This window comes from Tympanuchus pallidicinctus, unplaced genomic scaffold (assembly GCF_026119805.1).
Source record: "Tympanuchus pallidicinctus isolate F22 unplaced genomic scaffold, pur_lepc_1.0 scaffold11, whole genome shotgun sequence".
Classification (NCBI taxonomy): domain Eukaryota; kingdom Metazoa; phylum Chordata; class Aves; order Galliformes; family Phasianidae; genus Tympanuchus; species Tympanuchus pallidicinctus.
This window is the reverse complement of record NW_026294627.1, coordinates 16,469,899-17,330,042: the sequence shown is the minus strand read 5'-3', so window position 1 is coordinate 17,330,042 and position 860,144 is coordinate 16,469,899. Positions and strand designations below refer to the sequence as shown.

The 860,144-nt window shown below is 41.4% G+C and overlaps 10 protein-coding genes and 1 non-coding gene across 31 annotated transcripts; 8 read left to right on the top strand and 3 right to left on the bottom strand.

Annotated features, from left to right (window-relative positions):
• The first annotated feature begins 5,017 nt into the window (after positions 1 to 5,017).
• Positions 5,018 to 14,258, top strand: RNF6 (ring finger protein 6). 6 transcript variants are annotated; one of them, XM_052671110.1, is made up of 4 exons: positions 5,018 to 5,036; positions 8,260 to 8,461; positions 10,498 to 10,605; positions 11,405 to 14,258. In XM_052671110.1, exons 2-4 carry the CDS (start codon positions 8,269 to 8,271, stop codon positions 13,141 to 13,143), a joined length of 2,040 nt encoding a protein of 679 aa, XP_052527070.1. In that variant the 5' UTR covers positions 5,018 to 5,036; positions 8,260 to 8,268; the 3' UTR covers positions 13,144 to 14,258. The 6 variants fall into 6 exon arrangements, with proteins under 6 accessions (XP_052527070.1, XP_052527068.1, XP_052527065.1 ...); XM_052671108.1 differs by lacking the exon at positions 5,018 to 5,036 and adding an exon at positions 5,207 to 5,288; XM_052671105.1 differs by lacking the exon at positions 5,018 to 5,036 and adding an exon at positions 5,557 to 7,159.
• An 11,712-nt stretch (positions 14,259 to 25,970) lies between these two features.
• Positions 25,971 to 340,831, top strand: ATP8A2 (ATPase phospholipid transporting 8A2). 5 transcript variants are annotated; one of them, XM_052671191.1, is made up of 38 exons: positions 44,040 to 44,135; positions 49,623 to 49,776; positions 60,195 to 60,339; positions 73,235 to 73,334; positions 73,923 to 74,021; positions 74,865 to 74,910; positions 76,924 to 76,964; positions 78,682 to 78,755; positions 81,300 to 81,369; positions 83,553 to 83,680; positions 84,642 to 84,753; positions 85,385 to 85,550; positions 87,893 to 88,020; positions 88,723 to 88,800; positions 90,488 to 90,576; positions 91,354 to 91,398; positions 92,627 to 92,702; positions 100,930 to 101,035; positions 102,023 to 102,105; positions 103,247 to 103,296; positions 105,271 to 105,340; positions 107,035 to 107,119; positions 107,870 to 108,009; positions 110,687 to 110,825; positions 115,699 to 115,763; positions 146,658 to 146,830; positions 198,015 to 198,198; positions 202,111 to 202,221; positions 235,700 to 235,774; positions 238,867 to 238,989; positions 240,064 to 240,142; positions 243,397 to 243,458; positions 243,788 to 243,844; positions 248,130 to 248,237; positions 310,354 to 310,442; positions 316,240 to 316,344; positions 332,186 to 332,277; positions 339,234 to 340,831. In XM_052671191.1, exons 2-38 carry the CDS (start codon positions 49,707 to 49,709, stop codon positions 339,329 to 339,331), a joined length of 3,561 nt encoding a protein of 1,186 aa, XP_052527151.1. In that variant the 5' UTR covers positions 44,040 to 44,135; positions 49,623 to 49,706; the 3' UTR covers positions 339,332 to 340,831. The 5 variants fall into 5 exon arrangements, with proteins under 5 accessions (XP_052527150.1, XP_052527151.1, XP_052527149.1 ...); XM_052671189.1 differs by having other exon boundaries at positions 44,048 to 44,135; positions 49,713 to 49,776; XM_052671190.1 differs by lacking the exons at positions 44,040 to 44,135; positions 49,623 to 49,776 and adding an exon at positions 25,971 to 26,080.
• A 5,792-nt stretch (positions 340,832 to 346,623) lies between these two features.
• On the bottom strand, positions 346,624 to 847,725 carry TNFRSF19 (TNF receptor superfamily member 19). Of its 5 annotated transcripts, none has more exons than XM_052671203.1 (10): positions 847,168 to 847,725; positions 835,443 to 835,523; positions 834,624 to 834,734; positions 824,228 to 824,406; positions 822,214 to 822,299; positions 800,059 to 800,223; positions 799,023 to 799,148; positions 798,149 to 798,251; positions 795,914 to 796,317; positions 346,624 to 346,633 (listed from the first exon to the last, which is right to left on the bottom strand). In XM_052671203.1, the coding sequence occupies exons 2-9, from the start codon at positions 835,506 to 835,508 to the stop codon at positions 795,921 to 795,923; spliced, it is 1,233 nt and encodes a 410-aa protein (XP_052527163.1). In that variant the 5' UTR covers positions 835,509 to 835,523; positions 847,168 to 847,725; the 3' UTR covers positions 346,624 to 346,633; positions 795,914 to 795,920. The 5 variants fall into 5 exon arrangements, with proteins under 5 accessions (XP_052527163.1, XP_052527167.1, XP_052527164.1 ...); XM_052671204.1 differs by lacking the exon at positions 346,624 to 346,633 and having other exon boundaries at positions 794,684 to 796,317; positions 847,168 to 847,255; positions 847,403 to 847,725; XM_052671205.1 differs by lacking the exons at positions 346,624 to 346,633; positions 847,168 to 847,725 and adding an exon at positions 842,621 to 842,741 and having other exon boundaries at positions 794,684 to 796,317.
• On the bottom strand, positions 350,718 to 354,253 carry SHISA2 (shisa family member 2). Its single transcript, XM_052671209.1, has 2 exons — positions 353,896 to 354,253; positions 350,718 to 352,902 (listed from the first exon to the last, which is right to left on the bottom strand). The coding sequence occupies exons 1-2, from the start codon at positions 354,194 to 354,196 to the stop codon at positions 352,349 to 352,351; spliced, it is 855 nt and encodes a 284-aa protein (XP_052527169.1). The 5' UTR covers positions 354,197 to 354,253; the 3' UTR covers positions 350,718 to 352,348.
• Positions 359,834 to 396,604, bottom strand: NUP58 (nucleoporin 58). 4 transcript variants are annotated; one of them, XM_052671198.1, is made up of 16 exons: positions 396,273 to 396,604; positions 392,684 to 392,823; positions 391,420 to 391,458; positions 390,015 to 390,167; positions 388,168 to 388,302; positions 387,364 to 387,474; positions 384,731 to 384,755; positions 384,213 to 384,278; positions 383,319 to 383,493; positions 381,947 to 382,026; positions 381,503 to 381,621; positions 379,402 to 379,484; positions 376,474 to 376,675; positions 370,493 to 370,591; positions 367,615 to 367,710; positions 359,834 to 361,836 (listed from the first exon to the last, which is right to left on the bottom strand). In XM_052671198.1, exons 1-16 carry the CDS (start codon positions 396,386 to 396,388, stop codon positions 361,667 to 361,669), a joined length of 1,809 nt encoding a protein of 602 aa, XP_052527158.1. In that variant the 5' UTR covers positions 396,389 to 396,604; the 3' UTR covers positions 359,834 to 361,666. The 4 variants fall into 4 exon arrangements, with proteins under 4 accessions (XP_052527158.1, XP_052527159.1, XP_052527160.1 ...); XM_052671199.1 differs by having other exon boundaries at positions 391,420 to 391,455; XM_052671200.1 differs by lacking the exon at positions 370,493 to 370,591.
• MTMR6 (myotubularin related protein 6) lies at positions 397,575 to 421,396 on the top strand. The gene is made up of 14 exons (XM_052671197.1): positions 397,575 to 397,696; positions 400,986 to 401,102; positions 403,227 to 403,389; positions 404,544 to 404,701; positions 405,503 to 405,631; positions 406,668 to 406,802; positions 407,814 to 407,946; positions 413,227 to 413,336; positions 413,844 to 413,969; positions 415,253 to 415,302; positions 415,834 to 416,034; positions 416,702 to 416,836; positions 416,915 to 417,041; positions 419,039 to 421,396. The coding sequence occupies exons 1-14, from the start codon at positions 397,673 to 397,675 to the stop codon at positions 419,297 to 419,299; spliced, it is 1,869 nt and encodes a 622-aa protein (XP_052527157.1). The 5' UTR covers positions 397,575 to 397,672; the 3' UTR covers positions 419,300 to 421,396.
• On the top strand, positions 450,646 to 460,545 carry AMER2 (APC membrane recruitment protein 2). The gene is made up of 2 exons (XM_052671196.1): positions 450,646 to 451,500; positions 451,675 to 460,545. The coding sequence occupies exons 1-2, from the start codon at positions 450,675 to 450,677 to the stop codon at positions 452,553 to 452,555; spliced, it is 1,707 nt and encodes a 568-aa protein (XP_052527156.1). The 5' UTR covers positions 450,646 to 450,674; the 3' UTR covers positions 452,556 to 460,545.
• Positions 640,385 to 698,498, top strand: SPATA13 (spermatogenesis associated 13). Of its 5 annotated transcripts, none has more exons than XM_052671184.1 (13): positions 640,385 to 640,567; positions 655,141 to 656,934; positions 668,874 to 669,236; positions 672,383 to 672,527; positions 682,548 to 682,684; positions 683,103 to 683,282; positions 684,334 to 684,519; positions 686,799 to 686,978; positions 687,622 to 687,854; positions 690,492 to 690,621; positions 691,182 to 691,554; positions 693,347 to 693,421; positions 694,632 to 698,498. In XM_052671184.1, the coding sequence occupies exons 2-13, from the start codon at positions 655,300 to 655,302 to the stop codon at positions 694,811 to 694,813; spliced, it is 3,819 nt and encodes a 1,272-aa protein (XP_052527144.1). In that variant the 5' UTR covers positions 640,385 to 640,567; positions 655,141 to 655,299; the 3' UTR covers positions 694,814 to 698,498. The 5 variants fall into 5 exon arrangements, with proteins under 5 accessions (XP_052527144.1, XP_052527145.1, XP_052527146.1 ...); XM_052671185.1 differs by lacking the exon at positions 640,385 to 640,567 and adding an exon at positions 653,639 to 653,723; XM_052671186.1 differs by lacking the exons at positions 640,385 to 640,567; positions 655,141 to 656,934 and adding an exon at positions 666,804 to 666,996.
• On the top strand, positions 698,676 to 709,341 carry LOC128074894 (complement C1q and tumor necrosis factor-related protein 9A-like). The gene is made up of 4 exons (XM_052671208.1): positions 698,676 to 701,460; positions 703,799 to 703,990; positions 705,895 to 705,957; positions 708,141 to 709,341. Exons 2-4 carry the CDS (start codon positions 703,825 to 703,827, stop codon positions 708,932 to 708,934), a joined length of 1,023 nt encoding a protein of 340 aa, XP_052527168.1. The 5' UTR covers positions 698,676 to 701,460; positions 703,799 to 703,824; the 3' UTR covers positions 708,935 to 709,341.
• On the top strand, positions 709,637 to 777,072 carry MIPEP (mitochondrial intermediate peptidase). Its single transcript, XM_052671195.1, has 19 exons — positions 709,637 to 709,816; positions 712,836 to 713,009; positions 714,282 to 714,370; positions 715,567 to 715,653; positions 716,719 to 716,782; positions 717,196 to 717,378; positions 720,181 to 720,337; positions 720,825 to 720,873; positions 721,506 to 721,566; positions 722,026 to 722,078; positions 736,719 to 736,872; positions 737,792 to 737,869; positions 738,320 to 738,524; positions 741,337 to 741,446; positions 748,256 to 748,330; positions 752,866 to 752,985; positions 768,882 to 769,003; positions 769,811 to 769,884; positions 776,829 to 777,072. Exons 1-19 carry the CDS (start codon positions 709,652 to 709,654, stop codon positions 776,921 to 776,923), a joined length of 2,115 nt encoding a protein of 704 aa, XP_052527155.1. The 5' UTR covers positions 709,637 to 709,651; the 3' UTR covers positions 776,924 to 777,072.
• On the top strand, positions 786,524 to 786,625 carry LOC128075028 (U6 spliceosomal RNA). The gene has a single exon (XR_008203572.1). It is a non-coding gene; the product is annotated as a U6 spliceosomal RNA (small nuclear RNA).
• Positions 847,726 to 860,144: the final 12,419 nt, after the last annotated feature.

The following is an 860,144-nucleotide window of genomic DNA, read 5'->3' as shown; positions in this document are numbered from 1 at the left end:
GATAGATCTGCAGTCTCCTCCTCGCAGCTGCTGTTACCGGGAGGCAGTAATGGGTGAGGTTAGGCTGTCCCAGCTGCGGCACCGTGGGGTGTGGAGGAACAATGAGTGCCTGAATAAACACAAGGATGCGGCAGCCAGAAGGCCTTCTGAAGACTCGTGCTCTTTGTCTCCTTTGCATAAACCATATGGAAAGAATTCCTTGCTTTGACCTCACAAGTCAAAACCACAACAGAAAAAAACTTTTTCCTCTCTTATAGGACTTTTTTCCTTTTCTAGGAATGTTCAGAAGTCTGTCTTTCTGCAGATCTTTCTTCCTTTAGCTTTTCCCACCACTGGGATTGCGCACTATCCAGAATTGGTGGATTTTTTCTCTGCTTCTTCACTCTGTTTGCACTTCCAGCACTTCAATTGTTGGCAGCACTGAATTTTATGGATTCAGATGGGTGGTTCTGAAGTCATAAGAAATTTCAAACGAAGCGCAAGTTGAACTTCTTAATGACAAGAAACCAACATGGACATTTCAAGACCAACTTTTAATTCTGCTTCATGAAAAAATGTGTGATTTATTTAAAAAATCTGTCAAAATATGACATAATTTTAAGAAAAGGTTAGTTTAGGAATCTGTTCTTAAAAAGAAAGAGATGGCCAGGCCACGATCTGCTCTTCCTGAAGTACCACAGTGGCTCTTTAAATTGATAACATTTCTTATTTCTTATTCTTTTGCCTTCTTTCCTTTCATGCTGTCTCAGAAGTCAATTTTAAAATATATTCTTAACAACTCTTAACATCTACTTTATTCTATTTTTTTTTTCCTAGCATTTCTGGCTTGTGTTACAATATCCTGTCCCAAGCTTGTGTTGTTTCTAATGTTTCCAGCACACACATAGTTTAGACATTTTTTTCTTTACAACCACACCTTTAAAGAAAATCAGAGATCTCCACAGAAAAGCAACCACTGCCATGTTAGCACTGATCACGTGCAGAGGGTTGGAGATAGTTACCGACACATCCCCATGTCACCATAATATCCACTTGCTCCATTTACCAATTTGCCAAATTTGAACAAATTTTGGCTATTTGGAGACTTTTTCATTTCAGAATAGCCACTCTGAAATGGCTAATTTTTTTCTTTATTTCCCCAGAGTGATATTCTGTAGCTTAGATGTTCCCAGGTTGGTACTGAGTGAAAAAGAGCCAATCCTGCTAAACCCTCTACATCTTCTGCTTAGAGCAGTGAAAGCTGAATGCAAATTAATGATGTGGTGTTTGTGGTCTTTTCTTTTAACTTTCCTGTGTGTAAAGAAAAGCCATTATACTTGCATAGTGTGAGCATTTCCTAGGAACCTTGCAGTTGATAACATGCAGCTATGTTAGCTGAATACTGACAGCATTTAAGAAGCTGAAGTGCTACTCCCACAAATTGATATATAAAGTTAAGTACTCTTTATTGTGTGCTCAGCTGCCCTTTGCTATAAAGTTGATCAGACCAGTGATGCGCTTAACAAGGTGTCTTAGATTCTGGCATGAGTGCAAGTCATCAACAAACATACACTCGTAGTTTGGATCCAGATCCGGAGTGCTGTGTTAGCAGAACATCTGTTTGCCAGACACATGACCATCATCACTATCTGTCTGATTGTTTTATGCCCCTGAAGAAGCCAGAGTGTTGGTCCTCAAGAGTATTGACTTCAAAATTCTGCCTAGGAACAAACATCTGTCTACTTTTTTAGAGCCCTTCCATAGGGAAATAAACTCTAATACTGATAACTATGTTAGAGATATATGTTATTTCAACAGCAAGAATCATAGCAAGAAACCTTAAGAGGTTTGTTAGTTTAATATCCTGCTTAAAGCAGGATTGCTATTAAATTCAGGCTGCTTGAGAAAAAAACTCTGAGGAGGGAGATTCCACAGCCTCTTGACTGTCCTCAGGATAAAAACACTTGTCCTTATTTTGATGCCGAACGCCTATCAAATTCATGGCTACCGTCTGCCCTCCCACCGTGCACTTGGCTAAAAAGTCTGGCTCTGTCTTCTCAGCAACTTCCTTGCGAGTGCTGGCAGGCTGCCCCTTATCCCAGCTGAACAAGCCCAGGTGCCTACAGCCTCACATAGAAGCATGCAGCCCGTGCATCTTGGTGCTCTCTGCTGAATTCCTTCCAGTTTGTCAATAATTTTCTGTATGAATATTGTTCTGCTGAAGACCCCCCAGACATAGCATGGTAGCATGCTATTCCACGTGACGGCAATCAAGCACCAAGTATGAGGAAACCACTTCCCAACAACATATGTATGTCATTAGCTTTCCTTGCTGCAGGAGTGCACTCCTGACCGTATATAAAACATGATTATATATTAAAAAAACCCGACACATAATAGCATAAAGTTACTTTCTAAAGAAATTAAATGACTGAACAATTGAATGAAACCAGGTTTATAGAGCTTACTTTAAGAAACTTAAAACCAGTTTCCTGAGGTTTGCTGCCCTCTACAGGCTACTTCTATTATCGTCCTAAAAGAGGTATTTTATGTGTGGGGAAGTTGCTGCTGCAACAATAATAGTGTTAGAGGAAAGATTTATTATTGTTATTTCGGTATTAACAACACAAATAAGAGCATAAAATAAACATAAGAAGCATAAAATAATCAAATACTTACACTGCAGTTCTGTGAAATATAAATATGAATAGGAAATGAACAGAGAATTGTGCACCGTAGAAAAAGGACTGTTTCAGTCCATGGAATTATTTATCTATCTTCCCAAAACATAGCATAACCTTATTCTGGATGAGCAGCTCATGTGTGCCTTGATACCAGAGAAGATGCTGAGTTTGACTGTGATTACTAGACATCAGAGTGTGAGAGAAAAGGACTGCCAGAAGAGGACAACAGGAAACCATGAAGAAATTGTCAAGGGAGCAGGGCATTACTTTGTATGCAAGGCAGATACTCAGACTCCTATTACAAGAGTGAAATCTGTCTTCAGGAAACACATATTTTAGTTATATCAGGCAAAGGAAGCCAAAGCACACTTCAGCAATCACTAACTTTCATGGTGTGATGAGAAACATGAATAACAAGGGTTGAACCCTTGAATAAACCTAGTAGAAAAGAGTAGCCTTGAGAATCAGAATAGCCTCGGTGCTAAAAACGTCCTTCCTGTTGCATCCCTACATAGATAGCATGAACTGGCAAAAACAAACAAACAAACAAACAAACAAAAAACACAAAACAAACAAACAAACAAAAAACAGTATAAACTGGTAAGAAACCTAAATGTAACTCTTCCTTACACTTCTTTCTCAAAAAGTATACACAAATTGTGCAGTTTGTAAAGAAGGGAATAGAAGTGTCTTCCTGGACACTGCCCTCAGCCCTTCCTATCACCTCCCTTATTCATGAGGACTTGTTTTTGCATCAAGACCAACTGCAGAATATCCATATTTTATTTCTCTGAGGAAATTTGAGCAAAAGCATCAGCAATTTGGATATCCTAGGAACGAGGTGATTTTACTGAGGTCTCCTGTTCTGCTGATTCAAATAGTTTATACAAGGTGTGGAATGCTCCATCTGTCACAGCCCATCAGCTTCTGCCCTGTGTAGAATCACAGAATTGTTTGAGTTGAAAGGAGCCCTTAAAAGCCATCTAGTCCAACTGTCCTGCAGTGAGCAGGGTTACCTACAGATCCATTGGGTTGCTCAGACACCCATCCACTGTGATCCTGCACAGTGATGGGGCACCTACCCCCTCTTTGGGCAACCTGGGCCAGCGCATCATGCTTACTGTAAAAAAACCTCTTCCTTACATCCAGTCTAAATCTCTTGTAGTTTGGAACTGTTTCCCCTTGTCCTATCGCAACACACCCTGCTAGAGATTCTGACCTCTTCTTTCTTACAGTCCCCCTTCACACACTGAAAGGCCACTCTCAGGTCTCCCCATAGCCTCCTCTTCTCCAGGCTGAACAGCCCCAGTTCTCAGCCTGTCCTCTAGGGAGGTGTTCCATCCCTTGGATTAGCGTAGAAGCTACCAATGGAAGCAACACAGGAAAGAAAGCCTGTGCACGTTGTTAGCTTAGCAGCAGTGTGCACGTCAACTTTGTAATAGCATTTGGAGCTTGTGTGCAAAGTTCTATGCTACAGAGTGACTGAAGTCACAGCTTCTGCAACGGCACTGAGCTCTCGGAGGCTCTCTTCGGAAAATGGAAAAGGTGAAGGGAGACAATGGCAGAAAAGTGAAGGAAATAGAAAGGCAGAAAGGAAAGGCACAGAGTCACATGGAAAATACAATCATCCTATCCAAAAAAGCAAACCTGGGAAGGGAAGAGCAGGGAAAAAGCCAGCTCTTGTAAAGAATAAAATATGGAGCACCAGAAGCAGCTGAAGCTGCAGTCCTACGCTGGTTTGCCAACGTGCAGCAGTGATCACCGGAACGGAGAGGATATTCCGGTGCCGAGAAGGGATGCATGGCGAAATCCTGCCTGTGAAAGTCTATCCGCCCTCAGTCAGGGCTCACACCCGCCTGGAGACAGCGATGCGAGTTGTGACCCACAGCGGTCTGGCTAACGAAACGCCAACACCCGAGCAGACTTCCTTCTGCGTTTAACGGGAGAGATCGTGTCGAGGACGGCAGTTAGGAGCGAGGAGATCAGCGTTAGCGCGGACGCGTACAGAGAGGCGGCGCGGGGCCGTGCAGGGAGCTCACGGGCTGCCCGCGGACAGCCGGGCGAACGCGAGGCGTTTTTTCCCCGAGCTCCTGGCCCCCGATCGGCCGCGGCCGCCCCGCAGACCGGTAACGGCTCCGAGCCGACAATGGCCGCGCGCCGCCGCACTCCTCGGCGCGCTGCCGCCGCCAGGCGCGCGCCCCGGCCGTCGGCCTTTGTCCGGCGCGCGACCCAAAGGTCGCTAGCGCCGCGGCTGCGCATGTGCGGGAGGGGGCGGTGCTCGGCGGAGGGCCGCGCTCGGAACTCGCGCTCGCGGCTCCCGGCGGCCGCCCGGACCGCAATCGGGGCCGGGACGCCCGCTCGCACGGCTCAGGGGTCGGTGTCTTTCCGCTCCCGCCGCCGGGAGGGAAGGGGAGAGCGGAGCGGGGCCGGGAGCCGGGCCGTCCCGCGGGCGGCAGGCGGGGCCGGGCTCCCGGGTCTTCCTGGCCCCTCTCCGGGCGGCCCGCACCGCGGCGGTCGGCGGCACGGACGCCTCCCCGGCTCCGCGCCGCGGGTGATGCCGCTCCCCGGCGGGCGGGGCGGCCGGGGGCGCGGGCGGCGCTGGAGGCGGCGATCCGGCCGGTGGCGGTTAGTGCGGGGCCCGGCCGGGGAGCGTGAGGAGAGCCGGGGGGGGGGAAGGGGCGCGAACGCGGCCTACCTCGCCGCGTCGCGGTCGGCCGGCGGCCGGGCGGGCGGTTGGCCGGGAGAGTTGTCGATCGCTGCCCCCGGCCTGCCCCGGCCCGGCGGCGGGCTGCGGAACGGGGCCGGCCGGCCGGCCGAGGGGTGCGCGGCTGCGTGCCTCCCGCAGCGCCCGGGCCTCAGAGAGCGGCGCGGGGCCGCGCTGCCGTGGGAGCGGGGGAGGCCGCGGGGCTCTCGTCGCTATGCCGGGCTTCCTTTGTCTGCCTCTGCTTCCCCCTCCCTTCCTCACGCAGAGTCTGGTGGTTTCTCTCCCTCTTTTTTTTTTTTTTCTTTCAAGTTCGGTGAGATCATCTCGCCCGGAGGCTGAGATGTGACGGAAATCCTAAGTGGTCTCGTTGTCCGCGAGGTTTCCTCATCTAAACTCAGTTGTCGTCTTGCAGTCAGGTGGTAGGCGATCGGAAAACGCATACCTCGTGGCCTGCGGGGCAGGGAGGCGTGCAGAGGGGCCAGAGCTTAAAAGCGCACGATATGTGCAGCTTAGGTAGAAACGATCGTAAATATTAGAGAAAGGGCCAGAATAGGTGTGAACTAAGAAGGAAAGGAGTTTGTCTTGGGCTAGAAAATGTGGACAAGCTGCTGGCTTGTGGCTCTTGTTTCTTTGCAACGGAAATGTAACCCGGAGCTGTAAATGGATTTTACGTTTTTGTTTCTTAGTAGTTAAAATCCTGCAGCTTTCAACGCCTTGAAATATTTTAAGGGCCAAAGTATTTCATTTTGGTGGTGTTTGATAACAAATATGGCTAGTAGCTGTCATCCTTGCAGTTGTGTTAAACAGATGGGACAGCCAAAGGTTTCTCACTTCTTATGGTTTCTAAGTGAGTCACTTAAGGAGGGTGAGTAATTGCCCTAGCGTCCCATTGTCAACAAAGCAGTATTTCTGTGTGTGGTAGAATTCCAGATTTTGCACGAATGCAGAAGGAAAAGCAAAGAATCCTTCTTTCACACAACAGTTTAAATTTAGGTTGAAGGAGACTACATGCAATGGGCTTCTCATCTCAAGAATCTATGTGTGAGTTTCTCTGCAGCTGTATGGTGATATAGCCAGGAAATCAGTTAACGTAGCATAGTTATAGGGCGGGCACTAACATTTACTGTTAGGTTTTCATCTCAACAGCAGCCTTACGTGAAACTAAATAAACTATCTGTTGTCTTCTGTGTGCTGCTTACCTCAAGTATTAAGTCAGCTGGGGGCGGAGGCATTTTCTTTAGTACTTACTGCAGCATGGATTAAGCATTTTCATGACAGCAGTCAAATGGTGCTGCTGTGAGGGTAGTGATAGTGCTATGACCGTGTGTTGAGTGGAGGGGGGGCAGTTGCATTTGTTTGGAAGAAGGCAGGGCAGTGATATGAAGAGCTGGCTGAGAAATTTGTGTTTAGAAATGTGTTAAGAGAAGTGACCTGATTTGGGCGTAGCCACTGTGGTAAACAAAAGTCAGTACTTAACTGCAGATTGTGAGGCTGAGCACAGAAGGTGACAGTAAATTAACAGACTCTGCAAACATTATGGGAACAGAAAATGGCTTGTGAGGGAGGTACTCAGATTTCATATAGTTTAAGTTCAACGAGTTAAACATCTATAAGAGAAGTATTACATACATCCAAATGCAGCATTGGATGCAGGAGGCAGATGAATGACAAGATTGATTGGCATGTTTGGAAGCGCAGTCACCTATGGTGAAGGGGGAAAAGTAGCAGATGGGGTGGAAAATGAGGAGACCGAGGATGCATCAGAATGGATCCCACAGAGAACATAAGCAAGGTATATTAAATGTATGCCAGCGTCTGCTGTTGGCAAATACATTTCCTGACTCTTCATGTCTGTTGGCAGCAGTGATTAAGATCTACTCTTTATTGAATGTATGTTGATTTGGTCTGCTTGTCAGCTTGTGAGCTTTTCTGTGAAGACTAATTACCGAGTGGGAGAGTGCTGAGAATGCTGTTCTGTGTTTCCCCATTTAACACTTGAAGACATTGACATGTTGGTGAATTGACCCCTCAAAAAGAAGTATTTGTCCAATAACTTCTTCTCCACAATTAAACAGAGTAGTGCTGCATGGTGATTCCTGGTAATCTCATTAGAGAAGTGATCTGTCAGTTGTCTACCACAGCAAGTATTACAGATGGCTTTTGTTAAATGTGAAGCCCTACTGAAAGGATGACACCCTGCTTTCTCTTCTTTAAAACTGAGTATTGAAAAACAGGTATGGCCAAGAAAAGGGAGATTCATTCTTTTGTTAGCTTGGACTAGAGAGTGCAAGAAAAATGTAAAACTGGTGTCAGAATGTCAAAAGGATAACTTTCACCAAAAATGTGTCTGTAGGCTTCGTAGTGTGGGAGTGGTGGTATGGACTGAGATAATGCTGTAATGTGCCTATCAGTAAACATTTCAAGAGTTCTCCAAAGCAGTCACTGTTTTTTTGGAAGTCTACGCTGGGTAATTACAGAACAATGTTTTCAGTGATACTTAGCTTCTGAAGTACTACATGCTGCTGTTTTATTTCACTGGGGGAAGGTCATTCGTGTTATTCCTTTAATTTTCAATGCTGTCCTTACACAGCAAAAAATAAACCTGTTATTGCTATTGTATTTTAAAGTTGGTGTATCAACTGCAACGTCTTTTCCAAGAGGAAAAAGGGACTGAGAGCTATTTTTGTACAAGTTAGAAGCAAAACACTTGTACGATGAACAATACTGGTGAACTGACTTGGCAAATAACATAGTTTGGTTCATCTTAATCACCTTTAGCTATTTATTAATAAACTAATTTAAATGAAAATGATGGGAACTTCTTACCATAAACTAGGTAAAATCTTACCATAATTATTGTACAGTCTAACCTTCCAATTTTGCATAAGGCAGCCTGGCATCATGGATCGCTCTCGGCACCGTGCAGGGAATGGCAATGAACAGGCATCTTCGCGAGAGCATGGTCACGGTGAAGATGAGAGACAGCGACAGCTGGAGCGCCTCAGCAGGGAGGAAGCCTATTACCAGTTCATCAATGAACTCAATGAAGACGACTACAGGTTGATGAGAGACCACAACCTGCTTGGCACTCCTGGTAAGATGTGGGTACCTTCAGCAGGAAAGTTGTACTGTGAGGTAACGCTGCTGTTGTCAGGCTCCACATTTAGTAGAAATGTGGATTTCTATTTAAAATTAATGATAGTCAATAAAAGTTAACTTAAATAGATGCTGAAGCTTGAAAAAAAAATATAAGTTATCTGAATACTGGTAATATTCAAACCCAGATAATTAATGCTAAAGTATATCTGGCAACTGATGTCACCTACCTGGACTTCTGCAAGGTCTTTGATATGATCCTCCACCACATCCTTATCTCTAAATTGAATTTGAAGGGTGGACTGTTTAGTGAATAAGGAATTGCTTGGATGGCTATAGCCAGACAGTTGTGGTCAGTGGTTCTATGTCCAGGTGGAGGATGGTAATGAGGGGTGTCGCCCAGGCATCTGTCTTGGGACCGGTTTTCTTTAACATCTTTATCAGTGACATAGGTGATGGACTGAGAAGAAGAGGAATGGCAGGGGGAGGTGATTGTTCCCCTCTGTTTGGCTCTTGTGAGTTCCCATCTGTAGTATTGTGTCCAGGGCCTCCAACATAGGAAGGATGTGGAGCTTTTTGGAGAGGATCCAGATGAGGGCCATGAAGGTGATCAGAGGGCTGGAGCATCTGTCCTGTTGAGACAGGTGAAGGAGCTGGGCTTGTTCAACCTGGAAAAGAGAAGGCTGTGGAGAGACCTCATTGCGGCCTTGCAGTATTTAAAAGGAGTTTATAAACATGAGGGAAGTCAACTTATTACACAGGTAGATAGTGATAGGATAAGAGAGAATGGTTTTAAAGTAAAGGCGGGGAGATCTAGATTGGATATCAGGGACGTTTTTCTCTGAGAGGGCGGTGAGGTGCTGGAATGGATGTGGAAGTTATGGATGCCCCATCCCTGGAGGTGTTTAAGGCCAGGTTGGGTGGGCCCTGGGCAACCTGCAGGGGTTGGAACTTGATCCTTGGAGTCTGTCTCAATATAATTATTGGTGGAGATGGTTTGACATATATATACCCAGAGAAAGATTAAGGCAACAAATAAGGCCAAATGTTGTCCAGTGATTTATTGCAAATTCTGTGCTACAAGGAATGCAGATGAGATGGGGAAGTTAGCAGTAGTAAAGAGAGAAATCCTAGCAAATGGTTAACAAAGCAGGAACAGTCACCACCAGGGATCCAGTGGTGTCTTGTTGGCCCATAGGGAAGCTGCAAGTCAGTCAGCGACGTCTGGGTGAGCTGCAGCGCTGCAGTTCTGCCAAGGTGGTACCCGTTCTTCCTTGGAACTCTTTTGGTTTTTATCTTCTGTGTAGTGTCCTTTTGGTTGCCAGGGGCAGCAGCTGATTGTCAAGAGCACTTCTGTTTGGTTCGCTGGGGCAACGGCAGTTGCCATGGGTGCTTCTGTTTTGATAGTGCGGGGAGACAGTAGTTGAAACAGCACGTCCACTGTACATGCCCTTCCTGTTGGGTAGTGGGCAGTAGATCACGCGATTGTCTCACAGTGAGCTGCTAGGTATGCACACTGACTGCATGGTGGTCCTCTCCTCTGAGACGATCCCCACAGGTCAGCTTGAATGCCCAAAAGAAGCAACAGCTGAAAAGGTTTCTCCTGGTTGCATATGTTTCTCTTGCTGCTGTGCTTATGGTAACCATTAATGCCAAAAGCTTGTCCAGCAGATTATGCCCTGGATGTGTGCCGCTGAACAAGCTTTGAGCCAGAAATTGTTCCAGCTTCTTACAGGGTCCCTTCCAACTCAAGCCAATCTATGATTCTATGGTTATCTATCTGTGGCACTACTTTGGGCTTCTGGTTGCTTGTTTAAAGTAAGCATGCGCTTGATGCTCATTCAGTATCCACCCCTCTCTAGTAACTACTTCTTGTTATCTGCTTACTTGTCTTCCAATTTCATCCTAATGCTCCTTGCTTTTAAATTTAAATTTACCTCCTTTCTTAAGATTTTTTCTTCAAAATGGAAAATATTATTTCTGCGTGGCTGTGTTGAGCTGATAACAGCATGATCAATATGTAAACTATTCCAGGGGAAATAACAGCAGAAGAGTTGCAGCAACGTTTGGAAGGGGCTAAGGAGCGTCTGGCATCACAGTCTGATCTGGAAAACAGAGAAGGTGAAGGTAGAACTGCTGGAGGTAAATATTCTTTCTTCATATGCATGTATAGTACATACAGATATTTAAGAGAAATGCTGATCAAAAGTCATTTTTTCACTCTGCCTCTGAAATGTTCTCAAGTAAGATTAACTTTAAATTCTTATGAAAGATTTTAGTGGGAGACACTAATTAGTTTCTTCTCTTCTTCTGATTTCCTTTTGTTAATGAGTCTAGGAGCGCAAAAAAAAAAAATTATTTTAATTCTTAAGCAGTTTTAGTATACATTAGAGAAGCTAGAGAAGAAAAGAAGACAACTGGTAAACAGTTAACCTTTCTTCTGTTTTGTTTTTGTTATCTTATTTCTGTTTGTTGTAACAGTGAGGTTGATACTATTTATGCTCATCACTTCCTCACCAGTACTGGCTCATTTGGCCAGTTCCTTTTCTAAAAGGATAACATCTGTCTTAGCTTTTCTCACTTTATCAAAATTAGTTGACAAAGTTACTCTGAAATCAGTAGCTTAAGTGAGAAACGGATATTGGACAAATTGAACTACTTTTGGGCTGTCTCTGAGCGCTTTCTCAGAAGAGGCTGTGTAGATATAGTAATTTATTTGTACCTGCTGGTAAGATCAAAATTCCAGCTTAAGCTTAACAATTTTGTTGATGTTTCTACATACAATATATTTTCAGCAAAATTATGTTATCAGGGAGAGGTAGCTGTCCTGCTACCTTAACTCTTAGGAAGTCAGAGCTAAGCAAGCATAGAGGATTTGGAACGCATCATAGTGTGCTAAGAATGCAATTGTATGGATGCTTGCAATTTTTATTTCTCTCAGATTCTGATGTTCTTGCAGAAAACTCAAATGGTGATTCTTTGCTTGAATGGCTGAACACGTTTCGTCGCACAGGAAATGCCACTCGCAGTGGACAGAGTGGGAACCAAACCTGGAGAGCTGTGAGTCGGACAAATCCAAACAGTGGGGAATTTCGATTTAGTCTTGAAATCAACATAAATCACGAGCATAACAATTTTGAAACCACTGGTGAAGAATATGTGGGTATAGATCGTAGCAGAATGTATTTAGAAAGAAGACATCAAAGAGCTGTCAGTCCAGTAACCACACGAACAAGAAGCAGGACGACAAGAGAAGTGAACAGCCAGGCTGCAAGCACTGCAAGAACCAGGTCTTTAAGAAGCTCTGTAGTGCAAAGCTCTGAAGCAGCCTCTCTTCCAATCTCAGGGAGGCTCAGGAGTAGAACGAGGGAATTGACTGGCCTTCACCAAACAAATACTACACGTCATAGTTCTACAACTGCTGGTGAACAAAGAGAAATGCCAGAAAGAGGTACTTCTACAAGAGTCACAAGACGTAGTAGATCTAGAGCTAACGTTCGGGTGAATACAAACCAAAGACTGGAAATTCTGCGGTTGAGGTCTACTTTGAGTAGTCGAAGCCGCTCTCCACTGCAGAGGCAAGGTGACACTGCTTATTCTGAGGAACTTGGGCAGAGGCAGAATAGAAGTACACAGCAAGCTAGTAGAGGTAGAAGACAAACAGCACAACATCCTCAGCAGCCTGCTGAAGAACAAGCAAGAAATAACACTCAAACGCCTCAGCCTTCCTCTGCAGCCCCATCCATGGGATTAACTTCAGAAGAGGAGGAATCTAGTAGGCCAGTAGCCACTGTTAGAAGGCATCCAACAATTACTCTAGATCTTCAAGTGAGAAGAATTCGTCCTGGAGAAAACAGAGATCGGGACAGTATTGCTAGCAGAACTCGTTCTAGAGTAGGAATGGCAGAAAACACAGTTACTTTTGAAAGTGACACTGGAGGATTTCGGAGGACGATATCGCGATCAGAACGTGCGGGTATTCGAACCTACGTTAGCACCATACGGATCCCTCTGCGTCGGATTTCAGAAACTGGGCTTGGCGAGCCTTCATCAGTGGCTCTTCGGTCAATCCTTAGACAAATTATGACAGGTTTTGGAGAACTGAGTTCCTTAATGGAAACTGAATCTAACTCAGAAATGCAAAGAGGTGCTCATCACTTACCAGATGTACAGGCAGAGCAGAATAACTCAAGCTCAGTAAACAATAGCAGTGATCCAAGTGAGGTTTCTCCTCGGAATGGGCACGCAGTAGAAGACGACAGTGAAAGAAACAGACGCAGTGATGATACACGACACTATGGTCGCAGTAATGAGAACCAGGATAACAGACAGTCTCAAGACGCTAACAGCCTGGTGGAAAATGGAACTCTGCCCATCCTTCGGCTTGCTCACTTCTTCCTGCTGAACGAAGACGATGAAGACGAGCGTTTAAGAGGTTTAACCAAAGAGCAGATTGACAATCTTTCTACTCGGAATTATGGGGATATCCACGCTGAGGAGGAAATAAGTAAAACATGCAGTGTTTGCATTAACGAATATGTAACGGGAAATAAGCTAAGGCAGTTACCTTGTATGCATGAGTTTCATATTCATTGTATAGATCGCTGGCTTTCTGAAAATTCCACTTGCCCAATTTGTCGGCAGCCCGTACTGGGGTCCGATGCCACAGACAACGGCTAAAATCATTTGTACTACTCAATATTTAAAGATCTACTTCTGCTCTGTTTATGATGAGCCAGAGCAAATGAAATGACTTGCATAGGGGTCCATTTGTGTGGGGAATTTTGTTAGGTTTCTTTAAAAATAATAGGAAACTTGTCTAAATCTAGCAATGTAAATAACTATTTTTCTCCAAGTGCAGATCTAGGAGTACACATAGAACCAAATGATATCGGTAAAGTTTATATTTTTTTAGGTAATTTTGTTATGCTAAGCACTTTTGTAAATAGAGAAATGCAATAGTTAATCGGTCCTGCTTCTCCTATGTTTTTTTTTAACAGCGTAATGGACTCACTTTATTTAGATTACAAATTGTTTCACACAGACCTACCACTGTGTTGAAAAATTAGTGTCTAAATAGCCATTCATTAGCTTTTTGTTCTAAGAACAATTTCTTTTACAGAGTCTCTTGCTGGATATGTTTGCTAAAAGTATTTAAGTTACTTGAAGTGCTCATTTTAATATACAATATATTTTTTTTAACATTCAGATATCCTTTCCAAAAACTTGCCAATTTGGTTCTATTTAAAATTCTTATGGCAATTTTTGCATGTGGTTTTACACAATGCTTAATGCTGACAAGTTCATGTTCAAAAGGATGGATTAGTGATAAAAATGTGCATAATTAAAAGCTGTCTCTGACAATCGCTGTCTCTTCAGTACAGACAGCCGTCACGTTGGTGACAATTCCAAGAGTGTGTCTTAATGAACATGTTTGCTCAAGGAGTAAATGAGCATTGAGAAAGCCTTTTTACTTTCCCAAATTACTCAATATTCACGTTTGGTTTTTTTAACTGCCTTAGTTTAAAGAGGGAAATAATTCCTTAATCGTTATATTGTCTACAATATGCATGTTTTGTGCATCCTACTCAGAAAAACAAAGGCTTGAAGTGTTTTTGTACAGAATTTTAAGGTACATATGTTACTAGTCCTCTTGAAACATATCTGAGGAGCAAATGGCAAAAGACACTAAAAAGGACAAGTAAGCTTCCTTTGAAGTCCCCAAATTATTGTACTATTAGATATTAAACTTTATACCAGTAACTTATAAAGAAATAAAGTTGCAAAACAAATAACTGAGGCCTTGTGTGGGTTGCTTTTGAATTGTATCTGTACATCGGTAAGAAGACTTACTGTTGATTCTCAGGTTTTTTTCCCTCTCATTTCCCCCAGATGTGTACTTGTGTTTCCACAGTATGTGTTAGCTGCCGTGTAGGTTAAAAGAAAAATCGAGACAAAGCACTCTTAAGGCTTTTGGAAGTGTGCTGAATGTTAGAAAAGCTCATCTTCCTCTGAGGAATGTACATCTCCATCTGCAGAGAAAGGCAGAGTCATGAAACACGTATGTGGTATGTTGAGTAGTTGGGAGAATACTTAGTGAATAAAGTTGCACTTTTTCTGATTATGGACTGCCTTGACAGGATGTGTTTCAATTAAAACACTTGGTTAGGCAAACCTGGAAGGGAAATGATACAATCCTCTGTTAGGCTGTTGGGTATCTTTTTTTCAGGTTTGCTCATGAAAACCTTGTGTCAAAAGTTCCATACATTTGGGATGCTTCTTTTTTATTCCTAAGAGTAATTGTAAGAATTTTTTGAAGAGGTTTAAATGAGTTTCAGGATATGGTGATGATCTCTTCTGATGTCATTTGGACAATTATTATGAACATTGTTAACATCTCTCTGGTAGCTCCTTAGCAATATTAAAAAGTTAGATTTAAACATTGTTACCAGAAATTTTTTTTTAAAGTTTTTCTGTTATTCTTGTTAGCTCCTGATATGGACAGTAAATATGTGGGTGCCTTCTGCTACTTCCTTGTCTCCTGTGGTTTTCCTTTGTGTTTGAATGCTGCCTCACTCAAGTGCTATGGCTGTAGACACCTGCCTTTGCCTCACTGTTGCTTTGCTGATTGTTTTTTTTTTTCAAAGTCAATTTCTGCTTAAATCTTTACTGGATCGCACGTTTATGTGTTTCATAGAGTGTTTATCAAGTTGGAATCCTGCTCACTAATGCACTAAAGGTAAAGGGAGATTCCTTGTGCTTTCTTTGATTAGATTGGGGTTTTGTTGTGTAATGGCAAGAGCAAAATTTCTGATACAGTTCAAGACTGAGCTGCAGTTACTGAGCTGGGGAATTCCAAACATACAGTTAGAGCTTTGCACAGAAATCATGGGCTGCTGGATAGGAAAGATGAAATCTCCCATGTTATATTCCTGTCCTGTTGCACATGAGTTGTCTTGTTTGACCTAATTGGAAGGGCATGTCATTTGTTTCTCAGTTTTCCTGGCAAATTGTATTGGTGGGACCAATTAAAGGCTCAGTTATTCAGTTAGGAATTGGCTTCTATTGCTGAGATATTCCTTCAGTTCTCCACATCTACCTTCAGGTACCTTGTTGTACCTTGTCCATGGTTTGGGAGTTTCTTGATCCAAGTCGTCTGTGTGTTTAAGAGCTTGGTTAATTTATTCCCCATGCATTTCCTAGTGGCTTTCAAACTCATCTGTGTTCTTGATCTCCACAGAGATTTGCTTAGAGGTAAAAAGTTTCTTTTGTTGTTTTATACTCAATTTTTTACTGTTTAGGATCTGTAGATTTTGTACTGTAAAACGCCACATCACCAAAATAACACTTCCCCATTCATTTTGCTAATTCTGCCACTTCTTATTTTTAACACAACAGTCTTAACAAATCACTTTCTACCTGGAAACTGTTCTTTATTTGTAATTATCCTTGTTGCTCTTTTTTAATGGGAGGACAGGTACTCATGTAATATTTAAGATGTGCATGCAGTAGGCATTATGAGGAGATAGAACAATAAATCATTTTGTACCCTCTGTGATCTGAATAATTCCTGATATTCCCATTTTGGTTTTGATTGCTGCTGAACACTGAGCTGATATCTTAAGGAAGTATGCAAGAAGACTTCAAGTTTCTTTCCTGAGTGCTGAATAGTAACTGTAGAGCTGACTACTGCTGTGAGTTTTATTTAGTCCTTTCCCCCAAATGGGAATATGAAAGCTGAATGTTCAAATTTTGTAATGCCACAGATTTTTATTCTCTTTTTCCTGTAAGTTGTCACAGTCTTCCATCCCACTAAGATGCGAATTGTTCAGTGATCCACAACTTTCTTTCCTTCTCTTAGAATTCAGCATATTTGACCGTTTCCCGTTGATGTTTTCATTTAATTTACTTGATTTCCACTTCCCAGTTAAGAGAATTATCCAGTGCAATTCTCAGATTCTTGTAGCAGCATTCATTAGGCATATTTTTCTCCCTTTTCAAAGGGAGAAAACCTGGCCTTGAGCTTCTCTGGGCCGTCTGTGCCAGTGCCGCACTGAGTGAAAAGTTTCCTCCTAACATGTAATCTAAATCTCTTTTAGTTTAAAGCCATTCCCACTTCACCTGTTTCTGTCTGTGTAAAAGGTCAGTCTCTGCTGTTTATAACAAGCACTGGAAGTCCGCACTGAGGTCTCCCTGGAGCTTCTCTCCTCCGGACTGAAGAACCCCAGTTCCCTCAACTTTTCTTAGCAGGAGAAGTGCTCTAGCCCTAAGATCATCTTTGTGGCATTCCTCTGGACTCAGTCCAACAGCTCTAGAATCTTGTTGTATTTTGGGCCCCAGGCCTGGGTGCACTTCTCCAGATGGGGCCTCACAAGGGCAGAGCAGAGGGGAACAATCCCCTCCCTCTCCCTGCTGGCCACCCCTCTTTTGATGTGGCCCAGGATACAGTTAGCCTTCTGGGCCTTAAGTGCACTCTGATGGCTCATGTAAAGCTTTTTGTCCACCAGAACCCCCAAGTCCTTTCCCATTGGGCTGAGGTATGCCAGGTGGCCTGGCCTTCACCCTGTTCATGCAGGGGTGATGGTAGAGCTAAAAGACTTCCCTGAGGAGCAGTGTCCTCTGTGGCATTTTTGGGCATTAGTTTCTGTGCATCTGTTACAGCACCAGATGCAAGGCCACCTGAATCCTGTGGAATGGCATTGTTGGGTGGGACTCAAGGTGCCTTAATGTTGGAAGTTACAAGTATCCCCTTTTTAAATGTCCTGAGAGCATTAGTTTATCAGGTTGTACTCTAACAACACAGCAAGCCTGTACAATTTGTGTCTGTTGTAGCAATTAGGGGGAGGTTGTGTCCAATTGTATGAAATGAGTGGCTGGACATTTTCGCATCCTGCTGAGACATCTTACTGCAAAGGTTAGCATGCAGGGAAGATCTGATATAAGGCTGCATAAGATGAGCAGTGACTTGACATTTACAGGATATAAAAGACTCAAAGCCTCATAGTTAACTACAGTCAAGGGAACAGGGTGCTCAAATGCAACTACAGTTGGAAGTTAAGTAGAAGCAAGCTAGGAAACAAGAGGAGGAATGTTGTCTATGCCAAGGTGGTGTGGCTTTCTAGTGCCTCCCATGCTGATGTTATTGCTGTACAAATGGGGCCTCTCTCAGAGCACTGACTGGGTCAAGTTCACTTGTGGAGCTCCTGTCAAATCTTTCCTTACATTTTGCCAAAGAGCTATAAGTCTTTTTTACTGCATGCATTTCAATTCCTATCTTTAAGAGAAGAATTTAATTCTTTGTGAGTTAATTCATGATTCTTATTGCTCATGATGTTTCTTCAGTATGTTTGTGAGAGAAGGATATGCTTTGTACTTAGAAATTTTTCTTCTCATCTACCTTAGATGATTTTCATCTTTCTTATCTTTTTTTTTTTTCTTTTTTTTTTTTTTTTTTTTTTTTTTTTTTTAATGAGCATTAATTCAGCAGCCAACTGTCTTCTATTCAGATATTTAATAAGATCTGGCTTACATAAATATGATTTTATGGCACAAAAAAAGCTAAAAATAAAGAAACGTTAAAAATGAATGGCTTTTTATTTGGATGCTATAGGAAATGTCTTCTAAGCCATCTTTGGATTATATCTAACAGACATTTCTTATTGGAAATCTGCTTCATGTACACAGCTATTGGCACTGGGCTAGCTTTACCTCTGGAAGGAGTAAGAAGTTAAGCAGCTTTTATTGGTGACATTAAGAAAACTAATTTTATTTATATGGAAATAAGTTGGAAAACATGGGCAGAAGTTCTAATAACAAAAAAATATTCAATTGAAATATTAAATTGATGTCAAGTGGCAGTGCTAATCTAGAACATGTCTCGAGAGTCTTCATGCTGAAAATGACCAGAGAACTGGATTGGACCCTGAAAAAGGTATAGAGAACTCCAAGGCTAAATTAAAATTTTTTTCTTTTCATTTCTTACACGTATGGTGTTATCAGTGACTTCCTAGCTGCTGTTATGGCCACGTAGGCCTCTGTAATAGTTTCTCCTTTAATAATATATAAACTAGAAATGGATTCCTGTGTTGCAAAATAACTGCAAGCTATGCAGAAGTGTTGTCGTTTCTTCCTGTTCCTCAGACTCTTTCCATCTTTTTTAATTCTGTCATCTTAGAAGCAGACTGCTTCTGCAAAGTAGCATCCAGGATATTTCTAGATTATCATTCCACAACAGATAAAGAGTATTCTTGCCAGTTTCTTCAGTATCCTGGCACATCTCAGCAAAATGTAAGGATTATTTCTTTCAATACAGATCACTAAGAGAAGACACTGACGTTGATTGAATCTGTAGGATTTACCCATTCCTAAAGAGGCTTTCAGACCTGACTCTCCTGATCATACACCACTGCAGCCTGGGTTTTGGGACTGGAAGCCAAATACAGGATATGAAGGGAGAAAGGGAGCAAATGGCAGGAAGCTCTGTGTTATGTTGTACAGTCACATAATGTGGTTATAGCTATGCAGCTGTGCATATGTAGCTTTGGTAAGAACAGCATACACAACAAAAGAAACGAGCACTTTAACAGTGCAGCACTCAAATATATGTCTTTAAAATGAAATGTGTCCTTTGCTCTCCTTGGATGGTGTGCAGCTAATCTGGCTTTGGCCTGGTGTGCAGGAACCACTAAAGATGAGTAGTACAGACGTCCTGGAGATTTCCATTGGCTGCTCCAGTGTGCAGTGGGAATGAGTTGAGCCCATTATTTGGGGGCACACACTGCCTCAAAGCAAAATTTCTCCCATTTTCTTCCTTCTGCTGGGCTTCCACTGAAATTTGACCAGTTAAAATAAGACCCAGCACAGGTTCACCAACACACGGCTCAGTGCAAGCTGCCGATTCGCATTCACGCTTATTGCAGCAGGTGTTTGTACCACCACTTAATTTATCTTCTGTGTAATATAAATTGCCTGAGGTGCAAAACAAACATACACCTAACAAAGCAATACAAACACAGCTTTGAGTTTCTTCTGTGGGTTGAACAGCAAAATTATGGGATCATTTATTATTTTAAGCAGTCTTTTAAAAAAAACCTGACTTCAGGCATTCGTAATACACAGTTGGGATTTTCATCCTGAGATAAGTGAGTCGGGTATATCACTTAGTCTTATTTCTAAGAAAAGCTCTTGTAGATTATGCTGGACCTTTCTGTCTCATCTTTAGTATTAAGTCTTCATCTAGGACAGTTCTATTAAAATGTATTTCCTTATGTAGCATTAGTTTTAATGTGCTGAACATTTGCACAAACTTTACACAGCCTGCAAGCTATTTTCATAGTTCTCATAGCTTTGAGCTTATTTGAGCTCAACATTTTGCATGCAGTTTATTCCATTTGTTGTGTTAAAAGTGTACATATAAAGAAGTTATTCCTCTTCTGAAAGAACAGAAAAGCCAGTATATGTATGAACAGAGCATATCATTAATGTTCTTATATGTAGCAGTTAACTTTGTATGCATATGATAAGAATAAAGAAGCACACTACAACTTGCCTAATACTGTAGGATTTTCCTGTCTGTATATATATATATATACACAAACGTGTATGTGTGCCCATATATGCACAACATTGGAGGTGTTCAAGGCTCAGTTGCTTGGGGCTTTGGCCATCCTGATCTCATGGGAGGTGTCACTGCACATGGCAGAAGGATTGGAATTGAAGGGGCTTCAAGTTCTCTTCCAACCCATTCTGTGTTCCTATGATATACGTGCATTAATTGAATTCTGCAGGAAAAACACCTGTAAGCATAAGGAAAAAAAATATATAAACATAGCAACGTAACAATAAAACTAGAATTACTGAATATCTGGATTCGGGTCCTTCCAGTGCTCTTCTTCACTGTACAGACACTATAGTAGGGCACTGTCCCCACGATCGTAACAGCTGAGACCTCTGCTTTTTAGACTACTTAAATTCCATTTGCTTAGTTTGTTTTTCTTAAAAGTTTATGTTCAGTACAAGATAGAAGTAATAAGTTTAGGGTTATTTCAGCAAGAGTTTTCTAAAATGTAGTCCCTATTTCTCTCGTCTGCTCTCTTTTCCTCTCCTCTCCACCTTAGACAATGTTTCTGGCCTCCCATCAGTTCCCGGTCACTTGGTTCACAACATTCCCTTATGTCCATACTTTGTTCTGACCTTTAACATTAAGTTATGGTTCCTTTCCTGCCTCTGTGTATGGAAGTCACGAGATTTACATCCTTGAGACTAGTGCAATTAGAGAGACATAAAAGGCCAGCAAATACACTGACTGAAGCATGCTAAGTAAAAACCTGGCTGCAGAATCTCTCTGCGCATCTGAGGCCGTGCCGTCCAGCAGAAGAGGGCGCCCGACAATAAACGTTGTTTTCCGGAGGGGAGGAAGAAAAGCAGAGGGCAGGGACCAAAACCTTTCTCTCTTGCACTGGCCCAGACCGCGAGCTGGGAGCGGACCGTGCTGCTGGAGCTGTCCATGGTGCTGGAGCTCTCCACGGTGCTGAAGCTGTCCATTATGTTGGAGCTGTCCGTGGTGCTGGAGAGCAGCGCCCAGCACAGGGAGCCATGGGAGAACTCAGTGTCCCTGCTTTAAATCACGTTTCCAAAGTTTTAAAACTACTTTTTACTCAATACATGTAGTAAATCACTTTTTTCCCCCTTGAATGCAAATATTTACATAAATCATACAGATATACTCTATGCCAAACTATTTCCTATCAAATGATTGCTCTGTCTACAATAGCTAGTTCAAAAGGTATTTTCGAATATTTGCACATTTGCTGCAGCATGCGTCTTCATCTTAACAAGTGTGTCGTTTCTCATACATGTTTTGGTCATTCTGATCACGTCTGATCAAGGCCAACTTTTGCTTCTCCGCATTTTTTTTTTACCATACTACAAAGTGGCTGCCACCAAATCAGTATGGCACTCTTACCTGCAGGTCTTGGGTTCTCCTGGCACCAGTCTCATTGATCACATTTCAGGAAAATGTTGAATTCAAGTTATATTTCAACCTAGCTGTGGAACAAAGAGGAGAATAAACATAATAAAAATACATCTACTATCCACATTCTGAAATTTATCTTAAACTTGCATTCCTTGAGCCTTTCATTTCTCCAGTGTTATTCTTTGCTTAACATAGCTGTCTTTTTATTTTATTATATTATATATATATAACATACATATAAGTATATAAATGTTATTTATTTTATTATTTTATATTTTTATTTATTATTTTATTATGTAACCCAGCACAAAGATTTGGTTTCAGATCAAGGCAGTATGTTTTTATTTTTAAATCCAGAAGAATTAAACAGGCAGAATTTTTGTGAAATTACTCTAGTTCTGTAACTGAACAATACTATCACTGGTAAAAACCACAAACTGTGTACTGAGCTTGTAAGGCCTCATAGGAGGCATAGGACCCCCCCCCCCCCCCAAAAAAAAAAAAAAAAAAGGGGGGGGGGAGGGAGGAGGGGGTTAGAACATTGGCAATGCAGAACTGAAGTCTATGAACAGCTCTTCAGAAATCAGTTAGCAAAGTGCAAACTTGGGACCTGGGTAAAACTGGGTTTAAGGATAACAAAAAGAAGAAAGAACAAGTACATAACATGCATAAATAGCATTGCATATAAGAAAATAGGATGTAATGCAGAACTGTAGACAAATGAAGAAAGAACAAGATGTAGAAGTCTGTTAGAAAACATAAAAATAGCTGCAGGGTCAGCCTCAACCAAAACAGAAGGAAGAAAAGGAGCAAGAAGAAACTTCACCACATCACACTTTTCTCAACAAAGCACTTGTTGAGAAGACACCAATGACATCTGCTGTTCTAGGGAGATTAACACTGTCAGCCTCAGATCTCAGAGGGATGGCTGACGGGTGAGCACAACACCAAGAGAGGAACAGATAGGAAGAGTGTGTCTACATAAAAAATGAACTGTTACATTTTTTGTAATAGCATTCTCTTCTTTCTTTTTTTCTTTATTTTCTATACTGAACTTTCACCTAACAATTTCTTGATGAGACAGTTAAGTTTTCTGTTACATACTAAGAAATTCCATGTGAGGCATGTTCCCGTTTTTTTTCTTCTTTTTTTTTTTTCTTTTTTTCTTTTTTTTCTTAACAAAACTCTGTAGTTTGTTTCTCTGTTAGTAATTGGAGCAAAGGATACATGTTTTGGAAACTTGGGCTTAGCAGTCTCTCCAAGGTCCCAGACAGTATCTGGCACTGTTAGAAATAGAATCAAGATATCCTGTCTTCCAGTCTGGCACATTAACCACAGAACCATTCTTCCTGCCTTTGCTTTATTTATTACATTGAAATAATTATGCAAACTGAGATCTTTGAAAGTACATTGCTATAAATACTAGAAGAGTAAGCACACTGTAATTTGAAGATCATCAGCTCCTTTCTCGTTTTCATCACATCATTCAAACCGTGGAGCCATTATGACAGACCTCAGGGAATCACACTGTCGTGACTCATGGTCCCACAATATACAATCTAGTGTGCATCAGTGGCATGGCAAAGCCAGGCATTGCAGAACAAAAGGACAACAGTGAGGTCTGTACAGAACGTATGTCTTTTCTCACAACTCAGGGCTAACCTGGTACTTGCTACTAATGGTTATGAGCTTGTGGAAGCAAAACCACCTCAAGTTCACCTCAGGACTGCAAATTACCATTCCTGCAGGCCCTACCCCTTGGCCCTCTAAAGAGGACTCAGTTTCAGTCTCAGTTACCAAGAGAATCTGGCACACCTTGCTTTCTCCCAAGACACCTGCACAGTATACTTTCTCCCTTTTACTCCCCAGTGACCGCAATGCATGGTTACACCAAGCAGCTGTAGAGAGAGATGCTGTAGACAGATCCTCCAATACTCACAGGCAATGCAGAGACAAATATTTTTTCCTTCTGTGCCATTCAATTCCTGGTACCTAATGCTTAGGGATCTGCCTTCCACAGGGATACAACTCAGGCTTGTTGAAATAAGTGTGGGATGAGATATTAAAGCTCTTTGAGGAAGGAATACGAGGAGTCAATTTTGCATGTTAGCTGGGGCAGTGAGAACACTGAAAAGGACACGGGTGAAAGCAAGCACTGCGCATGAAAAGGAAGAATGCACCTTAGCTGCTACTTAGCTATCAGACAATACCTCGCAGTGCTGATAGCTTACAGTTGCAGTATTTTTAGTGTACTGCAAACGTACCTTACCTGACAGTTAATTTCTGAAGAAAAAGTAAACACAAAACCAGGAGCTGCCATTCTTTGTTGGTCATTTTTTTTCGCACTCTCTTTGACTTTAACCCAACAGCTCGAACCCAAAGTGACCTTCACTTTTGTCTGTTAGCTAACACCATCTGGTTAGGCAACAGACAATTCCTCCTGGTGCAGAAACACCGACCATAACAAAAAATAACCTGTGGGAAGTCAATAGTGTAAGATATTGAGCTAAGAGAAAGCCATATTCTTGAATGAAACCTCCATGCCACATAGTGAAGTGCCACAGAAAGTGGCACAGTCATGCATGAAAGCCAGCATTCAGCATTGCTTCTACCATATGATTTCATTCTCAAAAGCTGTCTGTCCCCAGAGCAATAAAATTCACGAGAGCAAAAGGTTTTCTCTGGGCAGAAGTTCTACAACAGCCTTAGCTCAAAGCAAGCATCTCCAGAGGAGTCCATCCAGTGCAGTTACCATAAAGCACTGCAATTCCATGCTTCTCTGCAGCTATGAAGTCCAACATCATTTGTAAACTACATTTATATTTGCAGCTCCCTGTGAAGTCCTAGCTGGAAACTATTTCTATTGTTATATGTGAGGATGCTGAAGCACAGTGAGGTTTGGAAGCTTGGCTTTATTTATGATCTTTGAAACAGTACCAAAATTTCCCATCTTGTACTCATGCCATCTCCATACGGTACAAGGCCTTTTTTTTTCACAGACTTTCACAGTACTGGACATTGTTTCTTATGCAGCTGATCTTTCCAAAACCTCGTCTCCTCAACTCTGATGAGCTTCTGCCTCTCTTAAAACAGCTTACCAGAAGCTACTCGTAGGGAAGGCAACCCCAGCAGAGAAGGCAATCCTTTCAGGTGTGGCAACCATTGCTGGCTGTGCTTGATTGAGATCAGTATCTATAAAAATTGAGATACACTTTTTAGTAGATAGAGTTTATTAGTGTTAGGGTGGGGAGGAATGGCTTTAAAGTGAAAGAGGGGAAAGTCATGTTAGACATTAGGAGGAAATTCTTCACTCAGGGCACTGGCACAGGCTGCCCGAAGATGTTGATGCCCCATCCCTAGAGGTACTGGATGAATGCTGGGCAGCTTGGTCTGGTAAGTGGTGCCTCTGTCCATGGCAGGGGGCTGGAACTTGGTGATCTTTAAGGTCCCTTCCAGCCTGAGCCATTCTATGGTTCTGTCATTCTATTTTTGTTTTATAATTTCTTTGCCTTTGTTTGACCTCGGGCAAACTCTTTATTGCAAATGCTGCACAGAAAGAAAAGAGTGATGCACTGATAAAGTTAAGTGGTATATTGATTAATCTTTCATTTATTTCTTTTTTTACCTTTCATTTACCAGATGTTTTAAGTTGAAAAGGAATGTCATGTCTCGTGAAGAGGCTGCCAGTGATGAAGGATGTCCTTGTAACTGCAACAAAGGAGTTTGCTCGGGGATTTAGATCCAAGCTGGGCCTTGTTAGGATGCAACAATGCGATGTCACGCAATCACAGAATGGCAGGGGTTGCAAGGGACCTCTGCAAATTGAGTTCGACCCCCTGCTGACGCAGGTTCCCTACAGCATGTTGCACAGGAAAGTGTCTAGAGAGGTCTTGAGTATCTACAGAGAAGCAGACTCCACATCCAGCCTGTTCCAGAGCTGTCATACTCGTTTCAGATAGACAACTTTAGGAAAACAACAGGCCTACTCGCTCATTCTGGGTGAGTCCGGCTGCGAGGCGCTGAGTGCCGGAGGAGTAGCACTCCGCCCGCAGGCAGATGGCTGGCTGCGATGTAAGGCAGTAGGGAACGGGGCTGCCTCCCGCTGCCTCCTCACGACCTACAAAGCGGGCACGGCCGCACAGCCCCGCACATCCCCGCGCCAGGGGAGCGCCGTTATTTCCGTAGGCAGCGCCGAGGAGGCGGTCGGACCCGCGGCCGCAGGCGGAGGAGCCCGGTAGGCGCCCGGGGCTGCGGGGCCCACGCTGCCCGCCGAGGAGGGCCGGGGCCTCCTCCGCCGCCCGGGGTCGGGCGGGAAGGGGCGGGCACCCCGCTCGCGGAGCGCTCTCCTCCGGCCCCGGCCCCGAGGCAAGGAGGCGGCGGGCCGCCCGCGCTGCCCCCCGGCGGGAGCCGCGCCCGGCAGGGCTTAGCGCCTCGCCCGCCCCCGCAGCGGGCCGCGGCGGTGCCGGCGCCGCGCGGCGTCTGCGCGAGGGGTGGCCCATGCCCGCCCGCCGCCGCCGCCGCCGCCGCCGCCGCAGCCCCGAGCCGGCCGCCCCGGCCCCAGCATGCCGACCAGGGCCGGCCTCGACGCGGCGCTGAGGATGTCGCTGCGGCGGAAATCCTCCAAGATCCACTCCTCGGCCGGTGAGGAGAGGGCGAGGCGAGGCGAGCGGGCGGCGGGGCGGGCGGGCGCGGCGAGGGCGGAGGCGGCGCGGCTGAGGAAGGAGCGCGAGCGGCCGGGAGAACGCAGCTCCGCGGCCGCGCTGCCCGGCGCTGCCCCTCCGGGCCCGCTCCCGCCTGCCCCCGCCTCGGCGGCGCCCGCCGGTTCTGCCCGAGAGGCGCGGAGCCTCCCCACAGTGCCCCCGCCGCCCTCGGGGCCCCGCCGCCCGTCCCGGAGCGTCGGGCCGGGCGAACGGTAGCGTCGGTGACGTTACCCGTGCCCTGGAGGCGGGTCTCGTGAAGGCCGAGTTCCTGCGCCCGGAGCAAGGTCTGCGGGGAGCTGGGGTGCAGCACGATGCGCCTTCTGCGCTGTTTATTGAATGAGGAACGTGCTTTTGAGGAACGTTTCCCCATCAGCTCTGTTGTGCAGAGAGCACCTTGGAGAGCATGTATGGTGTTGTTTTGGGGTGATGCTGAGCTGGAAGAAGTCCTCCAGCACGGCGTAGTTGTTAGCCCGCAGAACCAGACTAGAGATGATGTGAAGGAGAAGCTGCTCTGCTCTGCACAGCCTGGTCACTGTGCTCACGTCCTCCTGCTCGGCCTCACTGCTTGCTAATAAGGACAGAACCCCCGGGAGCTCTGCAGAGCTGCTGAAGTAAGCAGGATGCTGAGCAGCGAGCCATGCAGTGCTGTCTCATGGGGAATGGGAAGGTTTCAGCCTAGGGTTTAGCATGTTACCAGGCTGTCCTCAGTGTAAGCCATGCAGATGAAACAGCCCCACTTAAGCAGATTGCTCTGTCTGGTGGCTGGGGTCGTGTCTGCCTGACTGCAGTCAGTGTCAGGGAGCTGTTGTTCAGAAGTGCTATTTGTAACATTTCATTCAGAGTCTAAATTAGTGTGCTTAGCCAAAACCAGCCCTTCAGAAGGTATCCAAGTGCAGAATATTGGCACTTGGAGAGTGTTTGGCCGGAGCACGGCATATGCATTGAGTTTAAGCTTCAGCTTCTGTACATCTTACTCATGGATCTGGGTGGCTGTGTTGCATGTCAGTCATTCTGGGGCACCTGAGTTATACAGGGGCTTCTAGCTGTGATTTGTCTGTACCTAGATTTGGACTTTCTCATGTACCCTGCCTTTCACATAACAGAAATCCAAGTTAGGTAAGTATTTGAAGGATAGGAGTTGCTGGGTAACACTGCTACCACTGCTTCTCAGCTGTTGGCAGTGTATTTCGTATTTAGAATATTTTTCTGGAGGATAACAGAACCATATCACATTATATCTATACAAATTTACATAGTACAGGTTTGTCTAATTTAAAACGTACACTTGTTAATAAGGATGACTGTGGTTGACACAGATCAGGACCTATGGGCTGCCAGAAAGAAGCTCCTGCCTTCATCTTTGTGGAAAAACACGCACTTGGGAGCTGACCAACCACACAGCTGAAAATGAGGTCAGGTATGGAAGTGTGATGGCAGTGCAAGACCTGAAGGCCTTTCCTGAGCAGAGTGGAGGGAAGGAGGATCAGTCACCCTTTCATCACCCTTAGTAAGGGTCATGAAACCTCTTTAACCTCTGTGACTCCCTTCATGCAATATTTGAGAGTATTCTGCCTGCTTTCTTTTTCTAAAAAGATGCTTCCTGCTTTAAATACTTGCAGTGTATTTGCTAGTCCTGTTTACTTTTGAGGGAGCTTTAATCTTAAAGTATTAGCCTTAAAACTGAACCACGGAGATTTCTTTTCATGCTGTGTGAAGGATTTCAGCAGCTTATGGATGTACTTGTTTACAAAACAACACTCTTTGACAATCTGATGATCTTTTCACGTCAGATCCAGTTGTGATTTCTACCTTTGCATTTTGTAGCATCACTTCTGCATTTACTGATACAGGATAAAATTCAGTAGTTTATTTAGTAGAACTTTAAACCTGCGCAGCGCTGGTGCAAAGGACCACAGAGAAGCAGATGAGGTGAAAAGGAGAAATTAGAGATGGCGAGTCACCTCCTGCCACTCAAAGGATCAGTCCTTTTCTACTCTGTGCATTTTCTCATTAATCGATTTCTTTTTTTGCTTCGTACAATGAAATCTTTTTATTGCTGTAGTGTTGTACCAGCTGGGCTAAATTGATTAGATTAAAATTATTCTCAAAGAAGTCTCCAGTTCTTTGCTGTTGGAACCGCAGACATCAAAAGCCAACCTGTACCTCTCCTTCCTGTCTCCTTAAGCTACTGAAAATAAGCAACTGTCAATAGCATATTGGATGATTACACAACAGCATTTTTATTTTTAGGGCAAAAAATGTTGAATTCCTACTTTAGATTGGATTAAAGGTACAAATGATCGTGATATCATTTACTGAGGTCTTCTTCAGCCACTCAGTGGTGTGCATCAGCAAGAAGAGATCATTTTAGCATAGAGTTTGTCACTGAGTGTTCTCCCTGGGCATGAGGAACTGAAATATAAACATCATTTTGCGGTACAAAACCACACTCCTTGTATGTCTTTTCCATCTACATTTATGCTTAAGTATTTGCTGACATTCTTTGCTGTGCCTTTAGTCTTAAGACCAGTGACTGACTCCCAGAGTCTTACTCCCTTCTGATTGTGAAGGGTCTTCACAGTCTTCGGACCCACTTCAGTCAGAAAAATGCTTCAGAGGAGGTGTCTGCTGATGCTGCAGAGGACAGGTTCAGGCAGTTCGGAAAGTGCAGTGAAGACTGAAGCTTTCACTGTGCAGCTCACTGAAGTCACCTGCTTTGGGCTGTCCACATCATTCTTTGGAGGCAGATAAGGAATCATCCTGAAGGCATTTTTAACCAAATAAACCCTAGGAAAGAGGTCAGCCTAGTGCTGAACTTACAAGAGTCCTCAGATGCTAACATTTAAATGTTTAAGAGCAAAATCCCTGCTCTGCTGTGAGAAAGACACTTGGCAGTCACAGAGACATCGGGCACTGAGCTGAGATACATCCTCAGCAGATGCTGCTGCAGCCACAGTGTTGTCAGACATGAATTTTAGCCTATGATGAGATGATTTCCAGGTGAAGACTAAAGCATGTGTGTGCTTATGCAAATGGTGTGGTAATTACTTGGGTTACTGAGTTCTTGTTTCTTCTCTTTGATGTATAACTTAGGTAATGTGCAGCTTTTTCAACCACTTCAAACACCCAATCCTATTCTCACAAACATCAGCAACAATTACGTCTTTTGAGCAAGATCTCATCACAATGCTGTATTTTATGTTACTGTGTTTTTATACTTGCATGGAGTGGAATCATGTCAAGCAGAGTGAGCTCTTTTTGAGGTGTAAACTGGCAGTATGACAATGATGCCTAAATAAATGCCAACCCAAACTACCTTTTGTCTTGGGTAACTCACTCAGAGCTTGTCTGGCTATGAAAGTTAGTTTAGAGTAAAATAGGAGGGAATTCAAAATGTATCTGCTTATGACACTGAATCAGAAAAAGATGTTTTATGCACAGTTCCTGTGAAACAACTTCATGTATAAAGCCTTAAATATTGTTCCAGTAGAAGCACTTTGCCTTATTAGAAAGAGAAAGGTGAAATGATGAAGAAATACATTAAAGATCAAGCCCCTCAGATGATAAAAGACATGGTTATTCTGAATTTATAGCCAATACTTTCATTCTGTTACCTATGTTATCTTTTATTTGAATACGTGCAACTCCATTGAAAATGGACAAGTGTTCTGTCTACTTTAGGAACTACTTTTTCCTTCTCTGCTTCACTCTCTCCTTGGGAAGAGAGAGGTCTGTTCCCTTGCAGTGTCTGCTTTCACTATACTTCCCTATGCTACTGTGCGTTAGCAGTGATGCTGTTGTAACTCCATACAGGATTAGAATGCTGATCAGAACATAACATGATTGCAAAGAAACCTGTCTGCCTGTTCAGGTTCCTAGAACATAGAATCATAGAGTATTCCAAGCTAGAAAGTTCCCACAGGAGTTGACTCCTGGCTCCACGAAGAACTGTTCAAAATCCTAAATGCATTGAAACTGCATTTACTGAAAGTAAAAAGAAGTTGTTCAGCAATGCATTACCTTTGCCTCAAGGATGTCTTGATCTCTTACTATTCTGTAGGAGTTTGTGTATGGAAACTTACGGCTTCAGAAATGGTGCTGTTTTAAAGCATTCCCTTTTTCTGAATAGTTGTAGCTGATCACAAAATCTTTCTTGTATATACAGGTAGTGGAACAGAGCAATATGTTATACATTGGAAAGGCAGCTGAATATCTCTGCAGCTACAATTTTCTGCTCCTGGGAAGACATTAATTAAGTTTGGCTTGGCCTTTTTGTCAACATAAATGTTATCCTTTCAGTATTTTCTAGCTGAGCTTTTTGGAGCAATTGCAGATGTACTAGATGTGAGATCTGAAAGCTTTAGATAACTCATTCTTTGCTGGTACACTAAAGGGACTCCGACTCACTTTCTGTGCTGAATAGAAGCAGGGCTCAGGTTTGATTTGTTGCTACTTGAGTGCTGCTCTGCCCCTTCACCTGAAGCACCATGGAGGGAGGGAATTGAGCATCCTGTGCTGTGAGATCTTGGAGCATTCAGCCCAGTGCTTATGAAAAGGATGTGTGAATCACATAGCTCAGGCTTTTGTGGGCCTGAGAGTACTTTAAGCAAATGTCACCTTATGATATGATAGGTTATTTCTAAACAGTTTATTTCTAAGCAAGAGACAAATGATGTGAAAGAATATATACAAAGCAGCCATCATGACTCTGAAGTGGGTATGGTCTATGTCTCTGTCTTACTAGTTATGTGAATGGAAATCAAGACTTGAGCTAGAAGCCTTAAACTGAAAGCCTGTTATCATTTACCTACATTTCTGCACCATGGGGGAGGCTTAGCATAATTCCTGTTCAGTGATTTTGAATATTCAGTAGTCCAGTTGCTGGATATGGAACTAAATGTGTTAACCTCAGTTCTGGCACCTTCTTTTGATGAGAGACAGAAAGACAGAGGAATGAAAAGTGTGCAGTTGGATGTTGTCTAAACCAAGACTGAGGTGAGGTCCTATTTTGATCAACTGATGAAGAGTCAAATCTTTTCCCCAGAGGTTTGCTAACACAAACCTCTGCTTGGAAGCCATCCTTGTGCCATTTGTCTGCCTGGTAGTAGGGGGGAAAAAGAGCTCATGTAAGAGCTTAGCTGACAGACAGAAAGAGAGAGTGCTTTTCTTCTCTCTCCTTGCTTCCAGTCAAACTTGTCCTAATCCATTTCTACCTGAAGAGAATTGTTGATTCACTATGCACTCCATCCCTAAAATCCTGACTCTTGCTAAAGTTATTTTCCACAATCTTCAGTAAGTGAGAAAGTTCTTACCCTCTGATTTTGATGGAAGTCTTTTTGTTTACAAGTATGACATTTGCTTATGCATTCTTTCAAAAGGCTTTAGACCGTAGGAATCTTCAATAAGAGAGCAAATGGGAGTGATCTGTCTTCAGAAAGAGAAAGTTGTAAGAAGATCTGAAGGAGATGAATGAGTTGATTGCATCAAGAAAAAGCAAAGGTTTGGGAATTGGGGTCCAAATTAACACAGTTCAGAAAAGTATGATTATTGGTGAATTTATCAAAATGCAGATCTGCACGTTAACTCAGTGGAATTATTTTAGATTTGTTTCAATTTGAGAAATTAGAGTTGGACACTATGTCAGGTCTTTACATATAGCGTTTAGCCTTAGCTCTAGGAAGTATTAAAACTACACTCTCTAAAGTGAGTAAGGACAGTTTTCTTCTAAAACACTGCAGAAACTCATGCTAACGTGAATGTGCCACTGGAGTTGCTGTTTTGGTTATGGCAAAGCTTCTCAGGGCAGAATATACACAATCTGCACAAGAACAAGCTTTCATAGATGTCAAGTCTGAGAATACGTAGTAAGCATATTCAGAGTATCAGGCAAATGTTTGGAATTGCTTTCCAGTAGGAGTGTTAGGAAGGAAACTTTGTTTGATTTCACAGGTAGATTTGATTGATGTATGTACAGGTCTACGAAGCAATCATTTGGAGTGGGAGGAGCTGAACTTTTAAACAGGCTTTTGCTTCTAGGTCTGTGCTTTTAAACACCTGGTAAAGCCAGGAACTTCAAGGGCAGAAAATAAACGCTATACATTGATCTTTCTAGGAGAAGATTGTAAAATAGCACCTGCATTTAATATCTGACTTCCACTGAATACTAACAACCATAAAACTTCATTTTTTCTATGCTAGGATTGAGATGATCTGTGACATCTGCTGTTGCTTGAGTTTCAGATTAAATTCTTGCTCAAAAATGACCAGTAGTTGTTTGGAAAATAGCAAAAAGTGCACAAAAGCAATACCATGAGAAATGTAAAATAGAGGAAGAGCATGGTAGCAGAGGGGAAGGAGGAAGTTGGTAACCCTAAGTGTCCTGGTAATCAACAGGAACAAAAGAAATCAGATTACCTGGAAGAGCAAGTCTAAAGAGGGCAACATGAGGTCGCAACAAGCAGCATGGCCATGGTTGTCCACAGGAGGTCTGAACTGTTGATGAAAAATGTGTATGTTCCTATAAACTGTACTAATCTTATGTTGGAGAAAATGGAGAGATCCTGTTCCTTTCCATTTTTTTAGTGTGACTGTGCAGGAGGAGGAAGCTGATTGTTCCTGCTGCCAGGGTTCTATTTTGTCACAAGGTGAGCTGCAGTCAGTGTATTTTTTTTTCAATCCCTGTAGTATGAACACGGTTTGGATGCAGTTGATAATCAAAGCACAGGGAGGTCTTTATTTTGCTTTCCCAAGAGGCATTTTCCTAGTGATGTGTTTGATGTCCCATCCCTGGAGACTTTCAAGGTGAGGCTGGATAAGGCCCTGGGAAACCTGATCTAGCTGTGGTGTCCCTGTTCACTGGAGGAGAGCTGGACTAGACGGCCTTCAGAGATCCCTTCCAACTCTAAGGATTCTGTGATTCCCCAAGCCTTCCTAATGTTGGTTTATCCAGAACTTCCTCCTGCAAGATGCAGTGTCTGGTGCCAACCAAAAATTCTCTGTAGGAAGCAGCACACAGGATTTAGAGGAGCAGGTAGAAGGACTCCCACTGCATTGCTGGAAGACTGCGCATCCCCACAGAGTCTGTTGACTACTCCCATTTGCCCATTTGATGGTTGAGCACTAGGTTTGGCACCACGTACTCATAAAAATCTGATGTGTGAGCACTACCATCTCTCTTTGCAGGCCTCTAAAGATAGAATCATAGAGTCACAAAATGGCCTGGTTTGAAAAGGACCTCGAAGATCATCTAGTTTCAACCCCTCTGCTATGTGCAGAGTCGCCAACCACCAGACCAGGCTGCCCAGAGCCACATCCAGCCTGGCCTTGAATGCCTCCAGGGAAAGTCTGATATTGAGTTTCCTAACAAGAAACTGTTATTATTACTTTTTTGAAGTTCCTTGCCAGGCAGCAGGCATGTTGCACGTAACCATCCTGCTGAACCTCTGTCTTCTTCAGTTACAAATCAAACCAGTTATGCCCTCTGAAAAGATGATGGAGTTTATGTCTCTGTTGCCCTGCTCAGACAGGGTAGATAGTACACATAGAGCATATGCTGACATTAATTAGGGAGTAGACAACTGTAAACAACCCAGTCAAAGTCAGTACATGAATTAGCATTCAGTAATGAAATGTCAGTGCTTTAAAGAGAAGGCACAACATTTACTAATTGGAGAAGGGCAACAATGTGGTGGCTTTGGTCTTCACAGGGTTCTAAAGCTACTTCCCTTCAGTTCCAAGTGTTCTGTCATTTGTGTCCACGGAGCAAGGGAATAATTTTACCTGCTTCATAGAGTCATTATAAGCACAGCATTTGTGTGGTGCTAGGGGAGTAGAAAATGGTGTAAGAGAAAGTTTCTTTAGACAGATCTGGCTCTGGTGATTCAGACCTTATGAAACCATATCCATGTGACTGTCCTGGAGAAGAAAAACAGATTGTGACTTTTCAGTATAAAGGTTCATTTATATATTTATTTTACACCTTTTAAATATGTTGATGTAGTTATTATATAAAACAAGGGTGTTTTGTAAATGTGTATCTGTAGGTAATTTCTGCTCAATTTCTTACTACTAAAATCACAGAGTAACAACAATTCTGTAAGAAAGTTGCTACGTCAGTTCCTATAGACTAGTATTTGAGAGGAGCGAGTAACAACTGAAAGAAGGGGGAAGGGAAGTCCTGCATTAAGAAGATTGGCAGTGCTTCAGCTACAGGGATATGCTGTGACTGAGGCTAGAGCCAGAAATAGAATTGGATTAACGAAAGAAAAGCAAGTAGCTGAATCTAAGGTCAAAGCCAAAAAATACAGAAACGCTTTAAAATGATCTCATACACCAAAGTTAGGAAGAGATATTTAAGGAGCTTTCCTATCGTGTACACCTGTGAAAAGGAAAATCAGTTCATACTATAAGAATAGTGAAAGAAGACTTAATAGAAAGCCAATTAAGAGATCAAGGCTTAAGCTTTAAAATATGAGAGAAAATGACAATAACCTTTCCTGGCTGCATGTGCAGGTGTTAATCCATGTGTTATGACAAGTAAGCTAAAAAATAGGGAAGGCATACCAAAAATAATGCCAGCACTACAAAATTAAAGGAACAGTAAAAGCAAGTTACGTGAAGATTCTCATTCAGACGGGACAACACAGTAACCTATAAAACTGAACAGGTTCTTCATGAATGCCTGAGCAAAAAGTAGGCTTAACCTGATAACCCGATCCTAATTATTACAGCTCTGTTTATACTGATGAGCCCAAACATCCTAATTTGTAGTTTGTGAGAAGCATGCAGATTAAGAGTCTTCAGAAGAGGAAAAATGAAGTAGGAATGAAGTAGTAGAGGTTTTGGGAGGATAGGCTGGAGCATTTAGGAGCTTTGTTCTTTTTCAGATTTAGCTTTTAGTCAGCTGAGTTCTTTTTAAAATTAGGAAGGAGACTGGAGTTGAAATTATTAGATACATATATATATTCAGTTATGTTCATAGCTTTTGTCTTTAGTTAGAGTAGATATTGACTGTCTTTATTTCTTCTTTCTTTTTCTAGGTAGATAAGATGAATTTTTTTCCCAAGCAGGAAGGTGGCAGGACCTAAAATCATAGGAAAGGTCTGGAAGTAGGGAAAACAAGGGCAACATCTGCATTGTGGTATAAGAACTGCATTCTTTGTCTGCAGTGGGATACTGATCAGCAAAAGTATAGCTGAAATTTAAATCTGGAAAGTAACCAAAGATGTTTTTATATTAAAACAACTCTTTCTTGTGGTTGATTTGGTATTTTTATTGCTATTGTCATACACGCATAAACTGTGACACAAGTGCTGCAGCAGGGCTTCTCAGCAGATGTGCAGTAGGAGACATTTTAAAGATTAAAATACATGCTCAGTGTGAGAGACCCCTTCCTCCTTGTCAGGGTGTAGGGCTGCTCAGTGGTAAGAAATCAGTATTTTAACAGTGAGCTCAATATAAAGATAATAGCTGAATGGAAGGTATTGCTCCCTGATGAGCAGCTGTGCTCTTGGCCCTAATAGTTATTCAACAGAACTACTCACTTATTTTATCTTTCAATCTTAAAAAAAATATATATATATATCAAAAAAAAGGGTAACTAATTGACTTTCAACGGGTGTCTTTTCCTTCATGAGAGATGGAGAAACTTCAGAAACCTGTATGTAATCCAAGTATGGATGCAGCTCAGCACTGACTGAAGGCTGCTTGAAGTTCTGTCTGAAGCAGTTTAGGACCACTTTTGGATTCTGTCTTGAACCCACGTACTGTATTTTAGGAAAGTTCTTGTCAGTCAGATCTGTCTTAAGAGCAATGCTGCAGTGCTCTCTGCACCTTAATGAATATGTTGCCAGTGAAAATGGAGTCACATAGGTGGTGATGCACAGTGTCAGGCGGGGGTTTGTTTGTCTGAGCTGTTTTCCCTTTCCTCCCTAGGGCTACTTTGCCATGAAAAGCTCCTCCAGTACTAGCATATGAGTCATAAGCATAATTTCCTCTAAATCCACAGTAGGCTGTGCAATACTAGATAATTAAATATTGAGAAGGTCTGTGATTGTTGTCTGCTCACTCTGGTAGCAGTTCCAATAAACCAGTGTGTGCCTCTTGCAGGCAGGTACCGCAGTGTCTCAAAGCTGTTGTGTGGATGCCTTACAAGTGTGCTTAATTCTCAGCAGGGATGGGATTGCTTGGGCTGAAGCCTGATAGAAAACAAACAACTGTTTGGGAGGATACGCTGTGTATTCTAGCAGATCTGTGTGGTCACAGCCCCAGCTGGTCCAGTCAGCAAAACTTTACTGAAATCGCATTCACCTGCTCCAGTCTGCAGTAGGTCAGCCTGGGTCTGGTCTACATGCTTCCTATTAAAATGTGTAGGAGCACCATAAAGTATTATTTAGAGATCAAGCCACTGAAGCTGTTCAGAATCACAGAATCACATAAACATAGGGTTTGGAAGGGACTTCTGAAGATCTTCTAGTCCAACCTCCTGCTAAAGCAGACTCCCTAAAGTAGGTTGCACAGGAAAGCATCTGGGTGGGTTTTGAACATCTTCAGAGAAGCAGACTCCACAATCACTCTGGACTGCTCATTTCAGTGGTCTGTAACTCTCAGAATAAAGAACTTTTTCCTCATGTTCATATAGGACATCCTATGTTCCAGTTTGCTCCCATTGTCCTTTATTCTACCACTAGGCACTGTTGTCTTGATTTAGGAGAAGAAGAAAAAATGCTAGGGGAAAACAAAGAAATAATACTTCTAAAATTCATCCAGTACAGATACTGCAGGCAAGACAGCTGTTCCAGGAAGTAAAAGTAGAGTAAGAAAACTTGCTAGGCTGGGCTTTTTGTAATAACAGTGCTTTTTTGGGGAAGACTTTTCCAGCTATATTTAAATACAGGAGTTCAGCATAATGGTAGCATGTGGATGGTGTCACTTTAATACTGCAGTACTAAAGTAACTGATGTCTATATTTTTCACATAACTTGCATCAAAGGAAAGAATCCATATGAGTACCTAGCTTAATAAGCTTGCTTTCATCCCTGATCTGATCTTCCGGCTGGGGCTGTAGAACAGAGATGAAACTGGCTGATATCTGTAAGCCTCTCTTACCTGACAGGAGGGCCCTTTCCTGTAGAGGGCAGGCAAAGGCATAAGATGGCAGCTTTTCTCCTGTCATTATTTAATAACACTGCTAAATTTTTTGTTCTGGATGAGTGTCTTATACATGCATTAAGCTTAAAAATAAACTTGCCCTACTGAAGGGTTTTGTTAAGATAATGTTCACAAGTCTCTCCTGAGCTTTGCACAGTTCTCTTTCTTAAACTATCTTTAACATCATTACTGTGTTCTGTTTTTGTTAGCCCTAAATGTTGCAAGTCTGCTGTGAGCAACAAAAAGATGTTCTGTACAGGATCTTTCATCTGGTGCTTAAGACTGAGAGCATTCTTCTAAGTCCCCAGAGCCCTGCACCCCAGCTGTAGCATTTCTCTTAGCATGGAGCTGGTTTTCCTCCAGCGTCCAAGTCTTTTGGAAGCTGCTAAGCTGGTGAAGTGGGCTCTAAGTTCTCATATTAGCATAGACACTCCTATTTCAAGGTGCCTCAAAAAGAGAAAGATGTGTGTTAGTGCTTGAAAAGGAATCTCAGAAATGTGCTACCTCTCTGCATGCCCCATCCATATTGTGATGGTGATATAGGACAGCAGTCACTTGGAAATGTTCATTGCTACTTGTAGAGCTCTGAAACAGCCTGAAGTTTCTTTCTGCTTCTTCCTGTTCAGATTCATGTCCATATAGTCCACTCCTCACTGAGGATAGAATTTCTGTTTCTCTTGCTGTATTAGAGTGGTGGGTTACATGGATTATGCTCATAGCTCTGAGGTTCAGTGCAGAGCTCCACAGACATCAAACAATTCATCCACTGAGCAGTCCTTGGTCTGAAGTTGAATGGCTAAAATACTATCTAATTAACAGGACAGTATTAAACCTATTCCTGCATCACACCAGACTTCACAACTGGTAGGTATTGCGTTAGAAAAATGTGTGTATTTGTTAGGTATTTAGAGAACACAATAGCCTAATTTTATTAGCACTACATTGGACAATTGCAAATACACTCTTCTCTGCAAGGCATTTGACTTCTGCATGAGGTAGCTGAGTGCAGACTGCAATTAGTGACAATGAATTAGTTTCCAATTTGCTCTCCTTAATGTTTCCATTAGCAGTCCCACTAACAGTTGTAGTGAACCTTTAATGAATACAGTAAGCCACATAACCCACACAGGCCTCCATGGCTGCATACATGGTGTATTCTGTAATGGCACTGTACAGTCAGGTTTTCCATATGATTTACTAAGTATTTTATCAAGAACTTTTTATGCTCGTTCTTCTAAAAGTATTCCCTCAGTCAGGGGAACGGAGTGTTTCATTGTTGCCCCTTTTTTATATTGACACTTTGTTCTGTGTTAAGCATGCTTGAAGAAAGGCATAAGTAGCAGATGAGTAAGGGTGTAGTGGATTAATAAGGTGTTGTTAAACTAAGAACAATATACTTATTAATCCTTAGGATGCAGCACAATGCTGGGATACCCTCTTAGGCAACATCAGTCTTACAAAGGCATTTTGGTGGCTTTTGCAAGCAGTGAAACACCTCAGCATTGCAGACAGGATCTGCTCTGTGCCCATCCAAAGGCGTAGAAAAGCATCTAAGATGATTACTCAGCTGCATAAGGCTATGCTGGATGGCAGGTCCTTCATCTAACAGAGGCAGGATCAGGTAAAATTACATCTCATTTCTGCAATAGCTGAGCCAAAATTAACTTAAAAGGGCCCCTTCCCAAAGGAAGGGAGGCTAGCCAAGGGGACCTGGAAAGGTTTGAAGTCTGCTCATGTGAAACTAATGAAGTTCAACAAGGTCAAGTAAAAGATGTTACATTTGGGTAGGGGCAGTCCCAGATATATGTACAGTCTGGGAGAACTGACTGAGAGCAGCCCTGCTCAGAAGGACTTGAGGGTCCTGGTGGATGAAAAGCTGGACATGAGCCAGCAGTGTGCGCTCACAGTCCAGAAGGTGAACTGTATCCTGGGCTGCATCAAAAGAGGGATGGCCAGCAGGGAGAGAGAGGGCATCGTCCCCCTCTGCTCTGCCCTTGTGAGGCCCCATCTGGAGAACTGCACCCAGGCCCCAGCACAGGAAGGATGCAGAACTGTTGGAGCAGATCAGAGAAGAGCCACTAAAATGGTCACAGGTCTGGAGCAGCTCTCCAATGGGATAAAATTGAGGGAATCAGGGTTCTTCAACCTGGAGAAAAGAGGTGTTGCGGTCCTGTCACTGACTGTCTGACAGCGACCAACAAGGGGAATTGCTTTACAGTAAAAGAGGAGACATTTGGATTAAGTGTTATTAGTAATTTTTTTCACTTGAAAGGTGGTGCACAGACTGATCAGAGAGCTTGTGGATGCTTTATCCCTGGAGGGATTTAAGGCCCAGTTGGATGGGGTCCTCTCTGGCCTCCTGGACTGGTGGTTGACAGCCCTGCCCATGGAAGGGAGCTGAAACTGGATGGGCTTTAAGATTCCTTCCAACCCAAGCCATTCTATGATTCTGTGATTGCACATGGTAAAGCTGCTGGGCAGAGGCTGCCTGAGGTTGTGCTGGGAGGGAGGGTTGTGGCTTCATCAGAGCCTGTCAGTCAGTCTTGGCTGACAGAAGTTTTTCCTAATTGCTTCTTGCTGGTCTTTCTTCCTTCTCCTTCCAGCAGAAGGGATATATGAGTTTGAAACACCGAAGTTCAGTGGAGGTTGTTTCAAACATTGGTTCCCTACTTCATAGTCAAATGTCCCTTTCAGAAGGCAGTCTCAGCTGCATCATGTGCATGTTGGCACGCTTAGGGTTGTGCTATTTAAATATCTTTTCCTCAACATCTGGTGTTCTGCTAATGTTCCTGCATAGACTATTGGGGTCTAGAATGTCACTTACTCCTGTGTTTGTCACCTGGCATTTCTTAGTGTTGATCTGCCTGTGAAGTGCATACACCTATAGCATTAGACAGCTGCAAAGCCCATAAGGAGATATGGAGGAGTTTGTGTGAATCTTAGATGTGCCTGTGTTCCAAAACAAGTCCTTTGGATCCAAGAGGACAGGAGCAAGCAGTATAGCCTGGTGAGTGTCGACGTAGCTCCAGAGTTTCTTATCAAAGCTGTTTCCGCTCTATGCAGGGCCATCCACTTGCCCTGGCTTAGTGCAGGTCAGTATTGAAGGTGTAGTTCTGCTGCTGTTGGGTGCAGCCTTGAGGAAGTGATGCATCTTCAGGGGCGCATGGCTGTCTGGTAGCTGGGATCTTGTCAGTGACTGCATTTGGCAGCAGTGAGATGGGTGGTGTTGGGTTTGTAGCCCTTACAGAGATCAACTGTGAAATGTGGAGGATCCTGCCCATACTTGGTTTGGTTTGCATTAGGGCCACATTCTTCTGTACTTAAGTGTTAAAATTCACCCCTAAAAGGTTATTACCCATGTCTGATCAGGGCAGCTGTGCACCTTTCCATACAGCAGGTCGTATTTTGGAAGATAGGTGTTTTTCTAATGTGTTGTCATTCTGCTGAGCCTAGAACCTGCAGTGTACACGTGTGTGCTGTCTCGCATCTCCCCCTCCACTCTTCCTGCTCGCACCCCCTCCAAGCAGGTCGTGGTGTCCCAGCAGTGCACTGCCCTGCCAAGGGAAGGGTGCATGGAGCAGATTCTCTTTTGGCCTGGTGGAAGGCTCTGAGGCAGTGGTCTTGGGTGTAGACCGAATGCTGCTGCCACAAGGGGGTGAGGAATGCATTTCTTTCTTTTAGCTGGTTGACTTTCAAGCTTTCCCCTTGTATGACAATCTAGAATTCTTGCCTTAAATATAGAAAGTGAAAATCAATCAATCCAATCAAGTAAATCAACTACACTGCTGGGTTAATATGATATGTGAATAAATGCAAGGAGCTGTAATAGCTTCAGGCTGCTTAAAACAGGCAAACTAAAAATGTTTTAACATAGTAACACATTTCATTAGTGTTTACTCAGTAGGTTATTAAGAACAAAGGGATAGAATAAAAATGTGTTCATTTTGTTTGATAGTGTTTCACTGTTTGCAGGTACTTCATCTTCTTCATCTACATCAATGTTTTAGCTTTCTGAAGTGGAAAGCCTATTTAGTATGGAAGTAATGCTTTTGAGAAAAAAGCACTGACAGCTGAATTGCAAGGAATAGGTATTGAATCATACTCCTTTAGCTTATATCTTGGTTGGCTCCCCAGTTAGCAGCAGAGCACAAGCTGGATGTCAGGATGATAGTTCACTGTAATTGTTCACTGATGGCTTTAAATAATAGATGTACCAAGACCTTACACCTGTTTACTTAAAAGCTTAGTTTCTGTGATAGGTTTTTTTGTTTAAGTAGGTGTGGAGGAGCAGTTGCTGTACCTGGAGGGCAGTTCCAGTTGGTGAGAGGGAGTCAAGAGTTGGTTGGCTAATGACATCTCAGAGCTAATTTGTTCACGTTGCAAGCTTTTTTTTTTTTTTTCTTGGAGTGATTATAAATCAGTACTTGAACTCCGATAGTCCTGGGCTATCTTGATGGAAGTAGATTACTAGCACAGTCCTATCATGTAACAAGCAGTATCACTAGAGGGAGCGGGCTCAACTTGCAGTAGGGGAGGTTCAGCTTGGATAACAGGAAAAATTTCTTCTCTGAAAGACAGGTCATGTAGGTTTGTACGCTAACTTTACTGTTGCTTGAGGAACTGTTTTTTATGGAATTGGTGTTCAAGTCTCCTGTGCTTGAGGTGCTTTGGGAAAGCTCAGGCACTGGCCTTCATCAAGTCCCAATGCATTCCCACTTTTTGTTGACATGGGGCTGTTACTGACATGGGAAAGGTGGGTTTTTGAAGTCTTTTTGCGCAGTTCTTCTCCATTACCATGGTGGTGATTAATCTTTGCAGAAGGCACGTGGGCTTTTTGACTTTTTTAATGAACAAGACTTAGAACAGCATCAGGCTTCTGATCCTGGGCTGTGCATGCATGTGCCTGAGTGGATGAACTGAGCAGTGGTCTGGGGAACATGAGGAGATTAAAGAAGACAGTTTGCCCTGAAGTCACAGCTACTAAATAAAACTGTGAAAATCATCTTACCTTTAGCACATCTATGGCTTCTGGTTATCACATTTGACAGCTTTGTTCAGAGAGCAAAGAGCCTGGGATAGCAGCCAGAGGGAGGAGTTCATGCAGAAGGAAGTGGAAGTGAAATGAGGAAAGACAATGAAAGCATGAAGTGTGAGAAATACAGCAATTCTGATCTGTTTTCAGCTGAATCTTGGTGGTTTTGTGTACAGTCAGAATCATTTGCACTGGGACAAGGGGGGATGTAAAAATAGGGCAGTGTAAAAACAAGCAGGTTTAAATGTGACTGAAAGTATTGCTGGTTTTGCCCAGTAAAGCAAGGCTTGTAACAAAAGAACAGGTTTCCATTGTGCTTATTTTTCTGAAAATCTATTCTCAGAAGTTGTGGTACAATGTTTTATGACAGTGTAAAATACAAGATCCATTTGTAAGCATCTTTCTCCTGTCAAATACAGCTGAAACAGCTACAGAGGAACAGAAAAGCTGAGCAGAGGCCAGGTTTGCTGTAAGGCTGATTTGCAAAACATGGTGAGCAGGTGGGAACAGGTGCCTTAGTCACAGGTAGGTGGAGTGCTCATGAAACCAGGGGTAGTTCAACCTGGCTGTTTTTTAAAGCTTCCATTTTGCACTGGGAAACGACCAGCCATTGGTCTTCCTCGCTTCACACTTTCTGAAAAGAGAGCAGTATTTCAAATAACTTTTACAGATCAAGGGTTTTATGGACAAGAGGAATATAAGCCCATCATTTATAGATTTTATTTACATATTTTTTATTGTATAGTAATCTGAGTCCTCTGTAGATGATATGGCAATATGGGCTTTGGTGCATGGTTTCGAAATTAAAATCAAGTGTGTGTATCCCTTCAATTTACAAAAAATTTATCCGTAGACAGATGAATTGCCTGATGAATCACCAGAGACATTAATCTTACTCAAACATTAGAAAACAGAACAAGAGACTGGAAATTGTTGAGTTTTAATTTTTTCATGTTTATACTACATGTATTTGCGTGCATGTTTCTTGACCCAAGATGCTATCACTAACTTGGAAATTGATTAACAGTGAATTGGAATGAAAATTCTCTTATTGTCTCGATGTTACACCACGATCTTCCTGGCTGCTGAGCTGCTCTGAGAATTAATTCCCTTTCCAGGATATGATACAGAATTTGAATCTTTGCTCAAGCTAGGGAAGTATGTTTAAGAGAGAACCAACATGTATTGCTTTATTATTAATAAGTCTTGTCTTCCTGGCAGTTCTGTGTGCATTTGTCAGTGTTCAGCATGATAATATAAAACCAGTGCCAGGTGCAAGTGTTATGTTGTGACTCTTCTGAAAAGGTACTTGACAGAAATCTTGAAGGGATGGATACTGGAGGAGGACAAACAAGAGTAGGTTTCTGAACTTGAACAACACCCAGCTAGGAGCAAATGAGCAGAAGTTGGTTGTACCTGAACTTCTGGCATAAGTTTAGGATCTTGAATGCTAGTGGCTGAAACAGTTACTGCACTGCTGTCCTGGTTTTGGCTGGGATAGAGTTATTTTTCTTCCTAGCAGCTGGGATGGATCTGTGATTCAAGGTGAGAACAGTGTTGATAACACACTGATGTGGTGGTTGCTGTAGATCAGTGCTTACACTAATCCAAGGACGTTTCAGCTCCTCATGCTTCCTGAGCAGTGAGGAGCTGGGAACGCACAGGGAGCTGGGAGGGGACAGAACCAGGACAGCTGACCCCAACTGGCCAAAGAGATGTCCCAGACCATGTGGTGTCATACTGGGCAATGGCACTGGGGGAGTTGGCTGGGGGGATGCTGTTGCTCAAGGATGGAGTGGGTGTTGGTCAGCCAGTGGTGAGCAAATGTGCATCTCTTTTTGTATTCTTTTACATCTTTCTTTATCAAAATATTCTTATCTCAATCCTCAATCTCTTGTACTTTTACCTTTTTGATTCTTTGCTCCATCCCACAGAGGGTGAGAGAGAGCAAAAGGCTGTAAGGTGCTGAGCTCCTGGCTGGGTTAAATTGTAGCACCTGTTCATTTGGGAGGCTGGTAGAATGACTGGGAATGCCCAACTTGATCTCAGCAGTTTTAATCCACCAGCAAACTGTTCTTAAATCTCTTTAATATATGGTGTGACAAACACCGTCTGTACAAGAGCTGGATTTGAAATGTTCAAAGTGTTTTGTTCAGCTTGGAGGAGAGAAGACTCCAAGAGGATCTCACTGCTGTCTTTCACTATTTAGAGGGAACTTATGAAAAAGATGAAAAGTGATGTTTTACATGGTCTGATAGTGATAGGACAAAAGGGAATGGCTTTAAACTAGGAGATTTAGGTGTTAGGAGGAAGTTGTTCACTCAGAGGGTGGTGAGGCATTGCCACAGACTGTCCGGAGAAGCTATGGACTATCCCTGAAGGTGCTCAAGGCCAGGTTGGATGGGACCCTGGGCAGCCTGATGTGTTGGCTTGCAGCCCTGCCCACGGCAGGGGGTTGGGGCTGGATGGACTTCAAGGTCCATTCCAACCCTTATGGTTTTATGGTAATTCTGTCATTCACAGCCTCTAGGAAAAAAGATTAAATATCTTAATTGGGTGCTACCCTCACCTATTCAGTCTGTTTTGAGACAGCACACTAGATCTTAATAACCAACTTGAATGAAGTATCTGATAAGCTAATACTGACTGGGGCTGCAGCATGTTACCTGTGGAGGATTGCTCTATTCATCCCTGCAAAACTCCTGTGGGTTTCAGTGACACTGAGGCTGTCCTGGCAGTAGTTAAAAACAGGTTCTCTAATAGTGATTAAACAAAATGCCATTTATATTTCTGTTGTAAGAGAATCCGAACTGTTACATAACAAACACAGTTTGTCTAAATATAACTGTAAAGAATAACATGCATGACTTAAATCTTGTAGCAGATGAAGATTTTTACCACAGTTGCTAATTGGAATGGTTTGTGGCCAGCAGTCATGAAGTCACCAGAGCAGGAATAAATGCACCTAAGCCATTTGTGGCATTTTGTTTCTGTCTTGTCTTCCTTCTCATTGCTAGAAGCTTGGTTTGTGTGTTTACTCCTTTTCCCCAGTGTGGTACGAGAGGTGGAGGGCATTTCCTTCATTCCTCAGTGTTCCTTTGGTGGGAGCAGCTGCAGGCCCTCTGTGGTTTCCTTGTGCTGCACTGTGCTTCTCTCTGCTGGTTCAGCTGATGGGGCACAGAGTATGCACAGCTCATCTGCAACTTGTGGGATGCATTTATGTCATCTCTCTGTGTGGAATGAAGGAGCTGAGGCTCAGCAGGTGTTTGAGGTGTAGGCACTGGAGTAGTTTGATCTGAATTTGAATAGAGTTAAGCAGTTGAAGTCCTGTAAAGTCCTTGCCCTTGAGGAGCACAAATATTTTAGTTCCTGTAGGAAGAAAAGCTATTATTAGGACACCCAGTGTGGTGTGGAACTGTTATAACAATATACTCCTGGCTTCCAGAAGTAATTGCCTTTTACAAATTCAGGAACAAAGGTGCAGAAGAACACCTTGTTGCTTAAAAAACTCTAAAAGTAAGAGAGCAGTTGACATACTGATGAACATTAGCTTGTTCATCCGGTAATTAACTTGAAATTGTTTTAAATAAGGACAGCAGTGAAGCTTTGAAGATCACTCCTTGTTCTACATTTGGGAAGACTGATCAGTGGCAGTTCGTCAGCTCTGAGCAGTAGGAGGCTATGCTGAAAATATTTGAACTGTGCAGAGAAACTGGAGGATGGAAACTGCCTGTTCTGTCCCACAGCTTGTTGGAGACTCAGCAGCCGGGAGAGGTGGATGAGTGCTACAGTGCCCCTGCCATTTTGCTGTTTAGGAGACAGTGGCAGCAGCCACTGCAGACACTGGGTGCAGCCATGTGTGCTCCAGCACAGCTGTCCCACAAGAGAAGGTTGTAGGGTTGTTCTGGGTTGTTCAGGGTTCCTTAGTGAATAATACACGGGAAATGGTGAATGGGAGTAGAAGAGGTTCTGCCTGTGTAAGGACCACCTTTTAAAAGCTTGTGTGTTCTGATTCCTAAAGGGATGTTAAATGATAGAAAGATGTGTACCAAAATAGAAAAGTCTCTGTCCTGCAGCTGTATTTCAATAAGGACCCAGTAAACTCTCACAGATATCAATGGCATGCCTGTGTTTTACTGCAGCCTCCCACATAAAATGAACCAGCTGATATCTGCTGGCCTCCTAAGAGCCCTTGGCCTGAAGCAGGGGGGGATTAAACAAACGAGCTGTTACAACAGAGAACCCTGAAAATACACCTCCTTTAATATAAAGTGCCAGGGGTGAGAAGATAGGTAATGTATTTTTTTTTCTTTTTAAAGAACCAGTGAGCAAACCTCCAAACCTCAAAATCCAAGACTCAAAATGTAATTATGTTTTTAAAGCAAAACTTTGCAAAATCTTCTTTTTTTCTGACTCAGTTTTTCCATTTCTGGAACTGATGGTACTGAGTTGCTGATACTCAGCATTATGCATGGAAGGATTTCCAGTAATAAAGCAATATTGATACTAGACAGTGCATGTTGTTGAGTATACTGTGCAAATGGCTAATTTGTCTTCTCCTTGGCCTGAGAAATGCGAAGGGAGACGTGCACAAGCCATCAAAGGATAGGGACAGATGGGTTCAGAGAGAATTGGAGCTGGACCATTTTGCTTAAGGAGAAATACTGTGCAGTTTGGCTGGGGGAATGTGGTTTTTATGGTACTTCTAAAATGATTTGGAGCAGTCACAAGAATCCTGGAAGCTAAAGTCATGTATGTGTTGAGGCAGCCTTGTTTTACTGATTTTTCAAAATAAATTCCATAGTTTTTGAAATGATGTAATATTCAAACCTAACAGTATAGAAAATGCCATAATGTCATGGTGAAGTCAATCTCCCTGCAGCAGCCAGCACATACACTTGTCGTACCTACCGCATCTGTCAAGGACAAGTCTTGCAAAACTTCTGGTTACAGTACAAGAGTTTAGATAAGGCTTTTTGCCTCTGAAAAGAAATGATGTGGCAAAGTTAAGCAGTCTGATTATATTTTCATATAATCCTTTATTATCTTCTGTCCAAAAAACGTAGCTCGGGCATACAAATCCAAAGATGGACTTCATGTGTTGTGCATCAGCAGCCAAGTTCAAAAAGATCTGATGGCCTTTTTTAGAGAGCATGAGGTACAATTTTTGTACCTGGGGAAATGTAGTTCTTCTCTGTTGGATGAACATTCGGCAGAAGTCATACCCCCCAGTGCATAACATGATGTTATGGTGTGGAATACTGATGACCAAAAATCATAAAACCATGACAGCCACTTTCCATTTTAAAAAATAAAATACTGTAACTTGCACTGTAACTTCATCCAGAACAGTTTCAGGCAGGTGTTACCATCATAATGCATTTCAGCTGCAGTTGAGCCTTTGAAATAAGATGCTGGAATTGGGAATGGCCATGGTAGCTCTGAGGTTGCATAGAGCAAACGGAACTCAGGGCAAACAGCAGCCAGCATCCTGCTGGGACCCTTCTGGGCTGGGCAGTCCAGTGCTTTGAGCTTTCCTACCTGTGGGTATGCTAACACAGCAGTCTGTTTTCCCATCTTGCCGGCCTGGATCGGGTTTGGGTAGGGATAAGTCAGTTGTGTGCTCTATAGTAGGGCACCAAGAATGCAGGCTGCCCTAGTCAGCTGGCAAGCTCTTAGCATTTTTAGTAGAAAAAACTGGCTACAGCAAAGTACTCAGCAAAGTACAAACAGATACAATATGTTTTGCTCACAGATTCATCTGTGTAGGGAGCAGATAATGTTCTCAAACGTTGTTCTCAGATGTTTTCCTCATGTATTATGCAACACTTCCCTAATGAAAGCTAGATAAGAGCAAATAAAATTGTGAGTGTCTTCCTCTCCTGAGGAAAAAACACTTATTGTAGCTAGCAGTGTCCTCTGTGATTTCCTGTCATTGTCTTGCTCATGAATATTTGACGCCCTCTACTTGATGATCCCTTACCAGCCATAGCTGTGCTCTTTGCCAGGTGATGTTCTGGCTTTCTGCTCCACCAGCCTGCAGCCCAACAGACCCCTCGTGTCTGAATCTGGTTTTGCATTGGTGTAAACAAAACTCTGCTCTGCAATGGGTAGTGTTATGTTGGTGTACTGGAGAGACAAAACTAACAGAGCAATGAACTGCTGGAGTGGCCCCTGAGCAGAGCCCAACAGTGCCCTGTGGCATACCAGAGCCAGCTTCAGCTGCCCCAAAAGGGACCTGCTGCTGGGCGGAGCTGAGGCGTGAGCTATTCTGGTTGTACCTGTGGGAGAGCAGATTGAAGAGAGGGAAAAACTGCACAACAGCAGCTGGGAGACGGGATGAGAAATAGGAGAGAAGCAGCCCAGCAGCCCCAAAGGTCAGTGCAGAAGGAGGATGAGAGGTGCTCCAGGTGCAGAGCAGCAGATCCCTGCAGTCCAGGAGAGGCCCACCGTGGGTCAGGTTGTCCCCCTGCAGCCCCCGGGCACCACGTTGAGCAGATCTCCACGTGCATCAGCATGAGGTGCTCCACAGAGAAATGTCCTGGAAGGCATATGCAGTATTGGAAAGGTAGCTTAAGACATGATGTAATAAGCCAAATCCTAGCCGTCTCACAGGGCTGCCCTGTGAAGCTTTAAGTATGATGCTGATGCTTTGTTTTCTTGTCCCCATCCAAAATGCAAGTGAATGGTCTGGAGGGGGGCAGGGAAAGACCCTGGAAAGCTGCTATAGGGACCACAGAAGTATATGTGACTCAAAAGAAAGGCATGGACTTATGGGGTATTATGGGTGAAAGAAAGGAAAACTACTTTCCTTCTTTAAAGGCAAGGGACTTTTATTACCTGAAGTAGTAGCTGAATGGATTTTTATTAACCTTTTCATTTGAGATCCAGAAAACACTGGCATCCTGTTCAGAGGCAACGAAAAGTAAGTTTAACAAAAACTAATTCCTTTTTTGTAACTGCAAAGATGAATCAATCTCATAACCTCTAACACTGCAGATAGCAGCTCCAAAGGGAACACAAGTTGAGTTCTATTGTGTCTTTTTACTAGCATTTCACTTGAAAAAATCCGTGCTTTGAAACCTGGTATGGAAGGGTCAGAGCCCAGTAGCAGGTGGATGGTTATTTCGAGTGCAGGAATTAGGGCAATGTCAAATTCCCCTTTTTGCTGAAACATATTAGAATGTTCCAGGGAAAGCCACAGTAGTCTTCTTGTGTGGGTATACGCAGACACAGACTGCACACTCTCCTCCTGAGAATCCATTGCAGAGCAATTTGAAAGTGCAAAACATGTATTTCACAGATTACCAAGAGGATCGCTTTAATCAGCTTTGAGACCTGCTAATGCTGTAGAGATCTTTGAAGGACTACTGCTGTTTTTGTCTTCATGCAGCTGATGCAAGACAGAATGAACATCATGCCCTTGTGTCATCGCTGGAGGAGATGCATCTCCATAGGTAACTGTACAATGGGCAGCTGCTTTTGTGCATTATATGGAACTGTGGGGGGACAGAATGAACAACAGCAGCTTTGGGAATGCTTTAGAGCTAAAGGTCAGTATGTATTCAGTAAATCTTTCTAATCTTTCATTGGCTGGAAGCCAACGTCACAGGCCTTGCAGCTTCTAGCAGAAGCATCAGAATACAGATAGCTTTAAATCAGCAGTGCATAAAGGGGAAAATATTTCTGTCTTCTTTAAATTGTTCTCTTAGAAATCAAGATCAGCTGTGCTTGCAGCTGATATGCTTAAAGCCGTTAGTAAATTGTTTTAGGAACAGATGAATAACAAAAAGAAGAAAAGCACTTGTGTGCTAGAATACTAATAGAGTTACAATGTGCCAAAGGTATTTTTAGCTTCAACCAATATCAATACAGAGAAAAATGCCTCAAAGGTGGGAGGAGGAGAGACTGCAACTGTTCTCTTGTAAGATTAGTTGTGACTGCCAGTTGTGCTAAGAAGATTTCTGCGTCCATTTCTGTGGTATTTTTGTAATCACTTAATAGATGCTCTGCATTGGTAGTGTGGCCCACAAATAGGATTAGTGGTTATGGCAATCTAACATGGCATTGTAGCACTTTTGTTGGGTATAGAATCTTCCTTGGTTTGTGAGATTATTCAGAGGAGAGATGCTTATTCTTTTTCGATCTCTCAGAATCCATTTTTGATTTAACTTCTGCTACCTCATGTTCACTCTTTAGTTTGCTTTAGCAATCAAATTTCTGAAAAAAAATAACCACTCCAGGGTCTGCAAAGGATGGCACTGAAAGAAAGTTGTAGAATTATTTCTGAGCATTTTAAAGTGCAGTGGATTCGGTGTTATGACATTGGATAGTAAGATTTTGAACTGAAATTTCAAAAGAAACTTGGTAAGGTTCATCTAAGAGGCTGAAAGTCCACGCAGAATGGATTCAGGACGTGTTTTCATGTGTATGCACAGTGGAATCTGCATTTTGATTGGTACCTTGCATGTAAAATGCTTCCAAGTTTTGTTAAAGGAGCTTTAAATCCAGTGTTCTCCTAACTGTCTCAAATGCAGGCAGTTTGCATTCAGTGTATTCTAATGTTTACAAATGACTTTTGAGCTTGACTGACAGCAGGCCATGCCAATTCAGAGGTATTTTAAAGAAGAAAAAGAATGAGCTGAGCAGTATTGGATGAGCAGAAACAGAGTTCCCCAAAGCCTCAAAATTCTGTAACCGCCAAACAAGAAGCATCAGTGTTTGGTATTTCAGCTTCTGACAGACTCTTGGGTAAGTTGGAAAAAGGAAATAACATAAAAAATGTTTCTTTGTTACTATTAGGATACATAGACTTTATAACCAATTCTCCTTCAAAGCCACCTTTTTGGTGCTTTTTATGGGGTTTGTTTAAGTTGTCATCAAGTTCTTCAAACTATCAGCACAAACTTCTTGTAGAATCTTTAACTCAATCTTAGTGCCTTTCCATTACTTACTAAGTTGTTGGAAACCCAGAGCGTACGGGTCTTGGATTCAACTCTTCAGATTACCTACAGGTTTGAGAGAAGCCAATTTTTAGAACCAGCTCTTAGAAGACCAATTGCACTTGAAGACGTTTTGGGCTTGGGACTGAGGAGTTTCAGCACCAGCTTGAGAGATTCCTCTGTCTTACTGGAGTTGCAGAGCTTATTATGTATTTAAATTTCTGGTGATGAAGGGTATTTGCTGATGCAAGTATTCGCTCTTTGTCATGGTATTAAATCTCACTTATCTGTTGCAAGAGACCCATAGACCATTAACAGGCACAGTATTGTCTACTAGAAAAAAATATTGAAGCTCAGGTTATGATGACAAGCTGCTAGCAACTACGTGAGTGAGCTTGGAAAACAACTGAAGGATGAGTGGAATAGAGCCAGGGTCTAGAAAAGCCGTTGTTGTCCAGTGCAGTACAGGATCTTAAACAACACTGGTATCAATTATTAGTGCTCCACTGATCTGCTCCTGGACTGTGTTTATTCTGAAATTGTGGTCATAACAATAAGTGACTGCACAGAGTTAAGTTTTTTCCACTGAAAGATGTGAGCTTATGTGATGTCTGTAGTTTGTTTTTCTTCTAACTTTTCTTAACTTATCGGTGATACAGGTGCAGCTATGGAATTTAGCTGACAGCTGTGGCTGTGAAGCAAGAGGCAGAATAAGAATAGATTGCATTCGTCCCTTCTGCAGCTTTATTAGCTCAGCGTTATCAGCAGGAGCTGCCTGGTTTTGACATTAAGTGAGCAGGTACAAAATGACTTGGGAGATGGAGAACAGCTATTTTAGGCAAAGTGTTATTCCTCTTGTGGCCCTCATCAAGGTTGCATACAAAGATTGTTGCAGGGAACAAACATCAGGCCTTTATTTTGCCATCCAAAGCAGCTAAAGAAAAAGAGGCCTTACCTCAGACTACAGGCAATCTTTTCCTTTCCCTTGCCTAATTATTCTACCTTTTTGTTTTTTCTTCTTCTTTTGATTAATGTCTTATTCACATAGAAGAATTTTATTGGGTGGACTTTCTTCTTATCCTTTTCCTCAGTAAGAGCTCTGTCTGTTGACATATCTGTTACCTGTACGTGATCATGCATCTGAGTTTTCTCCATATAGTTGTTGCTAAGCTGTATTGCTGCAGTAGTTTGATTCTAGTTGCTGCTGCTTAATTCTGAATTCTAGTTTTCTGCTAGGAATTTGTTCTGTCATTAGTGACAACACTTGGCTTCATCATTCAACAGGATTTGGTCACATGCATCAAAATCCAGGCTCCAGCTGTCTCTGCTTGCAGCATGTAATTCCATTCACTATTTGACTGAGCCTGCTGTTCAAGACAAGCTATGTTTCTTGCCTCTAACTCTTCAGGAGTTAAGAACTAGCAAATTTGTCATACTTGGATTGACTGGTATGTGCAAGCTCTTCTTTCAGCTTCACTGAGCTCTGTTTATAGCAGGAATCTTTGCACTGTTTCCTGAATGGCAGTGTTAAGCATTCGTACTGTATTATTTATGTTCTTGACTGGATTAATGTCTGTTTAAGACTGACACGTGCTGTCAGCTTCACGTAGCTCTCTAGTTTCAGTGTAAGCAAGCCCAAACTACTGACCACTCACCTGACTTCTGGCTTTGAGTGATTACATGAAATTGTTCAAGAAATTGGTCTCACAGAAGAAGGTTGACAGGTGACTTCTTTCCAGCATGACAACTTCTCTTGCAGAGCAGTACACTGTCCACTGTTTTAGACAGCCCTTTGGTTTTAAGTAACTTCTGAAATACTGAACATTGTCAAATTGGTTAACTTCCCTGCCCAACAGTGCCCTTCTTTGTCTTTGTTAATTTTGTTAGTCTACCTGCATTGTATAGCTATGCAGAGAACAGAGATGTTACAGAGCTGCTGGCTATTTAATTTCCTTTGCAATGCCTGGGTCAACTTGATTGATGACAACTCTTTGCCTGCATCTTGGATTTCAGAAAATAAGCTTCCTTTGCTCAATCATGTTCTGTCATGTCTCTAAAGCTTTATTTACTCTTAATATCCTTCTGGGGACCCTGTGTTCATCTGATTCTCAATTTCGTTGTTGGTCTGCATCTAGCACTGAAGAAAATTCCTGTCTTAAAATCTGATTTTTCTGCTGTGCATAAAATATTTTTCATCCTTTCTGTGCATCTTTAAAAAATCTTCAAAGGTATAGATGTGGTTTTGTCTTCTGACTTGAACAGATAGGTTGTCTGAAATGTTTAAACCCCAGCATTCCAAGTTTAGCTTGTAATAGAACCATTCCATAGCAGTCACAGCTTTTTTGACTCTAATGCAGAATTTTAAACACTATAACTCTTGCTGTTGACAAATAGGAATTTGGATTAATTAAAGAATAAATGTCTAATCTGATGTTTTGCTCAATTCAGCATGCTCAATGAGAATCTGCTGGAACAAGCAAGTATTGAAAAAAAAACAGCTTAAGAGAAATGTAGAGAATATACCTACCAGTTTTAGTGTCAGAACTGAGTTCACTTCCAACTTGTCTATTTCATACAGTCACCAGACAGGAAAAATAAATACCTTCCCCAGAACTGTTTAACTGTATGTAATGCTGCTTCTGTTTTACTGCATGAACTGCTAATCTGAGTGGGAGTAATCACCCAATTTCTGCGATGTAATGCAGACAATACAAATAGACCATTTTGTTAGAGTTGCATGATGGGAGCCTCTTATCCTATTAGTGTAACAGTTGTGTGGTTTCTAATGCTTGGAATGATGGAGATGAAGGGAAAACTTTCTGTTCCCTTAAATGCTTAAACAAGCATTTCCTGATTATACTCTGAAGCTTGCGTACTTATGTTCCCTCATTTACTGAACATGTTGTAGCTAGCACACAGCAGTTTGCAGAACTTGTCACAGCCTTCTTGTTGCTCTAGGCTGAAGTGCTGAATGTTAGGCCTCCAGTCTAAAAGACTTTAACTGCTTCTGCATAGCCCTTACGTTGGCAGGACTGATGCCGTTGCCTCTTTAGATGACCCTTTAGCCTGATCAGACAGTACTGGAGCAGAAGTGTAGTGTTAGTGAAGTTCTAAGCTAAAATACTCAAGGATTTTCTGCTTTTTGCTACTCACCATTTGTATTCTTGCAGGAATTTTGTTATATTACGTATAAAGGATTGCTTTTTACTAAATGGCCTCAACAAAAGTTGTGTAGGACCCCAAGGCAACACCCCTGGGAGAACTGTGGAAATGTATCCTATGCTTCTCTGATTTATATCTGCCTATTAAAACTTAGGCAAGTCCAAGTCATTGTGTCTACAGTAACTTCAGGTAGAGCAACTCTTGCATAATTCCTGGGAGAAGTGAGTGGTGATTTGCAATTATATTAACTTCAAGGCTGTTTTTATGAACCCTGGTACTTGTCTGCAAATGTCTAACCACACCTTATTTTACAGAACACTTCTCTAATAACAAAGAAGGGAAGCATGTTTAAAATGACTTCTGATGAGGTGAGAACTAGGAAGGAAAGGGCTCCACTGTAAGTTACTCAGAACTTTCTTTATCAGACTCTTCTATATAGTATTACATTACTGAATGCTGTAGTAGCTTTCTCATTTTCAGAAAATAAGGCCTTAATGCTTATCATCAAGTTGTCACATGAACTGGTTATAAGTCATGGTCAAAAGATCACAATCCTGGTAGGAATCGAGCTTTCATGGAAGACTAGGCAGCTGAAGTGCCCTACAACTCCTCCTAGGGTGTGCTGTGCTCAGGCTGTTTGAACTCTTACCTTTAAGCATTTTTAGATTCCCTGTTAAGTGCATTGCGGTGGAACAGTGAATGGAGTTTATGAAGCAGTGCAAGAAAGGAGTGTGTTTTGGATAAAAGCAACTTGCTTCAGCAAGGAGTCTGAAGCTTGGCTATGTAAGAGGTTGTGGACAATTGTCAGCTACAGAACTTCTCATTTGGTGTCATCTTTAGCACTCAGTGAATAGTTTGTGAAACTAACCGTGCAAAAGAGAAGTGCATCAAGAAAGTGATGGTAACTCAGAGCCTGGAATGGCTTGTGAAGAACCAATTTCATTTCACTGCAAGCAAAATCCCAACCTATCTGACACCTCTTGAAATATGTCTTACAGATTCAGATATTCAATTTGCATCTCCTTTCTCTGAGGCTTAGCCTGTAACAGTACCACTTCATATTCTGTTGGAGGCTCTTGGTAAGATTGTTTCCTTTTATTTATTTTATTTATTTTTCTTGGAGAAAAAGTGTGTTTCAGCTGTCTCTAAATTGAAAACCACTACGTAATACATTTGAGGTGACACAAGCAGCTGCGTCTGGTTGTTTGATGTTGGGCCTGTGACTGCCAAAGCAAAGAATCATGGAGCAACAAAGGCTAGATAGGACCTCTGGAGCCTGTAGTCCAACTCTGCTCAAGCAGGATCAGTTTCTTTAGTTCAGTGTTTTCATTTACTAGATCCTAGTCCTGCAGTGTGTGCGAAAGCCGTAAGATTATTCTTAGCTGTCACACTTAGGTTTGGAACTTAAGTAATGCTGACTCAGTGAAGACTTTCTGGTAAATGCCATTGCAAACCTGCTGTTCCTCATAGTTTGTGATTCTGTTACAAGCACTCGATGGAGTGCTCCATTACTCTGTTAACACGTTTTCTTAAAAATGGAACGTATTAGTAAAGCAATCAGGCACCTCTCCAAGATGGAAGACACAGGTAGTAACAATGATCTACTTCAAGGGAAAGCAAGTGCGTTGTAGTGAGTTCTCTTGTGACCTGTGATGGTTGGCAAGCTTCATAAGTGACTTATCTATGTATTAAAAAAAATAATAATAAATCAAAGAAACAAACTGCCAAATTCAGAACACTTTATTTACTCAGAGAAGTTGCAATTAATAATGAGCAGACATTAAGGAGATAGATATGTGTGGAAAAGACCACATTTGCAGGTCCAGTGAAGCAAGATTATTACGTTTTACTGAACTGTTTTTCAAATGATAACAACTGCTGTGTGAAGTTGTCTGGATAAATCAGGCATGATGTCCTAATGATGAGAGAAAACTATAAAATAAGGTTTTTTTGGTATTTTGTCAGTCTTTAGCCCTTATTTTTTTTAGAAAATTTATTACATAGTGTGAAATAAGAGCTTTAAAAACCATGCTTTACGAAAGGGTGTTTAAAACTCTTCTCTTCCTTGTGGAACTCTGAAAGCACAGTGGGAAATAATATTAGACTTCTGCTTTAGGTGCCTTAGGTCTCAATATTGAGGCCAGATGTATTAGGCACTGTTCAAATTCCACTGAGATCTCAGTTCTGTTAACAGTGACAAATAATGAGTGTTTTCCTGGATAATCATGGTGCTTTAGTAGCTCTTTGGTACCTTCACATGTACCTGTGGGGAGTCTGGCTCACTAGTATCTCATAATGTTTTTTTTGTTTGGTTGATTCTTTAATTTACCTTTTGTGATTTCTGCTTTACATAAATAGATCAAGACTCCATCAAGGTTTATTTCCTGAATAGAAGTGGGAATAATCACTTAATGGCATATTTTGATTTTGGTCAATGACAACTTTTGGCCAAGTACTAAAATTCTTCTTTCTCTTTTCCATGAATTGCACACTTACAGGCTGAGAGCAATGTGGTGACACTGGGAATGGATTTCCATGATTTCTGGATGGGGAAGAACTGGCAGGATGACTGGGAGGACTGACAGAGGAACTCAAGAGTAACTAGTTGAGCTGAAGTGCTCAAGCAGTGAAAAGAGTAGCAGTGTTTAAATGCTGAAGTAATACTGGATTATTCTTGCAGAATCTGCTTCTTTCTATCAAGTTGACTTGACAGATTACACACAGACAGATGTAAACTGTTTTGTATTCAGGATGCAAATGCAAAATGATATGAACGTTTAGGATCAATGTAATGAGAATATCCAAAACCTTCTGTAGTTAACCATACCAACTAAACAGGCTGTGATGGTCAATGTTCTACCATTAATGTGTTCTGCTCTAGTTTTTCCCCCATATAAATTGGGTTGCAGTGCTGCAAGATCATGAAGAAATAAAAGAAAATGTAGATCCCACGGGACAAAAATCTTCCCTGAGTGCTAAGTTGGTCAGCCCTGAAGCAAAATTAATGAACTTGATGACTTTGGATACAAAGAAGTAAACATTGCTGAAAAAGAGCTGCACCCCTGTAGAAGCTGATCAAACCTGCATGGTCTGTATCCACACCTTTTCTCAACCAGTGAACAGAAGTGAACTTGTTTTCACCTTTTTGAAGCGAGTCTGTGCATGGTCTGGTTCCCTTGAGGAAGATGCCCTCTGAAGGTGGTGTTGCTTCTGGCACTGCTGTTCACCAGGAACCCTTCAGAAGCTTAGGGCTCCTTAATCTTTCTGAATGTGAGGAATGAAAGCTTGTACAGCCAGTACATAGGTCACTATCTGCAGGCTTCTGGCCATGATCTGCTTAGAAACAGGGGAGGGAGGTGGAAGGCATTCACGCTGGGCAGGATTAGTGGGTAATCTTCCAAAATGAGGCTTATTCCACTAAGAATTGAAGCAGCTGATTTGAACCACTTTCAAAAATGCAAACCCTCTTAGCACAGCTGCTTATACAAGCTCACAAGCTGGCTTTGAAGTCTTCTGCTATACCGAAAGAATGAGGTTTATGAATTTGTCTTTGGAGCATCTCTCTGGCAGTAGAATGGTCAGGAAAACAGTATGTGAAGTAAACCTAAGTGCCTTTGAATTTGATCATCTGTCAGTTATTCCTAAAAGTTACAGCACAGCTTTGTGATAGTTGATAGTGAAGAAAACTGGTGAACAGGAAGATTTCAAGAGTCAGGGGGAGTGAGATGGAAAAAAAACTTGTTTGTAACAAGTAATGTCATCAGGGGGAGGGAAAATGTTTTTAATTGTATGCTTGCACAATTATAGTTTTGCTTCTGTTCAGGAGCTTGACAAGGAAAACAGATGAAAGCTGCTTCCTTGCACTTAATGCTCTTAAGGGTACTGCCCTTTGATCTCCACTCAGTTACACAACACAGAATCAATGGGAAAGAACAGCAAGTCTCCAGTACTGCTCTTAGCTCTGTTTTTCTGCAGAGTAAAATGTTCAGGAAGATTGAGTAATCCTTTGTGTTGTGGCAAGTTTCTTCAGACTGAGTAACCTGATGCAGTATTATAATGGCATTATCTTGCATGATACACAGTCTTACATATTTTATTTCAGGTATTTGTTCATGAAGTACGCACATACAGCTTATTTTTGCTGTCTGAGTTAGTGTCAGATGTAAGTAAAGGCAATCAATTCATTAGGCCTCACAAGGTTCAGTTTAATGTATCCAAAATATGAATTTACAACGTGCAACACTTGTGTTGGGCAAGAGATGGTATTGTTGAAAGCATATTAATTTAATTACACAGTGGCTTCATTGGCCAGGTATGAGAACTGTGAATTTTTTTTTGGTACTGGCATGTTGTAAAAACAAGGGGTAATGTTGCCCTCTAGTGCTTAAAGTTTAGAGGTTGTAGAGCCAGTTTGCCGTGACAATAAAATTATCAATAGTTTGGAAAGGCTGGGGTGGAGGAATGGAATATCAGCCTAGACTGGTTTAGTTCTTACATACACACACACAAAGACAAGGCATATACCAGTAGTATGTGGGAACTTAAGGGCTGTAGTAGGGCTGCTGTTTTTCCCTCAAGCTGTAGTTAAGAAGGACACAATTAAATTTCAGGGGCACTCTCTGTACTGAGTTCTTTTTAGGCACTGTTGGATCCAATCAGTTTGTTGCAGCTGATACTAGCATAAATCAGAAATAGCTGCTGGATTTGGCTTTAACACTGATTAATACTGAGAAATAAGTATTGTATCTTAGAAAAATTATAAAAAAAACAACAACAAAAACATTTTTAGAGGATTATTGTGATCTTATTCTTGTGCATAGAGCCACCTTTGCTAGATTGTAAATCTGTGGCTTGTTATGCTGCTTATGCAGTGTTTGCAGCTCAAGTAACACAGCATCTCCATGGCTCAGAATGGAAGGGGAAAGCTGAAATACATCCCTGCCTCAGTAATATGTTGAGGCTTGGCAGAGAAATAGCTAGTTATTTTCCCTGTACCTGTGTTGGCTTTCTCTTAGTGCAAAGTGAAATGGCACTTCGCGTAAGCAAGTTGGAGTTAAATTATTTTCAAGTCTAAGAACTCATCTTTGAAACCGTGAGCGTAAAGCTTTGGGTCTCTTCAGTCCAAGTCGAGGTGTGGTGCTGGGGAAGGAGCCCTCTGGCCAGTGGTCTGTCTGTGGTGTCACTTGGGGGAAGAAGCTGTGGGTGAACTTCTCCCACCTCCGTGGGCCTCAGCGAGGTCCGTGTGCGTGGTTCTTTGCCTTGGGCTACGCCGGGCAGGGGCAGATGGGCAGATGCTGCAGATGGGCAGCACCGAGGCCCGGAGCGGTGGTGTGCCCGTGCCTCCCGCCCGTGGGTTGGCCCCGCGCCGGTGCCTGGCGGTCTCCAGCAGCCGCGGGGTTGCGGGGCCGGATCCCGGGGCGAAGAGCGGCCGCGGGGCGGGGCCCCTCCCGCTGTTCGAGGCTGGCGGGCCGCACCGCTGCCAGCTGGCTGCTGCGGGCCCGTGCCCCCTCCCCGGCCCTGCATTATTTATCAGCCGCCGCCGTGGTAACCGGCGGGGAGGTGCTCCCGCGGGCGAAGCCGCGGCTCGGCCCGGCCTTTCTCCTCCCTCAGGCGCGGCCCCGGCGGGAGCTGCCGGCCCGGGGTACCGAGGCTGCGGTGGGTGCGGCGGAGCGGGCGGGCAGGCGGGCGGGATGGATGGATGGATGGATGGATGGATGGATGGATGGACGGACGGACGGTGGCCCCGCGCTGACCGCCCCGCTCTCCCGCAGGACCGGTGTGTTCCCCCACGGGATACAAGAAGGCGGATGATGAGATGTCCGGAGCCACGTCTTCGGCGGATCTGGACGAGGCGCCAGCCCGCACCATTTACGTGAACCAGCCCCAGCAGAGCAAGTTCCGCGACAACTGGGTCAGGTACGGAGCTCCCCGCTTCTTCCTGCGCGGGCGGCTGCCGTGGGCACGGAAGGATCCGCCGCCCCTCCCTGCCAGCGCCGCGCGGTCCGGCGGGGCGCAGCTCTGCGCGTGCGATCAGAGCGCTGAGCCCGCGGAGCTGCTCGGGTGGGTTTTGGAATGGCAGGATCTGGTTCTTAGGTACGGCAAGTGACCTGTAGAAATGTAGCGTGAGGTTTGGGTGAAGCTGGCTGTACAAACTCCATGCAGTGTACTCTTCAAAATGAGTGATGCTCAGACTCAAGGATAACTTAGACTAAGTGTAACAAATTGGAAGGAAGGCAAAAGCAAGTCTTAACGGGGCAGGAATAGCTGAAAAGTTTACAAATCCCATTTCTGTGCATTTGAGGCTGTGGTCCAGTTGTGTTTGTAACAAAGACCAGTGGGAATTGTCATTGGCAGTCGGAGCCCTTCCAGTGTAAGTGTGTTTAAGTGTCGGTGTGATGAACGCCGTGCTGTTGTGGGTTAGAATGGTGAGAAACAACCACTGCCACAGGGGTGTGAGGATGTGCAAGGTGCACAAAAACAGTGCTGTTTGGTTAGCGAGGTGAGCAGATGGCTGCTGTCATGAGCAAGGAGTGTTATTTAGCAGGCGTCCGTTGGTGCAGATGTTTGGGTCATTGTTCAGGGAATGGTTTATACAATGAGTGCCTTTGTGAAAATACAAAAGAATTTTATATCCTGTTGAAATGATGGTTTTTACTGGCTGTTTTATTGCATGTATATGATCAAAGGCAATTTGAAGAATATTATCTCAAAGATTGCTGGTCTGTGTAGTGCAGTGACTTGCACATGATTTTCTAAACAACTTTTACTTATAATATGCTAGCCTACAAAAGCCTATGGCTTAGGAGGAGTTACAGTTATAGATTTTCATTGTGTCTTGTTTTTTGTACGTGGACAACACCATCAAATGTTTTTTCACTTTTTTCTTTCTTAAATATTGTATGAGTTTGATGCCTTTTAGGGGTAGAGTATTTGTATTTTTCCTACTTCACAGTAAAAAATGAGGGGATGAAGATTGGCTTAATGGCTGTTTATGAGGGTGGGTAGTGATAGGACAAGGGGGAATGGTCTTAAATTGAGACAGGGGAGGTTTGGGTTAGGTATCAAGAGGAATTTTTTCACACAGAGGGTGGTGATGCACTGGAACAGGTTACCCAAGGAGGTTGTGGATGCCCCAGCCCTGGAGGTATTCAAGGCCAGGCTGGATGTGGCTCTGGGCAGCCTGGTCTGGTGGTTGTGACCCTGCACATAGCAGGGGGTTGGAACTAGATGATTATTGTGGTACTTTTCAACCCAGGTCATTCTATGATTCTATGGTTAACACGTAGTTCAGGTTTTTCTGAAGGTATTCAGTTTTGATCTGGTTGAACTATGGAAATATAGGGTGTAACTATGTTACTAAGAATTACTTCTTGCTGGCCTTGATGCCAATGCTTGAGCAAGCTGTGTCCAGTTTGCAGTCCAGATGCCATCCTCTGGCACCTAAGGGGCATTTCAATAGCTGTTGGAACTGACTTCACACTGGTTGGCCTCCAAACTTGGGCGGCTTGATCCAGGAGGAGTACTGGTGTAAGTAAGGGTAGGACAATAAGAGGTAGCATGATGGGGAAAGCAGAGATGTTTGCGTTGCCTAATTAGCAATATTAGCTCCTCTGCTTCACTTAGGAACAGATTCCACTTTGTAATTGCTTGCTGGTTACGAAGGAAGCTTTGACCTCTTCCCAGCAATTTTTTAAAGGATGACAGCCTTTCACTGTGGAGTTAGATTTCTCCCCTCAGCTCAGTGGAAACAAAGGAAAGGTGATGTATCCTTGTACCTCTTGTGGTTCAAAGGGTGTCTTTTGTGCAGTGTGAGTGGTTACTTGCTCGTGTATATTGCTTCTTCTCTTCAGTACAAGTCCTGTATTTATTGCCTGTGGACTCTTGCTTACTGTGTCCAGCTTCTGGATTTCTCAGTGCCACTGGAATTGAGGATGTGTATGAAATGTCAGTGTGCCACAGTGTGGAGTGCTGTGTAAGCAGATAAACATCTGTATATGAGGGCTTACAGAATTAAACCCAAGGAGATGGGGAAGCTTTCTTTTAGCATTGTGTGACTTCTGACTGTCAGTTTTTGGTAGTTGTCAAGCATTCACAGTGTGAACTTGTGAATGCTCATAGGAAGCTTTCCAAACCTTGAGGCATTATATGGAATAGTTTGCTCAAAGCTGAGCAAAACAGAGCAGGAAACAGAGCTGGATTTTCTTCGAGTTGAAAGTGTTCTAATTCATCACAAATATGCTTTTTTTCTTGCTCTCTCTTCCAGGAGAGAGGCAGTGTTAAAAGTGAACTCCTATGGTTTTTTTTTTTTTTTTTTTTTTTTTTTGCTTGTTTACTTGTTTTGTGGGAGAAAAAGGAAAGTGATGTATATATCTGTGTGTCTATGTCTATCCCTATTTCTGATTTTGGGCAAGTTATGCAAAACAGGAAATTCCTGAGTACAGCTTAGAAATTCTATGCAGTACTAATGCAGAGATAAAGCGGATGGCAAAGCAGGAGGACACTGTAATGTATTAAAGTGTGAGGATGCAGAAGGAGGAATTTTTTTCAATCCTTTCTTTCTCTCCCTCAACTTAATGGTGTGAGTAAGTGAGGTTGTGAAAATTTGAGGAGTGATGGTTGGATATTTCATTGCACATTTCAGACTTTATCAGAAGGTATTTTAAAACTCAGTGGCACAACTTTTTATATGTTGTGTGCCTGACTTAGTTTGGTTCCTTACATGTATCACCATTTTACTTTGCACTGTAGCAGCAGTAACTCCTTCTGTAGAAACACCCTCTGTGTTTTCCCTGTTAACTGTGTTCCATTTGAAAATCTGTGCCCATGTGTAACTTTGTTAACCTTCTAATAAAAGGTAAATAGCGTTCCATTTTTCAACAGAAAGATTTTAGAAGCTCTGAAGTATGCAGAAGGGGAACAAAAGTAATTACTGTCCAACATACCCTTAGCTCCAGTGTTGCATTCTTGCACTTATGAAAGCTAGTTAGTAGCTGTTTGGACTTGTTCAATATACACAACTTAGGTATGTGTCTGTTTATTTAATATGGCTATTTCTGTGTATAAATTTTAAGTTTAATATGAAGTGAAACAAGTCCACATTCTGAAAACCTGCAGCCTTTCTGTATGGAGCTCTATGCTCCTAAAGGCAGTGGTTGTAATCTGTAATCTCAGGCACTGAGCACTGATGGATGAAAGTCTACCAGCAGCTGTCACAAGCCTAAAACATCGTTGGCTGCAGAAGTCTGGTCACCTATCTCACACTGTCTGCAGAGACACCAGCATGCTTTTTTTCCTCCATTCTTCTCAACAGGCTATGGGAAAAGGCTTTCTTTCTTTGTACTTATTTAACATACTTTCTCTTCTCTGTAATCCAGGTGTGAAGAACAGAATAATATGAATCATTATTTCCAACCTGTACCTGGAGTGACTGAGCAGTGACTGATTAGGCTGGTTTCTACCCAATTACAGCAGATCATTGTGGTGTGAAAAGAGCTATAGCAAGAGTGGCAGCTGGGCTGGCAGTTCTGACTTGAAACATTTTTTGCTGAGTTTGATGGTCTGCCTGTTTCAATGACAGTACCTTATTTTTGGTTTATAATGTGATTGATTTTCTTAACAGTGAGGGAGATGACTCAGAAGTCTTTATTTCACAGTTTGAAAGCAAACTTGAGTAGTGCCTTGTAAAAACAGAGGGTGAAGATGGGGCGTGATGATAGCAGCTGAATTGTGTCAATATTTCTGAGATGTATGAGGTAATGGCATAAATATCTACTTAACATATCCTCACTGGTGTGCAGGAGACTGGTTTATTTTGCTTAACAAAGTGAGAATGTTCTTCAGGACCACTTTTCGCTGAAGTAGAATTCCTTGGTATTCCTTACTAATATGGGAATTGGCTCTGAGTTCATTAGCTTATACTGAGTACTGTACTGAAACATTCTTCCAATGCATGTGGTAAGTACCACCAGTGGAGTGGTCTAAGTCACTCATTTGTTGCAAATATCTTGATGTTGGCATTAAAAACAGCTATTTTTTATTTTTTATAAACAGAATTTCTCCTGCCTTCTTTATCCAAGAAACAAAGCAGCACTGAAATTAATTCAAAGTCACTTAAAACTCTAAATTTAAAAAAAGAAATCCCAAACACCTGAACGTTACAAGTGTTTTGATAACTGCTTTCTGCAGTGTTCCTGTATTTCACTCTCAGTAGTGCCTTTTGGTGCAATTCTGAGCACATCTGAGGCAGGACTCGAGGTTCAGCCTTGGTGTGTGACTTGTAGGAGAGCAGGCACAGACACCACTAAGAGCAAAATTCTATTCCACGCATTTAGTGGATCGAGAAGTCTTGTTGGAAAACTTTTCATCAGAAGAGGATTAGATGGCTTAATCTATTAAGAAGACCCCTCAAAATGCACCAATATCCACAAAATCCATTGTTTGGAGAGCTGTGCTACCACAGCTTGAATCTTGCTAGAAAAGTGAGCGAGAGGTAATTGGTTTCCACTTCTGAGCTGTGCAACATCTTAAAACTTGAGCAAATCTTTGAGAAGGAATTTCTTAATTCCTAAGGCAGAGGTATTGCTGCACAGAACTTAGTGCTGAAAGCTGCAACAAGGCTGCTAGTCATAACACAGCAAGACTAGTGTTTAACAGGCCACTTAGCTGGAGTCCCAGGCTGTTCCATTAGTTTACTTACAAGGTGCTTGCTGTGACAAAGTTGTGACCACAGTCTTTGTTCCTTTTTAATTTCAGTTGTATGGAACCAAGCATTAGGTTATATGCAGGCACTATAGAAGCCACTTGCATTACTGATAAAGAGCAGTTTGTGCTATTTTGGAATGTGTGGGAAGATTTCCACTGGTGCTACTGAAATACAAGTTGCTGGTAGCAGAAGCCAATTAGTATTGACCAACTAATGCAGATAACCCAGTTAGTGTTATTTATCTGCACTTAGGCTCTAAATTGGCTTTCCTTTTTCTCTAAAAAGTGCTTTATGTAAGTGCTTTCTGCATGAAACTACCTGTATTTAGCTTATAAGTTTCAGACAAAATAACCATTTGTAGTGGTATTTGTATTACATTTGGAAATCTTTTCTGTTGTTGTATGAGTAGATTGTTTAGTGGTAAAGCATCTTGGAGTCCTTCGAAGAATGAATATATTGTCAAATTCCAAATGATGCAAATGGTAAAATGCTATTGTTAGTTTAACTAATTCTCTTCTAGCTTTTTTAGTTCTAGGTAGATATTGTGTTCAACTGGTAAGAAATGCTGATTTATGATAAAATATAACAAACAATTAATTCTTCTGCAGTGCAGCAGTAGCGGATACTGAAATCTATCACAGTGCAGAAAGATTTGGATACCATTATGGAAGGAGTGCTTTAGCCATTGGAATGCTCTCCATACTTGCCTGGTGTTGGTGATGTGTTGCTAATTTGTGCCAATGTATTTGAAATGTCAGCATCTTCAATCTTAGTGGGGTGCTCCTCCCCAGGTCCCTGGGACAGTTAAATTGGTGAATGTAGCCTGGACACGATGTCCAGATGGGAAGAACAGCTGTGAGATAGCTGTGATGCCCCTTCACCTGCTGCATGCTCAGCTCTTTGGCATCCTGAAGGAAGGAGTTTTTTTTGTTTGTTTGTTTTCTCCCAGCATCGTGGTGAATTTCATGTATCAGCAGTAGCAACACAGCATGGGAATGAAACTGGATCTCTTTCTCCCTTTGCATAAATTCGCAATTTAAGCAACTTCCATACACCAGACCTTAAAGTTAAAAAGCAGACCGACTTGATGCAAACAAATCTGCTTTCCCACATTTGTTGAATAAATATTGGCCCGTCTTCAGCAAGATGTATTCACTTTTGACTCTGCTTTTCTACTTTTTCTACTTTTTTTTTCCTACTTTTTTCTTCCACTGCTTTTCTTTGCTCTTTCCAGGGAAACGTGAACAAGAAGTGAAGTTTTTTTTGTGGTTATTCTTTATGGAGTTTGAGTGAGAATGGAGTTGATTCAGATGCACTTTTGAAGGAACAGATAGTATTTACTTCTACTACCTCCCCTACTTGTCAATGAAGAAGTAACAATTCTGATAGTTTCAATGGCACTTAGAAATAATGGCTTTAGAACTGAGGATAGCACTGTGAATTTCACATCGCCATCACTTGTAGCAGGTGGCTTGTGTCTTGATTTCAGTTTTCTTCATATCAGTGCAGTGTGTTTAGTGAAATCTGTTCTGGGTTTGCACAGTAACTGGATATGTTGTTAAACTCCCTTTATTGGACAGTAGTATTTCCAGGTTAATTGTTTGTCAGCTCAATTTTATTGAGCTGTACTTGCCAGCAGGGCTGCATATTTCTTTAGTGACGACCTGACATTGTTGGAGCTTGCTAAAACAATGTGGTGCCTACAGAGCTTTTAGAGCTGTTTTCTAAACATGCTTTGTTCAATGCATTTGTTACTGACAAATAGCCGGGAGTCTTTTCTCTTCTCTATAGGGATTGCATGAATAGAGAACAAATGGAAAGGCCTTGTCTATTTGTGTGCTTTAGGAGAATCCTCCAGCGTCCAGGATTTGGAAGTAAAAATGCTACTACTTCCATTAAATGTGACCACAGGGCTTGGGTTTTTCAGTTAAACTGAGCATAAGCAGTCATGCTAGTGCCTGCAGTGTATGAAGTCTGCCATGAGCGTTGCTGTAGGAGACCTTTCTACTGGAAAAATGCTAATTTTGGCAATGTTAATTAGCTTTTGCAGTTCCCCACTTTCTACATGTGGCAGAAGTCCTGCCACAAGGAACTGCAGGTTATGGAAAGCTGCCAGACTGTTACCTGGTTGTCAATTGTTCTTACTGAGCTAGAGGGGAGCAGGATTGTCAGGCTCCACTGGACAGCAGTTCACAATGCATGTTCCAGCACTTCTAGTTTAACACTGCTCTGTACAAGGTTAACTACCTGTGATACAGGTGATACCTGTGAACTACAAGTGACTGAGGATAAGCTTGTTGCTGATGCAGCTTTTGAGGATGTGCAGATAGCTCAGCCAAGCAGGGCTTGTAAAACTCAACATCAGTCCTGAGATGTCACTTATGCACTAGGATAAGTAGGACTGTTGGCCAGAAGTAACAAAGATAATCAATTAGTAGTGTTAATATCCATCTAAATAGTTGCTCACAAATGTACGTACTGGCAGAAAGCAATGCTATGAACAAGGCATGACTGTGAAGCGAGTGGGTGTTTTTCTCTGGTAAGAGAGGGCTTTTCTAAGTATGGTAAAGAGGCGTGATTGGATTTTTGGATATCACAGTTGTAGAACAATTTGCCATTGCTTTGGTCAGTGCTGCTCTGTGCCTTCCCCGTGCCCTGCTTGCAGCCCAGGCAGTGGTGGTGAAAGTTGGCTGGCAGAGGAGATTGTGGGCTGATGTGATACCCTGAGACATTTAAACTCGTATGAAATGGCCTTTTTCTCCACATTATATGATATGAGAAGACCTGTGCACACTTAAGATGTGATCACTTCTTTCTTCTACAAAGGCAGAACAGATTTCTAGAAGACACAGTGATGCCTTTTGTTACTTCTGGTGGGAGCCCACTCTGTAAACAAAGGAATCTTTGCTCTAAGGGAGATCTGAGCAGGCGATGAGGTCCATGGGATAAGAACTGTCCCTTTGGTTGAAAGTTTTTTCAAGTTACTATACACTGCAGTTTGAAACTGCAAGAAATCTTTTTTTGTGTACTTCCAAAGTTCAAATGCTTTAATTTTAAGATATGTGAATATTCCTAATCATTTCTCATAATATATGGGTAATTCAAGACAGCAGATTCATTCCTCTTAAATGGCCTTGCAGTGGTTCTGTTGGAAGATGTTTGATGTTTAGATTGCTGGATAAAACAGTGCTATAACAAATTTGTTACCCTTTTTATTTTGGGGCAGTATATAATATAAGCTGCTTTTGTGCAAGATGTCAGATGGGCAGTGATGTCTCCACATCTGAGTGATGGATGTGGTAGCTTTTGGTTCTTTGCCTTGCTCTGGTCAGGCAACTCAGCCTGGAGCAATCACAGCCTTTAGGATCCAAGCCTTGCACTTCAGGGCTGCTATTATTTTCCCTCTTTTGTTCCTGAGCCTGTCTCAGACTTCCTTGACTTCCTTCAGAGACTGTCTCAAACTGTCTCAAGTACTGAAGCACAGCATGCCCTTTCCTCAGCTGATGGAAGTATACAGGATTACTGATGGAAGTTCTATTCTCAAGGATTCACTTGACAGAGTGAAGGGAGCTCCATGAGACTGGAGGCTTCATTTGTTCAAACTGAAACTGCTGTCTGCCAAAACAAGCCAGCATGGCTTGCTGAGGACCTCATTTCCTTTTCAGCAATAATCACTGCAGAGACTTGTAGGTAATTGCTCTTTATAAATCTTTCATCTCCCTTTTCGGGAATTTGTAAACATCTGACTTTTGAATCTCCTGTGTCAGTTTCATCATTAAAATAACCTTCCACACGCACAAGGAACCAACCTCGCTAATAGTCTTCATGGCAGCACTGTTTGTTGGTGGGGTTCTGTGTAAATGAGCTTTCTCTGCACCTGCTGTAATAACTGTGTGTTGTTCATCTAGTTAAATGTCATCTGAATTACATAGTGCTTGCTGCTGTGCTTCCTGCAGCAATAACAGCTCTGGAGTTAGCTTGTTTTAGTGCTGCTTCTGTACTTAAGAGCTGATGCAGAACTTTTGTAGCCAACATCAATCTTGCTGTTAAGAGATGTCATGTGCCTCCAGGACCTTAACATGCACATGCAGTTCCACTGAAGGCAGTGTCTGAACCCTTAATTCAAGTAGATCTTCTTGATTGATTTTTCCTTCCGCTGTTCCAGAGAACCTGACCTTTTGAACGTGCTAGTGGAAACCAAACCTGCTCGGTGAGAGGAGTTCAAGTCCTTAACGCTCAATTACCCAGCCCCCCCGTGGTTCAGATGTTTGTGACTGGCTCTCTTTCTGCTTGCTCTTGCAGACTTACAAAAGCACTGACATGAAGCAGTGCTCGTGCTTCAGCTCTCGCATGCGAGAATATTTCAAGGCTTTTGTTTTTAAACTGTGGAAGGGACAGTTGTAGGTGAGTGCTGGTGAGGAAAGTACTGTTACCTTGTCACTCTGGAAACAGGACCACCTGTGCCTCAAAGAGATCTTGTTCTCTATGACATGAGGAGTTGCAAGGTGAAGTTAATATCTGTGCTGTTAACAAAGAAAACAAAGCCCCACCTCAGTAAAGGACTAGAAATGGATGATTGAGAAATGGTAAAGCTGTACTCAAATGCCTCTTTGCCAGTATGCACTTGCTTCTAACGTTTTTGCCTTTATTACTGGTAGTCTTTGTATCTTCAAGAGTGATTCGTAGAAAAAACATGGGAAAACATGGCTTTATGAAATGTATTGGGGATGGATATAGGGATAATGGTAGCTTATGGTGTTGTTACAGAAAAATTACCCATTAATAAGTGAAGTAAATATATCAGAACACAGTTAATGAGTTTCTCAGCTTGCTGCTTGCTACTTTTTGCGTAGATGTTATAAGAAAAAACTCATCTCTGGTATTTTTTTAGTAGCATAAGAATGAGCTAAAGTATGTGAGGGACATACATTTTTCCAAATTATACAATGGTTGCCTTTCAAAGAAATCTCTGTGTTTCTGCCAGGGAGCAGGGCTGGACTTTGAGCTCTACTGACGTGAGTCTAAACTCTTTCAACAGTGTCAGTCCCACTTTGCTTTGCAGTGTAACTTGAAACGTAACTTACATGAATTAAGTTGCAGATATCGAGACAAATCTGTTGTAATGTTTGTACACCTGTTTAAGCATGAAACCCCATAGGTGGGCAAGGTGTGCGTAGTACACAGCTGTTGCTTTAGGAAATGCCATTTGTTATTTAGTTTTCTGCATATGCTCCACTCCTCTCCCTGAGCTGCAGACCTGTAGTGCCTGGCACCCAGCTCCCAGAGCTGCAGTGTTGGGGCTGGTCAAAGGGCTAACCTCTGTATACTTGTCCTTAGTGACCAAAAATGTGCTCCAAATGAGCTGGTAACAGCTGAATGTGTACCTCTAATTAGTCATACCTATTTTATTCTAAGCATCTGCCATGTTAATTAAGTAACAAAGTCCATGGATATAAGGATTTAACGCATATCAAATTCACTCAAAAATGACTCGTTGTGTTGATGTTAGCATAATCATTAGAATAAGAGCATGGTTTGGAGCAGTCAGCTGCAGAAGTTGATAAATGGTAGAATGTTATAAATGTTTTGATATGATTACAATTGCACGAGTTCTGGCTCTTATCAATCATAAATCCTATGAGCATACAATCTCGAAATAAAAATGTGTTACAGCATTACATTATTCTGTTCCACTAGCTTGGTGGCCTGTAGAGCATTATATGTAGTTGTAATGTATCTTTAAAATCTGCAAACTCTTATTATTGTTATTTTTTACTTTAGTCCTGCTTGGGGGATTCACTTCTGGGATAGATCTGAACTATTCACTTGATTAAAAAATGTGTTAAAGATGCAAGGCACTGCTGAAATTTGTTTGATTATGTTCTGTATCATAGGAAAGATATTACACTTGAGATTATGTGCATGTAACTTCAAATGAAGGAAAAAACAACTTGGAAGTAATAAATAGCATTCAAGGAAATAAATTCTCTTCATTTATACAACAAATGTTCTACTTAATCTTTTAAATGCAGATGTGTATTTTTATTCAGTTGGTTTTGTTGGTGTAAGCTGTGTGGAAGCCTGATCCCCTGATATTTCTGTAAAATATCACTTTGGGTATTGAGTATTGAGTAGTAGCAAAAGGAGTCTATACCCTGTAGTTTTAGAAATGTTCTTATAGTCTTTTTTTTTTCTTCTTCCCCATTTCTTTTTAGAGATCCAGTTCAAGTAATAACTGCTTTGCATCAGACCTAGCAGGCATCTCTAATTGCTTAAGGGACTGTATGAAATGGAAATGCATCTCCCGCAGTCAAATAAGATGTAACCTTGATTGGTTGTATTTCATCACACCTGCACTAATTCTACTCTGGTTTCCAAAATGGAGCTTCATGTAACAAACTGTGCTATCTTATCTCTTATAACTGCTTTGTTCCGGAAGGTGCAACAGTCATTATATGGCTTAGAAGTGCAGACGAGGAAAGACAAGAGGGAGAAGAAAATGATTAAAGCATGGAGAGTGCAGTTATCTAACTTTATATGTATGAAGATAACTAAGACAACCCTACTAAATTGTCTGGTCGAAGTTGTAGTAAGAGTTTTGTTCATAGCAATCAGTTGTGAAAGACAGAACAGGTAGGCAGTGCATTTCATTTTATTATTTCATGATTTGTGATACATAGTGTTGTGGCTTGCAATTAGTCTGAAAGGTTTAAAGGTGGAAGATAACTGGAAAAACATTTCTCAGAGAGGAGCGGGCTTAATAGACTTGGGAGACTTCAATAATCATAGAGTCACTGAGGTTGGAAAATACCTCTAAGTTATCCAGTCCAACCATCCACCTGTCACCAATGTTTCCCACTAAGCCATCTCCCTCATTGCAACATCTAAACATTTCTTGAATACCTCCAGGGATAGTGACTCCACCACTTCCCTAGGCAGCCCATTCCAGCAGGTAAACAAGTTTCCTTTCTTTGAAAGGAGGAGCACTGATGAGCTGTCTATTCTCTGGGAACATAAGCTGCCTTTGTTAAACTAATAAAATAAAAACCCAAAGAACATTTAGTACAGTTTGTCTGATTCTTGCAGGGCTTACGGTCAATGTCTTGGTGGAAGACAGCTGTACCATGGCTGCAAGCACTTGGTTCTTAAGGTTCCGGCTCATTTTAATGCCCAGCACATAAATGAGGGAAGTAATACAGTACAAAATAAATCAGAGCTGCTTTTTTAACTGTAAAAATTATTCTTTTCTTATAAGGGAATGTTGTGTGCTACTTGGATAAACTGTGCCTCTCATACTGCTCAGATAGTGCGAGAGAACTCGTGCATCTGAACCTATATCAAGAAAGCACATAGATCCCCAATGTCAATATTATGTTCAGAGTGTAGGTTTGCATGTAGTAGTCTTACTCTCTTGAGCTGGTTTTGGTTACTTGACAACTTGGAGGTGGCTTATACAACTCATTGACAGTTGTGTGACTGAATCTTCTTGTTAGCTTGGACACCTTTCCTGAAAATGCATTCACATTTTTCATAGTAGCCATTGCTGGATTTGATGTGAAAACAAGAAATTATGTATCTTAGAGAATGGTTAGTGTTTGTAGAAAATAGAAAGTATTATTGTGAAACTGTGGATGGTTATTATGGAAAATTGTTCATAACTGAACTTGGGTTCTGAGCTAGGAGAGGAGGCAGCTCAAAAATGTCACTGTACCATTTCTGATTCTAACTGTGTTTAACTCAGCCTACCCCAGTATTTAAGATTCATGCTCTGTGAATCTTAAATACTATGTGTTTACCCCATGAGGGGTAAACACTTACATGCTTTAACCTGAGCTCATGGTGCTGCTGCTCATGGTACTGGGGTTTGAACACACATTAAGTTATAGGGTGGTTCTCCTAGTCATTGAGGTTGTAGTGATGTATTGCTGTCTGCCTTCTGGATCTGTGTTACCTCTTGTTCTGTACGGCTCTTCATTGTAATACAGATAGCTGAATTCCTTCATATTGTACATGTCTTTACTGTATGATCTTCAAATCATTTTCTAACAGTGGCTTTAGAAGCCTTAATGTTCAGATGAAGGATTAAAATAAAAATCTTCTAACCTACAGCACAGCCAAGTACAGTGTGGTGACTTTTCTACCTCGATTCCTGTATGAGCAGATAAGAAAAGCTGCAAATGCATTCTTCCTCTTCATTGCCTTACTGCAGGTATAGTTTCATTGTTTTACTTTCATTTATTAAATAACTGAATGCAGCTACAGTTATTTGAATGTTCGTGGTCGACTGCAAAGAAGTTCTCGAATGTACATTAAGTACTAACATTGATGAGATATGTACTTAACAATTGACATTAGAGGGTATTTGAGCTGTTTTTTTGCAACACAATTCCTAAAATCAAGCTAGTTATATTATTAATACAGTAGTATCACAAGATATGGAACTACTGACCATATTGGGAAAAACATGCATAGATTCTTGTGAATGTGCCGATATTGTAAATAGTACAGATATTCACCCTGAATCAGTGGCATTCATCAGCTGAATGCTTTTCTTATTAAGAAGAAGTAAAAGAAAAGGCCTGTACAGCAGCATAATCATATACATTCTTAGCAGTAGCTTCTTCAAGTTGGTTGGGAGCTTAGGCTGGTGTGTCTGCTGAACTTAAATGGCAGTCATGTACAAATCAGAATTTAAGCTCTACCTCTTTTTCTGCTGGTAACTTTGCATAAAATGCTAAATTTGCTAGAAACTTATTTTAAAAATAATATGAGCATCTCTTTTCCTTTCTGTTTACAGCAAATTCCAGATGTCTCTCCAACAGGAAGATATACCACCTTGGTGCCATTGCTATTTATTTTGACAGTTGCTGGCATCAAAGAAATCATAGAAGACTATGTGAGTATGGATTATTATGTGGGAACTCTACACTAAAAGCATATGGTGCTTCAAAAAGCCATGAGATGCCATAAAGCTTTGCATCTCTGAAGTCTATTTAGCCATTACTGAGCAGTGGCTAAATACTTTCAAAGATGCTGACTCTACAGGAATTTCTGTAGCACACAGAGATAAGCAAATAATTTTCTGGTGCAGCTTAAATGGTGAACAAAGAAGTTGTATGGAAACAAGTTGGTGTAAAACAGAACACTTATTTATACTTATTCAAATTTATCTACTGGTGCTTTCATTAGGAAAGTCTGGCTAGAACAGGAACTGTAGAGTCCTGACAGATAACGTAGCCTCTTTAGTAGGTCTAGGGGATCAAAATCATTAAAAGTGCAAAATTATCTTCAGCACAGACCAAAAGAAAATCTGGATACTGATTATAATGACAAAGTATTTATACTTTGCAAGGTTCTGATTAATAATTTAACTTAGAAAACATTTTAAACACACAGTACGTATAACATGTATACTCCAACTGTCATCTAAATATACTTTGCTTTCTGTTCCCTTTGCTTTCTGTTCCCTTTGTTTTCGTTTCAAAAAACAATTTGGGATACTTGAGTTTTCTGCTGTTCATCCATGTTTGTGTCTGATTGCCAGCATGGAGAGTGGTGCTTTAAAGTTGTATTATTTTGTTTGTAAACCATTTAGATTTAGGTGATCAGTGTGGCTTTTTTCAAAACATACAGGCAAGAAAGACCCAGTGTATCTTCTTGTGGCATGTCATGTTTCTAGCTTTAATGTGTTTGGAATCCTCCATGAAATGAGCTGTAATGAAAAATATTTTTCTTGCAGAAAAGACATAAGGCAGACAGTGCAGTGAACAAAAAGAAAGCAGTAGGTAAGAATAAAGAATCTTAAATATTTGAAGTGCAAATAGTGAATACAAGAGTACTTTTTTTTTATTATATAGACTTGTGTTACTGAAACTGTCATTATGGTGGCAAGTACATGTCTTTTTGGAGTCAGAAGTTACTGGTGTGTCAGGACTGCACCTTACAAAATGTTTGATGCTGATTGTGTGATGCCTGGGGTGAGAGGTTAGGGGTAAGCTTTTAGAATTTAAAAGCTGATTTAATTTCAGAGTTGTTTGAAGTCACGCAGATCTCAGCTCCTCCATAAAAACAGAGCAGTTTTCTCCTCCTCCAGAATACTTCCTTGACTGTTCAAAATCCACCAAGGCTATAAAACTTGTATCAAAGGATATATATACATATATATGTATGTATGTATGTGTATGCTGCCCTTAAAATATAGGAAGAACTCTGGGTATTCTGTGGATGTGCTTTCTTTGAGGTGTCAGCAAAAGAAAAGAATAACAGACTTCCCATAAATGCCTATGTTTTCCCCTAACGTATTGAAACTGCTTGACACTGATTACCTCAAGACATCATTTTGATTTTCTTTTCCCTTGACTGAAAAGTTGTGCAGAAAATAGTAAGGATTTATTGATTGCTACCCCACAGCCACTCACCAGTCACTGGATCTTGGTGTTCTCAGACATTCCACGGTGGAGCTCTATAGGTGAAACCGAAAACGAAGCAACTTGACTTTCAGTAGAGCATCTTTCTTCCAAAGTGTCTGGACTTGGTGATCTTAAGAAGCTTTTCCAGCATAAATGATTCTGTTGCTATGATTCTGTATGTAGTTTAAGTGTCAAAAAGCTAAAGAAACACTTAGTGGAACATGAGGATCAAAACAACATGCTAGATCCATGCTTCAGTTAACAGGCAAAATATATGCAGGAGTATTTTCGGTGTGTTTTTCCTTAGTGCTTGAGCAGTTATATTGGTCATTGAGGTTGTATATTAATGAACATGAAAGAAAGCTTTGCTTTATCAGTTCTTTAAGGTATTTTTTCCTGCAAGTTTGAGAAGATGTTGCAGGTGCAATTATTAATCCTGAGAAACCTGCAGTTGTCTAGCTGTAGTACAACAGAACTTTCTATAGATAACATTAGAGACTGCTCTTTCCAAGGTCATGTAGGCAGTTCAGTCTCATCCATTTATGGATAGAGAACATGCACTAACAAACACTTAAGAGGAAGCTTATCATAGTAATTGTGGAGAGATAGCCTAAAGAACACAAGATACTCTTATGGATCTAACTGGAACGTAGCAATTGAAAAGCAATTGTTTTGGTGTAGTTCAACTTGTATTTTTTGCTTTTGTATTCTAAATACAGTTTTCAGAATATACTGCCTGAAACTGTCATCATTGTTTTTAAGAGAAAGGTTAGAAAGGCACATTTATGAGAGTGTCATAAGAGTGAAAAAATGCATTACAAGTATGAAAAGCTTATTTATGTTCAGAGTGGAATTAAGGCATTTTAAACTTAGGTTCTGTATGTGCTTTTAGATACCTAGACTCCTCACTCCTCATACAGCTGAGTGAGGTCTAGGCCAGGTCATCAGAATAGAGAGCAGTTGTGCTTACGCTCAAGCAGACATCCACTGTCTGCTTAACTATGTTCTGAATTCCACCTGTAGTGACCAGATGCTTGTTTCATTAACATACATATAGACTTTGTATTTATCTCTGTTTAGCTTTTGATCTTTATTGTGTGGCTTCAAAACATGTTTCCTGTTTTCAGTTTCCCATAGAGTATGTTAACTTGGTTTACAGAGTGAGTTTGATATATATGAATTAAATTGCCTTTGGAAGAAACCCAACTGAAAGTTGTTCAAGTGAGCATGTGCAACTACGCTAGGAGCTGAAGTGTGTTAGGCTTGGAGCCAGTGTGTGGAGATTACATTCGATGTAGGGAACAGACCATGTTCTGTGCTGATAATTGTTTCAAAATTTGTCTGGTTCTTGCGTATTTATTCTGATCTAAGTTTACATTTTCTTTTCAGTTCTAAGAAATGGGATGTGGCAGGACATTGTGTGGAAAGAGGTAAATATAATTAGGGATGGGTTAGAGAGTGGAGAAATTGTTCAAGAGTTTTTCTTGCTTGAACAAAGAGGGAGGCCTAGAGTTAATATGTCCTATGGGTGCCCTGTGACTTAAGGTGGGAGGGGTCCTTTCTGCTGTAACGGTGAAAATTGCCCTGAGCAAAACCTCTAGATGCTGATCTTTATTTCTTAGTACTATGTTTCAACCAAATGTTGCAAAACTGTTGTATTCTTGCTTGACAGTTAATATGTTGTGGTGTATAAATAGTATTTTCTTTTCAGTCCATGTCTAGAAAAGTAACTTTCACTGCAACACTCTACTTCTCTTACGTATTTTTGTCCCTGTGCTAAAAAGTTCTCATGTTTTGAGGCTAATTTTTTATTTAAGTAAGGAACACAAGACCTGCTGCCACCTTCAGCACACTTGAACGCAGGTTGTATTGAAACTTACTTCTGCGACAAGCTGAGATTTATTTATAGAACTTTTAAAGTCCCTCAGCATGCAGTGATGTAATTTTGGCTGTTAACTCCTCTTAAAGACAAAATGAGTTCTGTTAACTAATAGATGAAGGTGAACTACAGTCTTCTGTAAACTCAGAGAAATGAGACTTACCTCAGGAGACCTGAATGCAATCCTGCTGAAGTGTTAGATTACAGCAGAAACTAAAGATCTCTGGGGGTTCTGAGGCCTCTTGGTTATGGTTATTTATGCTGTTCCACGTCCTGTTTGAAGTGAAGACAATGAACTCAAATATAAGATTTGAAGCTGAGCCTGGAATGTATTTTTTTTCTTATAGCCGTTGTCTTCTCAAATATTTCTTCAATTGGTCTGTGTCTTGCATTTGCGTATTGTCTATTGCATATGTTGTTAGGGAATAACAGTTCTGTCAATGTATTTACTTTAAGACAGATTTCTGATACTTGAGCTTACAAAGCAAGGGAATTTGTTTTCAATGGGATCCAAATAAGGCTAATGAATCTGCCTGTTCAATCATGCCATCTGTTTCATTTGTAATAAATCTGTATGTTCAGTTATTTGAAGCACATTTTGGGCTGTAAGCAGTACATGGGATGCTCAAAACTGATATACGTTAGGCAGTTCTGGCTCACTGTCTTGAGAGAGTTGCATGGAGTTTTGTAGAAGGACAGAGTATATGCAATTCCTGTAACAGCTGCTGGAAACTCTTGGGTCTTCAGTACTCCAGAAGTTATGACTTTGCGAATCTCAAGTTACTGTAGGTCAGAAAAGAACTGGTTGATTGCTGTCTATCTGTAGAGACAAACCTTATTGTTAGTGACTGTTAGAAGCAGTGCATCTTCCAAGGAAGATCTTTCTGTAGGTTAAATTAGACTGTACTTAAATAAAAAAAAAAAAATTCAGATACGGGTAACAGCTGAATTATAGAAGAAAATCACTTCTACTAAAAATTGCTGCACAATTTCATACTTTCCTATTATGTATTCTGTACAGACAAATATATATGTATGCATGTGTGTATATATATAGCTTATTTTGCCTTCAAGAAGCAGGAAGCTTTGATACTAGATCTATAATCTTGCAGTGAAAAGTACTCTGACTTTCAGTAGCACTGTCTGTAGTTGTTTTGTGCATGATTATGTTCTGTTGGGTGAAGGACAATAACAAACTAACATTGCAGACAAGCAAACTGTTTGTTTTTCTCTTCCATGCTACTGCACCCCTGCCCCTGATTCAACAGGTAGCAGTAGGCGATATTGTGAAGGTCACCAATGGGCAACATCTTCCAGCAGACATGATCATTATATCTTCCAGGTATCCTGTTTGGGTGTGGAAGTATCTGATGAACTGAGGTGCAGAGGACTCTAAACTCTGTATTTACTATTAATAAAAACAGACATCAGATGACACTACATTTTCTCCACATCTTAAAATAAGATTTCAGCAATGTTAAAGCTTGCTTTACCATAGCATTGCTGATAGTTCATAAGAAAGAAGGCTTCTTTAAGACTGTAGTAGTATTGTGTGTTTGTAGTATACAAAGTTTGTCACTGGGTTTTGAAGATGGAAGATGTGTTGCACAAGCTTGATGCAGCCATTTGTTTCTTGGCTTTTTGTGGACCCCCTTCATTTAATCAAGGAAGCTTAAGTTTTCTTCCATATAATTCCGCTGAACTTCCTGCATATTTTCCTGCCAGTCAAAGATTTCTTCTAAAGCTTTTCAAACAGTAATTTCAGAAGGCAAGCCCAAATGGCTTTTAAGTTGCTAGCCTGCAGCATAGGTTTCGGACTTTGTTCGTGTGCTTGTTGCCTTTAGGTTATTGAACACAAACCTATGTTGAATTATCTCTAGTACGGCAGCAGCAGTAAACTGAACACCATTCCTTTTCCCTTGTGGGAGACAGCACAACTTTTATGATACAGTGGAAAATGAAGGCTGGAAGTTCATAGAAGTATTTCACTGGTACTCAGAAATGGGAAGCTCAATCTCTTCAAACTATGTTATGTGATCAAGGATAGAGGCACCTTCATTCCATGGTTTACAATGTATTTTTGAAACAACACTATTTTTTACAATAAACAGTTTTCAACCTTCATATGCAGTTAGTTAGGCTACTCTCAGTAACTTTCTGTTTTGGTGTTGAGAAGTACTTGTTCTGCTGGAACTTCTTATCATACTATACTAAAAAACAACCAAAAATCTTTCTGATTTATGCCTTAACTTGCATGGGTCAGCTTTTTGATCTATTATTCTACTAACCTGCTGTCACTGCTAATCATGTAACTGAAGAATTAGAGCCAAAGTATTTGAATTTTAGGAGAAACTTTGCTTGAAATAAGTAGCAGAACTGCCATAGTGAATGCTGTACAATTGGTATTATTTTCATAATTTTCTGAATGACAATGCTAAGTGTCCTCAGTTCACCAGAAGGCTTTGCATGCTATGAATGAGTGAGATTTTTTGCTTTGTGTTAATGTGTTAATATTTTTGTCTGAACTGATTGTCAGAGTTGAAATAAGCAATTGTTTATCTCCTTCTTGCTTTGCCTCATAGGAGAAAGGTGACATAAAATGAAGTTTGCATACAGAATAAGTTTTCATGGAGGAAAAATGAAAAGTAATTTGAATCCAAACACAGCTTTGTATGGAAACATTTTTACATTGCTGTGAAAATGTACATTTACAAGGAACTGCATTTTAAGAGTTTTAAGAGTTCTCCCTGAGTGAACAACCTCAGCTGTAGTGGGCAAAGTATTTCTAACAAGTAAAATTGGAGTTGGATTGAAAATACACTGTGACTTTATTGAGTTTGGACTCAGTTTGCCCACATAGGAGGAGAGAAAGAACAAATGCTGCACCTTTCTTCTTGAAGAAATAATTAATGGAGAGAAATATCTTCTTACTGTTATATACGTGCCTGTTTTGTAACAAAGCTTTTCCTAAACAGCATTTGTTACTGACTCCTGCTGATTAAGTACTTTTACAGTTTAAGTAATTGTTTATTTTGGAAAGCAAATAGCAACATCTCAAGAGTAAGAAAAGTGATAGACTGGAGACATATGTGATTTAGGTCCAGAGGGGAAACTGATGTTCCCTAACAACCTGAGAAGCCAGTGATGAAAACAGTTTTGTTGGTGCCATATAGAGCTTTTAAATCTTAAGCAGCATGTCAGGAAGTAATCTCTGATAGAACTATGTTTCCTTATTGCAGGTGCTTATGCACACTGTTCCATTTAGATATAGGAAAGGCCATCACTAATTGAAAATGCTTGCATCTACAAGGAAGAATTTTTGCCCTTTTAGGTAAAGGCAAAAGCAACTCTAGAAGATGCAAATCACAGCCCTCAATTTCAGTCTCGTCAAACCCTGATTCCTTACAAAGTGGGGAGCACTTTGTGTTTAGCAGTGTTTTCAGATTCAGTTGAATAACTTCTGGGCATACAAATTGGTCCCGTGGATCACAACATTAATATGCATGGTTCACAAAGTCAGTAGCAGAGAGCAATGCTCTCTTCTTCTAAGTGCATCCTCTTACACTGTTTGCTACTTCATCTATGCACAGCTCTTGCAACCTCAGGTGATTTTTGTGGACTGCAATGTAAAATATCAAATTCAGGAATCTAAATTAATTATATTAAATACTTATTAAACCTGACTTAGTCCTGTCTTTTTGGATAGTTTTGCATAAGAGCATTCAGGGATATGTACTTTCAACTGATTCTTTCGTTGTTGTGGACCATCTATGTGATTTTTCTCTTCAGTTTATTGAAGACATGTATTGTGGACAACTTAACGCAAATGTAGTGCATAAAAAGAAACTTGTTTTCAGTATCTAAAATCTTGTCATATTCCTTACAGTGAACCTCAAGCCATGTGCTATATTGAAACAGCTAATCTTGATGGGGAGACAAATCTTAAAATACGACAGGTAAAACAAACTGAATTTTGCCATATTTTTCCTCTACATGTGTAGTGCTATCTACTAAGCAGACTGTGGGCTGTATGACAGCAGTACTTGTGCTGTTTAAAAACAAGACAAATAAACAAAATATGCATCTCTTTCCAGGTTATAGTAAGCCTTTTTATTCAGCAGATAGGAACCCAAGCAATGGTTCGTGTACAAGTCTAAGGAGCTAATCTGAAGGAAACAGGGAGGTTATAAGTTTGCAAAGGTAAATCCAGCAGACCTTGATAGTATTTTGCTTGAGGTCCAGGGAGTGCTTCGACCAATTTTCCTGCCAGTTATGATAGCATTAACTTTAACCTGACTTGTGTGAAACACTTGAAATAGGTTTTGACTCTGCCTCGCTGAATTGAGCGTAGCACTAATATTGAGAAGGTGTTGAGGTGTCACTCTTAAATGTATATGACATTGTGGTTGGGACAAGTCTGGCATGGTTTTTCTGGCATATGGTTTGTATTGAGAAATAATTGTAGGTCTTCCATTTATATTTGGAAGAACAGGACTATAATTAAAAACTAAAAAATGATAAGTGGGATCTGTTCGGATAGCTTTTGGAATAATAGACTTTCCAGCAGCAGTGAATTTTCATCTATTTTCATCTTTTTCATCTATTTGTGCCTCTTGTTTTCCCTAAACGATGATAAATTTTTGCCTAAAGGTGGAGTTTTTCTGTAAAAGCACTTCTTGAAAACAACAACTTTTTTTTTGAGTGAAATTTTTTTCTTTTAACTTTTCTTTGTTTTGGGGGAGGTGTCTAAAATCCTCTGTACTAAAAGTGAAGTAACATCACTAGTCCTCAAACTGTGGAGGTGAAAATCTAAGCAACTTGTGCCCATTGATGGATGAATTTTTATCAAACAACTTTTTGCTAATACTGGGAAACCCAAACATTTCTTAGTATTTTAGTAAAAAGAACTTTATCAAGAAGCTGTGTTGGTACACCGTGCTTCCAAAGAATAAGCAGGATTCAAGTACTCAAGTGCTGGTTTTATTATTAAAAACATGAAAAATGCCTGTGCTTGTGGTCACAGCTACAGTCTCTGCTGTCACATACACCACTCTGTTACTTCTCCCTCTGGAGTGCTCAAAGGAGCTTTTCATTATGCTTCAGTTAATTTGTTCCCTGTTTGTGGTATGTAATGGAGTTTGGTCAGATATTTCTAGTTTTGCTGGCAAAATCCTATTCATCATGGTGCTTAGAAACAGTTGAGAATCCTTGCCTTCTTTCCGAGAGAGTTACAAAAAATGAGTTTGATTACATCAGTATTTCAAAATCATGTGTACATGTATAAAATATTTAAAAATATATATATGTGCTATTTAAATATATATATATCTATATGCATTTTAAAAGCTATATACTTGTGAAAGTATGGCTTCCTGTTCTGAGAGTCCAGTAGATCAGATCACACTTTCCTGTCGGATTTTATTTGCTTCTGGACACATGCTTAAAAGGCAGTATTAAAAACAAAAACCAACTGATCGTGGGGAACTTCTCTTAAAGATTTGTTCTGGCTTGCAGTACTGTGGTCAATCTGGCAAAAGAAAGAAACTAAAATGGGATCACTCTTAACCAAGTGGAGGCATTCAGAGTTTTGAAAAGCAATGGAATATCATGTGTGCAATCCTTGAGATGGAGTGGCAATATGTTAGATTACAGCTTCATATTGGATTGAAAATTAACCTTGAGTTCAGTCAGAGCATAATGCATGTACTGACCTGTAAGAGTCTACACTTAAGGGTGACTACATTTAACAGCAGCAATACATCAGCAGAGCTGTACTTGGAGAGAAAAGCCAGGCCTCTTTAGGCTCTTTGTTTCCTACTTCATCCTGCACATGTGCAACTTAATGGTTTATGGATATGAATTTTATTGTGATTCTCTTGGTCAGAGAGATTGTTTAGGCTTTCTGTGTAGGAGGGATGTAAGGCAATCTCCGTAAGCAGCCTCACATGTTCCTGTAATAATTAAATATTGCAGGAGAGTTAGGGAATACTCATCTGAAAATAAAAACACAAAATGAGGAAGAACAACAAAACATTCAAGCAAATTTTTAATTATAAAATATTAGAAGAAAGTAACTTTTCCTATCTTCTTGCCTTCTAACAGTTTTTGACAAGAATCTCCTTTGGTTTGGTCTCTGCAGGGGTTGTCTCAAACTGCTAGTCTCCAGTCAAAAGAAGAATTGATGAAAGTATCTGGAAGGATAGAATGTGAAGGACCAAACCGTCATCTCTATGACTTCACTGGAACCTTACGCTTAGATGGTCAAAGGTATCAGCTTGATAACAGTCGTAGACTCCTTTGGTTATGACAAATGCTTTCTGCAGGCTTTTCTTCTGCAACACTGGTCGTATATCTGTTTTTAGATGGAGTAGGTTTGCCTTTCTGTGGAGTCTTCTGTTTGCTAGGGGAGACATGGCTTCTTTGAAATCATAGCTGTTCTTTACCTAAAGTGACACTTCGGGAGGAGCAAAGGAAATGGTTTTATTTTTAGGATTGTCTTGCAACAGGAGATGTGCAGAGGATACTGGAAAACTTTATCTTCTGACAGGAGCTAAAGCTGAAGCAAGCTCAGTTCCATATTGAAAATGATTCCAGAATCTGGAGTTTCTGTCAGTATGACTTGGATCTGTTGCAACTCTTGAAAGGAAAGAAATTCTGAGAAAATAGATTTTAGGACTATAAATAATAGAACCTGAAGCGTCAGCAGGAGTGTACAGGTTTCATCTTACTGTACGGGTTTCCTTGCACCAAAACTGTACTACTTGAGTGACTAAGCAGAATAGTGACAGATGCGAGAAGAGTAAAAGATCACTTGTATATTACTTGAAAAATCACATGGGTAATGCATCTCTTCCAAAATGCTTCTTTAATGACGTGTATACAGTTATAGCATGCTTTGAGTGGACGGTCTGTTTGCAAGTGTGATGCTTCCTTGTCTTGGATATGAAAGAGAAAGAGAGCTGCCACAGGTTCTCAAGTGCTGGGAAACTAGAGGAGCTCCCTAGAATCAACTTCTTCCTGCTCTGCTTAGCATAGATTAGGCTTTCAACAGAGGAGTGAAACCTGTATATTGTATGTATAATTATATGATGGTGGACAATATAAGTTGATAAGGGAAAATGCTTCCCCTTCTTTCTTGAGCTGGGAGGAAGCTAAAGCTGAAAGGAAAACTATTTTCCTAAATTGTTATTGAGAATTGAGAGATGCTTGCTTGCTTCTTGCTTTGCAGCCCAGTTCCAGTTGGTCCAGACCAGATCTTGCTAAGAGGTGCACAACTGAGAAACACTCAATGGGTGTTGGGTATTGTTGTGTATACAGGATTTGATACGAAACTCATGCAAGTAAGTTTTTAAAGATTTGGAGTGTGTTCTTTTTCTACATTCTACTTGTCTTTCATATTGGAGTTCATGAAATGGTTTGATTCATTATAGCTGTTTAAATAGAAGCATGAGGAGTACAAGGATACTACTGTACTTAAAATTGTATATGTACAAAAACTGATGGAGGTGTATATCTAAAATACTTGATATGCAACCAAAATTAATTATATTCTATTTTTTAGATTGTCTATTGGCTCATTTGAGCTTTAGCAGCTGAAGAAATGATAATAGCTGCCTACTGTTTTAACACTTGAAGATAGACAGGTTAAGACTAAGTTTTTTCTTTGTCTTAGTGGCAGGGAGCTTGGAGTGCTTTTTCTGCTCACCTTTGCTGATGGCCATTGGGAGCAATGGGCAGCTGGGAGAATCTATGAGATCTTTAGTACTGCATGTTTCTCTTCCTCCAATATTTTGACAGTTTAGCTGTTGTATAGCCCTGGCTACTATTCTGACCTTTCTGGTCTTTGTATACAAAACTGATCTACATAGAGCTGAAGTATTAAGTTCTATAACTGACTTAAAAATAAAGAATGAATTTGCTTCTGCAACTATTGGTTTAAGCCATTATCTGATTGCTTCTGTTGCTGTTCAGAATTCAACCAAAGCACCTCTGAAGAGATCAAATGTGGAGAAAGTAACCAACATGCAGATCCTGGTTTTGTTTTGTATTCTCCTGGTGATGGCCCTTGTGAGTTCTGTAGGTGCCTTATTATGGAACAGAACACATGGCGAAGTCGTGTGGTACCTTGGCTCTAACAGTGAGTATACTGGCTGTGTGTTGGGATGTGTCAGACTGTATGGACATCCATGGTCTTAACTCTACTGAATGAATTGACAAAGTAAGAAATGGATGAAGAAAGAAACATAAGAAACAATGCTTGCTACTAACTTTTGATTCTTTTGTTTTGTTTTTGGGTTGGTTTTTTTTTTTTTTTTTTTTTTTTGCATATAGGCTGGCTTAAGTTAATTGGCCAGTGAGGCTGCTGTTAATAAAATGTTTTAAAGGTTAGGTAAATATCACTGGGCTTCCACTTAGGGAGCAGGAAACAAACAGAAAAGAGGCAAGAGCGGTGTTTGTTGCTCACACTTGGTGTTCACCTCTGTGGAGATTGTATGCATCTGGATTTCCACAGAATTTTTTTTGGAGTAGAACATGTATTGTTGCCATATGTATCACAAATTGATTGTACGTGACTATAAGATAGCAGGTATCTGGCTTGATGGGACTGACTTCAGCTTTTTGCTTCTATTTGGAAGAAAATTATTTGTCTTGATGCATTTTTTCCCCTGTTTTTCTACATGCTGATCTTTTGCGGAGAACTGGAGTGCATGCTAACTCTTGTGATTTTGGTGCTTGTGATTTTGGTGACGTTTGAGTTGCTTTGGCTTCTGATGTCTGTCATTTGTAATGAGAAAACTGATTGGTTAATATGCTTAAAGGGGTTTTTTGATTTCATCTGTACTCTTTGAATTTATTAGTTCAGATATAAAAAATGAATCTCATGCAAACGCTTAGGAATGAAGTGCATCGCTGCTCATTAGACTTCTGTTTTGGGAGTTATGTTGTCTGATTATTAAGTGTATTGTTGAAAAGATTTTGAGATGCAGATCTGAAAATGATTGTCACTGCAAATTGTGCTCGTGATGATACAAACAGATGGCAAAAGGTATCTTCAGCCCTTCTACAACAAAGCACAATTATGATCAAAAAAAAAAAGGGAAAAAAGCTTTTGTAGGAAGAGCAGGAAGTGCCTCAGGCTTGACTTCAATTTGTGGTAGTTGCAGTGTCTTCTAGTAGCAATACTGGCATTTCTCAAATTATATTTTGTACCCTCAACCTTGCTTTTTAATGAGGAAGTTTAAATTCATGCCTTCAGATGGCAGGAAGGAAAGATGAGTGAAACAAACTCGTGAGCTTGAACTAACATGGAACAGGTGCAACCTGTAATAAACAAGGATGAGAAAGTAGTTTCTGTAGGTGCTTTCCAGGAAATGAACACACAATTTCCATCACCTCTGCAATTATTATACATGGGAAATACTTTTGTCAGGCTTGATCTGGAATTTTCATTATATGTCTAATTTCTGTAAAGGTTGTATTAGAAAAAGCTTTTTTTCCAGTAAAGTGTGCTTTCATTCTTCATGTTTACTGATAAGGGGTATGAAACTCACATGTTCACACTTGGAAGTGACTGAGTCCAAACGGCAGCTTTTTGGCTTCTGTCTCCTCATAGTTTGCTGCTCTGCTTTCATCTCAGGTTAATTAAGTTATGGGCTGTGACCCCATTGTACTGGGCTCTGCTGTTCAAAATGCCTCCTAAAATTCAATAACAGTGCAAAATGCAAACATGGAGACTGTGTCTACTGTAGAGAGGTTGTGGTCAGCGCCGTGGAGAAGAGCTGTTATCCTATGTCTTTCCTGAACCATTTCTTTTCTGTCTGCTGTTCATAAATGCTTTCCCTTCCCTTTAAGAGCAGTTGTGCTGTTTGGGCGACTTGCCCAACATTGGCTCTGTTACTAACAGCACTTCTGCCTAAGCAGGATTCAATTAGTTTGTTCTCCGGATGTCTGTGTCATCTTGCTTGCTCATATTTCTTTAGAATGAAGGACTTCTCAAGTCTGCCAATGCTGGCAGCTTTTAGAACAAAATTTGTTCTTTGTTTTTAATTCCACTGAGACATACAGGATAATTTCTGAAGGGTAAAGCTATGTTATGAGTGATATTGGTGGCTCTTAATTGGAGTATTTGACACATTGGATAAATGTCTAATTTTGGGTTACAGTGTGGAACATCACACATCTCGCCATCTGTTCAGCAAAATATTCTCAGAAAGTGTTCTTATCTCTAATACACAGCCTCAACGATTTTATGCTTCACCTGGCATAGTGTGCTCTATCTTCAGGCATGTGTTCTGTGGTTGTTTTTATATATGTAATATTCAAATCAATATTAAAAAGACCCTTATACTAAGCTAACACACTATTTATTTTAGTGCTACTAAAGATGATCAGGTCAACTACAGAAAGATGGCTGTCCCTATTCTGTGCCACTCAGATTTCTGTCTTCTGTATGATTGTCTTGTGTTTTTCCGTCCACAGAAATGCTATCTGTCAACTTCGGGTACAATCTGCTGACATTTATTATCTTGTACAACAACCTTATTCCAATCAGTCTTTTGGTGACGTTAGAAGTTGTCAAATTCACCCAAGCTCTCTTTATAAATTGGGTAAGTAGCAGCAGTTGATGTATTGCAATCACTTTTGCAAGATGATGTAAAAAACCTGATATCTTTACCAGGATTTCTGGTTTTGAGAGCAGGACAAAATTCAGAGGATTTATTTTGTGTTAATGCTGTGTTCCACAAAAAAAATGAAAAGATTTTGTTGTAGGATCTCTTCTGTATAAATAATTGCTTTCATGTATTTTAGGTTTTGAGGATGAGGGAAGTCTTTAAGCTGAATTACTCATGATAACCTATAGCTTCTCTCAGCCACAGCAGACAGAAAGACTAGACTTGTTTGGGTGAGGTGTTAAGTTTTTTTTGGGAGGGGTTGTTTTTTGGTTGTTTTTTTGGTGTCTTTTTCTTTTAAGTCTTGAGGTTGGCATTCGGATCCACTTTGGTATGAGTCATGATATTTATGATATTTCTCTAAAGGCATGAGTTGGTGGTGCCTTATGCTACAAAATGGTTATACTTTTATTCAGGCAAGTTTTGACTTCAAACTGTGTATTTCTTCAGTTATGTACTGGAAAAATTCACACCTCTTGAGCTGAACATCAGCAAGTAGAAGAGATAAATTCCTTATCTTAGTATGCATTAACCCTTGAACTTCCAGTAAAGATAGAGCAATTCTTATAAGATACAAAAAGATCGGAGACTTTAGTGTTCAGCTTGCCTAGTATACATCTAATTTTGCTCTCATTTCAGGACATGGATATGTATTATCCTGAAACTGACACACCTGCAATGGCCAGAACCTCAAATCTTAATGAGGAACTTGGGCAGGTAAGCAAAAATTTTCTGAAGTGTAATGTTTGTTGTGTAGTCTGGGGAGATGGAAACTGTGAAAGAATGCTGTACAAATGAGCTTTATTCTTTTGCATTGTGGCTTGCTTAATGCGACTTCTTCGCTTTCATTAGTCCAAGTCTTGCCAGTATGAGGCATGATAGGATCAGATTTAAGGTCATACAAGCAGTTTTAAGCCTGAGAATAGAGTCTGCATTTCCTACCTTCTCTTGGAACTGACTTTGTCCTTGAGGTATCTGTGCTTGTGATTGTCTGTACCAGAGCAGGATAATACAGCACTTAGCTTGGCTAAGGAGCAGCCCCAAACAGCCTTGGCCTTCCTTTGTCATTCGTGTTTCTGGCTGCCACACAAAAAATGGAGTAAAAAAAATGCAGTGTTGTTCCTAGCTTAGATTGTGTTCCTTGACATGCTTTTCCATTTTCCTTTAATAATAATTGTATATTAACTTGTGGTTATAAGATATTTGTTACAAACACCATGCAGTTCTGGAAGTGAGAAGGGAATAGAATGGAAGGGCTTCCCACAACAAAGCTACTGGAGATCACAGCTTTGCCACTGAAATTGTGCAGTACCACTGAGAAATCCTACTTTTTGTCCTTGGCCAGTAAAATCATAAGCATGTAAATAAACTACATGAACTTCATAGTGTAGTTAATCTTGGAGATGATGTGTGTCTATGTAAAATACATAATTACATTTACATTACAAATACATTGTGTGCTGCTCAGCAGAATGACTGTCAATATCTTTTGAGCTTTTCCCTGGAACTGCTAAAATATAATTTGTATTTGTGTGACTTTGAGAAGTTACTACAATAATCTGACTTCCTACAAATGTTATGTAGCATAATGTATCTTGTTGGCCCTTATGATGCTTTTCTAAAAGTAGCTTAGTATTGCTTCCATGCAACTAGGCTGAATTTTTATATTTTTCAGTGGAATTACTTGATCACAGGTGTTTTTAGCTTTGTTGTAGGTCAGAATTATTAGTAACTTGAAGTTTCTCAGATTTTTAGGTATGTACTTTGACTTCTGACTTGCTCAGGCTCCACTTCCAATGCTGTATTTGGAGATTATTTAATGCATTGCTAAAATGAACTGAATTGAGTTGCAGATCTTGATGAAAAACTTTCTGCAAATCTAGAAAAATTCTGGTCTTTAAATGGACAGATTCCTGTGGTAGTACCATCCCTTCTGAATGGTTGCTGGTTTATAATCTTATCAGATTCAGAGATGAGACACCATGGAATTTAGCTCTCATCTATTTTTTTTTATCTGTTGTGGCTTAAGAAAGGTAGGAACCTTGATTCTTTTTATGCTTCTGATTTTTCAGGAACCTTTACTTTAGTTTCCTGTCTTGCTATATGATGTTAATACAACTGAAAGATTCAGTGAACGTTGAACACTGAACTTGCACAAGCCAGTGTAACTGGAGCTGTGGCAATTAATACCTACTACTTGATCCTTGCTGCATTTACAGATAGATAAGAGATAATACCACTAAAGAGCTTTCCTGATTCTTTTCCTTTAGCTTTGATATGACAAACCTGCATTGTGACATTTCTGGGTCTTAGATCTGTTCTTGAATTTTCCTTAAGCTTAACTGCTTTCCATTTATTTCAGTCTTGTTACTTTGCAAGTTAAAATTAAACTTCTTTCTTCCAGGTAAAATACCTGTTTTCAGATAAAACAGGTACTCTAACATGTAATATCATGAACTTCAAGAAATGTAGTATTGCTGGAGTGACATATGGGTAGGTATGGCTTTTTAGAAACTGTAGGTAAACGTGTGCATGATCATATAGATACTTTTAGATCAGAATATCATCAGAACGTGTTGTTCAGTGTATATTGTAATGTATTTTATGACCACAGTTATTAGCTTTCATTTTCGTGTCCTGTGACACAAAGTATGAAACACAAACCTGGAGAACACTTTACATGAAAAGAGAAATAATCTTATTGCTTCCTAACTGTCTGCTTGTGACTTAAATTAAAACAGAAGAGCTAAATACCCTCTGGCCCCTTTGCAGAGGGAAGATTACGTGGCTTAAAGGCAGAAGTCTATTTTGTTTCCATGACTCCCTCTAATAGTGAGAATTTCACTACTGTCAGATAGTTGTAATTGTTGTCAGAAGACAAGAGTTAAATTTTGCTTGTACAGGAGAGATGCCCACTTAACTAATTTTGTTCTGTTTTTATCAAAAGGATCTCTTGGGATCATTCTAGTATTTCATAGCACCTGGCTTTTTGACTCTCAGATGCTGTATCTTTGGTCTTTGCTAATTTTTTATGACTACTCTTAAGGTCACCATGCAAAATAGCCTTTGAGTTTCATGGTAGCTAATTTAGATACTTCAAAAGACAGAGAATATTATTCAAACCTTAGAAAAGCTGAATCCGTGATTCCATTGTGTGCTTGTATGTGTGATGGCGCATTGATCTCTGCCTTCTGCCTATTTTCTAGTTTGCAAAGTGGAATAAATGCTTCATGGGGGTTTGTTATTTTTCTTCCCCATCTTTTCCCTTAGTCATTTTCCGGAGTTGGAAAGAGAACGTTCATCAGAGGACTTCAGGTAAATACATTCCAACGTGTTTGTATTCTGTGTAGCAGAGTGGGAACAAACTGTATAAACAGACTGCTTTCAAATTTGAAACTGAAAAAAGCCCAATGAAACAATGTGTTTGAATGTAGGCTCCTGTTCGAAAAGCATCTAGGGCTGGTGGGTAGTGCTGCAGCTTTTTTCACGGGGGGAAGATGATAGAGACAGGAGGGTGAAGTGGCAATGGCTGCCCTGGCATGGATGCCTGCTAATGCTGTGCTGGTTTATAACTGCCAACAACAAAGTAACAACCTAAGAGTGACTCTTATTTCAGTCTCCTGTGATAAATGTACTTCTTTTCCTCCACTTCACTAAGCTCAAAGTTGACAAGAAGCAAAGGAATTTCTTAACTGAAATGTGATGTTTTACTTGGTAAGCTGGGAAAGTGCTAGATGTGTTAGTGTCATAGAGGGAGTGAAAGCCTCGAAGGAAGTCATTCACAGAAGGTGTCAATGTAGCACATTCAGTTTAACAGGAAGTGGGAAAGAGCCAGAGAGTGCTGATGTGGCTTTGAATGTCTGATATGGGTAAGAGGTGAGTACCCCTGAAGAAACAGGTAAACACTGAGTGCTATTAGGAAACTACTTCCTTAGGAGCTAAGTTAAGCTTTTCTAGTGCTTCTGATTTTTGTGATTACTTCCAGGAAGAAGTTAATATGAGAGGCTGCTCCATCTGCTGAGATGGAATTTCTGTAGATGCTTCTCTCCTTTCGTGTTGTTGCTTCCTTCATTAATTTTTTTTTTTTTTTTTTTTTTGTCCTCATATGCTTCCATTAATCAGCTCTGTAAAAGAATTTCTAGATTTTCTTCCAGATACTAATTTGGATTATAGGCTCAGAGTCCTTCAGGAGTCAACTTAGAGCAGAATTCACTGACTTAAGAGATGAAACTTGGAATCAATGTATTTTAAGAACACTTAAAAGGTGTTTCTGCTACGCCTGTCCCAGGAGGTGTACTGACACTTGAATGTTGAAATACACTTCCAGGCATACCTCTTAAGGCTTCTTACTGCTGTGGTGAAGAGAGTGTCAATTATTTTCAGCATTTTGTGTATGAGTCATATGATCTTTTCACAATACTTGCTAGGGCAGTAGGATTTTATTTTAGTTCTTTCTCTCCAACAAAGTGGATGAATAGAAAGAGATGAACTGATAAGAAAGGCAATATCCTTACTGTTATATTTGTCTTGTCTTGCTCTGCAGCCAGCTACCTCCTCCTACCAGTGAATCGTGTGAATTTGATGACCCAAGACTGCTACAAAACATTGAAAATGACCATGTAAGTCTACTTCGTGAATGTCATGTCTCTTAAATGCCCTATTTTCTAGACCAGTCTGAAACTGAATGCTAAACAAATCTGCTTCAAGTTTGCTCTACAGGTTTGTCATAAAACAGATGAAAGCACAGAGAGATATAGGAAACAAATTGGCTTCTTCCTACCTCTTCCTGTTAAAATACCTTTAATTTTTTTTTTATTTTTAGCAATAATTCAGGGCATTGCAAGGTGATTGTATTGAGACCTGCTTAAAATGCTGCAACTGATGGAGATTCTGTAAAGAACATAGCAGATTAGGATTTAATTGCAAGCCTAATCTTACAGTGACTGAGACCTAAAGCAATGGATAGTTTTTGTGTCATTAGTTATATCCCAAGGGGACGTACTTCTTAGGACTGTCAGTTCTCTTCTTATTTAGACATTTTGTAGCTATAAAAAGAAGAAGAAATCACTTGCAAAATGTAGAGAGAAAATTAAAAAGCATGACCCTTCTGTTCTGCAGAAGCTGTGCCACAGTATGGGATGTGGATATTGGCAAGCAAAAACTGAAAAAACAAACTTGGTTAGCAGACTGTTCTTCTTACTGTATAATTTCTGTAACTTGGCAGGCTAAGTTTAATATGAACATCTAAAATAAACTTACAACATGCTGTTTTTCTGCTGCAAAGCTTTGCTTTCTGCTTTGCTTTACAGCATTAACAACTTGAAATGCATCATAGTGCAAATATCTGAAGGATTATTTTATTACCGTGCATTGCATTAAATTCCTCAAGGTGAAGGAGCCTGAAGACAGCTCCTGTTATCCCTCTCTGGATAATGCACTGGCTTCTTGTGTGGCTTTGGCACTCAACTGTACTAGAAAGACCTACATCCAGGATGAGGATTACCTCCTGTTCCTGTGTTCTGTTTATCACAGAATCATAAAATCATAGAATGGTTTATGTTGGAAGGGACCTTAAACATCATCTAGCTCCCTCCCCAGCTTTCCTGTAGGCTCCCTTCAAGTACTGGAAGACTGCTGTAAGGTCCCCTTGGAGCCTTCTCTTCTCCAGTCTGAAGAGCCCCAGCTCTCTCAGTCTGTCCCCATACAAGAGGTGCTCCACCGTTCTGATTAGTGTCCCTCCTATGGACCCGCTCCACCAGCTCCATGTCCTTCTTGTGTCTGGGGACCCAGAACTGGACACAGTACTCCGGACAGGGTCTCATGAGAGCAGAGTAGAGGGACAGAATCAGCTCCCATGACCTGCTGGTCATGCTTCTCTTGATGCAACCCAGGATACAGTTGGCCTTCTGGTCTGTGAACACACATTGCCAGCTCATGTTCAGTCTTTCATTGACACCCCCAAATCCTTCTCCTCAGCGCTGCTCTCAAGCCATTTTCCACTCAACCTGTATCTGTGCTTGGAATTGCCCTGACCCAGAAGCAGGACCTTGCACTTGGCCCTGTTGAACTTCATAAGGTTGGAATCAGCCCACCTCTCAAGCCTGTCCAACTCCCTTTGGATGGCATCCCATATTATTAATGTGCAGTTACAGTTGTGGTTTATGGTAGTGGCTCCAAAGTGGTAGTTGCTGCACTAAAGGCTTAGGTGCAGACTATAGGTAATATGTGCTTGGGCTCTTACTCACTGTCTGTTACTCTTAGGGGTCTGTAGATGTGATTTTATGTTTCAGTATGCTAAGCAGAAGAGACATACATTAGATGGATTGAGAGTTTCTCATCTACCCTTGAGGTGGCTCCTTAACCTTCGGATATCTCTTTTTTTTTTTAATCTCCTCAGGGTAGAGCTGCTTCTTTGTGGGATAGATGGAAAATTCACTGCTGACAAATAGGTTTAGGTAGTATCCGTAGGTGTCACTGTAAAGACAGCTGAGAGAGAGAGCTTTGTTCATCACGTTCAGCTCTTATGTATCCAGGCTGCCTTTTAGCTGGCAACTTGAGTGCAGGTAAGTTATTGCACTGTTAGAGCGAACTCGCTGAGTTAAATCAGCTATCAGGCAAGCAGTGGGGAAATTTCTGCCTTATGTTACTTCAGATGGGCCTCTTGTAGCCCACAGATGCCTTTTGAAGCCTGACTGTACTGCAGGAACAGATGCTACACGTGGGGAAGTGATGATTTAGCGTAAGACTTAAAGAATGGGTGCAACAGTTTGCCTGCGTTCTTTTAAAATATAGGTCTCTCTCTCAAACTGCATCTATGAGATGAGGACTGGATTACAGCATGGAGAGTAAAAAGTTACCTGTTTTTAGCCCTTAGCTTCAAGCCTGTTCAGGTGTATAAATTGTCTGTGTTTATGTGGATCACTTCAATTTTCATAGCTTGTTGATGCATGCAGATGTTGTTCATGTATGTATGACAGTTTCTACTCATTTAGAGAACTGAGATGGTGAAATGGGACTTACAGCACTAGCAGCACTGTGGGGTCAGAAGCTGCTGTACTCAGCAAGGCAGTGAATTCCTTTTAAACATTTGCCTTTTTGCAGCTGGAGCTATCAGTGTGTTATCTTCTACCAACACTCATTAAACAGCACACTGCTTTGGTTGTGAAGATTGCATTGCTTTTTTTTTCTTTTCAATCCACTCACGTACATTACTTTTAGAGCTGTCTCAACACCAAGTAATTTTCTTTCCAATATGAAAATTTAAAAAAATATAATATGCAGGTGGCTCCAAAAGTAATGCCTCCTGTTTATTTCCATGGAAATTAAATAGGTAGAGCACAGTTACACTATTTGACAGAACAAATTCTCAGCTACAAAGCACTGTTTTTCGACATAATCACACTATTAGCCAATTTGTGCAGATCATCTGATTATTAAGACACTTAATTTTCTGATGTGACAGCTGTGCATGGCTTGACTGGAACATGGCTTGTCTTTTAGGTTGCTGTCACCACTGCTGAAATGCACCACCCACTGCCTCACTGTGCTCAGACACACAGTTTGGTCTCCATATGTGTTCAGCAAGCATCAATGAATGTCAATGAGTGCAACTTTTTCCACATGGAGAAATTCATTGTTTCATATGCACTTCCATGTCACAATTAGTCAGTTGACAAGAAATACTTGTTACTCTTTTGCTTTTTTGCATGCTGCATATGGGACTTGGACATTTTTCTTTTATTGAAGTACACTCATTCAATCATTGGTTATTTTTCAGTGGTTTTGACAAGAAAAACTTGTATTTAATTCACTTGGAATTCCAGTGCCCCTTAATGTGTTTCTGAGTGAGTTCCTGAAACACCCACTCCAACCTTACCAGCTTCCCTGTTCTAGAGGTGACCAGCATGACTGGATCCTCAGCTATTCTCCACATAGTTTAATGAGCAAAACAGTAGGAATTCTTATATCTTTTTGAGATAGTGAGTTATAGTTCTCTCTGGTAATGAAATGAGTAAGTATTTTACTGGCTATCATTGGCAGGATGGGCAGCATTTATTCAAAGCAATAAGGTCAAGTTCTTAAATCTGATACTGCTGGAAGTGAATAAAGAAATTACATTTAACTTTATATGTAATCTCTTTGTAACTTCAGACTATGAGTATCTAGCTAAAATAATGCAGTTTCTTCAGAGTGGCTGACCTGCACGTGTGCCATGCAGATATGTAGTTTGTTCCAAAAGACCAAGTTTCAGCACAGTGTTTATTCCCCCTGAGTAACGGAGAACATGTATGCAAAGGGATGAAAAGTTCTAATAATGGTTTTCTGACCACTGCTCTGTGTTCTGCTTGATAGTGGTTAGTGTTGTGCCTTCTAGACAAGGCAAAAAAAGGCGTATCTATATTTATTGCAGATAACGCTTTGTAGATAACAATTCAGAGACTGCTTCCAGAAATGAGACTGTCTCCACATGTCCGTAGCTCTTACTTTAGAGACACAGTGTGAATTAAGTTCAGCCAGTGAGATATATTGCTCAAGGAGTGGTTACAGATCCGGTATTCCACACTGACCTTATTGTGAGAGTTAAATTGTGTTTTTGCAGTAGAAACTTCCAGTGCCAAGGTGTAGACCCTTACTGAACTTATAACTAACTTCTTACAAAACGGCTGCTGCAAGAAAGATGCTGGGCAACAGAATAGAGCAGAAGCTAGGACACCCTGACCAGGGTAAAAAATTAGTCGAGAGGGTTTGAGCAACACCCACCGGGATCAAGCATGAACAATGAGAGCTTTTGCAAAGGAATACGCAAGGGAAAGGCTGCTAAATACATGTAAATATAGAACTGAATTTATGCTTGCTAGCACAACATAATAGGTGCCATAAATCAGGAATTGGGGCTTAGTAACCTTTAGATATTTTCTGATATGGGTTTGTTCTTAAATATGGCTTTCATAAGTAGTAAGGGAAGGAAAAATACAGAGCAGGGTAAGGAATGCCTGGCACAGGATGAAACAGCTATAACAGCTTCAAGAAATATTGCCCTTCTGTATCCATAGAAATATACAAAATGATCCTAAAAACAATAGGTTGATGTTAGACCTCATATGGAAAAATGGATTAACAAATGTGTTGCATAGATTGTAAGCCTGGAGTAACTAGTAAATAGGAAACAGGCAAGGAAAAGCCTGTGACAGGAGAAAAAGGTATAATGAGAAGTGTTTCACTGATCAAGAGTGTGATTTCTCCCTTGCCATAAAGGGGTGTGCACCCTCCATTGCAATAACCAATAAAAACTTTGCTGTTTCACTGAGATCTTTTGCCTGATTGGAAATCATTGAAGCTGGGCATTTCTCCTATTATTCAGAGAGATGCAATAGCTTTGACCCAGAGCTGTTGGCACCCAGAGAGAGGAGTGGGGAAGAAGAAACCTGGAATGAGAGCTTTGTTCCTGCTGCAGATTTAGGAGGAAGGAAGAAATGGAATTGGGAGAAAATAGATCTGAGTGTAAAATAAAACTTATGAGGAATGCCTGATAGAGACCATCAGTAAGAATCTGTGAGATTTGCTTTAAATAGAGGAAAACAAGTAATTAAGCAGGATCATTTAACCTGTGGTACTTCCTTATGCTGGGATTAAATGTGTGATGCAGAGGATAAATTACTGCAAAAGCCGTTAGTGAGACTGAGCTGTTCACAGCTCTGAAGTTGACATTCAAACATTCTGTCCTGATTCATGCCAGTGCAATAAATATTATATCATTGTTGGAACAATATAGAAAGGAAACGAATGACAATTGTGTGGAAGAGCTGACCTGATAAACTAAGCTTCTGTCTGGTGATCAGCTGCTGTAGGTTTGGAAAATTGCCAGGGAGTCCATTGTGAGATGTGAAAATACCAAGGCAGCAGCAAATTACCCTGCTGGATTGTAAGCAGAAATATATATGTAGGAATGATTAAAATCAGTGATGTTACCCGAGACAGGTTTTTTCTAGCTGATAGAACAGGTAATATTGAAGCATGCAAAGAGGCTAGGTGATACAGTTGTGAGAAGGACATTGAAGGTCTGCAGCAGCGGGTGCTGAAGTGGGAGTCTGGCAGGCTGTGCATTTTTGAGAGGTAGAGGTATCTTTCATGGCTTTCACTGGAAATAATGGAGCAGCAGTAACCTCTTAAACAGTGCTTTCCTGTGAACTTATCATTTCTCACACTACTCTTTGGTTATGTGTAATCTGTTCATTTTCTTGAACCGCGGCCTCTGTTCTTTGCATGTTGAATGTGACAGTGGTTATTTTAGTGGCATGTGACCATGCAGCTCAGAAATCTCTATGCAAAGATAAAGGCCTGTGTGAGACAGTGATGTAGCATGTGGTATATGGAGAAGTATGAAAATGTCTGAGAGCTAGCTGTGAATGCTGCTGCTCTAACTAAGGGAAGGTGCATTTTAAATTTCCCTTTCTGATGTAGGCGTCTTTAATGTCTCTGATTAGTGGTTAATGAGTGTGGTGTATTTCACATTTTAGTACTACATTTCTGAGAAAAATACATAGAATACAAGTTTCACACATCAGAGAATATTTGGTGGCATGTAGCTTTCACTTGAAAAGTGTTCATTTGAACATAGCCTTTGAGTTCTGTTGTGAAATGTTCTACTATATGCTGGGAAAATAGCCAGTGTAGAAGCATCTTCTAATCGTTTAAAAAAAACATTTGGATCCTGTTTTACTGGATGATTTTATAAGATTTCAGTAGATAAAAACCAGGCTTTGTTTTATAAGGTTGGTGTTTGTCTCCTTCTGATTTTCCTTGTAATATTACAGTACTATTTCTTTTGACCTGATGTGCTGATAGCTCATGTAATACTTTTGGTTTCATAGTTGCTCTGATAGAAAGTATAAAATAAGCTATCCTAATGAGAATTTTGGAAACAAGATGTCTTTTTCCATATTCCAAAGCTCATGAAAGTTTGCAAGCTGAACCACAAAGAATGACTTCAGTGATTTTCTGCTAAAATGACTCTGTCACTGTACAAATGGCTGTTGTGATGTAAGGTTTCAACGCAACAACTGTGAGCAGTATGGTCAAAGCATGATGAACTGAGATGATTTCAGCCAAGTGTCCTAGTAAAGGTGTGAACTGCATATGATGTTAATATGCCTGGTTTTGATCTGGGCAGTTGAGTACTATTTCTGACTGCTATGAGACTGAAAATATGGGGCAAGAGGAGAGGGGAAAAAAGGAGGTAAGAACAGCATAGAGGGCTCTGCTTCCAATCACTATAGCCATAATTGCCAGAATTTGCTGATGAGCGGTGTGTGTTGTGACATCTTCAGTGTCGTGGATGTATCTGGTGACTAGGCAGTCTGAATGATGTTGTGTCATGATGCTGAAGTTGTAGAAACTGTTGGTGAAATTTCTGCTTGGCTGGATGAGTGTTCCCATGTGACAGAACATGATGGCTACTTTTGCTTGTTAATCAGCAGCTATCCACTCTGTATGTTCTTCACTCAGAGTACAGTTGCAATGAGTTGAATTTTGGTGTGGTTACTTTCAATTTATTGAAAGTTCTCATGGAAGCTATCAAAGCAGTAGATCTTGTTTCTTAATAATCAGTATATAGTTAAAATCTTTGGCCTGTGTGAAGCTTGGGGTGCTACATATCGTATCATAGAATGACATCGGTTGAAAAGGACCACAATGATCATCGAGTTTCAACCTCCTGCCACAGGCAGGGTCACCAACCACCAGAGCAGGCTGTGCAGAGCCAAATCCAGCCTGATCTTGAATGCCTCCAGGGATGGGGCATCCACAACCTCCTTGGGCAAACCTCTGTGTGAAAAACTTCCTTCTAATATCTAACCTAAACCTCCCCTATCTTAGTTTAAAACCATTCCCCCTTAACCTATACTGTCTACCCTCAAAACCAGTTGTATCTCCTCCTGTTTATAAGCTCCCTTCAAGTCCTGGAAGGCCACAATGAGGTCTCCCCGGAGCCTTCTCTTCTCCAAGCTAAACAAGCCCAGCAGTTCCTCATAGGAGAGGTGCTCCAGCCCTCTGATCATCTCAGTGCCCTCCTCTGGACCTGCTCCAAGAGCTCCACGTCCTTCCTGCACTGGAGGCTCCAGGCCTGGACGCAGTGCTGCAGATGGGGCTTCACAAGAGCTGAGTAGAGGGGGACAATCACCTCCCTCTCCCTGCTGGCCACCCTTTTTTAGTGCAGCCCAGAACACAGTTGGCCTTCTGGGCTGCAGCAAACACTGCTGGCTCTCGTCCAGCTTCTTGTCCACCAGGATCTTCAAGTACCTTTTCTGCAGGGCTGCTCTCAAGGAGTTCTTCCCCAGCCTTTATCAGTACCTGGGATTGCCCCAACCCAAATGCAGCACCCTGCACTTGGCCTTGTTGAACCTCATTAGGTTCTCATGGGCCCACTTCTCCAGCCTGTCCAGGTCCCTCTGGATGGCTTCCTTTCCCTCCAATGTATCGACTACACTGCTCAGCCTGGTGTCGTCTGCAAGCTTGCTGAAGGCAAATTAGTTTTTAATTACAGAATTAGTGCTTCTGTATTAGGGTGTTTGGAGGGCTTTCCAACTCTATGTAACTTAAGTGAAACACTTCTCTTTAACGATATAGTTGATTAATGCTAGCTTTTGACTCTGTTGTATTGATGTTCTGGAGCCAAGTAAGACAACTACTGCAATCAGGGAATTTATTTTATTTTATTTTATTTTATTTTATTTTATTTTTCAAGTTTTTTTTTTTTTTGTCTGTGATCTAAGAGGTCATTCTCTCAAGTTGGGGGACAGCTGCCTCTGTGTGTAATACTAAAATTGCCTCTCCTGGTTTTCTGTCTAGCCTACAGCTGTACACATACAGGAGTTCCTCACTCTGCTGGCCGTGTGTCACACTGTAGTTCCTGAGAGACAAGGAAATAAAATTATCTACCAGGCCTCCTCTCCAGGTTGGATGCTGCTTTCTTTTTTTTTGGGGGGGAGGGAGGGGGAGAAGAGATGGGATGTAAGGAGTGGATGTACGGGGATGAAAGGAAGGTCCAGAAACTTCTGAAAAGATCACTAATTTTAAAAGCAAGATGGTCCTCCTATGTGATACTAGCAGTAGATCTGACATCCTCTGTCATTAGTGCACGCTGCTTTTAATGCCTTCTATAAAACTGCTGTTAAGTCCCATTATGTTTTTGACAGGCTGAGCTTATCCCTTCTGCTCTTAAGAGGCCTCTCATTCTTGTCTCTTTGAGGGTTGAAAAGCAAAGCTAAAATTTCCAGTGATTTCACTGTGTAGAGGGAAGTGGAAGTACTGATTTGTTTCTGCACGTAAAGTTATTTGGTGTATTTGGCACAAGTGCAGTTTATTTTTCCTTATTTAGTAGATGCTGAAACAGGACCCAGTGTGATACAGAGTGGAGTCTTGGCCATATTTGGATATGATCTTCACCCATTTTGTCCTTTCAGGAAGTGCAGTAGTACTAAAAGAACTACATAGGGCCAGTATTCAGAATAGCAGGACCCTGTTCCCCATCACAGAATTGCAGAGTGGCTTGAATTAGGAGGAACTTTAAAGCCCATCCAGTTCAAACCCCTTAGATGAACATTGTAAGAATGTAGGGTAACTCAGCTTTGATCTTGCTTTTTGAACAGGTATTTCCCCCTTTTCATGTAGAAGGAAACTATGACTCCTCCACAGCAGCGGGGCTTAATGCTTCAGTAATTGCAGAGTGTTTTATACAGATGGAGTATGAAGTTTGTCTAGCTGATCTCACATGGCATTTCAAGGAGTAAAATGTGCTACTCTAGCAGTTGTACAGACACAGCAGCTTGAATAAATAGGAAGGGTGGCTTCTGTTTTGGCACCACATCTTGCTTGGATGTGAGCTTTGTACTTTCCTTTCTCTGCATATCACATCAAATTTAATCTTTTATTTTATTGGCAGATGAAGGGGCTTTAGTGAAAGGAGCAAAAAAACTTGGTTATGTCTTCACAGGAAGGACTCCACATTCAGTTATCATTGATGCGGTAGGTAGACTGTGTGCCAAGCTCATGAGCTCATGTAGAAAATATATGTTTACTGTTTAGTTCTTCTTACTTTTAAGGCCTTTACTAAGGTAGGTACAAAAGGCTTTTGTTGGTTGTGAAGAGTTGTTTTAGTCTATTTTATATGCAGAGTCCTCTGTTCTTCTCTGTGGAATGGGCAGTAGGGAGTTGGAAGCTCATGTGAAATTATGGCAGTTGCGTCTGAAGAACATTTCACTTAAACTGGGAAGCTCAAAGTAGCACACATCCATAAGGAAGTCATAGAGTCAAGGCTGAGAAAGACCACTAAAATCACCACCATGCCCACTAAACCATGTCCCTCACTGCTACATCTCCTCTTTTCTTGAAAGGCTTGTCTGGCACATTTCGTTCTGTTGTATTTGGTAGTTACTGTATTTCTAAATGTTGAATTGCTTGTATTAAAACATTTCTTTTTCTTCCAAGTTAGATAATCTTCTGAAGAAATTTTATGTACCTTGCAATCTCTGCATGTATGGTGGGGTGTGTAACTAGCAGATAACATTTGACATGGCAGTCTCAAACTCATGAAGCCACATTCTGACTCTAAGTTGCAGTTTGTGCTGAAGTGGCTCCAGACATGTACAGGTGCAGCTGAGATAAGAACTTTCTGTGGAATACCTAGTAGGTGCTTACTGAAAATAATGGATATACTTTTTTCTTCTCTGTGGATTCACTTTCAAATTTTTGGTACAACTCCAAGCCAGGCACTTGAAACATCTGACAGTCTGGAACTTGTTTCAAACCTTTTATTTTGCAGGAAACTAATGCTTAGATTAAGGAGAAGAGCTTAGGATAAGGCATGTATTCTAGAGCTATCTATGCTCTGATCCTCTCTGCAGAAAGCAGAGGATGCTTATATCTCTAACAGTAAGATAATTTTATTTTTTTTTTGAAGTTGTATAAAAATAGTAAATGGAAGTGCCGTGTCAAATGATCTTCGTTAAACAAGGCTCTGTGTCACTTATACCAGGAGAGGGAGCTATTATCTCAGCTTATTTACACCAGGATGTATAAGCAAAAGTGTTTCAACTAACTTGTATGTTAACGCATAGGAATATCACGTGATTTGCACTTAAAATAGTAAATATCTTTGTTTTTGTAGCTGGGAAAAGAAAAAACCTTTGAAATTCTTAATGTTCTGGAATTTTCCAGGTAAGTTTTCTATAATATATTTTACTCAGGGTAGTGAAAAACATTTTAAATAAGTATGTATCTTTGATAGGTAGATATATAGCTAATGCAGTAAAAAAAACCCTGAACCTCCTTAGTTTTTTTTCTCCTGCTCCTCCATCCCCATTTTCCAATCATGATCTAAAAGAGTTACTTAAAAAATGGTGTCTGGTGGCAGCTGTTAGAATGTGAGGTTGGAGGTTTCTCTGCTACCCAAGCTCTCTTTTTACCTTGAAGTTGCTGCTGTGAGAGTGTTGCTCCATGCCTCACTTGTATCTTGATGTATCCTTTGTCTACTTCAAGAACATGATTTCAGATTGAGTGTTTACAGAAGTTGTGCAAATCACTTGTGTTTTACTTTCATAGGTAAAATTGCCTACTGAAGGACTTTTTGGTGCTCATTGTAAGAAACATCTCAGCTGTGAACAACTAGCCATGATTGCTTTTGATTTCTTTTCACCTTTTCCCATTCTGAATGCAGCTACTTAGGCTACATATGAAAATATCTAAAAGGTGCTAGAAGAGTCCTTCAGGGTTTCAGACAAGTTGACTGCTCTCCACAGACAGGAGTATCTGTAGCCCTCATGCAGTGCTTTTAGAAAGCGCTGTCCTAGCCCTTCCCTGTGTGTATCAACTTTCCCACTTGACCAAGTGAGGGAATCCCTATAATTACATTTCAAAAGCACATGGAAGTTCCCCAAGGCCATTAGTTTGCAGCATAAATTCTTAGGATAGTTAACTTGCTTCCAGACTTGTTTTGGAAAGCACAAAAAGATGGTTTTGTCTGATGAGACATAGTAAGAGCTTGCTATTGTGTAAATGTTTCCCAAGCTCACAAAAAGAGGTTAGATCTGCCAGAGTAACTTTTAAAGAGGAGGATTTGAGACTTCACATTCTTCTCTGTTTCTACATACTTGTAAGGAAGGAAGGAGGACACCTCTGCTCCTTGTTTCCATCTGCTTCTGTTGGCTAAGGACAAGAATTACAAGAAGTCACAATCAGCTTTAGGTTTGAAAGACCATTAAAGATCACCTATTCCACGCTCCCTGCCAAGGGGAGAAACATCTTTAACTAGGTCAGGTTGCTTAAAGATCCACCCAACCTGGCTTCCAATGATGCATCCAAGTATGCTTACAGATAACTTTTGAATACGAAACTACAGTTTCTTCGGAGTTCTCTTGAGAGGAGTTTATTTGTTTGCCTCTCACCCTTATAAACTGCATTTTTATTTCCAGTGTATATTAGAAAAGAGAGGTGGATAACTGAAATGTCAAAATGTATATATTTAAAATAATTAAGTTTAAAAAAATCCCTTACCTTAACTCTTAAACCTTAGATTCTTACACTGTTTACTTTAAAAATACACATATACAAGACTTGGTTTTGATGTGCAGCTCTCAGAGAGTAAGGAGGCTAAGACCTGATCTGGAGTATGACTACTTTCTGTGATATTTTTGCATGTTCTTCATTCTTTTGAGTTAAAAATTTAAATAAAGGCCCCTATGTCAGTAGGTATTTGTTTCAGTATGTTAGGAGTAATACACTTTCAGCCTTAATATTTCCATTTCTAGCCAGAATCCCCAAAACATTAATATAGATATAATAGATATAATTATATTCATACAAGATATAATAAAAAAGATGAGAGTAAATGACTCCTCTTTGTTCAAGATAATTGTTATGCCATCTTGCTTTTTTCCAAGTTCTTGCTCACATTTGGCTGCCAGTACAGGTGTTTTGATCAAGTGCTTGCCCATGGGAACCATGGGGCTGAAGCTGGAAATGTGCAACTTAGTATTTCTTCTTGCTTTCTAGGACTGTGTGAGGTCTTAAATTGCTACTCTTCCACCTCGCACAATCCTTGATGCACTAAGCACAACTGAGTATTCACTGGCTAGAACAGGGCTTCTGCTTCATCAATATAAGTAATGAAAACAAATGTTTTTCTTTCAATAGTAACAGGAAGAGAATGTCTGTGATTGTTCGAACTCCAGCAGGACAACTACGTCTGTACTGCAAAGGAGCTGTGAGTAATTATACCACTTCAGTGGAGAGCTAATATTACTAGTTATTGTTTCAACAGCTGTGACTGATGCTGTCACTTCATGTCTCATACATAATACCAGTTGGCATTTTGTTTAGGACCAAGTGATTTAGGAGGTCTGTAATTCCTTCTTTGACTTCTTTTGCAGGCAAGTTGTTAGGCTATTTACTGTCCAAGTGAAATCCTGAAACTTATAGGAACAGTACTCTCAGCTTAAGCAAAGGCTGGATTTCATCCAGCCATACAACAGGAATTCAGGAGCTAGACAAAATGCTGCTGTCTAAAGCTGTAATACTAACTTTTGCTTTCAAGTGGTTGGCTCTTGATCTGGCTCTCTCACATCTCTACACCTGCTGTTTTTTGTCATCATGACTTGCACCAAGTTATGTTTCTGTCTTCACTGATGGGCAATAACTTAACAAAATACAAAGGCTGTAAAAGCAGCATTGTCTGCAGCCATAGTGTTCCAATTTCAATGGAAAATCATGGAGGTGACTTTTTGCAACAGAGAAAACTATTTCTAATTTCCGGTAAGGATCTGGTTTACTTGACATACAGGCTTGGGTGCACAGCTCTGCTTCAGTTTAACTCCTGTGATACGGTAAAGATGATGCTAGCTTCAAGCTGAAGTGGTGGGAATGAAGTAAGCCTGCTTTTGCTACGCGATACTTTAAAGTTGTGTGCATAGTAACTCCTCACTGATTTGCACCTGTTTGTGTTCAATCACTGCTATTACTGTGCCTCTGTTAACAGTTTCTTGTAGATTGGCAGTGAAAAGGATGAAAAACGGGAGTAAGAAACTTCTTGCTGTCTTTGATTTGAGCAGGATCAGATGTCCGATGTGCTGATTACTACAACCCTTTTGCTCCAATATGGTTTTTCATTTTGTTTGTTCTGCTGCATCTACTGCTCATCTACTGTTTCTGTTCTGCACAAAACGTGCCAGGTTCTGATGGAAACATCCTATCCTAATGCTTAGATCATAAATTTCCTGTTTTATATGACTGTTCCATGATGGATGTAGGCCTATGCGCTTAGTTTGCTTTAGAGTATGTATTTAAGGACATTTAGGGTTTGCATATTTTACTTAGCATAGCAACTCAATCTGGTAATCACATGATAAAACAGAGACAAGAAAGATGATGATGCTGCATTTTGATTACTTCTGTTATTCATGTACATAAGTATTTCTATTGCCATTTGATTTAGTGTTAAAGAAGGAGCAGTGGGAGGAAGGTTTTTCAACCTTCTGTTTTTAAACATCAATGGAAATCTTTTCTAGAAAGGCAGGAAGACTACAATGAGTACTAAATAAGACAACATACTTACATACTCTGAAAACTAGTACATTTGCTTAATTCAGACAGGAGTGTTCTACAATGGTTGAGAGGGGATTACATGATGGAAAAGTCCCTATTATTTAAGTGGGTAGAGACAGTGTGTACTTCTGTGCCTGTTACGTGTAGTTGCTGCACTGTGATCTCTGCTACTGGGCACAGCTCAGATGATTATTCAAAGCAGTGTCTCTGAAACTTGAATGCATTAAATTAAATTTATTAGTCTTCGGTTCTGATGTAAGCAAGTCCAGTCAGGTAATTTTCACTAGATCTGGTACATACACACATTGAAACTTCGTATATAGACTTACTCCATTGTAATGAATTTGCTTTTAACAGGACAATGTAATTTTTGAGAGGCTTTCGAAAGATTCCCAGTATATGGAGCAAACACTGTGCCATCTTGAATACTTTGCCACAGAAGGTAAGAGAAGCAGCATGTAAAAGTAATTCAGTTTATTAGTTTATTTCTTGCACTACCTGAGCTTTCTTGTGCCAAATAAGGTGGCTGTATATTCAAAATTGGTATGTAGCAGCAGATTAGCAACTTGTAAGATAACTATACCTAAGGAAATTTGTGCCCTACTTCTGCTTCTGTGCAATTCCAGTACAAAAATGGAATGTGTAAGGAGTTGGAACTCTGTATTTGTGATTAAATGAAGGGACACTAATTATATTTTTCAATTTAATTGGAGAAACTGGTATTTTACACTGTAAAAAGTCGGATGACAAAGTCTCTGGCTTTATGAAGCAAACTTAATAACATGAATATACTGAGATGCCTGGAGGACACAAGATGATCTGAGATGGTCTCAAGACCTTTGACTGATGTAACACCTCTGTTCACAGGGAAGTGCTTGGCTTTGTTCCCTTTTCTGCAGTAGGATAAAATATTGGCATTAACTCTAGATTACAGTACTGAAAATTAGAGAGAAGCTTGTACCCATTAGGCCCTCTTGATTTGCACCAGCAGTAGTAACCTGTATGAGCCAGACACTCATTTAGTATTTGTGGAAACAAATGCATTAAAAAAATGTACAGGAAACCAGAGTTCACCAATTTGCAGAGAGAACTGTTGACTCCAGTGAGAGGGTTAGAATTTAGAGTTCATTAGACCATTTTGCAGGTACTCAGTCACTGCACACCTAAAATTGTGCTGTATTCTGTTTTGTAGGTCTGAGGACTTTGTGCATCGCTTATGCCGATCTGTCAGAAAACTCTTACAGAGAGTGGCTGAATGTCTATAATGAAGCCAGTATACTTCTGAAAGACAGAACTCAGAAGTTGGAAGAATGCTATGAGATCATTGAGAAGGTAAGAATTTTTTTGAGGGTCGAATGCAGATTGCTTTTGGATGCAGTTTGGGCTTTATACAGTGTAACAAATAGTTCTTTTCAGTTTCAGAAGAATGGAATTGTATTCTTAATTGAAAACCTTAATTGAAAGTTAATCTAACTTGATAGCAGAACTGATATAGTCAGCATGTTGCATCAAGTTCCCACTTGCTAATGTGTGAAGAGAAGCTGCTTTTTTTTTGTAATGCAGTCAGAGCTGCAGTTTTCTGAAGGATGTTTCAGACACTGCAGGCATTACCATGTGCTCAGTGTGGCCTGTAGCTCAAAAACTGCTCCTTTCACGTGAATTGTTGAACTAATAATTCTGAAAGTTTAAAGCAAGTATGAGAGAAAGTTTTACCTGATGGCACGTCTTGCTGAAATGTTAAGATGTCAACACTAGGGGCCAGTGTTTGATATTTGCTGGTCTTTTACTGCTTTCTGAAATGCAGATGGTCGGTTCACCTAAACTCATTCATATTCTTTCCCTCTTGTTCTGAGTCTTTTACTGATTTTTGTTTAGTGGTTTATTTTGAAGACTTGTTATTAGCTTTATTAATATTGCTATATTAACAGTTCAATTCAAATTCCAGAGGCCTCTTCATTGGTTATTCAAGTTATTTGGGCAGAATAGGGGAGAAGGCTGAGACTAGGATGGGAGCCAGCTTTAATGGAGTAAGAGAAATGCTCCAGCAACTCATGAGGTGGTAGCTGAAGATTAGATCTTACTTTTCAAAATGTCTAATGGTCATTTTCTGTTGGCTGATCAGTAACAGTGTTGTTATCTAAGCACTGATTTTGAAGGTTTATGTAGCTTTTTGCCTTCCTGCACTTTGCTTTCATATTTTACTGATTTCACAAATGAAAAATTGTTGTGGGTGATCAACCCATTAACATGGGGCTGATTCTTTAACTTGAGGATGTTTTCTCAAATCCTTCAAACATTTTTTGCCGTCTACCTTCTGCCTCCTTTCATAATTTAACATCTTGAAAAATGGGCAGCCAAGAGTAGGTTTTTGATTTGGAGTTTTGAACTTTGTGGTGCCATGTTGGAAGGAAAACACTGACTTTCATGTTAATTTACTTTCTGGTCAGGGTGTGAGCAAGGAATTGTACTGGAAACTTAGATTTTTCTCAGAGTTTGTGTTTCCCTGATTAATTCTCTAGTATAAGGATTTTTTTTTTTTTTTTCCTAGATAATAAGCTGAGATTTAGTATCAAATAACTGTTTTAACATGCTAACTTTGCATTTAAAGACTTTAAGTAAGAGTGGTATTTTAAGTCTGACTGAGGTCACTGAATTGTGGTAAGGTGTGTGTGTGTGGGGACAAACTTCAGCTGTCTTTTTGGATACCTATAAATTGGCTGAGAGGGTTTCAACAGATGCAGTGAATAGTAACTCCTTGCTCCTGGCTTCGGCCATTCCCAGCACTGTGCTTTAATGTGTAATCAATCATTTAACAGGTAAATTTGGGAACATAAGACAAGTTGCACTTACGTACTTGCTCTGTGTTTGTTATGTTCAAATGCAACCTTGTATTCATTGGAGGAATGTTTTACCAAAACTCAAAGGGATTTCAAAGAAAATGGCTTGTGGGAGTTCATACTACTGCCTTTACCTACTGAACATCTTAAAGAAACTTGTTTGTTGTCAAGGCTTACATTAATTAATGTCTGGTTACATGCCTGTATGGACAGCAGCTTCCCCTTCAGTTATTTATACATGCATAGATAAATACAAGCAAGAACTGCTGTAATGTTCTCTTCATCTATTTTTGCTAATTAAAAAGAAGTAGTGCTTGCAAACATGAGAAGTTGTTATGCTCTCTGCTCAGTTCCTGAAATGGGGCATATAACTAAGCTCAATTTATATCCATTTCTTTTAAATTGAACATTTTTGCATGTCTAAGCAATCATTAAAAATACTTCTAATGTTCAAACTGGGTAACTGGATTATGCCTTTTGACAAGGTGTATTTCTTTGGTATTTCGGTCAGCCTGACTTTTTTTTCCTGTAATGTTGCCAAATCTCTTCAAGCAATCGCTCTGCAATTGCATATGAATATGGTTTATTCTGTAATATTAAGTGGTTGTGTGAGACATTCTTTTCTGGCACACATCTGTATTAGACTACAGATACTTGGACTGATTAATGTCCATACCACTTCTATTACATCGATGTAGTGATTATATCCATAAATAGTTGGAATAATTTTTGCTTGGATTGTATCCATTCTGTGTGCACGTTCTACAGGAGGGAAGTTAGTTTCAATGATGTGATGGCAGGTGACTTTTGTTTTGTGAGCTTAAGAAACATAATCTGTGGCCACTCATCATGTTGCTGCAGTGATTACTGAGTATTCTAGTGTACATGTTCATCCACAGGATAGCTTTGGAGCTGTTTAACTTCAATTAACTGCTCTTGAAACTCTGCCAACTTTCTGATCGTAAATGCTGGGTTCCATTCTGTACATCCTGAAATGTGATTTGTGTGCTGGGGAACTGGAAGAGGCACACCAAAAACCTCCTGGAGTGTGTACTGCTTGTCAAAAAGCTGTATTAGCAATGAGGCACAACATGTTTTTAATTCCCTGTTTTTAGAGTATTCCAAACAGAGATTCATCCTAAGAAACCAATCCTTCAAATTCTTTCTTTCAGGATTTACTGCTTCTTGGAGCCACAGCCATTGAAGACCGCCTGCAAGCAGGTGTTCCTGAAACGATAGCCACACTAATGAAGGCAGAAATTAAGATATGGATTCTGACAGGGGACAAGCAGGAAACAGCTCTCAACATAGGTATTCTTTTTGGTTACGTAACGTTTGTCTGAGGTGTAGCAGGTTAGACAGTAGATGTGATGTGTGGGTTTTTAAAACAAAAACAGGCCTGATTTGTACTCATAGACTGGCTCCTTGGTAGCTGATAGGCTTGTGGAAGCCTTTCATTTGGAGAATTTGGAATTCTGGAATGAAAGTTTTGCACTGAATGTCAGGCTATGTGTAGCTGCTGGAGAGGGTTCAGAGGAGAGCCACAAAAATGATCAGAGGACTGGAGCACTTCCCCTGTGAAGACAGGCTGAGGAAGCTGGACTTGTTCAGCCTGGAGAAGAGAAGGCTGTGAAAAGACCTCTTTGCAGCTTTCCAGTATTTAAAAGGGGATTATAAAGAGGAGGGGAATCAACTTTCTACTCGGGTAGATAGTGATAGGACAAGAAGGAATGGTTTTAAGCACAAGGGGGGAGGGAGATTGCATGTCAAGGGAAGCTGTTTACAGAGAGAGTGATGAGGTGCTGGAACAGGCTACCCAGAGAAGTTGTAGATGCTCTGTCCCTGGAAGTGTTCAAAACCAGGTTGGATGGGGCCCTGGACAACCTGGTCTAGTACCAGATCTGGAGGTTGGTGGCTTTGCCTGCGACAGGGGGTTCGGAACTTGATAATCCTTGGGATCCCTTCCAGCCCAAGGCATGCTATGATATGCAGCTTCTTTTAATGCACAAAAGATTTAGCTTTTGGCTAACTGCATTTTTTGTGAGAAGAAGATATTTCTTTTTACTGAAAGTAGAGGGCTCAGTCAGTCTATAATGTTTTAGTATTACTGTGCATTATATCTCAATTTATTTCACAGTTAGTCATTCTTATGGACTACCTTCACTTGATATCAGTACAGTTAGGGATATGATGGGAGAAAAATGGGTATAACTTACAACTTATAGCAAGATTTGATGGTGAAAGTAGGTGGATACTTGAATAACTACTCATGCTGTCACTTTGGTGCATCTTCTAGTCAAGTATATCATAATTGTACTCTTGATAGAATACTGTTGCTATTGAATATATGGATAGTTTAATATGGATTGTTTGTCAAGGCACAAGATGGGTATTCTTATGTCTCAAACTTACTAATGTGTTCCAACTTTGCTGATTCTATGATCTTAGCTTACAGAATGCTGTTTGTAATTTAAGATCCAATCCACATGTACAGTTACATTTCAGGTATTGTATGCAATCTTGGGAGTAGAACTGTTTTCAGTTCCTCATGGTGCGTGGCAATGATGCTTACAGTCTCTTGCTTATGCTATGGGTATGCTTATGTACTTAGGTCATCTTCAACTCTTGGCAGCCACCCTAAGGAGATGAAATACTTTGTTTCAGTTTGCTCTTGATTCTTTGGTCCTGTGTTTGCTTGTTTGACTGTTGTCTTTTAATTGTATTATTGACTTTTTTATTAGAGTAATGCTTCACCTTGCTGTGGAGTGGTTGCATGCCTTCCACTCAGCTGTGTGCCAGTTTTGCAGAATGAGTGTGTTTATGTTGGGTTTCGATACTGATCAGACATTACAACTTAGTATAGGAAATAGGAGTTCTGGTTTCAGAAGTGTCTTCAAGCATGACATACAGTCTGCTTTCTGTTTTTAGCTGCTGAAGCTGTCATTAGCCAGTCTCTGCAAAGAGCTGTAGAAAGCTTGGCAGTGTTCTTCTGGCAACGTAATTCTCTTAAAACAATCTGCAGAATCTGAATTTCCTTTGCCTTTCAGTAACTGTTACTCTGAAATCTGTGACAGACTTGTGCTTAGCACCATCCTGGTAGGCTCCCAGGAAATCTGAACTGATGCATTCTAGCCAATAACTTGTGCTAAACTAGTTGCACATATGAAAGGCCCTAAAATCTTTTTAGTAGCCATAAGGTGGGAGTCACCCACAATGCCTCTGCATGCCTTCATTTCATTTACCTTGACTCTGTATCTTCACATCATAGTGAGCGTGCAACCTGAAAGTCATGAAGCCACATCTATGTGTGCAGCTGCTTTCTGTTTTCCTTACTTTCCTCAGGCCTCTCCTGGAATACTTCTGTCATTTTTTCAGTTGGAGAAATTGAAGCAATGCCAGTGAGCTTGTCTGTGTCCCACAGCGAAGCTGGAGCAGGGCATACGTGCCCTCTGTAAACACGGAAGATAAGTGTTCTTGCCTCAGATGTATTCTGTATGCCTGCAGTGTGAGTGTGCCTGTGGGCTATGATCTTGAACTCTAGTTCAAGCAGTCTTTCTCCCAGGATACTTGAAGGGAAACGAGTCCCAGAAGCACTTGATTCATCTGCTCCATGGGCTTTTAGTTAGACTTTCAAGTTTAAGACCCAGACAGCAATTCACAAGTGTCGATTGACATTTTATATCTGGCTTTGAGCCAGCAGTTGATCAAGTCAAAAGCATTGACAAAAATATGCCCTGATCTCAGAGAGCCTGTTTTTGTTTGTCTTGTTATTTCTGCCAGAAATAACTATTATGAAACTTCCTATATAAAATAGAACTACAAAATTCCCATGTAACTTTATGATTTCCAGATTTTGGTTTATATTAATGCTAGACTTTAACATCTTCATAGTCCTAAACTTGTGCATTATGCATAGATCTCCTGTAAAACATTAGGCATAACTTACACCCTCCTATTCTAAGCTTGATCTCACTCCTGTTTAATGTGATGACAATGCACAAAACGGTCTTTTCTGACTCTGTGACTTCCAAGTCAGACCAAGTTAGCATTTTCCAGAGTTTTTTCTCTAGCTCCAGTTGTCAAATGGCATCTTGCTAGATTTGAAAAACTTAAAATGAAGCAATGAGCAGCAGTTTAGAAACTGCAGCTTGCTGTTGCAGCTGCTATTCCAATCAAATGCTCCTAGAAAATGCATTTGAATTAGTTATACTGAATTTGTAACAGCCTGCTGCGTGAGGTTATTGCTGTTCTCTGGGGAAAGAATAACCCTGGCATGGAGGGAAATGATTAAGTTTGTAATATCCTCTTTTTCTCCCCAGTAAAAATAAGGAAGTAGTTCTTCAGCCTGGGACTAACTCTCAAAAATGGCAAACTCTGAACTGACTTCTCACATCAGTGTTTTGTCTGTACCTGTTGTGGCTTTCTTTCTCAATTCTGTGCTACTCCCTAGAAGACAATTTCACCGCCGTAGGCTGTCTGCAAAGCTTTCGTGTTGCAGGTTGCATCTCACTGGCATATATTTCACCTCCTTCCCAACGGTTTCCATGCCGTTCTCTATCTTTCTGTAAAGCAAAAAGTAAACCTTAATACAGTTAAGATGATAACATTTCTGTAAGACTGCATCTGATACTCATATTCTACACAGCTGTGAAAATGGAATAGAAACAGAACTTCTGCAGGTAATCATATGTAGTGTCTGAAGGTGACCGTATGATGCAATTATGCCTTTTACAAAGAAAGATGAGGGATTTTCTTGACAGAAGTCATTGATGCAGACATGTCAGCCCTGGATTATACCTAGAAAACTAACCCAGTTACAAAAAATACTGTAGCCTGAAGAAATGATTTGCATTGCAGTTCACGAGTCTGTATGGCCTTCCATTCGAACCAAAAATCTCGTAGAAAACAAATCCATGCCTCAATTTTCTCTTGCTAATGGGAGATACAAAGAGAGTCTTAATCTTTTTATACTGACGGTGGTTCTACTTGCAGTGGTTCCCCTTAGAAACATTACTCTTATGTTGTAGTAGTATACTCCTTCATATAAGAAATGTAAATGGACAAGAAAAAAAATCCCACAACCCTTTTGTAGGCCTCATTTCACAACCATTATTTCTTGAACTTTCTGTGATTCGTTTTGTTGGAAAAGTATGGTAGAACTGCAAAACAGTTTGATTATATTTTCTTTTCTTGCGTGACTTAGCTCAGCAATGAGGCATATGGTTAATGTTTCAATAGATAAATAGACCTGTGCTTTATGAAGCCACATGACAGTGCCATTTGGAAGAGAACACTCATGTGCTTTGAGAATGCAGTAGGATCAGTCTGCAACTTTTGATTTGCTTCTTCTCATTAACAGTGATGGAATTACACTGTTTATTCTGTTAGTTCCATGTATGTACATCCTGGATGGCTCATCATCTCAGTGACAGTCACATGATGGAAGAACTACTGGTCAGTGTTATTAAGCAGTGCTGCAATCTTTAGCTCTTACAAAAATAAGGGTTTTTTCTACTTTCAGTATTTATTTTTTTTTTAATTTGAATCATGGTGTCCTGCTGAATGTGTTAAACTGCATTCTGAGCACTGCTCTGCACTGTGATGATGTGCTGTTTGTTGGCTTCCCAGTCCCACGTGAAGAACAGCCTAGTACAATTTCTTGATGCCTACAGGAGCTGGTGGGGCTCACCCCTGAACACCTGAACTGTGTTTTTTGGTGAAACTCAGGACCACCTTCCACACTAAAACCCCACAGACGTGCTGAGGCTAAGTGGAATGTGATGCAGTGATGTGTGCTGATGTGTGTGCTTCCAGCTGTACGATGTAGCAGCAGCTGACTTCAGATCCATTCCTGTAATGTGCTGAAGGTCATTCAGTTTTCATAAGGATAAATGAAGTTTATGTATAGGAATGATTATTTTTACTGTAGAGATATAGCATATCTCTAATGAATATTGTATTTTCTTTGGTTAAGTGGTGTATTTGGAATTGCAGATAAAATGGAGTCTCCATTGCCAATAAACTTGTCAAGTTGGAGTGTGGCCTTAACCTTCCAGTAGCCCTGCCTGATGGGAGTTGCTGCTCAGATGTAAATCCCAATCTGACACATAGAACTTCCTTTTAAGATTGAGCTCAACTGTAATACTTCTCTAAAAATCTAATTCTTGTTTCATTCCTCTTGCAGGGTACTCTTGCAGACTCATTTCACAGAGCATGTCTCTCATCCTGGTCAATGAAGATTCCCTGGATGTAAGTAACTAAGTAAATTCCAGTGTAACTCTTGACCAAATGAAGTATTACTCAGAAAACGGAAAGTTGATGGGCTTTCTTATTTTGATTCCTTTCACTTGGCTTTAGGGGTAGCAAGATTTAACAACTAATTTAGGAGACCACTAATGATCACGTATCAAGCATGCTAAAAAGGATATGTTGTACAAAATGAGCTTCTGTAGTCTCTGATCACAAGCTGTACAAATCAAACTAAAGTCTCAGAACAAGGAACTGATTAAATCCATGGGTTTGATTTTACTGTAAACTGGTGAAACCTGCAGTATGACTTCAGGAATGTGGTAAGGCTCTGCTGCGCGTATAGGAGTAAGGTGTTTGAAGAAGGGGAAAACGTTTTGAAATAAAACCAAAGCAATTTCAGTGCAAGAAGCTATCTTCAGTATTGCTTGTAATGGCTGCAACCAAACCTATGTCTTTGTAAACTATCTTGTGAGCTCACCTGAGTGTAGCTTCTGAGACCTGAAAATTAGATTAACAAGTGATAGCCGTGTTCCTCAGGTATGTTTCATAAACAAATAAATAGAGTTCAGATAGTTAAAATAATACACTTTATCTTCTGGAGCAGATTGTTTCAGTGTCGTTGTCAGCACTTGATATCACTTGAATATCAGATTGCTACTAAAGGTATTTGTAGGACATGACAAAAGATCTATGTTAAACAAAATCTGATACTTGCGTTTAGCATTTATAGTTCATCCTGCCTGACACAGTGAGTGATGCAGAGCTTGTATCTCCACATACCAAAGGAGTTAACGGATATCTGGAACTCTGGTGGCAGAAAAAAACAGCTGAGAAGCAGCGTTTTCCTAGCTGCATCTACTTGATTTAGTTAACAGAGCCTTGATAGTGCTTTCAGCTCAGACTCAAGTTTTCTGAATGCGTTTGTGGCCTCTTATGCTGTAGTGTTTTAACTCACCAGATCTCAAGAGTTGAAGGAGTTGTCCAAGGGGAGAAAGACTGCCTCCAGGGGAAGAAAGGCTGCAATACTAGTTTCCATGCAGCATAATGCATCCTGGTGGAAGACGTCTCTTGCTGAGTTTGAGCAATGTAGACTGTTACTTCTGCAGCAGAAATTAACTGTCTTCTGTGTTTCTGCATAGTTAAAGTTGTTTAAATAATTCTACTTGGATGAGGAAACTGCTTTTCTTTTCTAAATTATTATTACATTAGATGTGCCTAGATGGGAGTTATGTACATTTGGTTTCAATCAAATATCTTGCTGAAGACTCCCATCTGCTCAGACAAACATCCCACTTTTCCACTTCTGTATGGCCCCTCTTTAAGGGAACTGTTCCTTTCCTGTGGGATCAAAATACTCTGCTTCTGATGAGCATTCTGGACCTTTTAACCCAAAGAATGATGCAGAACCTCAATAGAAAATGAACATCTGGTGGTATTTTTTTTCATTAGACAGCCAGATTAGTGGGCTACGATCATAAGAAGAAGAAAACTTGGATTCTTTATTCTAAATGTACTGGGAACTCACCACCAGAAGAAGGAAAATGATTGTGCTTGGTTTTTGAGTTTCTTATACTTTCTAAAACAGAGTTAAAACATGGTTTAAGTTTTTTGACCCTTGAAGTAAGACCTGTATTTCAATCTAAGTTTAAACTAGTTCCTTGAAAATTTCCAAAAGGAATCAGTGTGACTCCTGTGGTGCCTATTTAGAAATCATCAGAGTTGCATAAAGATTTGTGATTCCTAAAGAAAGGCGTGCAGTATGAAGACAGAGGTTCTTACTGGGTAAGAGAAGAAAAATGGAGCAATGTTGCTTAGTATTTAGAAATATCTAGAAGTTGGACAAGATGGCCGTCAAGCCACGTTAACTTTTTTTACTTCTTATTTTGTATACAGTGATAGAATTGCAGACAGATTTCTGTTTGTGAATATATTGCAGAAGGTGCTGAGTAGTATCTAATAGCTTTGGCACTTGCTTCTAAGTGCTGACTTCAGGTAAACTGGCTAAAGGGACCATGAGAGCACAGTCTGAATAACGAAAGTGGCTTATTGTGTATGCTACAATGGAGAAGGCTTCCATCCTGGGAGGTTCCTTTAAACTGTAGTTCAGGTAAATGGATGCAAGGGCGTTCAACATCGGCAAAAGTGAATTTGTATTTTTCAAGAGGACAGCCTGGAATTGGGCAGTGAGAAACAAGAAATCCATGCTTCAGTCTCCTTTTTTTTCCAATCTTTCCCATCTGTAACATCAGGGGCAGCTTGGCCCTGACCTATGTGGAACAAGCTCTGGTTAATTGGGGTAACTGCACTCATCTTGTTCACAACAGAGGTTGTAGACTCGTTGTGCAAATCATGTAGCTGTATGAATGAATACACTGACAAATATTTTTATACAATTATTTTAGACTCCAAAAAGTCTTCTATGTATTATTTCTAAAATTTGGTATGTTTTCTGTGGCTTTAAGAAAGTAGGAGTTATAGCTAATTTTATCTATGCCCTTGACGTCCTATTAGATCTTTCTGCTGTTTAGGCAAGCCTTTCATTCTTGTCTACAAGCATGAGAAATCGGAGGCCTGTAGCAGCTGTTTGATTCAGTAGATGCAGCGATGTGTTCAGAGTGCTGCTTTAGTGAGAGCTCGTTGTGTGACCATAGCTCTTGACTGTAGTCTGCTCACCCATGGGTTGGATACGTGGTGTAGGGACAAAGCATGCTGACAGTGTCCATGCTCTCCTTTTGAGTCTCCTCCAGATGATCAGCTGCCTGCCTGACAGCTTTAGTTGATAATCTCCTCCTCAATACATTCACTAAATGCCAAACTACTTGTAACAAGGAATCTGTCTTTACTGTTCCTTTCTTAGCAATGACCTGCAAAAGCAGACCTGGCTACTAGAAAGGAAAGCAAACTGGAAAAAGAAGCAAGAGCTACAGAATGCAGCAGTTCCTTTCATAAACATTGAACTTTCTTATTAATAAATGTAGCAGCCCTGTTTTGGGAAATTCTGGTAACTTCTTGAGAATTGGGAATGCAAAAGACTGGATAACTGAATAAAGAACTGCATACTTTTTGTAGTGATACAGAAAAAGTTAGTATGTAGGTTTTAATACTGCTCTAATTTTAAGAGGAAGCAGCTTCCTACAGTTGTAGTACAAAAGAGGAAAGAGGTACAGTTTTAGGGGAAAAAAATAGACGTAGGGTAATAAACTGAGAAGCTTAAAGAGTTGAACAGTCTGGGAAGTTTTGAGGTCAAATTAGGCTCTGTGATGAGGATTAGGTGAATGAGGAAGTATTTTAAAAAACTGTTAATTTTCAGTGATAATCTGTCCTCTTATTGAAGTTGTTACAAATGCCTGTGTTGAAGTGTTGGCAGATGCCTCATGACTCAGATATGAATCCACAGAAAGCAAAGTTATATTGACAGACAGAGTCCAGAATTGTAGGGCAGTTCTTGGTCACGTGAAAAATGTATGTCACATGTATGAAAATATTATTGAGGTTTCCTACTCTCTCAATATAGGAAAGCACGTTGTATAGGAGGAGATGTGCAGCCTATGTAAAGACTTCTGAAAGCTCCACTTTTGTATTCAGGTGTGCTGGGATGGCACTGTATGGAATACTGGCTGTTAAGACTAAGTAGCTCCTCAAATAAATGTTATGAACTGTTTGCTTACTCAAAGTGTGGGAGGTCAAAGATGACAGCGTCAGTAATATGGGCCCCTTTGTATGCATCTTACCAGCTGGCTCACCCTAAGGATGTGCTAGAGTGAGAAGCCCTAATCAAGGATGGATTGGGACAAAATGAAAACCCTCCTTCCTTCCTTTTTGCTTGGCCTCTGCCAACACAGAAAAAAAGTATAATCAGCTGACATGCTTTAAAATACCCAAGTAAAACAGGAAAACCACTCTGATCCTCTTTTCCCACCTGCCACCTCCAATTGTGAGAACCTCTCTAAATGAGGAGTTCTCTGGATTACCAGAGCACAGCAGTGGCTCCTGCTTTTTTTTAAGTTGGAATTGCAGTATTGCTGATGGCTCCTGTTGAACTGAGTGCCTTATACTCTGATTTTGGCCTCTGGTATTGCTGCACACTTAAAGGTTCTCATTTGCAGTGCACTGAAGATACTTTGCAGAAATGAGTGCTAAAAGCTTGGCAAACTAATGTGGTGGGGCCTCTCATGCACATCATGTGGTGGTAGGAGAATGGGAAGAAACAATAGAAGGGTTCCATCTGTGCATAGCACACTGCTTTTCACAACTTTTAATCTTAGTTGGTATCTTCTGGCTTCCCCCTGCATGAGCCAAAAAAGAAATCTAAAACTTAGAACAGTTCTAAAAAGAAAAGCTGGGTATCTTTTTTTTTTCTTTTTTTTTTTTTCTTTTTTTTTTTTTGTAATTATTTTCATTTGTGTTGTCATACTACTTTGTAGTCATCACCTCAAGTTTGTGATTATAAAAATGAAAATCTCTCTTCTGGTCCTGTAACTTTAGATAAGTTGGAACTGGAGATGACAAACTTAATCTCAGCTGAGCATGTTGTTGGCAGAGGTTCTAAGGAAGGGGTCATGACTGCTCTTTGAGTGATTTGAGGTTGGAAAGTGATAGCTGTTAAACAGCATCTCTTGTGCAAAGTTGAATTTACTTCAGATGTACCATGCATCAGTATTCTTGGACCATGTCAGCATTAAGTACAGATTTTATACTTGAAATAGCCTGTAAAAAAGAACCACAGTTGATACATTGGTGAATAATGCAGAATAGGATTCTGCCACTAGTAAGTGGACAGGTTTGAGCAAAAGCAGCAGGTAGAATGTTATCTACTGTTACTTTATTCAAGTTCTTGCTAGACACATTAAAAATTGGTTGTGGAAAATGAGCATTGCTTGTTCTGTCTTCTCTTGGCCTCTCATCTGATACATACTTACATTTAAGACAACAGTATTAGAAATTTTTCAGTAAACACCAAAACTAATGGAAGTTACTTTATCAGAACTAATGGAATTTTTTATGCTCAGAGCATAAAAGAAAAATGAGAAACAGAAATACATGATGTGTCAGATGAGCAAAAAGTTCATGATAGATATCTGCTGTTCTTTTAAGTGAAGAAAATTGGTGATTACACAGTGTATCATGAGCACATATCTAATATTGAAGGCACTTCAGCTAAGATAACTTTCTTCTTTCTGAAACAGGAGTACAAACTTGTGAAGTTCTGAATTGGTGCTTCCAAAATGCTTTCTGTGGCATCAGCCTTAAATTTAAACCAGAGTGGCTCTGTATTTCTCTCATGATCAAGCACTTTTATAGCTATTTTTAATGTAGAACTAAACTTTGCGAAAGCAAGCCATATGTAAAACCCTTATGTGCTTTGTTAATAACTATCACTAGTTCTTTTAATTCTACAGTATTTTTATTCAGTTCATTACTGCTTATTTTTCAAGGTTGGATCTCTGCAGTTAATAATGGCATATTGCACCTGTAGCAAATTATTACTACTATTCAACTTAGCCTAAAATGTATCAACAGAAGTTTCTCACACTGAAATCCTACAGCATTATATTTAATATATTCTGCCTCTGAAATCCATTAAGGCTAAAAATGAATTTTTACAGGATCCAAGTTGAGCTTAGAGCCTTTAAATATTGATGCCCTTTCCCCTTGTGTGACTTCAGCCCCTTCCTTCTGCTCCTTGGCATGCAGCAGCAGGTGAGATCTGATCGAACAACTGTCTTGGGTTGTTTTTGAGAGCTAAAATTTTTTCTAAATCTTGCAGTTGAGGGAAAAATCAATCATTTCTGTTCTCTTTAGAGAACCACTGGGAATAGAAAAGACTAATCCCTAGCTTGATTCAACTGAATTCGAGAAACTTAGCATAATGATCTGCAAATGTTTATCCCTTGTAGACCTAACTACATGCATACATATGTGCACTTGATTTTTCTTTCCCTTTCATAATAAAGCTTCTTCAAGTGAAAATATTTTGAGCACTGGGTTTAAGTTGAGTGTGATTCTTGGATTCAGTTTCTGCTTAATTAAATTGGAAATGCCATTAAGTAATCTTTTGAACTCTTAACCTGGACAGAAGTTTTTTGTTGGCATGTCACTGATGTTGAATTGTGAGAGCTGTGGGAGGGAAAGCCAAGAAAGGGAAATCAGATGACCTAGCAGGCCCTGGAAAGATTGGGATTGAATCCTGGATATTACAGATGGTAAATTGTGGTGGTGGTGTTTTTCTTTCAATGCAATAGAAAAAAAGAGCTGCAAACTATCTCACTGAGTTGTATATAATAGTAGTGGAAGGACAAAACTAGAAGGAATGATTCTGAACCTATGCGTAGTATTTTGCTGTACAGTAATTCTGTTAATAGAAATGGAGCTGCGTGGCAGCATTTGTCCTGCAGAATTTGTGTGCCTTGTCTCAGAATTAATGGCAGTTACTGTATAGATGTGTAATGTGTTGTGATGTAACCACAAACTGATGCTTCTGTGCACGAAGGTACTCCGTGCTAGTGTCTGTGATAGTAATCTGCCTGAAGGAGGAATAAGAACAGAAACAGATGCTGGCCTCCTTCGTTCTGTGCTTGCTCAGCTGAATCTTTTGCATACTTCATCATTAGGATGAGCTATTAAACAAGAACAGAAAAAATTCTGTTCCCGCTACCATGGTATTTTATACATATATAAATATATATATATAGTTTAAAACTACGCCACAAAAAAACAAAACAAAAAAAAAAACCAAACCCAAAACCAATAACAAAAACAATACACAACCGAGTACCTTCACAGTGTTATTTGGTGTTCCCTGTTAGTGTAGATATGATGAGGATTACCTTTTGTGCTAGAGAGGAAATCAAGATACTTTTTTTCCATCTTCGGCCATCATCTGCCTAAATGCTTTCAGATTAAGTCAGCATTCCAGAAAACTGATCAATGTCAGCAAGATTGTTTTTAGCCAACCATCAGCTCTCCTTCAAGTAGACACTTGGGGTGCCCCTGTGCAGTCTTTAAGCTCTCCAGTTACCAGTCAGCTTGGAACTGTAATCAACCATACAGCATAATGCTGGGAATTTGCAAAGGAGTCTAGTTAGGAAAGAATTAATTTCTCAGTTGTACCAAGTTATTTTTTATAGCTCATTTCTTGTACAAGCTAGAGCTCATGCTAGTAAGTAGTTATGCAAGTGCCCAGTAATCAGATAAATTTCCAGAAGTACTGAATAAAAAAGGTTGTTTTCCTGGTTTGCTTTTGCAAAATAAATAGAATTTTTCACTGTGCCAAAAGTGGATATGGAAAATATATAGCTTCTCATTTAAAAACCTGCTTTAATTTGAATTTACTGTGTAGAACTACAAATTATGGCATACAAATGTCACTTGGACTTGTAGGTCTATGTACACACAGAGCTGTGTAACCTCAGTGCTAGATTACTATTTTCTCAGGAAATAATACTAATAAGCTTGAGCTGTGAGTGCTGAATGAGTTGGGCTGTTATTTTTATTTTATCATGCTTTCTTGTTTTAGCATTCATTAATGACTGTTTTCCCTTATCAGTAGTGGTGTTTTTTTTTTTGTTGTTGTTGTTTTGTCTTCCTGTTAGTATTTTCTTGCACTGTAATAGTTTGTTTGCATGCAATGGGGGTGCTTGTATCATAAAGATTGCAAGTACGTACCTTTAGGAATCCAGAATCCAGGCTTCTAAATAACTGTTCCACAGCTGAAATTTTGGGGGGATGAGGAGGGGGTAGTGTCTCTGATATTGTCTATCGTTTTTTCTCTCTCTTACTGTCTTTGAAAAAAGCTTTTCTAAATTACTTTTCCCTTCTTGTCTTCGTCTCCAGCAGTGATGATCATATTTGACAAGACCCAGAAAAGACCTTCCGGCTTTAGCTTTAGGCTGCAGGTATTTTAGCAGCTGGGGATTCGTCTATGTAATGTCTTGTCCGTGCTGTAGGACACAGTAGCTCATATTACAGAGAAGCAGAAAGGAAAAGTGTTGACGGAATTCCATTTAAAATATGATGTCTCTTTTGTAAGATTTCTCATAAGTTTGAGGAAAATGACTTAGAATGCTTTTCCCCTTAAAACTATTGATGATGTTCACATGTGTGAAGGGTTATCTCTCAATCCTTGAGTGTTACCCATATCTGTTCTCAGTTGTGTAACAAATACAATAATGGCTTCAGTTGGACAGTGAAGCAAGTATCCATTGGCTTGAAAGATAGGATTTTCTGCACCATACTAACATCTTCCTAACAAATACAGAGAAATAATGGGAACTTAAGAATGCATAATGAGGTGAACACAGGGTTTTGTTAAATGAGAAACTACCCATGAAATGCTTTTCCTGCTTACAATAAAGCCTGATGATGGTTTTAGGTGAACAAGGCGAAGTGAATGCCTGATTTGTAGGTAAATGAGTTATGAATAGTGATCCTCTTGATTGACATGGTTAATATTACACATCTGTATAAACAATTCAGGTTGGACTTTTGTATTGAAGGGTAAGAACTAAATAGCCCTTTCTTTTCTCAGGATACTTATTTTCATATCTGATCTTTTGCTTTCATTGAACAGGAGAGAGGCCTTATTTATGTAAATTTATGGTCTGTGGTGTTTTGTGGAGGCTGGAATCTTTTTTTTCTTTTTTTTCCTTTTTTTTCTTCTATTTTTTACATAAGCAGTTTTCTCTTTTGGGGCTAGTTTAAAGCAATGAGACTGATTCACCTGCACTGTTAATTTAATGAGGGTAGCAGACAACTTGCTTTGGGATAAGAATTAGGGTATGACTAGATTGCATTTTCAGGAAGCAAATTTAGTTATATAGGCATCTGTGGTTTTATTTTTATGGCTCACGTAATACTGATTTACTACTTTGTTAAACCGTTTCCCGAAGATTAGTTTCACTTTTTAAAGAATTAGAGCATCATTCTTGTAGCTGAGACTTGATTACTTCTTATGGCTTGTTCATCCATCATAGGAAGGAATAAATTTTCCTCACATGATAATTAAGGAAAGATTTTTAACATTTGGGTCATACCAGAGAAATGGCTCACTGAATTTTGCTAGCTTATTGGTCTGTATCAGAACTAGAGTTAAAGAATTCTCCATCTGTGTGAAGTTAATAGTTGTGTGCCTTCTGCCTTTTAAACTTACACACTCAGTAGAACTGATGAGAAAAATCTGTTTGAAGTGTGTAGATTTTTCACCTGCTTTTGCCATGAGGAAGTACAGTTGATGCTTATCTGAAGCAGAGATGTATAGAGTCATTTTCCCTCCGCTTTATATTTAGAAAGCAATTTGTTAGAGAAGCTAATTGGTTAGAAGTTAGGTGGTAAAATAGTTTTGAGACAAAACTGGATTTGGATATTTTGCATCTGTTTTTCTTGAGTAGTTTTATGTTTTCATTCTATGTCACTTGAGTCATGTTCATTATTTATCTAAACATAATACAGTGCTGTCATAGCAGGTTATCTGGAAATCACTAGCTTTTCTACCCTATCTGAAACCTCCACTTCACTGTTAGCAGTATTACACTGCTCTATGAGACAATGTTTTGTAAGGAGAATGCCTCAGTCAGTCCTGATGGAATAGCTGCCACTGACTTGAAGTGCTTCAGCAGTTACATTATCCAGTGGCAGGTGATTTTACAAATAATGCCGGAAATGACAGAGTGCCAGATTTTACAGGTTCTTGCCAAATCTTATAATTAGTCAGTCTCCTAAGCAGGCCTAAAATTTCCATTCTGAAATGGCAGAATTTAATGCTGGGAAATTTTTGTTGTTTTTGTTGTTGCCTATTTTAGAAAGTTCTGGGACCAGGAGTGTTGTTCAAAGCTGGGTGATTCAGATGTCCTCTGAAGCTTCCATTGTGCTGGGTTGCAGCAGTGTGCATGCCTGTCGCATGCTCTGGTCCTTCGTGCTAGCAGGACAAGGACACAAGAGAATGGGTACAGAGTAAGGGCTGAGAAAGTTTACTTCACAAGCTTGGAGTTGCTCTTACTTCTTTCATCCTTGCAAATTTGGGTTTTCTGCTCCCGTTGGGTAGTCCTTAGTCCTTTTCTCTTCCACTTTGAAATAGACTAATTTAGGCAGAGGATCAGATTTCATGAAAAGCATCTACTCAATTCTACCATGCTTTCCCTTCTACCATGCCATGATAAAAGCAGATGGTGAATTTCTAAATTTAGTGATGGTGTTGTATTCTACTTGTTGGTCGAGTGGCTGTATTTCATGCCAGGCCTCACCTGAGTAAAACATAGGGTTGTAAAATAATTTCTTCTGCTTCGTCATTTAAGTTCCCTTCTCAAGCTCCACAAAGCCTCCTCCTCAGCATCAGTGAGATGCACTTATCCCATGAATACTTTTTTCCTTCATTTCCCCCCCCCCCCCCCAATTGTTTCCCTCTTCTACATCGTGAACTTCTCACTAATGTTTTCCTTCATGTAGCATTTCAGACATCTTGTGACAGATTATTTGTGGGGCAAAACTAGCTGTTAAGAACATGATTTCTGTATCAGTAGTTTTTCAACCTTTTAACTTTTCTCACTCTTCCATAAATCTCAAATTTGTGCATATACATGAACTGTCATAAAGTTTAAACTTTGCAGTTTACTTTTGATTTGGTTGACTGAACAATATGGTCTTGAAAAAGCAGAGTGTTTCCGTATGTCAAGACAGTTCTCCTCCATCCTTGCTATTAGCTCAGATAAACAATGTAAGATACTCTGTGTAACTGACCCAGTTAGCCTTATGCAGTTAGATAATAGGGAACAGGGTTTAACCTTAGAGCTTTCACATCAGTTGGTAATGTTCAGGAAAAGAAAAAGGAAAAAAAAAGTATAGTGTGTTGTGATTGTCTTTTTATGGAAAAACAGATTGCCTGCATGTTCTCTGTCGAGGAATGTAGTACTAGTCTGCCATGAACATACTGTCTAACTGGGAGAAATCTATTTTTAATTTTGAGTAAACTCTCCTGAAAGAATACAAAGCATTCCTCCAATTTATTTATTTATAAATATGACATATTGCAGAGGTTTTCTTTTATAATTATCAGCAGACAAGAAAAAGTCAACAGCTTGCAGATTTGCTCCAAGAGAATTCTGTGAATGTATAATAGGGTCCATAAACTAGATGACAAATGAGCTTTTGGCAAGTAGGACTGCTGTAAGCTGTGTCTGCACTTAGGAATGGTTGGGTGCATGCTGTGATGTTGAGCCACTGGGAATTCTGAAGAAATATGTGGAGTTTAATGATAAGCCTGTTGTCTTCCAGCATTACATGCCGAAGTTGTGATGACTCACAAGAAACTTGTTTGGTGGTGAGTTTGGTCGGTCTGTTACTGCCTCCCCATTTAGAACAAAATTGCCTGTTTTAAGCTCAATTCTCACACTGATAGTCATGGACAGCAACTCTCTGCATTACAGCCTGTACTTCTCTTACTGCCTTTACTCTGGGATAGTGCTGTTGATGGGGGAATTCTTCAGAAAGCCTGGAATTATTTGGAACAAATAAAACAGTCCTTTGCTCAAAGGATTTCTTGAGACAGTACTACTACTAAATACTTGTGCAGCTTTTGTGAAAGTGCTAAAATGTGTGCTACAAGCATAGGACAACCTCTGACGCTCTTTTTGATCACTGCAAATGTTGATCATTGATGGTTTCTGTTAGCTGAGATGGAGAAGATAGGATGCTTCCAGTGTGTGCAGTTATTTAACCCTTTACATTGAAGCTTCATGTAATGCAGCTCTCTTACCATTCTGAAGCTGGTTTTGGAAAGCAACTTTGTGAAATGCCTGTGAAGCTTTTAGTTTTGCCTGCCTTATAAACCTGATTTATTCTTTTTCTGATCTCCTGGTTATGTTCCCAATTTATAGTGATGCCCCAGATCCAAACGCTGTTTTTCAAATGAGATTTTGCAAATGGAATGAGCTGAGTAGTTTTGAGTCTCACTGTGTACACTCATGGGTTGAGTTTTATGTTAAAGAGACAGTGTGAAAACTGAAAGAGGATGAATGCATACGTGCTTCAGAATATTCACCTGAGTGCCTGCCTGGCTGTACCCAGAGGTTCTGAAATAACTAATCTGAATTCCTTACTGGGTGCTGCAGACTTCATGTCTTTATCAAGAAGACTGCCTGTCTGGTGATGCATTGCTTTTTAATAAGCACTCTTGCTGTTTTTTCTTACCTTGAGTTTTGCAACCTGTAGCTTTCATATAATTAATGATAACTTAATAGTGATATTCTTGATGTTCTCTGATACAGGGAAGTAGTTAGTGTTATGGTGTGAACTGACATTCTGATGAAAGGCTCTATGGGAAATACTTCGGGTGATACAACATAGCACTGAATGTAACAAACTTCTGAAAAATCTCAGGTGGAAGCCTGGCTGTGTTGTCCATCCAATCTGCACGTTTGTGCAGTGCATGTGCCTTTGGATCCTTTACAGTCGTGTTAAGAGAACTGCTCAGTACAGAGTTGCTTTACCTTTTGTTTCAGTTAACAGTAAAGACATTAGCAACTCCAACTTAGGAAGCAACCTGGATATTAGCTCAGTTTACTTTCATATTCCTCTCATTTAAGTAAAGCCACATAGCACTGAAAGACCTCAACTAAGACTCCTTCCCTAAGGATTCATCTCTGAGGGAAGAATTGGAGCATTCCTCTGTGTGGCAGGCTCAGGTAACAGAGGTGTTAGCTAGGAAGTTCATGCTTGTGTAGGTCTACATCCAAGCACTTGCATGCTTATTAGAATAATATGTGTATCTTGTATGCAGTATTCAACCGTGATCTGTTCTGATACTCCAGAAAAGAGAAGGTAACCCCTAGGACAGCTAGCTCTTGAAATGCTATTTACTAAAGGATCAAAGCAGTAGTTGAATTGCATTATTATCAGATATCTTAATTAGACCAAAAGACTGAAAAATGATGGCGAGCATTTAGTAGAAAGCTGGTCTTAAAATCTTTGTCTATTTTCTGAATCAAGGAAAGCTCATCACTAGGAAGTTTTCTTTCAAAAGATGGAGGGATTTGGTGCCTGTTGTTAATTCCAGCTATTGTAGTTAAAGTATAGAATTCACTGAAATAACAAGATATGGCCATTTGTAGAAAGACAAGGTATCAAATTCTGCAGTAAAACTGGGGACCATTTATGCAGCTAATTGTGACCAAAGATGTCTGGCTTGAAGAATTCTGTGCTCTCAGTGGGGGAAAAAAGGGTCAGCAGAGCACGTCCTTTCTGATGTGAAATTTAGTAATCTGTAGAAGTCTGGGAAAATGTGGATGAATAAAACCAATTAATAGTTTAAGAGATTTGTAAGATCTCGTTTGGTAATGTCTACGATGCTGTAGCAGTAATGTATCCCAACTTATCTATAAATAATGTAAGAAAGGAGGGACAAGTTCAAAAATTAAGAACAATAACTGCTAGTTAAATTTTTGAACTTACACTTTATTTTCAAGTTATTAAAACTTAATTGCTATGTCTCTATTAGGTTTAATATTACTGAGTACCAAGGGATTTATACTTCTGTCCGGAGCTTGACAGACAAACTCTACAGTTCAGTAGACAGAGTTAATAGGTTTAGTAAATATTAGTAAAATAAATCTATTGTACAATATATCTTTAGGGAAATTACTCTTGTGGTTTAATTTTAAAAAGGAACACGATCTTGATGTTTTTATGGAGTTTTCTTATTAAAATTATTTTTAGTAATTGAAGAGAGTATCATGTTTATTAGATAAACTTTAATAAGACGTACGATCCGTACGTGGGGTAAACTGATAGGGAACTAAATGGTGTGTTTTTAAAACTAGGGGAGAAAAAAAGCTTTCTGAAAGTTAGTGATCACCTCAGGGATTGGTATTTATTTGACTAGAAAAAAGAAGTTTGCCTGGGGCTTTTTTAAAAGTACCTTTATATACTTGGCTAGAAAATAAAAAACGCAGGAAACCATCAGCATGAAAGCAATTGGGTGTTGTGTCCGGCTTCACTTGAGTCTCTGCTGGTCAACAGTTAGACAAAGTTCACTTTTATTTACAGTTGTTTCTACTGGCTGTTTCTTCGGCTGGACCGAAGCAGCCAGGTGATGAGCGTGCAGTATCCCAGAGCGGCAGCAGAGTTAGAGATCTGCTTCCTGAGCTGCCTGTGTGTGCCAGGTAAGTGGCATTTTACACTTGCTGTTTGTGAAGCCAGAGCAGGTGTTTGTGGTAAAACCAGCAACATTCCAACTTCACAAGTTTTGGAAGCAATGATGCTTCCAAGCCTGTCTGAAATGCCAGCGTAAAGCAGTAGTTTGTAATCGATTGGAAAGTGGTTGAATAATACCAAAAGCCTACCTTATAGGCTGCCCTGAGACTCCCATATTCATTCCGCATTGTAGTCACAGAGACAGTTGCCAACAAATATGTTATTTTTCATGGGTTTTTGTGCTTTTGGAACCATAAGGAATGGATAAATGAGTCTGCAACAGAGGAAGGTGTTAGAATGAGTTTTTTGTGAGAGTCTGATGGGGCCGAGAGTCTCTGGAAGATGCTCCTTCCTGTGTGATTCAGTACCTGCCACCGGCATATAACATTTTCCTAAGACATGTACTGTTGGCCACCAGAATATTCTGGGGAAGCCAGCTTAGGGTGGTGGAGAAATCACTGTGGTGGTTTTGGACAGAGAAAAGTCTTTGGGTGGTGGTGGTAGTGGTTTTTTTTCCCTTTTTTTTGGGAGGGGGTGGAAGTATGTGAAGGCAAGAAATTGAAGCAGTTTAGCTGCTTGAGGTTGAAAGCAAAGAAACCCCTGTGAGAGATTATTTGGCAAGTGGTTTGTCCAGTGTTTAGGAGTCATGTGAGCCTTCAATAAAGAAATCTGCAAATCAGAGAGATTATTCTGGCAACAGAGTTGGGAAGTATCTTTGCCAAGAATGAGTCATTCCTATTTGTCAATATTGTCAGAGAGTGCTGTATTCAATGAAATAAAAAGTTATTGCGACAACCATTGTACAGAAGTGTAGTAGAGTTACCTGTTATTAGTCTCCCAAGAGCAATATAGATCTTCAGTATAACTTTTTGTGGTAGTCATTTACAGAAAATGCTTAAACTAAATATTACTCAAAATGCACCTTAATAGTAAAGAGTCATATAGGACGAAGCATGCTTCTATCACGTTTCATACCCTTATATGAGAGCTGAATCACTTGTACTGATGCTGCCTTAACTTCTGCACTGGGAACTTAAACCACTGGACAGACAAGGTAACTGATGTTTATTGGGTAGGCTGTTGAACGAGTCTTAGAGTGCCTCAACATCAGTCAGTGCAGCATCTGTTACAATATGGCTGGGTTTCTTACTAGCTATTTGGGTTTTTGGCTATTAGTATCTATACAGTCTAATCATTATTGCTCTCACTGCTATTCTAGTATTTTTTAAAATCAGAGAGAAGCTTGTTACATATGTGTGCTTAACAGATGCCTGGTGTTAATGGGAGCTAAAATAGACTGAATATTTCAAAGACTAAATATCACAGACTAAAATAGGAAAAAAATAAATCGTCTTTTATATCCCAATAAGACATTGAATTGAAATACGTTCTGCTACAAAAATTGGCAGTGTGTTGTTTAAGACCATGTCTGCTGCCTTATAATGCAGTTTCAATAATCCTCAGCTTAGGTTCAGATGTACAAAGGACTGGCTACAAAATCCTTTCCCATTAAGCATTTCAGGAACACATGATGCTTTATGAGCAAAGGTTAACTAGGGCCTGAAGGAAGCTCAGAGCAGGAAAGAACAGATGAATTTGTAGCAGTGAAGACCACTAGCCAAGCCAAGTGTTACTACTGCTGTGTTATTATTTAAAGGTAGAATCTGTTGCTCAGATCTGCCAGTGTCTTATGAAAGATGGTGTTCTGCCCTAACTCATTTCAATGTCTAATGATGACTAAATTCCAAATTCCCACATGATTTCAGTTCATGTAGTCAGATTGGTTGTCTGTGTGATTTAAGGATGACTATTTGCCACTTGAAACTACAAATATTACCTTGACTGTATGTGACTTTACACTCTAAGTAGAGCACTGAAAGTCTTCATGGTGCTACCTACTGAAGTAAAGCATTCCTACTGAATTGTTTTTAGCTGCTGAACATATCTTGTGAGAATAGTGGAAAAAGTTGCAAGAAGAATATGCAATACCCGGAACCTTGTAGGACTGGGAAAAATGAGGTCTCATCATCCGTGTGAGTTTCAGGAGTATTGTGTACAGTCACAAAAATTGCATGATAAACTTGTGGATTTTGGGCCCTTCTGATTCTTCCAGAGACTCGTTTCTGCAGGTAAAGCATTTATTGACTTCAGCTGGGAGAAAGCATTTTGTGGATTTTGTTCTATATTAAAAATAGCACATTGCTGAATTTTGGTTGATACTTGTGACATCTCGTAGAATTAAATTGGACTGTGCTTAGCAAAGGTCATTTTTCTATTGTTGTGTAGCCTGCAGGTGCTTGGAATGGAGAACACTTCACAGTTTACTTTTTGTCCCTCCAAAGGATTCTAGTTAGCAAACTAACCAGCAATATTGTCCAGGGAGCAGCTGTGTGAAGGGCCCTCAGCATTTCATTTTCAAGGAAGCCAGTGGCCAAGCAGCACTCATTCCTGCTTGCATTCTTGTTCATGGCTGAAAAAGAATGAGGAAGTTGCAAGGCCTGACCATCCTCAGGCAGTGCCTCTGAAGCTGCTGGCAGGAGGACGATGAGTGCGCAGCGCATCAGCCTTCCCCAGCCATGCAGCCTGTGCCTGTGAGGGAACGCTGTTGGAGGGAGTCAATAAAATCTCAAGCTACTGACTGATTCTGGAAAAATTTTAGTCTTGTCACTGTCTTTTATATCTGTTAATGCAATTTTTTTTTTTTATTTTTCTTGTTTTAAATCTCTCTAATCAAGGCTTCAGGCTGTTGAGGAGCCTCCAGCGGATCAATTCCATAACTAAGTCTAGCCTCCTCTGAGCAGTTAAGGCTGCACTGTAGTTGCAGCATATACTGAAGCATATAGGTTTGGTTTTTTGTTTCTGTTTTAGTTTTTTTTTTTTTTTTTCTTTAACACACACAGAAAAGAATTGTGTTTGACTTAAAACTGAAGAAACAGTCAGCAAAAATGATGGCCTCTCTGTAGTGCTCCATAGAGCCAAGTCCTGCTTCTCCTGAGATGGCAGCCTTTAGCAAGGGGCAGTGGCTGCGGCCCACTCTGTGCCATGCAGCCATGGATAGGCTGGATGCCTCATCTCCAGTCTCAGCAGTGTGAATCTGGGAGCAGAACCCGTGCTGCATCATGCTTACATGCACACATGTGCTGTCAGCTGAAATGAAATCAACTGGTCCAAATAAAACTTAATTGTACGTGTTTTTTCTGCTCTCTACTTATGTTCCCTCTTTGCTCATTCACTTGCTGTTCTTGAATTGCAAGACAAAAGATTTGCAATTTTTTGGTTTTATGAATGATAGTGGTGATCATGAATTGATCTCTGGATAGTGGCATCTTCACATGCCACTGATGATCACTTCATTGAGCAAAATGGGTAATTAAGTTCATCAGGCTGGATTGCATGAAACCAGCTAGATAATTTTGCTGTGCTTTTTTCATTGTATGATGTAATGCTATAAAGGTTGTTCAGCTAGTTGATGGGATCCCCAGCTCAAGTAGTACATAGTTATATGGGTTTTGGAATATTTAAATGAGCATAAAACTAATTTTCTCAGGTGTTGCAGTTTTTACATTCTCTACAAATGTTAGTGTGCTAGGTAGCTTTGCTGACAAATTTCTAAAATTGGATGAGTTATTTTATCCTATAGATCTAGCAAATATTGTTTTTTAGTCCTGATATTGTCATTGTTTTCAGTGCTGAGCTACAGAGCTTGTAATTCTAGCTTTGGGACACAGGGAAAAATCCAGCTTCACACGTCTTTGTTCCAGCCTTCCCATCTTCACATCATCTTCGGCCATGGTTTAGTCTCAGGAGTGTCCAGATACAAAGTATGGCTTGAAGAACAAGTATTTTCTTTGCTCAGGATGCTCTTCAGCCTCCACCCACCCTCTTGGCAGCATTTGTTTTAAAGAACTTGAGCATTGTTCTGACTCAAACACAAGGCATACCACTTATGTCATTTTCCAATTTGCTTGGCCAAGGCTTAGGCAGGGGAGTGCTGCCTTGTGGGCTGTCTGTGCTCAGTATTATTACAAGTCATGAAGGGCACAGGTGGGACTGAGGCCAGGTATGAAGAGGCCCGTCTGTTGCATCCTGCATATTCCCTTCGGTAACGACTGAAGGGCAGAGGATGCCTGAATTAATTCATTAATGAGTCAGTGATCTTCAGGGACTTTAAAAGAGTTTAGGAACCCTTACAGAAGTCCCAGTCGGGTGGGAACAGTTAGTAAATGTGCGTGTTCCTTCTTTCCAAAAGACAAGGTCTTGGAAATACAGCTTGTATCAAATCCTTCTGAAAACACCTCTGTGTTGTTGTTTTATTGCCTAGTCAGCCATGGGTAAAAAGAAAAAAATGCATAGTCCAAGGAGCACAAGTAACCTCTGATGTTTATCATGCTTTAAAGGTAGAAGTGAAATCTCTAAGGATATTTCAAGAACTGTAATTTCTCTCATATTTCTCTTCAATACCTGTATTGTGTCTAAATCAAAACCAGGGCTTTAAGAAAACAAGCTGTGTTAAAAGCAATCTGCTGCTTGAAAGCCAGTTTTATTACAGAGCTCGCCTGTGCTGATCGGCTGCTCTGGAACTTTCTCTGCTCCACTTGGAGAAACAGATTCTATAGTATGTGAGCACTTGAAAGGAAGACTAATACGACAGGCTGGCCTGTTGCATGCATGAGACTGTCTTGAGTAGCTTTGAGTTTATAGTTTGCTGTTTGGCTTAATACTCCAAGTAGTTTCCTTTTACTTAAGCACTAGAATAACTTTGGCTATGAACTCTGACAGTGGTATGGCCTCTGTTACTTAACACTAGCATGCAACTGAGCCATTAACTGCACAGATGCTAATGGTTGCTTTTTTAAGGGAGATTCTGGAGAGAGAAGTGGGAATGAAAGGCTAAAAATTATTGAAACAGGCTTTTCCCTAGTCCTTTTTATTAGTATGTAGAGAGGAAAATTCTGTCTTACCAACCTTGTTTTCATGTCTTACAGATTGACTTTACCATATACGAAAAGGTACAAACAGTTTTTCTTTTAAACACAAGAGATGTAATATAACTTGGAAATAGTAATTTTTGGAATTGCTTGTACTGTTCTGAGTATAAGGAAATTAGGTTGAGGCAGTCTGGTCGTGTACAAGCCAATGGACTCTATACCCTTTCCTACATATGGCGCTCTTTTGGAGAAAAGATGGGTTCTTTAGTATATATTTCATAATGTTTGTTTTTTATGTGTTAATAAGCATGGATTTTGTACTTGTTAGCATTAATAAAATTCCTTCAGTGTACTCTTAGCTACATTATTGGATGCTATTGGTCTCCCTTTCAGAGAAGTTCCCCTTTTGACACTGATTCAGAGTGATAATGTTTTATATCAGCTGGGGTCTTGTAATGGGGATACTACACCAATGCAATATTTTATGTATAATTTTATACACACGCATATAGAGATTAACATTACTCTTTTTTTCATGGTAGTAAATTATAGGGTAAATTGGATGTCCTCACTCCAGTGCCACTTCTTTGCTGATTTCTCCCCAGCATTTTGTGGGCATCTGAATGTACTAACCTTATTTACAGAAGCATGAGGTTAAGACACTGGAGGGCAGAATCCCACATCTTCAAGATCTAAGGCAGAAGGTTGTAGTATCTTCTTATTCTGAAGATAACTTGTGAGCAGAAAACTCAGCTGTTCTTTGGGAAATGGTTTAGCAGAAGCATAATTTTCTTGAAGAGCTTTTCCTTCTGTGATAAAGCTGGACTAGTCTTCTGAAAAAGAAAAGCAGTTGAGACTTGTTTGTCTCAAAAAGTAGAAGGAATTGAAAGAGCTTATTCTGTTGAATGCATTTAACAAAGCTAAAAAACTAAAACGCAAAGACACCAAGGCATTCTAGCTTGTTAGCAAAACTAAGAGGCTGCTTCCTCTTGGCAGATTACAGTTGCTTTTAATAATTACACAGATGTGTTATTGTGCAGAACAAGCATTTCTTTCTTGTGCTTCATGTCGTACAAGTCATAAACTATCTTGTAATATAAATTGTTCTCTGTGGTCAAATGACTAATATGTACTGAAAGCAATGGATAGTCCCATGTAGAGCATTTCTGGAGTAAATGAAAATTGTATAATCATCTTAATCTTGTTCTTGGTTTAAGGAGAACAAGATTTTAGTACAGTCTTTGCAATCCCCAGTCTTTCTGAGATGCACATGTGTTTCTTACACAACTGTCAAAGGCACCGTTCTGAAAGCCAGGAGCCTTTTGCAACTCTTCTCTGCCACTACACTGCCAGGACACTTCATCTGTGAGACAGCGAGATAGCTGGTTGGTGAAATGGTAAATTGTTCTATTCTGCATGAAGAGGTGAAAGCTTCTTATCCTTCCTACTTCTCCCCTGCTCTGAGCATTCAGCTCATGGACTAGGGAGATTTCATGTAAGTTCCTTAAAGACACCACATGGCTGCATGCTAAGCTTAATGCTCTGAGTGAAGCTATCTGGCATTCTGCATCAGATTGGACTTCAGCACTTAACCATGCAAGTCTCAAGTGTTGAGCTGTTTGGTGCTTACAGCCACCTTGAAATACCTGACCTTAAGTTGTCTGACAATGGGATTTGTGTTTGAAATGGTGTACCCAGCTGGCATATTTGGAAATGATTTTCCTGTCATCAAACACAACTTGTAAAATACTGCTTTCATTTTTCTTTTTAAACCACATGCTGCATGTTTGGAGATGAATGCATTACTGACAGGACAGAGGTGCCTTCAGGGTCTGTCTTCTTCCTTATTTACAGAGTTCCTTGGCTCCTGCATAATCAGTTTGTTACAGAACTGAAAACATCCTTGAATAATTATCTGCACCTCTTGATGGTCCAGTTCATCTGGACTTTCAGCTGCCACTGGAGACGTCAGAGTACTGATACGATCTGTTTATCTAATTTTTAAAAGCAAAATTTGGTCTGTATGTGATAACCTGAGACTTGCTATGAAGATTAAGGACCCTATATAGGCGTTTTAGATTACTTGGCTTACTGTGAAGGAATTCCAGGTTGAAGTTGAATTAAAAGCTACGAAAATAATCTCAGTGCAACCATCTAATATCTCCGGGTCCTTCATATGGATGTTTTTCTTGGCATGGAAGGAGATCGTATTCATCAAGCAGAATCACAGTGCAATTAAATAGGCAAGTAGAGGCAGTGATGTAATTTGATGTGCTTGAAGAATCGGTTCTTGTTGCTTTGCCTCACATTCTTAGTGACATTTGCAAGTTGCTGTATAAATGTGTAGTATTTTTATGCTGCAGTTCTTGAAGTAGGATATGCTGAGATTTCTCTCAAATGGATTTGTATAAACAGATCCCAGTATTGCTGGGATTGCATATATAATATTGTGCTATTTGAGCTTATCAAATGTATGCATTAAATATATATGGTGGTGAACTGTCTGTACGACAGTGCTCAAAGGATCACAGTGAACGGGGTTACATCTGGCTGACATCTGGTCACCAGCAGTGTTCCCCAGGCTCCATTCCAGGGCCAGTACTGTTCAATGTCTTTGCCAGTGGTCTGGATGCAGGAATGGGAAGCATCCTTAGCAAGTTCACTATGATACTGAACTGTGAGGTGCTGATGACTCTGGAAGAATGAGAGGCCTTGCAGAGGGATCTGGATACACTGGAGCATTGAATAGTCATAAACAGCATGATCAACACTGGAGCCGAGAGCAGCTCAGCCTAAGAGACCTGTGGGTGCTGTGACAGCAGCTCAGCATGAGCCAGCAGTGTACCCTGGCAGCCAAGGGGCAAATCACAGTTTGGAGAGTGTTAAGCACAGCCAGCTGGTCGGAGATGATTCTCCTCCTATGTACAGTGCTGGTACATCCTCACATTGAGTATTGTGTGTGGTTCTGGGCTTCACAACAGAAAAAGGATGTTAAGGTTGAATGCATCCAGAGGAGGGATTGGTCAACATCTATAGACTTCTGTGGAAAGGCAGGTACTCATCATAAATAATCTTTCCAAAAGATACTGCTACTTATGCTCCTGAATTAAGTGGAAGCTTCTTTGGACTTGGTGGAAAATGTTGCTGAGACTAATTCTGAAGGAGCAGTTCTTTTATGTCGTACTTGAAGAAATGGTTTAGGAAACAGTACTACCCAACCATTATACACTGCTACTCCTGTTCTTACTGGGATCAGAGAATGTTAAATTTTGGCACTGCTGTCAGAGGAACCTGGGATCAAATGTCTTAAAATGTTCAGGCAGAAATTCACTCAAATTATGCTGGTTTTGTACTAGAGAAGGAATATTGGACAACTGTATATTTCAGACTTTTCTTTTGTTCATTTTAATTTTTTTAGAATTCTTTCAAAGGGTCAAAGTCAAACAATATTGGAACTTGTAAGATCAAGTTGATGTTTAACAGTGTGAAGTGTTACTGGAGTGCTCATCCAGATGAATTTGCATATGCTACCATGCTGCGAGGCTACTTGTCTGTTGGGATTTTAAAATTTGTTTGATTTCTTCAGTGAGTGACAAAAAGTTCCAGTAAAGGTGAGACTTGAGATCCTGTTGTTGGGCAGGAGCGCTCAGTTGCATGAATACAAAACAGGAGCAGAACAGGAGTCAGTAGCTTAGAAGTGCATGCAAGTGAAGTGTTACGCTGTGATGAAAAAGCCAGAAGGCCAGCTGGAAATACAGCACAGGAGCATAGCCTACTCTCTTCAACACAATCTCTGCCTCATCTATGGTACTGTTTAGCCAGGCAGTCAAAGCCTATTGTCCATATTAATGTGAAGTTTGTATTTTTGAGTTTGTGACTTGCAGAAGGCCAAACTAGTTTTGTGGATGCTTTTAGAAACATCATCGTCTTTGAGAAAGTATGAAAATGCTTGTCTGAATGTTGGTGAGTAGAACGTGGAAGCTTATGTTGTTGTAGAGTAGATTTTATTAGGACATATTCTCATATTAGTTACCACATAATTCCCATTCTGCTCTTCTTTTGAGTTTCCATTTAGATAGCCATAAAACACAGCATTTGGATCAGCTTTTATCTAAGCTTTTATCTAAGCAGGTGACACTGCATCTGGCAAACACTGCTGTATTTGAATTTTTTTACCCCTGCAATTTAACTCTAAAATAAAAGCATTTACAAGTATGTAACAGAACACAGAATCAGCTGTACAGAGGAAGATCTCTTGTAGGAACTTGCAAAGAAGGGGAAGCAGAGGAACTTGGCCAACAAATCCTGCAAGTGGGTACTTCTACTCAAGAAATCTTCTTTCCTAGGCTTTCCAGCAATGTACTTTGCTCTCCCATTTATAGCTAAGTCTTTGTATGTTGCCTGTTGGCTTTTAGAGACTTGTTTGCTCACCTGTTGGAGTTCAGTGTAAAACTTGGAAAGCTGGCAAAGTATGTGTTTTAGAACTGAAGTAGTATTTCTTCCTCGGTTTGAGGCAACCTTTCAAGGTTAGCACTTGCACATGTGCTATTTATTGTGCAAAGTACTTCCAGAGACTCCTCTGCCCAACAGGTGTTGCTCTAAATACTTGCATCACGTTTCACCAACTTTGATTTAGACATTAGTTTGTCTTGCCTTTACGATCGTTATCCCAATTCTCCTGTAAACTTGCGTCTGCCAGATGTCCATACAGATCCCTCAGGCATGGCAAAGAGTTTGAAGTGAAAGACTCCTCACCACTCAAATATTTAGTGAAGCATCTAAGTTGCAATTAGGATACAGTGGACAGCTTCACATGAATTTGAGCTGGCAAGTGTTACCATGAGTGGAATTACATGGCGAAGTCAGCCATGGAAAACTTCTCATTTAAAACTGGGGCGGTGGACATAGCAGGCATTTCCACTTAAAATATTCTTTTCAGTACAGCAAAAGAATTGTTACATGTGATTATTCACAGCGTCTACTCATAGGAAGGAAGTGGAAGTCACAAAAAATGAAATTCTGGTACAAGAAGTTGATCTTGCACTTCAGTGTTTTCCGGAGAAAGGAATGGGTTGGCAGGATGGTGGAAGAAGACAGAAATACTTAAATGGCATAGGTAGCAATGCTTTCTAGATTTCTGATAAATATAACATGTAAACTAGTAGTTGGCTGTTAGCCTAACTCAGCGGTTAGCTTAACATCTTAGCGTGGCAACTTGTTCTGTGAGGATCATCTGAATTCCTTTGAGATGGAGGAGGAAATTCAGAAAGTGTATGTAAATTGTAGAGACCAGAGAAGGCCAGAATGTACAGCTGATTTAGCGGATATCTGACTCACCATGGTCTCAGATCTAGGAGATCTAGGATCCTCTGCTTCAGATGAACAGGGTTTCTCATCTGTCTAAATCATGCTACTTGCTATTTAGTTTTCTTTTCGGGTCCACGCACCATTCTGTGCTTAGAATGAATTACAGACATAGACAGTTCCAGACTGTCATTTCAGTGACACTGTGACCCTTTCCAGAGAAGAGTCAGGAAGTAAGGAAGAAGGGATTTGCAGCTCATCTTGCAGCAATTTTCCTTTTTCTCTCTGGATATCACTTGTTTTGTAAGATAAATTTAGGAAAGAGATGTTATACCACAAGATTATTTTGCTGGTCTTACTGCTTTTTTTTTCTTGGCAAATATTTGATGCTGTTTTTTGCATTGGATAACAAACTGCTAACCACTAACATGTCTTGCTGTAGCATGTAAGCTTCCCAAGTTCCACAGGGAGCACATGGACTGTATAGAGTGCTGCTGTTAAACAAAACAAAAACCTTGAAATGAAAATATAGCCTGTGCAGTTCTTTTAAGGACCCGTTGTTTTCTGTCTTGTTTTCAGTGATGTCAGCTGAGCTTCATTAAATTAACTCAATTTTCATTGGCTCACAAGTTCACTCTGATTTAAAATCCTTAGTATTTGTTACATGAAATTAAAAATAATAGTATGGGAAAGCATAGGATTTGGTTGTGTCACTTTAGTTTCTTAAATACAAAGCTTGGCCTACCAGATGTTTTTTTCTGAGGCCTTAGAAAGTGATAATATACAAACATGCCATTAAAATGTTAGTTACAGATCCTGAGAGCGCAGTCTAGAGAAAAGACCACACAAACTCTCATTCAGGATGTTTTCATTTTCTGCCTGTCAACAAATTACACTCTGCTGTGGAGATTTATAGTAGTGTGCTAATCATGTTACTCTGTCTTCTGGATTGAAGCCACGCACACGCAAAACAATAAAATCTGAAAGTTTGTTTTTAAGGCAGTAATGCAAGTAAATGGTCTACTCAAGGATGTGGTTGTGGTTGTGACTTGTTAAAATGGAAATGGGAAAATAAACAGGAAAAGCATATGGAGTAGGTTTGTTATGGAATATACCACCATGTCTTGAATTTGACTCAAGCATGAAGACTACAGTATTAACCCTTAGACACACTTCTGTGAGTCAGAATTCTTGACACATTATTAATCAAAATCCCCACTATCCATCCCCCTGGTAGTAAGTGCTCAAAAAGAGAGGAAAAATAAGAGACCCTGATTTCTTTTGCTTGCTCAGGTTGCAATCTTCATTTAATGTACTACAAAGCTCTCGTTTACTTGGTAATTATGTATGAATGGATTCTTAAGGCCTTGTGAAGCTGTAAGACTGATAATGTTGCCCTGGTTAAGCAATACTTAGGTATGTGCTCATGTCCTCTGTTGGCTAATGAAATATTTGTATTTGAATAGCTCACTGAATCAAGGCTACTAAACAGGTGGTTGTTCTGACTTCTATTGCCTTCTATAGACCCTTAAGTCAAATGGTATCTGTATTTTTAATTTTGGGGAGAAAAATCCATCTGCCAGTGTAGTAAAGTCTGGTGGGCAGGCAACTCTCCAGGGTTCTCCAGAGCAGCTGCATGCTGTGTGCAGAAAGAAAGTCTTGAGGGAAGAAAAAAAGAAGTTTATTGTGGATATGTGAAGTGCTTTGTAATATTCTGGGTTTTGTTCGTTGTTGTTGTGTTGTTTTGTTTTTCCAGAACTCCTGATAAACTTTCCATTTAGTTTTGATGGGTACTTACCAGAAATGGTAGTGATACTCCACTGGTCTGAGTTTATTCAGACTCATTAGGACAAGTATTGATTTCTTCTCCATCATGCTTCTTCCAGTAAAGGATTGATTTATTCTTGCCTGATGTGACTCAAAGAACAAACTTTATCCCTTGATATCAAACAAGAGTAAAAGCTAGCTATCAAAGTGGAGATTTCTGATTTAGTTATCAGTAATGAGTTGCCCATGGAGGGATATTGTTTCCATTGGTTTCCAAATGTTTGTTATCTGCTTAGTGAGGAAGTCTTTGTTATATACCCAGTGAGATCTCAGGTGGGTCTCTTTTGCTTAATTGTTCTGGTCTACAGGAGCAATGAAATAGGCTCAGTTGTTGTGTTTGTTTGCTTTAAAACAAAACAAAACAAAAAAACCCACAACATTTTAAGTAGTTGGAAGAAGCAAATGTAGGAATTAGTACTTGACTGTATAAGCTATTAGGTTGTAAGTTAGGAGGAGTATATTGAGAGCTTTACAAAATGCATTTTAAATGGGATTCCTGACATGTAATTGTTAGTTTGTAAATTACTGTGGTATGTTAAATGTACTACTAATTCTGCAACACCTTGTATATAAGTTCAGTGACCAGAGCATGAATTAGAGAAGGCATGTGTGTAGTCACAGCAATAAGCTATTGTCTTCTCACCTGATGAGAAACATTACCTTAGGAAGTCTTTTTTTTGCTGTGTGGCTTTATTTTGGTTCCTGCTTTTTCTGGACAACAGATGCTGGATGTTGAACATTCCTGCTCTCTTGCCCTCAGATTCTTCTCCAGTCTGTGGTAGGGGGTGGTTGGGCTGTGGCCCTTCACTGCCCTTCCCCAAGATACAGCCTTGTTTTGTTTTCTGGACCAATTTCTTGTGGTTTCAGCTGACATTTGCTTTGTGTTTAGTTTTCAAGGAAGTGTATATAAAGCACACCAAGAAGTCATAAATCTAATTCCTCACAGTTTAATGAGGCAGAAGGGAGTGATACATTCATTATTGTAATGAAGAAGGTGCAAAATGTAATCTGTCTGAAATAGCTGCTGTGTGCTGACAGTGCCCCGTGCAGGCTGTTGTCATACTAGTTAACTTAATCTATAAACTTGTCTCTTTCAGGGACTAGTTTCTTAGTTTGGTCAGAGTTTGTTTGAACCACCATCTAGAGAAAATAAATAAAGCAGTTTCTGCTCCCTTTTTCTTCCTTTCTTGTATGAAAGTGGCCCAGTTCTCTTCCCACTTAGGCTTACTCTGAAGAGTTCAGTCATATAGTGGTCACTTTATCTGACAGCTCCTTCCCTCTCTTTCTCTTTTTTCTCGATTCAGAAATACTGCTTTGACTGCTGTTATATTCAAAACTTTTTCACCACTCAAAGTTCATTTCATCTCCAGTATTTGTTTTTTCCCTTGGCTACATTTTGCTTTACATCCTACTTACTCTTGAGCTGAGATGGCCTCTGTTCCCTTGCTTTTTTTTTTTTTTTTTTAAACTTCCCAATGGTTCTGAATGGTAATTCAGGATTAAGGATTGCTTTGGAACAGGCATTGCTTGTGGCTCAGGAGATGCCTGAGCTGCCAGCTGCTGGGGACCAGGAGGCTGTTTTGGAGAGTGCTGGGATTTGCTTTCCGTACTTTTGGGTTTTTTTTCCACTTTGGCCACTGACATGATGTTGAGCCTCTGGTTTGATTGACTGTAGCTATTTTTGTTCGTATTGTTTCACTGTCTTTATTTGTTTGAAACTGAGGTAGACAAACTAGCTTTATATGACACTTGAATTTGACATTGGCTTGAAAGTACAAAATTGTCATCCAGTTTGTAATGTAGCTCAGACTTTTTCTTTATATATTTACATAGTTTTTCATGGAAAGGATTATTCAAGACAAGTAAAAAAATAAGTAGCCTCTAAGCTCTACAGTGCGCTCAGTCATTCTGCTCAGTGCACTGCAGCAGTTGTGCCTTGGAAGAAGTCAGACCAAGTTCACTCAGTGTTATGCATGAAAAACACTTCTAAAATTAAGTGATTAAATAGTTTCACTTGGAAATTTCTCTGGTGTATTTTCCTGTCTGAAAGAAAGCCATTCTTATTTGAGCTGGGAGTAGAAAGACAAAGGAAAAAATTCCTTTACCATGACCTTATAAATACAGACACTTCAAGATCATTGGCATAATCCTGTAGCATAAATCCTTTTAAAATACTATAGTCAACAGAATGGGGACACTTTTATTGCTGATTATTTCTGAAAAACATTAGTGGGGGTGATTAGAGCCCCAGGTAGCTTGGGCTGATCCTGCTGTTAGTGTGGTAAAGCTGCAGTTGGAAAGCTTATGGTCACTGACGTCTGCAGTTACAGAACTCCTAGATAGCATGAATATTGCTATTAGAACCCTGTAAAACTGTATCACCAAAATGGGAGCCGGAGGAAGTGAGAAGAAACCAAAACAATGAGGCCTGCTCAGGTAACTCTAGCTGCTGAAAGGCCTGGAAGCACCAATATGCTGTATGACATCTGAGCAGCCGTAATTTTATTGGCACTTGGCCTCTAGCAAACATGAGAAAGTTTGGGTTCATCAGGTCTGGTCTGCTGGCTTTTGGGGGTAAGTGGCAAGGGGTTGGGTGGCCTCTGTGGGGAGGGAGTAGGGGCTGTGCTGTGCTGGGCACAGCTGCTTCTAGCCCACTCCATAACAGCAACCACAGGACACAGCTGGGCTCAGCAGTGAGATGCTGGCACCTTGGGGAAAACATATTTAGGGGGATACAGAGCTCTGCACAACAGTGTGAGGAGTAAGGTAAGATGTGGGAAACAGCCCTGTAACATTTGCTTAGTGGGTTCTCTTGAAAAACATTTACCCCTTCCTAAAATATCAGATCTGAGTGTTAGTAGATGATTTTGTGTGAGCTTAAAACACTGTGGCTATTTCAATTAGTCAAATATGCAGCTTTTCTCAGTACTTCAGTATTCGAGTTGGAAAACGTTGCTGTGCTATACACTATGCATGGAATAGTACTTCTCAGTTGGAAGATGAACACCAAGTAGGAAGTGTTTCTGTGAGATGTTTTGGAAAACTCAAGATATGTACCTGTTAGTTGTCTTTTTTGGCTAGGGACTCTAGAATTTGCAGATCCTACAGAAAATCTTGGTAGAAGCCAGACATGCATCTGCTATGTTGACATTCTTATATTTAGCACCACTCATATAAAATAGCCATCTAGCTTTCTACAGGGGAGGAACAGGGTGATCCATGTAGTTTCCTATCGCTACATTCACAGAAACTGAATGATGTCTCAGTGATGTAGTGCTCAGACACAGCACACGCAGGCTTAAATCAAGAAATAAGAACTTACAGTGCTGGGAAGATTTTCTTTTTGCGCTGTTTATTCCCCACTGTTCCCTTCATGTGCAGATACTGAAGAAATCACTGAGTGCAGGCCTTAGTTGAGGTGATTGGTGCTCCTCAGGACCAGCAGATGTATAATCCAGAGGAACTAGTTTAGATACATTAGGGTGTTTTTGTTTTTGTTTTTTTATATCTGTCTATTAAACAGGTGTTACAACACTTGGCAACTATTTGTGGCTTCACCATTCTTGCAGAAATCTGGATTTATAAAATGGCGAGTGGATTGCAATTATCCAAAAATACTTTATTTTCATTTCTGACAGTCATAACTCTATTCTAGTGGCTTTTCTTCTTATGTAAAGAAAAACAAAAGGTACTGCCTGTAGGCTAACACTGAAAGACCACAAATAGGGTACTTTTGAATATCAGTAAGCAAAGAATGTGTAAAACTTGGTTTAGCACAGTCATTCAAAGCTGCATGATTTTAAGATGAGCAGGAGTGCATTTTTTTTCTGGTTGGTTTGAGTGGAGAAAGCATAAGAAATGAAGTGAGGACTTGTTAAAACAAAGCTATTATTTTTGCATATACTAATGATGATTATTATTTTTCTTTTTTTCCAACAAGAGGAAAAACTGAAAAATTATAGTCCAGCAGTTAGCGATCATTTATCATCTAGAAAGTAGTGTTGGATTTGCTGGCTATTCAAGCCTTTGCTTTTCATTTTCTGCTATCCCATGTGCCATGAGTCAGGGCCTTCTCTTTCAAAAAGTGTACGCATACTTCAGATGATGAGAAACTTCTTGAACCACTTGGCAGTAGTTGTTAACTCTGCTAGACCAGATAGTTAAGCTAACCTGCATAGTAAGAGAACTGACTGCTTTCAGCATGAATTTCATTGCAGTGGGACTGGCTGAAGTATTTGAGGTGATTGTGAACACGTGATTTTTCTCAGCAGTAGCTGTTTGGGGTAGAGAAGAGTGAACAAGTATTAATACTTGGGATGGTGTTGAAAGACATGAGAGGCATTGGGTTTTAGCTGCCCTGAAGTTTAAGAGGATGTACCACAACTGCTGTGGGCTCCTACGTCACTCAGGCATGTGTAATGAAGGTGTCAGTCTGCACATTTCAGTATAGGGGCATATTTTCAGTATAGAGGCATGTATTCCTCATCAGCCTGACTGTTGTGTGACTCAACCTAATGTCTCTACGTGAGGTCCTGTTAAAATGCTGTTCTCTTCAGTGCTACTGCCCACTATTGCATAGTACAGAGATGCCTTGTTACAGTTTGGATGCATTTGCATATAAACATGAAACATTTACTTCTGTTTTATACTTCAGGCAACAAGAGCTTCTTTGACTCACCATTGTAACAGTCTGGGGGACTCCTTGGGCAAGGAAAACGATATTGCCCTGATTATTGATGGCCATACACTGAAGTATGCCCTTTCATTTGAAGTCAGGCAGAGCTTTCTGGACTTGGCACTCTCCTGTAAAGCAGTCATTTGTTGCAGGTAAGAAATTCGGGAATTTATTTTAACGGTAACAGAATGGGCATGAAGCTTTATGAAATTTCCTTGTATGTTAGCTTTCATTTCATACTTAGAGTATACTATTCGAGAAGTAAGCTGCAGTCATGAGCCACTCGATAAAGTAATTGATTTCTCTGCTGTGGAACTGTTGAGAAGCTGGGGCCGTGCTGGGAGAAGCAAAGGAGAGCTATGGAGAAGTATTACTCGTATATTGCAGCCAGCTCTGTGAAAGCATTCATAAGACTGACCAACAGGCCAATGGAGTTGAAGATTTCAATTCTACAGGATCCTCTTTGATGCAGCAGCCTTGTACACCTTCGTGATGAGAATTCAATCAGCTGCACCACTTATTCCAATAGATCACAAAAATTTGACTGTTTGTAGTTGAAGCCATACATCTTTTATATGAGGAGAGGTTGTGAGGACTGGAACTGTTCAGGACAGAGGCAAGAAGTCTTAGGGGGTATCTTGTTGATTGGTATAAGCACCTAATGGGAGGGAATGAAGATGAGGGGGACAGGCTCTTCTGTAACAGTGCCTAGTGACAAGACAAGAGGCAAGAAAAAAGGTATGACATCTGAAATTTTAGCTGAATACAGGAATACAGTATTTTACTGTACGAGTGTCAAACAAAGGAATGAGTTTCCTGGAGAGGTTATGGAGTCTCTGATGTTAGACATGGAAAACGCACCAAGATACATTCCTGAACAACATGTTATACCAGATCGTGCTTAAGAAGGGCAATTGAACAAGGTGATTCCAAGCTATGCTTATTCTATGATTCTGTGACTGCATGAAAGTGTTGTTGTATGGGATCTTTTTTGTTTTCTCCAGTCAATGTTCTTAGCCCTTCTCCAAAGCTCTCTTCTGAATGGTTGCCAACTACAATGACTTTTAATTCCAGCTCAGTCCCTTATAACAGTTTTTTAGCTGTTGCTGTTTGATTATTTTTCCAAGGGAGCGTGGCATGAGGTATTTATGAGTTTCATTTTTGCAGCTGTTTCATAGGACGGAATAAATGTGTGTTTTACAAGGTGGAGCTAATATAATTGCAGTAATTGTCTCTTGAATACAACAGGTCCAGTTCTTTTTGGAATCCAAGATAACAGTGGAATTATTGAATCCACCATACACTTCTTATGCCTCTCTTACTCACCATGGAAGTGTGTGCTTGTACATAGAGCTAGTCTGTGTCGGTCTGTTACTACCTTTGTGCTCAGTTACCTTGGGCTTACAAAGCATCGACTGCTCAGGAAGTAAATGGATGCCATGCTGTCCACTAATGCTGTAATCTAGGGAAGGAAGTTGACAACCAAAGTTGTTATTTTCATCATCTATCTGTACTCTTTGGTACAGATCATTCTGAAGCAGATTGTTAGTTTATTCCTCAGAGATTTGGTGAGCTCTGTTAAGGACCTGTGCAGTTGAAGAAAACAATAGGCTGCAATTTTACTGCAATTTTTAAAATTTGTAGTTCATTTTATGTGTATATATATATGCCTGTTTCCAGATATTCCAGATGCCTGTTTCACAAACAGAAATGTAATGTTAGGCGTAACATTTTTTTTTCTTTTACTTTTTCATAACCAAGCTAACAGGAGTTTTAATTATTAATGAATTAGAAAATTGAGGAACAATGCAGGAAAACCATACTGTAAAGTATAAATCAAAGGGAAAAGATGATGTAATTTCTTAGGCTTAAAAAGAGGAATAAAAATAACAGGGTTTTGAATCCCCGGGGAGAAAGAGGAATGCCTTTAATAGCCTTTAAGTCTTTACAGGAAACTTTTTCATTTACTTGCCAGGTGCTTGATACTGAAAGAGGAAAACATTTTTTCTACTCTGGGCTGCTTTAATGGTACTTTGTGTGTAAAACAAGACAGTGCACTTAAACTTCAACAGGAAAAAGTTTTAAAATGTAATTGGCACAGCAAGAGGAAATTTCAAATTAAACGGAGTTAGTCTTCAAACAAAAATGTTAATTGAGAGGGGGATCTGGGTCTTTAAACTTGGTGGTATGATGTTTTGGGCACTTTAGGAGGAGTGGTGTTGCTATTCTCAACATAGCATAAATTTGTGGGACTTAATATTTCATAAATTTACTATAAGATTTTTCATTCCCTCTGGGTGTTTCAGCTGCATTTGCCATTCAAGGATTTTTTTATTTTTTTATTTTTTAATATACTTAATATATACTGTATGTTCATTTGCTGGGCTTTAGGCATAAACTGTAGTTGAACTTGATTCTCAGGAGTAATCTCTGAAAATGAAACTGTAGTAAGCCTGGCCCCGTTTTGCATTTAGAGGGAGAGATGGTATCTTCTGCTGGGGTTAAGTCTTCCAGTGTTGCATAGTCTCTTAACAGGCCACTGGCACAGGAGGAAAATACACCCCTTGGGAGAGTGGTGAAGCCTGAAAAATCAAACCAAACAGTTCTTTAAGAAAAAGCCTTGTTTGTTGAAAGTTTTTTCAGAGACTGACAGATCTTATCTTCCTTTATACTGACTGGGATATTGGTATGCAACTGGTCCAAAGCGAGCAAAAGTTACTGTTCAGCAAAAAGAAATGTTGCTTGGAAAGCAGTTCAGTTCCATACTTCATTTGCAAGACCTGGGCTGTTGCTCATTGGAGTTTTCATGTTCCTAAAAAATGTTTTCAATTTTTTTATGCGAGTAGCAAAATGTGTTAAATGGTTAAATGAGGGTGTTTCTTTTTGGTAACAAAAGGATATTTTATCATTTACCTGTGTTTGTGCCTCTTAGAGAAGGTTAGTTTGTACAGCAGATCACTCTTTGCGTTTGAATATGAACGCAAAGAAAGATGCATCTTTCATGTGACTACAGCATAATTAACTCCTTACTGAAGAGCCTGCCCTGATTTAAAATCATCCATGCTTCTTGAATGAAACAAAGATCTCTAGAAAGATGGGTGGCACGAGACTAGGACAACATCTCTCATTGATTCCCTTAGGGTGTTTCTTGTGTTGATTGTATTGCTGGCCACCGCTGAATACATCTTGAAGTAGTGGCACTGGGCTGCTGTTTAAGCAGTGTATTAATTTTATCGTAGAATCATTTGAATTGAAAGGGACCTTTAAAGGTCATCTGTTCCAACTCCTCTGCACTGAACAGGGACATCTACAGCTCCATCAGGTGCTCAGAGCTCTGTCCAGCCTGACCTTGAGTGCCTCCAGGGAAGGGGCATCCATCATCTCTCTGGGCAGCCTGTGCCAGTGCTTTTCAACATCTATCTCTACAGACCAAGAATGTTGAACTGAGCTTTTGTACCTAGACCCTGCAGCCTTTTTCAACAGTAAACAATGGCCTGATGTGAAGAGGGCTTGGGTAGGTGTGGCAAAAGAAACCAAAAACTCCACCTCATGTCTGACTTAAAATCTACTGTTCTGAACTTCTTTATTGACAAATGAGGAACATCAGCTGGCATGCTGTGCAATTGTAGGGATTGTAATCACTCACCTCACAAATCTGTTCCAAATGAAACAACAGCAGAAGCCAGTCAAAAATTTATTGTTTCATTGCTGTTTCATTGAAGGTTTTGAGAACTTGGGACAATTCTGTTGTGTCTCATACCTCTTCACTGAGATATAGTGAAGTATTTTCTTCTTAAAGACAGTAAAGTTAGTTTGACCACCCTTTCCTTTTCCTGCATTTGTTTCATAAGAGCCATTTGTACTATAAGGCCACCAACCCTTACAACCAGTATTTTTGCTTTTCTTGTTGGGCTGATGGAAATTAGTGTAGCTGTGAGGAATTGTGAAGCGATCGTGACTTCATTACACTGATATATATAAGTCCCAGTATCTCATTTTTGGGTTTTGGCTCTTGACTAATAGTTAACCTCAAGAGGAACAGAAATAAATGTTTCAGTAGCTGTATAATCTGTCAACTCTTCTGCCCTGCAATTAATTGATGCCCTGTTCTGCAGAGACCCATGAAATGGCATTACAGTATAAAGAGAAATTGAGGAAATAGAGCAACAGTGATTTCTGTGCATTATCTGCTGTTTCCACAGTGCCATTTGCCCTTTTGTAGTTACCACACCACTATTTTGCTGGCTTTTAGCTTTGATAGTTGTTGGTCAGTATCTGAGTGTTAACTGCAGAACGCTCGCCTAGCCTCACCAACCAACCTTGTCAGGATATGTGGCATAAACTCTTGTTTTCTGTACCTTGAGAAATAGTGAAGCTGTAGTGATGGTAATTAAAAGCCAAGGGAAAAAGTAAACAAAGTGAGAAAATGCATGTTCTTTAAAGAAAATAACCCTCTCTAATAACAAGAAGAAAACCTGATTGTTTTCCCTTTCTTTGCTGTTTCAAGCAGAAGTGCGCACATGGGTATTTGGGGTGGGGAGAAGACATGAGCCCAGTAACACCACTCTGAGAAAAGATGGTAAATATTCCAAAATGAGCATGCCCCTTGGTTAAAGCATGTCTATTAGAGTGCTGAAAGGGAGGAGGTTTTAATGAACAGAAAGCAGATGACAGGGGAAGAAAAAAAGCAGACTGTGAAGAGTACCTGTTGCTAATTGTTAGTGTCACATTGTCAGCTAGGTAATGAGAAGACAGATGAGGAGACAAGAGAAGTTGTCTCAGCATGTGAGTTGTAAGGCCAGAGGTTGCATGCTTCTAGTCTTCCATCCTCATTCTGAGGAGACATCAATAATATAGCTCACAAAATGAACATCTGGAATACCTCTTAAATATTTATGCCCATAAGTCTCATTGTTGCTGGGGTTAGTACCTGACAAAGTGATTATTCTGTGCTGTAATTCAGAATGTATGTATTTATTAAATCAAAAAACTGTCTTGTTGACTTGCTTTAGAAGAGCCCTATTCTTGTGACAGAAAATTATAACACAGTTCTGATTAGAAATATGCAAACTGTTTCTAACATTAATTGGTCCCAAAGAAAATTATGGATGTATTGCATTTTCCTGTATATACATCTGATGTTTTCCCTCATCTCTCACCTACTGAATTATCAATGCTTGTTCTCTTGTTCTATTTCTGACAACTCATGACAGCATGGCATTCACCTCATAGCTTTGAAAACCATGAGGGAAAAACCATTCTGGCAGCTTTAATTTTTACAGGTAATGGAAGTGGAAAGAAGGCTTGAGGTTGCACCATGATGTTGTGCTCTCTGCACTCTAGAATAAACACCCCTCACAGATAATTAGAAATGATTGCCTAAAATGTCCAGTATAGATCTAGGCACATGTAAAGAAATCTCAGGACTTAATTATTACTTTACTTAAAAACTTACTGGCTGCTTTGCAAGAACATTGTAAACTTGCAAAATGGCACCATATCTGTGTTGGAAAGTCAGTATGGCCAAGCTTCAGGAGGAGGCTGGTCTTGTTCATGAGTTTGGGGAATTATCTTGCCCTCTGAGAGAAACAGTGAGCTTCTGCTGAATGTTTTGGCTTCTGTTTGTTCTTGTTCATCAAATTCCTGAGCTGTGACAGTTCCAGAGTCTCCATCTCGTAGCTTAGTTCATTCAAATACATACCTAGAGTTTAAAGGAGGAAAAAAATTACTTTTAACTCCAGTCATCTCTGTAGTCAACCAAGAACACAGAGTAAAGACTCGAATCCTGAGTGCATTCATGTTGCTCCAAAATCAATATTTTGTATATATTTTTGAATGCATGTTTCAGCTGTTGTAACTGCTGCAGGCTCATCCCTATGCTAGATGATTCTCTGTCAAGGAAACATATACTTACCAAGTCAGAAGTATCTTTGAATCCTATTCACTTTCTTAAGATTTGTTTTTGTTTACACTGAAAACACGATAGTGCTGTCCCAGTCTGTATTGTTTGGTTTTTAAATCACAGAATCACAGAAACACCAAGGCTGGAAAAGACCTACAAGATCACCCAGTCCAACCATCCACCAGTCACCAATTGTTCTCACTACACCATGTCCCTCAACACAATGTGCAAACGTTCCTTGAACACCTCCAGTGTCGGTGACTCCACCACCTCCCTGCGCAGCCCATTCCAGTGCCTGAATGCTCTTTCAGAAAAGTAGTAATGTCCAGCCTAAATCTCTCCTGTGGAGCTTGAAGCCATTCCCTCTAGTCCTAGCCTAGACTCAGGCGAATGACTCAGATGAAGCAGGTTTTGCTCTTTCCTTGCATAGCTATTCAATTGCCTGATGGCTTGAACTTAAGTGGTTCCTGCTATGTGGCCAAGCATTTCCTTTGCTTAATTCCATCTCATTGTTACAACCATGGCTATGTTATGAATACTTTCCCTCTTCTTATTTTTGGTGTTTGAGATGAGGAATTAATTCAGACGAAGTTGAAAATCTGTCAGTTGAGCTGCTCTTTATTTTCCAGCAGTAGTCACAATTTGGGAAAATGCTTGCCTTTTTGTGTTATTCATGAAAAATAGTGATAGAGTATATTTGCATTGGTTTTGGAACTTCTGTGTTTTGATTCATATAGAGTACTTGATTAAGAGTTTGATTTATTTTCGTACAGGATGACCGGTTGAATAATTTCTCTGGTCATAACTACACTTCTGAATGAATTGTTTGCTCCTGAAACACTCTACTACATTCACCCAAACTTTCTCTGCCCGTAACCGGTCCTTGATAGTGGGTTCACTACCAGCATGATTTTGAAAAAGTTGGAGGAAAGGCATGAATACAGCTAAAAGCCACTGACTTTCTTGTTTGGAAACAGGTGGTTTTTTTGTTTGTTTGTTTGTTTTTTTCAGGAAGAAGGTGTGCCTTGATAAAAACTAACATGAAAAACTAACATTTCCTTTTAACATAAGGAGAATATGTCCTACGAATAGAGACTGAAGGAGCTGGGGCTGTTTAGTCTGGGGAAAAGGAGGCTGAAGGGAGACCTTATTGCTCTCTTCCAATATCTGAAAGGTGCTTACGGTGAGAGCGGGTTGGTCTCTTCTCACTGGTGACAGGTGGCAGGACGAGGGGAAATGGCCTCAAGTTGTGCCAGGGTAAGTTTAGGTTGGATATCAGGAAACACTTCTTTACAGAAAGGGTTGTGAAGCACTGGCATAGGCTGCCCAGGGAGGTGGTTGAGTCAACATCCCTGGATGTGTTTAAAAACTGTTTGGATGTGGTGCTCAGGGACATGATTTAGCAGAGGGTTGTTAGTTAGGGTAGGATGGTTAGGTTGTGGTTGGACTTGATGATCTTTAAGGTCATTTCCAACCTGAGCGATTCTATAATTCTACTCTATGATTCTATGTTTTTTTTCCTCTGAGTGCTGTTTATTTTAGCTATTTTCTTTAAAGTTAATTCGTTGTCTTTTTACATTGTGAGTCTGGTATGTAGGCGAACAAAGCCTTAATATTTTACTTGGTGTATTTCATAAAATGCAAGTGAAATGTCTGTCTTGACCTATGCTTTGATAACTCTCACAAACAAATCCAAATGGTATCAGTTTCCTCACGCTAAGGTACTGTGACCAAATTTCTACTGGTCTTGTCACGTTCTGAGTAGGAGAAACTACCAATGCTCTGTTTAATGCTACATTTCCCAAACTGAAAAATAAACATTCCTTAGATACTGCAGATGAGAAAACACTGTGCTGCTGGAACGTATGCTATTTTAGAGGAAAGATAAATCTGTGGTTTGGAACACCTTCTGTTTTATGAGAAGTTCACAGCACTGGTGTATTTTTGTTTCCACAAGTGTTACTGTATTAACCCCTATATTCTGGCTGAATTCCAACTTGAACAATACTTTCTTCTTAGTGAGTTTCCTACTGTCGAATGTGATATTCTTCTTTGCTTCCTATTCAGAACTGTTTTAAGGTTGCCAGTGTGGATGCTAAAGATTGCTAAAGATGTGTTATTTTTTTTTTACAGTTGCAAGATTGAGAGATGGTTCATAGCAACCCTGGTTTACCCAAGTCCTTCTACCTTGCCAGTGCAGTTGTAGATTAACTTTGATGTTAACTTCCATTAGCAAAATATCCAACTTCTTTCAAGATGGCTTATATGGCATATATAATATATGTTCTCTGACTGGATGTACAGAAACAGTCTTTGGTGCATATATTTTCTGTACCTACTAAGAGCAGTTTATTAATTAGATGATGTAGTTTAATAGCAGCTGGTTGTCCTGTCTTAACTGAAGTTTTACTCCAAACCTAAGTTTCCATCAGACACTGCTTTATTAGACAATAGTAAAGCAGAAATTTTCTTGTTCTCTCATTCTGGTATCATTAGACTTTTTACATAGTCTTTTTTCTGCCCTCCTTCTTGCTTGTTGCACGGAATACCCCATCTTCAAGTTCCTGGAACAGTAACATCCTGCCAGGAAGTGACTGAATGTTTCCTCTTATGGAGTTCCATGCTGGTCCAGCAGGCTGGAAGGAGGCCAAGGTGCTGGTGGCCTTCTGCAACCTCACAACTGTGTTGTAAAGGCATCTGGCCTTTTCAACTGCATGTAGATAAAAGAACACAGAAAGTGTTCTATCTAATGCTTGGAGAACCTCATGAGGCAATAGGTAACTCTTCCCATCCTAATCACTGCTTACCTTTCTGAATTTTCTTGTCTGAATACTGAGTCATTATACAAGCTGTCAAAACTTACACTTGGAGACAATATAAAGATACTCACTGCTTTTATTTAAATAATTTTTTTATTTTCCAATTTAATATTTGATTTTTACTAATACCCAGGTACATGAACATGCAGAAGACATGACTCTCTAAAGAACTGGTGGTGCTGCAATGCATTAAAAATCAAGACACTGAAAACAAATGATATCACTCCTGTCATAGGATCCAGTGAAGTGCCCTGTCCTTTAGGACCAGTTTAAATATTCTGTTTTTCCATATTTAAAAGTACCAGATACAAAACTGCAGTGAGAGGACAAGCAGTCTTTTTTACAAGTTTCTTAGTAGTGCAGGCAATTAACTTGATGAGAACTCTGTTTTTTAGTGCACTACAGTAATGTGGAACAATGGACTGGAGAAAGGGACTCCAGTTAAAGTTTCTGAAATATTTGGAGTTGGTGAGAGTTGAATATTCATAAGGAGCATAGCTGAATCCATCCTAGATAACTTGGAAAAGTCTGACCTTGAACTTGGCAGAATAGGCAGGCTTAAGCTTGTTTCCTTGCTCTTCATATCTTTGAAGTCACGGTAATAAGAACAAAAGAGTATTTGAGGCAAATGTACAAAATCTGATTGGATTCAATGGACTAGAACAGAAAATAGACTCTTTGGATTTGCACATGTGAGCAGGAAGGTGGAGAAGTGCTGGCCACAGTGGATTATGATGCTTTTGGCAGGCTTGTTATGTGCCTGAGATGTAGTAAGATCGGAAGACTTAGCTTTTCTTTAGCTGTGTGAGTAAATCCCACCATTCTGACAGGCAGAAGAGGCTGCCCAGATGGTTATCTTGCTAAATCTCTACCACCCCTAGCTGATGGTGTGATAGCTTTTTGGGGATTTAGGCAGCTTCCTTTGCACGGTTGCCCAAAGACAGTAGAAATAATCCTTTGCTGGCAAGAGTTTTCTTTGTATTGTCTGATAACTTCTAACAGCCCTCTGGAAGTGATGTTCTGCTGCTCATGCACAGCAAAACTCAAGTCATCCTTCCACAAGGAAAAGATCTTTTTTCTTGTCAGTAATTCTCTAGAGTACTTCCAAGAAAAGAGAAGCTAAAAAATGTGAGAAGGACTTTGAAAGATACACTGCAAAATTTAAGAAGTACTTTTCTGCTATACTGAAGCTACCATGCAGTTTAAGAAAAGTCATTCTCTGAGCAACACCACCAGCATTAAACTGTTAGAAATCTGGTGGTGGTCTGTTGGAGTCTGTGTTCACCTGCAGCTGTTCCTTGTGCTTTCATCAAAAGCTCTGGTTTAGCCAGCTCCATTCGATTCTCAAGAGGCTGCTTCTATTTCTGCTGATGTCTGTGCTATTAGTTTTCTTCTGCTCTTCTAAATGTCTGCCATAATGTCTACCATGGATGATAGTGTTAGGCACTGGAAATGGTTGTATTATTTCATCTTCCTCTTTCATATCTCCCTTCTCTTTAAATTGCTCCCTCTTGCAGGTCTTCTGTGAAGTGTGTCTCTTAACAGAATAAGCTCTGTTTGTGCATTTCTATTGTAGTTTTCTTTATGTTCTGCATATATCTTCATGCATACAGTGCACAGGATCTCAAGTTCCTACTGGTGGATCTTTCATCAGAGCTTCTAACAGTCTATGGGGTGACAGTTCTGGTTATTTGCCTGCCTGCGGTCCTAGAGAAGCTGTTCCTTGTGGCTCTAGTAAGGAGGAATGAAAAAGCATTAAACAAAAAAAAGCTCTGTGATAAGCAAGTGTTTTGTCTTCATTTTGAGACCCTAATACTGGATGCAGCTGGGATGAAGGCAACTGTTTGAAAACTCAAATGCCTATCATTGTGCTGAAGAGCATCTTGTTCTTGAAGAAGCATGTACTGAGCATTTGGGGTCCAAATAGCTGGCCATCCTGAGGGTGTAAGGATAAAAGACCTTATCTGCAGTTGAGGGTAAGATTGCTGTAGTTTACTTCTTCCCTGTAGTTTTCCACTTAGCTTTGGCCTCTTAATGAGTGAAATGTCAAGCTCCAACTGGCTGTACTGGAAGGTGGAGGCTCATTTTTGCATGCAGTGTGCTTGTTGTCAGAGTCATTGCCGAGTTTCTCCAAAACTTCCTACTGCAACACATCTCATCTTGCAAGTAAGGTACTTGTATGAGTCTTGGTGCTTGGTTATATGAATGGATCAAGCAAATCTGGTGGAGTTGTGTGATAGGTCTTACAGAGTCATTTATTTCATTCAGGAGATGGAATGACTGCCTAAATGATATGAAGGTGTCCAAGGTGTGTGTTCGCATTGAGATCACTGCCCATCAGATGAGTGCATGTCTTGGGCTGAGGAATATTTGTAGTGCTTTTGTGCATTGTCCTCTTCCCTGCCAACCCTCAACCAGTATTCTAAATAATGACAAAAGTACTGACTTGTGCTGGTCAGTTCATGAAATCATTAAAGTGTGACTAATTTAAACTGATGAGAATAGAGAAAACCTCCATGGCAAAAAGCAAGTGTGCTTCTCCTTCTGCCTGATTATTATTATTTTTAATTCTCTTCAAGGTGTTCTGTTTGTCTGTAGTTGCATTTACAGTTGGTTAAGAACTTATGTCTGGGAGGGCAAAAGATCAGGCAATGCTTGTAAGCAGGTTCCATGCAAGCTATCCACTCCACTGCTGTTAACCCTGGTGATTGTGCTCATGGATGGATGCTGGGTGGCTAATTTTGCTTTGTTTTATAAGTACAGCTGGTTTTAGAAGTCTAAGGAAGAAATGCACGCAGGCTCTCTCCCTCTGTTTCTCATGTTCCTGTTTCTTTTGATAACCAACATGTGTGGGCTGGAAATATAATCTGTTCAGGGATATTTTTGTTAGGGTAGTCTTTTAGAGGCAAAATAGAGCTGAGTTTTATTCTGCCCAAGTGTAAGAACCTAATGAATGTTTTTAATTTCTGTGCTGAGGAGTTCATGGCACATTCATGAAATCTGTTGGTTCTGCCTGGGTAGTTGAATGGGTGAAGGAAATAGCAATTTGAGAAGAAAAAGTGGCTCTGTGGCCTACATCTTGTGTGTTTGCAACTGCTGTTCTTGGAGACTGCCATCTTGTCCTCCATTGGTTGTTATTCCATTCAACTGTGTCTGCTTCTAAAGGCAGACTTGGAGAGCTACCTGGTTACCTGCTGTCCTCTGTCTCCTACTAAAGGTTCTTTTGCATTGTGGTAGGTCAAAAGCATGGTACTGAACTACTGAGCAGCTGTTCTGAAAACCCTTGGCTGTTTTTGTGAAAAGCTCGGTTTGTCACTTTAAGGCAGTTCTCAGAAACTTGGAATTTTTCTTCTTCCTTTAAAAGGTTGACATATTTTGAACTTAGTTGTAGCTTGAAAATCTCAAGTACCTTCACATTTAGAGAGGAAATACTGCATGGCTATTTTTGAAGCAGCTGACTATATGTGATTATCTGGTTTATATGAATGTGACAGATATATATATATATATATGTGCAAGGTGTGGTTGAGAAGCTACAGCTCTGTTTTTCTCCTTGCGTCTACTTCATTTAATTACTTTTTTTTTTAAATGCTGTGATTAATGTGTAGATCAGCAAGACATGGGGAGGTCCTGTTTGGGCTGGGACACTGGAACCAAGACATATCCCAATGGTCCTGTGGATCCAGAAGCTGCTGCTGAGCATCCTGGGCTTGCTGGGGGGCACCTCTATGGAGGCAAGCTCCATGCATTGAAAAGCTGAATAATTTCTCTGCTTTGTTCTGCACAGTTGCTAATATTAAACCAGTTGTTGCTTCTGAATCTTTGGTGTTGTGGATTCTCTTAGCTGCTCCACAGACTGCTCAGTTCCTTTCTCATGCAGGGGGCAAACTGGCCTTTGCCATGTATGCAGTGGCACTGGGCAGCCTTTGGTGGCGGTCACCCCATCCCTGGAAACATTCGAGGTTATGTTGGATCAGGCTCTGAGCACCTGATGGAGCTGTAGGTGTCCCTGTTCAGTGCAGGGAGTTGGACAAGATAACCTTTAAATTTCCAACTCCAATGATTCTGCGATTCTGTGCTCTGCAGGCCTCAGTGCCTGTTGTCACTTACCAGGTATTTCCCTGGACTTTTAAAAGACTGACTTAGCATGACTTCCTAAATGGACTGGGGAGTGTGAAGTACTCATGTCAGAGACTAAGTGTAACTGAAGTGGAGGGCGAGGGTGGATGGTATTCTGTAAACAAGTCAATGGGTGGGAGGCCCTTAAGCATAACGCAGTAGTTGTAGCCTCTTCAAAGCACAGCACAGCACCTCTTTTCAATTTAAAATAGAAAAGGAGAGCAGCTTAAACAATGGCTTATTTTTTAATAAATACAATATGCATTATTAGTATTTTATGTATATTAGTATTTTTCATTTATTCTGCTCAATCAAAAGACAAATCTTTTAGATGATGTAGACAGAATGTGTTTGGTACACTGATCCATGGTGTGGTTGCTGGGCTCTCTGCCCACCTCACATCAACTGAAAAACTGAGGAGCAATGCAGACAGAAAGTAAGCACTCTACCATTCGTTTATCTCCCTCAACGCCATCTCCGCATCTTCAGTTTAAAACAGATATATGATGATGTATGCTTCAAATTACAAGTGACAAACAAATGCACGTGCTGTTATGAAGTAACCTTGTATAAAATAGAGGTAGTCTGACTTGATAGAAGTAAAAAGATTCGAGGTGAAGTTAAAACTGTGCCCACGGTGTAACGTCTTACTGTACCATGTGCTGCAAAGAGGGTTATGGAGGATTGGGATCATACAGAAATGTCAGAGTCCAGAAAACAGATGGCAACAGCCTTTTTTTTTTTAAAAAAAAAAAAAAAAAAAAAGCTTTTGTGGTTTATTTTATGAGTAAGCATTTAGAGAACTTTTGAAAACATGTACCTTGGACCCAATACCATATTCTTTGTCCTGAGAGCTCATTATTATTGTTTTGATACAGTTGGGATCTATTACAGAATATAAAATGCTCTGCTGACTTGGAGTTCTGTTTTAGCGTCTGTTTGCACACTAACTGATGCATGTTCTCAAAAACTGGCTCCTGATACATGACTTCTGAATGTGCAGGAAGGAGAAGCAGTGTTCCAGGAGCTCTGGCTCAACAAGGCATCTCTTGGGGTGAAGCCAGTGCTTTGTCTTCGTGTGACACATCCATTAAAGAGAGCTGTAAGGAGTCTCAAATACTACAAGGAATGGGACTTGTTGCTCTTTGAGTGCTTATACCCTTTGAACTATGCCTCCTCCAAGGTGCCAACACACAGCAGCAAGTGAAGCTGGTGTGTGAAGATGTGGCATTGTTTCAACATGGAGGCAAATCTGTCACTTCAGTGTGTGCTACAGAGCTGTACATGGGCTTGCTTAATGTAGATGGAGTTTCGGAGAGCCTGGAGAGCTTTGCTGAAAAGTATAATTTATTCTCGAGTCACAGCAGGGAGCTTTGAGAGTAGAGAATCCATGGAGGAAAAGGATATTCCTCCAGTCTGGTTGGTTTATTTGTTTTGCTAAGTTTTTATACCATTTCAAATTGATTAGGTTAATGTACGACACCATTCCTTTCCTCATCAAGCTTTATGTGTGGTTTTGAATTTAAGGGACAAGAACACTTTTGTGGTGGGGTGGGATGCATCATATAGCCTTGTGCCTGGTGCTTATACTGTGCAGCCTCTTTATACAAACATTTGACTACTTTCTCATCTCATTTGTGGCTGATTATGCATTGCCTCATATGTATTTGTAACTATTAAACTATTTCAGTGCACACTCCAAAATTTGTCTGGGCAGGTAAGTGTAATGGCATCATGCAGACCATTGCTGGCTATTCTGTAGAAATGCTGCTATGGAATATAGCTCTCTTTCTCAAGTGAGACAGAGGAGGTTTAAAATGGACATGAGGAAGAATTTCTTCATGAAGAGTGTGGTGAAGATTTGGAATGGGCTGCCCAGGGCAGTGGAGGAGTCCTCATCCATGGAGTATTAAGAAGTGTTTGGATGTTGTGCTGAATGTCACATGATTACACTGAGTAGGTCACATTAGGTGTTGGAACTTGGTGTTGAAAGTCTCTTCCAACTTAGATGATTCTCTTTTACAATTTTAAAGAGAATTTTAAAGGCATAAGAAACGGCATCTTTCACAGTCATTGCCTTATCTTGTCTGACTCCTGTGACACACCACAGTTTATATTCCCTTCTTCTTCAGACACACTCCCTCCTTATTCACTTTGTCTCTTTTTCCGTTTTTTGGATGCTGGTTGTGCAAACCAGGCTTACGGGTTTATCTCTTACATTGTTGCCAATCTGCCCTGTCTAAGGGAAAATAGATTATTTTTTTCCTTTCCAACTATGTACTGCAGAAATCAATATTTTATGAGATGGTAGACAGCAGGAGCAGTGGCAGCAGCAGCCAACAAGACCAGTGTACGTGCTCAGTATTTAACCTGAGTCCAGAATGGGAGAACTGGAAAGAATTTTGTTTTTGGCTTGAGAACAAGAAAAGGATTAAAATACCAGTAAACTTGCTTTAAGTTTTCTTTCAGAGAGAAAGGAGGAACTGAGTGCAGAAAGCTGTACAGTATTGTGTTTTATGTAGTGATGACTGAAGATCATAAAAAGACTTTTTTCTATTGTCAGTTCTAATTGGCTGCTGGCACTGATTAGCAAGAGGAAGAAATTGAGGGAAAAAAAAGAAAGACAAATGGGGAATTTTATTGAATGGAAAGCTGCTGAACAAAAGAGGACTTCTGTTCCTGCACATTTTAGTGGTTTTAGAGAAATAAGCCTTCTGACCTTCAATCTCTTTGAATTATAGCTTGGATAGCATCATATAGGGATCAATTTCTTAGCTGTGTTTAACTTGTTCAGTTAAGCTCTTACATGCCTTGATCCATTTTGATTCCCAAGTGTGAATTGGGGTTTTGCCTACAAACTGTTTATAATTCTTTGTCTCCTCTGTTTAAAAGAGAAGGGGGACAGTGGGAAAGATATGACGGCAAGTAGTTCTTGGAAATATGGTGTGCCATATGGTTTGCTAGGAGTTCCTATGCTGTGAGCTTTTTTCTTTTTAACCACCCATGCAGTAGTGCCAGTGACGTGCATAAAATATGTGTGGCAAACTCTAGTAGTGAAATCAGAAATCTCAGTCCATATCTGCTGGTGCTTATAAGGTCATGTGGGATTGAAGGTGAAGTACTTGCAGCACGGAGGCTCTATTTCTCTAAGTGTAGCACCTTATGTAGGCCTCTGAACCATGTGTGTTTGGCTCTTAGGCAATGCAAGTTGACACATACCTTGGAAGGTATTTCTAACATGAATTGATAAATGTGGAGTTTGTCCATGGCTTAGAGTCACTTCCACTGTAAGAGAAAAAATAGCGTCTCAAGTATGATGTGAAAGTAAAATTGCAGTGCTGAAGTTGGGGGTCTGATGTAGGAGCACTAAGAGGCATAAGTGCCTTATCTAGAAGGAAGCTGCCCATGAATTTTTCATGTTCTTGCCTTGCACATTCACAAGACTTTTCATGGAACAGTCCAAATAATTAAATAGCTTTGCATCTGTCACGCTTGTTTTGGAAGCCAGAGTACCTGACGTGTGCTCCCAATTTACTGTCGAGTTTTGGTTTTCCAACCTTTCTGTAGTTCACTTCTGTCTGTGAAATCAGGATAATATGTGATAATGGCAGTTCCTGCCAGCTTTGCACCATGAGAGGCCCTATAAACATCTTGTTTGTTCCAAGATGACTTCAAACAATGGAGTGGTTCTGCAAGTGTGGGTAGGAATCCAATGTTTTACTGAAAAGAAAGTAAGAGCAGAGTAGTTTTATTTTTAAACATAGATGGATTAGCTATTGAAATTGCAAAATCAACAAGTGAATTTTGCAAGGCTGGTGATAATAACAGATAGGAAAGAGAAATGGCTCAAAAAAACAAGAACAAACTGCTGTTTGGCTGTGGACTTAGTTAAATACCTGACTAGTTTATGTGCTGAAAGTAAGTTAGCTGCAACAGCCATCTTCTCTTCAACAGGATAAACTGTATAGTGTGAAGCCTGACTACAGAAGCCCAGACTGCTTGTATCTGCTTGCCAGAGAATCTGCTGTGAGAAAACTGACTCTGCAATGTGTATTAACAATAAGAGTTCTTTATGTTAACTCCACATTCATTCAATATATAAAATCTTGCTGCTGAAACTGGAAAGTATCTCTCTAATAACCTTGAAGACAATAGAGCTGTGACCGATACATTGCTTGTATGTGTAAATCAAAATGCACATTCTTCTCTTTTAAAATTAAGTTATAGTATTTTGGACACGGAGCAATACTGTGTGCAGTGAGTACTTCAGCAAGCCATTTGGAAGAACTGCCACATAAAACTTGGAAAAAATCTTTTTTGGCTTAAATATTGCATGGACTGGAAACTTGCTGAAGGACCTAAGCGAAAATAGTAGATGTGGCAGTAATATGAGCTGCAAGGCAGGAACAGTGCTTTCAGGATAAGTATCAGACAAGGGTTTATTAATGATTTAGTGAAGGAGGCTAAACAACTCATCAGTTAAATTTACAATTTAATACCAAGTAGGGAATTTTTGCAAGCTTGGAAAGAAAACATATACAAAGCATAGAGTGGTTGGATCTTAGGAGACAGTAAGAAAACAAAATGAAAAGATGTATGTTTTAGCAGAGAGAAAGAGAACTGGCATATTTCTTACATGCGGGAAGTTTGTTCAGCATGTTTTACCTGGCTGTGTGTGTGCTTCTGCTGTGCTAGTTCAGGGACGTGCTTTGGCAACTGTAATTAGTGTTGAATTCTTATTCATGTCGAAGGCTGTGCATGAGAATTAAAATTAGGTCATAAATACTATAGAAAATCAGAGGCTATTGTTTGTAAGACCATACTTCTCTAAAAAGCAGACTGATTCTGCAGAGATGCTGAGGGTCTGTATCTCTGAGGACTCATAAGAAATGAGAGCATTTAAAACTTCGGGGATCAAACGCTATTAAAAGGTTTTCCAACAAAGAGCTAGTTTATGCCCTGAGCTAAGCTGCAATTCAGACTATTGTTACTTGGTGTTTATGTAAACTGTTCTCTTTCAAAATATGTAATAGTGGCTCAATAAAACAACTTTTCTCCTATTCTATCTGTAGGGCACTCACTGGAGGATGGAGGGGGGGTTCAATTGTGTTTTCCAGCAGCCAGTGTAGTGGGTGTCTATGTGTAGTGCCTGTGGGGCTTCCAGAGAAGCATGTGAGCAATCAATCTCTGGTGTCTTTTTATCTTCCAGCCCACTTAGCCGTGTAGGCAGGAAGCACATAACATTCTGCTCTGTGCTGTGTAGAGACGCAAGCACTGATCCCCTTCCAATAGATATACTGTGCAGAACTTCATTAGCTCACAGGGGGCAGAGCAGTTCTGTCTCTAATAGTGCTATACTTGTCTGTCTTGCCAAAAACATTTTACTAGATGCTGTTGTACCTGATGCTTGATATTATTGAAGCTTGGGGAACGTGTATGGTTGGACTTGATGATCCCAGCGGTCTTTTCCAACCTTAATGATTCTATGATTCTATGTTGTTTTATAAATGACATTGGATTTCCTCAGCATTACATGTATTATTAATGTTAGCAATTTTTAAATTGGTCATGTTCATTATAAGGAAAAGTTTAAGCTCCCTAATGTAAAGCACAGAACAGTTTTCTCCAGATATTCCACCACTGTATTTTGCTTGATTTCATGTTGATAACCAAGGCAGACAAACGTGAAACAAAAGTCCTAACATGCCAGTCTTTTTTTTTTTTTTTTTTTTTTTCTGAAAAATTTCACTACAGATGTTTTTTTCAAAGTTTTCCACTCTTTAATATCAAATAATTCAAGTATGCTGAGGACTTTTTCCTGTTAAACCTTTCAAATTCATTGGTTAAGCCCTAATATAATTAGTTTGCCTTGCTATTGAACCTCCAAAGTATTTATTCATATCACCTTTGAAAAACTGGAGTGAACTGCAGCAGGAAACTTAGAATCCTAAAATCTTTCCTTAGTTTTAGTTTAGCTTAGTTTTCAGGCCTGATAGTGTGGCTCCTACCTGCCAAACAGAGCTGACATCATGCTACTCTTAAAAAACTGCTCCGTGATGCACAGACAAACATTTTCTGAATAACCTTACATAATTCTGTACATAGCTTGCAGTGTGAGGGTTTTAAGCAAACAGTGAGAGAAACTCATTCAGGGGTGTGGAAGGTATAAGGCCTGCAGAGGTGGTGCAGTTTGTGCAGACAGGGGCATGGGGTAGAGTTGGCCATCAATCACAGGAAGCAACAGGGGCAGCATGGAAGTGTCAGTTGTATGGTAGATCTATGTATTTTTTTCTGACAGCATGTATGGGGAAGAGAAAAATACAACTGTATTGATTCATACAATGAGGTTTTTTGCCCTGTGGAAGCATTCATAGTAGTTTAGAAGAAAAAATTTGGGGTGGGGTGGTGGTTAACTGTGATTTATAGCCAAATGTTGTCTGTTGTTGCATAAAGAGATTGGTCAAATGAGTACAGAATCAGGTCTGTACTTGTAACTGATTTGAAAAACCTCTTAAAGAAAATTTAGTTTGATTTAAAATAAATAGTTCTGGATTCTTTTCTGTTTTAAGGTTGTCGTAGAATCATAGAATAGAAGGATGGCCTGGGTTGAAAAAGACCATAAAGATCAAAAAATTTCAACCCCCTGCTATGTGCAGGGTCACCAACCAGCAGACCAGGCTGCCCAGAGCCACATCCAGCCTGGCCTTGAATGCCTGCAGGGATGGGGCATCCACAGCCTCCTTGGGCAACCTGTTCCAGTGCGTCACCACCCTCTGTGTGGAAAAATAGACCCCCTTCTAGTAGGTTATGTTCATTGGTCCTGGAAAGAAGAAATCTTACCTAGTTTTACCAGTTAGCCAGTGTCTCTGCTGTAACCTCTGTCTGCCTGACTAGGCTTTAAAAAAAAAAAGGAGGGGAGAGAAGGGGAGGGGAAACAAAGGCAGGGGGGAGGCAGTCATTGAGTAGTAACAAAAATGTGTCCTGTGTTATAGAGACTAATTGAATGAACCTTGATGGATGTAAATGACTGAGCTCTCCTCCACTTTGATTTCTGCATTTTCTCCTATATTATTGATTACTCCTTGTAGCTCAGCAGTATGTCTTTGGAAACCTTGATGGTGAATAAATGCTTCGTCCCCAGTAAACAGATTATCAGTTCTGCACTTACTTTCATGTCTGTTCGCTGGGTTTCATGGGCTGGTGTGTCACCAGTTTTAAGTCGGGGTCTGATTTTGTTTTGGTAGTGACTGGGTTTTGATATGTTAGGTGACTATGAACATCAGGGTTTTCAAGACTTACCACAACAGTGCGAAAACCACTGATTTATATTAACCTTTCTTTTGGACTTGCAGTCTCAACAAAGTTTCAAAATTGTTTGACCCAGGACTATCTTCAGCTTCTGATGGACGTTTGGCAGCAATCCAGTAGTTAGATGTCACTTTTTTTTGCCTGATCTCACTAATCATTTCTCTACAAATCTTTCAGATTCCAAAATTTCTACTTCTGAACCACCAGATCTACTGCTATGTGTATGAACGCATCTTTTTTTTTTTTCTTTTTTTTCTTGCAATCAATTTATTTAAGGGTTTTCCTTTACTTCCACGTTAATTTTCACCAACTTCCATGCTACCAGAGTGGCAATAACAGAACTTTTAAATCAAGTTTGTGGTGTCTGGTTTTCTTCCCTTACACCAGCGGGAACATGGAAGCCGTACATAGTCTGTGCACTGAAATAGAAAAGCTGTTAAAAGTTGATTTAAAACAAATAATCCAGAACCCTGCTAATAGTGTTTGTACTTCTGTGGAGTGTCCAGCATGGAAAATAAACTAATGACTTGTGCGATGGTGAATGCAGGAATTGGGCATGAAGTTGACTGCTGCTAAAAGATTAGGACTGTTCACAGCTGGTATCACAGTGCATTTGGGGTAAAGAGTTCTGTTTTGCAGATGAAGCCTAGAGAGCTGGTCCAGAACCGTGACAAGACAGGAAGGATGAGCAGAACAGTCTGATTTTTTGTGTCCTAGGTAGTAGTTAAACTCTAATAAAATAAAATTTTGCTACTGCTATTTGTGGTTGAAAGAGAAATAATTCTTAAGTATCCCTGAAAAAATTAGAAAGTTCCCATTTCTTCTTCCTGATGTTGTTGCTTGTAGTTTCACACAATGTTATCGGACAAAATGCTAAAGAAACGTGCTGGAGAACTTAGTTCTATAAGCAGTGTGACTGGGAGGATTGAGTTCTTGCAAATCTGGTTCTGGTCTAGTGTTTAAAAACAATTACGATTAAGGAAGATAGCACAGAAAGCAGTTTAAGGCATCCTAATATTTGTTTTCTTAGCCAGTTCTTGAGGGATGGTGCAGAGTCCAGTGGGAGGCCTGTATTTAGTGGTGTTTTTCAGGGGTCAGTGGTGGGTCCCATCTTGTTCAACATCTTCATCAATGATCTTGATGAGGGGATAGTGCAAGTATATAGATGATACAAAGCTGGGAGAAATGGCTGACACACCAGAAGGCTGTGCTGCCATTCAGCGAGACCTGGACAGGATGGAGAGTTGGGCAGAGAGGAACAAGATGAGGTTTAACAAGGGAAAGTGTGCAATCTTGCACCTAGAGAGGAGTAACGGCATGCATCAGTACAGGTTGGGGAATGACCTGCTGGAGAGGAGCTCTGCGGAGAGGCACCTGGGGGTCCTGGTGGACAACAGATTGGCCATGAATCAGCAGTGTGCTCCTGTGTGCAAGAAGGCTATTGGGATCCTGGGTGCATTAAAAGGAGTGTGGCCAAGAGAGGCGATCCTCCCCCTCTACTCTGCACTGGTGCGGTCTCACCTGGAGTATTGTGTCCAGTTCTGGGCTCCCTAGTGCAAAAAAGGCAGGATCTCCTGGAAAGAGTCCAGCAGAAGGCCACAAAGATGATAAAGGGCCTGGAGCACCTCTCAAACAAGAAAAGGCTGAGTGACCTCGGTCTGTTCAGCCTTGAGAAAGGGAGACTGAGAAGAGGTCTGATCAGTGTCTATAAATATCAAATGTGCAGGAGGCAAAGGCATGAGGCCAGACTCTTTTTAGTGGTGCGTAGCAATAGGACAAGGGGAAATGGCCATAATCTGAAGCATAGGAAGTTCTGCACAAATGTGCATAAAAACTTCTTCAAGGTAAGAGTGACAGAGCATTGGAACAGACTGCCCAGAGAAGTTGTGGAGTCTCCTTCTATGGAGACATTAAGACTGGCCTGGATGCCAACCTGTGTGACCTGGTCTAGGGAGCCTGTTTTGGGGGTGGTTGTACTACAGATGATCTCTAGAGGTCCCTTCCAGCCCCTACAGTTCTGTGATTCTGTGTGAATTAGTTTTTGCATGGAGCTCTGGTCATAAAGCATCTCTTTGGAAGCCAGCTGCAGTAGCTCTCTGATCCCCTGAGGATGGCAGCCTCAGCATGTACACTGAATTGCTACACATAGCACTCATCTAAGCGGTTCTACAGGTGAGAATTGATCCTTTTCCCACCCGCTGGCCTTGTGCTGGCATTTGTTTCTTTACTTTGTGAGGATCTCTGAGCTAACCAGTCAGATTTTTTCCAAATACTGTCTTTCAGAACATTTATGTACAAAATATTTTGGTTTGGGGAGAAAGAGATCTGTCAATCACTTTAAACACCGAATTGCTCATCTGTATTCTTCTTGCCTAAACCTGACAATCTGAGTCTTCCAACATAATTGAGAGACAGTGCTCTTCTTCACTTCTTGTAGTTTCATGAGGCCATTCAACAAGAGGCTTGATATGATACTTACGCAAGTCATTTGAAAGGCTAGCAAAACTTATTGCCTCATTAAAGTGTCTTTGTCATGAGTAGCTTTAAAATACCAGGGAAACAGGGCAGTTTTTCCATAAATTCAAGAGGACTAAGCTGTGCTTCAGTGTCAATGCAGCTATCGTTGCACAATCTCAGACACAGCTCTGTAGAAGCCACCTGCAGCACAGCTGCCAGGCTTCACCTTGAGCTCAGTGGTTCCCTGAAGGTAACTGGTACACATGTGGATGAGAGAAACAGGTAAGCAACTGCTTTCTGCTTTGTTTCTCTGGTGCTTCAAGTAGAAATGGCTGCATGGGCAAGGGTGCCTGTGTCCTATTTGTTTCAAATTTCCGTGATCTTTGGAACATAATGAAGGTGTTAGAAACATCTGAGGCTCTGCCCCTCACTTGCTTTCATCCAGTGACTTGGGGGTAGCACTGAGTGATAATGGATTGGGGAAAAGGCTCTTTGAGTTGTGTCCTTGCAAGAGACCTGGGCTACTACAGAGCAGTTTAGCACTTTCCTACTATAATGCAGGCCAACAAAACAGGGAAGGAATAAGTAGAAATGGTTTGGTGGCTATGTGTGGCGCTTCTGCCTTCCTTAGTTTTCCACAGTAATTTTGAGTATTTTCCACTTCATTCCCCCTTCTCTACCTGGTGCCAAATTGACTTCCGGAGTATAAATTTGGCCAGTGATGGGGGGTAAACACTAATAAAATCCTCCTTACAGCCTGGTTCTGTGAGGTGCTAAATACCTCCTATTAGTGCTTGACACACTGTGGGATTAGGATTTTAAATCAAGTTTATGTAGTGATGGCCCTGTGTTGCTGTTGTTAATAACAAATCATGGTCGAAAACTCTGTAAACTGTTTTAAATGATTAAAAGGAAAACAGAAATACTTAAAGAACAGAGTACTAAAATCTGTGAGTCATTTCAAGGGAGTTTACAGATGTGGAAATGAGATTTGACGCTGATTTCAAATCTATGAAGATCACGTAAAAGGTTACTCATCTAGAGCAGTGTTTGGTTTAAAAACATGAAAATCAGAACAAGGCTAAGTATTAAACTGCCAAAGCGATTCTTGTAAATCCTCATACTGGTTTGGTTTGGTTGTAGTTGTTCTTTTGTTTCTTTGTTTTTGGAATCTATCAAACTCTATGATCAGCATTTGTTGTAATTCTCACTAAACTCAGAAGGATGTGCAGTGGAGAGCTTGGTGCAGGTTTTGTGATGACTGGCACACGTGTTGTGTGCTGAAGTTTATGATAATGAGACTTCGTTAGCTTGAAGTACCACAGCAGTGAAATAATGGATCTCTTGATCACTGTTTAAGAGCAATCGAAATGGAAGAATATTTCAGACATTAGTTTAAAAATAGGCATACAAAGCAGGAATTCTTTCAGATGATGATAGAACTTGGAGGTCTAATTCAGCATTGTACTGTCTTCAGGATTAACCCAAAACCACTGAGTAAAACCACTAGAAGCAAGAGAACTGATTTTGGGATGCTTGTAATTTGCAGGCTTGAAGCAATTTCTTAGTTAGAGATTGAGCATAACGCAGTATTTGTGATGGGCACTTGGTAACGTTAGTCATCTTAAATAGCTTTCCAGATGCTTTAATGCTTATCTATTTGAAAGCTATTAGATAATTTGAAAACTGATTATAACTGATTTATACTGCTTTCTTGACATTATTAGCATGAGTTATTTAACAGAGAGAGTACGGCTAACGCAGAGATGTAAGCCATTCGACAGTAACAGCCATCTTCAAGTATTGCTTAACAGTTTTTTCCAAACATTTAATTTTCTGTAGATACACTTTGGTTTGTTTTCTGTTAATGTAGAAACCCTCAGGAAATTCCAAAGGGCACCATTTCTTGTAAATTTCTTTTGTATCTCTCATTGCTTCTTGTTGTAGAAAACTTAAGTGATATATTTCTTTACTGTAATGCAATGTAAAGGATGTAAAGGTTAGTTGCATATTATCTGTTCTCCATAGCAAATGCTTTGCTGTTATGAAATATCCAGTATTTGTCTTGCTTTAATGGTGAGGTCTCTTCAGCACCATGTTGTAGCCAGTGATGTATAAGCCCCAGGAAATTGTCTTCTTTGAGAATACTTATCTTTAGGATACATTTAATTGCAAAATCACTTGCACTGTGTGTGTTCTGGGTCTTCCCAAACTATCACTCAGTTATGTCTAGGAATTAATAAATAAATGGATCTATTATTTCTTTCTTTATAAATGAACCTTCAAGACTTCATATTTTTCTCTTCCCATGAGTGACTGTAAGTTGAAACATGTTCTGTTTTGGGACTGGCCGAGTTCCTGAAATTGTTTAAGCGATTTGAGAACCTTCAACATGATTTTGCTTTGTGGACTCCAATAATGGAATCATTCTGTGCCTGCAGCCTCATTCATAGCAAATTAATAACAGTGTTATGAAAACCTGTGTAAACCAATAAGGTAGAATGTGACATGAAATTCCTACCTTCCTACTATTACTTGTTGTTAGAATTGGCTGTCATATTGTGTTGAGTTTCTAAGGCAAAATAGAAGATTTCACTTAGTTATTCATAGTTCACTGCAAGCAATCATGCTTTTGCCTGTCCCTGAGGACAATGAAAATATCTTTTTCTTTTAATATAATGAAAAAGCTTACAGCTCTTCCACGTACCCATGAGGAGATACTGTCATTCACAGTCTGTCCAGCTTCCCTGGGAAGGCAGATACTGAATCCATTTCTATGCAGCAGGGGCTGCTGAATGCTGCAGAACGAGCTGCAGAGCATGCGCTGGAACTTAACTGCAGCAGCGAGGTGGATTAGCAGAGTTTTTGTTTCGTGTCCTTTGATCTGGAAGTTGCAGTTCACAATGCAAAGCAGTGGATTGAAAACGCGGGGTACAATCCTGCAGTCTCCCTTCCACTGCCTTACCCCCACATCCAAACCCCACAGAACCAAAACAAGTCCCCCAAGCATTGCAATTTGAGTCGTATAGGAAAACTGAAACAGCATCTGAGTTTAAGCAATGGCCAAGATGGAATTAAATTATTACTAGAAAGTTAATGTTCTGTTACCTTGAGGGAAATAACCCTCAGCAGAAATATTTTTCTTACTAATTTGACCAATTTACGCAAAGCAATTTAAAGTCTCTTTTGCCCTTGCTCTGACACTTGCATTCTCAGACACCAGTGAGGGAAGAGAGCTGAGCCAGCAAGGGGAGGGATCCTTGGTGCCAGCTTCAGGTTTTGAGTAATGTGAGAACTGACATCTGCCTGAGATGATTCTTTTCAAACATTGCAACTCAGAGCAATGCTCTGTGGGATTTAGCACGGGGAATGTGCTGTGGTATAGTAACAGCTGGCTACAAATATGGATAGCAGTCCTGAAAACACAAACAAAAAAGACATCAAGCTGAGGTCAAAACAGGGAGGGGGAGGAACATGTAAAATTGATTTTCTCTTTTAATGTGAATTTGTGAAGATAGCCACTGTTCCTTTCCTAATATTGTCCTAATAAACTATGGGTAAAGGTAAGCCATGTGGTTAGTTCATTGATTCTTCTGGTGCTTGCACTGCCAACTTTGTACTGCTGTAGGCCTTGCTTTAGGTTGATTAAAGTGTCTGTTACACTCCCTGACCAAGTGTTCAACAGCTTCTGGAATAGTTCTGTCTTATTTTTCTTTAGATTAAAGAAAAAAAATGCAATCTTGCTTTATGCTACGATAATTGGATTGCATCAGTGAGGATCAAGACAGGGCCATCACCACGTAAAAATCATGTTTCTGAGCTGAGGAGACATTAGAAGTAAGTCTATATGTCTGGTCGTGTAACACATTGGCTCGTTCTTGCCTTTTTGTGCTGGCAATTTCTACCCATTTCCTACTATAATGTTGAAAAAATTATTTCAGACATAGTGTATAATAGTCTGTTGAGATGAGCATAGGTAAATTTTGAATAGTGTGGGATGTTAAAAGGAAAGACAATACTTTTCCATTTAAGAAACTGAATCATTTTGTGTGATAACACTGATTCTGTGCTCACGGAAACAGGGATGTGCTCATGGGTTTTGCTTATTCTCCTGATTCTTGGCATTACAAATATTTTTTCCTTCTGGTTGCAGAGGTAACTTGGACAATACGTGATGCAATGTGGTTATTTTGTGGAAGTTCCAGGTGGCAACACAAGCTTTGCCAGAGCTGAACTGTCAGGGCTGACAATGGAAAACAAACTCTGCAGCCTCGCTTTCCTAGGAAACAGCAATCTGTTGTTCTCTGAGAGAACTTCCACATCTATCGTCACTGCCCTTTGGAAGTTGCATCTTCCTTATGCTATAATCTTCCAGTTTGTGCCACCCTTCTTGCCTTGCTCTGTTTTTGAACTGTTTTGAAGAATTCTAGCCTAGAGAGGTGTATCCCAGCATCTTGGCTGCTCTGATTCACTTTGTTTCAGTGCCTAAAAAACAACTTGCAGCTTGTTCCAAAAACGCGTATGCAAACTGTCTCCTGTGGATATACAGTAGGAAGGTAGGGATGCCAGAGGCAAGTGACATCTGCGCTTGATGGCAGCAGAAGAGTAAGTTCTGTGAAACAGGATTTGATTGCAGTAGCTCTTGCCCTGACTCTGTCAGCCAACTGCAGACAGAACTTCCATTTCTAACACAACATTCCTGTGGTCTGCATTTTGGGCTGATAAGGCTTTGCCTCTCCAGTGTGTCAGTGAAGTTTCTGATGAGGACTCTTAAATAGGATTGAGCCCTGCCTGTATGTGATAACATTGCCCATTCATGTGTTTGTACAGTTGAGAACTCGAGCTTTTTAGGTTCCCAGTATTTGTAGTTTTTCTGTTCAGAGAAAACTGTTATTAGGCCAGGGAGGTTCAAGTCTCACAGAACTTCTGCCATTCCCCCAGTCCATCCAAATCTGCAAGTCCTTCGGAAAAAAAGGATTTCTCAAGGGTGTTAGGCAGTTTGTGATGTGTGGATCCATTGTGACCCTAAACTAGGAGTGTTCACATGTGCCTTGATTGATATTGCCATAACTTGCCAAGCTCAAGCTTTTATACCAAGTAGTCTTAGAGGCAGGCTAGAGGGAAAACAGACCATACGGGTAAGGAGTTGATGAGCAAATCAGGATCCCAAGAACTTGCTTCTGTGACTAAATTTCCCCAGCATACCTCACTTCTGCTGCAAAGCTAGGACATAGTGTTTATAGATGCAGTAGATGAGGAGAAAGCAATGCAAATGGATGGATGTGTGGCAGGGATTAAAGGTGAGAGCCCTGCAGCTGTGTGTTTCTTGTCAAATATGTTCATAAATGTCACTTTACTTATCAGTGAAGGAGTGCCAGGAAAAAGCAGAGCTCCTTTAGGAAGTTGTCTGTTTGTGAGACTGCAGGAGTTCATAGAGGCTGAGTTAAAGCCCCATTAACTGCAGCACAATCTGACAGCTCATGTTGCCTGGTAGCAGGTACCAGCTTATTACAGCACGTGGTGACAACGCACTGAGAGACAAAAGGACTGAGCCAGTTGTGCTGCTGGCAGTGTTGTGTGTCAGACCACGAGCAGCAATGAGCAGAAGGTGCTGCTGTCAGATGCAAGGGGTCTGCGAGCAGCAGAGGTTGTTTGGAGTGTAGAACACTGACCTTGGGGCAAATTGTTTATTTATTTTTCCCCTCTTGCAGCACTAGCTATTTTTAGTTGCATATTTCTTTGGCTTTATGCCACCAGGTCACGTAGCGAGACCTTGAGTTTCTTTGGAGTTGCGATTATCAAAATCAAGAGTTGGCATGATCACATCCTTCCTAAACCGAAGGGGAGGAATTACTGTAATCAGCAGAAGTAAATTAGCTTTTCCATGTGTTCCTGGGTGTGATGCCCTGAAATGCATGGGGCTGAAAGGATGCTGCTGTCAGTGTGTGGTGGTGACTCACAGTGATGGGCAACCTTTCTATGTAGTCCCACTGTGTGCTTACCTGAGAGGAAATGGTTTGTGCTGGAATAAATGGGGCCAGGTGTTGTTTTGTGACACTGTTCTAAAAACTCTGAGGCTTGGGACAAAGCAATCAGCCTTATGAACTCAGTGTTGCAAACAAGTGTTCAAAAACTTCCAGGGCAACACTATTTGATTGTTTAATTATATATAGATAGATATGTATATACAAAAGGATCTAAATGAAAAACACAGAAGTGATGAAATAAGATTGAACATAAAAAGAGTATTGCTTGCCAGGAGGGGATATGGGGATTGGTTTTCTCATTTTTGTTTGCTGAGTTTTTTTATGGCTTTTTTTGGGGTGAGGTGAGGTGGCTTTGGAGCTGGGGGGAGTTGGTGGGGGATCAATTTAGTGCAAACTCTTTTGTCTCAGTGGGATCCAAAAGTTTCTCTTCAGTATTTTTGCTACCAACATCCCTTCTTGACTTTAAAGGGAGAGGGAAAAGAAAAAAGAAGAGCACCGCTCTATAGTTTTGCATTAAATTAAATGTGCAAACAAAGCTATTGCAGGGAAAAAACACACCAACCAAACTTCACTCTTCTCTAAAAGCTGGAACATTCCTGCCATTTCAGCTCCTGAAAAGCTTGATTTACACTATCCTAAATCACTCTCCGTGATATTAATCAATACTTTCTCTCAGTTTTAAAACAGGAAATAGCTTCAGTCTGTGTTTAAACCCTACAACGTCTCATGTCATGACCTTTTAGTAGTTGGTTCCATTTCTCCCCCTTCCCGTTTTTCTCTTTTCACATAGGCCTCTGTGTCTCCTGATTTTTGGAGCTGTAGGCACTGTAGATGTTTTGGTTCCAACTTCATGTGCCCGCGCTTTACAGGCCTCGACTTCCTCACTTCCTGTCTCCTTGGCTTTTCCCTTTCCTTTCCCTTCCATATTGCACTGTTTTCCCAGCTATGCAGCTTCTGTCTGCAGCCATTTAGTGCTGGGCTGCGTGCTTCTTTTAGCCTGAAAACTCCGTTACATCTGCTGAGATAATGAACTTCTTGACACCAGCTGTATAAATCATTACTGTGGATGGTAGCATGGAAGTAGGTAGGAGCATCTGGGAGGCTAATCCTGCCGTCCAGGCAGACAGTTTAGGCATCCTGATCCTGCACCTTAAAAATGTGAAATCATGTATTTCTTTGTGGCATTCTGTTCAGTAATTCAATCGCATTAAATCCCTTCCTGAAGGGGTACAGGGACACTTAGTATCTCTCCACTGGTTTCCGTTTGTTGCGTTTGGAGACCTGACAAACCAAAAGTATTGGAGGGCTTTCAGTCTTAGCTGTGCAGACATGTATTGAAAGAACACTGCATAATTTTAACAGACCTTGGCTTAATTAACAGGATCTTCCAGGAAGGGCCCCAGGTCTCCATGGCCAGGATACCAGGCTTCACTCACACAGGCGTTGCAGCGGGGCTCCTGCCAGGGCAGCTGTCTGCTGTGCGGTGAGGAATGCTGGTGCTCATTGATCCATTCGTGCACCAGGATAAACAGTGGGCAACATTAAACTTCTGCATGTTTTCTTTCCTTCTGGTGCAGATGTTTACTGTGTCTGTGAACAGAAAACTGTTGTATTTTTTCTTTTTTCTTTTTTTTTTTCTTTTTTTTTTTTTTTAAGAGTGCAGAAGTGTAGGCTAACTTGCTGGCTGCTTTATTTCTTTTTCCTTGTCTACAAGATATGTTGGTTTTTTTTTTAAGAGCCAAGTCTCCAGAGTGCTGTCCTCAAGTTCAGTTTCCTGGTTGAAAATCTGCATACGGTAATGCAATATTCTTCTCCGGGAAAGATTTTTATGGCATATGTAAATGAAATAAGACCAGCCCCTGGTGGTATTGACAGGATGCTGAGGAGGAAGCTGATCGTGTATTAACGTGCTTGCAGCGTAGGTCATTCTCACCGAACCCTGCAGCTCTGTGAGACTCAGTGCTTGGTGGAGATGACTTCGCATTCCTTCAGTGACCCTTTGTGAAATACTGTTTCTTTAATGAGAAATATTTTTTTTTACAGGCATCTCTCCCTAAGCATAGAAGATGAGACGTGTAATAGTTATGTTTTTAGAGGCATAATTAAAGAAATACGAGCGTGTCTCTGCCCAAAAACTGGTGTGAACATATTACAATGGGAATAATCACTTTCTTTTGTGATTATTCCATTCTATGAATCAAACTGGCCTCTCCAGATTTTAATGTGCTCGGAGCTGATCTTGTTTCCTTACTTAAACTGTTAAGAGAAATTTGAATTTCCATTAATTTTTGTTTTCTAAAGTAGAGAAGACTTTTACTGGGAGACGACTAAGATTTCAGCAGACTCAGCAAAACCATGGGTGTATCAGATCAGTTTACAGGTTTGTTACGGAATTAGGTATACTGCTCTTTTAAGAAATCTTCATTTGGGACAACAAATAGTATTTAAGAAATTTTTAGGTGTCTTTCAGGAACAGTTGAAAAGTAATCTGGACAAAACTGATCCTAAACACCTTACTGTGTGCATTCTAAAATCTGGTGTTGGTACATTTTTTTGCAGAAATTTTCCAGTTGCCCCATTTCACAGCTGGAAGTGTCCTTGCGGTTCTGGAGCATTAAGAGTGGTATTAATTTCCCATGTTCAGGAAGCAGTAAGCTTTTTGTCTGCTTTCTGCAGCGCTGTGTTGAAAGCAAACCTTCAGGCAGGTTCTTTTCCCTTTTAGCAAATTTGTACAGCTGAAAGAAAAATATCTTTTAATGGAGTAATTGGCTGTTTCCACCAAGAATTCTGTGTTTAGGAGATGCTGTTGATAGCAAAGCTGAGGAGTATCTGTCAAGCAATACACTACCGAAAGAGATAAATAGTGGGAAATTTTCTGTAGCGGGAAAATGGAGTCTGCTTGATGCAAATCTTGGAGCACTACATGTGGTTTGAAGAGCACCTTGACATTTCTTTAAATAGAGTAATGAGCGGAGAGTGGATCCTATTCTTCAAACCAAGGAGTGAGGCTAAATTCCAAAAGCCTCTCAGTCTGATGGTGGTGTCCAACATTAGGTCAGAATAGGCAATCCAGTTTATACTGAGACACTTGTAGTCACTGTTCTGAGCATTCTCTTGTCACAGGAAAGAAATGCTGCCCTACTTTTCTCCTCTCCTCTAAGCGGTGATTTCCCCATCTGGCTGAGTGAACACCTGGATGTGAGTTTTGCAGTGCTTTTGTTTTTCATGTTCACTTAAGTGAGAATAAAAGCATCATCTGAGGTAAATGTACTTTGACAAAATGTTGATTTAAAATTTGTCTGTTTTTAAATTTGCCTTCTGTGTTAAATAATGACTTGGGAATGGTTAAGGGGAAATATTTGATGTGTCCTTGCACGTACACTGTGGCTGAGTCCTGAAGGTGGGAGTCTCAATGCAATAAGATCTTCTGCTTGGTCATCCTGTCCAGGCAAGAGCTCCTTGGCATTTTGCTCTGTATCCTTGAGCTTTTCATGTTTGGTTTGCCTTCTGGAAGTGTTTTAGCTGAATTAGGTACGTAACAAAACTGCCATGAAAGAAATTAAGGAACAAAAATATCAGTAAGTGCCAAATTATGTGAGTGAAGAATTTGATTCTCTTTGCTAGCTCTCTTACTTACTTTAGGAATAGTAGTAGCTGTGCTTTTTTATTTTTTCCCTGTGCTTCTCATTCTTCATAAGATTTCCTTAGTCCTAATGGATAAAGTCTGTTGAAGCCTGAATATACTTCCAAAAACTTTCCACTGCTTTTCCATATTCTCTTTTTGTCAGTTAGTACAGAATTTAAGGAACTACGGTCCATTTGCCATGAAAAGTAGCTAAATCCTTCAATTTACTCTTATTTTCAATTGGTTTTCTGTCGGAAATAATTAGCTTGGGTATTTTTCTAAAGATCTAGACTACCATCTCATAGAATAGGATCTGTAATATTCAGTGTGACCTTTCATATATCATATTTAAGTAAATAAATAAAAATTTGAAGAGCTACTTAAGCTTTGAGAAGAATAAAAGCGAAAGGGACCTTTCATAAGAACTGCCCTGTGTTCAGCCAGATACGAGAATGAGCAAAACAGTGGCAAGGAGATGACAGCCGACCAAGCAGTCTGAGATGTTCATTAAGAGATTTGCTTCTCCTTCTAAACTCTTCCTATCTGCATAAGGAAGTAGGCAGTAAAGCTACAAAAAGGAACTTGAATTCTTGGTGTTAGTAAATGCTGCAGTTTTTTGAAGTCTGATATATTTCATCAGTCTCATCAAGTCGGGGAAAAAAAAGGTAACATACATTATTAATTAGTGGTAACTGATCTCTTTTTACCTAGAAGAAAAAAAAATTGTAGAAAAGCAGGTGTACTGCTGTCAGGTTTTCAGTTCAAAGCAATAAAAGATCAGTTCCCTGGCACGACATCACATTATATTTTACTACACAAATTGCTATCAAATACGTTGAAATTCTAGGATTAGAACATGAGCTGAATTCCAGCTTTTCTTTTCCAAGAGCTTTTCAGTAGGATGTGTTCCAAGTGAGTTGATAGTGCTGCAGCCTAGCTGTTGTTTAACCAGTGATTGGTTGGTGTAGAATCTTGTTTGCTGTAGTTGTCATCTTATGATCAGTTTCACATATGAATGTTTGAACCAGACAAGACCCAGTGAACTCCACTTGTCTTTCCAAGGGTGACCATTAGTAGCTGCCTTGGAAAAATGTGTAGGGAATGTGGGGCCTCATCTGCCAGCAGCTGTATCTGCACCTTGTTTTCATAATCCTTGTTTTATTATTTTCATAAATGTTTGGTGGTTGTTTTTTTTTTTTCAGATTGTGTTAAACTCTAATCTTGGTTACAGAGCACCCTTAATTATAGCCTGGACAGAGGATGTTACGTACTGTGCAGAGCGAGTAGTTTTGCTTTTAAATCTGTCTGATCAATTTCACTGGATGCCATCGAGCCCCTATGTTTTAAGAAATGATGATAGTCATTCCCTGACTGCTTTCTTTCCCCCTACCACCTCATCAAATGAACCTCTGGTATATTGATTTTTTATTGCCTTTTTCAGATAAAGGGTCTTTGCTCAAAAGCGCTTGCATGTATTTGGTCTTCCATATCTCCCTTTTTTTAAGCTCTTCTACTTCTTTTTATCAGCTTGAGAGATAAGAGAGACCCTTTAAGAATGTGGGTACACCATGAATTTATGCAGTAGCGCATTGGACTTTTTTTTTGTCATTTATATTTTCCTGATTTATAAACTTATTTCCTCTTTGGACATAGCTGAGGAATTTCCTTAGGGGGAATTGCTGAATCCAGAAATAACATTGACTCCAAAGCTTTGCTTAAGAACTGATGTGCTGATCTGATGGCTTCTAAAAATGAGTCAGAAGACTGTTGGTAGAACTGATAAGCAGCTATAGTGCCCAAATCTGTCTGACGTGCATGAAATAGGCCTCCATATGTACAAAATGCTTTAAGAGACTGGCTCTCATAGATGACTTCTCCTCCCTTGGCCTTTCCCATTGGACTGCAGTAGCAGCACTTGAGGGGAGCTTGCGGAGTAAGGAGGGAGGACCAGATCCTGATGGCCAAACCCTATTCCTGCTTGTTCAGAAGGCAGCCATCTTACCTGGATTTATTCATGTCTTGTGAAGAAAACTTCACTGTCTGTCTCTAAAGGAACAATTTAGTTTTCCTTATTTCCTTATGTGTTTTGTTCATCTGGGATGTGGTTAGTAAAATCTAAACACAGACATTTATTTTCATAGCAGTTAAATAACTTCCAATTATACATTAACCATCCGAAAAACAAGAGACATCTTGCTGAACCCTGGAAGGGTAAAGTGCAGTACAGTACAGCCAGAATTTGTATTACTCATGACACATTTGAAAGAGTCATAGACCATTTGTTCAAATATATTTTTTGTCTTACTGTTCTTCTGTAAACACTCAGCAGCCCTGTAGAAAAACAGGGTATTGGGAAGAGCTGGAAATCTGAATGTCTTTACTAAAGTGAAGTCAGTGGAGTTTGTCACTGGATTTTCTCCAGTGCAAGGACACTGAAAGAAAGGTGAGCCAGTGAAATGGGAGACAGTAGAAGGAATTTTAAGCAGTATAGAAAAGAAGAAGGGAGGTCACGTTTGTTTTTTCTAATTATGATTTCAGGAGAGTAACAGGCTGCAAAATTACTTAATTATCTTATGTTTATTGTAAACTTCTATGCTTTTTCTGAAGACACCAGAAGTGCTTTTTTTTCATAAATCACGTTATATCAAAGCACTTTCATAATATTACAGAGTGCTATAAATTGATGTCACAACTAAAGAAAAACACTTTTATCTGCAAGCACTTAAGAACATTACCACTTTCAGAACCATGTAAGACGTTAGGAGCAGGCTTGTTCAACTCCTTTCAGCTTTCATGCTGACATGTACCATATTGAAGACATTGGTTGTTTGTACAATACTTGGTTTGATCTTTTTTCCTTTTTTGCTTTCGGTACTGTTGAATCAATCAAAGGAAGTTATTGCTCTGTTGGGCATTAGCATACATTTAGATGTTTCTGCATTAAGAACGGCTCACAGAAGAAAAGGCTTTTATGTCAAGAAGGAGAGTAAACAGTATGACTGCAGCTGCTTTGAGGTGTGCTGTTATTTCTGACCCACGTATATTTGAAAATGAGCCTGCTTGTACTTGCAATTATTCCAGTTCAGATTACATGGTTGTGAAAGGTTTCCCCCTCCCTCTTCTTTTTTTTCTTTCCTTTTAATTTTAATTCCTTTATTCTCTGTAGCAACCAGACAAATGCTACAGATGGAGAGAGAACACTCAGTGGCTCTTGAAGTGGCTTGCTCTGTTCATTGATTAGCATGCACAACTGAGTTGATTTCTTTATCTGCTGCTACATGATGTGCTGGGAATAATAATGCAGTTACAGTTGTTACTGCTAAATATTCAGAATTGCTGTATGTCATGTAGATACGACTTCCCTTGGAAACTTTCTTAAGGTGGACTTATTTGGAGAACTCAACTCTACAGAGGTTTGTCTGATCATCTGGACCTTATTCAAGCCTTGTTGAAGTCAATGGAAACATTTCTATTGATTTCAGTAATCCTTAGATTCCCAGTCCTTAGATTGGGAAATGGTTTTAAGTTGAGGTAGGGAAGATTTAGTTTGGATGTCAGGAGGAAGTTCTTTACAGAGAGAGTGGTGAGGTGCTGGAACAGGCTGCCCAGAGAGGCTGTGGATGCCCCGTCCCTGGAGGTGTTCAAGGCCAGGTTGGATGAGGCCCTGGGCAGCCTGGTCTGGTATTAAATGGGGAGGTTGGTGTCCCTGCCTGTGGTAGGGGGGTCAGAGATTCATAACCCTTGAGGTCCCTTCCAACCCTGGCCATTCTGTGATTCTGTGATCAAAATGGTTACTGTCAGCTTTTAAATGGAGTAAAAAGACCCTTAAAATGCATCTGTGGCTTACCTAATAGTAGACTTACTTGTTATGTTTTTGTAGATGCCATAAATATGCTGTTAAACATAGGAAGAGATAGACAGGAATCAAGATGTGGCTCAGATGTAAAAGGCTGGGAAGTCTTAATGTAGAAGTTAGCATTCTCCACAATGTTCATTGCACGGTGCAACAGAAAAGAGGTTTTGTTTCTCAACTTCCATTCCATTTCTTTGGTCAAATCTCTTCTTTTTCACTTTGAGTTACAAATAGGTATGACACAGAGCTGGAACCATCCTAAATGCTAATATGTATGTCCAAGTTTCACAGCAACTATTATAGAAATGAGTTTCTTGAAATCTTGAAATTAGGAGAATTAGATCTAGTTCTCAGTTTTCACATCTCTAGTGAAGGTGAGGGGAATAAATAGAAATGCCTGTTACTGCAGGGTCCAGCTTTCCCTAAAAACAGAGTTATGATCAGACATTAGGTACTAGTGAGAAAAATGTTAAATTTTGCTTGATTTGGAAACAGCTGTGTGGAGAGTAACTAAAAAAAATATATAAGGTTTTGTGAACTGACTGGTTTGGAAATGATCTTTCCCATGTGGAACTCTTACTTGCTGGATCAGAGCAATTTCTGTTAAGTCTACACTGTCTATCTGTCCAGCTTCCTCAAGAGATCTGTTTATTTCTTTTTATGGATTGGCCTTTATGGCAGACTTTTTTTCTGAAGAGCCTATGTCATAAAAATCAAGAAATTTTCTAACATCAATCCCAAAACAGTGTTAACTTCAAGTTGCCAAATCCAATGCATGTTACTGTCTGATGTATCCACTGTTAAATTTGTGCAGGTTGTTTTTTTTTTTTTAATGTTAGATTTCTGTATTTTAAATAATTTTAACACCAAGTGGATTTATTTGGAGAGAAGACAGGTGATGTTGTGACAGTGAGAAGTCTGAAGTGCTGATGGAGAAGGAAAGGCAAGGCTGGAGGGTGAAGACTGTTTATATGGAAAACTTGCTTCAGCAGCATAGGATAATGACTGCATGCAGGGGAAGAAGATGAGGTTCTGTGCTGAAGTATTTCTGCTGCAGTTCTTTGTTATATTGTGTTTCACTTGATAGCAAGGCAGCATTTCTACTGAACTTGAGAAAATTCAGGCCTCGTCTCCATGTGACAGATCCGCATGGAAACTTTTTGGGGACAACCCTTCGATAGGCAAGTCTTAGAATTGTCATTAAATTGAGACTAGAATCATAAAACAGGAGGCCTAGGCCAACTTCTTGTTCAGGACAGATCCTGTCAACCATGACTTTCTTTAGTTAAACCGTGAGAAATTCTAATGGGTACAGATAGTACAACATCTCTGGAACATCTGTTCCACTGCTCAGTATCTTCATGAAAATGAACATCCAATTTGCAGTTTTCAATCTGTGACTATTGCCCCTTGTTATGTTGTTTGACATAACGAGGGAGTTTTTGTTACATCCTGCTTTCAACTGAGACAGCGTTCATAGCATGCTGATGTTTTCATTGTTGCTGAGTGATGGGAGAATGCCCAGGCCTGGCTGGACTTCTTGGAAGGGAGGGCCGTTGCCTTTATGGCATGACTGCAAAGCCTGGGGATGGGTGGTCTGAGTTAGGCACGGGTTTATTCCATACATCATGCAGATGGCTATAAAGCTGTGAGGAGTTGCCTGGAGACTGCCACTGCTTTGAGATTGGCTGGTGTCTGTCGATGGGCAGTGAGACGTGGTGTTGGTTAGTGGTGGGCAGTTGGCTTGTTAGCTGGGCATTGATCAGTGAGTGGTGAGTAACTGCATTGTGGGTATATATTATCATTGCAGTTACCATTGCGTTTTTTGTTTCTGTTTTCCTTTTCTGTCTCAGTAAATAATTTTTATTTCAATCCGTGAGTTCTGCTTTGTTTCCCGTTCTCTCCCTCGACCCACTGAGGGGTGGGAGGAGTGAGTGAATGGCTATGTGGTGCTGAGCTGCTGCTGGATTAAATCACAACTCCACTCTGAGTAAGTTGTACTCTACTGTAGTTAAGTACTTGTTGTCTGCTCCTTCACCAGACTGCACACATCCAGGTGACACAGCCTCTTCTTATGGACTGTGTGTTTTGGACCCCTGGCCATCTTAGTCATTCTCTTACTGGACTCTTTCCAGTTTCTCTGCATCCCTTTCCAACTGGAGGCCCAAACCTAAGCCAGTTACCCATGTTATCTCGCAGATGTTGAGAGGGGTGATGGTAACTCCTAATGCATTAAATACACAACTGAGCTCATTCACAGTAAAAGTACACTTTTGGCTCATTGAAACTGCTGCTTGCCATAGCCCCAAGATTCTTTACAGCATGCCTGCTACTGAATCATTTTGCAGCCTGCACCAGTGTTTGGGGTTGTTTTGTTCCATGCGTGGAGTTTTGCTTTTCTCCTCCTTTGTGAAGTTTGTTGGCTCCAAATTTCTCAAGGTTCCTTTAAATCAAAAATCAAAGCCCTGCGATTCCTTGTCATGTAGTCCACACGTCCATATTTCAGTGTCACATGCAGACTTCTGGAGGGTATCGCTTTTGTCAGCATCTGGGCCACTGGTGATGCTGAGCAGAATAGATCCTCAGGCTGTTCTGACTATTACCAGCTGGACACTGAATGTTTGACCTTGTTCTAGTGAATTATATTTTATGCAAAAAAATAAAAAATAAAAAAAATTAGTTATGTCCTAAATACATTTAAGTGGTTGGATTTTCACTTGGGCTGTTTGCCTGTCCTGTTCCCACATGTTGGCTTGTGTGTGATATATTTGTGCTGGGGATGAGCAGTGTAAAATGAGAATAAAAAGCTCTATTTCTAAAAATTAGCAAGGAAACTACAGTACAATTAGGGCCAAATGCACTTAGAGACTAAGCAGATTCTTTTCCATGTTTTTTTTTTTTAACATCTTTAAGGTTTAGTAATATACTTTTTTTGGCATTCAATTTGTTTTTAGAGTTTTTTAATCCAAAGTGTTAGCTTTGATTTTAAGTCATGATCAAGAGTGACTGTAAGACTATTTGTAGACTAATCTTGATGTTTTTCCATTATACTCATGGGAGAGCTGCTCATGTAATATCTTTCCACTTTCATGAACTGAGTGTTTTGACACTTTCATGTTAGAGTTGCTGAGTCCTGGAATTTGCAATAGTAACCCTTGACTGTGCCTTCCACATCACTGCCAGCAAACTTGTAGCAGTGCTACTCTGATCCTATTAAAAGAATGTGAAATGCTGCAGCAAGGGTAGAGGATCTTACAGATGTATAGAAGGGGAAGTTGCTTTGCAAAACTTACTTTGAAGAACAATGTAATACCCTGAAGATGCGCATGGGCAGCCCAGCAAGACAGCCATCTTTGCAATAAGTATACAAGCTGTACTGTGGAGACTGACTGAAATTCTGTACTGAGTTGTCTTCAAAATAATAAGCACATCTGATTTTTGGAGGCTTGTGATTGGTTTCGTACCTGTTTTTTCTTCAACTCTTTCTCTCTGCCTTCTATCCCGTGTTGTGGGCTCATGTAGGAGGAGCTTGTAGAAAGTGCTATATATCTGCTGAATCCTTCAAACAGAGCTTCTCATGTTATCAGTTCTATGTTCAGTTTCTGCAACTTATCTCAAGAGATTTCCAGTGCCAGGAGTGCAGAAATGGTCATATTTAAGGGGCTCACCTTTTATCTGTGGTGGTGAGATTTTTCCCAATGCTTCCTATTTCATAGAATCATAGAATCACAAGGTTGGAAAGGACCTACAAGATCTAGTGCAACCATTCTCCTACTACCCTTGCTACCACAAGCACTAAGCCATACCTCATAGCTCCTCATCCAGACACCTCTTGAACACTGCCAGGGACGGTGGCTCCACCACCTCCCTGGGCAGCCATTCCAGTGCCTGACCACTCTCTGAGAGAAAAAGTTTCTCCTTATGTCCATCCTAAACCTCCTCTGGTACAACTTGTGGCCGTTTCCTTGGATCCTGTTTGTTGCCTGGCAGAAGAGGCAAAACCTCTCCTCATCACAGCCTCCCTTCAGGAAGCTGTAGAATGCAGTGAGGTCTCCCCTGAGCCTCCTCTTCTCCAGATTAAACCATCCCAACTCCCTCAGTCGCACCTCATAAGTCTTGTGCTCCTCACAAGACTTGTGCTCCAGACCCCTCACCAGTTTTGTTGCCCTTCTCTGGACACGCTCCAGGACCTCAACATCTTTCCTGTAGTGAGGGGCCCAAAACTGAACACAGTACTCGAGGTGCGGCCTCACCAGCGCTGAGTACAGGGGGATGATCACCTCCCTGCTCCTGCTGGCCACACCATTTCTAATGCAGGCCAGGATGCTGTGGGCCCTCTTGGCCACCTGGGCACACTGTTGGCTCATGTTCAACCACGCATCAACCAACACCCCCAGGTCCTTTTCCTCTTCATAGTCATATTTAGAAAATGAGTTACTGTTCTGAATTTTTTTCAGATGAAATAGATGAATATAACTCTGACATTCAGTAGAAAGATTTACATGCACTTGAGTTTCCAAGTCTTATCTTGTAAAAAAAATAAATAGTAAAACAGTGCTGTGCAAATTGAGAGAAGGCTAAATGCTGTGATGAAAGCCATCTTATAATTGGCAAATGAGCATGGGCTTTACCATAGCCTTTCTCTACGTAGAAAGCACTATGAGCTAGCTGACTTGCTTTTCACGGCTGCAATGAAAACAAAGCATGTATTTAACCATACTGATATACTCTGGTGTATATAGAGAATATCCTGTATAATTCACAAAACACCTTTCTTATAGAGTCTATGAATATTTCAGCACTGGGCAAGTCATCTTTTTCTTCTCACAGATGTTCTACTTTAATCTTGCTTGAATCATGAAAAGTATCCCTTCAAGTCCTAGCTATTTTCCCCTGTCTTCCCTATTTTCCACTGTATCTTTTAAAGGAGCTTTGTCATATGGTCTGTCTTGTGTACCAATTTCAGTAGCAGCCCAGGCTATGAGCATTTTAATTTAGCAATAATAAGATAGCTCTGTCTGATACTTCACTTTCGGCACTGAGAAGTTGGACTTCCTCCAATGAAACATCACTGTGGCACTAATGATCTGAAGCAGTCCAATGCTTAAAATTGCTATAGCAGGGATGCTTTACTTCTTCTGGTCAAATCTAGTATAAAAATGAATGGGCAGGAAATGTTCTGTTCCTGGTAAGGGGCTGGTACTTTGTGCTGCCTCTCAGTTGTCCAGAAGTTCACCTGAGAAGAACAGAAGTTATTAGGAAAGGATTTGTTACAATGCCCACTGAAAGTTTGCAAAGCTGCTTTCGTGTTTCCAGAAAAGCAGTTCCTTCAGGCAATATCATTCTGCCTGCTTGAAGAGATTAACTTATTAAATGCACCTATCTGCTCTCTCCTGTTCTTCTCTCCTTGTGATCTCTGTTCAGGTGCCTTGGTTTACTGTCCTTAAGTAAAAGATGTGGAGGGAGGAACAGTGTGACCTGGCATCTGTTACTTAGTGCTAACAGCAGCATTTTGTGGCTTTTTAATAAAGATGGAAAGGTTTGACATTGTGAAGATTTGGCTCCTGGTTCCATACTCCACTGGAGACTAAGTCAAGAAGCAAAATTGTTGGCCTCGTTTGGGTTTTTAATCAAAATACTTGTGCTTTTTTGATTGTCTGCACTCCTGGAGTATTCAGTCTGCACTGGTAGGACTGCTTCTGTGGTCAGAAACACGGATGAAACTAAAACTAAAAATCATATGTGCGAAAGAATATCAGCTTCAAGAGCTGAGACACATGCAGGAAATGAGAATGGCAGTTTCTTTGATGCATTTTTCTCAAAGCCCCTGAAGATTTCTTTTAATAATAGTGAGGTGGACAGCTTGAATCTTTAAAAAGAAGTGTAATTCTGCAAGCATAATGCAGAAGTCAGTGCAACTGCTAAAAAACAACGCGGTGAGTTTGCTAGGTTTTTACGCTTGTGTTAAAACATTTAGACTGTGCCCACACTGTGAAATGGCAGTGCGAAAGAGTCAGCATGGACAGTGGGCTGTGGCAGCTTGTCCTGCACAAGCGATGCACTCACACTCTGCTTGTGATGTGGGGCATCAGTTTCATGTCATCTTCTGCAGAAAAGTCCTGAGACTCTTTGAAAGCAGCTTCAAACTCATGTGCAGGGCCGCAGTATGTGCTCCATTTACCGTGCAGCCTCTTTTGTTTTGCTGTTTTGCTTTGCAGCTGCTATGCATCACTGTTTGGGTCACAAACTCCTAAGCATTTCTTGAAGCTTAAACCTGAACACTGAAACACTTCCTACGTTTTCTATATTGAAAACGTAGAAGGATGCTCAGTTTTTTGGCAAAGCAGATAGGACTGCAGGAAACTTTTCACAGTGTCGATGGAGGGAACCATGGCCTGCTGGGAGCTGGGGGTGATGGTTTCAGAGCCACTGGAGGAGCAAACTACAGTATGATGGGACAAATCCCATACGGCTGTGTCCAGCCCCCAGCATAAGGATTTATCTGCACTGGACAGCTTGTCTTTGCCAACACAGGTATGCACTGAAACTGTGTTAGAGAGGTGTGTGTACCCAATTAATGCCCAACTGACAGAGACACTATTATGAATTTTTTTCTGGTGTAAATTTGGTCATATTAATTTATATAGATTACGACTGAATACAGCAAGATCACCTTTCTACTCTAGATAACATTGCAGTGCTTTGAGTTAACCTGACTGTCCTCTAGAATATTAAGTTTATTTCCCCCTCCTTCCTTCCTTACTTCTTTCCTTATCTGTGTTACTTGGAGTGAGTCTGAGGTGTACAGGCTGTTGTTAAATATGCTTTCTTGCAGCTTGCGTTCTAGCAGAAAACAGAAAAGTTCAGTTGAACAGGACCTACGGATATCATGGATTCAACTGCCCAGCGACTGCAGAGCTAACCAGAAGTTAAAGTGCTTTGCTGAGGGCCTTGTCCAAATGTCCCCTGAGCACTGACAGGCCTGGGAGCATCAGCCACCCTTCTGGGAGCCCCTTCGTGTTTGACCACCCTCATGCATAGTGAGCATGCTTTGAATGTTTTTTCTAAGTTAATATTTAACCCACCTTTGAACAGAGTGCAGATTTAGTAGTTCACCAAGACTGAGAAGTAAAAGGGAGTTCATCCCAGTCAGACCTTAAGTGCCAATATTTTTTCTACCTAAAAGTGGCCTGTTTGCTTTTGTTTTTGATAATCTCATTGTGAACACCCTCATGCTCAACTTCCCCAACTGTTAAGAGCTTTAAACCCAGAAATTCTTTCCACTCCCCCCCCACCCCCCTAAATGTCTAGGGTTTAGGGACTCAACCCTTTTTTTCTTCTTAGAGACCAGGCTCTAGGGAAGGGTGGGAAACACCTTGGCCTCGAACCCTGTCATGAAAAGAATGTGGAGGGGGCTCACCTGCCTTCACTGGTACAACAGCATTCTGACTGCTGGGCTGTGCCGATAGTTCTCAAATGGAAAATGTCCCTTTTTTACAGATAGGCAGCACTTTCGTGGTGGTTAATGACCCCTCAGCATGACATATTGATAGTTGCAGGGTAAGATAACTTCCCTGGGACTGCCTATTTCAAGAGCCTGCCGTTCAGATCGCCTGTGCCTTTGGGAAGTAATTCCCAGTTGCAAGTCAATCTCTTATATGTGTTTTCATTTTAAATTCCAGGAGTTATTTCTTCAGAGGGGGGAGGAAAATGAGTCATACAGAGTTACTAGTGCTGCAAATGAAGAAATACACCTGTCAGTGCTTGGAACGCTGAAATAGCTAACTGTCTCCAGTCTGTTAGCTATGTCTCACTCCGTCTTCCTCCCCTGCAAGTGCTTCTTGGGTGTGAGGTTGGTCCTGCAGTGGTAGCACTGCCTGGAGCTGCTGCACTTGGCATCTTGGAGCTGCAACGCTGCCCGCGCTGTGCTCAGTGCTGCCAGGGGCTCTCATGGTGCCAGGGGCAGCGCTCAGAGGGGAACTTGTGATTCCATGTTGGCCTCTCTCCATGGCTGAAGGGCCAATTAGTGGCCACGAGTGGCCCTTGTCACCTAATTTCACCAAGTGTTACAAAATTCAGTAAGCAGCTGTGCTGTGAGACGTGGGTACTCTCTCTTTGTGCGTGTGCTGAAGGTTATGAAGGCAGAACTCGATGTGCTTCAGATTGACAGGTTTTTGCTCTGTCATTAGGAAAAGAGAGGTTTCTCTGCTGCATGTGAACTGCTCAGCCTGATTAGCATGGAAATGAAAGTGCCTTAATCAGCTTGGGGTGAGAAAAGCTCAAAATTAATTTGATACATTAGTTTCACTTTAAAAATGCATTATAACTGTTGCCACTAGCGACCATTATAGTTAAAAATGCAAAGCAGTCTTCCATTCAACTCCATGTTTGTGCTAACTCATCACTTTCCAAATGATTCATTTCCCAAAGTAGGTTTTTTTCTTGTTTTATCTTCACCCTGTATGTAAAGCAGGCTGCGAGAATGGCAATCCAGAGAAAGAGGTAGAGGGATATCAAAGGGGACAAAGATGCTGACTTGAAACTTAACCCTGCATTCGCTCTGGCACTGTACATCGTGTCATGCTGCTAAATAAGTGAATCCAGCTTATGGAGATTATTTCGTAGTCCTTGCCCTGTGGAGATCACTTCTGTGGCAATTGAGTGATGAATGGATTGTAGGGATAATGGAATGCAGGTGGGGAATTCTCTAATGATAGTAAAAAGAAAGAAACAAACAAACAAAAAAAAACCCCACCATGTATGCATTTAAAAAGAATATCCTTAATTTTGTGATGAAAAGGTAATAAATGAATTAGTGGGGTTCCTGCACCTCAGTCACACACAGAAGACGGTAATTCAGTGGCTTTGTAACTACAAAGATAACCTTGTATTTCAGATAGATAGATAGATAGGATGAGAGATAATGGCCTCAAGTTGTGCTGGGGGAAATTCAGGTTAAATATTAGGAAAAATTTCATCTCAGAGAGTGGTGAGGCAGTGGCACAGGCTTCTTAGGGAGGTGATGGAGTTGCTGTCTCTGGTGGTGTTCAAGAACCGTGTGGGTTGTAGCACTGAGGAGTGGGGTCAGTGGGCATGATGAGCTGACGGTTGGACTGGATGATCTAAAAGGTCTTTTCCAACCTTTATGATTCTGATCCTATGTTATTGAGCAGAAATTTCTATTAGACCTAAAGTAAAGCAGAAAGAACTACCTATTATTTTGAGAAGAACAGCAAAGTATTCTATGAGGATGTACATGGGTGGGGGGGAGAAGGGGGTTGATACAGAGCCTCTCTCAGCATTGGAAATCCTGTCCTGGATAACCTGAGATTCTGAGTTAACACACTGTTCAAAAAGTAGGCATGTGATCAGCGTATCAGGTTAAAAAACTGAAGTAAGACTTCTTTGTGATCACAATAAGATGCAAACAAACTCGTGGTGAGGAAAACAGGATGTAAACCTTTTTCTTTTTTTTTTTAATATTTGAAAATAATCTTCAAGTCAGTCTGATTGAGTTGTGCCAGTGAGGCAGTTTGGAGGATGACCTGCTCGGTAGCAATGGCTACAGTGTGCAGAAGTGTGCTCACAGCTGGCAAGTGTGATGAAGCTGTGGTTGTTTCTACTGAAGCTGGTAGAGCTTTGATAAGACTTTAAGTTGTCTGTGCTCAGAAGGGATGGGATCAGGAGAATAGTGTGGCAAGAGCTGGGGCGCAGTCAAGAAATGGGAATTGTAAGAAAAGGGAAGGAGGACACTGTAGATCAGTTTATTCAGCAGCAGTGGAGAGGGAGGGAGGAGGTGTTTCAACCCCCATAAAAGCTTGTGCACCTGGGCAGTATTTAACACTGCTGTAAGATCAGATGGCCTTCATTTTGTCTGATGCAGGCATCTCTGTGTGAGCTTTTCTCTTTCAGACCCTTCACAGTGCTGTAGGGAGGAAGGGGAATTTTTAAGAGGAGGGGAACTCTACCATTACATATCTAAAACAGGACATGTGGATTGCACTCCAGAAGTGCCAGTGTCTCTCCATTGACTATAAAAGTCCTGTGCAGTGATTAGCAGATAGAGATGTCTCCTTTGGAAACACTAACAGCTTTAGAGACAGCACTAAGTGAGCTGACAGGTAGTTCATAAAAAAGCACCAAAGGAATCTATCTGACTAGAGACGTAAGTGCTGTTCCAGAGCCAGTCCCTGTGAAATCTAGTTGTCAGCAGGCAGAGCACATTTGGATCACTCCGTAAATGAAAAGCACTCAGTGTAATGCTTTTTAGTCAATGTGTGTGAGTGCTTTTGTTCATTATCCTTCTGCACAGATTTCTCTATCGCTATAGGTTAGAGCAAGTTGCCTCACAGCATCACAGACGTAATTCAAAACCATCCCTTCTTTGGATGACACGTGGTTGAAATCTGCACACTGGCATGTGTCAGAAATGGATATCTAATTAAAAGCTGCTAAACATGATGTCATGGCAACATTCCTTACTTGCAGTGGTGCATTAATTTACCACGCTTCTCTTTCAGAGGATCAGTGCATATGCTTAAATGTCAATATTATTGATAGCTCTCAGCTTTTTCTGGGCTGTCTCCCTTCTCCGCCTATACTGAAGATGAGGTCACTGAGCATTTTTAGGTAATAGTGCATTTTATGATAGACCAGGGTAAAATCATGTTCAGTGTCATGAAGGTAGGCTCTTGAGAGCCTCTTGTGTTGCATTAATGAAGCATTTCAAGGAAGCAGAATATCAAATTAATGTTTCGTGTTGAAGACATTGATGTCTGTGTTAAATCCTGTTACAGCATGGAAGCAGGAGGACGTAGTACTTGAAACAGCTTCCTTCTGTCTTCCTTATTCTTTCACAAATTAAGTTTAAGCGATGGTAAGAATATTTTAAAAGAATATATTTCATTGAATTAGGGGTGGGAGACATATGCAGTTTGCAACAGAACTGCTCCAGTCTCCTTGGTCTGAAAAAACACAATGCATAAAGGGAGAGTAGAGCGTAGATAACCAGCATCAAGCTGTGCCTTGCTTGGGTGTGGAGGGGTCTGTGGGGCTGCTGGCCCTGCAAGCACAGGAGGGAGATGACCTTGTAATGCAATTTTATTATAAGGTCATCTCTTATAAATTACCTGATCTTGTTCTATATTGATCATGTCTTTCTTATATACTGTTGACTTCAGCAGGACTTCATCTTCAATTGGTCCTTCAGACTTGAATGCGATAAACAAAAGCCCATTGGTACTAAAATATTGCACTTATATTTCCCATCTGTGGTTTCTCTGTACACTTTGAGGCATTTGCTAAGATGCAGCTATAGCTTAAGGGCTTTTGTAAATGGCACTTCTCACAGTTGCTCTTACATACCTATAACTATCCAGTAAGTGCAGATATGCAGAGACTGAGTTAAGAAGCTCTTTCTCACTTCCCATCAGCAGCAGTATCGTGTGGAGCATGGAGCTGACCTGTGTGACAGAGGGCTGGTTGTGCTGACTGGGTCCTTCCCATTGCATTTGTAGCTGTATGGACTTTGGGAATAAGAGAAATACATCCCTTGATAGATTGCAAAAAGTGGAGTAATAGAATTAAAGATTAAATGGAATTAATGAATTTAAAGCAGGTGCAGTACATTAAAAAATTTAGTTAAAACTCTCCTGTATTACTTTGCTTGTTAAAATAGATATTTAGTGCTTTCTTTTTACTTGTCAGTTTTTAGAAATATTGTTTCTAAACAAAATATTTTATGTTTACTTTTGAAAATATTATTACTTTACTTTTTTTGATTTATCTTTCATTGATAGGAATTGATGAGCTTCTTTGATTGTCCCTGAAGTACTCCTGGTTTAAAAAAAATATAGATCTTGAAAATTCTTAACCCTTGCTAGAATTCTCTTTTTAAAGAACTAAAGCAAAGCTGAGCAAACCTTCTGGCAAAATGCTGAGTAGATTTTTTTTTCTGAAGAGGCTAGAAAATATATCGGGTAAGATGTTTGCTCACAGAGGCAGGGAGGCAGTGGCACAGTGTTGGTTTTAAAGCTGCTGAGAGCTCCTCTGCAGAAGTCAGGAAAGCCACCTCCAGTGTGCTCTGTGGGCACCAGTGTTATCGCTGCTCTCTGTGGTACAGGAGCGCTTAACTTGAAAACTTGAATTTCACATTCTTGCACAGTTCCCTTATGGATTTAAGTGACACGAGGTTAACTAGTTCCATATCTTTCTGAGGGCCCCAGGTTCTGGGCTGTGCTTCTCCCCCAGCTCCTTCCCAAGGCACAATGCTTTGTGTCCTCATTGCTTTCACCGGTCCCACAGCGGGGGAAGTAATGTGACATCAAGGTGTCTGCCATCTCACTTGGGATGCAAACTGCTTTCTGTAGTAATCTGTTAAAGATATGACCAAGCAGGTTTGAGACTGAGGAGAACCTTCCATTTTCCATACCAACTGTTACCTTTTCAAGAGCACGCTCACAAGTGTGCTTTCCTGCTCCTGTAAGCGTGGTATCTGAACTCTGACTTCTTTTCCCAGCAACATGCTTAAAAGAGAGAACTGGTCTAGGCTAAGTTGATTATCTTCGTTTTGAAAGTAGAGACAATAAAAATAATTTATGCATAAATATTCACAGTAAATGCCTTTGAGTTTCACTTCAGATACACTGTGAGACATTGCTGGATGGCTGGGTAATGCATGAGTAAACAGAAGATTGTGATGCAGCTGATGTTTTGCTCATATCTTAATTCTTATTTGGGTATATATGAAGGCAAGGCTTACATCCCGATATTGCTGCCGTAAGCTCTGCAGTGAAAGACAGGGATGTTCCACCAAAAGGATAATTACCAATAGTTGCATGTTGCTGCAATTTTTTTCTCCAAAGTAGTTGGCTCTTTCCTTGCGCTTTTTTACTTTGAACTTACTTATTTGTCCAAGAATCTTTGTGAACTTGGCTTTTCCTCCTCCTCTTCCATGATACCACCTGAGGGAAGCTTCAGGTTAATCGTGTCCTGCGCTATAATCTTCCTCTTATTCATGTAGGCTGCCTATCAAATGTGGGAAATGAACTGCAGCTCTGATCATCTGGCTAAAGGGGATTAATGTCATCCAGGGCAGCACTGGTACCAAACAGATTACCAGGAGCAGAAGGGGCCTGGGAGCAGAAAGTGAGTTGGGAGGGGTGTAAACCCCCGAGGAAATGAGCAGCCATCTCGGTTCACAACTTTTGTAGTTATACTTTGTGCAGCAAAGCACGTTCCCAGGAGGGTGACGGTGTACTTGATATAGAGGGGAGCGAACCAAGAAGATTCTTGTTAGCACGAGTTCAATTAAAATAAATGACTGCAATCAGGTAACTCTTTGTGCTAAAGTCTTATTTTAGATTTCATCTTAAACACTTTTGGTGTTTAAAGCATGTTTCTAGTTTTTACTATGGCTCATTTAGTTGTCTTTTTTACTTGGTATATTGAAGTTGTTAGTCTTTAACTGGGTGTTACCTAACTGTGATTGTAGAGCTTCGTTTGATGTAGAGGGTAAAAAGCATGCTGTGTATGCATTAGGTAACAGTTCACATATTTATTTATATGTGGGCATTCAGTTTGTTTGACAATTAATGAGTGTTTCTGTCACCTTACAACTGAAAACTAAATGAATGCAAACTGGCCTTATTCTTGTTCGGAGAAGAGAAGGCTCAGGGGAGATGCAGCTATAGCTTAATATATATATATAGAGAGAGAGCTTATTGCTCTCTACAACTGCCTGAAAAGAGGCTGTGGTGAGGTGGGGGTTGGCCTCTCGTCCTGGGTAACAGTGATAGGATGAGAGGGAATGGGCTCAGGTTGCACCAGGGGAGGTTCAGGTTGGATATTAGGAAATATCTCAGAAAGAGTGGTGAGGCATTGGAATGGGCTGCCCAGGAAGGTGGTGGAGTCACAGTCCTTGGAGGAGTTTAAGGAAAGGGGAGATGTTGTACATAGGGACATGGTTTGGTGGCAGTAGTGGTGGTAGGTGGCCAGTTGGACTTGGTGATCTTAGGGCTCCTTTCCACCTTAATGATTCTGTGATTCTGTGAAAGCTGTGCAAGTTGCTCTCAAGGGATCTGGACTCTGAAAAAAATGCTGCATGAAAAGCCTCCGTTTTCCCAATTCCCCAGGCTCTCCATTCTCTCCCATTTTCACAGTAAAGCTTTCAGGTATCAGTTACATTCATTTTGTTCAATGCTATGTGGGGTGACTTGAGATGTGGAAAGTTATGTCTAAGGCATTATTTGAGGGAATAAAAAATAATTTGGAATTTTAACTGAAACTGATGGGGAAAGGGATTAAAGTTGTTTGTACAGATGGGCTTAGAATGGAAATATTTAATCTACATGTAGGTATTTCCAGAATACCTCATATGATTTGGTAACCTGATCCACATTTTTCATAGAAAAAAACGCATTTCGGATGTCTCATCTAATTTAGTGACCTAGTCCTGCTTATTTTTCCACTTCCCTGGTTTAGGCACCATTGAATTCCATGAATTTTTATCGAACTGAAACTGATATAAAAATAAGAGAAGGGTCACATTAATGTGACTGCTGAAAATCCCCATGAGAGTAATACCTGGTAGTAGTCAGGTGTTTGATGGTTTGTTTTTGTATTCAGTTGGTTTTTGAATTGGAATTAACATCATCACTGAAGCCTGTATTGCACCAGCTAGGAGGACATATGGAAAATCTATGGGAAATCAGAGAGAAAGCTTTTTTTTTTTTTTTTTTTGATACAAAGTGAGTAGTCAGGGCAAAAAAGTGGGTTTGCAAGAGGGAAAATAAGCTGAAAAAAGGAATAAGGTAAGCCTACAGCATCTTTTCTCAGTGACTGAAAACACTTCAGATGGATTTATTTATGGTCTTCCTTCTTTTGAATGGAGGTGCTCTACTGATCTGTAAGCTGTGGGTGCCGGAAAGGAAAATCCCTTCTCCAGTGTTCCCACTATGATGCCATTGATTTACACCAAAGTGCCTCTGGTGGCACTGGGGGATGGAAGAAAAGCTTGAAAATTTCATGTCTGCTAGGTCTTATTTTAATCTTTACTTTCTCATATTTTATGCAAATGCAAAATTATTTTTAAAGCTGCTTTCTCTTTCTAAATGGTTTGGCACAGGTTCTGAAGCTTAGTTGTTAAATAAGGAAACTTTCCAGCAACTACCCTTTGATTATTTCTAAATGTAGGTGACAGCTGTCCTTTTGGAAAAGGCACGTAACTCAGCATGTGAGAAACTGACACATTTTTGTTTCCTTTTCAGAGTATCTCCTCTACAGAAGTCTGAAATAGTAGACATGGTAAAGAAACACGTGCATGCCATAACACTTGCCATTGGGGATGGTGCCAACGACGTGGGAATGATCCAGACCGCTCATGTTGGAGTAGGGATCAGTGGCAATGAGGGCATGCAGGCAACCAATTGCTCGGATTATGCCATTGCACAGGTCAGAGGCAAAATAGTCCAATTGCCAAGTCCTATGTCAGAGACCCCACTATGTTGCCATGTAGTGCTCGATGTCTTCTCTTAGCCTTAGATCTAAGAGAATCTCAGATCATTTCCTTTTTCAAGGCAGTATCTAAAACAATACCTGTGATACGGTTTTGGAATCCATTGTTTTGATTTCTGTGCTCTTCATAGCAAAGCTCTGTCTTCCCTGGAAGCTTCAGTTTCCTTCTGCTGGCCGTGCAATGGCTTGGCTCTTCAATAATCAGAGAAAGGCACTTTGTGATGCTTAAGCTGACATGCTTTAAGTGCAACTTATCTCTCGTGAAAGTCCTTCTCCCTTACTATGAACAGGCATTACAAACAGGTGTGTAAGAGTGTGACTGTTTGGAAATTCTTATTTTGAGGTCATGTTCTCCTTTTATATTCCTTCCACCCCCGTGACATATCCAAGAATTGCTCATAGTCCTGAAGAGTTGGGCAGTGTTTTCATTTGAGGTATGTTATTTTGAACACGATTTGGGTGAGTGCTCCCAAACAGTCCTATGAAATTCAACCCTGATTACTTAAGCTAAAGAGGAAAGTAGAAGAACTTTTTTTGTTTAATTGAAGGAACTGAACTGTAGGATTATATAAAGCTAAGTAAGGAAGGAGGTACTTCAGTAGACAGACATTTTCTGAATACTGTTTACAGTTCAGGTTCCTTGTGGTGTTTTTGAGACTGATCACAGGGCAAGAATGAATGAGAGCTGGCAAGAAGCAGAGATGATCCACTGACACTTAAGTAATCTCTGTGCATCAGCTGCTGTTCCCACCTGCTGGAGTATAGCAGATTTGTTCTACCAAATGACACGAAATGTTACTTTTTTCTGGTAGTTTCAGTAGAAGGTGAGGTTTTAAAAAGGTATAATAATAATGATATTATTTAGACAGATAACTGTTTAATGTGCCAACTGTGCTGTGAAGCCAAGTGGCATCCTTGTATTGCTGCTGTATAGCCTTTTGTGGTCAGATGAAGCACCATGCATTCCAGGTTTGAATAACTAAGATCTTCTGAATTTATTAAGAAAATTTCAAGCTGTTTCACCAATGGCTTTTTCCATAATAAACAGTGTATAAAATTATAGAAACTGCCATAGGAATAGTCTTTGGTATCTTAACTTAACTTAACTGAATTAACTTAATTGAATGCTCATTACCTACATTTCCTCAGAACACTGATTGCTTCTATTTTAATAAGTAAGCATAAGCAGTGAGAGTTTTGTCCATGAAGGGGCAAATAGCAAGTCCTACACAAAGCTTGATTTCTTTTGCGTTGGTAGCAGCAACATTAAATCTTAAATCTTCACGTTCACATGTTGCTTCTAAATTATCAAAAGGAAAACCAATGTCTTTAGACTTAATGTTAAAATTAGGGAAATTGGTTGTTTTTGCTTTAAATTCCAGGCAGGGAGTTAATGACAATAGCAACGAATCTTCTTAGTTCCATGTGAAACAGAAGCTGGTCATGCGAGCACAGAGTTTAAACTTTCAAAAAATTAGTGAAATACTATGGAACTGTATTTTTTTGATTATGTAAGAAAGGTTTATGTTAGAAAAGATGTCAAAGAATCCCTCTTACAGAGGACCAGTAGTGTGCGGTAATGTTTCAAAAAAATGTTCAAAAGAAAAACTTGATCTCTGTGGGGTGTATTTCTTTCAGTGAAGACATACAACTCCCACTGAAGTGTTACTGTGTGTGCATGCCTTGAAGGCAGAGCATGTTCTTATTGAGTAATTTAAAACGACTGCTCTAATGTAGCATCTCATGTTCAAATGAGATTTCAAATACAGTGGTGCCAGAAGTAGGCACTTATGGAAGTGAAAGTCTCAATGTAAACTCATTCAGGATTCCAGGGGGAATTAAAGCATAAACCAAACAAAAATAAAAAGGCAACTTATGTCTGACTCTGCTCCAAATAACTTCCACAGGTACAGGGAGCATCTGCTGGAATCATCCTTTCCCCTTTAAATGATCTTGCACCAGTGATCCATGTTTAGAGAATTCCCAAACCAAACGACCTAACTGCTAGAGAGACTTAGAGAGCAGTAGAATTTAAAAACTTTTTCCCCAGTAAAAAGCTTCATCATGTTAATCCTGAGAGCTTCTGGTGTCTGGAGAACTTCACCTTTTCTGAACTAGAGCAACTTCTTCCTTAGACAAGTGTTCATATCTCTGTTAAAAACCCATGCATGTAGCAGTGCCCAAACAAATGCAGTATCTCAGAAGGGCTCTATCACCCATGGTCACTTGAGTGTGCCAGTAGTTGTGCATTTACATCGTTCCGGAGATCAGCATCAAAAATTTAATGCCTTGCTACATCTTAATAGTACTTCTTATCACTGCAAACAGGCTTGGAATGGTTATATTTAGGTCACTAATGTCTCTCACTGTGCAATGGAGTGGATTCATCTTTGTGACAACAGAGGTTAAAGAGCAGTTAATGGTAGGATTTGTCCAATCTGGAGTTGCAGAAGGAGCCACATCTGAGAGTCACTCTTCAGATTCAGCAGAGAGGGAATATTTTAGGGTGCATCCAACTCTCTGTTCTCTGCAGGAGGTGTTGGGGGCCACTTGTCAGGATGTGATGGGGATCTTCCCATCATTGCTGATGATTTGTCATGTAGTTTTGAGGAATAAAGCTACAAAAATGCCACAGATTAACTGAGGCAGTAGGCGACTCATATATTACCTGCTCCCTTCTGAATGTCCTACTTTCAGTCCTGATTCTGGCTGAACCACGAAGCTTCTTTCACTTTTATTTTCTCTCCTCCTTTCTTGCTGGCATATCCTAAAAAATCCACGTTGCTGACGTGTGTCAGAAAGGTTGTTCTTAGAGGATTTGTGGTTCAGTGATTTCTGTGCTGTAAATCATGGGAGCAGAGTTCTCTCATGACAGTTCTAATTCATTACTGCAGATTTCAAAGTCTCAAGTAAGTTTTTGAAATGACTGAGCTGGAATCTACTTTTAAGAAGTCAGTCTTTACTATCAAGTTTCTCCATTGAAAAGGAAGCAAAGCAAGTAGTGTTCTTGCCTTTATGTCCAAAAACCCTTCAGGTTCACACGTGCTGAACTGTGAATGAAGTTCCCAGTTTGATCACTCTATAGCTGGACAAAAGAGGAGAGCTGAAGCCATTAAAAAAGTTCACTGACAAAGCCAAGATATTACCCATTTCTAAGCTGCATTGGTAGACTACTTCTATATTTAAAAAAAAACAAAAACAACAACAAACCATATGTGGTTTCCACTAGCGTTGCTAGGTATCCATTTTTACAATCCCTACATTCATTTACTTCTCTTTTTGGGCTCCTTCTTGATATAGAGCATCTAAAATGTCTTATAACATGATTGCATACATTTAGTGGGCTGGTAATGTAAGTGTTCATGCTTTATAAAAGATTGCATGCATCTCCTTTCTTCTTGTTTACATTTTATTTCAACTCACAACAGTTCTAGTGATGAGATTATTAATTTTGCACAGAAAAAAGAGATGTTCCTGAGCATTGTAAGCCCTGAAACAGAGAAATCTTTGACCATGTAATTAAGAGTTTACGTTTATTTTTAATCTACAAGGCAAATGTTAGCCTTGTCAGATTTCACTACCAGGGTAGTGGGACTAATTGAAGGCTTTGTGATGCTTAAAGACAACATACTTTGTGTTTCTTAGATTTTGTTGTCAGGAAAGACTTTCAGTAAATATTAAGTGTTAGGGCATACATTTTATATATGTGTGCTGCTGAAATATTCAGATATTGCACTTCAGCAGTTTTCATAGCTGATCTGAGGCTTTTTTGATGTGGGAGAATTCACTCTAATTTTTTTTTATTAAGCAGTTCTTCATATGCGTATAAACTTGTTTTCTCTGTTTCAGTTTTCCTACTTGGAGAAGCTGTTGTTGGTCCATGGAGCTTGGAGTTACAATCGAGTTACCAAGTGCATTCTCTACTGCTTCTACAAGAATGTGGTTTTGTATATTATTGAGGTAGGAGTAACAAAAGGGATGGGCTCTAAAGGTACTTACTCCTCAATTATTTTTTTTTTCTAAAAGGAAAAACTGAAATGAGTTGGCTTTGGTTATTTAAAAGAACAGGCATTTTTTTCTGTTGCCCATTTACAAACTGTTGTGTTGCCTTGTAGTACCAGTGAAATTATAAAATTAAGCAGGTCATTCGATTTAGTATCAAACTGCTTGTATTTTGTAAAATTCACTGCCTGAAGAAGTCAAATAACCAAACTGGGTTTTGAAGAAGGTTGAATAATACTATGAAATCAACACACTGTGTCTTAGATAGGAGCGTGATCTCATGCTTCAGTCTAAATTTAAGAAGGTCCAGGAAGGGATCTTTGTTATTGTTCCTAGTTGCCTATTCAGATACAAGAGGAATTTGAACTCAGTGGGTTGGTCGCTTGGTCTGAAAAAGCGAATTCTATATTTTTTGTGGAATTTTTGTTTCGTATTTCCATATGTGTACATGTTCATTTCTCTATGTCTACAATTAAGCAGTCATGATTGAGGTTAATAGTTAGAAAATTAGAACACTTATAACTAGGCAACCAGCCTAATATTTTAGCAGATGGTAAGTAATGTTTTACCATTCTGTGAATCATATTGTGATCAGTGTGTGAATATCCAGCTCCCTCAGGGTCAGTCATCTTTTATGCATGGTGTTAGGCTGTTAGAGTGCAGATATTCTAACTCATGTAATTTTTCCTCTGTTAACTGTTTCTGAATTAGCTTTAACCTTGTTTTTTAAAATTTCAGTGTAGATTAAAGCATGCTGCCAAAATAATGACAGTGTATTGTTGTGGTGGGTGAGCACAGGATGGTTGTCAGATATACAATAGTTTTAGATTTGTAAAATAATGCAAGAAGTCCGTTTTTCTATATTGTGAGAATCCAGTCCTTGTTTGTATTCCACTTCTTTAGCCTGTTTTTCTGCCAGACTTAAATCTTCATTCCTCCTGAAATCTCACAAGTGTGTTCTTGTCCTACTGAGGAGGCCACTTTCACAGTCTGAGGCAATTTTATCATATTTATAATTAAGATTTTATTTTATTTATGCTTCGCTTTCTGAAATGGTCCTTAATTTGATTTTGGCTGATCACAAGTTATGCTTTTTAGTAGTGGCTTTTAAGCGTTATTGGAGATGAGAGTGATATTCGTTATTGTGAAGGAGAAATACAAAGTACTTGTCTAGAGGGGCTTTTACTGTGTCCTGTGGAAAATAGTATTTTCCTGAATTGTTCAGGGAATGCTTAGTAGCTTCATGATTGTCATTTTTCTTCTAAAATTCTTTTCTCATTTGGAAAAGTGTTTTTGAAAATCCTGCTTCTCAAATACTACATTTGCTGCTGAACTTTCAGCGGAGAGCTAAATTACATTCTGCCCTGTGAGAAGCTGGGCAAGAGGTTGAAGAGAGGTGAAAGCCTCTGGGACTTCCAACCTGAGGTAGCTTAATCATCTCTCTGTGGGGAGGCATTTTATTAGATGTTGCTATATGATGCATAAAATGCAAGTCTGCTCTGAGGATGTAAGGTCAGATGTTCCTGCTCTGTGCTGTCTTAGACTGTATTCAGTTCTTCTGTATGCTGTGCTGAGGGACGTGAGCTTTTGGCTCTACTGACTTTCCTGAGTAAGAGTGGGAATCAGTTTCTTCCAATACTGCAGAAGTGCAGCTGGCTTCAGACCCATGCCTTGCTAACTCCTCTGTGTGTACAAGTTGGGAGCAAGTTTAGGCTTATGGGAGATGGAGCAAAAGAAAGATGAAATCTCTACACCCACAGTGGTGGGAAGAGCTCAGTTTGTAGTTTCTATGGTGAGTTTCTTTCCTTAGCGTCTTTGAGAAACTTTGCCTCCAAAACCAAATATAACTAGCCAAACTGACTGCAAACTGAAGAGACCCCAGTTTGGGAATGCTGCAGGTCTGAGGGGGATGAAAGAAGAGGCCTCTAATTCTCTTTTTAGCTTTACCTTTAAGAAAGCTGAGTTATTTTGTATTTCTGCCGTGAGGCTCTGAAGCACTGATCAATTTGTGATATGAAAGAAGCTCCTCAAGGGAATCCATTCTTCAGCTTGAGATAACAGTGCTTCGGTGCCCAGTGCTACTGCCCTGCTGCTAGTGCATGTTTTATGTTCCTGATTGCTCCCCAGTACTCTGGACAAGCTCAGTATTTACCCGAACTTCCTGCTTGGATGTGTGATGTACAGGGAATATTCTTTTAGCATTATAATGAGATGGGGATTTGGACTTGCACTACATTCTAACTTGATCTTCTAAAGGATTGCAGAGTAAATATTTATAAAGTTGAATCAAAAAGCACATCGGTCAATATGACAGACTGTCAGTTATACCTTTGTTACTGTGTCTGCTTTATTTCAATGAAGCTTTAACACCTGAGGAATAACAGTAATAAGACTTATGTAAATGAACTTTGCAGCAATGATGCACTGGGGCTTCATCATAACTTTTTTATCCTGAGACTTTGTAAGTGTCATAGAGAGAAATGGTACTCAGACTTCAGCACACGGAATATCTGGACACAGAAGTTGGAGAGGCATGTGTAAAAGAATAAATTAAACTTGAGTTAATTAACCAGTGACAAGCACTTGAGAATACCATGAGAATACCTCCTTTCTTGACATCTCAAGTTTGGTGTACTAGCAGTTAGAAGTGCTACACTTAGAAGTGCATCTTGATACCAAACACTCTCATACCACGAGAACCTAAACTGTGGCAACTGATTTTGTGATTTTCCCTTTAGTTTCTGGGAAAAGTGGTAGTTAAAATAAAGAGTTTGGGATTTGGTGGAAAGTGTGTTCAAGTAACTGTGATCATGGGCTTCACTGTTCAGTGATGCTCCCGGGTTGAAGCTGACTTTTACCTTCCTGCAGTGGCTGATCCTTGTAGAAGACGCTTGGGTCCTGTAAACTGTGTTTGATTTCAGCTGCCTTACCAATGACTAACATGTATCTGCATAGGGATTTCACACAGCTAGAGAGCTAATAACGGAAGACAGGCCTCATGGCCTGAGTATTACAGAGAAAATGAAAGAAATATTGCATTTTCTCTGGTTTAAAATGAGATCTTCCTACTTTTGACTTTAAAAAAGAACTAAAGGTGAATTTTGAATCTTTTGAAGTAGTTAACAGTCAGATTGGAGAATTTGGTCTAGCATAACATCTGGAAACTTGGTATTGCCTTACTCCTTGTGATCTAATTTCTCTTCTCCTTTGCTTTTCTTCATTAGTGTACTCCAACTGACACTCTGACTTTGCTTTTAAAAAGTATAAAACTCAATAATACAAATCTAAACAAGAAAACAGGTCCTGGAAACCAAAATTCTTTAGTTGTGATTTCTTGTTCATGCTGGATGTCTTGGATATGATGATTACAGGGGTGCTGTCCTCACCCTCAGAAATTAATCTATTTAGAAAGTTACTAAGATGACTACAGGGGTAAAATGTCAATACGAAGCCCTCTTTTTAGTTTCCTTATATTGCTAGAGCAGTATGCACTAAAAACTGTTGGATTACCTTAAACAGAAGATCAGCTGCAAGGTTATGGCTTTTTAGGACTTGACAGACAAATACCTGTGCATCATTACATAGCACCATCTCATAGAATTACTTCTGTAGCTGGCTTTAAACTGAGTAGTAAAACAAAAGATCTGTTTCACATCTGCTGAGCAGATATATTTCACTGGAGATGATATAAAATTATCCTGATGACATCAAAACTTTGAAATATAGCTGATTTTGAATGTAAAAGAATACAGGAATGTTGCTTTCATATCATGCTTGGAGGAGTAGAAATACAGTAAGATCAAAGGTGATATCAGTAATAGCAGGTAAGAGTGCAAGGCATTTGGGAATGGTTCTGGGGAAGCAGTAGCATGGAAAATATCTTGTGTGATGCTCAACTAGAACAGAAGCAGAAGTGAATGGAAAGAGCGGGGGAGTGTATAGCACGCGTAACTTGCAGCTGCATTATTTTCTCCTCTGCCTTAAGTATCCAGAGATAATTGTAAGCCTGGATCTGAACACCATTTCTTTATGCAGGTTGAGAGTGAAAGCCTTAACCTACACCAGAGCAGTGTTAAACAAGATAAACCATAGAATCATCATATCTTAGAATCATAGAATGACCTGGGTTGAAAAGGACCACAATGATCATCGAGTTTCAGCCCCCTGCTGCGTGCAGGGTCACCAACCACCAGGCCAGGCTGCCCAGAGCCACATCCAGCCTGGAACATCTAAACATACTAAAGGACAAAATGATAGGATTATTGTCCCTAATTTAGAGCTGTTTTCAAATCTTATTAAATTCCGAGTAAACACAATGCTTTGATAGGCAAACGTTTAAAAAAGCAGGAATGTCACAAGTGCAACACAGTCTGACTGTGATGAATGTGAAGGGCTCCTGTGTTCTTGGTGGTCTCCACTCAGACTTGCTGATAGCACAAGCCATGAAAGTGCACATGAAATGTTCCTACATGAGATCTTTTCTTCTTGATGTGTGAGACTTGTTTTTCTTTTTTTATGCTCTCCTGTCAAACAGATTTGTTTAAAAATGCAGAAAGTAGGCATGGGAGTTCTTTCTTGTCCTGTTACCAAAACGGCATGCAGAAATTGGTCTATCTGACATGATACTAAAAAGCATGCAGCTCTGAATGTGTGCTTATTCCCTGATATATACGATCAGACTTGTACTTAAATCACCATGCCTTCTGTTTCCAATCGGCTGTGCATCTCTGAGGTATAACTAGACAACAGAAAACCTGAAGCCTGGGGATTGTTGGAGTAAGTTGAGGACTGGAGTGCAATAACTGTTGTCATAAAAAGCAACTTTGTAAAAAGATAACAGAACAATATTTTTCCCCCAGTGTTAGGCTAAGATTGAGAACATCTGGCTGTAAAATTCCTGAGCAGGGGTAACAGTAATACAGGCAACTAGTTGTCTTGTCATGCTTACAGATTCAAATTATTCAGTCACATGTTGAAATACTATGGTAGGTACTTGATGCTCCTTACTTCTTTGTGCTTACACTAGCTTGGTCCAGTAGACTTATAGCAATTCTGTATCATGAAACAAAGCAGAAATGTGTGCCATTTCTGTTTGTGTAGCGACCTGAAAATTCATCTTTTTGACTTCTCATCATACCCCTGGTCACTAGATTACTATGGACAGGTCTTTCAGATGCATAAAAGGTGGGATTCAGCATCCTGAAGGTAGGTTGCAGGTGCTTAGGAGAAAACCTCTGTAATGTCCATTGAGTTGGCATTTATGGGTTGCTCAGTGGTTGCAGGGAGCAGTGTAGGACTGTCAGATGAGCTACAAGATCTCCACCTATCTGGAACGGAAGCATTACTGTGTTAGCATGTATAGATAGCTAGGCAACTAAACCCTAGCAGAAAGAGAGGTCTCTTTTTGTTCTTCTCGTTCTTTTGATTTTTGAAGCCTTAAATAAATAAATAAATAACAGGAATCCAAATCTTCCAACTTGAGCAATGGCAGTCAGTTTAAGAGATGCAGAAAACTTGTGGAAGTTGTGGGAAGTGCAAGGGTAGGCACAATGTGAGAAGCAATATATGTGTATGATACTCAGCACTGTCCCTCTTCATAATTTTAAGAAAAACTAGCCTTATATGCTCATTTTTTTCTTGCACTGTTTCAGACTTAACATACAGCTTTAATGCACAGAAGCAGAAAACCTAGGGCAACACAGGACATTACCCCCTTTCCACGCCCAAAAGGACTCATCATAGGCCCCAATTCAATAAAGCATTCTTTAGTAACAGTAGTTCCAGAAAGCAGATCTTGGAAATAGCCTGCCAAACTTGTAGAAATATCATAAAATACAGTTGGAACCTAATCCAGAATTATGCAAATATACATGTGTTTATTTTTCTGTTTAAAAATACATCCTAATTCCTTCTTGGTTGTTCTACAGCTCATAGTTTATACTGCTGCCGTTGACAGTTTATTCCCTATTTCAACCCCCCGTTGTGTGAAGAAGTTGTCAGAATTGCTTATAGGCTGGTCTCATCAACTTTAATCCACGATTGACTTCTTGGATTTTGGATTCCTAATTGAGTATGTTAATCCCAAGAGTTTCCAAGGAATCAGTCACAAAGATAAATCGATGCTAATTTTCCTTTCTTTTTTAGTAATATATACTGCACAGAGAATCATTACAGAGCAGTCGATCTTTATTGAAAACAAAATTGACTTAACTAATAAATGGCTGGTTTAGAATTTTCTTTCAAACATACCCAAAAGTGATTGAATCAGTATTCTAGCATTAACCTTTTTTTTTTTTTTTTAAGAGCACTGCCTTGGCTGCACCTCATAAGCAACAGATCTTGTATGTTTTTAGGATTTAGAATATTATAACAAATAAGTGTGGCTCCTTAGCTTGGTCTCAGAATCTCTTAGGTAGAAGGTTCAATACATGGCGCCATAGAGTACTGCAAGAAGAGATCTTCTGGGATGTTATTTGTTGGGCAGGTAATACGTTCAGAGCTACCAGATCCATTCTTTGTGTAAATTTGTACACATGAGAGAGGAGATGCATAGCAATTTTTTTTCCTCAAAAGGTTTTGCCTAATTTGATTTGAAAGCATTCTTTTTTTTTTTTTCTTTTTTTTTTTATCTGGGGAATTAAAGCAATAATAATGCTGTTCTCTGAATTTGTGGCCATTAAATGTGAAACAATAACATCCTCCTGAGCACTGTGTTCATCAAAACTGTAATTCTGTCATCAATAAACGTTTTTCCAGTTTAACATTCTTACCAGTGAAAGCAAGGTATTGTTAGGACATCATGTCATAAAGCCCAGATAACCAAAATGCATGGAAGATTTTAAGAGGGAAGTTAAAGCTGTAGAAAGGTTGGTGATTTAATAAATGAATAAATGAAAGTAGTCTGTATGTCAGAGAATCACAGGGGTTGGAAGGGACCTCAGGAGATCAATGAGTCCATTCCCCTTGCTAAAGCAGGCTCCCTACAGTACATCACACAGGTAAGTGTCCAGATAGGTCTTGAATATCTCTACAGAAAGAGACTGCACAACCTCCCTGCAACAGCCTGTTCCAGTGCTCCATCACCCTTACTGTAAAGTTCTTCTGCATGACAGTGCAGAACTTCCTACATTCAAGTTTTACACCATTGCTCCTTGTCCTATCACTGCACGTCACTGACAAGAGCCTGGCTTCATCCATTTCCCTCCCAGCTCCTTTCAGATTTTTATTAATTTTAATCAGATCCCCTCTCAGTCTTCTTTTCCCCAAGATGAGCAGACCCAGGTTACTCAGCCTTTCCTTATACAGGAGATGCTCCAGACCCTTTATCATTTTTGTGGCCCTCCACTGGACTCCTTCTAGTAGATTCCTGCCTTTTTTGATCTGTGGAAACAAGAACTGGACATAAATATTTGGAAAATGCAAACCTAGCCAGCCAGGACAATTCAGTGCATGTGTCATGACTTGTGAGTAAAAAGATGGCTGAACTGTAAATTGATAGCAAAATTTTAGAGGGCAAATAAGCCCTGTGAGGAAATAACTTGTGCTCAGTGTGTTCAAGTTGATATTAGCAATGTATGATATGGTAGAGGTTAATTCTGAGAAAGCTATTTTAAAATCCAATACCATATCACTATCTATAAAACTGTGTATATTTAAAATATATATATCTAAGTATTATTTTTATATCTAAGCATACATAAAAGTAAAATACAGCTTATTATAAATATATCTTGGGCTTGTGCTGGTTTTCTTTATATCTGGCCTTTATCCCCATAAATAGAATTCCTTTAGGAGAGACATTCTTGATTTATGTGGGAATAACTAATAGCAAAGTAAAGTTCTGTACATTTTTTTTTTTATTTGTGAAGTTTTATTTTACTTTCTACTGGTCTAAAGCCATAGGGTGGAATGGGGAAAGTGCAAAGTTTTCTTCTCTTCACCTGTACCTCGGTGCTATAAATAGTTGTACATTCCAAATGTATTTCACAGCACTTGACTTCAGTCTGTAAATGGTAATACAAATGAGGCTCCATTTTACCAATGACAGGTTGGTGATAGACCTGTCTGAAATGACTGCCTGACAATTAGCTTAATTCTCTGGTTTAGCAGCTCTGAGCTGCTGGTACTGCAAACAGCCCCATCAGCATGAGTGCTCTGTGATTTAATGCAGCTTGGTCAGGGGAGAGAAAAGCACCATTACTTCTGCTTAGTTACCTGTGTCAGCTGCAGTTCAACCCAGGTGCTCTGTTTAAAGCGTTAGAAAGGGCATAAAAGCCCTGTGAGGAAATAACTTGTTCTCAACTGATACCAGTGGATGTAGGTAGCTCCAAAAGTAATACCTCCTATTTATTCCCATGGAAACAATGAAGAGCACAATAACACTGTCTGATAGAGCAAATTCTCAGCTACAAAACACTGTTTTTTAACATTGTCACTACCATTAGCTGTGCACTTTTGCAGCAATAAATATGAACCTGCACGCCATACTCATAACAGTCTGCACCAGTAGAGGTGACACACTGCTGCTGTCACCACTGCTGCAAAGCACCACCCACTGCCTCACTGTGCTCACATCTGCTGTTTGGTCTCCATAAATGCTCAAGCACTGATGAACATCACTGGGTGCCATTTTTTCCACATGGAGGAACTCAGTGATGCACCTTTGCTTCTTCAGCGCTTCCATGTCGGACACCATTGTGTCAGGCTGCCTCTCTGCTGCCATCTGTACACCACAACAACATGTAACCAAATCTTGGAGTGAAGGTTCCACCTCTACTGCCATACCATAAGTATTGTAGGCCAACGTCACAAAACAGGAGGCCTTAACTTTGGAGCAACCCTCATCCTGTGTTATACTGCAGTTATTCTGTGTTAAAGTGCTATTCAAAGCAGTGATTGGCCTGGGCAAGAGGAGAGGTTTGGAGTTCTTGTGTAAAGCATAAGTTCAAGTAAGGCCAGAGAGCTTGGAATGTGGCAGAAAATCTAATAACGAGTCATGCTTTTGTGAAATTTCACAAATTTTTGTTTTAAAATTAACTTTGAGCCTGATGTTGGAAATCTGGGGCTCGTTGCGATGAGCATTTCCACTGAAGGCAGTTGAGGACAATTTCTGCTTTCCTGCCGATTCTTTGGAATAAAATGAGTGTGTTTTTCCAAGTCATGTGGTAGGATCATGTTTATTGTTATGTCCTTTTGGAAAAAAAGTGTATTCGTCTGCATAGGATATGTTTCAACACTGCATTTCAACTGTCCCATTTTCTAGTGCATCCATAATACAGATGCATGCTATTGATGCACTCGTGGCTTTCCTGCCTTATTATTGCTTCACAGATGATTACAACTGCCTCCTAAACACTAGCTCAGAAATGTGTTGTCAACAGATTTTGAGGAAAAATATCCTTCTTGAGTTTGCTACCCATGCTTATAAATTTTTTTATAGTGCTTACCTAATGACCTGAGTTTATCCTGTTTTGGAGTTTCTTGCTTTCTTTAGGATCGTAACCTGAGGAAGGTATTGCAGGGAACAAATTTAAATGAATAGAAGCTCTGTTTTGAGATGCTGCTAGAAAACAGTTTTACCATTTCACTTGGATGAGCACTAATGATTAGAACACGCACAAAAAAGCCTAAAACAAAACAACAAAAAACCTTCTAACTACCACCTCTACCCAGTTTCACTAATTAACCACTAGAGAGAGTATTTTATTTTGGCATTCATAAAAGCATCTGTAACCTAGTTTAAGTATGTGTACAGGACTTAGAGTAAAACACGTAGCTTATGTTTGTGACAGCAAAACAAAATGGTTTATAATATGGGCTTGAAGGTTTTATTTCCTTGAGTTTCAGGGTCTTGAACCAAATTTTTTGGCACATCAAGGTCAGGCTTTTAAAATAAATAGCAACAGTCCTCATCTCCCATGATCCCATGAGTTTAGTCAACTCTTTGAAAGGGTAGATAACAGCAGGACAAGGGGAAATGGTTTTGTTGAAGGAGGGAAGATTCAGGTTGGATGTCAGGGGGAAGTTCTTTACTATGAGAATAGTGAGGTGCTGGAACAGGCTGCCCAGAGAGGTTGTGGATGCCCCGTCCCTGGAGGTGTTCAAGGCCAGGCTGGATGGGGCCCTGGGCAGCCTGGTCTAGTTTTAAATGGGGAGGTTGGTGGCCTTGCTGTAGCAGAGGGGTTGGAGATTCATGATTCTTGAGGTCTTTTCCGACTCTGGCCATTCTGTGTGATTCTGTGTATGTGATCAGTTCAGTCCACGGTGCAACCTGCAGCAGCATTGGCGTGGCTTCCAAATGTACTTCTACAGCCTCTTCTGCTCAAGAACCACTTTGCTCACTGTGTCACCTCTGGGATATTTTTCTCCTATAGAAAGCTGGGATCATTGGGCTGTGGGCAGAGTATAGGAGTATGGTTTCTCAGTGGCCCTGAGAGGCTTTGTTTCTGTAGGGGTGGCTGCGTTGGCTCCTGGATGCAGTGGATTGTGGTGGCAGAACACAGAGCAGCAGCTTTGAGGAACCTGTCCCAAACAGGTTTTTGTTTTTCATTGAGATTCTAAGTGCAATGCAGGTGGCTGTGCAATTTATAAGCTTTTGTTGATGTATGTGCTCTAGAGAGCATGTTGTTGTCCTTTCCATCTCCTTGGTCTTTATAAAAAAAAGTAAAAATGTTTAAAACATATTAAAATGCAATAGAAATAGTAAGTCAAACTGCCTAGTAATAGCGCTACTCATAAGTTATAGCGTATCTTTTTGAACTGACATTAAAAATGGATCAGTTGCAGCTTTTTTCCCCCAGGATGTACAAGGATATACAAGAAAGGGAGCAGGGAGGACCCAGGGAACTACAGGCCGGTGAGTCTCACCTCCGTGCCTGGGAAGATGATGGAACAGATCCTCCTGGACAACATGCTCGATCACATAAAGAATGAGCATGTGATCCGAGACAGCCAGCACGGCTTCACCAAGGGAAGGTCATGCCTGACTAATCTTGTGGCCTTCTATGATGGAGTGACGGCATTGGTGGACGAAGGGAAGGCGACCGATGTCATTTACCTGGACCTGAGCAAGGCCTTTGACATGGTCCCCCACCACATCCTCATCTCCAAATTGGAGGGAAGTGGATTTGATGGGTGGACGACCCGATGGATAAGCAATTGGTTGAAAGGCCGCAGACAGAGGGTGGTGGTCAATGGCTCTATGTCCAGGTGGAGGCCGGTAACAAGTGGTGTCCCCCAAGGGTCTGTCTTGGGTCCGGTGCTCTTTAACATCTTTATTAATGACATCGATGAGGGAATTGAGTGCACCCTCAGCAAGTTTGCTGACGACACCAAGCTGAGTGGTGCGGTTGATACGGTGGAAGGAAGGGATGCCATTCAGAGGGACCTCGACAGGCTGGAGGGCTGGGCTCGGGTGAACCTAATGAGGTTCAACACGGCAAAGTGCAAGGTTTTGCATTTGGGCCGGAAGAACCCCAGGCACCCGTACAGGCTGGGAGGAGTGGTCCTTGAGAGCAGCTCGGCAGAGAAGGACCTCGGGGTCCTGATGGATGAGAGACTGAACATGAGCCAGCAGTGCGCTGTGGCAGCTCGAAAGGCAAATGGGATCCTGGGCTCCATCAGGAGAGGGGTGGTCAGCAGGGAGAGGGAGGTGATTGTCCCTCTCTACTTGGCTCTTGTAAGGCCCCACCTGGAGTACTGTGTCCAGGTGTGGAGCCCTCAGTACAAGAAAGACGTAGAGATCTTGGAAAGGGTCCAGAGGAGGGCGACTAAGATGATCAGGGGGCTGGAGCACCTCCCCTATGAGGACAGGCTGAGGGAGTTGGGCTTGTTCAGCCTGGAGAAGAGAAGGCTGCGGGGTGACCTCATTGCAGCCTATCAATACCTGAAGGGAACCTACACCCAGGAGGGGAGTAAACTCTTCAAAAGGGCTGACAATAGCAGGACTAGGGGAAATGGATCCAAGTTGAAGGAGGGAAGATTTAGGTTGGATGTTAGGGGGAGGTTCTTCACAAGGAGAGTAGTTAGGCCCTGGAACGGGCTGCCCAGGGAGGTTGTGGATGCCCCGTCCTTGGACGTGTTTAAGGCCAGGTTGGACGGGGTCCTGGGCAACCTGATCTGAATGTGTATGTTTGGTGGCCCTGCTAGGCAGGGGGGTTGGAACTACATGATCCTTGAGGTCCCTTCCAACCCGGGTGATTCTGTGATTCTGTGATTCTGTGATGTCCTGTTGTCATTCTCATAATGCTTTTCCCTTCTTTTCCACTTCTCCGCTACTTTGAACCTGATTATTTTCTTGCACCTGTGCAATCTGAGCAAATCTTGGAGCACTGTATTCTTGGCACTTCTGAACAGAGACTTACAGGTCAGCGTAACCTGTGTCAGGCAGGCAAGGGAAAGAACTGGGTGTGATGCAGAAGAGTTGAGACCTCCGTAATTTTAACGTGCATTTATGCAGGTACTTTCATGGTGAATATAAGCATCAGTATAAGCAATAATGATGGGTTAAATCACAAACCCCAGGACAACGTGCGCAGGAGTCTGTTCTGTGGAAAAGCAAGGGATAACCTGTGTCAGTTCCTATGTGCTGTGTTTAAAAAAAAATGAAAGTCCTGTTCTGCCCCATCAAGTGAAGAACTCTGACTTGATGCTGTCAGAAGAGGAGGAAGGCCAAAGCTCGATCTGCCAATTTTTAAATGTGCTCTTATTTTACCTTCTGTCTTGTTGCTGGATTTCTCACCATTTATGCAAAAGCAATTAAGGATTTGGAAAGCGAAAATGGAATTTATTAGCCTTAGCTGCATCAAAGTTCTGCAGGGATCCAGTGGAGGTGTAGTTATGTAATTTAAACAAAAAAATCCATAGCAAGTGTACCAAAAAAAAAAAATCTAATACTGTATGATCTCATCCAAAAAACCAAACGGTATTATCTTTATTAAAAAATGGCAATCTAGGTTGATCTTATTAATATTAACTGACTAAAATATGCCTAAATTTTATGTGTAAAACACATCTCACTAGCAGCAGAAGTCATCAGTAACCAGCAACACCTGAGCCCCTCAGCATTATTTGTGGTGATGGTTCCTGTCAAGTTCAATTTGGGTAGAAAAACGAATCTCCCCTTTGGGTTTGCTAACGGTGTTCTGACCTTTACTCCCTTTCACTGCTGAGGAGTGACAGGTGTCTGGAGGGGCTGAGCAACGTCACTGTCAGCCTCTGCTCTGTGTCAGCTGGCATTCATTAGCATTAAAACTGCATTGGTTTTGTACTTCCTGAAATATGCTTGTGCCTGTTAACACATCCTGGCTTGTGATGAGATAGGAATAGGCAACCAAGGTGCTGTACTCTTCTGTTTTTTCAAAGCAGTATGCTTCAGGATGAGATTTCCACAGTGCCATCATTCATCCATGTTGGGGTGGGTCCTGCAGCTCTGCACTGAGTGCTCACCATTGTGATCCCCCTCCTTCAAGAGGTACCCATCCAGCGCGTTGTGTGTGCATGGCATGGCTGGGCTGGGCTTCCACCATCACCTGAACCTACACCAGGGCTGTGCCTTAACATAGTGTGTATGCATGCTGCCATTAAAATGGACACTCTAGTCTTCCTTTTTCTGTGGGAGCATGTTCCTTTCTCCCTCCCTTGCTCAGGCACCAGTATTTGCACAGTTGCAGGATGCTCTCTCAAATTAGGGTTCAGGCAGATCAGGTTCCTGATATAAACTGGAGTTCATGGATGAGAGTTAGGGCCACTTTCTGGCAGCAGTGTGGGTTTTTCAGACAGAAATGTTCCTTTTCCTTCAGTAAGCTGATATAGGGCTGTGTCATTGTGTATCTGCAGAAGCATCCCAAAACTTTAGAGGTAGAGCAGGTGAGTTGATATTCACTGTCCTCCTCCCAACATTTTGCCAGAACTGCTTGAGGGGGGGCTATATTTTATCAGATTGTTCCTTTTAGGCAGCCTGTGTGTTGGACTGAGAGGCATCCCAAACGTAGAGCTGGGGAAGAGGAAAGGAGACTGAGAAGTGAAGGCTGATCCCAAAGGCCTAAGGGGTGCGGAGCCTTTTCCACAGGTCCATCACGTGGTGCTCATTTGTGCAGAGAAGCTGTGATCTCTCAAAAACTTGGAAATCTTTGGAGGCCATAATTTTAAGAGAATGTATGTAGAAACTCTGATTTTATGGTGTGTGATTTGTGGAATATGGAGGGGGGAAAAAACCTTTAAGAATGCGCATTAGGCCATCTGGACAGAGAGGAGGAGCTGGTGTGTGCTAAAATACAAGGTGTTCCTGCAAGGGAGGAGTGATAAAATGATAGCAGTGAAACTCCTGGCAGACTTGACTTGTCTGGAAAAAGGTATGAGTATTTTTCAAGCAGGTCCTGATTTATGCTGAGCTGACCTAAGGAGGTGGGAGTAGTACATGTAAGGGAAGAAGCAGGCACATGCTGCCTGCTTTGAGGGTCTCAAGACAGACTTACCAGTCTCTTCAAGTTGCCTGCTATTGCTCAAATGCATTCAAGGGAAGGCAGAGAGAGATGGCAGAACACTATAATATGGGTTAGGGCTAGAAATCTGTGCCTGACTTGATTACCAGGGAAGCCTTGGCAATGCCTCCATTCCTGAGCACTGTGAAAAGGGGAGTCTGCAGAGTTGCTGTGGGGTATACAGGGCCTGTTTGGTCTGAGGGACACTTTGCCAGGCATGAAGTCTCCTTTTAGCTTCACTCTCTCCTTGAGGAGACAGTCTGTAGCCTCTTCAGAGATGGTATCTTCAACTTTTTTTGCTTTCCTGAAAGATTAGTGGAGCTTTTAGTGTGCTGTTTTTGACACTTAAATATTTTACTGCCACCTACATGGTTTTTAATGAGAGATGTGTATTTCTGTGGGTTCTGCTTACTCTCAGGATAGCTACGGTCAGTGGGAAATATTCATGAGCATGAAGGTATTTCTGCTGGGCATGATCTCAAGCTTTGCTTCTTTTTATGTCTGACTTTATTTGCTACAGAGTAGCTTGCTGGATCAGTAAACGAGAGTAAACGAGAGGTTTGCTCTTCAGAAACACAGCACAAGTCATCTGGTCGTTGCCTGTCACTCCTCACATAGAGGGCTGCATTGCAATCTGACTGTTGGTGTCTGTCTGGGCTGTTTTGTTTCTCTGTTTCTACCTCTTTTGCTGAGAGGTGGGTGGGAAATTGTGATCATGAGAAGTTTCCAGCCCTTGCTTTTACCACACTGATATTTGAGATGGATCGATACATTTGCTTTCTCTGTTTAACAAAGAAGCCAATTCACATGTTTTGTTGGAACCTCAGAGTAGAACTGAATGATAAAAACACGGGGTACAGTAAAACCCATTTGGGACTGTGCTCAGGTATTTGATAAAATTCTCATTTGCAAGAGAAGTTTCTGCATGGAAAGCTGCCACTGCATATACTTCTATGGTATGAAATCTAGCAATGCTCCCACATCTACTGTCATATAAAAAGTAATGAGGCTCGATTAATTTTATGGTATTTCTCTATTTGGAATTATGGCTGGAAACTCCTATAGTGGGGAGGAAATGTCAGCTCTCTTTGGTTTGAACAGAGGTAATCACCATATAATTCTAGCAAATAGGCAGAAATAGACCTTCACCTCCCCGACTGAAGTTGTTTTTTGCGTTGTTTTTTGCTTTTTTTCCCCCCTCTCCTACTGGCATTAGTCACAGCAAATACCTGCAGTGAGTCTGTGTTCTGCTCCAAAAAGTTATTTGGGACCTGGTGTGTATGCCATTAGAAGAATGGTTTTTGTATTGCATTTAAGTAGCTCTGGCTTCCGTTGCAATTGCAAAATTCTCCCAGCTAGGTCTCGTGAACTTTGTTAATGAGAGCAGATCTTTCAAGGTGTTGGGACGTTAAAAAACTACTGTCAGCTCCAGTCAGCACTTCTGCAGCTGACGGAAACTGAGACAGTTTGCCATTTCCTCCACTGGGTGCCTGGGCCTGGAGCAGTGTCATCTTCTGGAGGACTTCAGCTCAGTCCAAGGCAGCATTGTTATTTCTGGCTTCTGTGCTGGGAGCAGCAATACCCTAAAGGAGATGATGCTTGGCGAATCTCCTTTTTTCATTTGAAACACTGCATAGGCAGTAAAATACAGAATCCATTTTTATTTCACATCTCTGCCTTGGCAGTGTGTCTTTCAGCTTTGAAAAACAGTAGCAGAAAAAAAAAAAGCTATTTTTACATGCTAGAAATTATTAAATGATGTTTGTTTTTAAAAAGCTCAATGGTGCTTTGATGTCTCTAAGGGGAGTGGTGTAAGATCTTACAGGACTTAGTGTTCAGCACGTTGGCTTTGTAGCAATACACAATAAGTATTCTAACTGATAAATTAATAAGCAGAAATCCATTTATTGTAGAAAGCATAAGAATCCTTTTACATTCTAAGCTTTTGTTGTAACATGTTCTCCAAATCATTAATCATCTGTTTTGCCAAACTGCTGTAGGAAGTTGCATTTCTGAAGATCATTTGTGTTTGTGTCAGTGAAGTTGAAGTGCTCGCTGTTGCACAATCTGAGGTGAACTCTTCTCTGGTGTAGCTGCAATTAGAGCTTTTAAGGGATTGTCCTAGGAATGTGTATGTTGTTCTGTAGTGCTTGTGGGTTGCTCTTCCCAGTGCAGAAGAGGATTCAGTCTAACTGGAATGTTCTTGTTTGAGTATGCGCCATCCTAAGGTATCTTGGTTTGCCATCCACAAAGATGCTTTCTGCCTGTTAACAGAAAAGGTGCATTTATGGAAATCGAAGATACAGTTGTTCCACTTTGCTGGGGAAGAGGAGTAGGAAAAAAAAAATAGTGCTGCAAAAAGGAAAGCAGGTTTTCCCTGGTATTTCAAGCTGCTGGAACTCCAGCACAGTTCATTTTCAGAATTAACAGCTTAAGGTATTTTTCTAATGATCCTTGGGTTTCAGCTATTTCATGACAAGCATTTTTTAAACCAACTCACTTGCATGTGCACATCCCTTTGTGTCCTTGATGTGTTTCTCAAAGAGGAGCTGGTTCTGTGTTTGCATTAATCTTGCCTAATCTGTTTCCCAAATTGTTTTGAAATCCCTTTTGTATGTACAGCAGGAGGCTGTATAGTTGCAATGTCAATTGGTAATTCCCAATATCCCTTGTCTTTAAAACAAATTAGTTGCTAATGAAAGTTTAAAAGGAGTCGAGTGAAACATGGATATTGCAGTTAATATTTCCAGTATTTGAATTAGTCATGGCTGTTTCTCAAAATCTGAAGCAAGAATTTGGTTCTTCACTGAAGTTTTTTGTGGTGCAAATAAAATGTTCAGAAAGAATATCTATAGACTCAGAGAAACAGATCTCACGGAGCCAGATCAGTTGCACTTCGTGCTACTGAAAGTAAGGGAGAAACAGTGAAATCATCTCATTTTTCTGTCATTCCTAGAATGATAAGTTCTTCTGCAGCAACAAATCGTTTGCAGTCTCTTCAATGTATTGTTTTCTGCTTTATGTAGTAATCATGCTAAGTAAAAGGAAAATTGTTGGTATTAAAAGAAGACTGTTGACGGCAACCTGAAGATGTTGCACTTGTTTTTCCTAGGAAGGAAAAATGCATGTGAGAGGGATATATGGGATGATGACAATTTCATGTTGAAAGGCCACCTTCTGGTTATATATGAGAAATCCTGCTTTTGGAGCCAGGTGTGTTTCTCTGTAATTACAAGTGCTGAGGAAATCGACAGTGTATGCTGCTCATGCTTAGCAGACAAAATGTTCAGTGATGTTGCTCACATAATCTTTTCTGCCTCAATTTCATTCTCTATCATTTAGGTTACGTCAGCTGATTCATCACTGAGCATTGCTGAGAAGATAGAAACATCCCATGGGTCAGAAAGAGTGGAAATAATAAAGGGTCTGCTGGACTCAGATAATCTGTTTCCTCTAGGTGTTCCCTTGTACAGATCTGTACAGATCTGTATGAAGTGTGGAGTCCCCCTGTCCTTTAGAAAAAAAGGTTAACTTTCACTTGAAACATATTTTTTGGGCACTTCAGTACAGAAAGGACATGGAGGTGCTGGGGCAGGTCCAAAGAAGGGCAACAAGGCTTGTGAAGAGCTTGGAGAGTATGACCTATGAGGAGAGACTGAAGGAACTGGGGCTGTTCAGTCTGGGGAAAAGGAGGCTGAGGGGAGACCTTACTGCTCTCTTCCATATCTGAAAGATGATTTTTTTTTTCACTCAGAGGGTGTTTGGTGCACTGGAACAGGTTGCTCAGAAAGGTTGTGGATGCTCCGTTCCTGGAGGCATTAAAGGCCAGGCTTGATGCGGCTCTGGGCAGCCTGGTTGGTGACTCTGCACATACCAGGGGGGTGGAAGCTACATGATGTTTGAAGTCCTTTTCAACCCAGGCCATTCTATGATTTCATGATTGCAGTGAGAGCTGGGCTGGTCTGTTCTCACCGGTGACAGCTGATAGGATGAGGAGAAATGGCCTTAAGTTGCACCAGGGTAAGTTCAGGTTGGATATCAGGAAAAGCTTGTTTACAGAAAGGGTTGTGAAGCACTGGCATAGGCTGCCCAAGGAGGTAATTGAGTCACCATCCCTGCATGTGTTTAAAAACCATTTGGATGTGGTACTCAGGGACATGATTTAGCAGAGGGTTGTTAGAGTTAGGGTAGGATGGTTTGATTGCAGTTAGACCTGATGATCTGGAGCATCTTTTCCAACCTGATCAATTCTGTGATTCTATGATTACAAAATGAATTTTTAAATAATTTGTAAATTTATAATCTGATACATACCATATATGATTATTTTTCTTAAAACCATGTTTTACTGCAGGTGTTTCTGATGGAGATTTGTGTGGTGTTTAATATGCTGTATATACTGATGTTTTGATTTGAACCTGGAGAACCTATATTAAGTTTGATTATGTGTGGGTATTAAAATGGCTTCCAGTCAGCAGTAATCAATCATAATTAATGACACGTGTTGATACTTAGTGTAACTCCACTAAGTGCCCACAGCAGTGTTCTGATTTGAAGCAACTTTCTGCACTGACTGTTAAGTTGAGCACATATGCCCAACTGACTGAATTCAGTTGACTGACTATTTACTGTTTGGCTTCATGGTTCCACACAAGCTCTGCCTTTGAATGTATAATGAATGAGACTGAAAAATGAGGTGTCCGGAGTTTTCAGCTATTATCTGCCAGGCACAGTGGTCGGAAGCGTGGAAGACCTTTGGAGGTAAGACTGAGAGGGCAAACTAGCTTGAAATCACTCCAGGGAGAGCTTCAGAACACCACAACCCAAAACAGTACCTCTCTATTTTCAAAGCGGCGTATGCAGGCAGAACTGCATGACTCTCATTAAGTTCATTTGAGTCGTGCAGCTAAAGCCCTATGTGATGTTTTGAAAATGTAGGGAATAAAAACGATCTTAAACCAGACATCTGGGCTTCTATCCAGTTTTCCGGTGGTAACTTCTGATGCATGCCGTTAATAAAGCATCATCCATGGGCTAAATTATTAAACTACGGAACTCTTTGTGAAAAACTTGTAGGTCAACTTTATCAGAAAATCTGCGTGCACCACTGCTGACCAAAAGGCCATCTTGCTCTTGAAGTGTGATCACCAATTTCTTCCCCTGTCCTACTTGTCACTTGCCTTTTGACTTCTTCCTAAATTTCTCACTGTACAAGCCTGTAACTGTGATTATTCCTTCTTCTGTTAATTTCAGGGGGAAACAAATACAACACTTTTGAGAACAACATTTCATTTTTTAAAAGGGTTTAGCCTTAAGATTTTACGAGTTGTCTTTATAATACCCATTATATGTGATACTGTGAACTTGCTGTGGAAAATGAATGCTTTTTTTTCATGCCAGGTGCTTTGCTCTTTGTTTTTTTTAATTATAGGAACCTTGGAATTTCAGAGTATATGCTCAAACCGTATACATATAAACTGATTTCTTCAGAGAAGTGCCCTGTTTTGTGAGAGATTACCCAGCAGTAGCTCTGGTGACTCCTCACTTTCTTAAATCTCTGGTCTTTGATGTGGGGCAGAAAGTAGAAGCTTCTTTGGAATATAATGGCCCGTCTTCACACATGTGATGATCTGTTTCTTACTATCTAAGCCTGAAGCTCGGAAAGAAGTGCAGTGATCACATAAATATTTCAACCCCAAGGAAGGCAAGCTGACTGTGGGGTAGCTGAGATGACTAAAATCCAGCTGCTTTAGTTTTCATTTTAGAAACTATTTCCTAACTTGTCAAATCCTGTTTGCTTCAAGATTAATATGTTCAGTAGTCTTTTAATAGTAATATCTCAGCAAAAGGAACACATCTTCATGACAGAACTTGATACTGACCACAGAAAGAGGGCAGAGGACAGCCCTCTGGGAATGCCAGAAGTTGCCAAAGATCAAACCTTTTAATGTCAGCCCCTTGCTATGGACTTGCAGGCAAGTGCAGCCCAGGAATTAGTTGTATCACACAAGGGCATTTCTGAGGTTGGGGCTTTTCTTCTGTGTTATTTCCAGCATTGACAGTGGGAAAAAAAAAAACAAATCCAAAACTCTGAAGGCAAGATGACTGATGCAAGTAACTATTTGTTATCTTGAAATGATCCGAGGAACTAACTCCATGGCAGTGAAAAATGGATTGTATCATGTTCCTAGGGAATTGGATATATCAAGAAAAACTAAAAGAAAAGCTTGGGAGTTAAAAGCATTAATTGTATTTAATAATTTACCTGAAAAAAATAATTGCTGGATCACTAAGGATAGAAGAGCCTACATATAGCTTCTGGACAGTCTTCCATAGAAGTGGTTGGCCATGGCTGTATGTGGTGATAAATTCTCTGCTGTTAGAGCTGAGCAGCAGAGACAGATCCAATGTAAAGTGGTTTAAGATTTCTTCTAATATTTGAGTAGTACAAGAGTAATAATAAGCTTTTTCCCCCACCTCTCAACCTTTAGTGCTGAAATCCCCAAGCAGTGAAGCAAAGGCTATTTCTGACATCCTCTCTCTCCTCGTGTAGTCATCCAAACTATAAACAAACGTTCCCTTGCCTGCCATATGAGCTTGACTACACAAGGAAGTTACAGTGGTTTAACTGTGATGTGATTGTAAATCCATTTAAATTGGTTCCAAATGTTCTGTGAGCACTCTAAGCCTGATTTATACTGAAATGATAGTCTGGATAACTTGTTCTGTGGGCTTGCAACCTGCATTTTAAATTAATTTAGTTGATTGTTGTGCTTCAGTATGGAAGACGTACCCTTAAATGCAACATTAAATCAGTGTCTGTTTTGATATCCTATTTGGAGTTGAAATGATCAAGAAAGCACTCCTGAGCAAGTGGAGGCTGGGAAAGCCACATGCAGTAAAAGAGTGGTTTCCTTTGTTTAATTCCAGATGGGTCTCTGGTGAGTTTTGAAGAACTGATAGGTACTTTGTGTTTGTCAGTTCTTCGTGTCTGTATTGCTCAGTGTTAGCACCCTGAGGAACAGTAAGCTGGCTGTCTTGTGCTCTTTGTATTTGGTGTGGGTAGACCAAGTATGATTTGTCTTTTAAAAACAAACCTTTGAAATGCCATAAAAAAGTGAGTTCAGTGTTTACAGCATGAGTGAGGGCCTGTGTTGTGAATATAGGTGCAAGATAAGAGGAGGATGTTTGAGGGCACAAAGCCTGCCAAGATAGCTTGAAGGACTGGACTACATGGGATCAAGGTACCAGGTTTCAAACTAGCTGTGGGCCATACGTATGGAGAGACATTTTCATAGCTTAAATGCCACTGGAGAAATCTTCATGACACCTAGATTAAAAGACTTACTCTCTTATCTCTTGGCATCCTTGAGAATAAGTATCTTTTCCCATTCTTGCCTGAAAAGTGATCTGGGCTGCCTCTGCTTCAAGTCACCAGCCCTGTCTTCTAAAAAGAGCCAGTAAAAGTATTGTGAGAAAAGTATTCAATCTTGCTTATTGACCAGCTGGTAGAGTTGTAATTTAAGAGAAGTCATTCCTTCATCCTTTCAGACTCTTTGTGATCCTGTTCATAGTGTTCTTTGTCCTCCCTAGTCAGGTAGGTCCTGACAAATAAACCGCAATGTTTATGAGGGCTGAAGAAACAGAGCTATTGCACATTGCTGCACTGGCAAGGCACAGGAGACCTACGACATTTACAAAGCTGGATATATGCAACTGCCTGCTCTGTACTCTTCCCATCCAGAAGGACCATGATAAACTTGAAAGACAGGTTCGTGTGAACCTGATGAGGTTCAAAAAAACCCAAGTGCAAGCTTTTGAGCTTGGGTTGGGGTAATCCCAGACGTATATACAGACTGGAAGAAGAGCTTGTTGAGAGCAGCCCTGCTGAGAAGGACTTAAGGGTTGATGAAAAACTTAACTTGAGCTAGTTGTGTGCTCTTGCAGCCGGAAGGCCAATGGTATCCTAAGCTGCATGAAAAGAGGAGCTGCCAGCAGGGACAGGGAGGTGATGGTTCTACCCTCATGTGGCCCCATCTGAAGTACTGTGTCCAAGCGTGAGGCCCCCAGCACAGAAACTGTGTGGAGCTTTTGGAGAGGGTCCAGAGGAGAGCCATGAAGATGATCAAAGAGCTGGAGCACCTGTCCTGTGAGGACGGGCTGAAGGAGCTGGGCTTGTTCAGTCTGGAGAAGAGAAGGCAGTGGGGAGACCTCATTGCCACCTTTCAGTATTTAAAGCGAGATTATAAGCAGGAGGTAAATCAACTTTTTTACATAGGTAGATAGTGATGGGACAGGGGGGAATGGTTTTATACTAATGGAGGGAAGATTTAGATTGGATGTCAGAGGGAAGTTTTACACAGTGAGGGTGGTGAGCTGCTGGAACAGGCTGCTCAGAGAGGTTATGGATGCCCTATCCCTGGAGGTGTTCAGGGCCAGGCTGGATGGGGCCCTGGGCAGCCTGATTCAGTATTTCATCTGGTGGTGGGGAACACTGCCTGTGATAGGGTGGTTGGAATCTGATGATCACTGAGGACCGTTCCAACCCAAGACACTCTGATTCTATGAAATATTGCAAGGATAGAGTGTGTCAGTTCCACTCAGGACAAAAATATCCCATTGTTTTTGACCAAGCTTTGAGGTCACATACAAACAGTATTTCAACAGTTAATGTGTTTTCCAAATTTTCAAGTAAGTTTGTTTGTGGATTGTTTTTCTTCATAATTTTTTTTGCATGTCTGTCCTCTTCTTTTTGGAGAGTCTTTCAGAAAGAGAAATTCTCTCTGCTGCCTGCTTGCTGTGTTGGGTCATGGTGTACAATTCTGTCCCAAAGACAACTGTTCAGTTCAGGAGTCACAGAATTGCAGAATAGTAGGGGTTGGAAGGGATCTCAAGAGATCACTGAGTCCATCCCCCCTGCCAAAGCAGCTTCCCTACAGTAGGTCACACAGGTAACCTTTCAGACGGATCTTGAATATCTCTACAGAAGGAGATGGACAGCTGTTTTAGTGCTCCATCACCCTTACTGTAAAGTTCTTCCGCTTGTTAGTATGAAACTTGCTGTGCACAAATTTTAGGGCATTACTCCTTGCCCTATCACTGCACACCACCACAAAGAGCCTGACCACATCCATTTCCCTCCCACCTCCCTTGGGATATACACTTTAATCAGATCCTCCCTCAGTTTTCTTTTCCCCAGGCTGAACAGACCCAGGCTACTCAGCCTTTTCTGATACTGGGGATGCTTCAGACCCTTTACCACCTTTGTGGCCCTCCGCTGGACGCCTTCTAGGAGATCCTTGTCTTTTTTTGACCTGGGGAGCCTAAAACTGGATACGGTATTCTAAATGTGGCCTCACCAGGGCGGAGAAATGTGAATGCATGAACTCCTAGGATTTAATAATCTTTTTTTTTTTTTTTTTTAGTGTTTCATTTTCTTTGTACACAGCTTTATCAGAAGATATAGCACATGATTTAAAAGCATACTAAGAATTTCTCTGTATGTGTTGCAGTGAAAGAAATCTAATCGCTTTTGAAAAGAAGTTCAAACATTATTCCTTTATAGTGAGAAGTACATCAGTAAGTAATTTGTCAGTGAAATGATTGCATGTGCTTAGCCTGCTGCATATTTTGGCAAAATATGTATTTTGGATCTAAGTCTTTTAGCTTTAGCCAGCATGTAAAGAAATAATCTTAGACTTAATTTACTAATGTTGCATTTAATTTTGATATGAGAGGAGTGGTAAGGAGGACAGGAGAGTTGCCTTTTGTTACTGAATCTTGAGGTCTTGAGGTAAGTGATGCCATGCTTAAAAAGAAAATAGTAAGTTTTACCTATTTTAGTTAGCCCCAAAGACCAATTAAATGATTATATTAGAAAATAAAAATAGAATAAATCTAAGATGATAGGTACTAGCAGGGAGCTTTTCAGATTACAGCATGTCCTGATAGTTTGGGGCTAGAAGCTCATCTCTGTGCTGCAGTGCTAGTAGGACTGTGAGTAATGAAAAACAGGGGCTGCTTGTGGGATTACCACAGCGAAGGTTGACTGCTGTCAGCGTGACTGGAGGTGAGCTGTGGTTTCTGTAGTGCTCTGGTTTTCTGTCACCAATTTTGCTGTTTTCCTTGGGTTCCAAGCTGTCAGAAAACTTTATATAAACATCTTGGAAAAAGTAGCTTAATTCAAGGGCTTGCAGATACTGAATTTTATTTCACAGGGAGAAAGGGGGGAAGCTTAGACTTGCAAGGGGAAATTGGCAGTTGATGTAGCTGTAATAGGGAATCCTGAGGGGCCTACAGTTGCAGACCTAAAATGACCCTGCTACTGAACTGCTCCTATACATTTAATTCAGCAGCTCTGCAGAAGGCTTCCTTTGTGATAACAAGGAAGGTAAGATCTCTGAACCTGCATTTGTACGTGTAACATAAGGGACTCCTACAAATGAAAGTAAGAAGCAAAGGGATTGAAGTGAAGTGTCCTGTAAAATGGGAGTTGGAGAATGACAGTCAAGGTCTCAGTCACCATCAGCTTTATTCAGTCAGTTAATTAAAGGAGTACTGGAAATGCACTTGGTCCTTGAAATCATAAAATCATTTTGATTACTTACAAAACATAGCCTAGGTTCGTATCGATGACAGAAGAATACACCGTCGTATTCTAATTGCATTAAATGAATACTCATCTCCCTTATCGCTTTTTAGCTTAGTGCCCTTTGCACTATATGCAGATGCAAGTGAATGTAACTGTAAGTACACTGGGAAATTCTGTTCTTCATTAAGCTGCATGTAGGCTAAAAGGAAACTGCTAACAGCCCAGTCCTATGGGGAGAGGCAAGCTTACCCACTAACAATGAACTGAGTCCACCGTCTCTTCCAGAGTCCTGCTAGACAGAATATAAGAATGTAAAATAATAGAGTAATGTAAAGCAGACTTTTGCAAGGCAGAATGTAAGAATCTATATGGTCTTACAGAACCCAGCAAGAGAAGAAAGTGTGTAACAGCAGAGATTAAAGTCATCAGTCTAAGTATATAGTTTTGCTCAGGTCGCTAATTTGTTGTTGTTACTGGATGTGGTCCAGTATTGGTGTGGTGTCTTCACTATCAAGAAGCCCTCAAGACTGTGTTGTTTCACAAACACTCTGCTGTATTAAAAGCATCAGTAATTAATAAATTATCCATTATATACGATGTTTCTCATCCAGATTAAGGGCAAAAGCAGAACCATTTTCTTAATGAATTACAGCATTCAATGCCATCCTTTCTCTAATTCAACTCTGCCTTCCTCCATCACTGTTCCATCCCTGAACAGTGCTCTCAGATTCAAAGTTGTCTTTACGGCCTGTTCCTGCGCTCTTGCAATGCTATGGCAGGTACTACATGAGTCACCAGTGGGTTTGAGTTGTTCTTTTCAGCTAACTCGGGTGTGAAAAAGAGATAGTGAGTCTTCAGGAAAAACAGGGAGCTTGTTTGTAACCTCAGGGCTTGTGTATATATGTACCTGCTCCAGCTTGACTGAGGCAAGGAACATTCCACCAGTGTCTGAGATACAGCTCTGCCAGGATACTGGTTCCTAGCGTGTATATTTAAATGTTGGTTGTTTTGTGTTTGTTTTTTTTTTGTTTGGTTGGTTTGGTTTTGTTGTTGTTTTGTTTTTTTACATTTCCCCTTTTCTCAAATATTTTTTTTTAAAATGAATTATTTATTTTTTTTAAATGTTTCCTTCTGATTTCTGGAGCCACAATTGTGTCAAAGCTTTTGGTCTTTGTATGTGCTTATTTCTGTACAGGATGTGCTGCAGTGCTTTATTATGTATGACTCTGAGCTGATCTGCTTCGCTTGGGCTGCAATGAGTCTTTTGTGTGTGGCCTGGTGTCAAGAACTTTGGTGTTTTTAGCCTTACTTTTGACATGCAGTATTGTCAGGCTTGACTCATGAAGCCACACATTTTGTTGGCATTCTGTTGGCATTTTGTTGGCATTCTGCATTAGAGCTGCTGGCTTATCTCTGCTATAGCAGTCCCTGCTTTCCTTCCCTCTCACTGACTTCACTAGCAGCATCCACAGTCTCCTAATCTTCTGTTTGAAATACTGCTTCCCTTTCTCTCTGACATGATTCTTGTTAATGTATTCAAAGTGCTTAGCAAAAATGTAGGTACTCAAGTTGCATGAAGCTGTTGACATTTCCTCCGATATTAATACAAATAGTTAAACTTGCAATTTCTATCCATTTATTTGAGCACGGTTTGTTTGAGAACAAATTAAGAGCAGAAAACGCAAAGTACTTCTTTCTTTTATCATTGGTTAAAGATACCACTTAGCTTTGGAAAAGCCATGGGGTCATTTAAAACCATGTAATAGCATGTCCTTATCTTTTTATGTGAGATGTGGGTCAATTACACAGTTCTGAAAGTTGTATCAGGACCAGTCTGGAGTGATTACATGCTGAGGAGATACAGTAATTTCTCATTAGTATGTGCCAAGCTATTAATACTCAGACTGCACTATTCAATCCCACAATGAAGTGCAAGCAGTGATGGTTAGAGAAGTTGATTAGGCAGATCCAGGAGGTAGCAGGGGGAAAAAAAGAATTTTACGTTAATGAATTGGCTGTGACTGCAGTTGCTGACACATGTTCACATTAACAAACCTTTCCTTACAGCTGCTCTTGGTATGCTAAAGAAGGGAGTGTTAGGAGCAACATTTAGTTAGTGGAAGGCTGATGGCACTGGAAACCCATGGTGGGAACTCCCATGGCTCTGTAACTCCCAGCGGCCTGCTGTGATGTCTGCAGCCCGCGGCACAGCCACAGAGCCACTTTAGGTCTAGAGTCACTGTGTGTGTCCCATCACCTCTATGGTGTCTCATATTTACATGATGAAACTACCCTTGCGTAGCTGCAGCAGCTTTCTTGGTAGCCCAGGAAACATAAGGGAAGCTGAAAAATTCAGAATAGAGTTGACTCTGTTTGTAAAGAAGAAATGTTCTGAGGAGCTGTAGTGTATAACCACATCTTTTGTCAAGTACAGCTGCCCTTCGGTAGCACAAGCAGTTTCTAATTGTGCTCTCTGAGGCTTGCTTCTGCAACAATTAGAGCTGGAAGAATATGAAGTTCCTACGACACTTAACACTAAGGAGTGGAAAAATATCCTGCCCTTCCTCTATCCTCAGTTTCATCAGACTAAAGGAAATACACATCAGAACAAAATCTGTCTGAGAGCTGTAACAGGCTGCCTGGTCGTTTGGTTCATGATGGGAATACTGAATGCGTAAATGTTGCTGGAAGAGCCAGCCTTTATGTGTCCCAATGACTGGTTCCTCTGGAGTGTGCTGCATGGTCATCTTTTGATGTGTGTCATTTGAGACAAGAATCAAAACTGCTCACCAGTTGGGTGGTGGTTGGGAACACTGCCAGTGGTAGGGTGGTTGGAATCTAATGATCATTGAGGACCATTCCAACCCAAGACACTCTGACCACTGAGTAGAAACATCTAGAGAGATTTGCTAATTCCTATTTAATTTTCAAGTCTTCAGAATTACTGTATTTCAGCTGCAAAATACTTCTTGTGCCCCTCTGCTCCTGTCTTGCTCTGCACTCACCTCTCCTGCTAAGTGTGAGGTGTTCTTCTGAGGAGCGATGCTGACACTAGGTGTGTGGGTAAAGCAAAGCATGGCAATAACATGTATGAGGAAGAAAAGCCAATTTTCTGCATGTGCTTCTTGAGTATGCAGGGAAAGATGAGGCTGATAAAGCTGTGCTTTTTACAATGCTGAAATATAAAATGTATTAGTAGTCAGCAATAGAAGAAATAACAGCTGTTCAGGCTTATTTAATAGATTAGTGTTTAAAACCAGGAAATCTCTGTTGCATTGGTTGCTTTGATATCAGTTTATCTGACTAAGCTTTGCAGTAAAAATGCACAGGTTTTTCTTTTTTGTTTGTTTGTTTTGTTTTAATGAGAGCATTTTAATGAGCAGCATGCAGTTTTTAAAATAATTGTTAATATTTGGCAGAGAAGGTGGGAGACGATTCTAAGCTTAAAAGTACACTTGTTTGGGTGCACAGGCCTGGGGGGAATGGCTTCAGTTGAAAATATAGATCTGTTTTCCACACACACCTAATGGGGGAAATATTTCCTGGCAGACCGCGCAGGTCTCAGGCAGGCATGCCTACTCTGTCAAATCTTATTATCAAGGCTCTCTACCTATATTACAGAATTGGTGCTGTATCCTCTCTAATGAAGGGATTATTTTAAGGCCATGTGCATTTCAGCAGGAGTAAGAGCCTTGCATTGAGAGAGGCATCTGTAACGAGGGGTTTTTAATCAGGATACATTATTAATGAAGTGCACAGGAGACGCACAAACCTGCTTTATTAGGCTAACTGTAAATGAGCGCATTCGGTAAGAACGTGCAAAATGTGTGTGTGCTGAGAGAGGCTATTTTGAGAATTTAACTCATTTCTGAGTAGTAAAGGCATCCAGGCTGGCTGTAATTGGTGCCTGTGGCAATTGTTGATACCCTGACTACATTAGCTTTCCTTGCCCTTTAGCGGAATTGGGAAAACATTTCTAGTACTCGTTAAGCTGTCTATTATCAAGACATCATAAATATACACGTTTAGAATGGATCGTTTTCTATCCCAGTGCCTTAGAGCACTTAAATAAATTAGTTCCTACTATTTCAAGTATTAATGTTGCGGTAATTATGCATGAAGCAATAATGCAATTAAAACTGCCTTCCAAGTTGCTCAAGTGGGAATATTTTTAGAAAATAATACTCGATCTTTTCTCAAAATACACTCCAGAGCAGGTGGATGGGCTGTGTGGCTCACGGTAATGGCAGTGCAAGACTGTTTTACCTCAGGATCCTCCATTGCCTGCAGCTCAAGTCAATATTAACCAAGTATTACCATCTGTTGGCTTTTGTTGACCTCTGGAAGGAGGCAGCAGTCTGATTTTATTTTTTTTTCCTCCTCTCTATTTTTTTTTTCCTTCTCTAGTGGCAAAATGCCCACATCACAGCTGGCACAGAGTGCTCCAGCAGCAGGGGGTTCATATTTAAACAATGCAGCCGCACTTCAAGGTGGGAAATATGGGCTGTTGTTCAGTTTGCTACATGTTCCACTTCCTTTATGTACAATGTCTACCGCTTTCAGATCTTTGCAATATCAGCTATAATAAGTTGCAGTAAAATATCAGCTCGGCTTTCAGCCTTAGGTCTAAATTTCTTTACATTTAAATAGGACCTCTTGTTCCTTGGGAGAAAAATACATATCTTGTCGCTGAGTTACAAGTAAGCTTTTCCAGCTTTTTGGCAGTCAGGTAATAGTTAAAGGGAAAAGATTTCTTTTTTTCCAGCCAGAAAAGCAGTTTAATGACTTTGGATCCGTGTGTTCATAGCAGCACTGTAGCTGCCCTGCAAACCCCTGGAGCTTGGCAAGCCCAGCAGACTTGGCAGGTTTTCCTGCCAGCTTACCAAGTCTGAGTCAAGCATGGGTTGTTACAATTTCGAATCTATTTAGAATATTTTATTAACAGGAATATTGAGGTGGAGGGCTTTTTCCTTTGCTGACCTTAAAGAATACCATCCTCTCTGCAAACAGCTACTGCTTAAACTACATGTACCAATTTATGACTTGTGCTAAATGCAAAATAAGTGTGTATTTTATGCAGAGTATATGATTTGTTGCTCTTGACATGAAGGTACGAAGGAAGTGCACAACATTCTTTCCGTTGTTTGGCGTTGGATAATGTGAAGGTCTGGTGGAGACGAGCATAGCTGTTACTTTTCAGTTTTCTTTTTGAGAGCACAGTGCAGGCTGGTGTGGGGAGGAATGGGGAATGAACTCACTTCTAATTTTCACCTGTGTGGATCCTGCCAAAAGGAAAACAAGTTCAGAATTTGAAATTGGTGTTTGTTTATGTTGCTGACAGTTAGTTCTTGCCCAGCAAAATCATAGCAGTCCTGAAATAAGAACAGTGCTTTTCTGCGGAAAATTCATACAAGGTTAAAGCAAAGTTCAGAAGACTAAAGATTGTGGCACTTAAATACTTAATTGCCACAGACAGAAACATCCACCTCGTTATTCTTCTACTGTGACTGACGGATCTCTGGGGCTTTTAGCATGGTCTTTAATGAATTCTGCGTCACCCAGTTGTGGTAGGATAGCTACTTTCTTAGTTAGAAGAAATGGGCTTGTGGAGAGGATATCTTTCACTCATACTTCCAACAGTCCATCTACTGCTTTGTAAGACACTTTAATAGCTTGGCTTTCTCCAAGTTTTACATAATTGTATATTCACTTCATTACTGCTAATATTTTTTATGGGAAATGTGAATGAAATATAATAGCTTTGCCTGGTTTGGGGCTCATTTCCTATCTATGAGCCAGCTACAGCAAGTCTGACTGCTTTATTTCACCCACCCAATGGAAAATCAAGGATGTCTGTTGCTAGAGGACTACCTGTAAGAGGCTTCATACAACAGTGATATCCAAAGAGCCATGAGCCAGTGTCATGAAAGGCCTCAGTGTTGGTCACTAATCCTCAGAAGTTCTGTTTTGCCTGGTGCCTAGAAGACTGAGCAGAACATGGGCTGAGGTTGCCAGATAGGCAGACAGGCTTTTGGTTTGTGAGCTACTTAAGTTTCTTATATCGGTCCGTTTATTCATCATAGAATCATAGAATGGCCTGGGTTGAAAAGGACCACAATGATCATTAAGTTCCAACCCCCTGCTATGGGGTCACCAACCAGCAGACCAGGCTGCCCAGAGCCACATCCAGCCTGGCCTTGAATGCCTGCAGGGATGGGGCATCCACAGCCTCCTTGGGCAACCTGTTACACTGCGTCACCACCCTCTGAGTGAAAAACTTCCTCCTAATATCTAACCTAAACCTCCCCTGTCTCAGTTTAAGACCATTCCCCCTTGTCCTATCACTATCCATCCTTGTAAAGTCGTTCTCTCCCCTGTTTATATTCTCCTTTCAAATACTGGAAGGCCACAATGAGGTCTCCCAAGCTCATTCATGCTTGCAGTAAACTGCAAGAGGCCTGGGTGATCACTGCTAAATATTGAGGAGGAAGCTTGTTTGAAGATTGTACTCTTGCCAAGAGAAGCTGCTCTCAAGTTCCTTACCTGCAAGCCTCGAAAGACTTGCTGTTTCCCAAGACCTTTCATAGCTTTCATTTAAATAACTGAGGTATGCAGTTTGTTAAAACTCCCCACATTTGAGTGAGAATGGTCAGCATGCTGCTTTGGGACATTAGTTGGGCCCCGAGAGTGGTGACCACTCCATGTGCTGGTGGTAGAAGTAAAAATGATGAAAAAAGGTTGGAGAGTAAAATTATGTTTTTCTTCAATCCTTTTCTCTCGACAGACTTGGAGGGATGAAGACTTAAACTTATTTAATTCTAATTCATGTATGATTGACAACGTGAATATTAGAGGAAATTGAATTTTAGGAATTAGGTATACATTTTTGTAGTTTATGCAAGACTGATGTATTTCAACTAACTGGAAATAGAATGCAACTGATGGGTCTTTTCAATCTTGTCAATATGTAAATCTTCCCTTAAGTTGCCTCTGTCTCATGCTGAAGAGTCTCAGTCTACTTAGATACCAGATTCATGAAAGCATTTGCAGGTCTTGATGCAGTCTTCTTACCTTATATTACTTGATTATTCTATTCCCCTTTTTGAGATAGAGCACAGGAGAGAACAAATGGTATGCAGTTATATAACCCCTATCTGAGTTATTTTGCTCAGCCACATCTATTGTACAAATTACAAACGAACCAGGGAATAAATGATGCTGGCAGGAGAATGCTGCGGCATCACTGATAGAACAGTGCCATGGACTGTCGGGCAATGAAATGTAAAATAGCAGAGTAAACATAAGGTAAAATATGTTAAAAACTGGTGGTGCTTGAACTGTAATTTTCAACTAAATGTCGTGGTACACAGGCTGAGCTCAAATGGACTTTGTAAATGAACTTTGAAAGGGACAGTAATCGCAGTAATAGATTCAGAGTGCTCCTTTGACAGATAAATGATCACAGATTCACATCCCTTGGGAAAAGGCAATACTTTCCCTTCTTCTTTCCTTAGCCTTTCAGTGCCCAACTCAGTGTTCCGACTTAGTAAAGCATTTCTTATTTTAAAAAACTGCTTCAAAAGTAGAATTAAGCAAGTAGGTCCACATAAATTCTGGAAAGAATTGACTTACACAGTGCTGCATATAGCATTCTTCTGGCATTTTGGTGTTAGAGTCATCTCAGAAGGGAGCTCAGAAGCCACCCAGTCCAGCCCTTGACTTAAAGCAGGGTCACAGGGCTGAGTTTGAGCCATGTTGCTCAGGGCTCTTCAGCTGTATTTCATAGACTTGTGAAAGAATGGAGACTTAACAGAATCTTTGGGCAACTTCTTCCGTTGTTTAATTCTTAATTTATGTTAATTAAATAACAATTACTATCATGCAAACAATAACGTTATAGTAACGTAACTGAATCAGTACCTCTAATTCTGGGCGTGTAACTAAAACAGAACACAAGTCAAACAGAGCATCCATCACAAAACAGCTAACATGAAAATTCTGATATTTGGCTCTGATGGAAAGTAGGTGGAAAGATGGCTCGAAGCCATGTTATTTTGCCTGTAGTAAGACTTCAGAAATATTTTGAGGCCATTTCTTCTTTTGAGAGTAACAATTCATATACAGTAAATTGTTCCATCACCTGTGTATTTTATTTTAAACAAGCAGTTCCTTGGCAATATTTAAAATCTTAAGATTTTGAAAGAGAATAACTTCCTGGCACTGCTGATAATTATTTTTAAAGCATGACAAGCAGCTGTCTCCAGATGGTGGTCTGTGTTCCATATCCTCCTCCTCTACTGTAGATGGAAACATTTACTGCAGTAGTAATCTGAAGCTTCTTGTAACCTGTCTTTCTTTGTTTCAGCTTTGGTTTGCTTTCGTTAATGGATTCTCTGGGCAGATTTTATTTGAGCGATGGTGCATTGGTCTGTATAATGTGGTAAGTGCTACATGTTTTGAATTGATATTGCTTGGGATGTGTGTTAGTGTGCTCTGTCCCATTTCTCCTAGGAAACAATCTAAGTGTACGCCAGGAAAGGTGAATTCATTTGTAAATGCCATTTTTATCTACCCTGAGCTATAGAAAGCGAAACATATTGAATGCTGTTTTTAATCACAAAAATAAATTTTGAGAAATAAATTTTGAAAAATGCCCTTAATGCATAAGTGCTTAGCCTAGTATAACTTCAATAAAACTGGAGCTTTTAGATGTAGTTTAATTTTCTCTTTGAAAGCATCTTTGGTCTCCTGCACTGAGATATTTTACTGACTGCTAGCGTTCAAAATAGACCTTAGCCTTTGTGTTTTTATTTTCTTACCTTTTCATAATATGTTGTTGTCCCAGTGATTCTGATCCATGCAAAAACATATTGAAGCATTTACTGATATATAGTTAGTAAATACAGAAGAGTTCCTCTCAGATCTTGTGAGAATTAGATGCTCAGTGAAGCATCGTGCACTCTGTACTGAGTCAGTACAGAACTGGAAGCAGCACTCTGTGTAACCAGTATTCCTCACCTTAACCAAGTATAGGATGTGTTCATCTGGGAGTGCTTTCAGCTTTTAGTTGTGCTTTTCAGGGCCCCACACTGTATTGTGATTTTATCACTCTAATCAATAACTTTAATCTGATTAAAGCCTGGAAGATCTCTGGGACCATGTTTTGCTGCATGCCATTGGCCTGTGCTGGTCTTTTTAATAGAGTGTGATGTTACTGATGGCTGCATTCATAAGCTACTAGGACACTTTGTCAGTGTTGAAAAATCCTTTGCATTTCTCTTTAGAGGGAAGAAATTAATTTATTTTTTTTCTTAAATCAGACTCTTTCTAAATATATGGAAATACAGAAAAAAACAGCAAATTATCTCTATCACCGAGTAGTATTAATGGAAACACTTCTGTCACATTTCTCTAATCTTAAAAATGATGGCACAAACCCTCATATGCTCTAAGATTTCATACTCTCCATGGAAGGCATTAATTCAGGGATTTTCCACTTCCTCTTCAGCCTTATTTCCTGACTGTTGCACAGTCTGTCATTCATGGTTAGATATTTGCATCTATTTAAACCTGGTTTGATGGATCTACCTACCCTACATTTAAAGCACACGGATGAGGCTCATCTTAGAGAATCAGTGGAGTATAAATTAATCCTTGTTTCATAAGGCCACTGTTTTCTAAATGTAGAACTGGTCCCAGAGAATCACAGAGAATCAAATGCTAGTGGGCTGCTAAGGGCTTCCACAATTTAAAGAGGTTGGGTTTTTAAACGGAGTTTAACTCTTCTGTTCTTTTCTATGTTAATTCACCCTCTGTTACATGCAGTCTCATTGAAATGCTAAGTGTGGGAAATCTTACTACAGCACTTTTGGAATCATAGATTCATTTGAATCGAAAGGGACCCTTAAAGACCACCTCGTCCAGCTCCCCCGCAGTGAGCAGGCACATCTACAGCTAGATCAGGTGTACACTGGTTTGTGCTGATTCATATAATAGGATTCGTGTTAGGGCTGCAGAGAATGGCCTCAAACTGTGCCCGGGAAGTTCTGTTGGATATTAAGAAAAATTTCGTCTCTGAAAGAGTGGTGAGGTGCTGGAATGTGCTGCCCAGGGAGGTGGTGGAGTCACCCCTGCCTGGGGGTGTTTAAGAAACGTTTAGATGTGATACAAAGGGTCGTGGTTTAGTGGGGAAATCACGGTGGATGGTTGGGCTGGATGATCTTGGAGGTGCAACCTTGGTGATCTATGATTCTATATTGGAAGCTTCCTTGCAAATTAGAAACAAACAAACAAACAAAAGAAACCCAAACCACCTCTCCAACAGTGTCTTGATTGAATTGGGAAGCATCGCAAGAAACATAAAAAAAACCTAGGGAATTATCTTAAAGGTATATGAGAACGTGTCTTGTTCTGGACTATGTCGGACCAGTGGTCTTAGTTCTAGCTCTGCCCACCAATAGTTTAACAATCTGATTTATTACTCTCTGAGCAAAAGAAGTTAGGTCCAGGAATGGAACAATTGCTTTTTGCTGGTGTCTGGTCCTCCTTGTTGCCTTTTGTCTACTCTCCAAACTGCCAGCTCCTTGGTGGTGGGAAAGAGCCCAGCTTTCACCAAACTGAAACACATGCTAGAGACCAGTTCTTAACCTGAAACTGCTAACTGAGCTCTCCGCAAACTGTTAAAAAAAAAAAATGTTAAAAAACTGTTAGAAATTAATTTTCAGGTACAAACAGTGTAAAATTACGTGGCTAAAGTTTAGCCTTGGTGACATTTTCACTGTGTACAGACAGTAAGAAACATGCGTCCCTGAGGTGGCTTTAAATGCACTGCCTCGGATCCTGGAAACACTTGAAGAATGATGTGGGAGCCAGTAGAGGCTGACTTGCTGTGATTCTGGCAGGGTTCTGCTGCCTTTCCTGGAAAATTTCCGAGTCTTGGTTATCTCTAAGCAGTCAGAAAAAGAGACACACAGAATGGTTAAATTGTTCAGGACATAACTGGCTGGAGAATTCCTGAAGTACTACAGCAGAGAATGGCCATTGTTTTTCAGTGTACTTTTAATGTGACATTCACATTTGTTGTGTTCTCAAACTTAGCTTTGGTTAATCATATTGCATATTTAATTATGCCTACAAAATGCCTACGGCTGTATTTGAACCCATTCCTTCAAGGCTTTTTTGAAAAAGTACATTCTGTCTTTCCTTTGCACTCTGGTGAGGCCTACCCTCCCCAGGTGAGCTGCTGCATCAGAAAGTACTGAGGGCTAACTTCTTCAATGTAAGCTGCTTGGTTAGTAGCACCGCTTTTCATTTATGCTTCTTTTCTTTGAAAGTCAATCTTTGAGAGTTACACATTTCTGAAATTCATGCATGGATTTGTTTGGACATTTGAAAATTATGTCAACACACCAGTTGGTAATGCATCTTCAGTGAAGTGTCTGGGAATTTTGCTGTTGACTACATACTGAAATATTATCAGGGATCCACTTAAAACTCAGAGCGGTTTTTAATGAGCATTTGCTTGCTTTGCAGATTTTCACAGCGTTGCCACCCTTCACTCTGGGAATCTTTGAACGATCGTGTACTCAAGATAGCATGCTTAGATTTCCACAGCTATACAAAATTACTCAGAATGCAGATGGGTTCAACACAAGGGTAAGGGAACAATCATCTGTTTCTTTAAGAACAACATGAAAATTTTGATTTTCCAGGTCTATTTCATCACAAAATAACTTACTCCCCACTGTCACTTCTGTTTTATACTACGATACTGCAACAAGATTGTTGTTTTCAAAGGGATTGTGTTTCATTTTAAAAAAGAACAACAACAAAACAAACAGATTGTTTTCAAGTGAGGATTTTCAGAAGCGGCTTCAACTGAAACTTGTGCTGAAATATCTGTGCACTGTGATTTCAAGAAATCATTTGTGTCTGAGTATGATCTTTTAATTCACACCTACTAAAAAATGGTTATCTTACCATTCTTGTAGAAACTGAGTGACTTCATCCACATTTATTTAATACAGAGGTTGTCATAACACTTCCTTCTGGAGAACTTTTTCACCATTAATCTGTTCCTCTCTATTATTAGAGAAAATAAAAATCAAAAAGTAAAAATTGACTTATTTTGACTTTAACTTTTGAAAAATGTACTTTATTTCATTTTGCTGTTTTACATGCCAGAAAATGCCAGCACTGGAATTCTATGTTTATTCCATAACAGGCACATTTAAACGTACTTCTGAGTCAGGGCGGCTGTAAGACTGCTTTGATTAGAGAGGAGGAAGAATTTTGTTGAGCACATAAAGCTCTACTTTGTGCAAGGCTGCTCTATCTGTAAGTTTAAGAATTGCAGAGCATAGAAAGTGTTTGCCCATTAAAAGAAAATAGAACACTTCATGGTATAGAACCAGTCTTTTAAAATCTTTCTTTGAGATAATTAAAGAAAGGTGACTCCATCTGTCTGCTGTATTTTGATAAAGATCTTAAGTTGCAAGTCTGCTTGCCTGTTACATTTTAACTGGATAGAACAAAATTGCCCAACTGGACCAGTGTTTTCTTGTGACAGAGCAGAAATTGTAGGAGGAAATGGATCTTAGGAAAGTTTAGGTATTTCACTTCAGGAAAAATATCGTCTGACTCTAAACTACACAATGAAGCATTTGTTGGGAGTTAGAGAGAGGTCAAGAGTTTTGGACTTTACTGATGACTTGGTTTGTTTTCCCTCAGGTTTTCTGGGGTCACTGCATCAATGCCCTGATCCATTCCATCATTCTCTTCTGGTTTCCACTGAAAGTACTGGAGCATGGTAACAGCTTCATTATTTCTTACGCCAGTAACTGATGTTCAGTCTTACAGAGCCAATGTGTTTGCAGAGTTGGAGGTTGTAACAAGTTCTAAGGAAATAATGCTGACAGTTCAGTACACTCTAGCTGCTGTTCTTGGCCAGTTATCTGGCGGCTTCCTGAGTTTATTCCTATTTAACTTTATTATTGTTCATGCAACGATGTTAATACTTAAGAAATTAAACTACTGTTTAGCCGAAGTCTTACTCAAGCTCTAAAAAGTTCTGTACAACACCTGATTTTTTTTCAGTGATGTGTTTGGACTTCAAATTTTTACTGTTTTTGCAGTGGTTGTTAAAGCAGCTGGTAGCTGTATTACAAGCTTTTGTTTTGTCTTTCTGGATCTCTCCCATTCCATAATGCAGTACTGTAAAATATAAAGTGAAAGAACAAGATTTCACTATCACTGAAGTCTGTGGTAGAAGTGAGTGGCCTGGATTGGAAAAGATCGGATTGTGAGTCAGATATTAGGAAAACAAGACTTTTTTGTATGAACCAAGTTTACTAAGACTTGCTTTCTTTGAAATGTAGTGCAACTGCACAGTATTTCAGGGAACAGTAAATCCCATGCAGTTCCTACTTAGATTTGTTATATAATTGTGTGGGCAGAGAAAACATGGGAAGTTCATTTTACTGTATTAAGAAACGGGACAAAATCAGATGCGGAATTTGGGGGAAGTATTTATCAAAACATGAGTTTTTCAAAACAAACACTTATCTGGAAACACACTTCAGCTTGAGGATGGATTAACTGGAGAGAAGGTAAAAGAAAAGGAAGATGAATGCTCACATCAAAGGAGCATGATGGTGGAGATATGGAGGAGGGAGATTCATGTTTCTCTTTACCTGGTTCAGTAAAACTTCAGTGTCATATCCTCAGTGACAACTTCACACAGTGTGTGACAGACCATACAAGAAGGAGACCTCCCTTTCCTCTGTGGGCTGAGAGCTCTGTTTCACTGTAGGGGGAGATAAGTTGTTTTTGTTTCGTTGGTCTTTGTTTTGCTTTGGGGAGTCTGGGTTGTTCTGTTTCACTATTTTTATGGGAAATGTTAATCTTGAATAACTCCTCTTTGAATCCAACTTAAAATGCTCTGGGCTGATTTCTGTGATAGTTGCAGGCTATGCTTTTTGTTTCAGTCTTCCATAAATACTTTTGTGACTATTCAGTTCCTAAGTAGATAATACACTTTTGCTTTAGACAGCTGGAATGGAAGACTGAAATAGTCACCTGCTCACGCGGTAACTTTCTTTCTCAGATAATTTCAATAGGTTGCTTAGCTTGCTTTCCAAAGAGGAACGAATATTGAATGTTCAAGTTTCTCTGTATTTCTAAGTAAAAGAAAAGAAATGCCAGTGTCATACACAAAAGTGCACCATTTTCACCAGGATATTTTTCAACCTCTCGAGTTCCTTAGAATCTGAAGTGCACGTGTTCAGTGAGCACATATTTCTAAAGCCATGCAAGTGTCCATTCACTAAACATCTGTCTGTTCTCGTTAACAGAAATATCATTCCTTTCAGGACTGCTTAGCCTCCTGAAGTGGAAGATTGTGGAAAACTCTGGAAAAAAATTTCAGTACATTGAAACACTGCAGTGTAACTTTAAAAAATAAAAAAAAATTTTTTTGGCAGCAAATTTTACTCCATTACTTAAATGTGCACTGTGGTGTGCTAGAGCAATATACTGTCAGAGTCATTAGATGAGTTTATTATAGAGCTATCAAAACAGGTAAGTTTTTAGGCATCCCTCTTTGTCGATAAACTGAGACGTTAGGCATCACCAGGGTTTATGGGATGTGGAAGGCTCCATTCCCTCATGCTCTTTGCCTTTTTTGTTGATACTAGAGCAAAGAGGCTGCTAAAACTTTGTGTATTTGTGAATGATATGATAAATTTCTGAGGCCACAGAGTACCAGGAGAAAAAATGGGCTGATAGAGATGCCTGTGAAGACCAAACCTATTGCTGAGCAAACTGGATCAGATTTCTGATCTTGTTCTGCTGTTTGTGATTAGTATATCTGGTGCTGTTTCATAGTAGATTGGGTTCAAAATGGAAAGAAAAGCCACGATATAGAATTGGTGACTTCTGGAAGATATTCAGAATCTGCCAGTTGTTCAGAGAAAAACACATGCAGCAATTATAGAAGCAAACCCTCATGAGAAGCTTGGACAGCTGCACTGTCTGAACCTTTTACCCATGCTCTGGACAGAGTCTTTATCAGAGGTCATGCTGTCAAGGGCTCTTCTCTGTAGACTTCAAGATCCTGGAGATGTGCTTTACAGGAACATAGTTAACTGAGTAGGTGACCCTGGTTTTACAATGTCAGATCCAGTTTTGCAAATAAACCTAGCTAAGTGGCACCCTCATAGTAGAAGCACTGTACTAGGCAGTATGTGTTTAGGAACAAGTCCAAGGGTTTTATCTTAAGCCTTTTTCATCCCTGCTGTTTGTGTATTTCTTTAGCAGTTGTCTTAAAACCTGTGAAAATACCAGTACTTACCATGCTTGTGTAATGCTTGAAAGTTCCTGTGAGTAGGAGTTCATCTGGCATTAGCGTAGCTGTTGAATGTGCTTTCGTGGTGTTCCGGTTTTATTCAGCATGGGCTAAGAAAGACTAAACAGACATCTGAAGCATTGCCAAGGTTGGCACTTGCAAGTGATAGATTAACATGTACTTACCCTCCTGTGCACTTGTCTAAGAGAAAGCGTGCGGAGGGACTGAATGCTGCTCAGTTACTGAATTAACCTCCAGTGAGGTATTTCAGATATTAAATGTACTTTTAAGAGGAAGCTGCAAAAGATCAATCTACGTAGGCAACTTTGCTTCAGCACACATCAAGTCATGTATAGGCTTTATTCACAGCGGAATTTGTTAGAGCAGTCAATAAGCAGCACAGGGCAGATAGTCACAGAAGTGATGCCGACCTACCTCAGCTCTTAGAGACAAATTGCACATTAGTGCCTGGCAAAAGTTTCCCTTCTGCTAACGGCTTCTGGCAAGCAGGGCTGTATATATACACTCTATCTGAGCATTCTGTCTTGTTTAGCACAATTGGTGCATTACCAGTAGCTCACAGCTTCTAAAAGTGCTCTTTGATATTCCGAAAGACAAGTTTGGAACAAGTTACTGTCTAGCCTCCTCAAAATTTCCTCGATGCTGCTTCTGCTCTGTTGATAAACTGGTTAACAAATGTGACAATTCTTCTTTTTCAGATGCAGTATTCACAAACGGGCAGGGAATCGACTATTTATTTGTTGGAAACATAGTCTACACTGTAAGTTTATGTATCCAAGACATTTTTTGAATGGTCATTTTTTTACGCTGTCAGAAAATTATGTAAATCAGAAGGAAGTTTAGGTGAAGTCAGACCTATGTTGTGAGCCTGGTTTTTTTTGCCTACTTTCATTTTTTTTTACACATGAACCAACAGTATCTTCTGCTGTGTCCATCCCCCACCCCATTCTGCCAAGGCTGCAGAAGGTGGGTTGGTACTTAGATGGTACTTCCATTTTTAGGTGTTAAAGGGAGATCGGGCTGTGAACACCTCCCTCCAAATTTGAGAGTGCTGATACTGAAGCTGTCTTATGTCTTTTTCCTTTACAGTACGTTGTAGTCACTGTTTGCCTAAAAGCTGGCTTGGAAACAACTGCGTGGACTAGAGTAAGTATCCTTCACTAACTTTTATTTTATTAGCATACGTTTTTCCCTGATGAGCATTAATACAGAAAAGTAGTACTAAAAATCATTTGAGGCTGCAATATTTTAATTGCATCTCTTATTTAAGGATAAACTAAGTTCCGTAACTATAGGAGAGGAGAATGAATGCGCTCTAAAGATGTGATAAAAAAAGAGCATCCTGTCAGAAGTAGGAATTCTAATTCTAAAAGAATTTTGCCAACATTGTTAAATATTGAAAATTCAGAAAAAGATGCTAGAAATTTGCATAAGAACATCTTTTTACTCTGTAGCTCCTTCAAAAATTAATGCAGTATTGAATGATGTCTGCCCACAGATAAACAAATGGGTTTTGCAGAGTTCTTTGAAGCTAGTAAAAAGCACTGATGACTTCAGATTGGTTGAGAATGTTTGTTTGGAAACTTTCAGCAATAAATAAGGGATGTTAGTCAAACAGTTGTGTTGATTCCTAGATTTGAGTCATTTACATGCAGTGAGTGAATTCTCTGTTATTGGTAGGTGTCAGAATCTGCCAGGGCAGTGACCTCCAAAGAATATGGGGGGTAGGAGGGTTCCTGTGTTGACGGAGCTCCAGCACTTTTCTTCCTTTGTCTAAACCTCATGAAAACACAAATACTGAGAGTTTCATGGAGTCCCTGTTTCTCCACGACCGTATGAGATGCCTTATAGAAATATTGTTTTCATCATATTCTAAGACGTAGTGCCCTTGAGACTAAGCTGTTTTGAGGAGCCCCGTATTCTTCTTCTATCAGTTTTCTGGAGGGACTTGGCTAAATCTCATAACCTCTTTCCTCCTATTAGTTGTAAAATGTTTCCTTTCGTTCCTCACAGAGGAATTGTTAAGATTAATGAGCTGATGTCTGCTCTGAATTTTAAAGATGAAATACTATCTGTATGGGCTATGTAGTTATTAGGGAAATGCTAATGCTTTCTGCCTCATTCACTCATCAGAAAGTAAAATGGAGTCTTTTTTGTTGTTGTTTATGCACAGGTTCTGTGTTGTGTACTAATATTTTAAAATGCAAAAGCAGTCAGAAACAAATTAATCCCCTGTGCACTGAAAGATGACTTATTTAAATCTGCAGTGGAGGCACATAGCCCGTTTAGATCCTGTTATGTTTGAATTATTTGATGCTTCCTCCTCTCTCCCCTTCCCTGGGTAAGTGGTGACTTTTCAGTCACCTGGGAATAATAATGATTTCCCCTTTCTTAACTTCATTTAAAAAGATATCATAATTTTTAGTAGATCTCAGTGTTCTTGAACAGTGGCATTCTATACAGGAAGTTATTGTTCTACAACAGAAAAATGTTTGTATCTATGATCGTTTTTTTTTCAATATATACTCTAATGCCAGTCCCATTGCTCGGACCAAGTGATCCTCATCATCTCGGAATCTGATATTGCAATTATTATTTCAGCTGTGAGTGAATCAACAAACAAAGAATCTTTAGGTTACCTGAAGAGTATTAAATGTACATCATTGAGTTAAGCCTCTTCTCCATCATCGACTGGATTGGTTACATGCAATTTGTTCTTCAGAGCGAGGGACACTGCCACTTGGGAGGCATCTTGGGTTCAGCTGAAAGCTTTAAAATAAGAAACACAGATTCAGTGTTGCTGAGAGGCTGGTAAACCCAGTAGGCAGTGTGGAAAGAAAGGCTTTGGTAAAAGCAGTAACATGACAAAGAGAGAAATCTGCCCATTAGGGCTGTGTGGGGCAACTTTCTCTTCATGTTGCCTGTATACATCATTGCAGCAGGCTTTTCCAAAACACAGCTTTCTTCAGAGCTTTACCATATTGCTTAAACTGCTTCAGATAAATTGGATGCACAAGACGTGCAGTGTTGTTTTTTTTAATGTATGAGCACTATATTTCATTTTCTGTTATTTAACACGTCTGACAAATTTGCTTCTTCTGCTTTGACATGAGTTCTTCAGCAGTAAATGATAGATCAGTGGAAAATTATCAGTTAGGAAAATTATCAGAGGTTGGGTCAGTGTTTAAGAAACAGTCTCCAGCAGGACAAGGAGGGCTCTTTCAAAAAGCAGAGAAAGGTAGAGAGCTAATGCAAATAAATACAAATCTGATATTGGTGAAGGGAGGTGCGTGCTGAAAGATGATTGGGACAGCCATGAGAAGATGATGAAAACAAAATGAGCAAAGACTTTACAAAACTTTGCAAGGGCAAGATTAAGAACTGCAGAACTCAAGAACTGCCCTGCCAGCAGAACGGAAAGAACCAAGACAGAAGATTCACTACCATAAATACACTAGGAATAGGAATGTGTCTTTGAGTGGTTTCTCTGCTTACTTTTATCTTTACAGCTTTTAATTCTAAAGCCTGTAGGAGTCTGCAGTTTGGAAGTACCAGTCCAGGCCACCCTGGCTCTTCTGTCCGCTTGTTTGGGATGGAAGGCTGTGGCTCAGAGGAAGCTGTCATCTACTTTTGGGAGAGCAGGGCTGGTGCTGTTCTCCTGCCACTGCTTGGGAATGGCTTCTTTTTAAATGAATTCCTGCAGCAACCCCACAGCACTCTTCAGTGGAGCTGAACACCACAGTTGCTTGTTGTGTCAGGGCTCTATTCTGGTCAGAATATTGGCATGAAATGTCCTTTGTTTTCAGAACAGCAAGCAGATCAAATGAACTAAATTGCCTCAACTTCCCCCAGATTCAAAAAAATAAAATCTCCTAGTCTCTTTTTTATTTATTTCATAATCATAGAAACCTTAGAGTTGGAAGGGACCTTTAAAGGTCATCTAGTCCAATTCCCCTGCAATGAACAGGGATCGGGTTTTATTCACCTTAAAACTGGATCAAAATAACTTTTCCAGCTGCTGGTCAGGTCTCCTGGGTGAAACAAGTAAATAGAAAAGTCTGAAAACAAACCTTCCTGCCCACAGTGTCTCTCCTGGGGGAGCCCACCCCACGTCCTACTTGCTTGCCCAGCCTCCTTAGGGGTTGAACAAAACTCTGACTTTCTGAGGGTGCCTGGAAGAGCATTCTTTCCATCACCTCTGAAGTTTTGCTGTATGAATGCTCCTTCTGTATGCTGTCTCCAGTTGCTTCCAGCTATCTGCCAGTCTGCACTGGTGCTGCAGGCTCCCTACTAGTTTCCTCTACTTCTGCTCAAGAAAGCTCTCCTTTCTGAAGATGCTCAGTACTTCCAGGGAAGGAGCAGTCTTCTCCCTCTAGAAGTTTCAGTCTCACAACAGACAGAATGCAGTGCCTACCGTTAGGCACTTTGATTCTCAGACACTGTTTGAAAAAGAAAAAACAAGTCAACAGATACAGTAATCAAATACAAAGTATAAATCTGAGAACTAAACAAACATACTGTGTATCCACTACAGCCCCCAGTGAATGAATTCATTGCCATGTTTCTAAGGCCGTATGTATGTAGTAATTAAGATTTATGCAGGTACTTCTCTGAGTTGCAGCCAAAGTCATCAGCCGCAGGGGTTGTTGGCATCCAAAAAAGCTGGAGCCAATAGTGAGCTCAGTTGCGTGTTACAACCAAAATTACTGATTCCATCCACTGCACTGTAAAAGTAAAACAACTTAAATCATCTTGAACAGCAAAATAGTTCGGGTGTGTAGGAGAAATGACTTTCCTTAATGCAACTGAAATGAACTGTGTGCTGGACGTGTTCTTGGTCTCTTTGATACTGCTTTCATTTACTCTTAGTCTGCAGATTAAAGAATCAGTAAAGAAGTAAATCATATTGCATATCCATAAATCACTTAGAACACTTTTAGAGTAGTAAAGGAAAGCTAATCAGTAGATGTTGATGGTTTAAGCGGTGGTATCACAACACTGAACCTTCTTCTGTGAAAGGTGTATGGTGCACATGGATGCGTGCATGCACTCTGACATGAAGGGTTTGTCAGTACGAACTTTAACCTGTGCCTTTGAAAAATTCTGCCTTGATGTATGTGTTGAACCTGGCATGTGTACAGTGGGAACCAGGAGCTAGATGAGAGAAATCTGGGCTCTAAGGAAAATCTGATGAGTTTTTGGAGCTCCAAGTAAGACAGATTGGCTGGGAAGACTGACTGCCTGCTCTGTTGTGAGGCAGAGATTAAAGAGGAGGCTGTTTTATGCTGTTTAAACAACCTGTGCTACTGGCCTGAGACCAAGGGCAGTAGACAGGCCTGAGTGAGGCTGATAGAAACCTGACCAGAAAAATAACTGCTGAGGTAGCCGGGAGGTGCGCTGTGCTGACTCTCCTCTCCCTGCTCCTTGACAGTTCAGTCATCTGGCCGTCTGGGGAAGCATGCTGCTCTGGCTCGTCTTCTTTGGTGTCTACTCAGCCATCTGGCCCACAATCCCCATCGCACCCGACATGCTGGGGCAGGTCAGTATGAAGGCTTGGTAGCACAGTGGTGCTCAGCACGCACATGCGCAAGAGTCTTGTGAAGGATTGTATGCTACTAAGAGCGCTTGCACTTAACGTTTCTTAAAGCTCTGTGCGTTCATTTACCTGAATCTCCTCATTAGAAGAACTCTTTCTCCCTGAAGATGACATCATACGCAATCATAGGCACTGTAGAATCAACATGACAAGTCTCACTTCACTCGAATAGCACTGAAATTAGCTCTTTGATTAATGCTTTCCTAGTTAGATTATCTTTTACAAAACTCCCTGTACAAATCTAGTTTTTGCTCTAGATTTGTGGAGTTTTCTCTCTTCCATGTATTTTGGTGTAATATTTTTCCCTCTCCCCTGCATTTGTTCAGAATGAATCGGAATTGACTTGAGAACAGCATGAGATGGTCAGAGGCAGAAGGGGAGCTGACCTGTTAATGGTCCCTCTATAACACCACTGGAATGTTGGATTTGTTCCTTCAGTGTCAGCTGAGTTCCAGGTGGTGAAATTTTTCCCTTTGGTGTCATTATTTCAAACTGTGGTGAGCACAGTGAGTCACAAGCCTGTAAAAATCACTCAAAAACCTTGTGAATATTTAAAATAGAGGGCTTCAAGGAACAATGAAGAATTTAAAAATATATGGTAAAAAAAATATTCTGTAGAGTGGAACTGTGTCAAACTGACCCACAACGCGAGTTTTACATAAGAGTTGCCTTTAAAGAAAGAGTGTTGTTTATGATGGATTATGTTTATGATACAGAAAGAAAAAAAACCTGGAGTTCTAACGAAGAGTTGGAGTATATTTAACTCAGCTCATCCTTGTGTAGCAGAAAATAATAGTTAAAACAATCAAAGTTTGAAGAAAGCAAATAGAGATTTTTGAATTTACTCTCATTTACACTCAACAAGAGCAGTTTGGCATCATCGTGTTACTAACAAAATGCCTATTGTATAATTGCTGATAAAGCACTGGGGATAACAGAGGCTGTGGTAGGCATTCACAGACAGCTTTTTGCAGCAGATTGTGACAGGCTGGAATCAGCAGGTAAGTGGCTGACAGACAAAACCTAACTTTTTGGATAGTATTTCTTGGTGTCATCTCTGTGTTTCATAGCACATACCACAATAGCAGCTGTAGTTCCTACATTTGTGTATCAGGCAGAAATTTGACTGAATATCACATGGTGCCATTAAATGTTTGTCCTACACAGCAGATTAAAGTGCCGCCCCAAACAAAAAGATTTACATTAATTAAGTTCTGGTTTTGCTCGGATATATTTCAAAAATATATTTTTGAATTTAAAGTTTGAATTGATTTTCTGACATCATGACTTGGGAAATTGTACCAATGTCTTGCACAGTGTGTGTATATCTACGTGTATATGTGTATATGTTTTGCATATTATGTTTTTGACACTGTATTCTGATGCGTCGTTGGATTTTCCTTGATGTTGTAAAATCAAGGAAGGTTTCTAAGGTAAAAGGAACTTGCTTACCACTTGCATTAACTTGTGCAAAAGCTTGTGAGTAATCAGATGCTGTCATAATAGCAGCTTAAGGTGAAATGTGCTGTGATCGTTCCGGGTTGCCTTGCTTCTTCCCAAACTTAAGGTATTCGTTGCTCCTGCTTTCTGTCTTTCTGCATTTGCAAGTAATCAAGATATCATAAAAGTAAAATGAGATGATGAAAAAAATTTGTTTTTTTAAATATTTTTTTTTGTGGGTATATGTTTATTAAATGAACCAAATCCCAGAAGCTGTTAGGTATTTATTTTACGCAAATGCAATAGCACTTTTGATGGGAGCTGTTCTAACTACTGTACTCATCTGGCATCTGTGCCAGCCAGGACTTTGTGCCATGAGTAAAAGGCCTAGGATGTGCAAAACACTTTATTTTGCCCATTCATTATGTCAGCATGAAGCCTTGCAGATATTTAATGATGTGAAAAGATGTTTAGTTTCTGCTGGGATTTACTGAACCATTTTTACAAAGTATTTCTTTCTTCTGGCTATTGTATCTTGAACATTGTCATGGAGAAAATACTACCTTTTTTTTTTCCCTCCTGAAGGACAAGCAACTTAGTTTTTCTCTTCTGTCAGAGTCTACGTATTTCTTCTTTCTCCACCATACAACTTCCTAATAGAATGCATGTAATGCAGTAAAACAAATACGTGATAAAAATGTCGATAGTCCCTAAAAGAAGTTTCCAAGAACAAGACATCTGGTACTTGGGAAATAAACTTTGGTTGTTTTGGGGATACCTTTCCAGATATACAAATATAGTTGGCTTTAGTAGGATCCGTAGAAATAAATCAAGACGAAGTCATTCCTCACATAGGTGACTTTCCTGAATCCTTTTGTTTTTTGGTTGCTTTTTTTTGGTGTGTTTTTTTTTTTTTTTTTGGAGGAGTTATTCTTCTGTTTTCAGAGGACAGTGACCTGAGGACACCCAATTTTTTCTTGCCTTTGAAGCCAGGATGCTTCCATGGGAGCCATGCCCCAAAGAGAACAGTGAGCAATAACATTTGTGCTCACTTCTTGCGTGTGTCATACAGGTGTGTGTGTGAAATGCTGCTCATCTGTTCTTCAGTGTGTTTCCTCATAGGAATTGCAGCTTACTTTGGGTTTATGAGAACAGTGTTACACTGTACAGATCGAAGTCTGTATGTGAATATATCCGCCCATGCACGTACACAGCTAGTTGGATCTGAAGGCATTTGTAATGTACATGTATGTAAGAAAACATGTATGAAAGTGATCAAGCTTTGATTCTTGATCCAGACATTATCTAAAGCAAAGAGGAACAAATCTCTTCCTTCCCCACCCCAGGGTCAAATGCGGTACTTTGGGTGTTATAGGGGAGGGGTGTTCCTGTCAACCTCCTGGAAACTTCTGGTATTGGCTCTGGATGAAACAAGGCTTAAGATGTGAGTTTTGCTATCTGTTTCCATATTGTGATGTAATTGTGTTTTGTCTTTGTCTCAGTAGTTGTTACCATTAATGAAATGTTTTCAGGAAAATTAGGACTACCCTTTTGGCCTTGAGGAGAGAGGGTAAAAAAAATGTTTTTGAAATCTGTTTTTGAGAGAGTCACAGATGGTGGTTAATCCACGGTGCAAGTTAGAAATGTCTAGATTTTTATATTTTTGCTTTGTGTTATATGTGGTCTTAGCTCAGAACTGGGATTTTGAGTTTGGAACACACCTTGCTGTCAGAGCAGCATTCAAAAGACCTTCCTCACGTGAGCCTTGCAGCCCCACCACAGCAGAGAATGTTGCAGTTGGAGCTGCTGCACTTTCCATTTTCTTTTGTTTGACTGCTCTTGAGAATAAATGGTTGTTCCATCAGCTCTGCTTCTGTGGAGTGTAAGCAGCTGAACGTAGGAGCCACTCTAATGCTTTCCTAGTTCTAATCCTTTATGGAAGACTTTTTTTTTCTTCTTTTCTTTTCTTGTTTTGTTTTGTTTCCAGCTGAGTTGTCAAATTCTTGCTAGGTTATCTGATTATTTACTTAGAGTTTAAGAAGGCTGTGCATCATTTTTGCCAGGCTGCTTTCTGAAGGATCCCAGCAGTGGAGGTGTCTGTTTGATCCTATTTAATGTGTCAGTAGCAGTACTTACTCAAAGCAGTGGTTCATCAAAGAAAACATCTTCCTCTTGTAGCAAAGCTGCTTCTTCTTTTCTGTTTGTATGTCATTAGCATGACAGATCCACCTTAGCTCTTGCAGCACATATTTGACTTTGGAAGGCAATGTAGAAGATTTCATTTACGCTGCGTGCATGGCTGGTTTTGTGCTGACCTTTAGTCTGAAACTCTTTTAAATCTTGCTGATTGAGTTGTTGCCAGAGCCTTTGTGAAACATGCATGGGAAGAGTTGAACAACACAAGACCAAGAAACAGCAACAACAAAAAGCTGGAGATTAGATACTAATCATTTTTTCGACATAATAAACAGGTTTCACATTACAGCCTTCTCAAATCTGTACTGAAATACAGCTCAGCATACATTTCCGTGCCTTCCAGAATATTTCTGGCTTTTTTTCTCTACACTTGTTTTTTTTTCCAGAGGTTTCAGTTGTTTTCTCTTTGGCTTCTCGTATTTCCACAGTGTTTGGAGCTAGTTAGAAAATTGGCTGCTTTGATTGTGGTTTGTCTGCAATCAGTTGCACATTACATTGTGGTGTCAGTGTTTTGTTCTGTGGAAATTCTTCATTCAGCTGTTAGTCAAAAATCAGACTTCGTCTGCAAATTGAGGTTCTTAATGCCTGCTGATCAAGTTTGTTTTTATTATTATGCACAGTGGTCTCCATGGCACTTGATGTGGTTTTGGAACTTTTCTGCCATTTTGGACTAGGCTCCAAGTAGACAAATTAGACTAATGAAGCATGCATATATTTTCAAGCATCTGTTGAAGGAGTGAATTTGTTGTTTTTATGATCCACACATGGCTTTCAGAAATGAATCTGTCATTTTTAGGTCCCTGGTGTGTTCTGTATCATATACCAAAAAGAGACTAAAAAAAAAAGAAAAAAAAAGAGACGGATAAAATAAATATTTTTACTTTCAAATGTGAAATCTGGGGATTAAACATGCTTACTTTCTGGATGTTAACTCCCCCAAACATGCCGCTTTACCTACTTGGCAACTCTGCGACAAATCTGTCCTAGATATTTGTCAAAGGTACCCCTGAGTTCTTTCTCCTTCAAAAGTAATGCAGCTGTGCCTGGTGCTGTGTTGGCCTTTCCTTACAGAGCCATGCGAAAATAGGGTTAAGCCATGAACTCATTCTGGTTCTGGAAGTGGCAGTGCATGTCAGGACAGTCAGCTGGCCTTGAAGTTTCTCTTGGTTGATCACGTGTGCATCTTTCCTATGCAGTTTGTTCCTGCACAGTAGTGGCTGGTGAGCTGCTACATCACATGGAAGAACAGGAGAGTGACTGTAGGTAAATTGCTACTCACAGATTGCACAGACAGTGTACATGGGCTGTCAGCTGCTTTTCCTTCAGTGCTGTGATGAAAGCTGGACACTAGCCATGCTGTCTGACCAGTGTCTGTTTTGAGATCCGGTAGCTTTAACAAGTTTAAATACAATTCAGTAGCTTAAGTTGAAACATAGTGTATACAAAGGCCATTTACACTTCTGCGTAATTGGCCGACTAACCAGATTATTTTGTTTTGGACTACAGTATCCAGGAACACAGGAATAAGCTCCTTCGTTCAGGATAAAATTATAGCTCTGTGCTTCAAAAACTGCATCTTTTTTCAGTTTGGAGTGCAAGGTTGCTCAACGTCCTTCAAAATTTGCCCTAAATTGCTTTTTCGTGCATTTGAAAGTAGAAAAATCTTGCTGCGTGCTCATAGGAAGATGTTTGTAAGACATCCTATTCAATATTTTCTTAATTAGAAACATCTGGCTTTTAAATTTAAAAAGCAGCTACTGTATTTTACCAGAGGCAGCATACACTAGTATTCATTTCTACAAAAAGAAGTCTGTATTTTGAGCCATGCTGACAAGCAAGGAAAGACTGAGAATGCATGACTTGCCGTAGTGGATCAGAGCATTTCTGATGTAGTCTGCATTCAGCATTAGAACAGAGGGGAAACAAACTGTTCTACAGTGTGGATTTGACATTTAAGACTGGGGTTTGTGCGCATCCCTGTTTAAACAACAGAACTAACCCAACTTTACTTTTCGTACAATTATGGAACTCTAGAATATAATGACGAGGAAGGGGCCCACAAAGATCGTAGAGCCATATAATATCCTGAGTTGGAAGGGACCTGTAAGGATCATTGGGTTTAACTCATGGCTCCATGCAGGACCACCCAAAATCCAAACCGTGTGTTATGTCTGAGAGTACTGTCCAAACTATTCTTGAACTCCAGCAGCTTGGGACTGTAACCACGGCCCTGGGAAGCCTGTTCCAGTGCCTGACCACCCTCTGGTGAAGAATCGTTTTTTTATGAGAAGACTAGTGAAGCACTGGAACAGGTTACCCAGAGAGGTGGTGGCTGTCCCATCCTTATACACGTTCAAGGACAGGATGGATGGGGCTCCGAGCACCTGATGGAGCTGTAGGTGTCTCTGTTCATTGTATGGGAGTTAGAGTAGATGATGGTTAAAGGTCCCTTCTAACTCCCAGGAAGGATGTTTTGGGGGACCATGTCAAAGGCTCTACTGAAGTCCAGATAGATGGCATTGGTGGCCCTTCCCTTGTCTGTTGATGCAGTTACACTGTCATGGAAGGCCACTAGGTCGATCAGACAACCATACAACTACGTCCTGGACGTGTTGTTCAGAAGGATACTATGAGAGACAGTATCAAAAACTTTGCTAAAACCCCAAATAGTCACATTCACTGGATTTCCTTGGTCAACTGCATGGGTAGCCTTGTTGTAAAAAGAATTTAAGTTAGTTAAGTGGCGCTTTCTCCTTGTGAACATGTGATGGCTATGACCAATAGCTGTGTTGTCTTTCAAGTGTTTTTCAATAACTCCCAGAGTAATCTTTAATCCTATTATAGTCTTTAATCTTTAATTACATAATTTAAAATTATTGTTATAACTTGGGAGTAGCCAACCAGTTTTTGTGTCCCAGTTTTTGGCCTCTTTGATACCTTTTGCCAGTCAATTTTGTAGGCTAACAGTGGGCTACATAAAGGATGTGGGGTGGGCTGAAGGGCAATGCTATAGGCTTCAAAGCCAAAAAATCTGTCACTGCCTTTGCACAGATTTACTGTTCATCACTCCTGTCTGTGGCTGTCATATGTAGGAACTAGTCACACTGCAGGCATGATGAAGGCATTGTGCTGGCATCTAACAATGACCTGTTACTACATGGAGTTTGTTGTCTTGATGATCTGGAATTGATGAAGGTGAGTAGGAGAGAGAATATGAAAGTAGAGAGAGCAACATCCTTTGATTTCTATAATCTCAAGGAAAACATAAGAAAGATGGTAGGGCAATTGCTCATGTAAGATGATTTTTAAAAATGCATTTAAAGTTCCCAGCAATGAAGTTGTTGCTACTTTAGAAAATAATATGAACATCAGATGGGATCTATTCCAAAGTGTGACTGTGTGTTGGAATTAGTGGTTTTATAGCTTGCTCTGGTCACGCTTAAGTCATTTTATTTTCAGATGGATGAATGCAGTAGAGCCCAAATAGCAGATATTTGGGGTTTTCTTGGGATGTTATTTTCTCCTTCGTTCCTTGGAGACAGAAGGGCTGTGTTATGCTTTTATTTGAATTTTCTTTGATGTATTAAGGGTTTTTTTTTTTTGTAGGGGGACTTAGTTTTGCTGAATTTGTGCTCCACATCCTGTGATAGTTGGGTTGCATTTTTGTAAGAGCCAGGCATAACTATTTTCTACGGGAAAAATATTTCCAGATCAATTTGAAACATACCTTTATTCCCTTTCCTCCCTACAGTATATGTTTCATGAGATCATTTTTTCCCAATTGTATCATGTCAAAATTTGATCCAAAAAGCCCTGAGGAGTGGAAATGATCTTGCTTTTATTGTGCAAAGACTGACATGGGTGCACAGGCTTTGGGAGCAGCAAACCTGAAGCAGCACAACCCTCCTGAGTGCCCCATGCATGGCTGTGGGTCAAACAAGGCAGTCTGTCCCCTTCTGATTTCTGGTCCACTTGGCAGCCAGCGGCAACTCCAGTATCTTGTGCTACTTCTCTGCTGGGGGATGTGGTGAAGATAAAAAGAGATCTAAGCTGAATTCTGTGAGATCTGGGACGTTTGTGAAGCAGGTCAAAATGCACCTATTTGTATTGTAGTGTGTGATTTACCAGATCTGTGTATTACTTGAGCTGGTATTTCTATGACAGTAATCTCATCAGAAGGCTTAGGTAGGAGTCTATGGAAAATAAATGTTATAACAGTGGTGCTAAGCAGCCATCCACATGCGCTTCCAGTGGGCTGTGTTTTCTGGAGAACAACGTGTAACTGGATGGGATTGAGAGGAAACAAGGACTTGGAATATTATGGGTGTCATCCCTGAAATCATCCCTGAAATGCGAAGGACTGCTCATGATCCCATGTGCTACCATTCTTCTCTGTAGCATAAAACCCAACAATGGCAGCCCTCAGTTGCTTGATGTTGGGAATGGAGTGTTTTCTATTGCTGAGAGCTGCAATTTCCTGCCAAACATGCTGCAGGGAGCACAGATCTGGATTTACAGTTCTTTTGCAGTATGAAGGCACTCATGTTTTCAGAAGGTTCCTAAGGAAGGAAGAGGATGAATACCTCCCAGTCATCAGCTCTGCCTGTATCAGTGCATGAGGTGCACCCAACTCTGAGCTAGGGAACGAGGTTCCTCTCTAGAGAGAAGGCAGGGAGCATAAGGGATTGAATGGAGAAATGTTGGCCTTCAAAGTTTCCATTCTGTATTAAGTTCATTGCTTGCCGTTGTACAGATGGATTGCAAAATGTGTGAGTGAGTAGAAGAGGATAATTTGTTTAATTTTAGACTCTTCAAAAAGTGACTGTCACTACTGCAAAAACTTTTGAGCAGTATTTTGAATAGGCATCTGTTTTGGTAAACATCAAAAGGGTTGCATTTTGGTGTTTCTTTCGTTAGTCCCCATGGTTTCCATATCTTTGCAAATGGTGGTTTTCTGTGTTTTGACCATTACTATATGTACCTACAGCAGAAGAGCTAATGTTTGACATTTCATTTCCACATGTGTAAGAAGTATTTCTGTTAAGAGGTTCTGAGAGTATTTGAGAGAGATGTACCAAAAAGGAGTATTTTTCACTTTCATTTCTGTGTCCATAATTTCAACGAAGCGTGAAAAATAACCAGTTCAAGATTTGCTCCAACAAAAGTTGTGTTCAAGGAAGGCCTTTCCAAATTCTAGTGAAGTTTCTTTTCTGTAATGGTATAAAAGTGAGAGGCAGTCATGGTGAATTTCTTTGATAGTACTGTGCAGTTATTTTTCCACTGTGCTTTGGTTAAACTGCAAATGAATATAAAAACAAATCAAATATAGAGAAGGGAGAAGTGAGTGTACGGAGTAACAAGTTGCTCATCTGGGGAGGACAGGGCAGATTACAAAAAATAAGGCTCTTTCAAGCTTTTTTTCTTAGGTGCTTATAAAAGTGCTGTTTTCATTTGGAATGAGACAAATCTTATTGAAGCTGGTGAGTTTAACCACTGCCGTTCATTCAGAATATATGTGAAGAGCAAATGAACTCCTAGAATACCGGTCTCTCCACACAAACTGAAAGGTGTATTAAAGGCAGCCGCAAAATCTAAAATGATTTCTAAAGTTCCAGTGACAACATCTAGGGACAAGTGTATTTGATGTCAAATGTGCACGTAAAGGGATGTGGAAGTGTAATGAAGTGGAAATGGAAGAGGGAGGACTGAGGGATAACTGAAGTGAAATTACTGGCTGGGTTTAGAGTTGGGACTGTGAAGAAAAGGCGTGTTCTGATCCTTGATGTTAGTAGTCAGAAAAACATGATGAACTCATGTTCAAACAAGCTTCATTGTTTTACATCCATATGTAGTCTCATCAGTTTCTTCTCATGAAAATGGTCTGTAAGGATTCGAGTTTAGCCAACTGCTGGCTGCCACGGGCATGACAAAGTAAATGATAACCAGTAGTGGATGTGGATACAGGGTTTAGTCCAAATGTGATCAAAATTTGCAACCAGTCTGTGACAGTTCCAGCTAGAGCAGACTTCTGCTTGAGAGTTCCAGAGTTCAATTCTAAACATGTATGCACACACATGTATGCACTCCTGATTATTTGCTGCCTGTTAGCATTCATGCTTGAAGCTGTTTTCTGCAATGAGATGTTAAGCAGTATTGTTTTACGACCATCTGATAGATGCGAAGGGAGACATTGTGCCTCAAAATCAGTGCTACTTTCTCCACTGAGAACAACTTTTTCAGGTGCAGCTCCTTGGATGCTATTGTGAACTCCATTCCCAGCTTGCTAGCCTGCCTGTTCTGGGACTGTGGTGAGTAGCTGCTCCTCACACATCCAGTCTATGATTTTAATGGGACTGCATGAATAGTTTCGATTTGTGGCAGCTGCAAACTCAGGTCCATGGAATCCCAAGTCCTGAAATACATTGGTTTCTCATTGAAATATTCTTAAGGATGCTAGGGAATGAAAATGCTCTCCAGAAATCAGTCTAACTGGGCAGACACAGCTTTGTGGGAACTCCACAAGAGAATGGTTTTCCTAGAAGACTGAATATCATGTGCTGACCTATTGCTTTTTCTGGGGTTCAGATTGTTGCTGAAATGTTCTTGTCCACAGTGTTTGTGGACTGTAAAGTGTTGATATAACAGATGTATTTATCATTAAAAGTTTAGTTTCCTTTCTCCAGTGTGCTTCTAGTAGACTTACGTGACTCTTGTTTTAAGGCTTTCAAATCTTGTCTCATGTGCACAGTATGTGAGATAGCATGCATGTACAGGATAATAACAGAAGAGAGTGAGTGGCTTCACTAGTCACAGGCATCTGTTAGGAGAAATTTTTGTGTGTTTTATCTTTGATGTAGTATGTATGAAATACTGCTCTGATCTATTTAGTGGAATATGTGATGTGTCCATACAACACAGAGGACCTGTTGATATTGTGTCATAGACAATGGATTTCATATTAGAGGGCAGAAATTGACTGGAACCCAGAAGGCTTGCTATATACAGTCTATGAACATTAGCAGCTGCAGATAAGTTGTAATATCATCTGTAGGAAGAGTTCTTCCCCATCTTTTGTAACTGATTAATCTGACAGTTTGTTGCTAAACTGACAAAGTTGGATTGAACAGTGCAGAAAGTTCAAGTTAACTTTCTAGATATTCATTACAGAGATCCTGAGCTTCCTGTAAAGTAGGCTGTATGGAGATCTGTGCAAATCTGTCAGCTCAAATGGTATCTACAATGCATTTGCAGTTACATTTTACACCAGAATTGCTTCAGATGCTACTTTAAGAAAGTCTTACAAGAGTGGTTGTGAGAGAGAAAGAAATGTCAAGAGGGGCAAAGGGAAACAAGAGCTGTGGAGGACATTGCCTGAGTTAAATTATGCTCATTAATTCAATTTGAGGCAGGAATGTGTGTAAATAAACCCTGGCAGCTGCAGCAGCTCTCATTTCTGCAGGGCTTTGGCAGGAATGCAGGGGCCAATGGACATGAAATCCTGGTGCTCTTTTGAGAAATTGCAGGCAGACAGCTCTGCGGCCGGGAGAAAGAACAATCAAAGATTTACTGAAAAGATGTAATCGCTTTAAGCAGACTTGAAGAGTGTGGAGTTTCAGACATGCAGATTTGGAGGTAAAAACCAAGTTATTGAAAAACCACGGGGCTTACCTAATTCTCCTGAACTAATGGTATTATTCATGTTCCTGATGTCCAGCCTCAAAATGGAGTATTGTAGCTGCACCATTCATTATCTTCTTAGTAAACAGAGTCTTGTCTTTTTACAGGTAATTGTCTTTGGGTATTGTAACTGTGCTTTATACATAAAGTGAAATATATTGGCCACGTGAAGTGACCTGTCTGCTGTCCCAGGAAGTTCATTCTTTGGTTCTCTTCCTGCTGCGGTGTTCATATGAATGCATTCTGTGATGTCCATCATTTGATATGGTCCTAGGATGTGCCCTGTCAGAAACATTCAGAGGACAGATATCTCATTGGATACTGAGCTGAGGAAGGGAGGCGGGGGCTGGTTCTGCAACAGTTAATGAGTGATGGATGGATGGTCACATCAGCTGATTTTTTCAGTTGCACTTTTTTGTTATTAGCAGTCACTGTTTGTCAGACAGTGCTTTGGATCTTAGCTTGGTATATCAGCTCTGTACAAAGAATAAGTGGAAACTATGTCAGCAGTCCCTGAAAAAAAAGAAGAATCCTTGCTTTTGTTTGTTTTCAGCTAGGATTTTAAATAACACTATCACCTAGAGCTAAAACAATTTGAACTTTAATTCTAATGTTTGAGGTACCCATTGATCAAAACTTACCAAACAGTTGAAAACTTCTAGCTTCTTTATTGCTATATGCAAAAGCAGGACTTTTTTTTTTTTCCTGAGATGAAAGCCAATTTCAGTGTAGTTCTTCTATTTTTCAGGTTATTTTATCCCAGTTCCGTTGTATTCAAATATTTGCGTACCTGAAACTTTCTTAACAGTGTGCTTGCAAGGTACCCAATGTAAAAACAAAATCAAACAAGGTCAAAGCTATAGAGCAAAAGATGTGAACAACTTGACAGTGGCAGTAATAATGGTTAGTATTTGGATTTTCATTGTATTTTGGATTAGCTTCATTTGCAGTGCATACACAGGTGCAGTGTATTTAATTTTAATTTTTCAAGTGTAACAGAGTGTATCAGTAGCACTTGAAATTTCAAAGTAGGTTTCCAAAATCACACTTTGAAATAGGAAGCTGTTCTGACCTTCCCACTGTCATCTTCTGTTCTTGTTGGGTGTTGTACAGGTACTCAGGTACCAGAAGGTGCACAGTGATGTTCACAAGCAAGAAGATAAATAGCTTTTGAACTGACTTGTGTTTTTGTAAATAGCTGTCTCACAGAAGAAGAAGCAGAGCTGCATTAAGTATGTTGACTGACTTAGGTCATGTTTTTCTTACTGCTCTGTGGGAGAAGAATACTTGAGCAGACGGGAGATTTTAAACCACTGAGGTAGGAGCACTGATGGACACTTGGCAGTGTGGATCATAAAAACAGGGAACTATGAAAGGCAGCCCTCCGGTCAAGCAAAGAGACAGATTCACACGCAACCCTTGCATTAATTATGTTTAAAATGGCGTAAAACCAACAGCATGCTGAAGTTTATTGGTCCTTCAGACAGATTAATTACAAGCTTGTCATAAATCTGTTTCTTTTAGTATGGCAACTATCTGCCTGAGCAGTGGTCAGAGCTCAGAGCGAACTGCTGAGAGTTTACTGTGTTCTTTTGTGCTTCCCTTCCTCTAAGCTGTTGTTTACCTCCAGTATTGCTTTGCCCCTTTCAGCCTAGCTCGCCCCCGACGTTCCTGGCTTCAAACCCCATCTAACATGAGGTTCAGCAATGGGAGAGCACAGGAGCTGCTCACACCTGCTGCCTTTCAATAGCCGCCTCTGGGTCAGTAGCCTCTGGCTGGCTTTGCCATTCTTGGAAAAATTGAATTTTAATCACTTTGCTCTTGTCAAGAGCAGCGTATGAAATGCTCTCTCCACAGTCTCAGAGCAGTGTCTGAAGACGTGTGTGACTCCCCTGGAAGCCTATGCTTGCTCTTCACCTCGGCTGGAACAAAACTGGCTGTGATTTGTATTCTGCCTGCTGTGGGCTCCCCTGCTGATGTGCAGAGCGGCATCTAATACTGGAGTCTGTGCAAGCCTCATCCTTGTGGCTGCTTCCCTCTGGGCACCTGCACCCAGCACCCTGGCGTATCTCCCAGCAGGTGTCTTTGGTGCAGCTGCACTGATGCCAGCTCACAACTGCTCCACCCGCAGCGCTTCAGCACATCATTGCTGTTAATGTACATGTATCTGCTTGTCAATAAGATTTTTGTTTCTTTCTGGGACTTGCACTGCTTCTGCTCTGGCTGCTCAGAGCCTGCTGAGAAGCAACCTTTGCAGCCTGAAGTGGGACTCCTTACCTCTTCTGCCAGCTCCTCGCAGGGCCCCTGGGCCGAGTGGGGCTGGCAGCCACAGCCCTGCTTTCCCAGCCCCGCACCTGCTGTGTTAACAGCCAGGGGAAGCTGCTCCCTCGCCGTAGACCGTGCATGTTCCAGTCGGGCTTCGAAAGAGTGGAGAGGACTCGGGGGAGGAATTCTGTGAGCAGAGCAGCCATCACAGCAGGGGACTGAAGGGCATTTTCCAGAGTGCTCCCGATTAATTAGCGTTGCAGTGGCTATGGCCTCTCGCAGCAGCCCAGGTACGACTGAGTGCCAGCGCTGCAGGGAAGGCCCTGAAGAGTCATTTCAGCCAGTTCTTTGCTTTTCGTTTGATTCCTTCCATTTTTCCTTTTTCTTCCAAAGGGATTCAATAAGGACAGGAGTCATGGCCTCACTGAAAGGGAATTTTATCACAGTAGAATACATTACTGAGTTACAGCCCCTCCTCGCTGCTTAGCTACTGCTGGCCATTTGTGTAATCTGTTAAACAGCCTGGAAAGTTAGAAATGTCTTTGCCAGAGCTCAGCTATAAAGCACAAAAACCAGCTTATGCCGTCTTAAGTTGAAAAATCAATTGGGTCTAAAGTCTGCCTGCATTGATATGCTGTGGCCATCTCAATGACTGGCAGAGCTGTTCACATGCCATGCCTCTGCTCTGCTATCAGGATTTAGCTTCCCAAAGCCCAGCTGGCCTCACGTAGTCTGTGTGCTTTGGGGGCTTTGCCGTTTGTTAAATCAGATATCCAAAGAGCTTTCCTCTGTTTGCTTCCAAATGTAGGGCTTCCTCCTTCCAGTCTGCGCTGGCCAGCGTCTCAAACTAAGTAATTCATAGCCAGGGGCCAACAGTAGGTTTTCAAATCTGTCTTAAGTCATAAAGCAAGACAATAAAGTTTATAGCAATGAAGAATGAAGAGATTCCCACTTCTTATCTTAGTCATGTACCAATAGATGCTTTTTACCACATAACATTATCAGATATGCTGTCTAAAACATCAGATTGAAGTGTTTTTAATCAGACTAGTTCCATTAATGAAATGATTTTTGTTTCTGCCAGTGGAGGTGGATGCTTTTGTTGTTAGGAGCCTCGGGCTGGAAGGCTTGGAGGATGGGGAAAGTTAGTGTGTTAAAGTAATTATTGCTGTGATTTCACAGACTAATGGCTTGTGACCTTTCTCTGCCTCTCATTGGAAAGCTGGAGATTTCCCCTCTGTGGTAATCTAAATCTGCTATTGTTGAATTCTTATGGTGAAAAAATCCCAAGTAGCCCTCTGCTTTCCCCTAGAATCTTGCTGTGGTCTTGAACAGTGTCCTTCTAAAACTCAGATGGGTTTTACTGTGAAACTTTAACTCTGCTTTTGTATGTGCAGGTTACAGTATTACTGCTATTATGATTGCATATTTGACTTCAAACACTCCCTTGCAGTGTTGTGTAATTTCTTTCATGACTTGCTTGTCATGTGCCATACTTGATATTGCTGCTTTCTCTGCTCTGTGTAGGATGATGCGTTCCTTCTTTTTTATGGAGGAAGAAAGTGCAGTGACCACTCATTCACAGAAAATATGACTGAGTGAATAGTAGAACACAAAACAATAGTGAAAGTGTGGTAATTTTAAGCCCTGCTTAATTAGTTCTCTAGCCCGCTGCACTATGCTCTGAATCTAAGAAATAGTGTAGTACAGAGCTGCCATCTAAATTATTAAAATCTGTTTCTTGGAGAAGAGAGATGTTCATAAGTCTAACTCAATAAAGATTTATTGGATTTTCTGATAGAAGGAACTGAGTAGATACACAGTGGAGAAAAAATCACAGGGGGCCATCCACCAGTGATCGGGTGGTTAAAAAGAAACCTTTGTGAAGGATAACGTTTCTTAAATTGTATGCAACCTTTTTTTGATGGTATCGAAATGCAATTCATCAGCTGTGTAATGTTCTTCCTGTAGAGGAACTTTATCAGTGCTAGCTCAAAATGATTGTTTTTCCCTGGCTACTCTACTTCCTAGGCAACTTGAACTGTTGCTTCAATTTCCCGTTATTTTCCCATCCATCTGTTGTCTACCTGTTTTTCAGTGTCCATTACTGTGTATTCCCTTCAAACTTATTAATGGTTTTTAAGTGAAAGAGAAATCAAGCTACTGCCTTCTCTGCCCTCAGCACCACTCAGCTTTGTACTCTTCTGCTTCTTCCAGTGGCCTCACTGCCTGGAAAATGCAACCTTCATTGCCTTTCAAACTCCCTTACATCCATGCACCTTCTGTTCAATAACATATTGGTTTCCTCTGACATCATAAATCACACCAGTTTTCCTACCTGCTTCTCACAGTGCTCCCCCAGGTCTTCTTCCTGGTGTTTCCTCAATCACTACAATGTCAATAATCCTTTGTGCTATTTCCACTCCTCCTATCACACAGGATGGTCTTTGGTCCAGGTCTGTCCTCTCCATATTGGACTGTCATCATAACTGATTTCCAAGACAGGCTTTTCTATCTGTTGTTTGTTTTTTTTACAGTGCTGGTGTCATCTTTCTAGTACAAGCCGCATCTTGTCCCAAGCCGTCACATTTGCTTTGCCATCTCTGTTTCTGTGGGAGAGAAATCTGGTTGTACACAGCAAGCTGTAGTTATCTTTTAATTAAATGAGGTGCTACTGAGAAAAAGCAAAATAGGTTTTGACCAGAGCATCTCAGCAGAATAGTGGCAGGGCTGGACAGATGTCTCCTAACATCTGCTGGCTTTGAAACTTTTAAAGCAATAATGGTGTTTCATTCTGTGTAGCAGATGCCACTGAGATACAGGTAACTAGTTGTGTTGGTAAGACATGGTCACAGGTACCCTGCAACACCATGTTAACCTCCAGTTTCACAGCCTGACTCAGCAAAATTTTAATTAGAATATTGCTTCTCAGTACTGAATTTTGTAAGGAATGTGCTAGACAGTTCTTCATGCAGTGCATGGTTGGCAAGTACTTGTAAATAGTGTTCAAAATAGACATGCAACTGTAATATCTTATTAATAGTCTTCGCCCAGCGTGTGTAAAAATTTGTCAAGAAGTACATCAAAAGGGTTAAGAATTCAAAGAAGTGGTTAAGGATCAAATGCCTCCACAGAGGAAGAGGGAACTCAAGACTGAATAATGCTGTGAGCTTTCCTGGAACTGAGCACTGCCAGCTGCTGTTATAATCCCATCACTTTCTACAGGCACACAGCAAGTCTGGGACCATCATGTCTCCCAGTTCAGTATTAAATGAAGTTTTGAGGATGGCACGCAGGGTTATGTCATCTTCTTGATGAAGTGGCCTGTATTGTGCATCCTCACACATCTGTAACCACTTAGGAATGCCCCTAAAGTTTTCCAAACTGTGACAAACCACAGGATGAACAGGAGTAGCTAAGGGATAGTGGAGGAGGAACACCGGATTTTTTAATGAATAAGCCTCCAGTCCAGAAGGCAGTAAATAACTTCAGAGGAGAGACTTCTGCTCTGACTAAGCATTTTGCTTTTTCAAGAAGCAAATCTTATTAATGCTTTTTCACTGGAACTCCCTTAGCGTGGCTTGTTCTGACCAAACGTTTGGACTTATGCCTCTTGCAGACAGCTTGCAAAACCCAGCACAACAGCAGTAAAGCAGGATGTGGGGTTTGTTCAGCTGCTAGTCTTGTCGTAGTTGTACTGGGCTGAGAGATACACAAACGGCGCAAGTAGATGTTTGTGAACACCTGAAGGGGCTCACACTTTTTCTGAAAATCACTTTTCCCCCATTTCATTTTCCATTCTCTACCCTTTCATCTTTCCTTTTGCCAGTTCAGGTGACTCTGCATCCTTCATTGCCAGCATTCCTCGGTCCTGGAGAGATCAGGAAATGGGTGCCATTTCCCATCGTATTTGAATTACAGTAGTTGGTTGAAGAAGTGTAAAACACAGGTCAGCCCATTAGTCAAGCTTGCAGGCCCCACTTGAACTTCTGTGGTGATCATGGTCTGCCTCTTATTTCAGCCAAGTGTAATTTGGGAAGCACTAGTGCAGAGCAGGGAATTAAAGATCACCTTGGTACTTTTTGATAGGCTCCAGTAGTTTTACAGATGCTGCCCTAGTGATTGTTTTACATCAGACTGTACTACTGATCAGATGAGTATCACTTTACTAAGAAGAGTCAATAACAGATAGCTTGCTTGATGCTGAGTCCTTTAATTCCAGTGTGACAGCAAGGCTTTTTGTCAGAAACTTCCAGCAACCCACGGGGCATTCAGCAGAGCTGTGATAGGGCACTTGGTGCTCACGCTGTCCTCCTGTCCTGTGAAACCAGGATCCCTGCCTTCACCTGAGGTGCCAGCCTTCCCATTAAATGTTTCTTGCTCTTCAAAAAAAAATCCCTTCCCTTCCCATTAGAGGTTCAAGAGCAGCTGAGCTCTGCTGGCATCCTGTGCACCAACAGCTCTCTTATACCAACTCACAGTTGGTAAAGAGCAAGGACGTAGGCTCACACCCAGCTGCCCCTTTCTGCTCTAAGTAACTTTCCAACTTGGTCACAGCTATTCTTTTTAAAACAGTAGAATGGAAAGGATTAATTTTAGAAGAGGATTCAGGGCATTCTTCCCTGGGGAAATATAGGGTATTACCTCAGATATGCAATTGCATCTTAGAGTTAAAAAACATTTTTGCATGCTGTTGCTGAAAGCTGTCCTCTCTATGCTAATTATTTCTGTCCCTGAACTCTCCAAATTCCTCTGTTTTGGTATCCCAAATTCCCTAATCGTATACTTTCAATCTTTCCAAGTTTCAGCAGCTAAAATGTTCTTTCCTATGCATTAATCAGACTCTGATCTTTTCAAATTCCCTTCAAGCTTCTCCTCCTGAACTGTTTCTAGTTTAGCGTTGCCAACTCCTGCCATTTATTACAAGCAGTGTGAGCTTGGCCTTTGCTCAGGAGGCCATAGGAGCAGGAGAGCATTTGTAATATACTCCTCCTACCTCAATAAGCTTTGGAACTCAAGTAAATCTGGCTATCTAATGTACTATAGCATGAAGGAAATTGCTGTGCTCTTCACACAGAAATTCCATATTCTCTATATTTATCACATTAGATGTGAATGTATGTACCTCTCACAACACCTTCTGTTATTTGGTGTTACTTTGGGCAAGCAACCCATTTAACATATAAGACAACTGAGCTTCTAAGCGTTACTTAGGTAGGAAGAGAACCAGCAAGTGTAAATAGATAAAAAATAAGTTCTTGGATGTACTGCCTAATGAACAAGCAGCCTCTACTGTAGGCTTTGTGATCCCACACTGATGCCTTTATGTTTTGCATTTGTTCAAGCATTAGAGCTGATCTCTGCTAGAATAGAAGCCCGTTTTCACCTTTGTAGTAACACAGATCAAGTGCTATTGTGTTGGGGTTTACTACCTGCCCGTGTTGATATAGAATGCCCTGCTTGTACACCCTGAGCTAATAAGTGTCAGTGCAGCTGACAAACTGGACTAGTGATGCTCTATTCCTGATCTTCTCTGCGGAAATGAAACTCTGTAAAATAGTCCAGAAAGGCCTAATTACACTACTGATTTTTCTTTAATGCAACTCCAGATCTTTCCAACTTTCCAATTGAAACACAGTCTAACAAAATAAAATCGTGAATGTGGTTTTCTACTTTTGCCTGTACTCCTACAGTGTGTTGCAGTTTCCATGCATATTGGCATTGGGTGAGCTCTCTCAGTCAGTGCAGTTCTAGCTTGACCCTAAACAGTGCTGCTTGTTCTTTGGCCTCTTCTGACAGGTTGGTTTTTTTCTGTGATCATCTTCATGGTCAGATGCTGAATGGAAGTTGCATAACGCAGTTGAAAGTCTGTCTTACTGTGACTGAAATGATGTTGGGTCAACCATTTAAATTCAGAAAGAAGAAACTTTGAGTGTTAGTAATCAGGGGATACCTCCTGTAAAGTCAAAGCAAGGAGAGATCTGATGTTTTATTTGCAGTTGGAAGTGCATGTACTTCACATGTTGCTAATACTTAAATGTTGTAAAGACCAACAATCTGCACTTCAAGCAATGTGTGAAACTTCGTTTTGAAGTAGGGGTGTTTGGGGAGTCAGAGAGGAAACTCTGGTAGCCAAAGTTTGTACTTCGGTATAGTTTTTCACATGTCAGTGAAACTGTAATGTCCTGAAACTCTTTTTCTAATGAAATGAGATTCCTTTTTCTGGTTTGTAAATGAGATAATTTTTTTTTTAAATGTATTTACCAAACATACCTCATCTTGAGTGAGTAAATAACAGTGCTGATAGAACGCAAGTCTTTCTCTCCTTTGCCTAAAACCATCATTTTGCAAACATCAGCAGAAGTTCCCAGCAGCTGTGGTCTTACAGAGGCACTGAGCCAAGCAGGAGGAGAAAATCCCCAGCACAGGCCAGCTGTTGGCCAGAGGCAGAAAGGCAGTAGACTATTCTCATACTGGTTACTGAAGCTCTTCACTTGAATAGCAGCTGTAGCCGAGACCAGATGAGAGCCCCAGCTACCCACTGCAATATACTTTCCACTGGTTGAGCCCTGGGTTGCTTTCTCCTGAGGGTTTTGTCCAACACCTTAATCTACTGTGTCACACTTGAGGGCACTTGGAGCCTCTCTTCTCTGTCTGCCTCCACAGTTCAGTGACATTTGAGTGAACTTTAATACTGAGACTGGCTCTTCTGCCAAACTTGTTTGAATTTAGCCAGTGTGTTTCACAGTTTAGAAAGGGACAGGCAGAACATAGAATGATAAACCTAATCCTTATTCTTATTGCAGAGGCTAAATAGACACTTCTATTACTTGTTTGGCACAAAATTCTGCTGTTATGATTTGGAGTTAAGATGATAAAGTAGTTTGAGTCATTTTGTTATACCAGGACCGTATGATGTATGGTGAGCAGTCTACCAGAGAACAGCACTGCATCCCTGGGAATGAATCATCCTTCTTCCCATGCTAGAATCTGCTGCTGACCTCAGCATGCCTTATGACTGTTTTCATCTTCTTTTTACAAAGTACATAAATACCCAACTTCTGCACATTACAGATCTTTGAGCTGATATGTTTAATGGGTTCGGAAGCACGATTATGTTGAGTGTACGTACCTCAAGGGTTTCTTGGGCTCCTGTGTCTTGATCTCCCGTCAATCTTCATATTGCTCACAGATAACTATGCTGGTGGAAAGTTAGGCTAACCTCCAAACAGGGACCTGAGAATGAGTTTTCATTACAGAACGGACTCTGAATTAGGCTGAGTGTGCTACAACCCAGACTCCAGGGAGATGCACAAAATTTATGAGTTCCGTCTCCAGCCTGAGCGGAAGCTTAAAGCAAGGCCAATGGCCTGTAGTGCGGGAGGAGAGCATGCAGGTCACCAAATTTAACAAACCAATGTGAATTGGTCAGCCTGGTCTTCCTGTTCAGCTCAGACACCACTATTAACTAGGTGGAGGATTCTCTCAAAACTCACAGAGTGTCTTGAAGAGTGACACGGTGTTTCACAGTTCGGCAGAGTAATCATGCCTGTTTCCTCCAGTTGAGGTGTTCCTCAAGCAGCTGTGTTCACTCCTCTGTTTTGCAGAGTAGGTTGTGTAACAGAACATAGACTGAATTTGTGAGTAGTGTCGCATGTGGGGAAAGCACTTCTTTCTCCCATGGTTCTACAGCAATGCAGTGCAAAGAGGAGCACGTGCTTGCAAACCAGAACCTTGTTGGGAGTGTTTCCTCATTCATGGTAGGTAAGATCTTACTCCATTAGCTGTGTGATTGATTTTCCTGAATTGAATGCATTCTCTGCCACACTGTGCAGGGCAGTATCTCTTTTTGTTAATTACTGGTGTTTATCTTCACGTTGAATCCCATCTTGCCATTTGATTTTTCATGTAAGGTTTTTATTGGTAGTTGTTAGATGTAGTGATTTAACAGCAGTGTTTTTTGAAGAGGCTTTGCTATAGCTGCAGCTGTTTCTTTTGAGCTATATTTAGCTCTGCAAAGTCCATGTTAATTCGGAAGTTCTCTTTTGGAAGAGATATCTTATGCTTAGTTTTATCATTCTTTGAAAAGCTAGGGAGTACTTTCAAATGTACTTAAAAAATGATAATGTTTCCGCTTGAAAAATTAAAGCTCTCAGGGCCTTATTTCTGCCTGATGCTTCTGCAGGCAAGATATAATTAGTCATCTGAAAACTCTTGTTTAAAGAAAAATCCTCTGTATAAATGCAAAGAACTGAGAAGGAAAGGATTTAACTGACTTATTGTAAAAGGACACAGGCCTATTGAATGTCAAGTAGGTAACCCCTACAGCTCCAAACCCCGTGCTTTATGTACCTTCTAGAATCCATATAGCTGTGTCTTGTCTTAAAACAAGGGGAGGGGAACAAAATAAGACCAGATGTGTGTGAGGAGCAATGCAGGTAATACCTAAGTGTCTCTGATACCACAACCAGACTTCTGCACTGAAGACTTCCTGAGCTCTCCCTCCTGGGTGCTTTTAAATATAAGGTATATTTTTCAGCTGGGAGGTTTTCCCCCTGGTGGAGGTGGTTCTGTGTTACCTTGGCCACAGGGTTTGTGTGGTTACGTGTGATATGCCCTCAGTTTATCAACGTTGCCATTCTCAGTTTGCTGCTCCAGGGACATAGCAGAGGTGGCGACATCCAGCTAGTTGACACATTGGCAGTGCAGGAGTTGCTGTAGGCTTGTAGAGCAGAGCTAATGATGTTCATGAATGCACTTACACTAAGTCGGAGAAGTGTCTGTGTTTAAGAGAACTCATCCAAAATTTTGACAGGTTTATTCAAAAAGTGTAGTGTATTTAGTTTGCAAATCCATTTTTGTCATTCTTTTAGCAGTGAGGACAAAAACATCTGCTTCACTATATACTTGTTCCAGGAGTGTCTGTCATAGTTTCTGGCAAGGAAAAAGTTAACAGGTAAACCCTCAGGAAGTAACTACTTCAATATTTTCCAAATCAAAAGAAATAATTATTGGGATGCCAAAGAAAATAGCTTCTTGTTCCCATGAAAAATAAGTGTTTCTAATGGAAATAATTGAGTCCCATGGCAAATCTGAACTATTCAATCAGGTTTGCTTAATTTGATCTTTAAAACCATTTCCTTTCCCGCTTGCCAACTGTCTGATACAGAAATACTGATGATTTTAAAAGAAAAATGAATAAGACCCTAACTTAGAAGAAATGGAACAAAAAGAGTTGAAGAATTTAATTTTATGCCTGATTGTGAGTTTTGAAATTCCCTCAAATGGCTCATTTGTATGTCTGTTATTGTTTGTCAGAGAGACAAAAATGCTTATGAAGAGAGGATCAGGAATCTTTAGAAAAAAGCACATATTCCTTATTCTAAATTCTGGATTTCCAAACATATCATGATAGTTTTTCGATCTATTTTTCCATGTAGGGAAGAAAATAATACTTCTTGGCACAGATGACAAAGGAATTGAAGTGTGTGAATTAATGACACTTAAAATTCATAAGGTTTCACAAAGGAGCTTACTGGTTAAACCATGGAATTGTTCGGTTGAAAGATGTCTCGAAGCAGGTTAAATAGAGTGTCTGCAAATGGTGATTTCTCTAGTTGGAAACAGGTTACTAGTGGTGTACTCCAGAGGATTGCTCTTTTTAATAATACATATATAAATAGTTTGGATGAGAATATCAGATGTATGATCACATTAAATGTTCGCTCATGCTACCAACGTTAGGGGAAGGGAATAGCAAACACTTCAGAATTTACGCAACCCTGTTCAGAGGGATTTGGGTTCTTTTAAGTGTCTGAGTCACTCGGTAAAAAAAACACTTTTAATTCATACAGATGTAAAACAATGAGTCCGGTGGCAACCATGAAAAAAAAAACCCAATAGAGCATTCACAGAGTTCACTGACCAGACACAGAGGTTTACTGTTCAGCTGCATAGCTGAAAATTTTAAGCTCAGTATGGCTGTGCAGGAGAAAGTAAGAAAGAGAGGTTAATACTGAGAGAAGAAAAATAAAGTACAAATTGAAAAAGAATATAATGATTGAATAGTGCACTGCTAGATCACAATAAGGAATGAGATGGGCAGTGAGGCCCATGAGATGTGCTGTGAGGAACAGATTTCAGTCAGATTACACAACTAAAACTAAAAATCTCCAGATACTGAATAGGGAGGAACTAGCAGCAGTAGGATCTGTCTCTGGATCTGATGGGAGGACCACTCGATGGATAAGAAACTGGTTGAAAGGCCGCAGGCAGAGGGTGGTCATCAATGGCTCTATGTCCAGGTGAAGGCCGATAGCGAGCGGCATCCCCCAGAGGTCTGTCTTGGGACCGGTGCTCTTCAACATCTTTATCAATGACATCAATGACAGAATCGAGTGCACCCTCAGCAGGTTTTCTGATGACACCAAGCTGAGCGATGCAGTCGACACAGTTGAAGGAAGGGATGCCATGCAGAGAGACCTCGAGAGGCTGGAAAGGTGGGCCTGGGTGAATCTGATGAGGTTCAACACAGCAAAGTGCAGAGTTTTGCACTTGGGCTGGAGGAATCCCAGGCATCCATACAGACTGGAAGGAGCGGTCCTTGAAAGCAGCCCTGTGGAGAAGGACCTGGGGGTCCTGATAGATGAAAAACTTAACATGAGCCAGCAGTGTGCTCTTGCGGCTTGGAGGGCAAATGGTCCTCCTGGGGTCCATCAGAAGAGGGAGGTGATTGTCCCCCTCTACTCTGCTCTTGTGAGGCCCCATCTGGAGTACTGTATCCAGATCTGGAGCCCCCAGTGCAAAAAAAGACAGGGAGCTGTTGGAGAGGGTCCAGAGGGGGGCCATTACGATGATCGGAGACTGGAGCACCTCCCCTATGAGGACAGGCTGAGGGAGCTGGGCTTGTTCAGCCTGGAGAAAAGAAGGCTGCGGGGTGACCTCATTGCAGCCTTTCAATACCTAAAGGGAGCCTACAGAGGGGAGGGGAATCAACTCTTTGAAAGGGTTGATAACTGCAGGATAAGGGGAAATGGTCTTAAGTTGAGGGAGGGGAGATTTAGGTCGGACATGAGGGGGAAATTCCTTACCCAGAGAGTTGGTGAGGTGCTGGAACCGGCTGCCCAGAGAGGTTGTGGATGCCCCGTCCTTGGAGGTGTTCAAGGCCAGGTTGGATGGGGCCCTGGGCAGCCTGGTTTAGCATTAAACGTGGAGGTTGGTGGCCCTGCATGTGGCAGGGGGGTTGGAGATTCATGATCCTTGAGGTCCCTTCCAACCCTGGCCATTCTGTGATTCTGTGATTCTGTGATTTGTATTGTGATTCTTTTTTGCTACATCTCTAAGTAAATCATCTTGAGATGGACAATTAAGCCAAGCTCTTGAACACAGCTCAACTAAATACTGTCTGCAGTCTGTGTAGGTATAGGTTTTGATGCATGCAAACTGGGATCTCTGCATCTTCAACCTTGTAGCAAATCATGCTGTTTTGCCTGCTTGGCCATGTTTTCCACAGTATTAGTCTGACTCATCTTCTCTTGCTTCCTCATTTGCCACTTCTTTTCCTCGGATATGCTTATTGTATTGGGGCTCTAGATAGCAGGTTATTAACAAGCTTGGAAAATTAGGACTGCTAAGCTGTAGTGTCCTACTATGGAACATGTCTCAGAATGTCAACTCAAGACCAGAGCACTGGCAGCAGGTGGGTTAATATGCTGCTGAGAATTGCACTCCATAGGTAAAACAGTGGAAGGAAAACTCAGTCAACAAAACCCCAAAGGTAGACGTTGAGAGGTAGGAAGTAAGATTTCATCCACACAGTGAAAAAAAGTTGTGATGTGGCTGAAAGAAGTTTCCAAAAGCCAGTATGGCTCTTTGACTGAAGTGAGGCTGATGGTTTGTTGCAATTTAACAATGTTTATATAGGCATAAAAGTGTTTAGAGGTAAGTGTTTCCTGTCTGGTTACAAACTTGTTTAATCTCTGCAATATAAAGAGTTTAGAGAGAAGCTTTGATGTGTCAAAGAAACTTAGCAAGAAATACTACCTGCCTTTGGTAGAAGGAGTAGGTTCGTTGCAGAGCTTTAGCAGGTCTCTGGGTCACCTGAGGCTTTGCAGGAGAGAGCAGAGGCTGGCGGGAGGTCAGTGGAAAAGTGCAACTTCTGACAATGTGATTTTTTTCCCCCAATATTGCGCATCTGTAAAAAAAAAATGTAACTTTCTTTTTCTTTTTCTTTTTTACTTTTTCTTTTTTTCTTTTTTTTTTTTTTAAATAAAAGCAGTTCTTAGGCTTTTCCCACCAGAATGTGAACAACTTGTCACAGTTGTGTTTGGTGGGTAGACACTAGTCTGATTTATGAACACAGTTCAATTACAGGTACAAATTTTGCAGATGCAGAATGCATTTGTGAATAAGAGCCTTTCCTCTGATATTTCCTCTTTGTATTCCACATTTGGTCTTGATTGCGTAGCCAGTGAAATCAGTGGGAAATCTGCCATCAACTCTGATGGGAGCTCAGACCCTTGGGTCTTTATGCTTCTGGTTATTTCCACTCTTTTATTTAGCTAATAAGAATTACACAAATTCTCCTCTTACAAAAATATTCTTTCTGGCAGTAATAAGATATATTTCCCCTGAGAGCTGTTTTTGCTATATTGCTATTGCTTTCTGATCCTTAATGGCTGAATCCTGGTTGAGCCTCTCGTGAAACTAGTCTGCAGGCTTATAGGCTGCACAGTCGATCAGAGAACAGGGGAAACAGGGCATGGCCCAAAGAGAGGACTGTCTGACTGCTTTTCCTACAGTGTGAGGGCTGGGGGTAGAAATGGAGATCGCTGAAATGAGAGTTTCTAAAATGGGCGTTCTGATTTGTCACACTGAGAAAATTTTATAGATAATTTAGTCCTATGCACAATTAATGGCATGAAAAGGGAGCAAGGAGGCCGTACAGATCTTCTCTGCACTAAGTGCAGTAGTTTAGGTCCTTGTGTCGTGTAACTTTACACTTAGAGATGGGAGCAGGGTAGCAGCAAATGCTGTTCATATCAAGTTGTAGATAAGGGTGTCACTGGAGCCTTTTGCCCCTTTAGGTGTCTTGTAACAGCCTTTCACAACAGCTGTTCCATTTTAAGGATGAGTGCACACAACAAATTCCAGACATCCCATGGCAGTGCAGTTGCTGAATGGTGAGTTTCGGCTTCATTTGGTACAGGCCTCAAGAGGGCTGAGACGGAGCTGTCAGCGCTTATTGTTCAGCCTCCGAGATCTAAATAAAGAAAACATTTCAAATTCCAGTTGACTCTGTTGTTTAACTGGAGAGAAATAAACATTGAGAGCATGGGTTTTTAAACCAGTCGTACCCCTCTTGCGTTAATGTTTCAATTGTGTACCTAAAAATATGAAGATCTTGGTTTAATATCTTCATAATCTCTGACAGTTAAAGAAAGGGATAAGAAAAGCAGATTTACCCAGTGACCAGAAATAAATGAATATTCATTGTTGAGGATAAATTGACCTGTATGCTTTTCTTCCTAAATTGTCTTCAATCTCTCAATTCTATTCAAGAGCTCTGAGCGTAACTAATGCTGCTTTTCTGAAGTATGCTTTTAATAAGTCAGCTTTTGCTCATATTAGTAGTTTATGTGTTTATTAATACAAATAACTGCTAGTGGAATGTTGGCTGTTCATCATTATTTAAAACAACTTTTGAACAAAACAGAAATATATTTCATCTTCATAAAACTCCAAACATTTAAAGCACAACCTTATGAATTACTGCAGAGTTGGACTGGCTTCTTCTTCTGTTAGAGAGCCGTACTTATTTTTTTAGAAGCCCTTTCGTAGATGATTCCTCCAGAATTGTGGGGGCATTTTTTAAATAAGATTTTTTTTTAATGACTAAAGCAAAAGCTTTCTAAACGTTGCTCAAGAAAACAAAAAGCTGCAGAAGGAATGTCTGGAATGGCTATCACACATGCTGGTGGAGAAGCAGAGGTAAACACTACCAGTGGGATTATATATTGCTTCAAAATCACATGTTCATTTGTGACACGAAGATTAATTTTAAGAAGAAATGTAGTGCTTGCATGAATTTTCGTATCTCTGTGCACAGCAGAACTGGTCAGAAGATTGCATGTGTGACTTTGTCCATGGTGGCTCATCTATGGACAGATTTCAGTATTTTCCAGGGAGCTGCACTCTTCTCTGTCCCTTCACAACCATAAATCTTCACGATGCATTCAGCTACTTTAGAAGTGAGTCCAAAATGTGTTGCTGTCTGACCAAATGGTAGCGTAGCTCTCCCAAGAGAAAGAACACATTGTTTTTGCAGTTTTAAATAGAGCTAAAGGTTTAGTTGTAGTTTAGCCCAGCTATTAAATTACTTTCTCAAGTGTGTTAGGAAATATACTTGATGGTTGGGAATACAGAGGGAGTGTGTAGTTAAGTTGCTGGAGCTAGACAGAGCTATTGCCAAATGTCAGTACCATTGTATACTTTAATGCAAAGAGCTGTAATCATTCTATATAGGAATTATTCTCTTTACAATACTGAGAGAAGCTGGTCACATTTTGTCAGCACAGGATACTTTCGAGCATGCATACGACTGCAAATATACAAAGAAATAGTGTATGTTAAGGTTAACTGCACATACATATAATGGTGTCAACTATTATATCTCAGCCCCTCCCAAGAGGTAATAAGCAAACATTCTGTAGACGAATGGTCTCTTTTCTTTTTTTTTCTGTGCTCCCATGTGAGGCAGTCTAGGGTTATAAATGTTTTGATGATTTATTTCCTTCTGCATCTTTCTTTCCTGCTGTTCCTTATGTTCTCTCATCCTTTTCACATTTTCTTCTTCCCCCCTCCCCCACCTCTTCCCCACATTAATTTTCTTTAAAAATCAAATCAAAACAAAAAACAACTTGTGGCTAAAGAAGTACTGTTTATTTTGCTATGAAAACCAATACTTCTTGATTTACTTCCAAACACCCCATCTTACACCCATTTAGCTTTTGTTTCATGACAGCAAGGTTCTTTTCACTCTGAAGAGTTTTCTTCTTGGCACTGGTGGTTTATTTTAGGAGGAACCGGAGACAAGTATGTAGCATTCTTTGTTCATTTGATTTCAACGGATCTTGTTTGAATGTGCCTAAAATTATCACCTGTAGTATCATTGTTCCTTGATTTAATGAACTTGGGTATATTTCTGTGGATTGTCTTCTGTTTTTCTCTCAGGAGGTAATGGACCTCTGTAGTTTACTAGTAAAGATATTAGAGATTTCTTTCAAAAGGTTACAGTCTTTCCCACTACACTGCAGCAAACACTCCAAAATATTGCTCTTTAAGAATTTCTAACATGTATTGCTCCATACCATATGCTGTCTCTTGGAGGTAGGAGAAGCGTGTCTGCTTGTGACGTTTGTATTTCTGTACTGAGAAAAAGTTCTCAAAGTGGGATGTTACTTTCCTCATTACCTGGACATGTTTTTGGGTCACAGCTCAATTCATAGAATCATAGAATTGTAGAATTGCTCAGGTTTGAAAAGACCTTAGAGATCATCAAGTCCAACCACAACCTAACCATCCTACCCTAACTAACAACCCTCTGCTAAATCATGTCCCTGTGCACCACATCCAAATGGTTTTTAAACACATCCAGGGATGGTGACTCAACCACCTCCCTGGGCAGCCTATGCCAGTGCTTCACAACCCTTTCTGTAAAGAAGTGCTTCCTGATATCCAACCTAAACTTACCCTGGCACAACTTGAGGCCATTTCCCCTCGTCCTGCCACCTGTCACCAATTAGAAGAGACCAACCCGCTCTCACTGTAAGCACCTTTCAGATATTGGAAGAGAGCAATAAGGTCTCCCTTCAGCCTCCTTTTCCCCAGACTGAACAGCCCAGTTCCTTCAGTCTCTCCTCATAGGCCATATTCTCCAAGCCCTTCACAAACCTTGTTGCCCTTCTTTGGACCTGCTCCAGCACCTCCATGTCCTTTCTGTACTGAGGTGCCCAAAACTGAACACAGCACTCGAGGTGAGGCCTCACCAGTGCCAAGAACAGGGGCAGGATGACTTCCCTAGTCCTGCTCACCACACCATTCCTGATCCAAGCCAGGATGCCATTGGCCTTCTTGGCCACCTGGGCACACTGCTGGCTCATGTTCAGCCGACTGTCCATCAGTGCACCAAGGTCCCTTTCCATCAGGCAGCTTTCCAGCCACTCCTCCCCAAGCCTATAGGGTGTCTGGGTTGTTGTGACTAAAATGCAGGACCCGACACTTGGCCCTATTGAAAGTCATACAGTTTACCTTGGACCATCGATCCAGTCTATCCAGGTCCCTCAGTAGTGCCTTTCTCCCCTCAGGCAGATCAACACTCCCAACTTGGTATCATCTGCAAACTTACTGAGGGTGCACTCAATCCCCTAATCAAGATCATTAATAAAGATGTTAAATAGAAGCGGCCCCAGTACTGATCCCTAACGGACACAGCTCATGACCGGCTGCCAACTGGATTTAACTCCATTGACCACAACTCATTGAGCACAACTCATTTGATCTGCTGTAGAGAGATTCTCACACATTTGATGATGCATTTTTATCCCCTTTGCTTTGTCATCTTCTGGCGCGAAGGAATGGGGAAGAGGAAACCATCTAAATGGTGATAGGTGAGTAATAACGGCCAGACAGGCAACTGTAGTGTTTCAGTGATCCTGTAGACTGGGAGCAAGTCATATTTGTGTTTGTCCTGTTGAAGCTGGTCACCTTCTATGAGAAGTAATGGTGGTGGGGTTTCCATGTTGGTCAGTCTGTTATCTGTTGTTACTGTGAAGGAAGTCCCTGGTTATTTCCTGTTACTACAGCAAGGATCTTGTTTGGGGTGTGCTAAGCAAGAGCTGAAAGGAATTACGCACATTTATCTCATAGATCACTGGTCAGAAGACCACAAAATGTGAAACACTGATCTGGCATGTGACCTGCTTGTTAGAATTCGAACTGACTTTACCTTTCCAAATAAAGTGAATGTGCTTCACTTCTCCTTTATGTGGGTTCTTCTCTTTTATATGGAGTTGAGAACATCATGTTCAGCTCAGCTCTTTATCTTGTGAAAGATGTGTGTGCCTAAGTTGCAGCTGGGTGTATAAAGCATGTTGGCACCCTTTCTAGAGTCTCTAATAAGTAGCTTTCAACAAAGCATCAGCTTGTAAGTGATGAGCTCAGGTCCATTGCTGAGCTCCTAGAGTCTGGCTAAGAGTTTGATAGCTGGGTTGAGCATTTGTCTGGTGGCAAGTTGGCCTCCATGTTTTGCTCTCTCATTAGTAGAAAGTTGAAGAGAACTGAGCTTGGAAGACTGTATTTGATTGCAGTATAGTCAAATGTGAAATATCCAGGGAACAACATAATTGCTTATCTTGTGATAAGCAATAGTGATCTTGAGTTACCAGCTGCATCCTCTCCCAGAATTTCTACTGAGATAAGTTTTCTCAATGCAGAATTAAAACTGAAAACATCAACTGGGATTACATTGTTTCCCTATAATGCTTCTCATGTTTCCATGTTGGAGAGGCTGCTACTCTATTATAGATTGAACAGAGGTAGGATAGTTTCCCAGAAATAAATATCTTCCTATCTACACAGAGATAAATTGCTTGACCATGATTTCACATTAGGTCGTTGTCCAAGCCAAAGTCTGTTTTTCCTTACTCCTTACCCTATGCCCTACAACCTCTGTAACTTCACTTTTGGTTTCCACACTGAAAGAGGAAGAATTTTTTTTTAATTATTATTATTCTTTTCTTTCTGAAGCACTGAGAGGTAATTCTTTTCATCGACAGTAGTAAAGGCGCTAATTCATACCAAGGTTGGTGAATGGAGAGATGGATGCATGCAAGAGAGAATATGTAGAGAATATTGCTTGTGTGTGTAGTGATGGAGCCTGCAGTTGTGAGCAGGGGAGCACAGTGCTAGCTGTACTGCAGAATTTGGCATGAGTTGAACGCAGGGCTATTTACACTAAGTCTGCAGAACTGGAGTTTCTTCTGGTCTTAAAGCTGATGTCAGTACCCCATGTTACCTTTGAGAAGTGGCTATTCATATTTTTTTTCTTGTAAAAGCAGCATTAAAAGGATAGTCTTAAACACTGATATCCCCAAATATTATATATTAGCATTAAATGAGCTTATAATAATAATGGGAAAACCTTTAGGAATTGTGACCTTTGGAATCATTTGAACCGTCTGCTTTATGTCAATTTTTTGCCTTTTAGAAAGTGCTAATTCTTGTTAAGTCCGCATGAGAGACTAGTTTAATGAGCAGATTAAATGGGTGATTATACGTCTTTTAAAAATGGGTTTTGTGGCCGGGCTTCACGATGCCACTCTCCGATTTGGCACAGCAACATAGAGAAGTCCTTTTAATTACCCCTGCAGGGTCACTGGGACCCAAGCTGTTTGCTTTATTAAACCCTGATGGCGCCTTTGGAGCAGCTCCTTCTAAACTCTGCTGTCACAATTGTATCTAAATTAGCATCTGAGTGACCCTCTGTTCAGGCTTCCCAAACCCCAGCTGACGGGGATTGGCAGAAGATGCTAATTGGTGGGGCCGGGCTAGGGACAAGGGCTTGCCAAGATGACAAAAGGACTAATGTTTCTTTCAATATGCATCCAGATTCACATAAGTACCTCTTTTAATTACCAAGAATTATTGTAATGCCCAGTCAATGGAATAATTGACCCTCAACAGGGAGAGCTTATTATGTAATAAATAATGGCGCAGGCCTTGTCAGAGTAGCAGGTAGCGGGGTGATTTGCTGGGCTGAAAAGAGCTTTTCTCAGCAAGGGCTCCGGGCTAGACCAAGGTATCCCAGTAGGAGTCCAGGGAAGGGGACTAATTTGAGTTTAACTGAGAGGAAATGCGCTGAAAGCTTTTAGACTTATCCTTAGGGTGACAAAGGAAGGGGAAGAAAAAAAAAAGATTGGGTTAGTAGCTTGGCAGCTTACAAATAGGGAATCTCTCTCTGATGAGGCAAACAGTCAAGCATCATGCAGTTGCTTTTATGCTATGGATTTCTTAAAAGTGTATCTTCGTTTGGAGAAAATGGAACATCGTTAGAAATAAGCTGTTGATATATGTAAATTGCCTTATGGCTCTTTTCTAAAGAAACAAATTTGAAGTGGTTTTGCGTGGTCTCCAGTCATTCCTTTTGGACTCTTAAATCCCAAAAGATGCTGCAGACAGGAGGGATTAGATCTGTTCACAGTGACACTGAAATAAGTACAAGATTCATTTATTTTGTTGGTGTGCCCAGAAAAACTCAAGATTCAAGATCTGGCCTTCTATTCTGAAGTCTGCATGTTTTGCTCCATGTTCATAAAGAAAATACAGTCTACAGTAGAGCAGTTATCCTGGTGTTCAAAGAAGACTCTGGGGATAATCTTAGAAAGTATTGGCAAATGTACATGGAAAACACATAGAGACATGGAAAATCCCTTCCCCTCCCCCTTGCAAACATGGAAATAGGCTGTGCACACACCATGCTCTGGGGGGAAATGTTGGTAGTCTCACTTATGACAGAGCTCTTGTCCTTTTAGGTCAGCCTATTGCAAGTTTGGCTTGACATATTTTGGCAGAGCTACTTGGGGAAATCTGTGTAGTGTCTGCCAAAATGAGTTTTGGACCAAACCACGCTTCTTAGTAACTTGCTTCTGTTATTAAGGTCACTCCTGCAAAGCGTGCATTAAGCAAGAAAATAAATATTGACTTGGCTAGGTGATATATGAATAGCACTTTTTGTTGTGTTTGTAAGGTCACCAGAAAGACGTGATGGAATTGCCTCCTTGTGCTGAATTTAATTTCAGTTTATCCACAGTTCTGTCTCGAGGGAATAATATTTGTGATGTACAGTACATCAGTATTCTGAAAAAAATATATTCTAGTTCAGAGATGTTACCAATGTGATGCTCCTTTAAGTAGATACTTTTTGCTTTGTATGCTCTTTAACAGCATAGACATCCAGCAGAGGTTTAGCATAACAGAAGGAATACTTCAATCAAATGCTGATAAGCTGAGTTTGAATGTAAAATGAATGTTGTAGATTAATTACCCACAAGTCATCTTAAGCTCTTTCCATTTAAATGTGCTCTTTTCTGCTCCTTGTAATCTGCCCTTACCTGTCACTCAGACTCAGTGCTCTCAGGTTGCCAGCGCAGGAGAGGAGCAGGCCTGAGGATAAATTTTGTCCAGTAAACCCAAATGTGTCCTTCCTAAGCCCTCCATCTTCTCCGAAGAGGTATTCAGATTAAGATGAGCTGGTACCACAGCAGCAGGAGCGGTACTTCACATCGAGCGATCACTCAGAATCAGCGTTTTCTGAAAAGTGAACCAATCTTCAGCTCTACTTTTAAGATGTTAGTGAGTGCCTACGGAGACCGTGCACATTCTCTCAAAGAGTTTAAACTTATGCAGCACACCTGAGAAATCATGAGACCATCCTGGCCCTTCCTGCCCTTCATCTCTCTGAGCTATGCACTTTACTGCTGTTGCTATCATGAGCCCTTTTCAAGGTCTTGCAGTTAGGATTGTTTTAGGAAAGTCTCTGTCCCTAAAGCATGTCAATTCAGTACTGGAAACAGGAGAGTCAAAGCTAACAGGCAGTGCAGCACAGCATGAGAAGGATCTATATATTACTGAGGTGATCTGGAAGGGGAAAAGAATTTTGAGGTGGGAGAATGGAAGGGGGGTGGTGAAATAGCTTTGATAATGTTCTCCCAGAAGCAGCTTTAAAGAAGTTGAGGATGTTTAGATAAAATTGGTAAGTTTACAAGCAGCAGATGAGCCTTAATTTTCACCCTTTTCTACAAAGATTTATTTGCTTACTTGACATGTCTCCTTCTTCCCTACCTATCTCAAGCTCCATTTTATTCTTTGTTCAGTGAGGCTTGAAGCAGCAAGGAAGTTAGGGTTGTGCCACTCTGATATGTGAATGAGGTGGCACTCGTGATGAATTAAGGAGATGAGAATTATAATACTTATCTTCTTTTCTGTGCGCTCTGTAGGCAAAAGTATCAGCTGATCATTGTCCTCTTTTTATCAGCAACTATAGGGCTACAGTCTCTAAAGCACCAAGACTTGAGTGATAGTTAGAGTAGATGATGAAGTAGCAGGGTAGTTAGGAATTATTTTACATCTATTTTTATTATAGAAGATGAAGGGGAAATTATTATTCCAAGGGCATTTTTTATGGAAATCAATCTGTGACCTTAGCAAATCTTATTGTTTTAGAAGAAAGTTAGGAGGTCTATTGAAAATTCAAGTGCAGTAACTCAATCGAATACTGTAGTGGAGATAATGACAAGATAGAAAAATAAATCTGTACCCAGTAAATTCCTTGATAGAACAGTTATTGTCTAAATGGAACACAGTAAGCACTTTAAAATCCCTTCTTCTTTTTTAACGAGTGCTCCTGAAAAACCTTAAAGGTATGCAAATGAACTCAGTCTTCAAGGGAGAGACTAAGAATTAGATATAACTTAATTTGACTTTAGCTCTTGGAAATGAAAGTGAGGAATAAATTTTCTTATTAGGACAGCAATAGGCATGGATAACTGAATCAATTATCTTTCAAATTTTTCCTGATATGGTTTTCTGTAAGTGGATATGGAGTTTGGCCCGCAGAGAATTCAGCTGTAAAGAGCATAAGGGGAAATTACGTTAATGTATCTTAAGTCAAAATGACATGGCTTTGGTGAGGAAATTGTAGTTCTTTAAATTATCAGCATTATTGAAAAAGTTGATGGAAGATAAAGGCGACCTGGATGAGACAAATTACTTGGATTTCCTAAAAGCTTTCCAAAACGCTCCTCCTAAAATTCCACTGAGGAAAATAAATAGCCATGTAATCCAGGGTAAAGTGCTGGTGTGGATTAAAAATCGTTCAGGCAGGTGTGTACATAGGAAGCAGGACTGAGGAAGGTCAGTGAAGTGACCTAAACACAGCAATGCTGTAAGGCAGAAAAGATGGGAGGATGTGGAAAAAGGGGGGAGGAAACTTCTCTCAAGTTTATCCAGAGGGGAGGGAGGTGGCTCTGAATAGAAACTACCTTTTCTTGAGGATGGTGTATCTGAGCAGTTCTGCACTGTAAATAATGAAAGCACACATACTTCACGCTTCTAATATTTAAGTTCTCTTCAGACTTCCGCAGGAGTTTTCAGTGTCTTTTTTCTTGCATCTCCTGTATTGTGCAAATGGCCTTTCCACTGTGCCTGGGTCGCTGGCCTCCTGCCGCAGCCAGCCTGTGAACTTTGAACTTTGCTGCTGCTGAACTTTGCTGAGGATGTGCCAGGACATGGGCACAAATGCATCAGGGCTTCATTAGTTGCTAAAAGCAGTACTGTCAAAAGACAGTCCTTGCCTTTCTTGAAAATTTTAATTTACATGAGTGCTAGGCAGTAGCTCCACAATTATGGCAACTTCTCAGCTGGGAAAACATAATTTCGTTTTTCAGTTGTTTTTATTTTATTTTTCTAAGACTGGCTCGCTAGAGTTTAATCCTACCATGTTGAAATTTCCAGTGAATTGGGGTTATCTTAGTAAAATGGCATGTTTTACTACCCCGGCTCAGAAACACTCAGTCAATAAATTCTTGAGGATGGATGCTTGTCTGTAAAAGAAGACTTTGAATGCATTCCACAATCTGGCAAAAGATTTTTAAAATAAAACAGTGAAAAGAAGGGACCAGTTACTTAGTGAGTCACCTTTGATACTAATATTCCATCTCATTATTTCTGTGTGGGGCATTCTGTTGATACTTAGGAAATATATGAATGTAAGGAAGCTGCTCTTCTTGAATAGGTACTCCTTTAGAGTAAAGGAGAGCACTCTTGTTACTCTATTAGGCTCTTGATACCAATTACTTAAAAAAAATGAAACAAATTTTATATGTAATCAAAAGAGAAAGCAAATGTTAAATAAATGTCTGCAAAATTTGTTTAACCTGTTTACTTGCCTGCGGAGCTGTACCATGAATAGCTTGGTTGCAAAAGCTGGCTTACGCCATTTATTGATTATGTGATGTATCACTGTGCATTAGAAATATGTGCTATATTTACAGTATGGAAAATATTTATTTCATAGCTTATTTGGGCAGATGTGAGCAAGTATAGGAACTATGTTAATATATGGAAACACGTAACTGTTTAAGTCAAATGTTTCCGCTGCTGGTAATATTCTCATTACAGATTAAATTTCCACCTTAAGCACGGCTATGCTCTTTTCTGCCCTTCTCAGCCTTGCCAAGAGAAGGCATGTCTCTTCAGCAGTCATCAAATTTATTTAATCAGAAGTTGTTTGCTCTGGTCCCTTCCATAACAGGCCAAGCGGACAGAGGGTCACTGAATGTCCAGCTATGAGCAAGAGGATACAGTTTAAGGAGGGTTTATTACAAGCCAAGCTATATGAAATGTTGCTGTATCAGGTCACTAATCCAGTTGGTCCTCTGTCTTCTCTCATGTTACAAGTAGTAGCTGTATTTTTCAAGATCTTCCAAAAAAGAAAAAGAAAAAGAAAACAAAAGAAAAGAATTTGGACCATCAGGACTGACTGAAGCATAAAAACCTGCTGATTAACTGTAATAATTTGGATAGCAGTGGAGTGCACCTTATGCCATGATCCATGAGCATTTATACCCTAGAAATCGTATTTCCTATGTGGCCCTTTTTGCAGTCTTAAGAGGACTTGTAGGTGGTTGGTAGAGCTGTGTTACTGATACAGAAAGGTCAGCTTGATCACATGGTGTTGGCTTTCTTTGAATCCAGCTGCTAAGCTACAATAAAAGAAAGCTAAAAATATATCAGATATTTTCCTAATACTATACTACCATGAAAGCAACTGAGTAGTTGTAGAAGGTCATCATGGAGCTACAGGTGGGAGGAGCTGCCCTCTTTAAGCAGTCGCTCCAATTACATAGTGCATTCCAGTAAGATATCTGGTGTTTCCCTCTTTGAATACTGTCTCATACCAGTAGAACTGATGGAGGGAATAGGATTCCTCCATGATTTGATAGGTTATTGGCTTCTGAGATTTGCTGTTGGAATGCGTTCCTCAGGCTCTCCAGCAAGGTTTATCACTTTCAAACTTGCTCCTTCCTTTTGTCCTGCCAAAGGTATTTAGCAATGAGAAGCACAAGGCAGGCTGGTGATCACGCCAGCTAATGATGAGCTAGCTAGTTCTGGTCTTGGATACTACTGAAGTATTTGCAAAGTACCAGGATCCCACTTGTGTTTTCACATGTGATGAATTCACATCCCTTTATTTGAGCCTCATCTCCCATTACTTTGTCATGCAGTTCACAGCTGTATTGCTGTCAAGATGGAAAGTTCCGGGGTCTCTGTCGATCAAAAATATTTCTGATTAGTAGGTGAAAGAACTCTATTGAGTACATTTACCCAACAGCTGAATGGGCTGAAGTTTCACACAGTGTCTTTAGAAGTTTTCACTGAAGTTGGATTTTATTTCTCAGTTCGAGCCACTAGTTGTTCCCTTAGTTTACCTGTATTGCATCCACCGAGAGGATGTAGAAGTGATGCTCCTGGTGCTTTTCAATGATGGCGATGGAGAAGTGCAGGGACTGTAGTTTCTTTTGGAGCTGTTGGTTTCCACTGAAGGATATGATAGCTACACATCTTTTCCTTTATTTCTTTTATGATAAACCGTCTGGTATTCCTCTTGCCTTTAAATGAAAATGTCATAGAATCATAGAATGGTTTGGGTTGGAATGGACATTTAAGATCATCTGGTTCCAACCCCCCTGCTATAGGAAGGGACACCTCCTTCTAGACCAGGTTTCTCCAAGTCCTGTCCAGCCTGGCCTTGATTGCTTCTATGGAGTGAGCATTCACAGCCTCTCCAAGCAACCTATTCCAGTGTCTCACCACCCTCACAGTAAAGAATCTCTTCCTAATAGCTAGTCTAAATCTATCCTCTTCCAATTTAAAACCGTTTGCCCTTGCCTTGTCATTACCTGCCCTTATAAAAAATGTCCCTCCGAAGCTTTTCTGTAAGCCCCATTCAGGCACTGCAAGGCCACTATAAGGTCCCCTTGAAGCTTTCTCTTCTCCATCCAGGCTGATGAGCCCCAGCTCTCAGCTTGTCCTCTCAGGGGAGGTGCTCCAGCATTCTGGTCATCTTCATGGCCCTCTTCCAGATCTGCTCCAACAAATCCATGTCCTTTTTTTGTGAGAGGCCCCAGAATTGAACACTTCTCTTGATGCGACTCAGGATACAGTAGGCACGTCAGTCTATGTCTTCACTCAGTTAAATCTGTAATTTCAGAAAATCAGAGCAAAAAGGTTTCCAGAAGAAAGTAACAGCTTTTTCTGTTGTAATGCTGTTAATGGTGCTGAGCAGGCTCTTGGAAGTCAATTCAAAGGCTGAGAGGCTGCTACTTACGTGCTTGCAGAAAACAGAATAAAAAAAGAATTTGCCTTGCACATTGCAAGAGAGCAAAGTCAGAGGGAAATGAAGTTCTTATCTCTAAAAAAAAAAAAAAAAAGAAAACAAATGAAGTATGAAGAAGCAAAATGAAATATGAAAATGTATTATTACTGCTAAAGAATAGTGTTGATGCAAATGTGTATAAACAAGTATAAAAACTTCAGCTGAAAATTACTTGCGAAGAGCTTCCTTCTAGGAATAGGAAATTCCAGAACAACTTTCCAGTGGTAGTAGTAGAGGAAGAGAGAGGAAACAAACTGCTTTGTAAAGAGGAACTTAAGTTCACGAGGTGACAAGATGACAGAAATACCTTATTGAAAAAATAGACAATTTCTGCTCTTGAAGTGGTACAGCAGGAACCACAGAAGTCAGAGCAGTGCACTTGGCTGCTCTCAGAGCAAGCTTTGTAAATGTGTACTTGAAATGACGCCTTGTGCTGCTGCCAACGTGAGAGGCTGATGCAAGTTCAGTGACTTGCAGGGCAGCTTCCTGTTGGAAATTCCTATTAATCTATTGTAAGCTTTCACTTGTAGATAAGCCTAAATTAGCATTTTAATATTCTGATATCATTGGCATTCTTTTTTTTTTTTAATATTCTATCACTTCAGAATTGTTGACATAAGATTACATGCTCCTCCTCCTGTGCGTTATGTGCTAGAGTTGTCTGATGACAAGAATGAGGTCTCCTGGATTTGAGCTTCTTTTCTATAAACAATCCTGCATATGAAAGACAGGTACTTCTCTGGTCATTCCCTTTTGCATTAACAGATACTTGGGAATAGAGTAGATATATATTGTTTGGCCTCTGCTTCAAAGTTATCATGTTCAACAAGACTTGCAAGTGATGACAGTCAGAGCTGTGCCACCCAGTAGCCTCTTGGTCAAATAGGTTGTTATCCTTTCTTTCCAAAGGAAGTGACCAGGAGCCTTTATTTTTCTTTGAAGTCTGTCTACTGTTAGGATTTGATAATTCCATTTTGAGCAGTGTCTAGATTGCTTTTAGTTATCTGTGTTACGTACCAAATCAGAAGAGTAATTTCTAGTAGTCCTTCAGCGATTAACAGTAAGTGGGAAACTAGTTTTATGGAGATAGTGGAGGTTAAGAGATGTGCATACTTGATTAGTTCAGGCCACAGAAATGCTGTTTTGGAGCTGTTTAATTTTGGATTCCTTTAGCTTTGTACTAAAAATTATAGCAGAATTGGAAACCTTACAACTTGTAATATATCACAGAACTTCATCCACATTCTCCATAGTGTGAGTCATGGAAATGATAACTGATAGAAGTCATTATCTGATAACCTCGAGTATCAGGTTGTATGAATAGAGCAGTTGTATGGCGTCATTAGAATCTCCCAAAGGGACCCACAAGGATCGTGGAGTCCAACCCTTGGCTCCACACGGGACCACCCCAAATCCAATCCCTGTGTCTGAGAGCGCCGTCCAAACGCTCCCTGAGCTCCAGCACTGGGGCCGTGCCCACAGCCCTGGGCAGCTGTTCCGTGCCCACCGCCCTCTGGCGCAGCCCCTTTCCCTCACCCCCAGCCGCCCTCCCCTGACGCAGCTCCATGCCGTTCCCTGTCGCTGTCACACAGAGCAGAGCTCAGCGCTGCCCTCCGCTCCCTGTGAGGAGCTGCAGCCGCCATCAGGCCTCCCATCAGCTCCTCTGCTCTGGGCTGAACAAACTGAAGGGCACCTGCTATTCCATATGTCTTGTCCTCCAGACCCTTCATCATCTTCGTAGCCCTCCTTTGGGACCCTCTCTAATATCTTTATTTCCCTCTTGGTTTGTTGCACCCAAACCCACCCCCAGTGCTCGAGGTGAGGCCGCACAGTGCAGAGCAGAGGAGACACCTCGTCTCCTTGCCTAGCTGGGCCTGGGACATCCCTGGGCACACTGCTTGCTCTTGTCCAACTTGCCATCAGCCAGAATCCGCCAGTCGCCTTCTGTGGGGCTAGCTTGTGCATCCTGGTCTGTATATACATCCAGGATTACCTCATCCCAGGTGCAGAATCTCACATTTGCTCCTGTTAAACCTCATGCAGTCATTCTATTTCACTAGCATACATTTTGTTACATTGGATTGGGATGGAGGTGAGAGGATGTTCTTGCTTTGGATCTGAGTTTTTTGTGTTTTTTTTAACAGGAATTGATTAAAAGTGAATAGCAAGAAGAAATCAGAGACACTTGTGTCTTCAGAATAGCTGAGCTACAGCAGAGAATTTGGTATGTGGGGAGATGAAGGATGGCTACCCAAGACTTGTTTCTAATCCCTGTCTTCAAGAACCAGTTTTCAGAGCAGGACATTCTAAGCATCAAGAAGTTTTGTTGGAGAGCAAACTGATGTAATTTTTGGGCTTTTTGTGTAATATCCTCACTTCTTCTTTTGCACATAGGGTTAGCTAGAGCTGTTGTTGGTCTGACATCTAAACATAGGTTTAGAAGCCAGCAACAGTCTGGAAGGTGATTAACCTAAATATACTAGTATTCTGGGGTACTTCAATACAGAAAGGACATTGAGGTGCTGGAGCAGGTTCAAAGAAGGGCAGTAAGGCTTGTGAAGGGCTTGGAGAATATGGCCTATGAGGAATGACTGAAAGAATTGGTGCTGTTTAATCTGGGGAGGAGGAGGCTGAGAGGAGACCATATTGCTCTCTTCCAATATCTGAAAGGTGCTTACAGACCTTACAGGCCAAATCTTACAGCGAGAGGGGGGCTGGTCTCTTCTCACTGGTGACAAGTGACAGGATGAGGGGAAATGGCCTCAAGTTGTGCCAGGGTAAGTTTAGGTTGGATATCAGGAAGCACTTCTTTACAGAAAGGGTTGTTAAGCACTGGAATAGGCTGCCCAGGGAGGTGGTTGAGTAGGGTAGGATGGTTAGGTTGTGGTTGGACTTAGAATCACAAGGTTAAAAACAACTTATAAGATGATCTAGTCCAACCGTCTTCTCATCACCACTGCCACCACAAGCACTAAACCATATCACACAGCATGTCGTCCAGACACCTCTTGAACACTGCCAGGGACGGTGGTTCCACCACCTTCCTTGGGCAGCCATTCCAGTGCCTGACCACTCTCTGAGAGAAATAGTTCTTCCTTATGTCCAACCTGAACCTCCTCTGATACAACTTGCGACTGGATGATCTCTAAGGTCTTTTCCAACCTGAGCAATTCTGTGATTCTATGATTCTATTTGTGCTGTGGTGCCAATGCATGTCTGTGCTTTCCAAGCTCCTGCCCATAGCTGAGCTTCAGTGGTTTGTCCATAGAAGCCTGATTACTAAACTGTACAAGCTGAGGAAAGACAATTATTGTTCTTACAAATAGAGTGTTTATTTTTGTGCCGCTATACTGGCTTCAATTTTGGTTTTGGGAACGTCTGTAGTTTCTGGATATGTCAGATAGAATGAGTAGAGATTTTGCGCCTTGTATACAGAGTCCCCTACAATAAAGCTCTACTGAAATCTGTGTGGTCTGAGAGCTTTTTGTGTTTGCATTAGTTTAATTGCTTCTCTGACCCCTCTTCCTCAACTGGCCTTTCAAGCTCTGTGGGCTTTTAGCCTCACTGATATCTCTCTGCAGGATCTGTGTACCAGGAAGCATCCAGGCTTGCCTGGAACTCCCCCAGCTCTGCCGTCTGATTATCCAATAGCTTCTCTGGCTCTTATACTCAGCTTCTGGTTTAACACTTTTAATAGATGTAATTCACTTCTTTCTGCTTCAATAAGATGTGGAAGAGGAGTTTATTAGTTTTAGCTCTCTTCATAATACGTCTGTTTCAGCATCTGGCAGCTTTTTCATTTCTTTCAGAAGCACAGTATTTCTTTGCCCTCTGAGAAAGAAGAGTCCTTTATAAATATACTTGCAGACTGTTTCTTTCATGTAGCACTTCCAGTTATTTGATCACCTGTGTTAATTTCTTTTGTTGTTTCCTTTTATTCTTTTCCCCTCTGGGTTAGCAAGATTAATTAGTCCTCCTAACTGTAATTCTGTGTATCCAAAGCAGTGTTTTTTAAATTTTAGTCTTTATCATGCCAGTCAAATAGAACATATTTTGTAGTTAAAGCATCCGAATTGACTTTAATCCTACATTAGGAAAATTTTCTCACTGTATCTGTTGCATAATATCAAAGAAGGAAGTGCAGGAATTAGGATGGCAAGTTATAAGCCAATCTGAAGAGAATGCAACTCTGTGACTTTCATTTATTCGCTCATTTCACAAACTGCGTCTAAACAGACTTTTGTGAGTGCTCTGCAGGGAACCTGATTCCAAAGTTCCAAACCTAATTTTCCATTAAGTATACCCGTTTTTTATCCCACGTGTTTAAAGGATTATCCATGAAAATCCTCACTGACGTCCGAATCACCTTTTTCTAAGAATTGAGATAAGTACTTATTGTTCTGGAAACTCTTTGGTGGCTTGAGGTTGCCAGGTTCGGTAATATCTCTAAGGATTTTAAAATCTAAATTCAGATCTCCCCTTTATTTCAAATGTACTTTCTTTGACAATAATATTGCTGGACTGTCTTATCTCTTGATTTGAATTCTTGTGATTTTGCTGAAGAAGATCTAAAAGTACTTCTGGTTTCTTGAGTCAGAAGAAGATAATGCTCCTAAGCAGAGATAGGACTGTGGTTTGGGGTTTTGTTTTGCTGTTTATAACTTGTTTCCACCACTGTTTCTGTTTTATGTTTATCCAGTGTTTTCTTGCTGCTTTCTTTCTCACCCTCTGAGATACCTTAAATATGTCTGCTAAAGAAACCCCAGCATCCATTTTAGGATATGCCTGTGCTTTCTCTGCCCTCTGTTCTGCATGGTGATACATATCTCTCTTTTTGTAGATACCACACATTAAAAGTTTAAATGAAATGTCTTTTTTAGTCACCGTGTGATGTGGTTGCCTGTGTATAGCAGATATGATATCATTCATGTCAACTCACTGGAAGAGTGAATGTCTCCTATCTTAGTGTCAGCATCAAATGCCATTCCCAAGGTATTTCTTCTTCAGATCTTCCAGACTGTCATCTGAATTATGTGAAACTTATGTCTTCTACTGCCATCTTTCCTCGTCCTTTTTAAGTTACATACACCTTTGTTAGCAGTCCTCTGTTATTTCAATTATCATTTTGTTTAAGCAGTCCTGAGCTGACAGTGTATCCAGAACCATTCTAGAGTAAGTCTGGGAACAGTCAGGAAATTACAAAACTCAGGGATTGGTCTCTGGATAAAACAATGGATTTAGTGAAGATATGACATTGAAATCTGCCTCAAATACTGGTGAGTGTAAAGAGGAGAAATGAGAACTTAAAGGATGAGAAGTAGAAGAGAAGAAGAAGAATGCAGTTTTGAAAGGAATTGAGAATACTGACAGGAATCCTTCTGAGTTTCTGGCACTTAATAGGAAGATGTGGAAAATACTGATGAGCAAAGAGGTGCATTTTGCAGAAACTCTGACTATGGAAAGGACACCAGCGTGCTGCAAGAATCTGACCAGATTTGAGACTATCGAGGTAAGAAGAGGAGTCTTCAGCATTCCACCTAACTGTTACTGTTTGTGCAGAACTCGGGGAGCTGTCAAGTACCTGATCAACTTGATGCCCTTCCCCAAGCATTTTGTTTCTTTTTTCTCTGCTTAATTGATCAGCTTCTACAGCCAGAATGCACTAGACTTTTGAGCAGCTATATGGTCATGGTTCTGTCAACTTAGTTATCAAGTGTCTAGAATTAGCAGTTAGTCCTGGACTATCATACCAAAGTTCTGAAGTTGGTACACAGCCTTTTTTTTGCTGTTTGGTAAAGAGGCTGGGATGTGGTCTCCTCAGGGGATAGGAAGCACTTTGTTGCTATGAGCATGTCCTGGAACTTGAAAGCAAGATGATACATGGAATCAAGTTATATTGTTTAGCTTGCCAATTTTCATTTGTCCTATATTTCTTGTCTTATAAAAGGTGTTAGGTGAAATACTGTGTGTCTGGACAGAAAAGTTAACAGAAGGCAGCATGCCTGAAACTGCATAGTCAATATATGGAGCTAAGGTCATTTTCAAAAACTTTATTAGCATGATAATATCTGTCTTAGACTGTACATAACTGTGTTAGTCAGGGCAATTGGATATGGAAGCATCCTGAGTCTGTCAAGATGGACATAGCAGCTGACAGTGTGTGGAAATGGATCACTTTATCTCTTTGCTGAAGTGATGTGTGAATTGTGTGCTTTAATGGAGGTATGTCTGAGCTCCTGAACTCTGATGTGTCCTCATCCAAATTAAAATAAATGCAACAGTCTGTCCTGTCCTAATTAGTTAAACAAATGCTTCTGCTAATGAAATGACAGAGATGACTTTAATCTTCTAAATTGAAGTATTTCTGGCTCTGAGCCAGAGGAGAACATAGTAGTAGCAGAATTACTGGAGCATTTCTGTAGTATGCTTTATTGTTGGATCTGCAATCATTTGGACAGGCAAGTGACTATCTTTGCAATCACTGTAAATATCATAATTTCCATTCTGTGGATAAGAGAAAAATATTACCGTGGGAGGTATGGCCAGGGTGAAGTTCAAACTAGTAGTGTGGCTGTTGGTGAAAGTTGTAGGAGAGCTGACATCCTGCAAGTAATGGTGTGTTACAGCCTCTTTCAGATCGGCATGAAAATCCAAGAAGTTTACACTAAATTTTTCCCTCTAACAGTTCCAGCTAGCAAGGAGTCTTTGTCATGGAGGTTCATGTAGCATTTACATGTGTCTTTCAAAATATATAGAAAAGCACCACAACATGCATGCTTATAAGAATGGGGGCAGGGAGCATGTAATGAGAATTACAACCTTTGTTGTTCTCCTAGGGCTGTGCCTGTGCTGCAGCACAGGAATTGCACACTGAACCTGGTTGAACCATACGTGGAGTAGTGAGTTTCCCATGACAAAAATAAGCATGAGGTAGAAAGGCTACGTGCAGATTAGGAAAATGAAAATGATGTAATATGCACACAGTCTACTGTCAGTAATGCAGAATAGGTTATTAAAAAAAAAAAAGGTAAAGATTGTATGAGGAAGCACCACTGTTGTGTTAAACTGGGGAAGAATTTGGCTCGTATTTAATGTCACATCACTCATTTAAAGCTCTAAAAATAGTGTTTATAATAAAACCCCTGACACAGCCATGGCTAGCATAATTCAGATGGCCCCTTTCCCTTTTTAATTTGCGAACAAAGCTCCCCCTTTGAAGAAAAGTATTTGTTTACAGTTGTTTATCAGAGCAGGAAATGGATCAATTAGATGTAACTTTTAAAGTTAATTGACTGCCACTACTAAAACCACCTGACATCATGCTGGTGCCAGCAATGCCAGATGAGAAATCTCACCATTGTTGCTGTGGGAAAGGCAGGGACATGATGGGAAATGTTATTCTTGGCACTCGGAAGATTAAAAATTTTAAATATTTATAGAGTCTTATCTAAACTACTGATTGGTTATTAGTGCCTTGAATTGAGGCAGGGATGTGTGAATCCCTAGAGCTTCATGGCCCTATCCCATCTGGATGAATCTGAACCGTTAATGTAGAATTGGTGCTCTAAGTCTTCCTCTAGCTGTATCCTTCTTTCGACCATGTATTTATTTATATTTATTTGTATTTATTTCTTTCTCTTGGGTTGTTTTTCTAATGATCTAGAATGTAATAATAGCACAAAAGAAAATTTAGGAATCCTTCCTTAGAAATATTTGGCTTCAAAGCTGTATTTGTATCTTTTTTCAGCTGCACAGGCTTCTAGTCTTTTTTGCCTGTTCAATACTGGGTTGACTTCATTAGCATGGTGCTACCTTATAGCTGTATTTTGTTTAGCAATCTTTCCCACTTCAGCAGTACTTCCCTGCTGACTCACAGGGTTTGGAGGGGAGAGGTTAACAGATATTCTGGGTTACTTCTTGACAAATTCCTGGCCCATTTGGAGACTCAAGAAAGCTATTAGATACGTTTATTGGTGTTGCCAATCCACATTTTTTCCTGTCAGTTGCAAATAGCTACAGCTTTTGACAACTGTAATGAGGCCTTTGATAATGCTTAGGCTGCTTGTAGCAAATAGGCTTACTGTGGGAGTCAGAAGCCCTTTCAGAAAGCCCTGATTTCAGATCTGAGGGAACGAGGGTAACACAACCTATAGCTATAAAAAACTCTCCTATCTTGCCTAGGAGCCTCACAAGAGGACCCCTTGAGTCTATAAATGAGGTTGAAACTATTTGGTGTGGCTAACATGTTTCAGCTACTTTTTAAAAAATTAATGATCTTTTCCCTCTGATATTATTTCCATGTTGCTGTCAAGCCTATGGTAAAGCGGTAAGAGAGAATGAATGAGCTTGGGGCATACTCTAGGGGTAGAACAAGTAAGAAAACTCTTTAGGTCAAGTAGTTATCTTACTTAAAAATAAGTCTTAAATTCGATAGACTTGTGAGCCTAAGGCAAGCTTAATTAAACTTAAAGGAGAGCAAAAATAAGCATCTAAAATGCTGTTTTGATTCTCATAAATCTGAGTAAGCCAAAAACTGGATTATTCAATTATGTATGGTAGTGGGATTTGTTTTGTGAGCATTTTCCTACTTAGCCCAGATTTTCAGCAACCTTCTCTTCCCGCCTGTGTGCTCTTGGCTATTTCCAAAGGAAGTGAAGAAGGAGCTTCAGATTTTGATTTGGGGGCTCAGTGCTCCAAGTCTCCCCCATTTTGATATTAGGCTGGCTGTGGGCATACTGGAAAGCATATCTGCAGGGAGGAGGTGATGCGTTGATACTGTTCAGGATATTCACCACAGACTGCCTATCTGCAGCTGTGCTTGCTTCTGCACCTGAGGAGGTGGAGTTGCTCCCTGGGGAGGATTGTGAAGCCGCAGTTTGGAGTGCAAGTTTAATAGGAAGGTGCAGGCTGGCCGCACCATGGGTTTTGTGGGCTGAAAGCTTGTCACTTCTGAATGAGTTCAACATAAGAGCCTGTCAGTCTCATGTTCACTTTCTCCTGGTAAAATATTCTTTAAACTGCTCTGCATAGCTAGCATCTGCATTGAGTTACCTTTCTGCCTATTATTTTTTGACTGAAATGCACAGTGCTTTAACATCAGTTTAATTTACTTTGTCTGTTATGCAAAACTAAACACTTTGAAGAACTCACGTAATGGGTTTAAGTATCATTGAGACAGACAGCTACCTGAGCTGGTTGTGTGAGGAGTTAGTCATGTCATAGCTCTTACCCACCTGGTTCTTGGTTTTCCCATCATTTGAGAGGGAAGGAGAAATGAATATATCATCACTATTTTGATATAACAGGTCTCTTCACTGTAATGTCTGTCAGGTATCCATGCAGAAGACTTTATGTACTCTCAGTGGGTTAGAAGAAGGAGGTGAGATTTATCAACATCTGCCTTGGAAACCAGCATCCCTGATAATAGGATTCTCTGAGCCCAGAGAGCCCTCACTGAGTGTCATGAGGACCAACTCACAATCACGTGACCACCAAATTTAATGAACACAGGAGAACAGGGTGTTTTAGAAGAAAGTGTAAGAAGCAAGGGGGTGAGTAGGTGTAACTTGGAAATGTGAGGGTAAGACAATGTGTAGGGATCAATGTGGCTTTAAGGTGTCCCACTCGCTGTTATGCATCCTCTCAGTCATGCCCCTTTGATTCCATCAATGTTTTATTTCTGGCACTCCCAGTATCACTTAACAGCAGCCTCCAGCCAGTGCAATCCAAAAAACATGTGTATCTAACCTACTACCCAGCTGTGACAATGCCCAGTAGCAGATGGTTAGGAAGAATGTAAGAATAGAAAAGGATATAGTGATACTTTTGTGGTGCAGTCTCCAAGCTGCCAACAACTCAGGGACTTCAACACCCAGAAATAGTACCATTTTATATATCAAGCATCAATTTTATTGTTTTATTTATATTTGAGAAAGCTGTATATTGTTAAGTTCAAATAGAGCTTTTAGCATTACCTGCCTCTGGTCCACAACATTCTGAAGTGAAATATGAATGAAAGTGTATTACCAGTAACACGTTTTGAACCTACTACCTGGTGTCTGATCTGATGTTCCTGTCGTTGTAGTAAGAGAAAACAAGGCAAGTGTTCTGTTTACCTGTATATCTGTCATTCTCTTCTTTGCTGATTTTTTTGTCCCCCTTTGTCCCTCCCAACAGAAATGGAAAGTCATTCCATTAGCTGTTACTCAGTGAAACTATGGTATGCTCTGTTTACTTGTTACTTTTACATTCAACCTTTTGTTGTGCTCCTGTGTCTGTTTTTGAATGGAGGAGGAAGCATATAAGTGAAGTACAGATTTTTATAGCAGGAGAATGCTGTTTTGCTTTATCCTATTACTCTTAAATCTTAATGCTCATTTTTTTCAAAGCACTAATTAACAAGATCATATTCCTTAGGCCTTCAGCCTTCTCTTATGTCTATCACTCTTCATTTACTGACGTTGAATCTTATTTTATTGCCCAAAAGGTCCTTTTGCCATTCTTTATGGTGTTATTTATGCTCCTCAGTGGAGATGTTATCCCACAAACTGTTGCCTTGCTAGTCACCCATTTTCAAGAGTATGAATATGTCAGTTGGCATAAGTTGTAGCACAGATGTCTGTCGTCTGTGCTGGTGATCTCCCTCCATTAAGAGCACTGTCTTTTAGGCCTGCTATTGTTTTTTTATTGCCTAACTGATTACTCAAATGCGCAAAGACCTTCATTCTTATTCCGTGTTATCTTAGTTTCTGAATCTCTGATAGAGCTGAAGCAGCAGAATTTGGAAATCTGAATAAAGAGAGGTTATGTGGTGGAGAAAATCTGTTTTACTTGGGCAAAGAGACTCTCTGGGCTGCTTGTTCTGCCGTACCCAGGCACACCAGACAGGTCATGGGTGCCTCTGTGGAGGCAGTTGCAGTCCCTGGCGTTCTGCCTTCCGGGGAAATTGCCTGGAGCTGACTTCACCTGCTCTTGGCCCAGAAGTACTGTGTGATGTCAGGATGGTTGCTTAATTGCTATGAATGTTCATTTTTCGTAACCGTGGTATGGGAAATAAAACTTCCTATCTCACAGGCACACTGTAGAGTCCTAATTAGCCAACAGCATAGTTCTTGCTGGAAAACCTTGGACTGAAAGAAGCTGAGAAATGCAAAGTATTGCAAATATTTCATCTCGCTGTACTTGAACATCGGTGTGACCCATACTCCAAAGTCAGTTAAGTGTTTTTGAAATATCCCAAAGTAGTCATGCTGGTAATAGGTGACTCATTAGTAAGCAGCCCATGGTGTGCTCACTGCTCAGATGTGTGTACCCATGGGGGCCTGGGTAGGCCTCCAGAATTCCCAAAGGCCAAAAACAATGGTTTTAGTGGAAAAGCTAGTTGGTAAGCTTTTTAAAAGTGTCTGTTGTTTCTGGTATTCAAAACCTGAAATACCTTTGGGTTTCCTTTCTAATGTCACTTAAATGGAAAATTTCAATACCTTTGCTATTTTAATGTTAATTCCAAAATTACTGGTTTTCATATACTGTGCCTGGCAGGCTTTAAGCAGTATGTCACCATCCACCTTTTTCTCTAGCTGTGCAGAAGCTATTTTAAAACTGGTCCTGATGATACGCTGCTGATGTGATGTTAAAATGTAACCTTAGAGGAGCGTTTCTGTAGAGCTACACACAACATGCCATTGTAGGTTTTTGCAACCAGGGGAAAATAAAACGGGTCCAAATAGGTCAAACCTCAGCGTGAGGAGTATCTGTGTTACGTGAAAGATGAGAAATGAAAAATTAACCGAAATGAGAAATAGTGATGTTTGTGTGTTCAATTGGTCTGAGTTCGCGATGGGGCTTTGAATTGTGCTGCTGCCAGATCTTGTACTGCTGATGTCAATCACCTTTTTTTTCTTTCTTGAAAGGCTCGTGGCAAATTTATTTTGGATAGTTTCTTAACAGGTGTTTCCTTGACATTACGAATGCCTTAAATGAGAACTGGCTTCATGTCCGGAGCTCTCAGCTGAAATCACACGGCGGGCCGACACAGGCGCTCCGTGTTTACTCATCTGCGCCCGCGCTGACAGCAGATCCCCGCCGATTCCCACAGTTGGCCGGGGCTGGACGCAGAGCAGATGTCGGGGATTATGGGGAAGGCTTCGGAGAGGCTTTAGGCCTGCGTGGTTGCGGAAGTAATTCATTGCGGAGATGCAGACAGGGCCCGCCGGACTCACGCTCAGGGCTCTGCTGGAATAGGTCTCAGTGGATTTCAATATCCAAATCAAAAACAAATGTTTTCCTGGTACCTTTTAATTAAAGGGAAAGCATAAATCAATATAATAAAGCTAATGCACCGAGAGGTATCGCATTTCTACAGCTTTCTCCCTAACAGAGTAGCTGGCAATGTGGGTCTCTTAGAAGAGCCGTGGCTTGCTGAGTCGAAGGGTCTCCATGGGGATGGCTGGATGGAGGTGGGGCAGCTGCAGGCCTGGCCTGGCACCGCCTTTCAGGGGAGCCTGGTCACCTTGCAGCGGGGCTGGTGGTTACTGTGGTTGTTTTACAGATGTCTTGTGAATCCGGGGTTGCTTCCTGTGGGACTTGTCTTCATTTGGCTCTTGTCTTTTCAACACTGCATGCTCAGAAATTAGCCATCTGTGGGAAAACAGAGGTGGCACAAGGCGATCCAGACTCGTGGTGGAGATGATTTATTGTGATGTCTCCCACAGACATCACGTATTGCACAGCATGCCCTTGAGGTTTTGAAGGCATCTCTGTGGGCCAGGAAGGTACCTTCTGGCTGTGATTCATCTATTGATGGGTTCAGAGCAGATATCTGTTGAAAAGAGAATTTATGTACATCACTACTATCTTCTATTGTGCTGTTGCTATTAAGATTTTGGTTAAGGGTGAAAGCAATAGGAGAGAAACAGGATGCATCTCCAAGGTTTGGCAACAGTGTGGTGGAGACGATTGCAAATGTACTTTGTATGTGATTGTGCAGGAAACAAAGCCATGTGTGGGAAAAAGTGGTATGTACTTGAGCAATGAGGTAAATTGCTTCGTGAATGAGAATGAAGGGTAGTAGTACCCTTTTGTGGTAAGACTCCATTAATCCAAGTTGAACTGCAGTCATGCTGAAATAACCCACATCTTTAGGGCCTTCAAGAGAGACAGCGTGACAGTAACAAAGACTTGGAGCTGTGTTTGGAACGTGTTTTAAGTACAGCCATTGAGTATAGTAGCTGAGCAAAGATAAAATCCCAGGTGAACACATAGTCACTGAACTAATAAACTGCTCTGTCTACAGAAGTGTGATATGGGGAAATTACTTATCTGTTGCAATTCCACGTTGCTATAACAGATAAAAACCAAAGATCTGTAAAATTAAATTTACAGGATGTAGTTTTTCAAAGCTGTGCATGGAAGTGAAGTACTTTCAGCTGCTATTGGTTGCTGTCAGAATTCAGCCTGATTTATAAACATACACCCCAATTTGAAAAACTGGAAGAGGTCTGTTCTGGGCTTTGCAGTTATTAGGACTGATTATTGCTATATTGTTAGCAGCCCTTTACTGGAAATCCTGAGCTATTGAGGAATCTACAAGATGTAAGACAGAACAGGGTAAACTTATGCCTTATCAGGAAAACAGTTAAAAGCAAAATATCAAAAAACATAGCACTTTCCATTCATTGAAACTCTTTGCATCAGCAAATCCTGTGCAAAGTCGCAGTACTTTCCAACAGTATTTTGCAACTGCCTGCAATCTCAGGTGCCTACGTGACCCATCTCAGTTGCTGGATCAGGGCTCTGGAGAGTAGTAGTCTAGCTAAAATCAGCTTACCTGCTATATGTGTGGGCAAGATGCAGGATCTAATTTGGACTGATTTCGATGGAACTTTTGGCACTGATCATTGCAGGTCTTTGCTATATATATGCTGTAGAACATGAGTTTTAGACAACAGCTTCACTCAGAAGATGAAATCTTTTAGCTGATCCAGGCAAATGGATAGATGCCTTATTATAATTAGCTGAAATATTCAGTATTGTAGCATAGTTAATGTGAGTTGTTCTCTTTCTCTATTTGCCTTTTTGAGGTTTTCTACAAAAGCACGAAAATATTTCACAGTAAATGGGAAAACAACGGAAGTGGAATAAATGCAGACTTCAAAGTATACATATATTAAAATATATGTATAACAATTATGTGAGATAGCATCAAATACCATTTTCTCTATTATAAAATGGTTTTTTACAGTACACTACTTAAGCATTTTAAAAAATAAAAATTTTAAAAGCAGTGAGGCGCACTGTATTTTGGCATTTTCTCTGAGGTTAGGATACATGCTCAAATTCATACAATAAATGTATATGAAATAACACTGAGTTTCCTGAACATAACCTTTTTGCTGCTTTTGATTGTCTTTTTACTCAGGGATGCTGCTTTGCTAATAGCGGAGGGGAGGGCGTATCCTGGAACAAACGCATTTTGTGCGAGGGAACCAGTGTTGGTGCAGTAGCACAGTTGGAAAATTTCAATACACAAAGCCAGGAAATTTTAGGTTCTGACTCTTTTTTGGTACGTGTAACTTGGCAGGTAGTACAAATATCTTATATCTTCACTGGCAAGCAACAGCTTCTGCTAAACATAATTATTCCCTTGGAGCTTTAAATTCAAAGGTGGGTTCTGTAAAATTTAATTTTTTTCCCCTGCAGCTTTCATGATAAAGGAACAGTTATTAAATAAGGGCAGCTACCATACAAGAGTGGTTACTATTAAAACCTGCACAGGAAAAGTTACAGGCACCAAACAAGAGTGGTTATATGCTGAGCATGACTTCAAAAAGAAGAAACATAATGTAAGATATAAATTCATTTTTATATGCAGAGTAAAAGTTTGTGCTGAAGTGCATGAAACGGTGAACAAGACAAGCTGTTTCACTCTCAGGTCTATCAAGGTTACTGCTTCGATTTACATTAAGTTCTTTGTATTTGTGCCTGTGTTTAATTTGAGGGGGGAAGGAAAGAAAAACTGCAAATACTCTGAAAAAGTTCTGGCTTTCACACCGGCAAGCACACTTGGATATTGATTTTATTTCGGCTCAGTGAATGTGGAGTAGTAGGACCGGCTACCACACATAGAATTGTAGAATGGATTGGGTTGGAAGGGACCTTAAAGGTCTTATAGTTCCAGCCTTGGCAGGGAGCAACCCATGGGCCTGCTCTTCCAGGTCCTCAAGTGGAAGCTGAGCTTAAGCTGCTATAAAAGAAGGTTATATTGTGCTGCACAGCTGTCTAATTTGCATCATCTAAGAAAACCCTGATGGTTTTATGACTTAGGGTACTATCAAACTCGATTCAAGTGAGAGAAGGTAAATCATGGGTGCCATTCACAGCATCATCTGAACCAGATTTAGTTTTCTTCAAGGTATTCATGGTGCACTAGAACTCCTTACTCAGAAACTTTTAATTTGTGCTGGGGGAGCTCGGACCAACATAGAATTAATTTTTGATTTTGATTTTTTAAACCAGGAAGTAAAATTAGTCCCCAGTACCGTTAACCTGAAGATTTACTGAGGTATTTCATCCATTTTAAGGAGGAAGTTCTTTCGTTAATGAGCTCTGTGCTTCCTAACAAAATTTCAGGAAGCCACTGATGCTTATATGGAACAAGATTTTACTACATGTTTTTAACCACTAGTCTTCTCCAGATGACTCTGAGGAAGCATTTGTTTGCATTATTGTTGAGTTTAACATAATCAATAACGAAAAAAGAAATGACAGGCTGCATAAAACTACATCAGAGTTTACATTGCCAGTGAACCATAAAGTCAAATTAAAACACTATCTGATTAATTTCCTTAATTTTCTACTATCAGAGTAATAATGGAAAGTAACATGGGCTGGTGCCTTATTTAACTGGTAGTGTTGTATACTAATTAAGTAATGAGGTATAGTAATATTTTCTTAGGCAAAGCTGTATATGCATAGTTGACACAAACCAGAGCTTATTAACACCCTTTGAGACACAGTTGCCTAATGATATATTAATGTGTATTTCATATATTTTTCAAATAGTAATTTCTGCTAATTACATTAAGAAGTAGAACAAGAAGATGTTGGTAACTTGTTGTATTTTTCCATTATGGAAAATTAGTTCCTAACAGAAAATGAAAGGGAGTAGAAGTTCTGAGGATTTCACTGTGCTCCAGGCGTGCTGTAACTCCAACTAGTTTCTCCAAGATAATGTGAATGTGTGTGAAAGCTTTGGTATTGTAGCATTGTATTGCCAGTTCCTGAAATTTTCTAATCATGATTGTTGAAAAGAGTAATTTATCGTTGTTGCCGTGATTCTGTTTTCCTGGGGTATTAGGTGCTTTCGTCTGTATTTTCATATTTTCTTTTAACCATTGCACCAACTTCTTTAATGAAAAACTTCTTTCCGGAGGCCTAAATCCCAAAATATCTTGGGCTTTACTAGGAATACAAAGTATATGTCTTTGTGATAGCACTGGCATTTTTCTTTATGCTCACAATACTACTCTTATCTTCCCTCTCTACATTTATATCCAGGCTTTAAATTAAAATTACCAATAGGCTTGATTGCTATGGCATGAAAACTAGCTAGTGGATAAGTTTCTTATTCTAGTCTTCCATATGGTTTTAAGTATGAGATTTAACAAGTCCAAGGGCAAGATTTTTTACTTGAGTTGAGGCAATCCCAGATAGGAGTACAGATTGGGAGAAGTACTCATTGAGAGCAGCCCTGTGGAGAAGGATATGAAGGTCCTAGTGGATGAAAAGCTGGACAGGAGCCAGCAGTGTTCTTGCTGCCTGGAAGTATCCTGGGCTGCATCAAAAGAGGGATAGCCAGCAGGGAGAGGGTTGTGGACCCCTCTACTCTGCACTGTGAGGCCCCATCTGGAGTGCTGCATCCAGATCTGGGGCCCCCAGTCTGGGGAGATGCAGAGCTGTTGGAGAGGGTCCAGAGGAGGGCTACGAAGATGATCAAAAGACCGGAACATTTCTCCTGTGATGAAAGGTTGAAGGAGCTTGGCTTCTTCAGCCTGGAGAAGAGAAGGCTTTGGGGAGAGACCTTGTTGTTGCCTTCCAGTACTTCCTGCTTACAAGCGGGAGGGAAACCAACTTTTTAAACAGACATGTAGTTATAGGACAAGGGGGAATGGCTTTAAACTAAAAAAAGGGGAAGTTTACATTAGATGTTAGAATTTTTTTTACTCAGAGTGTGGTGAGGCACTGGCACAGTCTGCCCAGAGAAGCTGTGGATGCACCAGCCCTGGAGGTGCTCAAGGCCAGGTTGGACCAGGCTCTGGGCAGCTTGACCTGGTGGGTGCCAACCAGCCTCATGGCATGGGGGTTGGAAATGGGTGATCTTTAAGGTCCTTTCCAGCCCAAGCCATTCTGTGATTCTATGACTGGCAAAATTTTTTTTTAAAAAAAGAGTAAAATATCTGAAAGAAGTATCTGATTTTTCTGTGCTTCTTTTACCACTCTCAAGGGGAAATGGCTGTATGAGTGGAGACTGGAAGAGGGAGGAAATAGGTTTGAGACTGGACCAATGTGTCACTGTGTTAAACCCAGCCAGCCAGTGAGGTCATTGTTTTCATCTGAGTCATTTTAGAATGAAAACTTTTACATTATGGAAAACATTGCACATCTTTATTTCAGACATGGAAATATCCAGCCAGCCTTTCAGGAGTAGAGCTGTGCTGATTTTATTCAAGGTATCCCTGTCCCAGTGGTGTAAACAGGAGAGGAAATCAAATTCTTATGCCTCATTTTTTTAACACTTTGCCACTGACCCAAAGTAAGGTATTCTCTAGGTACATTTCAAGATGCTTGTTGAGGAGGGTGCCAGTAAATCTGTTCATCACACCTGTCAGCCCTGAATCTAGTAAACCTGTCCAGCCTGGAGCAGGCTACAGTTATAGTGGAGGAAAAGGTTCTTAAGCACCGACTCATGTTGAGGCTATATTATGTTCCAACATGCAGAGGGAAAATCCTTGAGACTGCATTCTTGGCTGTTGATTGTATTTCATACACAGGCTCTGGTAGGCTCAGTCTGTGTAGGACAATTTAATTGAGGGACTTGGGCAATCTGCCAGCTCTGCAATTGATTTGTGTGGCCACGGGCAAACCATGTCATCTCTCTGCACTTGGGTCTTAATGTATATGGTCTTTAAGGTGGGTCTTGGATTAGTAACACTTTATCTTGCTGTATAATATGGTAATTATAACAATTTGTGTGTTTTGTATGATTTAATAGCATAGTGATTGTCACGTAAGCTAAGAGGAGTAGTAGGAGGTTTTGGCTAAATCTAACAATTGCTCTGTTATCATTTAAGTGGGTGAAACCATTGCTACTTTATGTCTTGAGAATAATTTATGAAAATGACACCAACTTCGAGCTGTTTGTATAGCACGCGCTTGCAGTGTTAACCTGTGGCGAGTCTGATGTCTCCTTAAGATTAATTCAACTGTTTGCTTGATAAGCATTTAATATTTTTGCTCTTTCATGATTGAACTTACAGATCTTTCTGAAAAAAATAGCAAACTGATCTATGCTGGCACTGAAACGTTTGGTCTTAACAGGATCCAGAACATGCAGAAACTGCATGTTCTGTAAGGGAAAGCATATTTGGGTAATGGTCTACCTAGTATGTAAATTCATCCGTTGTTTATAGGAGAGTTTCATTATCATTTTCGTGATATGGATACTCCTCCCAATCATCACTTGGCCCTCTTTTTCCCATCTCCTCTACTAGTAGCTGCCGAAAATGGTGGTACGCTGTCTTCCATGTTTGACTAGTGAGGACCAAAAGTAATCTGCCTATGATTGTGCAGGTGCCCAGTTGACAGCAGATTGGATTTGGATCCCAAATGGGATGCTGGCATTTCCGTGAACATGAGACTGAAATTGAGCAGCTTATTGGATCCTTATCCATGTCTCGTGGAGACGGTTATGAATAGGATCTAGGCACAATTCCAGTAATAATTCTTGTTGCACTATAAATACAAAACCAGCTGTTTTCATGGTGAAGCTATGCTTTTGCTGTCCATTTTTAATCAGAAATAGGATGCATGGGCATCTGAGGAAATGAAGCAATAACAAATTTTATTATTTAGAATGTGACTTCATATTTTATCTCACTTTTCTTGAATGATCTGAGATGCTTGTGATCCTTGTTTGCGTTGTCTGAATCGTTTACTGGTCCCCAGTTGTTTCCTAACCACGTAGTGATAAGAATACAAAAACAATCAGAATGTCTTCCCACACCTGAGCACTTCCTGGCATTATTATTCTCACTGGAAGGAATTGTTGAAATTGGTGGCACCACCTATTGGCAGGAGAGTAAATCTATGAATAATGTTTATTTGCATACTAAGATAGAATAGTAAAATAGATATTTTTGAAACAACGGAATTGATATGCTTCAGTAAAGCTAGTCCTTGATTTAAAAACAAAGAAAAAACGAAACACCGCTTAGTCTAAAATATATTTCTAAAATAGTAATGATGCAGAGCAGATCTTTCTAGTTATTCATGTTGGCCAATAATGTCACTTTTTTTGTTGTTGTTATGTTTAAAAGACTTTTGAAAAGGTACCCCCCCTCAAAAAGCAGCTTTGCAACTGGCTAAAGGTGTTAAGACCTAGATGATTTGCTGATTCTGTGAAATAACTGGAGGTAAATTTTTCTTTATTTTGTTGTTCTCGTTCTTCCATTTTAACAGATGTTACCCCTAGTCTGAAATGAGCTGTCTCTCTGCAACAGCTTCCCAAGTGTTTGGAAGGAAGCAGTTTAAGCTGCAATGTCTTCAGCAGGAGGATCTGCATTAGCTTTGAGGGTTTCATGGATGCTGTGTGATAAATGGCTTCTGGTAGTTGGCTTTGAGTGTGCTAGTCACTAGTGTTTATGCCAGAAGAGTCTAAAAATGACTTAGTTGCATATCATGGGGCCTGTGTGATGACAGAACTGGTCGAATTTTGAGTTTGTTTAAAAAAACAGCTTCACTGTGGCCTTCTTTAAATACATAAGCATAAATAAATATATGTGTACATTTTTTTCGAAGGTAGTGGTTCCTATTTAGCATCTCTGCTTTTCTTATCTGGAGGAGATGCCTGATAGCTGAAGGCTGTCACTCCTTGGGGCTGGGCATGAAGGTGCAGTGTTTCCTTGAAGACACATTGCAGACCAGGCTACACTGCCATCATGAATAGCTGAACAACTGCAGGGAGGCATGGGAACAGCTGCGAAGTCTGGAGAAGGCTTTGATGCAATATATATGTCTTCTCAGTATAGCTTCAGTTCATAACCCAGTTGGAAAACATCCTAAAAATGCTGTCTATGGATGTGCCTACGTTAGGTGGTTTCCAGGGATTCCTCTGCTGAGGAGCTGTGGTTGTGTGAGCAGATGGTGTAACCCTGCTGGGGCCGGGACAGCATTCAGGTCTGTGTGCAAGGCAAACCAGTTGCTGTCCTGCAGTGGAACAGGCACACAACTGCATGCAGAAACTGAAAACAAATGGGCAGAAACAGTGCAGGTGAGCTCAGGAATGCAGGTGAGCATGCTGTGTGGAAAAAAGCTTGCCAGCAGTAATGTCAGTGTCTGAAGGAGTGAGATAGATGGTTTTACTGTTGTGGTGCAGTTTGCCAACAGGCTGATGCTGATGTAAAATGTGTAGTTGCAGGTAAACAGTTTATGACTTGAGCTTCCTTAGTGCAGAGGGCTTAAGGTGCAAAATGTCCAAGCTCATAGCCATCAATTGAGCTGACAACATGAGAAAAAGTAGCATTTCAGTTCCTGGTGAACACAAAGTTGGATTGTTCTGTGCTTTAAAAGAACATTCAGTTTATTTCAGCTAGGAAAGCAAGAGGTAGAATGTAAAGTACTTGGAGCAAAAATGCCAGAAAATGCATGGATGATTAATACCCTGGTCCTTTTCTCTTCTTTATTAGCAGAAGCATGGAAGGATGGTCAGTGCAAATGCTGATGTGATTAAACTGCTTACGCCTGCAGGGTCACAGCTGAAGAAAAGCAAAGCACAAGTGTGAATCTCATCATATTTTGCCACTGCGTTACTGTAGTTCAGCTCCTTGGCTAACAAGTTGAGATTTTCCCTCTTACTCCTGCCCATCCTTTGCTTAAGTAAGCATAGATCAAAACTGACGGTATGCTTCTGGCATTCTCATGTGAAAGTAGGCATGAGGGATCACAAATAACTACAAGCTGATTCTCAGACTGGAATTTGTTTGCTGACTGTCCATGTGGGTGGCAGTGTCCATAAATGTTTTAGCACAGTCTGGTTCGTTCTTGGTCTCGGTACAAGATTTACCACTGACCTGTCAGTCCAGCCGCAGCATGGAAGACTGTACATTCAGAAGTGAAAAATGCTTTTGGAAGTCTTCAGTACTTAGCAATTCAAGGACAAGCTGCTGCTGGCTAAATGTGGCTGAGCAGAGAGGTGGATGACTCTAAATAGGGAGTGACACTGGGAGGAAATGCTGGGTGCAACAAGTGCTGTCCTGGCTCTGCAGTGTGGTGGTTGTTCTGGGTTTTAAGCCCCTCTGTACTGTGTGGCGGAATTCCTTCTGTTGTGATCAGATGCCTTTGTCTTAATGAAGTATGTAGCTACAAATCATCTCCTCATTGTCTATTTCAAGGGCTACAAGTCATGTGTTCAATTTCATGTTCTGTAGTTCAGCTTTGTGCTTGTCTATAAAATTTCCTGACATTTCAGTGCTATGGGCTGCTGTTCCCTTGTGTGCTGCAAGTGAGGCACAACCAAACCATCTCAGTCTGCGTGTCAGCAGGAGACAGCTGCTTCACTTCAGAGTCCACGGGTATATGCCTTCCTGCCCTTGGCTACAGATGCACACAGACATCTGTAGGTACACCTGTGGACATTGTATGTGGCATAAAGATACTGAGAAGCCAAGGTTTTGGGTAAGGTACGTGGCGTCATTCACAAGCAGCAAGAGAGCAAGGTGTGGCTAGCTGCTGGAAATGCTGTTGACACCTTTCAGCCCATGTTTTACTTGTGCTCTGCACACGATTCATTACAATAGAAAAATACTCTTTACTGGTGTAGCAGAGAAATTAAACGATTCTCATGGGATGTGTGTATGTATGTTCACACATGCATGCAGGAGGTGGTGAGGTTGTTTCCAGTCTCCTGTGTGTCAAACCAGGTTTTACCGTTAATTTATCTATAAAAGGTTCTAGAGAGACCCCTAAATAAATGACCTGAAATAGCAAGTCCAATAAATAGTGCTATGTTTCAACTTGGTTCCACAGCTCTGTCTGTACGCTGGAACCTACAGAGTTTGTGCGTATCTCCTTTCTCAAGTCCTACCAAGTTTTCTCTTCAAGCATTGCAACAGTGTAGGAAATGCAAATATAAACTTGGAGCTCTTTGTTTGTAAAAAAAGCCATTTACAGAGACAGGAGTGAATCCTCTTCCCCCGGGTTTCAGACAGCAGTAGTTTGAACAGGAAGTACTGTATTTAAGTGCAATATGAATGAAACATTTTAGTGAGACATCTTGGTTTGTTTGTTTTTGTTTGATGCTGCTCAGAGATCTGAAGCAGTAGGGTAGAAAGAGTAAGCAAAAAGCAGAAAAGACTTATTAAAATTAAAAACCTAACGTTTATGGTGCACTTCTCCGTGAGTCAAAATGTCTGCTTGGATCAAAAAATCAATAGCAGCAGAGGATTTGGTCTAAACGCAAAATTTTTGAAAAGAGCAAGGAAATGTGGGAACATGAGGAGTGATCCTAGTGAGAAACGTTGCTGTTGTTTCTCAATTATAGGCCTAATTTCAGTTAAGAGTTGTTGAGACTTTCGCCTCTCTTCTTAACCCCACAGATTTCAGTGTCATCCCAATCACGGTTGCTGTTTGTTGCTATCCCTCTACTTTTTCCCTAAAATCAACTGCTTAACATGTGATGTCTTGAAAATGCTCATAATTTGTTTGTTTTCTTCGTAGGCTGGAATGGTGCTGAGATGTGGCTACTTCTGGTTTGGGTTATTTCTCGTGCCCACTGTGTGCCTTGTGAAAGATGTGGCATGGACAGCGTAAGTCCTGAACCTGTCTTCTCTGAGTTCTGGAAATTATTCTGCATGCTCATGTTGTCCAGTTCATCCTGTACCAATCTGAGGGAGGCAGCCTTCACTGAGTAACAAAGATATCTCTCTTGATTATTTACATTGTCTACCCTGTACGTAAACAAATCGAATTCAGACCTCAGAGATGTCCTATTCTAAAAGGGAGCCAATATTTTGTTTGGTTTGACTGCATAAAAATGCAGTACTCCTGTCCTTGCCCTGTTCCAGTTTCCAGTTGCTGCTTTTTAGGTTCACTCGGCAGTGGGTATTTGAAGATTGAACTGAGAGGAGAGCAGTACTCACAGAACACTGTATTCAGTTTTAGTAACTTCTTCCCTGCCCGGAAAAGAGGAACAAGCCCTGTGAAATACAGCTCTGTGTAATCTCCAGATCCTCCCAAAACTATCTAGTTTCAAAAATCTGCAGAACTTAAACAATTTCAGTAATTCTGGTTTAAAGAGAAGGAGCTTCTCTATCACGGCAATTGAAATGCAGAAGCATACTTTTCAGGGAGCATTTCTGGTGTTCCACTTGCTTTTTAAGCATCTTATAACCCACAGCTTTCATTCTTTCCTTTGGAAGTCTGTTTAACAACCAAGATGTTTTTGATGATTTGTTGGTGTGTTGTGATTTGTAAATGTTTTTCTTTAGCCTAATTAATGAGATTTTTTTTGGATTCTGAACAGCTAGAAGTAACTTGGTAATCACATTCTTATTGTGTTAGAAGAGCAACAAAGAAAGCATTGCCCTTTCTCTCATCTGAAGGCAGTGCTGGGCTTTGGACCCAACTCTTTCTAAGCCAGGAAAAAATTGAGGTCCCAGCTGCCATGAAGAGGCAGAAGAAGAGAATGCAGACTAGCATGTCACTTTCTCATGAAGGCCCAAAGTGGAAGCTTCATCCCGCAATAAGCTGTTGATCAGTCAAGGAAGGCTCTGTTCTAGGGAGAAATACAAAAAAAAAAAAAAAAAAAAAAACCCAGAATGTTTGCCAAACATGGGTACATTTCAAGCTCCTGCATACAGGGTAAGTCAGGTAATATACATGCATCTGAAAATCTGATTTTTTTTCTTCCCTTGGGGCTGATGGCATGATTAAATTAAACTAATTTTGCTTGGCAAATCTGCCAATCAGTAGATACGTATTGTATGCTTTCCCATTTTCTTCATCAGCTTAATTTTCATGAGCTACACAGCTAAAATTGAATCTAAGAACCATAATATAAAATTTATGTTAAGGTCAAACTGTGATTTAATGGTTTTGCACACTAGAGGGTTTTTTGTTACATTCATTAAATTTCTTCAATTGAAAATAATTTAAGAACTGTAAAGCTGAGCCCAAAATGAGGCTAAATTTGGATACTTAAGTTAGCTGTGTCAATGAGCTGGTTTTTAAAACTGAAAAAGTCTTAGAACTCATTTAGTGTAACAGGTCCTACTCCTGTGTCAGGCTTTATTTAAAATTACATGCTCAGAAGTCAATGGGAGTACTCCTGTGATTCAAGCCAAATAGGAGCTGAACTGTTTGCGTCATCAGGAATCAAAGATATATTTTAGTGTCCAAGACTGTGCTTCAGTTTTTCAAATGTTTCTGTGATAGTTCAGTGTCCTGCACTTGTCCTCTGTTCTTATCAGTTCTTGGCAAAAATGGCTAAAGAATTGTAAAACAAACCAGGCTGAAGCAGGCTCATCCTCAGCTATTACTCATGGAAAACTGCTACTGACTCAGCCTGTTCTTCAGTATTTCTTAGAGAATCTCAGCAACATAATCCTTTCGTTGGTTCAGAGCAGGAATGTACAGAGATTGTGAAGCTCAGAAGACAAACGTGTGTGATTGATATGCTGGATATTTTCCCAGCAGATTTTAAACAGGAGGCTCCTATCAACAGTAAGCAAAAAATCTGTTCTCTAAGCAGGACTTCTCTTTTTAACCTACCACTGAAAAATTAACGCCATTAACATTTTAACTAGGATAAATGAAATGACACAGCTATCAGCACTGCCATATGGAAGGAGTAAAGGTCTGTTTCCTTTCCAAGAGGCTTGCCATTCAAAACTTGAGCCCAAGGCCTCTGGAAGTCAGACAGCACATTTCCACAGCAGCAGTTACAGCACATTGCTGTCCATAATTCAGCAGAATCTGGTTTGGGCCATAAAATTCCAGCAGATCTGACTTCTCGTGGTCGTGGAATTTGTCCCTTTCTGATCCTTTTGGATGTGAAGTGCATGTCCACAGAAAGAGCATCTGTGTGACCCAAAAGATACATACTGAATTTCAGTACAAAATACTGTCAGAAAAACAAATATGATCCAGAGTTTTTGCCTGGAAGAAGGCTAAAAGGAATAACCTAGTGTGTTTAAGAGCTATGCAAATATTTGTTTCTAAACTGCCGTTCTGTATCCAGTGTCAAAATGTTTAATGCTGGCAAGCATGAGTGAGTTTTACATGTTCCCTTTGTCGTACATGCTGCACTTGTCAGCTCCCACGTGCTCCACAGCTCCAGGTTTTTTGTTTAAATATTCTTGTGTATGTATGTATATATGTATATGAAGTGAATCAAGGAAAAGTGGGATACTTCTCACTTTAGAAAAAGAAGGAAGCTTATTATTAATTCTTGGCTGCAATACCACATTGTTAACTTTGGTCCACTCCTTGAGTTCAGTGGCTTTGCTTGGATTAAGGTTCTGCCTTATAAAAGTCCCAGTTGTGCTACCATTGAAAAGAACAGAGTTTTATAAAGTGAGTTCTTCCTTACAGTTGGCACGTGTCACTTGAATGCATGTCGCTGTTGCTAGGAAGTCTTGAAATGTCAGACCCACAAAGCTATGTGAGAATCATAAAAATGTAGAACTTATTCTAGCAAAATTAGGGAAGAGGGCAAGAATTTATTTTTAAAGATGATGTCTCAACACTTAGTATTATAGCGAGACATTTCTTGAACCTTCCAGTACTTACCAAAGTCCTGATGTGCTTTTTTTTTTTTTGTGGAGGGAGAACTAGGGGAAGAAGCACATTGTACTTAACAGCCCTTGCAGGGTAAATAAGTGACAAGGCACATCCTTGTGTGCACTTGCAGTCTCTGGAGCATGGGACACCTACTATGGTGTTGATAACAAAGAGCCACAGTAGAGGTGTCATTGTGCTTGAGAAAAACTTGTGAATGCAACCGTGCTCCTCCCTGCCATGTCCTGACCTTCACAACCCCCAGATATCCCCCCAGGGCTGTGATGTGGAGGTATGCACTTCCCTGACTTGGAAGGGGGAACAGCCAACTGAGATGACGTTCAGCTATTCTTGTGGTCCCTGATCTTAATATCCCTATGTGTGAGGAAAGTTGAGTTTGCCTTTATATAACTCAACAATTGCAGATGAACGGGAACAGCAAATACAAGAGCTCACAATTTATTGAGGGCTGATCACACATCTAGGGCCGCTTGTAGAGTACAAGGTAAAAGCTAAGACTTCTACCTGTGTTTTTATATATCAAAAGTTAACAATGTGCTGTTGTGAAAAAATCATGAAGTATCCAGTCCTGTTGCCAGCAGTCCATGGAATATCTGCAACTGGCTTTGATGGGAGCAAGCCCAGGCTCTGAGGCATTTGTAATACCATATTTTAGTATTTGTTCCTGGAGAAACGTGTGGATAGGTCAGCTCATGCACTTTTATAAATACTTCATTACTCATTCTTCCATGGATGTTCTGTCTCCAAGTGAAGAAGTGACTCAGTGCATAACAATTACCTGGGGGGGTTACTGTTGCTTCATTGATACTCAGCCATGGCAGAACATACGTATTCTGTTATTTCATTTTACTTCTAAAATACTTCAGAACACCTGACTTTGGAGCAACCGTATTTTTTCCATATTGTGCAATACCTGCTTTTGCTGTCCTCCCTTAATTGGATTTTGTTGCTCAGTTTCCATTTTGAATTTGCTGTTCACTCCAAGGAAAAAGAAGAACATCCCTCATTTCCTATGCTGTGTGGCATGAAACCTTGGGAGAGAGACCGAATAACTTGCAGATTTCTGTGTTCTCGTCTATGGGAGAACAGGTTTTAAAGGGGTTTTGTAAGTTCCAAACATGCTCAGTGCTGAAGTTTACATTAGTAGGTAAAAGATGAGTTCAAGGTCAGTGTTTTAATGTATTTACTCAAATTAAAGAGTGTGGTAGTTATGTCAACTGTAAAGATTATGAGAATTAATAATTCAAAGCTCTCTCATCTAAGAAAATCACTAGTTTCCCATCCTCAAAGAGTTTAAACATTAGCTTAAGTTATAGCAACTCGAATGCAATTAGTATCTGTGCAGCTGTAAGTTATCTCACGTTTTTGAAATGCTAAATTTTAAAATAAGCTTGCTATCCTGTATTCTGCTGTCATAATATGTTGGTGTTTCCTTCATATTGTACTCCTTGGTGCTTTAAATCAGGTACTCTCCTAGGTACATCCTTGATATCCATATTCTACTGTTTTATATTTTCTTGTTCTGTTTTCTCTGCTTTGCTTTTAAATGCAGATATGTTTTGAAAAGTTTTCATTTTAGTTTCTCATTCTGAGACATATGGGGCCTAATTCAGCACCACGAAGACCAAATACTTGGATATCACTTAGTTTCAAGCCACTCACATCTACAGTAGACTCAGCAGAGGCTTTGTGGTTTTCATTTCTTATTCCCCATGGAAGGAGGGATAAGAATCATGCTTTTTAAAAATAAATGCATCTTCATTATAGTTTAATTATATATACAGCAGTTACTTTTCAGCTAGAGGAAGGAAGACGTTTTGTAGTGTTGGTTAAGGATGATAGAATCCGTGTGTAGGATTTTTATAAAACTTGAAAAGAAATTTTTGCCACCTCTAGAACTGAAGAATATAATTTTAATGCCATGAAGTGAAGCAAGTGGTGTATTACCATCCTTGTTCCCATCTTGTTTTCGGGCTTATTGTGCAGTCACATGCAAATCAGTATTGTCTCATGGGACACTTGTCCTCCTCTAAGTGACACAAAAGAGGAAGCTGATCAAAAAATGTCCATTGCAGAAAGATCCCCACATTTCATATTATTACTTTGTAAATGTCAGGAGAGGGGACTGGATTCTCCTTATGCCAGTTTAATTTTGAGTAGTACTAGAGTGGTAGGTGAAACTGAAAAAGAGCCTCAGTATTTACAGGGGGGAACTACTTTCCAAATTGTGGTTACGTGTGTGGTGCATGCATGGCTCATTGAATCCCCAAGCTGAGAAAATAGGACAGAGCCAGTCTTGTTACTGTCATCTTGAAAGCGCAGAGAAAAAAGTGCTTTTTCAAGTCATGTGAGACTGATAAATGAAAATAAAGGGGCTTGAATGGCAATTATTATCTGAGACTCTCCTCAGGTTTTCAGAGCAGTGTGACACATAGCTCAAAAGACCAAGTGGAATCATGTTTTACTGCCATGAATATTCAATGAATTTTTGTTCTTTTGTCTGAGAGCTCTGGTCCTGAGCAGTCCCACAGCAGCAGCGTCAGGTCTCCACAGTCTGATAGCTGTGCTAGTTGCTTACATCTTGAGTGTTGTGTTGAAGCAGACAAACTCTGCCAAATTTCTCATTTCTTATGTAATATTTTGCAGGTATTATGAATCTGGGCTGACTGTTCATGTGCATTCACTGCCTTATTTCCCAAATCACGTGAAGCCCTGGCTTCTCATACAAGGAGTAAAATTGGGCTTTTTTTAACAACACAACATTCATGTGGCTTTCCTTGTGTCTTCCTTGTTATTGTGGTACAGGGCCAAGCATACCTACCATAAATCTTTGCTGGAACAAGTTCAAGAGTTGGAGATGAAGACAAGAGAGCTGGGAAAAGCCATGCTTCGTGACAGTAATGGAAAGAGGTGGGACAATAATATGCTGATGTTTAAAAAAAAAAAATTACTTGTCCTCTCCTCTTTTTATTTCTTATTGTTCAAATCTGATTGCAGACAGGTAAGAAGTCTTCTGTCCTGTATTATTAATTTGTTGCTGTTGTTCCTTTCCATATATTCTTGTTGCCCCCACCAAAACCCTTTTGGTTTTGTTTCTCCTATGTTATTGCTAGCGAGGCTGTAGTTGTAAACTACAGCTCAATCTCCTGGTAACAAGTAGTGCTATTACCTGGCCGTTTAGCCAGACTGTTTTGAAAGGACTTTGTTGCACATACTTTCTTTGCCATCAAAAAAGTCAGCCTGATAAGTTTGTCCAAGGTGGAAACTGTGACTCAGGATTTAAGGAGGGTTAGACTGTAGCTAAAGGGAGAACTGGCTAATCCAGTGTTTCCCTACAGCTGCATTCGTTCTCACCTCAAGGTGTTTTTGTTGTTTTTTTAAAATATTTTTGCTGTCTTCCACTGCAGTTTTGAAGGCCCCTGGGTTCAGGGTTCTCAATTTCTCGTCATACCTCTCCCTTGTATCCACACCATATGGACTTGAACATATTGCTATTATTGAATCCTTCTTTGTAAGAGGAGAGTATGTGTTGGTATGTGTTGCGTGGGAACCTTTGTCTCTTCTGAAAGAAGCTAAAGAAAATCACACGGAGGCTTTTGCATCCAACAGTTTCATTTGCCATCACAGAATGTGGTTCTGCATCAGCTAGTCGGAAAAGCTCCCTGGGTTCAAAAACGTTTTAGAACTAACTCTTCTGTTCCCTAAACAATATGGCACCACATGACTTGCTAAGAAACGACACGATCATTAAACTGGATTTTAGCAAACCTTATAAACTAGCAAACTGAGTGGAATGGAGCTTTTAAAAGATTTTGTTCTTGTGGGGCAGGGTCATCCTTTGAGCCTTTGATGTCTATTCTGAGGTAAACTAATTGCCATATTGTAGCTGCTGCTAAGATGAGTGGGTAGTAGATTTTTCAGCTGAACTTGTGAGTTAATAAGCACTATTTTTAGGGAAAATTATCAGGGAGTGAGTTTACCAAGATTGTAGTAAACCAAAAAGCTTTAAAAAAAGTGCTTTGTGAACTACACTGTGTTTGTAAGATGGCCTTAGTGAGCGGAGTTTGCTTCTCAGAGGCCAAGACAAAGTAAACATAGTGTTGTTGATTAAAATCACTTCAAAATGCTTGGTATGCTCAGTTTTTATTGAGCCATTTTTCTGCCCTGACTTTTGGATTCTACAAAACACTGCATATAAATTGTGCTCACTTGGAAAAGTCACAAACTGCACATCAAATTGCTTAAAAAGAAAAAGCAAACTTTGCAACACTGGTCAACAGTGTTTTATGCCATGATTAAAATCTGCAAAAATGCCTGAAGTCAAGCATCAAATTAAAAATAGGTGTTGTTTTTAGTTGGCTGAGTAGTCACCTTAAAGTCAGTTGGAGTCAAAGTGGTACCAAAATCAGGTTAACCTCCCAGCCAAAACGCATGAAAGGTGTGACTCTGGGTTGTGAATTACTGCTCACAGACCAATTAGATGCCAAGCAAGTGGGATCCAGTTGTGCTGAGGACTGGCTGTTCCCAGGCATGCTGTTCTGATAGTAGGAGCCACATAGCTGCTGCTGTGGTTCCTATCAGTGCCTGGGACAAAGCTGCATTTGTGTCAGTGAGATGTTTGTGTTTTCCTGCCAGCGTTAAGTGCCAGTTATTGACAGCCACGGAGGGAAGTGAATCCACTTTTTGCAGGCAGAATCTGTGGGTTGTGAGGCAGGTTGACATAGTATTAATAGTGAGAAAGGTTGTTAGTGTTTAATCTGTTTATATGCGTGTGCATGTGTCTCCTAGAATTTGATGGGTTTCTTCTCTGTTTATACAGACAGTCCTGACTTGCTGTAAATTTAAAGACCATGTTGTATTTCACTCATATGCTCTATGTTTTCATAGCCTTTTATTTTACTGCATTCTTATTGCAAACTCTCTCATCTGCATTCCTCCTCCTCTGTATAGCTTCACTTCATTCTCGAAACGCTTGCATGGAGATGATGTAAGGAATCCCTACTGGCCTTCTCCCCTTCTCCCTCCCCCACTTCTTTCCATGCATTTGTTTGTTCTTCTTCCTAATTGCTCCCAGATTTTCTGGGTGGTCCATCTGTGAACTAGATAATGGTAGAGTGCCTCTGCCTGCTAGGAGCTGGTGTGCTGTGCTTGTGATGTGGCCTCCAGAGTGCTCTTCAGAGTTGTTCTGCCTTTTATCTCTTTTGTTTGTCTCCTGGCTCTTTCACACCTGCTTGAAATGGTGAGCTTGTCCAAAGGGAAGGGTGAGGGTGGGAAAGAGGCAGAGGGACCTTACTGCAGTTACAGCCTCTCTGGTTCATATTCTTTATTTTCTCTTAAGTGTCCTTGAAGCCAGTGGAAATGAGGAGATGCATGCACTTCTCTCCCCTGCTGCCCACAGCCCCATTGCTCTTAGGGTATTACTGGCAATGTGACACTGTGCAGAAAAGGAACGTAACCAGAGTCTCTTCATTTCTAGCACAAAATGGAGAGCTGTGTTAGAACTGCACGGGTCTACCAGTCACCTCTGAGTGCTGGTGTCAGCTCTTGGTTGGAAGTGTTCCTGAAAACACAGCCATTAGGTGTTGGTTTGTTCAGGCAGCTGTGAAAGATAAGCTTGCTGTCATCGGGTCTGGTTTCCTGTCTCATGTAGTAGATGCTATTTTTGTTCAGTGTTTTTTTTTTCACAAACAAAAAATATATATATAAAAATCACACCCAATTACAGATAAGGGGGATTTAGGGAGCTAATTGCTGTTATCATTAGATAGACTATAGGGGAAAAATGAAGTGCAAGATGTGGATCTTTAGGATTATTCTGTTAAACAAAAAGCAATTCACAAACCCCAGAAGGCAGTGAGACCATCTAGACGTACACAGCAGGGTGCCAGCAGTTTGCAGCAGCTCACTTGAATTTCTGTAAAGCATGAACAGGGTAGCACCTGGGTCTTCTCTGCAGTTTGGGTAGGAGCACCAGGAGATCTCATGTGCCTCTTGATACCTAAATATGCACATCCTGCTTTAGGTCTTCACCCTGGCAACCGTTCTTGCAAGAGACATTTTTCCTGGTTAATAAAAAGTGACTTCTAGTGCCAGTTAGATTTTCTAAATCTTAGTTCCTTCGAGCAGTGTCTGAAATTGAATTTGCTTTTATTGAGTTAAAACAAACAAACAAACAAAACAACAACAACAAAAAAACAGGCATATATTTTGTCTTTACCAATGATAAGTGAGAAAAGAAAATTGGAGGTGGGGGCTGGTTGATGATGGCTGGTGTGTGCAGGAAAGAGCACTGGCATGCAGAGTGATACAGCCTGGTCCCAAATACCTCAGAAAAAGCACTAGTGAGATTCTTGAAGGTGATACCAAGTATACAGTTGTGAGCCGTAAAGGGTTTTGTCTTCATTTTTTCTCTATATCTCATCTGGACATCTGAAACTTTTATTTTTCATGGAAGCTGGAATGATTACAAAATCAGATGATTCCAAGAGTTAGTGGATTTAATCAGGGGAAAATGCCACATCCGTGGAGGTGTTTGATGCCATATTGGATGGGGCCCTGGGCAACCTGATCTGGTGGTTGGCAGGTTTGCCCATGGCAGGGGGGTGGAACTGGATGATCTTTAAGGTCCTCTCTGACCTAAGCCATTCTGTAAATCTATGGAAATACTTGAAAACTGATGACCAGAAATAGCTTGAGAAGCAGAGATGGGAGCGTGCAGCAAGGAGTTAGCAAGGGATCCCATGGTGTGTTCACATTCCTGCTTGTGGAAGATGAGTGCCTGCTCTGGCGCTCCGCAGCCCGACACACAGTGGCTGGCATCCAGCCCGGCTGCAAGGTGAGCGAGCCTGGGTGTAGGAGGGGAAAGGGCTCCCTGGCACTCATATAACAAGGGGCAGGATTTAACACTAAATTTATGTGGATTCAGGGAGGTGAGAGGGGGCAGTCCGTGTGCCAAAGTAAACAGGGACATGTGGAGACACCTGCCCAGCAGAGCTAATCATGTTAACATGCGAAATTTACACACACGAAAAAAGTTTTTCTACAACTTTTGTATTCAAAAGTGGCATTGAGTTCAGCTGCAGCGATTTTTTGTATCTTGAGGTAAGTTTGCAAGTAAACCTTGCCTCGTTTAGGGCCAAGTCTTTAAGTCTTCACTTTTCGGTCCGTCTAACCTCTCGTTGAAGTCAGCAGGCATTCAGGTGGAGTAAAGCCTGATTAGTGACCAAAGCAAACTTTATTTTGGAAACCTGTGTCATTTCAGTGTTCCAACGGCCAACAAGGAGAGCTGTGCAGCATGCTCCTTGTGACAGTAGATTTTCTATTGTATAGTTCCCCTATCTGAAGCTCCCTTTGAAGGTAGCTTTTTGGTTGTTTTTCTGTTCTGTTTTGTAATTTTTTGGTGGCTGGGATGAGAACAGTATTTGATACTGAAGAATGATGCAGCTTTCACTGTTGAATTGCTTTACATGGACTTGAAGGGCCTGGGCTGTGTTGTAGAACAGTGCCTGCTCCACTGAAATATTGGGAAGAATTCTTTCAAATTATTAGGAAAACTGAAAGGCAGTGTCTTTTATTTAGCAAAGAGAAATTGAAGTGACTGCTGAAGAAGCAGACCCTACTTCATGTAGTGCATTATAGCTCTGTCTGCTTCCAGATGTGAGCTGATGAAAGTTGGCCACCTCTTCCTTTCATCTCCGTTTTGTAGAACAAGCGCTGGTTTTCCATGCGCTGAAAACTGCAGTGCTCCCCAGTCTCTTGCTGTCTGTCTTCAACGAGGAAACTCTGTGATGGAAATTCTCTTTCACTCCAGTGCTTTTCACCAAAGCCGCCTGTTGCTTCAGTGAAACGTGCACGACTGGTTCTCACCTCAAGAGCAAGCTGTCTAGTGACCTCAGCCTGGGTTTTATGGGGTGGGTGAGCACAGAGGCCTATCTTGTTTCCATAGCTGTGTGAGGAGGTGGGCAGTCGGGCGACACAGGTGCTCGTGGGAGGGCTCCTTTTGTCCCTGCGGAGGAGACCGAGGTGTGGGAAGCCTGGCAGGTCCTGTAGCTAAGCACATCCGAGGGCAGGGAGCCTCCCGCCAAGCAGGGCAGGAGCGGGAGTGCTAAAACAGACTTAATTTTCCACTTATAACAAACCCTGAATGAGCTTGAGCATCTGATCTCCTCATTCCTGAGGAAGAGGCGAGCATTTTCATTAATGTCACCAGAAGCAAGACTTGGGCTCGTTATATGTCAAAGCACTTTGTCTCTTTATTGATGCATTCCAAATTACAGCCGCTTGAATAGAGAGGCTGGTGGGCCCCTGTCCATCAGCAGGTACAACAAATCTTATTTAAAACAAACTCAGTCTTGTGTTTTTAACTGATTAAACAGCAGTGGGTGTTTGGAGCCAAATTCTGGTTCCACGAGTGCCTTGAGTTGGGTGCAGTGACTCAGGGTACTCAGGACCACAATCTGAGCCCATCATTCAAGCATAAAATAAGGTTAAAGAGAAGAGCTGTATTTTGGTTTTGAGGTCTGAGGCTTTTTATCAATTTTTCCAGATGTTTTTCACACCATTTCTGGGAAGGAAAGGCGAGATTTCCCCACCAGCATACACAACAAAGTGACTGGCATATTTACGATTTTTTCCTTGCAGCTTTACTAGTAAAAAGATATTAGACTCCTTTTACTAGCAAAACGCACATAAAATGATATCAGTGCTTTTTCTGTTAAATTCTTTGATTCCATATGGTAGACGTTCACGTATGGTAGGTGGAAAATGCTTAATTTTATTTTATGCTTGTCCCTTTGTCTCTCTCTCCTGTCCCATGTCAGTAAAGAATCACCACATCATTTCCTCATGTTAATACATACCGTTAATTTCTGGCATTTCTAACTCCTAGGCACTTGCAGATTACCAGGGTTGGTTCTGGCTTGAACTGGGCAGTGTAGATGTAGTGGGGCAGAGGAGGGAGGGAGCAGGAGAAGGAGAGATGTTCAAGCTGGTGGAGAGATGAAGGGGGAGCTGCCATGTTCTTGCTGACACAGGCAATCCATGTGCCCAGCTGCTCGCGCACACCAGTTGGAAATGATGTCACCCTTCTCCAGTGCAATTAATTATTTCACATATTGATTGTGCCTGTCACTGAACTTTGAGGGAGATGCAGTGCCACAAGTAAAGTTAAAACCTGGTGACCTGGAGAAGATTTAGATCTGTGATCACATCTGCTAGCAAAGTCAGAGTTGATGGAGTTACAGTATCAGTACAAAGGCCAAAATGAAGCTGTAAATTGAAAGGGAAGATTAGGAAAAAGGGAACATTACAAGATGAGGGTTAAAACTGATTAAGGGGCCAATCTCTCTGATGCCTAATCCGCAGTTACTGGGTTGGGCACCGGGGATCTCCACAGGAGGTGGAAGAAGAAATCTTCCCTCCAGGCTGCACAGCAGGAGAACCCCTTCGGAACAACTATTCCAGTGTAATGGCTTCAGCAGTCTCGCCCAGATCCTCCTGGCTGTCCCATCTATGAGGAGGGGCAAGACAGTGCATCTTCCCAACAAGAACACAAAAAACTGTACTGGGTACAAAATCCTTAGTGGACAGTTACAAAATACATAAAAGCTTGAAGAAAAGCAATTTGTTTTTTTTTTTTTGCAACTCAACCACTGTGCTTTGCTCTTAAAAAAAAAAAAAAAAGTTAAAAAGTAATGAGAGGAGAGCTTAGAGTTTTTGAACAGGAGTTATTTTAAGTTCATTCAAAATGTGGAGGTATACTTTACTGTAACCTTCTGTTGGGGATTTTTTTGTTCGCTTGTTTAAAAAACACCACACCTTTCTGTAGAGACCAAGCATGGAAAACTTCAACCCAACCACAGTGACTGCTTCTGACAAAATGAGTTACTAGGAAAAGAATGTTATAGTTGCAGCTGTATGGTCACCTTATCTGTGAGGATATGACTGAGCACCCACTAGAGTAAGTGCAAAGTGAGGCACTTAAGAACAAGAAGAAAGCAGCCCTGATACTGAGGGAGGTAGCTGAAAAGCAGCAAGTCATGCTTAGCCTTTTCTGTTTCTTGGAGGCTTAAACTGAGTCAATTCCCATATTTTGGAAAGAGTGAAGGCAAAATTGAGCAGCTTCAACTTTAAGTTAGTTGGCTTTGGGGCAGTTGACAGTGACACCCACCATGTTATGATGTGCATGAACACATGTAACGTTTGCAGTGCTTGCAAATGGAAGGCACTCTAGGCAGAGAGATCTCATTTATTAGACTTGCTGATTTTCAGAGAGCCATATGATGTTTATAGTGTCTGCTCTTAATGGTGCTTTTAAATGTACTTGGTAATACCACCTTCTGTACCAAGCAGTTCTCTTAGAAAAGTTTAGGAATAACAGCCTCAAAAACTAAGACCAGAAACCCCTGTCCAAGTGATTTCTGAAGTCAGAGAAGGACTTTTGTGCATTAAGACATCAGTAAAGACATTAATAGTGGCAGAAGAAAATGTAAGTCATTCTTGCTCATCACCCAGAGGAAAAGCTTTGTCCTGCTTTTAACCATACAGATTTCAGACCAATTTGAAGGAATTTTGTGGACTTGTAGTGAAGAATTTGGTCTCAGAACTCAGCATACTGCCCTGGTGTCACCCACAGTGCCAGCTGAAACCCATAATGTACCTTGGCCCCTGCTGCTGCAGGGTGGTTCTGAACTGGCACAAGGGGATGTGGCAATGTGGATGGACCCTTGTGCACAGAGCCTGCAGCTGGCTAGCTTCTGTGCTGAGTATCTTTCATGCAAACTTCTGAGGTGTGATGGGAGAGCTTCCAGGCCAGATCACAAGCTGTAACAATGGCATTTCTCCATTGGAAGAGAAATGAACTTGGGAAGCAGCTAGAGGAGAGCTGCTGCAGTAACAACACTTGGGGATGTCAGCCCATGGCAGGACATAATGCCTCCAGCTTTCTCGGGCAACCAGCTGCTTCTGAGCCCTTTGTTACTCCCTAGGGCCTGGTTGTATTGATGCAGAAGTCATCTGTGATTGGGAACCTCTTGCACATATCAGCCTGCAAATGGCACAGGCCATGCTTCCCTCTGCACTTCCCTCTGCACTGTGCTCAGCAGCCCCTTGGTCTTCTAGACATGGTCTGTTTCTTGTTGATGGCTAATGGAGTATTTACAGAAGAATGCAGCAGGGACTGGGATGTGGATGTCTTATTTCGGCTGCATCTTGAGCGATTAAACAGTGTGTAGATACTGACTCTACTAAGAAAATGCTGATTTTGGCTTTACTGTTTATAAGCTTCAGATGCTTCCTTGTGAAATGCTCTGGAGATTTCCTTTGATTACACTGCAGCTTCATTATCAGTAATGCCTGTTTGCCTTTTAAATTAAGACCTGCTATCCTGATTGACCTCATAGTAAAACATTCCTGCAATCCAATAATAGATAACCAAAAATAACATCTCCCCTTTGTGGACCAAAACAGAAAGCAGCAGAAGCCTATGGTTGCTACTTTGACTATTCTGTAGGAGGGTGATTTCATTTTGTGATCCCTCCATCCCATCCTCTGGTCTTTGGAGACATACTTGCTCAGACAACTGGTAAGGGTGAACCTTTCCCATGTGCAGCCCTTTCTCCCAAAGCTCTGATTGTTCTGGATACGTGAGTACACAGAGTTTTGTGAATCCTCAGCCATCAGTGGGATGCATTTGAGATTGTTTTGCATGCTTGTTCAATTTGGGGCTCATGGTCTGTAAGAATACTGGGTTTTTCCATTAGCCTTATGCCAAGTCAGCATTCATTGTCACAGAATCATAGAATCACAGAGTCATTAAGGCTGGAGAAGACCACTAGGATCATCTAGTTCAGCCATCAGCCCATCGCTACTATGCTCACTAGACATGTCTCTCAGTGCCACATCTCCATGTTTTTTGAACACTGCCTATCTCCAGTGTAACTACTCCTTTACATGAATTTGAGTTTGAACGGAGAGAAAACAAATTAAATCAAGGCCTGTGGCTGTGCTGGAGGAGCGTGCTCAGGCAGCAGGGAGAATGGAGCACAAAAGGAAGACAAACAGGTCTCCTCTGGCCAATTACAAACGTGTGGTCAGAGCCTCTGCCTAAAACTTGCTTTGTCCGCCAGAGCAGTGATGGACACTGGAAGTGTTTAAGCAGGGTTACAGCGCGCAAGAAGTGAGGAATGGAAGTAGGGAGAAGCAAATGCATCCTCAGGAACAATTGGTGTATTGTGGCAGGGAGGGATCTGTGTCAGGTTATGCTGATGTAAAATTAATCACACCTGAACCTCTGATTAACCTTTAGAAGAAACTTTAAGGAATCTGAGAACCAAGAGACTGAAATGAAAATCAACAATCTGCTTGTAAGTGGTTTGGTGATTATGACTGATCAAAGCTGAGCATGTCTGATTGTTTCAGACCTTTTTTCCTTCTCTTAATATTTTATGTTGATGCAACTTTCAGAGATGGAAGAATGTCAACAAAGAAACAGCAAGCTTTTGTGTAAGTCACTGTTTGGAACATCAATTTTAAAAATTGAGAGAAGAGTATTCGTCTCCCTCCTCAAAATCTAGGATGAAAGGGACAGAAACTTTTGATCTTTTAACTCTTTCAGCCACATGAGATGTTATGCAGAAATTTTCTTTTCCCCTTCCTCCCTGCTGTTGTAGCACAATTACAGTGAGTTGCAAGAATTATTTGCCACAGGAAATGAATGTAAGCAGCCAGGACTGCCTGGACAGCAAGATATTTAACAGAATGTGTGAGTGGGGGAAAAAAAGATGCTAAATGTGAGTTTATTGCTGAGTCATTTGAGAGTGCATGTGGGTAGGAGGAGCACTGTGGAGTGAAGAGCAGAATTTCAGCCTGAACTTTGTAGGGTTTTCTGATTTAAATGAAGACACGCAATGGTTTATCTGTTGCTAATGCCAAATCAATAGCATAGAACTGAAGAAATAGTGATAGAGCACCTCCAGACAGTAGGGCAAAGGGCCAGGGTCTTTCAGTACCTGTAGGGGTCCACAGGAAAGCTGAGGAGTGACTTATCATAAGGGCATATAGCGAGGATAGATTTGGACTAGATATTTTTTACTGTGAGGATGGTGAAGCACTGGAACAGATTGCCCAGTGAGGTTGTGGATGCTCCCTCCCTGGAGACATTCGGGGCCAGGCTGGATGGGGCTGTGAGCAACCTGATCTAGAGGGAAGTGTCCCTGCCTATAGCAGGAGGGTTGGAACCAGATGATCTTAAAGGCCCCTTCCAATCCAGACTGTTCTGTGGATCTATAGTCTCTAGCTATTTACACAACAGAAGAAGCATCCTGCTTGTCCTCTGGCCTTACCCATGAAGGTGAAAGTGGGTGTCTTGCACTGAATGGCTGTGCCTCTGCCACGGGCTCATTGGGTGCTGCTAAGGCAGAGAGGCAGCAGCTGGGATATGCTTTCTGTGTTATTTACATAGTTTTTAGCAGCCCTAGGAATGCTGCACTAATAACTCAATTCTGCCTTTAAGAAAGGCAGGAAACACAACCAGATCATTTCATATGTGTCTGTCTGACTTCTGAATAATCCATAAGGGCAGCAAGTAAAAACAAGAGCATCTTTGCCCATTTCTCGTGCCTGTGCTCTCCATCTCCATTAGCAAATCATAACAAAACACAAGCTCATTTCATAGCAGTTCAACTCATGTGAGACAAGGGGAGCCCTGAATTTTTTAAGCTCAACTGTGCATGTGTTTTCTCAGGGAAGATCCAATTTTAAGAGACACCTGCATCCACTTTAACCTTCCCTTTTTTGTGAGCCCTGCTTTGCCACCAGCCAATTAGTGAACCGGGGAGGACATTCTGGGTCAAGCTATACCAAGTACCGCAAATCCTCATTAACGCTAATTAGTCCTCAGTAGGTTAATTGGTGGTGAAGCTCATCTTTTTTTAATTACTTGAGCAAATGAGCCAGCAGGACGTTGTGGTCAGCTTTGAATTATTCTGTTTGTTTTGGTGTTCCTCATTTGAATGTGTAAAGCCAGATGTTTGCTGCCTGGATTTAGGAGCTGTTTGCTCTTGTGAAGAGCAAGAAGGGAACACACAGAAATAAAATGAAGATCTCTTTTAACATCTTTGAGCAGTTCAGATGCAAAAATGGAAGAGTTATTTCGTTCATGGAATGGAAAAATTAAATAATGTTTTTCGTTTATCTTTTATTTTGTCATATTAATGTTAATGAATTTGTATAATGTTGTTAGCATAGACTTTCAGGCAGACTGAAGTAATCTCATCCCATTTAGGAAGCCATTGCAAAGGTATTTCTTGTGCATGGTATTTTTTTATTGTTGATAGCAACTGAGTCTAGTTTTCTATGACATGAATAATTACTTTTTTCAGTTGTTTTTTCAAAGTAACTCTCTGAATTGGGCTTTTTTTTTTTTTTTTTTTTTTTTTTTTTGCTTGTTTTTGTTCTGAGCAACTATTGATTTGTTTAGTTCAAAGCATTCTGTCTGTGTGCTGTCCTTCGTGTAATTACAGATAGATGAAGCTTCTCCCTTACCCTCCTGAGGTCACTAACCAACCAAGTAAAGCATATTTCACTGTCACTTTCCGGGTCATTGACTCCCATCAGGATGTCTGGGTTTGTGATTTCTTTCACTCTGACACCTTTTTTAGGTCCTGAGTATAAACACAAGCATATCTAGTATTCACCATATGATCTCACGTTCTCTTTTTTACCCTTTTACTGTGATGCATCTGAAGATGCCATCCTTAGACTCTGGTGGGAGGGTTTCTTTACTGGCTCTCTGTGTCTGGAAAGTAGATTTAACACTTACGATCATCACAACTAATACTCAGGATTGATTTACAAGCAGTACATTTGTGGGTAAGGACTAATATGTCTGGGAGTCTGAGGCCATCACTAGTTTTGCACTGTAGTGAGGGGAGACCAATGAGAAGTCTTTATTTTTTGTTATCTGCTAGTAGCAGAAGAAAACCTGAAAGCAAGGACTGAGTTGGTATCAGTGCAGATCTTGGTGTCGTTAAGTAGTCCATTCAACTTCACTTTCCTTTCACGCTTTCTATTGGAAGATCTAATACCTTTTAATAAATCATACTCATCAATTTCAGAAGAGTTGTATTGCGTTTACTTCTGATGTTAGGAATTCATTTTATATTGCTTGATAGGTCTCAACATGCAGTATATTTAGTCATGACTTCCAATTAGAGCATAGTTGTTCAACCTTTTGGCTTGCCTGGGCTGTAGTGAGTGAAGAGGGCCAGGATTGTCTTGGGCCATATATACGTTGGTCACTCCAAAAATAATGCTTCCTATTAATTTCCATGGAATGGGTAGAAAAACACAATAAGACCATTTGATTGTGCAAATTTTCAACTAGGAAACATTATTTTTCCACATTGTCACCACCACAAACTATTCATTTTTACCAGGAATGATCAAGAGCCTAAGTGGCATGCTCTTAAAAGTCTGCAGCAGAGCTGACCCACTGTCACTGTTGTCACCACTGAAATGCACCACCCGCCACCTCGCTGTGCTCACGTCCACTTTTCTGTCTCCATCAAAGTTCAGCAAGTGTTGATGAATGTCACTGGGTGCCATTTTTTCTGTGAAGAGGAACTCAGTGTTTCATATGCACTTCCATATCAGATGCCATTCTGTCAAACTGCCCCTCTGCTGCCATCTGTCACATAGCAACAACATGTAATGGGATATTGGTGGGAAGGTTCAGCCTCTTCTGCCATGCCACCAACATCCACCTCTGACACTGTGGGCCAACAGAATAGCATAGGAGGCATTACTTTCAGCAAAGCCCTCTTTAAATATATACTACAGTTAATGTGTATAAAGTAACAAAACTTAATTGTTAATTTTTTTATTAAAACATATAAAAAAGAGAGCAATAAAACCATAAAACTGCTGGGATATGTGATTTTGTTTTTGTGAAACTAACTCATCAGTCGGATTCAATGGCAGTAGTTGCAATTTGTAATAAGTTCTCGAGGTGTTTGTCAGAGATTTTTAATGAAATTTTACTCTTCCTGTACTTCATCCTTCAATGTAGTTGTTCCCAAGTGTATGCAATGCCAAAAAGCGATGACACAAGTAAATCGTGACTGTGATGTGAGGAAAAATATCTCTCTGATAAGAAGACATAAAAGTTTGGTAAAGAGATGATCAGGTTTTGGATTGCAACTCTCTTTACATTCCAGTTGAAAATTCACAGGTAGTGTATTTATGTTAACTGAAAATAGAGTTGCAAATAAACCAAAAAACGGATGATTTTTTGTGGCAGTCTTGAAACATATTCTCAAATTCCTTTATCAAAGCAGAAAGCACAATGGCTGCATGTTTTTTGCCGTTCCCAGGACTGTGTTTAACTAATGTATCAAAATCCATAAACTTACCTGCCATCACTTTTAAGCAGTCCATCCAGAAGTGGCCTCTGGTCTCTTGCTGAGATGGGTATGGAGAAGATGGGCAGGTGTCCCTCTTCTCTCAGTCACAGACCACCACTAGGTTCAGATTGTTTGCTGCACATACGGTCTGTGCGCTCCTGAGTGAGCTGGCAGTCCTCTGCTGAGCCCCACATTGCTGGGTAGTGCACACACCAGCAGTGGTGGTTTCTGGAGGCTGTCAACCTCTTTAGCTTAAGTTTGGAAAATGTCATGTCTCACTGTATACCTGCCATCCTCTTCTGTGATGACTCTTTGTAGTATGCTTTCTGTTCTGCTGCATGCCTACAGCATTTGGGTTTTTCTTTGTATACTTGGTTTTCTTTCAGTCAGCCAGTCTTTTTTCTAAGTTGGATCTTCCAAGCTCTTCAGAAGTTTCCATACTGCATCTCTATTTTTAGTGGAAAACTGTAATTCTCTCTTTGAATGCATGCAGATCTCATGATTCAAGTGAGCTCTTACAGGCTTTTTGATGCTCTCAGTTAGTGTCTTTAGTTTTGCTTCCAACTCCTATTGAAGGAAAATGCTACCAAGGAAATAAAACTGGCTGCAGACAGGAAAAGCTGCCTAGTGTATCTGTTGCAGGCTTGATTCTGCTGTGACCAGTGAAGGAGGAAAAGAGACCAATCATCTGAAAATGTTGACAGTTCATAAAGATTTTATGGGAAAGGTCCAAAGGGTTTCTTAACCTGGCTGGCTGGACTCACAGATCACAGGGAAAAAAAAGTAAAAAGAAAAAAAGGAGGATTCCTCCCTTTCTTTCATGGGCATCTTGTTACTCACTAAACGGGCTGTGCGTCTGGATATTAACCTAATGGAATATTAAGTGCAATATAAGCCTGCATGGCTGGGTTACACATTATAGACGTATCGGAGATTCTTTGCTTACTTTCTTGTTTGAAGTTAGCAAATTGCTTCAGTGAAAGGGAGTTGTTTGTTTAAAGCTGTTGTGAGCTTGTTGGCAGCAGCAGCTGTGCTTGCTGGGATTTCCATTTCATATACCAAATATATGTGAACTTGTAATCTAACCCAAGAAAGATACCAGTGTTTGCCTTTCAAATGTGTATCCACATTTATGGCATAACCAGTGGAATTACTTGTGAATGAGGACATGAAAGAACAAGCAAGACTGGAAATGGAAGCAGGCAGCATTAACGTGATGTGAATGGAACAAAGGCACTGCAAGGAGCTGCAATGTAGGCATCTGCAATGTTGCCATCTCAGTGTTAGGAACAAGTATGAGACAGGGAAAAAAGCAATTCCATCTTACAGGAACATTCATAGAATCATCATAGAATCATAGAATGGCCTGGGTTGAAAAACACCATAACGATCATCTAGTTTCAACCCCCCTGCTATCAGCAGGGTTGCCAGCCGTTAGACCAGGCTGCCCAGAGCCATAGCTTTCAACTGAAGTAGGTTGTAATATGTATTTCTTAATCATCTCATATACAACAGTTCTTGGACGCCTCAGTACAACAAGATTTCTACACCTACGCTGTCTTCTGTTGCACTTTATGCCACTTGCTTATGTAGATAAGTGCTCTGAAATGTCTGGATGTTAGCCATAGTCTATTCTTGACATACAGTTCTTGATGTCTGTAAAACTTAAGAGTGGATAGCGGAGCTAATGATATGCATGTGTATGTTAAATCCAGTTAGTTTTTTCTTTCAACTGCTTGAAATACGTATTTTTCACCTTCAGCTTGTGTTTTTACTGTTGGTAAGTTCAGTCTTCTAATACGAGCTGTGTAAAGCAAAGGGGACTCTTGAAAGTTTTTTTCTCCAGGATTGGAGATGAAAATCTTTAGAACTCAACAGTGGTGCTGCTTTCAGTTATTTCAGGCACTTTTGCAGGTGTGATAGAGACCTCTTGCCATGTGCTAAGCTGCAACGTGTTGCTCCTTCTCTCTATGGCAGTTGGTGGGTGCCATCCTTTGTGTATGTAATACTAGAAAGAGATCTCCTTTGAGATGCTCCATACCACTTGATGTTGGATATTTGATATGGCTTGTAACAGTTTGTAGATGTGTTACATTCAGAAATCACAATGACTGTGATATTAGGGATGGATGAATTAAATGTAATCCTTAAAAAGTGGCCTTAGAAAGGAAGAGTTTCCATTATTAGGGAATATTATGGGTATTGTGCAGTTTAAAGGAAAGGTTTATTTTTTTTCATGCTGCCACCATCTCAAATACTGACAAAGCCAAAGCTGACAAGTACTTTAAGTACAGCTGACATTTATCTTAAAATTACCTGGTTACTCACTGATTTTTTTTTCCTTCCCTCAGCGTGAACGAACGTGATCATTTGTTAAAAAGGCTTGGCAGGAAAACTCCTCCGAGCCTTTTCCGTGCTCATTCTGTCCAGCAAAGTGTATCACGTAAGTAATGGTTTGTGTATACTTGTGTGTTGCACTGCAGTCAGTCCCAGAGGAGTGAAACGAAAGGTGATTACTTTTTAATTAAATTGTAGGTAGAGATAATCTAGTGCAGAAGCTGAGCTGCCAACCAGGAGATGTACATTTGGAAGTGGAATTAGTGTATTTGGCCCTAGGCAAGCAGAGCTCAAATGTGCATAATTCCCTAGGATTCAATCAACGGGCCCAGATGACAGAATCCCAACATGCAGATTCTCTAAACGTAAAATCCTGATAGTCTCAAGAATTCTGTGAAATCAAAAACTCAGCAGGATAAAATAAATGTTGTGATAGAGCCTGGCTTAAATAGAAACAGCTTCTTTATTCATAAAGTCTTATTAGTTGTGGTTAGCTGAGAATACAGTGATACTGCAGGATGCCGACTGGGAGATATGTATGTCTGATGAGGAAAGCTGTGGCAAGCAGAGCTGCATTGCTCCTCTCCCTCTTCATCCTCTCTAGGGAGGAGAGTTGACCTCACACCTCCTCAGTGATGCTATTTGGAATAAATTGCATTTCTTGCCGGTGTTGAAGTCATCCATTTATTCATCTTCCTGGAGGAACACATGACAGGCCTCTATCTGCCAGACCTGGGTTTTTTTTGCTCATCTTACTAAGGAAATAACCCCCTGCATGCAGCACCACTGCTCTGAGGGCAAGGGGCAGGCAGTGGGATTTGGGTTTTCTATCACTGTTGCAATGAGAAGTTAGATCATTGACTGCTCAAGAAAGCTAACTGGAATCTCACTTGTTGACTGTGCTATTTTCTGTGGCAGAAATGTGGTTCATGTCATGGCGGCAAGGCTGGGATTTGAGAACTTAGATGCTTGAGGTATCCTTGTTTTCCACAGGAAATTTGATCAGAATGGGTGGGACACTGATGAATCTGCTTGTCCTTTACAAAGCAGCTGTAAAGATGTTGCTTTCAATGGGATATAGGGTCTTTAGTTATCAATCTCATTGCTCCTGGCAAAGGAGATCGATGCGCCAAGCAGCCCTGTGGACCACGTGTTCTTTGCAGCATCTAATCTTGTGAGTCAGGGAGGCAGGGATGCTGACTGCAGCTCTGCTGTGGGCACACAAACATGTTCTGTGAGGGAATTCCAAGGAGGATGACTGGCAGAAGGAATTGGTGAAATGCATTAAAAAATTACTGTCAAGGAAGTCTGCTGTAGACACCACAGTGCACAAAGGAGATACACCGGTAGCGAATGGTCAGACTTGATATATGCTTTTAGTTTGGTGGTGCACATATCAGTATAAGCGAATTGCTATTGGGAAAGAAAAATGAGACATTGACATAAACTCTAAGTTCAATAACTATCTGAAGTGCTAAATGAGTCAGTGCAGTCAGGACAAATTGCAGTCAGCGATCTGTTTCACGTGAATATAAATTTCATGGTGAAGCTGTTAGGTTTCTCAGACTCTTTCTACATCATAGCCACTATTCTTTAAAATTTCCATCATCTCTTGTCAAATGTATTTTCAAATGTTGCATAGCTGCTGCATGTACAAGGGCATGTGAAATTCGGAGAACATATGTGCTGTTTTCACAACCCTGAGTTGTATAACTGTTTACTAAATGCTGGAAATCTTCAAAGCAAAGAATTGATGAATAGGGCAGTCGCCTTGACTTGCTGGGCCAATATCTTAAATCACACTACGTGCACTGTGTTTGAAGTCTTGAACTGTTTGTGTGTTATTGCCAGGCTCCAAGTTCTCAGCCTGTAAAGGGCACTTCTTCCAAAAATCTCTTGTGTGACTTCAGCTCAGAATCTGACACTTGCATATAAAACATGAAAATGGTTTGTTTAGTTAGAGCTGACAAAGGCTTAAGCAAATCAACTGCTTTGGTCCCAGTGAGGAAGAAAAATGAGGTTAGACTTCCTAGAACAAATGGTAAAGATGCAGTACTGGTTTGAGATTGAACTTCTGACAAAAAATGTTTCCAACTTTTTGGTGTGGAAGCGATGCCTATATAAATGTGTTTCAATCATATGCAGATAAGTGCCAGAAAAATAGTGCAAGGCGTTTCAAGGCTACTTCTGGTCGTCAGCAGTGGCGGGGAAAGATGACAGAGCACAAGCCTGCACAGCCCTATGGTGGGTGGGAAAGAGAAGCTTGCGCAGTGTGTCTCATAGCTTTCCGTTGGTGAGCCATCCCCTTTCCTAAAGCATTAGCAAAGCAAGCCAAGTCTCCATTGCAGTTGCTGTCTTTTCTTTTTTAGCTCTGACTTTGTGGAATTAGCAGCTCCTTTAGACAAGCTCTCTGGACACCAAAGACAGTTCTTGAGTCCCCTGTCTTCCTTGCACGACTGGCCTCTGCCACCTGTCCCCAGAGCCTCACCATCAGGACAGGTGGTGCTGTCCCATTTGCTCAGGTGCCTTCATCTTTGGCTGTCTCTAAGGAATGCCCAATACAATCTCTCCAGTGCAGATTCACTCTCGTAATTCAGAGTATCCTGTCAGTGTTCAGTTGTCATTTGTCTCTGCATGCTCTTACAAACAGAGCAGAATCCCCCTATTAAGCACTGCTCTGGCAGAACTCCTCTTTAAATGCAGAGTGCCGTGCTTGAATGAGGATTAACGTGCTTGGCCCAGATTTCCTATGTTTGCAAAGAAAATCCCTCTTCCTTCAATGGTATATGGTTATTGCATAGAGTAAATGTGAACACAGGGCGCATGGTTTGCACCTTATTAATCAGTGGGAAAAAAACACCTGTCAGCTGAGGTTAGTTTCACAGCATGGGGGCTGACGAATAATAAATAATAATAATGTGTTCATGCTGAGGACTCTAATCTTACCATTTATTTTCCACTAGCAGACACCTTCTTCCTTTCACTTCACTCCTGGCGCATTTTGATTTGAAACACAACAGGGTAGCTACTTCAGAAGCTTTTAAAACTCTGTTTCCTACTATCTTACATGTGTTGGAAATATAGTATGTCTCTTTTTTTTTTTTACAAGGCAGCAACGTATTTGTTGACTGTTGAGTAATGTGACTATATTTTAAAATCATCTTAAGGAAAAGCAGTGGGAATAATTAGTTTAGAATTGATGCCGAGGCATCTGGCTCTGTATGTTACATGCACATACCCATAAGTTAGTATCTGGGAAAACAGAGATGGGACCATTTGTCAGGAATTCCTCTTGGGTCTTTCAGAGAACACTGGCGTGGTTTATCAGCAGGGAAATAATGATTTCTGTAAGCATCAGTCAGAATGCAGAAGATTTAAAGCAGCTCTTGCTTTCACAGAAGAGGGTTCCCTGAGAAGTCAAAGCTGAGTTTGCATTTACAAATTGGGCAGTTTAATTGGGAGGTGTGAATTGTAACATCTTATTAAGTCTCCTTGCAGAACAGTGTTTGGCCTGAGAGAGAATTTGGCCAAGCAATACTCTAACATTGATTTTCGTTTTGTGATGGAGATTTTGGTAGACATGGCACTTTTTAAAGGGTTGTTTTTTGTGGGTTTTTTTACAGTTCTTTTCCCTTTTAGCGGATTTGAATCTGGGTGTTTTTCTCCCAAGACAAACAATATGATGGCACAAGGCATCTTACATTGCAGGCTATGCTGAACTGCACACTGCTGTGTGTATGAAATAGTGAAATGCTCAGGAAGGAAAGATTTCTGGGAGGCTCCCAGCCAGAACCTGTGTTTGTTCAACAAACCCAGCAGTTCAGGTGTATCAGATGAGCACAAGGAGCAATGAGCCTCTAAAATAAATCTCTGAAGAATGTAAAACTGCACAGTCTTTCAGTGAGCAGATTTTCAAGCCGTCACAGAGTAGTAGGGTCAGAAGGGACCTCTGGAGATCATGTAGTCCAGCACCCTGCTCTCTGATCCCATCTCGGAAGCTATTGCACATGAGTGAGCTGCTGAGATGGAGCAGTGTGCTCTGCACATTCGGGATGTGTGCAGAGAGGGTTTCTCTCATCCAGCATTGCACAGACCAGAATGGTCATTGCAGGAAACAGAAAATGATTCTGTTAAATTAGAAACCTGATTGGAGACTGGATTCCGATCTACTAATAGAATATCAAAGCCTTAAAAGAAAAAAAGCAAAACACCAGAACTCTTTTAAAATTCATTAGGTTGCCTGATAGTATCGGGTACCAATGAAACCTTAGATTTGATGAGAATGTATGTGAATCTCTGCTTGACAAATGAGCCACGCTGACGGAGATTTAGAACTGCTCCTTCCCTCTGTTAGCAGAAGGTCTCTGAGGACAAAGGTTCTTCCTTCTGCAGCAGCCATGAGTGGCTGTGGCCACAGAGCCCCTAAGAAGCCGCTCCATCCTGGGGCTGGAACAATGGGAGCCTTGTTCTGCAGCAGGCTCCTAGGTGTGGTTTTAAAGCCAGGGTTCGGGGAAAAGTTCAAACTTCCGAAGTGTTCCCTAGTAACTGGCTGGTGGAAACTCATTGTTTTTGGATGGGGTCTGAAAGCAGTGGAATTGGAGAGTGGAAACAGAGAATGTGAATGGGACGTGAGTGTTCACAGCATTCTCATTGGGCACAGACAGCTGCCTGAGCAGCTTGAAGCTCAAGCTTAATCATCATACAAATTAAAAGTATGGTGTGAAATGATCTTGTTGTATAGAGATCTATGGTAAAGGCTTTAAATATAGTGTCGAATGTTTTCACTGAACAGGGGCAAGGTGCAAGTACTTTCCCCTGACAAATGCACAAAAACCTCGTTGCTGATATTTTGGATTGGATTAAGAACACGAGGACGTAGGAATGCCACTGGTATTCTTAACCAGTGCTCATCTCAATCCAGCAAAAATTTGTTGGCTAAGGTGTTTTCTGCTGGTGTGTGTTAAATGTCTTTGTCTGACTGCATTTTGCTTTGGCTTTGCAGAGTGTTTGTTCTGCCTAGCTGTTCTGTAGCTCTGGAAATAAGCAGGTAATGGAAAAATACCTAAGTCTGACAGACTGCACGCAGTTGTGCAGCAGGCAGTGTTTTCTACAGTAGTTACAGCCGTTGAATCTACTGAATCTACTGGTCCTACTGGTAAGACATATGGCACAGCCATCTCAATGCACACCAAGTTTTGGAGCACAGCTGCCAGGCTGTTAGGACTTAACCTTGAAGTCTTTGACCAAACTGACTTTCCATCGATAATTTTGCCAAAAAAGCTAACGGGAGGCTGGTCCTTCACATGGAATAATCCCACCAGAGCTATTTATGCAGGTGTGAATCCACCTTTTTTTAAATGAAGGCCTGTTTTGTAAATATTTCCTTTGCAGTTATACAGGATGCACGTAGTTTTTCCAAAAGAGTTGTATTTCATGAATATACTTTGTGAACCTCCAGCTAGAGACAGGAAAGCCCAAGCTGTACCCCTGTAGCTGTATGTATATTGGCATGGAATGCTCAGGGAAAATGAATAGGGATGCCAGGATCAGTCACATAATGAAATTGAAGTTCTTACAGTGTTACAATCACTCCAAGTGGGAAATGTGATTGCTTTTAGTTCTGGATGATGTATTTCTGCTTGAACCTCCTCCGTCTGCTAACAAAAGTTTCCTGCTGTGCTTGTGGTTCAGGTCAGTTAATCTTCAGCTATTGTGCTCTTCTGCTAAGGTAGGGCACGTTCTGCCTTCTGAAGTCGCATCTCCAGCAAAGTCCCTGTTAGGCATCAGAGGTGATGCTGACCCCCTTTCTGTGAGGGGAGAAGACCATCCCAAATAACTAAACAAGACTCTCTTCCCAGCAAGGTCTCCTTCATATCCTGCTTCAGCCTTTTCTCTCTTGGTACATGATCCAGAGGGAATACGGCTTGAGCCTGTTAAGGGAGGACTCCTGAAATACATCTCTGGGTAGCACTTGGCAAATCTGTCCTCCCTTACCTGGTGCTGCATCTCTCATCCAGGGGCGGCTCTGAGGTAGGATTTCAGCGTTTGTGAGCTCCCACTTCCAGGACTGTGGTATCATTCCTAGGTTCTCCTAGGCAGAATTCACACCTGCTCACTCTTGACTATTTTGTTACTACAAAGCCTTATCAGGCTCTGTGTAGCCTGTGACATTTTCTCTGTATTTTGAAACAATGCAAATCTTTTCCATTCTGACTATTCATTCTCTCACAGTGAAATATCCTTTCTCTGTGTCACAGAGAATATTGTGCTTTGCTCTGTTCAGAATTTTCTGTAAATTCATGTCTGATTTTAACATTGTTTTGAGTTTCACTGTCTTGGTCCATTAGTTGTTGTGATGGTTTTATCAGTCGTGGTGTTTTGCAGATGATGTCAGAAAAGTCACTTGTGTTGTCCACAGTGCTTTAAAAGAAACCAGACGTGTAGTTCTTCTCATCTGAGAAGGAGAGGGAGTCTAGGGAGACTAAAGGACTATGTTAGCTCACAGAATTAACTTGTGCAGAACAGAGACCTCCATAATAAGTTGAAGTTTCTTTTCTTCAAGATTTGGGTGACTAGCCAATTGCTCAGTGCAATTTGTCAGGTGACACCTGGGAACTTGTTAAAAAATAAAAGAATTCCTGAATGGACTTAGGAAGATGTGACTCAGATCCAGCTGTGGTGTAGACATTTCTGTGTTCCTCCAGGCAGACCGCAGATACCAAGCAGACGATAGTGTCAACCAAAAATGCAAATCTCCACCTGCCTGTTCAGTCTATAAAGAAGCTCTGCTACCGTGGGAGTCAAGCTGGTGTCCAAAATTTATGCAAAGTTTGTTAGCTGGGTCAGCTCAGAGGGAAACGTTGACCATGTACACTAATGTGGCCTTTGAGAGAGCAGTAAGACAGAGCTGGCAGGCATCCATGTGGGCGCAGCTATAGATGACAGAAGTGCAGCATAGAAATGAGGATCATTCCTGTCTGTGTTGTAATTTCAGCTATGCCTAAAACTGTTTGGGTTTTGAGCTGAACTCCTGTCATTTTTCTTCTTCCTTTGCTTTTTCAGATGGCTATGCGTTTTCTCAAGAAGAACACGGCGTTGTTTCCCAGTCACAAGTTGTTCGATCCTATGACACAACCAAAAGGAGAACAGAAATAGAATAAATGGTTCTTTGCTTGATGGGTGGTGGGAATAATGGGATTTGGATCAATGCATCCACTCTTAACACATTCTTGACTAGGGTCGGCAGCAGCAGCCAAAACACCAGAGAACTCATTTCTGTGGCCTTAGCCAACACGTTTCTGTATTCTCCCTGCAAACCTTGAGTAGTACGTATTGTGGGGGGAAACCATTGTTCGACTTCAGTCGCAAAGCTCTGCCTAAAGTTTTGTTTATGTTGTTATGAAGCATTTGACTGTGCTATGTGAGGTGTGAAATTAAAAGCAATGTTTTACCACTGTTTAAAGCATCAGCATAAGGTTGTTCTGGGAGAAAAGCTGAAAATTTATGTTCCATGAGAAATCAGCCTTTGCTTAATTGGAACAGGGTGCTGAGATTTCCTGTTTTCTTACATACAGACCAGGAGCACACGGCTGCATGTAGACTTTATTCCCTCCAGCATTCACTGATTACTAGATTTGACTGAAATATTTAACAGACAATTTGGCATAAAAATTTTGATTGCAGTGGAAACACAATCTGTAGCTAAAAATGCTTATTTGCCTTCTTATAACAGGATATCACAATAGCAATGAATTATATAGAGTACTTCTTGCCCTCTTACAGGATTTATTAGGGCTCTATCCTAGCTTTCTGAAAACAGATCAGTAGCTTGCTTGCACAGCCAGGCTGTGGGAGTTGGAGAGCTTGCCAGGCAGCTGCGTGGAGCGCATGGCATTCTCACAAAAAGGAACTCACATAGGTAACTCTGCAGGTTATATTTCGATGTGCACTTCAGATTTAGCCTGGGATTTCCCTCCATTATCCCATTCCCATTTTAACAATAGAATGAACCAGTAGGAACAGAGAGGTAGAAGCTTTTCACATCCGTAGACAGAAGAGCGTGTGCACCTTGTGCTGTGATCCTACAGAGGCGTTCCTCCGGCCAGGTGCGAGGGGAGGGCTGGGGGAAGTTAGGAAAGGTTAACATGCATGTGAGTGCATGTGCACACAGAGCTGCTGGTTGTGGAGGGAAGACCTGCTGCTTGTTTGTGCGGCCAGAGCGGGCCCTTCTCTAGAGCAGATCCATCCGCAGGCTGCCCGCCCCTGCATGGCAAGCCCTGGGAAGAACGCTGCCTTCACTGACTCTGTGAGAGGGGCAAGCGTGCTGCTGCATACATTGGCACTATGGAAAAAGAGGGAAAACTGGGGCATAATTTAAAGCTGAAAGAGCTCTTAGAAAGCTTATGCTGTCCTCCAGACAAGTTCTATTAATTTTCAGTCGCCAAGCCACGTTTCTGAATAGCATAAAGTAAATACTGCTGTGTTCTAGTCAGGTTTTGTGGTTAATGTATATACTACATCTGTGCGTTTGAGAAGTTGGCGCTGTTTCTTGCCCTATTGACCGTCATCCAGAACTTTTGTTGATTTAAATATATCCGAAAGCAATTTGAATATGAATATTTATGCTTAGCAAAGAAAAAAAAAAACAAAACAAACAAAAACCAGCCTGACTCACTGGCTTCATCTCACTGACAGGCTGTGAGTGAATGCCGGCGCTGCAGCGGCAGGCTGGTTCCCAGTGCCACCTCAGGGGCCCGAGTCCCCTCCCATGTTACAAAGAAGGTTTGGCTCCTGTGGCACCAGGCAGGATTGCTCCTGGATTAGGTCGATGGCACGGAGGGAAAAGTCATCACCTTCTTTCTGCAGTGCTAATGAGACAATTATGCAGTAAGGGGAAATTGCAAATAATTTTGCCATAGGCGCAAATGTCCAGGGGCCAAGTGTGTGCGTGTGTGTGTTTTTCTGCAAGATTAGTTTTGTTTAAAGGCAGGAATTCTAGGGGAGAAGATAAATAAGGGGAGGCTAAACCTGATCCCAGGAGTTTGCAAATCTTAATCCCGATCTAACCTGTTAAACAGTTTCTTTCATTTAGAAGCAAAATCTTTTTAGGAAATGTGAGGTGTCCTCCAAACTGCTAACTGCTTCTTCCTTTTGTAGCACCACAAGGAAAATTAGCTGCCCGCTGAGACAAACTGAGATCAGCTCACTCTTTGTATTCTAAGCCACACACTAAACATCAGTATGTAAACAATTTGGAGGTTTTTCTTGAGGATACAAAAAAAAAGACTTTTAAAAACCTCCAAATAATGGAGAAGGGCAAATAAATGTGCTGAGCAGAGAATAGAAGGGATCCCGGAGTCTTTTCTGTTCTTAACTTGGTCCAACAAACGTTTCACAGAGCCAATGAGAGGTGCTGGGGAGGAGCAGCTGCCATCCAATGTGATTTATTTTATTGGCACAGGCTGTGGGCTGCATCACTGTGACCTCTCTGTAAATTGAGGTCAGAGGGGGGCACGAAGACAAACCCACCCTCGAGTGAGTGGGGGCTTGGACCGAGGTACGTGTGTTGGATGTCAGCTCAATGGGAATTACACATGGGGTTTGTCACACGGCTATACAGTATGTGACACCAGGGCTGGCGGGTCAGGCTTTATCATCACTGTAAGGCCTTAATCTCGATCTGAGTTAATCCTGTGGAGCCCACCCAGGTCAAGGCCTGGCATTCTTCTTGTTCTTTGGAGTCGTTACAGGAATTAATCTGTTGTAATGCACTGTAGGCTGGATGTTGGAGTTGCTTGCTGTTGTGAACAATGATTAGGTGTATTCAAGTGTCACGTTAACAACAGGAGAAGGGCAGCTGTTCTGTATCAACAGGATCCCTCGTTCATTAACACAAATGCACGTAGCAATAACAGCAACCTTTGAAAGCACTCTGTGGAGATGTCATCAGCTAGACAGGGTAGTGGAGCGGAAGGAATGGGAGGTTTCTGCTTGACTGTCCAGATTTAACTACCTGGGATTGAGTACAGAAGGGTTTCTTCAGCAGCTCTCTGCACTGACCACAGTGGGGCTTGATTCAGTTTGGGTTTTTTTCAGTATTCAGGAAGAAGTCGTGATTTTCCTGAGTTAAATCTGGATCTGGTTGCTCCTTTTTGTATCGTCATTTGCACACAGGCTGCCCTTCCTCTGGCTGCCACCTGGTAACAAATGAGCGGCAGGGAGCTGGGCAGTGCTGAGCAGCCCACTGACGTTTCCTTTTCCCTGCCAGGGCTGCAGGCCTTGCTATGGGGGACTAGCTCGGGAAGCCAGGAATTACTTGTCAAGCAGAAATGGCAAATAACCAATATAAGTATCTGAATCAAACTAAGCTGCTAATGTATCTGAAATTCTGTCTGGAGTTAACACGAACTGTAGGGATGTAAATTAAGATAGCAGTCAAGCCTCACTAGTCGGCACTTCACCAGCCCACACGCTTGTCCATGTGTGCCAGAAGTGTGCAGGCTCAGCCTGCCCCACCAGCAGCACACAGCAGATGCTGTGTGGAACACCTCTGTTCCTAAGCCTGTGTGATTTTTGCAGCGTGTACTTGAGTGTGTTAGCTGGAAGACAATCGATGCTCATAAATAAAGAAAGGAATGCTTGGGTGGACCAGAATAAGTGAAATGTGGGGACTGAGGTGGCCAGGGGCACGCTGGGTGCAGCTGGGCTGTCTGTGGGCAGCCCCAAGGCCCTGGGAGAGGCACACGGTTCCCCTGCCACTCCTGTCCCACAGCTTTTGTCCTCTGGGGCTAAAGCACCACATCTGTAGTTTTGCATCGCCTCCAGTCATCAGTGCAGTAATGCCCAATTGACATTCTCCCATGGTTTAAGTCATTAAATAATGACTTAATTTTGTTTGTAACTACTCTGGGGACAATACTGCTATTATGCCTCACAGCTTAGGTTTGAAGTGGAGCAGCCCTTGAGCAGGTGCTCACCCTCAGCAGCACACTGCACTTGTCAGCTAAATCCCTGGTTTAACGGCATGGAGGGTATTTTATCTTAGTTTCAGCTCATCGCATTCAATGCCTTAAACTTCCGTCAGTTTGCAGGGCACACTCCTGGCCTCTCACTGAGCCTACTGCTGAGCAGGACACAATGATGATAGAAAACACAACAAGTCTTTCCAGCCATAGTGGATTGGAGGAGAAATTGGCCGGTTCTGTGCTGTACCTGCTGCGTTCGGTCAGCAGTCTGCTTCTGAAATGTGGCACTGCCCACATGCTCAGTCTCCACACCACTGGGCTCAGGCTGCCTAAGAATCCTCCAGCCCTTCCAGGACGGACCATTGCACTCAACTCTGCCGGGGTCTGTGCTGCAGCTCAGCTTTTTACAGTGCTCAGCCTCCTGGCGTGGCTGCACCAGTCTGTGCTCACACTCACAGCTGAACAGCTGTTACATGTAAGCACTACTGCTGTGCCTGGAGGGGACAGCAGGACCTGTCTGTGCGATACATGACAAAGGCAAGCCATGTATGGGCACAAAGGATAACTTACCACACTTTCACCTGGCAGTAAGATGAATGGAGGCTTTGCGCCTGGTTTGCAAATGAAAACTAGCGAGTGCCATGTGCTGCTTGGCCACAAAGGTGCATCCCAAAGGCGATCGCTTCTCAGTGACCTGCAGACAGCCCAGATGATCTGAGCGTTACCTGGCCTGCCATCTGCTCTGGGGCGGGTGGTCAGGAAGCATGAGGGAGCTGGGGGGGAAATGGCTGGGCAGGGACCACTGTGTCTGCTCGCAGGGGAGCGGCCATCCCTGAAGAGCCATGATAAAGCTTCTTCCTTGGGCTCCTGGCTGGGAGTAGGCACACGGCAGTGCTCTCATCTCCTGAAGCGTCTCTCTGGCGCAAAGCTGAGTCCTGAGCTTGGAGAAAGGGAACACATTGCTGCCAGCAGCCTCTGCTGCCCAGTGTAGGCGCCAGTGGTTGGTTGGTGGGACAGCTCACAGGATTGCTTGCTGGCTGTTGTCTGCCCCAGGGACACGCAGGGAGTGAACGCTGGTTGGCTTTGGTTGTCCAGGGAGCAGATTTCTCGGGTGGAACTTGTCAGTGGTGTCCTGGGCTGGTTCCTGTGCCGTGGGCAGGCGGAGGGGGCCTGTTGGTCAGGAAGGCCGGTCTTTTCACTTGAAGGCTGAGAGCAGTTTCATGCCAATTTACGTCTTACTCATTTGTGGTGTGGACAGAAGGTAAACATCTTCTGCAACCTTCCTTTATGTGTGATGGTGAGACAAGCTGCTTGAAATCTGCAGAGTTTCTCTCGCAGCATCTCAGCATCTCTATGGATGCTGAAGTGAAATGTAAAGTGGGTAAAGGACAAATTTGGTGCAGGGGAGCCCCCAGCTCGGGGCAGTCATGCAAAGCCTAACAATGAAGGAAAGCCAAAATATTGCCGAAGTGTCACTGTGCATAACTGTGAGGTCAGCACCCCTGTAATTAGCGAGTGGTGGAGCTGAGGCAGAGAAAGCCAACATCAAGAGAAAGACGTGATTGTTTTAGGTTCTGGCCACCTTACTGGGTGGCTTCCCCGAGAAGATGTTCCAGATGTCTTGGCATAAATTAATCCCCTTCAAAACATCTGCTGGGTTTCTTAGAAAATATGGAGTTGAACAGCTGCTGTATGTGCTTCGCTTTGCCCTTCTGGTTGATATTTTGGTTTAGGAGGTGAGTGCAGACACACTGCTCTTACCACCAGCAGCACGCAGACTGAAAGCAGCCCTAAGCAGGTCCCAGCTCTCCTTGAGCAGGGCCTGGGCTGATCCCCAGCAGTGAGGGGCCGAGCCCTGTAGCTCTGTGTGGGAAAACCTGCCCCAAAGCGCAGCCATCGGTCCGGGAGGTCACACATTCAGCAGTCTGAGTGACAGGATCCTTACCGACATATTTTTCATCAGTGAGCTGAGTCATGTGCCCACTTGTCTGTCATATCTGTGCTCAAATTGCTTAAATATTGTTACAGATGGAGAGGTTTTAATCTGGGTATGCAGCACACAGTAGTGCTGTGGGGGAACGCTTAATTGGCTCCCAGCAGAGCAGAGGGAGCTGGGTGCTGTGTGGGTTTTCCTGCAGAAGCCTTCCCATTTTCACCTTCTATTAATGTCCTCTGGTCGTTTCAGCGCAGCATCGCATTACAGTGGGGTTTGTTTCCCTCCCAGACTGAATACAAATGAAGGTCATTTACTTGTATTTTTAGAAGGTTCTGAAAACTTAGCAAATTTGTAGCTTTGAACAGAATTGTTGACTGTTGTATGTCTGCACAAAAATATTTCAAATAAACCTTTTATTAAAGCAACTCCACAGACTGAGGCTTGCTTGTTTTATCCACCCCACAAGTTTTGCAGCGAGAGCTCAGAATTGAATGCGTTGGACATTTTGCCTGCAAAGCTGCTGTCAGGGTCAGTTTGGGTTTTTATTACCTTCTGGGTACGGTGACACCTCTGTTAGTGCCATGGACATGAGAGTGTCTGGATAAGAGCAGTGCTGGTGGGCTCGTGGCGTGTGCCTGGTGTTTGAATGCTGTCTGAAGGTGGAGAGCCATCTATTCCTGTAAAGTAGGTGGGCAGGCTTCTCTCCTACAACTGCTGTGTGTGATCTCACCATGGCTTCACTATAATGAGCCTGGGAGATTTTTTTTTTACATCTAAGTCACACAAACACAGCTGAGTAAAATGAAGCCTTGGACTCTCCGCTGCTCTTTTTCCCATAGCTCAGTTTGCAGGAGGATATTTACCACGGAACCTGCGCGCTCCAGGGTGATGGGAGAGGACGGCCTGGTGGCGCACCAAGCCAGTGACACGGGAACATCGGTACTGTTGTTCCCCAGAGCATCCTGAGCAGTCCTTCCCCAGAGCACCCCAAGGTCCGGGGCAGGCGGAGGAACACAGCTCCCAGCCCTGCCAGCGGTCCTCCACTCCTCACTCGGACAAGAGCCTCTCGCGCTCTCTTTCCTCGAGCAGGACTCTCAGCCCACGTCCTCACACAAGGGCTCTCCTGACCCACTCAGCTCCACACCTCACCAGCACCCAGCGTGGGCAGAGCTTGTCCAGCCAGCAGCGGTACCAGGTGACTGCTGTGTGTGAACTGTCAGCCCAGTAGAGTTCTGGTGACCTCAGAGAGTGAGAATTGCACGATCCCCATAGAAAGTAAAAGTGCGTGGGCCTTAGCAAAGGGATCTCTTTGTCCAGACACTATTAGATATTGGCGTTAAATAGATTTCCGCAGGAATAAAATGCATATTTATATGTAGTCTGGCTAAAACTGTTCCTCTTTAGGGTGCTGTAACTTGATGGTTTTTTCCTTACAGATTGTCGCACTGCTGACTGAGCCATTTTTAAGAGCCTAGAGAGACTCGTTTCAACCAACAAATTACTTCTGGATTTTTTAAATTTAGGAAACAAAGAAGGGTTGTAAGCCAAGTTTCCCCGTTTTGCTTTACAAGTCACTGCTTGAGCACATTTCCAAGGGCTTTTATCCCAGAAGCCCTGGTATCTGCATCTCCTTTCCTAATGTGTCCCCTGTGCCACAGCCTGGCACCGAGTGCAGGGAGCCCTCACTCTGCCAGGTGAGCACACCAACGACAGACTCGTGATAGACCTGAATAAAGCTGTATTCACCTGGCTGTGGGAGAAGGTTCCCTGCGCTGTCCTCTGTAGTGTGCTAGAACTGAGATAACACTTGGAATTGCTAAACGAAATGAATTGCTTCTTACACCCCTTATTAGAGATGTGAGTGAATTTCCCCTCCGCACCCCCAGCAGCGTGACAGACGAGCGCCCGCTGCTCACATCCCCCAGCACACAATTGCAGGAGCAGCTGCTGAGGCTGTCGCCGGCTTCCTCGGTGCCTCATACCAGACCAAAACAGAATCAAAGGCCCTAAACCCTGAGATTAATGCTCGAGTCTGAAACGGGAGCATTGAAAAATAAAAGCGTAACTGAGAAAGGTCCGGTTGAGGAATGTTAAGCGGGACGATTTCAGAAACATAATCCTTTTGTGCAAGCTTGTGGCAGCACCCAGCCACCAAGCACTGCCCTACCCCAGGGGCAGCCCTGAGCCCCTCAGCTCCACCAGTGTTGATGGAGCGGTGAGTCCCGAGAAACGTGGCAGGAGCAGAGGGTTTTCTGCTGCTTCCTGCTCTACAGGGAAGCAAGACATGGGAGCATCACTGTATGCCAGCCTCAGGCATCCAGGGTGAGGAAGGGGCTGCTGGGCAGCGTGAGGTGGGAAGGTTCTGGCAGCACTGGGTAGGTGTATGCTGTGTTTTCATGCTGTGTCAGCTCCGATTCATGGTGGGTGACAGTGGAAGAGGCAGTCCTGACCTCTTGCTGTATTGCCATGGTATCGGGTGCTGCCCCACCAAGATCATATCTGTGGGGCAGTGAGGACTGGGCTTGCTGAGGTACATAGACACAGAAGTGAGTGCTGCTGACACCCTACCCTGACACTATGAGCTTTCAGGATGCCAAATCCTGGGGTGATGTGCATGGCAGCGCTCACACGACTCGTGTCTGATGTCGCCTGATGGCGAAGCCTCAGCACAGCTGTCACAGCCAACAGCACTCATTTGCTGGCCCTGACAGATGCCGTGGGTTGGTGATTTGTGCTGGAAACCAGCACCAGCGCCTGGGGGGAAAGGAGACTGGGAGAAGGGGGATGCTGGGCAGGACTGGGTTGTCTGATGCACTGGATTTATCACCACACTGGTTGGGCTCCTTCCTTCCCTGCCCCATGTTGCCCGCTGAAGAAAGAACTGTGTCCAAAGCACAACAATGTGGGATTTCTCCCTGGCAAAAAAAAATTAGACATATGTATTGTGATCCTACAGCCTTCATATCAATGTGAAGCCTGGCATCAGAACTCGAGTGCACATACCTACACTGTAAACATGAATTCAATTAAGCCCCAGTTCATAACGACTCTTCGTATCTCCCTGCACACAGCAGGAAGCAAGTCTGCCTTTAAACCAAGCCCCTGGGTCTGCTTTTAAAGCAAACCTCTGGGTGTGATGGTGCACCAAGCACAGCCATGGCATTCAATTTGCACTGCAGAACTGGGAATCACATTTTCCCCACAACGGGACACTCGCAGCAATGCACAGACTGTCGGTGTGCGAAGGCACCGGGATTCTTTTTCTCAAACACTGAGGGAGGCAGCAGCTGCATAAGCCAATATTTACCTGTGGGGTAATAAATCATAGCACAGGTTGTGTGACATGAGGGATGCTCACCACAGGGGGACATCCCATGCCCGACCTGTCCCTGGTGCACAGGAGCACAGCCCATCCATCTCTGCAGGCCTCCTGCATGTGGCTTGTGGCTGACATGGCTCGATGCCTGGGGAAGAAGAGAAGGCTCTTGGTTTGGCTGTTGTTAGTACAGCGCACCGATGGGATGCCACCTTGTCGGGGCTCAACAGGACCGAGTCCTACTCCTTTTGTTTCTCCTACTCCTTCATACTCTTTACAAGTTCACCTACAAACCAGATGGGGCTGTGCCCTGATGTGCTGCAGCACTAACCATGAGGCCGGCCTGATGGAAAGCAGCTCATCCATCCTTTTTGAATAATCAACATTTTCCAGCTTAATGTATCATCGTTCTCAGTCTTACTGGAGGTTTTCTGAAGGACTGAAAAGGCAAATAAGGGTTTGCTTCTCTGAAAGCAAAGGGTTATCATGTTCAGAAGGGATGCCATTACCACTCTTTCTTGGACACTTGAATTATGCTTTTGCTATCAGATGTCTACTGAGTACATGAAAGGACTCTGCAGTAGCAGACAGGGGTTTGTCTTCAACTTTCGGATTTCCTCATGTGTTACTGACAAGTCAAACATGAAGAAGAAAGGGCATCTCCATACTGAGCAGCAGATACAATCGGGTACAGAATGGCATCATCGCTCCCCCGCCGGGAACAGAATAATCACCCAGACTGAGCACTATTAAAAAAATGAAATAGTTTACCAAAGCTTTCCATCTGGGAGCAGAAATAAACACTCTGAAAGCTGTGGTCCATGTCACACCCTTGAGAGCCCCCCATTAGTTGCCTAATGAAGATGATGGAGCACCGAGATCCCCAGCAGTGTGCTCTGAGCAAGCTGTGTGCCACGCATTTGCCTGCCAGGAGCTTTCCTCCCTGCAAACACTACTTGGAAAACAGGGCAGGCATCATCTTTGGTGGGAAATGGGCTCACCTCCCAACGAAGCTGTGCTGCTGCTACCTAACTGCCCCACGTCTCTGCACACTGCTGCCTGCGTGTGGGATGCAGAGAAATGCTGCAAACCCGGCTGAAGACAGAAAAATAATACAAAGGGACCTACAGAGAGGCAAGAAATAATACAAGCAGGAAACAATAAAACGAGCTTCAGCTTGGAAAAATACAAGGGAATACACGCAGGGAATAATATTTAATAACAGCTTCAGTGGGAGGAAAAGAATTGGGAGAACAGAAAATGTGGAGGGGAAAGGAGAGCTCCAGCAAAACCAGGAGTGAGCAGCAAACAAGATGTTGTGGAAGGAAGGTGCTGAAGTTCACGTGCTGATCCGGGACCTGAAATCTTGCTTGCTCTCATGGGGGATCAGATTCCAAATTCAAGCACCAGACACTGATAGCACCGAGCTCCACATCAGTACACGTGGAAGCGCCTGGCAGCGGCTGTAGGGGTTGCTGGCATCCTGCTGGCTGTTGGTGGTGCTGGGCTGCCCCGGTGCAGCACAGTGGCTCTGGATGCCACGAGCCCACTGCCAGCCTCCAGGCCCAAAGGGGTGCAGCTCTACAGCGGATTCAGGAACACATTCAGCAGTTGTTCTCACAGCAGCTAGTTCCTTCTGCCCATGGCACTGGGCTTGGGCACACACAGCACTCGGGGCCAGACCTGCTCCAGCACAGAGGATGTGTCCCACAGGGTGAGGCAGTGACAGTGCAGCAGCACATGCTCTGCTACCCACCACTAACACCCCCAGCTGGCACCACCATTTCCTGACCACTGCTGAGAAAAGAGCCTGAAATCAGTAGCAAGGTATTCAAAAAGAAGCACTGAAAAAGCACTGCAAGGAAGTGAGAACAGATTTAAGAGGTGTAAACAGCAGGACAAACAGGAGGAATTGTTCAGGGCAGTCTGGGAAGACTAAGCTGAGTAACAGGATTAAAGCTAGCAAGGCCTACAAGCACACAGCAGTCAGGAGGGCTGAGCGTGGAGGTGCAGGGGAAAAAATAAGAAATGGGGGAAAGACAGAGGCTCCTGCACAGCAAACACCCATTCGTTACAGCACCCAACAGCCTGTTGAGTTTGTCTTCTCTTGCTTTCCTGCTTGGGGTACACCTGCACCACCACAAGGCCCCTGTTTCCTACTCCTGCCTCCACCACTCGGCCTTGCAGCACCTCGAGGGCAGCGCTGCTGCCGCTTCCAAAAACTGTCCGACAGCACAGCCTTGGCTTTGATGGGGTGGGACAGGCCATGACAGAAAGGGGCAAGTGAGGCACTGACTGAACAGAAAAATGACTGACAAAGCAAACAAAAGGAAAAGTCACACCATAAAGTATTTATTAAGAAACAAAGGGGGCTTTTTTCTTCATTTGTAAGAAACACTTTAAACCAAGTGCCCTTTCAGAAATTTAAAAGCTATATCAAACGTTAACATTGGTTTTACATTATTATACATGACATTAAAAAAAACCAGCACATCTCACAAACTTCCTCTTATTACAACGCAGGTCGCTTTTCCTTCCGCTGTAAATTATTTCTACAGATTTAAATTTAACTTATTCTTTTCTTTTTAAACAAGTAAACAATATACAAAGAGTCACCTGAATGCCACGGGTCACAGCAGGCACCCCGGCACAGGATGCCAACCACCCCACAAGGCCGCCGGTCCCAGCACAGTGGGGGTCAGTGCCGTGCTTCTGGGAGCTCACAGCCTGGGGAGAGCACAGCCAGGGCCAGCAGAGCTGCTACAGGTCACCCATTCACCTTCACCCTCCGTGGTCACAAACATTTCTCCCTTCTGCAGACAACTGTGTGTGTATGCAGCATGTTTACAGGCAAGCTGTCACATTTGGCGACGCTTCCACGCATCCACGTGGTTTGAAGAGAGACATGTAATATCAGCGTCCGGTTATTGCTATGTACGGATGCGATATCAGCCAAGGAACCCTCTGCTGGTTCTGCTCTGCTTGTCACGACTGCTCGCTTTGGGTTTCGCCCTTCCCACACAGTTGCAGCACTTGGTGCCACTGCTGGGGATGCTGAACTGGCAGCTGCTGGAAGGGCCTGCAGCCACAGAGAGGGTTCTGTCACCAGCCTGATGGGTCGGTGTCTGGGGGTGTGAGGCTGACAGAGGCGCATGGAAGCTGAGGCATGAGGTCAGCTCTGAGGGCAGCCGCTGTCCTGAAAGCAGTGCTGGTGGCAGGAGGAGCAGGCACCTCACACCCTGCTCATAGTAGAAGTTCATGCAGAAAAAGCAAGCTTGTGCCAACCACTACTGGTTGTCAGCCTGGAGGCAACATCAAACCAAGAAGGGTCTCAAGTGCACTGCAAGTAGGAGCTGAGCAATTGGTGCGCTGCTACATAAAGTAATTCCTACATAAATACCGGGGAAGCTGCTCTCACAGGACCAAACACCACATGGCAGTGCACCCCACAAGGCCACAGCAGCTGGAACCAGGAACCAAGCACATGATGGCTGCTCTGCCCAGCTCTGTCACTGTCTGTGAAGCAGTGGGAAATGTCACTAGGAGACAGGATGAGGAGAGGAGAAAGGCTTTGTGAGCATTGCGCTCTGTTCTGTGTAACAAAGCTCTTCCGCAAACTAATTAGGCAAATACTTCTGACCATGTCACACCTGAAGGGCACTTAATGGCTGCGGCATTATCTCACAAGCACAGTGATCTGAAATGCATATGCATTTCCAGCATAATCCTTTGCCACTGTAAATCATGCACAGGAATGAAAGCGTATCTGGAAACGTTAATTCAGCGGTATCATCCTACAGTTCTGGCAACGGACCTCGACGAGAATAAATGGTTTATAAACACTGCCTGACATGCATGAGCCTTCCCAAATTATTTACAAGCGCTGTTCAGGAAGCCGCGTTCCAAAGAAGTATTTCTCCTCTGCTCAGTTTGGAAATTACAAACGCACCGTGGCAGGCAGCTACACGGTGACCGCCGGGTACATCTTCTGCTCTCCGCTGGCATGTGGGTACGGAGACTGGATCTGCCGGTAGCCGCCCTGCAGCCCATCCAGGAACTGGGGCACAGGGGCGAGCGGCACCGCGTCGTGCGGGACAGCGTAGCCCACGTAAGGTGGGTGCAGGAACTGGCCCTGGTGTGGCACGATTTGGGTGGCCTGCTGGCAGTTGAGCACCGAGAAATTGGTGGGCATGTTGACGTAGACATTGTTCATGGTGCCCTCGGGAAGGCAGCAGTTGGTCTGCGAGCGGGTCGGGGGGGCGCGGGCCCCCGAATTGGCGCTGGAGCTGGAGCTGGCGGCAGTGCTGGACTGGCGCGAGGAGGAGCCGCGTGATGTGCCTGTGCTGGCGATCATGGGGATGGTCTCCATCAGGCGGGAGCCGGCAGGAGCGTGGCTCTGCTGGGGCTCCTGCTTGGGCCGCAGGCAGCGGCAGCAGCAGGCAGCAACCAGCGAGCCCAGGATGATGAAGGCGACGAAGACGGAGCCGACAATGAGGAATGGCACGTAGATGGGCACTGCAACAGCAAGGAGAAGGTGGGCAATGGGGATGCGAGCAAGACGGCCCCCTCTGCCCACTGCCAAACCGCCTCTGGGCTACAGCCCAACATTCAGGAGGTGTCTCCAACCAGGAACACCCAGCAGGAGACCAGAGTGATGCCCCAGGATGCCGGGGTGGCCATCGGTGCCCCACACATCAGCCCTGGCTCTGCGCAGGGTTTGGTGTTTTGCCGCCACATGGGGTGCAATGGGAACACAGGACAGCAGTGGCAACACACAGCCCTGTATCTCTGCAAAGGACTAGGAGTAACCGGGGACGCATCCTCCCTCCAGCACTCCCCAGCGCTCTCAATGAGCCTGGGTTTCGCGTCACCACCAAAACCCTCCCAGCTCCTCCCGAGCAGCCCTAAGAGTGCACAGACTCAGGGCCGGACCCGGAGGGTGAGCGAAGCTCTGCACATCGAGCGGTGCTGCAAAGGCTGTGCTGAGCCGGTAGCAACCCAAAGGCTTCCCCATTTCTCCAACACCACCGAACACGCCAGGCTCGCAGGGCACGACGCCCGCAATGACACGCGGCACTCGGCTCCCGGCAGGTGCCCGCACTTGCTGTGCCGCGCCGCTCACAACTCCTCCGACAGCGAAGCCGCCCCGACCCTGCCCCGCTCACAACATCGCTGCGTTGTTGGCGCGATGGCAGATTTAGAGTAGCGACAGAAGACTCGAGCTGATTCTTGACATTCCGTCGTACCAGCAGCCGCCCGCAGCGGGGCTAAACGGGCCCGAACCCCCCGGAGGCGTCACGCTGCCTATCCCCCACCGCGAGGTCCGCTCGGTTTTCCCTTCCGTTTACAACCGGGCTGCAGCAACGGAGAGCGGCGGCAGCGCCGCACGCGCTCGGGACGCGGGAAGCGCCGTCCCTCCGCGCGTTCCGAGCACCGGCGGACAGCCGACCGGGGGCGAACGGAGCGCCCGCCCGAGGAAAGCGCGGCACCGCCCCGCCCGGCCCTCACCTGCCGCCCCGTCGGGCCCGTCGCGGGGCCGGCCCTGCTCGCCGCCGCCCTGCCGCCGGTCGTTGTCGCAACCGCCCTGGTCGAGGCGCGCCTCGGCGCTGGAGCAGCAGTAGCGCAGCGCGCAGCTGCCGCAGCAGATGGTGGCGTCGCCGCCGTCGAAGCGCTCGGGGCACTGGAAGCCGTCCCGCCAGCCGCCCTGCCCGTCCAGCCAGCCGTGGCAGTATTCGCCGCTGCCCGCCGCTCCCGCCGGCAGCAGCCAGCCCAGCGCGGCCAGCAGCAGCGAGCAGCGCCCGCCCCACATGGCGCCGGGTCAGAGCCCGCCCGCGCCGGGGCAGCGCCGCCCGCCCCCCGGAGGCTCCCGCCGCCGCATGTCCGGGCCTCGCCCGCCGGGGTGCGGAGCCGGGCGGCAGCGCTGCTCCGCACTACGCGGCACTACGCCCCGCCCGCCGCCACGGCCCGGCCCGCGGCCGCCATGGGCCCGGGGACGCCGCGAGCCGCCCACCTCCGTGCGCCCCGTCCGGGCTCGTCGCTGGGTGGGGGGCGCCGCGCCCCGCCCTTATAGCGGCGGCCGCCACCCCCGCGCATGCGCTCACAGCGGTCCGGCCCCCGGCCCCCGCCCCGACGGCGCGGCCCCGGCCCGGCCCCTCGGCCCCGGCGGGAGCGGGGCGGCACCTGCGTGGCGCGGTGCGGGCGGCGGAGCTCGGAGGGGCGGCGGCGGCGGCAGCGGGAGGGGGTGGGCGCAGCCGTGGCGGGCGCGCGTTGGTGCTTCCCGACTACCTGAAGCGAGCGGGGAAGGCGAGCTGGGCGTTCCTGGCGGCGCCGAAGTATCGGCAAAGTTTGCCTTCCCCTCCGCAGAGGCCGGCACCCTCCGAGGCGCAGGCGGCTCCTCAGCAACAGCCCGGGGCGCTGCCCGATCCGCGGAGCGCCGCTGCCGGCACCGCCCGGTTTGAGTTGGGGCTGCACTTGATTCTCACGATGACAATACCCGCACTGGTATCGGACAGGCGCCCGTGTGTCCACCCCAGCGCAGCACGGAGCTCGGCCGTCCCGGCGGTCCCTCCCGGCTCCCCCAGCGAAGGAGCCCCGCTGTGCCCCGACCCGGCACCGCGAGCCCAGAGCTCGCTCCACTCGTGCCGTGTGGCACTGCGAATCCGCTTCAAGGCGGATTCCTTGCATTCATAGCCGCCTCCTGCACGCGTCCGCGCGCCCTGCCGAGCTGCACGGGCAGAGGATGAGTTCGCGGCTGAGCTCCGAGCTGCCAACCCAGCGGCACGCAGGCACAGCTCGCCGCGGCGTGGCCGTGCTGCCCCCGTGTGACAGCGGCGGGAACGGAGCCCCGGGAGCCGCTGCCGTAGAGCCGCGCAACGACACCGTGCGCCCTGAGCAGGGCCACAGCCCAGCTGCTGCTCTGACTGGGGTACTGCTTGCATGGCGTGGACGTTTTTATTTTTTATTCCTGCTCAGGGAACGTATTTAATATCTGTGTTTTAAAATACACGTGTATTCTTGAGAGAAAGACTTTCTTTTACTGGCTCTCAGTTCCTGAGAAATAATTAGAACAAGTGGAGCCAAGGAAAACCTCACTAGAGAGTCATGACAGTAGGAGCAGCCCGGGCTGTGGTGACGTGAAGCTCCATCACCAGGCCCTGAGCAACAACAGCCCCACAGCAGCACCAGTAACACTGAAACCTCCACCCACCACCTCACAGCCAAAGGCACAGTTGTGTGAGCCAAGGGCAGGAGGCAGCTGCAGCCCCACCATGACACCAAAGCCAGCACCCATGCAGCTGAGGCACTTGGGGCAGGTGAGCAGCTTGACAGCAGTCAGTCCGTGTCACACCGCTATGGGCATCTGGAGGTCCCTTCCAACCCCTACAATTCTGTGATTCTGTGGTTTACCCACCCTGGACCTCCGCACACCATAGGCCCAGCAAACCCAGGTACCAGCAAACAGAGAATACACCTAGTTATGCAGCCCCAGATAAAAAGAAGGAAAGAATTGCTTCTTAGGGCCTTGGTTGCGCAGAGAAGCTGAGGATACCCCAACCCCAGAGATGTTCAAGGCCAAGCTGGGTAGGTCCTTGGACAACCTGGGCTGGTGGGCGGCAGCCCTGCCCAGGGTTCAAGTTGGTCGGGCTGTAAGGTCCTTTCCAACCCAAGCTATTCTATGACTCTACGACTACACCAACCTTTCCCAGCCTGCTCCCTCCCAGCCACACAAAGCAAACAGGCAGGGCAGCATTGTCATCAACTTACTTCAGTTGAAAGAAAAACCCAGAAGCTTCCCCTACTCACACTGCTTTGTGCCAACCAGAGCATGAAACAGGAGCATTTTCAGTCAAGTGAAGGCAGAGAAAACAGTCTCAAAACTGAGATCTGACTGTTGCTCACCTCGTGATGCAGTGGCAGCCAGCAGCTTTGCGCCCACAGGCACTGTGCTGTGGAATCAGCACTGCCACACAGGTGTGGCCCAGCTCACCGCCTGCACGGTGAGATTCACATGTGCTAGGCAAGAAAAAAAGTGTTCTTCCTCTTGGCTTAATGTGTGGGTTTGGGTTTTATATTATTAGTGCAAATGAGCAGAAAATTAAAAATGCATAAAAGTGTATTTCGGATTAGGAGATGTTAGCATATTGCTTACATCTCTAGTTAAAGGCTATATTTGCTTGCAGCACTGCTATTTTACTTAGCATCAAAAGTGCAGATAAAACCTGACTTACAGAGTTCTACGCTCATGGTCTGAGCTGTATGAGCTCAGCCAGCAGCCCAGGCAGGGATGGGCTGACTCGTGCCTTGGCAGTATGAGGCATGCCAGCACCCACCTGCTCCTACAGGGCTGTTCCCAGGGTTTGGGCAGTAAGCTGTGACGTTAAGCAGTGCACTGTTAGTGGCAGTAAGTTGCCACCAATTTCTGTAGTGGCCAGATGAAATAAGGGTGGCCCTGACAGCTAGGAAACACTATCAGTGTTAACAGCATTAGAGATTTTTGATGTCCAGTTTGGAGGAGCTATTTAGCTACCTAACTAAGGAGCTAATAGACTACTGAGTTGTAGCTCAGTAATGTTTACAGTTCATATTTTCTCTACCCAAGGTTTCATCCAACTGCAAGTCTAAAAAGCTTTTTGCCACTTTTTCCACCCCCCCAAGAGCTTACACCAGATAAAGCACTACTGAATTTTGAGTATTTATCAAGGCTTTTCCTTTTACTATGAGCACACCCTTGTGCCCAATGAAAACCTCATCATCCTGGCTCACTGTTGTGGCTGGGACAGTCAGCCCAAAAGCACCCAGTGGTTCTGCAACACAGCACGTTAAGGACACAGAGCCAACAAGGCACTTCTTGCCCAGGAGGCAGATAGCGTCTGATCAGAACAGGATTTTGGAGACAACCGCATGACATTTCATAATGGTTCTGTCCTTGGGCTGCCCAAGTATGCACTGTACATTGAAACCTGCATTGAAAAGAAGAGGGAAAATTGATCAGTTTGAGAGCTCAGTGGAACAAACCAGAAAAAACACCTCATGTCTGTTCAGCTGTTGACCTGCTGGGACAGGCACATGCTTCCCAAGTCCTCCATGCATGAGTTCAGCAGAGCTGACCTGCTATCAGTTCTATACCTAATTTTGCAGAAGCTTCTAAACTTAAGCAGCTCAGAGTAAGCTGGAATTGCCTTACTTATACAAAGTTAGGGAAGGAAGGAGCATGCTGTTCTCTGAAAGAAGTTGTGAAGGCTAAAGCAACACCTGGCATACTCACCTCCTCACTGCAGCGCTCCACAACTGCAGCACAGGATCATGAAGATGAGATTCCTGATGCTGAGTAAGTAAGCATTGAATAACAAACCTCACAGCAACACAGCCAAGTCAGTCTCAGGGATTGCTCAAATGCTGGTGCAGAGGAACAAGAACCTTACCACCTTAGAGAAAGGTGCAAGAAAATGTGAGTGACCTGCAAAAAAAGGTGAGGCTGCACAACTGTGCCTTTGAGAGCCTTGTAGGGGCTGTATGAAAGTGGTTGTCTCCTGCCACCTGGTGAAAGCAGCATTCTAACAGTGCTTTTGGAATCCCAACAGGAAACCCTTTGGGTTGTTTTCTTCCTACCTAGAAAACTGAACTGCTACAGTCATCCATTTCTACCTACTGTAAGCAATACAAGAATGTGCTTTGCAGGCTCAGTTGATTTAGGAGCACAAAATATCAGCATGCAAGCACTCGGCCTTGAGCTCAGAAGTGATCCTGATGTGAACTGAAATCTGCCATCCCACTGACAGCAGAAAACCTCACACTCTGCACCCCTCCATCTCCCACCCCTTCCCAGCAACAAACCCATCCAGGTAGGTGGGAGGCACTGGGCCATGGCAGCACTCCGCCTCACCGCCTTCCCAAGCCCAGCCTGGGTTGTACACAGGTTGTGCAGCCCTACTGCTCAGTATGCAGAGCTAGCAATGCCTGCAGGCAGTCACCATGCACTCACAAGGTACTGGGCAAGGAAGATAGCAACAGCCAGCCAGCACAATCCCAGCAGTCAAAATGTATAATTTAATGCTAGAAATCCACTTACTGCCCTTCCCCCCCCCCCCCCCCCCCATCCCCATTATATACCTGAATAAGAGTTTTCAGAAAACAAACTTTTATAGTGCATGATATATTTGCACGTTACAGCACAGATGCATTTTCCTATATGATTACTCCTAATTTCTCATGAAACCCTACACATTACTGCTTGTTTACCCTCTGCTGAGGCATTCCAGGTACCAGCACCATCAACACGTAACAGATGACATAACAGACCCTGAATTACTTCTATTAACAGGTAAAGAATGGGAGGGGAAAAAACCCCACAGAATAATCACTTACATCAAAGATGAAAAGGCCACTAAGTCTAGAGTTCAACATATAGTCCTGTTAAGAACACGTAGGTGGAAGAGGTGTGCCAGGATCTGGATTTCAGAGGCCTGTGGTGAGAAGATGCACGAATCCTTCCCAGCTCCTCCATTTCAACCTCCTCCCACCCAAGCAAAAAGAAAACAGTAAATGTGCATGGCAGGCAGCACAGTCAGCTTGTCAGGAACACAAGCAAATACGGGTGCGCAGGTTTTGAGATGATGGGCCAGGAAGAGGTTTACAATGCAAGCAAACTGAGGCTTAACTCTGTCACATCTCCTCTTACGGATATTGCAGTGAGAATAATGGAAAACCCAAGGTCCTTCTGGTAGAAGAGGCCACATAAATCCTTTACACCACAACTGTACAAGGTCTTAAAGAGAATCACATCCCACATCCATCCCACTGCAATCTTCCCCTCTTGAAAGAGCCAACTGCAGACTTGATTTCATTCCACTGTGTGTAAGCACAGGTCAGCTTAACATGCCTTGTAGGAAACTGTCATCCCTCAAATGTATTTGTGTTCTGCACTATAATTGTATTGCACAGCTTTACTTTGAAAAACTATTTGAAACAACACATGCAGTGCTGAACCATGAAAGTCATGGCTCAATTCAAAGAAACATGCTGGGAAGGTAATTATTTCAAATCCAACTTCAACCATTTTAGTTTGTACTACAGCATGCAATTATTGCATTATGTAATCACTTCTCCACCTGGGCTAGAATTAAGGAGATACGGGCTGCCTTAACACGAAGAGAAACAGAACAAAATACAGATACACAGGAGGCTCAGGCAGCTTTAGAACTGATTAAAAAAACCTACCTAGTACTGTGTTACAGCATGGCCCAGCTTCATATAGCTCAGTGTGGAGACTCCAGACAAAAAACACCATTCCTCCCAGCCCAGCCCTCCCTCTCACTCCAGGGATTGAGGCCCTAAAACTTCAGCAAGAAAAAAAACCATAGAATTCTACATATTAGCTGATTATAGTTTTGTTTGTTTCACATAACATAGGAAGACAACAGGAAATGACCTTTCAAATAGGCAAATATGTATTACAAGGATCACAGCATTTGTTTTATTGTTTGCACAATGGTAAGTTGCACATATGGACAAGGAGTACATACTTTGAATTGGCTTCACAAATTAATACATTACAAGTCCAGTGGTTTAACATTATTAAAAAGCAATAACAAAAGAATAAAAACATTGTGGTTTTGACTGCAGCCCAACGTATGTTTTAAAAAAGGTTAAGTCAGAACAAACTTTAAGCTTTGTTTTCCCAAACGTGAAAAACACACACTGGATTCCTAAGGGAGCGCTCGCAGAGATGCAATAACATACAAGTGTACAAAAGCCAGGAGCTCTGTGCTCAGTTTCTCTGAATTCTGCCAGATCAAGTGATAAACATCTGTCCAAAAGCAACCACCACAGACATCACTTCCAAAACATACTAAATGGTAATAACACTTCCATAACTGAAATAACTCGATGCTTGGGAAAAAAACCAAAACACCCTTATGCACTTTAACTGCTGTAGAAAAAAGGTGCTTTTGTGAAAACAGTGAATATTCATTTGATGCATCTTGTATACAGAAAGCAACACTCGAATCCAAAGTCCCATATTCACATTTCCACTCACACTAGGCAGTACGTACCTCTTTAAGATGCTTTCCAGATGTTTGTAGCACACACTGAATTGGAAATACAGCACAAGCAGCTATGATGTAATACACAAGATTTATACTCTACTGTTGCAGTAGTTTAACCTTCAAATTACATCATTTTTCTCAATTCTTCAGCAGCAACTTACTGTACTACAGCTCATATTGAAAGCAGATATACACCTGCTCTGGTGTTTGTGCTAATAGCACTGACTAGAAGCAGCTAGTGAATCAGCTCTGATTTGTAACAGTTAATTCCAATCATGGCTACAATGGTAAAATCCACCCCCCCTCCAGCTGCTAGGAAGAGCTCACGCAGGTTGACAGCTCTGCCTGCAAGCAGACCTTGTGGAACCCTGAAACCCCACAACGTCCTGCCGTGCAGCTGAAGAAAAATCAGTTTGGGAACATTACCTAGGAAATGTCTGAGTCAAGATCCCGGCTTCTTCTTTAAGAACTGGTTGAGAAGTGGCTAAAATAAACAACTTCACACACTGCATCCACTGAACACCGCATACAGAACTTCATGAGATAGTAAACGTTTTACCTCAGCTGGTCTTAAGCAACAAAACACAAGCAGCAATGACGACACAGCCTGGGACCCCCCGTTTGAAATCCATAGAACATCAAGATGTGGAACCACAGAGCAACGTGGACAAACAGAACACAAAGTAAAGGAGACCTGTCTGTGGGGAAAGGTTTGCACATCTGGTTTTATTTTATACATACACATACACACTGGTGTGTGCACTGTACTGTATATATTTACATCCATATACACAGAAACACCCTGAAGTAGATTTAAAGGCCATATCCAGGAACAGAAGATATGAACTCTAGTATTTGTACTAGAATATACTTTCTGTACAAAAAACAAATATGCATATATTCATATGGTATAAAGCTTATTAACAAAAAATATTCTGCTACTAACATTAGTTTAAATAGATGGTTTTACAAGAATCTTTAATAATGCAGTATAGAACATTTCTAAAACTAGGGCCAAAAATAAAAATACATAAACAGGTTTATATTCACAAGAAAATAGCTGTTCAGTATGATTCATTTTGTGTTTCAGACTAGGGAAAAGTAGCAACTTTTTTTTTATTTTTATTTTTTATAAATCTCACGGGATGCAATTTAATCAATGCATCAATCTAGAAAAATAGACTTCTCAGATGAACAAAGTTGATTCACTTCCACTTCCCTAAGAGAGGTGCCTATCTCTTCCCTCGCTTGTTTCCAGCTGGAGGTTTCTTCAGCTGAAGAAGTTGCCCTCCTGTCCCAAAGCCTGCAGATGCAGGATTAGACACCCCGAACGTCAAGCCAGCTGATGCTGTGATGCCAGGATTGCTGAAGTTAAACCCAGACGTAGTCGAGCTGCCAAAGCCTTATGAAGGAGGGAAAAGACATTTTAAAACATGGCTTATATCGGGATTGCAAATTTGTTTCTCCTTGGAGCTGTGAGCATCATACTTTATTACTATATTTATAGTACTGTATACCAATGTGGATCTACAGCAGTACGTCGTGTTGCTAACACGCGTGGACTTGTCAGCTATATCAGTTGGGATATTACGGCTCTAACACAGCCTACTTCAGTGATTATAAGCAACTCTAATCTTAGATCACAGCCTATTTATACAATACCACTATTCACATCAAAGTGGCAGCCACAAACCCCACTGAAACTGCACAGCAGTTGTAGCACCATAACCCCCAGCCCAGGCTCCCAGCACTGCGTATTGAGACACGTAACACATATAAAGCAGGGTGGGAAGGGAAGGCAGAGGTACAAGCAGACCACGAGCCTCATTTCACCTCACAGCAAGTTAATGGCAAAGCTGCATATGCAGCCCCCTGCCCTACTGACTAGGCTACCTTTCCCTGCCCTTGCAACATAAGTGGCACAGACCCTACATTAAGTAAGAGGTAGGAAAGGTTCAAAATCTCTGTCAAATTCCTGGTATCTAAAAAACACCCTTTATGACTTGAGTCAAACAGCAGCCTTGAAAACAAAGCTCTGGAAAACCGAATGAATAGGTGAGCAAGTTTTGCTGTTGCTCACATTGATGTAAAAAAGGAGGGAGGAGTTACAAAAAAATAATTCCACTCGGTTCAGCTACAAAGCAAGGTCAGCTGAAGAAAATCCATTCACCACTTTCAGCAACAGTAACGCTTCATCATTTTACTTTCTTTTTTGAAGTATAACCAACTTGGTAATACTCAAGAGAGAGAACTGGAGGATAAGTTTCCAACTACTGGTCAATAAGTAGAAGCCCATAACTCTTCCATTCTCTGAAGAAAGCAGATAATAAACAATCACACAACAAGTACGACAGGTGCAAGTGAAGATTTCAAGTAGTTTATACATGTTGCACAATGTACATAAATATTAGAAAAAACAAGACTGATTCACAAACAAGTTTGTTCTTAATAAGCACTACTTAATTTCACCAGTTCTCTGGCAGACAGTAAAAGCAATCCTTGATTGTATCAGTATCAACTGAATATCTTATCTTTAAAGCCAAGAAATTAAAACACAACTGGTTTTCTCAGCAGAATCTCAAGTTGCCCACATGAGCCTGATATCTTCCCTTCTCACACTCAGCTCTTGCTCTAATGCTTCAGTTACGTTTCAAAGTCTAAGGTGGAATTCTCCTACCTGTAACGTCTGGATCTGGGTCAGACAATCACACTACAGTGACTCATCTTGTCAAGGGGAAAACCAAGCCATTATGGTAACTGCAGTTCTTCAGCATACACTTGCCTGTGCACAACTCACTGTAATAAGTACGTGCATCTCAAGTGTATCTAGTGATATTGTTCGTTTGGCTTTCACCTAAGCCTTCTGGACTGATTTGTCTCTCATCCTAGATTGTAAAGGGTGAAGCAGATGTCACTGTCCTCTCATTTTCCTGTTAACTCTGAATACTAGGTAAGGTTTCGAAAGAAGAAACTGGTTTTTCATCTGGAAGTGCCATGAATGAAAAAAATCTTTAATAACATAAGCTGTTCTTCGTAAGTTAAATTTTTACTTCAAGTACAGAGCTGAGATAGCACGTAAGTATTGGTTTCTACAGAACACACAACACAAACAATTCACAGTAAAGTTGTATGTGATCCACAGTGCCAGGGGTGAAGTGCATGTGAACCACCTCCATGCAGCTGCTTCTGGATGCAGGGAACACAGCCTGAACTTTGAGTAATGTTAGAGAAAGAAAGATGCACCAGCTGTGTGTGACAGGCAACTGAGAGGATGTTTGTTAATTTACCTGTGACCCAGGATGCAACAGCTGTACAACTGCTATTTAGGACGGCCACAGAAGTGTAGAAAGGTCAAAGGGAAATTAATCTAAAAGGCGTTGTCCTACTAATTTTTTTAAGAGGAAAAAAAAAAAAAAAGAACCCTTACACAAAACATTCAAATGAAAATCTTGAGGTATCTTTAGAAATCAACTTCCAACAAGACCCACATTCAGTTTTAGAGGGACGAGCTGCACACAGTCTTGAATCACAGCTACAACATGATCAATTTCTGGCTTGAAATTAACATTACTTATGTATCAACAATTCCTTTCAGGAAGTAAGCGACCACCTGTCCTTTGGAGGCACAAACTTAGCATCAACCTTAAGGACCTTAGAGTACACTTCACTCATTGGGCATTTGCACCTCTGCTTCATAGCCATTGGAAAAGACCTTCAAGACTATCAAGCTCAACCATCCACCTGGCCTACTAAGCCCCATCACACACACTCAAGCAACTCAAACTTCAGGCAAACCCTTCAGAGAGGTAAAGCCAAACAAAAGATATAAGCTTTCTCATAACAGGTTGTGGTAGTTTGCTGTTCTTGTTTCAATGCCACAGGGATAACCAGCAGTTCAGCAGGCCTCAAAAGCAATCTCCTCCTCCCTCCATATTACAATAGGACACTAATTCAAAACGGATTTCCAGCACAGCTCTGGCTGATTTACAAAGGCCTCTGTTACTTGCTCATTGCTACTACATATTGATTACACACAGGTCCATTTTCCAACAGCAGAAGCATGTCCTTCCATGATCCCATTCAATTGTCTCTTGTATCATCATTGGCACTGCTATTCTTCAATAAAAACAGTTCTCTATTACAAATTCCCAACTCAGATTTCAGTAGTATCTCTGCTTTCACACACTCTCCCCCCCACAATATTATCTCTGAAAAATTCAGTGGTGATTTTTCTCCTTCTGTCATCATTTCGGGAGTCAGTGTTCTTAATATTCCACCTAAATCAGTCTTTTTGGTTGCCATTAAATAAATAAGGAGCTAGGAATTAAGATGGACTGTTCACTAGGAGTAGGCTCTTCACAATGGAAGGAAGCTCTGCCTGCATTTCAGAGAAACATTTGTTTTACCGCACAACTGTGCACACTAAAGGAGTCTGTAGAATGCCTTGGGTTGAAAGGGTCCTTAGAGAACATCCAGTTCCAACCCTGCCATGGACGGGGTTCCACCCACCAGCTCAGGCTGTCCAGGGCCCATCCAACCTGGTCTCGAGTGCCTCCAGGAATGGGGAATCCACAGCTCCTCTGGGCAGCCTGTGCCTCTCCACCCTCCGAATAAAAAACATTTCCCCAACATCTAATCCAAAGCTACCCTCTTTTTGTTTTAAACCATTCTCCCTCGTCATATCACTATCTACCTGTGTAAGGAAAAGTCAGTCTCCTTCCCTGTCATAAGCTCCCTTCAAGTAGTGGAAAGCTGTAATGAGGTCTCCCTGGAGCTTTGTCTTCCCCAGGCTGAACAAGCCCCACTCCCTTAATCTTTCTCCATAGAAGTGCTAAAGCTCTCTGATCGTCTTCGTGGCCTCTTCTGGACCCACTCCAGCAGCTCTGCATCTTTCTTGTGCTGGGCCTGGACACAGTACTGAAGGTGATGCCTCATGAAGAGTGAGTAGAAAGGGACAACCCCCTCCTTCTCCCTGCTGGCCACCCCTCTTTTGATACAGCCCAGAATACCTTTTGGGCCAGAAGCACACGCTGCTGGCTTACGTCCAGCCTTTTGTGCACCAGAATCCCCAAGACTTTCTCTGCAGGGCTGCTCTCTGAGTTCTTCCTCCCAGTCCGTACAGATGCCTGAGACTGCCTCGACCCCATTGCCACACCTTGCACTTGGCCTTGTTGAATCTCATCGGGTGACACGGGACCATTTTTCAAATTTGCCCAGGTCCCTCTGGATGGCATCCCTTCCTTCTATTGTATCAACTGCACCGCTCAGCTTGGGATCATCAGCAAACTTGCTGAGAGCACAGCCCCACTCCTGAGAGATTGACATCGAATTGAAAAAAAAAACTAGTTGACTGCCTTCCACCTACTGACACACTGCATAAAGAGACTGCTCCTGGACTGAGCTCAGGCTGCTATGAAAAGTTGCTTAAGTACTTTCATAGCACAAAATTCTCTTCAGAAACACAAACTGAAACTGAGAAAAACAGTAAATACTACTAGAAAAAAAGCCACCGAAGTTTTGTAACAAATGTACGTAACTCAAACACTCAACAGGAACACTTTGAGGACCTCTAATCTTCATTCTAAACTCAGAACAAACTGATGGAAAGAGGAGAGTTGAGGCATTACCTAAGCAACCCAAGATAGGATGGCAGAACACTTATAAATGGGCAAAACACCAACCAAAATGCTCACATCTAAACAAAAGCAGTCACATCAGTATAACCACACATGCCACCTCCACCCATCTCTCAACTGCTGAAAAGAGAAATTCAGAAAAAACATAAAACTATCTTATGGTGAGTAATAAAATATTCCTGTTTCAGGATTCTGGAAGCGTTACTTAGGAAATAGGACATATAAGCTAAAAAAAAAAAAAAATTACTAGCCTTACACATAATTTATACACACACAAAGTATTTAAGAGTTTATGCAATCCAGAAGCTATAGATCAGAGTTTTGGACATAAAAGGTAAAAGTTAACATGCTTCAGGATAACCAAAATGTCACAGAATTTTCTACTCCATGATGCCAGCCTAGATGAGGATCTTCATGAAGACTATTTTAGAAAGTAGGAAATAATTACATTTAATCCTTAATGTTTCTGGTTACCACCTTCTGTATCTGTGACTCTTGAGATAGCTGAAAACAATTATAATCTTATTGTGTCCAACTCATTCACGCTGCTAAAAAGAGGCTGCAGTGTTATTTGAAAACGTTATTATGAACAGAAATGTCATCAGTGCAAGTTTTGACTTACTTGATATTAAAAAGATTAAATAAAAAAAAGAAGGCTGATGCTTTGCATGCTACAAAGCCAGATGTTCTACCAGAAATGCAGTAGGCAGTTACACCTTCATTCTGCTATACAGCCAGATTAGTGAACCATCCCCACCTTATAACACAAAGCTTAAGGTATTTCAGAGGCCTATTTTATAGAATGATCCAATGTTAACCAAGAAAGTAAAAATTCATGGGAACTGAAGATGCTGGTCCACGCTGACCTACTGGACAGTTACTAACAAATAGCAGTCATTTATTGTGGTTATAATAATAGCAGTTAAAACTTCTTTTTTAAAAAGCAATCATCATGCCACTAAAATCTGATTCCTGGAGACATGATGCTCCTTCAGTCTGTCACTGAAGAAAGGCTGATAAGCTACATAATTCAAAAACAAGCTCTAATTTAAGTAGTAAATAGAGATGCAAGTTATAGGAGTCCCTGTAAGACTTCAGCTATCTGAATTAAGGAGAAACTACATCCATATTTTCATCTTCTCACCATCATCCAGGTAGAACAAAGTAGTGAGATGATGCTGACAAGATTAGCTCAATTGTCAGAGAAGTAATTTCATTTCATAATAATGAACACATGAATTATAGGCATACAGAAAGATACCTATAATTTGCTCTTCAGCATATACAGGATAAGAAAAAACATCTGTAAAATGTTTATTTTTAAATACAGGAAGTGGAATTACTGGTATACTTGTCACTAATTTATGCATTAATTTCAATAGCTCAGCAACAGTATGGCCTATGCATTCAGGCAGTAACTGCACTTCTGTGCCTCAGATTGCATCTGATTCAATGTGATGCATGTTCCCCTCCTTTAGTTTTGACAGACATCATTAAAGAAAAAAAAACCACACTCAAAACTTGAATTAAATAAACCAACCAACCTGCACTTAGACTTCCTGATGGTTTACTTGTTGCTCCAAACCCAAATGACGATGCTCCTGTGGCACTGCTTCCAAAGGCAGAGCTACTTCCAAATCCTAGCAGAACAGTAAAGACACACAACAAAAAAATTATAGGCACAGCAATTAAGGACATACAGGTTTTGGGCAAGTATTCTAAAAACAAACTGTTCTAAGCATTATTTGGTAAAGATATATTTCCAAGGCCACCACCATAGGTGGCGTTCTCAACATAGCATTGATTTCTGTAAGAAATCAGTGTGAACAGGAAAGCCTTGGAGAAAATTATTTCCTTCAAAATACAAAACTGAATAAAACAAGCTATAAATGATTACAAGTGAAGTATCCGAGTTCACCAAATTGCTAATGAATTGCTGTTAAATCAGCAAGAAAACAACATAACAAACAAGCCAAAACTAGGAAAATTCAGACAAGTTATATGACTTGTATTACAGAAAGCTGTAATCTTCATCCACAACTCCAAAAGAAAAATTCCCTGGGCTTAGAACAGAGCAGACTTCTCCTTGAGTTAGTTGGCTCACTTCAGGGCTTATTTCATCCACCCCTACTCTAAGCAGAATGGTGATAAGCTTTATATAACAAAGTAAATTAGAATCTAGAATAGAAACAATTTCATACTTTTTAATGGAAAAATCATCAAAAAAAGGGCAGCCGTGAATGTTTAACTGTATATTCATTTTGCAATTCCTAATTATGATCTCAATGAATACATTTCAGAATTTCAAACTCTGTTATGAGCATGAAGTACCTTCAAGATAAAAGGAAAAGCAAGCTGGTATGTGCAGTTTGAGATTAAGGACAGATCAACAGAAGAGAAATATATTCTGTATTTGTTGTTGTCCCAAGAGACTGTGAGAATGAGCACAGTATATTCAAGGAAACGAAGCCCCTGCGTCAAGTGCGACGCGTTATGTGATGTACTTCACTGAATGGAGTCTTTACCTCCTTTAGCAAAACAATCTTTACCTTTTAAAACTAGTAATGATTGGATACTATCTAAGGCTGTGTTCCATAGTCTTCTGTCGTTTTTAAACCAAGTGCAGCTTTAATTTAATACAACAGGAAATATCATTTGAACACAGGATATTTTGTTTTGAATGATGCACCTTTTCCTCCTTTCTAGCTGGCAATGAATTACCAACAGTCAGGTCTCTATCAGCAAGTATTTCATGAAGCATTGGGTCAATATGCTGCTTATCTAACATACTGAAGAGCTAAAGTCTGGATGCTTATAATCCACCAATTCATAAATATTTATGTTTCCCAGCTAAAATGCAGTTTCACGAATGTTAAAAATGCTACTAAGTAAGAATTCCAAACGTCTGGAATATTCACTCTGCTCACTGCCTTCCAAGAGCATTGCTGCAGGCCAGTTAATAATAAGAATAAAGCATTCCTTTATCCTTCTACAGTTGCTTCTGTGAGACAGCTTTCTTGATTTGCCAAAAGACCAAATCTTTACAAATTAATACAGAATAGATGAAACAAGCAACTGCATACTGGCTTATGAGAAAGGGGCAGTAGGCCTCTAATGCTAAATTAAAAGCAGATGTCCACCAATTTAAAATAGAATGCTCCTTATGTTGGTAAGACTGATAAGCACAAACAATCTTTAGACTATAATTGCTTTGGTTGAAAAGTTGTGCGGCTTTAAAGCATCTAAAACACTGCAGGAATAACAATAATCCACAGTTATTCTTCATTCAGCCCACCATTGTTATTTCTCCTGTTTGTTGTTGTTTTATAGACTTATCTGAGGTAAAATCTGATGTGAAAACCTACCAGTAGACTTAAAGATAATTTCAAGATCATCATTTAAGGTAAAGTTGACATAATCTTCAAGTATTATCTATCATAACAGTTAAGTGTTTCCAATAGCCAGTGATTTTATTATTTTTAAGTGTTACAGTAGCAGTCATCGCACTTTGAGAAGATTCAGATGCAGGGATACAGAATGCAACTGCAGAAAGGATCTAATAAGAAAAACCACAACATACCATTTGTGATCGTATATATTGTCTTTGTAGATCTTACACAAAAGCTTCAATAAACACTGCTGCCTTTTGATGTGTAGTGTAGGAACTCCTGACTGATATAGATAGGAACATTTGTATGCAAATATATTTCTAGTTGTAATGCATTTTCAGCAGAACTACATCAGAGGAAAAGGTCTATAAACATATTGAAGTTTTCTTTCAGGTGTCTCTTACTAGCACTATTAATCAACATTATGAAAGTATTTTATCCCCTCACTTTCACATGTTGCTTTGCCTTACAGGTTGAAAAAGACTTTTCCCTACCTTACCACTAATGAACAGAGTGACAGCTAGAGCAAACATTTCACCCAGCACGACCCCAGAACTGTATTGTTGTCTAGCAATGTCATATCTTACTCCAATAAGAAACTGGCCCCCACAGCTACGAGCTGTACACAACAGGTGAAACATCTCTATATATTATAGTATTCCCACGCGCTAACTTTCAAATACTCAAATTAGTGCAAAGTGTAGTTACAGAAGAATGGTCTTGATTCACTTTCCTACAGCTCATGAAATGGCTTGGGTTGGAAGGGACCTCAAAGATCAAGTTCCAACCCCCTGTCAAGGGCAGTTGCCAACCAAGTTCCGTGGAGAACTTCAACCTGGGTTTTTACTACAGTATTGCATTAGCCATAGCTAACACTTTCTGTAAGGCACGAAGAAGTTTGTGAAGTGCAGACTGCTGACTGTAAAGGTCTTGCCCCAAAACAGATCATCCTCTTGGTGAAGTTTCAGGTTTACAAGAGATTCAGATGTGCGATATCATAGTTCAATGAAATATTAGAAAAATTAAAGTGTACCTCCAAGGCTTGAAGAACCTAAGCCACTTGATTGCAAGCCAGTGCCAATACCTGAGCCGAATGGCGTTCCAAAACTAACTCCCAGAGATGGTTGTGGCCCTGGTATAAAAAAAATGAGAACAAACTTGCCTTACTCTTTCATAATAAAGAGGTCCTTCATTTATAAGTACTTGACCATGTGAACATCATCATTGCTTTCATCAAATTCCATTAAGACTCTAAACTTTACCTTGCCTCACTTAACTATCTGCCTTTATGTCCACCTGACAAAGATCTAGGAAAACCCTGACTGTAATGAGGTCAAACTTGCCCCAGACTAGTAGCACGACAGCAACAACATTTACCACTTCAAAAAGTTTCACCTTGAACTTTCATAATTGAATCACTAATCAAGATCCTGATAGAACTACAGGTAACTTACTGCCTCTTGTATTAATGGAACTGAAAAAGTGGTAACCTTTAAACCAAGAACAAAAGAACTGACACTATTCTATCAATTTAATAAATAGGAATCTTCAAAATTACTCAAGTATTCCATCCAAATTTAAAGAGAACACTAAGATAAAAAACAAGACAATGACTTTATTTTATTAAATTTATTGTTCATTTTTTAAGCAAGTCAATTACACAGTAACATGACAATTCGATTTTTTTTTTCCACACAAGTGATAACTGAGTTCTGTTAAGCTCTGCTACATTACACCATTCAGTAAGGTAAACTAGTCAAACCACCTGTTTTGATAAACATTTACAAAAGGCACGATTTTGTGTACCTTAAAGAATTAGATACATTCAAGATTTCAGAGTCAGAGTTTGTCCCATAACTAAAAAAAGTTGACAGTGGTTTCCCTGCACATTTGCACTGAGGTGCAGGACTGTTAAAAACCATTTTCAGTCTGCCAAGATAAAATTTACAGCCTCAGTTCATTTTATTTTTCTTTTTTTTTTTTAAACCATTGGGAATAAAGGATCAACTTGCTAGCCCATTACTAACACATTTTAAAATAATTAATTCTGATAAATTAATATATTCTAACAGTTTTCACAGTACAATTTTATATTCCTGTCTTTTTCAAGCAGTTTTCAGTGCACTAGTCAGTTTCATCACAAAAAAAAAAATACAGTGCCAAACTCTTAATCCATAGGCATTTGCACCTTTCCTCAAGGCAACTTCCTTTGTCTTTGAACATGCTTTATTCACTGTGTCTGGGAGAGTCATGATTTATTCAAATGCTACTTTAAGGATCCAACAATTAAGTCTTTTTCCTTACCAGCTACTACAGTTTGGGTTTAATTCCAAACGTGCTCCTTAATACCACAATACTTTACGTACCTAATATTTACCTAGAGTTCTAAATTGTGAGTAGTTCAAGCTTTAGAAATCATTTCAGTTTTTGAAGCTTTCAATGGAAAAATCACTTTGAATCAAGTGAAAGGCACTGTATATTAAAAGAAACATTTCTGCAAGGAGCACAACTCTTACGTGATCCAAGCTGAATGACATCTGCATACTCACAAGTAGTGTTGAAGTAAATTTTAAGAGCAACTAAAAGTCGTTAGGTTTCTGTCTCCGCCTGGCAGGGAACACTTGGAAAACTCACACTAATCTTTCAGCTGAAGTATACTAGATGCTTTAACTACTATTTTTCACAAATTGCAAACTAGACTTGTTCACATCCAGTTTAAGTTCTGATACATCTATCTAGCAGCTCTTAAAAAATAACAGTTTTCATCAATAAAAAGAGACCCTAAACAAGCCAGTCATCTAATAAACTAAAAAGAATCCCAAAACACATATCCAGTTCTTTCAGAGTGCACAGGTTTTCTATCTCAGTAGGAGGCACTGTTAGTGGAAGACCTTAAAACAAAACACTACAGTCTTCCAGGCAAGGTTTTTAATTCCCCCTCCAAATGCAATATGCTTTTAAGAGCCAGTAAAAAACATATAAAACAGGATCACATCTCTTAGGCTAACAAGCTTTTCACTGAGCAACAGTATTTGATATTTGCTGATTTGTACCATAATTTGTGCTGAAGGCATCATCACTACTTAAAGTTACCGTAAGTAAACAATTTTCAATAGCAAAAAAAAAAGCCAGTAATAAAAGATTCCTCAATGCCAGAAGTACTAGCAAAAATTAGCACTTCTGGTTACTATAGGTACGAGACAAATTCTTTAAAACACGTAATTTAACACTCCTCTAACTTGCCATATTTGCCCTGTAGAGCATTTCAGTTTCGTTAATTGGACCCACAACTGAGAGTCCAGACAGGTCAGCAAAATTTACCAAAGTGACATTCTTCAACTTTTATCACAGCTGGTCCTAACAATGAACAAATTCAGTGTCACAACTCGGATCTGATTCTGACAAAGTAATACATTGACTAGTTTTAACCAAGGTTAGTACCAAATTACACAGTAAAAAAAATTAAGTGCTATGAAGATTTGAGTATCATTTTCTATCAACTCTTTCAAGTCAAAACACAAGTAAGTATGCTACGAGCTTGATTACACATTGACCAACTCTGCACTTCACCAGTCAAGGAGAGAGTAACTAAGTTCTTGGGGAGGGGAGTTGTTTGTTTTTTTTCTTGAAAGCAGAGGGAAGGTGAACTTGAAAAGCATTGAGACAACTTGGTCTTGCCAGAAAAACATCAGTTTCAGTCTCATGGATTCACAGCTGTTAGCTCACTAGGCAGTTGCTTCCATTAATGTCTTTCATTTTAGACTCATCAATAGTAAGCAGTAAACTAGCCACCATCATTTTAACTTCCATGCTGTTAAAAACTGCTCAGGGAAGATGCAAAGGAGGCTATGATTAGAACTGTAGCTACTACTGCACAAAAGCATAACCAGCCCCACTGCTATCAGTAAAGATGTGCTCCGAGTAAAAGTGCTAAACCAGGGAGAAAAGCTGCATGCAGACAAGATAAACATAATTTTATTAACTCTAGCTTCAATAGAACAGCACGAGAATTGTGCTTTACTGTGCACATCACAATCCTGGGATCGTGATTACCTACCCCAGGAGATCAGCGCAGTGCATCTTTGCAAGCTTACTTCCATATGGCCAGGATCTACTGGCTTTGTTTCAATAGAAGTCAGACATGCCTTGGCACACAGAAAACAGATGTGATGCATATCAACATCCAGGAACTGGGGAAACAGCCCCCTGATCCCATATATTCAAGTCTAGATGTAGCTACTAAACTTTTGACTTGAACACAAATTTCAAATATATTACCTTTTTCAGAGGAAGGACAGTAACTCCAACTCAACCTTACAAAATAGACTTAACCATGTAAACATCAAATACTTTTTAAGAAGAGTCTAACCTTCCTGATCCCCCAATATTACAGTACCACACATTACACTTTAAGTAAAAAACAAAACTTTCAAGTCCAGATTAATTGTCTTGTTTTATTTTTATCTTAAAAACAGCAACAGCAGGTCAGGTATTACACAGACCATCCCTCTTCTCCATTCCATACACCTTACTTCTCTCATCACTTTCTATTATCATCCCTATATCCGACTCTAAAAGATCTAAATCTTCCACAGGAATATGCATGATTAACTTCCAGTGGATAGATCATCAAATTTATAACAACACAAAGTTAAATCAAGCAAGCATTTGCAGTTTTACTGCAGGAAATGGCACTGAATGTTTTTCCTCAAGGAAGGAAAAGGAAAGAAAGAAAGAAGCAATCTTCAAATATTTAAAGATTCTTGCAAAACTGAAATAATAGACTCTTCTCCACTCAGAAGAACAAAAGTGGTGGTCTTAAGTTGATGCTAAAAAGTTTCAGGTAAGGTGTTGAGAACAAATCAAGAACTATCATCAGTAGTTTAGGGAGATTATGAAGTGTTCCTTCAAGCAAGTTTCTAAGACGTGAAGATCATTCTGGAACAGATCAGACTTGCTGTCAAGCCAGAGGGTAAGTAAGATGCCCTCACATTCCATCTAACTATTTTTTTAATGATATTTTAAGTGCTCCGGAAGTGCCACTCAAAACATCACTCTACCTCAAGTTCTCCAGTTTATCAAACAAATTTCAAGGAGGGCAACGGTATTTCAGTTTAAAAAGCAGCAGACTTAAGTTCTTGTCTACTTTTGTTGGTATGTGCAAGATAAGTTTTGATGGCTTTGCTCTGTCAGCACCACTTTTTGCAGCTGGTGCATTTTTGGCTTTTGATACACTGTCAAAATAAAAAGCCAAGCAAACAAACAAACCAAAAAAAAGGAAATAAACCACCACCAAACCAACCTAATAAAAAAAAACAAAACAAAACAAGAACAACCAAAAACCCACACAAACGTTGTGCCCTTTGGCTCCTCGCACTACAAAGGAGTGTTACAAAAAAGCTCTGAGGTATGAAGTCACCTTACCTCACACCTGTTGATAAATATCAAGTCCACATTTTGTTCACTCCTACTCCTAAGGGAATATTCATGTCTTGCCATCAGTGGCAAATTACTGAAGTTATTATCAGTTATCTCAAAACAGGACCAAGAAAAGGACATTTGAATCCCTTTGCCACAATTCATGAAAACGTTAAGTAGAAACTTAAATTCAACATCTCAATAGTGTGACTTGCACACACAAACCTATAGTGATCACAGACAGTATTAAAAAAAAGACACAAGGAGAAGGATGAAAGGAAAAGGAACTATTTTGGTAACGTTAATATGGATGGTAGTGTGGAAGCCTAAAAAAAAACTACCAGTGCAACTACAATTCGTAATGTTTTTGTATAAAAGCAGAATCTTCTGTTGGCATCACTTCAACAGGACTTCCATGAATCAAGATAGCAGCAAAACAAGGAAGAACAAAGACTAAAGGGGGCCAATAGAAATTTAGAATATAAACATTTCATAACTTCCTTTTCTGTTGCATTCAAACAATTTTGGCATAATTGTCTTTTAAGCTCATCTCCTTGCCAGGACTGGAAGCACGTTCTAGTTCTCTTCTATGGAGAGGACAAGGACTGCCTACAAATCAAACTCCTAGAGTGATTGTTAAGCAAGTCTTTCATCAATCTTTCAAAGTTTGATCACCACTAGAAGACAAGGGAGGGAGAAAAGTTGCTAATTTGGCTTCCAGTACTAAGAGGCAAACATCTTAGAAAAGCATTAGAATGCAGCTAACTGAACTTCTCATAATTTGCCAATGCATGTTCAAGTAAAATTAAATGAAAGGCTATTATTTCTGACAAATAATTATACACCAATTAACTTCTCTATGTTCAAGAATCCCTCTCTGAGAAGCATTGGTTAGGATGTCAATTAAGGTGCCAAAAGTTACTTCTTTTGCTGTACACATTAATTTTTTTATTGGCAGTGGATCAGGTATTTCTTCTGCTTTAATTTCCTCCTACGTATACATGCATTACAGAGAATCACCAATCCACTTTATTTTCTCTACTAATATTCACAACAACAGAACAGCCTGCAAAAACTACCCCAGCATCACCCTGGGTTGGCTATAAAATAAGTCGGACACCCACACTCCTATCCCTACAGATTTTTGTTCAACTATCCTTCCTGTTCTATAGCATTTTTCATTTTACAGTTCCAAAGTGCTATATAAAAATGCATTATTTTACACACAAAAAGGGTGATGTGTCTTTAGATATTCTCTCCTTACTGATTCTTAAATAATTCACTATAACCACATAGTTCTGCAAAGAGGCTACGCTAAACGTATTCAGAGATGTTACCAAAGAGTAAAGACTCACATTCCAAGGGGGTAAATTAGAACAATACAGTAAATATCACTAATACAAATAAATCCACAAGTATCTGTTGTATAATTATTGCTAAGTCTACCCTGCTTTTTCTATTGGCTATGCATCAGTAACTTTACTCATCACAACGTTTAGAGTTTTAGTCTAACACAAAGGAAGACTGCATAGAAAATGTTACACAAATTGACTACTGTTTTAACACTAATAATCTATAACTTGAATGCACTCAGACCTGTAGCAGGCTGTTGCTGCTGAGTAAGTGTGGCAGCCATGGCAACGGCTGCTGCATTTGGTATGTTGCTGAAAGGGGTCGGTCCCGTGGTAACGCGTGGCGCGCTCTGCCACTTCTTAGCTTCTGTTCGTCTTGCCTCAAACACATCCATGGCATCTCCCAGAAAGGTTTTCCTGTAGCCAAGGTATTGGTCTTTGAGCATCTGAAGGGGTGGGGGAAGCCATTTTAGTTCAGTATATTTGACATAAAAGCATAACTTACTAAGAAAAAAAAGAGACCAAGTTATAAATATCATTTCCTTGAATTTGTTAAAAAGACCTGAAAGGATCCAGTCAAGTTAGAAACTCCATAGCCACAAGTTTTTCTTTGCTTATATGCTGCAAAGTGGTTAAATGTAATACAGGGACGTTCAGAACGATATCAAAGTCTTTTAAAGTAGGTGTAAATCAACACCATTTGATTTTTGTCAGTACACTGGCTGAGCAAAGAGAAAATACAGCAGCATTATTCATCATAACAAGTTTCCTTCTGTGCTACCCTGATCACATTAAAATATCTTCTGCTCTATTTCACCTCTATTTCTCTCTTTCCTTGCTTGCACTTCTCACTACAAGCTCAAAGAATGTATCACTTTAAGAGTCATTCTTGTTTTTGATACATTTTGTTAGCTAGGTAACATACTGCATTTGCACACACTCATTCCCTTGCTTTAGACTACCAAATTTGTTCCCTTTTCCCTCACCTCAAGACCCCACCTTCTGTCCCAATACCTCACTTTGTCTTATGAAGCACTTCTACCTCTATCACAGATGAGGGAAATACGGATATCTTAGGTAACATAAAAGGATTAAATGACTTCATTTAACAAACTGGTAAAACTGATTTCATTTACAGAATATCCCAAAATAAAATAGGGTTACTAAAAACAAAATGCAACCCAGTAGATTGAACTGAATTTTATGAAGACATACTACTTCCCAAGATTCTGGCTAAGCAGATGCTTGTCTTACGAAGGTTAAACGTGCTCCTTTTCTCAGAAAGGCTTCTTACTCTGGGTTTTAAGTCTGAATCTATCAGAAATCGCACCCATCAGAAACAAAGATTTCTCTCATCATCAGAATAGGACGGCTATCTTTGGTGAGAAAAGATGCCTGTGGAACTTTGATGAGATGTAACACAATGCCAGAGCTCAGAAATGGCATTGGATAACCCAGAGCAGGTCCCAAGGCAGAACGATTAAATTAAGTTCTCCACCTTATTGTGCCCAAGCACATTTTACTTTTCACTGAATCTGGATATAAAAATGCATCCATTATGTAAATACATTTATCAGCTAACCCTGTGCAAAGAAGTTTCAGGCCACATTTTACCACAACTGCAGACCTCTGAGGTGAAGTACACATGCAAGCCAAAAAGCCTTCTTCAGATAAAGGAATGAGTTGCGGTGATAGCTCTGCCTTCATAAATCATATTAGAACCATCAAATGATGAAGAGGCAGCGCTTTCAGAACTGCTCTACTCTCCTAATGTCTCCTATCAGTTGATAAACCAAACTAGACCACTTGAATGTCCCTCTGCAGTATGTTCATTTCCCTCATTTTTGAAGCTTTAGCTGTAATTTTGTTTTCCAAAGTATCAGCCACCGCACTCATGAGACTGAGACTCCCAGCAAGAAAAATCCTTCAAACAATCCCTTATTTTCAGGGAATAATAAAAAAATAACCTCTTTCATAATGAGTCAGGCCAACCAATTACTTGAAGCTATCACTGCTAACACCTGCATACTAATCCAGCTCTTCATATCAAAGAAGCCATGCATCACACACAGATCACAACACAACTTTGGTCACACTCAGATCTTAGGAGCAAGAAGCATAAAACACTTTTGGAATCCTTTTTGTTTAATTATGCTGAAATTATAGGAGCAGCTGATCTATTCTGTACCTGGTAACAAAACAAGTTAACCAGAGCACAAAAGCCTGATGGTAGGTAGCTGTAATCCAGTAAATATCCATGCTAACCAAAGCAACAAGATACAAAGAATATAATTCCTATAAGAGCTTTAGCATTCCTTAACTTTTCCTTAAAGTCAATGTCTGTAAGTGTTTACAGAACTAGCAATATAAATTTTAGGGAAAAAAAAGCAGAGGTTTTTTTTTTTTTTACCTATTTTGCAAAACCAAAGACTTGCACTTTGCTGTTTTAATGTGTTGGAGCTTGCTTTTTTTGTTACCATGAAGAGTTGACACTTCTGAGACTATAAAACACTGACATTTTGTCAGTTTGTCCAGAACTGTCATGAGAAACAAGCTGGAGCCTATGGTGGAAAACTCAAGTCTAACTTGGCTCCTATGGTGCCCTACTGCATAAGCATTCTTTCAGCAGTAGTCGTTTTTATATATATAATTTATATAATATATTTATATATTTTTATATATATATATGCAACTTTTCAAGAAAACCAGGTTACAGAAAACAAAGCCAGAACACACTTATCACCAACATCCTTCATGTAAGAAAAAAAATAAGTATCTTCTTTTTCCTGCTACCTATTTGAGTAAGAGCATATGTAGGTTGTCCTTGCTTGACATCAAGATGTCACTGAGCACAACATATCCACATGAGCAAAAAAAAAAAAAAAAAAAATCAAGAACTGATTAACAATGAAAAGAAATTACATTAAAAACATTTTGTAACCTAAGTGACAGCTCAGCTGCCACCATCACTACAGACAGATGTTTCAAATTAAACTTCAGCTGAATGAAAGCTATCCTTTTAATCCAAGCATATAAGACAATTGTGGTTTTTTTTTTGCTTTTTTTTTTTTTTAAACAATTTAACAGAAAAAAAGCATACTTGAAGATACAGTATCAGTTATTAACAATGACTCTCCAGTTCTTTCACTAAACACATAAGAACATGACATACCTTTACGTTTTCATGTATGGACTGAAGTTGTGCTGCTAAAGCTACAAACGTTTGATAGATTTTCTGCATAGCCATAGACAAATCTGGAAAAGGCACACAGAATATTGGTAAATGACAACCTTATTTCCAGGAGGAAAGGTTTAGTGTTTATACTATAGAAAGAAGCTCACTCTGAATCCACACAGAACAAAGCACAGAAAGACTATATGAAAATAAATTGATGTCTATGAGAAACCCAGTTGCATATATTTTCTACTCAGTAAATCCAGTAGAGTGCTCAGCTGATTTTGCAAAGAGATGAGAGAATAGAGGCCTTACATACATTTAAAAAACATGATTAACAAGCATTACAGAAACTCTTTCCTTCTACTCACAAACATATCACAAACCGAGTAAACTATACCAGTGGAGCTTTCTTGCCTAGATAAATTCCTAGATCAACAATATCCTACTTACCACAGAGATATGAAATTGTTTTCAGTGTATCTAAAATAATGTTAATCTTTAGGATTAAAGATGAAATCTCAGAAGGTTTGTGTAAAATAAGGTGCTGACAAAAAAAGCTTTTTTTTTTTTTTTTTAAAAAAAAAAAGAACTGCATGTACCAAAATGACAGATGGGAAGGTAATGTAGGGATCTTCCATTGAGATTAGATTGCTTCATATTTCTAGAAGGAGGCACATAGGCCACTGAAATCCAAAGAACAGCCATAAATTTCCAGAAGATGAGATATTTTGAGTACCAAAAGTATCTGCAGCTCCGCAGGGGAACTTCTCAATTATAACTTACAATTCTTTTTGAAGAAGAGAAGCTGGGGAGCTTTTGTATATCATCCTGTAAATATGTGGAGCCAGTGGAATCTAGGAACACTGCTTTCAGCCTCTTTGGAAAGATGCGGCCAATTTACTGATACCAAACTCAAGACGCTTCAAAATTCAAGACATTCTGGGTCATAATTTCTGAGTTCTCTTGTATGCTGACAGGTCAGCTGTCCACACATAGAATAGCCAACTAGATTTGCTGACAGCTGACTGGCGCAGCAGATCAGTCCTTGCCCATGCAAGCAAAGAACTTTACACTGCAGCAGTACATTGCTGAAAAGCCTATGGAACACTGTTTTGGGAAAACCTCTTATCAGAGATCTGGATAAAGGGACACAGCAGCAAAAAGACTAAGTCTTCTTCAACATCTGCAGCAAGATGGCTCTGACTAAGAAAAGTCCTCATTTTGATTGTGACTGGCCAGAGCAGACAGACTGCTTGTCTGTTCAGACAGAGCACTACAAGGACACAAGGTGCCAGACCATGAGGTGCTAGGACCCAGCCTAGCCAGAAGGGTATCACAAATGTTAATGCTCCCACTTTTATGCTTACCAAATGGAAATCACATTTTCTCACTATAACATTAACCTCTAAGAACGCTACACAGTGACAAATGCAATGAGTGATCTGGAAGCAGAACAAACAAACAAAAAAACCCTAACCAAACAACCAGGCAAACCTGGGCCAAGTTAAGAAAAGACTGCAGAGCAGGGTGATTCCTCTGATGTTTATGAGTTCATTAGGAACGTAAACAAGGACAACAAGATGGCAAATGCATACACACTGCCAGAAAGGGAGCACAGAACTGCTCTTAAGTATTCTCAAAATGTCTCAGATGTGCCCTAGTCCCATGAAGAGCCCTGAACTTCCATTCACAGCTCCCACGCAGGAGCCCTAGCTGAATGTAGGAAAGACTCAGAAGCCACTCTTATGAAAGAGCAAAAGTCAGACAACATGAGTGTAAGAATATAACATTTCTTTACTTCCTAATTTTCAGATGGACTGAAATTATGATTTGTTTTCCTAGACACCTTCCAAAATTTCCAAATGACACAAACCAAGCACACAAACTGCATCTCAGGAAACAAATTCATTTTACAAAGCTTAAAAGACTTTACAAATTCAAGGCTATATTCCAAGCCACAGAATTCACCTGAACATTTGTTTCTGTACATTAAGTAAGGAGATTAATTACTGTTAATTTTAGTTTTTCATTATTAAGCCTACTATAAGCATAATATTATCTTTTGTGTCTGAAACATTTAAGTAGAAACATTTACCTTGTGGAGTTATATGTGAATTATTTGCTTGAGTAGCAAGATGATTTTCCAGTTCTTCTATTTGTTGCCTATACTGCCGCAGTTGTACTTCAAACTGCTCTACCAAGATTCTGAAGTAGCTAGGTGAGTAAAACAGTGAAGTTTAATCATATCATTTCATGGATTTGCCACCATTTGAAAACAAAGAACACACCACCACGTTAGCTGTCTACATTCATTTCATTACTTGCAGCAGGTATGTTTTAATGGCATTCTTGATGTTGTTCTACTAGCAGAAAAAGAACAAGGACTGCATTTCTCATGCCTGAGATCCAATAAGCACTGATACAATGAAGCATTCAGTACAGACATTACAAGAAAAAAAAAAAAGTGTCAACTTAAGAAGTTATATTATTGCTTTTTTTTTTTTTCTCTTTCCTTTTTTTATAAGCAACAGTAACTCACTCTGCTGGGGCTGTGTTTTCATGCTGGAGACCAGGAGGAGTTTTCTGTGTTCTTAATGCTATTTCTGCATTCTTTAGCTCCTAAATAAATGAGGAAAATTAGTAAAACATAAGGCTCAGAATTAAGCGTTCAAAAGAAAAATAACTACAATTCTTCAGTTAATCCACAAACATGGGAAGAAAACATTCTGTCAGTTAAAACTATGATAGAATATGACCAGAAATTCTTCAGAGAACAGATTGTCATGAGGTTGAGGAACTGCAAATACCAAAATATGTTTAGACAAGAAACAGGCAGCAGTGCACCCTGAAAGCTTGCTGATCATCTAGTTCTTTAAATATCATCTAGTCCAACCCTCCTGCTCTGGGCAGAGACTGTCACAGGTAAGGTTTGCATTCTGTTGTAACAAATTAACAGGCTATCTGAAGTAAAGACTAAGGGGGGGGGAAAAAAAAAAAAACAAAACACAACAGTCAAATGCAAGAAAGTAACACTCCTAAAAAATAACAAAAAGGGCTGTTTTGTCTTTAAAAAAGGCTCAGTAGTGTGATAATGCTTCCTTTCCTATGGAAAAGATCTTTTTAAGCATGAGGATTAGACTAGACATTCTCTTTAATACTTTCTAATAATACCATCATTAATCATTTCTCAGTGCCTAGTTCTATTAGTAATACTCTCTTATTTCCTTATGATTAATAACAAGTTTTTTGCTTTCACAGCAAATAATTACCAAAGCACAACTACAGAGTATTTCCTTTCAAAATTTAGGAGCATATTTTCATTTTAGAATGAAATTCACTTATAGACAAAGCAAGCAGTCAGAACAAGCCAGATGAAAGAACAAATGACACCGAGCTTCACTTCAAAAGCACTTGAATCAAAACTCGAGCTCATGCTAGTTAGACAGTTAATACAAGGACCAGTGGACTTCTTCATTAAATAAATACTGGACATAATTAGACACTTTATCCCTAATATTTTTAATTTATTTTTTAAGTGATGAGAAAACATACTTGCATTTCCACTGCTCCCAGAGTTCAGCATGTGACTGCAAAAAAACCTTCACTAGCAGTTGAATGTGCAACTGAAATCAAACTAGAGTGGGTGCATATTCCCTTCTGTTGCCGACCTGAGTGTAGTGCTTTCCTGAATAAAGCTCTCCTTGCTGTTACACTTAGCTGAAAATACTGGCATCACAGATTTCAGTCAGTCGCCACCTCCAGTAATTTCAAGAAGATCAGAAGGGATTCAACTTGTCACTTTGTTTACAACTGCTTCAGTTTGGAGTTTCGACACCTTAACTTGACTGATAAAGAAGGGTATATATCCCACAGCAAACATTCAAGCTCTACTTAAGAGAAAAATGTGATACCTGCGCAGTTTCCATTTTCAGCTTGTCAATATTAAGAGTGTTTCTTTGTAATCCACTGGCAACTACAGACAGAAGCTGTTTCAGAGCTTTTATATCTTCCTGTACTTTAAGCATTGCTTTAGATGACATTCTACTAATTTCCTCCTGAACTTGTTTTTGTTCTTTCACAAATTTCCTAGAGAAAGGAAAAAAAAAAAGGAGGTGGTAGGAAAGAAAATAATGTACTCAACCTAAAGTACTGAAGTGTTTAATTTAGTTGCATTATTCAAATAGCAATGAAGTTAATTTTCCCAAAAACCAGGTACAGAATAGTAAAATGCAGAGTAACATTAACTCTTAATATGCTAATACTGTAAATCAGCAAAAAACACAAGACTTGTAACTGTATAAACATTTTACACTGCACCTGATAGGTAAGCTATGATTTATATATACATAAAAGTACATAAAGTAATTACTACATTGAACTCACAAATACTCTAAAACATAGTCTAGTCAGAGGCTGTATAACTTGCCTCTTTCCTGCCTGAATCAAGGCTAGCTTGCAGTTCTCTTCATGCTATGCAAGATCCATAGTGTACATGCAAACAGAATTTGATACTTATAACACACATGCAAGAAGCTTAATGCTCCCAGGGAGGGCTGGATCAGCTTCTAGAAGTGTCTCTTGGACACACCTGTTTGTGGAAACAGGACTGAAAACTGAAGTGGCAAAAGACTGGGACATCAGCTAATAGAATTATTCACCTACTCTGCTCCCATCATTAATCTCCTGTCAGCCTCAGGCTAATAAGTCATCCTGCACATCCTCTACTGCTTTCTACGCTGTTGTTACAGAGTGTTAACAGAATACAGTACTTAGCAACACCACTGCCATAAATAAACACTACTTACTGTAGATTTTCTACATCTTGGCAGATTACTGGAGGTAGGTTTTCATCCTTTAGTGCTTTGCTGTCTCTACAAGAAACAATGCATGTTTAGATGGTGCTTCAATACTGTCAAGCATTTTTACATGATTATTAAGTACCGTGAAAACTTCCAAGTGACCAATCACTCAACTTTGCACCCGTTGCATGCATGCTGCATCCATCTAGGAATGATTTGAATTAATTAATAGCCCGAGACTATGAGAGTATCTAACAACATGGTGTAAATACTGCACATAATTTACAGAAACCATTTTTCAGTCTATGTGACCAGTTTAAAGTACAAAGCAGCTGAGCTGTAGGCATTGCAATTTGCTCAAATGCAATGCAATGCTTCAAAAGGATGAACCACCATTATTAAGTGACCCATATCACAAGAACTGGTTATTTATTTAAGCCTTTTCAAAGATTAAAGTAGTAGAAGAGGCAGCATATCGAAAACAGCTAAGCTTAAGATACTGAATGCAAAGAATCTGAACTTACTCTGGTCTTGTTCCCGTTTTGTCACCTAGAAAATAAAAATGGTAGATGAGAAAACATGTAGAAGAATTGACAAAAACTTTAGTAAGATTTTCCATTAAGAAATGATTATTGCAATCTGATTGATTTTCTTGATAAATACAGCATATAAGGAAGAAGGTTTTCATTTATTCTCCTTCAGAGATAAGTTTCTTTTCAAGAACAATGACTCACGTTCAGGTGTTAATCTCTTGGCACAAAAATTAACATAAAACATCTTGTGTCACCTTGCAAGTCCCTTCAAATACATGAGCTACTGCAATTGCATAAGAAATCCATCCCTGCTTAAGCTTGCTGGATTTTCTTAAGAGCTCTACTATTGCACATTGTTCAGGAATAAATGTGATTTCACAGAACCAAAGGTGTTACTGCTTATCTATCATTTATAGACTCCAAATAACAAATCTGCACATCTAGATGAGAAAATTAACCAAGATGCCAAACACTTCTCTTGAACTACACAGAAAGGAGCTGAAAGCAGTATCACATGAACAGGCAAGCCATGAGTACTTCTAGTCACAGCCATGGGCAGAAGTTGTACCTCATATCAGAGCAGATTGCTAGTAAGGTTGCTCAGATTGGTTGCCATTCAAATCCTCACACCATCATCAAACTAGAAGGTAGCCACGAAGGTCACAAGAACACCAAAACTTAATCTGCACAAGCCAGTGCTCCTGCCAGGAGAAGCCACTTGTTTGAAAAGAAGTAATTGCTTAGACCTGCACTCTGTCATCCAGTACCAGAACCCAGTGTCTCATACCTATTCCCTACACCTTCTGCAAAATGAACAAACAAGAATCAACCAATGTTCCATTCCTCCTCCACTCGACCTAAACAAAACCAACAACCAAACAGAAGCTGCACAAAACTGGGAAGAAAAAAAAAAAGATGACCCAAACAAATACCAGAATTCAGACTCCTTTCTCAGCTGACAGCCTAGGTAGTAAAGCAAGTTTAATCTGTGTTCTCAGTCACTAATTTTTTTAGCTAAACTTTGCCTGAACAGTACCTACAAAGTGAAGGACAGATTTGAAATCATACCTGACTACTTGTCTGACCATATGCTCACTTTTTTTGATCATATACAAGAAAAACTGACATACAAGAATAACTCCCAGCAGCCATCTGTAAAGAAATACTAGGCAGCCACTCCTTAGTCTCAAGTCAAAAAATATACTGTAGCAAATTCCAGAAGACAGCATAAAGGTGCCCATGTGTCCTGGAACTCCATGGACAGTAATCTCACAAGCACTTCTTTTTAGTAGCCACATCTCTTTCTTCCTTTTCTTCAGGAAGGAAAAAAGGTTCAAGCCATAAAACTAACACTCTCAAACCTTTCTTATTGCAGTTTCTCATGTAGTCCTACAGGCAACTGTACCATCAAAAAAAAAGCAGTACTGCAGAAATAGGAATTTGTCAAGGCTTCTTAGGTCACTACTACCTGTTACCAGAAATTCTAAATTAAATCCTGAATTTTTCTAAGTGAAAACTCAAGCAGTCCCCTTCAGCATTTTCTACTGCTTAGTTTAGAAATCTCTTCGCTCATCGTCCTCCTGACAGCAACAGCCACACACACCCACACCCACCAACCCAGATTCAGTACACAGCAGGAAGTTGGTAATCAGCTCCTTTGGGATTACATCCAAAGAACTGAGAAAAACAATGCTGAAGTAGTCTGTGGTTCTCTAGGTCATATTTTAAGATACTTGTACGTCATTGAAGAGTTGTGCAATCCTAATATCACAGTAATGGAAACTCCATGAGAACCTAAGAATTGGAGCTTTTTCATCACTTTCAATAATGAAGTAAAAAAAGAGAAAGTCAGCATCATGCTGAGCACTCCAGTTTAGAAAGCCAATATGCAAGCACAAGGCTCTGCGTTTCCACAACTCACAGTCCTTCGTAAAGATGGTTTCATGAAGCTTCTACTAGTTTTCAGAATACCTGATTTCAGCAGTTTTACAATTTGCTCTTTAATGAACTAAAGATATTAAATTAACAGCTTTGATTCCCCAGAGAAAATAGGCATTTCATAATCAACTTTAGTTAAGATGCTTTAGATGTATGAAATCAAGGCAAGTCAACAACCACCTGTCAATACTCACTTTTCCCTTATTTAAGTACATTGGACCTACCTCAGACTTAGGTTTAATAACTAGTGTCAACAACCTCATGGAGGGAAACAGATCCCCAGCACTAGAAAGAATTTGTGTTGAAGAATAACAGGTGAACAACAGGACATTTTTATTCTGTAGGTTTTGAAGAGGAGGAAAGTGAGAAAAAAAAAAAAGCCATCTCCACTCCACAAGTCTGAGAACTGCAACTGCTGGAGAAAACTTTTCCAGTGAGCACTTTCTGTACTTACAATGCATTTCTTAAACATCGCACCGTTCCCCCATCTAGCGGCCAGCTGATGCAACTGTAAGGAAATCTGCCATGACTTTTCAACAACCAGCCCTGAGTCTTTTATTCCAGGAAGGCTGCATTCCTAACGGTGAAACAGTGTCTCTGCTGTCCTCAATCTGTTGTACTCAGATACTTTGTCAACAAATTACTGCATAGGTTATTGGTTTTAAACATTTTAAAAACAAACTTACTCTTTTTATCTGAAGAACTACTAAAATCAATGCCACCAAGACCTTCATTAGCAGTACTGGACGGAGCTGCAGTTGTCCCCAAAGTCAAGCTCAAAGCATTCTGCCCAAGTCCTTTTAAGAAACACAAACAGAATTTCTGCATTTAAAAAGTAGTTTACTTTAAACTAATACCCCAGACTACCTTACTTGCAATTTCAGAGTCCATTTACTGCATTTGGATTAAAAAGCTCAAAGAAAAACAGATTTTATCAAGTTTCATACAACTATGTATGGTTTTTAATGAAATTTCCTTACAATATTTTTGAAATAGATAGGTAACATCATCAGGATTGCCAACACCTTTCTGTTTCATTCTGTTTAAGAGCAGCATGTTCCCAACACTACAAGATATTAATTTTTCTTCTAGAACTCAAAGACAGGAAGTCAGTAAATAACTGAAAGGATAATACTAAGTCAAAGGTTTTATTCAGACTAAAACCCACCAATGTAAGGAGCAATCAACTTGAATAAGATATTAAGACAACACCACCCTCTCTCATGTGACTTCCTTGAGTCAATTATTACAAAGATATTTTTTTTTTAATGAAAATACAAGAAAAAGAATAAACAAGTTTAAACATTAGGAAGAAGCTAAGGACTTAAGATTATTTTCTACAAATAGCAACAGTTTCAAATAGTGATGCTTAAAAATGACTTTCATGGCATTAAGATTTACTTTATATAAAATCTTAGATCATAATTTAATACAACTGCACAATCACAAAATTTTGAGGCAGGAAAAGGAAAAAACAAATCAACTTTTACCTGTTGCTGCTGTGCTTGTATTCTGGAAGAGTGAACCTCCTAAACCTGCTAGTGTCCCTCCCAAGGACAGGCCTGTGGAGGCAGTTGTAGTTGGTGCAGTTGTTCCACCTAAATTTAAGGTAAAGCCAGTAGTACCTGCAGAGGAAAAACCCAACAATGAAAAACAAGCTTCATGTAGACACTGCATTCAAAGTCATCTACAGAAAGTCTGAAATAAAGAAATAATCCTTGTAGTCACTCAATATTAAACTCAGCTATTGTTTTTTTCTCTGTGACTTTCTACCAGAGACTTTCAAACCATATGTGACTTTGTTTCACAATACTGTAAGCTTCATTAGTTTACCTGCAACTGTAGCAAAATTGAGAGCTACCCAGAATGCTAGATAATCTGGAACTTCACACTGATTTTACAGCACAATGGATCTAACAACTACTACTGACCTTCTAAATGCCAAAATGTTTGTGTTATACATTAAAGCACTTCACTTCCAAGTGCAAGGTGCTGCAACTGGGTCAGGGCAATCCTAAGCACAGATACAGTTTGAGTGGAGAATGGCCTGAGAGCAGCCCTCAGGAGGATTTGGGGGTGTTGACTGATGAGAGACTCACCATGAGTCAGCAGTGTGTGCTCACAGCCCAGAAGGCCGACTGTATCCAGGGTTGCAGCAAGAGAAGTGTGACCAGCAGATTGAAAAAGGCAATTCTGCCCCTCTATTCTGCTCTCCTGAGACTTCACCTGGAGTACTGTAACCTGTACTGGAGCCTCCAACACAATGAATGGAGCTGTTGGAACAGATCCAGGGGAGGGCCATGAAGGTGATCAGAGGGCTGAAGCACCTCCCTTACGAGGACAGGCTGAGAGAGCCAGAGCTGTTCAGCCTGGAGAAGAAAAGGCTCTGAAGAGACCTTATAGCAACCTTCCAGTACTTGAAGGGGCCTACAGGAAAGCTGGAAGGGACTTTTTATAAAGGCATGTAGAGACAGGATGAGGGGAAGTGGTTTTAAACTGGAAGAAGGTAGATTTAGACTAGACATATAGGAAGAAATTTTTCACTGTGAGGGTGGTGAGACACTGAAACAGGTTGCCAGAGAGCTGCCAGAAAGAATGCTCCCTCTATCGAGGCATTCAAAGCCAGGCTGAATAGGGCTTTGAGCAACCTGGTCTAGTGGGGGGTGTCCGGTGTCCCTTCCTAAGGCAGGGGAGTTGGAACTAAATGACCTTAAAGGTCCCTTCCAACTCAGACCATTCTATGAGTCAGACTGAAAAAAAAAAAAATAAAAAGACAGACATCTCATTGCTCTGGAATTAAGTGTCTCAGCTTTGGCAGAAAAGGGCAGAAGCAGAGAAGGACCACTGGCATAAAGTGACAGAATATAGACACAAAACCGTGTTTAAATGTAGGCTCCTGGGGTAAAAAAAACAAAACAAAACCCTCTGGTCTTAATTATCATCATGTATGATGCAGTTTATGTGAGTTGTAGCATGATGGAAAGTGTTGGACAGTAAGAGAACTACACAGGAAAAAAAAAAATCTCATTTACACTTCTAGTTAACTATTTCATGCTGTCTACACCAGGTGGACATTTTTCAGCTATAGAACATGACAAATCAGCTGTTGCTACCCTCCTAATGACCTGGATAACAGGCTGCCTAAATTACAGGCTATATTGTGCTCTAAATAAATGTAAAGATGGCCTGCATTAGGCTCCTCAAACTTAGAGCTAGAAAAATCCAATGAGCCTTCTTACTGAAACACCACAAAAACACGTAAGTACTAGAATGAAATAGAACATAGCACTGTTTTAGAATAGTTACGTTGTAAAAATGAAACAAAACATTTTCCTACCTGCTGCAGGAGTTGATGTAAGAGCAGAAGACAGCGACAGGCCACTTGCCGAGGTAGAAGTAATAGATAAAGCAAACGGTGTGGCTGAACCTGCAGGTTTGTTGAAGCCTAAACTAAAGCCTGTGGTAGCTGCTGATGTGGTAGCAGGTGTGCCTAAAAGAAATCCCCAAAATAATTATCATTTGTGGATATTTTGTTTGAGAATGAGTACTTAACCTTATCTTCTAAGTTATATCTGTTTAGCTGTCACTAGCATCACTGCATGAGACCAATTGCAGCCAATAAAATATTTCCATAGCATCTTCAGATACATTTCAAAAGTATGTTTTCTCCAGAATTTCAAACAATCTATGAGTATAGATTACATCAAAAGGTAATTTAAAAGTGCAAAAGAACTTCCACCAAACAGATCTGGCTGAAAAAAACTACCAAAATATTGGTAGATGGAACTATATTGTCCAAAATACAGACTAAATTCTCCACTGGATGTGTATATGGGCATGAGAACAGGTACCCTTTCAATTTGCAAACAAGAAAAATGTGTTGAGATGTTACTCCCTCCAACTTTGCTTTTGAACACTTGCAAAGTTAAACAAAGCTTCTACTTCCTGCCAACTTCACAGTAAGAATATGCCTTCTGTTCTAGAACATCACAATAACAAGCATAAGAAAAACACTATTCTCAGTAAGTGCTGTGTATGTTTTCAGTGACATTTCATTCAACCACAGAAAAGAATTACTATTCACATGCACAGCACTGCCATATATGATTACATTCTGGCTTAGCTGCTCCTCTCTTCTCCCATCCACTTCATTTACTTCTTCAGTACCACTTCCTCCCAATTAGCACAGCTTCCAAAGCTCTAGGACACCAGTCTGTCCTGTAGCACTACCACCACCACCCTGACCCAAACACTTCTAATTACACAAGCTCAGTTGCTGGTGTTTCAATAACAATAAAAACACCCACATATTCCTGTAATTCTAATGATGGCTGAAAAAGTTATTACATATACATCAGAGAAACATATTCCTAATATCCCTTCCCAGTTCAAACCTCTTTACTCTTCTACTAGAGGGAATCAGCAAACAGATTTGTTCTCTCAAAGTTCACGACAGAAAGAAATTCTATCTTAAGAATTCTTTGCTAACAGACTCCACTTCTCTGCTGAAGGATGGAACTCATCAGGGGATTTAAATGCAGGCCTAACTTCTCACTGTGACTACTTGTACTGTTGAACAGCAATGGAATAACCCTTTAGCTGCACTCTGGCTCACTACCTTAACACTGCAGACTGCAATTAACAGTGAGCAAAAAGCTTGCACACGTTAACCTTCTACATTAGAAGAACTAAACAACTTCTTCTCTGCCTGTACATCATTAACATCCAAATGAGGTCCTTACCCAGAGTCAGTGCTGGAGCAATGGTTGTTGCTGTTCCTGCTTTAAGAAGAAAAATAGAGTAAGAACAGTGAGGACCACAAAGCAGTTATGTTATTAACCATCATAAATATTTATTCTGGTGTGTTGTTCCACTACATGTTACAATACGTAACATCTTGAAAGCAAAGTAACTGCCACACCAAAACCACTATTTGTAACTCCCAGCTACACAAATCAAAGTATAAAGCCTTTAAAGCAAACAATGTCTTTTTACAAGAATCCATTAACAGTGAAGTTGATGTAACATATCAGTACTAAATTTCAAATAATTGAAGGCACACTACATGAAGACTGATAATTCTATCAAGTATTTTTTCAGCCATCTGACAGTACATAAAATGGATTTATAATTTATTTATAATACAATGAAAAGAATTACAAGATTTTTGTGAAATGCTGTGTCTTAGCTTAGGATGACAGCCCCAGTGGATATTTGGGGTGGAGAACACAGAGCCATGCAATTTCAGACTTTAAACAATTAGAAGATCAAAGAAATGATGCAAAGAGCCAAGACAAAATGGTCCCAGCAGAGCAGGACATGATTTTGGCCTACTCATGAATTCCTTTCTAACAGTGGTACCTCTAAGAACCAATCTATTTATTCAGACAGATGAAGAAAAAGGCGCTGTCCAAATATACTGAGGCCAAAATAAAATTCCTCTTTGTGCACAATTACTGAAAAACAACTCAAGACTGAAAAGGTTCATTACTTTATACACCAATTTTTAGAGGACTATATACTTAACTACGGACCTAAAAAGTCAATTTATTATTTTCATTAATGTTGGCAATACAAGTAAACTCACTATTGCAAGACCGTGAACACCAACAATTTCACATTGATTTAAGTATTTTTCAGACCAAAACACATCTCAATCTCAAATCATAGTTTTGAGTCTCTTGGAATAGGAGGTAAGTTGCAAAATATATACATGCAATAATAATCAGGATTCAAATGATGGCACAATTTATACATATGCCTAGTAACAGCTTCTAGTAGCTGTATTTATGTTTCTGCATCATTGGTACTGCACGCTTCTTACTAACTTATTTCACAGTTCAATTAAATTGTTTTTCAAATGTATTTATTAACAACGTGACATAACATTCTGAGCTACAGATCTGAGTTACTATGAACAAACATCATGATAACCCTGTTTTTGTGTGTATATGGTACATTCCTTCACCACTGTTTCACACATCTGCTGTACAAGTGTTTTCCTACCTGTACTGGTGCCTCCCAGCGTAAAGCCAGTGGCTGGTTTTGATCCAAAAAGCCCGCTCCCAAATCCCACTGAAGGAGCTGAAGTGGTTGCCGTAGCAGTGGAAGAACCCAGAGTTCCAAAATTAAGTCCTCCTGTAGAGCTATTACAAAATAAGGCTGTTAACATGTATTATTTCTTAAAAGGAAAAAATCCAACCCCCCTTTATTTCTGTTTCCCACATTTCACCTCTGTGAGTCGACAGAACACAGCTGACCAGGACAGTCAGAGCTCACTCCAACCAAAGAGGAATCCACCTTCCTCACTTGTACGGCTACCTGGAAGCCAACAGCTGCTGTGACTCAGAGTCCAGCACCTGCTGAATACTCGGCTGAACTGCTACATATGGCTAGAACAGCCAAAAACTTGCACTTCTCTGTCAGTTGCCTAATGATTTCCCCTGAACTATGGGAACAGAGGAACAAGTGCTATTGCCAGAACAAACATGACAAACCTACAGGAACATCTTCTCAAAGCACACTGAAAGTACTCCTAGATGTGTCTAACCAGAAACCTCAACTCACACTCTGCTTCATTCCAAAGCAGTAAGCATGCAGACACATCACACCAACAACACAACTTTGTCCTGCCTTAGCAAGAAACAGGAACAAAACTGCTACTGTTACCCATAAATGCAAATCACAGATGACCCATATCTACATTTCAAATACATTCTTTTCCAAAAATACACTGTGCAATCCAATTAAAGAAATTAACTCCCAGAGCTATTTTCACTGGGAAGATACAGGAAAGAAAGGAGAGACTCAGAATCTAGCAATCCAAAGGAAAATATTTATTTATTTTGGGTAGCTACACACTGTAGAAATCTTATGGCAAACACAGGACAAGCCTTACATTTTGCACAGAATGCATTAGGTTACTGCACAGAGCATATGGGAAATACAATAACGATGATTATCTCTAACCTGTGAAGTGACAGGTACTAGCAGCCACACTAATCTAAGATCACAAAATTCTGGTTCTTAATTGATGAAAAGCTACGTGAATGATTTCCTTATAGTAACTTCCAGCTCCCACAGGCAGACCTCTTGATAAACTACAGAAGTTTCTTTCAACTGAGCCATCTGGCATAGAGCACAACAGTAGCAATGAAACGAAGCACAGTTTGGACTTCAACGTAACAATCTTTACAGATTGTTTTAAGTTTTGGATGTTTAATATCCTCTCTTTATTTCCTCACCTCCTCTCTCTTGGTACGAGCATGGCTCCTGTGCCCAACAAATTAATCACAGGAGTTAATCCTTAAGAAGGCTGACACAGGTTTCTACACTTTAGGTCTTGGAACTGATCCTGTAAAGTGGTTCAAGTTCAAAGCCTACATGCGAGTCATCCTTAAAGGTAAGTAACTCAGGAAAGAGAGGCCAAGAAGTTGAGGAAGACAAAAGACAAATAATTGTCCAGCTTCAAAGCTTTCAGCTTTTTTTTCCTCTCAGAATTTCAAGATGCCAAACTGTAGCAGCACATCCTAATTGTTTATCGACCTGAATATACAACACGGTGCTTCTCTCATTTGCTGAGAGCTTGTTTCTCATCTTTTCCTACTACAGAAAAGGATGATTTTTCTATGATTTTTTTCCTAGTCCCTGCATTCCAGTAGAAGAAAGCTATGGTGCAACTGATACAGCTCAGCATTGTGGGGAAAATGAAAACCAAACACGACAGTAAATACAGAGAAATTTAAAAATAAACAAAGTTTAACTAAACCAAAACATATAGGCAAACCAATGGCAGCACAGGAAAGCATGGACCACAGGGATTATTTACTACCTGCCCATAGATGGAAGGCATCACTTTGACATGGTGGCCCCAAAGGAAAACTCAGACTGGAGCTAAAACAAGTCATAGAATGGCTTAAACTGGAAGGGACCTTCCAGTCCATCCAGCTCCAACCCCTGGCATAGGCAGGATTGTCACCCATCACATCAGGCTGCCTCACAAAGCACCATACCGGGCTAAAGCTGGATATGGAATACACTGATAAACAAAGCATTGGAACTGCTAGAGATTTAACACAGGAATTACATGGGCTGCCATACCATACTCCTTAAGACACAAGAATATAAACTTTGACTGATCCCTGTGATCAGTAATACCTATGATTAGAAAACAGAACAAAACCCCCTTCCCCCCAGCACCTGGCAATATTGCCCTTCAGCCCTGCAGAGAAGAGAATCAGCTTCTTCTTCAAGTCTTAAACGCGTTTTCAAGTAAACCACCCCATAGGGATGCTCAAGATTCTTTCATTTAACACCCAACAGCAAAAAGGCTTCTGCGATGCTCCCTGACCAATAGCCCTGAAGACTCAGCCTACTTGTAGAAATAAAGTTACGAATAAAAATGCCAAGCACATCTTTACTATTAATTAGCACCTCTTATATGCTTACTTTATTTTTTTAAACAGATAAAAAAGCAAGATAGAATAGCAAAAAAATAAACACCAATAAAAACATTTAAGTGCTACAGGAAATTTGTACTAACCCCATCAACCAGACAAAAGAAGTTCTCAATTATGACAGTACAATTAAAATAATGGCTTGGAATAAAAAAATTTTGGACTGTCTCGTTTTACTCATAGGAACTCAGTATTAAACAGGTATGGGACAAAAGAAACTTGGAAAAATTCTTAACAAAGCCAACAACAGCTTTATTGTAGAGGAAAGAATATGCAGAAATATATCAAGAATCTATGACGACGGGACAACTAAGGCATCAGAAGAGACACTGAAGCCTTGCCTCTCCCATAAGTGGTTCCAAACAGCAATAATGCCCTTTAAACCCAGAATCACAGCATGCCTTGGATTGGACAGGACCCCAAGGATCATCAAGGTTCAGCCCCCTTCCCACAGACAGTGCCACCAACCTCCAGAAGACGCTCTCAGATAATGAAAGGGAGCCTTAAAGGTGATAGAACTCAAAGGATTCTATGAAGATCCCCCATCCCCTTCCTGCTGCTAATCCTACCAATGCTTCGGGGCGGGCATTCTGAAACATACCCATTCCAGATTAACGTCCTAAGTAGCTCACTTATGGTTCAGCAACTATTTTGGCACGTTCAGATTTGGGAAGAACTCCAAAATACTGAAAAAGCTCCAAAGTTCCATCATAACAGTCCTAAACTTCAGCAGAAGCATAGCAGCAAGATGAGAAGACATGGTATGCACTCACACATCCATAGGCACACACACGGAAAAGAACAAACCAGCCCTCGCACTCAGCTATAACTCACAGAGCTCCGCCAGCAGAGCCCCGCGCAGCTCAGCGCACAGCAGCGGCGCTCCGTTTCCCCGAACGCAGTGGGCACAAGGCCGGACGGAGCCCCGCGCCCCAGGGCCACAGCACGCGGTGCCGCGCGGCCATCAGGGCCGTCCGTGTCGGCGGGGCCGGGGCTGCAGCCAGAAAAACGCCAACTGACCCAAGCGCGACGCTGCCCGCCTGCCCGCATCCCGCCCACCCCGAGGCCCATGCGGGCCAGGCCGGGAGGCCAGCAACAGGGGCCAGCCGACGGGGGCCAGGGGGAAAAGGCCGCGTTACCTCGGCGCGGTGGTGCCGAAGGAGAACCCACCGCCCCCACCTCCTCCTCCAGCTCCGGCGGCGGCGGCCGCCGCGGAGCCCAGGGTGCCCGCGCCGAAGGAGAAACCCGCAGACATGGCGGCGACGGCGGGAACGGCGGCAGAGGGGTGCCGAGAGATGGCGTCAGGCGGCGGCGGGGTCCCGGTAGGGCTGCGGGGGCCTCCCGAGGAGCAGCTGTTGCCCTCAGCGCCACATGGCGCCCCGTAACGCCTCCGAATGCGAGGGCGGCGGCAAGAGAACGGGCGGCCACAGAGCACGCTCCCTCCGCGCGCCCGCCGCAATGCACCACGGGATGGCGGTACCGCCACCTTCCGCTCTTAAAGCGGCAGCGCCCCGAGCTGCCGGCCTTGCTCCTCGAGAATGGCTGGAGAGCGAGCGGCCTGCTGCTCTCGTAACGGTATAACGGGAAACGGGGCTCGCTAAAGGCGTGATTTTAATAACGTGTGATGGCCTGTGGGCATCATCGCTCAATCATCTGAAAGCTCGGTTTTTGAGAAGCGGATAAAATGAGTTCATTTGGTATAAAACCTGTACGCTGCGTTATTTTTAATTGAGCTGGCAGTGCAGTCCATTGTTTAAGCTGCTTTATCATTTAATTACGGTACCAGGGCTCTGTATGCTGCCTCCCACACAGCTGTGAGGCGCATAACTGTTACTTCAGTGCAGCCTGAAACTAAAAATTCCTCGTTTTCCAGCACGCGTTGTGTCAAAAAGGGCCCCTATGGGGTGGAAGTTTGGAGGACAGGCTCAGGTTGATTATTAGGAAAAATTTATTCCCAGAAACAGCAGAGAGGCAGTGGCACAGCTGCCCAGGGAGGTGGTGCAGTCACCTCCACGTGAGGCTGTGGCACTGAGGGATGTGGGATGTGGTGCGGGAGATGAGTTGAGGTTGGACTGGATGATCGTTTCCAACCCCAACGATTCTGATTCCGCTCCACACAAGGCCTAAGGAACCAGAGAATGATCCTTTTTCCTACAGTCTCCCTAATAGCAGCTGCTAGAGAAGCTCTGCATCCAGCACTGAGCTCCACAACTCCTAGAACTGCACTCCCATGCCCTTTTTCCCCGACCGCTGCTCCCACAAGGACACACCGAAGCACTGCGAAGCACCACCAATCACATTAGGAAACAACACTCCGCAACTCCATGCAAGCCACCTTCACGCCCCCCATATGGCACTATCTCCTGAAGGCGCATGCGCAGCAAATAGTGGCGGCACACCGCGCACCCTCCCGCCGCTAGGGGGCGCTGCAAGCAGTTAGGGTAGGCTCCGCCCAGCCCCGCCCCGCCCCGGAAGCGGCAGTAGGTGACGGCCGGCCCGGCCCGGCGGCAGCACGTACTGCGTTCAGCTCAGGGCCGTCATGGAGCACATCCGCACCACCAAGGTACTGCCCGGTACCGCGGGAGGGGTGACGGTGCTGCTGGTGTTGGGATGGTCGCCTGTGGGAGGTACCGGGGCTCGTTCAGGCCCATCGTGTCCATCGTGTCCCTGCCTCGCCGATGTGTAAGGGCGTCGGTGCCTCCTCCGCAGCTCTTACCTCCATCCCTCCCTCTCTCCTTCCTTCCTCCCCCGCCTCGCCCGCCTTCGGGGCGCTTAGTGCTGCCGGGCCTCTCGGTCGGGCCGCTGAGGGTCGCAGCTTCCCGCTGTGGGCTCCCGGGCTGAGCTGTCCTTTTTATGAGGCTCTTTTTGTTTCTATTTTTATCCTATTGCTCTCCTTTATAACAATATATAGTTTATATCCGTATGTATACGTCTGAGTTCTTTCCGAGTCATAGCTTAGCAGTGTTTTGTTTTCTTTCTTACTGCTAAGTCTGCTGTGAGGACCGCCTTTTTCTCTGTGGTGCCTCGGGGCTCGCTAAGCAGGCGGTTTGTACCTGGCAGCCTGACTACAGCCTGGGCTTGTAGGGTGTTTCATCACTTTCTCCGTATATTTACGTCCAATAAATTTATAATCACTGCAAGGGAAATGGCTTTTAATTTCGAGGGAATAATACCTGAGTTACTTGATACAAAACGTATGCATCTTATTTCTTTTTATGTATACATACACGCATATATATATATATATATATATATATATATATATATGCAACTGTAGGATGACCTCTAGCAAGGCTACTGTTCCCCCCCTAATCCACTTTAAAGCTATGGGTTTCATGGCTAAAATAACTTGTCTTTTTGATTATAATTGTCATGCTTGCTTAGCTTTGTGTAAGCTAATGGTTTCTTGGATGTCCAGGTGGTTTAAGATACACGCATGCTAACTTGTAATAATTGTGATTGTTGCATTTACAGGAGGCACAGTTGCTAAAGTCTATGTGCCATACAAGGTCTGTGCATATGTAGGTATGAGCGCAAGCCTTGTTGCCCTCCTTTGGACCTGCTCCAGCACCTCCATGTCCTTTCTGTACTGAGGTGCCCAAAACTGAACACAGCACTCGAGGTGAGGCCTCACCAGTGCCGAGTACAGGGGCAGGATGACTTCCCTAGTCCTGCTCACCACACATTTCCTGATCCAAGCCAGGATGCCGCTGGCCTTCTTGGCCACCTGGATACACTGCGGGCTCATATTCAGCCGACTGTCCATCGGTGCACCAAGGTCCTTTTCCAGGCACTCTTCCCCACACCTGTAGGGTTGCCTGGGGTTGTTGTGACTAAAATGCAGGATCAGACGCTTGGCCCTACTGAAAGTCATACAGTTTACTTTGGACCATCAATCCAGTCTATCCAGGTCCCTCAGTAGTGCCTTTCTCCCTCTCAACTTGGTGTCATCTGCAAACTTACTGAGGGTGCTCTCAATCCCCTCATCAAGGTCATTAACAAAGATGTTAAATAGAAGCAGCCCAAGTACTGAGCCCTGGGGGACACCGCTTGTGTCTGGGAGAATTTCAGCTTTCCTTTCTCTACTAATTCATCTGTTATATTGAAACATTTCTGTATTTTTGTCTTCAATCTGTAACACCCAGTCCTAACAAGCTGTGTGGTTATTCTCTTTCACAGGAATTGGGTTATGTTAGCAAGGTATCTGATTATGTGGTATCTGTATCACTGGCTTGTTAGTGCTGGTTACTGCCAGAATATTTCTTCTGCTTCCTTAAGTGAACCTTGTTTGCAGATGTGCTAAAACTCTATAGCTGTATTCAGTCTGTTATGAATCCATTCTCTTCAAAACTGAACAAAGGATTTGTGGAGCTTTACAGTTAAAAAAAGCAAGCATGTCCCTGAAGCAGGTGTGTGCTTTTTTAGCTGAGTGCCCATTAACCTGGCCGTCAGGTTTAGCTGAGCACACCATCTATGGAGGCTGTATCTAAAATGCTCTTAATCTGTCTTTAAGTAAAGTATATCTAGAAATTGGCCTTCAGAGTTGGCAGACTTTAAGGAGTTGGAGTACTTATGCTGTCCTGGCATAACTAGGGAAGAACCATATTGTTACATGGAGAGGAAGAGAACGTTTAGATTCTGTGGCCTTTATCACTGTAACACATCTGGAGCAGTTTCTGTGCGCTTGTCAGTTTGCTGGGGAGCGCAGTGCAGATCTGCAGATAATAATTTCAGTGTTTGCACTCTACTGTATTGATTATGGTGCTCTGTATCTAAGCATCAGTACACTGCTGATTGCAGCACAATGTATTTTGAGTTACAGATATATGCAACTTCGTTTGTTTTTTTTTTGCCTTTCAAATCTAGAATATTGTAGTAGCAAGGGCTGTGAGCTGATGCTTGCATTTCCTGCATCCTCTTGGATGCATTACATGGATTTTTTCTTTAATTTTCAAAAAGAAATTTAGACTTGGCTAGATTGCAATAAATAACTGAACTGGCAATTTTTTTGGTTTTAGTGATTTGCATGTGTTTTTAGTAGATAATTAAGTTTGTACATGTAAATTATGTAAATCGAGACCTGCCTAACATCAATGCTGTAGATGTGAACTTGGATCTGGGTGCTAATCTTGCTGGTTGAAAGCCTTTGGAGCTCTGTGTAGTGTACAAGTGTAGTGCAGCAGCATCAAGCTTTGGGCTCTAAATTGGTGCTAATGAGCCAGTGCTGCCAAGAAATACAGGAATGCATAGAGATAAGCCATTCACCCAGCTCCTTTCTGGAATCATGTAATGGTTGCCTCAAACAAAGCAAATGAGCCACTAAGGTTACCAGCACCAGATAAGATGGAGGGTATTTGAAAATTGCTTTGTTTTGAAACAGTGCTGATGGAATACCAGGAGAAGTGTGTCCTTGGAGGATTCAAACTTGAAGTGTCTTCACTTTAAACAGGAGCATGGTCCCTGCCCTTTTGGGAGATATTTTTCTATTTCTCATAATGTTTACACTTCTACTTGCTTTATCTATTAGGGAAAATTGTTGTAATTTAATCTTTTAAAGTTGGGATTGATATAAGCAGTGTTAGAGAAGTCAGGAGAGCATAATTTTTGTAGCTGTGATGAGGGTGCAGCCAGCTGTTTGGAGAAGTGTGTATTCTGAGATGAGCTGTTAATGCAGTACTGAGATGTGAACAACAGAAGATGATTAATGTATGAGGTAGCTCCCATAAAATACAGCAATTTCCATGTTTAGAAATTCAGCTTTTTAAAAAAACCTAACACCTTGATCTCTTTAATAGCAAATAACCACAGCAGCTAAATATTAAGTTCTACTTTCTGCCACGTTTTTCTTACAGGTAGAGCACGTGAAATTACTGGATAGGTTCAGTACCAGCAATAAGTCTCTGACAGGAACTCTGTACCTTACAGCAACTCACCTGTTATTCATAGATGCAAACCAGAGAGAGACTTGGGTAAGGATAACAAGTGCCCTTGGCTCAGAGGTGTGGGCTTTTCGGGTGCGTTTGTTCTTCTTGAACATTGACTCTGTTTACTAAAACGTTTCTCTGAGTTTAATTATTCCCTGTGCTCTTCTTGTTCATGGTACCATAGTAACTTAATAACTTAGGTTGTACTCTTGCATGACGCTTTTGCAGTTGAAATAGATGATGTTGAAAAGTTTTCCATGTTTTGAAGTTGCTGTTGTTTCTTCTCTATAGCCTTCACTTGTATTCCTGACCAAATGTGTAGTGTGCTGTTTGTTTTTTTTAACATCTGACTTGCACTGAAGTTCACAGATGGTGTGGAAGATCGTTAGATAACTTGAGCTTTAGGTTTAAAGTTTCTGTATTACCTTTATCATATCAGATCCTGCCTGGGTTAAATGAGACAGCAAAATCCAATGAGTTAGGTTTGGTGATCCTGTGTGCTTTTTCAGAGGGTTGTTCATCTTTAGAATGAAAGAATTCTGAGGGACTGCAGCTCCTTGATGACTGTGACCAACACTGTACAGGCCAAGTACAATAATTCCCACTAGTTTTTCTTCCCAGTTCCCTGGTGGCACGTGTGTGCATCAAGTTCTGGCTTCCACTGTAGCACAGCTACCTGAGGTCATTGCCCTCCAGTCTGTGCTTCTCCAGGATAAAATCTCATTTCCCTGGGCATGCTCTGCAGTTTTTTCTGCAAGTGGAATTTCTAGCACCTAGGCAGACAGGTGTTATCTGGTGTTTTCAAGACAAAAAAAATAGTTTTTTCAGTGATATTTTCTTGGATACAGTGTAGAATTTTGTATAGTATTACTATTAATTGTTATCCTGTGATGAAAGGAGATGGTGGGGAGAACTTCAGAAGCCTTGTTTGTGCCTGCTTGTGCACAGCTTTAAAGGTCTTACTTCAGTGATATTAAACCTGTATTTTGAATATTGCATTTATGCAGTGATAATGCAACTAGCAAGTATAATCATAATGATGTCTCTCTTCAGAGTATATTCTTTTTATAAATGCGTAATTGGCAGCATAGTTTTCAGATAACTAATTCTGATCAATATTTATGAGGAGATGATTGCTTTGTAAAGTAACTGAAAAGCTATTGAGAAGGTCTTGTTCAGTTGAGGCAATGATCTGTGGCTTTCTTCTCAGGGTTGTGCAGTCGTTACTTTCTCATTTCCCAGACTTTCTGTGGATTTAGCACAGATCCCATCCCTGTGACAGTCTTTTGCAAAAGTAGTTGGAAGTCACTTAGCTAAGACTGTCATGTCTACAAAAACACAATGGATAATCATAGAATCATGCAGTGGCCTGGGTTGAAAAGGACCTCAATGATCATCAGGTTTCAACCCCCTGCTATGTGCAGGGTCACCAACCACCAGACCAGGCTGCCCAGAGCCACATCCAGCCTGGCCTTGAATGCCTCCAGGGATGGGGCATCCACAGCCTGCTTGGGCAACAGTACAGTGATAGGGCAATAACAGTGCAATAGTAGTGCAATAATAGTACAGGAGAGGTTTCTCTTGTCTCTGTCAGTGATTTGAAATTATACTCCTGGCTTGAATGTTAAAAAGCTGATGTAAGTAGATGACTGATGCACAAAATATTAAATGTTAACTGCACCAACAGGCAAACAATGCTAAATATTGTAATTCTAAAGTTTTCACTATCTTCCACATGTTGCTACTTTCTCTGACTTATTTCACAATTCCGTGAAGCACAAGGAAGCACGTTCCTCTAGATCTATTAAAATATACCAAGGAAGTCAAACAACTTGTATCCAATTAGGTGAGTTCAGTTAGCAGGGCTATAGAAATTACTCCCGTGGAGTTCTACTTCTTGATTTCTGTGTTTAGAAGTATATGTATTATGTCTTTGTTCTGTTTGTTTTTGTATTTTAATATAAAGTGACACTTCAAAATATGAGGAAAGAATGCCAGAATTGGGTTTATTCTTCTAAATATATTTTTTATATAACTGTAACGTTGACAAATCTAATTAAAATCCATATTCAGCCGAGTTTAGTCTCTCTTATCTCTGATCTTGAATACACTATGCTGTTCTCATTTTTCACCAGCAAGCTTAACACTGTGGGATCTTATATGCCCTAGATATTACATCATCACATTGCTGCAGTGGAAAAGCTTCCCTTGACTACTTCTGGTTGCCCCCTTGTCATCCAATGTAAGAACTTCAGAATAGTCCACTTTGTTGTTCCCAGAGAGAGAGATTGTCATGACATCTATAACTCCTTACTGCAGCTGTCAAAAACAGGTGAGGCTTCTAACTGCAAAAGACTTTGTGAAATGTGCCTGGGTAATAAGTTGATGAGAAAAATTCCATGTGTGGGTTTTGTTTTTGAGAAATGTGCACTAAAAAAGTTTGATATGTAAAATGTTATTAATGAAGTATTGATCTGTACACAAATTCAGAAGCTGCTGTGTTGTCTGGCATTTGTAGCTCCCTGATGTTGTCCAGGAGAATGCAGCATTCCTGTAGATTCTGCATTTCAAGTGTTATCATTAATTATGAATATAAATATAAATACATGTAGTCTCTTTAAGTTGATGTGTTCCATAGGTTAAATGCTACTGAAGAAGTATTAATGTTACTGATTTAATGTAACTTTAAAAAGCTGAAGTTTTGATGCTAAAATAACAGTATCAATTTAGTTTTAAGAGTCACCTGTCACTTAGTGTGGCCTTCTGCACTTCTAAGTATTTAGAACAATGTAAAGTTGTGTCATACGTGAGTGGTAAGAGAAATGTTAGAAAATATTTTTGAAAGCTTTCTCAGTTTAAAGAGAACTTTAACATTGCTTTTAATGTTCAGTAGATTTGTTTGTTTTTTCACCCCTAAAGATGATGTCTGCTCTTCCAGCTTGTGTGAAGCTTTTTCTAATAATAAGCTGTTTTATTAGTCTTCATTCTTTGCCCATTGGTGTGACTTCACAAATGTCCCTACTGAAATAAAGCCTGTTCTTCCAGGAGGGTTTGTATGACCTACCTTTAACTGGCATTGTCTGTTAACTGTACAGACGTTGCAGAACAAATATTTTAGAAGTGCCAAATATCTATTAACTCTAATGTCTGAGAATCATGCAGCCTGAAATTTAATGCTTTTAAACTAAAAGAGGGGAAATACTGGGTATTAGGGTGAAATTCTTCATTATGAGGATGGTGAGGCACTGGCACGGGCTGCCCAGAGAGGCTCTGAAAGTGTTGGGTGGTGACCCCAGGCAGTGTGATTGAGTGGGAGGTGTTCCTGCCTGCATCAGGGGGTTGGGACTGGAGGGATTTAAGGTTCCTTCCAATCCAGATCATTCATTGATTCTTCTTCAATTCAAGCTTTGTCAACTGCGTTACCATTTTTACCCCCCATTTTTGGGGACAGCTCATTACACAATCTTATTTTTCTTCACCTTTTAGCAAAATATGAAGATCTGTATGCCTTCTCCTATAATCCAAAGCAAAATGAATCTGAGCAAGCCAAAGGCTGGCAGCTTATTGATCTAGCAGAAGAATATAAGAGAATGGGAGTGCCAAATGATTACTGGCAGTTGTCCGATGCAAATCGTGATTATAAGGTAAGGGTTGTAGTGGAGAAAATATTTTACTGTCTGTTTTTTTTTTTGCTTTATTCTCTGGCTCTGGTCCAATAGAAGGCACTCTAATTCTATGAATTCACTTGGTTTGCAGTACAAGCAAGGAACTTCCAGGTGGAAAGAGCTTATTCCTTAATCAGTAATCACTCTCACAACTCGCAGTTTACTGTGTAGTCAGTCTCAAGTTTATTTTAAAAGGCCTCACTCAGAGTATGTGTGCATGGATGCATATGTTCTTTGGAATTGTTTGGGTAGACTTAATTGTTTGGAGTCCAGCCCCAGTGATTCAGGTGCTCTGCAGTTTTGCTCTCTGCTCTTAACTGAGAGAGGGACTCTAGGATCTGCAGTGCTGGCTGTGGTAGATAATGGCTCTGGTGGAACAGCTGCTTCCCAGAATAGATTTTGCCTTTCTCTGTAGTCTGCAACTTTTAAAAATGATGGGAATAGCTTCTATATCATAATTGAAACACATTCTCAACAGTTCTACCAAAAAATTGTATTCTTAGGGTGAATGCCGATATAGCAATGCTTTCCAGCAGTGATTGGTTGTCAATTTGATCTTACTTTATAGCTTTTTGGCTAGATTTTTCTCTTCAGAGAGGCTTGCATGTATATAGAGAAACTATGTTGGAGTTTTCCTTTAACTGCTCACAAAACTGGGTGCAAATAAACTAGTGTAGGACTTTGTACCTAGTTAGAGATCTGTGCACAGTACTTATATACATATATATATATATGTGTGTGTGTGTGTGTGTGTGTTTCAAACGTACCTGTATCTTTCAGATCTGTGAAACCTATCCTAGAGAACTTTATGTTCCCAGAACTGCAAGCAAACCCATAATCGTTGGTAGCTCCAAATTCAGAAGCAAAGGAAGGTTCCCAGTGTTGTCCTACTATCATAAAGATAAAAAGGTACGGTCTGTTTTCTTAATGCAAGTGGTCTGAAAAGTATTTCTCAACACTTGCTGGTAGTTCAGGGTAAGTGAGCAAGTAAGTAGACTGACTTGAATTAGAACAGTATAACTCATGATGACCTTAAGTAGGTCTGACATCAGTAGTGTCTAACAAGATGCTGAATTAAGCTAAGCCAGTTTAACAGAAATCCTTCAGTAATCAGTTGAATCTATTAAAGCTTTCAGAAACTGAACATAAGGCCAACTGAAGATAGATTTTTGTCAAGTTCTCGATAAATTGAGAATAAAGTCTATTTTTTTAAAATAGGCAAGGGGGAAGAAAGCCTTCCAAAGAATATAATTTATCCTGTAAGGAGTAATTTGCAAAGAGAAAAGTGAGCTAGGGAGTGAAAAGTAAGGTTTTTTTCAAGATTGAGTAGACAGAGGTACGAAGCAACTTCTGCTTGTCTGTAGATAGGTGTATCTTTGGAGGGAGAGCAGGATTGTCACCTTGGTGAGTGGAAGAATTTTTGAATGATAAATACTGAATTAGTGAATATGTCTGAACATGATTACTAATTGGAAAATGTGCCTGATACCCTCACAAGGGCAATAGATTGTCAAAAGTGAGGTGGTGAAAACTACGTCAGACTGTAACATATACTTGCAACATTAAAACTATACATAAAGTAGTAAAACTAACTAATTTTTCATATCAAGAGAAATTTGCTTTATTAAGATACTGATGTGCTTCTTTCTAATTTCTTAGCCTATACTTTTTGAATTTTTGCAGTTGAAGTTCATTATTATTATATTATATCATTATATATCATTAAACCAGTACCTTGCCCCCATGGATGGGTCTGGAAAGAATGTTTTGATAAAACTTTAGGTTCAAATTGTGGGCTTTATCTGTTTTAAAATCTGCAGGTTGGAATACCTGTCAGTATGGTTATCTGCCAAATAAAATTGTTTAGACATCTTGAACTTACGGGAAGTGTTTTCAACTACTGATATTAAACTGATGTTAACCTATTGTTTGTTTCCTCTTGTAGGCTGCAATCTGCAGATGCAGCCAACCTCTCTCAGGCTTCAGTGCCAGGTGCCTGGAAGATGAACACATGTTGCAAGCAATCAGTAAAGCAAATCCTTCAAATCGTTACATGTATGTTATGGACACCAGGCCAAAGGTATGTAGGGCTACAGAACAGCCTCTCTTCCTGCATGTTAGAGGAGTATACTGAGATAACTCTTAATCCTTCCAAGTTACATATTAAATATGACTATATTGGCTATTCCTTAAGGGTAAGGATGAGCATCAATATTCCAGTGATTAAGCACTTGCCTTCCTAAATAAGTCAAAACACATGTATGTGATCAAGGTGATGGTTGGACTTGAATTTGAAGGTCTTCCGCATAGAATCATTTTACCTGGAGGTCACTCAGAAAGTAATGCTTCCTATTTATTTCCATGGGAACTACAACAGATAGAGAATAATAACACTCACCTACACAACCATTCTTCAGTTAGGCACCACCATTAGCTATGCATTTTTGCCAGTGATAAACAAGAGCCTGCATGCTGCACTTATCTAAAAATATAAAATCTGCATGGCTATCCAGAATGTGTCTTGCTTCTCACACTGTTACCACTGCTGAAATGTGCCACATACCACCTCACTGTACTCACATCCACTATTTGGTCTCCAGAAATGCTCAGCAAATGTCAGTGAGTGCATTTTTTTCCATGTGGAGAAATTCAGTAGCACACCTTTGCTTCGTACGCACTTCCATGTCAGGCACCGTTTTGTCAACCTGCCCCTCTGCTGCCACCTGTGACACAGCAGTAACATATAACAGAGTGTTGGTGGGAATGTTTAGCCTCTACTGCCATACCATTGACATTTGCCTCTGATGTCATGGGCCAACATAATAAAATAGGAGGGAGAATAAAATAGGAGGAGAGAATAGGAAAATCTCAAAAGCGTTGTTCAGATATGTCACTTTGAATGTAGATTTACTTTCTGTGTACTACACTTTTCTTATACTTACATGTTTAACAAACTGTTAGTTTCTTATGATTCATGGTATGTGCTCTAGTGTGTTTTTTGCCCAGTGTATTCCACTGTAATTGCATAATCTTAGATCCTAATTCGACATTTTGAGTGCTGACTTTCAATACTTCAATTTTGTTTTCTTAGCTTAATGCGATGGCAAACAGAGCTGCTGGGAAGGGCTATGAAAATGAAGACAACTATTCTAACATTAGGTTCCAGTTTGTTGGAATTGAAAATATTCACGTGATGAGGTCCAGCTTACAAAAACTTCTGGAAGGTATGTTCTAACTGTACTATAACAGCATTTATGAAAATAAAATCAGTTTTCTTCTGACATACTTAATAGCTTAAACTGTATTGAGATTTCAGCATTCTTATCCAAGCTTCGCGTTTAGCACCAGCTGACTGTGTTCTGTTCTGGTAGTGTGCTACCTTAAGCCCTTACTGTTAAACTGTAAACACAGTGAATGATTTTTCTTTGAAGAAAGAACTGAGTGGCACCTATGTTGAGTGAACTTAATTACTGTGTCAGTGACTTATGGGAAAGACTTCTCTTTTCTGAGTATACATGTGTATGTACTTAGAGGTATGTGAATATGTATGTAATAAAATGATTTGTGTATATACGTGCATCTTTCTTTATGGAACACTAATTGTTCAAGGGACTTACTTGTGCAGAACTCAGAATAACTGTGGTTTGTACAAAACTTGAACTCTTTGTCTTGGCAAACCATTCCTATGCTTGTAGATGCATCTTACAGAATGTTTGGTAGAAGGGGATGGAGGGGGGTGGAAAACAAGTGACCCAGTTCACAGTATGGTGAAAGCAGTGAGGCAGAAATCTATGTTAATGGTATTTTTCTAATTAGTTTCCTTAATGTTTTACTAAGGTAATCAGCTGAAAACAAATCTAAGACACTTGGTGGAATATTAATGCTGTAATTAGAGTACAGTGGCAGAAATCAGACTTACAAGCATGACTAATAGTGTGTGTATATATAAGCACTTCCCTTCTAGAATTATCCTTGTATTTCCAGATGGGGAAGGCTTACACTTGTCTCTCTTAGTGAGGATGTTCTGGCTGTTTTGTTCAAGAAATTTTACAGGCCAGTGGTGTGGTCTTCCCTCGTTTTCATCGAGCCTGTATCTGCTGCTAACCTATTTCTCAGGCATTCTATGTGAAATATTACTTGAGCTTTGATTACGTATTTTTGTGATTATTCCTGCGTACACTTTATTGAAGGGAAAGATGAGCAGTGTGAGCCTGAACTTCAATTTTTTTGGAAGTATGGGGTAATCCTTATTTCTTGCAAATCTCTTCAGTTCCAGAGAACTAGCTCATAAATGTTGGTTTATTTTAAGGTACTGCTCCTCCATAATGAAGTGATATGAGCATATGCCTCACAGTAAAGCTTTAGACTTTGTTTTCACTTGATGTAGCATCCTAGCAACAGATCCTTACGATATATTTTTCTTTAATAATACATTTCCACAAGGATGGAATATTTTTTGCATTTGAACTTGTGCGAAGAATTGGTTTTTGTAAATTGAACAACAACAACAAAATGTCTCAACAGTTGTGCAGTTGTTCTCTAATTCAGGATTTGGGGTAAATGGACACAGTTGTTCCAGCTCTGTTCAGCTGGTCTGTAAGTAGCTGGTTTTTTTAGATTGTCATTGTGGATTCCACCATCTGTTTTTGTTGCCAAACAGACTTTGCAGTAACAGCTTGCTTGCTTTTGAATGTTGCTATCTTTGTCCCTTCAGGCTTTCTTTGAGATCCACTAGATCTGAAGGAGAGGGATTGTTGAAGTGAGGTGTTTCCAGATTTTAGAAAGCCCTACATAACAGCAGTAAGACAAATGACTGGAAATCTATGATCTCTTGGATTGTTTAATCTAATGCTGCTGTTCTCTAAATACATTAAACTCTACTTTTTGTAGAGTTACTTATGTAGGAGCAGTAGAGGCAAAATACTTCCTGGTAGTTTTTTGTTACTGGTATTTGTACCAAGTTCCTGTCCAGGGAGTTTTAATCCGAATTGCATCATGAATCTTCTCAACTAAGTCCTGTTGACTTTCAAGGGTGTCTGTTAGTAGCTTACTTCTTTCAATAGGGAAATTTAAAACCTGAAGCTGTTTAAGATGATGGAGTGGCTGTCCTGGATTTCCTCTACACTTTCAAGTGCTGTTCCTAAGGCGAAGATACTATTACTGGTTACCTCTTGGAATACTGGAAAGGGAAGAGAAGAGGGGAATGGAATTATGTCTTTCAGGGAAAATATGAAATATGCATCTTTAGTGGCAGGAAGGACTTTGAAAACTTAGAGAGGCATGCAGTGAGTAACCTTATAGACCTCTGTAGAAATAGGGTGTTAGTAAGGTGATCTGGAAGGAAATGCTGTGAGAAAGATTCATAACTTCGAATGAGGCACCATTTAACTTCTGTATTTGGGCTTTCTTCTAGATACGCTGAACTGAATGTTCTCTAATCAACAGTGTGATACCAGTGACCCTATTCTTTCAGGTCTTTCTAACTGGGACTGTACTCAGTTTTATTTATAACAAACAACTGTTCTGCTTTCACCGTGTTTCTGATCCTAAGCTCTTTGTCTGTCTGACTTCCTTCATAATCTAATGAAAGGGTTGTGAAGACGTTTGCTTGCAAGTGGAACGTAAGACAGCATCTTTGACAACATCATTCTCTAATGGAGCATGTTAGGGGGCTTTTCAGTCTGTTTTTCTGATTCAGCTGCTGCTTTAAAGGTCCTCTATACAGTGGAACAAGCTCTTCTAAAACAGCCATCTGAAGTGTGAACTTAAGACTGTGATGACTGCTCTCCCAATGGGCAGACTGTCTATCTCTGCAACACTGATTGAAGATTCTTTGCATAGACAATATTTGTGTCTGTGCTGTTCTATTAAACAAAAAATTGAATATATATTTTATATTCATTTGAAAATATACTATTGCACATCTGAGAAGTTTGCATGCAGATAAGCAAAAAGGCATTAAGTTTTCTGCATTAACAGCTCAGTTCGTATGTTTGGAGGGAAAATAATAGCCTCTGTGATCTGCTGCATATATGTTGATGGTGGTGGAAGTGTATTAAGCAAGTGTTTTGAAAGTTACATGGAGTGTTGTGGGGTGGTTCTTTGCTAAAAAATGACCTATCTTAATTTACCGTGCTTCAGCCACCAGGTTCTGACTGCAGGATCAGGTCACCTTGTGATGCCACTGCAGCCTGAGTGTAAGGACAAATGTGTAATGGAACAAAGTAGTCCTTTGGGCCCATATGCATGCAGGGCATGTCTTTATGATGGGATCCCTATAGCCAAAATTATCTTAAAGAATAGTTATTGTGAAGTAGGTAAACTATTTAATGGTGCCAAAAACCATCTTTTACTCTTTTGGGAAGCTTAAGGGAGTGGAAATGATTGTTTAGCACAAAGTCGTTAATGCAGTTTCTTTGTTTCACCCTTTAGTAACATAAAATGTCTGTGTTAATCTACAAAAATAGGAAATTAATTATTGGTTCTTTGTGTATGCTTTTTTGTTTTTGTTTTTGCCTTGAGTTATGAAACGATAGGAGTTTGGAAACACAAGATACCAGACAAAGTATTTTTTCCAAACTGAAAATGCTGATCAAAAGCTTGTTTTGACAGAAATATCTGGGTGAAAGGAAATTGAGGGCTGGATACCTCTTTATTTTGTTCCTAACAGCTTAAGCTGCAGAATGTAGGGGTGTGAAGTCATGAATAATGCCTGCAGGTATTGCTTTCTCTGTCCAGTCTGTTCCTTGCAGATGTTTGGCTTTCTAGATTTTTGGGGGAACGTTTTTACTTTATCCTGGAGTGGTGGACCTACTTAAGTGCTGTTGTGGTTTAGCAGATAGGTAGAAGCACAGGTAGAGAGAGTTTTTCACAAACTGTTAGTGTCAGCAACTTGAAAGTCTCTGGTAGTTCTCTGATTGCTCCACTGTCATGTGGGTGATTTTTCTGAAGCAAAACTTTTGCCTAATTGTACTACTTTATTTTTTCAAAGACCACAGAAAACTGAGATGTTTTTTCCTGATTTTACTGATGTTTATAGGCTGCCCCTTAAAATTAGGTCTTGTATCCAGGAGCATACCAGTGTTCTGTTATTTCATTGTACTGTGCTTTGCTAGCACTTTTCTTGTAGTTAAGGAAGTCGTGTGGGCTTTAGAAAAGATGCTGCATTACTTGGGAATTTGTTATTACTTGGAAACTTGTCTTTGTTATAACGTTCAGCAGCAGCTGGCATTGAGTCCTCCTGAGCGATAGGGAGTACATCAAAACTTGTGTAACTGAAAGCTGAAAAACACGAAAATGTGGGTGCATAGAAGCTCCAGAAGGCAGTTGTATTGTTGTTGGGTTGTTTTTGTTTTTGAGATCTTAGTGTTCATTACATCAGATTGTGTGTGTGAACATGGACCTGCGTCACACAGTGACGGTGAATTTTGTCCTTGACTTCTCCTGCTGACTCATTTCCTCCCAGTTCAGAGATAAAGGTTATTTTATAACTGCCGTAGAAGTGCCTCCACTACTAACTTTCAGCTACAGTATTGTCTTGTTTTTAATTTGGGATCATAAATAGCTTGGCATAAAATTAGCTTTCCTCTGTCAGATATTTATGTAGATTTCAATTTCGGGTATTATCTTTAAGCATCACACACAGATAGATGAAGGTGTGTCAGTGATAAATTCCAGTTGTGTTTAGATAATAATGCAACTGTGGTGTTTGAAATCATGTGCTAAAGGGCTAGTGAAAAATGGCTTTCTGCATTTGGTAGGTGCTTGATGTCCTGAAAGGAATAGGTCATATATCTCATTTCTAAACTGGCAACATCCCTGTGAGAAAATGTCTGGTCTATCTCTGTGCCTCTTGCTGTTACACTGTAGTAGCTTGCCTTTAATTTGAGCTCTTCTCCCTCCTGGTCTTACTGCTGTGGGATCAAAGTGCGCTGTGGGAGAATGGCGAACATGTCGGTATTGTATGTAAGTTCTGGAGGCAGACAAAATCTGCGTGGTTTTTAGTTCATCACTTTCTCCTTGTGTTGCGCTCGCTTTGTTCTTGGCAGACCAGTGAGGGTGATGAAACACATCCTGACTGCTTAAACTGTATCTGCTCTTTGGCTGCAGTTACTCTGTTAGTGCTAGTAATAATGTGTAAGTATTCCTGGGAAGCTCTTATTTGTGTCCCTTTCTGGATAGGATAATGGTTACAGCTCCCTGCTGGGGTAACCGGTGTATTTGCTTTGAATGGTTCATCAGATACACGTGAAGGTTTTATTCTCATTACTTGTCATTGCTCAATTCTGTGGAGTAGAGTTTTGGATTAAAAAAAAAAAAAAAAAAAAAAAAAAAACAACTTTGTACTGCCTTTCTCTTAATCATTTGAGTGGTGGTTTCCTAAAAGAGATGTCAAATCAACTTAGAACACAGAAAAATAATTTCATACTGCTGAATGCACCCTTTCCGTTGCAGGATGTTGGAGCTGCAACTGCTTAAAGCTTTCTCATCTCATTTTCTTTCAGTCAGTGGCACAAAGGGTTTGTCTGTCAATGACTTCTTGTCTGGTTTGGAGAGTTCTGGATGGCTGCGTCATATCAAAGCTGTTTTGGATGCTGCTGTCTTCCTAGTCAAGGTACTTTGTGTGCTGCTTTTGTTTGAAGGCAGGTTGGCTTACTATAATATTGTCTAACATATAAAGCCCTGCAAATACGGTTTCTTTTCTTCACAAAGAGGGAATGGTTTGAAATAGCTTTCTTCTTTGACTGACCTGCGTTGAGGACCTCAAAGATCATCGAGTTTCAACCCCCTGCTAGGTGCAGGGTTGCCAACCACCAGACCAGGCTGCCCAGAGCCACATCCAGAATGCCTCCAGGGATGGAGCATCCACAACCTCCTTGGGCAACCTGTTCCAGTGTGTCACCACCCTCTGTGTGGAAATCTTCCTCCTAATATCTAACCTAATAACTTCTCCCATAATATTTTTCTTGCTGTGTGAAATAAAATAGACAATGCTGTGAGTTTTGGATAAATACAGCTTTTGTATGTATTTGGATAAATATAGCTTTTGTATGTATTTGCTGAGTTATGTCTGAACAACGCAAACAACAGAGCATTCACTAAGGAAACAAATGTCTTGCAGGCAGTAGCAGTTGAGAGCGCCAGTGTGTTAGTGCACTGCTCAGATGGCTGGGATAGGACGTCCCAAGTTTGTTCTCTTGGAGCTCTCCTGTTAGATTCCTATTACAGAACAATCAAGGGGTTCATGGTAAGGAAGCTGTCATATTGTTGAATTGTTCCTTGGTAAATCAAAGAATGTAAAATGTTTGTGTGGAGGTGAAGTGTAACTGAAGAGTAACTGAAGTGATGTTTGTTTTTTTTTTCTGATTACAAATATAGAATCATATCTGCAGAATTTGTGTTAGAAATAGTTGACAGTGGGGAAGCACTGTGCGTTTAAAATAACCTAAGAGACTGAAATACAAATAGCAGATTGTTTCAGGCACCCTGCAGAAATGTAACAACTGCATCTTCGATCTAAAATAACAAAAAACTTACCTATGAAATACAGGGATTCTGAAGTGCTTGTGAGATAAATAGACTACATTCTAGCAGCTATGCACTTTCATTATTTGTCCCAAATCAGTATCACTGAGATGTGAATGACATCCCCTCCGAACAGCAGCATAGAGACCTGGACATATTTTAGCAACCTGAAGTACTTCATCTTCCTCATGAGAGGAATGAAGAATTTTAGTGTGGCTATTTAAAACTTCCCAGTAGGAAGATCAGCTGTGTGTTTGACATGACTTGGTGTCATGGAAGCACTTGAGTTAACATGCAAATTGTGTTCCATGTATTATTTGTGGCAGTTAGCCTGTAATGAATACAAGCCACAAAAGCTGGAGTGAGAAGGAATTGGTGGATGAACTATTCATGGATAGTGGGAATATCTGTAATCTTTAAGGACCTCATCTAATCATTTATTTTATCTTTAGTCCTCACTTTTGATGTAAAGTTTTGGGAAACCTTCTGCAATGAGGAATCAGTCCTCTGCACTTTTTAGTGCCTGATATTACAACTGGAGTGATAAAACAAGCTAGTGTTGATATTAGCAGTTTTACTGCTATCATGTTAAGATGGTATTGTGTGATTTTATGAAAATCATAGTAGCAGGAGTGCAATACTAAACTTTTTCCCATACGCAGCAGTTAATTTTTTGTAAATTGATAATTTGTTTATGTGACTCCACTTAGGTGTGAAACTGTGTAGTATTCATGTGCTTAAAGTGTGTCTGCTTTAACAGTAGGTTTCTGATTGTCAGCCTGTTCAGCTCTTTGTACTAATTTTAGAAATATGACTTGCACATCTCATGTAGGAAAGAAATGTAGGAAATGAAGAAGCTATGAAGTGATACACAATTGCTCCTACTGTGGTTAAATTGAGTCAGATTTAAACTGCAGTACATTGATAATCTGTTGAAGTTAATTCTGTGGATGCAAGACTTTAGTAAAATTTTGCATTAGTTGTTTTGTGTTTTTTACCCTCTAGGTCTTGATAGAGAAAGACTGGATTTCTTTCGGGCACAAGTTCTCTGACAGGTAGTTTGCTCTTCTGATGTTCAGGAATGTATATAGTGAAATGAGTGACAAATATTACAAAAAAGAGTGACAGCATTTTGCTCTAATACTTTGGCATGTGTATTAAAGAAAAAAAGGAGAAAACTGCTTGTGCATTTTAAACTACTGTATTGTTGCTAAAAAAACTTGCAGCGAGTAAGCAGTAAGTAGATATTGCACTTTGTGTATTGTTATTTAATTAAATACCTATTGAGTAGCTGTTTTATTGCAGGCATAAGTCACTGTTGCCTTGTTCTTACATGCTTGGATTTGCATTTATCCTTACTTTTGATGATGAAATAACTCTCACTTTTGTAGAAGTTGTGTGTGATCAGGACAGGTTAAAAACAGAGCTCTTTGTATCATCGGGTGTTGAATTGTCCCAGTTGTCAAAGTGAGGTCTTCAGTCTCCAAACCAAGAGTTGTGTCAAATTAACATGCTGTAGTTAAAAAACCATAGTTGCACTTGTTCTCAGTTGCCAACTCAAACCAGTGCATCTGTTCACGTTCCAGGTGCTGTCAGTTGGATGGTGATCCCAAAGAGGTCTCCCCAGTGTTCACTCAGTTTTTAGAGAGTGTGTGGAATCTGACTGAGCAGTTCCCACAAGCCTTTGAGTACAACGAAGCTTTCCTCCTTCAGATCCATGAACATGTCCACTCGTGCCAGTTTGGGAACTTCCTTGGAAATTGCCAAAAGGAACGAGAAGAACTGAAGTAAGCAGATGCATTGTGTCTGCTTGTTTGTTCTGGCAGAATGAGAACTTCTGCGGATCTTCTCTATTGCGCCCTAAATTAAACTGGCAGGATAGGCAGCGATGTTGAAGTGCGGCGAAGAGCAGCAGTGCTTTCCATGCTTTTGCAAGCTGAATGCTTTTTTGATACGACTGGGAGAAAATCCCTTGCTCATCTTTTGTAGGGGAAGTCAAGGCATCTTTCTCCCTCCTTTTTTCTAAAAATGGGTATGCTTAAGTCAGAAGCATCACCTCATTGCTTCCACAGTCTGTTTTCAGGCAACTTTAGAATTGTTTGCCTTTCTGACTGACAGTAATTACTCTTGGAAGTATTGATATGATGTCTCAATGCTTTCAGTTGGAAAACTTCTGGAAAGTTTTCAACATCTCATTTTCGTCTGTAAGTATTTAGAAGGCATTTGTTGCAATGAGGAAAAACTTGCACAGCATTATTTCTTCTATAACTGATACTTTTGTCCAACATGAGCATATGACAGGAATAAGTTCAACTTACAAATTTTGAATTAAAGTACTTTTAATTCTTTCTTTCAACTTATTTAAAGAATAATCAAAGATGGATTTTCTGTGTTGAATAGCTTCTGTTTTTTACTTACAGTCAGTGTCTTGATTTGATCTCTTGTTGCCTTAAGGTTAAAAGAGAAGACATATTCCCTGTGGCCTTTCCTTCTAGATGAACAAAAGAAATATCAGAATCCTCTGTATAAACCAAGTTTTTCTCCGAATCTAACTCTTTTGGAGCCTAATACTGTGTCATTCAATTTCAAGTAAGTTAGAACTACATACAGTACTTTTCTTCAATTTTGTTTATATTACACATAGTTAAAATTGTCTGATATATGCAGGTTTTGGAGAAATATGTACCATCAGTTTGACCGAAGCATGCATCCCAGGCAGTCTGTGTATGACCTCATCATGGACATGAGTGAACAAAATAAACAACTGGAAGAAGACATTAAACAACTGGAAGCTGTAAGTATTACAAAATAAGTGTATTTACCTGTGATTTGTTCTTCAAATTCATGTATAAAGCCTGTAATAATGCAGCTAGCTTTTATATGAATGTTATTGTTCTGTGTCCCACTACTTGTTCTACATAGTTTTGAATTCACCTTCCACTGTATGCTTCTATGCTCTTAAATACATGATATAGTTCTTTGGTAAGGCAAAATAAATTGTAAAACTGCTTTACTACCAAAGCAAAAATGGAGGTGGTGTAGTATAGGTTAAATCTGTGGAACTTACCTTAGATGCCAGGCACTCATCATAGGTGCAAACTGTGGTGATAAACTAAATAAGCTAAAAATGTTTTATTTTGGCAGTAGCTACTAAAACACGAGGCCCTAATCATTGTCCTTCTTTCCTTAACTTGATGTGCAGATGCATAGAACTTTAAGTCACCTTAACTATGGGATATATACATTTGATTTACTCTTGTCTGCAAGTAAGCATTACACAGAGACAAGGTTTCTGTGACTGCTGGTCTGCTACAGTAAACAGTCAGGGAGGACTGAACAGAACATCTCACCTGATTCTGCTGTGGATTAATGAATGGTGTATAACTGATGCTGTTTTATGCCAGTTAATGAGCTAAACTCCAAAACAATTTCTCTTCAATTCAAAAACATTTCTAATGTACGTGCAGTAGAGTTGTCAGGTCATGGCCTGGACCAATGGATGAGCACCAGGTGAGAAGGTATGGCTAATCCAGGGAGCTCAAGTGCAAGTAAGGCACCTGAGTGACTGGAAGGAGTGAACCCTGGGTCTGCCCCTCCTCACCCTCATTGAAGTGTTAGCAGCCAAGGGAGCAGTGCCTCTCTGGATAGAGACAGCATTCCTCTCAAACCATCACCAGTTGACAGAAGGGGTGAGCTAATTTTTGGTTTTTATCATCTTTTCTCTGTAGTGCTTGTGTCCCAGAAGGAGCTGATTGTTACTGCTGCCTTCTGCTGTGCAGTATGAAATTAGGGTTGTATTTATTTTGGTTGATAGAAAGGATAACACTTCTATATATTGTGTTGTGTTTGTGGGGAGGGGGGGATGTTTTTATGAAATTAATTCTACCTAATATAATGAATTCAGGTATCTTAACTAAGACTTGAAATAGAGTTAATTTTATCTATTTAATTTGTGTTATATAATTGACGAATGAAAGTGAAAATTTAAATAAAGCAGAATGGAAACTTCATTTTTCTAGAATCTTGTTGAAAGGTGTGAACTTCACACAGGCATTTCTCACCTGAATGGATTTAAAATACTTTCATAGACATTCTGCTGCTATCTCCATCTTCAAAAAAGTTTGTTAAAGACAGTGAAGTCTTCTGGATTTAGTGTAGGTTGTAATGGAGCATGAAGACATCAATAAGAAGAAAAAAGAACTATTTAAAATTCTCAGTTACCAGTGAGACAGCTTGAATTAAAAAAAAACAAAACAAAACAAAAAAACACCCTGGCCAGATCTTCCCTCTTCTCTTGCTCTGTGCTTTCAGAGTGGGTCTTTATCTACTTTCTAAGTCTTGTAGGAAGTTTTTAGGAAGGATATAAAGGCTTATGATATAAAGGCTGTTTTCTCTCTGTAAGAGACTCCTTTTCTGCTGCAAGCTCCTTGCTTGCTGTTAGTATTGAAGCCTCTGTTTGTACTCCAAAATGTATTCCTGTCCTAATAGCAATCAGACAAGGGACAAGCCTGAAAGTATTTCTCCTTCATTATGAACTAACAAGCAACTTTCTCTCTTCTGCTCAGCTGCTGTTTGTAAGCATACAGTGCTTGTTGCATCTGTTGTAAACTGTAGAAAAATGCTGGCTTACCCAGTGCTGTAACACTTACCTTGTTACATATCTAGTCCAGGCTGTATTCAGGGTTCTGCAGAAGTTGAGTTGGTGAGCAAAAGTGCATTCATCTGCATTCAAGCCAGAATGTCACCAGCGTGTCAGTGGTGCTTACTGTTAGTAACTATTCTCTATTTCAGAAAATAAAGCAGAAGAGAGGGCAGTCAGATGCAGTCCTTCTGAAAGAACGTCAGCACTCTGCTCGTCCTGCACCCGTGATGCTGAAAAGTCCTCCGTGCTTCAAGAAGGACCAACCTGTGATCCCTTTGAATGATGCTGTAAGAACTATAGAGGGCAGCAACACAGCGGACAATCGCTACAGTGAATTGATGGAAGAGCTTTCCAAAGCTGAGCCTGCTATTGTCAGCTTGGAGTACGGAGTGGCCAGGATGACCTGCTGAAATCTGGCACAGCGCTCCTCTGTCCTAGACTGGCTGAGTTAAAAGACAGATTGTTTTTGAGGATGGGTCTGTGCTGCATGACCAAAACACGATTTGTATATCGGCAAGTTTTGTTGATGTAGACTAGAACAGCATGCTAGCTGTCAGGTGTTTGCTGTTCTTTATACACGTATAGGAAATTGTAGTTGCCTCTATTTCTTTTAAAATACACTTGGTAAGTAGTGACTAAAAATTGAGGAGTGGTATGGTTGGTATGGCTTTGGACTGAAGTCAGTTTGCACTAAACTAAAATGGTAATCTTACTTTATTCAGTATAGGAAAACACAGGTGGTCTTTCACAAATTGATTTTATGTGGGCAAGAAAACTTGAACTTTCTATTTTGAGAACTGAAGCTGTGTGTATGTATACATCACATATGGTAAAATTATGTATATTCTTGTTAAATGCCACCCCATGCTATTATTTAGTATATTAAGTGCCAGGGAAAAGCATAATGTATTTCAAATCATAAATTGTTGGCCTTAAACCTGTCAGATCAGTGATACTGGTGTCTGTGACTGCTGCAGTCCGTAACCTGACTCTGTTTACGCTGTATTTGCTCTAAGTGCTCTTTCCTTAAAACAGGATTGAGCATAGGGAATGAAGCATGCCTAAGCTGGCGTAGCCTTTCAGCGAATAGCTATATGAATGTAAATTTATTACTGAATATTGTTCTTTCTTACAGCTCCTCCATTGTTTAAAATATAGATTGGCCTGATATTGTTCTCTTGCAGCTCAGTGGGTTGAGCATAATTGAAGCTACAGGTCATGTATTTGATCTTGAATGTTTTGGTTTGTAGCAAGTACTTAAATGTAGAAGAGAGAGAGTAAAACACGTCAGGAGAAAACTTGGCCAGTGTCTGAATGAAACTGGACTATTCAGATTGCTTAACTGTGCGCTGTGCAGTTGTCCAAGTTCTGGGAATGGAAGCGAGAATCTTGGAATTGCAGTGAATTAGCACTGCTCCCAAGTGCAAAAAAGCTTCTGTTTGGGCGCCTGAAGCTCATGAGAAACTGAGTGCCTCGTACTAAACCTTTCTTTAAGAGAAAACTTTAGCTATTAGGCTCCCTCTTTCCTTGTGAAAACCTGTCCAACCCTTGCATTTTTAAGCAATTTCAGTAGTCTGGAGATACCTAGTTAGGCAAACTTCATCTAGCAGAATATAGTAGACTTCCTGACATGTAAGAGGGAGGGCGGAAAAAAATAAAGGAAAATCTGTGGTATGTAAACTTAACTCTGTACGCAGCCTTTTAGTAAGAGAGAAGGTTTCTGTCAGTTTCTAGCTCATGATTGGTTTTCTGAGCAGGTAACAGAACAAAGAAGTACAAGTCAGTGCTCAGATCTTTAGTGGATTTTACAGAGAATACTTTGGGTATTAAGATCCTTAGGTTGATCCTGCTGATGGTCTTTTAGATATAAATCCTTTTTAGTGATATGGGAGAATGAGTTTATTCTCATCTGAAGTCTCTTTTATTAAAATTACTTGACGTAATTGGCAGTTGTCCCCTTGGCACCAGATTAGATGCAGGACTTTATTAATAGGGCTGATATAGGTGGTGATTGAGTTGCACTTGTGAAGTATGGGTGAAATTTAACTCTGACCCTTGTATTTGGTGAGTGTAAGTCACTGTTTCTCTCTTTTATTTTCTGAAAGTCTATAAATGTAAATAAAGGTTCGTAAGTCTTTTTATTCTCAGAGAGATGGTGATATTTAAACTACATTATCCATGTTTTGATTTTTTTCACTGTAGGTTTTGATTTTTGCATTTGCACAGTGGTGCCTTACAGGGTTACAGCAAGAGGTTTCTGTGCCTTGTCAGTTGTCTGCCCTTCACCTTCTGTATCAACTTGATTCTGATTTTCCTTTGAAAAACATCTTGTATATTAAGCTTGTGTTGTATCACACCAGTGAAACAAACATCACTGACAATATAGGCAAGCGTTATCAATTTGTAATTGTTTAATATTTAGCTGCTCTGATATGCCATGTACATTTTTTCATATTTATTGTTTAGAGTTTATGAACTCAAAAGATTACATGAAGCTTTTTTGCAAATACTGTTGTATGTGGTTTTTACTTTAAGAACCATCCGACTGTACCCTGCATGGAAGGCTTTTAAAAAGATCTACTTTCAGTACTGTTTAAGGGATCTTCTTTCAGTCTTCAGGCCTTTTTCACTGAAGAGGTCACTTGCAGTAAGCAGTTGGGTTGCCTTTTTATTTTATATAAAAAAATCAAGGTGGTTGACATTGTTAGCCTTAAAATGCACAAAACCTGTTTCTTCATTTAAAAACAACCAGCCAACAACAGCAGGCAGTACTTCCTGGTTCAGAGTATCTTGCTGCAGTAGTATGTGATAGTTATGTAAGGTGGTTGCGAAGAGCAGCTTAAAACAGCTTTGCCAGTCCAGCCCCCAGGTCAGCAGCGAGAGAAGGTCCTGCAGAGAGGCAGCTGTCTGTTCTCCTTTGCTGTCTGCACTCAAGCCAAAACTACCTTAAAGCACATGGGACCTGTGGTGAAGTAAATAGACGGCAGCAAAGCGAGCTCCAGCACAGAGCTTGGCAGGATGGCAGGGACTCAGCAGGGCTGCGCTGTGTCCTTCAAGAAGTCAGCTGAACGGCTGAGGCAGGAACCTTCCGAGGGGAGGAGTTCTGATTCATAGTGAAGTGCATGAGTTTGTGTTCATGGCAGATGTCTTGTTCCAGGAGAAACTGCAGTATCGGAAAGGTGCCCAGCACAGCTCAGAACTGTTTCCAATGGTGTCTCTAACTTCATGGTGCTGCACTGACCAAGTGGGAATGTGATGGCCCAGGCAGAAATTTGCAGTGGCTGATTCTACTTCATTGGCTGCAGGCATTTGGTACCTGTTGATTCTGTGCTTCATTGTGAGAAGATCATGGTAAAGTCTGCTTGATTTTATTTTTCTTTAACTTTTCCTCTCTCTAATCAGAGCACTATTGAGGAAAAACTGCACCTTTTAACTGATAAGCTGGTAGTCTCACCCGAGCAACTAAAACTGCTCTTATGTTACACCTGAGGCAATCTAAAATATTTATGTCACTAGTACAGAAAGAGATAGGGTTATTTTTGGGTGGCTATGTATTGTCATGATGTATTCCTTCAATACAAGTTTAAATATCCAGCTGTTCTGTTTTGTAGGACAACTGCCAAATCAACTGACTAAGAAATTAATTAAGCAACACTGCACTGAGCCTGTGCGTTTTCCACACACCCAATTACTAGTGACCTAAATCAAGGGCAAAAGCCTGAGTCTAGAGCTCGTTTAGAGAAGTGAGCCTTCCACAAAACTGCACATCTCTATCTTATGTGGAACATATGTCCTAAAATAATGTCAAGTAGGGTAAAAGCTATTATGAATCAAACTGCAACAGTTTGGTGTGTGTCTTACTTACTGTAAGCACACTAGAGAAGGCCTTTCAGGAAAAGAGGATGAGTTTCTTTGTAGCTGCTGTTTTCTGAAGGCCTTTTATTAAACATTAGCATTCAGCTGAGCTCTGGGAACTTGCTGCTCCTAGTCTGGTAAACGAACACAATGAACATGTGCTGTTGTTGCAGTCCCTGAGCTCCCTTACAAAAGAGGGGAAGTGGGGCTGGCATAGCTTGATTTTCAACTACTTACCTCTTGAGGAAAATTACTTAAGTGACTTAAATTCTGGGTTAAAATAGCACAGGACCCATGTTACTAGCATCTCTTTGAAGTCCTGCCCTGCTGTTGAGCAAGCGTAGCTACTGTGAGGGCCTCACATAAGAATCATTACTGCTTTCTATTTGGCTTAAAGGTGACCCAGTTTCAGGCTTGGTCACTCCTCCCTGCTGGTAGTCGATTCAACCCTCGGTCAGAACCTAAAGCTTGCTCTTAAGACTCAGTATTTAGTAGCTGATGGTTCTAAGCCTGTAGCTGGTTTCATGCAGCCATGAAACCTGTGTTACCCTTTAGATTAGATCTTTATACTTGGCTGATCTGCTTTGACTGCTTCCACCATTCATGCTGCACTTTAAGCATTGCTAGGCATGCTGCTTGGTAAGTCAGTTAGAACAGGCTTCTTAACGTTTCGAAAGTACTGCAGTTTTCTTCCAGTACTGTGAAGGTTTGGTTCAGCCTCAGTGAATACCATGAGTGTGCTGATGTTCGGTCCAGTTGGCTTGACCTGCCTACATGTTAAACAGCATTGAAAATCAATTCAACGATGGAACTTCAATATGCACAGTAGGCATAAAGGAAAGGATGCAGTCAACCCTCCCATGGCAGCCTGTAGCAGGCACCCTGCTGGGACATGGCTCACAAAAGCAGAAGTAGCAAAGCTGTTCTGATGGCCAGCAGCTTTGGGGGCATGAAGTGGAAGGTCGGGGCCTTGCTTCTTGGCCAGTTTCCAGGTTCAGATGCTTTGTGTCTCTGCATCTGTCTGGCAAGTAGGCAGCCTTTATAAAGTGCTTCCCGGGCTGCCCCACAGCACTTTTCCTCAACACCTGGCATTAAGTTTGCACCCACCCATGCTGGCTTGCTTGCTTTGTCTTCCTCTTGCTCTTCAATCTTACCATTTATTCTCTCACGCTGTTGGTGAAGCCCCTTGACAAACATCTTTCTGTCAAAGAAAACGGGTTTGTATTTCTGGCTCTTGGGGATTTGTACCCCTGAACTAGCAAACTTGAAGAATACTGCTTGTTTTCCCTTCTGGGGTTCTGAGTGCCTCCTGACTCCCACAGTCAGTTCACTTACGGCATTTTAACTTCAGACCTGGCTTTAAAAAAATCATTTAAGTGCTGGATGTGGCAATGGGAAGGAAAACTTTCTTCATTGTGATATGTCTGGAAGGACCGGCTGTCCTAAAGACTGCTTGTTGCTCTGTAAATGTCATTTATCTGTGCTGGGATAATGCTTGATGTTCGTGGAGAAACTTCAGTAAATGGGATTTTGTAATGGGTCTATTATTTGTACATGTTCTGAAAATCCATAAATCTTAAAATAAAATGATCTTAGTATTGCCAATCTAATTGAGCATTAAACAGTCCCTTTATAATAGCAGTGTGTAGACTTTATTGAATAGAAGATAATTCTTGTGGGTGAAAAATCTGGTACGGGCTGTGGAATAGAGAAATGGCTTGGCCTATTGATTAGTTTCTCGAGTGAAAGTTTTGGAGACTGGCTTAACCTCCTCCTTTGTTATTGGCTCTATGCTGCTGCTCTTTAATTACAGACCTTGGTGCTGGGAGAACAGAGCTCTGTATTTTTACTTAGCATTACCCTTACCCCGTACTTGGTAATCTAAATTAAAACTTTCAAAAACATCCAGCAAATCAGGGTTCCAAATTGGAACGATTGTCTGGAAACGCCACCCTATTCTCAACAGCTTATTTCAATTAAATATTTAGAATTATTTTCTTTAATTCTTAGCTCTGAGGCTTACTGAGACTACAGTAAAGATAGCAGCTGTTTTTTTGATAAAGCTCTTCCTAACTACTTGCTCTTACACAGTGCTCAAGCTTCTTGCAGGAGCATTTTGCTCATATTTCCTATGATAAGTATATGGATTATAAGAATTGAGTTAGGAGATACTCTTAAAGGCTATCTAGTCCAATTCCCTGCAGTGAACAGGGACACCTACAGCTCCATCAGGTTGCTCAGTGCCCTGCCCAGCCTGACCTTGAGTTTCTCCAGAGAATGGGGCACCCACCACCTCTCTGGGCAGCCTGTGCCACAGTCCCACTTACTTAGGCTGCACTGAGCTCCATCTCGATCTGCACTGACAATATGGTTTCTGTTTATAGTACAGTTGGAAGCAAATGGACCTCAGCATTGGACTCTGCAATCTGTAGATGATGTTGTCATCTTTGTTACAGACTGGAACCCTCTTTCTGTGGCTGCACGTAACCTAAAGGGCTGGAGGTTGTTTTGTTTTGTTTAGTTTTTCGGGCAGCTTCATTTAGAGTACTGGAACAACACCATGAGAGAATCTGCATAGTTCCATTAAGGGGAAATGTCAAACCTGCTGCAAGTCACAGCAGTGCATTTAAACCATGTGTCACAACAACCCCAACATCTGTCAGCGGGGTTCGGCCTCCAGCGGCAACACTGCTACATGAAGTGCCTCAATGTCCTCGTCTATGTGTGTGCTCCATTAAGGCAGAGAGAGAGATAGGCTTGGCCCTGTTGACCTTCATGATGGCCATGGGGGATGTGGGGAAGAGGGCAGATGCTGCAGAGACACGAGAGCCTTGATGTTGGCCATGCTGCTTCTGAAATTTGATGCAAGACAGAGCGATCCTAAAAATGTTACCATTCGCTTTGGGTTTCCATTCCATCCCCTAAAGCTCCTGAGGATAAAGCATAAAGATGGTTGTCCTCTTGCAAGGATGTGGTTCAGCTGCCAGCAGGTTGTTCTCAGAATGCCCAGGAGTGCTGATGCTCTTCAGAAATACTGCTCAGCCCCAACGTTGGCAGCTTTGCTGAGTCCCTCTCCATGAAAGCACAGTCCTGCTGCAGCTTCAGCTTTTGTCTGAGATTCGTGTGAGAATACTTCAAACTCTCCCAGCGGTTGGAGCCTTTTTGCTTTGTCTCCCCATCCCACTTGAAGCTTTCAGTGATCTGGGATTTTGATAGTGTGCTGATGGAAGGATTGATTTTTAATACCTTCTTGTTTTCTTGCTGGATTTACATGACATGGTCTGGCATTCGTAGGTTATTTGATGACGTACAAGTGGTCACAAGAGAGAAGCGTGAGCACTCCTGGTGCCTGGTATGGGGCTTCATCTGGGTGAAGCTCTGTAAATATTACTTTGGTGCTGCTTTTTAACAAGTCGTAATGAATTGGCTTTGGATGGGAAATACATGTTGTGGTGGGAGAATGTGAAAGAGAAGCATGGGCTGTGGATGTTGTCAAATAAGGTGCAGAGGGAAGAGCGCTGAGGTTTTGGTGGCTTTAAAAAGGACAAAATAAAAACCAGGAGGCTGAGCTCCGTAATTCCTTCCTTGTATCCCCCAGCACGCACAGCTATCCACAGTGCCAAAGGACAGCCTGGGAAAGGAGAGATAACTGCTATCTGAGTATTTGCTGATACGAACCAAGAAAATGAAGGGAGAGCAGCTTCTCCAGCAGAAATTGTGTGGAGGATATTGAATTCCAAATGCAGATCACAAGGTTGTAAAGGATTGAATTTCTGCTTACAGACAGCAGCAGGAGAAAGGATGGTCAACTGGACTTCAGCAGTGGTAGTACAAAGGGTCAGGGTTAGCCATAAGAAGTAATTTCACTTATTAATGTTTGCGGTGTTGTAATGCGCGGAGAACTTTATTTATCTAACCTTACTGCTGAGTTTTTATACAGCCCTAAAAATTCAAATTTCTGGGTTTCAATTTGGCTTGCTCTACTGAAAAATGGAAATCCACATGTAAAACTTTGTTTTGCTTTCCCATCCTAAATTCCTGCCAGAAATTATTTATAGCCTACAAACAGGTGTGAAGCTTTGCACTGAGGCCCACATGCTCCCTTGGGGCCAGTGTCCTCGTGGCTATTCAATTTCTGGTCTGCTCTGTTACTTGCTTCTCTCTCTCCCACCTGCCCCTGTTCAGTCAGACCATGTGGCCACTGTGGCACAGAAGAGCTACTCCTATGTAGCTCTGGAGGTTGGCCAAGGAACAAACGTTTACTACTGAGCTGCTCATCTCAGTCACAGTCAGTCAAGCCAGCAAGGTAGAAAAACACCATTTGGGATTCCCAGCAATAGCACACCATGCTTGTCCTGAGCTGCAGAACAGTGCAGTAATTACAGCAGGTTTGTAGTAGAACTCACAGGCTGACCCCTTTCTGAAGACCATTAGCCAGGCTTTGCCAAGGGCTGGGAGGGCAGTGCTTGAGGATGTGGAGCCATTGTTAGGAGCATCAGGAAGAGCTGCTCTGATTTACTGCTGTTCACAGGAGCTTGTGTCTAGCCCTGCTGCTCTGTAGGCTTTGTAGTGTAACAGGTAACTGCTTCTAGTGTTAGCTACACAGGCAGTTAAGGGTGTTGCAGGCCTGCTCCTTTCCCAGCATGGTTTTAGAAATTGATGATCACAGCCTAGGAAGAGCTAGGGCATCTCGTTGTTAGAAGGTCGTGGGAACTTATCTTCTAGCAGAGTTTGTGTCATTAAACAGAGCTGCAGCTGTGCCACTGAGTGAAGCTCTTCCAGCTTCAGGGAGACTTTTGGGCTCACTGTAAATCTATGGTTACCTTCTCTGTAGCTTTTCAGATGGTGGCTTCACACACCTGAAGGTGTTGATAGGGCTTCTCCAAAGCCACTGAGACCTCAATGTTTGCCATTTTCTATGCATACAAAGTTTTTTTTCCCAAATGATCAATTGTCTTGAAGATGTTCCTACTGGATGCTTTGCAGAGGCAGCAAGAAAGCAAGCTGTCGAGCCTTTATACCCTGATTGGTATTAACAAACCCAGCTAAGCCTCGTTTCTCTTCTCAGCCTTCACTGGGGTGAAGGGCTCAGCACAGAAATGCATTACCACTGCCTGTACAGCTGCTTCCTCCTCCTCAGGGACCTGGTTCTGTGGGCATGAAGTGAAGTGGAATGGAAGTGGGGCAGGGGGGGGATGGATTCTGCTGTGGGTGAAATTATAACGTTAATAACAGTGAAAAATTGAAAGCAGTGCATTTGGCTTTGTGCATTTATTTGCAAAAGAGGATAAAAGCAATCAAATTTAAGTACAGCTTGTTACTAGAATGTACAGTACTCACAGTGTCTTTATGGTGAGTTGGAATTGAGAAATTAACTGCTGTTAATGAGAGCCAGGGAAGCAGCTCTGAGCATCGTGTGTGGCTCCTTGGGTTTAGTGCCATTCAAACATCGTTGTCATTGCCAGATGAGCTTTCGTGTGCCATCCAAACCAGGTTAGAGTGATGGAAAGAGCCCGAGGCTCCTTACATAATGCAGTCATGCTGCTGTTATGTTATCATTTTCAACTGTAATGCTTACAGTAACAATAAATCAAATCACTTTTTTCCTTACTGTGGAACAAAGATTATAGAAACTGCCCTCTTTTCCCTGTTACTGCCTATTTTAGTAGACTTTAATATCTGGTTTGCTTTATCAGGCATTAGTTTGACAAGTTAAATAAAATCTACTTTTCAGACATTAAAATGGGAAGCCAAATAACAGCAGGGAAAATATCTGTGCCATGCCTTAGGGAAGATTCTCGCAGACTTTCCAGCGAGCCTTGTGAAACTGCAGCTGGGACCCCAAACCTGCAAACTAATGGTGAGAATACCAAACAGTCTGGCAGTCCTGAAAGCATTCTCAGTCATTTCCACAAGAATGGATTTGTACTGCTTAAAGGAGGTATATGAAACACACGTGCACTTTACATGAGAATTTGTGCAAGAAAGTCATGCTCAGTTCGTCGTGCAAACTCTGTTAAAGTTGCCCCAAGAGATCTTAGTACTAACTTTGAAACAATACACAAGTATGTAGAATCATAGAATGGCCTGGGTTGAAAAGGACACAATGATCATCTACTTTCAACCCCCTGCTATGCACAGGGTCGCCAACCATCAGACCAGGCTGCCCAGAGCCACATCCAGCCTGGCCTTAAATGCTGGCTCCACATCCTCCTTGGGCAACCTGTTCCTCTGAAATGGAATGTCAAAGCCGTACACTGCAGAAAAGCAAGGGTAAAGAGATGAAATGACCCTGGTAGCTTAAGCCAACATTCAAATAAATTACCCTTGAATGCCCCTTCCAGCAAACCTAGAGAGGAATCACAAGCTGCTGGTAGGTGGCTGGGACCCAGTGCCACCTGCTGGGTCCATCTCCCAGCTGTGTACCTGCTTCCATGTGGACATCGCTTCAGGGCTGGCCACTCTTGGCTCTGCATGCTAATGAACAGCTGCTCCTGGTGCAAGACTGACCTCAGGCGGAGGTGCACTGCTGAACTGGGTTGTAATAAACACATGGGAAAACACTCCTTTCTCTTGCTTGAATGTGCAGGGAGCTGCAGGTGAGCCACTCAGCCATGTGACAGGTCAGGCACCGAGTCACGTCCCTCTGCTTTTAAGGTCAGCAACCTCGAGCAGATTAAAAACATGGCCCACAAAGTAAGAGCTGGTGTGGGAGCACAGTGCCCAGATGTGAAACGCTGCCAGGGTCTGTTGGCGGAGTGCTTCCTGGCAGTGGCCACTGGACCAGCTCTGGGGAGCACTGCAAGCCACCTGCACGCCCTCTGCTGTTCATGGGGATGGTGTAGCTGGCCATGAGAAAAGGAGCAGTTGAAACTACAATTCTTACTAGCATTCTTTTATAACTTTCTCTACTATTGCTCTGAAATAATATATTACTGCTGTTCTGACCACAGGCTTAGCTCAAAACCCAGGGCCATAGAATCATCAAGGTTGGAAAAGCTCCCTAAGATCATCCAGTCCAACTCCAGCCTGCCCCACCAAGCCCACTAACCACATCCCTCCGTGCCACACACACACAGCTCTTGAACAGCTCCAGGGATGGTGACACCACCAGCTCCCTGGGCAGCTGTGCCACTGCCTCACCACTCTTTCTGAAAAGAATTTTTTCCAACCTGAACCTCCTCTGGCGCAACTTGAGGTGGTTACCTCTCATGCTCTCAAAGGCCGTGCACCTAAAGAGGCAGGAATAAACAGTACTTAATGAGGTGACAGAACAGCAGCAAAGCAACTAATGGGATTTGTTAACAGTTCAGGTGGTGACACGTGGGAGTGTGTTTCAGGGAACTGCTGCAGTTCAAAATCCTGCCTTCTGCGTAGCAAAATCGTGGACTGCCAAATTGGAGATGTTTTCTAGAGTGGTTACCCAGAGGGAAACAGGCTACAGCAGAGAACTGCAACTAACCTTTTTGGTCCCTAAATATGATTTATGAACACTAACATGAATACTAACGGCTGTTGTCAGTCTTGGATTCAGCTATATAGCTGGAAGTGCAAGCAGAGGGGGTACTGGTGGCATGCATGACAATGCTCCCTGTGCAGGTCTGGAAGTCCCTGCCATGAAGATACAATTAGAACTAATATTTCCCTCCTCCCTGGAGCAAGCATTCAGCCAATTAAGATCAGTTTCCATCCCTCCGAAGGAGCAAAGCTGGTTTCCTGATACTTAGCCAAGGTGCCTGATATAAAGGGGATGAGAGGGGCATAAGAAGGAGTGTAATTTTGTGAGTGCACCTGGGCTAAAAGGTGACAAAAGCCTGGTCTTCAGTTTCCTAGGGATCAGGGCCTGCAGTGCAACTAATTTAGTTAAGGGAAAACCTTCAAACTATAGTCTCAACCCCAAGTAGGGAGATTTGAGCCATAGGAGACTATTCTAAACAGAGGTATGGTTTTGATCTGAAAAGGGAGTGTTTCTGTCCTGTGAGAATGTTGTTGGGAAAGCCACACTAGAACTGAGGAACTGATTTGTGCAGTTTTACCATGCTAAATGGAGATGCACTTAGTGTGGTTAACCCATCCCCAAGGCAATACTGCACCACATACACATGTGTTTCCCAAAGGGCTTGGTGACAGTGGTGTTGGATCCTCATTATTTTCAGGGCCTATTCCAAATATGTCATGATACCACGGATACACCAAGGTCTGAGGGAAGGAAGCAGTGCCTGTGATTGAATACATGGAACTAGGAAGTAGAAGGAAAAGGTCTGTTGTGCTGAATGGATGTATTGAGGTGTTCATGCTGTACACCACTAGAGACAATGCTCTGTAAGCTCTAGAAAAGCAAGACTTGCACTTCACTGGGCACTCAGAAAATCCTCTTCTCCCGTGTCTCTCAAACCAAAGAGTTGAAATAGACAGAGGTAAGTTGACATCTATGTAATGCACAGAAATTGTGTTACACACCAGAGATGGTTATTTGTTGCCTAGTAGTACCATCCTCTGTGAAACTGATTCCTACCACAGTAAGTGTGGAATAATGGAACAATCAGTACACAAAGCAACATTTCTTTTTAATGTGGCACATTATGTGGCCACTCTAACAAAACTGATGGTGTGAATTATGTGACTTGCTTGCAACAAAGCATCTTAAGTAGTTCATAAATATTCCTGCATGGCAGATTCTACAGATAATGCAAGCAAAAAATCTTTGTTGTACCCCATTTCCCTGGAAAGCCTGTTAAGCTGCTTACAAATACATGATGCAGAGGAAGATATTTGATTTCTCTTAAGAAATATTGGTGGTAATTTCCAGATTGTAATAAGGGTTAATTCTTCCTTTTTAGCTCTATTCATCCCCAGTGATTCTATAAAAATAGGAAGATGGCTTCATAGTTAGATCTGGAACTTTGGAAGATGTGATTTTGATGGCTGAGTCTGCTGCTGGCTCCTTCTGACCTCAGATAAGTCATTTAATCTCTGTACTACTCCTGTTTGCCTGTGGAAAATTGAGATAATATCCTTTTTTCATCAATTCCCCTTTTCGTTTGCTTAGATTGTGATCTATTCAGGCCAAAGATTGTTCCTCTTATTTTATATGGTGCTCAGACCAATTTCACCGAGGGCCCTGAAGCTGTTACTATCTGTAGATAATTCTGTTTTCTAATAGTGTTATCTGGAAAATATCAGTAATTGGTCCACGAAAAGGTACTAAAATCACAATGAATAACTATCCTTCCCAAGCTGCTTGCAACTTCAATCAAATAGCAGAACAACAATATGATATCTATTGATTGCAGCAGCAGCGTACAGTTGGCACATGAAGGTCTCCAGTGTCACAGTCGGACGTTTTTAATACTGAAGAGCTGTTTTTACTCCAAGATGGCTGAGGCTTACACTGAGGCTTTACACTGAGGCTTATAAAGCTTGTAAAAGAGGAAAGATAAGTCCCTGAACTCCAGCAGCTTGTGACATCTGCCCTGGGCAGCTGTTCCATGCCCACCGCCCTCTGGCGCAGCCCCTTTCCCTCACCCCCAGCCGCCCTCCCCTGACGCAGCTCCATGCCGTTCCCTGTCGCTGTCACACAGAGCAGAGCTCAGCGCTGCCCTCCGCTCCCTGTGAGGAGCTGCAGCCGTCATCAGGCCTCCCCTCAACCTGCTCTGCCCTGGGCTGAGCACAACAGGGCCTCAGCTGCTCCTCACACACCTCGCCCTGCAGACCACTCCCCATCTCCGTAGCCCTCCTTGAATGCTCTGCAATCACTCCTTGTTTCTCACTGGTTGGGATGTGCCTGAACTGGGAAACCATAAACTTTTCTTTAATATCCTCTAATTAATGCATACTATCTATCCACTATCAACACACCTGACATCTCTTCTTCATGTAGTATCTAAACATGATGCCTGTTTTTCACATCAGCACTGAATTTCTCATTCATGTCATGTACAAACCCATGCAGGTTGGATCTGCCATGCTTTCCTGAGCAGCTTAGTCTATTCTGTGTCCTTTCTTAATATCCTTAATCTCTGCTTCTGGCAAATAAGATACTGACCTACTTTATTTTTCTGCCTTTGGAAAGAAAAACAAAGTGCACGTGGTAGAGCAGCAGCTGCTGCTGTTTCCTGACGGCAATCAAGAGGCAGATTGCCCTGGTTCAGGGTTTTGTTAAAGCCATTCCTGCTTTTGCAACCCCCTCTCCCCACCGTGTGTCCAAATGCTCACTGCACATCCCTCTGCTGCCACTGCATGTGTGCTGTTACATAGGTCTGGATAAAGCAGAGAAGAAACACCATTAAATGGGATGGCCAGTGGATGAGGATGGATCAACTATGGGACAGCAGGGCTGCAGTTCTCTGTGTCAGTGCTCCCTCGTGCAGAAATAACACCCTCACACAAAACTGGAAAGACCAATAGCTCCAGAGGCACTGCTGTACACCACAAAATTCCTCTCTGACCTTCACCTTAGCTGCCACTTATCTGGAATATCAGTGAGGAGCAGGACCACGGCATTGTGTTATCTTTGCATGAGAATGGCAATGCTTGATGGGGTGAGGAGGAAATGGGGGCATCTTTCCTGTGGTTCATCCTCCCCCTCTTTCTGTAGTGGGTGATGGATGGTTTCAGCACTGACTGTTCACTGCTGCTTGCTCCATGGGCATCTTCCAGGAGCTCACAGGAGGACTGCCATATGGAAATGAGAGCTAGGCACCAAAATAGAAAATCAATAGTATGCAAGCAGTCTCCTCCCACATACGCTTTTGAAAACCTCCCCCGCAACCTTTTACATCAACACTAACCAGATTTCACCTATAAATCTGCTGCAGTTAAGCTCCCTGAGTACCTCTGCAGCTCTCGCCTCTCATCTCCAACTTAAGCTCCCTTATTGACAGATGTACATAAACAACTTTTCCCCCCCTGCTGCCTCAATCCTCCATTGTTCCAAACCAGCGCATGTGACAGCTCTGGCAGGGCTGCCTCCACCCTGCTTGCGCTCACTTGTGAATTGTTTGAAGTGGGACAGCAGAGGTTTGCCCCTACCTGGCTTTCCCAGAGTTCTTTGTGAGCAGCAGCCCGGCAGAACTTGGATCCCAATTCACGAGCTGCTGTGGGCACTGCTGCCTTCCCTGCACAGTGCTGGCACATGTCTGCACGGCTGCACAGCTGGGCTGGCTGTTCCACCCTTGGCTGTCTTTAGCAATGTCTTCAAGTGATTGTTTGAGAGCTGCTTGCTGCCACATCAAAGCAGCAGCCCAGACAAAGCACATTCAGGCTGGGAGCTGGGGTGGAAAGAGGAAAATCTGCAGCAGAATGCTCATGCAGGGCGGTTTTTCCTGTGCTTCAGTGGGAGTGAAGGGCATGTGGGTGACCTGCTGGCAGAAGGGAAATTTTATAGGTGTGATCCTGACCGGACAGAAAACCAATCCCATCTTAGAATGCTGTTAGCTTCTGTTTCCTTCTTATTCTCTCTTTTTTTTTTTTTTTTTTTTACTTGCTCAACTGTTTTAGCAAATACTGGTTGGAAGTGTTGGAAGGAATACTGAGACTAGGACCATAGCAAGAAGGGTTAACAGAATAGCTGAAGCTAACTGTGTTGGCTCTTCCTTGTAGTAAAAACAGATGATCAGCTGAGAATCATAAAAAGAGCTAATCTACATTTTAGATCTTGTTTAAGAGATTAATTATGGAATAATGTAGACATAATTAAACACATAATCAAGGGCAAGTAGGCGCAGCCTTACACCAAATAACAGAAATGTATAAAACATGGTGCTGAAACAGGCTATATTTCTGTACTTAGAAAACAAGAAACACCTACAGTCTCCTACATCTTTCATGTAGAATAAAACAATAGCGGAAAGAAAAAAGCTCTTGTTAGGTTAGCTTGTAAAATCTACAGTGGATAACAACTAGTGACCTTCTATAGCCACAACTGCCATGAGCTTAGTAGCTACAAAGAGTTTGCACACTAATTATTCATAGAATCATAGAATGGCTTGGGTTGAAAGGGACCTCAAGGATCATCAAGCTTCAATTCCCCGCCACATGCATGGCCACCAACCTTCACATTTAACACCAGACCAGGCTGCCAGGGCCCCATGCAGCCTTGAAAACCTCCAGGGACAGGGCACTTGCACAGCACTACCTACAGAGCCTGAGTGACCACAAAAACAATACCATGAATTCAGTTATTACTAATGTGTTGGATAATTAGAGAAACAGAAACCTGAGTAATGATGAGGTGCTCCTCTGTTCTCCCTGAATATTAGCAAGAAAAAAAATTAAAAAAAAAATTAAAATAAATATATGTAAAAATCAAGAGTCCTCTGTCAAGATTTAAGGATTTAAGGAAATAATCTGGTAAACATTCAAAAAACAAAAACCAAAAAACAAAACACTGCGGGGGATGTGAAATCATAGATTGAATTGAGAAAACTGCTTCCAGGCTGCACTTGTCAGCAGGCAGCTCTTGGGTTTGAGGTTGTGCTCCTCTTGTGAGCTCCTTGCTAACTCTCCAAGTGTCCGTCAGTCAGCAAAACTGGCAGATTTCTATTTTTTAATTCTTTAATGATTTTGTCTGCCACAAACATATCAGTTTGACCCTCTGCACTCTGCAGTTACTCAAATCACACGTGAGTGTTGAATCAATCGTAGCCTCAGGTGAAGGATACACACATATCCATGCCTGTCTGTGCATATGACACACTGGCTATTTAATTTGAAGTGTTTTTAATGCCCTTTTCTGCTCCCGAGGGAAATGGAGCTGGTCCTTTGCAATGTGAGCATGGTGGTGACCAACTGTCCATCAATGCAGATGCCCGAGCAGCTGCTGCCTTGCTTAAAGATCTCCTTGCTCCCAGTATTTCAGTTGCTCAGGACACTGGTGGGATCTTCTCAGTACACAGCATTACACTGTCACCATTTCAGCCTTTTCCTTCTCTTTCCAACACATCTGTTTAATGTCTGCACCTTTCTTCAGGCCCAGCCATTAGTCAGACTGTTGATGCACACCAGTTTGTTCCCTACTCTTCATCTGTTACTCCGTCTCTTTTTCTCATTCATTTTCTTGCCTTGTTCTTTTTTTATAACTGATCTGTATGGGGCACTGCTTATTCTGTGCTCCTGGAGGTGGCTCACAAAAACACCTGCCCTTTCCTATTTCTTTTTTTTCTGAAGGAAAGGTCTAGGCTACTTCTGAGGACAAGAATATGAAGAGTCTGCTTGAAAGTAATGTTGAAGGTAATGCCTCATCCACAGGTATGGGAAGAAAAGGAGTGTACAGAATCAACAGTTGCATTCAACCTATAAAGAGCATCAAGAATAACTCTGATCTTACAGACAGTGCCTTTCCCTCTGGGGATTTTTAAAGGAAATAGCTAAGGAATGGCCACAAGTAAGGGAGTGACCAGAAACAGAAATCTGATGAAGGAGTTTTACCAGGGGTTTCCTGTGGAGCTCAGCCACTTTCCACACTGCTCAATTCCCGTCTGGACTGTGTTGCCTTTTAACAGCAAGAGGAAACAGCGAGATAATAATCTGGAAGAACCAGAAGATCAGTGATAAGTGAGTTGAAGTAACTTACACTGGTGATAATGTTGTGGAAACTCTGTCTCTGGAGACACACAAAGGTCAGGATGGACAGGCTCTGAGCAATCTGATCTAGCTGTGGGTGTCCCTATTCATTGCAGGGGAATTGGACTAGGCGACCTTGAAAGGCCCCTTTCAATTCAAATGAATCTATGATACTATGGTGTTTCTTCAATCAGATATGAGAATATCCACTGCTGGAATATGGCTTGTGGCAGGCCAGCTCTGGAGACCTTTGGGGATCAAATAGTCTCATTTTATATGAAGGTTTTTTTTTTTCAAGATTAATTCATTTATAAAGCAACTGTCCTGTCCAGATGTGTTTGCCCTTGTCCTTCTGGAAAGGACAGAAAAGAAAGACATGAGTCCATTTTTCCTTCCTCTTATCCTCATGCAGCACTAGCTTCAGATTCAGTAATGTTTCCTTTGCTTTTCAGCCACATGTCAAAACCAGGCTGGCCTCAGACTCTCAGGCTCTTCTCACCTGCCAAAGGAGTGCCCTACCAGCAGCCTTCCGCAGCCCAACTGGGGAGTGACACTGCAGCCCCGGACAGCAAAAGTGACCTTCCCATAGGAGACTGAAGTTTGGAGTCCCCTGAGTCCCCTCAGAGATCTCTGAGCTTCAGCCTTTTTTCTAGTTGTTCCTGTGCCACCAGATCTCCTCAGGAAGATATGCTCACTTGCTGGAGGACCCACAGGGTGCTTTCCTCACCTCCAGCCATGGCTGCCTTTTGTTTAAATCTTCACTTCTTGTTCCTCCTTTTCCCTGCTTTTTCTTCTTCCACGTATGCAGATTTCAAGGGGTCATGTTGGTGCTGAGCATCCAGAGCCCACAGAGGTCTCAGGAGTGACATGGGCTGACGTGTGTCTCCCCAGGACCCTCTTTTACTTCTCCCACTGCTTTTCCAGTTTATCTCCAGAAGACAGCAAAGCAAAAAAGCTATTCTGGATCCCACTTCCCATGCCTCCAACAGTCAAGTACCTTCCATATTTGCTTTCAATATCAACGTTCTGCCGAATGAGGCTCCAGTGTTCCTAGCGAGACTGGCATAAGTGAATGCCCTGCATTTACATTTAGTCATTTCTGGGTGACCACTGACTGCTCTACTGTTGATATGGGGAAGATGGTTACTGCAGTTACATTTCATGCTAAAATCTATGGCTTTGCTCAGCTTTCAAACAGAGTGTGGAGAAAAGTGAAAAAGTGCTCCGCTAAATGTGAGAGGTGTGAGAGCTGTTTTTCCCTGGTGCAAAACTAAATCTCATGTTTTTTGCTTCAAATAAAATGAGTGGTTAAGATTTGCAAAAGTGGAAATGTCGGTGGAGAGGTGGGTCCTGCAGAACTGTCAGCAGTGTGGGACACATCCAGCTACACCTGCAGGACTCACTGCCTCGTCCCACCTGAGGTGACTGTTTCTGATCTGAGATTCAAGGCACTTTTTCCTACATTTATGAATGTCATCCACTTCTGCTTTGGAAATTGCAACTTCTGATGCACTGCATTCTATGGGACCAACAGAATGATGTGCAAAGACTTACAGTATCTTAGGGCAAAAACTCAAGAAACGTGCTCAGAAATATGACTTTCACAAACATGGGAGCCACCACATGTCCATCTGAATGGATGGGAACTGGGCCAGAGCTAATGAGTTTTACAAATGTTTCTTTTAAATCCTGTTAAAAATTTATTGCCTTAATAAGACAGTAATCCACACGTGCTGTAATGATGGTTACTAATTAAATCAGGTCGAGTCTTAGAAACACAGATAAAGCAAGCAGGGATTAAACCAGTCTAGTAGTACTCATTTCTGTAGGAAATTTGCAGTTGAATTTTTACAAAAAACCTGTTCAGATGACTTGAGAGACAAGGAAATATCTATTCAAAAATCCCTGTTTACTAGGGGGAGCTTGAATATAGTGAAATAGTGATCTGATTGTATACATTGAGGGGAAAATAGGTGTATACATATGAGGTTAGTACTTGCTGTAATTCAGTAATAAATCCTTCCACTTTGTTACTAACATAAGGTGTCATCCCAGAGCAAAAACCCAAAGCTTGAGGTGTATCAAACATGGCCCAAAAGAATCCCAGAGATGCTGTGTGTAACGTAGACACAATGTGCCTTGTCAGGAAGGGTGCACTTTATGTTGCTCTCTATGCCATCGACAGCTTTTCCCTTTGGAAATGCTTTGTCCCCTGGAAGTTCTTGATTCTCCTTGGACGGGGCTGAAGCTCTGAAGTTAGAAGCATCCACTTCTCCTACAGTTCTCATGAGATCTCCACAAAAGGGAAATTTTATTCCAGATCCATGCAGAGCTTCCAGCCTCACGCTTCCGCAGGAGCCTCTGCCCATGGGGATGGGAGCAGCAGGGAACCAGGATTTTGAGAAACCACACCATGAGTGGATTAGACTGGCCCAGGTGCACCCAGCTGCCCTAGCCAACATTACCACACCTAATTGTGCTGCATCTGCTCAACCCCATCCTTGCTTAAGCTCTGTGGGGCCTGACTGAGCTCCCGGTTACATCAGCTGGCATTTTTGTATGACGACTTCGATTTTTGATGTTTTCATTTAGCAGCTCGTTAAGATGCTTCAATGCAAATGTGGGCACTCAAGTTATGATTTATACATTGCCTGGATCTGTACTTCTCGTTTGATAATGTGTTGATGCAAATCTCCACAAAGGGCAGCTTTCTGCATCTCTGGTACTGTCTTACATAATCAGGTCCCCAGGGTGTTACAGATGTCATATAAAAATAGCTACATTTTAAAGTCATGCCTTTGTAATGTAGCCCAGTGGTGTGACTGCCCAGCTACAGCCGGTAGCAGGAAACCCTAAGATAACAGGAAACCCTCTCAGCAGAGATTCATAGTGGCATTCTTTGAAGCTTTCTCTCCTCCAAACACATAGAGTGAAAAACATGTTACCAGTTTGAAACGGAGGAGGGAAGTGTTTGGTTATTGCTTCCTACCATTTTGTGAGGATCCTGTGTTGTTCTCATTAATCCTTACAAAATTTAAGAAAAACATGACAAACTACACACAGATCCCTTATGAAAATGTACAGAAACCTCTCACGAATACTGCAATCACACAACTAGTAACAGGTTCACGTATTTCCCTAGGGTAAATGGCTTTTCACCTTTGATGTTAAGAGAAACTGTTCCAAATTCTTTTTCCTTCCTCCCTACGAGCAAATACTTTGTAATGGTTTACTACAGTGGGACATCTGTAATGCTCATAAAACAAAAGAGACTCTTCCAGTAAATCCCCTATCAATACTATTCACGATTAATAGGAAAGCATCATTCCCTTAAAATGCTTCATCACATCTGCAATCTAAAAGTAGAGTCAGGTACTGGAGTCACACCTAATTTACACTGGTGCGTGCTGCTGTGTTCTGCTTTACCTACACATCCCTGTCACTGCCTAATTGACATCTAAGTGTCTTCTGGGTGTTCAGTATAAGAGCAAATTGATGTGATTTTGTCCTTTTCTTATCTTTTCCCTTTTACTTTTGCAATGAAGTGTTTTGGTAGGGTTGGGTTCTTTCAGGTTACACAGAGCTGTATATTTACATAGGAGAAACCTCAGGGCAGAGAGTCACGACGCTGCCTCCAGACCCTGGGAACCACCCGATGATCTCAGTCTGCCCCAGAACAAGCATTGTCTCCCTCTCCTGCAAACTTCACCGATGCGCAAGAAATTGTGGTCTGCCAGAGGCGAGTTTCTGATCACTGCTCCCAGCCTGGAGACCATGACCTTGACTTGTCATCACTTCCACCAACATCTTACCACCAACCAGCAGTGCTGGATGCCCACTGGCAGCCTCACAGGCTGTGCCATCAGAACTGGGCTCTCTGGTTTCTGAGGACACTGCTCTGAGAGCTGAATTTGGGTCATCATATTTAGGTCTCCACATGCACCTCGCTGTCAGCTCGAGCCCTCCTGCCTCCTGAGATAGCATCACACCTGTGTTCAAAATCTTCCTAGAGAACGGAAGGAGCAAAGATTTAAGCCGATTCACAACAGCTTTAATTAAAACTCAATTAAACTCATTTGGATTTAAACATCCAGGAAACAGACACATGATCCTCACTTAATTACTGCAGTGCAGCCCTGTGCCCTCTTCCACACGCCCACAAGTGCTGGTTTTGTGTGGGGTGGGCCATGGGGTGCGTGGCTCTGCTAGGCTTCAGGAGACCCTCATTTCCCTGCCTCCTGCTCCACAACCATCCTGCCCCGTCCCCGCACAGCACGCCAGCAGCTGCTGAGCAGCAGGGTCGCTGCTTCTGGAGCCATGCTGCTGGAGGGGGCTGCTTTCAGAGTCACAATGGTGAGCGGGGCCTAGCAGTGGCTGCAGCCATATGGCTGCTCCAGGGGCTTCCTGGCACAGCAGCCAGCAAATCCTCTTAGTTCAGCTTCATCCCCTTCCATTGGTGTTGGCCTTGCCTGGCTTCCTGCTTCAGTCCCGGTGCTCACCATAAGCCCTGAGACTTTTGCAGCCAGGAGGTGGATGTGGCCCCAAGTGCTCACAGCTTAAGGACAGGACAGCGTGGTTGTGTCTGCTCTCTGCACAAGGTCTGGTGCAGACAACTAGCATACACCTGCCCACATTGGTGCCATTAAGGCACCATCTTCCAAATCCAATGAATGCATCCAAGATCCAATGCGCTGGAACTTGGATGCATCCATTAACTTGCCTGCTGCTCTGATATCTCTCATGGCCACATCATGGAGGTGAAGCAGCCTAAGGGGACCCAAAGAGTCACCATCTGGATGCAGAAACAGTGAACTGCCCTAAGCACTGATTCTCCTCTTGGATACTTCAGTAAGGTACCTGTGTTCTCCACTGGCAGCCAGTAAGTTCAAATCTACTGTCCTAAGGCTGTTCTGAGGACATTTGCTACGCTTCAGAGAATCAGAAAAGCAGGAAATAAAGTGTTCTTGTGTGGAGTGGAGGTAGGTGCATGGTCTTGTGTACCAGGAAGGATGTATTTATGTGAACAAGAGCTTGGTGTGATGTATTCCATTCCTTGAAACACAGGTAAAAAGAAACAAAAATCCCTGCTGCTGTCTTGTCAATTTTGAAGCAGCACAATAAAAAAACATCTGCTGAAGCTAATGACTGCATTTGCATAGATTACATGTGACAGTCCAACACACAACAGGGTGCCCTGCCATGTAGATAAGAAGGCACAAGGGCGGTTCACTTCTCTGGCAATTGCTGCCAGAAGTCAGATGCATTTCTGCAACAACAGCATCAGCTCACTTCCAGGAGGTCTTTGGCTAGCAGTGATAGAGAAAATTCCTCATGAAAGGTGGAGGGATCTCCCCTGCCAAGTGCGGAGTAGAGATGGAGGGGTGAAATTAGCTTTCATGGTGGCATCCATATCAAGCCCTCTAGAGTGGCAGGGAAGGATCCCAATCTGGTCGACTGTCCCTGGTCCCCTGAGGCTCTGAGCTGGCTACAACCCTGCAATGAGCCAGAGCCCAGAGAGGGAGGGCCATTACTGTCTGTGGGGCATTGTGGCTGTAAGCCATGCTGGTTCCAGGCAAAAAAAAAAAAAAAAAAATCATTCCTTTGTGTTTCCAGCACAGTGTCCATATTTATGGTGTTGCTTTGTTATTTCTGCAGTGGCTATGGACAAACACAAGAGGACAATTTACATCCTGAGGGAAATTGGCTCTGATATGGCGCTACTGCTTTTCGCTTTGCTTAATTGGGCTAACAGAAAAGAACAACAGCTGCAATGGTGGGAAGGAAAAATGCCTTTGCTTGTCCTCCTTCTGACAGCAGTCACTCTAGCGAGGGTTTATCAATTGATTTGAGATGAATGTTAATGCTGAATACAGTTTGGTATCTGTTTACCCTCTTTACTGTTTCACAGCTACAACTCCACTTCAGAAAATAAAACAGACAGTTATTATTGAAGGAGAGTCTATTTGGAAGCCTGCTTAAATAACAGCAGAATGACAAAAGGAGAAGAATCTCAAAAAAATTGTTTTAGAAATTCTGTGTGTTTACATACGTATACGTGTGTGCATGAGTGTCATGAAGAAAGCAACTAAAAAGAGACACTGGCCATGGACACTTATTTCTGACAAAAATTGGGTCATTTCCTCCAGCTTGTGTCTTCCAAGGCTGCAGGTCTGACACAATTCTTCCTTCTGGCCTCATAATCCATGAGTGCAGGCAAAACTGCGACCACCTGTCAGCCTATTTTTGTGAGGTGCCATGAAAAACCTCTTTGAAAAGGACTGGAAGGTCTTGACCATCCTAGCTGATTCACATGACATCTTTTACAATAATGCATGGGTTTCGCATTCAGTTTTGCTGGACACAGAGAATGATATAACTTGGCCAAGAGTCAAGAGAGGTGGGCCTGGGTGACAGCTGCTGTTTCCAGCTTGCTTGTTCCTTACCCTGGGTACTCCACCAGCCAACTCGTAGAGCCTAGACCTATGGTTCCTACATGCACTGTGTGCACATGATACCTCTCCAGGAATATGCTTCATCCAAGCAAGAAGAGCAGGAGTACAAACCCCAGTGATTATCCCCTCTTGGTGTGAACCTATTCTTAAACTGAACTGTGCTCTTTTGGTATTTCAGCAAAGCTGTCATAAATCAACACCCACTGCTCCATTTATCTTCGTGACAAAAAAAAAAGAAAAAAGAAAAAAAGGAAAAGAAAGAACAGAGAAGCCATCCTTTAGCTGACATTCAGTTAGAATTGATCGAGTGATCTGCTTTCAGAACATCAGCTCTTGGCAAAAACAGCCCTTTGGAAAAATTCTGGTATTATTTGTATGGCGTGTGCTGCACAATGCTCTTTAGTGAGAGCAGGGTGTCAGAGACCTGTGTTAAAAAGAGATCAGTGGCAGTGCTGTATGGGAAATGAATCATGTGCCTCTACAAGCTACCAGTCCCTATGACTGTCTCAAGCTAACAAGCTCGCAGATGTATTTCAAGGCATCATTTTTAGAAAGCACGGGGTGCTGGATTTCTGTAGAATCCCTCACTGCTCTGAAGGACCAACAAAACCAAAATCCAGGCTGCACCAAGCCTTCCCAGTGGTGCAGCTCTGTCCTGCCAGCTCCCAGTCACAGCAGTAGCTTTGCTGGGGCAAGAAATGGGCATCAACAGCTGCACATGAAGCAGTGCACGTTTTCACTGGAGTTGGTGGAAAATGTTTTATTTCTATGTAACGTTTTCTCCAAATGGAAAAAAATGTTGGCTGAAAAGTGTTGACTGATATGCTTGGGAAAGGGAGGAAACAACTCTAAGTCCACAAATGCTGAAACATTTGGAGAGAGGCGGATCTGAGCAAACGCAGGTGCTGCTGTCTGGATGTCAAACTTGGACTCCCTTTGCTATCAGTAGAGACAGAGATTTAGGATACGATTTATCTCACTCAGCTGATGTATAAAACAGGCCAAATAAATTACACTCTAAGATTACCTATCTTTTTCCATATTTGAGAAAGGTGATTCAAGCTAGCAAGCTGCAGTGTAGCTGTTTATCCTGTAGCTGATTAAAGCACGGGGAGATGAAACCCTCTCTTTAGTCTGAAACAGATTGAAAGCCATGGTTCTGATGGGTTTTCAAGGCATAGCCAAGTTTTTAATAGCATCTTACATTCAGCTCTTTCAGATGCTACTGAAACATACCCTGTTACAAATATAGAATGTGCAATGTCTTAAGTGCAGCTTTTATAGCTGCTGTTTTGAGGGCTGTTAGAGATAGTGTATCCAGACAGTGAATTCTGCCATAAGTTTTGAAAGCCTATCATGATATCATAATAAGCATGACTATTTCTCTCCTCCTCCATGATGATCCAAGGCACAGTTTTACTTTCAAAGCTTTCTAGCAATTTCCTTGTTTCCCACGTGCTCAGGTTTCTTTCCCTGTTTCACTTTTGACCTCTGTGTCTTTTCAACCCATAGTGATGTGGGGGAAAGAAAGTAAATGAGTCAAAGCACTTCAGAAATCAAACCAATAATGTATCTATCAGTAATTATAATGAAATATAAGCAGCTGAATCTAGCAATAGTGCTGATGCTGGATTTGAGAAGTATTTCTTTTTTTACAAAAAACAAAACAAAACAAAAAAAAACCAGAACAAATACGATCACATCTACATAGGTATCATATTTAGTGAGGTTGAATCTTGACTTAAGGGCCCCATTCTGACTTGTACATCCACTTACACTAATCAGAAGGATTTCTGTTGAAGTCAATGGAAGAGCCTGTGACAAGTGTGAGAATAAAGCCCAGGCACCCCCCACTGAGTTTTTGAATGCTTACTTCTTAGTAAAAAATGTCCCTTCTCTTCTCCCGAGATTATTCCCATCTGTTTGAAATATACATTCATACCCAGCACACCCATCCTTCCCCTAATCTGTTTAGACTTTTGAGCTTTTAATTAATGGCAGTGGGCAGGGCCTTGTCTCCTGTGGTACTCTGCAGTACTATTGTCTGCCAGGTCTGCTGGGATTGCACAGCCATGAGCCTGTTTTCATTAATTTTTGAAGTAGAAGAGCTTAAGCAGCAGGATTAGGAAAAGAAAAAAGTTACTTACGTATCTGAGATATCGTGAACACTTTAAGAAGTGTCGGCTTTTAAGAAGTGAATGGCTGCATATCTATGTAAAAAAAAAAAAAAAGAAAAAAAAAAGGGGGGGGGGGGAGGGGATTTGGGGATTTTGTTTTTAAACATTTCTGTTTTCAGTCCATTAGGTCAAAGAAGATAAACTCTCCACAGTTGCAGTAATCACAGTGCAAGACAATCTGGGATCGGGCTGGGTTAATTCTTAGAGGTTCTCACTGCAGCGTTACAGTGGGATTAATCTAGCGTGGGCTTTTTTGGTTTGTTTTTGTTTCTCATGCACTGGGCAAGGGCACTGACATAATATTAATTAGAAATAAATCTGTCCCTTGGGGGGCTACATGCACTGCCTGCATTTTTAATGTGTCTGTAGCTTTAAGACAAATGAAGCGTATTTTTCCCCTCTCGTTTTCTCAATTCCTTCCTTATTTCTGTGTAATCCTTTTGTTTTGCATTAGAAGAACAGTTGGATAATACAAAGAATGTGTGCATACAAGCCATTTTTTCCAGTATTAGCTGAACCAGAAAACACAGAATTCTTTTAAGGGTTAAACTTATGTTTTGTTTCATTTGGTGTGAGTTACTGATTTCCTATTTTTCTCTTTAAAATAGCATAACATAAGCATTTACACAGAGATGTTGTTTCAGTTGAAAAGAAACGACAAAAGTACAGTAATTTCCTTCTTTCTCATTTCAGACTTTTAGCCGATCTCAGAAAACTCATCACTGTTTTGCCCAGCCTGAACATCCACTTAACACTGAGTTTATTTATTTTTCTGATAAAATTGCACTGAGTGACAGCAGTAAACAAAAACTGCAATGTCCGTAGGATTTCTTTCACGTGAAAAGGTGTTGATGGCCTTTGCCTTGAGTCCGTTACAGGTGAGAACAAGAAGTATTTCTCCTAGTGAAGTCCCCACCAGCATTCTCTGGGCTCATACACAGTCTTCCAGGCTCATGAAATGGGAATGTGGTGGCTGCTTTTCCTTACCTCCACTTTTATATTAAAGAAGCACACAATCACTTATCTTGATTTAGTAATCCAGCGAACAGTAACTCTTCCATTTTCTGATCCTGGAATGCACTGAAGGGCTCTTCTGTGCTGTAGCACACCTGACCAAGATAAAAGAAGGAATGGCAGTGTTTGCAACAACTTCTCAAGTAGTGAGCTTTCTTTCCCTATCAGCCTGCAATTGCTCTGCACCTCCCTTCACTCACATTCAGGAACTGGCACAAGAATTGTTTATGGCTTTTCAAAAGCCTGCTGACTTCCTCCCATCTCCAGTCTGGGTCTAGAAGCAGGCACCATGCTGGCTGGAGCCTTGCAATTCACTTTTTGCAATTTAGATTCCCTACTCATCATCAGGAGAACCTACCGGTTTTAAATCGTAGTAACTTTAAGTCCCATTAATTATACATGCACTGTAGTATATATATGAGGGTAGAGACACAGCTCTGGAGAGTGCTAAACAAAATAAAAAAAATGTAAGCTAAAGAGCTTCAGAAGGAAATGGATAAACTTCGGCATAAAACTTGAGCATATTATGAGTAATATGTTGAGAAGGTTGCTCTGCGGAGTCACTGAAGTTGCTTAGAACTGACGATGGAAGATAAAAATTCCTGCACCTGCAGGCTTGCAGACACCTCAGTCTTGTAACACAACTTTCAGCATGTGAGACAACCTCAACACACCACAAAGCTTGGGGGCTTCTGTCAAAACAAGGGAAAGGATGGCTTGAGAGCTGTCACTTCCATCACTAATTCATACTGGGAGAGTCTTAGGATTTTTATTCAGTATTCTGTGCAGTATTCTGTGCTGTATGCTGCAGGCTCCAGGGGAAATGAAGGAGCCTGTCTGGTGTAAACTCTGGAGAAAAACAGGGTGATGGTTCTGCTGCTCTGACTGGTGGGAACAGTTAGTGATGTCCCGGTGGCTCCTGCATGCTGCAGGGGGCAAGGATAAGATAGGGTATTAGTATCTTGGTCATAGCAGACGGCAGTCTCAGATGAAATGGAGCAAAGCAGTGGCTTCATGAGGGTCTCAGCATAGGTCAGTGATGGAGCCAAGGCTGGGAGCTGGACCAGAAGTTTAGTAATCCTAAGCAAGAAGCCCAGAAAAGCTCTAGGGTGTGTTCAGAGAATAAGGAAGAGGGTAGCTCTCATCTTGGAGTCCACAACTTCTACCAAAGTTTATATACCTGCAAATGCTGTGTGTTTTTTAAATAATTTTGAATTAATTGACAATAATTGAAAATTATTGAAATTGAATAATTTTGAAAATTGAATAATTTTGCTACATAGTGTTTGCATGTCTGGAATATTCATTCTACAAGTCAAGACCAATCCACTTTCTGAAGCATTTCTTCCATAGATTCTCTCCTGGAATATAATCTGCTGGTGTTGGCTGTGACATGAGGCCCAACATGGGATCTCACCATCTGTGCTGATACCCCTTGGGATGAGATGAATCTTATACACATTTTGTGCAAGGCTCCTAGAATATAAAATCAGATAGAATAGACAAGTACAAAAGGGTGAATGTCCCTGGTTTCCTTTCATTCAGTTCCCTGCTGTCCTGTTCCAGAAACCAACACAGCTTACCTTGAAAATGCATTGGTCCTGTACCCCTTTTCAGTTTTACAAAAATGACACCAGATGATTTGTTTCCAGGGGACTTCCTAGCCAAAAGCAGGGGGAACAAAAAGAGCAAAGAGACTCCACTCAGACTGTGTGAAGCTGCCATTATATGTGAGGACTGGGATACGATTCATCACAGAATCATAGAATCATAGAATCATAGAATCATAGAATCATGGAATCATAGAATCATGGAATCATAGAATCATAGAATGGCTTGGGTTGGAAGGGACCTCAAGGATCATTAAGTTCCAATTTGCCTAGATCAAATACTAGACCAGACTGCCCAGGGCCCAATCCAACCTGGCCTTGAAAGCCTCCAGAGATGAGGCATCCACAACATCCTTGGGCAACCTGGCACCTTACCACTATCTCAATAAAAAACTCCCCCCGACATCTAATCTAAATCTCCCTTCCTTTAGTTTAAAACCATTGTCTGGAAGAGAACATTTTACCCCAACTCCCTTGATCTCACAGCTGCCTCATGCCCAAATATCTCTAAGGGTAAAACTGAATTTGCATGAATATAACCACCTCTCAGCATTACTTGTCTTTAGTTAGAAGACAGCAGTGAATGCTTTGTTGAAAGGGCATGTTAACCAAAGCACGTCATGAGTTCATGCTGAATTCACAGATGTCTTCATGTTAAAACAAAATATTATTATTAAAAAAAAAAAAAGGAACCTTTAATTTGTCCCTTTCAAAATCCAGTGCTTTGATTTTTCATTTTAAAATGAGTATCCATTTCCAAAGGTACTTCAAGATTATTTAAATCACATATTAAAAAGTGGAAAAGGATTAAGAAGAAAAGTGTAGAAGAATTCAATTTGTCAAAACACTTCTTAAATAGTAATTTCAGACTGACCCCAAGTCACTTTCTTCCATTAACACTTGGATTTTAAGTTGACTGAAAAAAAAAAGCTAAAAGTCCACTCTCCTTTATGGCTGCAAATATTCACACACACAAAAAAGAAGAGGGCACAATAACTTGTCTGTTCCTGTACAGCTGTGAAGCATTAAGTCATCTGGCCTCATCCTTTTGTCTCTCTCTATCCCACTCCTTTGGACTCACTGTTTGAAGAAAAAATGATATAATGTAAGGAACTGGTGAAATGTAGCAAATCACCAGAACATAAAATTGCAGAAAGTCTCTAAGTCCATCAATTTGGCCAACTCTTATTTATTAAATATTCTGTCCACATTTATACAAGGCATGTGACCAGGTTTTGTTCTACCAATTTTTCAAAGGACATACGGGTATTTGCATCTGCAGAAGAAGATTTGATACTTTCTCTTTTTTATCGAGTTTCATCCATTTGACTAGAGAGCAGTTAACATCCCACGTGATGGGGTTTGATGGAGGCTCAAAGTGACCTCCTGCCTCCATGGCTTCTGGGTGCTATGCAGATGGATGCAGTGCACACTGTGCAATGTAACTCAACACTCTTCCAGCCACAGTCTGGGCTTCTGTCTCATTTGTCCTTTCCTCTATCTCTAGCAGAAGGCAGGAGATACACGTATGTTGAATTATGTGCTCATATTGCTCTTAACGAACAAGCAGCGACTGAATGAAAATGGAACTTTTAATAAATGAACAGAAGAAGGGCTAAAATCACTGGGTAAATCATTCACAACCTGCCCTAGTGGGGAAGTGCAATGAATGTCCCATGTTACAGAAAGAAAATACAGCTCATTCTTCCAAGCAGTGAAGTCAATGAACGCAAAACCTTTTACTAACTTCAGAGGCCAGAACCTAGCCCCAAACCAGAGGGTTGACATACAGCTCTTCTCTTGTAGGTCTCAATTGTGCTTAGAACTGCTTAAAAGCCAAGAGGATTGTTTCTGTTTGGAGGGCCCCAGACTAACTCTGTACACTGGTCACTGGACAACCAGGTTATGTAGGTTATACCAGCTTCAGCTGAGAGCAGCTCTCCCACAGCCAGGTGTGGTGCACTGCTCTTAACTCAAAATTGCTCTGCCTTGATAGTGATAGCGCCACCAAACCAGTTTGGAACTCTGAATCACAGAGTCACAGGATGGTCAGGGACCTCTGGAGATTAACTGGCCCAACCCCTGCCCACGACAAGGACACAGAGCAGGGCGCTGGGGGCCACTTCCAGAAGAACACGTCAGGCCAGGTTAATTTCATAGAATCACAGAATGTCTTACGTTGGAAGTGACATTAAAGATCATCAAGATCCACCTCTGTTATGGGTGGGGTTGCCATCCACCATCTCAGGCTGCCCAGAGCCCCATCCAACCTGGCTTTGAGCACCTCCAGGAATGGGGCACCCACGGCTCTCTGAGCAGCCCCTGCCAGTGCCTAACTGCCCTCTGAGCAAAGAACTTTTTCCTAACATGAAACCTAAATGCCTCCACTTTTAGTTTAAAGTCAAGCCCCCACGTTCTATCACTATCAGACCACATAAAAAGACAGCCCCCCTCCTGCATGTAAGGTCCCTTCAAGTACTGGAAGTCTGTGATTAGGTCTCACCAGAGATGCCACCACTTCTGGTGGCAGCGGACCGTGGCCACGAGTGGGGACTGTGACCACCCGAGTGGATGTGGGGGTGCGGGTAAAGCCTTGGAAGGTGGGCTACCAGCCCACAGAACCTCCCACAGCAAGAGGGTGAGCGGCCACCGCTCCCCTCCAGCCACCGGCGATGGGGACACGCGGCGATTGGGAAAAGGAGTCCCGAGCACCGCAGAGAGAAAAGGGTCGCGAGGCTGTGCGGCACCAGGGCTTCTCTCAGCGCCCGGCGGGACGCGTGAGGCGAGAGCCGCGCAGGACCACACGGGTTAAGTTATGTAAGCCGTTTGGGGAGGGGTGGACGAAAGGGGCGCTGCCGGCGTGGCTGCGGCGGCTCAGGTTGATTGAGGGCGGATGACAGCGGCCTGGCGCAGGCCCACGGCGGAGGAAAGCGGCTTAGCCCCCTCCGGGTTGCCATGGAGATAGGCGGGCGGCGGCGGGAGCGGCGGCGGCGGCGGCGGGGCTGTCAGTGAGGCTGCACCGGGCACCGGGCGGCGGCGGCGGAGAGGAGGAGGAGGAGGAGGTGGAGGAGGAGGTGGAGGAGAAGGCCGCGGCGGGGAGCGGCGGCGGCAGACATGGACTCGCACTGCGACTGTGCCGAGCCTCCGGCCGCCGAGCAGCCGTCGGGAAAGATTAACAAAACCGCCTTCAAATTGTTCAAGAGGAGGAAATCCGGGGGCACCATGCCGAGCATCTTCGGGGTGAGGAGCAAAGGTGGGGAGGGGAAGGGCGCGAGCAAGACGGGGATGGTGCGGAGCAGGACGCACGATGGCTTGGCCGACGCCGTGCTGGAGAGCGGCAAGAAGGACGACGGGGGCGGCGGGGAAGCGCGAGGGAAGGATGCTCCGAGCAGGGCGGCCGGCGGCCTCGGCGGCTCGGCCGGCGGCTCGGTGGCCAAATCGCACAGCTTCTTCTCCCTGCTGAGGAAGAACGGGAGGCCGGAGAACGGCAAGGCGGCGGAGAACGCGGAGCAGCGGGCTGGCGGCAGACAAAAGAAGGGGCTGAAAGGGATCTTCAGCAGCATGCGGTGGCACAGAAAGGACAAAAACGGCAAAGAGGAGAGGGGAGAAGCTTCAGAAATCCCGTCCGGTCTTATTATGCCGGGGTCTCTGACTGCCAGCTTGGAGTGCATCAAAGAGGAGACGCCGAAACCTTTGTCTGAAACTCCGAACGGCGCGGGAGACGCCGGTCCCGAGTCGCAGCGGGAGGAGCGCGGCGGGGACGCGTGTGGCTCGGCCGGGGAGCCCGAGGCGGGAGCTGGGGAGTCGTGGGACGGCAGAACTCCCCCCGGAGAGGACCCTGCTGCTGCTGCTGCTGGAAGGAGACTCGAGGAGCTCTGCGGTGAGAGACCGGACCCGGGCGCAGGAGAGGTTGGGACTGCGAAGGATGCGGCCATAACAGGTGACGTTCCAATAACGACTATTCCCCCTGTTGAACCTCACTGTGATAGCGGTCAAGAGACGGCAGCCGCCCCTGACCCTTCCTCTGTTGATCCACCCTCAGAGCAGTCGATTGATCGTATTTGTTTGATGTTTGCTGACGTGACTTCACTGAAAAGCTTTGACTCTCTTACAGGCTGCGGAGATATTATTGCGGACCAGGAGGAGGATGTGGGCAGCGGGAGTGGCGGCTGCGAGAAGAGCACCCCCGGGGCCAGCAAGCTGGGCGCATCCAAGAAGCACCCCACCATGGTTGCCTATCAAGGAGGAGGGGAGGAGATGGCCAGCCCGGACCAGGTGGATGATACCTACCTGCAAGAGTTCTGGGATATGCTGTCACAGACAGAAGAGACTGAAACAGGAGGAAGAGGAGGAGGTGGAGGAGGGACAAAGACAGCCGAGGGGCTGAAGGAGAGCCAAGGTACTGAGGGGGCCCAGAACAGAGTGGTGGTGAAACGTGGTGGCCTCAACCAGATCCCCATTCACCTCAACAACAAAGAGGAGCAGAAGGGCAGGGAGAAGGAACAGCACGAAGGTGTCCCAAATAGTGATGAGGGCTACTGGGATTCCACCACCCCTGGTCCTGAAGAAGACAGCACTACAAGCATCCAGAAGGAGACCCTTCCCAGGGACAGCTACAGCGGGGATGCACTCTATGACCTCTATGCTGAGCCTGATGAAAACCCACCAGGAGGACCTCCAGAAGAAGAGGTCACCTGTACGCCACGCTCCAAGCCTGTGTCTCCAATAACGACCACGTGCTCACTGAAAACGCCCTCAAGCACAGTGAAGGACTCCAAAATACCCATCAGCATTAAACACCTGGCATCGCATCCTGCTAGCCATGGAACAGATACCAGTAACAGCCATCACGTTGCACACCATCAGCTGGCCAAAAGTGAAATGCACAGAACAAAAATCCCTGTCTCTAAAGTACTAGTACGCCGAGTCAGTAACAGGGGCTTAGCAGGGACGACGGTGAAAGCTGCCACATACCAGGACAGTGCCAAAAAGTAATTGAAGAGCAGGTGGACATAAAGATAGACAGCAAGATCAGTATGTGAAAATCTGCATAGGAGGCCACAAACAGTGTGTTAATTTTGCATTGCCTGAAGGGAGGAACCTAAAAGGCTTATCTCACTATACTATGTCGGCCTGCACTTCTGAATCAGTATGGCTGAATACAAGAAGACAACTTTTCAAGCACTTTTTTTTTTTTTTTTTTTTTACATTTGTATCTTTTTTCTGCAGCACTAAGTACTGGGGAGGTTCATTTTAAACTGCCTTTGTGAAAGCAGAACTTGGATTATGAACCTAAATGAGTATCTTCCCTCATGCAAAGCAGTGCCACATGTTCTTCAAGGGAGCAAGAGTTACGAAAGGAGCGACATAAGAGGTTCCCCACTACACTTATCTCTTAATTATTCCTGGGGAGGAGTGGGGGGAGGGTGCCTGACGCCAAAAGCAGTGTTTGGTCTGCAAGATGTTGGAGAAAAATACCAAGCAAAAAACAAACAACCTAACAGGTATTTTACCTGATGTAGGAATGAGAGCACTGCTCAGCAGCAGACTTGATTGACTTATGTGCAGTAGCTAATTAAGGAGTTAGGTGGATTTGTCCAACAGGAAAATCTATTTTTGTTTGTCTGTCTGTTTGGTTCGTTTTGATCTGCTCTAATGTAATTGGGTAACAGAGACACCTGACGTAGGTTCAGATGTTTACATCAATACTTGTCCAATAATGCATATAATCAGGTTCAGGGAAACAATTTACTAAATGCCAATATATACACACTGTTCACATTTATACAATAACTTGCTTGCCATTTGTAAATATATACATATTTTAGCAGATTTACTCGATGATACAAATTTTTTTATAGAAAGAAATCACCTGTCTGTATTATCTAGAGTTTAAACAGAAGTTAGTTTTTATAGGTAGATAATTTTACAGTTCTAAAATGATAGAACTTTGTGTAAGTACCTTAAATTAGAGCAAAACTCTGTTTTGTATGGGCTCATGCATCCCCAGTTAAGTAAGTCTGAAGTGCTGATTTAATTCGAGTGGCACATTCCATGTCAGAGCAGAATTTCTGACAGCATTGCCATTGCGAACCTCTATTTTCAGGGGTTTAGACAAAGTTACTCTGGGCTTAAATCTTACAGAGGAGGAACCCAGGAAAGAAACAAGTTTTTTAATTATTATTTTTTAAAATATATAAAATTAGTTTTTGACTATTTAAAGAAAGTCTGGGTTCTTGTTGCTTTTTATTTTCATTCTTAATAATAATTTTACTTAAAGAGATGAAAAGAAATATGGTAGGCTAATGGTCCATGAAATGGTCTGATGAGCTTTGGATCTTATGAGAAATGTATTAATGGTCAGCATGTTTTTGAGTAGTGGCTACTGTACGTGGACACTGACAACATTTCCAAGAAATTTAATAGGGTTTTAATGTGCCTGAGGACATATTTTTATGATACACTGAAAAAGCTCCAAAAATCACTGAAGATTAAAAGCGAATATTATGTATTTACAAAATATTTTGATATGAGTATTTAATCATCAGACCACAGCTAATATAAAATATATGCTCCGGTGTATCTTACAAATAATATACATTTTAAGAATATAAGTCTATATTATGCAGAGAGTCCTAAATTCACGTAACTGAAGCTAATGGGTCTGATCTTATATAGCAGTTGGTTTTACTGTTTCTTAAACTGAAAGAAAGAAAAAAAGGAAAGTAAATATACAGGATATACATTTGAAGGATATTAAGGTTACAGATAAACCATAAAAAGCCAGGAATAACATATAAGTATGTCTTATATGCGTGGTTCACTGAGGTGATGACCTTGTGGTCGCAAGAGGAGAATTGGCATCTGGCTGTGCAGTCACTGCAGGACGGAACACCAAGCTGTGCCACCCCAGTGACTAGGGAGAAATTGTTCTTTTCTGCTCAGTCCCTGTTTTTGTGGTTTGAGTAAGAACCTTAATACACTTCACAGAAGATAATTTTGTATGTCTCCCTTGTAACATACATACGTGTGGTTTCTACATGCCTACTCACACAGACACGTTGTACATATGCATGCCTAGTCAGAGCCCATCTCCTCCCAGCGTGCATGCACACAGGCAGACACACACCCTGCACTCTCACACCTGTGCAAACGTGGCCACGCATGCACACTCCTACGTGCAGACTGAGGGGATGCACCACCAATCTGTTTCACAACACGCTGGTGATGATTGCCTGACAAAGAGGTTTGCGTTTGGCCTAACTCTGCTTATGCATTTTAGAAAGTTAAAGCTAAAATACCCTCAAAAGGTTGGATGTACAGAGCGTTGAATGTTATCCTACTGTTCAGCCCTAAGCCTAACATCCTTTTTTCTGTTCTGTTTCCATGTGACTATAAGGAGCATATCTTTCCTTGCATGACAGCTCTGCTGAAAAATCATAGTTCTCCATTATGTTTGGCGGACAGATTGTACAGGGAGATTCTATAGGGTACTGGAAGTGGAGAGGGAGGGAGGATGCGGTGGGCTTGGGTAATACACAGAACTGGAAGCACTGATTGCAGGAGTATCAGTGGTGCTTCTTTGAATCACTAGAAGGTATCAGCTGCCATTTCTGCAGGACTTGTCTGTGGCAAATTATTCCTTGTATGCATTTCGTTTGCGTTGTGGCGTGTATGTATCAAGAAACCGATTGACTAACAGTAGACTAGCTCCCTCGCACCTACTGACTAACAAGATCATTAAAATGCTTTGGCTGCCCTTCATTTTCTCTCTCTGTTTTCTGCCCTGTTTTCCCTCCTTCCCCTGCATGCTGGCTGCTCAGTGCTGACCGCCGTGCGGAGCGGGCAGCCCTGGGCTGGAGCCCAGCATGGGGTGGGAGCACATCTGTGCTCACCTGCCAGGCCAGGTGCTCTCCGGTCATTTCTGTCATGTCCCTGTGTAAGTATGTCCTGTAGATCCCTTGGTGGTTCGTTTGGCTGCTTGCTGTGTACATATTTTAAGGACAATCATATCCTTAAAAGGAAAATGGGAAAGTAACTGTGGTAGGGCGTCAGTGTTTTGAACCATTGTGACACGCTGACACTGATTCAGGGTAATGGTCGTGTGAGAGAAAAATACAATGTAATGCTCGGATTAACTTTATATTTATAAAACTCACTTTTGTCTTTAAGCCATCTATGTTAATCTTCCAAAAGGTAATTGAAAATGTAATATTTACTAGGGCTTTCAATTGTTGTGGAAATATTTGTATAACTCTGCACAATGCCTGAAACAATCATTGAAAGGAAGTTCAAAGGCTTTCTTTGCACCTGTATTTAATTCCTGAAAGATCCCTGTAAAATACTGTGAGATGCCTAATAACAAACAGTTAATGGCTTGCTGGATTTAAAGGCTGAGACACACGGAGGTAGAAGTCCTGAGGCATTCTGTGGTGCTTTGCATCCTTATTTATATTACTGTGTTCAGGCATATATTTTCCCTGGCTTCAGTAGGCATCGAGGTAGAAGTGTTCTGAGTCCCAAAGATAACGTTCCCCATTCTGTAACAGTTTCAATTTCCTTAAAGAATACTTTTGTTTACTTGTTTTCTTTGTTGTTTTGTGGTCCAAGTGATGCTTTGTAATTACCAGCTTGTATGTCATTCATAAAGGATTTTATAGATCAGAACTTGGCATCAGTTCTATATACTCTTTGCACTTCCAGGTCACTGCTGATTTGTATGTTCTTAGGCTGTTTCTATATATTGTGTAGCGTTTTTAGCTATCTACTGTGATTTCAGTGGTATACATTCCTGTCCTATATATATCAGCACAAGAGATTTCCCTTTTTTAGCATGAAATGATGTTTTTGTGGACTTCTTTTGTTATCTGTGCTATACGTGTGGCCTGCACCAGACATAAAGGCTCTTACATTACCCGTAGTGCATTTTGCTCTTGCCAGTAATAGGACTCAAATCCATGTAACAAATTTCAGAAGAAATTACATGACTAGAATAAGAAACATCTATGTTCGTTATTACTCCATCAATCAGCAGCACTTCCTTCATCCACTGTGAACATCCTTACCATCATTCAGGGTAGTAGAGGACTGAATTTTAAAAATTACGTGCACAGATGTACACTATGAAAATTAATTCACTGATTATTTTTTAATGAATCTCTTACTAAATTATTTATCTAAGCTAAGCGAATATTGCACCAAAGTCTTCAAATCATCTGATACAGATGGCATTTTCAGTAAGATGCTATCAGTGCTATCAGATGAGCCAAATTAACGGGCTTTGCTTAGCAAAGCAAACCCTAGTTGTTTTTTAGATCTGTAGTGCTGAACGAGCTTGCAGATCAAAGGGAGCCATTGATTCTGCTACGTGGCCATGCTCTGAGGTTTTTTTTTGCCTGCTCTAATGGACTACTTTCAGAAAAGGCTTTTCAGCAAGATAATGGTACAGACAGTTCACGGTAACAATAGCCACTTATAAGGCACATGGTTATCTAACAGTGATAATAGGGGACTTCAGGCAAGGTGGCCTGGAAATGTATTTTCATGGTTATCGATATGAAAGGCTAAGGCTTCTGTCTCAGAAACCAATTTGACAACAATTAAAGATGTTGCAGGATTGACTCTTGGCAGAGCTTACACGTGACAGTTTCTGCAGTATTTTTTTTTCTAAGTTTGGCTTTTCCCTTTTTTATTTTGATTTTGGTTTATGCTTTGTTTTTGTTTGTTTTGCTTTGTTTACATTTTCATTACAATGACACAGCCCTATTTGTCCTGGCAGAACTGCACAACAACTGACTCATCTGAGAGCTGCTGCCACTCGTCCTTTGGTAGCCTGGGACTGCTCCCCGTGCAGCATCCCTCCCTTCCACTGTGGGTTTCCCTTCTGATGGTTCACATGCTGTTTGCTGTGGGCAGAAAGCATCCAAATCTGTCGCACTGATTGCTTTCAGAGGTAGCTGATTTTTAGTCTGACTCATGGAAATTTTTTAGATCGTCTTTAGTTCACATCTTGTCTTCTATGTGGGCATCTTGGTTGGAATGGTCGGTGTTGATTTGGTGTTTTCTAAGTCCATTACTTGTAAAGGGAAACAGAAGAACTTGCCTTATGCAAAGGGATATGCCATATGCAAAGAGCTATAACCACTCAAGCCACAACCTGGGGGCCTTTACTCCTGCAAAAGCAAATTGTTAAATCTCTTCCTACCTTGGGGAGCTTCTCCATCCAAGCTTATTGCCTAGGAACACCTTCTCCAACCCCCTCCCCCCCCCCCATCTCTTGTTCTCACTCAACTATACTGCACTTGGTTGGGAAATGGAGATTTTTACCCTACCCCTCCATCACTCAAAAGGAGGAGCTGCTGCCAATGTGGTTTTCAAAAGGGCTTTACTCCTTGTATGGAAAAAATGAATTTGCCTTCAGAACAAGCAGCACAGATACTTAAAATGTGCTGTGTGATCTCATACATGTGGGTGAGGATGCTGAGTGATATTTTACAGAGTGGCACATATCCTTCCACTTCTCTGTTGTGCGCAATTTATCAAATCTAGCAGGGATGCATGTCACACGTGTGGAAAAGCCTGGAGGCTGTTTGTTATGGAGGCAGTTCCCAGATTTTTTTTATCTTTGCTAAGAGCTGCTTTTCTTTTTTCCTTTCTACATATGTTTAAATAAATAGACCCAAAGGTGTACTGGAGAGGGGAAAAGGTTCTATACTTCACAGAGCAAGTGAAAACGGTTCTGTTAAGAATTCTAACAGCAGTGGCTAAAGGAAGATTGCTTTGCCTGTAATATCACATCCAAGTGATGCTCTGAGGTAGAAGCTAATGCAGGTATGGCCACAGAGCCAGAAAAGCAGCCTCTGCCAACACAGTCTGACGATCTATTTCTAAGCCAAGCTAAGTTCTGCTGTGGCAAAGCTTCCACTGACTCCATTAGGAGCTGGAGAAGGTTCTTAATCTCTTAATCTTGAAGGAAACAGGAAGTGTTTCTTAAATAAGTCTTCTCTATTTTAGAAGATAAACATTATTCGGGTGATTGTGCAGTCTTTAATATTAGTGTAGTTATACTTCCACTGATTTGAATGCAAAACATGTCTTTCTATTGTTTTTCTGTTTTAACAAGCAGCCACTTCTGTACAGCCAGTGCTCAGCATGTTTAAATTGCAGTTAACACAATCATTGTCTTCCTTAATTTAACTTCTGATGGCAAAAACAGGACCAGATCCTTTCCAGAGCACTAAAATCCCTGCTTATGATGTCTTTGCTCTTGTTTTATTTTTTTTTTTTTAATATGGTAACTGATTATGCCTCCTTTAATTGTTTCATAGCAACATCTTAGATTTGTTTTAAGGGAAAGCAATGCCTACAGATTGAATGGCAAGAACTTGAACAGATTTTTATTGTTTTGGATGATATTGCATCAAAACAGTTGCTATTTCAGTATCAGGTTGCTTCCACGGGCTCTTTATGCAGAGGCACTGGAATCTTTGAACATAATATGCTCATAAAAGAACATTGGCTACCTCTGCTTTGAATTAAGCCTGACTTATAGTGTAAAAGCTATGCATCTGGTGATGTTTCTCAGTTCATGGCAGCAAACCCAAGGGTCTGGCCCAGCCCACCTGTACCCCATGGGCTGGGGGAGCAAGGCACTTAGCTTAGATACTTCCACACCCTCTGTAGCCCATGACCACTGCATGGTATGTTTGGTTCTCATTGCATCAGGGATGTGCAAAGATCTGTGCCCTGGCAGGGTGGTGGGGGCTGCCCTCATGGCCAAGGACAAGCTGCGGAGGGAGTGTAGTGGGATGAGACAGCCTCAAATTCTAGGTAGGGGGCATGCACCTTTCTGCAGCACCTGATGTTACCCCGCTTTCCAAAAGAGAAAGCATGATTAAAGCTGTTGCCTTCATGTAAAGATGAAGTAAATGCTCTGCTGTGAGATGGCAAGCAACAGCTCTGCCCACCAGTGTTCCCACTGAAATAAGTGGCCCTGTTAGCAGTGTTGGTTGGTATTAAGGCTGAGCAGAGATCCCATAGTTTAGCCCCATCCAAATTTTCCTTGCTATGTTTGTCAGCAGTCTGTCTCAGAAAAGCTCTGGTGTTGTGGCTTGTGGCTCTGTTGAAAGGGAGAAGGAGATATGGAGGTGTTTGGTGGAAAACATAGGTTCAGGAGGTCCAGGAAATAGAGAAGTTCCTCAGTCTGTTATCACAGCTCAGCTCTGCTTAAATATCATGGTGTGCCTGAGGAAAACGTAGCAGGGACTGCTCCACGCTGCATCTGACAAACTGATGCTCGTGGGGCTTCCTACGTGCTGAAAGGGACAGATGTGTCCTGTTAGAAGTCACTTCATCTGTTTTTACTGGATGTGTTATAGCTGACAAATCATTGCTTATTACAATTTTCCCCTGTATTTTTTGTCGACCATCCCCAGCAAGGCAGCATGTGACCGATTCAAGATAATGAGCGAGGAAAGCCAGACCTCTCTGCTCTTGCCTAAACGGTTTGCCAATGATCTGACTAGGCTGTGCACCAGCTTCTTCAGAGTGAAAGATCAGAACACCCCAGGGGGTGGTTCTGTACCAGATTGTTAGGCGTATCTTCTCCTTTCCACCTCTGCAAACTTTGATGAATACGTGTCTCCTTAAATCACTCTATTCTTAACATGTGGAAAACGTAACCGATAGCAATAGATGACTTTTTTCCCTGGCAACTCACGAGGATATATTAATCAATGTTTGTTTTATTTTTAATTCTGTAAATATTTATTTTGTTACTCTGCGTATTTATTGGCACTGGTTCTGGTGTTTGCTTATGTGTCATTGTAAATGTTGATGGTTTCAGTAGTCTTGCTTCTAATGAATGTAAGGAACTCAGACTAACTGCACTTTTTTTCCATTCAAAAATCTTACAGTGAAAAACATTCCCACTGTCATATTACGTGTTATAATGAATACAGTTAATAAAATTGGTTGTCACTTTTCACTGATGAATGTGGAGGTTACTTTTTGATGTTTGAATTAAAGATAGAGTCGATCTACTCAGTGCACTGGAAAATACGAGGCTTTTGAAAGCAAGAATCAGGGAACGATATCCCCAGAATAGCACAAAGTACATGCACATGTATGCAGTTTCATTTTAATGTAGAAATGCCTGTAGCAGTTTTACTAATAGCATCACAAAATAACTAGATTGAATTTGCTACTAAGGGGAGGGCTTTCACAAATCTGAGTGAGGTTTGGTCTTCCAGTTCTTCTGTTTCGTCAGCATGTTTTTATTTTGTTAGGTTTTGTTTGCTTTGCTTTTAAGTCACTAAGACAATGGAAATGTTCTGGATTTTGTTCTATTTTTCAAATCACCTTTGCTTCCTGCTTCTCCTAGTCAGGAAGCCAGCAGGGATGCTGGTTCTCTTGGCATGCATCAACTCTGGAGCCACAGTTCTGGCATAACAGCTAGAAAACACTACTGCCACTGAAAGCTTTATTTCTTGCCTTTAAACCTGGGGCTTGACTACTATGAATGTGAAGTGATATTTTTTAGAATTCTGATTTGCAACTTTCTCTACATTTCATGCCTTTCAAAGATACATTTTGCACTTGCATCAGTTTGGTTGCAACCTTCGCATTTATTTTCTTCATTGAGCTGAGTTTCAAAAAGCCTCCCCCATGCTACTACTTGTCTATTTAGATACTGAACCTGACAGAATAAGAACTGAAATAAAATCTGCTCAAACATTTTTGAGGAGCAACAAAACAAAAGGTATGAGAAAGCTCATTATGCAAGTAAGGAGCAGGACATGGTGACATGGTATACATTGACCCTATATTTGTACAAGCATAACATTTCTTTCCAGTAGCTGGAATGAGACTGAAAAAAGGTTTTCCCTGTGATTTAGTGCATAAGCAATTTTACATTTAGGCCTTCTTGGCCTATGTTCCCTGTTGCACTTTTGTGTTTTACCGTACACATCTGGAAGTAAAAGAGTTGTTGAATAATTATTCCCTGCTGCAGAAGATTGCCTGGTGACTGCATTGCTTGTGTCCAAGCACAGCTACTGGTTCTTGAGGGGCAAAGGTGTTGCAATGAAGTGTAGAGCAAATGTACAGCAACCATATGAACCTTGGAAACTGCAGATGTGTGATGTGGCTGTTCTGTGAAACCAGGCTACAGTAGGTGGCAGATCTGTTGTGATAGACAAAAATTGAGAAAAGTGACAAAAACTCCTTTCTGAAATTAAGATGCTGAGTTTCTGTTATTCAGCTAACGGTCCCTGCCCACTTGAAACCCAGGTCAATCCCAATAGCACAACTCTGTGATATTTGTGGCCATTTACTAAAAAAGTGGAATCTCCAAAATGTTTGCAACTGAAATAATGGCTTGGAAATCTCCCTCTGGCCATTCGCTGAAGTTGAATGCTCCATTCTGCTAAGTTATCAAGTGAGAGAACATTCTTGACTTCTAATAATTGGTAAGGAATACTGACCAGGCAACTGACTCTGAGTGCCTATTAGTCTCATTTTAAATAATCTCCCATGAATCATGGTATTTTTCCCTTCTGAAGTGATCATACAGAAATTATTTTCTAGGAGCTCACACTGAGCATAGGCCTGCTCCTACCTACCACATTGCACATCTGCTTCCAATTAAAATCATTCCACAGCACCCCAAGGGGGATGTGGAAGAGAGGCTCAAACGTTTCTGCAAGGGGTTATTTCAGCAGCCATGGCTGCTGCTGTGGCAGATGAGAAGTAAGAACCTGCTTCATCTTTAACGACATGTCACCTTTTACTCTGTGAAGACCCAGAGCACTTGGCTGAGGTGCTCAGATGCTGGGAACAGGAGGTCTCTTGTTCTGACTAATGAGGAGGACTCATCCTTGAATGCTACGTATATTCTTCTAGCTTAAGAAGAATGATTGTTTTGAAAGATAAGACAGAAATGGAACCGCTAGATACCATTTTAAATAGAACAAGACGAGTGCAAGGAGGAAAAGACTGGAGCCTGTTGAAGTATATCTCCTGCTGCTACTTCAAAGACTAACAGATAGTCTGTGCTAATAACAACCTGTGCACTGTGGTGAGAGTCAGGGACGGGCCCTTCTTCCAGCTGTTGGTATCATTTGGAATTCATAGGCCACTTGGACAGAGGAGTGAACTCAGATCTGAGTGAAGATCTAAGTTGAAGCCCCAAATAAGCAGAATTTGACTGGTTACAGGTGCAGAAAGCATCATAGAGGTGTGCAGTGATGGGAGATGTTGAGGCAGCTAAACTCAGGGCAGCCAGGAGTCATGTTGTCAGAGATGTTCTTGCCTGCTTCATGGGGTGGTGGTTCCTTGAGGTTTCTTTGTGTATCAGAGTGCTTCAAGAAGTAAATGAAGACATATTCTTCACTTTCACATCTGTAATGTGGGATAGAGGCACTTTTCTATCTCACAGGAATACTAAGGGAAGGGTTTATGCTGTTCGGGCTGTAATACAGATGCTGGAGTAGTGAAGGCATTACAGATACTGTGCTATATCAGACAGTGGAACTGGTGGGATATTTACATGGTGTTCTCCAGCCACAAGCTACAAGAGCATGGGAACAAGCTGTGCTGAGCTCCTTGCTCAGGGCTGAGAGCAGGCAGGGCAATCTGTAGAAACAAGCAAACAGTATATTAAGGACAGAAATTGCACCAAATCTATGCGTCATGTAAAGCATATCTGTTTCATTCCTGCCCTGCTACATTTGATCACCTGTAAAGATGAAAACATAACCAAATTTTGCAATAAAATAGTTTTGAATAAACACAGTCAATGTGTCTCAGTAAAAAATCTGACCTTGATTATGTCTGCGAAGATACAGATTAAAACCTCAAGTAAGCACAGAAAACATGTATTCTGTTAAAAAAAATCAAAGCATCAAAAAATATAGTGGTAATGAAAATCAGATGGTTTGTTTGAGTATTACTTTAAAACAGTGACATTCAGGAATCTAGTCAATCTTGGTGTATTGTTATAGTAGGAATATATTGGACCTACCTCTGTATTTCTCTCAGTTTCTACCCTTCACATTCTGCTCTAATGGTGTTTTTTCTATTGACAGATAACAAGTCACACAGAAGTGTAGCACTTACAGTGAAGAAATTAGTCCTGCTATTCTTCTGTTTATAGACATCATTTTTTCCCTGTGATAACAAATTTAACTTTTCATCTTTCTAATTAAACCAAATCCAGTCATTATCATGCCACATTTAGCATCTGATTTTGCAGTCACTGCATCTGAACAGGTTCATTCAAATCAGTAAGAAATGCTCCTATGCAACAAATGCATGAGGGATGCAGAGCTGCCTATTGCTTTCTCAGAAGCCTAGAATATTTACGTCTGTGATCACTGCATGATGTTGAACTTGCCTGTTGTTGCTGTTTTTTTTTTTTCTTTCCCCCATAGGTTCTGACAGAAAATCCCATCAATGTGCAAGTTATATATAAAAACACTTGGACCAGATTACATGGTTAAGTTGACTTGTCTGTGCTGAATCCTAATTCTCTCTCAAGATGTAACATGTATTCAGACCGATTTAAAATAAATGACTGTATCAGAAAACAGAACAGACATCAGAGCACAAGCACAAAGGCAAATGTCAGCTCCTGGCTCTGAAACAACCGGGATTCTCAGTCTGAGCCATGAAACCTTACATTTCTGCCTGAGCTCAGGCAAACACTCAACACTATTTATAGCACAGCCTTTTACTACCCTTCTGTTAGAATGGGCTTCATCGGAGGATTTACATGACTAACCAAAAGCAAAAGCCTTTTGTACTTTGTTTCCATAAGAGAAGACCAGTGTGAAGCTGATGTTCACTGGGCTGAACTGCAGAAACTATCAGTTACTAGAAAACCAATTACTAATTCAAAGGCATCTGTTACCATGGCATAGGTCTCCTCTTCCTTCTCCATGCCTCAGATTTAAGATCAGTGATGGGAGCTTAGGGAAAATTCAAAGAGAACAGTTCTTACCATTCTGTAAGATAAAATGCATAGTCAAGGAAGACTGCATGGTTTCGCAGTAACTAAGGCGTAAAGGGTAAAGACCTCAGAGATGGCTCTGAACCAATAAACAGCACAAAAGACTCCTATTAGTAAATCAAGAGCCCAATGTGCTCTGGTTTCTCCTTTGTATCTCCCTTTGGGCCACAAAGTTACTGTTCATGCCAAGGACAACAACTGGCACAAGGTGATTATTTTAGATTCTGCTACATACCCTGAAGTCCCATGAAAATGAAAACCAACCCTCCCTTCACCCTCTGTTCCAGTTTCCACAGGCTGGGCAGGCCTACCAGCCAGTCCTTATCCTTTCGTCTTGCAGTGCCAGCTGCAAGCAGACTTTCCCTAGAGAAGCCACACTTTCACAGAACCGTGCCTCTTCCTGCCTTCCAGATGGCAGCAAGCTTTTTAACAAGTTCCCCAATTTCTCTTTCCCCACTGGGACTTCATTTCAGTGTTATCTTGTCACCTCTGTTTCTCTCCAGTTGGATGATGTGCAGGAGCATGTCATGTAATGTTTCCTTCAGGGGCTACTGACCTGTAGTTCCCATGGCAGTTTCAGACTTCCCCGTGGAGAAGTGCAGCAAGCAGTGAGGATGGCTGATGCCCTGATGGACCAGGAGCAGACCTGGCTGCCAAGCAGAAGTTAGGATCACTTTGTTGAGGTTTGCAGGCTGCTTGTTGCCTTATCATGATCTGCATCACTAAACTGACTCCTCTCATCCCTAGAGCTTTTCCACAGGGCTTCATGAGGCTTCCCAGCACTGTTACGGGGCTGTTTGACATAGCTGGGAAGAAGGAGGAAAGCTGGAGAATGGCAGAGGACTGCAGTCAGGTTGTGACAGTCTTTTGCAGATGTCCTCTGTGATCTTTCACACAAAACTCCATCTCTTTGCTTTTTCCACCTCTAAAATGGAGCTGATGGTGATCCTGTTGCAGGAGAAGCTTTGCAAAAAAGATTTTTTTTCAGATTGTACCCCACTGTCTGTAAAGTGATGTGAGATATGGATAGGGGCATAGTGCAATAACAGCTTTTTCTCATCTGCCAGCCTTCCCAGATTCACCAAGGGTGAATCAGGCTATAACTTGATTAAGAAAGGAGATGAAAAACTCATTTCTTTTCTTTTTTCTTTTTTTCTTTTTTTTGGTCATAGGATGACAGTTCTAAGTCCCCAGCATGACGATGTAGCCATAGAGAAACCATTGAGTTGCCTTTTCCTCTACCCGACTGTAATACTGTTGCTCTCAGGGCTCCCAAAGTAGCCTTCCAGCTTCCTCCTTGCTTTGCTGGAGGGGAATGGGAGAAGAAGGGTGTTGAGGGAAATTGGCAACATCATGGAGAAGAGTTAGAGGGGTGTTCCAGTTCTTCCACAGTTGAAGTGAGAAGATGCTGCTAGTATGCCTTAAACCCTTTGATACATCTGTCAGATCTGGCTACAGATGCTCTTGACACCAGGTGGCATTTCTGCAGGGTCCTGCCTACTACTGCAGACTCTCTACTTTTCTGAAATCAGATGAAAAACACTGGGCTAGGAAGTAATGCCAGTCACAGAAGGATATTTTACTTCCTCCCTCACTTCCACTTTTTGACTTAGAACAGCAGCAAGTTATTCATTTCTCCCACTATGCAGTCAGAAAGCAGCTATCATTGACATCTGTCTGATAAGCCAGGTATTAAGCCTCAGAAAGTGACTCAGTGATCTCCGAGGAGACTCCACAACTTCTCTGGGCAACCTGTGCTAGTGCCCCATCACCCGCCAGAACTGCTTGCTGGTGTTCAGATGGAACCTCCTGTATGCCATTTTGTGCCCACTGACTCTTCTCCTGGTACTGAGCACCACTGAAAACAGCCATGTTATAATCTCTTTGCAGCCCTTCCTTTTGATATTTGTAAACACTTCCAAGGTTCCCCCAAACCTCCTTTTCTTCATCCAGAACAGGAGTTATTTTCCAGAAGTATCACAGGCCACAGCACTGCCAGAACCACATTGGAGAAAGGTGCTGGGGTTGGGGACTGTCTGGACTCAGTGCTGTCCCCACAGTGAGGGGACTCACAAGCCCTCAGGCTGTGCAGTATGGATTGGTGCTTGGAGATGTTGGAGGGGTGTCGGGAGGGATGGACAAGTTAATTCCTAAGGAGCTGCAGTGCCAGCTTACTCTGCCTCAAACTGGTGCATAATGGCCTGAAAGGGCTCACAGCAGATGTAGCGAAGTTGATGCTGCCTGTCGCTGTCACACAGAGCAGAGCTCAGCGCTGCCCTCTGCTCCCTGTGAGGAGCTGTGGCCACCATCAGGCCTCCGCTCAGCTCCTCTGCTCTGAGCTGAGCACACCAGGGTCTGCTCCTCATGCAGCTTGCCCTCCATATCCTTCTCCATCTCTGTAGCCCTCCTTTGGAAGCTCTCTAATAGCTTTATGTCCCTCTAACATTGTGGCACCCAAAATGCACCCAGTGCTGGAGGTGAGGCGATGCAGCACAGAGCAGAGGGGACACCCACACCCCTCGCCTGGTGGCCATGCTGGGCCTGGGGCACTCCAGGGCACAGTTGGCTGATGCACATTAGCACCACGTGTTATTCACTGGCAGAGTTTTACCATCACCAACTGAGGTATCTGTCTACCCTTCATCTGTAGCTATAACCATCCCTCTGGTGTGGTGTGAGAAGCACAGTGCATAGTGCTGCCCACCAGGCTCTGCCCTCAGCTCTTGATGCCCACCCAGAGCTTTATGTGTCACTGCCGCCAAGAGAGACTCAGCTTCTGCAGAAGGCTTTCTACCCTGCCCTCCTTCCTCCCAGATGTTAGAAAAGCTACAGTGCTTGCAAGGCACAATTTCAACTTCTGTACAATTTTATCATTTCCTTTAATTGCTTCAAGCACTCTAATTTTTATACCATTGTGAAAGGATCTTTGTTTACGCTGATTGTGGAGGGCAATATTTCTAGCACGAGTAACCATGGCAATGAATAATTCTATTCTCAGGAACTGTGCCAGCTGCACTAATGCCTTATAGTAGAACTCCAGCAGTTTGCTAATGAGAGACTTCTAGTCTGTTGCAGGAGGACATTTTCCCCTGTCTACACATTAGCCTGCAGTATCTTAAAAGCACATTCTTTATCAGTTATGTTTGGAGAGAAAAATAAACAAAACAAAACAAGCCAATCTCAGCTACACAGCTGTCCCTGCAAGTAAGGTTTTCCCGTCTTCTCTTTGAGACTGCATTATGAGATACATTATTTAAGAAACTGTGCTATACAATAGTCTGCTTTAATTGCCACATTTGAAAACAAGGATGAAGTTAGGATGCTCCAGAGCAGCTGTCTGTTGTACAAAAAGATTTTGCCCTGCGAACTCCTCTAGTCAGATGTACGGCCTTTATTGCTAAGGAGAGCATTTAATAATTTTAGTAGATTCTTTTTATAAATAATCTGCTTTGAGTAAGGATCTTTTAAAATCTTTTTAATCCTTCCTATTACCTTACAGAAATAGACACTACACCTTGGAGCTGAATTACTGTGAGACGAGAGAACTGAAATTGATTGAAATATTGTCTCTTGTCTATGTATAAATGTAGTTGTTCTAGATGTAAAAAAAAAACAACCTGTAAAATAAATAAAAACCCATATACTTTATACAATTCATTATTTAAGTGTTATTTAAATTATCTGAACGATAGTAGTTCTGACATTAAGTATTTTTAGCTTAGGTGTCTCGGGGAAACCCTCAGTTAACAGCTAAGCTACAGTTTCTGTCACTGCATGACCTGTGGTCTCAGAGTGCAAAACCAATCAGCTGGAGGAAAGCATCCTCCCTTGTTTGCAGAAGAACCAGAAGAACAGTAACAATCCTGAGTCTGTTATCCCAAATAGATATCCTTAAGGAAGATTATGCAACAACTGTTGAATTAGTGAAAGCACTCTAGGATGCTTGTAGCTCAAGGTTTCTAGAAAACCATTTCTTAGCCTTGTGCTTTGGATCAGACAGAAGGCTGAACATGTCCAACCAAACACCAACAAGCCTTAAGATTTTTTTTCCCCACATGTTGCAAAATGGATTGATCTCTCCTTTGTGGTTAGTGACCCAGTGCCCTAATTTGAGGCTCTGCTGTCACCAGTTTCTGTGACGGACATCTGCCCAGAGCCAGCTGTCATGCCTGGCCCCTTCCTGGGGCTCCTCTCATCACCCTCCTGTGCTCTGCTCTCAGAACAGGTGCCTGCCCATGTCCCTAAAGACAAAGCAAGATCCAGCAAATACACCTTCCCAGAAAATTCAGCTTGGGTTGTTTTAAATGGGAAGAATGACCCCCAAATGGCAATTGGCTCAGACCGGGACAGCTTGGTTTTTCTGCGGCTCAGTAACACCCCCACCTTTCCAGCACATGAAAATCTAGGTCAGTCTTGAAATGAAAACAGCAATGAAAAGCTGTAATGTTTTTCCACAGAGCTGTTGGAACTCAGTGATTGGCTTTTTTCTTCCCAATTTTCTTTTCCCAGGTGAGACTATTGCTTCTGTTTAACTCAGACCAACAGTTCCTCTGCCTCCTGAAGAAAGAATGATAGAAACATAGAATTGTTTCAATTGGAAGGGACATTTAGTGGCCATCTGGTCCAACTTCTCTGCAATGAATAGAGACACCTACAACTAGATTAGGTTGTTCAGAGCCCCATCCAGCCTGACTTTAAATATCTCCAGGGACGGGGCATACACCACCTCTCTGGGCAACCTGTGCCAGTGCCTCACCACACTAACTGAAAAAACTTCTTCCCTATATCCTGTCTAAATCTCCCCTCTTTTAGTTTGAAAACATTTTCCTTCGCAGATTTTCTCAAAATATGCTCTTTGGGGTCCCTTCCCACCTCAACCACCCTGTGATCCTGCGATGTCTGAAGGTCTAGCTCAGATAGCTGTCCTGACTTGGTGACCTCCTCTTTTTAGTTGTTGATTGTTTTTTTTTTTTCCTTCTTTTTTAATGAAAAACATACATCGATAGGGAGAGGAAAAGTGGAAGAGACAGAGGAAAAAGAAGAAGGAGAGAAAAGGAGACAAAGAGTCACTTCATGCAGCGTTTAGTGGTGGCAGTAGCCCAAACCCAGGCTCTTTACTGAAGTGCAAATCCAGGCCAGTGCTCTTCAGAAACTCTCCTTTCCAGGCATGGGGATGGAATGCCCAAAAAGCTTCCAGTGAGGGGACCGACACCACAGAGGGTTAAAGCATTGCCATTTCTCAGGCAGTCCCCAGTTTATCCTTTTCTGAGGGCTGTGGTTCTGCTCATTATAAGCAATTAATCTCCAGGGCCGCTCTCTGCTGTCAGCTCGTGCTGCCGTCACGCGCCAGCTGAGCCGTGAGGAAGCGGCTGGCTGTCCCATGCTGCCTGGTGCCTCCTCCTCCAACTCATTTTGCTCCTGTTCCTTGCAGGTGGTTTGGGTAAGTATGTGTGTAGACGCAACATGTTAATGCTGGTCAGGTCTAAGTGTGAGCCCCACAAGTGAGGTAGAACCTCGGCAGTTTCAGCTGCTGCTGAAAATTAGGTTTGGGGTTGAATTAGATACAGTCATATGAGCAGTGTGAGACATTCCCCAGTGCTTGGGAGCTCTGCACCAGCTCTGATAAGGGAGGGCTAAAAAGAAATCAGCATGCAGTCTGGGAAGGTTTCTCATATAGCTCTTTTCAGTTATACCAAATTCAACTGTATGTTGCATTCTACATTGCCATACTACTCCATGCAACTCTCTTTCTGGATGAGTGCTGCTGTCACCAACGTTTGGTGTCACTAAGACTGCAGGGAACTCTCGGACAGCTGAGGGGATGGTTTTAAAACTCTTCAGCAGTGTGCATCATTTTTGGCCCTTTCTATAACCTGTTTTCCCTTTTCAACTGATGGAAAGATCTGGAGTCAAGGATTTCATTTTACCAGCTAGCATCTGAAGCACTCTATTTGAGCAGTTCCCAGTGGGCATGAATCAAAGCAGCTGCCAGCAGCCAACCGAGGCAGCAGAACCTGGTCTAGTTCTTTCTCTCCTGTTTATTGATCCATCACCTGTAGTATAAACCCCAGTTTTGAGACATCACGTTATTTCTACCACAGATCTCAGTTCTCCTCAACATCATCTGGGAAAAGGCCAACTGCACACACCTTGGATCAGAAAGACTGCTGATAAAACAATGTAAAAATGCGTATTTCCTTTGAACTTCACACCACCTGCCTCACCAGAGCACACTGACATAGCTCTGGTTTGACCCACACCCATGTGCCTACCTGTTCACCCATCTTTTAGGTTATTGCTGGCAGCACCTGCTGATGCTCAGAGCTGTTCTACTCCTGCAGCTACCTCTGTTTGGAGGAAGAAAAAGATAAAAGCTTCCCCATCTCTCACAGGCCAAGAAGAGAGGAAAATCCTACCAACAAGGTAACACTGGTAAGACTTGTGGTTGGTGTGCCCGCCATTTAAAGCACTGGAAGGGTCACTGACTAAACACACCCGCAGAGCACAGTGCCTGCAGCTCCAAGGGAGGAATGATGGGAATGGTTTTGGCATTGTTTCCTTCCTCCTCAAAGCCATGCAAGTCAGGAGCTGAACACCAGGACCCGGCCCTTGGCAGCTGGCACAGCAGGAGGGACAGACAGCAGATGCAGAGGGACAGACTTCTGTCTGCAAGCTGCTGCCTTCCAGCCTCGCAAAGCTGATCGGCTTGCTGGTGCGTGCTCTGATGTGTTGCTGCTGCTTCTTTCTCCTGCTGCTGCTCTCATCCTGCGCCCTGACACGGTGCCTTCATGCTGCAGCTCCAAGGGATGTATGCATAACTCCCTTGAGAAGTTTATAACAGATTTTTCAATAAGGAAAATGAACTTCCAAATGTGAAAATAAAATCTTCCAAGTTGAATCTTTCCTCTTTTGTTGTTGTTGTTGTTGCCATTATCTCCCAGCTGTTGTTGAGGCATGACCTGGAATGACTCATGGTGCTTTCACATGTCCCTGCAGACCAGTGGGACCCACTGCTGGGAGTGGATGGAACAGTTTGCCCCCACCCTGCTGCAGCTGTGTGCTGTGCAGTGACAGGAGGTGGAGCACGGAAGGGGAAGACGCTGGGGTTGCAGAAATACAACTATTTTACCTCTCCTTTGCCAGTAAGTCACCCAGCAGGGAGAGCCTCCTCAAATTGGTAGAGTTATCAAATCGAATGTCATGCAAAGCAACAGCACACCCTCAACACCACCCCTCCTTGGCACAGGCTTTACCCAGTCTTCATACTGTGACAGGTCCTTCTCTCAACTCATTCTTGTCCATCTATTTCCCAGACCACCCTGTTGGTTGTTTTTCGCTGTTATCTATGTAGGTGTCTGAGCAGCACTGCACTTATCTGAGATTTCTCTTCTGCACATCAGGTTGGCGCCTCTTGGCTTTTTTGGCACTAAGGAACCCAGTATGGACAGGCTGCCCTGTCTGAACTTGGGGGCTGCAGAAATGACTGAAAAACAAACAAATGAAAAGAACAACAGTGGGGAAATAACAGTAGCTTGGCCATTAGTTGTCAATTTCCATTACAGTGGAGCACCAGAGATTATCCCAGTATGTCAGTGATGTAACCCAGTTTTTGGCCATGGGGAGGATCTGGCACAGGAGGTGAAAGGAAGCCGTAGAAGAGGGATCCACCAGGATGCATGCATTGACTTGATATTTTCAGGCATAATTCTCAGAGTTAAGCTGCATGAATACAGATTTTACACTGAAATGTATGATTTCCTCCAAATTCTCTTCTTTTGTGCCTCCTGCACGTGAGCTTTTGTTAGTCAATTGCTACACAGCGTTTTACAGCGTGCCTTTTGTTCAGTGGTCCTTTCAGCTGTCACTCTCTGATCACATTCCCCCTAGATGTATAGAGAACTTTCTGTTTGCTTTGGGAGTTTTTTAACAAATGTTTCATTTAATATTCAGTCTTCCTTACTGTTGTCAATAAGATCAACATCCTGGTGAATTTCACTTGGAGCAACCTCAGTGCTGCATTGGTGGGGCCATGTCTTGCAACCAGCCACACGACTGTCTGTGCCACCCCTGGGTAGAAGGGAAGAAAATAAAGACCTAAATACAGAGCAAAATGGGAGTTATCCTCTTTTTCCTCCTCTTCTCAGCTACTGACCCATTTTTCCCCTATGTCTCTTTCCTGGTAAATGTCTAGAGCTCCATCTAAGGGTGTCCTATTGAGGGAAAAAGAGAATTACCTGTGTTTTCTTTCCTTGTTTGTGTTGCATGTTGCATGACTGAAAGGCTTTTCTCTTTTTATCCAATAATATTCTCTGGCTTTCATTTAATAATAACCTCAAGGGGCTGTCATGATGGACTTGCTGGATAACTGAAGTAATACAGATATATAAAAACTGCATTTCTGAAAGGAGTAATGATTTTTCATTAAGGCTGTTAATGTCCTTCTGGGATTTATTTTTTCCCCTGTTTTATTGAAATATTTAAAATATGTAGAAGATAATATACTCCTGGTAAATGCTTGGATAAATCTGCCAGTTTAGCTGAGAGTTGGAAAAATCCTATCTAAGATATCCTGCAAGTTGTTTGGCAAAAATAGGGAAAGCCAAAGTTGACATTTTATACGTGTATTTTTTATAGATCTATAAGAAAAATCTCTCCCAATCCTCTGATGTCTTTTCACACAGAAATATAAGTACAAGCAAGAGAACAAGCCAATTTCATTTGTGTTCCTTGCCAGGTCACAGCTAACAGAGAGAAGTTTTTGAAACAGCAGCAACAGCTACTGATCCTGACCTGATTTGGAGTCTCTTCAAAGCATACAAATGAAGACAGGCTGACGAAGCCCAGCTCAGAGGCTGCTTTTCCTTCATTTATGTCAGCTGGGACTGCTGCAGGGCAGGAGGAACGTCACTGGGCAGATCAGGTGGTGGTGTTACTTTCCAAACAGTTTATTACTCTGGAGAAGCAGACCCAAATCCTACACGTTTCCTGGGATTGTGGAGCATTGGCCATGGTCGCAGAAGTTGCTGTTCATGAACACTCACCTCCAGAAACACTTATTCTCCTTTTCTTTCCCTCTTAGCTTTTCTCTTAAGTTCCTCCTAACACTCATGTGCACCTTTAGTGGCTGCAGCACTGGCCTTCCCTGGTATTCATTCCCTTTTCTGCACATTCATGTCCATTATTTCAATTGGATTTGAAGATCTTTAAAAAGCCAAAGGAAAAGGCTTCCCTTTTTCTACAGATGCTGCAGATTTGCTGCATTTCTCCTACACTACAGTAGGCTTCCAGACTCACTTCTTGTCAGTCATTCTGACAGCACTGGTGATGTCAGGAGAGGAGGTCTGGGTGGGCAAAGGGATCGACTCTGAGAAAACATCCTAGCTATAAACACATACATATCCCATTTTCTGCAGTGACTCTCATTAAACAGGAGGCAAGCTCTGTTCACAAGGGAGGACGGACATGATCAAGGCTCATATCAGGACAGCTGAATTTAACATGAGGTGTTTGTGTTGGGTGTGTTGCAGCATCGTCCGTATTTGCAGTAGCTCTGGGACACTGATGTTTTATTATCCTTTCTAACTCTTGTCTCTAAACCCACAGGGTCTTGCTAAATATTGATATCCTATGACCTGCTCTCTCTGCTGCCCCTCTCATAGCTCACCCCAGGTCCTCTTCAGAAGGGAGCGCTGCCAGATGTGATGCCACCCGCCTTCTGTACATCAGCCCTTTGCCAGAGAATTTCCCTTGAAATAGAGAAAACAGATTTTCACCCTAAAGATGAGGTTTATCCTCATCACAGAGCTTTTAATATTTTGTAGTACATCTAGTATCTCCTATCTTTATCCATAAAATAAGAGCACTGATGTCCCCATCTGTCAAAGATTATATGTAAACATTCATTCGTCCCAGGATGTGATGGACATCCCCATTTCCTTATGTATAAGCACTGATGCCACTTCTGCCCTAGCTTCTGATCCAAGGGAACAATCTCAAAGAGCATTTCAGAAGGTAGTCACGCTCTACTTGTTCATTCTCACTTAAAGCATTTACCCAAACATGGATTTCCACAAGTCATCAAGTACTCAGTGTCCAAGCAATGTTTTAGTGCTGTAAACAGGTTGATTTGAAGCAGTCAACAATAATTTCAAGCTCTGGGGTTGTTCTCCAGCAGATGGATTAAAAGCCTGCAGCGTTTTCCCTTTTTCCCGATACATTTTGCATTCTCTCAGCACAAAACCTTGCTTGGTGCACATTCCATGATAGTTGTCATTGCTCTATTAATTCCAGCAGCTCCGGGGTAAATTCTGCCAGCATCTTCCTTCAGTTATATAGCCATATGATTTGTTCTCATCTGCATAATCCTCTGTCCATTGGCCTGAGATCTGTGCAGCCCTAAGTGCCAGGGATCATGGGCTCTGAGTGCTGCTAGGAAATACATAGACAATCACCTTGCACAATTTCTGACTTCTTTTTTCTTAGCATCTGATTAAAACTAATGTGATTCTGTTCATGAGTCACGTAATGCACATTGATTTCTCTTCCATGGCACCTATTTCTGTGAGGAGATGGATGTCTGTAAATGGGGTTACAGGTGCTTATCTCATCTCAGGACTTCATCTGAAGCAGTACCATGGTCTTGGGAGCATCCCAGATCAGGTGTTGTGTCCCTGTGCCCTGAGCATGTGATAGGTCTGGCAAATGGGTGCCACCCCACCTGGTTTCTGCACCCTAAGGACTTTCACTGGGGCAGAACCTGTTCAGCCTGCAGGAATCCTGGATGTGTGCAGAAGACAAACCGAACAGCTTAAAGTGGGTGTTGTTAATTTGGGTTGAGATGCTTACATCGTAGAATCACAGAATGGTTTGGGTTGGAAGGGACCTCTAAGATCATCTAGCACCCACGACCCTGCTTTAGGCAGGGACATCTCCCAGCAGACCAGGTTGCTCAAAGCCTCATGTGGCCTGGAAGCCCCATCCATCAGGAGTCTCTTCAAAGAGGCCAGACCAGGAGCTGCCCTCCTGCACTGGTGCAGCTGTGCTGGATCCATCCCTCAGCTACCAGCTCATGGTGGCACCATCAGGCTCCAGCAGAATTCTGTTCACAGGTGTGACTCCCCAATCGGCTTCTCACGTGGCTATGGTTTATTATGTTTTTCTCTTAAATGATTTTAATTTACTTACAATCTGCAGAGCTGTATGGTAGCTGGTCCAGATGGACTGGAAAGCTGACATACCCCATCACTGTCAGAGCAACATCTGGCTCTGGTCTACTTGTGGCAGGCATTTAATGAAATGTTCACAGTATATGCACGGTGGTAACTCTCTTGCTGTTCCTCAGAACCTGGTGTTGCTGCTTTGTCTTTATTTTTATTGGACTTTTTCATTCAGGTAGGGGTGGCTGTGTGAGCACATAAGGCCAAAGGCAGACAGGAAAAGATGAGAGCATCCAACTTGTTGGATCTTAGGGGATGATACGCAGAGACGCCCAGTAGTTATACATGCTGACTGAGCTTAATGCAGCTACTATGCAGCCCACAGAGATACTCTGTAAAATGCAATTTGGAAGAAGAAAAAGTATGTATTCACTCATAAGTTGAGCAAAACTGGTTTTGCTTCTCATTATCTTTTTACAGCAGTTGTTGCCACGTTAAGACTCTTCCAGCAAGGAACAAAACATGTTTTCTTTTTCCAGGTAAGTGTCTGTCTGCCTGTGCTTGGGCCAGGCGGCATATTGCAGAGTTGCGCAGTCTCATGTTTCAAGCTGGGTACCAAATTTGTGCCAGCAGCTCTCTGCTTTCCTGCAGGCTTTGTCTCTCCACAAGTGAGCATGATGCTGTCTTGCTAAAAGATATTTGAAGTCTTTGCTTTAGCGTTACTCTGGAATTGTTATTGAAATGATGGTTTTGTCCTGAAAATTTCCTGGCAACTCACTCTCCTGCCAGAGCAGGTGTTACTGGTTGGTTCCCAGGTTTGTGCAGAGTTGAGGTTTGTGCTAACCTTGCCTCTTTTTCACTGACTGCTTCAGTGATACAGGAAAATGGATGTGAGAAGAGACCAAAGGAACTGGTATGTGAAACAAACAGCAGGAAATAATAGCTTGTAAATGAAGATGGCCTCTGAGGAATCCTGGAGATGAGAGCGTGGATCTGCACAAATTAAGTAACAACAGCAAAATACACCTAGCAATTAGGGAATATGAAGAACAGGTAAAATTTCACACAGGGGGGGTCTTCTGATAGCCAACCCTCCTGGGAGCCATCAGCCCTTGAAACCATCTTCCCTGGTTGATCCCCATTGCAGTGCAGCTCACAGTTTCCTAGATACAAGACCCAACAAAGGATTTGGTTTCTAATCTAGCCTGCAGTTCACCAGACTTTTTTACCTATAAATCTTTGAGTTTTTTCTTGGTGGCAGGGAAACACAGCTCTGGCCTCCCCAGAATCTCTCTCCTGATGCTTGAGCCATACACATGAGGCCCTCTTGGGTCATGTCCTTAGGATATCTAGGGTGTCAAGACATTAGTCTTCTAATGACTGCTTGCCTCACAAGAACCACATCTATAGGTTCATGGGCCCATCTCTTCCCCCCACATGGCCCCAGGGACCAGTTTACAGCACACTGGCATATCAGTCTGATTGGGGTAACAGGCCTATCTGGTCCAGGAGACAGTGCACATGAGAGGAGAGCTCGAGGAAGAATGAGCCAATTTTGTGTGTTATAGAACCATAGCGAGAGAGAAGACTGGTCTGGTTCCAGAGGTAAACGTGAAAAGAGACCTTGAAAGGATAGATTGGAATCAAAAGGAGAAGTGTTTTTAATCCTGTGCTCTCTTCACTGGCTTGAGTAGGTTCAGAGTATATCTTCACAGCCCCATGAGACTCCCCATTTTGCATAGCATATGTACAACTTCACTCCCAGAAAAGTCAGCTGATTCCCCCCAAGACAGAACACACTGCTGAGAGTTGGGATCCTCTTGCTCCAGTACCTTGGCAGAAGACCCTGTCTCCTGGCAACATCTAGTGCCTCATTTAGTGGTTGGCAACCCTCCCTGAAGCAGGAGGATTGGAACTAGATGTTCTTTGTTGTCCCTTCCAAGCAAAGGCATTCTACAATCTCTGTGATCAACTCAAGAAGGCAACCCTAGCACAGGGCAGCACCCTGCATCATGATCCTTTTCTTTCTCTGCACACCTTCTTGAGGTATAGGATACCCCTCCCCACTTCTCTCTTGGCCCCTGGGAGGCACCTCTACTCTTCTCCAGCCTTTCCTCAAAGGAGTGCCAGACAATCCTGAAAGGCACAGTGGTGGCAGGAAGAGGTGAGTGGAATCTGACTGTGTCCCCTCCCATCCTTATCACAGTGCAGAGAAGCTGAATGCATTTTCACATTTTGGCTCTTAGGGAGTGGATCCTAGGAAACAGCAGAGCCAGAGGGATTAGAAGGGAGAGCAGTGCTGCTGAGGATACAGCAGCAATAGCTGTCAGCTCATAATACTGCTGGTTTTAGATATTTTTTGCATTTAGAACTGTGACATTTACTATGGTGTTGACACATTCCCAATCACTAAGGATAAAAGCATTGCTACAGCTTGAGATCGCTCTGGTTTGAGGTTTGATGCTCTGGGGCTTTTTCTCATTTTCTTGTGCTAATGTCTTTGGGTCAGTCTGCCCAAATTAAAGCTCCACTTCTGAAGACTTGCTCATGGTCTTCACATGTGACGTGCGACATGGCCAGTGACTGTCTTTGTGCTTTGATTTTAAGAATGCTTATTACCAGGAGGAAAACAGATGCTTCCCATCCAGACTAATCAGGGAAGAAGTTTTACCCAGGGGTTGCATCTGTCTAAAATGTAGTTTAAATGTAATCAAACTGGTCAAGTTTGAGAACCAGATGAGCTCTGCTATGAGGGAGAAAAAAAAACCGGGTGAATAAAAATATTAAAATCTGTGCTCATGTGATTTTGGAGACCGTGCTGTGCACTTTACTAAGAACTGAAATACCCTGAGGATAAAACAGCAGCTGGGATTATAACAAAGCTGGCATAACTCCAACGAACCAGTAAATCAAGTGGGATTATTATTACTTTGCAAAGATTTTACTGGTATGGAAAGAAATGAAAGTAGAAACTGATTTCTGATAAACAAAGGAGTTAATCAAGAGGAATCTCAAGTAAAACTAAGTCATCATTCTGCAAAATCTCAGCCCAGTTCCTAACACTAAAATTAACAATATTTTAAACTCCAAATCCATTATATCCAAGCGGGATTGGCGTATGAAAATGGCTGTAACAACCCAAAGGGATTTCCTTCATGCAGTCTACAATGTGACATATGAAAGATGGGGAATAATCAAATGTGTAAGAATTTCTTATCTACAAAATCCCCTTTTCTTTTTATACAGATTTTGAACCTGAACAAAAAGGGGGAGCAAGCGTTTGGCACATCAGAGAAGAAAGGCAGAAGAAAAGGGTGGATAGTGATAGGACAAGGGGGAATGGTTTTAAACTGAGACAGGGGAGGTTTAGGTTAGATATTAGGAGGAAGTTTTTCACACAGAGGGTGGTGACGCACTGGAACAGGTTGCCCAAGGAGGCTGTGGATGCCCCATCCCTGGAGGCATTCAAGGCCAGGCTGGATGTGGCTCTGGGCAGCCTGGTCTGCTGGTTGGTGACCCCATAGCAGGGGGTTGGAACTTAATGATCATTGTGGTCCTTTTCAACCCAGGCCATTCTATGATTCTATGATTCTATGAAAATAATGGAACACGTGATAAAAAGAATAGGAAATAAAAGAAATCCATAAAAACACACTGGAGCAGATGTGTCAGAATAGAAACAAAAATAGGCTGGCTGATGGACGTGACAAGTGGCACAGAACCTGGGCTTGCTGTAATCAGGTGTGCAGATGAAGCATCCCACACCAAACATCTTTCCTGGAAGGCTCTGCTTTTGCTAGAAACCAGACACTGCTCATAGCTGTCTTATTGCTAATGTTGAAATAACTCTGTTTGAAAGTTGGAATTCTTATGAAAATGAAAAGTAAACCATCCTCACTTGCCTCCTCCACCCATTTTTACAAAGGCAAACATTATTAGATCAGATACTCTACAGGTTTTTATTACAGCTAAGGTTGAACATGCCTTGGGCTTAGCTTTTCTGAGAAGCATAGATTAATTCCATGCTACTCTTTCTTCCAAGGCTCCAACGCAACTAATTCAAAGGGAAAGTGTTAGTACAACCTGTGTTGAACCATGCATTAATTGAGCTTGCTGCAAGGCAGATGAATATGAAGTGGCTGCAAGTCAAGCATAACTGGAAGAGAGGAATGTGAGTGTTCTGGGGTAAGAGCTGGTCAAGACCCAAATCTGACAGTTCACAGCACATCCCTTAGCCTCTGGCCCAGATATTTTGCTCAATTCATCACCTTACAGTTTATCATAAACAAGCTACCAGGAATCCAAAGGTCTGAGTAGCATCCAGGAAATCGATACTGTGAAGGCTGTCATCTATTATCACTTCAGTGCCTAATTGTGAAGGATATATCCATGCAACACCCATTCATATGAAGTTCACACCAACTGTTCTTTAGTTTTTTATCATCCCTTATCTTGGTGTCTGAGTCATACATAGTTGACAGCTATAGAAGAATAAATGAGGACATTAGATCCTTTGTTTCTTTGTACTTTCGTGTTCCTTTGTAGGATATGTAACCAACCAGGTTCGGAATGAAGTTCAGGTACCCTTCATCCCATCTTGTAGTCTCTGGAGCATTTATGTACACTTTGAACAGCCACAGTTCCCTTCTCTAAATGTTTGTGCAAGCCAAAGGCACATCTATATAATCCTGCTCTGTTTTATCACTGATGTAATGACATTTACTGAAAAGCATATTAAGAAAAAAATGGTCAGGGGTAATTTCATTCTTTTAAAAACCTGCAATATAACCTTAATGTCAGAAGATGGCAGCAGTAATGCACAGTTAGGGTCCCTTTGTCCATAGGCTCTTCGGTTAAAAATGTGTTTTTGTTCCAGAAAGAGGCAGATTTATTAAAAGGTGTCACTTTTAACAGCCACATCAAATATGACAGGTATCCTTCCAGTAAACACGAATGCATCACTGCCTTTCATCTAAATGGAAGGCATCTATCAAGAGCAGAATATATCTTATATGCAAGCACGCTGCTAGAAAAATCAGCGCTCTTTTATCCTCTGGGAAAAGTGCTCCATTTCATCCATAAGAAACGATAACATGGTTCTGAAAATGTCCATATATGTATATAATTATCCAATATCTTGAACATTTTCTGAATTTCAAGGACCATTTATTTTAAATCAAGAAACCTATTCTTACTGCAAGAACTTCTCTGCTAAAGATCACATCTTAAACTTCGAAAAAGCAGTAAGAATCTGCAGGGGGAAAATTCATCAGCTGAGTGAATGTTCAACCTTTTCACTGCACCTTGAAGGTCTGTGAGTCTGTCACATTCACCCACAGCTTAGCAGGCTGTCAGGATACAAAGTGTGTTTGATTGAAGCTTTATCTCAGAAAGAGAAGCCAAAGGCAGACATTGTCACTGAGTTTGTGTCCCCTTCTGCAAGAATAACTTAAAATGTTTAATAGACCATACTGTCAAGGTTCACTATCTCACATGACCACCAATACGCCTTCTGAATGTTGGCATGCCATCTCTGACCTTCTTCAAGGTCTGACCTAACCTGCCGTGCCATTTAACTGTACCCTTACAAATGTCATAGCATTTCAGCCTCACTTCAGGGAAATTCAAAGCAATTCTATCATCAACTCTTTTCCAGCACTCTAAGGGGACAGTCCTGGAAATGCTCCTGTGCAATGCAAACCAGATGCTGGTTTGACACTCTGTGTTTGAGATATAACATCAGTGCTGTATGTCTATAGACGACATTGTTATCCCCTCAGCCAACTACTTCACCCTTTATACTTCACCCTTTATACTTCACTGGAGATGACTTAGACCGCAATGTCTCTTTCTGCAGCTACTATAGAAGAGCAAGAAGCTTTTTTGTAGCCAGTTTCTCAAGCACCCTACTCTTTCAGAACATCACTGCAGTGTACCCATGGAGTGTGAACCTCTGCTGGGAGTGATGAGCTCTGAACAGTCTATTGACCATGCAAGAGAGAGAAAAGGCAGCTTAAATCTTGTGCCATCCTAAATCTCAAGAATCATCTGAATTTCCAATTGCGTTTCCAGATGCTCAGAATGAGTATTTTTTAAGAAAAAAAATTGTAATCAAAAAGACAATTTAGGTCAGAGATATGGAGACTTTCACCCTGGATTCTGATATATATAACCTTTGTGTTTGTTTTAATACAAACTTTCATAAAATAAAAACATCTAAATGTAATGAATGCATATATATATACCTGGGAGAGGTGAATTTATGAAATCAGAGTAGACCGCACTACATTCAGTCACTCATCCTCCTCAGATAAAAGATGATGTTACATTAGCTCGGCACATGACCACAAGGAGGATTTAATGATCTTCCCTGTTTTGCTGTATTTAAAAGCAAGCCTCAAATCAGATTTTGACAGGAGAGAGAGCTTTTATATGATATTTGATTGTTATCGGTAATAACAAATGGACTAATGCCTGCTTTATTCCACTCAGCCAGTGGGGCCAGACAATAAACTAATCTCTCTCCTTTTTAATCTAATTTTGCCATGGGAATCATTGGTGCTACTTGGCAAAATCCCCACACGGAATGAATACATATTGTTGAAGAAATGAAACAAAATCCTTGTACACCGATGCTATCTTGATAATGCCTAAAAATTCATCCATGTGCCAACTTTCATTTCCTGATCAAATCAGAATACATGAAAATTACTTATAAGAATGTCTGTAAAATCTTCAATTTAGAATTTTGTCTGGAAAACAGACATTCATGACACTAATGAAATATATTCATGGACCTTTCTTATGCGTCCTCACATAATGCGATTTTCTTCACTATCTGTGGTCATACTTTCATTGTGGTTCAAAGTAAAAAATGATGTAGCTGCTCCATTTGAGCCATGGCAGATGTTCCCATGTAATAAATGAAGCCCAGTGTCTTCCAGAGAGCTATCTTTAGTCAGTACAAGCTGGTACGTATAACAAAACTTAGACCACTCTTATTCATATTGATATCCACATGGCACAATCCAGTGATCAAGTTCATGAACAAATTGGCTTTTCAACGTTTGTGTGTTCCATCTATAAGCTCCCTTGTGAGCTGGGACCCTGTATCAGCAAGTGCTGATCAAACCTCTCAGGGCTGCACAGGTACTGAACTAGAATAGTCCTCCATGAGCTGGATAAGAAATCTGGCACAAAATAGTTGAGGTTCAGGCAAACAAACTGCTGAGCATGAAAAAGAGAAGAATCTGAGCTTCTTGTCAGTTTTCACGCAGTACGTTAGTAATCATAGATTGCTGGAATGATTTGGGCTGGCACGTGTCTTAAAATTCACCAAGTTCCAGCCCCCTGCCATAGACAGGGACAGCTCCCAGTACATCGGGTTGCTCAAAGCCCCATCCAGCCTGGCCTTGAACACTTTTAGAGGTGGGGCATCCACAGCTTCTCTGGGTAATATATTCTACTGCCTCACCTCTGTTCTGAGTAAAGAATATACTTCAAATGTCTAATCTAAACCTACCTTCTTTTTAAAGGCCTTGTCCTATCAGTACACTGCCTGACAAAGTGTCCCTCCCCATCTTTCCTCTAGGCCCCCCATAGCTACTAGAAGGCTGCTATAGGGTCTCCTTAGAGCCTTCTCTTTTCCAGGCTGAACAGCCCCAGCTCCCTCAGCCTGCCTTCATAGGAGAGGACCTCCAGCCTTCCAGACATTTTAGTGGCCCTCCAGTTCTTCTCCAGTTTACCTGCTGTAGGGAACCTGCTTTGGCAGAGGGGTTGGACTCAATGATTTCTGGAGGTCCCTTCCAACCCCTACAATTCTGTGATTCTGTGATTCTGTGATTCTTTATTTCTACAGATTTTGAGGAAAATGTCTTTAGTAATGAGAGATACTATTACAGCAACTTTGTTTATTGGCATTGTACATGTGAGAACCTTAAAACCTTCAGTTAAAGCTGGAGAGCTGCAAGTAACATATAATCAAAGACTTAAGGAAGTATCTGCAACTGGTACATGACTCTAGATTACCATCATCACACGTTGAGATATCCTGCATCAGAAATTGGAATGGGTATATTTTTAGCTCTAAGAATAACTTAGGCTATTAATATCAATTCACTTCTACATTCAATACTTGGAAATGAAACCCATTTTTCCACGTCTGGCTAAAACGTGAAAGTGTTAAGACTGAAAATGCAACCCTTGCCTTGGTGCTCTGTGGGACGTTAGCTACATGCTTGTTGCTGATAATGGCTTCTCCATAACATGGGGAGAATATTGTAATTGGTGGTAATGCAGGCTCAACATGCAAGGCCTGGAATACCAATTTTTCCATGTTTGTCTTGATTGGTTGGTTGTGAAAATAGGATGTGACACCTGCCTGGGCTCGTATGTGCAAAATAGCAGCTGCATGAGGTATGATAGGCAATAATTGGCTGCCTGTGGAGCAAGAAAACACCCACATAAATGACGTCTCTCTCTTCTAAAATTAGGCATGGAAGCCTTTCGATGAGGGTCAGGCCCCCCATCAGGAATGAGCAGTCAGATCTGTGTACATCATTGGGGCTCATTAAAACAGGAAATGCAGCTCTTCTAATCATTGATTCAGACAGAGCAATGTCCCATCATCCATCAAGATGGTATAATTGTAATGTATTATTTGTGTCAGTGTTCATCATAGCAAAGTTACTGGAAACTCCCCAAACCCAGTTTTTCTTCTTTTATAGAAAAGCAGATAAACTATTTAAACTTAGCTATAAAATTAGAGATTCTTAGGAAAGAAATAGAAAACAGCACAAAAGGCACTGTTGCATTTCCGTAGCGCAACTATACCTTGAACGGTGTAGGCTCTTCAAAATGATGTCACAGGAAGAATATGGGAGAGTCAAAGTAGGGAAGCAGATAAGATCAAAGAAATGGCACCTGTGTTAGGAATGAGTAAATGATCCAAGTGCCTTCAACTAGAAAACAGACTGCTTAGGGAGGGAGGGTAATATCATCTTGCTTATCAGAGTCTATATGACCTGAAGCAGGGAGTGATATTCACCATTTCTCCTTACAGTGCTTTCATACCTACACAATGAACTTGTTATACTCAAAACTCTTCAATTCCTAACATAACAGGCAAAGGGATGAATTTTTTCATTTAGTACACAGCCAAATGGTAGAACTCATACCATAGAGTATTTTGGATGTCAACTGATGAGCTCTCTTCATGAGTTTGTAGAACTCTGAGAATTATTACACAGAAACAACAACTCTGCAACTTCTTGAAGAGGAGCTCCTCTGGATTGCTGAAATTTGGAAGGTATGCCACATGTCCTACTTTTACATTCTTGTTTAAACACTAGTTTCTGTAAGCTAGATCTCAATGTAAGCCAATGTAAGCCAATTTTCCAATAATATAAATAGATATATATTAAATAGATATATAATAAATATATATATATATTAAATATATAAATAGATTATTGATAGTGTTGGTCACTATTATTATTATTATAGCAATACCTTACATTAATAAAATTATGTGTTTTTAAAAACATGATGTTTTCACTAATGTCGGAAAACTCAAAGGCCTCTTTGCCTGGGACCAAAAAATAATTTGATATTACAGCCAACACCTTGAATCAATAACAAAGGCTAACAAGAAGCCAGTTTTTACATGGCCTAATTGTAAGCAAGTTACAGAGGTGACCTGAATGTCAATCTATTACTGAGACTGCTACAGCAGCTCCTGCTTTAATTGTAATTGCTTGAAATGAAATGATTTTTCTCCATCTTTCAGAGCATTCGTTCATTTTTATATTTTTAAGATTTGAACAGCAATGTTTTCTTTCATCTGTAGCCCTCACCTGATTTCAATTTTTGTATTAGAAAACAAAACCAAAACCAGAATCTGGAAGTATCTAAAAGATATATTAAAGAAACTATCTCATCCTACCTTTATTCTGAACACCTATGAACAAACTACAGGAAAGTCCTAGGAAAGATGGCATCCAGAAGTTGTCTTAAGCTTGCAAAAGCTCTGCTCCTCCTCAGTTAGGTGTCACCTCCTCTAAAATTCAAGTTGTAACTGAAAATGAATATGGAAGTGACATTGTCAGCAGTGCAACTCTCACAGCTGCAAATCCATTCTGATCCAGAAGAAATTCTTGTATAAGAAATGCAGAACAGACATGAGACACAGTAGCAGCTGGCTGGCCGAATTTGAATTCTGGCAACATGCAGGTGTTAGCCAGGAAACTGATAAGCAAAGGCATTACCTTTGCACTATGATTTGGCCCTGTTCAGTCCAGCACAGTGTACCACTGGTTGTGGACATCAGGAAAACAAGGAGCTCTACAAAGCAGCAGTATCAGAAAAGGTGGGTGTTCTCATACTGCTGTATCTTTGCTTGCATTTGTAATAATCTTTGTTAAATATGCGCTTCGATTAGCATTAAGTTTTCTATTTTAAATAATTGGAATATCTATTTAAAATAATCATAATTTCTATCTTAAATAATCAGCATTTCTATTTTAAATAAAAATCCTCCACGCTAGGAATAACATGCTGGATGTCCATGTCTTTGACATCCTTCAGGAGAACAGAAGCAGCAAACTACATCATGCCATCCTTCCAACCTTCTACCACTGTCTCTCTTTTCCAGCCTCCCACTTCTTCCTGTCAGAGACAAGAACAAGATCTGGCCTGTGATTCAGTTTCTTTGTGTCCTCTTCCTCACTTGTGTGATGGCAATGCTGGAGGGAAAGTGGGGACTGGTGAGGAATGTAGAGAGGCTGCTTGGAGGTGGTCTTGGGTCCTTCTTTAGATGATCCTTATGCAGCAGGAATTTTCCCTGGATGATCTCGGAAGGTCCCTCCCAAGCTAAACAATTCTACAAACAGAACCAAGGGGTTATGGATTGCCAGCAGGAAGCAACACGAGACGTGGCAAAATCTGATGAATAGGACTCATGGTACTTGGATGCCTCTGAGGTGGCCACTGAATAACTGAATGTGGGTGGGAAAGTCACTTTCTCTTCAAGCGCTTCTTTTTCCCTAGTCTTGTAATGGGCATAAAAGAGCTTACTTCCATTGGACAACTTTTTGAGGCTTCTGATCATAGAATCATAGAATCACAGAATAATTTGAGTTGAAAGGGACCCTTAATGGTCACCAAGTCCAACTACTTGCAGTGAACAGGAATGCCTATCTCTAGTTCAGGTGCTCAGAGCCTCATCCTCACTGACCTTCAGTGTCTCCAGGGATGGGGCATCCATCACCTCTCTGGGCAACCTCTTCCTGCTTCTCACCACCCTTAATGTAAAAAGTCTCTTCCTTACGTCTAATCTAAATCTCCTCTCTTTTAGTTTGCTATCATTTTCCCTTGTCCAATCACAATAGATTACCATACAGAAGCAAGGAATTTCAATGTATTTTTTCATTTTTTCCCCCAAAATATTTTTTATATTGGTCCAGTCACAGCCAACCATAAGTTACTATGTTAAGAATACAGTCTGAAAGCTTAACTGCTAAAGTCACTGTGGGGCACTGGGCACAGACCTCTTGCATCTCTTTCCTGTTAGAAATCTGTAGTGATAATATCCCAGCGGGCTGCTTCAGGGTTTGATGTTAATGATTATACGCTGTTCTGAAAGTTCAGTTGCAGGAAGACTATTGATATTAATGATGTAGACCCATGTGAAATTAAGTTAGTCTCACTGCCAGAGGGGAACAGCAAACACTCAGGAGCCGTTGGCAGTTTCTGAGGGAAAGGCATAGGCTACCCTATACCTGCTCTATTCCTTCAGCTTCAGGTCAGGGCAGCCTGCTGGTGCCACCTGGGAATACTTGTGTTAAATAGGGCTGCACAACCCACATTCAGCAAACACAGCTTTTCCCCCTCCTTTCATTCCAGCACAAAGTTCACTTGTAGAACAATAAGAATCAGTCAAAAGGAAGTCAATTCTTGCCAAACAAATGTCCATGCTGAGCTTGTACTCCCAAAATACAGGCCTGCCCTCACAGGCAATGTAGGTCGGTTTAATGCAGGGATGCCACCAAATAGCCCTTACCTATCCTTCCAGTTGGACATGTTATTTTTTCGCAGTTGAAAATGCTGAACTACAAAGACAAAACAATAATACAGAGGCTGATGATGATGACATCACCAGATATCCTGTAGCTTTGAGTTATTAACATCACAGCAAAATTCATTAGCATGTCAAAACACCACAGCAAAGTATGCATACAGACCAGCATGAGAAATTAGGGCACGAAGGACAGCTTATGTGGGGAGTCACTGACAAGGAAAAAAAGAATATGGTGCTTAGGGCAATTCTCATTCATCAGATTCTTGTCAGTACAGTTAGAGACTACAGAATAAATGTGTCTAACCACATCTCGTTTGGCCACACAGAAAAAAAGAGAAATGATGAGGGTATCTTCCAGTTTTCCCTATGCAGCAGCCAGAGATGCAGATGTGTACCAGCCCTCATCTCTGTCTCATCAACTTGCCTTCTGTTGTATAGTACATGATGCCACAACATGTATTAGAAGATACGTAAGTCAATCCATCTTCTGACCCTCTAAATTGATGGGTTTATATTTTCAAGTGGTGCAAATAGCTGCAACCTCCATTGAGGCATCAGAGTAGTGTTTAGAATGCTAAGGTACCTGACCTTGATGTGCTGCAACCTGCAAAGCTCTTGCAAATTGGCTTAACATTTCCAAGGATATTCATCCGCCACAGATATGGTGGTAGTAATTAACTACAGTCTCTGTGAGGTGCTGGGCTGTCAAGGGTCATTTCAGTGCCAAGGGAGGCTCAGCTGCTGCGTATGATGTTTTCCAAGACATAAAACTGATACTCTGCATTTACAATAACTGTTTCACGAGGAAGGGTAATGCTGATAAAGTCTATTGTCCTACTTACATCCCAAGCCAGAAACTTGCCCCACTGCCTGTTTGAAGACTTATTTGCTTACCATACACAGTTCTTTTGAGCCCTACACAGCTGCATGTTTTTGCTGTGTGCAGTTAAACCTCTGGTTTCATTTTCCCCTAATTTTATTTTAACGCTGTCTCTCATCAGGGGTTGAGACCTGGGTACCTTCTGCTTTGCAACTCAGTGGGTACTCTGAATTGAGGTTGCACATATTTGGTTGCCTTACAATTTCTATCTGTACAATGCAACATGAAATGAGAGATTGTCCTCCTGACATTAATGTTCAGTGGAACTGGAGCAGGCCTGTATGAAAAATGGATGGTAGTTAACTAGCAGGTGTTAGGTATGAGCAATGAAAGAAATGTGGGAGGCAAACTTTGCCCACTCACTTTGTGTAATACTTGTCTCTCTCTTCAAAGAATGATCTCTTTGTGCAGGCATAAGCCTTGCATTCATTTCCTTCTCTGATCTTATCTACAGAATTTGAGTGACCCTGATATGCCATTCCATTTGGTCCCTCTACTGAGCTACTCCTTCCGTTTTTATTCACGTCTTGGCATTACTGGGCATCCCATTTTTCTCCTCCACAGATAGATCAACACCCTGTAATATTCAAGGGCTAATTTTGTGCGTAAGTCATAATACAAAGCAAATGTGATCTAGTAATAACAACCACAGCATTTGAATTGGAGTGTATGGTAACGTGATCACACGTTTATCAGACACACCACACTGAGCCTTCTCTCAAAGCCCTCAGAGGCTCAGTATTTTCCTTAAAGATACAAAGACTGTCTGTCTATAGTCTACTTACAGTCTAGACCATATATAGCCTAAAGACCATCTATCTGTGATCTTCCATACCACAATTCTAATTTACTTTTGTAATGCAGATTTCACAATGGAGGCAGGATATGATTTTAACAATTTGAGTGGCTGGGCTAAGAAAAAAACAGTCCAGGTCTTTCCAGTGTCAGTGTATGTTGTGTATGTTGTTAGATGCAGCATATTTTAAATGCAGACACTGTCGAAGTCATGTTCGAAATCATAATTCAGTATGGAGACACATCAGCCTCTCAAGGCAACCAATTCCAGCATTTGAACATCCTACTATTAAAAATTGTTTTCATATGTTTAAATATTATTTCCTATATTCTCATTCCCTCATCTCTTGCATAAACTACTTGTTCTGGGATGAATGACTTTCTTTTTCACTTAGAAAAAAATGCATATAAGTGATCTTCAAAATATCATTAAAAGCTGAGCTGAACACTTTCTATGTTCCTGTCCTTAAGCAACCCAAGCTGTCACTGAATATATAGCAGTAATCTGATGTACCACAGTTACACATGGAGGTTTAGGTCGAATCGACCGATCTGAAGTTCAGCAATGTGCAACGTTTGAACTACAACAACTTTTTAGAACTTTTCTTTCTTACCTATATAAGTATGTATATATATTTGTTTTTCTCATTTAATCTCAAATGCCATTGTGATTTAGGGCTAGATATGAACGTAAAATCATAGAATCGTAGAATCAGAATCATAGAACCATGGAATTATAGAAATGTTTCTGTTGGAAGTGACCCTTCAAAGTCATGTAGTCCAAATAACAGGGACACCTACAGCTCCATCAGGTACTCAGAGCCCCATCCAGCCTGACCTTGAATATCTCCAGGGTTGGGGCATCCACCACCTCTCTGGGCAACCTGTGCCAGTGCCTCACCACCCTTAGAGAATTACAGAATTGACATGACTGTCTGCTTTGTCTAATTTAGATCAATGCACTGGTACAACTCATTTTTCTCAGTTTTTGTAACATATATAGGAACATATGAATTCAGTGTTCTATTTAGTTATAATTGCAGTATTTATTATTGTTAATGTACTGTTAAGTAGACTTAAATTGACGTTTCCATTCCACGAGGTAAGAGCCACTTCACCTGTCAGGATGCATCTTTCTTTCAGACCATGCTTCACAAATAAAAGGACCATTAATTTGAAAGGCGGAGAGAAAATAAAACACCCACACTGAATGTTTTCACAGATGACGTGAGAAGGTTTAAAATATGTGTCTGTCATAATATGTGGATTAATTACGTAAGGAAAACTTCAAAGTGCATCATGGTTTCCTCTGGCAGAACTGATCAACTGCTGGCACCATTGACAGAAAAGACAAACTTCAAAGTGTACAGTCACCTTGGAATGCTCAGAACAAATGAGATGCTCTTGATACACCTGGGCTGTGAATGAAGAGGTACATTTCCATGGCTATCAATCTCTCTCTTTTTAGTGCTCTTAGAAGCAGAAGTACTAAAAGGAAAAGTATTGCATAGACCCAAATAGCATGAAGTTCATTTTTTGTTCAGTAACTTTGAAAACATTTTAAACATATTTCTTCACTCATCAGGTACAAAATATTGACCTGCTAATCTGAGAAGTAGCAGGTACAGAAAGCAATACTTTCTGTATTAGCTTAAATAGCAAACCGATTCAAATATAATTGATTGCAGACTTGCATTTATTTTCAAGCAAAATAGCTGAGTTGAATGCTGACCATTCTGAGTTACACGGTTCTAATGCTTCTGCATAGCTTATGGCTGCTCACACTGCTGCAGCCCCACATGGCCATATATCAGTTCAGCTGCACTCAGCTCCTCAGCAGAGCCATTTCTTTTCCATTCGAAGAGATCTCTGGCTGCAATTCCAATCGACAGTAAATGCCCATAAGTGACATTGCTCAGCATCCATTGCTCAGCATTCACAGAAATGCAGTGAGAGAAGAACTGGATGTGTTGCAGGAAATGTACCCCTGTAATTATATTAAAACCTCACTCCTCAAATTTTGTATCTCTAGGGTGCATCTGCTGGTGAAAGGGGAGGATTAGGAGAGGGAGGAGAGAAGCAGCTTTCTTCTGAAAGGCAGCAAGAGATAATTGCTTCCTATGAAGCTGTCAGGACTGTGGAAGACATATTTGAGCTGAGGGATCATGTTGGCAAAAGAGCTAGAGAGTACTAATTGCAGGAAATTAGAAGATGATTTTAACTGCCAGAGCAGTCTGATTTTAGAGGAGCCTTCTTCTAAGTGTAATGAGGTCAAAACAATGGATAGTTTCTAAATCTTATCGTCATATACTGTGACAAAATCTCATGGTGTCCTCCTTTCCTGTGACTACTGAGAACTTCACTCAGTGTCTCAGGAGCAATGTTTTAAGGCTGTGTTCTTCAAATATAGAAAGAGTCTGTATCACCATTGCATGGTCCCTGGGGGACTCTTAACCAGGTCTCCTGATATTTATGACCTCCACCTTTATGTTCTCACTAGTCTGCAGGAGGCTGTTGCTGTATGCTTGCAGAGACACGCTGTGCTTCCTTTAAGGAGAAATTTATCGGTGTTCTTTCTTTTTATTTGCTAAGATCACAGAAAGCAATTTTATTTATAACTTAAACTTGTGAAATTTGTTCAGAGAACGTGGATAGAAGGTTTTTTTTTGGAGCAAGTCTCCCAGACCAAAGTGCTATACCTTGCCTCTTCAGTGAGGGGATAAAGTGAGGAGATGTCAGTGAAAGAGTAAGGCCACTTTTGAGAGTAGCAGTTTTAACATGGCATCAGTTATCGTAACTCTCTGATATTCTCTTAATATTAGCATCCAACAAAGAAAATAAAATAGTTGTTGATAGCCAGGTTATCAACATCTCAATTCCATGCAGACTGTTGTTGACATCAGCAGTACTCTAACTCTGCAGGTACCTGCTGTTAGCCCTAATCAGTAAGCTCATATACATGTGAGAATATGAGCTGGAACAAATTCTCATAGAATTTTTCAGGGCAGATATCACTATTTACTTGTAATATGGAACTCCTATGAGCACTCTTTGGTAATAATGCCAATAACAATCAAGTATTTATTTTAGGGTCCATCAGTTTTTCTTGATTCACCTTGTGCAGGCAGATTTCTCATATGAGCTGTGAACCTGCAAGTTGCTTTGCACAGATCCCTAGATGCACACAGAGTACATCTGCAAGTCTGAGCCCATGTATACTTAGAAATGAAGAAATGTGTTTTTGAAAGTTAGAATAAATAGATAATTTCTGTTGCATTTTGGCATGTACTTGAATAGTAAATGCTACAGATGAGTGCTGGTTGTATGAAAAGGTAATATACAAAACAAATGTGATTTAGTATTCTTTATTTTGCCGTGTAACTCTTTCAGAAAACAGTATTCTGCTGAAGACTATAATTTTGCAAATGGTCCACAGTTAGAATGAAAGATCCTTGAAAATAGGGCCTTGACAGAACAGATTTTTCTTCCCTTCCTATGTATTTGCTCAGGTTAGATTTGTATCTCAAAAGCTTCTCCTCAAGATTTCCAATTCAAAAGTAACTTCTGATTTCCTGTCCTTATGGGATTAATAGGGATGAAGCCTGGCTTTGCCTTCTGATGCCTTTGTATCAGCCCTGGAAGTACAGAGAGGAGTACAAATCCTTGTCCTCTCATTGTGCCAATTATGAGAGCTGAGTGCCTGGTTATCTGTGGAACAGGCAGCTCATCTGTCTTAAAAGGTCGCTTCATACACAGAATGCTAAAAAATAGCATTATATAATAGCATATGTTGTTTATTCATTTGTTTTTAACTCTGTGTGAAGGCTTAGCTGTTCGAGGTACCAGACTTGCAGCTTGCATTGGGGTTGCCAGGAAAAGGTACTCACTCCCTGCTCAGTGTGGTCCTACTCAGAGGGAGGCCCAAAGCAGCCTCTTGTTTTTCTCAGCTTCCCTCAGATTTGGGTTGAAGACAGTCTTTCCAGGATGCTAATTAGGAAACACTGAAGGACTTGATAGGGAAGAGGAGCAGGGAGACATCTCCTGACTCGTACTGCTGCAGTGCGTGCTGGAGGTCCCAAGGCAGGAGATGTTAATAGTTAACGGGCTTTAACACTGAGGGACTGAGGGAAATGCTGCTGCACTCCTCTTCAAAACTGGGATATTTCTTCTCCTTAAAGAACCTTTGTTAAACTGCCACTGAGTAACCCAGGCTTGACGAAGCAGAGCTGTTGGCTTCCATCTTCCCAATCACACGCAAAACAACTTCAAAATCAGAATTCTTGAAGCAATGATGCTGGGTATAAAGAGTAACACACATATCAGGCTTATAAAAAGCTGATTGTAATATTAAACTCCAGTGATAACTTGGCATTCTGGGAAATGTCCAAATCTCTGCTAGCAAAGGAGAGGATGGAATCACCCCTCTGGAGAAGATGAGGTCACCTCTCTGCTCAAATGCTCAGCATGACACTTAAAGATGTTGCCCTGACTGTCTAGGGCTCAGCTGCTCTGTGGCAATGTCACAATAACGTCACTCATGCTGCAAAGAAAAGCTCAGGAACTGGTCCAATACCCCTTGAAGTGGGGCACTGAGCCATGGTGAGCTTTTATTCTCACCATGAATGATTAATGGCTCTTCACCGTTGGATGTGAAGTACAGAAAGCACTCAGGTGTGAAAAGGAGTTAAGAAAGTTGAGCAGGGACTCTGTTTTGTGTGGGTTTGTTTTGTTTGTTTTGTTCGTTGCGTATTTTTAGGCCTAGCACAATGAATGAACAAAAAAACAACTTTCTTTCCTTCCACTGGCTAGAGAAAACCTCTGGCTTTAGAAGCTATTGGGCCCTCCAGTGATTTACTTGCTTTTCTTATATTTTTGCAAATTTCTGAGTTGACTTTGGTAGCAGAATGTAGTCTGTTCCAAGCAATTTATTGCAAATTTTTAAAAGAAGAGTAGTAAGCAACCAATGGTTGCTTAAAATAGTGTAATATGGATATTAAGCCCAAAGTAGAAGCTGCTGCAGAAAACTGCAAGCAACATGCTGATATATGAGAATCTACAACATCCATGAAACACACAATAAATCAACTAGTGATTAGTTATTAATCCTTGAGGAAAGAACTGTAATCTCAAAGATGGTCAGTATGCTGTTTTCCAGAAGAAAGGCAGAAGTATCTTTTTTTTCTGATTGCAGAAAAAATGCATGTCTGAGGCTGTCTGAGGGGGAATTAAATCTGACAGGAAGGTTCAGAAGGGAAAGACTCCCTGTGATTCAAAGTGCAACAGTTTTCAAGAGTAACAAATCCTTAATTAATGGGGGATGGATGCCAGAGGCAGTTAGTTTAAAAACTTGGAGCAAGTGCAGGAATTCCTTGAAAGAAACGCTTTCCGTTGCCATTTTCTGAGAACACGTTGTCTTATTGGCCTATTTGGTAGAGTATTGGGCCTGGCATTTTAGAGGCATCATTCTAATTGTCATTTAATACAAGTTTTATTTTATTTTATCTTAAGCCATTTTCACGCATCTCCCGTCACCTAGGCATGGCATTAAAGAGAATTGAAAATCAAACAAGCTACTGAAGAAAGAATTGTCCTTTGACAGAACTGGGGCTTCCAGAGCATTTTAATTTTTCTACAGAATCTAAGGGGTAGAGGCAGCGCCTTCTGTGTGACAACTGGGTTGTTACCAAACAATAAGCACGATCCTTGATGTAAAGTCTTGGGGTAAATGTGTATGTTTAGCATATGTAGAGATAGATGAATTTGCATATGGAATTACTGCAGAATTTGAAAAAAGCCAGAGATGATGACAGACTATTGCCTTGGTAAAAATTCAACTTTCTAATGCACCTGTATTAAAGGTGAACAAATAGGCAAGCAGTTCTGGATTTTCATAGCGATTGTGCTAAAGAAGCGCACAGAGATCAGCAGTGCTTTCATCTACTTTTTGCTCATAAAAAGATTGTGCACAGTTCATTAAGTATTGCAAGTAAATTAGCTACTCTATTTTCCTTGCTTAACTACAATAAGCATTAATCCCAAAAACTGGGTAGAAATCTAATGACGTAGGTAGGTAGTGATGTAACATCCTCTCTTTTTTTATATTAAAAATATATATATATAAACAGAAAGGTCAATTGTTTCACTTTACCTGAGTTTCTGGTTGAGCAGCTGCTTTGAAGGGAAAGATTATTTATTTTTTATGCATTTCATTAGGTCTCACTCCCTGTCATATCACAACGGAGAGGGCCTTGATGATGCTAACTGCATTTGGCAGGTACGGCAGTTAGGAGCACATAAAAGCATCACTAGAACCAGCCTGTACTCATTAATTCATAGGCTTTTCTGGAGTTCTTATTCCTATAATATGTGAGGCTTTGTAAATTGCAAATGGGTTTCTCTTCACAGCACACTCATGAGAAGTAATGAAGCAGTTGCTCAATTTTATAGATGAGTGAGAGGAGTGCAGAGAGCTCAGGGGATTACAGCCTAACATCATTTGAAAAGCTGAGCGGATAGCCCAGGTCTCTTTGTTCCAGCCTTGCTCTAAGGGTGCCTGTGCCTTGGCTTTGTTTTCACTGTGCTAAGTGCCAAAGGAACCCATGAACTCTGTGTCATGCTAGCTATCAGCTAAACAAATGTTAGTTTAAAACAGTGGTAGCATTTATAGTACCTTAATGTAACACGCATAGTATTTTTTGTGATGTACTCTTCATGTTGTATGCTCATCTTTTCATCCTCAACGAATGTTTGAAACAAACATTCACTGAGTTGGAACTTGGCCCTTTATTTTCGTTGATCTCTGCGGCTGTGCTGATGTTAGATGAGATATTCAGTGAGCTCAGGATCTGACCCATGACAACTAAGTCAGTCATTGGAAGCTTAGGAATTTCTTTTTCTTTATTTATTTAATCAGTTTTGTGATATTCACATAAGGCCGTGCTGATGGCCTGGAAAGCAGCATTACATGTAATTTTAATTAAGCTAGCAAATATTCTCATGGGTTTTTCTTGTGAAATTTAATTTCTGTAAACCAGGGGTAAACAGCATTGATTTGATAGAATGACAGAGCTCTCTAATGAGATGTTTGTAATCCTATTAATTTGGAATATATTATTCTGGTGTGATTACAATGAATGAATGGATATTTTTCGAAATCTGTTCTTGTACACACACACCCACTCCAGCTAGTGAGCATAAGGGCAAAGGAGATACATAGAGAAGGGCAACAAAACTGGTGAGGGGTCTGGAGCACAAACCTTATGAGGAGCGGCTGAGGGAGCTGGGATTGTTCAGTCTGGAGAAGAGGAGGCTCAGGGGAGACCTCATTGCACTGTACAACTTCCTGAAGGGAGGCTGTGGTGAAGAGGGATCTGGCCTCTTCTCCCAGGCAACGAGCAGGACAAGGGGCAATGGCTGCAAGTTGTATCAGAGGAGGTTCAGGTTGGACATAAGGAAGAACTTCTTCTCTCAGAGAGTGGTCAGGCACTGGAATGGCTGCCCAGGGAGGTGGTGGAGTCACCGTCCCTGGCAGTGTTCAAGAGGCGTCTGGATGACGTGCTGCGTGATGTGGTTTAGTGCTTGTGGTGGCAATGGTGATGAGGAGACGGTTGGACTGGATGATCTTATAGGTCGTTTCCAACCTTGTGATTCTTCTGATAATTATTTGGATTTCTGTGCTGGTTGTTAATTCTCAGGAAAATGATCTAAATTTAAATTCCTGAGTAGTAGTTTGTAGTGGTTGCTGCTGGTAACCAGCAACCAACATTCAGTATTACCAGTACGATTTACAGATCCCTGAAAGGTACTACTGTTAGTTACTACACCACTGACACTGCAGCTCATTACATTTTCTTCACGCTCACCTAAGAACAAAGGCTTAATTAAGCACGTGATATTAGAAATATAATTACAGGGTGTTCAAGTATTGCATTTATAGAATTGGAAAACAGAAGTCTGACAGTCTTTCTTAGCTATAGATACATTAGTTTTTCAAAAGTAAAGAAATTCTAAGTATCTGCAAAAAGATATTAATTCAGTCATATCAACTCAACACAGCTAGGAATACAAAGTGAGGATTTGCAATTATCTAGATGACAAAAAACAGTTTTATAAAACTGGGTCTTTTTACAATGAGTATTTCAGGAACTGGCAAAAGGAAATTGTAGATACAACTTCTAATCTTAACTGCCAGTTACTCATTGCTGACTGTGGTATTTTTGTTCCTATTTAAATTATGTATAGAGGGTAAACAAGTTATTTAAGAGAGCAATATTTCCTTCATTTCCTCTTTCCATGGATAAACTATGTTTTCAGATGGTACTTCAGATCTGTCCATTGCCTGTAGGAAAGCTTCCAGTGGGAGTCTCTGTTGAGTATCTCAACTAAATGCTTAAAGACACAATATTTATGTTGGCCTAAATCCCTATTTCTCTCTCAGTCAAGATTCCATCCAAGGCAGGGCTTGGTATCAAGGAGAGAGTTGCCATAAGAAAGGCTCTCATATCAGTACATCATCACAGAATCACAGAATCACTGAATGGCTTGGGTTGGAAAGGACCCTAATGATCATCTAATTCCAACCTCCTGCCATGGGCAGGGATGCCCATGTAGTGCATCAATTTTAAACAGCATTAGAATACAGTAGGCAAGAGAAGGCAAAAAAATATGTATAAATAAATAAAAATCCACTTCCATAGCTCCAATAACATTAGATGAAAGCTGTTATAAATATTTAATACAGCAAGTGTTCATTATGCAAGCATTCAGTGGTATAAAGGACTGACTCCACCCTTCTTTCACATTAAAACTGCCAGCACTGCTGATATCCATGCTGTGGATGGAGCACAAAGTAAGATGGGCTGTGTGGGGCTTTCCCGTGGGCGAGTGGGAGTGAATACCAGCAAATGCAGTCATGTTCATCAGATTTACACACAATTTCTATAAGCATGCTGCTCCTATGTTCATTTTTGAGAGGCATTTGAGCCACTGAATTTTATTTGCACAAGCACTCACAGAAAGTTGATTTTAATCATGCAAATAAGAAGGGTTTCACAAATTTCAATTCTGAATTTGCACTTGAGGAAATGACTTAAATTGTTATCCAATTAAAGGACAGGAACAACAAACAAATTCTGTAATTAATTGTCCCTAAAGATATTATTCAAACTGTAAATATTCAAGATCAGTAAGGAAGAAATGAAAATTATACACACAAAGCAAGTTAGAACAATTACTGTACTTGAGGAAATTGATGTTATTTGGATGTATTTCATAACATGAGAGGACTGCTTAATTTTATCCTCTGCTTTTTAAAAACGGAGTGCTGTTACGTATCCTATAAAAAATCTTTTTTTTCTTTTCCTTGCCAGTAAGGAAAAGAAAAAATCATTTTATTTATGATGAGTACTAGAAAACAGTATGTCCTTTACTTAAGAAATCCATTTCAGAAACTCAGGGTATTGCAGGAATTATTTGACCGTAAGGTAATAGCAAGAATGTATGTTCATTAGATACCCCCAAATGATACAGATTAATTTTCACAAGTTTTATTGAAAAATATATCCTGAATGAATAAGCAAAGAGCTGGCCTCATCCACGTAGAAATGTAATTACTGTAATTTGCATGCTTACTAGCACTCAATTACTTAGGAAGTTGCAATCAGGAATCTGACAGATGAGGGATTAATTCCCCAGAAACAGGATTTCTTCCCTCCTCTTGTTGTGAACATATGTGTACAGAGGAAACAGATCTGAATATGCCAGATGAATAAATTAAGAAGTCTAGGGCAAAACAGAACAGCTGGAAATGTAACTGGTGATAATTGAAAGCTAATCAACGGCAATGAATAATTTTCTACCAGGTGTTCATTTAGCTATATAGAAACTAGAGAAATTGCATGGACTGCATTTTCATTCAGAAATGTGATGTGAACTGCTGCTCTACTACGTGGTAATTGGAAAATGTCTGTTATGGCTATAAATATTCATGTGACTTTGACTGATTTGCCAAACTCCTTTCATTTCTTTATAAGCACTGACTTGGTTTTGTGTATCCTTTCTCAGAGATGTAAGTCTTTCTTACTTGAAATAATAGATAATTAAAAAGAAGAGTCTACTTTTAAGAATACTTTTGAATGTGAAAGCTCTTTTTCTGACATTCTTTGTCAGTTTTGGCTACGTACTTCAGATGCTTCTAAAGATGCCTGTTGGTAAGGATTGATAGATGTGGTTAGCTACCTAAGCATGAACGTTAAGCAGAAGAAATAAGAAAACTGGAAGATGTGATGATTCACCTGTTATTGATATTTTTTTTCTGCATTGACTGAGGAACATACGTGACTAGCTTAGATTAAGGCAGTTAACCTTTGGACTGAAAGTAGGTCAGGTGAATCCCACCATAACGGGCATCTTTCCATTTTGAGAGGAGCCATTAGCACAGACGTTGTTAATGTCTTCTAATCTTGGGTGTGTACTTTTGGCTTTCATGAAACCTAAAGTTTTAATTTTACTGGGGTATTGCCTGATTTCTTTACAAAATGAGTATAAAGGTTGCCTATGGAAAAATAGAAAACCCATTTGTTGAGGAGTTGAGCATTTCTACTCAGATGACCTTTCTATTCACGTCAGAGAATATTACACTATTCTATTCTACTACACTATTACTACACTATTCTGCTGAGATTACCTTTCATGTCAGAGAGGTTTTTAATATTTTTTTTACTATTTTACAAACTGCAGCTACTCTTTAGAGCAAACATTTAATGGTCTTAATCTAAAACATCATTCTTATTGCTCTATAGCAGCTGACTGTACTTTGAGATCAGGGAGAGGAAAGGGAATATTGAAGGACTGTCATGGGAATTCATATTTTTATGATCAAAGACACCTTCATAAACAATAGAAGTAACAGAATCAATATAATTCTCATTATTCACTGTAACAAAGAATCCTCAAGCTAATTAAGTAGAGATGCCTTTTTCAAACGATATCAACAAAAAAATCTTCCCAGAAGCTTGGTATTTTGTTGTTGGTTAATGAGACTTCTGGAAAACAAGTTCTTGCCTGAGTTGTTTTAACTCTTGGAATTCTGATTAAATTTTAATTTTATTACAGTAAAGGATGAAAAAATGGCAATAGCAGCCAGAAGGTCACTTCTACAACACTACCAGTACAGGAAATAACATTTATGCTAACGCCTGCAAGAGATGTTCTTACAAGCTTCAGAAAATTTCAAGTTAACTATTAATAAACGTTGCCACAGTAGGAAGAGACATGCCAGGAACAGCAATAGCAATAATTACCTCTAACTGCATTCCTGGGAAACCTGGGTATTTAAAAGACTTTGAAGGAAAGTACATGGGTCAAGACCTGTCATTGTTCAACAGAAAATATATCATTCAATTTATAATTTGTTTCTTCATTAAAAAAACATCATAGAAATCTTGATACCCCAAATGGCTCAAAATCTTAATCAAAACAGTATTTTTGTGGGAATGCTTTACTTCTTAAAACAGAGAAGGAACTATTTGATTATGGTAGAAGAATTTTACCTGAAGGGGGCTACAAGAAAGCTGGGGAGGGACTTTTTATAAGGGCATGTAGAGACAGGATGAGGGGAAATGGTTTAAAACTGAAACAGAGTTAGGCCAGATATTAGGAAGAAATTCTAACTGTGAGGATGGTGAGACACTGGAACAGGTTGCCCAGAGAGGTGATGGATGCTCCCTCCTTGGGAGCATTCAAGGCCAGGCTGCATGCGGCTGTGAGCAGCCTGGTCCAGAGGGAGGTGTCCCTGCCTATAGCAGGGGGTTGGAACTAGATGATATTAAAGATCTCATCCAACACAAACCATTCCACGAATTTTGAAAACAATTAAACATTCTGGAGTTTAGACATTAAAATACCTCACCAAAATTTTTTTCTTTATCTTTACCTCCTTGCTGATGAAGAATTGGTTTGATCTGAGTGATAAAAGAGAAATGCAACATAACACTAAAATTAGCTACTGTCTTCCAAATATAGGTTTAAAAAAAAAAAGCAAGAAATACTTATTCAGTGTTCTTTGGTGTCTCCAAGTGAGAGACAGAAGTATGTGTTCTTGACAGAGATGTCCTAAATGCATAATGCTTAATTCCCATTTTTGCTATAGGTAAGATGTATATGGATTTGTACGTGCAAGTGAGGTGCTGCTTTCTTTAAGTACTGCAAGTGCTACTGGCAGAGAGGGCCTATCCCAGTGCCACAGCCAGGAGCAGGGCAGCCATGGGCATGGGGCCAGGACATGGGCCTGCGAGTGGGCCAGGCTCGGTGGGACCATGGCAAGGCTGTGGGGAGCTGGAGCCTGGCCCCACTGTCACCTGTCTGGGGCAGGGGCTGAACTGGGGCCGTGGGCAAGTGGGGAGAGCTCTGGGAGTCTCTGGGTGCCCTCAGGCCCACTTACATTTTCATGAGATGCTAGCACGAAACAAACGATCAGTCACACATAACTGTTTTGGGTGGTGCTTGGTATGCTTTTATTTTAATCTTTTTTTTTTTTCCATAGTGCAAATGATGCTATTTATGGGCACTCCATTAATTAAGTCTCAGTGGTAAAATACACACACACACACACATATATATATGTATTCTGCAGTGTGCTAGGAGGGAGAAGGAGGGCAACCACACCTTCACATTGCTGGCATAGCTGATAATAGGGGTGGAGAGCTGAGCATTTGCAATTGGTGGTGCTTGCAGGCTGACTTGCAAGACCAGAGTAAAAGCAGAGCTCTTAGTTGGTTTACTACTTTGTGTCATGCTCTCCCTTTTTCATAACTTTGAATGACAGAAAGTCTAGTGAACTGGGATTCAGTAAGATCTCATCGTCCTCATTCTGATTTCCGTTCCTCAGGTAGAATAACAGGCACATCTCACTGCCTGTGAATGTATCTGTGATGGGGTGATCAAGACTCAAAGCCCACTTTTGATTCAAAAGAAGATCAATACCACATTGGATGCTGGACCTTGCATTTTGCTGCTCCTATAAAGTTGTCTGGTGTGCAATAGTATGCAATGATATGCACGTTAAGAATACACGCCATTGTTTTATTCAGAAGTAGTAAATCTCTGCTTTGTCCCTATAGCTGAGCCTCTGGAAGGAGGAGCACTCCCAGAGGACATGAAATTGCCGTTGGTTTTTTAAGCTGGATGCTTTTCTACTTGACTGTAGGTTTCACCATCTATTGACTTTATTTATATAAACCATAGAAACAGCAGAGCAAGGAGCTGTTCAATATACATAGATCTGTATTCCATTTCATTTGGTGTATTTGTGCTTCTGCCTGGATAGGTTACCTTGTGTGAGAGACAGGTGGAGAGTAAATAGGATTGAAGAGATTTAGAAGAGCAGTATATATCTACAGCTATTTGCTTCACAAAGATGATGACATTTCATTGCATGCTAGTTCTTTTTGCAAAGACAATAGAAGAACAGTTTTTTCTAACTGAAACTGACTTAGAAAACAAAAAGTGTAGACTTTTTATGTGCCATCAGTTAAAAAAAAAAGTAGGCTGCTGTGTCCTTGTTCTCTGCACTGAAGTGCAGGAGTAGTGAGCTTTAAGGGCAGCAGGTGAAGGATTGCTCAGGAGGGTGCCTGTACAGACACTTCCATTTGGGAGTATGATTTGATGAAGAACAGAGCAAAGGAGAGGAAGATGAACAATGGTGAGTAGTATTCTCTGTACTGACAGAAGGGAGAATTTACTTGTTGAAGTAAAAGTGTCCTGAGAGAGGACATCAGCTTTTGAAATATGTGCTCTCTTTAGCTAAGGTTGGTTGAAACACTATTTGTCTTCTACCCTGAATTACTTAAGGAATAAAGGAACAATGGCAAACTGATCTTTAATTAGAGTCTCAGAAGGAAATTCTGACTACTGTGAAGCTGACTGTAATAGTCCTCTTGACTATAATGACAAGCAAGATCTGTCAATTTATGGTGAATAAAACAATGACATTGTGTACAAAATCTGGTAGAGGTAACAAAGGAAATCAGAAGTTAAGGGTTCAAATTTTTGTCCTACCATCCTACCATGGTTTTTGGATAGCTGCTGCACAAATACATTTCTGACTGGAGTTAAAAAACATGATTAAACATAATATTGTTGAAATATTGCTGCTTTGCCTAGGACAGGTTTTAGACAGCCCAAGAGATGGTAATAAAAATTACAATTTGTGGCTTCTGCCCTCAGGGATTGATGCTACCCTTGCGCTGATACGGTGTTCAGAAATGACAAACCATCATGTCTCAGATATGACAGCAGGCAGAGATTTTAATTTACTTGTGTCTCAATTCACTTCTATTCTGACATTCGACTTAATCATACTGAGTTTTATTTAACTCTTTTCTGCCAACTGACCTGTTTATTTTTCCTCTCTTTCCCTACAAAAGCAGATGGCTTAATGCACAGATGCTCATGGGCAGTAAAGCTGAATTAGCTTTGTCTGACTAAATATTTTCAGGGAATACTTGATTTGTCAGCTACTGCATAGTGTATCAAAGCACATCATGTGGATGTGCCTTCTACCTGAAGAATTCAGCACTAACTTTGCAGCTCTCTCATACTAACTCTGCATGTGGACTCATGTAAGCTCATATTCTGTGTCCAGTGGCTGCAGTGTCAAGAACTTGATTCCACTAAGAAAGAGGAGAGATGAAGAGGTTTGAAACAAATGAGGTAATTATGATCTAAAATGTATTGTTTGGCAAATAACTGAGTGTTCATAGGTTTTCGGAGATGGGGATTATGTCTGTGTTTTGTGTGTAGAATCTAGCAAAAACAGAATCTGTGCCATGACTAAATCTCAAAACACTACTGCAACACACATAATAATAAATCATAAAAGGGAGCATTACTTATGTTTTGAAAAGAGATATCATTTCATTGTTCATCTAAATATATTTAAAATTCCATACTCTGCTCTCTCTCTCTGTTTAAAAATAATGTCGATTTAACTTTGCAAAAACTGTTAGATTGATACCAACCACTGAGGAAATGAATATTTATTTAAATATGCCCCATATGGAAATAATGATGTGCTGTTGGAAGCTGGACATTTTGTTTAATTTAATACAGTGATTTGTTTCACTTTCTCAGCAAGTCTGGTGTCTACACTATCCAAAACAATTCCAACATTTAAATTGTTTGCTGTATTTGTATTGGGATTTTACTGTGGGTTTATTTGATGTCCAGCTAGAGTTTAATAATTACAAAATGTAATGGCTGCAAAATTAGCTTTTGCAGCCTTTAGGTCAGGAAATGAATGTATTTCACAGCTTGTCTGGTTAAAATCACTTTCAGCTAATTGAAGATTTTCTCACTCCATTTAGCTGTTAAACCCTGGCATATGGGCTTCTGATGAGTTTTTGTATTCAAACAGATCCTTGGAGGGAACTGGTAATGAATATGCTATTAAAACAAACAGACAAAAAATCTAGACCAAATAAACAGGACAGTTTATTGTCCACGTTGACAGTGCTGGAACTGTTCTCGACGCATCAGGTGTAGAGGGTTCAGTGGAAATGAACCTCCCACACCAGCAGTCTGCTGGGAAGGGGCAATTCTCAGAGGCAAAGAGCCCAGCAAAGTAACCTTTGGATAACTGTCTCTGTAATTACCAAATACAGTTCGGAAGTATGCTACTGCTCAGCAGTTGCTGAAATACTCCTAGGGTAGCAGTTTGACATATGATGCTCATAGTTTATCTGGACAGTGTTTTTAAAATTATTTATTTATTGTTTAGGTAGGTTAGGGAAATTAAAAGAGCATGGGCATCACTAGGAAAAATGTCATGAATTAGGAATAATGGATTAACTGTACTAAAAACTATTCCATGATAGCATCTGTGAAAGAAAATCTTAGTGATTATTTTGAACAGTAAAAATATCAAGTCTTTTTAACATTCGTATATTGTATTTTAAAGAAGGAATCTTGTTGCAATCCAACAAGTTGGTCCCTTTGAAGGTTTATCTATGTCAGAAATGTTTCAGAAATATATGGCCAGAAACGTTTGACAAGAAATTAGACTATATGTGAGGGCTGCTCCAAAAGTAATGCCTCCTATGTTATGATGTGGGCCCACAATGTCAGAGGCAGATGTTTGGGGGATGGCAGTAGTGGCTGAATCTTCGCACAGACATTCCATTCCATTTTTTGCCATATGACAGATGGCAGCAGAGGGACAGTCTGACACAATGGTGTCTGACACAGTGTGTGTGGAGCAAAGGTATGTGACCGAATTCCTTGAGGTGGAAAGAAATGGCATTCATTGACAATTGGTGAATGTTTATGAAGACCTAACAGTGGATGTGAGCAGAGTGAGGTGGTGCATTTCAGTAGTGGCAACAGCAACATGAAAGACAAGCCATGTTCTGAATGGCCACACAGCTATTACACCACAAAATGAAGAGTGTCTTGATCAGCTTATCTGTGCAAATTAGTGGATAATAACCAGAGAACTGTGTACAAAGCTGAATATCAGCTTCAGTTGGAAACAGTGGTGGCAATGTTCGAATATTGTAGACTTTGTACCAGGTGAATCCCACAGCCCCTCACACAAGAACAGAAAGAACACCCTACACAAGTTTGAACAAATACGAGGCTGAAGGTGACCATTTCCTGGGTTGCATCATTACTGGTGACAAAACATGGTGTCATCACGACAAGCAGGAGTCACGGAAGCAGTCCATGGAGTGGCTACAAGAATTCCTATGAAGCCTATGGTGATAGACTGAAGGAACTGGGCTTGTTCAGCCTGCAGAAGAGAAGTCCTGGGGAGACATAATTGCAGCCTTCCAATATTTAAAGGAAGTTAATTAACATGAGGAAGATAAACTTTTTACAAGAATAGATAGTGATAGGATGAAGGGGAGTAGTTTTATGCTAAAGGAGGGAAGATTTAGATTAGATGTTGGGGGAAGTTTTTTACTGAGAGTGCTCGAAAAAGTGCTGGTGAAGTGTTGGAACAGGTCGTTCAGAGAGGTTGTGGATGCCCCATTCCCAAAGATGTTTAAGGCCTGGTTGAATGGGGCCCTGTGCAATCAGAATTAGTATTTGATCTAGTGATCTAGTGGTTGGCAAACCTGCTTGTGGCAGGGGGGTTAGAACTTGATGATCCTTGATGTCCCTTCCAGCCCAAACCATTCTATGATGAGGATTCTATGATGATGAATTCTCCGTCAGAGAAAAAGGTCGAGACACAGCCTGAAACACATTGGATAAAGTTATGTGCACTGTCTTTTTGATAGGAAGGGGCAGATCCTTCAGGATTTCCTGGAACCCAGACAAACTATCAGCTTTGTCTGCTGCATTGTGACGCTGTGTAAGCTGAAAGCTTAAGCTTCCAGAGTCAGGCCAGAGAAGACAACAACCTTTCTCTTGCAACGTAACACCAGGCCCAATACCAGTTTTAAGGCTGTGGAGCACATTACCAGTCTTGGCTGCACTGTCCTACCACATGCACTACATAGTTCGGATTTGGCACCTTCTGACTTCTACCTGTTCAGGCCAATGAAAGATGGACTGTGGAGGCAACATTTTCCTAGCAACAATGCCATCGTAGCAGCTGTGAAACTGTGGGTCACCTCTGCTGGTGCAGATTTTTATGGGCACTATATGCAGTCTCTTGTTCATTGCTGGCAAAAATAAGTAGCTAATGGCAGTGACCATTAAAAAACAGTATTTTGTAGCTGATAATTTCCTCTATCAAATAGTGTTATCATATTCTTTGTGTCTGTCGTTTCCGTGAAAACAAATAGGAGACCTTACTTTTGGAGCAACCTATGTGCATTTGTACTGGCCTACTGGCCCATGTTGCCTTCAGTAGGATTGCAAGATCTGCAGCTAAATTGTGCTCTGGCTACCTTTCAGTTTTGTGCCGCAGAGAGTTTGTGACCTTTTTTGAAAGTTATTACCATTCTGGGATGATGTGTTCACTTGATCAGTTAGATTGGAAAATATATCACTGCAGATAGAGAATTGCAGGGGAACTTGAATGATGTCTTTGTATGCTTGTGTTGGTGCTGTAGTTTGAAAAGCAATTGCAAAAATGAATTGAGCAGTAGAGCGAAATGAAACCTCACTTGACCAGTCTCATTCTCGTATTTTCATTATTCTCTGTGGCTAAAGCCAGAGATGACAAAACTGTGCTCTAAGTAGAATTGAAGGTTGCAGGAAAGGAGGTTGCCTGACATTAGCAACCCCATTAAGGGACTGAATTGCATTAGCCTGTGTTGTGAATACTGAACAGAAAAAGAGTACATGTTTATGTATTTACTGTCCTACAGAGAAGATGCATGTCTTGGGGGAAAGACGTGCTTTCAGTTTATATCAGAGATTTTAAAACAGAAGATACTGAAATACTATTAGTGGCATAAATGTGTCCCATTCATCAAATTCACATTCCAGTTGGTTTTGATTGAAATCACACCTTTTTGAAAAAAAGTTAACATCCATATACAAAAATGGCAGTCAGTGACCTCACTGTGTCAGTGGAGGGAAGCGGAAATCAGAAGTGAATTAGATTTCATGAATTTGGTAAATGGTAAGCAAAGAACAGCTTCCATATAAGAAATTCTAAATTAGGTTGGAGGTTGGTCACAGGCTGTGTCCCTCAGGGGTCGATCTTGGGACTGGTGCTCTTCAACATCTTCATCAAGGACATAGATGGTGGCATTGAGTGCACCCTCAGAAAGCTAGCAGATGCCACCAAGCTGAGTGATGCAGTCAATAAATACATTGGAAGGAAGGGAAGCCATCCAGAGGGACCTGGACAGGCTGGAGAAGCGGGCCCATGAAAACCTAATAAGGTTTAACAAGGCCAAGTGCAAAGTTTTGCACTTGGGTTGGGGCAATCCCAGGTACTGATAAAGGCTGGGGGAAGAACTCCTTGAGAGCAGCCCTGCAGAGAAGGACTTGGGGGTCCAGTGGATGAGAAGCTGGACGTGAGTCAGCAGTGTGTGCTTGCAGCCTGGAAGGCCAACTGTGTTCTGGGCTGCACTAAAAAAGGGTGGCTCTTGTGAAGCCCCATCTGCAGCACTGCGTCCAGGCCTGGAGCCTCCAGTGCAGGAAGGACGTGGAGCTCTTGGAGCGGGTCCAGAGCAGAGCACTGAGATGATCAGAGGGCTGGAGCACCACTCCTATGATGAAAGGTTGAGGGAACTGGGCTTGTTTAGCTTGGAGAAGAGAAGGCTCCGGGGAGACCTCATTGTGGCCTTCCAGTACTTGAAGGGAGCTTATAAACAGGAGGGGGAACAGCTGCTTACGAGGGTGAATAGTGATAGGACAAGGGGGAATGGTTTTAAACTGAGACAGGGGAGGTTTAGGTTAGATATTAGGAGGAAGTTTTTCACACAGAGAGTGGTGACGCACTGGAACAGGTTGCCCAAGGAGGTTGTGGATGCCCCATCCCTGGAGGCATTCAAGGCCAGGCTGGATGTGGCTCTGGGCAGCCTGGTCTGCTGGTTGGTGACCCTGAACATAGGGGTTGAAACTTGATGATCTCTGAGGTCCTTTTCAACCCAGACCATTGTATGATTCAATTCTATGATTCTATGAAATTACAAGTAGTGTGGTACTTTTTATTTTTTTTACTGAAAAAAATTAGATGCTAATTATGTTCCCACTACGAGGCTACTTTTTGAATATAGTCCAAAAGGGGTGTTTTCAGACAGCTTGATAGTACATGTCCCTATAGAAGACTGATAGTGTGCGATGTCTCCCGAGCTCTGTAGTGGTTTGTGGCAAATCCTTCAGGAGTGAATGTTAATAGTGTTTTTGTCACCTTCTGGCATATTTTGATATCCTGTCCGCAAATCCCAGTTTGGATCATGAATGATCTGAAAGGAGCTTCAACATCTGAAGTTTATTAAGATCTCTCTAGTCAGCCATATGTTTTCACTGAACCAAAAGTACTTAGTGGATAATTTCTGGATACTGTAATATAGAATAATGATATATGGCTTCTCTCTGTATGTAAAAGTTATAAGCAACATTTTTATGCTGTAAAAGACTTAGGAAATTATCCAGTGCTGGATAACACCACAGCATGACCTCAAGTATCTGTTTTTCTTGGAGAGAAATGTATGGTGCCTAGCCAGCAGCACATGTATCAATATCTCAGAAATTTTAGCAGTAATAATGTAGGCAAGTAGGAAATTAGGTACCTTAAGGGGCAGTAGGACTGAATAAAATCCAGTAGGAAATCCTCAATGGCTTTGAGGATTTGTATGATGCCTAAAATTTGAATTAATAGCCTTAAATCCACACTAGGAAGAGAGAGAGGAAAAACAATTCCCTGATTTCTGTGTCAGGCTATACATGGAAAACATTGCCAGCAGTGGAAGATCTGAAAAAAGAGAACTTTTTCCAGTTGCTGAAATTCTCCTTTCTGGTCCTTCTGTGCTCAACTTCAGATTTTTCCATCTCATCAATAAAGGGGGCTGTAAGAAGGCAAGAGGGAACACCCTCACTTTTGGTACTATAACAAAAGTATTAGCCCTGGGAGAAGACAATTCACTAAAACTAATTTTCAAGTCTGCGTCCCCAAAAAAGTAATGGTAGAGATTCTTAATGGGAGCTCTTATGAAGACTTTGTTTCTAATCTCAGGAACCGTTCCTAATAACTGAACTGTTTTGATTCAAACTTCCCCCTAAGTTCAGCCAGCAGAAGGCCCAGGCAGAAGGTTTCTGACTCGGTGTCTGACATCTGGCAAGCACTGAAGAGCTGGAGACAGGCTGCCAGGGCAGGAAGTATCACATGACATCAGTTCTAGTTGTCAGCTTCACTTCTCATCCCTACCGTAAAAGTTATCATTTCAGCCACTTCAAGGGGTGCAGGCAAGTGGAGAAAACTTCTATAGGGTAAAAGACAGCAATGGGGGAACTCCAGTGGCCATTGATATTCACGTTAAAGTGTTTCACAGCGCTGCTAATCAGAGAGCCCTTAAGTCTACACAGTTTGCAATCCAGTATGAGCAGAAATCACTTTGTGGATTACCATTTTATTCCACAAAAAAAAAAACCACCTAAAAAAACCACCTAAAACAAAAAGAAGTGGTATTGTAGACAGTGATTTTAGATAACTTTGAAATCAAATCTGTCTTAACCTGAAATCTCAGAGTTATTAATTCAAACCAAACTGTGCCATTATGATTACTAGTTATTCCCTATCCTACAACATTGTCTGCTGAAGACAACAATCATGTGATACAGTACTTTCAAGAAATTATGGCCTGTATTGAAAGTTACTGAAGCTCAACTAATTGTCTAGCTAAAATTCAAAAGGGTAGAGTTTCTCCACCTCTAAATTCTCTTTGTTCCTAGTGAAATTACAGACATTTGAATTGATTCAAGTTTTGCCATCAATTTCTGCAAATCCAAAGAACAACCATGAGTATTTATTGCCTTCTTCCACTTTTCACTTGGCTGACAGAACACATTTTGCAATAATTCCCAGGTGAGGCAGTGAAATCGTTAATTTCCATTTCTGGTCTGAATGACATGGGAGGCATTTCTGTGTAAATACTGCAAATCATAGAGTTTGTGGCCTTGATGTTGATGCCTTTTATTTCATTTTCAAAACAGGTAGCAAATTTCTACTCAGTATATTGCATATTAGAGTCTAGCACATGCATGTTTTACTACTATACACCTATGTCGATGAAATAAATTTCATTTAGAAATAATTAGGTGTAAAATTGACTACTGAAATAAAAACAGATGCAAAAATTGCAAAAAATATACAAAAAAGCACATTTGTGTTTGAGTAATTTTCTTCAAATTATCTTCGTTTATCACAGGCAGTGAGTACACAATATGCTACTTATATGTTGAATATTCCTACTTTCGTTTCATCAAAATTTGGCTTCGTGTCTCCCATGAACACTTGATATCAGTGTCAGAGAGGCTAATAGATAATTCTTTTCCATAAAGCCTTGAAAATTAAATGATAGTTTTGATTTGCCTGTTCAAAATTCTTTTGTCCTTGGCTCTCTGTCCAGGTACAAAGATCTAAATGTTTGAGCAGACGACTGACCACATATGATTTTCAAATTGTGTGTTTATTAATTTGTTAAATTAGTTTGTGATTTTTTTTTTGTTTGTTTTTCTTTTTTTTTTTTTTTTTTTCATCTGACACCAGAGAACTGTGTGCTGATAAAAGTTGTTACTCTCTTATGAAATAAAACCAAGCTATGTTCCCTAAAGATACACATGAACACTAATAATTTCCAAAGCAATCATTTCTTGGCTGGTCTGAAACACACTTCATTTGCTCATGTTCTAGCCCCAGAGGAATTTTCAATGTTGTGAGCTCTTCTGAATAATACAGCTTCATCACACAGCTCCATTGCATTAATATTTTCTTCTTCCATTTTGTTTTTGTATCACTCACTGGTTCTCTTCTGAATGGAGCTCTTAAGTTTGTTTGCAAAACCTGATGTGTAGTGTATCACAGAGTTATGCTTCAGCATGAGAGATTTCTAATTCAGTCCCTAGCATCTTGGCTAAATGGAAACAGAAAATTGGCATGCAATAATAGACCTTTGCTTCAATAGATTTTACAATTAGCTTAATCAAATTAATTAGATTCAGAGATACTAATTCAGAGCTTTCTGCAGTTGAAAGAAAATCTTAACTTATGACCTTGTAAACTCAAACTTATGAGTAAAATCAAACTTATGAGCTTGTAAATAAGGTGGAGACCAATATTTTACTTGGGCTGATAATGATAGGACAAGAGAGATTGGTTTTAAACTGAAATGGGGGAGATTTAGATTAGAGATAACATGAGGAAATTCTTCACTCAGAGATGGCATGGCACTGGAATAAGCTGCCCAGAGGGCCAGGTTGAATGGAGCCTGAGCAATCTGGTCTAGTGCATCAACCATGCTCGCAGCAGGTACATTAGAATTGTATGAGTTTTAAAGTCCCTTCCAACCAAAGCCATTTTGTGGCACTTAACACAGTGGGCTCTGCTTGGTGCCAGGTCTCCCAATGGCCTGGTGATGTGGTTGAGGACTGTATAGCACCAGTCAGACCTTGTGACGGACTGAGGCCAGCCCAGACTCTGGTCGTTTGGGTCCTTGGGCAGCCTCAAGGTGCTGGAACACCTTGGAATCAGTGGTGGAATGCTGGGGTGGGGATGGGGGTGGTGTGGGCATCCTGGAAAACACCTGGCCTTTTAAAAGATGGATCTGCCCGCATGTTACCTTGGGAAATATGCCCATTGTTGCCAATTACATGCATAATTACTTGCACCAGAAATGTCTTGGTATACTTATTTAACACATTTATCAGTTGTGGTCAGCCTACTTGGCTTGTTACATAAATGTTCTGTTAGGCAGAGAGCGCCAGGTCAACCAAGACCGTATAAACAGAGTGATGTGAGTAGATGTGACCAGAGCTCATATGACATTTGGTTCTGCACCTCAGCCCCTTCCCTCCCTACTCCTACACCTGGCAAAACAGATTACTACTTTCAAGAATAAAATCCACTGAAACAGTGGGAGCAGGCAGTGGCTCTGCCGTGTTACCTAAAAATACTGCACCATGTTTCAATAAAGAAACCTGCAGGATATTGTGCAGTTAGGCAGAACTTCCTGCCTTTGGGTATTTTACTCTTAAAAGAAGAACTTACGAAGTGAGATGATGGTAAGTAAGAAATGTTCTGCAAGGAAGCCACAGTTTAATATCTTAATCCTGATCCTTCAGAGGTAAAAATGCCTCCAGATAATAGCCTAGGAACTGTGAGTCATGGATCCAATAGAGAAACTAATTGGCAGTGTTTTCTCCACACCATATCCCCTATTAAAACCTCACTGTTCTGTAGGCAGTAATTACTAATTTCTGGTCCCACAGCATCTAAAATATTATCACCTCTTTCTGCTAACGTTTTCTTCTGCTCCCTTGGTACCCACTGTCCTTTTCCTTGAAAAAGACAAATGCAATTAAATTAAAATCAGAGCAGTGATTCATGCTCTCAGTTTACCTTGGAGATTTAGAGCTGAAAAAGGGCTTATGTGCTTGAAAGTCTGTAATTGTTTTGCAGCTCTATCAATCGAAGTTACCCCTGTGAATATTGTCTTCTTCGAATCCCTGGATCATCATAAGCCATAACATTGCATTACAAAAATGCAGCATCGTTGGAGATTGAAAAGAAAAGTGCATACAATCCAGTATTACCAAGAATCCGCATCTACTCTGTGTCTCATTTCATTAGCTGTTTTTTTTTACTTAAAAAACACAAAAATTTGTATGTAGACCTGATATGGCATCAGAGAGATTGCAGAGGGGATAGCAGCACGTCTGACTTGTGTTGAGTTAGCCTTAGTTATTCAAACTCGTGAGAGGCTTGAGAAACACGAGTCATTGCTCTCTCTCTTCCTCCTGCCCTCCCTTTGGACATACTATTTCCATTTCCATTGTTTGTTGGTATCTGTTGGTGTCAACCCCTGCCTGTGACTGGTACGGATCAGCTGGGCTGCTGCATCCCAGGCAGGGAGGAGAACAGCTCTGCAATTGTCCATTTACTAGAAATTAATTATTGTAATATAAAAGAAAAACTGCTCAGCATCTTTATTGGTCAGTGATCTATATGAAAGTTTTGACCTAAAGATATAGAAAATACAGTGAAATAATTTCTGATTATCTACATCCATAATTCTAAACCTTATATGAGCTTTGCCAAGCCCTAAGTATTGGAGAAACGTGGTATTAAAGTGAAGAATATTGAAACTGTGAATGCAAAGTAGTAGAGTAGCAAGGATCTTACACTGTAGTTGTTCAGCCTTTCCTGAACTGGAGAAAGGAGGCCTGCATTTGGATATTATCAGATGACTTTTGTCCTTTCTCCATTAAAACTCCAGGAGTAGGCTTTGTTTCCAGTTATTTTCCTGATTTTTACACTGAGGGGAAAATGAACATAAATTTGTTTAGTGCTCACTTAAAGCCCGGAGATAAAAATCCTATTGTGGTTCACTAAGGTTGTGTGTGTGACAGTAAAGCTCAGAAGTGAGGTTCAGAAGCAGGACTTTGTTGATCTGATGCTAACATCTGTACTAAGGAATGAAATAGGCCCAATCCCATAGTTGGAGGGCAAACAGCACATCCTGTATTCTGTTTCTACCCCTAAATTCTAAATTCGCCTTTCTCTTCTCTCATCCTTTTGTTCTATGCTACGTCTCCAGTCTATAGCCATTAGATGCTCCTGCTATGCACAGCCTCCAGTTTTTCCAGCTTTTACTGGGGAGCCTAAAACTGGGCGCAGTACTCCATATGGCCTTAGGAGCAGAGAGAGTGATCGCGTCCCTTCACTTGCTGACAATGCCATGCCAATGCAGTCCTCTATGTAACTGTCATGGGAATATACTAGAGACTTTCAAAGGTCCTTTTGATCAGAGAGATGAAATGTGAGCTTTATGTATAGAAGAGGTGGAAGAAGGAAGTGATAAATGTGCATGCTTTAGTTGATTTTCTGTGTGGGGAGAACGTGGTCATATGAATGCATTTATATATTATAATAACAAACACCAGCATTTTAATGTATTATCGGATACCGCAGATTGGATGCCTGTATAACGAACTGCTACACAATACTAAATGTTATTCATTCAGTTGTTCTTTAATACTCAATACCTCTTTGATGCTTAAATAGCAAACTGGAAGTTAAACAGAGAACCAGAAATGTTACTGTTTTGAAAAATCCACTTAAATTGTCTTCTTTTCTCTTTATTTTTCTACCACACGTGGGCACAAAAAAAAAATCAAAGCATCTCAGGTAAATGGGTGGGCAAAGTTGTTGAAAGAATAACTTGGCTAAGTCTGCACAATGAAAACACCAATATTAAAGGTGCCTTAGGAGTCTTTGTTGGATAGGAACCTGACCTATCACAACTTGCACCTCAGGTGCAGAGGAACTCAGGTGCAGTAGGTGGAACTTCAAGTGTGTGAAATGTAGTGAATTGAAGACCAGAATGTCAGAAATTGATCTCAGCAATATTATTGTACCCATTATGTACTGACTCCAGCATTACAGTATGGGACCTAATTAGGCATCAACACTTACAGATTTTATTTCATTTATTTTCAAGCCTCCTATTCTTCAGCAAAATGTTCTTAAATTTGAAGTGTTATTCCCGGGTAAGTAATACATGTCTGATTTCTTGGGTATTCTAAAGCAAACCTTGACAAAGAGAAAAATCACTGGCAGCAGATGAGAAGATATGACTAATATATCTTTGCTTTCTCTCTTTTATCTGTGATTAAGTTTTATGCAGACATCTTGAATATACAGTTTTCCATATAAAAAGCTGCCATTAAGGACATGAAGAGATTTTCAGGGATTAACAAGTGCAGTCTGGGGCTTTCTGCACTTCTTAATACAGTGTTTTTCAGTGCACTGAGTAGTTTCTTTTGTCTCTTTCCAGAGTTTCGCCATGAAAGCCCTCAGTGCTCCTGACTTGGTAAGAACGGTCAGTCTTTTCCCATGTGATACTTATCCTATTGATTTTAAGAGAAACACGCTTTTCTTGTGCTTGGAGCTACGCAGAATGTTTCTAAAGAGCAGTGAATTTGCTCAGTCTTGGCATCTTCATTCTTAAGAGCCTTTTCAAAATGTAAATTAGAGACCAAGGCTACAGAAACAGTAATTTTAGAGCACATGCTAATTGCAGAAATCTGAGATGCTTGCTCTGAATGGTGGGTTGTCAGTCAGGCTTGCATTAACGTGAGCGCTGTGGATTTGTATTGCTAGCTTAAAGCAGCTTGAGAGGAAATACGAACCTTCTCTCTTACAGGGAGTGCAGAGCTAACTCCCAGCTCTATTCTCTTGCCCCTGAAGCTCTTTTAATTATTAAAATCTTGTTAGCATAATTCAACAACTTTAAAAATGAATCATATGCAGATCAGTTAGTGAGGAAGTGAAACGGTGTTTTGTACTCTGCAAAATTGTAACGCTACACAGTAATCTCTATCAGAAAGTGCTGGGGCCATCCGAGGGATTTCAGACTTTTTCTGTTGACTTTTTCTGATTGAATACATTTGCATAATAACAAGCCAACCAACCAAACCAAAGCAAAAACATCTCAAAATGCCATAGGCAACATTTGATTTTTTTAAGCTTTAGGTTTATATATACATCTATTAGTAAGAATCATAGAACCATAGAAGGGCTTGGGTTGAAAGGGACCTCATCATTTAGTTTCATCCCACCCTGGTGTGGGCAGAGTTGCCAGCCACTAGATCAACCTGCCCAGGAACCCACCAAGCCTGACTTTGAATGGCTTCAGGGATGGGGCATCCACAGCTTCTCTGGGCAGCTGTTCCAGTCCTTCACCACTTTCTGAATGAATATAAGGAGGTGTTTATTTTTTTTTCTACTGAATAAGTAGTAACTCTTCTTTAAAGAAAGCTTATTTTTTAGATAGCTTAAATATGTTCAAATGGTCGCATTTGTGAAGGTAATTTTTAGAGTTCATTAGAAACTGGAATGTGATGAGATAGATGGCCAAGCAAATATGTGGCAAAACATGATGTTGTAGTTATCACTTGCAGTGGTCACAGAAGGGTCTGGTCAGAGGTCATGGCTCCTAATATATTTCTGTCTTACAACATCATAAAAGTGACCCAGGCTGACATGTGTTTGAGGTGTTGGGGCTATTTAGGCAGTTGTTTGTCCTGTATATGGAGGTGCCTGGAGCAGAGTCACTCCAGGACTGTCTCTCTCTGAGGCAGTTCTTCATTCTCTGTTGCTCACAGCCTTGCATACAAGTGTTCTAGGCTAATCCATGGTGTTGATTATGTTGCTTTGTTCTGGTGATAAGGAGGTTTCAGGAATTTCCTATAGGCATAAAGACAAATTAGCCATTCTTGCAAGTCAAAGGATGGCTGTTTTGGCTTTGCAGAAGAATGGAGGTGTGAAAATTTCTGAAAAAATGACAATGACAGAGGATACTCTGGGTTGACTGCCAAGCTGCTGCCAGCATTCTTGCGCCAGTCTTTTAGGAACTGCACAATCAGGAAGAAGATAAATCAGTCCAACTTAGATCACAAGGGAAAGGTTCAAGCTGATAAACAAGTATGGAAGTTCTGGTTTCCATCCCTGTAGGATTATAATAAATCTTTCCACAAAATTTCCTTCTTAAGACTGCCTCCTATAAAAAAGACAAAGGGTGCAGTGGTTGGTAGCACAGCAGGCATCATGTGGTCAGAATGATGACAACTACAAGCTCTGGGAAACAAGGACAAAACGTTACTATGGAGGAGAGAAGGGGATGTCTCTTGCATTCTGCAGATATACAAAATAATTTCACTGTCTCGTGCAAGAAGCAAATGTACCAGGAATGTTCTTGCAGAGTTAGGTCCTGCAACAGGAATTCTTCCCTTCACCAGCTCAGTAGTTTTCTTTGTGTAAGAGGGCAGAGGAAAGTCCTCCAAAACTAATCTGGCTAAACAGTAAGCCATGAGAACTGTGTGTTCTGCCTGAGACTTCCAAGTACCAGCATGTGATTTTCCTTCACGTAGCAGTTGTATGTGTGAGATTTGTGCCCTGGAGTGAGAGTTGGAGAAGGTACTAATGTATATGGAATTACGGAGTACAGGAGTGAGATGTATAGAGGAGACACCTGCCGTGTGGACTTGGTGAGAGTAAACATTAACAGCAGCAGAGAGTAGTGGAGGATCTTAAATGCTGTGAGTGGATTTATGCTCCTGACTTGTGAGTCTGTCGCTTGCCAGCAGAGCTGCACAGTGGGGATGAAAATAGCTTGTGTACACATGTATGGTGCAGCTGAATTTGGGACATCCTCTTTAAATTAAATTCATCCTTCATGCACCTAGTGGGAACACTTATGTAATTGCTGTAGAGACAGCAAAGGACAGCAAGACAGAAAATGCATTCTGATGAGAATTAAATGTGAACTGAAGACATGAACATTTCTGGCTTACAAGAACAGTGGAGGGATCTCTTCAGAAACATCAAGAATGCATGCAAGTGCAGTGAAAGGGAAAACTAGAAGTAGACAGCAGAACAAGGAGGATTATCTTGGAGTATAAATTAAACCTGGGGAGGTGGCCCAGTTTGTACTAACCAAAAACAAACAAACAAAAAAGCAAAAAACAACTAAATAGCACAGGAAAAAGTAAGCAGAATGGAAGAAATCTCTTTTGGGCTGGATTGGGAAATGACTAGGAAGTTAGAAATAAGATTTAAAATTATTTCCATGCTACTCTCTGTATGTGATTATCTGAGCAGTGAACTATGCCAATAGTCCGGATCTTACACATCAGAAGAAATGCTATCACTGCTCAAGTATCCTGTCTGTTGCTGGTGTAGAGAGCATGCTGTGAGTTCCTTGTTTGAACGAAAGCAACAGCAGCTCTTGCAGATGGTTAACACAATTCTTCCCTTCCAGGCGTCAATCCTCTAGTGAGGGCAGCAAAACTGCAACTTTAATAATTTGTCTTTGTAGTTTTGGAAGCCATTTTATTGCAGGAGTTTTGTAATGTGTATTGTGTAATGTGCATTCCTATATCTTCTGAGCAGTTTGTGTTATCAGGGGGCCAGGGAGTGTGACTAGCAGTTACAGAATGACTCCTATGGTCCTCTCTCTGGGGAGATAATGGGCAGTGGAGGGTTTCTTTTGTATGTTTATGATGACATATTACTGCCTTGTTTAGAGCACGGCATGGCTAAAGAAATTCATTGTCCTATGAGGGCTTGTGATGCTCTGAATGTTCTAAGGATGTTTATCCTTTCATTTGAGGACCAAGACATGAGAGTAGTGTTTGCTACAAGAATGAGGTTTTCACTTTTTGTATAAAATTCATATTTTATACAAAATATACAGGCCTTGCTGTTCCTTCTAACATTATTTTCCCCCCATGATCACTAATCACAGTTGGTGTTCTTGATACTCCAGGGGCTATCAGCATCTCTATGGTTCCAGCAAATTCATCCACACTTGAGACGGGCACAAAGGTACCACCAGAATCAGCAGATCATGGATCTTTATCTGGAAACCTCTTGTAGTCCACAGGCAGATGCTCTGTTATTCAGCCTGCTGAATACTGAACAATACCTGAAACTAACAAACAAAACTTTCTTTTGGTGATCACCAGGCACCCAGAGATGTCTGGCCAGCCATCAGCCAGATTTCTTCTCTTAGTGTGGAGTTATTCCTCTGGAAATATTTAAGCAGTTCTTTATTCACTTGATCGTGTCTGTTGTACATTTTTAGTTGGCATTTTATTTTATGTAGCATGTTAGTATTTTATGTACTAACCATACACTCAAGCTTTAATCACTGTCAGCACCATGAGTTCACATTTGGATGTGTTCTGATCTTTTCATCCTTATCATCATAGAATCATAGAACTTGGACTGGAATGGACCTCAAAGATCATCTAGTTCCGACCTCTCTTTTGTGGGGAGGGTTGCCAACCACAAGGCCAGACTATCAAAGAACACATCCAGCCTGGCCTTGAATGCATCCAGGGATGGGGCATCCACAGCTTCTCTGGCAACCTGTTCATGCTTACCTTTAGTGTGGTTTATCTTGCCCACTGAAGTGTATCTTCTGTAAACATCAGCTCTTTGATGGACCACAAAAATCTTGATCGTTAGCCTGTTATTCATCTGCTTATCAGGTAACAATCTCAAGCCATTCAGTTGCATGGTTTTGATATTTATCTTTGCAAGCTTCCTGTCTTTTTGGACTTTTTACTATAATATCTGTAAACCATAGTCTTCATCTCTGAGCTGGGACCAAGCCACAGAGTGTCTAAAGATGAGGACAGACACCTAGTCAGTGTCTGGGGAGTGAGACGATGAGAGTGAAGGACAGATTCTGTCTGTTCATGTTCAAAACTTAGTCAAGAAGGTAAGCTGAATGTACCAACTGGATTTCCAAAACACATATGTTAATTTTGTAGTGTAGATGAAAAGTTGCAAATTAATTTACATCTCTTGGGGTGGAACATCATTTACAGCAAGTGTAACCTCTGTAGTGTATGAGAGTTATACATTAGCTATATGAGTAGCACTGGAGGCAGGAGTGCTCTGAGACAACACACTGAAATGGCCAGTTGGGTATTCAAGCTTGCAACCAAAGAAACTGGACTATTTTGCTCATCTTTTCAAAACACTTTTCTCTGCCCGCATCACCTCTCCTTGCTCACATTCAGCTTTAATACAGTGATCAACCAGGCAGCGTGTCATCTGAGAGTCAGTGGGTCCTATGCCAGGCAGTGGTACAAGTGAAGAAATAGTGTGCTAGGGTATGCTTTCCTTTTCAGACTTACTGGTTAAGTGATGTATGTGAGGTGGCTTACTTTAGATTGTTTTGTGCCTGCAAGAGCAAAACAATATTTCCATTCTGATCTTCTTGAATCACGGAGAATATAATTTCCTTAAATCTCTCTTCAACTGGCCAGGAAAAATATAGATCATAATCCTAAGTTCAGCAGAGGAGAAGTACTTTAGGGTATCTAGAACTTGTTTCTAAATTATTTCAGGAAATGTAGATAGTTGATTGTCTGCCCATTTGGGTTGTTTTGGAAGTTTAATTGATTTTCTTTAAAATGTTATAAAATTAGATAAAAAGTGTTTGAATTTATTCCTTTGTTAAAGGAATCTAGAACACAATGTTTTTCGAAGACCCTTTTCTATCTATGATGATCAAAAAAGGAATGTTAGAGCTAGAAGGGTACAATCTTCTTCCAAAGCTGCTACTGAAATTATTTGCTCAAATTGAAGATAAAATTTCTGGTGATGATAGCTCAACTGCTCTGATATAAATGTACTCTGACATTCTAATTCCCCATAGGGTCACAGACATCTTTCTGACTCAAACATTGCCATTTATTTAGTTTGTCTGTTAGTGGCATTACTAACCTTCCAAGAACATTACGACAGATGTCTCCTTTCAGACTAGGGATGTTGTGACACAAAGTTTGCTCTCATACACACTATGGAGAGAAGCCTTGGAGGTGAGGAGCTGAGCTGAGCTATGGAAGGTGTCACGACTCATCTCCTGAAGCTGCTACAGGCTTCCTCCATGACAGCAAGCAAGCTGTTCTACTGAAAGGCTACACCTTACAATCTTTTTTTTCACCACGAGGTCTCACTGCCTTCAGTAATGTGTCTGGACGGATCTCTTTTTGGATGTGCACAAATAGGGGTCTTTCCACACAGCCTCTACAAACTCACGGCTGTGGATTAATCCTCATAGAACCTCAACAGTAAAGGATCGTACAAGAAACAATCCTAACATTTAAAGGAGTTTTGTAAAGTATCAGAATGATATTTCCAAAAATATTTTGATATGTTCTCCCTTATCAGAGGCTCTTTGAGGAACAGTTAAATAACTGACTGAAAGGTAGGAATCATAGATTTATGAACAGATGGCCAATTTTCATGATAGAGAGGTAAATTTATTCTGGCAGTGTTATGCGGCAACTCAGACAAACCTTATGTCAGTCACACCAATTTCAAGTTTCTAGAAGACAAAAGGGAAAGGGCATCCCACTGGACACAGTGAACCCATTGATTTCAGGGCTGGTGGCAGGGACAGTTTGGAGTGAGAAATGGATTTCTTGCCTTATCAAAGAAATGGCCTTTAAGAGGTGGGCCTCTGAGGGCTACAGACACAACCGTATGAAGAAAATGAGTTCAAGTTATTTTTGTGGTAACAAAAATCTATGGAGTTCTGAATGTCATGTGGAGGTAGAAAAAAAAAGTAAAACCAAATACTTTAATATTTATCTATTTAACTTCTTTATTAATGATCTTGACAAGGGGATTGAGTGCACTCTCAGTAAGTTTGCAGGTGACATCAAGCTGGGAGGAACTGTTGACCTGCCAGTGGGGAGAAAGGCACTACAGAGGGACCTGGATCGATGAGCCAAGGTAAACTGTATGAGTTTCAGTAGAGCCGAGTGTCAGGTCCTGCATTTTGGCCACAACAACTCCAGAGAGTTACTCTTCATGCTTACAGAAAAGGTAGAGAGACTGCAAAGCTGTAGGACAGGGAGCCCTGCAGCTGCCAGTGCCACAGGTAGGACAGGGGCTACAGTGGCCCATGGGGGGGGGGGAACAGGAAGATCGTCCATGATGGTACCTGAGTGGATGCACGGTCAGGGCCTTGGCAGCAGGGCTGCACCCAGCCAACTCTCACAGGGCATGGCCTTGTCACCAGCATGGCACTGTGCAAACCTGGGAACCACGGCAAGGGCTTGGAGGAGCTCCTGGCAATGGGAGGCATGATTTCCAGAGTGTCCTGAGCAGGACGAGGTCAGAAATGCTCCTTTCAGCCATGGGAACCAAAAGCAATCAACAAGTGCTCAGCCACATATTCACAGATTCTGGAAGGAAAAAGCACTCCTCCCACTACTGAGGGCCCTGCTCCCCCTCCCTTTCAACACCTCCTGTCTGGCTTCCCTTAGAGATGGGAGAAAGGCAATGGCTGTGATCTTCATGCTCACACGGCCTAAGTACCATCAGGCACCAAGAACAACTCATTGCTTTCTTTATTACACGAATGGTGGAAGGCAGCAGCCACATCCCAGGCAGCACCAACCCTGATACGTCATATGCACATCACTAGGGGCAACCAGCAGGTCCAGGAACCACCCTGCAGCTGTCACAGCCAAGTCACAACAGCGGCTGTGTTCCAGAGAGAGCTTGGTATCGTAGCAACCTGAATGCTGACCAGAAGGGCACTGCTGACCAGAAATGGCCAATGAGCACCCTATAAGCTGCCCATGGGGGTGGATGGCAGCTCATCCTCCTCTGCTACAAGGACACACCAGGACAGCGACACAGCAGGACAACGAGATACTACTATCCTCACCCGCATTCACATCACGACAAGAGGGCCATGCTCCACAGGACAGATAAGTATTTCCTGTAATACAACTCACCTAGCTCCCTCAAAACTGTGGAAGAGACTCAAAAACCCCTTGCTGCAAAGGAAAAATATTGCACTGTTTTCATGAGACCTAAACAATGAATACAGGTGCTCACAAAGGAAATATTGATTGCAGTGAGTCTTTCCAGAAATGTCCATCAAAAATGACTGGCATACAAGCAACCTGTTGAGCAGGGCAATGCTGGGGAGAGAAGCACAGGGAAACAGGGCACTGTTGCCTGTTCCTTCCTTCCTTTCCATCCCCCTTGCAGGTGGGCACCCAAATGAAGATGGAGAAAGGGCAGGATACACGTCTATTCTCATCTGAATACCTGCTCTCCAACTTCAATAGAAAAAGATAAGTCACCACAAACAGTACCCCTTCTAGTTCTCAAGGGTCGCTGAAAGCTGCCAAGGTCCCCTGCCCACAACACAACATCAGATACTGATTTGCAGGGACATGGCCACAAGGAATGTACTAGCACCAGTATTAAGAATGCAGTGGCCGTTTCGACACGTGGCCATGGAAATGCCTGGCAGACCAGCAAGCCGGTGAGCAGGGCAATGCTGGGGAAGGCAGCACAGTCATACTGGGCATGAGGCTGCTTCTCCCTTTCTTCCTTCCCATCTGCCTTCCAGATGGGCGCCCAAAGGAAGATGGAGCCAGAGCATAATACATAGTCTATCCTAACTGAATACCTGCTCTCCAACTGCAATAAAAAAAGATAAGTCAGCCACACACAGTTCCCCTTCTAGTTCCCGAGGGTCCCTGGAAGCTGCCCAAGGTCCCCTGCCCGCACCACAACGTCTGATAATGCTTTGCAGGGACCTGGCCCCCCGGCAGAGGCTGAATCATATCCCGAGAATGCAGTGGCCCTTTCCAAACGAGGCCATGGAAATGGCTGGCAGACCAGCAACCTGGTAAGCAGGGCAATGCTGGGGAGGTCAGCATAGTTATACGGGGCATGAGGCTGCTTCTTCCTTTCTTACTTCCCATCTGCCTTGTAGATGGGTGCCCAAAGGAAGATGGAGACAGAGCAGGATATAAGTCTTACCACATCTCACTACCTGCTCTCCAACTGCAATAAAAAAAGATAAGTCAGCCACAAACTGTACCCCTTCTAGTTCCCGAGGGTCCCTGGAGGCTGCCCAAGGTCCCCTGCCCGCACCACAACGTGTGATACTGCTTTGCAGGGACCTGGCCCCCCGGCAGATGCTGTACCACACATCCAGAATGCAGTGCCCCTTTCTACAGGTGGCCATGGAAATGGCTGGCAGACCAGCAACCTGGTAAGAAGGGCAATGCTGGGGAGGGCAGCATAGTCATACGGGGCATGAGTCTGCTTCTTCCTTTCTTCCTTCCCATCTGCCTTGTAGATGGGTGCCCAAAGGAAGATGGAGACAGAGCAGGATATAAGTCTTACCACATCTCACTACCTGCTCTCCAACTGCAATAAAAAAAGATAAGTCAGCCACACACAGTACCCCTTGTAGTTCCCAAGGGTCCCTGGAAGCTGCCCAAGGTCCCCTGCCCGCACCACAACGTGTGATACTGCTTTGCAGGGACCTGGCCACATTGTAGATGCTGTACCACACATCCAGAGTGCATTGGCCCTTTCTACAGGTGGCCATGGAAATGGCTGGCAGACCAGCAACCTGGTAAGCAGGGCAATGCTGGGGAGGGCAGCACAGTCATACTGGGCATGAGGCTGCTCCTTCCTTTCTTCCTTCCCATCTGCCTTGTAGATGGGCGCCTAAAGTGAGATGGAGCAAGAGCAGGATACACGTCTATCCTAACTGAATACCTGCTCTACAACTGCAGTAGAAAAAGATAAGTCAGCCACACACAGTACCCCTTCTAGTTCCCGAGGGTCCCTGGAAGCTGCCCAAGGTCCCCTGCCGGCACCACAACGTGTGATACTGCTTTGCAGGGACCTGGCCCCCCGGCGGATGCTCTACCACACATCCAGAATGCAGTGGCCCTTTCCAAACGAGGCCATGGAAATGGCTGGCAGACCAGCAACCTGGTAAGCAGGGCAATGCTGGGGAGGGCAGCATAGTCATACGGGGCATGAGGCTGCTTCTTCCTTTCTTCCTTCCCATCTGCCTTGTAGATGGGTGCCCAAAGGAAGATGGAGACAGAGCAGGATATAAGTCTTACCACATCTCACTACCTGCTCTCCCACTGCAATAAAAAAAGATAAGTCAGCCACACACAGTACCCCTTCTAGTTCCTGAGGGTCCCTGGAAGCTGCCCAAGGTCCCCTGCCCGCACCACAACGTGTGATACTGCTTTGCAGGGACCTGGCCCCCCGGCAGATGCTGTACCAGACCTCCTGAATGCAGTGGTCCTTTCCACACGTGGCCATGGAAATGGCTGGTAGACCAGCAAGCCGGTGAGCAGGGCAATGCTGGGGAGGTTAGCTCAGGGACCACTGGCACGTGGCTGCTTCTTCCTTTCTTCCTTCCCATCTGCCTTGTAGATTGGCGCCCAAATGCAGATGGAGCCAGAGCAGGATACACGTCTATCCTCATCTGACTACCAGCTCTCCAACTGCAATAAAAAAGATAAGTCAGCCACACACAGTACCCCTTCTAGTTCCCAAGGGTCCCTGGAAGCTGCCCAAGGTCCCCTGCCCGCACCACAACGTGTGATACTGCTTTGCAGGGACCTGGCCCCCCAGCAGATGCTGTACCACACATCCCGAATGCAGTGGCCCTTTCGAAACGAGGCCATGGAAATGGCTGGCAGACCAGCAAGCCAGTGAGCAGGGCAATGCTGGGGAGGGCAGCACAGTCATACTGGGCATGAGGCTGCATATTCCTTTCTTCCTTCCCATCTGCCTTGTAGATGGGCGCCCAAATGCAGATGGAGCCAGAGCAGGATACACGTCTATCCTCATCTGACTACCAGCCCTCCAACTGCAATAAAAAAGATAAGTCAGCCACACACAGTACCCCTTGTAGTTCCCGAGGGTCCCTGGAAGCTGCCCAACGTCCCCTGCCGGCACCACAACGTGTGATACTGCTTTGCAGGGACCTGGCCCCCCGGCAGATGCTGTACCAGACCTCCTGAATGCAGTGGTCCTTTCCACACGTGGCCATGGAAATGGCTGGCAGACCAGCAAGCCGGTGAGCAGGGCAATGCTGGGGAGGGCAGCACAGTCATACTGGGCATGAGGCTGCTCCTTCCTTTCTTCCTTCCCATCTGCCTTGTAGATGGGCGCCCAAAGGAAGATGGAGCCAGAGCAGGATACACGTCTATCCTAACTGAATACCTGCTCTACAACTGCAGTAAAAAAAGATAAGTCAGCCACACACAGTACACCTTCTAGTTCCCGAGGGTCCCTGGAAGCTGCCCAAGGTCCCCTGCCGGCAACACAACGTGTGATACTGCTTTGCAGGGACCTGGCCCCCCGGCAGATGCTCTACCACACATCCAGAGTGCAGTGGCCCTTTCCAAACGAGGCCATGGAAATGGCTGGCAGACCAGCAAGCCGGTGAGGAGGGCAATGCTGTGGAGGGCAGCACAGTCATACTGGGAATGAGGCTGCTCCTTCCTTTCTTCCTTTCCATCTGCCTTGTAGATGGGCGCCCAAATGCAGATGGAGCCAGAGCAGGATACACGTCTATCCTCATCTGACTACCAGCCCTCCAACAGCAATAAAAAAGATAAGTCAGCCACACACAGTACCCCTTCTAGTTCCCGAGGGTCCCTGGAAGCTGCCCAAGGTCCCCTGCCGGCAACACAACGTGTGATACTGCTTTGCAGGGACCTGGCCCCCCGGCAGATGCTGTACCACACATCCAGAATGCAGTGCCCCTTTCTACAGGTGGCCATGGAAATGGCTGGCAGACCAGCAACGTGGTAAGCAGGGCAATGGTGGGGAAGGCAGCATAGTCATGCGGGGCATGAGGCTGCTTCTTCCTTTCTTCCTTCCCATCTGCCTTGTAGATGGGTGCCCAAAGGAAGATGGAGACAGAGCAGGATATGTCTTACCACATCTCACTAACTGCTCTCCCACTGCAATAAAAAAAGATAAGTCAGCCACAAACTGTACCCCTTCTAGTTCCCGAGGGTCCCGGGAAGCTGCCCAAGGTCCCCTACACGCACCACAACGTGTGATACTGCTTTGCAGGGACCTGGCCCCCCGGCAGATGCTGTACCACACATCCAGAATGTAGTGGTCCTTTCCACACGTGGCCATGGAAATGGCTGGTAGACCAGCAAGCCGGTGAGCAGGGCAATGCTGGGGAGGTTAGCTCAGGGACCACTGGCACGTGGCTGCTTCTTCCTTTCTTCCTTCCCATCTGCCTTGTAGATTGGCGCCCAAATGCAGATGGAGCCAGAGCAGGATACACGTCTATCCTCATCTGACTACCAGCTCTCCAACTGCAATAAAAAAGATAAGTCAGCCACACACAGTACCCCTTCTAGTTCCCGAGGGTCCCTGGAAGCTGCCCAAGGTCCCCTGCCCGCACCACAACGTGTGATACTGCTTTGCAGGGACCTGGCCCCCCGGCAGATGCTGTACCACACATCCAGAATGCAGTGCCCCTTTCTACAGGTGGCCATGGAAATGGCTGGCAGACCAGCAACCTGGTAAGCAGAGCAATGCTGGGGAGGGCAGCACAGTCATACGGGGCATGAGGCTGCTTCTTCCTTTCTTCCTTCCCATCTGCCTTGTAGATGGGCGCCCAAATGAAGATGGAGCCAGAGCAGGATACACGTCTATCCTCATCTGACTACCAGCCCTCTAACTTGAATAAAAAAGATAAGTCAGCCACACACAGTACCCCTTGTAGTTCCGGAGGGTCCATGGAGGCTGCCCAAGGTCCCCTGCCGGCACCACAACGTGTGATACTGCTTTGCAGGGACCTGGCCCCCCGGCAGATGCTCTACCACACATCCAGAATGCAGTGGTCCTTTCCACACGTGGCCATGGAAATGGCTGGCAGACCAGCAAGCCGGTGAGCAGGGCAATGCTGGGGAGGTTAGCTCAGGGACCACTGGCACGTGGCTGCTCCTTCCTTTCTTCCTTCCCATCTGCCTTGTAGATGGGCGCCCAAATGCAGATGGAGCCAGAGCAGGATACACGTCTATCCTCATCTGACTACCAGCTCTCCAACTGCAATAAAACAGATAAGTCAGCCACACACAGTACCCCTTGTAGTTCCCAAGGGTCCCTGGAAGCTGCCCAAGGTCCCCTGCCGGCACCACAATGTGTGATACTGCTTTGCAGGGACCTGGCCCCCCGGCAGATGCTGTACCACACCTCCTGAATGCAGTGGTCCTTTCCACACGTGGCCATGGAAATGGCTGGTAGACCAGCAAGCCGGTGAGGAGGGCAATGCTGGGGAGGGCAGCACAGTCATACTGGGCATGAGGCTGCTCCTTCCTTTCTTCCTTCCCATCTGCCTTGTAGATGGGCGCCCAAAGGAAGATGGAGCCAGAGCAGGATACACGTCTATCCTCATCTGACTACCAGCCCTCCAACTGCAATAAAAAAGATAAGTCAGCCACACACAGTACCCCTTCTAGTTCCCGAGGGTCCCTGGAAGCTGCCCAAGGTCCCCTGCCGGCACCACAACGTGTGATACTGCTTTGCAGGGACCTGGCCCCCCGGCAGATGCTGTACCACACATCCCGAATGTAGTGCCCCTTTCGAAACGAGGCCATGGAAATGGCTGGCAGACCAGCAAGCCAGTGAGCAGGGCAATGCTGGGGAGGGCAGCACAGTCATACTGGGCATGAGGCTGCTCCTTCTTTTGTTCCTTCCCATCTGCCTTGTAGATGGGCGCCCAAAGGAAGATGGAGCCAGAGCAGGATACACGTCTATCCTAACTGAATACCTGCTCTACAACTGCAGTAAAAAAAGATAAGTCAGCCACAAACTGTACCCCTTCTAGTTCCCGAGGGTCCCTGGAAGCTGCCCAAGGTCCCCTGCCCGCACCACAATGTGTGATACTGCTTTGCAGGGACCTGGCCCCCTGGCAGATGCTGTACCAGAACTCCTGAATGCAGTGGTCCTTTCCACACGTGGCCATGGAAATGGCTGGTAGACCAGCAAGCCGGTGAGCAGGGCAATGCTGGGGAGGTTAGCTCAGGGACCACTGGCACGTGGCTGCTTCTTCCTTTCTTCCTTCCCATCTGCCTTGTAGATTGGCGCCCAAATGAAGATGGAGCCAGAGCAGGATACACGTCTATCCTCATCTGACTACCAGCCCTCCAACAGCAATAAAAAAGATAAGTCAGCCACACACAGTACCCCTTCTAGTTCCCAAGGGTCCCTGGAAGCTGCCCAAGGTCCCCTGCCCGCACCACAACGTGTGATACTGCTTTGCAGGGACCTGGCCCCCCAGCAGATGCTGTACCACACATCCCGATTGCAGTGGCCCTTTCGAAACGAGGCCATGGAAATGGCTGGCAGACCAGCAAGCCGGGGAGCAGGGCAATGCTGGGGAGGGCAGCACAGTCATACTGGGCATGAGGCTGCTCCTTCCTTTCTTCCTTCCCATCTGCCTTGTAGATGGGCGCCCAAATGAAGATGGAGCCAGAGCAGGATACACGTCTATCCTCATCTGACTACCAGCCCTCCAACTGCAATAAAAAAGATAAGTCAGCCACACACAGTACCCCTTGTAGTTCCCGAGGGTACCTGGAAGCTGCCCAACGTCCCCTGCCGGCACCACAACGTGTGATACTGCTTTGCAGGGACCTGGCCCCCCGGCAGATGCTGTACCAGACCTCCTGAATGCAGTGGTCCTTTCCACACGTGGCCATGGAAATGGCTGGTAGACCAGCAACCGGGTAAGCAGGGCAATGCTGGGGAGGGCAGCACAGTTATACTGGGCATGAGGCTGCTCCTTCCTTTCTTCCTTCCCATCTGCATTCTGGATGGGCGCCCAAAGGAAGATGGAGCCAGAGCAGGATACACGCCTATCTTAACTGACTACCTGCTCTACAACTGCAGTAAAAAAAGATAAGTCAGCCACACACAGTACCCCTTCTAGTTCCCGAGGGTCCCTGGAAGCTGCCCAAGGTCCCCTGCCGGCAACACAACGTGTGATACTGCTTTGCAGGGACCTGGCCCCCCGGCAGATGCTGTACCACACATCCAGAGTGCAGTGGCCCTTTCTACAGGTGGCCATGGAAATGGCTGGCAGACCAGCAACCTGGTAAGCAGGGCAATGCTGGGGAGGGCAGCATAGTCATACGGGGCATGAGGCTGCTCCTTCCTTTCTTCCTTCCCATCTGCCTTGTAGATGGGTGCCCAAAGGAAGATGGAGACAGAGCAGGATACACGTGTATCCTAACTGAATACCAGCTCTACAACTGCAGTAAAAAAAGATAAGTCAGCCACACACAGTACCCCTTCTAGTTCCCGAGGGTCCCTGGAAGCTGCCCAAGGTCCCCTGCCCGCACCACAACGTGTGATACTGCTTTGCAGGGACCTGGCCCCCCGGCAGATGCTGTACCACACATCCAGAATGCAGTGGCCCTTTGCAAACGAGGCCATGGAAATGGCTGGCAGACCAGCAAGCCGGTGAGCAGGGCAATGCTGGGGAGGGCAGCACAGTCATACTGGGCATGAGGCTGCTCCTTCCTTTCTTCCTTCCCATCTGCCTTGTAGATGGGCGCCCAAATGAAGATGGAGCCAGAGCAGGATACACGTCTATCCTCATCTGACTACCAGCTCTACAACTGCAGTAAAAAAAGATAAGTCAGCCACACACAGTACCCCTTCTAGTTCCCGAGGGTCCCTGGAAGCTGCCCAAGGTCCCCTGCCCGCACCACAACGTGTGATACTGCTTTGCAGGGACCTGGCCCCCCGGCAGATGCTGTACCACACATCCAGAATGCAGTGGCCCTTTCCAAACGAGGCCATGGAAATGGCTGGTAGACCAGCAGGCCGGTGAGGAGGGCAATGCTGGGGAGGGCAGCACAGTCATACTGGGCATGAGGCTGCTTCTTCCTTTCTTCCTTCCCATCTGCCTTGTAGATGGGTGCCCAAAGGAAGATGGAGACAGAGCAAGATATAAGTCTTACCACATCTCACAACCTGCTCTCTAACTGCATTAAAAAAAGATTAGTCAGCCACAAACTGTACCCCTTCTAGTTCCCGAGGGTCCCTGGAAGCTGCCCAAGGTTCCCTGACCTCACCACAACGTGTGATACTGCTTTGCAGGGACCTGGCCCCCTGGCAGATGCTGTACCACACATCCAGAATGCAGTGGCCCTTTCCAAACGAGGCCATGGAAATGGCTGGCAGACCAGCAACCTGGTAAGCCGGGCAATGCTGGGGAGGGCAGCACAGTCATACGGGGCATGAGGCTGCTTCTTCCTTTCTTCCTTCCCATCTGCCTTGTAGATGGGTGCCCAAAGGAAGATGGAGACAGAGCAGGATATAAGTCTTACCACATCTCACTACCTGTTCTCCAACAGCAATAAAAAAGATAAGTCAGCCACAAACTGTACCCCTTCTAGTTCCCGAGGGTCCCTGGAAGCTGCCCAAGGTCCCCTGCCCGCACCACAACGTGTGATACTGCTTTGCAGGGACCTGGCCCCCCGGTAGATGCTGTACCAGACCTCCTGAATGCAGTGGTCCTTTCCACACGTGGCCATGGAAATGGCTGGTAGACTAGCAAGCCGGTGAGCAGGGCAATGCTGGGGAGGTTAGCTCAGGGACCACTGGCACGTGGCTGCTTCTTCCTTTCTTCCTTCCCATCTGCCTTGTAGATTGGCGCCCAAATGCAGATGGAGCCAGAGCAGGATACACGTCTATCCTCATCTGACTACCAGCTCTCCAACTGCAATGAAAAAGATAAGTCAGCCACACACAGTACCCCTTCTAGTTCCCGAGGGTCCCTGGAAGCTGCCCAAGGTCCCCTGCCGGCACCACAACGTGTGATACTGCTTTGCAGGGACCTGGCCCCCCGGCAGATGCTGTACCACACATCCAGAATGCAGTGCCCTTTTCTACAGGTGGCCATGGAAATGGCTGGCAGACCAGCAACCTGGTAAGCAGGGCAATGCTGGGGAGGGCAGCATAGTCATACGGGGCATGAGGCTGCTTCTTCCTTTCTTCCTTCCCATCTGCATTGCAGATGGGTGCCCAAAGGAAGATGGAGACAGAGCAGGATATAAGTCTTACCACATCTGACTACCAGCTCTCCAACTGCAATAAAAAAGATAAGTCAGCCACAAACTGTACCCCTTCTAGATCCCGAGGGTCCCTGGAAGCTGCCCAAGGTCCCCTGCCCGCACCACAATGTGTGATACTGCTTTGCAGGGACCTGGCCCCCCGGCAGATGCTCTACCACACATCCAGAATGCAGTGGCCCTTTCCAAACGAGGCCATGGAAATGGCTGGCAGACCAGCAACGTGGTAAGCAGGGCAATGCTGGGGAGGGCAGCACAGTCATACTGGGAATGAGGCTGCTCCTTCCTTTCTTCCTTCCCATCTGCCTTGTAGATGGGTGCCCAAAGGAAGATGGAGACAGAGCAGGATATAAGTCTTAACACATCTCACTACCTGCTCTCCAACTGCAATAAAAAAGATAAGTCAGCCACAAACTGTACCCCTTCCAATTCCCAAGGATCCCTGGAAGCTGCCCGAGGTCCCCTGCCCGCACCACAACGTGTGATACTGCTTTGCAGGGACCTGGCCACATTGTAGATGCTGTACCACACATCCAGAGTGCATTGGCCCTTTCTACAGGTGGCCATGGAAATGGCTGGCAGACCAGCAACCTGGTAAGCAGGGCAATGCTGGGGAGGGCAGCACAGTCATACTGGGCATGAGGCTGCTCCTTCCTTTCTTCCTTCCCATCTGCCTTGTAGATGGGCGCCTAAATGAAGATGGAGCCAGAGCAGGATACACGTCTATCCTAACTGAATACCTGCTCTACAACTGCAGTAAAAAAAGATAAGTCAGCCACACAGTACCCCTTCTAGTTCCCGAGGGTCCCTGGAAGCTGCCCAAGGTCCCCTGCCGGCAACACAACGTGTGATACTGCTTTGCAGGGACCTGGCCCCCCAGCAGATGCTGTACCATACATCCAGAATGCAGTGCCCTTTTCTACAGGTGGCCATGGAAATGGCTCTCAGACCAGCAACCTGGTAAGCAGGGCAATGCTGGGGAGGGCAGCATAGTCATACGGGGCATGAGGCTGCTTCTTCCTTTCTTCCTTCCCATCTGCATTGCAGATGGGCGCACAAAGGAAGATGGAGACAGAGCAGGATATAAGTCTTACCACATCTGACTACCAGCTCTCCAACTGCAATAAAAAAGATAAGTCAGCCACAAACTGTACCCCTTCTAGATCCCGAGGGTCCCTGGATGCTGCCCAAGGTCCCCTGCCCGCACCACAATGTGTGATACTTTTTTGCAGGGACCTGGCCCCCCGGCAGATGCTGTACCACACATCCAGAATGCAGTGGCCCTTTCCAAACGAGGCCATGGAAATGGCTGGCAGACCAGCAAGCCGGTGAGCAGGGCAATGCTGGGGAGGGCAGCACAGTCATACTGGGCATGAGGCTGCTCCTTCCTTTCTTCCTTCCCATCTGCCTTGTAGATGGGCGCCCAAATGAAGATGGAGCCAGAGCAGGATACACGTCTATCCTCATCTGACTACCAGCTCTACAACTGCAGTAAAAAAAGATAAGTCAGCCACACACAGTACCCCTTCTAGTTCCCGAGGGTCCCTGGAAGCTGCCCAAGGTCCCCTGCCCGCACCACAGTGTGTTATACTGCTTTGCAGGGACCTGGCCCCCCGGCAGATGCTGTACCACACATCCAGAATGCAGTGGCCCTTTCCAAACGAGGCCATGGAAATGGCTGGTAGACCAGCAGGCCGGTGAGGAGGGCAATGCTGGGGAGGGCAGCACAGTCATACTGGGCATGAGGCTGCTTCTTCCTTTCTTCCTTCCCATCTGCCTTGTAGATGGGTGCCCAAAGGAAGATGGAGACAGAGCAAGATATAAGTCTTACCACATCTCACAACCTGCTCTCTAACTGCATTAAAAAAAGATTAGTCAGCCACAAACTGTACCCCTTCTTGTTCCCGAGGGTCCCTGGAAGCTGCCCAAGGTCCCCTGCCCGCACCACAACGTGTGATACTGCTTTGCAGGGACCTGGCCCCCCAGCAGATGCTGTACCACACATCCCGAATGCAGTGGCCCTTTCCAAACGAGGCCATGGAAATGGCTGGCAGACCAGCAAGCCGGTGAGCAGGGCAATGCTGGGGAGGGCAGCACAGTCATACTGGGCATGAGGCTGCATATTCCTTTCTTCCTTCCCATCTGCCTTGTAGATGGGCGCCCAAATGAAGATGGAGCCAGAGCAGGATACACGTCTATCCTCATCTGACTACCAGCCCTCCAACTGCAATAAAAAAGATAAGTCAGCCACAAACTGTACCCCTTGTAGATCCCGAGGGTCCCTGGAAGCTGCCCAAGGTCCCCTGCCCGCACCACAACGTGTGATACTGCTTTGCAGGGACCTGGCCCCCCGGCAGATGCTGTACCAGACCTCCTGAATGCAGTGGTCCTTTCCACACGTGGCCATGGAAATGGCTGGTAGACCAGCAAGCCGGTGAGCAGGGCAATGCTGGGGAGGTTAGCTCAGGGACCACTGGCACGTGGCTGCTTCTTCCTTTCTTCCTTCCCATCTGCCTTGTAGATTGGCGCCCAAATGCAGATGGAGCCAGAGCAGGATACATGTCTATCCTCATCTGACTACCAGCTCTCCAACTGCAATGAAAAAGATAAGTCAGCCACACACAGTACCCCTTCTAGTTCCCGAGGGTCCCTGGAAGCTGCCCAAGGTCCCCTGCCCGCACCACAACGTGTGATACTGCTTTGCAGGGACCTGGCCCCCCGGCAGATGCTGTACCACACATCCAGAATGCAGTGCCCCTTTCTACAGGTGGCCATGGAAATGGCTGGCAGACCAGCAACCTGGTAAGCAGAGCAATGCTGGGGAGGGCAGCACAGTCATACGGGGCATGAGGCTGCTTCTTCCTTTCTTCCTTCCCATCTGCCTTGTAGATGGGTGCCCAAATGAAGATGGAGCCAGAGCAGGATACACGTCTATCCTCATCTGACTACCAGCCCTCTAACTTGAATAAAAAAGATAAGTCAGCCACACACAGTACCCCTTGTAGTTCCCGAGGGTCCATGGAGGCTGCCCAAGGTCCCCTGCCGGCACCACAACGTGTGATACTGCTTTGCAGGGACCTGGCCCCCCGGCAGATGCTGTACCACACATCCCGAATGCAGTGCCCCTTTCGAAACGAGGCCATGGAAATGGCTGGCAGACCAGCAAGCCGGTGAGCAGGGCAATACTCTGGAGGGCAGCACAGTCATACTGGGCATGAGGCTGCTCCTTCCTTTCTTCCTTCCCATCTGCATTCTGGATGGGCGCCCAAAGGAAGATGGAGCCAGAGCAGGATACACATCTATCCTAACTGAATTCCTGCTCTACAACTGCAGTAAAAAAAGATAAGTCAGCCACACAGTACCCCTTCTAGTTCCCGAGGGTCCCTGGAAGCTGCCCAAGGTCCCCTGCCCGCACCACAACGTGTGATACTGCTTTGCAGGGACTTGGCCCCCCGGCAGATGCTGTACCACACATCCAGAATGCAGTGGCCCTTTCCAAACGAGGCCATGGAAATGGCTGGCAGACCAGCAACCTGGTAAGCAGGGCAATGCTGGGGAGGGCAGCATAGTCATACGGGGCATGAGGCTGCTTCTTCCTTTCTTCCTTCCCATCTGCCTTGTAGATGGGTGCCCAAAGGAAGATGGAGACAGAGCAGGATATAAGTCTTACCACATCTCACTACCTGCTCTACAACTGCAATAAAAAAAGATAAGTCAGCCACAAACTGTACCCCTTCTAGTTCCCGAGGGTCCCTGGAAGCTGCCCAAGGTCCCCTGCCCGCACCGCAATGTGTGATACTGCTTTGCAGGGACCTGGCCCCCCGGCAAATGCTGTACCAGACCTCCTGAATGCAGTGGTCCTTTCCACACATGGCAATGGAAATGGCTGGTAGACCAGCAAGCCGGTGAGCAGGGCAATGCTGGGGAGGTTAGCTCAGGGACCACTGGCACGTGGCTGCTTCTTCCTTTCTTCCTTCCCATCGGCCTTGTAGATTGGCGCCCAAATGCAGATGGAGCCAGAGCAGGATACACGTCTATCCTCATCTGACTACCAGCTCACCAACTGCAATAAAACAGATAAGTCAGCCACAAACTGTACCCCTTCTAGTTCCCAAGGGTCCCTGGAAGCTGCCCAAGGTCCCCTGCCCGCACCACAACGTGTGATACTGCTTTGCAGGGACCTGGCCCCCCAGCAGATGCTGTACCACACATCCCGAATGCAGTGGCCCTTTCCAAACGAGGCCATGGAAATGGCTGGCAGACCAGCAAGCCGGTGAGCAGGGCAATGCTGGGGAGGGCAGCACAGTCATACTGGGCATGAGGCTGCTCCTTCCTTTCTTCCTTCCCATCTGCATTGCAGATGGGCGCCCAAATGAAGATGGAGACAGAGCAGGATACACGTCTATCCTCATCTGACTACCAGCCCTCCAACTGCAATAAAAAAGATAAGTCAGCCAAAAACTGTACCCCTTGTAGTTCCCGAGGGTCCCTGGAAGCTGCCCAAGGTCCCCTGCCGGCACCACAACGTGTGATACTGCTTTGCAGGGACCTGGCCCCTCGGCTGATGCTGTACCAGACCTCCTGAATGCAGTGGTCCTTTCCACACGTGGCCATGGAAATGGCTGGTAGACCAGCAAGCCGGTGAGGAGGGCAATGCTGTGGAGGGCAGCACAGTCATACTGGGCATGAGGCTGCTCCTTCCTTTGTTCCTTCCCATCTGCCTTCTAGATGGGCGCCCAAATGCAGATGGAGCCAGAGCCAGATACACGTCTATCCTAACTGAATACCTGCTCTACAACTGCAGTAAAAAAAGATAAGTCAGCCACACAGTACCCCTTCTAGTTCCCGAGGGTCCCTGGAAGCTGCCCAAGGTCCCCTGCCGGCACCACAACGTGTGATACTGCTTTGCAGGGACCTGGCCCCCCAGCAGATGCTGTACCACACATCCAGAATGCAGTGCCCCTTTCTACATGTGGCCATTGAAATGGCTGGCAGACCAGCAACCTGGTAAGCAGGGCAATGCTGGGGAGGGCAGCATAGTCATGCGGGGCATGAGGCTGCTTCTTCCTTTCTTCCTTCCCATCTGCCTTGCAGATGGGTGCCCAAAGGAAGATGGAGACAGAGCAGGATATAAGTCTTACCACATCTCACTACCAGCTCTACAACTGCAATAAAAAAGATAAGTCAGCCACACACAGTACCCCTTCTAGATCCCGAGGGTCCCTGGAAGCAGCCCAACGTCCCCTGCCCGCACCACAATGTGTGATACTGCTTTGCAGGGACCTGGCCCCCCAGCAGATGCTGTACCACACATCCCGAATGCAGTGGCCCTTTCCAAACGAGGCCATGGAAATGGCTGGCAGACCAGCAAGCCGGTGAGCAGGGCAATGCTGTGGAGGGCAGCACAGTCATACGGGGCATGAGGCTGCTCCTTCCTTTCTTCCTTCCCATCTGCCTTCTAAATGGGCGCCCAAATGCAGATGGAGCCAGAGCAGGATACACATCTATCCTAACTGAATTCTTGCTCTACAACTGCAGTAAAAAAAGATAAGTCAGTCACACAGTACCCCTTCTAGTTCCCGAGGGTCCCTGGAAGCTGCCCAAGGTCCCCTGCCCGCACCACAGTGTGTTATACTGCTTTGCAGGGACCTGGCCCCCCGGCAGATGCTGTACCACACATCCAGAATGCAGTGGCCCTTTCCAAACGAGGCCATGCAAAATGGCTGGCAGACCAGCAACCTGGTAAGCAGGGCAATGCTGGGGAGGGCAGCATAGTCATACTGGGCATGAGGCTGCTTCTTCCTTTCTTCCTTCCCATCTGCCTTGTAGATGGGTGCCCAAAGGAAGATGGAGACAGAGCAGGATATAAGTCTTACCACATCTCACTACCTGCTCTCGAACTGCATTAAAAAAAGATAAGTCAGCCACACACAGTACCCCTTCTAGATCCCGAGGGTCCCTGGAAGCTGCCCAAGGTCCCCTGCCCGCACCACAACGTGTGATACTGCTTTGTAGGGACCTGGCCCCCCGGCAGATGCTGTACCAGACCTCCTGAATGCAGTGGTCCTTTCTACACGTAGCCATGGAAATGGCTGGTAGACCAGCAGGCCGGTGAGCAGGGCAATGCTGGGGAGGGCAGCTCAGGGACCACTGGCACGTGGCTGCATATTCCTTTCTTCCTTCCCATCTGCCTTGTAGATGGGCGCCCAAATGCAGATGGATCCAGAGCAGGATACATGTCTATCCTCATCTGACTACCAGCTCTCCAACTGCAATAAAAAAGATAAGTCAGCCACACACAGTACCCCTTCTAGTTCCCGGGGGTCCCTGGAAGCTGCCCAAGGTTCCCTGCCCGCACCACAACGCGTGATACTGCTTTGCAGGGACCTGGCCCCCCGGTAGATGCTGTACCACACATCCAGAATGCATTGGCCCTTTCTACAGGTGGCCATGGAAATGGCTGGCAGACCAGCAACCTGGTAAGCCGGGCAATGCTGGGGAGGGCAGCATAGTCATACGGGGCATGAGGCTGCTTCTTCCTTTCTTCCTTCCCATCTGCCTTGTAGATGGGTGCCCAAAGGAAGATGGAGACAGAGCAGGATATAAGTCTTACCACATCTCACTACCTGTTCTCCAACTGCAATAAAAATATAAGTCAGCCACAAACTGTACCCCTTCTAGTTCCCGAGGGTCCCTGGAAGCTGCCCAAGGTCCCCTGCCCGCACCACAATGTGTGATACTGCTTTGCAGGGACCTGGCCCCCTCACAGATGCTGTACCAGAACTCCTGAATGCAGTGGTCCTTTCCAAACGAGGCCATGGAAATGGCTGGCAGACCAGCAAGCCGGTGAGCAGGGCAATGCTGGGGAGGGCAGCACAGTCATACTGGGAATGAGGCTGCTCCTTCCTTTCTTCCTTCCCATCTGCCTTGTAGATGGGCGCCCAAATGAAGATGGAGCCAGAGCAGGATACACGTCTATCCTCATCTGACTACCAGCTCTCCAACTGCAATAAAAAAGATTAGTCAGCCACAAACTGTACCCCTTCTAGTTCCCAAGGGTCTCTGGAAGCTGCCCAAGGTCCCCTGCCCGCACCACAACGTGTGATGCTGCTTTGGAGGGACCTGGCCCCCCGGCAGATGCTGTACCAGACCTCCTGAATGCAGTGGTCCTGTCCAAACGAGGCCATGGAAATGGCTGGCAGACCAGCAAGCCGGTGAGCAGGGCAATGCTGGGGAGGGCAGCACAGTCATACTGGGCATGAGGCTGCTCCTTCCTTTCTTCCTTCCCATCTGCCTTGTAGATGGGCGCCCAAATGAAGATGGAGCCAGAGCAGGATACACGTCTATCCTCATCTGACTACCAGCTCTCCAACTGCAATAAAAAAGATAAGTCAGCCACAAACTGTACCCCTTCTAGTTCCCAAGGGTCCCTGGAAGCAGCCCAAGGTCCCCTGCCGGCAACACAACGCGTGATACTACTTTGCAGGGACCTGGCCCTCTGGCAGATGCTGTACCACCCATGCCGAATGCAGTGGCCCTTTCCAAACGAGGCCATGGAAATGGCTGGCAGACCAGCAAGCCGGTGAGCAGGGCAATGCTGGGGAGGGCAGCACAGTCATACTGGGCATGAGGCTGCTCCTTCCTTTCTTCCTTCCCATCTGCCTTGTAGATGGGCGCCCAAATGAAGATGGAGCCAGAGCAGGATACACGTCTATCCTCATCTGACTACCAGCTCTCCAATTTGAATAAAAAAGATAAGTCAGCCACACACAGTACCCCTTCTAGTTCCCGAGGGAACCTGGAAGCTGCCCAAGGTCCCCTGCCCGCACCACAACGCGTGATACTGCTTTGCAGGGACCTGGCCACATTGTAGATGCTGTACCACACATCCAGAATGCAATGGCCCTTTTTACAGGTGGCCATGGAAATGGCTGGCAGATCAGCAACCTGGTAAGCAGGGCAATGCTGGGGAGGGCAGCACAGTCATACGGGGCATGAGGCTGCTTCTTCCTTTCTTCCTTCCCATCTGCCTTGTAGATGGGTGCCCAAAGGAAGATGGAGCCCGAGCAGGATATAAGTCTTACCATATCTCACTATCTGCTCACCAACTGCAATAAAAAAGATAAGTCAGCCACAAACTGTACCCCTTCTAGTTCCCGAGGGTACCTGGAGGCTGCCCAAGGTCCCCTGCCCGCACCACAACGTGTGATACTGCTTTGCAGGGACCTGGCCCCCCGGCAGATGCTGTACCACACATCCAGAATGCAGTGCCCATTTCTACAGGTGGCCATGGAAATGGCTGGCAGACCAGCAAGCCGGTGAGCAGGGCAATGCTGGGGAGGGCAGCACAGTCATACTGGGCATGAGGCTGCTCCTTCCTTTCTTCCTTCCCATCTGCCTTGTAGATGGGCGCCCAAAGGTAGATGGAGACAGAGCAGGATACACGTCTATCCTCATCTCACTACCAGCTCTCCAACTGCAATAAAAAAGATAAGTCAGCCACTCACACTACCCCTTCTAGTTCCCGAGGGTCCCTGGAAGCTGCCCAAGGTCCCCTGCCGGCAACACAACGTGTGATACTGCTTTGCAGGGACCTGGCCCCCCAGCAGATGCTGTACCATACATCCAGAATGCAGTGCCCTTTTCTACAGGTGGCCATGGAAATGGCTGGCAGACCAGCAAGCCGGTGAGCAGGGCAATGCTGGGGAGGGCAGCACAGTCATACGGGGCATGAGGCTGCTTCTTCCTTTCTTCCTTCCCATCTGCATTGCAGATGGGCGCCCAAATGAAGATGGAGCCAGAGCAGGATACACGTCTATCCTCATCTGACTACCAGCTCTCCAACTGCAATAAAAAAGATAAGTCAGCCACAAACTGTACCCCTTCTAGATCCCGAGGGTCCCTGGAAGCTGCCCAAGGTCCCCTGCCCGCACCACAACGTGTGATACTGCTTTGCAGGGACCTGGCCCCCCGGCAGATGCTCTACCACACATCCAGAATGCAGTGGCCCTTTCCAAACGAGGCCATGGAAATGGCTGGCAGACCAGCAGGCCGGTGAGCAGGGCAATGCTGGGGAGGGCAGCACAGTCATATGGGGCATGAGGCTGCTTCTTCCTTTCTTCCTTCCCACCTGCCTTGTAGATGGGTGCCCAAAGGAAGATGGAGACAGAGCAGGATATAAGTCTTACCACATCTCACTACCTGCTCTCGAACTGCATTAAAAAAAGATAAGTCAGCCACAAACTGTACCCCTTCTAGTTCCCGAGGGTCCCTGGAAGCTGCCCAAGGTCCCCTGCCCGCACCACAACGTGTGATACTGCTTTGCAGGGACCTGGCCCCCCGGTAGATGCTGTACCACACATCCAGAATGCAGTGGTCCTTTCTACACGTAGCCATGGAAATGGCTGGTAGACCAGCAGGCCGGTGAGCAGGGCAATGCTGGGGAGGGCAGCTCAGGGACCACTGGCACGTGGCTGCATATTCCTTTCTTCCTTCCCATCTGCCTTGTAGATGGGCGCCCAAATGCAGATGGAGCCAGAGCAGGATACATGTCTATCCTCATCTGACTACCAGCTCTCCAACTTCAATAAAAAAGATAAGTCAGCCACAAACTGTACCCCTTCTAGTTCCCGAGGGTACCTGGAAGCTGCCCAAGGTCCCCTGCCCGCACCACAACGTGTGATACTGCTTTGCAGGGACCTGGCCCCCCGGCAGATGCTGTACCACACATCCAGAATGCAGTGCCCATTTCTACAGGTGGCCATGGAAATGGCTGGCAGACCAGCAACCTGGTAAGCAGGGCAATGCTGGGGAGGGCAGCATAGTCATACGGGGCATGAGGCTGCTTCTTCCTTTCTTCCTTCCGATCTGCCTTGTAGATGGGTGCCCAAAGGAAGATGGATCCAGAGCAGGATATAAGTCTTACCACATCTCACTACCTGCTCTCCAACTGCAATAAAAAAAGATAAGTCAGCCACAAACTGTACCCCTTCTAGTTCCCGAGGGTCCCTGGAAGCTGCCCAAGGTCCCCTGCCCGCACCACAACGCGTGATACTGCTTTGCAGGGACCTGGCCCTCCGGCAGATGCTGTACCACACATCCAGAATGCAGTGGCCCTTTGCAAACGAGGCCATGGAAATGGCTGGCAGATCAGCAAGCCGGTGAGCAGGGCAATGCTGGGGAGGGCAGCACAGTCATACTGGGCATGAGGCTGCTCCTTCCTTTCTTCCTTCCCATCTGCCTTGTAGATGGGCGCACAAAGGTAGATGGAGACAGAGCAGGATACACGTCTATCCTCATCTCACTACCAGCTCTCCAACTGCAATAAAAAAGATAAGTCAGCCACTCACACTACCCCTTCTAGTTCCCGAGGGTCCCTGGAAGCTGCCCAAGGTCCCCTGCCGGCAACACAACGTGTGATACTGCTTTGCAGGGACCTGGCCCCCCAGCAGATGCTGTACCATACATCCAGAATGCAGTGCCCTTTTCTACAGGTGGCCATGGAAATGGCTGGCAGACCAGCAAGCCGGTGAGCAGGGCAATGCTGGGGAGGGCAGCACAGTCATACGGGGCATGAGGCTGCTTCTTCCTTTCTTCCTTCCCATCTGCATTGCAGATGGGCGCCCAAATGAAGATGGAGCCAGAGCAGGATACACGTCTATCCTCATCTGACTACCAGCTCTCCAACTGCAATAAAAAAGATAAGTCAGCCACAAACTGTACCCCTTCTAGATCCCGAGGGTCCCTGGATGCTGCCCAAGGTCCCCTGCCCGCACCACAACGTGTGATACTGCTTTGCAGGGACCTGGCCCCCCGGCAGATGCTCTACCACACATCCAGAATGCAGTGGCCCTTTCCAAACGAGGCCATGGAAATGGCTGGCAGACCAGCAGGCCGGTGAGCAGGGCAATGCTGGGGAGGGCAGCATAGTCATACGGGGCATGAGGCTGCTTCTTCCTTTCTTCCTTCCCATCTGCCTTGTAGATGGGTGCCCAAAGGAAGATGGAGACAGAGCAGGATATAAGTCTTACCACATCTCACTACCTGCTCTCGAACTGCATTAAAAAAAGATAAGTCAGCCACAAACTGTACCCCTTCTAGTTCCCGAGGGTCCCTGGAAGCTGCCCAAGGTCCCCTGCCCGCACCACAACGTGTGATACTGCTTTGCAGGGACCTGGCCCCCCGGTAGATGCTGTACCACACATCCAGAATGCAGTGGTCCTTTCTACACGTAGCCATGGAAATGGCTGGTAGACCAGCAGGCCGGTGAGCAGGGCAATGCTGGGGAGGGCAGCTCAGGGACCACTGGCACGTGGCTGCATATTCCTTTCTTCCTTCCCATCTGCCTTGTAGATGGGCGCCCAAATGCAGATGGAGCCAGAGCAGGATACATGTCTATCCTCATCTGACTACCAGCTCTCCAACTGCAATAAAAAAGATAAGTCAGCCACACACAGTACCCCTTCTAGTTCCCGAGGGTACCTGGAAGCTGCCCAAGGTCCCCTGCCCGCACCACAACGTGTGATACTGCTTTGCAGGGACCTGGCCCCCCGGCAGATGCTGTACCACACATCCAGAATGCAGTGCCCATTTCTACAGGTGGCCATGGAAATGGCTGGCAGACCAGCAACCTGGTAAGCAGGGCAATGCTGGGGAGGGCAGCATAGTCATACGGGGCATGAGGCTGCTCGTTCCTTTCTTCCTTCCCATCTGCCTTGTAGATGGGCTCCGAAAGGAAGATGGAGACAGAGCAGGATACACGTCTATCCTAACTGAATACCAGCTCTACAACTGCAGTAGAAAAAGATAAGTCAGCCACACAGTACCCCTTCTAGTTCCCAAGGGTCCCTGGAAGCTGCCCAAGGTCCCCTGCCCGCACCACAACGTGTGATACTACTTTGCAGGGACCTGGCCCCCTTGGAGATGCTGTACCACAGATACAGAATGCAGTGGCCCTTACGACACGTGGCTATGGAAATGGCTGGCAGACCAGCAAGCCGGTGAGCAGGGCAATGCTGGGGAGGGCAGCACAGTCATACTGGGCATGAGGCTGCTCCTTCCTTTCTTCCTTCCCATCTGCCTTGTAGATGGGTGCCCAAAGGAAGATGGAGACAGAGCAGGATATAAGTCTTACCACATCTCACTACCTGCTCTCCAACTGCAATAAAAAAAGATAAGTCAGCCACAAACTGTACCCCTTCTAGTTCCCGAGGGTCCCTGGAAGCTGCCCAAGGTCCCCTGCCCGCACCACAACGCATGATACTGCTTTGCAGGGACCTGGCCATATTGTAGATGCTGTACCACACATCCAGAATGCAGTGGCCCTTTGCAAACGAGGCCATGGAAATGGCTGGCAGACCAGCAAGCCGGTGAGCAGGGCAATGCTGGGGAGGGCAGCACAGTCATACTGGGCATGAGGCTGCTCCTTCCTTTCTTCCTTCCCATCTGCCTTGTAGATGGGCGCCCAAAGGTAGATGGAGCCAGAGCAGGATACACGTCTATCCTCATCTGACTACCAGCTCTCCAACTGCAATAAAAAAGATAAGTCAGCCACACACAGTACCCCTTCTAGTTCCCGAGGGTCCCTGGAAGCTGCCCAAGGTCCCCTGCCCGCACCACAACGTGTGATACTGCTTTGCAGGGACCTGGCCCCCCGGCAGATGCTCTACCACACATCCAGAATGCAGTGCCACTTTCTACAGGTGGCCATGGAAATGGCTGGCAGACCAGCAACCTGGTAAGCAGGGCAATGCTGGGGAGGGCAGCATAGTCATACGGGGCATGAGGCTGCTCCTTCCTTTCTTCCTTCCCATCTGCCTTGTAGATGTGTGCCCAAAGGAAGATGGAGACAGAGCAGGATATAAGTCTTACCACATCTCACTACCTGTTCTCCAACTGCAGTAAAAAAAGATAAGTCAGCCACACACAGTACCCCTTCTAGTTCCCGAGGGTCCCTGGAAGCTGCCCAAGGTCCCCTGACCGCACCACAATGTGTGATACTGCTTTGCAGGGACCTGGCCCCCCGGCAGATGCTGTACCAGAACTCCTGAATGCAGTGGCCCTTTCCAAACGAGGCCATGGAAATGGCTGGCAGACCAGCAACCTGGTAAGCCGGGCAATGCTGGGGAGGGCAGCACAGTCATACTGGGCATGAGGCTGCTCCTTCCTTTCTTCCTTCCCATCTGCCTTGTAGATGGGCGCCCAAATGAAGATGGAGCCAGAGCAGGATACACGTCTATCCTCATCTGACTACCAGCTCTACAACTGCAATAAAAAAGATAAGTCAGCCACACACAGTACCCCTTCTAGTTCCCGAGGGTCCCTGGAAGCTGCCCAAGATCCCCTGCCCGCACCACAACGTGTGATACTGCTTTGCAGGGACCTGGCCTCATTGTAGATGCTGTACCACACATCCCGAATGCAGTGCCCCTTTCTACAGGTGGCCATGGAAATGGCTGGCAGACCAGCAACCTGGTAAGCAGGGCAATGCTGGGGAGGGCAGCATAGTCATACTGGGCATGAGGCTGCTTCTTCCTTTCTTCCTTCCCATCTGCCTTGTAGATGGGTGCCCAAAGGTAGATGGAGACAGAGCAGGATATAAGTCTTATCACATCTCACTACCTGCTCTCCAACTGCAATAAAAAAAGATAAGTCAGCCACAAACTGTACCCCTTCTAGTTCCCGAGGGTCCCTGGAAGCTGCCCAAGGTCCCCTGCCCGCACCACAACGTGTGATACTGCTTTGCAGGGACCTGGCCCCCCGGCAGATGCTGTACCACACATCCAGAATGCAGTGGCCCTTTCTACAGGTGGCCATGGAAATGGCTGGCAGACCAGCAAGCCGGTGAGCAGGGCATTGCTGGGGAGGGCAGCATAGTCATACGGGGCATGAGGCTGCTTCTTCCTTTCTTCCTTCCCATCTGCCTTGTAGATGGGCGCCCAAATGCATTTGGAGCCAGAGCAGGATATATGTCTATCTTAACTGAGTACCTGCTCTCCAACTTCAATAAAAAAAGATAAGTCAGCCACACAGTACCCCTTCTAGTTCCTGAGGGTCCCTGGAAGCTGCCCAAGGTCCCCTGCCCGCACCACAACGTGTGATACTACTTTGCAGGGACCTGGCCCCCTGGCAGATGCTGTACCAGACCTCCAGAATGTAGTGGTCCTTTCCACACTTGTCCATGGAAATGGCTGGTAGACCAGCAAGCTGGTGAGCAGGGCAATGCTGGGGAGGGCAGCACAGTCATATGGGGCATGATTCTTCTTCTTCCTTTCTTCCTTCCCATCTGCCTTGTAGTACCCCTTCTTGTTCCCTAGGTTACTTAGAAGCCCCTCAAGTTCCCCTGCCCATACCACAATGTTTGATAGTGCTTTGCAGAAACCTGGTTCACAGCAGATGCTGTCTCCAGACTTATTGACGTCTGTCGTCCTTTCAACACAGTCCCATGGAAATGACTGTCAAATGAGTTACCCTAGGCCTGCAATATATAGCAGTACATCTGGCTATTTTCCAGCCTGTGTCTACATCTGTACAAGGCAAGGAGTGAAGCCCTAGGAAAGCCCACGCTTTACTCTGCAGTGCTCTGTGGTCCTACAGGATCTGGTTATCTGCACTGCAGTGACATTGGCAGCCTCACAGCACCTCTCTACTACAGTCCCCTCCACATACCTGTGCACAGATACGTTTTCCACATCACTAAGCAGGTGCTTATGTCTGCTCACCTTCGGATGGTATCTGGAAACTTGAGTACTGCGCATATCAGTACCTCAAGTAATCATGTGGACCTACAATTGACCTTTGAAGATAAGGAACAAACAATAAGCTTAAAAAGGATGAATGGGCCCAGCTGAGAAATACCAGAGGCACCACATCCGGTAGAGAACACAATCACCATATCTGAACATGCTCCCGAGACCAGGGATGAATGTTTCGGAGCAATGAAGACTGTCATTCCTTCCTTGACCCCCAGATGACCACTGAGAAGCTACCACGGAATTAAAGACCATTTAAAAACCTTCAAAATAAACTTTCTGATTAATTTTACCCATGGTGCTTCTTCCACCTTGTGACATCTGTACTACAAACATTTTTGGGGATGGTTTCCTTGTTGTCATCATCTCTTGGTGTTAATGCATCTATACATGACAGGATCACAGAATGGTTTGGGTTGGAAGGGACCTTGGAGATCACCTAGTTCCAACCCCTCTGCTGCAGGAAGGGAAACCTCCCACTAAATCTGGTTGCTCACAGCCCCATCGTGCCTGTCCTGGAGCTTCCACTGAGGGGGCATCCATAACCTTGCTGGGCAACCTGTGCCAATGTGTCACCTCCCACACAGTAAAGAATTTCTTCCTAATGCCTAGTCTAAATCTATCCTCTTCCAGTTTAAAATAATTTCCCCTCATCCCGTAGCTACATGCCCACATAAAGAGTCCCTCCCCAGCTTTCCTGCATTTTGGTCACAACAACCCAGGCAACGCTACAGGCATGGCAAGGAGTGGCTGGAAGGCTGCCTGATGGAAAGTGACCTTAGTGCAATGATGGGCAGTCTGCTGAATACGAGCCAGCAGTGTGCCCAAGTGGCCAAGAAGGCCAATGGCATCCTGGCTTGTATCAGGAATGGTGTGGTGAGCAGAGGTGGTGAGGCCTCACATTGAGTACTGTGTTCAGTTTTGGGCACCTCAATCCAGAAGGGACGCAGAGGTGCTGGAGCAGGTCCAAAGAAGGGCAACAAGGCTTGTGAAGGGCTTGGAGAATATGCCCTACTAGGAGAGACTGAAGGAACTGGGACTGCTCTGCCTGGAGAAGAGGAAGTTGAAGGAGACCTTATTGCTCTCTTCCAATATCTGAAAGGTGCTTACAACGGGAGTGGGGCTGGTTTCTTCTCACTGGTGACAGGTGGCAGGATGAGGTGACATGGCCTCAAGCTGCACTAGGGGAGGTTTAGGTTAGATATCAGGAAACACTTATTTACAGAAAGGGTTGTTAAGCACTGGAATAAGCTCCCCAGGGAGGTGGTTGAGTCACCATCCCTGGATTTGTTTAAAAACCATTTGGATGTGGTGCTCAGGGGCATGATTTCACAGAGTGAATCACAGAATCACAGAATGGCTAGGGTTGGAAGGGATCTCAAGCATCACGGATCTCCAACTCCCCTGCCACATGCAGGGCCACCAACCTCCACATTTAATTCTAGACCAGACTGCTCAGGGCCCCATCCAATCTGGCCTTGAACGCTTACAGGAACGGGGCATCCACAACCTCTCTGGGCAGCCTGTTCCAGCACCTCACCACTCTCTCTGTAAAGAATTTCCCCCTGATTTAGTGGAGGGTTATTAGAGTTAGGGTACTATGGTTGGGTTGTGGTCGGACTTGATGATCTTTAAGGTCTTCTTCAACCTAAGTGATTCTATGATACTATCTAGGATTCTGCAGTCTCATAATTCATTTATAGAACTGGTTATCACTTGGACCTCATAGCAGCAAAAAATGTTAATGGCTTTAGAGAGAAAACAGGGGAAGAAAGTTGATCGAATGTTACCTAAGATAAAATGACTTTGGAAGTCCCTAAACAAAGATTGCTGAAAGCTGAAGTGATCTGTCAGAAAGCCATGGTATACTCACTCTGATCCTTGCTTCTTCCTAAGTCCCCAGCAGTGACTGCTCTAGGAGGCCCAGAGCTGGTTGGACCTTCAGTTCAAACTTCTGTGGTTGTTTCTTATGATTACTGAGAGCTAAGGACACACTCTTCTGGTTCTCTTTGGTTTTATGTTGGTATTCATCAAAGGCTGCTGGAGACAGAGGTTTTGCTTTCTCTGCAGAAGTATGGTCTCTAATGGAATGGAACGGGCTTCATACGCAGTTCTCATGCACACTGTAATTAATAGCTGGATAACAGCCATTTGAAAACATACACAGTACACACAGAATGTAGACTGACATGCTCATCCCACAACTAAGCCTGCTGGTATTTGCATGGGAACCTGGCATGTTTTTTCCTTTCTCTAAGTCTCCTGCTTTTAAGAGTCAAACAGTTCCTCTTTGCCCACAGAAGTCACTACTGACTAGCACAAGGCACTCTGACTGCAAGCTTCTTTCTTCAAAACTTCCTTCCGAATGTGTTCTTCCAGGGCTCCAGAGAGACAAGCCTCACACGTGCTGTTTGGGAAGGGAGCATGTCCACCCCAGCACAGAATCACTCACTGCTCTCCCAGGGTGCGTTCTCTATTTCTTGTAAGCTCCTCCCATTCCATATCATTCCCACTTAATTTGTATGTAATATAGAGCACCCTTTGGACACACAGTTAATAATTGTTAACTCTGAATTTACATCTAGAAGGAATAGGAACCAGTTGGCAGAAAGCATCAGCAGTCAACTTCAAACTGATTTTTTCTGCAGTACTCTGAGCATTCAGATCAAAGATTAACATCAAGTGTTAAAAAAATCATTTTCTTTACCAGTAGGATTAAGTTCTCTTTGGTAACTCAGTTACGGTACCAGCTAGGCCAGACCCTAAAATCCACACTGACATCTGTCAGGGCCATTGACAGGAAATATGCGTATATCAGGAAAATTAAATTGTTGTTTAGATTCTGATTTCGTGTTTTGCCTTTTTTTGTTTTGTTTTGTTTTTTGTTTCTGCCCCTAGTGCTGTTTTTTTTTGTTATGCTTTTCTCCCAAGTATTTGTTCTTTGCATAAAAACATTGACTGTTTTCATTTTAATTTATTCTGCATTGACTTTCAACAAAATCTAGATTGCAAATATTTTAGGAGAAGCTGTATTTAGAAAGATATGTGTTGTTGCTTTCACAGTTCATTTAAACATCTGTGTTATTCATTAGCTTTTTAAAACCTTGGTTTTCTCCAAGCATGATGTTTGGAGAAAGTGTGAGCAGACAATGATTCCTATCTGTTTTAAAATAATATTTGTCTTGATTTAACTTGAAGGTCTCTTCAGTGCTTCACTGAAGCAGAATCTCAGGTATCACGGATCTGACTGAGCAGAATTATCCTACTTCCTGGCTGGTGGTGTGATTGGAAAGGTTTTCTCTGGAGTACTATGATGTCTCACAAATGAGTCGTGAAAGGAACATCAAATAGGAAGTACATTTGTAGAACCTTGGCAGCAAATTCTGTTCACTAAAAACAATGTGTCATTTAGAAACAAGTTGAGGGACTATTGCTTGTAATTCCCAAAATGTTTTGTTTGAGTAGTTGAGGACTGTCATGGTAGTAAGAATGGATTGGACAGAATGCATAGCTTTTAAGTGTGATGTGCTTGTCAATTTTAAGAGATTAGCCCAAGAAGAGAATAGTATCTGTCTTAACTGGGCAATCTAAGGGTAAAAACCAGAAAACAAAAGCTTTTTAGCATCTCTTTCTCAGAGATTATGTTCTTCCTCCTTGAAGGTGGTGTCTTTGAGCCTGACCAAGACCATATTCACATTAATAGAGGAAGTCTCTCTGTCTTCATCAAGGTTTGAATTAAATTCTTCTCTTGGATCTTGATCAGCTCCTCAAAATCAGAACCAGTTGATCTGAGATGGACCATGCTCAGTACTTCACTGAGGACTTCTCTTCAATTTGTTGGACCAGCAGCTCAGAATTCCTGACTCTGACCACTTTTCATCCCATCACCTCTCTTCACACTTTCTTGTTCACACTAGGAAAGGAAATGCACAGAAATATTGTGGTGAAATGAGATGAAAGAAGGATTTCCTGGAAGCCTTGTCTCCTGTATAAGAAGAATGTAAAATATAGCTGGTGTGGCATTTTACTGAATCTTAACTTTTATGGGTTTTTTTGTTGTTTTTTGTTTTGTTTTTTAATTGATGCCATAACTTCTAGCTGTTGCTGTTATGTGTGATTACTGAATGAATTGTGCATCAATGCTGCAGTGCCTCGGGCTGACTACAATCAAGCCTGTTCTTTCAGACCACCAGAAGGAGCTATTGAATTCAGAAAGCCTTTCTTTTGAAGCAGGAATTCTTTGTACAGCAGTGCAAGCAGTAGGATAATGGGGACGGCATGCAGCCTTCCCTGCAAAGACTTACTCTGAGCCACAGAGGAAGTTCTTACTTAGAGTCTGCATCATTTTCTAATTTTCAGTCTTGTAGTAATCAAAACTGACTTTACAGGATTTCAGATGCTTTGGGGAGACATTTCAGGCATCACTCCTTAAACATACACTTATGAATACTAGCTGAATAGGAAGAGATGGGAAGGCTTAACCACGTATTTTCAAAGCACAGGAAGTGTGGAAGCTGCCATTTTCCATTTGGCCATCTGGAAGATGTTAGGATAAGAGATCTGCAAAACGTATGAGAGAGTTAATAGCAGTAACTACAAGAGCAAATGAAACCAGAAATTCTACTTATCAAAGCTGATAGCTAATTAGAATGCCCCAACCATCATGTGCTTTCTGAGGTGATATGAAACATGCGATTATTTGCTGTTAGCCCCTAACAGGCATCTTATGATAGATTCATAAATTGAGATATTGGCATTCATAAATGTCCTTCGTTCTATGAGTTTTGCTCTCTAATTTTGACCAGAAAATGTTATGCCAGTGGAGGGCAGATTTGGTTGCTTCTGCCTGTCTTCCATTTATACTTTTCATCTGGCAGCAGCCTGAAAATCTGCAGTGGTGGTTTGCAGCTAGTGCATTCTGTGTAAGTATATGTGTTGAATCAGACTTAGGGCTAGCTTCTGTGCTATTGTCATAGAATCATAGAGTCATTAAGGTTGGAACAGAATAAGAACATCTAGTCCAATTATCAGCCATCTCCTCCGTGCCCAGTAACCACTTCCGTCAGTGCCAAATCTCCATGTTTCTTGGACACCTTCTGGGACGGTGATTCCACCACCTCCCTGGGCAGCCTGTGCCACTGCCTCACCATTATTTCAGTGAAGAAATTTTTCCTAATATCCAACATGAACCTCCCCTAGCACAACTTGAGGCCATTCCCTCTTGTCCTATTGCTGTTACATGGGAGAAGAGGCCGCCCCCACCTCACCGCACCCTCCCTTCAGGCAGTTGTAGGGAGCAATAAGGTCTCCCCTGAACCTCTTCTCCAGACTGAACAATCCCAGCTTACAGCTGCTCCTCATCAGACTTGTGCTCCAGACACCTCACAACTTCGTTGCCTTTCTCTGAACATGCTCCAGGGCTTCAATGTCTTTCCTGTAGTGAGGGGCCCAAAACTGAACACAGTACTGAGTACAGAGGGAATTGTATCCAGAGGAGAGTGGCACCGCTGCCTTTAGGATACTATCAAGATGCAATACCACACATATTTCACAGCATGAAATGCTGTCTATGGGAGGAGCACAACATATTGCTGTCTCAGTTAATCTTTCTTGTTTGCTAGAGCTGACAGGTAATCTGCCTTTTTGGATGGATCTCAGAATCTGTGTCTACAGTTGTTGCCACTCTGAAATATGCTTCTGGATCTTGTTGCTTCTTTGAGAAGGAAGAAAAGTGTGGGGTGTCATGGAAAAACAGGATGCATGCTGGCATATATGTATTGGAGGGAAAGGAAAGTGAAGTAATGATCCGCAGTGGGTATTTCTAAGTATGCCATAAAGTAGTACTTGTCAGTAAGCTCCCAGCTGTGATGTCCTATGTAATTTGTTAAGTCAATGTAGTCAGCATATTAAAAGTATAAGTTTTAAATAAAAGTATTATGCATGTCTTTGGATTAACAGGAGAAGAAAATATATCTGAGGAGTAACTTCTCTAAATATTTTAAGGCAGTAGATAAGGATGGATGATCTCAGCATAGGCTTCTTTTAATATGCTGAGCTTGATTGACAGTGCAGCAGTGCTCCAGAGGCCCTGCTAGTGCTCAGGCATTAGTTTGGGGCAATATGAAGAATAAATAAAATGTTGCCCTGAGGAGTTTACAGTACAAATAGTAACAAGACATGAATCTTGGGTATCAATCATAAAGTAGGAAGAAACAAAGAAGCAGGGTATCATAGTGAAGGATAATGGGGAGAAGAGAGAAATGTGTACTGTGCTGGCTGAGCATCTAGCTTGGTGGTTTTCATCCTTTTGTATTTCATTCTCTCTATCAGTGTGGCACAAATTACCAAGGGATCGAGACCCGAGCCTGACTGCCTGTGCCAACATTTTCTGACAGGAACAGCAGCATTGCTGGCCACTGGAAGATAGTTTACAGGGAAACAACTTTAGTTTACAACTGTCTTGGAAATGAATCTTTTCTCATAAAGGAAACTTTCTCCTTCAGAATCTCAGTAAACCTGCACTTAAATCATATTGGTTATAAAACTAAAGCAAGAAAATACTTCAATTTATTTTGCCTCGACTTCATCCCCTGGTGATTGAATAGTGCTAAAAAAAATCTAATTAGATGAGTAAATGAGAGCAGACCAGAGGAAAAGCAAGTCAGTTGCAGAGGGGAAAGCACATTTCACTGTGCATGAGTCCCTTCAGAAATGTACAAATTTATTACAATCAGTACATTATTTGCCAGGATCTGAATTTTATTTTCTCTTTATGGAAACAAGAAGCCCACCTAACACATAATCCCAGCAAACAGATGACTTCGGTCTGTCTAGTCAATCATGGCTTATGTGACAGGACATATCATTCTGCTGTTGTACACTCATAGAATGGTTTGGGTTGGAAGGGGCGTTAAAGCCCATCCACTTCAAACCCTCATGCTGTGGGCAAGGTTGCCACCCTCTACATCAGGCTGCCCAGGGCCCCATCCTAACTGGCCTCCAGGGATGGGGTAATTTAAAGGTGGGCATCAGGTCTGCATGGCAGTGTTCAGAATGGGCTTCCTACAAAATTCTCCTATCACATCTTATTCATATTGAAGGTAATTGGCACTTGGCTGCTTGGTTGGCCTTCTTGGAAGGTTTTCTGGTACTGGGAGTTGAGCTATGAGGTTATATATATTATATATATATTAAGATTTTGAATAATGATTTTGTGTCATGGCTTGTGTCGCCTTTAACGACCACAGGCTTCAGTTCTGCTAGTGCAGGCATTAAAGTACAGCAAGCTGTCCACATGCTGTCATCAAAAGGTCTGGTGCAATTCCTTAGCTTTAACTTGTTCCATGGCTTCTTTGAGGCCACAAGAATTGGATTACTAGGATAAGTGAATTCTTACAGGGTTGAATTGTCAATGTACCACTCCCCTTGGTGAGTTGTGGCAAGTCTAATCTGTCCAGTGTTGGTATGACCGTTGTATGAATGTGGGAATTCATTGGTAAGAAGAAGAGGTTCTCAGAATGACCTCTTTCCAACATCATGAGTTGTCACTTGTAGAATCATTACTAGTTAGCAGAACTCAAGACATTTTGATAGCCTCCTCATTCAGTAACTAACAACTGTCTGGGGTATCAGAGCAGTCCCACTGAGCAAACTGGGGAAAGAAACCACACCTTTGAACCATTGGACCAACCATGGAAATTTTGAAGGAATGTATTAATCTTATGTCATTTTTCTGAAATGCCAACATGTGGGTTGCTTTTCTTTAGTAGGTGGTGAGAAAGAGGTAATTATTGAGGGCAGTTGATCCTACCCATCTTCTTCCACTGGCAGAGAAGGAAATTAGCTTGAACTATCAACCTAATTTTTGGAAGGTTAAATACATATGAGAGGTGTTTTCCAAACTAACTCTGTCTTTGCATGCTAGTAGTGTTTTGTGATGATATCAGGCAGTGCTGACTGCACCTCCTGTGTTCATCAGGGAGGCATCTTCCTCTCACAGTGTCTCTCACACCAGGTAACACAGAGCTCATGCGTTCAGTCAGCCACTAGTAATGGCAGGAAAGGGGCTCCTACACTACTTGATTTGCTGTCCTTCTTTCGTCTTCTTCATTTTCCTTCACCCAAGGATAAATCTGCCTCCGAGGTTGAAGTGGGTTGGGGTTCATGACTTGCTTGTTGTCCTGTCCTGTCCCTAGTTTCCAAATGTGGCTATCTGTGACCCCCATTACCCAGCTCTGTGCAGAGAAGCCCATGTGACCAATCCCTTGGCACAGCCAGTGCATTGCCTTGGTGGTAGCGTGGGATGAAAAAAGCACAATGTTCATCTTTTCTGCATGGGGTTTGTTTATCTGCACGACATCCAGGCCACTTGGGGAGAGCTCTCCTGTTGGTGATCCCTGGCAACCAAAAACAAATCACATCAAGGCAAAATTAGAGAAATTCCCCTAGACAAAGAGCTGTTCTAAAACAAAGCTCCATTTTTGTAGTGCATTGTCCTGGCTCTGTGTGAGTCTTGTAAAGAGACAAAGGCGAGCAGGAAGGAAATCTCAGCTGCTTAGTAAATGCCCTAATTTGATTTATTTGCTGCTCCCTTCCCCCACCCAAACTGTTGTGCTAACCTGTTAGTCCCAACTCAGACAAGTAAAACCAGCTAATCTGATTAGTCCTGACACACAGGAGTGAGGCTGCTGGGAAAAGCTGGACCCTTACAGCTGTTTCAGGCTTCAGCTTCGATCATAACGTTATGGGTTTGCCTCATGTATAGCGCAGCGTGACAGGAGCCCGGCAGCATGTACACAAGTGAGCAGTGTGACCGTCACCGAGGATTTCTGCCCTGGATCTGAGGTCGCTGGAATACAAACCATGTTTCGTGTCACCTTCAATGTAGTGACAGAGAAAGTTACCTTCACCTTGGCAGCCTGCCCCTCCGTCACATGGAAGGTAAGTTCAGATATGCATCGCACAGCCATGCTGGCAGCAAAGGGAATGACAGTTTAAGCTGTGAGCCATGTTGACAAAATTTTAAGGGGAGTGATAACATTTTAAAGGAACTGCACTGCAAAATGGCGTATACAAGACTGGTTGGAACTAGCTGGACTAAATGGATCTGAGCCTAGAGAACAGATTATTAGTTGCCTTTTAAAGCTTCTGTCACATGACTTTTAAAATATCCAAACACATAAACACTTTCCTACTTTCAGCCTGGCAATGCTACTGTAGTTGTAGTGACAGCAAATGCAGAGAGGTGTATAAACACACAAACGTACTCATTTCTAAAGGAAAGAACAGTGTTTGCAGAAAACTTTCAAGATTCCTAGATAACAAGGGTTAAATAGATACGTGAGCTGTACCAAGATATGATAAATTCGAAAAATTTGCATCCCTACAATAAAGGATTTGAAGCAAAAAAGCCCAACAACTCTAGAGACAGAAATTACCTGGCGTGTGGTTGTGATAAAATTTGGCAGAAGCCAGAGCTGCTTTGCATGTCAGCTGTTCATTCAGAGAGATTCGGGTCAGATCTTCATTTCTTTGAGACAAGTATTCCTATCTCGAGAAGCCCAGCATTGTCAGGATGAGCTGGGACAGACTGCATTGCCTTTCCTTTCTCTGTCAGTGAGTGTGTGCTTTCATGATAATGCAGTTGGAAAATGAACCCACTTGCTATCCTGTGAAGTATTACTTTAAAAACTTCATTTTAGATTCAATTATTTACAGAGCAGTGACTGTAGGAAGGTTACCTCTATCTGTTATTAGGCATTTAAGTTGTGAGCCAATTAGGAGAAACCAGATGCTGTGAGAGAGCAGGGTAACTGCTCTTGCTTCAGCTCTGCATGATTCATTACACTGCATAGGTAGTTGTCATATACCTCTACTGTATCCTCTTCTCAGACTTTGACCTGTCTTTTCTCTTGGCCTGTGAAACAGACACAGCTCAGAAGCTGTTATTGGAAGCTCTTTAAGGTGCCTGCCACTGTGTAGCCCCAGACAAGATCTGTACTATTTGTAGCTTAATACCTTAAACAATAATCATCTGCTGGGGCAAAGTGACTTTGGAATAAAATTCACATGAGAGGAATGTTATAGGAAGCTTTCTTTCTGTGTGGGAAATCTGATCTTTCCAAACTGAGTATTCACTAAATGGTAAAAGTAGGGTCATTTCAACAAAAAATACAATGGCCTTACACTTGCTAATGGTGTATTGGAGATTTCTCTGCTTTCACATCAGAACTGTGAGGACTTACAACTCCATGCCTTTAGACTGCAAAGCATATAGAAGAGGGGACTGCAATGGGAAATGGGCCGGGATCATTCTGTGCTGTGGTGCTCCTTCCTACTCCTGGCTTGTGGGCTTTTGGTACTCTGCAGACATGGATGTGGCTGTAGCCCAATTCAGTGCTGCATTCTGTTGGTCATTTTCCTCATCGTTCTGTTATGGGGGCCACTAGACGTAAGCGCATCGTAGTAAACCCCTCTGGAACAAATGAGCAAGTACTGAAGAGTGCACCTGGCTGCACTTTTCCAGTTCTCCAGTTGTTCTGTTATTTACGCAGCTCATATTATTTGACAGTGTTGGTGATGTGCAACCAACACTTAAAGTTAAAAGAAGTTAAAAGAAGTTATGGTGCAGTAGATCTTCCTGAAATGTGTTATGCTTACTGATGAACTAAGTATGTGGAAAAGTGGGAACAGAAAAGCAAATGAGATGTCAAGCCAGTAAAGCTGACAAGCAAAAAATAAATTTCTAACTTAATTTAAGAAAGGCTTTGTGGAGAGAGGTAACGTTTTATTGATCAGTCCTTACAGCTGGAAAAATGCAACACGGTTTCAGGCACTCAAGCCTTCTATTTTCATAGTAGGAAGCTGATGAAAAATATGGTTTCCCCACAACTCTGTCTTGCTTATGTCCTAATATCAGCCAGAACAGCACTGTGCGTTAATCGAAATCCTTCAAAGCTGGAAGAGGTCACATCACTGCTGGAGTAGGGAAGACAGAAGCATCTGCCTTCAAACTACTAAGCCCTTTTCTCTCAAAAGTAGTGGCCCAGCCTGCAGATAGTGTGAAATGTTCTGCCTCTGCATGTACCATAACACGGCAAGCAGGCAAGCCTTGTGTCGTGCAGTGAGGCCAGCAAGGTGTGGGCTTGTGCTGCAGACCTCCTGAGGCCAGGAGGAGTGGTGCAAGCTTTGTCCCAAATCATTATCCTTCTGCTATGCAGCTTTTATTTCTATCAGAAATTAATTTCTAATTAGAAATACTGGTGAAAACTATTCAGGCCAATGCCTGCTCTAATTATAGGTATAATATTCATTCATATGATATTTCAGAAACCGTGGAAGAAAGGCAGGGCTCCTGTTGCAGCCATTTCACGGTCTGCAGGGCATGAAGCTCATTGCTTCTGTCAAAATATTGTTTTGTAAAAACTGGTTTAATTAGAAGTGGGGGGAGGGCATGAGTACAGGAAGGCTGAGGGAGGTGACAGCTGAAAGGCTGCTGACAAGTGTGAAGGGCTCAGGACTGAACGCGCCTTTTCAAGTAGGCACCAGGCCTGGAACACCAAAGAGTGAAGCATCTTGATTATAAACCACAAGGATCTTTGTTCTGAAGCCTTGAGGAGGGGATGGGGCTGCTCTTTCTCACAGCTCTGCTTGTTTGCCTCCTCCTCAGAGAACTGGCTGCTGACGCTTCTCAAGCTGTCAGCGGGTGTGGAGCAGGTAGGAGCAGGAGCTGAGTGCTGTGCGATGATGTGCCTGCACTGCACAGATCAGGCTGGGGCTGCTGTCAGCTCAGCCAGAGTTCCTCTCCAAAGGGCTTTCCAGATATCACTCATGCAAATCGCTGTTATGTTTTCATTTTCAGCTAAAGGTAGGGGAGTCTAGAGTTACACCTCTTTGTGTTGCACATATTGATTTTAAAGGGGATAACATGCAGCTACTGGTACACCAACAAACACCTATCGTTTATTTCCTAACTAGAGGACAGAAACATTCTACAACTCCCTAAAAAGAGGTTGTGATGAGGTGTAGATCAGCCTCTTCTCCTGGGTAACAGCAATAGAATGAGAAGGAATGTTCTCAAGTTGCACCACAGGAGGATCAGGTTGGATATTAGGAAAATATTCTCCAAAAGAGTGGTAATGCACTGGCACAGGCAGCCCAGGGCAGTAGTGGAGACACTGTCCCTGAAGATGTTTAAGAAATGTACAGATGTAGTACTGAATGTCATGGTTCAGTGAGTGATATTGCTGATATGTGGATGGTTGGACTAGATCAGGGTTGTTGGACCCACAGCCTGCATGCTGCATGCTGTCCAGCACAGCTCTCAACACGGCCACCCCCTGCTGCTGGGCCATCAGGGTGGTGGCTGTGCCCCGCTGAGCACATCCATTGCTCAGTACCAACCACACAGCAGACTTTCATAAACCCTCTCTTACCAGAGAAAAGTACTCCTTGCTTCACAGTCGCTCCTTGTTTATATCATTGCTTTTTGGCAGTACACAAAATTGTGAACAATTATTGTCAAAAGTCTCTGAAGAACACCTTGAGAACTAACTAAGAATTGCAACCACTGACATCAAACCCAACTGATGCCTTAGTTTCACAAAAACAAAGTCACATATTAAGTAGTTTTATGGATTTGTTACTCTCTTTTTTAATGTTTTAATAAAAATATTAGAAGTTCAAATGTCTTGTTACTTATATTTGTTAAATATATTATATATTTTACAAGGGCTCTAAAAGTAATGCCTCCTATTTTATGATGATAGCCCACAGTGTTAGAGGTGGATGTTGGTGGTAAGGCAGAAGAGGTGGAACCTTCCCACCAACACCTCATCACATTTTGTTGTTGTGAGCAGCAGAGGGGTGGTCTGACAGAATGGCATCTGACATGGAAGCGCATATGTGAAGCAAAGGTGTGTCACTGAATTTCTGCATGCAGGAAAAATGTCACCCGCTGGCATTCATCAGTGCTTGCTGAACATTTATGGAGACCAAACAGTGGATGTGAGCACAGTGAGGTGGTGGGTGCTGTGTTTCAGTAGGTGATGGCAGGGCACCTCCACTGGTGCAGGTTTTGATAAGCGTGCCACGCAGGCTCTTCTTCATTGCTGGTAAAAATGCAGGGCTAATGGTGACTATGTTGAAAAATAGTGTTCTGTATGAGAATTTGCACTACCAAACAGAGTTACTGCGTTCTTTGTGTCTCTTGTAGCATCCATGGAAATAAATAGAAGCCATTGCTTTCAGAGTGACCCAAGAGTGACCCAACATGGCCCAAGACAATTCCTCTTCACTCAGTGTGGCTCAGGCAAGCTAAAGAGTTGGACAGTCATGGACTGGGCAACCTCGGAGGTCTTTTCCAGCCTTAATGATTCTACGATTCTGCTTAGATGAGTGCAGTTCAAATTCACAAGATACAAACAACTATAGATAAGAGTGTACTCACTCATTGAGAATTGACTGCGCATGAATCCCACTGACTTTCTCTTCCTGCTGACAGTCCTTTTTTTGCTGGGTAACATTTGAACTCAAGGAGGTGGTGGTGGTGGGAATACAGTTCTGTGGTTTTCTATTTGAGCTCAGGAAGTTCACCTGATGGGAACTGGCCTGTCTCAGGGGTCTCTTGTCAGATTGATGCTGTTCTCTGCCTGACACGGATACATGAATGGGCTTGGTTTGTAAGCCAGCACAAGCACGGTGCCAACTTTCAAATGCTGCACAGTGGTTCACTGTCTCTGCCAGCTGCAGATGCTGGGGCAGAGATCTGTCATCCAAATGACTGTGAAGAAACAGTGATGCCAGCTCCTTCCTGGGAATGTGAGAACAATGCTCCAGTACTACAAAACAAGCAGTATCTGTGAAAAGAAAACCAGAAAAAATCCTATTGATGGCTGGGGAGAGGAGAGAGCTGTGGGAAGTGGGCAGCAACGTGCAGCTCCTCTGCCTGGGAGCAGCCTCTCATCAAACCTTTACTCGAATGTGATTCAGAAGGATTCAGGCAGTAAATGCACAAGATCAGACAGGTCTGTGATGCTCACTCAGTCCCACTGTTCAGCAGTAGAGAAGCAAGGGCAGAAGGAGGGCAGCATGACTGTGGTACATGCAGCAATGGATTACTCTAGGGCTTTATCTAGAAAGAGCTTGAATTAGCCCAAGGAGCTGCTTTGCTGCCTGGATCCTAATGAAGTCAGGAGGTGATAGAGCTGAGAATGTTCAGCACCTGTGAGGAGGCATGTCACTTTATTCTTTAAATTGGATGTTGTTTACAGCTTACTAGAGCAGTGCATTATTCCTTGAACTTCATTTCTGTTAAATACAAAGTTGCTAAACTCTTCCAGGTATCCAGAAACAGCAACTGCTCTCCTGGAAGATTTTTCTACCTGTTTTTTAAGGATCTCTCCAATGTGTTCAGCAGCTGTTTTTACACCAGCTGCAGTGAACTTTGCTCACTAGCACACGAGGTGCCTGTTCGCTCTCAGGGCACCCCATTGTATGCATTTGTCACTTGTTTTTGTCACTTTGGGATGCAGCCAAAAAGGAGATTGACAAACTTCCTTCACTTTTCACAGTATTATCTGACCAGTAGTAGCTTATGACCACAAATACTTGTCTCAGCAGCCAGACACTGCCACACTTGGGATTAGGATGCCTTATTTGGGAGCTTCTGCCACGGAAGCATGTACTCCCCAAGGTGATGACTTATTATTCCTAGCAGTAATACTAGAGCTTCATTACCTCAAGCTGTGATGGCAGACTGAGGCTTTCTGACTTTCATTACATATCTGGGAGCTTCACAGCTCCTGAGATTTCTTGCTACCAGAGATTTGCTCATCTATAAAGGGCTGAAATCCCTCCCTCCATCTCTCCCTGGTTACTTGCTTATCCTACAACACGACCAGCTTTGCTGCATAGCAAAAGCAGCATTTTTCTCAGCTTCATATCAAACACCTCAATGAACATGAATCAAAGGAGCCAGCTAATAAATGCAAAAAAGCAAACAGGTTTGTATGATTGCTCGGTCCCCAGTCGTACTTCACCAGCAGATGGTAGCAAACATCTCCATTCTCTGTGATCCCGGGCTGGGGCTGGCTGCGACTGCCTCACTCGAGTCACTTGTTTCCAGAAATAAGCTGTAAACAAAATCGTTGTGCAATTTGGAACAAGGGAGAAGAAGGATGGAACCAAATGTTTCGGATGTCCTGGGAAATATTGCAGCAATCAGAACAGAAGAATGAAGCAGAACAAAATCCCTGCAGTGACTTGCACTGAATGGCATGAAAAGCATTTTGGTGTCAGTCTTATTGTTCTTGCAGTGACAAAAAGGGACCATTATTTGCAATGTCGCAAATGACCAACATTCAGAACAGCATGACAGAATCAAAACTGCTCCGGGTCAGCTCTGGCTGTGTGTGCTGACCCTTTGTCTTTTCAATGAAGACACGGAAAGTTCAGAACGGGTTCTTTGCCCAGAGGCTGTATCTGGTCATTTATTTGTTTTTCTTCTGAGCCGTACCAGTTCTAGTTCTTTTATATTTGATGTGGTCTGTTGATTAGCACTTTCTTTTACTCCGTTCTAATTTTATGGCTTGTGACAACTCTTCTCAGCTTCTTTTCCCTTAGAACAACTAAGCTGAGAGGAAGAGAGAGACAGGAATAAGTGAAAGCTGCTAAACTGTGCCGTGATTCCCAGAAGGAAGCATCTCTTCATTTATAGGACAGCACTGGTTAGAGCTGGGCAAACAACTTGTGGCAAATTACTGTATACATTTTGCCATTACTGTTTTCTGGAGATTTGGGAGCTCTTTGTTTACTTCATGCAAACACTGGTCAGTTCTGCAGGCAGTTCTTGCAAAGCATTCCTGTTATGCTCATTTGTCCATTATTAAGAGGTGGTGATCAGAATCCTGAGGAGTTGGTTCTGCTCTCTGATTGGACTTTTAGAATGAGCTCTGTGCTTATTTGCTGGACATGAAAAATGGTCTCTGAAATGCCTTTTGAAACAAGGCAATGGCTTTTTATGGGTATGAATATGTATTCTTTCTCCAGTGCTTATCCTGGTCAAAGCCAGAACATCTTTCTCATTCCAAGTTTCGAGAGGAGAAAGGAACAAATTGAATTACTGTATTGTGCTGTGTCTTGTGCAGGGCAGTTTGCCCTGGAAAGCAGTGCAGAATGCTGATGGACTAGCTGTACCTTGCTCAATGGTCATGCTGCATATCTGAGAACTTCAAGGTTTTACTTTGGATTTAAGTCTTGCAATTATTAGAAATGCTTTTTGCACCTTTAGCAGACTGAATGCTGGTGTTAGTCAGTTCAGCTCCATTGAAATCAGTAAGCTGTGTTCTGTTCATATATACTGTGTTGAACGTATTCTGCCCTGCTGAACTGCCCCAATAGGACAACACTGCATCTTAGAGTGTGCTACCTGTGGACAGAGGAGATGATCAGGTTGTTCCAGGGATAATCCAAGGTTCTGTTTGGGAGATTTTGGTCGCTGTTCTTCAGCATGAAAAAGTGCTGGGAAAGACCTGGGCATTGGCGGGCTTAACCACATATCTGACAGAGATGGAAATGGAAGAAGACACATGCAGGTGATTGTAACACCACAGGCTGGCACTGTGGTGAATCTGCCAGCAGGGAGCCTAATGCTTCATCAGAAGTGGCATGGCCAACAGAAGCCAAGCTCTGGTTTGCCAGACTCATCGGTGGTTCAAATCTGTTCAAAAGCACTGGTGGGTCAACTTTGTACAGGCAGGCTCTATGCCTGATCAGGTATAATCTGCCTGTGTGTTTTAATTTTAGATCTATGCAGTTATTATTTGACATTAGTTCTACCTTTAGTCATCCTTTATTGCCTCAGTGAGACTTTAGAGGCCAGAGATGATAGCCTTGCAAAATGAACCTGGGTAAGAAATAATAGGGAAAGAGTCAATACACAGAAACTGAATGCAGCCACAGAAGAGAATGTCTAGGAACCCAGGGAACTCAAGGTCCCTGTTGAAGAAGTGTTAATTTGAGCATTATGGAGACTGTAAAAGATGATGGCACAACAACAAAGCAAAGAAGTGAGTGTATGGGGGAGATCTGAGGAGGTGTTTTGTGGAACTGAAGCATTGGGTTCTGACTGCAAGGAACAAATCTGCTTTATGTGAGATGTTGACTCTGATAATAATACATCATGGAATGATAGAGCAGCTATGTATTTTACCCATGAGATTTAGTTTCTGTTCCAGTGCAGATGTGTAGTGCTTGGTAATCGTGGTAGTGGGGGGGTACTGCAACTCACGTAGCCACTTAATGCCTTATTTAACAATATCCAGGGCTCTTCCCACAATTATTGCTGAAGGAGCAGTCACAAAGTTAGTGCTGTGTGTAGAAACCTCCTACAGTGATAGTTCATTCCTCTTTATAAAATACTCATTATCTTTGTGCAGCTAAAAGCATCCTAGGTGCTTTACAAATCATTAAAAAATGTGGTCCCTGGCCTAAAGTGCTTTCTACTTCAGTTCAGACATGATGCGGCATGTGAGAAATGGGAGTGAGATGGTCCAGGGATCGATGGGAAACAGAGTTCCTACAATATGAGCAGCCTGCTGTGATGTTTATACAACATGAGCATAAATCTGTGTCCAGACCCCTGCCCTGTCTGAAGTTAGCCTAATTCTTGGCAGAAATGAGAGCTGTATGGCATTAACTTGGCATTGAAAGAACTCTGACTGATGACAGCTTCATTTTTTACTTTTGATGAGACTCTTGTGAATTACATCACAACCTGCAGAATTAAGAAATATATCCCTGTTTGCCTTAATATGCCATTCAGTAAATCAAGATAATTTAGCTACAGCTTTAGAAGAACTTGAGCAACTCCTGCAGCAGGGACAGGGTCCTCCAAATACTGGGAGTGGGCAGTTGAGAAAATGGATTACAGACATTATTTAGCTTGCAACGTGGTCACAAAATGTGGTGTAAACATTTCTTTGTCTGCATCCCATTAAAGTTTCTTATAAGGCCAGCAAATTTTACTCAGACTTGCAAATCTCACTGGGTCTTTGCAAAATCGTTCTCAGCAGCAGGGAATGTTTAGCTGTGTCTTTGAAGCTCATCATGCTCTTCAGACAAAAATGTCCTGAGGCAACACCTCCTCCCTGAGAGAAAGACAAGTAAGTTAAAAAGTCTTCATTTACAACCGGAGGGAAATAATCCTTTGCCTTATCGTCTGGCTGCTATTAATGCTACTCACCTGTTTCACAAGGAAACTGGCCAGTTAATCCATGACTGATGGATCAGGCTGCCCCGGCCCCACTGCTGCTACTGATCCCAGAGGGTTAGGAAACATAAGATACTATGGAGTCCCCCCCCCCCCCAGATTTTACTAAATGAACCCAGAAATGGAAAAGTGTCCCTCTTGCTGTCTCCTGTGATTGCAGATGAGGTAGTAGAGAAGCTGCCTCCAGCAGGCACACTGCTCTGCTGTTCAGGGACAGGAGTAACAGAGAGGCTTGCAAACCTCTGGAGGCACCATGCTGTTTATTTCCTTTGGTGCTTTCAAGCATTCCTTCTTGAACCTCTATGACAAAGCAGTCTTAGCTGGCTCTGAGTCAGATAAGATCAAATCAACAACCTAAAACCAGAGGGAGGATTTCTAAGGACCACATTGCTCAAACAGAATGGAGGATGCATGGCTGCACTGGCTTTCCCACCCTCAGCTTGCTCTACTCCAAGCTTGGAATTTGCACAGCATGGCCTGGCTAAAGGAAAATACTGCATTTAGATCAGGAAACTGAAATGAGTAAAAGTTTTCCACTTAAAGTTTATCAATCACTATGTAAATTGAATCAAACAGTGAGCTATATAGATAGCTCAGGGTACAGAGCATGTAGTCTGGTAGACTTCTTGTTATCTGTTCTCTGTTTGTCTCGTCACCCTTCTGGCAATAGTATAACCAAGGTCTGGATAAACACTATAACTCTAGGTAATCCGAAAGATAAGCTGAGAGGCTTTCATCATTTAAACCTCTTTAAGTTCCTAATGCATTGCCAGGAGATTTATATAGACCAAAAGTTACAAAAACAACCACTTATAAAAATATTTTCTTTCCTTTGTATGTCAAAATTTGACTTCTGTCTTGAAGCAGAAGTTGTGGCATCACCATTTAACACTGTTGCTGCCACTCCATTCTTCTGAGGACAGCACTCTCATCTTCTGCAAACACAGAATCCCAAAGCTGTGGTCTGGGAGGTCAGGAACTTGCCTGTGTGCAGCCTGTAGACTTTTCTTCATTGATGACCATATGGGGTTTAACAATTTTGTAGAACCATGGAACGGTTTGGGTTGGAAGGAACCCCAAAGCCATCCAGTTCCAAGCTGCCATGGCTGCCTCCCACCAGATCGAACTTTCCAGGGTCCCATCCAGCCCGGCCTTGAACACCTCTGTGGATGGGGCACCTACACTTCTCTGAGTTTTCTGAGTCAGTGCCTCTTCGCCCTCTGAGTGAAGAATTTATTCCTAATCTCTAATATAAATATAATCTCTTTCACTTTCTTTGGTTCAGCCTTAGCAAACCCTCCCTCTGCTTTGAATAGCTGCCATTTTGACCTATATCAATCTGTTAGAAAGCAATGACATGCTCAGTTGTATGCTAGAATTGTTAGCCCTCTACAAACTCAGATTAACTATGTCAGTAGGATATTATTATGTACACTACTGTAACCATTAACTAATGACTACTAAACACAATGAATCTCTGTACTTCGAGAGAACTACAGTACTCAGTGGGTCCAGTGCCCGTTACCTCAAAGGCAGTTAGACCAGGGTTTGTCTCTGAATTACAGGAAACATTAACTGTCCTGAAACTCATGCATCATTCCCTTCAGTTTCTGAATCCTTGAAATAGAATCTGATTCATTTTGTCAAAATATTAAACATTTTCACGGTATTCTCTTGGCCTTATTCAGAGAGCAGATCTGAAGTAATCGCTGGCTGCAGACTGGCTGTAGTGGCTGAGAATCTCCTTAAAGCAGATCCATAAGGACCAAGTTTCTGTGCAAGAAACTAAACGGTAGTGTGACTGCTGGAGGAAAACTCATGAAGTTTAGGTGTGCTCAGCCTTCCTTTACTGGACAGAGTTGCTACTGTTTCCAAATGGTGGGCCTGGTAGCAACCTACCATGTCCCAAGGTTCTAGTCTTTCTATCATCTTTGCAGGGAGGAACACTGGTCTGTGCCCAGATAGTTGTGTTTTTCCAGTAGAAGCAGGCCTGGGAAAAGTATGGAGTATATTAGAGACTTATTCCAACAAGTGAGACCCAGCCAGAGAATGAACCTTGATGCAAGAGGTGGCAAGTGTTCCCAGGTCCCAGGTTAGATATTGTCAAATACCAGGTTCATAAAACAGGGGGAGGGATAAGATTCCTCTCTGTGAGAAATGCACAGCTCATTAGTTCAGTAACTAAATAACTGGTTGTTTGAGCTGATGGATAATATGAGCTACTGTGTTTCTGAGCTTAAAAATGTTTTTAATGAGCATTAGTCATACGGGTGACTAACGTCCGTGTTTGTGCTGATGTTTAGCCAGTCTGAATAGATGTAGGTTTAATAAATGATCTCCAGGCTTTGAGGTTCTGCCCAGTTCAGCATCCAAAGCAGGGAAGAGGGAATCATTGATACCAGATTGAAATAAAGAAACAACAGAGTAAAATCATCAAAGCTGTGGGACAAAGGCCTGGTTTAGCCAGGGTACAGAGAAGTATTCAGCAGTTTCTGAAAGCTGCCACTGCAGCCTCCTCTCAATTGCGCGGCATACATTTCAACATAATTCCTGCTTTAAGTGGAGGAGGCCAATTATAACTTATTGAATCCATAATTTAGAAGAATTTAGACATGTATAACCTCATGTATAACTGAAGTAAGATGGCCTGAGTCACTTGGGATATTGTTGCCTTCTTTCTGCTGAAGATACGAGACAGAAGAGCTCATCTGAGGAATTAATTCTGTATCGTTTAGCAATCTCATTGCCGTCCTTGTGCTGTGAGCTGTTCAATTTGTTCCATTCACTGTTCTTTCCAATTCTGTCAGCAGGACAATTTACTGCAGACTGTCAATGTGCATTGAATCTCTAATGAATTATGGAAATGTACTGTGAAAGCCTGACCTTTTCTTGTGTTTGTATTGGGATTTCCCAGTAGTCCTTTTCTCGTTTGCTTTCATGCTCAAAGCAGAAAATAGTCATTTCAGATATTGTGAAGTCTACCCAGCTATATGAAAGCTCATCCTCAAAAATAAAAAAACAAATGTTTCCTGCAGCTAAAAAATGACACAGATGTTATTGGCTGAGGGGAATTATTGGAGAATGTAACAGGCTCCTCATCAGATATAGAGACAAGGCATGTGGAGTTACTACAAACGCAAAGAAGTCTTCACTCTACAACATCTGATCATCATTAATGTAGATTTCCAAAAATTTGGAGATGGTGTCTCTGTTTTCTCATGCAACCAGAAAGACAGATATTTATCTAGACAGCTATGTTAGCCAGATGCATCTTCTGAGTGTTGTTTGTTTTATTGTTTTTTTGTTTGTTTATTTGTTTGTTTGTTTTTGTTCCTAAAGAGAAAAAGTGTAAAAGCCAGAGCAAGAATTAAACAAGTTATCCAAATATTACCTGATGTCCAGTATGAGTGTGATGCCCATGTGGCTGCAGGTTCTTGTTCTTGCAGTATCTTGTCAGCTTTTCCATTCTCAAGTCCATATGCTTTACATAGTAAAGCACCAGTTCCAAGAAGTGTGCTGAACTCATCACATCCAAGCTCCCACAACTCCTGGTATGTTTTGACTTAAAGTTGAGTGGCTATGACTGGCAGAATGAAACCCAGTACTTAGGTAATTTTTCTCATTTTAATTCCTTGAAAATGGCCAAAGCCAGACACGAAGTTGAATTCTGAACCTGAGAAGTTCACTTTCCAACAGCTGATTAACTTCCACAGCTCTTGGTGGGCACAGGATAGAGTATGTCATCTGGTGAGAGGGTACAGTGCTCTGGACATGTAGCATCTGATCTAAAGCTCTGTGAATCCAGGGAGAAGCTTGCCAGGCCTTGAATCAGTCTTTTTAGATCTAATTTAGTGTCAAGACAAGCTGGATCAGTTTTCTAAACTAGAACACAGATGCAGGCAGATAACAGAGGAGATGCTGTATTCTTTTATACAAGCAAAAAGGGAAGGTTTCTTTCAGGGTGCCTTAACATAATGCCTCATCAAAAGACAGAAATGGATGTGCAGGTATATTCTCTTACAACTTTTGGGAATACAGCATTCCTTGATTTACTGACAGTGTGGTCAGACAAGCACAGATCATGTTAAGCTTAAGAGTAACTGCAGTGCAATGTAAAATCCTTTGCATGAAGCTGGTTTAAGGACACTTCTTACCATTGTCCCTGAGGGATCAGAAATGTATCCCTTGGTCTCTCTTTTCTTCTTAGGATGTCCTGGTTGAACCATTTGTGCTCCTGATCCTGGTGTTCCAGAGCATCACAAAGGCTGTGAAATTACCTGCTGGATGTGAGAGAAAAAAGCAAATGTGAATCACCTGGTCTACTTCCAGCATTAGCTGGTTTGCAGTCTACACACAGTAGCAGTTGTATTACAGTCAAATACACCCACCAAAATGGCACGAACATGTACTCTTGCACAGGTAGGAGGGGTACACCATGGTACCTCCCTTGTGCTTTAGGGCTGAAACTGAGCCACAGTAACACTGACAGCAAAATGCTGGCCTTATGGCACATGGTGCTTCTTGACGTATCTGTGCATGCAGATCTGCTTTAATAATTTTGCATTTATTCAACATTCACAAGATATTTTCATAAGGGAACCCCATGCTGTTAGATGTAAGCTACGTGTATATAAAGATTTTCTGCCCCAAAGGATTTTTAAATCTGTAATTCTAGTTCAGTTTAAACAGAAGTTATTTAGTGAACAAAGCCTTTAGAAGTCCCTTTCTCCCATATTCTACATTGACTTCTGCATTTTTTGATGTGCTGGGAAAGGAATTGCCTAAGCTAAACTAAGGTTTGATCTGAATAAACTACTAACCTGACTTTGTGATAGCTGAATATATTTAGTTCCCAGTGACCTGGGTTTGTTTCACTTGGGACTGGAAGTTCAGGGCCTGTGCTCCTGTTAGCAGAGCTCAGCTGCACCACAAAGAGAGCTCTTGTGAAAGGCAGACTGCTTCATCAAGTTTCACTCTTGCTATCCAAGCCTCCACCATATTCATTTACTCTAGAGACAAAGATCCTATCTATAGTGGGGAGTGGGAGATTAATCTGCAAGCAATTTAAAATGGATTTTGTGACAGATATATAAATATAAATATATTTCTCCTAAGAACTATCCCATGGTCTAAATGTCTTTGTTTTTAAGAAATTCCCTTTGTTATTTGATCTAACTTTTCCATTACTGAGCTTCATCACAATGTCTGTACATTAACATTCATGTCTGTACAATAACACCTGAATGTGAACTCACGAAAAAGCAGAGTTCCTGCAGTTCATTTTAAATCAGAGTACTTGAAAAATAGATTTGAAACCTGCATGATATTAGCAGATCTTGTTATCAAAGCTACATATTATAATAGCTGCATATTATAACATGTAGCAGCTCCTCGTGACTTTAATAGAACCGGAATTTTTTCCTCATAAGGAAGACTTCTGTGCTTTCTTTTCCTCTATAGTTTTGAGAACTAGCTGGCACTTAAATAGCAGAGTTCAGCTGTGTAGAAAAGTGTAGAGAACATTAGCAACGCTCAAGGGACTACTTACCTGGCTTCTTGAAAGAAGATGTTTTGCTATCAGGTATATTCATCTTCTTTGTGAATTCACTCTGAGAGCTTACTGATTGCCGTTTGTTTTAGAATAATCTAATATTCTGTTTTATGAACTTCTGGAACAGAGATTCCCTTTAACAAGGGTTAGGGTGTGTTCCAGGAGAGCTGCAGTGGTCCCTACACCTTTCTATGAACTTGCGACATCAGAGCTTCCCACCAGTGGGGACAACTCAGCTCCTGTCACAGAAATGCAGTCTGACATATAAAGATGAGGCAGCTCTGATTTCATCTGTTCTTAATGAATCAAGATATATGGTATATCTTTTTCAACATTTGTGAGCTGGACCACTGAACTATCATGGTAGTGAGGATGGTTTGGCTGCACTGGGATGGGAATGGCATCAAACTGCCATGGAGGCATTGAACAAACGTGGAGATGTGGCACGGAGGGACATGGTTAGTGGGGATGGGTGACAGTTGGACTCGGTGCTCTTGGAGGTCTTTTCCAACCTTAACAAGCCTATGGTTCTATGGCTAATTGTAAGTTCTATGGAAAATTTCTCCCAGCAACCACTTTGGAAGTCTTTGAGAACAGATACTCTGCAGGAATTTTGTTTCCAGTGTTACAAATTAGCACTCATTTTATTTTATTTTATTTAGGCATTTTGGTGTTTCTGTATTTGTTTTTCAACAAGGTCAGAACATGTGGAGGAAGCTGGAAACCAAACATAGCAGATAAGCCTTTCTCTCCCCCCCCCCAATACTATAAAAATAGCCGTTTCAAATCAAGTTACAAATGATCCTTTAAAACAGGATAATAATCCAAATGTGCATATCTCAGCCCTATTAAACTGTCAGAGTGGGGTTAGGCACAAATCACATGTGCAGATCAGATTGACCCTGGTCACTGTGTGGGAGCTGAAAACCCATCAGATTGAGGGTTTGATAGTGATCTCTCACTGAGTATCAAATCAAATACCCTCCCACTGAGTTTCTAAGCGCCCTTAATCTAGATCAGGTGAAGTCGCTGTTTACATGTAAAATGCTAAACATATGTGCAAACCTTCATTCTCAGGCTGATGCTGACGGCGCTTTCACGGAGCCTCGTGCTGCAATTAGCGAATACATCGCTAGAGGTCCCAAGAAGTCATAAATGAGACGGGTGGCTCACAGCTGGTGCTGTGGGATACCCAGAAATGTGCATTGTGACTCAGTTCTACTCTTGCCTTCGGTTTCTCAGTTAGATCTGTATGAGTTATAGTGCTAGATGTGAACCTTGGACTGTTTTGGGGACCTCTGAAGTATTTGTTTCTGACATTAACAGCATAAATAAATTCTGCATGAAGTTCTTTGCATGTTTAGATTTTCAGAGAGGAGCTGATGAGTCATAGGTTTCTGAAGCATCTTGTTCCCAGCAGTACACTTTTGGGACACTAATTAGAAAGCATCAGAACAATAACAACATTCTTCCTGCTGCCTTTGGGGAAGAAGAAAGAAAAAAAAAGAAAGTGAAAGAAAAGTGTGGATCTAATTAATTTGAATGATTGTGTTTTATAGAAATTGCATTAGTCACAGGTTTAATTTTCCCTTTGATGCCACAGTTCATAAAGTCAAGTCAAACTGAAACAATAGGAATACGGAAGGAAGAAAATATCATTGTCTTCTCCTTGTTTTCAGGAATAACCTAATGAAAAGACCCCTTCAAGAGCTCAATGCCTTTGTTGTATCCCTTCTCTTTTCCTGAAGCTACATGCCAGAACAAAAGGCTTCAGCCCAGGAATCAGCACAAAACCCTGAACGAGGATCAATGGAACAAACATTCTGCCAATCTAGTGCTGAAGCCTCACATTCTGTACATGGGGCCGAGGTTTTTTGTTCCTAAAGGTCAAGATTTGGGTGCTTTTTCAGCAGGCCTGTTTCTGGGCTTTTATTTTGCTGATTTTGGGAAGTGATACATTTGCATAATTGGCTTTAGGAGTACCGGTACACTTTTAAAGCACTCTGAAAGTACTTCTGCTCAGATTAACAGAATGACGTTTCTAATTCCCTTTGTGAATTTGTTCCCTGCAATTAAAGGACAGTATTTATTTTATGTTGAATGGCCCCCTCAAATTCTTTACAGAGTTTATGCTTTTCTTGTTTCTATATGATCTCTTAAGAGAGCAGTAGCACAAGCCTTACAGTTTCCATCAGATTTCTGACAACATTCCCAAAATGCAGATTTCTACTGATGTCAACAGTGGGATCCAAGTGCCTTTTTCATACAGTGATATTAACAGTTCCTGCAGAGGTGACAGTGTAAATCCAAAGCCAGTTTTTCAAATTCTGTTGTTGTAACCAATACTGTCTGCATTATCTATTCTTCTTTCACCCTAATCTTCAGCAATGGTGAACAGCTGCAACAAGTTCCCCACGATCAGTGATTTCCTGTCCTCATAAGACCATGTGAAGCTCTCTGCTTCCTATTTCCAGATGAGCGTTCAGCGGCTCAATTGAATTAGGTATTGAAAATACTGGCTAAACATAATCTCATTTTGTTCCCTGAGAACAAGTTTTTCTTTCATTTATGAGAAGGACTTATATTTGGGTTGTCTAGTAGATTAATTTGTACTTGGAGAAAGATCCAACACCCAAAGAACTGTCTATCGGTAAGAATATCACTGGTTATCAATTTTCTAAGTTTCTTGTCCACGCTGTTTTCTAGAGAAAGTTTGAGATATGAGCCACAAGATTTGTTTTGGTTTGGTTTTGGTCCTTCTCTCCTCTCCCTTCCCTTCCCCTCTTGCCAGTCTCCAAACGAGGAGAAGTATAGAGGCTTCTATTTCTCAGAATATTTCCATGGGTTGTGTTCTGTTTAAAAATGTATGCATCTTGTTATATGTATGAGCTGCCTCCCATGAGGTTGGAAGCTTGTGACCCGCTTTGGAAAGAGCACAAGTACAAAATTTCCAGGCTTGTACCAGGTCCTCTCTCTAATCCAAATCAATTTCCTGTGATGTGCTGGAAGCTGCTTCAGATGTGACCTGCTGCCACAATTACTCTTGCTGTCATCCATCTTTATGTTGACAAGCTTCCATTTTGTGCCAGCATTCCTGCAAGAATAACTGAAGAGCAACATGGAATCATGTCAAGTCTGTGTAATCCTTTCTCAGTTAAAGAGGTTTATTTTGATAACCTGGAGATCTGGGTGCTGTGGAGCATTGGGATGACTGGGCCCCTGTTCCTCTAGCCTTTGATAGCTGTTAGCAGATAATGTCATGAATCTGACATGAAGCTGGGCTTGTGTACGTCCTTCTTCCTTGCATTCCAGGTTTGAATTGTGCTGTGCCACTTTGCAACCTCATGCAGTGCAGAGCTGCACTGAGAGAGGCTGGATGAGCAGCCTGGATGGATGCGCAGATGTCCTCTCTTTCTATGCTCTCTATGGTCAGGAGGTGGTACTGGAGTCCCTCTTACATCAGCAGGCTGAAGGAGGAAGAGTGCACTTGTGTGCATGTATAGACTTGGTGGTGGTATGATCTTACAGAGTGGAAGTGGAATTTTTTGGTTTAAATGTTTACTGTAAAGCACAGTAAGATGTGATGATTTTATAATTTCAACAGAATTTGGCAACCGCGGTCTCATTTACTACGCAGTGCTTGCAGCTTGATAGGCGTTTACGAAGGAAAGGCATTTCGTTCCTATGGTCCCCTTAGGAGTTGATGAATTAAATTCATCAAACTGTCCAAAGCTGAGTAGTCAGATCGTGCCACAATTACCAGGGCTTTGTAAGTTGGGCCCCAAGACACGCAATCGTATTAGTTAATACACTAGATTAGATTTAGTTTAATAACTGACTGAGGACTTTTGTTTAATAGTAAGAATGTAGTCTGTTGGTTTCATGGCAAAAATTCTTTGTACCATAAATTTTATTATCCCTAATAAAATAATAATAAAACATGATGGACTGGCAAACAACAGATCAGATGATATTAAATTAAAGAAGTTACATATTTGGTTTGCTTTTGCCTCTTTAAAATTAGAGAGTCTGAAATAAACTGAAATTAAAATATATGTATATGAAGACTTCTGAAAGTTTGAAGATATACGCATATTTATCCTAAAATAACAGAAGCAAAAACCTCTGGTTGTCTCCTGTCACTAACTTTTTTTTTTTTTTATCTGTTCAACCACATCTGCAGCCATAACTGCTGGTTTTCCATAGCAGTCTTCCAACCATGCTGCGAAGCTTCAGATGATCAGGAGGGCAGAGGGGAAGATAGCAGATGAGAATGGGTGAGCAGAGCGCATATAGGGGTGTTGAATGCAAGCAAGCAGGCATTTCTGTTTGGTGGTAGGCAGTGGCCATGTGTTTGCTGCAATGGGAAGACAAGCCATACACTGTTCTGTTGATTAAATTTTGTTTTTTCAGATATTACACACAGTAGATGTAACAGCAATTGAACAGAAATGTGTTGGTATTTGCAATTTATCTCTATTCTGCGTAATAGTCCTTTAAATCACTTGGGACGTTATTTAGATGTTTTAGCTGCTCTTGGCATTTCCTAGAAATAAAATAGAGGCATTTTTTAGTGCTGAAAGAAAAAACACAGAAAACTGAAGCTCTACACAGAACGAAGTAGGTAGCATAAGTGCTGAAGTTCACTGGAGGCACTGCACACAGCAACCTGCCTGGTTTAGACAACAGACCTGTCCTGCCTGTGCTACCTTGAGCACTTATCCATTGCTTCCTTCTGGATCATTGATTTTGGAAGAGAATCATAGGGTCATAGAATTGTTTGAGTTAGAAGCAACCATTAAAGATTATCTGCTCCAACTGTCCTGCAATGAATAGGGATACTTACAGCTCTATCAGGTTGCTCAGAGCCCCATTCAGCCCAGGTTTGAATGTCTTCAGGGATGGGGCATCCATCACCTCTTTGGGCAATCTTACCACCCTTATTGTAAAAAAAACTTCTTCCTTATGTCTAGTCTAAACCTCCCCTCTTTTAGTTTGAAGCCATTTCCCCTTGTCCTATCACAATAGACTCTGCTAAAGAATCTGTCCCCTTCTTTCATACAGCCTCCCCTTTGCATATTGAAAGGCTGCTCTCAGGTCTCCCCAGAGCCTTATCTTCTCCAGACTGAACAGCCCCAGCTCTCTCAGCCCCTCTTCGTAGGGAGGTGTTCCATCTCTTGGGTCATTTTTTGTGGCCCTCCTCTGGGTGCACTCCAACAGCTCCATGTCTCTCCTGTACTGAGGACTCCACATTTGGATGCAGTACTCCAGGTGAGGCCTCACCAGCACAGAGCAGAGGGGCAGGAACCCTCTATTGCCCTACTGGCTACGCTGCTCTCTTTGCAGCTCAGGATTAGATTGTCTTTCTGGGCTATGAGGGCACACTGCTGGCTCATGCTCAGCTTCCCTTCTACCAGTACCCCCAGGTCCTTTTCCTCAGAGCTGTGCTCCATTCTTTCATCCCCCAGCTTATACTGATAATGAGAGTTGCGTCTATTCGAGTGGAAGACCCCGTACTTTGTTGGCTTTGTTGACCCTCATAAAGTTCATTTGGGCTCACTGCTCCAACCTTGCACATATTAACTGTTCCACACCACTTGGTGTCCTCTGCAAACAGCTTGGTGTCATCCACCAAGACCTCTGTCCGGTAGCTGAGTTGGCAGACCAGTGAATGAGGTGTTGGAGAGAAGTGCTGCTAAGCTGAACCATTCAGTCAACATGACCAAATATTGTTTGAGAGGTGAAGGACAAATTTGTGCAGACACAGCGTATCTGCCTGTAGACAGAACTTCTAGTGTAATGTTCAGTATTGCGGAGTGAAGAGCGTATTTCACAGCGCAGCACGTGGTGGGATGTGGCCGCGGCCTTTCCCCTGACATTCTTAGCAGAAGTTGCACTTTGTGTAAGTGTCTCACAAAATGTGCCAGCTTCTGTAGTTAGGGAACGTGCCTATGCCCTCTGGCATCGTTAGAAACCAGTACCCAGAGCAGTACACAGACTACACATTTTTGGCATTTTGGGTAAAGCTGCTTTTAAAATGCTCTTCTGTACTTGAAAGGAGAATATGACTCAGTTAGAGGAGTTACATTATAAATGCTGGCTTGAAAGTGTCCCATAATAGTTCTTTTCATTGCAGGCACTCTGCTCACAGGGGCTAGGAAGTACCCCCTGCCATTCAGACCTACTGCCCTTTCTTTCCCTTGTTGAGGCAACGCTTTGATGCTGGCACACAAACAGCTGCTCGCTTCACGTGGCCAGGTGCCAGTGTTCCTTGATGGGGTCCCTTGCCTGGCCTTTGGGAGATCACTGCACCCCTCCTCTGACATTCTGCCAGAGGTTCTTGGAACACAAGGGGTTCAGAGCAGATTCTGTGAACCACCACACTGTTACTGCCACCTCAAACCAAAGCAATGGGTTTGCAATGGTGGAGAGAGGAAACATCTTTTTCTTTGGTAACTGGAGAAATTGTCTTCTACTTCTCACATGACTTTACTGAATTAATCTCATTAAGAAAATAGAAAATAGAAAATTGATGTTTAGTGACAAAACAAGAAGCTGTAGTGGGAAGAACTCCATCTACCAAGGAGGATCCATGTTGCCATGCATATGATGTGCAGATTGCTAGGACTTGGAATTGAAATGTGCTACTTACTGCAAATCAGTAGTTACATTAGACACACAGCTAAGAAGAGATCTAAAGGAGTTTTCTGTAATGAATCAGTACAACTAGCAAAGTTAAATCTGCACACTTCATTGAAGTGGCCAACATTGCCATGAACAAGAAAACATTTCAGAAAATACACACAAATATGTCTACAAAATCTAACTGTAGAACTTAATGAGATAAACAAAAAGACACTGATCATAAATAATTATCAGTATGTCAACATTAGGAACTAATTTTGAATCATATAGGCAAAAATTTTTAAATAAGAGTTATTTTCTAAACACTTCTAATTCTAACCAGAATCACAGAATCATAGGGGTTGGAAGGGGCTTCCAGAGATCATTGAGTCCAAGCCCCTGCCAAAGCAGGTTCCCTACACCAGGTCATACAAGTAGGTGTCTGAATATCTCCAGAGAAGGAGACTCCACAACCTCTGTTCCCACTGAGACTTGGAGTTGACAGGAAAGGATCAGTGTCATTTCTGATCTTTGTGTTCAGAATAGCTTTAGTGATTATCACACAGCTTCGCTGCTTGTTGTGTTGCAGCACTAAGAAAATAAAGAAATTATTTGGGGTGCAAATATTTAAAAAGTGTCTGCCCTCATGGTGCATACCGTGGGGCAGCTGCTGTGGAACCATTCAATTTAGTTTGAGCATGCATTTAAGACTGGACTTAAAAAATCTCAGTGCCAGAGACCACAACTGCATGAACTGTGTACTTTAGCATTCACCTTATTTTATACTGATATATTACGGATATATCAGTATTTTCCATTATCTGGCTGGCTGCAGAGTCCTGGTTAAATCAGGCCTGCAAATCCTTGAGGCAATTGTAGAATATGGAAGCTGGGTAAGACCTGTACAAATGCAGGATGATTTGGAAAATATCTGAAAGGACTATTCAGAAAGGGTTTGAATGAACTTAGCCTTTGCAGGGTTATCTTCTATTTGGTTCCTTTCTCTTTTGCCTGATGCTACCATAAATACAGGCAAAATATTTCTGACTTTGAAGTGAATCTCTTACTTCTAGGGCACACCAGTAACATGCTGGATGCTCTACTGAGGCAAGGTGTGTCTGTAGTAAATTAAGAATCTGGATAGATGTGACAAACTGGACTTATTACTATCTACATGGGACTGATTAACAATCCCAAAGCCCCTAGTTGTGCATTTAAGTCTTGAATAGAACCTTAAAATGAGAATGCTGTAAGCAATTTCAAAGTTGGACATAAACATAAAATATTCTAGGATAATATAGAATGTTGCTGGCTATTTCATTTGCTGAATTAAGTATCTACTTACGCTGCTCTTTGGCATAAAGGATATGCACCTTTACAAAATACCTGCAGCTGGATATCCTTTTTCATTGAAAAAAGACATTTTATTAAAAAGACTCAACTCAAAATTAACTCAACTGACATTTCACTTCCACGAAGCTGAAGTGACAAACTCTTCCCTCTGATAAAGATATAAACCCAAAGAATGAATCGCAAAGACTGAGAAATAAAATATGAAATATCAAAGGGGGAAATAGTCTATAGAAAAGAAGGCATTAAAGCAGCAGGTATATAATTCATTCACAATGCATAGTTGAAAACAGTTCTGTAGCATTAGATTTCTGTTTGCCCTTCATTACTGATAGTTTGAGTACAAGGAATGAAATGCTGTGTGGTGGACATAAACCTGAACTTACCCAAGATTCTCCACTGAAACTTTTATTGGTACAATTAAATGAGAGTGTGGTCTGAAATGCTGCTTGAAAACAAGACTGAAAAAAGCTATTCTCACTTCTCAGAGGAAAGATTGCTCAATTAGGATATGTGTTGAGTAATACCAAATATGTTATGGAAGCTCAGAAGAAGTCATTGATTCCAGCTGAGATTCATTTTGAGCTTCTGGCTTGCCTTGAATGCTGATCTCAAAGTGAAACTTAAAGGTCTCAATGCAATTGTGAATTCAAAGCAAGAGATCTGTTTACTGAAACTTGGAAGAATTGAAACTATTCTTTCTCATACTGCTGTTTCACCAGCCTTTGCAGTCTGTGATCTTGTTAACCTACTAAACAAAGATGTGAGCTGATTGTCTTTGGGCATTGCCTGTTTTCTCTCTGCTTTTCTCTAGTAATTTGCTTGTCTTCCTCTCAGTGACATGCAGCATGTGTAGCTATCAGGCAGTGCAAAGGACGTCTCTTAGGGCATCGTGCTGCAACAGTTAGGAGCTGTCCCGTTGTTGTGTGGCTGGGGCTGGCATGCTGCCCTCTGGCATCTCAGGGTTTGGGCTGCTAAGGGGACAAGTCACCTCAGCCTGGCCCCAGTCAGGTGGAAGTTTTGGGCACTCAGTGTGTCACTCATTGCTAGACTGTTCATTTGGCCCACAGCTGTTTAAAGGGAAACAGATCCTCTAAATTCAGTTCTTAATCAGCAGAGGGAAGGTACTTTTGGTAGACTAAATTTTCAAGGGTAGTCAGTTAGGCATGTATGTGCTGCTGTTTTGGAAATTAAAAAGCTCCATGTTTCATTTAGCTAAGCTGTTAATGTGCTGTCATTTATTATTCTATGCTCCCTCACTCCACGTTTAAATTCTGCCACATAAGCCAGTCTCTGAAGCCCACCAGGAGGCAGTGGGGCGGAAAACCCCAAGGCTGGAGCTTTCCCCATCACTAGCAGGGAGGCTGCAATATCAGCATCTAGCTCTCCTCCTGCTGCCTCTTATTTTGAAAGTGGGAACACACCAGCAGTCTGTCTTGAAAATACTGCAGCTTATGACAAGAATTAATAAAGCAGTGAGTACTGTGCTGGAGGCACCAAGACTGAGCTGGCTAAAGCATTTGTCAAGGAGATTTTTTTCTTTGCACATCTAGAAGGGTTATATTGAAGAAGCAAATTTGTTTCTCTGCAGATTGAATAATAAATTTAAGACAAGGGAACTGTGAAAAAATCAAGTGAATGGCAACTTGTGCTCTTTAATGATCTTGCAGCACTTGGACTAAGAGTAAGGATTATTAGCTTTGACCTAGCAAAATGCCAGGTTACATTCCTACCTTCTTTCAGGAAGTTATTAAATATGTTGCTAAAAATTGTTGTCTGGTGCTATTGAAAGCATGCCATTTTACTCCCCCAAATGTTCTGTTTCCCTGGGACAATAATATTTTAATGCACGCGTTTTTTTTCTTCACAATTTTCATCTAGACAATGCCTGTAGCACATAAGAAACAAAAACTGGTACGAAAACTCTACAGTCAGCCCCCACAAGCATTTTTTGAACCCCAGAACAGCTGCAACTTGCAACTTTCTGCAGTGGGAAATGAGGAAAACTGATTCCACATTAAGCCATACTGAAGAATGCTAAAATTTGTTGTTAAAAGTGGAAGTAAGGTGACAATTTGCTAGTTAGTCACATGACTAAAGGAAAATCCTCTTCCATTTTGATTCCTCTAACAGTGAAGAATATACAAAACAGAAACACTGCACGAGCTAGACTCTCTGGGAAGTGCTTGGCTGGTCCTGCCTCCTGGTGCTGTGAAGTTTCTGTAATTAAAGGTCAGAGGCAGGAAGATGTCCTTGAGATTGCATGCTGAATAGAACTATGAAAATATTTTGCAGTTGTTTAGCCATGACCTCTGTACTGTAGACACAGTCAAATTGTCTCAGCTCTTGGCAGCAAGGCAGTGTTAGTGCTCTAGTATGAGCTGGTGGTAACTGTACGACTGGGACATCTCCAAATACTTGAGTGGGTACCTTGATTCAGGCATGCAGCTCTGATTGCAGCATTGCATTATTTGTATCGTGGTATTGGTCTTGTGCGGTCTCATGGCTTCAGAGGTGGCAGCATCCACCATTCTTCCTTGTCTACTGGGCAGATTTAAGAAAATCTTACATCCATGCACATAAAGGAATTGTGGAAGAAAGCAATGAAAGGCAACCCCAAACTCCCAACCACCCATCTTCTTAATATCAGTATCAATCCATCCAAGATGGCCATGTGACCACTCCTTACTTGATTATTTCTGCTCAGGTATCCTGGCTGAGAACAAAGTCAGAAAGGACAGAATACATAGGCAGAATATATGCAGTTTAACAGTGTCAAGGAATTATTTATTGGCCAGCCAGTCATCAGTCAAATAGGGAAAGGCTGGTCTATGTTGCTTCTTGAAATCAACTGGCATTTGTTGTTGCTGAGTTGCCATCTGCCAGTGCTTTGCTTTCTTTTAGCACGGTTCTCTGTTGCTTCAGCATTTTTCCTCTCTAATACTTGAGGTGCTATTACCATTATTCAAAAATTTCATCTCTGAATATTTTCTTCTCACTCTTTTTTTTTTTCCCCCTGTAATTTTTGCCAGTAAAAGTAAGCTGAGGTCAGGGCCTAGCTGTACCAAGCTATGTTTTGGATAACAAATGGGTGAACCCTCGGGCCAAGGATTTCAGCTGCAACAAGTTCTTTGTGGCTTTTGCAGGGCTCTGATGTTTTTTCTCTCCAATTTCATGCTATTTCTATAGAAGACGTTTACTGGAACCTGTCAAGTTCTGCTCTGGATAGAAATACAGCACAAAGTCATCTTTTGGGTCTGGTATACTGAGCAACAGTTATATACTTCAAGATCAAAAGTATTCTGTAGCTTCTAGTTTTTTATGTCTTTCAGCTATATAAAAAAGCACCAGAAGGAAAGATGAGTTCTGTTTATTCTACTGAAGATAACCTTCCATCTTCAGAAGCTGATCTTGAGTTGGAGTTGAAAAGATGAAGGAGAATGATTCTCATGGCTGTGTGATGGTAACACTGATAGTCTTGTAAAAGTCAAGCAAGTGCTCTGGGAATCAAAGAGATCAAAGAGCCAGAGAATCAGGAAGAGCTTAAGGCCTGGACACTGCAGGGTGATGAAGCTTGTTTGCCTGCATTCCCTCTTAAAAGGGACCAGAAAACTGGTGATACAGGACAGAATTGTCATTGTGGTAGACTGAATCTGCCTTAAACTGATGGCTTACTGAAACGCACTACAGCAGTGAGACACTATTTGCATACAGATGTACCCACTAGCGGCGTAGATGTCTCCACTGTCAATCTTTATGACGCTCTGGAGCCTAAGACACTCTTTCTGAATTATTAATTTTCACAGAAAAATCAATTCAGCTATGAAGATGGAAGGTGGATAGGGCTGGTGCTGTAAGATTCTGGAAAACTGAAATGAAAATGGACATGCATGATACCTTTACAGTAATAAAGCTGACATTACTGAGTCAGCTACTGCAGCAACAATGGGTCAGCAACGATGACTGAATACATACTGAAGTTCTGAAGAAGAACCATGGCCAGTAAACTGAAGAATATGACCATTTCCCTCTATCCAGCACTCACAAAGCTACATATGGAGTATGATGTCTGTTTCTTGACTCTCCAGTACAAGAGATATGTCCAGGAGTTGAGGACAGTCTGCAGAAATGCCACTCAGATGGTCAGGGAGCAGGGACACATGACACTGAAAAGATCACTGGAAAAAATGAGATTTGCCTAGTGTGGAGATAAGAAAGGTAAAGGGGCTCTAGCTGCTGCCTCCACTACCTATGGAGAAGACACATCCATACCTCTTAGAGGAACGCAAAGAAAGGACAAAAGGCCATGACAGAAAGTTGTGGCAAGGTAAATTCTGCCTGGTTGTACAAGAAAAGATATGTCCTATATGAGAGCTTTGAAGCAATGGAATAGATTGCAGAAAAAGACTTGGCAATTTTCATTCTTTAAGATTTTCAGAGTCTGACTGGAAAAGACCCCGAGGAAATGGACTTACTATTTGCTAGTTAATTCAGCTTTCACTACAAAGCTTGAATAGAGACCTCTGTCGATCCCTCCCAGCTTGAAATTTTCGTATTACTTTCTGCCTGTAGATACACATCTTACCTCAGCATTTTTCATTTGGCTGTGCTATTCAGCAGAAAGTTTAACATGCAGCAATTCAGCATTCTACCCCAAACTGAAGTCCTCTTCTACTAATACAAGGAGTCCAAAATACAGTTCAGACCATCAGCTTTCAAGGTGTTGAACTGACTCCAACTCTTGAATCCTGCAGTCTGAAGATAGCAACCAGTGTTGTATATTAGAGTGAATATTGGCAATGTAGAACTAATTAGTGGTCTAATTAGTCTCATTTCAGTCTCATAAATTAGCATATATAAGCCATTTGTTTTACAGAAAAAAAAATGCTGAACTGTTGAAAAAAGTCATTTTTATCCTAACTTTGATTCTTGTCCTAGCTTTGAAATCTGGGATTTCACCAAGATGTAGAGCTCAGAAATGAATTAGGCACATAGTTAATCACCTAGTTTTCTTTCTAGCCATCATGAAGAGAAATGCACTTCCAGAGGAAGCTTCGGGCACAAGTTTTATGTATTTTGTGTGGAAAATTCATTACCCTAGATGAGCTCCATAATACCTTTTCCTTATGCACAATAAGCTGCATAATCTCTTATCTGAACAAGGTCTGTATTATTTTTTCACTGGAGCATCTGCTTTTGTTCTCATATTTATCAGCATCAAAGACAGAAGTTTGCAGTGCTCTAAACTAATGGAAAAAAATATCAAAACCCTGTTTTTTTCCCTTGGGGACTGGGAGCATTCCTTCAAACAGACTGGCTACCCAGTCCCTCCACTGCACTGAACATCAGGTCCAACAAAGCATGATACTGGCACATTTTACTGACTCATTCTGTATTCTTCAAATTTAAATCCACATAAACATGTTTCCCATGCTTTTGTATATCTTCTAGAAGCACACATCGTAATCCAACACATAGCTTCACATCCTACCTGAAAGTCATTCTGCTCTCCTGCATTTGCGTTTGATGTGGACTGATGTATGTCCCTGCTAGGAAGCTTTTTCACTCTTTGCATTAAATTCATCTCTGTAATGTGTACAGAAGGCTCTGGATGTGTACAGTGACCCTGTGTGTATGCACCTACCCAGGAACAGCCCGTGCTGCAGTCCTGGCACCTCTGCAGTGTTCCTTCACATTATTTATAATAGAATCATAGAATACTCTGAGCAGATAGGCACATAAGGATTATTAAGTCCAACTCCTGTCTCCATGCAGGACCACCCAAACACTAATCAAATCTGAAGACACTAGTGTGGCAGCCTAGTACTCTAAAAGCTCATTCATTAGGTTTGTGGTTTGCCCCACAGTCTAAGAACACAGTGTGTGGAAAAGAGCAACCAAGCCCACATGGGGACAAAAACTAAATAGGAGCAGGAACTGGAAGCCCTAAGGCAATAATAACAAACTAAGGAAACCTAGAGAGTAATCATTGGAAAGTAAACCCAGAGGAAGGAATTCATTATGAGCAAGGGAGCTGGTGTGGCTTGCTGATATGTTATCTTTGCTGGCCATCCTGACTCACCAGCATGCTGAGTCTGTCTGAATGGCCTCAGATACCTTCGACTTGTGCCCACAGTCAGTCTTTCCAAAAGCTTTCTCAGACAGCGTGAGAAAAGCATGACCTGGCTCCTGCAGAGCACTGCTGCTCCCGGGAAACTGGAGTGCTCCCTAGTCCTGCCCTAGCTGGGAGCACAGCATTGTCCTGGAGCTGAAGGGTGCCAGGAGGACCTGGAGCAATCTGCTGAGGAGTTAATTAAAAGAAAACAAGTTACAGTTTCATCTCATTTGCTGAAGAACACAGTTAACTCTTTGTTGTAGGAGGCTGTCAGGGAGTTGCTGTGCTGGGATGAAAGCCCATCCTCTTCAATCGCTCCGCAGCAAACCAAAATTGCAGGTGTCAGGAAAACTCATTTTGTGGCATTAATCAGAATGGATTAAAATAGAACAGTTTCTGAGCTGCCCTGCAAGAGTAGCTGTGGGATATCAAAGAGAGCCTGTGTGCTCTGCTTTGAAATATTGTAGTCAGCCAAGCATTTTTTGGAAAGACATGTTAACTGCATTGTGTCTAAAAGCATTTCAGTGTCTAATCATTTGTGTCCTGTCTCCTCCGTTGTAGTATAATTGGGTAAGAAATTACCTGTCGTGTTTGGGTGCTTTTACTGGAGGAGCTCAAAGACCCATTTAAAATCCTGGGCTACGTCTTCATTTTGAGTGTATTGTAATGATGGATAACGGACTGCCGCAGACAGCTCACTAGGAATAAATCCACTGTTGTATCGGTGACATTTGTATGCACTCCTCTAAGATCAGAACATTTCCCTGGCTGCTTTGAAAAGTGTCTTTCTTCATCTAAGGAAAGAATAACAGATTGTATCTAGAGCTGAGGTATTTTATGATCCAAAAATTTTCATGTCTTGAAACTCTTCCAGATAATGTGTTTCAATCTGATACATACTTGACAAGAGGTAAGAGGTTTTCTTATAAGATAGAAACTTGGATCACCTGTGGAACTTGCAAAAAGTACAAGTGCTAGCTTTTCTGAGTACTGCATGACAGTTTTGTGTTTTAAGAAGACTAAAACTGCATGTGGAAGCTGCCATATGCAATATTAAATGTATGTGATATAATTTGCAAAGACAAAGTGCAGCAAATGATTGTCTGTTTAGATTCTTGTCCAAGCATTCAAACAAAAGGAAAAAGCAACAGAAATCTATGAAATAATGAGCTAATGAAAGGGGTGGGTAGGAATCATTCATATGGTAGAAGAAGGGAGTGGTTCTTCCTCCAGCATGGACATGAGCTGTGGAACATTTTTGCCTTAGGATGGTCTGGATATTTCTGTTTACCACAATTCAAGAAGAAACAAGACAATTTAGTTCAAGAGAAATCCAGGCAGAGTGATTACATATGAGAACACCACTTCTGGCTCATGGAGTGCCTGAAGGCTGGAAAGGAATCTGGTGAATTGCCACCATATGCTCACTGGGTTTTTTATACTACACATTCACTTTCAGCCAAAAACAAGATATTGAAGTAAATAAATCTTTCTCTTGACACAATATGGATACTTTTATATAACCTGCATCAAATTGATTAAAACGATTTAAAAACACAGAGCTTTAATAAGGTGAACACACAGGGAAGAGGGAGCGGGACTGCACAGCTGGGTGGGTATCGCATTATGGAATGTGACTTGGGGTGCACATGCTGTTCCAGGCAATGCCAGTGGGAAGGCTGGAGCAGCCTCAAATCTTTTGGTGAATTCATATCTATGTAAAAGTTGTTGGTTTGGTTTTGCTTTTACAAGTGAGAGTTAGTTATTTATTGTTTTGTAGAACTGAAACTGTGCAAGATTTTCATTAATTTACAAAGAAGGCAGAACCTGGGGTAGCTATTGACTAATCAACTGCTATTTTAAATGCTCTGATAAATAATGTACACTTTAAACTTGCTCAGAAAACTGGCTTCCAAAGACAGAATTTGACTCACATGCTCTGATTTCCAAGGAGATGCCTAATTTAATGACATATTTGGGACAAGAGACACAGTAGCCGTGTCTTTGATCTCTTAATCCAGAGATAGACACCTGCATTTTCGGACTTTCATGTCTCACAAAGTTCAAGAGTGATAATACTGCAAGTATGTTTAGGAAGTTGACCAGATTTCATGATTTCTTTGGTTTTATTTTTTTTCATCCGAGTAGGATTTGCATGTATGAGGGAATATGTAATGTAGGAGGCAAGAAAGGTTTTTAACCCTGCATAGAGTGATTAAAAAGTTCTGTTCCTTTGAACCATCTATGCAAGCTTTGGAGCTAAATTCAAGCATCAGATTACAGAGATGCTAAGTTACATTTCTCTGCTTCTGATTACTGCATTCAGAAATAGTCTCTACACAGCCCTTGCATACTTTTGTTTGCACTAGGACATTTAAGCAGAACTTACCTTACAGCTCTGTCTTACAAGTTCACCCTGATTAGTACTGTTCCCTGTCAGTGGGTGGTGTGAGCAAGGTGGCTGGCAAACTTTTACTTTACGATGTTTTGTTCAAACCAACCTAGCTTCACAGCCAGCCTTGTCTGTCTTGATGCGATGCCAGGAGGGCGACTTTCACCATTTCCTAAAAACTGGCCTGTGCTTCTTCTCCAAATCTAAAACATATTTCCACAGCACCAAACAGAGTGAGTCAGATCCCACCTGGAATTGCTTCACTTGGAAATTGTCACAAAGCTTCATGAAGTATCCAATATGCATGTTCTGCCTTGCAAGTCATTGCTTAAAATCAGCAAGACTTGCTACCAAGATTAACGTCCTCTGCAACTGTCTCTTTACAACTGCATCTTTACCTTGCTGTTTTGCATCAGAATACAGAATCAGTGACCCGAAGTCTGCAGAGAGGAATTGCGTGAATGAAACAGTGGGAGAGCTCCCAATCTCATCTGGAGCAAATTACATATCCCATCAGGTCATACTTAGCTGCAAGCTATTACTTGATTACTGAAACCCCTTCAATGTCATGATAGCAGCCTGATTTTTTTGTACAGAAAATCTGATTACTTTAGTTTCTTGGGAATTCAGTCAGATCCTTCCACTGAACATTTATCAGTAGCATAGAAAAAAAAATTACTCATCTTTATGGAACTGGCCTCTCCATCTTAAGCTCAGGAAAAAGAAGCTGGTGTATTTCACATTTCCCTAGCTCTGAATCAAAGCCATCTGAAGAAAGAATGAGTCAGAAAACCAAAATGATTTTTGAAGGCCAGTATATCTGAAGAGAAATGACTTGTTCCTGTAACTCTTGCGCTCAGGAGGGGTGTTCCAGTGGCTCTGCCACTCTCTGAGATTTGAAGAAAAAAAAATAAATCTGCTCTGTTGCAACCTTTATTCATGTGTCTGGTAGTCTGGGGCCAAATGTGGGAAAGTGCAGGCTGCCTAAGGATGCAAAGCACATTTATCATCGACGCCAAAATCCTTGAGAGCTGGTAGGATGCAGTTCAGCACTGACAGCCATGGCTGATGTGAATGGGAACGCAGGAGAATTCTGCTGGCTTCTGCTTCACTCATGTTCTTGCAAGACCCATGTCCTTTATTGCTTCAAGTCACTACATGCAATATAGATGCTCTACATGCTTCAGTCTTTGCTGGAACAGCTGGCTGAAATCAAAACCATGCAGAGATCTCCCAGGCAGTACCTATGGAAAGGAAGGATTTGACTAGAATGATGTCTACGGACAGGGACAGGAAGAGCCTGCTAGGATCTATTGGCAGAGCTGAAAGGCCTAATAAACTGGTCAGTGAGTATCCCTGGTAAATGAGTGACCCGTGTAGATGCAGTGCCTTTTAATAAATAAACCATTTGGCCAGAACAAAAAACACACTTAACCACAGTGCACTCAGGAGCACTGCAGGCCTCTTTCAGAAAACATTTATCTGTGTCTCGATTTTGTTATTTATTTTAAAAAGAAAGGGCAGTAAACACTGTGCTCTCTTCAAATTCATGAGATCTGTGTGTGCCACGCCAGCCCAGGCTTAGCTGCATGACTCACACTGGTTGCAACAAACCGAGAGGCTGGAAAGGGTATTTCTTGTTTAATTCCCTGGAAACACAAACACGGTGTTGAAAAAAGCACTGGCACTGCACTGCACTGCTCCTGATTTAACCCACACGCAGAACATCCCACAGCTGATGAGTGACCAACTCTGGGGAAACGTGGCCTGGTGTGTCTCCCTTAGGATGTGCTGTTTGTGCCCAGCGGGCCAGAAGGCTTAGGGCATGCCCTGATGATTGGGGGGAACGATGTCCCTGCTGGCATCACTCACAGAGGGAAGGAGCATGGGTTGCTGTAGGTCCCCTTTTTGGAAAATACACAGAGCTAAGTGAAGAGCTAAGAGCACTGTGAGCGGGTGTGCAGGCATAAGCACAACCATCCCTGCTGAGGAAGGAAGGTATTCTCAGTGCTCGGTGTCACTGTGTGTGTTTGTCACAGGAGTGAAAAAGCACACACAGAACTGCTGAGAGGTATTTGGGGCAGATATAAACCAGTCAAAATGAAATTTAGTACGAATCACGAATTGTACACTTAATAAGGTTGGAAAGACCAATCAGTTTATCCAGTCCAACCATCAGCCCATCCCCATCATGCCCAGTAACCACGTCCCTCAGTGCCATATCCACAGTGTTCCTGAACACATCCAAGGACAGCAACTTCACCACCTCCCTGGGCAGCCTGTTCCAGTGCCTCATCATTCATTCTGAGCAGAGGTTTTTCCCAATGTTCAACCTAAACCTCTTCTGGCACAGCTTAAAGCCATTCTCTCTGATTGCTAATTGCCTGAGACAAGAGGCTGACACTGACCTCACCACAGCCTCTTTTATGGCAGTTGTAAAGTGACAAGGTCTCCCCTGATCCTCCTCTTCTCCAGGCTGAACAATCCCAGTTCCCCCAGCCGCTCCCCCAAAGATCTTGTGCTCCAGATCTTTCACAGTTTTGTTGCCCTTCTCTGGACAAGTTCCAGGGCCTCAATGTCTTAAAAACCCATGAGCTGATATTCTAACTCCCGAGGACAGTATCACAGCACATGTATTGAAGTGTTCAGAGTAATTCTATTTTTATATATATAGAACGGTTAGAGTTGGAAGGGACATTTATGATCATCTGGTTCCAACTCCCTGCTGTAGGCAGGGACACCTCCCAGTAGACCAGGCTCCTCAAACCCATCCAGCCTGGCCTTCAACACCTTCAGAAAGGGGGCATCCACAACCTCCCTGGGCACCTCACCATTCTCACAGTAAAGAACTTCTCCCTGATATCTATTCTATATATATCACTTTAATTGCTACAAAGATCTGTTTAAAAGGACAAGAAACAGTGACCTCCATAACCTTAATTTTTCAGAAGAGAGCTTTCAAATGGGCATACTCACTTTTCTCTTTCTGTTGTAAAAAGAAATGTAGAAACAACAAGGTCTGCAAATTTTGAACTGAAATTATGCCTTTGACAGGAAGCAGCAGCCCTCGGAGTCTAAAATGTATAGTTCAGGGAGTAGGGAGTTGTTTTAATAATAGAAAATGAAGATTTATCATAGTAATATTACTCATGGATTAAGAGAATTTGCAGGGCCAGTATTAGAAAAAGACAAAGAACATACGATTGATCTTGCTGACCAAAGATAATTAGCAAACACTATGTGCAGAAGTGCTCTTACTGAGCAAAACCAGACAAAGAAGCAAGGAGGAAAGATTTGACGAATGTCTTCCCTCTGTTGAACCCTCTGCACATTTATTATACTTCTTCTCTATTCAAATTTATTTGGCAAGTGATTCCTGAAGATAATCTTTCTCTGATGTTTTGTTACTGAGAATTCATTTCATTGCTGATTGCCCATCCTCCTCTCTGTCAGTGTTCCAGCCACGGCATGACCTACCCACCTCCACTGCAGTCCTGTGTGTCTGAACCATGAGAGAAGGGAAGCTTTGTATCACAGAACACCTGCAAGCACTTCTTTCTGCAGGCTTCTACAACTCCTCCCCCCTCTGCCTGATCTTGTAGATCAACCTGAGATCTACAAGGAAGTCTTCTGCTGGGGATGGAGTCTTGGTTCTCCCATCCTCAGCATGTGGCTGTGGCTCCATTCTTTGTCTTGTACCAGGGTGGGTCTCTGTCCCCACGCTTTGGCACTGAGGTGTGCACTGTTATGAGAGATGGAGGAGCATGAATATGTCCTGGCTTACAGCCTTTTCTTTCTGTAGCTTTTGATTTAAGCAGTATAGCGAGATCTGGACAATGGGCTTGATTTTATTTGTGATTGGCACAAGGGAAGTTGTCTTGCTATTTAGCATTAGGTACTCATTTTTAATGAGTGTGGTACTTCTGCCTGGCACATCTCTTTGGGCTGTAAACCCTTTATGATCCAGGGACTGCTTACGTCCTTCCCTTTTTTTGTTTACCAATAACGATCCAATCTGGATAGGAATTTCTAAGTACAATGATAGTAGAGTATTAGAGTAATGTTCACAGCAAGCTGAGCTGTTGCAAGAACTGAGCTGCTGCAAGAACTGTAGAAATAGAATGCAGCAAGAAAACACAGCTTTAACTTGTTTATGTGTAAGTGAAAATGGTTGAATAATTTTTGCCAGGGTTTATGTGGGTTGGACTTTGGATATTACATTTCAGGTAAACTGTGGAGTGGATCACAGTAACTGGGGAGGCTACTGGCACTGTACTAATGAATAGTGGTGGCAGGTTGTTACGTAGCAAGGAATTACCAGCCTCATTAATTTCATGCAGGGTAACTGATTGCCAGACAATTTAATGTGGATTGAAGTCACTGAATAGTCAGCCTCCCAGATGATTTTTTTCTCCTCTTACACTCTATTTAGATATTCTTTATCTCTTTCTTTTTATATGATTTTTTTCCATTTACTTTTTTTTTCAGCAAAGAATTCTTTCTTCCTCCTAACTCATTCCTCTTAACTCATTCCCAAGTTGACAAAGAAAAGTTAGATTTGAAAACTCAGGCAAGCTGCAGGAGGACTGAGAAGAACCAAAGTTCATGACATCTTCCACGTATTAGAAGCTAAATGTTCATAATTTACCATCAGTTTGTGAGCCACAAAGAGATCCTCATCCTAAAAACATTTATATCTCTCAGTGAGTTTGTCTGGGTAATTCCATTGAAGAAAATGAAAGTACACACAGTAATAAAGTTATGCTTCAAAATAAACGTACACAGAGTCTCTGTCTGAATCAAACTTAAGCAGGGAGAGATCATGGGCTCAGGTCTAGGTCACAGTTGCCTTCACAGTAGAAACAAGCCCTGTCGCTGTTTGATGTGCTAGAACACATGCAGCTTTACGGGCATCATTTCTGAGCCTCTGTAAGGGAAGGCTGCAAACAGTGTCAGACCCATGAAATTATGCATCCACAGTTTGGTCAGATATCTGTGTTGATATCTTTCGTAGCTCTGCCTGCCTTGAGTTGAAATGATGCTCCGCTTATGTAGATTTTCAAAGGTGACATTATATTCTCTGAGCTTTCTGGAGCTTCTTGGAGCTGTTCTGCTCTCTGTCTTCACCCCTTGCTGCTCATGGGGATCCAGAGGTCCCAGTTAGTTCCTGGACTGCAACTTCCTCTGGTCTTCTATCTCAAATAGAAAGAGCAGTCTGGCAGCTCAGCACAGGCTGACCTTTCAGATACACTGCGTGACACAAGGACATTGAGCTGAGCCATAGGTCTTAGGTTAGTGGCCATTCTGACCCACTTCTCAGGAGAATGGACAATTTGTTCTCTTTGCTGAAACTATTTATAAACCGATGTCTATTTATGGACTTTTTCTTGATCTGTCCCACCTTTCCGTGAATGTTGTGAAGAGTTGTATTCATTAATGCTCCTCAGTAAATACAAAAATGAATTCAAGCTTGTTATTACAGGAAGAAGAGTGTGGTACTCTTGTAGAGTCACCGGATTTACTAATTACCTTTCAGTAACATATTACATCCTTACTAGTTTGGAAAACACAATGCCGTGCCAGATACTGTGAAAGTACAACTAAGTCTAGTTGTATTTTCATAAAGTCCATGCTAAATAGACTGTAAGGAAGAGAATAGCAGAATTGCTTCACTGTGTTAATAAAGATCAAAATCAGATTTTTCAGGGTGGTAAATGATCTGGCTCAATATTTATAGCAGACCTGTTGCTCAGAGTTTGAGAAATACCTGTCTGCAACATCTGTTAATGTTGTTGCTGAGTAGTCTCAAAATCCAATTTTATTCCAATGCAGGCTTTGGAATGATGCTATAGCCCCTGATGAAGGTAATTTCCTGGTACTTTGGAAGATGTACATCAGCTGCTCTGGCTGGATAAACTGAGGATGAGCCTGAAACTTCCTGGAAGACTCAGGAGAGGTTTTACTGCTCTCTGTTAGTGAGTGAGCTTGCTGCCCTGTTGGAAGGCAATGCAGGCAGAATTGTTATGAGGAGGTCATACGTCTTAGAGTTAATAATGTGATGAGCCGGAAATCAAGCTGTGACACTAAGAAGGATGCTCTGAAGCAAATTTCAGTCCCAAGTCATAAGTAGTCAGCGCTGGGGGCTAAGGTTGTTTTTACTGAGGTCCTTTGCTTCATATCTTAGTGTTGTTCCCTTTTTGATATCAACAGTAGTCTACCTAATAAAAAAAACTCATGGGACTATGAATATCTATGAAGGAAATGTAAACAAGGAGAAACAGATACTATTATTGCAAGATTTTTGAGAAATGGTAATGCACAGGAAAAGGTGGTAATCTAGCATGGCACATTATAGGAACCTGAAAAAGAACAGTGATCTGAAATGAAATATTTCAGACTGAGAAGGACATCTTAACTATAATTTTGTACTGTTTTATACAGATTGCAGTACAGACTTGCATATCACAGTGGTGTCTTTGACATGACTGACATATTTCATGTAGGGCTTTTTTTCCTTTCGTTCTGTTCCCTGATTATCACTCAGTGGTTGTAAAGGCACTGTCTGCTATTCTTTTAATGGAATTGTCATATAAAACACACTAGATTAAATCAAATGTGAAGTAAGAAACTGCACTTTCTTTGAAATGTCAGAAGTCCGTTTTTTACAGTAGACAAGCTCTTCAATACTTATCTGTTAGCACATACCTAGTTCACAAAGCATGAATTTACTGATACACACCATATGTGGAAGTTTTGTATTATAGTACAGATAGTAATAAGTGGCAGATTTCCATTGAAAAGCAGTATTCGTTTCTTCTAAATTTAATTCTGAGTGCAAAATTGTTTCTATGATGCTCTGAAAACAACATGGTGAAACGAGAGAAGCATATTCAGGAGCAGAATATGTTAATATTCTGGAACCCCAGGAAAGCACAATATAGGTTACTAAATTTTTAATGGCACACAGTTTTCATTAAAAAAATTGTTTGTTGATCTGTTTTAATGTAACCTGAAATGAAACAAATCCAAATACTCTGAAGCATCATTTGCAAGAATTTCTGCATGATTTTATGTATGTTTGAAGCCATAAGACTGAGGGATAGGGATCACTTAGAACAAAACACTCTTCCCTTAGAAAAAAAAAATAGTAATAATGATCAAAATCATGTCAGAACATGAAGAGAAAGTTATCTAAACTTATCTCCTAGAACATGTGGTTTCAAGACCTTAGCCCATCAAAGACTGCTGATCATTCTCCCAAAGGGAGAACCTCCCTGCCTGAGAATCTTCACATAAAAAACAGTCAACAGTGCTGGGGCTGGATTCCTCATCAGCATACTTCTTTTCTCCCTTAACTGATAACAGACTCCTACAAATTCCATTTGAATCCACTTAATCTCCCAAATCCTGGTGATAGAGAGAGAATATCTTGGAAAAGAGTGAAAATATTGCAAGCAGCACTCATTGTGAGTGGCTTCTGGCTGATACATTCAAATATCAGCCACAGTGACAGATGTTGTAATTAGGTAAATCTAGAAAAAAAATATGAAATTACATGATCTGTTATGCTTCCACTAATACAAGTGTAACATGAAGCTCCCATCCTGCTTAATTTGCAGGAATTCACCAGTGGCCTTGCCTGTCTATCTCACAGAATGCAAGGGGCGGGCAGGAAAGCTGGCACACTGAAAGCTACAGGAACTTTGGGGAAAAGAGCTAAGAGGAACTGCAATGTTGAGTCAACAGAGATGATAAAAATTTCTGGTTAGACACGATGTTAGTCATTAAAGATAAAAAAATTTACAAGTGTGACTTTGGATTAGCACTTCAGGTTGTAGACAAGCATTCTTCTTAGAAAACTCAACGTGTTAAAGAGATTCCATCTCCACCTTGTTGCTGAGTATGTGAACACTCCCTAGTCTTATTCTAATAAAATGTGTTGGATTGAATAGTTTAAATGATTAAAGCTTATTGTGGTGGAGTTGGGAAAGGGAATGACCATGTAAGGGTGTCTAACAGCTGCCAGCTATGTAGAGGAGAAACCTTGAGGACAGTGATTTTTAATTTTTTTTTTACCTGTTGTGCAATTGTTAGAGGCTTTGGTGCATTGTACTTTCATTATCAGTGAGATGGAAAAGCAGGACAGAATCTACACACGAGTTTCCCACAAAAAACTGCTAAACGATGCAGCAAATGAAGTAGGTTGGTTTAATTTTGACTGAAGAAGTGGAAAAGCACGTTCTCTATGACTATAAAAGGAACTTGAAATCTGGTATACTCTTTCTGCTACTCTGTCCACCAATTCTTACTGAATATTCTAGATATTGCAAGTGGTCCAGTGGCAGTTTAATTAGTATGTATAAGGCAGGTTAGGACACACAATATTCATGGCCAGTTCATAAAGAGGTGTGTGGCCTGCTTGACCTCCTTACCACTGTTAGTCCTGGAGAGGGTATATTGGGAAACTGGTATTGTAACACTATGTTAAAGAGTGGATAGAAACATGGTTTATTTACCAGGTTGTATAGTGAAGGCTAGAATTTTTGTGGCCTAAGTAAAAGTGGATAAACTTTCCAACCTTTGGCTGTACAATTACTTTTGGCAGGGACTCTGGGAAGCTGTAATGGAAAAAGACTAGCATAGCTGCAGGATCAGGAGGTGAATGTCTATCTGTTCTTCCTGTAGATAAATGAAAACACATCTCTAAGATGAAATACTTGTCTTTCGTTGTCCTTTGCGGTGTTATTAAAGCTTGCTTTAGTGGAAAAATAGAATGTTGGTCACTAACATGTGTTTGCTATATTCTAAGGAGACACACACCCTATTTTGGGTTCCTCCTCTTCAGAATTAATATTCTAAAAATGTGAGACTGTGGTTTTCATTGAGAAATGAACACAGTTAAATTGTTGAGATACCGTTAAACTCTTTTTCTTTCTTTTCTTCTTCTTTTTTTTTTTTTTTTTGTGTGTGTGTGTGTGTGTGATAAGTTTCCATAGAAAAACAAGATTTTGAACATGTTAAAAAAGAAGACAAGACTCTTGGAAGCAAACTACATGGAAAAAAAGACAGTTTAAAAGAAAGTTTTGAATATTAATAAACAGACATCTGTTTTCCTTTTAAAACAAGGATAAAAGGCTATTAATCACTGCAGGTGATGAGATTTCTTTCACCTGCTCTTGAACCTGTAAAGAATTATTTCATAGTTCCAGCTGGGGCACTGGAATATGATTATTCTACAGGTGGGAGTTTCTTTTGATGGCCTTCGATAGCAGCAGTGCAGAGAAAACACAAATTTCTAATTTCTCCTCAAATACTGTCATAATATTTGAGCTACAGGAGCACTGTTTCACTGTGCTCTTCACTAGATTTTACAATAAACATTTTATCCAGTGGGGAGCTACAGCTCTACCAGGTACATGTTCATCTAATGTACTTGAATTTGCATGTATGAGCAATAATCAACAAGAGAAAAGCACCAGACCTGTGAATATAGATTTGAAATGCATTTTGCTGGAATACTGGGAGATTAAGCTACAGTTTTCTTTACGTAGTTGTGTTTTGGAGTGGTAACCAAGCCCTTGGAGCCCTGCCTGCTGCTGGTACATACCCTGCTATTTTGCTCCCAAGGCTCAGAACTTCTGCTTTTTTTCTCAGTGCTTTTATGCCATTAAAGTTCTTGCCTTTGACAGTCTTTGGGTGAATGTAATCCAAGACACACCACACTTTCTGACAGCCTCTTTTAACAGGCATTCCAATGCATTTTTCATACTTCATCCTTCATGCAGCTTTAATCATCTTCCCTTGAAGGAGAAATGACGTTGATCACCTACAGCACTTCTAAGTATACATTTCTTTGTTTAAGTTCTCACATTTTTAGATTGGCAGTGAATTTCTAAGGAAGCAATGAAGTTCTAGTTATGTAATTTTTCTGTCATTTTTTAGAAGATTTTGTTTGAGGTTCTTCAGGTGTTTTGCACTTAAATAACTTTTTGTTATTTTTAGGAGTTTTGTTTTGCTTTTGTGTCAATTCTGCAGACTATCCACCAGCTCTGCTCTGCAATGACAAAGTGTTACAAAGAATACCTTAATAATTCATTTGAAAGTTACACAATCAGTGGATTCTATTTATAAAATGACTCAATGACACATTTCATAAAGCATCAACATCACAAATGGGGTTATAAAGATCTGCTTGTTATCAGCTAAATTTTAGTTGTCATGCTGTGTTGGATGAAGAGGTACCCTGAAGCCTGGCACTGAGGGCCCACAGCACCCCTACCACAAAAGGATTTAAATGAACAGCTTCTTTACACTGTGGACTTTTCTGGGCTTTTGCATTGTTGTTCCAAGAGCATTTTGAACTTCCAAAAGCTGTTAGTGTCAGTGCAAGAAGCAGTGTGCCCTGCCTCCCCTGCTGCTTGCTCCATCTCCAAGGTTGTCTAAGCAATGAGCTGGCAGAGGTAAAATAAATTTGTCCAAAAAGCTGTTTGTAAACAGGACCACTGAATTAAGTGAATTAGTAAATAATCACCTGTGACTCACTCCAGTTAGTACAGTAGATATGGTCATTTTCATAGGGGTTCTTGTAGCTCTGATAATTAAATCTGACATTATAAAAGAGCTAATTAATGTAAAAGCACCATTTTATGCCCATGTGAGCCAGGGCCATAGCAGGAGGAAAGGAAACACTGCAGCCATCTCCCAAGCAAGCTCCCTTGGAAACACCGTGCTCATCACAATTCTGATGCCTCCAGGATGCTACCGGTGTGCTGCACAGTCCTGCTCAGCAAACAGCACTTGCTGTACTGGTTCAACCAGACACATGTCCCTCTGTTTTACTCAGGTGCTGTTTGGCTGCATGTGAGAAAGCAGGAGCTGGGCTTTGGCTTGTCTCCACCCCAGCCGAACACCTGGAGTCTTGCAGCAATCCTCAGAGGTGTGAGCACGATGGAGGCAATGTGCCATGGGGTTGGTTGTGCTGGGGCAGGGCAGTGTCTGTTCATACCTTCTTCCTCAGGCACAGGGACTATGATGGTCCCAGTGCAGTCCTCCAGGGCTCCTGTAAATGCGTGCTCCTTCCTGTGCCAAGCATATTCCCTGTGTTTCAGGGATTTTGCAATAGGTTGAGTTAAGATGTCCTGTACTTATTTCCTGGGAATGAGGTGATTCTGGCTTCCAGCAGTGTTCCTGCTAGGAGAGGTGCCAGCTGAAATTGCAAGTGTTTTCCCTGTGGCTGAGAAAGGTAAAAGAACTAATTGTCTCCATCGTGCTTTCTAGCTCCTTATAGACATGAAGACTAGGGCCTGGTAGACCACTGAGGCTAAATCATACGGTATCCTAGCATATTCCAGGCAGAACTTTGTTCATGGATGCATGTTTGCCCTGTATACCTGCCTTATTTCTCATCTGTACAGTTTGGAGGAAAGCCTGTTCTTTTCCCTGAGTGAGGTGGCTTCAGACAAGGTGGTTCCTGCAGTCAACAATGGGCTCGTGCAGGGACACCTTCCTGTAAGCAGACTGTGGCTGTGGGATGGGAAGGAGCTGCAGTCCTCCTGTACCCACAGGGTCTCCCTCTCATCTTCACAGCTGTCTGCCCTGGGAATGCAGGGTTCACACAGCCTTATTGCGCTGACTGTGCTTAGCAGTACTTGCTAGCTTCTTGCTTTGTATTAAATATGGTGGCTTTCCACAATGTTTGCAACTCGCAGCTGCTGTGGATCTCGGAAACCTTACTTTACTCCCCTCGAATAAATAATAACAACCATCAGTCTCCATTACCGTACAGCAATTCAGCATCCTGACATTTATGAGCTCACAGTAGGAGTTTAATTAGTTAAGGATGATTCTGCATTCTTCATGAGGAAGATTGGCTTTTTTTGTTGTTTACATTGTCATAAATAGTCATGTACATTGAAACACTTCAGAAAGTACCCAGGAAGTAAGCTTCCCTCCCACTTGGAAAAGATTCACTCTCAGCATTTTCGTGTCTTGATTTTATTATCTTTGCCTGCAGTAAAAACCCTGAGACAGGCATGATTTTCAAGTAAAAAGCTTCTGCACAAATAGCCCCCAGTGCATGTTAACAGATTTAACTAGAGATTAAAGGGAAGAATGAGATAAATAGGAAGTATGAAAATTAAAAGTAATTCTAAGTCAGTCCTGCCAATATTCTTATTTCCAATTTTTTGCTTCTCTCCCAATAAAAGTCTGTCTTCCAATGTGTTGCATCCTGATTTCAGTTTTAAGAAATATTGTAAAGTGTAAAAAAACTATTATATCCAAACTAAAATATCTTGACTTTTGAGACTGTTTCAAAAAAAGGGAGAGTGTAGGTGGAGAAAGGACAAAAACCTCTGTGCCAGGAGAGGGAACAGAGTAATGCAGAAAGGTAGTCAGACTCCAAGTGGCTCCTTTGCTGTGGATGTGGGTGCTACCATGATGGCACTGGAGTGGAGCCGGAGCAAACACTGTGGGGCTCTTCCCAACACCCAGATGGCCTTTCCAGATGCAGTCCAATGAACAAAGCCTCTGTATCAGATGGGAACTCTCCAGCCACACACACAGCAAAGTTCTAGGGGTAGAGCAGAGCTCTAGGGGTAGCATTTTCCACCTACCTGCCATTGTTGGTGACACACATAATTCTTGCACGCAGCATCCCATTAAGTCCATGTTGGAAGGAAAGTGGTAGGCAGTAACGTGCAGCATGCTATTGTTTTTTGAGAAATTTAGAAGGAATACATTAATAAATTATGAGGCTTGTTTGTGCAGGAGACAGAAGATGTGAATGTGAATTCTGCTTGGCCAAGGGATGCAATCAGCAGTCTTTGTTTCAGGAGGCAGGTTGTCTGATCTAAGAGGCCAGATTGGATGGAGCTCTGGGCAGCCTGATCTGGTGGGTGGTAACCCTGTCCATGACAGGGGTTGGAACTAGATGATCTTTGAGGTCCCTTCCAGCCCAAGCCATTCTACATTTCTATGATTCTATGTAAAGAGGCAAATTTCTGAGAAGATCACCTGTTCTCACTACATACTTCATGCCAAATCAGACAGTCATTGGGAAGCCTGTGGACCAAAAACCATGAAAACATCCTCAGTAATTCCCCACTGGGTAAACTGCCCATGAGTGTGCTCTGAGAAATGAGCGAGAAGGCCCAGTATGTCTCAGAATTTCCTTTCACGATAGGGAACAGTAGATTCACCCTACTGCTCGTGAACCCATAGCTAACTTTCACAATTGCCAAGCCTCTAGAAGCCAAAAATCACTGCCATGTAGGAAACTTCCAGGCTGAGCAGAAAGCTTAGTGTGTGAATACTAAAGGGAATGCAGGAAGTTTGTATTTTTTTTTCACAACAGTACTTTGCCTACATCCCTATTTAGACATCTGCATTTGTCTGGCATCAGCTTTGAGACATTCATGCTAATGCTTCTGCTACTAAACTAAAGACTCCCCTAGTTCCTGTATAAGTACGTACTTCTTCCCAATACATTAATAATTTGATTCCTTTGTGTCTCTTACTGTAAGACATCGTCTCCAACTCTTCTGAGACTCTTTTTTTGTGTGTTTTCTTGTTCAACATAATTGTCATCCTAAGTCTGCTCAGGGAAATTGCAGATTATGTCATTCTTAATTAAAAAATTCAGTGAAAACCAAGTGTACCCCTGGAGCAACTTGTTGCTCTGAGAATGATGAGGTACTTCTCTCAGTCAGTGCTGTTTCTCTATCACACTCTTTCTGTAGCCCAGTGCATACAAGTGACACAAAAGTACAATGGTAGCCTGGAAAAATCTCTGCTTCAGAGAGAGCATCTTGTATAAGAAGGCACAAATGCACATACAGTTTACATGCATTGTAATTTTCCAGTGGTTGTCTGGAAGTTGCTTTGAAACATATTTTTGAGAGAAGAAGTACTTTTGTTTACGGTGCAGTTAGACAGAATTATGTATTTGCTTACAGGATTAACAGATCTGTTGAAATTAGCATTTTTCCTCTTACTGCCATTCCTGATAAGACCAAATTATTTTTTAAAAAAATTTATGTAATGATTAAAATATAGCTATCAAATAAAAAGAAAAATGACACAATCATGACAGCATATGCACAGTGTTCAAGATAGTGACTCATATATTTACATACGAATGTTTGTATTCAGATAAAACCTGAAAGCATAACACAAAGCCTTGTACTGCAGACAGAATCCCACTTCCAGAAGATGATGGCAGTGCTTTGGCATTCCAGGAGCAAATAACACAAAGTAAAATTGTTTGTTCTTGTCCTTAAGCATTAAAGATACTGACAGGTTGTCATTCAGAGAGACATAGGCTGGAGCAGAGGGCCCAGGTGAACCTCACAAGTTTCAATAAATCCAAATGCAGGATCTTACACCTGGGTTGTGGCAAACCCCGTTATGAATACAAGCTGGGAGGCAACAGGATAGATCAGAGCTCTGCTGAAAAGGACAGATGGATGGCAAGCTGGACATGAGCCAGCAATGTGCCCTCACAGCCCAGAAAGACAACCTTGCCCTGTGCTGCATCCAAAGCAGCATGGCCAGCAGGGCAACAGTGATTCTGCTCCTCTGCTCTGCACTGGTAAGACCTCACCAGGCGTACTGCATCCAGATGTGGAGTCCTCAGTACAGGAGAGACATGGAGCTGATGGAACACATCCCTGTGAGGACAGGCTGAGGGAGCTGGAGAAGCCTGGAGAAGAGAATACGGGGAGACTGAAGTATCTAAACAGGGGCTGTATGAAAGAAGGGACAGACTCTTTAGAAGGGTGTGTTGGAATATGACAAGGGGAAATGGTTTCAAACTGAAAGAGTTTGAAACTTTAGACTGGACATAATGAAAGCCATTTTTTGCTGTAAGTGTAGTGAGGCACAGGTTGCCCAGAGAGGTGATGGATGCCCCATCCCTGGAGACATTCAAGATTGGGCTGGCGATGGGGGCTCTGAGACATTCAAGATTGGCTCTGAGCAACCTGATCTAGCTGTAGAATTGGAAGGTCTCTTCCAATTCAGAAGATTCTACAATTCTAGTTTGCTTTTACACTCTCTGCTTCTTGGTATTTTCATCCATTGAAAGCATTACAAAATATGGTTAAGTCATTTCTTAGTCTTTCTCACTAGCTAAACAGAGTTGAAATTTTTAGCTTGCCATCTCTGTGCTCTGTGTTTCAAGATGATATGCTGGACCTTACTAGCGGCCCCAGACATGTTGCATTGCCATTTGTAGAACGGAAAGTGGCTGCTCAACTGTAAGAGTTCCCTTACTATCACACAGTGGAGATGGTGGAAGGAATCAGATGTAATGCAGCCCTCAGAGAGGAAAAAAAAATCCAGATCTGGACTGCAGGCTGACATTGATTGTAGTTGCTTATCACTAATGAAAAGAAACTTCACTGTGTCTGCTTATGCTTCCCTACTTGCCCATAGTGCCCCTCTCTTGCTCTGCTCAGCTTTGACTCGCTGTTCTGCCACTGCTTGCACATAATCTATGTGCCTATAAAAGCCAGAGATGAGTGTTCTCATTGCACTGCAACCTGGTGCGTAACAGGCTGCAGCATTTCCTGCTATCGTGCTTCCCCACTACAACATCATTTTCATTGTGAGTGTAGACAGATCATATTCAGTGTATTTTCCTCAGCTTAGCCAAAATCTATGCACATGCCCAAATCCATGCCAAACCCAGCTGGTTGTCTTCACAGTAATTCTTAAGCTATGTTTTTTGCCAGGCAGGAGGGATACATATTGGAATGCCTTTAATATTTTTGGTTTGGTTATGGACAGGAGAATCTAATTAGATTTTCAGCCTATGTGCATATCACAGCTTCAGATCATACTCACCTCCAGGTGGCCACTCAATCAAGGCAGTTTGAACTGGGACAGTTTATGTGCTCTAGAGTCAAAACAGACTTTCATACAAGGCTCTTACTGAGTGGCATAAATAAAGTTAGGCTGACTCCATCACCTGTCCTGTGTTCATTACAGACCTTACACCTGAGATCTCATGCAGCCACATATACGACAACAAACAGGGTGCCCCTTATTTACATTACTTACAGTGAGCCCCACAGATGAGAAATTCTGGATCTCTCACAGATATTCATCTGACCAGCAAGCCTCTAAAACCCATTCTGCAGCCAGCCTGGCATCTGAAACAATGGAGGTTTGCTTCCAAAGTATCACAAGAGAGCAAAACTCTATGTGTTGCCTCCAAAGCTATTGCTTACAACAACAGCTGTAACAATCATTTTTCTGTGCAACGTGTAGGAAAATATTTGCAATTCTGTACTAAAGTTTCCTTGCATTCTTTTTTCCTAAAGTCATAGCCACCTACCTCTGCAGTCAGTGTGGATTTAGCCCACCTCTGTAGAACATTAGTTGCATGCAATAAAATGCTTATCTGCATTGCTTATCTGGTACTGCTTGTCTTTTTACAAGATTAGTCCACTATTGATCTAAATCAACTGATTTACTGTCTGAAAAAACTGTACAGGACTGAGTAATTAAGAGATGGATTGATTCTACTTTTCAGCACTATCAGAAGGAGCAAACTGGCAGCCAAGAATAATTTTGCTCATTTCTCAGGGTATCTTTCTTTTTTTCTTTTCTCTGCAGAGACTTGAAATCTTAGCACCAAACTGTGTGAAGCATTTATGTCTTGCCAATAACACTATCTGTTCAGACTCAGTAAAACATGTTCGAGCTTTCCCAACACAAGCACTATGTACTTTATGAAGTCTAAATTAGGTTCTTTATGAAATCAGTGTTGGTTATGTAACCACTGTGCTGTTTCATTAAGTATGGATTATTATCAAGAACATTCTTTTTGGAGAATTTTACAGGCTCCTTTCCAAGGACATCAGAGAAGATCTTTCAATCTGACACACGGGAAGAAAGGAAATAATTGTTGATCGTTCTTATTTAAATGAAGCCCATTTCTGTTTGACTCCTGCTTCATTTCAACCGGTCTGTCTTCAGATGATGGTAGAGAGGATACTTTGGGATAAGCTTATATGAATACAGCATAGATAGATTTCTGAATAGCTCTTCAAAGAACTGGCACCCTCCAACACATCTGGTTATTTTACAGCTCTTCCTGCACTTATGGGTAACATTTGTGTGGGTTACTGAGTTCCGTGGTCACACCCCTCTGCACAAAGACATTGACTTTTTCTATAAATGATGTAGTTGGGCTTTTTGTCCTTCCTGTCCAGTCACTCCTAGACTTTTACAGGCTGACTACTTGCAGCCTTTATAGGCATAGAGCTATGTGGAAAGTGGGCTTTCTGCAGCCAGCAGCACTGAGCAGTCACTGCAACTGACCAGAGCTTTTTTGCAACCATTTAGTATAAACTATTTTTAAAGTATTTGAAGTATAAGAAGGCCTGTGAACAGATTGAAATTAAGTCAGAGTTATGCTATCAAAGACAATAAACTGTGTTTTGTAACTTAAGAAGTCCAAAGACACTTCCAAAATTAAAAGTTTCATTTCAAAAGCATACAAGCTTTGCTAATTCACCATACTCTGTTTTATAATCTGCAACATGCATGTTCTCAGAAGCCAGGAAATGAGCATATTATCTATGGCCCATTATATTCAAAGCTTATTAAAACCAGTGCCTTGTCTTCCCATTATTTTCAGGCTTGTGTTTAGTGGGTTTGCGTTTTTCTTTATTGATCTTTTTAAAACATAATATTCTGTGGTTAGATCCCCTGTGACAATTTCCTGACACAGCTGCAGCTATTTCTGTGATGAGTTGTGCAGTATCTATTCCATCCTTCTTTTCCTGCCCTTTTTTCCGTGCAGTGCTCATCAGGCTCCGTTGCTTGTGGGCTGGCTGGGTAGAGCAACATTCATGGCCCACAAAGGACTCAGCCTCTCTAAAAGGATCTTTGCAGAAGACATAGGGATACTGGGCTGCTTGGATATGAGCTGTGCACCACTGTGCTGTTTTGCCTTTGCTACCAAGACAATACTTAGTTGATGAAGGACACCTTTTTGTATGGGATTTCCACTGCTGTCATGGCCCATCTTCACTACAATAGCAAGTTTTAAATATTGACTTATTAGAATTGTTTGAGTTGGAAGGGACCCTTAAGGGCCATTTGGTCCAATTCTCTGCACTGAACAGGGACAGCTACAGCTAGATCAAGTTGCTCAGAGTCCCATCCAGCCTGACCTTGAATGTCTCCAGAGATGACTTCCCCCTCTTACAAGTAATGTTCTGCATAGAAATGCAGTGTTAGGAGTATTGCCATAGGCCATTTGAAGAACTCCCAGCAGACCTGTTTTTTAGGCCAAGACAAAACTATCACAGGTGTGTTCATGGCAAGGATGTGAGAAAGCAGGCTGACATCACCATGACATCTTAATGTCACCAAGGAGCTCAGCAAGCTCAGCTCAGTGTACACAACCTGAGTTATGTGCGATTCACAGTGGTGTTTTTTGGAAAGTCAGATTTCAGTTGGGGCAGAGAGAGGGCAGAGTAAATCTCTGATGATTATCAAAAAGTATCTCTGGAGAACTGCTGTAATCCAAGGTAGATCAATAACCCTTCTCACAGAAATGTGCTGTCTCTACAGATACCTAATGCTGAATCTACAGGGTCAGAGATTTAAAAAAGTAAGATGGCAAAGATGAACAAAAGAAGTACCTACCTGCACGTGTAAGTTTGTTTTAACAAGTTACGGGAAAGGGAAAATACAGCTAAAAAATTATTGGAATTACTGGGTCAGTACTGTGATGTAAACAGCTCTGAAACAAATGAGAAATCTTACATGGGCACTGTAAATATTTTCTGCAATGTGTGAAGTTAGTCACTGTTATATTAACCTGAAAAGAAGTTGTCACATAACAGCCTTCTGTGCTGCAGAGGGAGATCTGCTGTGAACTGTGAATAACATACAACTATAATTTTATATCCCTCATGTTCAATGAGAATGTATCTCAGCCTTCTCAGAAAATGAGTTTGTGTGAGATGTCATTTAGAAAGGGATAGAGAGACAACAAAGAAACAGAGGAGCTCGTCATTATTTATGCAAAAGCCTTTTTATGCTACTTTGGCAATGTATGAGGTCTGTAAGCTGTTCTAATGGCCATGAAAAGCAGCCTGGAAGCTGGAACAAGTTATGGTGCAAAATATTCTTGCTGTGAATGGCATCTAAGAGCCTTCTGCTTTCAGTGGCTTTGAACCAGAACTTCCAGGACTCCCATGGGATTTGGCATTGCCACACTGTATGAGAAGAACAAATTAAACTTCAGAGTGGAGGGGTAACCCCAAGAGGAACATGCTAAAGAGCAACAAGTTGAGGGGTCATTCAGTGCCTGGAGAACAAAGTGAGAAACTTGTCGTGTGTGGGAGGAAAAGAGAGGCCCACCAGACTTGCCACCAGTGCATCTGCCCTCTGATCCTGACTTTCCCATGTTTGATCCTTTTCTTTCTCCCTGTGGTGAGGAGATTCACAAATACATCTCTTATTCACTCATGCAGAGATTCGCTCTCATGTAGCATTGTGGTGGCCAATATTCAGCATGACAGAGAAATCAAAGCAAGGGATGATGAACTCCATCTCATTATGCTTTTGTTCTGTATGAAAGCATGGCATGCAGCTCAACCCCTCATCCTCATCCTAACCTGGTGCTCACTTCAGTAACAAATTGCTTTTTTTAATCTTCACCCAAACCACTGGTTTTCCTTCAAATACTAAAGGAGGAGCTTGACATTTTAGGGAAGTGTAAAACTGTTATTAACTACTAAACTGCATCCTACCCAAATGGGATCTATGCAGTCCCAAAATGTGTGTGGATAAGCATTTCCACCCTCATCATTCCCTCAACATGTGCACAGTGTACAGAAGTAGAAGTCCACATCTCAAAAGAAGTGCATTTTCAGACTCTCAGGCCAAGTTTTCTCAGTTTGCTGCATGTTAGAATAAGTGGTCTTTCAGAGATAATGATCTCACGATGAGATAATGATTTGACTGACATTCTATAGATCTATAGATCCCAGATCTATAGATCCATTCTATAGATGCCACCAGATACTTTCTAATACTTAAAACAAGGTCTTGCAAAGTCCTAGAACCGGTTTATTTGCCTTTTGGTCTACATACCATCTTCGAATGCTTGCAGTAATTTCTGTGTGGGGTGGGAAGCTTGTGTTTGGGCCTATGACACCATCCCCTGTTCTCTGCTGTGCACACAGTGCGGTTGCTGCTGTTTGCTGATCTGGGATAAGACTTCCTTGTAGAACAAGTGCTCTGTCAGGCTGCCGAGTCCCCTGCGGACTTTCGGTTTCTGCAGTGCTGGAGTGCTTTGGAGGATAGCGCTGCTGCAAACGGAGCACGTGGTCACAGAATGCAGGTGTCCCACCAAGGAGGTGCTGAGATCAAATGACTTTTTTTGGCATTCCGAGGAATAAATAGCATTTTTGCAGCAGTGTAGTAAAATTATTGCAATACTAATGCAATACTTGCGCTACTTCTTCTAATTATTACTATTATTATTACTATTAGTAAAATACTACAGACTTACTGGAATAAAAAAAGGCTGTAGTTTTCAATACCACAGCCAGTGCAAAGTATACTATAGGAAATGTATCTGCCCTTTCAGAGTACAGTGAGTGCAATTTCACAGTAATTACACCTCAGTCTTCCTTAAAGCAGCCTAACATCTCCCCACCTTTTTCTCCCTCTTGTATCATTTCCTGTCCTTTGTTTGAATTGGATCTAACCATCATTCTCACCAGGAAATGTACCCACCAGACAAGCAGCAATTTGCTTTCCAGCTGGGAAACTGAGTGGGATCAACCCATCCTGCTGCTCCCCATCCTCTTGTCCCCAGGTGACACCAGGAAGGCAGCAGGGCTGGCTGTGGGGAAGGTCAGGCTGCCTTTTTTGGTGACCACCAGGGATGGAGTGGAATAGGTGTAACAATGTGAGATGCTCCCATAGTCTCCCAAGTCTTTAGAAGTGCCTTGATCTGCAAACCCCAGAGGAAAGCCACTGCTTAACTAATCGGATTATCAGCTCACTTACTTCCATGTAATGTATATCTAATCACTGCTTAATTTGGAATACTAATTATGGCCTACACAGAAAGAATATGCATGAGTCTTCAATTATATAGAAAGATTTAGATCCCCACGCTTGTTTGGCTAGAACTCTTGTTCCAAAGGTTTAAGAATTAATTGAATATGATAATCATTTTACCCTGTAAATGGGCTTTGGCCATGCACTATCTGCTCGGAGTTAGATGGCTAACTGCCATCCAGACTGAGCTCAATCCCACCAGAATTGCATAAGTTTGGTATTTTCTTGCAAAACTTCTCCCACTTACTTGTTGTCTTACATCTCTGATTTACAGTGGCTTAAGAGTTCTTTATTCTTAGTTATAAATTCAAGTTAAGCATCCTATAAAGTGAATCCCTTTATGTTTTGAGCTTAATCAATGAGGGATGTTCACAGAAAACACTGATGTGTTTAGTGCACAGAAAGTAAATACTGTCTGCCCCATAGCCAGCTACAAAACAGCAGCAACACTATTTAAGTATACACTATATAAGCATTTGTTAAACCCATCCATATCCCCTTTGCCTGTGAGCAGATGCTAATTCAGTTCTGACAGATGAAAGTGCATTATTTTTAGAGCAAATAGTGACAGTTTTGAAACAGTTCCTTTGCTGATTCCTGTATGAATTTGTCACATGGATAAATTTTGTTTGCGCATTTAGCAAAGTTGAAAAGAAAGGTGGAGACGAAAAGATCATTTACAATTCAGATTTCTGTTTTGGTGCAGGACTGATTCTACTTTAAAAAGCCTTGGATAAATCCTCAGAAGTTATTCAAGGAGTGAATTTGAAGGGTGAGAAACAGTGGAAATTTCCTTGGGCATAAAATAATTCAAACAAGATTAGATCTTGCCTCTCAGCCCTTCCGAAAGAATTTTGGCAGTTTGTTCCATTATTTTGAAGGAAAAAAGTATGCACTACCTTAAAACCACTTAGAACTTTCTTGAAGCAAAATTCTGATACAGATCCTGTAGAAAACATAGAAATACATATGGCGAGAAACCATGCACCTGGGTAAGACTGTGCCTGGTCTGAAACCCTTACTGAGGAAACATATCCTAAAATGAACCCAGTGAACTTCATGGTGCAGGCATGAAGAATGCCTACAGCACTGCATTTTTTACATAGCGTTTCACAAACCCTTTGCAGCCATTTTTCAGGTGGTTATTATTATTATTTTTTTTTTCCACAAAAGAAGTTAATTCTGAACCATACTGGATGGGTGATGAATTCCACATAGTGTTTATTCAGTTCTGCAGTTTTGTTCATGGGATTTGTAGTGAGAGTCTGTAGCAAAGACAATTAGATTTAGCTTTCCATTGATTTCTTGTTAAAACAAACAAGCAAACAACCACCAACAACCAACCAACCCACCAAACAAGGCTACTTTGCTTCCAAGTATGTGACTCTTCTGATTTCATTTGTATGCTGGATAGACTCTGTACTAATTCTTGAAACTAATTTTAAAAAATCTCATCTGCTCTAATGAAGAGAAAGAGTGTCCAATCTGATTTGTGTACCTAATTATCTGATGTGAGAATCTGCCTCAATACAAAGAAAGCTATTACATAGTAAATTGAATTACTTAGCACAAGCAAATTCCTTATGACACCTGCCCAGTAGTTCCATGTAGAAGCTCTTTTCCCCCTTGTCTCCATTCTCAGCCCATTCCCAATCCTCTTCACCCAACTCTTCTGCCCACCAGCAGCCCAGCCACAAATGCTGTTACTCTGCTGCACCACCACTACTACTACAGTCTGTTCTCAGCTCAGCACATCACCTCTGCTGGCCCTGCACCACCATATATATGATTTTCCCCCCTTTTTTTTTAATTCAATAATGAACTGACAAATGTGCCACGTCTATCTTTGCTGCAGGTGAGATTTTCAAAGCTTTTTTGCCTTTCACTGAAGTAAACAATGGCAGTATTACTCTTTGATCAGTTTAAGTAAACTGGTCCAGCATGGATTACCTGCAGATACCTCACCCACCTTTGTGCTTGTTATTAGAAGGAAACACACTTCAGTTATTAATGAAGTATTAATTATCCCGCATAGGATAATTCTTCAGTATTGCAATCTCCAGTTTTTACTTTAATATTTGGCAGCGAAGAAATATAAACTCTGTGAGGACTGCAACGTGGCCATAACTGCCTGCTTAACACCAAGTTAAGATACAGAGAAACATCTCTCCCAGCTTCATGGAGGCAGTGGGCTCCTGTGGCTCTTGGGCAGACTTCCATGAGGCCAGGGGTGGCCAGCTTAATGAAGGAGGCAGAATGAAGTGGTTGCCAGCAGGAATCATGGAAAGCATTCAGCCAGTTCAAAATCCATGGAGAACTGATGCTTTCTCTGAGGCAAGAAATAAGTAGTTTCAGCCTTGTCATAAATACCTTTACAAATATATGTATGTGAAAACACAAATACCTTTACAGGCTGGTTGTGGCTCTGGGCAGCCTGGTCCACTGGTTGGCAACCCTGCACACAGCAGGGGGGTTGAAACTAGATGACTGTCATGGTTCTTTTGAAGCCAGGCCGTTCTATGACAAAAGGCAGGAGATCTTAGACCGGCAGATTTACAAGTCCTACAGTTTCTACCAAGCTTTTTATCATTAATGTGTGGTTGTTTTAAAGTAGATGACTTCATGCTGTAAACCACCTTGTACTGATACAACATGCGCTTGCTGCCAGAAGGGAAACAATAAGGCCCCAGTTTAACCACATGTTTTAAAGAGCAGCAATGCAAATTAGCCTTTGTTACAGAACCATGATTAAATGATTGGCATGACTTCCAAGCACTCAGAGTATGTGCATCTGCCCTAAACTGTCTGTGCAGCACAGATATTCCCACAGACCCTGAATTTCTCTTTGAGAGTCTTTTGAGAAACCTTCCTCCGATGGGGATTATCTGAGCTGGATTGTTTCTACCGAATCTGCTGGGCTTGGTAGGACCTTTGGGACATCTGGAGGTCTCCAGCATCCTGCTTGAAGCCTCTCTGATGAGAACTGGCTGCTCAGGACCTTGTCTTGTCTTCTTTTGAATATGCCACTTCTCTGTGCAACCTGCATCCTCACAGGAAAAACACTTTCTACACTGAGTCGGAAAACCCTGTCACACCTTGTGCCTGTCGCTTCCTGTCTTTCTGCTATGCACCCATAAGAGGAATCTGTCTCTATCTCCTCTACAGCCTCTCACTAGGAATCAGGAGTTGGCAGTAAATATTCTCTTCAGCTTTTTCTTCTCAAGCCTGGATAAACTCATCTCCCTCAGACTCATTTCTTCTCATACGTTCCAATCATCCTGGTGGCTACAGTTTGACTCACTTCAGTATGTCAATGTTTTTCTTGTACTAGGGAACCCCAGACTGGATCTGGTACAACAGATGTGGGTGGTTTCATAAGTGCCAAATAGAGGTGAATAATTCCTCGTATAGATCTGCTGGCAACTGTCTGATGATGAAGCCCAGCATGCAGCTGGCATTTTTGCAAAGGCATACTGTTGCTTCATGATCAACTTGATTTCCCCAGGGCCCCCAGTTCTTTTTCTACAGACCCTCTCTCTAAACCAGTCATTCCTCACACTGTTGTGTGAGGTGCTACTAAAGAAGTCTTGTCACTCTTTGAATCTAAACATAATCCTGTCAGGGTAAGGCAGGAGGGATAATCACTCTGTTGTCACCATTCTCTTTTTTATTTCTTGTCCTAATTACTCAAATAGAATTACAGAATGGTTTGGGTTGGAAGGGACCTCAAGGATCCAGCCGCAGGCAGAGCTGCCAGCCTTCACATTTAGCACTAGACCAGGTTGTCCAGGGCCCCATCTAACCTGGCCTTGGACACCTCCAGGGATGAGCATCCACAACGTCTCTGGGAAGCACCTCACCACTCTCTCTGTAAAGAATTTCCCCCTGACATCTAACCAAAATCTTCCCGCCTTCAACTTAAAAACATTTCCCCTTGTCCTGCTGTTATCTACCCTTTCAAAGAGTTGATTCCCCTCCTGTTTGTAGGCTCCCTTTAGGTACTGAAAGGATGCAGTGAGATCATCCCACAGCCTTATTTTCTCCAGGCTGAACAAGCCCAGATCCCTCAGCCTGTCTTCATAGGGAAGGTGCTCCAGCCCTCTGATCATGTTCGTGGCCCACCTCTGGACCCTCTCTAACAGCTCCCTGTCCCTGCTGGCCATCCCTCTTCTGATGGAGCCCAGGATACCATAAAAAAACAGGATTTTCCTTTTTATCCACTTTATAAGCAACTCTAATACACTATTGTTATACAGTGCTTGGAAGATGTTAAGAACTGACTGCTGTGTTGCTTTGGGATCTGAGCAGGATTTAGGCAAAAAAGTCAGAAAACCACTTCCACACTACAGGCAGTGATACCTAACTGTGCCATGTGGAACAGAAACAGCACCATCTTTTTTCAATACCAAGAAGATTAATCTAGTGTCTGCAGCACTCATCCAGAAGGGGAGGCCCAGATCAACCCGAAAGGCTGCTTCAAACCTGCAGCTTGACATCCTAGGACATGGCCTGAAATCAGATGGGAACGGGAATTATTCTCTGGGGCTTCTGTCCAGTGTTGAAGCTATTGGGCAGGAAAGAATGAAGACTTCAGAAACCCAGAGAAAAGGAAGAAACAATTGGGAGCCAGGCTCTGAGACTCTTCTGGATTCTTTTTGTTTTTATTTTTTGCTTTGTTTTGTTTTTTTGTTTGTTTATTTGTTTTGGGTTTTTTTCCACATCAGGAATAGATTATGCAGTTTACATGGAAGAATCCTTGTGTAAAATGGATTCATAGTAGTAGGAGCAGAGGCTTGAAAGTGGTAGGGTTGTTAAGCTGGACAGTCTGGCTCCTTCCTTCTGCTCTTTCTGAGGTCCCAAGAATCCTTCACCATTTCACTGCAATCCTGTGCCTGAGGTAGGGAGAAAACTCACAAGCTGCTGTAAGAACCAGTTGGTTAAAGGGTTTGTGAAATGCCTGGAAAAAAAAAAAAAAGCAAAAAGGTTGAGTTAATGTTTTACACACCGCTGTGTAACAGAAATATGTTATTAATCATGTTTATCATGGGACTGATGAAACAGTAACCTTGAAGGATTGTTGTTGTACAATTTTAGAATGGCAGATGGTTCCAGCTCAGCCTCATGGATTCAGGAATGAGATTGACATTAAAGGTGTGATTCATCTGGCCAAAGAGTACCAAAGAGAAGAACTCACTATGAGTTTGCAGCAAAAAAACACACACATGTTGTCTTATTTAGTGTTGGAGGAAACATCTAGTAAGACTAGCAAAAGGAAGAATAACATGAAATAAGTCATACAGAGGAGAGAGAGGCTCTAGGAGGGGTACATCAAGAGAAGCTGTGATGGTGGGACAAGAGGGGAGAGACTGAAAGGAACGAGCTCTTTAGTGAGAGGCATGCAGAGTGCCACTAATTTCTACAGATTTCTGCTTTGGGATCTGTGGAGACTGCCCCTCCTACCTTGAGCTTTGAATGCAAAATTTCCCAGCAAGGTATGAGCTTGGCTGGAGGGTATGAGCTCTGGGCTGTGGAGTGGTCTCTTTGGCTCTGGGTCCTTTTCTCTGTTGCCTTGGCTGATCCTAGGGTGTCCTCTGCCAGCTGCTGCACTATGCTCCTGTTTCACAGCTGTAATCCATCAGATAGCTGGTATCAAGTTTTTTTTCCTTCCACCATGCTTTGATATTAGCCTTGAATCTGCCTGCTGTGTGAAAAGGATGAGGGGATATGTCTAGTTTTAAATGCATCTCCCCACTTGTAGTTGCTGTAGTGCTGCCAGTGTGTGGGTTTTCTCCTCTTACACTGTTTGTGTCTCCAGCCAGCCAGACTTCAGACAGGGATATCTTGTTCACTCAATATGGAGGTATCATTAAAAGGCTCCTTGTTCATGCAAACATGTCTTAAGGGGGTAGGATGTTTTGATTCAAGACAAAACAGCAATTGCTTTGAGCTGACAGGAGGTACACACCATTTCCAAACTAACATTTAAATCTTACCCAGAGAGGGAATTTAAAAATACAAGTCAGTCAGTGGGACACTTTATAGTGGAGGTTTATTCTTTGGGAGTATCACCTTGAAGGCAGCCTTCCCTGACCAAATCGGGAGTCAGCCTCGAGTAACTCATCCTTTTCTCATGGCACCTGTTGACTCCAGATTAAATATTTCTGTATGCTTAAGCTGTTCAAGGAGTTCCCCATCTAGTGAGAAGAATTAATCTACTCCTGTTTATTGTCTTATCACCACCACAGATCAGACAGGAAGCCCTGGGAAGTGCTGGTAGGCATTTGCAAGATGACAATCAATGTAAGAGTCAATGTAAGTATTCCCAGCAGTTATGCCAGAGGGAAAGAGAAACCCTTGCTGCTGGAAGCAGGCTTGAAAAATGGACACAAGTGAACCTAATAAGGCTCCATGAGGCTGAGTGTGAGGTATTGCACTTGGATCAGGGCAATCCCTGTTCTGCAACATCTAAATAGTAGATATCTCCAAAGGACTAAAGGAAGATTTAAGTATATAAGGGCAGTCTGGAGAATTTATACTGACTGAATGCACGTACTGGCTTAGAAGAACTAATTCAACTTTTCCTGTGGCCAAATATGCACTTAACATTGTTTGTTTGTTTTTTTACAAACAGTGGATTTAACAGCACTGGATTTCATGTTTCATCCTCAGAGCATTTGACAATTCACTGTGTGCCTCTAGGTCTGCTTTACATAACCACAAGATGACTCAGTACTGATGTCAGCTAATCTCAGAGTTAAAAATTCACTTCAGGGTCTTAAGGCCCAGAGTTCAGCACCAAAATTAGTAGCTCATCAGAGACCCTCACAGCAACACATCTAATACTTTATTCTCCATGGCTTTTGCACCATGGTTTGTGATTTTCACAGATGAACAGACATAGTTTGTTCTTTGCACTGACGCAAAGGAAAGTGGGTTTCCTTTCCACATCTGCATTACCCAGCTCTTCCTCAAACATGTTCCTTTTGGGACTGCTGTCCTGGTCTCGTGGCTGAGCCCCTGTAAGATAGGTTTTGGTGGATCTCTGTGCTATTTTGTTTTCTTTGGCAATAATTGCATTGCCCATGTCTCACCAGCATCTCAGACAGCTCTCAAGGCCTGAGCTATAGAGCTGTCTCCTCATGAAATACCACTGTGTGTAACAGATCATCTCCTGCAACCAGCTTCCAGCCATGTTGCTATTAATGCATGGCCCATAAAGGGAAGATGTTTGTAGGATGCTCATTCCTTTTCCCTCCCAGTTTCTTCTGAGCTGGAGCACACAGCTGTGATCTCCTGTTATTGCTGATTTCCTGATGATGAGTTTGCAAGTTCCTCTGTAAACAGGACCTGATGGAAAGATTCCTGGCCTGCAGATGTGTGAGAAAACCGTTTGTTTTCATTCCATGCTGCACCTTGCAGGTGCTGTCATTATTTTCTTGTCTACTTCTTCCTTATGTGTTATCAGGGAGCCTCTCTGAATTAGAAATAAGCAACCTAGAGTATCATCTATCAGCTAAGGCAAGAAGATCTTGATTACATTTAATGGCTGTGTTACCATGTTGTACTCAAATACCTTTAATTGATTACTTCATTTAAGTCATCTCCAATTCAGAGTAAGAAAGCCAGCTCTCCAGATGTTAGCTTTCTAGAATCCCTGAAGGACTTTGATGTTGTGTTTCTTCTGTAGCCTCTTTCTCTCCAGAAACGTGAAATGTAACATGATGCTTTTTGAAGAGAAAGAAGGTGTTATTGTGTTTTCTCCTACATCTTCGTATCTCACCAATGGAGTGATTTGCCTAAGTGATTATAGAGAGCAAGAAACAACTGTTGTATATTGTCACAGTGTTGATATTATGTCATGCCACGATTTGCCAGTAGCTGTGAGGAATACAAGTGTTATTTCAGTTCTTTGCCACTGAGAAGAGGGAGCTGCTTGGCTTTTATCTGCGTAAGTGCTGGAAGGGCTTTTCCTCACATGGTTGCTCTGCTGGTTTGTGGTGGCCCTGTTCTGCTCAGCTGAAGTAGGACATAGTTTGCTCTGCCTGCAACACACAAGTGTTCCTCAAATCTCACAGCTCCAGAGGCTGAGAATCAGACAGACAGAGAGCTCTACAGAGACTACGTGCCCTTTTCTCAGGATTTCCTACATAAGTGGGACTAATAACTCTGTAAATACTCAACAAAGAACTGGTTAATTAAAGCAGTGCAGCCAGGACTAGCCGGTGCAAGCCACTGCCCCAGATAAAGCAGTTTTCTAAGCAACATTCCTCCTCATACCTTTGCCCGGCTCCAGGGTGAAGAAGGTAAGAGAATGACTTTCAGACCCTTCCTTTGACGTTTTTTTTTCCAATTGCTACTGGATTTTGCATGGGTTTCTTGGGGCATTTGCAGGAAATGATGTGATCAATGTCACATGTCTAAGATGTAGGTCTGTGCTAGGCAACGACTGAGGATGTTTCAGCAGAGGAGGTAGAAGTGTTGTTGGTCACTGCAGAAAAACACCAGCTGCATGAAACCACTCACCAGAGACAGGGCACAGGCTGTGAGCATGCCATCTCCATGTCAGTGAGCTCTGAAGTGTTGTCTCCAAGGCTGGCTGCCATTCCTGAGTGGCAGAGGTCTACCTGAGCTGCCAGACAGGTGTTATCTTCGTTTCCTAGGGAAGATACGTAGAGATTTTGACTGCAGCACAGTAAGATAGTCACTTCTCATGAGTGCTAAATTCATTTGTTATTTATTGTTCTCGCTTATTGTTTGTAGAGTGTTGGTTTTTTGCTCAGCATTTCTATGAATTCTGACTTCTATCTCCACTGAGTCTTTAAGAAATATGACAAAATGGAAAGCAAGGATCTATTTGTTAGTGAAGATTAAAAGATGTTGTGAAGACGAAAGGGCTGTTACCAGTTCGTCCAGGTCCATTTCCACAGCACTGTGCTCTCTCCATTCTGTCCATTTCTCCAGTAAGGCCCTACTCCTCATCTATCTTACCTCATAGTCTTCATGTCTTGATTCTTAAAGATGCCCATTCTGGACATAAAGGTCAGCAGGGAATGCAGGCTCTATGGGCACGAGACCAACACAAATCTGCTGGAATGAATCTGCAGATGACTGCCAGTGACTATGCTTGTCAGTGGTTCTGTTAGTGACAAAAGGCTTTCCTGTGGCTATTACCAGTGACATCAGTATTATGAGCTCTCTTTGGCAGCTAAGTCTTGTATTCTGCCTTTCTTGGCCTATTGCCTTTATCTCTCTGCCACTTTCTGGAGCTATGACCAATGTGCCCAACAAAGTAATGTAACCATATAAACAAAGAAAATACTGTAGTAGAATGCAATTTTTGGGCCTATTAATGTCTTGTGAATAGAATATTATATATAGCATTACCAATGTAGAGGTATTTAACTATCTACACTTACTTTAATAATGCTGAGAGTAGGTTCTGCCTGACTTCAGACTCTAGTAAAAGCAGAAAGCCAATGGGCTCTGACCATGGGTTTCAGTTCTTGTCTCTGAGATGGTGTCTAGCTCAAAGCCATCTTTGGGGTCAGTCAACATCTTTTAGCACATCACATTCTATATATGCAGGTTTTGTGCCTTGTATCTCTCTGAGTATAATTAGACAGGCTTGGATTTACCAGGAGGGCCAAGGAGATCTTAATATCCACTAAATAAAGTGGAACACCACTTTGAGGACAGGCTGAGAGAGCTGGGGCTGTTCGGACTGAAGAAGATAAGGCTCTGGGAATAACTAAGAGCAGCCTTGCAGTATACGAAGGGGGACTGTAAGAAAGAAGGGGACAGGCTATGCTAAAGAGTGTGTTCAGATGGGACAAGGGGAAATGGTTTCAAACTAAAAGAAAGGAGGTTTACACTAGATATAATGAAGAAATTTTTTACAGTAAGGGTGGTGACACACTGGCACAGGTTGCTCAGAGAGGTGATGGATGCCCCATCCCCAGAGTGACTCAAGGTCAGGCTGGATGGGGCTATTCTATGATTCAATTATCATAGTAACCAGAACACTGAACACAACATCACCCATGCAGCTGTTCATTCAACTGATCTGTTCTCCTTCAGTCTGGATCCCTGTCACCAGGCAGGAGGACTGAGGAGGACACTACTTTGTCCTTTCGACATCTTCCCATGTGACAAAAGTCTCTTTAAATATTTTGTAATTTCCTTGTTGCAGCCTCCTGTGCCCCACCTTGAAAGAGTAGGAGTGGACAGTAGTCCTCTGGTTTTATCATATGCAATAGCTTCTTCTTGACGTCCTGAATGTGTGCCCCCAGCCATGCAGTGAACCTCTCTTGAGAGATTATCCAGGTGGCAAAAGGAGGCTTCAAGTGCCTCTCAGTGAGAAGTCCCCAGTTGCTAATTTCCTTGTCTTTTTTTGACAGCTATTTATGTCCAAAGTAATATATTATTATTTTCAAAGTGCCATTTCTCACTGTTTTAAGAAGCAGGATTATTTCTATATGCATTTTTTTAAATGAACAAACAAGCCTTATTCTTGTTGTTTTAAGTTAGAACCTGTAGGTAATAATGTAGTCCTTTTAAATAGGCCTTTTTAAAGTCTCAGAGGAATCCTAGATCACATAATGTTTGTTCCATAGCACATCTGTGTACTTGCATTGCCTGAGTCATCTTCCCCCTACTTGCATTGCCTTTTGTTTACTGAAAACCAGAAACCATGTCTCTGGGCAAAGCACTGCCATAAGCAATCCACATGCTGCTACACAACAGCCCATTGTGATTGACAAAATCTGAGTGACAGCATCAGGGGGACCTCTGTGGCCTGGAGGATGATCCAGGCTAAAATCCAGAGTAAAATCTCAGACACCCAAGGTGTATTTTTTCATGAGCAGAGAAAAACAGTGAGGCCATTGGCCATGGGCAGGGGCATCAGACCAAGCAGTGATGGGATGCGCTCCACAGATCCCAAGCAGGAGGGTGTCCTGGCTTGCTGACCAGGAGCTGGGCAGTGAGTTTCCAGAGGACAAGTGGGAAGCAGAGCTGTCTTGCACAAATGATCTCCAGTTTTTTTGAGTTGAAGCAGTGCTATGGATGTATCAAGCCCTCTTTTTTAGTCAGTGTTTCAAAGCTTCACTGCAGCCCTGAGTTTCAAAGACCTTGCAGGGTAGCTCTAAACCATACTTCTTTTTTCTTCTCTTGTTCTTGTAGGCCTCCAAACATCTGGGTTGCAGATCAGCATATGAAGTAATGACACAAAAAGCTCTGGCTTTCTTGCCTTGGTGAACAGATAAAAGTCATCAAACTCAGATTGAGATAAAGAGGAAATTTCAGTGCCACTTTCTGCCCTGGCTCCCACTGCCAAGTGCTTAAACCTGCAGGCTGTGAGCAAGAGATGGCACGTAAAATATGAGAAGTGGCCAAGTTTATTTAATATGTTGGCTTTTCCACTGCTCTTAGTGCTGTTATCAGAGCACTTAATTTAGTTACATGGAGCAACGTGGAAAAATACTGGTGAGCATTAAAAGAAAAAATCTTCTTCTAAGAACAAATTAACTATTAGACTCTTCGTATTGCTGGAAATCCAATCGGGTGCTGATTACCTATAGGACTGATTAATTTAAAGAAATGCTCAGCATCTTCTTTTATATACATATTGCTCAAAAAGCCTCAGGGCAGGAAAATATGAAGTCATCTGACCAGGATGGCAGTGCTGATAGCACAAGGCTTTCTGAGCCAGCTGTACAAGGCTTGTGTCCAGGTCCTACATGGCAGCTGTGAAATGGCCAGCACTGGTGTGCTCGGGGTCATTTCTTCCAATTATTGCTTTGGAACTGGACTACTACTGCCAGGAGATGAGCTGAGGGGAAATCCCAAATAAGACAGATGGTGTAGAAAGCCCAGTGTGTGACCCAATGGCCAGCCCAAACCAGCTGGGCTCTACAGGGCTCACAAGGCTCATCTCATGCTGAGGCAAGCGCTGTCCTGGGCATTCTGGTGGGCATCCTCATTTAGGTGTGTTTCTCAAAGCCACACTCTGCACTTCCCTTCTGTGGCTGATTTTAAAGCTAGTGCAGTGTGACTACATAGTGCTGGGGAGTCATGGGCTCATGCCAAAACTGTCTGAAACACAAGAACGAGCAGTGATCAACTCCTTGCTTCCACCTTGTTGTGAACCTTTCTATAACCAGGATGGGGAGATAGCTGCTCACGGAGAGTTTCTTAGGCTACAGCACCCTGCACAGACCCAGCATGGTTTACCTCTTTCCTTGTACCTGGTAGACCCCACGTGCCTGCTCTTCCTTGCATCCTGGCCTGCTACTGGCCTGTGTTCCTCCTCTTTTCTTCCTCCTGCTATCCTTCTGCCCATATCCTTGCTGCTCCTCTTGTTGCCATCTCCAATACAGCTCTGATTACCGACTTCTATTCTGTTTCCACTTCTCTCCCTCATCCCGTGTAGGGGGAGTGAGCAAATGGCTGTGTGGTGCTGAGCAGCTGCTGAATTAAAGCACAACAGACGCTGCTGGTGGACTTGATGTCACAGCTTGGATTACATGCAGAAATATCACATTTAAATAATGATGCTCTGGCTGCAACTGATCGAGTAACACTGTGCCAGCAGGAGGCTGTGCTTGAGAAAGTATCCATCTTGCATGTTCTGCCTCTCTCTGAGTGCTTTTCCTCCATAGAGAAGATTCACAGACAGAGGAGGAAATAAGAAACTGCCAGGCATGGCAGAACTCAAACTGGTCTTTCAACTTGCTAGTCCACCGGAGCAAGAGCCTTGCACACCAGTGCTGCATGACCTTTAAAAGGATTCTCATTTTCAGAAGGCAAAATACCTCCCTATGAACAGGAGAATTAGAAATTGAACTGAAATTACTCCCACAAGCATTCAGTGTGTGCAACCTGTGCAGTGCAACAGCCAGTGAGGCAGGAGGCAGAACGTCAGCCTTAAAGTATGTGCTACAGGATACAAGACAAAAAGAAGTGTCGTTTCCAAAATGTTTCTGACAGAAAGCCAGTGATGACTGCACCAGCCTGCTATGGTATACTGGCACTCAAGACTGATATTTGATGCTCCCTGAGTTTCCTTCCTCGTCTGCTCAGGTGCATTTCCTCATTGGATGAGGGCTGCCTGGAGCTAGAGGGTGATGTCAGCATACCAAGGTTGGGTGGGAGCTTCTGTGTGCTTACCAAAAGAGTAGGCTCACAGCAGGACTTGGTGAAACAGAAAGTATCAATTGAAATGAGAGTACACAATCCTGACAGAAAGAGAACTTCATCTGCTGCTGTCTTTTTCTTGTTATTTATTTATTTTTTTCCTACCAGAGTCTTTTGGCTGTCCAGGTACAAATATCATATCATTTGCAGAGGGGTTGGACTCAATGATCTGCAGAGGTCCCTTCCAGCCTGTACAATTCTGTGATTCTGTGACCTGAACTGACTCACTGACTCAAAACTCCTAGGGCTCTGAAGTGCTGAGGAGCTGCACAGTAATTCTAAACAGATTAACACTTTCATGGGAGTTGTTCTGTCTGTGTGAAGAGGAGCTTTTCCCCTCCCTTTCCCAAGGGCTGTTTTCCTCCTCCTTTGAGGCAGTGCTAGTTTATCTTGGCTTGGTGGTGGGCAGTTAAAATAGAAAAAACAATCCAGAAGGAAGAAAATGAAGAGTTTTCTGTTCACTGAGTAAGATAATCATGAATAATATAGTTACAAGTGGTGTCCCTTGGGACACTTTGGGACTGGTGCTCTTTGGTATCTTTATCAATGTTCTAGGCAGTGGGATTGACTGTACCCTCAGCAAAACTAAGGACAGTATGCTGAGTGGTGCAGTTGATACGACAGAAAGAAAGGATGCCATCCAAAGGGACCTGGACAGGCTTGAATAGTGGGTCCATGTGGACCTAATGAGATGCAACAAGGCCAAGTGCAAGGTGTTGCAATGGGGTTGGGGCAATCCCAGGTATGAGTACGGACTGGGAGAAGAACTCATTGAGAACAGCTCAGCAAGAAAAGGCTTTGGTATTCCTGGTGGATGAGAACCTGAACATGATCCAGCAGTGCACATTTGCAGCCCAGAAGGCCAACAGTATCCCTGGTTGCATCAAAAGAGGGGTGGCCAGCAGGAAGAGGGAAGAGGATGTCCCTCTCTACACTGTCCTTGTGAGGTCCCATCTGGAGAGCTGCATCCAGGCCTATGGCCTCCAGCTCATGAAAGACATGGAGATGTTGGAGAGGGTCTACAGGAGGACTACGAAGATTATCAGAAGGCTGGAGCACCTCTCCTATGAAAACAGGATGAGGGAGCTGGGGTTCAGTGTGGATAAGAGAAGGCTATGGGGAGACCCCATTGTGGCCTTTCAGTTCTTAAAGGGAGCTTATATACAGGAGGAAATAAACTTTTTATATTATCTGATAGCACTAGGACAAGGAGGGATGGCTTTAAACTAAAAAAGGGAAAGGTTAGATTAGATGTCAGGGGGAATTTTTTCACTGAGAGGGTGATGAGGCTCTGGCACAGGCTGCCCAGAGAGGCTGTGGATGCCCCATACCTGGAGGTGGGATGGTCTGTAAGGATTCTTCCAACTCAAACCATTCTATGATACAAAGTCTGGTTTGCTTGAACCAGCGAAGCAGCTACAAAATGAGCTTGGCTTGCTGTTCTGGTTTCTATAAGGTTTATCTCATTGTACTGAAATAGATTTTATCTTTGTGATACGATTCTATGATTCTATGATTCAACTTTTGTAGGAGTGGGACACAAACCTTCTTTGTTTCTTTGTTTGTGAATTTATTCTGGATTTCATCTTTTAAATATTTGTGGTCATGGAGAAGACATTTCATCCTGCTGCACTGAGTAGAATCTTTTGGATATTATTTGGTAAAATCCAATTCACTTTTAAATCAGCCCTAAGATGGAAAGGAGAACTCTGCTCTTTTTTGCCACTTATGAAATGGTTTTCAAGACCCCCCACTGCCAGTTGTAGCTCAGTGTTGTACTCTATAGAATAGTTAAGTGTACTTAAAGAATAGCTAAGTGTACTTACTTGTACTTACAAGTTCTCACGACTTGGCTTCAGGGGATCTTAAGTTTCCTGTGTTGTCTCTGCTTTGTCTCCTCCTTTATGTTCAGCACAACAAGCAAACATCCCCACTCCACTGTGGGACATCCCATCAAACAGGCCACTGCACATGACCAGTCTGCAAGTCACTCCTAAAGTAAGGCCTATTATTAATTTTGATTTAAACTACAACAGATACAAAAAGCACAAAAGCTCTGTTTGATAGAGCAGATTCTCGGCTACAAAATACTATTTTTCAACATGTTCCCCATCAGGAACTACATATTTTAACCAGGGATGAACAAGATTATGGCTGTCTGGAACATAGCTTGTATTTCATATTGCTGTTGCCACTGCTGAGATGCACCACCCACTGCCTCACTGTGCTCACATCCACTGTTCAGTCTCCTCAAATTCAGCAAGCGTTGATGAGCACGATTTTTTTTGCATGGAGGCATTCAGTGACACACCTTTGCTCCATATGCACTTCCATGTCAGACACCATTCTGTCAGACTGCCCCTCTGCTGCCATCCGTCACATGAGAACAACATGTAACGGAATTTTGGTGGGAAGATTCAACATCTACTGCCACACCACCACCACCTGCCTCTGATGTTGTGGGCCAGCATCGTAACATAGGAAGCCTCACTTTCAGAGCCATTCTCATAAATAGGTGCACAATACCTGGAGTGAATAATTAAGCCTGAAAAATCTTGCTGAAAATCCATTGTCATGCAAAACGGACCATACAGATGAGCAGGTAATCAAGAACAGTCTTTTACAGCCTTCACTTCACCCTAAATGCCAACCAGGATTCAGGCAGGATTAAGTGTTTCTAGAGGAACCATAGCATTTGCAAACACAGCACTAAGCAGCTGCTAATGCTTTGTGCAGGCAGCTCATGGGCCACAGCCCACTTCTTGCTTTCATTTACTCCTTTGCTTTCCCAAACCCCATCATGAAAGGACACAGGACTTCCGTGCCATCTCTGCAGTGCAGTGGTTCGCCTTCAGTAGCAGTCCCAGTAAGTGAGATTTGGCAAATTTCTGTTATCTCATGAAATCTCACGGATAATGTTGCCTAACTGCTGCAATTCCAAATCATCTATGTATCTCAAATCAGTTAATTAGGATATAATTGATGAGTAAACAGTGCAAGGAGAATATCATCGCAAGCTGGTCAAGAACAGATTCAAAAGTACAATGTTAACCAGTCTTAGTACAAACTGTATTGTGTACATTTACCAGGGAAGATAGAGGTAAAGCCCTGCTGAAAATAACTTATAGGATCTATACTACTTTTGTTCTTTCAGTTAATAGCTTATTTTATGAAAATTGCATTCAAAGTACAAAAGTGGAGAGACTTCAGTACTCGTATTGCTGCTGACAGCAGAGCATTTGTCTGTTTGATATGCACACTGTGCAGAAGGAAATTTGGTTTACTTCTGGCTTACTTTCACCAGATGGTAATATGTTTTTGAAAGCTGAGTTGTGAGTTTGTGAAGGCTGATTTTACACACCATGTGCAGAGAATCACAGGCGCTGCAGTCGGTTACCTTCTGAAAAAGCTCAGCTGTATGGCACTCCTTACCTACATGGAGATACAACACTATTTCAGTCTGTGGGATAAGGAAATACTACTGTCCTGAACAGCACAGAAAGGCTCAGAAGAGTATTCAGCATTTGGTGTAATCAGCCGTAGCTGAGGGCCACTGTTCTGCCCACCAACCACTGCCCATGGTCTGCAGGCAGAAATTGCACAATCACAGTGAGAGCAGCTCACTGGGGCTGATGAAATGGAAAATTAGGGCGTTTTGGTGGGTTGATTTTGGAATGAATCTGCTGCAGGAGCTGCCTTGAAGGCCCCAGCACAGACGTGGCATAAAGCAAACGAAGAAAGCAGAAGGGACACAGGGAAAGGATGAGGGGCACCCACTGCATCTCTTCTCTTTCTTCTCTTCTGAAGGATTTTCCCATTCAAATGACAGCTTGGGAAATGACTGATGATTTTCAGCTCCTCTCCCAATGCTATGGGCAAGGAAAAACAAGTGGATGAAGATTTAGAGAGGCTGTGAGATGTACAGTGTGAGTTAAATGAAAATCATTTGGGTGTTGTGGGGAAAGGTCGTGGCCACTTATAATGAATGGCAGGGTTGGAGGAAAAGGGTGGTAGGGTGCATAGTCTGAAATACTCTTTCACTCTAGATTCTGCTGTTTCCAAGCCTAAGCACGGATCTAATCTTGTTCAAAGACAAATTTTCTTTAGTAAATAACACAGAATTCAGCTCTTATTCAGATCAACAAATACGGCAGTTTTCGGAAGGCAATGCTGAGTGAGCACTGCAGTGCTGCATGTAAAGCTCAACTCAACTCCAGGTGTCAAGGTCCACTCAGTGTGACTTTAACCTCCACACGTCCCCATCTGTTTGCTGCCACAGTTGGAAAAAGACGTGCAGGGCAGCCTGGCTGTTACGTCCCCCAGTAGCTGTTGTGGTAATGTGAACTTTACTGGGGATTTTTGAAATGGTTCAAGCATCTTTGGAGGAATCTGAATTTCTCAGAAAGAGTGGTGAGGCAGTGGCACAGGCTGCCCAGGGAGGTGCTGCAGTCACTGTCCCTGGAGGCATTCAAGAACTATAGAGAGGTGGTACTGAGGGACATGGTCAGTGGGCATGGTGGGGATGGTTAGACTGGATGATCTTAGTGATTTTTTCCAGCCTTAATGATCATGATTCAATGTATGTAAATAAATAGAGGAAAATCCAAAACATTTTCAAACTTCCTTACAAGGTTCTGTATTTTTACTTCACTTGTGCATTAGAAATGAGCTTTTGTCTTTTGTTTGGGTAATAATACACTTCCTTCAAAGAGTTGTGGAAGACCTTAATATTAACTGCAGCTATGAAGTAAGCCCTTGGTTAGGGTGTGAAGTTTCTGATGTATAAACATTGACACTCTTTATTTTGCTCCTTACTTAAATAAAACCACGAAATCCGGCACGCTGCAGGCTGGATAAATCTTTCCTATTGTGAATTGTTTTACGCAACTGTCTTCTGAGGGGGGCAAAAAACTTCAGGGTGGTTACTATGTCAACAGCCTGCGGGATTTGGGTGTTTTGCTCAGGGACGCACGTCTTCAGAAGGCTGTGGGAGAATTTATGGGGCGTGCGGTGCTGACACTCACCCAACTGTTCCTCCCGCCCAGCCTGGGGGCTGCGGCTCCTGGGCAGCACAGAGGGGCTGGGAGTTTGGAGGAAGTCTGTGTCGTGTGCTCTGTCTGGGATCCTCAGCTGTTTTCGGGGTAAGATTTCTCTGAGTTGCACTTTGGACTGGTCTGCAGGGAGGTAAGATGGATATTTTCCTGAAAGTTTCCTTTTCTGCTACTTTTTTCCCCTTCTTTCCTCAAGTTACAAACCCTCTCTGCTACCTCTGTCCATTTCTGAGTGCTTCTGAATGTGGGGACTGCTGCTGCTGTGACCCCAGAGCAGGGTGCTCAGCTCCACCGTCCTTTGCAGCCTTTGCAAATTGTGAAACATAACCCACCTTCAGGTGATGCTGTCTCCAGAGACTGGGGTTATTTCAGGGTCATATGTGCTTGTTGTTGTGTGGGGAGACCTGAGAATGGCCTTTCGGTAACGGGGGGCTGTAAGAAAGAACAGGACAGACTCATTAGTAGGGTCTGTTGTGATAGGACAAGGGGAAACAGTTTCAAGCTAAAAGAGGGGAGATTTAAACTGGATATAAAGAAGAAGTCTCTTACAGCTGGCACAGGTTGCCCAGAGATGTGGTGGATGCCTCATCCCTGGAGACACTCAAGGTCAGGCTGGATGGGGTTCTGAGCACATGATGGAGCTGTAGGTGTCCCTGTTCATTGCAGGGGGTTGAATCTTTAGTGGTCCCTTCCAATACAAATAATTCTGTGATTCTATGATTCTATGAAGTCATTCCTGTTTTTATCTGATCTGCTCAATCAGTTAAAATGGGTGAGGAATAGTGGAAGCTACTGAGGGGAGGTGTGTGCTGCCAGGAACACAAGCAGAGGTATTGAGGATGCCTCTGGCTGGTGGCTGCCTCCACGCAGAGGCTGCACAGCCCATTCGCTGGCTGTGCCTCTCAGCTCAGCTCTCCTGCATTCCTCTGCCACATCCTCCTGCATTCCTCTGCCACATCCTCATGTGCTGCAGCTCGTCTGCTTTGGGCTCCAGCTTACCACGGGATTTTGGAATCCATCAAACAAGCACATTTTTTTACAGGGGAAGTGAAGCCAGTGTGTAGCAATTTCTGCTTCGTTTACACCCACAAACTCTCAGTGTGAAAAATCCGCTGCCTTCTGGGCTCTGTTGCTGGCATCAGGAAATCCACTCTTGCAGAGACACATGGGGCCTCATGCATCAGGCCACAGAAAATCTGGCTTAGGGCTCCTGTAGGAAAAGAGCAGCTGTGCGGAAAGATCAATAAACACGACCAGTTGCTCCGAGTGTCATAAAATGGGAAGACTTTGCAAAAGAAAACGTGTGGCAGGGACTCTAGCTCCAGACGCTGCAGGAGAAGTCCTGGGAAAGGCAGTCATTCCTGGGAGGTCTCAGATGTGTTTCGTATCAGTGGTTCCACACTTAACAATATTTGTTTTAGGAGAGGAAATGAGAGGTATAGGAACAAATACTTACCTATGCAAAAAGAAGGCTTGCTTAAGCTTCATGCGTTGGAGAAATTGTTTCTACGTGGTCTGCAAAACTGTAACATTTATAGCACTGCCAGATGACTCAAGTGAGGTTGAAGTGTTTGGGGACACTTTGGGTTTGCTCCCTCAATCCACAAAAAAAAAAAAAAAAAAGCAATGTGAAACTTACCATTCCAGTGCAGTCTTCTTCTTTCTACCTGTTTTCCCATGTAGCTTTGTAAAATCTGTTTCTAATCCATTTCCTTCAGCTTTTCCACAGAGCAGAGGATGAAACAAACCCTCAGGAAGGCAAGGAAGCCCCATGTTTGTTGGCTCTCACCTCTCCAGCCCTGCAGGACCCTGTGTCCTCCTGGCAGCCCTCCCTCCCACCACTTTGCTGTCCCAGTCCCCGCTGGTGGGGTCCTTCCCCATTGCTTCCATCTACCTTGGCTGGGCCCAGACCTGCTATCCTGACTGATCCCACCATTGGTCCTTCCAGCCACGTTGGCTTAGTATTGGCCTTCAGTCCTGTAATTCATCCCATAGAAACCTGCACTCCTATCAGTATGTAGCATGTTGTGTCACCACAACTGTACCAGTAGCACAGTGATCCTGGCTAACTTCGCTGCATGAGCAAGGGACAGACAGTATCTTCACTGCTGTACTCCCTCTGGGATGGAAAAGTGCTGAGCAGTGTTTGGATGCATGCCTTCATGATTAGCTTCTTCCCCTTCTGTGACAAGTGCATCCCACAACACAGCAGAGCGCCACGGTGACATGCTGCAGAGCACTGCAGCACTGTGTGGACTATACTTGAGCCAAGAGCTCTTCTACACCAGGCAGTGGCAAACTGCCTGTCCTACTGCATTTTGGTGAAAAGAGCACCTGAGCCCCACGTGTTTTGAACCCCAAATGTCTCCTTACAGCAACTCTGTACTCTCACACATGGTTTCCAAAGAGATTGATCCAGCCCTGTTTGGCTTAGAGAATACTATTTCTGATCCTGGTTTGTACTAGATGGATCCTTGTCATGTCCTAGAAGCAGAGGAATTACATGGAAGTCTTGATAAGGAATTGCTGCCATTGATGTCATTCATGAATGTAGAATCTGTGTCCGCAGTTAAAAAACACGGTTAAAAAAAAACTGCAGGGAAGATTACTTTTATTTATTTATTTATTTATTTATTTGCTCATTTATTTGTTTATTTGTGGGATTAGGGAAACCACATTGCTATTCCACACATATTTGCTGTGACTGTGTTGAGAAGACATGGAGAGATGAAGGTACTGCCTTTCAGCTGCAGGCACAATTTAATCCTAATTCACTGACTGCCATGCAATTACTAAGCATCATGCTGTCATCTCACAAAAGAAGGAATGTATCTGTACAACACATGTAACAAAAGGTGGCATTTTTGGACGTAGACTTGTGGATTGGTATTAGAACCCAAAGCAGTGGTGGGGACATCTAGATATAATTGGAAAGAGAAGAGCCATAAAACCACAGGAATCCCAGGAAGGTGTAGGAGAGCCACATGATTCTGCCCATGGATAGGGATTTTGTCTCATGCACAGGGTGGGCACCTTGCTAAAACTCAGGACTTGCTGTGTGTCCAACATGTATCACATTCTCTGCACAAGATGTGCACGTAGATGGCAATAACACGTCTGAGGGGCTCGTAAGTGTTGCAGCTTCAGATTACAGTTTGGCTGTAATCTCAAAATTTTTGGCAAATGGTCAAATTCGTTCTGTTCCAATCAGACTATTTTTAATTTTTTTTTTTTTTTTTTAATGGAGAAAGTAGTGCTGTTTGAGCTGGTAAAGCTAATAAGGAAACCTAAAACCACGTTGGTTTTTCCTTGCCCTCCTTTTTTGTGCAAATTGGCTGGCATAATTTCTAAAGATACAGTTCATCAGTTCAATGCCCAGCTTCCAGAGAGAGCTGGATACCAGGATTTCCATGTAACTTTTGTAAGTCTCTTCCAAAATCCTTCACCTTTCAGTGGATTCGCACAATCAGTAAGCAAATCTCAAATGAATGAGGAGCAACCAAACATGTCAAAGCAGTGAGTGACTAATTGGTGCTTGTCACCATTCATCCAATTTGCAGTGACGTTCCTACTGGTAGCACGAGAGTCATCTCTTCTCAGAGAGGCCAGAAATCTTCTTGGAGCATTTCATATCTAATTCTGTATTTTTGTTTCTCCTTTCCTAAGCACAGTAATGTTCTCCTACAAGGTTTGGAAAGAACACCAACTTACTGTATCTGTTAGCATTCCTCGTTTCTTCTTCTATTCTATTTTGTCATCTAACTGCCCTTCAGATTCTGACTCATAAACACAAGGAGCAGTATCATTTGACAGTCCTTGATACCACTCTCTGCATACTTCACTTCCATAGCCTTAGAAGGACATAAGCAGAACTCACTTCCAAGAGTTTACGAAGCAGTTCTGATAAACAGAGACTGTTATTCAGATAAAAAGTTGATGAGCTGGATGAATTTTTCAGAAAGAATACTTAAAGGGAAGGGAATAAAGGGCAATGATTTATGCCTGTTGGAAACTTTTCATGGGGCTACATCAGAGATATTTATATTTTGTGAGTTGTTTTAAAATTTTATTGTAAGCAAATGTAGATACATTATTTTTAACTGTTTCCCGTTCAACTGAATATTCCAAATCACAGAATTTATACTTTTATGTTCTGGAAGAAAACAGTAGTGATCCAATTGCAGCTCATCAGTCAGGTTAGAAGATTTAGAAGTTTTGTATCTCATGAAATGGTGTTATTGCAGTCTATTCAAAGCACATATAAGAGTCAGACAGTAGCACTGAGTCAGTTTGTGGGAAGATGAACTCTCCAGTGGACAGACACCCTACAGCTTTCCCTGCTTGCATGGGAAGAAGGGAAGACCGTTGCACAGATGTGTTTCCCAGCTGAGGTCTGAGAGATGAACTTGAGTAAGGCTCTAGATGCTTTTAATTAGAGGATTCTTACAAGCTTACAAGCTTCCCACCTAGACAGGAATTCAACCAGACTGTTCACAGCTGTGGGTGTTTCTGTGGCAGTGCAGCATATTAGCAGCTATCTTCATACGTTCTGTGCTTCACTCTATGAAACCAGTAGCCAAAATTTCATAGCCTGAACCATTAAAATGTAATTTAAAGTCCTCGTGGTCCGATTTAGATTTAAGCAACATAGTTGGTACAATTAGTAATTGATCCATTAGTAAAGCGAAGCAAAATCACATGAGTTCTAATCTCGTTAGATATTTTATTCCTGGTGTGACACGTTCATCTCTCTGCACAGAGCTTCAGTAGCTGTCAGTACTGACTAAAACAATGTGAACTGCAAAATACTGAGACGAGCATGAAGCCAAGGATTGAACCTGGACAGTCAGGACTTTGTTGTAACCTAAGAATAATGTGGTAAACAATTATATACACACAGGTGAAGATACATACACACATACGTGATTTTAGGTGTGCTAGGTAGGTAATGAAAATATGAAGTGTATCATGGTGCACTGGTTGCAAGCCTTCCTTATCTGAATTCCCCCAAGTCAGAGTTGCATTAAGCTGTATGTTTGTGAGGAGAGGTGCGACTGTAAGTGTGTTAACAGTGACTGTGCTGGGCAAAGTAGTGCTGGAATAGCAGGAGCTGTTTTGGCTTTTGGGGTGTACTTGCAGCCTTTTCCCATTACCTTTGGAGAAGAAGAGATCAAACTGATTCTTTAGAATCTGTTTTTTACTCACAAAATTGCATGATTTTCCCCTCCTCTGCCCTCCCCTCCTCCACTGCATGGAGCAACCTGGTCCTGGAGTCGTTGTTCTGCTGGTACTAATGGGATTATCTTCACAAGCAAGAAAATGGTGTGCAGGACTGAACTCCCAGTTCATGGAATCAGCAGGATCCATAGCAAAGATGGATTTTTCAATTGGAATTATTTTTTAATATGTTTTATGAGGAAGAAAAGTGAGAATATTAAGCACACAAGTAGAATGACCATAAGTGGAGACAGACCTTTACCAAGAACTTAGTTGCATTAGCCATTGGCTGTAATGGTCAGAGACTTGAAGAAAATGGTTGGTACTTCCACTGATCTGCTGCAAGTGGGAACCCAGTGTATGTTCTGATTTCTGTGCAGACCACACTGCACTGTTAGGAGGATGGTAACAAGAGAGAACTTTCTAGCAGAGTGGTGTATGTGAAGGCCAAGTTTGGCAAGATAAACGAAAGGTTGTAGGAGACAATGAAGTCCCAGAAAGAGAAAAGATGTGACTATCAAGACCTAAATAGATAGGCTGAAAATGGAAACTGCAAATATCACAAGTGCTATCACAGAGAACAGCTGAGGTTTTATCCAATGCTGGAAGGCATCAACATATTTCAATTTTCAAACCAGCTTTATCAAGGCACATACAGTGTCTTTAGTGTTGTCTCTAACCATTAGCCCACCAATTAATGTAGACTCAGAAGGCAAAACTTAGATTAAATGAAGCATTTTTTTCCTTCTCTTAGAGACACATTATTGGCAAAGTGTCATTAAACAGAAAACCTTTTTTTTTTTTTTTTGCATGGATTAAAAAAGTCACCAGAGAACTGGAGAGTATACCCCATTCATAAGTGTGCTCAGAAATTTGTATTTGGAAGCATCAGGCGAGTGGAGCATTGGGAATGCACAAATTCACACATGTGACTGGTAGGCTGGTCCTTACATACAGCCTCTTGCAAACTGGTGTCCTATCAGTTGGCAAAGAAATCTGGTAAATCACAGAATCACAGAAGCATAGAATCAGCCATAGAATCATAGAATGCCTTGTGTTGGACCTAGTTCCAAGCCCCTGCTAACTACTAGATCAAGCACTAGGTCAGGCTGCCCAAAGCCCCATCCAACCTAACCTTGAAGACTCAGGGATGGAACATTAATCACTAACATTTCATCACAAATACAATAGTTTCATACACTTTGATAATGCATTTAGTGTTGCCTACTTACTTTATGCTTTCTAACAGATCTGTGTAGTTTTTCTAGCACAGTTTGTCAAAGGAATTGAGTCTGGGGTCCATATGAAGAGATGGGGCTACTTAGCACACACAAACTGCAGGGAAAAGCTCACTTAACCAAGGTCCATTCAGGAGCAAGCACAGTGCCTGATAACTCCCACAGCTTCCTGCAAGCTATCTGCTGACTGTTATGGTGGATGGAATGCAGAGGTTAGGGCTCTGACAGCTCTCCTATTATGTGTGGGCTCTCTCACCATGCTGTATCTTTACTTAAATCTGAGGGCCAGGCTACAAGCATCAGCCCTGGGCTGTGGTGGAATCCTTGGGAGCACTGCTGCTCCTGCCCTCATTGCAAGGCTCCTTGATCAAAGCCTGGATTTTTCATAGGCAGAATGTTGTATTTAGTGTTTCTATGCTTTCGTATTTGTGAAAATGGTTTATGCTTCCAGAGAACATTTGATTAATTGTGTCAAACAAACTCAGAAGCAGTTTAAGCACATTGTAACCTGGCTCTGCTTATACACTGGGCTCACTATATGCATGATCCTGGAAGTCATCACTGCTGTTTTGGAGGTCATTTCTCCCATTGCTGCATGCATCAATATGGGTTAATTTGGTGTACAAGAACCAGCTGCCTCAAATATATTTCTTTCCTTCACCCAAACCATCCCATTGGACTCAGCTGTTGCATGCTCATTGAAAGTGACCTTGGTGTAAGTACTAGTCATCAGCTGCATAGTGTTAGATTTAGTAAGCAATTCATGCTTTCTTTGTCTGTGCCACCTTTCTTCATTTCTTCTTTTGACGAAATTAAGCAGATATTTTAAATAGATATTTCTGTAGCTTACTCTTTCAGCAATTTCTATTTTATTGCATTTATGGCCCTAGCTCAAACTTCCCAGCACTACTGACACATTCCCAGTGCTGCTGACACAAGTTCTCTTTCATCCTTTCATCTCTCCTACATTTCCTATGATGAGAAAATTTAAAAGGCTTTTATACACACGTGTGGCAGTAGAAAATAAAAGTCTGTTGTAATGTTCAAAGTTCAGACATTAAACAGCTCGCCGAACTGCCCACTCAGGGCAGGGCAGACGCTGCAGCAGCTGCTGAGCTCAACTCATATACTTTGTTAGATGTTTCCTTTTAATGAAAGAAACTTCTCACTCTACAACAGATCCTGCATTCATTTTAACTATTGTTAACACTGGCATGATGAGGAATGTACTTCCTTATTCCTGTTCTCTTCTATTTTCTACTAACTCTTAATTATGATAATTTTGTGTCCTACTTGCATATGGAAGAACTCAAGTAAAGTGCTCAAATGAAACCAGGTTCTGTCCCTGCATTAATACTGCTGCAGAGATTGAACTGCAGCCAGAATGCTCATTTCCAAGAGGGAGATGTCACCGTCTCCAGGCAGAGTCAATAAAATGGTTCATCCATTTAACAGATCAAAGAAATCAAATTAAAACCTGAATAATAGTACTAATAGTAATAGTAGTAGTAGTAGTAATAATAATAATGAGGCAAAATGCTCATAAATAAATCAATAAAATCAATGCAAAGTGTTAAAGGCAAATATTGTACAGAAACTATCTTTAAAATGAAGTTCATGTGTGAAGCTATCAGTTTGCAGATTAGAGATAATTAATGGGAACAATTTGGGAGGTTATGACACTGCAAAATTAATTATCGAAAGCTGACTTTTCTAAATCACCATCTTTCTGCAGAGGCCTGCAAAAGGAATTTAAACTCACCCTGAGCTGAAGTGCTTCCCTTTTTGCCTTTGCAACTTGTTCTCTGTGCTTATGACAAGGCTCAGCATTTTTAAGTACAGTGATTTGGAACTGTTTGATGTTCCAAAGCTATTGCCTTGCTCCAATGTGTTGATTGGGACCTTGTAATTAAAAGTGACCTCAACAATGAACCAAAGGGCTCCACGGCTCCTTGGTATGCTGGGTGGCTAGCTGCTATGTAAGAACATTTTTGTGTTTCTGATGGAACAGCTTAGCTGTCCAGGAAGAAAGCAGATGGATAAATACCTTGCTATACATGGCTGTGTAACACTCTAGAGAAATGACTGATGTGGAACACAGTAATTTTGGTTCCCTGACTTCTAAGAGAGGAATGAGGGATTTGGGGGTACTGACAGCATTCATCAGCAGAGCTCTGACTGTCTGGCTTGCAAAAAGGTGGAGTGAATTAAAATCATTTGTTAAAACATGGATGACAGTGTAAAATATGAATAGCATGTATAGGAAAAAAAAAATAATCCAAACAGCATACACTTAAGGAATGAATTATTTGTTTATGATTTATATACTGCATTCATTGAGACCAGGAATCCCCTCTTAATGTTAGAAGAAGCAAGAGTAACTATTGTTTAAATGTTTGGACAATAGTCCACAAACCTAGCTAGCATATCTGCCTCTCCCCTTTCTCATCCTGCCTGGAAAGCCATCCTTCCTGCTTTTTGCATCACCTGCCTTCCAACACATCTGTCTGCAGGGCTGGAGGCACCCAGCACTCCACTCCCTTGGGCAGGATGAAGCTTTCAACCAGACACAGCATTGCCCAGGCAGGAGATTAAAATCAAACTAAAGGAAATGCATTTCACCCCCTGTAGTTAGTTAGTCATGGGAATTCAGTGAAATGTGGGGATGTGGAAACCAAAGAATTAGTGAAAATAGAAAGGAAGCAAGAAAATTAGTGAGAGATTGTCTGAACAGAACTGAAAAGCAGTGTGTTCTGGATGCAGCTGGTGATTTAGGAGGACCCCAACCTTTAGATTGCCATGACAAAGCAAAATAGAGGACAAACATTTCTGTGTTTGTCATGTTTCATGTTCTTCCTTAAGCCTCCTGGAGACAGGATGGTTGGTGAGCTGAAATTTTGGAATTTAGACCAGTTGTAACAACTTTCTCTTGAGAAGGAGATTCAGAAATCTGGCTAAAAGTCTTGTACTGGGTCTTTCACTATTGTTTCCAGTGTATCTTATTTTAAATATTGACATCCATTTGGTATCTTTTCAAATATCTTATTTGAAAAGTAACACATTGCTCCAACGTGTTGATTGGGAACTTATAATTAAAAGTAACCTCAACAATCCATAATTTTCAAATATCTCATTTGAAAAGTATTTTTTTTTCAAGTATTTTATTAGCTGCACTCTAGCTTCAGACTTGCTCACCACTGACAGTACTGGAAAGATAATGCCTTTAATGAGGATTTTATATAGTATTCCTTATGAAATGAGCTTTCATTATTGAAGAATATAAACAACTTTTTTGATTCCGATTGTAATCTTTTGCAGAACGGCATGATAAAGAAAAAGGAGAGAGAAGGTGGCTGGAATATTTCCATCTGGCTGCAAGGACTTTCAGGGCAAAGGATATGAATCTTTTTTGTGTTGATGCTAGCAATAACAAAGCACTATCCCTTCAGAATTCCACAAAGAATATTCTGGTGTTGAAGATTCAATTAATTCATCAGTTTACCTTAGCAGCAGCAAGGTACTCAGCTCTTTGGCTGAGGAATTAATCTTCTCAAAGGCTTTAAAATGCTTTTAAAAATAGAACCAGATCACTTAGAACACCTTTTCAGGTGATGGTCGTTAATCAGATCTTTTCTGCATTCAGTGTCCAGGCCTAATTGCCTTGTATGGCCCCATGATAAATTGATCTTATGAATGAGGCTATGCCTGGATTATTTGCAATTGCTAGCCTAAATATTCTTACAAGGCCTACTTTGTATTGCATGGAGCTGTTAAGATTGAGATGTCTTAATTTAATTGATACAGCAACAAGCAGTCTTGCCTCTTTTTATTTTCTTTTTCAATTTAGTGGATGAAAAAACAGGAGCCAACAATATTTTTGTTTCCAGGCTTGCAGCCTGGAAGGCCTACAGCATCTTGGGCTGCAGCAGAGCGAGGGAGGGGATTGTCCCTCTGTGCTCCTGTGAGGACCCACCTGGAGGACTGCGTCCAGGTCTGGGGCCCCCAGCACAAGAAAGACATGGAGCTATTGGTGCAGGTCCAGAAGGGGCCACAAGGATATTCAGAGGGCTGGAGCTCCTCTCCTGTGAAGAAAAGTCAAAGGATCTGGATTTGTTAGGCTTGGAGAAGATAAGGCTCTTGGGAGACCTCATTGTGGCCTTCCAGTACCTAAAGGGAGCCTACAGAAATAGTGGAGAGAGACTCTATCAGTACCAGTCCTAGTGACAGGAAAAGAGGTAATGGTGCTAAACTAAAATGTGAGATTTATACTAGATATTAGGATGAAAGTCTTCACTGTGAGAGTGGTGATGAGCTGGCACAGGCTGCCCAGAGAAGCTGTGGATGCCCCATCCCTGGAGGGTTCAAGGTCAAGTTGGATGGGGAGCTAGGCAGCCTGATCTGATGGGAGGTGTTCCTGTCCATGGCAGGGAGTTGGAAGTCGATGGCCTGTTCCAACACAAACCATTCTGTGCTTCTATAATTTTATGAATTTCTTTTTGTTATTTCTCTGTGTTCTGATTTGTCATGAACAGATAGTATGTGAACCCTGGCTCTCATGGGAACTTCAGCTGTTCCCGTATCTGCTAGAGGGATGACACAGCAGGGCACAAGCAGTCCAGAAGTTTTGTGGAGTGCACTGAAGGTAGTTTCCAGTAGTGATGACTGAGATGCCAGTGATGAGAAGCACTCTGCTATGCCTTATGTTGACAAAGAAGAAAAATCTGATCGAGTTCAGCTGGTTGGGACCAGCTTTTGCTGCAGCGACCAATAGTTATGCAGTGTGGGATCCTGGGATGAGGGCACAGGACATATAGCAGTATCAGAACATTGGACATTGTTAGAGCAGACACCAGGCTCTTCAATTAAAAAAAAAAAAAAAAAAGCAATGTTAGAACAAGAATAACAGGCTTCACATGCTCTGGAGGTCTGACTAACTCAAGTTTGTTAGGTACTTCAAGATTCTGAGATTAGAAGAACAATTCAGGTATAAAACATAATGATCTATTGTTCTAAACAGGAACTTCATGAAGATATTTCAGTTACTGAGTTGCCAAAGTCAGACCAGACTTTTCTGCCAGTCTTGCCAGAAATTGAAGTGTCATACAGCTCTCTAAAGTTTGCTGTTTCCTACAATAGAATTTGACGTGCCAAACACAGTGTTTTCTGTGTGAGAATAACAAAATCTATAAGAAAACCCATTTTCCACATTTGTTTCTCAGTTGTTTATTATTTTATTTTTTCCTATTTATTCTGAATCCCAAGCCTTTTCTTCATACTTGTGAGCAGCCTGGAGATGTAGTACTATCTGCATTTTGGTTTCTCTTAAAATTTCAAAACTTCAGAGTAATATGTGATATTTTCTTCAGTTTTTCTCACCCAGAACCATAATCAATATAATCAGTCATATGGCAGCACCACAGATGAGAACCTTGGTGACTGATGTGAGATTATGAAAATTATTTAGACTTTGCCTTTATCAAAATCGTTACTTAAAGTTTGATAGAAGCAGAGGAAATTGCCTCTTCAACTTCATTGGCCCTTGTATCTGATTCAGAAGGCTTAAAATGGCAGAAGACCAACACTGAATGAGAAGAGTATCACAATGACGAGTTTGGTTTCCTCTTCTCACTGAAAGCTTTGAGCATTAGTCAAACATGGAGTTACAGTTCTGCCGTTAAGATTCTTGCGTTTAATTTTCTTGGTATTTAGATTCCAGTAGAGCTTTCAGCTAAAATGACACTACTAATAATTAGAGATTCAACAATATCTGAATTTCAAATGATTGCATGAGATATATATGAAATCTCATACTTCATTATGAATTATTAATAACGTTTTGAAATGCTCTCGGGATATGTAACTGTGCTACTGAGTAAATCTGTTGGCACTTCTTTTAAGAAGTTAAATGTAATGTTGCTATTAAACGTTCTCTTTGTGATTATTCACAGAATAACTCCAATAAATGTAATACAGAAACCCATTTCTCTTTGAATTAGTGTTCTCTTGCATTCAGGATTACAGTTGTTCTCCACATTATCCTATTAAAAAAAAAAGTACTCAGTGAAGTTGGAAGTTGCAGAATCACACATCAAATCTTCTGTTATACATTACTTCGTGTGGATAGGAAGGGATGTAGAGGAAGGAGCTGTACGTTTCCTACTGACTAGAAAGTACAAAGCCAAGAGCATTCTGCATTTGTTAATGTGATGCCAGGCATAGATCCTGGCATCAGTTTGGGTGGCTGAGTAAAATGGTTTCTACCTCCAGACACCAGGAAGCAAAAGCAGGGAACCACATCCTATCTTTCTGGCAGGTTTTTCATCCTGTATTACTCTGCCATAATAATAACTGAGTAGTAACTCAGCTTTGCACCTGCAGTGGATTCTACACAGAGAGTTACTTTCATGCCATGCTTTGCAGTTCTCAGAGACGTCATTTAACCTTTGATTTCAACCTCTTTTATTTGTTCCGGTAGATGAGCAGGTGTGATTTTGGTACTTTGTTCTGCTGCCAACACCTGTGAGTACTGGAGCTACATAGTAATGTTTTGGGGTTTGTTCTTATTTTTGTGGAGGAGTATTTAATATGTGCTGCTCTTGGTCTTCCACACTGGCCATGCTGCCAGATGCAACTTGCACCAGTATGTTCCAGCTGATAATAACCAACACTGTTTGTGCAATACTTAACTAGAGGTTGCAGCTTTAGGCCCTGGACTGCTTAACTTCACTTTCAACAGAACACTTCCCCAAACTTTTTTGCTTGCATATGGGAAATACATAAATACTGTGTATGAAACTGTGCAGCAAACAGATCTTAATGAAATGTTCATGTGAGTATACTTGCTTCTCCCTCATTGCAGTTATAGTCCATGTATGTTTAACTTGCTGATTTCACACGCGGCTGTGCAGTCCTTTTGTTACATATTAACTTGGAATTCAAGCCTGCAAGATGCAGAGAACTGCTGGCCATGCCAAGCCTCTTGCAGGGCTGTGGGCACACAGGCATGCACTTGCAGCTCCAGCCCTGAGCCCAGACAAGCTTTCTGGAACGAGATCCATGCTGTGCAACATTTTGTGCAATGGGTTTTCAGATGTTTAGATTAAATCTTACCCAGAACAACAGGTCTCAAGGACAACATAAATATTTAGGTATGTATTGTGGCAATTAATTACATTTTACAGTTATGGTTTTATTTGTTATTACAGTTAAGTGCAAAGCCACTAGATTGAGACTAATACTTAATCTTTTGTGTGTTGGCTTCAGTGCTCTGCTCTGCTACACGTACGTGGTTTTTAGAATTGCAGGTAATCTGTGCGGCTCATTGCCCAGTGCTGTGTGGGCACAGTGCATTGCTGCACTTCCACAACCCACAGCAGAGCACTTTGTGCCACGAGCTCAAGTGGATTGTGCTGGCAGTGAGATATGGGGGAAGCTTCCCTGGCATTAACTCTGCTTTCTCAGCAGATGCCCACCCGAATGTGGACCAAAGCCAATGGTTACTCCCCATACTGGTGTCTTCTCACTGATTGCAACTGCTTTGGGCTACTGCACTTTTACACAACTGTTAAGTCAGGCATTTACCAAAAGGGTATGAAGCCAATCTATTGCTTAGATTTTGGGAAATGTATCTTAATGAGATCAAGATGTGGTGTAGCCTGAGCAAACAATGTTTAATCACTGCTCTCTCTCTGAAACCTGCTTTGTGAGAAAAGTATGGGATTGGTCTGTGTTATAAAATCTGAAGTATTTGGCACAGAAAATGTACTGCAATTACTGCTTCTATGAAGTTGTTATCACTGTTTGGTATGTAAATGAAGACCGCAATTCTCCACTGTTAGCAAGGAAAAGCAAGGGATACCTGTAAGTGGCAAGGTTTAATTCAATCTAGGAGCAAGGAAACAGACTTCCAAAGCCACAGCCCCCACTGTTTCTGTGAAATCACCCAGATATCATTAAGCAAGCAAGGAGCTAGGCCAAAGTAACAGTTCTGCTCTAGTGACTGCTGGAGGAATCTTACTTTAATGCAAATATCTGTGTCAAAAAACTGTGTCTTTTCAAAATAAGCTATCACACTATTGGCCTTTGGCCCCACTTGTACAAATCAAACATCAGTTGTGCACAAACTTACCTGTAGATTATCTGAGCAGATAGGGATGATTTTAAGCTTGCCACAGCATAGAGCTGTGTGTGCAAAATGTTTGCAAGATTGTAGCTCCGGTTGTGTACATAAATTGAAGTCAGGGTAAGGAATTGGCAGCAGAAGGAACAACATGGTGACTGCCTTGGAGCAATGGCCTACAGGTCAGCCGTTGTGTGTTTCTGAGGACTAAGCAAGAAAAAAAAGCAAACACGAAGGAGAAAGAGATTCTAGGAGTTGTTAGTGAGAGAGGTTTCTATGTAACTTTATGCACAATTAGCCAAGCGAGCAATACTAAGAAGTTAAGAGTTGTTTACCCATTAAAACAAAGTGGAAATAGGTAGAAGTTTATGTGACCAAGAGTGGACTGTTGATGACAGTGAAGTATTTTCCAAAACTTGAAGTGTAGGCTGAAGGAACCACGTGATCTACAAGAAAGCAGTCACAAGCACTCCATATCCTTCCTGGGAAAACAGCTCCTGTTTTGGGGTAAATGAGGCTGGGGTTGGTTGCATGTTAATTCTCCTTCATTAAGACGTTTTAGCAAGTCTAATTCTTTCTATAAAGCTTGGATTTCACTCTCGTTTAATACTAGGCTAAATCTGGAATAATAAATTCTCAAAAGCTTAGAGGTTCCAGTAAAATAAGATTTGTCTATGAATTGCGTGTTGGTTTCTACTGGTTATGTTGTAGCTTTGGTGCTCTAGGCAGTAGGAAAAGCAAGATGGGTGAGAAAAGAGCACATACTTTACCAGCACATGGGATGATTTAGTAGAAGCTGTGACCTCTTACTGCAAACATTAAGAAATAATTATTTCTCTGGAGATCCTGAACTCCCTCTGTCCCCCTTTCCTTAGACTTCAGCACAATTGAAAACATAGCAGTCAATTTTGAATCATTTCTACTTGATTTTAGTACTTCTTTTAAGGGTTGGGAAATGGAGATGTAGAATGTTGTACACGGCATCTGATAGTAGTTATCTGAGTGTTTCTCAGAGTATGACCTGAATACTGCATGAGAGCTGCTTATCAACTGAAAAATAGGACTTCTGATAAATGAAGTATCTTCTCTTGGCCTGGGAGGATACTGTAGTATATCAAACCTGGCTTGTTAAAACAGAGCATCTTGGACGCATTGGTTAAAAAAATATTCAGGAATACATTTGTGGATCTTCAGAACTTTTAGAGTTAAAGTTTTCATATAAATCTTGTCTGTGCTAGGAACATTCCCCGATGCTGACAGGGGGTGTCACCAGCAGCTCAGCTCAACATATGCTGCCTATGGCAAAGCAGGAAGACCCGCTGCTTTGCAGGCTGTGAGAGAGGTTTTAAACCAGCAGATTTCAGCATTCTGGTAAAGGTTGGCCTCTGCACACTGCCCATCCAACTACCAGTAAGGCTGAATAGCTATCTGAACACAGATTGGTTCATCACATTCTTTTCTGCATAAAAAGAAATTGGATGGCATCTGTACTTGTGATTATACAGCACTCTCAATATCCCTTCACTGAGACTTTATTTGTATTATGTTTGTGGTGAGGTGGAAATTGAAACAGAATCAGCCTCCCCCAATGGCACATCTCTGTCCCCTCAGCTCTTTTCAATTCACAGCATTTCTGGCCAGCTCCTGAGACAAATTTGGAGCCTGAAGCCATTTCAGGAGTCCTGTGGCTCCTGAAAGGAGGAGTTTCCACTTTCCTACCTGTGCTTTCCTCCCTGCCCTTGGATGTTTATCTCCACCACATGCTTTGCATCAGCATGGGGCAGCCAGCAAGCTGGCTCATCACAGAAGCACAGAAGGAGTGATGTGGGAAGGGTAGAAGTGGGAAGGGGCCTCTGGAGGTCACCTGCCAAACGTCTGCTTTGGCAGGGACACCCAGACCGGGGTGCTAAGTTCCGCATTCATGCAGATTCTGGAGATGTCTAAGAATGGAGACTCCATAGCCTCTCTGCATCTCCTGCCAGTGCTTCATCACCCACACAGGAGAAAGATGTTTGCTGATGTTCAGTCAGAGCCTCCTGTGTTTCATTTTGTACCCACTGCCTCTTGTTCTGGCACGAGATGACGCTAGAAGAGCCTGACTCCAGCCTCTTGGCACCCTCCCTTCAGGTAATTGTGAATATTGAGGAGATTCCCCTCTTATCCAGGCTGAACATTCCCAGCTTACCGCCTCTCCTCACAGGAGAGGTGCTTCAGCCCCTTCAGCATCTTGCTGCCATTCTGTTGGTCCTCTCCAGTATGTGCAGGTCTCTTTTGTACTGGGGACCCACAGCTGGACCCAGCACTCCAGGTGCAGCCTCACTAACACTGAGTTCAAGGGAAGTATCACCTCCCTTGACTTGCTCGCCATACTTTCCCTGGTGCAGCCAAGAATATCATGAGCACATGGCCAGGTAGTGGCATGCTCTTAGTTGTCACTTCTCCCATAGAAACTCAGATTGAAGGAGATGAGCTGAACAGCAGCAGGTGGTCCATGGGGAGCAGCAGCATCTTTGTCTTGCTGTGGGATAAGGGGAGAGCAAAGCAGCCATTCCAGTCCCAGCACAGAAACAGAGGGTTTGCTGAATTGTGCAATGAAAATAAAAAGGTGGGAAGAGATCTGATTCAGGAAGCTGTTGTGTTCAGTATTTCCTAAGCAAAAGATGGCCCTAAGATAGGATTGGTGCTTCCACATCCAGCTTCATAACCTAATTATATACCCAGAGTACTGAGGGAAAGGCTGCTAAGGTTTTTTGCATTAGAGTTTCATAGCCTGCACCTTATCAAGGCCTTTTTAAAAGGGCCATAATGACTGACAGAACTTGAAGTGTCCATGTGTTTCAATGTTTAGACAAGGACAGCTTGCCAACGTAAATTAACTTCTGTAGTAAGAATGCGTTCAATCTTTCAGTTCAGAGCTATCCTGTGCTGTTACAACACATAAATTGTCAGCCTGACCTGCAAGCTCCAGCTTAGAAGATTAATGGAATATCATGAAAATAGGCAACTGAGTCTTAAAACAGGCACTTTACTCTGAACTCCTTTAAAAAACCGGATGCTAGGGTTTGTCCTCTGCACTGGTAGATAATGGATTATTTTCTCTGTGGGTGCACTTTTTATAGCTCTCATCACCGTAAGCATCAAAGTGCCAGAGAAGTATTGATGGATTTGTCCTCGCAGGCCCATAGGTTATAAGGTACTGCTCCTATCATCACTTATTTTACACATATGGCACTTTAGCTGAGACAAGTATGCTGGACTGCCAAGGTCAGAGAGAAACAAAATCCAGAATCCCTCTTTCCTAGTCTGTCAGAAAGGCATCTCTCCAGTTTGAGATGTAGTGTTCATTTTTCTAGATAATGTAACATTACTTCCAGGTAAAAACACTGGTTGTTTAACCTCAACTCATAGGAAAAAGGGTTTAGGAGCCACCAGTCAGAAAAATCTCTCATGGCACTAGTTCTTGTTGCCCCTAATTAGGGCAATTGCTTGATTTTGTACCTTGGATATACACAACAGACTCTATCTCAGGCTACTTGAGTTAGATTCTCTTCCTTATCATTATCAGAGGACAACTGCAATAGCTTACAGAGACAGGTAATATTCATTACTTGTACTGCTGCCCAGAAATAGATTATAACATTGGAAACGTTACCAGACTGCATAAGGAAATTTCCTTGACCGTCCTTCTGATAAAATATCTAATTCAGTATGTATGGCCGTGTTTCACAGGACCAAATACTAGCCCAAAAGTCGTAAGTTGGTATGTATCTTATCCCATGTCTACACAAATAAGTTTTCAAGTGAGAATCACTTATAGTGTGTTTTCTACATCTTTAAAATTAAGTAACTTCTTTTCCTGACAGAAGGAACAAGCAGTTTGATTAAATTTGATCATTCATGTTTTTACAAAAATATCCCTGATTTCAGTTTTACTAGTGAAGGAGGTAATATGTTGACACAGCACCAAAGAAAAAGAGAGGTGAGTATTAGCTGGAGGCTTATCATTAGTTTGAAGTTCTCAGATAGGTTAAATTCATAGCATGTATATTTTTTAAAAGCCTTAATACTGTGATAAGAGATATTCCCAAGCATGCAGTTGCTATTGTAGCACTTCATTGGCACCCACTCTATTCAGATTGGTAGTTTTTATAGCTTTTCCACTCTGTAAGATCTTTTTTATTTTTATTTTAAATTTTAATTCAAACAAAATCTGTAAGTTATTAACAAAATAGAGATAGAATTAGCAAGAGGTTTTTGTTTCTTTCTCTCTCTCTCTCTCTTTTTTTTTTCCCCCTGGAAGAAACACTGCAGAGATGATGATTCAATCTTTTTTACCAGAAATGCGTCCGTGAAGGTTTCCTGTAGTTCAGGCCATCACAAAGACATTATGTTTGTCATTGCAAAAAGAGTCTAAACAAAGGAAAGTGTTGATAACTAATTGAAAACACCCCCGTGATTCTGGAAGCACAAGACAGCCTAGAAGCTGCCTCGGGTTAAACCTGATGCTCCCCACAGATTGCTGCCTGCTTCTCCCTTTCTTAATTCCAATGAGACACTCTCTGCTCTCACCTCAGGAACACACCAAAAGCTGTAATTGTTCAGGGCTTTCTGCCCTGTCCTCTGTGGAAGCAGTGAAGGTAAACAGCTGCCAAGAGCCAGCTGGGTATTGCTATTGCATCACATTGGGCCACTTATTCTCCCGAGACCTGTTATTTTATTCTAATAAGCATCAGGAGATCTTATATAACTGCATAATTTTTCCCAGTATGGCTTTGCTCCCAGGGGAGCACTACCCACTTCACTTCTAAAGCACCTCCACCTCTTCTGGTGCCTGTAGGACTCTGTGTTCCTGTGGTGTTGCCGTGTCCTTGCTCCCTTCTGCAGAGCCATGAGTCAGGCAGGGGTGAAGGGCAAGGCTTGTTCCTCCTCCTGAGCTGTGGTGTGGAGCAGTGAGCAGAGGCACACAGCCATAAAGTCACAGAATAAGCCTAGTTGGAAGGGAATCACAAGCATTATAAGTCTAGTTCCTGGCTCCACACGAGACCACCCCAAATCCAATCCCTCTGAGGGTGTTGTCCAAACGCTCCCTGAGCTGCAGCACTGGGGCCGTGCCCACAGCCCTGGGCAGCTGTTCCATGCCCACCGCCCTCTGGCGCAGCCCCTTTCCCTCACCCCCAGCCTCCCTCCCCTGACGCAGCTCCATGCCGTTCCCTGTCGCTGTCACACAGAGCAGAGCTCAGCGCTGCCCTCCGCTCCCTGTGAGGAGCTGCAGCCACCATCAGGCCTCCCCTCAGCCTGCCCTGCTCTGGGCTGAGCACAACAGGGGCCTCAGCCCCTTCTCATACGTCTTGTTCTCCAGACCCCTCTCATCTCTGTAGCCTTCCTTTGGATCCTCTCTAGTAGCTTTACACTGTGGGCCCAAAGGGTGGGCACTGCAGGCAGTGCTGGAGGTCAGGCTGCGTAGCACTGAGGGGACGCTCCCTCCCCCTGCCCAGTGGCAGTTCTGGACCTGGGGCACCCCGGGGCACTGCTGGCCTTCCTGAATGACAGGGCACACTGCTGCCTCACGTTCAACCTGTTGTCGACTGAGCTCCCCAGATCTCTTCCAGCAGGGCTGCTCTCCAATGAACTGATGCTGGGAAATAACATAAAATTGCCCCTTGCTATTGCTCATCAAGAAAAATCAATGATGCCTTCCCATTACTCAGTCCTGACCCTGCACCTACTGTAGCTGGTTCTCAGATCTCGTGCTCCTCAAATCCTTTTATGTATGAATTTATCTTTCTAATTTTTTATTTGGCTTCCTGGTTGTCTAACAGGCACCTTTATATTCCTGGGTAACTTTGGAAAGTTGTAGTTTGAAGCAGAGAAGCTGGGACATCAGGGTAATTATGTGGGAGGGGAAGGAGGCTGATAAAGAGCTCCTAATTGTCACTCTTATATGCTATTATTTCAAGGAAGAAAAAGAAATACAGAATGGTTGTAGGCAGTTAGACAGGACAGTGAGGGGTGTGACATAAGGAGAGATGTGACATGAAGGAATGGCAGAAAAGGCCATGGAGAGAGATGGAAGAGAAGACAAATGGCAGCAGGAAGAGATGACAGTTCCAGCTTGCAGGGCCTGTATCCTTTCCTCTCAACTACTCATATGCTCTATCCAGTGCAATTCCATTTAACAGAAAACCTAGAATTTTTTTTCAAGAAAAAAGAAAAATGTACATTTTAGGAAAAAAAAAAAAAAAGAATATTTTACTAAACTCTTTTCCTTCCTTTTTCTGTCTACTTTCCATTTCCATGATCACTTTTCTCCTTATCTCTTACACTTTGTAAGGCACAAAATAAAGGTGGAATTCAGCCTTCCTAATTGGTAGCTGGAAGTCTTCTTTATGTCTCAGCACAATGATCTGTTTATTGGGAACTGCCCTTCTGTACCACCAGCCATCTCTTCACGTCACGCTGCCTGAATAATGCCTCTTGAGGATGACCAGAAAGAATAGCATCACAGCCAGGCTCTGGGGGCTGTAAATAGCATTATGCCTGGCTGAAAGGCTGAGGCCATCATTAAGTTGCCTGCAGCTGGAGTGGTGTAGGTGGGTGAGTAAGAGCAACTGGGAGACGGGACAATGGTAACCTGGTACACAAGGGTCATTTTTCTTTGGTGGCGTCGTTCCGCTGGGCTATTGTGCTCACCCTAAATTGCAGCTCTGTGTTCAACAGAGCTGAGCAAGCTCAGTGAAACAACCTCAGCAAAGCATATTTGAAAGAGAACGTTGGATGATTAGAGCAAAAAGAACAGTTTATTGTGTTGTGATTTAGACTGAGCTGTGGTAAACTTCTACTTTGCTCAGTAATTGTCTTTAGCTATATTGAACTGGTTGTGAGTTAAGGGCATACTGCTAAGTAAATGCAACAGGAACTGGCCTTCAGAAAGTAGTATCCCAGCTCCCTATGCACTGGCAATGATGGCTTTCATTGGATAAATTAAGAAGTTAATCCATCAGTTTAACCCAGGCTGTCTTTTGAGTGTTTTCCGTAGCAACATGATTCATTTTCTGGAATGGAATTTTTCTGTGCCAGGACGACAGAGCTCTTGAATTTGGAAAATCCCTTTCAATTTGTTATTACCGATTTGGTTACAGAAATACACAAATGGGAAAATCCTACATTAATTTCCCACACGGTTTACATATAAAATGGACAAAGAATATTTAGTTTGGGTTTGCTTACAGAGCCACACTATTCTTCCCTCATTTCTAAACCATACAAATTGAGATCTTGATCCTGCTCCCATTGAAGTCAGAGGGGGAGTTGCCCTTAACTTCAGTAGATATATGACTCAGTTTAATTCCCCCTGTGGGACCTGTCAGTGTGCAGAGATTCCTCGGAGGTTAATTGCTTGCAAGAGAGTCTTTCCCTGGGATGTAGAAGGAAGGTGCACATTTCAGAACTGCTGCATTAGCTAAATACTGCAGCCTAGGAAAGACTGGTGTTTAAAGCAGAGATATCCTACTTTAGTAATTCTGCATCTCAATAATTAAATTTAGTCACTCGTTAATTTAAAGGATATGTTACTTCCTTTGCCATCTTGCCCAATATCTGTTGAAGTATGACAGATGTTTTCGTTGTGTTTCCCTGGCAGTATTCCTTTTGGCTTTTTTTCCCCCCACTCTTTTAAGAGTACAATTAAAAAAAAAAAAAAGACTACTTTTAAAATGGACTTTTAGGAAGTATTTATAAAAGAACCAGAAAAGAAACAACAGAGCTGTGGGAGTGGAAGAGAAGATTTCTTAACTAATCAGGGAGAATCATTCTTGTTTAGACTTTTCAGATTTAGATGAATTACTTTCTTATTACTTAATTGTGCTCACTGCTATTGTGAGAAAGCTAAAATACACATCACAACTTATTAAAAGTTTTTGGGGCTGTTTCTTCATTATAAATCTCAATATTCTTTCTCCCATGTCACATTTTTTGTAATCCTTTCCCACCTGTATTACACTTAGAATAATCCTTCTCATTCCTTGTCACATGCACATTAAACCTCTTTCAAATTAGAGACTTTGAGCTTCTAAAACAAGCATTTCATTTTTGTTGCGAGAAGTGTGATCACCACTATCAAGCCATTATTAAAAATCTTATACATACTCCAATCCAGATATGTTTTTCTTGGAGTACTTACTTTTAATACTAAACTTGGAATACTAACTTTTAATAAATGACCGTACTTGGTCAACCTCTCATCTCCATCCTTTGTTACTTATCTGGAGACCATCTATGAGCCTGTAGCTAACAGCACACATTGCTGTTGTTTTTTTCAAAGGAACCTGTAAAAGTGCAGTACATTTGTTCTTCTTGATGCGTTTCAAGCATTCGTAGGGACAAATAATATTAATCTTCTCAAGAATGTAAAAAGCTGGAGTTGCCACTTCAAAAACACCTATTTTTTCCATTAGAAATGTTGGCGATATTTTGCTTTTCTATGATTATAGAAAATCCTTCATACAAGGAAGAGTGATTTACTGAAACTTTGGTTCATGACTTTGATGGAACACTGCACCTTGATTTTCTTTGAATATTGTACGACAGGTAAAAGTGCTGTTGTTTATAAGGTCAGAAGAGTGATCTGCCTTCTTTCTCTTGGCAGCTGTGTCGATACATTTTGTTTTGCATCATGTTACTCAATGTAGTGTGACTGCACCTGAACATACATGCAGGTCTGGTTCCCAGCCTTTGAAAAAAATCACAATTCAGATTAAGAAAAGACTTTGGTAATTATTAGTCTGCAGTACAGAAAGTTAATCCTGTTCTCAGACATAGCACGCTCTTTTAGTGTCTGTTCTTCACGTTGCACTCGTATGGAAGAACAGACTATGACTTGGTGATTCTGCATCAAGGAGAGGTGAGTTTGAGCATACGACCATCAGAATGTTTGTTATGAGCAGATGGAAGCTGAAAACTGTAACATTTACTTTTAGGAACCTGGCAAATGTCTGACTGACCAATTACTACTATTCCTGCAATTTCAATTTTCTATGTATTCTTGTCATAAAATTTAGTGACATCTGGGGAATGCAACATACAATTATATTTTACCTAATCATCAAAACGGAGTGTTTTAGCTTGGTTTTGTAAGGAAATTAAGTTATTGTGACCAAGTCTTTAGTCTGTCAATACCTTCTGCTGTCATTTCTGTCTCCTCAAGCAGTTATTAACAGGTACATGTAATAGAGGGATTAAATCTCAAACTTATCAGAGTTTCTTTAGTTTTGTGAACACTGTTGGGTGGATAAAGGAAGGACCTGAAGTAGTGGCTCAGTTCATTTCCAGCTCAACAGCTTTTTTTCTGCTTTTTTATCCAGCTGATAGATGGTAGAACTGAGGACTCCCCTCTTCTGAGGGGACTTGTGGATTGAAAAGGCCCCATCTGGATTACTCTGTCCACATCTGGAGTACTGTGTCCAGATCTGGGCCCTGAGCTCAAGAAAAACATGGAGCTTTTGGAATGGGTCCAGAGGAGGCCACAAAATTGATCAGAGGGCTTGGGCACCTCTCTTATGAAGGCAGGCTGAGGGAGCTGGGCTTTTTTAGGTTGGAGTTGAGGAGGCTCCAGGGATACTTCACTGTGCTAAGGCTACTCAGAAGGAAGATACAGAAGTATAGGAACATGAATTCAATGAAAATTGGATTTGAATTGCTCTACTAGGAGTTTTTAAGGGACAAGCACAAACCTCTAGAGATGATAGGGAAGACCATTTTGCAGTACTGTTGAAAGCAGTTTCACAGTTGACATCTGATAGATGCCCCTTTGCCATCCACTGCCCCTTTGCCATTTCAGCCCTGAGTTCCCCTTCAGAATCTTCTTCTTCCAAAGACTTAAAGCAAATACCTGTCATTTGTGCTGACCTGAGAACATCTCCTGCATAGTCTCAAGATGGCTTAGATCACCAGAATCACAGAATCATAGGGTTTGGAAGGAGCCTCTGAAGACCATCTAGTTGAGCACTCTACTAAAGCAGGTTCTCCCACATAGGTTGCACAGGAAAGCATCCAGGTGTGTTTTGAATATCTCCAGAGAAGGAGACTCTACAACCTCTCTGGGCAGCTTGTTTCAGCGCTGGCACAGTGAAGTTTTTCCTCATGTTTGTATGGAACTTGCTGTATTCCAGTTTGTGCCCGTAGCCTCATGTTCAGTCACTTGGTACTACTGAGAAGAACCTGGTCCCATCTATTTGATTTCCGTCCTTTAAATATTTATAAACACTTGTGAGATCCCCTCTCAATCTTATGAACAGTCCCAGTCTCTCAGCCTTTCCTTGTCAAGGAGATGCTCCAGGCTCTTTATCATCTTTGTGGTTCTCCGCTGGACTCTTTCTAGGAAATCTCTATCTTTGAAGTGGGGAGCCCAGAACTGGACACAGTACTCCAGATGTGGCCTCATCAGGACAGAGCAGAGAGGAAGAATCACCTCCTTTGGCCTGCTGGCCACACTCTTTGTAATGCATCCAGGATAGCATTGGCCTTCTTGGTCACAGGGACACACTGCTGGCTTCTGTCCACCAGGACAATCAGGTCCTTCTCCACAATGCTTCTCTCCAGCAGATCAGCTCCCAGCCTGTACAGATGCATGCTGTTATTCCTCCCCAAGTGTAGGACTACAGCAGCCATGGTCACTACAGACATTTCCAGTCTTACTCTCCATTTGCCTGTGCCCAGCACCCAATGCAACAGTTCACCCACTTGTTTGAGTCATTCCTAGAACTTCATTTCTCCGACAGGTGTACACGAAGCCAAGCCAGGCAGGTACCAGGCTGTGCCCTCTGCTGACTGCCCAGAATCCTGTTGTCACTGCCAGAGTTATTTGCCGCCTCACTTGACCTACATCCCTTAAGCCCATTTATTTGCCTTACCCCCTAAGTACACCTTGCCTTGAAGAGAACGTCATTGCTACTCTCCAGAGATGTAATTACAGTGTGCAGAGTCACAGTCGCAGTTCTGGAGGACGGGCTGATGGCCTTCATTACTTTGTCAGTCTGTCCTGCTGTGAACTGTGCTGCCCCTTTGTCATTGTGCCTTTGACCTGAGTCACATTCAGGCTGTTTTAGTTATACTGACAAGTCCAGTCCTCGTGTAGGAATATGCTAAACCATAAACAATTTGAGAAGGAAGTATCAATGTTTATGTGCCTTTGCCAAGCATTCTGACATGGGGCTGTAAGACAGTCTCACACTTTTTTTTCTATAGTATATGAACACTGTTCAGAGGGTGGGTTGTATCAGTGAGTTCACACTGCTATGTCTGAAGAAAAGCAGCAAAAATGTGTCTGACAGCGGGGAGCCTGGCTCTAAACAAACTCCTCTTGGAGAAGAGAGGGCTCAGGGAAGACCTGACTGCGCTCCACACTGCCTGAAAGGAGATTGTGCTGAGGTGGGGGTCAGTCTCTTCTCCCAGGTAACACCATTAGGACAAGACATAACAGCCTTAAATTGCACCAGACTGGGGATTAGGAAGAACTTCTCCAAAAGTGTGGTTGAACACTGGAATAGGCTGCCCAGGGAGGTGGTGGAGTCACCATCTCTGGAGTTTTTCAAGCAATGTGTAGATATGGTACTTAGGGACATGGTTCACTGAGCAATACTGGTGGTATATAACAGCTGAACTAGATGATGTTACAGGTCTTTTTCCACCTTTGTAATTCAATAATCCGTAGCAGTCCTTATATAGCACTTACGTCTTTGAGCAAATATATTTAGGAGAATACACTGACTCCTTCCCCAGTGGTTGGTACTGTAAACACTTTGGGGGCCCAGCACAATCTAAATATCAAATAAAAACGTGCTTATCTGTTACGGATTGCAAGGTTAGGCATATGCAGATAGCCACTGAGTACACTTCGAAGGGTCATAAAAGACCGCCAGGCATCCGGAGGCTTTATTTCAAACATGTGGGGCTTACCAGGGCCGCGTAAGGAAGAGAACCCTCGCATGCTCGCTCGCATGCTCTCCGACAGCATCGCGGAGGGGCCGGGGGAGCGGGGTGTCCTCGCTGCCGGGGGTGTCCCTGGGGCCGGGCCGCCCCGCCCCCCGTCCCCGCCCCTCCTCCCGCCGCGGCGGCCGCTGCCATAGCGATGCGGGAGCGGGCAGCGGCGGGGCCGGGTGCGGGCAGAGGGGCCGCACGGCTTCCCCCAGGTAAGGGTGCGGGGCTGGGCGCGGGGTGGGTGCGCTCTGCCCGCGGAGCGCTTCCTTTTCTTCCGATTCCTTCGCATTGCGTTTGTTCTCCTCCTTCCCCCTGCCGTCCGCCCGTTCAGGTGCAGAAAGCGGCTTTCTTCGGGAAGTTCTCTGCCGGGAGCAGCGGTGGGTTCTCGTTCTTAGTTTTACTCTTTTTTACTTTCTTTTTTTTTTTTTAATTATTATTATGATTTTTCTCCGAGAGGTGCGGGCCGGGGCCCGGAGCTTTGTCCGCTCTGAGATGCGGGATCGAGCGGAGCCCCTCCGCGCAGGGCGGGCTCACGCTGCGACCGTGTGAATGGAGGGGATTAAAAGCGGCGATGCGGAGGATCTCCGGCGTCTCTCTGAAACACGAGAAAACCCTTTTATCCCCGGAGGTTCGGAAAACTCCTTTTAAAGTTGCACTCGGGAGGGAACTGCCGGCCCCAGCGCCGCCGCGCTCCGTGCTCTGCCCCGCGGCTGCCGGCCCCATTCTCATGGAGATGCGCAGCCCCGCTGTGCCCCGCGGGGGGGGAAGGGACCGCGGCCCGGGGGGGCTCAGCCCCCGCCCCGCCTGGTTGCCCGGAGCCACTTCTCCCCCTCTCCGAGCCCCTAGGCCTCCTGGCCCGGGAGCAGACAAAGAGGAGGAGGGGGCAGCGCTGCCTCCAGCACCGCCGCTCCTCGCCGTGGTCGGGGGACGAATCCCCGCAGCCCGTGGTGCCCCGCGAACCCCCGCCCTTTCGCCCCCACGAGTCCCCCCTGGAGGCCATGTGGGTGCTCTGCTCCCGGACACCCCTCCCGGTGCAGCGCATCCCGGTGGCTCCGTGGCACTGGCTCCGTGGCACCGTATTGGTCGTGCCACCGTTGCAGCTGCTGGCACTGCCTGAGGCCAAAGCTGTGCACCCCCGTGTCACTCCGGAATTACCTGCAAGGGAACAAAGGCAGCTGGGCATCGTGCAGCCTCCCCACGGCAGCAAGTGTTGGGAAGACATGGGCCTTTTGCTGTTGGAGTGCAAGATTGTAGTCCGTGGCCGCGCTCAATGTTTTCAATGAAACTTCCCATCTGTGTTGCCAAACAGTTTTTTTCTCTCTAAATATGTGTGAGGATTACATGCAGTGTTCTGAGGTAGGTGTGGCAATACTACTGAACTTATTAGCTCATTAAGAAAAACAAGCACATACTTAAATTATTCTGGTCTTTTAAATTGCCAACAAATGCAATTATACTTTGAGGGTGTTATTAATGTCCTCTTCCTGCTGCAGCACACCTTTGTGCGGCTGGAAGGAACTCCTTGAGCTCACTCATGTCATTATTTCTTACAGTGAGGTCCAAACTTCTTCTAGGAGGGGACTTTGTACCGAAATTTCCCTAATGGTCACCTTTGTGTTCTTGGCACAGGCGGTGCAGCCGGAGGAGCTCAGCTCAGTTGGTGAACGTGGGAGCAAAAGGAGCTCAAGTGCAGCAGATGTGGGCCAGGCAGCGAAGGCAGCTTCTGGGGATGGTGGCGTGGCTGTGAGCTGCCCCAGCCTTCAGCTCCATGCCTGCAGCATCGAGGGCATGACCACATTTCAGAATGGCTGTGGGAACAGCAACGCCATCACTTGTGTCATGATGGATAATAAGGAGCCTCCGAACCTGATGACCTCTGTCAGTCATAATGGGGGGTACAGCACCAGTGATGGTTGTGAAGAGGAAACACAAGATGAGAAACTCAGCCCTTCCAAAATCATGCGCTTCTTCTCCACTCCTCGGAAACGAGCAAATTCCAGCTCTGACAGGCCTCGCTCTCTCATTTTGATGGGCAACTCTTCTACATGGAATGCTTTATCTTCCATCAGGAAAATGGGGTCTTTCAAGAAGCTGAAATCATCTGTTCTTCAAGGAATTCAAGCAAGGGAGTGCCCCGATATCCTAAATGAGAACGGTGTAGGCAAACACGACTCAAACGGGGCAGTGGTGAGAGTTCAGACTAACAGGTATTCCTATTCGGGGCCTTTGCAGGATTTCCAGAGTGCAGTGGATGGTTTGGCATCCGATTGCTCTGATGCTGAGGAAAGCGATGAGTCCTTCCTGAGGAACACGCACCGCTCACGCAGCATCCGACGGGCTTATGGTGCCGGCCGCATCAACCTTCTCGACACGGATAAGGCTCAGAGCCACCACAACGGCACCAGGCCAACATCTCCTGTCCTCGCAGAGCCAAAAATCTGTGAGATTTTGGTGAAGGACTCTGAGAACAACAGGATCATCTATCGGAGAAGCAAAAGTTCAGATAATTTGAACTTTCTGAAGAAAAGCTCATTCAAACGGAAGTCCACCTCAAACCTTACTGACCTCAAGGCTACGAATGAAAAACAAATGCCGGCAAGGACTGTGAGCGTTACTTCTGCTGACTCAGACAAAACAAATGGGAACCCTGAGAGGAGATCTAAGAGATGGAAGAGCCCCATCAGGGCGAAGGATTTTGACCGAGTTCTGAAGCTTGTCAGTAATGTTACAGAGGGTGCATGGAAGAAGGATGGCCCTAAAAGCACGGCTCCTTCCCCCAGTGAGCAATCCCAGAGAACAAGGTCAAACAGCAGACTGCATGATGACTATTCCCGCAGGGTTTCCAGTAGCACAGATCACGACAGAAAGAGATGCACCTCCTCAGTATCTAGTCTAGATTCTTCTTCACCGGGAACACCTTGTCTACAAAGCCCTGTGGCTGCTCAGGACAAAGAGGCTGAAATGAATGTAGCTCGTGCTGAAGACAAAAACCTCAGGACATCTTCAGGTATCGCAGAATCTGATAGCTTGTCTCCTACTCTGAGTGACATTGGGCCATTTCCCAACGAAGTGTTTGATACGGACTCGGATGAACCGAAAGCCCCCCAGCAGTTTATATGTGATGCTGAACATCCTCACATCCCTGTTAGGCCGACCGCTCCAAAACCTCAAAGCCCTAGCATGGAGAAAGTGATGTGCAATATGGACTTCCAGTGCTCAAACCATCATAGCATGCTGTCGTTGAGCTCCACAGAGAGTGAGGAGAGAGGCGAAGTTGGGCCAAAGCTGGGCAGGAATCCCGTCTGCTTCCAGGACGCTGTGCAAACCGTGTACTACGACGATGGAAATGAGGACAGTGGCATCAGCAGTCACTCTCAGCTGAGCCTCAATTTAGCCCCTGGTGCAGAAGAAAAAAAGGAAGAGGTAAGAAAGAACGCAGAATCCTTTAGAAGTTAGATATTTATCCATCAGGTTTTCTCTTTATTAATGCAAAACAATGCAAACAATGCAAAATAACCGGAATACTAATGGCTATTGCAGCTCGTTATTGCTAAAATATGCTGACAGCAATTATTTTCTTTAATATATTCTCTTTGGAAGCTAACATCAAATTATTTTCCCTTTGTGCATTAGCATCCAAGAAAGTTTTGGCAGCCAAACTGTTCATGTACATTTTCAAGGGCAGCTTATTACACCCTGCAGTTATAACAGCTTGTCATGTGGGCTTGTCAGATTGTACCAGCCCGGGCAGGGTCTGGCTATGTTTCTTCCAAGCCAAAAGATCCTTAAGAAGCGTGTACATTTGGAAATAGTGTTGATTCAGTGTGAAACACTTCCCCCGTGGCAGCCTTGCAGGAACAGGATGATATCTCTAGAGCAGTATGTCTTGAAATGTATGATACAGAAGTTTAAACATTCAGATGTTGTCAATGTTTTCCTTGTGTGTTGGTGGCTATGCTGAGTGTAAGCTATTCGGATATTTGCTTGCCAGCTTTGAGCAGCGGAATGTGTTGCCACTGAAGCATTAGAGAAGCCACCAGCACCCCACTGTATCTAACTGGTATTTCATATCCCCAATTGATCAGTAGCTGTGCTGAATTAAATGCAGACCTAAAACTGAAGCCCTGTGGAGGGTCTGTGTGAAAAACATTTACAAAATTAAACTGCCAGTGGTTTTAACCCACCTTGGTTTGACTAAATGTGTCATTTACCTTAGGTATGCTCACACTTCAGCCTTTTATGCTAATCTTATGTCTGTGAACCATCTTAGTTTTAAAAGCCTGGCAGGGTTTTTACAAACTAACTGTGGATGGTTACAGAACTTACTGATACTGCCAGTCTGCTGGAGAAGAGCAGGTTTGCTTACTGTAATGCTTACAGCTATGGTAAGATTGGAAGATAAGCCCAGTATGTACAAACACTGGGGTCCTGGGATCGTCCCTCATCCAAAATCTCAGGGTTGCAACATCCATCCATCCTTCCATCCCTCTATCCTTCCACCCATCCACCCATCCACTCATCTTTCAATACCCTCACATAGGGGTGTGTTCAGGGAGACACTTCCACACTGCCAAGGGGGTGAGAAGCTGTCACGCATCCATGTGCCAATGATGTCTCTCAGGAGCAAAATGGGAGGATTAATGCTACTCATCTGCCATCTAGTGGTGATCTAGGCTCATGACACGAGAGAAATTCAGCTTGTTCCTCCCCTTGACTCCCCAGAAACCAGTAGGCCTTTCAGAAGCTCTTAAATGAATGTCTGTGTTGGGTAAAAGTTACTTCAGTTTTAGTTTTAACAGCATATTCTGTTATTATCTAGCATGCAATTTAAACTTAATGTTATAATATATTTTAAGTAATTTGTGAGTGCAATTTAATGCTCTCTTAAGTTGTCTAGAGTATGCTGTGTGCACTGGTAGCAGCTGCTTGTGTGGAGAATGCACAGACGGTGTAGGATGGAGCCCTTCAGCAGATGAAGGAAATGACAGTGACAACAGGGATAGGTCCTGTGCTCAGCAGGGCTGCAGCAAGGGGACCAAACCCCCTCCCCGTGTTGCAGGCACTGCACAGAGCAGTCTGTTTGCAGCTGTATGGCCCAAATGGTGTAGCTGCACCCAGATTTCCGTTCTGATCCAAAAAAGCAGTGTTTTTGGGACGGGTGCAGGTACAGATTGGAAACATGAGGTGTGCGGGACAGTGTTACTGCTATCATACTTTGCAAGGAGTGTAAGTGCTGCCCTCTCTTCTTCCAGACCTGCTCCCCGTCCCATGCAACCCTACAGCCATGGCACTCAGCATGAGCTTGAAGCAGGAAGAGCAGCGTGGTTTCTCCCTGCCATGTCTTTGCAGGGTTTCATTGTACATTTACTCCTCCTCACTATTATGCATAAAGGTAGTTTGGTACCAGAGATGCCAGGTTTTTTTTAGTTGGAGCTTATTCAGCCCACAAGCACTGTGGCAAGTGCCACATATTCACACAGTGAGGTCATTGAGGTTTGAACTTTCAACTACATTTCATTTTTAATTCTACCTCACACCTCTGTATTACAGAGCTGTACCCACCCAGAGCATTGTTTCCTTGACAGTCAGGTGCTTGATTTGTTCTCTGCAATTGTTTGAGATGCAATGCTGAGCAATGCAAATCCAAAATTTTAAAGACTGAACCTTAAGTTCATGGGCAAATCTACATAGTTTCCCTGTTTCACACATCTTCTTTTTTATGAGGAAAAGCCAGCATGTAAAAGCCATTAAGATCTCTGTGGCTCGGAGGTATATTTCTCTACAAAGTTCTAAGCAGCCAGGCTCACATCTCCATGCATGCCCAGATGTGGAAGCTACCCAGCATTTCCCTAGCGCTGTGAAGTTGATTTCATGGTATTCTCACAAGGGCATCTACCAAATCATTTGAATTAGTGTCGTGGTTTTTTTTCCCCACCATGATTCAGACTTGACATCTTGTCGCTGCTGTCCTTTGGTTTCAGCTGAAGACTGTAGAAGGTGAGCTGTTTGGCCTTCTTAGCTGCTGGTTTCTGCAGGTGGTGCTTCCTAGGGGAGTGCTGACTAAATGCAGCGTGGGTCTGTGTCTCAGCATGTGTTAAACTATAGGTGTGAATCACCAAACTGGTCTGTGACAGTCCTTACTCTCCCAGTCTCTGCTTTTGACAGTGTCTCCCATACCCCAGTATGCTGCTTTTGAATAGCACCAGGAGATGCTTAAGTACAATTTCAGATTTGGATTGTTTTACATAGTTTATATTTTCCTGAAGAAAAGTCCCACGTCAGTGTACATAACAAAAAATTTTCTTCGAACTGGTTTATGTCAGCCATGAGCTGCAAAAACAGCACACTCTTCTGTGCTTGTGACAAAAACCCAGCACTGAATTACATGACATATTACCTGTTTCGCAAGCTCTTGGAGCACCTGCTGTTTAAGTTGCCTTGTTGGCATCTGGCTTCATGTTACACTAGACTTTCTATTACTTAAATACAACACCTTATCTACGTGACTGTAAGTGAATGATAGCTTGTATGTGAAGAGGTAATTCTGCTGTACTTAGCTGGGTGATATTTTGTTTGCAGATTATATTTTAACTGCTCTAGGATCAGTCTGTTGACTCACTTATGTCCATGCCATGCAACATTTGGTGGTCCTACCTCATCCACACCATGCAGTCCCCCGGAGTTCAGCTGTTTGCAGGGTAATATGGCTGTAACCTGCTGTAGCACAGGACTAGGATGGAGCCACTGCTCCCATCTTTTCCTTGCAGATCTCTGGGCTCTGAATATTGTGCACAGATGGCTTAATCTGGGGTAAAGCTCCTGGAAGAACTGTTGGAGTGGGAACATGAAGATTGAGCTCTGTCCTCTGTGTTCATCCTCTCACAGTGCCAGGTCAGCTGCTCTCAGCTTCTTGAGCTCTTAGTGTTGTTATTCATCTCCGGGTCATCCACTGTAGTTAGAGTGTGGCTTAATCACCTTAATTGGTATGACTGAAAATGTGCTAAACTGTGAAGGATTAAGTAAATAAGTGTGAGAACTTCAGCTGGGTTCATTTCTCCTTGCGAAGTGTTGAGCATTCTGGTGTGACTCCCAGTGCTGCTCTGGCCAGGGTCAGCAAAGAGCAGTTCGAGGGGCTCTCAACAGCATCTCTGATGGCAAACAAAGATTTCCGTTAGACTGAGTGGTGCTCTGAGCTCTGGGCTGCCTCATACATTCCTACACAATGTTTCCACCTTAACGAGGTGCTCAAAGGACAGTTTCCAAGTGTGCTCACACACGGCTCAGCCAGAAACCAGAAGTGTGCCTTGCAAAAAACCCAAACTGCAGAGCTGCTTACTGAAATGATACAGCACAGAGCCCTTAAAGCACACACATATCTTTCTTCCTGCCATAGAAAAAAAACTCTTCCAACTCATTGCAGCAAACACTGCCTTTCAGGGTAGCCTTTACTCTTCCGCTGCTGTATCTTCGGATAGGAAGAGCAAGGCAGTGGTGGACAGTAATCTGACTTCTGGATCTGGTTAAGAGTAACTCTGCAGTTCTGAATAAAATTGGCCATTCCTAAAAACTGGTAGAGTAACGTGAGATTGTTATCCCTGCAAATTTATATTCTAAAAGGGGAAATGCAAATGGACTTCACTGTGTTTGTCCTGGAGGAAGCTACTGCACTTCTCCTACCGTTACAGAGTGTCTGGTACTTGGCTCCAGTGCTCTGAAATTTTGGGTACTGCCAGGTGCTGCTCACACAGATCAGGACTTACATCCCAGGCTTTGGAGTGCTGCTTCGGGCTGCTTCATGTATCATAGAACCATAGAATATCCTGAGTTGAAAGGGACACACATAAGGACCATAGAGTCCAATTCCTGGCTCCATGCAAGATAACCCCAACCCAATCTCAATGTATGAGAGCACTGTCCTAATGCTCCCTGACACTAGGGGCTGTGCCCACAGTCCTGGGCAGTCTGTTCCATGGCCACTGCCCTCTGGTGCAGACCCTTTCCCTCACCCCCAGCTGCCCTCCCCTGCAATGACACAGGTTGCTCAGAGGCTGTAGGATCTCCTCATGGAAATCTTCCAAAGCTGCATGGATGTGGCCCTGGGCACTGGGGCCCCTGCTGAACTAGAGGTCCTTTCCAATCGCAGCCATTATGTGGTTCTGTGAGACCATGATGTCTGTACGGAATGGAGGCAGCCACAGGTTTCCTCTGAGCCACCTGTGCTTGCCCTTTCTGGAACCCAGGGGCTGCTGGGGGTGGAGTTGGCACCTCAAGCATGGGGAAGAGGTGGAGCACAGCAGGCTCAGCTCCTCCAGCTCTGAGCTCAACCACAGTGGCCTCACCCTCACGCTGTTCTCTAGCAACTAATAGTTTGCAGAAATCGAGTTGCCCAAAGCAGCTCCACCCACTGCAGGCTGCAGGCTGAGACTTTTTCGGGACCTGCTGGATGCTTGGATTTGGGTCTGGGCTCCGGCAATGAGACTGTGCACTGGAAGAGTGGGGAGAAGGAGAGCCAGGGAACCTCTTCCTGGAAAAATACTTAGGAGTCTGACAGCTTTTTATGTTCCACTTTGTTTGCAGAAAGTTCCACTTTCAAACTATAGTTAACATCTGGCTTCTGAGGTTTGCCAGCGGATGTTACAGTGGTTTCACCATGTAGAAGGAAGGTGGCTATTTTTAGTCCTCCTACATGCTCTGGGGTGTTCCAAGCCTTGATTTAGAAGTTTTATAAGGATTATTTAGGGGCTATTAGTGCTTGCATATCTTGAAAGTCTCAAAAGATATCAGTGCTACTTTACCGTATACTGCACACTAGCTTATAATTTAGATACTGAATTAAGAAAGAAACAGTGTTAGAGCATCATCCAGCAATCCCCAAATATCAGGACACCGGAAAATTAGAGGAAACCATTTCTGTTTTTAGCACACATGCATTTCATAGGTCTGATCAGATTCTTTCTGCAAAGCAAATACATGCTCCTGTACCTCCCCTCTGCCAGTCAGAAATGCGCTGGCTGCATTTGGCTTTGGAAATGCATTAAATGACAGATGAAGGAAATCCTTGAGGCTGAAGAACAGACTGGAGTCAGGAGATCTGCTGGTCATTTCCAGCTCAGCTGTGCTCTTCCTGTGCAACTTGAATTACCAAACTGCTTTGTGTCTGCTTCTTATCTGTGAAATGTGAATATTGCAGAGGTGAACTCAGTAACCTTTGTAAAGCATGTTGGGAAAGCATTACGCTTGTTGATGGTGATAAGCATGCTTTCAAGGCAGGTGAAAAGAAGCAAATCTGTATTAAATAAGCCTTTGAAACATACAGCCATCTTTGATTTGGGATTGTTTCTGTATAGAACTTCTGATGTGATTTATTGGTAAAGTTAAATTGGTAAATTAGTTAAAATTCCATAAATGCTTTAATGCCAGCAAATCCCTCAAGTAGAATTATACACATTTTTTCTAACTTCGAGAGCTTCCAAAATGAGTGCTTACTGCAGAAGCTTGTGTTGCTAACAGGGATTGATTCTTAGCACATTAGGAATGAAAGTAATATGATTTTACTGTCTTGCAATGCAAATCTTTTGTGCATGCATCCGAGGAGCTCACACATGCACAGTGCAGCAGTAGCACTTTAGAGGAGCCCCTTTGAAGCAGCGCTTTGCAAAATTTCAATCTGTGGATCCACCCAATTTTGAAAAAAAAAAAAGAAAAAAAGACAAATTATCCTGCTTGAATGGCTTTGATTCCCAAGCAGCTGCAATTTACGCTAAAATTTGAATGTTGCATTACTTTGATTTCTTCTGCTTTGCTTGTTAGTATAGGTGCCAATGCATGTGGTTTTATATAGTATTTTTGCAGCTGTTTGCCAGATCGTATCCCCATCCTGCAGACCACTGATCAAATGGCAATGTACTGCTATTTGAGGCAGATAATCAATGCATTTATTTAGGGCTTTCTCCAGAGCTAATTAGAAAGCGATGTGTATGAGCCACTGGAATGGAAAGGCAAAGGTTATTGTGCAACTGGCATTTAATGAGAAAGGAGTAGATGAAAAGTTTCTTTCTGTAAGTGAATTGAACAGGTTTAATAATTCAGGTTGGTTTCTGATAGAAGATCCATACACTGACTGAATAAGTGTTGTTTTTTTTTATGTAGTAAAAACAGTCATTTCCATGATAACCACTGCTGTGATGGCAGCACTGGAAATCGTCAGTCCCAGTGGATAAGTGGAAAGTAACTGAGCTCTGATTACATTTTAGGACCTTTTAATAAAATTTGGAAAGAAAGCAATAAATATGCTTTCTCTAGGAGGCTCTGTTGTATCCGGAGTCTCCTAATCTCTGTGTTTGTGACAGCAGTTTGGTAATAAAATTATTGATCACGTCCATAAACAACCTTCTAACCTCAGTTCGTAGTGATGATAAATGAACTACAACTAGTGTTCCCCTGTTGCTGTTTTGCAACAAGAAAAAAGTGCAAAGGTTACCTTTTATCATGTTCCCGGGTGGAGACACACTGCCTGGACTTTTACTTAGTTAAATGATGGTGATAAATTTATTTATGACACCTAGGTCATGAGCACTTGGCCCTTTACATTTTTGCTAGCTCGTATTAATTGAAAATCATTTTTAATACTGCTGCTAAGTTCCAGGAATTTGGCAGCTCCTGTGTAGTGGTAGATCATGGATTATGCAGAAATATCAGCTATTTAATAGACACTGATTATAATACTGATGTATAGCTGTCGTTGCTAGTGTAACGAATTGATACAGTTTTATGTACAACTTCAACATGAACACAATAACATGCACTTGCAATGCAAGCATTCTACCCACACGAAATAGGACAAATACCACAGTTTTTCACTATAAATACTCCAGAATCTTTTTTTCCTCACCATTTACAGAACATGACCAGCTATCCATCACATTTCAGCCTTCACTGAAAATACGGCATAATAAAGGATGTTAAAACTTCTCAGACGTTCTCAAATTTTGATTTTCTCTCCTGGCAGAGGGAAGGGTAATGGAGAAAGGAGATGGGAAAAATCTTTCTAGAGACTGAAGTGTCCCCTTATACTTTTATACATCTATAAATTATGAAGCGTTAACTCAGGCATGTGTTGTGTTGCATTTATAGCTGTGGGTTTTTCTTTCATGCAGCCAAGCACGTCTGTTGAGTGTGGGATGTTATTTATGATCGGTATCATTATGCCAGCAGAAGTCCCTCCGTGCAATTTCAGGTAGTGGCAAATTTTTTGCAATTTCAGTGATAGAACTTGCATCCTCATTAGCAAGATCGTCCACAGTGCACAGATCAGGTCACAGAGTCATTGAATGGAGTCACAGAATTGTTTGAGTTGGAAGGGACCTTTGGAGGTCATCTAGCCCAGCTCCCTGCAGTGAACAGGGACATCTTGCGCTGCTCTGGAGAGTTACCCTCACCTTGTGTAGGGTAACTCTGGAGGCAGTTTTTGATGCCAAGTTTATAAAATGTACTCTGTAGTCTAAGGAGTAATTGCAAAACCTGGCTCTTATCCGGCTGCAGTGGCTAAGTTAAGATTTCAGTGGTTAAACAACTGAACTGATCTTGCGTACATTGGTGTTAATGAGTAACACAGAATGCCAGTGGCAACATAGCTCCCCTGCGTGCAGCAGGGTTGTACTGGTGCCAGATTGAGGTCACAGCAGAGCTGAGCCCTCGCAGCTGCAGGACCTGCACTGGGAAATCAGTCTGGGCCAGGGAGAGGAGAAGTACATCTCAGCTGGCTGTGGGCTCTGTGATGCAGGCATCTCATTTACCTGGGTTCCTCACAGCATTTTGGCCACTGGTTCCTGGTCCTGGTGCTGCACAGCTGAGCTGTTCTGTATGCTGTGCTGATTGTAGGTCCCACAGATACTATTGAGTGGGAGCTCAACTTGACTGCCTGAGCATAAACACTCAGTGCTTTTTGAGGAGCCCTGGGCAGTTCCCCTGCCCTGCCTCCAGGGGCTGCTTCAGGATAGTCAGGCCTCCTGTAGGGCCTGCACTGCACTTGTATGATGCGTGGGGTATGGAGATATTGCAGGTTCCTTAGCATGCTAAGTGATGAAGTATTGGTGGTAGGTGAATGGTTGGACTGGATGATCTTGGAGGTCTTTTCCAACGTTGGTGATTCTATGATGCTGTGTTTGAAATGGCATTGGGTGATTGTGTTTAGGCAAAAGAATCTTGTACCAGGTTTCCACAGATTACAGTGAGAGCTTTAACATCTAGTTAACATACAGACACTGCAGACATCAGCGCTTAGGTGTGGGTTATCTGGAGCTGAATATCACCCTAACAGTTCAGACGGACACATTACATGGGAACAGTAGCCAATAAAACAAGCCAATAAAAACATGTAGTCTGGATTGAAGTAAGTGTTTATTTTAAATGGTTGTATCTGTAGAAATACTGCTGGCAGGAAAAAGAAAAATGGTTGAAATACAACTCATACACTGGTATAGAAATGTTAGGATACAATTTATTAATCTGCACTGGTATATATCATTAGATCTGTTTGTGTTTGCAGACTTACGAATCTTAACTGAGGGCGCAGCCCAAAGGACAAGCTGAATGATCTTGCTTGCTAACACTGGTAACCCTGTTCTGTAGCCTGCCTGGCAGGCGTGAATTTCAGAAAGACCAGCCTGGACTCAGCTTTCATTAGACCTTCAGTTCTTGGGAATCTTGAAATTCCTTAAAATTTCTGACCAGCACTTAGAATTCTGGAGTCAGCGTGTGACATCTGATCTTTGCCCTACATTAAGTGCCATGCATATCTATACTCATGTCTGTAAACGTCAAATATAAACCCCATTTCACTTGTAAGGGATTAATCAAGAGGAGATCATTTGAGGTCATTGGTGCTATATCAGTATGAAGCTGGTGATAATTGGAGCTTGCTTAAGTGCCTGAACTATTGGAGTCTATGAATTTCATGCTGGGTATTTTATTCCTGGCAGTCAGCATCTCTTGACTGGGCCTCTCCTGCCTGAGTAGGTGACTTACAGCAGTGGTTATCAGGTTATCAATCTGGTTTCCTCTGATTTTTTGCTAGGAGAGGATTACTATTCCTCTGTTGTTACTATTCTTCAGTGCAAGTTATGGGTGTCAGCCTAAAAATACATGTCCTTCAGGATTATTTATTGCACAGCAGATCAGATGCTGTCATTTGAATCAACTACTGTAGGTGGAGTGCTACAGGAGAACAGTCCTCTCTTTGCAAATGTTATTGCTCAAGATAAGTGTGTAAAAAGCAGATTAGGAGATGACATGTGACGTGTCCTTCCCTCAGTCTAAAAGTGCAGGTCATAAGATGAACTTTGCCTGACTGGTTATGCAGGGAGTTTATTTGCACTCATGGTTCTTAGAGACAAGACTTGGAAAAAAGAGAAATATAAAATGACTCTGAACTCTTGTCTCAGTTACTGTATATGTGGAGACCCTCTACCTGTGTCTGATTCAGAGGTAAGAACCTTATTTCACCTATGCTTTTGGTGCCATGACCTTGGAAGGGGCTTAGGGCCAGTCTCACTTGCTGTGCTGAAGCTGTCAGTGTGGCAGCTGGGTGCTCACTTCCCTCTGAATGGCTTCAGCTCAGCCAGTTGTGGGCTGAAAGCTGCAGGGAAGCTCAAGTGTTCTTGAATGATAGCTGTGACGCCATTGAATGCAGAATTTATAAGAGTGTTCTATTTAGGGGAAATTTCCTGTCATAAATGGAGGAATTTAATGTAGGACAAAGGACATGGATCATTTTTCATATCTCAATTGCAGTAATCTTATTAAACTTCTATTTAATAATGCTGCCTGCTAGTTAAAGTGGTTTTATACAATGAAATTTCTCTTCAGCTGTCAAAATTTGCCACTCTATCAGGTGCTACCAAAGGCTGTGCTGGTTGAAAATGGCATGTAGAGCAGAAGGTAACAGAGAATGAACTATTTTATACAGGCTTCATTGCAAATCAAGTATAAATCAGTGTAAATCAGGTTCTAGGCTAATGGTTGCTTTGAACATGCAGTACCTGAACTGCCTTCATCTCATCTAAAACAGAAACAAATGGTAGCCACGGGCAATCAAAATGCAGCCTCTCTTTTTGGAGTATTTTTTAGCTATGAACAGTCAGAAATGCACCTGGGCAGTGTGAAGATTCTTGATAAGGAAGTTGGCTGATTTTTATTACAAAAAGATCAGAATTAGTTCATAATTCATAAAAAATTACAGCAGGGTTCACCTGCTTACAGTGAATTGGAGTTTGTCACTTGCTCCAGCCGGCAGTCATGAAAATCCAACCCAGAAACATCTGTCTCCCCCTCTCTATTTTTTGTTCCATTCTGTATAGATGAGCCACGAAAGGTCAAGAAAACACTGAGAATTTGGAAATTTAAGGCAAAAGTGAATACAAATTTTTATGTGCAATATTTTCTTCTCAAAAACTTCAGAAGTTCAGATAGAGATGTTCACAGCAGCTTTACTTCATGTGGACTGAAGTCCTTCAAAATGTTGTCATTGATAAGTATTTCATTCAAGGCTGTTTTAAACCAAATTTGCAGTACTAGTGCAGATGTGATACCTATGGGTATTAGCCTCAATGGGCCATATGGGCTGCTAAATACAAATGACATTTATATTTTCTTAGCTTTTCTTTCTGGAAAGATCAATTTTCCTCTATTTGCATTATAGCATTGTATCACTCTTTCTGCTCTGTCTGACATGATAAGTAATTTCTCCCTTCCAAAATGAATCACCTCACTAAAACAATTTGCACACAGCCACACAATCTGTAGATCTGACACTAGAAAGAGTGTGGGAAGGGTGACAGGAGGAATGTGACTGCCCATGTTGGTTTCACATGCAGTAACCTGTCAGCAGCAAACCTTCGCACTGAGACTCACAGCTTGTTTCCATCACTGGGTGCAGGTAAAGCAGAGGAAAATGTGTGTGTTTATTTATTTTTGTTTTTAACAAATGCTATATTTATCGTTTCTTATGTATATGAAGTTCTACAAGTGCCATAAGACAGGACCAAGTGAATGCAGTATTCACGATAATGTCGTAAGTGCCTTTAAACACAGCAAAGGTCATAGGTCAGTTACTAATGGTATCAGTGATGTTATTTGCCTAAGAGGTCCTGCCAACGTAGTGTTAACTTTACACAGCACAAACAGCTAGTGATATCTTTCCTTTGCAAAGTTAATGTCTTCCTGAATTGTCAGCTGTATTTATTGTATTTACGGTAACACTTCCTTTTTAGCAATGTTAAGTTGATCTGCCATGTGAAAAACTCACAATTGATTTAAGTATCAGAGAATTCTGTAGCTTATTTGACTTGTTCACATTTAAAAAGGTTGTTTCTGATGACCTCTGGAAGAAGTCCCCATCCCAGGATGAAGAAAAGACAGACACGCAAAGGGTCACGCCCAGGAGATGGGGCTCTGGAAAAAGGTCTCGGCCCAGACCACTCTCAGACTATGGCCAAATGTCAATCAGAAGTATCTCCATACCTGAAGATGCAGTTGCTGTGGAGGCACAGAAGACAGACTGCACGGATGGAGAAAATCAGCCAGGACTGGCTTCTGTTGGGTCTGTGATCCAAAGCAATACAGTAGGCTACTCCAGAGGGCGAAAAAGAAGACCCATCTCTGTAATAGGTGGGGTCAATTTCTATGGAAGCGGTCCGGCAGAAGAAATTGAAGGTCTGCTGACACAAGTAAGATAGAGATGTGCTCTCTGCAAACTGCATAAGACCCTTTCACTTCCTTGTCTTTATCTTCAGCCTAGAAAATAGAATGGATGCTTCCTTTTCTTCCTTCCCTTTTGTCAAGCTGACAGCATATACTCAAATTTCTGCTTTCCTTGTCACTAATTTCTTTGTCTTGTTGTTAAAAAACAAAGCAGCATGGAATAAAACTGATACTGTCTTTGGGATATCTTTTTTGTATTATAAATTAACCTTGTTTCATTCTTGGAGTGATTGTTACTTCCCATATGGGTGTGTAAGAGCTCATTCATGTGTAATACAGCTCTGTATTTAGTTACCTCACAGGGTGTAGACTCTGAGGAACAGAGGAGTGCAAACATATGATAATAACATATTGTTTGTCAGTCATTTCAAAATCCCCAAAAGCAGATCAGTTCAAACCTGCAGCGATTGTTGTGGTGTTCAGAATCTTGGGATTGGTACACTAAGGGTACTTAAAACTAATAAGGAAGTCACTTAAGAAAATTGCTTAAATGGTTTAGAAATGGTGTAAGTTATTGAAATAAAGAGTTAAGAACACTGACAGTGTGAAATAAAGCCTGCCTGTGTACTTCTAAATTGACCTGATGGAATATAGGAAGCCCATAAGGAAATAGCAAGTAGTTCAGTTAGTGCTCGATGGATACCTGTATACGTACTTGCCTAGAGAAATAAAAAACCATCTGAAATACAAAAATAGCTCCTTTTTTCCCGTAGGTGGTCTTGAAAAGGTATGGTGCATAAAGGGACTTGCTGTTCTGTTCATAGTGATGGCCCTGTTTTGTAGGTGTTTAAAGAGCTCCAGTCTCCAAGGCCTTGGTAATGCTGCAGTGGTAAGGTGTCCTCCACGTTCTAGAAAAGCTGTAGGACTCCTTCCTGAAGGAGCTGCAAAGTTAATAAAGCACAAATTTATTATTAGTAAGTAATAAAAGAAATTTAAAAATGTGATTCCAGTGGTTAGTAATATTATCTGGAATCCTCTTAACCTACTTTTTCTGGAAAGAACAATGCAGTATTATTTATGGTTCTGCTAGACCCCTGATTGAAACTATCTGCTGAAATAATGTTAGTACTGGATTTTCAGTCTTCTGGGAAAAGCAGTTTTTAATATGAATTGTCATATTGCACATTTTTTCTTTATATTTTCTTGATGAAATGATGGATCCTGACGTTTGTACCAGCAATACTGGCTGAAGCTAATGGAGGTTTTCCTCAATCAAAGGCTATGTAACTGGGATATTTTTAAAATTAATTTTGTCAGTACTTAAAAGAGGAAAGCTCTTATTATAAATTTTTGGCCATAGAATCATAGAATCCTTAGAGTAGGAAGGGACCCTTAAAGGTCATCTAGTCCAACTCCCCTGCAATGAACAGGGACATCCACAGCTAGATCAGATTGCCCAGAGCCTGGTCCAGCCATTTTACCCACAGATACGTGGATTTCTGGATTAAACCAGATTGAGTATTGCAACATACTATCTTTAAAACAACCCAGATAATTCTTGCTTATTATGGAACTCATTGAACATTCCAACCCCTTCATTTACTGCTGGAAACAAATGGTATTTCTTCAAACCTTGCTCGCACCTTGCTCAGTTTATTAGCTAAAGATCCATCAGGGCAGTTGACTCTTTCTTTGCTCGGATGCTGCTGCAAGGGCTGTGCTTCAGTGAGCACACTGCTGGGACCACAGAACTGTGGCCAAAACCAAAAGTATGGAGCATTCCCAAGAAGGGCACATTTTTAAGCCAAATGATGGCTTTCACAAGTCTACCACAGAATAACAGCACTAGAGAGAGAAGGAATCTGGATTAATGCCTTAGATAAAAAATACGAATTGCCTGCAAATAAATAACTTTGTTGTTTAATTGGCCGATTACTTGTGTGACTGACATTACTTCTGTTAGCTATTTGAAACAACAGATCCGACTTACCCTTTATTATTGTTTAGTCTATTATTGATAGGATCCTGAGACATTGCTAGGGTACTGAGGAAATGAAGTTGAAGACAAGGTCGCAGTTAAATTGTACTAAATGCACACTGGACTTTTTGATAGTCCTTACATTTGTACATTCGTAGCTGAAATGTTAGAGAGAAGGGCTAATGAATCAGGAATACATGTGTAGATGAATTTTACATGGGACTTTCAAAGACTGATCTTTACCTTGCTGATATTTTTCTTAAAAGCTTTGACAACTCAAAGGAATATTTTGGGAATGTAATGTAAATTCCTTCTTTAATGTGTTTTGCTTTTGTCTGACTGCTCAGGTGTGAGATACAGTTTTCAAACAATACTAAATTGTTGATTTCCTAAGGGAGTGTCAACAGATAGACCATAAGAAAAGCCCTCATGTTTCAGATTATTTAACGAAAGGGCCTATGAACAATAACCACTGAATGATGAGAGAAGATTAAATATGTCTTTCCTTGAAGTTTGCATGATGAGTTTTGTTGTCTAACATGGAGAACTTATGCCAGGTCATTCAACCTGGTTGATGTGAAGTTGTTTAAAGACGACATAAAATCAGACTCGATTTGCAAATAGGTGGGTTCTCTAACCATAATGAGAAAATGAATTATTTGAATAAAGAAAATGTCTTCTATATAAACTTAAAAGTAAGCTAAATGTTATCTCTTTTTAATGTGACTCCTGGGATCTTCAGAGCCAGGGGATCATTTAGACCATCATTCTAATTTTACAAAAGAAATCTATTTTACTTATATGAAGAAAAAAAGCAGCCTTGGAAATGTACGCAACTTCCAGCTGTAGCAGTGTTGGTCATTCTTAGAGTATTCAGATGGGTATTTGCAAAGTTAGCCTGAAATCAGTTAGATTCCAGAGCATTCAGGTATGGAGTATTACAAGATGAAAGTTACACTGTGTACCTGATTGTAAGAGAAAACTAAGGAGTTTTAATGTAACAGAGAACTATAACATTACAGAATGTGATATGGTGAATAGCATTTAAGAAACCTGAGGTTGTGTGGGGTGGGCGTGTTTGCTGCCCCTGTCATTAGCTGGACTACCAGCAGCAGCCGTCCTTCGCACCACGTTGTACCCATGGACCGATGAGCGAGTTGGTTGTAACACTGATCTTTCATGCTTTCCCCGCAGCCCACCACGCGGCCGCCCGTCCCCGCACACCAGGTGCCCCCCTACAAAGCCGTCTCTGCCAGGTTCCGGCCCCTCACCTTTTCACAGAGCACTCCCATTGGCCTGGACCGCGTTGGGCGACGGCGGCAGATGAGAACATCTAATGGTGAGAAGTGCAAGATCTTTTAGCTCTGGGTCTCAGCTTCTTGCCCCGGTTAGGCCAGCACATAGCTCAGTGTGAAATAGGAAATGGTGCAGACAAACTCAGTGACAAAGCTGTGCACAGTTAGCTTGCTTAGTTTTAGAACTTTCTCATCAGTAGTTTGTCCTGCGGTGCTTGCACAAACCTTGTTCTTCACACCTCCTCTTTGCTCTGGTTTACTCTTTTATGCCACTTGTGCTCCTGTATTTTCCACTTTCTGTTCACATATCTGCCCACAGCTAAAACTGAAGTATGAAGGAAATAAGTTACAACATGCTTGAGTTCACATGCAAACCACACCACATCTATTTACAATTTTGTTATGCATTCAGCTTCACTTCCTAGGTAGAAAAGTGTTAAATAATTGAATAGCTTGTTTCTGAGAAGTGTTTGCAGCTGCATTTGCTTACCTCAGGGGTGCAAGTAGCCCAGCTAGATTTCTGGTCAATGATGAGTAGATTCCAAAAAGATTGCCTCCTCACAGCCTCTGATACATGCTGCGTGTTTTTTTTCTGTAATTCTTTCCTATTAGGACACAGTGTTATCTGTAAGTAATATTTAGTCATATTTAGTGGAACATTTCTTGGCAGATGAGAAGAATTTGGTATCAATTGTGTTCTTTCACAGTGAGCATAATCTGAACAGTTGTGTTTTATTGATGAGATTTGGAAATAAGCAAAATGTTCACTTCGGAGCCTTCACTGGCACGAAGTGCTGCTGGGAGCCTTCACTCTGCCTCCTTGCGCACAGAATCAGTAAAGATGTCTGAACAGGGCCTGCTATGACTACAACAAGTTCAGCAAGACAAAGTGCTGGGTCCTGCACTTTAGCCACAAAAACCCCAGGCAATGCTACAGGCTTGGGGCAGAGTGGCTGGAAGATCGTGTAGAGGAAATGGACCTGGGGGTGTTGGTCCGTGCTTGGCTGAACATGAGCCAGCAGTGTGCACAAGTGGCCAACAAGGCCAATGGCATCCTGCCTTGTATCAGCAATAGCACAGCCAGCAGGAACAGGGAGGTGATCTGTACTCAGCTCTGGTGAGGCCGCACCTCGAGTACTGTGCTCAGTTTTGGGCCCCTCGCTGCAAGAAAGACATCGAGGCCCTGGAGCGTGTCCAGAGTCATGCAGTGAAGCTGTGGGGGGTCTGGAGCACAAATCTATGAGGAGCAACTGTGGGAACTGGGATTTTTTAGTCTGAAAAAGAAGGGTTTCAGGGGAGACCTTATCACTGTGCAACTACTTGAAAGGAGGTTGTGGCAAGGTTGGGTCAGCCTCTTCTCCAGCATAACTAGCGATAGGACGAGAAGGAATGGCCTCGAGTTGCACCAGGGGAGGTTCAGGTTAAAATGCAGTTAAATAAAATATAGTTAAAATTTCTTCCTTGAAAGAGTGGTCAGGTAATGGAATGGGTTGCCCAGGGAGGTGGTCAGGTCATCCCTGGAGGTGTTGAAGAAACATTTAGATTTACTGAGGAGCATGGTTTAGTGGGGAAACGTTGGTGATAGGTGGACAGTTGAACTAGATGATCTTGGAGGTCTTTTCCAATCTTGGTGATTCTACGATTCTATGATTCTAAGCAGGAAATCTAACAAAAAGCATTTTTCAATGTTTCTTTGGTAAAATTACACTTATCTTTAATAGTCAGTACTTGCTTTATATGATTCTAAGTTAAATTTGTGTTGGATAATATCCAAATTCTGCTCAAAAATCTGTCAGCTACAAATCAGTTTATAGAACATTTTAAACTGCATTTTTCTTCCTAAATATTAGGCAGTTTTCTGCAGAAGGTGCTCTCCAAGAAAAAGAGTTTAAACTTGCTTCCTATGGCAAAGAGGTATGTGATATATACAATATTAGTGTTTCCATTTTTATTATAGGAAAACATTGGGAACCACTGTAAAACCCATGTGTGGGGTGTTTCATTGCTGTGGGTACTTAATCATTAAGCTTACTTAATGATTCAAACTGGGCATAGAGCTGAACTGCATCTCCTTTTGCAGTCCTTGTTGCAACCATTTGGGATCTCCGTCTGTGATTCCAAAGACTGTCCACAAATGAACAGTTTTTGTTTAGAAAAAAAAGAAATAAAGTATCACAGAGAATAAATTGTTGGGTTTTTTTTGAGTTATCCATTCCATTTTGTTAATCACATGAAACTACATTAGTTACCCTAGACAACTGCCTGAGGGTAGTGTGTTTCCAGGTATTTAGCTTTAGAATACCTGTTCTCCTTAATACAAGCATCAGGATGATGAGTGCTCAAAGCAAGATTTCTGCCAGTTTTCAAGACAGTGAAGCAATATTGATTATACTAGATGGGACTTTTATGACTTGTTATAATAAACATAGAAGTTGAACAGGAAAAACTTCTTTAATGAAAGCCCTAAGGGCAAGTGGGAAAGCAAGTGGCTTTGTAATTAAAGGGCTATTGCACAGATATTCTAAGTAGCTCCAGTAGAAAATAATGAAGTGACTAGTGTCACACATTCTGGTCTCTTTCCTTTTTCTCTTAAATTCACAAGGCATTTCCTTGTCTTTGAACATGTGAGAGTTTTTTGTTTGCTCATGTACAGTGAAATATGATAACACAGAAGCCCTTTATTATAGACAGAAATTCTGGACCCAAGCCTTGAAAACCAGCAGTATCTTATTTTACTGACTAGTTAAAGCCCAATATATTGCACGGCTACTTTTGTATCAGTGGGAGATAGAACTGAAGATTTAAATTTTTAGAAAATCAGCAGTTACAAGACGGTGAATCTTCATGCTGTAGGAGTCAGAAACAGCCAAGATGTAAAGGAAACTTCCCTTGTGACTCTTATTGCTACTCATCTGCTTATAGCATTACAATTTTAAATTAATATGAAGTTACTAATTATCACAATAGAAGAAATTATTATCAACATCTCAGAAATTCTGTCTTTTTTATACCCTATGGGCTTGAATTTGGCTGAATTCATTTGTGAACCCCTTTAGATAGCCTCAGCTCTGAGTAGGTGGATTCAGCTCAATTTACTCCAAATGTGACTATCTCCACGAGAGTAACAGTTTCAAACACCCTTCACAGGCAGTGGTGGTCTGGGGCTTGATTCAGTGGCCCACCCCAGGTGCCCAGTACAGGGATACCTGAGTTTATACAGGGGACTGGCATCTGAGACCAAGAACCTATGGGCAACCTATTCCTTTCATGATATGGAAATCCTATCATCCAAAATACTTGAAATGTCCTAAGCATCTACGTTAAAACAACTGATGGGAGCCCTTAGTAATTTCCCCCAGAGCAGATTTGATAAGGACTATCCTTAGAGTGGACTGAATTCCTCTCTCAGCTTGTTCAATTCATGTTAATTGTAATGGGAGTTTAGATGCTGAGTTGAAATGTAGATCTTGCTATTGAGATGAATACATCCTTTTATTTGCCCACACTACCATTCAGCTACCATCAAGGTTTTCACAGCTCAGTCAAGATTTTCACAGCTTATCAGTGCTGGGTTTGAGCAGCTGTGCAGCCTGTGCAGAGTGCAGCTGAGGCACAAGCAGACTAGGAGAGGAGGTATTCAGGTTCTCTATTCCTATCACCATTCAGATAAAAAGCCACCCCAAGTAAGTTATTGGCCATGGAAATGAATAAGCAGATGTTATTAATCACTCCCCGAGAAAACAGTTTGCAGGTTACTACTATGTCCTTGCTATCCTGCTCCCCAGGAGAGTGAGAATGTAGTAGGTGAGAAAGCAGGAAATGCATATTGCCAGGTTGTGCACTAGTGGCATGTTTGTGACTGTCAGCAGGACGGTGGGACATTCTGATCTTGCAAGCAGCTCCTTGGTGGCTGCTGCCTTCTGAAAAGCTCAGAGAGGCAGGAAGACAAACAGGAGGTTAAGGAGCATCATGAAATCCCCTTCCCTGCTGTGGGGCAGATAGGTGTCCTGGGAATGGCAGTGGACAGGAAGCAGACTGAAGCTGTCAGGTGAAAACTAGGAGACGAGGAGCTCAGTGGTAAAATTATCTGAAATGCTGCCAAATAATGTGCTCAGTGTCAGACAGAGAGGCCTTTGTAACTTCAGGCACCTTCCTGCAGAAAAATGGTGTTAAAAAAAAAAGGAGATTTGGATTATTTATGAACAGAGGAATATTTGAAATGAAAAGATCCTTTGTTTTCTGAAGCAAAAGAAAAGCAGGCCACTGACACGCAAATCAAGAGATTATAGAGTAGTTTCCAAACAAAGAATTAGGGGAAAGCTGGCAAGATGAACTAATACACATTATGGGACAACACATCCTTTACAAGCAATTTAAGTGATCCTGAAATAAGGGATGGGGCAGAAGATGGCAAAACTCTACTGCAAAATAGGAACTGTTGGACAAATGTTGCTTAAAAACAATTCAGAAAAACAGGAAACCCCGCCACTTGTAGTGAACATTTAAAAGTGTGATGGAGAAATACACATATTTTCAAAGAGGCTACATGGCATATGGGTATATAATAAATGTGGTCGAAGGAAGATAACTAGCAGAGCACATCCAGTGTGCAAACATATAGGGATGGCAGTTGTACCAGTGAAAGAGTGTCTCTAATGTATTAAAGAAAAACTAACAAGTTCATCGCACCAGCAAGTGTCACAGGACCCATGGATTAGTATTGCCATGCCAAAGTAGGAAAAGCATCATAACAAGATTAAATTATGAACCACCTGAGATCACACAAATGATAATAAATGTGACGAACTAAGGAAATCAGAGAGGTGTCAATGGCAGCAAGCACAGTCATAAAAGGAGACTTATAGTATCGTAGAATTGTAGAATGGCTTGGGTTGGAAGGGACCTCAAAGATCATCTCATTCCAACCCACGGCCATGGGCAGAGTTGCCAGCCACTAGGTCTGCCCAGGATCTCATCAAGCCTGGCCTTGAACATCTCCAGGGATGGGACATCCACAGCTTCTCTGGCAGCCTGTGCCTCAGCGCCACTGAAACTGCTCCTGTGTGTTTTAAGCAGTATAATGGGGAACAGTGCTACATTTTTAGGTGCACTGTAATAACTACTTAGTGCAGCTAAGCAGGAAACCTACAGGAAGGGAAACAATTCTTGAGTCATTCCTCAGGTGTGTGGAGGATAAAATATCAGCTCTTTGAGGGTATGTGTCATCTCACTCTATGGGTATCTGCAGCTGAGCTGATTGACTCAGGCTGGAGGAAACAGAATTTGGGGGGTAGTTCATGGGCCAAATTTAAATGATGGCAGCGATGATATACCCAGTGGTAAAAAAGCACCCAGAGCGATCCAGTGAGCAGTAGGCTTGTGAAGCTGACATAACAGTGCATAGAATATATAAATATTGTACATAGTACCTTGAAACTATAATAGAGAGTAACAGCAACAGAATGGTGGACTCTTATGAAGAAGAGTCAATGTGCATTTCTTAGAGGAGATGGGAGGGAAGGTCTTCCTATGCATTACTGAGTGATGAAGCACTGAGAGAGGAGGAAGGTGACTGGTTCTCTTAAGGGGAGAGATCATGAGTGGACAATGTGAAGGATTGCATCAGTCTTCTGTGTTTGGTGCCTTCACAGATAATGTAGAAAGGGAGGTCTGGGATGAATTTACTGTTTTTGCACGTGGGCTGCATTATTCATGGCAGTGAAAACACAAGCTGCTTGAACAGAGTAGCAGAAGGGTTTCATGGCAGGGATTTCACTGTCAGTAGGCAGAATTTGGTGTTGATAAAAGCAAGGTAGTGCACATGAAGGAAAACAAGCCCGGCTTACTGAGGGGTGGACTTTGAACTTTCTGAAGGCAATTGCCTTGTGATTCTACAGATAATGTCAGTTCAGTGCATAGTAACCGTCAAAACAGTAAATACAAGGGCAGGAATTTGTAGGAAGGGAATGGAGAACAAAACAGAAAGCCTGATTGTGCCACTGGGGTGGCATGTGGAGGCCATCTGCCTGCTCCTCTCCACCTCAAAAGGCATTTCTTACAAGGGACAATAGAAAGAAAGGCAAAAAGGACAGGAAAATCCATTCACTGCCTCTATGCAAAGTGATTAACTAGGCTTGGACACTTCAGCTTGGAAAAAAGAACAACAGGAGAATAAATGTCTATCCACTGATTGGCATGGGAAAAATGAATTTTTATTTTTTCTAATGATGTAAGAAATAAATGAAAGTCTCAGGTAGTTAAGTTCAAAACAAAAGACAGTTTTCATATTCTGTAAAATTAAACTACAAAATTAACTGCTGCACATGATATGTCAGATCCCAAAAGCTTACAGAAATGCAGAAAGTGATCTGAAAATACTGGCTCATTAAACACTGAGATACCGCATCTGCCCCAGGAGAAATCAGATCTGCAGATAGCTGGGATGTAGGGGAGTACATTAGAAAGCACCATTACATGCCTCATCTGGTTTTATGTTCTTCCCCAGGCGTCTGCTGCCTGCTGCTGTCAGAGAACAGTGGGTTGGGGGCACTTCTGTTCTGCCTTAGGGTGGGTGGGTCCCATGACATTTTCTTATACAAAGCCTCAATAGAGTATTGAGAAAAGGATGAAGTGGGATTTATTATATGTTCTGTACTTCCTACTGTCTGTTCAAATTGTTTAAGGCAACCAAAACTTAGGGTTCAAACTTCGCATGCTTTGGTAACATCAAACCACTGAGCTGGGAGCAAACACAGGAAGGTACCTACAACAAGACTTCCCTGAGGTGGCAATCCAGCTTCTGCTGCTGCAGCATTTGTGCTCTACGCAGCATTTTCAGTGTTGTTGGTGAGCAGTGTGTGAGGGCACACTAACTGGTCTGCCACTGCAAGGGCAGCCCTCGCCTGTCCTCAGCTGATCTGTGAGGATATGAGCCCAGCAGAAGCTCACCCAGAGGAGAGCTTTGGTGGCAGCTGTGTTCATGGCCACACAGCTGGGAACTGTGCAGGGGAGGAGGGCAGGCTCCTCCTGGCAGCAGCCCATGGAGTGCTGATGAGTCACCAGGCAAACACGCACTTCTGTGCCACTCTGCAAGAGTCAAATCGGATGACTGGTTTCCAGAGATGATTTCTAATCTCTCCTCTGTAAGAACGGTGTGGTGTCTGATCTGGTTTCCCTTTGGCAGTTCAGCAAAAGGGGTTTTGGCATGGCAGAGAGCTTGTTTTCTGCTGCTGTAAAGTGAGAAGCCTTCACTAGCACGGTGATGTACCTGGATGTTTCCCTAGCTGGTTTCTGTCTTTGCAGTTGTTTTTTTTCCAATTGTGAGAAGAACGTGAAGGTAGATGTCAGCATCTTGCAATACAGAGTAGCTTACTGCAATCCACTAAGCAGCAAGAGGTGACTGGGAAGTTTGGCAGTTCAGAAGGGATTTCCTCTCGGCCTCCAGTCCAGTGGGGCAGGCTGGGTTTCTGCGAGAGCACCTGGCGGGGTGAGCGGCCCCAGGCAGTGCCCAGGGAGCTTGTAGGTGGAGGGAGCTCTGTGCGGATGGTGGGCACTGCAGCCAGTAACTGCTGCTGGGAGCCCTGTTTTCGCTCCCTGCTTGCCATGTGCGTGAGAAAATGCCTCCGTCCTCCCTTTTCTCCCTGTCTTCTGCAGCCTTAACCTTTTGGCTTCTGCTGCCCTGCGTAATGACACAGCAGTTCGCTGTGAGGCAGTTCCAACAGCCGCGTTAAAAAAAAAAAAAGGCCTTCATTGTTGATTTCTGCTTGTGTGGTGTAACAGCGGTGGGCTGATTACATTAGAACCGCTGGAACTCCAGGAACTCCCCGCTCCTCCAGCTCTCCCTTCGCAGTCGCCGGGCTGGGATCGCAGCGAGGCACAGTGCCCTCCCCGCCGCTGCGGGGCCGCCTCCCGCCGCCGCTCTGGCACTTCCTCCCCCGGCAGCGCAGCCCCGGCCTCCCGCGCAGCCTGCGGCGGGGCGAGGCGGCTCCGGGTCCGAGCTGGGCCCTCGTGGGCAGCTCCCCAAGCCCTGGCCAGGTACCCCGGTGTCAGCATGGTGGCCCGCGGGGGAATGGCACGGTTTTGGAGTCTGGAGAGCCTCCATATGGGCACGAGTGAGTACCCGCTCTTTTTTTACGGTGTTGAATGAGGCGGTTGTGCCAGGTGGGGGGCTTGGCTGCTCTCACGCCGTGTCACTCGCGGCAGCCAATGGTGACGCCGGTGGTCGAAGTGCTGGGAGGTGGGAGCGCTCCGAAGCATCCTTAAGTTTCTAGCTGCCCATCCGCGGCGCACAGCCCTGCCTGCAAAGACTGTGTGAACTGGTTGATTTGCCGAGGAACACTGAGCAGTTATCAACCCCAAAATCGCAGCCATTTTTCACCTGGAGCTAAATGAATTGAGATGCCTTGGTGTGCCATCCTCGTGTGCCATCCCTGCCAGAACGAACCAGCAGGCAGCACTGATATTGCAGAGGAAATGTATAAGGGATCACTGCGATGATGCAGGTGTTGTTTTTGTTGTTGATTTATAAGCTAAACATTGATTTCATGAATTATTTATTTGCAGATTTTGTAATACGTTTTACAGGGTGTGTTTGAGAAGTTTATCAGTGCTCAGATTTACGAGTCCCTAGGAAAAAAATCTTGCTTTTTTTTTTTTTTTTTTTAAGAAGGAATTCCCCATCCTTGTTTGTTGCTATTATGCCATCAGCATGAGTGCATATTTAAAGTGCCAGTGGGTAGCAGAGCATGGTAGAATAGCTGTGTTGCATTACATCGTGACCGTGGCATGTTTTTCCTCTTTTAAAGAAAACAAAACTCTTCTTTTTTATTTAATGAGTGCGGCTCTCAGCTTTGATCTCTTGTACATCAACACCCAAATGACCAAATGTGCTTGTAATGGTCTGAGCAGCCAGAAGTGGGGGTTGAAGTAAACCTCACCGTAAAATAGAAAACTGATAATATGTCTGTTTGTGACATGGGTAAAGCAAGGGCAGCGTGGCAGGGCAGGGTCTGCTGCTGTGCCTCATGAGTGGGTGGGAGCAGCAGGTTCAAGAATTCAGACAAGAAATCCCTCCCCCTTGGAAGGGAGAGGGATGCTGGGTTGCTGCGTTGCTTATCTGGGACACAGTAGACATGAAAAAAGGAGTTCAACACTAGCACCCCATTCTAGGTATTATTTTTGATTGGATATTGAGGACTGTGGGATCTTCAGACTTTCTGGTTATTCTTAGTTCAGGACAACCTTAGGAGTAAACCTGTAGAGATAAATTAAGGACTAACCAGGCAGTGCATTTGAGCAGTGAGACACCGATCGTGAGCGCTTCATGCTCACCCCCAGAACTGTTTTGGACACTGCATTGCAGCTGGCTTTCCAAGCCATGGGTCTGGCCCTGAGCCATGTGGATGGGAGTCAACCAGTGTTATTGGTCCCCAAACCAATCCTTTACATTTGTGAAGGGGAGGTGATAGCCACAAGGCCCTCTCACCTGGAGATGGAGCCCCAGATAGTAAAACTATTCTGTGAAGTTCTATGCAGTAATTCCAGATTTTCGTGTGCACAGAGACAGTCATTTCCTTGCTGTTTCTCTTGGTTTCTGTGGCTGTAGAGACACGACGAAGCTCACCTTGTTTCTGACTTGTTTTTGCCTGCAACATGTGGGCTGCCCACTCGTTTCGATGGTGTCCTGGGGAACGTGTCAGGGATATGGCAGAGCCAGGGACTGGCAGTGGTGGTAACTGCACCCAGACCTCTCTTCTGGGTCAGATTATTTCGCATTTCTTCTGGATTTAGTGAAAAAAAAAAAAAAAATGTAGTTCTGTTTTTCTGCACACAGAAAGGAGAACGTCTGTATTTCATCAGATGCTAAAAGGGAAAATTACAAAGAAGAGTAAAAAGTAATTCATGTCTGAAGAGTGTTTTCCGGTGAACCCTACGCTTTCATTGTTACTGTTATATTCATAGTAACAGAGGCAACTCCAAAGCGATTCCTCTCGCATTGTTTGTTTTTGGAATAGATGCTTGTGTAAGAATGATTGCACAAACAGCTGTTCTGCCTTTTGTTTCAGCTGCTGCAGATGGCGGGACCGAATCTTCAGCACTGGTGGATGACAATGGCAGTGAGGAAGATTACAGCTACGAAGAGCTCTGCCAAGCCACACCAAGGTACCTGCAGCCTGGAGGGGAACAGCTCGCCATTAATGAGGTAACGTCCTGGGTTGCATTCCACTCTGGGGAATCTTTGCATTGTTAACACGGTGGAGTGCGTGCTTTCCGCACGTGGGTGGTTTCTTATTACTAAAAACCATCATAATGAAGTATCCAGCATTTGTGGTATCCTGCCTCGGACAGTGTGCAAGGTCAGATGCCAAGGGAAGAGCACAGTGACAACACTTCACTGGAAGCCTGACTCATTAGCTATATAGCTGCTGTGCAGTAGGACTCTGTTCTTACTCTAATGGATGTATGCACAGATTTCTGAAAATCCAGAATTTTAGTTTTATCCTTTAGGAGGATGAATCTTGGGCACTCTGGTGAGATGTTCTGATCTTTTTTTTGGTAATTTATAAATAGTTCATTGTTTATCCTTTGTCCTTCACATCCCTTTTCTCTTCCCATCTCAGCTGATAAGCGATGGCAGCATTGTCTATGCAGAAGCTCTCTGGGACCATGTCACTATGGATGATCAAGAGCTGGGCTTCAAAGCTGGAGATGTCATTAGAGTCCTGGAAGCTTCCAACAAAGACTGGTGGTGGGGAAGAAATGAGGACAAAGAAGCCTGGTTTCCTGCTAGCTTTGTCAGGGTTAGTATCTCTGTTGCTTTTGCACCGTTGATACATGAGGTCCTTGTAGTGGAACATGGCGGAGACCATGGTGTTAAATCTAAAAGAAGGAGCAGATCTTCAGCATCTTTACATCCAAACACCAGAGGTGTAACTCATGGTGACTTCCCACATTATAATGCAGTAGAGGATCGTACCCTCAGATCCTCTGGCTCCTCACTTCTTTATTTGTATGGTCCTTTTGTAGTCAAAGAAATTTCACTAGTAGAAATGAGGACAGCAGAAAGCTCAGCCAGGAGTGTATACAAAGAAAACAGTTTGTGTGAGAGACTGGGGCAAGCTGTGCTGTGTGCTGCTGGCTTCTGATACTGCAGGGATTTCTTGGTAAAATGGCATAATTTATTACCATAGTCTTCTTTAGGAGTCTGGTTCATAGTCTGAGATTCCTCGTCAGAACTTAACCAGGTTATTGTGACTCTTGAATGATCTCACTGAATTATGTTTTATAATTTAATTTAATTTACTTTTTGAGAGCCTTTAATGAAACTTGGGCTACACTGTACTTCAGTACTGCACAGTCTGCAAGAGGTGGTTCCTGCCTTTAGCTCTCTAAACAAAATGGACAATCAGAAGAAAGTGGATGAGGGAGGTGCTGTTACTCAGACAGGGAGTTGGGGCAGGAAAAGAATATTTTGAAGTGTTTAAGAGAGTTGTTTGCTTTTGAAATTTTTACTCATAAGCTGGTATTGCCCAAATTGCACATTAACTATTAGTAAGGGCAAGAAATAAACTTAATTCTGGAAAATACACAGGCTACGCAACATGCATCTCTCTGATGCTGGGTGTAGAGAGCCATGGATTTAACCAACTTAAAAAAAAAATCTCAACACATTATTTGAGTATCTGGTGAGTAGAATGGGAATTTTTATTTTTGTGAAATGCTGTCTTGTAAGGAAGGGATGGGAACATTTCTGTCACAAGTTATCTCTGATTTGTAAGATGTTTGTAATGATTTTGTCATGTTTTGTAAAAGTTTGCTGTTTTACTCTGCTCTGCTTTGTTGTGGCTGCAGCTGCGAGTTAATCAGGAAGAACTGCCAGAAAACTGCAATAGTATCCAGGATGAAGAACAAGATGCAGATATTAGCAAGCATCGTCAGAAAATAGCTGAAAACAAGGATCAGATGAGAACCAACGTTATACAGGAAATTATGAACACAGAACGAGTCTATATCAAGCATCTCAAGGACATCTGTGAGGTACTTGCTTTTAAGCTGAGGGCATTCAGTTGACTTAATGGGAGCAAAGCATCCCATCTAAGTTGAGAAGGGGAATGGTTTCCCGTGTCACAATATTCTAAACTGTGCTTCTAAGGCTGTCAGTCAGAACCTCGTTGTGCCCTCGTAAGGCTTTCCTCTCTGCAGGCTGCCACAAGGCACCACTTCCTTTTTGAAAAAAAAACATTCCACTTTTGACACGGAAAAAATAGTTTGCATGTCTGACTGCTATTTCCATAGCAATAAGTGAGAGGAAGTGCAGTTTATTTAAAGCTTTTTATCACTTGGTTTAGATAGAGAACTTACAGTGATTTTAATAGAATCTGCTACAGTTCAGAGACTAAACCTTTTGTAAGTAATGTGCAAAAAGAATGTTTGCTGGATGAGATTTTCTCCAGCAAAGAGGCTTTTTTTGGATGCTTCAGAGCTAAAAAGTCTTTAAAGAACTAATTGGTTTGAACCATGAAATATTGAGAACACTGTTTTTTTTCTTATTATTCAAATTTTCATGAGGGACCTCGTTCCATCAAGAAGCTTCGTAATACTTTTCACTGACATTTGCTTTCTCTGATGTGGACTGTGATGCATCTGACTTGTTTTTCACGTGTGTTTGTGGTTAACATCTGCATGGGTGCTTAGCAACCTACAGGATATTCTTACTACACTTAGTTTGCTGGTTCTCTCTGTATTTGCTATGTTGTTGTCCTTCAGTCATTGCTAGGTTCTTTCATGGACCACGCAGTAGAAATGACAGCAGTTTGTTTTTAAGTGAATCAGGCCTTTTTGAGGAAAGATATAAAGGAAGACAAAAACACAAAATTTTTTTGTTAACTGGCAGGCTTTTAAAAAAAAGCCAAAACTTTAAATGCAAGTTTTGTCATTTAGATTTACTGTTTCCTTCTGATAGCAAGCTTGATTGAGTGCCTAAAGGATGAGGGAGGAATTTGTACACACAGCTGCATCAGTGCCACGGCTAGCCGAGTTCTGGGGCTCTCTACATGTTGTACCAACTTACTAACTTTTAGTCTGCTATTGTGTTTCTCTAATACATATCTCCTTCAAATAAGATGACATTCCTCTGATCTTTTACAGAAGAGCATACACGTTTTTGAAGTATAGAAACAGTACTGCATGTTCAACATTTTGGGTAGAGATGGTCTGTTATCCTCCAAGTGAATCTGTAGGGTGGTGCAAGCAGGCATGAGCTGAAAATACACTCAGATAGGACTGAGCCAGAAAAGCTGCTGCAGATAATAGTCCAAATGTGCCAGTGCTGCACCAGAATGAATCACTAGCGCTGGTGCAGCCAAGGAGAAATTTGCTGTGTTTGAGAAGTGCCTGCAGTCCACATTAAAGAGCTACACAGGAGCTTATTTTCCTGGTAAACCTCAATAGCAGGCTTTTTACAGCTGTCTGCTCCCAAAGCTGTTTGGGAGAACCCTGCCTGGAAGCGGCCACATGGAGCAGCCTGACAGATAGCCCCTGTCATACCAGCTACCCTTTGGAGTCATCTGCACCCATAACTGATAAGGGAATGGAGCACAGCTGCTATTCGTGCTATCAGCTGCTGTTCTGCACACTCCTGTCACTGCGCAGCCAGAGCAGCAGGTAGCTGAAGTTCTGCATGGTAACAGCAGCTGAGTCTGGAGCCCCTGGCCTCACGTTTACCTCCTGGCTGTGGGAGCACCGATAGGATCTGGTTACTGACCTAATGCTGTGGAGTAGAACTTGCATTTACTTACCATCGGATACAAAGGAACTGGACCTGTGTAATGTTCTTGCAAGTGAGCACACACAAAAAGGGAAAAGTAATTGTATTTGTATGTCAGTCTTTCTGGTACTGTACCAATACTTTCAGCGAAGAATAGCTAAATGTTCTGAACATATCATAATATGACCTTAATTTTGCTTCCCTGACTTAGACTGGGTCCTACCTACACCAGCTGCCTAAGGAACCAGTATTTTAGCCTTGGTAGAAGTTGTCTGTATATTAATTGTTTCAGTGTTTGTTCCTGTAAAGAAGAACTGTTATGGCACAGGGGATTACAGAAAAGCACAGCAGCTGAAGCAGTAGTTGCATGTTGCGTTGGAAGAATCGATTTGGGCATGAATCTGCAATCTCCTTGGCCAGTCATGCCTGTATGGCTGGGAAACCACTCACATGCCCGATGATCATTGGATTTTTGCCAGTTCAAAGGGATGCTTTCAGGGTAGAAACTGTTATTGTATCTTCAAACTAATGAGGTTTTTGTTGTTTCCAGGGTTATATTCGGCAGTGTCGCAAACATACAGGAATGTTCACCACAGCCCAGCTGAGCACCATTTTTGGAAATATTGAGGATATTTACAAATTCCAAAGAAAGTTTTTGAAGGATCTTGAGAAACAGTACAACAAAGAAGAACCTCATCTGAGTGAGATAGGGTCGTGCTTTCTCCAACATGTACGTTGCAGAAGTTGGTTTTATTTATGATATGAACAAAATCTGATAAGAAAATGATAACTGCGTGAGGGGACTTCACTAACAAGTGGCTATCAAATGTTGAGCTTTAAACAGGTAGCATTTTAGAATGTAAAGTATTTGCAATCAAATTTAAAAATATTTAAGTATTTCAGATTTCTCTTTAGGAAGTGTGTGTCTTTGTGCACGATTTCAAAACCATAGTGATCACAGATGAGCTGGACTGTCTGCAATGATCTCAGATGGCTTATTTGGGCATGCAGTAACTTCCTAAAGAAAATAAGGATTGAAGGTGGTGGGGAAGGAGTCTTGATTCATAATAGAAATGTAGCTGTCAAGTCATTGTGATTTCAAGGATTCCCCAAACAAAAGCACTTCTTGAAGTAATGAGCTTGATCATCCTGACTTAATGAAAGCTTTTATCTCTGTGTTCATGCAGAGAACATACACAGCTTTGGAAGTTAAAGGCAGATTCATGTGTAATTACAAAGCTGGTTGTTACTGAATTTAGAAACAATATAAAAATGAATTAATTAAAGTAGATATAACAGCTGTTACAAAAAATGTCTTTCATCCTTTGTAATCAACTACATCGGGTAATGCTTTGACTTTTTCTTTTTTGTAGCAAGAAGGCTTTGCTATTTATTCAGAATATTGTAACAATCATCCCAGTGCCTGCATTGAACTTTCCAAACTAATGAAACAGGGCAAATACCGTCACTTCTTCGAGGCCTGTCGCTTGCTTCAGCAGATGATTGACATTGCCATCGATGGTTTTCTTCTCACGCCTGTTCAGAAAATCTGCAAATACCCTCTGCAGCTTGCAGAATTGCTCAAATACACCACGCAGGAGCACAGGTGAGAGAATTAAAAAGGCAAACCTTTACTCAGTAACCTAATTACTGAAAGCTTTTGGTGACAGAGCAGCAGTTCTCAAGATCAGGAGCAAAACTACCAGTGACTCCAATAGAGGGGAGCTCCTTATGGGCATCTTGGACCCATCACAACATTATCAAAATTTTATAAAAAATCATTAGCAAAATCTTGTTCAGGGATTTCCTGGGTATTTTTGCATTTGTTGCTGTGGCCTTCTGATAAAAATTGCCAATAAAAGTAGGTTGTACTCCACCAAGTCTCCCAGTAACTTTAAGGCAAATTCTTATTGCCCCAAAATAAATACAGAATACTTGGAAATTGCTATTTCCATAGCAGTTCCATTAAAAATTTGATATGAGGATCTTTGTTATTTGCACTCTTTGCAATCTGTTTTATATCTAAGCTACATCAGTGGGCTTTCTGGATACATGCTAGAACAACTGTTTTGTTCATTTGTAAGCTCGCTGTAATGATCCCATTCTCTCAGAACTGAACTCCTCACCAAACACAAGCTGAGTTTTTACCACTCAGTGTAATATTGCAAGTGATGAAAATCAGAGGAAAAATACAGAACTAGAGAAGAGATCTTAACAGGATAGGAAAGGTACTGTAAAAGTAACAGCTCTTCAGAAAAGGAATGCTATAAATTAATAAAATAATTCTTCTCATGAACCCACAATAAATACTTTTTTATTTGGTGTGTACCAGAAGGCTTTGATACTAGAAGGAACGATTGATTTTCTTCCATTACTCTGAACTACTTAGAATCATTGAATAGAATCATAGAATCCTTAGTGTAGGAAGGGATCCTTAAATGCCATCTAGTCCAGCTCCCCTGCAATGAGCAGGGACACCACAGCTCCATCAGGTTGCCTAGGGCCTGATCCAGCCTCGCCTAGAAAGTCTGTATGGGTAAGGATCCAGCACATCTCTGAGCAACCTGTTCCATTGCTGCAACACCCTCACTGTAAAAGAATTTTTCCTTATATCTAGCCTAAATCTACCCTGTTTGGGAAACAACGCCAGACATTAGATTTTTACCTGCGATAAGTAAGAACTGAAGTTGCAGGTTATTAGCCTTTCTGATACACTCCTAGGCTGATTACCTCTTTGACTGAATTAAGATTTTATCTTTAAATGCCTACCTTTTTATTGTACAATTGCAAGAAAAATTTGTGACCCCAGTGCTCGAAGTCCAAATGCAGCCTGAGGTGATGCTTTGTGGGCAGAAGTCTGTGCTTGTTCAACCTTCAGGAAACTCCACTTGGAAACAAGGGCGTTTTTGCTAGGGACCAGAAGGGATGTTGACTGCTGGTATTCAGGGCTTTAGTTCTGGTGCCTACAGACTCAGCCATGCTCTCAGTGTCCAGAGGTGCCCACAAGCAGACGAGCCCACACTCACACCGAACCTCAGCAAAGCTCAAATTCAGCCTATTCTTCTGTAGCTTTTTCTTTTGTTGTCTTAAAATGGCTGAAGGTGTGGACAGGCTGCCATGAAGGCCACGCTTCGTGCCACAAGTGAGGGCTGATGTACACACTGAGAGAGGGAGCTGAGATAAGGAAGGACAGGAGTAGCACTGTGACTGTCCAGTGGTCACCCCTGGGACGTCTCCCAGACACAGGGAGGATCTTGTTGTTGTTCATCTCACTTCTTGAGTATACTGAGTGCAGATGTGTAAAGAAATGCATCCATCAGCAGCAGCTGATGAAAATAGGAACAGAGACAGAAGCAGATAAACAGGATAGTGACACTGATGGTCTGGCAGGGTTTATTTCTGTCTCATTACTATTCTCTACCTCCAGCTTCCTTTTCTGCAAGAGTCATAATGATAATGGAACAGAGGCAGCTAGGACTGTAAGGCAAAAAATAAGCCTCTTTCCTTCCTTCTTCTTAGAGACTATTTGAGAAAGGTGAAGGAGGGATGGATTCTATACAGAGGGAAACCCAAACCTGCCTGCTGGCTGGGGAGAGCCATAAGCATATGTGGAGCTCAGGGAGAGAAGAGGGGAGCAGAGCAATGGAGGAAGAACAGGAGACTGAATTCCATCTGGAGCAGATGGGGGAAGGTGACAGCCTTGGCTCTCGCACACTTCCTCCATTTGAATGGGCCACTTTATCACTTTAATTCTCCTTGGTGCTCAGGCTCTTGGGTCCCTTGCTCAACTTGTTTGAGGTTGCTGTTGGTATCTTTTCTGCCTGCATAACTTTCCTTGTTCACATTTGTTCCCCCAGCCACTGGGAATGAAAAGAAGGAAATGCAACTGTTAAACTTGATCAAAGGGATGATCTTCACAATAAAATCCCTCTAAATCCCTTTGGTGAAACGTATAATCAGTTTTGGGTTTTACCATCGTTTTCAGTAGAGACGCTATATCTATTCATTAATCTACTTCTGCCTCCCTGCACCAGTTCAGTCATTTGCTCCTGCACAGAATGCAGCAGTGCACTGTACAGATTGTTGTGTGAGGTCGAGGATAGCTGAGAATCACGTGTCTCTTCTTTAAGTACTTTGAGTAAAAGGATAAATGCAGGACAGTAGTTTGAGTACCCTGTCACATTTTCTAAGTGCATCGTGCCCATTGTACAAGTGATCTTTGAAACATGCCTACATTTCACAGTGATTATAACAACATAAAAGCTGCTTATGAGGCCATGAAGAATGTGGCATGCCTAATCAATGAGCGAAAACGAAGATTGGAAAGCATAGACAAGATTGCACGTTGGCAAGTGTCTATAGTAGACTGGGAGGTAAGTGCCAGACCCTTTCCTGATCAAAGGTACTGTGTACAGTACTTTGTGTCCTCTACAAGGTCTGTCCTTCTGCATGGAGGGTCGTTGGTGGGTGTCTACTTTTCAGCTGGTCACTGCTCAGTTGAAAGTCCAGTTGCAGTGGTTTTGTTACTGATTACTTTGTTTATCGCTCAGGAAGAGCAGCAGGTAGTGCACGATCAGATGCCTTTGAGATGGCGCTGACATGTAGGAGATGACAAAATGGATTTTTCTTTTATGCTTGGATTGTAGAATCTCATCCAGATTTGTGGTTGTTTTATCAAACTTGAACCTGCTTCAGTGACTTTAACAAGTGTCCTCCCAATTTATGCTGAAAGAAAGCAGACCAGAATCACTTTTATTGAGTTCACCTGTATGAGATTATCTACCTTCTATGGCATTTTCAGCTCTAATAGTTAAAATACAATAAAATGGATTTAAGACTTGATTAGTGAAGTAAGACTTGATTAGTGAAGTAAGACATGCTAAGATCTGAAAATGACCATGTTTACTTACTTAAAGACTATGTATCATCTTAGGGACCGGATGTGTTAGCCAGAAGCTCGGAACTGATCCACTCAGGAGAACTGACCAAAATATCAAAGCAAGGCAAAAGCCAGCAGAGGACTTTCTTCCTCTTTGACCATCAACTTGTGTTCTGTAAGAAGGACCTACTGAGAAGGGACATCTTGTATTATAAGGATCGTATCGACATGGATGAGATTGAACTTGTAGACACTGAGGATGGCAGAGACAAAGACTTTAACGTTAATGTCAAGAATGCTTTTAAGATAATAAACAGAGCAACAGAAGAGGTTCATTTGTTCTGTGCAAAAAAGCAGGAGGATAAGAAGAGATGGATGGAGGCATGCGAAAGTGAAAGGAGAAGAGTTCGAGAAGATAAGGAAATGGGTAAGTGCAAGGATTTCCTCTCTATAAGGTAGTAAGAACAAAAGAGGATGTTGTTTTCCACTTTTTTTTATGCTTTGTGCAGATATGCACTCTGCCTACTGGGGCTGTTGCCTCTGTTACCTGACATGGCCTTTAGCTGTATAAGTGAAGCCTGTTCAGGTGTGTTTGTGCTGTCATCGTGTGCCATTCTACTACATGTTACCATTCCCTTCCTGGCAGGCAACACTGCTCCAGAAAACCCTGAGCGTGGGGAAACTCAAAAGGGGTAGCCTCACAAGAGAGGTAGCAGTGGCAATGATAATGAGGAGATTTGTTTTAATAGCACTAACACTTATTTAAGCCTGGGTCGTGCATTTCTGTGGAGCTGAGCAGGTCCATAGTAGTTGTACCTGTTTTGACGCAGGTGTCTTGAGCTAGAAGAAATATAGTTGAGTAGAAACAGCCAATATCTGTCTGGTTTTGTGTGACAGTAGCTTGGATATTTTCTCCATTACCCAGAAGACTACTTGTTTTTCTTTTTTTTTTTTTGCGTAAGTGAACACTTCCTTCAGCCAAAACCAGTGGAAGGGCGCCAGTACTCTCAACCTCAGGTTTAAATTTGTCTTGTTGATTTTGTAAGTTATCTTGCTGGAGTTTGCATAAAGCCTCTAATCTAACTGCTCTGAGATGAAATACCTACTCGTCAAATGGCATTTTACTTCTATTTTCAAAAACACTTTGGTGCGGGTCGTTGTCTCCCAAACCATATCTCGCTTTTCTTAGCTTTTATGAATACATATGAAAAAAGCCCACATGCAGAAAATCCTTCTCCAAACCACTAATAGTAACCCTAAGAAAGTGGTCTGATCTCTGCTGATGAAACTGCTTTCATTTTTTTTTTTGTCTGTTTCCTTGTTTCTATAAAGGAAAAAAAAAAAGCGGAATAAAATAAAAGAAACCTCACACCCCGAAATTATGGCTTAATGCTCTTTGTAAGTTAATAGACTGATTTGTAGTAAGTTCTCTGTAAGCTCAGGCTAAAAGAGTAAGGGGAGTTTTAAAAGCATAGAGCTGTGCAGGGAAAGGCAGAATGGAACGAGAGCAGCTACTTTATTCTGCTTTTGAATTGCAGCTTCTGTGCTCTTCAAGTACAGATCAGTGAAAGGAGAGACATCACGTAAAGCGTAGTTTGCTCATGCTGGCATAACGTACCCGTGTGTCTTCAATGCCATGTGTGCAGGGAGAGGAAAATGAAGTGCATGTCCATGGGCTCCAAATGATGCCAGATCTTTGGCTGCCTTTCACAGTGGATGTCTGCCTTGTCTGTACTCAGCACACATCAGTCATATACCTGATGTATGTCATATGTGAGAAACTGGAGTGTGGGATCTTACCCCAGGCTGATGGCAGCCCCAACCACATCACAGCCTCCTTTGGTGTCTGGTGGAGTATGGGATGCTCTGTCCTCGGGGTAGAGGGAATGTTGCCCTCCATAGCCTTCTGCCATGTTTGCGCTGGCATGTTCAGGACATGCTGTATGAAGATGATGTCCACCCAGTATCTTGTTCAAGAACTGTGCAAAGGAGTTACAATAGTTCCTTCTTTGTGTTGTACAAATGTACTGAGTTTATACATAGAGGCTAATCTAACATAACAGCATGGATTTGCTCAGTGCACAGAAAGCTTTTCCAGCTTTTAAATCACATATTTTATTCCATGTGGATCAGCAAATGAATTCATTAAATATGGGAAGTATAAGCAATGATTAGATAAATATTTTCGTATCATGTCCTTTCTTTACTCTTTCTCATAGGAATGGAAATCTCAGAAAACCAGAAGAAACAAGCCATGCAGAACGCCCGTAAGTCAAGGCACGGAAAAATGAAAGGTAGGTGTTTAGGAATGGCGTTGTGCTCCTATTTTGTTGCAGCGTGTTTGTTATCAGGAATAAGTACAGGGATTGAGTTTCTGAAGCTTTTACCTTTTCTTCTTGGGTTTACATGGAGATTGAATTATTCCCATTAGCCCAATTTCAAACTTAAGCACCTTTGTGAACTGCCTACTAAGTCAGTTTCCCGTTCTCCTCTAGACAGTAAGCTGCCATTATCTCTTTATCAGAGAAGAACAAGAGGTTTATTTACAGCTGTAAGAAAGCGTTTGTAGAGAGGAAATAAAAAATGAGAGTTACCTTTTCCTTCCTTTGTTTTTATTCTGACAATTTACTCTTCTGTGTAATTCTGTGCTTTCTATTGAAAAGTTTTTAATATGCTTTCTGCACGCCACATGTTGGTGAGCTCATAAACAGCATAGTCAAAATAGTTCCTTGCTGTCCTCTCTTGCTAATTACTTAGAAGTGCACAGTGAAGGAGTAGAAACTTGTTTTTCTGGAAACTTTTTTTATTCTTTCCCTCTCAGAAATCATGTGGTTTTGTCTTTTTCAGTCTTAATTTGAGTAAGTTTCTGAGTGTGTTGAGAAAATAAATAGAGCAAGTGGGAACAGACCAAGTCAGAATTTAGGAGTAAAGGAGTAAATTAATCTCTATTCCCTGGGATTAATGCTATTTTAAAGCACTTTAGCAATCATGAGATATCTGTAAAACCGCTCTGGATTACCAGGGGAGTGGCTGAAAGTTGTGATCAGGAGATTCTGTTCAGAATATCCAGGTCCAAAGTCTAAGGATATTTGCCTGCAGAAATATTTTCCAAAATGAAGAAACATATTTTCATTGGTGGTGGCATTTTACTTAGTCTTATCTGGGGGTTGACTACAGTAAAAGGTTCTACTTTTTTAAGCATCTCCCCTTTGATATATGCAAATTTACCCATACGGATAATGTTGCCAGGCATTGTGAAATGGTTGCTTGTTTTTTGTACCAGTTATTTGTACTGGTGTTATTCTTAACACAAATAAGCGCAGCATTTAAAAGGTTGTGCATCAGAGAAGGTGACACCTAGTAGTGCTTTCATGTAATGTCATGGCAAAATAAATTCTGTCTTTACTGACTACCGGATCTGTCCCATGATGCCATGCTCAATTTTTCCCCTTGCTGGTAACTCTGCTAGCTGTCTCATACTTTCTTCAACTCTTCCTGTTCCAGGTGTAAGCTATAATGGGTGTCCTGTGCCTCCTCTGCACCAGAGCTTGCATCCCATCCATCAGCGCCACATCACCGTGCCCACCAGCATCCCACAGCAGCAGGTCTTCGCCCTGGCAGAACCCAAGCGGAAGCCATCCCTCTTCTGGCATACCTTCAACAAACTCACCCCGTTCAAAAAGTGAAGGGCGCCAGCATGGGGAGAGACTTATTCCAAGGAAGGGCCTTGGAGACCCAGCTAAGCGTATTTAAGCTCAGTGAATCTCCAGTTTTGGAGGAAAAACCGTGGGCTCCCTTGAGCCAGAAATAAAACTTTGTCTAGAAGAATAATGAAGTGGCTCAGCACTGCTCTGAAGTAAATGTTGCCAAGTGTCAGCATTGCTAATGAAGAGCAGTTTCCTTTGGACAAAAACAGCTTACTGTTACTCTGAAGCAGCAGTATTTGATCTGTTTCTTAGTTATGCTGAAGTAATGATAGAACTGTGCAGGTCATTGTAACATTTCATTTTTCTTAATCTTACGCTGATGGCCAAATTTAGTACAGGGAGGGATTTTTCCTTAAGGGTATGTGAGCAAGGAATCTTGGGGGAGTTTTCTCCTTTTGGAGAACCAAGCAGAGCTGCCCATTAAAATCAGGTGGATAACATGCCTAATCCTTCCTGTCTTTTTCTATTAAATTGCCAAGTGGCAGGAGAATGTCCCATAGGGCCTTACCATATTCCAGATTGGAACAGGGGAGTTTTATTCTGTCATATAGAAACATGAAGAGAGTGCAAAATGGACTACAAAGATGTGTGCATTTATTGCATACAAGTGGATACAAGAGGCGCCCAGGGCATCTCTGATTTCTTTCAGTCAGAGCAATATACTGCTTGCATGTATACTCTTCAGTATAGAGCTTTTATATCACTTCTTGTGCACTTCTTAGCCTGGGAGACGCTTCTTTATATTCCCAGTATGCTTATTTCTCTGTGAAAAAAGTTTTTTTTTTTTTAATGGAGATAATGTGAATGTACAATGTCAGAGGTGAGACAGCACGAGCTGACTGCTGACTGATGGCTATGCTACTTAGCCCACACACTTTGTACTCATGTAGCTTCACTTAGAAAATGGATGAATGGTAATGGAAATGTCTCCATTAAGTTCTCAGAACAGTCTGGATCCATGCTTCTTCTATACTGGAAATCAACAATGAGTTGTGACCAGATTTCTTCACAAAGAAAGAGAAGTCCTTACTGGAAGGGACAGAATAATTATGTGGATCAAAGATGGATTTCTGTCTCAGAGTCATTGGTCTGTGCTGGAAGGGGAAGGATCTGGCTGGAGAAAAGTCAGCTCTGGTCACATCCACAGGATGTGATCTGCATTGCTGTGGGTTGATCTGGAAGAACAACTTCTAAGTGCCACCAAGAAGAAACAGGATCTCACTATTTGCAGCACTGATCATTTCTACTCGCTAACTCACAAAGAATGGCAAGACTATTGGTAATATGGAAGGAAAAGAGGACTCCTTATGTTTCAGAACTGATTTGTTTTGAATGTCTTTCAAATACTTTATCCTATGCTGCTGATTAGGGGCATTATCAAATGATAAGTGTAGATCCAAGAGTATTCTTTGACAGTGGATGCAATCACCTTTGTAATGAATCTGTAATATATGAAGAACAAACAATGGGCTAGAGGCCAGGCATCTTAATAACAATGTAAAAAAAGCCTTATTTTAAACATGTATTTGTTCCTACTGCTATTCTTACCTCTAACTTTCTACTTACCATCAGTGTTGAAGCCCACTACTCTGATGGTTTTGTGATTCGGTAACTTTCTGCAACTTCTGCAAAGTGCAGGTTTGTAGTTTTGATTTTAAATGACATCTGTGACGACTGTACATTTCAAATGCCTTGTGTATATAGCTCAGCAATAATGCAAAGTCTGGTGATGCTCAGCCAAATTGTTCACTCCATAGTGAACTTCATTGCTTGTGCTTTTCTGTAGTGATAGAAGATGACCTGAAACAGTTAGGAACTGGAAATATGCACTGACATTTACAACAGCCCAGCTTAAAGACAGCGCACAAGAAGGACGGTGACAAAAGCTGGCTGGGTTCAGTTCTTGTGTTTAAAACAAGCTGTCTAAGAGATAATTTGGCATGCTCAATTTAAACTGATGAACTGACTTCCAAATGCCAGTGTGGATGCATGCCCTTCCACGTAACTGAGCAACCCTTCTCTGCTTCTTACATATCCATTTTCACGGGTACATCCCGTGTTCAGGCCTGCAAACCAAAGCGGTGCATGTATCATGGAAGTGGAGGTATTTCGTATCCACATTTTGAAAGATTTGTTCCAGATGCAAACACATCTGGAGTTGGATTGCAGTTTACATGCAGAAACTTTCCCAGAGTGACCTGGAGACATTGTGAGAGTTAGATCCACAATTTTGTCTTTGATGAAAAGATTTTGGGATGTATCTTTTGTCACATCAGTGCCCATAAAGGCTCCTCCCATGTAGTAGTGCTGGTGCCTTAGCCCTAACAATGAACAGAAATGTTTGTATGTGGTTTTGGATGCAGCAGGTTGTTTTGTTTTGTTTTGTTTTTTTCCCTTAAGAGAACTTTCAAAAAGAGAAAACGTTTCATGGTGCAAATTACTCAGGACAGTTTTATATATAGTGCCCTACTTGTAGATGTGTTTTATAATGTCCTCTGTGTCTTTGCAATCTTCAATAGCTGAAGAGGCTACCAACACTGTACTTTATTGGGTTATATATTTGTCGGTCAAAGAATGTGCTGGCTATACAGCAAGACTGATAAAATGTAAGGAGGCAGGCCAAATTTGAACTACACCATAATCTTTTAAATGAATTACGGTTAAACAAAAACACAGTTACATTATCCAACAAGTAAGGCAAATGTTTACTCGGGGATCAGTCTGATTTCAGAGTCTGTGGGGAAGAGAGCTGCTAATAAAATGTAAAATTTTCAGCTCTAGCATCTCTGTCCTTTAGCAGAACATGAAAGTCTTGACTTTCCTGATGACAAAACTTACCTTCAGAAAGCTGTCTTTTCCACTCACTTTTGTTTGCTATAAGTTACTGTCAAATGTTCTAGGGCAACTACTAAGCATACTTGTGCCTCATTTAGCTAAAGCACAGCCAGAGCCTTCCTGATGGCCTGCTGAGCAGACAACCTCAGACTTTTTGCATGAGATGCAGTAAAATGTAATTGTCTTCAAATGTGCTCCCACTGAGTTAGGATAATGCCAAACCATAATTGCATCTAACTGGGAGCATTTGATGTATAAAATAATAAGATTGTTTTACAAGTGGCTCTTGCCATGCTAAATTTCACATTGAGTTTTAGTGGTCGGTGTAGTGAAGGAGTTCAAAGACAGACTGCTTAAATGTTCTGCGTTTTAGCTGTCTTTTGAAAATAATTAGAGCAGAGTTTTGGAGCCAAAGGTCTTTAGCCATAACTAACACAGTACCTTTCCTCGACCTCCTTTCTGCTTTTTTTCTATATGTGGCATCAGTGTGTAGGAGATGCCTTCTGAACGATCTCTAATTTAAAACAATTTGTTGTAAATACTAGGGATGAATTTGCGTGTGTATTTTATTTTGACAAGTGTTTTGTAACATTCTATCTTACTTCGTGCATCTCACCATCTGTGTGCTGTTACATGTGCTGTAAATCAAGCGTCTTGGCTACAGAGCAGATGAGTTGGCTGTTGACGGCTGAAACACGATGTATAGGACTGCAGTGTCTTCGTGTGTATTTGTTCTGAAGTAATTGCATTACAATGTTTGTTTACTCTTGGAACGTTGTCAAATGAATCTATTTTCTGGAAATAAGTACAAACTTCCATTCCCATTGTTTTCCTCTCGTTGTACGTGTTTTAATTAAATAATGTACAGCTGAAGTTCTTCAGCTGTGTCTTATAAAATTTTATTGTACAGTTTTAGAGGTGCTGGACTTCTTACATTGGCTACAAAATCTCTTCTGTGTAGCAAGCGTTTTTCAGCTGTCCCATTTACTTTATGATTTTAAAGGAAAAAACATATCACACCATCTTCTGTTGGTTTCTAGTGACAACTTCAGTACTTCCCAGTACGAATTCATTTTAGCAAACTGCTGAACCCAGTTGTGGGGCTGAACTCTTCTTTGTTCATGCAGAAACCATCCTTATTAAGACCCCAGATATACGCATCCACTGTCATTGTACTTCACCTTGTCCTAGCAGCCTGTTCTCCAGTACCCTTGGAAGTAAGTGCAAATGCAGCTGCTCTATTAATAAAACTGTAGCAAACAGAGGGTGGTGATTTAAGTTCTGTGGTTTAGGTGAGGAGGTTTATATTCTGTTTTCTTTGGAAAATACCCAAATCCCAGGAAAAGGATTCACCCAAAGGGCGTGCTGTGTAAATGCGTGTGGTTCAGCTTGCTGCCCTGGCTAGTGGAGAACAGTCTTTTGTATCTCATCATTGTGATGCAGCAAGGACCACATCTGAATGGCATGCACATGTCCTTCCTGCTCAAGGCCATGTTAAAAAACGGTTTCACCGAGACACAATAGTTTTAACAAAATAATCTGATTTCCTGAAATCTTTTCATGAAAAACGTTTTTCTGAACTCAGAAGATAGCAAATTAGTTGGGCTTGCTGACTTATCCCTTTCCTTTCAATGTTCAATCTTTTATATCTAGTTCTTGCTTCACTTCAGAGCTGGCAATTTCCAGGCCTCCACGTGCCACTGCTGGACAAGGTTTGTGTTGAACGCTCAGGGATCGAAGCAAAATACATAATGTGAGCACAGAGTGAGGCTGTGGATGGCTGAGAAACATACTTTCTGCAAACCGTGGAGTACAATGTCATGGTCAGTAGGCTTCCTGAAGAGGATGTCCCTCAGAAGTCTCTAACAACTGAAATCTGGCCATGGTGACCTCATTTGTGCACTTTATTTAATGTTTTGACATTCAGGCCCAATTCCGTAGGGAGTTGCTTAGCACTGTCTTTTAAGTTCTTCAAGAGCTGATCTATCAGGTGAAGCTTTTCGTTTTATGACTTTGGAGATACCCAGTCATACAGTTGGATATATAATAACTATATATCCCATGATCACTACTGTCATGTTCAGCCTCGACAAAGGTAATTATCAAAGTAATCAATCAAAAAAAAACCATACATGCATTTCCTGCCACTCAGGTGCAGCATTGATAAGAACGAATGATGACCTTTTGCTTCTGCACAACTACTTCCGAGCCATCTTTTCTGTGACAAGGAATGCTAGAAAACAGCTGATGGAAACTTTTGTCCTTCTTGGTTCTGTGTTCAATAAAACCAACAAAAAGGCATCAAATTGGATTAATAGTGTTGGTCTAAGGGGTGAAGAGAAAAGCATTGTTTGTAGTGGCTCTCATTTCTTCACATTAGCATAGCAAATAGGTTAATTTGGCTGCAGAGATGGGATTGTTCAGTCTGGAGAAGAGGAGGCTTAGTGGACACCATACTGCTCTCTACAACTGCCGGAAGGGAGGTTGTAGGAAGGTGGGAGTCAGCCTCTTCTCTCATGCAAGCAGTGACAGGACTAGAAGGAATGGCCTCAAATTGCACCATGGGAGATTCAGGTTGGACATTAGGAAATACTACTTCTCCAGTAGAGTGGTCAGGCTGGAATAGGCTGCCAGGGAGGTGTTAGGGGAACATTCAGATGTTGTGTTGAGGAACACAGTTTAGTGAGAACTATTGGTGATAGGTGGATGCTTGGGCTGGACGATCTTGTAGGACTTTTCCAACCTTGGTGATTCAATGATTCTATGATTCAAGGAGAGCAGCTAATTGCTGCACAGTGCCCTTTTTCTCACCATAAAGCTTGTAATATTTTTTATTACCACGGGGTGGGGGTGAAGATCTTAGTGAAAACCATTCACTGCTCAGCTGTGCTCTGGATTTTTAAAAGGTTGTTCAATGGACAGACCAGGTTCGTCAGCTGTTTGCAGTGCAGGAACCACCCCGGACACAAGGTTTTCAATCACTTGCAGCAACCAGGGTGAACTGAGGCCACTTCTTATATCATTAACTCCTTTTACTAATGGTTTTCACTCTTCACTGTTCATGATCAGCATTTGTGGAGCTGATGATACACTGAGTTGCTTTCCTGCTAGTCCTCAGAGAGCAGCAGTTTCAGTAATGTCAATAAGATGCACTGAAGCATCAAGTTATGGCTTCTTCAAATTTGGGTCATAAACTCAGAGGTGCTGTAACTATGACCCACCCTTCAAACAGCAATGGAGAGCTTGCTAACTACACGTGAAAAGCTCTGCCATCCAATTTCTTTACTTAACTCAGCCCTGTTACTTCTTTTCCATAATCACCTAACATTGGTGATGTCACATTCACGGTTTTAATTTTGTTGTAATTTCTATATTCTTTTTGTCCCCACTTCCATCATAAACTGCTAACTGACCTTTGTAAGTTTCCTTTGCTAAAATAACGCCATGGGACCTGTGTTCTGTCCTACAAACTTAAATAACACATTTGTATAATGGAACAGGCATATCAAAGCTTTATTGATTCATCCTAACAATTTTATTTCACATAACCGTGGCAAAAGCTGAAGTACAGAGCACTTCAGCTTACTATTGGAATTAACAGAGAGATTCCAGTTTAGCTCTGTTTTAATTATTGAACAGCTCTCAAAATGAAATCACTGACCTTTGAGAATTCAGTGACCAAACAAGTGCTTGTCCTCAAGGCACATATCTGGAGCCTGCATTCCCTTACGGGAAGCTTTTATGTAATACTGAAAGATGCCCAAGAACATTGCAAGTACAAAGTGAATGAGGTAAGAGCAAAGATATGATATATACACTGCTGCTGCTGATGCTGATATTGCTGTTGTGTGCTGAGAAGTGCGTGTAAGGGGATGAAATGCTTAGGCACAAAAGAATACCTTGAACAACTGGGAATAGAATTTTCTGTGGGAGGACAAGGACTGTCAGACTTCCCCATGGGGTAATTCATATGTTAACAGCATCCCATACAGCACTTCTTCCTTTCATTTTCCTGTAGACTTCTTTGACTAAGGCAGCAAATGTTTATAGTTCGGAAATAGCAAAAGTTTGACGTATTTTCAACTCCCCTTTGGTACAAACCAGCAGCAGATGAAGAGAGATTTTGCTGGTGTGTGACCAAACACCACTTTGTATGCTGCTGGCAAAGGCACCGCCAACAACATTTACATAACTGCTGCAAAACAGGGAATATTTTGGAAAACAGGAGGAAATATTAAAGGATGTGTTAGAAATGTGGGGCTATCCTACCCTATAAACTGAATGAATGTTTACATTGAATATTCCTACCAAGTTGCAATTGTTGTTAATGAGAATATATACTGGTGTCTCTCTGACATGGTCACTTGAAATGTCACAATCCTAGTTAGTAGTTCAAAAGGAAACTGATCTTAGCCTTACATTCTTATTCATGAAAGAAATAATTTAAAGTCAATTAGATAAAATGTACTTATTCTGACTACCATTAACCTCCATAGGCTAAGCTTCTGTGCATTAGTTAAAAGATAATAACATCAAATAAAATACTAATTTTGTTGCAACTAGTTTTTGCAATTAATTTTGTTGCTATTTCATTTTTGTCCCTCTTTTTAACTTCTTCCCACTAATTACTTTTATAAAGAGTAATTGGCAAGTCCAATTCCTGTTCAGTGGACCTCTCCTCAAAGCCATAAAACAGCAAGGGCTCCCTAATGAAAGTGTGAAAATAAGCTGGATTTTATGAAGCACAGTTAAATGAGAGGGGGAGAACTAGACTAAAGATCTGCTTTTGCAAAAAAATTCTTATTTGATTCCTCACATCTTTGTCCTCATCTCACTCTGCTTCAGCTCTGACCCTTTGTGAGGTCATTCAACTTATTAACCCAGAAAAAGACTAACTGTGATAAAAGGGAAGAAACAACAACAGCAACAAATGCTATTGTTTTGTGCCAAGTTAAGGGATTGAATCACCTTAGCTCACCTCCTGCAGGCAGCTCGTGGGAGACGAGAGGTACAAACTTGTAGCCATGAGGAGTCATGAAGAAATCTAGATGGAGAAGCCCTGTTTTTTCTCAGTTGCAAACTGCCTGACTGGCTCAGTTATATTATTTTTCCCTTAAGAAGCTGTTAGATAAATACTGGGTTATTAACGGCCAACACTATCTGATCTGGAGCCCTGAGAGAAGAGGTATGTTGACTTCAAATGGGTAGGGTACTGTTTTTATCAAACCTTTCAGAAAGGAAGGAGTGAGCTTGAAGCTGTAGACAGGCTTCTGTCAGGCAGCAGCAGCCATGAAGCAGCTCCTGTGTGAGTGCTGCTCTGGCTAGGGGAATGTAGAAATTACGACAAAGAGTGCCTGTATGTTATATATAAGCTGAACAGCAGCTTAAAGGAACAGGACGTTGTATGAATCCTTGTGTATGAGTGTAGGGTCACTACTCTTACTTGAATCAACCCCCCAGGGCTTGAAATCTTGCCTGTGCCCTAGGCCTTAGAACAGCCACTACAGCACATTTCCTCGTGGACTTGCCAGACATTGGAGTTTTGTTGGTCAGAGTAAATCAAATCACTGGAAGTGTGATGATCAATTCTGCTTTTTCATTATGATCTTGAAATACAGTTTAAGATCAACCATATTCACAAAATCTATGCTTTGTCAGTACTCTGATGGTTTAAACAGAACAGTGGGAAACCCAGTGGGAGGTATTGAGCTGTTGGTTGCTGGCTAGATCCCGAGGACATGAGGGGTAGCCCTCAGCTTCCCCAGAGCTTTGGTGATTTTCAGCTGCTCCCCATCTACCTGCATCAGTATCTGTACGGACAGTCCTTGCAGAGTTACTTCCACTGGTCACACTGTATAAGAAAATACGAGACAGAACCTATATGACAAAGGTATGTCTGATATTCCCATTCAATTATTATTGGAAATAAAGCCCAGTAGTGTCAAGGATGGTATTTACTGCTATATAGAGACCTGTAAATAAAACAAAACAAAACAAGAGATATGTTGAGAAGCCCATTTCTTTTTCCTCCCTCCCCAACACTGTTTTTGGGCTCACAAACTAAATGTGAGGAAAAAACCAATCAGACAGACTTAAGTAAATGTACTTTTCCTTTCTTACATCTTTCAGCCAAGATCGTTTAACCTTTCTAAAGAATGAAAAGCTGGATTATACTGCTGGCTATCGCAGTCAGCACAGAAGAAGCACAAAAGCAGGATATCTGTACCCAAGCATATCCTGGCATTCCGGGCAATCCTGGGCACAATGGCATACCTGGTCGTGACGGACGTGATGGCTCAAAAGGCGACAAGGGAGACACAGGTACTGTGCTCAACACAGAGAGTTGGAAGTACAAAATAGTTTGCTATTAGTTTCCCAAAGATGCCTGGCACCCTGCATTAATAGATTAGTCCAGCTAGCCCTCAGAAAACATCTCAGGCTTCCATCACCTTCTGGTTTGAGGATGGAGATATGAGATAATACCTAATGAAAGCAAAATAGAGATAATAGAGAGGTCAGGTCCAAGCAACAAAAACAGATTCAAAAATGAAAGCCTTTACTTTCTGTTTAGGGAATATTTTCAGGTCTGCTCAAACATTTTGAAGCCTGTAAACATATTTCTGCATCTTTAAAATAGCAACTATACTTTCAGAAAAAAAAATCAAGCCCAATTAAAAGAAAAAAAAAGTGTAAAAAGAAATGTGCAGAGGTAAGAAGACTTCTATTTATTACCAACATTTTACATTTGTAGGACTTGATTCAGAGTCCCTACTTGCTGTAACATAAGCACCATTACACTGAAGGGGAGGGAAGGACCTTATCTAAAAAACAGTGTAGGATTCATGCTTGCTGTAGTAGGCTGTAAGAGAGATTTGCATATAATACTGAAGACAGGAAACCTTCTCAGGCCGAAGACAGTAACTCCTGTGGTAATTTAAGCCTCAGGATAAGGCTGCCCTTTGCATCCATGCTGCATCATCAAGGCCAGGGATCTACCAGAGGATGAACTCGCAGACAAGGACTTACAACACTTCATCAGAAATGTCACAGGTCCAGAACGCAAAACACAGAACAAACACAAATCTGCTTCATATCTGCTCACAAATTTTGGTAGGAAAAGCTTTCCCCCAACAGGCTGTTGGTCAGGTCAGCAACTGTGTGGCATCACAGTGGGCGTCGTGGCTTAATGCATAAACCTGTCATGAACAGTCCTATTGTGTGCACAAATCAATCCAGATTGAAACTGTGCTCATCAGATAAACCCTTCTGCCATCCTGATCTTGCAGATTGTGAATCACAGCTTTTGGTTGTTTTTTCTTCTTTTTTTTTTTTTTTTCAGTGTAGCACATAACCCAGTACGCAAAACAAACTGAGGTCAACAGTCTGCTAGAAATTAACTTGAAATATGCTACAATGTTTTACTATGCCTTTTAAGCCAAAGGAAATGCCTGACCTAAATAGAGTTACTGGCGCAGTCACAACCCAAAAGCTAATGAATCACTTTCTTTGCCAGGAAAACCTGTGCCTCCATAGGAAGCGAGTGCTGCAATCAGTGCTGAAGGTGTAATTTGACTGCATTTCTTTGGTGGCAATAATGGTGCAGGCAGGAACCTCTGCTAGATCTTGTTGCCACCCCTTCACTCCCCTCTCCAGTACACCACAACTCTTTGTGTGCCTACACAGTAAATTAGATCAGCTGAAAAATAATCAGCACTTACAGTTTGGGTAAGAAAGTTACCTGCTGCTTACTGTCTGCTCTGAGCCACTGACAGTCAGGTCTACATTAAGATGTCTTTTCTTTGGGGGCAGTTAATCACTGTTTCACTTTGAGGCTTTTTGTTAGGGTAAAGCTTTTTTTCTGAAAGTAGCTTCCTCACTCCTTTTCCTGCTGGTATCTTCCATGTCATCTTCCATGGATGAAGGCAACAAGAGGACAAGAGGTTTTCACTTCACTGATGTTGACCAGCATACTCCTTCACATACTTCAGTATTCCCCTTCTTTATGTTAAGAACTCTGTCTCAAAAAGGTGCTCTTCCCAAGCAGAGTTTCTGTTCTCCCAATGAGACAAAAGCCTCAGCAGTGGCATGCACCGGAAGTCAGGAATGAAATGACTACATTATTGTTTAGCCAAACTTGAAGAGGAATGATCAGAGAAGGATTCAAATCCCATTTTTTCTGGTACTACAGTTGTTTAATGAAGATCTGTTTTTTTCTTCTGTACTAGGGGAAGCAGGACTTCCTGGCACTCCAGGGAAAGATGGTGCAAATGGAGAAAAAGGACAAAAAGGTCAGAGCACTTCAATCTGTTAGTGGCCTATGGGTTTATGAGCATTGGACATGCTATACACTCTAGCTGTAGCAATGTAGTGTTAAAGTTTAACTCCTAGTGCACTACATGATGTTATGATGTGGAATACAATAACCAAAAATCATAAAACCATGGCAAGCTTTTTTCAGAAGGGGTAGAGGCTGACAGTACAAGAGAGATTTGCTCCCTCCAGTCACCCTGCTGCCTCTGATGCCATATAACTTATCTGCTCAGCCTATGACTTCACCTTTCCTATTGCTCATCCCTTTGTCAGCTGCTGAGGCAGACATCACATCTGTAGCTATCCAAGGAAACTGAAGCTCCCATAGGCATGTATGTACCTTCAGGCAAAGGTACTTCAAAAAGAATTACAAAAGACATGAGTTGTACACTTGAAAATACAGTAGATCCTGTTATTCAATAAGATCAATCAGGTAGGTCCCTTCCAATTTGGGATTAATTGGGATAATTCCACGATTCTAATCTCCTGCACCTTTTCCACGCCTCTGTGTAATCACACCTTATGCAAACATGGTGGTGGAGTGGAGGTGGTGGAGTCTCCTTCTCTGGAGATGTTCAAGACCTGCCTGGATGCCGACCTGTGCGACCTGCTGTAGGGAACCTGCTTTGGCAGGGGGGTTGGACTCAATGATCTCTGGAGGTCCCTTCCAACCCCTACAATTCTGTGATTCTGTGAAACAGCCCAGAGTTAAACCAGCATCTTCAGTAGTATTTTAAAATATATGCCCATGAGGCATTAGCCCCAGCATCCTGGCTTAAAGCAGCCCCCAGAGACCACAGGACAAGAGTAGCCATGCATTCTATAAAACCAGCATCTCACCTCAGATCCCATTTCCTATATTCTTGTGATGTTTTTCCTATCTCATCACAGCAACCATAAATTTTTCCATAATCCCAACAACCCAAGCCATGAAGGCCTAGAAAATGGCTACACTACATGCTTAGCCAAACTACACACATCTAGAAAGTCTCCTGATGATCTGTGAATAAAAGCAAGCAATGAGACATTGTGCAAGTTGGAACACAAATTCAGAAACTTGGTGATGCTGGACTTACGCAGCTTTTGGAGTAACTGTGCATAGACAATTTATATTTCCAAAAGCATTGAAATCTGCCAAATACTGCACCCAGGTTCTCCAAAATCCTTAGGATTATTCTGAAATACACCATGGAATATGCACTGCATGGGAGTAGTGACGGTCTGCTCTACAGCTCTCAGACATTTCCTCAGTCTACTAGAAGGAAGGAGAGGGAGGCATGAAAACATAAATGTTAAGCATTACAGAGCTATCTTCCCATGTCAGTGGCCTGTTGGATCTGTTGTGCTTTTTTTCCAAGAGAATTTCACAGAATTTCATGGTTTTACTTAGTTGCTGCTGCCAAATACTCTCAACTCTGAGCTGAGAACTGTAAAGTTCACATTTTACATACAGTATTATTCCAAATACCAAAAGCCACAAGCTTTCACACAGAAATGATCAGACTCTGGCTTTGATTGATTGAGTGTATGGACATTATGGCATCTTCTAGCACTTACATCTATCAGTTGCTAATGTGCCCTTCAAAATATAAGGCTTTTCTCTGCAAAACTTTGTACAGATGGATTTTCAAAAGCTTTGAGATTCATTCCAAGTGTGAATGAAGAATAAATGGAGCATGTGAAAGCAAATACCAATACAAAAAGCTTTCAGTTGCAATTCAACAGCAATCTAGGTAACCCAAACAAAGTCCCATCATGTAGGAACTATATAAACTCATGGCAAGTAATATCTGTGTGTTGCTCAAGTAGTAGATTCTCTGATGAAATTGCAAACTGTCTACCTCACATATAGCAAAGGCTGAGAACATGGGTCTGAACAGATGCTGTTTGTACATGAGATGATCCGAGCTGTCAGTGCTATCAGCAGCCTGTAGACTAATCACACCTTCCTTTCTTTGAGCTTATTTTTGTTGCTTTCAGCAAAGGCCCCTATCTTCTATTGTAATAGCAGGCTTTTCTGTCTTATCCTGAACTCACATGTATGAAACACTGTACATGTGGTGAGCACGGTGTATATAGTGGTGACATACACATATGTTTTTGTGCTGAAACTCATGTTTTGACTCACTAATCCACTGGACTTTTTGGTTTTCCCACTTAGGAGCCAATGGAACTGTTGAAGAGAAGGGGAACAAAGGAGATAAAGGAGAAAGAGGACGACCTGGGAAACTAGGACCAAAAGGAATTATAGGGTCAGTGGGTTACAAAGGTCAGAAGGGAGAGCTGGGACTGCAAGGACAAAAGGGGTTAAAAGGAGACATTGGGCCCATAGGTCCAAAAGGGACAAAGGGTGAAATTGGACATCCTGGAATAATTGGTTTGCCAGGGCCAGTTGGCCCTATTGGTAATCCGGGTCCTAAAGGTAATACTGGAGATCTGGGGCCACCGGGCAGTCCAGGAATTCAGGGGGAGAGAGGCCTGAAAGGAGACAGAGGAGACAAGGGAAACACAGGTGCCCCAGCAGTTCTGCCAAGGAGTGCTTTCAGTGTAGGCCTTACAGCTGCCACCAAGTTTCCTCCCCACAGTCACCCAATCAAGTTCGACAAGGTGCTTTATAATGGCCTAAGTGACTATAATCCAGTTACCGGCAAATTCACCTGCAAATTCTCTGGTGTTTACTATTTCACCTACCATATCACTGTCTACTCGAGGAATGTCCGAGTAGCTCTAGTCAAAAACGGGATCAAGATGTTGCACACCATGGATGGATACCAGGGTGCTGAGGACCAGGCGTCGGGAGCTGCCATCCTTCAGCTACGGGCAGGAGATGAGGTGTGGCTGCAGGCTCACCGAGGAGAGAGCTTCAATGGGCTGTTTGCAGATGCTGATGATGATACCACCTTCACTGGGTTCCTCCTGTTCAGCACCTCTGAGATGCCGGAACTCACAGCATGAAGCCACGCTGTTAATCTGTGACTTGAGTGAATTGTTGTCTGATTTCTGCTCACCCAAATCTTACTGTTCAAAGAGGTGGAGGTTCTTTATGAAACTCATGGAATCATAGAGTGGCCTGGGTTGAAAATGACTACAATGATCATTTATTTCCAACCCTCCTGCTATATTGCAGGGTTGTCAACCACCAGACCGGGCTGCCCAGAGCCACATCCAGCCTGCAAGCAAACTCGATGCTGGTTTACTTAGTACTTTTCCTTGCTTTTCTTTTCTTTCTTTTTTTTTTTTTTTAGAGATTAATCCTTATTTTATTTCATGTCTCATGTTTTGTTTGTTCCATCCATTAATACCATATGCCTGTGTCCCTCAGTACACCCCAATAAAGTTTCCGCTGGCCAATTCCATCTGAATATAGCAGAAAACAAACAGCTCTCATGCCCATCTGTTGAAACACGGATCGAGACGACAGAAACGGCATAAATGCAAAGAGCGTTGAACTCCTCCTTGACCCAGTCGGGCGTCCTAAGCCGCTCTCGTCAGCTCCAACGCACGGCCGCGGGGAGGCAGCGCGGGGCCGGCCGGGCTGAGGGGAGGCGCCACTTCCCGCTCCGCTTCCCGCTCGCGAGCGCCGCTCCTCGCCTCAGGCCGGAACGCGCAGAGTTCGCGGTCGTGCCCGGAGCCGAGCTCCCGAGCGCCTCGCCGGCCTTAACGCGCTCCGCCATGCTGGCCGGCTGCCGGCGAGCGCTGCCTGCGGCGCTGGGCCTTGCGCTGCGGGGCCGGGCGGCCGGGGCGCCGGGACGGCGGGCCGTCAGCACCAGCTGGTGCCCCGTGGGTGCCGCCTTCGATGCGAAGCAGCAGCGCAGGAGCGCGGCGGGCAGGGAAACGGTGAGCGGCGGCACGGCAGGGCAGGGAGAGGGCAGGGAGAGGGCAAGGGCAGGGCAGGGGACGGCGGGCCTGCGCCGATCGCGGAAGCCGGAGGATGCGGGACGTGGTGTGGGAGGTGCGCGCTGCGTGCACGGCGTGTTGGAAACCACGGGGCCGAACTGCGGCCTCTTCCGGGATCTGAGGAAACCGGGTGCTGGGCGGAGGGAGCCGTGCCTGTGTGCCTGTGTGCCTGTGTGCCTGTGTGCCTGTGTGCCTGTGTGCCTGGGTGCCTGGGTGCCTGTGTGCCTGTGTGCCTGTGTGCCTGGGTGCCTGGGTGCCTGTGTCTTTAGCCTTGTGTGCGGAGCTGCTGCTTGGCTGTATATTGTTTTATCAGTATTGTGTCCGTGCTCTTCAGCAGTGCTTTGGAATTAGACTGAATTAGCTGTCATCACTGTATGTGGATACTGTTCGTAACGTTAAGTGGCTCACTGCAAAAATTACATATTGGGTGGGTGACACTCGGGCTTTCTGATGTATTTCTTTTTAGGATGAGTCAGTTAGGTTTGTTTATGAGGATCCTAAGAATCTGAACAAGCTCCTGACCAGCATAGGATGGCAGTCTTGATGGCACTGTGCATGCAGATACACAGAATCACAGAGTCATGAAGGTTGGAAAAGACCACTAAGATCATCCAGTCCAACCATCAGCCCGTATCCACCGTGCCCACTGACTGCATCCCTCCCTGCCACAACCACGTGGTTCTTGAACACCTCCAGGGACGATGACTCCACACTTCCCTGGGCAGCCTCACAGCTCTTTCTGAGAAGTTTTTCCTCATATCCAACCTGAACCTCCCCTGGCACAATTTGAGGCCATTCTCTGTTACCTGGGAGAAAAGGCTGACCCCCACTTCTTCACAGCCTCCTTTCAGGCAGTTGTAGAGAGTGATGAGGTCTCCCCTGAATCTCCTCCAGACCAAACAATCCCAGTTCCCTCAGCTGCTCCTCATCGGACTTGTGATCACAACCTTTTGCAGCTTCATTATTCTTCTCTGGACACAGTCCATGGCTTCACTGCCTTTCTTGTACTGAGGGGCCAAAAACTGAACACAGCACTTGAGGTGTGGCCTCACCAGTGCTGAGTATGCCAAATACCTGTGAGTTCCAGGCGTTCGTGCTCCAAATCACCTGTTTCTGCAGCAGTGAGACTGTTGAACTGGGACTAAGCGATTCAGCCACTGTTGCAGTTCTGACTGCTGTTTACAGTCTAGCATTTGTTTGAGAAACACTTTTCATCTCTTCCCCTCCCTTTGCAAGTGCACTGACAAAGGTCTTGCTCTAGGAAAAGATCCAGCTAAATGTTGTGCGTTTGCCTGCTCTAGAGAAAGGGTTCTGTATTTTCTTGGCCTTTGGAGAGGCTTAAGAGCTCTGTAGGAGTACAAGTATTTATTACAGGTTTGCTTAGAAGTTAAAACGCGTAGGGTATAAATGCAGATGCCAAAGCAAAGAGGCGATGCAGCAGCTGTGCAATCACATAGGTGAAGAATATGGAAAACTGCAAAACTGCACCGGGCTTTTTCTTTCCTCTAATTTTTATGTTTAGTTCTGTATGATGTTGAAGAGGAACTTCTCAGCTAATTTGTGTCGAAGAGGAGATGCTTTCTAATTGCAGAGGGCATCAGTGAGCTGTGTGCTCACTGCCAAGGATAAATGGTGATTCTGGGCTGCACAAGCTCCTAAGCTCTCAGGATCTGCAGAGCAGAGGTCCTCAACTATCTGGAGCAGACTAAAGCGGCCAGGCCTTGAGTCTTATGCAACAAACATTACTGAAGGGCACTGTAATTCATGTATGCATACGTGTGCATCTGCTGACATACACATAAATATATATGTATTTTTCCAGTGTTCTCTATTGCTGTCTGGTTCCTGTCCCCATATAACAAATGAAAACATGGGAAGTGAAAAAAAAAAGATTGTCTTAGGGTGACCAACTTGTGTTAAGAGTATTATGAAAAAGTGATTGCATTAGCAACAGGAATAGAATAGAACAAAGCAGCTCAGAATGTCACAAATGCTTATTTTTGATGATGCTTCTTCAGAACATATGCTTTTACAGACAAGCCATAGAGATGCTTGTATTGTGGTTGGGCAATTGCAAAGGGAGTTGTAGTGTACTGCTTTTAGAGTTACTATTTTATCTTTTTTAGAGGTGTTTTTTTTGTTTGTTTGTTTGTTTGTTTTCCTACTGTGGCTCTGTACTGTAGGACTTTCCTAGCAGGTAGTGTTAGCAATTTTGTGTGATCCACAGCAGGAACTTCTTAACTCTCTTCAGTAAGTGCAGTGTGTAACTGCTGACCATGTCTGCCCTGCCAAAGCTGTGCTCAGTCAGTGTACTTACCCTGAATTGTGGGACATGGACAGACTTGATAAAAAAACAGTCAGGAGCAAAACTGTTCATACCGTTTTTTTTTTGAGTTGTTGCCTGTCATTCCCTTGAGATCTTTTTCCAGAGCTTGGGGCTCATTTCATGAGCTGGAGATCTGTGTTCTGTTCGTATCTGGAACACCTGGTCAAGACATTCATTTGCTATTTTGACACCCCCCTTTACTCTTCGCTTTCCTTGATAGGTCTTTTTGCTTCACAAGGATGATTTTCCCTATTTTCAGAACGTAAGACTTATGATTTGTCACGTGTTTGTGCTCTGGAAGGAAGGACAGTACAGCAAGTTACAGGATGGTACAGGAGAAGTTTGTGTGGGTTTTATATCAAACTCTTTCCATTTGCTGGGAAGAATCTTGGCTGAAAGAATTCCAGTGAGGATGTTCTTTGAAGGGTGATGCTGGAAAGTGAAGATGTTCGTGTATGATGCCACTATCTTTGGCTGATGTTAATTGATTTTATGACTTTTAGCTCTACTAGGATACTTGTGTTGGAGGGATCATTCTGGTAACATTTCACAGTGGAAATTTCGTACTGAAACAAAGAGGCAGAAAACAAGGAAGGTGATAGCAATATGTTTCTGTTATGTTCTGCACTGCAGGGTCTGTTTGATGTTCCAGAACTGAGTTGTCCAGAAGGATTTCAAGAAGCACAGGACAAAGCATTGCAAGAATCAGAACAGCTAGTTCAGAAGGCATGTTCAACACCACCTGGGCCTGAGATTGTAATGATCTTTGATCAGCTTTCAGATGCTTTGTGCAGAGTAGCAGATTTGGTAAGTTAGTTTTTATTACTATTTTAAGCAATTCCTTTTAAACTGACTGACTTTACACGTTACGCTGTTCTGTTTCATTTCACATTTTTAGTATTGCAGTAAATAGCAGATCAGCTCTGTGAGGTTTTGTATTAAGACTGAAAAGTAAATTGAGTGAAAGTTAATTACAAAGGCTTTAACAGAATATAGTTAGCTGCAAATCCTGTCAAACTGTCTGGTTAATTTTAGGACAGATGTAGGAGCAATGCAGAAGCCATGACAAGAAAAACAGAGCTGAAATCAGAGGAGTATTTTACTATTTCTGCTGGTAATATCAGTACATAAACTTTCCAGCATCAGTTATGTTATAGAAGATGGGGGACTGCATAACTTGTTGGTTGGAAATACTGTTGCCTTTTATTACCACAATGCAACTGTTTTCCTAGACTGCAGTTTCTGGTGTCTGCAGAATTACAGAACTAGGTTTTTTATCACAAAATGTTGAGTTTTGCCATGTGCTCTTTGTTGCTCACTAGAAATTGTCCAAAGTGTATCTTTTAGAAGAAGGTTGCTCTTTATCTGTAGAAAGCATTCCCAGCTGAAATCAGTTGCTAATAAATAATATCTCATTGAATTTTTTGCCGTTGGTTTTCATATTTGAATTTCTCGTGGTTTCAGTTTTCAAATCTTTTTCCTTGTTCTTTTCAAGACCTCTTTTGTGACAGGGGTTGAAACTAGATGATTATTATTAACCCAGGCCATTCCATGGTTCTGTGATTTCTGAAAGTACTTACACACTCATTCTCTTTTCTCTATTATTTTATAGCATGAACTATTTCCTCTTAATCAGTCAATACGTAACAGAAGCCCTTAGTGTTAGAATTCAGGAATCATAGTTTTTTTTTACTTTGCTGAATTAAAGGTATCTTGGTTCCTCCTGTGAGCTGCTTTCAGTTGTCTGTGTTCAAAGATGGCCTATCCTACTTGCAGAATTTTATCTAGAAGCAATTTGGACTGGGACTCTAAGGGGTCAACTGTACCAAGACAGTTTAAAGAAGTACATAGATTAAAGATATTTTTGGAAAGACTCACTCACTGTCTGCTTTAAAACTTGTTAGCACAGTTCTTCAGTAAGATTTATTTTTGAGGGAAAAAAGTGCAAATTACTGAAGTAGGTTATACAGAACCGTACCAATAAGCAATAAGTAGAACTATTCAAGTGCAACTTTGTTTATAATTAATTTTTTTTAATATGATTTTGTGACTCATTATTTTCTTCTTTTACTGCGTCAGGCTGATTTTGTGAAAATTGCCCATCCTGACTTTGCATTCAGAGAGGCTGCTGAAGAAGCTTGCCGGAATATCGGTACTGTGGTGGAAAAGTATGTTCTGTTTGCTATTGCCATTTGCATCTTTTATGTGTACCCTATGATCATCTATAATAAGATGGATCCAAAAAATATGTAAGAAATGTTTGTGTATGGCAACAAATTTTCAGTCTTCCTATAACAGATATTCAAGAATTTAATTTTATTACAGTATCTAATAAAATATTTTTCTCCTTAAGTTTGATTTTGTGTACATAACAGAGTTCAGGTTATCAGCTGCCTCCATGTCCCTGAAATCCGCTGAAGATTTAAAACTGCATTTTTCTAAGACTCATAACAGTTAGCTAGGTGTTGTAAGACTTATGTACAAAATGTTAATTTGGTTTGAAGGTTCAAGCTGTTGTATTTCACAACACTTCTTTCCCTGGAGTGCCGAATCTTTGAATTTCAGCCTGTGAGTGGGATATGTGAAAGAGAAAAGGACAGTCCCTGTTTAAGTTAAATGTTTTGGGGTTTGTCTGTGTAGGACTGAGATAGTTATGCTTGGTCTACTCTGGCAGGTGAGATCTTACAGAATTCCATTTCATAGAACCTGTTCTTAAAGCCTTCTGCATTCAAAGTGTGGACCTGCGTCTGGACATTTGCTTGGTTTTTGGTTTTTCTTTTTAACATCTCAATCAAAATCCTGAAAGTTATCTCTGTGATCCAGCATTATATCAGTTTGGTAAGCTTTGTGACTGAAATATCAGATTAAAGAGAAATTTCTGAAATTTCAGCAGAACTGTTGCTTTGGTCTTGCCAGAGTGTTTGGGAAACCTTTCACTAGCAACAGTTTTTCAAGGCTGAGACAGAGCGTGCCATTTGTAGCAATGTGACTTCAATATCTGAATGACATTTCTGATTAAAAAGCTGTAGAAAGTGTTCACAAATTAACCTGATTCTCTTAGAACAGAATCATAGAATAGAATGGCTTGGATTGGAAGGGACCCTAAAGACCATGCTTGTATTTCCCACAAAATGCCATTCAGAATTATTTTCCCATCAGAAGCACTAAATGTATCTCCATGCTAATTTGTCTACATGTCCTTTGTTTGTTATATTTGTAGTTTTTAGGTATTCTTGTGAACTAGGAACTTTGGTTTTAATGTTATCTTGGTAAAGACTTAACTTGGCCTTTAAGTACTACTATCAAGAGACTGAAATATTTATAGTGGTTGCGAATGTATGATTCTTTTCTTCTGCCTTTCCAGATTAAATACAGATGTTGAACTGTGCCAGAGTTTGAGACGGTTGTTAGCTGATGAAGTTGTTATGAATTCCCTCGATCCAGAAACCAGGTACTTATTAATGTTTATAGGTTTAGATGTTTAGATAGTGTATCTCATTCCTTACTGAGCGTATGGTTTGTGTTTTGTCCAACTGGAAAACATACCACATCCCTGTGACAAATGTGTTGGTTATTACTGAATTACCTGTATGTGGGTTAGAAGTTGTAGTTCTGCAGTCTTGGAGCATGCCCCTGTGACTGTAGAGCACAGCTTTACTGATATCCATGAAAATAAACAATGAGGATTCAAGATTTTCTATAATAATAGCATCTTGATTAAAATGAGGGGCGTTTCTGTGATGTATGCATCAAAGTGTTTAGCAATAAAAATAGGGAACAGACTTACACCACTTGAGTTCAGTTTGTAGAATCTGAAATCGAGGAGCTTTATTCAGTCTGAGAATATGTCAGGTGGATCTCTTGATTTTCAGCCTTACTCAAGAGTCCACTAGAAAAATTTCTACTGCATAACACCATTGTTGATGTTTTGGGAAAAAATAAGAATGCCTTTGTTAATGGAACTTGTGAGCTGTAGATGGTTTTTCTTCTTTCAAAATCAGATTATCAGTATATTTAAAGCTTACTTTATGATTGCCGTAAAACGTTTTATTAGCTGTTTCTGTACTTACAGTTTCTGATTATTTTTTCCTGACGTGGTTAGACAAGCTTAATGCCTAATGTTTGCTCATGTTACAAGTAAGTTATTTCCTTGATCCTTCTTTCCTTATAATCAAAGATGATAGATTTGAAGAGATTGTTTTCTGATCATTTAGAATAAATGAAGTGTCAAATTAGAAAGGTAATTTGCACAAATTGGTTAAATATCTAGATTAAAGTAGTAGAATTATTTTGAAAGATTACTTTCAGTGCAGATGACTAAACCACTACAAAGGAAAAATTTTGATTCATTGCGTAAACTGTTAAGGGCTTAAAACATAGGAGGTCTGTGTCTGTAACAGCAGTACTTGTGGAATAAATAATATCCTCTATTAAATATATCAAACATAAAAGATGTGAAGAAATTATGCTTAGTATCAAATGAGGCTGTTTTAACAGGGATTTACTGTATTTTTAGGCGAGTGGCAGAACTTTTTATGTTTGATTTTGAGATCAGTGGCATTCATTTGGATGAAGAAAAGGTAATTTTTTGCTACAACACCTGTATAGAAATTTTCATGACTCCTAAAGACCAGATAACAATACATGCAGGATATGAAATGTGATTCTGGGCCAATTTGTCCTCTGAAAAGCCCTTTGTCTTCTGTGAAGAATTTGGTGTCTGTCAGAAGAGATGAATTTTCTCCATCTTAAGTCATTTCTATGGTGGGCTTTTTTTAATGTTGTTTCAGATGTTAGTTGGCTGTTCTTTATATGAAGTATGTTTGAGCAGCTGATCTTTCCTTTGTTGACTTCAGCTATACCTTAAGAATGTGTTGATGCTGTAAGTCTGATCTCAAATGTAGCATTTTCCGCATCATTTCTGGGAAGCTTAAGGTTTTTTTAACTAAATATCTGAAGATCCGATGTATTTTGTACTTCAATTTTCTTACAGCGTAAAAAGGCAGTCGACCTCAACGTCAGAATATTGGATTTGTGTAACGAATTTCTGACAGGAACTCACCTTCCCAACAAGATTGACAAACGCGCTTTGCCAGAGCATATTCGATCTAATTTTACGACCGAAGGCAATTACTTAGAAGTTGCTGGTCTGCATGCTGACTGTCCCAATGATCTGGTGAGTACTACCCAACTCAGCTTTGGCATGCTCAATGGCAGGAGAGCATATTAGTTATTTTAACTGGTATTCAGGCATATGGTTCAGGATTATGATGTTATGACTAACAAGGAAGAACTGTTTTAGAGCGTAGTAATCAATAGCAGCCTTGACTATCATAGCTATGAAATAGTGAAGATCCTGAGTGGATTGAAGAAAAGAAGCAGAATACAAAGAGTGGATTTCTGGCAGGAAGAATCCAGCTTATTCGGTAAACTGAGAGGTGAGATCCCATGAGATGCAGCTCTGAAGGGTAAAGAAGCTTAAGAAATCTGGCAATTTTTTAAAAGTAGTCTCCTCTGAGCACAATCTGGATACTAAAATACCCAGTGCCAGCTTATCTTGATACTTGGAGAACCAAGCAGACTTAATAGAAGTCAGTTTCAGCAAGAAGGGAAGTCACAACAGAGCTTCATCTCCAGAAGGCAGCAGACTGCAAGTGAAAATGGGTAAAAGAGAGAAATTAGAAACTGTGCCTTTACGTCTAGGGATGAGATTAGGAAGAGCAAAGCTCAAGTAGAGTTGAGACTTGTAAGGAACATCAAAAGCAACAGGGGGAGCATCTACTGATCCATTGGTACTAGCAGGCTCAAAAGGAAAATTGAGGTGAAAAACTTAGAAGTTATGTTGGATGTAAAGAAAAAGTCTTTTACAGTGAGAGCAGTGAGGCACTGGCACAGATTGCTCAGAGATGTGTTGGAAGCTCTGTCTCTGTAGACATTCAATGCAAGGTTGGACCAGGCTCTGAGCAATTTGGTCTATCTATAGGTGTCCCTGTGCATTGCAGGGGGTTTGGACTAGATGTCCTCCAGCGGTCCCTGCCAACTCCTAATGATTCTGTGATTTGGTTAAATGGGTGACTTTGCTACAGCAGACACAGATAAGGCTGAGATGCTAACTGCTTTCTTTTCCTCACTGTTCAACAATAAGGTCTTTGAAGTACTAAGTGAAAGAGTTCAGAGAGAAGAACAGCCAGCTATAGGTGAGGATCCAGTTTGGTATGACTAGTGTGAATGAGGGGCGGCTGGGCAACAAGCTGAGCATGAGCCAGCAGTGACTCCGGCAGGGCGCACAGCCTGGGTGAACAGGGGCAAAACCAGAGACTGAAGGAAAAGTTGATAGCCTATTATACAGCATACTTTAAACCACATCTGTATTGCTGCATCCAGTTTGGGACACCCCCTCACTACTTCTTCCAAGAAGGACAGTGTCATACTGGAGTGACTTGGAGACGCAATTGGAAATTAGAAATTCCAACTGGAGAAACTTCTTCATTATGAGGATACACACGGAATAAATCAGGGTGCCCAGAGAAGTTGTACTATCTCTTGATCAGAGGGGATTTTCAAGACCCAAACAGATAAAGCTTTGTGTAAACTGATTTTACTTTATAGCTGACACTGCTTTCAGCATGAGGTTGGACTAGAGACCTCCTTAGGACCCCTCCAATTATCCCTGAATTATCCCAAATAATCCTATTTTGGTTATTGTTGATGATACTTGATGGATTTAGATTCTTTGAGATGTGACAGTGGTTATCTAGTCTTTTAGATCTGAATCTAGGAACTACATCTACTACAACTCCCAAATCTTCTCACATAAAGTAACTGAGGTGACTGAGATCTTGTTTATCACGAAAAATAGAAAAGCTGACTGTAGTGGAACCCAAGCTGAATTGTTCGTTCTCTGTAAGAAATGAAAAATGAATTAAAATCGTGGCACTGAGAGGATGTAAGTGAAGGAAAAATACTCACTGTGTGTCATTTATAAACTTGTCCTGAAAACAGTGTGATCTGCAGAATTGCTACTTAAGCGTCCAGTAATACATCAGTAATGATTGCATTTCTGAGTCAGGTATTTAAAGAGGCTCTTTGGAAATCATAAAATACAGATTGGCAGGGACCTCTGGAGTTTGTCAGCCTTATCCTGTTCAGAATGGGATCAAGTAGGTCAGGTTGCTCGTGGCCGATATCCAGTTGAGTTTTGAATGCTTTCAAGACATGGAGATTGTGCCATCTTGCTTGGCAACCTGTACTCCTAGTGTTTGACCACTTAACTGGTTTTTCTCATGGTATTGAATAGGAAACATTTATCTGCCAGCTTGTGTCTGTTACATCTCATTCTCTTGCTCTGCACCAAAAAGGGTCTGGCTGCATCTTCCCTTTGTACAAAATGTACAATGGAAAGGTCTTCTTAAATTGGTTTGTGAAATTGAAAAAGCATTTTACCGAGGTTGCTGAGGTGACTTTTTTGAGATATAATAAAAATAAATCAGAAATAGAAAGGCGGATTATCCATGAGCAGATGGACAGACTAATAGCTTGCTACCTTGAAGAAATAAGGCTTTTCTGTTCCTCTTCTTTCTATCCCCTGATCCTGTCTCTGGTTCTCATCAAATCCTTCCAGGAGCCAGTTTGAATGACATGGAAAGGACAATTTTCAGAGCTTTGAATGAGCTAAGACAGCTCACAGAGTGCTCTGAGAAACACAGATGTTGGCACAAAGAGAGGCAATGAGAAGAGCAGGGGACTGTTGACAGGAGTGGAGAACAAGGATCCCTTTTAGCACTCTTGAACTGTTATGTTGTCTCACTGCATTTCATCTATAATGAGTAAGAGAGCAGTAATTGACAAAGAATCATAATCACTATTATTAAAATACTTTTCTAACATATCAATGAATACCAGATTTTCAGTTGCATTGCTTGTTTCTTTAGGAGTTAGACTGTAACAATGTGACTTTATTTTTTTTTTTCCATATTAGGTACGAGAAGCTGCTTACAAGATTTTTCTTTACCCAAATGCTGAGCAGCTAAGCTGTCTAGAAGAACTGCTTGCTAGCCGAAACAGTCTGGCACAGTTGGTTGGGTATGACACCTTTGCCCACAGGGCTCTTCAGGGAACAATGGCCAAAAATCCAGGTATAAGGCATGTGTGGAGCAGTAAGCTGAAAAAGCGAATGAGCTGTGTTAGGTGTGATGTTGAAAGCTGCTAGTTTGTTTTGCTAAGTTTATACACATTTCTTCCAGTGAAGTTTCTTATTTCATTTACATTTTGCTGAATGAAAAACTCATGTTTCCTTGTAATTGGAAATAATATGAATAGGGTCCAGTGTTTTTTGTTAAGAATCAGTATTCAGTCTTCAGTTACGAAGTTGCCATTATGCTGTAATGACATAACATAAACATGGTACCGAATTCCCCTGAAATGGTGGTGCAGTGGTCAGTGATATGATTTCTTATTCTAAAAACAACCATATTGTTTTGATGCTCTTATGTTCTAAGGGTCCTTTTTTTTTTTTGTTTGGGAAGCTCTGATCCAAATGCGACACCTTTCAAGGGACTGAATCACCTTTTTTTTCTCTTTTTTTCCTCCTTTTTTTTTTTTTCCTCCCCCCTGCACTTCTAGATACAGTAACGCAGTTTTTAGAGAAGCTTTCTGACCAGTTGTCTGAAAGGTATGTCTTTTCACTAGGATATTTTTGTAAGCAGGCTTGCATTTCAAGAGCAGAGGGATTCATGTACTACAAAATCAGTCGCTGCTTATGTTTTGGTGAAATAAAAAGCAAGACTGTCTCAAGAGTTCTGAGGTGAACTATTAAAGTGTATTGTGTGGCTATGATCAGAGAATAGCTAAGACTGAATACAAGGGATGTGACAAGAAATGCAGGCAACAGTAAACAAGAAGACAGTAAGGTATTGAAGGGCACCTCTTATGGACTTTTCCCATGTGCATAACTTCATGTATGTACTTTACGTCTATGAACAAATTCCCCTTTGTCCTGCTATCTTCCCCTTAGTTTCATACAGCACAAAACACTTTCATCACTGTGTATTAATGGGGTCATTTACTCATGGGGTTGTGCATATCCCAAGCATTCTCTTTCTTTCTGAAAAGAGGGTAAGAAAGATTTGATTGAGAGTACTTGAATGAGAAAAGCAGAAAGGAAAGTTCTTGTACTGTAGTGTATGGGCCTGATGTTTTATAGAGTACTTCCAATCCCTGATGGTAGAAAAAGTATTCTTGTATGCTACACTCCGTTTCTACAAAATCATTCATGAAGTTTTTCATCATACAATTATTTTTCAGAACTCAAAAAGATTTTGAAATGATGACAAAGATGAAAGCGAAGCTTAACCCTCAGAATTCAGTAAGTTAAATTTACACTTATTTTTTGATGTAGCATAAGCTAACCAGATGCTGTATGAAAAATCAACTCAATTTCATATGCAACGTCTAGTGTGATAACAAAGAGGTGTTTTCCATCTTCTGCTTTAAAGTGCTTTTTGACTTCATAGCTGCTATTAGTATTAAAACCAATTGAGCCCGCCACAGTAGTTGGCTGCTACAAAGTGATATTTCTTTTTGATTATTTTTTTCTTGGAGTCTGATCCCACTGTGTATTTGAGTAAGATGTATGCTCTTAATGCAGACTGTTAAAATAACTTCTCAAATTCTGCATTATGATGAATTTAGTACTGCTTGTTTCCCACTGTGATTTAAAGTTCTGTCACTTGCAGAAACTGCAAAAATATGCAAAGGAAAAGAAGTTTACTTGGGGTTCACTTGCTGTTCATTATTGTAATTATGAGCTGGAATTCTCTTTCAGAAATTGATGCCATGGGATCATCCTTACTACAGTGGCGTCCTTCGTGCTGAGAGGTAAGCTCCTTATGTTCATGATTGTAATGTAAATGAGTGCCTTTATTTCATTCCTTGCAGTAAGTATAATGAAAGTCCTCAGTGTAAACAGGGTTTCCTTCTTTGAAGATGTACTTCAATATGAAAATATAAAGAATGTGTGAAGAGGCAGTTGTTTGCAACATTGCTTAGTTACTGTTGGAATGCCTATAAATTTTTGGCTCCTCTGTTGTTTCACAGAAAAGTCCTCTTTGGAGATACAAGAGGATAGAATAGTTTCACAAGAGACAGAAAATCCTCGTTTTCATTTTGCTTTTAGCTCTTAGCTGAACTGCAGTAATGTTTAAAAATAAATCTGGGTCACAGAATACAATCTAACTCCTCTTCAAGCAATAATTTAGTTTACTCCTTTTACTGAACTTGCATTTATCATCCCCTTTCATGGACCTCAAACAGAAAATTCTTGGTTAGGTTTTCACTCTTTGTGGGTAGAATTCATTCTCATCTGTTTTGCAGAGACTAAGAAATAAATCTGATAGGTCCGCCACACAGACTTAAATTGCGTACAAGAAAAGAGATGGCAGCTCTGGAAGGCAGGAGCACTGCGTGTTGTGTTCACTGGGTCAGTGGTGCTGACCTTTTATCCTGTTGGAAAAGAGAATTTAAAGCTGTGCTGCTTTCACAGAGGGAAGAGAAAAAAATCTTTCCTTCATTGCATTGTTGTGTTGTTTTGTTTTGTTTTCTTTGGAGGGGGGCAGAAATGTACTTCCAGCTTTATGCCTTTTACAAAAGAGATGCGGTTACGTCTCTAGTAGTACTGTGCACAGAGCATGGTTTTCATTTTTGTCTCTGTTGTGTTTTGGCACTCAGTCGTTTGTGTGGTTGTTTTTGTATTACTATGAATTTTGTTTCTTCTGCTTTTCATAGAAAAGTATTTCTGTTTAAAAGAAACCAAATGCATGCTTTTGAGTGTTTCCTTTGGGCTACGGTTATTTTGTGGCTCCAGCTGATGTACTGAACCATAGTTTTGTTGTTACTGTTGATAGATAAGGTGCAAATTATCTTTACAATTATAAGAGAAGGGTATAAAGAGAATCATAGAATCGCAAGGTTGGAAACGACCTGCAAGATCATCATTAATTAATATAGCAATGTTATAGCATGTCACATGCATCTCTAAGGATGGAAGAAACACTTGATGAGACAGTGCCTGTGTCTGTTGGGAGAGATACCCTGTTCTCTGTTGTTCTCTGTTTTGCTCTGAATGACCATATTTTCACATAAATGTTGTGAGCAAACACTGAACAATGTGATCCTGATGTGATCTTGTATTACTCTACATTTTATTTTTTCTCCAGATTTTAATCCCCTGCGTGCACTTGGACTGTAATACTTGCCCCTTTTCACTCCTGTAGTTTACTGATCGTTTCTGCTGTTTTTTAAGGTGAACAGCAGGCGGAGCTCCAGACTTAGCTCAGGAAATACATTTTTCTTTCTGTAAACTCATCTACAAAAGTTTTGTTTCTGTCAGCTTTCACCAAGTCTTTTTCCTGGAAACTTGATCCTACTTCAAAAAGTGCCGGTCTCCCATTGATGGTAACAGAATAGTAGGGTAGTTTACTTCCTTTTTTTTCTTTTTCTTTTTTTTTTTTTGAAAATGATGTTAAGTATCCTCTCTGGCTTTAAACTTACAACAGACTGATGTTGTGCATTTGACAGAAACTGGAGACAAAAGTCTGAAATCCATGGCAGAAGTATCTTAAAAGGAGATAGAATAATTAGAAGAACCTCAAGAATTTTGGCAGGCTAAGGGTAATAAAACAGTGAATGCTGGAACATGCTTCAGCCTCTAACAAGTAAGAAGATGTCTAATATGTGTATTATAAAATAATGCTGTTGTGTTTTAGTGCAGGCAAGTACCATGGTATTAATTAAATCCCATTACTTCTCAGTAAGTGCTGCTGAAGTTATAAGTAATTCTCAAGGCCCTGATCCTGCAAAGATGTAGTAGCCCTGATGACTTCATTTGGGTCATTAAAAAATAAATAAAAATTAATGGAAGAGACCTTTTACAGTCCGTTGTTTGTCTTGAAGTTGGGGTTAACTGTACTTAAGTCACTTCCAACTGAAGCATAGAACTTTTTGTAAGAACTGTCAGAGGCAAGCTTGCAATATTTGGTGCTGACTCCTGTTTTCCTAACCTTTGTTGCTTATGAAACCGGGCTGACTCTGTTGGCTGTAATTCACTTTGGGGATATTTGCCAAACTGTGAAAGACTTTATTCAAGAAACAATTGGGATATGCTCTCAGGGTCTTGCTCTCTGTGCTCTCTGTTCCTTTGGGATTGCAAAAATGAGTAAGACTGGCCTTGGGGATGAACAAATCAATACCAAAATAATCCAGTTTCCTGCTCTGTAGGAAGGAGAAGCCACCATGACAACTGGAGGCATTTTGGATCCTGGGGTAACCAGCTCAGCAGAATCTAGTAACAATTCACTCCTTTCATGCTGGGACTGTACATAGATGTCTGGCTCGCAGGGAAGCACATTTGTTTTTCAGGGGCAGGGGCAATATCAAGGTACCTGAACATGGCTGTGAATGTTTCTAAAAGCACAAACACTACAAGCTGTAACTGCATTATTTTTAGCTTTATGAAAGAATGTTTTCTATTGGGAATGTTGAGTGGAAAAACAGCCCAGAATATTTGTGGAATATGTGAGAAAACTGTCACTTCTGTTCAAATTGAATCCTGAAATGAAAAAAACAATGCAAATTTTTAAAAGAATCAGGAAATCTTTCAACCTAAATGCCCATCGAGAAGGAAAATTTTCTGTAACTATCTGTTTATAAGCAAGGGAAGGCATGTCTTCTATTAAATCAACTTACCAGTCACTAAGCTGGTGGATTAGTGTTTTTGGAGGAAAAAATGAAAGCTACTGAAAAGCCTTGCTATATTGTTCATTGTAGAACTGTGATTGTGAGGAAGGCTCAGAAAATTGTGAGTTTTGTTGTGTGCAAACTGCATACTCTAGAAGATGCTACTACTTGGTGGTTTACACACAGTGTTTTGAAACATCCCAGTAAAAGAATTTCACAAATAATTTGTTACCCTTTTCTTCCTGTTATCACTGAGTACTTAGTTTGTTATCTTCTTTACCTAAGAGTTAAAGAAGTTGCTGTAATACAGGCAAAGCATAATATATGTTAAAAGTATGGCAAGAAGCTTTAAAGTCAGTGGTCATTCTTTCTGACTTTAGCATGTTTTATTTGCATGACGAGTCATTCAAAAGCAGAACATACAAATCAAGAATTATTTATGTATTCAAATAGCTGTGGAATGTCAAAGAAATTGTTGTTTGATATGAAAGCAAAGTCAATCTAAAAGTCATATACAGTGTCAGTAGCAAATCAATATTCTGAATTATCCCCTGACCTCCTCCTTAGCAGTCTAAAAGGTACAATTAACAGAAGGAGAAAAGGATACAGGTGCTAGTTTATGGTTGACGAGAGTACAAAGGCTTTCTAGTATTATTATTATTTTTTAAGAAATTCAGAGTCTTCTATAAATCATGGTTAATAGTCTCCCTTGAGGTAAAGAATTAAATTTCATAGTCTGGCATGTAATGAAAATTGGAAGGGGTTTTCCTTGTCTTGATCTCCTTAAGTTAACCTGAGGGGTTTATCTTTTATCTTCCACTAAGAAGTTTTTTTTTTTCACGTTTTTTCAAGTTTATTTGAAAGTTTTGAGAGAATCTGTTTCATTAAAGATGGTTCCCTTAGTGTTCTGAATTTTCATGGAAGTCAACAGGATAATTTTTTTCTCAAAAGCAAAAACAAAGCACCAGGATTTATCAGGGACCACAACTTAATAGCCACAGATAAGAATTCTTGCCAAGGGACTAATTTGCAATTGTTAAAGAGTCAGAAGGCTTAGCTCTGAAGAGCAGCAATACTTACTCAAATATCCCTAATGTCCAAGCTTATCAAAAGCATCCTTATTGGAATAGATGAAAGTCACGCTACACAAAACACTCTTAGTTTCTTTCCAAATATACAGCTTAAATGAAAGTGATTTTAGAAGTCTGTATTTTATTTAGACTCAGTGAAGTCATACAAGCTTAGAAATAATTATTTATAATGACATACTACGTCTTTGTTCTTCGCAGAGACACAGCCTTTTTGTTTGAAGCCTGCTGTTCTTGAAGAATAACCAAACCTCACTGTGTCAGTTAACTTCTTTTTTTTTTTTAAATTGGTTTTTAAATTGGTTTGGCTACATTGCTTCTTTTAAAAATACTGCTGGGCTGCATACTGTAAAAGTGAGGTGTCTGGATTTTTGAAAGTAGTTTATCCTTTAATATAAAGCAGGAATTAACATCAAAGAAACTACTGTTTTCTTTGATATTTCTGCTTTCTTAAGGAGAGTACTAGGATTTTTCTCTCTAACCTTTCTGGGCTTACATTCTGCAATAAAGTGCATAAGAAAATTTTCATTCTTTCTAGGGTTTGTTATAAATACGAATGCTCCAGGGTTTGAATTCAAACATTCAGAGTGAAGTGAGGTATTGGAATATGTCTTAAGACAAAATGAAAGCAGAACAGACTTGGTTTTTTGTTTTTATTTTTTGTTTGTTTGTTTGTTTTTGGTTTTTTTTGTCTTAGTCTTTCACAGTTTTGGACATTTGAGCATAACTTGCATTATGCAGTTGTGCAGGTTCAACAAGGTAACTGAAGGATCACTGTTAAAATAAAGAGGACTATTTCTAATTCTCGATATATTTTTTTAACTGAAAGCTTGGTGGAGAGGAAAATACTCTTACTGTAGAGAAGAGTTCACTTATATATTTTTTACACTGTTTCTGATTTGTTCAGAGCAAGATTTCTGTAATGGCACCCTTCCTTTTTTTTTTTTAGGAGTGTGATATTTCCTACAGCTAAACAAGAAGCAACCTTTTTTAAAATCTAGCAGTGTAAAAATGTCTGAATTTCAAGAAATGGTCTTTCAGATTTATAATTATGTTTTCTGATGGTTCTATCTGTATTGTTATTTCTTTTTTTCTGCTCTTCCAGAAATGCATACAGGTTATATAAGTTTCACATAAGGACTTAAGAAATTTAAGTGCTTAAATTCAGGAATGGTTCCGAAAATGTACTCTTGACTACTGGTATCAAAAATCAGTCCATACTGTGTTTTTGACCTCTGATACCCAAGAAAAGAAATCTTTTGGCTAGAGTGTGTATTTATTTGCAAGGTTCTGTTGTGATGCATCAGACCACCATTCTCTCATCTCCTTCACATTTCAAAGGTTTCTTCTCCTAGAAAGAAGTTGTGCTGTTCATCATGTTGGGATTCAGCTATGCAGTTCAGCCAGAGAAGTGTTAAGTTTCAGAGAGGAGCAAGAGCTCAAGCATATTTCAGTTCAAGACTTCTGCTAGGTAGCTCAAGTTAATACCGTGCTAAGCATGCATGGCCTCAGAATTGTGTCCACCTTTCTCTGAGGACACAGCATCCTAAGTGTCTGTTTTAAGCACTCTGAATCACCTTGCTTGTTGCCCAGAGCTCGTGTTTTGAGGGACAGGATATCCAGGGATATTCGACTCTTGCCTGTGCTTGCTTAGGTGATGTGAGCGCTTTCTCTTCCTTAGGAAAGACTTTAATTGTGTCTCCATGCGCTTGCCTACTTTAGAGACATCGGTAAAATGTTCTCCTAGTGATGTTAGTATGCTGTGTGCATCACCGTCCTACTGAATTCTTCCTCACTGCTCAGATGATGTAGCAAACAAGCTGCAAATTATGGCACAGAAGAAAACCGTTCTTCTGGCACTTCCCTATAGCTTCTGTCACCAAATGAAGCTCCAGTTATTCACTTGTTTCCAATGTAAACTTTAGCAGTCTGTTTCCAGAGCACTAACCTTTCTTGCTAGTAGCAGTAACCCTTAGCAGAAACCTTATGGATAGCACAATGCCTGTTAGCACAGTTCAATTTGAGCTGCATTCGCTTCCTTTCTTATTTCTTTTCCCAAAAACACATCAGTGCATTTCCTGTTGGAGATAAAAGTTGTAACTTGGCTGAGCAAATGCAGAGGCAGTTTTCCAAAGAGTGATCAGAAAATGTTTGGATTAAAGCAGCTGCTTCTTGCTGGTTTGCTTGACTTTTATACCACTTTAAATAGAAAAAAAAGCTAGACAGCTATTCAAGTCTGCAGTTAATAGCAGCTTGAAAATCTTGCATAAAGTGATTCTCTATGGCTACTGACATAATATATAGTATAAAAATACATATTAGGATTATCAGTAGCTATTAACATGCAGATTATGGAGATTGCTTTGCTCTGAGGAGGGAACAGTTTTGGGGCAGGCTAAGCTAAGGCACTTGGGAATTCTGTTCCTTTTGATGTAGGGTCAGCCACTATCAGTTAATTCTTTAACTAAAGCATTTAACTAAAGTTTTGGTCTTGTTCTATCCATAAAGAAAACATGCAGTCAAATGACTTGTTTTGCTGGGGTTTTGTTGGGAGGCTGCTGCGTGCGTTTTCAAATTAATTTCACATTTGAAAAAACAAAAGAAGATCAGAGAAATGTCAAATACCTGGCTTAGAAGATGGTTAACTTTGAGATTCCCCTTTAGCTTCAGGAGAAATTCACTTTACAGTCTCGGATCTGCTCTCAAAAAGGCTCTGCATCCTACACAGACAATCTCTATCTGTGTTATGTAGCATTTAAAAAGTGTATTGATAGAAGTCTGCATCTTAGAGTTTTATGCAATATTTTAGATAATCTGACCAGGGTCACGGAGTGTTTTGAAAATACAATCCCAAATCCTTGAACACCAAAAGAAATTTAATTCAAAGGACTGAGAGAAGAGAAGTTTGGCTTGCTGTCACAGCCTGTCGCCATAGCTGCCAAGAAGTTGTGCTGCAGTGTTTTAGATTAATACAGATTGAACACTGAAATATTGTGCCTGAGAAATGTTATGTTCTTGCAGTTTCACTAAGGTGATGAAGTGAATAACTGAGGTTAGGGAATCATTTACTAGCAAGCAGATGCTTTTTTTCCTGTCATTTGGAAATGATGAAGTTGCTAATGACTGCTACTGTTGGAGTGCCTGGAATCAAGCAAGAATCTTCAATAGGGAGCATGTAGTTTGTCTGCAAATTTTTCCGAGTACTTTTCCACCCACATCCTCCAGCCAGACCTCAGTTTTACATATCTAAAAGAGATTGTAGGATTTCCTGTTCTGCTCATTGCGTACCCTTTCTTTGGGAAGGAGTCAGGGCTTTAAAATTAATTTCTTCCCTTTTCATTGTTGTTATTTAATACCTAGTGCTACACCTTTCACTCTGCGGTGATTAGCATTAAATCTTGGAAGTGGGGACTCAGAAAAAATTCCATCATATGCTTGTTCTTGCCACTGAAAGGCAAGATCATCTATTAATAATAATTCCAGGAACTGAATTTTTGGTTATAGGACATCAGCTTCAGTTATCTGAGGTTTTGGCTAATTCATAAATAAGCCCCAAAAGAAAGTTTTCCTGGAATCAGTGCAAGTTTGGGGTTGGACTTTCTTCAGTGATAGTTGATCTTGATGTAGCAAGGGGGTTCATATAAAAGATAGGACTGAACTGAAAAGTTGGAAATTAGTTCTGTATTTTAATGTCTAGAATAATTATTTGCTGGTTGTTATTGACTGGTGTTAAAGAAAGATTTTGAAGAGGTTCTACCTGTTTCTCAGAACAGTTGCTTTTTTTCAGCACCCCATACTCATTTTAATTTGTGTTATTAACTATAATGGAATAAAATAGAATAAAATAAAGGAGCTCAGCTGAGAAGAACCTAGAAAGATCAAGGATTATTGGTTCCAACTTCTTGACCACTTCACAGCTAAACAGAGGCTAAAGCATATTATTGAGTGTGTTGTCCAAATGTCTCATCAACACTGACAGGCACAGGACATCAACAACTTCTCTAGGAAACCTGTTCCAGTGTCTGACCACCCTCATGGTACTGAAGTTATTCCTAATGCCCAATCTGACCCTACCATGGTTCAGCTCTGTGCCATTCCTGACCTGCCATTGGTTCCCAATAGCAGAGCCTGGCACCACCCTCTGCTTCCTCGCCCCAGGGAGCTGCAGGAAGCAAAGAGGTCATGTCTTAGTTTCTTCTTCAGGCCTGAATGTTCTCAATTTTTGTTCACAGGACATAGCTCCAGCCCTGTCACCAGCTGCAGTGCCCTCCTTTGGGCACATTCAAGCTCCTTAACATCCTTTTTCTACTGTGGAGCTCAGAACTGCACAGAATTCTCAAGGTGAGGCTGCATCAGCACTAAGTATAGCAAGTGAATTATGCCTTCTCACCTGCAAAATGTCCCCCAAAATGCAATTTGCGCTCTTGGTGCTAGGGCACTACTTGCTCATGCTGAGCTGCTGTAACCAGCACCTCCAGGTCCCTTCCTATTGAGCTGCTTTCCAGCCAGTAGGCTCCAGTCTGTGCCTGTGTCCAGCACTGCTCCACCCCAGATATAGGACCCTGTGTCCAGTCTGGGCTCCCCAGTACAAAAAAGACAGGGATCTCTTGGAAACAGTCCAGCGGAGGGCCACAAAAATGGTGAAGGACCTGGAGCATCTCCCCTATGAAGAAAGGTTAAGTGAACTGGGTCTGTTTAGCCTTGGGAAAAGATGACTGGGAGGGGATCTAATCCAGGTTTATAAATATCTGAGGTGTGGGGGCCATAGTGGTGAAGCCAGACTCTTTTCAGTGGTACGTGGAGACAGGACAAGGGGAAACGGACATAAGATGCAGCATAGGAAGTTCTGCACAAATGTGTGCAGGAACTTCTTTACAGTGAGGGTGACGGAGCACTGGAACAGGCTGCCCAGGGAGGTGGTGGAGTCTCCTTCTCTGGAGATATTCAAAACTCGCTGGGACGCCCACCGGTGCGACCTGGTGTGGGGAACCTGCTTTGGCAGGGGGGTTGGACTCGATGATCTCTGGAGGTCCCTTCCAACCCCTACAATTCTGTGATTCTGTGACCCAGCATTTTCCTGTGTTGAACTTCATGCTGTTGATAATTGCTCAATATTCCAGTATATCTAGATCCTCTGAAAGGCTTCTTGTCCCTCCTGAGAGTCAGCAGTACCTCCTAGTTCAGTGTTATCGGTGAACTTGCTGAGGATGCAAGCCAGATGTAAATTCACTTACAGTTCATCATGTAGCATGGTGTGAACCTTCGTTTAGAAGGATGCTGTGAGGGACAGTACCAAATGCCTCACTAAAACCCAGAAAAATTACATCCGCTGCTTTCCCTTCATCCATTGAATAGGTGACCTTATCATGAAAGGGGATCAAATTACTAAGATATGATCCTCTGTAAGTCTTTTGCTGACACTGCCCCTCAGGAATCCTAAACTTTCCTAAAGAGAAAGAGTCTGAGGAAAAGAAGACTTCCTTGATTGAGGAGAATCTGATCAAAGATCATCTAGGCAAACTCGATGAAAACAAACCCATGGGGCCTGATGGGATGCATCTACAAGTACTGAGGAAACTGGCAGAAATGATTGTCAAGCTGCTCTATATTGTCTTTGCAAGGTCATGGAGAACAGGAGAGGTGCCTGAGGACTGGAGGAAAACCGTTGTCACTTCAGTCTTTAAAAAGTGCAAGGAGGAAACTACAGGCTAATCAGCCTCGCCTCTGTCCCTAGGAATGTGATAGAACAGCTTATTTGGGAAATTATCTCCAATCGAGTGGAAGAATGTTAACAGAAATAGTCAACATGGATTCATCAAAGGGAAATCATGCTTGACTAATTTGCTAGCCTTCTGTTATGTCATCACCTGATGGGTAGATGAGGGAAGAACAATAGATGTTGTCTGCCTTGACTGCAGCAAGGCTTTTGACACTGTCTCCTGTAATGTCCTTGTGGGTAAGTTTGGGAGGTGTGGGCTAGATAAGTGGACAGAGAGATGGACTGAGAACTGGATGACTGGCACAGCTCAGAGGGCTGTGATCAGTAGCATGTGGTCTAGTTGGAGGCCTAGCTAGTGGTGTTCCCCAGGAGTTGGTGCTGGGTTAAGTCTTGTTTAACATTTTCATCAGAAACCAGGATGAAGGGGTAGAGTCCACCTTCAGCAAGTTTGCTGATGATATGAAGCTAAGAGGCTGACAGACTAGAGGGTTGTGCTGCGATTCAGTGAGACTTGGACAGTGCTCTCAGACACGGGGTTTGAATTTGGGGTGGTCCTGTGTGGAGCCAGGAGTTGGACTTGATTCATATGGGTACCCTCCAGTGCAGGATATTCTGTGAACTTCTGTGACACTGCAGTGACAAGCAGAAAATAAATCCAAACCAAACTACAATTATAAGATAACTTAAGGGATAATAGTTGCCAGTGACTGCTGTCAGCATTGTCCAGAAATAATTTAAATATCAGACTTGTGTCATAAGACACTATTGAAGATTTTCCAAAGTCTTCGTCTTTGACCTTTGTTCTCACGCTTCTGTAGCAGGCAAGGCAGAGGTGGAGAAATAAAAGTGGGATCAGAACCAGAAATACTTTTTTGGCATTCTGTACAAAAAATGTTTTTGCAGAACTTTTTCTTTCTATTTTTTGTTGGCAAAAGTGACATTAACATATACCTTTCATTAGATACAGGAGAGGTTATATCCTGACGGTGCTATACCAGAAATGGCTGACATTAACTTTATGGTATTATTATTAAAGTGATTGTCTAATCAGAGCCTCTGGTACTCAAAACATTAGATTGTGACATCTTAAAACATTAGCTAGGGTAAGGGACTATTTCTCCTGAGAAGTCTGGCTCAAACCAATGTAGTCTGTTACATCTATTTTCATATGTGGGTGGATAAGTATTGTGCTTTTTCCAAAAGACTGAACTGTCACAGACTGATTTCTTTCCCCTCTTTGGATAGTGACAGCCTATTTCAAAATACTTATCAGAAAGCCTTCTTCCCATGCTCTTCATCATGGAATAAGATCATGGAGACAATCCATATGTTCAGAGAGCACTGAAATGAGGAATAAGTAGACAGTTGTTTTCTTTGTGTAACATGTCACATCAACTCTTTGTGTGAAGTAATATCACTCATTTCTCGTGCTAGTATGTATCTGCTTTTCTGTATCAGCAAGAATTTCTTTGACAGAAAAAAAATCATAAAACGGTTTCAGAACTCTTCCTCCTTACCCCCCAGCAACCACACGTTAATCTGGCATTTCATCTCAGTTGTAGTAATCCTCTACAGTTTGCATGGCACATGTTGTCCTCTTTTGATTAAGCTGGAATCTATCTTGTCTGCGGTTCTGTAGTTCTGGTACCTAAGCTCCATATCATCTCTTCAGTGAATCATGGGTTGGCTGAGGTTGGAAGGCCTTTTGGAGGTCACCTGGCCTAACCCCTGCATCAACAGGAACACCCAGAGCAGAGCCAAGAACACATCCAGGCAGCTTCTGGAGTTCTCCAAGAGAGAGAAGGAGAGAAGACTCCACAGCCTCCAGGCAGCCTGTGCCAGTGCTCCATCACCTCCACAGGAAAAACATGTGTCTTGATGTTCAGTTAGAGTCTTCTGTTTTTTGTTTTGTGCTCACTGCCTTATTCTTCTTACTGAGTGTCACTAGAAAGAGCCTGTCTCTGCCTTTTTGCACCCTCTCTTCAGGTATTTATAGACAGTGATAAGATCTTCTAAGCCTTTTCTTGTCTAGGCTCATCAGTCCTGGCTTTCAGTCGTTCCCTTTAGATGGGGTGCACCAATTCTTCAGTTGTCTTCATGTCACTCTTTTGCACTCTGTCCAATAAGTCCATGTTTTTCTTGCACTGGAGGCCCCAGAACTTTACACAGTACTTTGAGTGTAGCCTTCCCAGTGCTGAGTAGGGAAGAAAGAACCTCCCTTGACCTGTTGGCCATACTTTTCCTAATGCAGCCCAGGATACCAGGATACTTTCTTAGCAGCAAGGACACATCACTTGCTCATGTTCAAGTTGATGTCAGCCAAGACTGCCACAACGGTGAGATGTTCAGCCGTCTGCCGGGTTAAACCACAGTAGTGTTAGACAGGACTGGACCCCGCTTCGACCCTGGAGTGCTCCTCTAGTTACTGGCATCCAATGTGATTTTATGCCATTCATCATCACCTTTCACTTGTCTGTCCATTCTACCCATGCATCAGCAGTTTCACTATGCTGATTTTGTGGGAGACGGTGCCAAAAGCCTTACTGAATTCTAGGTTGACTGCTTTCCCTCATCTCTAAGGCTACTCTTTTCATTGTAGAAGTGTATCACGTTGGTCCAGAACGTCTGTGCTGACTATTCCTGATGATTTTCTTCTCCTTCGTGTGCCTGGAAATGGTTTCTAGGATTAGCTGCTCCATCAGGAAAGATTATTGCTTTTCAGAAAATTCTTTGTAAGTTTGGCTTAATTTCATAAAGACTTTTCAAGGTCTCTAGTCTTGATGTTTTCATACCCTATTTTCCTGCAGCTGAAATTACTGTCAGAAGCTACGTGCTTAAATTTCCTGGAACTGCAAAAATCTGGTGGTCTGCTATGTGTGTGAAATGGTAGAGTTGAATGTTGATTTAATGAATTGTATGTTTGTATAATTTTATCATATGCTTTCCAATTTTTTAATACAGTTAGCTTTCTGCTCAAATTTGACCTGGAGGAAATTACATGGAAACCCTGGATGATATTGAATGGCTAGAGGAGGAGGATGTGAAGCTCCTAGATGAGCTGTGCACAGTCAGCATAGTTCTGGCAGGGCTAATGGAAATGAGCTCTGTGTGTAAGGCAGTATCTTCTGTTCTTTACTGATCTGTAACTTATTACAGGAAATTTAACGTACCTGTTCTGCTTTCTTCTAGAGTTGTACTTCTTGTCTTTTTTCCTAACAGTCTAAAGCAGCTTGTTTTTGTTCTTTTGGTATAAATGCTCTTTCTTGAGTAAGGAGGAAAATGCCTGTATTGCAGCATCCAGAGTGTAAGTGTTGCTATACATCTTGAAGAAGTTGCGTCACTATAGTAGAGTCAAAATCTACTTTATTTTATGTGTTCTGATATAACTAAAAATGCATTGAAATACATCAGCTTTAGCTTCTTGCACTTGTAGTTTGATAATAAGCAAAATCCTGTAACCAAGCATACCTGTATTTTCAGCAGATGTTGCCATAGCACTTCCATCAAGTTGCTATAGCATGGGATAAAGGTAATATAAAGGATGGTGGAAGAATAAAACAAAATACAATGATATATTCAAGAACAAGTGCAGTGGTTTAGAGAGCTAATCCCACCCTGCTGTGCATCCCAACGTATTGAAGCTGTCTGCTGAATTGGAGCTGCAGTTGTAAGCAGCATGTTGGCAAATGCAGCATCCCAAGTAGGGTTGGTTCATAGAGCTTTTCTTTTGTGTGATGGGTGGGAGAGAAGTAAGGGTAAACAAATGGGTAGGGACTGGCTGACTCTTTCCCAGCTTATCTCTGACTAAGCCTTTTGATCATAGGCCGTAAAATAGTGTGGTTTTAATGTTTGGTGTTCAGCTATTGTAGCCTAGCTGATGCATGTTTAAATTTCAATGGCTAGTTACCATGTCATTAAGAAGCAAAAGCACTAGGGTGTGAAAGAAGAAAGGAGATAGGAGGGACTGTGATTCTCTAGAGGTAAGAGAACAGTCTTTGCTCAGAGACCCCAGAAAGCCTAACATTTGGACATCCTATGTGAATTGAGAGAGCAGGAACATTTTTGTCGGTTGGAGTGCATGCATGATTGCAAGCAGATTCTTGTTCTGATTTTGTTACAGCTGAATGACTGAGCAGTTTTTCGTGATGGATTTTCAGGTTGTTTAATTTTTAGGGTCAGAGTCTTAGGAAGTTTGTGCCCAAGTATCAGTTGCATACACTCTAAGCTACTTCTATAGTTGTTTTTCTTTCTTTCTTGGTTTATTATATGCATGCAGACACACTGTGTTTTCTCCCAACATGTGTATTTTGTACTACAGTGTCTTGAAAATACCAGGTTGTTTGATGTTAGCCTCAGGAAGCGTGGCCAAGTTTGAACTCCAAGCCACGCATTAAAATCTTCTCATCTTCACATGGCTTCAAACTGTGCGAGTTTCTGCATGGTTCAGAAAGTCCCTGGAGCTTGAGGTGTGATCTACATGTGGAGGGTGACTGAATCTCCCTGGTGTTCCTGTTTCTCCACTGGAAGACAAGCCTGTAGAGTCAGCACTTACTGGTTGTTTTTCTGCCCTCGCCGAGTACTTGGCCTACACCGCAGTCAAAGCCAGAGCCATTGTCTGGTCAGTAGCTTGGCACAGCCTGGGCATGGGAATGGCACCTGAGTGCCAGTGGCCTCCCATGGATCATAAGATACAGCCTGACCACCCATGACTTTGCCAGACTCAGTCTGTGCTACGTCCTCTCCACATCTCTGAAAATCAGTCCGCATTTGCTGAATTTGGTGTTCCAAACTGAATATATGAAGAAGTTATTGTGACGCACTGTGCCGTACCTCATCTGTGACTTAGTTTTGCTTTGAGAAATAAAGCCAGGCATAAAGCGGCCTTGTGAGGTTTATCTGGTTTATTTTGTCACAACCTATGACTTAGAGGTGAAAACTACAGCTCAGTTCAATCACTGGAACTGTTTTGGGTCTTAGGTACAACATTGATCCTGGCTTGTACTGTCCATTCTTCTCTCTTGGGGCCTGCATGGAAGGTTTGAATTCTTTGTTCAGTCAGCTCCTAGGAATCTCCCTTTATGCTGAACAAACACAGAGAGGAGAGGTTTGGTCTGAAGATGTTCGAAAGCTGGTAAGTGTTCAAGTTCCCAGCATCTGAATTAGATAAGAGCCTTTAAAAGCTGTGAAGGAGTTCTTGAGTTACTTGGTTATCTATCAGAAGCAAACACTCACTGACTAATTTTACTTGAAGATAGAATTCTGGGGCTTCCTGCTCTCAGGGCCTTTTGTATGGTTGCTATTTAATTGTCTTTGAAATATATCTATGTGCAAAGATTGCCTGAATCAGAATCAGTTTCTCAGTTCAGAGGTGACTTACATTACCTTTTTGTAGTCTCTGAATGTGTTCTTCTAGTTTTTTTTTATTTTTAATTTGTAGGTGACTATAGATAATTGCAATGTTATATGTGTGTTAACAGTCATTTGTCTTTTTCTAATGCTTATTCTATGCATTTTAATCTATAATCTATACAGTTACATTAATGTTTAATATTGATAAATACCAATTTTGTGCCTTCTTTTTGGTGGAGGATGGAAATAAGAACTTGTGCAATAACTTATTCATCAGTTCCCATATTCTTTAGTTTTTGCTCCCTATATCAACTACCAAATCTTCACTTCTCTCCCACCACTTAGTTTCATTGACAACGGCTGTTCTTTATATCCAGTGGGTCAATTACCCTTCCTTATTTTTATTTTAATTGTAAATCAACTTCTGTCACTGTTGACTTTTCAGAAGTCATTTAGGGGCTACAGGCAGTATTACTTCTAATTCTGACTAATTATTTTTGAGTAAGATACAGAAATGGCTCCAGTTTGAAGGACAAATTCTAACTCTTATTTATAACCTTGTTTACCAATGGATTTTACACGAGTCATTCCTGATTTACTTATCGTTTATACATTCTAAGTCTTTGGGTTAGAGTAGTATGACTTCAGTTTACAAATCTCATCAGTGCTTTCATTATGGATATTATACTTCTTTTCATCAGGCTGTTGTTCATGAAAATGAAGGTTTGCTAGGATACATCTACTGTGATTTCTTTCAACGACCTGATAAACCACATCAGGTAATCTTTTATGGACCAATTTTAGCTTGGATTTGACTAATGAGCATAAGAGTTAGGGCCATTTGTGTTCGATCTTACTAAAAGATATCCAAGTAAATGTAAACACAAACAGTCTCTAATTTGAAAAGTGGTTTCAGTTAAAATACTTCTGTGAGTAACTTTTCATTTGAGAGATGCCACCTGAAAAGCTGAACTCAGACTCTTTGTACTGCAGAATGCCAGGCACTATGAAATCTCTTAGAAATCTGTTTAGAGAAATGGGAGATTTTTAAACACCTACTTTCTGATCTAATATTTAGAAATGAAAACCATTTGAAATTTTAATATCTGCTAAAGATGAAAAATTAAGATGAAAAATATTTAAAATTTAAAATTCTACCTCTATTATTGTTCTAGTGTCATCGATATAATGACATTTCCTGTCCATATATTTCCTTTTGTCTTTGAAAGGATTGTCACTTCACAGTTCGTGGAGGCAGGCTAAGGGAAAATGGAGAGTACCAGCTGCCCGTAGTTGTTCTTATGCTTAGCCTACCACATTCAACAAGGAATGCACCAACGCTTCTAAGTCCTGGCATGATGGAGAACCTCTTCCATGAAATGGGGCATGCTATGCATTCTATGCTGGGACGGACTCGATACCAACATGTCACTGGTAAGCAGTTTAGAATAGTGATTTTTTTAATTTTAGCTACATGTTTAATCAGATGATTGGAGAGGACATTTATTTATTCATACATATTTTTTAAAAAAACTACCAATTACAAAACAAATGAAATTGTAGTTTCCTTATCTGAAGGATTATTTTTCTCTTTATCATATTTATACTACACAACTGGTACTGAGGGAAGTCTATGTTAAAGTTTTGTGTTATGGTGTACCTCTGGAACAGGTTGCCCAGCCAGGTTTTGAATGCCCCCTCACTGAAAGCATTCAAGGCCAGGCTGGATGGGTCTTTGAGCAGCCCGGTCTGATGGGAGGTGTCCCTGTCCATAGAAGGGAATTGGAACTACAAGATCTTTAAGGTCTCTTGCAACCCAAACAATTCCGTGATTCTGTGATCAAATACTTTGTACTCGAAGACAAAGTGCTCTTTCTAAAGTCTTCCAGTTGAAGCTGAAATAGGCCAAACTATTTGTAAGTATGTTATTACTGTAAAGGCAAAAAAAAGAAGTGTACTCTTTCAATGTAAGGTTTGAGTACCACTGGAGGCAGTTGACTGCTCTCCCGCAGCCCTTCCACACACCTGGCCTCACTCTTGCAGATCTTTAGGGGTAAATGCATACCCAAAGTAGCCACTTTAGTGAGGTTCTCCAGTTGTGGTGAATCACATGCATAATCATGTCAAGAAGACTTGAAGGGGCAGGAAATCGCTCATTTTGAGGCTTGGGCTTTTTGTGAGCTTGTGTAGGGTTTCAGAATTGCCTTAGGCAGTCCTGCTTCCTAAGGGGCTTCAATTCATAGCTAGCATTGCAAAAGCAGCATCAGAGGTCGGTTGTGTTGTTCCTCCAGAGAACAATTTTTTAGGGTTTGGAATGTGTGACAGTCAGATGGTTCATCCCAGTGATGTCTGTTAGAGGCTGACTGCTCTCATGAGACACCACAGTGGCAAAGAGTGGAAAAAAGATGATTACAAGCTATTGCAAGAACAAAAATGTTTTAAATTCAAGTGAAGATGCACTGAGTTGTTTAAATCTTTCTTACTCCTCCCTTTCTTTTCTGATTAGCATTCCCAAATATTCGGGAGCCTATTCTGCTGCTGCTGAGCCCCAGACTCGCATAATGCTGTACATTTATGACTTAAGATATGCTTTCTTTTAAGCTAATACATAATTTTAGTACATGGAAGATTTTTTTTAACCTAGCTTGTATTTAATTTTAATTTCCCCACACAGTAGAGAATGCCTGCAGTTGTTTCATAGAAGAACTCAATTACCCTTTCTGACTTTCAGATAATCTAATTGTTTAGGTTTCTTTTTAATGGTTATAGAAAGATTTATATGATTTTATTAAGAAATATTGAGAAAGCATATACAGGCTAGAAGGGTGTTAGGGTAGTTCTACAGGCATTTGTTTTGAGACCAGCCTCAGTTAAGACTATTTCCTCATGATTTTCAAACAAATAAAAGACAGTGCTAATGAAATGTAATGGCACAAAAGGATTAGGATATTGTATTAGAGGAGCTGGATGACTGAATATCGCACTGTTAGAAGTAAATTGTAATTCAGAATGACACAATGCAAGTCATTTGTTTAAAGAATGCAAAAAGAATTTCTGTTTCAGATGTTTAAACAGTTAAGTGAAGGATAGCTGTTGTAAGTGCTAATGGAGAATTACAAGTAGCTCGTGTCTGTGAAAGGCCAAATGTGATTTGAAAGTGTTTCTGTCGGAATTAAGTATTTGATAGATGCAGAAAGATGTAGATGAAACCTTGTGCAGTGCTGGAGCATAGTTTCATGTCTCTGGTCTGAAAATGAATTCAAAATGGAGCAGCTACCCAGAAGAGATGTAGGATATTGTTTTTCTTAATTTAGGAGGTAAAAACCAGTCTGGGAAATGCAGTTAATACTAAAGAACAGTATTGGTCTGTAAATATAAACAAATTGTGAATTCAGTTAAAAATTAGAGAAAGATTGGCAAAAACTAAATGAGTGGTTTAGCAAAAAATAGGCTTCAGGAAGGAATAGCAAAGCAAAAGACATTACATTTAAGACTAGATTTGAATGTTGGCATTGCCTCTAGCACATGGGGATAGATGTGATGACCTGGTAGGTTTGTTATTCAAACAGCAGCTTTGTGCACCCGTACATTTAATTTAGAAACCAGAAATTGGTTTGGTGATGTATTATAGTTCTTAATAACTTTGATTGTGTGAGATGCTGGTAAAGGTTAGAGAAAATAAGATTTTGGATAAAATGCTTTTTGAAGATACTAACTGCAGAGACACTACCTCTGCATTTATTCAGAACATGTCTTCAATCTGCAAGAGTTTTCCTTGGATGAATGACTTTGTATTGTAAAATAAGGCTAATATAAAGCATAAGTAAGCTCAGCAAACTGATGGAAGGTAAAAATTGTAATTGTGAATGGGATTAAAGCAATGTTTTATTTACATGGTAGTTTGATTTAGGTTTAGAACACTTAAATAGATTCCATGTTTCATGTAGGGCCAGTTTGGCTGCAGTCTGGTTTAGTTTAAAAAGGGTGTGATCCAGAGCTTTATAAGGTGCCTCACCCAGCTGTTCAAATATTTTGTTTTACTTTGTGATTTATAGTAAAATGTGTAGGATTATAATGAAGCTTTTCTGGCAGTATGTACAATAAAGCTATGGAAAGGAAAGAAATGAAAGAACACTAAAGTTCACTGAAAGGCCAAACAGAAAATTGCAAAGCTTTTTGGAAAGAGTTAACTGTTTGTGTTAATAGAAATGGCAGATGCTAATGTGTTCAATTATTCTACCTTTAGGAACCAGATGTCCTACTGATTTTGCTGAAGTTCCCTCTATTCTGATGGAGTACTTTGCGAATGACTATCGAGTGGTTAACCAATTTGCAAGGCATTATAAAACTGGACAGGTAGGGAAAACATGTAAATTATTGAAATGGGAATAAATGTCACATTTTTGTTTGTTAGTACTGTTAAATAGAAACAAAAAGAGATGATAACCTAATGTAATGTTATAATTTTAATTGATCAGAAGAAAAAGTTTGTATTCTTATTGCAGAAAAGCTGAAAAAGTAATCTGTTAAATAATAACAGATCCTAAAATCTAAAGTTCTGTTAAAATAGTTAAAATTTCCAATCTCTTTTTCCTACAAAGGTTGCATTGTTTCTGCATTACACAAACCTGGTCTTGTAGGTGAAGTTTTGTGTGTTGTTTTAATTTAATTACAGGTAAGTTACGACAGAAGTAGTCATTCCACATCAAACTGTCTAAAGTCTGTTTTAAAATAAAGCTTAGATAACAAGTCATGAAGATAAATGGAGATGATCTGCAGTGTTTAAAAGATCTCATTTTTAACACAGTGAAGGGTGGTGACTGAAAGGTTTTGTGATGAAATGGGAACTGCTTAATTTAAGATATACATGTAGATTTTGGCAGTCAGGAATCTCTGCATTAAAACTGCAATCCTTTTTGCATAAAGCTATTCTATGCAAGTTTAATTTAAGCATCTGCTTTCAACATAAAATGTATAAAATATTGCTGTCTGGGACAGTGACTTTCAGTGGTTGCTTAATTATTCATGCATGCCACCATGATGTGATTTAGATTTGTACAACCATTTCAGAGATACAAACCAGAAAAGAATAACCAAAGATGTTTTTACTGTTCTTTTGACTGAGGCTAGTTCCAGAGACGAAAATATACTCAGATGTGACAATGGAATAGATTACTTACCAATGGAAAAACAAGAAAGCCTTTTACGTTGTGTAGTATTAAGATTCATTTAAGTTTTATCCAGTACTAAGCATTCAGTATGTTTCTCGGTAATGGAAGTGGGATTATGTTTGCCTCTGCTGTAACAGCTAATTAGAAAAATAGATTGCATAATGTCTATTTCAATAACTATAATGTGAGAAATCAGTTCCGCACGTCTCCTTAACACCTAGAATTGAAAGTACTCAGTTCAGGAGTGTGCATTGCTTGTATGTTTGAATCCACACAGCAAATTGCTGGTGTCCACTCTACAGTTCAGGTAGTGCTGAAACATTGTGGAGCAAATCCAATTGCATATGAATTCAGACAGTGATCTTAAATAGAACATCTGAAAGAGATTTATGGAACATTATTTATGGCTCTGCCTTTCCAAAATGGCTTGACAAAACTAAACCATGTTTAGTTGCAGTGCAAAATTGTAGAACCAAGCACAGTGTGCCATTTGGCATTTTCAAAAAAAAATTTCTCTTTATTGGTGGTAAAATCTTACCCTTTCAGAATTTTCATGTTGACGTTTAGTCTTGAAGAGTGACAAGAATGGATTTTGCTGGCAGATGAGTACAGGAGTCTGAAACTGCTGTTTTAGAGTGTATTTTTAAATCACCCAACTTACATAAATCTGCTTTTGCTTATGTTGGTCATCTAAGCTGAGCTGAAGAATCTGATACTGGATTTCTGTGTCTGTCATTTAAATACAAACAGATTGAAGTAATTTTTCTGTTCTTGAAACTCAGAATTACTTTTATCCATTGTGTATATCTTTCAAAAGTACTTGGAATAGAAGAATCCTGCTCTCCTGTGTTTACAACTGTGTAGAAAACCATTTGAATTTTACTTTTACTGTTTGTTCCCTGCTTTTTTTTTTTTGTGTGTGTGTGTGTGCGAATGGAGATGTTAAAATATTTTTTCTCTGGATTTTCAGTTACTTGGAAGAAAAAATAGCCCATTTTACTCTTTTTCCAGGAGGGAGTAAGATGTGGGTAAAACAGTTTAAATGTGAAATTTGTGAAGCCGTTTCATCCAAATGTTCTTACAAACAAGAACACTTAGTTTCTTATAAATGAAGAGACTGAGCTTTTCTGTACCAGAAACAGCACCACCATAGCTTTACTGGGTGTTGACAAAAGGAGGGTTTTTGACTGACCCAACTAATGGATGCAGCATTGCAGAAAATTTGAAAAATTGTGGTGAATTGCTGCATTTATGCTGTAGTTTTTGCATATATGTATTGAATTAGGTGATGACATTTTTAACACTCCTACTGGAGATAATTATGTCAGAATGACTTTCAAACATAATCTCAGCTTCTGATTGCCTTTGCCATGTGAGCAAATTGTAGAAAGACTGGTCCTGCCTCAGCTGCAGTTCTTACTGAGGAGGGAAAAGGTGCGTGCACTATTTTGATTGTAAAGCACGCAGGCAGTTGAAAACTGTTTTTTTAAAGTAGTGTTGCAGAAAGAAAGGATGTAGTGGACAGGCTTTCAAAGATGTTAATATGCGTATATGTACATGGATCTTGAGGATATGATCCAAAGTCCGTTGAAGGAAAGCCTGTTTGTACTTGGTGTGCATTTTGGATAGTTCTGCTGCTGCGTACTGAGGAGCTCAAAAGCTTGCAAATTCTAATGGCAAAAGGAGCGAGTCTTGTGAATTTAGTTCAAAAAGCTGGCCAGCACTAAAATATTTTTCCTAGATAACTGAAAATGAAAAAATCCCAAGGAAAAAAAACCAAAAACAACAAGGGAATAGGGAAGACTATATTAATTAGTTACTCAAGCTGAATTATTCAGGTAAGCTCACTAACTCAAGCCATACCAAAGTGTAGTTGTTACAATGTTAAGCAGACAATCTGGTGAATGTGTACCATTCTGTATCACAGTGTTTAATTTTGTTTGTTACATGTACAGATATGTGGTAGGTCTGTTGAGCTAAATCATTTTAAGCTTGTGTGTCTTTGGAGGCTCTCTTGAACAAAGGCCAGTATTTCAGCTGTTCAAATTTGAACCGACTTCATTTTTCACAGAGATGGAATTACAAAGGCAGTATTGTGCTATCATGATTACAGAAAGAATCCCACAGATAGTAAACAGTCCTATCGTGTCCCTGTTACAGCAGTAAGGAGTTAAGCCTGCTTTGAGAATTTGGAACACAGGGAATTTTGTTCTTTTAGCCACCATTGCAAACAGGCTAAAAAATCCGTGCCAAGATCTGAAGGTTATTTAATCTAAAAGGATGGAAAAATGGAACCCAAAGTAAAGCACGTAATATTTAAATTTGAAAAATGCAACAATTATTCCATTAAAATAACCAAAGCTCACTGAGGTCTTTCTTTTAGAATGATGACAATTTGATTTTATCAGATAGCTCATCTTTCAGAATAGGTAAAATAATACCACTGATGCATTTTTTCTTCAATCAGCTGCTCATTAAGGGGCTCTATGAGGCTGTAACAGAGTATGGAGAAAAGGTTTCTATTGCCTGACACAGTTCGTCTTCCATAGTATAATTAAGACTTCAGTGTATCCATATGCTTGACATTTGCAGAAATAAGCTTTGAAGCTGTGGTCTTTCAGAAACTCTCTGGAGTTTAATTTTAGTTCACTAAAATGTTGAATTTTAAACTCCCAGAGGAATAAGTTCAAGTTCTTGAATTTAATCTAATTTTTGCCGGGCAAATTCTTCTTCACTTGTGAATTATGATCAGACCACAGTCTTTGAGCCTGATCATTAGCGCTTACTGGTGTAAACGAAGAAACATTTCTGTCTTTCATTTACAGCTTTAGCACTGATTGATTTCAACAAAAGAACATTTATACTTTTCTCACATCCTTTTTTTCAATAGGTATTGTCAAAAGAGTTATTTGTGATTTCCTGTTAATTTTAATCTGCTTAAGCAGTAGGGCTTGCTCTCTCCAGGGCAGAGATGATCTGCATTGTTTGCTTGATATTCATATGGCTGTAAAACAGATGAAAGATTTCCTGGAGGTTCTTGGCATTACCTCTATTTCAGTGGATCTCTTGCAGGTGCTGCTAAGCCATCCTCTGTGGAAGGTGACCTGGGCAGCTTTGAGTGTTCCTTCTAGTTATGACCCTGGAATCTCTAAAGAGCATTTCTGTCTTTCCCTTCAGGACTTTGGTCTAGAATATGACATAAGCAGAACAGAAGGAAGAAAGGGATGAATGCAGAGGCTGCCTTTTCAGCAGTCATCCTTGAGGTCAAGCTATTTGCCATAGAGTGATTTTTTTGATATGATGGAGAGACTGTAAGAAATGCTCAGCTCTGAGCTGGGAATCAGAGCTGCTACAGTTGTTTCTATGGCTGGTTCTCCCAGGAAGCATGCGGTGTTTGTCCGCGTCGCCAAACCTTGCTGCTCTGCCCCAGTGAACAGGGAACTTGAATTTCCCAAATCATGAGGATCTGTGTGATAGTAGTTTACCAAAATGTCAATTAGCAAAGTCTAAGTGTTTTGGATTTTTTTTTCCTATTTATTTTGTGTACCAGATGAAAGTCTGTACACTTCACTTCCTCTTACCATTATTTAATGTAGCTGAAATATGAAGTTGAAAATTCATTATGGTGAGGAGCTGGTTTGATGCTACTGGTGGGAATGCTCTTGGCCTTAACACTCTTAAATTTTAACTGTGCAAAATACACATATTTGCTATTGCCAAGTTTTTGAAAGTTTAGCTTTTTTCCACTGAAGAATTACAATCAATGAATTACAGTTTTTTCATGCTTTACTATATAAAAAATACAAGTGCTTCTCAAAGAAATTAGTTTTGTTTAATTTCACGCTGTACTACTTCACTAGGAAGTGAACACCTCCAGAGATTTGATGCTTAATAATGAAATACATTCAAAATCGTTTAGTTTTCCTTACACAGTGGCTTCTCCCACCGCAGCTGAAACTGTTATTGCAAACTCGTGTGTGCTTTAGTAGTAGGATGAAGAGTCGTTGAAATGCTTGCCTCCCTTGGCTTATGTAGAAGGATAAGACAACACATGTCCATCGAACCAGGAGAATTGCCCAGGCATAACATTTACTGCCATTTCCATTATTCTGTTGCTTGTTGCTTTAATAAGTTTTCTACATTGTTAAATATCAACTCTTTGAAAGGGTTGATAACTGCAGGACAAGGGGAAATGGTTTTAAGTTGAGGGAGGGAAGATTTAGGTTGGATGTCATGGGGAAGTTCTTTACTAGGAGAGTGGTGAGGTGCTGGAACAGGCTGCCCAGAGAGGTTGTGGATGCCCCGTCCCTGGAGGTGTTCAAGGCCAGGTTGGATGGCGCCCTGGGCAGCCTGGTCTGGTATTAAATGGGGAGGTTGGTGGCCCTGCATGTGGCAGGGGGGGTTGGAGCTTCATGATCCTTGAGGTCCCTTTCAACCCTGGCCATTCTGTGATTCTATGAAATAATATTTTGAACAATTCTAAATCCAGTGTGGAATGTCAAGATACTCAGCAACTAACATCTTTATTACAGCCTGTTTACTCTTGTTTTGGTAGTCCAAAATCTTAGTGTGATCCGAAAGTCGATTAATATATTTGGGAAGGGTAAATGCTGACCTAACATGGGTACACTGTAGGATAGACTTTATGTTCATTGGTTCATTTCTGTGTGCTGAAATTTAACAGCTGCACATATTTATGACAGGCAAAATAGTGGGTGTTGTTCTATCCCATTCTTGACCCAGCTAACATTTGTCTTGGAGAAGAGGTTACGAGCCTTGGCAAGTTACTGCATAAAACAGCTGTGCAATTTGAGAGTTTTCCTTATCTCCTTTAACTTCCAGATTCCACAGAGTTAATTGATAACGTTTTCCTCATCTACATGTTACTTCCCCAGAGTTAGTTTTTTCTTCTATGAACATTAACACCATTTGTCTTGAAGTAATATCATTTTCACAGAGTCTGAACATAACAGCTCTGCCATCAGTATCTGTAAACTTTGATGTATTATTTCTTAAACTCTTCGACACGGTGTACAATTGTAGATATGCTTTTACAGTTCAGTGTAATACCAAACATCTGTAATACATTATACAACATGTAATAACTTTTAAAATATTTCAGCAAGGGCACAGTTATTTTAGCCATATTTAACATCTTTGTTAATAAAACTGCTGGCAAAAAAGAGAAAATGCTTACTAAGAAAAAACATCTATTGAAAAGCTTCAGAAGCAGTGGAAGAAGTCTCAGGTCAAGTATTCATATACAGATATTCTTAATATCTGTATATATCTGTATATCTATACAGATATTCTTAGTCTTTGGATGCATTTATAAATATCTGGATAGAAAGTCAAGAGGAGTTTGCTTAATGACTTGAAAAATGTCCCACTTTCAGACTGTGGTGGCATGCATAATTTTTACTGCCACAGGTGTGGAATAAGTTCAACTTTGTTAAAAATTTCAAGGGATGAATACTGACTAATCAGTGTGACCAGACATATCTTTGCAGGTAAGGGTAAAAGGCCACATGCTGTCCCATTTGATCATATAAAAGCTCTGCTGGCTCTGTGGAAGTTAAGAAAGTCTAAACAAGCTATGCTCAAAGACGGTGGGAGAATCTATTGTAACATCTACTTTGAGGATTAGTCAGGATGACCTGTGGGGACTTGATCTGCCCAATCCATTGTTCTTTATGTCTAAAGATAGTCGTATATTTTTAACAGGCATCTAAGAGAACATGGGAACATTTCATAGAAGAACAAACACTGGGATTTGATTGCTATGTAAATTATTGCTGATATCTCAGTTTCCCATTTCATGCTTTAGCAAATGAGATTTCCTTCCTCATTTTTAATTCCTCAATGCAATGCATTTCAAAGATGTTTTTAGTATTGCCAAGTCCTTTTTTCCTCTCTTAGTCTCTTTTAATACTAAGTGCACTATTAACAAATTTACAACAATTCTAAATGTGTTCTGATTTTTTTTTTTTAAAGCCACTGCCAAAAAACATGGTGTCAAGACTGTGTGAGTCCAAAAAGGTGTGTGCTGCAGCTGATATGCAACTCCAGGTATTGTCTTTGTGTTCTAATGGGACACACATTTTCTATATAGAAAACATGCAGAAAGTATTTTAACTTTTCTTAGCATTTTAATGTAGATATCTTACCTAGATGTGTAAAAATTAGTGAAAAGGATTTCATTTTGATACTCATTTTCATGCTTGTTTTCATTAACATATTCTATGATCAGAGGTCTGGAGTGCATCCCTTATGAAGACAGGCTGAGGGAGCTGGCCTGGAGAAGAGAAGGCTGCAGGGTGACCTCATAGTGGCCTTCCAGTATTTAAAAGGGGATTATAAACAGGAAGGGAATCAACTTTTTTACTCGGGTAGGTAGTGGTAGGACAGCTGGGAATGGTTTTAAGCTCAAGGAGAGAAGGTTTAGATTAGATGTTGGGGGAAGTTCTTCACAGAGAGGTGGTGAATTGCTGGCACAGGCTGCCCAGAGAGGCTGTGGATGCCCCATCCCTGGAAGTGTTCAAGCCCAGGTTGGAGGGGCTCTGGGCAGCGTGGTCTAGTACCAGATCTGGAGGTTGGTCGCCCTGCATGTATCAGGAGGGCTGGAACTTGATGATTCTTAGGGTCCCTTCCAATCCAAGCCATTCTGTGGTTCTTTGATTCTAAAACTAAGTGTATAAATGTAAAGGAAAACATATTGAAAACCACAGCTTTCAGAGAGGACCAAAGTACCAGCGTTTCCAGATGTGGTCTACGATTGTGTTCTTAAATTCACAAAATCATTCAGGGAGAGCTCTTTGCAGTAGAAGTATTGTGTGCCTTTGGATCATTAAATGAGAATGAGAGATAAACCTTAGTCAAATTATCTTGTTTCTGCAGGTCCACTATGAAAGTGACAACTTGCTGCTAAAAGAGAACTTGTTACCAAAATTGGTGACTGAACTGCAGCTGTACAACTTCCCTCTCTCAGTGTTTGGGGCAGTAATTAAATCCATATGTCTTTATTTTCTGAGGACAGATGTGATTGATCAGTCATTCTCATAAACACATTTTCACTGTCACTTTTCTTCAAAGAAAGAAAAGAAACTTAGAGTATTATCTTGTCTATATAAATATTTTTTTCCAGTCCTGCTAGGGCAGTTCTCTGTTGTGAACAGTAACATTATAGCATTCAGCCACTTTTTTTTTTACAGTGGGAGTTTGGCTGCGTTTAGCTGCAAGCTTCTGCTGTGGAATTTTTATAAATTCATTTTCTCCTCTTCTTCTTTCCCCCTAAATCAAAAGCATTTTCTTGCTACAGCTGACCTAATGCTTAGGTGATGCGACTCTGCTGATGCCTTAATAAAAGATTGCCACTGTTTTTGAAATGAGGAAAGAAACAATTCCAAAGATCATCCCCTTGTAAATTTTCTGTTTGAAAAGTATGCAGATGATCTCAGCGATGTGCACAAACATGAGTTTTGCTGGTTAACTGAAGTTGATTTAAAAGAAAAACTTACTTAAATATTTGCACTTTGCTCTTTGCCATAATTTGTAGTGATTTAAAACTGATCAGAATACTTGAGCATGGACCTGTAAATGTATGAATCAAAATTAGACTGTTTCCAGGATATACATGTATTTTTCACTGGTTAAACTTAAACAGGTTTTTGACACATGCTTTCAGTGTGGTGCTGGTTTTCGCTGGCCAGTGTTGACTGTGCAGGCACTGTGAGCCTGGAGGGTACTACCTGAAGCTATTCTGAGCCCTCTCAGCAGGTCTGATTTTGAAATGCACATTTTTCACTCTGGAAGAGTCTCATGTAGAGATAGCTGAGAATCCAGAAAGAGTGTGGTCAAGAATATGTTTAATTTGCGTAGGAGTTTTTGGAGGAGAAAGCAATTCTGGATCAAAAGAAAATTTATGCTGAGAACGCTTAATGGAGGACCTCTGTACATAAAGTCCACCAGCATCAAGTAATTTGCCAGTGTACAGTCTGTTAATCATCAAAGTGATGGAACAAGTACTTCCACATGCATTCTTTTATTCTGTGTCCATACCATTGATATGCCCATCAATTACAGGTGGCCCAGAGAGCTTGTGGATGCCCCATCCCTGCAGGCATTCAAGGCCAGACGAGATGTGGCTCTGGGCAGCCTGGTCTAGTGGTTGGTGACGTTGCACAAATAGCAGGGGGTTGAAACTAGATGATCTTTGACTAGACCATTGTATGATTCTGTGAAATGGATTTATTTTCAACTTTTAATATATTTTTGCTATAACACTGTCAGGGTTTGAGACCAAATAAACCACATTGGGGCGATAAGGATAACAAGAATAACTGTCTGTCACAGGTACATGAACAAATGACACAATGTTCCTGTCCTGCAGCAGGGGAGGTGACACACTCCATGATGGTGGGGATCACCACTGTGGTGATCTCATGGGCTAAGCTGTGTGATCTCCCTGCTGCTGTTAGCCCTCAGGGGCATCTTCCCCCTCCTGTGAGGCTGCTGCTACCTCTGTCCTCGGGTAACTCCAGCCCTGTAGATTTAGAAGCAGGGAGAGAAAACCCAGCTCTTTTGGAATCAAATTCCTGTGGTGCCTGGTAAGTGACTGGTGCTGGCAGTGACGCAGCGATTAAGCAGGCTGTTTGCCCTCAAATTGCTCATGTAAGTACAGTTCAGCCAGTCTCAACCCCTGCCAAACTACCACAATGCCACACAGAATAATATTAGTCATTTCCTACTTTCAGCACCGTATTTTTGGAGTTTCCAAAAATGCCTGCAGAAGTATGCACTCATTTAAAAAAGATTGGCTGACCATTTTCTTTATTAATTAAGAAAAAATGTTCCAGAGAAGTTGGTTGTGTGGCAAATACAAAGTTCACACATTCCTTTGTATAACCATTGTTACTATTGTTAATGTGAAAATATAATAATCGATTGAATAAAAATGTATTTTAATCTGTAGATGCCCAAGTATGTATATAGCACTAAATATGTGGTCTAAAAAGACTGCGATTAATGACTATGCCTTTTTTGCAGGCTTTGCAGTGAGTATATTCTGTATTGATGACCAGATGCTTTGCAGGATTTGACTTTTAAAAGAATTCAAAATGCTTGCAAATTTTTGCAGCAGGAGGAAAAATGCCTAAAGGTCCTTTTGTTGTCCTTTCAGAAAATAAGTCTACTGTCATGGGACAATAAGAAATAACACTGGTTTTTTTCATTATAAAATCTCTCCGTTTTCTTCCAGCTCATGTAATCACATAGTCAAGAGGAAAGATACAGGAATCTCTATGTTCAGAAAGCCTTTGCCATACAGTATCTTTCAGTCAGCAGTAACTTCACTGGAAGATCCGTGACTATTTACATATGAATAGTAATTAAGTGGACAGGGAGTGAGAAAGAAGTGCAGAATTGAGTTAAGCTGATACATAATGTCACTGCAGAAAGGAAAGACTGCACGCACATAAATAACTACTTGATGGCCTTTTTATATTTTTAGGTCCTTTGGGAAATGTATTTTACTGCAAGTAGAAATGGTTGTCTAACTGCTGCTTAATGTTAAGTGTTAGCATGCTCCTCAGCTGTATTATCTAAAATCCTGTGGACCTGGGATATGTCTCCTTTTCCCATTTCAAAGGCCTGAGTAAACATGCAGAACTGTGGTTCATAGATGGGAATGCTTATGGATATAAAGTTCATCCAAGTTTATTTTCAGGGATGGATTTTTTTTACAATGCTTTCCAGGTGGCCTGGCTCATAGCTTGCTTCCCACGCTTTACATGTGCCAGGATCAGGGGAAAGCTTATAGCTGGCTTCAGTGACTCATTTCCCTTGCTCTCTAACACTGCATTGTTCTTTAGGCAGGCCATTTCACCGGCCTTCAGCTCCTGTTTCCCCACTTCCTGGCTGTGAGTTGAGGTATTGCTCCAGTTCTCTGACCACAAGCTACTTGACTCCTAATTTTCCTTTAGGAAGGGTCCTCCACCACACAGTCTGCTTCGTCTTGTGCGGAGCAGTAGGAGCAACTGCAAACTGGTCCTAACAAAACAGGGAGTTAGAAAAACAGAGGATCAAGGCTGAGCTGAAGCAGGATGCCAAATTCTGTGAACAGATGCTGAAGTGCCTGGTATTTGGTTTGGGTTTTTGGAGAGGAAGGGATGTCAGTGTGAAATAACTCGTGCTGAGCCAGGGAGGCCTAGGCTGATTGAAGACAGTGAGTCTTACTGGGCTGTCAGTTCAGCTTGTTTTCAGACCTATTCATGGTGCTTACCATTGGTAATATTCTCAATCGCCCTTGCAACTGTAAATGCTGTCACTTTTCTTAAAGAGCTAGGGACTTACTCTGCATTGTCTGTTTGGTGTTTGTTAAGTGCCTGACTCTCTTGCTCAGTGTCTCTATTTAGGACACAAATCTAGCCATGTCATTAATGACTTTGGGTCATGGCTAAGCTCTCTTCGGTTTGTTAGAAGATAGCTTAGTCAAACAGAATGAATACAGTCCTTGGAAAATGTTCACATTTTTAGTGTAAGCATGCCTTTTTTATTGTCACATACCAATACCATGTGCCTAAGACAAATGTGTTTTATGTCCTTAGGTCTTTTATTCTGCCTTGGACCAAATCTACCATGGGAAACATCCTCTACAGAAGTCAACCACAGAAATTTTAAAGGAAACACAGGAGAAAGTTTATGGATTGCCACATGTACCTAATACAGTGAGTAGAACTGTACCAAATAAAGAAGTTTGCTACACTATTCTGCGTATTAATACCCTGCTTCTCCTGCACCCAAGTCCCAATACTCAAATGCTTATTGTTGTATTGTCATGATGAATGAGTTTTCTTTGTTTTAGTTACTTTATCCAGAGAGTTGAGTGTTGGACATTTTTAGCTAAAAATCATTGTTAGATAAGTAACACATTTTTCACAGAATCGTAGTGGTTGGAAGAAACCTCTAGAGATCATCAAGTCCAATCCGCTGCTCAAACAGGTTCCCTACAGCTCAGGAAAGCTTCCACACTCATTTTTGTATGACTGTAGCTTAACACTATTATTGAACACTGTTATTGAACTAAATAACTTACTCTTATTGTTTCCAGTGCATTCTAATCAAGGAACACACTGGAAACATTGGGAAGTGGGTTTATATTAGATTTGCAGAGGTCTATCTTGAAAGGCAGTTAACACTGTACTGCATGTTGGGTTTTATATAACATCACTGTCAGCATGTGAAAGATAGTCACTATGAAGTAGAACTTCAAAGAGAGTTTTTTCCCACTGTACTTCTGTGACTTCTGGCATGTCGTTTATTCTTTCATGTTGTTTCTGTAGCACAGGTTGAAAGTATTCCTTAAACACTTGATTTCTGCTGAACGACATAATTTTGGTCTTCACTGTGACCAGTAGTGCATTTGTCTTGCATTTCATGTGAGCATCTGAAAATGCTTTTTTCCTTGCGGGAAACGTTACCCCCTTTCTCAGAGAGGGAAGTTATCAGATCCAGCTTAAGTTCTTTCCCCATTAAAATGCTGCTTCTGCTGGTTGGGAAAAGCTGGAGAAGAGGAATCAAGATATCTTCAGAGTATGATGTCTGACATCTTAATAATTTAGTGAGTTGTTTTATTCCACTCATCTGCAAGTGTTACTTATCCTATGAATGGAACAGTTCCTTGCTTTCGAAGTTAGCCTGCATTTTTTGTTCTATTTAAAAAAGAATATTTTTAGCTGTTGCCTTCAATGGAGTGCAGCATGTCATAACAAATGTAGCCTCAATATGAGGAGCAGTAACAAGTTTTTGACAAGGAGCTTTATCCTAGCAAAAAATACTGTGAACTCTTGAATTATCAGAGTGTCTATGTTCTTCACAGTTACTGAATGTAAAATTAATGTGTCTGGTCAAGAACTTCAATACAGTCTAAATTTCAGTAAAATTTAATGAGAAATGACATTAGAAAGGCAATAGCACTCTGTAGACTAATTCACGCCTATAATTTGGCTTGCTAATTTTGGAACTTTTCTTACAAACTTAAGATTTGCTTTCAGCTTAATTTGCAAAATGGAAAAAAGTTAAGGTCATGTAGATTGAAAGGTTTTTTCTAATTGATGAGAGGATATTCCTTTCATTTTGGTGCTAGACATTGAAATATGGTAAGAGAAACCAGTTGTTGTTTTCATCTGTCATTTTGCTGTGCACAGATAAATTTGACAAAGAAAAATGTTGTGATAATTAGAATATTACTTGCTTCCTAGCTGTTTAGACTCAGTTATGAATTATTATTTCAGGCCCCTGTATCTTAAATTTTAATGGTGCTGGGTAAAAGTAATTCTTGCAATTTACCATAACAGCATTGTTTGTCAGGGCTGCACAAGCCATCTGTTATTATTTCCTGACAAAATTCACCTTAATTCACTCTTACATTTCTTGACAGGCAAATAAATTTAGTAAATAGCCTTGGGCTTCGGCCTTATCATGTAGATGCATTTTTTGAAGTAGTCACAACAAATGTCTTGAGCAGATGGATTACAGTCTTTCAGAGGCACAGCTCAGATAGTAGGACAGTTTCTCTCCACCTTTCTGTTACAGTGCTATCAAAATGGGGAACTTAAACTATGCCTAGTAAGTAAATGCTGTTGTTCCTGTGTAGTGATGCCTATTTTAAGATGAACCAAACATTCTCCTCAGGAAATATCCTATCTTGTGTGCCAGCAATAGGAGGGATATAGGGAAAAAAATCCTGTCAAAGTCTGTATTTGCCATTGAGATAGGTTTTACAGGCATTGAGGTGGTTGGCAGTGTGTGCACCTGACACTGGCTTGTTGATGCAGTCACAGAAGCTGGTGTTGCATGCAAGGCAGAAAGGAAAGAGAGTAGAGACTGTACCAACAGGAGCACAGAAACACAACTTTCCACAAGACTTTGTTTTCCAGAGGAATGTAAATCTCAATTTCTGGCTGGCCAATTCTTAGCTTTCCAAAAGGATGCCTAGTTTGCTGCTGGCTCTTGATAGGTGAAATTCCTCTGGGACTTCTTTGCTCTCTTACTAAGTCCAGAATTTGATGACTGCCAGGTGGGACGAGAAACTGTATCTGTTTGCCTGTTTTGGTAGTGTCTGGTGGTTTTGTTGCCAGAGATCTGTTACTGAGTTTTGAAAATGAATAGCAATTTTACACAGGCTGGATTCTTGAATCCTTAAAAAGGAAGCAATCTTCTTTACTCTTCTAAGAAATAAACCAAATATTAATGACCGCACATTTTCCTGCCATATCTTCCCAAATGTACTTGGTGTTGAAATGTGTGTGTTCTGAGGAGTGCAGTGCTCTGCCTTTTCTGATGATTTTTCTTCAAATCATAGCTTACTTCTCATCTACAGTGATGCCAGTTTGCATTTACTGTGGCCTGCCTTGCAATTGATGACTGTCTGCTTTTAGCATATCCCTCCTGGTCTCTTCTACCTTTGTGTCTGAGATGTCCAGAGAGGCTTTCTTAAAAAGTATCAAGTGACCCTTTGATCAACCTGAAACATGATCTAAGTTTCTCCCCCCAATCTGTTGATTAGTCCTCTGCCTGTCCCCAAAGTTCAGACTTAAAAACTACTTCCCTTTGAGACAGTCATCAAAATTTAATGATAAACCTTTGTTAGTCCTGTGCCAAGCATAATAATTCCTATCTCCTGCTGTGGGTTTTGGAAACAAAATATGAGACACAGGATAAACCGGGTCTGAGTTGATAGTGAAGATTGCAGCCTCCTGCAGGTACAGGAAAGAGTTTGCAGTAATGAAGTAGTTCTGCTATAAGCACCAGCTGCCCAAATGGTTATACCTGAATTTTCTTTGTGAAATAGCAAAATGGTTTGAAATTTGGGTTCCTCTTAAAAAAAAAAAAAAAAAGTATATTATATAATTGTATGTTAAGTGTTTGTCTTAATGACCTTTTTTTCATTCTAATCCAGAGGTTTGCTGGGAGGTGCTGATCTGGATCTCCTGCAGCAATAAGGATTTCATTTGACTTTGTACACTATCCATATAAATATATGGATCTCTGTATAGGTACTTGAGTATAAAATGTAATGTTGACATTAATCCCCACACTTAATTATAATTACATGTGGCAGAAGGGAAGATGTTGCTATGCAGGGAAGCTTTTGATATTTTTGAGATTAAATAACTTGCTAATATACCTTTTTGTTCTAGTACATTAAATACGCATTGTTCCAGAAGGACCTCTTCTACTTGTGTCCTAAAAATTACATTAAGTTACAGGTTTAATTGTGCTTGTATACTTCTGTCCAGAGTGCAGTTTTCTTTGGCAATAAAAGAATTTTTTAATGGCCTATGGATGCTACTGATTAGAGACCGAAACATCTGTAAAACCAAATTTGTTAGTTTGCCAACAGAAAACAAGGTAGTTATTGTTAGAGATACCCTAGAGGGAAGAAGTGTATGAAAAAATGGTGTATCACCAATGTAATTGTTAGTATTTCTTTTTCCTGCAGCTGGGGGGACTCTGCCCAGACAGGGATCCTGACCTTGGAAGGCCCCACTTAGATCCTTGATTGAACTTGCTGGGATTGCATCTGTTGTGTTCTTCACAGAGGAAGTCAATGGATGAGATGTTACATAACATTTGGAATATGCTTGCTTGTGGAGTCTTATCAGGCACTACAGGAAGTTGTGGCTTGCCCATCCTTGCTGAGGGCGTAAAGGTTTCATTAATAAGGTGCATATAAAGACATCTGGTAATTTGGTCAGCTGAAGAGAATTTGATGTGTAGCAGAGAGTCAGAACTTGCTTCCCAGCAGAGAGGAGATAGGTTTAAATGTCTTTCTGCAGCAGGCATTGCTGCCTGATTCCCAGCTCCTGTTTATAGTGTTCAAGAACACCTGAGAGCAAAAGAAGAGCTATATACCTCTTTATTTCCTAAGAGCATTTTCTTAAGAGTTTGAAGGTAACTTGACCTCATGCTCAATGGTATTAAAGTACACCACAGTTCAAAAGTGGAGACCATGGAAACAAAGTGGTTTTTGAATTTCAGTATTGCAGTCTTTTACTGGTCATGATAGAATCATAGAATCCTTAGAGTTGGAAGGGACCTTTAAAGGTCATAAAGAAGGCCTCCAGGGACAGGGCATCAGCCAAATCTCTAGACAACTTGTTCCAGTGTCTCACCACCTTCACTGTAAAACATTTTTTCCTTCTATCTAAATCTCCCCTCTTTAAGCATGAAGCCATTTCCCCTTGTTCTTTCGTCACAGACCCTGCTAAAGGGTCTGTCCCTTTCTTTCCTGTAGCTCCCCATTATATATTGAAAGGCCACTACCAGGTCACCTCGGAGCCTTCTCCAGGCTGAACAGCCCCAGATCTTTCAGCCTGTCCTCATTGGAAAGGTGTTCCATCCCTTGGATCAGTTTTCTGTCCCTCCTCTGTATGTGCTCCTGCGGGTCCCTGTCTCCTCGTACTGAGGACTCCACATCTGGATGCAGTACTCCAGGTGAAGTCTCACAGCACAGAGTAGAGGGGCAGCATGACTTCTGTTTCCCTGCTGGCCATGCTGCTTTTGATGCAGCCCAGGATACAGTTGTCTTTCTCTGCCAGGAGGGCACATTGCTGGCTTATGTCCAGCTTCCCATCCACCAGTATCCCCAGGTTTTTTTTTCAGCAGGTCTTGTGCTCAACCCTTTCATCTCCCAGCTCGTGTTGGTAGTGAGAATTGGTTCGACCCAGGTGCAAGTTCTTGTATTTGGATATGTTGAACAATCCAGAGGATTTGGAGAGTTCAGAATGTTGAGATTTTTAGTCTTTCAAAATAAGTCTAAAATCATTTGCAACCAATTAAATATATAAGTATTTAAAAGAGCATTAAATGCCCAAAGAGCGTGATTTATGAGATGCTGCTAAAGCTTTGCTTATGTTTTTTGGGTGTTCTGGTATTTTGTGTTGGGGACTTAGCACTGGCCAAGTGCTGTGTTCTGTAGTAGGTGAATGACATAAAAAAGATGCAAGCAGTGCAAAGCACAAAGAAAAGGATTTGGAAAGACGATAGCTTTAGAAACATGAACACTGTAAGAAGTTGAAAAAATTAAGGTAATTTTCTAGCAAAGAAAAATTAGGTGGGTACACATAAGCATGTATGTTCTGGTACTGAAAACCTGTAATTGGAATTGAGACATCAGTTGTTTCTTATGAACAACCAGTAGTGGAAGGGAAAAAAGATGGCTGACAATACAACAGATGTCATTGTGGTTGATATCAAATCTTTTGAAAGTTGTTAATCTTTTCCCTCTTCTGTTGAAGAGGGCAACACACTCAGCAGTTACAGGATTTCCATTATAGGCAATCTTAAAGAAATCCTGGTTCTTGATCACAGAAACATACGTTTCATAATAAAGATAGAGGGTGTTCTTAATGGATTGCTTTTCTACTTTTCCTCCAAAAAAATTACTTGAAGAGACACTGATGTTGCTCTTATTCAGCTTTTTTGAGTGTTTTGAAGAGAGATGAAGTCATGCATCATTACTCAACCTCTTGAAGTTTGTGTAACCCCTTCAAAGTAATCTTTTACCTTGCCATGTTGGAAACCAGAGTTGTTTACACAAAGTGCAAATCACTGGATTAGTTTTCATATGAACCTTCTTAAAAGTATACTATAAAATCAAGTTGAAGAGTCTGGGTTTGAAGAAAAGATTAATAAAAAAGTACACAGTGAACTCCAGGGGAGTGATATTTCTATAAATAATTAATAGCTAAAAGCCATTTCAAAAGGATCGGTGCCCTACTCAGTCCATTATGAATGTAGATGCTGCATCTTTCAAAAGCTCTTAAAGTCACCCTTCAAGGTTTGTTTGGGTTTCTGTCTTTCTGGAGTTGAGTTCATTTTATGATAAAGAAAATACTGATGGCATATATTGTGAAGATTTGTTTTCTAGTGGTAATACGACACTATTCACTGGGCAACTACCTACAGCAGCAGAGTGTGTACAGATATCAGAAGATATGAAACACTTTTAAGGAAATTCTTTTAGCCAGTGTTAGCCACATGAAACTCAAACATACATTAGTGATAGCATTTACATTTAGTAGCATTTTGAAAAAAAAAGTGAAGGAAGTAGTTGCATACATCACTTGGTAACGTTTTGAGATACCTATATGTTTTTATAGATACCTAAAATATCTCTATATATTTAAATGCAGATTGCTTTGTTTAGTCATATGTATTTTTGTTCTCACATTTCCTGTTTCTGTTTTTCCCCAGGATTGCAGTACTGGTGCTATATTTGATAGTGATAGATAAAACTAATTATAATTTCTGTAAATGTAAGCTAAAGAACTGGAATGAAATACTCTTCAAACACAGTGGGAAATTCTTCCCTCTGTAAAAAAGCTTGCAGCCAAATCAGAAAAAAACGAGAGTAGAAGTACAATCACTCCGTCTTACGAGGAGCTGGCCTTTAAACAGAGAGGGCCAAGAAGTCATTTCTTCAAGTTCACATTGGATTTTATGGGAGATTCAAGCTCAGAATCACGATCTATCTGAAATGGCTTTGGCAAAAGATAGTAAGTGAGCATTACTGTATAATATAGTAGCTATCATCTACCAGTGTAGGTACAGGTAATTCACATGATGAAGTTGTACTGGCAAATAATATTTTGCAGTTACAACATGACTTAGCATATTTCTTGGGTTTTATAAGAGCTTATTTTAAGAAGCATTGATGTTTGTTTGTTTGTTTGTTTTTTAATAAGAGGTCAGTGCTTAAAATTTGCTTTAATTGGTAATGTATCATAAAAAACTTAGGCTTCAATATGAAATCTGTATCCGAAGGAGAGCTCAGTGACCTGAATCCAGTCATCTGGGGCTTATGAGCCTTGAAAACTTAGGCAGTGCTAAAAATGATTCAATGGCAATTGAATGGTCTGACTGTGTATTGCTTGTTTGTGTATGTGTATGGAATTACATGTTAAAAACTGTGGAATTGTCTGTTGGTATGATTTTTTAGGCTTTACTTTTCAATCTGGTTATATTTATAGGTAATGCTGTCTCTCAATATGCTGAAGTGAGGTCAGAATTTAAAATCAGTCTCCCTATCTCTGTCTTGTATCTGTGTTTTAAGGATTGTGGAGCAATCATAAGTACAACTTTTTGATGCTGATGTTCTTTGTTGTCTCCCACATCCCCTCTTCCCCCCAGTCCCTTTGCGGGTGGAAGAGGCTGAAGAGTTTTAAATGATTTTGCTGTAGTAGTTCAACTCCATTAATGGTTTCTAAATGAAAGTGAAATATTTTTCTTTAATTTAAGTAATCCAGAGACCATATGGTACATATCTTGAATCACCTAAGTGGTTAATTGCATGTTAAATTCCTTTCCTCTTCCCCAGTGTAAACAACTGCAAAAATATTTACATTCCATGCCTTGCTAGATTTATTTATCGTTTTATAATAAAAACACAGAAGTGTTATAAATTGAAATTCTAATCTCTTGCTTGACTTGCTTTCTAAAATGTCAGTGATGTCTCTGGGTTGGTTTACTTTGTGCTCTCTCCCACTCCTAACACAGAAATGCACGACACTGAAAAACGAAGGAGTGCTGACATTAAGCAAGTTACGAGGGCAGCTCAAGATGTGGTTTCGTGAAATTAACTTTCTGTTATTCTAAACAAGATTAGAAACTGCAGTAAAGGAAGTGGCTTTAGAACTTTTTATTGGAATTTTTTATTATTGTGAAATTCTAGAATCGTGGTGATGTAATTCTATAAAATTTGGTGTTCAGACCAGAAATAAAGAAAGTAAGTTAACCAAAGAAGTAGGTGCATACCTCTGAAAGAATTGCTTCTGCCACTCAGCAAAAGCTCTAGGATTTCCTCAGAGGTAGCCCCAGGCATAGACTGTAACATCTGCACCCCAAAACTCATTAAGTTGTTTCTTCAAGTGAGAATGAATTGAGGATGTCTTCAAAGCTTCAAGCTTATGTAACTAATAAAAGAGGGGAGAGAAATACTCTGATTTGTTACAGAATGAAGCAGAGAATTCCTTAAGCTATAAAGCCTCTTCTCATTTCATAAAGCGAAGGAGTAGTTTAAACTTACCAGTGGAAAAATAAATTCTGTGACGGGATAGTTTGGCCTCCCCAAAATATGTGCTCCTGGCAGCTGAGCTGGAACCTCGGAACCTGGCAGTCATGGCCCAGGCTTCTGTTGGCAGTGCTAGGCTTCTTGCTGCAGCTGCTACACACAGACAAGAAGAGCCAGAGGATCTTTATTTGGCCAGCTTCTTCAGTCATCTACTGCAGGCTTGATGCTTCTAGCAAAGTGAGTGCAGTAGAGACTCAGGAAACAGGATTCATTCAAGTAGATGAGCACAGGAATTCTAGGAGCCATTGGGGTGAGTCTTGAAATTTCAGTACTTGATGACTTCTGGTGGTTGCAGTTCTTTGCAGTGAAACCTTCTCAGTATCATCCTTGAGTTTTGAGGAGCAGGTTGTTGAACTTCTGTCTGGAAAAAAGTCTGAGTTTGACGATGAAAATGTGAACAAGTCAAAGGAAAACAAAGAAACCACATCTGGTCATCAGATAGTAGTGTTTTTTTTTTTATTTTGATAAAGGTATTTTTTACTACCAGTGTATTAAAATGATGTGTGCACAGCTAGTAGGACATCAGAACAGGAAATCTGCTAAGCTGGATGTGCAGCATCCAGTCAGATCTGCACCACACATTGAGTTCACCCATTTTCTGTATTGAGAAGTGGCCTTGGTTTCTCGATCTGTTGATTGCAGCTCTCTGTATTGTTTGTGTGCAGAGCTAGTTGGGTGATGGAAGGGATTGTCCCGCTCTGCTCTGCGCTGATCCAGCCTCACCTCGAGCAGCGGGTGGAGGTTTAGGCCCCACAGTGTAAGGACATAAAACTGTTAGAGAGCATCCAGAGGAGGGCTGTGGGGGTTGTGAGGGTTCTAAAGGGTAAGACGTGTGCGGAGCCTGAGGGGAGGCCTCATGGCGGCTGCAGCTCCTCACAGAGAGCAGAGGGCAGCGCTGAGCTCTGCTCTGTGTGACAGCGACAGGGAACGGCATGGAGCTGCGTGAGGGGAGGGCGGCTGGGGGTGAGGGAAAGGGGCTGCGCCAGAGGGCGGTGGGCATGGAACAGCTGCCCAGGACCGAGTGCTGGAGTTTAGACAGTGTTTGGGCAGTGCTCTCAGCCATGGGGATTGGATTTTGGGTGGTGCTGCATGGAGCCATGAGTTGGACTCGGTGATTGTTGTACGTCCATTCCATTCAGGGTATTCTTTTCTGTTCACTTCCAGCTCCTGTTGTGCTCATTTTCAGTGTGCTTATTTGCATGCCAGAAGCCTGTTGTGCTGGAAATTCACTAACATTGATAAGCCTTGCTTCTCAGCAGAGGGAATTGTACTGATTTCCATGCTAATTGCTGTTCTGTTCTGTCTCCCAAGTTACCAGAGCCTCGAGCTTCTTTGTGATTCTCATGAGTGTTCCACCACTACTGATAGCCAAGTTCAAGGGCATTAGGAGCAATACCATCAACTTTCTGCCAGATCCAGGAGTTCTCCACCCAGTAGCCACTGAGATAAGTTGGCTGCTTCCCCACTGAGTTTCCTGCCAAAATAAAAATTTAATTAAGAAAGGGGAGGGGGGTGGCACCTAATATCATCCCCATCAAATATTGTTCCTCATGGAAACTGTTCAACAACAGGCTGTTGTTGTAGTTACTCTAACACACATTTTGTAATTAGAAGACTTAAATGATGTAAATACTTCATTTAGCGTTGGGTATTTTCAGGTTCTCATTCTCACTTGTGATTTTTGTCTTACGATGCAAAAATATAAAAGGAATAAAATACACCTACAAATAGCTAAAGTCACAGCAGAAACTGATGAAGAGCATTTTGACAACTCCAAGTGCTAGTCAAGAATTACTGTAGTTTGTTTTTCTTTTCAAATGAAGTAGGAGGATTTTATACAAAAATTATGCTTTTTTAATTACAATTATGTAGTGACTTACCTGCAGTTTTTTGCTTTCAATTTTGTCTTTTCAGGTTACATATTAATTTTTAAATGAGTTGATCTTTGTGATAATCTTAACATTAGTAAGTTTAGAAATCACATTATTAAATCTTAAATTAATTTATGTTGTCTTCAAACCAGCTTAGTTTCACTGAACTAACAATGTTGTTAAAAGAAATGCCGTGTGTTAACTTTCAAATAGGTGTATTAACTTTTAAATATAAGGGGTAAATTATTTTGATTTTTCCTGGAGTGGTAGTCTTATACCCTTATATCCTCCAGAGATAAAAGAAATTTCTGTCCCCTGACTACAAAGGCAGCCTCCATGACTAGTTTGGGCAAGACACCTAGTTTGAGGTAGCTATTAAGTAAAATGAACTGGATCTTACCCTGAGAGTATATCCCACAAGTACTCTATTTAAAATTCCTGGGAAGGTGTAATGTTCTATCTGTATGGCACATGTATCTGAGATATTTTTGTTTGTTACAGGAAGGAATGGAAAGCCTTCACACTTTGGTAACATTTCAGGCATGGTTATAAGGGAAGATTATAATGTTGGTAGAGAAAAGACCCTTTTAATAAACGCAGTGGATCAGTTGCACGCCTTTATTTCAGTCTGCTGTGTTGAATAAAAAGCAGGCATGAACATGACCCATGAATGGCATATTATCACAACCCATGGGCTATGCTGTAAAATGTGCTGTTTTATAAACTCCTGGAATGAGTTCGTGGAACTTTTTGAAGTAGGTGATTACTCAATCTTCATTAACTTTCTTGCTGCTTACCAAAAATACAGCGTTTAATAAGGAGTGTGCCTTAGTTCTACATGTCTAGCCATTATCCTCCCAAAAATGAAATTGATATGTCAGTTGTTTTTTTATATGAAGAAGTCATTCAGCTTTGTGAATAACATAGTTATGAAATCAAGTCATTTTTCATCTATAGATAGTTTTATTAGAATGGAATTTCATGCTAAAAGGTGAACCACTTACAGTGGTGTGGTTATTTTTTATTGATCATAGATCATAAAGGAGTACTAGCCTAAGCATATCAACGGGACTAAGTGCTGGATCTTGCATGTGGGTCATAATAACCTCATTCAGTGGCATAAGCTTGGGGAAGAGTGGGTGGAAAATTGCCCAACTGAAAAGGACCTGGGGGTATTGGTCAACAGCTGGCTGAGCACACATCAGCAATGTGCCTGGATGTCCAAGAACAACAGCAACCTGGCCTGTGTCAGAAATAGTGTGGCTAGCAGAACTAGGGGAGTGATTGTCCCCTTGTTTGCAACACTGGTGAGACTGCACCTCAAATACTGTGTTCACTTTTGGGCCCCACACTGGAAGAGGGATGTTGAGCAGTGAAGCTGGTGAAGGAACTAATTATGAGGAGTGGCTGTGGAGATTGGGGTTGTTTAGTCTAGAGACAAGGAGGTTGAGGGGAGAACTCATTGCTCTCTACAACTCTGCTGCTACCTGAAAGGAGATTCTATGGCATAAGTCTCTTTGCATAGGAGGCAAGTGACAGGACATAAGGAAAAAGTCTCAAGTTGCACCAGGAATGATTTAGACTGGACATCTGGAATAATTTCTTCATGGAGAGGATGATCAAGCATTGGCATAGGCTGCCCAGGGAATCAATGGGGTCCCTTTCTATGTTGGTATTAAAAGAGACATTTGGATGTGGCACGAGGGGTCATGGTTTAGTGATGGGACTCAATAGATCAGCTGATGGTTGGACTTAATCTTGAAATTCTTTTCCAACCCAGATGATTCTGTGATTTGGCATTTTTTTGTTGACTATATCTCATCTGTATAAGGTAGGAACAGTTTTTTTAATACAGGCAGATCACTCCTTGTGGGAGTAGTGGATGCAGTTTAACGTTACCTGCAAACAAATATTTGAACAAAGTCCAGTATGGAATGTCAGTTACTAGAACAGCATTGAATTGGAAAGTGTACTTGAGTAATATAAAAGATAATGAACAATGATGAAATACTGAAGATAGAGAATGAAGGGATTGTGGAAACTCCTTATCAGAAGCTTTGTGTGAGGACTGAAAAAGGTTAAGAACAGGGAATGACAACATGCTAGAGTTTTCCATACTCTATGCAGAAAAATCTGTACTGATTATGAAAACATTTAAAAATCATCTATATCCTTCAAACCTTACTAGGAAGTAGTGTGTTTATTATCAGATTTCCTGAGTTGTTGTTTCCACTATGAAAAAAATGTCAGTTGTGTGATGCCTTTGGAAATTGTTATTATCATAGAAACATAGAATCATTAAGAATCATCTAAGATAATCCAGTCCAGCCATCTGTCTACCACCAATATTGCCCACTACACCACGTTCCTAAGTATTACATCTCCCCTTTCTTTAAGCACCTCCAGAGACAGTGACTGTGCCACTTTCCTGGACAGCCTGTTCCAATGCCCATCCACTTCTGAGAAGAAATTATTCCTAATATCTGATCCAGTCCTCTCCTGGCACAACTTGAGGCCATTCCTTCTCATCTTATTGCTACTACCTGGGAGAAGAGGCTGATCCCCACCTTGCCACAGCCTCCTTTAAGGCATTTGTAGAGAGCGATTAGGACTTTCCTGAGAGATCTTATGTAACTCTAGTATCTGAAAGTGCAATTATGCTGTAGAACAAATGAAGGAAGAGAGAGTTGTCTATACCTTACCTGTGTTGGCATTTAGCTTAAGACAAATTGACTCAATCTCTTGTATTTGTCTGTCTTCCTCTCTCTTTTTTTTTTCCTTTTTTTTTTTTTTTTTTGATACCACCCTGTTACCACTGAATTTTTGAATGCTTAAACTTCATTAGAGAGCTTCCCCAAATATACAGAGATGAGTAGCATCTTTGCTTGGTCTTTCTGTACCCCTTCCTTTTCTCTTTTGAAAGGAAGTGATGTGAAGTTTCTTACTTAAGTGTAATTGCAATGGCAATGTCAAACAAAATTTTTTGTATATGGGCAGAGGGAATTGTTTCAGTCTGTTTTTGGTGCAGACTGAAATAAGCTTTTGGTCTTAGATTGCTAAGAAGCTGTGTTCGTTATTTACTTGTAATACAGTTTCAGTAAACCTGATAAATGGAGTAGCTGATCAGCTTAGATGTGAAGATGAGCTGTTCTAGTCACAGAGCATTAAATGTCTTACAAAAGGAGTACATCTTCCTTACGCTAGGATATTTCATGGATTTTTGACATAAAGAAGGCAAGATGAGCAAAATAATCTGGACTGAGGAATACATGCTGTTCTAGTTACAGTTTATGTGATGTATATTCTTCTTTGTGGCAGAAAAAGCAACTTGAATCTTTCACTGAACAGATCTATTTGAAAATTGCTTAAGTTTCTGAGGATGTGAAACCAATTCTGCAGTAAAGCTTTCCACATGCCTGAGAGAGTTGTACTTTCAAGTTGAAACTTTGAATCCTCCTTTTGAAAGCTTAGTATGGAGTAAAGTAGAAGCTGTCATGATTTTCCTGTAGGCTCTCTGATCTGTTTTAAACTGTGCTGTTAGTTCAGTGATTATGGTTATAATTAAGGGACTAGTTAGAAAAATTATAGGCATTAAATGCAAACACAGCAACCACAATATTTTTCAGAGCAAAGTAGAGTATCTGTATCCAAGCTGAATGTTTCTGTATGTTTACATTATAATGAGATATGATATAGTTGAAGTTTACTTTAAAGAAAGAAAATTAGTCATTCTTAAGAATTTGCATCATCATGCCACAAAGCCCACAGGAAAATTGAGGACTGGAACATTTTTTCATCTTCCCTAAAAGTCAGGCTTCTGCTTTAAAATAGTTGTGTAGGCTACTGCTAGAGTCATTCATAGCAAATTCAGTGTATTTTTGACACCTGTCTTAGGGTGGAGGCAACTGCCTCTGAATGGCTGAATTGCAGCTAACTTTGAGAAATAGTAAGTGTTCATAGAATGGCCTGGGTTGAAAAGGACCTTAAAGATCATCTAGTTTCAACCTTCCAGACAAGGGCAGGATCACCAACCACCAGACCAGGCTGCCCAGAGCTTGGATGAGTTGTTCTTGAGAAGAGAGAGCTGACAACTGAATTTCTCATCAGCTGTTCATGATGACCTGGATAATAAGTCTGTTTGATGCTTTTTTTAGGGTAGAAAAGACTGATGAAAAAGACATGCTTCTTTGATTTGGTGGGTGGAGAGCAAGATGATGATCAGCACTTTCTTGAATAAAGAAACAGTTTATGTCAGCTGTCCAAAATTGAGAGATTGAGGCTCAGGGTGTGAAGATGAGTCTCAGTCAAAGATAAATAGTTCTGGAAAAGTCCTAATACGCTCTCACTTTTCAGTTTGGTTGCCTTAGAATTTCAACCGTTAGGTTTAGGATGAGAGTAGAAGAATGTGACAGGCTATGGATTTAAATTTAAAACATCTGTTAGATTACTTTGTTGTTTATCTTCCAATTCTTCTTTAAAACTCCACTTTCTGTTGTATTTAGTGAATCTTGATAACACTCATAATAATGTTAAATTCTTTGTCTGTGGATAGGAGGACAAATAAGATATGAGAGTTCACTCCTCTTATTTCCTCAGAGAGCCAAGAGGGCAGAGTAAGCATCCACTCCTTCATCTGGAGATTCATCATCTTCAGTTCAAGAAATGTATTTAAGCCTGTAGGGAAACATATTTTCATCCCGGTCAGGGCCAAGAGAAACCTCATCAAATTAGCTCTGCTTTGAACAAGGGGTGGACCACATGACCTTCTGAGGTCTCTTTCAATCTAAATTATTCTGTTGCATTCAAAGAAAGAGAAAATTAAGGTATTTCTGTGAAAGCAAGGCTGATGCTTTTGATTTTATCTGCTAAAAGAAAAAACACAGAAAAATAATTGATGCCAAAGAGCTTTGTAAAAGAAGTCCACCATTACTGGAATGAGTCATAAAGCAAAGTAACAATTTATAAATGAATAACAATATAATTACAGATGGTAATCTGCTATGCATATACATTTTTAAAGGTGCAAACAAATCTTTGAACAATTAATTGCGTGTGCATGTAATTCATCTACCTATGAGTTTTTGGTGTATGGGAAGCTGTATTTTTATATAGCATTAAGCACAAGTCCCTGTGACCATCTTGTTTGCGGTGCATATTTTTTAGATGGGGCTTTTCTAGGAGTGATACTGCTGTTATCCATATGGAAATAGATAAAATATGAAGTCACTTGTATTAAGGTAATTGTGATTCTTTTGGAGGCCAGTGGAACAGCATGGCTGTTATGACATCTGACTGCGTTTCTTTTGCTTCTTGCTTTTCCCTCCTTCTGACCCTATTTGTGTATGATTTCAATTATTATAATCAGCATATTGGATATACAGTATTTAGCTTGAAGAAATGCCCTTAGAATAAAGCATGTCTTCATTCTGGGTTTTCTGATGGTGGTTTGGGGTTTTTTATTTCTTCTTTTTTTTAAACCATTTTATTTTGTAATGCTAACAGATTTTTTCTATCATACTTAAAAGAAAACAAAAAAAAACCAAAAAAACAGAACCCACAGAGTAATTTAAAAGCTTTAAAGATGACCAATATTCTTAATTTTGTTTTCTTCTTACAGGCCTGGCAGCTGAGATTTAGTCATCTTGTGGGCTATGGTGCCAAATATTACTCCTACCTCATGTCCAGGGCCGTTGCCTCCATGGTGTGGAAACAGTGTTTTGCTCACAATCCGTTCGATAGGTAAAAACAGAGAAAATACTGAGTTACCATGTAGTGTTGTACTTCTGTAGTGTGCTTCTGGAAAGGGGTAAACACGGTGTGCTTGGGGCAGCATAGGTTGGGCTTTTTCAGTGCCGATTAATTTTCAGCCTTTTTGTTGATTTTAAGAGTGTAACAAAATAGGAAATGACCACACATTAAATGTACTTTGGGACGTAATCATTGATGCAAAGAACTCATGTCTTTGTTTTAAAATACAGGCTTGCCACTTGAGAGGCATTGAAATCCGTATTTAGATGTAATTATAGAGCTTGATTTTCATAGGTACCAGATTAATTGTAATTTTCTTTTGAAATCAAAAGCAACTGTAGGTATTAAGCAAGCTTCATGTCACCACCTTCAGAGCTAAGCATAGCTATCCTACTCATTTTGCTTTGTGAAATTAAAAGGTAAATTGTGACTTCAAAAAATTTAAATAAAATAAAAAAAAATAAAAATGTTCTTACATCATAGGTGTATGTTCTAGGCATTATAACTAAGTAACTTTTTCCCTTTCAACAGTGGAAGCTGAAATGTTTGCATTTTAACTTCCACGAACATCAGCACATCTTTGTGTGTATAAAATTTGTCTAGTTCAGTTAGCCGTAGTATATTTTTAAATGTAATCTGAATTCAAAGGAGCCAACATGGGATCAAGGTGGTCATTGTTTTGAGGCATAAGATCTCATTCCATCTCTGCCTTTTAATCCCGTAGAGATCCTAGAAGTCAATACAGCTGAAAGCTGGACAGGCTCCCTGCAGGTGGCTCTAACATCTGTGTTTTTCCAGGGCAATGGGTGAGCGTTATCGGAGAGAGATGCTGGCACATGGTGGTGGAAAAGAGCCCATTCTTATGGTTCAAGGTACAAAAAATTTTAGAACTGTTTGATTCCTTTGATCAAGAAAGAAATAATGCAAACGTATTTCCCAGTTTGTTCTTCATAGTTCAGTTTTGTTTTATTTATTGGATTTGTGAAAGAAAACCTTTCTGTTTATTTATTTAAGTGAAGTGATTGTCAGCTTTTGCATCACAGTCAGTGATGCACAGAACAGAACAGGCATAGGAACAGTTGGGACAAAATGTTGTAAGGGTTATATGATAAAGTAGTCTAAAGAATTGAGAGTAAAACATACTTGAAAGTAAACAGAGGACGATTTTTGGATGCCTAAGTTTTACACAGGTGAAATTCAGATCTAATTGTTCTGTAGGCAAGAATTGAACTTCTACTGGCCATGCAATTTTAGCATTGTCAAAATAGCTCTAAGTATATTACTACTTTGAATATAAATTCTCTTGAAATGGAAATCTGAAGATTGTGATATGGAAATCTGGTTCTTTATTCCTCTCAGTACTACATTTCCCTTTTGAATCTGGAAAATAACCTTTTCAATTCACTCTGATATTGTTAATTATGAATATTAATTAATCGGCTTCTGATCACTGCAGTGTTGAAGACTGAAAGTTGTTTTTTTTAGTCGCGTAAGTTGTGCAGTGGTAATGCATCTGTATTACATCATGAGCTCAACACAATTTCAAAGTAAGAACATTCTATATATGTATATACATATGTATGTATCCTCTAGATTAGTCTACTTATTTTTCTGATCTGCAGGGTTACTTTTCCTTCAGGATGCCTTTTGCATCTTTTAAACTTACCTCTCTTGTCTGCTCTTGAAAAGTGTAACTGCAGCTCAAGATTGTGGACTAAGTAGTTGCAAGACAATTATTACATCTTTACAAGCAAAACCAATTATATTGTAAGCCATGTTGCAGTGGAAGAAAGAACGTTTTTAAACAACAATCTTTTCTGTTTCTGGGATGTATTTTCACTTGTTGAGCATGGAGTGGAGTGCCCAAGAGGCTGTAATGAAGTTGTTGGCAATGCACTTTCTTGAATCAAACATTATTTGACTGAAATTTGCAAAATACAACTGTGAATAGGCTTAACAGATCTGTGTACCTAGAGATGTCTTCCCCTCTTGTATTTGAGAGAGCACAGTGGAACGTGGTACCATCAGTTTGGGGTTGAAAGTATGCATCAGTCATTTTGGATAAAACTTCTTGCTGAAATGAATCTGAAGTGGCATTGGAATTCAAGAAATTCCAAATTTATTTCAAGCTTAAAGGAAATCCAGATTTGATGAAGCACGGAAAAGCTCAGTGACAGCACACAGGTTCACCTGTCTTGTCATGCAATCATCAGATGTTCTAGGCATTTCTGTATTCATATTCCTCGTGCTTGTAGTTTTTGAATCACTTTGTGCAGATCAGTGAGCCCACAGGATCAGTGGTGAATGATGAAAAAATGGTAGCTGTGCATCTGGGGCTTGCTCTTTGCAGTTGTGCTATTTGATGTTAATGGTAGAATAATCTTTTCTGAAGTGACTTTAAAAAAATCAATGCGTGTAAGAAATGGAGTCTGACTTTTCATTTTTTTCCTTTAAATTGCTAAGTTCTTAAATCCCTAACCAGAACTGCTGTCACTTCAAGGTTTCCTAGTGCACCTGCTGGCGTGTCTGTTCACACACCTGAGGAGAACCAGATAGGAGGAACTCCTCTGTATCAGAAAACAACTGACATTTTCAAGATGTTTTCACTTATGTATTCTGAATTTCTTCAATATTACATTAAGCAGAAATTTAAAAAGATATAAAAACATTTTCAAGATCAATCAAATTATCAGAAAAAAATGCCTTTATTAACTGCAGAGTCCTTACTTGTGCTTGTCGTGACCTCCAGTTGTAGACAGTGTGAAATTTAAACAAGCATGTTGTGAGTGACTCCATGAAAAATTAAATTCAGGTGACTCAGGTCTTTTAGCATGCTAATAATTTGATTGCTTACTTTGGATTATTTAAGATCAAAGCATACAACAGAAATGTTGGAAAAGATTAGTGTATGTTTAGATTTAATCATTCTGTATTTATTAGGAAAAAAAAAAAGAGAAACTGAAGAGGAAAAATAAGACCAATTGCTTCTCACTTGTTTTGGTTGCCATTTCAAACAGCATCTGACTCCCTTTGCTGTTTTTAACCCTGTTCCTTACAGATATTCTGTAACATTTGATTTCCATCTTCGGTTGGCTTTCCTCAGCTGCAGTGCTGCACACAGTTGGTTTCCTGGCTAAAGACAAATTCCACCAGACCCAGCAGCTTGTTGATTTTATTCTGCTTCAGAGAAACGGTTCAGATTCTTTGCCCACTAGTGCCCTATTGAAAAAAAAACCTACATTCTGTTGGTTTGAAGTTTGTTTTCCTTTATTAAAGGAACACGCTCAAACCTGGCTTCTGGATTCATGCATGCAGCCTCACCCTTGAAGTGCTTCCATATCTCATTGTGCAGTTAGCTACATTCATTGATCTGATAACAGATAACTTCACAAGCACGTTTCATTTATTCAATTCCTTTGTTGTGATTTCCTTCTCAGAAGCTACCTATTGTCTTTCTTTTGTGCTTGCATATGACCCTAGCTTTTCATCTTTCTCCCACACAATTGCGTAGATGTACTGATTAAGAAAGAGAAAGGATCTGACCTGCCATCCGGTGGAGTTGGTGACAAGATTCGTGTTTGAACCAGCCTGTCATTAGAATAACACAATGTACTTCTTTTTGTTTGGATTTGATTCCTGTGGCTTTTTTTTTTTTCATTTAAAAAAAAAAAAAAAAAAGCCTTTTGAAATCTTGTAAAATGTTTTCTGAAGTGACACGTTTTACCTTACCCCTTTGGTAACTGACAAAATACAAAAACATTTATGCATGCACATAGCAGGAGGAATGAAAAAAAAGAAAATGCTTTGTCCAAGAGGTATCCTTTTTTCCTTGAAGAGAAAATACCGTTTGAGATGAGCTTGATGTCTTTGTTTGTGTGGGATATCCGCATAGCTCTTCTTCGTAGGATTACATGGCATTAGGGATTCCAAACTCCCTCAAAGACAGGGAATTCAGGTCTCTTCCAGGTCTGGTCGCAGGTTTGAACAAGCTTCAGGTGAGCACCATCCCTCCCCCTCTCCCTTGGCACTCCCCAGCTGGAAAGAAACCCAGGTGCATTGGCAGAAAGTGAATTGCAGTGTGGAAAGTACAGGGCTGGGTGATTTTGGAGCTGAGAGCATGGAACAGACTCTGGAGCTTGCTTCTCCTGCAGTTTTGCTGGAGTCACATTGCCCTTCAGGTTTGTGAAGAAGCCCATGTGCAAAACCCACATGCAGTTGTATTCTTCACTGATTAATTCTGCATCGTATTGCAGACAGTCACTCTCAGTTGTGTTCGTGCATAGTAATAAGACCACCTAAATCTGTAAGAAAACATGAGTTTGCTCCGATGCAGTCTGAAAATTTGTTTTTCTATGCCTCTAATTGTACTTGGTGGAATAATTATGATTTGAAGAGGCTGTAAAGATCTTCAGATAATGCTTGTATGGCCCTTTGAAAGTATCAAATCTATGCATAAATCGTAAAGGTGATGTAGTGGTAACATATGTTAACTCAAAGTACACCGACTTAAAATAATTGATGTTCCAAAGGGGCATAGGCCAAATTCTGCCACAGGCTTTATTCTTCTCCCAGTTTCCAGTGATTGTAGGTTATAGCTAACCGGCTCTCAAAAGGGTGTGGTTAACCACAGTGGTGTAATGTGAAAGACAACTTCAAAGCAGGGAAGATAAGCTGTGCAGTTGCCTTAGGCTTGGGAGAGACTGAGCTGAAACAGGAGTTGGTCTGAATGGATAAAACACACTCCTATGTTTTAAAACAGCCATCAGACCTTATGGACAACTTACTAAATCATTAGACTGAAGGGCTAAGTACGTACTGTTCCTACTTTGATATATTTTAGTGGGGTTTAAAGGAAGACATGACAACTCGTAGGACAGCTGGGTAGTGTAAGAGGTTAAAACATGAAAATAGCATCAGTATCTGTTTCTTTCAGAGTTGTCTATTCTAAAAGCTGTAGTTAGTTATTTCATAAGGGCATGCTTGTTTTACTACAGAAGTTCTTCAGGGATGACCTCAGTTACAATTCATCCTTCTCCTTCAAAAGCAAATTTTTCTAGTGTTTGCTTTTGATGTCAGTAATGGGAAAACAGCATTGCTAATGCATGAAATCTGAAATCTGTTTGCATTATCAACAGTTGGAAGCGTGGGCTAGGAGGTCATTTGACATGTCTGTTGCCAGAAAAAAAACTGAATTCTGCTACGTATTTGATATAAACCATGTGGAGAGTAAACAAATGTAGTTTGTACCAAGTTTTGAGATAGATCTGCTAAGACTGTAGTCAGCTGCACTAAAGAACATCTGAGAGTATTGTAGTTAATTGTGTTTCTTTTATTCATTTCATAACACCCAAGGATGGAATGGTTTTTTATGATTCACTATTGTTCTACAGGAGGAACATTAAATCTACTTAAAGATAATAACAGCATCGGTCTCTTCCCAAACCTCATAACTGAGTGTTGTACTGATTGTCTTTTTTCTTCTGTGACATAGTAACAATCAGTGTTTTAAGAATGGTCTGCAGCAAAATAAATTTAGAATGTCAAAAGAATTAGCTAAATATCATTTAGCCAGGCTGGTTTTTATAAACTCAGTAGTTGAAGGTTTTGTATTTTGGAGCTTGCAGAGGTGAAGGTTATTATATCCATTGTGGCTGGTTTTATACTTTAAGAAAAAATGTGGTCTAGACTGTCATCCTGTCCCGCTGATACCTGATAGCATATAACATACTGGCTACAGAAAAAACAATTCCTTTGTAGAGCATCTTAAAAATTGGAGGGTACACAGAATCAAGAAAAAGATCACCAAGTCCAAACCGTGTTGAAATTGTGTCCCTTAGTGCCGTGTCCACAGATCTCTCAAATACCTCCAGGAAAGAAATCATTTCACCTAACTTCACATTTTTGTATTTTATATAACCAGCAGAGTTTCCTTTCTGAAGTTCTTCTTACTGTCCACTCTCTAGAAGTAGTGCCAGTTCGTTCAGATGTAAATATCTGAGATAAAATGAGGCCAAAAAAAAGGTGAAATAATTAAAACTGTTGGAACCAGACTGCGTCTCCCTGAAAGATGAAGCTCCTTTAGTCATGCATGACAATGCATCTTCCAGTGGGCTGCCATCTGAGTCGCCTCCTTCAGGCATTTCTGAGCAAACTGCACTTCTGAGCAAACTGCAGGAAAACACTGAGGGTTTAAACTGTTTGTCTGAGGGAATTTTTCTAAGGGTGTTATGGAGCAAATAGGGGTATCTCCCAGCCACCCCCATCAGCAACCTGGGAGTCAGTCTGCAGTGGGCTCTCAGCGGAGTGTGGCTTAGTAGCTGCTGTTGGAACACATCTGCTTCTGTTTCCACTGTGAACTAGAAGAAATTCCACAGCAATTTTACTAACAGTAGATTACAAGTTTACCATGAACTTCAAAGTATTAATTCTGTTCTCCTTCATTTTGAAAATATCTCCATGCAAACATCACCTAACAGCATTTCAATCTACATGTAGTATGAGATTTGTTTTCCTTTGAGTGCTCACTATTATCTCCTGGGCCATGGCAGCTTGTGTTGACACATGCAATGTGTTTAAATCACATTGAAATGGGATTCTGTGAGGTCTCAGCAAGAAAATTCCTTCTTTTAGTTGCTCACTCAAAATTACGTCTAGCCGGTCTGTTTCCTGGTGGGTTTTGAATAATTGTGCTTTAGTAAAAGATTCCGGTCTTTTAGCAGCAGGCAATTATAATTTCCACTGAAAGCAAATATTGTAGAGGATGTGAAAAGAGCACAAAATTATGTACAGTAGGTATAGTGATCAGAAAGGGTAGAACAAGGTTATATTTACGTTGGCAGTTGTCAGAAAGAACAGAACACTTCAAAGTAGTATGAAGATTAAATTTTACATTATTTGGCAGCCATGTTGTTTTTCTTCCCTGCTCTGGTAATGCAGTAAATTTTCATATATAATTTCAAAAATATTAAGAGCAGTGAAAAGATTCAGCACTAATTTAGTATTTGTTATGAAGAAACATCTGAAAATAATTTAAATGAGATTCTCATGCTTTATGAAAACTGGGATTCTGGGGAGGAAGGTGTGAGATTTTTGGTTGTTCTGCTCATAGAGCTACCTGACAAAATACTTGTGTGTGGTTGTTTCTTGTTCTAATTTCCCTGTCTGTTGTTCTGTAGCCATGTGATACAAGTAGCATACCTACTAATGACTATTCCTGATAAAAAGGTAAATCCCTCTACTGTGAAAAATAAACCACCAACCAACCAACCAGAGCTAAAACTGCAGCACCCTGAAAATGCATGCTTGGATATGTTTCATGCCTTGTGTAATATTTCAGAGATGTTTGTACTTTAAATATTAAATTAAACGTTTAAGGCGTGTAATGCTGAAAAAAATACATTGTTTTTCTCTGGCTGTGTCAATCTGGAGACTCAGCAGATAAGGATTCAGATCCTTCCCGATCCCTGATTTCTCCCAGTCTTTTGGAAGTGACTGCTTTAGCTTGTGTTTTGATTGCCTTCCTTGACAAGAGATATAATTCACAGCCTAAGGAAGATCATAGCGATAAAAAAATGTTCACGATCTTGATGCCTGTCAGTTCTGTGATAACATGTACCAGGCTGCTTGATGCAATCAGCTACTCCCTATGCATTATAATTGCGCTTGTTTCTTGACACACACACACACACACAAAAAGATAGCTCTCTGTCATATTGCGACAATAAAAGCTAGCTAATTTTAATAACTTGATTGTTGGCAAAGCTTTTAAAGTGATACCAAGTGATAATGCTGAGAGTCTCTTGTCTTGGTTTTACAGGTATGCTTCAGAAGTCACCTTCAGTTGAAGATTTTGTGGATGCCCTTGTTTCAGACTTAGACCAGGACTTCGAAACATTTATCACAGACTCGTGAAGTATTGAACTGTATTCTTTTATGGGAGATAACATATATCTGTATAATTGTGTTTACAATGTTGTTGTGACTGGTTTTGCTTCTTGGTAAACACTTGTATGTGTTTGAATATTCACGTTGGTGGAACAGGAATAAAAAATTTTATTGGATGATGTGATTTTGTTTATGAAGATGATGGCTTTCCATTCCTTAAGCACAGAATTTGAGACAATAAATACTCTAGTACACACTGTTAGAAAATCTGGTCTTGTAGCAGCAGATGGGTAAGAGGGAAGTGAACTCATCCTCAGGGTTGGTGGAGTGGCATCTTTCATTACACGCACTGGTTTAGTGTTAGCATAGTGTTAGCACATAACCATCAAATGTCATGACCCAGAACTGGTTGCATGGGTCCTTCTTACATGGCAATGGATATTCTTTAAAATCTTTTATTCCTTGTGGTGCTTCTGAATTGGGGAAAAGCAAATTATGTTTGCAGTGGAGAAGAGAAACCTGAAAGAAAGTTATAAATTGCTATTGAAAATTAGGAAGTATCTAAGAGAGGAAACAAAAAGCTGGAAGAAGAAAAGCTGTGGTTAAACAGGTGTGTGAAGGAAAATGTCAGGATGAGGGGGAAAGAAATACCGCGCAACATGAGAAAGAGGCAGCGGAGTAAAAGAGGAAGCTTGTAAGTGCTTCACAGTGAAAGAAGTGGAAAGTAGTCATGCTATGATGATCCAGTCAGTATAAAAATAAGTAAAAAAAAAAAAAGTAAAAATAAAGATAAACAGACACCTAAGAGGAGGAAAAATGAATGTTTGGGAAGAGACCAGTAAGGATGAGAATTGTTCAGGTGGTCGGGGCACATTTTTTAGCAGAATTTGTGCTGTCAGATATTTTTTGATAACTTACACTCTCTTGCCATCTTTTCACTTTGTTTTTCCGTAGGGGGGATTTATCTTTTGTGATTAGCACTGCCATTCTATTAGATCTGGTTTTGGACATTTTTAGATATGTTTTGACTGTAGGCAAACAGACCTATTTTCAGATGTGCCACAATTAAGCCTCCATGTTGTGTCTGACTGACTGCGTTCTGCAGCTGCTCTTGGATCCTAAGAGGAAAGAGTGTAACAAATGAGGTGGGTATTTCCCTATAAAGAAGCACATTTAATTTTAGACAGGAGTGAAAACACCTTGTGAAGATGGTAGTTCTCAAGAGGAAACAATAACTTGTGAATGTAAGCTTAACAGCATCTTTTATTCAGTGGAAGTGTGGGAATTAAAGGGTGTCACCAAAGGAGTTTTGTGTTAGTTGCATTTTTTTTGTACTAAGCAAACAGCCAATAATGTTTATCTGGAGTTGGCATGTGTTAAAAGATTCACTGAGACAAAAAGAACTTAGGAAAAGGAAATCCTAATGCTAACATGAACCTTGGAGCATTACTGTAAAGAAAATAGAACATGACTATTGGTGGAATAAGAGCATTTTAAATTAAGAGATTGCCCGTAGGTTTTAATTTGAAAGAAACTGATGTTGATTGTGGAATTTACATACTTTATCAAAATGTACACAGTAGTCATTGGTTTACGCCTGTGGCCTCTGTTGCTTCCTTAATTTGCTATCTCACGAGATCCTCCTGTAAATAGCAGTCCTTGCAAGCTCTTGTCAGAGTGGCAGCAAACAACGTCTTCCTCATACTGGAATCCAGTGCAGACAAAGAAATGAAGAAAACTTTGTCTTTTTCCAGAGTGAAGTGGACTTTAGCTTGTTGTCACAGCTTCATAGCTGTGGGATTTGGGGACATTTGGCAAAGATGGGAGCTGATAGAAGAAGAAATGTAACTCCAAATGACAGTTTCAGGGTTTTTTGTGAAGAAATGGTGTGGATGCCACCGATTTTTGTTTTAGGAAATATCCTCTGAGCATTGAACAGTAGACATCATTAAGCCTCTGGAGAGCCAATTGTATCACCGCTACGATGCTTACTACAGAAAGGGAAATATTATTCTAAATGATTTTTTTTTTCTCCTGTTTCGTAGTTTCTGAAAATGCTTCCAGCTGTTCAAATGTCTGATGCTTTTTTCTTTCTTTTTTTTTTTTCTTATTCTTTTTTTTTCTTTGGAGAGACTCTTATTTTTCAGCAAATATGTGTGCCTTCAGTAACGTGAGATCTCTCTTGTGACCAGCAGCGTAGCTCTTCTTAAATGTAAAAACCACTGCAGCCCTTTTCCAGCATTCCTGATGTTCCCAATGGGGCTGCTGAACTGGCTGCCTAAAAGCAGCTTTAGAGCCATTCCGTGTAACTCTGTGTCTTGCTTTAAATCTGAAAGCATACTATTATTTAGATTTCAGCTGCTATAGAAAATAAGTAGCAAACATCTTTAGAGGAAATTATAGCCTTATGCAATTTGGAGATAATAACATGCAATTAAGACGTATCGGAAAAAGCACACATGGATTACATTTGATAGTCCAAGGTGTCAGCTGTGCTTTTTTTCATAGTGGATGTGATTGTTTTTCTGATTCACCTACTGTAGACTGAAATAGCACCTAATAATTGCTTTCTGGTGGAGTAAATGCAACTGGTGTGGCAGCTGAGTAAAGAAGGCAGGGAAGGGAATGGAAATAGAGCAAGAAATGTTGAACATAAGTTAGAAACCAAGCATGAAAAATGGTTGATGCAGAAGCAAAATGACGTCTGGGTTAGAAGCAGGGAGACTACATTGGAGAGTGTTTCTTCCAAGTGTATTCACAAAGTCTAACGTGGAAGTTACAGCACTGTTGCTAACAAAAAGGTGTTCAGGAAGATTTCTGCTCTGTATGCAGTGAAAAGCCAGGTGGAAGAACTCAAGCTACATGTTGATAAAATACTGATTCTAAGATGTCGAGTAGCACCTTGTCCAGTGGGTCAAGTATAAATCAGCATGCAAAATTAACAAGGAATGTCATCAAAGTAATGGAGCTTAGTACCATGGATGATAGTGAGGTGTAAGTGAAGAGTGTGAATCACTGTAACAGTAGTGTTGATGGCTCAGCAAGGATGTATTACAGATTACCAGATGATTAAAATACCTAAATCGTGTTACAGAGTTTGAAGGGTTGAACATTGGTTTTGTGAATAAGAGTCTGATGAGCTGATAGGTGAGATTAGACACATTTACTCCCAAGTTCTCTTTTTTGACAGCAGGAACAACTGAGCACTGCAACACATGCAAAGGACTGTGCTGGTTGATCAGCATGAGACATGTCCATCCAAACTGGACAGTTTTCCTCAGAAACATGCCAGACTTTGGCTTAGTTCACAGAAGCCCCAGAGCCTCAGTTCCAGGTGGGCAGTCATCTTTCCTGGTCCTGGGGGCTATAGATGGAGTTTTTGGAAGGACTGCTCGCTGGGTTGCCGTCCTGCTCACAGCTTTGTGGCTATGAAAGGGTTGATGAGAGCTGGAAAAGCAGTGGGAGCCAAAGTGCTTCCTTGCTGCTTGTTAAGTGGGAGGCTCTGCGCATATGGCATTTCAGAGTGCTTCTGGGCAAAGTTGTGGAGATTTTCTTTTCCCAGAGCCAGGGATTTATTTACATGGTGTTGGGAACATGTTCAAGTGAGTGCTTTACCCTGGCATATTCGCTGTATGCCAAAAGAGGAATATTACATTAAAATGAGAAGACAACTTGAGAGCCTAAAATGAACAACTGCAGAGAGTGAACTCACGGGTTTCCCAATGAGAAGCACCGTGGGAGCACTGCTGGTGTGCTGGGGGCGAGGGGAGGAGATAAAAGATAAGGCTGTATAAATCAGCCCGGCAGGACAACAGCGGCCCTTCTGATCTGCCCCAGCTGAGATTTGTTTGTCTTTCACGTTTCTGTGGCTGCTCTTCCCCACACGGCTCCTGAAGAGCAGTTCTGGAGCTGTAGGAAATCACTGCAGCTTGTTATTCGCAGGAAGTATCCAAAAAATCTGTTAAAACCAAAATGCTTAAACCAGAAGCAAAGTGCTGATAAAGATCTGTTTGGTGCTTTGCTGGTCTGTAGTTTCAAAGACAGGGCAATGTTAGTGGGGTTTCTGCTGCCATGCTGTTGCCTGTAAGCCTATAGCTTATGGGGCACCTTGCAAATGCAAAGTTCACCATCTGGTGTTCTTTGTGACTGAAAGGATGGACCACCCTGCTCATGGCTTTTCTTGCTCCAAAACATAAACTGACAGAATACAAATTTAAAGGCATCCTTTAAATTCAAAGCATCTGGGAGCACCAAACTTATTTTGAAGGTTCCATTTTTCATTCATTTTTTCCAGTCTGTCACATGTGACTGAGTTTATACATTAATAAAGAGTATCATATAGCTCTATTAAAATGGTTACAGAAGGTGTTCTTAATTAATCTTCAGGACATCTTAGGTTTTAGGAAGTAGCTTTTGGCAGCTGTCCCTCTGATTCCTTCCTTTACTCCTCAGCCACCGCTGAATACCCCACTTCTCCTCTGCTCTTACACCCAACAAGCAGGAAGATGAGCAGGAGAGGAGCTGCTGAGGCCGTGGCCAGGACCTGGAGGTTTTAACAGTGTCAAAGAGAAGGCAAAATGGCAGGTGGAACATTCTTCCCACCCTGCCCATAACTGGCACGTGCCCACGCAGCCTGAGGTGAATCTCTTGGTGGGAGGCAAGAGTGGGAGAGCTGGGACTTTGGAGGAACTGTCCCAAAAGTCACCTGCTGAGAAGGCAGAGCACTGCCACGTTGGTCAGAGCCGCCTGATGTTGCGTGCCGTGGGACAGCGGCTGCCAGTGAGGTGTAGGCAGCTGCCTCTGATAGCAGTAGTAGTTTATTGAGTTGGTGTTTGTGATTGTTGGCCCGTGTTTGGTAGATGCAGCAACCCATAACACAGGGTTGTGCAGGCACATTGACAGTACATGCTGCTACGTACCCTAGTATCTACTGAATCACAGAATCATAGAATCATGGAGTGGTTTGAGTTGGAAGGGACTTTAAAGGCCATCCAGTGCCATGGGCCTTCCTTGCCAGACCACGGTACCTGAACCTGAAGGTGGAGTCCAACTAGCTCACCTTGCCCTTCTTATCATGAAGCCAAGTGTTCATCCACAATACATTTCCACTGTTCCACTGAAGTTAAGGACCTGCACTATTATGGCTGTTGAGCGCTCTCTCCTGAGGCTCTTTGAAGGTACCTAGCTCGCAGGAGCTGACTGCAGGATGGGCTCAGGACAGTGATTAGACACACAGAGGCATCTCACTGAGCATATGGGAGGAAATGAAAAGTGATCTCATTTCTTCCCATGGGTTTTAGAAATAAGAAAGACAGCAAAATTGACTTGAATATTAAAATGCCTCTCTTCACATCCAGAAGAATACAGTCATAGCAAAGTCATTTTATAAGAGAGCCCTAGGGGGTACAAGTGATACGGCAAATTTTATAACACTCTAAAACATCTATAAAACTAATTATACATGTTATCAAAATGATTCATACTAGCCGTGGTAAATCCCATTCATTACAAGTGAGAGTTTAAGTCACAGTTTGCTGCCTCTTAACAGCTGCACAAATAGAGTGCACTGTCGCCATGGGGTTGAAAAAGGGATAGCGTGTCACCTTTCCAATTTCGTAAGAATGTGAGATGTAATTGCATGCTTCGAGACAGAGGCAGTACTTCTGGGATCTGTAACCCAGCTCAGTTGTCAGAGACAGGAAAACAAATAAGCAGAACATAAAAAAGCCTCCTGTGTTAAGAGATGTCTTTAACCGCAGAGGCTTTCTGATCAGACCTGTTTCCTCGCCATCCTTCTTATTTTCCCATAACTTGAAAAATAAATAAGGTTAATTTTTGCCTTTGCCTGGCCTGCTGCCAGCCTGCTGAGCATGTCCCTGGAGCAGAGAGGAACTGCATGTCTGCTGTACGGCTCTGCTGAACCCAGCTGACACTGCGGGTCGCCTGCTCAGCACAGAGCTGGCTTGCTGACGGTGTTTTTCTTAAATAGGGATTAAGATAACTTGCTCTACTTAATCAAATTAGTTATCTTTGATTCAATCGGGTTTTTAAGCCAAATTCCCAGGACAAGGTGGTTTTAGCAGTTTGGTTTGTAATCTGTTTTCCAACATAATCTGCTTAATTCTTCTTCTGCATTTGGTTTCTGGCTGACTCAAATGTATGTGTAAAAAGGATGTTGGCGGGCTTAATACAGGGAAATAGCTAACTTAGCATCCAATCTCTTGACAGTTCCTCACTCCATCAGTAAGTCATTCTGTCTTCCAAGTCTCTCTCTGGGTCATTCAGGAGTACCAATCTAGCTGCTCTGAGGGCTGTGTTTCATTGGATTTATTCCTGTTCTTTTCTTCTTCTGCTTCACATTTGTTTCTCTCATCTCCAGCTTTATCTGCTTCATCTCCCATGTGAGGAAAGGCTGAGTAACCTGGGTCTGTTCAGCCTGGGGAAAAAAAGACTGGGGAGAGATCTGTTTGGTGTTCATAAATATCTGAAAGGAGGTGGGAAGCAAATAGATGAGGCCAGGCTCTTCTCAGTAGTGTGTAGCATGGAACTAGGAGCAGTGGCCTAAAACATGAGCATAGAAGTTCCATACTAACATGCAGAACTTATTTACAGTGCAGCTGACGGAGCACTGGAACAGGCTGCCCAGAGAGGTTGTGGAGTCTCCTTCTATGGAGACACTGCAGACTCATCTGGACACCTACCTGGGCAACCTGCAGTAAGGAAGCTGGTTTAGCAGGGGGTTGGACTTGATGATCTCTTGAGGTCCCTTCCAACCTCTGCAATTCTGTAATTTTGTAAAATAAAAAAAGGAAAAGAAAATTCAGTTTTTTTCTGCCTATCACCTACCAATGCAGCTGCCCTTCTGGACACGTTCCTGGGCACCCAGCTCTGGGTGTCCTGCAGGAGGGGGTTGGACCAGGTGACCTCCAGAAGTCCCTTCCAACCCCAACCACCCTGAAAGTCTGTAAAAGCTCAAGTCTTATCACAGCTCTTTCTCTCTTTATCGGGACCCTTTATGCCAACTGAAAGCATTTCAAATTCCAGCCACCACATCCTAGATAACAGGTTGTTTCTGTGTAACTAGTTCAGAAAGGCAGGCCTTGTTTAAATAAACAGGACCTTTGAGCATTCCTCTTACCTTTTCATTGCTCCCCTAGGTTTTTAGGCTGGTTTGCAGCAAAAATGGGACAGGCCGTGCTCTACCTCAGTTTCCTCCAATATTTTTTGAATCCATTCTTTCAAAGAGATAAAAGTCGTAAAGATGCTGATGGATCTTTGGAGAGAGGAGATGGAGGCATTCCCTCATGCTGTGAACTCCTCTTTGCCAGAAGACCTGGGGGGAGTGATGACCTTTTGGTGCTACAGCTCCCCACATAAGGGGCTTCATCCATGCTCTCAGCCAAGCAATAGACCGTACGTTTACATTTCATTAGCCCTGGTGCTCTGATGAAGTTTTCAAGGGCCAACATTAGTAAGGCACTGGCTTTTCCCGGGAGCTGTTAGAGGTGAGATCTACACAAACAGCTGCTTTATTGAGGCCTGAAACGGCGACAGCACTGCGCACATGGAAGTGGGAGACATACATAGGTGGAGCTGGTGGTTTGGCTGGAATCCCAGAATCTTATTTCATCTCTCTCTAAATGCTGGGTAAATGATTGAGTGGGTGAGAAGCTTTGCTTTCCTGCCTGTCTGTCGGAGAAAAGTCCCCCTCGTGCCAAATCCCCCGAGCTGCTGCTAGCGCCCTCCCTTTTAATCTGTTGCTGCCTTCACTTTCACTGACCTGAAATCTGATTTTGTTAATCCTTTAGGTTACCTTCGAATATATTTTCTTTGTTTTCCTTTCAGAATCCAGAAAAGGATTTGAGTCCTCCCTGCCCAGGAATACTCAGCTCAGAAGAAATCCCCAGGATAAGTTCATCATTAGGAAAAACTTCTCCAAAAATGTGGTTGGGCAATGGAACAAACTGCCCAGGGAAGTGGTGGAGTCTCTGCCTCTGGGGATGTGCAAGAAACTTGTAGATGTAGTACTTGGGGACAAAGTTGAGTGGGCAGAAGTGGTGGTAGGTGGACAGTTGGACTAGGTAATTGTAGAGGCCTTTTCCAACCTTAACGATTCTATGCTTATAGGTTCAGGCTGACTTATCCTAAAGAGAAATCCCACCTGGAAAGCAACCAGTGCTGTCATTCCCATTGTAAGTTGTGTCTGTTTGGCCAGTGTGTTTCTGTCTGCCTTTTTGGTACACTGCTATGGCAAGTACATAGGTCTTTGCAAGCTGGTGACCAATTGGGTGACCTAGATAAGTCTGTCAGGGCTGATGTGCATCTGTCTGTAGCCTCTCTTTTTTTTTGTTAGTACTGTTCTGGTGCTGTTAGCACCATTAAAAATGTTAAACAAGCAATATGCAGAATACTAAAAGAATTTACACCTGTAATCTGACTTTCAGAAATGCCACAGCTGCTCCAGAGCACAGGAGGTTGGTGTGTTGGGCGTCATTATGAGACTTCAGGGATCCCCAATATCCCATTCTGGGAAATGGTTGGATTTTAGTGGCGAGGATCAAGTTTGGATATTTGATTGTGAGGACATTGCAGATGTTGTTCTCTGACTGCTACTCGATTTGCATTACAGTCTGTGCTTGATGGAGCGAGAAGCAGCTCCGTTTTTATGGAAGCACGTGGGATGATACGTGTTGGAATTTCACTTCAGTGGCTGTTATTGCGTGGTGTTCAGGAGTGCGTAGAAGCGTTTGCAGCCAAAACCTGTGAGGATGGGTGGGGTTCACAGGAATTATTTCCATCTGGGTAATGCAAAATGTACTGTAATATAAAAAATCTTTGTACTTCATTAAAATGAGACTTTCTTACAATTAGACTTGAAGAACTATTTTTCTAAAAATGAGCAATCCTTTTTTTCTTCTTCTTCTTTTTTTTTTCCTCTGAAAAGAATCCTAAATTCCTTGCTGACATCCAACATCTGCAGATATCCCGGAGCAGCCAAAGCCCACCAGCAGCTACACCAGGGGCAGCTCCCTCACCCCCAGCCGCCCTCCCCTGACGCAGCTCCATGCCGTTCCCTGTCGCTGTCACACAGAGCAGAGCTCAGCGCTGCCCCTCCGCTCCCTGTGAGGAGCTGCAGCCGCCATCAGGCCTCCCCTCAGCCTGCCCTGCTCCGGGCTCAGCGGCTCTCACATCACTGTAGCCCTCCTTTGGAAGCTCTCTTACATCGTGTCACCCAAACTGCACCCAGTGCTGGAGGTGAGGCCACACAGCACAGAGCACAGACCCCTCCCCTCACCCTTTGGGCCCCTGTGCACAGTGCTGGATCGTGTCCAACTTGCTTTTTTGTTTGTTTTTTTTGGTCCAAAAAAGAAAAGCAGAGAGAGCATTGGGGGTGCATTTAAACCGCCTTTAGCTCCTGCAGCGTGAGCAGCAAAGCCAGAAGAAGGGTTATGTCTGCTCTGCAGGGCTGGAAAAGAGTTGCAGGAGCATCCTCAGAGCTGCAGAGAGACTTTGCAAGCAAACATCCAAAAGAGCAGAGGCCTAAATCTTAGGATTATTATTATTATTTTTCTATTAGTGGGAGACATCTCTGTCTTTTGCTTATAGCCTTCAGCTACAACTCTGACACTTCTGCAGAAGATGCAGTATTGCAACTGGAAAGATTCGGAGAAGATTAGCATGACCCCTGTGCAAGGATGAATTTTTTAAACAGAACTTTTAAAAAGCTGAAGGTTTTGAGACAGTGGCACAGCTGCCCAGAGAGCTGTGGGTGCCCCGTTCCTAGAGGTGCTCAAGGCCAGGCTTGATGGAGCCATGGGCAGCCTGTGCTCCTGGATGGCAACCCTGCTCATGGCAGTGGGTTGGAATTAGATGATCTCTAAGGTCCCTTTCAAACCATTCTATGATTCTGCATTTAGGCTTCCAAGCATATTTACAGCTGATCTCTGTGCAGCTGGAAGACCTACAGGGTGAATCAGATGTAGCAGGCTGCAACAGAAAGAAAATCACAAGGCTGCTTTTCTAGGACAAGAAATTGTCTGGTTCTAGCTGTGTGAGGAAGCATCATCTGGCAGACAGATACTTCCAGGAATCTCTATCCCAGCACTTTGCCAGCGCCTTGAGTAAACTCAAACACTATTTATTTGTTGATGAAAGCCACAGGACATGTAATTTATGGCATTCCTGAGATCTTCCTTGTGGGTCCCATGGCTTGTTGAAATAGCAAGAGCAAGTTGAACATACAAGCTTTACGCTTTTCAACATGTCAAGAGAAGTGGTATTTTTCCATCGGAAGGATGTAATTTCTTCTGTCTGAGTCCATCTGTCCTGTTAGTTAAAAATCAGTGCATGAAAATAACTTCTTCATGGAAGGAGAAGGAATTACTCCTTTTGAAATAACGAAACCTCCAAACGCATAGACAGAGACAGAACTGAAATTGATACTGAAATCTTTGAGAGTTCAACATGGAGGATAGCTGTACAAACATGGAGAATGTACTCTGATGGGGGACTCCAAAGCATTTTTTCATCATGCAAATATTTTTTCAAGTATGTTTTTTTTTTAATTCACATTCTCAAAATTTGAAAAATGGTGATCAATTCTGACAAACTGTTTGCACTGCAAGTGGTATTTGGTATTTGGTGGAATATTATGGGCCTATTTTAGTAGCCCAGTCAGAAAACTGGTCTCCCCTTGCACAGATGTGGTGCACCCTTGACTTTTGCTGTTGAACAGCCTTAGTAGAAGTAAGTGTAATGAAGCTGAAGCTGTGAGTTACCTGTGACAAAGGTGCACCACTGCTGTTGTCTGTATCGATGTGAAGTGGCATCAGGTTGGGCAACAACTTCCTTCCTCTCCTAAAAGTGAACCAAATTGCTCAAATGATGCTTGAATTTCCTCGGGTTAAATTCTGCTATCATATGTACTAAGAGTCAACAGAAGTGTACAAGAAAGCAGATTTGCAATGTATGAACTAAGATGGTTCAGCATATGCTATGATTCTAAATATTTAGTATCTTCCTCAGTTTGCCAGGTGCAGAGTTTAAGTGCATAAAGTGAGAGGAAAAGTGTTTGTGGAATCAGTCTATACTTTGGCCTCTCAAATATGAGCAGAAGTGTAGTGAAAATGACAAAATGACAACTAGGGTCCTTAACGTGTGTGCAGGCATGGCTGTTGGTCTGCTTGGTCAGTGCAGCTGTACCGTGTTCCTGCATTTACCACCCATGGTGGGGAGGTGGACTGGTGTTCATCAGCCCTTCTTTGTCACAGCAGGTCTGGCTGAGGTCTTCAGATGCCTCCAACCCTGGTGGAGAAATTGCATTCGCTTGATGAATGTTCCAGTCTGTTCCTACTAAAGAGCGAGAAATTGCAGCTCTAGAAATTCTGGGAGGGATCCACAGAGTCCTGGCTGTACATCCTAGAAACTCTATGTTGTTGTTTATAGCTATTTCTTTTTTTCTAAGTCTCTTAGGTTTACCTTCAGGCTGTCTGGGACATTTGGATTTGTGCTCTGAAGCACATTTTTAAGAACTGAAATAAAGGATTTACTATTTTTTTGTCAGTTCTCACTTTGTTCTGTAAACTCTGCTGCATGCAGAATATAGAAGTCTCACCTGAATTGTAACTTTTTGTGTTTGAGTTGAAAGGGACCATTAAAGGCCATCTGGTCCAACTCCCTGCACTGAACAGGGACACCTGCAGCTCCATTAGGTGCTCAGAGCCCCATCCAGCCTGACCTTGAATATCTCCAAATCTTTCTTTCCTGGTGCTGCCACTGAGGCTGCGCCACCTGCCAGGACCACGGCCCTCCGTTGGCCCCCCCATGGCCACGTGCTCTTACAAAACATGGCCACTAATCCGTCATTCACCGTCCTGTGCAGAGCAGTGGGCTCCCTCCCCAACCCACCCATGCTTATTTCATCCTATTGAGAGTGCTGCCTCATCGGGCGGAATCAAAACAGCTCACGTGCAATGTGAAGAGCAAGTGGGTTTGACCAGTGCTCGCACCAAAACTGAATATGGATTAAAGCGCCCTGCCAGCACAAAGTGTGCGTTGTGTGGCTTTGCTGCGCGATCCCCAGCCTCAGCTCCATGGCTGTAAGAAGCTGCACCCTCGCTTTGAGGATAAAACAAAGCAGCAGTGTCTGAAATGGAATGTGCTGCAGGTAGCGAGCTAAGCCTCCATCACCAAAGGCAGCGGGAGGATTAATTAAGCACAAGAAGGCTGTTGCTTGGAGGGACTTCAGAGGAATGCAAACCGAAGGCCCTCAAAGAGCCCACAACAAAGGGCAAAGCCATGCGCGCTGCAGCTCTGCCAGGATGAGCTCTGTGGGATTAAGGGCTTGGTCTGCCTTGCAGAAAGGGAGGAACATCGCTGCCCTAGAGAGCAATGTGAGCAGGAAACAGATTTTCGGGTGGTTTTTCCTTGGTAGGGTGGATTAAAAAATTGCAGCCTTGCTAATGACATAAATGCTATATCTGATACAATCAAACGTGTTTGAAAGTCTTAAGATCACATGTAATTTGTTTTGAATTGTGGTTTGCTTCCAAATAGAAGACCATAAGCACCTGTTTCAATCCTTGCTACTTTCTTGTTTTTAATTCTGATTTTTTGTGTTTGCCAGGGCCAAGCCAGTGTGACCCTGGTAGCACTGGCAGTCCTGGAGCTGCCTTTAGTGGTACAAAGGGGCAGAGAAACAGAAAAACTTCTGTTTTTCAGGTATTACAGTCAACATTTGCATGGGATCTACATGCCTGTGTGTAGCTGAAGCACCTGTACTGCTCGGCTTAGCTGCGGCTCTCAGCACAGCTCCATGTTGTATGCATTCACACTCAGCTTTCCACATCAAAACCCTAACTTTTCTGGAGCAAATATGAATCTTCACATGTGGCATGAATCACGCTACAGAGCTCCTCACGCCCTTCACTAACTGTTCTGTATTGAATTACTCTGCTTCAGGTACGTGCTTTATGTCCAGTTTGGAAACATTCAGTTTCTCCTCCCAGAGATCTGGAGATCTCCAGTATTCTTTCCACACAGACAGCTGTAAGTGAGTAAGACATAAACAGACTCATTTGAAAAGCTAAGTTAGGCTGTAAGGAGCAGGGAGTGAAGGAGGCTTTCTAACAGCATCCTGGAAGGATATTCATTCATGTCATTCCCCGACAGCCACAGCAGAAGAGGAGCAGGAGACCACTCAGGAATGCAGTCACATAAGAAAACCTCACTGTTCTGGGGAGCTGTTTGCTGGGTAAGCTCTGAATTAAGGATGTAGAAGACTAGGAAATGTGATAGAAATGTACAGAAAAGAACTAATTTTAAGTTTGCTGGAAAAAATGAGGCCCTTCTGAGGATAGAGGGAAATAGCCTTATTGTTTTCTCTCAGTCATTTCCATAAAAACCAATAGTGCTAGAAATTGTCTCACACAACTACCTGGCTTTTTATTACCTACCATTGTCTGGATTCAGCCACAGCTTCTTCTGTCTTCACTATAAGAAGTCAGGCACCTTTCCTTTCTATCAAGTAGCAAATTACATGCATGGTTCTTTCACACAGAGGGTGCTGATGCACTGGAACAGGTTGCCCAAGGAGGTTGTGGATGCCCCATCCCTGGAGGCATTCAAGGCTGCATGTGGCCCTGGGCAGCCTGGTCTGGTGATCAGCAGCCCTGCACACAGCAGAGGGGTTTTCAACCCAGGCCTTTCCACAGTTCTATGACTCAGTGACTCTTCTGAGCCCACTGCTCACCAGTCAAACTATGGCACCCTTCCCTTGTTTGACTTTGTGTAGACTTCCCCTTTATGGCATCCCATTTCTGTAGCATTTTCCTGAATCTCCTCAAAATATAAACCTCCTGGAAGGTTCTCTAAAACGGCCTAAACAAGCCCAGGTAATTGGTTTGGCTATCAATAATCCCTCTTCCTCCAACCAAGGTTTGAAGCTTTTTCTGCTGCAAGGCAGCCCTGTCTGATTGCAGTGTCTGCAACACGCTGATTGTGTCCTTTGCGTTTCATAATCACAGCTACTCAGTGTTCAAGTACAGCTACTCACTTCATTATCTAACTTGTCTAGCACTCTACTGCAAGAATACTGGTTTTCTTCTCAGTACTGGTCTAATTTCAAAGTCATAGGAGGCAATCTGTGGTGCCCACCAGCTTTCTTTTTTACATTTCTTTCTCAATAGGTAAATTTTTGAGCTGGCCTGGAAGTACAGTGTCTTAAACTATTGATGTTAATTTACTGCTTCTGCACGGTCCTCCAAGCCTACAGAATGATGCTACCATTGAACAGCAGGCATCTCAAGGCAAAAATGTACCAAATTGTACTATGATTTTAATAAAATTAAATTAATATGGAATTGTGATAAAAATAATGGAATCGAACACTGACTTTGTTTACAATATTATTATTAATCTGAAATCATAGAAGTGCAGAATCACAGAATGGTTCGGGTTGGACTTTAAAGACCACTCAGCTCCAATCCCCTGCAGTGGGCTGAGCTGCCACACACCAGATCCGGCTGCCCATGGCCCCATCCAGCCTGGCCTTGAATGCCCCCAGAGATGCAGCCCAGAACACAGTTGGCCTCCTGGGCTGCAAGCGCACGCTGCAGGCTCGCGTCCAGCTTTTCATCCGCCAGGAACCCCAAGTCCCTTCTCCGCAGGGCTGCTCTCAATGAGTTCTTCTCCCAGCCTACGCCTGTATCTGGGATCGCCCCCATCCAGGTGCAGCACGCTGCACTTGGCCTTGTTGAACCTCATTAGGTTCTCACGGGCCGACTTTGCAAGCCTGTCCAGGTCCCTCTCGATGGCTTCTTTCTTTCTATGGTATCAAGTGCACCCCACAGCTGGGTGTCACCAGTAAACTTGCTGAGGATGCTCTTCATCCCACTGCCTATGTCATTGATAAAGATGTTGAAAAGCACAATAAACCCACAAATCAACAAACTGAGAATGGTTCAAGTAACAATTTATTCACAAGTAAAAAAAAAAAGAAGTAATACAAAGCTATTTATACAAGGTTTTAATTTACATTCTTTAAAGGATCATTTAAAACAGCACTGTAAGTCCTTGGATGTGATACGTGGGCAGTCAAAATGTGGTGTAGAGTTTGTTTTCTGTTGGCATGTACAACATCTCTTGCCACAGGCAATATAAAAAAGACCAATTTGGTTAAATTAAGGAAAGAAATATATACACAATATACATCTATTTGAAAAGCACTCTTCACTTTTCCTCCCTCTTTGCTCCAAAGCCATCTTCGTTCATGTGAAGATAGGAGTCCTTCCATCTGGAGGTGCTGGACAAAAGCATTACACAAAGTGTAAATTCCAATGGGAAAACGTGGTTACTGTGACAGATGCTGGCAAAGTTTTTGAACACAGTATTTTAAAGAAGCCTTAACAATGAAAAGTTAAAAATCCACACGTTGTAAAAATATCTTGCATGTAATGAAATGCACATTGGATTTTTTCTATTTACAAATATTTACAAAGAAGCACACATCTCTTCACGCACATTTAGTGGAAAATTATATTTCAACACTTCTTAAATGTGTGAAAGGATTCAAAGAATTTATTCAAAACTATTCTTATTTGAGTATACACTTTCCAGTACTTAGTTATGTAATTACACTCCTATAACTGACTATTATTCTACGTAAGAGATCAAATAGGAGTAGTTACTGATTAAAATAAGCCCCTTGTGTAGTTTCTTCACTTTGGCATGAATTTGACAACTGTTAATCAACAGTTTTTGCTCACATTAATAATCTCATTGATTTTGGCTGCCTATACTCGACCTAACTATTGTGCAGGGTTTGTCTCCCACCGGGTTCTTCAAAGAAGAAGTCTCTTTTTGTTACGGAACATGATTCTCTCATCATTTCCATTGCCATACAAACCACGTGCAGAAAGATGAGTAATATTTAATGCAAATTTGCATTTGTTTGGCTGATTGCTTTGCTTTTGTCAAGGCACATTGGGGATTTCTACAGAATGATTGCTAGAGGTCACAACCAGCAGGTTGGAGCCTGTTGAATTCAGTGAGCCAGTAGAGGCTGCAGAAATTACTCACAGAAGTTAAAACTACGTTAGGGAAAAATGGCTGCAGAATCCACATCTTTACAGGAAGCTCTACAACAAACCACAGTCATGAAAGTCATAAAGAACAAACAGGAAAGAAAGTTGATATTTATGAACTAGGCACGTGTGTAGCTCCAAAGATTCAATTCAGAGGTATTACAAACAAGTATTACAAACAAGGAATCTATTTTTATGTGTAAAATGGACTTTACACAAAACGCTTCAGTGAGAAGGACAGGGTGACGTGAATTAAAAAAACAGGAGGTCGACCAAATGAGTGAATTAAATCATAATGAAGCTTGAGACCATCACTTTAGCAATGAAAATAATTCATAATTAGTAATAGCTCTCATAGTATGAATAGTGGTGTGAGACACCTGCTGACTTCGCTGTCTTGAAGTGAGTTGACTGCATTTATTTCAACATAAAAAATACACGTTATAACAACAAGTGCTGTGTTCCAGCAGTGGGACGACCAGCAACATAACATCCCTTTCTATGCAGCTGACTTTCACTAAACCTAATACACAGCTGTTCTCCTGCTACATTGAACAAAACAATGTTCCCTCCCACAAGCAAAATAATTGGGTGAGAGGGACTTCAGCTCTATCATCTGTCGCATGCAAATTTGGTAAGTCTCCAAACTAGCTTCTTGATTACAAAGGCAATATATAATAAAAGCTTCAGTTCATCAATAGATGATCCTCACATAAATAGAAATGTTCTATTTTTAAGTCCTTCAACACCAGGAAACTGAGTTAAAAACTGGAATCAGAAAACAATATCAAATACATGCATAAATCTGCAAGCAGAGTAACTGGCAAAGTCTTGTCCCAGGCCTTCTCACAGCTGCAGCCATACTTAAGGTAGCCATGTAAACACGTTCACACATTTGTATTTCTTGATATATTGACATACGTTTGTATGCTCACTCCATTGGACTTCTTGAGAATCTCAGGGACTAAAAGGTTCTTTTTGAATAAGAGATGCAAATGTTCATAAATCCGCTCTCAGGATTCTCCTCAGATGCTCCTTAAAGTTTCACTTTACAGCTCTTACGGCTCAGATGCAACTGCTTCGATTGTGTGAAATGATGCCATTATTTTCCAGCTGATTTTGAAACTGTGACACTGAGGACCAGGCTGTATTTGATGACAGTCAGCAGACGAGCATTAGGGAAGCATAATGTTTCAGTGCTGAGAGAAATGCCTGCTTTCCTAAATGAAATTGAAAGAACAGTGGTTACATAAACTCAAAAAAATCTGTATGTGTTTTTATACTCAATTAAATGATAAAAAGCCCACTGCCAAATGTGGAAAGTCATGTAAACCTGAAAACTGTACCTGTATTATTATAACTAAGTGCACAAAGATAATGATGTGCTATTGCCTTCTGATTATATCATGTTACCATCTGTCCTGCAATATAACAAAGCACAGCCCTATGCAAGATTGTAATCCATCCACCTGCACTAAACAGACTGTCCTTCTCTCACAATATTTCAACAAGACACTAAAGAGCTTTTGACTTTTTCATCATGTTAAAACAGATATTTAGTCCCTGAAAAACTCAATTCATTTTCCATCGGTAGCCTCTGCAAACTGTGGAATAGCAGCATCAAGATTTGCAGCCATCACCATGCCCATGTTCCTTCCTATATGTTCCTAGAAAATGGCTGTCACCTAAGAATTATGCACTTAGTGCTTCCAGGATATGCATATTTTTGTTAAATACTAATTACTTTCTACTTCTTATTTAAGAACAATATGAAAATGACATGCAAACTGAATGGAAGAGGATCAAAGGAAGGTCCTTTATTTCTGCAGATGACCTGAAATTTTCATAATTACAGGTAACAAATATTTTTAATTAAATTTGGTGGATTATTAATGCTATTAATATTAGTGGTAAATGTTCCTGCCTCTGACTACTGCAGCTTTCCAGCCACAGCCCACACAGCAGGTAGAATGGTTGAATAACACCCCCAGTACACATGCCATGCATGGGATCCTTTCACAGATCAGCTTCGAGCTGCTCTCCTGCAATCACAGAATCACAGAATGGCCCGGGTTGGAAGGGACCTCAAGGATCACAAAGCTCCAACCCCTGCTACAGGCAGGGCCTCCAACCTCCACATTTAATACCAGACCAGGCTGCCCAGGCCCCCATCCAACGTGGCCTTTAAGTTACTTCCAATAGTAGAAAAAGGCATTTACAAACAACAACAAAACAAAATAGATCACAGCTAAAATTCAAGATGATATAAAGATCACAAAGTACAGTGACTCCCTGTGATGCTTATACTGTTATGTTTAGAGGCAGTCATTTATTTCCATGTCTCATTTTGACCTGAGACTTGTGTTTGCACTGAGATTTTACAGATTAAGCTGTACTCCTATTTTAGGGACAAACTGATGATATGGGAATACAGATGGCATTTAAGGTGCTTGAGATTCTCTTCTGTTTCCTTGCCACTTCCTTAAGAACCTGACAGAAGGCCTTGTGCATATTTTTAGAGGAATGCTTGCATGTCCTTTATGCTTTGTTTAACATAAGCAAAGACATTTTCACATAAACAAGGATTAGCCTCATATAATTGCACTCATAGTTTTGTCATAAGACTATTAATGGATATTTTCCCCCTGAAGTGTAATTAGAACTTGATAAAAAATTATTGGTGTACAGGCCTACCCCTGTGTTCTAGTTCATATTAGCTCAGCATTACAGCCTGAGTAATTACACCTTTCAAATTCAGTCAGTCATTTTCAAACATGAAACTTGGATCTTTTGTAGTGCTGTCACTTATTTCAGGAGCATCTACGTGTAACCTTTGGAGAAACATAACTATATACCCTCCACAATTCTATTTTTATCTAGCTCTGCATGCCTGGGGAACTCATTCTCACTCCTTCTTTGTAGTTGAATTTCTTACCTCTTTATCAGTCCGTAGAGTCATCTGCTGTTCCATTACACTTTGTCTTTGGCTCGGTTTCAGCAGCAGCTGAGTTCTGAAGTGATGAAACTTCCATATATGTTCTATCCTTGGATGTTTCAAAGGACTTTGCAATGTTTCCATCAGGAGGAGACTTAGCTGAAGTAAGTACATCACTTAGCTCCTGGCTATTATCTGACTCAATGGCAGTTGCATTTTCAGTCTCCAGACTGCAGGATTTTGCAGCGACTCCAGCCAGTTCTGAATATGATTCACAGAAAGAAATGCTGTCACAACAAGCTGAGTTCTGCATCAGAGGCCAAGCATCCGAAATGTCTCCACAAGCAGAGTGTGAAAGAGAACCAAGGAAGGCAGGAATCATTTCTCCAATGGAATCAGAAGCCCTGCAAAAAGATAAAAGGTGTGCTGTTTCAAAAGCATTCCAGCAAATATTATCAGTATTGTAATTATCGTCATTAGTGATTACAGGCATTTCAGACAGATTAAACAGGGTCATATTTAGCCAGTACTCGAGAGGCACCTTGTCCAAAAAACTCTTTTGAAATGGAAGCCAGGCTGTCCTTCCTCTGGACATGAAGAGAGCTCTGGAGATTATTACTAGAGGTAAAAAGGTTGCCTGAAGCCCTTCACAACGTGAATTTGGGGTTCCAGAACATATGAAATAGAGTTGCAATGTTTAGTCCAAAGAACAAAATTGTGATGAAATGTATTTGTTCTTCAACGTGTGTGTATGGTGGGGGGTTAAGGCAGGATATAAAAAGCTCAAATTGCAGTAAGAAAGATTTTTGGGAAGACTGACAATGATCTTTAATTGTTAGAATTATTTAGAACACAGGGAAGAAAGCGGAAGTAGAAACTCAGCAATCTGTCTCAAATAAAATGGTGACACTGACATCTCCCAGTGCCTGCATGCGGCTACTGAAGGCCCAGTGAATGATCTACTAAAGTTTTGTTCACACGTTTTATTCCAAAAACTGTCTGCAAGGTTTACAAAAATGTACAGGCTATCTCTGATATAAAGTAATAATCTGTGTGACCAAAACTTTTCACACATTAATATTGCCTGCAATGCAACTTAAGCAGCTTTACTCATTTCCAAAGCACGGTGTTTGAATAGCTTAGATAAATACACAGAGCGTTCCTGTAGATTGAGGTGAAAAGTCAGGACACTGAACCACAATTGAAGGAAATACGGCATTTTGGCAAAGGAAATTGGAGCAAACTCCACTTCTACTGGAAGGAATCAAGTAGCTTTGATGTATCCACACAGATATGTCATTTATTTTTAAAGACTTAACCAAAAAAGGATTCTCAAAAAGTACACAACTCTCAATTTGTCAGCTTTGGTAATACAGAAGGGTGATTCAAACTTCCTGGTAGTTAAACAAGTTGTTACAGAAAATTTAGGTGTTTTACATCTCCTGCTTGGGTCACCAACCTGCCTTGCATAAACAAAATCTACGAAGAAGCTGCTTCTACATTTTTAGTTAAACTTGGCCAGAGGAAGAAAACAGCTGGAAACCCTATATGGTAAACATTAAAGAGTTTAAAGAAATAAACAAACCCAGTGTTAAAATCTGTAACTAGGAAACTCTGCAGGACACCATAAGCTTTATATTTTTAGCTCAAGGCATTACTATGTCAATAACAAGTTCTGTATTTACACTCAGCTGTTTAGCAGAAAATAATGGTAGAAACTCTGAAGTACTTAACATTTCAAGTTTCACAGTCATTTAGAGTTTCTAAAAAAGGGAAGATTTTCATGATGCTTTTAAACAGTAATGAATCCCCTTAGATTCACAGGTTTATACAGCACCTTGCTAACACAAAGCAGGAAGGGAGGTCACCAAAGCCTCTACGGTACCACACACAAGAGAAAGAATGTCTGCTTACGAGAGAAATGGGTCACTTCACAGAACCACAGAATTGTAGGGGTTGGAAGGGACCTCCACAGATCATCGAGTCCAACCCCCCAACTTCTAACATGTCAGAATTTATTAAGTAATACTTAAACACTACATATTTTTTTTCCTTATTTAATGGAAGAATTTTTTAATCATAACACTATTTTTGCACAAAACAGGAAGATATGGCTACAATTCAAATAAAAAATCCAGTATTTCACTCCAAACAGCTATTGTATCCTGTGTAAATATTGACTTGATTGCATACAAAATAGCTAATGTTTAATAGACTTACATAACATTAAATTACCTTTCATTAAGTGTAGTCTGTGAGTGCAAAGCACAACTGTGACTGCTGTGATCCATGCTACAGGTTTCATCACAACACAGTGAAGGAATCAAATGAACAGGCCCTAAGAATGAAAATTGATTTAATAGTGTTAAATGCATTGAAGTTGTGTGTAAACCTGGCCTCTGTACTCTTTGGGTAGTTCACCAGTTACATTAAAATATATGGATTAAGGAAAGAGATCTCTTCTTGCAATAATAGGCTAATTTATTTCTTTAAAACAGAGTTATTTATAAAAGCCAAGTCCTTCCTCCTGAAATAATACAGATGCCTGCCATGAAAATCTGAACATCCATTCTTCAAATTAATTTGCTTTTTAATTAGGTACATAGAAGAAGAAGTACTTCATTCTGACAGCATACTAGGCATTTAAGCTTGTGTTCAAATTAAATTATGTATCTGTCAATATCATAAGCACATCTGTTCTGACAGCACTTCACAAAATCCCAGTGATTCGAATTGTTCAGGTTTTCAATGTCCTTCAGAACTGGTATCATGTTCTTACTATCTGTGAAATGCTTCATACCAGTTTAAGTCTCCAAGCCAAATGCAATGCTATTTTTATCAGAAAGAACTGAGATAGATATTTACTGCTTTTATTTAAGTGAATGGTCACTGGAATGAAAACAAAACAAAAAAATCATAACCAAATAGCTGCTCAGAAATCCTGTGCTTACTGAGAAATTAACCTGGGACAAGGGGTAGTTTGACAATGTTTACTTCGTAGTGAAAGCCAAACGTCGCAACTGAAGAGTGAGGTAAATGTTAATCATGAGTTCTTGTTGCTGGTATAACTGCTGTTCCTTACAGTGACTTTTAAATAGAATTAACATACCACAGGTCTGTGATGTGCTTCTCTGGCACTGGCAGCATGTTCTGTGGTTGTATTCATTTAGCCGTGGTCTATCAAAACAAGACAGTTCAGACCCATTGTAATGCATGTCTTGTGATCTCAGAGACCCTTTTGATAAAAGGAAAATATTTGTTAGTAAATGATACTTCTGTTCCTTTTCAGAGCCTCTATCTCCACAGAACACTTAAATGCCATAATACACAGCATTTCCATACATTTTCCAACCAAAAGATCCACCATGATGATGGGGTTTGACATCATGCATACCACAGGTTTTGTAACAAGCCCTAGAACAGCTGGTTCAACTACAGCCTCTCTTAGGAAGACATTTGCTCTTATTCTGGTGAAAGCATATCATATTGAAAGCATATCAATCTGAAATATACATTCAGCTGCTTTGTTTATGTTATCTTAAAGAACTTGATATTAATAAAAGACTTCATTTAGTCTGTATCACTGTAGGCCAAGACAAATGAATCACTAAATTTCACTAACTGAAGTTTGAACTCGCTGTGCCTGAATTTCTCAAAACTTTTACTGTCAAGGTTAAAATTTCATCTTAAAAAAAGATAAACCAAAATCATTAATGAAACATCTGCTATCCCCACTGGCCACAGTCATTAACTCAGCACGCTAATCCGTATTTCACAAAGGCATGTGATGCACAGATCCTCCATGATGGTATGTCTACATCAGTATTGCAATTCCATAATGGCATCCTAGCTTAGATTTCCAATGCTCCAAATATATCTGCACCATTTAACAGAGCATGGTGCATAATGAGTGCAAAACTATTTCTGGACATCTGCACAGCATTTTCTCAGAAGAAGCAAGTACATCCACGCTGAGTTTGCACACATGTATAGGCTTCTGCTAGCTTTTTCATCTCAATGATAAATTTGCTTAAATGCTGTAGACATAACAATCCTAGGTTTTACTTATTTATATCCAGAGAGATTTGCCAACCAAATACTGATGCATAAATATTACAAAGAAACAGTGATAACTGGAAACTTACAGCTTGGTTTCTTCTCCATAAACTGCCTCTTGCAATAGATAACACAAAGAATAAGAAGAGCCAAGAGCACTGTTGCAAGTGCACTGCATATAACAGCTGCTAGAGCAGTGTCTCGAGGACTGGAAGCAGTTGATGGGATCTTCACAAGGTTTACTTTGGTGGTACCTGAAATGTAATTAAATAATAATTAAGGAAAGTTGTGCAATGTCAGAAATGTACAACCATGTGAAGGAAATTCGAGCTAGCAGAAGAGGCTCTCAGCACAGGGAAAAAAAAAAAAAAAGAATGCTCCATCTACTAATGTATAAGCTTTATGTAGATAAATAATCAGCAGCTACATTATTTATATATATATATATTTATATATATTTATATATATATCTCATATATATATATGAGATGCACACAAAGGCACTCCAACTGTCTCTGGGAATGGAATCTTAACCATGAAAATGAAGACCTCTCAATTTTTAATGTCAAAAATGATTTTAACTATTTCCTAGGCTATAGTAGAGAAAGCTGTCCACTAGAGGGAGTCACAATTACATGCACTTCCATTCAAAAGATCTTTTTTGAGAGCTTGAGATGCCCAGAAGAGTTCTAATGCTGAAATACCATTTTGCTTGGTTGCATAAATTGTCACAGATTTCTAGAATCAAGCCAAGGATTTCACCAGCACTATTTTTTTTTTTTTAATTCAGTGCTAATTTTTGAAAACAAATAATATCTTCAGAGAACATTCAACAGACTGACTTTACACCTGTACTGTTGAAGGCTTATGCAATGACTCAAGCTTTGACAAACATGACTTTCAAATGGAAAGTAAAAAAAAAACAAACCACAACCGAAATCATTGAAAATGTAACTGCAACTACAGAAACTCTTAAGTTGCAAATGATCTTTTTAAAGTCAATTTTTTTAACAACTTTTTACTCCTGATAGTTCATCTTTTTCAATCCACTCTGAAAGCCGCATCACTCAGCAGCATCTTATGAGGAAAGGAACACAAATCTGAATATTTATCTAACAGTAAACTTAAAAAAAGAAAAGGTATTCACTTGTAAAAATAAGTCAGACTGTCTATTTCCCCCCCAAATTCTTTTGCTAAAACCTAAAGATCAAAATTTCCTAAGAAATACTCCACACAGTCATGTATAAATTGGAAAATAGATGTCTGCCAAAGTATATTAGAATCACTAATTAAATTGTATGTAACTACAAATGTTTGTTATCCTAACTGCCTATAATAGCAGCAAGAAAGAACTTGCTTACTTTCTGACTTAGTGGAATCAATGGGATTGTATTACTCAGGAATGCTTTTCTCACATAATTATGCTATTTCCTCTACACACATCAGACACTGGCACCAAAGCATTTTAAGCATTCTATATCACTTTGTTATCATGGTCAGATATTTTGCCAAAAATCTAGACCTTTTGAAAACGAACTTCCTTACATCCAGTTGTAATACTGCAGACTTTATACCAAGGAAAACATCAACTCCTCGGAATCCAAATTTAAAAACCAAAAATGAAACCCGTGCATTACATGAATGATTTATACTACTGCACCTCATCTTTTTTGCACCCTTTTATTATTCTAAATCGGACTGAGAGGGAATTCTGGAGGGTCCAGTGAAGAGCCATCAAGATGATGAAGGGACTGGAGCAACTCTCCCATGAGGAGAGGCTGAGAAAGCTGGGACTGCCATAAATATTTGAAGGGAGGGTGGCAAGAAGATGCAGCCAGGCTCTCCTCAGTGGTGCCCAGTACCAGGACAGGAGGCAATGGGCACAAGCTGGCACACAGAAGGTTCCCTGAGAACACCAGCAGCACTTGTGTGCAAGTGGCAGAGCGGTGCAGATCTCCCTGGAGACCTTTCAAAGCACATGTGGCACTGTATGTGGCACTGGGCACCCTGCTCTGTGTCCCTGCTGGAGCAGGGATTGGGCCCAATGACGTCCAGGTGTCCTTTCCCACCTTAGATACACTGTCATTCTGATATACTAAAAAGCAGTAGATCCTAAAACTTATTAATACAGAGACTAAAATCTTCTACACAACTGAGAAACATATTTTGAAACTGTCCTTCTACTGAAGTTTTATTATTTTCTTTATTATATCAAAAGGTCTATTATTTCTATTTCAGCTATATAGAATACAATTCCAATCCATGGTTACAGGTAATTTTCCTTCTTAAAAAGTATTACCTGCCCTTCTCCTTTTTTTCTATAATTCCAGCTATTCATAGAGTTAAGTCCTAGGATTTCTTTTCCAGATCTTCGTTGGTGTTCAACATTACAGTCTTCCAGAAAGAAAACTTTTCACACAGCCATGTTTGCTGGGTCTGGTATGGAAATCATGGATATCAGATTTTCATTTTTACACAACTACCTGATTGAGTCCTTAGAAAGTTACAGATAGTGAGGACAAGCATTTAAAAACATGAAAATAAAAAAATTAGCAGAATGTCTTCAAATGTTTTTCATGTCAATCTATCTGCATGCTTCCATCTACCTACCTAAAAGCACTGATCACTTCTTAGAAATTCACCTTCATAGTTAATAGAAAAAAAGAATTGTTTTTTCTCACAGGATGAACAGAACAAATCACTGGATGTAGAGCTGCTACACTTTTGACTTTCTTCCTTTGCTCACAAAATGAATCTATTTGCAAGTATAATAATGTATTAGATTCTGTTCTGGGAAACTGCAAATGATACACATTTCTTTAAGTTTCATCAGCAGCATCCAAATTGGAAATATGACTTTATATTAAATTGGGATGGCAAAAAATGAAATTCATTTTAGGCTACTTAAGATTTATTTTGCTGATTTTTTTTTTCTTTTCTTTTCTTTTTTTTTTTTTTTTTTTTTTTGACTTGAGAAAGCAATTTTCAATTCCTGAGAATGTCTACCACTCATCTTCACCTTCAAAGAACTTCTTAGAATAGCTGCTGTGAGCAGTCCATTGTACTTGAGCTCTAATTATAATGATAGTGATCTTCCCTGCAGAGACCAACACTTCAGAAGTGGATTGCTATTGTAATAGTGGCCCGTTGGGCATTGCTGAACTTTGCTTTCAGTGTTACTCAGATATGTGTGCATTTTCATAAACTCTCACTTTTCAGGCTCACAGACTATATGGTCTCATTTTAGTAAAGCAAGGAGGTGTACTTCATGCTTGTACTTACATCTGTTAAATGACTAACTTTAAATATGTAATTAAGCACTGAACTGGACAAGATACATTAAGAAAGGAGGGAGGCGGTGCACAATTTTACAATTCTTGAAAGCATGTGCATATTATGCATTAAAAAAAACAACAAAAATGTATTTTATTTGAGAAAAAGCTGTAATGTTCTAAGTTTAGTTTCAACATATTCTGAAAATGTTCTCATGCTAAAAAAGAATTAACCAAAATACCAAGCCACCTCCTGCATAACTTTGAGAAGTAAGCCAAATTATGTATTCTATCCTCAATTAAGGAACAGTACCTTGTAATGTCAGTGTGCAAATACATGGTTCTTAAAAGCAAACGAAGTTTTTGCAAAGCAAGACGGTTAAATCTTGGTAACTCTGCTACTACTGAACATACAAATCCCAATTGTATCACTATAAATTCTGCCAAGAAACAAAACAGTTGAATTTTCAGCCAGTCATACCAAATAACCAGAGTCTGGGCAAAATGTAAAGACACTTCTGTTATTATTTATTTCATACTTATTTTCTTAGATTTGTTTTTTTCCTTTGAACTACAACCAATTACAGCCACTACTGAAATCAGTATGCCAGACAAAAAATAATTCCGTGGTAGATTAACCATCTGAAATCAGAACTTGCAGCACTTCACATTCCTTCCATGGATACAATACATACTTGCTGAAGTTGAGGATGATAAAATGTGGAATTTTATGTCTGGGTTTTCTTTGGAAATTACTATTAACAGTCAAATCAATATTAGCCTCAAGAAGGCTTACTCATTAAGACACTGCTAATCAAAACTCCACTGAAATAGCATTCACACGATAACATGGTAACAAAGTGCCATCTTTTACAATCAGGACTGAAAATAAGATACAAAAGTAAAATAAAATGTGATTTAATTTCTAAAATATTGATCTTTCTAACCAAGAAAGAAGAAAGGAGCATTTGCCTATTATAAAAAGTGTTCACTACCTTTACATTGATTTACGCTGATTGATTCAAGTTGGTGTAGCAACCTCAGTTTGACAAGAATTAAGGGCTCAGACATACCCTCAAATTGCAACAATTTAACAAGCTATTGCCTGTCAGTGGAACTGCAGCATCTATCTGCATGACTGCTCTTGATCCACAGGAAACAGAGCAGCGTGAGGTGACATCCCTTCATTGTGAAGAAAGTTTGAATGATGTTTATGTTCATTTAGAAGGAAAAAAGTAACGACTTTATGTAGTATAGCACCCAGCTGCCCAACAAGAAAACAACGTATTGTGTATAAACATATAGGTAGTACAGGTATTACATGTATTATTTGTATATATACATAAAATCCATTTGTAATATATATCACTGTGCATTAACATCAATGGAAAGTAAGATGTCCTGAGTATATTCTCGAGTCTTCTTGCCTCCTTTCTGCAGATCTTTCATGTAAGAGGAAAGGACCTTTATTAAACAGGACTGCTGCAGGCTGTGGTAAACACTGGAGAGAATCTCCTGACAGCTGTAAAGGAACGGCCATTTGCGTGCATGGCCTACGCCCAAAAGTTCATTGTGTCAAGCCACATCTTTCAAATGTGCAGCAACTCTGACATTAAAGCCTTTAGTTTCCAACTTAGTGCCCTACATTTTTTTTGTTTTGCTTCATTTCGCTGTTCTTATTTTTTTAATAAACATACCAAGCAGCCTTAAGGGAGAAAATGACTATTCAAGTGTTTATCCTTTGTTTGGAAATCCTGAAAAATGTGTTTATAAATTCAAATTTTGAAACCTCATGTATTCATTTCCAAGCTCATTTCTGTTGCACTGCACATTTTACAGAACTCCAATTGTTGACAACCTTTCTATGATCAAAGTGGTAGAAAACTGCATTGTGCATGGGAATTTAAAATACAGTACTGGATATATGCTGCTACATCTGTAAGGCACAGTCAAATTCTACATCAGGTTTTTATTTTGGTAATTAAGACGTGTTAGTTCTTGGTCCTACTGTGGTAATCTAAATTGAAATTACACATTGGCACAAAAGAAACCTTGATTCGTACATAAATTTTCATGCAGATGGTGGTGGCACACTGGGACAGGTTGCCCAAGAGGCTGTGGATGCCCCATCCCTGCAGGCATTCAAGGCCAGGCTGGATGTGGCTCTGGGCAGCCTGGTCTGCTGGTTGGCAGCTCTGCACATAGCAGGGGGTTGAAACTTGATGATCTTTGTGGTCCTTTTCAACACAGACCATTCTATGATTCTATGATCCTATGACTCTATAATAAAACTTTCAACTTTGAGAACTGTCAGTCTATTGAAAAATAGACTTGAGAATAAACTTTCAGGTAATCTGGAAAAAAACCTGGCTTTTGCTTCCAGCAGCTTTGCATCCTCAGCAGCTGAAGATTTTGCATAGAATTCCATTTCTTTTTCTTATTCTTTTTTCACTTTTCACAAGTGTTTGCATGTATTAAATCAGTAACATAATAATGTCTGTGTCAGAACACATAAGTAGAAAACCAACTTTCCTACTTCACTTCTAATGTGTCCAATTAATCCAATTTCTTTTTAAAGAGAAAAATTGTTTTGGGAACAAGAACACAGTATTTTAGAATAATCTCCTGTTCAAATCTAAGTACATTGTGCTAGTGCCCATGCTTATCTCTATCTTCCCTCACAGAAATCTAAACTGATTAATAACACCTGTTTTAAAAAACTACCTTCTCCTGTCACAATAGAAAGCAAGAGAGTTTTGCTGCTTTTGGATAACTACTTAAAATCTCTAATGTACCTACAATGAGCAAATAGAGAACTTCAAAAAATCTGTTTGAATCCCACGCTATCATAAATTCTGACATTTGAGATAAAGAAGAAACAGAGGATAAGCCACTCCACCAAAATCTTAGTAATGATAACTACAGCAGAGCTCATAGTTTATATGTGCATCAAATCTTGACAAATTATATTTATATATAAATTATAAATTATATACATATATATAATATAAATATATAAATATATATATATATAATATAAATATAATAATATATATATATAAGAAAACATCCTGCTCACAAATTCCACTTTCAGTGGTGTGAGTACCATGGATAACATGATCAAGTATGCAAAACACAGGATGGAAGCTTTCTCTTTCTGTGGAATAGCCAAATTTTCTATTATTCTATATATATCCCTATATTCTTAGATTACAAGCTATGTGCTTTCTCACAAAATCCTGCTGCTAAAACACTTCCTCCTAAGAAAATACTAGCAGATGATGATAATTCTGTGAATCTAGATGTCCCAGAGTGCCAAAAGGGGATGGACTTCTTCTTGAAACATATCGTTCTCTTCTCACTCATACAAAAAGATGAGAGAAATGGTTCTCAGTTCCAAAATTCTTATGAAAGTTATTGTTCACACAAGCAGACCAAGAGTATGTGCTGTTTACAGAAACAGTATTTTCAAATGGGCAGCTATTGTCGTAACACGATTCCTGAAACAGGAGACAAAGACCACACGTTCTTTAGAATTTAATCATAGAATCATCTGAATTGGAAGGGAGTGTTACAGGTTGTCTAGTCTAACTCCCCTACAATGGCAGGGACACCTACACCTAGATCAGGTTGCTCACAGCCCTGTCCAGCCTGACCTGGAATGTCTGCAGGGATGGGGCATCCACCATCTCTCTGGACAACATGTACCTCATCAACCTTATTATAAAAAAACTTCTTCCTTATGTCCAACAGAGATCTCCACTCATTTAGTTTCAACCACTTCCCCTTGTCCTATCACAACAGACCCTGTTGAAGAGTTTGCCCCCTTCATTCTTAAAGTCCCCTCTCAGATATTGAAACATTGCTCTCAGGTCTCCCTGGAGCCTCCGCTTCTCCAGGCTGAAGCACCCCAGCTCTCTCAGTCTGTCCTCACAGGGAGGTGTTCCACCCATTGGATCATATATTCACTAGTTAAATGACAATTGCATGCTTGTTTGTATGTAAAAATAATGAAGGTTGTGTCTTTAGCTAACAGAGATTAACTGGTTTGAATAATCAGAAGTGTAAAGGAACAATGTCAGTTCCTTATGAACAGTGAATCGCAGATTAGTCACAGAAGTTTCTGTTTCCCTCTGATCCAATTAGAAAAAAATTGCTTAATTTGAAAATATTTGGTAAATATTGAAGATAATAAAAGTATTCAGCTTTCTGACTTCTGTCTGCTGACTGGATGCCTATTGTGGCATTAGAATCACAGGGTATACTGTGACCATCTTCAGTCATAAGCAAATTATAGCTTTTGCCAATGCAACCTACCCATTCAAAAAACTGCCTAAATGATGTATAGCTGACCTGCTGTATTTGAATATCAAATTATTTTCAGGCTCGTTTGCTCACTTGGACAAAAATGGAGGTTGCTGGATTGGCTGAATAATATTTAGTCCAGAAACCTTAGAGTTCTAGCAGCGATAAGAAAATTCAGTAAAATTCTGGTTCCACCAAGGCTGGAAAAGACCTCCAAGATCATCTAGATCGACCGTCCTCGTACCATCAGTATTTCCCCACTAAACCATGTCCCTCAGAACAGCACCTAAATGTTCCTTGAAAACCTCCAGCGACGAAGACTCCATTGCCTCCCTGGGCAGCCTGTTCAGTGCCTGACCATTCTTTCAGGCCATTCTTTCTCATCCTACCACTAGTTAAGCGGGAGGAGAGGTTGACCCCCACTTCACCACAACCTCCTTTCAGGTTGTTGTAGAGAATGACATGGAGTCCCTGAGCCTCCTCTTCTACAGACTGAAAAATTCCACTTTGCTCAGTTTCTCCTCTTAAGAATTGTGCTCCAGACCCCTCACCAGTTTTGTTGTTCTTCTGCAGGCATGCTCCAGGGCCTTGATGTCTTTCCTGTAGTGAGAGGTGCGAAACTGAACACAGTGGTCTGAGCTGAATAGAGTGGAACCATCACCTCCCTGTTCCTCCTGACAATACAATTCAATACAATTTCTGATGTGATCCAGGATGCCATTGGCTTCCTTGGTCCCCAGGACATGGCTGGGTCACGTTCAGCCAAACATTGACAAACAGCCCCAGGCCCGTTTCTCCCACACAGTCTTCCAGCCACACTGCCCTAAGCCTGTAGCGTTGCACGGGATTGTTGTGGCCAAAGTGCAGGACCTGCCATTTGGTCTTGTTGAACTTCACCCCCTGGGTCTCAGCCCAGTGATCCAGCCTGCCCAGATCCCTCTGAAGGACCTTCCTACCCCCAGGCAGATCCTCCCAGGTTGGCATAATCTGCAAACGTACTGAGGGTGCACTCAGTCTCCTTGTCCAGGTCATCAATACAGATATGAAAAAGAACACACCCCAGTACTGAACTCTGGGGAACACCACTCATGACTGGCTGCTGGCTGGATTTAACTCCAGAGTGACCACCACTCTCTGGGCCCAGCCCTCCACCAGTTCTTTACCCAGCAAAGAGTGTACCTGTCCAAGCCACGGGCTGCCAGCTTTTCCAGGAAAATATTCTCTTAAAACTGCTGAAAATAAAGATCTGTGATCTTACTTTAAAATAAGAGGATGGGGGGAAAGTCACAAACAAGGCTTGTAACCTTTTTCAGATTAGTCTGTGGAAGAGGAAGTAGTGATGGGGTTTCTCCTTTCAAGTAAAAGCTTAAGAGCTCTTTTCCAAGACGCATGAGATTGAAGTTCAGCTCCATCCTCTGCAGCCTCCTCAGAGAGTATTCTAGAAACTAAGTTATAAACTGTTGTGAGTAGAAGATTATTTCATCTCTCTAACTGAATTTGGCCAGCTGTAAAACTTCAGGAGAAGCAGTAAGCACCTTTCTAAGGGCAGCCAACAGCCACAAGAAATGTGTTTGTGAAATGTAAGAAAGTTAAGAAAACCATAATCAGGTTAGTGAACCAAAAGTTTTTCCTGTTTATAATTACATTAGAATATCACTAGTTTAGAAAAAGGGATCAAGGCAAGGCAACTACATCTGATTTTTCATTTTTATTTTTAAAAAACATCATTACTAGCTACTTTCATGTATTGGTGGGGAAAACATGTTTTTACTGTGGAAAACTGAGCATTTAAATAATTAAGACTGTTTCATAGCTCTTGTACACAACTGGGATGAATTACCATTCTGAACTACAGTGGAAGTTAAGAGCTGCAGAACCAACACTACTGGTATTTTTTAACTTGTTTTATGTTCAATTTTGCAACTTTCAGATTTAAAAAAAAGTTAAATGCATGTGATCCGAAATACATGGTATTAAATACAATTTTTTCATAGTTTTCTAACATAAACCCTAAACACCTCTAGAAGCTGGACATTTGTGACCATCTTCCTTTAATACTGCATATCTCAAAGTAAATTTCATTGTTTACTGCAACAAAAGTTACCTATTGTGCAACGTTATGCATGCACAAGAATACAGTGCAGATGAAAAAGATGTAGCTTTGAAGTCTGAAATAATAATGGCTTATATAAAGCAGTTTTAATTTACTACTTAAAGCTTTGAGGATATAGCAAAGCCACGCAGAACAAAAGGCTGCTGAGTACAAGCTCCTAACTTTGCCATTTTACCTAATCTGACATATAACTTCTCCTTTCCTTAATAGAATTCAGAAGGAATTAGTCAAAGAATATAGAAGATACAGTGAAAGGCTATCTTCTTTGAAAGGTCAACCTCTATTGGATTCATCTGATCAAAGCAAACATCTATATCTCCGTGGGTCACCTGAGAGTTCTCTGCAGTTTGGTGATGATAGCTAAGTTTATTAAGAAGGAATGAAAAAGTTTTTAATCTAAAAAACTATTTTCCTCCTTAAAAAGGAAAAAGTAGAAGGGTAAGAGGAACATCAGGTATAAGGAAGCTGGACAATGTTTCTTTCATCTAATCTGACACTGGCAACTCATTGAAATAAACTCTAACTTGGGAAGTATAGAGACAAAGTCAAAGCTACTCACTTTAGTGTCTTTTTATAAAACACAGCTAGAAAAAGAAATCTCCAGATAAGTGCTTATTTTTTTCTGAAACAACTTTGTGGGATCACAGGCTTGAAAGTCTACTTCACATTAGTTATAGAAGCTTAACTTATCCATCTTTCCTGAACTCTTGGGGTACTTAACTCTCCACTGATTATCAGTGGAAGATGGGGCTGACAACTTCAGTGTTAAGCATGAGCTTTTATATGCCTAATGGGGGTGCACAAATTCCATCCTAAATTTCCACAAACACATATGGTAAGTAAAAATATATGTACATTCAATAGCATGCACATATAATTTAAGTTCATATATGCATACTTATATACACACACACAAACTACTGGACTTGAATGGATCATCATTAAAACTCGTGGATGCAACCTTTTATTTAAAAAAAGAGATTATCTTTTTCAGAAATAGTCACGGTCTGTATCTCAGACAAAGACACAAATCACTGCCCAAAATAACATGTAGGATTGCCTCTATGACCTTTGTAAAAGAGGTGGTTGGCAGGGTACTGCTTCTGCAGAAGTGAACCAGTAAGAGCGAGATTTGTGAAAGGCCTATCACTAGAAAAGCTAAAGGGAAGTAGAGAAATACTGGAATCATACCACTGATCAGTGGGAACACCAGGTCTTTCCAGCTCATAAGATGTTACTTCATAATGAATCATCACTGATAAGGCCCTTAGTGCATCACTCTTATTCTAAGGCTACTGCATCCTACTCTATTTCCAGTACATTCTAGTCCTCCAAGCCTGTGATTTCTTCTAGGTGCTTCAGTGCTGTTACACTTTTTGATGATTTTCTTAATAGACAGTTGGCAAATATTGAAAGTTGCAGCCTGCATGGATTCCCTGCTCTCTAATGGTTTTGTTCCTTTGTTTTTATTTTGTTTTACCTTCTTTTTACCTTCTACAGGAGGAACACAGCCCATATATTTTTGAGTCAAGCCAAGTACCAGCACAAAGTAGGATAAGAGTAAAAAAATCACAACACACTATCAAGCATTTCTTTAGGAGCATTTTATGTTTGTGTCAGTCACAGTTTCAAGGCTGTGCAGCCAAAAGGCACAGCAATCACCATGTATTTATATGGAAGGCAACAAAACTCAGTGCTGCTGGGTTGATCTTATTGCAAGCATTTCCAGAATTAGCTGGGTTTGTTTTATGAGAGAAAATGAAGCTAATATTTTCAGTTTGAATATAGCTTAGAAGCATGATATTAAATAAATATATTTAAAGTAATCTTATACTTCTGTAATTAGAACATGACAAAAAACCCAAGAGAAAGTTATTGGAAAGGTGTAACTGTATTTTCAAACTGTTCTCAAACACAAAACAAGCAAAAGTTAACTGAAAAAAATATTTTTCACTTTTTCCACCATGCATGCAATACTGCAAAAAAAATTTGATCAACAAAAATGGCCAAGTTGAATCAGAACTTTGCAAATTCACTCTATGCAATGAGCAGACAATTACTTTTAGCTATTGCGAGACTGGACTAAAAGACTAGCCACATTGTACACACATGTAAAAAAAAGAAATAGTACTTATTCAGTGCAGGTCAACGATTAGCCTCTTCTCTAACTCAGGAATTTCAAGTTCACTTTAATCTAGTATAATTGAGCTAACCAGCTCTTACATTAAAAAGTAATGATTAAGTTAAATTTCTTGCAGACATTCTGCACCTAAAACAAACATTCAGTATGCCTCTGGCAAAGAAGGATACTAATTATAGGATTGACTCATAAGATGAAAGGTTGCACAAGTTACTACTAGAAACAAAAGTATGGTAAACTGGTTTGAAAAAACATATTGAAATTCTCATACTCTGCAGTTAAGATGAGAATTCTGTTTTGTAACTGTACTTAACATTGTCAAGGAACAAAACTAAATATAATTACAAGCTGCTTTATTTATTTTATTTGAACAAACTAGAAGCAAATACTACAACTACAAAGCTCTTCATCCTATACACTAAATAGTTTTCTTAACCTAATGAAATGAGATCTCCACAACAAATTTTTACTGTCCAGAAATATGCAGAACTAAGTATTTTGGTCACTCTCGATTTTCTTGTTATTATGCTCTGAAGATGCATATTTTAAGGATTCACTGCATTACCAGGCAATGAATCTCTAACTTCACTGTTCACCAGCAATGCTTCAGTCCCTGATTTAAAAAGAATCATGAAAGAAACACATCAAGGCTCCAGACATCTGTGGGGAGGGACACACAAGCTCAAAAGAAGTTTTGTATTTCAAAATGAAACTTCCACTGGGATTAACAGATAGAGTTACCATCTGTGAGTTAGAAGAAAGATAGGAAAATCTCAGATTCTGCTCTATATGTTAGCATATATTGATTCAATATAGATATAATGCCAGATGAGCACCACATATGTAAGCTTTTGTTAACATTTGCATGAGCTTGTGGTGTGAATTAACAAAGTAACAGAATGTAATGATTTTAAAAATGTCACCTTCTGATTTTAATCTCAAGTTATTTATTTTTCACCAAATAGTAAGAAATGAGGTGTGTATTCTCAAAAAGAATACATTGAACTTTCTTAAGTACATTAATACATGCTGTAGTAGATAAAATTGGATTACAGATGATTAGTGAAATTCCTACACTGTAACTAGAAGGGCAGTGTGTTTCAGTGCAATCCGGCTTGGTCAAACACCACTTAACTTGACACAATCCACTTAAAACATTATTGAATTATGATCATATTTTATAAGTTGCATTTTCAGAGATTATGAATCAACAGTGCAGCAAAACAACATTCCACTCCTAATTTATTCTATGATTTCCATTTGTATAATGAAAGCCATTCATATCACGTCCATTCATTCTGGAAATCATTTAATAACTATGTTGCTAACAGCTTCCTAAGTAGGTACTGCTAATATAACCTATAAGAGATCGTATATAGACTGTTTCTTTCTTATTTAAGATTTCAAACTTTGTTGTCCACATGTTCTCATTTCCTTCCACAACTATAACAAACAGGTATTCTTCAAGATGCTTGGAAATTATTATTTTTAAAAACTTTACTTTCCTCTCAATAGATTTTCTGCTGATAAAGAATATGGCAGAAGCTTATGTTACAGCCTTCTCAGTGAGGGCAATAACACAGCTCCCTCTTCACTATTAGATCATCCACTGGAATAAAAACAGAAAATTACTCCTCTGAGGCCTCTGTTGCCCTATCAGGGTGGACAGATATTGGCCGTTGGGGTCAAGAGTTTTTAAAAGGTATAATAAATGATGCTACTGTGTATATTGTGCTCAATTAGAACAACAGACTGAAGAAGATAATTCTAACATTATGTTTCTTGAGAAATGGCATCTCTAAAATATGATGTGTGTGATAATACTTGACTCTATAAATCTGAAATTATATTTCAGCCAGGCAAGAAAAACAACAGTTGTCACTCCTATAGACCACTGGCAACACTATCAGTACGTTTCAGTATGCTCCAAATAGTTAACTATTAGAAGCAATTAAAGAAATTTTCTGTTCTCAGGAACATGACCTTAAGTGCACAGTGGGCACCCCTGTATCCAGTGCTTGCAGAAAGTGTTCAGGATCATCCATATTATGATTATGAATTGTATTACTTTAATTGGGATAAAGAATTGAATTCAGTTAAAAATATACATTTGGCATGAAGATAAATGGGCAGAAATGAGGGAAACTTCTATTTCTGCCCAGATATCTACTATCTGTAGTACCTATTTAATGATAAACAGCTACATAACAGAATGCTTCTATAGACACAGGCACAGAAAATAAAGTTATAAACAATATGAGTTAAAAAAACAGGTTAGGATTGCATACACCAAAAAAAAAAAAAGGGAAAGGAAGGGGAGGGAAGGGGAGGGAAGGGAAGGGAAAGGAAGGGAAGGGGGATGGGGACAGGGATAAAAAAAAAACATTACCTGATCCAGGCAAGGGGAGTTTGGGAAAATAATAAAGCTGTGCAATGAATCTGCATTTTCCTCTCTGTAGAGTAATGTTTCAGAATTATTATAACTGATTTTAGCAGTAATGCCTCTTTTACTAGAGAAAGGAAGAATCTGCCTCCTCTTTGTTCGCAACTTTTTGTTTCAGGAGAAAAAACCCAGGAGGCAAACTGATTTCAAAATAGGAAAAAGAGCTGTTTGGCTAAGATGTGTGTGAATCTTTCCCCAGTGGGTCAGAACCTCTGCAATTATCAATGCCAAGAAGATGGAAGTATTTAGGCATTCTAGGTTAACTCGTTTTGATCGATGATGAGTGAAAGAAACATTGTGATAAAATTTTACAAGACATGAATAGCAATTCTCATCTTTCTGAAACACCTAGTAAAATTTCTTTCAGACTTGCTAAAGATAAATTGCTCTGCCATCAGGTCACATATGGAAAATATCAGGAAGACTTATTACTTTTTTTCAAGTGTACAATTGAATTATAAGATAATGGAAAGCTAATGGCTTTGTAATAAAACAGTACTGATATTTATAAGCTAGTGATGCTATTACCTTTACTTAAATTAGCTGTCAGTTCTTTTGTAAAAGGTTTATGCAGTGTTCCAGCTGCTTTCTGTCACAGTGGCCAACACGGATGAAAAGATTATGAGATGCTATGGTGTAATACCAAATCAAAAAAATACTGAAATAAGATGGACACACGTGTAGTAAAAGAATTAATACACACAGATAGCCAGCAAACTTCTAGCCACCTCTATTACTTTTTATCAAGTATTCTATCACCATCCTGAAGACTGTAATTTCTAACTTTTCATTTTCTGTCATAAGCTACTCCACACTGAAGTATAGTCCTTGTACATCCCAAATACCTATTACATTCATAGAATCATAGAATCATAGAATCATAGAATCATAGAATCATAGAATCATAGAATCATAGAATCATAGAATCATAGAATCATAGAATCATAGAATAGAATGGCCTGGGTTGAAAAGGACCACAATAATCATCTGGTTTCAACCCCCTCTGATTTGGGCAGGGTCGCCAACCACCAGACCAGGCTGCCCAGAGCCACATCCAGCCTGGCCTTGAATGCCTTCAGGGATGGGGCATCCACAGCCTCCTTGGGCAACCTGTTCCAGTGCCTCACCACACTCTGTGTGAAAAAAATTCCTCCTGATATCTAAACTGAACCTCTCCTGTCTCAGTTTAAAACCATTCCCCCTTGTCCTATCAATACCCATTCTCATAAACAGCTGCTCCCTCTCCTGTTTATAAGCTCCCTTCAAGTACTGTAAGGCCACAAAAATGAGGTCTCCCCAGAGCCTTCTCTTCTCCAAGCTAAACAAGCCCAGTTCCCTCAACCTTTCTTCATAGGAGGGGTGCTCCAGCCCTCTGATCATCTCAGTGCCCTCCTCTGAACCTGCTCCAAGAGCTCCACGTCCTTCCTGCACTGGGGGCCCCAGGCCTGGACGCAGTGCTGCAGATGGGGCCTCACAAGAGCTGAATAGAGGGGGACAATCACCTCCCTCTCCTGCTGGCCACTCTTTTTTAGGGCAGTCCAAAACACAGTTGGCCTTCCAGGCTGCAAGCACACACTGCTTGCTCACATCAAGCTTCTTGTGCACCAGGATCCCCCACTCCTTCTCTGCAGGGCTGCACTCAAGGAGTTCTTCCCCCAGTTTATACAGATATCTGGGATTGCCCCAGCCCAAGTGCAACCCTTTGTACTTGGCCTTGTTAAACCTCGTTAGGTTCACATGAGCCCACTTCTCCAGCCTGTCCAGATCCCTCTGAATGGCTTCCCTTCCTTCCAATGTATCTACTGCACTGCTCAGCTTGGTGGCATCCACAAACTTGCTGAGGGTGCACTTGATGCCATCGTCTATGTCCTTGATGAAGATGTCGAAGAGCACCAGTCCCAAGACCGACCCCTGAGGGATGCTGCTTGTGATCAGCCTCCACCCTGACACAGAACCATTAATTCATATGGAAGTTTACAAATCCAAGTTAGTAGATTATAGCAAATCTTACTTTTCCTTTATCAGCTGCATTTACCACCAGGAAGAAGGAAATACTATCAGATTTTAGCCCTTAAACAGCACATTTCATAATTGAAACAATGTACCTTTCAGATTTAAAGGATTCAGTGGTAGGTTAGGACACTTACAGTTAATTCTCAGGAAGAATAAACTGCAAACATACAGAAGTAAAGTAAGAAAAAACTTTGCAGAACAAAACTGAGTAGGGAGCTTTGTAACCTTAGCAAAAGTGACGAATAGTCTGTAAAATAAAATATTGAAGTGGATAAAGTATGGACACAATAAAAGAAAATGATGTTTTCATTATAATCTGTTACATGCATTTTGTCTCAACAAGCCATAATCTTTACTTTTATTCCTTATCTAAGTAAAAATTGGTTGTTTTCAAGTGTAGAATTTTGGGAAGATGTGGAAGAGATCTGGAGCACAGGTAGTAACCCTCTTGTTCCTCCCATCTGGAGACTGAGAACTAGGCAGGAGGAGGAGAATTGATCAACTGAGTGAATGGTTGTGTGGATGCTGTCATGCTCAGTGTTTTGGATATTATGCTCTCAAATGTACCTTTGAGAGAACAGATATGCTGACATCAGATCAACTGACCATGAGGGGCAGGAATGTTCTGGGCAGCAAGCTGGATGGGCTTATCACCAGAGCTTTAAACAAGGTTTGATGAGGGAAGGGGATGTATTTCTGAGTGACTGAGAAGAGCTAGCAAACACTGTCACTTTTGGAAACATCAGGGGAAATCCTCAGATTTGTCCCAGAGGAATTTGGGAAGACTCCTTAAGGAAGACAACATGGCCAATAGCCCAGCTGAGGTGCATGCAGCATGAAAAATAAGCAGGACATGGAAACTGTGGTGCTATTAGAAAACAGTGACCTAATTGTTATCAGAGAAACCAGGTGGGATGAATCATACAACTGGAATACAACAATCAAGGTCTAGAAGCTTTTTAAAAGAGATAAGGCAGGGCAAGAGGGGTTGGGAAGTTGCCCTCTATATGATGAAGTAGATAGATTGCAAAGGGCTGCCTCTGAGAAACAGCCTCAGGTTGAGACCTTGTGGATTAAAATCAGGCACCAGATCAATAAAGCGCATCTAGTAGTTGGGGTCTATTACAGCCACCTGATCAATGGGAACCTCTTAACAAAATCTTCTTGCTTCAGCTACAAGAGGTCACACTCACAGGCTCTTATCTATCTCTTATCCCCTGATAGGAGATTTCAACCATCCAGACAGGGATCATTAAAGAAACCATCACAGGGAGATCATTAAAGAAGACTGGAGGCAGTCTGGGCTGTAATGACTATGGCCTGGTTAAGTACACAACCTTGAGAAACGTATGCCTGGCAACAGAAGAGTAAGGACCCTGAACTTCAGGACAGTGAACTTCTGGCTATTTAAGGAATTACTGGATGAGCACCCCTGAGAAACTGTCCATGGGGACACAGGAATGGAAAAGAGCTGGCAGCAATTTAAGGATGCCTTTCTGATAGAACAAGGGCTCTCCATTCCCTAGCATAAGAAAAGAGAGGAGGCAGAAAAGAAGAGGAGGCAGAAAACCAGTATGACTGAACAAGGACCTTCTGGTCAAACTGAGCGATAAGAAGGAAAATACAGGCAGTGGAAATAGGGATGAGTGGCCTGGGAAAAGAGACGGCCAAAAGAGTGTATCCCCTCTGAAATAAGAAGGGAGAACTGGCTTCAACAGACATGGGGAAGGCTGAGGTGATCAACATGTTCTTTGCCTCAGTGAAGGGGGTGTGGGAGGTGACTGTCCCCTTCTGCTCCATCTTTGCAAGGCTTCATCTGCATCCAGGTCTGAGGCCTCCAGCATAAGAAAGATGCAGATCTGTTGGAGTGGGTCAAGAAGAGAGCCACAAACACAGAGTGCTGGAGCATTTCTCATAAATAAAGAGGAGACCTTATTGAAGCCTGAAGTACTTGAGGAGAGCCTATAAGTAGGAGGGAGACTGACTTTTTACATGGATTAGATAGTGATAGGACAAGGGGGTATGGCTTTAAACTAAAAGAGAAGAAATTTAGGTGAGATGTTAGGAAGAAATCCTTACCCAGAGACACCTCATCCCTGGAGGCACTCAAGGCCAGGTTGGATGGGGCTCTGGGCAGCTTGATATTGTGGTTGTAAACCTGCCCACAGAAGGAGAATTGTAGCTGTGTAATCTGCTACGAGGCAACTATTTATTTTCATGGAAACTACAACAGATACAAATAGCAAAATAACACTATTTGACAGAGCAAATTCTGAGCCACAAAACACTTTTTTCAACAGGGTCACCACCATTAGCTATGCATTTTTGCCAGCAATGAAGATGAGCCTGCATGCCTTGCTCATAAAAATCTGCCTGGCCCTATGGAAAGTGGCTTTCACATCACTGTCACTACAGCTGAAAAGCACGACCCACCACCTCACTGTGCTCACATTCACTGCTTGATCTACATAAATACTCTGCAAGCATCAGTGTATGTCCATGGGTGCAATTTATTCCACCTGGAGGAATTAAATTCCACACCTTTGCTTCATACGCACTTCCATATCAGACACCATCCTGTCAGACTGCCCCTTCTGCTGCCATCTGTCACACAGCAGCAACATGTAAAGAAATACTGGTGGGAAGGTTCTGCCTCTACTGCCATACCACCAACATCCGCCTCTGATATTAGTGAACATAATGGGGCAGTACTTTTGGAGCTGTACTTACAGATGATCTTTAAGATGCCTTCCAACATAAGCCATTATACAATACTATGAAATCGCTGTTATATTTAAATAAGCTGTCATTGAAATGAACATAAAATGTAGCTCATGATATAAACACATTTACGTCTGTTTGTCGGGTTGTTTCAAATGCACATGATGTTACCATCAAACTGTACATATTTCCCTGCTGTGATTTATTCAACAAAACATTACTGCCTCATTGATGCAAATGATGCATTTACTTCCTGTAATACGTAGAGACTAGTTTCCCAAGCTACATGGAATAGTATCCCTGCTCTCTAATCTTCCCAATGCTGCTTGTTTTTTGCCATGAAGAAGAAAGCAGACGAAATCATGATGTCAATCTGACTTGGGTAGAACATACTATGCTTTGTTGTTATTGTTTTAACATTAGAGTATAAGGGGTGCTAATGTGATGCTGGCTTTGCTATAAATCACTCTTAGTGTCTGAACTTTAACTTCATCTTGTGAGTTATTCCAGTTTGTTTGTACAACCAAATTCTATAATGTATTTGCACAGAGTAGGAGTACAATCACTGATTGTAGATTGGTCCAGAAAGGAACAGTAGCATGAAAGCAGTAGGAACCAGATTTTGCAAACAGTTTAAAAAATGTTTACAGGTTCTTCTACTCAGTAGAAGCCTTATTCAGAGGCTAGAGAAGTCAGGTGATATTCAGATGCAGTTCTGTATTTTGAATTGTATGATACACTTGTAGGAATAGCTGACATAGCCAAGCTGATCAAAATTGAAGCAATACAATTATTTTATCTGCCACCATCACGTGGCCAAAAGACAACAGAGTATGGTTTGTTACATTTTTTGCTTATTTGCTAATACAGCCTAGCATAAAACACAGTACTTGCTCAAAGAAAGCAGTGAGATCTTTGAGAAATCTTCTGCTTCTTACCCCAGCCTTTTGAACATCCTTCCTTCAGTTGTGCCAGCACAAATGCTTTGGTATCAACAAACTCATCAGATTAAAAAATAACCTTAACAAAGTAGTTGTTTCTAACACCATGGAGGGATCCACAATCTAGCTAACTGAATAGTTTCATGAACAGTTTCAGAGTAGTCATTGATGTAGCACAACACCAGTCTAGACAGTCAGAAGGGAGAATTCTACAAGCCTGAATTGTTGCTGAGAAAAAAAATAATCCATCATCAAACCTGGGCATCACTCTTTGCTGAGCAGTCCAGTTTAGGACAAGCTATGCTATCTTACATTTCAGAAATTATACCTGTGATTGCCTGGGATTGACTAGTTCCTAGTTCATATTATTTCTTACCTGTCGTTCAGTGGAAAATTAGTATCTACAGCTGAAAGCGACAACTTCAGTTTAGAAAGTGAACATAAGCAGTCATTTAAAAAACATGCTTTCATTTCTAATGTTTAAATGCTTCTCCTATACATAGTATTGGTATTTTCAGTTTATTTACCTGAACTAAGCAGAATATAACTACATAATGGTGCATTTAAATTTCTGGCATCCTAAGACACACAAGTTATTGTCTCCCCTTTTAAGTTTAAACAAAGGTGATAGCAGTTCTCCTGGCCTCTAATACTCTCTTTACTTGTTCATTATAGAATCCTTTCAACATCACCTTTAGCAATTCACAAACTCATTTTTTCCTGAGTAAATATTTAAACCAGATCTGTTTAAAAATGTCTACAGAAAGAAAGAAGATAAAAGCAAGCATTTAGATTTATAGCTAACTGGGTAATAATCAACAGCTAGTAGTGCTGAAAGGACTTCATCCATGTCTCAGCTTAAACAGGAACCTTTAGTCCAGGCAGGGGGCTGTGAGCCTTTGTGTCCTTTTGGTAACATTCTTAAGCAAATAAAAAATTCACCACACACCTCAGTGGACAATTAATTCATTGAAACAAGACATTTAAACTTTTCCTTTTCATCTGCAATATAAGAGTTTGCTGCACTAATATTTGTCTTTCTGTTTCATAGTGGAAAGAAAAGATAAGAAAAGTAGAGAATTAGAACTTAGCCTGCTATAATTGAGAACCTGCCCCATACACCTAGTCGTTTGTCTCCATTTAACTTCAATTAATGCAAACTTAAATTTTAAGCTATCAAAATGTATTAATGAGTGAAATAAACTGCAAGCATTTTCAGCATTAGGTTTCAAAAACTGACTTTCAAACACTGCTATTTATACTTTCTTGTAGAAACACACTTTCTATTTAGGCTTAAAACAGATATTTCCCCCCTGTGATGTTCAGTAAAATTCTCATAAACAGGTTTAAATTCATTCTGACCACCTTAGGCATAACTTCATAGGCTGCTTTGAGGACAGAAGACACACTTCCTTAAACTGAGATATCTTATTTCAGAGAACTGAGTTAAAGTCTCTGAGAACCACAGTGAAATACTGTATTTCACTTCATGGTAGGATTTCAGTTTATTAAGATTGTAGTAGTTGTTTTGTATTTAAACATGTACAACATGGTGCATTTCAGAAACTTGACAACTCATGCTTTCTATAAAGAATTGCTTCTGTTTGGAAAAGGGGAAAGCTTCCAAAACATAACATTTACAGAAAGTGACACAAGTAAACCCAATGTTTTCCACAACATTTTGCTGAAGTAGTTTTATTTTTCATACTATAAAGCATACAATAATAAATGCTATGAGAAAAATCCACTCCTTTTATTGAATTAAGAGCTCAGTGGGATATAGACCATCAATTATCTTAGAAAAAAGTATTAAAAAGCTGCTGTTACAAAATGAGGTGACTCTCTCATTTCAAAAAGATTCATATCCTCTCACTGGCCAAAAATGAAGAGAGAAACTGTGTACCTGTTTCCTTCTTAATGCATATAACACTACCAATTTATGTATACCATTCTCCCTTGCTATAACCTTAGAATTTATTTTAAAGATATCATCAAATAATCCTTTCTGCATATCACAAACTTTTATTCACTAATTAGAACTGGAATCAACCATGTAGTAGGACAGAGGATTGTTTATCCTCCAGTGTTTGGTCATATAGCTTTGTAATAACAGTGCTAGGCCTGTCCAAAAGTATTCACAAAACAATTTACTAACAAAAAAAAGAAAAATAAGTATAAGAATAATCATGCAAAGAATTCTTCGCTACATCATCAACGTTTTTTTGCCAGGCTTTCAGCTTAAACATTCTAAAGCAAAAAGTTAATTTTACCCCAACAGGAGATGAGGAACACTTACAGTGGGGCTCATAGGGAGGAGGAGGATCACCACAGGGAACACACTCCATGTCTTGAAAGCCTCCAAGCTTGGTCTTCCTATAAAAACTAGAAAATAGAAGAATAATTCATAGTGACAAAATCTTTCTCAGAGACATTTGAATGATGTCATGCTCTCGTACAAAGGACTTATCTAAAATACCTTCCTAATCAAGCAGGTCTGGCTTTTTTTCAACCATAGTATTAACCTAGCAAAATGTTTTCTGTTGAGGCACATTAAGAAAAAAGTACTAACTTTACTTTTGTTTAACTACTAACATAAATATTCCTTTAAAATATGAAAACTCTATCAGCTAAAACAAACAGCTTTCCAATTGCTCAAGAACTTTCACACTAACAACATGAATAGAAACAGATTTATAGGCTCCAGGACTGGAGGTACCAATTCATTCACTTGGAATGAAATCTGTTCACATCTGTTTGTAGCTGACACAGCTACTGAATCATTTTGAAGCTGAAAAATAGAAAATGATGCTTTGGAAACCAGTGCAAAGCAGATACCATCATATTTTATGAGAGATAATAGCTAAAATTTTAGTTTGACCAGCTGTAGATTATATGTACATCCATTTTCTTAGGCCACATCTAAGTGATGGGTAGGGTATATAAGTGGTGTTACATTCTATAGCTCTACTCCTCACATGGTCCAGACTAGAAACTCAGTGATTCCTCTACTCATGTTTCCAACCTTACTGTCAGCAAAAGCACATTGTGTTAACAGCTGCCATCTCAACATGTACCCAAACACATGGATCTAGAGCAGAATACTTACAAGCAAGCTCAAGTAAGGTTCACTCCTAAATCATGTTTTACTCAGGCTTCTTTTTTCCTTCCTTTTCCATCTTACAAAAATACAGCTTATATTATTTACACAAGAAAATTGTCTACTGTTTCACAGCAAAATAAGTCCTACAGTACATATGTAATAACATGCAATAAGAATGTAACCAGTCATTTGGCTTTAGGACTTTTCAGATGCCATTGTCAGTAATATTTAATCTAGAACTGTGACTTAAACTAATACTAGTTACCAAAGCTTTATTAATTGCTTTTTAAATGAAAAGGCCTCACTTCTGTCTTGAGAGGAATAATACAAGGAGCTTCAACAGCATTCAGGTAATTGTTAGCTGCTTTGAAAATACGTAAATATAAAAATTAAATTGCAATGTGTATCTACATCTATATATCTGAAATACATATCCTGAAATTATAAAACCTGCTACAATTACAAATCAGTTCTCATAACCTACACCTACCAGTTAAACTACCAACTGATAGCTCAAAAAGGCATGAAATATCTTTTAACAAATTCACAGCAAATATTGATAATAGTGGAACTTGGCCACAAAGAAAAGAAAAATCTTTTAGAGACCTTGCAACTAAGTTCTATAAAAGGAGAAGATTAGCAACAAAGATCAAACAAACAAAGCACAGCTCCTGACTTATACCATAGCTATTTGATTAAGTCTCCACACTTATAATTTGCCCCAGAATATTTCCCTTAGATACACTTGTGATTTTTCAGTCAGGATCATACTCTATGAATTTACCAAAAAAGTAAGAGAAATTCAGGAGCGTGAACCAAAATCACTACTCTAGTGCTGAAAACATACATGTATGAGAACTTTTACACATTGACCCAAGGAAAGGAGAAAAAAGACAAAAATAATGTGTTCAGTCCTTCAAGAAGGTAAATATCAATGTTATAACAAAGTAAATATTTTGAAACAATGAAGGAACTCGCAAGTAACAACATTTTATCAGACTATTTTGACAGTTGAAAATTAAGACAGAAATTCTGAAATTAGTTGCTTGCATGATATAAAAAGTTATTGGCAAAGCCAAGATTAGAACACATGTCCTTCATAGTTATGTAAAGGATCTACCCAATCATTCATCTGGAAAATATCATCAATCAATGTTAATGCAAATAAGCTTTGCATTTGTTCAAGTCTCATCTTCAGAAATGGCCTTACCTTGGTAAACAGTCTCCACATAGTGCATTGCTGGTGGCAGAACAGTTGGCCTTCTGAAAACGGTTAACTAGTGCACAATCCAGACAAGGCTTGCACTTCTGAAAGCCCCAGTCTTCCTTGAATCTGTTTGGCCTGCAAGTCATGCACTGTGCATCCTCCCCATATCCAAAGCCGCATTCCTGTAGGGATTAACAAGCAACAGTAAGCTATTCAGTCACTGAAAGCATGAACAAGAAGAGAATGCTGGGATAAAATGAAGACCTGGTATAATTATTACTGAGAGTAGTCTTTCCAGAGACAAAAGGAATCCATTCAGCAAGTTCAAATGTGTCTTCCACTGCTAATAATCTCCCTTACTTCTATAAGTAATACTCAGTCAACCACTTTATTCCAGAAACCACTGTGTATTTAAATGATAAAGGGCTTCAAGGACTCCCACAGTTTCATTATTACTAGCTTATGGTAGAATTATTGAGCTGTCTGTTTTTTAATTAGGTCAGTCATGTGAAAGTGCAGGAACTGGGACAAGTGAAGTATAAAGGCACTTACTCAGTTACAAATACAGCAGAGAAGCACTTTGATATTAAGGTTCACAGTTAAGGTGAACAAAGTTAATTGCTGAATAGAGTGTACTGATCTTCAAAGGCTTAGAAATTCTGTTACCAAATAAAACAGAGCTGGTTAATGACCACTGGCTACACACAAAACGTTGCTTAGCCATTAAGAATTTCAGAAACTCAACCCACTCCAGTTCTAACAGTACTTAGCCTGTCAGATAAAATTAATAGCTCTGGGAATCAGAGGGATGCATAATATTTGACTATATAGGGAATACTGTTATGGCTGGTGATTCACCCATTTCAAGAGATTCTCTCCTTTCATTTGGAAAAAGACACATAATACAACTGATTGGCAACAAAGAGAAACAATTTACCAAACTATCCATAATACTTTGGGGATTGAGTTCTACAAACTAATTATATAGAACTATCAATCTATTTCATTTTTCTGTCTTTTTTTTTTTTTTTTAAGAGCTATATCAAGTCACTAGGAGTTGTTGCTTTAATTACTATTAATTGGTGCAGTAACTTGACTAAATGCATTAGTGGCACAACACTAAAGCAAAAAGGATGCAACAAATTGTTGGAAAGGACTTATGGGGACAGAAATAGATGGGAAAGACAGCATGAGGATCTCTTTCTCCAGTGTGCAGTCTTAATGGAAGTATAGAGCAAATTCCCAACAGGAAAACTTCAAGAGTTCTTCAACTGGAGCAACTTCAGGTAAGGTTTCCACCACTTTCCTCCACAAAGCTCTGTGTTCCATGCATGCAAATCACTTTTCCCAGACAGTCATCTAAGCAAGCCTGCTGCTGTAAATGGCTTTGAGCCTCACAAATGCACACAGGATTCTCCACGACTTTATTTTGAGAACATTCATGAAACTTGATCTGTGATGGACTTAGCTAATAGATGCTTTTAGTGCCTTAGATTTGCGATGATATGGTAAAGTATCAGAAAGAAATAACCTCTAAGGATGCATTTTACTGGACGCTCTAAGAATTTTCTAATTTTCTTTATATTAAAAATACTGCCATCTGGAGAATAAGCAGTCAAGTACACACAAAATGAACACTTCTAAGAAAGTAACTACAAATGGATATGAAATATCTTTCCTCCATCTCTAGATCCATGAACTAAAGAGTACACAGAGGGGATAACTTAGAAATAAGTTTTAGCTTTTTCGTCTTTTTTTTTGCAGAAATGCAATTATTTGCTATTATTTTTCATATTAAGGAACAGACAATCCTTACCAAAGAAAACATATTAGTTTCATATAACGTACAGCATGCTCCTCCTCCAACATATTGCCCATAATAATGGTAGTATGCTAATGCAGATACAAATACTTCTTTTGTTTTTTAACTGATTTCAGCCACAGAATGTTTTTCTACCACTTAATTCTTGGTCTATTGGCTTCTGCTAGGAATCAATGTCAAAACAAAACAGAACTGCTATAATCATCAGTATGTTGTCTGAAAATGTCTCAGTGTATTCAATTTCATTTACGCAATTGCAAGATTTCATACAAAGGCACAATTACCACAGAGGACCAGAACCAGACTAACTTCTGTTACAACATTTTGCTTTTCCTAACTCCAAATAAACGTTTTCTTTACCACATTCCTTCTACTCTATATTCTTTCTGTTTAGATCACCCAAATAGCAGTGTTACTTAATATACAATATAGCTCAGACAAACTTTATACGTTTGGATCCTTTGATAAATCACTTCAAAACAGTCACTCCCAAGTCCTAAAAATTTTCAAAAATAAAACCTAGATTAGCTTGATTGTAAGTTTTCCTTTCCAGACTACCTTTGAAGTTTCCAGTTAAAAACAAGCAAACACCAGGAAATGAAGTTAAATACTTTTAACTCATTAACCCAAAGTATTCAGGTTTTGGTAAGATGTTTCTAGATCTTACAGATCTGCTTTGCTGTAGTTAGCTATATGGACAAATCCTAGTGATCTTTTTTAACCTGGAGTGGTTTACCATTAAGCAGTAAAAATAGCAGATGCAATATAAAGAAATCTTCTGCCCAAGGGATTTTAGCATCTCCAGTCTTTTCAAAGACGACTTCTAAGTCTTTGCCAGGAATTCTGCAGATGTGATCCATAACAACTACAAGTTTATGTATGTGCTTTTTATGTTCGCATAATATTTGAGGTAGTTAACTGCCTGGCAGGTGCAAATAAATATTTAAGCTTGTAATCCAGGCAGAACTTCAAAGAAATCTGTACTCATAATTAATTGCATTCCTTAAACTGAAGGATATTATTTAGGTGATGGATTCAAACCTTTTGAATATTTGGATTTTATGATTTATCAGCCCCACAAAGAGACAAACAACTGAGTTTTCATCTTCTATCGGTACACGCGCAAAACTGAGGTGCATCAGTTTTCTTAGTGCTGTATTTACAAAGCTGCAAGTTGTACGGCTGATGAGAACTCAGCCATATAGTCCTCAGCTCCCCTCATCCCTTCTACTCTCCCACCCATGCTCAGAAATAAGTGCTCATTTCCTGTGGTAGTTCACCTCAGGACTGCAGGAAAGAGGAAAAGCTTATAACATCCATTAGTTGGATTTCAAACTATTATTTCTGTTATCATATCAGAAAAAAAAAAGCAGGTAAACACACACTGTATTTGTCTCTCTTTTTGCAAAGCAGGCTGTGAAGAACACTTTGCCCATTTTTTTCTTTTCGTTTCCCCTTACAGCATTGCCATCAATGGTAATAGTTAACAGGAATGAAAAATTTCTCTTAAATAATACACAGTACAAGCTAAAAAAAGAGAAATATTAATTTAGAAAACTGTATTAAAATTCATTGAAAATATCCTCATAATTCAAATACACTTCCGTTTTATGGATAATTACAAAACCTTCACTGTCACAGTACTTGGCATCTCATCATCTTGAATACATTGATCCCCAGAAAAACTTTGTTCAGATGCCACCAAAGCATCTGTAGCAAGACAGGACAATAAATCCATAACTTAGTTTGAAGCCAAAACATATTAAATACATACAAAACAGGCACTTAAAAATATTGTATTAGCAGTTTTAAACCTTTTCTTTCAGTATATACTACCCATATACTGACTCAGACAGAAAAGCCAAAATTGCAGCAGACTATGAAGGGTAATGGAATTAAGTGGTGTGGTTCTTCCCTAGAAGTTGAGTGCAGCACAGCAAGTAAATGAACAGCAAAGTAGAGTCTTTCAACTAAAATAACTTCAAATTCCATTTAAAAATTCTTTCAGGCATCATGAAAATCATAATCTGACAGTACTCTTTACAGTTTTTTCCTTTAGTTCTATTGATTATCCTCAACCTAAATAAGTCCTTATATTGTACAACACTAAGAAGATCCACTTGGTCCATCATGACTAATTGAACACTTGGATATTCTCAAAAAAAAAAAAAAAAAAAAAAGTCTTTCAGTTACTCAGACATAAAAAAATCAGGTCACATAACAGGTTGCAGCATTACATCATGGCTGGGATCTGCCTCATCTACAGTTGAGTAATCAGATGCCAACAGAAGTCATGGAGCAGGACAGGATGCAACAGTGCACTGCAAATGTGAGATTTAGCTCCTGTGGCAAAGTTAGTGTCAGAAAAGTTTCACGTTTGGTGAGTAAGATTTGACATGCCTACATGCATCTGCTCCAGAGTCCAAGAGACTGACCCTGGAAGACATTAGCCTACTACTGAAGAATGGCAGTCTTCTTCAGAAGCAGCCCTCTAGCTTTAAAAAGTTATGGTGTCACAGCTGAACACAGCAACAGTTGCCCTCAGTAACTTCACCAGGATAACATCAGATGCAATACCACCTCATTTTCTTTGTAAGGACAAATTCACAAGCAGATGTAAACAGCACCTTTCTGATTAATTCATAATTCCTGTTCTGAGCTATGATGCAAGCCCCTCTTTCCTTCATCAAATACCTAGCACAAGGAGGTAACCTATGATGCAAAGAATAGCCCTATATCAGCAGCACTCAAGGTGCCTCTGCCCGCAAAGTCAACAGTCTGCTAGCGATGGCATTTATCACCATGTATTTGGTGACATAAATGGCTTAAAGCATTCTCTCCCTTTCATCTGTGCTTTTTCTTCCTTGTAGTACGCTGCCCTTAACCACTGATACAACAGAGCATGAGGCTAAACTGTAGATCTGATCATGAGACAGACTGTGATCAGTCCAGCAATCTGTTTTCCGGTGCATCCTAAAGATTTACTGTCCTGGCACAACTGTACGCTCGGGCAGTGCACTACAAGAAATAAACACTATTGTCAGCTCAATGTTTCTGAACTACAACCTCAGGTGTGACCTGTTGAAAAAGTCATTGAATCAGAGAATGACCTGAGTTGAAAAGGATCACAATAATCATCCAGTTTCACACCCCCTGCTATATACAAGGTCACCAACTACCAGACCAGACTTGGCCTTATTGAACCTCATTAGGTTCACATGAGCCCACTTCTCCAGCCTGTCCAGGTCCCTCTGGATGGCTTCCAGATTCACAGTTAAAATTCTGAATTGTGAGACAAGCTTTACAGAGCTGAGATATGGATTACTTTTCACGTAGAGGTAAAAAAAGAAAGTAAATGCATTGGAGCTACAGAGAGTCGTGGGAAATGTGTAAGCAAATTATGGTGTAAAGACTGGAAAGAATTGAGCTTCTCACTTCTGAATGGGCACATTTTCAAGAAATGATTGCGTCTCAGCGTAAACCAAACTACCTCCATTTATTTTTCCTATGCTAAATGAGATTTACTTGAATTTGAGTTGTGTGTAAGGTTTGATCTATACTGGTATGGTAGGATAAAAAAGGCTATGTCAATTTGAGTTCACTTAAAGAATGAAAGATACTAAACTAGTTGCTTAACGCGATGATGCTTTATTTTTCACTACACAAATGAGAACTGAAGTAGTGTAGGAAGCAAACAATCAAGAATCAAGCAAACAATCAAGTAGTGTAGGAATCAAGATAATTTTTGTCTCCCTCCCCAGAAGAAAGCAGTCTTGAAAAGGCACTCAGAAAACACATCAAAGTAAGACGCTTCAGTAGTTCTAAGCCTTCACAAAATTTTGTCCCTAGAGGTAATTATTAAAGTGAAGAACACAGGTTGTTTTTTTTTTTTTTTTTTTTTTTTTTTAAATGGGCAAATGTTAGTAAACAAAGAGAAGGAAAATAAGAGCTGATGATTTCATTTCTTTCCATGTTAGCCTGAAATAATTGGTAGAAAAACAATTGTGGCTTACTTATTACTGTAACATGTTATAAGAACTCTATAAAAATACAATTAACAAAAGTGACCAATGGATTCCAGTTGTAAGATAATCACAGCACTATAGAATAATTTGGGCTGGAAAGGAACTTCCAGCCCACCCAGTTTCAAGCTCCCCCACCATGGGTAGGGTTATCTCCCACTACATCAGGTTGCTTCAGGGCCCTATCCAACCTGGCCTTGAACACCTCCAAGGATGTGGGAATCCACAGCTTTTCTGGGCATCCTGTGCCAATGAAGCATTCAAAGAGCTGCTGTTACAGCAGTTCTAATGGTTAGTAGGGAGTAAGAAAAAAAAAATCTTGAAGGGTACTATTTTTTTTTTATTTTAAAGAAATAATTACTTTAACAAACATTTCTGAAGAGAATCTCATTAAAACAAAATAATAAAAGCTGAAAAGAATAGCTGCAGCATGACTCAGAATCATAGAACACCCTGGGTTTGAAGGGACCCACAAGAATCTCTGGGTTCAGCTCCTCACCCCACATAGGATGATCCAACATTTGAATCCTGTGTCTGAGAGTGTTGTCCAAATGCTTCTTGAGCTCCATTCAGCTCAAGCTTATTTCAGCTTATTTCAGTACCCAGTCATTCTCTGATGAAAAACCTTTTCCTAAGCCCCAGCCAGACCTTCCGCTCATGCAGCTCCATGTCATTTAAAAGTTCAGATCCAGAAACAGTTACATAAAATAAACTGGGTTTAGTGTTCGTGTGTGTGCTGTTTTGTTTTACGAATTTGTTTCACACATGAAGCATGCCTGAAGTTGCCTATCTATTTCAAACAGGGATGTTAATCCAACGGATCAAGTACAATTTTGCAACTAAATTAAACACTGTTCAACCAAACACTTCTCACATTACCCTAGGGAGGTTGATTTCTGCCCTACAGGCCTATGTGTAAAATAAAAAAAGGTGACAGTATTTCTCAATTTAGGAAGGTATTAGGAAATGCTTAATACTGTAGCAACAACAAAAAGAACCCTAATGGCTGTAATAACAATCCTGTAAATATACCTACACATATATATATATATGCATACACACACATACATACATACAGATGCAAGGGGAATTTTGCCCTGCACACCTATCTATACTGTTGATGCATGTCTGTGATACACTCAAGTATCTGTGGCAAGATACTGGGAACATGCTGGACTCATACCAGTCCTAACTTGATTAAGCTTTAACCATTTCTCATTCATTAAATCACCTTTGCAAATGGCATCTCATAAGATTTGCAAGTCTGATCTTCAATTGTCACCGTGGTTTCCCTTAAGCACAGGGACAAATACGGCCTGCTGACTTCATTGAGTTTTGCAAATCCACAATAAGAATTTTTTTTTGATAGTCACCATGAGTAAGTAACAGTAAATTAGTATTGACTTCTGTAACATCATGTACTCAGTTTTACAGAAGCAAAGTATGAAAATACATGCATGTGTGTACTTAAGCAATAAGATGATTGCTGTCAATTCAGCAGCATGGTATTTAACAAGGCACAGGATTCACTTGGAACCTGACAGTCAATTCCTTAAACTATTTTTTAAAAACAAAACAGAAAAAAAAAAAGCACATGGATACCATTGTATTTTACCATATATTTAGTTTTATAGTCATGCTCACACAACAGCGTATCTAGTTTTATTTGTGGTACTTTTCACAGAATCACAGAATCACAAGGTTGGAAATGACCTGCAAGATCATCCAGTCCAACCACCCTCCCATTCCTATCAGTGCCACAAGCACTAAACCATCTCTCGTAGCTCCTCATCCAGGCGCCTCTTGAACACTGCCAGGGATGGCAACTCCACCACCTCCCTGGGCAGCCATTCCAGTGCCTGACCACCCTTTGAGAGAAAAAGTTTCTCCTAATATCCAACCTAAACCTCCTCTGGTACAACTTCTTGCCATTTCCTCGGGTCCTACTATTTGCCTGGGAGAAGAGGCCAGATCCTTTTGCACCACAATCTCCCTTCAGGAAGTTGTACAGTGCAATGAGGAGCAGCCAATATTGGAAAGGAGAATAGCAAACATTTCTGATAATTACCTAGAAACTTATTAAAGTACAGCATAATTACTAAATAAGTAAACACTGCCTCTGTCATGTGCTGCAAATTACTTCAAGTATATCATTAAATCCAGTTTCCCATTGTATTCTGACCTTTGACTTCAAATACTTAGTTCATTCACTTGTAGTTCAGTAAGGCTACTTTTCAACTACATTTCAGTAACAATCATAGCATTCCATCCTCCACCAAGATTCACAGGAAGTTGTACATCTGTTTCTAAGGGAAGTTATGTTTTCACTCACATTCAGGTTTGAGCAAAACCTACTCAGTAATTTCAGTTCTGATGCGGTGGGATCTAAAACGGTATGTGGGAGCCTATTAATGTCTGGGGAAAGTAATTGCCTGAATACTGAAATCCAATTAAGCATTCATATTTTTAGAGAAATTAGTATTAAGAATGAGAACTGTCAGACTGAAGAAAAAGTTAAAAATATAACACAAATAGCACATACTACTGCAAACTGTAACCTACCTATTTTAGTTTACTTTCAATTTAATAAATAAATGCTAAAGCATAAGTAATTAGTGAAGGTATGAGTTTCTACAGCCATTTTTAACTTGACAGGTAAGCATGACACAGCAGTGTATGCTAGAACTACAACTGCTTCACTTGGACTGCTGTTACAGTGTCATAATCATGAATGCATCTCTATATTACCCCCCTTCTTCCCCATTCTTTCATACCTCTAGCTTAAGTCCAGTCAAATAAATAAATAACCTAGCAAACATCCCAAAAAATCACATTTATACCATTAGTCACCTTCAATTAAATAATACCGTTCATGTACTAATAAGACAAACTCTAGCTAACTGGAACAGGTTGCCCAAGGAGGTTGTGGATGCCCCATCCCTGCAGGCATTCAAGGCCAGGCTGGATGTGGCTCTGGGCAGCCTGGTCTGCTGGTTGGTGACCCTGCACATAGCAGGGGGTTGAAACTTAATGATCATTGTGGTCCTTTTCAACCCAGGCCATTCTGTGATTCTGTTGCTATGATTCTAACACTGGGTAACATAGAAAGCAATCCTTACTGAAGTACTAAAGTAAATACTTCATTGAATGCTAGCAACAAGGTGTGGAGGGATGGTGAGGACATTTCAGAGCTTTGTAAGGCAATCACCTTTTGCTGATTAATAAGCATTAGAATTTCTTCAAGTAAATCTCTTCACCCTTGAACTGCAAAATGTTACTTGTGAATGCTTTCAGAGTTGAACATTGGAAGAAACAAAGAAAACAAGCTGAACGCTTTTTTTTTCTGTTGTTTAAAAATAGATTTAGTAAAGTTTCAAGTTAAAAAACCTTCACATCTACATAACGTAGTTGCTTACAAAAGTTACTCTGAGAATTAAATTTCACAGCTCTTAAATAACACCCTAAATTCTACTTTTATCATCCTTTTTACACTCACAGTTTCACACTAACTGGCAAGATAGTTACTGGACACTGGTGCAAGTGTCACACATGAGGCTGAGAAGTCTGCTTATACTTCACAGTGTAAGTTCAAATCCCTCCAAGACTCATGATTAGTTTGGTTCTGATCTCTCCCATTTCTTGTTTCAACTGCATCATCATTAGCTATCCTTACTCATTCTCAACATGTCCTTTTTCTGCACTGAAAACAATTAAAATCCCCCTCATCACTTGCATTAATACTTCAATATTAGCTTGGAAAAAACTTGAGCAAAATCCATAGATGCATTGAATCCCAGTCTGTAAACTACATCATCATGCATTTCCATTGATTCGCTTCTGAACTCCTAAAAAAAAATGCCAACTTCAAAACTTCCACATGGATTTTCTTTTGGAAGAGATGCAGTTGTGTTTTAAAAGAAAAAATAATTAAAATCAAACTCACCATAATAATCTTCCTTTTTGTTTTACTTACAGTAATAACAAGAAATTTTTACATGCTTTCTACATATTACATATATTTTTCCAGCCTCAGTCTTCTTTGTTATTTTACACAGATGATACAGACTTGATTTATGGCATTAATAAGGTGTAAAATAAAGGCACTTTGCCTTATTTGAAACCAGCTGCCCAACCCACCTACCTGTTGCAACCATAGAGCTAGTGACAACACTGCTGACCTATCACCCAGCTGGTCTAGAAAACCATCTCAGATCTCACTTGAATCCTATTTAGTATTTATGTACTTAGGCTTTTATTTGTTTTTATAAACTATTCTGTTCCGACAAGTCACTGTAAGGAAAGATACATAAAGATTATCTAGGTGGAATTATCTCTATAAAATCTAGAAACAAATCTATTGTTTTATTACTTTATTATAATTTTCTTCACAGAAGATTCCACATCACGAGCATCACAACACATTACTTGAAAAACCAAAAGATGTTTCAGAAGTCAAAACATCAGAAAAAACCCTCATATCATAGATACATCTATTACGTTAGACACACGAAGATGCATTTATTGGAACAAATTCAAGAAAGCCTGATATGCTTACCTTTGAGAGTTCCATTCCTGGTCCACACTGTTTGCAGAGAATACAGTTCCCAGTATGGTCTCTAAATTCTTGTTCTCTGCAGTCTCCAGTCTCACAAATTACCCTACTTAGCTATGGAAAAAAAAAAAAAAAAAAAAAAAAAAAAAGGAAGAAAAAAGATTAACTTTATTTCTGATTTATATGTAATTTATACAAGCTTTAAGAGAAATCACATTTTTATCTTTAAAAATGATTGTCTGCATTATGAGGAATACCATAAGCACTACCATCAGCCATGCAAAGGCTCAGTATAGTTAACTGAATCCTAGCCAGAAACATTATCAAACATGAGTGCTCTCAAGAGAACTTCAAATCAATGTCTACAGACTTCTATCACAGAAAGTGCTTTACACAATTGCTCCCAAATTCTTTGTGTATTAGTCCTTTCAGAAAGGTCAAAACTTTTCTGATAGCAATGAAGCATTAATTACCCTTAGTTTCAGAGCTTGGCTCTGCAGGTCAGTTGAGGTATGCCTACAAGTGAATATAATTGCATGCCATGCTAATATTATATGGATAAAATGGACACTTCAAACTCCTGAACTATATACCCACACAGCATAGTGTACTAAGAGATTGACATTGAAATAGCAGTACCAAGAAATGACACAAAGTAGATGACCAAGCTCACATTAAAATTGAAAAAATTATTTCATAGTTGTTTAAATAGGTTTGAGTCTTCCAGACTTAGTGGTTGCACACAGAAGACACCACTCCTGTGTCTGACATAATCATTTATTTCAACATTCATCTTGGAATAAAGCTGGCTTACATACTTACCAAATATGCTAGTAAGATTATAAGCATCTTCAATTTGTCTTCTCCTTGAAATCCTTTAGGTTCCATTTCTTACAACTAAATCTTCACTCCCCACAAAAAAAAAAAAAAAAAAAAAAAAGAGGAAAAAAAATAGTATTTCACTGTTTGTTGTTTAAATTTAGATCAAGCATACATCTTCTAGCTTAGCTATCTATTCATTGTGTTAAAATGCTTCTGATATTCAAGGAAGCTAAGTAACCTAACACAAACACATACAAATATACCTTCAATGTTAATAAATAAGCACACAATAAAATTAGCTAACAGAATTATGATGTTTCTGTAATAAAATGTTGTCTTTTTTAAGAAGATGCATGAAGTTTCTGTAGCCTTAATTCTTAAAATTCAGAGACTGCTACCGGTCCAGATCAGACAACTTCAACATCTGCAGACCCAGTACCTCCTAACATCTGATGTTGACCCCTAACATATCTTGTTTGCTTGCCAGACACCAGCTTAGCATGGGGTCAACCAAAAATAATTTTCTCCAAACATGCCACTTATCAGTCAGGATGCAGCTGATCACGCACATGTTCCTTCACACAGCTGATCACATGGTGTAATGTGGAGCAAAATGGGCATTGCAATGAAGGGGAGGCAAACCTAGGCTTTGTTTCTACTCCTCACCAACAGAAATCAACTTCTTAAAATGTGTTAATGATCATTTAAGATCAGGTAGGCAAAGACTGTTATGCAAGGCATTTCAAACAGCATAACCAAATCACATCCTACCTACCTCAGGAAAAGGAAGCCTATAAAGCTTTGCTTAATTAATTTAAGAAGCTCTAATGAGCAAATGATTAAATAAATAAATAAAGGGAAACAATCTGAAACTGCCACAGAAATGTGGGTTAGGTTTCCTGGATTATTAGACCAATAAACCATTAGTCTACGCCATGTGCCTACAATCATTCACAAGTCGTACGTGGCCAATAGAAAGTTTCTTCTCACTTCACTTTTATTTGAGTTTACGTTCATTTCCAGGTTTTTTTGGTCACTAGACTAGAAATAGCATAGCATTTCATGCAGAAATCCATGCTGTACAGCAACAAGAAGAGAATAGTAAGTATATTTAGCCCATGTACTATTATATTTGAATGTGACCCTAGCTTGCATATATGATAGTAATAGATTATGTTTCGCCTAGATTATGTGAAAAATAATGCTTAAGTATTACAGGTCTACTTCAAAACTTAAGGAGTAGTGTTTAATTATGTTTTTAATATGTAAGATTATAAAAATTTATCATGTAGGAGTAGAAGATGTTGGCAAATGAAAGGATGGAACCCAAGCATAAGAAAAGAATAAAGAAAAAGATTAAGAACAGCTTTGAAGTGTTTTATGATATGGAACTATGACAAGCATAACACACATAAGAAAATGCAACAATCATAATGAGAACAAGTCAAGTATTATAAAAGTGCTACATCAAGTGTTACAACACTCGGTTTCATGTTTCCCAGCATGAAAAGCCTAGTTAACAAATTCTAATGAATAAGAAGGAAGCGTACATCAATGGCACTGTTGATGTATTTTAAGGTTCAAAATTTTATTTTGAAATTTATATATGAATAATTATTTATTTAAAAAAATAATAATAATTAAAGTCTGCCCAGGAAGGACAGAGCAGGCAGAGAGGTGCAGTCAGGCACTCCACAGCAAAGCCGAGATTCCATTCTTACTGTTCTTCCTCTCCTAGCAATGGTACCAGTCTATGCGTCAATAACATTTATCAGATTACATGCATGTCAACATGGGTAAAAAGACAACAGAACTACAAGTAGGTACAGCATGCTCTAGAGGTTGCTTCTTCAAGTCTGAAGGATAATACAGTTCACAGTTCCTTCAGCCTCTCCTTGTAAGGCATATTCTCCAAGCCCTTCACAAGCCTTGTTGCCCTTCTTTGGACCTGCTCCAGCACCTCCATGTCCTTTCTGTACTGAGGTGCCCAAAACTGAACACAGCACTCGAGGTGAGGCCTCACCAGTGCCGAATACAGGGGCAGGATGACTTCCCTAGTCCTGCTCACCACACCATTCCTGATGCAAGCCAGGATGCCATTGGCCTTCTTGGCCACCTGGGCACACTGCTGGCTCATATTCAGTCGACTGTCCATCAGTACCAAGGTCCCTTTCCACCAGGCAGCTTTCCAGCCACTCCTCCCCAAGCCTGTGGGGTTGCCTGGGGTTGTTGTGACCAAAATGCAGGACCCAACACTTGGCCCTACTGAAACTCATGCAGTTTGCCTTGGCCCATCGATCCAGTCTATCCAGGTCCCTCTGTAGTGCCCTTCTCCCCTTAGGTAGATCAATGCTCCCTCCCAGCTGAAGTCAAACTAAATTAGACCAAAGACAAATTGTGAGACTTTTAGTGACCTGGAAAAATCAGGGAAGACTTAAGTATTACTTCCAGCATCATTCTTTGAACTAAAGAAATTCTTATTGGCTTCTTGATGCCACATGTTAGTATTCAATAAGGAAAAAAAGGACTATAGAAAGCAGAGCTTCGTGTGGTTGTGCAATCAAAACGAAGTTGTAAACATAACTGAGTTGCTTAGGTGGACTATCAAGTGAACATTCTAAGCTGAATGAGATGACGTTATTTCTTTAACAGTAATTTTAAGGAATATAAAACATAACAGCTCTGATTTAATTATGTTCATTTGTATAATACTACAAAAAAAATTAAAAATGAATTCTTTATAGCACTGAAGCATGTTTCATTTTAAATTCAAATATTTACTTGTAGGAATAGTGTGTGACATAAAATAAAAAAAGTATTACAACAACTGTATATGTTTATGTCAAGTTGCATACAGTATTATCAACACAAATAGCATCACTGAGCTGCAGTAAGCCTGCTGATCTAAAATATGAAGCCATGGCAAAATCTGAACAGTCTGTAATGTACTTCAAGTCACTTGAAGGATGGAAAAAAAGGAAACTGAGAACAGCCTGATTTACTGGCCAGGAGATTCATTACTCGCCATATTACTGCAATTAAAATGTATTAGCCTTATGTAATGAAGCTACATTCATCCTAGACATTTTTCTAATGTGTGATTAACTGAACATTTAATATTTTAATAAAGTTTCTTAGCATGCAGGCTATTTATTAAAGATCAATATTGAAACAAGCAAACGATGCATTTTTATGTTTGTAATATTCTGTTCCAGAGTTGGATTATAAAACAGATGTTATCCTGTACCACCTTCTATTAAGAAGTGACAAGTTGGTCACACTGATATTTAATCATTTCTGTATGACAGCTTCTGAAGTTGTCATACCAGTTATAAATAATCTTATTATAGCATTTATCTCAAAGATTTAAGACATAGAATGCATATGGAGAAGCACACTGTACTAAAACATATTTTCTTGATTTAGGTGTGGAAATTTTATTGCAGCTCTGAAATATTTTCCATTGAAAAGAAAAATCTACTGCCTTTATAACACTTGTCAAATCCAACACCTTCAATCATCAAGAGTTCCAAAACCCAGAGGAAACTTCCAAAAATCAAGCATTTAAGAACTGGCTTCAAACTCTCACAGACTTCTCCAACTCATCTACAAAGCTTAGCGTGCTTCAAATTTGTTGACTGATCACAGAGTGCAATCCCACAGCATTCAGTCTGTGATACAAGATATCTTTCAAAAAATACGCAATCAAGTCTTTCAAATACGGTTACAGAACTCAGGGCCTTAAACTTCATTAGGTTTAGTAGCTCTGAAACACGTTCAAATCATTTCAGTAAATATGTATGTATGCCAGTGGTATTATATCATGGAAGTGCTGATAAGAAATAACACACACAAAAAAACCAAACCACCCAGAAGGACAATATATTGGCTATGACATATGAAAAACAAACAAGCCTGTATATATAAAGAAAACTCTCAGTTAAGGATATGGAAAAAGTTACTTTTCATGATAACACTTCAATAAAAAAATAATACAAATGGTTAAGACACATTAATAAATCACTGTATTGAAAGCAAGTCCCCAAGGAGACATAACTCTGCCAGCTGCTTGTTTCCTGTTTCTGCCTTCATTTTTGCTATAAGCCCCAACTGAAAAGCAGATGCTGCAGCACTTAATAGCAGTTTGCCAATGGGTAAATTTGTTCTCTCCTAATGCCAATTGTCAGTATACTGATGTAAGTTGGACAAAAGCTATTCATTTGTATTCAACTAAATAGCAACGAGAATGTTTTGCCTCTAAGATACTCACAATCAACATATTGAAGTCAATACATTGAACCCCCATTAAGAGGTTGTATAGTTACAAGACTGTGCGGGGGCTACTATGCATTTGTATAATGAGGACAATATCAAACCAAAAGTTAATAACATGCAATAAATGAATCACAGAAATAAGAACTTCAGCCTCCCAGGATCCTACAACGCACCATCTTCCAAAATGTACGCCTACATTACTGCTCAAGCAAATGAAATGGAGTGGTGATCTACTCAAAGCCTACTTACCAAAGAACATTTCCTCCTCCTCTACGGAAAAAGAGCAAAAAACCATGAAAAAAGACCATGAAAGACACATCACCTCAAGACTCAAGGCAGCAAGATTACATTGTAGCCTACCAGCAGGTTTCTTATGCATATAGGCATGGAAACTGAAGTCACTACCCTCTACCTTGTAAGGGAACCTTTGTAATGGGTGAAGAGTCCCAACTTTGAATTTGCTTAAATTACCTAGATCTACCAACTACCTTAACTGATTTGACATTCACATTTGACCGCCACTTTTCATGCTTTCCATAACACTGACAAAGAATGCTCTATTTAGTTCTGGATAAGAAAGAGGACTGAAAATATAATCATGTAATCTTGCCAACAGAGGTCTCTGGCATGCGATGAATAGGATCTCTGCTCCCTTCTAACCACCCTGCTTCCCACCTGCAGCTGTCAACTTCATGCAATAAAATGACAAGGATGGCTTTAGCAGAGTCAGTGCCCCACGGGCAAGAAACTAGAGAAGGGAAAGTACTTACGCTGCTGAAATGATAGAGACAAAGGGAACAAGCCAGGGACAAGAACTTCCACTACAAAGCTACACATTGTTATTCTGTCTCATGCCTCTAGAGCACCTTCTCTTTACACCCTGCCCACAAGTCTTGCACTCTTCCCCTTTGTAAAGTAAACAACGTCTTGTCTGACTTCATTTGCTCCAGCTGCTATGAGATGACCCACGTGGAGAAGGAAAAAAAAAATAAAAATGCTGTTCATCACATTAAATATTCTACTGAATAAATCCACACTTTTTGGAAATGGCCAGACATGAAATTGTACAAAATTAAGAAGCTATAGAATTACTTATACATTTTAAGATGGAGATAGTTAAATCAGAGACAGCAAATAGAAAGCAGGAACATCACTGATTATAGGAAATAGATATACGATTAATAGAGTCTGGGGGCAGAGAGAAAGGAGGTTTGCACACAACCAGGGAATATTTATGCTTCATATGCTTTGATTCATGGTAACTGAAGCACCTGAGTTTGGAGGAGTAATGATAATGATTTAATTTCTTCCCACAATTAAAAAAAATAAAATAAAATAAAAAAAAAATCAGTACTATGGTACCTTAGCCATCATATACACTACCTACAAAATGCACATATTCCAGTGTGTCAAGAAGGGCACAATCAGCAAAAATTGAAAATGATCCACACAACTCATCCCAGTTTTTCTACCTGAAAGTGATGCTTCCAATCTGGGCTGATAAAGTGATGCAAAATAGCTCATGACTCACATTCTTCCACATAGAAGAACAGACTATTATTAATTAGAAATTAGCACAAAACATGGTAACAAAGATGTAATGGGGTGACATTTTTCCTCAACTTAAACAACACTTTACAGAGAGTTCAAGCCTGAGATTAGGATGAGAGGCACTAATCCCACTGAAGTTGATGAGACTACTCATACAAGTAATGACCATTCTGTGCTTCAAGATTAAAGCTTTTGTAAATAGAGTTGCTTCTTCTGTTTAATACATCTCATTCGTCTCAGTTTCTTGGAGACACCAATGTTCTACATGAAGCATCGACGTAGAGCTTCATTTGTACATACCTGAGTGTGTGAAATAGCAAGAGAATGAAAGAGGAATGCCATTATTACATTCATGTTCTACTTACAACGAAGCATACTAATGGTTCTTTCTCAAAGCTGCTCTTAAGAATCATAAAACAGTAAGTTGGTTAATACAGTAACCACTGTAATGTCAACGTGTCATATTTATCCAGCAACATTATAGCAGTTTCGTGTAGCATGCAATGCTTTAAAAAGCACAGACAAGTTTCTTTCTCTTCTGTTGGCACCGCAAGTGCAACTTACAGAAACTGGGGGAAAAGTACTCAATTTCCTCCTTAACTGGAGATTTATCACTGACCTAATAAAGTAAACCAGTGCAACTCCCTGAAATATAATTAGTAATTATTGTAAGAAATTACCGATCATAAGTAATTAACAAAATCAGCTTAATTCCTCCATCCCTGGAGGTCACCGTATCACAGAACGGCTTGGGGTGGAAGGGACTCCAAGGTTCATCAAGTTCCAACCCCTGCAATTCCACGAGGCTTGTACTTCTAAAACCACCTCTGCTTACACAGCAAGCAGCACCCGCTCAGTCTGCCCAGCTCGCCTTACGGGTGATGCTGAAGGCACACTGGAAAGGGGTTACGCCAATCTGCCCCTCCTGCTCACATCAAACACTACCGGACCCCCTTTGTTAACGGGATAAAGTATTCGTTTAGGGTAGAAAACAAATACCAGGCACCGAGATTTGTCAAGGGTATCAGGTCCTGCGCTCAGCCCGAGGTCAGCCCGATGGAGACAGACATCACGAAAGGAAGTTAAACAATCAAAGGCTTTTCGACAGAGCCTTAATCGCTCCTTCCCATCCCGTTTGCAGCCCTGCTTTCACTCCAACTCCGACGCCGTTCGCGGTGCCCAGCCGCGTATCAGCGCTGCTGGCAGCCTGAGAGCCGCCCCCCTCCCGCCGCGCCTCCCTTCGCTCCTCCGGGGGAGGCTCCCAGCGGAGGCTCCCGGGAACTGCGGCGCCTCGCCTCGCCTGGCAGCCTCTCTCCTGGTCCTCCAGACGGTGAGACGCGGCTCGCTCAGACCCACCTGCCTGCTTGCTTGCTGCCGGCGAGCCTCTGCCCGCAGCCCGCGCCCTCCCTCCCGTCCTCTTGCTCCGTCTCCGAGGCAACGCGGCGCCGCTCCCCTCCCTCCCTGACCAGACGGGGGGCCCGGCTCAGGTGACCGCGGGCAACCAATCAGCGGCCACACGTGCCCCGCGGCGAGCAGGCGCGCGCTCCCTCTGAGGCGGGGCTGCGCGGGCGAGGCGGCGGCGGGAGCGGCGGCGGGGTCGCGTTAGGAGGGTGTCGCGTGCTACCGATAGCTGCCGCCGCCTCAGAGGGCGGGCGGAGCCGTGCTCCCGCCTCGGTGATGTGCTGGTGCTGTTACCAGGCATCGAAGGGGAAAAAAACAAACCAACTAAACAAACAAAAAAATAGCGCGGATGCTCTTCACCTCAGGATCAGTCCTAAGCACTGCTCGGCTTCTTGTTGCACTGAACAGGCGGGCTGTACGCAGCCAGGCACCACGTGTGGCTGCAGAGGTCCTCCAGTGATTCCCTGCGAAGTTCTCCCCACAGCGCTTAGGTGGGGTTTTCTTTCCTGCTAGTTTAGTCTGAAATGTTTTGCCATTCTGTAGGCAGCCAAGCTGTGGCGTAACGCCAGGCACAAGCTCAGAAACCCAGCCCTTCACAGAGAAGAAATCGTTCATATTCACTAGAAAAGATGTGACTTACCACCACTTGTATGGTGAATTAGGAGCCGGGCTGGCATTAGCGACGCGCCAGCTTTGGTAAAACCAATCTTGTGAAACAATCTTGCAAGGAATTCAGATCAGGAGTTTTAACTTTGAATTAAGAGATTAACGCTAGCACCATTAACTTTGATTAACGCTACCGCCGCAGTCCAAGCAGCGCTATGGGTACGCTGGGAAGTGAGTGGGGCATGCAGATGGTGAACAATCAGATACACGTGGCAAGAAAGTGTTTTCAAATAAACCGTTTTGGGGAGTTTTTCACAGAGATAAAGTTTTGGAATTCGCCTGCTACATGGACTTCTATAAAACAAGTAGTGCCTGTTGTAATACAGCAAGTTGCTTGCGAAAAGATAAATGGTTGCAACAAAATGAGTTGTTCTCAATTAGAGGAAAAAAAGAGCTAACTCAGAATTCACAGGGCTTTTTATTTAATTATCTTTTAAAGGGCCTGCAAAGACGAGTTCTGTTTCAGGCCTGCTGCCAGAAGGAGCTCTGTGAAAGGCTGGAATGTCTGCCAGGAATGGCACATTACAGCAGCGGCGGTGCATCTGTTGTGCATGGCAGCTGCTGTGCAGCATTGGGCTCTCTGCATCCTCTTGGTATTTACAGGCAGCTGCTTTGAATGTTAGGGTTTGTGTGGACACCTGTAAAACACACTGCACGAGTTCTTGTTGGAGTCGCTCTGTGTTTCAGGTGCTCGTTTTAAAGGAGTATAGTTACACAAGTGTATTAAAACATCCCAGAGCTCTTAAAACATTGTCTGAACACTGAGGACTACCACAGAAAGAAGCATTAAGACTTTCTCATCACACAGATGTTTACTTCCGCGATGAATTAAGAACAATGAGGGTGATGGAGTCTGGAATATTGAAGTGTGTTTACGACCCTGTTGGAGCATGTAAATGAAAATGGATGGGTTAATTCCATGCATCACTGAAAGATGATGAAAATTGCAGGCCTTCTCTTTAGATTAGGATATTTCTTCTACAGAAATGGAAGTCAGCGGAGAGATTCTCAGTAGAGAAAGCAAAGAAGAAGTATTTGGAAAGTAGTTTTCAGTTGACCGCTTTGATAAGACTAAGTTACGTGACATATCTGATGTGGAAGAAGAAATTGTACAGCAATAGGAAGTTGTTATCTCCATATCTCAAATGCTAACACAGCTCCCCCAGTCAACTGTGAGATAGATCTACTCTTGTTATGACAGCTGTTGGAAACTGATGTCAGTATATCTGTACAATGTCTTTTGATACTCTTAACTGTTACAAATCTTAAAGTATGTTTATGATGTTATCTAAGACACACTGTTTGGAAATGGCTCTATTTATAATCAGAAATTGCTCGTGCTTTTTTAATAAATAAATTACAGACTAGTCTGATTTTCTTGAACTTTTTCTTTCTGAAGACTTAAGCCAGAGGATTAATTAATGTTTATATAGCACTTTGTATACAGTCGTAAGCGCCAAGAATTATTATTATTTAATCTTTAAAAGTCAGACCAATGAAAAATCGAACCGTCAGAGAGCTGTTTTTTAAAACAACAAAAATGCTGAAAATCCCCTGCTTCCTGCCCATGCTCCCCCCTCCCCCCCCCCCATATATCCAACTCTGCTTTCATTTCAGTCTCACATACAGACAAAGAAAGATATTTTTCAGTTTAAATAGGTTAACGCCCATCTGTGGGGACTTTTTACATAATGAAAAAAAAAAAAAAAAAGAATTCTTAAATGCAGTTCTAGGGCCTGAAAGTTGCAAATATGTTAATGTTTAAGTCTACCAACGTAACCTATCTCATTAGCAGTGTTACTTCTATGAGCAGCTTTATTCATCTGTGTGATTGTAGGGTCAGATCCTTACAGAGATAATTTAAATGTATTTTACTTGTAGCTATTTTGACTCCTGGGGAAAACTAAAAAAAATCCCTTCACTATGTTTTGCTGCTGTTCCCCCCCCCCCCCCCCCCCTTCTTTCTCTTCAGCAAGGTAAGGTTTAGAATCACTTTTTCTCAGGAAATAAAAAATGTACATGTTAAAACACAAGCAGCAAGAAAGAGGAGATTGGAAAGGTGAAGAAGCTCATCAGTGAAGTATGGGGCTGGTTAATAAAATTAATGTTTCAAACTGTCTTTTCAGGGTTACAGGAACATGCTTTGGTACATCCTGAAAGAAAAAATTCTAAACTTTGCTTTGGCTGTGCCCTCAACAATATTCTTCCTTGATAGCTATATGCACTTTATTCATGCAGTGCTAATTACTTTCCTGAGAGTGTAATTGACTTGTTAAGTTAGAATATGAATTAATTGGTGGTGTAGAAAATTAAATGACACCAAGTCAGGCCTGGTCTTCATCTGTGTCTGGCGTATTATCTCTTGATATTAAGTAAATTTTAGATTTATGTATACAAATATACTTCTAATTCGAATGAATCAAAGTTTTCTGACTAATGAAAGATGGCTACAATCATCTGGAAGTGCTGATAACTTAATTTTATTCATATGTGAGCAGACTGTGAAAATTTGATTTTGCATGTTGCTGTAATGTATGTGGAAATAGACATGAAATATGAACATCCTGAGGGTCCTGGACTGACACTCCCCGAAGAATGGTGTCATAACAGTGCTTAATAGCTACTAGTTATGCTTACTTTTACTTGCATTTTGTTAATTAAAAATATATACTGAAGTCTTACACACATCTAAGTTTAGATATAAGCACAGATACTTGAAGTCAGTGTTTCAGGAGAACTCAATATCCACCATTAAGACCTGGTGTTCAGAGAGCTCACTGTCTGGGATGTTGAACTTCTTTGCAAGTCTGGCCCCAATTATGGGTTCTGAGTTCTTCTGAAAATCTAAATTATCTTTAAAAACCTGCAGAAGAAACTCAAGTCTTATTTTCAAATAATCCTGCTCCAGGCATAGAACCACTCACAGATTTGGCCCATACTCACAAAAATTCTGGTCTTTAAAGGGCCAATGTACAGTGAATAATCCCAATTCTTCTAATGATTCTTTACAGTGAATTTCTGAAGTACGTGTCTTCTATTATCTTGGAGTACATATTTGTAATGTGAATTGGAGGAGCAATGTAAAATGTGAAGTAAAACTGCTTCACTGAAATAGTAGGAAAGCTTTCCTGGAGTTCTGCAAAACCAGGTGTTTGCTCTAGATAAGCTAAAGATTTCTTTAATATCCTTATTAACATACCATAAAAGAAACATCTATCATCATGTTGAAATGTTAATTTTGTTATCAAGATTTCTTTTTGTATTTCATAGTTGAACTAACACCTCTTTTATGTTGAAATTTGAAAAAAACTCCATTTTTGTATATAAGGATGTGATATTTATAAATACAGTTCTAATAACTGGTGAAAGAGGACACTTTTTAATCTCAAGAGTGCAACCAGTAGGATAAAAAGTGTTGCTTGAAGAAGGCAGCCTTTAACAAATACACAGAGAGAAATAAATACACAATGTGTAGGAAATAAGGCTGGTCTTTTCTTAGAAAATAAACATTCCCCCAAGTCCTGTAATGCTCGTATTCAAATATCACTTTACAAAACTACAGACAGCTGAAATGAGCAGTGCACACAAAAGTATTGTACACCCACCAATAGTGAAACAAATTTGATTTAGCTTCAGTTTTCAAATGCCAGTATATTCTAGATATTTTTAAAAAAATATAGTTCTGCAAAAGTTACAAATAGAAATGGCACATAAGTTATATATTTTAAACCATGTGCACTCAGTGCTGTGCAGTATTACTGCTTATGTGAACTTTAAAATCTCTCAAAGTCTGGCAAAAAGAAAACTGCAAAAAAAGTACAAAATCCAGTACCTGTTTTATGATGAAGTCTTCCAGTGCCCAAGCTTTCTGCAACTTAATTTCACACTGCCAGAGCTTCTGTATTAAATGCCTTTACCTCCTTAAAAAAAAAAAAAAAGAAGAAGTATGTCAGCACAAGCCCAGACGAAACTCCAAATCCGGGAAAATAAAATTAACCATGCAGATCAAAGGCAGACGAGCACTGAGACCAAGTGCCTGTAATCTGATCAGTGATCAGTTGCCATACATCAAAGGCAGTGCTTTGGAGAGGAAAAAGAACTCTTTTTTTTTTTCTTCTTTTTTTTTTTTTCTTTCCAGCAGGTAGCTGTGCTGCTAAATTCTGCCTTTCAGTACTCCAGTTCTTTTGTTAAAAATCGATCACTGGTTTCTTTCCCCCTTTTCCTTTCTTGTGCTGGGAGAATGCACATGATTCTGACATGCTTGCAGTTGAGTGGCTGGATCTGTAGCTTTTTTGAGTTCCCAAGCTGTGTTGTGGATTGTGTGTTGGAAGCTTTCCCCAGTGCCAGCGGGTTCCGCTTTATCCCTTTCATCTCACTGAGCTGCAGATCCCATGACATCATTCAATGCTGTGGGACTGGTTAGAGAGCTATAATACAGCCTGTGGGGGAATTCAACTAAAGAGCAACAAGAGTTTGCATGATTTCTAATCGGGTTAGTCCATTGTAACAAACCCAAGGCTCACTTCAAAGTTTGCATTACGTTAAAGTTTCCTCCCAAGAAGGCAGAATAGTGTAGCTATATGGATTTCTCAAAAAGATGCTTTATAATTTGGTCTGCAACAGGAAGTTACAATTTTTCATAAAGCTCTGGAAGTCAAACATGTAGGTCAGTTTGCTAGGCAGCTGTAACAGATGACAGAAAGCTCCTCCTGCTTATCTCTTTGTAGAGGTTTGCAGAGGAGGAAGCGGTGTGTTTTATGCACTGGAATTGGTGTTTTACTTTGGTTTTGATTTTGCATTGGCAAAAGCAAGCACAATAGAGCGTGCTCTTACTCCCTGGTTTGTGTGTTCACTGCTGCTTACTGTGTGGCCTTTGCAAATCATTTATTTCAGCCTGGTTCATCAGTGGCTTATGATTCCTTTACAGAAATGAGCCATAAAGCCACTGTAATTAACCCTCAGTAGGTTTTCGTTGTGAAAGAGCTTTTTTTTTTAGGTGGGATAGATTCAAAGTGGTCACCATTTGCTGTCAGCAGAAGGAGACCTTGAGGGAATAAAAAGCTATTGGCATCCCCTGTTCTGCTGCAGTTCAGAGCCCCAGAAACTGCTGGAGAATCCTGTGCAACCACGGGAAAGCAGGAGAATTCTCAACACAGGGCAAATACATAGGAAATGGGCAACAGAGCTGCATTTATTCTGGTTGAGGCAAAGTTAGCTTTTGAGGCAAACTTAGCTTTTGGCATAGGGAATAACTCAGCTCTCTGTGCTTCAGCTGCTAATAATACATGCAAATATCAAGCAGAATGGCTTTTAGGATAACTAGTCATACTGAAGATATCTCTGCAGTTCCTGTGAGCATATACCCCATACTTTGAGTGTACCACATGTGCAGATGAAAGTGATATTAGCACGTCAACTGGTAGCCATTGCTAGAGCCCTGAGAATACTTGCACACTGAGTTACTGAGAAGTCATTCAAATGGCAAAAGTAAAAAAGAGGAAATACGGTTGCACTGAGCATTAAAAACAGAAGCAAACCACAAGTAGATAAAAGAGACGGCACAGCTGAGTGTGAGGGTGCTAAAGCAAATGTCTGGATGCGATTCCTCACCCCGCGTCCTGCCTGAGGCTGGAGCCTCCTGCCCTGGCCCCTGACCCCCTGGCAGCTCCTGCTGCTCCCCGCACAGCTCAGCCTGCCTCCTGCTCCCCTCAGCTCTCTGAGTGCTGCCGCCGCTCTCGGTAGCTGAGGGAGCCTTCTGCTGGCTGCCTGATGTACTGTGGGCAGCTCCCAGCCGGGGCTGAGCCCTGCGTGCCCCTGTGATGAAAAGCACTTCCAAAAAGATTCTTGTAAGAGGTGCACTGTAATGCTACTGGTTGGACATGATTTAAATACTGTTTGGGATCAGCTTACCAGGTAGAGCTTTGGGGGATGTTCTGGGAATTGGGGTGGAGGAGAGTTGTTGCAGGTGCAAACAGTACATGCAGGTAATGAATGACTTTCAGGAATACACTGTTGGCAAAATATGTAAACAAACCATCAATTTCTGTCTGAGTAAAAGAAGGTTATTTGAGCTGCTTACTTCTATTCTGAAATTAATTTGCACTCTTCTGACATACAACTCAATGGAAGATTTCTTGATAACAATCCATTTGTTGCTTTCATGATAAAACTGGAATTGCTTATGTCGAAATAAAACATGCAGGTGAGCTGTAAATAACAGAAATAACTCTTTTCTGTTCATTTCAAAAGGAGCTTTTCTTAAGAACAGCACTCTTCACAGAAAGCACCTCTTAGTTCTCTGAGTTTTCAATAAGAGCAAGTCCTGAAGGTCTGGCAGAGGTCTTTGATCTTTCTTTTGTACATATCAAAAAGAGAAGTGAGGTTAATTATTACCAATTTAGCCTTTAAAGCTTAAGCATTACATTTTGTCTTTATGACACTATTTTTCTCAGTGGAACCTGGCAGGTTGAGAGATCTGCCATTTCCCATTCTATGATTTCTTCAAAATTTGACCAGAAATGTGTAGTAATAACAATAACAGTAAATGAATATTTTTCCAAGGGTTGATAATTATCTTCTCTCTGTGTGTGAAATGAGGATAACATGTATAACATGTATACTGTGATTTGTAAGGCACACAACAGACACGTACCAGAGTCAGAAGCAGAATCTGCATAATGTGACACTTGTTTGCACCTCCTGATCGCCAGCTCCGCTTCCCCCTGAGGTCAGTAATCCAGGAAAGCATTCAAGCACAAGCGGTCTGATGAAAATCCTTTAGACTACTCACTACACGTTTGATCATAATCACTGAAATGTCTGGGATAGAAAATGAACTAAACTTATTGAAACTGAGTATTCAACTTCTGGTTAACTTCTTAGGGATCTAAGAAATGCTTCTAGAAAAAGTTCTTATGTTATCTCTGTGTAATCAGAGCAAGAGGTGTCTCTGCAGAGGGAGATGCTGCCTTCAGCATTTGAGGAAGACATTGAACTTTTCTAAACTTCGAAGGACTCTTCCCTGAGAAATATTCAAATGGTGTTGTTTTATTTTTATCCTTTTTATTTCTACTCTGTTAGGACCTCAAGCTAGTAAGGAAGTTGCTTCATCTTTCTCCTAAGGATCAGGCAAGAATTAGACAAGGCACGTCAGTTAGGCGGTTGGATCCCATTATAGGAGTTTCTAGGAAAAACAAACCAAGCTAAGGCTTCTATTCATGTTCACAGTATTGGATCAAAGCCACAAAGGATAGTCAGCTGATAGAAATGAACTTTTTAGAGAAGTTTCTTAAGTATAATGATTTTTTGGAAAAATTCTTTGAGGGAAAAGCAATCAAAACTATCAAAGAATCGCCAAAGGCTGCACAACCTCTCGTCCTATAAAAATGTCCTGTTTATAAAAGCTCTTATCATATAAGTAATGTACATACTGTATCATACGTGTCAAATGCTTTACCATGCTGTCTTCCATCACTTCACTGCACTTCTGTCTCCTTTACTTCAGTCCATAATAATTCCAACAGGTCCAAAGAAGATGTCAGAATCACCATAGGGAATGCAGTGCCAACTCATTTTGGCCAACTCAGTACCATGCAGTCATCATTTGTGCTAGCCACAACCTTTCAAAGTGTGGCGTAGACACTGAATATGCTATCACAAATGTCAAGTCTGCAGCATCAGAGCAGCTGTAAACTTTCATCATGTACAGATATATAAGGGGCAGTTGCATATAGATGATCAGCTATGGTCTACCTATTTGAAGAGATAGAAGTCTATTTTCAGAGCCTTTTGTGCCAGGTCAGCACTGGCTCTGAAGCAGCAGTTGTCATTTTGGGTCACAGATGTAGTGAGAAGTGTTGATCATCATCCTTCTAAAGTATTAAAGGGTTATCATTCCATGAGACTCATCAGTCCTGCGGTCAGGAGAGATGCTTTAGAATGCACAGCCCATGCTCCTGCATGATTTGTGCTGCCATCCCAACGAAGGCTTTATCAGTAGTACCTGTTCCTACTCCCCCAGCACATGTTGCTGGCACAGGTTTTGCTGATACTTACTCCAATGCTTTGCGAATGTGCTTACAATGACCTTTACAGTGGGAAGGTTCGTAAGAACATCAACTACAGCACTTTAGGCAGAAAACTCAAGACCTCTGTCTGGCTCACTTGTCATGCAGTATGTCATCAAACTTACCATTACCTGCAACACTTTGCACAGCAACGTGTCTGAGTCAATACCAGCTTTGAATATAGCCCTGGCAGTTTCTGGCTATATGACTATATTCTAGGGAAAAATACCTATATGCTATTTATATATATTGCACAGATAGGTCACGGGCCACATGACTTATGAGATGCTTGGCATTGTGTCTCCTTGGTCCTGAATTTTCTTCATTGTTTCCCTGTGGGTTTTTTGTTTGTTTGTTTGTTTGTTTTTCCCCATGACTCTTTATACAACTCAACTTTGGTTTCCTTATGAGTAGCCTAAGATCTAAGCAAAATGGAGGCTTTTTGTTCTTGGCTTACCATGTGAATCACTATAAGGGAAGCCTCAAGGGCATTTCCGCAGGTAGATAATGCAGATGGTTGGGAGTTTGGCTTTGAGGTTGTCCTCAAGGATAATGGAGATGCGCCCTGTAGGAAGTATTAGTTAATTCACCTGCGATTGGGAGTCAGAAGTTGTGGTTTTATTCCTGGTTCTATCACATGAGTATTACTTGAGGCGAGTTGCTCTTTCTCACTGGATCTGATCCTTGGTTGTGTAAGTTAAAACTAAATCAAAGAAGATACGGCATCTTAAGCTGTACGCCCATCCAGTCCTCCCTGGTATATTTTCCTATGTCTTTAAAAACTATGTAAAGATAATTATTTGTAATACTGTAGTTCACATAATGCAAAACAATTCTGTGTGAATTCCAAACCAAAAGAAGCTTCAAAAGTCTGCATTTAAAGGGAACTGTAAGTGTCCCTCAGGCACTAGTGCCCTTCTCATTACACTGTGCATTCACTTCACACGGCCTTTAGCTGTCACATACACCCAAGAAGTGAATTAGCAGCATAAGAGAGTTGTGTCTTTGTAATTGTTCCTCAGGATTTAATTAAGTAAAAATAGGAAACGTCTTTCCTCAGTTACGCTGGGCTTCTCACTTGTACTGAAAATGGTCCACTGTGATTTTCTACTTGTTCTGCTGACTGAAGCTCTGTACCAGCATGCAGACTTCAATCACTTATCATTCTTTTCAGCAGTGCTGGTTAGGTTGTATCAAAGAGCTGACTTCCCACCAGGCTATTGGGACTTGGTCAGCACTGTTGTTCATGGAGTTAAAATGCTAGAACTCTGATTTTTACTTCTGTTTAGAAGACACTGTATTTTCTGTCTGCTTAAAAAAAACCCGGCAACTCAAAACGAAAAAGCATGTACATCGTATCATGTTCTCTGCAGGGCTGCTGATTATCCAACCTTCACTTTCCCAGCATGCTGAGTTCTCAGTCAGGTTATGCCATATTTTTCTAGATGTTGCAAAAAACTTTGTTTAAAAGACCAACAGAACCAACCCAAATCTAATTGTTCTATTGAAGAGGCGAAGAAAACAGGCTAGGTGGGAAGGAAGGGAATGGAGAAACAAGTCAGATATATGCAATGAGCTGATCAGAAGGAGAGATCATAGCTGGCTAGCTGCCTAGCTGTTATCAAAACATATGTTTAGAAGTATTCCCTTAAGGCAACTCCAGCAAAACATTTTCTAAAAGATCATGGAGTTAGCTTCAGCTGAAAAGAATGTTCTTATTTTAGTCAAAGTAATGTTTATAAACAGTTGTGTCTGATCACAAGGAGATTGCAGTCACATGGGCACATCTCTGTCTTCAAACAGTTTTCATTTTGGCCTTTTGTTTTCACTTTGTAGGCCAGAATTTTCCCCATTTAAATAAAACATCCTCAGTCTATCTCTCAGATCTTGTATCAGTTTTCCATCTCTTTTTTTTTTTCCTGTCAATCTTCACTAGGATCAGCCCTCTTTCCCCATCTTTTGTTCCCCCATTTAATCAAGAACAAATTAAAAACAAGTTTACTTGCTATTTTGTCAGTGCTTCATCTTAAAATATTTTCTAAAATTCAATTGTATACCATAGCTTTGATTGAGTGGCCTGTTTTCTCAAAGCATAAACTTGTAGAAACATGGTAATCAAGATACCTGTAGCTAATACCTCAGCTAGTCACATGTAGTTGCAGGGGTGTTACATCAATACAGATCTGCTAATGATACGATTTCTCTGATTCACCATTCTTTCTGCACTTGGGAGCTCTGTTCCATGTAAAGTCTCTTACTGCCTATATCAAATTCTACAATGCCAATTATTCATACTGCAAGCACAAATTGTAATTTCAGTCTTGAGCAATTTGAGTTCCTTACTGTGAACTGCGGGTATTTAAAGCTTTATAGTTAGGATCCCAAGAGCTCAATCTTAATCACTCAGAAGTTGATAATCATCCTGAGAAGTGTAAAATGGGAGGATTCTTTAAATTCCATCTCTGTAACAAAGCACTGGTATGTCTGTGTATTTAGACCTAAGACAGTCAGCTGGTTTTAAGTGTATGCATATTTCTGACTTGGGACCCAGCCTGTGTGTTATTATTGGAGATTCAGCCGTAAGAAGAATCTTTCCTCAGATGATGACACAGTAGCTGGCTTGTAAAGCAGCATTAGTATAATTTTTGGGCAGGCCTATTCAAGTTAAAGAAAAGAAGATGTACAAATTGTCACCACACTTAAAAAGGCAGCTTTGATAAATAGCACTGTTGTTAAGGAGTCATCTGAGCAGATACAATGTCCTATGAGAAATAGTAACTAGATCTAATCCCAAAGCAATCCTCTGCAGCCCCAGCTGCAATACATCATTTTTTCACATATGAAAGAGTTGACGTTTATTTATTTTTCATTTTTTATTCCTAGTTATTGATGATAGACTATATCTTTCCCTTATGATGTGATAGCAGCTGCATCCTACTGTCTGTAAGAAATCTTCCATGCTAGTCGGATCCATAAAAATGCCAAAAGAATAAGGAAAAAGATAAACAAAAGAGCATAAGATATAAAAAGAATCAGGCTCAGCCAATGCTCACTGCCAGCTTTTTAGAAGCAGATGTTCTTTCTTTGACGTTCATCTGTTTTCAGTATGGAGTTCTGTATCTAGTTTGACGCACATTTTCTAGCTCATGATTTACAAAGCTTTCATGTATTTTCCCTAGATATATTTTTGCACTTTTTCTTGCCTTAAAATTCTGTGTTTTTTCAAAAAGCAAAGAGATACAAGAAAAAGCTTTAGAACAACTGAAGAACAACACATCATAAAAATGATGAAATGACTTGGGAAAAGTTATCATGGGTTCTAATAATGTCTTCAAAGTAATTAGGCAAGTGATGAGAAGACAGTTTTAATGTTTGATCAGAATAGGAGCAAAGAAAATATTTTTAGGACAGTACTGTTAAAACTGTTTATCTTAGGAATATTAAGAAGATTCCTTTTCTTAAGCCTGGAGAAGGTAAGGCTCAGGGGAAAAGAGGAAATCAACTTTTTTGTATAGATAGATAGTGATTGGACAAGGAGGGATGGTTTTTAAACAAAAAGAATGAGATTTAGATTACATATTTGAAAGAAAATCTTTACTCAGAGTTGTGAGGCACTGGCACAGGCTGACCAGAGAGCTCTGGATGCGCCGTCCCTGGAGGCATCCAAGGCCAGGTTGTATGGCTCCCTGGGCAGCCTGATCTCATAGGTGGTAAAACTCCCCATTTCAGGGAGGTAGGAACTGGATGACCTCTGAGTTCACTTCCAACCCAAGCCATTCAGTGATTCTATGATCTGTAGTCAAAATTACTGACAATCACCTAATGCGCATTAATTCCTTACTGATATTTCACTAAGAAAACTGTTGTTAAAAGCCCATTTATTCTACAAAACATGAACTTGCATTCCAAAATATTTTCTTTCTTTATTTTTGTTCTCCTTCAAAAAGTTGAGATGTTGAATTGTGGGTCCTTTATTTATATGTTATAATCCAGTTTCTGATCTATTCCACAAACTTCAGTGTTAAACAGATATTTTTATCAAGGAATGAACTGAATTTTAAAGAAAGGTCAAAACCATTGGAAACATAATACCCCTATTTTACTGCAACTTAGCATCATGCTAAGTATGAAGCAATTCTTCCTTTTGTTTTCTCTGGATCTTGTTGTTTTTTGATTCACTTAATATCCATGAGTTCTTGTAACAAAATAAATAGAGAATACTTGCTCCATACCAACAATGGGATTTTATTTTTAGATTTGCATGATGTTTGGCTTTTCACCCTAGAAAATACAGTTATGAAATTCCTGTCTCTTTTGGCACCAGTGTTACTTACAGCAGTCCAATAGAGATTTTACTTGTGCAGCAGGGACAGAGGGTAGAAGTCCTCTGTGTTCTCACATCATTTTCTCTGTCCTTTGAAATGCCTGCCTCTCTCCAGAGCACTCTGTATTCAGCAAGGAATCTGTGTTTAAGATGGGGAGAGATAGAGGGTGTTTCTGTGACAGAGGAAATCCAGAGAAGGTGACTGCAGAGGAGATCTCAGGGCTCTGGGAACCAGTCTGCTTTGCAGCATGCATTTTGCAATGTTCATCTACAAAAAATTTAATGATACTGAAGCACTTATGACTCCATGATGCTTACCTGGTACTGCTATTACTGAAAAATTCAAAAGCTAACACCCATCACTACTTCAGGAAAAACTTATGGTGTATAAAGGGATCTCTGAGAGTGACTTTTTCTTATTTCCTAACACTCTTTGCCACGTTTATTGACTTAAAATGAATGAAGCCCGTTATTTCATCAGCTTTTATATGTTTGAACCCAATGTAATATTTCCTCTGGTAATAAAAGTATTCAAACAGCTACAAGACTTGCTAAACATATCTATGCCCACGTTACTTTCTGGTAAGCAGCAGCTACGGGACTTCTGCAGCACTGGTGAGGCACAAGGCTTTCTACAGCAATAACCTGTACCATAACCAGGTACCAAACTAAATTGCACCACTATGCAAATTGCTTCACAGTGCTTCACGGAAACACCTGTTCGACCTTCCGTTTGACATATGGGGAAGTATAACTCGACAACATCTTATGGTGAATAGAATACCTACGCCTATGCACAGGTCTACTTCATTCCATGAGTTACTGCCACTGCTGAGGCAGGGTCAGAAATAGCAACTGGAGCTCTGGCTTCCTCTCCAGAGAATATATGAGAGTGGTGATAGGAGGCATGCAGACTGTGCATGGCTGGGGGCATTGTATTGACACCAGCTGCTGATGTTAGTGGATATGTTATCTCCTGTGTTAAGCAGTAATCAGAAGCAGTTTTGCTAATGCAGAGCTGTCAGGTTGCTTGTATCCGGCCTGCAGTTCTGTCCCCCCACAACAGGGCTGTGAAGTGCTACATGCAGATATTCTGATTGTGAAGGAAAAAATATGTTACTGGGAGTCTGGGAGAGAGTTGTGTCTGTGATTTGTCCAACTTCCATGAGCACTGCTGATGGACAACACCCAGCAGCTGGAACAGTCAATAATGTATACGCCCTTTGTTGTCCTTCCTGTCTCTGCTTGGTGTCCCTGCCTATAGCAGGGGGGTTGGAATGGTCCCTTCCAACACAAACCATTCTAGGATTCTATGATATGTAATCCTTCAAAAAGAAAAAAAAAAATGTATTTTTTCTTTCATTTTATACCTCTTCATCAGCCATAGAAAAGAATGAATGAACTTCAGTAAGGATGCAGCAACAGGACATCTGATATCACTGCGACTCACAGGTCTGAGGGACAAGGGAGATCTCACTACCTCCAGATAAATGCCCCGGACAACTGTTCATTGTTCATTCAAGGAGTTCAACCTGTTTTCTAGTACCCTGCCTCACAAAGCTATGTGCTGAACCTGGCAGGAGATCTGATTACAGAAAGACTGGTTACCTGATGGTGATAGAGCTTTGGCTGATGCAAAGCAAGAACGTTTTGTCCTGTAAACCTGATGAGTGGTGATGTGTCCATGATTGTTCGTACTTATGGGAAATACATTGTAACCAGAAGTGGGTACAGACTGGTTCCTGGTGTCAGGAACAGCTTTGGAAGCCTGGAGGACATCACTACTGCCTTAGGGAGGGGGAGATGCTTGCCATAGAGAAATGGATGGAATGGATGGATTGAGTGCAAGTAATTTGATGTATTTTATATGAACTCATATAAGCTTCTTTCCCTTCTTATTTGTTGTTTCTTTATGCTGATGGGAATAGGCAGACACAGCCTGAATGCCATTATATAGTGAGTTCAGTTTCATTAACTCAGCATTTTCCCAGTAATAGCAGACGTTTTTTTGCTGCAGAAAACTTCCAGCACACAGCAAGTCAGTGACCAGACTGGCAGGTAAACACAGATCTACAAGTCTTGAAATGTGTTTAAAGATGATAGTAACCCAGATCTTATTCTATATTCTTGTTGCAAAGAATTGAAGTCCTTTTAAGCTAGAATGTGGGCTCTTTCCTTGTAGCTTCTTCTAGTACACCAGCTGAATGGTGATGATCAGAAACACTTGCTCAGTTTAATTGCACATGGATGCTGATGCAGATGTGGACAAAAAGAATTGAATCAACATCAGAGCAGCTCTGTGGTGAAGAACCTGGGGTCCTGGTGGACAACAGGTTGGCTATGAGCCAGCAGTGTCCTCCACTGTGTCCAATTGTGGTCTCCTCAGTTGCAGATGGACAGGGAACTTTTAGAGAAAGGCCAGTGGAGGGCAACAAAGATGATGAAGGGCCTGTAGCATCTCCCGTATGAGGGAGGGCTGAGTAATCTGGGTCTGTTCAGTCTGGGGAAGACTGAGAGGGGATCTGATTAAAGTTTACAAATATCTGAAGGGAAGTGGGAGGCAAATGGGTGAGGCCAGGCTCTTCTCGCTGGTAAGCAGCAATAGGACAAGGAGCCATGGCCTGTAACTTATACATAGGAAGTTCTGTACTCACATGCAGAACAACTTACTTTCTGTAAACATGATAGAACACTGAAATAGGTTGCCCAGAGAGGTTCTGGAGTCTCCTTTTGTGGAGAGATATCTACCTGTGCTACCTGCTGTAGGGTAGCCTGCTTGCACAGGAGGGTTAGATTCAGTGATCTCCTAAGGTCCCTTCCAACCCCTGTGATTCTTTGGTTCTATGATCATGAAAATGTACAGAGGATTACAAATCAGTGCTGTTTTCATAAAACATTTGCAACAGAGCAACTCTGAAAAATATCTACAAGACCTTGCATTTTTACTCTTATTCAAAGAGAGAATTAAAGATATTGAGATAATAAATACTCTATATTTCTTAAAAAAACCCAAAAGCTTCTGGTATTTCTGAGGATCCTTAGTGCAGAAAGGACATACAAGCATTGTGTGTTATCAATACTGTGACTTACTCCAGCATTTTTATACTGTGTTAAAAGCTTATATTTTAGGCAAGTATAGAAAATTATGTAAATTTCAGTAGATGCGGGCTCTACTAATGTGCCATGGAGTTCAGCTCCATGAATCTGGTGTTCCTTCGTTCTCACTCATTCTTCTGTGTGGAATGTCTGGTGCAGCAATGTTCCCCACTGGCCTAAGAAGACACTGTCTTTCATCCTGTAAAAGCATGGTTCATGGCAGATAATGGTCTGCTTGTTCCTTTCTCACTGGCAGTTATGGAGCAGTGTGTTGGAGTGCTGGGAGCAGAACTTTTATGTGGACTACATCAGTATAACTGATTATAAAATTTACTGAGAATTTAATTCTCTGAAAGCCGTGTAGCACTGTACCTCTCTTGTTATTTTGATGTTCACAGCTTTGACATGACTATCCCTTAACATACAGGCTTTGGAAATAGAAATGCATCTTTCAATAAGACTGGATAAAAGAAGGAGAGAGTAAGCCTAGCATTTTGGGAACTGGTAATCTCTCTGGTTTAAAAGGCTGCCTTTTAATTAAGGACCTGCAAACAGTAATTTTCAACCCTATTTCACAGAAATGTAATTCCGTTCAAAGCTGTCCTTGATAAGATTACCCCAGATATTCCTTTCAGCTAGGCTCTTTCTCTTCTTGCAGAAGCTGTGCAGAAACTAATTTTGAAAGAAAATGCTTTGTGGATATGCTCCATGCTTGCTGTTCATTGTGTCTATTTTGTCTTCATTTTCTGCCATTAGTATTTTGTACTTCCAGTAAGTGATTCAACTTAACCACTGCCTCCTGCAGAAGCTCAAAATTAAGCTCTAATTTTAATTTACTTCCCTTTGATTATAAAAACGCATCAGGTTAGTTTGTAATTAAAGATAATGATGTTGTTTGCTACCTTGTGGCAAGAAGTTTAAATATTCCATGACCAAGGAGGTGTAGAAAGGAGGGTGGCAAAGACAGCAGAAATTTCTTTTTAACTCTCTCCTGGCATGGGGGATGAAGATAACAAACCCCCAGCAAATTTTGTATGCAAACAGAATTCAGGGTGGTGGTAGCAACTATAGATCCACTGCTGCAAGAGGAGAGAAGGAGCACAGAGAAGTACAGAAATGAGATCATGCAGAGTTTGAGACCCACCTGGAGGAAGTCACCTCCCTCTTAACTGCTTATGGTCTCCCAGTGGACGCAGCAGGAAGGGGACATCATGGGGTTTGGGCCAGAGCCATGTGTTAAACTAAGGTGTATGTAAAAGTGGGTTAGGCAAATGCTGGAGTTGGCAGGAAAGTGGCTGAGGCTTTGGTGTAGTCCGTTTTGAA

Excerpts from the sequence above, each read along its gene's own strand:
- SHISA2 (XM_052671209.1), bottom strand. The coding sequence starts at position 354,196 with ATGTGGGGCGGGCGCTGCTCGCTGCTGCTGGCCGCGCTGGGCTGGCTG. Across the intron at positions 352,903-353,895 it reads CGGGCCCGACGGGGCGGCAG|TGCCCATCTACGTGCCATTC; the intron begins GTGAGGGCCGGG and ends TTGCTGTTGCAG.
- SPATA13 (XM_052671184.1), top strand. The coding sequence starts at position 655,300 with ATGACCACATTTCAGAATGGCTGTGGGAACAGCAACGCCATCACTTGT. Across the intron at positions 669,237-672,382 it reads TTGAAGGTCTGCTGACACAA|CCCACCACGCGGCCGCCCGT; the intron begins GTAAGATAGAGA and ends CTTTCCCCGCAG. Across the intron at positions 686,979-687,621 it reads GGTCGTGCTTTCTCCAACAT|CAAGAAGGCTTTGCTATTTA; the intron begins GTACGTTGCAGA and ends TCTTTTTTGTAG.
- AMER2 (XM_052671196.1), top strand. The coding sequence starts at position 450,675 with ATGGACTCGCACTGCGACTGTGCCGAGCCTCCGGCCGCCGAGCAGCCG. Across the intron at positions 451,501-451,674 it reads GAAGGATGCGGCCATAACAG|GCTGCGGAGATATTATTGCG; the intron begins GTGACGTTCCAA and ends ACTCTCTTACAG.
- ATP8A2 (XM_052671189.1), top strand. The coding sequence starts at position 44,067 with ATGGCACTGGGGGAGTTGGCTGGGGGGATGCTGTTGCTCAAGGATGGA. Across the intron at positions 110,826-115,698 it reads GGAAACAGCTCTCAACATAG|GGTACTCTTGCAGACTCATT; the intron begins GTATTCTTTTTG and ends TTCCTCTTGCAG. Across the intron at positions 238,990-240,063 it reads CAGATGGGTTCAACACAAGG|GTTTTCTGGGGTCACTGCAT; the intron begins GTAAGGGAACAA and ends GTTTTCCCTCAG.
- LOC128074894 (XM_052671208.1), top strand. The coding sequence starts at position 703,825 with ATGAAAAGCTGGATTATACTGCTGGCTATCGCAGTCAGCACAGAAGAA. Across the intron at positions 703,991-705,894 it reads AGGCGACAAGGGAGACACAG|GGGAAGCAGGACTTCCTGGC; the intron begins GTACTGTGCTCA and ends CTTCTGTACTAG. Across the intron at positions 705,958-708,140 it reads TGGAGAAAAAGGACAAAAAG|GAGCCAATGGAACTGTTGAA; the intron begins GTCAGAGCACTT and ends TTTCCCACTTAG.
- MIPEP (XM_052671195.1), top strand. The coding sequence starts at position 709,652 with ATGCTGGCCGGCTGCCGGCGAGCGCTGCCTGCGGCGCTGGGCCTTGCG. Across the intron at positions 714,371-715,566 it reads ATCGGTACTGTGGTGGAAAA|ATTAAATACAGATGTTGAAC; the intron begins GTATGTTCTGTT and ends CTGCCTTTCCAG. Across the intron at positions 717,379-720,180 it reads CTGACTGTCCCAATGATCTG|GTACGAGAAGCTGCTTACAA; the intron begins GTGAGTACTACC and ends TTTCCATATTAG.
- MTMR6 (XM_052671197.1), top strand. The coding sequence starts at position 397,673 with ATGGAGCACATCCGCACCACCAAG. Across the intron at positions 397,697-400,985 it reads AGCACATCCGCACCACCAAG|GTAGAGCACGTGAAATTACT; the intron begins GTACTGCCCGGT and ends TTTTTCTTACAG. Across the intron at positions 413,970-415,252 it reads GAACAATCAAGGGGTTCATG|GTCTTGATAGAGAAAGACTG; the intron begins GTAAGGAAGCTG and ends TTTACCCTCTAG.
- NUP58 (XM_052671198.1), bottom strand. The coding sequence starts at position 396,388 with ATGTCTGCGGGTTTCTCCTTCGGCGCGGGCACCCTGGGCTCCGCGGCG. Across the intron at positions 390,168-391,419 it reads TGCTCCAGCACTGACTCTGG|GCACACCTGCTACCACATCA; the intron begins GTAAGGACCTCA and ends GATTTCTTTTAG. Across the intron at positions 367,711-370,492 it reads AGGTTCTTCAAGCCTTGGAG|GATTTGGAAGTAGCTCTGCC; the intron begins GTACACTTTAAT and ends CTGTTCTGCTAG.
- RNF6 (XM_052671105.1), top strand. The coding sequence starts at position 7,133 with ATGGATCCCACAGAGAACATAAGCAAG. Across the intron at positions 7,160-8,259 it reads CCACAGAGAACATAAGCAAG|CCTGGCATCATGGATCGCTC; the intron begins GTATATTAAATG and ends TGCATAAGGCAG. Across the intron at positions 10,606-11,404 it reads TGAAGGTAGAACTGCTGGAG|ATTCTGATGTTCTTGCAGAA; the intron begins GTAAATATTCTT and ends TATTTCTCTCAG.
- TNFRSF19 (XM_052671203.1), bottom strand. The coding sequence starts at position 835,508 with ATGGAACCTAAAGGATTTCAAGGAGAAGACAAATTGAAGATGCTTATA. Across the intron at positions 798,252-799,022 it reads AAGCACATCACAGACCTGTG|GGCCTGTTCATTTGATTCCT; the intron begins GTATGTTAATTC and ends TTTCATTCTTAG. Across the intron at positions 796,318-798,148 it reads CAGACTACACTTAATGAAAG|GGCTTCTGATTCCATTGGAG; the intron begins GTAATTTAATGT and ends ATCTTTTTGCAG.